Source organism: Dromiciops gliroides, chromosome 2 (assembly GCF_019393635.1).
Source record: "Dromiciops gliroides isolate mDroGli1 chromosome 2, mDroGli1.pri, whole genome shotgun sequence".
In the NCBI taxonomy this organism is placed as follows: Eukaryota; Metazoa; Chordata; class Mammalia; order Microbiotheria; family Microbiotheriidae; genus Dromiciops; species Dromiciops gliroides.
In genome coordinates, this window is record NC_057862.1 from 216,841,621 (window position 1) to 217,807,937 (window position 966,317).

General features: G+C 39.4%; 3 protein-coding genes across 9 annotated transcripts; 1 reads left to right on the forward strand and 2 right to left on the reverse strand.

Moving 5' to 3' along the window:
* Positions 1–21,304: 21,304 nt before the first annotated feature.
* On the forward strand, positions 21,305–547,748 carry FOXN3 (forkhead box N3). 4 transcript variants are annotated; one of them, XM_043981748.1, is made up of 8 exons: positions 21,305–21,473; positions 160,029–160,110; positions 246,404–246,960; positions 314,362–314,498; positions 395,789–395,853; positions 514,687–514,752; positions 528,324–528,429; positions 546,029–547,748. In XM_043981748.1, the coding sequence occupies exons 3-8, from the start codon at positions 246,418–246,420 to the stop codon at positions 546,576–546,578; spliced, it is 1,467 nt and encodes a 488-aa protein (XP_043837683.1). In that variant the 5' UTR covers positions 21,305–21,473; positions 160,029–160,110; positions 246,404–246,417; the 3' UTR covers positions 546,579–547,748. The 4 variants fall into 4 exon arrangements, with proteins under 4 accessions (XP_043837683.1, XP_043837686.1, XP_043837685.1 ...); XM_043981751.1 differs by lacking the exon at positions 514,687–514,752; XM_043981750.1 differs by lacking the exons at positions 21,305–21,473; positions 160,029–160,110 and adding an exon at positions 162,164–162,362.
* Positions 363,210–363,689, reverse strand: LOC122739994 (40S ribosomal protein S23-like). The gene has a single exon (XM_043981753.1). The coding sequence runs from the start codon at positions 363,687–363,689 to the stop codon at positions 363,258–363,260; it is 432 nt and encodes a 143-aa protein (XP_043837688.1). The 3' UTR covers positions 363,210–363,257.
* Positions 547,749–893,771: 346,023 nt separating the features above from the next.
* Positions 893,772–942,351, reverse strand: TTC8 (tetratricopeptide repeat domain 8). 4 transcript variants are annotated; one of them, XM_043990246.1, is made up of 16 exons: positions 942,165–942,293; positions 938,577–938,686; positions 931,998–932,027; positions 927,670–927,790; positions 927,037–927,100; positions 926,786–926,945; positions 926,487–926,576; positions 923,048–923,092; positions 912,169–912,254; positions 909,772–909,859; positions 908,432–908,542; positions 903,384–903,523; positions 901,746–901,920; positions 901,019–901,141; positions 896,307–896,390; positions 893,773–894,374 (listed from the first exon to the last, which is right to left on the reverse strand). In XM_043990246.1, the coding sequence occupies exons 4-16, from the start codon at positions 927,752–927,754 to the stop codon at positions 894,258–894,260; spliced, it is 1,368 nt and encodes a 455-aa protein (XP_043846181.1). In that variant the 5' UTR covers positions 927,755–927,790; positions 931,998–932,027; positions 938,577–938,686; positions 942,165–942,293; the 3' UTR covers positions 893,773–894,257. The 4 variants fall into 4 exon arrangements, with proteins under 4 accessions (XP_043846178.1, XP_043846181.1, XP_043846180.1 ...); XM_043990243.1 differs by lacking the exon at positions 938,577–938,686 and having other exon boundaries at positions 893,772–894,374; positions 942,165–942,351; XM_043990245.1 differs by lacking the exon at positions 938,577–938,686 and having other exon boundaries at positions 931,998–932,081; positions 942,165–942,291.
* Between the last annotated feature and the right edge of the window lie 23,966 nt (positions 942,352–966,317).

Consider the following 966,317-nt stretch of genomic DNA (forward strand, 5'->3'; position numbering starts at 1 on the left):
TAACAGGGACATGCCAATTTCACACGTAAGGACACTATATCATGTTAACCTTTCTATACACCAAGAATAATACCTTATAGAGAGTAAATGCTAAAAACAAAACAGTTTTCTTAGATTGAATTGAATTGGATTCTTGAGGATATGTGCTCTCCCCTCACATCTCAAATACTCCTTCAACCTACTGAATAAAATAATATCATTTAGAACTCTATTACATTAGCCTAAGCCTAATTTATTACCTAAGCCTAAGCAGCTAGGTGGTACAGTGGATAACAGCATCAGGCTTGAAGACTCACCTTCCCGAGTTCAAATCTAGGCTCAAACACTTATTAGCTGTGCGATTCTGGTAAGTCGCTTAACCCTGTTTGCTTCAGTTTTTTCATCTGTCAAATGAGCTGGAAAAGGAAATGGCAAATGAGTCCTGCATTTTGTTTGTTTGGGTTTTGGGGTTTTTTTTGCAGGGTAAAGAGGACTAAGTGACTTGCCCAGGGTCACACAGCTAGTAAGTGTCAAGTGTCTGAGGTTAGATTTGAACCCAGGTCCTCCTGAACCAGGGCCAGTGCTTTATCCACTGTGCCATCTAGCTGCCCTGTGAGTCCAGCATCTTTGCCAAGAAAACCTCAAATGAGGTCATGGAGAGGTGAACATGAGGGAATAAACTGATCCTTACAAAAATACCATTCTTTAAGCCAGTGGTCTTTTGACTTTTTGATAGTGCATGGCTATCAGTAAAAAAAAAAAGAAAGAAAGAAAGAAAGAGAGGGGGAGGGACGGACGGACGGACGGAGGGAGGAAGGGAGGAAGGAAGGAAGGAAGGAAGAAAAAGACAGAAAGAAAAAGAAAGATAGGAAGAAAGAAAAAGAAAGAGCATGAGCATTCATCCTCAATATGTGTATATTTACTTAGTTATAGACAGACAAGTATATAGAGAGATGTTCTTGGGATGAGGAAGACTTAGGTTCAAGTCCCACCTCTGCCAATGGTTGGCTATGTGACAATGGTAGTAAGGGCACTTAATGTCTCTGGTCTCTAGGTAATTCTCTAAGACCATTAAATCACAGAGAAAGTGCTGACTTGTAGTAGCAAGAGTTTCCTCATCAGATAGTTCCCTATATCAATAAAACCACAGTTTCAGTCCTTATTCCCTATAAATTATAGGCACATTTTATTGTACTAATAATTACATACATTTTAAAACTTACACAAAAACAGAACTTTTAAAAGATGAGATAAAGATGAAATGATATTAAATCTCAGAGTCAACAGGGAGCTACTGGAGTTTATTGAGTAGGGGAATAATATTCAAATCTACCTTTTATAGAAAACTGTTTGGGCAATAACATGGAAGATGGATTGGAAGGGACAGAGACTTAAGGTAGAGAAACCAATTTGGAGTATATTGTAGTAGTCAAACGAGAGGTGATAAGAGCTTAAACTAGGGTGGTGGGTGTGTGAGTAGCAAGAAGGCAGATAGATGAAAGAAATATTATAGGCAGAAAAGATAAGAATTGGCAACTGATTGGATATGAAGGATGAGGGAGAATTAGGCTTTGAAAAATGACATTGAGCTTGTGAATCTGGATGACTGGAAGGACAGTGGTGCCCTGGGCAGTGATTGGAAAGTTGGAAAGAGGGGTGGGTTTGGGGAAAAAAAAGATAATGTAATGAGATCTATGATGCAGGTCACAACCCATGCATTCCTGCTCATCCTGTATGACTCACTCGGTAGCACCAAAATAGAAAGGAAGGAGATGGAACTCTTACTCATAGGTCACTGCCCTGAACTTCAGAGTCCAAACTCTATGGGGCACCTGCCACAGCCACAAGGTGATATGGGGGGGTAGGAGCAGTGATGGGATATGCTGGGGGCCTCAGGAGGGGAGTGTGGCTGTGGGGATCTTCCCAGTGACAACTTGATTGGCTGCTGCTGTCAATACCTGGTAGGTTATAATTGCCCTTAAAGGGTTTTGACTGCCTCAGAAGGAGGCAACTGGGAACATGAATATTGGAGGGAGGAGGTGGTTTGAGAGAGTATTGAGGAGTAAAGATAGGTATGTTTGTGTTGAGGATAGGCCTCAGGACTGAGAGGGGAGCAGGATGGGATGAGACCCATCTTACCGTCTTCTGATTACTGGGTCACGGTCAAGCAATGGCTAGATTTTGTTGCTTTTTTTTTCCCCTGCTGTTTATTCATTATTTTTTGAAATTCTGCACTTAACAAAAAAGAGAGTATTTCCATATACAAGGTAAAACATAAAAAGATGATTGCAAATGCAACGGTAGAATTATGTACAGCTTGCCTTTTTAAAAAAGTGTGTAATAAATTCAACTTACTACTTTCCAAGCTTTATTTGTTTATTTGTGCCTTCTTTTGAACGTCGTTCTGTTTTCTTTTATATGCTTCAATGACCTTTTCTTTCTTTTCTCTCTCTTTTATTTGGCAATAGTATGACTGCCTCCTACTCCCATTTATTCCCCCCACCCACCCCCACCCCCGCCACCAATTAAAAAGAAACAAAAACAAAATTTTATAACAAATATTTATAATCAAGCAAAACAGATCCACACATTTGCCAAGTCCAAAAATGTACCTCTAATTCAGCCCCTTGAATCCATTACATCTCTTGGTCTCCCCTTTTTGTGGTTGTTTTGTTGCATTGATTTGAGTTCTTAAGTCTTTCAAAAAAAATTCTACTTTACAATCATGGTAATCTGCCTCTTCCCAGGTTTCTTTGAAACCATTCCCTTCATCATTTCTTAGGGTGCAATATTATTCTATTACATTCACATATCATACTTTGTTGAGTCATTCACCAACTGATAGGCATTCTTGTCGTTTCTAGTATTTTACTACAACAAAAAGAGCTTTTATAAATATTTTCATCCATGTATGTCCTTTACCTTTCTCTTTGGTCTCGTTAGGGTATAAGTCTAGTAATGTTATGGTGGGGTCAAAAGGTATGGACAGCTTAGTGACTTTGGGGGCATTGTTCCAAATAGCTCTCAATAATGGCTGGAGTAATTCATAGCTCCACTAACCATATCTGTATTTTCCAGCTCTTCCAACAATTACCATTTTCTTTTTTTAAAGTATTTTATTATTTCCAGTTACATATAAGGATAGTTTTCAACATTTGTTTTCACAGGATTTTTAGTTCCAAATTTTTCTCCCACCTTCCCTTCCCTCCTTCCTTCCCAAGACGGAAAGCAGTCTGACATAGGTTGTATAGTACAATCATATTAAGGGGCAGCTGGGTGGCGCAGTGGATAAAGCACCAGCCCTGGATTCAGGAGGAACTGAGTTCAAATTTGGCCTCAGATACTTGACACGTAATAGCTGTGTGACCCTGGGCAAGTCACTTAACCCTCTGACCCACAAAAACAAACAAAAAAAATCACATTAAACATATTTCTACATTAGTCATCTTGTGAAAGAAGAATCAGAGCACAAGGGAAAAACCTCAAAAAAGAAGGGAAAAAAACCAGTCCAAAATTACCATTTTCTTTTTTGTCATCTTTGCCAATCTGGTGATTACAAGGTAGAACCTCAGAGTTGTTTCAATTTGTAGTTCTCTAACTTTTAGGTTTTTTGGAGCATTTTTTTTTCATGGCTCTTGATGGCTTTGATTTTTTTCTTTCAAGAATTGTCTATTCATATCCTTTGAGCATGTACCTATTGGGCAATGGCTATAAATATATACACACATATATATTTGAATTACTTATATACTGTGAATGTGAAATCTTTATCAGAGAAACTTGATACAATATTTTCCCCCAAAGTAACTATTTCCCTCCTAATGTTAACTTCCTTGATTTTGTTTGTGCAAAAACATTTTTCAATTTTAATTCATAAAAATTATCCATTTTTCTATGTTGTGATTTTCTCCCTTGTTTGATATTGAACTCTCTCCCTTCATAGTTGTGATCACCTTCCTTGCTCTTGTTTATGATCTAATCTCATATCTAGTCTCTGTATCCTTTTGGAACTTATCTTGGTGTTTCACACGAGATGCTAGTTGAAACCCAATTTCTGCCAAAATGCTTTTGATTTTTCCAACAGTTTTTGTTAAATAGTGAATCCTAACCTCAGTAATTAAGGTAATTGGACACGTCAGATACTTTGTTAGTTACTATGTCCATTTTCTTTTTGCTTAGGTTTCTGTGAACTACGTCTTCTCACTAGAACATTTCTCTAGTGTCCATAGGCTTCTGTCTCTTTGTATGGATCTGGGCTGGAAAAATGCACTTGCTGTAACAGTTTCTCTTTGAATGTATTGATCATTACTCAGGCTAGTGTTCTTTTTTTCATCCTTGCTGTAGTTGTAGGAGAGTTGGGTTGTTCTGCTCCCCATCACTCCCACCTTAGCTAGAAGTCCATCATTCGCACTTTGATAAAAATGGCTTAAGCTGTTACTGGTGGCAACATCATGATCCTGGAACAAGAAAACTAGATTAGGAGTTAGGATACTCGGATTCTAGCACCAGTTCTCACACTTTGATTTATACTTACAAGCTATGTGACCGTTAGAAACACAATGGGCCTGGTGGGACCACACCTATTCTCATGAGTTCTGCCAAATACCTGATCATTGCCAGAATTCAGGCTCTTCTCATTGTCACAGCAGATGACCCCAAGTGCCACATAGGTGGAGCTTCCTGCAGGAAAGCTTTGAGAGAGAAGATGGATGAGGCCAACCCTACTTCAGGCTGCTGAAGGCAGACTGGGGAAAAACTGACATGAGAGTAAGTGGCAGTCTCCCTCATGTCCCTATCCCCAGTTACACAAGAGGCTTCAGGGAACATCCCCTTCAGTGACATCTGGGACTCTTCTTTGAACTGCTATCTCCCTCCCATTGGAAGAGCTCCTTCACTTTGTATTGCCTGGTATATGTTCTTCTGTGTACACTTTGTCTGATTTCTGTTTTGCTACAGATTTGGATAAATCTGTAATTACCATGGGTAGTCATTGTGGGACTGGTATTCACCGGGAAAGGAGTAATGCCTTGGATATAGAGTGTGGGGTCTTCCTGCTTTCCCCAGTAATGAACAGAAATCAGAAGTTGGCTTGAACCCGAAAACCTCAACCCTTAGACTAACAATATTTAAGGGAACAAATAAATGTAATTCTAGCCCTCTCTCTGAAGAGAACAGAATGGTTTCTGGCCCCTACATCCTGCTTCCTTCCCCTCCTGGAAGGAATGAGTCTCCCTTGGAGAAGGATAGGGGGAAATGAGGCTAAAGATGTCTATTCTGAGTCCCTTTGAGCCACACGATACTCACCCTCCCCCCTTCCCCCCACCATGCTACATACGGGAGGGGAGAGCCCTTACTGCATTAACATGATGTTATAATTCAGAACAAGATTTAAAGAAATGGTATAAACATCCAAGTCTCAGCATGGGCTTGGGACTCTCCTGACACCCCAGTGTTTCTATTGATCAACAGCTCTCTCTGTCTATCTTCCAAGTGATCATTCAAATGCACAGTCACACCAATTAATTCAATTCACACCAGGAATTGTACAAAGTGTTGGGGATATAGAAATGAAAAAAGAAAAAGTCCTTGCTTACAAGGAGCTTACATCCTATTGATGGAAACTTTGGAATGGAAAAGCTAAATTCTCTCTCTCTCTCTCTCTCTCTCTCTCCCTCTCTCTCTCTCTCTCTCTCTCTCTCTCTCTCTCTCTCTCTCTCTCTCTCTCTCTCTCTCTCCATCTATAGACACATGTATATCTAAATCTATATAGATGTCTCTCTGTGTATATTGAGATATAGATCTATATCTACAGATGTATAGCTCTACAGGTATAGATTGATACCTATTAGTTGTGATATATAACTATAGATGTAGATCTATACCTTAATAAATACATGTGTATTGTGCATATATATGTATATATGTGTGTATGTATGTATACACCCAACACAAAGTAGATATACAAAATACCTCATCATTTGGGTGAAAACACTAACAACCTGGAGATCAGGAAAGATCTCATATGGTAAATGGTATTGAGATCCTTGAAGAAAGATGGAGGTGAGAAGGTAGAGAATTCCAGTCATAGGGACAGCCTATATAAAGGCACAGAGCTGGGAGATGGAATATTCCACACAGGAAATAATCAAGTTAGAACATAGAGAGCTTGAAGGGATATAACATGAAATCAGTCTAGAAAAATAAGTTGAGGGCATTTAGTTGGAGAAGTGGATAGAGCACTGTGGTAGGAACCAGGAAGACTCATCTTCCTGAGTTCGAATCCAACCTCAGACACTTACTAGCTGTCTGACCATGAGTCAGTCTCTTAATTCTGTTTGCCTCAGTTTCCTCATCTGTAAAATGAGCTGGAGAAAGAAATGGCAAACCACTTCAGTATTTTTGCCAAGAAAACCCCAAATGGGGTCACAGAGGGTAAGATATGACTGAAACAACTGAACAACAACACAGAAGGTGCTACTTGTGCTGTATACTGCAAGAAGAGGATTCTTAGAAGTGGACGTAATGAGAGAATGCATTCTAGGTATGGAGGAGTGTGGCCAGTTCAAAAACACAGAGATGAATAGCTATCAAGTGGGAGGAAGAGATAAGACCAGTTTGCCATGGATCGTGGAATGAAGGATGAAGAATTATGTATAATGACGCTTAAAAAAAAAGAAAGAAAAATAAATTGAAGCCAGATTGTGAAGGGCTTGCAAAACTAGAGAGAGGAGTTTATAGTTCATCCTAGGGGGTCAAAGGCAGACACTAAAGTTTCTTGAGCAGGTGAATGATATCAAACCTGTCAAACCCATATTTTAGGAATATCAATTTGGCAGTTGTGTGGAAGATGGATGGGAGTGGGGAGAGACTAGAGACAGGGAAACTAATTAGGAAACTATTGCATTAATCCAGCAAAGAGGTGACATGAGAATAAACTAGAGTGGTATAAAAAAAGAGAAGGGGAGGGATACAAGCAATTCTGAGAAGGTTAAATCAGTAATTTTTGGAAATTGATTAGATACTAGTTAAGGTCTTCCGATTCCAGTGTACAAGATGCCCCATCAATCTGGTTTGTTTTGGTTTGTTTTGGTTTTTTGCGGGGGCAATGAGAGTTAAGTGACTTGCTCAGGGTCACACAGTTAGTAAGTGTCAAGTGTCTGAGGATGGATTTAAACTCAGGTCCTCCTGAATCCAGGGCCAGTGTTTTATCCACTGTGCCACCTAGTTGCCCAGAATCTGTTCTTTATATTCTTCTTTAAGCCTATTTCAAACACTTTCATCAGCCTTTCTCTGAGCCAAAGTTGGAAAAATTAGTTTATATATGCAAAGACAATTCTCCCTTTCAAAGGGAGTAGAGAAGTAGAGATTATCTGAAGACAGAGGAAATAGGTGCAAATCCCAGCTCTACTGTTTAAAACCTGTGTAACCTTGGAAAATCACCTAAACCTCTTTGTGCCTTAGTTTCCTCATCTGTAAAATGAGAAAATTGGATCAGATGGCTTATAAGGCCCCTTTCTGCTCTAAATCAAATTAAATTCAAGAAGCATTTATTAAGTATCAGTTATATGGTGGGCTATGTGTTATGGATAGGAATACAAAGATGAAAATGAAACAATTCATACCCCCAAAGGAATATATATTCTACCAGAGAAAAGCAATATGTACACAGATAAGTAATAATAAACTATAAACAAAATGAATACAAAATAAATTTGGTGGGGGGAGGTGAACACTAATAATTGGGTGAATCAGGTGGATTCTTTCAGACATATTACTTGAGCTAAGCCTTGAAAGGAACTAGAGAAGTTATATGAGAGGGAGATCAGAAAGGAGAGAATACGAGACACAGAGTACAGCCTGTACCAAAGGTATAGAGATGGCAGATCAAATGTCATATATGGGGGACACCAAGTGGGACAATTCAACTGGAATGTAGAATGCATAATTGTCTCCACTCTGCCATTTACTAGCTAAGTGACCATGGGCACATCATTTTCTTTGGACCTCAATCTCTTCTATTGCCAAATGAGGGAATTGGATTAGATGAGCTCTGAGGTCTTTTCCAACTCTGACATTCTATTATCCTAACTCTGACCTCTGGAGTCACTTACTTAATGTTGTCCCATATGTCTACCAAACCATTTAGGGATCTTCTTGGCAAAAGAGAGAGACTGGAATTTTCAAAGTGCCAAAGCCACAAAAGACAATAATCTATATGGATTGATTTTTTTTTTCTTCTTGAGATACTAAAGGATTTTGGAAATAAAAACTTCTTTCCTTGGTGATTCATTTCCAAATTTTTGTGTCTTCTCATTTGAAATATCTTATGATCTGAAAAATATGGTCAAACAAACAAACAAATTTTAAAAACCACACATTCCTCAGGCTCCAAAGTCAACCAAGCTGCTTTTCTAGACATTTCATCATTTGTCAGAAGACATATTTATTTACATTTTTTTTTTGCCTGAAATCTTACTTAAGATTTTTGGTCCAAGGAAATTAGTTGCTCCATATCTCTTTGAAATCATCTATTTCCTCATTCCTTATAGCATCATAATATGATAGGTGACTTTAAAGAGACATGGGAAGACTTGCATAACCTGATGCAGAGTGAAGTGAGCAGTGAGAAGAGTAATTTATACTATAACATCAATAGTATAAAAACCAACAATTCTGAAGACTGAAGAATGAAATGAGCAGAGCAAAGACAGTAATTGGTACAATTTTTAAAAAGTTATAAAGGGGGTGGCTAGATGGCGCAGTGGATAAAGCACCGACCCTGGATTCAGGAGTACCCGAGTTCAAATCCAGTCTCAGACACTTGACACTTAACTAGCTGTGTGACCCTGGGCAAGTCACTTAACCCCCATTGCCCCGCAAAAAAAAAAAAGAAAAAAAAAGTTATAAAGACAACCTTAAAAGCTGTTAGGATTCTGATCAACATAATGACCAACCATGACTCCAGAGGACTTATGAGGGCTGGGAGGTTATAGATTCAGGGTGCAGAATGAGACATTTTTTAAATATAGCCAATGAGATAACTGGTTTTCCTTGGTTATGCATATTTGTTATAGGGAATTTGGTTTTCTCTCTTTTTATTTTTCAATGGGGTAGAGTGGGAAGGAAAAATCAATTTCAGTTCATTAAAAACATAAAATTTAATAAAAAAAATTTCATGAGTCCACCAACAAATTCCTGGTTTCTTCTGCCTCTACCACCAGATACTCCCATGGAACAGAACATACAATTCTAGTTTCTAGATACAATTAGTGTCAAGTGATCCTAGCATCCTGTTAAAGTCCCAGCATGGCAACGGCCACATCCAGTTTATGAGGGGAGTACTCCCCGAATGCCTCCACCAAAGGAACTACCCAATTCAGGACAGCCAGTTCCAGCCTCATCGTAAAAAGGGTCTCCTTTCTCAGGTCTGTTGAAAAGGATCATGGCTGGGTCATAGAATCATAGATCACAAGCTAGAAGGTACCCTAGAGGCCATTTAGTCAAAGAGACATTTTATACATGAAAAAATTGACAGGCAGGGAGATTAAATGCTTCTTTTCTATATCAATTCCTACTAACCTAGATGGGCCGTTCCCAATGCTTCTGGATACAATGTTGATCCCAATGAGAATATTAGCACAGGTTGGGGCACAGGTGGGATGACTATGGCCAAAGGGGCTACTTTTGAGAACCATTCCTGCTCTTCCACTAACTGAACAAGGATCCCCTTTTGATCAGTCATTCACCTAACTTGTAGGCATATTCTTGTTGTTCAATTGTTTCATTTTCATGACCTTATTTGGGGGTTTTCTTGGCAAAGATATTGGAGTGGTTTGCCATTTCCTTCTCCAGATCATTTTACAGATGAGGAAACTGAGACAAACAGGGTTAAGTGACTTGCCTGGGGTCACACAGCTAGTAAGTGTCTGAGTCAGATTTAAACTCAGGGAGATGATTCCAAGCCCAGCACTTTATCTACTGAGTCACCTAACTGCCCCTGTAGGTTACCTATTGGAAACTCTAGGATCATGGTAATTGGAGAGGGAATAATCTCTTTGCTATGCTAGTGTTAATGAGAGAATTTTGTAATAGCTAACTGAAAATTTCCTACAACCTTTTGCAAAGGCACACTCAAGAGATAAGGAAGGGCTCAGAAGTTCTTGCCAAGGATGTAGCTGTCACTGGCATGGTGAATAATTATTCCTAGCACATAAATCTGGGTCCAAGACCTCAGGCAACCAACAGTCTAGTCTGGCACATAAGACTTCCTTAGGGAAATTCACCACACATGAGGAACGCAGATATAAACAGGGCAAGCCATTCTGGAACACCACACCCCCTAGATCTGTACTATTCTGTCATAAAAATGTCTCACCTGGTTCTCCTACTATCAGTTCATCCTTCCTGCCACACAGATTAATTGCTCTGCCTCCCTGATTATGATAATAATATTGTTTAGGATTAAGAAATAGAAGAAAGTGATGGTTTGTAGACAACTGAGAATCCTCAAGTGTGTACATCATTAATATTTTCTTCCAGAAGAGAGTTGGAAAGCACTGAACAAGACAAGTATTGAATAACATTATGAAAAACAAAATTGACTCTATCTTAACAGACAGGAAAAACTAGTTAGAGATAGTCCTTTCAGAATCAGCTATCTGTATGCAGACTGCTTAGAGCAAAGGTCAAACTAAATTCTTGCTGGAGAGGAAATGCCAAATTACTAGAAAGGATAAAGATGAGAAGATGACATTGCATATAATTACAATTACTACTGCAACTCAACCTGTGTAAAAAAAAAACAACAAAAAAAACATCCATTGACTTAAAAAATAGTGTAACCAGGCTTCGTGTATGTCCAGATCACCTAAGATGAAGGCAGTCCTGTGAGAGGCAGCAGGGATTTGCTTCTGGGAGAAAGATATTCTGTGTTCCCCTACCACATAGATGGGAACAACCTCTTTGCGTTGGCTATGTAGATGGAACAAGCTGAGTTTTTAAATCCATGTGACTGAAGCATTCTCTCTCTCTCTCTCTCTCTCTCTCTCTCTCTCTCATTCTGTATGTCGATCTGTGTCTCTCTTTGTGTGTCTCTGTCAGTCACCCACCCCCCTTCCTCCCTCCTTCCCTCCCTCCCCTTCTCTCTCTCTCTCTCTCATCTATCTCTCTTTCCAGTGACTTCCAAGGGTGAAAGTGTTGCTCAGTCATACATTGGTCACCATGTACTACGCTAGTGAGGCAGAAGGTCCACCTTTCCCTTTGGACCCTGTGACCCCCCCAAAAATGGGCTTGAGGTTTTGGTTTCTTTGGTTTGTTCCTTGTAGATCAACCCCAGAACCAGGAGCTCAAGCCATGGTAACTTTGGATCCAGGATTTCAGTCAGTCTGTTTCTGTCAGCCCACTTAGGGCATCCTGAGAAGCCAGAATCTCTGGACATAAGCCCAAGTAGGCTTTGGGCTTGGAACTTGACCGACTACAAGGAGTTACATAATGGTCATCTATATTCTTTCCTCACATGTCATGATTCTCTTGGATTTAACTCCTTAATTTCTCGCACATGGAGATGCCATTTTAGTAAGCTGTTGGGGACTGCACATGCATTAGACCTCCATCACTTGTAGATACAGATTTTGACCAAACAGTATGGGTGAACAATGATCTGGGTCAAGAATTGAATAGAAAGAAGATAATGAATAAATGAATGAACAAATGAACGAACGAATGAATGAAAAAGCATTGTTTATCATGAGCCAAGCACTTATTGCCTGGAAATATAAATGGAAAAGTGAAATAGTTCCTTCTTTCAAGGAGATCACACTAATTTGAGGAAATAGTACATATTACAAGGGGGAGGAGGAGTTCAGCTGCAAGCCAGATGGTAATGCCCAGGAGTCCTTCAGATGTGCCAGAAGGATGGATGACAGTGTCCAGGAGGGAGCAGCAACAAGGTAGACAGTAAGGCTTACTGGTCTTCTATCTTACTGGCAGGATTATGATTGGTTGGTGACTCCTACTCATTGAAGTCATGTGATTGGCTCTCAATAAATACTTGTCCATTGTTTTGAAAAAATCAGATCCTCTCAAGGAGGTGTATTTTTTTGCCACTACTGGGGACTAGATTTTAAAGAACATCAGTTAGTTAACCAACATTTATTACATATCTGCTATGTGCCGGGCACTGTACTAAGAACTGGGTATAAAAGAAAGGCAACAAAATAATAGTCCCTGTTCCCAAGGAGCTCAGTCTAATGGAGGTGATAACATGCAAACAACCATGTTAAAAATATATATATATATTCACACACATGTATATATGTATGTGTATATATGCATACTATATATACACACATTATATATATATATACATGCATACACATATGTAATAAATTAGAGTTGCTAGTCATAGAGGGAGGGCATGAAGATTAGGAAGGACTGAGAAAAGCTTCTTGCAAAAGGTGAAATTAGAGAAGTGGTCATTCAGCCTCTGCTTGAACTGGTTGGTTGGTTTCTGTCCTTCGTTCTCAAAGAGGACCAAAATGACATCAGTATGTTAGAGTCAAGTTACAGTATGTCCAACTGTAGCTGATCAGACCAACACAAGCTGGGAATGCTCTACCACAGGTCGGGCACAAACAATCCATGTGAACATTTGGGTTGGATTCTCTAAATTTGCATATCTCACGTTTCTTTTGAGCTACTTCAATTCTACTTTGCTCATAAAGCACAGCGCCTTCTCTGAGGGCACACCATGATTGGCAGTCGTGTGTCTGTGGCATGCAATCAATTTCAAGGTTCTTAAGAGATACCTTGAGAGTGTCTTTATATCACTTTTTCTGACTACCATGTGAGTGCTTGCGTTCTGTAAGTTCTCCATAAAATAGTCTTTTAGGTAAGTGTAAGCTTGGCATTTGAATAATGTGGCCAGCCTATCTGAATTGTGTTCTTGCAACAGAATTTGAATGTTTGGCAGCCTCAGTTTGAATACTCCCAAGGAGATGGACACTCACTACTTTTCAAGGGAGCCCATTACACATTTGGACCGTTCCTAATTGTTAAGAATTTCTGGGGTAGCTAGGTGGCGCAGTGGAGAAAGCACTGGCCCTGGATTCAGAAGGATCTGACTTCAAATCCATCCTCAGACATTTGACACTAGCTGTGTGACCCTGGGCAAGTCACTTAGCCCTCATTGCCCTGTCCCCCCCCCCCAAATTCTTCCTAATATCAGGTCTAAATTGCTTTCTTTCTTCCTGGTTCCGCTCTCTCACACCAAACAGAACAAATTGAATCCCTCTTTCACATAACATTCCTTCAAAGATGTGAAGACAGGTATCATGCTCCCTCAGACTTCCCCAGGTCAGACACGTCCAGTCCAGTTCCTTTCATCTACCCTTGTGTATCATGGATAGAATAACATGCCCAGGGTCTGAAGGAAAACCCAAAGGAGTACCAGGAATATTCTGAACAATATCCACTTCATCATTTTAATTTGTAATAATTCTAATAGCAACCTACCTCCCATCCTTGTTGTAAGGATCCAGTGAGATAACTGTCAATGCTGAGCACATTGTCTAGCATAATAGGTTCTATATAAATGCGAGCTATAATAATTATGATGATCATTAATATGATATTAACAACTGTAATTTTAATAAATTTATCATATGAATAATGATCATTTTATTGTTATATTCAACAGAGCAAAATGCCACTTTGTATAAAGGCAGTGTGGATTGTTGACACTGTGATGCTACTTGGATCATACTTGCCCCAGAGTATTTCTCTTCCTGGAATCTATCATCCCTTTGAAATTCCCACATTAGCCATTCCTCTATGTCCTGGTATTGAAGAATGCTGTTAATATGCAAATGTGTCACTCACTCATTTCATAATTTTTTATGGAGTCTACCAATTATCATATTTATTCATAAATATTCGTTGCTGAGTAAGCATTCAATAAATGCTACATAATAGGGAGATATACTTAACACCTTTAACACCGTATCACTAGTTCAAAGCTTCTAAATTATGTGTGGTGACCCCTTATGGGGTCATGTTGGGGGATCTTGACAAATTTGGCAGTAAATATTTGGTTTGCATATTTATTTTATATGCCTATATACCCAGAGTTACATAAAAATTTTTCAAGCAAAAAGGGGTCTTGAGTGCAAAAAGTGTAAGAAGCCCTTCTCTCTTTAACTTACCAGCACTCATGGCTTAACTATTTATTGGCATTTCTTTATATTGATGTTATATTTATATTGCTATTTAAAACTATTTACAGAGGACAGCTAGGTGGTGCAGTGGATAAAGCACTGGCCTTGGATTCTGGAGGACCAGAGTTCAAATGTGACCTCAGACACTTGACACTTACTAGCTGTGTGACCTTGGGCAAGTCACTTAACCCTCATTGCCCTGCAAAAAATGAAAAATAATAAAACTATTTACATACATTCAACATCTTAGACCTATATAACAAATCCCAGTCTCTCCTCAATTCTGGTCCTGAATCATTTGCTTATTGAACACCACCCAATGAAACAAACGTCTATAGGCATCTCAAGCATGTACAAAACAGAATTCATTCTTTCCCCACAAATCCTTTCCTTTTCTAAAATTCTATTTCTGTAGTGGGCACCAACATCTTTCAGTCACAAAGGTTTACAGCTTTGGTGTCATCCTCAACTCTTCCTCAAATTCTTACCCCTGACATTCAATTAGTTGTCAGGTTTTATTTTTTTGCTTCTGTATCTCACAACTGTTCCTTTCTTTCAACCTACACCATAGCTCGCCTAGTTCAACCCCTTACTATCTCCTAACTGGACAATTAAAATAGCCTCCTTCTAACTGGTCTTCCTACCTTTAGTCTCTCCCCTCTCCACATGGTTGCCAAATTCATATTCTTAAAGCCTGAAATTCACTCCTTCCTCACTTTCACCTCACATAATGCCTAACTTCCTCTAAGCTCAGCTCAAGAACTATCCCCTACAGGAAGCCTGTCTTGATCCCTTCAGTGGCTTGTACTCTTCTCAAAATTACTTGTAGGAATTTGCTATTTAATTTCCCATTGATGCTTTCTCCCAGTAGAATATACATGCCTTAAGGTCAAAGAATGTTCTCTTTTTGCCTAGTGTACTAGGCAAAGCACTGTAGTGCTTGGCACATGATAATTCAGCAAGCATCCATTAAGCAACTACTATGTGTTTTTTTGGTTTGTTTGTTGGTTGGTGACCTTAGAAGCCATCTAGTCCAACCCCTCATTTTACAAATGAGGAAACTGAGGCCTAGAGAGGCGAAGTGACTTGCCTATTTCCCATCCAATTAATGGCAGAATTCCTACCTTCTTTCTAGTCCTCATACCACATTTCGGGTCTGCATACAACTCCCCAGTAAGGGCTTTAAAGTTGCCAAGGAACAACCTCTCTATTAGTAGAGGGAGATACAACCAGAAGAAGGGATAAAGGACAAAAGTGAAAAATTGCAAACCTTGACTATCTTGTCTATGACCACTCTCCTGCTCTCTAGTGGTTTTCTTAATGTTAAATAGAGCTGATGAGTTGGGTGGGGTATGGAAGGGAGAGGTGATATTCCAGCTAGAAGCCTCCCTCGGACTACCCCCCCCCCAGTTATTTACATTTTTATATGCTTCATAATTAATTCTGGGGTACCAAGTACCTTCACATAGCCCTAGAGGAGCAGTTAGCTTGAAAAGACTTAAAAGAAGAAGATTTAGGGAGAATTCTCCCCTGGGCACAGCCCTTAATTATTTCCTGCAGTTAGGAGTTGAATAGTGAAAACCATTGGGGTGAAAAGAAAAAAAGAATTGTTCTTGCATTCAGAATACCTGGGTTCAATATTTATGAAGATGTAAGGAGCATGATACAGCAGAAGGAATGTCGGGTTTGTTATAAGTGAACCTGGGTATGAACTTGACATTCTGTGTGATCCTGGGTGAAGCATCACCTTTCTGGATCCAGGTTTTCTCATCTAAAGGAGAGGGTTGGACTAAATGATCTTCTAAGGTGTCCCTATACCTATGATTCTATGATCCAAGGACCTAAGTCTGAAATATACCATTTATGAGATCCTGAGTAGATCTCTTAAATACTTAGTGCCCCCACCAACAATCTTTGTTACTGGGTTGTCTTTGATTTGCATCGGGAAGAGTTTCCACACTGAAGTTTTCACCCAAGCCAAATCACAAGTCTGGACCTAAAAAAAAGAAGAAAAAAATACACAGTGTTTGTACATAGTAAGAACTTAATAAATGCTTTATTCATTCATTCAAAAAGCAAAAAGAATTTGAAAAAAAAGAATTCATTCGCTCTCTTCGTTCTTCCCCCCTACCAATTAAAACCATCCCTGATCTTGATTGGCAGCTCATCCACCCAGTGACACTTGTAGAATAGGTTAAAGGATGTGTCTCCTCCCTCTCTACTTTGTCTGGGGCCCCTTTGGTACAACATTCCTTTATGTAGCTCAGGTATCGTGGGTCCTAACTTTTCAAGAAGCAAGGCTACCTCTGTGGATTTTCCATTAGCTGCAGCTAAGATAATTCATCTGAATTCTTTTTTTCTTTTTTCAGGGGAGGGGGAAGCAGTTTAGGGTGGCAGATGACTGTTGGGACTCACTATCAGTTTCTCATTATTTCTTTACAATGCAGTAGAGGAGGAAGTGGACTACCACAGACGAATTCATTGGTGATTTTCCCAGGGGGTCCCCCCAGTATGAGATGTGCAGATGGACTTGCTTCCCTAGAGGCATTCAAAATGTGATCGTCCAGAAGCCCTTGTTACACACCATAGCTTGGGTAGTGAACACTGTACTATCCGTGTCAGGGAGCTGCCTAGTTGGTCATCCTGTGTCAGGAAGCCTTGTGGTTTCAGTATTTGTCAAACCTTAGGAGAGTCTGCAGCCGCCGTGTAGCCAACATCATCTTCCTTGAGAAAAGGTCACCCCTGGGGTTTGTAAAGTAAAGGCCAGTTCTTGGCCTTTGATAAAGAGGAAAAAGGCAAATGCTGACAGGGAAAGCCTCTCTCTTCCAGTGGAGATTTCCGGCCCTCTATCACTAGGTTGGGGGCAGATTTGGTCATCTTCCCTGTGTAGGCATCTTTCTCATTAACCAATTTGAGAAAAGAGCTGAGACAGATATTGGTTTAAAAGATAGCAGCAGCAGCAACAACCACCACCCAACAACAACTATAATATATCTTCATTCTGGCAAAAGACTGTTCAAAAATTTTCAGTGATCATTACAACTGTTGAAACTTACCCTGAGTTTTAGTATCTAAGATTAATATTTCCACTTTGTAAAGTAGGATCATAGATTTTAGAGATTCCTGGAAAGACTCTTAGAGGTCACCCAGCCCAACGCTTTATTTTACATATGTGGAAACTGAGGTGCTTGGAGGTTAAATCACTTGCCTCAGGTCACAAAGGAAGTACATATGAAAGGCAGAATATCTTTTTTTTTTTTTTTTTGTGGGGCAATGGGGGTTAAGTGACCTGCCCAGTGGTCACACAGCTAGTAAGTGTCAATGGGCCTGAAGTCGAATTTGAACTCAGGTACTCCTGAATCCAGGGCCGGGTGCTTTATCCACTGCGCCACCTAGCTGCCCCCAAGGATAATCTCTTGAAAGGAAGGGACTGTCTCTTTACTGGACTTAAGGTGGTCTTGTCTTTTTTTTTTTTTGATAGACAACAACATCTATTTGTATAACATTTACAATTTATAAGGATTTGTCACATATATTTTCTCACAACAACCTAGTAAGGTAGGCTGGGAATATTTTCATTCCCTCCATTTGACAGATGAGGAAACAGGCTGGGAGAAGTGGGAGTGACTTGTCCCAATAAGTACCTTTATTTAGGAAAAAATAAGCCCAGCACTAGGGTGCAGCTAGGTGGTTTGGTAGATAAGCCTGGGCATACAGTAAGAAGGACCTGAGTTCAAATATGTCCTTAGACACTTACTAGCTGTGTGACCCTGAACAAGTCATTTAACCTCTGTTTGCCTTAATTCACCAGAGAAGGAAATAGCAAAACACTTCCAGTATCATGACCCAAATGGGGTCATAAAGAGTTGGACACGACTGAACAGCTAAGGGCCAGCACTAGAATCTGGTTCTTCTGATGGTTTTTTAATGCCTAATTGGTAGTATGATCTTCAATTACATTCATTTAGATGTAGTTTTGAGGGAATATCATAATATTTTCCCAAAATATTTGACTATAAAAGTATAAGTTAATATATGATCTCGAGTAATTGCTTCTAGTCACTTTTTACAATTAATGAGCTTTAGGATATCCTTAGAACATGATGAAAGTATTTGGGTTTACTATTAATGTGACCTTGGCAAGTCACTTTTTAAGGCTGGAGTTTCTGTGGTCTGGAAAAACAAAAGAGGGGGGCCTGGGGGCTAGGGCTCAGCTGGGTGGGACAGATGAGATAGTCTGTGAAGTCCTTGATAGTGCTAGATTTTAAGTTCCTATGATTTTTTAAAACTAACAACCTGGCTTAAAGTCCAGTAGAATTACACAAGGATTTTTAACCTCTTTCATGCCATGGACACCTTTGGCAGTAAGATGAAGCCTAATACCACTGTGGTTTGTTGCCTATATTCATAATTTGAGGAGATGCCAAATTTTAGCTCGAGATTAGTGAAAGTAAAGATATAGATATATAATATGTGTACACACATACACACTCTTTTTTTTTCCCCTTCCAAGTTCACAGACCCCTTGATATCAATCCACAGATACCAGGTTTAAGAACTTTTGGTCTACAGAGTCACTATCAACTGTATTATCACTTGGGAATTGAAAGTTTACTTTACTTGTGGCCTGAAGTGACAAAACATGTTGACTGAGGTCAGAGGATGTAGATTTTGGGTTATCATAGTGTCATAGACTAAAAGCTGTAAGGAAATGTAAGATGTCCACTTAGTCCCATCACTGCAGTTCATGGTTGAGGAAACTGAGTTTAAATGACTAATCCAGGATCACACAGGTGATAAAGTATTACCTTATCTTAATTATGGGTCTGCTTTTGAGCATTCATATGGACTCCTTATCTCTTTTTCTGACACATTTCCTTTTTTATACCTAGAATACACTCCCTCCACTCCATAATTCTGTGGAAATTCAAAAGGTCTGCCTCAGGTGCTATCTCTTCCATCAAGCTTTGCCTCAGCTGAAAATTATTTTGCTTTCATTTTTCTTTAGGGTATTTTGTCTGGATCTCTCTTCTACCTTTATCACATTCTATATCATAGCATATCTATTTTGGTAGATGTCATTTCCCTTAATAGACTGCAAATTCCTTTAAGGATAACAATAATAATCAGCTGGCTTTGACTGGCTACCGCATAGTTAAAATTTCGCTGAGAGCATTTATACGGAAATCTGCAAGTGCTACAAATCTAGGCTTGCAAGATTTTTTTGGTTGATTGTGACCCTAGATTTAAGTGCTGAGCAACTTAAAAGTGTGTCTTGCATTTCTCTTCCTCTCCCCCCTCCACTATTGTTAAATGTTTACCAGCACACCACTGATAATAATTTACACTTAGAGAATGCAAAGATTTGCAAAGTATTTTGCATACATTATCTCATTATGGGAGTCTCTCTACACACACACACACACACACACACACACACACACACACACACACACACACACACACACACACATTCCCTGTGCTTTGTACCTACCTGGTACTTTTTAGATGTCTGTTGAATTAAATGAACCCAAATTGAACACAATGTTTGAACTTCTAGGTAATTTAGAGATCATCTAGTTCAACCCCTTCATTGCACATTTGGGGAAACTGAGGCAGAGAAGGAAGTGGTTTGTTCAAGGATGAGCAATTCCAATTTGTTAAACTAGCAAATTTTCAAAGGCATGTTAAATTCTAATCAGAGTTTATTTCTGAGGCAATCTATATCTCTGCTAATCCCTTCATTTTTTTTTTATTCTTGGCATTTATATGTGTGAATGGCTTGATGTGATTTTTAAGGTTTTATGAAAATAAAAAAAACTTGCATATTTGGACACACAGCCTTCTCCACCCTTGCAGCCCAAAGTGATTTCTCTCTCTTCTGACGTCCCACTTTTTAAACTACTTCTATAACCCTCATTTCAATATGTACTATAATTATTTAAGTGCGTGTTTTAGTCCTTCCATAAAATCATAAACACCTGTAGAGTAGGATGGTCTTTTTTGTTTATGCATAATGCCTAGCACAGGAGTTTTTACACCTAGGTACCCAGGAAATGGTGCTTGGTTTTTTGTTGTTTTTTTTAAATCACATATTAAGAGCTAGGATAGATAGATATCTTCTTGTCCAAATGCTTCATTTTTACAGCTAAATAAACTGAATCCCAGAGAAGAGAAATAATTTGTCTAAGATCACACAGAGATGAGATTTGAACCCATATTCTCCATCTCCAAAATTCATATCCATGTTACCTTAATGATTTTTTCCCTGTGATTTTAACAGTGTAGGGCAGTTTCTCTAGTGAAAATTTTGTCCACCAATGCAGATTAACAACTCATTTGTAATTTATAGTCTTAGAGAGTTGTATAGGGCTCTGATGCGTTAAGCAGCTTGCTAAGGGTCCAAGGCTGAAGTTAAATCCAAGTTTTTCGGTCTTTCATTCCCTGCTGATCCTTATCATATCTTAGATTTAGGAAAAAGAAGATGCAAAAGAGCTGGTGGGGGATGGTGGGAGGAATTAATTGGAGAACTTTAAAAGGCTGTTTAAAAAAAATATTTGGTAGATGTCATTTCCCTTAATAGACCTCGCCATACTGGTATGCTTTAAAAAAAAATCCACATTTTCCTTATGTCTTCTATGATTTACTGTACTTCATGCACGCGAATGCATAATATGCATCTTGGGGACCACAAACGTTGTTTATTCCCGTTACTGCCGGGCCCTGGAGGTTCCTGAGAATTGAAGATATTAAAAGTCTACTTTCTCAAATGTTCAGTTGCATTTCGCATTTTTTTTCCCTCTTTTGGCGTCTTTGCTCACGAATCCTCCCCCCCCCCTCCCCGCACTCCCCCCTCCAACCCCTCCCGGTTTCATGGGTAAAGAGACCCAAAGGTTCTTGTCCTGGGCACAAGGACATTTTCCATCAGAAAACAAAACAAAACAAACCCAGGGCTAGCTGGTCAGCTGTGTGTTCACCAGCGCCGAATGGAAAACTGGGCTGCGGCCACCTCCTCTCGTGGGCCCGGGTGTTGGGGAGAGGCATGATGAGCACTAGGACCCAGCAGGAGTTTGGGTAGTTCTCGGGGTTTCAGCAGTCCCCTCTGACACCACCATAGCCCCAGGAGCATGGAGCCTGGGCTACGGCCGCGATCCGCTCGCAGGCAGGCGTTCTCAATAGTTGAGCCGAACCAGAATGAAAGGATTAAGCGGGAGACTGTAACCCAACTGGAACGTCAGCCTGGGCCGAGGGGAGCCCAGCAGGGGGGACAGAAGATAAAAGGTAACTAAAATGGTTTCCATTTCCTGCCTCTTAATCTCCAGCTCGGGTTTAGCATTGTCATTAGGAGCCTATAAAATGTAGAGGCAGCTGCAGTAGAAAATAATAATAATAATATTGGCAAAAAAAAATAATAACCTACAAACTTAATTTTTCTTTTTTTTTAAAAAGACGTCCCCCCCCTTAATTTTTTTTTCCACCTGGTTTTCGCATTGATTTACAGCATGCAGTGAAAATAGGAAAGACTCGGAAAGGATCAAGGTAACTTTAAACAAAATAGTTTTATCTTAAAACTTAAGTTCACTTGTTAAAAAAAAAAGTTTCCCCCCCAAGCATTTGTGAGGGTCAGCGTCGTAATTTTTATTTTGTTCATTTCATTTCCGTGGCATCTGCCAAGAGAGAAAAATCTTCAAGTGACTCAGTGAAATCCTAGATATGGTGATATTTAATGACTTGCTGGACGTGGAGATGTTCTCCAGATGTTACTTTTATGGCTATGGAACTCACATGTGAAATGTGCAGTTCGGCGGAGTTGACGGGGCTGCGGTTCCAGCTGCTTTATTGTTGTTATAAACAGAGTGTCAAATCTGTGGACAGTTTAGACCAGCCTTTCGAACGCCGGGGGCTTGGCAGACCTTGATAGGACGTGCCCGGAGGAGAGTTTAGAAGAAAAGGGGAATAAAAACATTTCTCTCTCTGCGACGCACATTGTTTCGAGGCGAAAACAATTAGGGTTATTGGACGCTGAGAAGCATGTTTTGCTTTATGCTTCGAAAATGACATTCGAAGAAGGGAAGCCTGATTCTTAGCTGGTTTAAATGGTGGGTTTCTTTTCTTCTTTTTGCTCTCCCATCTTATCCGTTTCAATACAGGCTGTGCTGGAGAAGCGCTCAAAGGGGCAGGTTGTTTTATTTGGGTGGGTGGGTGGGGGGACCACCGGAAAGCAGTTGGGTTGGGAGATTATAATAATGTAAAATGTATCTAATCTGAAAGGGCTGGTTTGTTGGAAGCCCCCATGTGGAGCCTGTCATATACAGTGTGCTTCCAATTGGTGGACGAGGAAAAATAATCATTTTCCTAAGCTTGGGCAGACATCCTGTTGTATTCCTTTTGTTCCCATCTTCTTCATTGATCGCCAGCTTTGCCTTACTGACGACCCTAGCCCAGAGAATGCATATGGGGAAAGTCTAACCAAAGGACTGAAGCCCTACTTTTCCCTTAGAAACACACTGGTCAGGTGTTTTAAGACAAGACTCTTGTGAAACCTGTCAGAGTACACTTAAAACAAAAACAAAAACAAAATCTTTCTCTAATTTCAGATGACTTTCCTCCCCGGGCAAACACTATTGCAGGATTGATTTTTGAAATTAGGTGTAAATTGTCTAAGAGACTTTTTTTTTAAATTATCGATTTTTTTAAATCTACATTTTTCCCCCAGGATAAAACAGGCCATTCTAGTGGCAAATGCTATTGCAATAGTATCCTGCTAGCATATCCTTATAAACATACTAGTCTAAGTAATTCTCACTTTTTCTTCCTTATTGTAACTTGTAAACTGTAGAGGATTTTAACCTATTTTATCCATTCCTCTCACTTTTTTTTTTAAAGCTAAGTATGTATTGATATTAGCAGTTGTGTGTTTAACTCATTATTTGATAGTTCTGGTGGTTTGAATACCACCATGTTTCATGCACCAAATTTAAAACTGCCCTTTTACTTTTTTTTAACCAACAATGAAAATTAGGTTGCTCACCATTAAAGGAATTATAGCATCTGGTATGAGAATGGACAGAATGGATTTCACTGGGGAAAAAAAAAAAGATTTCCTTCAGTGACTCATATGTAGACTAGTAAATATTGTGAAACATTCTCCTTCACTTTTTAAACGGCAAGCTATAAGACCCTTGGAAATTTACATTTGAAGTCTTCCGTGCCTTTAAAAGCACCTCGGTTATTAAAGAGGCACTATCCTGTAAGTTGTGTTAAATGTATAAACACTTTTCTGATTGGCTTAAAAATTTAGAGACAGGAAGTGGATGGTATCTAATAACCGAAGAGTGGAGACGGGGTTGCCATGGAAACTGAGAAGACTAACCATCTCGTCTTCTCCATACCACCTCCCCCCACCCCCCACCACTTAAAAAAAAAAAAAAAAACCCTGCATGTCATCACAAATGCCTGCAGAACATGTTGGCTTCTGTGAGATTCCCACAGCATCTGTTGAAACCTGAGAACGTGCCTGTCAAATCAAGGTCATTTTTCAACAAAACTCTTAGTCTCCTGTATTTCATAACTGTATCTTTTTTTTTTCTAATTAGGAGAATATGCAAAGAGCAAAGACTTAAGAAAACTAATGTGCTTACTTTGCATTTTCTAGCTCTGAAGGAAGGCTCAAAAGGAAAGGGTTTAGAGACTTAGTGTAATTGAGATGCTTCTTGTAAAGAGCAGTACTCCTCTAAGAAAGGCATTTCAGGGCTGCCAAGGTTGGGCTTTTTTTTTTTTTTAAACCTGTGGGGAGAATGTATCTTAATGAAGTTTTACTATATACCGGAGTGTGTTCAAAGTTAAGCTTAAGCATTTGAAGTGGGGACAAAATGAGCTGTGGGCATTTAAGGAATTTTGCTTGAAAGCAGCCTGGGAAGAAAGACTTGCTGGGACTGGAGCTGAGTGTTCTGCAGCAACTAACCGGAGAGTCAGAAGGAGGGGGGGAAAGTTATATTTCAGCAAACTCTGGATTGGAAACAGGGACTGATTCAACACTGCACAGATCATTTGTCTCATTTGTGCATATCTATGTATTGGGTTAGCTTTTCAAAAGGTCCTCCCCCTCCCCAACCCCCTATGCTCCCCAGCCTTTGTGAGTGAGGAACGGTGCTTTATCCTTTGGTAAATTGCTGTGTTCCCACAGATTTCAGGGTAAAAATGATACCCAAGCCACACTGGCTGGAGAGGACCCCTCTTAACTGGACAGCTGTTAGTTTGGTATTTGGCAGAGGGTAAAGGGCTCTTTTAAAAGAAAAATTGGCTTTGGGGTTCCCAGTTTTAAACTTCTGAATCTGATCAGGCCAGATTTCTTCATCCCTTATGGCTCTTGTTAACACTTTAAGTATATGTTTTCTTTGGAAGTCTTTAATTTCTTTATATTCCCTCAGAAGTATTTCCCGTCCAAACAATGTATTATATGGGCTTTTAATGTTCTCTCTTAATCATACATACTCAGTTTGACATCTCTCTAAAATCACCACTTGTCTTCACTAGCACATGCCCTTACTTTTAATCACTTAATTATATTTGCAGTAAAAGAGCCCCAACATAAATGTTTACTGGGTTTACCTAATATTCTGTAGCTATGTAAAATATATAGAAGAGCTTTTGTGATTTGGCAAGTATTTGGCAGTCCTGGTAAGTCCGATTTTAACTGATTTGGAATGTAGTGAAGAAGTCAGACTTTAATGGCCCAAGTGTTCTCTTCTACTAGCAAAGGATTTCCTGTTGGGAGACTTCTTATCTGAAAGTGTGTTCATTGGCAGGAAATATGTCAGTTGCTTGTTTTTACAAACTGAAGGAAACGAACTGGATTCATTGGTTTCTAGAGTCTACCTAAATTCTCCCTTGCCCCTAACCTACCCTTTTCTCGCTATAGTTCTTTCAAAAGTTGTTATTGCAGTAGTCACTTTGGGGGAATGGCTTACCCACAAAAGGAAAATTAAATCTTATCACCATTTATTCCTTTAAATTTGGGGCTTGTGATTTTTTTGACTTGGCAGTAAAAAATAAATTCCAATGTTAACCTTGTTCAATTTGTTTCCCATACAAGACCCTTCATCTCTTGCCTTCATGTCTTTGAACCCTAGTGGGCCCCCTGCTGGGAAAACTCTCCTTTCTCAAGCTGGCCTCTTGGGACACCAAGTTTCCTTTAAGGTTTAACCCACATGCTTGCTTCCTCTTACAAAAGGCCCCTTCTAATCCCTTCCCCCCACTTTGATTTTAATTTTCCCTCTGTTAAGGGCTAAAATTCTAGCTAAACTGTCTAAACTACTTAATGAGTGGTCGCCAATAAATTATAAGCTTTAGCAAGAGTTAGACTTTTAAGCATTTATTAAGGAGAATAAGAATTTGATAAAGAGAGAGAGAAAGGCCTAGATTCCTATCTGTTAAAGGGAGAGCACATTTCTAGCTCCCCTCTCCACCAGCGTCTTCAGGAAAGAGAGTGAGAGCGAGCACCAGTCTCTTCCTTCCTCCTCCCACTAGCCCGCGTCACTTCCTGACGCCAAAGAAAAGACTCCTGGTCTTGCCCTCAAAGACCTTCACTTCATGGGCAGAACTCTTCTACAGTAAGTCTCCAGCAGGTGGCGTTATTCCAATCATTACACCTCTTTACTTTGTTTTTATTATGCACATCTTTTGTATTTACTTGTTAAGTATGCCTGTTGCTTCTCCCCAGTTGGAAGTAAGTTCCTTGACGCCTGAGACTTCAATTTTTTGGTCTGTGTATACTCTTGGCCTAGCACTCTTATGCCAGTTTAGCAGGTGTTTATAAATGCTTATTGAATTGAGCTTAATTTATTTTTTGAATACAAGTAAACTAATAATAAGATGTTGGGAAAAATACAAATTAGTCTTATTTGTCAATTAACAATGCATTTACCCATTAAGGCTTAATTGCATTTTTCTTTTTTAGAAAATAAATATGCCTCAGTTTGAATAAAGAGTTGAGGGTGCTGTTGAAATTCTACATTAGTTTGGCCTGGTCATTAGACTATTCTGCAGAAGAGAAGGCAATTACTCAGTTTAGAAATGATCATCAAAGGTATGAAAGATACATCGTCAATGTACATCATCAGAAAAGTTTCCAACTCTATTGTTGTCAGGAAAGAAGGAGATGAATTTATGTTTGTGGCCTCCATATTGGCCCTGCTGGGCAGTATAACTCCTCTCACCCCCTTTCCAGGTGGTTATTTCCCCTGTATTTGAATGTAAGCTCTGTGAAGACAAGGACTTCCTTGCTTGCTTGTATTTGTTTCTCTACCTCAAACGCACCACCAACCTGGCAAAAACAATAGTGCCTAATAAATGCTCTATATAGGTATGATAATAACATCCATACCAACCACACACATACATACATTTGTTTGGGACATGGTTAGTTGCATGTTGTCTCTCTTATTCATCTGTGAGCCCCCTGAGAGTGTACTGTCTTTTACCTTTCTCTAAATAGTCAGTGCTTAGCAAAGAGCCTGGAGCATACTAGGTGTTTAATAAATGTTTATTGATTGATCTATTGATTATTAACTGATGGAAATGAATTTTGCCAGGAAGAGGTGAAATAATCTTTCTTGGAGGTTGTGATACTTGTTTAAGCTAATGTTTTGTTTTATTCCTTCACAGAAATCGGGTTAAGGGAACATTCCCGAGTAAGGCAGTATGAACAGCTAGGGAAGACATCCCTTTACAAGGCAGTATGCTTACCAAAGGGAACTAACAGTATATACTTTGAACGAACCATCACTCTTTGTGACCCCCTTTGGAATTTTCTGGGCAGATAATGGAGTGGTTTGCCTTTTCCTTCTTCAGCTCATTTTACAGATGAAGAAACAAAGGCAGACAGGGTTAAGTGACTTGCCCAGGGTCACACAGCCAGTAAGTGTCTGGGGTTGGAATTTTAACTCGGGTCTTCTTGACCCCAGGCCCTGTGTTCTATGTATGCACCATCTAGCTGCCCACAAGCCAATGTTTTGATTATAGCAAAAAAGGAGTAACAAGGTAGACAGTTTGTACTTGGCACCTTTTGTTGTTAAACATTTGCTCCCCATGATGTGAACCATGCTTTATAAGCATGCTTGCCATTTTATAGATGAGGAGACTCTGAGGCCAAGTGAAATGATTAGCTCAAAAGTACTTAGCTGATCTGCAACTAGAAACTGTCTCCTGATTCCCAGTTCATTGGTTTTTTTCCACTATAACATTCTTCCTCCTAAAAAGTGGAGAATTAAAAAAAATCAAATTAAATGATGTGTATCATTACTTAAATAAGCATTTGGTTTTTTTATTTTATAAAAAATTAGAAGTGACATTTTAAAGTGAGATACCTGCTTGGTGATTGATTGGTGGTAATAAGTCCAGCCACTGTGACCGAAAATAGCATGATATATACATCAATGGTATCAAACTCAAATAGAAGGGTAGCCATCAATCCATACATAAGTATCTCTGTGGGGCCACATTTTGTCTTAAAAAAACTCACATATTAACATTATCTGCATTGCATTGTTATTTTATTTATTTGTTAAATTTTTCACAATTACATTTTGAGCTGATTCCGGTAGTGCGGGCATGAGTGTGGTGGACTGGGGGGTCCTCATCCACTGTGTTTCACCGTTTGGTGTAGATAGATGCAGCTTGGCACAATGGATGGAGCACTGGACTTGGAGTGACCCTTACTAGCTCTGGGACCTTGTAAAGCAAGTTGTTTAATCTCTAGTCTCAGTTATACTCATCTGCAAAATAGCATAACAATACTTTTCCCCCTTTTATAAAATTCAATTTTTATTTTATTTTCAGTTCCAAATTTTCTCCTATCCAGCCTCTGCTTTCCATGTTCATTGAGAAGGCAAGAAAATAAAACTCATTATAAATATGTATTGGTCAAATGAAATGAATTGCTACATTAGCCGCATCCAAAAAAAATTGCATCAATCTGCACTCCTCATTCCATCACTTTCTATCTGGAGGATGAAAGCACAGTCCATTATTGGCCCTTTGGAATTGTGATCATTTATCATGTTGATCAGAGTTCCTGAGTCTGTCATAGTTGTTTATCTTGTACAATATTCTTCATTATTGAATAATCATTCTCCTGGTTCTGCTTATTTCATTTTGCATCAGCTCATGCAAAGTTTCCTGAGTCATTATAATACTTGTATTATCTACCTACTGAGTTGTTGTGAAGGCCAGATGAAAATCCTTTTAACTGTAAAGTGCCACCAAAATAGGAACTATTACTGTTATTAGTCAGTTCTGGTATACTGGGATTGGAGTAAGAAGTTCAATCTCTTCCATTTAACAGCCATAGAACTGTAGGCAAATTACTTAACCTCTCTGAGGCACACTACTGGTTCTAGGTGCCTTCATGGGATTCAACAACCAATTGTTAAGAACACCTTCTATGAAAGGCGCTCTGTTAGGTGCTGAGGGTCTGCAGACAAAACAGAAAATGGTCTCTGGACTTTAAAAGCTTTCATTTTACTTGATGGATACATATGCATAGATAAGTAAACAAACAAACAAAAGTATAGGACTACACATATTTATCTATTTTTTATATATTCCTGATGTTCTCTCTTAAAATTATTATCATATGTGATATAATATGTTATATACACTACATCATCTAGATATATTATATTAGATATCATAGAGGTTATAGAATATATTGTTCATAACCTATATTATACCTATAAGTTATAAATTATATATACACATAATGATATTCATAGCATATTATATATAATCTATATTAGATACACATATAAAACACAGTATAATAATTTAAAGAGAAAAACAAGTTACTAACAGCTGGGATCAGGAAATATCCTTCATCAGAAGTAGAGTCTTAATTGTGCTTTGAAAGAAGCTTGTTAACCGGATGGAACCAGGCCTACTCTTACCAGCAATATAGCACCCAGGGTCTCTTAAAAGTTTTGTCAAGCTTAAGAGTCTAGGAATCAGGAAGGAGGAGGAGGAAAAATGCTATGGTCAAGGTGGATGACCCTGGGGCAAAGGCAAGAGGTGATAGAGGATTTTTGTGAGGAAGTATTTATAAAACTTAGTATTAGAGGGAATGTAAGTCGATTTATCATGATGATCATCTGGCATCGTTGTTTAGAGGCATAATACCAAAGAGAAATGAAAAGGACCTTCTTTATCCTTGTCCCAGAAACCCTCAGTGACCTATGGGACCTGAAGGAATGGAACATTTTCTTCTTCTTCTTTCTTCTTTCTCCTTTCTTCTTTCTCCTTTCTCCTTTCTCCTTTCTCCTTTCTCCTTTCTCCTTTCTCCTTTCTTCTTTCTTCTTCTTCTTCTTCAGCAGTGAGGGTTAAGTGACTTGTCCAGGGTCACACAACTAGTAAGTGTCAAGTGTCTGAGGTTGGATTTGATTCAGGTCCTCCTGAATCCAGGGCCAATGCTTTATCCACTGCACCACCTAGCTGTCCCCTGAACATTGTCTTCTGATGCAGATTCTTTAATACTGAAATTAGAGAAAGAATAACAATGGTATTCACCTTTAATCAGCACTTTGCAAAGTGATTTCCTCATAGTAACTGTTTGTCCTATTAGAGAGAGGCCAAATGACTTTGCCCATTGATAACCAGGAAGTGATGGAGCCAGAAGTCCTTGAACTCAGGTTTCTAGGATTCCAATGCCTAGTGCTCTTCTTTTTGTACCTTCCTGCCCATCTGTACCATGCTGCCCCTCTCAACTGCCACATGAGAGCCTTAAAAAGGAGATCTTGATCACTTTGGGATTCTTCAGCTATCTTTTTGCCCCAAATTGGCGAATTGATTTACCCCAAATCTCCCAGGCTATTTATTATTCAATGAAATTGTTTTGTGTATTAATTGCTATTTCTGAAATGAGAGTTTATATGTCCTATCTAGAAAACTTTAGTAACAAGTAAGGTAACTTATTGGTGAATACTATCAATTTCTGTGCATGCTTAAAAATGATATGAGGCCCTGTGAAAATGGTAGTATCATCATTGGTCTCAGTTTTTTTTTCTTTCACCCAGGTATGGTGTTGGTTATAAAGAACAGGAGGGGGCAGCTAGGTGGCACAGTTGGAATAAAACACTGGCCCTGGATTCGGAGGACCTGAGTTCAAATCCAACCTCAGACACTTGCTTGACATTTACTAGCTGTGTGACCCTGGCAAGTCAATTAACCCTCATTGCCCCACAAAACAAAACAAACAAACAGAAAGAAAGAAAAAAAGAGAAAAAAAGAAAGAAGAAAAGAAAGAAAAAGAAAGAAAGAAAGAAAGAAAAGGAGATTTTAGCCTAGATGTTCTTGTTTGAATGCTTTCCCCTGGCTCCTCTACCACTGTACAAGATATGTAACTGCACTGTTTATTTTTTATGTTGATATTTCATCTATCTGAAGCTGTTTCCAGCTTAAATAGTTAATATACCTATACACACACACACACACACGACACTACACATATAGTGACCTTGGGCAGTCATAACCTCCTTGGCCTTAGGTTCCTCCTCCATAAAATGAAGGGGTTGGATGTTGTCAGCTCTGAGGTCTGTTCTAGTTCTAGATTGATGATGTTGTGACCATAAATTGTTAAATAAAGGTCAGTCATCATTCATTGGAAGGAGGGGAGGAGATAAGAGGGAAGAACTTCACCTTCCTCCTCTACATCCTCTAAGGCCTTACTCATCTACCCTGGAGAACAAACTGGTAGATTCTCAATACTATAGTGAATGGGAAAATCTTCTGAGTGTTATTTTTCCTAAACTTAGAAAGCCTGGCTCAGCACAGGGGAATGGCAGATCACTAGATCCAGTTTTATCTTTTAATTAATTATTTTTTTTATTTTGTATTTTATACCAAAAGGGGAAAAATAGCATTTCCATATATACAGTGGAACCAAAAAAGGGGGATTGTATATAAATCCATGGAACTATTAATATAGGTTTTTTGTGGTCTGAATTTTTTTTATAATGAACATTTTTATAGTTTGGGGTTCCAATTTTTATCCCTCTTTCCCTCTCGTCCCCCTGCTCCCTCCCCAAGGTGCAAACCATCATATCTAGATTAATACATGCATGATGATATAAAACATTACCAATATTTGTAATTTTGTACAAGCAAACTTAATTAAAAGAAAAATAACATTGTGTTTTTTGTTTGCTTTTGTGGGGCATTGGGGGTTAAGTGACTTGCCCAGGGTCACAGAGTTAGTAAGTGTCAAGTGTCTGAGGCCGGATTTGAACTCAGGTCCTCCTGAATCCAGGGCCAGTGCTCTATCCACTGTGCCACCTAACTGCCCCCAAAATAATATTGTTTTAGAGGTATGTAATAAACCCACCTTTTACTTTCATAGTCATCTTGCTTGTCTGTTTCCTTTTGAATTCCATCTGTTTCTTTTTCTGCATTTTCCCCTGAGTACTTCAGTAATCCTCTTTTCTTTCTTTTTTTGGAGGGAAAAACATCAGTTACTTCTTCCTTTCCCCCTATTCTTAACCCCACCCCCCAAATCCCAGAAACAAAATGTGTATAACAGAAAAACATATTTAGGCAACAATAATCAACACCAGTGGCCACGTCTGACACTCTATGTCTCCTTTTGCATCTTGAAACCATCATCTCTCTGTCAGGGGACAGGTATAATTCTTCATCCTCAATCTTTGAAGTTAACTCCTTCCTCTGTTGTAATTTTATCTGACCCACTTGTGTTTGGGCTCTATGCAAATAGAAGAGCCCTCACTATGAGAGGAAGAAGTGGTTCCCCATTGTCTTTCTTTCTACCAGCCCCTGAGGTATATCTGTTAGCCCTGACAATTGCATATACATCTTGGAAGTAGCCTTATTACTTCTAAGACATTTGTTGATGAAGGTAATGAATGTTCTGTGAACAACTATTCTTAGAAATATTTTTCAAATACTTTCTCTAAAAATATAGATAACGATGAAGAATTTAATGGTTGGCATTGAGAAAGGTTTATAAAAATTATACCAACTCTTATTGTATGTGAGTCATATTTCACAGACTCAGAACATTAGAGCTGTCTGGGAACTTCCACTCATGGACCTTAGAGTACTTAGAACCCATGTAAGATTAGGCAAGAAAGGGCTTGTAAAGCCAATAGAATGTTAGAGCTCTAGGGGGCTGTAGAGTTCTATAAGCAGGAGTAAAGACTATGCACAGGTGCAATAATGAATTTGGTATCAGTTTTCCAAGATGATGCTTGGACTAAAAGTTCCTTTTCTAGTGCTAAACCTAGGAATCCATGACTAGCCTATCTAAGTGCTGAGAGGCTGGTTCATCATCATGAATTTAGGTACCAGATGAACTGGGTCCTATCTAAGTGGAAAGGCTGGTAATGGACCCAGTAATGAACTAAGTGGGTTTTCCAAGGTTGTACTAGATGACCCTTGGACTAGAAGTCCCTTCTAGAGTTAAACCTAGGAGCTTATGACTGACCTAGCTAAACTGTGAGAGGCTCATCACAATGAGTTTGGGTACCAGATAAGTTGGGTACCAATTTTGAGGGGCTACTCCAGCTCAATCAATACTAAGGCATGAATGGGTTGCAGCTTGTCTTTGTGGAGGGGAAGTTGTGCTTGGATTTATAGGTCCTTCAAATGGTGAGGTGAGTTACTTGTCACATATGAGCTATATTGAACAGATGCTGTACCCCCTTCATTCCTATGAATGTGTTCAGTGTAGGACGCAGGATGTAGGCTAATAACCAGTATAGGTTCTCTCTCCCTCTATGCAGATTTCAACCATTATATACATTGGTAGATGGTCTTTGAGAGTTGCGAGCATGTGTGTTTATGTATATACATACATAGCTATATATATATATATATGTATGTATCTATCCATCTGTCTCCATATGGTCAACCTATTGATAGGCCCTCTAGTAACTTAGAATCACTAGGCCTAGGCTTGAAGCTAGCCTGCTAACCTCTTCCAGAACTAGTCTTCTGCTAGCATAGTCTTTGAGAACCCAGGGTCCTCTCCCCTTCCCCAGGAGAACTCAGAAGATAACTTTTATCAGAGAAGTTATGGAATACTATCTAAATTAAGGTAGTCTATTTCTTGTTGAATGTTTAGTACCTTTTCAGTATTTAGATTAAAAAAAATAAACTGTAAATAGCAGCAAAAGCTATGGAGAGGAGAAGGCACATTTTTAAAAAAGGTACTTTGGGGAGGCAGCTAGGTGACGCAGTGTATAGAGCACTGGCCCTGGAGTCAGGAGGACCTGAATTCAAATCTGGCCTCAGACATTTGACACTTACTAGCTGTGTGACCCTGGACAAGTCACTTAACCCCAATTGCCTCAAAAAAAAAGTACTCTGGGGAAAGTTTGGGAACCTTCAGATAATCCATTAATTTCAGTAGTATTTCAGTATTTGATATTTTAATTGACCAAGTCCCACCTTGGAATAAATTACTAGGAACAAAGTAATCTGGCTTTAGTCCCAGTTCCGCCAAAAAGCAACTGTTATTCATCTTGACCAAATCTCTTCACCTCTCTGGGAGTCAGGTGCCCTTATCTATTAGAAAAGGGGTTGGGATTGATGATCGCTAAGGCATTACCAATTCTTTGATTTCACCCCTCCCCTTTCTACAAATTAAACACATCGGAGACATCTAGGAGTCCTAGGCTATTAGGGTTCCTTGCATTTCTGGAGGAACCTTGATTTAGTAAAGGTTTAAATTGCACTAACGGATTAATATGCCGTGTGGAGACCTTAGCCAGCCTAATTTTGCACCTCGTGGAAAGAACTGCCCACTCCCAGGTGAGTGGGAGGCTTGCCCACTGTAAGCTGCTAGAAAGTACAAAAGAGAGAGATGTCTTGGTGTGAAATGAGGCTACTAGACTAAATCTACTTAATGTCCTTTCCAACTCTAAAAATTTCTGTGCTTCTCTCTGTGTGTCTGGGACATGAAAGATAGTGAAGGGTTATCTTTCTGACTGTATGATACTCTCTCCCATCCGGACGAAGTAGCCAACATCAGCACCACCCTAGCTTTACTTACAGAAGTGTCATACTCAAAGGGACCAACCGTTCATTGGTTAGTCTGTTTACTTAATCACAGAACTAGAAGGCATATCCAGTTGTCTCTTTTTGCAGATTGTGAAACGAGGCTCAGTGAGGAAAAATAACCTGCCCAAGGTCATGAAACCATTTAACAAGAAACCTAGGGTTAGAATACAGGATTCCCGAGCCCAAGACCACACCAAACAGTCTTATATTTATTCCTGTTTCATTCATTCAATAGAGAGTTATTGCTCCAGTTGCTGCTTATCATTTGGGCCCTGACTCCTTGCTCTGCTTCACTTTAAACTGGATTCGTCCTCCACCAAGTGGGGGGAAACACTGTGATTCTGGCATATAAGACAGGAAAGTGAGGTTTTACCACTTGCATGGCCATGAAGCTATGCCTGGGCATGAGAGCTAATCATGTCAGGGGGGGATTTGTAGGTAATAGGGGGCATAATTGGTTTCTCAGAGGGGTACCCCCGCACCTTGTTGACCCTGCCCTTACCAATGTAGGGCATCCTTTCCATCATAGAAAAATAGCACATTGTGTGTGGAAAAGACAGAACTATCTTAGAAAGACTGGAGTTGGGAAACCTGGCTACTAGTCCAAACTTTGCTCAATAGGATTTGAGACATTAAACAAGTCATTTTTCAGTTCTTTTTGTGTTATCTTCCGCCTAAGGGAGAGACCATCTTGCTCGCTTGTGTTGAAGCTTTCTGTGCTTGATGCCAGTAAGGGGCTTAAATAAATTCTATATCTGTTGTCTACCCCGTTAATTTCTCTAGGTCTTCTTAGAATCCCCATTTATAAAAATGAAGTAGGGTGAAAACAGATGACCTGGAGTTTGAATCTTAGACTGCCAACACTTAATTGTATCCTAGTCAGTTGCCTTCCCTTCTCAGTAGCCCACAGTTGTCTCCTCATCTGTAAAATGGGGAAAATAACAATACTATCTATATCAAGTGTTATTTGTGAGGAAGGCATGTTTAAAACTCTAAGCCATTTCAGGAGAGATAAGGGTATTACTGGGTTTTTTTTTTAGATTCCTTTCAATACTAAATTTCTATGAGTCTTTGAAAAGTTGTGTATGGTGCAATGATAAAACAACTGGTTATATAAAAGATTTTTATGTGGTTCTTTGGCATAACTGTGGCAAAAATGGGCAGGGTTGTTTGAATTTGACCATTGAGTTTATCACCTCAGGTTTTTTTGTTACAAATTGGTACTGATTTTTGCATATAGAAATACCATCTGAAGGATCACTTTCAGTCTCTGCCAAATGCTTTGGTTATAAAGACCTTTTTAAAATGGACTTCTCTGAGTCAGCTATAGAAAGCCACATCCCCTAAAGGATAACGTTGTAATGCTTCCCTTCCTATGGGAGAAATTGTGTGTGGGGTAGCCCAAGATGGAGCACAGTATAGCTAAAACTGAGGGTTGGAGTAGGTCCCATCAGCAGCCACATTTTTGAACTTAGAGCAAATGACATACAATACATCCTCAGACTTGTTACTGGAGGAGGAGGGGACTAAGGAGGGGAGCTTACCTGCAGTATAGTAGCCAGGATATGGAAACACCACCATCTGGTAGAACCCTATATTAACTAATTATTCTTGCCAACTAGTGCTAAGCTCCGTTGTTGCTATGCTACTGAAAGATGGCAAATGCTGTCAGCTCCCTCCAAATTTCATCACTCTGGAGCAAATCCCATTTGCCTTACCCTAGTTTTGGCGCTTGTGTTGAGTGAGAAAGGGATTAGAGTGGGAATTGCAGGAGTAGATGTAGATAGGACTAGATTTCTGCATTTTGCCTAGAAGAGATGGAAATGCAGTGGGGGCCACTCATGGGCCCTATCTCAGGCCGCCAGCTGATCAGTAAAGGAACTTTAATTTGATCTAGTTTTCCCAATGTGGGTTGGTTTACCACTCCTTAGGCTGCCTGGAAGTCCTTGATGTGGGGCTTGGAGTGGGAGCTAGTTACATAAGTGCTAGTTTTAGTATGGACACCCAATTGCCTTTAGCCCCATTCAGTTCTTCTGAATTTAAGCAATCCATCAGACTCAGTTTCCTCCATTAACAGGGATTAAAGACCTGCTTTCTTGAAAGCAGTGACTAGGGAGATAATGGACAAAACTGGGGTTAGTTCTTGTGACACCCCACCCAGTATTTCCATTATACCTCACCACTTCCCATAAATAGTAGGTCAATTAGACAACAATGATTTTACACCTAGGTTTGTGTGCAATCATTTCCCATGTATTCAGTAGAAGGACGTTCACAGAATCCTAGATTTAAGAGAATTTAGAGATCAGCTAGGCTGACTCCTGCTTGAAACATTAATCTCCTCTAAAGTATCACTGACAATTGGTCATTCACCCTCTACTTGAATAATTTTACTGACTAGGAACTCATTTTCTCTTAAAGTGGCTCATTCCATTTTTGGATAACTGTAATTATAAGGAGGTTATTTCCTATTTTGAAGTGAAATCTGCCTTTCTGTAGCTTTTACCCAATTGTCTTAGGTTTGTTTTTTGTTTGTTTGTTTGTTTTTTATGGCAGGGCAGTGAGGGTTAAGTGACTTGACCAGAGTCACACAGCTAGTAAGTGTTAAGTGTCTGAGGCCGGATTTGAACTCAGGTCCTCCTGAATCCAGGGCCGGTGCTCTAGCCACTGTGCCACCTAGCTGCCCTCTTTTGTTTTTAAATGGAAGGTAGGTGGTGCAGTGGATAGAGCACTGGGCTTGGAATCAGGAAGACTCATCTTCATGAATTCAAATCAGGCCTCAGATACTTAACTAGCTGTGTGACCTTGGACAAGTCACTTAACCTTGTTTGCCAAGCCACTCTTTGCCAGGAAAAACTCAAATAGGGTCAAGAAGAGTGGGACACAACAGAAATGAGTCAACCAAAAAAATAGTAATTTTACCCAATAGTTTTTTACCCTGAAGCTCTTTAGGGTGAAGAAGAGAAAGAGAATTAAGAATGTAATCTCTCTTTCACACAATAATCTTTTAAAATTTAATTACAGTGAAGCAGCCCATCCTAAATGTTCTCTTCTCCAAGGCAGATATCTCCATATGACTGTTTTGAGTCTCCTTCTTCATCATGCCTTCCCTGACTACTACAATCCACACTAGTCTCTCCTTTATCTGAATGTCTATTGTATTTACTTTAGGACTACAGTTTGTTTTTTTTTTTAAGCACTTAAGTCCTGCATTTGTTTTGTTAGCAAACATAGATTTAGGACTGGGAAGAAACCTAAAGTTCATCCTTCACATCCTTTATTTTTCTGAAGAAGCTAAAGAAGAAGCTGAGGTGCAGAGAGGGAGATCGATTTATCCATCATTACTCGGAGAAATAAGAAGTAAATCTAGGATTAGAATCTCCTTTAAATGCCTCTTTGTATCTACCCATTGCACTGGAGGCCTTCGTAATTGCAATGTCTACCTGTTATCCCTTGATCTTGATACATGATTGATCCACTTCCCTAAGTTCCTGTGGTACCAAAGAGGTTTTAATATACTAGAATGTAGATCATCTGGGTCTGGTAATTTGAAATAATAGCCCAGATACAGCCTGTTTTTCCATCTCCTCATTTATTTCCCTTTGGGTTTTGTTTTTCCTTATAGAAAAAAGTGGCACAATAGGAATTGAGTAGTTCATCCTTCTCATTGTTGTCTGGTATTATTTCACCCACACATTGGAGTCTTGTCTTTCCTTTGATCCTCCTCTTTCTTCCACTATGGAATAATAATAATAGTAATAATAACAACAACAACAAAATAGATCCTCTTTGTTCTTAGTTTTCCTTATCTAACAACTCATTTTGGACTTTAGTGTTTCTGATGATGTTCTTAGAGGGCTAATTCTTTTGTATTCACCCTCAGTTACATGGTCTTGCTATTGTTGAATTTTTTAAAAATATGAGTTGATGATGAGTTCCCTGTACTTTTAACTTTTTTTTTAAAGCAGCTACCCCTTTTCATCAGAATAATTTCTGCTTAGATCTTGAGAATTTCACTCTTGAGTGCATTTTATCCTATTTAGGCCAACTTTCCTCAAAGAATGTTAGGCCACTGGATTTCATCTATTTTCTTTCTAAACTTTTCGAAATCTGCTGTCTCCCAATCTAGAGTGTATATCAGTATACCAGTTTATATTATGCCTGGCTTTCCTTTCCTTCTCTATTTTTGAAAAGTCTTAGAAAGCTCTTCTGGTACTAACCTATCCTTCAGTGTCATTATTCATTATTCCCCTTCCCATACCCAACTTCCCTTTCTATTCTCTATGGGATAGCAAACTGGTCTCTGCTTCTTACACATAGCCTTTCATCTTCAGTATCTATGCCTTTGCATTTGCCAGTCCTTCTGCATTGAATACCATCTTCTCACCTTTGACTACTAGAATTTTTCTTTTGCTTCAAGATGCACTTTAAGCCCCACCACTAAGACTTTTCCTGGTTTCCTGTCCCCAATTGCTTGTTACCTCTCTCCCTAATTACCTTGCATTTAATTTATATTAATTTTGAATATATTTAAGTACATGTTGTCTCCTCCAATAGAATGTAGTCTCCTTGAGACCAAGGGTTTTGCTTTATTTTTAAAAACTTATATCCCTAGCACCTAACTCAGTACCTGGCACATTGTTAGTACTAACAAATTCTTGTTGATTGATCGATCATGAACTTTGATAATCATTTACTCCCAGTGTTCTCTTCCTTTTTATTTCAGCATCCAGTTCCTTTTTTATTGTTAAGAATTAAGTCTAAGTGGCCAGCCCTTTTTTGTCACTTCCTTTGCCTTTTAAAAGGTGAAATTATCATTAAATTATTACAATTATTGTTGTTCTTCTTAACTGCTCTGTCTTTGACATAGAGTTTTCTTTTTCTTTTCTTTTTTTTTTAAATTTTTTGGCCAGGCAGTGAGGGTTGAGTGACTTGCCCAAGGTCACACAGCTAGTAAGTGTCAAATGTCTGAGGCCAGATTTGAATTCAGGTCCTCCTGAATCCAGGGCTGGTGCTGTATCTACTGTGCCACCTAGCTGTCCCTTGACATAGAGTTTTTAATTAAATGTCTGATTAATTGAATGACCACATCTCCTTTCTGACCAAAGTCTTAGTTAAGGCTCATATGATAGCTGTTTCTAAATAACTGAAGACTCGTGATTTAAGAAAAAAAAAGTAGAAAGATAGAGGCTCATTCTGCTTTACCCAAGAAGAGAGGGTGAGGAACCACCTGTTTGAAATTACAAGAAACTGATTTATTGCCCGTTTGTAGATCTGTTTCCTGAGCCCTTCATCCAGTTCCTCCCTTCTGTTCGGGTGGTCTGCAGTAAACCTGAATGACGTATAACTTGTGTTTCTCCCTCCATTGATCCTTACCCAAATGCTCTTGGTTCTCAGGTTCCTGGATTTCCTTACATGGGTTAATCTATTTAATATGCAATCCTATTCCATGGTTCCTTTTATAGCTGTTCTCTCCTCCTTTTGAATAAGAGATTCCCTTCCAGAGTTGTACTCCAGGCTTGGGTGTCATCCTATCCAATGTCTCAGCAATAATGGGAAGAAACTGGTGAATTTGGAGTTGAAAGATCTGACTTCCAGTCCTGGCTCTGACACTTACTGGTCACCTCTGAGTTTCAGAAATCTCTTTATCTCTAAAACAAAGGGATTAGGACAGGATGATGTGTCTAAAGCCCCTCTTCCAACTCTCTGTCTAGGATCTTTGTGCATTCATGTTTTCTTCTTTTCTTTGGCATCTTTCATTTGCCTTGTTGATTACTTATACTTTTTGTGCATGGATTTTTACTAAAGTAGTGGGGTTTATGACTGACCTTTATTGGATATGATCTTTCCTGTGGGTTACTTACCTTTTCTTCTGTTATTCTCCCCATGTTGTACCTCTGCTCCAGCATATCAGATCTCAGTTCCTCTGCAGTTTAGTTTAAAGCTCCCTTGATCAGAAGCTGATCAATACTGAAATGATTCAATAGAATGCAGGGGTTCTTAAACCTTTTTTTGTCATTGTCCCTTTTGGCAGTCATAAACTCCTTTTCAGAATATTTTAAATGCATAAAATAAAATACAGAGGATTACAGCAGAAATCAATTATGTTGAAATGTAGTTATTAAAACATTTAAAAAATCATGGACCCCATTCTGCCCTAGTGGTATATTTCATAATTTATATTTGTATCCTTAGTGCCTGGCATGTGTTGTTCAGTCATTTCAGTCGTGTCCAATTTTTCATTTGGAGTTTTCTTGGCAAAGATACTAGAGTGGTTTCTCCAGTTTGTTTTACTGATTAGGAAACTGAGGCAAACAGGGTGAAGAGACTTGCCCCGGGGGTTATACAGCTAATAGGTATCTGAGGTTGGCTTTGAACTCAGTGAGATGAGTCTTCCTGACTACAGGCCACTGTGTGCTACCTAGCTGCCCCTGGTACATAGTAGATACTTAATAAATGCTTATTGATTGATACCCACCCATCACTCTTTGGACAAAGATCTCACATTGAATATAAAAATTTAATATTAATTGACAATTTAAAAGTCATAATTTGGTGTGTTTTTTTCTCCTGCCATATTGTAGTAGTCCCTAGGTACCACACATAAGGGGTCATTTTTTACTTTTCATGGGTTGTCATGACCAAAGAATTCATCACTTATTGATCAACCTACTGGTACTTAGCTTTTCTCTACTCAAGATCCTGTACTTAAGAGTCTTTCCAGCTTAGTAGACCCTATCAGAATTTGTGCTTCACTGGCATAACCTTTAAGAAGCCAGGCATTACACTTATGCTACGATGAGTCATTAGGGTAGGACATTTGTCAGGGTCACACAGCATGTTGGTGCCTTAACAAGGCCTTGGACAACAAAAGGCACATATATGTGAATAAAGCTTCCTTCATTCTTCACCTCCCCCTTTCTCTCTCACGCTGTGGGTAAGGGTACTAATTTATTCTCATGCTGTGATTTCCTGCAGTAGGACAGATGTTTGGGTCACAGAGAGAGGTATCCATCACAGGAAGTATGTGGGTTATTTTTTTTCCATCATAACCTAAAGGTTAAATTTGTCTTGACCCCATGTAGTATTGGTTCAAAATGTGTTAGATATGGTCTTTTTATAGCTTACTATCTTAAGACAGGTAATGAACTAGAAATATAATAATGACTCATATCAAACCAATATTGAAGATAAATAAGCACACTTCTTTTAACCTTCCTATATCACCATCACTCACTGCCAGAATTGAGGAATCTGTGATTTTGCTGGGAAGGGTATTCTGCCATCTTCTCTAATGCCTTCACATTTAGAAGTAGATGGACTCATGATTTGCATGGCCAAAGTCATCACTGATGGGCCACCCTCTGGTAATGAGCTTTTCCTAACTTAACTAGTCTTTGCTAGGTCCATACTGAGCCAGCTTTTCCTAATGAGACTTGTGCTTTGAGCTACTAAAGGACGAATTGGTAAAGAAATAGCTACGAATTTAGAGTAGGTTTTGGAATGTGATGGGTCTCTCTTGGACCACATCTACATTTGATGATTAACTTACTAAAATTCTCTTAAGACTTTATTATAGGGGGGCAGCTAGGTGGTGCAGTAGATAAAGCACAGGCTCTGGATTCAGGAGGACCAGAGTTCAAATCCAGCCTCATACACTTGATAGTTACCAACTGTGTGACCCCGAGCAAATCACTTAACCTTCATTGCCTCCCCCACCAAAAGACTTTATTATAGGGCAGTTTTATCCATCACTTTCTTTTTATATGTCATCTCCCCAAATCAGAGGGCTTGAGATCCTTGAAAGCAGTAACTGTCTAGCCTTTTCTGTTTGTATCCCCAGTGCTTAGCACAATGCTTTACACATAATAAGTGCTTAATAAAATATTTATTCCATTCATTCAAGTTGGTTCCATTGCATTGATTCCAGATATAATAGCAGAAATATGCTGAACATTTGTCTTCAAATTAATTGTGTGATTTTGAGCAAACCACTCATCTCTGTATGTGTCACCTCATCTCTAAAGTTGGGATAACAATACCTTCCTTGCCTGTCTCATAGAACTATTATGAGGTCTAGATAAAGTAATGTGTATGAAAACATTTTTATATCATTTGCTAGAAAGATTACAGTTTCACTACTTTAATTCTATCAGCAACAAGTATTTATTAACACTAAGTATGTACCAGGCACTAGTCAAAAACAAGAGCCTGTTGAGTCCCACTCATTCCTTGATGGAAGAGACAACATACGGACAGCTATGTACCTGCAAAATATATAAGTTGGCTCAGAAGTCTTAGTTTACTTTTAAGCTTTAGTAGTTTAAAACTAAGACTTTTGGAACACCTTGTACTTATTTACTTATGGGTGTAAATGGGAGAGATAATCTCAGATGGAAGGCACTAATAGTCAGGGGAGGGAAACATTAGGAGAGGCCTCTTGCGAAGGTGGGATTAGAGCACCCAGGTACACAATCTCAAGAGTCTTTTTTTGACTGGATGATTTCTCTGGTCCTACATATCCTGCAGTTGCCGATATCTCTTGTCCCCAGTGCTTTTCTCTCTGCTCACTGATGGCTACCCTAATCCAGGCCTTCATTATTTTTCACCTGGACAATTACAGTACTCTCTTAATTGAATTCCACTGCTTTTACTCTTTGCCCTCTCTAATGAATTTTCCATTTAACTGCCAAATTGATATTCCTAAAATACAAATGTGACCATGGCATCCTCCGTTTAAGAAACATCAGTGGAAGAGGCGGAGTCATGATGGAAGAGTGAAAGTCAGATATTTTTTCCTAGCTCTCTCAACAAATCTCCTCCACAACAATCTAGAAAACGTACCAGACTGAATTCTGATCAGGAAAGCCAAGAAAAAGTCACAGTGAGTCATTTTTCCAGCCCAGTGCAGCTTAGTAAGATAAATAGGTCTGTGGACACTGGGGTGGGTAATGACTAGGAGTGTAAGCTGTAGCAGCAGCAGCAGCAGGACAGGAAACATCCTAGTGCCTGGGGACAGAAAAGGAACTGAGAGAACACCAGGGCAGGAAGTACCAAGGCAGAAAGAGATCCCAGTGGACCCTTGAACTAGTGCTGGGTGCAGGAACACTTCTTTCATCTTGAAATTGTGTTACCAGCTACCCAATTCTAGGTCATAGACACTGGGGAAAAATAAATGACCTTGGTTCTAGAGTGCTGTAGTTGAGTGCTGAACACAAAACAAATTCTAGTGTGTTAATTAGCCATGGGGCTCTCAGCACAGGAGTAGAACAGTGATTCAGTTCTAACTATTAGTCCATCACATAAGCCTTCAGTGAAAAAAACCAGGGCAGGAGACAAGACCAAAGAGGAGGCAGCAGTTCAGGAGAACCTCCTAGAGAGCAGACAGTGACTGAGTCTAGCAATAGTTTACTGAAACTCATCTATACACAATCCAACAAACTCAAAGTTTATGGGACCTGGAGGGCATTAGGCGTACCTTTCTCTGCATCACACCACTTTATAAGAACCTAAAACTTACTGGTCCCCAGACTGAGTTATGAAAACAGTAGAAGGATTAAAAAAAAAAGAGAGACAGAAACTCAGATGAGACACCCAACTCTCCAGGTGATCAGAGCCCAACACTAACATAAAGTCATGAAGCTGGTTGAAAGAATAAGCAGAAAAATAAGGAACCTAACCATAAAAATTTACTATGATGACAGGGAAGCTCGAGACACAAGTGGAGAAGACAGTGACTTGAAAACATCTACAAGCAAAGCATCAAAGAAAAATGCAGATTAAGAAAAAGCTCAAAGAATTCCCAGAAGGGTTAAAGCATGAGATAAAGAGATAAAAAAGAGCAAAAAAAAAAATTTAAAAACCAAAGAGCTAACCAAAAAAGGTATGTTTTTTTTTTTTTTTGTGGGGAGGCAGGGCAATGAGGGTTAAGTGACTTGCCCAGAGTCACACAGCTAGTAAGTGCCAAGTGTTTGAGGTCAGATTTGAACTCAGGTCCTCCTGAATCCAGGCTGGTGTTTTATCCACTGTGCCACCTAGCTGCCCCCAAAAAAGTTACGAAAAGAGAATCAATAACTTGGTCCCAAAAGTACAAAACCTGACTAAAGAAAATAACTCACTAAAATTAGGATTAGTCAAATGGAAGCTAATGATTCCATGAGACATTAAGCAATAATAAAACAAAGTCAGAAGGTTAACAAAATAGAAGAAAATATGAAATGTAGGACAGGAAAAACAATTGACCTGGAACATAGATCTAAGAGAGATAATTTCAGAATCGTTGGTCTGAAAGCCATGAACAAAAAAAGAGCATAAACATCATATTTCATGAAGTTATAAAGGAAAACTGCCCAGATATCTTAGAACCAGAGGGCAAAGTAGAAATTTAAAGAATCCACTGGTCACCTCCTGAAAGAAACCCCAAAAGGAAGGAAAGTAGTGGTCAGATACAAACTCTTGAGGAAGAGACCAGAATCAACAATAGTTGTTTAAAAGAAATATACTTGAAACAGAAAGATACACAGAGTTAAAATAAGGAGCTGGAGCAGAATCTGTTATGCTTCAGCTGAAGTAAAAATGGCAGGGGCAACAATCATGATCTCAGGTAAAGCAAAAGCAAAACCAGACCTATTTAAAACAGATAAACAGGAAAACTACATTTCACTATAGAATATGAATTCATATCTATATTAAATATATGTGTACCAAAAGGCATAGCATCCAAATTATTATTATTTTTTTTAGTGAGGCAGTTGGGGTTAAGTGACTTGCCCAGGGTCACACAGCTAGTAAGTGTTAAGTCTCTGAGGCCGGATTTGAACTCAGGTACTCCTGACTCCAGGGCCGGTGCTCTATCCAATGCACCACCTAGCTGCCCCAGCATCCAAATTCTTAAAGGAAAAATTAAATGACCTATAAAAGGAAGTAGATAGTAAAACTATAATAATGGGGGACATATATTTGTTCCCCTAATTTAAGAAGATCATAAAATTTGAGTAAATTAGATGTGATAGAGTGCCGAAGAATATTGAATGGTAATAGAAAGGAGTATATCTATTTTTCAGCTGTTTCTGACACTTTCACAAAAATTGACCATGTATTAGGGTATAAAAATGTCACAAATGTTAAAAAAAAAATTTAAATGCATCTTTTCCTGACAATAATTATGCAATATAATTATATTTAGTAAAGGGCCTTTGAAGCATAGATTTAAAATTATAGAAAATAAATAACTTAATCCTAAAGAATGCATAGGTTAAAGATCAATCTTAGAAACAATTCATTAAAGATAATATACCAAAATTTATAGGTTAAAGCCAAATCAATACTTAGGGGAAAATTTGTATCTCTAAATGTTAAAGAGAGAACAAGCAGATCAACAAATTGGGCATACAACATACAAATTAGAAAACCAACAAATTAAAACTCCTAATTAAATACCAAATAGAAGTTCTAAAAATCAAAGGAGGGATTAGCAAAATTGAAAGTAAAAGAACCTTTGAACTAGAACCTTAAAAAAACAATAAAACAAGCCATTGACTAGTTTGATTTTAAAAAGAAAACTAAACTACCAATATCAGAAATGAAAAATATGAATTCATAACCAATGAAGATGAATAAAAGCATTTATTAGGACCTCTTTAGCCTAACTATATGCCACTAAAACCGACAATCAAAATTTAATTACTCAGTATCTATAAAAATATAAATTACCCAGATTAATTCAAAAGGAAACAAAATACTAAAATAACTATCTTAAAAAAGAAAATAAAGAATCCCTAACGAACTCTGTAAGGGGGAAGAAAACCAGGACCTGATGGATTTACAAGTGAATTCTTTCAAACATTTAAAGAACAATTAATTGCAATATTGTATAAATTACATTACTGCTTAGCATACTTACTTTATTTAAAGTAAAGAAAGTATTGTAGCAAATTTTCTATGACAGAAATATGGTCTTGATACCTAAACCAGGGAGAATCTAAACCAAAAAAGAAAACTAAAGACCAATTTCCCCAATGTATATTGATACAAAAATTTAAATAAAACTATCAAGGATATATCACAAAGGTCCATACACTGTGACCAAGCTAGATTTATACCAGGAATGCAGGACTGGTTCAATATTAGAAAACTGTAAGTATATAATTGACTGTATTAACAACTAAGATCATATGATTATTTCAATAGACAGAATATAATACCCATTCCTGTTAAAAACACCAGAAAAATAAAATGGAACTTTCTTTAAAATGATGTTCTGTATAGGTAAAAATAGACCAATAAATAAGCTTATTTTAAAGATAAGCTAGAAACATTTTAGTAAGATGTGGGTGAAGCAACGATGCCATATCACCATTGCTATTCAGTGTTGAACTAGAAATGCTACCCATAGCATAAGACAATAAAAAGATATGAAGGAAATAAGCAATAGACAATTGGCCTAACCATAAATCTTTAAAAAGACGAAAGTCATAGGTCAGAGTGCTATGTCGCCTCCATTGATACACATCGGTAGCTACCAGTTGGATGTCATAAGCCAATTCTTGTATCTTGGCTCTATTGTCAGTGACAATTTGTCACTTGATTCTGAGATCAATCAGAGGATTGGAAAGCTACTTCAACATGGCTAAGCTTGCCAAGCGTGTCTGGGCAAACAGTGTAAACTGACAAGATGAACCAAATTTTCTGTCTATAGAGCATGTGTCCTGAGTACCTTACTGTATGGCAGCAAAACATGGACTACATATACTAGACAAGAGAAGAAGCTTAACAGCTTCCACATGCGCTGCCTTTGGCACATCCTTGGCATATCTTGGCCAGATAGGATCACCAACACAGAAGTGCTCCAATGAGCTCAACTTCCGAGTATCTATACCCTATTGAAACAAAGACAGCTGCGCTGGCTCGGTCATGTGCACCACATGCAAGACGGGCGCGTTCCTAAAGACCTACTCTATGGCAAGTTAGCCTCAGACAAGACCTACTGGATACCCCCAGCTTCGCTACAAGCGATGTATGTAAGCGAGAACTTGAAGGGCTCTGGGAATAGACATCTGTAGCTCTGAGGAGATGGCCAAGGACTGCGCCTGATGGAATTTGGTACTCAGGAGCAGCTTGCGAGCAGCTGAGATGGGCCTTCAAGCTCAGGAGGATGAAAAACAAATGAGACGCAGGGGGACCGACGGGCAACAGAAAGCGCTGTTTTATGATGTCCTCATTGTGGCAGGAGCTGTGGCTCCCGTATCGCGGACTGCACAGCCACACTGTGGCTTGTGCTCTTCAAGGCCTCTGATCCGTGGTCCTCCGGGACTTGGTGGAAGCCCTACTACTACTAAGCAATAGACAATGACCAATCAATCAATAAAGATTTATTAAATATTTGGTAAGTTCCAGTCACTATGCCTAAGCGCTGGGGCATACAAAAGAGGCAAAGATCATCCCTGCCCTCAAAGAGTTTACAAACTAATGGGGGAGTCAACATGCAAATATATCTATATCTACACACACAGAGCAAGATATATATATATATAGGATGAGTAGGAAAGAACTAACAGAGGAAAGACAGTAGTAGAATTAAGAGGGGTTGGGAAAGATTTCCTGTAGAAGGTGGAATTTTAGTTGGAACTTAAAGGAAGCCAATAGATGGGGTTGAGGAGGGAAATCACAGACATGAGAGACAGTCAGAAAAAATGCCTGGAGGTAAGAGATCTTATTCATGGAATAGGCAGGAGGCCAGTGTCACTGGATTGAAGAGTATGTGGTGGGAAGGAAGGTGTAAGAAGACTGGAAAGGTAGGAGGGGGCTGGTTATAAAGAGCTTTGAAGACATACCTGGAAGTGAGAGGGAATCACTGGCGTTTACTGAGTAGGGAGGTGACATGGTCAGACCTGCACTTTAGGAAAATCACTTTTTAGTGCCTGAATGGAGGATGGATTGGAGTGGGGAAAGACTTGAGACAGGCAGGCCCACCAGCAGGTTATTCCAGTAATCCAGTCATGAATTCATGTGAAGAGGACCAGCCCTTGAGTGCTGGCAGTGTCAGAGGGGAGACGGGGAAACCGAAGAGATCTTGTAGAAGTGAAATTGATAGGTCTTGGCAACACATTGGATACAGGGGGTGAAAGATAATGAAGAGTCCAGGGTGACTCCTAGGTTGTGAGCCCGAGGGACAGGAAAGATGGTGTTGCCATCTATAGTAATAGGGAGTTCTGTTGTGGACAAGTTTAGTCTTGAAAAAGGGCAGCCAGGTGGCACAGTGGATAGAACATCAGGCTTGCAGTCAGGATGACCTGAGTTTAAATTTGGCCTCAGACACTTTTTAGCTGTTTGACCTTGGGCAAGTTACCTTACCTCATTTTACCTCATTTTCTTCATCCTTAAAATGGGGCTAATAATAGCATCTACCTCACAGGGTTGTAGTGAAGATCAAATGAGATAATAATTACAAAGCACTTAGCACAGTGCCTGGCACATAGTAAGCTATGTAAATGTAATAATAATTATTATCATTATTGTTCTTATCTGTTTTAGTGACTGTGTCATCTATCTGATGAGATTCAAATACTACATAGCAAATCACTTAATATCCTAATTGAAGCCTGTGTTATAGAAAAAAATGCTGAGATATTTGTATCCAAAACATTATTTTAAATCCTGCTAACCAAAACATGCCCATAGAGAATAGGAAGTGGTGTCCTGAATAGCATCATCAAAATTCCAGGAAGGGTCAGGCTGTCAGCTACAGGATGAAGGAAGGCTATAATTAAGGGTCAGCTTCAGTTAATTTTGATTAAGTCCGTCGTTGTGCTTGGCTCAGACACGGTGCTGAAACATATCACTGAAGACAGATCTCTGGCCTGGAATCAGTATATGGGGGGAGTCAGGAGGCAAAAGTAGGCAGCCAGTGGAGAAGAGAGAGGAAGAGAACAGGGAGATGATAAGGAAAGGAAAGAACCTAGAGAAGATAGTGATTTGAAAGTTGTCATCAGCACAGAGGACTTGAGTGGACAGGGTAAAATTTTAATTTGTTTTACTTAATTGCTGTGCTGTGTCCTGCCCTCCCCCCCCAAAAAAAAAATTCACCTCAGAACCCCGCTCAGGCTGTGGTCATACAGTAGTTTAATGGGTCTTGGGAGCTGCCTCCCCCCAAAGTTGTTCCACGTTGCTGTTCTTATCTCCCTTCCTTTCTCTCAGTGAGAAACCCAGGGGGTCTTCAGATCCGGGGCAAGGAGACTGGAGGCGAGAGAGGAATCAGTCAATCAGTAGGAGACTTGACTGTAAAGATTAAATGGATTTAGCTCTCTGTAAAAACCTATTTTAAGCTTTTATTGTCCAAATTTTGGACGACTGGGGAATATAGCTCCCATTTATAACATTGTTCCAGAGGAGCTGATTCTCTCTCCTCCCAATACTTTGCCTTGTATTTTTGTGGAACCAATTAATGAGGTTTGTCAGGGTAGGCTTGTAATAGTTCAAGGCAAAGAGAGAAGAGATGTCACAAGGCAGTATATGATTAATTGCTAAATGAATGGTACAGACTATAATTGCTATAGGAGCTATGAAACTTTAGGGCAGGAAAAGGACCTTAGAGATGATCTAGCCCAGTCTTCATTTTTCCAAATAAGGAAACTAAGGCACAGTCAATGGCATATAGGATTATAGATTTAGCGCTGGCAAGGACCTTAGGGGCCACAGAATTCAGTCCTTTCAATTGACATATAATGAAATTGACACTCAGAGAGGTTAAGGTACTGGCCAGTCTACTCTTTGAGTGTCCACGGTGGGCTTTAAACTCAGGTTGTTCTGATTCACCCAGCCACCTAACTGCCACGGTCACACAGCTAATTTATAGGAGAGAGCTGTGTATCATCTCCCCAACCATCCAAGGTCTAGCTTAAATGCCATTGTTTCCTTTTATCTCCCTTTGAAGCCCCCTACCTGGAAGCAAGTTTGCTATCATATGATCTCATACTACTTCATATTCTTCAAATGCACTTGAAATACCTGTGTATATTTTCTGTTCCCCCAACCCCTATACATTATAAGCTCATTGAGGAGAGTCAGTGCCTTATATTTGTATTACTGCCTTCTACACTCCTTCCCCTCAGTATCTAGTGCAGATTATTGCCCATTGGTGATTGAATGAATGAATGAGCCAGTTGAAAGCAGGGATAATGACATTACTTCTGTGTGTTTCATACAGTTTCTCTTGGTCCAGATCTATGATTTCATTGGTTTAGGGGAATCTCCCCCAACTCCACCAGTACCTTTTTTTATTATTTAAAATCTTAGTTTTCTGGAACAATGAGAAATTAAGTTATTTGCTCAAAGCCACACAAACTATCAGAAGTTTTCCTGCCCCCAAGGGAAAACCTCTATCCACTACGCCACGGCGCCTCTTGATAACCTGGGATATAACAAGCTACTTTTAATACATAATTGCTGTTTGGTTGACTGACTTCCCTCTTCCCTGGCCTTGAACTGTACTCCTCATTCCTCCTTCCTTTTGTCCCAGCTCTCTGTGCTCAACACGGTTTCCTTTGCAGATGGACAGCCTCATGGGCAGTGCTCACTTAGAGGAGGGTGGGGAAGGCGGGAGGGAGGGAAGCTGCATCCTAGCTGTTCTCAGGCTCCTCCTCCCTTCTGCTGCCTGAGTGGAAAGGCAAACCTTTCTCTGGTCCTGCCAGCCATCAACCCACCACCTGTCCCCGGAGCTTTTGCCTCCCTTGGCCAAGTTGTCTGCTTTCCAAGTCTTTGAGGGCGACTGCTCCCAGTTGCTTGGTGGTTCAAAGTTTCTCTTCCTCCTGGAAGCAGGACTCTCTTAAAATAGCCTGTGGAGTTTGGTGATGTAAATACAGCTACAGAGACCTTTTCAGAATTGGTTGATTGTTGAAAATAAAAATCACTGGGTAGACATAAACCTCCAATTCATTCTTTTTTTTTTTTTAAGTGAGGCAGTTGGGGTTAAGTGACTTGCCCAGGGTCACACAGCTAGTAAGTGTTAAGTGTCTGAAGCCAGATTCGAACTCAGGTCCTCCTGACTCCAGGGCTGGTGCGCTATCCACTGCACCACCTAGCTGCCCCCCTCCAATTCGTTCTTATGGCCAGGTTTTGAAACACAGCATCATCTACTACTGTTGCTAAGTAGTTTCAGGTTAAAGTGCAGCTGACTTCAATGTCTAGGGGATGTCTTTAACAGCATCTCTAATTTATGCTGCTCAGCGCTACGGTGACGATTCTGATGTAGATCTCAGTTGGGTGTACTTTCTCTCTCCCTCCTCCCCTTTGGAAATTGAAGCTATGAATGTTGACTGTTCATAAGACCTGTGTGTACCTTGGATTATGTTAAATGATTTTTATACGGTTCTCCCTTCTCCTACTCCCATCTCATCTCTCTCTGTCCCTCGATCCATGACTGGAAAATTGCTTTCATCATGGACTGGTCTCTTTCTCTCTTGTGAGATTTAAATGGGCATCATTTGACTTTTGTTTAGTGATTTGTTCCTGTGGAAATGATGGAGGAGTCTGATGCCCCAACTCTGTTCTGAAGCATCCTGGGCTGCAGGCAAACTCTACTTAGTATTGGCTTTGTTCAATTCAGAAAACATTCAGTAAATACCTTTTTGTGTGTGTGCCAGGCCCTCTGCTAGGTGCTGATGCTATGAAAATGAAATAATGATGATTCCCTTTCCCATTTCCCTCCAGGAATTTATAATCCAGTGGGTGAGAAAAGACATACACAAATGGTTTTAAGTAAATACTATATGATTAAGTGTGTGTGTATATATGTATGTATGTATGTGTGTATTGTAAAGAATTAATTGTTATTTGAGGTTTTTATGCCTTGGCGCACACTGGCCTGGGGCCCTGCAAACCGCAAGGTGCTCCACCCACTGGTTGTAGCCATTGCCAGGGCTCTGGCACCTCACATCATCACCACCACCGCTGACGCCTATATGGGCCTGGCAAAATTATAATGATTGGAAGCCTAGTGAGGGCAGTCATGTGACTGTCAGACGGCCATCCCGTTGGCTGGGGCTGTGTGGGGTGTTTCTAGGTTTGGGGGGATAGAATTGGGCATTCTAGGTGGAAGCTGGAAAGCGACAGGCGTTCTGCTGCGTATTTTCAGCTGATTCCTGGCGGGTGGTATTTTTCAGGTATTATAATTTCCCTTTCCCCATTTTATTTCCTTTCCCTTGATCCTACTGATCCTGTTTGTGTTTTTTTTTTAAGTTCGTTCTTGTTAAAATAAATCTTGTTCTGTTTTGAGGGAGGCTGCCTGTCTCCTTCCTTGCCCCAATATTGTGGCGAGCCGCTTAGCTAGCACTCCCCAATTAAAAATTGGTCCCCAGGGGCAGCTAGGTGGTGCAGTGGATAGAGCACCAGCCCTAGAGTCAGGAGGACTTGAGTTCAAATCCGGCCTCAGACACTTAACATTTACTAGCTGTGTGATCCTGGGCAAGTCACTTAACCCCAATTGCCTCACACAAAAAAAAAAAATTTGGTCCCCACAGTTTACACACATAAGTAGTATAAAGTAGAGAAGAGATTCAGAGAACTGTAAGGGAGTTGACTAAACCTGAAATAATTGAAATAACACTGAACATTGAGTCTGATGAGTCTGAAGATCTGGGTTCAAATCTCAGCTCTTGCTTAACCAGCAGCATGACCTTGTGCCAGTCACTTTACTTCTTAGGGCAGGGGAGGGGGCTTAGAGGACTTCACTGCCTTCATCTAAAAGATTAGAAGATTGAACCAAATGCTCCCCAAGTTTCCTTCTAGCTTTCACATTTTATGATTTTGTGTATGTATGTGGGGGGGAGGAGAGGGAGGGAGGGAGAGAGAGAGAGAGAGAGAGAGAGAGAGAGAGAGAGAGAGAGAGAGAGAGAGAGAGAGCGCACGCGCAAGAGAGCACAGTAGCACACTCATTTCTATTTTCGAGGATCAGGGATGGCTTCCTAGAAAAGGTTGACCTTTGTTTGAGCAAGGCCTTAAAAGAAAAGGAAGGATTTCAGTAGGCAGGTTGTATGGTGTTTCTGTCACGGGATGGGGGAATGGCGGAGTGCAGGGAATAAGAATTTGTATAGTGCCTACTATGTGCCAGGCATTGAATTACATGCTCTACAGTTATGATTTCCTTTGATCCCCAATAGCTCTGATCCTTAATAACAGATGGTACGGTGTTATCAGCCCCATTTTGCAGCTGAGAAAACTGAGTCATGCCGAAGTTAAGTGACTTTCTCAGGATCACACAGCTAGTAAGTTTCTGAGGCTAGATTTGAACTCCCTGACTCCAAACTCAGGGCTCTATCCACCTACCTGTGTAAATGATGAGAAATGTTGAGTTTGAGTTGCCTGGAACACAGCTGCATGAATCAAAAGCATTTCTTCAGTTCCTGAGTCAGGTTCACCAGTGGGTTGTAAGAGAGTCGGAGGAATTAATGCATTTAGTTGGGTCACACTGCCTTGGCTAACACTGTCATCAAATCCTGGAATTTAAAGGGCTGAGAATGAATGGAGATGATTCAGTTCAGCTTCCTCATTTGACAGAGGAGGAAACTGAGGCCCACAGAAATCTACCACCAAATTAAGGACAGAGCCAAAACTTGAACCCAAGCCTCCCAAGTTCTGGTTCTTTATGCTTCTCAATTGATCCCATGATCTTTTTTTTTGTTTTTTTAGTGAGGCAGTTGGAGCCAAGTGACTTGCCCAGGGTCACACAGCTAGTATGTGTTAAGTGTTAAGTGTCTGAGGCCACATCTGAACTCAGGTCCTCCTGAATCCAGGGCTAGTGCCTTATCCACTGCGCCACCTAGCTGCCCCCATGGTCTTTTTCAAGTCCCTTAGGACCCTTAAATAGCTCTGCGTGGCTGCTGCCACTGCTTCTAATAATGTTAATGTTCATGTGGGGCATCGGTATCCTTGTCCTCCTGAGGAACAAATATAATTGGGAAGTAAGAATTTTTCAAGGTCGGGAACCCACAGACTCCTTTTGTGTTCATTGTACAACTTCCCCTGTAGAAAATACCTTAATTGACTAATATTCTTCTTTTTTCCACCATTGTCTGACTTGGCCACCTTGCTCCTTTTGGCCTGTAATTATTACCCATCTCTCTAATGCCCATGGGCGCTCACAGTTTCCTCCCCTTCTACTTTGTTGTGGTTTTTCTGCCCCATAACCTCTTTTGAATCCTTTTTTTTCCTACCAGCCTTGAAGCATTCCCTTTCTTATCTTCTAGGATGATAGAGAAGTCTAATGACTGAATTCACTATTCTCTGTAGTTTCTGCCTTGCTTCTTTTTCTTCTCAAGCAGGCTCTTTATTCAGTCCTGCCTCCCCTTCTGCATCAGAGTTCTGTTTTCTACACCTCATACATCGCTGCATCTGGTCATTGCCTTCTTTTTTCGGGGAGTGGAATGGTGGGGGGAGTAGGGAGGAGGCAGTAGGGATTAAGTGACTTGCCCAGGGTCACACAGCTAGTAAGTGTCTGAGGGTCACATTTGAAATCAGATCCTCCTGACTCCAGACCTAGCGTTTTTTATCTACTGTGCCACCTAGCTGCCCTTGTTGCCTTCTTTAAGATGGGAGGCAGGGGCAGCTAGGTGGCGCAGTGGATAGAGCAATGGTCCTGGATTCAGGAGTACCTGAGTTCAAATCTGGTCTCAGACACTTAACACTTACTAGCTGTGTGACCCTGGGCAAGTCACTTAACCCCAATTGCCTCACCAAAAAAAAAAAAAATGCCTTTTTGGGGCAGCTAGGTGGCACAGTGGATAAAGCACTGGCCCTGGATTCAGGAGTATCTGAGTTCAAATCCGGCCTCAGACATTTGATACTTACTAGCTGTGTGACTCTGGCAAGTCACTTAACCCCCATTGCCTCACCACAAAAAAAAAAAAAAAAGATGGGAAGCAGGACTGGAGGAATTTTGAAGGGGGTAGAGGGCAAATAATGAAGAATTGGTTTGTGGGTCTATTAGAAAACTCAACAAACCCAGAATTTTTGAATTTTAGAACTAGGAGAGACTGAAATATTTCCCTCAAAACAAGCCCCTGAGGTAGCTGATATAAGTATTATTCTCTCCATTTTATGGAGAAGGAAACAGGTCAGAAAGGCTATATGATTTGCTCCAGTTCCTAGGCAGTGTCAGAGCAGGAATTCAAACTTAAATCCCCTGACTATTAAGTGTCCATTCCGATACTCTTTGTTGTTTCTGCACCCGGGTGGGTGGGGGGAGGTATATATATATATATATATACATATATATATATATATATATATGTATGTATGTGTGTGTATGTATATGTATATACATATACACATGCATGTTTAGATATATACGATGTATATACACACATGTATATATGTGTGTACATACCTACATATATACCCGTGTATATATGTGTATATACACATTGTATATATATCTATACAGGTAGACCTGTCCCACCCTTGCTTCTGTTGTCTTTCTGTCCTATGGAGAACTATCACCCTTTGAGCCTTTCCAGCCGCGGGGTTTAGGTGATTACACGTATTATCCTGGTGGGAGGGGTCTTTAGAAGTCAGAGAATCATAGATCTAGAATCCAAAGGGACCTTGCTGTTATTGCTGTTCAGTTGTGTCTGACTCTTCGTGACCCCATGGGGGTTTTCTTAGCAAAGATATTGGAGTGGTTTGCCATTTTCTTCTCCAGCTCATTTGACAGATAAGGAAACTGAGGCCAACAGGGTTAAGTGACTTTCCCAGGGTCACACAGCTAGTCAATGTCTGAGGCTGGATTTGGGACCTTAGAGACCATTTAATCCATCCCTCTTCCTATACCATCCCAGGAAGACCAACTTCCATTCCCTGTTTTAGAAGCGGAGTGGATTTTTTTTTCTTTTTCTTTTTTTTTTCTTTTTAGGAAGACAGTTCTACATGTGGTGCCATTACATGGCCCATAAGTCTTTACTGTATTCTTATGATCTCCCAGTTTAAGTGAAAACCCTGAGCTGTTGTTTTCCTCACACCGCTAATGAATTTTCAGTTAAAGCTTCTCAGGGCCTTGTGCTCTGCAAATCAAGCCCCCCCCTGACAGTGTGCAGAGCATTTCAGAAACCCAAAGGGCCTGATTCTTCACAAGGTCCTTGTGACATAAGTTGGTTTTTTGGAAGAGAACAATCAGAGCTGAGTGAGAAATGAGTTGCATGAGGACTGTTCTCTCAAAGCCCCAGGAATAGAGTTCCTCATCCTGGGTTTCCTTCCCAGTGCTAGCTTTTCTGTGGCTACTTTCTGACTCATAGAGGAGAGAAGACAAAAGCAGTTCAGAGTGAAGGCCAGCTCTTAATGCTACTGTCTCCATTCTGGTTGCTGAGAACATTTACTTACTCTAGAATCAGAGAAAAATCTCAGTGCTAGATGGGACTGAAGAGATCATCTAATCCCGGGATTCTTAACTTTTTTGTGTGTGTCAGGAATCTCTGGAGCCTTTCTCCCCTAAAAAGGTTTTTTGGGTTTTTTTTGTTTTGTTTTTGGCAGGGCAATGGGGGTTAAGTGACTTGCCCGGGGTCACACAGCTAGTAAGTGTCAAGTGTCTGAGGCCGGATTTGAACTCAGGTCCTCCTGAATCCAGCCCCGGTGCTTTATCCACTGTGCCACCTAGCCGCCCCAAAAAGGGTTTTGTTTTTTTTTTTAAATAATTAAAGGAAAGGAAGTGCTAAATTTCAGTTAAAAGGTTGGTAAAATTAAAGACCTAATTCTCTTTTTTTCTTCTTTTCCTCATCTAAGTTCACCAGTCCTCTGAAATCTATCTGTGGACTCAACCTCAGGTTAAGAACCTTTGATCTAATCCATGCCCTGCCCCTATTTTACAGAAAGGAAAACTGAGACCTGCAGAAAAGAAATCACCCAGGCAGTATAAGGTAAAGAACCCCTGATCTTATTCAGCACTCCCCCGCCCCATTTTATAGAAAGGCAGATTTAGGAATAGGGAGGGGAGAAGCTTTGTCCAAGGTCATACTGTCAGGTAAAAAAAAAAAAGCCTTTGTTCTAATTCTGATCCTCCTCCCATTTTACAGGAAGGGAAACTGAGGTCTAGAGAGGGGAATTAATTTGTCCAAGGTCACACAGGTGGTATAAGAGCCACAACTGGAAGCTAGCTCTTTTTGGGTGGGGGCAATGAGGGTTAAGTGACTTGCCCAGGGTCACACAGCTAGTAAGTGTCAAGTGTCTGAGGCTGGATTTGAACTCAGGTCCTCCTGAATACAGGGCTGGTGCTTTATCCACTGTGACACCTGGCTGCTCTTAACATATTCTTTTTTTTTCCTTTCTTTTTTTTTTTTTTTTGTGGGGCAATGAGGTCAGATTTGAACTCAGGTCCTCCTGAATCCAGGGCTGGTGCTTTATCCACCGCACCACCTAGCTGCCCAAGCTAAAGCTCTTTTGATTCCCAGTTCAGTGCCTGATATTGTGTGAACTTTTGTATAGAGACCCATGTCTCGAATCCTTAGGGCTGGAAGGGATATCTCCTCTCATTTTAAATATAAGAACGGGCAGCTAGATGGCGCAGTGGATAGAGCACTGGCCCTGGATTCAGGAGTACCTGAGTTCAAATCTGGCCTCAGACACTTAACATTTACTAGCTGTGTGACCCTGGGCAAGTCACTTAACCCCAATTGCCTCACTAAAAAAAAATAATAATAATAATAAATAAATATAAGAACACTGACACCCACCAAGGTTAAATGATTTTCCCAATTTACACAAGATATCCCTTCAATTTCTGTACAGATGGTCAAAATGGAGCTGAAAGTTTATCTATCAGAGAAGTCATCTGAAACAAAGGCTAGAGCAACTGGATTTGCACTTTGGAAGTTTTGTTGCTTCTGAGTCCTTTGAGTCATGCATGTCCCACTCTTTACAACCCCATCTGGGGTTTTCTTGGCAAAGATACAGGAGTAGTTTGGCCATTTCCTTCTCCAGCTCATTTGACAGATAAGGAAACTGAGGCATACCGGGTAAAATGACTTGCGTAGGGTCATGAAGCTAGTAAGTGTCTGAGTCTGAATTTGAACTCATGTCTTCCTGACTCTGGAAGACCAAGGTTTGAATCCCCCTTTAGACTCTTAATAGCTGTAGGACCCCGAGCAAATTACTTAAACTTCTCTTTGTTTCTTCATCCATCTACTTTGCAGCAGTGTTGTGAGGATTAAATGGTATAATACATGGAAATAGAGCTTCACAAACCTCAAAGGGCTATGGAAATGTCAGCCATTATCATCTGTCTCATCACTATCATCAAGACAAAGATTTAAAAAAAATTTTTTTCGTAAAAGTATTTTATTATTTTCTAGTTACATGTAGAGATAGTTTTCAACATTTGTTTTTATAAGACAAATGTTAAAAAAGATTCTTCTGAGACAGTTTCAGGCATTCTTTCAGGTCTGTAGCTCTTATAGAAGGCTTCTTGGGTTTGGTCTTCCTGGGGAGTTGAGGGAGGCTCACCAAATTAACTATAATTAATCTCCCCTGCTTGTCCCTAAAACCAGAGTGGCCAGCCGGACCAGAAGAGAGCAGCCAGGACCTGCTTATGTCACTGAAGAATGATCATAATATTTTCCCCTCAAAATTGGAGGCAGCTTCATGTTGCAGTAGATAGAGCACTGGCCCTGGAGTTCAGTAGACCTGAATTCAAAGCCTGCCTCACACACTTACTAGCTGTGTGATGCTGGGCCAGTCATTTAACCTCTGTGTGCCTCAGTTCCCTAATATGTAAAATTGGGATAATAATAGCATTCTCCCATACTCTCTAAAATCCCAAGGACCATGTGTTGGCCATCTTAGATCTAAACTCTCCTGTCCTCCGACCAAGTGGAACAGTAGATAGCTCAGTGGATAGAGTGTTAGGCATGGAATCAGGAAGTCCTGGGATCAAATCTGATCCCAGGTACTTACTAGATCTGTGACCCTGGGCAAGTCACTTAACCTCTGTTGTGGAGGCAGTTAGGTGGCTCAGTGGATAGAGCACTGGGGCTGGGATCAGGAAGACCTGAGTTCAAATCTAGCTCCAGATATTTATTATCCGTGTAATTCTTGGGCAAGTCACTTAACTTCTGCTTTTCTTAATCCACTGGAGAAAGAAACGGCAAACCACTCCAGTATCTTAGCCAAGAAAAGCCCATGGACAGTATTGTTCATGGGGTCATGAAGAGTCACAAAGAGTCAGATACTGCTCAACAACTGAACAACTATAACAACCTCCCAGGGTTGTCGTGAGGGTAAAATGAGATTGCATTTGTAAACAAGCTTTGCAGACCTTAAAGTACCTAATTAATTTTTTAAATACTGAACAGAAATGACAGCACTTTTCATCTGTTTCTCTTCTCTGTGATATCACACAATCTCAGAAGCCTAGAGTTGGAAGGGCCCTCAGAAGTCATCCCCTGTTGAATGGTTATTTAGCCTTTGTTCAACATTTGAGGGAATTCATCATCTCCCAAGGCAGCCCATTCTACTTTGGGGCATTTCTAATTGGTAAGAAGTTTTTCCTTGCTTTAAACTTTCATACAGTTATTGTCAGCTTTCACCAGTTTCTACTGGTTTTGTCCTTTGGGGCCAAGCAGAACGCCTGTCCTTTGTTTCCTACATGGTAACTCATGGAGTATTTGAAAGAGGGGGATGTTTTGAACACTCTGTCCCATCACTTCTCATTTCTTGCCTTCTTCAGGCATTCACAGTTCCAATAACCTGTCCTAGTATGGTAGGGGATTGAGAGCCCTCACTACTACCTCTCTCCATCACCCCAGTCCTACCCTGGTCCTCTTCTCTGGATCTATTCCAGTTCTTTCATGTGATATCCCCAACTGAACACAAGATTCCAGATGTGGTCCACGCCCAGTCCACTGTGGAATTGACTCCCTTGTTGTGGACACTTGTGTTGTTTTAGGTTATCCAAAGGACATAATATTATTTCTGCTCACACCCTAAGTACAATTAGAAATGGCATTTCTCACCCCTCCACCCCCACCCATTCCATATTTTCTGCACTGCTCAGTGAAACTTGAAAGATTGTTATAAAACTCCAAGGGCCATGGGTTGGCCACCTCAGATCTAAACTCTGCTGTCCTTGGACCAAGGAGCTGCCTTGACTTAAAGATGAGTCTTGCCTTGTGTCTTCCCCATCTTTAAATTCTTAGCGTTCACTTGATTCAGTTTGCCTAGGTTTTCATATAGTTCTGACATTTAACAGGGTAATTAGTGCTTTAGGCTTTTAGGAACTGTTTCGGGGTTTTTATTAATCACCCTTGTGGTTGCGTAGAGGAATTATGAGGTGGTTATTTTGGTAGTTGGATTCCATCTCCCTCCCTGACATTCCCCCTACCCCCAACAATTTCCATATTTGTTCATTCTGACTTTCTAATAGCCTGAAGAAGACTAAAACAGAGGGTTTCATTGGTCCCCCAGCAGGCATTTCCAATTACCCAGACTCAGAGATTAACTCACAGCAAATAGAACAGAGTTTGAGCTGTTTGAAGTTATTGGTAGCAAGACATTTTCTCTTTGCCTTACTGTAAACTAATTTGAGATGCTCTGTGACTGGCCCAACAGCCTTTGCTTTGTGAACTGATCAGACTCCTCCCTGAGAACATGAGAGGGGTTGGGGTGAGGGGAGGGATTTGCTTGGCTGGCTGGAGTAGTCACTGCTGAGGCATGGGCCTGTTCAGCATGTTGGTCTTATGGGTTTTCTCCAGGAGGGCCAGTTATCAAGGTAGATGGGAAAGAAAAAAAAAAGATGCCTATCTGTGTAATCCACTTCCTTAGGACAAACACAGCATAATCTGCGCCTGGATTTTTTAATTAAAAGTGTTTGACAGTGACTCATGAAAAGAAATGTGAATGCGCCTGATGTCTATTGATGCTCAGGATGAAATACTCAGCTGTAACAATGAGGGGCTGATGGCATGGCTTTCTTAAAATCTCCTCCCTGCTCACCCCTAGGTGTGCCTTGAGTCTGATGGGGGGGGGTTTCCCACCTGCTCCCTGCTCCCCCTCCCCCTTCCTCCTGTTGTGAGATAAGTTATGATCACTTAGTGTTTACTGTCAATTGTGCCTGTGTCTCTGACACTGACAGGAAGAGCGAAGCTTCTTGGCACTGCACAGTTCTCTTTTGAGATGATTAGAGTGATTTTCCCTGATTCCACCATACTCAGAACAGATTTCTGAGGCTACAAATAATAAAAAAAAGAAAGCAGTGAGATCACTCCACCACTTTAGTGGCATCCTGTGCTCTGACAATATATTGAGTGAAAATACCTGTTATTGCTGTAACTGCCATTTTTTTGGCTTTTCCCAGGGTTGTGACTGTTTTGTGGCTGGGAGTGGAAAGGAGGAGTGGATGCTGAGGTGTGTATATTTAGGGGTGGTGGGGGATGTTGATGAGGTAGCCAGGGGAGAAGAAGAATCCATTTGGAAAGTTAACAGCAATAGGATTCAGGCCGAGTAGTAGACATCTGATCTGAATTTCTTAGAGATAAGGGAGAGAGATCCAATACCCAGCAGGTGAGCTACCTTTCTCATTCCACACTAGCTTGCTGTGACAGGCATTATTCACTTCCTCTTTGATGGTATTTTCATCTTTATTTGCTTAAAGCTCACTTTGGGGAGGTAGCAGTGTTTCTGATGCAATTTGTTAAGGAAAGGAAAGAAAATGAGCATTTATGAAGGGCGTATGTGCCAGGCACTGTGCTAAGCCCTTTGCAGTTATTATCTCATTTGATCCTCACAACAACCCTGGAACATAGGTACTGTTATTGTCCCCAGTTACAGTTGAGGAAACGGAGACAAACATCGTTGTTAAGTGACTTGTTCACGGTCATACAGGGAGTAAGTGTCTGAGGACACGTTTGAACTTAGGTCTTAACTCCAGGTTCAGAATTCTATCAACTCTACTACTTAGCTGACCCTAAAATCTAACTTTTTATTTATTTATTCCTTTTAATATATGTAGGAATGGGCAACTATGTAGCATAGTAGATAGAGTCCTGGACATGGAGTCAGGAAGATCTGAGTTTAAATCTGGCCTTAGACACTAGCTGTGTGACCCTGGGCAAGTCACTTAATCCTATTTGCCTCTGGTTCCTTGCCTGTAAAAAATGAGCTGGAGAAAGAAATGACAAACCATTCCAGTATCTTTGCCAAGAAAATCCCAGATGGGGTCACAAAGAGTCAGACTTGACTGGAACCACTGAACAATGTCAAAAATATGTAGGATGAATAGAAGCATACACATATGTATAAATATTATATATACAGACCCAGAAGGGATATCTTTTTTCTTTTTTTTTTTTCAGGGCAGTGAGGGTTAAGTGACTTGCCCAGGATCACACAGCTAGTTAAGTGTCAAGTGTCTAATCCTGGATTTGAACTCAGGTCCTCCTGAATCCAAGGCTAGTGCTTTATCCACTGCACTACCTAGCTGCCCCTCAGAAGGGATATTTAAAGTCATCGAGGCCAACCCCCTTCATTTTACAGATAAGGAAACTGAGGCCTGGAAAGGCTAAGGAATCTGCCCAAGGGCACAACCTATATTTATCTAAAGAGGTTATAGAATCAAAAATGTAGATTTAAAAGGGATATTTTAAGTTATGTAACATCTTACAGATGAGGAAACTGAAGTCAGAGAGGTTAATAATGGGCCTTCCTGCCCAGTACCACTATATGCATACATAAATACATCATGTACTATATAGAGTACATACTTCTTTCCCCTAGACACTCATAAAACTTTCATGAATGAAACATTAGGCAATAAAATGGAACTCTTCTTGAGGGTCTGAGATCTTTGTACCAAAGCAGATATTTTTGAAATTTATATTAATATTATATTCTTGTCCAAAAAAGGAAAGAAATTATGTGGGTGTGTATTTAAAAGCTTAGAGATCTTGACTTCTGCAATCAAAAGCATCCAGTAAAGGCTGATTAAGTCCAAGTTCCTGAACTAATAATAAATGGAAACTGTGAAGTATTCCATGAGCCCCCCGTGCTACAGCTTGTGGCTGTTTTGATATTTATAACATTTTCCCCGTAGGGCTCCCAGTGCTAACTAAAAGGGGTGTCTCTGGAAAATTAACTTAGGGGCCATTTAGGGCTGGGGAAAAAAAGGGTTGAAAATAAGTAGACTACGGTGTCAGACTGAATATTTTTTTTCTATGTGATTATCTTGTGCCAGGAGTCAAAGATAGAGTTCTCTGCTCTCCTAGCTTGAGAGAATGGGCTTATCACTAAAGCATTTAAGCCTCTAGGTCCCTTTGAATGAGGTTTCATAGCTTCTTAGTAGAGATGGGGGGATATGAACAAATGCTATGCTGAATCTTATGAGGAAAGATGTTTCTGACGCACATGTTCTCCAGAAGAGGGGTAACCCCAACGGCAGAACATGAGTTTATTAACCTTAAAACTCCAAGCAATCATTTTGATGAAAAGGGTGTTCTCTAACTTAGAGGTAAATTGAATTACTGTCAGTTGGTGTGGTAATCAGTAAAAGTACAATGGTCCAAGTACTGTTATAGCAGATCGTGAGATACTGAAGAGAGGGGTATCTTAGAGAATTGAATCTGGAGTCAGGGAAGATCCAAGTTCAAATCCTTCCTCAGATATTTACTAGCTTGGTCATCCTGGGCAAGTCACTTAAATCTCTTAATGCTTCAGTTTCCTCAGCTATAAAATGGAAATAATGATAGCACCTACCAGCCTTGATTGTTGTGAAGACTAAATGAAATGATGCTTGTTAAAGCACTTTGCAAATGTTGAAGCGCTATATAAATGATGAAGATGATGATGTACCTAGGTGGTGCAGTAGATCGACCCCTGGGTTTAGAATCAAGAAGAATCCTCTTTCATGAGTTCAGATTTGACCTCAGACACTTAACTAGCTGTGTGACCCTGGGCAAGTCATTTAACCCTGTTTGCCTCAGTTTTTCATCTGTAAAATGAGCTGGAGAAGAAAATGGCAAACCACTCCAGTATCTTTGCCAAGAAAACCCCACATGGGGTCAGAACTGAAACTACCACCACCACCACCACCATCCCTCCTCCTCCTCTTCCTCCTCCTCCTATTACTACTACTATCATTGGAGAGTGAATACAGTACCAGCCAACAGGTTAAAAAAAATCTTTTTTGTTTTAAAAGAAGGAAGGAAAGAAGTATTTAAATAGCTCCCACTATGCACTAGGCACTGCATTAAGTGCTTTTTACAAGTACTATCTCATTTGATCCTCAAAACCCTGTACTTTTGCCCACTTTACAGTTGAGGAAACTGGGGCAAACAGAGCTTAAGTCACTTTCTCCAGGTCACACAACTAGCAATGGGTATATCTGAGGATGGATTATTTGAACTCAGGCCTTCCTGACTTCAGGCCCAGCACTCTATCTAGCTGTCTTTTGGAATTGGCCAGCGGCATTGGGAAATGAAATTACTTCTCTAGGGTCAGATAGCCAATTAGAGACATGTATGAGACTCAGATTCCCCTGACTCCAAAGCCATTTCTCTGTCTTGTACTCCAGTCTGCTTCTTGTTGATTGGCACTTGAGAGAGAAATTAGGATGTTTTACTGGTTCCTAAACAAATAGGGCATATTCCTTTAAATGTGGAGCCCTCATCCTAGGGGTTACAGAATCACAAAATGACAGCATCTTAGAGCATGTCTAAACCAACCACATGCTAAAAGGAATCCCCTCTGTAATGCCCCTTGGAAAGTGGTCATCTGGAGTGGGGGTGTTAGACATGGCCTATAACACTCCCAAATGCCCTTGAGCCAGATTGAAATGTAATGGGGACATATTTAACAACATAAATAAAAATGCAATGAAACATCGATCATCGTAGTATGTCAATATGTGATTTTCTTCATCTCAATATGTGGTCTGCAGATCTCCTACTTCTTTAGGCCCTAGGGAAAGAGGACATCGGGTTTATAGTTATCTTGTCTAAACCTGGACATTGTCAAGGAATCTTGAAATTGAAAGCCCTGCTCCTGGATGAGCTTTTGGAAGCTAGAGGTGAGCAACTGGAAACTAAGAAGAGATTCCCCAGAACAGCTAGGTGGTGCAGTGGATAGAGCACTGGTCCTGGATTCAGGAGGACCTGAATTCAAATCCGACCTCAGACACTTGACACTTACTAGCTGTGTGACCCTGGGCAAGTCACTTAACCCTCATTGCCCTTTGAAGAAGAAGAAGAAGGAGGAGGAGGAGGAGGAGCAGTAGCAGCAGCAGCAGCAGCAGCAGCAGCAGCAGCAGCAGCAGCAGCAGCAGCAGCAGCAGCAGCAGCAGCGATTCTCTAGTCTGGCAAAGTATAGACCAGGGCTTCTTAACTTTTTCCACTCATGACCCCTTTTTGCCAGAGAAATTTTTACATGACCCTGGGTACGTAGGTATATAAAACAGGCGGACATAACCTTTTACTGTTGCCAAATTCTTTGTGACCCCTACATTCAGTTACTTGACCCCGTATGGGGGTCAGTTTAGGAAGTTAGGGCACAGACTATAATGCTTCAAGACCCAGGGGTTTTTGTTTGTTTGTTTTTGTTTTTTACCAGATAGGAAGCACGCTGGAGGTCTTCTAGTTTGATGAAAATTGCACTCAGTGATGACAATTTGCCTGGAAGAGAGTGAGTTGGAGTCTCTGTGGGTTTGGGGGATAAGGATACTCACTGTAAGTTGTTAGTTTTTCTTAAGTTCCATTTTGGGTTCTGTTTCTTTTAAAAAAATGTCCTTCGTTAATTCTGAAAAGTTGTCTTGTTGCTAGGATGATGGGATCTGGCAGTGATCCTCTCAGCTTTTGTGGGGCAAGAGCTATGAACCGAAGAGGTAAAAAATTTCCCAAGTGAACTTAGGACCTATGTGATGAATACAAGAGTTACTGAAAAATGGAAAGTTTGGGTTGAAGTTTGGTGATCTAGTAAAGGGTTATAAGGCCTGGAATTACATTGATTTGCATAAACCCCTGGCTCTCCAGTCAAAAATTTGGTGAATGACTTCTGAGAAGATTCCTTGGGACTCTTAGAAGATTGAACTTCTGATAATAAAGATCAGAGCTTGCCTTATGTAGTAAGGTAGCTCCCTGATCCTTCTGTACCATTCTCTTCCTCTCCCAAGAGTGAGACAGCATGTGCTTTATTATTGAATTTATTAAGATCCTTGAGGCCTTGTATCCCCATTTTTACAATGTAAGGCTTTTTAAGGCAAAGACTTTCATTTTTTAAAATTCTTAATACCTGGATTCTAACACATGCTTAATGGGATTGAACTGGTCATATGGGAGATAGTAGGTAGTCTACTCACTAGCATGATTAAAAACAAACAAAAGGGCTAGGTGGCACAGTGGATAGAGTGCCAGGCCTAGAGTCAGGGAGACTCCTCTTTGGGAATTCAAATATGGCCTCAGAGACTTATTACTACCTGTGTGACCCTAGGCAAGTCATTTAATCCTGTTTGCCTCCATTTCCTCATCAGTAAAATGAGCTGGAGAAGGAATGGTAAACCACTCCACTATCTTTGCCACAGGGACCCAAAAAGCAGACATGACTGAACAATGACTAAACAACCACAAAAATGGTTTTAAATTTTTTCCCCTCATTTTCCATGACACAGAGAAGCTTAAATGGATTTATTGTTCCTGGAACATTTTGGTCAGAAGGAGAAAAGGCTGTGCATATATGTTTGGGTGGGCATATTTGCCCAGGCATATGATTTCATTCATGGAGGAAGTTTCTTTTACCATGCATGGGCTTTGCAATTTTATAGCCTTGGAAAACAGAGGAGAACATTGGGAGGTTTAGCAATTTGTCTAAGATCATATAGCCAATGTGTTTCAGGATGGGACTTGAACCCAGGTCTTCCTTACTCTGAAACTGCTTTCTATCCACTAACCCAGGCTTCCTTTCTCTTGAGATCTTAAATACCTACATACCTATGCATACATATAACATACATATATTTAATAATATGTTTAACGTGCCACACATCATTATATTTAATATATTCAATATACTATAAATATATTTATATACACATATTAATACATATACCTACATATATTTAATATACTATATATTTCCCATCTGAACAAATCAGTATGCTTGCTTTAAAATGAAATATTTGCCAAGTATAAGTTCTCTTCGTGTTAAATTATCAATGGCAAACTTTACAACACTCTATTGGATTTTAGGATATTTCATTTTTGAGTGACCTGCCATTTATTAGACTTTATTTGCCCGTGAAATCCATTTCCAATTCAGACTGTATCTACTTTGGGATCGCTCACTAGAAATCTATTCCCAAGTTTCTCCTTATTTTAGTGAAATGTTTCTAGCTCAGCACCTTTCCCAAGGTGGCTGATCTAATCATTACACTATCACTTATCACTCATTTCCTTTGCTGTCTCTGTCAAACTGAATGGAGAGCACATTGGGTGACATTCAGAAGTACTGGGTGACACCCACCCCCAAATCATCTTTTCTTTTCACCCTGGAAAGAGGGTGTTTCATGAACTACATGGCTTCCCCTGAGCAGAGTTAGGGTTCAGAGTTAACCTAGCGTTCATCCTGACTTCCCCATGTGTCAGGCTGACAATGCAGGCCCACCAAATAATAAAATTGTAAACTTCTTTCCATTTAAAGCCACAGGCCAATTATCCAGAGCAATTGGACTTATTTGCATGGTATAGATGGCTTGCTAAACCCTATATGCTTTTGTCACCTCAATGCCTCCCAAGGTACCTTCCCTGCTTATTAGAAGCTTGATTTTTGGTTGTTCCTGGGGCCAGTTGGCAAGAGGACTCCAACTTGTCATCACAGAAATAAAATTTGTCACCTCTGTGTTCCCAACCCCTGTTCTCTCATGTTTAACCAGCACTTTAAATTGATATAAACATGTCAGGTTTCTATTTTTATTTCCTAATTAATTCTAAAAAAAGAACAGGAGATGGGCCTAATGATAGACAAGGGGTAAGGCCAGGTAGAGCCAAAAGACCCATTTTTATCTTCACTTTTAAAAGCATTTAATTGAATGAAGCTTGAAAGTATGTTAACCAATTTCAAAAATACCTTAGAGTGTTGGTAGCTTTCATTCTTAGAACTTCCTTAAAAATGACCTGGATTCTTGGGCACATCTGTTCTTCACAAATAGAATGATATCAACAAACAGTTTTAACCCTTTGTTTTACCATGTGCAATTGAGAATCAGTTTTGGTGAGAAGCAATCTAATTTAGTAGAAAGAGCCCAGGATTTACAGTTGGGGGGCCTGGATTTTAATTTTGACTTTGCTTCTTAATAAGGTATATAACCGGGCAGCTAGGTGGCGCAGTGGATAAAGCACCGGCCCTGGATTCAGGAGCACCTGAGTTCAAATCCGGCCTCAGACACTTGACACTTAACTAGCTGTGTGACCCTGGGCAAGTCACTTAACCCCAATTGCCCCGGAAAAAAAAAGAAAAAAAAATAAGGTATGTATCCTTGGTCAATCATTTCCTTTTTATAGTCCTTAGTTTCCTCATCTGTCAAATGAGGGGTTAAGCCAGGTAGGGACCAGGGACTTGAAGGCAAAAGACTAGTCTTAGAGGATAGCATGTGGGACTGAAAGCCAAGAAGACCTGATTTTGAAACCTGCCTCATACTTTTCACTGCCTGTGTGGCATTGGGTTGTGTGACCCACTTAACCTCCCATAGCATCAGTTTCTTCATCTGTAAAATGGGAATAGTAACAGTCCCAATGTCACAGAGGATAATAAAGGTACAATCTAAATAAATGTAACATGTAAATCTGTGAAACAGGGACAATAAACACCTACCTTAAATGGTGGTTGTGAGGATCAAATGAAACAATGTATATAAAGCATTTTGCAAACTTTAAGACACGACATAAATACTGGTTGTTATTGTTAGGCGATTCCTAAGGGCCTTTCTGTGTCTAAATGATAGACTTTTTTTTGTTTTTTTTTTAAGTGAGGCAATTGGGGTTAAGTGACTTGCCCAGGGTCACACAGCTAGTAAGTGTTATGTGTCTGAGGCCAGATTTGAACTCAGGTACTCCTGACTCCAGGGCCGGTGCTCTATCCACTGTGCCACCTAGCTGCCCCTAAATGATATATACATTTTTCAGATAAATAAAATTTCCCTTTTTCAGCACCAAAGCTATTTTTATATGAACTATTTTGGATGAAAATCTTTCTAAAATAGATTACACAGAAATGGTCCAACTATTCCAAAACCAATTTGGAATTATGCAAGAAAAGAGCTAGCATTTATATAGTGCTTTAAAGTTTATAGAGTGTTTAACAAATATTATTTCATTTAACCCTCCTAACAACCATTTCAAGTAGGTGCTGCTTGTTTAGTCATTTCAGTTGTGTCTGACTCTGTGACCCCATTTAGGGTTTTCTTGACAAAGATACTAAGGTGATTTGTCATTTGCTTCTCTAGCTCATTTTACAGATGAGGAAACTGAGGCAAACAGGGTAAAGTGACTTGCCCAGGGTCACACAGCTAGTGTCAGAGGCCATATTTGAACTCAGGAAGATGAGTCTTCCTAACTCCGGGTCTGGTATTCAGTCTACTGGACCACCTACTTGCCCTGAAAGCTTTGTTACTCTTTATCTGTTTTGTATGCTTTTTATGTGTGCCTATCTTGCTTGCCGCTTACTAGCTTGCTGTTGTGCTTTGTTCTCAAAGAGGACTAAAATGGTATCACTATGTCGGGGTCAGTGTACAGCGTTGATCAGACTGGTATGAGCTTGGAAGACTCTAAGACAGGTTAGGCACAATCCATATTCTCTCTCCAGTTAGAATGTAAGCTCCTTGAGGACAAGGATTTGTGCTTTTGCCTCCAAGCCCCTGGTCCCTGAGCACGGAGCCTGCTCCGTAGCAGGCTCTTGGGAAATGCTTGTTGGTTGATCATAAGAATTCCCGAGAAGCTCACAGATACTTACTTATGTGACTCAAAAGAAAGAAAGCAGAACTAGAAAATCAGTGTGCCAGTAATTACTGGAACACATTGGTCATCAGACTAAATGAAATGACTGATCTTAGAGGATCAAAGAGAGGCGGTGGGCTTGAGAGAGCGGGGCAGAATGTTGAATCAACTGTTAGGAACTGTGGGTTTGACTCTGCCTAACTATTTGGTCAGGAAGCATTTATTAAGCGCCTACTATGTACTAGTAGCTAGGTGGAGCAGCAGATAGAGCACAGGGCCTAGAGTCAGGAAGACCTGAATTAAAATCTGGCCTCAGATACTTACTAACTGTGTGACCCTGGACAAGTCACTTAACACTGTTTGCCTCCATTTCCTCACCTGTAAAACGAGCTGGAGAAGGAAATGGTAAACCACTTCAGTATCTTTGACAAGAAAACCTCCAATAGAGGTCACAAAGAATCAGACATGATTGAAATGACTGAAAAACAACTATGTACTGGGCACTGTGCTAGGGCTACAAAGATAGGCAAAAGACAGTCCCTGCCCTTTAAATTTTCAGTGTGAGCATTGACACCCCTGAAACCGGCAAACTCTAAATCAAGGCTTAATTGGTTGTTTTGTTGATTGTCTAAAAAGTTTAGAAAGTGATGGGAAAATGCTAATAATGCAGATTAAATTTAAAAGTGTGTCATGGACATATTCACTAGCACATCTCTGGTTATATAAGGAAGGATTCCATGTGGAATTTAGAAGAAGGGGGAAATTGAGAAATGAATATAGAAGAAAAGCATCAATAAAACATTACAAAAAACCCAAATGATTAGATGCTTTCTTCTCCCTTTAAGCAGACTAACATATCCTGCATGCTCAAAATAGTTTAACATTTTGACTTAATTTCATTGTAGTGAACATTAGTTTTTGTACCCTGGTGAAAAATCAGTGAAGTCCTCAGGCAACTGAAGTGTAATCATTCAGCAGGACAATTTATTGCCCCTCCCTGTGCCTCAGTTTCCTCATCTGTAAAAACAAGATACTAAAATTTGTACCATTTACCTCAAAAGGTTGCTGTACAGGAAACACTTTGTAAACCTTAAAGCACCATAGCAATGTGGTGTTCTACTGAAATAGTATAGTTTTAGGAAGACAATTCACTTTTTGTTATCAATGAGATACATAGCAACATACATACACATATCTCCCAGGTGTTCCAGGATGGTCTTTATTGCAAATATTCTGTCTAGTTCCTATAAACTGCTGAAACAGACCAGAAATCTTGCAAATAGTGACCGAGTGAATAAGAGTTTGATAAATAGCAGCATGCAAATACATTGTGAAAGACTGAAAGCCACAACAGATCAAGAACCACGAGGTAGAAGAAACATTGTGAAGAACTCATGAAAATGTGCACATACCCATATTTTGCACATGTGATGTGACTCTACATGCCAATGGCAGGTGAAATACTGTCATCGCAAAAGTTTCCAGTTGTTAAGCTAAGGCACCAGACTACATAAATCATGGGGGAGGGTGGCAGCAGGAAAAGCATTTTGTTTTGGAAACTCAGGTCACCATAACAGATTTTTAAAGTCGGAAGGGACTATCTACCATGTCCAGCCTATGACAGAATCCCTACTAGTGGTGTGCTAGGAAGAGGGGTCCCACTACCTCACACACAGTATATGTATTCCTTCTTTGCAACTGTATAGTATGAATGATGCCAAGCTGGAAGGGGCCTCAAAGGTCATCTTGTCCAACCCCCCCCCTTCTTTTTACAGATGAGGAAATTGAAGGCCAGAAAGGTTGTAACTTGACCAAGGTCACATTGGGTAATAGTATCAAGAACTACTTGAAGATTTGAGATGTGAACCCAAGGTGACATTTGAACCCAAGTCCTTTGACTAGAGTCATTACTCTTTCCATTGCACCATATTGCCACCCCCAAAATATTTTGTAAACAGCATAGTCCAACTATCGAAAGGAGTGGCTATGTCTATGAGTAAGATCCTTTACTGGTTCTTGGCTGTATTCCTCTGTCCTGGTGATCACCAGATTTGTTGTTATTTAGTCATTTCAGTTGTGTCTGATTTTTTTCTGACCCCTTTCAGGGAGAGTTTCTTAGCAAAGATACTGGAATGGTTTGCCCATTTACTTTCCCAGCTTGTTTTTACAGATGAGGAAACTGAAGCAAACAGGTTAAGTGACTTGTCCAGGGTCACACAGCTAGTAAGTGTCTGAGGTTGGATTTGATGAACTCAGGAAGATGAATCTTTTTCATTCCAAACCTGGTCTGCTGTACTACCTCAGTGCCTGATGATTGGATAAGTCCGTTGTAACGGTGGTTTGAAATTGTCTTGGAAACCACTTGCTATGATTTTAACGGACAAGAGGGTGAATTTGGATCCAAATTTCCACTTCTTTCCCTTGATCAGACTTGTGTAATATTTTGGGGAGGGGGGTGTCTTTCCAAGTTATAGACATGACCCAAGGTTTTTGGACAGAATGTGCATCCTTAAACCAAAGACCTCAGAGGTGGATTAGATGTGTTAACTGTGTGTCTGGGCCCTAGTCTAGACCTCTGTGGGAGTCATAAATTTAAACCTATTTGTTGCATAATGTTCAATCTGAAAGTGCAGCTGCAGAAATGAGGAAGCAGTCCTATTGGTCGCCAGGAGTGAAAAAGCAGACAACAGCTGTGGCAGCAAGGCAGACGGGAGATCTTAGTGGAAAGGCAGAAGCTAGTTAGTTGACTTTTCTCCTCGGGTTTGGGTGGCTCTCATTCTTCCATGCTCCTTTCTCCCCAAGCTGAGTTTTCTTCTTGTCTCATCTGCATCCCTCTCCCCCCCTCCCATCCTCTCCATTCCTCTCTGTTCTAAATGTCTGCTGTAGGGAAACTAGGTCACTGTTACTGGGAAGATAATGATACAGAGAAGAGAGAAATCAAGAAATGACAATCTTTAGGGGACAACATGCACTTCTTTCCTTTCTGGTTGCCTGAGAGTAGACTACATCCATCAATGAGGCCAAACCGTGTGTTGTTGTTGGTTTTTTTTTTTTTTTTTTGTAAACATAATGTGGATTTTCTATCTGTTTTGTACACTTAACTTCAGTGACCCTTGGGAAAATCCTGGTGAAGTCAATGGTGAATCAGAGCTGTCACATCCACTCCTGGTCTCTGTTGTAGCTAAGGATGTGCCCCCTATGCCTAGGTACTTTGCTCTATAAATGGGCCATGTTTCACTCCTGTAGTTAGTTATGCAGTGAGGATGCTGCAGCTCCAGAAGTAATTGGGAAGCAACAGCTATAAAATCCAGTCCAGAATACTTCATGCATCCTGGTTGTTCTTCAGCTGAGATGGTTATTTGTTGAGCTCTGCCTCTAATCGAGAGACCCTAGGGTAAGACTGCTTAACCGGGGTCCATGAACTTAAATGAATGAATGAATGAGCAAACAAATAAACCAATAAATGAACAAATAAATAAATGGATAGATGAATGAATAAATGAATGAATGAATGAACAAATAAATGTATACACACATATATGTGTGTGTATGTCTGTCTGTCTATCTATCTATCTATAAACAAACCAGTTAGGTTTTTAAATCAATATAATTGGTTTCCTTTGTAATTCTCATGTATTTTCATTTTATATTTTAAAACATTTTGAGGGGGCAGCTAGGTGGTGCAGTGGATAAAGCACCAGCCCTGGATTCAGGAGGACCTGAGTTCAAATTCAGCCTCAGACACTTGACACTTACTAGCTATATGACTCTGGGCAAGTCACTTAACCCTCATGGCCCCACCAAAATAAATAAATAAACAAATAAAAATAAAAACATTATTTTGGGTAGTGGTCCATAGGTATCACCAGACTGCCAAAGATTTGGGATGGGAGGAGCATTCATGACATTAAAAGTTTAAGATCTCTTAAGAACTCCTGAGTGGCAGCCAGGTGGCACAGTTGATAAAGCACTGGTCCCAGATTCAGGAGGACCTGAGTTCAAATTTGACCTCAGACACTTGACACTTACTAGCTGTGTAACTCTGGGCAAGTCACCTTAAAAAAAAGAAAAGAAAAAAGAACTCCTGGCCTAGGGGAACTGTTTGAATACATTCTATCACAGAACTCTGTGCTTCCAGCACCTGGTAGCCAGGCCCTCTTTTCCCTGTGTGAGAATCTTTATATTTCATTTGGGGGCCACACTGGGCAGTGGTCTAAGAGAAATAGGTCTTGTATTTCATATTGGCAGGGAACCATATTTTCCTTACAGGACCATATTTGTTAGTACATCTATATATGTGGGGCCAGGAAAATCTGGATGTGGGTCTTGAGCTAAGAAGGAAACCATAGAGTGGGTGGAGGGAGGATTGGCCACTGATGAAAAGTGATCTCAGATTAGTCATGTTTGAGAAAAGTCCCACCTGTGTCTAGTAGGGAACATCCAAGGAGGATGCAGGATTGCTGGTTGCTGTTTTAGAATGGATTACATGAGCATATCCAGAGTACTGTGCCTGGAGTAGGAAGACCCGAGTTCAAATTTGGCCTCACGCACTTAACTGTGAGATCCTGGGCAAGTTACTTAACCTGTCTGCCTCAGTTTCCTCAACTGTAAAAGGGAGACAATAGTAGCACTTATCTCCACAAGGTTATAAGTGAGGATCAAATGAGATAATATTTGTAAAAGTGCTTAGCACAGTGTCTGGCTAGCCATGTAGTAGGTGCTCAACACCTATCTGTTCCTTCCTTCCCTTTCCCAGTATGTGTTCAGTGTTAGCCACCCTGCTAGGTGCTGAGGATACAAGTACAAATGAGAACTTTAATACATGTTCCTGTGTGTTGCTAGTTGTCTTTTTACATATGCCTCCTGTGGCAGATATCTCGTTTGGTTCATTTTTGTCTCCCCAGTGTCTAGCCCATAATGGGTGCTCAATAAATATTTGCTAGTGATAATGAATACACACTTGGCAAACTCAGAGAGTTTGAGTTTAAAGAGAAGTAAAGGTAATTTGAAATGAACCAGAGTAAAAAAAAAAACATAAAGGATTTTGGCTTCAGTTTGTTTTTTGGTTATTTTAGGGTTTGGGTTTTGCATTTGGTTGATGTCATTATTGTTGAGACTGGCCAGATTTGTGCTTGTCTTTTAGAAAGAGTCATATGTTAGGGGCTGATGAGGAATAAGGTAGAAGAGAAAAAGGAAAAGTAATCTCCAGTCAAAACTCAGAAAATGATTCCCTTCTCCTCCTTCCTTTGGCACTCATGTATTATCATTTGGTAGTGTTTTTGCTGTAAAGGCCTGCTCTGTCTCTTTTACTTCCCTTGTCAAGAATGCCAAATTACAGGCACTGGGCCTTCCTTCCAGGTGATGGAAGATTGGGAGTAACTCAGCTGCTACAGTTCAGAGAGGCAAGTCCTCTGTTGGATATACCCACAGTTTTCATTATCCCTTAATGTCTGCCATTTTGGTGTGCCCCCCCCCCCCCGTGTGTTCTGGAGCTGTGTGAGCTATGACCGAAGGCTGACACACTCACACACTGAAGTGGTGACAGCAGGGGGAGAAAACCCCTTCTCAGCCTTTATTCCACTGCCTTTCATCACTTGCCTTCTCACCATGAAGTATAGGTCTGTTCAATCCAAGATATACCAGCACCTTCTAAGTCATCACTGACCCAAGTTAAGTGGGTACTGGAGCAGTCAGCTGTTGTTGGATCCAGGTGTTTCCCCTAACCCTGGTGTTGTGCAGTGTGGTGATGCACACAAGGTGATATCTCTCTGCTTCCTTCTGTTATGAACCCTGTTTTTGTTACTGTACACACTTCTCTAGTCTTTCCCTCCCTCCACTTGGAAAAAAAGAGGAAAAACAAATACGGGGAGAATAAAACAATATTCTCCCCTTCCCATTATATCTGGTAGACTGTTGATCCCTTTGGAATATAGGTGCTCTGAGGGTAGGGACTTTCTGAATGTTGCTGGGGTCACTGCTGAACATAAACATGACTGAAGGATTTGATGGAGTAAGAATTTAGATAATAACAGTCCTGTTGAGTCTGTAGTTTCCGGACTCTAGTGATGGATGCCATTGATACTGCTACCTCTTATTAACTTAGAAGAGCGTTTTCACGACACAGACTGTGTCCTGAACTGGTAATTTTTGACAAAGCAAAATAATGAGGGCAGTGTCTTGTGATTTGAAAAGCTAAGCAGTCGGTGCATTTTTTTTTTCATTTTAGCTATTTCTTCCCTGTAGGAAAGTAAAGAAATCTGCGATAAAATAATAATTAAATGCTGACAGTGCTAAATTTCCACCCAGTGTGAGCTGGCAGCAGTTTCATACCAAAACATTAGGTCACTTGAAGAAGGGGAAAAAAAAGTCTGATTAAATCCCTCTGTAGGCTTTTCTGATTAGCCCTTCTGAAAAGAGCTGGGGACAGTAATGAGAGGGTGCATCTGACAGTCGCAATTTGCCTTTGGAAAAAAAGGTAAAAGAGTAAAGTGTGAATGTGTGTGGAGTTTTTGAAGGAATTACTTGTTGGTCTTTGCTGGTGGGATTTGTTTTTACTAATCATCAGTTTCTAGCAGCCTTGAAGAACTCCATCAGCAAGGAATCTGTGAAATCACAATTACATTGTGTTACCAGGGGACAAAATAAAAAATTAACAGTTTAAATACCTAATGCCTCCCAGTTCTGCACCAGTCACCCTCTTTCTTCTTCTCTCACACCAGACAGCTGTTTTAGTATTTCCAGGTTTGAAGGCTCTGGCACATGTTGCACCAAAGAACAGTATCTTCATCTATTTACTCCCTGCCCAAGGAATTTAAACCAGATGAGGGATTACTGAGGGGAGATAGAATGATACAGTAGACCTAAGTAGTGTTTCCTTCTCGCTTTCTCCAAACCACCTGCTCTCCATCTTGTTTTCCTAATCTTTGTTAAAGTTATTCCTCTTTTTAACCATTTCCATATCCTACCTTATGAGATGGTGCACCAATTGACTTCTCCTGCTGTTGAGATGGAAACTTATAGGATGCTCAAGCTTGAAGTCAACTTTGAAATGATATTTTACAGAGGGGAAAGTTGAGGTGCAGAGAAGGGAAGTAATTTACCCAAGGAAACACAGTCAGTAGCAGGATCTGGACAAGAATCTTGTTTCTAAAGGGGTGAAATAAAGATGGTGGTGGACATGATTTTCTGTCTCAGTAGGTCAGGCATAGGATGACAAAGAACCATGAGAAGACAGCTGTATTCTCAGTGCTTATTTTTCCATCAATATTTCAAATGCAGTCATCTTTTTTACTTTATTATTAGTGATATCATAGGTTTCATTTCTTTTGGCAGGGACTTGGGCAAAGCAAATGCGTCAACATAAGGAATGAGCATAGAAAGGGCCAAGTGGGAGGTAGTGCTGGGAAAGTATCTTGAGTTTATACAGTTATTTGCAAAGTATCTCAAGGTTACTTTGTAGTTAACACAAAACTGTAGCCTGGCTGCTGTGTACTCAGGCCCTATAACGAATAACTTTACAAAGGGGATCTGCTGGTTTGGAGACTTGCCTCAGTGTTGGTAATCATCTTTATCCCTATTTTTCTTCTGCAAGAAAAATAATATTGTTCCTTTCATATCAGACTCTCTAGCTGGTGCTTCTAAAGTCAGATTTCTGTGCAAGTCAACACCTGCTAGTGATTAGTGCAACCACTAGGCTTGACAATGAAGTCCTTCCACTTGAAAGAGAATGACTTAAATTGTGATTCAAAATAGGGAGTAATTCCCTTCTCCTCATTGGGTACTCACCATTAGCTTCCTGATATTGTTAGTTATGTTTATATGAACTTACTATTAGATTACCTCTTTCATGAAAGGTTTCTTGTCCCTGTATCTTTTTCTTACCTGGTAATATGAATCCAACAATAAGAATGAGAATAAGAAGCATTTATATAGTGCATTAAGATTTGCAAATAAGTTTTAAAATATTATCTCATTTTGATCCTCACAGCAATGAAAAGTGGATGCTATTATTGTCCCCTTTTTAGAGATGAAGAAACTGAGGCAGACAGAGGTTAACTGACTTGCCCAAGGTCACACAGCTAAGTAAATGTCTAAGGTTGGATTTGAACTCAAGTTTCCTGGCTGTACATCTGGCATTTCATCCACTGCACCACCTCGCTGCCTAGGTTAAGCCACTTGTTGGGGGCAGTGAGGTGGTGCAATGGATAAGAGCGGTGGCCCTGAATTCAGGAGGACCTGAGTTCAAATCCTGCCTCAGACACTTAACACTTACTAGCTGTGTGACCCTGAGCAAGTCACTTAATCCTCATTGCCCCACAAAAACAAACAAAAAACAAATTGGTTAAGCCACTTGTCCATTCTCATGCAATCTGGTGTTAGAGGAGTAGTTTGAATTCAGATCCTGACTGCACCTGTAGGACTTTATCCATTAAGTCATGTTACCTCCCTTCCTTGCACATATTAAGAGCTTGACACATCTTTATTGGTTATATGGTTGATATTCATTCAGTTGCTTTCCTGAGTATAGTATTTCACTAGTCTTCCCGGGTAACTTAGGAGTATCAAGATGCCCTTGACAAATTCAAGTCACATTGCCCAGAATAAGTACATCCTTGGGAACAGAAGGAACTGGTCGATGGGATTGCTGAACCACTGTCAGCAGTATTTGAAAGATTGTGGAGAAGGGGGGAAAGGGTTGTAGCACTAATAAAGAGCAAATATTTTCCTCATTGTCAAAAAAGAGAAGAGAAATGAGTCTGCCCACCACAGAACAGTGAGTTTGACTTGGAATTCTATGAAAATTGTAGAATGAATTGTTAAAGAGGGGTTAGTGAATGTCTAGGGGGAAAAGTGATTAATTATACTGACTCAAGAGAGCTCCCGGAACAGGTTATACCCCATTAATCTTATTTCCTTTTTGAACTGGGTGCAAGTAGATCAGAGGAATGCCGTAGGTAAGTGATGTCAAACTCAAGTGGAAAGAAACTTTGTTGTTGTTTAGTTGTGTCTGACTCTTCATGACCCCATTTGGGATTTTCTTGGCAGAGATACTGGAATAGTTTGCCTTTTCCTCCTCCAGGTCATTTTACAGATGAGAAAACTGAGGCAAAAACCAAACAAAAACCAAAAAAACGAGGTAAGGGACTTGCCTAGAATCACATAGCTAGTAAGTCTCCAAAGCCAAATTTGAACTCATGAAGACGACTCTTCCTGCACTTTAACCACTCTACCACCTAGATGCCCAGAAAGGGACTTAGAAAACCACAAATTAGCATTATCCGTGTTGTATTGTACTATTATTTATCTTGTAATCCATTTTCTAATTACATTTTTTTTTTTGCAGAGCAATGAGGGTTAAGTGACTTGCCCAGGGTCACACAGCTAGTAAGTATCAAGTGTCTGAGGCTGGATTTGAACTCAGGTCCTCCTCAATTCAAGGCTGATGCTTTATCCACTGTGCCACCTAGCTGCCCCTCTCCAATTACACTTCAATCTGTTTCTAGTCACTTGTTAGACATCTTTCCTTTGCGTATAGGTTACCTAGATTTTAGCAAAGCATTTAATAAAACATCTCATTATATTCTTATGGAAAAGATGAAAAATATCAGCTGGAAGATAATACAATTAGATGAATTCAGACCTGGCTGAGTGGCCAGAATAAAAAAAAAGTTAATGATTGAACGTCAACTTGACAGGTCTTCACTTGAGTGCCACAAGGATTTTTACCTACAGAGACCAGCCCTGGGCTGTTGAACATAAAATCATAGCTCTGAATATAAAATCATAGCTCAAGATTTTGGGGGGACATCTATCAGAGAGGCCAATCTAGTCCAGCACCCTCATTTTACAGAAGAAAGAATTGAGGCCAAGGAAGGTGAAATGATTTTTTCCATTTATCACCCAAGGCAAGAAGTACGAGAGGCAGAATTTGAACTCGCATCCTCTGGAAAAGTATGCTCACTTTGGAGTCAAAATACTACAACAACAACAACAACAAATCTTTTTTTTTTTTGGTGAGGCAATTGGGGTTAAGTGACTTGCCCAGGGTCACACAGCTAGTAAGTGTTGTGTCTGAGGTTGGATTTGAACTCAGGTCCTCCTGATTCCAGGACCAGTGCTTTATCCACTGTGCCACCTAGCTGCCCCAACAACAACGAATTTTAACCTGAACTTTCTTAGTTCAAAAAAACCAGCTTCACAAGGACAAGATGGGAAAAGTTTGCTTAGTTTTTCTGAAAAAGATCTGGAGGGTTTTTGTGTATTATAATAAGCTCAATGTGAATCAGCAGGACTTTGCAGAAACAGAATCCTGAGCTGCATTAAAAAGATCTCTTCCAGGAGTAAGGATGTGAATGTTTCTTCCTTGGTTGGACTATATCTAGAGTATTGTGTTTAATGCTGGGCATCACAATGTAAAAACATTGATAGCTGGAAGACATCCAGAGGGAAGGAAACTAGGGATGGTTGAGGGCCTTCAAGCTCTGTCATAAGAACATGGGTTCATGAAACTGGAAATGTTTGGCCTGGAAAGAGAATGCTTAGTGTGATAGGATAACTAGAAGAGGTTCAAGTATTTGAAGGACTGTCATTTAGAAAAGGGGTATTAATTGCTTTGTTAGGCTCAGAACTAGTGATGATCTACTTCTTAGTAATCCTGATGGTTTTAGACTTCAGTCCAAATGAATTGGAAGGGCCAAATACTCTGATCATGGAGCTTTTGCCCTTAAAAAGAGATCTAAATGGGTTTCATTTTCTTCAATTCAAAGGTTAATATAGATAGTATTTTATAACAAGGTCACCTGTTATAGTAAAATAGAAGACAAAATTTATCATTTCAAAACACGTGGAAATCCTTTGTCTTAATCCTTTTGTCTTTGGGTATGTTATGGTTATGCACAAGTAGGAGGTAGTATACATCATGGAAAGAGCCCTCATCTTAGAGTAAAGAAGAGGTAGATTTTTTTCCATATAAATATTTTATTATTTTCCATTTACATTTAGAGATAGTTTTCAACATTTGTTTTTATAAGATTTCTAGTTTAAAATTTTTCTCCCTTCCTCCCCTCCCTCCCCCTCCCCAAGACAGCAAGTAATCTGAGGATAGGTTATATATGTACAATCACAATAAACGTATTTCTGCAGTTGGAAGAGGTAGATTTTTTAAAAAGTTTACTACATAAAGAATTGCTTTATTAATACAAAAATGATTATAATTACACTGAGAAAATGGATTTTCAGAGAGATGACTTGGCTATTGGTCACATGGCTAAGTTCATAAATGTCTGATACAGAATTAGAAGCCAGGGCTTCTAACTCCATATCCAATATGCTTTCCAATGCAATGCCCAATACAATGCTGCCTTTCTTGGATATAAAGGACAGGTTGGTAGTATAGACAAATAACATGATACAGAGAAAAATCTTAAGAAATGACACCTCTGGGGGAGCTAGGTGGCACAATGGATAAAGCACTGGTCCTGGATTCAGGAGGACCTGAGTTCCACTCCAGCCTTAGACACTTGATACTTACTAGCTGTGTGACTCTGGGCAAGTCACTTAACCCTCATTGCCCCACGAAAGAAAGAAAGAAAGAAAGAAAGAAAGAGAAAGAGAGAGAGAGAAAGAATGAAATGACACCTCTGTGTCAATAGTATATTTATGGGCTAACAGGGAACTCCATGATCTGCTTGTTTGCCCCAATGATATGCAAATAATGTCCAATATGGTGTATATACACTTGTGGCATTTCTCTAGCATGTTTTAGGATGTAGTTTTCTGCCTACAGATTGGTCCCAGGATATCAGTCCTATGCAAACATGACATCTGTGAGAATTGGAATGACACCCCCTGCTGGAGAGATATTTCAGGGAAGCTCCACCATGAGGAGAAAGCATGTGATTTAGAAACCATGTGATTTTAGCGTCCAGAGGTGACCTTTTCTGGGGTTTCAAAGGTCAGTTCAGCATCAGGAGGTGATGTTTACTCGTGGGTCCTTTCAATTAAAGTTACCAGCCAATTAGCTTGGAGCTGGGTGTGTGGGGACAGCCCTTTTTCCTGTTTCATGGGAGGTTCTGGGAGTAGCCACCAAAGCGTTGGTCTCTTGAGTTCCTGACCTCGGCTTGGGGGGTCGGATGCTGGGGTCTATTAGATAGTTAGAAATAGTTAGATTTTTACCTCTCTCTCTCTCTCTCTCTCTCTCTCTCTCCCCCCCCCCTCCCTCTCTCTCCCCTACCAACTTCTGATGCACTTTTAATAAATACTTAAAAGTCTAAACTCTTGCTAAAGCTTCTAATTTAAAGTGACCACGCATTAGATTTTAGACGTCATAGCTAGGATTTTAGCCCCCCTTACACATCACTGTCATCAAGTCTACACTGTCCTCAATTTTTACCCAGGGATGAAGTTAGAATATCATCAGAAACTAGTATTGCTGCTTTTTCTCTTATATCTTCCCTTTTCCCCTCTTGCATGGGTGTGCCCTACTCCCCTTACCTAGCATAGGATCATATATATAGTAGGTACTCAATAAGCGGTTTCCTATAATAAGTGTCTTCAGGATGTTTCTTCTTAATGCATCCCACCAGTTTTTTCACATCTGTCTCTTTTGATGAAATTCTCTGTAATTACACAAGAAAAAAGTATATTTGTCATTTAGTTTTGCATCTGTTAAAATGAACTAGAGAAGGAAATGGCAAACCACTCCAGTATCTTTGCTAAGAAAACCCCAAAAAGGGGTCACGAAGAGTAGGACATAACTGAAATGACTGAACAACAACATTTCATATACTTACTTACATAATATGCCCAGTAAGCCTCATATGTATATTTATCACTGAACAAATCAAGATGTTTATAAGAAGTTGGGAACTGGAAATGAGTGGAAGGGTTGGGGTTCTTAGACTTCTCTCTAAAGGGAAATTTTTAAATGGTGGAATAGACAATAAAATCCATTTGGAGCCTAACAGCTACCTTACTATTGAAAGAGTTAGCCCACACTAAGGAATTCCCACTCATTGGTCAGTGGGACTAAATCTTTGGTTGAGCCATGAATGAAAAATGTCAAGAGTTTAATATGAGGGTTATCTTGAGGTTTGGGGAGAGTCAGCAGCAGAATAAGAATGTAGAAAGCTTTGGAAATGTGGTTCCTTAAGCTGACAACTGTACTTTTTTTTATTACACACACAGATGCAACTCACTTAGCTATTGATTCAAAATGAACAGGTGGATAGAAAATATAAATTGGTCATTGAAGAGGAAGGAAGGATTTCCTTTCTAGCCTTTTCTATAGTTGCATAAGCAACTATGGGATAGTAGAAACATAATTTCAGCTAGAAGCCTTGGAGTCCCAGCTCTTATGCTTTCTAGCCATGTGACCTTGGGTTAATCATTTACCCTCTCTAGAATGTTTTGTTTTTATTTGTTTATATAAGTAGTTAAGTGGTACAGTGGATAGAGTGCATGATCTGGAGTCAGAAAGTTCAAATATGGCTTCAGAAACCTAGCTGTGTGACCTTCAACACAGCATTTAACCTCTGTTTGCCTCAGTTTTTTCAACTATAAAATGGGAATAATAATAACATCTACTTCCTAGGGTTGTTGTAAGGGTTAAGTGAAAAAGTAATTTGTAAAGTGTTCGGCAAATAGTAGGTTCTATATAAATGCTAGCTATCATTTTTTATCATCATCATTATTCTTGTTATTTTGGACTGGATTCACAAACTGTGACATCTTATGCATGTGATGGAATTTTATTGTTATTTTGAGGAGAGATCACAAAAACTGAGATTTGGAAGGGACTTGAGAGGTCATTCTGTTCAACCTGTACTCTGTCATATCCCTGCCTCAGTTTCCTCATCTCAAAAAATGAGAGGAGTTGAAGTAGGTAATTTCTAAAATTTCTTGTCATTCTGAAATGATGAACCTAGAAAATCCCCACTGGAAGACCGGCAGTGACAGACATGTCACTACCTCAGAAGTTGGCCCATCTTTTTTGGGGGGAAAACTGTAATTGTTAGGAAGTTATTCTTTACAATTGAACCCAAATCTGGCTTTATATCTTCTATCCTGTGCTCCCGGGCTGGCCTTTTGGGGCCAATTACATCGATATTTTAATCGAGGAAAATAAATGGCCTTCTAAATCTCACATGCTCGTTGTACTCTTTCTTTTATGCTTTGGTACATTGTCTTGCTTGACTCGAACATAAAAAAGGGTTGACACTTTTTTTTGTTCTTTTCTTTTCTTTTTAAAAGCAAAGTTAGAATAGAGTATTTTCTTCTTGCTGTATGGGCCGGGAATCTAGCTTTGGATGGATCTCGTAAGGATGAAAGGGGAGAACTAACTTGAGTTGACTTCTTACAAGTGCAAAAAGTGATGTTATTTTCCCAGTTCTAATGAACCGAGTGGCTGTGTCTGTACTTCTTCCTTGATGTGTCAATCTTTATTTCTGGGATCTGAGTAGTAAACCTTGAAAAAGTTGTGAGCATCAAAACCTAACCCAGTTATTCACCGCTCCTGACTCTGCCCAAATTAACAGAGGCGTTAGCCTTATAGGTCTCTTAGTGCCTTCTGCGGGAGGAATTAATCTCTAGGGTCATTAGTCTCAGGTTGGTAACTGTTCAGGTTGCCTTGGGACCTAATTGGTGTATTGAGCCTTTGGAGAAATGACTATTAGCACTACCCTCCTGCTGTATTTGAAACTAAAAGTTTTACTTTCCAGGGTTGACTGCTTGCAGAATCTTGTTCAACCTTTTACTACTTCTTTCTCTTTCATATTCAATTAAATTCAACAGGCATTTTGAAAGCACGTGAAAGCCAGGCATTGTGAATGCAAAGATGAAAAATGACACAGTCCTTGCCCTCAAGGAATTTACAACCTAATATAATATAATAAACTAGCACACATTTATATATAGTGCCTTTCAATTTACAGAGCCTGTTCCTTATTACACTAGAATGTGATCTTCTTGAGGGCAGAATCATATTCTTGTTTTTCTCGGTATCCTCAGTGCTTAGCATAGTGCCTCCTACCTCTTAGTAAGTTTTTTTTTAAATTAATGTTTATTGATTTATTAATGGTAAGTGAATTAGTGTAAGTATTCTTATCCTCATTTAATTAGTGTAAGTATTCTTATACTCATTCCATGGCTCTCATTTTCTTCATCTAAGTGACTTTCCCATGGTCACCCAGCTAATACATGGTAGAACCAGGATCCAGCTGAGATTTTCTGCATTAAAGTCTACACTCCCTTATTAAGATCATAAGATTTAGTGCTGGAAGGGACATTAGATGACCTCCTCATTGCCCACACCACAGACTGTAACCTGGAGGAACTTATTCTCTGGCACTCTACTTTCCTGATAGGTGACCATTCTTTCTAAATTGTTGTTTGCCCTTCATTTTCAAAGAGGACCGGTGACATCACAGGGTGATGTCTTGACTTGCACTTGAATTGGATTTAAGTCAGGCAGAATTGTACAAAGTCATCAGCCTCCCTTTGTCTTCCTAAGTCATCAAAATCCAGTGGTGAGACAAAAGTCAGGATGACCATCAATGGCTGGGATGAAGTGGAAGCCCTTAGCATTTTCAATGTCTGACCAAGCTCTAGGAGCAAATAGCTGCCTTCATGGCTGTTGGAACAAATTATTTTCATCCACTCATTTGATTGGGGGAAGTCTTTATATGCTTGGGGTAGACACCCCCCCCCAAATTTACCAATGGGTCCAAGGCCTGTTGGTCACCCTCAGCTTGGTTTAGCCTGTCTGCCAAGACAGTTTTACCAGCATGTGGCCATTGCACATGCTATAGCTTCTTGGAGCCACAGATGAGAGTTCAGTCACAGGTGGACATCAAAGGCAGATAAGTCCCCACATCAGAGATATTAGTCCTTCCTAAACATCCCATACACCAAATACTATTTCAGGGAAGTATCAACCATACTTCATTAATGCTGTTTTTATTTTGTTTTGTTTTTTTGCAGGGCAATAAGGGTTAAGTGACTTTCCCAGGGTCACAGAGCTAGTAAGTGTCAAGTGTCAGAGGCCGGATTTGAACTCAGGTCCTCCTGAATCCAGGGTCTGTGCTTTATCTACTGAGCCACCTAGTTGCCCCCCATTAATGCTGGTTTTTTTTTGTTTTGTTTTGTTTTTTTAATTTTTTTTTTTTAGTGAGGCAATTGGGGTCAAGTGACTTGCCCAGGGTCACACAGCTAGTAAGTGTTAAGTATCTGAGGCCGGATTTGAACTCAGGTACTCCTGGCTCCAAGGCCAGTACTCTATCCACTGCGCCATCTAGCTGCCCCCATTAATGCTGTTTTAAGGCCACCTTTCCTTCCCTCCCTCTTTCCACCTCCAGTTATGGAGCCATGAATCAAAATGGAAATCAACCCTACCATTGTTCCTGGATAGGATGTGTCATGCTCCCCTATTCCTCTACTCACCATCCCTGTAATCTTCTGGACCAGAGTGCCCTGTCATGGCCACCACTGCCTTTTGCATTTTGCTTCTCTCATTATAATGCAAGTTCCTTCCTATCAGGCCCTGTCTTTGCTTCAGCATTTGAATCCTCATTACTTAGCACAGTGCTTGGAGCACAGTAAGCACTTAAATGGTTTTTCATTCTCTCCTCTGGTATAACTAGGCAGCTAGGTGGTACAGTGAAGTCAGAAAGACCTGAGTTTCAAATCTGGCCTCATACATTTCATAGATGTTTTTCCCTGGGCCAATCCCTTAATCTCTGCTTTCCTCAGTTTCCTCATCAGCAAAATTAGGATAATATTAGCACCTGCCTCCCAGGTAGGTAAGGATTCAATATTATATTATTAAAGTATTTTGCAAACCTTAAAGCACTAAATGCTTGCTCTTATTATTATAGTACAACTCATTTTATAGATGAGGATACTGAAAGCCTAGATAGATAAAATGGCTTGCTCTATGTAAGTAGGAAGTAGCAGAGCTGGCTTTTTAACTCATTGTCTCTCCAAATCCATTGTATTATCCTAATATGCCAACATTCCTAGGCCAAAGGTTTCATTAATTATGTCTGTCTTTGGCGGTAAACTGCTTATACCTAATCAGTCTACTTGAAGTACTTATAATAATTTCCTTTAAGAAATGTTCCTTTTGGGGGCAGCTAGGTGGCACAGTGGATAGAGCACTGGCCCTGGATTCAGGAGGACCTGAGTTCAAATCTGGCCTCAGACACTTAACAGGTACTAGCTGTGTGACCCTGGGCAAGTCACTTAACCCCAATTGCCTCACCAAAAAAACAAAAACAAAAAAAACAAGAAATGTTCCTTTTGACTTTTTGAAAGATAGAATCGTGAAATTTTAAAGGTAGAAGGAATTTTAGAGCACATTTGATGGACCCCATTGTAAGCCCAGAAAAGTGAAGTATGGACAACTTAACTTTGTACTTAATGAGAATTAATGTGAATTGGGTAAAGTGCCCGACTCGGGAGACAGGAAGACTTGGATTCAGATTCTACCTCAGAAACTTAATAGCTCTGTGAGTCTAGACATTTTAGCTTATCTTTGCCTCAGTTTCTTTATCTGTAAAACTAGGGGGCTGGGCATGATGATCCGTGAAGTTCTTTCTAGTTCTAAATCTATGATGCTGTGATCATATGGCCATGTCTCTTCTCTCCCTTCTCATTAAAACGGAAAGCAGGGGCAGCTAGATGGCGCAGTGGTTAAAGCACCGGCCCTGGATTCAGGAGGACCTGAGTTCAAATCCAGCCTTGGACACTTGACACTTACTAGCTGTGTGACCCTGGGCAAGTCACTTAACCCCCATTGCCTGCAAAAAACCAAACAAAACCCCCCCAAAAAAATCGGAAAGCAATCACCCAGGTTGGCTTTACTCATTCCTAGATTTTCAGAACCATTCTAAAATGGTTAACTTAAACATCACAAGCTTCCAGAGTACAAGAGCTGTCCACTTTAATCTTTCCTTCTCTACTAGTTCCCAGAAGTATTCATATATACATACACCTATACCTACACATACACCTACACCTATACCTACACACACACATACATACACAATACACATACACATACACATATACATACATTGCTTAACTAATTATTTGTTGGATGGGTCAACTTGCAGAGAGAAGGATGAGCAAATAGTGTCTGCATTTAGAATCTAACCCTATAGAATTGTTTGAAGAGACTGCTTCTTGTTTACTTGCTGTGATTATAAATTTGAAGGCTCCATCATGTGGAAAAGATGAGGTCCTCACAAAGCCATTATATCATCCCTATGTCCACAGTAAAGACTGAATTTGGCCTTTAAGTTACAAAGATGAACAAATTCATTCACTAGGCGCTCTGTTTAGACTGCCGTTGTAAAGTCTAATCACTTGTTTGTTTGAAGGGAGGCTCTCTTAGTTTGTTAATTCATTAAGACTAGGCAGTAAAAGAGATACCTGAATTTCACAAACATATTTGAATTGCACACTTGCTTTTGTTTGCTGGGACGCCAGCCAATTTGCTCAGAGTGACAGTTCTCAATAAGGCATGGGCTCTTTCTTAAGCTAATAAATGATTATCCTTTCATACACCAAGTACAAACAGACATGGATTTAATGAGCTCTCCAGGAAGAGTGACCCAAGTTCTCTCCTGACATAACAAGCACTATAGGAGCCCACAGGAAGTTCCCAATTGAAGGAGAAAGATGCATCTCGGGCTCACAGATTTCCCCCATTGTTTCATCAGAACGAAGAATAAATGAAGTCTGTAACTAGACACTTTTTTTTTGAGTGCCATTAAATTATTATAAAGAAGATAGGCTAGTACAATCATGTTTGCTTAAATGATTGTCACTTTCAAAATGGCTACTTTTTGCCTTGGGTTTAAGTCATCATAACTCTAAAACTCTTGGTAGGGAATGGAGACTTCAAATTTAAACCTCTGCTCTAGCCTACAAACCCGAGGATGTCATTGTATCCTGCTTCAAAGGCCTATGGGATTTTAAAGATCCCTGAACCTTGGAAAGATCTGATTTCTTTTAAAGCATAGTCAGGCACATTCATGGGGCAAGTTCCACTATTAGGCAGAGAGACCTTTGAAATGACGAAGATCTGGCCTTGAGCTTGCAGTGTTGTGTGATGTTGCTTTGTGTTCTGCTAGCCTACAAAGCATTCCCTCTTCCCTACGATGTTTGCTTTGTGTCCTGATGATAGATGTCCAACAGGCATGTATTAAAAACTTTATCTTTCCTGTTGGAATATGAGTAAGAAAAGCAGGTGTGTTACATGGTGGTTTTACTCCCTGGTTGCCTTTAGATGAAGCGCTCACCCAAGGACTCTTGGTTGCTTCAGTTTGTGAGGATTCTAGCCGACATGGCAAGGGCTGGTGCTGCAACTTCCTTGCTATCTCTGATCAATGATTGTCTGAAGCCTGTTGGTGACAAGTTACCCAGGTGTAGCCCGGAGTCTGCTGCTTGTCAAGGACACGCTGCTTTTTTTACCCCTTTACCCTTGGGCTACACCAAATGTTCTGGGTTTCTCTTTGCTGTCACCAGCAGACAGATTGGTGGAGCAGACACCCTTAACGTTGCAAAAGGATGGATGGAAGATTTTCGTTTAATTGTCTGGGAATGAGGGAATTCTTGCCGGTGCTGCTGTAAATGTTTGCTGCTAATGGCTCATTACTTTACACAGAGCATCCTCCAACTGGATGAGGTCACTGGATGTTCTGGTTTTTAAAAATGGAGGCACAGATCTAGAAAGGACCGTAGAGATATCTAGTCTGACCCCCTCACATTACAGAAAGAGCAAAAATCAGAAACAACATGGTATAATGCATAGAGCCTGGACTTACAGTCATAAAAACCTGAGGTCAAATCCTGTCCTGTATACTTATTATCTAGGTGACCTTGGATCGTCCCTTAATCTTTCTTGTCCTCGTTTTCCTTGTCTGTAAAATGAAAGGGCTGGTCTCAATGACCTCGAAGGTCCCTTCGGACTTTATATCTTTGGTCATATGTGACCTAAGGCCACAGAGATAGCGGTAAATTCTGAATCCAGGTGAATTCTGTGATCTAGGTCTACTCTCAGTCCTGCATTCTTTTTCTTTCTTTCTTTTTTTGGGAGGTGGGGCAGTGAGGGCTAAGTGACTTGCCCAGGGTCACACAGCTAGTAAGTGTCAAGTGTCTGAGACCGGATTTGAACTCAGGTCCTCCTAAATTCAGGGCCAGTGCTTTATCCACTGCGCCACCTAGCTGCCCACTCAGTTCTGCATTCTTACCATGGACCTTCCTTTCCATTATTAATACCTTTTAAAAATAATTTTATTTTAAATTAACAAGCATTTAATTTCTCTTCCTCCCACTTACCTCAGTGGTTCAGTGGATAAAATGCTGGATACGAAGTCAAGAAGACCTGAGTTCAAATCCAGCCTTGGACACTTCTCAGCTGTGTGACCCCGGGCAAGTCACTTAACTTCTATTTGTCTTGGTTGCCTCCGTTGTAAAATAATAATAGCACCTACCTCCCAGGGTTGGTGTAAAAATCAAATGAAACAATATTTATAAAAAGGGCTTAACACAAAAATACAAAAAAACAGACAAATAGGGCTTAGCATAGTGCTTACCACATAGTAGGCCCCATGTGAATGCTTATTCCCTTTTGCCCTCCCCAATTTAAGAAAGAAAGAGAAAAAAACAGACCTAACCCTTGTAACAAATATTTGTAGTCAATTTAAACAAATTCCTTTGTAAGTCATGTCAAAAAAAAAAAGTCTGCCTCTTTTTGCATCTTGTGTCCATCATCTCTTTGTCAGGAGGTGAATAGCATCTTTGCTCATCAGTCCTCTAGAATCATTGGTGATCAGAATTCTTAAGTCTTTCAGAGCTTATTTGTCTTTATAATGCTGTTGTACTTGTATAACTTCTGCTCCTGGTTCTGCTCACTCTGCTCTGCATCAGTTTATAGAGGTCTTCCCAGTTTACTCTGAAAGTGACCATTTCATAATTTCTTATGGCACAGTAATATTCCATTAGATTTGTATACCATAATCTGTATAACATTACCCAAAGGTGGGTACCCCCTTAGTTTCCTTCTCTTTTGCTAGTAAGAAAAGAGTTTCTATAAATGTTTTTGTAAATATGGGTTCTTTCCCTTATATTTTAATCTTTTTGGGATCCAGTGGTGTTTTCCATTATTTTTTTTAAAGGATAAAGTCTCAGAATCAAGAGATGGTAAAAACTTGATTGCTTTATTTAATAAAAACATCTTTTTTTTACACATACCCTAAAGTGAACTTAATTATCTTCTCTTCTCCAGAATTACCTCTGTGGACCTCTTAGTCACCCAGGTTTGCAACCTAACTTTGATCTTTGACATAATCAATGTTTTGTCAAATGCTGTCAATTCTTCCTCCCTAATGTAAAATCTCTTGTAAGTTGCAGAACAGGTACCAATGTGCGTTATGTGAAGGAATCACTCACCAGAAACTCCTTCTACCAATGAAACAAATCTTGTGTCGCTCTCCTCATAATTTATGTAGCTGCCACCCTTATGCAGGTCATCGTTACTTCTAACTTGGACTATTGTAATAGCCTCCTAATTTTTTCTTCCTATGTCTATTTTCTCTTTGAAATCCATCTTCCACACTAAGGCACAAGTCTGACCATCATAAACTCTAGAGTCTCCCTCTCATTTCCAGGATCAAATATCCTGTTTGGCATTCAAAGCCCTTCACAACCTTCCCCTTCCCAGCCTTTCTGGTCTTATGTCTTATACCCTACTGCATAGTGAGATCCAATGACACTGACCTCTTTGCTGTTCACTGAACAAGATACTCTATCTGCTGACTGTACCCCAATGTCCGAGTACTCTCCCTCCTTGTCTCTGCTTACTCCTTGGCTTCCTTCAAGTCCCAGTTAAAAGCCCCACCTTCTGCAGGAATCTTTTCTTGATCCCCCTTCATTCTAGTGTCTTCCTTCTGTTGATTATTTCCAGTTTATCCTGTATATTGTGTTGTTTAAAATCTAAATTGTGGGTTCTAATCTGCCCACACCCAGTCTTGGGGGGAAGCTGGCTAAAATCACTGATAAATTCAGCAAGAGTTTAGGCTTTTAAAGATTTATTAAAATATATATTATGTTAGTGAAGAGAGAGAGCTTGAGAACAGATTCCTTATAGCATGGAAATCCTAGCTCAGATCTAATTCGGCATAGCCAGAGAGAAAGAAAGCAATTTCCTTTCCTAGCAGCCCATGTGAAATCTCTCACCACCAAGCAGGTGTTTCCGAATGACTAAGAGGCCCACCCCACCCCTGTTCTCCATCTGCCGCCACGCTCATTCCTCCTCACCAAAAAGAGAGTTCTTCTATGAGCAAGCGTCCACTTCTTAGTTACTCTCTCCCTCCCCCAAAGGGGTGGTCCTTCAAGCTGATTGGTTGAGAGTGGTCTCTTGCTGATGTCAGTAGTACACCAACATGTCACTCGGCTGGCCAGGTGTGGCCTCCATCCAATCATCCTTAAGTAGGTACTTAGTCAATTTCTCATTCTCACCCAATTCAAACAATACTAAATCAATCAGGTGCATCTGCCAATTTCGGCATCTGCCAAATTCCATTATTTTATCATAATATATTTGTACATAATTGCATGCCCCCCTCTCCCTTTAGACTGTAAGCTTCTTGAGAGCAGGGACTTTCTCCTCTTCCTTCTTTCTTGGTATGACCAGTGCTTAGCACAGTACCTGGCACATAGTAGGTGCTTAATAAATGTTTATTGACTGACTGATCATGTGATACTCCTACTTAAAAATCTTTAGTGGCTTTTTTTTTGCCTCTAAGAGAAGATGCAAAGTCCTTAGACCAGTATTTCAAGTCATTCATGGTCTGGCCCAAACATATCTTTTCAGCTTTATTTGACATGGCACTCCACTTTTTCTGCCTTCTAGCCAAATTGGGCTACTGACTGTTCAGTGACCCTTGGCCTTCTGTCCCACCTCAGATATCTACCTATTTCCAGAATGTGCTCCTTCTACAGCTCCACCTTTCAGAATCCTTATCTTCTTGCTGGGTTCATCATTCTCAGGTTGGACCACATCCTTCCCTGGGATTGCCAACATTAGTACTCATTTCATACTCAGATTATCTTGTATTTAATTATGTGGCTCCAAATTCTGTTTCCCCCTAGTAGACTCCAAGCTCTTTGAAGGGATTTAGTGTTTTAGGTTTCTATTGGTATCTCCTATACTGATCATAAGTACTTTATGTATGGTTGGTCATGGAAAGATTTACATGAACTGATGCTGAGTGAAATGAGCAGAACCAGAACATTGTATACAATGTCAACAACATTGTGTGATGATCAACTGTGATAGACTTAGCTCTTTTCAGCAATACAATGATCCAAGATAATTCCAAAGGACTCATGATGGAAAATGTTCTCCACATCCAGCAAAAAGAACTGTGGAATCTGGATGCAGATTGAACCATACTGTTTCTACTTTTTTTTGTTTTTTTGAGGTTTTTCCCTTTTGTTCTGATTCGTCTTTCACAACATGACTAATGCAGAAATACATTTAATGTGATTGTACATATATAACCTATATCAGACTGCTTGTTGTCTTGGGGAGGGGGGAGAGAAGGGAGGGAGGGAGAAAAATTTGGAACTAGGAATCTTATAAAAACAAATGTTGAAAACTATCTCTACATGTAGCTAGAAAATAATAAAATGCTTTTATGATAAAAAAGAAAAAATATATATGGTTGGTTGGTGGTTGTCCTTCATTCTTGAAGAGGACCAAAATGGTATTACTATGTTAGAGTCAAGGTACAGTATATCTGACTGTGACTGATCAGACCAATATGAGCCTGGAAGGTGTTACCACAGGTTGGGCACAAATAGTCCATATGAACATTTGGAGTGGAGATGTCTCTAAATTTGTGCATTTATATATAGTAGGTGCTTAATGAATGCTTACAGGATTAAATATATTCACTTTATTCCCCATTGCTCCTAGACTATAAAATGAAGACAACAATAGCACTTACATCCCAGGGTTGTTGTGAGGCTCAAATGAAATAATATTTTTACAAAACAGATTATATTTATATAATATTATATAATTATATAAATTATAATTAATAATTATTATATAATATTATATTTATGTATATGTATAACTTGTATCTTTATAGAAAATAAAGATTTTGTTGTCATTCAGTCATTTTTCAGTCGTGTTCAACTCTTCTTGGCAAAGATACTGGTGCGGTTTGCCATTTCTTTCTCCATCCTTCTCATTTTACAGATGAGGAAACTGAGGCAAACAGGGGTAAGTGACTTACACAGGGTGACATAGTCAAATTTGAACTCAGGTTTTCCTGATTCCAGGCTAGGCACTCCATTCTCTGAACCACCTAGCTGCCCCAAATACAGGTTTACAAAGCCTCTCAGTGACTCTATGAGGTAGGTCTTAGAGGTATTTTTGTGCCCATTCAACAGAGGAAGTTTCTGCACAAAGAGTCATCCATGGTCACACTGCTATTATGCATCAGATCAGGGATTTGCACCTGGGTCCAGAGCTCTTTCTGCTCCGGGTCTGATACTTAATGACCACAGTGATGCAAATGAGATTTGTGGTGTTTGTGTCTGCCTCCATTTCCTTTTGTGCTTTGGCCTCCTTCCTGGTCCTTAAAGGTGAAATAATGAAGTCTCTTTGTCCTGGAGCTCTTCTGAACAAGCAGGTAGCTTTGTCAGCTTTGTCTTCTCTTGATGAGGGCCCCATTAGCCAGATGGCCATGAAATGAAAGTTGGGAGGAAATGAAGATGTAGGCACCTTCCAGTCTGAAGCTTCCATCCTCCTGCACCTGAATGATACCCTCGGGCAGCATGGAGACAGCTAAATGCAAGAGTGTTTGTTACACTTCGCTTCCATAGAGATGAAACTGCAGCGCCAGCCTACCTGCTTGTGTCACTGTATAAGGTTTTTAACTTGGAAGTCTGAGTCTGCCTGGCTTGGATCTGCCAAATGGGAGGAGAACAGCCAAGAATCAGAGAAGGGGATTCCATTTAAGTCATGGATATTTGGATTCTCTCAGATGTGTACTTTGAAATTTCTCTGACCATATTAAATTTGACTCTGTTTTCCTTTTGGGAGAGACTAAAATTTATTTTTTCCTCTTTGATGGTGGATTTTTGGTTTTGGTTTTTATTAAGCCATTGAAAGAAAGTTGTCAGGCAGCTAGGTGATACAGTGGATAGAGCACTGGCCCTGGATTCAGAGGAGGACCTGAGTTCAAATTTGACCTCAGACACTTAACATTTACTAGCTGTGTGACCCTGGGCAAGTCACTTAACTCCAATTGCCTCACCAAAAAAGAAAGAAAGAAAGAAAGAAAGAAAGAAAGAAAGAAAGAAAGAAAGAAAGAAAGAAAGTTGTCTGGACATACACAAGTAGACTCCTACTGTCTGGAATTTAACTTTTTTGTCTCTTTACAAGGTTTTTAGAGATTTAGATTTCCATGTCAGTATATGAAAATGGCAATATGGTACAATGGAAAGTGGCCCTCCAGTTCAGTCAGAGGCCCTGCATTCCAGTTCTATCTCTCTGACACAATCTCTCTGCCTCACTTTCCTATCTCCAAAATGAGAGATTTGGATCAGGTAGTTTTTTAGGTCCTGTCTAGCTATATGATCCTATGAGATTAGAGAACCTTACTGGGAAGTGATTTTAAAATGGAAGTTGCTAAACTGAGGTTCATGTCTTTTTCTTTTTCTTTTTTTTTCCTTTTTTTTTTTTTAGTGAGGCAATTGGGGTTAAGTGACTTGCCCAGGGTCACACAGCTAGTAAGTGTTAAGTGGTGTCTGAGGCCGGATTTGAACTCAGGTACTCCTGACTCCAGGACCGGTGCTCCACCCACTGCGCTACCTAACTGCCCCTGGTTCATGTCTTTTTCAAGGGAAGAGTGATGGAGAAAGGCTGACTGAGTTGGTGAGAAGACAAGAAAGCACATCATACAAGTAACAGTTTGAAGGAATTGAACATGATTAGCCTGGAAAAGAAAAGACAGAGGGAATGTAATCACTGTCTTCAGGCATCTAAAGGAATTGTCACATGGAAGAAGGATCAGACTTGTCCTTCCTAGTGTTAGAGGACAAAACTGGGACCAAGTGGTGGAAATTGTAGGAAAGCAGATTTTCATTCAGTATAAGGATACACTTGCTATCAAAACTTTAGAGAATAGAATGGGCTGCTTTGACACCTCCGGGGTCACTGAAGGTGGGGGGATGATATAGAGAAAAGTCAAAGTAGGGATGAAAGATTAGGCTAAAATGAACTCTGAATTCCTTTCTGTAGGTGTATGGTTCTATGATCACATTCTGAATAGGGTTGAAAGACATATCTAGAGCAGAGCAACTGGGGCTTTCCCCCAAAGTACTAAATTTAGAGGTGCTAAAAGCATTTGCAACCCTTCAGCTTCATAGTAACAAAATTTGACAAGAAGAATTAGTTAAAATGGGAACCAATCAACCAGATGGACAACTCATTCCTTCTCTTTTCAGTTTTAGTACCCCACCCCACAAGGAGTGGTGTTTCTATGCCCTGTCCATAGGGACCAGTGTCCCAGATAATGTTTTGTTGGGCTTTTGGCAGGTGTGATTTGTCCTAGGTTGCCTGAGGTAACAAAATTGCTAGTTATGGCTCTGGAGGAATCTGTAGAGAAAGGTGAATTTTTATACCCATGGGTATGACCTGAGGGATTATCTCTAAAGGTTGTTTTCACTTTATTCCTCCAAACCATGTTGGGAAAGGAAATTTTGTTGTCAAGAATCATCACTTAGGCAGATATCAACTCAATTTATCATATGGAGATTTGGTAGACTTTGCAGGCATATTTTCTACTTGGTATATTTTCTATATTGTTTACTTTGCCTTGTCATGGAGATATTGTGTGTTGTAATCAATTAATAATTATACTAGAATGTATTAAGCACCTACTATGTGCCTGGCACTATATCGCACAAATATAAGATGAGAGTCAAGAGATGTGTATTGTAGTCTCAGGTCTGTGGGACCTCTCTGACCTTAAGATTCTCCCTCTGTATATAAAAAGAGGAAATAGAGGCATCTGGTGCTTGTTGGTTAATTGACAGATAATCCCTCAGATCCATTCCAGTTACTAGCATTCTGTGATTCTGTTCTAGAAGGTTCCCAAACAACCCTCTCCCACCATTAGATACTGTTTGTTCACAAAATGTAAAATTAGCATACCATCAGCCCAAGTCAAACATAATCAGGAAGGCAAGTCAGTAGTTAACACCTAAGTCACATGTTTTATCTATATCTGAGCATTCTCATGGGTAGTAAAGAAAGGAATGTATCTTTCATATATATGTGTGTGTGTGTGTGTGTATAGTAACTTTAATATATCTAGTACCTATAGTACCTTCATCTTTACATAAACATCCTGTGCTTGTACTCTTAGTTCAGTCATTTTTCAGTAATGTCTTACTCTTCGTGATGCCATTTGGGGTTTTCTTAGCAAAGATACTGGAGTGATTTGCTATTTCCTTCTCCACCTCATTTTACAGATGAAGAAACTGAGGCAAATAGGGTTAAGTGACTTGCCCAGGGTCACACAACTACTCAGTGTCTGAGGCCAGATTTGAACTCAGGAAAATGTCTTCCTGATTCCAAGCCCAGTGCTCTATCCACTGTGCCATTTAGCTGCACTACTCTTAGAGAATGACAACTAAAGTGATACAGATGAAATGTGTGGAGATGAAAAAAAAAAAGAATCTTTTTTTAAATGGAAAACTAAAAAACACAAGCTCTTTGACATATATACATTTTAATATGATAATTTTGTGTACCCCTCCCCATTGACTTTTTTGGCTTGCTTCAAGTCCCAGTTAAAATCCCACCTTCTACAAGAAGCCTTTCTAGTACCTCCCTTTGTTAGTTATTTCCAAGTCATTCTGCATATAATTTGTACATAGTTATTTTCATGTTGTCACCCCATTAGGTTGTGAGCTCCTTGGAAGATTATTTTTTGCCTTTCTTTGTACCCCTAGCACATAATGCTTAATATTTAGCACTTAGTGCTTAATAGATAAAATTTTTATTGACTAACTGGGCCAGTGGAGCATAGGCTTTCAGCAGGTTCTACCAAGTTGGAAAGGTTTGGCATACAGGCCTGGCAATGAACTTGTTGAGGCTGATTCCCAAACAGCAGACACAAGGTTAGGAGATGATTATCACAAAGAAGGTAGGCAATTAGATGATGAATTTTTTTTGGCTACAGCAGTTCATAAGGCCATCTACAAAGACATAGAGAAGGTTTGCTATTGATAATTTTTTTGTTTGGGGGGGTTTGGGGTTTTTTTGCAGAGCAATGAGAGTTAAGTGACTTGCCCAGGGTCACACAGCTAGTAAGTGTCAAATGTCTGAGACCAAATTTGAACTCAGGTCCTCCTGAATCCAGGGCTGCTGCTTTATCCACTGTGCCACCTAGCTGTCTTTGCTATTGATATTGGAGGGAAAACTCAAATCACTTAAATCCCCAATCTTTTGAAATATGAACGCTGAAGCCATTTTGTAAGTTTTTTGGATATATACCACCTCCAGATTTCTACTATGTTGCCTTCTAGTGCCTTGGAAGAGATCCTGGGTCAAGTCAAGAAGCATTTATTAAAATATCACTTTGTGCCTAGTACCATGCTAGGTGCTGATAATACAAAGAAAGGCTAAAACAGTTTCTGTTCTCAAAAAGCACAAAGCATGGGGATGGCCCCTATTTAGACCAATATGGAATACTATAACCCATATATAACATAGCATACATATGCATATATATGTGTATGGAGAGAGAATGTTATGTAATTATATGAGAGATGTGTATATATATATATGAATAACATATTGTAATAATAATAACTAACTTTCCTATAGCCTTCGAGATTTGCAAAACACCACGTGTCTCATTTGATCCTACAACAACCTTGTGAAGTACGTGTTATTATTATCCCCATTTTACAGATCAGGGAAGTGAGGTTGAGACAACTCAAACAACACAACAACAATTAAAAAAAAAACACAGGGTTACAGAGCTAGTAGTGTCTGAGGGAGGATTTGAACTTGGGTCTTCCATATGTCAAATCCTGTGCTCTCTACCTCATGTTAATCTAGCTGCCTTTAGTACAAACAGCATATAGTCAGTTTTCACATTTTTGCAGTACTCAGGGAGAGTGGAATTTTGGCTAGTTCAACTCTTGAATAATTTGAAAATAATTTCTGTTGAGCTTGGGAATGTGCTTTTGTACTTTAACATCTGAATATGGGTGTGTCTGACGTTCTGAGTATTCTTTGCAAACAAGATAATGATTCTACCCTTTTGTCCAAGTCCCTTTTATATCTTATCCGTGCCAGGAATCACTAGATGACCTTCTCGTCAGACCAGCAAGCTTTGGCTTCTTCGAAAACCTGCCCAGGAAAGAGAAGAGGTGGTTTGAATGTTGGGATTTCAAAGGCTTCTCTGTTGCACAGTCACTGGAGGGAATTGAGAGGTCAGAAAAGCTGTAATTAAACAAATTGGATGCCAAATTGTCAGCAGCAAGCCTGCAGTGCCAGAGACATCAACCAGTCAAGGGCTTGCATTGAGTGGGTCAGTCAGTTTGAAAGAAAAATTTTGCAGGCATTTGGATAATTTAATAGGTTGGCCATCATGAGGTGACTTCAAGTTTCCTTTCTGTCTGCTTGCTGAAGAGTTACATTGCTATAGCCCATGTGAATTTGCAGAAACTTCATATGCTTATTAAACAAACTTCATAAAGAGAGGGGCACACATGGATAGGATGACTAGGAGAGATTGAGATTGACCATTTATTGCCGATTTTTCTCTCTCCTCCCTTCTCTAGTTGTTCTTACTGTCTGGCAGCCTGGAAAGTAAGAAGGGAGTATGATGTGGTACAAAAACACCAGTCTTGAAATCAGAAGAACGGGACATAGATGTTAACTCTGCCTCTTACTAGCTGTATGACCTTTAGCAAATCCCTTCCCCTCTCTAAGTCTTAATTTCTTTATCTATAAAATGGGAAAAATAAAACTTGCACAACTTAACATGGTATAATAGTGATAGCTAACATTTTACAAAGTACTTACTATGTGCCATGCACTGTGCTAAGCTCTTCACAATGATCTCATTTGATCCTCACGACAACTTGGCGAGATAGGCGCTATTATTATCTCCATTTTACAGATGAGGAAACCAGGCAAACAGGTTAAGTGACTTGTCCAGGGTCACACAGCTAGGAAGTGTCTTGAGGCCAAATTTGAACTCATGAAGAGGAGTCTTCCTGACTCCAGGTCCATAGTTCTATCCACTACACCCAAGCTTCTTAAACTGGGGGTCACAACCCCATATAGGGTCACATAACTGAATGTGGGGGTCATGAAAAATTTGGCAAGAGTAAAAGGTTATGTATACCTATTTTATATACCTACATACCCAGTGTTGCATAAAAATTTCTTGGGTGAAAAGGGCTCATGAGTAGAAAAAGTTTAAGAAGCCCTGCCCTAGACCACCTATGTGCCCCAGAAGGTTATTGTGAGGGAGGCATTTTGGGAATTATTATCAGAGCAGCATCTTGCTGTTAAATTAATGATAAATTTTGTTATTCCATATCACCCATGGAATTTGGCTTTTCTTCATTTTCCTTAGAGTCAGATTAAATGTCATTAAAAAAAATTCTTATAGGGCAGCTAGGTAGCACAGTGAATAAAGCACCAGCCCTGTATTCAGAAGGACCTAAGTTCAAAACCGGACTTAGACACTTGACACTCACTAACTGTGTCACCCTGGGCAAGTCACTCAACCCTCATTCTTTCAATGAAGAGAGTAAAAGACATGAAGTCAAAGAGAATTGGAGGGGACCTTAAAGTTCACCAACCTCCTCATTTAACAGATGCAGAACACGAGGCATAGAGAGAGAATGACCTGTTCACAGTCACACAAGTCATATAGAAGGAAAAGAAGACTTGAACACAGATTCCCTAGCTCTGAAAACAATGCTCTTCCCACTTGTTGGGCTGCTTTTTGCTTGCTGGTAGACATGCCCCCTTACAACGTCTTTGAACATTAAGAACTTACTTACTCCTTGTGTCTTGAGGGCGTGTGGCTTGTTAGGGAGCCATCATGATGTATAAATTCACATCAAACTGCATTTTATCATCATCCTGGTTACAGAGTACTCTGTTTTTAGCTACTGCTGTGCATTTTAATATGTTGTAAGAAACATGGAAATGCTTCTCAAGTCGTAATGGCTCCATTATGGATATGTGGAGCTGGCCAAATCCTGGAAGCAAGCGAGAAGGTAGGTGCTGGAGTACTGAAGTGATTTGTATGAGATCATCTACATTAGACTACATTAGGAAGAGACAACGGGCAGGATTTGGCATCATCTGCTTCTTCTAGTAGATGTACCCATGCAAATTGGCTTTGTAGACTGTCTGCCCTCAAACACTTTCATGGCAATTCTGTATCAGATCATAATAACGGGTCGTGGATTACACAATCTGAGAAGGAAAAATGTTCTGTGGGATGGATAGAAGCAGGTTGTGCTTCTGGGTAGGCTGTTGCCACTTACAGGAAGGAAATGAATTCGAACAATTACACAGAAATGATGTGATGGATTTTTCAAACAATGGAAAGGAAGAGAGAAGGACTTAGAAATTAAGCCCGAGTGTATTTTGTGATCATTTTTATTGTCCTTGGGAATAACTACCTCTGAGCCAAACTCAACAGATTGAAGATGGAGATGGGATTTGAACCATCCTGAATCCCTTTGGGAGTTTGTTCAGGTCAGTGAAGACAGGTGGTAGTGAGAGCTAAATTAAGTATTACCCATGATAGTGGTTGAAAACAGGAGGCATCCTTACCTGCTTCCTCAGTGGCAGACCTCCTGTGAGAGTCATCGAATCATTGAGTGTCAAAGATAGAAGGGACCCAAACACTTAGCTGGTCCAAGCCTTGCATATATGTGTGTGTGTGTGTGTGTATAAATACACACATATACATACATACATACATATGGCAGGGCAATGAGGGTTAAGTGACTTGACCAGGGTCACACAGCTAGTAAGTGTCAAGTGTCTGAGATTGGATTTGAACTCAGGTCCTCCTGAATCCAGGGCCGATGCTTTATCCACTGTACCACTTAGGTGCCCCAAGCCTTTCATTTTACAAAGGAGAGAGAGAGACCCAGAATGTAAGGATCTTACTCGGGCTTATACAGGTAGCTGGTGGCAGAGTCTGTCCTCCTTCAGAAGATGACAGAATGAGGGCAGAAACTATATCATAGTTGTTTATCTCCTCCTTCCCTGCCCTGCAACTGCCTAGTTCAGGGCTAGACACATAATTGGTGCTTATTTGTTCACATCCTGCATTTGGTGCTACTTGCTGACGCTAAATATCGGGATTAAGAAATTCATATTGAAGTCTTTTGCTAAAATAGTTTAGCTAAGAACTGCAGATAAAATAGAGCCAGGCATAAGGATGATTACAACAACAGCAATAGTAATAATATAGCAGTTAATAATCTGACATTTCTAAAGTGCTTTAAGGTTTACAAAGCACTTTTCTCTCAAACATCCTATAAGGTATTTAGTTCAAATATTTATTAATTAGGGGATGGAGAGTGGGATCCTGTGGTTTTAAATTAAAAACTCAATTATTTTATCAACATAATATTGTACATCAGTACAACTAATTTAACTTGCTTTGTAGCTATATATATTTAAGTTACTTTCAATACATAAAGTATCATAACTTTTCAGTCATTCCTTCTGAAGTTGCTGTCCATGAGAATGTTTTGGTCCATTCATTCTTGTTCACATTTTCTCTCATAATCCTAGTTAGAATCCTATCTGTACTTCTAGTTCTATTATACTTTGCATTCTTTTATAAAAAGTCTTTCCAGATTTCTTCTATTCCTCCTACTTGTCAGCCTTAACTTCATTATAGTGTTCCAGTACATCAATATGTCATATTTCTTTAATGATAATAATTTTGTTGTTGTTGTCATCGATTAGTTGTATCCGACTCTTCATGACTCCATCTGGGGTTTTCTTGGCAAAGATACTGGAATGGTTTGGCCATTTCCTTCTCCAGCTCATTTTACAGATAAGGAAACTGAGGCAAACAGGGTTAAATGATTTGCCCAGGGTCACATAGCTAGTTTTTAAGGCTGGATTTGAACTGAGGTCCTCCTGATTCCAGGGCCCTATTCATTATGCCCCCTAATAGCACTGATAAAAATAGCTAATTTTATATTTATTATGCACAAGGCACAGTAATAAGCACTTTATAGTTATTATATCATTTGATCTTCATAACAGCCCTAGGAGGTAAGTGCTATTATTATCTCCATTTTACAGATGAGGAAACTGAGGAAAACAGAGGCTAAGTGACTCGCCCAGGGTCACACAGCTAATAAGTGTCTGAGGCCAGATTTGAACTCAAGCCCTGAGCTCTATCCACTATGGCACTAAGCTCTTCCTTGACTGTTGGGCATTTAGGTTGCCTGCCTTTTTTTTCTAGTCACATATAAAAATAATTTTCGAACTGATAGTTGTTATTTTTATAATCCTTTTATGGTATATCCCCAACAATACAATTCTTGTATCAAAAGGTATGATTATTTTTGTTGGAGTTCAAACATTATTATCACCCTGTGACTGAGGTAAAAAAAAAATAAAGGGAGATTAAATGGAATGCCCAGAGTTCCACAGTAAGGAAGAAGTATTGGAGCTGGCATTTGAATCTAGGCTTGTTGAGTTCGTCTCTACCCCTCTTTCCACTCTAATATATTGACTCTCTTATATACTCTGACCTCTGAAACCCATGGAGAGCCTTGGTTCAAAATGATGGGAACACCAAGGCAGCAATAACCACAACAAGGTAACAGAAAGAACTCTTATTTGAAGGAGATCATCAATTCAAGTTTCTAACAGCAGGGGGATGCCTCCCTGCCCTGCTAGAGGGCTGCCTGTATGGAGAGTCTCCCAGCATCACTGAATCCATCCATCTGGATCAAGTGCTCTTCATCTTTTTGTGTCTCATGGACTCCTTTGGCAGTCTGATGAAATAAGATTACAATAGAAACCATTGTATTATTATTAAATTAGCATTAAAATATAATTTCATTTATTATAGTTATGTTATGATTATAAGTTGTATAAATATTGTAGTTATTTATTAGTAAAATTTAATTTTTTAAAAATATAGATTTTAAAGAAAAAGATCAAGTTAAAACTTTACTTCTGGCTAAGAACCTCTGAATCCTGGAGGTTTCAAGGAGCCCAACTGGGAAAGGCCTTTTTACTCAAACTGCCCCATCCCAGGGAGGCAGGTATATCTCTAGGTAGTTACATTGAAGGGTGTTCACCTGACCAGTTTCAGAATTCTACCTGGCTATGTAAGTGTTACAGATGATTGCTTTAGGTTTGGTGAGATGGTGTTCACTGGTATGACTAGAGTCAGAGAACCCTTCTTCATCCTTTCTTTTTTCTTTTTCTTTTCGTGGGGGCATTGAGGGTTAAGTGACTTGCCCAGGGTCACACAGCTAGTAAGTGTCAAGTGTCTGAGGACAGATTTGAACTCAGGTCCTCCTGAATCCAGGGCCAGTGCTTTATCCCCTGCACCACCTAGCTGCCCTCCACCCTATCTTGCCCTATAAAGTCTTCTTGTAAATTCCCTGCCGACTACAAACACCAAACTTAATGTGTTGTCCTTGTTAAAGTTCTGTCTTTGTACACCATTTTATCTTAAATTTTTTTTAATAAAAAAGCAAACAAAACCTCTATGGACCTCAGAATCAGTGCTGTGGATGAACTGGATCTTCTCAGTGCTCTAAAAGGGACGTGAGGTTAGGGGAGTTAGGGGGAGGGGAGAACTTCCTCAAGAGGGATAATCCAACCCTGAGTATTAATTGGTCCTGCTTAATGACTCCCATAATATAGTCCTCGGCACCCCCCGATGCTCTTTTCTTTCCTCTCTCCCCAAACCTTGAATTTGGAAATGAGGGAAAACGGCAGATTTTGATTCTGTTTCAATCTATCAAAATCAAGTTTAGTTCTAAGTGATGGAAGACTTTACTGTGTGTAGTCGTTGCTGCCTGGAGACATCATCCAAACGCCAAAAGCTTGCTGGTTGCCTAGCAACCTTTGCTGAAGGAAGATAGATTTTCTGCCATTGGCTCCTTTTTTTGGCTGAGGTGGAATCTATTAACATCACTGTTCCAACACACGGAATCAGAGCAGTAGCTTTAGCTTAGCTTCTGAGAATGGGTGGGTTTTGTTCTTAGTAGCTCAGCCCTGTGCTAGGATTGGTGGAAGATTTTTTTTTCTTCTGGCTTCTGGTCTCTGCCACTAATTTCATTGACTTCTTTATAAAGACTTGGAGCCCATTCATTGTTACTCAACTTTGCCAGAGCTAAAGAGTTTCCCCCTTGTTTCAGCCTCACCTTTAACCTGAAAGCTCATTGGTTAATTTTCCACAGAACATGCTTCTTAAACTGTTACCTAGGGAATCAGAATTGTAGAATTCTATGAAATGGAAAGGACCGTAGCCATTTGAATCAGCAGTTCTTAACATGGGGTTCTAAGGACCTAACTTCCAAGGGGTCCCAAGATATAGTTCTCGGGGTCCATTAACTTGGGTAGGAAACCCTCCCAACTACCTCTTTATTTTCATTAACCTCTAACTGAAACTTAACAGTTCTTTCAGTTGTGAATTTTAAAAACAAACAAACAACCTTATTATGTGGAGTCCAGGAGCCTCACCAACCTGCCAAAGGGATCTCTCTCTCTCTCTCTCTCTCTCTCTCTCTCTCTCTATCTCTTGTCTCTGTCTCTCTGTCTCTTTCTCATACATACTCGCACTCACATTAAGAACCCCTGATCTAAACTGAGACAGACTGTAAGCATTGAAGTTGAATGTGAAATACAGCAAATAATAATTTCAGCAGTTAACATTTATTTAATGAATGCAATCATAAATCAGTTTCTTCCTAACAGCTCCTACTGCAAGTTAACATTCCCATTACATAGATGGAGAAACTGAGGTCCACAATGGTGAAGACTTACTGGAGTCATATGGCTTTTACTATTAAATAGCACAGCATTGTCTCAAGCTTGTGTCTTCTGTCTGTAAATCTAAACAGTTCTATCTTTTCTATCCATCCTTCAACTCAGGAAAAGAATGACTTTTCTACTTTTTTTTTTCTTTAAGTGATTCAACTGCAGGATTGATCGCTTCTATCATACAGAGAGTAGTATACACTCTGCTGCTGGGGCTCTTGTTTTCCTCGTACTATTTATGTAATGACTGTGTTGTGGAAAGAGGCGATTGTTTTCCAAGCCCAACGTCAAGTGGCTGGTGTTATCTGCCTTCTAAAGAATCAAGGAAGATCTCTGTGCATTAACCCCTCAGTAGTAAAAGGAATGAAAATCCCCAAGAATGCCATCTAATTAAACTACACTTGCATCTCAAATTAGAATCCTGTTAACAGATCTCAGAGAATCCCTCGGGAGGAGGGGGGAGTGGTGGACTTTTTTTTTTATGAATAAACATTGGCACCTCATCCCTCTCATTCACTCTGTTAAGAATCAGACAGCAGCAGTGAGCACCGTTTTTGTGAATTGGCACAAATGTGAACTTGATAAAGCCACGGGCTGTTGCATCATGGGATGAATGCACCCCGCTTGTTTGTTCTGACCAGTCTTCAGTGTTGTCGTGGTGACAGGGCAGGCCCTCATCTCTATTTGGCAGAGCTTTTAAAGGTTGCTTGAGTTGGAGGAAACTGTCTGATCACCCAACCCAAGCCTCAGTTTTATAGATGAGGAAAAAAGAAGCCAAAGAGGTTAGGTGATATGTCCAAAGTCACACAGTCAAATTAAGTGACACAACTGAGACTAGAATTTAGAAAATTTTATTTTTCCCTTTGGAGCAGATAGGTGGCACAGTGGATAAAGTGCTGGGCCTGAAGTCAGGAAGGCTCATCTTTCTTAGTTCAAATCACAGCCTCAGATACATAATAGATGTGTGACCCTGGGCTAGTCACTTAATCCTATTTGCCTCAAATGTAAAATAAACTGGAGAAGGAAATGGCAAACCACTCCAATATCTCTGCCAAGAAAACCACAAATGGGTTCACAAAGAGTCAGACACAACTGAACGATAACAACATCTTTCCCTTTAAACATTTTTGGATTGATGCCTTTTAAAAAATATCACTGTATACCCCTAGAACCCCCACTGCTTCCCCTGAGCCCTCCCTTTTAATTAGGAAAAACAATTAGACAAAACTAACTTAAATAATAGGTTGCATGGAGAGATTTAACCTCCAGGAAGAAGGAGATAATATTCTTTTTTTATTCTGCTGTGGTCAGATCGTGCTTGGAGTATCATGTTCTGAGTGCCATCGTTTGGGAAGGCCATAAGGAGATCGTGCAAAGAACAATAGGATGGTCAGAGGGCCTTGAGTCCCTCTCACATGAAAATGAATCAAAGAACTGGAGATGTTTAGACAGGGGAAGAGAAGACTGGCATGTGGGGGGAAGAAGGCACGTTGTATTCAACTGTTTGGCCCCAGAGAGCAAAGTCAGGAGTGATTGGTGGGAGTTTCATAGAAGCAACTATAAGCTTGATGTCAAGAGAAACTGACCAACATGTAGCATGAGTTACTTTGGAAGGTAGTGAGTTACCCTTCACAGGAGGTTTTCAGGCAAAGGCTGGATAACAAATACTCGTCGATTGTGTTCTAGTGAGGATTCTTTTTCAGCTATGAAATCTTACCGGGCTGTTCAGGCTTCCTCATCTGTTTCATTTCTCGTGGTTGTAATAATTAATTTCACTCCTATGCCAGAATTTGTCCAACCATTCCCCACCTGATGGGCACCCACTTTGTTTTTTTGTTTTTGTTATCAGATGTTCTTTTTTTAAAAAAACTTACCATCTAGTGTTGCTTTCAGAAATGAAATGACACTTCATTTCTCCCACCCCAGAAATAAAGCCGTCGGAAAAAACCCAAAACCACAGATTGCTATTAATTCCTAGATAGGATGTAAAATGAATGTGAGTTTTGGGTGAGAAGGACTGGGATTTAGATTTGACAGGGTGATAACTATTGACCACATTCTATGTTTCTGTAATTAACTTGGCAGGAGCAGATGCATTTCTTTTTCCTCTATCCTCACCTCTTATGGAAAACTCATTTTAGTAATAAACAAGTTCTGTGAAGGCCTCAGGTAGACATTCTCAATTAGACATCAAACTCCATTTCAACAGTTATTACAGTGGTCTGTGACAGAATATTTCTAAGCCCCAGCCCATGACTCACTTATTTCAAGTAATATTTCATGCTACCAAATTCCCATACAGCAAAGCAATTTGGACAGTCTCTTGGAGTTTGTTGGAATAAGATTTGACCTGGAGGTCATAGCTTATACGTATTTTATTAAGTTTTCTCTCAGACTGGTTACTTTGGGACCCCAGACAACTTTAAGTGAAAGTTTATTTCTCATGTGCCCTAAGAGATTCCAAAATGAAGAATTCCTTGAGTTCTGGAATCACCAGAGCCTTATTGAGGCCAAGGTATAGGGACTTTTTCTCTGCCAGGAAAAAAAAAAATATGATTGCTTCATTTCAATTTAGCCAAACACCAAGTTCGTTCTATCCAATGTGAATCCTGCTTCCCAAATTTCTCTCAACATACTCAGAGGAGTATCCATGGCTCTGAAAGCCACCGCTTAATTGGGGGTGAGTAGCTAATGTCTTTTCTGCCACCACTTTGTGGATTTGAAGGGAAAGAATAAGGAAAAAGATTGGAGATGTTTATCTTGTTGTTTTCTGCTCTTTTTTTTAACTTCCAGATTTATTAAGATAACTCGATATCAAAGCAAAAAAAATTTTTAAAAAGCTAAACTAAAAGATCTATACACTTAGTGTAGGTATGTAACAATGTATATGTATATATTTCTAACAGACATAAAAGCAAATATACACATAGACTGTCCCAAAAGTCTCAGTGCAATTTCCAGCTATTAAAACTTAGTATACATGTACTTCTTATTATATGGTTGTACCAAATGTGTTTATGGTTCTTCTAGTTATCCTTTAAAAAAAAAAAGCTATTAAGCTTAAAACTGTGCTAAAATTTTTGTAGCTCTACTTAATACACATGTAAATGAATGGGAAAACAAAGCAATCAAAAGATTTAGGGGTTCTTAACCTGAGGACAAGCATGAATTTGGAGGAGAAATAAATATATATTTGTCTTCACTTATTTTTAACTGGTTTAGCATTTCCTCCAATTATGAGTGTAAGCAACAAATATTATTATGAGTGGGGGCTTCCATAGGCCTCCCTAAACTGCCAGAAGGGATGTAGAAAAGATTAAGAACCCGTGATATAAAAGGAGTTATTGGTAACTTGTTGCTATTTGTGTCTATAAATATATATGTGTGTGTGTGTATGTATATATTATTGTTGTTATTATAAATAGTCTTGAAAGTTTATAATGCATTTTCTTCCCATCAACTCTGTGAGGTGAGTGATGCCAATATGATAACCTTAATTTTAAAGATAAGAATGCTGACTCTAGGGGCAGCTAGGTGGCGCAGTGGATAGAGCACAGGCCCTGGAGTCAGGAGTACCTGAGTTCAAATTTGGCCTCAGATGCTTGACACATGCTAGCTATGTGACCCTGGGCAAGTCACTTAACCCCAATTGCCTCACCAAAAACAAACAAACAAAAAAAGAAAAACAAAACAAAACAAAAAGAATACCGAGTCTAATGGTCTGTTGGACTTGCCCATTCTCCCAAGTATTTCATATCCTTTTATTCAATTTCATCATCATGCTTTATAACTATGGAGAGGGCAGGATGGAATAGTGTTGAACTTGGAGTCAGGTAGTAGTTGAACAATTGTGGGCAAGATGGCACATTGGATTGAGATTCCTGAGTCAGGAAATCAGGAAGATCTTGGATCAAGTACAGTCCCTGACAAATACTATATGTTTGACTTTGGGGAAAATCACAAAATTTTTGAGTACTCTAAAGCAATTCTCTGAGACCATAAGTTACAAAGAAGCTGTTGACCTGCCTTGGTAAAGGGATTTTCCTTATATAGGGTACCCTAAAGCAATGAAATCACAGGTTTATTCTCTATCTCTGTCCCGGTTCTTTGAATATAATATCCGATTGTTTTTTGCTGTATAAAGTTAGCTTTATAAAATCAATTTTAATGAAGTTATCTGGATATGAAATTTCAGAGGAAAGTAGATGCAAGACTAGACAAAAATAGTCTCAACTTCTGATTTTGCACTTTCCTGTTAGATACATTTCCTTAAAAATCAAACTTTTGGTGATTTTCCCATAAATTGTCTTTGAGGTGAGAGAGGGCAGGGGTTCTTGGACAATCTCCTTCTTCTCCCAAGTGTCCAATATTGTTTAATTGTTCATTTGTGCTCAAGTCGAACATAGTCTATACCTCAGAAGAGGAAACTCATTAGTATTATTAATAATAATAACATCACATTTGCATAGCACTTTACAATTTACAAAACTCTATTACATTCATGGGATTATACATTTATAGCTAGAAGGGAATAGAAACACCTTGAGGGCAGACACTGTTTTTTTTTGGTTTGCTTTTATTTTCCCAGTTCCTAGCACAGTACATTGCCACTAAGTAGTAGTAGTAGGAGGAGGAGTAATAATAGTAGGAGTAAGAGTAGTAACTAATATTTATATAGTGCTTACCATCTGCCAAGCACTGTGCTACATGCTCTAAATTATTATTTCATGTACTCTTCAAAATAACTCTGTGAGGTAGATGCTATTATTATTCCCCCTTCCTCCTATTTTGTCGATTAGTTGTGTTTGATTCTCCATGACCCCATTTGAGGTCTTCTTGGCAGAAGTACTGGAGTGGTTTGCCATTTCTTTCTCTAGCTAATTTGACAGATGAGGAAACTGAGGCAAACAGGATTAAGTGACCTACCCAGGTTCATACAGGTAGTAAATTTGAACTCAGGTCTTTGTAAATCCAAGCCTGGTACTCTATCCATTGTATCCTCTAGTTGCCTAAGTACTTGCTAAATGAATGAATGAATGGATGGATGGGCAGATGAATGAATGGCATATTGGAGGTCATCTAATCCACCTCACCTCATTTTATGGGTGAGGAAACCTAGAAGGGTAGAGGCCACAAAACTGATGAAAAACAGAACCAGGATTCTTAGACTCTCTGACTCCAAATCTGTTCTTTTTTTTTCCTTCACCTCATCAAGCTGCATTTTCTTATCAATTCTCAAAACAACCCAATGGAATAGATAGTGCAAGTATTTTTATCTCTATAATATAGTTGAGAAGACTGAGGCTCAGGTACATTAAATGTCTTGCCAAAGGTTGCACAAATTTTCAAGTGGCTGGGCCAAGGCTTCTGATTCAAGGTCCAGGGCTGGTCCCTGACACCACATTTATGAAATTAGATCATAGATTTCAAGCTGGAGAGGAACTTATAGGCCATCAAATCCAAATCTTTCATTTTTATACATGAGGAAACTGAGGCACAGGGAGGCTAATGACTTACTCAAGGTCACCCAGTTAGTATGGATCTGAGGCAGGATTCAAACCCAGATATTTCTTATTGTAATCCCAGTGCTCCATCTCTTATACTACAGTGCCTTCTCCCTTCTGTTTTTCCATTACTGCTTACTTTTTCTTACTTTTATACAAGGTCTACAGTGGGAGATAACACAATTTGTGAATCATTTCTAGGAGGTAAATCAAGAATGGATTGGTTTATTCCAGTCCTTGATGTGAGGGAGGGAAAGAAAATAGAATGGCTTGGGGTCCTGACAATGAGAACTTTTAAAAAGTGGATTGGACTGCTTTGGGAGTTGAGAATGAGCTCCCATGGGGCAGCTAGGTGGTCCACTGGACAGAGTGCTGGGCCTGGATTCAGGAAGACTCCTCTTTCTGAGTTCAAATCTGGCCTCAGACACTAACTGTGTGATCCTGGACAGGTCACTTAAGCCTGTTTGTCTCCATTTCCTCATTTGTCAGATGAACCAGAGAAGGAAATGGAAAATCACTCCATCTCTGTTGAGAAAACCTCAAATGGAGTCACAAAGAGTGGGACATGACTGAAAAATTACTTAACCAAAAATGAACTCCCAGTGCCTGGGAAACCTTCACGCAAAAACTAGACAATAGGGGCTGTTGCAGAAGGTGATTGATGTTGTACATAGCAATTGGACTAGATGACTCACGTTCTTTCTAGTCCTTTGATCCTATCATGGCATCTGACTTTGTCCTATGCTTCTCCAAGGAACTACTTTTTGTTTATCTTAAATTTGGTCGTATTTATTTAGGTTGACTTTAGTCAAGTAAGTAAAACTGTTTTTCTGAATAAGATACTCCTGGTTGTCCCAGAGGATTGTGAGGCATTGTAATGACTTTTAGATCTTTCTCTTTTCTTCTCCTTAGCTCTTGCCTCACACCAAGAAGTGTTCCTTCCTCTTGCCAAGGCAAACCCTTCTTTAGGCACAAGGGATACCATTCCATCTTGTCGTCTCCAGCAGATTGCTTCCTCAGTTATCCCCACTCTCTCACTTATCTTCAGTCTCTCACTGTTGCTTCCTTATTTCCTGCAAACGTGTCTGTATCTTCAAAAGACCTTCACCTGATCTGCCCATCCTTGCTAGTTATTGTCCTCAATTTTTCCTCCTTTTCCTGGCTAAATTCCTTTAGAAGACAATTGTTTCAGGAGCAGCTAGGTGGCGTAGTGGATAAAGCACCAACCGGCCCTGGATTCAGGAGGACCTGAGTTCAAATCCGACCTCAGACACTTGACACTTACTAGCTGTGTGACCCTGGGCAAGTCACTTAACCCTCATTGCCCCACACAAGGGAAAAAAAAAAAAGAAGACAATTGGTTCCTCCACCTCCTTTCCTCTCCCTCTCTTTTTAGCTCAGCTCATATTGGCTTCTGACCTTATCATCCTACTGAAACTTTTCTCCAGAATTACCAATGATCTTTCATTTGCCAGATATAATGGCCTTTTCAATCTTCATCTTTCTTGAACTCTCTGCAACCTTTGACACTATTGGTTGACCTCTCAATATACTTTTCTTTCTAAGTTTTTGTGACTCTTGCTCTTCTCCTACCTATCTGACTATGCCTTCTCTGTCTCCCTTGCTGGATCTTTATCCAGGTCTTGTCCACTAATTATGGGTGTCCAGTTTCTCCCCCCGCCCTGCCAAAGTGTCTGTTCTGGACCCTCTTCCCTTCTCCCTTTAAACTATTTCTCTTGTTGATTTCATTGGGTCCCATGGATTCAGTTATTGCCTCTATACAAATGACTCTTAGAACTATTTGTCCAGCCCTTACCTCTCTCCTACTCCCCATTCTTGCACCTCCTACTGCTTATTAGACATTTAGAACTGGGTATCCTATAGACATCTTAAATTCAGCATGTCCAAAATTCAGCTCATTATCTCCCCCATCCCGTACCCCTACCCCAAATCCTCTCTTCTTCCTAATTTAGATTTTGAAGGGGAGGATACCACTATCCTCCCAGTTACTCAAACTCAAAACTTAAAGTGCCATCACTCATCTCCCCTCCATTATCCAAGCAGTTGCCAAGGCCTGTTCATTCTACCTTTTTAACATTTCTTGTATATATCCCCTTCCTTCTTCTGACACTACTGCCACCAGCAGGCCCTCATCACCTCATGCCTGTATTATTTCAACAGCCTGTTGGTGGGCCTCCCTGCCCACTTTCCCCACTCCAGTCCATCAGCTGCCAGAGTGATCTTCCTAAAGCATAGGTTTCACTATCTGCCCTCTTTTTCAGTCAACTCTAATAGCTCCCTATTACCTCTAAGATCAAATATAAAATCCTTTGTTTGACTTTTAAAGTCCTTCATAACCTGGTCCCTTCTTACCTTTCAGACGTCTTACACTTTACACCCTCCAGTGATTCTGGCCTCCCTTGCATAAGACATTCCACTTTATCATTGTGGCATTTTTAGCTTAAGGAACAAGCTGATAAATGTTATGTGATAACTCACATTTAATAATAATAACTAGCATTTACATAGCTCTTTAAGGTTTCCAGAGTGCTCTACATATATTATTTCATTTGTCCTTCACAATATCCCTTGGAGGGAAGTAAAATTATTATTTCCATTTTACAAATGAGTGGAAGGCTGAGAGAGGGGAAATAAATCGCCCAGGATCACCCAGCTAGTAAGTATCTGAGGCAGGATTCAAACCTAGGTCTTCCTTACTGAAAGTCTTGGATTGTGTCCACATTTTTATAGCACTTGGAAGGGTACAAAGCATTTTCTTCCTAAAAACCCTTTGGGGTAGGTAGTGCCAGTATGAGCACTCTCACTTTACAGATGAGAAAACTGAGGCTAAGATCTATTGTTTGACTTGCCCCTCTGCCCAAATATTTCACACTTAAAATAACTCTTATTATCCTTATTTATAAATATAGAGAGTACACAGTATATATGGTGGTATAATGATAGACAGAGTTAAATACTAGCCAAGTGCCTTGACCCTGAGCAAGGCACATATGATCTTTTTGCGTCTGTTTCCTCTTCTGCAAAGTGGGGATAATAATACTTGCAATACCTTACAGGGGTGTTGTGAGACCTGAATAAGCTAATGTAAGTAAAGAGACTTGCAGACCTTCAAATGCTATATAAATGTCAGTTGTCATTACAGTATTAGAGAAATTGATGTAAACTGATGTGCCTTCCCCAGGATTCTTCAGAGACTCAGCCCTAGGGCCTGGAGGAGGAGAATCACAAGTTATACTTTCTGGCTGAAGTGCTGCCCCAAACAGACAGGGTTTTATTTGCCAGCTCTCCTCCCTGTTATTTGAATATTGACTCAAGAACTGTGTATGAAAGCCAATTCTATCTTATTGGGCTAGGTTCCCCGGTATGTGTTTTGGAAAAAGTGATGTGCATGCTCAAAACTTATTTTTGGGAGATTGCCTAAGTATACTGATGTGGTTCAAACCATTCTTCTCCTGGGAAAAGGCTTCTGGAGATGGCTTCTGATTAGGCAAGATAATTGTGAACCCTCCAACACTGTAGGGCTTGAGATAGTGGGAATTTTTCTCTCTCTCGTTAACATATTCCTCCTCTCCTCCCCAAGTTGAGAGGTCAGCTTCTTTCTTTGACTTGCTCCTTCTGTCTCTTTCTGTCTTTCTGTCTCTGTTGCTTTCTCTACCTTTGCCTCCTTTGTTTCTGTCTCTTCTCCTTTTTTCCCCTCCCCCTTTTTCCTGTCTTTGTCTTTCTTTGTATCTCCAGTGGCTAGTACAGTGCTTGGCACATGCCAAACGCACGCGTGCTCACACTTTCTCTTTCTGTATATATGCATGTGTACATGCATGTAAATGTGTATATATGCATAAATATGCATATGCATGTATGTCTATGTAGGCATATATATGTGTGTGTATACATATATATATACTTATTAGCCTCTTTACTTTTTTCCTTCTTTTGTTTTTTTCTTTTTCTTTTCTTTCTCCCATTCTCCCTTCCTCCCCCCTTCCTTCTTCCCTTTCTTCCTTCTTCTTTCTTCTTCCTTCCTTCCTTTTTTCCCTTCTTTCTCTTCTTGTAGTAGGGTAAGACACTAAGTGTGAAGACTATTGACAAGCTCATCAATGTTTTTAACGTATTAATTTTGTAGGGAAAAAATTAAACTAAAATTTTTAAAGTAAGTGAATATGGTATTTTAAAATGTTATTTTTTGTTTGTTTCAGAAATCACAGAAATTTTGCAGTGTTTTCCATTTAGATTCTTGAAGTGCTAGTCACTCTTTTTTTCTTTTTTGCGAGGCAATGAGGGTTAAGTGACTTGCCTAGGGTCACACAGCTAGTAAGTGTCAAGTGTCTGAGGCCAGATTTTAACTCGGGTGGTCATGAATCCACTGTGCCACCTAGCTGCCCCCGCTAGTCACTCTCTTACCTAGGCACTTGGTAATATGTTTCATCCATTGTATAAGGAAATAAACGATATGATGGAGGTGGGGGTGGAGAAGAAACAACTTGAGCTACCTCTTGAAGATAAGAGAACTTTTTTCAATACCAGCAGTAAAAAAACATTTTCTGAAATGTTGATTTTTTTTCTCTAACAGTATCATTGATTAAGGTTACTATAATTGGAGTGCTTCAAGCAGAATTTGGATGGGACAAGTTGCAGATTAGATCCCTGCTCAGGCATGGGTTAGACTACATGGCCATTTCCGTGATTCTATGTTTCTGTGATTCAGATGTTGAAATTGGTGTAGGGACATCTTTGTATGGAAACTTGACCATCGCACAGTTTCAGTGGACAGGGCTGTGTTGATAAATGTTTAAGGATTGATTCTGGGGGTAAAAAAAAATGTGTGCAGGAGCCACTTTAAAAATGAATCTGCATTATCAACATTTTCTCCATACTCCCTTAAGTATCGATAATCAACAAAAAAAAACCCAATCAAGTCTTGATTTGTAGACTTTGCTGATTTCCAAAGTGTAAATACTCACACTGACAATCTAATAGGAAGGGAAGCCCATAGGACTTCGCTTCAACATAGCATTGGGTCTGTAATTACTAGTTTAATAATAGTAATAATAATAGCTACTAATAGCCAACTTTCTATGTGCCAGGCACTGTGCTAAGCACTTTACAGTTATATCAGCTGATCTTCATAACACCCCCTAGAGGAAGATACTATTATTATCCCCATGTTACAATGAAGAAACTGAGGCAAATACGTGACTTGCCAAGGATCACATGGCTACTAAGTATCTAAGGTGGGATTTGAACTCAGGTGTTCCTGGCTTCAGGTTCAGCCGTCTGTCTCCTGGGCTACCATCTGCCTCAAATCTAGGCCACTGAGAGGTTAAGTGACTTGTTCACAGGTATACACTTAGTAGGTATCAGTGGCAGAGATTGTTTCCAAGTCTTCTCTAGGAAGAACCCTCCAGCCACCAACCAGATCCACGTTATTTGTTCCATAAATTTTCAGTTTTGTTCAACAGACTTTATTAAATAACCTGTTAGATGCAAGGCCCTATGCTAGAAGGGGATAAGGAAGATGAGCCATAGACATTATTAGGTGAATCTGTTATTATGTACTGATTTAATATCCAACATTTCTGTTAAAGATAGACTTTTTTGAAAACCAAAAATCAAAACAAAACACTATTTTACTCTTTATAAAGTATGCCCATTAAAAAAATCATAAACAGGTACTTTTTCTAGTAAGTGTTCGGTCTAAGTTAATTCTCCTACATCTAGAGTTGGAAGGGACCCTAGAGGTCATTTAGTATCTCCAGGTACTAAACAAAAAGTTGTCTCATTTTATAGATGAGAATACAGAGGCCTAGAGAGATGGAGCTTCTTGCTGAAGGCCTCATAGGTAGTAAACAGCAGAACAGCCATCCAAACCCAGGTCCTCCTAGAGTCCAAATTGATTTTCAGAAATAGGGCTGCCCCTCACTCATTTCTACTTCATTTTTAATTATTCCGATTTACCATTCAGCAGCCAATTTCTCAGGGGAGGAGACAAATTAATTTTTACTATACATCTCATCAAAATATAGTTTGCACAGAGACCTTGAGACCACATTGACTTTGACATTTTAAAACACTAGCAAGGTGCCAAATTGAATTTTTTTCTGTAATTAATCTGTTTTGAATTTGTGCTTAAACTGGTCCACTGGTTTTGCTCGGGTTACTAAGTTAGAGAATAAAGTCTGCTTCTATCATACAACAGACCTGGGCTCTGATAGGTTAAATTTTCCTTCTAGCGCTTATGTGAAATCTGCCTAATCCATCTCTTTTGGCACTTCCTTTGAAGATTCCTATTAAGAAAGCATTATGAAGAATAAGCAAAAGCAAAGTTGAAGAGAATGTAATGAAATCACTTACGGTGGTGGTGGTGGGGAAATCCCACTGGTGTGTTGGAAAGATCATTGGACCTGGAGTTAGAAAACCTGAGTTCCAGTCTAGGCTTTGACATACATTCACTCAATGACCCTTGGCAAGTCTTTTTTCACACCCCGCCCCTCAAATCTCCAAGAAGCATGTAAAGGTTCCCAGTCTCTTGATTTATAAAATAAGATCTTGGGAGTTCATACAGTAGAAAGACACCTGAATTTGGAATCAGCATTCTGGGTTCAAATTCTGCCTCTGTTATGTTCTACCTGTGTGACCTTGGGCAAGCTACTTCTCTGGGCATCTGTTTCCTCATTTGTAAAATGTATGGTTTGGCCTGGAAAGACTTTAATGAACTGATACAAAGTGAAGTGAGCAGAACCAGGAGAACATTGTACATAATAACGGCAACATTGTATGATGAACAATTGTGAATGTTTTGGCTATTCTCAGCAGTAATGATCGAAGACAATCCTAAAGAATCATGATGAAAAATGCTATCTGCCTCCAAATAAAGAATCGCTATTGTCTGAATATAGCCTTAAGCATACTCTCCCTTCCTTCCTTCCTTCCTTCCTTCCTTCCTTCCTTCCTTCCTTCCTTCCTTCCTTCCTTCCTTCCTTCCTTCCTTCCTTCCTTCCTTCCTTCCTTCCTCCCTCCCTCCCTCCCTCCCTCCCTCCCTCCCTCCCTCCCTCCCTCCCTCCCTTCCTTCCTTCCTTCCTTCCTTCCTTCCTTCCTTCCTTCCTTCCTTCCTTCCTTCCTTCCTTCTCTCTCTCTTTCTGTCTCTGTCTCTCTTCCTCCTTCCCTCCTTCCCTCTCTTCTTTTCTTTTCTTGCACAGAATGACTACTATGGAAATGTTTTACACAATTGCACACGTATAACCTATATCAAATTGCTTGCTGTCTCAGGGAGGAGGGAGGAAGAGGAGGAATAGAATTTGGAACTTAAAATTAAAACTTAAAAAAATAAAACCAACAAATGTTAAAAATTGATTTTACATATAATTGTGGTGAAAATAAAATATTATTTTAAAAAATGTACAACTTGGGATAGATGGCCTCCGAGGTCCATTCTAGTTCTAAATCTATAATCCTATGGTTTCTGATGTAACAAGATGGAATTCTGGGGCAGATGTGAGAAAGAAAAGTTGTCCAAATGCTGAATGAGCAGACTAGACCTAATGTAAGGAAGTAAATATGGCGTGAACACACACACACACACACACACACACACACACACAGACGTTCTATTTGTCGAAAAGACAGCCTGTAAAATACTGTAGATGCTTTACCCACAGGCAGTTGCAATCCAAGGACAAGTTCACAGTGCCTTATTGGTAAAGTAGTTTATTCACTACATTCTCTCTACAGTAGGTCACTGGGGAAAAAAAAAAGATGGCTTTATCTGCAGAACCATGAATAAATGTCTTTAACTAAAGAGTGCTGCTTGGTGATTCAGGGGGTGCAAGAAGAATAATTAAAACCAAGTACTATTCCATGCTTTGACCTGCGTTCTGTCTACAGAAAAGAGCCTGGAAAAACGCTCGGGTTGCACATTTTGTGGTGTGAGAGGGAGGTTTTGATCAGCCTACGGATACTCATGAAAAATAAATACTGGTTTGTTCTTATATGGACTGATCCTTCAAGATCTCTCAGAGTAGGTTTCCAGCTGAAATTTCACCTCAACTAAAAGAAAACAGCTAGATCTTGTTTAAGACATTAGACATGCTTTGCCAGGGTAAAATGACTGGAATCATAAAAGGGAAATGCTCCGTTGAGACAAAACAGCTGTCCTTTGCATCCACTGCTTAAGTAATTCACCTACTTTTTTGTAGGTTCTTTAAATGGGAATAGATACTAAGGAGATGGGTCGGGGAGGGGGAGTTATTTTTGCTTCTCCCTACCCCGTTTCAAACAAAACTGACAAGTTCTGGAGCATGGGACAGCATCCCCCAAAATCCTGACTTCTGGCATGGATGGAAGGGAGGATGAAAAATAATGGATAAGGAAATTGGTATGCCTTTAACCCTGGTAACTTTTCATGCTCTAAATCCAATTTTGAGTACTAAGTACTCTTGGGGAATCATTCCACAGAGGATGGACTAATTTCTCCCTCTTCTTAGGGTTTCTCCAGTTAGACAGGCTTGCTCCAGGGCCAGATGCTCTAAAAGGGTCATTGTCCCAGCCTGGTTATTCCAAATTGTTTTGATATCTGAGAGGGAAGCAGGACCAGCTTTGGCATATGTGCAAGGGCTCACCAGCATGCTATTTTCACTCAAAGTGACATTTTGGTACCTCTAAGGTCAAAAGAAGAAAATTGTGATATCCATACTATGCATATTGTATATGTACAAATATATGTAGCCTGTTATGTGCATCGTGTATGCATTATATTATATAAAATTTTATATATGTGTGTGTTCAGTTGTTTCTGTCATGCCTGAATCCCTTCATGACCCTATTTGGAGTTTTCTTGGTGAAGGTAGTGGAGTGATTTGCTATTTCCTTTTCCAGCTCATTTTACAGAGGAGGAAACTGAAGCAGAGTTAAGTGACTTGTCCAGGGTCACACAGCTAGTAAGTAGGTGTCTGAGGCCAGATTTGAACTCAGGTCTTTCAGACTCCAGGCTGGCTGCTCTATCTACTGTGCCACCTAGTTGCCCCCATATATAATTTTTAAAGAAGAAAGTGGGACCCTGAGGTGAGTGAGACAGATAGGTTTATAAATAAGGTATTTATATTCTTATTGAAGGGTTGGTAAAAGAATAATCATGTTTGCGTTAGATGTTTGGTAAGGAAATAAATAAAAGGTAATGATTAGCTTAGATGAAATTTATCAAGGAAATCTTGGTGTAGGAGAGTTTTGAACAGAGTTTGTATTCGTTGCAAAATAGGGCCCTATTTCTAGGATTCCGGGTCAGAGCTGCTACATGATGTCACTTCAAAGGAAGATTTTTTTTTTCTTACCGACTTTAGATGACGGGGGATCCAAGGCAATAGTGTAAGAAGGGAGGAAGGCCAATCTAAGAGGCAGAACACCTGGGGGATTAGTGCTCCGTCAATGGCATCCTTTGACCTCACACACATCCTTTCAGCTACTAGAGATTCTCTCGCCTTCAAATGTAAAATGGTGACCTCGATTCCCCCTTTGTCTCCCTTGTGAAGGTGTAGGGATGAGATGATGCTGTCCCCATCATGAAGCCTTCTCTCATTTTCCCTGTCAGTAGATGACCTTTCCCACCTTAGGATTTGCCTAGCTCTTTGAACCTTTTTCATGCAGGCCTGATAGGTGATGGAGGACCCTGGAATCAGGAAGTTTGTTGTTATTGTTCAGTCGTGTCTGAACCTTTGTGACCCCATTTGGGATTTTCTTGGCTGAGATCCTGGAGTAGCTTGCCATTTCCTTCTCTAGGCCAATTTTACAGATGAGGAAACTGAGGTAAACAGGATAAAGCGACTTGCCTAGGGTCACACAACTAGTAAGTGTCTGAGGCCAGATTTGAACTCAGGAAGATGAGTATTCCTGACTCCAGACCTAGCACTCTATGTATCGTGCCACCTAGCTGCCCCAGAATCAGGGAGGCCTGAGTTCAAATTTGGCCTCTGATATTTACCACCTGTGTGCCCCTGGGCAAATCACCTATCCTTTTTTAATTGCAGTTTATATAACAGTAAAACAGAGGTGACAACAGCACCTACCTCCCAGAGTTTCTGAAAGGATAAAATGAGAATCTGTAAAATATGTAAAGCTCTTTGCAAATTTTAAAACACTATAGAAATGCTAGCCAATATTATTGCACTCATCATTCATTCATTCATTCATTCATTCATTCATTCATTCATTCATTCATCATCATCATTTTTTGGTGACAGCCTCTGATTTAAGAATGAATGTGGGGGCAGCTAGGTGGCGCAGTGGATAGAGCACCGGCCCTGGAGTCAGGAGTACCTGAGTTCAAATCCGGCCTCAGACACTTAACACTTACTAGCTGTGTGACCCTGGGCAAGTCACTTAACCCCAATTGCCTCACTAAAAAAAAAAAAAAAAAGAATGAATGTGGAGGAACTCCCTCTGTCAATGCAAAATATCACCTGCTCTGCAATATATAGGCTTACAGAACTGCTTAGGTCTCTCAGAGGTGGAGTGACTTGGCTAAGATCACTTAGTCCTTAGGTATCAGAGGCTTGACCTAGTCCTAGGTGGTATTGATTCCAAGATACTTTCTCTCCAATGCCCCATGTGTCCTTTTCAAGCTAGACACAAATGTTTGGTTCCTAAAAAGGTACCATAATTGAAAAAACTTGCATTACAGAGATCCTTTCCCTAAATTAGACGGGTAGGAATATTAAAAAAAAACAAACCCAATCTTTTTGGCTTTCTATTCATCTGGTTTCTTGCTACATGGAGTGATCAGAGTTGTTTTTTAAAAAATGTTCTCAAATGCCACTTTAATAGGTACTAATTTTTATATATTCTTCATTGATTATTTGAACTTCAGAAAAGTTTGATGGTAAAAAAGATCTTTCCTTAGCCCTATTTTCTATTTCGATTGAACTTGAGACTTTTGTTTGAACTCTAGAAGGGGACCCCCCTCCTTGTCCCCCAACATACACACACACACGCACTTCCTCTTATATTTTGTTAAAGGCTAAACATAACAGATTGACTTCTCTATTATATGTTTTTATTCTAGTGTCATGCCACCATAGACAGAACACAGAATCGTGGGATGTTGGAGCTGGAAGAGATCTTAGGGGTTATTTAGTTCAGCCTACTATTTAAAAAGTGAGAAACTGAAACTCAGAGAGGGGGAAATGATTTTTATAAGGTCACACAGCATGGTGGTGGTCTCCTGACCCTTGATCTAGATTTCTTTCTGCACACTACAGTACCCTCCCTTCACTTCGGATCAGCTGCCTCCAAGGATGAGTTTTTATAATCCTTTCATCTTTCATAGGCTATAGTATTGTAATCTCATAGAATCCTAGGGTTTATAGAAGGAAGGGATGTTGGATATCATTTAGTCCAATGCCTTCCTTTTACTGATGAGAAAACCAAGTCTTAAAGAAGGATAATGACTTCCGCAAGGTCACAAAGGGGCATGTAGCTGGTGCAGTAGATGGAGAGTGACAGGAGTCAGGAAGAGTTGAATTCAAATCCAGATCCAGAAACTAACTGTATGACCCTGGGCAAGTCACTTAACCCTGTTTGCCTCAGTTTCCTCATCTGTAAAATAAGAAGTTTGGAGAAGGAAATGGAAAACCACTCCAGTATCTTTTCCAAAAAGACAAACGCCCCAAAACCAAAAAAAAAAAAAAAAACAAAACCCAAACAGGGTTATAAAGAGTTGGACATGACAGGACTAAACAATAACAAAAAGGGTCACAAAGGTGGTAAGTATATCCAGGTCCTCAGTGGCAGAATTTTTTGAAATAATTACCTGTTCGTCCCAGTCTCACCATGGATATTTGTTGAGATGTTGATTAAAAAACGGGATGAAATCCTGCTTGCTGACATCCCTGTACACTGGAGCCTGCAATTATACTATTTACCCAACTAACAGACTTGTTTTATTCCCTAGAGATGAGCTGAGGGTAGGAGCTGAGCTGAGGGTAGGAGCTGAGCTGAGGGTAGGAGCTGAGCTGTGTTGGTCCTGATCACTTGTAAATTAAAAAAAAAATTTTTTTGTACTTTTAGGTTTGGAAAATTTAAGAATAGATGTAGTTTTATATGTACTAATTTAAACATAGGGTTTGAAGAGAGAAGTGGGTTTTAAAAACATAGTTGTGACATGTTTATTGTAAACATGGTAAAAAATGGAGCCTAAAATTATTCTGCTGAAATATATGCTACCTTGTCAACAAGTAAGCATTTATATTTGGGAATTTCACTGTGGAGTTTTCTTTACATATTTAAAAATTTTAAAACAAAAAACAAAAACAGACTGGCGATCCTGCCTGGAATATTTCACCAGCTTCTGGCTAAGGACAGAGCTGGACTTCCTCTCGAATTATACATTTCTTTCTTTTCCAAAGGCAAGTCCTTTGTAGGTGACACAGGGTTTGGGGTTTTTACTTGCCCCAACTCTTCCTTCCTACTCTAAATCATAATCTTCTTACTTTCAGCACTGCAAATTTCCTGATTCTAACATTCTGATGTCACAAGTTTGGGATTATGTGTAGGGATGTGAAGGTCTCCAGGCAAACTGAACTTCTAAATCCAGATTTAGCCTTCCTTAGCATGAAAAACATCCATTGAAACAAGCTTGGGACCTTCTGATCATAGTTGAATTTCAACAGATGAGTTCAGCCAGGTAATATCCAAAATATATTTAAGAACTGTAATTTTTATTTTTGAAATTAAAGAAAATGTTTGCACAATGCTTTATTATTTTAAAAAATCATTTTGTAAAAAAGAAGCTGGGGGCAGCTAGGTGGCACAGTACATAAAGCACCAGCCTTGGATTCAGGTGGACCTGAGTTCAAATCCAGCTCCAGACACTTGACACTTACTAGCTGTGTGACCCTGGGCAAGTCACTTAAGCCTCATTGCCCTGCCCCCCCTCCCCAAAAGAAGCTAAGTAAGTGTGCATTTGGGCCACTTAATCATAAATCATCTAGAAGCAACCTTCTTGCTGTTTTCTAAATCAGTATTTTCCATTTTCTACCCCTGTGCAGGCTATGTTCATTGCCTCCTCTCCTCCTTAGAATCCTCATGTTGTCATTGATGTTGTCATCATTGTAGTCATCCTTCATCTTCTTCTTCCTCCTCCTCCCCCCTCTCTTCTTCCTCCTTGTCTTCCTCCTTCCTCTTCTTCTCCTTCTCCTTCTCCTCCTTCTCCTTCTTCTGTCATTTTTCAGTTTTGTCCAACTCTTCATGACCCCATTTAGGGTTTTCCTGGCAAAGACATTAGAATGATTTACTATTTTCTTCTCCAGCTCATTTGACAGATGAGGAAACTGAGGTAAACAGGGTTAAGTGACTTGCCCAGAGTCACACAGTTAGTAAGTGTCTGAGGCCAGATTTGGACTCAGGAAAATGAGTCTTCCTGACTCCAGGCCTGGCATTCTATCCACTGTGCCACGTTGCTGCCCCTTGGGACCCTTAGCTTCCTTCAAGACTCAGTAAACTCGGGGCAGCTAGGTGGTGCAGTGGATAAAGCACAGGCCCTGAATTCAGGAGGACCTGAGTTCAAATCCAACCTCAGACACTTAATACTTACTAGCTGTGTGACCCTGGCCAAGTCACTTAACCCTCATTGCCCCACTAAAAAACCAAAACAAACAAAGACTCAGTAAACTCTGGGGTCATTTTCTTGATTACCCTAGTTGGGATTGTTCCCTTACCCCCCCCCATTATCTTACACTTAATAATCTATTTATACAGTACATTCTGCACCCCTCTCCCACACACCCCCTATCTCAAAGAATGTAATATCTCAAGATCACAGATTTAAAAGTAGAAGAGACCTTAAAGGCCATCTAGTTCAACCCCCTCATTTTACAGATGAACAAACTGAGGCTCAGGGAAGTAGTAATTTTCTTGAGGGCTGGGACTGTTTGACATTTTATTTTTGAATCCCCTGTACCTTGCGTAGTCCTTGACCACAGTAGATACATTAGGTACCTAAGAAGTATTTACTGAATTGAATCAGAAAGCTTCAGAATTATCCAGAATTAAAAGAAACACCATGTATCCCCAAACTGTAAAACACCAATAATCAGATTTTTCTTGTATGTTTTGCCTCCTCTCTTTATTAACAAAAGGCAAGGTAACCAGTTAGCTGTAGAGATTTGTTTGTTTGTTTGTTTATTTATTTATTTATTTGGTGGAGCAATGGGGGTTAAATGACTTGCCCAGGGTCACACAGGTAGTAAGTGTTAAGTGTCTGAGGTCAGATTTGAACTCAGGTCCTCCTGAATCCAGGGCCAGTGCTTTATCCCCTGCGCCACCTAGCTGCCTCCCCCCCCCAGATTTATTTTTAAAAACAAAATGAAACAAAACAAACAAAAAACATGATCTAGGTAAAGTCATAAATATTTCCTAAATATTTACTATGGTGACATTAAATGTCTATAATCATAAGTGTGCACTGAACATTTCATTAAAGGTACACACTTGGGGAATTGTATTTTTTTTTTTAAAAAGCAAAGTGATTACTCAGTCATAAACAACATTTTATTCCTCAAACTTAAACTTAATTTAAAAATGTTAACAATCATTAAATAAGTATTTATTAAGTGCTTACCATGTGCTCAGCGTTGGACCATGAAGAAAAAGTAAACGCAAACCCTAACCTTGAGGAGCTTACATCCTAATGGGAGAGACATCATAAAAAGTTAAAGTTAGGGGCAGCTTGGTGGCGCAGTGGATAAAGCACTGGCCCTGGCTTCAGGAGGCCCTGAGTTCAAATGTGACCTGAGACACTTGACACTTACTAGCTGTGTGACCCTGGGCAAAGTCACTTAACCCTCATTGCCCTGCCCCCCTCCCAAAAGTTAAAGCTTAAAACTGTACTAAGAATTTTGTAATACCCTGCATTGATAAATACACACACACACACACACACACACACACACACACTTCTTAGCTGCATCACTTAACTACAAGTGACTTAGCTGCAAGTCACTTAACCCTGATTGCCTCAGTTTCCTCATCTCTCAAATGAACTGGAGAAGGAAATGGCAAATGACTTTAGTATCTTTGCCAAGGAAACCCCAGATGGGGTCAGTTGGACACAACTGAAAAATGACCCCTTTTTTCCCATAAAAATGGTCAAAGCTAACATATGAGCAATCCTGATACTCAAAGTATCAACAGGTCTTTAAAATAGATCCACATGCTGTGGAAAACCCCTCGTTTTGAATGATTTCCTCCTCTCCATCGATGTTCCCAGTAAGGTCTGCTGATTTTTCAACATGCCTGCTGAATTCCAGTGAATTTCATTCACTTTGGTGCCTGCCCACAAGAAGGGGGCCAATGAAACAGAGAAGGAGCTAGCTGTGTTTGCAAAGAAAGCCCTGGTTTAACTTGGGATATGTAGAAGGAATTGTCTTGAATTGAGACCTGTTTGCCAGAATTGATGTCAAATTAAAACCCTGTGCTCTGTGTGACATTGCTTTATGAGCTCATTTTTCCATAATATAATTTACTTAAATGTTTACATAAATAGTATGGAGAAAAAAAAAACCTAGTGGGTGAAGAATAGGCAGTTATGGCTTATTATGGCAGAGTGGATGGAGAGTTTGCCTCAGATCCAGAGATACCTGAGTTCAAATTCAGCCTCTGACATATACTGGTTCTATGACCCTGAGTAAGTCCCTTGACTTTTCATTGACCCAGGCTGGGCAACCTTCTAAAAGTATAAATTGAAGAGAGGGTGCTGACCTGCATCAGTACAGGAAGTTTCCTTATCCCAGTGAAAATCATAAGTACAGTCCCTGTCCCCATCTCCTTTGCTCTCTAATCAGTCAAGCAGCAAACATTTATTAAGCAACCTCTCTGTGCCAGGGCCCTCTATGCTAAGTACTAAGGTTACAAGTACAAAGAATAAAATAATTCTTCTTCTCCAGGAGCTTATATTTAATGATATGGATTATCATTAAGATGAATAACTCATAGAATTAGTTCATTTGGACAGATGCTGCAAATGGACAGTGAGTTGGCCTTGTAATTAAATAGGAAGGGAAGAACAGCCTGGATTGTTTTGGGGAAATGATAGTAGTCTTTTACTGACTCCTAATTTTTCCCTGAAATATAAGACCCTTTAAAAACACTGATATGGGGGCAGCTAAGTTGGGCAGTGGATAAAGCACTGACCCTGTATTCAGGAGGACCTGAGTTCAAATTCGGCCTCAGACACTTGACACTTACTAGCTGTCAAGTCACTTAACCCTCATTGTCCTGCCAAAAAAACAAAAAACACTGATATGGTTACCAGGTTGTACTGTTGTCTTCTAAGTCTGCTTCCATCTCCTGCATTTGTATTTTGTACGTGTCCATGTTTTTACATATTATCTTCTCAACTAAACTTGGGAGTACTTTCAGCAGGGCTGATTTTTGCCTTTCTTTGTATCCTTAATGCTTGGCATAGTCCCTGGCAGAGATACTTAATAAATACTTATTGATCAGTGGATTAAACTTGAACCCATTATTCCAGAAGGTATTTGACAGGGGACTACCAGAAGGAAGGGAGTTAGTTGGATTAGTTGTATTGGAGTTGTTGGTGAGACACCAAAATGAAGACATTTATAAGTGGTGGAATGACCCTGGTCGAGTGCTATGTGCATTGAAAATTCTCAATAAAAAAAAAAAGAAGAAGAAGAAGAAAACGGGGCAGCTAGGTGACACAGTGGATAGAGCACTGACCCTGGATTCAGGAGGACCTGAGTTCAAATCCGGCCTCAGATACTTGACACTTACTAGCTGTGTGACCCTGGGCAAGTCACTTAACCCCAATTGCCCTGCAAAAAAGAAAAAAGAAAAAGAAAATTCTCAATAAAGAATAGTTTGACCCTAGGCAAGTTAATTAACCCTCATTGCCCCCCCCAAAAAAAGAATAGTTAATGAGCAGTGGAATGCCTTCCTTCCTCATTTCTGATTATTGGAACCTTTCATCGATTCTAGGCTCAACTCAGGCACCTCTTCCTTGAAGAAGTCTTTCCCAATGCTCCCATTTGTTTGTCCCGTGCTCCTAAGTCACTTTGCATTTATTTGTGTATATTCTGTGTTTTATCTATGAACATAGCATTTATATAATGTTTGAAGACTTGATTTATGGCATTATTTGAAGGGCTTTGGGGGAGAGCTCCCTGTTTGAAGACTTGAAAAGTACTTAACAAATATTATTTTATCCTCACAATAACCCTGGAAAGTAAGTGCTATTAGTATCACTGGCATTTTACAGATGAGGAAGTTGAGGCAGACAGCGGTCACCTGACTTACCCGCTAAGAAGGGTCTGAGGCCGGATCGGAGTTCTGGCCTTCCTGATTTTAGGCTCAGCACTCTATCCACTACACATAGAATGTCAAGTTCCTTGAGGGCAGGGATTCTCCCCTCATTTCTGTATTTGTGTTAGCATTGCCTGTCGCACTGTCTGGCATACGGTAGACCCTTGAATGATGGTTGCTTGGTTGAATAAATCAAGCAGATGCTTTCCCTGATGCACAGATGTTCCAGTATCACTTGTGCATCATGGCTGCTATGGTTATGTATGCAGTGGAGCAGCACGTGGTTTACTCTGGGTGTCTCTATTTTAATAATTGGGGTCTTTTTGCAGCCTGCCCCTTACTCCCGTTTAGCCGAAATGGAAAATGCTACTTTTGAAATGACTACAGATTGTGCTATGGTTAGATTCAAGGAATGAGGGACCTCAGATCTCAACCTAGTAAACCTTTCCTTTCAGAGAGGAGGAAACTGAGGCACAGAGAAGGAAAGAGACTCTCAGTCAGGTCTGACTTCAACCTTTTTGTTGTTGTTCAGTTGTTTCAGTGATGTCTGACTCTTTGTTATCCTAATTTGGGGGTTTCTCCACAAATATACTGGAGTGGTTTGCCATTTCTTTCTTTAGTTCCTTTTTCTTTTTTACAGATAAGGAAACTGAAGCAAACAAGGTTAAGTGACTTGCCCAGGGTCACACAGCTAGTAAGTATCTGAGGCTGGATTTGAATTCAAGTCCTCCTGAACTCCAGGCCTGGCGCTCTATCAACTACACCACCCAGCTACCAGCCATTTTAAAATAAAACCTTTATAAAATAAAATATTAAAGCAACAATGGAGACAAAGAAAGGAAACTGACCTTAGTCCAGTTGGGAGAGGTACAGATTCCCTAAAGTGCGCATAGTCCGCATTTCATCTGCACAGGATGGGCTTCACAAAGAATGCCAGCCCCCTCCCTCCCCCTATAGTCTTTTGTTGCATGTGGGTGAAAATGTACTATTTTTCTTTTGCAATTTGGAGCATTTAATTGCTCATTTTAAAAAAATCCCCTTGGCATTTTGAAAATGCTAGAGCCTTTTCTGAGTTGATTTGCTTTGACTTAGATGATGAGTACACCTGCTCCTGAGTCCCAGTGGCAATTGGGTTGTAACAATTACGGCCCTTTAAACACACTTAAGGTACGAAAAGCGGCCAGAGCAGATCACACTATAGCCAGGGACCCTCGGCATTTATTATTTGAAAATTCCCAAAGCTGAATATTCCCCCCTTTTAATTATGTGTGTTATTTTAACAATTTTCAATGTTTGAGCGCATTCTGACTTATTTGGTGTTTCATTAAATGGCTCTCTACCTGTAATTAAAGCATTCGGGGCAGTAAAAAGAGCCCATTTTGTGTAACAATCACGTGGGTCATAGATTGGCAGGATGTCACTGCTGCAGGGAAACTCAGGATTATCTAGTTCACCCTGCCTTTTACACCTGAGACCCAGAGAAGGAAAGGGGCTTGTCCAAAGTCAGTGCCTGACATTCAATAAAGCACTTAACATTTGTTTGTTGACTGACTGATGGACATGATCAGTTAGTGGCTGAGCTTGGATTTTAATCCAGTCCTCTTCTGTCCAGGCTAGGGCTCTCTGTCACTATAGTGCTTGGCTTGAGGGCTTGCTTCATATTGTAATAGGTGTAACATGCAATGAAATAGAAACTTTGAAAAAATATATTTTTTCTTATTACCGTTGCCCTGAGCTAGGTGGCACAGGGATGGTGTGCTGGGCCTAGAGTCAGGAAGACTCATCTTCCCAAATTCAACTCTGGCTTCAAACACTAGCTGTGTGACCCTGGGCAGCTCACTTAACCCTGTTTGCCTCAGTTTCCTCATCTGTAAAATGAGCTGGAGAAGGAAATGGCAAACCACTCCAGTATCTTTGCCAAGAAAACCCCAAATGGGGTCACAAAGAGTCCGACGTGACTGAAAAACGACTGAACTGAGAGCTAGTTGTCTCAGAATTGGCCTCTTAAATTAAAAATGGAATTTTTGCTGGCTCAGATGTTACCTTCATCTTTACATTGTCAAAAATGACAAATAGAAGAAGATGAATTTAGGCTCTTGGATTCTCTCTCTGTTTCTTAACAAGGTTGATACAGATACATGTGTAGTGCAGTAGGGAATGGAGATAGAATGGTGAGATGCACAGATGGAATGGAGACTATAAAATTCCTTGAAAGCACAGGCTGAATGTGTGATGTACTAAAATTAAACCTACATTCGAGAAGCAGTAGGATGTAGTGGGAAAAGACAAGCATTGAGCAAGGAACCAGGAAGCCTGGGTTCCAGGCTGGGCTCTGTCACTAACTGGCTGTGAGATTCTGAACAAGTGGCTTTCCCTCTCTTGAGAGCTCAGTTTCCTCATTTGTCAAATAAAGGGGTGGACAAGATGATCTCTGAGGTCTCTCACATTCTATGAAGTGAATCATTTCTTGGTAGTTTATGGGAATGTTAATGATGTACTGCTGTTGTTTAAGAAATAGGATTGGGGGCAGTTAAGTGGCGCAGTGGATAAAGCACGGCCCTGGAGTCAGTAGTACCTGAGTTCAAATCCGGCCTCAGACACTTAACACTTACTAGTTGTGTAACCCTGGGCAAGTCACTTAACCCCAATTGCCTCAATAGGATTGAATAAAGCTGTATCATTACTGCTACAGATGAACTATAATGACCAATCTTGAGAGTACAACTGATGACATGCATCTTCTTCTCTATATAGAGAGTTGGGGGACTCAGTACCAGAATCATTGGGCAGCTAGGTGGTACAGTGGATAGAGTGCTGGGCCTGGAGTCAGGAAGACTCATCTTCCTGGGTTCAAATCTGGCTTCAGACACTTCCTAACTGTGTGACCCTGGGCAAGTCACTTAACCCTATTTGACTCAGTTTTCTCATCTGTAAAATGAAAAGGCTGGAGAAGGATATGACAGACTCTACCAAGAAAATCCTAAATGGAGTCATGAGGAGTCAGAAATGACTAAAAAATGACTGAACTAAGATCAAGATCTTTACCTACATTGAAGCTTGGTAGTGCAGTAGACAGAGCTCTAGACCTGAAATCAGGAAGCTCTTGAATTTAAATTTGTCTTTAAACTCTGTTAAGGCTAAAATTCTAGCTAGTCTGTTTAAAATCTAATGAGTGGTCACCAATAAATTATAAGCTTTAGCAAGAGTTAGACTTTTAAGCATTTATTAAGGAGAATAAGAATTTGGTAAAGAGAGAAAGCCTTTGATTTCTCTATCTATTTAAAGGGAGAGAGCATTCTTAGCTCCACTCTCTGCCAGAGTCCACAGGAAAGAGCACGAGTCAGAGCACCAGGCTCCCCCTTCTTCCTCCCACAAGCAAACGTCACTTCCTGACACCAAAGAAAAGATGCATGGTCTTGCCCTCAGAGACCTTCACCTCGTGGCGGAGCTTTTCTACAGTAAGTCTCCAGCAGGTGGCGTCATTCCAATCGTTACAACACTTAGTAGCTGTGTGACTCTGGGCAACTTAACTGCTGACTTGATTTCCTGAACTGTAAGATGGCAATCATATCTCACAGGATTGTTGGGAGCATCTAATGAGAGGGTATTTTTAAAGCACTGAAGATTGGAGACACTTAATTCATCCTTGTTTCCCTATATTGTCAGACATGCTCATAGTTACCAATGCTTTTAGTGCTTCATTGTTTGCCTTTGCAACAAGTAACAACCAAGGGTTATACATTGCTGAGCCCTGTCAAGAAGATGTAGTAGTATTCTCAAGGAGAAAGAATAGGAATATCCAGAAATCACTCTATTATGGAAAAGCATAGTCATCAGGAAAGAGGTGAGGTCATGAACTTCTAGCCACAGTCAAGTCCAGCCAATATTGGGACCAAGGCTAAGTCAGTTTATAGTAGTCAAAAAACCTTCTGAACTTGGTGGGAGAAATGGACAACCCTGTTGCTTAGCTTCTCTTAGTGGCAGGGGCTGAAGAGCTGTTTTGATTAGTCCTGTGCTATCCCTCTTCCTAACTCTTCTTGATTCCCCCACATATACACTGTCACCCTCTTTTTCCTTTTTCCCCCAGGAATTTTCTCTGCTTCCCCATCTGTTGTCTCCCTTTTACCATTTTATCTCCCATTATCACCTGGTTGTCGCCTAGCCCATTCTCAGTAGTAACTACCTCTTCTCCCCTGAAAGAAAGAAAGGAAAGTGTCAGAATCTTCCTTCTCTCCTCAACACTCTAGAGATTGTCAACTTTATGCCCCATAACCTCTGTTTGCCTTAATATCCTCAATTCTAAAATGAGGAGAATAACAGCCCCTACCTCACATTTATGAGGATCAAAGTAGATTATATTGGGAAAGTGCTTAGCATAGTGCCTGGCACATAGTAGGAACCATATAAGTGTTTATTCCCTTCCCTTCTTTTGTGTGAATGTGTTTATACACATGTCTGTATACAGATGTGTGTTTACGAATGGACAATGAGGAGAAATCTCAGGACAAAGTTTGAAAGCTGTTTTTATTTCATTTTCTTTTGGACCTGTACTTGATGGCTTCCAGATGTTATATTTCATAATATATTAAACTATTTTCATATTTTAGTTTTGGTCTGAACCTGTGATTTCATCAGTGGATGTGTCAGAGGCTAGGTTTAGAAGTAGTTCTTGCTGTTTGCATCGATATTTCCTTTTACAGCTTGCCTGTCCTTCTAAATACACTTTGTTTTTTTTTGTTTTTGTTTTTGTTTTTGTTTTTTGCAGGGCAATGGGGGTTAAGTGACTTGCCCAGGGTCACACAGCTACTAAGTGTCAAGTGTCCGAGGCCAGATTTGAACTCAGGTACTCCTGAATCCAGGGCCAGTGCTTTAACCACTGCGCCATCTAGCTGCCCCAATACACTTTGTTTTTAAAAACATTTTCATTTAAAATTTTGAGTTCCAAATTCTATCCTTCCCTCCCTCCCTTCCCTTCCCACTCCCTGTGGTGGTTAGCAATGAGATACAGGTTATGCATGCACAATTGTGTAAAATATTTTCATATTAGTCATTTTGTAGAAGAATCGATAAAAGGAAAAAAAGATGTGAATAAAAGAAAAATCAAATGTACTTTAATTAATTTGATCCTTCCAACAATCTTATGAGGTGGGGAGATTACAGAATATCATTCCCATTTTACAGAAGAGAAAGCAGAGGCCTAGTGTTGTAAGGTGCTTCTCCCAAGGTCACATAGCTAATGAGCATCAGTCACAACTTGAACTGAGCCTGAAACCTAGATCAGCCATCTTTCCCTTGTGCCCTTTGCTCTGTATTAGCTCTGTAACCAGACCCTGTCATAGTTGTTTTGGGGATGCATGTTTTAGAAAAGGTCTCAAGACCTTCTAGAAGCTGACGACTGTCATAAATTATCAATCCGTCAGTCAGCAGGCATTACTCAGTGCTCACTATGTGCTAAGCTCTGGGAGTAGGTACAAAGAAAGGGAAAGATGGCCCCTTTCCTCAAGGATCTTACATTCTAACGGGGGAACAAACACACAAAAACCATGTATGTTCAAAGTCTGTACAGAGTAGATTGATGTCGATCTTGGAGGGTGAGGTGGTAGTAGCTAGGAACTAATGAGGGTCCTCTTGTGGAAAGTAGGATTGGAGACTGGAAGGAAGGAAAGGAAACTTAAAGGGAGAAATGATAGGGGAGAGTGTTCCAGGTGTGGGGAACAGCCAGTGTAAACATGCAGAGATGAAATGGATTGTTGTGTGTAGGGAACTACCTGTTTAACTGAATGTGATCTCTAAGCTGCATCGCATCCTGCCCCGATCCTCGTCTCTCTACTTCCATTCTGCTCCAATTAGAGAGGCAATACCGTAGAGCAGAATGAACCCCAGCCTGAAGTCAGAGAGCTTGGGTTTGAGTTCTGTCTGCCCCATTTATTGGCTGAGTGATTTGGGGCAAGTCGTTTATTCTCTGACCCTCAATTTCTTCATCTGTAAAAGGAGGTAGTAACCTCCATGGTCCCATGTAGCTCTAAATCTAAGGGTTTTGGTGTTCTGGAGAGAGGTAGAAGGAGATTGGTTTATAAAATACTGTGGCTGTCAGTTCTCTTGCAGGCAGAGGAGCTTAATGCATTGGAAAATCCCCAGATAACACATCCCTGGGAATTTGGACTGGCTACACTCAGCCTTAGGTTCCACAGACGCTGACATAGTTTAAAGATCTGTCCAGAGGTCCAATTAAACCCTTTTTTTTTTAGGCAGTCAGGATTAAGTGACTTGTCCAGGGTCACACAGTTAGTATCTGAGGCCATATTTGAACTCAGATCCTCCTGACTCCAGGGCCGGTGCTCTATCCACTGTACCATCTAGCTGCCCCTATCCAATTCCATTCTTGAATAGCTTTGGGGGACTCAGACTAAATTGGAATCTAAGGTTTGCTCCCAGAGGGCCTGTGAATCATAAAAACATAGGAATATTAGGCCAGCAGAGCGAGAAGGGGCCTTAGAAACCATCTGTCTTGATTTTCTCATTTTATAGATGAGGAAATTGAGGCCCAGAAAGAGGAAGTGACTTGGCCACATGACTGGTTAGTATAATAATAATAATAATAACAATAACAACAACAACAATAATAATAATAATAATAACTGGCATTTATGTAATGCTCTAAGGTTTACTAAGCGTTCTACATACATTATTTCACTTGAACCTCTCAACATTAATAAGAATGATAAGAGTGCTTACATTTACAAAATGCTTTATATATTATTATGATATAATATGTTTTTATATATTACATTATATATATATTATCTCATTTGATTCACATACCAACCCTGAGAGGTAGATTCAGTTATTATCTTCATTTTACAGGTGAGGAAACTCAGGGAGACAGAAATAAGGTGACTTGCCCACAGTCTTCCTTCTTCCAAATCCAGTTCTTTCTCCACTGTGCCATCTCACTGTCAAGGTTATGAGGTCACTACTACAAGGTATTACTAAATCCATTGTATAGATTAAGAAACAAAGTCTTTTGTAGGGGGCTGCTACTGTTGCTGCTGCTACTACTACTACTACTACTACTACTACTACCACCACCACCACCACCACCACCACCACCTTACATTTATTTGGCATTTACTATTTGCCTAGGCACTGTGTTAAGTGCCTTACAATTATTATTTCATCTGGTCCTTACAACAACCCTGAGAGATAAGTGCTATTATTATCAGCCCCATTTTATAGATGAGGAAACTGAGGCAAACAAGGATCAAGTGACTTGCCCAGGATTACACAGCTAGTTAAGTGTCCATAGTAAGAGTTGAACTCAAGCCTTCCTGACTTCAGACCCAGTACTTTATCCACTATGCCACCTAGCTGCGGGCCCTTGGTCCTGCATGTCGTGTCAAAGGTGGGCTATAGACTCAGGTATTCCTGAGTTTAATCAAGTAGAGCATTCTGTCCCTTGAACCATACTGTCTCTCTCTGGGTTTGTGATTCTTAATCCATTCCCCTCTCCACTTAGGCTTGCCTTTCCATCAGTCTGGTCTCTTGAGATCCTCTGAACAGGGATGAGTGGAAGCTGACCTCCTTTGGGGATGCTTCAGGGCAGAATGAACCCTGCAGGCCTACCATAGCCTGCATCTGTATGACTGTATGACTGTATCACCACAAGAAGTGGTGATGCCTTTGGGAATGAGCTGAGGCAGAGTGAATTTGGTGAGTCACCTCACAGGGACACTAGTCATCCTGAGTCCCTGGGCTCTAATAATACCTCTCATTCATATAGTCATTTAAGGTTTACAAAATGCATTCCTCAGGACAACTCAGTGTGGCAGGTAGAGGAGGGATCCTGGTCTTTATCTTAGAGACAAATGTGAGGCTAAGAGAGGCTGAGGTACTTGTTGCTGACAGTCATTGTGAAGAGGGTAGAGGGTCATGGCTTGGTATGCTGGTACTGGAGTCTAGGACCCTGAATTCAAATCCTGTCTTGCCATCTGTTTGCTGGAAGGGCCGTTACAAACCATGGACCTTGGCCAAATCAATTCCACTCCCTTGGCCTCAGTTTCGATGACTATAAAATGTAGAGATGGGACTAGAGGGCCTTCTAGAGTTATGACCCTATGATTGGTCATTCAGTGAGTCTTTATTAAGTACTTATTGTATACCAGGTACTAATCAGGATACTAATGCAGAACTAGAACCCAGGCCTTTTGACCCCAAGTCTAGCACTCTTTCTGCCACACCATGTTTCCTTCAGTTATAAAAGTGAAACTCCTGACCCATCACATACTAAGTATTTATTAAGTGCCTACCGTGTACTAGAGAACTGAGTTAGGTGCTAAGACAAAAGCAAAACAGTCCCTGACCTCAGTAAGCTTATGTTTTTAGTAACATGTACACACATGGATGTATGCAAAAGAGATTCATGGGAGGGAGGTACATTAGCCTTAGGGAACCAGAAAAGGCATAATTGGGTGGGATCTGTGGGGAAATGATTGCATTGAGCCTTGAAGAAAACTAGGGATTCCAAGGTGATGTGCCCTGGGAGGTTCCTGGCCCCACCTCAGGTAAATAGAGAACTGAATGATCCATGCCCTCTACTCTCTCACCTGGTCTCCCTCATATGCATGTTCAGGATGGCCAGCCATAGTTCAGGCTCTGGAACAGAACAGTATGTGTCATTTATAGTGAAGGTAGAAGCAGCATTCTCTACATAGCTAGTGTTTTGGAGGTGTAGGGTGGACTAGCAGGGAACTTCTAGCTGCTTCTACCAAAGAAAGGATGGTCCAGGGTTAGCTAGGTGGTGCAGTGGGTACAGCACCAGCCCTGGATTCAAGAGGATCTGAGTTCAAATCTGGCCTCAGACACTTGACACTTACTAACTGTATGACCCTGGGCAAGTCACTTAACCCCCATTTCCCGCCCCCCCCCCAAAAGGAAAGGATGGCTCAGTCCTGATCTAGGAGTTGGAAAGTCTGGGCTCAAATTGAGGTTTTGCCACTAATTCACTCTGGGACCTTGGACCACCAGTCTCTTCCTCATTCTGGGTCAGAATTTTCTTATGTAAATAACAAAGAAGATTAAAGACAGTTTTTTGTATAGCAGATAGTTTACCAGGTTTAGAATCAAGAAGACTGTGGTTTGAATTCTGCTCCAAAACACTAGAACATATGACTAAAAGTCATAGATGAGTTGTAGTCTGCACTGGTGGAAGGAGAAAGGGCATTCCCACACCAGGAGGCCCATGCTAAAGAAACCACAGATCCTTTGTGCACTTGTACTTTGAGTATTAGATGATCCCTAAGATTCATTAAAAAATTATTAAGGGTCTCCCTTTCCAATGAGAGGCAATTAGATGATGTAGTGGATAGAGGAACTGGACTAAGAGACAGGAAAACTGGAGTTTAAATCCTGCCTCAGACACACACTAGCTTTTGTGACCTGTGACAAGTTGCAGAACCTCTATCTTCCTCGGTTTCCTCGTCTGTAAAGTGGGGATAAGAGTAGCCCCTGCCTCCCTGGGTTACTGAAAAAGAGAAAATGAAGTAATATCTGTAAAGCGCCGAGGAAACCTTTTCATGCCATTGTTGTTGTTGTTCAGTCATTTCAGTCGTGTCCAACTCTTCATGACCCCATTCGGGGTTTTCTTGGCACAGACACTGCAGTGGTCAGCCATTTCCTTCTCCAAGTGCCAGATAGCTATTAGTATTATTAGCTCTGTGGTCCTAAGTCTCATACCATCATAAAGCCCACCTCCATGAGTCTTTTTTCCAAAGAGGAATTCCCCTCTTTGGCTTTCAAGCTTGTCCCCAAGGCATCTGCATTTGTATGCAGGAGTAGGAGGGAGCTCTCCTCTGGGAGGTCTGGCTGCCAGGCCTGATCTACTTCATGAGCCCAGGACTCTGAAGGAGGACTGAGCCTGTCAAGTTGAACTGGTGAGTGAATAAGACCTGCACAGGGGGAATTCCTTCCTCCACCAGAACACACACTCCAGTTTGAGGATGGATATGTGTTCCCACCATACTAAATAACGGATGCTTTTAAAGTAGGGAAGAAATTATTTTGTCATTTAAAAAATAAGGGTTATTATCAACAGAGTTAAGCCATGAGCCCTTTGGGCCGTTCAGGTAATAGCCAAATTACTGATTAGCTTTCACAAATGAACTCTTTTTAATAAGAGATTATAATTAATTGCGAACAGTAGTAGAAAGAGAACCTGTTTCAAAGTCAGAAGGCATGAGTTTGAATCCCATTTCCCACATTTACTAGCTTTGTGACCCTGGGCAAATTACTCTCATTCACTCATCTATAAAATGGAGGTTAAAATACCTTTCATCCCTACTCATTTGCCTCATTTACACATCTGTAAAATGGAAGTTAACGATACTTTCCCTCCCTACCTCAAAGGGTTTATATGGTCATAGATTTAAAACTAAGGGGAATCACAGAAGACATTTAGTCCAGCTAAAGCTGAGGCTCAAGCATAGTTAAATGACTTGCCCAAGGTTCCATAAGGTAGTAAGCATCAGGGATGGGATTTGAACCCAGTACCTCTGACCAAAGGGCAAGGTGATTTCTGAGTCAAGTGTTTTATAAGTCTTAAAGCAATCTCGAAATATCATTAGTTAAAAAGACTAGGGCAGCTAGGTGGCGCAGTGGATAGAGCACTGGCCCTGGAGTTAGGAGGACCTGAGTTCAAGTCCAGCCTCAGACACTTAACACTTACTAGCTGTGTGACCCTGGGCAAGTCGCTTAACCCCAATTGCCTCACTAAAAAAAAAAAAAAAAAAGCAAACAAAAAGACTAGGGAGACAGAAAAGTTTTCTACTCTTTGGTTGTAGAGTATAGGATTTGATAGAAGAGCATCAGTATAAACCAGTAGTGTGTCAGAGTATTGGTAGAGTAAACAGATAAAGCTTCTAGTCCCATAACTGAACCTCAGTTTTCTCATCTGTAAAATGGGATCACGTGAGATAATTCTAAGTTCTCTTTCAGGTTAACACTCTTATTTTCTAAAGTCCTTTTCAGCTCTGAGGTCCTGTATTCTGATATTAAGCTCAAACTAGCTCTAAAATTCTGTGTTTCTGTTATCATCTGTGTATCTGTTATCAACATGACATGAGGCATGATGGGATTCTATAGCATATGAAAGGATATCAAAGAGAACCTGCAATCTTAAGTTATAAAAATTACAGGATTTTCTTTTCTTATCGATCACTGGAAAATGGAGTTTTTCTCTTATAATGGCACTCAGCTAGAATTTGGGTGGGTGGGAGGGAGGTGAGGACTTTTGTCTATGAACCATTGTGGTGGCAAAACAGAGCTAAGCCAAACTTTCTGTTTTATAGATCACTAATACATTGTGCTAACCAGTTGAAACATTTATTAAGCACCTACTGTATGCAAAGTTCTGGACTAGGCCAGAGAGATTCAGAGACCAAAGTAAATAATTCATGCCCTCAAGACACCCAGTCAACCCGCTACCTGCCGTACAAAGAAGTCTTCACATGTTTAGCAGAATGGGCTGATGAAAATAGTTCCAGTGGCCATGAAGGTAGCTCAAGCAGGCAATTTGGAATGCTTAGAGCTTTGTCTGACATTGCAGATTCCAAAGTCATTCACTGTATCCTGGGCCAGTCTTCTTGACTTTTGTATTGCCACTAGACTTTGGTAACTCTGAGAATGGTACTGAGGACTTGTGCAACTGCCTCACTTAAATCCAATTCATGAACAAGTCAAAGCTTCACTGCACAATGTCATTGGTCCTCTTTGAAAATGAAGGATGTGGGGGCAGCTAGGTGGCACAGTGGATAGAGCACTACCTTGGATTCAGGAGGACCTTAGTTCAAATCTGGCCTCAGACATTTGACACTTACTAGCTGTGTGACTCTGGGGCAAGTCACTTAACCCTCACTGCCCCACAAAAAAAAAAAGGATGAGGGGCAGCTAGGTGGCACAGTGGATAAGGCAGCAGCCCTGGATTCAGGAGGACCTGAGTTCAAATGCGGCCTCTTACTAGCTGTGTAACACTAGGCAAGTCACTTAATCCTCATTGCCCCGCCAAAAGAAAGAAAGGAAAAAAGAAAAAGAAAATGAAGGATGAACAGTAACATACAAAGAACAGAGGCAACATGGCCTGAGTATAGGAATGGACATCTCTTCAATTCTATAAATGGTTTAGGGATGATGACTGTGTCATTTTGCCTGTCTGAGTATGGAGGGGCTTATTTCTAATTCACGAATATGGGTATTAGGACTTAATAAAATTTTGAGAACTATTTTAAATGCTTGGTTTCCAGCTAACACACTCCATGCTGTTATGTGTGGTTCTACCAAATCAATTCACCAGGTAATCTAAGAGAAAGGGCACTGGATTGGGATTCACAAGACTTGGGTTCAGTCCCAACAGTACCACTGATTTGATCTGTCCTTAGGTAAATCACTTGACTTTATTGGATCTCAGTTTCTTCATCTGTAAAAGAACAGGAGGAGGATTAATGAAATGCCTCCTCTGCATAGGATGCTGCTCTTCGTAGTTAGGATATAAGGCTGAAAAGTGGCACTGTTTTTACCTTCAAGAACTTTATACTTGGGAGGAAAGGTCATAGAAGCATGGGATGATAGCTCTAGAGCCAGAATGTACATCAGAGGCCATCCAGTTCAACTCCTTCATTTTATCAATGAGGAAACTGAGGCCTAGGGAGGTGAAATCACTTGCTCATGGTTACACAGCTTGTGAGTGTCATAAGTAGGATTTGAACTCAATCCTCTGACTAGAGCTATTGTTCTTTCTGCTGGACCCCAACGTATGTAATGATTTAGACAAGTTGTTATGCTATTAGGTAGAATGTGATGGGGACAAAGATGAAATTCTCTTAAAAAAATTTGAGAAGGAAGAGAAAATTTTCAGAATTGGGTTGAGATGAGTTTGGTGAGAGACAGATAGAGGCAGAGAGAGAGAAACAGAAAGAGACAAAGACACAGAAAGAAATAGAGACAGAGAATGAATGGTGTATGGGGGTGTGTGTGTGTCTGTGGTGTCTGTGTCTGTGTAGAGACAGAGATTGAAAGGGGATTTGAAAAGTACATAAGTGAGGCAGCTAGGTGGCACAGTGGATAATGCACTGGCCCTGAATTCAGGAGGACCTGAGTTCAAATCTGGCCTCAGACAGTTGACACTTACTAGCTATGTGACCCCGGGTAAGTCACTTAACCCTCATTGCCCTGTCCCCCCAAAAGTACATATGAAATCCTTTCAGTTTTTATTTAATGACCTTTGAATTTGAGAGCTGAGAGCAGTGTATAGTGATGATAGCTAGAGGATACTGTGAATGAAGAAGGGTGTTGGGTACTGATTTTTCACTATCAATTTCTCAGTCATGTTTCTCATCATTTTTTCTGTTATCAAAATGACTGAAAAAAAATTTTTTTAAAAAAGACTAATTTGGGGCAGCTAGATGGCGCAGTGGTTAAAGCACTGGCCCTGGATTCAGGAGTACCTGAGTTCAAATCCAGCCTCAGACACTTAACACTTACTAGCTGTGTGACCCTGGGCAAGTCACTTAACCCCCATTGCCCCCCACACACAAAAAAAGATTAACTTAAAGTTAGAGTAGATTCTCTCTCTGTCTCCTTCCTCTCTTTTCTTTCCTCCTCCTCTTATTTTGTCTAAGAACATATATTTACATGTATGTTGCATTTGTAACAAATCTTCATGTATTCTTAGATACATATGTCTAAGAACACATATTTGTTCAAAGTTAAATGCCTTTCCCAGCAAGGTACTTCTGAGAGTCATTTCCTGTTTTTAACTTTCATCTATGGTATTATTAAATGTTAACTGCTGGATGCAATCAGCTTCTCAAATTTCTTAAGTGTTTTGTGGCTACCCAAGATTTTTTTTTTTTTTTTTTTTGCTAAAAGCAGCCTTTATTTAAAAAAAAATTATTGATAGCTCTTGGTTTCTTTGCATCACCTTCATTTCCAAATGTATCCCTTCCTCCTCACTCTTGCAACCTCTGTAACATCCCTGGCCAAAAAAAAAAAAAAGTCTGTAGGAAATAAAGCTGGTCAGCAAAATTATCCATCACATCAACAGAATCTGGATATGCAGTGTTCCACACCCATAGTCATCTACCTCAAGAAAGAAGGGAAGGCATTTTCTTATCTCTTCTTTGGGACTGAGCTTGGTCATTATAATTTAAAAGTGCTCAGTCTTCTTGTTGCTCTTCCCATTTACACTGTTGTCATGGTCTGTGTATGTTTTCCTGGTTTTGCTTACTTTGCTTTTTTTTTTTTTTTGGAAGATTGGATCTCTCATTTCACCCTGACTGGAAGTGCATGGACCATTCATGGGCCCAGTCCCACTACTGATCAGCATAGAAGTTTTGATCTGCTTGGTTTCTAACCTGGACTGGTTTACCCCTCCTTAGGCATCCTGGTCATTCCCTGCCCTCTCCCCCCAAGCCACAAACTTCCATCCCTTCCTTCCCAGAAGCTCACCACTGGTGCCAGACTTGGTAAAGAGACCTAATTGACTTTAGCCCTACTGCATTCCAGGACCCTGCCTCTCAAGAGAGCTACCATCCTCAGCCTCCCCAGTAGTAGAGATTTTGAGGCATATGTGTGCTACCAACGCACTTGGCCTTACTTCACTTTGCATCAGTTCATATGGGTCTCTGTGCTTCTCAGAATTCCTTATATTTATTGTTTCTTGCAGCATGTTATTATTGTATTATTCATGTACCACAGTTTGTTGAGCCATTCCACGACTGATGGACAACAACTTTGTTTCCTTTTATTTGCTATGATCTTATGAAAGCAGCATTTATGGTGTAGGAGGTTAATCAGAGGAGATCTTGGGTCAGCTTAGCTTATATATAGCTCAGTGATTGTTTGTTTGGGATGGTGGTTGCATCTGGTTAGAAAGGTTGTGGATACTTCCTAGAAGATGGGTTTCAGTGATTGTAGAAGACTTGAGTGGTTCTTACTCTTAAGGGAAAGGAGTTTTGTGGGAGAAACCATTCAGTTTCTGGCTCATAAAACAGTAGGTTATTTTCAGAGTAATCCCAAGCACACAATTGGGATTCAGTCTGAAGGGGCCTACCTATTTAACAAGCCCTGAGTGCAGAGAATTACATCAGTTCTTTGTGGGCCATCAGGAGCCCTTCCTGTGTTTTCTGCATTGTTTATGGGCTCCTGTGAGTCCTTTGTAATTTTCTGTGGGATGGAATTAAAGTGTATTTATTTATCTAGTATATGCATAGTTACCTTGAGTGCTTGTGTGGGATCTGGAATCTTTTACCCCACGTCTGTGGAGGCCTAGACAAGAAGTTATGTTTGGAGATGTTTCCCAGAGTAAACTCAAGGTAGGAGCATAAAGTGGAGGAAGGAGGGAGAAAGGAAGTGAGAAGCCCAGAGGGGATGAGAGGAGAATAAGAGAATTTTTGTACAGTTTTCAAAAATTGCATCTGTTCTACTTAAGCTCAGGGTTTGTACTGGGCTTTGGGTTTTTATATGCATGTATATATAATGTATGTATATGTGTGTATTTATATGTATTTTTCTGGGATCTGGACCCAAGAGCTCAAATCAGTTTTATGTACCTCTCGTTCTGTGAACTCACCTTAAGGACAGAGCCAAGAAACTATGTTATCACATCCACGTTGTGCTCTCACATGTTGCCATCCCCTTAGTTGAGGCCCTCATACTTTCTTGCCTAGACTTTTATCATAGCCTCTGAACTAGTTTCCCCATCTGTAGTGCCTCCCTTTTCTGAATCATTCTTTACAAAGCTGCCCAGTAAACTCTTACCCTGGCATTTTAGGCTCCAATCTGGCTTCCACTTACTGTTCTGACATCTTTTTTATACTGTAAAATTTTATACTTCAGGGGCAGCTGTGTTCACTGATCCTGGAGTCAGGAGGATCTGAGTTCAAATTTGGCGTCAGACACTTAATAGCTGTGTGACTCTAGACTGGTCATTTAACCTCTCTGGACCTCAGTGTCTACTCTGTAAAGCGGAGGGCTTGTTATGAAGAGGAGATAACATAAGTAGTTTGCAAGCCTCAAAGTGCAATGCAAATACTAGCTAGTATATATTTTTATATTTTTTTATGTTTGGGTTGCATTGCTCCAGTGGGCCATAAGCCCAACAAGGACAGGAACTGTGGTGGTTCTCTTTCTTTCTTTCTTTCTTTCTTTGGTGGGGCAGTGAGGGTTAAGTGACTTGCCAAGGGTCACACAGCTAGTAAGTGTCAAGTGTCTGAGACCGGATTTGAACTCAGGTCCTCCTGAATTCAGGGCTAGTGCTTTATCCACTGCACTACCTAGCTGCCCCTAACTGTGGTGTTTTTCATCCTTGTATCCCCAGCAGTTAGTGCAGTGGTTTGAACATAGTTCATGCTTAATAAATGTGGGTTGAATTATTAAAAGAGACAGGAGGTTGCCTATTAATTTATCCTTTGAGCCTTGCTCTCAACTTCCCCAAATTTCCAGATGCCCAGAAGTCCAAAATATCTGAGCTCCATGTAAAAGGAGCTTGACTCTCTTCTGTGCATTGTAGTTGTGATGAGCCTGCATTTCTAAGCTCTAACTTGGAGACTAAGCTTTCATAAACCCGCAGATGACAGTCCTCAGTGAGTTTATGGAAGGCTGGGGACGTGGTCTCCCCTCACCTCACATGAGTGCCCTGGCATTATACACAGGGTGCTTATTAGGACCAGATCGGCTAATGTACGTGAAAGTGCTTTTTAAATTAGAGAGCCCTGTATGAACTGATGCAGAACAAAGCAATCAGAACCAGGAGAACAATTTACTCAATGAGCAAAGTAATGGAAGAGAAAGACAAAAAAGATACCACAGCTCTGATCCAAGCAATGACTAATTGACTCTGTAGGACTGATGATGAAAACCTTACTCCTCTTGGTAGTAAGGAAAGAGGGGGTCTGTAGGTGAGAAATGGGGCATACATTATCAGGTGTGGTCATTGACTCCATTACTTTATTTTGCTTAGTTGTATATTTTTTGGTTACAATTGAGGGTTCTATTGGGGGTATTGTAATTGGGAAGGGATAGTAATTTTTAAGTATCAAAATTTTTTTAATAGAAATGCTTTATATATACATATATATGTTTATATACATATATATATATCTGTGTATACCTGGGAATTTGAAAATGAATAGATTAGTGAGCTGGAAAGTGCTGCACATGTGTCAGGGAAGGGAGCAGGGTTTTGACATTTTTCCATTCTGAAATGTTATTGTACATACCTCTGTGTGTGTGTGTGTGTGTGTGTGTGTATGCACATGCAAACACTCCTGTACACGCAGGTACATGAATTATCTCTGTTTGTTCCACTGGAATCAGGGAGCCTGCATTAAAATCCCATCTTTAATACTAATGGGAACTTGGGTAAGTCAACCTCTTGTGTCCTCAGTTTCCTAATCTGTAAAATGAGGGAATTGGATTAGAGGACTTCTGAGTTCTCTTTCAACTCTAGATCTCTGAACCCACAAGCAAGTGGCCCATATGGGAGTGTGACCCAGAAGAGCATGAGGGAAGAGCCAGTGTTCACATGGCCAGAAGTTCTCCCAGTTACTGAGTTGCCAAGGGATGTCCTTGCATCCCTGCTCCCATACTATTCAGGAGATGCAAGTGAGTGTTAGAGCCAGAGAAGAGAATCCTTGCTGTATTATTTGGCTCCAGGCATTTCCTTGCTTGCTGTGTAGATAAATGAAAAAGAACAGGGAAAAAATGTAACGGGCCTCGTACTTCCCAGTGGTAAGAAAATGCTCTCTTTAGGAAATAAAAATAACTCATATTTACATAGTGCTTTAAGGTTTGCAAAGCACATTGTTCACAATAACCTTGTGAGTTAGGAAGTACAAATATCATTATTCCCAGGGTTTTTGAGATTTTATTATTTTTTTTAACAGCCAGGGGAATTGAACCAATGATTAAATGATGTAAGGAACTCCCAGCATGGAGACTTCCTTTACTAACACACATCAGAAACTCCTCCATAACTGACAGTCTTAGAAAGTGGTCTGGGACACCTGGGAGATTAAATGCTTTGTTCACAGTTCTAGAGCCAAGATGTGTCAAAGACAGGACATGAACCCAGTCCATATTCTGGATTCCAAGGGCAATTAATTCTCTTCTTGCTAAGGCACTTTTTGTCTCAACTTTATAGATGAGAAAATTGAGAGTCTCAGAGGTTGTGACTTATCGGTGATTTCAGATCCATCCACTGTTTAAGGCAGAATTGAATCCAAAGTCTCTGACACTAAAGCCTAGTATTTTATGCTTTATGCCCAGCCATCTCTTATGTATAAATGGGCCCAGGTGTCTTCCTGCTATGCCCATTGTCAATGGTGTTCCACTTCCTTCTCCAGTTTCTAACCACATTTTGAGATGTCAGCATCAATACGTTGCATTTGTTTAATGTTTTCAAAGGTTTTTTCATACATTTTGCCTTTTCATCCTTACAATAACCCTGTGATAAAAATGAGGGTTATTATTACAGATAGGCAAACCGAGAGATATCATATGAGTTACTTTTGTTGTTGTTCAGTCATTTCAGTCATGTCTGACTCTTTGTGACCTGCTTGGGGTTTTCTTGGCAAAGCTACTGGAGTGGTTTGCCATTTTCTTCTCCACAGATGAGGAAACTGAGGCAAACAGGGTTAAGTGACTTGCCCAGGGTCACACAGCCAGGAAGTATTTCAGGCCAGATTTGAGCTCAGGGAGATGTCTTCCTGACTCCAGGCAACAGCACCACCTAGCTTCTTTGATTTCCTTGGTATTGGGCTTAGTGAATAGTGGAACAGGGAACAGAACTCTAGTCTTTTTTTTATTTATTTTTTTGCACAGGGCAATAAGGATTAAGTGACTTGCCCAGGGTCACACAGCTAGTAAGTGTCAGGTGTCTGAGGTCAGATTTGAACTCAGGTCCTTCTGAATCCAGGGTCTGTGCTTTATCCACTGCACCACCTGGCTGCCCTCTAGTCTTTTCTGAGCAGCATGGACTCCTAAATAGATGAGATTATAGGTGAATGCTTGGAGTAATTGTTGAAAAAAGGTAGGGAAAGTCTTTATGTCCCTAGTTACTTTTCAGATATTTAGATGCACTTATTATTAGCATATGGTTCGAATTTTGTTTTTCTTGACCTATTTGTACAAAAATATTTAGAGCAGCTCTTTCTGTGGTGGCTAAGAATTGGAAATCAAAGAAATGCCCAACAGTTGGGGAATGGATAAACACACTATGGTATATGATGGTGATGGAATATTATTGTGCTATAAGAAATGACAAGCAGGATGATTTCAGAAAGGCCTGGAAAGACATGTATGAACTGATGTGTAGTGAAGCAAGCAGAACCAAGAGAACATTATGCACAGAGACAACAATATTGTTTGATGAAGAACTGTGAATGACAATTATTCCCAACAATACAATGATCCAAGACAATACCAAAGGAGTATTGATGAAATATACTATCCACCTCCAAAGAAAAAACTGATATTGATGGAACACAGACTGAAGCATGCTATTTTTCACTTTCTTTCATTTTTTTCTTTTATTCAAGTTTTCTTGTACAAAATGACCAATATTGTCATGTTTTACATAATTGCACACGTATAACCTATATCTGATTGCTTACAACTTCATGGAGTGGGGAGGAGAGGGAAGGAAGGAGGTATAAAAATGGGAACTCAAAACTATAAATAAAAATGTTTATTTCTTAAAAAAAAAAAAAGAATTTTGTTTTTCTCCCAGATGTGAATCTCGGTGAATTCCAAATTTACGTCTGGTTTAAAGGATGAAAACAACAATTTTATGTTAAACAAACATTAAAAAGGAAGTTAAAGTTTATAGTTCCACCATTGGTAACAACCAACTCCCATTCAGACTATTCATAGTATTTTGTTTTGTATCCCTCCAATGTATTCATCACAGACGACTATATATTATAGCTATATGTACTTGGATGTAATTTCCCTATTAGACTGTAGGTCTTCTTCCTATTCCTTATACATGACATCATGTCCCTTCTTTCTCTGAGATGTCCATGGAGTGCATTTCTTTGGCACTACCACTTTGTAGAATTTCTAGCATCCTTCAAAGCTCATCTCAAGAGCCAACCCTTATAGGGAGCCCCATCTCAATCCTTCAAATTTATATTTCTCCCACTCCCAGCCAAAATTATTTATCCACTTTGTATATATTTTGTTTTTGATTTTCTGTGTGTATTTTGGTTATACCTCATATAATATAATCTCTTTGAGGGCATGGGGTGTTTGGATTTTGTCTCTTTGGCCCCAAAATATGACATACATTTTGATGCATAGTAGGCACTTAAACACCTGAGAAATAAATAAATGAGGACAAACTGGTAGATAGTTTCGTTGTGTTTTGGTAAGCCACTGGTGACTTCCTAGATTATGATTTTTCAGAATTCATTTATGTCTTTGGAAAAAATGCAACCAGCATGTCCCTGGGTAATTTTATGAAATCTTTAGTGCTTTAAGATCCAGATCAAGCATAAAATACACCAGAAGTGTCAGACATGGAGCCCACAACATTCTAGAGTGTGACCCAGATTAAAATGTAGTTCCTATTGGATTTAAATATGTTGATTATTAATTTTAAAAATACGTAAACATGTATGGTTTTCCAAGTCATTATGAGATCTGTAGGGATTCTTGTGTACAGTTTAGTGGCCCCCACTTCTGTATGATTTTTGACAGCACTGGCATATGCCCATTTTCCAGGATGAATGACTGACATGGCTATATGAGCTGATCTAACTCCCTGTTTCAGTATCAATCCATTCCTGTTTAGCTCCTTACTGACTGAGTAGATAGCTGTAAGGCCAGGTCTACTGTTTTGCTTTGTGCTGCATTTGTCTGTTCAAAACCTTTCCACTCTTAACTAATCTTTTTTCCCCTTGCCTTTTGACTGGTTATTTTGGGGTTTGTTAAATGTACTTCGGGGTCTCATCTTAGGACAGCTAGCCCTTAGGCACTGAAAAAATTAAAGAGTCCTTTAACAGGTAAACATCGGTAAATATCACAGGGAAAATAGCCTAAACTTACTTTTCCCATCTTTTTTTTCCCCAAATTTTCTTTTTCATTACGAACTTGAAATGCATTTACCAGAGTGAACATTGCCATATACAAAGAGTAAAGAAAGAGGATTGTCTATGAAACCAAGAAGCTCTGTTACATAGATTGTTTCTTTTTTTAAGTGTATATTTGGGGGGGGCAATGAGGGTCAAGTGACTTGCCCAGGGTCACACAGCTAGAGTCTTGAGTAGAAGATCCCTCAGAGATAATTTTTTTTTCAATTTTTACTCGTCAGGCATCTCTTCTACAATATTCTTGACAGGTGGTCATCCAGCCTACACTCAAAGACATCCATTGATGAGGAACTCAGTTCATTTTAAGTAGTAGGTACTTAATATGTTTTTGTGGAATTGAATCTTGAATTTTCTGCTCAGTGTGGCATTTGTATGGATTTTCAATCAGAAGGGCTTAATTATCTCCTAAGTGTAAGCAATTATACTTAACATGCATAACCCTTAAAACATCAATAGGTTAGGTATGCAGAGGAAAGAATTGTTTGCTGAATGCTAACATACAGAGACTAAGTGATGCAATGTCTAAACAAGACAGATAACCTTGGAGTATCCTGAGTGCCTTCAATATAACATGACAGTGTGGGGGTTCTTTAGGCAGACGTCTTTTCTAGTAGTCTGCAGGTCCTTCATACCTCAAGGGCACACTCACAGGCCTGATGAACTACTTGGTCTCAGCTGGAATAGATGATCACGGAGGTTCTTTCCAGCTTGAAAATTCCGTGATTTAAAAAAAAATTAGCAGCTCCACCCAGAGCTATAAATAACAGTTCTGATGCCTGGGGCGAGCACTACAAAATGTACCCAGGGAAAATCCTTAAATGAATGTGTCCTCAAATCTACTTTTTAAAGACAGATTTGACTGGTTTGGGAAAAAAAGAGATCTCAAACCCAGACTACAAGGGTCTAAAGAGCAATATTGGCAAGACACATGAAGGCCTTATGAGGGTAAAAGAATAGTCCAGGAATGAGTTTACCCGGAATTGAGGGAGGGGGGCACCATCTTCTGCTTGATGACTTCCTTCTTTGATGCTCTTGCCAACTATGTGCTAAGCTCATTTGTTTCTAAGTGCTGAAGTAAAACTGTTAGTTCCCCTCCTCATTTCAGTATTTTTGGGACAAAGTCCTTATCACATCATCCTAGTTATAGCTCTGCTTTTGCCTCCGTTGCCAGGTTTGATGACATATCCTTTGGTGACCCCAGGAGGTAACTTTAAAATCCTAGCTTTGCATTGTTACAATATTAAAATATAATATTAAAAAATCCTTTAAACATATAGTAATAAATGAAAGGCAGACACTAGATGACCTCCAAAGTCCCTTCCAGCTCTAAAAGATTATGATTCTATGAAATTACCTCCATCCAATGTCTCTTATAATTGATCTCAACCCTCTCTCTGTTTTTAGCTTACATTTATATACCCCTTAACTGAATACTTTCTATATTTCTATTTTATTTGACTGGTTTAACAACCCAGAGGGACCGATAGTGCAAATATTTTTATCCTTGTTTTTCAGATGAGGAAACTGAGTCTCAGTCAAGTAAAATGATTTGCCTGCTGTATACTGCTACTCAAATCAAGTCGTTAAGCATTTTTAAGCACCTATGGCATGCCAAACTCTGTAATAAGTACTGGGGATACAAAGAAAGGGGGGAGACAAAAAATAGTTCATGCTCTCAAGGAGATCATAATTTAATCAAGGAAGATAATATCAAAAGAGAGATGGAAAGAGTTTGAGACAAAGCTGTTGGAGTGGAGAAGTCAGAGGAAAAGATTTTCATACCTGACTCCCTCACATCTTGGTGGCATGAATGAGAGTGAGCCATTTAACCCAAGTAACTGTTTCCTCATCTTTGAGATGGAAAAAAAAATAATTCTTGTGCTGTCCATTTCACTGAGTTGTGAGGGGTGTGCTATACATATATGAATTGCTATTTTACATCTTAGCTATTTCAACTTCACCAAGTCTCCTCATGGGTAGAATCTCCTTTGTAAAAATAAAATGCTTAGGTTTTATGAAGGAGGAGGAAAAACGCAATTATTAAGCACTTATTATGTGCAAAGCACTCTACTAAATGTTAGGGACTTTTAAAAATGGTAAGAAAGTCCCTGCTTATAAGGAGCTCACAGTCACACATGGAAGATTTCAGTTACATGTTAGATGGAAAAATCCTGTGGTCCTTAGGGTGAAGTAGCAAAGGAAATGATAGTACCTCTTTAATGTCATTTCTGCTGATAAAATCATGAATTTCTGGTATTTATCCATTTGACAGTGCCAAGAAGAAACTTTTCAAAGCATTACTGAAAGCTGCAAAAATTTAGCACCTACTGAATATCTAGAAAGACATGATCAAGTAGTCATAGACACCTGAAGCTCACTGTTCTTTTTAAACTAACACAGTAAATTCCTGTACCTCATATCTATGTCTCAAAATATCACCTGGACATAATAATGACCCACAAAAACTTAGGAGCAATATTTTAAACACATGTTTTCATACTGGAAACTCATAACTCCTAAACTTTGTGGAATGAAAAACTTTAAAAATACAGACAGCTAGCAAAAGAAATCAAAACCACATGCAAACAGGAGAAGCCATTAAGTGTGTATCTTCCCTGTTGTCCAGCCTGCTCCTGCAGTTGACCTGGAGAGATTTTTTTTTTTAATTTTGAGTCTATAGAAGGTGAGACCACTCCTCAGTATTTCTGGCCAGTTACACAAATCAGTAGTTTTATCTACTCGAGCAATTTGTCTGATGAACGTTAACCCTAAATGAATTTAAGAAAGTCAGATTTGCTCAGGAGCGCTAATATCCGAGCTCCATCACACATAAAGAAAAAATAATAATAACTGACGCCATATAGCACCTTAAAAAAAAGTTTTCAGACTGCTGCTTTACGTACATCGTCTCCCTGGGTATCACAGCCATTGTCCCCATTTTGCAGATGAAGAAGCAGGCTTAGGGAGAAGGGACTTGCTCTAAGTCACATGACCATCAAAAGGATAGATTTAAGAGCTAGAGAGAACGCAGCATCTTGCCTTCCTGGACCTGCATTCTCAAAGGCAGGTGAATTATCCTCCCTTGAGGAATCATTTAAAGCCGACTTCCTATCTTCATGATGCTAATCTGAGAACAAAGGCGATGTGGTCTGAAATAGGAAAGGAGAAATGCATTTCTCCCTAAACTGCGTCTGTGCAGTCGGGCACGTAGGGCACGACAGACACTTCCCCCTGACGGCTCCCTTTCCCTAGCAGCTGGCAGGGGCCTGGGGCTCAGACCCATAACTCTTTGCACCTGCAGAACGAGATTCAAAACGTAGCAGAGAAGCTGCCCCGGCAGGGTAGGGAGGAGCATTCCTCGATCCCCTGGAGTAATTCCTGAGTTTTATTTTCATACCTGCTCCAAAGTGGGGTTAAACACGAGGCTCTGGAATCAAGGTTAAACGAGATGATCCCACTTTTAGAGACCCTGCTGAAAGCCTTCAGCACCTGAGGTTGGAGGAAAGAGCCTCGGCCTCGGAGGCAGAAGACCTGAGTTTGAATCTCCATTCTTTGACTTGCCTGGCTTGTAATTTTCTATGTTTATATGTCACTGAACCCTGAGACTGCAGTAAATATAAATGGGGAGGGGGAGGAGTGGACTATACGAATGCTAAGGTCTCTTCTAGCTGTGAGAGCTAAGATTTACTTACTCTTACAGCATCCATATGGTTGTGGGCGCACCCACCAACCAATAGATGGTCCGGGCAGCCAATGTTTTTTCTCTCAGTCCATTACAGTCTCGCTAGCATACCCTCCAGCTGGCCCAGCTTCTCTGTGACTCAGCTTAGATTTTGGCCTCGGTAGGAAGATGTGAAAGCAATGACAGAGCTGGTCTTTTGTTTCTTTGTTGACATCGGGGAAAACACGGTCTCGCTTTAAAGGACCTGCTGCAACAACAATACTTTGGCTGTGTCTCTTTCACAGAACTCAGCTTATCCAGTTGTCGATCGTGTTCGACACCCCTAGATCTTGGAACATTATTTTCTTTATCCGGCAGTGAATTTTTGATTAGGGATTTTTCAGAAAGGTTTTCATTTCATGGATGACTTCACTGGGACCAAAACCTATGTGAAGGGTACTGTCATAGACGCTGGGGCTACAAAGATGGAAAAAACATTTTCCCTACTCTCAAGTTGCTTACAGTCTAGTAGAAGATAAGTCATTACACAGATAATTATGTAAAGCAAGTAAGAATGTGTTAAATGCATAGGAGAGGTCAGACAGAAAAAGATGAGATTTTCACAGAGGGAGAAGTCACTTCTAACTGGGAGTTTGCAATGGTTTCCTGGAGGAAGCAACTGTACTGGATTTTGAATTCTTTACCCAGATTCCATGTACTTAAAAATAAATAACATCCACAACCCAACATTAAAACCATTTGGAATGAGTGCAAGGGCTGGCTCTGTTTTGTATGAGAATCCAAGGAAGTGGCATCTGGTGAGTTCTATGAGTAAATTAAATTTATTCCAGTAACAATACTACAGTGACACCTGTCCTTCACTATTCCCTAATGATCTAGTATACCACAGGGGAGCTAGGACAGAAGAGAAAAAGGTTCTCTAAATAGCCAGAACAAGATAAATCAATTACTTATTAACTTCCAAACTGCCCCCTTACCTCCAGTCTCCCCCTTCTTCAGTGCATCCTTGACTCTGCTGCCCAAATAATACTCCAAATACATAATTTTGTTTTTAATAATATATTTTTGTTACTTTTTATGCATCACTATCACTTCAAATATTCATTCCCCTTTAATAGAAACACTCTTCATCAAAGAAGTATAGTATGGTCAAACAAACAGTACCATGTCTGACAACCCATACCTCATTCCAAATCCTTAGGGGCTCTGACCCCCTTATACTGAGAGGAGGAAGGGGTCCATTTCATCATCACTTCTCTGAAATTGACTTGTTGCATTGATCTGAATCTTGATGCCTTTACCTGTTGTTTTCTTTTGTATTATTGGGGCTCTTATGTATGTGGTTCACTTACTTTGGCTTCTTGTAGCAATTTTTTTTTTTTTTTGCGTGGGACAATGAGGGTTAAGTGACTTGCCCAAGGTCACACAGCTAGTAAGTGTCAAATGACTGAGGCCATATTTGAATTCGGGTCCTCCTGAATCCAGGGCCGGTGCTTTATCCACTGCTCCACCTAGCGGCTCCTTGTAGCAATTTTTAAAAGCCTCTGAATTTCCCATATCTTTTTTTTTTTATGGTACAGTAATATTCCATTATATCTATATGCCACAGTTTGTTCTACCTTTCCCCAGTCAATGGACTCCCAGTTTGTTTCCAGATTTTTGCTACCACAAAAAAAGCTGCTCTCTAAATGTTTTGGTGTTTATATGAACTCTCTATGTGTCTTTGATCCCATTGGGATATATGTCTAGTAATGGTATTTCTGGGTCAGAGGGTATGAACAGTTTAGTCACTTTTCTAGTATATTTCCAATTTATTGTCCAGAACTGTTGGCCCAATTTACAGTTCCACCAACAATGTATTATGCCTGTCTCTCTACAACCCTTCTAATATTATTTCCATTGTTTAAAAAATAAGAATTTCTTGCCTGTTGGTAAAATAAATGACAAAACCTTAGAATTATTTTAATCTACATTTCTCTTATTAATGATTTGGAGCATTTTCTTTAAAATGGGGTTTTATAGTTTACACTTCTGCTGAAAGCTATTCCTATCCTTTAACCATTTCTTTATTGGGAAACAACTTTTGATTTTAAATATTTGCATCAATTCCTTACATATCTTAGCTATCAGACTATTGTCAAAGATATTCGACATGAATATTTTCCTATTTGCCACTCTCTCTTCTTATTCTAGTTAAATTGGTTTTGCTCATCTAAAAGCTTTTAAATTGTGTATTATAAAAATGGTTTGTGGGGCAGCTGGTGGCACAGTGGATAGAGCACTGGCCCTGGCTTCAGGAGGACCTAAGTTCAAATCTGGCCTCAGACCCTTGACACTTACCAGCTGTGTGACCCTGGGCAAGTCACTTAACTCCATTTGCCTCACCCCCCCCAAAAAAAATGGTTTGTTCTATGTCTTATTTTTTGTCTTTCTCTTGTTTGGTTCTGAATTTTCTCTAAAACCATGGCTATGAAAGGTAACTTGTTCCATTTTCTACCAGGTTAAAATTTTTTTTTTTGTTCTTTTACATTTAAGTCCTAATTTACCATTTTCACCATATAATTCCTCTGCTCAGTGATCTTTGGTGGCTCTCCATTGTCTATAGGACAAACTCCTTGACCTGACATTCATCCTCAAGGCAACCTTTTCAGCCTGATTTCAAAGCACATCCCTTAACGTTTTCAACATTCCAGTTCATTTGGACTAATAGCTATTTCCTGTTCTTTTCCTGCCTCTTCTTCCTTCATGTATTTGTCTGGGCTATATCTCATGCCTAGAATGGACACCCTCCATGTTTCTACTTGATTACATCATTTTGTTCCTTCAAAAACTTTCCCAGGAAACCATTACAATCTCCCAACTAGATGTGAATTTTCCCTTCACTGTTTGACTTTTCCTGTGCAATTTACACATTCTTACTTGCATCATACAATAATGTTTTGTGCGTATGTCTTAACACTCCCCCACCTCCAGTTGATTGCAAGCTCTTTGAGGACAGTAATGATGTGGTTTTCCATCTTTGTAACTCCAGCACTTCTCAAAGCATCCCACATGTCAAAGAAGTTTACTAAGTGTTCAACTTGGATTATTGAACTCCCTTTATGTACAAGGTATAGCAAATACAAGGAGAAAAATAGGACACGGTTCCTACCTTCAGGGAGTTTCACTCTAAGTGCCATAAGAAATTTCAGGCAGGAGAGCTCTCATAGCCCATATATACATGTCAGAGGCAAGATTTGAACCTGGATCCTACTGACTCCATCTACCAGGCACTTATTAAGTACCTACTAGTCACCAAGCACTGTTCTAGGCACTGGGGACACAAGTACAAAGAATTATATAACCCTTACACACATATTAACCCTTATAACCCTTAGAAGGAACTTACATGCTTCTGGAGAAGACAGTGAGGACATATCTCAGTTCACACAAAATATATAGAAACTCTAAACTCCAAATTGAATGTCTCATAATTTAAAACTCAAAGTGAGTTTAGAAATTATTTCATCTGTCCCCTGATTTTGTAGGGGAGGAACCTATGGCCTTGAGAGATTAAGTGACTTACACACACACACACACACACACACACACACACAATTAAAAAGTGTCAAATCTAGTGCTTTTTCCCCTTCAAAAGTCTCTGCACTGAAATTCATGTATTTACTCAGATAATCTCAGGGCCCTTGCTCAGAGCCTAGTTACTTTTACTTTACAAATAATTTTAACCAGAATGTAATACTGAAAAAAAAATTGTAAAACTTTGAAGTATTGGAATATCTGACAAGTGAAGACTCCCATAGTACATTAGAATGGGGAAGGAGGAACTGAAATTTAGGCAAATCCATAAAAAGTTACCATGAGGAAAGATTAACTGTGCCATAAATATTTTATATATATATGTGTGTGTGTGTGTGTGTGTGTGTGTATAATTTATATGTATAGATAGATATAGATAAATATAAAGATATACTCTAAAGATAAAGAACTATAAAAATCAAACAAAAGAATTTTTAAAAGCTATAGCAGAAAGGGCAGCTAGGTGGTGCAATAGATAAAGCACCGGCCCTGGATTCAGGAGGACCTGAGTTCAAATCAGGTCTCAGACACTTGACACTTACTAGCTGTGTGACCCTGGGCAAGTCACTTAACCCCCATTGCCCCCTCCCCCACAAAAAACTATAGCAGACTATGTACATTTAGTTGTATGGGCAAGCAATCTTCAGGGCAATCAGCATTTTATAGCATATTTGATTGACTCTTGATCAAGAAAAGGCTAATGAGGGGGACAAAGTAATCAGTACATTTCAAAAAGATTTCTATGCCAAAAGCATTAAAACAAAAGAAAAGGTTTGAGTGTTTTGAGGAATGAGCTTGAGATATTTGGAGAATTCACTTCAGGAGGGGAATAACTTATTTCTCTTAAATTAAAAAAATTTTTTTAACATTCATTTAAAAATTTTGAGCTCCAAATTTGTTCCCTCCCATCTATTGAGAAGTAAGTTGTATGATACCCATTGCACATGTGATCATGCAAAACATATTTCCATATTAGCATATTAGTTCCAAAAAACAAATGAGAAAAATAAAGGAAATGTAAAACAATTCCACTTCATCAGTTCTCTTTTTCTCTCTCTGGAGGTATATAACATTTTTCATAGAATTTCCATGGATCATTGTATTGATCAGAGAAACTAAGTCACAGTTGATCATCATTACTGTGTACTTTGTTCTCCTGGTTCTGCTCATTTCACTTTGCATCAGTTCATATAAGTCTTCCCAAGTTTTTCTAAACCCATCCCCTTTGTCATTTCTTATAGCACAATAGTAGAATACCTTGCTTTCTGATATTGAATAAATGAGACATTGATTTTTTAAAAAGAGCCTATACTTGTCTTATAGAGACTGTAGATTCTTGGAATCTTTAGTATAACAGGAAACCACGTCCCCTCTTACTTGGAGGCATTTCCTCATTTTGAAAACTTTTGCCCTGGCTTCCTTTAAGTCTCAACTAAAAGCTGCCTAGTGTTAATGTCTTCCCTCTGAAATTGTCTCCATTTTTATCCTCTCTCTTTTTTCTTTTTCTTTTTTTTTTTTTTTTGCATATAGTTGTTAACATTTAATCTTTACCATTAGTACTCTAAGGACAGGGACTGTTTTTGTCTTTCTTTGTAGACCCAGTACTTACCACATTGCCTGGCACAAAGTAGGGGATTAATAAATGCTTTTTTATTTGAGTTTCTTTTAGACTGGTTGATAGTGTAATTTTCTAGTTATTCTGGGAGGACCCAAGACTTGATTTAGGTGGCTGACAGCACAGTGTCTTTTTAAAAGAGTGTGATACCACTCATCTCCATTGAGATGCAATTTTTAGCTTTGCTAACCCTGGTTGACGGAGGCTATAATAGAAACAGTCTGTTTTGGGAAATACTTCAATGCTTTGATAGAACTGTGAGCTTATCACTGAGATAACTAACCTCAAACATGCAGATCTCAGTCCTTCCATACTTTGATCTAAGGTCTTTCTAAGGTTAGCTGTCTAAAAACATTCCTTTATGTCCATCTTTCTCCAGATGAGCCTCCCCAACCTTAGGCTGGTCCTTGGGAGATAGACACACCATCTGTTTGCCTAGTTGGTATTTGGAATTTCCAACTTGGTAAGTCCAGACCAGCCAGAGTTTCTGCTCCCCTGGTACAGCCTCCAAGAACTTTTATACTGCAACGAGACATCAGAATAGGACTTCAGTGGAGGTTTAGGGAAGAACCATTCTCTGGCATTGTTCCCCCCACCTCCAAGTGGCCTTCTGGGTTTGGGGTATCAAAAGAGGGAACCTACCTGACTTTCATTTGAATGTTTTATTGAGCCTGTAGGCCAAATGTTGGGCTATGATTAAATGTTAGAAGGGATAGAGCTTTGTTGAATATACATGGCTCAAGTCCACTCACTCTCTGGATACAGAGCCTTTATAGTTCATTAGCCTCATCCCTTGTGCCTGATCTATGAAAGCAGCAGGCCACCATGTTTTCCTATGTCTGGTGGCACTAAAGGACTGACATCTTTTTCTTTCTCTAGCTACAGAACGGTGCTGAATTCGGAATTTCCTTTTATTTTGTGTGAACCTGAGATATGTCCTCGCTGTCTTCTCCAGTAGCATGTAAGTTCCTTCTAAGTAAGGGTTATATAATTCTTTGTACTTGTGTCCCCAGTGCTTAGAACAGTGCCTGGTAACTAGTAGGTGCTTAATAAGTGCCTGGTAGATTGAGTCAGTAGGATTCAGGTTTGAATCTTGCCTCTGACGTGTATTATTTGTGTGACCATAAACAAGTCACTTGACTTATCTGAGATTATTTTCTCATCTCAGAAATGGAGATAATAATTTCATGAGCACCTACTTCACAGAGTTGTCAATTAGTTAGCAATCCTTTATTAAATGTTTACTGTGTGCCAGGTACATTTACTGTGCCAAGTACTTGTCAAAGCCTCTGCTCAAGGAGCTCCCAGTGTAATGAGGGAGGCACCCTGAAAAAAAACTGGATGGAAACAAAATGCACGTTTGGGGGTAATCTCAGAGGGAAGGTAAGGAGGATTCATTCAGAAAGGCTTGTTGAAAGAGCTGACATTTGAAGGAAGTCTGGGAAGCAAGGAGATTGAGGAGGGTATGTGTTCCAAGCATGGGGGAGAGCCAGTGATAACACTCCTGAAAATGTTATGTATGAGGAACAGGGAGTTTCAACTAAAACAAATTATGTCAAGCACTTTGCTACCTTTACAAAGCTAGTAAATGCTAGTATCCTCAGTCATCTTCATGTCATCGTCGTTGTCATTGTCATCATCATCACTCTCCCTCCTCCAGCTTCTTTTCCCACCGTCCACCTCCTTCATGACCATTATAGTCTTTACCTATTACCTCTTGCCCCACTCTCATCCTCATAAAGACTGTGGGGGCTTCTTCACCTCCTCTACCTAACATTTAATTCTGAGAGCAAATACTAGTTTTTCTAGCATGGGCGGGTTAATTTACAGGAATCTACATTTATAAAACATAAAGCTGATTATTTAGCCAGGAAAATGCGTTTTAATTCAAGCTGGGCATTAGGCTGGATCTTAAATGTAACCATTTTCACCTAGATTGAATATTATTAACTAGCCCAAGGGGGTAAGAAGTAATTAAACATTTGAACAGGTTGCCTTAGTCAATGGCAATAAATAACCTCAAATATTGAAAGTGGCTTTTTTGAGTCTTAAAATGCACAACTATTTTGACAGACAATAGGTAATGAGTTGGGTTGTTTTGTTTTTTGTTTTGTCTTGGTTGTGTGCATTTGGTTTGCACTTTATAATGAAAAAGTTTACCTTCCCTCCCTAGATTTAAATGAAAGTTATTTGCAAAAACCAGGGCAGTAATTTGAACTCAAAGCAAATAAGGGAATTTCATAGTTTTGGGAAAATTATATTATTCTGTGATCAGCACTTAGATTTCTATTACTCAGTTACTCAGTCATTATTTCTGATTCTTGGTCTGGACAAAGGCAAGGCAAAGGATGATAGGTGGACCAAGCCATGATTTAACCTTTCTGCCTGATTAAAATGATTGCTTCCTTCATACAAGATCCCCTTGGAAGGGAGAAACACAACTCTTTTTCTGGGATCCTCTTCAGAAAGTTTGCAGGGCCTGTCTGTCTGCCGTTGCAGAACTGATAAAAGAATTGTCTGGAGACACATTTCTCCTCTGAAGACAGTTTCTGGAAGAAGATTTTGTTAAGGCAGGAGATGGTTATCTCTTAAAACCATTAGAGAAAGAAAGAAAGTTGGACTCCCCATTTTTCCCTTGGGAATTGGGAGAAATTTCAGTATAGCTGTACCATCATACGCAGACACCCAGCAAGCTTGGTTGGTGCCACAAGTTTCCGCCATCAGAATTTTTCAGGTGTGTCATATGTATTTAGTACATCATTTGATAATGTGGGGAAAAGAAATATTAAAGCAGCAAGGGACTAAAGGAGAATGAAGATGAATGTTAGCGTTCCCCTGGGGTTCATGGGTGAAGGAATTAACACAGCTTGGCACTCTACCCTAGCTGTGTTTGTTTCCATGGCAACAGCTACGTACATGTTTCAGACTATCTACAGTGACACAGTTGCAGAAATAGTAGCTTGCAGGTTTCTGATATCGCATCAGTGGACAGGCAGCACGCACTATATTAAGTAAGTGTAAAAGAATTTAAAATATAGCTCTGGATTCAGATGTATGCGAGTTCGGCCAAGCAGTGTACCAAGTGTTGGTGCATCCCTCCTCCCAGCTGTAGAATCATCTGGGCAAAGTTGGAAGTTGCAGGATACGGTGCAAACAATTGTCCTTGCTTGGGGAAATAGCATCAAATGTAGCCAATGTGTGTGAGTTACAGAGGTAAGGAAATGGTCTTTACAGATGAGATCCTTGAAGAAGAATTCTGTTGCTGGGGTTTGCAGGGGGAACGGAGGTGGGGGGGGGGGTGGCGGCTCGACATGGGGAGAGTTGGCTGGTGCTGGTGGGGTGGGGGAGTCAGGTCTGGTAGGCTTGGTAGAAAATAGCTGAGCCTTACAGCAGATCTAATTTGCGGTTGGATCTTTTAACTGCCGCAGAGTTTAGGGGAACTAATGGCATTTTTTAAAGGAATTGTTGTAAATCTTAAAAAAAAAAAAGGTAAAACCAAAACACAGGGATGAGATGAGATGGGGAGCGTGGAGGTTTGTTTTGTGGTGCAATTAATGCCAAATTGGGATTCCATTGTCTTTTCTGAGCGCTTATGTAAATCTCTCTCTCCTGTCTCCTCGATGACCCTGGTTTGTCTTTGACATTAGTACTTTTTAGTGGCATCTCTGTTTATATTGTTCTGCCATAGCACAGACTGATCTTCCCTTAGTGTTGCTTAGAGGGCACCCGAGTAGACATGAGACTTTGCAAGTGTGTGACTTTGCAGTCCAATCGCACAATAATTTGGGGGAAGAAATATACAAATGAGTATTTATTTAAGAGCTTGCCAGCCCTCCGCATTTGAATGGCAGCCTAGGTATTAGGTTAATGGGTTTCAACTTCTGCATTGTGATTGTGAGGGCTTTCAAGGCAGTAGTAGTTCAATTTATATTGAGTTTCTATGTCACAATATTTCTGTTTATGTCCATTATCCCATTTAAGAAATGCATTTACCTTATAGTTTTATTATTCATGTATCAGCTGAAGCAAATGGGATGGTAATTTAAGCTAATCTATTCATTTGAGGAGGATTATCTGCCCAGAAGTGGACTTCTGTGGAAAGTGGCATGCCACATGTGCCTCTTTCCATGTCTAGGAGACTTTTATGTCTGGAAGACTTTTATAAAAAGGTACTATGCCCAGACCCACCACCCAGCATGTTCCTCTGTCTGACAATGGTTGAGTTAGAAAGGGAAAAATTCAGTTTCCTCCCTTGTAAAATGAAAGGAATAGATGAGATAAATCTCTGTGATCCTTTGCATCTCTACAAAGTATGATCTTATGACTTCTAGTGATCAGGTTCAGGGGCAACTTAAATGTCCCCTGGTTTGGGGGAGGGTTTAGAGGGTTGGTTGGTCCAATTGAAGAGTCATTTGACCAATTGAATCATGGGTCTCCCAGCTTTGCCAGTGGGTGTAGCTCACCTTGTCTAAATAAGGTGAGCCAAAATTAGACTGTTCTAGAGCCTCCCGTTTATGCTGGTCTGCAGTCTGGGCAATAAAGGAAGGAATGACAAAGCTTAAGTCTTCCTCAAGGGGGAAAATGGAAAGACAATTCAAGTTTTAAAGCAAGCTTCTTTCTTCTTGAATATCACAACCCCCACCTTCCCCCCACCCCCAATCCTGCTCTACCTCTCAGGAAAGGGTAGGCATCCTTCAAAAAAGACATCCTTCAAAGATCCTGGTCCTGGTCCCTGGTGCCTTCTCTTTGCCTGGTGTGTAGTTTACACATCCCTTTGAGCTACTTGGCCCTGTAACAGCTGCTCCACAGCAATACATGCTTTGCCCTGGAGGCAGTTTATTGGTGGGTAGAAAGCACTCTACATATGTACTGCACATCATTGGTTAGTTGGAGTTTGCATAATGTTGGTTCTTGCATCTGAAGCGCCATGGGCGGGCAAAGCCATTAACCTTGAGTTCTGAAACAGGAAACCAGCAATGGTGAAATTAACCATTTTGACTGACAAATTCTATTCCTGTCAGGGTAAGATGGATAGTTTAAATAAATATAGATTTGTGTATATAATTTAATTTTTTTGTGATCTAGAGTTCTAGAAACATTAGAGTTTATGTGTGTGTATATTATATATACATATGTGTGTGTGTATATATATATACACATGTGAGTATGTGTTTTTCATTAATCTGTCTTCACACACCCACGAGGGTCTGCCTTACATACAATGAAAGTGTTAAATACATAGTTTTTCCCTTCAAAAAAAACCTCTTTTAATGAACTAAAGTTCTCTCTGTGTACATATATGCATGTATAGTCTTTCCTTTATTTTTAACTCTCATTGCACAAATGTAGTCTTTTATTATTATTTCATTTTTTAGCTCTTCGATAGCATGAAAGTCATACTCATGTGTTCCAAAAATCAATTCAGATAGACAAGGTTATTTGATGTGATTTGGACGTCCTATATATAAGGTATTTGTAAAAAAAAAACAAAACCCAGTAACCATCACTTGAATGACTAGATATATAGTCAGAAAAAAATAAGCTTGAGGGATTTCTCAATGGCAGCAGCATGGGACAAATGAGAGCTAAATGCTATTTGACTGATCCTTTTACTAAATCTCAAATTGTAACAAAGCAGCCTTCTTAGAACCTCTTAAAGTCTAGTGAGACCAGCAGCAGAATTGACTTTTAGCTACCCCTGGTGTGTGTAATTTACATTTATGTAATACTCTCATTTGATCCTCCAAATAACCCCAGGATGCAAGGTAGTACAAGCATTATCTCTCCCCCCCATTTTACAGTTCAAGACACTGAGGCTCAGAGAGAGCTTAAGCAACTAGCCCAAAGGCACCCATGCTCCCTTTGGATCCTCTCAATAATCCTGGTAGGTTGGGCAGAACAACCATTATTATCTCCATTTTTTAGATCAGGAGACTAAATGTTACCTAGTGCCCAGTGTCACTTGGCTCCAGGTCTTCTGACTCCAAAATCCATCAATCCTTCTCTCTTTTCTGTACACCACCCTGCCAAGGTATAATCAATAGCATAATCAAACATTTATGTTCTGTGTCTGCATCAAAACAAATGCTTTTGGATACTGAGATGCATACGATTGCGCCTACAATGTCAGGCACCTATGTGAATTCAGTTAATCATTTGGATATTTCCAGGTTTCTCAGCACTTGGCAGCATGCATTTCATAAACTGTTAAAACTGGACAGTACCTGAGAGATCATCTAGTCAGCGTATCCTTCCCACCATCTCCTATTTCCTTGTCATTTTATAGGTTGAGGTAGCTTGTGTGGTACAAGTGAAAGAGTGCAGGATTTAGAGTTAAGAGAGGCCTGGGTTGGGGCAGGTAGGTGCTGCAGTGGAGGAAGCACCGGCCCTGGATTCAGAAAGACCTGAGTTCAAATGTGACCTCAGACACTTGACGCTTACTAGCTGTGTGACCCTGGACAAGTCACTTAACCCTCATTGCCCCACCAAAAAAGAAAAGAGAGAGAGAGAGAGAGAGAGAGAGAGAGAGAGAGAGAGAGAGAGAGAGAGGGAGGGAGGCCTGGGTTTAGATCCTGGCTTTACCGCTTACTACCCTGTGACCTTGGGCAAGTTACTTTAATTCTCTTGGACTCTGGTTTCTATATATGAAAAGCAAGGGGGTTGGACTAGTACTGTGATGTCCTTACTGGGATGTAGACTGTGACCTTAAGAATGGGAATTTCTTTCCCAAGGTTACATAATTCCAATGTGACTGAGCCAAAAATCAAACCCAGTTCTTCTTCTTCTTTTTTATTTTTTTTTAGTGAGGCAATTGGGGTTAAGTGACTTGCCCAGGGTCACACAGCTAGTAAGTGTGAAGTGTCTGAGGCCGGATTTGAACTCAGGTACTCCTGACTCCAGGGTTAGTGCTCTATCCACTGAACGACTGATGAAATTGTTTATTATTACCTCTCAGCCTTGCTAAAGTGGTATAACTGCCCTCCAACTTTCCACTGGGCTGTCCACTGTAGTGTTTGTCTCTATTCTATTTATTACTTCTTTGAGAGACTTAGGCTTTATTCATTTATCCGGATTGGCTGGGAAGTGAGTGTGGCATGTAAATCATTTGCTGCCAAATAATCCAGTGAGACTTTTGCTCATTGCTGGTATCAGTAGCACATAATTAAAACCCAAAGTGGACCTACCCTGGGGAGCACCAGGAGCAAGGCTGACAATTTATTAACAACCCTATCACCAAAAACACTGAAGCTGCCCACCATTGTCAAGTACAAACCCTTACAGAGAGTGTGTGTGGGGGGGTGTTCCTGTTGAGGAAGAAGGGGAGGCTGAGGGGGGAAGGGCACACATCCTTTGCAGAGGAATGCCTGGGTAAGCTGTGGATTGGCTGCCTGCGATGAGATGTCAATAAGATCTCTTCAGTTTCAGAAACTCTAGACCCCCAACCTTGCAGCACAAAGTGAAGGGAATGTGACATTCAACCTGACCTGACTCATTATATTCTAAGTAAAATTCTGTCCTCACTTTTGCTCAGTAAACTTTTATGAAACCCCGAGTATGTGCCTAGGCACTGTGCTCAGTTCCAGGGATACAAACAGAGACAGAAGAGAGTCCCTCGAGGGCCTCAATGAGCTCACAACTTAAAAGGCATGAGCCTTTTCTGTAACCTAAGAGAATCTGGATCTGAACCTGGGCTTGGCCACTTACTATTGCTATGCCCTTGGTTAAGTTCAAGGTCACTTAACGTATTCAGTAGTATCCTCACCTATGGATGGGGTGGGGTGGGGTGGACTTTTGTTGTTGTTCAGTCATATTTCTCTCTTCGTGACACACCAAGCCCTTCTATCCTCCACTATCTCCCAAAGTCTTTCCAGGTTCATGTGCATTATTTTTAGGACACTGGCCATCTCATCCTCTGCCATCTCCTTTTCCTTTTGTCTTCAAGCTTTCTTCAACATCAGGGTCTTTTCCAATCAGTTCTGTCTTCTCATTATACGGCCAAAGCATTTAAACTTCAGCTTCAGTATTTGACCTTCCAGTGAATCGCCTGAATTAATTTCTTCAAGTATTGACTGATTTGATCCTTGTTGTCCAAGGGACTCTCCCAAATCTTCTCCAGCATCACAATTCAAAGACCACTATAAGGTGACTTCCGGCTATAAATCTATTATCTTAAGCTAAAATGAATGGAAAGCCAACTAGTGAAATATAATATTAACTGACATTTACATAGCATTTTGTGGTTTGAAGATGACTTTACAAATATTATCTCATTTGATCCTAATCACAACCCTTTGTGGTGTGGAATGCAAGTGGAATTAGCCCCATTTTAAAGATTAGGAACTTGAGAGAAAGTGGCTTTCATAAAGTCATGAAACTGGGGGCAGGTAGGTGGCAAAGTAGATAGAGCACCAGCCCTGGAGACAAGAGGACCTGAGTTCAAATTTGACCTCAGACACTTGACTCTTACTAGCTGAGTGACCTTGGGCAAGTTACTTAACCCCAGTTGCCACACACACACACACACACACACACACCAAAAGAAAAGAAAAGAAAAAAGAAAAAAAGGTCATGAAAGCTAAGTAAAGAGGCAGGATTCCAAATATTATCTTCCCCATTTTACAGATGAGGAAACTGAGGTTTGGAGAGATCAAGTGGTCTAGGGTCACATATCTCCTAAGTGGTGAAGTAAAAACCAGAACAGAACTCTCCATGTCCTTTTCATGATCCAATGCTGCCTTTCAGTAATTTGACCTTTTCCCAAGTCTCTCTTGATTCTAAGTGCTACAGTTTTCCCACTGTGTTTCTTTTTTTCTTTTTTCAGTTGTGTCTGACTCTTCATGACCCCATTTAGGGTTTTCTTAGCAAAGAGACTGTCATTTCCTTCTCTGGTTCATTTTACAGATGAGGAAACTGAGGCAAACAGGGTTAAATGACTTGCCCAGGGTCACACAGCTAGTAAGTGTCTGAGGCCTAATTTGAACTCAAGATGTCTTCCTCACTCCATGGACAGCACTGTATCCAATGCGCCACCTAGTGTCCCTTCCCCACTAAGTCTGTGTATGTGACTGTGTCAGAAAGAGACAGAGATAGAGAGAGGCAGAGACAGAGAGAGGCAGAGACAGAGAGACAGAGGCAGAGAGACACAGAGACAGAGAGACAGAAATTGAGATTGTTGTTAAATTTTGGAGGTAGCCACAAGGCAATGTGAAGACCCCCTAGGTTTGCAGACAGGGTACCTGGGGTCAATTGAATCCAGACTCTGCTATGTACTACCTATGTAACTGTCAACAAATTCTTTCATCTCTAGGCCTCAATGCCCTCATCTGTAAAATGATGAAGTTGGATTAGCCATTTGTAAAGATCTATATCTTGGGATCCTCAGGCTCTGAGGCCAACAGAGGAATTCTTGTTTGTTTCTTAAAGAATGTATTCCTCCATAAATGTGGGCTTTCTCTTACCTAGGATTAGCTTATTAGGGAAAAACCACAATTTAGGCTTTAGAGTTGGAAGCCTGATTAATCTATCTGCCAGGTATATATGGAAATAAATTAGTAAATGGTCCACTTGGGACTGAACGACTGCTGAGATGATGAATTGATCCCCTCTTGTGTATGTGTATTGCTCGAGACTGAGTTGTGCTCCTCACAGTTGCTGAGAGGTAGCTGGGTGTACTCTATCAGGGCCAGAAAAATGCACTATTTGTAAAATTGAAGCTTTAAGCAACTTCTTGGGAAAACTAACAAGAGCAATAATAATAGCTAGCATTTCTATAGTGCTTTAAAGCATACAAAGCACTTTATACATATTAACTTGTTTGATCCTCAGGACAATCCTGGGAAGGAGGTGCTATTATTAACCCCAGTTACAGATGAAGAAACTGAGGCTTAAGTGTTTAAGTGACTTCAGAGGTTAAGTGACTTGCTCAGGGTCACACAGTAAATGAACTCTGGTCTTCCTAACTCCAGGTCCGATGCTCCAGCTACTGTATCAACCAGGTACCATATTAAATTTAAATTTACACCCCAGACTATATAAACATTCTTTTTTTTTGATGTTCCTTTTTTCTTAATAGTTTTTTTCCAGTTACACATAGGGATAGTTTTCAACATTCATTTTTGTAAGATTTTGAGTTCCAAATTTTTCTCTCTCCCGTCTCCCCAAGACGGCAAGCAATATGATATAGGTTATATGTGTACAATCGCATTAAACATATAAATATTCTTAAAAGGCTAATTTTAGGATAATAGATTTAGAAATGGAAAGGGATTTCACAGTCGTCTAATCCAATCCCCCTTTCTTTTGAGGAAATGACTTAGAATTATAGGTGTAGAGCTGGGATTTCAGGAAGCATCCTTCCCAACCTACTCATTTTATAAATGGGTAAAGACACCAAAGGATGTTAAGGGACTTTGCTGAGGTTAAATAGGTAGCAACTATCAGAGCCAAGATTTGCACCCAGGTCCTCTGACTCCAAATTCATTATTCTTCCCACGAAACCATCTTGAGAACACTGCAGGGAGACATCATGGGACAAACACTGGGCTTTGACAGAAGATTGAGATTCAAACTTCAACTTGACATTGCAGATTCCTCCATTGGTATTCCTTAGACCAGTGATGTCAAAACTCAAATAGAAACAGATCCTCGAAACCATGACTTGATGTTATTATTAGCCTCCTCTGTGATCTTGGGCAAGTCACTCTTAGTCTTCCAGGAAATTTTCAAAGTTACGTTGACAATGCAGATTCAAAATGGCGGAGGAAGTTTTCACACTGGAAGTGTCCCATGCTGATGAAATCATAGGTCTGAATAAAAAGAGAGAAGTTTATTTTAAGGCTTTAAAAGTGCTTTCCTGGGCGGGGGTGGGGGGGGGTGGGGGGGGAGCAGCTAGGTGACACAGTGGATAGAGCACTGGCCCTGGATTCAGGAGGACCTGAGTTTAAATCTGGCCTCAGACACTTTACACTTACTAGCCGTGTGACCCTAGGCAAGTCACTTAACCCTAATTGCCTTACAAAAGGGGGTAAAAGTGCTTTCCTCATACCACCACCTTGTAATGGAAGGGAACAAATATTATTCATCTTCCTTTTAAGGATGAGGAAACTGAGTGTCCCAGTGATTAACTGACTTACAAAGGGCTGCCCTGCTTATTAGAGGTAGAATTAAGATCCTAAACTCAGGTCTCCTTGACTGCAGGTTCAGCTCTTTCTTTACAGCGTGGTGCTTTCTCTTGATAATGTAACTTTTTAAATGATTACTCAGGGTCATTATTACAGACCTCAGTAATACTCTTTGGAGCTGGCAAGAAAGGAATTAATCATTTGTTCCAACTTGGAATGGCCCGAGACAGCTTTGATTTTCTATTTGTTCTTTTTGCTTTGTACTTCCTTTCTATCTCTTCTTTTGTCAGACTTGGAAATTTCTTATTGTTGCATGGAACCTGCATCTAAGAGCCCCATCTCTTTTTAAATTGCCCGAATCTAATCTGGTTTGTGCTGAGAAAGTAGATATCTAAGTTTGTTAGAACTGTGTGCAAAAAAAGAGTCAGAAGTCTAGAAGTATGAGCTTTAATGTCTCTTCACTGGGCTGTGTGATACCTTTTTCTATTGCTCTAAAGCTCTTTAAAAATCGCTTCCAGTACTGTGACTGTGTTCCAAGAAGGTTGAGGTTGGTTGAATGAATGAATGAATGAATATTGGTTAAGTGGCTTCCTTTCTGTGTTAAACATATAATTATGCAAGATGCTGTACAAAAAGTGTAAGACCATGGGCAGCTAGATCGCACAGTGGTGAAGCACTGGCCCTGGATTCAGGAGTACCTGAGTTCAAATGCGGCCTCAGACACTTGACACTTACTAGCTGTGTGACCCTGGGCAAGTCACTTAACCCTCATTGCCCTGCAAAAAAAACCCAAAAAACAAACAAAAAAAAGTGTAAGACCTGTTATTATTGATTTTAATACATAAGGAAAATGAAACAAAGGAGAACTGAATCATTGTAAACTGGCATTAGAGATGTGAAACCTTCGAACCCCAAATTGTTATCAAATGCAGATGGTCAATTAGGTATAAATTCCTAACTTGAGTAGAATGGATATAGAGAATATTTATATAAAGAAAGGATGTGGGGGGCAGCTAGGTGGCGCAGTAGATAGAGTACTGGCCCTGGAGTCAGGAGGACCTGAGTTCAAATCCGGCCTCAGACACTTAACACTTAGTAGCTGTGTGACCCTGGGCAAGTCACTTAACCCCAACTGCCTCACCAAAAAGAAAAGAAAAGAAAGGATGTGGCAGCTTTTGTATTGTTTATCTATATTTCTGGAAGGTCTAAATCATTGAATGTTTGAAGTGTCCACACGAGCACTTAGGAAAATGATGTTGCCCCCCCTTTCATTAAAGTCTGTCCATTATCCTTTTTTTAGACTCAGAAATCTTCCATTCAAAATTGTAATGTAATCTGATGCACCAGATTTCCTGTTTTGCAAAATTCCTTGAGATCACTCCGGTTCAGTAACTGGTAGTTCCATTTACTGAATTGATTTACCAAGATTGGACTTCAGCTTGGAGCCATCTTCTTCCCCAAGGGTGGAGCAGATGTCATTTTCTCTTTCTTCAGTATTTCCAAAGATCTATGTTTTCATGGTGTGTGTGTATAAGAAAGAAGGAAAGACAGAGACAGAGACACAGAGACAGACAGAGGTCATTTTTCTACAATGTACATCTAAGCTCTTTATTGTCCTAGTATATGGTTTCATTACATTCTGTGGCGCCCTCCCCTACACCCAATCTATCACTTGGGGATCAGTTGCTTAGTGATGAACCTTTCAGTACTTAGGTAGTCTGTTCTTTGGGGGACAAGATGCCTAACCCGCCTTAAGCCAGTGCTTTTCCAGCAGAGAGCCCCTCCCCCAACTTTAGTTAATTATTGGTTTTGTGGTCAGCTTCCCAGGTCACATCCCCAGCAATGCTGATCCACTTGGTTGAGTTTTCCAGAGCTTTATAAGTTGTATGGGCACATAGGTGGGTTTTCTATGGGAAGTATGACAAATTCCATCAGTAAAGATAGTATGGGACAATCCTTTGAAAGCCATAGACTTTCAGGGAAGATTTCTCTCTGGGGACACCTAAGAAAGACAAGGTAAGTGCCAACTGAGATAAAGGGCACCAGATGGAAAGAGAGCAACTCTGAGCTGAAGGACCTCCCCAAAGTGGGGTATTTCCATGAGGGTCAGGGGAAGGGGGGGATCATAGGTTAATGGACTAGTGTGATTCCATAACTGCAGGCTATATAACCTGAAGGAGGATGGGCCCAGAATGAAGGCTGTAGTGTGCTTGTGGGTAGAGTTTAATGGTATGGGTCACTGTGAGGATCAGCCAACCTAAGCTGGTTTCAGGGTACATGGAGTTCAAATTACTGTGTGTCTCTAGGGGCTCTGACTACAGGAAGAAGCAGAGGCTAAACTTAGGAAGCTGGGGGGATGGGGAAGTTGTCCCAATGACTTGTCATTCACCACTACATGTATTTTCCACAACAGTGAAGTATAGTTCTCACCACTCTGAAAGGATTACAGAAATCCAGCCAATGAAAGGCAAAGAGGATAAATAATGATGTATGGGTTGTTTTAGTCTGTGGATGTGTTGCAATCAGGTCCCCTTGTTTTAAGGACAAGGTCCTCAAATGAAATAACAACAACAACAACAACAACAGCAATAATAATAACAATAGCATTTGTATAGTGCTTTCAAGATTCGTAAAGCACTTTATAAATGCTATCTCATTGGCTACTCATTGCAAACCTGAGGAGTAGTTGCTGTTATATTCCCTGCCACCCCCTCCCCACTTTATAGTTGAAAGTTGAAGCTGAGAGAAGTTGACTTGCCCAGGTTTAGTCAGCCAATAAACATTTATTAAACACCTACTATGTGTTCTAAGAAAGAAACCTTCCCTGCAAGCCTGTAACTTTCTCAGGATTGTCCTGTAATGAAAACTAGTTAAAAACAACCACCACCACCAAACAACAGTTCCTGCTTTCAAGAAGCTCACAGTTTAATAAGGAAGACAACATGCAAAGAATTATGTACCAACAAGCTGTACATAGGATAAACTGTCTGAGCTAGGATTCGAATTCTGGCTTTCCCAATTCCAGGTCTAACACTCTCACCCAAATGCTTCCGGGAATCACTGGTAGTTCTAGTCTGTATGTTATGAATATTCAAATTTGTTAGAAGGGATGAATCTAACTAGAGTACAGCTGATTCATTAGTTTTATAATTTCAGAGCTTCCCACAGCCCCTTCTCCTCCCTTCTCCACCTGGAATAATAATATGTGTTTATAGGGCACTTTATAGTTACAAAAGTGCTTTTCTGTCTTTTCCTTGCTCAAGAGAAGAAACAAACCCACGGAAGATAGTGGGATGAGTATCGTTCTCCCCATTTTCTACATTTTTCTTTTTTTTTTTTTTTTGGCAGGGCAATGGGGGTTAAGTGACTTGCCCAGGGTCACACAGCTAGTAAGTGTCAAATATCTGAGGCTGGATTTGAACTCAGATCCTTCTGAATCCAGGGCCAGTGCTTTATCCACTGTGCCACCTAGCTGCCCCATTTTATACATTTTTAAAGAGCCCCAGGAAAGTGAAGGGACTTTTCCAAGATCATAAAGCTAGTGAGAGTTGAAACGTGAGCCAAGTCATCTACAGCCAAACCCAGAGTTTCTTTCTGTTATTCCATGCTGTCTTTTGTGACCTCTTTGTGTAGTTGTTCAGTTGTTTTTCAGTCGTGTCTGATTTTTTGTGGCCCCATTTGGGGTTTCCTTGGCAAAGATACTGGAGCTGATTGTACAGATGAGGCAATGGAGGCAAGGAAGGCTAATGATTTGCCCAGGGTCACACAGCAAGTGTCTAAGGTTGGATTCAAACTCAGGAAGAGAAGTCTTCCAGCCTCCAGCCCCGGGGCCTCAGTACACTGTACCACCTCGCTGCCTTCCCATGGCCATGGAATAGAGTGGAAAGAGAGCTAGCCTGGTCTGGCAGATCTGGATTGTCTTTGTCACCCTAAGCATGTCTGTCTCCTCAGGCATCTCCCCAAAACTATAAATTAAAAAGCAGGTGTGTGTCTGCATGGTAAGAGGGATTTTCCTCCCTTAGTGTTCTTTATACCAGTGATATGAAAATTCAAATAGAAACAGATCCCTGAAATCACAAATTGACATTATCTATACCGTATTGTATTTTTATTTGTTTTTTCAAATATGTCTCAATATTTTGATCTATTTTATTAAAAGATTACAAAAACAAAAGCCAGAACTGTTCCTGTCCTTGATGCCCTTATATAGACAGACAGAGAGAGAGAGAAGGACGGAGGGAGAGAGAGGGAAGGAGGGAGGGAGAGAGAGGGAGATAGAGGCTTAATAGAAAGTGAGTTTACTTGCAAATTTTGTTCAACACACAGTTGGTTTGGCAAAAAACTATAATGTCAGGCTGAAGAGCCAAGGAACCCAGTGGATTGCATTGTCATTTCCCGTGTCCCTGGCCTCTTCTAATCAGTGTTCTAAACAGAACTTACGGAAAGTCAAACGGAATCTCAGCTGATGAATGAACAGAATGTGGCATAGTAATCTATTCTGTGTCTTGCTTCAAGGAAACCCCTTGAAAATTATCCATGTCCTTTTTTTTTAATGTACAAAGAAAACTAAAGAAATTACATTATGAATGAAAAATGAGATGGAAATTTCTAATCCTGTCTCATAAACAGTATAGGGCTAACTTTAAAATATTCTGCTTTAAGCAAGCATTTAATTTGTGCTCTGGGAACTAAATAATGTTGCTAAGATAAAACATTCTAATAATGATTTATGTAAATTTATTTGTACAAAGTAATGGTGTCGTTGCCTATAGCAAATTGCCTAGAATATGAAATGACACTTATGAGCTCACTTTCTCTCTCTTTCCCTTCTTCCTCGTATGAATACAATGGAGAAAAAGAAAGATTCTGGGAAGAAAAAAGTCCACATTCAAAATGGAGTCTGAGGCCATGTTCTATGAGGTTAGAATCAATATATACAGTATGTATATTTAAGAAAATGACTCCCACCAAAAACAAAAAAACAAAAAACACAACCCCCCCAAAAAAAAAACCCCAACCATGGAAATGTTCAGTGCATTTTGATCCAAGGTTTTTATTGTTTAAACTGATTTCTAAGAGAAGGCTACATATTCTTGTCTCTGATGGCAAGAGGCACATCTTTTGTATGTTCTGGTTGGTGTTTTTAGGTCAATGATCTAGAAGTGGGTGGGACCTCAGAGGCCAGGTAGTCCAACCCATTCATTTTACCAGTGAGGAAACTGAAGCCCACAGAAGTTTGACTTAAACGTTCTCTGGAAGAGAATGATAGAATGCTATGGCTTGAAGGGAACTTTAGAACATAGAGTGTCAGAGCTATAAAAGACCCTAAGACCAAGAATGTGAGATCTGAGAAGGAGCTTTGAAACACAGACTGTTAAAGTTAGAGAATTGAGAATGTGAACTGACAGGAACTTTATGACCTTGAAGGTTCAGAGCTAGGAGGGACTTCAGAACACAGGATGTTAGAGCTCTGAGGGACCTCAGCTTGGGGGACGTGGTGGGGGGTGGAGAATGAGTTAGCATCCTCATGGAGAGAATGGTTTTGAAATGTAGTATGTTGGGGCAGCTAGGTGGTGCAATAGATAGAGCACCAGCCCTGGATTCAGGAGGACCTGAATTCAAATCCGGCCTCAGACACTTGATACTTCCTAGCTGTGTGACCCTGGGCAAGTCACTTAACCCCAGTTGCCTCACAAAAAAAAGAAAGAAAGAAAGAAATGTAGTATGTCCAGGGCCTGTGAGTTGCAGCTAAAAGACTGAGAAGGATCTTTTAAACCGAATACAAAATAACATGGGTTTAAGAAGGAAGAAATGCTTTCCCAAGTTTTCAGCAGGGCCAGTGGCAGGAAAGTCAAGTCTATAGAGCCTCTGGCCCTCACTAAGGTCATCCTTAAAACTTCTAACAACAAATCTTCTGATGTGATCTTTTTTAAAAATTTTAAATTTAAAAAAATTATTTTTATTTTAAATTATGCTGATGTGATCTTACAAGATCTTACAAGAATGTCCCTGGGAGATAAGATTGTAAACCTGATTAAAACTGACTCTTCATTTAGATGTGAATTCACGCAGCAGGCTTCTAGATAATTTATTTTCACATGTCCAATATGTATGGCAAGATGTATGTGAACATTCATCCAGCAAATAAAGTGAGTCCATTTTAATGTGTTATCTCTGCTCTCATGAAGCAAAGGGACAATTGTACTGTATATTTTGTGTGGCTCCCCCTCCCCCATCCAAACCTCCCTTAGGCTCCCAATTGGTGACTCCCACACCAGGACTGACATTTCAAGAAGCGTCCTAGCCATGCTTCACCTCCCTCAAGACTTTAACTCACTTTCCAGATTTCTCCTCCTCTGCAGTTGCCTTTTCTACCAGCCCTACCACCTTCCAGATCTCTTCGCTGTGTTGTTGTCTTCTATTAGAATGAAAGTTTCTTGAGAGTAGGGACAGTTTTGTTTGAGTGTATATGTTATATCCTTAGGATCTTAGCATTGTGCCTAGGATAGAGTAAGCTAGCACTTGCTCACATTCTCCTTGTCCTCTCTCTTTTCTCTCTTTCTTCCTTAACCTTCTCTATTCTCTCTCTTCTCTCCCCTCTGTTCTTTCTCTCCTTTCATCTTTCTTCTCTCTTCTATCTCCTCTCTTCCTTCCCTCTCTCTTCTCTTATCTTTTTCATCTTTCTCCTTTGTTCTTTTTTATTCTCTTTCTCCTCTTTCCCCTTCCCTCTTCTCTTTTTACTTTTTTCTCATTTCTTCTTTCTCCTCTTCTTCTCTTATCTGTCTCTCTATCTTGAACCTTTCATAATCACCACCAGCTCCACAGTTATCAGGAAGAATTTACCAAATGCTTATTTATACATAACACTATGGTAAGTGCTGGGTTGTAATAGACACAGGCCCTGTTGGCTAGGACAAAAATATGTCCCATCATCATTTGCTACCAAAAATTCCTGTCTAGAAAGCCCTTTCTAACCAAAGGCTGGGAAAGCAGTTCATTTTTTTTGTTGTTGTTTTGTTTGTTTCTTTGTTTTGCAGGGCAACGGGGGTTAAGTGACTTGCCCATGGTCACACAGGTAGTAAGTGTCAAGTGTCTGAGGCCGGATTTGAACTCAGGTCCTCCTGAATCCAGGGCCAGTGCTTTATCCACTGCACCACCTAGCTGCCCCAGCAGTTCATTTTATAGAATTGTGATACCAGTGCTTAAGTGTAGACTTGTGCCATGCCAAATGAATAGGAACCCTATATTCATTCTTTCCCTCTTCTTCTTCCGCATGGAAAAGAAAAGTAACTATTCTTCAGAACTGTAATACCGGTCATTTTGGAGGAATCTTTGGAGGGAGAAAACACAAATCCATCTTTTTGTTCAATTGCTGTACCATTAGACGCATATGTAGAGGGAACTTTTTGGCAGAGGGGTTTGAAATGAATCCTCTGTACAATGACAGGTGTTGAATGTACTTTGTAAAAGTAATTTTATATTGTTATTTTATGAGCAAAAATGTTTAACAAAAATCTCTTCCCCACCCCCGCTCCCTCAATTCGTTCTTCACTGGTACCCTAGTCCAGGATATACTTTCTGTGTTAAAATTATTAGCAGGTGTTAAAGCTATCTTTGGATTTAATTGAAGCATTCTCACTGATTTATACTCTGAAGAGTTGAAAGAGAATTGAAAAAGGGAGAACTTTGGAGAGAAAGTAGACAGCAGTAAAGCATTTTTGGTGGAAAAAGTACTGTGGATTTGTCTCTTGTAGGAATCCCTTGAATTTGTTCTCTACAATCAGGAAAGGGTATCTTGCATTAGACAGGCATGGGACTTTGAACTGGACATATAGACCAACTCTTTCATTTTACAATAAAAAGAACAGCTCCCATCTATAGAAACAGCATGACATAGTTGATAGAGAATTAGTCTCAAAGCCAGGAAGACCTGGGTTCAAATCCTACTGGTGATCCATAATGTCTTTGTTACCCTGGCCAAGTCACTTAATCTTTTAGTGTTCAAAGCACCCCCTCTTACACTGTAAGTTGGCAGAGAAGCTGCTGACCTACTTTGGTAGAGAGAATTTCCTCATTTAGGGTTTACCTATATTATTGAAATAAGAGGTCCAATCCCTGCTCCATATTTATAAAGCACTTTGGCTTTATGTAATGCTGTCCTCACAACTACCTTCTAAGGCAAGTAGTGTATTATTATCCCTCTTGTACAGATGAAGAAGCTGAGGCCCAGAGAGAGGAAATAATTTGCCTCAGGTCCCAGAGCCAGGGAGTAGCAGAGAAGGGTCCCCAACTCTAATTGCAGGACTCCAAACCAAGGACTATCATGCTTCCTGTTATAAACTAGCTGTGGAAGATGCTATGTTCCACTCAGTGATATATATATATATATATATATATATATATATATATATATATATATATATATATATATATATATATATATATATATGTTTGTTGTTTTGTTTTTTGGTGAGGCAATTGGGGTTAAGTGACTTGCCCAGGGTCACACAGCTAGTAATTGTTAAGTGTCTGAGGCCGCATTTGAACTCGGGTCCTCCTGAATGCAGGGCCAGTGCTCTATCCACTGTGCCACCTAGCTGCCCCCTCAGTGATATATGTTAATTTTGAATTGTCATTTTGTATGTTTATGCTATATTATATTTCGTTCTTATGTTGGATGTGAGTATGAACTGAAAAAAAATGGAATTGGGAACTTGGATTCACTCTCTCCCACAATCTCATGACAGTGTTCCACAAGCTCCCGGCCCAATCAGCGGTGGGACTTAACCCCAGAACAAGCTTCCTGGCTTTAATAGGATATAATTTTGCTCAGAGGAACAATAGAAACTCAGAGCAGAGTCATCTAAAGCTGGGAACCCCAAGAAGGGCAAAACAGTTTAGAGCTGATGCATCTTCGTGAAATACACATTCCAAACTGGCCGGGGTAATTGGGATTTTATTAGTAAGGAAGAGGGAAAAGAACCTTAGTCAAAGGCTTAGGATCTCTCACCCTAAGCCTTAGTCAGGGGACTTGTGAGTCTGCTTGGCATTTAACATTTGGTAGAAGAGATGCTTGCCTTTGAGGTAAATACATCTGGCATCCCCCTTCTTTGTTACAGACACAACTGTTGTATCTGCCGAGAGCTGCCTTTGATTTTTACTGAACACCAAAAGATACTGGTGACCAGACAAACAGTGAAGCATATTTTCCAGGTGAAAAGAAAAAAAAAGCCAGGAAATTGGTTTTAGGCAGCCACCAGGAGGACTGAATTACTTGCCAATTAGAACCTAATAGACTCTCCTTGTGATTAGTTTGATGTGGTAAACGTGCACCCTGACTCTTCAATCACCATCTTTTGTGGGCCAGCAAAGAAACAGGAAACGCTAAGTTTTATTGGCGGACCAAATGATTTTTCAAGTGCCCTGTCAAGAGCCTCCAAATGTAAATGAAGAAATGGTTGGGTAACCACTCTTGTGCTCTTCTGTGTCTGTGATGATGGTGCAGGGAATTGACAGATGCTTGAGGGATGGGTTTAGGTGTTTTGTTTTGTTTTGTTTTGGGGGGGTTTGTTTTTGTTTTTTGGTGGGGGGAGAAGGGATAGACTGCTCTGGGAAGTCTATAATCTCATCAATGGGATTCTCCTTCTTTCAGTTCAAATAGCAATACACTCTCTAGAAGGTGGGGTAGCTACCCCTCTGGTAACAAATGTCTTGGCTCTTAGCTAAACTGGTTCTTGGATGATGGACATGCATTTGGTCACTGGACCAATCATCAAAGCCTTCCAGACTTTGAACTCTCCTAGCACAAGCTCTTCCCTTCTGGGCCTCAGTTTCCTCTTCTGTCAAGTCCTTGGAAGTGGGAGAATCTCTGAGGTCTCTTCCAGGTCTTTAACTGTGGCTCTAATCTGATTATTCTAGAACTAGAACAGGAGAAACCAGAGAAACTTCCTTTGCTGAAGGATCGGGTAGATAGATAAATAGGGCATTTATTTTTATTATTTATTTATATTATGTGCCATGCACTGTGAATACAAAAACAGGAGAAGACAGTCTGTGCGCTCAAGAAGCTTGCATCCTAGTATGGGAAGATAAGCTGCTGATGGGGGGAGTGGGAGTTTGCATTCTAAAGTGGGAAGACAGAACATAGGGGAAGAGGGGGAAAGATGGAGGACGTGGAGCAAAGCTGAGAATGAGGTGGAAGTGAAGTGAACATCAGTGTGGCTGGGGCTTCTGAAGATATGGTGACCCAGGGCAAGAATTGACCATTTAGCAAGCCAGCCTTGGGGTGTAGTCATGGTTATGGTGACAAGACAAGCTGCTGGTGAGGAAGTAGAAGAGCAGAGAGTGAGTTGGAAGGAAAATTTTGAGAAGGTTTGTAATAATCTTTACTTACATAACCATTAGTACTAGTACTGTTGGAATTTTGTTTTTGTCTGTTTTAATTGGATGTAAGGTATAGTATGACATAGTATAGCAATAGTGTTAATGAGTGTGTATGTATTCGAATACATAAATGGGCTTTGATTTCTTCAACTTGTGGTGTGAAAACTTCCCCCACTGATAACTATGATTCAGTTCAATTTAACTATTTATTATTAATAGATGTCAGGTGCTATTTTAGGTCTGTGCTGGTAATAAAAAAGACAGAAATAAAAACATTCCCTGCTCTCTGGGAGCTTTGATTCTGCTGGGAAGAACAGCATCTGTACAATAAGTAAAGGCAAGATATACACAGATTCACTGGCAGCTGGTGGTAAAGTAGATAGAGAATGTGGGCCTAGACTTTGGAAGACCCCAGTTCAAACGTGACCTCAGACACTTACTAGCTCTGGGACCCTGGGCAACTCACATAACTGCTATTTGCCTCAATTTTCTCATCTGTAAAATGGGGATAATAATACTAACTACCTCTTAGGGTTGTTTGAGAATCAGTTAAGATATTTATAAAAAGTGCTTAGCACAGTGCCTGTAACATAGTAGACACTGTATAAATGAAAACTATTATTATTGTTTGAGATTATATTACCGATATATACTATATATACATATAATAATACATTAATTAGGATTATATTAATATCATTAAGATGATGATGATGTTAAGAGAAGGGAAGTGCTAAAAATTGGGGGAGTTTCGAGAAAGGCCTCTGTTAAGAGGTGGTACTTGAGCTGAGTCTAGCTATATCCTAACCCCTCACTCCTGGGACCCCTTTCCACCTTTGATTAGAGAAGATGGAGGCTGGACAGTGGAGAGTTCCTCCTAGACCCTCCATTTAGTTCCCAGGGCAGGCACCTCATCATCATTGGAAACCCCTCCCCCAACTCCTCTAGACTTTTTCATGCTCTTCCCCACCCCACACCCTTTAAAGTGTATTTTTATGTATTGTCTTCTCTCCTTAGATTAAGTGACTGACACTTAGCTGGGTACTTAATAAATATTTATTGACCAATGACTAGGAGGTTAGCCTGAGGCACAGAGAGGTTAAGCAGAGAGCTGCTCAAGGTTTCACAGCCTCAGAGATGGGATTTTATATTTTATTTTATACGTGTGTGTGTGTGTGTGTGTGTGTGTCCCAAAAGTCTTAGTGCAATTTAAAATTCTAATAGCTTAAAGGCATGTGTGTGAGCATATCCACATGTATACACAGACAGCCATACATGTGCATGCATATGGAAACATGTATATAGGTATAGACGTGTATATTTATTTGGGTATATGCATACCTATGGATACCTTTGTGTGTGTGTGTGTGTGTGTGTGTGTGTGTGTGTGTGTGTGTGTGTGTATGTACACACACTCTTGTTGAACATCCCCACCCCAACTTGTCTCCCTTCCTTGTTGTCTCCTCCATTAGAGTGAATGTTCCTTATTAGTAGGGATTATTTCACTTTTGTCTTGTATCCCTAGTAGCCACAGAACATACTAAACGCTGACGAAAAAGGTGATTTTTTTGAAGCCTAATCTCCCCAACTCTATATCCAGAGCTCTATAAACCATGCCATGCTGCCTCATGTATATGTGTATATATGTTCCCATACATAGACATATTTTCACATGTATAGGTGTGTATATATCTATAGCTATATCTATCTGTTTAATTTAGCAAACAGGTATTAAGCACTTTCTGTGTGCTTGCCACTAAACCCTCTTGATTTTCACAGATAGCTAAAAGTCTTACCTTCTGAATGGATAGCCTTGCATAATTAACAACACACACACACACACACACACACACACACACACACACACACACACACACCCCAGTTCCTTAAAATGTACAAACACTCCGGTTGCCATGATAACTAGCTTTACCCTTAAATCTTCGTGTTCATTTCCCTTCCTCTACCAGAGCCACAAACAAATTGTTCCCGTGTGTCTCAATAATTATGCCAGTGAAGCAGAGTGGTGCTGTATTAAGTTTTCCACTGGACATTTGGCCTGTTAATGTGTATGTGTCTATGTCTCATAGTTCTGTCCCAGTTACTCTTTTTATTTTTGTTGCTTGTTACCATCATCATCACCACCATCATTATTTAACAGGAATTGATATACAGAAATTTTCATGATTCAGGGTATTTGCTTTTTCATTCCCAGCAACCACGTGAGTTTTTGTAGAATCCCTTGGGTTGAAGAAATAGTAAATACCATGAAAAAGCCTACAGACTGGCATTTGGGTCAATCCCTTGAGACCCAGAGTGGAGAACATCAGCTCTCCAACGACCTGCTACAGAATTGGTTGAATGTACTGTTTGCCAGGCCACCTCTGTGATGACTGCTTAGGGGAAGAGCACTTTACTATGTCAGAAAACCTAGTTTCTAATCCCATCTCTTTTTACTTTTTTACTTTTTTTTTTATTTTTTAGTGAGGCATTTGGGGTTAAGTGACTTGCCCAGGGTCACACAGCTAGTAAGTGTCAAGTGTCTGAGACCGGATTTGAACTCAGGTACTCCTGACTCCAGGGCTGGTGCTCTATCCACTGCGCCACCTAGCTGCCCCTAATCCCATCTCTTGAAAGATCAAGTCCCTTCCCTTTTCAGGGCTTCTGTTTCTTCCACTATAAAAGGAGAGATTTGAAACTAGACCTATAGGGTCTCTTCCACCTTTAATGTTCTTGGATTACCTATGGCTCCAATCTAATTATTCTAATGACTCAAGGAACTGGACCATAGAACTATTACAGTCTTTACATTGCCAAAATTGGCAGGGCTCCATTGATTGAGATAGCGATGACAACTGCAACAACCAATTTGGTCAGAAAATGATGGAATCAATCGCCTCATGGAGACACAGCCTGTGTCTATTGATCCTGGTTTGTAGCTGCAGACATTTAGTAAATACTTTGATGAAGAAGAAGAAGATGAAGATGATGATATCTCCAGATTCCAAGTCCTCAGGTCTATCAATCTACCTCAGCTGTTGAAAACATAGATATGTTCATCCTTGACGGAAATAACCTTCTAGCAATCTGGTTTAGAGATTTTAAAGTGTGTCACAGTTAACAGGATGTACCTAAAATTCATTTAGGAAGAAAAATTGACTGATGCTTTTAAAAAATATATATTACTATCATTTCCCAGTGATATCACCTCTCTCCCCATAAAAGAACTTTTCCTTTGGACAGTGAGGTATAATCAAGCAAAACGAAAGGGCGTGCTGTGACAATGTGTACTTTATTTCTGAACCTTTTGTCCCTCACCTTGATGCCAAGAAAAGAGATTTACGAGTCCCAAGCAGCATTCTAAGGTCAGCCTTAGTCTCTGCCTCATTCATTCTTCACATCACATGAAGGGATGTCCTGAAACATACATGGGAAGAGATGAGGAAAACAGCCTGCACTCTGAGCCCAGAGCACAGTTTCAGGAGCCACATTTGTAAACTTTGGATTTAAAATGGAAAGTCGGGCAAAAGCAATCATTTCTATTTGGCAGGTTCTTTATGACCCTAGCATACTTTTATGAGGACTAATGTAGTTTATTGGTCAAGAGTCTCATTCATCGTAGGGAAACATTCCAGTGCACAGAGTAAATCTTTATTGTCAGAAATTATAGTGTTTCCTGAAATGATTGCTTTTTCCTCGACTCATGGTGCATTAAGGGCAACTTCTAAATGCCTGGCATTAGCACTTGAGAATCTGTTTGCTGGTGCTTGGTGAATTGATGGGAGGTAAATTAACTTCCTGGAGTGGCTGTGGGGACTATTGGTTGGCTGGAGTTTCAGAATTTACATGGTATATGGCACTTTGGTCCCTGGTCTGTAAAAATGGTGTGTGAAGACATAAATAAACAATGGAGCCATAAATAAACAATAGATTGAATTGAATAATTGAAAGTAAATCCCAAATCTGAGAGCAGCGGGCATGGCTGTTAAACTGTGCATAGTTCTTGAGGATTCCAGGAGAAACTCCAAGCAACCTAATTCACTTGGAAACAAATAAATGAATGTCCCCACTTTCCTGCTTAGATAGATCATGGGGTCGTAGATTTAAAGTTAGAAGAGAACTTTTTCAGGCTATCAAATCCAACAACTTTCTTTTAGAGAGATGGGAACTGAGGTGTATAGAAAAAGAAGTGACTTTCCCAAGGTCATGAAGGTAATATGTGGCAAATCCTGAATTTGAGTGCAGGTCGTCTGTCTACACAGGGCTTTCTGGGAGGAGGCAACTAGAACACTAGGAACTGGAGCCTGGGTTCTAGTGTTGATTCTGCTACTCTGTCTAGGTAAATTATGTAACCTTGAGCAAGTCACCTCTCTGGGCTTCTGTTTCCTAGTCTCCAGAATTGAGTGCCTGTTGTACAGTTCCTAGAACATAATAGGCTCTTAGGAAATGTTTATTGAATTGAACTGAACTGAATTCGGGAAAGAGACAATAATTCCAGGAGATATATTCCTAAAAGACTGCTCCTTGGTAGACAGAGTAAACTGGACTGATAGAAGTAAGAGGAGAGGGGCAGCTAGGTGGCACAGTGGATAAAGCACTGGCCCTGGATTCAGGAGGACTTGAATTCAAATCCAGCCTCAGACACTTGACACTAGCTGTGTGATCCTGGGCAAGTCACTTAACCATCATTGTCCCACCCCAAAACAACCCCCCCCCCAAAAAAAGAAGTAAGAGGAGAGAGACAGGAGCACAACAACTTGTTTAAAGCTCTTTTAGATCACAGATGTAGAGATGGAAAGGACCAGGTCATACTGTCCAGCCTTCATATTTTACAAGTGAAGAAGTTCAGGCCCAGAGAGGTTAAGAGATTTGTCCAAGATCACAAAGGAAGTAAGTGGCAGAATTCTAATCTGAACCAAGGTTCTGAGAGTGCAGATCCAGTAACTATGCTGCATGAAATTTAGCCTATTCTGCCTTACCTTAGTGAGTGAGTGTGTGTGTGTGTGTGTGTGTGTGTGTGTGTGTGTGTGTTTGATTTATCTCTTCTGTTAGTCTAAGCTCCTTGAGGGCTGGAACCAAAATTTATTTTTCATTTTTGTATTCTCCCTTAGTGCTGAGAGCCATGTCTTGCTGGGTCCTTTATAAATGTTTGCCAAGTGAATGAATTGAGATATACAAGGAAGGGGCTTGATGCACACTGAATCTATGGGGAAAAGACACAAGGGTATGATAATTGTTGACTGGTTGAATGAAAACCACTCCCTTCACTCAAGGAGCATATGACCTAGTTGGGGGTGGGGAATGGGAGTTGGGGGGATGGGAGGTAGAAATAAGATTAAAGCTGCTGAAGCCATTAAAGAAGAGTGAAAGGCAAAGACAGTAAATCCTCCGTTCCAGAATTCTCTACTCTCTCCATGCTTTGGTTATTGACTAACATTCTCTCTCCTATAGCTATGGTTTTTAGATCTCCCACAGTGAGACCATCCAGAGGCCTAACAAATATGATCTCATTTAATCCTCACAGCAGCCCTGGAAGATAAGTCCTATTATCCCCATTTTACAGTTGAGGAAATTGAGGTCAGTAGAGGTTAAGTAATTTGCCCAGGGTTACACAGCCAATAAGTGTCTAAGGTTGGATTTGAACTCCGGTCTTCCTAATTTCAGGCTCACTGCTCTATCCATTGCACCACCTACCTACCATTTGCAAAAGCAAGGACAAGACGGTTGGATGATATGGATCTCTGTAGGCTACTACACAATGCCAGTTCTGGGTCATAGTTTTGGCGGAAGGAGCACTAAATACAAGAGGGGTCAAGGAGTATCTGAAGGTTTCCTGCTCCAGAAACAGTCTCTTCACTCTACCTGTTGGAGATTAATTTCAGCTAACAAGCTGCTTTTCTTGGAGGGTACGAATATTTATTACCCGGGAAGGATTTCTATTAATCATTCACCCCCTATTGAGGATTGCCACAGTTATATTCTCTGAAAGGAAAGGAGACAGTAGGAAAAGGGTGTGAGGGATGCATCAATCAGCAAAAATTTATTATACCCTGCTTTATGCCAGACACTGTGTTAGGTGTTGGTGATGCAAAGAGAAAGTAGTCCTTGCCTTCAGAGAGTTTCAGTCTTAGGAGGGAGACAGCATATAAATATGTTGTTCAGTCATTTTTCAGTTGTGTTCAATTCTCCGAGATCCTATTTTGGGTTTTTTTTTGGCAAAGATACTGGAATGATTTGCCATTTCCTTCTCTAGCTCCTTTTACAGATGAGGAAACTGAGACAAACAGAGTTAAGTAACTTGCCCAGGGTCACATAGCTAGTAAGTGCTTGAGGCCAAATGTGAACTCAGGTCTTCCTGACTCCAAGTCAAGCAGTCTATCCACCTGGACATCTTAGCTGTCCATGCAAGTGTGTGTATGTGTGTGTGTATACACACACACACACACACAAACATATATATGCACACAGATAAACACACACAGAATATAGATATAAGGTAACTTTGGAGGGTGATAGGGAGTAAAGCATTAGCTGGAAGGACCAGGAAAGGTTTTATGCATCAATATGGTGGTGGGTGAACTGAGTCTTGATGGAAACCAGGAATCCCAAGAGGCAATTGTGATGAGGGAATGCATTCCAAGCATGGGGGACTGACTAACACAGGAGATAGTGTTGTATGTGAGTAGGAGAAAGAAGACCAGTTTGATTGTACCTTACAGTGCATGGAAGGGAATTATAAATAATGTTAAAATGTAAGATGGGGGGGGGCAGCTAGGTGGTGTAGGGGATAAAGCACCAGCCCTGGAGTCAGGAAGACCTGAGTTCAAATTTGACCTCAGACACTTGACACTTACTAGCTGTGTGACCCTGGGCAAGTCACTTAACCCTCATTGCCCTGCAAAAAAAAAGTAAGATGGGACCAGTTTGTGAAGAACTTTAAATGTCAAACAGAGGAGTTTATAGTTGATGTTAGGTAAGATTGGGAGTTACTGGAATTTTTGAAAAGAAAGACAAGATGATGTTTTCTGAAAATCACTTGGATGGATGGGTTAGTCAGTCAATAAGTATATGTTAAGTATGTATTATCATGTGCCAAGAATGTGTAAATGCCGGGAATATAAATACAAACAAGAAGAGAGAAAATGCCTGCCTTAAGGGACCTTATATCCTAATTGGGGAAGATAACTATACAAGGGAAATGAAAATGTGGGAGGAGGAGAAAGTATCCATAGTGAAGTGAAGTCTGGCGAGTCAACAGTGGAGCTGGGGAGTGAATAGTTAGTCTAGGCCCTTCCTCAAAATGTAGGTTCTGGGAGGGAACTCCCCAATGGAAGGAGGGGACTATTGGGATGGAGGGATCTTCCAGGTAAGAAGGCAGCAGGGTCATGGTGGAGACATCCAGGGAAGTCTGGGTAGAAGATGGATTGGAACAGGGAGGGTTTTGAGGCAGGGACACCAATTAGGAGGTGACAGCACTGGTCTAGGGTGGGAAAGTAGTGAGGACTCATCCAAAATGGTTACAGTGTGAGTGGAGAGAAGGGAACCAACACAAGAAGTGATGTAGTAATAGAAACAACAAAGACAAAAGAGAGAAAAGAAAAAGTCAATATGACATAGTGGAAAGAGTACTGGCTTAGGGCTGTTAGACGTGGTTCCCCCATTTAACCATTGACGAAGTTGGCTAAACTCTTAACCCAACCTAGCTGTTGGTGAGCAGTCTCCTCTAAGGAGCCTGGAGCCTGGAGAGATGAAATCACTTGCCTGTAGTCTGCAAATATTACCTTCTAGATCCTAGATTCAAATCCAGACCTTCTAGCTTCAAAGTAGTACTTCATACCATTTGGCAGGTTGAAATTGATGGCCCTTGAGTTCACTTTCAACTCCGAATATCTGTGATTATACGAATGAGGCACTAGCACAAGAAACCTTTCTCTTATATGCTCTTACTTCCTCATTAAATTCCCCTCTCCTTCCCCCAAACAAAAGCAGAAAATAAAACAAAACAAAACAAAACCCCTTTATTCCTTCTCCATCTTGGGGATTTCTGAAGAGCATCTTCACCAAACTAACTTTCAGGTATCTTGACTATGCCTTGCATAATACAAAGTGCTAAAAGGTTTTCTTAAAGAACATCCATGAACACCAGAATGACCTGAGAAAGCTTCCTGAAGGAAGGGGAAGCTAGGTCTTATCCTTGTTCTGCCCATGGTTTTTTCCTATGACTCATTTGGGCTCAGAATGGCTAAGGCTTTTGAGTTTGGTGCATAATTTATAAATGTAAATAGAGCTAATAGGATGGAATTGTGGGATGAGCAGAAGAATCTAATGACTAATCCCCTGGTAGCAAAAAACACCCTCTTGCAATAACTAGAGGACTGTAGTAGGCATTTAAAATGTGTTACAAAAATATGATCCAGAGGGATGAGCTGTGCAACCTACATGTGAATAGCACAAGACTTAGTAGCTAAGTTAAAAATCCATGTGGACCGAAGAATTGCAAACAGCAAAATCCTACTGGGTTGGAGGGTCTAATAATTTGAAGTATTACTCTTGGCTTATAGGATAGTAAAGCCTGGAAGGGAGATCTCAAAGGTTGTCTAATCCAGCCCTTTCATTTTACAAATAAAGAAACAGAGATTAAGGGACCTGGCCAAAGTCACAGAAGCAGTTCTTGTGCTCCCAAAGTCATATAAACTGTCAGAGGAGGGATCTGAACCTAGGTCCTCTGATTTCAAAGAGAAATTAAAATGGATGAGATAGTCTGTCTCATTTACCAAATTTCAAAAAGTACCCCAAAAGTTGGAGAAAATCCTGACCCTTTGCCATTATCCATAGCAGTAAACCTTAGAAAAACTGCTGGCAGGCACATCTGAGGGCCAGAGATTGGGGAAAGCATCTTCTAGTACAGGTGTCTCCTCAATGGAAGGGCCTGAGAATGTCAGTTGTCTGGAGTAGCCCGACCTATCTATGAGGGGAAGGTTTCTTTGGGTTGTTTTTTTTGTTTTGTTTTGTTTTTTGTTTGTTTTTAAGTGAGGCCATTGGGGTTAAGTGACTTGCCCAGAGGCACACAGCTAGTAAGTGTTAAGTGTCTGAGTCTGGATTTGAACCCAGGTACTCCTGACTTCAGGGCTGGTGCTCTATCTACTACACTACCTAGCTGCCCCGAGGGGAAGGTTTCTTAATGGAACTGTCTTGGCGAGGACGTATGGAAAGTAAGTTTGATACCATGGCCAAGTGTACATGACACCAAGATTGCCTTTCATCAAGCATCAGGGCATCTTTGACCATCAAGTACACCTGAGGGAAGTTAAGTGCTTCTTAAACCACTGGCCAGCTGAGCACTCAGCAGCCACAGAAGACCACTCAGCTCCTGACCTATTCAAGAACAGACCCAACCTCATATTGTTAGTTTTCAAACAAAGGGTTATATGACCCTTATGAGAGATGTTCTAGGTCAGTGATTTCAAACTCAAATAGAAACAGAACCACTAAACCATCGTAAGGATCTCTGCAAGCCACGTATTAACTTTTTTTTTTTTTTGTGAGGCAGTTGGGGTTAAGTGACTTGCCCAGGGTTACACAGCTACTAAGTGTCAAGTGTCTGAGGCCAAATTTGAACTCAGGTCCTGCTGAATCCAAGGCCAGTGCTTTATCCACTGTGCCACCTAGCTGCCCATGTATTAACTTTTTATGTTGTTTGGGTTTTTTTTTTTCCTGTATTTTTCTTTATTTTGTTAACTGTTTTCCATTTACGTTTGAATCTGGTTGGGCCTCACTCAGGGCTGTGGGCTGAATGTTTGACCCCTTTGCTCTCAGGGAACCATTGGATTTGGGGTTAGGGACACCTAGATTCATATTGCACCTCAGAAACTTATTAGCTGTGTGACTGACCCTGGACAAGTCAGTTAATCTACATCTCAGTTTCTTCATCTGGAAATGAGGGTAATAAAAACACCTACTAGGTGGCACAGTGGATAGAGCACTGGCCCTGGACTCAGGAGTACCTGAGTTCAAATCTGGCCTCAGACCCTTGACACTTACTAGCTGTGTGACCCTGGGCAAGTCACTTAACTCCAATTGCCTCACAAAAAACCAAACCAAAACAAAACAAAACAAAAAACCAACCACCTACCTCTCAAGGCCTGCCAAGATAAAGTGAGATGCAAACCTTATATAAATCTATAATCCTGATATCAGTTAGTTAAGATTTATTAAGTAACGACTATATACAAGGCACTATGCTAAGCACTGGGGATACAAAAAGAAACAAAAGACAGTCCCTGACCTCAAGGAACTCACAATCTAATAGGGAAGACAACATGCAGACAAATATATACAAAGCAAGTTACATACAGGATAAATAGACGATAATTAACAGAGGGAAGGCACTAGACTTGAGATGTTGGGAAAGGCTTAGTGTAAAAGATAGGATTTTAGTTGGGCCTTAAAGGAAACTAGGGAAGTCAGTATACAGTGTTCCAGGGATGGAAGACAGCCAGAGAAAATGCTGGTTGTGGAACAGAAATTGATGAAACAGAAATTGGCCAGGAGGCCAATGTCAGATATAATCCTAAATAAATTTAAACCTTATATAAATAAATTATATAACCTCATATAAAAGACCTGCATAAATACTAGCCTGCTAGATATCCCAGTTTTATAGATGAGGAAAGCTGACATTCAGAGAAGTGAAATCTACTGGTTATGATTAGGGTGGGAAGAACTCACGCTAGACTTCCTCTAGTATTTTTCCCCATATGGGGCTGCTAGGTGATGCAGTGGATAGAGTACCAGACATGGTCTTCCTGAGTCCAAATCCGACCTCAGACACTTACTGTGTAACCCTGTACCAGTCTCTTCACCCTGTTTGCCTCAGTTTCTTCATCTGTAAAATGAGCTGGAGAAGGAAATGGCAAACAACTCCAGTGTCTTTGCCAAGAAAACCCCAGATGGGGTCATGAGGAGTCGGACATGACGAAGCAACCATTCATTTTCCCCCCACTGCATCATGACATTTGCTTATTGGTTAAAAAGAAGTCAGCTCGCCCAGCCATGACCTTGTTCCCCGCTTCTTTTCTTTGGGCTATAGAGCCAGTATGTATATGCAACTAGAAAATGATCATTTGGTAACATTATAGGATAGTCTGCTTTGCTCCCTGAAGCCTATCCCAGTTAAATGTTAGTTAAGAGGGGCAGCTAGGTGGCGCAGTGGATAAAGCACCGGCCCTGGATTCAGGAGGACCTGAGTTCAAATGCGGCCTCGGACACTTGACATTTACTAGCTGTGTGACCTTGGGCAAATCACTTAACCCCCATTACCCCGCGCAAAAAAAAAAAAAAAGTAAGTTAAGCTTGTTGAAGCCCAGGACTTTTTCAGCTTTTCTTTCTGTATCCCCTGAATTTAACCCAGTGCTTGGCATGCCATATAGGTGCTTAATAATTGCTTGAATGTTGAGTATATGGGGGGAGAGAGAGAGAAAGAGAGAGAGAGAGAGAGGGGGAGAGAGTTTAGGTACGAACAAGGCTGTCGATATTTTATCTCAGGGAGTTTAGAGTTCATTGTGAAGAAGACAGACAGAGGGAGGGAGAGGGAGGGAGGGAAGGAACCAAATCTTCCTACCCTTACATCTATCTACTCTGACAAGATAAAATGCTTCACTGCCGAGTGTGCTGTACGCAAATATCACTGACATTTATTAAACATGTAGAAAACTCGTGCTCGATGCTATTTAGATATTCCCTCCAAGTCCCCTTATTAGGGAGAGCGATCCCTGTCGACTATGGTAGTGTATGCTGATTAAAAAGAAACCGATCATCAGAAGAATCCAAGTTCAAACTAGAGGCTTTCCTGTTCCTCTCATTTTTATGGCAGCATTTACAGAATCAGGATTTGGTCGTGACCTTTTTAAGGTTGTCGCTTCATGAGAGCAATCCTGTTATACACAGCAGAAGACCCTTATGTTAGAAGTACCCAAAAGCAGTACCTAGCAATGTTGCTGTTTTCTCAGCCTAAGATGGAAAGGAAAAGGAGGTCATTATTTTTTCTCATTGAAACACAGCCTGGATTTCTAGAGGAAGGGGAAGTGAATTGATTCTGGAGATGTATAAAATTTACGCACCTTCACATTCTCTCCAGGGCCTTCCAAAAGAGACTTGGCGTGACATTGGTGCATTATCTCCGTGTTCTCGTGCAGCTGTCCAGGAGGTTTTACACCATCCCTCTCTCTCCCCTGTTATATTTTTTGACAGTTTTGAGCCAGATGTCAGCTCCTACAGATGTGCTACTCATTCACTCTTCATCAGAAATCCCTCTCAGCTGTTCGGGTCCCATGCACCAGGAGCTAGAAAGCCCCTCTCCCTTATCCTTAGTGACTGAAGGAAGAGTGACCAGCCAGAGGAGCTGCTTCATTAGTCAAGGTTTCTGGGTTTCATGATTCATAGAGGAGGGACTGCTTTTCCTAAGCCTGTGAAACTCTTGGGAAGTGGAAAGAGGCAAAATTTATAGTGTTTTTGTAATATCAAAACGTTGCATCGTTCGCTCACAGGTAAAAGTCTGAACTGATAGGTTGCCTCTCAGCCTGTAAAGATTGACAGATGGCTGAGTAGGTGAGAGACATAATTGAGAAATGCTGCACTATCTGGTGCCAAAATAGCCTTGTTCTACCTGGGACATATTTGAATAGGGAGTTAGTCTCTACCCTGCCAGTGTGTATGAAAGGACTGTGACTTACAGGGACAGAAATATGTTCTCTCCTTTTCAAATTGAGGACTATTCTTGGAGTCTGGAACCTGTTATTTTTCGTATTTTGCATTATTGCTTCCTGTCTCTTCCTGATCCGGTACATCCACCACACAGCTGACGATTAATATTCCTAAATTGCAGATTTGACCATGATGTCACTCAAGAAGCTCAATGTCCCCCTATCCTATTGACTTTATGGTAAAATAGGATGATAGATTTGAAACTAGAAGGGACCTTATTGGTCATCTACTTCAAGTCCCTCATTTTACAGAAGAGAACACTGAGGCCCAGAGAAGAAATTAAAAAAAAAACAACCCACCCAAAACTCCTGTGTTTGTGACTTAAAGCCTTTTGCAAGCTGGTTCCAATCTAGTTTCACCAGATTGATTTCATGTGATTTCCCACATCCTCTTCAACCAAATAGACCTCCTTGATCTTCCTTCTATGTGACATTCCATCTTTTACTTCCCTGCCTGCCTGTCTCCCATCTCTCTAAAATACTCCACCCCTCTTACCTTGGTCTCTTGAAAGTACCCTTAGCTCCTTTCCAATCTCAGCTTAAGGGCCATCTCGTATAAGAGATCTTTCCTGATTCTCCAGTTGTTAGTACCCATAACCTCACTGAAAACCCTCTGTATTTACTTATTCTGGGCTGTGTGGCTTCACCCCCTACTGCCTAGTAGACAGTAAGCTCCTTGAGGGCAGACTTTTTTTTGGGGGGGGGGGTATTGTATCTCCACCCTTCCCCTCCCAAATTCCAGTGCCTGACAGACACATAGTAGGGACTTAATAGCTGCTTGTTGAATCGAAATTGGGTTTTGAAAAGAGGTTTTTGCCCTGCATTTTTTGTATCCCTAGGCTTTTAGAAGCCCACTTGGGAGAGCAGATCTGCTCTTTGTGAGTCAGGGATTCCCTCAAAGCCTGGCCATTAGTTAAGTCTGTTTCCTAGATGAGACAGGACCACATAAGGGAAAGGGAATTGGGGATTCCTAGCCGCTCCCCACCCCCTTCTGTTTGGAGAGCTTGCAAACAAAATTTGTTTCCTTTTGTCCTTTTCCACTCAGCAAATATCGACTTTGCCCCCCTTGGCCCTGAATGGAACTGAAAGGAGCCTGGCTAATCTTTGTTTAAAGGCTTTATCACCAATCAGTCAAAACAACTTGGGGGTGGGGGGAATAGGGGGTGGGGGTGGGGAGTAGTGGACTGGGACGGATCCAGAATCATGGCCAGCCCTGGCTGCTTCCCGATGCCTAGCTGCACCTGAGCCAGAGGAGAGGGACTCCCCGCTACCTGTGTCTAAGTGCCTGCCTGCACTGATCAGGCAGCTAAGTAACTTTTTTATTATTATTTATTTTAAGGCACGTCAAGGCTACACTTGAAAACCAAGTGATCCTGCGCCATAATAACACAGCTGACAGTTAACACTGTACCACCCTGCTGAGGCCAGAGGAATGGGGTAATTTTCCTGAGAGCTGCATTAGAAAGCATTCGGTAAAATGGTGTAATCGAGGCAGTTGGCCTCCAAGGCTAATTCCGCCCGCTGGGTTTTCCATGGAAATGATACTAAGTAATCTGGTGGAGGGTAGATTTGCTGTCTGTCCCTCAGCATCCAGTTTCTGGGTGAATTACACAGGAAAAGATGGATGGCTGTTGGAAAGACCTGGCCTTCTCTTGTACATACTATAAGATCTAGCCTGCCAAGCCTGGAGAGCCCCACCCCACCCCCACCCCCACCCCCCCTTCGATGCAGAGGGAGATCAGCTGGGGAGGGAGGTGAAGAAAGTAAATGATGGATTAAAAAATACAAGGGGCGGAGGCAAAGTGAATGCTAGGCCTGGATTCTGAGAGTGTAGAAGCATTGCAGCTAGGGTCATCTCCCTCACTTGCCACTTTGACCATACCACCTCCCTCCCACAAATCCTTTAACAGCTTCCTAATAGCCTCTACATCAGAGCTAAGCTCCTGACTCTTGGCTTCATGACCCCCTATAGGTCTCTCCAGATCCGCTTAATCTCCCTTATTCTCTGCCGGTCTCCCTACCTGCTTCCCGTATTTTAGCTTCCCCTCCACTTCCAAATGTGACCCCTTTGTATGGTTCTTATCTTCTAAGCTTATCCTGCCTCTCCTTCCTTCCTGCTTCTGGACTACCTTCTTCTAATGGAAAGCACTGATTCGTAGGTGAAGTTTCTTCAAAAGTCCTCACAGAACATCTAGTCCAGGAGTTCTTAACCTGGGCTTCATGGATAGATTTCAGGGAGTACATGAACATAGATGGGAAAAAATACGTTTACTTTTCGCTAACCTTTAACTGAAAGATAACATTTCCTTTAGTTATGATTTTTTTTAAATTCTTTTTTTTTAGTGAGGCAGTTGGGGTTGTGACTTGCCCAGGGTCACACAGCCAGTGAGTGTTAAGTGTCTGAGGCTGGATTTGAACTCAGGTCCTCCTGACTCCAGGGCTGGTGCTTTATCTACTGTACCACCTAGCTGCCCCGATTTTTTTTTAATTCTGAAAAATCCATTGGCATCACCATACTGCCAAAGGGATCCATGACCAAAAAAACAAAAAACAAAAAAAGATTGAGAACTCCTGATCTAGCACTAGTTCTTGAGTCAGGAGAACCAGAGTTCAAATCAGACCTCAGTAGACACTTACTAGACATGTGATCTTGGGCAAGTCACTTAACCCTAATTGCCCTCTCCTCCAGTGCCCCCCCCAAAAACCTAATCTAGTCCAAAGCTTCTTAAACTGTGGGTCGCAATCCCACATCGGGTTGTGACTGAATGGGGGAGGGAGTCGTGAAAAATTTGGCAACAGTAAAAGGTTAATATATATCTATTTTATATACATATATACCCAGGGTTGTATAAAAATTTCTCAGGCTAAAAGGAGTCTCATGTGGAAAAAGTTTAAGAAGCCCTGATCTAGTCCAACAGCCTTATTTTACAAAGCAGAAACAAGCCTAGTGAGATTGAAGGATTAATCTAAGGCCACCCCAAGTGGCTAAGTGAGAGAGGCAGGACTAAAACTCAGGCCATAGGCTCATCTGTTTTAGTAGCTGAGTGTCAGAATGGATGGAGAAATGTTAGGCTCCGAGTCAGGAAAATGCAAGATCAAATCTTGTTTCTAGCACTTCTCAACTGTGTGATCCTGGGCAAGTCTCTTAATTGTTCTCAGATTTGTTTTTCTCATCTGTAAAATGGAGATAAATAGCACTTAACTCCCAGGGTGGTTGTGAAGATAAAATGAGATAACATGTAAAGGGCTTTGCAAACGTTGCTTTGGCATGTCCAACTCCCTTCAACCCCATTGGGGGTTTTCTTGACAAAGATGTTAGAGTGGTTTGCCATTTCCTTCTCCAGCTCATTTTACAGAAGAGGAAACTGAGGCCAACAGGGTTAAGTGACTTGCCCAGGGTCACACAGCTAGCAAGTGTCTGAGGTCAGGTTTGAATTCAGCAAGATGTCTTCCTGACTCTAGGCCCAAAACTCTGTCCACTGTGCCACCTAGTTGCCCTTTGCAACCCTATATAAGTACTTATTATTATCTCCATTTTACAGATGAGGAACCTGAGCCCGAAAGCAGTGCTATATATAAGTACTATATTTGGAACTATGCCCAAAGGGCTGTGGGGCTGTGCATACCCTTTGACCCATCAATACCACTACTAGGTCTGTATCCCAAAGAGATCATAAAAAAGGGCAAAGAACCCACATGTACAAGAATATTTATAGCAGCTCTCTTTGTAGTGGCAAAGAATTGGATGGAAATCAAGGGGATGCCTATCAATTGGGGAATGGCTGAATAATGCTTTTGCTGTACTCATTCTGGGAAACAATTGGGAGTTATCCTAAGAAGGTGACTCAAACGTCCTTCCTTGCTTTTTAACCCAGAAGTCCCACTGATCGACATACACGCATATATATATATATATATATATATATATATATATATATATATATATATGTATATACACACACACACAAGAGGTAAAAATAGAGTGAAAGGTCCTATATACACCCAAATATTTATAGCAAGCCATTCTGCAGTAGAAGAGAACTGGGAATGAAGCAGATGCCCATCCACTGGAGAATGTCTAAACATATGAATATAATGAAATATTATCATACCATAAGAAACCACAAATAAGAGTACAGAGACTCAGGAAGACTTATGGGAACTGATACATAGTGAAACCAGCAGAGCTAGGGAAAAAAAAAAAAAGAATGACTACAGCATCGTAAGTGGAAATAACAGAAGCAGGTGAATCTGAATGACTGAATGATTTCTAATTAAAATAGCTTGTTGAATATTTAAGGCCCTGAAGAAGAAAGTAAGAAAATATATCTCCCTCCCTTCATTGGAGAGGTGAGGGACTATGGGTATGGAATATTCTTTATACTATGAAATATTGCTTAGTTTTATGGGTTTTTTTCTCAATTGATATGTTGCTTAGTTTTGTGGAACTGTTTTTCTTTTTCTCTCTTTATTTGATAATGAGATGGCTTTCTGAATGGAGATATATTTGGAAATTAAGATGATATGAAAAACAAAAGAAAACACCAAAAATTTAAAATGTTTGAAAAGCTAATACCAGAATTAAAACCTGAGTGTTTTTATTTGCTAGCCTAGGAGTTTTCTCTCCGGAGTGACCTTGTAACCAACAAGCCGTTTACTTTTTTAGAGACAGATTAAGTTTAAAAGCAAGCCTATTCATAATTTACTAGACGGTAAGCTCCCTGAGGGTGACAACTTGTGTCATTTTCCATTTTTGTCGCTTCACTGCCTTACCACAGTCAGCATTTGCTGAATTCCATCAAGGTGGCGAAGCACAGAAGATTCGTATGCTTGGAATGTCTTCTCTTGTGTGGGTGTCCAGGTCTCTTCAGGTGGGTGGGCTGGTCCATTTTTGTAATTACCCGGGAGGCTGCTGTATATATTGGCCTCTCTGAGAAGTGTCTGCCATGTGAACAGCAGGCAGTCAGTCTCCTGAGAACACCACACAGCTGACTGCACAGCTGAGAATTGTTGCTCCTTTAAGTGGATCTGCCCGGCTTCTTAAAGTGTAGTCGTCAAACACACGCCAAGCTCTCTGTCTGGCAGATTAGGGGACCTTCTCTGGCAATCAGCATTTTCCACACGCTTTAATTGTTTGATTTCCCCAATCGAGCATGTTCAGGTCTCATTAGCCTGATCCAGAACCAGAATGGAACCGTTTTGGCTGGAGCTTGTTGTTGGGCTGAACTGAAGGCTATTTGTCCTAACTTTGATGGGTCAGTGTGAAAGGTTGTAGGATTTGGAGATTGAGGGACCTGGGTTTGAATCCCAGTTTTTGCACTTACTGATTGGATGAGTGTGGACTGGTAGCTGTTTTCTCTTTAACAAGAAAATATTTAGGAATTAATAAGCTACGAGGTCCCTTCCAAATCTAGCGGTGTGATTTTTAATCCATAATCCTCATTGTTTTTGTGCTTCTCCAGAACACATGCCCAGAAGCTGTTCTCAAGGACCTCTGAAGTGTGGTACAATGGAAAGAGTTTCTGTTCTGGATTGTGGGTTCAAATCCCACCTTGGGATACTACCTGTGTGACCTTGGGTGAACTTCAGTTTTCCTATATGTAAATTAAAAGTGGGGTTGGAGTAGATGGCATCAGAGTTCCCTGAGATAAGATCTATGATCTTATTATGATTGTACTAGAAATAGTGTTCATTATTATGTGGGCCATCTCCTTAAAAGTATCCTGAAGACTTGACACATTCTGAAGAAGATAGAATAAAGAAGCAGCTTAACTGTGTGATAGATGGAGCACTACTCGTGAAGACCGAAATTCTAATCCTGCCTCAGACACTATAAACTGCATGACCAGGACAAGTCACTTGACTGTTCTCAGCCTCAGTTTTCTCATCTGTAAAATGGGCATCATCACCATACCTACTTCACAGGGTTGTTGTAAGGATAAAATGAGATAGTGTGTGTGTGTGTGTGTGTGTGTGTGTGTGTATCTTACAGTGCCATATCAAATCCTAATTATTATCACTCACTGCCAATGACAGTGTTCAAGGAAGACTGTCAATATATTTGGTTTTTGAACAATGGTTTCCAAAAGTGAAGTTGTAGCTCATTGAAAAGTTTGTGATCACTGGTGATCATTGAGAGTTTAAGGTGAGTGAATAAAAGGCTGATCATGAAGTCAGGAAAGACTTGGATTTGAATCCTGCCTTTGGCACTCAATGGCGGTATGATGGATATTGGCCAAGTCATTTTCCTGCTCAGCCTCTGTGCACTAATCTGTAAAATAATAGGGGATGCTAATAGTACTAATCTTGTAGCCTTGTTGTGAAGGTCTGGTGAGAATGTACGTAAACTATTTTTCAAGCTTTTGGGGGGAGTGGGGTAGAGAATGGAGAAACTGGAAACGTGATATCATAGGTGTAGGGAAATTCGGGTGAGGAGAACCCCTTCACCAATGCAGATGAGCAACTGTTCTGCCATTTATATTCTGAGAAGATTTCAGATAGCTAGTAATATATCAGAACTGGAGCTTTGCCTCAGGTCTTTCTGACTCTGAGGTCAGCTTTTCTACCTATGACGACTTGCCATGTTGGCTGTGAGTTATTATTATTATTCAAGAAATATAAGGTATTTGAATTGAAAGGAACCTCCGAGGTCACACAGTGGAATCTGTGCTGGAGAACTAATCCCCATGGTCAATAAATTGCCATCCACTGCTTCTGGAGTTGGGAGATGGGGGTTCAAATGCTGCCTCTGACATGTATGAGCTATGTGACCTTGGGCAAGTCACACAACCTCCTTTTCCCTCAGTTTCATTATCTTTAAAATGAAAGGTTTGGACTAAATGACCTCTCCCAGCTCTACATGGTGATGGTGTGATTCCCATCTTGGAGAGACCTATTTACCCCTTCCCCCCCCCAACCCCCCCCCACCAGGTTGCCTGTTCTGCTTTCATAAGTCCTGTTATTATGAAGTTTTTCCTTATGTCGAGCCAAAATCTACCTTTCTGTATTTCATTCAGTTTTAAAAAAATGGTCTTTGGTTGCTGACACTATACCATGCTAGGTGCCAGGTAAGATCCAGAAATTGAGAGGACTTTGCCTTCAGAGAGCTGATGATCTGGTAGGGGCCTGAAACACCAACCTACATAACTGTAACAAACAAGATGTATGATAAAAGACCATATTAAAGACCACAGTGTAATGAAGTCTGAGAGAGAAGGTTGTTAACAGCTGGGTAATGAAGTATCTACACTGCACTGCTGCTGGAAGTACATACTGGTTAATAATAGGCTAGAGCCGTAGGCATGAACTTTACTAATGGGGTTCTAGAAATAATTATAGAAGCATGAAAATGTATCTGGGGTGGAGAAAGGGATGGAGCAAGCTAAGCATTCATCTGGGAAAGGGAAGAATATAAGGATTCATATATAGTGCCTACTATGCGCCAGGCATTGTGCTAAATGCTTTTCTACAGATACTATCTAACTTGATCCTCTAAACAACCCTGGGAGGCAGGTGTTATTATTATCCCCATTTTGCAGTTGAAGAAACAGGAAAACAGAGGTTACATGACTTACCCAGGGGATTACTTTAAAAAGGGTATAGTTGTGGCTTCATACTAGGTTGTTGACCATTATTCAGTTGGGCCTAAAACAAAGATACTGACATAAAGTGATTAAGACCTAAGCCTAAAACCTTTATCAGCAAGTTTAGAAACCACTTTCAGGCAGGTGAATAAGAGGTTTTATTATTTATCAGTAGGGTTTTAGAGCATTTATCATAATAGAAGATTTGAAATCTACAATCCTTGGACTGTGTAATTTATAAACTTTGATTTTTACAGATTTGGGATTAAGGGTCACAGATTGGGATCTGTGGGTTTCCATGAAGCCTTCTCACCAATTTTGTCCCCCCACCTCCATCCCTTCTCCCTTTACCTGTGGCTGTCTTTATAAAGGGTTTTCATATATTTTATTTCATTAGAATTTGGTGAAGTGGTAGGTCTTGTCCCACAGTAGATAATGAAACCTAGACAAAGAGTTTAAACAACTGGTCCAATTAGTCATTTCATTAAGCACCTACTATGTAATGAGCATAAATTTTAACAGAGGAAGCTATAATACGTATAAAATATTCACAGCACAAATATTAACAAAAATACAAAGATATGCAAAGTAGTTCATTATATCACCAGTTCTCCTTGATACTCTCTTCTCTCTAGGTTTATAATAGCCTGCTCTCTGTCGGTTCTCCTGCCATTCCTTCTTAGACACCTTTGCTTAGTGTTCATCCAGGTCACACCTGATCAGTGAGAATATCCTCCAGGACTTTGTCCTGGCTCCTCTTCTCATTTTCCCCTATATTATTTCACTTGATGACCTCATCAGCTTCCAAGGTTTCAGCCATCATCTCTATGCAGGTGATTCTCAGATTTATTTGTCCAGCCCTAAACTCTCTCCTGACCTCTGGTCTTGTATCTCCAACTGCCTGCTGGGATATCTCAAATTGGGTTGTTCCATTGACATCTTCAACTCTTCATGTCCCAAACTTAACTCATTATCTTTCCTCTGAAATTCTCCTCTCTTCTTAAATTCCATATTGTTTTAGAGAGTTTCATGATCCTTCCAGTCATCTGGGCTTGAAATGGAGGTGTCATCCTCACCTTCTCACTCTCACCTCTACCCCCATCCAAACTATTGACAAGTCTTGTCAATTCTACTTATTATTATTGGTTTTTTTTGAACCTGTGTATCCTTGAGTCTGTTGCTTAACCAATCTTTTGGACTTCTGTTCCCTCATTTGTAAAGTAAGAGAGAGGAATTGGACTAGATTATTTTTAAGGTCCTTTCTGCTTTCTAGGCTGTGGTCCTTCTGCTGGTCCTAGATCTTGGTGTTCTGGGGGTACAGTAAGCATCAGGGTACTGGGGATTTGGATGGAGAACCAGACTAGAAAAAGGAACGGGCACCGGGGAGCCCATGGTGTAACATGAATATGTTAGTATCTTTTTCTTTCTGTCTGGAATAATGTACCTCCAGTATGCTAAAGGGTTAAAAAGCAAAGCCGGTGCATTTTAGATAAGTATTTCTTAATAGGTTTTTATCTCAGCTTTTGGAAACCTGAAACTCAGGTCTGGGCCTTTCCCAGTAATTTTTTCTCCAGCATTGCATGTTGATGCTGATTGGTTTCCTGGAGAGCTGCCCATAAGCTCTGGACTGCTGATTCATTTGATCTCGACAGACCAAATGAATCAGAAGACGTTTTTGAAGCCCCCACATGTCCACAGGGTGGTGGGAGGGCTGAGATGTAGCATGTTAAAAGTTATTTCCTACTGTAGCTTTAATGAAAGTTCTTAATACGATAAAGTTCCTTGGGAAGTATTTAGACCAATGAAGGCATCCTTCTTCCTTGGCTGCTTACTGCTGCTCCTTTGGTTCCTGCTAACAGTTCTCAGCTGTGACTGTTCTTGAGATCTCTGCCTTGGAAGCAGAAATCTAAGATGAAATGGCCCTTGGTGGGGTGAGGAAAAAGGTTTCCCTGAAGATCTCCTGTCAGTGGATGAGGATATGATTTTAAAGATGAAAAAGACTGTGGGCATCATCTGGTTCACCACCCTCACTTTATAGAAAAGGAAACTGAGTCTCTTATTTAAAGCAGTGGATTGCTGGATTACTACTTTTAAGGGAACCATGGCTGGGTATCAACTCTCTAGTTGTCTGGTGTTACCTAGCAAAAATGAAGTCAATGACAATGTAGCTTTGCCCTTTGGGAACCTTCGTACAAAAATCAAATTTTCTGACTGCCTTTTCTTTGAACATCATTATTGGTTAATCTTCAAAATGTTTCTCAGGAAATAACATTCAGAATGATACTTTGGAGCCCTTGAATACAGCTCATGAAGGAGGAAGAAAGGAAACATTTATTAAACACTTACTATGTGCCAGGCACTCACTTGACAAATAGTATCTCATTTGATCCTCTCAGCAATCTTGGGAGGTAGATGCTATTATTATTTTCATTTTTTAATAGCTAAAGAAACTGAAGCAGACAGCAATCAAATGACTTGCCTAGGGTCTGTTGTTGTTCAATCATTTCAGCTGTGTCTGAATCTTTGTGACCCCTTTTGGGGTTTTCTTGACAAAGATACCGGAGTGGTTTGCCATTTCCTTCTCCAGCTCATTTTACAGATGAGAAAACTGAGGCAAACAGGATAAAGTGACTTGCTCAGGGTCACACAGCTAGTACGTGTCTGAGGCTGGATTTGAAATTAGGTCTTCATGACTCCAAGCTCATCCCTCTTTACCCACTGCACCACCTAGCTTCCTTTTCAGAATATGTTCAGAGGAGAAATCATACACTGGGAGCTGTGAGGATCTTAGATGTCAGCCCTCTTTGAAAAATGGAGAAATCTGAGGGTGTCAAATTATTTGCCTGAGATCACATAGTAGCAACAATAGAGCAAGGGTCTAAATCTAAATCCTCCATCTCCAAATCCTATGCTTTTTATACCACACTACATTATACTTAATTTTTCTGGGTCTCAGTTTCCCAATCTGTAATATGAATGATAGCTAACTAATATTTATGTAGTGAATACTGTGTCAGGCACTGTGCTGAGCATTTTACAAATATAATCTCATTTGATCCTCACAACAATTCTGGGAAGTAGATGCTGTTATTATCCTCATTTCACAGCTGATAAAATTGAAGCAGACTGAGGTTAAGCGACTTGGCCAGGGTCATAGCTAGTGAGTGTCTAAGGCTGGATTTGATCTCAGGTCTTTCTGATTCTAGTCTCTGGGCTCTATCCGCTGTGCTACCTAGGGACCCCAATGAAGGAACTAAATGATGATTTCCAATGGCTTTGAAATCAACTACTGTGAACCTGGGCAAGTAACTTCTTCTCCCTAGACCTCAATTTTCTCATCTGCAAAATGGGGATAATAATACTTATACCTCCTACCTCATAGAATGATTGAAAGAGTTAGAGAAAGGAATAAACCTTAAAGTGCTATATAAATAAGAGTTTGTTATATTCAACCACCATGGAATTTACCTCCTGTCCAGTTATATTCCACCCCCTAGGAGACCTGTCCACTGGTAGTTTACTCCACAGTTCTGAACATAGGTGATATTTGCTGAAAATACTGAATTCCCCACATTTGGTTGGCTGGATTCTGAGAGTTTGGTGTTGGATGTGACAACTCTTCCATTGGTTCAGTGTAAGCCTCTTGTAAAAGATGCCCTCCTCTCTCTCGCCCACCCCCAACAGGATGGATTCCAAATGTCAGCTTTGCATCTTGGCATTTCAGGCTTAACGGAATTCTGTTTTGTTCAAATTGTAGTAAAACCAGGACATGGGGTTTTTAACACCTATATTCACTTCAGCTTTCACCTGCTGTAGAAATGTTCGGTGACAGGTTACATAGTGAAATTTCTTGATGGTAGACGGTGAGGCTTGATTAATATTTTTCCAACTTGTGGTACTCAAAACCTTGGTTTCTATATCATGTGACTGTTAGTCTAAGAAAAAGTCTAGATGCTAATATGACTTTTCTTTCAAAAACTATCAAATATAAAACTATGTATGTATCAAAAAGACATAGAGTTATTTTCTTCCTCCATTTTTTTGCCCATTTCATCTGACCCTTTTATTTTAAAGATGAACAAACTGAGGCACAGAGTCATCTCGGTCATTGTTACACAGGTAGTGAATCAAAGAGCCAGAATTTGATATATATCAAATATGAATATTCATATGATATCAAATCTGATATTCCTTCCACTTCCCCTTGACCCAGACATCAAAGGTAGTTATAATTCTGCACTAGGAAGAAGGGGAAAGAGTCCCGTTTTTGAGGAAATAAAAGGGAGTTATGGAAGGTGAGTTATTTTATAGGAAATGTAGGATTAGTACCCAGTTTTCTTGACTCATTATTGTTACAAAAGGGTGAAACCTCTTTGCTTCTCCCAACTTCTATTTCCCCCTTCTCCCTTTCCTTCTCTCTGTTTATTCAAAAAAACTAAAGAGTTCTGTCTTAAGCCAATTTCCTTGGTCAAAGGCAGATGGTACAGGGAAAAGAGAGGAGAATGGTCAGGAGGGATTGAAAGAATAAGGGTGATTAAATATAGGCATCAATACCAGGAATATCTTTGTAGATAGCAGCTGTTCAGTTCCATCAGAATACTTCCTTAGAAAGACTGAGGAAAAGAGAAGGCAGAGATTTGAGAGTTTCTGACTTTGGAGAAGCTTTGAGTTTCATAATGAAGGCCAGCCATACCAGAAGTATGGGCCAATCACATCCCTGCCAAAACCAGGGTACGGAATGAGCTCAGTAGCTATTTCAACAAATGGTTTCCCAAAGCCTTCTAGGAAGAAAACCATGGTGGTGGTGAGTTGATTTGATAGCTTGAGATACATAAATTCATTTAGACTTTATTTCACTCATTTTATGTGGGAAGCAAAAGGTCAAAATAATTATTGAAAGTATCTTTTTATTTAGTTAACTTAAATTTTGTTGTTTATGTCAATTATATTGTATTTAAATTATTAATTAAACTAATGAATAATTTTGGCTTTAATTCTTCTTTCTTTTCTTCCTCCTCCTCTTCTTCATCTTCCTCATCTTTTTCCCTAACTTGGAATAATTTGTCAGTTATAAATTTGATAACCATAAACAAAAATGAACAACCAGATAGATAAACAGTTAGGAACTCTGATCAACACAATGACCATTGGTGTTTCCAGAGGACTCCTGATAACAAGATTCTTAAGTCCCAACACAGGGGTGATAAACTCAGAGCAAAGATTAAGACACTTAAAAAAATTTTTTTATACAGCCAATTTCAGGAATTTGTTTTGCTTGATTATACGTGTTTGTAACAAGGGTTTTGTTTTTCTTTCTCAGTAACGAAGGGGTGGGGAAGGAGGTGGGAGAGAGCAAGGGAATTTTCCTTGATTAAAAAAATTAGGGGGCAGCTAGGCGGCATAGTGGGTAAAGTATCAGCCCTGGATTCTGAAGGACTGGAGTTCAAATCCAGCTTCAGACACTTGACACTTAATAGCTGTGTGACCCTGGGCAAGTCATTTAACCCTTGTTGCCCTGCCCCCCCAAAATAAATTTTTTAAAAAGTATATAAACTTAAAAAAAACCCTCTCTCTAAATCCCCAGAGTTCAACAGAGCAGAACCATATCAATTATAAACAATGAATAACAAGCAAAGAAAAAATTATTCTTCCCCTTCCCACGTTCCCTTCTTGGAGTATCTGAAGTTCTTTTTTCTCTGGTTTTGTTGTCTTCTTTTCTTCTTTCCAGCTGTGACGTACACTGTTCTGGTTCTGCTGATTTGGCCATTCAGTTTTAATTGCAGATATTTATAGAAAAGGTGAATAAGGCATAGATGATGCCAGCATGCTATGTACAGATCTCTGTGGGGATGCTATTTATCCAGAAGCACTGGGCATTCTGAAGGAATATCCAGAAGAATTTACTGGCTTGGCAAGTGTACAGATTTCTTTGGCATGCTACTTACTTAGTTTATGGGGAGTGGATGCTTTGTCTAATCACACAGGGCGAGGTTTTACTTCACACTTTATTAAACTGGCAAAGATGATTAAAGACAGAAATAGTCGGTGTTGGAGGGGCTATGAGAAGATAGGTACACTAATACACTGTTGGTGGAGCTGTGAATCCCGATTATTTTGGTAAGCCATTTGGCATTATGTGAGAGGAGCTGCTAAACAATTTGTACCCTTTGACCTAGCAGTCCAAAAATAGTTAGTGACCACCCTCCCAAAAAACAAAACAAAACACCAACAAAGTTCCATATGTACCAGACTATTCAAAGCCATTTTTTATAGCAGCAAAAAATAGAAATAAAATGAAAACCCATGAGCTGAAAAAAATGTAGCATATGAATGCAATGGAATATTATTGGCTGTGAATATGAGGAATTCAGAGAAACATGGAAAAATTTGCAGGAGGTGATTCCTGCTAAAGAAAGCAGAGACAGGATAACAATGTACAACATTAGAATTCAGCTTAAATACAATCTTAGTTCCAGAAGATCAATGATGAAAAAAAGAAAAAAGAAAAGGCAATTTTTAGAGGACTTTTATGGTTCTGTATTTCAGAAACCATTTCATCTGGCACCAGGGAACTGAGGAGCAGCAGAAATTTGAGAAACAAATGTCTGAGGTTGAGGGCCAGAAAGCCCAAAAACTCAAGAAAAACAGACAGTAAAGGGGGTAGGGTAGAGGAAGTTGTTCTGTGGGGAAGAGAAGGAAGAACTGACTAACCTGGAATGAGAACCGGTGAACAAGGAGAATCCTATTTGCAAATATCAGTTCAAGGAATGTTGATTTGGACTTGAGCTAATTTTATCACTTTACTGCTATCCAATATATTCCCACCACTGAGGTGGGAAAGGATGTCTAACCCTATTTTGTCATGTTAAAACCCTTACTGATCCCTTTAGTTGCTAGTCCAATCTCCTTCCTTCACCAAATGATCATGTCTACTAATTTGCTTATATGTTGTATCCTCATAGTAGAATGTAAGTTTCTTGAGGGCAAGGTCTATTTAAATTTTTTTTCTTGTAAACTTATACACAACTAGCACATAGTGCTTTGCCTATCGTAGGTTTTAATAAAATTTTGGATTAGACTGGGTTGGAATTTTAAAAAGTTGAGGCAGAGATGAAAATACTTTCATTATCATATACCATGTAACATTAATAGGAGTAGAACTCAAATGCATAGATTGTCATTTCCAAATAAAAAGTTAATATAATGGGGTCAGCTAGGTGGTGCAGTGGATAAAGCACCAGCCCTGGATTCAAGAGGACCTGAATTCAAATCTGGCCTCAGACACTTGACACTTACTAGCTGTGTGACCCTGGGCAAGTCACTTAACCCTCATTGCCCCACCCAGAAAAAAGAAGGTTAATATAATGGATAGAAAACTGGCTTTGGAGGCAGAGGACCTGGGTTCTAATCCTGATGCTGCCACTTAATACCGTATATAACCGTAGGCAAGTTACTCATCACCTCTGGACCTCCATTTCTTCATTTGTGAAAAGTAGCTGGATTAGGTCAGGGTTTTTAACCTTTTTGTGTGTCATGGACCCTTTTGGCAGTTTGGCAAAGCCTATGGATCCTTTCTTAGAACAATATTTTTAAATGTATAAAATACAGAGGATTGCAAAGGAAAACTGATTTTATTGAAGTAGTTATCAGGTTTTGGGTTTTTGGGTTTTTTTGGTTAGAAAAGAAAGCAAGAGGGCAGCTAGGTGGCTCAGTGGTTAAAGCACCAGCCATGGATTCAGGAGGACCTGAGTTCAAATGTGACCTCAGACACTTGACATGTACTAGCTGTGTGACCCTGGGCAAGTCACTTAGCCCTCATTGCCAACTCCCCCACACCCCCCCCCCCCGCCAAAAAAAAAAGAAAAGAAAAGAAAGGAAGTTCACTCTCTCTACTTTAAGAACCCTATAACTTCTGAGGTCATTCCCAGCTCTAAATCTATGATAGTATGACTTATAACAGGCTAGGCCAATGTTTGTTTAAGCTGTGACCTGTGGTGACTCTCCTTTATTCTCCTGAGCTTTCTGGGTCCTCTCCTTTCTGCTTCTCAAGACCCTGCTTAGTAATAGTGGGTGGGTGAAAAGTAATAGTAAATCAGGTTGATAACATTTTAATTGGAAAGCTGAAGAGTCTTGCATGATAGAGGCCAGTTATACCCATTATTGGGAAGCTCAGTTGATTGAATTAGGTACCCTCTTTATTTTGTTCTTTGGCCACAGCCTGTGTCCCAGTTCCCAGCCACGAATTTGGAAAACTTTTGCTCTTGGTTGTAAAAGGTCTGACTGATCAATTTGTGGGCAGAGTAGTTCAGTGGAAATCTTTCAGACTTGCTAAACTTTGAGTACATTCTCTAACTGAGAAGTAGGGTGATATAGTAAATAGAGTGCTGGACTAGGAGTCCAGAGATCTGAGTTTGAATCCTGCTGCCATCCTCTTTCAAGTTATATGACCTTGGGTAAAACCACTTACCTCTGTGAGCTTTGGTTTACCCATTTGTAAAGTAAGGAGAGTTGTATCTGTATTGTTGCTGTCTAGTCATTTCAGTTCTGTCTGACTCTATGACCCCATTTGTAGTATTCTTGGCAGAGGTACTGGAGCGATTTGCCATTCTCCAGCTCCTTTTACAGATGAGGAAACTGAGGCAAACAGGGTGAAGTAACTTTCCCAGGGTCACACAGTTGTACATGTACTTGGTTGTTATGAAGGGGACAGTGAATTGTAAACTTTAAAGTGTTGTAGAAGTATGTTAACCTTGGTGATGGTGAGTTAGTTATGTTATTGTAGCATGTTTCAGAATATTATCATATACAGAATATTTACTAAGATCATAGTCTTGTAGCTCTAGAATTAGACTAGATCTTAGAGGTCATCCAGCCCAGTGCTCTTTTCATTTTACAAAAGAAGAAACTGAGGCTATATTAATAGAGTCCATAGCTCTTCTGTTTAATATATCTGAATGTAAACCTCAAGAAAATCCTAGTAGAGACAAGTACATATTATGTAAATTCCCTCATTGGCCTCAGACACTTACTAGGTGTGTGACCTTGGGCAGGTCACTTAACTCTGTTTGCCTCAATTTCCTCATCTGTAAAATGAGCCAGAGAAGGAAATGGCAAATGATTCCAATATCTTTGCCAAGAAAACCCCAAATGGAGTCACTAAGAGTCACATGAGACTGAAACGACTAAACAACAACAAAGTTCCCTGTAGATCTGTCCTCCTGTTATTGGAGAAGGAGCTCTCCAGTGATGAGCTACCCCATTAACATTGAGGTAACTTTCATATTGTTGGAAGCTGTGCCGGCAATGGCAGATATCCTTCCCCTTGGAGGAAAAAGTAGGTTTAAAAATAAAATGTCTTAAAAAGCTAATTGCCAATGTATTTAGCATATCCCACCTGACTCCTACATAGGAATGAACATTTTTACAAGGGCAACTTCCAGCACACAGTTGACTGAACCATTATGAGGTGTTTGTCATTTACTTTAAGAAACTCTTCCTTACAAACAAATACTATTTTAATATTTAAGTAAAGTTTCTATTCTAAACTTAAAAAAAAAACAGAATGAAACCATATGTTAAACCGTAAACTGAAAAATAGCTTTAGAAAAAAGGCATGGGGGCAGCTAGGTGGCACAGTGGATAAAGCACCGATCCTGGATTCAGGAGGACCTGACTTCAAATCTGACCTCAGACACTTGACACTAGCTCTGTGACCCTGGGCAAGTCACTTAACCCTCATTGCCCCGCAAAAAAAACAAAGAAAGAAAGAAAGAAAGAAAAAAGACAATGAGTATAGTGTCTTAGCCACCTCATCAGAAATAATAATGACAACTGACAATTTGTTTGGCTTTTTGAAGTTCATAAAAGACTTCACACAAATTATCGAATATTAACAAAATAATAACAAAAATCAAAAGAAATAATAATAAAAGGCAAACAAAATCTTATTTACTTCTGTGCCCCCTTCTGATCTCTTTAAGAAAATGCAGTCTAAAGTTCTGTGCTTCTCAAGTCCTGCTCATTTAAAAAACAAAACAAAAGAAGGGAGCAAAAAACCCCAAACAAAATTAATAACAGTAGCAAGGCCTGGGACAGAAATGTTTTTTGGTTTTTTTTTTTTGGACCACATTTGTGATTTCATTGATCCAGGTATACGAAACGCCATTCACCATAGCAGATTGACAAGAGTTGCAAAGGTGTGTGGCGGGGACATATATCAGTTAAGTGACTTGGGTGAAGGGAATAAGAATTAATATAGCACCTAATATATCTACTATGTAGGTATCTTGTATCTGGCACTATGCTAAGTGCTTTTTGAACAGATATTATATCCTTTGATCTACACACACACACACACACACACACACACACACACACACACACACACACACACACACACAGGCTGCAGTGCATCTGTAGCTATGGGTCCTTCCAGGTAGATGCTATTATTAACCCTGTTTTACCATTGAGGAAACCAGCAAACAGAGATTAAATGACTTGTCCAAGGTGACACAATCAGAAGTGTCTGGGGTCTGATTTGAATTCAGATCTTCCTGGTGCCTGGTGCTCTATCCACCGTACTGCCTGGCTGCTACCTTGATTTATTGGCTTGCCAAATCTCCTACACCGTAACTGAATAATCTTTCAGGGACCCTCAGAAATTATAGAAGATATAAGTATTTGTTATAGAGGAGAATTTTCTTTGGTTTTTACAAAACCAAAATGTAAGAGAAAGAAGAAACCATTAACTCTAGGGGAATATGAACTAGGGATGTCCAACGAAGGGCTTAAGAGGGAAATGAGGTCTGTAAATTTGCTCTATTGTTCTCTTTATAGGCTAGGTATTTTAACTCGATTTTTGGGAACTGTATTATTTTAATATGTTAGTTATTAGGAAGTATAGACCATAAAATGTCTGTTTAACATGGATAAGAACTACACTGTGTAGGGCAGTGCCAAGAACTGCAGGGTGCTAAATAAATGTTATTGATTAAGAATAAGATTTAGAGGGTAAAGTATCAAAGTACTCTCAATAATTTCACATTCATTCATTTGTTCATACATACATAACATACATACATACACATACATAAATACATCCACACACCCACACATTCAGCCAGCCAGCATTTTGTGGTTTAGAAAATGATTTCTTTCCATTATATCTTTTGAACTTTATAATAATCCTTTTAGGTAATGCAAGTATTATTTTCTTTTATTTTACATATGAGGCAACTAAGGCTTTTAGAGGTGAGGTAACATTAATAGGAATAGCTGGTTAGTGACAGAATTTGAACCAAGGGCTTTAGACTCCTGTGTCATCCTTTCTCTACTCCCTCCATGATGCCTCTTCAGAGTATAACATCTGTCTCGTGTCTTGGCATGCTATAGGTACAGTTCCCCCATATGACACTTAGGTCTTTGGAGAGAATACAGGGGGATCTGTGATTTCATGGGTATGGGGAAGTCCTAGTGTGGTGGGGTAGAAACTCCATTCTATCCTGTGGCGTACATGGAGGTTAAGGGACTTGACCCTACACGTCAAAGGTGGTGATTTTGAAGCAAAGTCTTCCTTATTCCAAGCCTAGCATCCCATTAAATAAATTGTGCTGCATCTTAGTGTAAATTTTTCTTTTTTCCCTTTTTCAGAGCAATGAGGGTTAAGTGACTTAGCTAAGGCCACACAGCTAGTAAGTGTCAAGTGTCTGAACCTGGATTTGAACTCAGGTACTCCTGAATCCAGGGCCAGTGCTCTATCCACTGTGCCACCTAGCTGCCCTAGAAGTAAACTTTTAAAAGAAATAAAAAGAGGTATAATTTGGTACTTTTTTCACCAATCCATTCATTAATTTGTTCTTACTCTTAAGACATAAACTGGTTTTTGCACAGATCTTAATAGAGGATTAAAATAGATGAATTGTAGATCTCTCTGATAGAATAAAAGCTTCTTGAGGCTAGTGACCGTTTCATTTTTGTATCTCTATCACAACACATATTAGGAATTTAATGCTCGTGGATGGATCATTTGATTAGGATACTTTTTGTTATAATTGTCCTCACCTTAGTTAAAGTTAAAAAAACCCACAACTTGCCTGGGACATTTGTAAAAGCCTTAAATTTTCCCACTGTATGTGTGTAGATCAAGCAACAAAGTCTCTTCTCGGGGTGCCTTCCCCTCAGAAGCTAGTAGTGTTGGCTGGGAAGAGTTTTTTCTCTAACTACTCGGCATTATTTTTCTCTGTTCATTTATCTGCTCTGAGACTTTCCCCCCTTTCTATAGGAGACAAAAGAGAAAAAGAAAGCTATTATTATTGTTATTGTTGTTATTATTATTACTGCTACTACACAGGGTTTTAAACCTTTAAATAGCTTTAAAATGCACTAAGACTTTTGGGACACTGCGTGATTGTTATATATATGTATATATGTGATATATACATACATAAATGTGTATGTGTATTTGCTTGTATTGTACCAGTCAAAATATAAAAATATAAAAGCCCCTTTAACTGCCTTCACCGAAGCAGAATTTTGTATTTAACTTTGTGGGTTTTCCCCTTTACATCTAATATTTAACTTTTTTAGTTAGAGTTAGAGGTAGTGAAATCGGCATACGATACTTAATTACTTGTTGCTTTTCTTCATAATTTGAAAGCGTATTTTAGGGCCTAGCTTTTAGCGCCACTTTTTCTCAAGGATCTTTTTTGGTTGTTGGACAAAACCCATGTATCCCTTCTAAGAGTAATGATTTTTAAATTTTCCTTTATTTAATGAACAAAAATCTCTATTTTCATCCTTCATCCCCGCCCCCCCAACTGAAAAAAGAAAGAAAAACAAAAACCTTTGTAACAAATAGGCAGTCAAGAAAAATAAATTCCCAGGTAGGCCATGTCCCCAAATTATATCTTGGTGTGCAGCCTGAGTCTGTTGCCTCTCTGTTAAGAGGTGAAGAGGGGCAGCTAGGTGGTGCAGTGGATAGAGCAGTGGCCCTGGAGTCAGGAGGACCTGAGTTCAAATCCGGCCTCAGACACTTAACACTTACTAGCTGTGTGACCCTGGGCAAGTCACTTAACCCCAATTGCCTCACTAAAAAATTAAAAAAAAAAAAAGAGGTGAAGAACTTATTTCATGATTGATCCTCCCAAATCATGACATGCCATTGTCATGATCAGAATTCTAAAGTCTTTCAAAGTTGTTTTTCTTTACAAATGTTGTTAATAAAATTGTCTCCTGGTTCTCCTCATCTCATTCTGTATCATTTTATACATTTCTCAGATTAATCTGAAGTCATACACTTCATCATTTCTTGTGGCACAACAATCAGAATTTTTTTAAAAATTGAAGGAAGTACTAAAATGGAGTTGCAAATGAGTGAAAATAAAGATATATTTTTTCCTCCCTCTAAGTTCATGGATCCCCTGGATTCTATCTCCTCCAGACCTCTTCTGTGAACCTCATATTAAAAACCCTTGCTTTTGAGTGACTAAGAAGATTTATTTAGTGCTATTTTCTAAAAGCATCTTCATTTCCTACATTTAACCAAGTTTGACCTAGGCTTGTGAATAGAGCAGTAGGCTGGTTTTACTGTATCTATAGTAACAGGTTCTATAAACATTGGTTGTTGTCATGTCTGATAGTCGTGTCTGACTCTTTATGACCCCATGTGAGCTTTTCTTGGCAAAGATAATAGAGTGATTTGCCATTTCCTTCTCCAGCTCATTTTTCAGATGAGGAAGCTGAGGCAAACAGGGTTAAGTGACTTGCCCAGGGTCACACAGCTAGTTTGTGTTTGAGGCCAGATTTTACCCCAGGTCTTCCTGATGCCAGGTCCAGTATTCTATCTATGGTGCCCCCTGGATGACTGTTAAGCAGCATGATGTCAGCATTAACCCAAATGACCTCTCCATATTCAGTAAAAGGTAGGCCTAGGTCAAATGGTATTCTTCCAATAACTTTCATCATCAATGTTTCCTATGTCTATCTCACAAGACTTTTGTCCTGCTAATTTGTGGTAGCCACATGGCAAAGGGAATTGAACACAGGGCCTGGAGTCAGAAAGACCTGAGTTCAAATAGGGACTCAGTCATTTGCTTAGCTGTGTGATCCTGAGCTAGTCCCTTAATCTCTGTTTGACTCCATTTCCTCAAATGGAAAATGGAGAGATATTAGCAGCACCTACCTCCCGGGGTTGTTGTGAGGATCAGAGGAGTTAATATTTGTTAAATGCTTAGCACAGTGCCTAGAAAATAGTGCTATATTAATGTTAGCAATTGTCGTTATTAAAAGAGCAGCCAGGAGGCCCAGTGGATAGAGTCCAAGCCCAGGAGTCAGGAAGACCCGAATTTAAATTCAGCCTCAAACACTTTCTAGCTTTGTGGCCCTGGGTAAGTCACTTAATTGTGTTTGCCTCAGTTTCCTTATCTGTAAAAAAAGCTGCAGAAGCAAATGGCAAACTACTACTCTAGTGTCTTTGCCTAGAAAATCCCAAGTGAGGTCTTGAAGAACCCCACATGACTAAAACGACTGAACAACACAATGACAATTATTATTCAGGAAGATGCATTATTAATGTTAAAACATTGCTTAAATGTGAGTTCTCATTACTAGTTTATCACAGATATCACTGAACAATCACCATTTACTCAGCACTTTATTACCTGTAACGATTGGAATGACGCCACCTGCTGGAGACTTACTGTAGAAGAGTTCCGCCCATGAAGCGAAGGTCTTTGAGGGCAAGACCAGGAGTCTTTTCTTTGGCGTCAGGAAGTGATGCAGGCTAGTGGGAGGAAGAAGGAAGAGACTGGCGCTCGGTCTGGGGCTCTTTCCTGGGGACTCTGGCGGAGAAGGGAGCTAGAAATGTGCTCTCCCTTTAATAGATAGGAATCTAGGCCTTTCTCTCTCTCTTTACCAAATTCTTATTCTCCTTAATAAATGCTTAAAAGCCTAACTCTTGCTAAAGCTTATAATTTATTGGTGACTACTCATTAGATATTTTAGATAGTTTAGCTAGAATTTTAGCCCTTAACATACCCTAGGAAGGTCTCTTGAAAAATTTGATGAAGAAAGACCAATGCAGCAATTGTTTGAAGAACAAAACAACATCATCTGAATTTAATGCTAAATTTGGTGATATAAGCAATAATTGAAGAAGGAAAGAAACAAAGCAGTTTAAAAACACCTGCTATATGCCAGGTACTGTGCTAAGCTTTTTACAGATAGCTCATCTGACTCTAACAACTACTCTGCGATAGAGCATTGGGCCTGGAGTCAGAAAGACTCCTCTTCCTCAGTTCAAATCTGGCCTCAGACACATATTAGCTGTGTGACCCTGGGCAAGTCACTTAATCCTGTTTGCCTCAGTTTCCTCATCTGTAAATTGAGCTAGAGAAGGAATTGGCAAACCACTCCAGTATCTTTGCCAATGGAGTCAAGAAGAGTCGAACATGACTGAAACAACGGAACAACAACCTTGGGAGGTAGGTGCTGGTGTTATTCCCATTTTATAGTTGAGAAAACTGAGGCAGACAAAGGTTAAGTGACTTACCCAGGGTCATAGAGCTGGTGTTTGAGACTGAATTTGATCTCAGGTCTTCTTCTCTCTAGGCCCATTCCTCTAGCTACTATGCTTCCTAGCCACTATGCTTCTGAGCTGCCCCCAAAAGAGATTCAGAGAAGAACAGGAAAATGCAGGACAAAAATGTTACTATAGTTTTGTTGGGTTTTTTTTGCAGGGCAATGGGGTTTAAGTGACTTGCCCAGGGTCACACAGCTAGTAAGTGTCTGAGGCTGGGTTTGAACTCAGGTCCTCCTGAATCCAAGGCTAGTGCCTTATCCATTGTGCCACCTAGCTGCCCCCTACTATAGTTTTAAGCTACAGAAAACTGTGCTTTGGTGGCTTAAAACTGGGATGAAACTTTTGTGACACCCTGTGTTGATATAAGGTTAGGTAACTTGGTTTCTAGTACTAATCCTGCAACTACTTGTGTAGCTTTGGGTCAATTCCTTAATCTCTTTGGGCCTCTATTTTCTTGCCTGTAAAATGAAATCTGAACCAGATGACTTTTACGTTCGCTTCCGGGGCTTAAATTCAATGATTTTATGTGTAGCTTCATGGAGCGGGGTGGGAAAGGAGTTAGGCCTTGAAGAATATCTAAGGTTTGTATAAATGGAAGTTAAGGACTGTGACATTAGGAGCAAAAAGGACAGTAGGCTCATAGGATCATACATATGAGCTGGAGGGGACATTGAGTTCATGTAGTCCAACCTCCTAATTTGACAGATAAGGAGGCACCCTGTTAAGTGATTTGCTCAGGGTTACAAGTGTAGGAAGGATGTGTCAGAAGTAGGATTTGAACCCAAGTCGTCCTACTCCACAGGCAGGTTTGGTGTACTTCTCCACTATATAACACAACTTTTTAAAAAAGTAATGGGGGGGGGAGCTAGATGGCACAGTGGTTAAAGCGCTGGCCCTGGATTCAGGAGTACCTGAGTTCAAATCTGGCCTCAGACACTTGACACTTACTAGCTGTGTGGCCCTGGGCAAGTCACTTAACCCCCATTGCCCCCCCCCCAAAAAAAGTAATGGTACTGGGGCAGCTAGGTGGCACAGTGGAAAGAGCACTGGCCCTGGATTCAGGAGGACCTTAGTTCAAACCCGGCCTCAGACACTTGACACTTACTAGCTGTGTGACCCTGGGCAAGTCACTTAACCCGCATTGCCCTGCAAAAAAACGGAGAAGAAGTAATGGGATTGTAATGCCCTTCCCTCCCTTTTGTTTTGTAAAGATACAAAAGACAGGTCTCTTACTCCAGTGGGACAGACACCAGGGTGATCTGTTCCCCGGCCATATATTCTTCTCCTAATAAATCTCTTTTTATTAAAATATAAATAAAAGTAATGGGAGATGCAGTTGGTTGTATAAGGTCCTTCCTAAATGAAGACTAACAATGGCGATAGTGGCCCAAGACTAAGATCTTTGTTGGGAGTTTGAGAAACTATTGTACAGGTGAGCTCTTACTTGAGTTAAGTCCTGCATAAGGAGGAAGGAAGAAGGGCAGTGTAGGAAGAGAAGCCATCAGGTGACTGAGGATTATCTGGGTGCATGCCAAAGTACCATGGCAATCCCATGACCACCACAGGAGCCCTTCTATGCCAGTCACTAGACTTCTTTCCTCAGACTTATCTCTTTTCAGATACTTGATTTTGCAGATATTGGGGAGTGGCTTGATCAGTGTAACCAAGGAGCTGTCCCTGGTAGGTGTTAAACACTGAGCAATAGTTTAAACCTTGTTGTTTAGATTAAATCTTAAACCAGTGCTGACCCTTCCTCATAAGTCATTTATTCAGTACTCATTTATTTATTAAAGTACCTGTTATATTCCAGATTCTGTTGTGGTCCCTGGAAATGCAAAAAAACCCAAAACCCGCCCCAATAATTAAGCAGTCCCTGCTATCAAGCAATTTAGAGAGGGAGTTAGGCATAATAGCTAGCATTTGTGAAGCAGAGAGATGGAATGTTATGTATTGGGAATGGCAAGTAGTCCCATTGGATTTAAAGGTGGAGCGAGTGAGAGCGAATGATTTTGGTAAGGGGAAAAATATTTATAATAAAGTACTTGAGGCAGAGTCCTAGAAAATCTCTGCAATTATTATTTCTCTCAGGTATGGCCCCTTTTCTTTTTCTTTCCCCCCCCTTTTTTGTGGCTCCTTTTCTTTCTTTCTTTCCTTCTTTCTTCCTTTCTTTTGAGTTAAACTTTGTATTTAATGTTACAAAACTATTCAGTCAAACAGACCAAACAAAGCCCATGTCATCATCAGACTCCTTGGATTCTTCTTTTTTTTTGGCCCTTTTCAAGCCTAAAGCTTGGATGTGAGAGTTAGCTCTCAGTGGTACAGAGAGTATTGGGCTTGGGTTAAACTTACTTGCTGTGTGACCTGGACAAATTACTTAATCTCTGTCTGCCTCAGTTTCCTCAACTGTAATATAATGACACCTACCACACAGTTCTTTGTATCAAATGGGATATTATTTGTAAAGTGGTTTATTTTTGTGCTTCAATCTGTATTCTGATACCATCAGTTCTTTCTCTGTAGATGGATTTCGTTTTTCATAAGTCCTTCAGAGTTGTCTTGGATCATTGCATTACTGAAAATAACCCCATCATTCATAGCAGATCATCTAAAAATATTGCTGTTAATTTTGTATACAGTACATTTCACTCTGCATCAGCTTATGTAGGTCTTTCCAGGTTTTTCTGATAGCATCCTGCTCATCATTTTTTTTATAGTAAACTACATTTATTTAGTACTTTAAAGAGAGATTTCCTTACAATAAACTCATGAGGTTGATTATTGCAGCAACAGTAATAGATAACATTTATATAGTACCTTATACCTGACAAAGAATTTTCTTCATGATAGCCCAGCAAAGTAAGTACCATACTGTTCTATCATCATCATCAATCAATCCTCCTCAATTCATCCATCGTCCATCATCATCATCATCCTCTTATATCACACTTGCCTCAGCTTAATATTTTTTTCACAGTTACTATTGCTAACTATGTTTCCTTCCCTTTGACCATTTATTTGTTAGGAAATGGCTACTATTATTATATCTTTGTAGAAGTCCCTTATGTATCTTGACTTTTAACAAAGACATTTGCTGCAACACCCCCCTCCCCGATGTTGCCCTTCTAATCTAACTGTAAGAATTTTGTTTATGTAAAAGCTTTTCAATTTTATGTAATCAAAATTGTCCATTTTCCTTCTCTTGTCAGTATTATTTTCTAGTCTATTATTTTGTCAAGAGCTCTTCTCTCATCTGTAGTATGGAAAGGTATCTCCTTTTCTGTTCCTCTTGTTCATTTGTGAAATGACATTTTATATCTAGGTCCTGTATGCATTTGGAGCTTTTTGTGCGATGTTATGCAAAAAACAATCCTTGCCCTCAAAGGAGTTCACAATCTAATGGATTTTGAGCAAGGTAATTCAGTATAACAAAAACTTTATTAAACATTTACTTTGTGCTCAGTCCTGGTCATAAAAGGATTGATATGACATAGACCCCTATGTCAAAGAACATATATTCTAGTTAAAGAAGAGACTTGAGCCTGGAGGAACTGCTGTGAGAAGTCGGAGGAGTAAGAGACCCTTTTCACTATGAATTTGTGAAGGGGGGGATCAGGGAAGGTTTCTTGGGAGAACCGGAGCACTGAGTTAGAATTTGAGAAAGGGAGGTATTGCAGTAGGTAAATATGGACAGGTAGCCCCTTCCAGGTATGGATCCTTAATTGTTGCACTGGCCTGGAATGCACTTTTACCTTGTTTCCTTCAAAATAGTCTTCAAGATATGAGACCTTCTATGTGAGCTCTTTCCTGATTATACCCAATTGCTAGTTACTCTCCCACCCATTTATCTTGTTTTAAGTTCTGTCTATAATTATTTATGTATATGTTGTCACCCCCAGTAGAATGTAAATTCCTTGAAGGATCTCATAAATCTGTAGATCTGTTATCTAATGCAGATTACCACCCAACCTTACCTGCTTATCCTTTCCTTCCAACTCATCCATCTTTCTATGGGCAGCTCTTGTCCATGTCCTCCCACAAGTCTGTCATATTGTTCATCCAATATGCTGGAGACTTGAGGCAGCTGGATGGCATGGTGGATAAAGCATTGAACCTGGATTCTGGATAGAATGCATTCAAAATAGACCTCAATGTCACTCTAGGCAAGTTGCTTACCCTTTGCCTCAGTTTCTTTATCGGTAAAATGGGGATAAATTTTAAAAAAACCAAAAAACCTTCCAGAGTTGCTATGTAGATGAAATGAGATATTTGTGAAGAGCTTTGCAAACTTTGAAGTTTTATATAAATGTTAGCTATTGTTATTATTATTAGTAGTAGTACAATTTAATTATTATTGCTTTCTTTAAACATTGAACAATTATCAGTAGTGTTCTGGCTATTGACCTTGTTCTAACAAATCAATTGAGATGATTTTTGGTTATATGTTGCAGCCTGCTCACACCCACCATGTGCCTATCCATTTCCCTTTGTTATGATAATCATTTTTTGGTCCTTTGGAGGCAGTGGTATTCCATGACTTGCTGCCATATAGCAACACCAGAAAAATGTTAGTATTACAAAAGATAGGCCTTTGCTTTCAGAGGAAGCTTGGGGTCATTAGAGGAGCTTTGCAATTTCCTGAAGGCAAGTCAGCCTCTTCTTCCCCTTCTTTTCCATTCTGGGCCCAACTCATCCTTCTGTACTATTTACCCCAGATCTACAAAGAAACATAAAAACATTAAATTAGGGGAGGCATTTGCCTTATGGAATTTGAAATTTCATAAACATATAAATGTGTATATTACATGTGTATATGTATTATAGGTAGGTATATAGAGAGGGAGGGGTGTGTATGACACACATGCATATATTTACAATGTAAAATTGAACATTGGTGTATAAATATCTATTTCAGGTCTGAGGACAGGAAAAGATCATTTTCATCTGGTGAAGTGGTATTTGGTGGGGTTGGGCGGGTAATGGAAGCCTTCCTAGAGGAAATAGCTTAAATTTCTTAGGATTTAAAGCTTTAAAGATTATCTGATCCAACTCTGTCATGTTACAAATGAGGAAACTGAGACCAGGGAGATTAAATCATGTGTCCAAGGTCACAAGAAGCAAAGCCAGGGTTTAAACCCAGCCCCTCCATATTCACATCTATTGTTCTTTTCACTGGACCATGATCCTTTTTCCCTTGATAACCCATCACGGATCTGTCACCCAGAATTTATCTGAACATTTCTTCAACTTGATTGTATTTCCAGTATTATTTTCCCACTCTTCCATGAAGGAGATCCATATGGTCATTCCCTTTCTTATTAGTATTATATTTTTATTATTAATAATACTTTTGCACAGTGCCTGGCACAGAGTGTTTAAGATATGCTTATTTATGGACTTTTTATAAGGTTGAATGGCCTTTGGTTTTGTCTATAGAATCACAGAATGGGAAGCTAGCTAGAAGGGACCTCAACTCATAGAATGGTACAAGATAGAACATCAAGTATTGGATCTGACAGGACCTCAGAATATAGAATGTTAGGGCTGGTAGGGGCATTGGAACCAAAGTATAAGCCATCAGAACCAGAAAGAATGTTGAAATGTGAAATGCAGCACACCTGAACTGGAAATTGAAGCCCAAAGAGGGACAATGAATTGGCCAACATGCATTTAAGTTGGGTCTTGAAAGAGATGGGCAAAAAACCCAACAAAAAACAAACCAAAAAAAAAAGAGAGAGAGAGAGAGAGAGAGAGATGGGCAGACTTTAAAAGAGGCGGAGGTGGAGGGAAGAAGAAGATGGGATAGCTTTTCTTTGTGACTTAACAGCATTTTGTTCCAAATGAAAGCTGAATTCTGGGGAGATATAGCATACCAGGCCCCGGAAATGAGGATTGGGCTGCATTTAGAGATGAAATGAGTATACATCGACCCTGGAATTTTTCTCCACTGTCACAAGCCCTTAAAAACACTGTGCCATTTGACTCAGACAGAAGCATCCCCCTGGTGTGCTAGTAAGATAATTGCTTCACTGCCACTTATGTGTGTGTGTGTTTGCACTTTGAATGTTTATGGATTTAACTAATGGCTATGGATTTCCCCATTTGCATAAGGAGTTAATCTAGTGAATAGGAAAGCTACTCTTAGCCTTTTCTAAAGATATGCTGCTGAGGTACAAGCTTGACACGTGTAGTAATGGTGTGAGCAACAGGTCACTTTCCACAGTCTTGGCTATACAGCTGAGCACTGGATTGAGAATTTGGCCAAGGACTAATTGCATTACATAAGAATCTTTTAAGGGCCCTGCTGTTTTTAAGTCTGGAAAGATGAAAAGCACAATCTCTACCCTCAAGGAGCTTACAATGTACTAGGGGAGATTTAGCTTGTATATTAATAATGTTAGCAACAACAACTCACATTTATACAGGGTGCCCCAAAAGTCTTAGAACATTTTTAAGCTTTAATGGCTAAAAAAATGGCTGTAAGACTTTTGGGACACCCTACAAGCTTTAATCACTTAAAACCACCCTAAGACTTTGTTTGGGACACCCAGCATATGTTTACGATGTTCATTACATATATTACCTTAAAGGTGTGGTACAAGGTAAAAGGTAATAGGAGGAAGCAATGTTGCTTAATAGAGTGCTGGACTAGGGTTCAGGAAGCCCTGGGTTTAAATAATGCTTCTGTTTCTAGCTCTGTGACCACGGGCACGTTATTTTAACCTGTGTGAACCTCAGTTTCTTCTTCTATAAAGTAATTGTACTACTCTCTGTAGTATTTTTCTTAACAGGGTTATTATAAGGAAAGATCAAATGAAATAACCTATGTGGGACCTTAAAACATTATGTAAATATCTTCCTCCTCTTCCTTCTCTTTCTCCCTCCTCCAAAGGAAAGAGATAGGTCTAGAGTGAATGTCACAAGAAAATCTGATGTCAAGTTACTTACCTCTCTGGTCCTTACATTCCTTATCTATAATTGGAGGAGGTTGGATTGTCACAGGATCTCGATTGGCCCTTCTGGTTTGAACGCAGACATTCTAGAAATTGAACCTAGTAAGTCCCTAGATTTTAAATCTTAAATCTTTTCTCTCTTTTGCCTCTAATGGTTCAGATGCCATCAATCTCCCCGGCGGCAAATGTGACGTCACTTTGGGTCCTCCTTGGGAAAATCAGGAGCTGGGTGTGGAGCTGGGCCAGCAGGAAGCTCTGTGGTTTCCCACCAATGAACTGTGAGGTGAACTCACTCGTTAGACAGGTTATTGGGGTAGGACATGTGACAGGCTTTTCAAAGCCGTATTTTGCCAACACCCCTTAGCTATGAGAAGTACAGGAATCTAGTCCGGGTGGAGAGATCCTGAGAAGTTGAGACTTGTATGTGAGCTTGTTTCAGGCTTTTCCATTAATTTGGTCCTTAAAAAAAAAAAAAGTTACTTGCCAACTGGGCAAAAAGGCCCTGAGATACTGCACAGCCGTCGGCAAGAAAAAAGTGACTTCCTACTAGATTGAAGAACTTGGAAGAAAAAACTAGTCTAAGTACATGAAGGCAAACCAGATTGCTGTCGGTAGGTGGCAAAGTACTTTACTATAAATATTGCAAGAGACTTCTTTCCTGGTTGTTGTTGTTTTTTTTTAATCACTGCATTTCAGATGACTGAAGTGACTGGGGCAGTTTCCACTTCATGGGCTAACAATTTGAAAACAAAGTGGAAGGGGTATCCTTACATGGAGAAAAAAGTCTGGCTCTGCATCAGATTTAAAGTGAAAGTCTGAATCTTGGCTTGGTTCCCTTGTTTAGTGTTATTTCACGCATGTTATCTGAGGTCTTGGAAACTATTCAGTTTGCATGGCACAGTGTGTAGAGGGGGCTGGATGTGACATCAGAGAATTTAGCTTCAGATCCCAGCTCTTGCCACTCATGACCTGTATGAAGGGGGGCGGGGAGGTCATTTCACTCCTGGGGGAAACTTCATTTCCTCATCAGAAAAATGAGGGGGATTGGATTAGATCATTGATTTCAAACTCAAAAAAAAAAAAAACCAAACAAGCTGCTAAACCCTACCTAAGGACCCCCACAGGCCCCCATATTGACTTAACCTTAAAATGTAATATTTTAATTTATTTTGTTACATATTTCCAAATTACATTTTAATTTGGTTTGGACCCACACTTGGGAATGTTGTAGACTCCATATGGACCAATGCATGTTTGACATCTCTGAACTAGGCAACCAGTTGTGAATTTGTGATAGTGCTATCCTATTTGCAGTGGTCTCAAGAGTTGTCCACAGGCAGCCAAATTCACTTTCATTTCCTTACTTTCACTTTTGTCTATTCAACAGTTATCTTTTAGATACTGCTTTGTGATTACATTATGTGATTTGTTTTAGAGATTGTTCTTTGCAGTAATATTTTGGAGATCGGTATGGTGCAATGTAAAAAGCATGGGATATGAATCGTGGCTCTGCTGTCTAAGATGTCTGCCACCTCACTCACACATGTCACTTAAGTTCTCTAGGCCCCAGCCTTGTCTTTCATAAAATGAGAAGGCTGGTTGAGATGATTTCTAATGTCCTTTCTAGCTTCAAATCTATGAACCTGTAGGGTTACAGCTGGAGGAGTCCTCAGAGGCCAAATAGGCCAACCCCTGGATTTTATAGATAAGGAACTGAGGTCCAGATAAGTTAAGTGACTTGGTGAGGTCACATAGCTAATGTTTGGTGGGCATAGCATGTTTTAAAAAAAACAAAAACATCAATCCAAAAAACAGCAACAGCTTATGCAGTGAATAGACCAAGCATGTTAAAAACACATGTGACCTGATCATGTGTTGGGGGGGGGATTGTTTCTTTTACATGTGTTCTAACCTTTTCTGGCCTGGAAATAGAGAGCAAGATTTTAAAATTATCTTAGAGTTTTAAAAACATGGACTGCTTATGCAAACAGTTATTCTGCTTTTAGTAACAACATCAGTAGCAAACATTATGGTTTATAGAAACAGAAGAGTTTAAAGTCTCTATTTAATATCAAACAGGAAACGGAAAGTTATCTCCAGCCATGTGTCAGGCTATTTTTCTCCCCCTCTCCACAAACCTGCCGCACTGTTGATCAGTGCCCCCCAAATCTAAGCAAAGCATTCCTTCCTAGATTTGGTTTGTAGATTGTAAGTTTTCTTGGCAGTCTCAACTGCAACATGACCCACGTAGGCAGGTTGGAAAGGGGGTGTTTTTCAGCAAACAGTCAATTGCTGGAGCTCACTCTAAAGCTTCATAAATGGTTGAGAATGATTTGCTCTGTTTCACATCCTCCCCACCCCCTTTCCCCTTTGTGTCAGTGGTGCCAGTTACCCACCACATGCACATGAATATTCTTTCTGAAGACCTAGGATTCATTTTAAGGTCAGCCTTCAATTTTCAAAGAATATAATTTGTCGCTATATTTAGAGCTTCATGATTGCTTCTAATAACTAATGGGGGGGGGGAGAGGGGGACTCAACAGAGAAATAAATGCCTAACAGCTGTGTCTGTTTAAACTTGATTAAAGGCGGTTTAAAAAAAAGTAAACAAGTTCAGAGGAGACAATGGGAATAGAGAAAGACAAGTATCTCTTATTGTGAAAAGTTTTACAGACAGAACTTGCTCTACTTAGGAGGCCCAAGATGTCTGTGTTTAAAGTTTACTTTGCTGTTTGTCTTGAGTGGGATCAGTGTTGTAGTGAATAATTTATAGCCAGCATGAATGAGCTCATTAGTCACCTTTTCAGACTTTAACTGAGTTCCTTGGTTGTCATTACACCAGCCTTCTGTTCAGCCACTGAGCAAAATGACAGTTTGGCAGTTGGCTGCCTGTCCTAGGGCAGGCTGCCTTCTTTCAGGTCTGCCTTGCCTTTTGTGTGCTATTGAAACCTTCCTCTCTGGGCTGGTCCAGTAAGTCAGTGCTCAGATGGTTTTGCTTCTTCAAGTTCAGACGACGTGTTTTTGACAGAAATCTTTAAAAATGTTCTCTCCCCACTAGGCAAGATGAAGTGGGATGAGATCAGTACTAGCCCGTCCTTCTCTCAAATATAGGTTTCCTTTGGACTGTGTTTGATATTGTGTCCTGAGGTCATTTGAAAACACAGAAATTAGGTAGCTATTCTATCTAATAAGGGTGCCCAGGTCTTTTTGGCATTACAGTCATGAGTGTGTTTGGGTGAAATGGTGTTAAAACTCTGAAAATTGGTTTGACTTTGGATTAGCACTTTGCAGCAAATTAATCAATTTGGATCATCACAATTCAGAATAAGATTGGAGAAGTAGAGGGTGAACCAAGGTCCTGCCTGGCCCTAGGATTTGGAAATTATTTTCAATCGTCCTTTTCATCTCTGGATCCTGCTCTCCTAAGTTAGCAAGAAAAAGTTGGTAGTCACATTAATTTCTCACTGCACTTTGAATTCAGAAGACTAGTATAAGAGAATGATAAGCCCAGAATCTAGGACTGGGCATGTCGCAAGCAGATGGCAGTTTTGTGGAAGGAATTGCCAGTATGGTAAATGCCTCATACCTTTTGAACCTGGTCATGGCTGCCTTTAGATAGGTATGATATAACACTAGCCTAGAACAACAACAATAACAAAAGACTAGACTGCCCTTCAGTGCCACGTGCTATGTCCACCATTGGCCAGGGACCAGACCCTTCTGGGAGGGGACCTACAGTATTGACACTTAGGGTGGGTGCAATAGTTCTCCCAATATTGACCCAGACAGGCCCCAGACCTTATCCTGAGGCCAAGAGAGAGGAGGTCTTGGTGTCATGGATGTTCCAGTATGCAAAAGCACTTCTTACTGTCTTCTGTCATTGACATGGGCAGCATCCCCTTCCAAATTCCATATTGTTAGACAGCTGGCCTAACAATGTCTGTGGCAAGTAAGAAAAGATAATCCAATGTTCTACTGTGAATAAAACTGCCAAATTAAAAAGCAAGATTTTTTTTTTTGGTGGGGGGAGACAAATTGGGTCTAATTCTTTGAAAATAAGCACATTCATGTTTCTTTAGGTACAGTTAAATGAGTTGCTATTTAACTATATCCATAGGAAGAATTATCCAATTATCAGTGATCAAGTTTATCTTATATATTGCTTTTTTGGTACATGGTTGTTTAAATGTTGTCTCCTCCATTAAACTTCAAGCTCCTTCAGATTTTTTTTTTTTTTACTTTCTTTGCATACCCAGAGTTTTAGCACATTGCTTGGCACATAGTGCTTTATAAATGTTTATTGACTGAATGACTGACAGAGAATTTGCAATTCTATGAAGCTACCTCCTCTAGAATCCTATTTGTTAACATTTCTGTACTGTTTAAGGATCACCAAGCTTCACTCTAAGAGGTAGATAATGAAAGTATTATTAGACTCATTTGACAGATGAGGAAACTTTTGGCACGGAAGGGCAAATTGGCCTGTGCTGCTTTGAAACACAGTAACAGCTCGAAAGTGTCAGAGGCAAAACTGTAACCCAGAAGCCTTCGCCTTCTTCAGTAACTTGAATCTTACACAGTATTCAAGTGACCAGTCACTTGCAACCACCCTTTGAGGCTTGTGGGTTCATAGGATTTGCACCTGAGCAACGGTGCCCTTTAAAAATCTTGGGGGTTTTCCCCTGAAATATTTATCACTTAGGAGAATTTCAGTCCAAAAAAAAGTCCTGGTGAACTTTCACCAATCTGGAAGAGGATGGTTCCTTTGCCTTTAATTTTTCCACATCGGGTCCTATCAGTTCTGTTGTAATTCAACACTAGTTGCTGATGGAATGATTCTTAGGTGGATATTTGTTGTGCCATTTAGCCCAGCAGGGAATAATCCAGACCAAATGAACTGAATTTGTTACTATTTTACAGAAAGTTCATCAAAGTTAGAACTTTTACTTTGCTCCAGAGGAAGAGTTTTGCTTGTAGGGTTTGACTAGTTTCTCTTACTCTCCTACAAAGAAAATAAAGTGAGAGAAGTTTGGTTTTTGGCATTGTTAACACTTTGGCAGGCTCACTTACAGAGACCCAGGAGACTCGGGGACTTGGTGTACTCACTGCAAAAGGCAATAAAACCTCTTGAAAACTCGGAAAAGGGGAAAAAGTTGTGATTTCTTTCCTATGACCGGGCTATGAATTTACATAAATAAAAGGATTCAGGAAGGAAGACTTTCCAAGAGGGTTATAATTCTTGTTGGGTGAAGCAGTCAGTCAACACATATCTCTTGATCACCCACTTTATGCCTAGCACTTGGCACTAGGCAAAAAGTGGGAACTAGAGAAGTGCAGGATGGCCTAAAAGTCTTGAAGAGGTTTCAATATTTAACAGCTCCTTTATTTTTTGTTTTTAATTTATATTATCATAGCATCATATATAGTATATATAGGAAATGTGTTTATGTTACATGTGAAAATAAAATTTTGTAAATGGCAAAAACTAAAGAACAAATAATTTTCAAAAAGTTATTAAAGCATCATGACTTTTGGCTTACCCTGCATTAAGACACAGAGAGTCCTTGCCCTCAAGGAGATAATGATTGGTTGGCACTTCGAATCGAATTTTCCCCTTTTCTGGTTTTTTTTTCCTTTTAAGAAAAATGTATTGATTATTTTGTTTTCATATCACTCACATTTTTCTATGTATCCCTCTACTCTTTCCCTTTTGTTTTGATCACAGTGAAGACAATCTACTTTGCTGATCATAAGATGAACTAAAAATGCCAAATTGGAAGAAAAAATATTCCGATCTTTGTTTCTTTTCAAGTAACTGTTTTTCTTTAGGTTCACCTATCCTGGGCCCTTCTCCATTAGTATTCTCCATTGCTTGGCATGGAGGAGCAAGCCCTGAATATGGAACTCCAGAGTCTGAGTTTCAGTCCTAGATCCGTAACTATCTGTGGGTTGTTGGGCAAGGAAGGCACTTAACTTCTCTGTCTCTTAGTTTCTTCACTTGTAAACTTAACTTCTCTGTCTCTTAGTTTCTTCACTTGTAAACTTAACTTCTCTGTCTCTTAGTTTCTTCACTTGTAAACTTAACTTCTCTGTCTCTTAGTTTCTTCACTTGTAAACTTAACTTCTCTGTCTCTTAGTTTCTTCACTTGTAAACTTAACTTCTCTGTCTCTTAGTTTCTTCACTTGTAAACTTAACTTCTCTGTCTCTTAGTTTCTTCACTTGTAAACTTAACTTCTCTGTCTCTTAGTTTCTTCACTTGTAAACTTAACTTCTCTGTCTCTTAGTTTCTTCACTTGTAAACTTAACTTCTCTGTCTCTTAGTTTCTTCACTTGTAAATTGGGAGTTGGACTGGATGCCTCCTAAGTGCTGTTTCTTCACTGGCGTCTTCTACTAGAGCTCCGATTGTCTCATGCCACCTTCTTTCTCTTGGTGCTCTCACCAGCTCATATGGGGTCAGTGGTCAAATCAGTGCAGATCTTCATATCAAATCTTCATCTCTCCAGTTCTGCATTCCAATTGCTTGCTGGATGTATTCACCCGAATGACCCGTGTTGTTGTTGTTCAGTCTTTTTAGTCATGTCCGACTCTTCTTGACCCCATTTGGGATGTTCTTGGCAGAGATACTGGAGTGGTTTGCCATTCCCTTCTCCAGCTTATTTTACAGATGAAGAAACTGAGGCCAGCATGGTTAAGTGACTTGCCCAGGGACATACAGCTAGTACGTGTCTGAGGCTGGATTTGAACTCAGGAAGATCTTCCTGCTCCAGGCCCAGAGCTCTATTTACTGCCCCACATCTCAAATTCTACGTGTACCAGACTGAGCACCTATATCTTTTCTCACAAACCCTTTCCTCTTCCTACCTGATCCATATTTTTCTAAAGCACCATCATTCTTCTAGTCACCCAGTTCCCAGTCACCTTTGACTGTTGACTCTCATTGATCCCATATATATCCAGCCCCTTTATAAGTCTTGTCAATTTTTCCTTCATGTCTACTGCCTTGATTATGCCCTCATCACCTGAAGTACTGAATTAGCCTCCTGATCAGTCTCCCCAGTTCCAGTCAACCTCTCCCCAATCCATTCTCCACACAGCTCCTAGACTGATAGTCTTAAAACCTAGGTCTGACCATGTTACTGCACTGCCTAAGAAACCTCAGTGGCTCCCCACTGTCGCTGAGATAATATATAAGTTTCCATGTTTGATATTGTTAAGGGCTAAAATTCTAGCTAAACTGTCTAAAATATCTAATGAGTGAGTGGTCACCAATAAATTATAAGCTTTAGCAAGAGTTAGACTTTTAAGCATTTATTAAGGAGAATAAGAATTTGATAAAGAGAGAAAGAAAGGCCTAGATTCCTATCTATTAAAGGGAGAGCGCATTTCTAGCTGCCTTCTCCACCAGCATCCCCAGGAAGGAGAGCCAGACCGAGCGCCAGTCTCTTCCTTCCTCCTCCCACTAGCCCGCGTCACTTCCTGACGCCAAAGAAAAGACTCCTGATCTTGCCCTCAAAGACCTTCGCTTCATGGGCGGAACTCTTCTACAGTAAGTGTCCAGCAGGTGGCATCATTCCAATCGTTACAATATTCAAAGCCCTTTACAATCTGGCCATAATCTTCCTACTTTTCCAGCCTTAGTGGGCTTTTATTCCCCTGCATGTTCCCTTATATTCTAGTCTATATAGTCAGTTATTTCACTTCCCTGAGACTCAGTTTCCTCTTTGGGGAAATGGAAATATTTATAGTACCTACTAATATTAGATAGCTCGGTAGAGCAGTGGATGGAGTGCTGGGCTTGTAGTCAGGAAGACCTGAGTTCAAATTTGAGCTCAGTCACTTAGTAGCTGGGTGATCTTGGGCAAGTCACTTGACCTCTGTTTGTCAGTTTCCTCAACTCTAAAATGGGGGTAATAATAGCAGGATTGTTGTGAGGATCAAATGAGATAATATTGTAAAGTGATTAGTATAGTACCTGGCACAGAGTTGGCACTGTCTAATTGTTATCATCATCAAATACTACTTACCTCACAAGGTTGTTGCAAGGAAAGCTTTTGTGAAACATAAACCTTTACAGAAATAGGAGGAGCTATAGAAATGTCAATTGTTATTCTAGTGGGTGCTCCTTATTTTGGGGTTGCAGATCTAGTGTAACCAGGAGGGCAGGCAGGAACAGGGGAGAATTCTATACCCATAGAACCTCAGCTCTGTGAGAGAATAATTGCATTATATTTGGGTATGTGAGAAGCCAGATACATATAGACCAGTCTGGAAATAGAAAGCTCAATTTAAAAAAAAATAATAATTTAATGCAAGGAAGGAGGGTTAGCCTTATATTTGGGTCCATATAGAAATTCATGAAAAGTTTGGTAGTAATATCATAGATATTGTAAAGCCTGCTCACATCAGTACAACAGAATCCCTAATGGGAAATACAGTGTTTATTATACTAAACAGCTCTCCAGTTTACTCAAAACACCAACACTTTGAGAAAGGTATAATTTTGTCCCCACTGATTGATAAGATTTTTAAGCCTTTTGTAAAAAGCTCTGCAAAGATACTTATTTTCCCATAAGCTGTCTGCACTGATTCTGTGGAATTTTCACAGATTTGTTTCATGAGTAGAGTATATGAGAATATGAGGAATGCTTAAAATGAAAGGGTAAGCTTCTCTTAGGATGATAGGGAAATTTAAGTGGAAGTCTGCCATTTTAAGATGGAATAGAATCGTAATGTAATCTGAACTTGTTCATTCATTCAATTCAACAAGCATTTATGAAGTAGTTACTATGGGCTAGGCACTGTGCTAGGGACTGAGGTTTATAAAGATAAAAGTAAAAACAGTTCTTGCCCACAAGGAGCTTGCAGTTCTACTACTATAATATTCACCAGTACCTCCAGTCACTCTCTTCTTTTTCCATTTAGCCAGGGAAGCCATATCTCTAACTACTTTGAATCCACCTTGATTTTCTACTGTCTCTGAGCTACTACACTTAGCCTCTGGATCATATCACTTGCAAAACTGATTAAATACTGGTTCAGTGTTTTCTAATCATTTTGTTTGTATTAGTCCTGTCTTCCCAACTAAATCATAATCCCCTCCTTGAGGGGAAGGACACCTTGTGTAAGTCTCCTGTGTTCCTCCAGTGCGGGGTCCCACCATAGATGTTCATTAATTATTTACTGAAAGAACAGATTGATTGAATCTGGAATCTCGATTCAATCAGTCAATCAACAAATATTTATTAAGCCTTACACTGCACCAGGAACTATGTTGAAGATTGAAAGATACAAAGAATAGCAAAAATAAGATGATCTCTGACTTCAGGGAGCTCACATTTTAGGGGAGGGAATAACATGCCAGTAAATGTTTATAATACACACACATGAGTGTAAAAAGAAGATAAATGGGAGAGACTCCTATAGGAAAAGGAGAGAGGAGGGAAATGACCAGAATAGAAAAGCTTTTTGTAGGTAGCAGGATTTTGAACTGAGTCTTGAAGGAAGTTAGGGAAACCAGGAGACAGACATAAAGAAAGCTTCTTACAGCCAGTGAAAAGATATGGGGGCAGCTAGGTGGCACAGAGGATAGAGCACTGGCCCTGGAGTCAGGAGTACCTGAGTTCAAATCCGGCCTTAGACACTTAACATTTACTAGCTGTGTGACCCTGGGCAAGTCACTTAACCCCAATTGCCTCACCAAAAAAAAAAAAAAAGATATGGAGTTTGGAAGAGTGTTATGTTTGAGGGACAGCAAGTAGGCCAGTGGGCTTCTGGGTGGCACAGTGAATAGAGCGCTGGGCTTGGCATCAGGAAGATTCATGTTCATGAGTTCAAATCTGGCCTCACTTAATAGCTGTGTGACCCTGGGAAAGTCATTTAACCCTATTTGCCCCAGTTTCTCATATGTAAAATGAGCTGGAGAAGGAAATGGCAAACCACTCCAGTATCTTTGCCAAAAAAAAAAAACAAACCACCCCCAAAATGGAGTCACGAAGAGTTGGACACGACTGAAACAACTGAACAACAACAAAAGTAGGTCAGTGTCACTGGATCATTGAGTACAGTGGAGGGAAATAAAGAATCTACATTCTTACCTCTGTGTGTGTGTGTGTGTGTGTGTGTGTGTGTGTGTGTGTGTGCGCGCGCGCGCATGTATGTATAATATATGTGTATTTATGTATATATATATATTTTTTTTTAAGAGCTTCCAAGTTCAATATTTCCATTTTGCCTCCAGCAAAGATTCTTGATGCAGTTTAGTCTTGGTTATTTCATTTTACCCAAGGAAGGAAAAGGTTCTGTCTCTTTTCTCACATTCTACCAGTCATGACCCTATTTTCTCATATATAACTGTTATGTGGTTTCTTTTCCACCTAGGGAATATATCTAACTTGTCATTTCCCAAGTACCTCCCATTGCCTACACTCATGCCTATGCAAATTTTGCACCAGAATGAAAAGTCTGGGGAACTAAAAAAAGGTATCAAAAGTTACTCTAGTATATCTAGAAATGGTCATTATCTGGAATGGTCATTATGTAGACTTAGTACTTTGACAGATCTCCAGTGGGATTAAATTCCACAAATTATACAACATTACACCATTTCCTTTACTCTTCCAATACTACAGAAAACAAAGAAAGCTTCAGTTTCCAAATCCCAGCAGGCATCGATAATCAATCTCGACTTTCTGCAGTGATCCCTAAATTGGTTCCTTACCACTTCCAATGCTGCTGTTCAAGCCCTCATTATCTCCAAATGGGTCTCTCTGCCTCTAGTTTCTTAAGATCTTCCAGTTCATCCCAAGGCCATTTAACAGATTAATTCTCCTAAAGAAAAAGCTCTGAGCATGTCACTTACCTGCTGAAAAACACTCAATAGCTCCCTGTTGCTTATGGAAGAGACATCTCTTGAATCTTCCAGTAGTTATTGTTCCACACTTCACTCCCAAGCTTCTCTGTATTTATTTATCTGTGTGCATACTGGGTTTCCCCGTAGAATGTAAGTTCTTTGTCTTTCATCACCTAGTATGATATAAATAAATGCTTGTTAAATGAATGAATGAATGACTCCTTCTTGCTCTAAATTTTATCCCATGAACCCTGGCTCAATGGATGGGTGTTATTCATCTTTGTTTCCCCAGAAGACTCTACATAGTGTCTTGTAAATAGTAGGGATAGAGATAAGGGACTAAGCATTTATTGGGTGCCTACTCAATGCCAGGCACTGTGCTAAATGCTTTGCATTTAGCAATTGATCCTTACTAGAACCCTGAGAGGTAGGTGCTGCTATTATTCCCTTTTATAGTTAAGGAAACTGAGGCACACAGTTTAAGTAACTTGCCCAGGGTCAAAGTGTAAAGTCCAGATTTGAAGTCTGGAATAGCTGACTCCCAGCCCAGTGCATTGTTAGTAAGAAGGCCAGACAGTCCTGGATTCAGGAGGACCTGAGTTCAAATCCAGCCTCAGACACATTTACTAGCTGTGTGACCCAGGGCAAGTCACTTAACCCTCATTGTCCCGCAAAAAGCAAAAAAATAAAAAATAGAAGGCCAGACAGGTTGGTCCTTAGTGTAAATGAAGGAGAATAATATGTGATAAGGTGGACTGAAACAAGATTATAAAGTCTTTAATTACCAAACAGGAGTTTAAACATGATTCTCAAGGTAACAGGGAGATACTGAAGGTTATTGAATGAGAGGAATGACATGGGCAGACATGTGCCTTAGGAAAAAAAAAATAACTTTAGTTACTTAATAAATATGTCCATTGAGTCAAAGGAGATTCATTTCAAGGTCTAACAAACTCTTTACCCAAGAAATTATTTTTCACCTTTTTTTTTTCAAGTAACCAGCATTTATTTTCTTTCCCTACCAACTTTACCCCAATGAAAAAAGAAAAAAAATATGAACACTTATAATAAATATACATAGTCAAGTAAAAGAAATTCTCCATTGATCATGTCTAAATAGGTTTCTCCTTCTACATATTGAGTCCATTATTGGTCAGAAGGTACGTAGTGTGCTTTGTCACTGTTGGCCTTCTGGAATTGTGGTTGGTCCCTGTACTCATCAGAGTTCTTAAGTCTTTCAAAGTTGTCTTTAGAGTGTGGTCATTGTATAGAATGTTCATCTGATTCTGCTCACTTTACTCTGCATCTGTACATAAAAGGCTTTCTAGGTTTCTCTGAATTTGCCCATTTCACCATTTCTTACAGTACAATTTTTTTTTTTGGTGGGGCAGTGAGGGTTAAGTGACTTATCCAAGGTCACACAGCTAGTAAGTGTCAAGTGTCTGAGGTTGGATTTGAACTCAGGTCCTTCTGAATCCAGGGCTCGAGTTTTATCCACTGCACCACCTAGCTGCCCCCCATAGTATGATTCTATCATATTATTAAACCACAATTTGTTCAAACATTCCCCAAGTAATGTTTTCCATTGGTTTCCAGTTCTTTTGCCACCACAAAAAAGAGCTGCTATACATAATTTTGTATGCCTGGGTTCTTTCTTTGTTTGATCTTGTTAGGGCTTAGGTGTAATAATGGTATCATGTGGTTGAAGGATGTGTACCATTTAGGGACTTTTGGGACATAATTTAACATTGTTTCCTAGAACTAGACCTATTTCCAACTCCACCAACAGTGCTTTTAAGGCCCTTCTTTTCCCTCAACCTCCCCAACATTTGTCATTCTCCGTTTTTTGTTTTGTTTGCCAGTAGTGTGTGTGTGTGTGTGTGTGTGTGTGTGTGTGTGTGTGTGTGTGTGTGTGTGTGAGATGTGTATTTTTCTAATTATTAGTGATTTGGAGTATTTTTTCTATGTGGTTATTGATTGCTTGGGTTTCTTCCTTTGAAAACTCATATCCTTTGGCCATTTATCAGTTAGGGAGTGGTTCTTAGAAATTTAAATCAGTTCCTTATATACTTTGGAAGGGAGACCTTTATCTGAGAAATGTTATATAAGGGTTCCTTCCCCACCCCAGGTAACTTTCCTTTCTTATTTTAGCTCTGGAAACTTCTTAATATCTAACTTGAGTTTCTCTTCTTATAGTAGAAACCAAAGACAGGTCAAGAAATGTATGAAATTGGAAGCAACCACAAGAGAAGCCAAAGAAAGTTTTATTCTTTGTGTCCTTCTTAATACTTTGCAAGGTATCTACTAGGTGCTTAATATAGTTCCTAAATTCTTGTTACTTAAAAAGCTACTTACCCCACCCTCTGCTGCTCCTTTTGGACCAGCATCTTCCTGACTCTCAATTAGTTTTTGCTTTTATGGTAGGTGAAAGTATTCTGACTTGTTTAGACCCTAAAGCAAATAATTGGGGAAGGGGCCAAGGGATTTTAAAGAATGGCACAAGATAGCTAATATAAGGGGCTTAAAAGGTTTACAGACAGTTGGCATGTTATTTCATTTGTGAGGTGAGTATTACAGGTATTATCTCTATTTTATGGATGATAGGAGAAAGGTTGTGACAGACTTGCCCAAGTTCACACTTGTCGGAAAACACAGGTCTTATGATTCCCTCTATGTCCTGCTTTTAAAATTATAATAGATAAGTGCAACTAGGTGGCGCAGTGGATAAAGCACTGGCCCTGGATTCAGGAGGACCTGAGTTCAAATTTGGCCTCAGACACTTGACACTTACTAGCTGTGTGACCCTGGGCAAGTCACTTAACCCTCATTGCCTTGCCAAAAAACCCAAAAAATTATAATAGGTAAAATTTAAAAATATACTAGCTAGCATTTTTGTAATGCTTTTTGGTCACAATCGATCAATAAACACATATTAAACACCTACTGTGTGCCAGGCTAAGAGCTGAAAAAAAGCTTACAGGTGGTATTATCATTCCCATTTTATAGCTGAGGAAACTGAGGTTTAGCGAGGTAAACATACTTTCCCACAGTTAATGTCATAGGCATGGTTTCAAAACAACGTCTTTCTTGACTCTATGCCCAAAGCTTATTCTATGACATTACTTCACCTCTTATATTCCCAAGAATATAGAAGGAAGTGGGAAGAGAGTATTTCAATAGAGACTTAAAGAGACCTTCCATTCACACCCTACTCTGATGCCTCACTGTACTGTGCAGGCCATCCTGGATTCTCCAAGGCTATTTTCCTTTACAAAGAAAGATTCTTGAGTGAAAGGATGCAGTAGGTGTTTAATATCTGTTGAATGGAATTTAATTGAATGCCAGTGGAACATCAGCTCTGGCAGGCCCCTCCCAAGTTGGGGAGTTCTGAAAATTGAGCCTGTGATTAACCCAACCAACTGCTGAGAGGGGCTTATCATGAGAATAATCACACACATCAATTCATAAAGACCTTCATGGGGTTATGATCTGCCTCTGTGGAGGGAATGCCCACACTGATGAAATCAACGATCTTTTGAATTATTAAAAAGGATGTGAAACTCTGGTTGGAGTGAGCTAGTCAATAGCTTGGGAGGTCAGGGGCATGGAAAGGAAGGGCTGCAGACACATTTTTTTTTTTTTAGGAGATTGGGGTGTTAAGTGACTTGCCTAGGGTCACATAGCTAGTAAGTATAAAGTGTCTGAGGCTGGATTTGAACTCAGGTACTCCTGAATCCAGGGCCGGTGCTTTATCCACTGCGCCACCTAGCTGCCCCCTACACTATTGACCAATAACATTAGCAGCATTTAAAGGAACCGTCTGAAGAGACTTGAAAGGTAATGGCAGGGAAAGAGGATTTGTTTGTTTGTTTTTTCTCTGTGTCCTTATTGTTCTACAGGTCCTGATGATACCAAGATTTTTATAACTACAGTTGATACGTGTCAAAATCTCCCCCCCCCCAACTCCATATTTGTTTGTTGTTTTGTTTTTTCTCAGGAAAAAAAGGTGACCTTTTGAATGGGCATTGTCTTCCTCTTGGCATCTGTTCCCCTTTGGTTTGCAGTGAGGGTGGGGACATTATCTTGAAGGTACCCTACCATCTTGTGAGATTGATGAATGGTAGACGATTCTGCTTTCCCTAGGGAGAAGAAGCTGGCCTTGTACTGAATAATTTCCAGGCTGGTTTTCTTCTTTTCAGGAATGAAAAAAAAAATCTAAAAGCAAGTAAGGTCATTTCCCCCTACTTCATCCAGCTTAGCTAAATCTTGCTCCAAAACAGAATATATGTAAACAGGCTCAACATTTTCTTAGGGTCCACAAGAGTTGGGTGCTTTAAAAATAGTAAAGTTCAGGCCTCCATCTTACAGATGAGGAAACTGAGACCAAAAAAGGTCAAGCGGCTTTGCCGCAGGCCACAAGGGGGAGGGCCAGTGGAGCCTAGGTCCAGGGACCCCACCGGGTTCTTTCTACCACACCCCTAGGCTTTCCTCTCCCTTTCGTCATAGCCTCCCCACCCCCAACCCCAGCCCCAGTCTGTCCTTCAGTCGACCAGTCCACCAGCACTGTATATCGTTTCTCTGTTTTGTCTGGTCCTTCAAAAACTTCCGCCGGTTCGCTGGGGAGGGGGTGTGGGGGTGTGGGGGACAGAGCCTTTTTACTCATTAAAGACTCAGACGAACTTTGAATCGATTGTCTGTCAGTGCGATGGCTAGTGTTTCTCCGCTCGTCCGTCCCCCCACCCCCCACCCCCAACCCATTAAAAGAAAAATCACTAGGGTGTCCTGTTGGCCAGACTATCATCCTATAAAAAGATGGGGGACTAGGGAAGACAGTTGGGTTTTAGCAGTGGGTGGCACATTCTCCGTAGGCTGCCGAGACTCTCTCCTCTGGGGCTGGTGCTCATTTGTGTGGGTGGGACCATGAATTGGTAATTGGGTTTGTGCGAACCTCCTGGAAGGGTCTGGGAGATAAGATTTGTTTTAGCGGCTGGCCTAGAAGTCTGCCGGAGTGTGGAAAACAAACAATTGCCCGCTCCCCTTCAGAGTGGCTTTTAAAACCCGCGGTTTGCTTTGAAACGGACTTTGTTTTTCTTTAATTCTGTCTCGGCCAGGAGGCTGTCTTTCAACTGTTAGATAAGCGAGGCCGAAAAGTGTAATTTTAGCTAAGACTTTTCTCATGGGGGGGGGGTTGGAGGGGGAAAAATTGGAAAGGCTTTGGGAGTTATGATAGGAATTTGTAGTTTGGGAGGAGTGGAATATTTTTTTCTGCATTGATGACTCGACCGCATCGTAATTCTTTTTTTTTTTTTAATTTTTACTTTGTACCATGTATGGCAGAAGGATTGGGTAAGACCCGACTGGGTGACACGTTGGAGCTTAGGTGGCTTTCAGAGAATGGAGGTGCCACTCGAATTAGAAAGGGGGCATTGCTGCTTCTGATTTGGGGGCTTCTCTGCACCGCCCCCCCCCCCCAGCAGCTTTTAAAAGAGCAAGGAGACAAACTTCTGCAGGGTCTGGAGTCATTTCACGGTACAGGGAAGCCCCCTAACACGCGTGCACCCACCTCTGGGGGCTGGGAGAAGGGAGCTTTTAGTACCCTTTGCGGACCGGAATAGGTTCGTTTCTCTTTCCTTTCCTTCTCGAGTCCCCCGCCCCGACCTCGGCTGCAGAAAGGGAAAGTGTGCCGTGGCTCTTCAGGAGCCGCGTCACCCCCCTCCCAGGCCCCCACCCCCGCCAGCCCAAGGGGCATAGGGAGAAGTGCAGGAGGAGAGGAGCCGGAGTCTGCTGGGGAAATCTCCCGTGCGTGATCCCAGAGTGGAACTGGGCTAGGACCCGGAGCTGAGGTAGCCGGGGAAGGAGAGAAATGGGGCCGGAGGGTGACAGCCTTCCTCTTCCGCAGGGCAGCCCCTACCTCCTCCTCCCAGCCTGCCGCCCCAGACGCGAACAGAGAGCCCGGTGCTCCTCTCCCCCAGTTAGTCTCACTGCAGCTCTAGTCGCGGCTGCCTGCCGGCGGCCCAGCCCACGTTTTCTCTCTCTCCGGCTCCCTCCCCCCCCCTTCTGCTTTCCCCTCCCCTCCCCTCCCCTTTCTTCCCCCCTCCTCTTTCCTGGTCATGTGTCGCCTTTTTTTGTTTGCAGTGGAAACAATTTATCGCTCTTCTGCTAGCCCCGGCCCCCAAACGCTGCCGATCTCGAGTGGGGAGGTCGGACGGGCCGGGGAGGGGGCGGGGGAGAGGAAAGAAAAGAGGCCGACTGCAGCAGGTCCCATGTCTCTCTTACCCTTCTCTCCTCTTCCTCCTCCTCCTCCTCTTCCCGCTTCTGTTCCCCACGACCACCTCCTCCCTCTCTACTGCCTGCTGCACATTGTTAGCCAGGGGAGGAAGCGATGTGCACTTCCATCAGATGAAAGTTTGTAACCTCACGCCCAAGGGCAGCGGTGGAATCTAATCCCACCTTCCACCCCCTTCCCCCTCCCCACCCCACCCTGACCCTACCCCCAGCTGGAGCCAGGTAAGTTTATTTCAAGCTTTTGCAGGCGTCCAGGGTGGGAGGTAGATCTAGGGGGATGGGGGGGGGGGGGGAGAAGTGAGGCTGGGGCCCAGCGGGATGGGCCGGAGATGAAGGACCAACTCGTACGTTTTAATTTGTGAAGGTGGTCCTCACTCCTCTGCAGCTGGGCATCTGGGTGGGGTGGGGAAGGATGTTTGCTCTGGGGTGCGGAATGCGGCTGGGTTGGCCCAAGTGGGCAGAGGAAGAGAACCTCAGCGGAGCTAAGTTGGTTGGTCTAGAGAGTTTCCTGACCCGACGTACAGGATGTTTTCCTATTGCTTCGATTTCCGAAAAAAAAAAGAAAGAAAGAAAGAAAAGAAAAAGAAAGAGACTCCTTCAGAAACAGACGAGTTGGCATTGTGTGGAGAGGATTGGGATCTCAGTTATTCATATTGGGGTCTGGGGGGCATAGGAGTGGAGGAGACGGACCCTAAGATAACAAGAGATGTGCCTAAAAAAGATTTTTGCTTCCTTGCTTGCTTGCTTTTTTGCTTTCTTTCTTCCTTTTTTTAAATAAACTGTCCAGCCTTGGCATGGGGTAGAGGGGAGTAAGTCTCCTGAAACGTTACTCAGCCTCCCAGGCCCACGTCCCCCCTTCTCTATCACGGTTTCTCGGGTGCATGATAAGTTGGGGGCTGTATTTATTTTTATGACATGCAACCCGTAAGGGCAATAAAACGTTTATGACATCTGACCAGCAGTGAAGGTATGTGAGCTCGCAACTGCCCTGTGTGTGGGGAATAAGAGCAGTTTCCCTGTCTCCTAGCAACATGACTGATTGACTCTAAGCCCAGCCAATCCCCGCCTTCACTGTTCCCCTTCAAATGTTTTTGACAAGTACAGTAGAAGGGAGCCCAGTGTGTGCGCGCGCAGTAGCTGGGGGTGGGGGGAGAAATGGAGTTATCCCTGGACCCACAAACTCTCGGACTCCTTTAGCATTTCTATTGAAATATCTATTACCCCTCCTCCCCTTTAAAATCCACAATGAACACCTGTTGAGGCCTCAACATTTTAATGTGTCTGCCAGTTATTGTGGAAAATTTTTTTGGAAGTGGGCAGCGAACAAGCTTTTCTAAAGCAGTTTATCTCTTTAATAAAAAAAAAAGCAAAGCATAAAAAGCAAGAGGGGTGTAGTAGAATTAATTCCGAAAAGTTTTAAGGGGGGGGGGCGTCACTGAATAACTATTGAGTTATCTTGTGGAACAGCCTAATTGGCAGCACATTAAAAAATGCATACTCTCTCTCTGTCTCTTTTTCTTTTTTCTAGAATAGGGAGGGGAAAAGATTTGGCTAGTGTTGTAGTTAGAATAGAATAATGGAAAAATCCTCAGCTGTGGTTTCTGGAAAATGTGTTTTAAACCAAACTTAGAGGTCAAGAGCACTGCACACTGTTGCTGTAAAATGCATGATTTGTAGGTATGTCGTTGGGGTAGCTTGGGGGAAGCAGAAAAAGAAGGCTGTCCGGATTTGGACAAAGCAAAGAAATGCAAGGTTATTGTATCCCTCCCCATTTACTCTTTATTTTTCTAAACTTATTTTCGAAGTATCATTTAAAGAAAGAAACTATTATTGCTGGCCTCTGAAAATGTTTGTTTAAAACAAAAGAAAACATGGAGAATAGCTTGTTCATTCCTTTGGGAAGCTACTGACAAATAAGCAAATTAAACAGAAAGAGAGCAGCATGTTGTCATAGCAACAGTGCAATTAAATTACTTTACTGTCAGCCATGATATAATTTTCCTGTTTAGAAGCTCATGAGACATAAAACTTTCATTTGGAGCTCAAGTTGACTTAAGCTTGAGTAGTTGGTCTAGCTTGTTCCCCTTTGAGGAGTAGGAAGTTACATTTGTTTGCCAGAAATGCAGATATTTGATGGAAACTCTAGGACTTTTGAGAAAGAAACCCAGACTTGATCTAATTATAAAGAAAAATAAAATTCAGGTTATGGTAGAACTCCTTGCCTTTGTTCATGGTAGTTGCTCCTGTTTGGTAAGAATAAAATATATCCTTTTAGACGAAATTTCATTCTTCTTTTCCTGATATGGGGAACTTCATGCTGGTGTTGTGCATTTCCTTTCAAAATAGCATATGTAATTCAGCTTTCTTAGCCTTTTGGAGTTGCAAGGGACAGTAGAGGTACCACCTTCCCTTCCTCCACTCATTTTACAGATGAGGAAACTGAGACTCAAAGGAAGGGAGGATGGGACTTGCCCAAAATCACACTGATAGCTCAGATCTACCTGATATAACTTTTTGGAGTAGAAAAAGTACTCTCAAAGCTACTTTTTTTCCCATTAATTCAAAATAATGGTTATTAAGCCTCTGCTCTGTGTGAAGGTAGCTAGATGGTGTGGTGGAAGGAATGCTAGGCCTGGAGTCAGGACCCCCTGAGTTCAAATGTGCCCTCAGGTATTCCTAAGTCACTTAACCACTATGACCCTCTGTTTCTTCCACTATAAAAGGGGCTAATAATAGCACCTACCTCTCAGGGGTTTTCTAAGGATCAAATGAAATAATACCTATAAAGCACTTAACTCAATGTCTGGCAAATTGTAGGTGTTCTGAATATATGTGTTTGTGTGCAAGTGCAGGTGGGTAGTCAGTGTGTTGTAATACTTGGAAAGCAGGACTTGAAGCTAGGAAGACATTTGTCAGTCAGTAAATAAACATTAAGCACTTATCACATGCTTCCTTTCTGTCATGTGTGCTTTGTGTGTGACTTTGGTCCAGTCACTGAAATGCTCATTGCTTTAGGCAGTTCTGAGCAGCAGAAAAAGGTATGGACACACTTTGGTTGAAGGAGTTTCCTCATGCAGAGAGTTCCTGTTGAGTAAAGTCAATAGTCTAGTCCCAGTGTATGTAATGTGCCCTTGTCCCTTGGGAGCTAGTAGAGGGATAAGACTCTAATACAAATTAGACTATAATGAGCCTGTAGGAGGAATACCCAGGGTTAAGAGATGAGGAAGATGGACCTTAGCTTTGGAAATCAGTGAAGGCTTGCTACATACACATTGCCACAGTAGAGAGAGCCTTAGGTCAAGGTTGGGAATCCCAGGATCGGGGTTTGTATCCTGACTCTGCTATTTACTTACTTTTTTGTAAATATGACCTCAAGTTACCTCCCCCTCTCTGGGTTTCCTCCTTTATAAAATGAGGAGATTGAACTCTATGACCTCTAAGGTCCCTGGAAGATCCAAAGCCTGTGATCCTTTAAGTGGAACATTGAGGCTATTGGAGACATCTTACTGATTCTTTTAGTAGGCCTTGGCATTTTTTGTTTTTTTGTTTTTGGCAGGGCAATGGGGGTTAAGTGACTTGCCCAGGGTCACACAGCTAGTAAATATCAAGTGTCTGAGGCTGGATTTGAACTCAGCTCCTCCTGAATCCAGGGCCTGTGCTTTGTCTACTTTGTATTTTTTTTTGTTTTTGTTTTTGTTTGTTTTTTTTTTTGTGGGGCAATGGGGGTTAAGTGATTTGCCCAGAGTCACACAGTTAGTTAGTGTCAAGTGTCTGAGGCTAGATTTGAACTCAGGTCCTCCTGAATCCAGGGCCAGTGCTTTATCCACTTTGCCACCTAGCTGCCCCAGGCCTTGGCATTTTAGAGTGTCTTAGCTCCTTTCCAAAATGTATGATTTGAGCTCCCCCCTGCCCCCAACCTCAAACAACAAACTAAAAAAGTAACCACATCCACAAAACCAAACTTTCAACTATAAAGCAGAGCATCCAGATTCCCTTTTGCATAATTTCTGCTGTGTTACAAAGCTTATGTTGAATTTTAGAAAGTTAACCAAACTTCTTATCTGTCCAGGTCATTGTGTTGGGTACTGTTTGCCACTCCCTCATTTATTTTTTTAGTTGAGTTTTGTTATATGCTTCTTGTTCTAGGTCACTGATAAAAGTAGGGAAATATAATTGTGTAGCGATACACGCATCAACCTTCCTAGCTTCTGAAGCCACCAGGAGTCCTTCTGATCTCTCCCCTTCTCAGTGCTTTGTCACTTTAACCTATAAGTCCTGAATAGCTTTCCTACATGCTTGAAGTTACTGCCTTTTGCTTTCTAGTGCCTCTTGCCTCGGCAAATAAGACTGCTTCTTGTTCAGTCCAGATACGTAGGGTTCCTCCTCTTCTTCCCTCAGACCGTTGCGGATGAATGGCAGAGGTGCTGGGGAAAGAGGGAGAGAAATCCAAGAAAACACTAAAATTGATGTGTCCCCCTGGCAATACAGTTTAATCATAGTACAATCATGATGTGTTCAAAATGGGAACAGCTGAACTTAATCTGAAGCAACTGGCCTTAAGCTATTCTATACACACATGCACATAGAGAGAGATATATGTGGATATAAATACATATATGTATATTATATATGTCCAATGTATAAGTATGTGTGTATATATTGTTTGTCCTTTGTAGTGGAAAAGGACCATGACATTGGGAGGTGATGTCATGACTTGCAGTGAATTGGATTGAAGTGAGGGAGTGCAAGGTCACCAACCTCACTCTCTCCTCCAGAGCCTTCTGGGTCCAGTGGCAAGATGTATATCAGGACGACTGGAGATGGCCCTGGATGTTGAAGGCAGTTGGGGTTAAGTGACTTGTCTAAGGAAACATGCATGTAGGCACACATATTCCTGTATGTGTATATGTGCATATATATACATAGATGTATACATATTTGAAAGCAGAGTGATATGTATATACAATGTTATGCATATAACAGTTACATACTATTTTGCTTTCCCTCAGTAACATTTATTGTGGGATATGGGGGAACGTAGTCACAAGTAAATGTTGATACCAAAGAACCAGGAAAGCAGTATGATTGAGCCCTCATAGACTTAGTTTCAGAACTTGTGGATTTCAACTCCACTTCTGACCCTTATTACATTACATGGTCACTGGGCAAATCATTTTCACCTTGTTTTTTCTTATCTGTAAAATGGAGATAATAATACTTTATTCCTTAACTCACAGGATCATGAGAAAATTGCATTGTAAATTCTAAGGTGTTCTATCTTTCTATCTTGTGTAGATGGTAAAACCGTGGCATAAAAACTACTACCTTACACGGATGGGTAGAGGCGAGTGGTCACTTGAGGTTTCAGTAGAGAATCAGTAACAGTGTTGGGATTCTTTCTTGATTTGAGTGAAAATTCTCATTTTTTATTTATTTGTAGCTCATCATTAATGGTTTATGTACATGATTTTAATATCACAACTATTCTGCTATTTCTTATGTCAGTGTTATTATTACTATCCTATTTAAAACCAGTGCCTCTTCCAGATTGCAGAGGATTTCATTTATTAGCTTTTTCATGTATAGAATAACGTGAACAATGCATAAAGAGATATGACCACGTAGGGCAATGTGTGGGTGGAGGTGAGGGAAAAGGGAGGGAGGGAGGGAGGGAGGGAAGAAGCAAGTTTTCTAGACTTCTTTAAATTTACCAGCTAATCTTTTCTATTTCAAATTTACTTTGCTAGGAGCCTCCACCTAAATGGGCCCAGTCATGCCTCCCAGTAAGAAGCCAGAGAGCTCAGGAATTAGTGTTTCCAGTGGCCTGAGCCAGTGTTACAGAAGTAGCGATTTGTCCAAGTCCCTTCATGATGAAGATGACCTCGACTTTCCCTTGCCTGCCATCCGATTAGAAAAAGGGGCGATGGAAGATGAAGAGCTCACTAACTTGAACTGGTTGCATGAGAGTAAGAACTTGCTAAAAAGCTTCGGGGATTCAGTCCTTAGGAGCGTCAGCCCTGTTCAGGACATCGATGATGACACCCCCCCATCTCCTGCTCACTCTGACATGCCCTATGACGCCAGGCAGAACCCCAACTGTAAACCTCCTTATTCTTTTAGCTGCCTCATATTTATGGCCATTGAAGACTCTCCAACCAAGCGACTGCCGGTAAAGGATATATACAACTGGATCTTGGAACACTTTCCATATTTTGCAAATGCACCCACAGGGTGGAAAAACTCAGTGAGACATAATTTGTCATTGAATAAGTGTTTTAAGAAAGTGGATAAAGACCGAAGCCAGGTAAGCCTTTCAGGGTCTGGAAACGATGCGTATAATTCTATTGCTGCCTCTGCTAATTTTGTTTTAATCTTCTCTACTAAAGGGGGAAAAAAATCTTTTTGAAGTTCTCCTTTTAAGGGAGTGCAAGTTCATTGTGGCGAAAAAACCAGCATGGTCTACGGTCTTTAGGATGGCCAATTATGACTTTATTTAACTCATTGTCTAGACATCCAAAAGAATTCTTCCTCCTTTGCTCCCCCCCCCCCTGCCCCAAAGCTGGCATCCTTATACATATTTAGTCTAACATGGTTTTTAGATATCATTGCTGAGACTACTGCTTGTTGTATTTCTACACCATCATTATATGAATGATAGGCATGTTGTTATTAGTTTTCAGTCTTGACCCTTCCCCTAAAGTTTTAGTTTAGTTTAGGGATGCTTTAGGCTGAGGAAGGTTCAGTCACTAAGTACTGAAGTTTGCATGTACCTAAGCAAGTTGGCCCCTGAAACATACTTAAAGAAGAGAACTGTATCTTCCCTTCGTTTTTGACCCGAAGATAGGGGAGCTACCTTAATACTGTGGTGTAAATGGCTATTAGAAAGACCTTGGTTGGCGCTTTCAGAATGCCCCTCTGATTGAAAACCAAAAATAGTGGTGAACTACATAGATTACTTTCTTTAACTGCTTGTGTAATTAAGAGGTTGGCAATCACTTTGCGTGTGATTTTTGTGTTTTTGTGTGAAGCTACTAGCACAATTATATTCTAGGGTAACTCACAAGTGAAATGTGAATTGGTGTTTTTTTTTTTTAATTGTACAGAGAAGAGTTAGTTGTTTCTTCATCATTTATATGGGCTCTCAGGGATAAGTATACTACTTGTAGTATCAACATTGACTTGGAAAACTGAGCTGGGATCTGACATTGAATAGCATCACTACTTGGAATAAATTGACCCTCCTTCTTTCCCTTCCTCCTTTCCTCTCTCTCTTCAACTTTTTGAATTTTCAGTTGAGTCTCACGGATAGCTATTGTCTGGGGTCAGCTGCTATGCAGAAATTGGGCTTTGGCTTCTATCTGGGAGAGAGTTCTGGTTTAAAATAGAATAAGGAAGCTGAGGAAACTACTCATGCCCTGAGTGGAATAAAAACTTCATGGGGATGGGGGCAGCTAGATGGCGCAGTGGTTAAAGCACCGGCCCTGGATTCAGGAGTACCTGAGTTCAAATCCGGCCTCAGACACTTGACACTTACTAGCTGTGTGACCCTGGGCAAGTCACTTAACCCCCATTGCCTTTAAAAAAAAAAAACTTCATGGGGAGATAGAAGGAGCAATGGTTTTCCATGCGCTTCTTGGAGTTATAAAATCCAGCTCACTCAGAGTTCATGTTCAAGATTTTGAAAAGCTGAACAGGAGAGAGAGGGAGGAGGATTTGGATGTTGAGGGACTAAGCCTTTGATCTCTGTGGTAGAAGGTGTGTGTCTAAAGTGTACAGATATGAATATTCATCATTTTCTTCCCTCCTTCAGGTGCTTCTTTCCAGAGTTCCTTGTTTTGTTGTTGTTGTTGAGCTGTTTCAGTCATTTCTGACCCTTTGTGACCTCATTTAGGTTTTTCTTTTTTTTTTTCCCCTTTTTTTTTTTTTAGTGAGGCAATTGGGGTTAAGTGACTTGCCCAGGGTCACACAGCTAGTAAGTGTTAAGTGTCTAAGGCTGGATTTGAACTCAGGTACTCCTGACTCCAGGGCCGGTGCTCTATCCACTGTGCCACCTAGCTGCCCCTTATTTAGGGTTTTCTTGGCAAAAGTACTGGAGTGGTTTGCCATTTTCTTTCTCTAGCTCATTTTACAGATGAGGAGACTGAGGCAAACAGGGTGAAGTGACTTGCTCAGGGTCACCCAGATAGTAAGTGTCTGAGGCCAGATTTGAACACCTCTTCCTGACTCTAGGACCAGCACTCTATTCTCTTCACCACTTAGCTGCCCTCTTTTAATGTAGGCTTAATGACTGGATTTGTACTGCCTAGGATAAACAGTGACAGAGAAAAAGGCCCCGTTGCTCTAGTCGTCCTCAGTTTTTGAGCACTGTGCTTTGCCTTGGTCTGCTTGCTGTATTAGGTCACTTTTTTTACTGGTCTTCTGTCTTTTCTTTCTTCTGAAGCACTGTAGCATTTGGAGGCCCAAAGGTTGGGTAGTTGTTGACTTCAGCACGTTCACCAGGATTTAAGTTTGGACTTCATTAGCAAAAGGCCTTACCCATTTTAAGCACCAAGACATGCAGCCCTGAAATTGTTTAAAGGCAGCTTCCCTGAAAGAAAAAGTAATGTACTGCCCTCTGAAAAGCAGAATCATTAAGAAGAAAGTCCTCGTACCCCCTCTCCTCATTCAAAAAAGATGCATCATATCATTAATTAAGCAACTTTCACCAAGATTTTTAGCCTGCTGGGAACTGTTCTTGCAGGTTACCACGTGTATGTGTCTGCATGTTTGACGTATTGTACATGTGCATAAAAGTAACTCAGTAAGCAACCTGTTCTGAAACTTAAAACAATATGAATTCCAAAGCATGAGAAGATTTTGGAGGATTATTTATTAGCTTTGGGAATTGAAGGCAACTGCTGGTTGGTATTGTGTCAATACACACCCCATACTAGGAGAAGCTACACTTTGCCCCCTTCTATTCTCAAATCATCCCCCTCCCCCCAGCCATTTCTTAGTCATATTTATCTTGGTGCCCTTTTCAGAATAAGTTCAGATACCTACCAGTGAACAAGTATTTGTTTTAAAGACTTGAAAAGATTAATCCCTCACCTTCTTTGAGTTTCTCCCTTCTTATCCATTCTGACCTGTATTGACATGTTTTTGATGAGCTTCCAGGAAGCTTTGTGGTTTAGGTGTCTGTGACCAACATGTGTGATACCGTGAGAAGAAAGTAAAGGCTTTTCCCCTTTTCATCCATCTGTCTGTCTGTCTATCATCTATCTCTACTTATTCTTGCTTATCTTGTGATCTGCTAGGGGCCATTTTCAGATGCATGGAATTTCAGTCAGGGGTAGCATAGAAAAAGTAGACCTGTGACTCATACTTCTTTAACTAGTTAAAGACTTCACATAAAATTGTTTTTTTAGATCCAGAGAATTTTACTTGGCTATCTTCCTTACATAGTACTAGAATTTGGCCTTGGGATGAAATTTGAAATGCATGTTGGTTGACAGGAAATGCAGCCTTGTATACTTGTCTCATACCTTGAATGCTGCCTCAAAAACCTGTTAGTTATTTCTGTCCCCCTCCCCTTTTTTATTTGTCTATAGAAAAGTTTGCAACCAGATATTTGTTTGTTTTGCGGGGCAATGGGGGTTAAGTGACTTGCCCAGGGTCACACAGCTAGTAAGTGTCAAGTGTCTGAGGCTGGATTTGAACTCAGGTACTCCTGAATCCAGGGCCAGTGCTCTATCCACTGCACCACCTAGTTGCCCCTGCAACCAGATGTTTAAGTGGAATTTAGTGTTTTGTGGCCTGGACCCAGAGAGCCCTTCCTGTATTTCCTGCCCCCAGTTGCCAATGCCTTCTCTATCAAAATTACCTTGTAGATGTTTTGGAAATACTTAGCTATGTAAGCTTCTTGAGAGGGAGAACTGATTATCTGATGAATTATCAGTGCCTAGCACAATGTTAACTGTTAATAAGGCAGTTGGGTGATATTATGGATACATACGGTGCTGGGCCTAGAGTCAAGAAGACCTCAGTTGAAAGCCAACACCAGACATGTACTAGCTGGGTAACCCTGGACAAGTCACTTAACCTCTGTCTACTTCAGTTTCCTTTTCTGTGAAATGGAAGCAATGTTATTGTGTTGTTGTATCCCACTGTTGTTGTGAGGATTGAATGAGATAATATTCTCAAAACACTTAGCACAGTGGCTGGCTCTTAGTAGGTTCTTAATAAATGCTTGTTTCCTTCTTTCCTTAAAGTGCTTAGGAAATGTTGACTGATGCATTGATTTAGACCTCTCTACATAAATTTAATTTCATACATGTATTGTTCTGAGAGGTACAGAAACTTATGCTTTTTTCTTTAAAAGTTTTTCTTTTGGGGGGGCCAATGAGGGTTAAGTGACTTGCCCAGGGTCACACAGCTACTAAGTGTCAAGTGTCTGAGGTCAGATTTGAACTGGTGCTTTATCCACTGTGCCACCTAGCTGCCTAGGCAGAGGTTCTTAACCTGAAATTGTCCTTAAGGGGGCTCTGGATAGATGTGAGGGGAGTTTATGAACTCATATGGGGGGAAAAATTGCACCTTTATTTCAACATAATCGATTTCCTTTGTAATATATTTTATTTTATGCATTTCAAAACATTCTTCGAAGGTGCCCGTGGTTGGCACATGGGGTCCATGACACAAAAAGGTTTAAGGACTTTTGCGTTTGGGGGTGTGAAGGAAACACTGGGGTCAGGTAGAAAGCAAAGCATCTTGGGGGTTAATAGATTTGGGTTTTAGTCTCAGCATTGCCACTGACTCTCTGTGTGACCCTGTGCAAGTTACTTCAAATTCTGTCTTCTTGTTGGTAAAAATAAAAGGGGTTAGGCAGAATGAACTCTTCTTCTAGCTCAAAAAAAAATTTATGAAAACTTTTTGTGGGTGAAATGCATCCTCCAATATGTATACTTCAGAGAGAGAGAGTGGTAAGTCCAGATGTTTGGAGCTCTTCAGATGTGGTAAAATCCTGTTGTTTATAGATGGTAAAGTTATTCTCTTTGCATTAAGCTTGGCCCAGATAGCTTACTGTCACTGGGTTCTGTACTTAACCTGGTACCCAAGTCTCTCCCAATGTCTCTTGTTTTCTGCTGACAGTGGTCGGGCAAAGGTTGCCCTGCCCCAAGCCCACTATTACTTACAAAGTCTCATTTCCCTACCTCTGTGGGCAGCTTTATATATATACATTTTTTTAAAATTTATTTTGGGGGGAGGTGAGGCAATTGGGATTAAGTGACTTGCCCAGCGTCACACAGCTAGTAATTGTTAAGTGTCTGAGTCCGGATGTGAACTCAGGTGCTCTATCCACTGTGCCACCTAGCTGCCCCTATATATATATTTTTTTTTCTCAAAATGGTTTGGCAAAGGAGTCGTCTCTTATGTGATAGCACCCCCATATGCTCAAAAATATGATATGATAATAGCTTTTAATCCCTGCCACTTGATAAAATGAATCATCATGGCCTCTGAAGCTTCATCTTCCAATGAACCAGCTACAGATTCATTGGTGTGATTTTTGTGTTGTTGTTTTTGGAGGAGGGAAAGATTAATTTTAGTGGGAAAATGCCATATGAATCAGTGCCTTCTGGATCTAGAAACTATGTCCCCCTAAAACTAAGTGATTGCAAATTGGATGAAGTTGTGACAGAGTTTGATAGAGCTTCTCTGTGGACTGACAACAAGGGCTTTGGGTCTACCCTGGAATTCTTGCCCAGCTGCTTACTAAGTCAGCACTCTCTGAGCCTTTATTTCCTCATCTACAAAATGGGAATGATTTTACAGATACCATTTGATGATGAGACAGAAAGTTAGTAGGGTGTTATTTCCCCACCTTCCTGGTCATGTTTGCAATGCTGATTTCATGGGATTTTTTTTTTTTTTTAGTATCAAGGGAGATAATATTTTGTCATATCGTTATAAATGTGAGCTATTTGTGTGGATCCTCTAGGCAGAGGGCACCCCCTTCAGGGGTAGACCCAACTGGGATTTGTTTTGACCAAGATGAGTAGAAAACAAAGGCAGGGGAGGCTGAGGCAGCTGGCAGCCTCTGTATTAGGGCCTTCTCTTTGCTGCTGGTAGTTCTTAAGTATCTTCTGTTTGCTGGTTGTGTGCCAGGCCTTTTGACCAGCTCCCTTGTGATGCTCCTTCAACCCCTATAGATCTGGTTTTCTGACTGTTTGGATGGACTTTGGTTGTCCCGCCTACTCTACCTTCTGGTATCTATGCCCTCTGATTTGTTTGCTTACCTAGTTTCTAACCTGGTAGTTGTCCTGATTTCTGCTGTGGTTGCTTCCCCCACCTTTATGTTTCATTTGTCCTGTGCTTTTCCTGTTCTAACTCTTCACCCCATTTCCTGGAATTTACACCTCGCAACTCAGCAAGACATACCTAATGAGAGATGACTCTAGAGGGGAAGGAAGACTAGGAGCAACAGTGGGTGGGAGTTTCAGGGAGAAAGGTTTCGAAAAGTACTGTTCCAAAAATGAAATGGGTTAACTCATTAGGTAGTGAACCTCCCCCTTCTTCTTTCCAAGAAGAGATATGAGGAAGGGATTCATCTTTCAGGTAGCATTCAACTAGATTCTTTCTTTCCTCTGAGATCATATGAGAACTGGCCAGGATGTCTAGCATCAGTTTGCTGAGAACCCCTCTTTAGAAGGTCCACCTAGACATTGCTCTGGACCCAGATGTAGTGATATTAACCCCACTGTATTTTTCCAAGGACAGTCTTATCCATTTTTGGCAGATACTAATGATATCTGGATGGCACCTGGGATGTCCATCCTTTAAATTGTTCTAGTTAACAAGAAAGTCTTCAGATAAATTTTGTGTTTGTCATATTAGAATGTAGGAGTAGCAGGATGGTTTAGGGGCCTTCTCTCTCACTTTTAAATTGGTGTCTAGTTCTCCTTATAACAAAGTATACTGCTAATCTTATATGCCTGTAAGTTATGCCCTTTTCATTTTTCCCCCCAGTAGTAATGAGTGGATCAGGAGGCAGTCAGTCAACTTTCCCAGCTCATTCATTCCCTTGTCCTCCAGAAATGAGTTATTCCATGTTCTCAACTATGGAGTAATAGTATGTTCATGAGAGAATCATAGGAAGTTTTTAATCTTAAGTAATTGGGGGTAGGGGATGCTCCATCTTAGGTGATATGTCTTATTCTCTGGAATCTTGTAGTATTAGTAGCCCAGAATGACAAAAAACTTAGTAGCTTATCTGCCTTAGTGATATTGATTGTCAAGGTTTGTGGCAGTCATTCCCAAGTCCTTGGCCCAAGTGAAATAGGTTGCCCTGTGCTTCTTCATTCCTGAAGCCTTTCTATTTCTAGCACAATTCAAGTTAAAAGTTTTCAGGATGTAGGAATTCAAGAAAGCTATACATGTGACAGCTAGGTGGTGAAGTAGATAGAGTGCTGGGCCTAGAATCATATTCCTGAGTTCTAATCTGGCCTCAGATGCTTATTAACTGTGTGATCCTGGGCAAGTCTCTTAATCCTATTTGCCTCAGTTTTCCTCATCTGTAAAACAATCTGGAGAAGGAAAAGACAAACCACTCCAGTATCTTTGCCAAGAAAATCCCATCTGGGGTCAGGAAGAGTTGGACTCGATTGAAACAACTATACAGCAACAAAAATGCATGTAAAGCAAGGAGGTGACTCAGTGAATAGAACGTCAGGCTTGGAGTCAGGAAGACCTAAGTTTCTGATTTCAAATCTGGATACAGAGGCTCACTAGTTCTGTGACCTTGGGCAAGTCACTTAACTCCTATTTGCCTCAATTTCCTCATTTGTAAAATAATAGTACCTAGGTGCCCCCCCCCCCACCCCTTAGGATCAAATAAGATAATACTTTAAAAGTGCTTAGCTTAGCTTTAGCCTGGCAGATAGCTTTATATAAATGTTAACTATTGGCTATTCTTATTAAAGCATTTTTTGTATTCTTTTTGTTTTTTAAAATAAGCTTTTATTGATCATTTAAAAAAATCTTGTTATAATATCTGTTAGTATCTCTCCCTCCGCCTTGCTCCCAGAGAGCTATTCCATATGGCAAATAGTATTTTTTTAAAGACATAAAAAGAAAAAGAAGTCAGCATAACTGATTCATACATTCAAAAGAAATCTGAAAATATGTGTAGTGTACAACACTTGTGTACTTCCCACCTCTGCAAAGGGGTGAAGGATTGAAGTGTCTTTTCTCATCTCTTCTAAGACAGCCTTTTCCTTTATAAATTTGCACCATTCACTTTTATTTTTGTATGTGGGAGATGTTGTTTTATTTACATTGTTGTCATTGTGTATATTGTTTTTTTGGCTCTGCTTACTTCATTCTGCAACAATTGATATTTTTTTCCCATGCTTCTCTGTATCTATCACAATCATCCCACCCCCTCCCCTTTTCTTTTTTGCTGGGCAATGTGGATTAAGTGACTTGCCCAGGGTCACAAAGCTATTAAGTGTCAAGTGTTTGAGGCCAGATTTAAACTCCTAAATCCAGGGCCAGTGCTTTATTCACTGCGCCACCAAGCTGGCCCCAGATCATCCTTTAAAAAACAACACAAAAACCAGCACAATAATATTCCATTACATTCATGTACCACAATTTGTTTAGCCATTTCCTATTTGATGGACATCTTCTTTGTTTTCACGGTATTATTTTTTTCTGTCACAAAAAGTGCCACTATAAATATGTTGGTATATATGGGGACTTTCTTATCACTGATCTCCTTAGGGCATAAGCCTACTAATGGAATCTCTGGGTTAAAGAGTATGGCAATTTTAGTTACTTTATTTGTGTAGTTCCAAATTGCTTTCCAAAATTGTTGTACTGATTCATAGCTCCACTGAAAAGCATCTTCTTAGTGGATATTCCCTAGATTTTACATTTATAGAGAGCTTGATAGTTTAATGAACAAGTATTGGAAATGGACAGGTGGCCTAGGGATAAGAATTAGAAGTCCTTGAGGGAAAAAAACTCTAGTTGAGAAGACAAGATAGACATATAATTAACAAATGAAAGACTACAACATATTTTAAAATAATAATATACAGACTATCATAAGTATTGAAGGATGTAAAGCAAGGGGGTGATTATATGTATGGGTTGAAGTTAATAATAAGAGTAAATTTTACCTATATCTGTATTTATAGCTATTAATCATACCTGTGATTTCATCCATATGGTGAAATCTCATTAAGGAACTCCTTTTAACAATGGAAATTGGCACCTGCTCTGCAATTTATAATTTTTTTTCAAAATAAAAGTATTCTATTATTTTCCAGTTACATGTAAGGATAGTTTTCAACCTTTGTTTTCATAGGATTTTTAGTTCCAAAATTTTTTCCCACCCTTCCTTCCCTCCATCCTCACCAAGACAGAAAGCAATCTGATATAGGTTATATATGTATAATCACATTAAACATATTTCTGCATTAGTCATATTGTGAAAGAAGAATCAGAGCACAAGGGAAAAACCTCAAAAAAGAAGGAAAAAAATAGACCCAAAGTAGAAACTGTATGGTTCAATTTGCATTCCTAATCCACAATTCTTTTTTCTGGATGTTGAGAACATTTTCTATCATGAGTTCTTTGAAATTATTTTGGATCATTGCACTGCTGAGAAGATCCAAGTCTAACACCATTGTTCATCACACAATATTGCTATTACTGTGTACAGTGTTTTCCTGGTTCTGCTCCTCTCAAGTCAGCATCAGTTCATGTAAGTCCTTCCAGGTTTCTCTGAACTCCTTCTGCTCATTGTTTCTTTTCTTTTTTCTTTTTGCTCATTGTTTCTTACAGCACAATAGTATTCCATTACATTCATATACCACAACTTGTTTAGCCATTCCCTAATTGAAGGGCATTCTCTCAATTTTTGTACATGTGGGTCCTTTTCCCTCTTCTGTGATCTCTTTGGGATACAGACCTAACAGTGGTACCACTGGGTCAAAGGGTATGAACAGTCTCATAGCCCTTTGGGCATAGTTCCATGCAATTTATAATCTTAAATTATTTCCTGGGACCCCCGAGAAGTTAAGTGATTTGCCCCAGGGTACACAGTTTATGAGAGAGAAAGAACTTGAACCCACTTCTTTAAGGACTCTGAAGTGTTCTGAGGTCTTTTTGATTCTATCTACCATACCATGTTGCCTCTCAAGTATATAGCATTTTCATAATTTTTGCAAAGTCCTTTCTTCACAAATAAACCCTGTAAGGGTAGATATTATAAATTTTAACCCCCCACCCTCATTTGACAGAGGAAGATCCTGAAGTGAAGTGATTTGCCCAAGGTCATATCAGCCAATAAGTGGCAGAGCTTGTACTTGAACTCTGGTCTTTTAATTCAGAGTCTAGTATGTTCTTCTGGACTTCCTAGAAGAGTAGTGTTATAAGCTGGTCTTTTTTAAAAATAGTATTTTATTGTTTTCCAATTACATGTAAAAACGTTTAACAATCATTTAAAAAATTTTTTGAGTTCCAAATTTTCTCCCTCCCTAAGATGGTAAGCAGTTTGATATAGGTTATGTATGTGCAATCATGTAAAATATAGTTCCATATTAGTGATGTTGTAAAAGTAGAAACAGGCCAAAAGAAAAGAATCATAAAAAAATAAAGAGAAAATAGTATGCTTCAATCTGTATTCAAACTCCTTCAGTTCTTTCTCTGTGTATGAATAGCATTTTCCATCATGAGTTCTTTGGAATTGTCTTGGCTCATTGTATTGCTGAGAAGAGTTAAGTCAGTCCTTGTTGATCATCAAACAACATTGCTGATACTGTATACAGTGTTCTCTTGATTCTGCTCATTTCACTTTGTATCAGTTCGTGTAAGCCTTCCTAGGTTTTATTGAAATCTGCCTGCTCATCATTTCTTACAGCACAGTAGTATTCTATTACATTTGTATACCGCACAGCTTGTTCAGCCATTCCCCAATTGATGGGCATCTCCTCAGTTTCCCCTGTTTCTTTGCTACCACATTTTTGTACATGTAGGTCATTTCTCCTCTTTTATGATCTCTTTGGGACACAGACCTGGTAGTGCTATTGCTGGATCAAAGGGTATGCACAGTTTGGTTGCCCTTTGCACATACTTCCAAGTTGCTATGAGCTGGTTCTTAAACTAAATTTAATGGAGAGATCCCTACGTCCAAATACAGTTTTGCTACTTCTTAACTATATTTCTTTCACCTCATAGGACATTGGTTAATTGACCTGTAAAATGAAGGAATTACTTATAAGCTCCTTTTGGCTCTAAAACCTTGTAATGGTTAGGTTTTGGATATAAAATGGAAGACCGACATACATGGATATGGGGAATGAGAGAAAGGTAGGTCTTAGGGGACAATGAATGGGACACCACTAGCTGGAGTAGTTGTGAGGGGATGTGATGAAGGTACAAAGAGAGACAAGGCTGAAGAACTATTGAGGTTAGAAGCAAAGAATGGAGAAAAAAGCCTGGTGATGGTGGAAAGCCTGGGATGCTCAAATCTAGTGTTGATCCAGTAAAGGCATGCTATGAAAAAGAAAGAAAAATGTACTCTTCTTCCATTCTCCTGGCATCCTGGTTAATTGAAGTGGTGGTTTTGTTTTTGTTACTGTTTTAAAACAGTTAGGGATTAGATCAAGGAAATGAAGAAGGTAGGTTTTAGAGAGGTAAAATGTGGCCCCCTCCTTCCCTCACCCCCCAGCCTTATACTCCCTACAGTTATTTCAAGAATGATTGAATAGCTGGCCCTACAAGATTACAGGTAATCCCAGGAGTAGAGTACAGGATTTTGCATTTTCCTTATTCAAGCTCTTGGTATGCTGTTGGGAATTCTATGAATACAGATGCTACTCTTTTCACTGGGGACAAAAACTCTATGATTGCATTCTCATTTTTCTCTTTTGGGCCCCAGAGAGTGCACCCTAACATTCTAGAGTTCCACAGACCCCTCTGAGCCAAGTCCAACAAGTCCTTCCATTTACCTAAAGCCCATGAAGTGCACTATCATTTGCTTTGGTTGTCCTGCCCTCAGGAGGAAACCAAATGAGGAAAAAAGGAAATTATTTGATGATATCACACTGTAAAAACTTGAACAACGAGAATTTTTCCTGTATTTTCTAGTTAGAGTGGAAATTTGAAAATTAAAAAAAAAAACCAAACCTCACCAATCTAACCGCGCCCCCCCCCCCAACTTAGTTGCATCAGAGATTCAATCAAATAGAACAGAACCAGACTTCCAGCCCTAATGCTGTTATGCTAGTCATGGAATTCCTCCATCTTTTCTGTCCACATTACTATTGTTCCCTGAGATTTGGTATTCTGGAGAACCTGGATCTGAAGACAAATATAACATTGTTTACTTTGGTCATGGAATGCAAAGAGCATTAGATTTGGACTTAGAATACTAGGGTTTAAAGCCTTATTTCTGCCACTTATTACCTGATCTGGGACAAGTGACTTAACCTCTCAGTTTCTTCATCTGTGAAATGGAAATAATGATACTCCTTATTCCCCAGGCCTCTTATCTGACTGTTATCAACTTTCTAAGTTGTAAACTTCAACTGAAGTGTTCCCTGAGGTTGGAAAGTAGCCCAGTTTGCTTTGGGAAGATTTTTAGCATGGGTTAATTCAAAAGGACTTTTTAGGTTAGATTTCAATTAACTAAAAATCTTCTGTTTTGGTTAATTGAGCTATTACTATAAATTATATTCCCCAAAGTAAATGATAGGGAAAAGTGAAGAGAGGTAGCTGGTGTTGAGTGTTAGGATGAAAGAGAGCAATGAGGAGTATGAGGTAAGAAGTTGTCATTGAATTGTTGTCTCAAGGCTAACTGAATGTTTGCCAGTGTAGGATTTCAGAGAATCCCACAACGAAGTGGGAGCCTTCCCTAAGCTAAACCTGTAAGTGTGGTCAAGGGCTCGGTCTCCTTGCTGATAGGAGACAGAAATGTGCTACAATGAACATCTCATTTAACAGAACCTACACTCCCCCCCCCCCCAACCCCCCTGCCTTTAGCCCATGACTTTCCCGAGTTAGCTGCCATCTGGTCCCTGGCTGGAGAGAAGAATTTTTCTTGTATATGTGTCTCCATGACAACCAGTTTGCGGTTGATATGGTAAGTAAGCAGTTGCCGTAGCAACGGAGTTACTGATGTGGTGGCTTTCTTGCTTACAGGGAAAGGGATAAACTGACCAAACTAGTTTAGATGCATTATGTAGCATTCTTGTAATGATAGTCAGAACTGCTAGCCCTACTTGTGTTAAGATCAGTCTACTTCCCCTTTGGAAGGGAAGCTCGGAGGGTTTGAGAAATCAGACAGAAGTAATTGCTCTCAGGTAAAGTAGATCATGAGAGATAACTCTCTGGAATTGATTCCGCGCTGCCGTGCCCCCCCCCCCTTGCATTAGGAAAACATTTCTAGGAAACTTAGTAAAATCCCAAATGGTTCCTCAACAATAATACTTATTACTTATAATAAAGAGAGATTTTACTAAGTGTTCTGTCTTCTTTACAACTGTCATTATACTGTATTCCCTCAGGATGGAATCATAGGATTGTAGATTTTAAGATGTGGAAGAGATCCTGGGAGTCATTGAGTTCAGCCCCCTTATTTTACACAAAAGGATGCCCTGGCCCAGAGGGTTGAGTGACTTGTTTTGGATCATGCACATCTACTAAGTGTCTGAGGCAGAATTTCATCTTGGGTCTTCCTTACTCCCCATGCAGTGCTCTGATCATTATACCACATTGTCCTTGTTGCCCTTTCCCTGAAGGGCATAGGTATTGAACAAGAAAATTCAACAGACATTCAGTGCAACCAGTATTTTATCATAGTGTGGTAGGAACTTTGAGACTGTACCTTATCTGTTAGATTACTCTGACCCTTACTTTGGTTACGCCCTTGTTTCTAAGTTGTAGATCTTTGTGTGCATACTCACTTCCCCTAGTTTGTTGCCATATTATGTCTCTTGGAAGAAGGTGTCCATTCCTCTCCCCCACCCTCAAAGTGATTCATACTATTTCACTGCCTTTCTGTTGTCTTTATCTCCATGGAGTTTGTTGATTGTGTTGCCATGCTAGCGAAGCTATTCGTCAGTGATAACCTCTTCAGCCAGTGACCCTCCAATTGTGTGCAGTGGTAGGGTTAGAATGACCTTTCAAGGTCATTAAGTCCAGCCTCTCCCCTTCATAAAGAAAGAGCTAAATGCAAGATAATGCATTACATATTGGTGTCTGCCCCATGACCCTCCTTGTGATAGACCCTGGCCTTGTAATTATAATCAGTACTTATCTGTGGAACACCTCTTTCTATAAGGGACCATGCTAGATAATAATCTATACATTGTCAAGGAGCTTCCAGTCCAGTTAGGGAGAAGGGAAATGTACATTAAAAAGATAACCTGGGGCCGCTAGGTGGTTCAGTGGATAAAGTACCAGCCCTAGATTCAGGACTACCTGAGTTCAAATCCGGCCTCAGACACTTGACACTTACTAGCTGTGTGGCCCTGGGCAAGTCACTTAACCTCCATTGCCCCCCCCCCCCAAAAAAAGGATAACCCAAGGTAACATATGCTACAAGTAACACAAGACAGATTAATTCAGCAAGAGTTCAGAAGAAGGTATGTCAGGATCAGATGAGAATCCGTGCAGGAGGGTAGGTATTGAGCCATATTTTGTTTTTGTTTTTTTGTGTTGTTGTTTTTTTTTTTTTTTTACGGGGCAATGGGGGTTAAGTGACTTGCCCAGGGTCACACGGCTAGTAAGTAGCAAGTGTCCTGAATCCAGGGCCGGTGCTTTATCCACTGCACCACCTAGCCACCCCTTGAGCCATATTTTGAAGAAAGTAGGACTTAGGTAAGTAGGAAGGAGAAAGGAATTTCACACAGAGGGAACAGCTTAATAGAAGTTGGGAATGTGCATGATGTGTCTTAGGGGCCACTTTGGCCAGAGCAAAGAATTCATTTAGGGTAGCAGTGAAAAATTAGGTTGGCAGAGTTAGTGCCAGATGATAGAGGGCCTTGAATGTCAGACTGAGGATTTTGGCTTTTGTCCTATACACAGTGGTTATTCATGGAAGATTTTTGAATAAGGGGGTAAATGTGTACAAAGGGTTATCGAGAAATCTTTCCCTAAGTTTATCTTAGAATTTTTTTACAGTATTATTTTCCTATGGCAAGGTTTCCTGTTTCCCATTAGCCATAGAAAATTGTGAATGAAGCTTTTTGCCTATATAAGTAGGTTAGGCAAGTATTCTCTTTCATTTTAGAAGGGAAATTTAAAAAAAATTATACCCTGGTTCATTATAAGTGTACTTTCCATTCTTCATAGAGTCAAAGGAACTTCAAGCTGGAAAGGATCTTAGATGTCATCTAGGTTAAACCTTCCTTTAACAGAGGGTAAAACTAAGACCCAGGGGGAGAGAAATGGTATGTTCAAGGTAATAATCAGAGTTCATGGCAGAGGTGGAATTCCAGAACCTTGGTTTCCTCAATCCCTGTCTAGTGATCATTCTGCTTTACTTTCTTTCTGATTTAAACTTTTAACCCATCAGCCACTGTCTTGATTTTACATCTCCTGCATTTCCCAGTGTAGCTCTTCTCACTTTACCTCCCAGAGAGCAATCTCTTACAACAAAAATTAAAAGTGAAGAAAAAAACAAGTATTTCCAAACTAACTAAAATATTGAGAAAGCCCCAACATTTTATGCATGCAGTGTTTTCCACCCTTAGTTCTCCATCTTTGCAGAGAAGCTGGTAAAAGGATTCCTTCTGCTTCTTCTTTGGGGCCAAGTTTGGTCAGTATAATTTTGTCGCATTCAGTTTTAATTGTTTTTTCCATTTACCTTGTAGTAGTAGTAGTGATGGTGGTGGTGGTGGTGGTGGTAGTAGTAGTAGAAGTAGTAGAAGTAGTAGAAGTAGTAGAAGTAGTAGTAGTAGTAGTAGTAGTAGTAGAAGTAGTAGTGTATTTCTTTGTGGTGGTGGTGGTGTGTGTGTGTGAGAGAGACAGAAAGAGAGAGACACAGAGACAGTGTATGTGTATATTTTTTTCCTGGTTCTGCTTATTTCACTTTATGCCTGTTCATGTAAGTCTTCCTATGCTTTTACATGTTCATCATTCCCACGTTTCCCATGTACATTTCCCTCATGATCATAATTATCTGTTTTTAGAGCATGACAATCAATATTCTGTTACATTCCTATACCATAATTTGCTAATCCTTCAGTTAATGACTGCCTACTTTGCTTCTAGTTCTTTGCCTCTACCAAAAATTCTGCTTAAAATATTTTCATGTATATAGGGCCTTTGTTCTTTTCATTGACTGCTTAGGGGTTATATAACTAGGAGTGGAATCTCGGGGCCAATTGGGTTTGGATATTTTTGTCAGTTTCTTTGCAGAGTTCCAAATTGTTTTCTAGAATGGCTAAGCCAATTCATAGCTTCAGCAACAATGCATTAGTGTGCCTATTTTTCCACATCCCTTCCAACACTGCCTATTCCTATCTTTTGTCGCTTTTGCCAGTTCTCTGAGTGTGAAGTGAAATCTCAGGGTTGTTTTGATTTGCTGTTACATTATTATTAGTGATTTGGAGCATTTCCTCCCGTGGTGGTTAATAGTTTGCATTTTTTTTTTGGAGAAGTTCTTTTTTGTTCAAATACTATTGGGACATATTGAGACATAGTAGATAGCAAGCTGGACTTTAGAGTCAGGAGACCTGGGCCCAAGTCTTGTCCTTCACACATTATAGTTTCATAATCATGGACAAGTCACTTAACAGCTCAGTTCACCTACAAATGATCTAAGACTCTTAAATTGAAGCTGAGTTGCTAATTGGTGGAGAGAGTTCGTAGGATTTTAGGTAGAGATCTGGAAAGGCCTTAAAAGACCATCAAAAAAAAAGGAGGGGCAGCTAGGTGGCACAGTGGATAGAGCACCAGCCTTGGAGTCAGGAGGACCTGAGTTCAAATCCAACCTCAGACACTTAACACTTACTAGCTGTGTGACCCTGGGCAAGTCACTTAACCCCAATTGCCTCACTAAAAAAAAAAAGGCCATCAGGCCCAACCTCCTTATTTTATAGAGGATGAAATTGAAGTCCAGAGGTTAAGACCAAGGTTGCATAGGTGTCTCAGGCATTTCCTTTGTCTCCAGCCATTGATTGGATTTTCCTCCATTCTATCTCTATTCTACCAAGAGTTCTCCACATTAATGAAATCATTTGCCTAGATAAAAAACCAAAGTATTTAATGTTAATTCAGATATTTTGGAATTAGTGAAGTGGTCTTTTATCTTCTCCTCTTCTATACATGCCTCATTGTGTTTAATCATAATTTTAAATGATAGGCTAGGGTTTTTTCTATAATAATAATAATAACAATAACTAACATTTATATAGTGCTTTCTATGTGCCAGGAACTCTGCTAAGTGCTTTACAAATATCTTATTTGATCTTCACAACAATCCCATGTAGATGCTATTATATACACCATTTTACAGATGAAGAAACTGAGGCAAATAGGTTTTTGTTTTTTTTTAATGATTTGCCCAAGGTCATATGGCTAGTAAGTGTTTGAGGCAGGATTCAAACTCAGGTCTTCCCTACTCCAGACCCAGTGCTTTATCTGCTGTGCCACCTCTGTTTACACTGCACCCCCAATGTTTGCTTTGCTTCAGAATTATGGAGTAAGACAGATGCTTTTTTCTTGTTCTAGGTTATAGAACCAAGTAAGTAAGTTCAGAGACTTGGAGGTATATATATATATTTTATTTTATTTTATTTTATTTTATTTTTGGTGAGGCAATTGGGGTTAAGTGACTTGCCCAGGGTCACACAGCTAGTAAGTGTCTGAGGCCGGATTTGAACTCAAGTACTCCTGAATCCAGGGCCGGTGCTTATCCACTGCGCCATCTAGCTGTCCCTATGTACTTTTTCTTATTCTTATGAACTTGATTGAGAGTCACGATCTCTATTTTTTCAGCTAAGTTACTGATTCAGATGTCTCTCCTAGTTGACTTATGGTTACTTTCTATGGGGATGGCTAAAGTCAGGCATAAAATAAAGTTTGGGCCATATTTTTCTAATCTTCTCATCTTGTGTGTGCCATATCCAAGGGATTCTTCAAGGTGATCCTTAATCCATGACTGTGAGTAAAGTTTGAGTACTCATCAAGTGGGTAGTGAGGCATGTTTCTTCTTAACATCTGTCAACCTATGAACATACTGGGTTTTCTTCACCTTCTGCACTGCCACAATACCTGACATGTGATTTTATCAGTGTGAATGTTCTTTTCCTTCGTAGAGACAGAATCCTTTTCCCATACTTTATCATTCTTTGTATTTCTTGTTCATATCTTTGCACAAATTATCCAAAGAAAATATTACCTAATGTACTATGTGGTCCTTCTGGAATATTTTTTTATTTTGTGCAGAGTTTGGACTATATTTCTGATATCCTTCAGTTTTTCCAAGTAACTGGCAAGTCCTAGGAGTCCCTATACTGGTTTTTATATTACTTCTCACTGGCAAGCCACATGCTTTAGCCTACTTACCTCCAACGATGGTCTTGTCCTTTGGATCACCTGTGATTTGGATTGATCTGAGCTTGGGGTGTCCTATGATTCTCAGGTATGCAGTGTTACCAGGAGAATATTGGGATTTAAAGATGGGCTTTGTGCTCCTGGACTCAAGGTGCAGAATGAAACATTTTTTTCTTTAGACATGACCAATTAGGAAATTTGTTTTGCTTGACCATGCATATTTGTTCCAAGAGTTTTGTCTTTTACTTATTTTTTTATTTTTTGGTGAGACAATTGGGGTTAAAGGACTTGCCCAGGGTCACACAGCTAGTAAGTGGTAAGTGTCTGAGGCCAGATTTGAACTCAGGTACTCCTGAATCCAGGGCCAGTGCTCTATCCACTGCACCATCTAGTTGCCCCTACTTATTTTTTTTTTAATAGGGGAAGTAGAAGGGAGAGAAAATAGATTTTCATTCAAAGAAAAAAATTAAATAAAAAAATATGGGACAGAAAAAAAGATGGGCTTTGGAGATAGCATGTAACTTGAGGTTATTGAAAGAGGTATAGTTTAGCAAATCCAATTTAGTATAGTTTACTTTGCTGAATCATTTCTGGATCCATCAGCAAAATCTGTCAGAGGTATGTATTCTGGTGGATTAACTCATTGCACATTAACTCATTGGAATGACCTCTGCAATATAGGGTGATCAATGGGCAAGGTGAATTTTTCACTTTATTTTTTGAGTGTGGTTTGTTAGGACAGAACTGGACTTGGGAATTCCTAGGTGAGGAAACTCCCTCTGTGATTTCAGGTAGGAGCCTTCTTGGCAACTTTTTGCCTTAGAATTTGCCTAGGGCACTGAGAGATAAAGGAACTTCCCTAAGGTGTCTGAGGTAGGACTCACAGCCAGGTGGGGTCAGCTCTCCATTCCTATGTCAAGCTGCCAGGTGTTTTCTTTGAATGACTATGCATTTCACTGAGGAGGTTTCATGGTGTTCTGGGAACTTGATGCACTTAGTAAAATGAAGATGAATATGCACATGCAAAAATACCAATCTCCTTGACAAAAACAACAAACAAAAAACACCAGTCATTTTTCTCCCAATAACCTCTATGGTGGTCACTACGTCTATACTACTGTTCAAAAATTAACCCAAGGAGATGATGAAAATTCAGGCTATTGTAATACAACAAAGGCATCTTCATGACATGCTGAACAAGCCATCTTGACCTTTTAGATTATTAAGGAGGTGTGTTTAAAAGAAACAATAATAAAAATTCAGCAGTTCTCAGTCTCATAGATTCTGTTGTTTATCAATCATCAATAATTTTTTAAGCATCTGCTATGTACCTGCCACTGTATTAGGTATTGGGGGTGAAAATTAAATATCCCCGGCCCTCAAGAAGCTTACATTTTCCTGGAAGGACAACATATAAAGATAAAAGTCAGTGTGAAACGTATGCAAAGTAAATCCAAGTTAATTTAGGGAGGACAAGCAGTAGTAGGTGGGAAAAGTAGGAAACAAGCCATTTATTCAGTCTCTACTATGTGACAGGCACAGTGCTATGCACTTGACAAATATTACCTTGTATGATTCTCACAGCCACCCTGTTAGATAAGTGAGATTATTATCCATATTTTATGGTGCAAGAAACAGAGATAGATTAGAGGTTAAGTGACTTTACTGGGGCACATGACTAGTAAGCATCTGAGGACTGATTTGAACCACAAATCCAGATCTGTTTCACTGTGTGCCATTTAGTTGTCCAAGGGTGAGGGAATCAGGTACCATTTTCCGTAGGAGGCAGTACTTGAGCTGAGCTTTGAAAGAAGCTGGGGATCCTAAGCAATGGTAGGGGAGGAAAGGGGACTTCTCAGGAATGAGAGAGAGTCTCTTTTCTGTGCTTTATCACAGGCTTGGAATGTTGTGTATGAGGAAATGCAAGTATGACTGGGTGACTGGAAGGTAGAATTATGTGAAGGGAATCAACGTTTAAGAAGTCTGGAAAGAGAGGCTGGAGCCAGATTGTGAAGTGTTTTTAATGCCAAACAGAGGGATTTGTATTTCATTCTATAGGATGAGTCACTGGAACTTTTTGAGGAAGTGGGTGACGTGGTTAGGCCTGTGTTTTGAGAATTATCACTTTGGCAGCCGTAGAGCAGAACAACCTGAGGTCGGGAGACCAATGAGAAGACAGAGGTGGTGAGGGCCTGAGAAAGCATGGTGGCCATAGGAATAGAGAGAGAGGAGGAAAGAGAGCCCTAATTGATTGGAATGATGGTGATGCCCTAAACAGAAATAGGAAAGTTAAGAAGAGTGGGTTTGGGGTGAAAGATAATGAACTCTATTTGGGATATGTTGAGTCTGAGATGCCCATAGGATATATGGAGATGCTGAGCAGGAGATTGGATATGTAGAACCAGGCACTGGGGCAGAGATGAGGGACGGTAATGTAGAGTTGGGAGTCATCTGTCTGGAACGACCCATTGAACTCATAGGAATGCATAAGATCATAGAGTAGAAGGAAAAGAAGACTCAGGATGCAGTCTTGAGATAGTGTACAGTTAGAGTTAGAAGGCAGAATATGGACGAGGTCCAGGCCCCGTTTTTCAAATTACTCTATGTTCTTGGCTTAGTGAACATTATTATGGTATGTCAGTCCAATGACACAACTGTTATAATCACTCAGAACTAATTGTTTTCTCAGTTCTTTGCTATTATTGGTACCTTTTGTCTTTTGGGGAGATCTTGTCACTGAATGATAGACAATTAGAAATGGAATCAATTTCCTTAAAACTTAGCCCATTCCCTTCATTTTGGAAAAGAGGAAGCTGAAGCCATTATGGAGTTAATTCTTTGCTCAGTTTCTTGGTAGTGGCTGGTGGTTGGGTAAGAATTGTTACCTGTCAGGGCAGCTAGGTGGAGCAGTGGATAAAGCACCGGCCCTGGATTCAGGAGGACCTGAGTTCAAATTTGACCTCAGACACTTGACACTTACTAGCTGTGTGACCCTGGGCAAGTCACTTAACCCTCATTGCCCCGCCAAAAAAAAAAAAAAGAAAGAAAGAAAAAAAAATAGAAATGTTACCTACCTGTCCCTGATTCTTGGTCAGTTGTTTGTTGGGATGGCACACTGTCACCTTCATTTAACCTTTCCTTAGGATTTCTCATGGGCCAGGATTAGATGTGACTTAAATTTGAGTAGTTTATGAAGACTTTTCTATTGGTATCTTTATGGTCCCATTTTTGAATTGTTGATTGTATTGACTTTTTGTTAATAAATCATGTAGTGTGAAAAACACTGACTTTTGTGATATTTCAGAACATGACAGGAACATCAAGTTCATTTGATATGTTGTTATTAGCCTTTTAAGAAGCCCTTGCTATTACTTAGTTTTCTGAGTTGGTGTATTAACTAATTAGGATTTAGTCCTTAAAAAATAACACTCAAGTCTTTCATGACCCTAACAGAGGATCTGATCCTGCTTGTTAGTAGAGATGAGATATGGAGAAAACTTAACTTGTCCCAGAAGCAGAGATAAGTGTATCTTGAGGACACTTAGAGGATTTTTTACTTAACTAAGTGCCTACGCTGATTAACTCTAGATTCATTATCTTTGGTTCATAAGCTTGCTTTGAAGGTATTTTCTTCCGCCTTAAAAATTGTGGGTTCATATGCCCAAAGGGCTATAAAACTGCATACCCTTTAACCCAGCAATACCCTTAATTCGTCTATATCCCAAAGAGATCACAAAAAAGGGGAAGGGGCCCACATGTACAAAAATATTTACAGCAGCCTTTTGTAGTGGCAAAGAATTGGAAATTGAGGGGATGCCTATCAGTTGGGGAATGGCTGAAAAAGTTGTGGTATATGAATATAATGGAATACTATTGTGTTGTAAGAAATGATGAGCAGGTGGATTTCAGAAAAACCTGGAAAGACCTACATGAACTGATGCTGAATAAATTGAGCAGAACCAGGAGAACAATGTACACAGTAACAGCAACATTGTGCAGTGATCGACTGTGATAGACTTAACTCTTCTCAACAATACAGTGATCCAAGACAATTCCAAAAGACTCATGATGGAAAATCCAGAGAAAAAACTATGTATTCTTAATGCAGATCAAAATATACTATTTTCACTTTTTTGTCTTTTTTTCCTGTTGTTGTTTTTTGTTTTTTGGGGTTTTTTTGTACTGTATAACCTAAAAAACTCCAAAAAACAAATTGTGAGTTCATTCTGAGTTTTGTTTTCCTGAATAATAATATCATTCTCTGGAATTCTTTACTTTCTCTAATTAATAGAGAGGACCTCTGAGGAATGAGTAAAAAAATCTCTCCTCCCCTCCCATAAATATATACATGGAAGAAAAATAGATTGGAAGAGGATAGAGAAACAAACAGGAACATTTGGTTATTTTTGTATATGCAAATCACCTTTTTAACATTGTAAATAATTTGGAGGTTATGATTTCACATGTTTAAAATATTGTTTATGTTGATGACTACTAAATATTCGATTTTTTAAAAAATTATCTCATTCTTCTGAGAGTTTCTTGCTTAATCAGAGGGTTTTAGGAATAAAAATAACAGACTTTCTTTTTTTCATGATAACAACTGTCCAGGAAACTTGAGGGTATTCCTGTACCAGTCATCATTCTAGAGTTACCTCCTTCACTGGAACCTTCAGGGCATACCAGTATTTTCCATTGTTCTATGTACTATACATTTTACTTAATCTGTCTTCTTTCATTAGTAAACAAGCGATAAACAGCAAACTATGGATCAGTAGTATGCATGTTTGTTGTTATTGAGTCGTTTCAGTTATGTCCTACTCTCTGTGACCCCATTTGGGTTTTTCTTTGCAAAGATACTAGAGTGGTTTGCCATTTTCTTCTCTAGCTTGTTTTACAGATGAGGAAACTGAGGCAAACCGGATAAAGTGACTTGCCCAGGGTCACACAGCTAGTAAGGATCTGGGGTTAGTTTTGAATTCAGGTCCTCCTGACTCTAAGGCGGTGAGACACTGCCCAGAGTATACTTGTACCACCCACCTATACTGACTCATTTCCCTTCTTCCTGCCCAGTCCTCAATATTTATCCAAACACCCCCCTCTATTTTCCAGTGTGTGCAACTGTTACAGTGTTCTGTCTCTCTTAATTTCGCCTGAGTATCTTGTCAGTTTCTCTTCTGTCTCTGGATCCCATTTATTCTCATTCATTGTTGATCTTTCCTCCAGTGCCCAGTGCACTAGACTCTTGCTTTACCTTCATGTTCTAAAAAGTAAAATCCTTCTTGTGCTCTTACCAAAGAAATTTGACTGTTGAACTAAGAAAAGGAGCTTGTTGAAAGGCAGTTTTCCTTATAAATGAATCCTGTGTTGTGCCTATGGAGAATGGGGTTATATGGCCACATCCTCATCCATCAACAGCAGCAACAACAGCAATATTAATAGCGGACATGTGCCTGTCATTTTATGCCTTATAAAGCACTTAATATACAGTCATCTCCTTTGAGCTTCACAGTAACCTTTTGGGGCAGGTAGACATAGTGTTGACACAGGAGTCCTGGGTTTAATTCCCAGCTCGTTGACTTACAAAAACTTAGTCATTTCTTGGTTTTGTGCTTTGGTTCTTCCTCTTTAAAATGTTAAGTCGGACTAGAATGGGGGTTCTTAGTCTGCAGCCCACGCCCTCCAAGAGGTCTATGAACTTGAATGAGAAAAAAGGACGTCTTTATTATTGTATTTATTATACTGACATATAATTAGTTTTCTATTTTATGTATTCTATGTTAGATATTTAAAAGCATTATTCAGAGGTGTCTTTGGCTTTCAGCAGATTCTCTAAGGGGTCCATGACACAAAACATTAAGAATCCCTGAACTCTAGGGGGCAGCTAGGTGGTGCAGTGGATAAAGCACCCGCTCTGGATTCAGGAGGACTTGAGTTCAAATGCGGCCTCAGAACACTTGACACTTACTAGCTGTGTGACCCTGGACAAGTCACTTAACCCTCATTGCCCCGCCCCCCCCCAAGAATCCCTGAACTAGATAATTTTTTTAAAGTCCCCTTTCAGCTCTAAATATCATGATTTCCATTTTAGAAACAAGGAAACTGGATCTCTGAGAAATAAAATAATTTGTTCAAGATAACACATCTTTTAACAGATTAAGAACTCGAACCCAGATCACCCAATTCCAGGTCTTTGCCACAGCCTGTGCTTTGCCCATTAAATATGTTTTGATGATATAGAATTATGTAGTCACAGAATGTTGGTGTCAGACGGTACCTTATGCCTGACATCATGTAAAGAAGACTTAGTTATTCTCCAGTAGATTTAACCTCCTGACTTCTTTTTTAGTTAAAAAAAAAAAGGATTTAAATGTTTTGATGAACAGCTTCAGAGTGTGGTTTTGCTTTTTTGGGCGATGATTGCTTTGAAATTACTGTATTAATGGTGGACAAGGGTAATGACATGTAATTCCAGAAAATGTATTACTCAATTTATGACAAGTTTTTCGTGCAACTGTTGGGGCAGACCATGAATACCACCATTCCAGAAAATACTTGTGGTCTTTGAACTTCTGGCTGTTGTTTTGTATAGAAGAGGACAGAAATTTTAGCAAAGAGCAGTTCAATTACACGTTCAGTACCCTGCTTATTACCCATAGCTATTTGAAGACCAAAAGGGTGGTTTTCGAACTCATCTTTTCAAAAGTTTATTTTTACTTACATTTTTTAAATAAATTTTTTTCTGATGCCTCCTTAAAAATATCACCATAAATTTCACCAGTATCCCTCTCCCTTCCAGAGAGTCATCTCATCTAAGGGTATTTTTAAAGAAAAAAAAGGGAGCATAACTCATTAGTATATTGAAAAAGTCTGAAAATATGTACAGTGCTCAAAACTTATGAACCTCCTACCTCTGCCATGGGATGGGGTTGACAGGGTTCAGGTTGGAGTGGTGGTCTTCTTATATTTGTTCTTTTGGATCGTGCTTGTCCTTTATGAATTTGCAACATTCACTTTTTTATTTTTTGGGTGGTTCTTTCTGTTTATATTGTAGTTGTCTGTGTTGTTTTAAAAATTCATTTTTATTAACTACGAATTAGCATTTTAGCCATCAAAGAAATACCTTTCATTGTATTTCCTGGCCACAGCTGCTTGTTAATATAGAGATATTCTGTAGAGAAATATAACCTACCCCAGAAACAGAAATGTACATGTTTTTAACATGTACAGATTGTGGTTTCATAGCATACACATGTTATGTTTTACTTTTCCAATCAGAAAGGAATGGGAATGGTTTTTTGTCTGTTCTTGAAAATGGAAATGACCAATAGTTTCATGAAATCATATAACTTCTCAGCTCAGATAATCTTAGGGAAGGGAATTAAGAAATTATCCATCTCTTAATTTTTTTATAAGTGAGTGAAACTGAGACCCACAAAGGAGTGACTTAAGATGGTTAAATTGTTATAGTGGGAGGGAGACTCGGATTTCTTGGTTCCTAGCTTTTTTGCCACTACGCTGAGTTAGCTGCCACTTTTGACTTATGAAGTCAAAGCTGGACCCAGTTGTATTGGTAAAGATGCCTAATGTTCTAGCACTAATCCTTATACTATACATACAAAGTAAATTGTACTGCTTATAAATACTGTTCGTATCTTACATGGCTTCAGTTTGGTAAACTTGAAATAGACTGAACTTCTTCCCTACTTCTACCCTCATATCCCTAATGGTTTCTCCCAATACATCTATGTTTTTAAAATTTAGGTGGGAGTTTTTTTATGCTGGTTAATTGATTTATGAATACATATAATATTGGTGCCATAATTTATGAATATTTAGCATGTCTTTTAAAGTTTTTTTTTTACTCTGTGTGATCTGATCAATCAATGAATAAGAACTTATTGATCACATATTATGTGCCAGGCACTGTACTGAGTGCTAGGGAGAGGCAATACCTGTCTTCTAGGAACTCATGTTCTAATGAAGAATATAGCATGCAACTATGTACATGCAATATATAAATATATCTGTCTATTTATATATAGACACACACACAGAGTAAATAAGAGGCAGTCCATGAGCAAAGACAATGGAAGAGGCAAAGGATGCAGAAAAAAGCTCCTTAAAGAAGGTGGCATTTATTCTGAGTCTTAAGGGAAGTCAGGAGCCCAAGGGAAAGAGGGAAAGCCTCCTAGGCATAGGGGGACAGCCAGTGAAATGGCATATAATTGGAAGTGTTGGAAGATGGCAGCTTGGTGTCCAGTGCCGCTAGACGATTGAGCATGAAGAGAGGAGCGATGTGTAAGTAGCCTGGAAAGGTAGGAAGGGGGCAGATTGCAAAGGGCTTTAAAAGACAGAGGAAATTGTATTCGATCCTGGAGATAATAGGGAGTCACTGGAGTTTGAGTAGGGGACATGATCAGACCTGTGCTTGAGGAAGAGGACCTTGGCAAATTTTTTTTTTTAACTTTTTTTTTTTTTTTTTGGTGAGGCAATTGGGGTTAAGTGACTTGCCCAGGGTCACACAAGCTAGTAAGTGTATAAAGTGTCTGAGGTCACATTTGAACTCAGGTCCTCCTGAATCCAGGGCTGGTGCTCTATCCACTGCGCCACCTAGCTGCCCCCTTGGCAATTTTTGAATGGAGGATGAAGTGGGGTGGGAAAAGACTTGAAGCTACTCAAAGAATGGAAGTGGCAGAAACAATCTTTGAAGTCCACTTGCTGTCTTACTCCTTAGGAAGCTGTTGTTTAAATCCTTCAGGTTTGTTTGTTAGTAAATAGTAATCACTGGTGATTTATATGTCTTAAACAAACAAACTAGAACCTTTGCAGCAAACAGCCTTGGAAGATAACTCCACACTAGAGTATGTATAGTTTATCTCCCCCCTGCCTTTTTATAGTTGTGATCGAAGACATCACAAATTTTGAGTACTTAACTCATGTGGAGTAGTAGTTTATGTAGCACATGTTGTCTTTGCTGCACAAATAGCAATCTTGACAATAAAGTGGTATGAATCAACTGGTTTTAATTCAGAGACAGTTGATTTTTGGAATGAATTTAAACTTGTTCCTTTATTAGAAACCATGTGTGCTGAGAACTAGTGTGGATATTTTTTTCATTTTCTTCTTCCCTTCTTTTGCCTGCTTGGCCCCCTCCCCCTCCTTGTGACATGTTGTAAAAGAAAAAGAGAGGATTTTCTATTTGATCTTGGAGTTAATAGAGAGCTACTAGAATTTATTGAGTAGGGGTGCGACATGGTCAGACCTGCACTTGGGGAAGCTTATTTAGAATGTTCTTATCGTCTTATGCTGTTTAGTCTTCATTCTTCTCTCCAATTAATAAAAATCAATGAAACCAAAACCATTTCCCCCATATTTTCTTTAAAAATTAAGATAGTTATCCCAACTAACTTGCGGGTGATTTTTTAACATTTTACTTAGGAAATCAATCAGTGAGGGAGTTAAAATTTTTTTTTAGATTTTATACTTTTTCAACCACATGTAAAAGTTATACTTTTAAGATGGTTGAGATGTGTACTTCCAATTTTTATTTACTACTTGCTTAGATTTTGAACTTTTGAAGGAGATGTTGGCATTGGTTTTGTGGGATTGGAATGATATCTCAGCATTCTGGTGCAGGAGCCTTGAGTCTAGAAAAAGTGCTTGGTGGTCTAGGTCCCAGATTTGCTATATAATGACCTACGTGCAGCAAGAGTCATCTTTAGAATGCAGGAATTGGATGGGCGTTGAGGAGTTGGAAGGGGAGGGAGAATAATAGTGCTGCCAAATGTTTTGCCATGTAGGCCACAGGTGCCACCTCTTATACGAAGCCTTCCTTGGTAGCTGGGTAAGGTGGGAAGAGCTTTGCATTGACTCTGGAGTCAGAGAACCTGGGTTTGAATCTCAATTCTGATGATGACATTGTATAATATTGGCAAAGTCACTTAATCTGCCTGGGCCTCTTTAAAGTGAAAGAGTTGGATTAGAAGGCAGCTAGGTGGTGTAGCGGACCTGAATTAAAATCCAGCCTCAGACATTTGACACTAGCTGTGTGACCCTAGGCAAGTCACTTAACCCTCATTGCCCTGCGGGTGGAAAAAGGCCTCTAGGTCTATGATTCTCTGTGGATATAGCTGTGAGTATTCTCTTCCTTGTCAAATTATATATATGCATTTTATACATAGATATAGATATATAGATATAGATATAGATCTGTCTGTCTGTATCTGTCTATGTTTACATATTGGCTCCCCTAGTAGAATGTAAATTACCTGAGGCTAGGGACAATTTTTCATTTTGTTGTTGTACTCCCAGTGCCTTTGTGGTTTGTGCATAGTAGGCACTTAATAAGTGCTTGTTGAATGAAATTAAGAAGCAAACAGCAAAACAAACAGGAAGGTCTGATTACATTTTTAGAACCAGTCTATAATTATTCTCTTCCTTCTCCTCTACTCTATCCCTAGTCATTGAAACAAACTAGGTATTGCTCTTTTCTGGGCACCTATGCTGGTGGCAATATCCTGACTGCTATTTTTCCACCCCCACCCCCTTTTGCAAGTTAGTCTGGTTTTCCTTAAAAGATATTGAAATTGTCCTTGAGATTTGTTTAGCTCAAGGAACTGAGACTTGTGTCATTGTTCTAGCTTCCTGATTACCTGTGTACAAAATAGACAGAATAAGAAGATCTGGAATTCCTTCATGAAAAGCTGTACTCAACTGATTTAAGGTTTTATCTTGGTTGGACATCCTTTCCTTTTCCTGAACATTCTCACCATGCCATGGCTAGGTAAACCTCCTTTTGTTAACTGGTAGTTGGATTATAAGTGTCTCATTTTATTTCAGTTTTGGACCTAGATTACTGGGGACCCACCTGAGTCAAGCCCAGCCTGTTATAATACCCCAAATGACTTTTCTTTTCTTTTCTTTTCTCACTGATGATTACCTTTTTTTTTTTTTTTGGTGGGGCAATGGGGGTTAAGTGACTTGCCCAGGGTCACACAGCTAGTAAGTGTCAAGTGTCTGAGGCCGGATTTGAACTCAGGTCCTCCTGAATCCAGGGCCGGTGCTCTATCCACTGCGCCATCTAGCTGCCCCTTGATGATTACTTTTAATGTTCATTTTAACTTGTTCGAGAAATTCAAGGCAAAAGAACATCTTTCATGATGTATATAATTTTGTCTCAATTTTAGACAACTTAGGTCTTACATTCTCCCCAGACATATATAGCATTAGTTGTATCATGTTATAAGTTGGACAGACTACTTTGCCATACTTGGCTTGTTGAACAAAGTGGTTGCATCTAACATGCTCTTCATAGGAAAATACTTGGTTAAAATATCTAGTAATGAGATGTATCTGTCCTTGGTGCTGAATCTTGCGGCATTTATTTAAGACTGTTCCAGCAACTATTACTCCTTTGGAGGTAGCCATGGGATGATGGAATGATAATTGCATTTGGAATCATAAGATAAGAGAATCTTGCCTCTGCTATTTACTAGCTATATCACCTTGCACAAACCACTTAGAATTTCTGTGAAATGGGTATTTTACTTGACAGTATGGTTGTGAAGAAGCAGCTTTGTAAGCCCTAAGATGCGAAAGAAATATGAGTTGTTTTTAGACCCAGCCTTGTTAAAAATGAACACTGGTTTTTGGGTTGTTAAGTCTCACTTGTATTGTTCTGGCAAAGAAATTCAACTTTCTGTCTAGATTGACTTTGTTGTTTTTTTTTTTTGGTGGGGCAATGAGGGTTAAGTGACTTGCCCAGGGTTACACACCTAGTAAGTGTCAAGTGTCTGAGGCCACATTTGAACTCAGGTTCTCCTGACTCCAGGGCTGGTGCTTTATCCACTGCGCCACCTAGCTGCCCCCCCCCTTTTTTTTAAGTGAAGCAATTGAGGTTAAGTGACTTGCCCAGGGTCACACAGCTAGTAAGTGTCAAGTGTCTGAGGCCACATTTGAACTCAGGTACTCTGACTCCAGGGCTGGTGCTCTATCCACTGCGCCACCTAGCTGCCCCTTGATTGACTTTTGATGGTAGGAATCTCTCCACTAAGAATGGTTTGGATAATAGACACCCAAAATAAGCAGTGAAATTGTTCAGTTGGTTGTGTTATAAGTGGGTTTCATGGGGTCCTTCTATCCCTCAACCCCACCCTGAAAGGGATTGTTTTTCCTGGTATTCACTTGGTCTCAGGATCCCTCCACCACTCCCCGTCCCCCTCCCCCCCTCAAAAAAAAAAAAAGTTGCCAGAAGTCTCTATAACCCCTCCTAAAATACAAGATAGCTAATATCAGATTCAAAACTGCCTTTAAATCTTGTTGAAGGGACTGATGGCTGAGCATGCTTATCCTTTTAAAATGTACAATGAATTCCCTTTTCTAAATGAGGTGGGAGGGAACTTTGAAAAGAAACAACAGTTGGCTACTATTTATGTTCTCTGTAAGAATTCCACTGTCTTTGGAAGTTGAGGAGCAAGAACACATGAACAGGTTCTTACTGGTGCCCTGTCTTGCCTATCATGAAAGTCCTTCCCTTTGATAGAAAGGGAATTGATAAGTCACTTGTAATCTGGAAGTTTTTCCTCATGGTTTATTGTGGAACTGGATTCAGTTGCTTATTAGTAAGAAGTTTCTTTATGGACTTGGTAGTGTCATTATTTAGCAATTCACATAATTCACGTTACTAATGTTCTCTTTTTCCTACCTCTTTCAAAAATAAAGGCATACTCAATAAATACAATTCTCTAGTATCCAATGTAAAATGATACTGCTTGTCGTTTTGGGAAGAAAACAAATTGCTTGCTCTGTGAATTGGGATTTCCTCCCTTTAAAATCAGCTTAGAGCAAATCCCTAGACATAACATCCTGATTGAAAAATGCATTAGAGGATCCCATTGCTATGTTATTTTCTTAAAGTAACAGTTTTTCTTTTTATAAGAGATGATTATAACCAGAATGTATGTTATTTTAAATATTACTTTTGTGATTTTCTTTTGAAATATTTCCATTTTGCATAAGTCTAAATGGTTTTTAAAACATACTGGTTATCACAGATTCTTAGAGTTGGAAAGGACCTTAGACATAATATATTCCAACCTTACATCCAGAGCAGAAATCCTCTCTTGTAAGTATCCCTGACAGTTGGTTATCCACCACTTACTGAATATTTCTAGTAATGGGCATTACCATATAAGGCAGTCCATTACCGTTTTGTACAATTTTCATTCAATATCTGTCATGCAAACCCTGGTTCTCCATACCTTCCATATGTTGGTCCTAGTTCTTTCTTTCATGCTTCATTAATGACTGTATTCAGCAATTATAAATTGCTTTCTAATTATAATGTGTTGTGCTTAAGTTCCAGCCCTTGTCCTCAACAAGTCTATCGTCTAGTACCTAGATTTCTTAAACTGTGGGCCTTGACCCCATATGGGGTCACAGAACTGAATGTGAGGGTTGTGAAAAATTTGGCAACAGTAAAAGGTTATGTATGCCTATTTTATACACCTACGTGGGGACGTGTAAAAATTTCTCCAGTGAAAAGGGGTGGTGAGTGGAAAAAATTTGAGAAGCCCCGGTCTAGTAAAGGGTATAAGATAGTAAACAAGTAACTTTTTTTTTATAGTCAAAATAGCCTAAACACCAAAGAGAGGCACCAACAATCTGAAGATTCATAAGAGAAAGTTCACATCTAATAGGGAGGATGAGACTGGGATTTGAAGGATAGTTAGGCTTTTGAGAAATGAAGATGCCTGGAAATAGAATGTTTAAAGTGAAGGGGACCACATTAATAATGTTAATAAAATTTAGAGCTTGTTGGGCATTGAGCAGTCTAGTTGAGTTACAGGTTACTTTCTTCAACAAATGTTATTTTCTTCTAACTCTCCTTTACCCTCAACAGAACTCTGCCTCATAACAAGAAAGAAGAGTTTAAGCAAAACCATCCAGAACATTGACCGTGCTTGGTGCCTTTATAGTCCCTCACTTTTTTCAAGAGGGGAATTTGAATTAAGTTCATAGCCTTATATAAGGTGCTATATGGGATACAAACATCTATAATAAGAGTATCAAATCAGTTACCAAGTCATATCAATTTGTGTTCCCCTCTTGGAAAGTCTTTTCTGCTATATTTTCCTTCTTAGCTCTGTTGCTATTACCATAACAGTAATAATGACAACATAATGATAATCACCAATATAATTATAACAACAATAACAGACATTTGCTTAACATTTTAAGGTTTGCAGCATGCTTTACATATATTCTCAGTCAATTCTCACTACTACTGAGGTGCTATTATTATCCTCAGTTTTCTGATAAAGAAACTGAGGCTGAGGTTAAGTGACATGCCTAGAGTGACAGAGCTAGAAAGTGTCTGAGGCAGAATTCGTACCCAGGTCTTCCTGAGCCTGAATTGAACATTCTCTCTACTGTACTAATCTGTCTCCTAACTGGAGCCTGCAGAATTTTGTATGTAGTTTATTTTAATATACCAGCAGATTATAAGCTTTTTGAGGGCAGGGACTGTGTTATTTGTATCTCCACCACTTAACAAAATGCCTAGAACGTAGCAGGCACTTAATAAATGTTTATTGACCAATGACAGTCTCCCATTTGGTCTCCTAGACTTGTCATTCTTGAGTGCATCCAGCATACTACTTCCAGAAAAATGATCTTCCATCAAAATCATTTTCTTCACATTGGTCCCCTAAAACAATCCTTCAGTGATGCTGCTTATTCTATACAATTGAAATATCTTTGTCTAGAAGGGCTTTTAAATCCTGAGGTTTCCCATTCCCATTCCCTACACTGTGTTGTTCCTCATCCACAAGCCCAAAGAATTTAGGATCATAGATTTAGAAGTGGAAGGAACTTTAAGAAGCCAGCCCCCTCATTTTACAGATAAACAAACTGAAGCTTTGGAGAGGTGTCTAAGGCAGTATTTGAACTCATGTATTCCTGACTCTGCCCACCTAGTAAATTGCAATATAGTACCCATCCACTTTAGTTAATCTCTTGTCTTCATTGCCTCATAGATACAGCCATGCTCATTTTAACTGATCTCTGCTTTTGTTTGTGGTGACCCCAACCTGTCTACCCTAATACTTTCTCTCTTTGGCCCTGGGGGCAGCGTGATGAAGGGAAAAGAAGACAGGATTTGGTGCAAAAGGACCTAATTCAGCTCCTGTTTGTGCCATTCACTTACTTGTGTACTCCTTGGCAAATGTCTTCAGCTCTCAGGATTTCAGTATCCTCATCTGTAAAATGAGGGCTGGCCTAGGTCAGCAGTTCTTAACCTTTTTTGTATCATGGACGCCTTTGGCAATCTGCTGAAGTCTGTGAACTCCTTCTCAGAATAATGTTTTAAAATAATTGGACAAAATACTAAATCTCAGCTCGAGGTTAGTGAAAATATAAGATGGGATTTTTTTTGTCCCATCCAAGTTCACAGGTCCCTTTTTGGACTCCAGGTTAAAAACTTCTGATCTACATCAGAGGTGTCAAACTCAAAATAGAAATAGAGGCCTCCCTGGTAAGGATCCCTGTGGGCTACATATTAATTATGTATTAGACTTATAGATGTATTAGACTTCTTTTAAAATTGTAATATCTACATTTTGATGTATTTTTATTTATTTTGTTAATTATTCTCAATTACATTTTAATGTGGTTTGATTGTACCTAGGAATGTTGTGGGCCCCATGAGTGACTCCTCTAGCCTAGATCCTAGTTTCTTAAACTGTGGGTTGCAACCCCATGTGGAGTAAAGGAACTGAATGTGGGGGTCGTGAAAAATTTGGTAACAGCAAAAGGTTATATATACCTGTATACTCGGGGTTGTGCAAACATTTCTCAGGCAAAAAGGAGTTGTGAATGGAAAAAAGTTTAAGAAGCCTTAGCCTAGATGACCTCCAAGGACCTCTTTCACTCTAAGTCTGTCATGCGGAGATTCTATGAGCCTATCCTTTCATTCTTCTCACTGGTTATTCATATCCAAGGTCCTTCAGGGTCCAGTTCAGATCCCATCTCCTTCATGAAGTTCTCTATGATTTTTCTCTCTTTTTCCCAAATGTTTCTTAATTCCAGTGCTTTCTCTCTTATTTCCCATTTACCCTGTATACAGCTTGCTTTGTATATATTTGCATGCATATTGTCTCCCCACATATATTGTTGTTTTTTATTTTGTTTGTTTTTTTTTGGTGAGGCAATTGGGGTTAAGTGACTTGCTCAAGGTCACACAGCTAGTAAGTGTCAAGTGTCTGAGGCCAGATTTGAACTCAGGTCCTCCTGAATCCAGGGCCAGTGCTCTGTCCACTGCGCCACCTAGCTGCCCCTCCCCACATATATTGTAAACTCCTTGAAAGCAGGGACTGTCTTTTGCCTCTTTTTACATCTCTAGTGCTGAGTACAATGTGCCTGGCACATAGTAGGTACTTAATAAATGTTTATTGAATTGAATTCTTAGGGCATTTATAGCTCATACACACATTGCATTTCATTGTGTAGGGTTGCATGTTGGATTCCATTTTTCTTTCATATATGTGTTAGTTTTATATCCTCTAAGAAACAGTAAGATACTTGAGGATAAGGCTTGTGTTTCCCAGTACTTTGTGTTGACTTGTGTGTCTATTTAATTTCCCCATAACTCTAGGGGAAAATCCTTCCCAACAGTGTGGGAAAGTTTCGTTTCCCTGTCCTCCATTCCCACTCTCCCAACCTGTATCCCCACAGCTGCTCTCTTAGTTGTAGCTTTCTTACTTCCAGGTAAAGTAAACCTTTGGGTTTGTTGGACATTAAAAATATTTCTTATCAGACACAGAGTCAGTATGTTAGATTCAGCTCTTCATTTGAAATCTTTAATGGGAGAGACATTTCTTGTGACAGGCTGATATGTGTAAAGGTTATATGAGTAGTATTTACCTTGTTTTCTCTCCCTTGCCCATCTTCTAGGAGTGGAATTTAAGAGACCAAAGGAAAAGGGTGAAGACTTAGTAGCATTGACCAGCCCTTCTTCCTGGCTGCCTCTGGCATTCACAATGAAATGGGCCTCTTCATATCTGGCTTCCATGATAGTGATTAATTAACCCTTCTCCTCTAGAAAGTCTTTGTGTTGTCCTATTGGGTTTGGGCTGTTTGAAAGAGATTAGCTGTCTTGAGCCTAATTTCAGACATAGTTACAGTGTGATAGGATTTATTGACTTTCAACTTGCAGACTCCAAGCAGAGGCATTAGTCAGAATTCAGGAAAGGATGTCAAGGAAGCGGGGTTAAAAGAGCACATACCTCCTCAGTGTGGGAGAAGCCAAACTTTGTCAGCAGGAATTGTCTATCATTGTAGTGTCTTTCATGAATGGCCTTGGATAGTGAAGCGAGGCAGAATGTCTGCTCTGTGGAAGGACAGATCTCATTATATATGTCCATATATATCTCATTAAGTGCTTGTAGTGAGAGTGCCTAAGACTTAAGGTCAGGAGACCTAGATTCTCGTTCCACTTCTCTCACTAACTAGTTTCCTGATTTGGGGTAGTTTGCGCTCACTTGCTCTTGCTCTCTTTCTCTCTCCCATTCCTCATCTGTAAAATGAGGGAATTCAACTAGATCTCTCAAGTCTTAGGATAATAGGCTCATCAGTTTAGAGTTGGGAGGGAGCTTCAGGCGTCATCTAGTCATTTTACAGACAAGGAAACTGAGGGTTAAGTGAGTTGCCCAAGGTCACACAGGTAGTAAGCATCAGAGGCAGGATTAGAGCCCAGATCTTCTTGATTTGACTTATGACTCAGGGCTCTTTCCACTGGTATCCATGCCCATCAGTCTCTGAAATCCTATGGAGACTTCCTATTAATTCCTTTCTAACCTACTTTTCTGTTGATTCTACCTTTCCCCTCCTCCTCCCATTATGCCCCTGTGTCTAGCCAGAGACATCTGACATGTCTGATGACTTCATTTTGGTATATTGTGTAAGATGCATATGAATTTCAGAGCCGAGAGGTTCTTTAGAGGATGTCTCCTTTAAGTGTCTCATTTTATAGATAAGGAAATTCAGCCTCCAACAGGGAGAAAGTTATTTGACCAAGGTCAGATGGTTAGTTAGTGGCAGAATCAGGACTAGAATGTGATTTCCTGTCTCCCAATACAATCTTCACTCCTTTAGCATTGTCATTTAATCAGCTACAAGCCTACTTACCTAGCTTCCATTGATTCCTTCTGTCTGCAAGTATATCATGAGAGTCTTTGTCAGATGCTTTGCTGAATTCCAGTGACATAGCATTTCTTTGATTTATTAATCTAATAACCTGATGAAAATAGGAAATGAAATGAGTATTGCAGGACACAGTTAAATTCCAGTTTTGCTATTTAATAGGCAAATGACCTTTGCAAATAACTTTCTGCTCAGTTTCCTCACTTGAAAAGGAGGGGTTTGGACTAGATTCTAGCTTCTTAAACTATGGGTCTTGACCCCATATGGGGTCGCCTAACTGAATGTGCGGATTGTGAAAAAAATTTGGCAACATTAAAAGGTTATGTACACCTGTTTTGTATACCTATATACCCAAGGTCGTATAAAAATTTCTCAGGAAAAAAGGCCTCTCAAGTGGAAAAAGTTTAAGAAAACCTGAACTAGATAATCTTCTAGGTCTCTTCAAACTCTAAAAGTACTACAAAAACCTCTATTGGAATATGTTAACAAAACTTTTTTTGAGTCCTTCTCATCAGTGCTAAGCACAGTGGTCTGTGCCTATGAGAAGTGCTTATTAATTATGTTGAGATTGATAACTTTTTTCTTAGTTTAATCTATGCCCACTCCTAGGGTCTTCTCAAAAATCAGTCTGTACAATAATCTGAGAATTTTGTGGGAGATGGACCTCAGGCTTACTGGCTTGGGCTTTCCAGACTCCATCTGTAGGTTGCACAGTTGGATAGAGACCTGAGTTCAGACATGACCTGTGTGACCCTAGGCAGGTCACTTAACATCTTATTTTCCTTGGTTTCCTCATATGTAAAGTGGGGATAATAATAGCCCGTGCCTCCCAAGGTTGGTGTGATGATCCAATAAGATACTATATGTAAAATATTTTATAAACCTCAGAGATTTTTATAAATGCTAGCTGCTGCTTCTCATTTGTGATGATCAAATAGGATAATATTTATAAAGTTTATAACTCTCAAACAATTTTATAAATGCTAGCTTCTTCTTATTATTATTATCATCATCATTTTCCCATGATATTTCACAGATTATAGACAGTGGTTTGGGGGAACATCTGCAAGTTATTGCTGTACCTTGATTTAAAATGCATTTGAGTCAGGTGATCAGAAGTCATTTAAAACAGCAGAGTTTCTCTGTCTCTGTGTCTGTCTATGTTTCTCTGTGTCTGTCTCTCTCTCATTTATTTTGGTGATTAGTTTCCTCCTTAACCACATTTGTTCTTCTGTTTCCGTTTTAAAGATCATTTTCTTTGATTGAGGAGAGAGACAGAAGCAAAATAGGAGTTCACCAGTACTGCCTTCTCCTGGTTTTGTGTTAATGCTACCCTAATAGCAGGCATTTAGTTCATTTGGTTTTATTCCTTCTTTGTTCCTTTTATTGGGCAATAAAGGGAAAAATTCAGTGGATCCGTGATGCTGTCTGTGTGGATATTCCAACCACTGATGAAGGTTACAACCCCTATAGGTTTTAGTAGACTATATTCATGAATAGCTGACTAAATAATTCATTACCCTGTGACCATTCCAGTGATGAGCTAGTCTGGTCTTACTTAGGCTGGGTCTCCCTCAGATAGCACACATCATGTCTATTAGGCACCTATTTGAAGCCTTTCTAGAATGGTGCAGGACCTATCAGAGCTTACACTTTCCTGGCATACTCTTAGGGACTGAGATCAACTCCATGCTCCAAAAAGAGAAAAGAGAACTTTATTTTACCCAATATGCTCTCTCCCCTCCCTGCTTCCCTGATTTTTTCTCCCCGATTTTTAAACATTTTGTTTAATCATAGCATTTTTCACAAACTTCAGTGTATTTTGTGATTTCACTTTCCTGATCCTTTTCTTAGAGGTCTTTGTTATTTCTTCTATATTCATGCACTCCTCTTTCTATCTTTTGGACTTTTATTCTTTTAAAATAAAAATTTATACAAATAACTCTATGCAAATAACTCGTTTAGATGCCTTCTCCTTTTCTTAGTCATTAGAATTATTTAGGGACTTTTTCTGTCAGAATTTTATTTCTGAGGCTTTTCTAGATCTCTTCAACTATCTTCATTTTTAGACTCTTCAGTCATGTGATAATCCTTATTTTTTTCCTAAATTTTCTGAAATCTGTTCTCCTACCAGTCTAGGGTGTGTCAGACTATGCTTTACTTGGCTTTCATGAACTGTAAGATGAGTCACTTTATCCCAGGTTACCTGTCTACTTTGCTAATTATTTGGGCTGCTTAAAATGTATTTTATTTAACTACCTCAACATTCATCTATATAACTGAGACACTGGAAGAGAGGAGAGTTGTAATCTTTTTTCAATTTACAGACTTAAGCACGTGAATTAATTGTGTGTGTGTAAACATATGCTTAGCTCAGACTCTTAATAAATACCTGTTGAGGCATCCTTCCTTAACTTGTTGTTCAGGCTGCTGTTAAAATGTGGCTATATTTCCTCAAGGAATCTCTTCATGATACTTTATATATTCTGGACATTTGTTTGGTAGAGGTTTCAGCACCCTAACCTAGAATTTGGTAATTTACTGACTGACCTGTTATTTACAGGGCCCAATGCAGGATGCTTAGGAGGGATACAGAGAAATCCATGCCATCATGGATGTTATGGTCCCATGGGTGAGACAAGACCCATGCATGTATAAAAATAGCTAACAATACAAGGCATTCATGTCACGTGAAAAGAGTGGGCAATGAAAATGGGAGTCTAGAGATCATTGTGGATTGGGAGTGGGGCATCAAGAAGAGATGAACCCAGGAGTATTCTAGACACTGGAAGTAAGTCAGCCTTCAGATCAATACCGGTTTTTGATCATCCACATATAACGAAGGCTTGATCTTGAGCTGCAGAAGAATTGCTGATGGGCAGTGGTTGAATGAAGAAGGTAGTGGGAGTCATCTGGGAGTAGTTGTCATAGTAATGTCACCTGATGTTGGAAAGACCTTGTAATAAAAAAAAAATCTACCTCAACATTCTAAATCTTTGTGGATTTTGTAGTCCTAGTCAGTGTTAGAGAGTACAAACTGCTTGGGATTTGATTTGGTAACATTCATAATCATAGGCTTAGGGTACAGAAAATTTTTATCTATTACTATGAGTAATTTTGAGATGACCAAGGAATATAGACAGATTATTTTCAGGTCACTCAGAGAATGAGTTGTTTTTTTCTTTATCTTTGGACATGTTTTCAAGTCTTGAAAAAAGTTTTGGGTATTTCAGAGGTGATATTGCTGACTAAGCATGACATTGACATTGGATAATGCAGTGGATAAAGTTTCAGACCTAAAGTCAGGAAGACTTATCTTTCTGAGTTCAAATCTAAATGAAAATGAAAAAAAATTTTTTTAAAAAGAAAAAGAAAATGGTAAACCACCCTTGTATTTTTGCCAAGAAAACGATCATTCTTTAGGCCCGTGGTGTCACTGTCACCTTCTTTCCTAGGAAGGACCTCACTTTACTTTTCGAGGAAGGTGGGAGGGTTTGGACCTGAGATTTCATAGATGTAAGGAGCTCCCTCATCTTTCATTGCAAATCAGGGGACATAAAAAAAAAAAAGGCAAAAGTCAGACCCAGCTTTCAAAGAGCTTAGAGAGTAATAGAGGAGACAAAATGCAAACAACTACATACAAGCAAGCTGTATCCAGAGTAAATTGGAAATAATCAAAAGGGAAGGCACTAGAACTGAGAGAGAGATCAGAAAAGGGTTCCTCAAGGTGAGATTTTAGCTGGATTTGAAGGCAGCCACAAAAGGCAAGGAGGTGGAGATAAGGAGGAGAACATTCTGTGCATGAGGGACAGCCAGAGAAAATGCTCAGAGTTGGGAGATAAGAGTGTCTTGTTTGAAGAACGGCAAGGAGTCCAGTGTCCTGGGACATAAAGTACATCCCTTTCTTTCTGTTTGAACACACAGTCACCACTATACTGTCATTACAGTCCCTCATCAATTTTTTCCTGGACTAATTCAAAAGCTTTTTAATAGGTCTCCCTTCCCTTCCCTTCCTTTCCTTCCCTTCCCTTCCCTTCCCTTCCCACAGTGAGGGTTAAGTGACTTGCCCAGGGTCAATAAGCTAGTGTCAAGTGTCTGAGGTAGGATTTGAACTTAGGTCCTCCTGAATTCAGGGCCAATGCTTTATCCACTGGGCCATCTAGCTGCCCCCAGGCAAGGTTCTTTTGGTTTGGTTTGGTTTGGTTTTTGCAGGGCAATGGGGGTTAAGTGACTTGCCCAGGGTCAATAAGCTAGTAAGTGTCAAGTGTCTGAGGTAGGATTTGAAGTCAGGTCCTCCTAAATCCAGGGCCAGTGCTTTATCCACTGCACTGCCTAGCGAGGGGGCCCCCCCCCCTTCTTAATCTTGAGACTTTCAACCTCAAGTTCCTCATCTGTCAAATGAGAAATAAAAACTACTCCTATAGGACTTTTGTGAGGATCAAATGAGACATTAGATGTCCTTTGCAAACATTAAATTTTCCAAACCTTAAATATTATTATTAATAAATGTTAACATACCCATTAGAGGTGTATGCTCAGGGTTTTTGTTTGGTTTTGTTGTTTTTTAGTGATAGGGATATGCAGTCCAAAAAGTTTGGAGACTACTGTTCTAGGCCCTAGCTTCTTAAACTGTGGGTCTTGACCCCATATAGGGTTGCATAACTGAATGTGGGGGGGGTCACAAAAAATTTGGCAACAGTAAAATGTTATGTATATCTTTTATATACCTATATACCTGGGGTCATGTAAAAATTTCTTGGGCAAAAAGGGGTCACGAGTGGAAAAAGTTTAAGAAGCCCTGTTCTAGACTATATAGTCTCACTTTCCTTTTCGAGAGGCAGGTGACAGAACCCCATTTTAAAGAGTTTCTCATAGAGGTGTCACATCTCTTTTAGAAGGTCAGGTTAATCTTGTAGGTATACTGTGAAGGAAGTAGGTCTTTTCAGGCTGTCTAGCACAGCACCTGGCCCATGTTGTTCATTCATGTTCAACTCTTTGTGACCCCATTTGGTTTTGTTTGTTTGTTTGGTTTGGTTTTGGCAGAGATATTGGAATGGTTTGCTATTTCCTTCTTCAGCTCATTTTGAGGAAACTGAGGCAAACAAGGCTGACTTGCCTAGGGTCACACAGCTAGTGTCTGAGGCTGATTTGGACGCAGGTTATCCTGACTCCAGGCCTAGCCAGTTAGTAGTATCTAGCTGCCCCGCCTGGCACATAGTAGGCACTTAATAAATATTGATTGATTGATTGATTTCTTGTATGAGGTCATCTTTCCTATAGTGTGTCAGTGTTCCAGCACAAAGAAAGTGAACTTTTATTTTAAAGTCTCTGGCATGAATTTAGGGTCTTTCATTTGGGTCTTTAAAAATTATTAAGAAATAGATTGTCAGAAAAAAGTGGGAAAATGAAGGACTTGGATATAATAATCTTCAAATAGGAAGTAAACAGTATGGGAAGAAAATATGGGGTGGTTTCTTAAGTTAAATTTGGGATTCAGTTCAACAAATTATTAACCCCTCTTGTATACGGTGCACTGTGTCATAGGAAAGATGCAACATTTGTGTAAGATATGGTTGCTACCTTCTTGGAGTTGACGTTCTAGATGGGGGGATGGCTACAATTGCAAAATTACATGATCAGTGTTAGAGAGCTCAGGGTTTTAGTCTGACTTTAGCTTACTCTGTGACTTTGGGAATGTCACTTAGCCTCTTTTGGGCTCAGTTTACAAATTAAGGAGATTGGTTTGTAAGGTTTCTTTTAAATATCACTAATTAAATAGTATCTAATTTTTCTTTCTTATTCTAGGATTGACAACTTCAAATCATCTCAAATAAGTGGAAAAGCAATTTTTTTTATACTGGCAGGGCCCTGGATACTCCCCCCAAAATAAAGCTTAACCTCCCCCCCGCAAACTTGAATAACTTTTGATAAATATGGAAGTATTTTTTGTAACTGAGCTGTATATTGTTAATAAGTATAATAATTTGTTTTATTATAAGGCAGAGTACTTTTTAAAAATACACTTAATGTGTTCCTATCCAGTGAGGAAAATGCATCCTGACCTATCCGTATTCACTTACAACTGATAGACATTTGAGTTTCTAATGTTATCTCCCAAGATACCACCATTACTGTGAACTACCCATACATCTATGGCTCAGAGATGAGGATTCCTGATTGGATTGGCAGCTTCGATTCCAAGCTGTCTGGGTATTCCCCAGCTGAAACTTGAACCATTAAGTCACTACTCTTATCTCAGCCCCTTCTATCCTCCTACTACCCAAAAGACCTTTCAGTTTACTTTTATCTAAAAGTTGGAAATGACCAGGACCAACTGCAGGGGGCCCCTCCTTAGAGTTAAGCCTGTAGTGTGTAGGAGATTTCTAATCGACCCTGCCCAGCAAAAAGGTGCTTAGGCACAGATAACCAAAAACTCTTCCCCTGATTGGTTAAGGAACACAGTACTGCCTCCATTATGGGAATACCTGTTATAAGAAAGTGTTGGGGGTGAGGAGGAGTTGGGGCCCTCCCCCTAACCCCAGTCCACTTGCATGAAAGGAGCCCTAATATAATCTCCTCTCACTTATAAATTGGAGTCTTGGATTTGGCTTCACTGAAGGAATTCTAACCCTTCTGGCTTTTGCCCATTTTCAAATTTCCTATTAAGGAGATTGGTTTAGCTAAATTGGTACACAAAATAATGGCTCACAGGTATTTGAGCTGGATCTATTAATAGCTTCCCAAGGAAGAAGGCCTGCTTACCTTCTCTATCTTTTTTTATCTCTAACATTTGATACAAAACGTTGGAAAACTTCCCTGCCTCACTTCCCAACCATATATTCCTCCTGTTAAGCCTTCATTGAATCTGCAAGGAATCTTTGGGTTTAAGATTAAAGTTTGTTGAGATATTTCTTGAGGAAATTTGATTGAAAGTTACTTAGGGTGCTGGACTTGGAGTCAAGAAGACCCAATTTCAAATCCTACCTCACTCCTTTTTTTTTTTTTTGATGGGGCAATGAGGGTTAAGTGACTTGCCCAGGGTCACACAGCTAGTAAGTGTCAAGTGTCTGAGGCAGGATTTGAACTCAGGTCCTCCTGAATCCAGTACCAGTGCTTTATCCACTGTGTCACCTAGCTGCCCGCTGCCTCACTTCTCTATGTGAATCTGGGTTCCTCACTTAAACTCCTTTCAACCTCAGTTCCCTCTTTTGTAAAATAGTGATATTGCTAGCTAGTTATTTTGTAAAATAACAAATGCTCTTTATAAAGCTTAAAAGCTCTCTGCCATGCTAGCTATTATTATTTGACGAATAAAGAATTGGTAATCCAGGGTTCCCATTTAACTTGCTAGAGTTCAGCACAAAGTATTAAGTTCCACATTTGTGTTATGGATAAAGCACAATGCTACATTCATAGCTCCAGAGCTGAAAGGTGTCCCAGAGGCTGTCTACTCTAACCCCCTTATTTTACAGATAAAGAAACTGAGGCATAGAGACATTAAGTGATGTGCCCAGGGTCACCAAGTAGCAGAGAAGTTATTGAAATCCAGTACTCTTCTTAAATTTATACTATTTCCCTTTTAGAGTTTTCTGAATTCTAAACTTGATTGTTGGCTTTGAGGAAGAACCCACTCTTCTCCTCTTCCCCCCTCTGCCTCCCAGGGTTTATCTTAAAATATTGATTTTTTTTCTTTCTTTCTTTCTTTCTTTCTTTTTGGTCCAGACCTGTGATTAGATGATATGAAGAACTGCACATAAACAGCTCCTCTGTACTTAAGACTGGCCAGTGGTGTTGAGAGATTAAGAGCCTTGCTCATAGTCACCACAATAGAGGCATCACTTGAATCTAAGCCTTCCTGATTCCAAGGCCAAGCCCTTTGTCCTCTCTTCCACAGTGCCTCTTTTTAAAAAGTCTTTGCAGGGCAGCTAGGTGGCACAGTGGATAAAGCACCGAGCCTGGATTCAGGAGTACCTGAGTTCAAATCCAACCTCAGACACTTGACACTAGCTGCATGACCCTGGGCAAGTCACTTAACCCCCATTGCCCCACCCAAAAAAAAAAGTCTTTGCATATGACTTTTTTGGGGAAAAGAAATCCTCATTTTAACTTTTGGATTTAGTTTGTTGAAGAGGTTTTTCTCTGTGGAACATTCCATAGTATTTTTAGGCTTTTAACTTTCAACTCTTAAGTTTCCTGGAGATCTTTCTGACCTGGTACAAAATATTGTAGTAAGTAACTAACTAATGGTTCCCAGGATGGGGGTGCCTGTTAGGTCTTGAATTCATGAAAATTTTATTTATGATGTTATGGTCATTATAGCTAAATTCTTACTTCATCGTTATCATTAGCTATATATGGAAGTGTTTTGAATTAGGCATTAAAGTTTCAATTCATGATATAGAAAGCTCTTTTTAAAAGTTTGGAAGCCCTCCATCTGAATAACTGAATGCTACTTAACAATCTTCATACGTTGTTCCAGTGGTTCTAAGAAAGGGGTCTTAAAATAGTCATTATTGGCAGTGAGTTCACAGAGGTGTACACCAGAGAAGTAACTGTTCTCATACTAGACAGGGGGCCCTGATCCCCCTAGGACCCAGTCATGACTTTGTCACTAATTTACTGTGTGATCTCAGGCAGGACATTTACTCCCTCTGGGCCTTGATTTCCCAGTTTGTAAAATTTCAGGGTTGGACTCGATGATCTCTGAGGGGTCTTTTCAGCACTGCAACATTCAAGCTCTCTATTCCAATCGAGTGTTCTAGATTTCACAAACATTTAAGTGCCTCCTCCATTGCATTTTATTGGATATATCCCTTTTTTGAATAAATATTTTTTTCTTTTTCAAGGTCTGTAGCTATACTGTTGGTGGAATTGTTTCTCTTCCCAACCTGAGCACCTCTCCCTATCCCCCACCCCATATCTGCCCCTCCTATGATGTACTGTATGTAATTGTGGAGGAATTGGCTGGCCTGTGTTGTTGAATTTCTTAAGTTCTCTAGCTCCCATGCGTCAAACAAATCAAATTCTCAGGGTAATCAACTCAGTTTCTTTACACAATGCAGACTCAAAAGCTTTTGCAATGGTTGCCACAGGCTTCGAAGATTTAGTCAGAGGAACCTTTCTCTTGGCTAATGCAAAAGATAACTGGAGTGGGAGAACTGAAGTTGAGAGCCCTCCCCTTCCCCTCCTTTTTAAAAAGAGGAGTATTTTAAACCAAGATGAGAGTTTTCAATATTGATATCCAGGTAGCCTTTTCTGCTTGAATTTCAAAACAAAAACAAAACAAAAACCCAACCCAACAACCAAGCAAGGCTTTCTTCATTGCCAGGCTTTCAACAACTGCTTTGCCATTAATGGTGGATGGTGGATGGCGCAAAGGCAGAGAGGGACAGAGATCTTTCCAAAAGGGAAAGTGAGTCTTTCTTTGCTGTGCTATCTTTGAGAATGAATAGAACAGAGCTCGCCTTTCAAAGCCGTGTTCATCCTAGCACAAGTCCTCTTTGTATCTCTGAAAAGCTCCCTGCCCTCGGTGACCCCTGGGTGCTGCACTGCTGAGTCAACAAGACTCCAATGGTCACTGTGCGCTTGGGTTTCTTTTCTTCTCTTTCTTCCTTTTTTTCTCCTCCTTTTTCTTTTCTCTTTTTTTTTTCCCTTTTGGTTTGGGACGCTAACTGAGCCGCTTGCCTCCGCTATCATCGGGACTGAGTGTGTAAGTGACCAAAAAGGGCTATCGCTCAAGGAAGAAAATGTTAAGTGGAACTTCCATTATAGGGGTATTGTTTGTGGAACAGTTGCAAGGTCAGCCTTCTGGAACTACTAGAGAGAGACTCTTGTGTCTTAGGAGGCTGAAAACAGGGCTTGTAACTTTTTAGAAGGGTACATCACTTCCTCCTTGAGATAGGAGAACACCACAAGCTGCAAGACATTTCCCCTCAGTAATTGTTATAGTGGCCCTGGGGTGATCTCAGTCCTAGGATTAGAGCTATGTGTGTTTCATAGGTGAGCAAGGAGACCACTAGTGAAGCTACTTTCATCCCTTTTGGCTCCTTTTGGAAAACGACTTCTATCCCAGAAACCTCTATTTCCCGATTCCTTTTCAGAATTATTTTGTTTTTGTTTTTAAATGGGAGAGGGAATAAACATTTATTAATAAGCGCCTGCTATGTGCCAGGCCCTGTGCCAAGTACTTAACAGACATCTCCTTAGATCCTTACTATAACCCTGGGAAGTAGATGCTATCATGACCCCAATTTTACAGATGGGGAAACTGAGGCAAACAAAAATTTTTAAGTGACTTGCCCAGGGTCACACAGCTAGAAAATGTCCGAGGCTGTATTTGAACTCAGGTCTTACTGACTCTAGGCCCAGTGTGCTGTCCACTGTGGTACCTCACTTAAATGGTAGAAAAACAATGAAAGGTTCATTGACTTGTGGCTGATTGCATTCAGAAGCCCAGGCCCACATTTGAAAGTGGAGAGGATGCATGTTCTGGAAAGGACATTTACAGTTTGTCCAGGCTCTAACTATTTTTGTGCAATGCTTTTGGCAGATGTCTCAGCCATCCAGACCGTCCAGAAGCCTATTTGCAAACATTTCCAGCAAAGCCTTGCTACTATGAAACTACTATGGACATCTTTGTAGATAGGGTTGAAGTCTCTGAAACCCAAATATAGATGCCATTATTTGCCAACGTGATTTGAATAAATTTTTTAAAGTAAAAGGTTTCTAGCCAGTCCAGATTTTCACCAGAAATCAGTATTTAGATTGCAATTCACTATTGAAAACAAAATATTTTTTATCTCAACTCTCTACCGTTCATGGGTGGAAGAAAGTATATATTGGAGGCAATCGCCTAACATAGTAGGTTATCCGATAATGATTTAAATTTGGCTGGAGAATGTATTACATGATTTTATTGCAATAGATTTACCTTTCCAGTTATGTTTAGCTTAGATTTATTCATAGAGTTAGTTTGCAAAGCCTGAACATCCAAGAATTGGGAGTGGGGGATCAGGCAAGGAGGGGCACTTGATGGTAGGAGTAGATGACTATGGAATGTACTGAACAATGGGAGAAAGCCAGTCAAGGAATACAAATTTGACATGGGTAAATCTGTCCACGGATAATCAAGAATTTGGAGTATTTGGGAAACAATAGAGATATGGCTCCTGAGAGTCACTGGGTACTCACAGGCAGCTAATTTAACTCTGTCTGCCATGTTCCTCTGGTGAAGAAATGGGGATCCTATTGGCTGCCTGTTTCCTTCCCAGGGATGTAGTTGAGGATTAATGAGATGGTATTTATAAAGTGCTTTCAGAGTGTCAGATGAAATGGGCTGTGTAAAGTGTTAGTTAATCCAGGGATTTCTTTTCTATGCATTATAATAAGGTAACTCTTAACCCTTGGCAGAGTGCTTCCTGGGCAGCCCTTGTTCATTCATTAGTATAGTGCTCTGTCTGCCTGTCAGTTATTAATCGAGTTTGTAGTAAACTTGACTGAGCCTCTTTGAATTGTCAGGCACAAGCCTTTCTTTGCCTTCTACTTCCTCATAGTTATCACCTCATTGAAGATAAACTGGGAAGCATCCAGGATCCCTGAGTGGGCATTCAGTTTGTGGTTTCTTGTTCGTTGAAAAAAAAAAAGGCAAGCAAACAAGCATCAACAAAATTTGGGTCTCCTTGTGTGGTCCAGTGTTATTGAGGCCCAGTGACAACTGTTTCAGTAAGAACTTGGAATAATTTGTCCCCTTATGACATTTCTGCCCTGAAACCACAAGCAATTTGGGGTAAGAGGTTGGTGATGGAGGTATTTTCTACTACTTCAGAAGTACCAGGTTAGGTTTTTCTGAAATTCTCACACATAGTGAAATGATCTATGCACTATTCAGAACTTGAAAGCTAATAAATTTTCTTCCTCCCCCTCCCCCCACAACTCCCCCACCTCCTGAAACCCCCACCCCTTCCTCTAGAATGCACATGGTTTCTGGGGGGAAATGTGACAAGGGGATACATTATTCCAGTTTCTTACTGAAATTATCCATATGAGAACCTATGTCTGAACTTGGAAAGAGGCTTCTGATGCTAACATGCACCATTGGTATTGGAGTTGGGGAGACCTGGTTTTAAGTTCCCTTTCCGACAAACCTTGGATTTCTCTCCTCCTTCTTCCCCATTCTTCAGTGGTTCCCCAGTAGTCCTGGAAGTGGAGATAGATAATTTGTTCATATCTGGCCATTAATCTTGGGAAAATGACCTCTTCTCCAGAAGAGCTTCTGTACTTTTTGTTAGTAGCATCATCTTTATACATGAAGGCCAGCACATAAAGTGTTAAACTATTAAGCCCAGAGCATAGCTCACAGATTAGATTTGTGCAGGGTAGTTTAAAGACCATTGGCACACTTGCGTGGCCATTTCTGCATGCTTTTAACATTGTTTTACTCCAGAAATGATTAGCACATCAAAGTCAAATGTGCCAAATGTGTAGGATCATTTCAGGACATTGACAAATAATTAATGTGTGACAAGTAGAATAGAAAATTGTATCAGTTATAACAAGCTAGACAAGTGATAAAGTGGTTGTATTTTCATCTATTTATATATATATGTATGTATAATATACATATACGTGTATAATTTTTTTGTTGATTTGTCATGTCTAACTCTCTGTGACCCCATTTGGGATTTTCTTGGCAAAGATACTGGAGTAGTTTGCCATTTCCTCCTCAGCTCATTTTACAGATGAGGAAATTGAGGCAAACAGCATTAAGTGACTTGCCCACGTTTACCCAGCTAGCAAGTGTCTGAGGCCAGATTTAAACTCTGGTACTCCTGACTGTAGAGCTGATAATTTTATCTATTATGCCACCCAGCTGCCCCTTTCATCTATAGATAGCTGTTTTTAATCTTTCCTTTCATAAGGTGTTAATCATGAAATATAAGAGGTATAAAGGGATCTTAGAGATCATAAAACTGAATCTCTTTCCTGCTCCCCTCCCCCCTTTTCCATGTAAATAATTGGCCACATTCCAATCAATGCAAGATAAGAAGATGTGTTCGGGTTATAGGATCACAGATTTAGAGGTAATCTTGTATAAACCCCTTAATTTTATAGGTGAGGAAACTGAGGCCGGGAGACAGTAAGTGATTTGCTGAAGGTCAGACAAGTAGTAATAACTCACAGAAAGTTAGAAGAGCTAGAATTTGAACCTGAATTTTCTGATGATAAATTCATTATTTTTGCTTTTTAACTCAGTTATGAATCCATTAGTCCTTCCTTACTGAGTTCTCCCTGTGTGTAGTGTCTTGATAATTATAAATAAGCTTGTTTGATATAACACTTGAAGGTTTGCAAAGAATTTATGTCCCAATGACCCTAAGAGGTGTGATGGTCACCTTTGTAAAAAAGGCTGATGCATCTGTAATTTATGGGCTAAGTAGTGGTTAGTAGTAATATCAGAGCTGATTTTAGGCCTGAGTTCTCCCCTCAAATCTGATGGCCTTAAGTTAGGAGAATTGTAGAATATATAGTTTACCTTTTTATCTGCAAGAAGAAAGAAGTTAATGTCGTTTAAGACATATGGCTCAGACCTGTTACCTCACATGCATAGGGAACTTTAGTAACAAAACTCTTATTACCAATGCAGATTTGACCCTTCTCTGCAATTTGATTTGCCTAAGGTCCCACACAGTATATGACAGTCTGGGATTAGAATCCAAGACTATTGACTCTCAAGACCAACTCTCTATTCACTCTACCTTGCTGTAACTATTGTGTTACATAATTCCTATATAAGATCTTCTTAAAGATCTTATGTATGGGGGATGACAGAGAAAATCTCAGAATGACATTTTAAAACAGATTTATCCAAATTTAACAACTGCATTACATAGTTGCATTGAGTGTTATTTCAGATCTTGTGACAAAAAACTTTAAAACTATTCAAGTTTATTAAAAGTGTAAAAGTATATAAGGGCTACTATCGAAAGACAGTGCATAATGATTAAATATCATAATTTTTCCTTGGGGTGGGGGGGCTCAGAATAGTCCATGAATGCTTCTTTATAGAAGGTTAGCACATCCCCTCTAATTTAGTTTTTACAGTGTTAATGTTACTGTATAAATTGTTCTCCAGGTTGTGCTCACTTAATTCTACATCAGTTCATAGAAATTTTCCCAGGTTTCTCTGAAACTGTTCCCTTCATCATTTCTTACAGCACAGTAATATTCTGTTGCATTCATATGTCATATTATGCTTACTGTTTGGCTATTCCCCAGTTAACAGGAATTTCCTAGTTACTGGTACTTTACCACCACAAAAAAGATCTGCTATCAGTTTTATTGTACATATATGATTTTTTTTCTTTTTTGTTTTTTTTGGGGGGCATAGGCCTAGTAGTACTTTCACTGAGTGAAATGGATATGTACAGTTCGGTAATTTTGGGGACATAGTTCCAAATTGCTTTCAACAATGACTGGATCAATTCACGAACCTCTACCAACAGTGTGTTAAAGAGCCAGTTTTCCTGCAGTGCCTCTAACATTCATCATTTTACTTTTTTGTCAACTTTGCCAATTTGATAAGTATGATACAGAGTTCCTTTAATTTTAATTTCTCTAATTGTTAGTGATGTGGAGCAGTTTTATGTGCTTATTGATAGCTTGGATTTCTTCCCTTGAGAACAGCCTGTTTACAGCTATAGATTATTTATGAATTGGGGAATGACTCTTACTCTTATAAACTTGTGTCACTTCTTCCTTATATATCTTGGAAGTGAAACCTTTATCAGAGAGAAGATTCCTTATTCCCCCCAGTAAACTATTTCCCTTTTCATCTCAGCTATGTTGATTTTGTTTGTCCAAAAACTTAAAAAAAAAATTTGTTATCAAAAACTTTTTTTTATCTTCTATAATATTCTCTGTCTTTTTTTTTTTTTTTTTTGGTCATGAATTCTTCCCTGTCTATATATTTGAAAGGTACTTTTTTCTTTGCTACTCTAACTTGTTATAATGTAACCTTTTTATGAGTAAGTCCTTAGTATATGGTATGAGGAATGGATCTGAACCCAATTTCTGCCAGGCTGCTTTTCAGTTTTCCTAGGAATTTATTTTTATCAGGTAATATATTCTTCTTTTTTTTTTTTTTAGTGAGGCAGTTGGGGTTAAGTGACTTGCCCAGGGTCACACAGCTAGTAAGTGTTAAGTGTCTGAGGCCGGATTTGAACTCAGGTCCTCCTGACTCCAGGGCCGGTGCTCTATCCACTGCGTCACCTAGCTGCCCCATATATTCTTATTCTTATAGTTGGGGTCTGTGATACTCTTTTAATTTGAACGTTTGGGAAATCATCCTTTAAAGTGTATACAATAATTAGCCTTTTTTGCTTCCCAAGTAGAGAGGACTCAAAAGGTTTTTTTTTCATAGCTTAGTATTTCAGCACATTTTGCCACTCTGGCCAAGTTACTGTTGGCCCTTGATGAAATTTTAGTTGAACCCCAAACTGGTTACATTTCTACATTCTTTACTAGGAAGAAGTTAGTGGATGGAGGCCTACCAAGGGCAGAGTCTTGAAACAAACCTTGTTACAGGAACCCAGTGAATAAAAGCAGTGCTCAAAAAGTCCGTGTTTCATTTTTGTTCTCATTTTCACCCTGAATATATGTGTGTGTGTGTGTATGTGTAATTTTGCTATCATTAAATTAGGGTTTTTCTTCCTGTGTCTAAAAAGTGAAAAATCTCTTAGGGGTAGGAATAGTTCAATCAATCCATAAACATTTATTAAGTGCCTACTATATGCTAGGCATTGTGCTAAGTGCTAAGAATACAAAAAGTGGCAAAAAATAGTTCCCTCAAGGAGGTGACAATCTATTGAATAATTGTCACCCAGAGCTCCAGTTTGTGCAAACTGTTTACCAGATATACTACCCACTTGCAAAATCACCAGCCTTTTTTCTTTCCATCCTCTTGGAAATGCCAGAAAAGAAATGAGGCCTCTAAGAGTGTAGGCTGCTGAGGAGAAGGGAAGGAATAAAGAATCAGGATGATTTACAGGTTTTTCACCAGGCAGCTATGTAATAGAGAGAGGATTTCTTCTGTAAGGTAGGGATAATTTGGTATAGTAGGAATAGCACTGGTTTAGAAATTAAAAACCTGAGTTTCTGTTTCAAGTTTGAGTTCTGGGTCAAATACTTACTAGCTGAGTGACACTCCGTGTGCTAACTTCCTCAAGTGTCAATTTTCTCATTTTTTACAATGAAGTTAATAGTTAATCTCCTGAAGAAGGCATTTTCTAAAACTTAAAAACAGGATCATGGAGAATAGTTGTTTTCCACAGACTTTTTCAACCCCCAAACCTTAAAAGAAGGGAAATATGTACTAGCTACATATTAATTATTACAAAATCTGCATTAGATTATGAACTCCTTGAGGGCAAGGGAGTGCCTTTTGCCTCTCTTTGTTTCCCCAGGGATCAGTATAGTGCCTGGCTCTTATCAGATGTTTAATAAATGTTTATTTACTGATTGATTGAAAATAAAACAATCCCAATATAATGTAAAATCTCATGAATTAACACTAGAGAACTTGAATACTTAGAACTTCCACTCATTATCCCTGTGTCCAACTAATTTCATGAACATGCTACAGTGAGTAGAAGAAAACTTGGAGGTCTATCACTTAGGATTCTCTGTAAACCTATACCTCATGACTCCCACAAGAAGAGTCAGATACTGTTTTCCCCGGCTTTTAGAAGGAAAGCAACAGTGTTTGGAGTGGAGAGGAGGAGTGGAAACAGGTGGCTCACTTCCTCCCCTCCAGAAAGAAATGAGCATTTGGACCTAAGGGAAAGAGACCTGGAAACCCAGGTGCAGTCAGTCCGCTGTCCCTGGAGATATTTCAGGATAGGGACAGGGGCCAAGCCAACTTTTCCTCCCCAAATTTACCAGATGAGAGGGCAGAAACTGCCCACTACTCTATCCTCAGATATTTGTGTAGCAGAGGAATGGGAAAGACCCCAAAAGGGGAAGGATTGTCATCAAGACCTTGAATAAAAATCTAGCTCACAAGAAGATAAAACAGAATGAAGAATAAGTAAAACATTAAAGAGAAAGCATTCATTTTGAACAAATATTATAACATTAAGGAAAAAGAAGTAGTATTACCAAGTGAGAGGAAATCCACTGAAGTCTCCAGGTATCATGGAACATCAGCAAGAAACTGCAGAATAAGGGGCAGCTAGGTGGTGCAGTGGATAGAGCACTGGCCCTGGAGTCAGGAGGACCTGAGTTCAAATTTGACCTCAGACACTTGACACTTACTAGCTGTGTGGCCCTGGGCAAGTCACTTAATCCCAACTGCCTCACCAAAAAAAAAAAGAAAAGAAAAGAAAAAAGAATGACAACCTCTGTCACGAAAAAAGAAACTTCAGAATAGTTCAGAAGAAAAAACTGGAAAAAAATTAGGAATGAATATAGGTTAGAAATCAGAGCTCTAAATGTGGAATAGAACACAAAGAGTAAAAAACAAAAAACTGAATACGCGACAAAGAATATCTCCAATGTATAAGCTCTCAGAGAATAATGAATTTGGATAATGAAAAAAATACTGAAGTGGAGGAAAATTTGAAAGAAGCAAGACAAATTAAAAGAACAAATACATGAACTCAATACAAATGATTTAACCTTGAAGAAATAGTGTCCAGAAATACCCCCCCCCCAGGAAAAATATGGTAAATTCCAAGACCCTGAATTCCATAATGCAGGAAACAATATATGAAAATGGCCTCGGACTTTCAAATTTAGACAACATACATTGAGAAAATTTATAGATAACTCCTGCCAGGAAAAAAAAAGTTCCATGCTTCAAACTCTGATTCCATGGGAGAATAGCAAAGGGATAATAAATGATATAGGCACCTAGGCAACATAATAGAGTTCTGGGCCTGGAGTCCGGAAGACCTGAGTTCAAATCCAGATCTCAGACATTTATTACCTGTGTGACTCTGGGCAGGTTACTTAACCTTTATCTGCCTCAGTTTCTTCATCTATAAAATGAAGATAATAATCGAACGTAGGGTTGTTGTGAGGCTAAAATGAGATAATATTTGTAAAGTGCTTGGCAAACTTCAAATAGTTCTTTAAATATTAGTGATTATTATTGTAACAGTATGAGAAGGATTGAGAGAACATGATTAAAAGTAATGTAGAGGAAAGTCTGAATGGACGGACTAGAAAGTTGAGAGATGTCTTGCCTCACAAGGAAAGGAAAAATGAAAGTAGAAGGATGCCACCAAGAAATGTTCTCATATAATAAAAGGCATATGTTTTCAGTAGCAGGCAGAGACATTATAATGGGGATTATCTGGGTAAAGTTTTCACACACTTTGACCTACCTGTTTTGAGAATGGGTTGTACCTTCTTGAATAACATCCTACCCGAGGAGAAGTTATGTATCAATTCTCAAGGGCAACCAGCACCCATAGTGTTGTAGTAAGGCATAAAACCAGAGGCAAAATGACATGACATGACTTTAGAATTGGAGATTGACTGTGTTAAGAGGAGTGGGGAGGATTGGCCCTGCTATTTGTGACACAGTTACTCCTACCATATAATAGTGCTTCCTTCTGACATGGCTTCTCTCGCAAATGGATATTTCTAATGGGTACATCTTGTACTACAGAAATTACATGAGAAACTCAAACTTGCTCTTTTAGATGCTTTATCCCCCTGAAAAATGCTGAGAAAATTCAGAAGGAACCAGTCAAGGTATAGTCCATTAATCAGGTAATAAAATTTGGAATAGATGAGAGAGGGAGGAGAGATAATGAGGAGAAAACAAAGAAAAACTTGTTTTAAGGGACTTTTATTTTGTCCTATTCATCTCCAAGAAGTTGGAGGGTGGGAGGGGAAATTTTTGAACCACACCTTTAACTGGATAGGAAGAAATACACAAGAAAATATTGATTTAAATAAATTCTAAGAAATTAGGGTAGAGCAGGTAAATGAGAGTGTGGGAGTTATGGGGAAGGGAGCCTGTGGGGAGAAGTTAGACGTGGGATGACATACCAAGGAGGAAAGGTGCTATAGAAACGGACTATGGATATATATTTTTTTTTTCAAATCCTAAAAGCAGCATAGAAATGTGAGAAGCTTTTGGCGCTTGTTATCAGAGACCTCTTGGTTTTAGATGGTATTTTAGGAACTTGGCCCCAAGGTAGAATGGTTTGTATGGACAAATAGTATGATTCTCTTTTAAGTGGCGACTGGAGGGGATTTCTGCTCAAGTGTGGATTTTAGGGGATGATCTCTGAAGGCCCTTTCCATTGCTGAGATTCTGTGATTTTTTTGTTGTTGATACGAAGAAAATAGCGACTGTGCCACAAGGGTTACAAAATAAACTGTCGTGATCTTAGAGATTAAGTGTTTCGGGAAACTACCAAAAGTTCCAACAGCTATTGGTAGTAACTGGAGAATTGTGTCCAAGGCATAACATCTTCTCATTACTAAGTTCCTTAGACATTTAGGAAATCTATATTAAGAAAAAATTATATGAAAGTGTCGTAAAGAATAATTGTTGAACAGTGTACATGCAGAACATTACTGATGAGTTCCGTCTTTAAGTATAGCAGTGGGGACAGGACTGATGATTTCACTGGTATGGGGAAGTCCCCAGTGAGGAAACACCCCTCTACCATTGGAGAATCTTCTATGCAATTTATAGTCCTTGAGAGTTGATTAGAAAAGCAGTGTCAGAAACAGTTGGCTAAAACCAGATTAGAATGTAATTGAAAAATGCTTAAGAAAATAAATAAAAATACAACATAATGTTAATTTGTGGCTTTTCTAAATCAATATGTGGCCCACAAGTGTCTTACTACTTTGATTTATAGGCCACTGCCTAGAACATTGAGAGGCGAAATCATTTGCCCTGAGTCACATAACCCATATGTGTCAGAGGTAGAATAGCTATCTTTATAGCTATATAAGCAATGATTACTGTCTTTAAAATACTTCTGTAAAATAATGTGTATTTTAAAAGTAGGGATTTGGGGCGGCTAGGTGGCGCAGTGGATAAAGCACCGGTCCTGGAGTCAGGAGTACCTGAGTTCAAATCCAGCCTCAGACACTTAACACTTACTAGCTGTGTGACCCTGGGCAAGTCACTTAACCCCAATTGCCTCACTTAAAAAAAAAAAAGTAGGGATTTTTACATCTGACATTTGGGGGATACATTGTTAGTGAGTTTGAAATATTTGGCTGTTACTAGGACTTTTTTTTAATAGGTTGTCCCCAAAGTCTTAGTGTAGTTTTAAGCTTTACTAGTTTATTTTCAAGAATTTTACTTTAAAATAACTTATTTTAAGTTATTAAAGTTTAAAACTGCACTAAGACTTTGGGGACACCCTGTGTAAGTCCTTCCCACTCCTGTACAGCTCCTGTTGCCTAGGAGACCAGTTGCACAGGAGACCAGTGTAATCTAAGTGGAAGATTTCCCCTCCCCCCCTTTTAAATTTTTATTGATGTATTTACTTTTTACATTACAGTTACTGAGTATTCTCTTGCTATGAGAGGTCTTTTGTAACAAAGTAAAACAATTAAGTAAATCTGTTAAAAATACTGTAACTTTACCTGAAGGTAATGGCATGCAGTGTTCCACATCTATACCCTCCCCCAATTTCTTTTATTAAAAAAAAAAATGCAGAAACCTATTTTTTCCTCTCTCCCATCCTCTGCCTCATTAAAAAAAAGGAAAAGAAATTCCTTGCAACAAATATGCATAGTCAAGCAAAATAAATTCCCTCAGACTGTACATGAAATGTTTGTTTCATTTGACACCTTAAAAGTCCATGTCACTTATAGATAGCATGTAACATCTTCTGTACTCTAGATTCATGAATGATCACTACAGCATTCATGGTTCTTAGAGCTTTTAAAATTGCTCGTTCTTCCTGTGTTGTTCTTATGGGTCTCTTGGTTCTGCTCATTTCATTCTTCCTCAGTTTATAAAAACCTTTGAAATCATTCATTTTTATAACATTAATATTATTGCATTTGATTGGTGATGACATCAATCAGTAGCATGGAAGGAGTGTAGGATATAAAAATTTATAGCTAAGCAGGCATGCAATTCTTTTAAAACATTTTTTCTCCCTACCTAAGTCTGCACTTCGCATAAATTAGAACGTTCTGAACACTGCAAATGGTCAGGAAGAACATTTTCAGATGTCTTTATCTGATGCCCACAAATAATCCTTTCCTTCAAACCCTCTTCTTTTTCTTCTTTCTTTCTGGAGTAATTGTCTGTTATCCTATGGAAAATGAACAAAGGGGAACTTGGAAAACAAAATTCTTTGTAATCAGCCATTGAGCCTTTGTTTTATGAGGTGTTTTTTTTTCTCCTTGCCCCTCCCATCCCTTCTCCCTTCCTTCATAAGCCTAGGAATTCCCAAAAGAAATTTTCTTTCTTCCATGCTTCTGTGATCAGTGGGTCTTAGATCTCATCAGTGAGGGCACTCACTGTACCAGTATAGAGCACAATTTAATGATATAGTGGGTTTGGAATCAGGAAGACCTTCATTCAAATTCAGCATTTACTAGCTGGGTGATCCTGGACTGGATAGACACTTAACCTCTCAGCATCAGTTTCCTCATCTGTAAAATGAGGGAGTTAGACTCGATGACCTCTCAAGTCTCTTACAACTTTAAATCTGTGATCCTTTAATGAATGAAGTACAGGATGTCCCAAAAGTCTTAGTACAGTTTCACACTGTATTAAGCCTTTGGGACACTATACATTTATTAAAAGAACCAAGAAAGACCTCTAGTACGTTGGGTGGTTGCTCTATGGACATAGAAAGACATTAACAAGAATCCCTCTGGGGCCCAAACTAAAGAAATGTATCTCCTTGGGGTAGAGGAAGGGGAAAGAATCACATATGATTGGAAGATGTAGAATCATAGATTTAGATCTACAAGGAACCTTAGAGACCGTCCATCCAACCCCTTCTTTTTACTGATGAAGTGAAATAACTTGTCCCAGGTCACATAAATATCAAGGGAATCAAGCCAGAGCCGGGAATTGAATGCTGGCCCATCCATTTCTCTGGTTCCATCTCCTAATGTAGACCAACATGGGCATGGTATGCTCCAGTGTTCAGATCTATAGTGTGTCAATAGCTCAGCTTTCTCATTACCAGTCCCAAAGGAACCAATTTGTCTCTGCTCTGGCTTTTCAACCCCCAAATCCCCTCTTATCCATGGCTTTCTAAACCCTGATAGCGTTCAGATCAGACCTCAGGATTACTTCAGAACCACAGCCCAATTCCATTGGTTCCCACAGCTACTCAATCTTGGAACTGGTTCTAAGTGCTTTGAGAATACAGTTCTAGCTCCAGGGAACTAGAACCCTAGAACATGTCTCTGGGTGCCCTGAATAATTTTTCCCCCCTAATCTTGTTGAGCTTTTGAGATTTTGGTCAGTGAACTCATGTCAGACAGGAAGAGTATGTCCACTGGGTTCTTTAAAGTACCTTAGTCACTTCTTTCCTGGTAGAATTACAAGGGAATTTTCAGAGTTTAGACTTTTTTTTTCCCAAAAATGCCCATTTTTCCTCATTTGTTTCTTGTTTTTTGCTTTTGTTTTTCTGGATTCCCTTTAGTGTTTTGATGCCTTACTGGTTAAGGAACTGGATTTGGGTTCCATGTCTGCTGTGACCACGATCTGTGACTTGGGCAAATCATTTCCTCTTTCTGTGCCTCCTTTTGTTCATCTGTAAAAATAAAATGGATTAAATATTCTCTAAAATCTTTTTTCAGCTCTATAATTTTATGAGTCTTATGAACAAGTGTCTCTGCATAATATAGATATTAGGTGGTATACATGTATATATACAGAGATTTATATCAATATCTCTGTACAGGAGTTTTTATATATATACATATGTGTGTGTGTATATATTTATGTATCCTCATTCATAGCCTTTCTCCCATAGATTTAAAAAATTTTTTTCCTTAGTTTTGGAATCTTGTCAGACTTTGGATATTTAGCCCCATGTATAATATTCTGGCTTCCTATGATTTTTTAGCCCTTTAAAATTTGATGTTGCCTGGTACTAATAGCCATTTTTTGATAGAAATCCAAGCATCTCCATTATAATCTGGGGGGGAGGTGCTTATATTACTGTAAAAGCTCTGATCCCCCAACTCATAACAAAACTAAAATCAGATTAGGCTTCCCCTGATGTCCCTTTTAGGTGCATTAAATGTAATTTTTCCTGACCTAAGACACTTGAGCTTTCCATCCTCCTGTACATTTCTGTGTTAAAAGTTTTCAAAGCCAGCATTTGCTGTTCTGAGCTGAAACATGAAACCAAATGTAATATTCAAAGATGGGATTGCAAACATCAGCAATTTCTATATTCCTTTCAATCACTGCATAGAACCCCTGCGTACAAAACTCATTGGAATAATGGACAGCATCAGTATTTTTCCCTTTTGGAATCTGAGTAATTTGAAGTGTGAAATGTTTTGAGGGTAGTGTCTGTTTGCTAAACTACTTAGCAATTATAGACAGCTCTCTTTGTAAGTCAAATTAACATGCAATTTCAAACAAACTGAATTGATAAACTGAGGAGTTAGGGGGTTTTGGGTGTGTGTGTGTGTGTGTGTGTGTGTGTGTGTGTGTGTGTGTGTGTGTGCTTTAAACTTGAAGCCTTCAAATTAAGAATTTTTCAAACTACAGTACATTACCAAGCGCTTGCTGGTGAAGTGTGATTATAATAACTCATATTTCTATGGCATTTTAAGCTTTCCAAAGTACTTTCCTCATAACAACCCTGCCGGTAGTGAAAGTTCAAGTATCTTCATTTTATATATGGGAAACTGAGGTACAAAGAGGTTGAGTAACTTGCTTTCATTATGTCTTCTCTAACAGCTTCCTTTCCCCCATCTAAAAACGGTCTTTTCTTTCCTACTTCTAGTTATCCAAGAGCACATACCTTCTATCATTCCTTTACTTCGTCACTCACCACATTACATTGTACTTATCTGTGTTCATATCATAAAATCCGTTCCCCTCCTCCCTTTTGCCCCTGGAAGAAAGTAATCTCTTTTAAAGGTAGGAACAACATTTTTCTTTTTCTCTCTCCTCCCCCTCCCCCCTCCCCCTAAATCATAGGCACTTAATAAAAAAAAGTTCTTTTAACTTAACTGAATGAATCTAGAGACAGCCTCCTTTAGGAGGCAAGAAGCGGGGAAAATTTATTAAGCACCTAACATGTGCCAGGAACTGTGCTAAGCCTTACCTATTTAATGGAATATTAGCCAAACATTTATTTAGCATAGGACCATTGTTCTAGGAGCTAGGGAGGATGCAGAGTTTAACTAAACATGGCCCATAGCTTCACAGGGCATATGGTCCAGGACTGGGGTTAGAGGTCCATATTTTCCACTTAGTAGCTTTCAGATTTTGGTTATCATTTCACTTCACTATATGATAGTCTTGGTGTGAGCCATCCCAAAGGTTGGTATAATGATCGAATGAATTTGCACATAATGTATGTGAGTTGTTGAGACAGGTTAAACCTGTTACAAAGGAAAAAGGGACAAGCTTTCTTGTCCCAGTGTAACTGCTTGCTTGCTTGGTCCACTTTCCCTTTTGTAGTGCAGTGTCCATATTTAATCATGGCTGTTTTAATGACAGGATTTGATTGACTAAAATTCATTTTGTAGTTAGTTTTGTATTGGTGCCTCTGCCCTGCTGAGAGAGACAGAGAGATCTTCACCTGTTAAGACTGGGAGATAGTTCACTTAGTCATGGGAACATGCCATTCTTGCAGGATTCTTTGAGTTTGTTTTTAAATGGTAGTTTTTTACTTATTGGTTTGGGCTGGACCTATATTTCACCTGTTTAGTAGAAACTCTTTCCTTGGCTTTGGCATCTCTCAGTAATTTACAGCCTTAGTGTTCCCAGGGGCAGTGAGATATTAAAAGGGACTTGCTCAGGGTCAGCTGATCAGAACCCAGGACTTTCTCAGTCCAAGACCTGCCCACTCCATACTGCTTCTCTGAATAATTTGTATTTTCATATATCCTAATGGTTCTGTCATATTATTGAAGTGGGTGCCATGTCTTTTTTTTTTTTAATTTTTAATTAATTTTTTTTTTTTTTAGTGAGGCAATTGGGTTTAAGTGACTTGCCCAGAGTCACAAAGCTGGCAAGTGTTAAGTGTCTGAGGCCGGATTTGAACTCAGGTACTCCTGAATCCAGGGCCAGTGCTCTATCCACTGCACCACCTAGCTGCTCCTGTGCCATGTCTTATTGATGGCAGCCACTTTAAGGCCTACTTATCCTGAGTATCTCTCATCCATGTCCTCTAGTAAGTTCACTACAAGGGGTCTACCCAACATACTAGAAATCTTCTTTCCTTTATTTTGATTTTACACATGGATCCATGAAGTACATGGGCCACCTCCCAACCTATTCTCTCTCTCTCTCTCTCTCTCTCTCTCTCTCTCTCTCTCTCTCTCTCTCTCTCTCTCTCTCTCTCTCTCTTTTGTGGGGCAGTGAGGATTTAGTGACTTGCCCAGGGTCACACAGCTAATAAGTGTCAAGTGTTTGAGGCCAGATTTGAACTCAGGTCCTCCTGAATGTAGGGCTGGTGCTTTATCCACTGCGCCACCTAGCTGCCCCCTCAACCTATTCTCTCTTCTCACCATACAACCAGTCTGTCTTCTTTTTCTTCATGTATTTGTTGTCGTTAGATTGTTTTAATCCTGTTCGATTCTTTTTTGATCCCGTTTGGGGTTTTCTTGGCAAAGATACTAGAATGGTTTGCCATTTCCTTCTCCAGATCATTTTACCAATGAGAAACCTGAGGCCAAAAGAGTAAAGTGACCTGCCCAGGGTCACATAGCAAATAGGTGTCTGAGACCAGATTTGAACCCAGGTCTTTTTTACTCCAAGCCTGGGTGCTCTATCCATTGTACTGCCTAACTTGACATCTTCATATATTTATTGGATGTCATTCTTTACTCTGCTTGCTTTTCATAGTTTCTCATCTGTTATGATCCGGTTCCTACCCACCATATGCCTCTCCCTCCAAGTGATACCCATTTTCATCACCACCACTTATTTATATTGGGCCCTAGTGTAGTACTTGGCACATGGTATTTAATAGATACATGTGGATTGATTGAATGATTAAGCTGCTTCAGTTCCACTTAGCTTTTTCTGTGCAGCAGGCAAGGTGCTTGCTAGGCAATGTGACTTTTACCAAGCTTAGGCTACGGTAATGCCATGCATGTTCCCTGCTTCATTGTGGTGCAAAGACTCATTGTAGCATGTGTTTTATATAAAGCCTTTATTACTCTCATTTGGTAGCCTCATTTTCCCATGGATTTAATTATCGTCTCTGTGTTAAATGACTCTTGGATCTATATATCCAGCTCTATCCACTCTCCAGAGACCCAGTCCCACTGCCTATTGGATGTTTCGAATTGAATGTCTCATCGACACCTCAAACTCAACATATTAAAACATTCATTCTCTTTACCACCTAAAACCCACCCCTTTTTGAACTTCTTCCCTACACATGTCAAGGGCACTACTATCCTTCTAGCCATCCGGGCTCTGAACTTCAGGGCCATCCCTCACTTTTTATCATTAAACAGTGTTTATCAGGCTTTGTGCTAAGCTCTGGGGATACAAATAAAGGCAAAATCCAGTCCTTGGCCTCAAGAAGCTCAAGGTCTAATAGGGGAAGGCTACATTCAAAAGGAAACAGAAAAGTTGAGGTGAGAGGAGGGAAAAAGGCTTGTTTCTTCTTCCACCTTGTCTTTGCCTTTGTCTTTACTACTCATACAACCATTATCCTTATTCAGGTCAGCATCTCTCTGGCCTGTACAATCGCAAAGGCCTCCTAAATGGTCTCTCTTCACTCCAGTTGCCAGTTATTTTTCTAAAGCACAAGTTTGACCATATCATCCCCCTTACTTAATATCTTTAGGATTATATAAAAACCCTCCTGCTTGACTTTTAGGATTAAATAAAAACCTAGCCCCAACCCGACTTTCCAAACTTATTCTTCATTATACTCTTCCCTCCCATCACACTGGCCTTTTGCTGTATTCCTCATACCCTGCACTTCTGTCTCCCATCTGTCTCTTTGTGTTGTTTGTTTCTTGTGCCTAGAATGCCCTCCCTTCCTATCTCTGCTTCTTGGAATACTTGATTTCCTTCGGGGTTCTGTTAAAGCACTACTTTCTACCTGAGAATGTTCCCCTCCCTCCACCCCCAGCTGCTAGTATCTTAACCTCTTAGGCTATCTCCTACCTTTTCTGTGTTTTGTGTTTATCTATCTATAAATGCCATTAGAATGGAAGCTGTTTTGTGGCAAGAGCAGTTTGACTTTAGAATCTGTGCCCTCCAGCACAGTGACTGACAGTTAGGGAAGACTCAATGAATGCTTATAGAATGATTCATTCATTGATATGGGAATGTCAGAGAGAGGTGATGGCCAAGTGGCTAGCCTCTTAGGGGACAACATGCAGTTGGTGCGCCCAACATACATTTTTAGTTCTCAGAAAGCCATCATTTCATCAGTATGGATACTCTTTCCATGCTTCAATATACAGTCTTCATAAATTACTGGCACGCAGAAAAACAAATTGTTAGTTTATGTCCAACATTCTTATGATTCAGTTACCCAAGCTTAACTAGAATGGTCCTTGGATAACAGATAGTCTGTCTCTTTAACAGGGCTTGACTTGTAAGCCTTTCCATCTTGGTGGGACCAGAAAAAACATGGGTTCTATTTAAACCCAGCATTACCTTCATGCCATAATGAGGCATCAGAGAAGGACTTGGACATTAATTTTTATAAGTACACATGATCAAATGCTAGGGGAGAGAAAAAAACAACTGGGCATGCTGCATAGTATTTACTTCATAGTGCAGTGGATGGGACTGGACCTGGAATCAGAAAGATCTGAATTCAAATGCCACTTGAGATACTTACTAGCCTTGTGACTCTGGACAAGTCATTTAACCTCTGCCTGCCTTGGTTTCTTCATCTGTAAGATAAGTAGTATAATAGCACACACCCCCGTTTGTTACGGATGTAAATATGATAATATTTGTAAAGAGATTTTAAAACCTTAAAGGGCTATATAAATGTTAGCATTATTATAAGTCAAATTACAGGTGACTATCCAAATACTGTGGTGAACAGAAATGCATGATGTGAGGGGAAGCAGAGATGGAATTTTCAAAACTGCCTCATTTGCACAAATACTGCCTTGTCACACTTTGGGAGGCAGTTCTATCGCCTTTAGTTGTTGGTGCTGTTTTTTGTTTAATTTTTAAAACTGTCGCCTTGCTTAAAAAGGTCTTTAATACTTACTCTGACTTCTTCACAAGAGAAGGCTGGTGATTTTAGTTTAGATTATTTGCTTCTGATTCACTCAGTATGTGAAAAGTGTGATCATAGCGCACTAAAGGAATTGAGTTTTGACAATGAATGCAGGAATTGAAAGTTTCTAAACAGGTAAGACTACACATATGTCAAACTGAAACCTGTTGTGTTTTTAAACAAAACAAACAAAAAAGGACCCAACCAATTAAGTTGGGAAATCTGATATTTAGAATAGAAACAACAACTTGCTTAAGTGGTATGACTGTAGTTAGGTGTATTTTGGAATAATGTATGTCTCTGGTAGGCATTGATGTGTACCTCTGAGGCCATACTGAAAGGGTTAAACAGTTCTGGGCCTAGTGATGATAATAATGGTGATGATGTGACAAATTGCATTTCTATAGTTCTCTATAGTTTTGTTTATAACTGTGTAAAATCAGTAATCTCCTTGTGGAAGCCCCTTAGGTGTTGCAGTGGATATATGGAGTCAGGAAGGCCTAAGGTGGGCAAGTCACTTAACTGTGATCTGCCTCAGTTTCCTCAGATGTAAAATCGGGATGACAATAATAGCACCCCCCCCCCAACGTTGCAGTGGATAGAGCACTGGCCCTGGAGTCAGGAGGACCTGAGTTCAAATCCGGCCTCAGATACTTGACACTAGCTGTGTGACCTTGGGCAAGTCACTTAACCCTAATTTCCCCCCCCCCTCTCTCTCTCTCTCTCTCTCTCTCTCTCTCTCTCTCACACACACACACTCACACACACACACACACACACACACACACAAGATCAAATGAGAGAATATTTGGAAAGCTCTTGATATTCACTTTCATCATCATCACCATCACTCTCATGTTAGAGATTAGGAAACCGACTCAGAAAGGTTGGGAGTTGCCCCAGTCACCAAGGAGATAAGTGACTGAACCTCCAGCTCAGGTCTTCTGCCTCCCAAGTCCATTTCTCTTTCCATTACCCCATATTGCCTGATCAGCCCATATATCATGTCACCAAAGTCTTAGTGCAGTTATTAAGCTATGGAAGCTTAAATATCTCACTAAGACTTTGGGGGCATTTTGTATTTAACCAGAGTGGTTGGTCCAGAAAAATTTAATCCCACCCTTGTAAAGTAGTTCATGCTGTTCATTGAGAGACACTTTTTATATGCTTTTTGAGTGAAATTCTAAGATATGTGTTCTGTAAAATTATATGAGAAGCACAAATCTTTAAGGATCAAAATGATAAAGTTGGAGATTTTTAAAAACATGGTACATTGAGCCTTCTCTGAGTATGGTTTCTCCCCATCCCCACCCAACTTACTTAATTTTTTTTTTCAGGGCAATGGGGGTTAAGTGACTTGACCAGGGTCACACAGCTAGTAAGTGTCAAGTGTCTGAGGTCGGATTTGAACTCAGGTACTCCTGAATCCAGGGCCGGTGCTTTATCCACTGGGCCACCTAGCCGCCCCTTAATTTTTTTTTTAATAACAGTTTTTGTTTTCTTTACAAGTGTTCTAAAACAAATGTTAATTTTACTACAATAGTTTTTTAAATGGAATGAATTCTCTGGCTTAAAGTACTGGGGAAGAGCAAAGGTTATGTAATTTAACTTTTTTTTTCCCCTCACTAAATCAGTAAATATTTACAAATGACCTTATCTGAATACCTTGGGTACATTGGGTCACTTGGAAGTGTGCAGTTAATGCAGTGACCAATCTGCAGGACTGCTGCCAGGTTTCCTGAGTGTCTAAGAACTTTAAGGGGAGGGGGGAATCCTTTTTCAAATTGCTCACACAAATTTCTCAGTCAGTAATTCATGTTGTACTTGAAAGCAAATCGCTAGCCTCTGATAGAATAGTTGAGAAAAATCTACATTTTTAGATTGGACTTTGAAGATACAGTTCTTAAGGGCACATTGCCGTGTACTAAAGAATAAATATTGAATTTCGACTTGGGCTTTTAGACTATGTTCTAGTGTTTGTTAGGGAAGGGTAATTCCAGAGGCTGTTGGTTAAGGAATCAGAATTGCACTCCAAGCTGAAACTTTTGTTCTCTTATGAACAAACTGAAGAAAACAAACTGATTAATTTCCTTTTGTAGTGAAATGGTACCAATGTCATGTGGCTGAAGGACTAAATCCTTTCATTTTCAAAGGAAGAAAGCAGTTGTTGCTAGGATTTTCTAGCCTATTTCTTTTTCCTGTTTTCTTTTCCTTCTGTTGAAATAGATCACATTTAACTTACTTTCAGAGATGATGTACTGGTCTTCAAAGTTGGTGGTGAAATATAGTGAAGCCCCTTGGTAATTTTCTTTTGCTGGGTGAGGTATGAAGATTACAATAATAATAGTCTAACAATATAATGTAGTAACAATAACAATAGCTATTCCTTTTCCACAGTCAATTTTGACTAGCAAGATTGAACTGAATTCCCATGAAGTAATACTGTCAAATAGTCAACAAATAAAAAGCCGATGCCTTTAAAAATAAATGCTTCTCTAACTACACATACTTCAGCTAATTTACCTTTGTTTTCTTTCAATTCTTTTTTTCAGAGTATTGGAAAAGGGTCTTTGTGGTGCATAGACCCAGAATATAGACAAAATCTCATACAGGCCTTGAAAAAGACACCCTATCACCCATATTCACATGTGTTTAATACACCTCCCACATCTCCTCAGGCATATCAAAGGTAAGAAAAACAAACTTTTTTTGGTTTTGTAATTTGCTGTCTACTGTTTTTGCTTTTTCTTTACCACTTAAAAACTACTATAATAGTTAAAGTATAATTGCAGATAAGCAAAACAGCTAGTAAAGGTTCAATTATCAGTCATAGCTACTGTTGCCATATCGAATAAATCTTACCCCTTCCATCTCTTCTGGGGTGGAGGCAGGTTTATTCAGATAGCAGCCACATAATTGGTGAAGTGATTCTTTCCACATAGTAAAACTTACTTGAAAAGAAATACCTTACAAGATTGGTTTGTCAGATTTTGTTAGGTTGAAAGAACAGAACTGAGAAAAGAAGGTAGATTGAGCTTAATTTAGCCCAGCTGTAGTCTCCTCAGTTATGAACGGCAAGCTTCATGCTATTGTCCTTAAATACAGTCTCCATGTTAACCGTAGTCTTGAGAGATAATTTTGTTGTGGTTACTCTGTGTATGTGTTTGTCTCTTCAAGGTGAACAGTAGAGAACAATGAAGGCTTTTATTTTCTTTCTCACATTAACTATTTGTTATGGGACTATTAGATTAAGGAAGTCATTTTTTTAAAAAAGATAAAATTTGAGGGGAGGAGATGCACTCTGACTTTTTCGAAGTACTGAATTAACAGGTTTGAGAAACAATGTAATTAAAAAAACACTTCAGTGTAAAAAATGGTATTTGGGTTTGAAATGCCTTTTTGACTCCTATGCCTATTGGAACATTTGTATCAAAGCTATGCAATTAAGAGAAATGATCTTTTGATGGCTATTTTATGCCAGTCGTGAATTGTGTAGATTAATAAGTCAATTTCAGTAGTTGATTTTTTTTTTTTTACAGTGCATTCATTTACCATATTCTTTCACAAGTCTAATACTCTGCAAGAAGGGAGCACAAAGTGAGCTTTTCAAATAACATTAATGAAGTTCTTGGGCATCTCAGTTGAGAAGCATTCCATCACATGCCTAGACAATCAATCTTTAGCAAGAGACTGAGAAGAACAGCTGGGCTTTCGGGGAAGACTGCTGTACGTCTGCCCTTGCTAGACGATTAGCGTGATGGTAACCATAGTAACTAGAGCGTCTCCATAGCAACACATAGCTGAGACAGGTGCAGTTGCATCACAAGACTGTTTGTTGCCTGGCAAAAGGACAGGCCATTAGTACTCAGATATACGCTGTTGCCTTGGTAACAAATAACCCTACATAGCAACTACACTCGGCTTGAAGGGTAAAAAAAAATATTGTACCTGCTTTTGTCTGTTTTCATAAAAAAATCAGCGGAAGTACACCTTATAGGAAATGACAAGTTGAGGTTATTGGAATCCTTTGGTTGACTCTGGGCCATTGGTGTATATCTTTCCTCGGCTTACCACTCTCTAGGTATTCCCTCCCCCCAACCCCCCACTTTATTTCCCCAGTTTACCCCAGAGAGGCAGTTACCATTCTGTCTGCTCCTAGAAAGTATTAGGAGCATAAGAATTGCCACACAGGGCTAGAGCCATGGTCCATTTAGGCCAGGATTCTGTTGCCAACAGCGGCCCCAAGGGGAACTCAGTAATTATTCAATAAATTGAAAGATTATGGTACAGCTCTGGGATTGCAAGAGCAGAGCAGATATTTAGATGAGTCTCTCTCTAAGCTGGTATAAGCCTAATGGCTTTATTTGATCATTAATGTACTTGTAAACTCTGGAAATAGCACCTAATGGGCTAAATTTTTTTTTTAGGGAGCCATTGTTGTACTGGGTATAGTATGAGTAGAAATACTTGGATAAAGGAAAGTTTGTGTAATCAAAAATAAATTTTGAAAGATAACTTCTGAGTCATTTCTCACCTGGGCTATTTGAGGGGATGCTTCCTCTTTCTCCTCTACCCTGGTCTATTTTTTTTGTTTAAAAAAAAAAAAGAACACGCAGCTTCCAGATGTAAAAAGCCTAAGAGGATTCCTGTGAAGGATCATGGTTTAGAAGAAAGAGCAGTAGATTCACAATCAGAAGACCTGCATTCAAGGTCCAGCTTTGGGAGTTACTAACTTTGTAATAGTGGTGGGTGATATAACCCCTTTGTTCTTTGGTTTGTTCTGCTCTAAAATGGGGGTTATAATAAGTTTCTTACCTCCCTAAGCTATGAAGAAAGCATTTTGAATAACCCGTAAAGCATCATACAAAAGTATGTTGTATCATTGGTGGAAATCTAGTGCACTAGATTTGATGTCACAAAACCTTGGTTCAAATGCTGCCTCTGACACCTCTTTTGTATGTGACCTGGAACAAGTTTTAACTTCTTTGACCCTCAGTTTTCTCATATATTAAATGGATTAATTGACATCTAAGGTCCCTTCTGTTGCTCAGACTATGATGCTATTAGCTTTGCAAACCTTAAAACTCTATGCAATGTCAATAATAATAATAATTTATCATTATTATCATCAGGCAACCATAGTGTAGTGGATAGAGAGCTGGCCAAGAGCTAGGAAGATGGTTCAGATCTTGCCTATGACTTGTTCTGTCTCTGTCGATTAATTCCTTAGTGTTCTAATCTGTACTAGACAACTCTTTTAGATCATAAATTGAAAAGAAAGTGCCAACCTGCATCAATAGTTGGTTTTCTCATCTTATTGAAATCACAGGTCCAATTCCTATCATCATCACCACCCTCATCACCCTCACCATTTATCACCCTCACCACCATCACCCTCACCACCATCACCATCACCACCATTACCATCTGCCATCACCATTACTGCCACCATCCACCTCCATTCACCACCACCTGCACTTCTGTGGATCATCAGATTCTTCAATCCTATACCTTTGATGGGGCAGAAGCTGGACTCTTTTCCTTTAATCTAAGTTTAGAAAACCAGGAATCCTCTTCTTTTCTTCCTTCATTTCAGCATTTTAGCTCCTGCACATTGTGATGTATGGAATGGAGAGGATTTGACAAAGATTCTAAAAACAGTGGCTTAAAATTTTATATGCTTCAGTTGTGAAGTTTAGAACTCACTTCTAAGCCACTGAATAGTGGACTGTGTGTGGGTATCATGTGGGTTATTTATTCATCAAGCAAGGATGGAAAAGGCCCTCTCAGTTGATAGTGACTTGGGGAAACACCAGCATGATTTCCTTAACTAATTTAACTCATTTCTCCTTTATAGCAGTGGTTATGAGGATCCAGTAAAGTGCTTTGAGTTGCTTGAAGATGTAACTAGGAGAGTGGTGAACAAGGTGATACAGCATACTCAATGTGGTGCTGTTTTTGCTGCTACCTTGTAGGTGCAGCTACTAAACTGTGCTCTGCACCCAGCCACTGATCTGTCATCTCTTTCTAGCTTCTTTGTATTCTCACAGAAATGGAATATATGCCCTCTTCATCGCTACCTCATGAAAACCCAGTCTTCCCTCAGAGTTCAGCTCTGCTACCATCTCTTGCACAAAGCCTTTCATGAACCCCCTGGTTGTTAATGGTGTCTCCAACCTCAATTTTCTGTGTTTTGTACCAGGGGTTCTTAACTTTTTCTTGAATCTTCTACTCTTTTGGCCATGTGGGGAAGTCTGAACCCCTTCTCAGAATGATGTTTTTAAATGCATAAAACAAAATACCTCAGATCACCAAAGAAAACAATTATATTGAAAAAGAGTTATCGCAATATTAAAAACAAGTTTATGAACCGCAGGTTAAAAACATCTCATTTGAATACATATTGTGGTATCTCCTCCTGTAGTGAAATGTAAGTTTGTTGAGGCTGGACACGGTTCCGTTCCTGTTTTATATGTTCTTAATAAATGTTTGTTGAATTTTTACATCAGAAGGTGTTGCTAAAAATGTGACCACAGTATTCCCATTCTGTTTTCTTCATATACTTTCTAGGATACATAATAATGTTCTTCTGTGCTTGCTAATTTTGATAGCACACGTGCCAATTTTTAAAAATGAAAATGTGATGCTAAGTGACATAAAGCCTTTCCTCAAATAAGGCATTTTGCTGTTAAAAATGTGAGTAATTATTCTTAGAAATTCAAGCAGACAGATTTTTAAAAATCTTACACAACAAAATAATTATTGGTTAATTGAAAGCAAAATTACTATATCTTGTTGCCAGTGCTTGTCTTGTCTTAATATCTGTCTCTGTAGTTGTAAAATACATTTTGAGAAAATGATTATTTCAGTGGGACTGATTCAATTACTTTCTTTTTTTAAAAATTTAAAAAAATTAACATTCTCAGTTACTTTCTAATCATTGTTATAAATAAATTTGGGAGGGGGGTTATCAGCTGTGTCTTGTTTAGTTTCAAAAACAGTAGTCTTGAGATTGACTTTAATATTATTATTATTATTGTAAAAAATAATACCGAAGCTCATATTGCAGGCTCCTAGTGGCCTCTTCCAACTCCAGCAGGTTAAGCCCAGTCAGTTTGCCTTAAAGGAGCATGAACCTTTGTGAAGAAGGGAATGGGGCTATGGAATGATAGAATCTCAATCTGAAAAAGCCCTGGAGAAACCAGTGGTGTGCTGAAGTATCTCATATCCAGAGACCAAAGATCTCCTTCCTTGCAAAGGTCTTATTTCCATTATTTGTAGGTTATTTTGGTGTCAGTTGTTGTAAAACCAATGCTTGTTTTTTCCATCTCCAAGCATTTAGTGATGGGGTTGTCTCTTTAAAAGTCATGTTTTTGCCATTGCGTTGTTGATTTCCTTTGTGTATTACGTCATTGTGCTACTTTGTAACTTTTTGTGTGTGTCTGTGTGTCTGTGTTTTATACCTTAACTAATCGACCTGATATAAGCATTTGTTTTTCAGTCTCATAAACTGAGTAAATCCAGATGGCTAGAGAAATTCCAGCATTGAGTGTTATGATGCTGGTGAAATTGTTCTGTCTTAAGCTTATAGTTGGGCTCTGCATGACCATTTATTTACATCTGGAAGGAATATCATGTTTTCAGCCTTGTGTGACCTGTTGTATGGGAAAGGATGAAAGTAGAGAGTGGAATGTGTTCTGACCTGAGGCCTCCAAATCAATTTCACAGAGTGGGTTTGCCAGTCTTGTGCCATTTCAGGGATCATTCTTTATCACCAAATTCCTCACAATATTTTCAACTTAATTTCATGTTACAATCAGTGTAGTATGATGGGAGAACACTTGAAAGACTGGGTGGTCAGAAAGCCTGGTTCAGCCCACAGCTCTATTATTTTCCTTGTTATGTGACAGCCTCAGTTTCCTCCTCTGTAAAATGCTGATAATAAAGCTCTACTACCTGTCTTACACTGGAAGTAAGGACTAAATGAGATCATGTATGTGAAGTGTTTTCTGACAATAAAGCATTTTCATGCATTATTCATAACTATAAGTTGTAGATGGAGAACCAATCCTGGGAGTAGAAAGACATTGGAGTTCTGCCACCTCTGACGAATGCCATCTGTGTGAACCTGGTCAAATCACTCAATTTCTCAGTGATCTAGGTCAGCAGTTCCCAAACTTTTTTATCTCAGTACCCCTTTATACTCTTAAAAATATCGAAAAAAACCACAAAGAACTTTTGTTCCTGTGGGTTATTGATATCAATATTTACTGTATTAGAAATTTAAATGGATAATTTGTTGTTGTTGTTGTTTAGTTGTTTCAGTCATGTTCAACTCTTCATGACCCTATTTTCGAGTCCTTTGGGCAGAAATTTAAAAAAGACAAAACCCCATTATGTTAACATAAATAAAATTTTTATGAAAAATAAGTATATTTTCCAAAATGAAAAAGATTGACATTTTAATAAATTTTATAAATCTCTTTAATGTCTGGTTTAATAGGGCATAGCTAAATCCTCCTATCTGCCTCTGCATTCAATCTGTTACACTATGTTATTTTGGTCGAAGTATATGAAGAAAGTCTGGGCTCACACAGTTCCATAGTTGGAAAAGGAGAGAGTATTTTAATAGGCAAATAATATTTTAATATTATTTGAAAATAGTTTTGACCCCCTGAAAGGGTTTTTGGGGCCCTCAAGGGTCCCCAGCTTCTAAGTTTGTAGGTTGCAGACAAGGTGCCAGCTTGCATTGATAACAAGTTTCCTCACCTGGGAGTAACAGGTGATGAGTCTAGTCTCTTTTCTGCCCAGCCCTTCTCCTAACTTGAGGAACTTCGTAACATTATAGATTCATAGGTATGGAGTTAGAGGATCCTCATAGGTCATGTAATTCAACTTCATTATTTTACAGATGAAGAAACTGAGACCCATTGAGAATTGAGACCAAAGTCCTACAGGTTCACAGGTGGTAGAACCAGACTACAAACTTAGGTCCTTGGATCCCAATTTTGATCATCCTTCAGTGATGCATCACCCTATCATTTTGGTTGATTTGAAGAGCAAGTTGTTTGCCTGGAGTATGGAAGAAAAACTGACCTAAGGGAATAACAGATGGTGCTTACTTTTTGATCTAAGCATTCGGAACACTAAAAGTCTGTAAACAAATCATGAAACAAATTGTTGTAGGTAACTTTGGAAATAAGTATGCCAAGATGGGTTAAGGAGTTAAAAAGTTCAAAAGAACCACACCAGGAACCAGTGTTTTCTCACCAAGACTCCTTCATTTCAGAAGAGGACCATGGGTATTTCTAGGAAAATGAATGGATTCAATACTATGGATCGTTCATCTTTAGAATCAGCTAGTTGAAGTAACCATGGAACTGGAGTTTCAAAGAACACAGTTGAAATTGTCCGTCAGACACTTACTAGCTGTGATAGCCCTGGGCAAGTCAGTTAACCTCTGTTTTCCTTAGTTTCCTCTTTCATAAAATAGGGATAAAGATAACACCTACCTTTCAGGGTTGTCACGAGGATCAAATGAGGATCAAATTTGGAGAGCTTTGCAAACTTTAAAGCTCTTTATAAATGCAAGTTATTTTTATTTGTAGGAGTAGTGATGACAGTGGTAGTGGTGATGGGTGCTAGTTAGTGGTATAGCAGTGGTACAGTGGTAGGGGTATGGTAATAGTATAGTGGTGATGATGGTGGTGGTGGTGGTAGAAGCAGTAGTAGCAATGGTAGTGGTAGTAGAAGTAGTAGTAGTAAAAGTAGAAGTAGTATTGGAATGAATTAGTAGACTAAGAGGATTGCCTCATAAACGTAAAGACCTGAATCAAGAATGGTTACTTCATGATGCACAGGTGCTAATCTAAGAATTTACCCAGCAGTTGCAAATCAGACAAACTTGTGGAAAATGCAGCCCCTTGTTCTCAGACTGAACCTTTAGTAATAGAGCATTATCATGTTAGGCCTGCAGTGCACATGAATAGTAGAACCCATGAGCAGTAGTTACGGTATGAAAAAAGGAAACCTGTTTATGAGAGAGGATTGATGTTCTTTTTCTCCCTGAGTTGAGGCACTGTAACATTTTTAGAAATAATCATTTCCTGATTCCTCATATAGCTCCATATTCTGGAGCACACTCTATTTAAAGTGCTTTCAGTAGGATCCCCAAGACTAAGAAAAGACTTGGATGTACTGAGTCTTTTTTTACATGTGGCAGCTATTGTAATCTATTAACCGAAGGGAGGATGCGCTGGCTTATTTCTGGAGTTCCATGGCATGGTGACAGGAGTGCCTGGGTCTAGAGCTGGGGGACCTGGGTTTTGAACCCCACCTCTGCAACTTGCTGCCTCAGTGATGTTGGACCAAGTCATTTACTTCACCTCTCTTGGGCCTCAGTTTCCTCTTCTGCCAAAAATGAAGGGGTTGGGCTAGGTGACATCTGAGCTCTCTTCCAGCATGCAATCTGTGATTCTGTGATTCTTATAAAGCAGCAGTTTCCAAGCTTTTTGCAAAGTCTCAGGCCCCCTTTACATACTGAAGATTATTGAAGAATCCAAAGAGAGCCCATGCTTATTAGGTTATAGCTATTTATATTTATTATGCTAGGAATTTAAAGAAATTAAAATTTAAATATTTATTAACCCACTTGAAAACAATAAACCTATTACATGTTAATGTAAATGACCTTTTGTGAAAAATATTTTCCAAAACAAAAAAAAAATAGTGAGAACAGTGTCATTGTTTTACATTTTTTACAAATATCCTTAGTGTCTGGCTTAATGGAAGACAGCTGGATTCTCCTATCTACTTCTGCATTTTATCTGTTGCCCTATGTTATTTTGGTTGAAGTATATGAAGAAAATACAGATACCTATTGGGAAAAAGAAGCAATATTTTAAGAGTTAAATGATATCTTATGAGAATAGTTTTGCCCTCATGGATACCATGAAAGGATTTCAGGGACTGTCACTTTAAGAAACACTTTTGTAAAAATTACTTGGCTTTATTCAATTCGATATTATTCGACTTGGAGAAGAAAATAAAATATGGGGCAACAAGTGGAAATGTAGAGAGTGATGGACTTGGAGTGAAGAAAGCCTGGGATTGAGGCTTGTCCCTGACACTTAAGAGATATGTTTCCATGGGTAAATCACTTAACTAATCTAAGCCTCAATTTTATGATCTGTAAAAAAGGGTTACTAATACATGCCACCTACACCAAATATACCTTTAATTGCAAAATACTCATATATATAAAATGGTATATAAATGCCAGGTGCTATTATTTTAGGGAAGCTGGGTGGTACAGTAGACCGAGCATCTGGCCTAGAGTCAGGAAAAATAAGTTCAAATCTGGCCTCAGATACTTACTAGCTGTATGATCCTGGACAAGTCACTTAACCCTGTCTCCTCAGTTTCCTCTTCTGTAAAATGAGTTGGAGAAGGAAATGGCAAACCTCTCCGGTATCTCTGCCAAGAAAATCCCCCAAATGGAGTCTTGAAGAGTTGGACATGACTGAGAAAAACATGAGCGAACAGGAACAGACTGCAGTTTTTGTTGTAAAGTTCTAAAAATGTGCTTGTCTGTGCAGTAATATTGCTGTAAGTAATATATTATGAGTCAAAGGACCCTCTTTTTATGAGAGAATGAATGAAAATTATTTAATAAGAGGTTGATATGTATTGGCCAGCCACTGTGACAAAGAGCTGGGGATACAAATACGAAACCAAAAATAGTTACATATAAATATTTATATACATGTAAATATAGGACACATATATGTAGATATACATAGGCTTGTGTTTGTGCAGATATATATGTGTATGAGTTTATATATGTCTGTGTATATACACACACCTAACAGTGCTTTCTCTGGGTCAGATTGTTTATACCCACCATGTGTCTTTCCATTTCCATTTGAGTTGTGTATAATTTTAACAAATAACAGTACATAGATTTAACTGAATATTTCTGTGCTTATAAGAAGCAGTATAGTGAATACCAAGAGGTAGAGAAGACTTAAATGAACTGATGCAAACTAAAGTAAGTAGAACCAGAAAAAAAATATTTACATAGCGACTATTAGAATACATATGGAAATTCAGTGAAAACTGAATTCTGTGAAATTTTAATGACCAAGCTTTTCTCTAAAGACGAGATATGAGACAAGGCTCCCTTCTCATTTCTTTGCAGATGTTGGTATTGTCAGGTTTTCAAGTATCTAGGCTAGTTGCGCTGAATTGTTTTTTGTTTGTTTTTTTGTTGTTGTTTTTGTGGTTTTTTGGTGGGTCAATGAGGGTTAAGTGATTTGCCCAGGGTCACACAACTAGTAAGTGGCAGGTGTCTGAAGCCGGATTTGAACTTGGGTCCTCCTGAATCCAAGACCGGTGCTTTATGCACTGTGCCATCTAGCTGTTCCTGAATTGTTTCTCCTCTTTATTCTTTGGTACATGTGATTGCTCTGAAAAATGTAGGTGTTGTAAAAAATTAAAAGTACAAATAAAATTTTATTTTAAAAGTATTCTTAAAATCCTGTCAGAAGTATTTAGTAGAGTCTGAATGACTCCACTCGTTGGCAGTATTTGTAGAAAGGATAGACTCATGTATTTGGAGGTCAGGGTGCAGAAGCAGATACTTTCCAAGTTCTCTTCTAACTTCAAAAGTCTATGACTCCAGGGCAGCTAGGTGACGCAGTGGATAAAGCACCGGCCCTGGATTCAGGAGGACCTGAGTTAAAATCTGGCCTCAGACAATTGATACTAGCTGTGTCAAGTCACTTAACCCCAATTGCCTCACCAAAAAACAAAACAAAACAAAAAAGTCTATGATTCTAATTTCAATACTGCTGTACTTTTATGTCTTGATACTGAATTGTGCAGATTCAGCAGAATTTTGATATAGTTAGTTAACTTTTATATTTCAGCCTTTTGTCCTCCTCTCAGTAGGGTAATTTGTTGTTCAGTTGTTTCATTTGCGTCCAACTCTTTGTGACCTCATTTGAGGTTTTCTTGGCAGAGATCCTGGAGTGGTTTGTCATTTCCTTTTTTCTGTCTCCATTTTACAATTAAGGAAACTGAGGCAGAGTTAAGCGACTTGCCCAAGGTCATATCGCTAGTTTCTGAGGCCAGATTTGAACTCAGGAACATCAGTCTTCTTGACTCCAGGCCCTGAATTCTATCCACTGTGCCACTTAGCTGCCCTTTCAGTAATGTAATAGGGAAAGAATAATTAGACCTTTTCTGCATGACCCCAGAAGGAAGAACAGGGACCAGGGGATAGAAATTATAGGAAAGCCAATTTTGACTCAAACTTAAGAAGAACCTACCAACAATCCTAGCTGTCCTTTAAGGGTATAATAGGCTGCCTCCAGTTAGCGAGTGCCTCATTGCTGATTACCTTCAGAGGCCGAATAACTACTCCACAGGGACATTGTGGGGAGGATTTGTATTTCAGGTAGAGATTGGATGGGTTGACCACTGATGCTTTACAAGGCTGGGATTTTGCTCAGGTTAATGCCTGTTTCAGTGCCATCCACTTAGTGGATGCCCAGCAAATGAATTTAGTTACTGCTGCCATGTTTGCACGATAATCAGCTGAATAAATTAACTTGCAAATAACAGTATTAGTGATGCCTCTCTGTTGGAGTTCTAGTTTCCATGGTTGTGGAAACAGTATGTGTGTACAATGGGGAAGTTTATCAAGAATACATTTTCATCTTCTGTACAACAGCACTTGGCACCTAATAGATACTTAATAAATTCTTGTTGATTGATTGTGTGCTCTGTTCTGAGGTTAAGAATTTGTGTGGAATGATATTTGTCATTTTGCCAGGTGTTCATTCTCTCTCCCTCTCCCCCCTCCTCTCTCTCTTCTTCTCCCCTTCTCCTCCTCTCCCTCTCCCCCACTCTGTCTCTCTCTCTTCCTTCCCCCCACTGTCATCTGTGCAATGAAACGTCCATAGATGAACATCTGTAGAGAAATGGGAACATTAAAAAAAATGTACATGTGCACAAAACCTAATGTTTTCCTTCTGTGCTGCCATGATATTCATACAGCATATAGATACCATATGGAAAATCGTAGCAGATGTGGCTTAAAAAATTATCGTTTTACGGAAAACATTCCCATGAATTCATTCAGTAAACATTTAAGTACCTACTATGTGCCAGGCACTGTGCTTAAAAACAATACACTTAACTCTTTTCTCCAGTATAGTTGAAAGTAGGGTGTAGTAGCTTATATCATATGAGTTAATCAAGCATTTATTAAATGCTAGGCACTGAGGATACAGAAATAAAACATAAAGCTGTTCTTATACTTAATTAGCTATATTCTCTTGAGGGAGACATGTTATTGTTGTTGTCCCTTCATACTTGAAGAGGACCAAAATGACATCACTATGTCCGGGTCAATGTACAGTATGTCCAACTGTAGCTGATCAGACTAATATATGAACTCAGAAGGCTCCACCACAGGTCGGGTACAAATAGTCCATATGAACATTTGGACTGGAGACATTTCTAAATTTGTGCATCTCATGTTTCTTTTGAGCTACTGCAGTTCTGCTTTGCTCATGGAGCACAGAGCATTCTTTGATGCAGGCATGTTATGCCGGGCAGTCCTGTTCCAGTGTCTCCCATTTCTCACAATTGATTCCAAAATTCTTCAGAAAGACCTTGAGAATGTCCTCATATTGCTTTTTCTGACCTCCATGTGAGTGCTTCATAAAATAGTCTTTCAGGCAAATGTATGTTTGGCATTCGAACAACATGGCCAGCCCTTCACCGTTGGGCTTTCTGCTGTAGAGTTAGAATGCTTGGCAGTTCAGCTTGAGAAAAGACCTCAGTGTTGTGTACCTTATCTTCGCAAGTGATCTTCAGAATATGTTATAAGTATAGACTGAATATACACAAACCAAATACAAGGTTGTTGAGGAGAGAGGCTACTAACAAAGGAGATGGGTTTAGGAAACACATCATGCAGCACAGTGGTTGGTGCTTGAGCTGCGTCTGGAAGGAAGTGAGGGATTCTAGATGAGAAATAAAGCCTCTAGTGTGAGGGTACAGAGAAGTCCTGTTTGGCTGGACTGTAGAATGTGGGAATGTATGCTGGAAAGATAGCTCGTAGCCATGTTTTGGAGGACATTAATAGTCACATGGAGGTTTTTATATTTTATCTTAGAGGTATAGAAAAGTCAGTGGAGTTGGAATAAGGGAGTGGTGTGGTCTAGCCTGAAGGAAAGTCATATGAACCTGAAATACCAAGGTTCAAAGAAATGCTTTATGTTGTACCCTTGTTAACAGGAAGCACTCAGAAAATGTTTGTTTAATTGAAGGATTTAAAATCCATTCCATCATTTTCCAGTGGGTCTTAGAGGAAGTATATGGTAGGGGTTTTGGGGTCAGCTAGGTGGCACAGTGGAGATTAGTGGGCCTGAAGTAAGGAAGACTAAGCTTCCTGAGTTCAAATCTTACCAGTTGTGTGACCCTGGGCAAGTCACTTAACCCTGTTTGCCCTAGTTTCTTCTAAAAAGAGCTGGAGAAGGAGATGGCAAACCACTCTAGAATCTTTACCAAAAAACAAAACAAAACCAAATCCAAATGGGATCATGGAGAGTCAGACACTACTAAAAACCACTCGACAATAGTAGGGTTTTAATACCTTGAATTAACTGTGTGACCATAGCCAAGTCACTTGCCCTTTCCATGTGTCAGCTTCCATATTTGTAAAATATGTAAAAGGAGGGGATAAGTGATTCCTTAAGGCCCCTTAGCTCTAAAATTATAAATTAACTTAGAAGCAATATAGTATGGAAAGAACATAGAGGACCTGCCTTGTTTTGAGTTCCCAGCTCTGTAAAGTCATCGTAATATTTATAGCATCTACCCCATGGAGTTGTGATGAGGAAAACGTTTCTCTCGGACCCTAGATTATATGAACTTCAGGTTACTCGTCTGCAAAAAAATGAGGATAGTAGTGTTTGTAGTGTTAACCTCATAGGGTTATTTCAAGGAAAGTACTTTGCAAGGTATAAAGTTCTGTATAAATGTGAGCTGGTAGTATTCCTGATGGAGATTTCCAGTGTTTTCTAGGACTCTGACTTAGCAGGGGGGAAAATGGATCTGTTTTGCTTGTGACTTGAATTGCCTCAGTTAGTCAGAGAACAACTGGAATGGTGGGTAGTCAGACGTCTTGAATGATTAAATTGTACTTTGTCTTGCATATACTTTTTTGCTTTCTGAAAAGTGTTGTTTGGCATCTGTAGTTCTAAGGAGGAAACATAAAACTTTCCATTGCTGATGTTCTTCCAAGGATTAACACTAAGATTTTTTTTCCCCCTCAACAAATGGATTTGGCCAAAGCTTTGCATGTTTAGAAAATTTAAAGGAAAAATCAAATTTCTTGCCCTTATTTTTTTTAAAAAAAGAAAACCTCATCATTTTAGCTTACCATTTATCACTCTTTTTTTTTTAAATTTGGTTCTCTAGAGCAATTTAATGAGCCGCTAAAAATATGTAATGGCTCCTCCAGTTATTTGGGCTTTCAGATATTGATGATCTTTGTGAAAATGGCTTATTTTTGTGCAGACTCAGCAAATACTTTTATTTTAGCCTGTCAGCTGTCATGCACATGTGCACTGGGCTTATTCTTAATTTCTTATAATGCCTATGTGGAGGGAAGGTCATCCTTCCAAGAACATGGAAATCAGATCAAGCCTAAATTCAGTCATGGTAGAGTCTACAAGGAATGTGTTGACATTTGATTTTTGTCTTCAAGACTAATCAGTTTGAATTTTTATGGCCAATATTTCTGATGAAGGCCTCATTTCTAAAATATATAGGGAACTAAATCAAATTTATAAGAATCCAAGTCATTCCCCAATTGAGAAATGGTCAAAGGATATGAACAGGCAGTTTTCTGATGAAGAAATCAAAGCTATCTATTCCCATATGAAAAAATGCTCTAAATCACTATTGATTAGAGAGATGCAAATTAAAACAACTCTGAGGTACCACCTGACACCTATCAGATTGGCTAGTATGACAAAAAAGGAAAATAATAAATGTTAGAGAAGCTGTGGAAAAATTGGAACACTAATGCATTGTTGGTGGAGCTGTGAACTGATCCAACCATTCTGGAGAGCAGTTTGGAATTATGCCCAAAGGGCTATAAAGCTGTGCATACCCTTTGACCCAGCAATATCACTTTTGGGTCTTTTTCCCAAAGAGGTCATAACAAGGGAAAAGGATCCACATGTACAAAAATATTTATAGCTGCTCTTTTTTTGGTGGCAAGGAATTGGAAATTGAGGGGTTGCCCATCAATTGGGGAGTGGCTGAACAAGTTGTGGATATACCACATATTCATATAGAATGTAATGGAATTGTATTGTGCTGTAAAAAACGATGAGCAGGAGGAGTTCAGAGAAACCTGGAAGGACTTGAACTGATGATGAACAGAACCAGAACAACATTATACATAGTATCATCAACATTATGTGTTGATCAGTTGTGATAGACTAGATTCTTCTCACCAATCCAATGGTACAAGAAAGTTCCAAAGGACTCATGATGGAAAAGGCTCTCCAAATCCAGAAAAACAAAAACAAAAACAAAAAAACTGTGGAATATGGATGCTGATTGAACCATACTATTTCTTTTGGTTTCGGTGCTGTTGTTTTTCTATTTTGAGGTTTTTCCTTATTGCTCTGATTCTTATAACATGACTAATGCAGAAATATGTTTAATGTGTTTTATATATATATATATATATATATAACCTATATCAGATTACCTGCTGTCTGGGTGAGGGAGAGGAGGGAGGGAGAAAAATTTGAAATTGGAAATCTTATATAAACAAATCTTGAAAACTATTTCTACATGTAACTGGAAAATAATAAAATACTTTTATTTTTTAAAAAAAGACTCATCAGTTTGCCAAATACCTAGCTTTCTTGGTAACCAAGAAGCTTAATTTATATTGCCCTAATCAGTCTCTTGGTTTGTTTAATTTTATTTATTTCATTACTCTTGTAATTTTCATTCATTCTCTCTGTCTTCCTCTTCTCTCCTCTCTTTTTCTTTCCTTTTATTGCCATCTCTTTCTTTCTTTTTCTTTTACAGCCAAGGAGGGTTAAGTGACTTGCCCAGGGTCACACAGCTAGTAAGTGTCAAGTGTTTGAGGCTGGATTTGAACTCAGGTCCTCCTGCTTTATCTACTGTGCCACCTAGCTACCCACTATCACCATCTCTTTGTCCCTTTCTCTCCCTATCTAGCCTACAGATTAGTATAGTATGTCAATAAACCAGGAAATTATCAACTCCCCTTCCTTCCCTTTTACAGATAAGGAAACTTAGGCCCACAAAGTGACTTGCCCTAAGATTTCATAGCCAAGCCAGAACTTAAACAAGTCTACTGATTTTTTTTCAGGGTCTTTTTCTTCTTTCATTATATGCCAACAATATACATGTCTGCTTTGTAGAGTATTTGCCCATTCTTGCATAATTTTGCAGTAATAATCTGCAGCAATAACATATTTTAAAAATCCTACAGTAATATTTTGAAACTGTGCTATAATTTTTGGGGGGCCAGTCGCCTAAGACGTATGTTAACCAACTGAGACTAATGTAGGACTTCCTTTTAGAAAGTTATCTTTTCTCCCTAGACTTGAAAGGACACCATGACACTGTCAAATGGATCCCTCTAGCACACCTGTCATATCCCTGACGCATCCTACACAGGATATGAACATCCTGGCCAACTTCCCCTACTGCACAGTACATTGTAATAGCTCCTTCCCTGACCTCTTCTCTTTAATGCCACCTGAAAGAGCAATATAGAGATGCTAGGCTTAGCTGCTCCTACAGTCTTGGCTCCAAGCACAGGCATCACTTTCTTGACAAGTCAAAACAAAGGGAAGAGATGCTTCTCCCAAAATGCAGCCACTTTTCCTTTTTCCCATTACATGAGTCCTCTGAGAGACTTTAAGGGTAAATACAGCAACCTCATCGCCCTTCTCCTTACCCCATCTTGTCCCATCATTCCCTGAGCTTAGCTTACTATTTTGATTCTTTATTATAGTCAAATATCTCTGTAAAGATCTATTTAAAGCTTTTATAGAGTGACCTTTGGCTGCCCAAGAATTCATCTCCCATTTATAACGTGGCTTCTGTGGAACTAACTGCCCTGTGAAATGTTATTTCACTTAAGGGGATGGTTTCACTTAACCAAAATGGAGGTAACAGTGGGAAAAGAGCCCTAGATTTGGAATTGGATAACTTGGCTTTGGAACACAGCTCTGCCACTTAACTAAATATATGATCTAATGATCCTAGATATCAGGGGTCTTGGAGACCATGACCACATCTAATGTCCTCATCTTATAGTTGAGGAAGCTGAGGCACAAGAGGTTAGGTCACTTGCCATTGTCACATAGCTAGTAAGAATCCGAGGTGGGTTTTGAACATCGGTCTTCCTAACTGCAAATCTGGTGCCCTGTCCACTATACCTTGCTGCCTTCTTATAAGCTGTGTGACCTTGGGCAGTCACTTAACTTCTGCATTTCTTGTTTCCTCACATGGAAAATGAGTTTGGATAAGATAAGCTTTTAGCTCTAAATGTCTGATTTTATGTGTTGGTAGAAAATGCATGTACTGAGCTTCTACAGTTAACACGTGGTTTCATGAAGAAAGCACAACACTGGATACTGAGGTGTTCTAGTGAGTGACTTCACCTCTCTAGAACTGTTTCCTCTTTGGGAAAATGGGAGTACTGGTTGTTCAGGCTTTTCCCTTCTGAGAAAAGCCTATGGCACTGTTTTTAGACCTTTGATCCTTAAAGAAAGATGAATAAGATCATTCTTACTGCAGAAAAGCACAATTAATCTGCTTAAAACCTTGTGATGAAGAGCAAACAATGATATTTAGATGATATTAGTTCTAATCCTTTGGTAGTTATTGAGTAAATTTCTGTGTGAGAACTATACTCTGCTCCAACCCAAAAGCTTACAGTCTGGAGGCAGCTAGGTGGCACAGCGGATGAAACACTGGGCCTGGATTCAGGAGGACCTGAGTTCAAATCCAACCTCAGACACTTGATACTTACCCTGGGCAAGTCACTTAACCCTCATTGCCCTGCAAAAACAAACAAACAAAAGCTTACATTCTAATGTACTTCTGTAGATGGTTGACCCACTTCTATGTGAGTGTTATTCACTTCATTTCCATTCACCAAGCATTTATTAAGTGCCTGCTATATACTAGCCTGGGTGCTAGGGTTAGAGAATATATAGACAGAACTGAAAACAGTTCCTGTCCTATTCCCCAAACAGTGAAGATCACACAGTCCATTGTAAAACTGTGTAAGACCTGCCTGAGATTTCATCAGTACTAATAAGAAAAGTTCACTTGTACATGGTGGTTTAAGGTATGTCAAGTGCTGTCATTACCATAACCCTCTGAGAGCAATAGTCAGTCATTCTCCCCATCATACAGGTGAAAAAACTGAGGTCAAGATAGTTCTACAGCTAGACATGTTCAAAACAGCCCACACTATTAAGTAGCAGAAATCCTAGCAGAAATCCAGGGAGATCAAATTAGGCCCCTTGGGAGGTCACTCATTTAGGTAGAGTAATTAGGGTATTAGGTAGTCCACTGGAGCAGTAATTCACCAAATGTTAAGCCCGTTAACACCGAATGAGTTAATACACTTGTAGAAGTGCTGAATTGACATCAATGAATAATTGACTCTCAGCTGGGATGGACTCTGATAATTTAAATGTATAAAACATATTTCATTCCAGTTACTCAAGTGCTCTGCATTTTACGGCAGTCCAAGTACTGTGGAACCACAATAAAATCAGTTTGCCTTGAAGTGGTTTAATTGTTTGATTTTGCGCATCATTGCAAGAGTTTCATTGCAGTCAGGCATGGAGCGAGTGCCAGGATCCAGGCTCAGTAAATCATTATCATATTTCCTGGTACCTGCTTGTTAGTAAAGATTTTAATGGAAAGCATAAGTAGTTTTCTGTAAATGCTCCCTCTCATTTCAACATAGATGTTACTTATACTTTTTAATAGGGCGAGGTGCAACCATGGGGTGTATATGTGTCTATGTGTGTCTGTGTGTGTCTGTGTGTGATTAAGCACAAAATATGCATTTTTGCCAGGCATGATTTTACAAGGACATTAAAATAGCTTCATCAAATGTGAAGCTTTCCCTGTAGGAGATTGTGCTAAATGCATGCAAATGAAATGGATTTATGTTTAAATTACTAGGGTGTTGTTTTTTTACATAGAATTAACCCAAATATGAATTTTATTTTGTTAAAATATTTGGACTTTTAAAAATCTATATATTCTCTTGGGGGGAAAACAATATTATCTTCATTTTACAGATTAAGAAATTAAGTACTACTCTATTGAGCCAAGGATTTAGGAAATTACCAAATTTAAATGACATCTTTCCTCTGGAAGTGGCCTGATAAAGTAGGAGTGTTAGATTTTATGTTAGAGGACCTGCATTCAAATCTTGACACTTATACTCTCTCTGGGTCTCATTTTCCTCATCTATAAAATGAAGGAGTTAGATTTGATGACCTCTTGGATCACTTCCAGTTCTACATATATGACTACATGTGTGTGTGTATGTATGTATGTATGTATGTATAAAATTATAGGGAAATGACAACTTTTTAAAAAATTTCTATAATTTCCTATTTCTAGGTAAATTGATACTTTTGGGGGTACTTATTAGAGGAGAAAATCATCATATAGGTATGACCTAAATAACATCCCTTTTGAATATGAAGTGGAAACTATGAATAGATTTTAAGGGATTAGATTTGGTAGATAGAGTGCCTGAAGGACTATGGACAGAGGTTCATAATATTGTATAGAAGACAGCATCAAAAAAATATCCCAAAGGGAAAAAAAAAAGAGCAAGAAAGCTGAATGACTGTCTGATGAGGCTTTACAAACATATATACTCAAGTAGGTATAGTAATATATTTTTGCCCTGGGTGGGGGGAAGGGAGAAAAGGGGTGGGGAGAAGGGAAGGAGGAAAGGGCAGATTGGGGGAGAGAGCAGTAAAAAGCAAAACACTTTCAAGGAAGATGAAGATGTTCTGCCTTACTGCACCAGTATGACATATTGAATTGCTTGCTATCATAGGGAGGGTTGAGGAGGGAGGATGGAAGATAAATTTAGAACACAGAATTAGCTCAGGGACCCTGATCTCATTGGAGTGGGCTCATGGAGGGAATAGCTTTCATACCCAATTGGGAGGAGCAATCTATTTAACCCTGCAGGAAAATAGGAGGGGAAGAGGATAAGGAAGGAAGGATGAAAAAAGGGAGTGCAGAGCGAGGGAGAGGATAGTCAGAAGTAAAACACTTCTGAGGAGGAATAGGTAAAAAGAAGATAGAGTAAATGTCATGGGAAGGGAGTGGGATGGAGAGAAATAGGATGATTGATTATAATGGCAAAACGTATGGTACCTACTTTGCTGGGCTTTTATGAAGGAAATTCTCTGTTAAGCTTAAGGTACTATATAAAGGTTATGATGAACAGGATACTATCAGAAAAACCTGGAAAGACCTACATGAACTGAAGCAGAGTGAAATGTACTGTATACAAAATGACAGCAATAGTGGGGGATGATCTGCTGGGAAGCATGTGGTTATAACCCTGAAAGACTTATGAAGATTGCAGCCCATCTGCAGAGAAAGAACTGATAGTATCTGAAAACAGATGGAAACACATTTAAATTTTTTTTTCATTTCCTCTTTGACAATTCCTTAATCTGAAGTTTTGGGTTTTTTTACTGTTTTCTCTCACAACTGGCTAATATGGGAATTTTTCCATGACTACTCATGTATAACTTATTTTGAATTGCTTGAGTTCTTGTGGGGGGAGGTGGGAATGGAGGGGAGAAGAGAAGTTGGAACACAAAGTTTTTTAAAAATTGATGTTAAAATTTTGTTTTTACATATATTTTGGAAAATAAAATTCTATTCAAATAAAAAAATATATCTGATGAAAGAAGGAAAGCCAACGGGAAAGGAAGAAAGGGAAAGATACACAACTGAATGCAGAATTCCAGAGAATAGCAAGAAGAGATAAGGTTTTCTTAAATGAGCAATACAAAGAAATAAAAAAAGACAATAGAAGAGGAAAGACAAGAAATCTTTTCAAGAAAATTAGAGCTATCAAGGGAATGTTTCGTGTAAAAATGGGCATAATAAAAAGACAAAAATGGTAGGGACTTAACAGAAACAGAAGAGATTAAGAAGAAGTGACAATACACAAAGCAACTAAACAAGAAAGATCTTTATATCACCAATAACCACAATGGTGTGGTTACCGATCTAGAGCCAGACATCTTAGAGAACAAGTCAAGGAAGTATTGCTAACAGTAAGGCTAGTGGAGGTGATAGAATTCTAAAAGATGATGTTGTTAAAGTGCTGCCCTCAGTATGGCAGCAAATCTGAAAAACTTAGACGTGACCACTAGATTGGGAAAAATCAGTTCATGTCCCAGTCCTAAAGAAAAGCAACCCCAAAGAATGTTCAAATTGCTGAGTAATTGCGCTCATTTCACACACCAGCCAGGTTATCCTTTACAGTTCTGCAAGCTGGGCTTCAGCAATATGTGAACCGAGAATTACCAAAAGAACAGGCTGGTTTTTGAAGAGGTAGAGGAACTAGAAACCAAATTGACCAGAATTTGCTGGGTTATGGAGAAAACAAGGGAATTCCAGGGAAAAAAAACCATCTATTTCTGCTTCATTGACTATACTAAAGCCTTTGACTATGTGGATCACCACAAAATGTGGCAAATCCTCAAAGAAGTGGGAATACCAGATCATCTTGTCTCATGAGGAACCATATTCGGTCCAAGAAGCAACAGCTAAAACTGAACATGGAACAACTGATTGATTTAAGATTGGTAAGGGAGTACAACAGTGCTGTATATTGTCCCTTTATTTATTTAACCTACATGCAGAGTTCATCATGTGAAATGCTAGACTGAACAAATAAAAAGCTGGAATTAAGGTTGCTGGGAGAAATATCAGCTATCTCAGATATGCAGATGGTACCACTCTGATGGCAGATAGTGATGAAGAATTAAGCTTCTTGATGAAGGTGAAAGAGGAGAGTATAAAAGTTGGCTTGAAGCTTAACCTAAAAAAACCCAAGATCTCAGCAACTGGTCCCAACACTTTCTGGCAAATAGAGGGAGAGAAAATGGAAGTAGTAGCAGATTTAATATTTTGGGACTCAAAGGTAACTGAAGACGATGAAATTAAGAGTCTTGCTCCTTAGAAGGAAGGCTCTGATAAATCTGGATAGCAAACTAAAAAGGAGAGACATCACCTTGCCTGCTAAGGTCCTTGTAGTCAAAGCTATAATTTTTCCACTAGCAGTGTATGGCTGTGAGAGTTGGACTATAAGGAAAGCTGAGCACTGCAGAATCAACGCTTTCAACTTGTGGTGCTCCAGAAGACTTTTGAGGGTCTCTTGGGACAGCAATGAGATCACATTGGTCAGTATTTCAAAAAATTAATTCACTTGGAAGGTCAGATACTTAAAGCTGAAGCTTAAATACTTTGTCCACATAATGAAAAGACAGGGCTCACTGGAGAAGACCCTGATATTGGGAAAGATTGAAAAAGAAAAGGGGACAGCAGAGTACGAGATAGAGAGATTGCATTGTGAAAACAACAAATATGAACTTGGAAAGACTTTGAGAGATGATAGAGAGTAGAAGGGCCTTGTGTGCTGTGGTCTGTAGGACCATGAAGAGTCTGACACAACTGAATAACAACAGAAAAGTAGTGTAGGGTCGGGTCTTGATCTCAACCCTTGTTTTTCTTTTAAATTAGGCAGTATAGTCTTATAAGGCCAGTTTGGTTTATTTGGTCAGCTTAAGATATCTTCCAAAGATCCTTAAGGTGCCAAGAAAAGATGTAATAGAGTGGGGTGATCCACCCTGAAAACCCATGTCAATTAACAATTTGTCAGTGAATCATCTGGAGGTGTTTTCCAGGAGTCTCTTTTAGGCCTCTTTTGTTCTAATCTGTTGAGATGATCTGAATCGACATAGGCAAGTTCTGTCTTGACTGTTGTGTAATGGAAAGTTTTTATCTTTTGTCAAGTAGTGATTTGCTATCTCTATAGCTCTTCAGTTACCTTTGATTTTTTTTTTTGGTCACCCCTTCTCATTTAGTTGGACTACTATCTAATTATCACCCCAAGCCTCGTGTTACTAATAGGTAGGCTTTTCTCATTGAAAGGATACCTAGCAATTCATATTTCATGCAGTTATTGCTACTAATTGAAAGATGGTACTCAATGCCTTTATAACCAGAGGTTTTTATTTTAGAAAGAAGATGTCATAACATATAGTCATATATATAGTTAGATGGCAACTTATTTTTGGGTCCTTAATGAATGCTTTTGATGTCAGAAACTCAACTGATTAATCAATCTAGAATTGGGGTTTTTTTTGGACACCATCACCCTTTGGCCTTCAGGAGACTATACCCTCATAGTTCTTCAACCCCCTCTCACTTGTCTGTCCTCTGTGTATGTCATTTATTCTCCTTTTGCCCCCTCCATGTAGGTATGCTCCAAAGATTCTGTCTTTGCCCCTTTTCTTCCTCTCTTTCTACACTTTCTCCCTTGGTAAGTTATCCATTTTCTTTGATTCACTCTTCACATTTATGTAGATGACTTCCAGATATTTATCTACATTCCTAATTTACCTTCAAAGCTTTGTACTTCGATTTATAGCTGATAGAATATGACTTTTCTGAGAGCAGGAACTTAAAATTTTTTTTTAATATCCCTAATACTCAGCAAAGTGCCTTACTCATAGTACAGACTTAATAAATGTCTCCCAAATATATGAATGAATCACCTACTTGCTCTTCGATCTTCCTGAATCCTACTCATTAGTGGCCTGGTACCGTGGGTCCTGGTTCCTCCTCTGATATTTTGTGGTCTTCAGCAAATCATTTGGTGTCTTATCATCTATAGAAATGAGTGAATTGAACCCTTTCAGCTGGGGAACACTTTGATTTTATAAACCTGGGGTTGAAGGCCCATTTCAAGCCCCAAGACCCAAAACCTCTTCCAGGAATTGACAATTTAGAACTAGAAGGGACTTTAGAGTTTACTTAGTTTCACATCACCCCATTTTCTGCACTGATCTCTCTATCACTTCTTTCTATGAACTCCTTTAGGATTCATTATTTATAAACCCAGATCTTTTCAGCTCAGTTATGTCCTACCCGTCAAAGCTTTCTTTCCTGGCATGACCTTCAAGAACCCAGACTTTTAGTTCCACAGAATGATGAGTCATAGGACTGGAACTTTGGAAGGGAAGGTGTTTTTTTTTAATAGCTATACACACGTGTGTATAGTGTGTGCATGAATGTATATGTATACTGCGTCAGCTAGGTAACACGCTGTGCCTTGAGTCAGAAAGACTCATTTTCCTGGGTTCAAAATCCAGCCTCAAATACTTACTAGCTGTGTGACCTTGGGCAGGTCACTTATACTGTTTGCCTCAGTTTTTTCATCTGTAAAATGAACTTGAAAAGGAAATAGCAGACTATTCCAGTACCTTTGTCAAGAAAACCCCAAATGGGGTCACGAAGAGTCAGACTCAACTGAATGACAACAGAAATACACACTATATGTGGGTGAGTGCATGGGTGCCTTTAGATTAGATATTAAGCTTCCTGAAGGTAAGAAATTTGTCTTTTGTGTCTCTTGGTACGACCCACAGCCTTTGGCACAATAAGTACAACAAATGAAACAATCCCTACTGACAAGGAACTTCCCTTCCAATTGGGGAAACAATAACTGAATACAATAAATATAAAGAGAATAAATACAAATAAATACAACGTAGCTAAAAACAACATAGTTTGCAAATCTGACCTTAGACACTTGACACTTACTAGCTGTGTGACCCTGGGCAAGTCACTTAACCCCCATAGCCCCGCAAAAAACCCAAAAAAGCAAAAACAAAAAAACAAACCCATAGTTTGATGGAGAAAAGGCAGTAGCCAGTGAGGATATCAGGAAAGGCTTTATATAGAAGGTGAGATGCTTGAGCCTGGTCTTGATGGAAGGGTAGCATTCTGTGAGGTAGGACAGTTAAGGGATAGAACATGCCAGTACAGAGACATATGATGGGAAATAGAACATCTTGTGTGAGGAATAAACCAGTTTGGCTGGATGGCAAAGTGCTAGGAAAGAGAGTGATGTCCATTAAGGCTGGAAAGATAGCTTGGAGCCAAACTGTATAGTAGGAGTTTATCTTATTTTAACCCAGAAGGAGCCTGTGGAATTTGAGTAGAGTGACATGGTTCAGATTTGTGCTTAAGGAAAGTCACTTGAGCTGCAGTGTGGGGAATGTGACTGGAGTGAGGAGAGAAGAGCCAAGGAGACCAATTAGGAGGTGATCATAGTAACATAGGTGAAAGGTGATAAGGGTCTTGAACAAATGTGGTAACTGTGTGAGTAGACCTAAGGGATGTGATGTGAGAGACAGAGAGAGAAATATCAGTATGTGACAACTAATTGTTTATGTGGAATAAAAGAGAATGAAGATTAGAGAATGATACTGAAGTTGCAAACCTGGAAGACTAGAAGAATGGTGTTGCCTTCAGCAGAAATAAGGAAGTTTGGAAGGGTCGTAAGTTTGAGAAGAAAGATGATGAGTTCTTGGACATGTTGACTTTGAGATCTCTTTGAGGCATCTTCTGTGAAATGACCAATAGGCTGTTGGTGATACCAGTTGAAGTTCAAGGAAGAGGTATATAGATTTGTGAATCATTAGTATAGAGGTGATAAATAAACTCATGGGTACTGATAAAAACCACTCAGACGATAGAGAGAAAAATAAGGGGCCTAGGAAAGAGCCTTGGGCAACACTCACAGTTAAAGTGACATGGATGAGGAACCAGCAAAGGAGACTAAGCAGAAGCAGTTAGACAGGTAGGAGAAATATTCACAAAAGCCCAGAGCAAGGGAAAGTATCCAGGAGTGAAGAGGGTGGCCAGTGCTCTGAAATAACACCAGAGAGGGAAAGAAAATGAGAACTGAGAAAAGACCATATTATTTGGCAGTTAAGAAATCAATGATATGGAAAAGGGAAAAGGACCCACAAGTACAAAAATATTTATAGCTGTTCTTTTTGTGGTGGCAAGGAATTGGAAGTTGAGGGGATGCCCATCAATTGGGGAATGGCTGGACAAGTTGTGGTATATGAATGTAATGGAATACTATTGTGCTGTAAGAAACGATGAGCAGGAGAAGTTCAGAGAAACCTGGAGGGACTTGCATGGACTGATGATGAGTGAGATGAGCAGAACCAGGAGAACATTGTGCACAATATCATCAAAATTGTGTGTTGATCAACTGTGATAGACTAGATTCTTCTCACCAATCTAATGGTACAAGAAAGTTCCAAAGGACTCATGATGGAAAAGGCTCTCCAAATCCAGGGGGGAAAAAAAGAACTGTGGAATATGGATTCTGATTGGACCATACTATTTCTTTTGATTTTGGTGCTGTTGTTTTTCTTTTTTGAGGTTTTTCCTTATTGCTCTGATTCTTTTCGTATAACATGACTAATGCAGAAATATGTTTATATATGTATATATAGATGTATGTATGTATATATATATGTATATATATGTATATGTGTGTGTGTATATATATATGTATATGTGTGTGTGTGTATATATATATATATATATATATATATATATAACCTATATCAGATTACGGGCTGTCTAGGGGAGGGGGAAGGGAGGGGAGGGAGGGAGAAAAATTTGAAATTGGAAATCTTATCTAAACAAATGTTGAAAACTAAAATTAATTAATTAATTTTTAAAATAAATCAATGATAACTTTTGAGAGAGCAGTTTCAGTTGAATGAGGTCTGAAATCAGGACTGAAGAGTGAGTGAAAGAAGAGAAAGTAGGCAAGGAATGTACACAACTTTTTCTTGGAGCCTAAGAAAGGGAGCAATGATAAGTGGGCTCTCTGTTTTTTTTTAAGGATGAGGAAGAAAGGCAAGTTTGAAGGCAGTAGGGAAGGCACCGGTATATAAATAGAGGTTGAAGATTAGAAAGAGAAGGGATGATGGAAGTTGCAGTCTTTTTGGAGGACATGGGAGGGCTAGGATTAAGTACATATGCTGAGGGTTGGCCTTGACAGTCCTTGAAAGCATTTATTGTTAAAATAGAAAATAGTACAAGTTTACCTTCTTAGTGCCAAGTGACTCAGGTGATTGGCTTTCCCTTGCAGTCACCAGGAAAGGATATTTAATAGGTGAGAGAAAAGTAAATATTCTTTCACTTGTGGACAAGATAATTTAGACATAATGCATTATCATTATCGTGGCCCTATCCCTTCCTTACCATTTGTCTACTAAAGTATAGATACATTTCCAAGTATGCCTGTGGTCTGACATTTTAGACTTAATCTCTCCTGGAAGCCTTGGAGGCCCATCAAGCTACACCAGGTTGGGAAGGTGATAAATTCCAGGCAGTTGACTCTGACACAAAATAGTTTCAGTGTACTAAACATGGTACAACTACTAGAGAAAATGCAAATGGTGTTTAAGTTGGTACAGGCCAGTAATTACTCCAGCATTGTTTCTCTGAAAAGAAGCTGTTCCTTTTTCTCTTCTGTGTACTCAAGTACAGAACACAGAACTTGAAAGGTAGGTAGGTAAGGTAGGGAGCCCTGATTTCCTAATCATAATGGGAAAAGGCTGGCCAAAACATTCTATTGTATTTTTCCTCTCAAAGATACATAATCCCCTGGCAGTAACTCATTACTTTTTTCCTACCTTCTTTTTCTTTTTTGATGAGAACAAAGCCAGTCTCTCCTCCCTGCTCCAGATCTTACTTCCTTCTCAGAGGAAATCCGTTCCCCTTTCATCCCTGAAGAAGAAAGTCACCCAGATGTTTACCCTTTCCCACCTGTGAAGAAAAATGAGGCTTTTAGAGTAGCTAGACTTTAAAATCTGTGTTGAGAATTCACAAATGTGTATGAGTGAAGGGCCTTGGTAAATGCCTAATAGTGGGTTCCTAAATGCCCCACATTGCTATCAAGGATCACGAAAGGAAGTGTCATTCATTGCATCAGCCCTCCCCAGCCTTCCCCTTGCCTTCTGTTCCACCCGTTAATAAATTTCCCTTCATCACAGAAGGGTTTATCTACATACAATTACTCCATAAAATTTTCTTCATGTTTTGTTTTATTTTGGTTTTTTTAGAGGATTGCTTTTATTTTGAAGTTTAATTGTGGCATTTCCTTGTCATGAGGGATGTTGGAGTCCAAGGTTACTAAAACCCAAGCCAAGCTTTCTGTAATATTACACTTTAAAGAAAGTTCAAAACAAAACAAAACAACTCATTGTTTGAACGCCTAGTATCTTAAACTTTCTTAGGAGTATAGGAATAGGAACTGGACCTGTGATATTATTGTAGAGAACTCCTGGTGGGGAAACTCACTCCACTAATGTAGGTCAGTCCCTTCTCTTCATTTTAGTCTTAGAGAACTACCTAGAACACTGAGAAATTAAGCATCTTCTCCAGGGTCACATAGCCAGTATGTATAGGAGACAGAACTCGAACCCAGCTCTTCATGGCTTTGAGGATAACTTTCTATCCATTTTGCCATACTCTTCCTCCTTAGGTAGTAAATTTTTAAATGGCTGCTTTATAACGTTATGTAATTGCAAGGGATTCTAAGAGTTTAACTAGTCTCCTTCCCTTGTTTGCCTCTTGGGCCTCCCTGATCCTTCTTGCATGGATTGCAGTTTCATGTCCTTTTTAATAACTCCTTCCAAAGCTCCTTTTTGAAATCCAATTTGGTATGTGTTAGTCCTAACCATTAGGAAGTCCTTCTTTCTGTCTTCCCTAAATTATGTATTCTTGATTCACAATACTTAATTTCAGAGTTGGAAAGGACCTTTGTTCGAGGTTGTCTAATAAAGATTATTTATTCTCCTATATTCTTTAATTTTAAAATTGTCTCAACTTAAGAAAAACACTTGACAACTGCACACTAAGGTATTAAAATAAAAAGCTTTGGGGCAGCTAGGTGGCACAGTGGATAAAAGCACCAGCCCTGGATTCAGGAGGACCTGAGTTCAAATCTAGCCTCTGACACTTGACACTTACCTAGCTGTGTGACCCTGGGGAAGTCACTAAACCCTCATTGTCCTGCTAAATTAATTAATTAATTAAAAATTTAAAAATAAAAAGCTCGATTTAACCAGACTTAAATTCAGTGGAGCCCTTACTTCTTATCAACTATCTTTTGCCGCAAACCCTCTGAGTTCTTTCTCTTAAAAGTGAGGTCTTAAGAAAACAACGTCAAACCTATTAGAGAATGGATGAGTACGCATAGGTTCAATCCAAAGTTGCATTACCTTTATACCTAGCAGCAGCTAGACCTGGAGTCATTAAGACCAGAGTTCAAATCCAGCATCAGACACTGACCAACTGTCATATTGGATGAGTCACTTGATGGCAATTGCCTCCGTTTCCTATACTGTAAAATGGGAATACTCACAGTACCTCCCTGGCATGGTGGTTGTGAGGATCAAATGAGACAATATTTGTAAAGTACTTAGCACAGTGCCTGCATATAATAGACACTATAAAATTAAACATTTATTTTATGTTCTTATTCTCCTGTTATTCCAAATGAAGTCCAAGGCTTCAGTTGTTCTTGAAGCACTTACCGGCTTCTTTTGTGTTTCCATTTCATAAGAAGGTTGAGTTTGTACCGTCAGTCAGGGTACAAACATTTGTTCTTGAGACTGAAGGGAAAAAGAAATGGGTGAAGACGTGATAGATTTATGCATGGAAATAGATGCAATAGTAATACTTAATTCACATTTTTATGCTACTTAGAACAGTGTTGTGAAGAAGTTGGCACATGTGGTGTTACCCCATTTTATAGATGAGAAAACTCAGGGTTGATTAGGGGAAGATGATTTACTCAAAGTCACAGAGCTAACAAGTGGCAGGGCTAATTAGGATTTGAACCCAGATCTCTAAATTCATTAGCCAGTTAGTTATTCTAGTCCAAGTTTGGCATTAAAACTGTGGGAAGCATAAGCGGGATTGATGTTTTTTCCCCCTTAAGCATTAAAGGGCATAGCTTCAAATAACCCCTAAATGATTTTCTCTGAAGGAAGACAACTTAACATTTGAGTTGACCTTGCATTAGAGACTTAAATCTTGTCAGGCCTTGATCTTGTAATCTTTAGTAAATGAAAGTTTGTTTGAGTTACAACAAGTATAAGCATTTCTCAGCAGGGAGCCTTTGCTTAGCAAATACACTTTCATATGCTAAATAGCTTTGATTAAGATGGGGCCTTTACTTAAACTAACAAATAATTAGCCTTTGGAAGGCTAAACAGAAACACATCTTATGAATTTGTGTGCCCCTTATTCTTCCTTTGGCATCAGTTGGATTCTGCTGGGGCATAATATGATTCACTCCTATGTTCTGTTGCCCTTCATCTGTGATGAGCTGGAAGCTCCACCCCTCCATATCTAGAAACGCGGACGGGCCATATTAGCCAGTTTGTTATGGTGAAATCCCATGTCTGTTGCCTCTGAGTATGGAGAAATAAGAATCTATCAGGTGATGAATTGTTGTTTGTTCTTCATTCTCAAAGAGGACCATGGCATCAGGGTGATGTCACGACTTGCAGTGAAATGGATTTAAGTGAGGGAGGGCTGTGTGAGGTCACCAACCTCACTCTCTCCTCCAGAGCCATCTGGATCCAGTGGCAAGATATATATCAAGACGACTAGAGGTGGCCCCCTAGCAGGTGATGAATGGAGTTGGTTGAAGGGGCATTGGAAGAATAGAGAGATTGAGGTCATGGAAATATGGATTTCCAGTGTAGAGTCCAAGAGTTGGTTCCTCAGAGCTGATAACTCATAGAGAAGTCCTCAGGGCTGGGAAGTCTCTGCTTGGAAAGAGTGGAGGCACCCCTTTTTCTTCTGGCTCATCTGTTGGCATTGGCAGACTGTATTGCTGGTACTTGGGGCCATTACTTGTCCTTGGCCTTTGTGATAGAGGGAACTTGTTTCTTTGATATTGCCTGTTCTAAGTGTGTCAGCATTTAGGAGGTACTTACTAAGGACCAGGGAGGCTAATTATAAAGGGAAGAATGAAGGTGACACATTGGATAATTGATAGGTTGTTCTAACCTTGTAAACAGTCAACAGTCATTTAAGTGTCTGTTATATTCTAGGCACTGGACATAGAAACACACATTTTTATAGTATTCTGGGCATTTTATAAGTCACTTTCTAGGCTTCAGTTTTCTCATTTGTAAAACAAGGTGATTGAACTAAATATTAAAGGTTCTTTCCATCTTGTCTTTATCTTTTTCTTTTCTTGGAGGCAGTCAGGGTTAAGTGACTTGCTGAGGGTCACACAGCCAGTAAGTGTTAGAGGCTGGATTTGAACTCAGTTCTTTCTGACTCCAGGTCACCAACTAGCTGTTTCTGCCTTTCTTTTTAGGAAGATAATTTTAACCCTAAACTCTCTTTGGTAGTCAGGATCAAGGCTTCTTAAACTTTTTCCACTCTATACTCCTTTTTGCCCAAGAAATTTTTTTGCAACCCCGGGTACACATAACCTTCAACTGTTGCCAAATTTTATATGACCCCATATGAGGTTGCCACCCACAGTTTAAGAAGTTTTGGTCTAGCTTATAGTTGTGGTGGACTTCAGCAAAGATGAGAATTAGTTTGGTATAGTGGAGACTCTTTAATTTTGAATCAACCATTTAGGCAAATCATTTAACCTTTCTAAACTTCAGTTTCCTTATCTGGGGAAAAAAAAAAAAGAATACGTGTGTGGCATGGTGCCTAGCTCCTAATAGTCACTTAATAAATTCTTGATGGATTAATAATACTTAACCTACCTATTTAAACAGAGGTATTGTGAGGAAAGAGGTGTGGGGTTTTTTTTGGTTTGGTTTGTTATTGGTTTGTTTTTGTTTTTTTACAGGAGCTGTCAATTTTTGACACAGATCTTTCTGCTTTTATCATGCTTCTAGGAAGTCAGTGAGGAAAAAAAAGATTCCATATGCAACAAAGTATTTATAGCAGTCATTTTTTTTTTGCCATAACAAAGAATTGGAAGCAAAGTAGATGCTTGGAAATTGGGGAATAGTTAAACAAGTTGTGGCATATGAATACAGTGAAAAATTATCCTGCATAGTAACAATGACAATTAATGATGAATATGAAGAAACATGGGAAAACTTATGTGAACTGATTTAAAGTTAAATAAGTAGAAGCACACCGGCCCTGGATTCAGGGGGACCTAAGTTCAAATTCTGCCTCAGACACTTGACACTTACTAGCTGTGTGACCCTGGGCAAGTCACTTAACCCTCATTGCCCCGCAAAAAAAAAAAAAAAAAGTAGAACCACCAAAACAATATAAAAAGAAAGGACCACAGAACCACAATTGAAACCAATTGCTGTGAAATTATAGTGACCAATTTTGACTCCAGAGAAGAGATTTGAGAAGGCACCTACCTCCCTCTGCCATTGAGACAGAGGTCAAAGACTATGGGTATGGAGTACTGCGTGTCAGATTTATATTTGTTGATTAGTTTAGCTGAATTGCTTTATCCTCCTTTTATTCTTTATTGGAAGGGATGTTTCTTTGGACTGTATAGAAGATATATATATATATATATATATATATATATATATATATATATAAGATTAGGAAATGTAGGTGATTTCAAAAAAAAATTATTTTTTAAAACCATGCTTTATAAATGTGAGTTGCTGCCTATGTTTGTTTTAGATACAATGGGGAATTGAACAACTATTGCCATACTGCGTCTCCTCCATCAGCTTTAGCCAGTGGCCTCTGCCCAAACTCGTCATTTTGCAGGCCTCTTTATTTTTTTGTTTGTTTCTTGCAGGGCAATGAGGGTTAAGTGACTTGCCCAGGGTCACACAGCTAGTAAGTGTCAAGTGTCTGAGGCCAGATTTGAACTCAGGTATTCCTGAATCCAAGGCTGGTGCTTTATCCACTGCGCCACCTAGCTGCCCCCAAACTAGTCATTTTGACTAGGGATGCTCTACCACATTAGAGCCCCTTTAAAAGACCAATGTCAGAGGATGGGACCAGCATCCATATTATAATGCAAGTAAGAGTGTGGGAGGACACAGGATGGAAGTGAAAATGGTGTCAGATTTGACTAGGTCCTAGCTTCTTAAACTGTGGGTCATGACCCCATAATTGAATATGGGGTGGGGATCACAAAAATTTGGCAACAGTAAAAGGTTATGTATATCTATTTTATATGCATATATACCTCAGGTAACATAAACATTTCTCAGGTGAGAAGGGGTTGTAAGTGGAAAAAATTTAAGAAGCCCTGGGCTAGATGATTAAAAATATGAGTTTTAAGTGTAAGTTTCTATGAACAGGCAAAACTTCCCCAGATCTCTGCTTATCTTGAAGCATTTCCTGTATTTAGTTATGCTTTGGGAGGTAAAAGTTCTAACCTTTTCTGATTCTTTATTTTTAAAATATATATATAGGGGGCAGCTAGGTGGCGCAGTGGATAGAGCACCGGCCCTGGATTCAGGAGGACCTGAGTTCAAATCCGGCCTCAGACACTTAACACTTACTAGCTGTGTGACCCTGGGCAAGTCACTTAACCCCAATTGCCTCACTTAAAAAAAAATATATATATATATAAGATATAAATGTATATATACACACATGTATGTGTGTAAATATATGTATATGTGTACATATATATGTGTATACATGCCACCTTATAATGAGTTTCTTCCCTGAGATGAAATACATCCAGTTGTAGATTCTACTTCATGGTAAAAGTACAGAGTTGACAATAGCAGGACAAATTTAGGTATGTGAAGTCTGTTTTTCATAATGGCTTATGTGTAGTTCATGAGATTTTCTTCTCAACTTCAGCAGTTATTTGATTGACTGGCATTGATGAGTTTAATTCGAATCTTTTCTTTGAGTGTGTTTCCTAACCAACTAAAAGGAAGGATGGCACCCACCCTGTCATCTCATTAAGTTGTCATAAAGGTCAGGTCTTGTGGTTTTCGTAGGTAAATACTGATTCATCACCTCACCTTGCTGTGTCAACTGTTTTAGGGCATGGGACTCTGTTCAACTTCTTCCATAATTACTATACACAGTATCAGAATTCCAGCATGAAGAATGATCCACTTAGTAATTTCTCATAGGCAAGACCAGTTCTAGAGTTTGCCTGCTCTTTTTAGCTGATCAGAAAGTAACTCAACAGGATACAGCAGGGTGGTATTCCTTTTCAATATGATCGGAGGCCATGTGGTATAATGTAGCACTTCTCATAGTATGACACCAGAGATTCCTGGGGGGTCTCTGAGATCCTTTCAGGAGATCCATGAGGTCAATTATATTTTCATAACAGCAATAACAGTAATAAGACATCTTGATATCTAATCCAGTAATTGTCATAAATAATATAAACAGAGATAACACACATTTTTTTAAATTATCTCTTTAGAGGGGCTCTTACCTTTTAAGAGTATTAAAGGAGTTCTAATATCAAATATAGAAATATATATCATATATAATGTGAAATTATATATGAACATTAAATAATATTGTTTTATGTAATATCTATAGATATAACCCACATAACAAAGACTCTTGTAAAAGTTTAAAGGGGGTCTTGAGAAAATATAAAAGTATTTTATTATATAATATAAACTTATATATAGCAAAATTAAACAATATTATATAGATCCATATATCCCACATTAGCAAAAACTCTTGCAGGGGGGGTTCTCAATAATTTTTAAGGGGGCAAAGGGGGTTCTGAGATTTAAAAAAATTTTTTTTTGATCTCAGATGAAATGGGGAAATAAAAACCGACTGGTAAAATGATAGTTAATGGTTGTACATGTTCTCAGTTAGCCTGAGTTCTTGTAGCCCAGGGACCATCTCTTCCTAGAGGCATTTTTTGTTCTCTGTGGTAGAGGCTGGTGCAGTAGACCTCTATAGTAGGTTGCCGCTGCAAATACTTACTGAAATCAAAAGAACGAAAGTGAAAGTGGATGAATATTGCTTCATTTTTAAATTTTCCCACTTTGAGCTGCTTTACTAGAGGTTCTTAAGACTTGTATGTGCACTAAAGTCTAAGTGATATTACACTGCTTATCTAGATAGCAGCAAAGCTTTTATCTGCTGTAGCCCAGTGTCTCTCCCTTCCAGCAATGTTTACTATTTCTGGCCATTATGTGATCTAATATAAAAATTTAATTAGGCTCTCCCTTATTCAGTTACTGATTAAGGCTCTCTTTGTTTGCTCTATCAACATAACCTACACAATGAGAATAAGCAAGATCAATTTTGTCATTAAATTCATTACTTTTGACTAAAGACCAGTGGTGACCTGCACAGAGCACAGAGCTTGCAGTCTGAAGTCCTGGGTTCAGGTTCTAACCCTGTTGCTTACTTGGGATGTTTTGTCAAGTTGATTTTATTTTCCTTTGTTTCTTCCTCGGTAAAATAAGGGGTTTAGGCTAGATAAAACCTCTTTTCTGCTGATATTCAAAAAATATGTGACAGCCAGGGTTTGTTATTTCAAGTTTCTTTTTCAGTAGTCGGGAAATTTTGGAATGAACCATTGGCAGGTATTCTGCCAACGTCAAGGGATGGTTTTTGTTTTGTTTTTTATAACATTCATTGAAGTTTGGTTGCACTGGGAACTTGATCTGAAAGTAGGGGAAACTTTGAAGAACTAAGATGTGTGTTTGTGTTGGTCCAAAGATTGGCTGAAAAGCATGTGTGTCTTCTTTATTCATCATTATTCAGAATCTTTAAGGCTCTGGAGAATTAAAAAACTGCACACAACATGTTTGTGTTGTCTCCCCCGCCCCACTGTGGAGCTTCTTTTCCTTTTAAAACAGCTAACTCTTAGATGAGTAGATCGTTAAGAGGTAAATATGACTGAAACAACTTCTTTTTTCTTCGAAGATATGATTTTTGGGGGCAGCTAGGTGGTGCAGTGGATAAAGCACCAGCCCTGGATTCAGGAGTTCCTGAATTCAAATCCGGCCTCAGACACTTGACACTTACTGGCTGTGTGACCCTGGGCAAGTCACTTAACCCCCATTGCCCCACAAAAAATAAAATAAATTTAAAAATAAGTATTAAAAAAAGAAGAAGATATGATTTTTGGTGTATCCAAATCTGTGTAATGACATACCATGTCAAGATAGGATTCTATCAGAAGATATAATAATATCTAGTTTTTAAAAGTCATTATTAAAGAATGATTATGCTTAAAGAATCTAAGGGGGGGAAAGTCTTCTGTGACCAGGTCTTTGAGGTCCCATCTCTGAGGCATGATCAACTGCTGTTTGGAATGAAACTTGGTTTCATGACCATGTTCAGGTATGCAAGAACCTTAAGTCCAGGCTACACAGTTGAAGAGGAAAAAGACTTGGGTCTCTGGAATCACAGTTATTGAGTGGATCCTACCATGTCATTTCTATTCAACTACTTTGAGATAGAAATGTAGAGCCAGGGGCAGCTAGGTAGCACAGTGGATAAAGCACTGGCCTTGGACTCAGGAGTACCTGAGTTCAAATCCAGCCTCAGACACTTGACACTAGCTGTGTGACCCTGAGCAAGTCACTTAACCCTCATTGCCCTGCAAAAAAAAAAAAAAAAAGAAAAAGAAATGTAGAGCTAAGGGTATGAGTGCCCAAAGACAAACAGGAACCCTCCAGTGCATGATTCACTTCTTCCACTGATTTCCAATGGTGTCATTAACTCATTAGTAACCTCTAGATTCCCATGGGTTCTGCTAATGACACATTTTGGGGCTTCCCTGGCTTCCTTCCAGTTCCATTTATAATCTCACTTTCTGCAAGAAGTTTTTTTCTGATTTCCCTTAATGCTAGTGCCTTCCTTCCCTCTGTTCATTATCTGCAACCTTATCCTGTCTATATCTTACTTGTAGATAACTGTTTACATGTCATCTCTTTCATTAGACCATGAGCTCCTTGAAAGTAGGGACTGTGAGTTTCCAGCACCTAACCCAGGTCCTTGCACATAGTAGACATTTAATGTTGTTATTTGTTTTGTAAGAGTTCCAATGAGGAGGTCACCAGGTGATGTTTTGACGTGTGCATGAATTGAGTTTAAGTGAGGCAGAGTTGTTCAAAGTCACCAGCCTTCCTCTCTCCCTGAGTCATTGAAGTCCAGTAGCAGGACAAAAGTCAAGCTGACTGGCCATGGCCTGCAGTCTTCAATGTCTGACCAGTCTTTAAGTGCTCCACAGTGCCTGCTTGAGCCACTTTCATTCTTGGCTGTTGGAACAAATTGTTCACATCCACCCAGTCCACATTGGGACATTTTCACATGCTTGGGTTTGACATCCCCCTAACTCACTGACAGGTTCGAAGCCTGTTAATTACCCTCAGCCTGATTTAGTCCATCTGCCTAGGGTGTGGCTGTTGCATATACAGCAGCTTTTTGGAGCCATGGTGAAAGTTGGGTGACAGGTGGACACCAAAGGTGGATGAGGAGCCCTGAAAATGGCTCAGCAAGTCCTCACACCAAAGGTTCTAGTCCTCCTGAACACCCCAGGAGAGATATAACATGATTGCTGAAGGGTTTGAGAGGATCTACTATAGGTTTTTATTTTATTTATTTTTATTTTTTAGTGAGGCAGTTGGGGTTAAGTGACTTGCCCAGGGTCCCACAGCTAGTAAGTGTTAAGTGTCTGAGGCCGGATTTGAACTCAGGTGCTCCTGACTCCAGGGCTGGTGCTCTATCCACTGTGCCACCTAGCTGCCCCCTACTATAGGTTTTTAAAGGATGATCTTGTTGACACACCCTTGACCTTAAAAGTGTTTACTCCCTGGTTTTAGATGTGCTTGCAATAAGCTAATAAAATACTTCTAGTGATAATCTTAACACCAGAACAAGGGTAAGCTTCTATTAAACCTTTCAGAGAAATAGTGTGTTGATTAATTGAGCTTAAGCATAATATATCTCCACATGGCAAATTCTATTATTTATCCTTAATGCTATTAATTTAGTTACAGCCGTGCATCTAATATGTGTTTTCTTCCAAGATTATGAGCATTTTTAGTCAGATGTCTTTGGCCAGTATGAATATTAGCTGTATAATGTTGACATTAGCCAAAGTGTGGGTTTTAGTATTTTAGTGTAGCCTCCCTGTTCTCCTTTTTCTGTACACTTTCTTTAGGCCAAGAGTGAATAGTGAGGCTCACTCTATAATTGAAATGAAATATGATGTTTCTATACGATATCATATGGAACCTAAATAGTTTCTTTCAGAATTGCAAGGGATTTCTCAAAGGCAGCTTAATGCTGTGGATTGCACATGGGGACTGAAACTGGGGGGGAAAATGTCTTTTTGGAAATCTCCCTTCTCTAGACTTAAAGTGTTTCTCTGGCTGTACAAAATCTTAACTGTTCAAGCTGTGAGACTTAAAGACAAAATGCTTCCTGCTAATTATTAACAGTTACCCTGTAAGAACAGAGCCATTATAGGGGCAGTGAACTTTGGCACGTTGCCCCCTTTCACCACCCAAACAATGCAAAATGTGTGGTTGGGGGTGGGCGATGGTGGCAAGGGATACCAGAGTGTTGGCACCAATTAGTCCTGAGATTACTAAAAGAGGATTGCAATTTCAAGGCCAAAAAAAAAAGAGTAGGGAGTGAGTAAAAGGATTTGAAATGAGATTATGGGACCTAAATGCTCCTTGCTTTTGTTCAGGAAGTAATTCCACAGTTTTGCTCAAGCCAGTGAGACAATCCAGTTTAGGGTCTGAAGTGGTGGATCAATGTCCTGGGGCTTCTTAAATACTTAAAAATAAGTTGATTTCCTGTTGTACTTGTCAAGCTTCTCACTCATACAGCAACAAGAACCCAGAGTCCTTCCTCTAAACAAACAAACAGGGAGAAAAGCTGTCAGGGCATCAAAAGTGGTGTGTTCTCTTCAAAGGAAATTTTCCATGTACTATTTGTCTTCAAGGAGAAGGCTCTACAACATCTCGGTAGGTGTTTCCCAGCCTAGAGTTCATATTGGTTTTGAAACAGAAATAGGAGATCAACTTTTTCTTCAGTCCAACTCAGTTCATACCAATGTGTTCATCAAGGCTGACATTTAGATAACCCTTAAAGCTTACAAAGCATGTTGACCTGTGTTAGGAGGCAGCTGGGTGGCTGAGGGGATGGAATGCTAGACTTGGAGTCAGGAAGATGCGAGTTCAGATCTTGTCTCCTTCACATAGTAGCTACATATCCTTGGGAAAGTCACTTAACCTCTCTGGGCCTCAGTTTCCTTAACAGCAAAGTGAGGAGTGATAAAGGCATTTAATGCACAGGGTTGTTGTGAGGATCAGATGGGATAACATATGTAAACCTCTTTGCAAACTTTACAGCACCATAAAAGTGCTAGCCGTTATTCTTCTTATCTCATTGGATCCTTACTCCAACCCCAAAGGGTAATTAGTGCATAATGCACGTTTTTGAAGAAGAAGGAGAAGAAGAAGAAAAAGAAAAAGAAATAACCTTACATAGGTTTGCCTGTAATTACAGAGATGATAATGGGTGTCAGCCTTTAAATATTTATTAAGTACCTACTGCATGCAAGGCACTATGCCAAGTGTTGGGAATACAAAGGAAGGTGTAGAAGACAATACCTGCTCTCAAGGAGCTCGTAATCAAAGCAGGGAAAACAACAGGCAAACCCCTACAGTCAGTGCTCAGCATTTGTGTATTTTAAATTTCTCAACTTCAAGCCTATCTGTGATTTCATTAGGAACCTCATTTTCACTTTCACGTTGGCTACTGAGCACATTTACGGCCATGTGCAGTAGAGAAGAAATAAGCAGGGACCAAGTGCCCAGCCTCTCTGGCCACCAGTAGCTGGATTCTGGATAGTCTGGGCCAGAGGCAGCAGGGCCCACCCCAGATGGGACTTCGAAGCTCAGTTTGGGGGCCTGGACTCACCCCAGACAGGTGCTTTTCATCAGGGAAGAGTCATGGGAACCCAAAGGGTGATTTGTCATGTTTTCTCTTTTCCAGTTTTTACATCGGGGTTCTTCTGACATCACTGCTGCCCCTGCCCCTCCTATACTCCCATCCTGCATTGTCTCTCCTCTCCCCTGCATTTTATGGGTTATTTCATGGTTACTCTGTTAGGAAAAGTGCATATTATCAGAAATAATGCTTTACTGTAAAGATTTGTATGCAGAAAAGTGTATTTTCAGCAATCTCTAGAGAAAGATTACAGTTTTTGGTGGTTGGAGGAACCTAACCCCCTCCCATAGAGTCAGTGTATCAGTATTATCTTTTTTAACTTTTGCCCCATTTTCTAGGAACATTACCCCTGCGAATGTTGAGGATTGATTATATATAAGCAAGCAGCATCTATGATAAACTGGAATAATCCACACAGGAAGCCCCACTAGAATTAAGGGCGTTGCTTATGGTTACACCTTTCAAAAATGTACTTTTGTTTCCTGCCTAGGTAGAGTGTACTCAATGGCATTCTGTCTTTGGTGATGGTGTATCTTTCTGTGATATGAGCGTCATCCTTCTGTGTGTGCATCAAAAGGAAAAGTTCCCACTTATTGTCATAAGGGTAATATCTCCAATTTATATGGGGACATATGACTTACAAATTAATTTTCCTCCCAGGTAGCATATTATTAATCCCATTTTGCAGATTTACCAAGTACCCTAAATGGATATTATCAACCTCCCAACCTGCCCTAATCTTTTATCCTGCATGTTTTTGTATTATCAATACTTAACACAGTGCTTGGCATGTAGTAAGCACTTGATAAATGCTTCATGAGCTAACTCAACTTAACAGATGAAGATTTTTTTTTTTTGGCTGGGCAATGAGGGTTAAGTGACTTGCCCAAGGTCACACAGCTAGTAAGTGTCAAGTGTCTGAGGCCGAATCTGAACTCAGGTCCTCCTGAATCCAGGCCCGGTGCTTTATCCACCTCACCACCTAGCTGCCCCCACAGCTGAGGAATTTTGAGACTCTGAAAAATAAAATAATTTGACCGTGGCTATAGAGCTAACAGCAGATTCAGGTATTTGAACCCAGGTGTCAATTCTAAGTCTAGCCCAATTTCTACTATAAAATACATTACCTCTCTACTATCTTGCATTTTGCACAATATTTTCATTTCAGCTCCCTCTGTGAGCTAGTAGGTGTAATTATTTATTCATCCTTATTTGACAGTTAAGGAAACTGAGGTTGGGAGGAGTAAAATGACCTCTTCAAGGTTAAGCAGCCTGTATACAGCAGAGCCATAACTGAAACTCAAGCCTGCAGAAGCCAGGTCTCTTGCACTGTAGCATGAAGCGTTCCTCATTGTACAATAATGCAGGTAAAAAAGGAGTACATGGCTCAGAACATCATTTTGAAAATTATTTTGAGCAAGTCCTTCACATGTATATGTTTTCTTATAATTCACAATTTCTCTTGAATGCAGTAAGCAAAAGCAAAAACATTTCATCCAAGACAGAGGTTGCTTGGGCTACAGTTCATTGAAGCTTTAATTGCATTTGACTCCATAATACACAACATGGCTCTTTTTGCTGCAGACTTACCTTCCTAATTATGTTTACTTATGTTAATAATAAAATGAGTTTGTATTCCCCGTGCATACTCTTGCTTGGCAGCCTGGGGAGGTAGCCTAGAAACATTCTGGACATTGGAAAAAGAGCCAGCCTGAAGATAAAAAAAAACTGACCATACAGCTAAACTACACATCAGCGATCCAGATTTTATCATTGACATTGTTGAAAAATTGGTGGGGGGAAATGTTTGGTTTACAAGTTGTATGATCCAGACATACAGTGAATGGTCCCAAGACTCAATTTACTCATTTATTAGTTATGGCATTATTCTGAATACAGGTAGATCTTTCCTTTCTGAAATTTGATTTATTTAAAATAGCTTCTTGGTATTCCTTCTATTCTGTAGGAACTAGCATTCTTGCCTCCAAGTCCTTTACAGATAGGCATCTTGCTCTAAAACCTATTGATCTCATCTCTCAGTTGGGGAAGACTAGGGCTAAGTAACAGACCCCCAAAAGGTCCCCTAGTTTTACTTGCCACATAGATTACCCAAGGCTACTGCTCACAGCAGAACAGTTACATGGAACACAAGGTCACAGAGCAGAAAAGTAGCTAGGAAGAGAAGGCCTCAAGGGTGGTAGATCCTTTGGAGTGCTGAAGTTCCTAAGCATTGCAATTTCTGGGGTCTCTCAAATGGGAGATAGTGGTAAAGAATAATTATTTTCCGTTGTGTCTCTACTACCAGAAGAATACAGTATGAACAGTTTATGACACTCTACGAAGGAGCTGGGTGTGAGTGGGAGAGAGAATATAGAAATGTAAGATACAATCCTAGCCCTAGTTGGGAGACTAAGACATTTGAAAAATAGTATGAAATAATATTTGTTTGGTACCTACAGGATTGATTGTGGGCTTGAGTTTAGACAAGGGGAGGGATCAATAGAGTAGAATAAGGAAACAGAAGGAAAACCCGAATTCTAACAAGATATTTGACAAAATCATCATATACCTTCTTGTATGAGATAATGAGATGTGGCCTGACAGTACAGGTAGTTGAATTTGGAACTAAATACAAAGAGGGAGGGAGATTGGCCTGTAACCCCATTCTGTTTAACATTTTTATCCAGAACTTGAATAAAGACACGTCACTGACCAATTTGATAAATGTAATAAGCTGGGAGAGATAGCAAGAAAGAATGGGATTTAAAAAGAATTTTTAAAAGTTGCCTTGATGGGCATAATCTAATAAGGAAAAAAAAAATTACCAAATTTAAGATGCAAGATTCTGATGGGAAAAAATCCCAGCTATGCAAGTACAGAATAGGGGGAACATGGGTTTTTAGTGGACTACGGTTTCCATTAAAATTCACAGTATGATGTGGAAGCCAAAAGAAACTAATGTAATCTTAAGCCGCATTGATAGGAGTTTGGTGTTCAGAGCAAAAGAGGTATTGATTGTATAGTACTCTGCCCTAGTTAGACTGTGTGTGGAACATTGTTCTCAGTCTTTGGGGGCACATTTTGGGAGGAACTTTGATAAGCCAGAGATTTTCCAAAGGACGGAAAAGGGGAATGATGAGAAGACTCCAAAGGCAGATCATTTGAATGAACTGGAAAAGACAGGGATGGGGTTAGTGTCATACTACTTGTATCTGTCTTCAAAGATTTAAAAGGGTTAGGTAGAAAAGAGATGAGGCATACTCTGATTGACTCAAGAGGACACAATTAATGGAAGGTCTGAGGGAGCAGTTTTCCACTCAATGTAAGAGTCCCTGCAATGAGACTGACCACCATGCTGACCACAAGGTGATGAATTTTTCAGCAATAGCAAGGTTTTTTTTAAATTCAGTTTTATTTTATTTTCAGTTCCAAATTCTCTTCCCTCCTCTCCCTCTCTCACCCACTGAGAAGACAAGAAACACAAAACACATTACAAATTTGTATAGTCAGGCAAAATAAATTTTCTGTATTATCCATGCTCTCCTCTCCCGACTCCCCCAAAAAGAAAGAAAGATATGCTGTGAGTCCATCACTTCTCTGCCCGAAGCGTGATAGAATGTTATATATATCATGAATGCAGTTGTGGTTGGTTATTGTGTTGATCAGAGTTCCTATTTCAGAGTTGATTGCCCTTATAATATTTTTGTTATTATATACCTTGTCATGATTCTGTTCACTTCACTCTGCATCTGTTCATATAAGTCTGCCTAGGTTTCTCTGAACTATCCCCATCTTCATTTTTTAAAAAATGTATTTAGCATCCCCCTCCACCAATTACATGTAAAAACAATTTTTAACATTTGTTTTTAAAACTTTGAGTTCCAACTTCTCTACCATCCTCCATTCTCCCTCCCCACGTTCAGAAGGAAAGCAAATTAATATAGGTTATATATGTGTAGTCATGCAAAACATTTCCATATTTCTTATGTGCCCATCATCATTTCTTATAGCGCAATAAGTATTCCATTACATTTATATACCATAACTTGTTTTGCCCTTCCCCACTTGATAGGCATACCATTAGTTTACTATTCTTTACTACTATAAAATGAGCTGCCATAAATGTTTTTGTGCATATGAGTCCTTTTCTTCTTCTTTTTTTTTTTTTTGGTCTCTCTGAGGATACCTTGTAGTGGTATCACTGAGTTACAGGGTACACAAAATTTAATAGAGGGTTTGGACCAATTCACAGTTCCACCAGCAGTCAATTAGTGTACCTATTTTCCCATTGTCCCGTTAGCATTTGTCTTTTTGTCAGCTTAACTAATTTTGTGGATGTAAGGTGATACATCAGAGTTTTTTCAATTTGCATTTCTCTAATTATTGGTGATTAGAACGTTCTTTCATACAAATATTGAAAGCCTGGATTTCTTCCTCTGAAAACTAACTTTCAAAATCTTTTGACCATTTATCAATTGCTCTTATTCTTATAAATTTGACTCAGTTTCTCTATATAATTTAGAAATGAGACCTTTATCAGAGAAACTTTCTGCAAAGAATTTTTTTCTCTTCCCTGTTTTTCTTCTAATTTTAGCTGCATTGGTTTTGTTTATGCAAAACCTTTTGAATTTTATTTAGTCAAAATTGTCTGTTTTGCCTCCTGTGAAATTCTTTTTCTCTTGTTTGTAAGATGACAGTGGATAGAGTGCTAGACTTAAAGTCAGGAGACATGGGTTCAAATCTTGCCTCCGAGGGTAGCAGTGTATGACTATGGGAAAATGAACCACCCTCTCTGAAACTTAGTTTCTTCATTTGTGAAATAAAGATGTTGAACTAGATGACTTCTAGCTCTAAATATATGTTCCTAAGATTATTAATTCAAAGCACTAGCTATACCTTTGAATCACACCTAAGACTTTGTAAGTTGGCCAGGTTTTGAAATTCCATTTCATCATCTATCTGTCTGCACACCTATCTTAAGTCTCCTTTTATGTCAATTTCCTTGAGTTCAGGGACTATATATTTATTTCCCTCCTAGCCCTTTCTACCTAGTAGGTCTCTGGACCTTATAAGAAAATAGGAATGAATTAAACCTGCCATGATCTCTTGCCCACATGTTCATCTGTTGAAGTCCTCCTCTTATAACCCCATCTCAGATAATTTTTCTCCACAAAGCCACCCTTTCGTGACAGATAATCCCTTTCCCCAAAACAGAGCGATTTCTCTTTCCACATGTGTCTCAAAGTACTTTGTCTGGGCCCATCCTTTGCAATTGTTTCTCTCTAGTATCACAATTTCTTGTATATCTATCTTTTCCTTTATTACACAGCACAACACACAGTGCTTAATATTGAAGCACTTAGTTCAAGTCTAGAAAAACTCAAGTGCTTATTTTCATATGTGAGTTGTCACATATAATTATGATATAGTCATATTAGAAACTCCAAGATGTTTCCTCAGCATCCAGTGCACTGTCTTTTCTCTGGACTTGAATGTTCCTGCCGATATTCTTGTAGAATAAGAGATATGATTGAATAGCATGGCTTTAAGTTTGTAATGGACACTTGAAATGGTTGAGGCAAGCCTGTGTTAGAATGCTTGTCATGTTAGGCAACATGATTTAGTGAAGAGGGCTTTTTACTGAAAGTAAAGAATGGACGGTTCTAGGCCTAGCCCTTCTCATCTTGAGCAAGTCATGCTAACACTCTGGGCTTCAATTTACTTCTTTACAAAATGGTAGAGGTTGGGTTAGATGACCTTTCAGTTCTCCTCTTTAGTATTCCATGAATCTTTTCATGGCCTTAGATTGGCACATTGATGATGGACTGCCTCTTCCAGTGTAATGGATAAACAGCTGACCTATGGAAGGAAGACTCCATCATCAGAAGGGTCATATAGAGACTGATAGAGTCATGGATTTAGTGCTGAAAGGAGCCCTGGAGACCAGCTAATTCATCCCCCTCATTTTACTGATGAGGCACTGAGACCCAAAAGAGGTCAAGTGTCTTGGCCAGAATCACATTACAGAGAGAGAGGAAGAGGGAGACGGAGACAGAAGAAGGAAGGAAGAGAAAGAAGCATTTGAACTCAAACCCTCTGGTTGCAAATTCCAGTCACTTTTTACTATACTGCTGCCCTCACACAACTAGAAATCTCTAGTGACTGCTGTAGAGTTGCTATTGCCAGTTAATTTCATGATTATAACGTTGCACTAATTGGATGAGGAATTAGAAAAATGTTCGGAGATCAAATAGATCTTAGGGTGCCCGTGGGCAGGAGAGAATAGAGAAGAAGGGGAGGGATAGACTACCATCCTCTCATTTTAACCAGCATTGATCTCAAAAACGAAATTCTCCGTACAGAGAAGGGATGATTTAGAGTTGTTAGAAATCACATATAGCATCTGGATTAGTTGCAGCAGTAACAAGCAGGAGCCATACTTAACATCAAATAGCTAGACAACCAGTATTGGGGGTCCTGGAGTGCAGTTGAGCCTTAGGCATCATAGGCAGACTCATTACAATTGAAGCTGTCTGGCTCAGACAGGTGAGGATGATGGATGAGGACAGGATAGCTAAACAGCTGCTGCCTGGCGAGTTAAGTTGGGTGGGGGAGAATGTGTTTGAAGAATAGAGCCAAAGTTTACGATTTGGAACTATGTTGCATAAATCCTCTTTGTTACTAGATTGTAAGTTCTTTGAGGATGAAGAGGCTGTTGTCTAAACTTTATATTTTTCTCCTCACTTGGCATATACTTTATGCCTGGCGGATGATTGATAAATGTTGGTTGGGTTGTTATGTTTGTGTTACTGCTAGGGAAGTAAATTCTCGAAACCAATCACATGGATAGGCTACAAACAAAAATCGAGGGGACTCAATTTGAGTCGTTTGGGTTGTGTGACGCTGTCTTCAGAGACTTACCGGGAGACAGATTATAATCATTATGGAGAAAATTATAGGCTCCTTTTTCCTATATGTAAGTAACAGAGATGATATAGTAGCAGAATCCTTGCAAATGAAGGCTATCTCTGTGGGTATATACATCCCCAATAATTATCACAGTGCCTGCCACATAGTAGGCATTTAGTAAATCCTTGCTGACTTGACTATACAGGTGTTGGAAGGAGGCTGAGTGATGTAGTAATACAAAGAATTGAAACAAGTAATACCTCGTATATATCAAAACTTGAAAAAGAAGTAACTATCACTGCTACATGAGTACTAGAGGAATGATCAGGGAAGTTGCCAAGAAAATCAAAGGCCCCGGAGGATCTATAGGGAAAGACAAGAAATGTGAACCCAAAATGAAGCTGTAGTATTTCTGTTATTTCCTGTCTAAAGTTCCTTGGTTTCAGAAGGTGGAAGCTGCTGCTTTTTTCAGGATATAGTAATAAAGGTGTGGAATTTGTTGGTATAGTGTCTATACCAACTTAGGGGGTCTATGAACTTAAAAACATTTTTTGGATAATTATATTTTAATATATTTCCTCTATGATATTATGTACTTTTAATTTTAAGCATTTAAAGGCATTATTTTGAGAAAGGGTACAGTCCTTGGGTTTCACCAGAATGCTAAAGGGGTTCCATGACACAGAAAAGGGTAAGAACCTGTAGCCTAGAGGATGAGTTTATTAATAAGCAAACATTCATCAGTTGGTATTGATTTGGGAGGAAGTCAGACAGTGGAAAAATTTTGAGTTGTAGTGCATTTTAAAGGTTGTTAAATTTTATTCAATTTCTAGTTGTACAGTTCCTTCAGTTAAATATTTATAAGTGTTGCCAAGCTGAGATCCTGCCCTATTTGTGCTTAAATAAAGTGCATTGACAACTTGTGCAATAATTATATATCGATGGTACTTCTAAAGAAATATGGTTCAGTTCTTCCCTCCCCCCACCTTATTTGTTCTTTTTTGTTGTCCTTGTTGTTGTTCTTTATTTAGCTCTTCTCCCCATCTCCCTTCCCCTTGGGCAACTTAAAAGTAAACATCATCCCAGCCTTGGCCAAGAGTTATCACAAATTTGATAATGATCCTATTTAACAAGTTCTATCTTAAATAACCTAGGTCTAGAAGAAGAGCCCTTGAGAAGAGACTGTACTCATCCAAATTCTAATGAATTGAGACAATGTGAGTTTTCTTTTCAAAATAATTATGCAATTTGTGATCCAGTCATCGGAAGAACTGAATCAAAACAAGGACATTGACCTCTCTTGAAATATTGGAAAGGTCAACTCTCTATACAGTAATAAACTCCATAAAGTTAATGCCTCTCATTTAGGATGTCATTGTATAAAGAGTGAACATAGTGGAAAGAACATTGATCATCAGGAGTTAGAAAACTTGGCTTTTGCTCCTGGCCCTTCCACCACCTTGCTGTGGCAAGTGACTTAATTTTCTTGGGCCTTGGTTCCCTCATCTCTAAAATGAGAGAGTTGGATTTACTGATTGAAGTTCCCTTTTCCAGTTCTTGTTTGGAATGATTCTAAAAAGAAAAGTGTTGGCAGCCTTCTTATAGGGGAATCAACTGGAAAATCAACATCCTAAATCAGGATCCATAGTGAAGAGGTTATACAAGGGCAACCGAGGTGATAAAAATAATAAAAGCTAGTGTTACTTTTAACAGGGACATGAAATCCACATGTACCCATAAATTGGTTTACAGTATTTTCATATTAGCTATTTCCTTAACTGATCAGCTATGTCCAATGAATTAGCATTCAGTTTTATTTGACTAAAGTGGAAAATGTTTCAGGATTTTTTTTTCCATTAAGGGAAAAGAACTTCTAATCTTATTAAATTATAAGCAGCATATAGAGAGCACTGCACCAGGAATTAGAAGTCCTGGCTTCTCCCTCTCTCCCTCCCCTCTTCCCTCTCTCCTTTCCCTTCTACTTTCCTCCCTCACTCCCTCTCTCTTCCTCTCTTCTTGCCTTCCATTCTTCCTCCGGCCCATTCTCCCTCTATCCCTTCCTTCCTATTTATGAAGCACTTAGCACAATGCCTGGCACATAGTAGGTGCTTATTAAATGCTTCTTCCATTCGATTCCAGTGCATATCTCATACTCTTCTTATGTTGGAAAAGTTGGAGATGTGGACTAGACAGACAATAATAACAATTAATTAAATGGATCTGGACCTGATTGGATGGCCAGACTCAACAAAAAATGGTCATCATAGAAAGTAGTCTCCAGTAGAGTACCCCAGGGATCTGCACTTGGTCTTGTTCTGTTTAATGTTTTTAATCAGTGACTTGTTTGTTTTTTTACATGAAAACTGTTTACTATGACAAAGATATCATACAATTTTTATGATCTTGGTCTTTCCTTCTTGCCTTTGTACAAGGCCAGAAGAGAAACATTTGCAACTTTCACAACCTTGAAGTGGACTCCAGGAATATCACCAACAGCATGACCTTTTCGACCAAATCCAGCAACCAAAACTTCATCGTTTTCCTCAATAAAGTTCAAGCAACCATCATTGGGAACAAAGGCAGTGATTTTCTTGCCATTCTTAATCAGCTGGACTCTCACACACTTCCTGATGGCAGAATTGGGCTGCTTGGCTTCAACACCAACTTTCTCCAAGACAATCCCTTTTGCATGAGATGCTCCTCCAAATGGGTTGGCCTTCAAGGCTGTGCCCAAATGAGCTTTCTTGTATTGTTTGTCATGCCACTTTTGGTCTTGTCTGTGGCTGCGAAGCTTTCTAGCTGTATGAAGACCACGGCACTTACCCATGCTGCTGCCGTCCGGGCCGAAGCAAAAAAGAGAATCAATGACTTGTTAAGGGCATAGATGGCATGCTTACCAAATTTTCAGATGACATTAAGCTGGGAGGGAATAGCTCCACATTGGAAGGTAGTCAGGATCCAAAAAAGATTTTGGCAGTCTAGGCTAGACTAAATCTAATAAGATGAAATTCAGTGGGGATACATGTAAAGTCTTACACATGAAATTTTTTTAAAATCCATTTTAGAAATATTTGGTGGGGGAAGTAAGATTTCACTTTGGAAAAGATTCAGGGATTTTTACTGAACTGCAAGTACAATATCTGTCAAGAATGTGATGTGCAGACAAAAAAAGATAATACTTTCATGAGTCGTGTTGAGCAGTATAGCCTCCCGGGCTAGGGAGGTGATAGTCCCCTTGCAGTCTGCCCTTGTCAAATGTTATGTGGGGTATTGTGTTCAACCCTGAACATCACAGTTTAAGAAGGAAATTGATAAACAAGAAAGTGAGGAGAGGAGGCAGCCTGCATGGTAAACGGTCTTGGGCCTATATCATAAGCTCTGCTGATGGACCTAGGACTGTTCACTTTGGGGAAGAGACATAATAGCTGCACGGGCTCTTCTTATATTGAAGGATTAGGCCTTTTCTATCAAAGAGCCCATTTAGACCTGATATCAGGAGAAACTTCCTTACAGAGGTGCAGTAGTGGAACGGGCTACCCAAGGTGACTCAGGGTTCCCTCTCCATAGATACTTCATTAGAGGTCGGATGACTACTTGTTAGTTATATTTCAGTAAGAATTCTTTTTGGGTATATGTGGGCCTAGATGCACTATCAAGCCTCCTTCCTAATTGCTGAATTCCTTTTAGGATATGTGTTGAACTAGATGACCACCAAGACCCCTTCCAACTTGGAAAATTCTGTGATTCTTTTATGCTTTTCACATAGATCCTCAGTTTTCTTATCTATGAAATGAGGGAACTACATTAGGTGACTTCTTGGGTGCTTTCCAGCTCCAAAATTCTATGATTCCGTGCTAAACGACTTGCCCAAGATCTCATAGCTAATTGTTAGTTGACACAGCTGCTTCTGAAACCAAGGTATACTTGCTAGCAGCGCCATTTTGAAAATTGCATGAAAAATAAGTTTTTATTGGGGTAGGGGTGGAGATAAAAGGGGATGAGGGGTGTAAGCCTTCCTTCCAATATATCACTATTTTCCAGCTCCATAATTCTGCTATTCTTCTAGCTTTATTATTCTCTTAGTAGTAACTCACATTTATATGGCACTCTAAGAGTCTAGGTCATCAGATCCCATGATTCTTCTTTCTCTGGGATTTTGTGCTTCTCTCTGAATGTAGCAATGTAGAAGAGCATTTTCATTATGCCTGTAGGCTGGCTTTAGTAAGTGTATTTAGGTGGGCTGTTAAAAGGCAATGCAACATTTCTCCTTCTCTTGAAGAGGTGTGTATGGGAAGACCATAGGTGTCCAATCAGCCACATCCTTAGGTTTTTGGCCTGTCTTTTTTTTTTTTTTAATGACAAGGGAAAAGCTCACTTGGATTGGAGTAGAGGACCTGTTTATATATTGAAATGACTGTAATGCAAAAACAAAAGGCAGCAAACAAAGATGAAAGAAAGGGTACTCTAGGGATAGCTAATCAGGAAAATGATCTTGGGAACCTGAAATTACCTCCAGGACTATGGCATATTTTTGCATATTTGGGAAAGCAAATACCATCCATACTACCAGCCCCATCTACCCATAAATAGTAGTGAATTATTATGTCATTTACTCTCATGAGATAATATTTATTAAAAGCACTTAGCACAGTGCCTGGCATATAGTAGGCACTATAAAAATGTTTATTCCCTCCCCCTCTCATCCCTCTTGAAGAACTACAGGGTCTGAAATACCATTGAAAATACACAGATTTTCCTTTTAGTACTTCAGTCTGGTGAAGGGCCCAGGTTTTGCCTAATGGAAATAGAACTGGGTGTTTTGGTAGTTGTCAATGAGTGAGAATGAAAACCGTAATAAGTGACCATCTCTTTTTACGGTTGAGGGAAAGGTTGGGAAACAGAGGATTGGCTGCCCTTGGATCTTAACTTACTGGTTCCTATGGTTATGCAATACTCCTGGCTGTAACATGATATAAAACATGTGTCTTCAAAAGTGTCAACAGAGGTCGTCTGCCAATGAGCTTCAAGGAAGTCCAAGGAAAATGATAAACTGAGAACCTCCAGGATAATGTCACAGGAGCAAAAAGACCTTTTTGGGCCATATTTGGAAATGGAACCTTAGGCAAAATCTTCCCTATGTTCTCGTGTAGTTTTCCTGTAAAGTTTACCAACCATAGGAGAATTACGTTCATTGTAAACAGTCTTGTTGCAGGTTTAAACATGAAAAGCACTTGGTGCCACATACTTCAGGCCTGAAGGCTGGTCCTGTTATTTCTAATAATAACTATTATCACTTCTAGTAACATACGTACAGTTAAGCAAAACAAATCAATACAGACTGAATACATTTGAAAATATATGCTTCATTACACACCTGTAATCCACCGCCTTTCTGCCAAGTGTGATTCAGCCTTCATCAGCACTGGTCTTCAGTGTTGTTTTGATTAAGTTATTGTAGTCATTATGAAACTTTTTCTCCTAAGTTGTACTTACTTTGCATCCATTCAAGTAAGGCTTTCAAGTTTCTCTGAATTCACGTTTGTCATTTCTTTGGTAAAATGATATTCTGTTTCTTTTAATAGCTTTTGTTTACATACAGCTTTAAGGTTTGCAAACCACATTATAAATTGTGTCTCATTTAATAATAACAATAATAAGAGCTAATATTTATATAGTGCTTACTAGTGCCAAACACAATGCTAAGTGCTTTATAATTATCTTGCTTGATCCTCACAACAGCCCTGTGAAGTGATGCTATTCTCATTCCCATTTTACAGAGAGGAAAGTAAATCAGAGAGAGCTTAAGTGTCTTGCCTAGAGCCACACAGCTAGTCAGTGTGTGAGTGGGATTTAAACTCATGTCTTCCTGACCACCACTCTCTACTACTACACCACCTAACCTGCCTCATATGCTGCATTTTGTTTATCCATTCCCAGTCATTGGGTACTCATTTTGTTTCCAATTATTTGCTATTGCAGAAAGTACTTTTAGCAGAACTCCGAGGTACTGCTAAAGTGAGAGAGAGAGATAAATATATATATTGTGTGTGTGTGTATACACACATATGTTTGTGTCTATCTCTATATCCAACTATCTGGTTTTTTTTTTCTTTTCTTCTCCCCTTGTTTTTCTTAGGAGAGTTTATGCCTAGAACAGGTATTGCTGGGTTGAAGGTTATGTACAATTGAGTGACTTTTTAGTATTGTTCTAAAATGCCTTCCAGAAGAGTTGAACTAATTTAAAGCTCTGCCTACAGTGCATTATTAGTGGGTCTGTCTTTGCATTTATTGACCCTCCAGCATTTCTGGTATTGAGTCTTAACAACTCTAACTGAAGGCCAGGGAAGCACTATCCCTTCACCCTCTTCAATCAGCAAGCATCCATTAAGTGCCTACTTATGTGCCTGTTGCTGTGCTAAGCACTGGTGATGCAAATACAAGAATGAAACAATTCCTACTCACAAGGTACTTATATTCTAATAAGTATATGTAACAGCATATACAATATAAATCTGAAGTTAATAAATATCCATACAAAGGAGTTTGGGAAAGAGCACAGGCAGTTGAAGAGCATTGGGGAAGGCTTCATGAAGAAAGATGATGCTTAGGGGCAGCTAGGTGGCGCAGTGGATAGAGCACCGACCCCGGAGTCAGGAGTACCTGAGTTCAAATCCGGCCTCAGACACTTAACACTTACTAGCTGTGTGACTCTGGGCAAGTCACTTAACCCCAATTGCCTCACTAAAAAAAAAAAAAATGTGAAGTGAGAAAGATGATGCTTAAGCTTTGTCTTTTTTTTTTTTTTAGTGAGGCAATTGGGGTTAAGTGACTTGCCCAGAGTCACACAGCTAGTAAGTGTTAAGTGTCTGAGGCCGGATTTGAACTCAGGTCCTCCTGACTCCGGGGCCGGTGCTCTATCCACTTCGCCCCCTAGCTGCCCCAAGTTTTGTCTTAAGGAAGAGAGAGGCTCCCAGGATGTAAGGGGGAGGGAGTGTAGTCTAGGAAAAAGAGGGAATCTGAAAAGGAAGTTAGGAGGGCAAGTACATTCCATCAACAAGAGATGGCCAGTTTAAATGCAGGGGGTAGGAAATATCTTGTCCTATGTGAAAAGCAGAGAGAAAACCAGTTTGGCTGTAGAGTAATAGAGAGTCATGTCCAGTAAGGCTGTTTTCTCCCTCTGAGAAATGAGGACAATAATATTTACACTATTGTGTCATGGGCTGTTTTGAGGAAAGCTCTTTTATATGAAGCTCTGTACAAATTTGAATTATTAGCATCTTAAAAATTGGTATTTTGTTTGAAGGAAGGGAAGAAGTGTTGTTCTTGGTGAATGAAATCAAGCTAGCTTTCTTCTTTATTAGATAGGACTGGACCTCACAGGTACAGTGACTCCTGAGTAAAGAAATGTCCTCTACCAATGCAGGTTGGCTCTTCCTTTCTTCCTTCCTTTCTCTCCCTTCCTTTCTCCCTCCCTCCCTCTCTCCCTTCGCTCCTCCCCCCTCCCTCCCTTCCTTCCTTCCTTCCTTCCTCACACAACTAGTAAATGTCTGTAGCTGAATTTGAACTTGGGGCTTCCTGACTCCAGAGCCAGTGCCTTATCTACTGCACTGCCTAGCTGTTCCTCTCTATTGCTTTTCATCTTGGAGAGGTGCTTGGGGCACCTAAAGGTTAAGGGGCTTGTTCAGGATTACCTTGCGATTTGTTTCATAGCTGGGCCATGAAGCTTGGGTCTAATTGGCATCTCAGCTACTTCTCTCTCTATCCACTACACCAACAGAAAACTGTCCTCAGTGCTACCTAGTCTGCTTTATTTTGTCTTCAGCTGAAACAGCGGCTTTGGCAATTGTGGAGATGTCAGGCATCCTGACCACAGGGCAAGGGGACCCACTTTATATTTCATTTGCAGCAGTGACACTATTTAGGGAAGGGCTTAGTGTGGCCTCTGTAGGAGCCGGAGAATAGGTCTCAGCAGAGGAGGCAGGAAGGGAAATTTTGAGAGTTAAAGGAGCCCCTCAGTGAAGTGAAGGGGAAGAGGGGGGAGGAGGTGAAGCTGGAGGGCTGGTCCTTTGGAGGGGCCAAGTGGGCTTTCATTGGTGGCCTTTTCCTTCCAAATAGGTGGTTTGTGTGAGTACAGCTCTCCGGTGGCAGGTAAAAGACACCATCCTATTCACGGGACTAAACAGAACCAAAGAGTTTACATCATTCAGGAAGTTCATGGAACACCCTGAAATTGGAGTGATTTTTGAAACATCTCATTTTCCCAAAGTAATTGATCGCTTGCAGTAAAAACAAAGATGAAAATATGTTTGTGGTTTGCATTTGATTTGAAATCTATTTAAAAGCATCCCTTTTTTACTGGAATGGGGTGGAGGGAACTTAATAAATACATATATGCATACATATATATATAGCTTCCAAATATTTGTTCCATTTTATAATTAGTACTGATTTAGCAATGGCTTTTCCTGATTTGGGAGGAAGCATGCTTGACTGTCACTAGGCAACAGCTAATTGTGATATTAACTGCCAGCAAGCTGTTGGCAGTAACTGTAAATTCTTTTGTCTTGTTAACAAAAATGTGTGTTAAAGGTACAGCAATATATAACGTCTGTGCTGTTCAAAATATATAACTTGGGTGATAAATTCCCCCCGCTAATATAACCTTGATGTACTGCTGAATTTATAGCATATTTAGATAACCTGTTTGCAGTGAGTTTTTGTTGTTCTTAGTCAGTACCGGGTTTAATAATGGCAGTGAAAAAAACCCCAGAAGGAAGTGGTGTTGTAACAGAGAGGTTACTTTCCAAGGGCCTTCTGGAAAGAGTCTGAAACTTTTTGTTAAATTGTGGACTGGGGGGGGGGGGGGAGGAGAATGGGGTAGGATGTGCATCTGTGTATATGTGTATCTCAGAGACTTGGAATGAAAGACAAATATCCCCAAAGAAGAGGAGTTCTCAGTCTCAAATGTCATTTTCTGTCTCTTAGGGTCAGATCATTACTAAAAGTCCAAATATGCATAGCCCTGTTGGAAGACTCCTCCTATAATGAAAATAGCTGCCATTTACCTAGTGCTGCAAGGTTGACACAACCTTTTTACTCTCCTCAACCCTGTGAGGTAGTAGACCAAGGTCTGCCTTACTCTGGTTGTCTCGGTGAAACTGTATTTTCTAGACATGAAAGCCATTCTTTTGTCACAAGGGAACTTATTATGAGTCATGCTGTGGAAAACATGAAATTAGAAAAGAAAAAAACAACGCAGTTTATTTGGTCACTGCATTTTTCACTTGATTGGAGCAGGCTCCTGACTTGCCCTCCGAATCATTTCATTCCTGTGTCTTTTAAAAAATAATAAACATTTTAATTTAAAGTTTGGAGTTCCAAATTTTTTCCCTTCCTCCCTTTGCTCTCCCCTCCCCCAGGCAGTATGCAGTCAAATATAGGTTATACACGTGCAATTATGTAAAAACTTTACCATATTAGTCGTTCTGTATAAGAAAACTTAAATAGAAGAAAAAAAGACAGTGGAAAAAATAGCATATTTCAATCTGTGTTTATTCAATATCAGTTGTTTCTTTGGAGGTGGATAGTATGCTTCATCCAGTAGTCCTTTGGGATTGTCTTGGATCTTTGTATTGCTGAGAATAGTCGAGTCATTCACATTCTTCATCAAATAATACTGCTATCTCTGTGCATAACGTTTTCTTGGTTCTTCTCACTTCACTATACATCAGTTCATACAAGTCTTTCCAAGCCTTTCTAAAATCATCCTGCTGGTCATTTCTAACAGCACAATAATATTCCATCACCATCATATACCACAGCTTGTTTAGCCATTCCCCAATTGATGGGCATCCCTTTGATTTCCAATTCTTAGCCACCACAAAAAGAGCTGCTATAAACATTTTTGTACAAATTGGTCTTTTTCTCTTTTTTGGGATGTCTTTGGGATATAAACCTAGCAGTGGTATTGCTGGATCAAAGGGTATGCACAGTTTTATAACCCTTCCCCAAATCATTTCATCATGGAACTAGCAGAGTTTGTTGGTCTAAGACTTTGTGTCTCCCAAGTAATACATTTCTCAAAGAAGAGACTACAGCAGCCTTCCATTGGGCCCAGTTTTCACAAGGCATCTAGACTGGGCCACGTGCCCACAGGGACACATTGTAGGTATTAAGCAAGGGGGAAAAAAAAAAGGTTGTTAAATGCCTTTACTCCGGATTTTCCTCTTATGTCTAGGTCTGGTTCAAGTACACCTCCGCCCCTTTTCTAAAAATGGCAAATACAATTTTAGCTCCTAATATTTTCCCTTTATAAATTATCATTTCCTACTACGCCTTCTTTACTTCTCCCCTACTCTAACACTGTGGAAAATCATAGGATCACTGATTTCCATATGGAAGAGTCCCTCATGTTGATGGGAAGGCTTTGGAGGTCAGCCTGCACATGAGGGATGGTAGTGAATGCTAAGAGGACTTCATCTTGAGCAGAATTTGTTAACCTTTTCTGTGCTGGATCCCCTTTGGCAGTCCATAAAGCCTGGGTAATAAGCCCTTCTAAGAATGATATTTTTGAATGCAAAAGATAAAATTCAGAAAATTACAGAGGAAATCAATTATCTTGAAAGACTATTATACATATTATAAATACATACATGTATGTGTGGGTGCATAGCTACATCACTCACACACACACACACACACACACACACACACACACACACCCTAGTTAAGAATTCCTGATTTAGAGTAAAATTACTTGCCTTGGAATCTTGGCTCTGATGCTCTCTGTGACCATAGGCATATCACTTCCCACTCATGGACCTCTTTTGGTTGGTCTAGCTGTAAATTCCAATTTCTTATATGCATAGTGATTGTGTCTATGCTCAGCTTACAGAGGCAGCTGCATGGTGCAGTGGTTGGAGCACCCCAAGTCAGGAAGAACTGAATTTAAATGTGTTCTCAAACACTGACTGACTGTGTGAAGCCTGAGCCCATTATTTCACCTTTATCTGCCTCAGTTTCCTCAACTGTAAAATAGAAAAAAATAATAACAGCTAGCTTCCAGAGAGTCATTCTCTGGACCTGATGAAATAATATTTGTAAATAAATATTTGAAAATTAAAATGGAACATTCTGGAATATCTTCTTAGAAATACTGGTCATCCTTCTCGTGTCCCTGCCCCGATTCCACAGAAAGCTGCTCTCTTGTTATGTAGTACAAAATGAAAACACAAACGATCATAGGATGTCCTCAGTCAGGGCTGACCACACCAGTCATATATGAGCCATTTGGCAAGCCCTGCTGCACACCAGTTTCTGCCCCTTTTTGGGTAGTTTTTCCATGACTCGAGTGACTTTAACAAGATATAAACATGGTCAAGTAGGGGAGCAACTGCCTGTCTTTTAAGGCTGAACCAGCCTAGATTCTGGTGGAATGGCTTTCAGGTTCAGCTAGGGTTTGGATCTGACAGCATCAGCTATTTTTAGCAGGGGAGGGATCACCAGCAAAGGCTCTCAGAAGTGTGCTTTCAGCTGCAAAGCTGTGGAAAGAAAGGATCATTTATGCACTGCTGCTACTCCTAAGTCCATTTTTATGAGAGACAAAAGGCCTGCGTAAATCTCCTCTTCAAAGTTATGCAGGCAACTTGTCCCTTTTCAGAGCTCCATCACCTCTTCGGAGTCAAAGGGATGTTAATTTAGCGCTTGGATGCCCCAGGGGCACCAGGCTCTGAGATGCCATGATGGAGTGGAATTTAGGACTGAACCCTTTTCTCCAGGACCCCCAGTTCTAAAATGGAGAGACCCCAACAAATTTACTCATCTTGAAAGTGAAATGACTTGTTTCCTGGGGTTTTATTTTTAGCTCTTTAGAAAGGCCAGGGATGCAAAACAAGGAACAGGAGGCAGCTTTCTGGTTATGAGAATTCTTTGTGGAGGATTCCTGGGGATAAGTCAAGTCTAGTCAAAACATCCTTGTGATCAACAGATTTGTGAGGATGGTTGAAGTTTAGTTAGTTCTATACTAGATGACTTCTTCAGTCCTAAGAAGAGGACGGATGGGGCTTATGGGGAGGAGGGGGAGGGAGACTGGATTTAGAAATGGAAAGCTTGGTTCTAAGTAGGATTATTAATGTAGTGCTGGAAGGAACCCCAGGGGTTATATAGTGCAAACCCTTCATTTTACAACTAAAGCTGTGGTTAAGTGACTTACTCAAGGTCACTTATAAATTAGGGTCAGGGTTTTAGATCTACAGTGCCCTTTCTACTGCCTCCTTATCCTGGATTGTTATCTGTGTGACCTTGAGAAAGTCTCTCCCCCTTCCTGTGCCTCAGTTTCCTCATTAAGTATTTGGGCTAGATGACCTCTAAATTTCCTTACAGTGCCAAGTTCTAGGGCATGTAACAGTAGATACAAAAAAGTGCATAAAGTGAATACATGGTAATGTAAGACCAAGGCCTTCTCTCCTCTAGTACTGAACCAGTAGGTTAGCAGCAGTAATGTGGTTGATGAAATTAGCCTGTGGGACTGTGGGTAGCAGTGAGGCACAGCTTAGGATGAAAAGCTGAGACAAGGGCTGAAAGCAGAGGTCAGTATAATAGAGTGGCTTCAATGAAAATTGACTCTGCCCTGGAAAAACTGGTGGTTGGAGGTTCTGTGGAAAGACAGGCAGACAAAATTATCAATGATAGAGCTGCATATCGGTTCAACCATTCTGAAAAACAGTTTGGAAATATGCAATGAAAGTTGTTAAAATGCTCATTATCTTTGTTCCAGTCAGAGATCCCACTATTGATACTATACCAGGAAGATTATTAACAGAAAAAAAAAATTACAACAATGTACATAGCAGCATTATTTAGGATAATAAAAAAACTGGAAACAAAACATGTCCCCATCAGTTGGGGAAGAAGAATGGTTGGATAAATTATGGTCTCTGGATGTAATAGGATATAACCATGATATAAGGCTGTGACAAATGTGAATAATTCAGAGAAAAATGGGAAGCAGTATAAAATATTACATAGGGAAAGTTAGAGCACAGTGAGTGGAACAGCGTGAGTTCAAGGAGTAGAGGTAACTAAACCGGTCAAATACAGTGACCAATGTTAGCACAACACAATTGAAGGACACAAGGCAGAATACCTTGTAGAATATTTTATTATAATAAAGCAGTGTTGGGCCAAAACCATATCTTATTTATTTTCGTATCTTCTCAGAGACCTAATAATGCTTTATATTCAGTGGGTGCTTAATATACTGTGTTGAATGAATGAATGAATGAATGAATGAATGAATGAATGAATGAATGAATGAATGAATACAAGACACATGGGAGGAGGCAGCTGGGTGGTGCAGTGGATAAAAGCACTGGCTCTGGATTCAGGAGGACCTGAGTTCAATCCGTCAGACACTGGACACTTACTAGCTGTGTGACCTAGGGCAAGTCACTTAACCCTCATTGCCCCACCTCCCAAAAAATGTAATTAACAAGACATGGGGGAAAGTGCAGGATTGGATCAGACTTAGATATATCAGTAAAAAGCTAAAAAGAAATTATCCTAAAGACATGTCTGTACTAATGAGATATTTCGTAAAGCAGCTAGTATGTCAGTGCATAATGTTAATTATTGCCAAATGAGGGTAGTTTGCAGATGTCCTTCATATCTGAACATTGTACGCTTGATGAGGCTTTCTATCCTTATGTGTGGATAGGATTCTTAAATCCCTTCCAAGTCTAATAATCTGTGGGTCGCTGAGCTGATGTGTAGCTACCCGCCCTTTCCAAACTGTGAATGAAGGCGGCCTCGCGATTCACAGAACCTGTCGTTTAGCTCAGCATGATGCTTTTTTACGCTGAGAGTTCTTTTCTTGTAGAGTAATGTCTGTTTTTAAAACTAGACTGTCATTTGCTTCAAAGCTTCCCAACATGTCAGGTGGTTCTTGGGAGAATCAGATCCTCTCATGGGTCCCTGTCAAACTGAGGAGCCAATACCACCCCCAAACCAATACTTCTGCCCCATCATGACAAGCCCTAAAGAAAGGGGAGGGCGGGGAAGCTTTTCTACATGAGGAGTTCCAAATCTGTAGATAGGAAACACCTGCTAGATATAGAAGCCTTACCTAGTACATGTCTGTAGCTGTTATCCTCTGCTTTCCCTAACTACCTTGAATATGTACCTGGTGTTTATTTGTATTTATTCCCTTCGTATTCTTTTTTTTCTATTCATCCTTATCTTCCTCATCAAAACTTGTCTCCATCAAAATGCAAACTCCTGAAAAGCTGAAATTATTTCATTCCTTGAATTTATATCCCCAACTCTTGGCATAGGTGCCTGGCACAAATCAAGCTTGTTAATTCACTACCTCACTCCCATTCTCTGTAATAGGCTGGGCTTTCAGGCAGAGGGCAGGACCTGTTGGCATGACCACCACTCCCAGGTGCTTTTCAGGAAAATAAGAAGTAGCACCTCCTTCCCCCAAAGTTTGGGGGATCTCAGCTTTCAGGAAGAGCAGCCAATGGTCCCACATTATCCATGCCTGTGTGGGTAGTGTTGTTGAGACAGTTCAGATGTTCTACCGAGTCTTCTTGTGTCAAGTAGCCTTAACTATCAAAATGTAGCTCTTTTGAACCTCCTATATGTCATTAGACATACCCAAAGGGTAGACTAAATGATATAATGTACTTTGCAAATGATACAACATTATTTCAATGTCACCTGTTGTTGTTGTTGTTATTGTTATTGCTACAATAACACAGGAGAGATAAGAGGCATTGTGTAGTGTACTATGGCCTAGCCTTGGAGCTAGGTGGACCTCAGTTGAAGTTCCAACTCTGATACATACTGATTAAGCATCTAGGGGCAGCTAGATGGCACAGTAGATAGAGAACTGGCCCTGAAGTCCAGCCTACCTGAATTCAAATCTCACCTCAGAGACTTATTAGCTGTGTGACCCTAGGCAAATCACTTAACCCCAGTTGCCTTAAAAACATCCAGACCAGGGGCAGCTAGGTGGCAAAGTGCATAAAGCACCAGCCCTGGATTCAGGAGTTCCCAATTTCAAATCTGGTCTCAGACAGTTGACACTTGCTAGCTGTGTGACCTTGGGCAAGTCACTTAACAACCTTCATTACCCCCGCAAAAAAAAAAAAAAAGGTATTATTTTAAAAAAATAACATCCAGAGCCATCTCCATTCGTCCTGATATCTTTCCACTGGACCCAGATGGTTCTGGAGGAGAGAGTGAGGTTGGTGACCTTGTACAGCCTTCCCTCACTTCAATTCACTGCAAGTCATGACATCACTCTGGTGTTATGGTCCTCTTTGAGAATGAAGGACAGACAGCAACAACTGAGCATCTTATTCCTAGCAAATTAGGCAGTAGTCTAAGTCAATTAACTTGCATGGGGCAGGGGGGAGCAGTTCTTCAAAAATAAGTCCATTTCTAATTTTCCAGCCTTATCATCCTTACACCCCTCCAAATATTCTGTGACGCAATGATACCAGCCCTTTTGCAGTTTGTTCCTCATGAGGGATGCTCTAACTTCCAGCTCCAGCCATTTGTTTTGTTTTGTTTTGTGGGGCAATGAGGGTTAAGTGACTTGCCCAAGGTCACACAGCTAGTAAGTGTCAAGTGTCTGAGACTGGATTTGAACTCAGGGCCTCCTGAATCCAGGGCCGGTGCTCTATCCACTGCGCCACCTAGCTGCCCCTGGTTGTCTTCCTTTTCAATAGCTTATATTTTAGTTGGGGAAAATATGATTAATTCACATGAAACAATTATGGAATATGCAAGGTAGTATGTAATTGTGCAGTTCATTTTCCTCATTTGTAAAATTACTGGTTTGGACTAGATTATCTCTAATATCTCTCCTAGATTTGTAATTAGATGACACTGAGAGTTTAATATAATAAAAAGAAAACTGAATTTGGATTCAGAAGACCTGGGTTTGAGTCCTGTCTCTGAAACTGACTTCATGACCATATGTGAATCATTTAACTTTTCTCAGCCTCAGTTTCCCCATCAGGAAAATGAGGGTAGTACTTTGCATGACCCACCTTGCCAAGTGGATGTGAATAAAGCTAAAGCGCTTCGTAAACTGTAAAGTGGCATATAAATTTGAGTGATAATTAAACCCATAAGAACAGATACATTTGAGCTGCCTCAGGAGCTATCAATGGATGTCAACTTTGTCAGTACTATTTTAGATGAGATTGCTGTTCAGATATGCATTGGATTAAATAACCTCTGAGGACCCTTTCCACTCTTATAGATGCTGTAAGAAGCATAGCTAGGGGCAGCTAGGTGGCGCAGTGGATAAAGCATGAGCCCTGGAGTCAGGAGTACCTGAGTTCAAATATGGTCTCAGACACTTAACACTTACTAGCTGTGTGACCCTGGGCTAGTCACTTAACCCCAATTGCCTCACTAAAAAAAAAAAAAGAGTTAAAAAAAAAAAGAAGCATAGCTAAATATATGGCCCAGGCTAGTCAGGGAAAGCTTCATGAAGCAGTTTCCAACTGGAAGGTTGGGTTGTCAGTCTTTAGATCAGCTCCTAATAAGCCTTAGCATATCTAGAAACCTAGAAAGTGGCTTCATTGGAGAAGTATGAAAACAGGAAGGTACACTAGGGCTCATAGGTCATAGATAGAGACCAGGAAGGCACCTTGGAGAGGTGATCGAGTTTAGTGTCTGCATCTTACAGATGATGAAACTGAAACCCAGAGGGGCCGAGTAGCTTTATTACATAAGTAATAAAGCCAGGTTTCAAACCCACATCCTTTGACACCATATTCAATCTGCTTTTGTACTTCATGTAGGCAAGCCCACTTATTTTTTACAACTTAGATGAATCATCATCATTTTACAAATTAGCCTTGGAGAAATGAAGTAGCTTCTTATCAAATAAGTAATGTAATTTAACAGAAATCACTTAATGCCTGGATTAATCCACAACTTTTAGGGTATCTCTTGTTTTGTTGTTGAATGTCCAGAAGATCAGAAAAAGACCGAAAATAATATCTTCCCCCCTCCAAAAAATTATCATTAGTGGGGCAGCTAGGTGGTACACTGGATAAAGCACTAGCCCTAGATTCAGGAAGACCTGAGTTCAAATCCAGCTTCAAACAGTTAACACACTTACTAGCTGTGTGACCCTGGGCAAGTCACTTAACCCTCATTGCCCCACACCAAAAAAAAGAAAGAGAAAGAGAAATTATCATTAGTGATATTATCACCTCATTTTTTGCTGTCCTGGCTTTGGGCCAGGATTCTAGAAACATGGACCAGATTGGGTTAGCATGAGTAAATCTTCCCTACCCTCCATTTCTGTTGGCCCTCTCCATCCCTCCCTCCTTGTAAGTTCTGTTCTTCCTACAGGCCACTGGACAGATTCCCTTTGGGAGCAGTTACAAGCTGCTCTGGAGTTCAGCTGGATATGAACTGGCCTTGGAAGGGCAGCTCTTGGAACATCTGTTCTGCCTTCTTAGGCCCTGCCATTTTAATTGTGATTAGTAAATTCATTTACATTTGAAAAGGGTAGTTTTCTTATCAGCGCCATTGAGTTTGGTGCCAGGGTGCTCCATTTATACTGAGTGGCCCATTTAAAATAGGTCCCATTAAACTGGGAGGGGAAGGGGAAGGGGGTGGGGAGTGGATGTGGGTGTTTTACAAATGCAAATATATCATGCAAATAATGTATTTTATGCTGAATGATGCTGTGGTTTTCATATGTAAAGTTAGAAACTGCTGCACAAAGATGATGATAAACACCTTTGCATCTGTTCATGAGATACATCACCAAGGAGCAGTAGGCATCTAAATGGTAGCAGTGATTTTTAAGTGGAATTGCTTTGGTATACCCAAATCTGCATCTTATATTGTGAAAAAAAAAATACATATATACTTATCTAGTTATTTATGTATTCCCAAGTAATCAGGAAATCACTGAAAAGAGGAGTCCAAATTGCCTTAGCCTATTACTTGCCATCAATGATGCAATTTAGACCTTTTTTTCTTTACATTTTAAAGATTTTGGATTTGCATGTGATTGTCACAGGAAGGAAGAAGAAATAATGTGATTGGGGGATGAATTTGTGATGTTCTTTCCTGGAGGATTAGATTCTGGCCTGTACACGTTTTCCCTCCCTTTTGGGGGCATTTTTAAAAAACATTTTTGCTGGGCAATGAGGGTTAAGTGACTTGCCCAAGGTCACACAGCTAGTATGTGTCAAGTGTCTGAGGCCAGATTTGAACTCTGGTCCTCCTGAATCCAGGACCAGTGCTCTATCCACTGCGCCACCTAGCTGCCCCTTTTTTGGCATTTTTATAGCAATAAGCATTAAGGATAGCAGTCCTACAATAGTGGGTAGCATTTTATTTCTCACTGTTATTTAAGAACTTTTGGTACATTATTCAGAGCGCTGTATCTACTACTACTACTACTACTACTACTACTACTACTACTACTACTACTACTACTACTACTACTACTACTACTACTACTACTATTGGCTTATGTTTTATGGCACTTTATAGTACCAAGTGTTTGACTGGGTTATTTCATTTGGTCCTTATAGTTTCCATACTAGGATACAAAGATTTACCAAGGTCCTTGCCCCTTAAAGGTTTATAGTTTGGTTGGGAAGATAAATAGAAAATTAAGTTTCAATAGGAAACAACAGTATAGGGAATAAGTATCTCTAGGTGGTTGCAAATCTAAATGAATAACTAGAGAGTGGGAAAGAAAGAAGAGAATCTTTATTATGGGCAGGGATCTTTGTTGAGGGGGAGGGGAAAGGACTAGACTGATTGACAACATTAGAAAATGCCAAGCATGGAAATGCCTTCCTCCTATACAGATTAGCAATTTATCTGTAGTTTATAGTCTTAGAGATTTGCTTTGGGAACACAGGGAGATGAAGGAGTTTGCCTATGATTATGGAACAAATTCCTGTCAGAAGCAAGACTTGAACCAAGATCTTTCTAGATCCAAGTGTTAAGGGCTAAAATTCTAGCTAAACTGTCTAAAATATCTAATGAGTGGTTGCCAATAAATTATAAGCTTTAGCAAGAGTTAGACTTTTAAGCATTTATTAAGGAGAATAAGAATTTGGTAAAGAGAGAGAAAGGCCTAGATTCCTATCTATTAAAGGGAGAGCACATTTCTAGCTCCGCTCTCCACCAGAGTCCAGAGGAAAGAGAGTGAGACAGAGCGCCAGTCTCTTCCTTCCTCCTCCCACTAGCCCGCGTCACTTCCTGACGCCAAAGAAAAGACTCCTGGTCTTGCCCTCAAAGACCTCCGCTTCATGGGCGGAACTCTTCTACAGTAAGTCTCCAGCAGGTGGCGTCATTCCAATCGTTACACAAGGTTGGCTCTCCATCCAATACTCCCACACTGCCTTAAGGCCGGGAATAACAGATGGGTCTATGAGGATTGACCTGTGCTATGCAGGATGGATACTTTTTGAACAGTAGATAGAAAAGTAACAGACGGGCTGAATGTCTTAAGCATTGCCTCTTTTTCCCAATTACATGTAAAGACAATTTTTTTTTAAACATTCATTTTTTAAATAAAATTTTGAGTTCCAAATTTCCTCCTTTCTTCCTTCTACTCCCCTCTCCCTAAAATGGTAAGAAATTTGATATAGGTTCTGCATGTATAATCATATAAGACATATTTAATCGTGTTGTGAAAGAAGAAACAGGACAAAAGGAAAAACACACAAAAGTGAAAATCGTAAAGCATTACCTTTTGAAGGAAGTCAAAGTATATGATAGGGACAGTGAAAAGAACAACCAGGGAAAGAAAGGGAAATAAAAGTTAGCAAATCTAGGGAGGGACAGATTATAGAGCAGCGTGGGCACACACTGGTGTGTGCCCACTCTCCTCCCCACACACACCTGAGGGACAAAGAGTGTATGTTTATTATTCCCATTTTCCAAATGAGGAAACATAAGTCTAGAGATGACTGGGACTTGCTTATGGTCACTCAACTGCTTATGGACACATAGCTGGTACGTTCTCGAGGAAGATTTTGAAACAAGGTCTTTCTAACTTCAAATCTAGTCTATCCATCTAACATAATCATATAACATCTAACACACACCCATGCTGCATTTAACTAAAGAAGTCAATTTCATCTGGGATCAGGGCTGGAAGGTCAAAGGAGACTTGGAGGTAGCATCTGAGTTGGTTTTTAAAGCAAGAAAGGACTTTGACCAAGGGTAGGTAAGTTAGGTTATTGCTTTTAGTCAGCCATTGACAATCAAGGAACCAAGTCTCCCATTTAAAAAAAAAAAGTTTTGACAACTCCCCAAACTGATTCCATTTCTTAAAACGCAATCACTATTCTGTCAGAATAACCACGCAGTTCTTTTGCTTGTGATTTTTCAGCCATTTGATGGTAACTCTGTTGATCATTTCAATAATGCATTTCCATGTATTACCATATTCCAAGACAGGACCATCCTCAATACATTTCAGCTCACTCTCTTCTCTGTCTACTTTGGATGAGCCTGAAAGGTCTTATAAAGTGAAAATTGGCTATTTTGAGCAATGGAAACTTATAAAGAATGATATTTGTGAAGTCATCCATTCTAATTCTAATCCATTGATTTGAATGAAATAGTTCATAAGTTTGATTTAAGTGGTGTTCTTATGAACTTCATTTAACAGGTGACAAAGTACTTTATAAAAATTATAGGGTTATTACTAGGTCCATATCTTAAAGAGGTTAAGATGGGGGGGGGGACCTATTTGTACAAAAATATTTAAAACAGCTCTTTTTTTTGGTGACTTAGAATTGGAAATTGAGGGAATGTCCATCAGTTGGGGGAATGGCTGAACAAGTTGTGGTATATGATTATAATGGAATACCATTGTGTTATAAGAAATGATGAGCAGGATGATTTCAGAAAATCCTGGAAAGATTTACATGAACTGATGTACAATGAAGGGAGCAGAAATAGGAGACCATTGTACATAGTAATAGCAATATTGTACAGTGAACAGTTGTGAATGACTTGGCTATTATGAGCAATACAGTAATCTAAGACATCCCCAAAAGCTCATGATGATGAAAAATGCCATCTGCCTCCAGTTAAAGGACTGATGGAGTCTGATTACAGACCAAAGCATACCCTTCCTTTTTTCCTTTTTCCTTTTCCCTTTTTCCTTCCTTCCTTCCTTCCTTCCTTCCTTCCTTCCTTCCTTCCTTCCTTCCTTCCTTCCTTCCTTCCTTCCTTCCTCCCTCCCTCCCTCCCTCCCTCCCTCCCTCCCTCCCTCCCTCCCTCCCTTCCTTCCTTCCTTCCTTCCTTCCTTCCTTCCTTCCTTCCTTCCTTCCTTCCTTCCTTCCTTCCTTCCTTCCTTCCTTCCTTCCTTCCTTCCTTCCTTCCCTCCTTCCTTCCCTCCTTCCTTCCCTTTCTTACAAAAATGACATATGAAATTGTTCTACATGATTGCACATTTATAATCTATATCAGATAGCATCCTGTCTCAGGGAGGAGGGAAAGACTTTGGAACTCAAAATTTTAAAAAATATATAATTTTTTTAAAATTACAGGGTCATAGAGTTAGCTGTGGAAGAGACCTGAGATATCATCTAATCCCTAGCTTCTTAAACTGTGGGTTGGTACCCCATATGAGGTCACATAGCTAAATGTGGGGGTCACAAAAAACTTAGCAACAGTAAAAGGTTATTTATACCTACTTTATATACCTGTATACCTGGGGTTACATAAAAATTTTTCGGGTGAAAAGTGGCCACACCAGTAGTAAGTATCTGAGACTGGATTTGAACTCATGAAGAAGAGTCTTCCTGACTCCAGGCACATGAGCTAATTCTTGAAAGATTTGGGCATACGAAGGTGGTAGAGGACAGGAGAGTATATATTCCTAGCATTTGGTGCTGGGGGAAGCCTGTGCAAAGATGTAGGGTTGGGAGATGGAATATTGAGTTGTAGAATTTTTCTAGAAAGTAAAGTGTGTAAAGGGAAATAATATGCAATAAACTTAGAAAGATAGCCTAAAGCCAGGTTATGAAGAGCCTTACATTTAGCTGAAGAGTTTGCATTTTATCCTGGAGGCAATAAGGATTCAGTGAAATTTCTAGTTATGCTTTAGAAAGATGATTTTGACATCTGTATGTAGGATGGATTGGAGGGGAGAGAGACAAAAATTCAGGAACCCAAATTGAAGGCTTTTGTAATGGGCTGAGCAAGAGGTAAGGATGTGCTGGACAAGGGTGATGACTGAGTGATGAGAAGAGGCCTGATGTGTTGCAGAAGCAGAATCACAAGACTTGGCAACTTAGTGGTAAAAGAGGTGAGGAAGGGGGATAGGAAGATAAGAGGAAGATATCACCTAAGGTGATATACCTGGATGGCTCGAATAATACTAGTGGGTCTTAATTTCCTGACCTATAAAACAGGGTGTTTGGATTTGAACTCTGAGGCCTCTTGTAGCTCTGACATTCTGTGATTCCTTTAAGTATGTTAGCTGTGAGAATGTTCCCAGTTGAACTATGAGATAACCTCTCCTCTTGAAGCATAAACAACTTTCTGCCAGATGTATGGCTTACCACAGAAGCCTGGTCTGTCTAGTGGACTAGGCATGCTGCAGTAAAAATTTATTTTCCAAGAAATTAGATGCCTTTTACACAAGAGGTCCGTGTTGATATGAAGCACAGAGAATATTTGCCTTTCTATTATGCTCTGATGTTTCAGTAGTGGTAAGAAAAAAATACAAGGTAATTGCATGTAATGGGGATTTTTTTTTTTAGCATCCTGCTTTGATTCTGTTTTATCTCCATGAGAACGTAAGCTGGTCATTAAGGAAGTCCTGTACCCACCATCCCTGATTTCACTTCCCAATTCTAAGAAAATTACAAGAATCTACTTCTGCATTGACTTCAAGAGAGAGGGGACATGCAGTCCCTTTCCCAGAGCCCTGAGATTAGATCAGAATGGTGTTATACCCCACCTCTACCCCAGTTCACAGTGGACTTTTTTCATTTCTTTTTTTTTTTTAAGAGCTCAATTGTTATATCACTTTCATTTCCACCCCACATTTCATCTCTCCACCCCCACCCATTTCCCAGAAGAGCCATCCCTTGTAATAAAGTATAAAAAGGGGTGGGATGGGAAGTAGTTCATAACCAACTCTGACAGTAAGTCTGACAGTAACAATAGTAATGTAATAGCTAGCATTTATATAGTACTTTAAGGTTTGAGAAGCATGTTATACTTGTTATTTCATTTGATCAGTATATATGGTGTTCCACACCCATTACCCCTCTCCCCCACCACTCTCATTGGATTCTAAATGAAGTGAACTGTCCGTTTAAGTCTTAGTAGCACAGTGGAGGGAGGGAGCATGGGACCTGGAGTCAGGAAGATCTGAGTTCAAATTCCACCTTAAACACTTAAAGGCTCTGTGACCCTGGGTAAGTCACTTAAACCTCAGTTTGCCTCAGTTTCCTCATTCGTAAAATGAGGATAGTAAAAGCATCTACCTCCTAGGGTTGTCATGAGAATCAAATGAGATAATTCTAAAGTGCTTAGCAAGGTATCCAGCACATAATAAACACTATATAAATGTTCATTATTATTGTTCTCGTTATTGGCAGAATTGGGCTAGATCTTTACAAGCAGTGGTGCAAACTTCAAGGGAAGTCCAGAGGTATAGGCAGGGGTGTGCTCATAAATGTTTAATAATCAGCTCTCCGAAGAAGGTAACATATGCCTAACACCCTTTTAAGTTCAGCCTGCATTATTAAGATTTTCTGTATTAGTTTCTCAAATCTATTCAATCGACAAAAAAATAAGTCAAGCTCTTATTTGTAGCTTTTACCTATTTCTGAGTGAAACTTTAACAACTGACTCCATTTGAGCTTGCTCTAGGACACCACTGAGTATAGGGGAGGTATAGCTGTTGGTCTAACTTAATAACAAGTACAGTATTCATTCCACCTTTTCTTTATTCCTATTCCACTCATTAGATGCCACTAGTTCATTAGTGACTGGTAAGATGATATCATGACTCCAAGAGAGGCAATAAGGCTCAGGCCATTTTGGTTCAGCAGACCCAAAGAAACCCCAGGCATCTTAGCACAATGCCTAGCACTTACTAGGCCCTTAATAAATACTAGTTTAAAAAAAAAATTAATTAATTAAAATAAAATAAATGCTAGTTCACTGACTAGGTGATTCTTTTAGGATCCCTTGTAATGCTAAATCAGTGATCCTATTCATATAGAAAATAATATATTAGAAATACTTTGTGTCTGCTGCTTCTTTGAACATATGTTACCATCAGATCTGTTCCCCATGTATATTTGGCATAATGCCCATTGGAAAATGGGAGTGTGGTGGAATCATTTAGGACACTAAATCTGTCTTGGAAATAGAGCTTGTTGTTCAAGTTTCTGTGCAGGTCCCTTGGGTCTTGCTGGCTTAGACTGGCTCTTAATGATCAACTGGATCAATATACTGAAATACCAGTTCTCAAATTGCCTTTCTGGTAGGTAAGAACCTCTTAACCTATGGGTTTCCTCTTTTAAAAAGAGGGGAGGGGTATTATCCTGCTAAAGGGCACATCATCTTGTTAAAACACCAAAGAAATAAAGTTTTTGATACATTTGCTCCACCAATATGGTATTGTTTCTACTAATATGTGCTCTCTAATCTGTCTCTTGCATATGGTAAGCTTGATAGCTTTTTCTATCCTGGGACTTTGCCTTCCTTGGATAGTTTCCTAGCTAGATATATCATCTCCAGCTTTCTTTCATAAGTATGTAGATAACTAAGAATCTAGAGACTTGGAACAGTATAAAAGGCAAATCGGAAAGATTAGACATTAAATTGAGTTATTGATTTATTCAGGTAGGGTGATTTTATACCAATTCAGGTAATTTTGTCTACAGTTTCCAAATGAGTATCCACCACGTGGATAGCTAGCCCTCTGCTCATCCAGTTCTACTGCTTTGTGTGAGGAGTCTATAATTATGCTTCTGTGGAGCCTCAGTTTCCCATCTATAAAATGAATAGGTTGGATTCGATGACCTGACCTAAAAGGTCCTTTCCACCTCTAAATCAGTGTTTCTGTTTGTCCTATTGAACTCCTTTACTTGAAATACTGATGAAGGATAAGGAAACTTCACTCTTTCCTTTTTGCAGATCGTCAGTGTATTAATAATACTTCCTCACTGCACCCCTGCCCCTGCCCCTCTCTCTCTCTCTCTCTCTCTCTCTCTCTCTCTCTCTCTCTCTCTCTCTCTCAGAGGCAAAGGTGAGGAGAAAAGTAAGGTCTTCCCATAAGCTATACCACCACTACCACCACCCCCTTTTTTGAATAGTGGCATTTAGTAGCATTTACAGGGATAATGTTAGAATGGGTAATGGTTACCCCTCCCATCTCACATAAGTTATAAATTGAAGAATTTAGAGCTAAAACAGACCTTAGAAATAATCTAGTTCAACCCTTTCATTTTATAAATGAAAAAACTGGGGCCCTTGTGTGGTCACAAAGGTATAGTCATTAAACAAACTCAGGATTTAAACCTAAGTTCTTTGATGCTAATTCCAGTCTTCTTTGTACCATGTTTATTAGACTGGTTTCTTGTTTAATAACTTTCCTGTGCACTTATCATGTTAGATTGTGCATGAAAATTAGAATCAGGGGACAGGTAGGTGGTGTAGTGGATAAGACACCAGACCTGGATTCAGGAGGACCTGAGTTCAAATCCAGCCTCCCACACTTGACACTAGCTTTGTGACCCTGGGCAAGTCACTTAACCCTCACTGCCCTGCAAAATAAAAATAAGAAATAAGAAAATTAGAATCATCTGTGCTGTTGTCTCCCTGCTAGACTGTAAGCCCCACAAGAGTAGGGGCTGTGACTTATGAAAGCCTAGCACCAAGTGCAGTGTTCTTCACCCAGGAGACAGTTAAGAAATACTTGCATTTTAATAATGCATTGAAATCAGTCATACAATAAATCTTTTTATGTTTGCATGGACTTACTCTGACATAATCATGTGAAAGGTAGATTTATATCTAGTAGTTACTTCAGAGGACTATTTTAAATATAAAAAGACGCTTCTTCTTTACCCTTGCGAGATTTCAATAAAAGCAAATTGAAAGTACGTATTTTTACTTTGGAGTACTCTCTTAAATTGTATCCCTTTAGGAATGTCAGTTTCTGCAAATTATCCCTAGGTTGTGTTTTCTTCAGCTCTGATATTCTTGTAAGTCACTGACTGTCCAAATCCCTATCTCCAAATTCACTTCTTTTAGGGAAACTTTACCTTATTAATCAGATGAAATCTTCATCACTTTACTTGGAATATTAAGATTTAATCACCTAAAATTGCAGTAAGACTTTTGGGATAACCCTGTATTTGAGGCAAATTGAAATACTAGAAATGCTTAGTCGAAAGAAGTAAGTTGAGTATAGAATGATGCCTTATTAGTAGACAGGAATGAGGAAATAAAATTGGGGACAGAGATTTGAAACCTTCCCCTGTGTTTGAAGAGGTGATCATAATCCATAGCTTTAGTCCTAGTTTTCTGTTCCAAAATGCCTGCAGGAGCCCTAAAGGTGCACCTTGATCCTCCTACAGCTCAGTTCTCTTTTCATTTTCTCCTGTTGTCCCAGGGATTCTTTGCTTAAGTCCTGAGAAATTTGTGTCCCTTTACTGAGGTTGCTGCTTGGCTTATGCAATTGATAACAACAAGAAGAAAAACAATAGTTAGCATTTATATAGCACGTTGAGATTTGCAAAGAGCTCAGTGTTCTTTTGTTTTGTATATACGTGTGTGTGTGTGTGTGTGTGTGTTCCTGTTGGGGGGGTGGTGAGCTTTTTGAGGGTAGAGACTGTCTTTTGCCTCTTTTTGTATCCCCAATGCTTAGTGCAGTGCTTGGCAGGTATTCTTCTCAGTTTGCTCTCTTTCAGATTATTTGTGTCTTTCTGTCTCTGTCTCTCTGTCTCTCTCCCTCTCAACTCCCTGAAAGAATTCTACTTTATAGCTCAAAGACAAGCAAGCCAGATCACTTTCAGGACTGAGAGGATTATTATCTCTCTGAACTACAAATCTCATGATGCCAGTCAAATCACATGTGATATGATAGCCAGAAATGCTAGTGCCATCTCATTGTTGTTCAGTTTTTTCAGTCAGGGTTTTCTTGACAAAGATACTAGAGTGGTTTGCCATTTCCTTCTTCAGCTCATTTTACAGATGAGGAAACAGAGACAAACAGGGTTAAGTGAATTGCCCGGGGTCACACAGCCAGTAAGTGTCTGAGGTCAGATTTGAACTCATGGAGATAGGTCTACCTGATTCCAAGACCACTGTGCCACCTAGCTGCTCAGTGCCATTTTAGGCAGATCTGACTTTCAGGAAGATGGAGGTGATACTCGGGATTTGCTTGCCCTGGTCTAGAATATTATGTTCTATCTTTCAAGTGCTATATTGAAGGAAAGGCATTGATTAGCTGGATAAGGTCCAGAGGAAAATTACCAGGAAAAGCTCAAGGACCTTACAGGAGCTGGGGATTGGAAGAGGGAAGACTGAGATATTCAAGTATTTTCTGGAAAGGGATCACAACTGTTCTGTTGTGGCTTCATTCAGTCAATAAACATTTTTCAAGGACGTCCTATATTCCAGGCTCTGTGCTAAGCACTGGAGATGAAAAGAAAGGTAAAAGACAGTCTTTGCTCTCGAAGAGCTCACAGCCTAATGGGGGACAACAAGCAAACAACAATGTACAGACAAAATCTATACAGTATAAATTGGAAATAATCAACAGAAGGAAGCCAACTGGGATTAAGAAGGATAAGTAAGCAGGGGGCAGCTAGGTGGCACAGTGGATATAGCACTGGCCCTGGATTCAGGAGGACCTGAGTTCAAATCCAGCCTCAGACACTTGATATTCCCTAGCTGTGTGACCCTGGGCAAGTCACTTAATCGTCATTGCCCTGCAAAAATAAACGAGATGGAAAAATAAATAAATGGATAGATAGATAAAAAAGAAGGATAAGCAGCTTCAGCAAGCAGAGAGAGAGTGGCAGAGTGATTAATGAAAAAGCTTAGAATCGAGTTGTGCCATGGTGGAATGAGCATACCGTGGGCTCATAAACATTTATAGCCTGAAGAGACCTCTGGAGGTCCTCATCCAAACCCCTCATTTTACCAATAAGGAAACTGAAGCTCAAAGAGGTTAAGTGACTTACTACTTCATGTCATGCTTGCTACATGCTATATACTGTACAAATGTACTGTACAATGCCTTGTTGGTTGTAGGTTCTCATCCCTAAAGGTCTTGACAAAAAAAGCCATTGGGCATAGTGTAGAAAGGATTCTCATTCACGTAATAGTTATATAACTTCTTTTTTTATTATTAATTTTTTTTAGTGAGGCAATTGGGGTTAAGTGACTTGCCCAGGGTCACACAGCCAGTAAGTGTTAAGTGTCTGAGGCTGGATTTGAACTCAGGTACTCCTGACTCCAGGGCCGGTGCTCTATTCACTGCGCCACCTAGCTGCCCCGTTATATAACTTCTAATGTCCTTCTGGCCCAGATTTTGCAATCCCTTGTTCTATATCTCTTTTGTTTGTGCTCTATGCCCCTATGTTTACTGATCTGCTTCTTTTAAGGATAGTTGTCTTTTCATGTGTGGGGTGTGTGTGTGTGTGTGTTTCATTTCCCAAACTAGGAACAGCTTTGATTCCTCCCCATCGGTGTTATGGTGGGAGTGAACTGCCTTCTCCACTGTCTCAGTGCCAACAATCATCATAAAATTTGAGAGAAAGGAGTAGCACCAGCTTCTTCCTTTATCCTGCCCCCTCCTGGAAACCTCTGCTACCTCCTCTTGAGTCTCTTTGGCCAGAAGCATTAGCCACAGATAGATATGAACCCTGAAAATTCCAGTGTTTAATAAGAGCTTATCTTCTCTCCTTGGATGCATGCAGGGCATCTCATACTCTAAATATTCAAAAGCTGATTCTTGAGGTCTCTTCTTCGCTCTTCTCCTAGGAAGGAAGAAGAGTGGGATGGTGAGACGGTACCAAATACCTCACCTGAATTCCAAATAATATATTTGGGGGCTTTAGAGGTTATCTAGTCATAAATTAGTCACCTAATTTTACAGAAAAGCAAACTGAGCTTCAGAGAAGGAAAGTAACTTGTCCAAGGTCACACAGCTAGAGAATGATTGGACTTGGTTTTGAATCCATGTCCTCTGACTCCATACCTTATCTTTTCCAACTTGGCTACCATTCCACCAGTCACCCAAGTTTCATATTTCTGAGTTGTTATTTTGAGGGTCTCTCTGTCAAAGAAAAGTATAATATTGTGGGTGATGATCTCACTGTGTCAGAGCAGGCTTGGAAGCCAAGTGAGCTTTGTTCTGTTCTTAGATTATATAAGCTGTAGACTAGAACCTTCACCCCAGACAGTTCTCATGGGAATACTTACTATTGTTTACAATGATTTATTGAAAGAATGTGGATGGCTCCTCACTCAGGCTATTGTTCTCTGTCTCTTCCTTTCCACTCCTACAGAGGCTTGTATGCCATGTGAAGTGTGTGCTTCAGACCCACTACTCAAGTGAAACTACTCTCTGCTAGGTTTCCAATGGTCTCTTGACTGCTAAATTTAAATAATATATGAAAAGTGCGTTGTAAACCTGAAAGTTTACCATCAGTGTTGAATATTATTATTGTTGGAATTCTGTGGCCTTTCCTTAGTCTGTATTCTGTTTGGCTTGGCATGGTAGGTCATTCCCTTCTCTTAGAGAAAGCCTTCTCCCCAGGCCTCTGTGACATTATTCCTCTCTTAGTTCTCCCTCTGTCTAATGATTCTCTGTCTCTTCTGCTCAGTCACCTCCTTCCTCTCAACTTACTAAGTGTGGGTATCCCCCCAAGGCTCTGTCCTTGACCTTCTCTCTATTTTCTTACTTAATGATCTTATCATTTGCTATCACTTCAGTTGTCATCTCTATACAGATAACTCCCAAATCTATATGGTTATCCCTTCCACATGGAGGAAGGGAGGATTGTAGTCACAGCTCCCTGAGATCTGAAAAATCCACATAAAATTTTTGGCCCTCTCTTTGTACCAGAGAAGAAGTCTGAATTATAATGGTATTAAAAGATAAACTATGTTGATATTATACAATGCCATACATACATCTTATGCATTTCTGAGTTTCTAAACTTTTTCTGTCTTGTCTCCTGGCCTTTGTGTGTCATCAGGTGCTTCTGCAAAACTCCCCCCAAATTTAATTTCTTACGCCAACCCTCACTATGTTGAAACTGTAGTTGGGAAAGTTGCAATGTGGAGGGGATGACTGTATAGATTTAGAGCCCTAATCTCTCTCCTAAATTCCAGTCTGACATTAATCCCTTCTGGATATCCCATAGGCTTCTTAACAAACTTAACATGTCCAATACTAAATTCATTTCCCACCAAAATTATTCATCCTCTAAACTTCCCTATTTCTGCTGAGGGATTCACCATACATTTAATTACTCAGGTTATATCTTTGGATTCTTGTTTAATTCTTCTCTTGATCTTACCCTCCACCCTCTGGTCAAATCAGGGGTCAAATCTCGTCATTTCTACCTCCACAGTGTCTCATCCACTTATTTCCTTTTCTCCATTCATATAACCTCCAGTCCTTCCTGTTTCCGATCCATCTTCGACACATATCTGACCACATTACCCTAGTTCGAATCTTCTGTGGTTGCATTTTCTTTAGGATATGAGATGAAATCCTCTCCTTGGAGCTGAAGTGCTTTCATTTGATTCTGTCACCCATGGGGTTTCCATGGGCACCATACTTACTTCATATCAATCCCTTTCATATAACCTCCATTCCAGTCACCCTGACTTGAGAGCTTCCTACTCTTGTAGAACATTTTAAATGTAAGCTACCTGCGGTCAAGGACTACTTTTGTTGTTGTTTAGATTTTACCCTATTACCTTCCACCATCTGGCACAGAACCTGGCCTACATAATAAATGTCTGTTGAAATAAATTGATGATTCAGGGCAAATTTATCTCTCCTATTGGTTGAAGTAGCTTAAATAAACTGTGCACCTGATAGGTGGCATGTGTGTGTGTGTGTGTGTGTGTGTACACACACACACACACACACACACACACACACACACACACACACACATACATTAGAGGTAGGACCCCCAAATTACCAGAATTGTAAAAAAAAGATTTACCAGAGAAGTGACTTTTTTTTTAAGGCCTGGCCTCTCTATCTCACCCAGGCTTAGAAGTTCAGTGGCCAGTCCCAATACTGAAAGGTACTGAAGCTTTAACCTACTCTATTTTTCTAACTTGAACTGCTTTGCTTTGCCTCACCATAGGCAGCCTGGTATCCCTCTGTTCCCCAGGGTTAACTATGCTCTTGCCAGAATTAGTAGAGACACCCAGTTGATTTCAGCCTAACTGTGGCTCGGAATTCAGAAATTCAGCAATCCTCCAACCTCAGCCTCTGCTGGCGTATGCTGCTGTGCTTGGCACCTATGATGCTATACCTGGCATGGCAATGGCTTCTAGAAGAACGTTGGCATCCTTAAATAAATTCTGCTGCATTTAGTGTTACATATATGAATTACTCAGAAATCATCTTGATGTTTACAAATTGAGAAAATCTAAACCAAAAACTTATCAATTGCACAGGCCATGTCCTAGTTGTCCTTTTGTCTTCTCCAGGACTTAGACAGAATCCAGCACATAGTAGTGACTTGCTACCTTAGTAAAGCCCCTTTGCTTACTTAGTAAATATGCATTGAACAAAGGAATGAATGAACAGAATTCGTCTGCCTTCTGTCTTCTCTACCTTTTCTAGCCCTCCTCGCTTCCTCTTTGGAAGAGTCAGAATGAAGCAGCATTATGAATGGTCTGACAGGGGAGTGGCCTGTCTTCTGAGGAAATCTAAGATGATACTTCAGTGAACAAATCCTTGGAGACAGCATTGTTTAAAGAAACATGTGCAACTCAAATGATAAACAACTTCATAAATCGTGGGAAGCAATATTGGTAGTAGAGAAATTGCTGTTTCCTATTTTCTAATAAGAAGTAGGTTGAAAACTACTGGTTATCTGCTAGGGTAGTTGAGTCAGCAAGAATTCACTAAGCTCCTGCTATGTGCTAGGCACTGTGCTAAGTGCTAGGGATACAAAGAAAGGCAAAAACCAGTCCCTTGCTTTCAAAGATTTCACAGTGTAATAGGGGAGAGAACATGCAAATAACTACAGACAAACAAGCTATAGACAGGAAAAATTGGAGATAGCCCCTGCAGGAAGGCACTTAGATTAAGAAAGGACTGGTAAAGACTGCTTGCAAAAGGGTAGGACTTTGGATGAGTTAATTTAAATAATTTAAAGCAATTTTATATGCCTTTTAATTTTTTTTTCCTTTGAACCTCAAACGCTTGGAGAGCTGGAGTCAGGTAGAAGAGAAATATGTTTACTGATTCCCAGCCCTTAGCTATAAGAGCCACAGTAGGTCCATCTGTTGTTAGTGCAAACCTTGGCCCCCTTCTTTGGCTTGCGGGCCTGTTTATGGAGAGAATGAAGCCGTGAAGGCAGAGAAGGCAGTAAAAGCCACAGCACAGTATATGGATGTGTTTTTATCTGCACTGCAGTGTACTGATAATGGAAACAATGCTTCATTGAGAGTCAGATCACCTGGCTTCAGCACTTATTATTTGTATGATGTTGACTTAGCGCACTCTTTCCCCATCTTCTACAGGATCCCTTTTCAAACCCCTGTTAATTGCAGTGCCTTCACTGTCTTATTTACTTCCTAGTTATCCTCTCTATAGCTTGTTTGTACATATTTGTTTGCCTGTTGTCTCCCCGTTAGACTGTGACCTCCTTGAGGGCAGGCACCATCTTTTGCCTTTCTTTGTATCCCCAGTGTTTAGCACAGTGCCTGACACACAGTGGGTGTTTAATAAATATTTGTTGCCTGGCTAAGAGAATATACCTTACACCATCTTTCTAAACCTATCAAACACTACAAAAACTGACATTATTTTATTATTTTAATTTCATATGTGTTTTTTTAATATGCCATTGTTAAAAATTCATATAAAGACATATTTTGTTTCCTGGCATGCTTTACATACTTTTAACATTTGAAGATCTTTTTGTACATTAAGTACCCCTTTTAACTTCTGAGCGCATAGTTACATCACCTTGCATGGACTTAATTGTAGTGGGGGTTAAATTGGAAGAGCCCTTTGAGATTAGCCAAAACATGTAAGGAAAACTGGGACCGTGCCCAAGGTCAATCACATAGTAAGCAACAGACCAGAGACTTGAACACAGGTCTTCTGATTCCCAGGCCAGCATTCTATACACTGTAGTATGTTTCCGTATTAAGTCACCATCTGGCCACTGTTTCTGGCTTAAAAAACATGGAGGAAATGTACTACAGGTCTGCTTATCCTTTGGTCTTGTTCCTCATGTAGATTCTAACTTGGCTATTCTCCTGTTCAATCCAACATATCCATATGTATGTATACACACATATAAACATATATTTAGATTCATGTATTTGTATATAAGTATGCACACACATACAAAGAGGTTGTCAACATTGTATCACTCAAGAGATTACTTCTTGGCAGAATTACTGATTTTCACGGCATTTCAGGTTTGATATAGCAGTATTTTTGGCTAAGTGCTTTTTGAAATTGACCTAAACCATTCCTTGATTCAGAAGACCTCTTCATTCCCAATTTAAGTCTCAGTATTTTCAAAACCATCTTGTGTGTGTGTGTGTGTGTGTGTGTGTGTGTTTCCTTTCTGGACCTATAATTTCACTGGACTAGGGAGCTCTCAGTGTGGAAACTTCTTCACCAGTAGAGGTCAGCTCCTATTTTGTGCCTTATAGTTGGGGGGTGGGGGTGGGCAACTGGGCAGCACAATGGATAGAGCATTGGCCCTGGCGTCAGGAGGGCCCAGCTTCAAATATGGCCTCAGATACTTACACTACTAGCTGTGTGACCCTGAGCAAGTCACTTAACCCCAGTTGCCTCAAATATCTGGGGCCATCTCCAGATTTCCTGATGTATATCTTGCCACTGGACCCAGATGGCTTTGGAGGAGAGAGTGAGTGAGCCTGGTGACCTTGTACAGCCCTCCCTCACTTAAATCCAATTCAGTGCAAGTCAAGACATCACCTCCTGATGTCATGGTCTTCAAGAATAGACAAACAACAATATAGTTGTGGATGCCTATAATAATACTCAAGGATTCAGTGACTTGCCCAAGGTTACTTATGGATCATAGGTGGGACTTGAACCTCAGTCTTTTTGACTCAGGCAACCTCAGTTCACTCTAGTGCATTTCATCTCATCTTTATCTAAAAACAGGGTAAATTTTCTGTTATTAAAAGCAGCAGCAATTTCTGTGCAATCTTTCTATTTTTCTCCTTTTCCCCCAGGATCTGTCTTCTTCTGAGAATATGGTTGTGTACACATCTTTTAAATCTCATGGAGAGGATAGAATGCAGTACTTTAGTGCACAGAATTGACAAGATACACTGTCTCAAAAGTCTCAGTTGGTTTTTTTAGTTTGTTTTTTGCCGGGCAATGAGGGTTATGTGACTTGCCCAGGCTCACACAGCTAGTAAGTGTCAAGTGTCTGAGGCCAGATTTGAACTCAGGTCCTCCTGAATCCAGGGCTGTTGCTTTACCCACCGTGCCACATAGCTGCCCCTAGCTAGTTTTAATGAGGGAGGGATGGGTGTACTTCCCTAGGGTATTAAGGAATGCAGAGTTCAGAAAGATTTTCATGAGACTTCTTTAGGATTTTTTGTGTGCAAGTAATGGTACTGATAAGACACTGAGTGGAAATGAAATGGGCTTGATGCTCACTTCTTGTTCTGTTTTAGCACATCAGGTCCACCCATCTGGCCGGGAAGCACCTTCTTCAAGAGAAATGGAGCCCTTCTACAAGGTAGGTCCTCAACTCTCATTTGTTTTTTCTCACCACTGTTCCTTAAGTGTAACAAAGATGAGTTATTCTCACAGTTCACAATGAATGTCTTCATTCTGGAAAATGAGGCGTTCTGGGGGTAGAACCGGTTTATTTCCTTCTATTTCTTTTCTCCTCCAGGCTTTTGGAAATGGCGAATTACTAGTTTGAGATGATAGAAATATATGTCTCTGTTTTTTCATTTCTTGGGCTGTTGCCTTACTGTCTATAAGTTCCAGCTGTGTTTGGCTCTCTTGGTGAAATTGGGATTGTTTGGTCTTTGTGGTATGATAGCAGCAGGAACAAGATCAATAAAGTCAACTCCTTAATGAAGTTCCCTCCACCCCCTTTTTCCTTATTTTATGTGTCTGTGATGGCATTCGGGAACTACTTGGTATCTCATAACAATGTTTGGTTTATCCTCAGACTTGGCAAGTTAGTTTTCCAAAGGTGGGTTATTTGCTTTGTTTGTTTCCCCCCCCCCCTTTCCCAGAATATGGAACCTCACTCTTCAGCTTCCTTCCCCCAGAGCCTGGCTCACATTCTCAGGGAATGTAATCTGCATAAAGGAAACCGCTATTCAGGCAACTATTCACCTAAAGCCCAAATGGAAAAAGTTGGGGGGGTATTACCCAACAGTTGTGTGGATGGTTGGGAGTTGGTGATATACCAAGAATCAGCTTAGTCTTCCCTCGAATGTCTCTTCATTAGCTGGGATTCAGAATTGTGGCATCCACCAAGAATGGATGACTTTTACCAGAATTTTTGATTGCTAGCTCTTCTGGGTAGAAGGTGAAGAGTTTGCGTTAGTTGTCATACTTGTGAGTCGCTTTTCCCTAAAATGTGCAGGCCTAATACCAGACTTCTGTGTAGGAAGTATAATAAAGACTTCCAGAAATGCATTTTACCTTAAGAGTGTAAGAAGCAGTTCACATAGGGTATATGATGGAATGACCTTGTTGTTGTGCTATAGACTGAATAATATGGTGTCTGCATTATCAGGAAGCTATGAAATCAGTGAACTTTGGAGTTCCTTTGCTTTTCTTCTCTATACCAGCAGGCTTTCAGCAGGTAGGTTCCATTAACACTAATCTTAATTACCATATTATGTCTCCAAAATGTTGGCAGGAGAATGAAAGCCTCTGTTAATAGCTTATAGGTAGAGCTCTATCTGTAATCAGTGAACACAATTTTTTTAAGGGTCCATTTTTTTTAATGTGGCCAATCTAAATAGAAAGCAGTAAGAAATTAAGCATTGGTCTTTCTTGTTAATTTCAAGGAATTATTAAAATTTTTCCTCTAGTATTTGAACCTTCTGATGAAAGTAATTTTCACAGAATCTGTAAAGTGGTCAATCCTCAGATCATTTTTTCCTTTACCTAGAAGATAAATGGGTTCTTATTAAGTTCTAATTCATTAATTGAGAGGGTAGCCTGGCCAAATAGATAGGGTTCTGAAGTTTTGAAGTTCTGAGTGCAAATACCACTTCTGACAGCTATTTTGTGACCATGGTCCAATTATTTAACCTTTCAATACCCCAGGCAGATATGCAGTGGTACCAGACCCTCAGTGTTTCTCCTTTAGATGTGATTGCTCTAAACATCCTCAGATTTTCTTCTGATTGTCATCCAGACTGTTGACCATCCCTTAAAGGTCTGTTCTGTGAAACCCTATCATCATGAAAAGAGTTTTTTCCCTATTCCTCCCACCACACACCCCCTTTTTTTGGCCCCTTTCTACGCTTTTAGCCATAGATCCCAAGAACCAAACCTGTTTTAGCTACTCATTGAATTCAAAGTCATTAAATGAAAGCAGTATGGTATAAACCCCTATCTTTGGCAGTAGAAGACCTGAGTTCACATAATTTCTTTGCCACTCACTAACCTTATAACCTTGGGTAAGATGCTTCTCCCCGCTGAATATCAGTTTGATTACATATAAAATGAGGGAGAAGAGGTAGATGGTTATAAAACCAGAGAGCTGGAGTTGGGAGGGACCTCAGAGGCCATGTTGTCCAATGCCCTTATTTACCCAGTAAGGAAGTAGAAACCCAAGTGAATTAAGTGACCTGTCGAGGGTTATGTAGGGAGTAGGCATCAGAGGCCCTGGATATGAACCAAGTTCTTTCATTCCAGCTCACTTTTCTTTCAGCCCTAAATCCTGTAGACTTTATCTATTCCTTTTTGTACATTTGAAAATCGGACGCATTTGGAGCAAAGGGATGAGGTTGGTAGGTGAAAGCAGGGAAGTAATTGTTAACTTGAATTTTTCATTACAGGGTTCCTTTACTTTTTTTTTTAATAAAACAGCATTTTTCAACAGTGGATGGTTTTAATTGAGTAACCTACATGTATAGTTCTTTAATAATTTTATTGTGACTAGATATCTTTAGGTGAGATACAACCCAACTAATGTTTTTGAATTTTTTCCCTTTAGAAAATCCCAAAGCACTTTTATATTGATATTGATAATAATAATATTAATTGTGATTCATATAATGCTCATTGTACATGATGCTTTGAATTTTATAAGGTAATTTGTTCACAATAACCTTATGATGATGATGTCACTGCCCATATATTACAAATGAAGACTTGGAGATATGCAAAGATAGAAGAGTGTTCAAATTACGCCAATAGTAAATTAAGGAGATGGGACAATCTAGAATCTCTGTTTATTTCTATCTTCTCTTCCCACCAAAAAGTTCCCTGACATATGTAGTATAATTTGAAAAAAATACATACATACATATTTATTTATTTGTTTGTTTGTTTATTTATTTATTTATGCGCACATACACACAGAGGAATTTTTTAAAATCCGAGTTGAATTCAGGTAATATTAGAGTTGAATAAGAGATTGAACCCAAGAGTAGAAATTATTTTAGTTTAAGATAACAGAGATCTGTGACAGTAGCAAAAGTATTACTAGAGTGCAAATGTTTACTATCTGTCTTGGGAAGACAGGAGGAAAGGAGGTTTTGATCTGCAGCCTGAGGGATTTAAGTTAGACATAAGGAAGAATTTTCTGACAGTGATGTGATTGCTGTTACACATCTGGAATTGTTTCCTGGGGGAACATTAAGGAATCTTTTTCTTGAGGGAATGAATATTTAAAAACAAGATAGAGGGGGCAGCTAGGTGGTACAGTGGATAAAGCAATAGCCCCTGGATTCAGGAGTAACTGAGTTCAAATCCAGCCTCAGACACTTGACACCTACTAGCTGTGTGACCCTGGGCAAGTCACTTAACCCCCATTGCCCTGCAAAAAAAAAAAAAAAAACAACCCAAGATATATTCTCATTTATTCATGAATTCATGAATGAAAAAGCTCTAATTAAAGGCTTGCTATTGTACAGAGCACCATGTGAAGTTCTGGGGACACAAATAGAAAAGCAAGGTAGTCACAGCTCTTGAGGAAGTCACATTCTAATAGAGGGAGCCAAATTGTGGAGGAAGGTTCAGGTCCAGGGCACATAGAAAGGCCTTATCATACTTAGAGTGCTGTAGGAGGGCAAGTGGTAAAGCCCAGTGGTTCAGATGGCAAGTCTGACGGGAGTGTAAAAATGACAAAAGGCTACAGTTCAGTCATCATGTCTTTTGAGTCATGAGTGATAAAACCATAACCAATTTTTATGTTAATCCATTTGGCAATGCCCAGGGACTCTGGTGGTGAGAACTCTCTTTTCTGGTTCTACTTCTGCTAGCTGTCTAGAAGGAGATGGGGGAAGGCTGTAGTCTCAGCTCTGTCTCCACTTGGGCTGAATAACTCAGGGGGTTGCAGGGAGGAGTGGTGAAGGACAGATGGATAGGGCCAGTGACCTGGAGGACTGCTGCTATTTGGGGCTCTTGGGTGACAACCTCCATTAGAGCCTACCGGGGTAGGGTAGTTGGCGTGGTTTCTTCCTCCAAGTTCATGCTACTCTCCTGTGCCTCACTCGAGGTTCGTTGAATAAGCATTTACTAAATGCATGTCATATGCCTTGCTAGTGCTGGGGGTAAAAAGACACGATGCCTTGGTCTCTGTATTTATCCAACCCCATCTCCTTTACTGTGTATATTTGTTACACATATTTTTTTTTTTCCAGCAGGGTGGGTGTGAAGGGATAGGGGTGAAAGGAGTTAGAGACAGACAGAAAGGAAGAGAGGGAGAGAAGGAATCCATTGAGCTTCATTTCATGAAGTATGGTGGCAAATCAGCTTCCAGTGAAAATTGATGCTCAGGACAATGCCCCTAATATACCACAAGATGCTGAATCATCAAAGAAAGATTAAGTTATGTCCCACGTGTGGAACTTACCAAAGCAGGAAATTGTAATAATATGGTTTAGGTATTAACCCTCAGTGAACCGGAGTGTACATGCCCTGGGTATTTTGGTCAGTGTGGATTTTACTGTACATCCAAAGAGAGCATTATCTAGAACAGCAACAGACCTTATTAACAAAGTTAAGTATACAGTGCAAGTGTTTTATAAATCCTTGTCTTTTTGTCCAGTTTTTACTCTGGTAAATAAAACATTAAACTGAAATCTAACATATGTGTGTGTGTGTATGTATGATGTATATGATTCCCTGATGCAAAAGTGGGTACACACCTTTATTAATTAGCCATCTTCATGCAGATCAAAGTGATGAGAAATGGGAAGACAATTTATATAATAGCAGTTTAAACAATCTTCCTCCACAATAAGTTTATATAATATAAACAACTTTAGAAGACTTAAGTCAGTGCAGTAGCTGACTTCAATTCCAGAGGATGATGAGAAATCATGTTAACCCACATCTTATGATGTGGTTCTAGACCCATGATGCAAAAACAAGACATGCATTTCTGAGAATGGTTAATGTTTTGTTTGACTGTGCATATTTGTTGCAACTCTTTTTTCCAGTGGGGTGGGAGTACGGGGATAGGGTAGTGGGGACACAGACAGACTGTCTGTTGAGCATCTTTTAAAAAAAAATTCACAGAAGAGAAAGAAGGTCAGAAAAAATTACAGAGAAGTAGAATAGCTTTAAAAGTTGCATATTAGGGGCAGCTAGGTGGCACATTGGTTAGAGCACCGGCCCTGGATTCGGGAGGACCTGAGTTAAAATCCGACCCCAGACACTTAACACTTACTAGCTGTGTGACCTTGGGCAGGTCACTTAACCCCAATTGCCTCACTAAAAGAAAAAAAAGTTGCATATTAGACTTACTATATATGTTTAAAAGAAAAGCAAATTATCTGTATCTTCAAATGCTCTGTATCTTCAGTTTCATGTACATTATCTTCTTCAGTTGCACTGTGTTTATGGAAATGCACATTTTAGGTGGGGAAGGGAAAAAAATAAGCATTTACATGTCAGATAATATGGGCACTGTGCTAACAATTTAACAATATCATTTCATTTGATCCTTACAACAACCATGTGAGGTAGATGCTTGTTTTATCCCAATTTTACAAATGAAGAAAATGAGGCAAATACAATCTTTTTTTTTTAAAGTGACTTGCCCAGTGATAGCTAGTAAGTGTCTGAGGATGGATTTGAACTCAGTTCTTCCTAAATCCAGTCCCAATGCTATATTCAGTATGCTACCTGGCTGCCTCTATTTAATTGAATTTGATTGATTTATTGTTTAAGTTCAAAATTTAAAAAAAAAAAACAATCCTTGGTAATAGAAGGCAATAGGAAGAGACTTGGTTTGGATTATTCAAGGCACAGAACCAGACATGTGATGTCATCAGTACAGGGAATTCCCAAAGTGAACGTTCACTGTTGCTGAAGGGTAACTTAGTCTTGAAAAGTTGCCTATAGCTTGCCAAGTCACTCTACTACTATGTAGTTATCTTCTATCTGTTTTGTGTCTCTCTTAGATAAACATATTTATTTATATATTTTCTCTACCATCAGGGCAGCTTAAGTGGTTCAGTGGATAGAGTTCCGGGCCCAGAGTTGAGAGTACCTGAATTCAAATGTAGCCTCAGATGCTTACTAGTTGTGTGACTCTGGGCAAGTCATTTAATCCTATTTGCCTCAGTTTCCTCATCTGTAAAATGAGTTAGAGAGGGAAATGACATAACATTCTAGTATCTTTGCCAAGAAAACCCCAACAAGGTCACAAAGAGTTAGACAAGAATAATCAACTAAACAACAACAGCTCTATCATTCGAATGCAAGCTCCTGGAGGGTAGGACTGTTTTGCCTGTTTTGGTACTTTCAGAGCTTAGCTCAATGCTGGACACACAGTAAATACTCATTGATTAGTTCTGGACGACAAGACCAGCCCTCTATCTACTACCTGACTTTCAAGGCACAAATGATTGACAGAATTAGCAAATTAGCCAATTAAAGTATTTATAATTCTACTTAAGCTTCTCATTAATGTCAAGATGATAGCCAGCAATACATTTACTGCATTGTAGAAAAAATGCATGCAGGCAGACAGAAGAGGGTGAGCTGGAGGGAATAAGCCATTCAGATAGTACCTATATATACACAGCTAAGCAGTGGATAGAGTGCCAGGCCTGAACTCAGGGAAGACTAATCATTGGTATACTTTCCTATTTGGGGGATGTTAATGAGGCATCTTCACGTGATGGCTAGAACAGTGGATGAAGAGAGAGAAGACCCAAACAGGGTTTTAATACTTTCTCTGTCACTAACGTCTTGGTCTTCAGCACATCAGCTGAACTCTCAGTTTCCCTCCAGAACTTGGTCTCTTCCTACTCTGAAAAATTATATCTCTGTAACTTTTTAAATTACTTTAATGTAACTAAATTTAAATAACAAAGTTATATTTTACTCTTTTCTCCCAAGTAGGAGCTGCAATTCATGGTAGAAACTGTTTATTTCTTTTCCATACTGACTAATCCACCCATGGCCAGTGCCTTTTACTATGAATATAATAGTTGCTCAGTAAATGTGCCCTAATGATTGAAATACCGACTGAATAAACAAGAGTTGGCTGAACCCTCTCTACCCAAGACACAAAGCTGGGAGTGGTAATTCAAACAATAGACAACAGAATCAGGATTCAAAGTGATCTTGACAGATTGAGATGATGGGCTTAAACCAGCAAGATGACATTTTAACAGGGATGAATATAAAGTCCTATGTTTGGGCTCAAAAAATTAATTGTGCTGGCAGAGAATGGGGAAGACCTCGTTTAGCAGCAAACAGTCTGGGATTTGGGGTGAGTCATTAGGACACAAGAGTGACTATAAACAGTCCTACAAATCATGACAAATAATAGTTCTGATGTCGTTGTCTCTGGTCAGAAAGTTTAATGAAGAGAACATTGATTGACATTGAGTCTAAGAACATTGAGGGCCTGAGCTGAAGTCCCAGGAGCTGGGAGAGAGGGAGACATGGTCAGGCCTTCACTTTAGCAAGATCACTTTGACATCTGGGTAGGGGATGGCATGAGAAGGGTGAAGCTTGTGGCTGACCAACCGGCGGGCTATTAGAATTGTTCAGGAGCCTTTCTTCTAATCCCTGGGCAGGGGTGAGGGTGACAGACTTTCTAGCAGTTTTGCTTTTGAGCATATCTGCCTAATACAGAATTCTCAGGCACTGTGCCTTTGTCCCTGCCGATTCCAGAGCATATTATTTACACTGGGCCTACTTGCATACACCATACCCTCTTTGGTCACAAGTTTAGGCCTCTAAGAACCCTTCAAATTAGGAACAACTCTCCCTCGTTTCCCTCCTTAATCGGATTTCTCCTTTTGTGGGACATTTGTAAGGGTGTATATGTAATCTCAACAAAGAACACAGCTCATTCATCTTGCTGAACTTGAGATAAATTGAAAGGGGGCATTCTCCCTACAGTTTGGCCCATTAAGTTTCATGCAATCACTGAGCGAGTCTTGTGAGTTCATTTAAAAACAAATAAATACAATAAAGAAATGGATTTACACTGGAGTAGAAAGCTGGAGGGGTAAGGTAGGAGGGAACTTGCAGTTCTGTTCCAAGCTCTTTAACCAGTTGGGAGTCTGACCTTTGCCAAATCACTGTGTACCTCTGCTTGCCGTCTCCACAGGAAGATAATAGATCAGAGTACAAGTTCAGCACAATCCTGTTCTTGTGAACAATGACACTTGGTCATTGACACAGCTCAGATACACAGTTGTGGTTCTTAATCTTGTTTTCAAACTCTGCTCGGGAGGCCATAAGGTAGTTCTTTGGCAAGTATGTTGAGGTGGTGTCAACACTTGATCAAGTTAAAGTCAATTAAACCTTTCATTAATTAGTTCAGCACATTTTTTATTGATTATCTGCTGTCTGAAAGGTATTATGGAAGATATAAAGGTCTAAGGACCCCTGGGCCTTGCCATCCTCCCTGCTGCTACATGCTCAGGAGTGCCAAGGCTTTTCTTGTGTCCTACAGATGAATTTCTTTTATGTGTTTTCTGCCTCACTTACAAGGTGAACTCCTTGAAAGTAGGGGCTAACTTACTTTTTCTCACTTTAAATCCCTACTGCTTAGCACATAGTGTTTAATAAATGCTCCTTCCTCCCTTCTTTTCCCCTTTCCTTCATTCCTTCCTCCCTCCCTTCCTTCATTATTTCCTTCCCATTTTCAGGAATCCACAGTCTAAATGGGAAAATATGTAAGTACATGGTAACATTTAATTGGTGCTATTTGAATGTAACAGTAAGTGTTCAGGAATTCAGCAGAGAAGCCTTTGCATAGCCTTTGGGAAGACCACATGGCATTGTAGAGGGAGTCTAGGATCTTGTGTTGGAGTACCTCAATTCAAATCCCATCTCTGTTCCTCCACCTGTGTGCCCTTGGGCCTAGTACCCTCAGTTTCCACATCTGAAAAATAAAAGGATTAGACTAAATAATCTTTTTTTTTTTTTTTTTTTTTTTGTGAGGCAATTGGGGTTAAGTGACTTGTCCAGGATCACACAGCTAGTAAGTGTCAAGTGTCTAAGGTCAGATTTGAACTCAGGTCCTCCTGACTCCAGGGCCAGTGCTCTATCCACTGTGCCACCTAGCTGCTCCTAAATAATCTTGGTAAGATCCTTCCCGATGATGAGATTGATACTCCACAACTTTAAAGGCAAAATTTATTTTGGGGGGTGCGGTGGGGAGTAATTGTGACTTGACTTGTCTTTTGTATGCTGTTAGTTGAAAAATATTATACTTCAGTTGTCCATTTGGTTCAGACTGCAGCCTATCCTTGTTTTCTTGTCCTGTGGGACAAGTCTCATCCATGTCTTTCTGTAGTCCTAGCACAATAATTCCCATATAGTACCTTGGTAGGTATGAATTGAATTTTGGACATAACTTAACCTATTTTCTCAAAATGAATGATTAGTTTGAAATACACTAATTGAGAGAGTGGTGTCTGAACCTGTAATTTTATTGTTGTAAAGAATTATTGGCATGGAAATAACCTTCTCCAATGTAAATTGGCAACTTGCTTATAATTTAGAATCTTAAGAGAACTGCTTGGGAGGTTGTGTCTTTGCCCACTGTCTTATAACTGCTGGAGAAAAGAGTTGAACACAGATCTTCCTGACTCTAAGGCTGGCTTTATTGTCCACTAGAGCTGGCATTTATAGAGACGCTTAAGGTTTGTAAGGTGCTTTACACATGTTATCTCATTGAATTATCTGCTTTTTTTTTTTTTTTGGTAATTAGAAAAAAAAGTGTTTAGAATACTGCTTTTAAAATCTTCCTTCTTTTGGTAATGAAGGATGCTTTCCCTTTTCTTTTGTGTTTCAGATGGAGATGAAATTAAAAGACTTTTAAAAACAGATATGTTTAAGATCTTTAAAGGTTGTAAAGAAACAGGGAAGGAAATCCTAGTATTCTCAATCTAAAAAAAATAATAAATCATTGATTTCCATATCCCAACAAAGTCTTTATATTATCTAAGATTCTAGGCAATTAAAAAAAAAATTATCATACAGATTAAATAGGCAGGATGGTTTAGACCAGTGGTGTTAAATTCAAATAGAAGCTGGATGCTATATATCAGAATCCCTGTAGACTGCATATTTATTGACTTTGAAAAACACATATTAGCATTACCTATGTTCTATTTTATTTTCATTTATTTTGTTAAATATTTCCCAACTGCCTTTTGTTGTTGTTTTTTTTGTTTTGTTTTTGAGAGGCAATTAGGGGTTAAGTGACTTGCCCAGGGTCACACAGCCACTAAGTGTTAAGTGTCTGAGGCCAGCTTTGAACTCGGGTCTTCCTGAATCCAGGGCCAGTGCTTTATCTACTGCGCCCCCTAGCTGCCCCTTCACAAATGCCTTTTAATCTGGTTCAGGCAGCACTAAGCCAGGCTACATTTTTGATGCCCTTGGTATATTGGGATTGAGAGCTTACCTAGGAGCGCGGAAGACCTATAAATTACAGGGGAAGTACTAACCTGTATTGGTAGACAAGAGTTTCTTTACTTGGGAGTTCCCTAAGCCAGTAAAATCATGGATCTACTTCTTATCCCTGTCCTTTATACATATTTTTAACAATTCAATTTAAATCATCCAGAAGAATATATAATCTAACTCTTATTTCAAGTTTTTTTTGTTTATGAAACAGTAAGACTAGAGATAGACCCTGGTTTTTGCAAAGTAAATATAATTTTTCAAATGTAAAGGGGGAAAATTAAGGCACTTTAAATTTTTTCGTTTGGGGGGGAAAGGGTATCTTTGTGTGTGTGTGTGAGTATAGAGACATTTTTCATAATTTCTAAGAGAATTATGAAATAGACTTTATTAGAAGAGAAAATGTTTTAGAAGACCTTTCAAGTGAGTTGTTCCCATTAGAGTGTTATAGGAGAGTATTTCAGTAGCTACCTGTAAAGGATTCTGGGTAGTTTTCTGTGATTGTTTAGTTACTTAGACAACCAAAAGGTGTGGCTGACTACTTCATGATAGGTCATGTTATAGTACAAATGGAGGGGTGTGTACTATAATTTTGCTTGCATTTTATTTGAATCTTAGTTCCCTTCCCGTCAAAAAAAATTACATTGCTTTTTCACAGACCTTCTTGATCTGTATCTCCTTCCTCCACCCTTCCCTTTTGCTCCTTTGGTACATCCCTGATTTCTCCTTCTTTTCATGAGGCACATAGAGTGTTGGCGTGGTTTATGGAAAGAACACTGAACTTGGAGTCAGGAAATTTGGAGTTGAGACCAAGGTTCTGCCTTTTACTTTGGGCAAGACATTTGATGTTTCTTATAGAAACTTCTCTGTTACTATATCTGTAACAGTGGGCATGGTGCCAGGTGAGGTAGCACTTATTTGTAATCCATGCAACCTGGAAGGCTAAGGCTGGCAGACCTCTTGAGCTCAGGAGTTCTGAGCTGCAATGGATGGTGCCAGGACCATGTCTTAACTAAGTTCAGCATTAATATGGTGAGCCCCTGGGAGAGGATGGGGAAGTGGGGCACAACCAGGTTACCTAAGGAGGGGGGCAAATTGGCCTAACCCCGAAATGAAGCCGATCAAAGTTCCCATATAATTGGGGGGGAGCAATGAGGGTTAAGTGACTTGCCCAGGGTCTCACAGCTAGTAAGTGTCAAGTGTCTGAGGCCGGATTTGAACTCAGGCCCTCCTGAATCCAGGGCTGGTGCTTTATCCACTGTGCCACCTAGCTGCCCCCCCCATATAATTTCAATAGAGGGATGACTCAGCCCATGCCCCTCGATGTCTAGCCTGGGTAAGCTAGGGAGACCCAGCCCTGAAAAAGGGGGTTGAGAGATAATAACATAGCAATTTTCTCAAAAGGTCATTATGGGGGTTGAAAGAAAAACTGCTGAGAGAGATAGAGACAGAGAAATTGCATGTAAAGTTTGTTTGTAACCCTAAGACAATATATTAGTGGTGGTGGTGGTGGTGGTGGTGTGTGTATACACACTTCAAGGATGTACATTTTCATCCAAGTAGTAACTGCTTACACCCATGTGGAGTTCAGCTCCTTTGTCTTAAATAAAAGGTTGTCATGAATTATGGCTGGAAAATCACTTCATCACCTGCTGGCCATTCAGGGTGTAGCAATGAGTCTGGTCCTCCAGTGACTGACTGATCCTTCTGACTCAGCCAGGTCTTTGAATGATAGACATATATCTGTGGGAACCAATACTTGAAGCATGTCCAACTTGACAAGGACCTGCCAGAAATCCAACTAACTATCTGTACCTCCCTCTATGCCACCAAGAAGCATTGCATTTGAAACTTAGCAGACATACTCCTACTGCTGCTGCTGCTATTGTTACTGCTACTACTACTGCTATTATTACTACTGCTGCTGCTGTTACTGCTACTACTACTACTGCTCTTAATACTATTACTACTAGTACTACTACTACTACTTAAATATCGTTTACATGGTACCTCAAGGTTTGAAAAGCCCCTTTTACATACCATACCTCATTGGAGCCTCACAATAACCTTGTGAGATAGGTACTATTATTATCCTCATTTTATAGATCAGGAAACTGAGGTAGACAGAGGTTAAATAACTTGCCCAGGGTCACACAGCTAGTAAGCATTTGAGGCTCAGGTATGAACAACTTTTGAGTCCAGCACTCTCTCCACTGTGCCACCTCACTGACTTAAAACAATTACAAGATTTAATTACGAGTTACTGTTCCCTGTGGAGTTGGGATTACCTTCCATCTACCACGTGTGTATGATGCATTTGCTTAGTTATTTATATATTGTCTTCCTCATTAAAATTTTATTTATTTGAGGGCAGGGATAGTGTTTTTGCCTTTCTTGGTATCATCAGTGCTTGGCACAGTGCCTGGCACATCGTAAACACTTAGTAAATGCTTGATGACTGACTAAATAAACATGACCTAGCCTATCTTTCTCTGGGAACTGATTTTGTTCTGGGGCGTTAACATGATGATGTGATTCTGTTTACTTGATACAAATTGTGGCTGGAAGCTAGAGGCGTGTACGGTTTCATGATATTATCTGGGGGTAGAGTTAGGAGTTTGGTAGAATAACTCATTATTCATAAGGTCATAGATATAGAACCAGAGGGGACCTCAGAGGCCATCCAGTCCAACCCCCTAATTATACAGATGAGGAAACTGAGGCTGAAGGAAGTTAAATGATTTACCTAAAGGTCAGCTAATCAGTTAACAAGCATTTTTAAAGCACCTAATATGTGCCACACAGTGTGTTAAGTACTGAAAATACAAAGAAGGGGTGGGGGGAATTCTTTCTCTCAAGGAACTCACTGGCTAATTGGGGAAACAATACGTAAACAACTATGTACAAGTAAGATGTTCATGGGCAGGTGGCTATCACAGTGGTTAGAGCTCTGGGCCTGCAGTCAGGAAGGTTCAAATCTGGCTAGAATTTACATAGTGCTTTAAGATTTTCAAAATGCTTTACAAATATTAACTCATTTTATCCTCATAACAACCCTGGGACATAAGCACTATTATTGTCCATATTTCATAAATGAGGAAATTGAGTCAAACAGAGGTTAAGTGACTTGCCTAGAGTTACCCAGCTACTAAGTGGCTGAAGTGGGATTTGAACTCGGGTCCTCCTTACTCCAGTTCCAGTAGCCTGTTCACTGTGCCACCTAGCTGCCTAGGTGATCTGTCTTCTGTGTGCTCAGTGTTGTCAAAGTTTGTTATGCCAGGATCCCCAAATGGTTTGGCTACCCTGGGAAAGGCTACCAGGTGTCTACCTGGGGAAGCGTAAAGGGCATGGTCCAAGGGGCCAAGATGGCATCATAAGATGCCAGAGCGGAAGGGAACATAAGAGCTCACCCTGTCCAACCCTCTCATTTTACAGTGGAGAAAACTGAGACCCAGGGAGTGAAGTGATTTGCCCACGACCCTACAGTGGCAGAACTGGGACTGGCACTTAGGTCCCCTTACTTAATTCTTTAACTACTCTTTCTCCCCTATGCTCAAAAATTTCACTGCAACACACCTTGTTTAGCAGGTTGAACTGCATTGTGGGTCTCCTCTCATAGATAGTTTCATTTCCTTCGAAGCAAGAGCTCAGCTTAAAAGGTGTCAATCATATTATAAGACAGTTACTATTTAAAGTAACTCATGGTCTAATACGCTCAGGGTTTCCCGAAAATCTTCAGGCAATCTTCAGCTTTAATAGCTTAATATGTGTATATATACATTAATACATGTATACATAGACACTAATACATCTATATATGATAAATGCTTTCTGAATTTGCTTCTGTAGTGACTCATTCCAGTTTGCCACTCAAACTGAATGACAAAATTTGTAAGTAGGGTTTTTTTTTTTTTTGGGTATTTTGTATTCGATGAGAATATTTTGTTGATAGTTTTCTTTAGTCTCATTAGACATGTTAATTTTAAAAATTAAGTTGCGATCCTAGGAGTGAGATTGAATCTGAAACTGATGCATCTTTGGTTCTGAATTGGATTTCCATTACTCAATTACTCTGCAAATTACATCGATTTAAGATCTGATTATTTTTTTCCCTAAATAGATTAGGTAATGAGAAAAATGAAAAGGCAACACAGTGTAATGGTAATTTGTGGGCCAAGTGACCTATAATATACCTCTTTCATCTGCCCCTTTTCTTCCTCCTTAACAATAGGACCTCCCTCTTACCACCACTACCCCCCTCCAGTCATTACAACCTATTTGCTATTGCCTCTGAGTCTTCAAAGACATAGATGTTCCTGTCTCCATTTTAGATAGGTTACAACACCAGTATCTTACCAATTTTCTTTTTTTCTTTCTTTTTTCTCTTCCTTCCTTTCTTCCTTCCTTCCTTCCTTCCTTCCTTCCTTCCTTCCTTCCTTCCTTTCCTTTCCTTTCCTTTCCTTTCCTTTCCTTTCCTTTCCTTTCCTTTCCTTTCCTTTCCTTTCCTTTCCTTTCCTTTCCTTTCCTTTCCTTTCCTTTCCTTTCCTTTCCTTTCCTTTCCTTTCCTTTCCTTTCCTTTCCTTTCCTTTCCTTTCTTTCTTTCCTTTCTTTCTTGGCTTTGACCATATCATGTAACTCCCAAACAGCCTGCAATATGCCTTACTATATTCCTATAGAGCAGGTGTAAGATTCCTACTCTATGTCCTAAGCCCCTTTCAACATACTGATCTCATTCCGTCATTCAACAGAGATTTTTTAAAACAGCTGCTCTGTCCAGAGCACTGTACTAGGTGCTGATAATATCCACATATTAGCTGAAGGAAAGATTATAGCTTATATACAAACTATTTTCACATTTCATCTGGTCCTCCCAACAACCTTATGAAGGATGGTGTGACCCCCATTTTTATGGATGTGGAAAAGGAGTCCCAGATAAGTTGTACCTTCAAGTCCTAGGATTTAAAACTATGAGAAACGATGTTTGTCTTGTCCAGAGATCCTAAATCTTTTTTTTTTTTTTTTTGGTGTGGCATTCCCTCTGGCTACCTAGGGAAGCCTAAGGACCCCTTCTCGGAGTAGTGTTTGTTGCCCAAGCTCATAATTGAAGATAATACTAAATTTCTTTTAGGGGTTAATGGAAATAAAGTTGTTGGGTTTTTTTCCCTTCCAAGTTCCTCCTGAAATCTATCCATGGACTCCAGGTTAAAACCCCCCGATCTAGGCCAACCCCTTAATTTTACAGATGAGAGAACTATAGAAGGCCAGAGTCAAAGTGGCTTGTCCAAAACCGCACAGCTTATAAGGAAAATGTTAGTGTGAAAATCACAAGTTCAATCCATTAACTCCAAATCCCATGCCCTTTCCACTACACCAGATCAACATGCCCCAGGGTCACAAAGTGAATGGTCAAGCCAAGGAGACAGAGGAATGCAGTGAATAAGCACTTGGCTTTGGATTTAGAAGGCAGGGTTCAGATTATGCTTGTGTCACTTTGTGACTTGTGTGGCCTCAGCTAAGTCACAACCTTTCCTCCACCTCACTTTCTTTTTCTGTTAAAACGAAGAGTTTATGCTAGACAGCCTCTGAAGTCTCAGATCTGTATCCACGGTCCTATGATACAAACCCATGTCTTCTGCCTTTAGAATCAAACTTTTTCCCCCTCCCTTTTCAACTCCTCATCCTGGCTTCCTTAGAGCATATATCCCACCTTGTACAGGAAGTCTTTCCCATCCCCCATAAGTGTCAGTGCCTTCCTGCTGTTGATTATCTCCAGTTTATCTTGTATATAGCTTGTTTGCCCATGGTTGTTTACAGATAGTCTCCCACATTTGACTGTGAGAGCTCCTTGAGAACAGGGATTTGTTTGTTTGTTTATATGTTTGTTTGTTAGACTATCTCTGTATTCTCAGTGCTTAGCACAGGGTAGGTCACATATTTAAATGTTAAATGTTTATTGATCCAACTCTACTTCTGACTTTCTCACTTTTATCTCCCCCAAAGTGAAAACTACTCATTTCTAATTTTCATCATTACCGGTAGGGCTGTGCTGTCAGAAGGCCCCAAGTTTGAATATTGACCGTGACATTTATTAAAGAATCTAGGAAAGTCATTTAACCTTTACCAGCCTCAGTTTCCCCTTCTGTTAGGTTAGGATAATAATAGCCCATACCTCCCAGAGTTGTTAGTAGGATAAAACGAGGCAGTATTTGCAAAACGCTTAGCACAACCTTAAATCGCTGTTTAAACGTCACCTATGATCTTCCCAAACCTCTGGCCCCTGACTCCTCCACTCCTAGAGCCCTCTGCTGTTCTCTGAGTTTGCCCCCTTCCCAGGACTCAAGGAGCTGGGACATCCTGGCCTCCTCTAGAACACTTATATGGACTGACTTGGTGAGAGACAATGATTTTTCTCCTTCCAGATGCTAAACAAACAGTTCCGATATGCCTGGCTTTGCTTTCCTGTTTGTTTTCTGTCCCATTTACGGGTATATTAAACATCTTGTTTGTGTATTTGTTGTTTGTGCAGCCACGTGTGCACGTGCTTTTCTGTATAGAGATTTTAGATAGATAGGGCTGTTGGGAGCCTGGTAACAATTTTGTTTTGAGGCCTGAAACCATAGTGTGGTTTGGGGAGTGGTTGGCTGACTGAAGAAGGCAATATACCTCTGGCAGTCTCGTGAGGCAGGCAGAAGTGGTGAAAACCAATGTGATACTGTGGAAGGAGCGCTAGCTTTGGAGTCAGGACCTGGATTCAAATTCCATCTCTCTACCTGCGCAATGCTGGGCAGGTCACCGGCCCTCTCTGTGCCCCAGTTTCCCAACCTGTAATAATGAAGGGATCATCCTGTGAGTTCCTTTTCAGCTCTGCATTTCAATCCTTTGCTCCATCCTCCTCCTCCCAGCCTTCTTGGTGGAAGTTATTCTAACTTGGTAGATGCCAAATGTCACCAGACGACCCTGAGTGGATTATTTAGGAATATCTCTATGATAATACTTATACAAGAGGACATTCAAGGTATAGTGTATCTTTAACACAGCATACCTGAAAAAAGTCTGAGATTATGGATTCACCTCTGTGAAGAAATCCTAAATATGCTTCTTTAGAGAAGTCAGTCAAAAAGCATTTGTTAGGAGCTTACCATATACCACTCACTGTGCTAAATGCTGCAGATTCAAACAAACCAAAAACCTTCCCAAAAAACCCAGTCTGCCCCAGGTGTGTGCTGGAGTCAGGCCAGTAAATTGAGTGTGAGCATTTACACCTGGGAAATCTGCAAACTCTACAAATCGGAGCTTGATTTGTTCTATTGATTGTATAGATTTTGGAAAATGATGAAGAAAATGTTCATGATGCTGATTAAACTAAAAAATGTGTCTTGAGTCTAGAAAAGCCAATTGTTAAGCTGTTAAGCAGCATTGCCCTGCCCTCAAAGAGTGTACATTCCATTGAGGTAGACTTATAGATAACTGGATATACAAGATATAAATGTGCATTTATGTAGAACAGACAGGATGTCATCTAAAAGGGGAGACATTAGCATGGGGGGAGGGCAGGAAAGGTGTTCTATGGAAGGTGTTCTTTGAGCTCTGTTCTTAAGAAAGCCAGGGAAGCTAAGAGATAGGAAAGAAGTAAGGGAGATAGCATGGGGAGCAGCCAGTATGAGAAGGTGCATGAAACAAAGTAGGTTCAGGGAATCATCTCTTTTTTCCCCCTTTGTATCCCTTGTGCCTTGAAAATAGTAGTCACAATAAATGTTTGTTGGATTGAATCAAATAAATATAACTAAAAGATGGGTACTGGTAACACAAAACAGGAAGTTGTTGTTAAATTGGGGGTCGTCTATACGGTGCGTTGCAAAGTGATAAAGTCAAGAAAGTCCAATTTCAGAAAGCCATCAAGTCTTTCAAGATAGTAGGGCATTAGTGTAAAGAAGCATTCCCCAATAAGACCAGAGCCCCAAATAAAGCCATGGAGCAGTAGGAGAGTTTCCCATGTGGCTTTAGGATTACCATCTGTCTTGAACCTATTTTGACCTAGTTGAAGAACTTTGAGGACCACTGAGAGCAAGGATCTCAAATGAATTTAATGGAAAGGACATTCATTATACACCTGTTTGCAAAAACATTGGTTTGGGAGGTGAGGAGGATGTAAAATGTAGATAAGAGAAAATTCCCTGTCTTCATTCCAGGAGAGGGATAAGATACAATAATAGACAAACATAATAGGCGATATTACAGAAGTGCATTTAGGAAGATGCAAAGCTAAGTATGATGTAAGGTCTGAACAGAGGGAATGGTCTCAGGCCAGTTGTCATACCTCCATCAACAAGTGTCCTTTCCCAGTACAAAGTATAATTGGATGAGCATTATATGTTGTAGCATTTAAAGACTGATTTCAGGAACATTAAAAACCAAATGAATCACTAACCCCATTTGGAAGAGGGCTCGGTCTAATACAAATACTGAGTTGCCTCTGGCCCAAGCTAAACAAATCAAACCAAACACAAACCTATTAGGAGGTATTTGTGAGACTGGTAAGCTCCAGGAACCTTGATTAACTAACTAAACAGCTTGGGAGTATATGTTGCCTGGGTCAGAGTTAAAGTCCCTGCTGGTTATGAATGGCTCTAAGTGGTTGTCCAAATTTGGGCAGAGCCTAATTTGTGGATTGGGAAGATTTCTTCATAGCAGGCAGTCCTTGACTCTAACCTCCCTTATATATGTACACCTGCCTCAGCTAAGTGACCACAGAACTGCCCCCTGCCTTCCTGCCAGCTCTTACTTCTAGGATTGCCCTCCCTACCCCCTTCCCTTTTTTTTTTTTTTTTTGGATTTTTTTGGGGGGCGGGGCTATGGGGGTTAAGTGACTTGCCCAGGGTCACACAGCTAGTAAGTGTCAAGTGTCTGAGGCTGAATTTGAACTCAGGTCTTCCTGAATCCAGGGCCTGTACTTTATCCACTGTACCACCTAGCTGCCCCCCCCCCATTCCCTTTTGTCATTCTAGACCCTATTACTGCATAAGATTTCCTTTCCTCTTCTTTGCATTTCTCATTTTGTCTTACTTAGCACTAGCCCAGATTGGGGCCTATGTTAGCAGGATGGGCAGCAGTCAAAAAGAAGAAATAGCTCGGGGCAGCTAGATGGCGCAGTGGATAGAGCACCAGCCCTGGAGTCAGGAGTACCTGAGTTCAAATCTGGCCTCAGACACTTAACACTTACTACCTGTGTGACCCTGGTCAAGTCACTTAACCCCAGTTGCCTCACTAAAAAAAAAGAAGAAGAAGAAGAAGAAATAGCTCCAACTCATTGTCTCTCCATCCCTGTGTCAATCTCTGTGAATTCCCCTCCCCTTCTCCCTCACCCCTGAATTTCCCTTCTCAGTACTCTTTCTCTAGCTCCAGTAATAAAATGCCCCCTTATCTCTCCTCTGGAACCTCTGGTCATTTCCATTCTTTGCCCACAAGCCACAAACATTCTCAAGCCTCCCTAAAAAAAAGAAAAAAAATGATTTCACCCTTTTACCCTGTCTTGTTAGAGTATTATCCAAGTTTCTTACAAGGGCAATGAGTGGGCCCCTACCTATATATGACAACCCATTCACTTTGAAATTCCTGAAAAACTGACTTCCATCCTTAATACTCAGTTGAAGCTGTTTTCTCATATATCTTTTTCTTAATTCTCATGTTCCTTGGCTGCCCTGCAGCATTTGACACTGTTGACTGCCTCCTTCTGTTTTTAAACTTTCCTCCCCTTGGTTTCTTTGCCTCACATTCTGATGGTTTCTGTTCTCCTCCAACAGCATGTGTTCTAATGACTTCACTTGACTTCTTGTCCTCTTTGCAAACCCTTCAGGGGTCTCCTCTTTGTCACTCAGAGTCTTGCCCTTGGCCTTCTTCTTTCTCTAGAAAATTAATTTATTCCTTGAAAACAAAGCTAGTCCAAGACAGAACCAGTCACAAGATAGAAAAGTCAGATTCCACTTCCAAATATAATAGTCTAAAGAGGAATGGTAGCACTGCATCAGCTTTCTCCCATCCTCCCCCGCCCCCCTCCAAGCATTTCAATGTGTTGCCTTAATAGAATAGGACTGCTGTTGATGCTGCTGTTGTTCTAAATCAAATGCAGAATATGGGGGGAAAATGTGTAAAGCGCATAGGATTTAAAGTGGTTATTAGCTGTGCTTTTAAATCATTGTATTATTAAGATGCATATTCTGTGCAATAAAATAAAAAGAAAATTCATTTGCATTTTGAGTTGTCGTCCCTTAGTAGATCATTCCCCGGTCAGTCTCTTGATCTCTAACCCTGAATGCTCTTTATCAGCTTCAGATTCACACTTTCATATTGGTGGTCTGCTGGAAAGAGCACAGGGACCCCTGGGTTTAAATCCTGCTTCTAAAATCCAGGCCAAGCACTTTAGGAAAATTTAGGAAAACTTGTTCAACTGCAGAATCAAAGAGAGCTTCATGGAGGAGGTAGTGCTGAACCTCTCCAGGGGTTCTTTTATTGCTGTTTTGGGGGTAATTGTATCAGGAGCTCTGTGTGTTTAATGTCTTTCCAACACTGTCTTGGCTCCGCCCCGCATTAGCTGAACCTCAAAGAAGACAAGGATTTTGACAAGCAGAGATGAGGAGAAAGGAGTGTATTCCAGGCAAGAAAGAAGGCCTTAGGAATTCTAGAAGGAAAGTGTTTGAGGAATAGTATGGGTTTTCTTTTAAGCGGTAGGTGAATCTTCAGTTCTTGGTGTATTCAAGGAACCATCCTTATCAGCGGGGTGTCTTCTAGGGGCCAGATCCCAAGTTTGGGGCAGCATGGTTGTGTACTGGGCCTAGAGTCAGGAAGACTCATCTTCCTGAGTTCAAATCTGATCTCAGACATTTATTAGCTGTGTGACCCTGGATAAGTCACTTAACCCTGTTTGCCTTTGTTTCCTCATCTGTAAAAAACGCTGGAGAAGGGCATGGCAAACCACTCCAGTATCTTTCCTGAGAAAACCCCAAATGGTGTCATGAGGAATCAAACCCAATTGAAACAACTCAACCACAACAATCCCAAATTTACACAGGATGACAGATTTAAAGCTGGAAGGAGCTTGAGAGATCATCTTATAGAATCCTCACATTTTACAAATGACCCAGGCCTAGAGAGAGAAACAATTTGCCCTCAGACTCAGATGGAATGTCAGAACCAGGTTTCTAATGTTGGCCTTCTGATTGTCTGGCTTGAGAGCTTTTCCACTATAGTCTACTCCTTTTTCTGAACACGTTTTCCCAAGGAAGCATTTTCATATAGTCGTGGTTACGTCTAAAGCATCGGTCTGGCCATGTCTTCTCTCCCTTGTTGACTTAAGTCTTCAGTGGCTTCCCATTGCCTCAAATATAAAATACAAACTCCTTGGGTTCGTTTTTAACTCACAACTGAGCTCCAGCCTGCCTTTCCAAGGTAATTTTATATCATTCCCCTTCACACACACACTCCATGCTAGCCAAGAGGGCATGCATACATAGTTGCTGTCTTCTGAACTCAACATTCCATCTCCACCTCCATGCCTTTGAATAGGCTATGTATTCCACCCCCCACTTCTCAGAATTCCTAGCTTCCTTCAGTGTTTCATTCATTCATGTACCTCTTCCTCTGGGAGACCTTTCCTAATTTCCCCTAGCAGTTAGTATTCTCCCATCTCAAATCATCATCTACAGAATATATATAAAAATTTTTTTTTCTCCCAGTTCATTCAACTAGCATTTATGGTCATGCCAAGGATTTTGCTATACCCTGGGGATATAAAAAGAAAAACAAGGCAGTCCCTTCCCTCAAGTGACTTTCCTTGTACTGAGGGGAGAAATATGTACAATGCTACTTGGAATTTATTTTATTTAATTATTTTCAGAAGTTGGGAAGGACTGTTAATAAAGGGAAATCAAACTATGTGTTAAGGGGGAAGGGGTTTGGCTGATTTCTTTTTCTTTTTTTATTTTTTGGGGACAACGAAGACTTGCCCAGGGTCACACAGCTAATATGTATCAAGTATCTGAGGTCGGATTTGAACTCAGGTCCTCCTGAATCCAGGGCCAGTGCTTTATCCACTGTGCCACCTAGCTGCCCTGGTCTGGCTGATTCTTAAAACGAGGGAAGATTCCAAGGAATGGGTGGAAGAGAAAGAATATTTCGGGATAGCCTATGCAAAGACACTGAAATGTTGTATTTAAAACTTAAGATGCCCCAGGGAGGAAGCCAAGATCCTTCAAAGAATAGAATCTTAGTTCTTGCCCTTAGAATACAAAGTCCTTGAGGGGAGGGACTGTTTTTCCATTTTTGTTTATATTTTTGGTGCCTTTCATATAGTTGGTGCTTAATAAATGCTTCTTGGTCAGATTAATTAGGGTTTTTGTATCTTGGCCTGGGAATCCAATTACCTAGAGGCAGAATAGTGGCTAGGATGAAAGATATGCAGTTAGGAAGGCCTGAGTCATTAGCTACTTAATCCTGAGCCGGTGGGTGCCTCAGTTTCATCATCTGGAAAATGGGATAATAATAGGGGGGGGGCACCTACTCTGGGTTGTTGTGAAGATCAAATGAATTAATAGATATAAGGTACTCCACAAACCTGAGTAGACTGTACTGTATAAATGCTAGTCATTACCACATCCAACACCGTTTCTATGGACAAACCTATTCAAATACCAGACGAGTGACCTAACATGGGAACTTTGGAAATACAACCCCCTTGACTCTGGATATATATTTAGACAGTAAGCTCTTAACAGATTAAATTATTCTATGTTCCATTGTCCCACAGTCCTAGGAGTTATTGAAAAATGCTTTTTAAAAAATACCGAACAGGTGGGAATCACTCCAACAGTGAGGCAGTACAAATTAGCATAGCCTTGGCCAGTCTCTGCAAAGCAGTACTTGTCCTTAGCATTAGACTATGGAGATGTACATGCCTCTTGCAGTAAAAATAAGGGTTTAAGGAAAGAAAAGAACAAAAGTTATGTGTCACTACAGATATTTGATGAAGAAATGGGTGTTGTCTTCATGTAATAGAATACAAAATCATTACATAAGGATGTGGTATCATAGTTAATTTTGTAAAATCATTGTGCCTGTTTTTAGGTCAATTAAAATAATACCATAATAACAATTTCAATCACAAGTTAAATATATTTAACTGAGGCTCTTAAACCTGATTACTATTAATAGTATTCGTTCATAAAGACAGGGTAACAGTGTTAGAACTAAAGGGGAATTAGAGATCATCTAATGTTATCCTCCCTTGTTTTACAAATGAGGAAATGGAGGCACAGAAAATGTTAAAATGATTTACCTGAGATTGCACAAGTAAATGGCAGAGGTAGGATTCAAACTCAGGTATTCTGACTCCCAAGTCTAGGGTTCTCTCCCCTAAATCAACATTTATTCATTTTGTACTGTTATTGAGATGTCATGCTCACTGCAAGTAGAACTATTTAAATGGATTTTATTCTTACCAAGTTTTGCTTTATCAATGTAGGCTAAAGTGAATCCATATGTATAGCTAGTAAAAATCAGAACTTCTGTATACTGTGTTTTGATGAGGCAAACATTTGTTTGAATTTGGCCTTCAGACTAACAGAGTTTCTTATTTCTCAGATACGGTTTAAAATATTCTATCTGAGAATGTTAAAAGATGCATGAAGTCATGCACTGATCTACTTCATTAAAACCCTGAAACTTTAATATTTGCCTGATGTTTTGTTCATTTAACAACATTTAACAAATATTTATTAAACACCGAAAGGACAGTCAAGCACATCAGTTGATGTGAAAATTTTATTACAATTTTACTTTGAAATGAAAACTTTCATCCTATGTCTATTTGCTTTGACATATGGATTTTTCCCCTATAAAAACACACCATCCATTGATGCTGCTTGGTTCTTCCAGATATTCTTAAATTCCTGTACTTCTGGTGTTAAATGTTTCCTGTGTTTTGTGAAGCACTGTACTAAGTGCATTGGGTAGTACAACCCCCTGCCCTCAGGAAACTTAGAGCCCTGCCCATAGAGGCACTAGACATATTCACAGATAAGGATATATTAGTGTTTATTACCATTAAGTGCATTAGAGAAGTTCACCAACGAAGTGCTGTAGGGAGTACAGGAAGAAAGTTGCTCAGAAGTATGTTAAGGAATCACTTTAACAACCTCCCAAATTTAACAACCTCCCATGTATCTTTTGTTCATTTTATGTGTTATCACTTCCGTATTTGTAGTTTCGTTAATATTTTAAATAATCAGCATCTTTTTTTTTCAACTGAAAGCACCTTCCATTTTAATTTTGTCTTGATTTAAATAGTATTGGGGAAAGACTTTATTCCCCTGCAGACTTTTGTTGAGATGATTAAAGTGTTCAGTGAAACTTGTCAGATCACACTGAGTCTTTCATTGTACTGAAATGAACCAGTCTTCACATTCACCCTTTTCTCTAAAATGCTAACACTTTAAACCGAATCTTGTAAGAACCCATCTCTTTTTAATAATCAACACTGGAATAAATATTGGCCAAACAAAGTAAATTCTTACCTTATTTATGTCTATATCATCTTCAGATTAGTAGTAGACTTTAAAATAGCTTAATGTATAAACATCTTGCCTGTGTAGCATGACAGAATATTAAGAATGTGTAAACATTTTGTGGCTCCAGAACAAGGGGGCTCTTCAGTGGACTTTTTTTGGGTCCATTTCAGCAAATATTTACTTAGCTTTTACTTCATTTAAAATATTGTGTGGAGTACTGAAGGAACAACAAAGATGAATAAGAAAGCATTCCTCTTCTCAAGAAGTTTATAATCCCATAAAGGAGGATAGATAGGAAGGAAGACAAATAGTGTATGAAATAGAGTGTTCTAAGGACATTAGAAAGGTACAAGATTCTGTACATATTTAGGGGCCAGATAAAGAACCTTGGTGGCTTCTAGGAAGACTTCATGTAAGCTGTAACATCTGAGCTGGTCCCTGAAGGATGGGTTCAGCAAGTGGAGACAAGAAGAGGAGGTCGTCCAGGGAGAGCTATGGCACAGAGGTGGGGAAATGAGGACAGTGTTTGACTGGGACATAGGGGGTCAATGTGATGGAAAGAAATATAAAACAGGGCTTCAAAGTACTCCCTTGGAAGTCTTCAGGGACTTGTTGGAGATAGGCTAAATTGAATTAGATAATCCTGAAGGATTGGTTTCTATGATTCTGTGATTGTGACAAGCCTTGAATGACAAGCTAAAGAGTTTACACAGTCAATGGAAAGGCATTCAAGCTTTTTGAGCATAAGAATGACATGATCTGGCATATGAATTAGAAAGATAAATGCGCCTTGTTCCGGAATTTCAAGCACACTGAGGAGTGTGGTCTGACTTTAGTGGCTGTTGCTGGACTGATGTAGCTAGCTGCTATACTGGTTTATAACCATCTAGTGACTTTAGGAGAGGCAGCTAGATGGCACAGTGGATAAAGAGCATTGGGCTTGAAGTCAGGAAGACCTGAGTTCAAATTTGGACTCAGATATTACCTGTGTGAACCTTGGGCAAGTCACTTAACCCTGTTTTCCTTAGTTTCCTCATCTGTAAAATGAGTTGGAGAAGAACATGGCAAATGACTCCAGTATCTTTTCCAAGAAAACCCCCAAAATGGGGTCACATGGAGTTGGACACAACCGAAATGACTGAAGAACGATGACTATTATTTCCATGACTACTAATGGGTACGTTAGTACTTCAGGGCTCTGTGATTTCACTGATTTGAGTAATCTCTCATTTGACACAAAGCCCAACCTTTTAATAACTTGATAGATGATTTGGGGTAGTTGCTATGGTAGAAAAACCCAACACCCCATGGCCAGCCTTGTATTAAGTATGCCTAGTCCCCAGACAACTGATACACAGTCCTGGACTTGAAACTTGAAAGCCTTTCCAACTTGTCAGGACCCTCAAGAATTTGCAGTCTGCCAGTTATAGCCTCCAGTGACCCATAGTCACTCCCATGCTATGATGAGACATGAGAGTGAAGCTTTAGACAAGGGATGATGTTAAGTGTTAATGAATTCAAGCCTCTAAAAACTTCTCTCTTCAAGCAAGCAAGCTTTTTAGATATCGGATATCAAGAGAGCTTGGAGTAATTGGGCTCTTTAAATGCTTTGGGGGTCAAAATTTTTAATTTTATGGTACCTGGTTTATCCGTCCTAGAGTATTTATCTTTTATACGATCATATCAAATTGTTAGATGCAGGATTCTAAAATAAGTGAAACATAATGCAGCAGTTAAGTCTGGGTACAACTAGATAGGAGCCACCCATTTGCTTGCTGTGGAAGGGGCTGAGAGAGGTAAGAGGAAAACAGAATGTCATTTTATTTTGACATTTTATAATGAGCATATATGACATGTAAACTTTTATATAGTATCACTTAGTAAGCATTTACCAAGTATCTATCATTTGTCAGATTCCGCTGTGATCTGGGGACATGAATACAAAGAATGAACAATCTCTACTCAAGAGATTTGCATTGTAATGGAGGAGATGAGTGCATACAGAAATCCATAGGGAATAAATTTGTGTTTTATGTACATATGAGGTATACATTTGGATTTTAAGTATGTGATACATGATATATGCACATATGCCTATATACATAATTCTTCAGTGGACCCATAATGCCACTATGGGTGTCCCTCCTTTGCTAATAAGCATACACTGCATACAATGCCTTCTTATCCCGTGTAATTTCTGTCCACATCTCTTCTGTGAAGCCCTCCCTGGCAGATATTTCTAGTGCTTTTTAAATACTTCGTGGGTGCACTTGGGCTATTCTTCCCTTCTGTTATCCCTCACTCTTATCTGCAGGACTTGCCCATCTTTTCTAGTCATTCATGCCCTTCATAATGTCTTCTATTATGTACATCATCACTGGTTATTTAGAGAGAGAGAGATAACCAGTGATAATATATGTAATATATACATACACATACATATGTACATACATACATATGTATGTATATATGTATGTATAGACATTTGTTAGTTGGTTTTTCAGTTGTGTCAGATTTTTCAGGACCCCATTTGGGGTTTTCTTGGCAAAAGTACTGGAGAGGTTTGCCATTTCCTTCACCAACTCATTTTATAATTAAGGAAACAGAGGCAAACAAGGTTAAGTGACTTGCCCAGGGTCACATAACTAGTAAATGGCTGAGGCCGGATTTCAACTCAGAAAGATGAGTGTTCTTGACTCTAGGCCCCATGCACGCTTTCTCTATCTATTGCACCACCTAGCTGCCAATTATTGGTAAGTAAGCAGCTTGACTAAAAGCCAAGAGACCTCCATTCAAGTCCCACCAGAGCCCATCTGTAGTTCCAGATGATCACCTGGTCCTTTAGTGTCTTGGCTTCTGCAACTAAAAATGGCTATTATACCTCCATTAAATATCTCCCCAGAAGGTTATGAAAAAAGTGCCTTTCATACTTCCATGCTCAGTTAAAGGCAGCTCAGTGTAGAGGTGGATGGAACACTGGAGCTGGAGTCAGGAGTTTAGAAGCTGCCTCAGACACTCATTGGCTGTCTGACCCTAGGCTCTCTATTTATAAATCTCTGCCTCAATTTCCTCAACTGTAAAATGGGGTTAATACTAGTACCATAGCTCTTAGGGTTGTTGCAAAAGAGATAATATTTGTAAAGCATTTAACACAGTGCCAGGCACATAGGGAGTACTTAATAACTGCTTCGTTCCCTCCTTTCAATATAAATGGGTATGATATGTGCTTTTGAAAAAAAACAATGATTAATAATATCACCCTTCCCCCTGGGGTCTAATGAAGATCAAATGAGATAACATTTTAAAAGGGCTTTACATACCTTAAAGCACAATATAAGTGCTAGCTGTTGCTGTTGTGGTTACTGGGAGGGGGTCATCTATATATAAAAGCATACTCATAAGCACTTTGATCATGAGATTAACAGCCTTGCAAATGGTCAATGGAGGACCTTCTCAGTCAAAGGTAAACCAACAGCCAGATGGTTTTGTGACTAGAATGTCAGATCTCAATGACAGATCTGAGGAGCATTTTAATTAAAGATAAAGATCTCTTTCATCAAGTTTAGGAACAGGTAGTGAATCAAGAAATTTGGGGTACTTTGTGTTTCTAAACATAAGGAGGTGTATTATGAAAAAGTTTGAATTGTACAGTCTTGATTTTAAAAAAAATCTGTGGAATAGTATCCAAGATTATTATCTCTTTGCACTTGGGTTAAACAAGGGAATTTGCTGTTCTATATTGTTGTTGTTGAGTCATGTGCGACTCTTCATGACCCTATGGGGCCATACCGTCCATGGACTTTTCTTGGCAAGGATACTGGAATGGTTCACCATTTCCTTTTCCAATGGAGTACAGTAAACAGAAGTTAAGTGACTTGCCCAGGGTAGCATAGCTAGTACTTGTCTGAGGCCAGATTTGAACTCATGTCTTCTTGATTCCTGAAGTAGAATGTCACACCTGTGTAATTCCATATAATGTAGTCCTGAATTTCCACAAAGTCAAGTCAAGGACTCAGAGGATATGTGTGTGTGTGTGTGTGTGTGTGTCTGTGTGTCTGTGTGATCAGGACTTGAATTTTAGGCTTCCTGAGTTTAGCTGTGGCTGTGACCCTCTATTCAGAAAAAAGTTTAACAATCTTAAAACTTTAATAATTTTTTTTTACTGATGTCTACTAAGACCTGGATCCTTAAAAGGGGAATTAATTCTGATGATGAGTTAATAGTTAATCTAGACCCTCAGTTTCTGTCATCCTTTTTTATCCATTTTTCTTTTGTTCTGTTATGCCAGGCTATGCCTCAGTGTCCACAAAATGCCACTTGTACCTTTCTAAAACACTTTTTCCGTTAGCAACTTTCATATATGCTCACATACTCGGCTCTAAGCAGTTATATAATGGGTCTATTTCAGTAAGAGAAATGTAAATTTAGAGGTCTAATCCAACCACCCAATATTGTAAATGAGAAACCAAGACCCAAATAAACAAAGTCTCTTCCCAGCCTAAGGTCACAGATGAAGTGTTTGAGACTGTATCCCAACTGAGCACCTATGACTCCACATTCAGCTTTCTAGAAATACATGCTACCTTCCTCTGCCTGAGAAATTATGATACCTCTAGTATTGTTTGCTATGGTTTTTGTCCAATGATTAAGCACATAATTATGTGATTTCCCTGATCCTCTGTTTTGTACCCTGATAGTGGCTGCAACAATTCTTTGTAACCTGTTAGATCATATTATTAGTAACCTTCCACTTCTATTGTTTAATCAGTGGTTTGACATAGCTCTCATGTTTAATATCTGGGGTGTCCTATTGTCCTCATTATACCACCATGATCCCATCTGTGTCTCTTCAACATAGAGCTAGGTAAGGCATCTTTTGACTCTCTTTTCTCTAGAAACCCACTCAATATTTTTTCATGGAATCCACTCTTGCCTACAAGTTAAGGAAAATGGTTCTTATCAGTGGCTACAGGTTGGAGTGAAGCTGTAGGTAATTACAGAGACTAGTAAGGAGATGGTGACACAAGTCTGTACATGAGATGATCATGACTTGGATAAAACTGTGGTTATGGGAATGAAAAGAAAGGTGAAGAAAGGCTTGGCCAGGCTTGGTGACAGATTGGATAAAGAGGGCAAAGGAGGCAAAAGTTGAAGAACTTTCTCAGCCTGGGGGATTAGGAGAAATACGATGCCTCCAATGACCTTTCTAAGTCAGAGAGGAGAGTTTAGAGGATCTTCATACTGGAGATGATGACATTCAAGTGACAGTGGGCCATCTGAGGGCATTTGGCCTCAGTGCAATGAGAAGTTCCATACTAGACATGGTAAGAGCTAGAAATGTTGATTTGAGAATTGTCTGTACAGGTGGCAATAAATACCATGGGAACCTATAAGCTTCCCAAAGGAGTAGAGGGAATGCCAAGTGAGAAATGCACGGGGCCTAAAGTGATAAATACTGGGGGTGGGGGAGAGGAGGGGTAGATAAGGGAATACTCATAGGGACTATCAGATAATTTTGTATAATAGAACCTAGGACTCATAGTCATATAGATTTGAGCACAAATCTTGCCTCTTAAGCCCTTCCTAGATCTCATTCTAGTCACTTACTTTTCTGAGTTTCAATTTCTTTATCTGTAAAGTGAGAGTAATGATACCTGCAGCACCGTGGCCAACTCCACCGATCATACTACTAAATAACTAACATTTATGTAATGCTTTAAAGTTGGCAGTGCCCTTTGTCACAGTGATAGAGAATTGAGAATAGATAAAAAGAGTGGACTGATTTAATGCCTTTGAATTCATTTGCATATTCCTGTCTGGATTAATGATAAGATCCTAGATTTTAGAACTGGAAAAGACTTTATGGGTAATCTAGTCAAACTCCCTCATTTAACAGTTGAAGAAACTAAGGCCCAGAGAGTTTAAGTGATAGGAGTTTGCATTTCTTCTTTTCTTCCTTTTCCTCCTCCTGCTCCTCTTTCATCTCCTCTCACACATGCAGTTTGGAAAGGACAGCGACAGATTGGGGGATGTGGAGGGAACATATACATATTGTTTTATAAATGTAGTACAGATAAAATATTGTATGTATCACTTGAATTAACTCAAAATATTAGCTTTAGTTATTTATGGAACACAGCAGCTCTTTAAATTAGAAAAGTTTGTTTAGACAGAAATCGAGAGCTTAAAATTAAAACAACACTCCAGTGGCATTGCCCATGGCATCACATGTCAGCAGACCATTACAGCTAAGATGGAGTCATGTCATGGATTAAATCGTAGAATACCTCAGAGTAACATTAGCCCTGGCACTCATCTGATGGGGGTGTGTGTGTGTGTGTGTGTGTGTGTGTGTGTGTGTGTGTATAAATGCACCAGGATTTTCATCAAGAGACTTAGAGTTACCACTTATTTCATTCTTTCTAGAGTCTTATTTACTTTGTCAATCATCGAAAATAAAAACTGTCAATAGAGTTCTTGCTAGTATATCCTGGTGAAATGCTACATCTTAGCAAAGGTTTGGTTCAAAGTCACTGCTGCTCGTTTGTTTTAATTCACCCATACTACTCTGTGCCAGGTACTAAGAAAGAAAGGATGAAGTCCCTACCTTCCAAGAGCCTACAAGCTATTAGGAAAAATAAAACATGTAGAAATAATAACAATACAAGCTTAAAAAATGAAAAATTCGGGGCAGCTAGGTGGCACAGTAGATAGAGCACTGGCCCTGGAGTCAGGAGTACCTGAGTTCAAATCCGGCCTCAGACACTTAACACTTACAAGCTGTGTGACCCTGGGCAAGTCACTTAACCCCAATTGCCTCACTAAAAAAAAAAAAAAGAAAAATTCAAAGCAGAATGCCCAAGTAGGGGAACTGTCTGTAGTTCCTGTGCTCTCCCCTCTCCAACAAAAACATCAGTTAAACTTTTAATAATAAATGATGGTGATGATAATAAAAATAATAACTAACATTTATTATTTTATTTGATCCTATAACAACCCTAAGAGATGGGTGCCAGCATTATCTCCATTTTACCAAAGAAGAAACTGAGGCTGAAAAAAAAGGTTAAGTGATTTATTTGGATTCATTCAGCCAGATTGTGAAAAAGGAAAGATTCAAACTCAGGTCTTTCTTATTTACTCCTGATTCTGGTGCTCTTATCCACTATGCCATTGTGCACTTGAATCTAGGGACCGTTTTGTTCCCAGTACCACACATGGAATAGGGGACACATTTCCTCTACTCAACATTGTTTTTGTTAGTTGTTCTCAAAGCCCAACAACAGTAATACCAGCCTCTGTTATCCTAATAAAAGATGATGTTCTTGACCTATCTAAGAAATATGCGTATGTGTGTGCACCTTCTGGGTTGTTCCTACAGTTTAAAAAATTACTGTGACCTAATCTATGCATAATCCTTTCCTTGAATGTCCATTTGCAAGATTACTGCCTGGGGTCAAGAGTTCAATCTGAGGCTGAAAGATGACTTTTCTCTGTACAAACCTGTGACCCTGAATTCATTGGTACCCTGAACTCACTAGAGTCCATGCACACACAAAATAAATCCTTGGAAACTGTATGTACTGATTTTCATATATCCTAGATTATTATTGATTGTCAAAATTTTGTATAGTCTGCTCAAATGAACTTTTGGGTTTTGTTTTGTTTTTTGGTTTGGTTTGGTTTGGTTTTTACCAAATAGTAAGATAGTTTTCAAATATGCAGAAAGAGAAATGAGGAAACCTCAGTTTCACTAGAACCTATGGAGAAGCAATTTTGTACCCTAAATCAGTTGCCAAGTTCTGTGGATTCTATCTCCAAAATATCTCACATATCCATATAACTCTTTACACTGCTTGTTTTCAGGCTCTCAGCACTTGCCAACTAGAATATTGTAGTAGCCTCCTAACTAATCTCCTTGATATTACTCTCTTGCCTGTCTAGTCTACCCTTCACATTGCTACCACACGATTGGCTCTCATCTGTACAGTGAGGAGGTCTCCAAGAGCCTCCATGTTATACAATTTTATATTTATTTATTTATTTGTTTGTTTGTTTGTTTGTTTGTGAGGCAGTGAGGGTTAAATGACTTGCCCAAGTAAGTATCAAGTGTCTGAGGCTGGATTTGAACTCAGGTCCTCCTGAATCCAGGACTGGTGCTTTATCCACTGCGCCACCTAGCTGCCTCCCATGTTTTACAATTTTGGAAGATCTAAATTTGATGTGGTATGACTTCCGTACAAACATACTTCAGGGCCTCAGGATTTTTGCTGGTATAGGTCTCTTCTTTACCCTCATCCCCACCCTACGTATTATATATGACCTTTATATTAGATAGTCTTGGTCAGTTGCTGTGGCCAAAAAAAAAAAAAAGTCCCTTGGTGTTCAACATTCTGGTTGCTGAACCTCTCCATACTTAGATTAGTCCTTGGACAATAGATAGCCTAGCAGTAGATCTTTTTAGGTTGATGTAGGGAACACCAAGGTCACCTCTGAAGCAGAGGACTAGGAATTAGTAGAGGTGCTTGTGGCACAGAGAGAACAACAGAGCCCTTCCCCTCAGGGAACTTAGTCTTAGAGAGAGATGCTTATGTGGATGCCCTTATACTTGTACGGAAAGTATGAATATAGAGATAAAAACGTTATGCCATTATACAAATGAATAACAAAGTGTATACAGTTTATATAGATCTAGGGATGCATTTAACTCCATTTGAGGACTGATGAGGCAAGGTGAAGTCCATGTATTCTTAGTCAGGAGATCTGAGAGAATAGCTGTGGGAGTTCTTACGTTTGAGCAAAAGCAAGAAATGACCCAAAGGCTTCCTATAAAGGAGATGGTAGAATTTTCAGGTGCTACTTAAGGGAGCTTAAAAGAGGCAGGTCGGGTAGGATCTGGGCTCATAAAATTAAGCTTTTTTATTTGAAAAGGCTCAGAGGTGAGTGTGAGATGAGCCAAGTGAAAGGAGCATACTGTATCTGTACTGAGATAAAGGTAGGAAGAGCTTGATATATGAAAAGAGAAAGAAGGGAAAGTCTTGTACTTGATGAGAAAGATAAGAAAAACATTCTGGAGCTTAGGGCAGGGGGAGTATCATGGTCAGAGCAAACTACTGACTGGCAGAAATGATAAACATTGACCAAGATTAAGGAGTTTTGAATGGATGAGGCAATAATTATTTCATTAACTATTATTAATGTAACATAAACATCGGTCACTGCATGTGTTTTTCTAAAACGGGTTCACATTTTTGTTGTGGTAATTTGCCTCTGGCTTGCCCTTGTTTTGTTTTGTTTTGGGCTGGGCAGTGAGGGTTAAGTGACTTGCCCAGGGTCACACAGCTAGTAAGTGTCAAGTGTCTGAGGCCAGATTTGAACTCAGGTCTTCCTGAATCCATGGCCAGTGCTTTATCCACTGTGCCACCTAGCTGCCCCTGCCCTTGTTCTTAAATGAAATTATTCAGTGATTCTGACAAATTTTAGAAATCAAATCATTCATTCGCCATTCAACACACACACGTGTGTGTGTGTATAGAAATACATATATAAATTTATTTTCATATATGTATATATATATATATATTTGTGTATATTTATATTTTTGGGGAATATCTTGGCATCTTCAATGTCTGACCAAGCACTAAGAGCTCCACAGCCCCTGCTTTGACCCCTTCATGGCCATTGTAGACTATTCTCACCTGCCCATTCCACCAAGGGAAGTCTTCACATGCTTGGAGTAGCTGTCTTCCCACCTCACTGACAGGTTGGTTACCTTCAGCCTGGGTTAGCCTGTCTGCCCAGATGGTTTATTGGGGTGGGGCTGCTTGTGCATGCTACAGCTTCTTGGAGCCACAGGTGAAAGTCGAGTGGCAGGTAGGCACCAAAGGTGGATGAACATCCCTGAAAAGAGCTGCACAAACCCTCCCTCAACACCCCAAACATAAGGAGTACAAAATGCTACAAAAGCAAATGAGAGAGACAGAGACAGAGAGACAGGGAGACAGAGACAGAGACATAGATAGGTCTAGATCTTCCTATCTACCTCTCTATCAATATACACACATAAAAACTATATAGATTGTTGATCCAACTTCATCCTAATCTGGGGAATCGATCATCTTTATACACTTATTTTTTCTTTTGTGGATGGTCAGGCCAAACTCTTTTGAGGACATGCATCTCTGCTGTGAGGATTTGCAATTGTTCCAAAGCTTGACACAACAAGCACATCACCCACAAAGAAGAGTGTCTAGAGGACTTCACAGCCCTCAGGAAATCCCTCTTCAACCTGAACTCTGCTCTGGATCTCTGGGTCATTGATTGTTTCGGCAAGCTCATTCTTATGGTCAGACGGGCCTTGAACAAAGTAATTTCTGTCCTGTCTTTCAGGAAATCTCAATTGTTTTTCCTATGTGGGTGGGCTCTATTCTCAGAATAGAGCCTTTAAGGCAACGTTTTACTGTATCAAATCAAATGCCTTTTTACTAATTAAGAAATAATAAGTATCACAGGAGCTGGTAATTTCTCTTTAAGTCGGTTGTATAATAATAAATATGTTGCCCATCGTAGAATACTTACCTACCTCTTTCTTACTAATAATGAAGATTGTTCCTAATGTATGTCTAAGTGGTTCTCCCAAAATTTTATATAAATGGGAAAGTAGACATATATTCTTTTAAAAAAATTTTTTTAATTTTTTATTAATAGATGTTTATTCTTGATATCTTCCTAGTTGCTCTTTTGGTTATTATTAAAGTCCAAGATTTTTTTCCATACACTTGACGTCTTCCCCTCCTTCAGATTCCCTGTGAATTTATTAGATCATTCTCAAAGTTATGTTGCCTCCTGATATCATAGACCTTTTCTATGTATACTTCACATAATCCAGTAATTTTTCCAGCACATAATCTCTTTAGTGCCATTTCTGTTTCCTCAATAAGCTCATCTAAGACTGTGATATTAGACTTTCAAGTGTGGTGCCTCTACTGTCCTTGATAAAAACGAAGGTGAAAAATGTTTGTTATACAAATATTTACCTATCTTTACCATTTTTCTTCTGTTGTCCTCCTTCATTTTTATCCTTAAATGCTTTTGTAATAATTTAGCTTAATTGAGTTGTCAAGCTTTTCAGAAACTGATTTTAACCTCCATGCTTTTTCAGTGCTATATACTGCTATTCTCTCTCTCTCTCTCTCTCTCTCTCTCTCTCTCTTTTTTTTTTTAGTGAGGTAATTGGGGTTAAGTGACTTGCCCAAGGTCACACAGCTAGTAAGTGTTAAGTGTCTGAGGCCAGATTTGAACTCAGGTACTCTTGACTCGAGGGCTGGTGCTCTATCCACTGCGCCACCTAGCTGCCCCACCGCTATTCTCCATAGGATTTTACAAATAAGTTTATTTTTTATTTGTTTATTTGCCACCTCTTTTTACTTAGAAAATATTCCAAATATTTGTTGACCAAGGTACTTTTTAAGCTTTTTGATTTTCCTTATTATGGAAATTAGGGCAGCTAGGCGGTATAGTGGACAGAATGCAGAGCCTGGAGTCAGGAAGACTCATTTTCCTGAGTTCAAATATGACCTCAGACACTTAACCCAATCGACCTCGGTTTCCTCATCTTTAAAATGAGCAAAGGAAAAGGAAATGGCAAAACACTCCAGTATTTTTGCCAAGAAAACCCCAAATGGGGTCACAAAGAGTCATACACAACTGAAAGCAACTCAACAGCATTATGGAAATTGTTGTGTCAATATCTTTTCTCTTGTCCAGTAGTCACTTTTTATTACCAATAATTCGTTAGAAAAGATTAGGATTGAGTTACTTAAATTGTGCACCATGTCTTTATCTCATTAGCCTTCTTTTATCTTATATTAATTTTGAGCTTTGCTTTAAGCAAGTCTGTGATCTAACAAGACACAGACAGCTATTTCAGGAATAACTGCCACATCAGTAATAACTATTTTCCTGCTCATTAAAATGTAATCACTTTTCTTTGGAGTGAGCTGATTTTGTTCTCACCATGACCAGCACCTAGCAATTATTTTCTTAAAGAAAGTATTCACAACTGATCCAACCATTCCGGAGAGCAATTTGGAACTATGCCCAAAGGGTTATAAAAACATTTATACCCTTTGATCCAGCAATACCACTACTAGGTCTGCATCCCAGAGAGATCATAAAAAAAGGGAAAAGGACCTACATGTATAAAATATTTATAGCAACTCTTTTTATGATGGCAAAGAATTGGAAATTGAGGAGATGCCCATCAGTTGGGGAATAGATGAACAAGTTGTGGTATATGAATATAATGGAATACTGTTGTGCTATAAGAAATGATGAGCAAGAGGATTTCAGAAAAACCTGAAAAGACTTACATGAACTAATTCTGAGTGAAGCAAGCAGAACCAGGATAACAATGTACACAGTAACAGCAACATTCTGTGATGATCAACTATGATAGACTTAGCTCTCCTCAGCAATAAAATGATCCAAGACAATTCCAAAAAATTCATGATGGAAAATACTGTCTATATCCAGAGAAAGAACTATGGAGTCCGAATGCAAATTGAAGCATACTGTTTTTGCTTATTTTTTGTTTTTTACTTCTCATGGCTTTTCCCTTTTGTTCTGATTCTTTTACAACATGACTGATGTGGAAATATGTTTAACATGATTGTACATGTATAACCTATGTCAAATTGCTTACTGTCTTGGGGAGGGGGAAGGGAAAAGAGGGAGGGAGAAAAATTTGGAACTAAAAACTTATAAAAATCAGTGTTGAAAACTATCTTTACATGTAATTGGAAAGAATAAATCATTAGGAAAAAAAGAGTTGAAGTTATTATTATACGGGTGAACTTAAAATTCTTAGGCCTATCTCTCCTCTCATTCCTTATCCATGATTTCCAGTGTGTTTCTTGCTGTCCTTACCAGTTCTCTCATCTTTGCAGTGAAGTCTCCAAGTATAAAAGTATGTTTATTTAATCTGAAGATTTTTCAAGTTCTTCCCAGAACATCTCTACCTCTCCATTCTCTGTTACTGAGGTTGATACATAAACTGTAGTTATTTTCATGGTGATCTTTTGTGAAAACTTACCATTAGCACTGCAATACCAGATAACCAGACTAGAAAATAATCATTTCTTATTGACTTTGGGCACACAGTAAAACTATGTCCAGCAGTTCTTTTTTTTTTTCTTTTTGTGGTTGTTATTTTTCCCCCTCTCCAAGAGGCCATCCTTCCATTTTATTCTTCCTTTTTTTCTTCTGGTTTAATTTATCTCAAGAGTGTTAAGATTGCTGTGATTCATTTCCTCCAGTCCTATGCCCATTCGTTGGTTATTGGACAAGGATCGAACATTGAGACTGCCAACGACTTGTTAAAGATTATAGATGGTCTAATAACTGAGTGATTCAGATCACTTCCTACCTTCTTTTCTGCCACTCTGCTATCATCATTGCTGAAGTGGAAAGGAGGATTGAGGACCATTTTGTATTTTTCCTTGTTTTGTGACCAAAGAAATTTATCACCAAGTAACCAGCCCACTGGAAATGAGATTTTACTTAGCTATGCTGGTCCTCAGAAGGAAGCCTCATTCTACTTGACATAGCCTCTCAGAACCAGGGTCACCTCCATGCCACAAGAGGATTTCTTGCGAAGTCCTTGTAACAGAGGAGTTAACATCTCTGCATCCGTGGAATGAGTGTCTACAATGGTGTCTCTCCACACCAATAAAGGCACTGATCCAGACCACAACCAAAGAAAACAGAACAAAAAAAATTTGTTGCTTCATCTGGACTCACTGCATTAAAAACTAAATCCTGAAACAAACTAAATATAAAGCCAGATCTAATGTTGAAAGTGTCATCACTTCAACTAAACTTATCATCTTTAAAAACTGTGAAACACCAGCAGCCACTCTCTCATTGAATTGTTCATTATAATACATGGGCAAGCATATCATCTGTAGACTGAATAAATAATCAGTCCTACCCATATACATATTACTTTTTTGTAAAATATATAGATGCTATTGTGATTAATATAATACATATTTGTTTTACAACATTACTGAATTCAAGGTAGTTTTTTTTGTCATTGTGTACATTACATTTGATACTTCCTACCGGGAAATAAGGGAAACCCTTGTCATAGATAAATCAATCAACCAATCAATAAACAATTATTAGGCACCTTCTACAGTTCAGGCACTGTGCTAGAGCAAATGCTAACTTCTCTGCTAAATGGATTCCCAGAATCTCAGTGAGCCTTCACCATGCTGAGATATGAGATGACCTCTTGGCATATAGCAGTCCCAACACTGCCTAAGGTGCCCCAGGCCCATGTCACCTCCAAACTGAATTTGGCTTGAGTTTACACCATAGGGACATACCTGACTTATAACTCAACTATAGTAACAGAAGACTGATTCAACAGTAGTTTCAATTCAATGAAAATTTATGAAGCACCGACAGTGTGGGTGTCACCATGCTAGACCCTAGCCCATACGTGTTTCATTCTTTCATTTAGCAGCATCAAAGTCTACCTAGACCAATGTGGTTATTCTTTGACATGCCCGTATGGAAAAATACAGCTTGATGCTGAACAAACTGGCCCCAAACTACATTTAAAAGCTTACCTCCTACAATCCACTAGCCTTGGACAAACTTTCCATATCTCTCCCCTGCCCCCTTCTCTACTCAAACGCTTTATGTTCTCCAGGTCCTGACCTTTAGTCCTACCATTCCATCAAACTTACGTTTGTACCCCAAGTACCTCCTAGTGATGTGACTTGTGTGACTGCTTGTAATGTGATTTAACTTTTCATCTGAATATGTTTCATCTTTCCTGTAATAAGTACCCTCTAGCAGAGGTCAGGGGCGTAGGTGCCATATGCTTCTTTGGGCCCTCTGAGTGCTGTGCACATAATAGATTCTCAATAAATTATCTATTAAATTTTCATTTAAATCAAATGCACCACCATATTCTTGGCTCTTTTGAATGACACCGCTCATTGTTTCTTCAAACATTTCCCACATAAAAATATTTATTTTACTCATTGAATCAAAACAGATGTTTCGGGCCTGTAATGACAGAGAAATACTTTGGCAGATTTTCCTTCCTTCCTTCCTTCCTTCCTTCCTTCCTTCCTTCCTTCCTTCCTTCCTTCCTTCCTTCCTTCCTTCCTTCCTTCCTTTTTTTGCCAGCCAAAATCCTTGAGCAGAATGACAGGAAGAAACTTAGAACAACAAGAAAAGCCAGTGTACAGTAGAAATAACAGCAGTACTTTCTAAAACTCGCATGAGTGGTTCTGAAATGGCTTCCCACTCCCATGATGCAACATCTGCTTATATAGAGATACACTCAAAGGTACTTATTAGCGTCCTGATTTCTCAATGGCTGGTTTTGCCCCATGGCTGCTTCAGAAAGCAGGAGCTTTTAAAGTTTCTTCTCCTGCCAGCCACTGCTCCTAAGAGTTACCTAGTTGAAGAGGCACCGGCCTGAGTGCTGATAGGTGAAGAATATGCCAGATCAAAAGGGAATGGGCTTTGAAAAATCAGATGAGGAAGGGACAGGTAAGACAAAAGGAAAGCCCTTTTCATCGTAAAGGTGCTCTATAAATAGGTGAAGCTACATCCTGGAATCTGAGTAATTTTGTCTTCATTGCTAATAAGTTTTCCTTACTACATAGTACCTGATGCATTGTTTCTCAAGGGATTCGTTTAACAAACCCAGAATGTGCCTGTCATCTTCTCTTGACTTCCCCCCCTTCCCACAATTGATTTTAATTTCAGTTAGTATAATTTCAAGTGGGAATAATGTTCGGCATTCAAATAATGTGTGCCTCTATCTCACCCCCTTCTGCCATGAGAGAAACAGAGACCCTAAGTAGCTCAAACTAGAGAGATAGTCAAAGATGGTAAATATTAATAGCTCTTTGTGCATAGAAGAAATCATAAGCATTTACTTGTGTATTCTTTTCTCAATTTTGAGCGCTTGAATTACAGAGCTCTCAAATTAAGCAGTTGAATTCCTAGAATTTTTAAAGTGTGGCACTTGAATAAGCTCTTTAAACTATTAGAATGATTTTTTAAAAATTTTACCCATTTCTTCAATAGCATACTCTTGGGAATTATTTAATTGAAGATTTTTGTGCACACACCCCCTCCCTGAACTTCAAATCAAAATTATTTTCATAGTTAAGGAAGTTTTCATTTTGTTCCTGGGATGGGTTGGATTTCCTGTCTCTCTTGTTTACTCTCGGACTATTGAAAGTGTACCCCTTATCTTATAGGAGAAGTGTAGTATGCAGGTGCAGGCTCTCCCTTTACATTTCCTCTTTCTTCTCCCCCTCTTTTCCTTTCTTATAACAAGGGGGCCATTATCTCCTCTCCTCTCCCTTTCTCTATCCCCCCTTACCCCGTTTAATATTCTTGATCTTTTATGTGTGTATTTTTAAACCACTGACTTCATAAATGCAGAGTTGCCCCAAGTCTTTATTGTCTTTGGCTCATATCACTCCTCCCCCAGCCCCCATTTCTTGGACAGGAGGGCACACCTGGAGGCAGCAGAAGGGTGTAGTCGATAGACCACTGGGTCTAGAATCAGAAAGACCCTAGTTCAAATGTGGCCTCAGACCTTTACTAGCTGTGTAATCCTATGCAAGTTGCTTAACCTCTGCTTGCTTCAATTTACTCACCTATAAAATGGGCATAATAACAACACTTACCTTGAAGAGTTGTTATGAGGATCAAATGAGGGGAAGCTAGATGGCACAGTGGATAAAACAACAGCCCTGGATTCAGGAGGACCTGAGTTCAAATCTGACCTTGGACACTTGACTAGCTGTGTGACACTGGGCAAGTCACTTAACCCTCATTGCCCTGGAAAAAAAAAAAAGGATCAAATGAGATATTGCTAAAGCGCTTAGCACAACATCCAGCAAACTGTAGGCCCTATATAAATGCTTATTCACTTCCCCTTCCATTAGCTGTTTATTATTAAAAGTGATCATAGGATTATAGATTATAGATTTAGATTTAGAAAGGATTTTAGAGTCTGAGCACCCTCATTTTTGCAGGGGAGGTAACTGAGACCAAAGGAAGGTAAATAACTTATCCATGGTCACCCAACAAGTATACAAGGCAGGATTTGAATTCAGGCCCTCCTGACTCCAAGTCCACTTCCCAATTCACTACACTGTGGTGTTTTTTCTCTTCAGTAATTAAGGCTGACTGATGGGAATGAGCTCTGTCATCCAGCTGACTCTCAGTAATTGAAATTCACCAAGTCCAGTAGAACATGATCATTGAGTCAACACAGATTTTGATCCCATCATTGTGTTTCACTGTAGATAGTTAGCGGCCCAGAACAAAATGGTGACCTTGGCTGAATCTTGGTAACTTGAATATCAGGGCACTTTATGCTATAACTTTCAGTGGTTTAGCAGTAATGTATGCTTTGTTTATGATACTGCCTAATAACCTTGGTGTTTGTTTTCCTGAACCACATTGCATGTTTGGCTGTTGGGCCCCAGAGGGAAGGGCCATGCTGGGGGACTGGTCCTAAAATAAAGACCCTCTAGGTTAATGTAATATCATCTTAGAGCTGGAAGAAATTTCAGAGGAAATTTAGCTTAAGTCAGTTATTCTACAGAGAGGAAACTGCCTTTGCCCAAACTGTTGTCAGAATTTGGATTCCCTTTCAACCCTAGGATTCTAGAGTATTCCAGAGATTATATAGTCCAGCTCATAACACATGTAAAAGACTTCATTTAGAAGAACCCAGATCATGTTTGTTTCAAGATAATGTTCTCCAACCTTGCTTCCCCTATCCTGTACTTGGGTGGTTAATTTTTTAAACTAGTATGGGACTTATTTTATTAGATTCATCTCATTATATAAGTTTTAGATCCTGAATCTTAACTACCATATTAACTATCCCATTGTATTTCATTTTTGTTGTGATTGCTGTTGTTTAAACATTTTTCAGCCATATTTGACTCTTCGCGACACCGTTTGGGGTTTTCTTGGCAAAGAGATTGGAGTGTTTTGCCATTTCCTTCTCCACCTCGTTTTACAGATGAAGAAACTGAGGTAAACAGAGTTAAGTGACTTGCCCAGGTAGTAATTGTCTGAGGCCAGATTTGAACTTAGGTCTTCTGGCCTCCAGGCCTAGCGCCTATCCACTGTGCCACCAAGCTGCCCCTATCCATTCCAGTTTTGTGCCATTTACAAATTTGATGAGTATCCTTTCAATTTATCCAAGTCTTTGATAGTGTTGAATAGAACATGGCCCAAGACTCCATCTAGGTTGATAGTAAGCCTTCTCTCTATATATCTTTTCTCCTCTAGACTTAAGTTTCTCTGGTATCTTCAACCAATGTTTACATGGTTCTGTCTGATCTCTAGGTCCTTCACCAACTAGGTCATCAGGTTGAATATAATTATTATAAACTGGGGAACATCCCCTACTCTGATCTAAGCCATACTGTTATATTGATAATTACAGTGGGTATAACCACTTCTTAAACTTTTTCCACTTGTGTGACCAAATTTCACCTGAGAAATTTTGATGTGACCCCAGGTATATAGGTATATAAAATAGGTATATATAACCTTTTTCTGTTGACAGATTTTTTACAACCCCCACATTCAGTTATGTGACCCCATGTGGGGTCACAACCGACAGTTTAAGAAGCTAGGGTCTAACCCATTGTAATATCTTTTATTTGTCTTCTCTATCTAGATCTTTCCTATTTCTTATTAACATTTCCAAACCTTGGCTGAAGTTAACACTTTTACTTGGGTCTACAAGCCACTGGTGGAGCTGCATATCTAGATACTAAATGGGTAGGAAAACATAACACCCACATTACAGGAAAACTTCATTCAGAGAAATAGAAACTAGAGAAAGCAAACCCTCCTGTTACTTTTTTCCTCTCTTTTGAAGTGCTAAAAGGCCAAGAAATTTCAAGATGAGAAACCTACAGAGAAATGTAGTCTCTCACTTTCGACCAAAGAAAACATTTCTTGCCCTTTTAAATTGCATGTCTTTTGTGCTCAGAAACACTTTCTTGACATGTTTCAAACTTCAGAGTGAGCATTTTCAGCCGTTGGTCAGTGGATCAATGCAATGTAGGAAGTTAAAAGAAAAATAGAACCGATATCACACCATGTGTTTTCTTTGTCTGTGCTTAAATAAGTTGGGTTGATTATATTATATTTTCCTTGGCATGAAATGTTTGAGTGGACTACAGAATTTTATCCTTTGATATCCTTTGATACAATTTCATTTATTGGTTGTTAATTTCCATGATGAATTATTGTGGTAGGTGGTGATTTGGGGTTGTTAATATTTTTTTTTTAATAATCTTTATAGTGATTTATTTATTTATTTTTGCAGAGGGCAGCTAGGTAGATAGATAGAGCACTGGCAATCAGGAAGACTCATCTTCCTCAGTTCAAATCTGGCCTAAGACACTTACTATCTGTGTGACCCTGGGCAAGTCACATAGCCCAATTTGCCTCCATTTCGTCTTCTGTAAAATGAGCTGGACAAGGAAATGACAAACCACTCAAGTATCTTTACCAAGAAAACCCCAAATGGCATCACAAAGAGTCAGACACAACTAAAAAGACTAAATGGCATTAAGAATATGCCTTCTTCTTTGTCCCTATACCATCCCTGTGAATATGGGATAAATGTTTCCCTTTATTTGCCTAGGTAAAGTTCAGATCAAAGTCAGGAATTTAAATAATCTCTTTAAATTCCAAATTTCTGGACTTAAAACTTGGTGAGAGGGGCAGCTAGGTGGCACAGTGGATAGAGCACCGGCCCTGGAGTCAGGAGTACCTGAGTTCAAATCTGGCCTCAAACACTTAACGCTTACTAGCTGTGTGACCCTGGGCAAGTCACTTAACCCTAATTGCCTCACTAAAAAAAAAAACAAAAAAAAAACCAACTTGGTGAGAAGGAGGATACCAGATATACCAAACTATTTATTATATCGTATATCATATATTATTTATTTATTTATATTTGTGTCAGCTGTCTTTGTGAACTGGAAGCAAAGTGAGTACCCATTAGTTGGGGGAATAGATCAAATTGGTACATGAATATAATGAAATGATGTTATGCTGTAGAAATCAGTACTGTATATAGAATTCAAAGAAACATTGGAAGGCTTTTTGTTCAAGACTGAAGTAAGCAGAGGGCAGAGAGCAGAATGCATAGTGACTATAGTAACATCCATGAAAACAATGCTAGAAGTCAGCCTCAGCTTAGTTCGAGGATCTGTCTTCCTCCTAGAAAACAGATGGTGAAACGTACTCCCTTCTTCTAGGTAACAAGGGTGGAGGGGGGCGGGGCCAGACTCTGGGAACCCAGTGGTTTATATATGTTCTGATGAGGTTGTTGAGTTAATTGGGTTTGCTTGACTTTTTCTTTGTTGCTGAGCTGGGGCCTGTGGGTGGGCTGAGAGTAATCGGAATTGACGTCCTGTTTGGGGGTTAAGGGACAGGGAAGGAAGGAGAATCAGTTAAAGAACAAAGCCAGGAAAGTAGTGTGGTATAGTTAGTGAATGGCATGGCTAGAAGCCCCTGCTTTGCAAGCCACCTACCCTCACTTCAGTATAATTCAACGACTACTGTACTTGGCACTGTGTAAAATGAAGGGCTCAAGCTACAAAATCTCTGCAGTCCCTCCCATGTCTAAAATTCACTGATTTTCTTGACAGGAATTCTTTGGAAATTTGTATTTTTAACAATCATTTTTCTGTGAAGTATTTTGACATTCCTTGATTTTAACAGTTCTTTTTTTTTAAGGTTAGAGAAAAATAAAGTCCAAGGAATCCCCACTGTCATATATCTAAGTACCAAACTCCTGGTAGACCTTTGACCTCTCCCCCTGCTTTCTAAAGGGAATAGTCCCTAACCCCAAGAGAGTTCCCAGGTACACCACCCTTTCTTCGATCCCATGTATTACCTGCAGGAATGTGTGGTATGGGGGGAGGTATGGAGATGATCAAGCAAATTATTTCAAGTGAGTGCAGTACTTGACAGTTTTCCTTGCAATTTTGCTATGTTTAATAAACCATGTGGCCACAGCAAAGTTGATTGCCTGTGTAATATCAACATAGAGGGTTGAGAGAGAGCTCAGAAATTTCCCACACAGCAGGGAGGGTGCCTGTAGTCTAGAGTTCTATAAATTGTCTGTTTTTTTTTTTAATAGTCCCAAGTAAAAATGTCTTTTCATACCCTAGATTCCATCAAAGAGCCCACGTCAGTAAAGTCTTTGCTTCCAGGTCTTTTTCAAGCCAAGACTTGACAGGATGGGGCTTCTTGCACAGGCTAGTAGATTCTCCTTGGCTTCCAGAGATCAGGGGTTGACCTTTAGCTTTCTTTGGAACATAGGAGACAATTAAGAGGTTGGGTTGTGATGGAACCTCTGGGTTGTTGACTGGAGCAAAACATTACCTGATTGATTGGGCAAAATCACAAAAGGCAGTCCCTCAGTGGTTACCTGTGTAGTGGCACCTTTTCTCTTTGTAGGCTTGTAGAAGGTAGGACTGGAGCTACTGTACTGTACTTAAACTAATACCTTCCCTTGGGTGTGACCTGGGACACTTACCAAGTCCACATATAGCCCACAACACAGTGGGGATAGACTCAGTTTTGTTTTATAGCATCCAGGTAAATCTTTCTCCAGTGCATCATCAAGGTGACCCTAAGTTCTGCGTTCATATCCTACTTCTCTGTGACCCTGGGCAAGTAATTTCACCTTTCTGGTCCTTAGTTTCAGGCACTTAGAAACTGTATGACTCTGGGCAAGTCATTTCCATTTGCCTCAGATTCCTCATCTGTAAAATTAGTTGGAGAAGGAAATGGCAAACCATTCCAGAATCTCTGTCAAGAAAACCCCAAATGGAATCACAAAGAGTTGGATATGACTGAAACAACTGAACAACAGCAACAAGAAGTCCTTTGTGTGATCATTTCTAAAATGAGGGCATTGGGCTAGATCTGTGAGCATTTTTATGATTTGAACCCAGGCTGTCTTTCTTTTAAATCCATGCCCTGTACTCTTTCCATTGCCAGTAATTGATTACTGGCTGGGTCAGCGAACTAACCCACTAAGTTCAGGGAGGTTTATTGCCACCCAGTTGTCTGCAAGGTAATGAAGTATTAAGCATGAAAGTTCTTAAACATTGTTTACTTAGATGTAGAAGACATGTGAGCCCTATCAGAAAAAGGACTCTCCCCTACCCATTATGGAATTACAGGGGCTGGATGAATTGAAGGTCAATCCACATCTTATCATCAAGCAAACTGGATAGAGCACTGGGCCTGGAGTCAGGTAGAACTGAATTAAAATCCTGCCTCGAGACACTAGCTGTGGCCACATATCCTAACCTCTCAGATTTCCTCATCTATAAAATGGTGATAATACTATTTCACAAAGTTATTGTGAGGATCGAGTAAAGTAACATATATAAAGTTTTTTGCAAACCTCAAAACACTATATAAATGCTGTTTATTACCATCACCATCACCATCACCATCACCCTCACCCTCACCATCCTCATTATCATATTCCCAAGGCCTTCAGGAAATCAGATACCTAAAGGAGAAACCTTTCTAACTTGGCCTTGACTCAAAATGACTTAAAATTTTCAAAGGTTTTCATGGAAACTCTAGCCACATTTAGCCAATAATAGACTGGTTTTTTTTTTCTATCCTTATTGAAGTCAGATACAATAGCATAGTAGAGATTAAGGGTGACCTTTATGAGTGAATTGAGCTGGTAAAAATATTAGTGGGTCTTTAGAAGTGATATGTTTTAGAGAAAGCACTGGCCTAGGACTTTGGGAAACTATGCACTAGACCCCATTCTGTCACAAGCACACAAATGCAAGACATCAAGGACATACATATATAAGTATGTATCCAAAATAAATAGAAAGAGAATAAATAAAAATTAATACCAGGTAGTTCAGTACTTGCCACCTGGCTGCTCTATTGGACTTTGTCATTTTCCCAGAAAAACATCTTCCTGAAAGATCAAATCTACTCTAAAGCTTATCTCCTCAGTTAACCCCAGTCCCTTGGTCCCCCTCCCTCCCTCCCTCCCTCCCTCTTATTAGAGAAGGTGGAGGGTATATATATATCAGAGAGCTCCTCCCAGAGCCTCTATTTAAGGAACAAATCCAGGGTAAACACCTTATAATTTCCCACCTGGCTGCAGTATTTCCCTCCCTTCCCTCCCCCCCTATACATACATACATATATACACATATACATATGTATACCTATATATACATATATACATACACATATGTATACTGTAATATCTATCTATATCTGTATAGTGTTATTGTCTTTTTCCCTTAGATTGTAAGCTTTTCAAGGGCAGAGATTATCTTTTACTCTTTTCTGTATCCCTAGAGCTTACCCCAATGCCTGGCAATAGTAGGCACTTAAATGTCTATTGACTGACTAGATAGAGGATGAGAGTGGGGAAGGGAATAAGCATTTCTTTAGTGCCTACTATATGCCAGGCACTATATGAAGAGCTTTACAAATATCTCATTTGATCCATATATCAACCAAGAGGTAGGTGCTGTTATTATCCTCATTTTACAGTGGAGGAAACTGAGGCAAACAAGTTAAGTGACTTGCCTGGAGGCAGACAGCTAGTAAGTCTCTAAGGTAGAATTTGGATTTGGGTCCTCTAGGCTCCAAGTCTGGTAATCTATCCACTGTGCTGGTAGCAGTTAAGAGGGAATCAGGGAAAACTTCATGTAGAAGGTAGTATTTAAGCTGTACCTTGAAGGAAGAAATGGATTTTGTGAAGCATAAGTGAAGGATATATTCCAGACATGGGAGATGATAAATGATACAAAAAAATAGATATAATTTTTTTTGCAAAATTCTCAGGTTAATTTGGGGGCGGGGTGGGGCAGAGAAAACCATCACATAAAATCCTGAATCTTTAAAAAAAATGTTCAGTATGAACAGAAGACATCTTTGTGCCAAAGTAATGGTGTAGGTACCCTGTGCTGAGAAAAACTAAAAAGTAGGAAGGGTCACAACTGTAGCTATTTCCATCAAATACAAACCACTATTTCTGTGACCTTCAACCAGTAAGGAAATCCACATGCAAAGTGGCCTTGCAGTACCTTACAATTAGTGGGTCACAAAAGCCTATTTTAAAAGGAAGGGGGGGGCAGCTAGGTGGCGCAGTGGATAGAGCACTGGCCCTGGAGTCAGGAGTACCTGAGTTCAAATCCGGCCTCAGACACTTAACACTTACTAGCTGTGTGACCCTGGGCAAGTCACTTAACCCCAATTGCCTCACCAAAAAAACAAAAACAAAAACATTTTAAAGGAAGGGGCTCTTGAATTCCCCATTCTCTGTGTTTTTACCATTAAGGACTGTCTGTAAAAGTATGTCCCAAGATTCAAAGGTCAGCGATGGAAGATTAGAATTCCCTTCGTGAGGAACAGAGGGAAGACCAGTTTGGTTGCATCTCAGAATGTAGGAGGAGATGTTTGGTACAAGGCAAGGCTGCATCCAAGTGAGGGTCTTTTGAATAGTCAAACCCTAACTCTGTAACTAATTGTAGCTCTTTAAGTCTCACATTTCTCATCCTTTAAAAGGAAGGGGATTGAGGGGCAGCTAGGTGACTCAGTGGATAAAGCACCAGCCCTGGATTCAGGAGGACCTGAGTTCAAATGTGACCTCAGACACTTGACACTTACTAGCTGTGTGACCCTGGGCAAGTCACTTAACCCCTATTGAACCGCCCCCCCCCCCCAAAAAAAAAAGAGAAAAAAAATGAAGGGGATTGACTACATGATCTCCAAGTACTCTCCCGGCTTTAAAATGTTGATATCCATGTATAACCTATATCTGATGGCTTACTGCCTCAGGGAGGGGGAAAAGGAGGGATAAAATTTTAAACTGAAAACTTCAAATTAAAATGTTTATTTTAATTTTTTTTGCTATCATTTGTCTGCATATGTGTGTCTGTAATACAGGAACACATACACAGGGCAGGTAAAATAACTCAAGTTATTTATATTCCTGTCCTTAGAAAACTTGAAATTATGTGTCTTTTGAAGTAACCAGGTCTCAATTGTTTCAATGTTCTGGGATTTGTGTGTTGCTGAGGCTGGGGGGTGGGGGGGGAATTCTTGGACATTTGCAGTTAGATTTACTGAATATTTTAACCTGTTGACAAAAGAGTTTAAAAGGGGGAGGAAAAGCATCAGACCAGTTTTCCTTGAGCATCTCTACCAGGAAATAGTGTCTCTCTCTTGTTGGAAGAGCTGAATATAGCTTCTAATTGTTTTCATTCTCCTGCATAATGTAGCTTAGGGGAGTCCTTATATGAACTCATGCATCACAATGAAAGTGGTCATGTGATGAGATTCCATTTAGCATGCAAGCAAGTCCCGTTGCTATGTTTAGATTCTTCTATCAGATTTGCTCTGTGGCAAATGTACCATTGATAGCTCTCTTTCACTTACCTCCATAGGTCATGGAAAGCATTAATAATAGGAGTTTTTAGATAGAATTTTGAAAGCCGTGTTACTGCAGGTGACATCACTCATTTGGGGCTGCAGTGGTTTTTCCTGATGTCAAATTTGCTTTACCTGCTTACTATATTTAGTTTATGCCCAAGTGGAGGGATTAAAAAGGGAAATAAATGTACTCGAGGGGGAAATGGCCGACATTGGGTTATGAAATCAGAATAAAACTTAATTGCTTAGCATTTCAACCATTTAGGATAATGTATCCTTTTATAGAAAAACAAGATAAGGCAGATGCTTTAAATATTACAGAAGAACACTTGTCGAAACCACGTCCAGGTTTTGAAAATTACGCCACATTCTTTTGTCCCATTTGTAACAGGCCATTGATAATCCACTGCAGATATCTGTGGAGCTTGTCTTTCTTTGTGCCTTGCCACCAAGGAATTGGGTGTTCATAAACTATGGTGAAAAATAAACCCATGTTGTTTAAAAAGAAAAATCAGACTTAGTCACCAAAGGGAGGCTGCTTATTTGTTTTTAGATAGAGAGGCTCCTCTTCTTTTCTGAAGTACACTCATTGAGGTTTGGGTTCATTTGACCTGGTACCTATGATGTATATTTAAAAACAAACAAACAAACAGAAAACCACCACTGTCCTCACTGGGGGCCTACCTACAGGGAATTTTTAAAAGGTTTTGCTGCCCCTGTCCTTTGAGGTTTTGCAAGCACCCACATCCCAAGTTTCTGTATTCCTAAGAGGAATCCAAACTTGGTAGGAAAGTTGAGCCTTAGTCATTCAATCCCTTTTCCCCCTAGCACTAGGCCCCTACAAAATGGGGAATGTGATGGGGTGAAAAGACTCCCAAGTAAAAGAATCTGGGAATTAACTATGTCCTTAAAATAGTCTGGGTGGTTTGTTGTTGTTGTTTTTTTAATAGCCCTCTCTTGCTGAAGTGTTTTGGGGTACAGGGGCATGTTTACTTGGATTTTACTTATTTTTAAGGGTGGGGATGCAGTGGTAAAAGTGAAAATGTAGAATCACGATAATATAAGGTATTTATTTAATACCTCTCTATCTCTGTAGATTGGTTCCACCACTCAACCCCCCAATTACTTTAACACTAAGTCGTTGGAAATTTCCTGGTGTTCCTGTTGATTAAGTGGTGCATATATCGTTATGATTATGCGAAAATTACTGTATTCAGCTTTAATCTTGCAAGTATCAAAACTCAAATATTTTACCTTTAGGCGATCTTTTTCCTCCATAGGAGCATTTACCAGTTTGATTAATGTAATCAGGTAGAATATAATGGAATATTAATCCAAATTCAGCATTTTTCATGGCACTCCTTTGTCTCAGGGTGAAAAATGCAATCTCCACATGTGATTCCCTCAGCATGCTATTCTCTCATCTGCCCAGGGTGACTCACAAAGATAGGATTGGGAGCTACTTAGATGCACCATGGCAAAAGAGCTGATGTCTGCCTTTAGTCTATAGCTTGGCTTTTATTGATCTCTTCACATTTTCTTCCAGTAGTCAAAAATACAACATGCCAAGACAACAATTAGAAGAAAAATATGTTTTCAAATCGCCAAACTAAAGGTTTCAAAAAACTGACTACAATCTCTTTTTCATCTGATGAAAGGGAAAGGTGGCCTTGATAACCACAGATCATTACTATATTCCTTTGTTTTTGCAGTTATGATTTCTTCTGCAGGAGGTTTCTCTTCTTCATGCTTTTCTTTGACTGACATTAAAGTTGATTTGCATTTCAAAAAGCACACATTCTCCAATTCTCTGTGTGAGAGAAGAGTAAAAGTAGAAAGGGGAGAGGTTTGGTGGGGGACAGAGATATTCGTCCTGGGGGGAAAATCATCATGGATTAATCTACGAACTAGGAGACTGTTGTTCAGTTGGTTTTTAGTTGTCCAATTTATTGTGACCCCATTTCCTTGGCAAAGTGACTGGGATAGTTTGCTGTTTTCTTCTCCAGCTCATTTTACAGATGAAGAAAACTGAGGCATACAGGGTAAGCGACTTGCCCGCACAGGAAGGATCATACAGCTATAAAAGTCTGAGGCTGGATTTGAACTCAGGAAAAGGGATCTTCCTGATTCCAAGCCCATTACCCTATCCGCTGAACCACCTAGTTGCCCAGGAAGTTTTTAATTATAGTATAATTACAAGTTAACTACCTAATCTCCTTTAACATGAACTTGGTACGTGGAAAGAGGACTCAAAATCATTTTGTTGTTGGTTAGTCATATCAGTTGTGCCCTGACCTTTCGGACCCCATTTAGAGTTTTCTTGGCAAAGATATTGCAGTAGTTTGCCATTTTCTTCTCCAGCTGATCTTACAGATGAGGAAACTGAGGCAAGCAGAGGTATGTGATTAGTCCAGGATCACACAGCTAGTAAATGTCTGAGGCCAGATTTGAATTCACAAAGTAGAGTCTTCTAGATTCCCAGGGCCAGCACTCTGTCCACTGCACCACCTAGTTGCCCACAGACCTGGGTTCAAAACCTACCCCTTTGCTAGCTATGTCAGCATGCCATAGGCTTTTTGATTTACATCTTCCTTACCTGTAAAATGGTTATAATGATGCTAGCAATGCCTGTTTCAGTGAGTAGTTGTGATGGCAACCTTATAACTCTAAAGCACTCAAAAAATGTTCCTGAACTTTCCGTATGTTATCCAAAAAAAACTGGAAATGATAAGCCCCACTTAGGTCATTGAATGCTTCTCTCAGTCATTTGGAAAGTGACCCTGCTCAGTATAGTTCACAAAGAGAAGAGAGAATGTCTCTGCATTAGAAATTTTCTCAGGCTTCTTGGTTGTCTTTCCTGTGCAGATAAAGACAGTGATGTATTAATATGGTGTGAACTTTAAAATTGTGACTTAGCAAGTCAGGAAGAATCAACAGAATACAAGAAACAATCCTTTTTCTCTGCTAAAGACTGTGGGTTGTAGACCGCAAAACACTGAATAAGTGGGGCCCAATTTGACTGTCCTATAGTAGTGGATATAAGAATACTGTCCTTGAAGCCAAGAAGCCCCAGGTTCAAATTCCACCTCGGGCATTTATCAATTATACAGAGTGGGCCAAAAGTCGTGAAGGTGTTTCAAAAGTTAATAACTCTGGGGGCAGCTAGGTGGCTCAGTGGATAAAGCACTGACCTTGGATTCAGGAGGACCTGAGTTCAAATCCAACCTCAGACACTTGACAGTTAACTAGCTGTGTGACCCTGGGCAAGTCACTTAACCCTCATTGCCCTGCCAAAAAAAAAGTTAGTAGCTCCTTTATTTTTTGTTTTTAATTTACAATGCCATGACATCATATACAGTATTTGTAAGAAATGAATTTATATTACTTATGAAAAATCAAATCTCGTAAGTAGCGAAAAATAAAGAAAAATAATTTTCAAAAAGTTATTAAAATATCGTGACTTTTGGCCCACCCTGTATAACTTGTCATCATTTGACCCGAGTCTCGGTTTTCTTTTCTGTAAAATGGATTTGATAATAACTGTTTTCTATCTCAGCTATGTGGTACAGTGGATAAAGTGCCAGGCCTGGAGTCAGGAAGACTCATCTTCCTGAGTTCAAATGTGGCCTCAGACACTTCCTATCACTTAACCCTGTTTGCCTCAGTTTCCTCATCTCTAAAATGAGCTGGAGAAGGAAATGGCAGACCAATGGCAAAATCTTCATTTGTCACAGAGTCAAGCACTCCTGAACAGCAACCACAAAAACAGTCTCAAAGGCCTGTATCTGAGTCTCAAATGCAATAGGCTATTTAAAGCCAATTGCAGACTGCTATAGAAGCAATATACATGTCAGCCTTCCACAACTTTGCCTCTCCTGCACTAGAATAGTGTCCTTTAACAACTGGAGAATTGCATGCTTAGGCGAACTTTAAGAAATACACTGCCAGTGCCTTGTGTTAGCTATTTGATAGTTATTTAAGTAAAATGCCTTTTTCACAGTAGTGTAGGGGGGTTACTGACATTTCCTTTGGAAGCTAACCGTGTTATAGCAGACACTTATTACATTGGGTTTGTAAATTTCAGGTGGTGTGATTTGACCCGTGTTTTATCTGAAGCTGTGAATAATAAATCGTTTTTAATGGGACTCTGCTATGCTATATTTATTGGCCTGGAGTTTGATTTTTTTTTTCTTTCTAAAGATACAATTGCATTTTCTTCAAGATTTGTGCCCCTGTTGCCAAATATAGTACATAATTCTCACCCAGCTTTCTCTCCTTGAAAAGGGAGAGTGACTTGGAAGTACTTTCCTTGAATTCTAAGTGAAAGAATCAGAAACTCACCGATAAGTAAATACTGAGGGAGGGAAAAATAGATCCTTCTCTCCAGATTCTTAAGCACAGCTCCTGAAGTCAATGAAAGAAGATGGATGCACCTGAATAAGACTTCTGGAGAAGAGAAAGGGAACCTAATTGATTCCCACAAAGCCTCTGGTTATTTACAACTAGGAAGATTGCCTGCTTGGAGATAGCAATTCTGTCCCCTGGTTCCACATGTTTGACAAGATACATTCCGTTGCACTTAGCTGGAAAAGCTCTTAGTGAAAGGCTGAAAGAGGACAGAATGAGATCTGACTGTTTAACACCATTCTCATTCATGGATGTGTGCTTCGCTCTCCCCATCCCCTATCCCTGCTTGATTATTCCTCAATTCATATAGTATCCAATTGTTCATGTTAAATTTCCAGGTTTGCTACAGTGAGTGTCTGTTAATTACCTGCAGACTGTAATTAGGGTGTCTATGGTTTACATACAGCTGAAATATGGTGTGCTGAAGGTAACACTGGATCGCCACCTTTCCTTCCCTCACCCCTTACCCCCTTTCCCAAGTTGTAAATAGATAGGTTTCATTCACAGTTTGTTATGCGTGCTTATAGTTAAATTAGCCAAGGGGAAAGATTTTTGGGGGGAGGCAGAATAGTAGATAGTGTGTTTTCAGGCCAAGCATATGAGGCTATGCTGGGAAGGCCTGAGATATTTTGAAAGAAGCTAATCAGTATATAGGTGTCTGGGTCTCAGCCCTGATTCTCCCCAGATGAAGTCAGCCCTGAAAATATACTTCCTACCTACTTTTTTTTTTGGGGGGGGGGGGCATTGAGGGTTAAGTAACTTGCCCAGGGTCACACAGCTAGTAAGTGTCAAGTGTCTGAGGTCACATTTGAACTCAGGTCCTCCTGAATCCAGGGCTGGTGCTTTATCCACTGCGCCACCTAGCTGCCCCTCACACACACACCTACTATTTAAAAATCTTTCCCCCTGGCTAGTTCTATTCAAAGCACCGAGCTGACCAGATGTTCGAGTCATTTCAGTTGTGTTCAACTTTTCAGGACACCATCTGAAGTTTTCTTGGCAGAAATACTGGAGTGGTTTGCCATTTCCTTCTCCAGTTCATTTTACAGATGAGGAAACTGAGATAAACAGGGCAAAGTGACTTGCCCAGGATCACATAGCAAGCTGGTGTCTGAGGCCAGATTTAAAGTCAGGAAGAGAAGTCGTCTTGACTTCAGGACCGGAATTCTATCCACTGGGCCACCTAGCTTCCCTTATCATTTAGTCTTTAATTCAAAGATTATCAAAATGTGGTCTGGGGACCTTTAGGAGTTCCCAGTACCCTTTTAAAGGGTCTCATGAGGTCCAAACTATTTTCATAATAATACTAAGACATTTTAGTTTCTAACACAATAAATGTAAATAGATATAACCCAAATTATTTTCAAAAAATCTCTCAGCTTCTTTCACAATATCTCAGGCTTTCTCAGTATAGCCGTGTGTGTGTGTGTGTGTGTGTGTGTGTGTGTGTGTGTGTGTGTGTGTGTATGAGAGAGTGCGTGCAAAAAAAGCCATGAAAATCTTTCACAAGTGGCTTGTAGCACATTCCAGAAATGGCTAGAACCTAACAGAGACAAGACACTTTATAGTTCTAATTGGGCTTTCTTTTCCATGGTAGGTTTGGAGTTCTGTCATGTAAGGAATAGCACAAACTCTACCAGGGAATGGCAGCCTCTGTCTTGAAGTTCCTTTTGGGAATAATACTGACACAAGCTCAGCTCTTATGTTTTTTATAAGAGATGTTTTAAACACTTCAGGAGTCCTTTTAGAACCCTCCGTGATAAAGACAGAATATAGAATCAAAGATCTAGGGACCACACAGGCCAGCTAGTCTAACCCATACTTTTACAGATGAAGAAAAGGAGGCCTGAGGAAACTAAATGACTTGTGGAAGGTCATGTACATTTACCCTAACAGAGTAAATCTAATTCCTTGAGGACCAAATAAGGACCAAACTCTTTTGAGGAGAAAATAATAAAAGGCTCTGTGGTAGCACAGTGGATAGAGCACTGACACTGAAATTGGGAGGATCTGAGTTCAAATCTCACCTCACACACTAGCTGTGTGACTCTGGGCAAGTCACTTAACCCCAATTGCCTTAAACATCCAGGGCCATCTCTAGTCATCCTGATGTATATCTTGCCACTGGACCTAGATGGCTCTGGAAGAGAGAATGAGGTTGGTGACCTTGCACAGCTCTCCCTCACTTAAAAAATCCAATTAAGTGCAAGTCATGACATCACCCAGGTATTGTGGTCCAGAAGTAAGGACAAACAACAATAGAAGGTTCTAACACAGGTCTTGATGCAGCCACCTGATTCCCTACACACACATAACACACTTCCTCCTTCTGGGAAACACTAGGAACTTTATGAGACTTGAGTTCTTAGTACAAAGGGGTATGATTCTCCCTGAAGGTGTATGGAATGCTTCTAGAAGTTTGCTGAGTAGCTTAACTAACTACTCCTGGCTGGAGCTTTAGGCCACAAGTTTCTGGATATTCTTATTAGGAGGGAAGACCCAACTGCAGTCAGGGCAGAAAGTCCACCTGCAACCTAACTCTTTTTCTTTTTTTTTTTTACAATTATGTCAGGGGCAGCTAGGTGGTTCAGTGGATAGAGCACCGGCCCTGGAGTCAAGAGGACCCGAGTTCGGGTCTGGCCTCAGACACTTAACACTTACTAGCTGTGTGACCCTAGGCAAGTCACTTAACCCCAATTGCCTCACCAAAAAAACAACAAAAACAAATACAATTATGTCAAACATGACTATATCAGTCATTTTGTATAAGAGAACTTGAATTAAAAAAAGAAAAGAAAAGAAGGTGAAAAATAGCATGTTTCCATCTGTGTTCCATCAATATCAGTTCTTTCTTTGGAGATGGATAATATGCTTCATCATTAGTTCTTTGGGATTGTCTTGGATCATTGTATCTACAACCTATCTCTAGAAAATGGAGGACACAGAAACAGGCCCCCTGCTGTTGACTCATCACTAACTAGCTATTTGAGCTTGGAGTACTCACTATCTTTCAGTTTAATTCAGTTCACTCCATATAATTTCTTTTTGGTTTTTTTTTTTTTTTTTGGTTTTTTTTTAGTGAGGCAATAGGGGTTAAGTAACTTGCCCAGGGTCACACAGCTAATAAGTGTTAAGTGTCTGAGGCCGGATTTGAACTCAGGCACTCCTGACTCCAGGGCCGGTGCTCTATCCACTGCGCCACCTAGCTGACCCTCATTCCATATAATTTCAATAAGCATTTATTAAACACCTTCTACATGCTAGGCAGGGTGGGATACAAAGACAAAAAAGGAAACTGCCCCCAACATCAAGGATCTCCTATTGGACTTCCTTTCTCTGTGCCTTAGTTTCCCCATCTTTAAGGGGGGAAGGCTGTGCTAGATGTTATTTAAAGTCCCTTATACCTGCTGGTTATGATTCTATGAATGCCTCTGCTATCTCTGGCAAACTTTTTCTTCAGAACATGGATATTTAACTTATAACACTAGATCTTCACTGGGGGAAAAAAGGCCAGGTAGATTTAAACATTATTTTGACCTTCAGAAAGAGGATCTGAAAGGATGATTAAGTGTAAGTGGCAAGAAAAAAAAAAAGTACTGTGAAAGTACAGTAATACAATGTGTCATTGCTAAAAATACTAAAAGCCTGGAAATTTCAGGCTCATTGCAGACATTGGTTTGACCGAAGTACCTTGGTATTGCAGGTTTTAGAGCTCATAAAATCAAAAGCTGCTCAGATTCCTCTAGGCACAACGGAAAAGTGTTTTGTAACTTGCCTTGCTTTGACTCTTCTGTCCTCCTGCAGGTCGAAGTGGAGAAACTAATGTCGTTTCAATAGATTTCAGCTTTTCGGACCTGTTTTAAATCACGAATGTGGAATGCTGGGTAGGTTGGGTTGTGGCAGAAGTGATGCATACAGGGCATCTTTGCAGCCTTAAATCAATATATCTCTCAAATGTTTCTATGGAATGTCATATAAAAGGCACATTGCCTGCCAAGAACATCTTTTGTGCTGAATGCCCCTCTAATGTAATATCCATCAGCAAGAGAAAAAAAAAAAAAAGAAAGAAAACACGAGTTTGGGATTGTTTTGCTTGACAGTGCACAGTGAAAGGAAAGGATTTTTGTTGTTGTTGTTGTTGTTGTTAGCTTTTTTCATCATCATCATCATCATTATTTCTTTGCTTCCTCACACAAAGAAATACTGTATGGCTTTCAAAATCTCTTAGTGAAAATGCCTCCTGTCACAAGTGATCAGTGTTCTGCCACCTTGAAATGACAGAAGTGGCTACAGCAGCGTTTTAAAATTATCAGCCCATGCTTGAAGCTAGAGACCAGGCTCTCAGAGAAATTGTAGCTGTTGTTTTCAATCTCCACATATGTCTTGTAATTGCTGACGTACTGTCACTTTAACAAACAGTCTCCCTGAGATGGGACTGTTTCCTGGGATGCAGTTAAAAAATGAGGTTAGAAGAGCAGAAAGACTTTTGTAGATTGGCAATCAACTGGGATTAGGGGGGTGTTGTTTTTTTTCTTTTTAACAGTTTTTTTAAAATTACTGAAGTGATTCTTTCATAGTTTGTACCATCCAAAGAAGTCTCACTGTCTTCCAGGGACAGTAAAACAGTTAAAGTTAGAATCAGAGTTACAGTCTTATAAAAACCTCCTATAACGTAGTCCTGATTTTCCTTTTCTGAATTTCGGTCAATTGAAATATGATGAAAGGTAGCAACACATCATAATCTCTTCTTAAATGTGAGGCAGTAATCTATCAGTTGAATCAATTAGAGCAAATTGTTTGATAATATACCATGTATTGGTTAAATACTGTAAACATACATTTTGAATGTGAAGAGGAAAGGAAGAATTTCAGACACATATAAACCATTGAGGAATTTGGAAGAACTGAACTTCAGATCGCTGTTTATGGATACCTTCTGGTTTCTGCCCCATATTTCCTTAAATAAGGGGTTCTTAACCTAGGGTCAGTGGACCTTTGAAAAATTTATTTTGATGGTGGTATTTCAATATAATTGGTTTCCTTTGTAATCCTAAATACAGTTCTCTCTTTCACATAAGAAATTCAATGGAAATTTGGGGGGAGTTTTGTGGAAGCCTCAGATGACACAGAAAAGGTTTAGAAACTCAAAAATGCATAAAATATATGCATGGTATTATATAATATCAACATATTTTATCTTTTAATACCATAATAATTCAGACTTCTGGTGTGAAGGGAGGATCAATGTGGATTTTCTAGATCGCAGGGGTGCGGCATCCCTAACCCCCTGACATGGAAGGGATAACTATTTTATTTTATGCTTTTGACATCATTATTACAAAAGGGGGTCCATAGGCTTCAACAGATTGCCAAAGGGGGGACCATGACACAAAATATGGTCTAAGTAGTATAAAGTTTGGCATACATTTGGTTGATTGAATTTGAAACAGAAACAACATTAATTAAGCATCTGTCGCAGTGCTAGAGCACTAACTAGTCTCAAGTCAGGAAGACCTGAGTTCAAGTGAAACTACTGACATCTAATGGCTATGCAAGCTTAGGAAATTCACTTAACTCCTTAGTGCCCCTAGACAATTTTCTAAGGCTATAAATTTGAAAGAATATACTGCTCTACATGGGTAGAGGGGGCTTTTGGTGAGGAGTTCCCTGCATACGTGAAATTACAGATTTGGTAAAAAGTGAATTACTATCTTCCATTCACCTTGCTAGGTTCTGGGCATGCAAAAACAACGAAGGGACTTATAATGTAATACAAGAGAAAATTTATGTCCACAAATAACTCAGATAAAAGGAAGATTAAGGTGAGTGCTAAGATAAATACAAAGGAGAAAGTTTCGGACCAATTGTAAATTTGAGGAGAAAAAGATCCCTTGTACTGAGAAGATCAGGTGCAACCTTGTACCTTAGTTCAAACTTGCAGAAAAGGATACATGGGTGGGAAAATTGGGGTGCGGATCAGGAAGAATATGGGAGGGTCAAAGAGGAAGAGCTCATTTCAGCCATGGGGGATGCTATGAGAGAATCACGAAGACATATAGTGGCACAAGAAAGGCTTGAAGGGAAATGGTGTGAAGAGGAGTCAAAAGAGCATTGCAGGGGGCGGCTAGGTGGCGCAGTGGATAAAGCACTGGCCTTGGATTCAGGAGGACCTGAGTTCAAATCCAGCCTCAGACACTTGACACTTACTAGCTGTGTGACCTTGGGCAAGTCACTTAACCCTCATTGCCCTACAAAAAAAAAAACCAAAAAAAAAAAAAGAGCATTGCAGCTTTTCTGGAAATTAGTCATTGAATAATAATAGCTTATAATAACTGATAGGAATGTGGTATTTTGAAGTTTGCAAATATATGCAGCAATTCTGAGGAGTATATAATATTATTATCCTCATTTTTACAGGTGAGGAAACTGAGGCTGAGAGTGCTTAAGTGAGATGCAAAAGATCACCACACACAACAGTTATGTAAAGCTGGATTTGAACTCAAATCTTGCTGATCCTGAGCCTAGTGCTTTATCCACCATGTTTCATATTTACCTCAAAGAGAGAACAACATGATAAGACTAGAAAGGCAAGTTAGAGACAGTCTGTAAGAAGCCTTACATGCCTGAATTAGGAATTTATCATTTATATGGCATGTAATGGGATGCTTCTAGAAGTTTTTGAGTAGAGGAGTGTTGTGAATAGAGTCACACATGCACTAGGAAGATTGGTAGTGGTGTAAAGGTTGAATTACCCAGTGTAAAAATGAATGGCAGTGGGGCAGCTAGGTGGCGCAGTGGATAGAACACCGACCCTGGAGTCAGGAATACCTGAGTTCAAATCCGGCCTCAGACACTTAACACTTACTAGCTGTGTGACCCTGGGCAAGTCACTTAACCCCAATTGCCTCATTAAAAAAAAAAAAAGAATGGCAGTAAGACCAGGTAGCAGGCCTTTCCAGTAGTCTCTTCAGGAGGAAATGAGGGCCTGAACTCAAAGAAGAAGTGGCAATGTGAATGGAGAGAGAAAGGAACCAGATGCAAATTATGTGGAGGTAGAAATCTGCAGGACTAGTCAATCAATGTGATATAGGAGATGAGGCAGAGCAAGTCAGCAAAGGTAACCCTGAGGTTACCAAGTTGCGTGCCTCTGAAGGTGATGGCACCATCAGTAGAAATAAGATAGTTGGGGGGCATCTAGGTAGCGCAGTGGATAAAGCACCTGCCCTGGATTTAGGAGGATCTGAGTTCAAATCCAGCCTCAGACACTTAACACTTACTAGCTGTGTGACCCTGGACAGGTCACTTAACTCTCATTCCCCCTCCAGAGAGAGAGAGAGAGAGGGAGGAAGGAAGGAAGGAGATGAAAGGGATGAGATCTCTTAAACATTTTGGTTGGAGATGTTGGTCACACATCTTGGTAGAGATATACACAACAGATAGTTGGAAACATAGGTGATAATGAAGTCACTAGTGACTTTCAAGAGAATTTTTCAATAATAGTAACAATAGCTAGCATTTATATAGCATTGTTAAGGTTTGCAAAGCACTTTGCAAATACCACCTCATTTAATCCTCACAACAACTCTAGAAATTAGGTGCTATTATCCCCATTTTACAGATGAGGAAACTAAGGCAAATAGGTTATATAACTACCAAAGTCACACAGCTAGTCAGTGTCTGAGGCCAGATTTGAACTCAGGTCTTCCTGACCCTAGCCCTAGTGCCCCATCTACTGTGCCACCTAGATATAATAAAGTAATATAGGTTCCTTTGTTAGTATCCTTTCCAAAGCTATCCCATATCCAGTGTTGGAAAAACCCCAGACACCAAAATCTATAGGCCAAAGTCCTATCTATAGGTCACAAGAGAAGATGTAAAAGTTGTTGTCACCTTATTGGAACACTAAACATATTGCTTAATGTTTTGTTCAATTTTACATAAAAGAATGTGTCTCCTGCAGTCATTCAGCTACTACAGCAAGCTTTTCTAAATACCAGCTATTACACACGGTGTTATGCTAGTGTCTTGGCTTACAAAGATAAAAACAAAACAGACCCTACCCCTGGGTTACTGAAAGGATGAAGCATTTCCTAAAGTAAGCTATTGCCAAATAAAACAAAAACAAAATTAAAAAAAAACAACAACAAAGCAGGCTCTTCCTCATTGTCAAAAACTAAATGGTTTTTCACAAGGGGGCAGTGCATGAGAGAATATTTTAATTTCCTTTTTTTTTTCAAATTCAACAGATATTTATTAAATGTTTACTATGTGCTAGACACATTGAACTAGAGACTGAGGGACCAAGAAGGAAGAATAAAACACTGTACCTGTCCTCAAGGAATTTACAGTCTTGTAGAACCCATCAGACAGGAATATAAATAACAATAATTTGCATAGTATAATTACTATCAAAACTCTCTGAATTCAGGAGGCAGTAATCTGCAAGAGGGTAATTGTCATCAGAATGCTCCAAATTCACATAAGGGAGAAATCAGAACCATTTATACGTAGGTGAGTGAGAATCCAGGAAGGTTTCCTTGAGGTAATATTTGATATGGACTTTGAAGGATGTCTAGGATTTCAATAGGGAGGGATGGAGACAAGCATGGACCAGGACAAGAATGGTACAGATTTTGGGGAAAGTGGATGTAGAGTTGTTCAGCTAGGATATAGAACACACACTTGGCAGCGGAGCAACTTGTACACGCATGTCCATTCACAGATGATGATGATTGATAATTGATGATAAATAGCTAGGATTTTTTTAAGCATTTTAAAGTTTGTAAAGCATTTCACAAATCTTACCTTATTTGGTTCTCACAACCACCCTGAGAACTAGGTATTCGTATTATCCCCATTTTTACAGATGAGGAAACTGGGGTAGACAGGTTAAGTGACTTGCCCAGGTTCACACATCTTGTAAGTCTCTGGAGCCAGATTTGAACTGAGATCTTCCTAACTCTAGGTCTAGTACTCTATCCATTGTACCATCTATCAGCTCCCCAATAATAATACACATTTGTGTGAGTTTACATAGTATTTTCCCAACAATAGTCATAAAATATAGATAGTACAAATAATATTATATTATCCACAGGTTGAAGGCCAAGGACATTGACTATCAAGTAGTACATTCATACAACTTAAATTGTTTTTTGTTTAATTGTTCATTCATGATCCCGTGGACCACAGAACACCAGGCCCTTCTATCCTCCACTATCTCTCAACATCTGTCCAAGCTCATGTTCATTGTTTTGTTAAGGGCTAAAATTCTAGCTAGTCTGTCTAAAATATTTAATGAGTGGTCGCCAATAAATTATAAGCTTTAGCAAGAGTTAGACTTTTAAGCATTTATTAAGGAGAATAAGAATTTGGTAAAGAGAGAGAGAAAGGTCTAGATTCCTATCTATTAAAGGGAGAGCGCATTTCTAGCTCCCTTCTCCGCCAGAGTCCAGAGGAAAGAGAGCGAGACTGAGCGCCAGTCTCTTCCTTCCTCCTCCCACTAGCCCGCGTCACTTCCTGACTCCTGGTCTTGCCCTCAAAGACCTTCCCTTCATGGGCAGAACTCCTCTACAGTAAGTATCCAGCAGGTGGCGTTATTCCAATCGTTACAGTCCCCCCTGTTGTTCCTCAAGAAACAAAATGTTTCCTTGATGGAACAGTAAAAACAATATGATAACTATTGCTAACTAATAATATGTGAACAACAATATAGAAAAGGAAGAGAGGAAAGTTTTGTCCAGAGGGGCAATTTTTTTTTTTGTCCTCATGAACCGACGCTTTGACATTAGTCTTGCAAAGGGAGGGCCTCTGCAGAGAATACATGTTACAGATGGTGTATATTATAACAGAAAGAGAAAAAAAAAACAACAAAAACAACAAATCAAAACTGTTCATTTAAAGTCTCTGAAAGTCTTTTCTCAGATGTCCTCTAGGTGTAGTCGTGGAATGGAAGTCTTTTCAGGGGTTGATGTGTGGATGCTGGTAATCAGCCAGGAAAATTTCCTACAAAATTGAGCTTAACACAACTTTAAAATAGCTTTGTCAATAATCAAATCAAACAATGAAAGTTCTCAAAAACATGTCTAAGGGAATTCAGAATCTTAGTTGTTACACATGAAACATATAATAAAACAAAAATTGAACCATTCTTTAAAATTATAATATTACTATAGTCCCCCCCTTATGGAGGGTAATTGAGAAGACAATTGCTACGATATTAATTATTAAAAATAATTTTTATCTTTGTTTCATCACTTTTTGCATCATCTGCCTAATTATCCTCATGCCACTATGAGAAATTAAAAAATCTAATATAATTGGTAACAGGTGTCAAGGCCAAATTCAACACTGTATTTATCATGACACCTGAGATAATTATGGGGGTTACCATAAAAGAACAGAGAAATGATGGGATATGAGCATTCCCACACTTGAGCAATATGTACTGCCCATACAGTATGCCAGGTCTAAAATAGGTGGATGGAATATATGTCCATGCCACCGAACATATTGGAGGAAACTGAGTCAGACTTAATCAGATGCATGGGATTGAGATGTCCATGGCATCAGGCATATAGGAGGGAGCATAGAAGCCAGGTGTAGGAGCGAGATGGGTGGGATGAATACTTCCAGCCATCTGTACAATATTGTGGGGAAAAATAAAATAAAATATTAAACCAAGAGAATCCAACCTCAACATTTGTCAAAAGCCGTTCCCTCGGCCATACCTTGACTTCATGCATGTCTCCCCTCATGTGACAGTTCAGTGTCTGCTCTTGCATGTATTCCTCTTGTGATTGGATGGCATCTTGGCCAACTGGCATCTGATAACTCAGAATAAAGGCAATTAATGTCTTAAATGATAAGTTCCCATAATCCAAGTCTCATATGGATTTAAAATTGAGGATAAAAAATGATTGCAAAAAATGTGAATACATCTTGACTCAAAATATAATATATAATTATGCAACAATTTCAAATAATACCCTTTTTTTTACTTAGTATACAATTACTTTTGTGAAAAATCAGAACATACTTAAATACAAGTTAAAGCACAACAGAATCTCAAAGAACTTTTTTTTTTGAAAAAAGAAAACTTTTACAAATGTTCCCCTCTTTTTTTTTTTTTTTGGGAATATGCTTATCAAAAATAATACTTCTAGAATCAATTTACACTTGCCATGGCAACCAATTTGCCAGGGAAATGCTTTAAAGAGTTTGATCAAATAATCAGTTGAGGAAAAAAAAAATAACAAAACAAACAACTCAGAATATGGGAGCACAATACTCCTAGAATTAACATTGTATTATGAAATCAAAACCATGTTTCAAAATTAGATAGATGAATGAATAGAAGAAAATACACGTGGAATAATAAAAGACAATGAAATTCAAACTAGGGAAATCTAAATGAATATGAATTTAATATTAATAAGAGTACTATAAAATATAAACTTGATCACATGACTATAAAAAGCTTTTACAAATATTCTCCTTGTTTTAAAAACTAAGTATAAGACACAATCTCAAAAGCATGAAAATCTCTATGAAAATAAACCCATACCATTAATTTCAAAATGTATATGTAATAGCATAGAAATCCTATGTAACCTCTGAACTGATATTAATACTCTGAGTGAATTCAGAACACCTTTGATTCCGATATCTAAAATCCCCAATACTCATATCAATACCTTGCTGCTTACTTCTACATTTCTGTAAAATATATACCCTTCCATGGCAAAAGAGGCAGAGTCTTGAACTATGTTGATTGTCATTCTTATTCAGCTTAAGTTTTTCTTCTTTAACCCCTCTATATTGTCTGTCAGTCTTTTCACCATACAAATGCTTTATAAGATTACTAATTAAAGACAAAAGCAGGTTAGCAAAATTATGAACAAAACGAGCATATCTGGAATTTAAAGAGTTTTCTAAGATTGTCTCAAAAGCACAGCCAGGCCGGGGAAGGGCTGAGCCTGAAGCTGCAAATGCAGGTAGAAAAAGTTGAGCATGCGCATCAGATCTCTGGACTTCCCAGGCAGGGGAAGCAATGGGCTTGGCCATGGGAGGAGTAGAGGGTGGGGTCTGGAGAGGAGGGGAGGGACCAGAGCAATTTGAATCAGACTTGATTTTGAACTCAGGCCTGGATTCCTCTTCCCCCACTTTGCCTCCAGGTGCTAGGGGATTAAAAGCTTCTAGAGGGTGGGTCATTGCCTCCAGGCATGCAAAATTAGAACAACAATTAGTGTTAGAACTGGGAAAGGCTGCAGGAATCTCTTCAGATTTCTCTGAAAAAGCATGGTTGGGAGAGGGAGAGATATTTCCTTGTGTGAGTAAGTTGCTGGCTCTTTTAACAAAAATAAAAAGAAAAATAGAAAATCCACAAAAACAAAGCATTAACATGATCTTATCTCCCATTTGTCTGGTTAAACAGACTAAAATAAAAAATAGGGTAATTAGGGAGTTTAAAAGGTCCATTCGAAAAAATTCAAAGGAAAAACACAGCCAGTACACCAGTACTTAGCAGTTAAAGGGAGAGGGAGGGGAAATTTCTTACCCAACCAGCAGATCAGAAGAAGACTGAGGGTTAGCTTTCCTCTTCGTGGTCAGCCATCTGTTAAGGGCTAAAATTCTAGCTAGTCTGTCTAAAATATTTAATGAGTGGTCGCCAATAAATTATAAGCTTTAGCAAGAGTTAGACTTTTAAGCATTTATTAAGGAGAATAAGAATTTGGTAAAGAGAGAGAGAAAGGTCTAGATTCCTATCTATTAAAGGGAGAGCGCATTTCTAGCTCCCTTCTCCGCCAGAGTCCAGAGGAAAGAGAGCGAGACTGAGCGCCAGTCTCTTCCTTCCTCCTCCCACTAGCCCGCGTCACTTCCTGACTCCTGGTCTTGCCCTCAAAGACCTTCCCTTCATGGGCAGAACTCCTCTACAGTAAGTATCCAGCAGGTGGCGTTATTCCAATCGTTACAGTTTCCATACTATTTATCCATCTCATCCTCTCCTGGCTCCTTTTCCTTTTGCCTTCAAGCTTTCCCAACATCAGGGTCTTTTTCCAGTGAGTCCCATCTTCTCATTTTGTGGTCAAAGTATTTAAGCTCCAGCTTCAGTATTTGTTCCAGTGAATCACCTGAATTAATTTCTTTAAGTATTGATTGATTTATTCTCCTTATTGTCATACATTTACTTACTCCTTACTCTCATACATTTAAATACTTCCACAGATCTGCTAAGCCACTGATGTAGGAGGGAGCATGGTACAGTGGAAGGAGCCCTGGGTTTGGAAGCATAAAGCTTGGGTCCACATACTGGCTCATCCACTTATAACTATTTGTCCTTAGAGTCATTTAACCCTACTGTGCTTCAATTTCTTTAAGCTTATAATAAATGAATTGGATAAGATGCCCCAACCGTAGATCTACGATCATTTGCTACTCATGACACAATTACTCCAAAAAAATATCCAAATAAAGCCATAGGACAATTCCTGGAGCAGCAAAATCCACAGAAGAATGTGCTGAAATCATCTTCCAACCAAGGATGGCTTGGAAGGTCAGAAGGAGGGATCCCTGTGCTGAGACAGAAGTAGAGCCCAACCCCACAGTCACCCTGACACAGATCCAGTCCCAGGAAGGCCTTGCCAGAGAAAGAGACCCCCAGAGCCTCTGAATCAGCTGCAGCGCCAGTGTCGTCTGGAACTAAACTCACAGTCTGGAGAGAGGGCTGAGCCCGTGGCAGGGGGGAGATTACAGGGGCCTCTGCTGGTACTGAGGCAGAACTTTGGTTTTTCACTCCTTCTGGGAACCAGGAAGTAGGCTTGAGTAGCAGTGGCCCAGGTGGGCGAAGAGCACAGGCTTGTCAGAGCTAACAACCACAGCACACAAAGCTGGTTGATTATCAAGTTGGTCTGGGGTCATCTACAGATCAGGGAGCAGGCCAGGTGAGTGAAGAACCTGCTCCTCATTAAATCATACCACCTGGGACCTTCTGAAGGTTGAGAGAGTGCAGCCTGGAAACAGTGCCCCACTTTAAGGAGCTAAAAGTCAAGTAAAAGAAAGGCAAAATGAGCAGACAGAGAAAGGTGAGGACCATAGACAGTTACTTCAGTAACAAGGAAGGCCAAGGTGCACCCTCAGAGGAAGATATCAACTTCAGGGCCCCTATATCTAAAGCTTCCAAGAAAAATATGAATTGGTCTCAGGCCATAGAGGTGCTCAAAAAGGACTTTGAAGATAAAGTTAGAGAGGTAGAGTTAAAAATGGAAAGAGAAATGAGAGTGATGCAGGAAAGACATGAGAAAAAAGTCAATAGCATGGGGCAGCTAGGTGGCGCAGTGGATAAAGCACCGGCCCTGGAGTCAGGAGTACCTGAGTTCAAATCCGGCCTCAGACACTTAACACTTACTAGCTGTGTGACCCTGGGCAAGTCACTTAACCCCAATTGCCTCATTAAAAAAAGAAAAGAAAAGAAAAGAAAAGTCAATAGCATGAAAAGCTAAATTGGCCAAAAGGAAAAGGAGGTACAAAATCTCTCTGATGAAAATAATTGCCTAAGAAATAGGATTGAACAAATACAAGCTAGTGACTTTATGAGAAACCAAGACAAAATAAAGCAAATCCAAATAAATTTAAAAATAGAGGGCAATGTGAAATATCTTCTTGGGAAAACTGCTGACCTGGAAAATAGATCCAGGAGAGATAATTTGAAAATTATTGCTCTACCTGAAAACCATGATCAAAGAAAGAGCTTAGACATCACCTTCCAAGAAATTGTCAGAGAAAATTGCCCTGATATTCTAGAAGCAGAAGGTAAAATAGAAATTGAAAGAATCCACCAATCATCTCCTGAAAGAGATCCCAAAAGGAAAACTTCCAGGAATATTATAGCCAAATTCTAGAGCTCCCAGGTCAAGGAGAAGATATTGCAAGATACCAAAAAGAAAGAATTCAAGTACTGTGGAGCCCCAGTCAGGTTATCACAATATCTAACAGCTTCTACATTAAAGGACCAGAGGGTATGGAATATGATCTTCCAGAGGGCAAAGGAATTGGGATTACAACCAAGAATCACATATCCAGCAAAACTGAGTGTCATCTTTCAGAGGAAAAAATGGGACTTCAATGAAAAAGAGGACCTGCAGATATTCATGATGAAAAGACCTGAACTGAATGTCAAATTTGACTTTCAAATACAAGACTCTAGGAAACCATAAAAAATTGGAGTTGGGGCACATACCTGGGGTTGTGCAGTGGGTGACTGTCTTGTAGCTGAGGCTGAGTTTTGGCTGGGATCCCCCTGGGTCCAGGGTGGATGCTTTGTCCACTGTGTCACCTAGCTGCCCCATGATGACATCTTTAGGGTAAAATTGAGGGGTGAGGGGAATGAACTGGGGGAGGGGGAAGGACAGAGAAAACATGGGGTGAAATCACACATGAATGAAACAGGAAAGGGCTTAAAGACCTTAATCTCATCAGAGTTACCTCAAGGCGGGATTAACATACACACACCCAATTAGGTTGACTAATCTGTCTAATCTGGGCAGTAAATGATCCTAACACTCATCAAAATTGGCTCAAAGACCTCAATTTCATCAGAATTGGCTCAAGGAGGGAATAACATATACACTCAATTGGTTGGAGTAATCTATCTAACCCTGTAGGCAAATAGGAAGGGAAGGGGACAAAGAGAGAGGGGCAAAAGAAGGGAGGGCAGATTGGGGGAGGGGAAAGACAGAAGCAAATCCATTTTGAAGAGGGACAGGGTGAAAGAAGATAGATAATAGAGTAAATATCATGGGGAATGGAATAGGATGGAGGGAAACAGTTAACAGTAGTAATTGTGAAAAAGAGAAAAGGGGGGAAAATTGTACAAAAAATATTTATAGCAACTCTTTGTAGTGGCTGAGAATTAGGAATCAAGGGAATGTCCATCAATTGAGGAATGACTGAAGAAGCTGTGGTATATGATTGTAGTGGAATGGTATTGTGCTATAGGAAATGACAAACTGGATGATACCAGAAAAACCTGTAAAGACTTATATGAAGTGATGTGTAGTGAAATGAGCAGAACTGGGAGGACATTGTGCATAGTGACAGAGGTATTGTTCTATGAGCAATTGTGAATGACTTAACTACTCTCCGCAATACAATGATCCAAGACAATCCCAAGGGACTGATGATGAAGCATACTATCCACCCCGATAGAAAGAACTGATAAAAAGAGCACTTGTGGATTGTACATATATAACCTGTTGTCTTGTGGAGGGGGGAGGAAAGGGAGGGAGGGAGAAAAATTTGGAACTCTAAATCTTATGAAAATGAATGTTGAAAACTACCCTTATATGTAACTGGAAAAAATAAAATAAATATTTGTTGCAAGAGAGAGAGAGAGAGAGAAAGAGAAGAAAAGGAAAAAAAAAAGTGAAGGTGCTTATATAGATGGGAGTTGTGGCCAAAAACAGTGGAGTCATTACGATCTGTTTTGGGGTTTTTTTGAAGGGCGATGAGGGTTAAGCGACTTGTCCAGGGTCACATAGCTGGTATGTGTCAAGTGTCAGGGGCTGGATTTGAACTGAGGTCCTCCTGAATCCAGGGCTGGTGCTTTATTCACTGTGCCACCTAACTGCCCCAACTAAACAGTTTTTTAATGTTTCTCCTAGATTGTAACTACTCAGGAAGCTAGGTGGCACAGTGAATAAAGCACCAGCCCTGGATTCAGGAGGATCTGAGTTCAAATCCAGACTCAGACACTTGACACTTACCAGCTCTGTGACCCTGGGCAAGTCACTTAACCCTCATTGCCCCATGCAAAACAGCAACAACAACAACAACAAAACAAAACCCAACTGTTCAGTCATTTTTCAGTTGTGTTTGATTCTTCATGACCCTGTATGGGGTTTTCTTGGTAAAGATATTGGAGTGGTTTACCATTTCCTTCTCCAGCACATTTTACAGTTGAGGAAACTGAGGCAGACAGGGTTACATGACTTGCCCATGGTCACACAGCTTGAAAGAATTTAAAAGTTATTTGAACTTAGGTCTTCCTGACTCCAAGCCCAGCACTTTATCCACTGTGCCACCTAGCTGTCCCTGAAAAACTATAAATGTACATGAAAGAATTTAAAAGTGATATTTCTAAAGTGAGAGGCAGCATGGTAGAACATCTAGAGAGCTGGCTACCAGACCTGAAAGAATTTGGTACAAATCCTACCACTCACTCTTAAATACCAGCTCTGTGACCCTTGACAAGTTACCGTCTAATATTATAAATTGCCCGAAGAGGACAGTTTTTGCAAAGATAAAGGAAATTCTTCCCCATGGATTGCATCTACCTATGAAGTCCCAGGTTAGGGGAAAAAATACTTATTAAAGAACAGGTACTACCTACATGCTGAAAAACCTCTAATAGTTCCCTATTCCTTCTAGGATAAAATGGAAGTGAGCTGGGGGAAGGCAATGGCACCCCATCCCACCCCCAGGATATTTGCCAAGAAAACCGCAAATGGGGTTGCAAAGATTCAGACACAACAGAACAACCAAAAAAAGCTCCTTTTGATATTTAAAACCCTTCATAATCTGGCTCCTGTCTGTTCTTTAACTACCCTAAAGTCCAACTAAACTGATGTACTTGCCATTTGGCTTATACAACAATCTGTCTCTTGTCACCTTGTATCCTGTGGTAAGATTATTGGAATTTGATCCCCACAATGCCCAGGCCCAGAATGGTCGGTCGGTCTGTCTGTCTGGTCTGTCTGTCTGTCTGTCTGTCTCTCTCTTCACCTGCACCTTTGAGAATTCCCTAAATTCTTTCAAAGCTCATCTGGGGTAACATATCCTGCAAGTATATATGTATATATGTACATGCATGTGCACGCGCGTGCGCACACACACACAGAACCTTGTATTTAATTAGTTATTTGTACTTAAATATTTACTGGTTATATGTGCTACCTTTCCCTTGAATCTCCTTGGGGCCTTGGTCTGCTCCCTCCCCATTCCCATTCTCTATCTTTTATTCCCCAGTACTTAACATATAGTAAACTTAAGTAAGTGCTTGGTTGATTGATAAAGTTGACTTGGAATTCTATGGTCTATTTAGTAGAGTGGGTATTACACTTAACTCTTTTTGTTAAAGCTATTTTTTTTACCCTTTATTGCCTTTCTCTTACAAATATCTTGCTTTGAGGAACTTTCCTAGGATTGATGGCCTCTATCCCTAAGGATATTGATATAGTATCAATCACCTTCTCAAGAGATTGCTTCTAGAATAAAGAGGCCCATTTCATCATTAGCTCATTTGTTTAGAGTATAGGGTTATTGAAACCAAGGCCATAGGTTCCAGTCCTCTATGACACAATTTACTTCATATAGTGAAGAACTTTATTCTTGGTCTAAACCGCCTAAATTTGAATAAGTTTTACAAATGTGGACCTGACAAAGAGAGAGGGGAAAAAAGAATAGAGATCAGTTCAAACCCATGGCTGTGATAGAAGAAAGAACTTGAAATTCTTTTCCTGTTACTGGTGGGTCAATAATGTTTACCTCCTACCCTAAAGACAGAAGCAGATTTATTCCTTCAGTTCATTTTCCTTTTGAAATTTTAAATGTCATTGGTGATGTTGATTTAGCTGATAGTGAATTCAGCAAGTGTTCTAGATCAGGGTTTCTTAAACTTTTTGCAATTGTGACTCCTTTTTGCCCAAGAATTTTTTTTTAATTATAAAAGTATTTTATTTTCCAGTTACATGTAGAAATAGTTTTCAACATTTCCTTTTCTAAGATTTCTGGTTTCAAATTTTTCTCCTTCCCTCCCCCCCTCCCCAAGACAGCAAGTAATCTGATATAGGTTATATATGTACAATCACGTTAAACATATTTCTGCATTAGTCATGTAATGAGAGAAGAATCAGAGCAAAGAGGAAAAACCTCAAAAAATAAAAACAACAACAACAAAAACAATAGAAATAGTATGGTTTGATCTGCATCCAGATTCAACAGTTCTATTTTTTTCTGGATTTAGAGAGCCTTTTCTATCATGAGTCCTTTGGAACTATCTTGGACCATTGTATTGCTGAGAAGAATCAAGTTTATCACAGTTGATCAACACGTAATGTTGATGATACTATGTACAATGTTTTCCTGGTTCTGATCATCTCACTCATCATCAGTTCACGCAAGTCCTTCCAGGTTTCTCTGAAATCTGCCTGCTCATCGTTTCTTACAGCACAATAGTATTCCATTACATTCATATACCACAACTTGTTTAGCCATTCCCCAGTTGATGGGCAACCCTTCAATTTCCAATTCCATGCCACCATAAAGAGCAACTATAAATATTTTTGTACATGTGAGCCCTCTCCTCTTTTTTATGATTTCTTTGGGAAAAAGACTTTATAGTGGTATTGCTGGGTCAAAGGGTATGCACAGCTTTATGCCCAAGAAATTTTTACGTGATTCCGGGTATATATGTATATAAAATAGGCATACATAATCTTTTACTTTTGGCAAATTTTTCACGACCTCCACATTTAGTTATGTGACCCCATATGGGGTCGGGACTCATAGTTTAAGAAGCTAGGTTCTAGAGCAGGAGGTCTCTGAACATTTTGGGGGGCGTATTTTTTGTGGGGCAGTGAGGGTTAAGTGACTTGGCCAGGGTCACACAGCTAGTAAGTGTCAAGTGTCTGAGGCCAGATTTGAACTCAGGTACTCCTGAATCCAGGGCCGGTGCTTTATCCACTGTGCCACCTAGCTGCCCCCAACATATTTGTTTTTAATATTTCGATAAGCAGATTTCAATGTAGTTAATTTCTTTTGTAATTCTGCACACATTTTTAAATATACTTAAAATCATTATTCTGAACAGGAATCCACAGACTTCACCAGGCTGCCTTTAAGGGGTCCATGGCACAAGAAAAATTAAGAACTCCTGATCTAGCATCTCTACTTTTTTCTTCTTAATGAGTAACTCAGTTGCCACCAGAATGAAATGACATTTTTGTCTTATGAGTTAGGCTGCTTTTATCCAGGTGTCAGAACTTAGAGGCCTCAGATCTCATGATAAATCATCTCAGGCCATGCAATTCCTAGGGCAGGGTAATTTACTTTTATTTGGTTTTAGGATTTTTCTTTCCTTTCTTATCTACTACCATCACTGAGTAAGTGTGAATTATCTTCAGTACCACTTAGGTTTAAACTGAGTAATACAGTCTCAAGATAGATCAGACAGCTATTTTATTCCTGTCCTGAATTGTGAGTGAAGGAGGGATTCTTGTTTTCTGTGTTTTATTCTTAACATAGGTGAATATAGCTGTGGTAGTGTTAATTTTTAACATTTTATTATATTTATACCCTCTTGTTGGGGGGTGGAAGGATGCTAATGTTTTCAGAAAAAAAATTGAACAAATTTTTTTTTCTTTGGGAAAAAGAGCTGGTCTTTTATTCCAGAACGTCTAATTTATTTTTATTTTTTCGTTGTGACTGGCATGCTGATTAAAGGAATATTAAACATTTTTCCTCATGAATTAAGAAATTTATTTTCTATATTGGCATTATATTTTTCTATCTGTCCTGCACTGGTATGGAAGCATACTTTTATAAAATAGAGTGTTTGTTGTTTTTGAGATCCAGAACAAAATCAATTGGATTATCTTAATTCACATTTTTATTGGTTGTTTTTATTGGGGGGGGCAAGGCAATGAGGGTTAAGTGACTTGCCCAAGGTCACACAGCTAGTAAGTGCCAAGTGTCCGAGGCCAGATTTGAACTCAGGTCCTCCTGAATCCAGGGCTGGTGTTTTATCCACTGCGCCACCTAGCTGCCCCCTTATTGGTTGTTTTTGAGTTGTTTCAGTCATACCTGATTCTTTATGACCCCATTTGGGGTTTTCTTAGCAAAGGAACTGGTGTGGTTTTTCATTTCCTTCTCCATCTTATTTTACAGATGAGGAACTAAGGCATACAGGGTTCAGTGACTTGCCCAAGGTCACACAGCTGTTAAGTGTCTGAGGCCACAAATGAACTCAAGAAAATGGGTCTTCTTGACTTCAGACCTGGCATTCTACCCACTGTGCCACCTAGCTGGCCTTTTTTTGGCCAGGATGATAAAATAGACATAAAAAATGTTGTGCTCATCTTATTCATTATTTCCTGTAACCTTTTCCATTTTCCAAGATATTACTAGACATAACGATATTTAACATGTCAGTGTTGTCTCTATAAACTTTTTAAATTGCTTGTTGGCATATGTGAAACATTTTAATTTATTCATTCATCACACATTTATTGTCTGCAGAGAACTTGTCATGTGGTGCTAGGACAGACACTATGGTAAGGCAGGAAGGCAAAGTTTAAAAGAGACACAGTCCTCTTGGCCTTCCTGCAGATTATATTCTAATAAGTAAATGACATTGTTGCCACATTATATACTAATGAATGCATCAGAAAGGTGTAAAGCCAAGTGCTATATGGGGGGGGGGGAGTGGGGGAGAGGAGTCCTGACAGGGGCTCGGGGATGAGAAGGTAGCAATTACACAGGTGGAGGGATGACATTCCAGGCATAGAGAACAGCTTAATTGAAAGACATGGTTGTAGGAGGTTAAATAGCAGGAGTTGGAAGATAATTCCCCGAGGCTTGTTCAAAGAGGACCAATAATTTTTTTAAAAAATAATTCCTAGGGACAGTTTACTTTGATTTAATTTTGGATTCTTCTTCCTTTCTCATCCACTAACATCACTGAGTAAGTCTGAATTATCTTCAGTGTCACTTTAGATTTAAACTGAGTAAATACAAGGTAGGAAATTAGGGCGACAAGATTTTGGAGATCTTGGGGTGTGAGATAAAAGGGATTTATATTGTCCATAAGAAGCAGCAGGAGGCCACTAGAAATTACTTTTTTTTTTTTTTAGTGAGGCAATTGGGGTTAAGTGACTTGCCTAAGGTCACACAGCTAGTAAGTGTTATGTGTCTGAGTTCGGATTTGAACTCAGGTACTCCTGACTCCAGGGCCGGTGCTCTATCCACTGCGTCACCTAGCTGCCCCTAGAAATTACTTTTAAGCAGAGGAATAATAGGACTGTGGACAAGATTTCAGTTTCCTCATCTATAAAATGAAGGCAATAATAGCATCTATTTTCTGGGGTTGTTGGGTGGATCAAATGAGATAATTATTGTAAAGAGCTTAGTGCAGTGTCTGCCACAAGCACTTTATGGGCATATGGGTGGCACAGTGGTGCCAGGCCTTGAGTCAGAAGGACCTGAATCCAAATCCAACCTCAGACACTTACTAGCCATGTGACCCTGGGCAAGTCATTTAACCCCCATTTGCCTCAGTTTCCTCATCTGTACAATGAGCTGGAAAAGGAAATGGCGAACCACGCCAGTATCTTCAGTATCTTTGCCAAGAAAACCCCAAATGGGGTCAGGGAGAGTCGGACATGACTGAACAACAACAAAGCATTACATAAATGTTAGCTGTCATCATCATCCTCACCATTATTATTGTTATTATTATCCCTATATAAATGTGAACTACTATTACTTTTCTTGAGGGGAAAAGTGGTATTACAGCTTAAAGTCAAGAGATCTCAGCCCAAATCCCAGCTCTTATACAAACTGTTGTTATGGCTTTTCTGAGTCTCAGTTTCCTCCTCTGTAAATTAGGAACACCCACACTACATAACCCTCAAGATTGTTGTGAGGAGAAAAGCTTTATTAGCTTTAAATCACTGTATACAAGTTTTTTTTTCCCCCTTTCTCCCAACACTCAGTAAGCATTTTTTGGATGAGAAAGCAAGAAAGTATTAATATACATTATTTTTTTCTCTAAAGTTATCCCCAATTTCTTTATTATTCCTTAAGAAGCAAAATCAAGAAAAAACATTAAAAGTCATGAAATGTCTTACGGAGCTGATCAGGTCTGTAGTTATGTGTCAGAGATTTTGCTTGTCTGTTAATTCAAAATCCACCTTCTCCAGCTGATGTTTGCATGCAAACTTCAGTTAAGGAAACCCTGAATCGCCTGGACTACTCATAAGAATAAGGTGCTAAATGAGGGGAGAGCCTGGAGAGAGCAACTATAGTCACTGAAACATCACTGCCCATGGAAACTTCTTCATGGGAATCAACTCAAGACCTTTTGCTCCCTTGAAACTAATGCAGCTTTTACTCTAACCCTAAAAAAGAGGTGGCATCCATGCTTTCCTTCCCTGGTCAAGTAACACCTTAGAGAGATTTCCATATGAAGTGTTTTAAATGACAATAAGCCTTTTTGATTATTGGCTTATGAACCTTTGCATTGCCTGCCCTGGACAGTAGATAGAATGAGCCTGGGGTCAGGAGGAGTTCATTTCTTATCTCAGACATTTACTAGCTATGTGACTTTGGACAAGTCACTTAACTTCTATCTGCTTTAGTTTCCTTGGCTATAAAATAAGGAACAACAATAGCACTTGCCTCCAAGGGTTGTTGTGAAGATCAAATGACAATATTTGTAAGGCGCTTAGCACAGTGTCTGGGAACATAGTAGGCATCGTATAAAGGCTGGCTATTTGTGTTATTAGGTACGCTGCTACTCCACTTGAGAGTGAAATTTTGCAGATGTGGATAAGAAATGTAGTAAAGGGCCTCCTTCTCATGTCAGAAAGTTGATAAACAAAGCTTTTATTCTTGTTTTGGAAACCAGTCTTGTCTTACTTTGTTAGAGATTTTTGAAAGGGGTAAAGACTCTTGCTCCCCTTTGATATCTACATCATAAAGCATTCTGTACCCAAAGGTTAGACTGTAGTATTCTGAAGAATGTACTGAGTGGTAAAAGATTTAAAAAAAAAAAAAAGGTGGCTTTTAAGTATAGTATGGCATTTCCTTTTCTGCCGTAGTGATACATGATATACTACTCTGTGGTATGTGAAATGTTACCGGTTGCCTTGACAACGGAAAACTAGCGCAAGACCAAGGAAGGAAATGCTACCGTCAAGATGCCTTTGCTAGAATAGAGCTATAGTTGTAAGAAAACGATGATCATTAGGACTTGATTTGTGGTAGGAAATTCAAGCTGCATTTTTATTGATGGAAACATCGAGGAGCATGGATTTTTTGTTCCACTGTAGGTATGATCCTTTTAAATTTCAAAATTTTGTACATCTTGCCTTAGCTGCAGTGACTTCTCTGCAGAATAAAATTAGCTTTCTGTAAAAAGAAAAAATAATGCACATCTTAACTAACTTTCAGCCACCTTGTCCAACTCTGTGAGTTTAAAGGGTTGGACCCAGTTGGCACACAATCCCATAATATATCTTGCTGTTGCTGCTGGGTCTTTTTTTTTTTACTGTCATGTTAAGCCTCTACTCACTCACTTTTGAGAGGTGTTAATAAAATGTTTAGACTTTTAAAGCATAGCACTTCTAATAGAACAGCCTACATGGTACCTTGTCTTTTGTTCGTAATAGTTCCCATGATATTTCTTGCCATCCAACAAAAATCCCCAACTCACACTGTCTTTCATAATGTGTGCTCTGATCCAATAGCAGATGATGATTTGTCTTGACTGACTTATTTCCTTGTATATCGACTGCTACGGAGGCCTTTTTTTTGTGTGAATTCAGGCTCTGTTAGCACAATCTGCTTTCATATGTCATGGATGGTATCCCAAATTCTGGTCCACCATTTTGACAAATTCAGTTGTCTGTCACAAGGGGGATCAGGTTAAGGTCTTTGAATGATTGATGCATGATGTCATTCACGCAGGTACTTCCTTAACTGGAGCTGATCCCAAGCCCCGTTCCACATAGACATTTAACTAGGGCAGGATGACTGGGTCTTTGTCCTGGGTGCCAAATTTAGAGGACACTTTCAGAACTTTGGAGTTCTTCAACAGCCTAGCAACACCAGAGCTTAGCACTTAGTGAACAAGAATAATTAGTTACAGTAAGTAATTACCCACTGGCCTACTGGGGTGAATCTTACTAACTCAACTAAGGGCTTCATGCCAGTTGCCCCAGGTACTATTTATAGTTAAAAATTTGTTTTTGAACTTATGCTTCTTCTTCCTTGACATCTCATCCTATGTTATCCTTTCTTATTATTTTCAATATGCTTGGTCATCTCAAATTTATTAAGCACTTGCTATGTGTCATACTGTGTTAAATACTGAGAGTACAAAGAAAGGGGAATAAAACAGTTGGTGCTCTCAAGGAGCTAACAAAGCCGTCTAATGGGAGAAAAAATATGCAAACAACTATGTATGAATTAGATATAGAGGATAAATTGGGCGTTGTCTTAGAGGAAGACTTTATGGTACAGAGAAGATCATTCCAAAGTCCTGAAAGCTTTTCTGTGGCTCTTTTAATATTTTTTTTAGTATATAGCACCTGTTTTCCCTCCCTTTCAATACATGACCAGCCTTCCTCCTTTTTCCAGTGATAGTTTTAATGCCACCTTTCTCACATAAGTTATCATTGGTATCATAAGGTATCATTGTATCATTGCTGCAGTTTACGCCCACCAGGCAATTTCCCCCTAACTTTTGTGTCATATAGCATCAATACTATGTCATCTGGCACCAATATTGGTGATAGAAACAATTTAAAAAACAGATCCTCCAGAACAGAGGTATCAAACACATACAGTACTACTGAGTGTGGCAAGAACCAGATGAAAATGTAATTGGGGAATATTTAACAAACTGGTTAAAACACAGTAGAACTAGATAATATTCATATGTGGTTTTCTAAGTCTATATGTAACCTGTAGGGGTCATTATGTTCTATTTAGAGCCCCCTCCCTTTCAGTTTAAGTTCGATGCCACTGTTCTGAAGATGGTTATGTAACACAATCTTCTCAAAGGGTCAGCATGTTAATTTTTTTTATCATTTATCATGACTTTCTCCTTAAGATTCTGAAAATTGCTCAATTAGAGGTACCTAGAACTATATCTTTACTAGAATGTGACCTTTTCTTTCTTTTGGGGGGGCGGGGGCAGGGCAATGAGGATTAAGTGACTTGCCCAGGATCACACAGCTAGGAAGTTTCAAGTGTCTGAGGTCACATTTGAACTCAGGTCCTCCTGAATCCAGGGCCAGAGCTCTGTCTACTGCGCCACCTAGCTGCCACTAGAATGTGACCTTTTCAAAGAAATATCAGTATATACATTGAGTCCCTACCGTAGATCCAGTGAATTTCAGTGTAAGTACTAAAAAAATATGAAGGCTTACTGTAGGATCAAGAAGAAAAAATTTAGAGGAGAAATAGGAGTATTTTGTTGTTTGTGAAAGGGAGGGGCAATCCTGAGAGATTTCTTAGTTAAATAACTTTTTTTAAAGATGATTTTTACTATAGAAAATTGAAAAGCTCTTGCATGGTTAAAATCAATGAAAATAAAATTAAAAGAGAAATGGTAGGATAGGAAAAATACTTGTATCAAAATCTGATATCCACAATAACGTAATAGAATTGATACTAATATGTTACACCAACAACCAATACGTAAATTGTCTAAGTATATGAAGTTTTCGGAAAAAACTGAGAATTCTAAATGACTATATGAAAACAGTCTCCAAATCACTAATAGTAAGACCAGTGCAAATTTAAACAACTCATATCATTCAAATTGGCAAGATGACAAGAATATGGAAGTTATAGGAGGGACTGTAGGAAAACAGGCACAATAATATGCTGTTGGGGGCAGCTAGGTGGCACAGTGGATAAAGCACCAGCCCTGGATTCAAGAGGACCTGAGTTCATATCTGGCTTTGGACACTTGATACTTACTAGCTGTGTGACCCTGGGCAAGTCACTTAACCCTCATTGCCCCGCCCCCCCCCAAAATAATAATAATAATATGCTGTTGATGGAGGTAAAATGTGGTATCCTTGTTCTGGACATTGGTTTGAAATTATGTAAGAAAAGTGACTAAACTGTCTTTATCCTTTTTATCCAGTAAATTCACTGGTAAAAAACAGAGACAAAGTTCTACCATATAGCAAAATTTTCATAGCTGACCTGTTTATGTTAGCAAAGAATTGGAAAAGTGAGTGCTCATCAATTGACTGTAAGTACTTGCTCAATACCAGGCACCATGCTTAGTGCTGGTGATATAAATAGGAAAAGACAGACAGAAACAGACCTTGTCCTCAAGGAGCATACTTTCTTTCTGTTTTTAAAGGAGCTTACTTTCTAATAGAGAAAGATCACATGTATAGGGGAGAGATAACCAGGGAAGAAAGTTTTCTTTTGGGCAAATGAAAATGTGTTGGGAAAGGTGGGGGGGGGGGGGGGAACGACGTAGTTATGACCTCCAGGACAAGCATATAGGGAGATGGCCATGGCTGGATGACTAAATGGGATGTGTAAAGCTATAGCATGATCTACTATCTAGACCCAGCCAGTAGATCAAGTGAACTGAACACACTAATTTGCACACACTTAATCCGCAATCAACTGGGTTGGGCCCAAGGGTGGGAGTTCCAAAGACTGTGGGTTAACTTCCTCTCTTCCTGGATTCAGGAAGTCCTAATATAGGGAAGTCCAGTTGGGTAATAGCTAGAATATGGATGGATGGATAGATGGATGGATGGATGGATGGATGGATGGATGGATGGATGGATGGATGGATGGGTGGGTGGGTGGATGGGTGGATGGGTGGGTGGATGGGTGGATGGGTGGGTGGGTGGGTATGTGTGCATATGCATGTGTGTATGTATCTGTATAGCATGTAAAAGTAAACATTATTTTCTAGTTAGAAACAAGAATTTGAAAGAAACATAGATTAGAATGAGCTGATGCAAGCAAAATAAACAGAACCTAGAGAAAAATATACACAATTAATACAACAGTATATAAAGAGATCACTAATCGAAAATAAAAATCTAAGTAACTGAAAAACAAAGGAAGTCTTAGGGAACAGATAAGGAACCTCACATTCCCCTTCATGAAAGAGATGAGAAAAGGGACCATCAGGATCATATATTGTCTGGCAGTAACACTTATAGCAATGTTTTTATTTCAGTGTCTTCCTTTATTATGAGAAAAAACTACATGGAAAGGGAAGTGTTAGAATGATTGTGATGTAAGGACAGACAGCGACAATAAAATTTATTTTCAAATAAAAAAATATTTTCAAAAAACAAAAATCCTGTCATTTAAAAATGTCCTTTGTTAGTTTATTCTCAAGTTCCACACTGCCCAGTGATTTTCAGTATAAGGTTTGCAATTTACTATCTAGCTCATCAAACAAGCCACACACCTGAAAAAATTCAAGAAAGATTAGTATAATGAGTGCTAGATGAGATGATCTCCAAGGTCCTGTCCAGCTCTAGCAGTCCGTGATTCTATAGTTGGAGTATGATTCAGTTCGATGGACTTTTTATTAAGTGACCTATTATATGCAAGGCTCTGTGCTAGGATCTAGCAGTTCAAAGATAGCTACTTTGTACTACTCTCCAGAAGCTTACAGTCTAAGGTGGGAGGGAAGGGAGGCTACAGAAATATATACAAATAACTGATAACAAGGGTGGATGTGATAAGAGCAAAGAAGAGGGTGAGGCAAAATGGAAATTGAGGAGGAATAGATTAAAAGAAAAGAAAGAGAGGAGACCATGGGTAACACAATACTTGAATTTGGGATATAAAGAAAAAGAAGGATTTTAGTGGCCAGAAACCAGAATGAGAATGGAGGTGGATTGGGGGCCATTCCAGATATGGAGGATAACTAGCATGTTAATGGAAGAGAGTAAAGAATTTTCTAGTTTAAGGAAAATAAATAAAGGGGAGTTTTTGATATGTGTATTGTATATAATGGGGAAGCTAAGTGGCACATTGGATAGACTGTTGAGTAGGAGGTCTCATCCCTACTTTTCTTTCCATCATAAAGTTGTAAGATTTCCATTCTCTCTCTCTCTCTCTCTCTCTCTCTCTCTCTCTCTCTCTCTCTCATTCATATATATACACACATACATATATATATATATATATATATATATATATATATATATATATATATATATATATATATACACACACACACACATACATACATAATAATGAAGTGAGCCTCATTATCCCTCCTCCTCCATAAAAATTACATTGACAAAAAAAAATTACATTGACAGTATTTGAAATGGGGAGAAGTTAATGGGAAGAAAAGCTGAAATTAAGGATCATAAATTTTGTACTAGAAGGGATACCAATACCTAAGAAAGTGAAGTGATTTGCCTAAGATCATATGAATAGTAAGTTGTAGAGGCAGGATTTGAACCATTTCTTCTGACACTAGAATCTTTCTATTCTTTTCCCCTCATATTCCCCATCTGTGTCTTCTACAGTAGCTAGTTGCTACAGCTGATTGAACTCTGATCCTAGATTCAAGCCTTAGTTCAAATCCAGCCTCAGACACTTATTAGCTATGTGACCCTGGGAAAGTCACTTAATCTCTCTTTGCCTCAGTTTCCTCATCTATAAAATGGGGATATAATCCCACCTGTCTCCCACTGTTATGAGAATCAAATAATATAATATTTGTAAAGCACTTAGCATAGGGCCTGGAGTTATGAAGACCTGAGTTAAAATGTGGTCTCAGACATTTACTAGCTGTGTGACCCTGGGCAAGTCACTTAACCCAGTTTTCCTCAGTTCCTTCACCTGGAAAATGAACTGGAAAAGGAAATGGCAAACCACTCCAATCACTTTGCAAAGAAAACTCCAAGTGGAGTCATGGAGAGTCAGACTAATTGACTAAGCAACAACAATTATGTATAATAGCCACATAGATATATTGTTTTTAAATATAAGGGGGAGCCTTGCATATTTATAGGTTCAGGAAAAGGAGTGCACTATTAGAGGAGTGACTGAAGATGTTTGACAACAGAGGAGAAAAGTGTAGGAGGATGCTGAAGGGGAAGTTGAGTGCACTGATTTATAGAAGGGAGTGTGGAGTATAGCAAAGGAGACTTCATGAAGAAGGTGGGTCTTTGAAGCCTCAATTGGATTTGATGACTGATGGAACACAACTGGAGGGTGAGGGGATGGGCATGGTGCATGCTTTGGACATTGAGTTCTTGATTAAAGCAAAATGCTCATGTCAATGAGAAGTAAGAAAAAATAAGGTTAGATGGGTAGGATGGATGGCGCTCCATTACAAGAAGGGTTTTAAAAGCCAATTTAGGGGCAGCTAGATAGCACAGTGGATAGAGCACCGGCCTTGGATTCAGGAGGACCTGAGTTCAAATCCAACCTCAGACACTTAACACTTACTAGCTGTGTGACCCTGGGCAAGGCACTTAACCCCAATTGCCTACCCCCCCAAAAAAAAAAGCCAATTTAGGCTTGTTACCAAATATTTCTAATATAGAGTATTTGTTTTAGGCAACAAGGCACTTTTAAACTTGCCTCAAATAGGTATAGTAGCTACTATAGAAAGATGAGAAAAGTTAGATCTACTAGAGACCTCAGTCTCTCATTTTACAGATAAAGGATCTGAGGACCAGAGATATGATGTGGCTTAACCTGATTAGTGGCAAAACCAGGACAAGAACCTAGGTCTTGTGCACTCTCCAGTCAGTAATACTACAACAGTACACTGCTTCTCAAGTATTAGACATGAATTAAAGCCCTAGAACATGGGAAAAGTGTTGATTATCTTACTTATATACCCAGATATTTCAGCAAGAATAGAGATCCTCACAAGCTAGAACATGGTTTTAGAAAGTGTGTGAGAACTTAGAGAACCGCAGGGTCAACTGAAAAATTAATCGAAACAATTAACAACTTCAGCCAAGTTGCCGGATATAAAATAAACCCATATAAATCATCAGCATTTCTGATTATTACCAACAAAATCTAACAGGAAGAGCTAGAGGAAAAAAAAATCCATTTAAAAAAACTACAAAAAGTAGAACAACTTTGGGCATCTTCCTGCCAAGACACATAAAAAACTATGACACAACGATAAAAACTTGGGGGGGGGGGCAGGGCAATGAGGGTTAAGTGACTTGTCCAGGGTCACACAGCTAGTAAATGTCAAGTGTCTGAATCTGGATTTGAACTCAGGGCCTCCTGAATCCAGGGCCGGTGCTTTATACGCTGTGATACGTAGCTACCCCAATAAACACACTTTTTATACAAATAAAGGCAGATCTAAATAATTGGAAAAATATTAATTCTTTAAGGATTAACTGACCGAATTTAATAAAAATGACAATACTACCAAGATTAATTTATTCAGTACCATAACAATCTAAGTACAAAAGGGTTACATTTTAGAAATAGGAAAAAACATAACAAAATTCATCTGGAGAAGCAAAAGATCAAAAATCTCAAGGGAAATAATGAATAATGGGAAGGAAGGAGACCTGGCAATACCCACTCTCAAACTATACTAGAGAGTTTGAGGAGAATCATCAAAGCAGTAATCATGGAACAATTTGGGACTGGCTAAGAAATAGATTGTATCAGTAAAACAGATCAGGTACAGAATAACAGAGAAGCAAACAAGCATGATAGCCAAGATTCCAACTATTACAGCAAGAGCTCGCTATTCACAGAAATAGTTGGGAAAACTAGAAAACAGTCTCATAGAAACTAGGAGCAAACCAACATTGCCCACCATATACCAAGATTATTTCCAAATGGACACATGATTTAGATGTAAAAGGTGACATAAATTCAAGGAACAAGGAAAAAATTACCTGTCAAGTCTGTGGATAAGGAAAGACAACATGGCAAAGATGAGAGATGATGGCAAGGGGTAAAATGGGCAGTTTTGATTGCATGAAATTTGAAAAGTTTTGCACACAAAAAATTAGTGCAGGTAAATTACAAGGGGGTAGGTATTTGGGAAGGGTGATCTTCACATCAGGTTTGTCTGATAAGTCTCATCTCTAAGTTATATAAGGAAATGAGTCAAACTTATAAGCATAAAATGTATTCTCCAATTGATAAATGGTCAAAGGATATGAATAGGCAGTTTTCAGAGGAAGAAATCCAAGATCTCAATAGCCATATGAGAAAATGCTCTAAATCACTAATTATTAGAGAAATGCAAAAGAAAACAACTAAGATGCCATCAGATTGGCAATGTTGACTAAAGGGGGAGATGATAAATGCTGGAGAAGCTATGGGAAAACAGGTGCATTAATGCATTGTTAGTGGAGCTGTAAATTGGTGCAGCCTTTCTGGAAAGCAATTTGGAACCTATACCCCAAAAGATACATTGTGCATACCCTTTGAACCTGTAGTATCACTACTAGGTCTATTCCCCAAAGAGATCAAAGATAGAGGAAAAGGATCCATTTTTGGAAATTCTTTTTGTGATGACAAAGAATCAGAGACCAAAGGGGGGTACCTACTAGTTGGGGAATAGCCAAACAAGATATATTGTGTGATTGTGATGGAATAGTGTTGTGCTTTAAGAAATTATAAGGGTGACAATTTTAGAGATACCTGGGAACATTCTTATGAACTGATGCAAAGTGAAGGCATCGATCGAAATCAGGTGAACAGTTAATACAGTAATAGCAATATTGTAAAGATGAACAGCTTTGAAAGGCTTGAGAACACTGACCAAAACACAGTGACCAACTACAATTCCAGAAGACTCATAATGAAACATGCTTCGCATTTCCTGATAGTACAAGTTGAGACTTTATTTTTGGACAGGGCTGAGGTGGGATTTTGTTTTGTGTGACCACATCTTTCTAATGGGGGGGGGGGGTTCTTATTCAGTGGGGAGGTAAGAGGGTGAGAAGGTAGATTGTCTTTTTTTAAAAAATAAAATTTAATTTGGAAAGAAAAAAAGAGAAAGTATGTGAGGGAGAGATTTTTTAGTAGGGTGAAAAAAGCCCTAAAACTTTTAATGACATTAGTATTCCAAGCAGCTAATTCCCAGGCAGGAGAATTGTAGAAATGATGATTGCTCATTAGCAATTAGAATACAGATGTTATGTTCATTTTGCCTGAGTGCTTCACATAAACACCTTGGGGAGTAACTGGCACCAAGTACTGAACTCGATAGCATTTCACTTTGGGTTTGGCAGCATAAGTTCAGTGCGGCATTGGAAATGGGCAAAAAGGCATACATTTCCAGGTTCTCAGGTGGTTGGGTAATAAGAAATCTGCCCCCCCACTTTTTTTTTTCATTATGATGATAGGTAGGAAGAGGAATGAACATGGAAAGAATTTTGATACCATGTGGTGATAATTACCATTTATTTTCCTAGCCTCAGGTCTTGGCTTTAGGAATTTTCAAGAAAGAGAATGAAATATAAGAGTCTAGCAGGGTAGATGGCACATAGTAGGTACTTAATAAATAAATAAATGTTTGCTGAATCCACTCAGGGACAAGTGCATAGTGCTTTTTCTCATTTGACCATTAAGGGTATCCTGAGAAGAGTAATGGACTAAAAATCAGAAGATCTGGTTTTCAGTCTTGACTTTGCCTCTAACTAGTTGTGTAAACCTGTACACATAATTTCCACATCTTAAAAATGAGGGGAAGAAACAAGAAGGGTACAAGCATTTGGTGGGGGGCAAGGCAGTGAGGGTTAAGTGACTTGCCCAGGGTCACACAGGTAGTGTCAAGTGTCTGAGGCTGGATTTGAATTCAGGTCCTCCTGAATTCAGGACCTGTGCTTTATCCACTACCCCACCTAGCTGTCCCAGGGTACAAGCATTTAGTAGGCACCTACTGTGTGCCAGACACTATACTAGGTGCTTCACAAATATTATCTCCTTTAGTGAGACTAGTCTTGATAGATTTCTAAAGTCTCTTTCAGCCCTAATGATCTGATTCCTGTAACAACACTTTCAACCTAGTAGGATCTTAATAAATATTGAAATCTGTGACACCATCTACAACCCTATGTGCTAAGTAGTACAAGTATATTATCCCCACCTTACAAATAAAAAACTCAGAGATGTTAAGTGGTTTGCCCTGAATCACTCAAACTGTTCCCAAGTTCTGTCGATTTTACCTTTGTAACTCCTCTTGTATATGTTCCTTTCTCTGCTGACACTGCCATCACCCTAGTACAATCTCTCATCAGCTCCCCCCCCACCCCCACACTGGATTATTAATAACCTTCTGATTTGTTTCCCTACTTCGTGTCTGCCCACTCCATTTCATCCTCAATCGATCAACAAGCATTTACAAAGCACCTACTATGTGCCAGGCATTGCACTGAATGGTGAGGATACCAAAAAAGGCCAAAAAATCCTCCACTCAGCAGTCAATTTGATCTTCCTGAAGTGCAGGTCTGACCATGTCAACTTGCTTCCCCATTCAGTAAATTCCAGTGGCTTTCTAGTTCAGGTACTTATTTATTTGGGGAAAGGAATGAAAGGTATTTTTATGTTCATATTCTAGCCACCATGGCTAAAGGTGGAGCTTAATACAGGTGATGAAGGGTTATGTGTCAGAGGTCACACCCACATACACATACCCCTCAACTCCAGTAACTCCCTGTTGTCTCAAGGATCAAATATAAAGTCCACATTTTAAAGCCTTTTAGACTTTTAAAGTCCTCAGTAACCAGATGAATACCTACCTTTCCAATCTTCTCACTCTTTACCTGCCCTGTCCTACCCTCTACCCCATAAGTATTCTTATATCCAATGACACTGGCCTCCTCCCTAACTCCATATCCCAAGACACTCCATAGCCTGACTCTGTGCAGATAGTCTCAAATTCCCTATATTCTGGGCTCCACTCCTGAATTCCTTCAAGTTCCTCCTCCTTCTAGATGTCTTTCCTAGTCAACATCAATTCTAGGTGCCTTCTGAGATTAGCTCCCGTTTACCTCATCTATCTTGCATGAACCCCTTGAGAGCAGGGACTAGTTTTTACCTTTCTTTTTATACCCAGATGTTAGCACAATGCCTGGCACATCATAGGCGCTTAATAAATGCTTGTTGACTTGAGAACTGGGACTCAAACCTAGGCTTTCTGACTCCAAACCCACTGTTCCTTCTCTTGCATTTGCCACAGTGGCATCAGATGCTGTTGACCTCCAGAAGTTGAATTTAAGTAACAGTTCAAGATTGCATATAGTGAAATAAATGTCAAGTATGATGCTATGATAACAATAAGTTCAGAGGGAGAAGAGAACAGTGGGCTGACAAAGCTTTACAAAGTATATGAGATGTATGATTTGGGTCTTGAAGGATAGATGAGAAGAGAAGAAGATGAGGGCATAAACAACAGATGGAATGGGATAGGAAACTCAAGGCTCTTTTGAGAAAAAGTGACCAGAGCCTATGAGAGCATAGGAGGGTAGATATTTAAAAAGAAGGTGGGGGGAGGCAGCTAAGTGGCTCAGTGGATAGAGCATTGGGCCTGGATTCAGGAGGACCTGAGTTCAAATTTGACCTCAGACACTTGACACTTATTAGCTGTGTGACCCCTGGGCAAGTCACTTAACGCTCATTGCCCCCCCCCCAAAAAAAAAGAAAGTAGGAAAGGGTTCACAGGGCATGTGGATGTGGGGGGTGGGGGGAGGTCACCACTTCCCTTGTACCACTGCCCCCTGAGTTACCTTGATCTTCCTACCAAATGAAGCCCCTTGTTTTTAACTTCTCTGATAGAATTATCTGTCTCTTATTTCCTTACTGTAAGCTCCAGGAGGGTGACACTAGGTTTTCTCTAAACTTTGCATCTCACCCAGCAAAATCCCTACCCCTTTTAATTCTAGTGCCTTTCCTCTGTTAATTATTTCCTCTTTATCCTATATGTAGCTTGTCTGTATATATTTGTTTGTTTGTTGTCTCTCCCATTAAATTGAGATCTCCTTGGAGACAAAGACCTGTCTTTTGCCTCCTTTTGTATCCTCAGAGCTTAGCACAGTGCCTGGCCCATTGTAGGCAGTTAATAAATGTTTACGCATTGCATATATAGTTGCTTAAAAGTTTGCTAAGTGCTATCATTTAAGCAGCCCCCCCCCCCAAACTGCCCACAGGTACTACACAAGTATTGTGAGAACATGGAATATGAGGATCAGAGAACTTGAGTGGCTTGCCCGTAGGGTGGGATTCCAAGCCAGTTGGATTCTGTCAAATGAGATAATCTTTGTAAAACACTTATTTAGCACAGTGCCAGGGCACATAGTGTTCTTGTTGAGTCATTTTTCAGTTACATCCAACTCTTTGTGACCCAATTTGAGGTTTTCTTGGTGAAGATTACTGGAGTGGTTTGCCTTTCCTTCTCCAGCTCATTTCAGGGTTAAGTGACTTGCCCAGGGTCCCACCGCTAGTAAATTAAGGCCAGATTTGAACTCAGGAAGATGAGTCTTACTGACTCCAGGCCTCACTGTGCTAATAGATGCAGTGTAAATGCTTATTCCCTTCCCTTCTTTCCTTCTGATTCTCAAGTCTAGCACTCCATCCACTATGCCACATAACCTCTCTCTACACATAGTAGGCACTTAGATAGTAGGTAAAGTACTTTACACTTCTATAAATATCAGCTGCTGGTGGTGCTATTAATAAACACTATTGATGAAAGGTACTTTGACCAGACTGTAGAAGGCATTGAAAGCTGCTATAAGAAGTCTTGGGGCAGCTAGATGGCACAGTGGATAGAGCACTGGCCCTGGATTCAGGAGTACCTGAGTTCAAATCCAGCCTCAGACACTTAACACTTACTAGCTGTGTGACCCTGGGCAAGTCACTTAACCCCAATTGCCTCACTAAAAAAAAAAAAAAAGTCTTGACAGTGAAGCCTTTGGGGTAAAGGACAAGTATTTCATTAGTATGTAGAATTGATTAGAGCATCACAGGCCAGTTGAAGCCATTGGGGTGATGAGGAATAATGTTGCAAGGGTCTGAACTAGGGCAGTGTCCGTGTCTAAAAACCAGACAAACAAAAAAACTTGTTGTGAAGAATTTATTTGCAAACTGCTTTTCAAGAACCTCTCTCCTGGGTGAAGCACAATCCACTTGTCTATCAGTCATGCTGCAAATAGGTTGCATGCTAGTCTCATGGCAATTCATGTGCTCTCATTGTATCTCTCCTACCAGATTGTGAGCTCGATCCTCCAGGGCAGTGGTCACGGCTTTTTATTTTGCATGTCTATCTCCCTCCTTCCTCCTCCTAAAGTGTCATATGGTGCTCTATACACAGTCAGCACTTGCTAACTGACTAGATGGCGCATAAACAGAATGCGTTGGCCCACTAAGCTGCGCTCGGACTTCTTTCTAGTGGATTTGTGAAAGCATGTGGCTGGCTGTTGGCCTACTTTCAGATCCTCAGGAGAAATGCTGTGATTTTGAAATTGACCAGAAAGAACCAGTGGATAGATAGACCTCAGGAGAGACCCTCAGCAGAACTATGCAAACTATGCCAAGGAGAGCATCAATTTGGGGAGACCTCAGGAGACACCCTCAGCAGAACTATGCAAACTATGCCAAGGAGAGCATCAATTTGGGGAGATTTGTTCTCCCCTCTTGCCCCAAGACTCTGGCCTAGCTCTAAGGCCCAGTAACATGCTTTATTTTTGTGTGTTGTACTACATTCTGTCAGCATCTACGCAGCTGTTTTCCTTCCATATGACCCTCCCCACCCAGGACACACCAGCTGCCATTGGCTTTTTGAATCAAGCAGATTCCCTGACTGCTGCACTCCCATAAGTCCCACAGCAGAGGGAGGAGCATCGTGGAGGAAGCACGCATGCATGCCTTAAAAAAGTCTCCAAGCTTTCTTCCGCATTCAGGTTGTTGGGGTTAAATAATCATGGGACACTGAGTAAGAATAAAAACACTGCTGACAGAAATTAGCTGACTTAGGACCCATAAGTTTTACCTACTCTTTTTACTAAGCAGTCCAAGAATTGTTTCCAACTCCCATGTCCCCTTTCACTCCTCCTCCCCCTCCCTTTTTAACAGCATCACCGAGTGTGGTGCTTGGAGAGGCTGTAAAATTAATTTTTGAACAACATTTTAAATAGTGGAAGTCTTTTCTTTTATGATGCAAAATTGTTCTGGTTTTGAAAATCAAAATCAAACTTGTAGCAGTGTGTGTTTTTGTCAAGAAGTCAGATGTCTTGCTGCGTTATTACTTTGGCTTTTTGCCAAAGGGGGGGAAAATCTAGATTTTTTTTTCCTCCTGGGTGGTAAGAAATAAAAACAAAGGCATATTTGGGGAGAGGAAAGTTCACTTTTCTGGTTTTTAGGAGCCAGATTTACACACACAACTTATACATTAAATCATGCATACATGTTGTATGTTACATACTATATATGCACATATGTATGTCTTCAACCCTGTGTTGATGGATATATATGATATGTAATCATCTTTGAGGGGGTTTGCCATCTCCATACAGATACATAATATGTATATTATATATTATATGTAGCCATCAACACAGGGTTGAAGATTTTTGTGGCAGCCCCAAATGGAATCTTCAGATTGTGCCTATGCAAACTGGAATTGCTGGTTTGGCTTTTCAAAGAACACAGCCCCTGCCAGGTGCTGACTATAGCTTAATTGCAGTATAAACATACCAATCTTGATTTTTATCTGTTACATAGACACCTTGCAAAATTATTTTCCATATAATATTAATTACATTCATGCTTCACTACATTAAGCATTCTCCTTCTCTCTCCCTTTTTGTGAATTGTTTGACAGGGATATTTGTAGATAGGTGGTTTGGGGTTTTTTTTAGTATTTTATTTTATTTTTAATTTGTCCCCTTTGAAGCATGTTGACTTCATCTCACCTTGCCAGACAACACTTTGAGAGTCAGCCGCAGGGACCAGCTCCATGATCAGATCATGGAGCTGAACTCTCTGGAAACTGGTTATAGTCTGTGTTTTTCTTTCTCTTTTAGGTAAATACTTTGCTTAGGCAGAAGGAGTTAACATTACTTTGTCCCTGCTGAGTTAAAAACTATCTCTCCAACTGCAGAAAACATGGCTTAATTCACATCAAAGTTTAAACCATTTCTAGAGGCAGAATTAAATTAAAGTCAAGTGAAACAAGTTGGATCCAAATGAAGTGACTGATCTATAAAGAGTACTTTACATCACTATATCTTTTCACAACCATAATTGAGAGAAGAATATCACTAACCTCACTAACTAACCAAAGCTGCCCGTGGCCATCTCCTTCTTTGCCCTAAAGCAAACAAAATAGGCAGGTTCCCAATTTGGAGCCTGCTGAATGAAACCTTGGCTCTTGTTTGTAGTTGTGTTGTCTTGGTAGCAAGGCAAATAGATGTAGAAAGATTAGTCTGACAAAAAAGCCTGCACCCACTCACTGTTGTCCAGCATTGGAAATAGTCTATTCAGTTCAGCTGGTATTTCCCACGTGCCTCTTGTGTGAAAGTAAGAATATGAGTTTTTTGGTTTGGGTTTTTTTTTCCTTTCTAAAGGAGAGGGGACCCAGTCCCTGCCCATGGTCGTGAAGGGGGGTTGCCATCTATACAGATATATTAAAAAGTAAAACAGGAAATTTGCGAAGAAAAAGTCCAAAGAGAACTGAGAAATGTGGAGGAGGAGAAATCACTTTCTGTCTTGAGACCGTGAATCCACAGTAAGTTGCAGTTCACCAGTCAGATGCCAGATGGGTTTTAAGAATTTGACCAAAGAAGTCACTCCCAAGATCCATAAGATTTGGAGGCTCCAGGAAATGTCAAAAGACCTATGTAAGCTCCCTGAAAGTAGAGGTTGTTTGGGTTTTTTTGTATTTCCCTCTCAATGTTCGTTCAATCAATCAGTAAACATTTATTAAGTCCCTACTATGTGCAAGGCACTGTGCTAAGCACTAGGGATACAAAAAGAAGCAAAAGACAGTATCTGTACTCAAGAAGCTTAAAATCTAATGGAGGAGACAGTATGCCAACAAATCTATGAGAAGCAAGCTATGTACAGATTAGATAAGAAATAATTAAAGGAGGGAAAGCAAGTGTCACTTGGCTCAGTGCTTGGAATATTATAATCTCTTCATAAACACTTGTTGATTGATCTTGTACCTTATGAAAATCTACTAAGGAGGATTTGGGGGAGGATATAGACAAAAACACAAAGATAAGGAGGGCATGGGCCAGTTGAAATCTCTATTAATAGAGTGTGTGCCCATTCCAATCCTGTCAGATCCATCCAATGAGTCATTAGCAAAAAAAAGAAAGAAAAAAAAAAGATTTTAACTGGACTCAGAATAATAGGTGTCTTAAACTATAATAGATGCAAGTTAAGCAAATTAAAGATAAAAAAGGAAAGAATCCTCAGAGTTAAAAAGTTTAGGTTTTAATTCTAGTTCTGCCGTTTACTAGTGATTTGACCTTGGTGAACTCACTTAACCTCCAAAGAGCTTCTATTTCCACATCTATAAAGTGAAAAGTCTAGACTCACTGATCTGGGAGGTCCTTTCCAATTCCAGCCTTTCTAGATTCTCTGATTCCTTCAGGTCTGAGCATCAGCCCAACTCACATGCCTCTTCCTGCATGAAGCAGGAGCTGTGGGCTATAGTTGAAGGAGTACTAGTATCAATAGAGGTCAGCATTTGAATTCAGCCTCGAATACTCATCATGTGTCCCTGGACAAGTTATTTAACCTCCTCAAGCTTGAAGGTTTTGGTTTTTGGGATTTTTTTAATCTGTAAGATAAGGATAACAATACCTGTAGTACTTACCTCATGGATTAAGGAAAATGAAGATAACAATATCACCTACCTTTCCATGGTAGTTGTGAGAATTCAATGCAATAATATTTGTAAATCACTTTGACAGCTTTAAAATGCTATAGAAATGTTATTATTATTTTTTATATATGAGGAAACTGAGACTGAAGGATGTCAGATGACTCATGCATGGTCACAGAATATTAAAGCCAGTCCTCAAACTTAGGGTTACAAAAATCAAAACTAAAATAATTGGCCATAATCTGGCACATATGAGTAAACATCATTAGTACTCTGTGGAACAGTTAGGAAAGGTTTTTTGTTGTTCAGTCATTTCAGTCCGACTCTCCATGACCCCATTTGGGATTTTCTTGCCAAAGATACTGGCGTGGTTGACCATTTCCTTCTCCAGCTCGTTTTACAGATGAGGAAACTGAGGCAAACAGGGTTAAGTGACTTCCCCAGAGTCACACAATTAGTAAGTGTCTATAGCCAGATTTGAACTCAAAAAGAGGAGTCTTCCTGACTCCAGGCTTAGATGTTCCCCACCCGCACCCAAAAAAAAATAGTATGAATAAATCAGGTGGCTAAAATGTTGGATAGGCCAGTTAAATACTGGCTGTTTTAATAATGCTTACTAGAATCCCACTCGGTTCTCTTTCCCCACTCCTAGACAGCTGACTGACTCACTTATCATTTTGTTTTACACCTCTCTGGTGATTTCGTATAATGTTGTTTATTACGGTCATCTGTAAAAATTAGATCATCTCATGCAACCTCTTAGGGAAAAAGGTCCAAGTATTGTAAATATAAAGTGATGGCTTATGTTCTACATAATTGTCAGGAAGGTACAAATTGATGAGATCACATATACATGTGAGTAGCATTATCATTTATTTTTAGTTCAGACCTGTGGTTTCACTAGTGCAGTCAACTCTTTTTTTCCCCTCCCCCCCTTTTTTCTTTTTCAGGGAAATGAGGGTTAAGTGACTTGTCCAGGGTCACACAGCTAGTGCCATGTGTCTGAGGCCAGATTTGAACTCAGGTCCTCTTGAATCCAGGGCCGGTGCTTTATCCACTGTGCCACCTAGCTACCCAAAGTGAACTCTTTATGAGCAAATGACTTCTACAAGTGCAGAATGGTTTTTGTTTTCCTTTTTCTGCAGCTTTATTGTCTTGGAGTTGCATGGGCTTTTTTGGGGGGGGGGGCAGGGCAATGAGGGTTAAGTGACTTGCCCAGGGTCACATAGCTAGTAAGTGTCAAGTGTCTGAGGCTGGATTTGAACTCGGGTCCTCTTGAATCCAGGGCCAGTGCTTTATCCACTGTGCCACCTAGCTGCCCCTTACATGGGCTATTGAGACAATAAGGACTACCAGTTTGTGTGTGAGGTGGGACCAAACCCAGGTCCTTCAGACTCTGACTTCTCTGTCCCATGCTGTCTCTCTTGTTTTTATCATTTTTATTGTTTTTCTTCATACTTCAGAAGGTACAAGTTAATCATTATTCCTCTTGAAGATAATACAGACTAGAGAACAGCCTTTTGAATCCTAGATAATCTTAACTCTTACTGGCAATGCACTTGTCAAATCTCTTCTAGACTTTAAATCTACTTCTCCGTTTCATTCCCAAGCATAGAAGAAATGTAAGACTCCTTGTATACAGTGATGTGAACAGTTCATGTTTTGTTAAAGAAAAATGACTGATAAAGAAATGCAACATTCAATAATTTAATACCATATCAGGATTTCCCCTGAAAAATGTTTTCTAAGGAGTTGATTTAGTTTTATACAGGGTAGATACTAGGAAATAAGTTTTGGTTTTCTCTGTTTCCTCTTAAGATTTTCAAAATCTAAGTCATTTTCTATGAAAATTTTATATTAATTTAGGGGAATCTGGTACAGTAGCTGGACTTTGAGTCAGTAGTTACCCGAATTCAAATCCAGTCCCCAGCACTAATTAGCTGTGTGGCTACAGATAAATAAATAGGTGGCAAAGTGGATAGAGTAAGGGACCTGGAGTCAGGAAGACCTGAGTTCAAATTCAGGTATTTTCTAGCAGTGTGACCTTGGGCAAGTCACTTAACCCTGTTTGCCTGTAAAATGAGCTGGAGAAGGAAATGGCAAAATACTGTAGTCTCCTTGCCTAGAAAGCCCCAAATAGGGTCATGAAGAGTCAAACACAACTGAAACACCTGAACAACAACTATACCTATAAGTATCGTTCTCACAGGGTTCCTGTGAGGACCACATGAAATAATGCCTATTTTTTTTTAGGTCCTTACATTTGTATTCATTGTCCTGTGGTATTTTTAAAAACCATCATTGTGTTAATCTCAAAGAATTACTATTTTATTCAAGTTGTTTACTATTTAATTTACTTACTGTTTAATTTATTCACATGTGCTAGTTTATTCAAATTTTTTTAATTGTATTTTTATCGAAGAGACAACAAAATGTAGCTCTTTGCTTGTAGTAAGGAAGACCTGAGTTCAACTTCTGATTTAGCCACTTGGGAACTGACTTTAAGCAAGTCACTTAACTGCTCTATGCTGAAAAGTCAAAGAAGTTGAAATGGATAGCCTCTAAAATCCCTTCCAACTCTAAATCTGTGCTTCTCATGAATTTTTTCAAGCCACTCTCCTCAGAAGACCTTTAGATCAAGATCTGCCCATCTCTCTGATTCCTACCCTACTTTGATGCAAAAATCACTCCTTCCCTAACAAGAAATGTACAAGCACATTGAGCTGTCAAAATCATCGCTCTCTCCTTACAGTCTATAAATCTCAGAGAGCATAGCTTCCTGATTAGACTCTAAGCCTCTTCACAGTTAAGGTTATGTTGTGTTTTTTCATCTGTGTAGTCTTGTCACCTAAAATAGTACTTTAGTACATTGATTATTTGTCTTGATCTGTGATTTCTTCAATGTAGGGAATTCCAGAAGAAGGATCTCCCTTTATCCATACAATTAAGACACTGTTGTGCAATTTACAGTTCCCACTAAAGTTGAATGACTTGCCCAGGTCACCTAGTAGGTCTTTGACAGAGATGGAACTAAAACAAAGTTGTCTTTACCCTGAGTCTAGTTGTCTACCTACACTACCATTCTGGTGTCTCTCTGGCTTACCCATAGTAGGTGCTTATTAAATGTTGTTGTTTTTTTTAATTGAGTTCTCATTTCTAAGATAATCTTAGTATCCTCTATTGCCACCTTCCTGTCCCGGCCCCCCCCCCCCCCCCCCCCCCGCCCCAAATTGTCTGCTCTAACATTTGCTGATGAGCTTCTGAGAGGCCGGAAGAGAATGTGTGTAAGCAGGTGCAAAGCAGCCATTGTTTCTGAGCCAGGAAAGTACCTAAGAGGCTCCTACACTCCTAGCAAAGCAAAGCAAAGAACAGATGGGTCACAGAGAAAAAAAAGTCTTCACTCTAGTACTACAATTAGAAAATGAGAGGAGAGAAAATGAGGCTGAGGTATTCATCACCTTCTAGTCACATAACCTGTGGAGCATGTCTAGGTCCACAGCCATTGGATTGGGGGAATCAGGCAGAATGTGAACAATATTTTGTCTTGAAGTTAAATTTCATTTAGAACTGTGAATATGATATGGTATATTTTAACAGAGCAAGAGAGAGAGAGAGAAACACAGAGAAACTCTTGTAGCTAAGCAGGCAGACTGAGGGCTTGGAAAAAGAGACCTTGCAGTTCTAGTCTAGTTAGGATTCAGTGATTAGGTGAAGCTTCAGACAATATTGAAAGATGAATACCCTGGAGCTAAAGGCAAAGGCCATGTTGATTGGTTCTGAGGAGGAACTAGTGACCCAGGAAGCTGATCGTGATTTTAGCCTTCCCAGGGCCGAATCCTTCCCAGGCACCATGTTCTAATCAGTAAGTTAACCAACTAGCCATAGTTCAATGATAGCCAAGAGATTCTCTTTCACTCAGTGGCCATTTTAGCAGCATTGAGTTCTGAGCTTTTGTCATACAAAGCTATGATCAACATATCTTTTCATAGCACTGGAAAGTTCCTGAAAGAATATTCTTAATTCTTCCTATCAGCAGGGAAAGAAGCCCCTCTTAGAGTAGGAATCCAGCTTTTGGTACTTTTTTTGAAGAACTCTGCTTTCCATTTCAGTCGATTATTTACCTCTAAAAACTCCTCTTTTGTATGTGTTGTTGTCCCGGAAGCCGTTAGGCAGCCAGTCTGGTCATATCAGCGTAATCGGGTACTACCCATGCTAGGTAGAGATTCCAAAATGGCTGGAGACCCGGCTGCCCTCCCCATTCCCTGGAGATAGCACTGAATTGGAATTGATCTGTGCTGCTGCATACATTGATGGCTCTGATCGGAATCTTTCCTTATTGCCTTTAGTTTTTAGTCATGACTAATGTGGATTAACCATTTTTTTTGTAGCACAGGGCATAGTGATAAAATGAGTTACATGGATAGCTTAATCTCCATAATGACTTTGCATTTGGGCTAACATACCACAGGCTAGGCCACTTGGGATCTGGGGAGATAGCGTCTGATAGAATGGCATGCACTAGCTTAGTATGGTGCTGAATGTTTGGGATAAGAGGTATTAAAATGAAAAGAACTGGATAAATTAACATTTCCTGTGCAAATGGGTATTATACTAACATTAAATTTGCTCTGAAGCCATCAGTGATTCTGCTTCTCAGCCCACCCCCACCCACTGATAAAATAGGGAAACCAGGTAGCCAGAGAATGCCAAGCCATAGAAAATGAATTGTGTGGACAAAAGTATAGTTTCTTTGGGAAATAAACTAAAGCAACACTGAGTGGGCTTGATTTTCTCTACAGCAGATGCCAGGATTATATGATGTGGAAGGAATTTTTTATGTTTCAATCCTTTCAAGCCAATGAAATGCAAAAAAAAAAAAAAAAAAGCGCTGACCTAACAATGCCCTTGTTTTTAACCCCTCTCAGTCCCATGTCAGGAGACTGGGTAGTTCACGCAGACACAACTCATTTGTCTAGCTATGCTTTGGTGAACACATAATTAAATGAAGTGTGCAGTTCAGAATCCAAATTTAATTGAGATAGAAAATGATGGTGTTTAATTTGTGGCTTGTTTGTGTAAATTAATGCACCACACAGGAGTGATGGGCCAGTGAGTGCGGGGCAAATTCAAGATTCACTGTACCAGAAGACAGAGCTCTGGGAATCCTGCTTTTATTTTAATAGTAGACTTGACTGCCAACAGTAGCCTAGGTGCCCTACTGAACATACAGGCCATAGTGCTGCCAGACCTGTGAGGTTTTGAGCAGCCTTTCTCAAAATAACTATTTGGATCAAAGAATTTCCATGACATGTACTCATGTGCAATGCCAAAATACAAAATATAAACTAACAAATGATCCCTAGGATGGCAGATCTAATACTGTACTAGAAATGAACTTTTATCAATTCATTTACATTGGTATATCATGAGCTAGTTACATTGAGATGCAAATGAACTGGTCCCCATTGAATACCTTTGTTGTGATCTATTGAGGCGGATTTCTTTGACTTGTATGACTGAACCAAAAAGAAAATAGTATAAAGTAGCCTACTTTCTTAATAGTAAAGGGCCTATAAGAACAATGGAGCAGCGGTTCTTTTATTGAAATTGTAGTTTTGAATACCTCGTAATAATAAAGTTTTTGTTTCTGAATAAGGAGGCTTTTCTATTTGCAGAGACTACATCGTTCATTCTATGAGTGTTCTCTTCTAGAAAACTTAGAGCATATTGATAAAACTGTATTTCCCAGGGCTGTTTAATCTAAGCCCTTGCTTTGTAGCTGAAATCAACATGCAGCTCTGTGAACGTTTTGAATTCATATCGGGCTGTTGTCCATTTGAAACTATTTTTGTCAGTCTTTGGTGTTTTCAATCCTCTTTACAAGTGGGAGGAGATTGCCTGATGCTGAAATTTCTCTCTCTGTCTTGTTCTTTTGCTCTCCAGTTTTTCAAGTGTTGGGTGAAGATTTAGGATGCTTTGCTTGACAAGAAGTTGGCTTTTTGTTAGGATTATTTAATGACTGTGTAGGGAAAGATACAGGAGCAGATGCTACTCAGAAGAAAATGAGACAAATAGAGGAGCAAAAAGGAGTTAGAAATAAGTATTCAGATGGAAGGGGTGGATCACTAAATAAAGTTATACTTATAGTGTGCTTATAAGGTAGTCATGCTTTTTTAGCTTGGCCTTATTCCTGCCCATTCTCTAAAACAGCTTGGGCTCTTCCTGGTCGTAATTTCTTATTCTTGAGTCTTCTCATATAGTTTTACTTAATACCTAACATGTGGCCCTTTGTAGTTTACAGAGTGTTTAAGTGATGCTTTTTTCCTAATAATACTTTATATAAAGTACATTATAGAGTTGAACTAGTTGTTTTTGTTTTTTCATAACCTCTTGGGTATGGAGATCATTTTATTTTATAGTAATTGTTACCATAATAATACAGTTAGATTGTTGGACTTGGAGTGAGAAAAATCTGGGTTCAAATTCTGCCCCTGACACTTAACAGCTGTGTAACCCCAGGCAAGTATCTTTAAGCTCTCTGCGGAAATAGAGATGATAATAGCATCTATCCACTCACAAGGTCATTGTGAGAGTCACATGTCATCGGGCATGGAAAGCATTTCACAAATCGTGAAGAAATATATAAATTTCCCCTGCTATTATTATTCTAGCTATGTGTACATACTTTGTGTATATATATATATATATATATATATATATATATATATATATATATATATTCCTGTAACTATGTTGTCTCCTCCCATAAAACCTATAGTTATCCCTCCCACATCGTGACATATCAAGGGTCGGCACAAGAAATTAAATGAGAATTTTGGGGGAGTTTTGTGAAAGCTGCAGATGACACTCATAGGCCATTAGATGGCATAGAAAAAGTTTAGAAACTCAAAAATGCATAAAATATATGCATAGTATCGTATAATATAATATATTTCATCTTTTAGGGCCATAGTAATTCAGAGTTCTTCTCTGGTAAAAAGGGAGAGCCAAAACATTTTGTTGTACCCCTAACCCCCACGATGTGGAAGAATAACTTATTTGCTTGGTACCTGTATTAATTTTCTGTAGGAAAATTCACATAATTCAGAGTTCTCCAGACTGTCATTCTCTACATTTCTACCCTAATGGGAAAAAATAGCCAAAAATGATCTATATTAGGTAACAATCTGAGTGTCAGGGGATTGGATTACTAGAAGTTATTGGAGCAGTAAGAAGTTTTCACATTTTTAAAGAATTAAACCCATCTGTGTTATACCTTTATACTTTGTTGTGAAGTGAGTAATGTATAAATTATAATAATTTATAGATGTGTGTTTCTCTTTTATAATTTTTCCCCCATGCCTCCAAAGCATTGACACTTTAAAGTCTCTCCACCAGGAGAATTAAGTAGCTACTCTGTACAAAAATGGTCACCCAGAACCCCTAGCAGAACAATCCAGAGGTAAGAGATGGAGAAGCCTGACCGACCCCCAAAGTGAAATGGTGCATCTTGTAACATCACTACTATTAAACTGATGTATAGGACCTGAATTGTCTCCTTTATGCTGTTTCACAGCATGGAGGCAACATTGCCACAGGAGGTCAATTTGGATACTATGGTTGCATTTTTAAAAAGAGGACCATAATTATGACTTCTAATTATGTACAGTAATGCCTGCTGAGATAAAGATAATGACACCTCCTGCTTGGGAGGAGTATAAGTTAATTGCCTTCAAGGGTCAGAAACATACTCCATCCCACCCCCAACCATGCATAACCCCATCAGATTGACAAAACTGGGCTTGCAGTGACTCATCACGCTGGGAAGCACCAGGTATTGACCACTGCTTAACACTTACTACAGCTGAAAGGTCAGATGTTCATGGGGGAAAGCTTTAGTGACTCGCTAAACCCCTACTGTCTTTTCTGTTGACCTTCTTAAAAACACAAGGAGCAGCTGGGTCCTTTTGTGTTGAAGTAGGCCTTAACTCCAGAAGGAAAGATGTCTGCTATTCCTAGGCTATTTCTTTTTCTGTGAACAAAGAGAAGATACTGGTGTCAAGGGCCACCAGGCTACTTTATTTTAACCAGGAACTTACCTAAGAAAATGAAGGCTAGGAACTAGAGAAATTAAACCCATTCTGGTCTCCCAAATGCCTCTGGTCCTGGGTAGCCTCTTGTGGTTGAATCATCTTTGAAGTGGCCAGGCAGGTCTTACAAGCAACTAGGATCTATTGAGAACAAAATGAAGTCTTGCAAAACAACCCAGTTCCTTGCCTGTCTAGACATTCATTGAGGCCAGGCCTCAATAATGTGATAACATGCTCATGGTTATCACTTTTTTGACCCTCTTTTCTTTTTTTCTTTCTTTCTTTTTTTTTTTTTTGGTGAGGCATCAGGGGTTAAGTGACTTGCCTAGGGTCACCCAGCTAGTGTCAAGTGTCTGAGGTCAGATTTGAACTCAGGTTCTCCTGACTCCAGGACGGGTGCTCCAGATCTCTCTCTCTCTCTCTCTCTCTCTCTCTCTCTCTCTCTCTCTCTCTCTCTCCCCCCCCCCCTTCTTTCCCTCTCTCTCCTGTTTCTCTCTCTCTGTCTCTTGTGCACACACGCGCGCGCGCACACACACATACACACACACAGAGTTTCTGATTTCATTTCTATTAAGTCATGGATAAGGCTCCATGGATGTTTTTCATAAGCAGGGCTGCTTCTAAACAAGCCCCCTACCCATTTAGTTGGAAAGATGAGACTTATACTCAAAAAATGTTTTGAAAATGATGCAGTAGGGGGGCAGCTAGGTGGCGCAGTGGATTAAGCACCAGCCCTGGATTCAGGAGGACCTGAGTTGAAATTTAACCTCAGACACTTGACACTTACCAGCTGTGTGACCCTGGGCAAGTCACTTAACCCTCATTGCCCCTCAAAACAAACAAATAAACAAAAAAGAAAAGAAAATGATGCAGTGTACAAAATTGTATAGCCCAAAGTAGTAAGTGGATTCTCTCGGCCGCTAAAGGAAAGACCTTTGGTAAGGAAAGGTGGTTGAGTTGGTTCATTCAACAAATGTTATTAAACTGTATGCTTTTAGATACTGTAGTAGGTTCTGGGGGAGATAAAAGTCTAGATATGATCAATCCCTGTCCTCTTGGAGCATAACAATCCCCATGCTTAACCCTTCAGTCTTCTTTCACATTCCATCAGGAAAATCTCTAGCGTCTGCATTACTTAAGACTGGGATAGATCTGGAAATTTTAACATTTATTCAATTCTCCAATCCCTTCTTTCTACCTGTATTTTATTCCCACCCTGGTCCCAGGCCAGAAATGATCTAGTAGCTGGATAAAACACAGATAAACTGTAACATGCAATAATACAAGATACGTGCATCAGGGAGATGAAGAGTAAAGTGTTGGGTGAGGTCCCTAGGGAAGGTAAGGGGAATCACCAAGGTTTCAAACAGGAAAAGTAAGAGGTGTCATTTCAGTCCTTGTTTTGAGGATGAATAGGATTTCATGAGGACAAAGGAGGACTTACAGGGTCAGGACAGGGATTGGTAGCACCTCTCAGACTTGTGTATCTCAGTCCTCCAGAGTGACACAATGTCCCTGAAGATGGCAGCAGCTGGAGATGGTTTTCTTGGCCCTGATGGCACCTGACCATCACTGTAGGTGCCGTTGGAGAACTGTTGTTGGCCCCAAGAGAGTGATGAGATCACCCTGGGGCACTCTTTTGCCAGAGAAGATGGGCTAGTTTGTTTGATTTTCCATATGCCAGATGTTTTGCAAAGTGATTTCTAGAGAACATGATTCTGAAATGTGAGAGTGTCAGGGTTAAGTATGTTTGATTTTGTTGTTGATTCTGTAAGTCTTGACAGCAAAAGAAAAAAAAAGAAAAAGAAAAGACAGTTTGGTGAAAGTAATTTTCATATACTTTTTTTTTTTTAATCCAACTTCATTTCATTCCACTGGGGAACTCCTGGTGAGCAATTTCTTCTCCCCATGCTGATGTATACATTCTCTGGGAATGTATAAATCTCATTTTAGAGATTTATCTGGAGCAATGAGGGGTTAAGGTGACATGCCCAGGGCCACAGAACCACTGTGAGATGGTGGAAGGCCTGGCACCTGGATCTTTCCAACTCCCGGGCCAAAAGTCTATCCACTACTACATGCAGCTTCTCTCTTAATTAGAATAATGCTGAATATCTATCTCAAGCAGTTGTACCAGGTGGCTTTTAAGGAATAAAGTGTCATCTCCTTCAAGAATCCTTTCTTGATTACCCCAGTGGCACAGTGGCTGGAATAGGTCAACAGATGAAGGGTATAAGGTGGGGGAATAGTGGAGTCTGCAGCTTGAGGGGCCCATGGTAGATAGTCCAAGGTAGATACCAAGGAGGGCCCACATGGAATTGGATAACGTGAATTTTTTGATGGAGCCATTTAGCACAGTTTTACAGGGTTTTTTCTGTCACTATTTGGGAGGAGGAATAGAGAAAGGAAATGATGAAGGGCATAACTAGAACTGAAGATTACCTGCGTGTGAACAGTAGAGAGCTGCGATCAGGATGATGAAATGAGAGAAAATCAAGGGATACAGGGTTTGGAAATGTTTGGTGAGAACAGAGAGCAGGTTTTAGGGGACACATGAAATAGAGAGAAGTAGGAGGACAGGAAGTTGGGATCCAAAGGGTTGAAGTACTCTTAAGGTACTTTAAGAGTTCTGGGGCCAATCACTTACCATCTCCTCACATTACCATACCTGACTCACAGGGCTGTTATGAGGAAAGGACCTCATAAAGATATAAGTGCTCTGTAACTGTTATCAATATTACTGTATAATTAATATTATCATTAATAACCAGAAGAAAACTGAACATTGTTTTTTAGTGGATTTTAATTTCCACTGAATTATTTCTCAGCTCTTCCCCAAGGCCCTTACCTTAGAAGTAAAAGAAAGAATCCCCTTACTATCCTTTCCCTGAAATAGGGTTCTGTGCTCTTATTAGCTTAGTTAGGCTGTTATAAATTTTATCAATAAAAAATAGATGAAAAGCCTTTAACAGACTATCCTGGTGGAAGTCACAGGGGCTACGCTGTCACCCCTTGCTCTGCTGCTTCCCCCTTCTCCTCTGACTCTTTGTATGACTCTTTTCCTATACTTTAAAAATGAGATAAAAGCTTTCTTGTTAAAACTGAACACAGTTACTCTTGTAACATAACCTGATTTTCCAAGTTGAATGCTGTCTCCAACTACTGCCACTACTGTGGTAGCAGAGATGGGAAAGAGTTCTTTCCCCACCTCAGTCCCCTTATGGAGAGTAGAGCTTTTTGTGGTTAGTTAAATGTGAATGTCATCTGGAAATTGACCAGGCACTTTTTTCCCCCCATATTTTTCTATTAAAAAAAAAATCCAACACCTCATATACAAATCTCTATGAGTCTATAAGCACCATGGACAGTAGATGGAGAGAAGTAGCAAATATTAGAGTTGGAAGGGACAGTGGGAATGGAATCAGCTAGAACAAGTATTTTAAACTTTGACTTATTAATGTAATTCTTGAAAAAGATAGTTTGATAACTATGTTTTAGTGTGACTGGTTCCTGTTGTAATCCTACGTTTTTGTTTTTGTTTTTTAATTTTATACAGCTAGGTGTCAGAGTGGAAATAGCACCAAACCTGGAATTAGTAAAACCTGAGTTCAAATAGAACTTCAGACACTTACTACCTGTGTGACCCTGGGTGATTCACTTGCCCTCTGTTTGCCTGAGTTTAGTTATCTCCCTTGTTATTGTTCTGTTGTTTTAGTCATGTCTGACTCTTCATGACCCCATTTAGAGCTTTTTTGGCCAAGATACCAGGGTGGATTTCCTTCTTCAGCTCATTTTACAGAGGAGGAAACTTAGCCTCAGGAGTCACACAGCTAGTAGCTAAGGCCAAATTTAAACTCGGGGCCTTTTGACTCCAGGGCTGGCACTCCATCCATTGTGCCACCTGGCTAATAACTGTTGAACTGAACTGACTTGGATTATTCATCAGACTTGTCTTAGACTGACCTTTACTTCTTTTTTAAAATTTTTTTTTTATTTTAAACTTTTTTTTTAGTGAGGCAATTGGGGTTAAGTGACTTGCCCAGGGTCACACAGCTAGTAAGTGTTAAGTGTCTGAGGCCAGATTTGAACTCAGGTACTCCTGACTCCAGGGCCAGTGCTCTATCCACTGCGCCACCTAGCTGCCCCTGACCTTTACTTCTTTATAAACATCAGAGCATACTCACTGGGTAGAGATATAGATCATTTGGAACACATCATGAACCACCATTTTCTTGGAAGACTCCAAATTACAGGTAGAAAGGCAGTACATGGGCCAAAATAGACTGCACTTTATTACTGATGATGATAGGTAGTATCTCATATATCATCAAGGACGAAATGACTATCAAAACAAAGACAGGACGGCAGCTAGGTGGCACAGTGGATAGAGCACTGGCCCTGGATTCAGGAGGACCTGAGTTCAAATCCAGCCTCAGACACTTACTAGCTGTGTGACCCTGGGCAAGTCACTTAACCCCAATTGCCTCGCCAAACAAAACAAAACAAAGACAGGTGGGTCAATGATAGAGTAATGATGATCTGGGCCTTAAGTGATCAACTTAAAAGAAGAGGGGATTAGACTTGGACCCAGAAGATAAAACCAGGAGCATTCAGTATGTGGGAAGTTAAAGACAGGCATATTCTTGTTCAGTTTAAAGAAAACTTACTTAACAGAGCCACTGAGAAGTGGCATGTGGCTTTCTCCATTGCTTAGAAATCTTCAAAGACTAGTTGGCCACTTGTAAGGGTTCATAGAATCATAGATTCAGAGCCTGAAGGAGACCTTAAAGAGTATTCCTTTCTCAAGTATGGATTTGTCTAGATGTCCTCACTCTGTGATTCTGTGAAATACTTTATTGGAGTCTTGTTTTCTTCATCACCCCCCTCCTCCAAAAAAAACCCAAAAAACCACAGGCTAACAAAGTGCCAGAAGTGTTTTTGAATAAACATTATGCAGCAGTGTGATTCTGGGAGCTAAAAAAGAAATGCCCACCTTCCTTTTATCTTCTTCTTTTTCCATATCAAAGATTTGGGAGAAAGGATTAGCCCAGAAAGAGTAAAAAAGGTTAAGCATTAAAACCTGGTCCCTGACAGAGTTCTTTTAGACAGTGATACTGTTGCTGCTCCTGGCAGCCCGGGGCCTTGAAGCTGCTTCTGAAGAATAGAAGGGAATCTCCTCCCAGCAGCATTCAACATTACTCCCTGTGGAGAGTGTTCAACAGTTGTCCCTAGAGCAATGTAAGGGCTTTAATTTGTGTGTGCGCGCGCGCGCGCGCGCGCGCGTGTGTGTGTGTGTGTGTGTGTGTGTGTGTGTGTGTGTACACACCTCTGTACAGATGGAGGTTGAAATCAGGATTTTCCAATGTTCTAGGGGGAAATGTGCTTTTATCTTTTCTGAGAACTCTATATCTGATCTTTTGGTCTCTAAGGGAAATGAGGATGTACTTTCAAAGGATTTCCTAGAGAAAGGAAGAGTATTAATGTGTGTTTGGGGAGGGGGGGTAGCTTGTTGTCACCTTCCCCCTCCCCTTTATTTTAGAGTTGTTGTTGTTGTTTTTTTCTAAGAGGCCCCAAGCTGTATCTAAATCATTGAGTAGCTCTAAACTGTTCCAGTCTTTTGTGGGTTTTAATCTTCTTAACCAAGAACAGGGCAGGGGAGGAGCATCCAAATTTGATTCCTTTGAATGATGGACAATAGTTTTTCTTTGGAGTTTGTGATATGTTTGCCCTAAAGACAGGTTAAAAAAGACCCAGCACTTTACTTTGGTGTAGATCAGACTTTACGAAGCTGGGGTCTGTGAATTTGTTTGAAAAAAATATATTTTGATAATTGAATTTCAATATAATTGATTTTCTTTGTAATCCTATGTCATTTATTTTGTCCATTTAAAAACATTACTCTAAAAAGGGATCAATAGGCTTCACCAGAGGGGTCCACGATATAGAGTATCCCTTTTTGTCAATTCAGTCACAAAATATCCTTTCAGTTGTAGGCATGTGTGTGTGTGTGTGTGTGTACACACCCCTTCTGGAAAAGGAATGCCAGCCGTATTTCAACTAGAAAAAGATATATGACCTGGGTTAAAAGTATAAGCCCTTTCCTAGAACAAAGAGATGAAAATTCTTAAGCATCATCTCTCCTCTCCATCTATCCACATCCTCTTCATTCTCCAAAGGCCCATATTCAATCTTTCAAAGCCTTTGTTGACTCTCTATCCATTGTTCCCTTCCCTGACTCAGGTTTCACTTATTGTCTATACTGCACAATTAACATGTTATTATACATTGTCTTGATCATGATTTATATTCCTATATACTAGTCTTTTCTTTCCCAAGTAGGTTGTTAACCCTGTGTGCAGTGGGCCTGTTATGCCTATTTTTCTGCTCCACAACATCTCATAACCCAGAGCTGGGCAGGTAGGAGGTGCCCTGCAGACACTTGTTTGCATGATATGGACCTGCCTCCTTTGCATTTCTATGCAAAGTCAGGAGAAACTAAATGGGGTCTGAATGGAGGGGAGAGGAGCTCATCAGGGCACTTTTGTAATTAGATGTGCTGCTCTTGGGCTGGTAGGTAAGAAGGTAGAGGGGGGTCACTATTAAAAGCTTGTGGTTTTTCAATCATTGGCACCAGTAGAGGAAATGCCAAGTTGCCTTGCACTGTTATGAACTGCCTTTTGTGCCCAGACAAAGAAAGGGACACTGCCACTGTCTCCTAAACTTCCTCCCCTCAAAGTGTCTTTATTTACCTTAAAACTCTGCTTTACTGGGGCAGCTAGATGGCGCAGTGGATAGAGCACCGGCCCAGGAGTCAGGAGTACCTGAGTTCAAATCCAGCCTCAGACACTTAACACTTACTAGCTGTGTGACCCTGGGCAAGTCACTTAACCCCAATTGCCTCACTGAAAAAACAAAACAAAACAAAAAACAACAACTCTGCTTTACTGCTCTGTGTTTTTTCTTTTGTGTCTTAATGTCTACTTGATTACAGCCATAGAATTGACCATCATTGTGATGTGCAGTGAATTTTCTATTTAAGTTTGCTTTTTTCTCAGCTTCTCGTTTTTGAAACAGGGTAAGGATATAAAAAGATTGGAATTTGATTGGGGGAGGGGGGGCAAAAATCTTAAAGGAGGACTTCTTAACCTTTTTGTGTCATGGACCCTTTTGATAATTTGGCACAGTTGGGCAGTTTGAACCCCTTCTCAATCAATCAACATTTATTAAGCCCCTACTATGTTCCAGGCACTATGCTAAGCACTGAGAACCGAAAAAGAGGCAAAGGACAGTCCCTGCCCTCAAGCACCTTACAATCTGGTGTAGGAGACATCATGCAGACAAATATACTAGGTTATGTGCATGTTTTTAAATGCCCAAAATAAAATGTGTAGGATTCCAAAGGGAACGATTATATTAAAATATTATCAAAATGCTTTTTAAATACAAGTTCACAGACCAGAGATTAAGAAGCCCTGTGTTTAATGACATCTTAGCATTTGGAGTTGAAAGGTATCTTAAAGATCTCTTTTTTCCCCTTTCCCAGCCATTCTTTGAGTGGTGAATAAGTTATTATGATGTATTTTTATCGGTTTTGGATTAAGGAAAATTAGATCACTAATATTAGTTACTTCAGTAGTGTGCATAGTATAAAATTCAGAACCCAATTTTCAACCTCATACTAATATCTCAGCACTTAAGAACTGATGTTTAAATATTTATATTCCAAATGTTTTTGTAATTCTCTCCTCCCCCTCTCTCCCCCCAACTCTTTGGCAGGTAGGTAGCTTTCAAACAGACTTTTAAAAAAAGCCATTCCATCAATTTCTTTTTGGTTTTTTCCCCCCTGTTCTATCAATTTTGACATAGGAAAAGCTTTTTTGACAACCAAGCTAATTTTGAGTAGGGACAGTTTCATTTTTCTCTGTGTTTCCTTAGCACCTAGCTTAAGTGCCTCCCACATAGGCACTTAATAAGAACTTGTTGACTGATTGACTAATAATTGTGGATGCCTTTTGTACTTAAGTTATGAACAGAATGACTCTTTAGCACATGTGTATCGTTCGTGTTTCGGTTATATTTACGAGGGAAGAGCTAGGTAAGTTTTTTTATTGTTTGTAAAGGTTCTCTGTTACATGAGCAGTGGTAGGATAGAAAGAAGGCTGAACTTTTAGGAAACCAAAGATGCAAGCTCTCTACCGTGTATTAGCATAGTCAATTCAGTCTGTCTTTCTGAGGCTGTGTTGTCATCTGTTAACTAGAGATAACAATATTTGCTAAACCCACCTTACAGAGTTATTGTTCAATGATCAGTCAGTGAGTCAACAAGTATTTTTATCAGGGGCCTCCCATATGCTAAGGGCTGAGAAAACCAGGGTAAAAAATGAGACAATCCCTGTTATCAAGTAGCTTAAAATTCTAATGTTTGTGTATGTGTGTGTATGTATAGAAATACAGAATATACCTGCAAAATGAATACAAGTTAGTTTTGAGAAGGGGAGAACATTAGCAATTTGGGAGATCAGGAAAAGCTTCATATAGCAAGAAAGTGGTGTTTGATGTGAGGTGTTTGTGCTTTTGTTTTTTTGCAATTAAGTAAAACATGACCAGATTAGTCACTTTGTACAAGAAAACTTGAATAAAGGAAAAAATGAAAGAAAGTGAAAAATAGCGAGCTTCAGTCTGTGTTCCGTCAATCTCACTTCTTTCTTTGGAGGTGGATAGTATGTTTCATCATTAGCTTGAGGTGAGTTTTGATGGAAACTGGGAATTCAGTGAGGCAGTTGGGAAGAGCCAACAGCTCAGATGAGAAAGGTCATTCAGTTCAACTGAACAGCCACTTAAGTACCTGTTATGAATAAGACACTGTGCTGGGGGGTGGGGGTGGGTATGGGGGGCGTTATTCCTGGCCCTGTGCTTGGACTCTGGAGATAAACTTGATATTGTTGTGCCTCAAATGTGAGGAGGGATAGGGGTGGAGGTGGGAAAGGTTAGGAGAACTGTCCCTAGCAAATGATTGACTTGGGTTCTGGAACATTTAACTTGGTATCCTTTATAAGTGACTCCATTCTGACTAGCATACGTGTAGATATCTATTTCAATTCCATTAGGAGCCTGTAGAATAACACCTATTCATACCAGCTATTTAACTGACCTTCTCTCTGTACACATATGCAAAGTGGAAAATGGATGATGTTTTGCAAATATTATTAGTATTATAATTATACATATAATTATATATGTAATATGTTGTGATATATTTTCAAATAATGATAATGAGTTCATTGCACATTTCTATATGACTTCATGGTTACAGAGTGTTCCAAATGCATTCAGTCATTTCATCTCCTTCACTCATTTTGCAGAGGAAGCAGTTGAGACTTAGAGAAATTAAAATGACTTGTCTCTATCTTATGATTCCACTTTCTCCCAAGCGCTTCCCTGTACTTTCCTGGTGCTGGTAAACTCTTTTTCATCAGGGCCTATCTGAGATACCCCCTCCACCATGTAGCCTTCACTGAGACCTGCAATTGAAGAGAGACTTAAACTTGGTCTCTTTCCCCAAATATTTTATTTAGCGCTTTATTAGCCTCAAGTCTAGTGTTTTTTTAAATTTTATTTTATTTTTCAGTTATGATAAGATAAATGTTTCTTTTTTCTTCCTCTCTTCTACCCCCCTACCCATTTTAAAAGAGCAGAGATGGCATAGTCAAGCAAAAGAAATTTCCACATGTCCAAAATTGTTCCTATGCAGAATTATGTCACATTCTGCATTCTTGAATCTCTCATTGTGCAACAATACCTGTCATCTAGTTCAACTTCTACAGATGAGGAGATAAAGGATAATAATAATAATAACAACTAGCATTTAAAGTTTGAAAATTCCTTTACATATGTTATATCTCATTTGATCCTCCCAACAACCCTGTAAGACAGGTGCTGTTATTGTCACCATTTTTACAAATGAAGAAACAGGGGCAGCTAGGTGGCACCAGTGGATAAAGCACTGGCCCTGGATTCAGGAGGACCTGAGTTCAAATCCAACCTCAGACACTTTGACACTTACTAGCTGTGTGACCCTGGGCAAGTCACTTAACCCTCATTGCCCGCCCCCCCCCAATATTATACAAATGCAGAAAACTGGGCTAGAAGTTGAATGATTTCTGTAGGTTCATATAGATAATAGCTATCTAAAGCAGGATTTAAACTTAGGTCTTCCTTACTCCAAATCTAGAATTCAGTCCACTTATACCACCAACTGCCTGTGGTCTGAAAACTTCTTAGTGGAACATCTGGGTCTAGAAACTAGAGCCTTTGACATATACCTCCATAGCTTTTCCTACTATATTGCATTATCTTCTAAATCTCGGAGGTGTCCCTTCCTCCATGAAGTAAAAAGAATCAGGCTTTCCAAGGATAAAGAAAGAGAATTCACAAGAAATTGCTTTCCCTTGCAACTTCTTAGCTGTTTGGAATACTTACTGCTCACCAAGGTAATGATATAAACATGTCCTGGAATTTGGAAAATAACTCTAACACTGCAGTGAAGAACTGGTTTGTTTGTTTTTGGTTTGATTTGTTGTTGGTGGTTTTTTAAGCCCTCCATCACCACCTTATACTGAGTAAGAATCTCTGATTATGTCAAGAGGGCATAATTATACATGAAAGGATAGGACAAGTTTGCTTATCATCTCTTCTTGATGGACAAAATATTTGTTTGCTCCATTTCTTCAGAGCAGAAAGGTTTTTAGTTTGGCAGAGGGAATAGTGTATTTTTTTAGACATTAACGGTCACTTTGTTAAAGCACCTACTCTGTCTTGGATCTCCCTATCTCCATGTCCCATATAGTAGATTTTTTTATTTCACAAATTAGGGTCCAAGTTACGGCTTTTTAAAATGTCTCGAATCACATCAGTTATGACGAAATCATAGTACTTGGCCACTGAACTCAGCATGGCCACTTTCTCTCTTGTCTCCATGGATGAGAACATCTCCAATTTTTGCCATGTAAAGGATAACATCATCTCCCGTGGTGAATCCCATCTCCCATTTACTACTTCATTCCCTCTGCTAATCATCTCCTGTATCTCTCTTCCTCTTTTAATGACCTGTCAATTAACACTTAATGGGAGAAAGTAGAACTCAAAGCTAGTGGCATGTCCTTTTAACTCAATGTATATATCCCTTTGTCTTTCTTGTCAGTTTAAGACTTCATCTCTGGCTGTTTCAGTCTTGCTGGTTTGGATTGATGTCAAAAGTAATGCCACCTGAATTCAAACCCTTACTCTGATACCTACCAATTGTGTGACCATGGGCAAACCATTAAACTTTGAGCCTAACAATTCCTCAACTGTTACATGGTGGTTACCACAGAGGAGTGTTAAGCACTTTGCAAAACCTTAAATACCCAATAAAGGTGAGTCAAGTTGTTATATATTAATAGCTAATGATACCAAGCACCATGTGACAAGTGACACGAGTGGTACAATTGAGAATTATTTTTGAGTTCAGAGAGCATTGTGGACTACCAAGTCAAGGCAGGCTTCTTTCATAATGAAGAATGGGTGAGGGGCAGCTAGGTGGCACAGTGGATAGAGCACCAGCTCTGGAGTCAGGAGTACCTGAGTTCAAATCTGGCCTCAGACACTTAACACTTAGTAGCTGTGTGACCCTGGGCAAGTCACTTAACCCCAAATGCCTCACTTAAGAAAAAAATTTTTTTAATGAAAATAAATAAAATAAAAAAACATAATGAAGGATGGGTGAGATTCAGATAGGGAAAGAAAAGTGAGGGGCAGTTAGGTGGCACAGTGGATAAAGCACCAGCCCTGGATTCAGGAGGACCTGAGTTCAAATCGGGCCTTAGACACTTGACACTTACTAGCTGTGTGACCCTGGTCAAGTCACATAACCCTCATTGCCCCAAAAGAAAGACAAGAAAAGTGAGAAGGATACTTAATCATTTACTTCTTCATAGAGCACTATGGAAGGGAACAGCAAGTAGACTTGTTTGGCCAAAGGTCAAGATTTGATCAGGGGTAAAATTGGAAAGTAAAAGGGGGAAAAAAATTATTTCTGCCCTCTAAGAACTGAAACGGAAAGAAGCAGCCATCACAAATACACATGGATAGTTTTAGCAAACTGAGGATAGAGTAGAAAAGTCTGAGGTGTTTTGCTAACTTAGGAGAGGTACCAAGCTAGCTAATAAAATTTGTTTCTCTCAAAGCCTTATAAGAAATGAAAGGGATTTGACAGACCAATAGGAATTAAACAAAGTGGCCAATGAGTTAAGTGTGTTAGAAAGCTTAAGTGATAGGCCAGAAGACTTAGATTTAGAACAAAGGCCCACTGAAGTCTGCAGTGTAGGTGTCTGGTGCTAAAAAGTTAGCCATTATGATGATGGTGGTGGTGGTAGTGGTAGCGGTAGCAGTAGCAGCAGCAGCAGCAGCAGCTAGCATTTCTGTAGCACTTAAAAGTTTACAAAGTACTTTACAAATATCTCATTTTATCCACATAGCAGATCTGGGAGGTGCTCTTACTGTATCTCCATTTTGTAGAATGTGACTCTAGAAAGGAAATGCATAACCACAAAGCAACTTTTAACATTTAGAAAATATTTGGTTCATGACTTTAAATTTCTCTTGTCTTTTTTTAAGTGTAGGGTAGGCCTCATTATAATCATTGCACTAACCAATTAGAAAAAAATTAAGACACCACTCGCCCCACCTCAGAAAAGGGTTGTTACTTGCTGTTGTAGTTTTCATTTAGCCCTCTGGCTGTGTGAATTGGTTTAATATTGTAAAATACATACTAAGTTCACTGAGTCCACCTTTTCAGAGCTTAAGTGCATCACCTCCAAAGCCAAACAGAGCAAAACTCTGCATTGATTCCACCATTGTTGTCAAGGCTCCTGAATTCCCTTGCTTCATAAAACTATAAAGGGTTTGATCCTCTGGGTTTGTGCTGCCCAAGCTTCAGTCCATGGAGGGTAGAGAAATGGGACTCACTGGAAATCATGTGAATGATGAGATAATGAAAAGCTTGGTTATCTATACTCAGACTAGAAACTGAAGGGGATTGTTTCATTTGTTGTGAGTCCTTTTGAGTGTGAATGATTGTGTATTCTTCTTTCCTTAGCTTTTCTTCTTTTTTCATATTAAAATATCTACCTTCCCCAATGCTTTCCAGTGTCCTACTCTGCCTCTTCTTCTGAAGGAAAAGAGAAATATTTCACCTACATTTTCTTGAAAACTCCATTTTTAAAAAAAAGATCTCTAGCCACATTCTTGGATTCCATTTGTTCTTCTTGTAATGACTCTGAAGTTGAGCACTCTGGATAACTAATTTGAAACCACCAGGGTAGGCACCCACGAATTTACTTGACCATTCTCCAGTGATGACACAAGAACTTGATGAGAAGAGAAAAAAATCATTTTAGTAGCTACTACCACAAAAAGGGACAAACAGGGGAAAGTGGTTTTAGGCTATTTGGTATGTGAGAAGAAAAAAAAAATCTCTTGCTAATATGCTGTAACTTATGGATCCATTCTTTACACCTCCCAGAAGGCTAATATGAAGTTGAGTTTACAAAATTCCACTTCAGAAGTACTCTAGCAAATCTTCACAAGACCATGGGAAAATCCTCAGTTCAACACCTGTTGATCTCTGTGTTGGGCACCTGTGCAAGTAGGAAACATACTTGTAATGGCAAGGGTCCTGGGATCGCTGTTACAGATCAGTTTTTAGTTAATCAGTCAAGAATTATTTGTTGAGCATCTACCAGGTTCTAAGCACCATGAGAAGGCTGTTTCAGGAATTCAATAATATAGGTTGCTGAACAAGTTGTTTTACCTGTTTCTTGTAAGATGTATTCATTAAAGTAAGCCCTCACTCCATTAGGAATTGTGTGTAAGTGGCCTCCCGTAGGCAAAAAAAAAAAAAGTACTTCAAAGTACAGTTAGTTTACCTTGGGGGGAGGGGGGAGGACAATGTCCTTTATAGCCAGCGTAATGCACATTATTAATAGCTTGTGGGGTTTTCTACTGGATCACATTATCCCCCTGGAAATTAAACAGCATATCTAAAGCATGAAAAATGTACTTTTTTTAAACAGTAAAAAGTAATTTTCCAACATAATACCCCAAATAAAGTGCCATGGAGCTATTCACAGTAAATTGAATTTTTTGGTATGTAATCTAGTACAAAAACTGACAAATAACAATCCCCCCCACCCCCCAAATCATTAGTCATTCAGTTTGGAGGCACAGAGGCGGTAATCTGCAAGGGCAGGCATTTTGATGTCGGCTTCAATTGCACACTTCATTTATTTGGACAGGGTACAGGCGGCGGCTCCTGTCACGGGGCATCACTGCACTATTAGCAAGTTTCGCCCCAGGGCAGCTGGGACACTGTGCTGGGGCAGATGTTCTTTTCAGTGTATTCAGTGGCCATTCTTGAGGGTTGTTTACTGTTGCCATGGTGACCTTTATTTCCATAGCAGCGGCCTCTGCTGCTTCTCAGAGGAAAGTGAATTTAGTTATAAAAGGATAATATTTTTCTCTGTCTCTATAACCTGCCATCTGCCAACTGGCGGATCAGTATGGATTCAGAAACCTATTAAGAATAACGGCAGTGATGTGATGACTTCTTTCTTTTTTTCTCTTATTAAAGAGCAGCAATAGATTTTGAAGCAAGTGATGGTGCCCTCAAGAAGGGACCTTTATATTTCCCCAAAATATCTAGAGGCTCTGCTACCGCTATGCACGCACAGTCTCAGAAGTGACCATTTAAATCCTGCTGATGAATAGAAATGACCAAATGTCATGTTTGTATCTCCCCAGATGCAGGTGTGCTTAATTTTTTTTCCCTGAGCTACAAGAAAGTGGCTAGACCTTGTTTTTGTTTTTGTTTTTGTTTTGTTTTTTTCCAGGGAAGAAGGGGGGTGCCAGGCAAGTGGCACAGATTACTTCTCAGGAAAATACAATGCAAGCTAGGAAATGAATGCAGTGAAAAGGAGCCCTCTTTGCCCAAGCAGAGGTCCCGTTTTTAATGTCTTTTTAATTAAAGCCTAGGGACATGTCCTTTGAGTCTTACTCGAGAACAGCCTTTTTCCATCCCCAGATGCAAAAGAGAAAAAAAGGGAGAAGGAGGACACCCTTGGGATATCTCCTCTATTTCCTAATTCTTTTCACTGTTTCATTCAGTAAACAATAACTTACAGGGGGAAAACACACACACACAAATTGGCCCCGTTGTAAATAATGTATTTATTGGTTGATTTTTCCAGATCCTGACATTGATGCTGCCACTGCCATGATGCTTTTGAATACTCCCCCTGAGATACAAGCAGGTTGTGAGTAGATATTTCTATAGCATACAGCACCATAGACTTGTCAACTTAACCTTCTCATTTATGTGCCAGACCATAGGAGAAACTAATGCCAAGAAAACCAACTTCCCATGAAGACTTCTTTCTTTCTAAAATGCATAGGCAAATGGACTTGCTTTCATTTACGTGTACGTATGCATACATCTGTATGATGTTAAGGCTTGAGGAAGAGCTCCATGCTTACCAGTCAATGTGGGGGAAAGTGAAATAGACCATCTGATGAACTGTTGAGTATTTCTTTCTCCTGAAAGAAAAATCCTAGGAGTATGGGGCTCTGATCAGAGAGACTACCTGGGGGTGGATGAACAATATTGGACATGAGCCCTAGGAAATACATGCTCTTAGAAGCCTCCTTCTTGCCAGGACCAGTGTGACTCTTCCTTTCTTCCAGCAGCAGGTTTTTGGGGATACGGTAGAGAGCATTCCAGGGAAGAGAATCACTTGCCTTTGACCACAGGGGTCAATAAGCAACCTCGAATAGACACCCTGATGTACTCTTCCTGGGCTTTGGGGGGGTTGCCAAGTGCATCCTCTCTCCATCCCTTCCTGATTATGAAAAATTGGGACATTGGGGCTATCTCCCAGCAACACTGTTCCTTTGTTCAGTCCTTCTTGTCTCTTTAGAAATACCAGGTCTTGGCTACTTTCTTTTTAATGAAAATTTCTTCCTGTGATTCTTTCCCAGTTTTCCTGGCACTATCCAGTGGGGCTAGGATAGATCTTGCTCATTAGGCTTGTGAAGAGATCTCTATGGATCAGATCTGTGGTCCCAGGAAGATCTTCTGACCTCTGAGTGAAGAATTATGCTAATTAAACAAAGCTTCATTGGATCCTGGAAAATCATCCTTCATGAGACTGGTCCTTCCTTGCCTGCTCTCCAAACTCAATTTCAGGGGACAGGAGGCCAGCCACTTTCTCCTCAACTCATAGTCAGCACAAGTAATATTATAACATGTACAACTTCACTTTAAAAAGAAAAACAACATTCAAAGCTGGGAAGTCCATTTAAAGAAAAAAATAACAGATTCAAAATTAAGAGCATTGTGCATCTCCAGCACACTGCCTCTGGTACAACTGGCCTACCAAGAGCTCTTCTTTTGAAAGTGTTGGCTTTTGTCAGACTGCACTGGCCAACCTGCATTCCTGTACAATTGGCTGGGAGGGAGCGGGACTTGAATGTTTCAGTGGCCTGTTGGTCTGAAGAATGTGGAGACTACTGGATTGCAAGCAAGTCTTCATCTTGGGAAATACCCAAGTGTAATGCGTCTGGTTAACCGAGGTGTACTGGACTTCCTTTACAACTTTCCCCTTCTCAGTCACCTTTCTTAGAAGTCATGTCCTTTGCCGTTTTAGGAAATTTGACTCAGTCATTTCTCTCCATTGCTTTTCAAAGGAACCTAGGAATTTCAAAATTTACCCAGGAGGTGTTACTACGCCTTGAAGTTAATGTTGTCCTTATCTTGTGATCTCCTCTTAAAGACACTCTGAGTTTTTCTTCTCGTTTCATTGTGCTGGCACTAGAGTCATAGCCAACTGCCCACAACATATCAACACATCCAATAAGCAGATACATGGGTAAGAAGGTAGACATTAGCCAACCCATCCTTCAGCCTGCACTTGAAATTAGGAAGAAATGGAGATTCTCCATCTAAAGGTTATGGTTAAAGACAAGTAAATCTCAAGGTTGTGGTTCAAATTATAGATACCATAGTGGCTTATAAATCCAGTTGCCTAACTTATTACATGATAAAGAAGGACTTGATCACAGCAATATAAAAAAAGACCTTTTCCATGACTTGTGTATGTTTGCTTGTGATCACAGCAGCAAAATTCCTTTTGAGAATCAAGCTGCTAAGGGGTGGTTTAAAGAAAGGGGAGGATGACCCTTTGGGTGTGACTGGGTTATTAATCTGTAACCAGGAACCTAGTGACTTTGATCACAAACCTTTATTATCGTATTTGTGAGAGAGAGAGAGGGGGGGGGGGCAGAAGGAAAGAAAGAAAGAAAGAAAGAAAGAAAGAAAGAAAGAAAGAAAGAAAGAAAGAAAGAAAGAAAGAAAGAAAGAAAGAAAGAAAGAAAGAAAGAAGGAAAGAAAGAAAGAAAGAAAGAAGGAAGGAAAGAAAGAAAGAAAGAAGGAAGGAAAGAAAGAAAGAAAGAAAGAAAGAAAGAAAGAAAGAAAGAAAGAAAGAAAGAACGAACGAACTAGGGAGAAGGATCTTGATTTGGCAAGGATAACCATGTGACATGTCAGTTGTTTTCAAATATCCACATCATAATAGCTAAATGAGGTTCAATTCTTCTGACTGCTGGCTCTTCCTGTTTCGCTACTATTGCCCAGAAAGCTGTGGACTGTGAAGAGCATGCTTTTACATTGTCTCCCTGGCCTTGTTAGTTGCAAAAGGGTAAGCGTTTCAAACAAACAAACAAACAAAAACCTCATGTTCCCTTTTGAAACTCTTTAGACTCACTACTATTCAGCTTCTCCTTACTGTTGGCCATTCAGGTACACATCTCCTGTAAAACCTATACTTCCTGTGTGATGAAAGCCTAGGGAGAAGACTGAGCCATTATCTGGAAGGATGGAAATATAGACACCTTAGTAGTGAATCTGTAAGTCTTTCTAGGGGGAGTCCTAGGAGAGGGCTCTGGGCAACAAGAGGCTGATAAGCACAGAGACAACATGATTTAGTGAATAAGGATGATGAAAGCTAGCATTTATGTAGTGCCTCCTATGTGCCAGGCTAAGCACCTTACAAACATATTTGATCCTCACAACAACCCTAGGAAGTAGGTGCTATTCTTATCCCCATTTAACATTTGAGGAAACTGAGACAAATAGAGGTTAAATAACGTAACCAAGGTCACACAGCTAGTAGGTATCTTCTGCTAGATTTGAACTTGGGTCTTCCTGACTCTAAGCCCAGCTCTCTATCCACTGCTGCACCTACCTGTGTAATGAAAAGAATATTGGACCAAGAGTCAAGAGAGTCCTGCTTCTAATACTTAATAGTAGTATGACAGCTCTGCCTCACATAAATCCAATTCACTTGCAATTCAAAACAGCACCCTCCTGGTGTCGTTGATCCTCTTTCAGATTAGAGATTGAACAACAATGACAATGTGACCATAGCAAGTCACTTAATCTCTCTGGGCCTCAACTTTCCTTATCTGTAGAGTGGAGATAATAATAAAATAATACCTCACATAATTGTCATAAGAATTAGATGAGAAAGTTCTTTGAAAACCTTTAAGTGTTAACATAGATGTCAGCTCCTATTATGAGCAGCATCAAAGGTTAGTTAGCCTCCTGTTATCAATTATCTTCCCCACCTCCCTTCCCAAGTAATATTCCTAAGGATGGAAACAGGGATGGCCTAAAGTTCAGATTGTAAGCAGCCCCTCACTTCATGCCCAAAGATTAGTCAAGCACTAGATCATTCATCTTCAGACAAACGGGAGGGGCCCCAGCAGAGATTATGGATGGCCAACCACATTTGACCTGTGTCCTTAATTGGCTGTTGACTGCTCCTCCCTTCACTTACCCCCACCACCCCCATTCTAAATATTAAAGCATACTTTCTTATAAGGACCTGAATCAATTTGAAGGAGAAACATAGAAATGTTGTTAGTAAATAATAACAACACAGGCTGACTATAGCCTTCAGTGAATAAATTGAGTGACATATCAACCAATCCACAAGTACTTATATGTGCAGGGTATTGTAATAGGAGGTTAGAAGTAGAAATAATGCATACTCCCTGCTCAAGGAGCAAGTCTAGTAGGCAAAATGACATCAAGATATATTACAAAAGAGAACATGATTAATGGATGGAAGTAGTACAAGGAAGGTATTATGAGAGTTCCAAGGAGAAAAGATCATTTTCATTTGAAGGAGAGAGTTTCATGGAAGAAATAGCATTTGAGGTAGGCCTTGAGAGATAGAAAGGATTTCAACAAGTAGAAGACTGTTTGAAGGAAAGGGGGTAGATTTCCAGTATAGAGAACATGCAAAGGTGCAGAGGCAGGAAACCTTCAAGTGTTTTCCCACAACAGCAAGTTTGTTAGAAGAAAGACAGACTAAGGATGTATAATCTTTTTTTTTAAATAATAATTATTTTTAAAGAATGTGCTTCTCTATGGAAGCCACTATATAATTGTAAAGGTGTTCTTTTCAAGTCTCAAAAAATTCAATTATGTAAAATCACTCTCTCTCTTCTCTTGAGAAATATGACCTGTAAAACGGATGCTCAAGTAACTCTTAACCTTTGATTTTCCCAATGAAACGTGTGTGTACAATAGTGATTTTTTTGGTTTGTTTCTCCCCCCCCCCACTTACCCAAGAAAAGCCGGTTGGAAGATAATGCCTGAGTAACTGATTGGTCCAGCTAATGACCACATGGTAGGAAAAGCAACCAATGACTTTAGTTATGGATGTGCATATAATCAGGTGTATGGGAATGTTTCTCAGTAGACAGATACATTTCATTGTCTATTAGAAGACCTTGCTACTCATGGATGGTGCTATTCTTGTGGGTTGAGTGTGGTTAGAAAAAAAAAGCAAAGAAGCCAGAAGCTCTTGACACGTCAAGTTATCCTGGATCCTCTCCTCTGGTTCACAGCTGTGACCAGGCTACTGTTTACAAGGCCTCCTTTAGTAGTACGGAGCAACTGCCTTCTTGAACTGCCCTTACTCAAATCAGAGCTCCCTAACCTGATCCGCCGCCTCCTTTTCCTAGCAATTAATGGCTGTCGCACCCCTGCCTGAAAGGCCTCGCTTTTGCAGGTCATTCTTGCCAGTCACCCCACTTGAGCTCTCCCATCCTGCAGCTCCTTAAATCTCTTCCCCCCCACATCCACACCTGCCATGTAACTCAGTTCCATTGAGTTGGCTGTCGCAAGCAGAGCTTCAGTAGCAGTGAACTTGGCAGGACTCCAGGGTCCTGTCAGGGAGCCAGTCTTAACCATTTGAAGTTTCATAGACCTCAAGAAGGAGCGATTAGCACAGCTTCTTGAAGCTAGGTAGGAAGTCTGTATGCAGCCAGTCAAGAGGCATAGCTATTTTGGAGGTTAGAAGGTTGCCATTGTTTTATGGGATCACATTAATCTGGAAACCTTCCTGTGTGGGCCCCATGTTTTCTCGCTCTCCTGAAGAGTATCCTGGCTCTTTTGCCTGCTGGTGCATTGTTACTGGGCCTGCTGCCTGAGGAGCTGAATTATTGCTGATCACTTTTCATAAGTGTGTGCTTCAAGGGCCTCTCTGTGATTATCATCAGCCCTACCAAGGGAGACAGGTCACAACCCATCCACATCTTCCCATCCTGTGCACCCTCTTGACCATCTTCTCCCATAAATTCTTCGTAAGGGATCTACCCCACGTGCCAGCAATATCTTTGTAATGGAAATCTAAGACTGTGCATGAGTTCTTCAGGTGCATAGTTTACTAGTGACCTCAGGGTTGGTTTGTAAGATTGAGACAGTCCAGAGGTACAGGGTCTGTTCTACAAAACAGCCTCTACTGCTTTGAGGAAGAGAATTCCTGCCTGGCTAATCTTTAGGACTTGTGGTTAATGTTGCAGTCCAACACTGTGTTCCCCAAACCCTGTTCTACCAGAATTTCAATATCATGTGTGGTATAAATGAGGAGTCTATGAGAAAATTTTAAGGTTATGCTGTTTCCCCCCTCCAACATATTAAATTCAAATTTATGCGTTCATCAACAATGCATGCATATCTGCATCTGTTTTCCAGCATAAAAATAAATTTTATTTCTCTCCTTTTGCTCCTAAATTCTCCTGACCTGAGCATTAATAGAATCATAAGATTTTAGAACTGTGAGGAACTTTAGATATCATCAGGTCTCACCCTCTCATGTTAGAAATGAGGAAATTCGGGCCTGGTTGAAGGGGAAGTAATTGATTTACTCATAGTCGCAGAACCTCCAGACCAGGTCTTCCAAGGCCAATCCCAGTGTTTTGTTTTGGTTTTGTCCCCCACCACTTTGTACTTCCCTCTTCTAACCAGGAGGAGATATTTCCACATTTCCAGACGGCTCTAGTCCTGCATTTGAGGGTTCTGCCATTATATTTCAAGCATTGTGCTATCCTATGGCCAAATTATTTTGAGAAATGCTGAGGCAGAAAAATTTTTCAAAAGATTAGAGGTGCCACCTTCAAGGTTTGAGCTCTGTAGTGCTTTTCTGGCAGGGTGTGAATTATCCTTAACCCCAACTGAAGTATTAGGAAGTCAGGAGAGACCAAATCACCATTACTCATTTATATCACCTGTAAAGTCTTAGCATGTATTAATTATAGTTCACGTCCCTGTGGCATTTTAAGGCTGACAGAGTGCTTCCTTAGCCTCACAACAACACCCTGGGGGAAGGCTTTGTAGATCCATCATGCCCACTTTTACAGGTGAGGAAACTGAGCCTTAGAAAAGAGAAATAACATGACAGACAACCACCACCACCACCACATCACCAAATTTTCAGATTATAGAGCAGGGTTTTGGAACCAGGTCCCTTAGAATCTAAGTTCAATGCTCCTTTTCAAAAACCAGAAATCCTTTGCTTACTCTCCTTCATTGGAAGTGGCCAGAGACAAGCCCATAGATAATGAAGCGAGTTACCCAGAGTCACCTAAGTGTGGTCATCTTGCCAGCCTATGAAATCAGATGCCCCAAACAGAGAGGAGGAGGGGGGCAAGGTCAGAAATAGCAGGCCTCCCCGGCAACACGGAGGCTTTTGGCCTGGAACTGAGGAACTCCATCGTCTGTGCCAGCGGGAGGAGAAGGAAGGGCATCCTGGAAACAGTGTGTTCTCTCTCCCTCTCCCTCCTCTTCCAAAGAAGCAGGTGGGAGGACCAACTTGAGGAAAAGGAAGGATTAGCGGAATCACCTGCTGCTCAACTTATGGCTTCTATTAGTGCTAGCCAGGGCTTTCCTCCAAAGGCCCCAGTGGGAGCACTGAACTGCATTTAGTAGCTGAGGCAATCAAGGTGGCTCAGCACCGAGACAGATGCTGAGGTAGGTAGTGGGAAAGGTCTTCCAACTCCAAAATTTCTCCCCCCCCCCTTTTTTTAATTTACTCCAGAGCATGTTGTCATTTTTTAAAACCAGATGTAGTCGAAGAGTTTTTGTTTATGCATGGTGATCTTAGGTTATTAATTGAACTTCTGTCTGCTGAGTTTTTATCCTGGAAAAGATAGAGATTTCTTATATAGTCCTATCATTAGGATATGGTTGGCAGGCAGTGTGTTAGGAGAAGAATGTGCTGATGCCCTTGACATCATTTCATTCCTGAATGAAACTCGAAGGCTTTGAGTAGCTTGGCCTTCCCAGCTGTAGACATCAATGGTACAGTCTCCTAAGAATGTGCAAAATTTGGGCTGCATAGTGCTTCAGTAGATAAGAGTGTGGGGCCTTAAATGAAGAAGGCCTTAGTTTAAATCCTACCTCAGCCGCTTCCTAGCTTTGTGACCTAGGCCAAGTCACTGAACCTCTGTCTTGCCTCGGTTTTCTTCGCTATAAAATGGGAAAGATAACGGCACTTACCTTCCTAGCCCTGAGTTGTGAGGATCAAATGAGGTGTTTGTGAAGCACTTAAACACAGCGCCTGGCACATAGTAGGGCTTAAGAAGTGCTTGTTTCCTTCCTTCCAGTTTCCAGTGACACCTGCTAATCCATAATGAAGAATTCTGCTGTGAACAAATAGTTTGTTTCTCTGCTCTAATGGCTCATATGTTTATCTGCCGATAAGCCAACCAAACACTTTCCTCACCATGACCCCTGTGAAGTAGGTAGAGCCAGTAATAGCTCCATTTTATGGATGAGAAGACCAAGGCTCAGAGATGGCAAGACAGCTTCTCCATAGTCTCCCAACTAGTGAATGCTGGAGCCAGCATTTGAACTCATCCTCATTCCCTCGCACCCAGTCAAGTGCATGTCTACTTGACCATACTGTGTTTTAATGACTAGAATGTGGAATCCTGGCTCTCTCCTTTTGTCCCCTTCTCTTTGACAAAATTGGAATGTTTCTCTGGGAAATTTTTAGATTTCCGTTGCATGAATGGTGAAGGAGAACAAGGTAGAGGTGAGGGTAGAGAAAATGCCGGTGACATAATGCCATAAATTTACTTAAACAGTCCTGAATAGAAAAGCTTATTACTGAAAGAAGTAATGGTACCTTTGAGTCACTTTGGGGTAATTCATATTTTAGAAGCTTAGTTTAAACCAATGACAAAAGAAAAGGAAAAAAAACACAAGAGAGAAAGAAGAAACAGTTAAGTGGATATTGTTGACTTACAGCAACCTGCAGATTACCAAAGACATACTTATTTTCTATCTGTACATGAACAGCTTTGAAAATGAAAGGTTCTGAGTGGCAGCTAGGTGTCGCAGTGGATAAAACACTGGCCCTGGATTCAGGAGGACCTGAGTCCAAATCCAGCCTCAGACACTTGACACTTACTAGCTGTGTGACCCTGGGCAAGTCACTTAACCCTCATTGACCTGCAAAAAAAGAAAAGAAAAGAAAAGAAAAGGTCCTGATAAAATACCAAAGTAGGAAGAAATTAGGGGCTATGGTTGCATTTCATCTGTTGTTGTTGGGTCATTTTTTAGTCATATCCAATTCTCCATAACCCTATTTTGGAGTTTTCTTGGCAAGAATATGGGAGTGATTTGCCATTTTCTTCTCCAGCTCACTTTACAGATGAGGAACTGAAGCAAACAGGGTTAAGTGACTTGCCCAGGGTCACACAGCTAGTAAGTGTCTGAGGCCAGATTTGAACTCAGGAAGATGAGTCTTCCTGATTCCAAGCCCAGTGCTCTATCCACTATGCCACTGAGCTGCCCTGCATTTCATCTGATATTGTTCAAAGGGGCTTAGTGGGACGAACCCAGGTTTGGGAGCCAGAAGTCCTAGGAAATGCAAAGAATTGCTTGGAAAAACCCTAATTTAGTAAGAGAGATTTAGCCATTGATGGTCCTTTTGAAGTGAATACGTTTCATCCATCAGAATGATGCTTTCATGAGTTAATTTCATGTTGCAGATAATGATTCCTTCTCTTCCTCCTGCCCCCCCCCCAAAACCTATAACTTGATAGATTACAGGAACTTTTCCCCAAAACCTTCCACCCCATCCCTTACCTGGCTTAACTGCTAGCTGATAGAAATCAAAATAACTAAAGCCATTGTTCTTTTCTCTTGGTTTGCCACAGTGGGGATGGGAACATGTAACTTTCTACAAAACTGGGGCACTGTGCAAAACCACTTTTCTTAGAACTGAGATGGGGTTGGCTTGACAATGAGCAATTTATTGGTCATGTGGAAAATAAAGGCCTTGGGAGCTTAGAAGGTATCAGGAAACTATATTTAAAGTTCGTTGCCTTGTATTTGCTCCTTGCAGCCAGTGGTGCAGTGGGTGGCCTGCTGGTTCTGGAGTCAGGAAGACCTGAGTTCAAATCTGGACTCAGACACTTCCTAATTGTGTCACCCTGGGCAAATTATTTAACCTCTCTCTGCATGTCTCCTCAACTGCAAAATAAGGATAATAACAGCACTTACCTCTCAGGGTTATTGTGATGATCAAATGAGATAATATCTGTAAAGGGCTTAGCATAGTGCCTGATACACAGCAGACACTAGATAAGTGCTTATTTTCTTTTTCCCATAAGGAAGTATATCCAGATAGTCTCATTTTGATGAGCTTTGAGGTATGTAGATGCACCAAGTGACTCTCGGAGTTGAACTGTTCAACTCAGGTTTATAGAGCAAAAGTTAATGTGCCTCTCCCTCCTCTGAAACAAGTATATGACAGAGTCCCCACCTTCATGAAACCCCCAGTTTTGTTGAGGAGATGTCTGTTTCATGTGAAACAATATAAATCCAAATAGAATTAGCTGTCCCAGATCCATGGCACTAAAAGTGTTGGAGAAGAAATCACATGAGGAAGCACGACATGGACATGCCTTTGGACCGTCTTGTCACTGGCTTTACCTTTTAATGTCTTTGATTCAGTTCAATTCAGTGAACACTTCAAGCAGGCTGCGTAGGACACTGTACTGGACATTGATGAAGATTCTCTAGTTTCTCTAGTATTTGTTTCTGAGTGTTTGAAATTAACAAACCCAGTGTGATATTTCCCCAGAAATGGCTGCGCTACCTTGAACATTATCATTGTGCATATGATGTGTTCTATCATGACTGTTGTAAGTAACCAGGGCACCATGTGTCCACCAGAATTGCTGAGTCTTTCTAGGATTTTCTTTCTGGGACCATTTTAGCTGCTTTTTTTGCTGTGCTGACTGGTGGAAGCGGAAATACTCTCTGACACTGTGTTTTTCCAGCTTTTAGGAAGATTCATATGTCTACTCCTATGACTTGTGGCCATCCTACATATTTGTTGCTGCTCAAAGGGATTTTATGTCTTGCTAGCTTTTCTACTGCAGGAGATCCACTTACCGTTAAAATCAAGGTTCATCTTTTAATATCCCTCATGAAGTATTTTTCATGTTTATCTTTTTATGCTTCTCTAGGGTCTTGTAACTTATTTTGAATTGCTTGAGTTCTTGTGGGTGGGGGGTGAGAATGGAGGGGGGAAGAGAAATAGGAACACAAAGTTTTTTTTAAAAAAATTGATGTTAATAAAAAAAATTAAAATAAAATAAAGGTTCATGAGGGCAGCTAGGTGGCGCAGTGGATAAAGCACCGGCCCTGGATTCAGGAGGACCTGAGTTCAAATTCGGCCTCAGATACTTGACACTAGCTGTGTGACCCTGGGCAAGTAACTTAACCCTAACTGCCCTGCCAAAAAAAAAAAAATTTAAATCATGGTTCACGAAAGATATACTTCCCCAAACCGCTGTTTTGTAGCATGACTGTGCAACTGAGTCCTGTTGTCTTGTCATCATGTGTTCTCATTCTACACCAGTTCACCCATGTCTGCCATAGAGATTATATGGTACTGGGTCAACTGCAAGACTTTTCTGGGCTAAGAACCATGAAATATATAGTTTATTGGATCAGGTCCATTTGGTGCTTGGCGTAAGAAAGACAATTGATAGAAAAAAGAAGTCTTTGGCTTACTTTTCCATGACTGAACTAGAGAGTACCTTAGAAGTAGCTTCAAACTAGATGCCAGATTGGGATACCTTGAGCATTGTTGTCTGGCTTATTGGAATTTAGTTCAATTCAACACACATTTTTCAAATTCCTTTATATGTGCAGGGCATGTTGCTAAGGTGATTGAGATGCAAAAAAAAAAAAAAAAGGACATTTTCTTCCTCCATAGCTTCCATGTTGTATAGTAGATACAACATAGATGCAAGCGAATTAACACTACAAAGGATATACAAAGAAGCAAAGTGAGAGAGTGCAAACACGTTTGAATAACTGGAAAGGTTCAGGAAAGACTTTCTCTCTGTAGGAGGAAGCACCAGAGCTGTGCTTTGCAGGAAACTAGGGATTCTACAAGAGGTAGGGCAGGGAAGGACTACATTTCAGGTAGGTGAAACTTGATGAACAAAGGCATAAAGTCCGGAGGTGAGCCATTGTGCATGGAGAACAGATAGCAGGATCAGTTTGACAAGAATAGAGAGTACATTGGGGCATCTAGGTGGCGCAGTGGATAGAGCACCGGCCCTGGAGTCAGGAGGACCTAAGTTCAAATCCGGGCTCAGACACTGGACATTTACTAGCTGTGTGACCCTGGGCAAGTCACTTAACCCCAGTTGCCTCACAACAAAAAGAATAGAGAGTACAAAAAGGAGGATCCAGATTATGGAGGGCTTTGAATGTCAGGCTGAGGACCTGTTATTTCATACTCAAGACAGGGCAGATTGAAGAATTTTGAGTAAGGGGTGACATGATTAGATCTATTCTTGAGGAATATTTCAGTTTGGTGACTGTCGAAAATGGATCAGAGGATAGAGATTTGAGTAAGGAAAATCAATTACAGGGCCTGGAAAAAGAATTGACTAAAAGTTTATATTGTCTTAGGCAGCATTCACACTTTAAATACACTTCCAATTTCCATCTAATGATTATTAGTAGACTGCCTACCTCTGAAGTTAACAGAAATTTAGATTTTATTTTTTAAAGATGTGAGCTGTGTCGTTTAGGTGAGATGTCACACAGTATGCCAGAATTCTCTGTTATTAAATCAGTTTCTTGATCTTGGTGCTTTGGCAGTCTGTCATCCTGAGTCAAATTGATACAAGAGACTTAAAGGGACTTCAGAAATCTCGTAGCCATTTCTCAATCATATTAGAAAATAGTTATGGTCTAATTTGCTGAAATCCCACAGGTGGTTGTAAATCCATGTTTTAACCTATAGCTTCAATCTCATTTAAGCCATTTGCCTGAGTTGGTAAGAAGGAACCGTATTAACTTTCCTCTTCCCTTGCCTAACAGGCAATGAATTGGCTAAAATGGAGGACAAAAAAGAGAACCCAACTACAATGATTATATCATTCGTTAATTTCTTATATCATTTATTTATTTTTGTTTCTTTTTGTAGGGCAATGAGGGTTAAGTGACTTGCTCAGGGTCACACAGCTAGTAAGTGTCAAGTGTCTGAGGCCAGATTTGAACTCAGGTCCTTCTGAATCCAGGGCCAGTGCTTTATCCACTGTACCACCTAGCTGCCCCCTATATCATTTATTTATAAAGCACTTTTCTCAGAACAACCTTGTGAGGTACAGAATACAAACATTATTATTCTCATTTTATAGATGAGGAAATCGGGGCCCAGAGTGGTTAAGCTACTTGTGCATCTCACAGCTAAAAAGCTGTCAGGTCAGAACTCAAAGTTGTCAAGTTGATCATTCCAGGTCTAATGTACCATTTGGGAGAGGCATGTTGAGGAAATTTTCCTGGAAGGAATTGAAGGGGCAAGGAAGTTAGTTGTCCAGAGCAACCCCCTGAGTGGTTTGGAAGCAAAAGCAAGGAGCTGCTTGATCCTAATCCTTAATCCCTTTAAAGTCTTTGAGGAGGAAAGGGAGTGTGCTGGAGGTATATCTGTAACATTCAATACAACCATCTTAGTCATTAAGATGCCAAAATGCTCATAGAGTCAGGTTTGTATGTTTCCACTCTTGGTCATGCTAGTTAAAAAGTGGAAGGGGGGGGGAGGGCAAATGTCACCTGTTACTGACCAAGGCTGGAGGATTCTATTTTAAAACCAGGAAATGCTCACTTCTAACTAACAGTATTCTCTGAGTGTGTCAGGCAAACATCATAACATTCAATTTTATTTCTTGACTGAAGTTTACCCAAAGATGAAAATTCTCTATTCAGTAAATTTCAATCACTAAAAGAAGAACAAAATCTGTCTCTCACTTATTTACTTATTTTTTGACCTAGGCAGCACTACCTTGGCTGAAGTTATCAATCTGAACTGGCTGGCTGAATCTACTTCTTAGAGCCTTCAACATTTTATTAAACCTTTGAACTAAAATCTTTACACTTGATTTCCTGCATTGTTTACAAAATATTGTACCATATAGATAATAGATATATTTTTTTCTTTTTCAGTCCCTCCAGGAGTAATACAAAATGGAGCCCGGGTTCTGAGTCGAGGCATGTTCCCTGGAGTTAGACCACTGCCAATCCACCCCATTGGAATGGCGGCTGCTGTGAGGTGAGTGATGGTGATGGTGGTGATACCTATAGGGCAAGTCAACAACACAGACTTAAAGACAGCTCTGATTTTTTTTTTCCACAGTGGGAATCCAGTTGCATGGGAGAAGAATAACCAACCAAATGGGTTTAAAAATCTAGCTGTGTTTTCTTAAGGGGTTAAAATAATTCTCGGTGTTTAGAATGAAAATACTTCTTGTGTGAGGAAGATTTATCCAGTGTGTTTTTCAGACAATCAGATCCTTCTAAGGGCTTCTAATCTTTTCAGTTAGAGAAACTAAAATATAGGGAGGTTAAACAAGTCCTACACACTTTCTCTGGGAATATGTAGAAGTGTAGGGGTCCTCCCCTCCCTCCCTCCAGCAAGGACTCTTCTTTTTTAGCATCTATAAAGGTCAGGTAATACTTTACACTGCCGCCATTCTTTTAGGACTCTGCTTCCGCTACTTGTGGCCTGTGTTTGTTCTCACAGGGCATCTTTTGACCAGTTGGAAAAAGCCCTTCTTGAAAATGTGAAAAGCAAGCTTGCTTTTGTGCGCATCCGGCTATTTGAGGGTTTCCATGCAGTTCAGAGTACCAATGGGTTTCACTGACTGCTGAAGTCTTCAGAAACCCACTGTTATACCCAGTTTTGCCATGGTGTAAATAATAATAGAGAGAAAGCTTGGCATAATGGTTAGAGAGCTCAGTAATCCATTAGGACCTGGGCTCAAGTCTCACTCTCACCTCTGAAAAGTACTAACTGTATGACCCTAGGGAAGTTATTTAACATCTCAGGGTCCTGGGCTCTTAAAGTTGCAGAAAAGGTGCCGGCTTGTGTTATTAAAGGGAGTTTGCTCACCTTCCTAAGAGCTCCCCATACCAATGAAATCACAAGATCTATCCCTCTAAATAACATGATTTTTGACAGAAGGGAAGAAAAGAGTAGAATGTGGAAAAGGAAAGAGGGGAATAGAGAGGAGGGAGAATGGGGAATGGAAAGCAACCTGTGCTATGTCTACTAATCATAATGCTGGATTGCTTTAAAAATAAACGTGGCTCAGACAGGCCCTTTTCTTCTAGTTCTCTATTAATAGGTCATGTTTACCTTCAGATTAATGATCTTAACCCTGCTCCATAATGTAGGGTTACTCATGTTCATGCCTCAGGTTATGAATGCCCTTTGATTTCTTGTTGTTTTCGTTATAAAACATTTTTTCAAGCTCCCCTCATTTTCTCTCTTTCCTTCCTTGGGCTATTTTAATAACACCTATCCATTTTTATTAACAAATCCTAAACATAGATTTCTGCTACAATATTGATCATTCTTAGATTTGATCCAAGATACCGTTCTTACTCTGAAGAAGATTGAAAAGGAAGATGAGGGAAATCCAAAGAAAAGGGATTGCCTTCCTCCAAATGTAAAGAAGAAGGTGACCTTCAGCAAGAGCTGAATTAAACCCTGCTGCTTTTAATTGTTACCTTCACATCCTGTCTCCTTGCAAATTTTAATCATCAATGTCTATAGTCCCATTTGCTTTGGAGTAGTAAGAATATTCAGGTTAAGAGGTGGCAGAGTTTGAAAGTATTGATACAAATTGTTAAAAAAAAAAAAAAGTTCCTTGTTGTTAATAAATGCCAGGAAGTCTAAAGAGAAACAAAAGAAATAGGGTGTTTTCTGGTTTGCTTTGCCTATGGCTTGACCATTCTAAAACATATTGATTAAGGAACATTTAACCTGGCTGAGTGGCAGACTTTATGAATTCAGAGCTAAACTGTCCAAGATAAACATGGCAATTAGAGTTTCAGAACCCAAGACACATCTACCATGTCTTAGAATAGAGTTCTTAATGACTGAAACTCTGCCTCTGAAAAGATGCAATGCAAAGTCCTGGAAAAGTATCCTAATTTACCTCTTTCATACCAACTATAATTGCATGGTCATCATTTTATTTTATTTCTTTTTTTGGTCATCTATTTTTGCAGTGTGTCAAATGAGCCTCAAGACCAACTGAAACTGAGAAAAATTAAAATACAGGGTGGGAGGGATAAAGAAGTAGAAAAGGAGATGGAGTCAGTAAGTGGTCAGAATTATATTGGAACCTTAGATAAAACCACCTGGAAGGGACCAAAGGCTCTTGTGGTTGTAAACAATTTGTTCATCAGTTTTGGGGGGTGGAGGGGAGGAAGGGAAGTTAGGAAGACTGACTAAGGACCTATTTCCTGCTTTATTTGTCATGATGGAATGTGTCTCTGTATGTATGTATCTTTATGTAAATGGATTATTCTTAAGTAAAAAACATTTTCTTTGTGGAAGGGCTTTCCTCCTTCTACTTAATGTCATGGGCCATGTTTGTTTACCTTAACTTGAAAGCTGCTATTGATATATATATATATATATATGAAGTGTTATTTTATTAGCTAATCATTACTCAGCTTGTGTTTGCAGGATTCTTCTGCATATAATTATGATGTAAAAACTCCTTGTTAAGAGTATCTGTCAATAGCGTAATTGGCTTCACTATGTTGACTTTTAACACAACTACTCCAGATATGGCCCATCATAATACATGTGAAACCTGCCCGTTTTTAATTTGCCTGGGAGAATATTCCCCATAACACATTATGCTCAAAATAACAACTCCTGACATCCTTCAGTCTTAAGTTACCTGTCTGAATGCTCTGTAGCTTTCTCAGTAGAGTGTGTTGTAGCAATTACATTGGATAAAGCAGAGACTACCGCAAAATAGGAGAGAAAGTGTTTCTGACATTTTGAGGGATGAAGAGGTCCTAGATATTTAAAATCATCACGAGAATTCTGTATTCAGGAGCTCCACCAATAACTTCAGGTCAGGGTCAACTTCCAGCCTTTGCCAAGTTATTTTTTTACCCAAGAGCCTCTGGAGTCAGGTCACTTGAAGACTGGAGGAGGAGTAAGGTCAGTTGGTGGAGACTCACCCATGGGATGATGGGTGATCAGGAAATGGTCCTTCACTTGGAAAGGCAAAGGTTCTTAACCTGAGATCCTTGGAGATATTTTAAAGGGTCTGTGATTTTGAACAGGAAAACAATTACATCTTTATTTTCACTAGCATCTAACTGAAATTGAGCATTTCCTTCAAATTATTTAAATCATTATTCTGAGAAAGGGTCCATAGGCTTCATCAGACTGAAAAAGGGGTCCATGACACAAAAAAGTTAAGAACTATTGGCATAAGTGTAGTTTACTAGTTGGTGTTGCTCCCCATCTACAAATTTGACTGAGTCCATTACTTAAGTTTTAGCAGGTTTCAGAATGAAGGCTTCAATTAAATTACTAGTCCTACTTGGTTGCTACCTTGAGCCTGGGTGGAAAACACTCAACATCTCTTTAGGCTCAAACGTAGCCATGGGGGGAATCCATTAATTTAGGACTGAGTGGCTTTAGAATGGCCTAGTAATATTCCAAACTACAGTATAAAATTAAAATAAAATGACTATAGGGGCAGCTAGGTGGCACAGTGGATAAGGCACCAGCCTTGAATTCAGGAGGACCTGAGTTCAAACCCAGCCTCAGACACTTACTAGCTATGTGACCCTGGGCAAGACACTTAACCCCCATTGCCCTGGGAAAAAAAATGAAGAAAAATAATAAAATGACTATAAAATGATTGATTAATCCCTTTTGAGGTTGCATACAGTTTGAATGAGTGATACAGAATATTTCTCTCCATTGGCTTCAAAGAAAACAACTTAACTAGATAACTCCAGGTACATCATCAACCAAGATCATAAGCCCAGGCCCTCCTGCAATCAGTAAAACCAGTTTGTAAAGTCATTCTCAAAAGGGATCAGTCAGAATCCTGATTTCCCATCTTAAGGCCTGTCACTTGTCAATTTTCTTTGTTTTTTTCATTCATAAATGTTCTTTGCTTCTAAAGAAGGAATAAGGTGTTAGTTCAATCTTCCTTATTAGGCTGGGTCTGAGATTCAGTTGTGCAGGGGTTTTTTGGTATCATGGACCCCTCTTGGGTAGTATGGTGAAGCCTATGAACCCCTTCACAGAATCATGTATTTAAATACATAAAATACAATATATAGGTTACAAAGGAAACCAGTTGTTTGTTGAAAACTGTTATCAATGGGGCAGCTAGGTGGCACAGTGGATAGAGCACCGGCCCTGGATTTAGGAGGACCTGAGTTCAAATCCGATCTCAGACACTTGACACTTACTAGCTGTGTTACCCTGGAGAAGTCACTTAATCCCAATTGCCTCACCAAAATGAACACATGCTCCTGGCTCCTATCTCCCTGACAAGAGTAACTCAAGGAAAAGGCCCAGATTGGCCATTTGCCTTCAAGAAGGCAAATGGCAGAGGTCACAGGACATAATTGAACTTTTCATCGGGGTAGGAAGAGAAATTAAATAAACAAAGAAAGGAGCAGACAGGTTTGGGGTTTTGTTTTGTTTTGTTTTTTTGAATGAAGTAAAATTTCCTTGTAATATTGACATAAGAACTCATCTGTGAGTAGTAGCCAACTGGATAGGTGAGAGAGTGGATAGAGCACTGGACTTGGAGTCAAGAAGACCCGAGTTCAAATATTGTTTCAAATACTAACCTGGTCCAGTCATTTATCTGCCTCAGTTTTCCCTATCAGCAAAATGGTTATGATAGCACCTACCCTTCAGAGCTGTTGTGAGAACCACATGAGAACTTGTATGAATGGTAGCTATTATAATTATCATATAAGAAATAATACCTTCCACAGGGCCGGGGAGGGGTGAGGGAGCAGTAAGAGAAGTAGAGGGAAAGTTTGTGGGGTTAGCTGGATCCTCTGCTTCCACCAAGCATAATTAATATAAGCAGCATTCATTATATTTTATGTTTCTGATGATTCTGAATTCTGAGCCATTACCAAAACTTTTCATATGTAAAAATATGACAGATATCATAATGTCACACCTCATCTTCCAAATGTGTGCCCATGACCAGCCCCTATGTAATCCTCTGTGGTCTCATGTTTTGTTTTGCTTTGTTTTGTTTTTAACTTTAGCCAAAATACTCCCTCTCAAGATAACTGGTAGAGAACAAAAATATTTCTTACCCTTTTGTCTATGATGTAGTATTTTCCCATTTTGAAAGGAATCATTTTAGAGATGGGGTGGGGGCGGAGAAGAAAGAAAATCATTTCTCCATGAAAGTATATTGATGTTGGTCCATTTTGAAAGCAGCATGGCAAATCCCTGGTGCTTTTGAAGGTCCATTAAGGTGCAGCCTCTCTCTTAGCCAAGAAAGACAACTTGTTCCAGGCCTTATTGCCTTCTTAAACATGATTTGCCACCTAGAGCTTTATTTTTGTGTATTCAGAGAACCCAGAGCTAGAAGGGGCCTTTAAGGATCATTTAAAACAGCCTTTCCTCATCTTTTAGACATGGAAGCTTATTAAGACCCAGCTAAGATTGTACTGCGTTATTTGAAGTTGCTCAAAAGGACCATAGACCAACCAGTTGAAAAGAACCTATTCCCTCTAATACTTTTTTGGAGTGATTGTGTCAGGAGCTCTGAGAACTCCTCTAATACTTTTTAGAATTCTAAAATTGCTATGAGATAGCTAGGTAGTGCAGTGGTTAGAGTGCCAACCCCAGAGTCAAGAGGACCTGAGTTCAAATTTGGCCTTAGATGCTAGCTGTGTGACCCTAGGCAAGTCACTTAACCCTGTTTGCCTCAGTTCCTCATCTGTCCAGTGAGCTGGAAATGGGAAATCATTCCATTATCTTTGCTAAGAAAATCCTTAATGGGATCACAGAGTCAGATACAACTCAACAAGAAAAAACAAAAAAACAACGCAAACCCTTTAGTTTTTAGTTTTCTAAAAAAAAAATCAAATTTTTTTATTTTCTTATTTTCTCTTCCTCAACCTTTTTAGGATTCTTCTTACTTGTTTCATTTTCATTCTGTCTTTCCATTGGGGTCTTGTATTTTGTGGTATTTTCAAACTATTAATGCCCTTACTTTTTTTTATTAATTCCTTTTTTAAAAAACAGTCATTTCCAGATATATCCCACATGGAATACTGCTTCTACCCCCCTCCCTGCCCCATTTTTAAAGAGGAGTTGAGCCAAGCCGTTCTTTAGGGATTAAGTGACCTTTTTGTCAGAGTTTTCCTGAGTTACTCATCTCTTCCAAATCTTTCTAGTTCTATTTCTTAATAGACAGAGACTTGCTCTTTGAGAGACTAGCCTGCCTTCAGACTATTGCTTCAATAATCCTTTGAGTTTTATCCATTTGTTTAGGCTTGCTAAAGAATTGGACCCTACAAGTAAATCCTTTTAGTAGGTGACTTTGCTCCAAACAATAACAGGAAGGTTCAAAGATAATAACTCCAGTGTGCTTATAATATGGAGGGAATAGTAATAATTCACCTGCTTTTCTAGCACTGTGTAGATTATAAATCAGCCACAAGTCAACAAGCACTTATTGTGTGCCCAGCACTATCCTAACTGCCAGAGATACAGAGACCCCTTCGATATTGAATGAGGAAGATAATATGCAAACAGCCGGATACAAACAAGATGCATAGAGAATTACCAAACTCTTTTCTCATATCCATCATCAACTCAACCTAAATGTCACATTAGGCTTTAGAGATTTACTCTTTATAAACAGTTATCAATTAATCATGCCAATAGTTAACTATTGGAGAAGATTCATTTATTCATTCATCATTCACAACTGTCTATTTCTTTTTACTTTTCTGCATCCACGTTGTGGCTTGCCTTCCCTCCATTAGATTCTAGGCTTCTTGAGGGCAGGACCGGTTTGTTTTTGTCTTATTGTGTGCTCCTAGCAATGTGTCTGACATATGGTAGGTATGGAGATGAAACTTGAATGTTTACTATATGACAAGGCACTACAGCAAGACCTATCAGGGTTACAAAGAATAAGACACAGTGCTTGCTCCTGAGCTTATAGTCTAAAAGAGAAAGCACCTATAACTTATAAAAATATAGCAGTAAGAACCTAACTCTTCCCCCCGCCCAACTTAAGTTATTGGAAACATTGATTTTTCTTAGTCTGAACTATTATGATTTCTTCTTTGCTAAATATTTTCAATTCTACCTGACAAGAGAATTAATACCAGGTTCATTTTGAAGATTAGTAGCATATGGTTTTGTTGAACCATATTGCTTAAACTATTAGAGGCTTAGCAAAATCAAGCGACTTTAATTCATGCTAATGTATGATAATTTGGAGCATCTTTACATGTAAATTTAGCTAAAACAACAAAAAAAGATGCAGCCATTTAAAATGCATCCCTTGTTTCACTTTAATGAATGATTTTGAGGCAATAGTTATAAATTCAGCTTACAACTAGTTTGGGATGGCTGATTTCTCCTTTTGAGCATTTGGTATCCTGTAATGACAACCCCTGCAGTGGTGAGCCATCTCCAAGTAAATGCAGCTGGCTTGCACAATCATGAATGACTTTGCACCGAGTTATTAATAATTGAAGGAGCTTGTCTCTTCCTGCTGCGTTCCATATGTAATTTATGGCTTTATAAGCCCATGCTAAAATCTAGAGAACAGTCAGTGCTATTAAGTAGGAGAAGTAGACTTTTTCTATCTTATTTCCCTTCACTGAAGTTCTATCATTGCAAGCACGTTTTTTGAAGCTTGAAATATTGGCATTAGAGATGGTGCGTTCCTACTTTGGTGATAGCAGTAATCCTCCTTCCCTGGCAGGTGAGGAAATCTAAAAGCCGCAACTTGAGTTTCCTCTGGACCTGTCCTTGACAGCCGAGGCCAGTCACTTCCCCACTTCTTCTTGCCTTCAGTTTCTTCATCGAGAAAATGAGAAAATGAGACCCAATAGATGTGTTTGTAGGCCTCTTTTAGCAGAAACATTATCCAGTACTGTTGTGTGCCTTTTGTATTTAAAACAAACCAAAAATGAAAAACCAGCTTAATACATTCAGACACAAAGTTGGTACACATTCCAGGCTGCTCATTCACACAATGGAAGGTCTGGTCTTACTACTCTTCAGTCATAGACCCTTGGAGGTCATCTACTTAAACTTTGACCCCAAAGCATGAATGACAATTCAGGAGGGATATAGAAAGCTTCTTAAAACGCCCAGAATTGCGTGGCTTCCTCAGCTGCAAGTAGGTTTTCGTTCTTGTTTTATGCAACTTTTTCCCCCCTGTTACTTTCTTAGTATTTAAGTGACAAAATCCCCTGTGTGACCTTGGGCAAGTCACTTAACCCTGTTTGCTTCAGTTTTCTCAAATGACCTGGAGAAGGAAATGGCAAACCGCTCTAGTATCTCTACCAAGAAAACACCAAATTGAGGCAAGAAGAATCAGACATGACTTAAATGACTGAACAACAAAAAAAATAGAAACATTGACACATAGGAAAACTAAAATAGATCAGTGCACAGGCAAAAAACCAGTCAACAAATTATTTATTAAACCTTCCACATAACAACTTAACCCATCACAGTTTTGCTATATTGTGGGTAAGCATAAGAAATTAAATGGGAATTGGGGGGAATTTTACAGAAGCTGCAGCCATGTGAAAGCCAGCAAATGATACAGAAAAGGTTTAGGAACTCAGAAATGCATAAAATATATGTATAGTATTGCACAATACCTTTTAATATCATAAATAAATTTTGCAATAAGGGACTGTAAATACCCCATAAAAGAAAAATAAAAAATTCAGACTTCTTCTCTAGTACAAATAGAAGGCTAAGGGCAGCTAGATGGTGCAGTAGATAAAACACCAGCCCTGGATTCAGGAGGACCTGAGTTCAAATCCAGCCTCAGATACTTGACACTTACTAGCTGTGTGACCCTGAGCACTTAACCCTCATTGCCCCACCAAAAAAAAAAAAAAGAGAGAGGGCTAAAAAATTTTACACGAATTTTCCAGATTATGGGGAGGTGGTAGGGGGAGCAGTGCTGTGCCTCTAACTTTCAAGATGTGGAAGGGATAACTATACCCTTTTTTTTTTTTTTTTTGTGGGGCAATGGGGGTTAAGTGACTTGCCCAGGGCCAACACAGCCAGTAAGTGTCAAGTGTCTGAGGCTGGATTTGAACTCAGGAACTCCTGAATCCAGGGCCGGTGCTTTATCCACTGTGCCACCTAGCCGCCCCCCTTACTATACCTTTTTACTATGGATCAGGCATAATGCTAGGTAAGTATAAAAAAAAAAAAAAAAAAGAAACCATCCCTATTCTCAAGAACCTTAACTTCTAACAGGAAAAAATGAGTACAAGAACCCTCCATTTTCATTAACCTTTGCTAAAACTGCCAGAGCTTGTTGACTTCACAGCCTGCTTGCACCTCACCTATCCAGTCTTGGCTACTCTGAAACACAGCCATGAACCACGAAGAACCTCCCCGTCCGCCCCCCCCCCCAAAAAAAGGGGGGTGAGGGGGGGGCGGCCAGGTGGCACAGTGGATAGAGCACTGTCCCTGGATTCAGGAGTACCTGAGTTCAAATCCAGCCTCAGACACTTGACACTTATTAGCTGTGTGACATTGGGCAAGTCACTTAACCCTCATTGCCCAACCAAAAAAACAAAACAAAACAAAAAAGGGGGGTGCGTGGGGAAAAGGGAGAGGTTCTAAGGAGCCAAAATAGCTGTCTCAAAAGTCTGTGCACTAAAACCCATGTATTTGACTCATTGGGGTGAGTCTTCCAAGCCCTCACAAAGCATGAGCCTGTTCACTCTTTGCACCCTGTTCTGACAAGCCTGCTTATCAGGTTTCTCAGCCCACAGTAGGTTAAAAGTGGGGTGGGAGCTGCTGGAGGCACCCTGAGAAAAAACAGCAAGAAGCGACCTCAGGCAGTGGAGGGAGAGAGGAAAGAAGAAAGTAGGTGTACGAACTTTTAAATTAAAAAGACGGCATTCTGGGACCTCTTAAGTGGCCTGAGGTGGCCACTGTGGCCCTCCTTTGGTAGCATGATCTGGGCCTGTGATTTCATTGGCTTTAATAATGAGCCGTGAAGAGATTCCCTTTAATCATATCAGCAGCAGTGCTCAAAGTTACAGTCTTGGGAGAATGGCCTGGACCACCAAGAGGTTCAAGGAATTGTCCAGGTCCAAAGGATGTCTTGGATGCAGTGTCTGAACCCAGGGTCTTCCTGCCTCTGAGACCAACGTTCTGTCTGCTGTGCCATTCTGTCTCCCTGTGAAAGACTGTTGCAGTATTTTATGCTTATAATGATGTCCTGAAAATAAAGGATACTTGTTTATTTGTGGTAGCTCAGTAGCTTTTTAACTGGCAGGGATTTTTAGCACAAACTTGTATGTATAACCATAGGAAGAGGGGAAGAGAGGTTCCTTATGAGAAGAGTATTGACTTTGAAGTCAGAAGGCCCACCTGGGTTCAACCTGAACTCAGATGTTTTTATGAGTTCTTTGAGGGCAGGAACTACCCTGCCTCTTTTTGTATCCCTAGTGCTTAGCACAGTGACTGGCACATAGTAAGGGCTTAGCAAATTTTTGTCTGGTTTTTTAAATGCTTATTTTTTTAATTGATGGAATAAAACAAACATTTCCATAACATGGTAAAATAGAAAAGATGGTTGCACATGAAACTATGTATAACTTACTCCTTTTAAATACAAAACAGTTATCATCTAAATTTCTATGTTTTCCCCTCCTTCCCCCATGGCTACCATTAGACACAAGTAGGTGTGTATATGTGTATGCATAACTACACACATACATGTATATATGTGTGTACATATATGTGTATGTGCACACACATGTAAAGTTATTCTATACATGCTTCTATTTATCAGTTCTTTCTCTGGGTACAGATAGTGTCTTTCTTCGTATATCCCTTATAGTTAATTTGGGCATTTATAATAGTCAAAATGATTTAGTCATTCAAGGTCATTTTTTTTTTTTGCGGGGCAATGGGGGTTAAGTGACTTGCCCAGGGTCACCCAGCTAGTAAGTGTCAAGAGTCTGAAGCCAGATTTGAACTCAGGTACTCCTGAATCCAGGGCCAGTGCTTTATCCACAGCGCCACCTAGCTGCCCCATTCAAGGTCATTCTTAAAACAATATTGCTGTCACTATATACAGTGTTCTTTTGGTTATTGACTATCTGTGACCTTGGGCAAGTGACTTAATTCCTTGGCCCCTGGTTTCCTCATCTATAAAAATGGGGTTGTTAAACTAGATGTTTTCTGTGATCCCTTCTGGTTCAAAATCTATGATCCTGTTAGCTCTGGGCCTCAGTTTCCTCATCTGTTAAACAAGAACATTAGACTAAATGGCTTTTTTTTTTTTTTTTAGTGAGGCATTTGGGGTTAAGTGACTTGCCCAGGGCCACACAGCTAGTAAGTGTTAAGTGTCTGAGGCCGGATTTGAACTCAGGTCCTTCTGACTCCAGGGCCAGTGCTCTATCCACTGCGCCACCTAGCTGCCCCTAAATGGCTTTTAATGACCTTCTAACTCCAAATCTGTAGCCCTTTCCCTTGCTATTCTCCCCAGGCTATGTTGCTTCGGGTACTCATTACTACCTCTTTGATACTTGTGCAATAGGTGTGGCAGTCCACCTTTGGCATTAAAATACGGGGAATCAAGCCCATTGGCCCCAAGATAAGAAATCCCCTGATGAGGCATGCAGAAGTACCTCTTGATTCATGGTAACAATCTAGAAGGTAGTAAATTCAGATCAAAGACTTAGAGCTAGAAGTGACCTTTAAGGTCATCTGGTCCAATGGTGTCAAGTGCAGATAGGACTGGGGCCCACTGATCTGCACAGGAGGGTCTCTAAGAGCCACATATTGACATAGTTTTAAAATGTATTACCTATGTATGTTGTGTTATATCTTTATTTTGTTAACTATTTCCCAGTTACATTTTAATCCCATTTGGCTGCACTCCCATACCGTGTTCGATACTCCTCATCCAGGTTAGCCCTGTCATTTTACAGCCAAGAAAACTGAAATCTTTATACAAGTAGCTAGTAGCAGAGCTGGGAGTGAACCCAGCTTCTCTAACACCAGATGTAATATCATTTTCCTGTACCAAATGGAAGCTTCCATCGCTTAGTAGAAACTATTTGTGATATGGCTCAGGACTCAGAATTAGTTAGGATTTCTTTTTTAACTTCTTTGCCAGCCAAATGTAAGAGGGCAGTCTCAAAATACCCGACCTCAGTGAGAACCACTGAGGAGAGCAAAAGACTACACACCCAATATGTTGTGTGGAAGAAAAGGAACACTCTAGTTGGCCAAATGCCTATAGAAATCTTGGGGCAGCTAGGTGGTGCTGTAGATAGAGCACTGGGTTTACAATCAGGAAGATGCATCTTCCTGAGTTCAGATGTGTCTCTGGACCCTTAATAACTGTGTGACCCTGGGTAAGTCACTTAACCCTGTTTGCCTCAGTTTCCTCATCTGTCAAATGAGCTGAGGAAGGAAATGGCAAACCACTCTAATACCTTTACCAAGAAAACACCAAATGGGGTCAAGGAGAGTTGGACATGACTTAAAATGACTGAACAACAACAATAAAATAGAAATATTGACACATAGGAAAACTAACAAAGGACAGAAAATCAGCCATCACCAGGAGTCTTTGGATACTGGATATGGAGTCAAAGGACCTGGGTTCCAATCTTGGCCAAGCTATTTCCCATCTTCATTTGTGACTTTGGGCAAATGATTTAACCTTTCTGGGCCTCAGTTTCCTCATTTTTAAGAAGAAAAATCTTGGAATAGGCATTTCTTAGATCCCTCCAACCTACAGTCCATTGGCCTGCACTGAATCTCAGTAGCCTTTGAGGGTATCATGCTAAGTCAGTATGCTAAAGGCATGCTGGTTAGCATAGTTGACCAATTTGGGGTAGCATTTGTTGTGTATTGTTCTTCATGTGTTATAATGACAACCCTGACTCATTTTTGAAAAGTTGTTGGGTCATAATAAAAAAGCATATGATGCATTTTAGAAAGACTTTCTTTCAAAACAACTTAAGATGTTTTTAAAATGTTTCAGGACCTAAGTGATTAATCCTTATCTATCCAGAAGATATGACCATATATGTTATCATGATAATTACTTCTCTTTAAGTACTCTCTTTACTACAACCCTCTAAGGAATATATTATCTTTTTTCATTTTACCCATAAGAAAATTGAGGCTCAGGTTAATTTTTATACCTTTTTATGGAACGAATCCCACCAGCTGCCAGGATCTCATCCCAAATCAGTCATTCAGTTTAGTGTCAATTTTCTTAAATGTAAAATGGGAATAACAGTTGTATCTACTGCCCAGGGCATTTGTGAGAATCAAATGAGATTATAAAGCACTTTGTAAACTGTAAATCACTATATAAATGCTAGCTATGTCTACTACTAGTACTACTACTACCGTTATTATATTCCCCTAGATTATACAACTAGTAAGTATTAAAAGTTCTGATGCTCTCTGTCTCTCTCCCTTTCCCTGTCTCTCTGTCTTTCTCTTTCCTCTGTTTCCCCCTTCTGTCTTTCTCTGTCTCTCCTGTTGTCTCTTTCTCACCTTGTCTCTTCCCCATCCGTATTTCTGTCTCTTTCTGTCTCCTTCTCTTTTCCTCTTCCTCCCCTTCTCTTCCCCTCTCTCTTTCCTTGTTTTTCTGTTTCTCTTCTCCATGCTTCTCTCTGTTACTCTGTCTCCCTGCCCCCATCCCCCTTTCTCTGTCTGTCTTCCTTTCTCTCTGTCTCTCTACTTGTCTCTTCCCCATCCATATCTCTCTCTCTCTCTCTCTCTCTCTCTCTCTCTCTCTCTCTCTCTCTCTCTCTCTCTCTCTCTGTCTATTTCCTTCCTCTCCTCTTTCTTTCTATCCCCTCCTCCCAACTCTCAATGGCTGAGATTTTGCCACACTTAGTTTTAGAAGACAGGGAAAGGGGATTCTACATTATAACAGTATTTCTATCCTCAGACATTAAAAATTTTTAAGTTTTAGACTTTTGAGGGAGGAAGGAATAATCAAACTCCATTTATCTCAGAACCTTAGTTCCAAAGAGCACATTTCCCCAGTGATGTCTGAGTCAGTGAGATTACTGTCACTTAAGGTTGAAAACCCACATATTTCAAGGTTCTTTCTCACACTCACAGGTCTTTAGGGTCAGCACAAGTTTGGGAGGGGAAGTGCATTCTCTTGTTTAAGCCACTGAGGTTTTATTAAGTCAATACTGTGTAGGTCAGTGAATCAGGGTGGCTCCATTGCTGACCCAGAGTATGCATCTGCTTTTGGCTCTTTTTCGAACAGTATGTTCCCTTTTATCCAGCATCCAAATATCCCCAAAGCTCAAGAAACTAGAATTTTCCCCACAGGACTATGGAGTGATAATGAATGTTCATCATGATGACCCTGAGGCAAGATCCGATGTCCCATCTGAATATTTGAAGATTAAATTACATTCGTTGGGATTTTCATGTTAATTATATTCTAATTTATTGGAAATTGGCAATGTGGGCACAGGAATGCCCACTTACCCCAAAATAGTCACTTAACCAGCATGCCCTATCTCCCAACCATTCTTTTTTTTTTTTTTTTTTAAGTGAGGCAATTGGGGTTAAGTGACTTGCCCAGGGTCACACAGCTAATAAGTGTTAAGTGTCTGAGGCCGGATTTGAACTCAGGTCCTCCTGAATCCAAGGCCGGTGCTCTATCCACTGCGCCACCTAGCTGCCCCTCTCCCAACCATTCTTTACTAAAATAATTATATCCTATGATCATGCCAAAAGGACTAATAGAAGTGTTCATTGATGAAAGAGAATGATGCCCAAACAGTTCCCTTTTTCATAGCCCTTCATGAAAGAAGTCCCACCTATCACCAGGATTCCCTCAAAAGTCCATCATTTGATAAAAGTGTCAGAGCCTGCTAGGTTCTGGGCACTCGGCTAGACTCTGGGCATAGGAAGACAGAAATGAAGCATTCCCTGTCTTTAGACCTGTGGTCTCTCCAGGGAACCAACACAGACACAGAAGTTTATACAAAGCATATGGTCAATAGATAGTCATTTTGGAGCTTTGGTAGTAATGGGGGGCAGCATTCTAGTAAGCCTCTTTGAGGAGGTGTCAGTTGAGCTTGGCTTTGAAGGAAGATAGGGATTCTATGAGCTGATAATAAGGAAGAAGAGCCTTCCAGGCATGGAACACAACCTGTGCAAATCACAGAAGTGGGAAATGTTATATAGAAAAAATAATAGGTTATTTTGATTGGAATACAAAGTCCAGGAAGTTGGGGAAGGGAAGAGAATAAGCATTTATTAAGCACCTACTATGTGTCAGGAACTGTACTAAGCATTTTAAAAATATCATCTCAGGGGCAGCTAGGTGGCACAGTAGATGGATCACTGGTCCTGGAGTCAGGAGGACCTGAGTTCAAATCCAGCCTCAGACACTTGACACTAGCTGTGTGACCCTGGGCAAGTTACTTAATCCCAATTGCCTCACCAAAAAAGTTTTTTAAATAAAAAAATAAAATATCATCTCATTTCATCCTTACCACAACCCTGAAAGGTAGATGCTGTGAGGGGGTGTTTAAGGGAAATAATGTGTAATCATCCTGAAAAGGTATTTGGAGCCAGATTACAAAGAGCTTTGAACACCAAATAGAGAAGCTTGTGTTTTATCCCAGGTGAGGAGCCACTGGAACTTTTTTTTTTAATTAAGCCAGCTATATGATCATACTTATGTTTTCAGAAATATCAGTTTGGCAACTGAGTGAAGGATGGATTATAAAGAAGAGAGACTTGTTTACTCAGCTGTTCCACTGCCAAATCTCATCATTTCTACCTCACTCACATTCATCCCCTTCTTCTTATTTCTCACAGCTAGCATCCCTCATCATTTGTATACTTTGTAGTGGCGTCCTGATTGGTCTCCCTTCTCCAAGTCTTTTCCCCTTTCCAATCTGTCCTTCACAAAGTTGCCTAAGTGATTTTCCTAATGTGCCGTCTTGCAACTCAGCCCATACCAGTGTTTCTGTGTTACCTCTAAGATCAAATATAAACTCCTCTCTTTGATATTTAAAGCCTGGCACAACCTTGTGCCCTTCTACCTTTCCAGCTGCCTTATTGTTAATTATTCCCATTCACATACACTACAGACTGTCCTTCCTGTTCCTCACAGGAGACATTCTCCCACCTCTCCGCCTTTGCCTTGTCTATCTCCTCAAGCCTGGGATGCACTCACTCCTTACCTCTAACCCTCAGGAGGCCTTGTTCCCTTCAAGATTCAGCATAGGTGCCACCTTCTACATGAGTCCTTTCCTGATCCCCATAGCTACTAGTACTTTCCCCCTGAATTATTTTTTTATATTCTATCTATGAATGTGTTGCCTTTTTCCTGGTTAGACTTTAAGATGCTCGAAGACAGAGAATGTTTTTACTTTAGTCTTTGGAATCCCATAACCTAGCACATAGTAAATGCCTTAATGTGTGTGGTTTGATTGATTAATCAGATACTATAGCAGATGATAGATCAAGAAAAGCCTGACCTATGGGTGTGACCGTATTAATAGAGAGAAAGGGAATGGATGTCAGAAATGCTATGGAGTCATAATAGACAAGCCTTGGTAGTCTGTTGAAAATAGTGAGGAGATGGCTGGTCAGAAACAGTGAGAAATTGAAGATGACTCCAAGCATTGTAGACTTTGACACCTGAAAGGGCAATGGTTTCATAGGGACACTAGGAAGAAAGAGGTGTGTTTTAGGGGGGGAAAAGAATGAGTTCTATTTTAAACATGGTTGAGTTTGAGATATTCACTGAGAAATGTCTACCAGGAAGTTGGTGATTTAGGGCTGGAACTCAGGAGAGAGACTAGGGCTGGATATATAGAGAGCATTATAGAGATAGTTAAAACTAGGAAGGTATCTTAGCAATCATGTAAACTATAATCATGCATTGAGCCCACCACCTGTTTTTATACAGTCCATGAGCTAAGAATGGTTTCTAAATCCCTAATCTATTAGAAACCACTACTCCTGTTTTACAGATGAGGAAAATGTCCCCTAGGTGACTTGGGAACCTGATATGTGCCACCTAAGGATCAAATGGGAGAGAAGTCAATTAGCCTTCACAAATGAGCATCCTAGTAGCTAGCCTCTCCATCCCTGACCTTATATTTAATCTCCTGGCAAAAAACACCATGACTCTTTCTTCTGTAGGTAATGCCCTGACAAAAGAGTCTGCCTCCTTTACCCTCCATCCATGCCAACATGAGACGCTTTCTGATTCCATAATCTTTGCTGATTCATGGAATGGGACAATAGCCTAATTTTTAAAACTTATTTAAGATAATAAATGGAGTTTCCACCACTGCCAGAAAAGTATTGTTTGGGCTCCATAGTTATCCACACTGGATGAAAGTATCATTGATGGAAGATAAATGTGGATCATTGAGGCATTTGGTATTGGCAACCATTTCTTCACACCAGCTCTACTTCCTACCATAGTAGTTCCGATTTTCTTTCAAGTACACCCATGCCTAGTTAGCAGGCTTAATCTTGAATGACTTGATCACAATTTGATGTTTTTTTCAATAGTCACAAGCAAAAATGTAGTGGGGTGTTTTTTTCTGGCTCTGTTTTGATGCCATACCTTCTTCTCTTTTTTCCTCAGGAATGGCATGACCAGTTGTCGGATGCGGACAGAGAGTGAGCAGTCCTGTGGCTCCCCGGTTGTTAGCGGTGACCCAAAGGAAGATCACAATTACAGTAGTGCCAAATCTTCCAACCCCAGGAGCACCTCCCCTGCCAGTGACTCCATTTCTTCCTCCTCTGCTGATGACCATTACGAGTTTGCTAACAAGGGCAGCCGCGAGGGCAGCGAGGGCAGTGAGATCAGCTTCCAGAGTCAGGAGAGCTATAGTGAAACGGAGGAAGATGACAGGAAGCATCCCAGAAAGGAGACCAAGGATTCTTTAGCCGACAGCGGGTATGCATCCCAGCACAAGAAAAGGCAGCACTTAGCCAAGGTGAGGAAAGTTCCTAGTGACACGCTGCCCCTTAAAAAGCGACGCACAGAGAAGCCCCCTGAGAGTGATGATGAGGAGATGAAGGAAGCAGCCGGGTCTCTCTTACACTTAGCGGGAATCCGATCCTGCTTGAACAACATCACCAATCGGACGGCAAAGGGGCAGAAAGAGCAAAAGGAAACCACAAAAAATTAAAAAACAAATCGCTGATTTGTTTTGAACTTAACTAAAAAAAATTTTGTTTCAGCACGTCAGGAGAATTCTAATGATTTGTGGCAATATCAGCAATTTTTTTTCCCTTTTGGTTTGGTTTAATTTTTTTTTTTTTGGACCCTTAAGATTTTTTTATTTTTAAAGGAGATTGAAGCCATAGAACTCATTGACACTCAGCTGTTTTACAAAAGCTTTTCATTATCTGAAGACAAAACCGTAAAAGCCAAAATTTACATTGCTTTCTCCAGCTTGTCAGAAATACATGGTTGACTATGCCATGACTCCCACATTAATGCAATGGAAGTACAATTTGGCACCTAGAGGAGATGTACACAGATCAGTCATTGGTCAGGCCCAGTCCCTAGGATTAAGAAATTAAAATGCTCACATGATTGGGTTAATGAGTTGGATGGGAATTAAGGAGATTTGGGGAAAGCAGGAAGCCCTTTGGTATTGACACAACCAGGAACCAGCCTGGGGCACTGTGGGTTCCAGTGGTGATGCCTGTTTCAAGTCTGGAATTGCCCCATGTTAGGCACAGTTGTTTCCTGCTTTTACATACCCCTTGGCTTGGAAATGTAAAGACTGATGCCTTTTTTAAGTGGTCGAAACTGAACTGTGTATGTAATGGGTCTTGGTAAATAATGAGAAGAAATAGGGCAAATTGTTAGAGATCTCGCTAATCATTGAATTCTGTCTTCTATAGTAAATTCAGAAGCCATAAACCCGAAGATTGGCACAGCGTACAAAAAAAAAAAATGACAATAATGCAGAAAACAAACTATGTCTTCTTAACTGCCTGAGTGAAAAGCAATCAAGTCTAAGAAATTACAGTAGATATTAAGGAAGGAAATAATGATACAGATCTTTTTCTGTGGATCAAAAATATTTGATCTAGTTTTAAAAAAATTTAAAAGCTACAAAACCTGCCATTAGTATTATGATATGTTAAAAAAAATTGTTTTCAAGGCATATTGGTGGACAAGAAAATAAAATCTACCAAAAAGAACTCCTAAGATGCCCTCAAAAAGGAGTTTGCAGTTAATGTCAGTCAGGATTCATCTGTGCAAAAATCATTGATTTCCAGATTCACCCAGTGTAGTAGCCAGCAAGAATATCTGATCCACAGTGCATGGATTCCTTTGAGGAAAACAAAACAAGAAATCACACAAAAAAAACAAAAACAAAAAAACAAACAAAAAAAACTTTTTTTATTCAAAGATAACAAAGTTCTTGTAAGGTAAATAATGTATTTAGCATGAAGCATGAATTATTTTCATATAAATATAGAAAATAGAGAAAAGGCTATGCCTCTAATTTTTAAGCCTTTAGGCTTAGAAGTTTTTTGTTTTTTGTTCCAGTTGGTTGTTTTTTTGTTTTTTTGTTTTGTTTTTTTTTTTGTTGTTGTTGTTGTTGGGTTTTTTGTTTGTTTGTTTTGTTTTGTTTTATTTTTGATTTTTTTGAAGCAGGTGTTTAAGGTTTAACCTTCTTCAGGGACAAACACTGACTGTTGGGGAATTTACTCTGCAATATATATAAATATATATATAAATAAACTCCACGCTCTGGTAGGGCTTGGATGGTTGAACTATACTGCCTTGTCTGAACATTCAGCCCCCTTCTCCCCCCACCCTGACTTCTCTGTTTAAAAAAAAGTGTGTCCTTTCTATTTGTCTGTACATGTCTAACATGACGCAATAATTTGAGGGCAAATTTAGTAGTGAGTGTGTATGATAGAATCAAGAGAATAATGGGAAGCTGAAACTGGAAAAATCATGATGATTTGGTTCTGGGAGAGATGGCAGTGAATAATTATGCAAATTTGCCCCTAAGGAGGAAGAAGAAATTGCTAACAGGCCTTATCTGATGATGGTGTGAGATACGGTACAAGGTTCAGGAGAAAGTGACACAAGTGGTAGAAATGCTACTCCCTTGATATTTTCCAGTAACAATAGAATTTAAAAGGGAAGGAGAGGAAGGCCCTGGTCTCCATTTCCTTCAGCACTCTAGAATCTTGTCCTAAAATCATCTGAATTACGAGGATACAGTATAATAGGACAACCTAGTGAAAAGCAGAAACCCCTCGTTTTTCATTTATTTAAAAAATGCATCTATGCCCAGAAGATCTTGGGTTTTTTCTCCTTTCAAAAACCTGAAAAGCTAAGAACAGAAAGATCTGATTCCCCCAACTTGTGCCACACACACACACACACACACCTACCCAGTGAATTGAAATTAAAACAAACCACTTACCGCCCAATATAGAAGGACTTAGTGGGTAATTTTGATTAAGAAACGGAAGGCTTATGCAAGGGGTTCAGATACATCTGCTGGTGTTTGGTGAAGGATAGAAGGCCTTTAAATCAAAGAAAAACTGATTGGCCTACACCACAAAATTGTTTTCCTCTAATTCAGTGAAGAGGGGACTCTTTGTTTTATAAATCTGTCCCAGGTAGAACCAGTTAATTGAGCCTGAATTCATCTTTTGCTGATTCAGCATCATTACTCAGGCAAGATTTTGTCACTGAAACAAGCACGAGTACTTTCTGTCTGGGTGAATGGGGACAGAAATGGAAGCATTCTGTTCACTCAGGTTCACCTAAGATCCCTTGCACCATGAAGTAGGTCACCCAAAGGCAGAAAGACTCTTGAGTTCTTCTTCCAACTATCTTGTCATTGTTTCCTGCCCCACAATCCCTGCAGATTAATAGAAGAGATTCCCCACCCCAGCCTTTCTCCTTCTAACTCATATTTAATACCTATTCTGCAGAACTAATGCTAGCCTGATTCTGGCAGGGTGTTGTTCCTTCTACTAAGTACCTGTAAGTAGTTCCTGATCATTTGACTATTAAATGAGCAACGACCCTTTTTAGAAAAGCATAAACTGTATCATGCAATTTCTTGTTTTGATCCCTTTGAGAAACAGATCTTCTTCTTAAGTGTTGTATTCTTTACTCTTGAACAACCACTCTTTTGCTTAAATACCTCAATCAGCAACTTTCCAAGTGTCATTTTTCCCAAGTCTCACTTTGTTGGGGGCAACTTTAGCAGGGGCTCTTTCTTCTCCTCTTTGTTTTGAAGCTTACGGCATTGTGCATGACCAACGAGTCAACACAGAATTTGAATTGGAGGGGGCCTCTAAGGCCATTCTGCCCAACTCATACTAGGCTGAGTGTCTCCTCTGTACCAAACCTGAAACTAGGTCATTCAGCTTTTCCATGAAGACCACTATGATGGTGGAACCCACTATCTCTTGAAAAAGCCCTTTCAACAGTAGCTGTAATTATAAGGAAGATTTTCCTTCCAACAACCAGAAATGTGTCTCTCCTACTTTCCTTTGCCTCTCATTCTGCCCTCTGCGGCCAAGTTTAATCTCCACCTGTCCCCCTCTGGTCTTTTCCCCAGTTCCATCCCAATGATCCTCATGTGGCATGATCTTCAACTCCCTTCACTATCCTGGTCACCCTCCTCTGGATATTCTCCATCATGTTCATGTTCTTAAAACGTGGCACCCCAAAACTGAGCACAATTCTCCAGATAGGGTCTGACCAGGGCAAAATGCACTGGGATTCTCCCTTCCTTTGTCCTAGACGAGACCTCTCTAAATGTAGCACATAATCATATCAGGGTTTTTGTTTAGTTTTGTTTTGTTTGGCTACAGTATCCCTCTGTTCAATCACGGAGCTTACTGTCTCCTTAAATCCTTAAATCTTTTTCAGATTAATTGCTGTCTGATCATACCTGACCCATTTTTGAACTTGGGAAGTTAATTTTTTGAAGCCATATTAAGACTTTCTTTACATGTTCCCCCAATAAATTTCATCTCATTAATTTTCAAATCTATGCCCTAGCCTTTCGGATCTCCTGGGCTCCCGATACCGCCATCCAGTGTGCCAACCAGCCCTCTGAGTTTTGTGTGATCTGCAAGTTGGTCTGTATTCCATCTAAGACTTTTATCCAAGTCACTGGGGTGAACCCACCCCTAAGACACTCTAATAGACAAACTGCCTTCCAAACTGGCATCCAACCATTTAATTACTGTTCTTTGGGTCTAACCTCTTTCAAATGTACCTGACTTTACTGTGGTTTAGACCACGTCGGTCCATCTTTTCCACTTTACAAATGTGAGAGACACTTCCAAACTTCATTAACATCTAGTAATCTACATCTACCACATTCCCCCGACCTACCTACCTGCACTTTTAGCATAGAGAAGAGTCACTTGCCTGGGGCCAAAAAAGATAAGCATGGAACACTCTATGCAGAACATTGTAAAATTCACCTTTCACCTCATGCTTTCTTACTCTTGCTAGTAGCTCTTAGGGCCAACTTCCCAGAAAAGCAATTACATTGAACATTTTAAATGATTTTTTTCAGTAATGAACCTGGGGCTGGAAATGGGGAGAGAGAAGAGGGCAGCAGAGAGTGCTGTTTATAATTTACCTAGTTGAAGGACAGCTTGGTCAATGAAGGCAGAAGGACAAGAGACATGCAATGCAGTCAAAAACATTTAAGCAAAGCCCTTTTTGTGAAAGAATATTTTGCATAAACAATCCACTTTAGGCCTAAGACTCCTGTACTTATGATCATTAAACTTCCAATACCCATTTACTTATTAGTTTGTCCTAATAAACTTCCCGACTCACCATTAGGAAGTGTTTTTCATTGTGTTTTCATAACTGGTCTTTTGGACTGAGGTGGCACCAGTGGTTAAGTTATATTTCAGCAGCATTTAAAGCTTCCTTAAGTGGCCTGGAACATACTCTGTAACCTAAAATCAAATATTATTGGCTCTGACACGTTTAAGAAAATATCTTTAGATTTTTTTGTTCTTAAATGATGTACGTGTAGACTTTTTAAAATTCTATTAGATGTCATTTAACCTTTCCTCAGTACTCAGAAAGGGGAATTGATTCCCCTTCCTGCCCTATCCATAGCCTTCCATAACTTCTCCCTCCCCACCCCAACAGATCTTTAAATTTCCAGGAGGTCCTTGGTCCAGTTACTTATATAGGAAGTTAGCAAATCTTTGTTGCACTGGTGCCCCCTCCAGCCCCCCACACCCCGGCAAGAAACCCCCAGCTAAGAAAACTGTGAAAGATTTTTGACCTGATCCAGTCATGGCAATTCTTTTAAGGTATTTGGAAAGCTACATAATTAAACGTGAAAGAGATCTGTAACAGGCCTGGACCTAAAGTCCTTTATCTTTTCTAACACAAATTCATGTATTTGGGGCTAGAATAGTTATTAACAAAGCACTTCCTGGTGAAAAGCCAGGCATGTCTTGAATGGGATTGAGGAAACTGAGCTACAAATGACTGGAGCTTCTAGAGAGGAAATCCTTTTGATGACTTTTCCCACTCTATGCCCTCTTCTCCTTCCCCCTGCCCCCCAAGTCCTGCTATACACAAGGACTAACCAGTGTCCAAGTGATGTCAAACATAAGTCTGAAAAATAAAGTGTATGTTATTCCCACACTGTATTCATGGGCTTTCAAGCCACTCACTGAATGGACTGAATAGAAAGGTAACCAGAAGTTACTCACAAGTGACCTGATGAGAAGAATTTAGAATATGGAATTCGATTACATATGTGTTGTTTTGTTTTGTTGGGTTTTTTTTTTTTTTAACCCACTTCACCTCATTCAGAATAGCAATGGTTTCTTTGTGGTGGATCACAGCTGCCCAGATATTACAATATAATTTTTTGGGGGGGGGGTAGACAAGCAACTTGTTTAATCTTCTAGATTTTGCCACCAAAAGACCCTTTGGACCACACACATCCTCCTCTTGACCATACCCGCATTATCAGTGTTGACTGTTAAATCCCCAGTATCATAGTTCACAGCCCTCCAGTTATCTATCAAACACTGTTATGCACATAATCCAGCACTGTGATCTAATTTAAATAATACTTTTTTATTATTTATACTACTATAGATGATAGACATCAACACTTTTTTGCTATATAACCTAAGTGATAACCCTCTTTTAGTTACCTGCCAAACTCTGAAATTGTTTGGTTTCTATTGCAGTTAGCACAGCTACAACAATGTCGTAACAATGTCTTTTTTTCCTTCGTAACATGTAAATCAAAAGTATATGCATTGTGTGTGTAGTTTCTGTTTCAAGCTGGAGTTTTGCAAGGATTTACACATAACATTCAATGTTCTGTATACTTTTGTGAATCCATCTGTTAATTCCCTCTTCCTTGGAGCAAGCACCCACCAAGGTTGGTGGTTATTTTCCTTTTTGTTTTTTTTCCTTTCTATTCTTCCCTCATACTGGTTTATTCTTGAATTAAGCACAGACTTGTCAACTGGGTTGCTTTATCATTAATAGTATACTCAACATTGCGATTCTTCCATGTTTTGACAATAAGTGCTAATTTCACTGACCAAAAATTAAGGGAAGGATAAGGAAAACAGAATAAAGAAAAACAAAACAACTCTTAAAAGTCCAAACCTGATGTGTCTATGGTGCTGCATCCTTGTTGTTGCGCATTTGAAAATCAGAGATGTTAAGATCACTTCTGACTTACCGTGCTAACAAGTAGCCTTCCTCTTTGTTGTTGTCTTCGTGATCATTGAAACCAAGAATATTTATTTGGAAAAATATGAACAGTGTTGTATTTTTCCCCCCACTGTATTGCATTTGCAACAGGTGGAGAATGGCCTTCTCTGCCTTTTGCAAAGTAATTGATATTCCATATTGGATTCACAATGACTTCGATATGGTTGAGCTATCATACCTAGCAATCATATTTCATCCTTTTTTATTACTGTGGCCTGAAATCCCCAATCCCTTCTTATAGATTGAAACTGAGCTCGCTTTCAGTTATTTAAACCTGGAACACTTCTCAAGTATGTATGTGAAGGCCATTTATTTAAGGTCATGTTGTCTAGCATTCAGTAACCAATTTCACATCTGTGTCATTCACACTCACTACTTTAACTGCCATGGTAAAAATATTGAGAGGAAAAAAGTATTTGTGTGTCTAGAAAACATTACACACTTGTACTTTTTTCTACTCTGATTCTGTTTAGTTTTTGTTTGTTTGTTTTAACAAAGAGGAAAAAAAGTGATAAAGCAATCAAATGACTGAGAGGTTTAGGATCGATGCTTAGGGGTCAGTTGATCTCCACTGGCCAATAACCTAACCTGGCCAAATTAATTTTAGTTGAGAAGTAACTTTTCAAAAGCCAATTTTTTTCCTTGTATTTTGTTGTACGAAACTGCCAATATCATGAATAGAAAATGAGAACCATGATGGAGGAAGGAAAAGTAATGTTAAATTGTATTTTTGTGTTACCTAAATGAGCAGTCCGAAGGCAAGAGCAAGCAACTGAACTTTAGGGAATGAGATGGCGTTGATTTAGAGGCATACATACCTGCATTTTACATTTTCTTGATGTGTAATCATATTGCCAAAGACAAACTATTTCATCAATTATTGTAAATAACACTTTTCCCCAAATCTACCATAAAGTTTCTGTGATGTATTGTCTTCCAGTTGCAATAAAAATTACTGAGTTGCATCAATTGAAGAAAAAAATAGTAGTATTGTGTGTACTGACTCTCAATATGTAAATGTTGAGCAGTAAAATAATTTATATTTCTTACCTGCTTTAGGGCGTCTGCTTGTTTTTGTAGTCCACCTTTAGCGCCTAAACCTTACATGTGATACCCAATCCATGCCGGGCCTATCCTAATCTCATGGAATATAACATAAGAATCTTCCCATTTACTGTTCGGATAAAGCAACTGAGGCAAGAGTAAGCAACCACCAACAAGGTATACATAAGGCTTGCATGTATTCCTCAGACTTCAGCCCACCAGTACCCTATTTATCATAAGATTTCCCTATCCTACCTTGGAAATCATCTAGAATTAAAGGTCAAAATGGATTAGTTATTAATGCAGAGTAATCCTCAATTAGTCCATTTTGGTTGCTAATGCTGTATGAAACCATAGGCCCAGAAATTTCATCCACTGCCATTATGCCCTACCTGTTATCACTAGAGTACCACCAGTGCTATTCCCTGCTCAAGGACCAATAGAGTATATAGGAATAAAGGGGATGAATATTAAAATGGCAGGTTATAAGATATCTAATTACCATATAAAGGAGAAGGTTGGCTGCCTTTCCCCCCCCACCCCAGTTTTCTTAAATGCCATGTGTGTGCAAATACCTTCAAACCCAAGGTGATATAAAGCAACACATTGATTTTATCCCAGACACCAGGATTTATATATCCACATTATGTTGTCATCCCCCACCCCAGAGCTGTCATTTGGAAAAACCATCTGTGTCCTGCCACACCATGTTCTTTGGACACTTGAAGTCTTCAGAGATACCTTTATGGACTTAACCTGCAGTAAATTCTTTCAAATGTCTTTCACAGTGCCTAATCGTGATCTTTTGGCGGGTAAGATTAGATTTTTGGAAATAGCCCAAGATCATCCAAAGCCAGCTCTGATGAATAAGGGGTTCTTAAAAAAAAAAAAGTATATACTTCCTCGACCCTTAACCCTTCCTATTGGTCAGAAAGGAATAACAAATATATTCACTGAACCCCTTATACTGAGTAAAGTGCAAACGTTATCAGGGGACATCCCCCTACAGCAGAGGTTCTTAACCTAGTGTCTGTAAATTTAATATTTTGATCACTATATTTTAATATAGTTGACTTCCTTTGCAATCCTATTTTATTTTATGCATTTAAAAATATCTGCTAAGGAGTCCAGAGGCTTAACCAGACCGTTAAAGGAATCCATGACAAAAAAAGGGTAAGAACTCCATGCCTGAGCTTTAAAACCTTTATTCCTAGGACAAATGAGCTATGAAAACATGAAAAGTTAAGTAACAATGAAAGATTTTTTTCTGAACATTCCAAAACAATGGGACAAGAGTTCCTGATGAATTGCCAGATTAATCGTGCAGAGTAATGAGGCCATTTTCTTGTGAGGCTCATGAGGGGTTCTGACAATGGTTCCAAAGAGGATTTCTGAAAATGCTCTGAACAACTATCAGAATAAATATGTCACCAGCCCAGGCAGTTACTTTGGAAGATGACACTCATTTGAATGGTAAAATTGTAGTGTATTTAAAAATCCAATTTTGGATGGCTGCCCAGTTTGAGTATTTTAAGCAATTTACCAATTTTCTTCCTTTTGGAAAATCTAGACAGGAGGTTTCCCGGTCCTCGCTCTATGGTCATTATGTGTATTTGTGTGTGTGTAACCTGCTCTCTTGGGTCTTCTGGCCTTCTAGAGACTGCCTTTCTTGGTTTCTGTTTCCCTCTGCTCTCTAAGAAATAACACAATTGTGTACCCGCAACCTCTGCTCCAGAGAGGGGGGAGAAAAGGAAACAAAGCAATGGGAAATCAAAGTGCCACCGAATCTGTGATCTCATTGGTATATTCTCTCCAATAATGCATGTCCTATGCAATGTCGGCACCTCTTTGCCCCCTGTCCCTGTGCCATAGAGAGCCCACCCAGAATAGTGAGTGTCTTTCTGGAATTCTGGCAGCAATAGATAACCAGTGGATCACATGGGTTGTTTGGGGTTTTTTTTTTGGGGGGGGGTATAGGCAATCGAGGTTAAGTGACTTGTTCAGGGTCACACAGCTAGTAAGTGTCTGAGACCAAATTTTAACTCAAGTCCTTTGGACTCTAGGCCTGGTGCTCTAAACACTGTGCCTCCCGACTGCCCCCCACATAGGTTTTTGTTTTTGTTTGTTTTTGTGGGGTTTCTTGGTGAGGCAATTGAGGTTAAGTGACTTGCCCAGGGTCACACAGCTTGTAAGTGTCAAGTGTCTGAGGCCAGATTTGAACTCAGGTCCTCCTGAATCCAGGGCTGGTGCTCTATCCACTGTACTACTTAGCTGCCCACACATAGGCTTTTTTTTTTTTTTTTTGGTGAGGCAATTGGGATTAAGTGACTTGCCCAGGGTCACACAGCTAGTAACTGTTAAGTGTCTGAGACTGGATTTGAACTCAGGTCCTTCTGAATCCAGGGCCGGTGCTCTATCCACTGTGCCACCTAGCTGCCCTCACATAGGCTTTTAATAAAAAGGAAAGAAAGATTTCATCATATTGGTCATTTTTGATGTTTTCCCCTTTTTCTTTTTTCTTTAAAAAAAAAAGTTACTTGTTCTACGGGATAGCTTTGTGGGAGGGAAAGTTGTACCAGGGAAAATTAGGTGATGGCAAAAATTAATAAAAATTTAATTTAAAAAAAATGACAGGGGGCAGCTAGGTGGCGCAGTGGATAGAGCACCAGCCCTGGATTCAGGAGTATCTGAGTTCAAATCTGGCCTCAGACACTTGACACTTACCAGCTATGTGACCCTGGGCAAGTCACTTAACTCCCATTGCCCTGAAAAAAAAAATGACAAAAATGGACAATCACACTAAGAAGCAGTCCATTTCTGTAAAGGGAGAATTGGACTTTTTTTTTTTTTTTTGCAGGGCAATGAGGGTTAAGTGACTTGCCCACGGTCACATAGCTAGTTAAATGTCAAGTGTCTGAGGCTGAATTTGAACTCAGGCCCTCCTGAATCCAAGGCCAGTGCTTTATCCACTGCGCCACCTAGCTGCCCCTAGAATTGGACTTTTTAACTGCTACAGCTTGGAAAGGGATTTTCAAGTGCAGTACAATTCTTATAACAGAAAAAGACACAAACATTGCTTCTGGGTACCCTTTGAACTAAAGCCCAGGGATACTCGACCTTTTTGTGTGTCATGGGCCCCTTTGCCAGTCTGGTGAAGCCTATGGACCCCTCAGAATCACTGAAGTAATTGAAGGACATACTAAAGTTAAGTGAAATTAGCCTCCAAGTTTATGGACACCCCCCCCCAAATCTATTCACAGATCCTTTAGTTAACTATGGATCCATGGTTAAGAACCTTGTTTTACAGGATTGTTGTCTCTGACTTGAAACAATGAAATTAAATGATTTCTTGAATGAATACCCAGTTTATGTATTTAAAACAATTTATAAAGTTTCATCTAGTTTTTGGATAATCCAAAGCAGCACTGACTCTATTTCCCTCTCCCCACAAATGATTAAAAAGAAGCACTTTGGGGGGGGGAGGCAGGGCAATGAGGGTTAAGTGACTTGCCCAGGGTCACACAGCCACTTAAGTGTCAAGTGTCCGAGGCCGGATTTGAACTCAGGCCCTCCCATCCAGGGCTAGTGAATAAGTACTTTTCTAAAAAGATTTGATGTTCTTTTCTTCAAAACTCTTGTCTTGAAGGAACAATTTTAGCATTTTCTCCTTGGAGCCAGAACTTAGGAACAATTCCTTTTCTTGGATCTTTTCTGAAAAAGTGGTACAGGGCCTGAAAGGGAGAAGTATGTATAGATGGAATCATTGCCTCTCTCCTCCTACCATATGAGAAGAAATCATTCTAATACATTAAAAAGTATCACTGGGGGCAGCTAGGTGGCACAGTGGATAAAGCACTGGCCCTGGATTCAGGACAACCTGAGTTCAAATCTGACCTCAGACACTTAACACTAACTAGCTGTGTGACCCTGGGCAAGTCACTTAACCCCCATTGCCCCCCACACACAAAAAAACCCCAAAACAAAACAAAAAAAAAGTATCACTGAAGAATTTACTACTGAATATGCTATACTCAGATCATTTTAAAGGGCCAAAAGAATGAATTCTAGTATCGCTAGAAATAATGTCCAGAATGAGGAAGATATATCCAAACAATCATTCCTCCAGCATAAAACATCACTGTGCAAGAAACCTGCCATCCACTGCATTGTTTGGAATCATTCTGGAGTACTGGGTTCAATTCAGTTCTAATCTATCAGTCGGGCAGCTAGGTGGCACAGTGGATAGAGTGCTGGCCCTAGAATCAGGAGGACCTGAGTTCAAATGTGACCTCAGACATTTACTAGCTGTGTGACCCTGCGCAAGTCACTTAACCCTGATTGCCTCAAACATCCAGGACCATCTCCAGTCATCCTGATGTGTGTCTTGCCACTGGACCCAGATGCCTCTGGAGGAGAGAGTGAGGCTGATGACTTTGCACAGCTCTCCCTCACTTAATTCCAATTCACTTTGAGTCATCACATTATCCAATGTTAAGGTCCTCTTTGAGAATGAAGGACAGGGGCAGCTAGGTGACGCAGTGGATAAAGCACCGGCCCTGGATTCAGGAGGACCTGAGTTCAAATCCAGCCTCAGACACTTGACACTTACTAGCTGTGTGACCCTGGGCAAGTCACTTAACCTCCATTGCCCCGCAAAAAAAAAAAAAATGAAGGACAAAAAAACAACAATCTATCAGTAGATAAAATATTAAACTGGAGAGTATCCCAAAGGGTGCTGAGGGGATTTGAAATCATGTCATATGAAAAATCAATAAAGGAACAAGGATTATTGATCCCAGAGAAGAGATACGTTATGGAGAACAGGAGAGCTATCTCCAAGGAGTGGAACTAAGAACAAATAAGAGATTTATAGCGAAGCGTCATGGAAATTATTCTAAGTAGTCATCTTCAAAAACAGGTATATATACATATAAAATTTAATATACATATCCCCATACATATACATATACATATACATATACATATACATATACATATACATATACATATACATATACATATACATATACATATACATATACATGGATTTGAGACCCATGCACTTCATTTCCTAGATCTCTAATAAATTTATATGGATCTACATGCCTTTACTTCCATAAGTATTCATTAAGTGCCTATTATTATGATTATCCTAGGCCTAGTGCCAAGCAATGAGGAACACTAAGGCAAAAAAAAAAAAAAAAACGATGTAATTGCTGCTCTCAAGAATCTTACATTCTTCTAGGAGAAGTGTACACAGGTTAATAAATACAAAATCTTCCTGGGACCAGATTGGTTAGCACTAACGCAGGGTAGAGGGTTCAGGACAGGCTCTTTTGTAGGAGCTGAGCCTTCAAGGAAGAGAACAGTACTCAAAGTAAGAGGTGAGGAAGGGGTATGTGCCAGGAGACAAACCTGTCGTAAGATTTAGAGATGGGAGGAGAAAGTGTTGAGTTTTAGAAAAAGCAACTTGAAGACTTGTTTGGATGCAACATAGAATTCATGAAGGAGAATAGTATGGAAAGGTAAATTGAAGCCAGATTCTGTTTGGCCTTAAATTACAGGCTGAAGAGTTTGTACTCTATCCTGTTGACAATCAGGATTCCCCAAAGATTTTTTGAGCAGGGTGTGACATGGTCAGACCTATGCTTTAAAAAGATTATTTTGGCAGCTCTTTGGCGGAGGATGGATAGGAGAGAGGAGAAAATGAAAACAGAACGACCAATTAAAATGCTATTATAATTTTTTTGTTATAAGGGATGGCCCTCTGGGAGTGGGGAAAGGTATGGCTTATGGGGAAATTTTAAGTGATAGAATAAAACAAAAGACATAAATTTTTTAAAGGTTATTAACAGTAGACCAGATAAAAGATGGTGAGGACTAGAACTAGGCTAGTGGTCTTATGAGAGAAAGGGATACCTGCAAGAGGTTCAGTGGCAGCAGATAAGATGAAGCCACAGATTGGATATGGGGGCCAGAGGAGAGACAAGAGTCAAGACTACAAGATTCTAAACCTGAGTTATTAGGACAATAACAGCGCCCTCATCAAGAATAGGGGTGTTTGGGGGCAGCAAGGTGGCGCAGTGGATAGAGCACCGGCCCTGGAGTCAGGAGTACCTGAGTTCAAATCTGGCCTCAGACACTTAACACTTAACTAGCTGTGTGACCCTGGGCAAGTCACTTAACCCCAATTGCCTCACTAAAAATTAAAAAAAAATTAAAAAAAAAAGAATAGGGGTGTTTGGAGGAGGAAGAGGTTTAGGAATGGGAGATGATTAGCTCCATTTTAAACATGTTGAGTTTGAAATGCCAAGGGACATTCAGCTATAGATGTCTGGCAGGTAGTCAATATGGTACCAATGTTCTAATGTGAACCCAGACTGTGATTTTCATCATTTACAAATTCTAGGTCTCTCTACAGTGTGAAATGGGTAGCTAGGTTGTCCAGTGGGTAGAGCACCAACCCGGGAGTCAAGAGGACCTGAGTTCAAATCCAGCCTCACACACTAGCTATGCGACCCCAGGCAAGTCACTTAATCCTGTTTGCCTCAGTTCCCTCATCTGTAAAAGTGAGCTGGAGAAGGAAATGGCAAAAGGTATAGTATCTTTGCCAAGAAAACTCCAAGTGCAGTCACAGGGATTTGGAAAATGACTCAGCAACAACACTGTGAAATAGCTTTAGATGGTAACAAAGTGAATTACGAATACTCTTAAATACATCCATATGTACTCAATAAGCCAATGTCAAAAGATCTCGAATGATTACTTTTATTATATATACTTTAATAATATGCTTTATGCTTTTTTATAATTTTTAATAATATAACTTTTACTTTTGTTACTTTTAGTTTGCTTCCCCCCTCCCCCAGAAGTCTCCAGTGCTATTTCTGATTGACAGTCATGAAATCTCAGTTGAAAGGGACCTCACAGTCTATCTAGTTCAATTCACACCCACTACAATATCCATGACAAGTAGTAATCCAGCCCTCCAGTAATGGAGAACCAGCCAAGGCAGCTCATTCCATTTGGGGGCATCAATAATCAAGTGTTTTTTATTGATGAAACTGAAACCTACCTTTTCACAACTTAGTCTCTTAGAATAAAAATGGAAAAATAACTTGGAGTCCTACCCCCTTCCTTTTTATAAATGAAGAAACTAAGCACTTCCAGGGGATAAACACCTTGCTCAAGGTCACACAGGGACCATTGTTCCAAGAGTTCTGCTCCTTGGGGCCAAGCAGATCAAGTCTAATAAGAATAGCTAGCATTTATGTGGTGCTTAAAGGTTAACAAAGTGCTTTACAAATATGATTTCATTTTGTTTTCACAACCCTGAGAGGTAAATGCTATTATATTTATTTGACAGATGAGAAAACTGAGTCAGGCAGTAGTTTAGTGACTTCCCCGGGGTCACATAGCTAGGAAGTGCATGAAGTCAAATTTCAACTCAGATCCTCCTGACTCCCAGGCCAGTGCTCTATCCTCTGTACCTCCTGAGTCTCCTATTCTTTAAACTAAATACTCCTAGTTCTAGGGGGCAGCTAGGTGGTGCAGTGAATAAAGCACTGGCCCTGGATTCAGGAGTACCTGAGTTCAATCCGGCCTCAGACACTTGACACTTACTAGCTGTGTGACCCTGGGCAAGTCACTTAACCCCCATAGCTCCGCAAAAATAAAATAAATTTTTTAATACTTCTAGTTCCTTCAAACTTCTTAATTTTTTTAAAAAAATAATTTTATTTTTCCAAAACAATTTTTGCCATTTAAAAAAAGTTTGGGGTTCCAAATTCTATTTCTCCCTCCCTGAGACAGCAATCCAACATGGGTTATACATGTGTAATCATGTAAAACATTTCCATATTATTCATCTCCTAATTTCTTACTTTCCAATATCCTTAAGGATACTGGATATCATCATGTCTAATATTATGAGGCAGCTGGTGGCTCAGTGGATAGAGGACTGGGCCTAGAGTCAGGAAGACCTGAATTCAAATCTGGCCTCAGATACTTCCTAGCTGCGTGACCCTGGGCAAGTCACTTAACCTGATTGCCCTACTAAAGGATCCACTGGAGAAGGAAATGGTAAGCCACTCCAGTATCTTTGTCAAGAAAACCCCTTGGACAAGCTAGAATCCATGGGATCATGAAGAGGTGGCCACAACTAAACAAATCAATAACAAAGTCCTTTCTATCTTGGTTGCCTTACTCTGGATACCCTCTAGCTTGTCGGCATCCTTCTTGAGACATGATGTTCTGCACTGAACATACTACACCAGATGTAGACTAGACCACGGCAGAGTACAATGGATCTACCCCCTCCCTCATTCTAGGTCCTGGGCTTCTCTCAGTGCAGCCAGTTTCAGATTGCCTTAGTTTTTTTGGTTGTTTTTTTTTTAAGATGTCATGTCATTGGGGCAGCTAGGTGGCACAGTGGATAAAGCACCAGCCCTGGATTCAGGAGGACTTGAGTTCAAATCTGGCCTCAGAGAATTGACAAGTACTAATTGTGTGACCCTGGGCAAGTCACTTAACCCTCATTGCCCTGCCAAAACAAAAAACAACAAAAAAACAAAGATGTCATGTCATTTTGTTGACTCCTAAGCTTATAGTTAACTAACACCTTCCTTTCACATAAACTGTGGTTTAGCCATACCTTTCTCACCCTGTACTTAAAATGCTGATTCCTTCAGCTCAAAGGTAAGACTTGAGGCAGGCATTGTAGTACAGTTAAATGAGTCCTAGCTCTGAAGTTAGAGAACTTGGATTCAAATCCAACCTTGGCTACTTCCTGTGCAACCTTGAATAATAAGACATTCTCCTTCCTGGGCCTCATTTCCCTCATCTGTAAAAAGAAGAGATTGAACTAAATGGCCTCTAAGGTCCCTTTGAGCTCTAGATTTATGCTCTTTTCACTTTAATTTTATCTCTATTAAGTTTAATTATATTAAATTCCATGTCAGCCTTAGTGGCCGAACTGTGTTATATTAATAAGAGTTAGCATTTATGTAGGATTTCCAAGTTGGCAAAGTGCTTTACATATTATGATATAGAAAAAGTCTGAGAGACACAATTTCTGGGTAATTGATCATTTTATTAATTATGGCCAGTGAATAATTAATAAAAAGATGGTCATTTGGGTTTCTCTCATGAACCAAAGACCCCTCATGGAGGCCCCTTGATGCTTGTACACCCTTGGAAGAGTAGGTGTTCCCAACAGGCAGCAATAGACTCTGATCGGTTAACAATTAATGAGAGAATCAATATTATGAGAGGCAAGCTTATTCTAATGAAGAGCTGGCTACATGACTCTGTCATGTCACTCATGGACAAAGAGAGTCTCATCTCAAGCCAAACTCCTCCTCCTCAGGAAATCTAGACAAAGGATCTATCCTTCATCCAGTCAGTGAACAATGAAAGAAGGGTAAGTTAAGAATTCCACCTAGACTAGATTCGCCTTATAAGGTCTCCTAGTTGAGTGGAGTCCTACCTAAGTTCAAAAATCATGTACCTAGAGGATTTGGACAATCTCATCTATCAGCAATGCCCTTCAAATGCTGGCTGAATAACCTATAAGAGGCTGCTTTCTGAATGAGGAGATAGGAAGGGAAAAATCTTGATCTCAATTAATAATTGATTATTAATGAAAGAATAATTTCTTTCAATATGTTATTTCATTGAACCTCACAACAGCCCTGTGAGGAAGGTGCTATTATCTCATTTTACAGATAAGGAAACTGAGGCAGAGAATGATTAAAGTGACTTAGGCTCACACAGCTACTAAGCATCAGAGGCAGGATTAAAATTTAGGTTTCAGGGGGCAGCTAGGTGGGGCACAGTGGATAAAGCACCAGCCCTGGATTCAGGAGGACCTGAGTTCAAATCTAGCCTCAGACACTTGACACTGTGTGACCCCTGAGCAAGCCACTTAACCCTCATTGCCCCCCCCCCAAAAAGGAAAAAAGAAAGAAAAGAAAAGAATTTAGGTTTCTGTGACTCTCAAGTCTAACACTGCTATCATAGTGGAGAGAGTGCTGGATTTAGAATCAGAGGCCCTGAGTTTGAATCCTGGTTCTGCCCTTTATGAGGTATGTGACTTCCTAGGGCTTGCTTTCCCATCAGTAGAATGAAAGTGTTGAACTTAATTTCCCAAATCCCTTTGAGCTCTAAAGCTCTAATTAGCTATTTGAATTTTGATTTAACATGTTCGCTATCCATCCCAGCTTATGCTGCCTGCAGTTTTGAAAATAAAGGAAGAAACAAGAGTTGTCCCTGCTAAAGGAACAAGGCCATTTCTGCCTACTGGTGAAACCATCTGCCCCACCAATAAACCCTAAGGACTTCTAGGTCCTTCAGTCTGCCCTTTAGTTGAACTTTCTTTTATGTGCAGTATCTCCCCATAAGAATGTGAAGTCCTCGAGAAAAGACACTGCCTTAACTTTCTCTGCTTGTATACCCAGGACATAGCAGGCACATAGTAAGTACTTAATAAATACCCTCCCTCCCTCCCTCCCTCCCTCCCTTCCTTCCTTCCTTCCTTCCTTCCTTCCTTCCTTCCTTCCTTCCTTCCATTCATTCATTCATTCATTCATTCATTCATTCATTCATTCATTCATTCATTCAACAATACAGAGTCAAGTTGCTGAGCCATGTGCTCCCCACTATTCACCAGAAATCCCATACCTTGTTATGGTATGAGTTCGATGGTATAAGTGCTATTCTACCTCATCTGTAGTGGTGGTCAGGAGCTGGCATCAGATCTGTAGGTGAGGCTATGCCAGTATGTAAAATGGGGCCTCAGTTCATAAGATGAAACATAAAACTGGAGATTTGACATAGCACCAGAAGAATATTTGGGAAGGTAAATGTGGATAATGAATTATTGAGGAAGGTTAAAAAGTTTTGTACAAATAAAACAAATGTAACCAAGATAAAAAAGAAAACAGAAAATTGGGGAGGGGGGGACTTATAGACCATTTCTTTGATTAAGGTCTCTTATCTCATATATATAAAGAACTCTGTAAAATCTATAACATCCAGGGCCATCTCCAGTCATCCTGATAATATATCTTGCCACTGGACCCACATGGCTCTGGAGGAGAGAATGAGGTTGGTGACCTTGCACAGCCCTGCCTCACTTAAATCCAATTCACAGCAAGTCATGACATCACCCTGATGTCATGGTCCTCTTCGAGAATGAAGGACAAAAACAACAAAATCTATAAGAATACAGGTCATTTCCCAATTGATAAATAGTTAAAGGATATTAACAGGCAGTTTTCTGTTGAAGACATTAAAACAATTTATAGTCATGAAAAAAATTTAAAAGGAAGGAGGAAAGGGGAGGGAAGGAGGAAGGAAGGAAAGGAGGAAGGGAAGAAAGAAGGAATGAAAGGAGGGAGAGAAAGGAGGAAGGAAGAAGGGAAGAAGGAAGGAAGTGAAGGAAGGGTAGGAGAGTGAGAAGGATGGAAGGAAGGAGGGGAGGACATAAGAAGGAAGGAGGAAAGAAGGAAGGACAAGAGATGGAAGGAAAGGGGAGGAAAGTAGGAAGGACAAGAGATGGGGAGGAGGGAAGGAAAGGAGAGAGGGAAGAAATGAAGGAAGGAGGGAAGAAAGGAGTGAGGGAAGAAAGGAAGAAAAGGGAAGGAAGGAAGAATCTGGATTATAGTCTCATAAATGTAGGACTAGAAAGGATCAGGAGTCATCTAGTCTAGCCCCTTTATTTTACAGATGAAAAAAAAAAAGGACCAGAGAGGTTGTCATTTACTCCAGTTCACACAGATAGTCATCATAAGATTTAGATTTGGAAAGTACCTGAGTCATCTAATTTCACCCCTGCACTGTATCAATGAGGAAACTGAGGCCCAGAGAGGTTAATTGCCTTGCCTCAGGCCAGACAAATCATAAATAACCAAGTTAAGATTCAAACTCACTTATTGTTACTCCAGATCAGTTACTTTCCCCACTACAGCCTGGTCCTGTTTACTAACCAAGTAGCCACATCCCATACCTATTGTATAAAAACCAAGGAACAGGCTGTGGCCCAGGTTGATCTTTTGCAATCATTCGTTAATCTGCATCAATAGGCCTCAGTTCTCATTCCATCTCTTCCACTTGCCAGCTATGTGACCGTGGCAAGTCAATTCTCCCCTCTGGATTAGACTGATGTCCCTTCTAGCCTTGAGACTCTGTGATTCTGAGTTAGTTCGCTATTTGTGTCTCCTTGATGCAAGGGAATTTATCTTATACTTGTATTTTTCCAGGTCATGACAAACAAATACCCTTGGTCTACAATATACTCTGAAATTGATTAAGGGGAAAGTCAGTCAGACAGTAAACATTTAATAAGTATCTATTATGTGCCAGGCATTGTGCTAAGTGCTAAGGATACAAAATAAAACCAAGTCCTTGTTCTTGAGGGGCCCTTAATCTAATGGAGGGAAAACAATACCTAAAAAAGGGTATACCAAGCAAGCGGGACCAAATACAGGATAGGGGCTGGACAGGAGATACTGAGGAGGTGAACTTTGGAGCAGATGTGATCTTGCAAGATGATGAGATTCCAGAAAGCATCATGAATTCAGGTGGGATATAATGAGATGGCTGCCCTGCGCATGCAGGATCTGGGAGAAGGCCCTGGTTTTGAAGTCAGAAGACTTATTTTCAAATCCTAGCTCTGATGAGCACTACTTATATGACCTTAGACAAGACACTTAAACTGTCTGGACCTCAGGGTCTGTAAAAATGAGGGGGTTGGAGCACTGAGGCCTGTATTTGTGGTTGTTGTCCAACTTTCCATGACCCCATTTGGGGTTTTCATAGCCAGGAAACCGGATTGGTTTGCCATTTCCTTCTCCAGTTCATTTTACAGATGAGGAAACTGAGGCAAACAGGGTTAAGTGACTTGCCCAGTATCACACAACTAGTGTCTGAGGTCACATTTGAACACAGGTCCTCCTGAATTCCAGATCCGGTGCTCTACTCATTCTACCACCCAGCTGCCCAAGGCCTCTATAGTCCCTTCAAGCTCTATATCCTTTTGCAGTCAGTATATCAAAGCCAACGAACAGAGTAATTTGAAGAAAGCTGACTGAATTTGAAGTCAGAGAACCTATGTTCCAATCCGGCCCCTGCAGACTCTAAATCTTAGGCTCTGATTCAGTCAAAAATACAAAGAAAACAGTGTGTCCTTTTCAGAAGACAGTTTGCAACTTGTTCTTCTGGCCTCCAAAGTCACATAGTTTGAGGGGAGGAAAACATTGTGTAAGCCTTCAAAGTGCTACAAAAATAGGAACTTGTATCACGAGTTTTATCCTCCGTTGATACCTTCTTTCTCCCATGTTGCACTTTTGAGAATTTCAAAACAGGCATACTTTTGACACAGTGCCTGACTTGTGCTGACTGACAGGGCTGGCTATACCATAGGATAGGGCAAGATTCCATTTCAAAAATGAAAGGTCCATGGAGACATGGATTGTATCATTCCTTTCCGCATCACCAGCAGAGGCTAGTATAGGTACCTTGACATTAAATCAAATATGATAGCTAACATTTATATAACGACTACGATTTACAAAGCCCTGATCTTAGAACAGTTGGTGTGTGCCTGTACCTCACCCAGTGAGGTGTAGCTAGAGAATTTTAGAATTTAGAAGATCATTTAGTCTATCGTTCTCCTTTTTACAGTTGAGGAAATCAGGGTTGGTGGCTCTATCAATAGACAAGTATCTTCTATAGGCAAGAATTGTGCAAAACATTGGAAATAAAGACAAAAGAGTCTTGCCCTTGAAGCACTCATAATCTAATGGGGGGGTGGGGAGAGACAATATGCAAACAACTATGGACAGACAAGTTATATAGATGATAAATAGGAAATAAGTAACAGAGAGAAGATGCTATAATTAAGGGGGATTGGGAAAAACTTCATATAGAAAGTGGGATTTTAACTGGGACTTACTTGAAGGGAGCCAGGAGGGGGAGATGAGGAGGGAAAACATTTGATTCATGAGGAACAGCCAGTGAAAATTCCCAGAATCAGGAGATGGAATGTCTTGTCCAGAACAGCAAGGCCAGGATAGCTATGAAAGGGAGGGTGTAGTACAAGGGTTCCAAGAGATCATGTGACTTGTCTAGGGTTACACAAATGGGACAAAATCTATATTGAACCTAGGTCTTTTGACTCCCAGGGAAGTATTCCAAAAGTTTACATAGTACTTTATACTGTTCCTTTTATCTCCTTTGATCCAAATGACACCTCTTTAAGGTACATAGAGTAAGTGTTGTATTGTTTTTTTTTGTTTGTTTGGGATTTTTTTTTTTTGGTGAGGCAATTGGGGTTAAGTGACTTGCCCAGGGTCACACAGCTAGTAAGGGTCAAGTGTCTGAAGCCAAATTTGAACTCAAGTCCTCCTGACTCCAGGGCTGGTGCTATATCCACTATGCCACCTAGCTGCCCCGAGTAAGTGTTATTATCCCCGTGGGGAAGGGGGGGTAGGTGGGAAGGGGGTGGGGGGAGGATAAGTGGAAGGTTCCAGAACTAAGATTTCACCCATGTAACAAACTCCTAGTATTAGAATCTTCCTCCTCCAATATAAATTGACAATTTGGCTGCAATTTATAATTGTAGACAGTTGTCTTGGTATCCCTATTTTGTAGATGAGGAAATGGGGGTCCAAAGAAATGGAAAGTGATAACTAAGGTCATCCACAAGTAGTAAATGATAAAGCCAGGGTGTGAGCCCAAATTTTCTGACTTCAAATAGCCAGCTCTTTCCAATATACCATAGTTAGGTTCATAGGCATCCGATAAATCTTTTATATGAATGGATGGATGGATGGATGGATGGATGGATGGATGGATGGATGGATGGATGGATGGATGGATGGATGGATGGATGGATGGGTGGGTGGGTGGATGGATGGATGGATGGATGGGTGGATGGATGGGTGGGTGGATGGATGGATGGATGGATGGATGGATGGATGGATGGATGGATGGATGGATGGATGGATGGATGGATGGGTGGATGGGTGGGTGGATGGATGGATGGATGGATGGGTGGATGGATGGATGGATGGATGGATGGATGGATGGATGGATGGATGGATGGATGGATGGATGGATGGATGGGTGGGTGGGTGGATGGATGGATGACTAGTAAGAATCTTAGAGATTATTTACTCTAAACCCTTCATTTTTTAGATTCAGCAGTGGAGGCCCAGTTGGACCTAGAACACAGGTCTCCTTTTGCTCAGTGACAGCTGTTTCCCAGCTGTATCTGATTGGCTGGTGTTCAGAGGCACCCTGAATCCCCTGTAACTTTCTTGGCTCTGCTGATTGTTTTCTGCTTGATCAGGGATTCAGGAACTCATTTTCAAGTAGAAAATCAAATAATGTGAAGGTGGCAATGCAGGCAACGTTTCAGGCAAAGAATTCTCCACCTTCTCTGATGGAGACAATCAATGTTCTCACCCAGCTTTTAATGCCAATCAATTCCCTCTCTAGGTCTTTAGTAAATAAATGTCATCAGGAACAATTGTGTTTTATAAAAACTGGTTGCTAGCCCTGAGTTTGCAGCTTCCTCCAGCTGATGAAAGACATAACATCTTGTTAGCTCTCTGTTTTCAGTCAATTAGACAATATGCACAGATGTACAAGGAGTATTCTTCCTGGGCTGCTTATTCATCTAGGGTGGCAGCTCCACTAATCAGAACAGGAAAGCAAGGCCCATGTGCTTGCCTACCTGAGAAACTAGATCAAAGACTGGAACTGCCTAAATGGGAATTGTATTTACCACAGCCCATCCTAAGTGGTGTAGGACACATAGAGAAAGAAATACATGGTACAATTATTCCTTCCACATTGAGACTTTCCCCATTGTGGTTTTGAAATATCATGGGTCGGGGCGGCTAGGTGGTGCAGTGAATAGAGCACCGGCCCTGGAGTCAGGAGTACCTGAGTTCAAATCCAGCCTCGACACTTAACACTTACTAGCTGTGTGACCCTGGGCAAGTCACTTAACCCCAATTTCCTCACTAAAAAAAAAATAAAAAGAAATAAAAAGAAATATCATGGGTCAGCATAAGAAATTAAATGGGAATTTTTTGGAAGTTTTATGGAAATCACAGACAACACGCAAAGAACAACAGACAACCCAGAAAAAGTTCAGAAACTCAGAAATGTATAAAATATATACATAATATTATATATCAACTAAAATTTTACAATAAAGTACTATCAACACCCCATAAAAGAAAAAGAAAAAACCTCAGACTTCTTCTCTGGCATGAAGGGAGGGCCAAAAAATGTTGTGCAGATTTTCTAGATCATGGGGCACTGTAGATTTATTCATTCATTTGACAAGATTTAATAGACATTCGGAACTTCCTGTGTGTGCAGAATTCTACTAGGCACTAAGAGAAAAAAAAATTTTATCACTGAAAATGTAAAATAAAATTTTTAAAAGAGAAGGTTGGGGGCAGCTAGGTAGCACAGTGGATAAAGCACCAGCCTTGGATTCAGGAGGACCTGAGTTCAAATCTGGTCTCAGACACTTGATACTTACTAGCTGTGTGACCTTGGGCAAGTCACTTAACCCTCAGTGCCCCACAAAAACAAAAACAAAACAAAAGAGAATGTTACCTAAGCATTCAATTAAAAATCCCAGAGAATCAACAAATGAACAATGCAAAAAAGGAATACAAAAGAAGAAATCTTGAAAATTAGAGTAGATAAAGTAGAAAAGAAAAAAATACCAAAATTATAGACAAAATGAAAAGCTGATTCCTTGAGAAGGTTAACACACTCAATAAAACCTTTAACCTGTTCAAAAAAGAGCAGAACATCAAATGATCAAAATAAAATTTGAACAAAGTGAGTTCACATCAGAGAGGAAATACAAAGAATCATCAGAACCTAATATACACAATTATATGCCAGCAAAACCAAAAACTTGAAGGAAACAAATTATTAGTTACAAAAACATAAAGTCCCTACATTAACCAGACACAAAATAGAAATTATACAACCTAATATCAGAAAATGAAATTGAAAAAGTGAAAAAAGAGTTGTTAGAGTAGGAGGAGAAGGAAACCCTGGTCCAGATGGATTTACATGGGAATTCAATTAAATGTTTAAAAAGCTATTAATACCTAGAGTATATAAATTCTTCTTGATAACTGACAGAGAACTTTACTAAACTCCTTTTATAAAACAAATATGATCCTAAAAACTAAATCAGGATGGGACAAAGTAGAGAAAATAGAGTATAAGTCAATATCACTAATGAATGTTGATATAAACATTTTAAATTAAATTCTGTAAAAATATTACAGAAATATATTTTTAAAAAAATATTTACTTTGAAAAAGTTAAATTGATCTAATGGATAAAGAGGTGATTCAATATTAGGAAAACATTTAACAGAATTAATTAATAAAATCAAACCACATTATTATATCAACAGATTATAAATTTTTAAAAATTGTTTATGTTTTTACAGAATTGTTGTTGTTTAGTCATGGTCAATTCTTAATGGTCACACTTGGTGTTTTTCTTGGCAGAGATACTGGAGTGATTTGCCATTTCCATCTCCAGCTCATTTTACAGTTGAAGAAATTGAGGCAATTGGGATTAAGTACTTTGCCCAGGACTACATAGCTACTAATTGTCTGAGGCCGTATTTGAACTTTGGAAGACCAGTCTTCCTGACTTCAGGTCCAGTGCTGTATCCACTGCCCCACCTAGCTGCCCAAATGTATTTTACAAAAATATATTTTTACAAACTACTTTAGTATAAATGAGTTTTTGGATTATTTATAAGGAAAAACTAAAAAAAAAAAAGATAAGTCAGAAAGAAAGCAAAAATAAAATAATGACGGGGGCAGCTAGGTGGCACAGTGGATAAAGCACTGACCCTGGATTCAGGAGGACCTGAGTTCAAATCCGGCCTCAGACACTTGACACTCGCTAGCTGTGTGACCCTGGGCAAGTCACTTAACCCTCATCGCCCTGCAAAAAAAAAAATTATAAAATAATGACTACCCTCTGAATGAACAGCTGAATATGGGACAAGTACCCAAAATCCCAGGCTCTTCCTTCCCACTTCAGGAAGAAAGGAAACAAATACTTATTAAGTGCCTACTATGAGCCAGACACTGTGTTAATATTTATAATTGCTTTCTTATTTGATTCTCACAACAACACTGGGGGTAAGAGGGTGGCGGTGGGTGCTATGATTAGAGGCATCTAGATGGAATAATGAATAGAGCACTGGACCTGGAGTCAGGAAGATGTGAGTTTAAATCTGGCCTTAGACACTTATTATCTGTGTGACCCTGGGCAAGTCACTTAACCCTATTTACCTTAATCTAATGGAGAAGGAAAGGGCAAACCACTATAGTATCTTTGCCAAGAAAATCCTATGGACAGTATTGGTGTGTTATGGTCCATGGGGTCATGAAGAGTCAGACACGACTGAACGACAAGGTGCTATAATTATCCCCATTTTATAGTTAGAAAATTGAGGCAGACTGAAGTTAAGTGATTTGCCTAGGGTCATATAGCTAGTGAGTGTCTAAGTCCAGATTTAAATTCTGGTTTTCCTGACTTCAGACCCACAACTTTATCTAGTGTGTCATCTAGCTTCCTCTAGGGACTTGAAAGACCAAGTCCCATATCTAAATGATCAGGTCCATGTGGTGGGTGATACCAAATTTTTGAACTTCACGGTGAGTCTCCCAATGTAAAAGATACTAATGAGCAGCATCAGGAACAGGCTTCTGTGAATATGATGACTCATCCCAAATAGTTACTGGTCCACATCATAGGTCAGGGTCATCTGTAGTAAGGTAATTAAGAGATTATTACCCTCTTGAATGTAGCCTATCCCAGTGCTGGGTGGTGCAGTGAATGAAGCAATAGGCCTCTAGTCAGGAAGACTCATCTTCCTGAGTTCAAATCTGGCTTCAGGCACTTACAAACTGTGTGACAGGGGCAGCTAGGTGGCACAGTGGATAAAACACCAGCCCTGGATTCAGGAGTACCTGAGTTCAAATCCGACCTCAGACACTTGAGACTTACTAGCTGTGTGACCCTGGGCAAGTCACTTAACCCCCATTGCCCTGCAAAACAAAGAAACAAACAAAACAAACAAACTGTGTGACATTGGGTAAGTCAGTTCACCCTGTTTGCCTCGGTTTCCGCATATGTAAAAAGAGCAGGAGGAGGAAATGGCAGACTACTTCAGCATCTCTGCCAAGAAAACCCCAAATGGGGTTATGAAGTGTCAGACACAATTGAATCAGCTGAACAGCAACAGAATTAGTACTAGAGTCAATACAAAGAATAACTCCATACTGTTCACCATTCCCTGGCTCCCCAACCAATACCTCTTGTTCCTTGAGAACCTAGGATGAGATAGGGGGAGTGGGGAGAGTGTGAGAGGAATACCAAATCTTTGCCCCTTTGGAGGTCTCTGAGAATCTGTTCCCCTTCTGTTGGAACACAGAAAGCAAGTAATCTCCCAACAGTGTCACCCCTTAGTCCTCCCTGGAAATTGGCAAGTGACCACTTGTGGAGGGGTTTCATCAGTTCCAGGTTATTGGAACTCTTCCCGTTGCCCACTGTAGTGGTCCCTCCTTGAAGGCCTATGTGGCTTTCTATTCTACCCTGTTGTTGCAGGGGTCAGTTACATAGTCTATTCCCCTGCCTCCTGCTGCTACTGGGACCTCTTCCACATTCAAGTGGGCCCAAGTGCTGCCCCACTGTGGTAGTACTTAGAAATGCCCCTCTATGTCAGGGTCTAAGCACTGCGGCAGAGACTGCCATTGCTTACCCTACATTCAACCTCCCAATCCTACCCATGAGGGAAGTACTTTGCTTCAAGCACTACTGCTTCTGGCCCTGGGGACTGGACCTCCAGGATCCATGCTCCTAGTCCCTGGGGAAGTTAATTCACTCATCTTTGGAGCTTCTGCCCTCCACCCTGTTACTTTTTACCTTTTGATATGGACACAGTAACCAAATCAACAGGGCAATTACTTCTTGGAAGGGGTGTGTTAAATGACTTCACTATACATCAGCTTCCCGATTCTGTGACACCCTAGACCCTAAATCTAGTTCCTTTACCATCAACCCCTCACATATGTTGTCCTCCCCATTAGAATATAAGCTCCCTGGGGCAGCTAGGTGGCACAGTGGATAGAGCACCCGCCCTGGAGTCAGGAGTACCTGAGTTCAAATCCGGCCTCAGACACTTAACACTTACTAGCTGTGTGACCCTGGGCAAGTCACTTAACCCCAATTGCCTCACTTAAAAAAAAAAAAGAGAATATAAGCTCCCAGACTGTAGGGACTATCTAAATCCCCAGAGTTTAGCACAGGGCCTGACACATAGCAAGCACTTAATTAAAAGTCCCTTCATTCTTTCTAAACCTTAAATTGCTATATAAATGTTAACTTATCACATGTAACATCAGAGCTGGACCTGGGAGAAGAGCTGGACGAATCCTTAAAACACAGAATGGAGAATGTTAAAATTTGGACGTGTCTTTAGAATGGAGGGTATTCAATCATAGAACATCACAGTTGGAAGAGGCCTTAGATATAATCTAATGAATCCAACCTCCTCACTTTATAGATAAGAAAACCAAGGCCCATATACATGCCCAACTTCAGGCAATGGGCAGAGCCAGGGTGAGAATACCTGCATTGATGTCTTCTTTTGTTTTTCACCACATGACATAAGCTTACAAAGCCTTTCACTGAATAAAGAAACGGTGGGGTACCTCTGCATTACCGCTTAGAAAACACTAGCCTATCGATGAGCACAAGCTCCTGCTTCTTCTTCGTGTCTGGTTTTTTTTTTAATAGCTAACAAAATACAGAACCAGACAGTTTTGTGGGGACCCACTTTAATCATCTCCTTACATAATTCCTTCCTGCATTTGTAGTAAATATCGATGCTGCTCAGTGGTTTAAAAATAGATCTGTTCTGTTATTAGCATACTAATTAACACATTTGCTTCCCCCTGCCTGACTCATTCATGGTTTCATGTGAGAGAAGCTGGGTTACCCCTAGGTGTCATCAGAAAGCAGGTCATCTTTACTTCAGGATTCTGCCAATCAGAAGAATGATGGGAAAGTTATCAAGGTTTGCATCTTGCTCCTAGACTTCCCCCTTACCTCTTCCCATAATAGCAGTTAAAAGGAGTACTCCTTGAACTAAACAGGAAGTAGTAGGCCACTCTTCAGAGTGGACTAAAAAAACTACAACATGATTTTAAAATGCATTGTTGGTTGAGCTGTGCATTGGTATAGCCATTCGGGAAAGGAACTTGGAATTATTACCCCAAAGTCACCAGAATGTCTACTCTTTGACTCAAAGATACTACCACTAGGCTTATGTCCCAAAGAGGTCAAAGAAAAAGGAAAAGGAGCTAAAGGCACAAAAAATATTTATAGTAAACTATTTTTTGTGGTGACAAATAACTATGTAGAAACTAGAGGGGGTACCTATCAATTGTAATGGCTACTCAAATTACGGCATATGAATCTAATAGAATATTATTTTGCTGTAAGATATAATGAAAAGGATGGTTTCAGAAAAACCTGGGAAGATTTATATGAACTGATGCAGAGTGAAATGAGCAACACCAGGAAAATAATTTATATAATAATAATAATAATAATATTGTAAAGACAACAATCTTTGAAAGACTTGACAACTCTGATCAATACAATGAACAGCCATGGTTCCAAGGGACTAATGATGAAGCATGCTACCTGTCCCTTGACTGAAGGGTTATAGACTCAAGGAACATAATGAGACATAAATTTTTGGACATGGCACATGTGAGGGTTTTCTGCTTGACTTTTTAATGCAAGGTTTTGGGGGGATTTTTTGGGAGGGGTTGATGGGAAGGAGAGTTAGGAGGAGAAGGGAGCTAGGAATAGGCTTGTCAAAAAAAAAGAAAAAGGAGTCATTGAAGCATTTTTTTTAAATCACAGAAAAGAACAGAAGGAAATACAGAGAGGTAGGTCATCTTTGAAAGTTATATGTTGAATTTATTATATTATTAAAAGGAAAAGCAAGTTGCATGTAATAGAAATGTGCAGTTTTGTGTAGTAATTTTTCTTATTACTTTGTATTATAGAAATATTCATTTAATTTGGTGTTTATTAAATTCAGAAGAAAAAAGATACAATTTTAAAAATACCATGAGTTATTTATGTAGTCAATTTCTATATTCACTCTGAACCTCCTTGGGAAGTTTCTGGCCGGGAAAATGATGTGAGGTACAAGTGAAAAAATAAAGTCAATAGAGAGGGTTTGGGGGGGGGGGCAGACATCTCTAAGGGCAGTGCTGTAATCACAGGCCCTGTGGCTCAGGAGGTCTGGACAGGACTGGGTCAAAGGCATGGTGACCTTTCTTCTGAGTCTTCTGGTGCTCAGTGAAAAAAATATGTAGCTATGAATTGGTGCAACTATTCTAGAAAGCAATTTAGAATTATGTGAAAGATATGACTGGAACATTCATTTCTCTTAACCTGACCATCTTTCCAGTAATCATATATAATGAAGAAGTTTAAAGAGCAGAATCAAGGTTGTATTTACAAAACACCAAAATATTCATAGCAACACCTTAGTAGCTGTCGATTGGGGGAACAGCTAAACAAATTGAGGTACATTAGTGTAATGAAAAGTAAGAAATACTGAATATGAAGAATATGAAAAGCATAGGAAGACATTAATTGATGCAGAGTGAAGTAAGCAGAACCATGAAAATAATGATTACCAAAACCAAAATAGTATGATTAAAATGACCAAGGTTGGCCCTAGAGAAAAGTTGTAAAAATGCAGAGTTGAGGGACCATGGAAATAGAATGCAACACATACTATCAGATATGGTTGGTGCAACAATAAGTCTTGGTGAACTTTTAAAAAAATCTTTGTTACAAGGGGTGGCTCTCTGGGTAGGGATATAGTTAGAAATATATGTGATACAAAAGTAATCAATATCTTAACAAAAATCAGATAATTTTAAGAAATCTTATTTACTTTTAATTTATGGAATAAAATAAGCATTTCCACAACATATTATAATAAAAAGATGGTTGCACATGAAATAGCAAATCTATCATATACAACTTACTATTCCTTTCAAATGTATAATAAAATTATGAAGTAAATTTCTTTTTTTCTTTTTTCTTCCCTCTCTCCCCCTACATATGGCTACCATTAGATACAAATATATACATATATATGTAAAATCATTATATGCATATATCTTTTTATCTGTTCCTTCTCTGGTTGCAGATAGGATCTTCCTTCATATGTCCTTTGTGGTTAATTTGGATATTTATAATAATCACTATGACTTACTCAAAGTTGTTCTTAAAAGAATATTGCTTTTACTGCTTACAACATTCTCTTGGTTCTGCTTATTTTGCTCTTCATTATTTTTAAAGAAAATTTTCATACAAGGCCCCTGGGACAATGGTAAAGCACCAGGGATGCTGGATTTAGTACCAAGGATGGGAATGAGGATGGAGATACATTAGGTCTAGAGGACCAAGCAACAAGGCTGAAGGCTGAAGACTCAGGGATAGAGTCGATCACCAGGGGTTTTTGTTTGGTTTGGTTTGGTGAGGAAATTGGAGTTGTGACTTGCCCAGGGTCACACAGCTAGTAAGTGTCAAGTGTCTGAGGTCGGATTTGAACTCAGGTCCTCCTGACTCCAAGGCTGGTGTTCTATCCACAGTGCCACCTAGCTGCCCCTCACCAGGCATTTCTTAAGTACCTGCTATGCATCAGGCACTGTTATGCGCTGGATATAAGAAAAAAAGGTTTAAAAAAATAGTCCCTATTTTCAAGGAATTCACAGTTTAATGGAGGAGACGACAGAAAAATAATTATATACAAATAAGCTATAGACAGGACACACTGGAGGTCATCTCAGAAGGAAGGTACTAAGATTAAAGCAGATCAGGACAGGCTTCCTGTAAAAGTAGGACTTTAGTAGAGACTTGGAGAAAGCCAGGGAATCCAGGAGACAGAGATGAGAAGGGAGAGTTCCAGGAATGAAGGACAGCCAATGAAAAAACTCAGCAATACCAAGGAGGCCAGAGGTCTGAAGAGTACTTTTGAGAGGGGTAGCTAGGTGGTGCAGTAGATAGAATACTGGCTTTGGAGTCAGGAGGACCTGAGTTCAAATCCAGCCCCAGACACTTGATATTTACTAGCTGTGTGACCCGGGGCAAGTCACTTAACCCCATTGCCTCACCCCCCCCCAAAAAAAAGAGTACTTGTGGGAGGGGGGATCTGGGTTGGGGGCTGGGGAGGGCAGTATAAGGTGTAAAAAGACCAGAAAGGTAGGTGAGAGTCAGTTTATGGAGAGCTTTGAGAGTCAAACAAAGGATTTTGTAGTTGAAACTGGATGCAATACAGAACCAGTGAAAAGGTGAGTGAACTCTATCATTTAGCCCTCTATCCTCCACCTTTAGCAAGGGTAGCTGGAATAGGAACACAAATTATAAATACTTTTCATCCTCTCTTCTCCCTGTCCCTCCCTCTGCCAAAATAGTTCCTTTCCTTTCAAGGACCTACTGGTTTATATCTAACCATGTCCATCTTGCCAGAGAATCATGGCATTTAGAACCCAATGGGATATCTGAGACCATCTGGTCTAGCCCATTCATTTTGTTGTTTGTCCTTCATTTTATTATTTTTTCTTTTTTTTTGCTGAGCAATGAGGGTTAAGTGACTTGCCCAGGGTCATACAGCTAGTAAGTGTCAAGTGTCTGAGGCCGGATTTGAACTCAGGTACTCCTGAATCCAGGGCCGGTGCTTTATCCACTGTGCCACCTAGCTGCCCCCCCTGTCCTTCATTTTCAAAGAAGAGCAATGACATCACAGGGTGATATCTTGACTTGTGAGTGAATTGGACCTAAGTGAGTCAAAGTTGTGCAAAGTCGTCAGCCTCACTCTCTCTTCTAGTGGCAGGACAAAAGTGGACTAGAATTCAGTGGATGACCTTGGCTTTGATGTCTGAACAAGCTCTAATCCCTCTCATTTTACAGAAAAGGAAACTGAGGCCCAGGGAAGTTCATAAGATTATAGGTATAGAGGGACTTAGAGGCCACCAAAAGCAACCCCTCATTTTACACATTAGGAAATTGAGGCAGAGAGAGAGTTTAAGTGACTTGCTGAGGATCATAATGTGTGAAGCAGGGTTTGAACTCAAGTCTTCCTGACTCTAAGCTCAGCTAAGGCACTTGACTTAGGCCACTTACCCCCACCACCCTCCTTCCCTCTCAAAAAAGCCACCAGAGAGAGGATTCAAACCCAAGTCCTTAGATTTCAATCAAGTCGCTTTTTCTCCCCTGAGAAAGAAACCTTGCCTTGACCTCATTCTACATTTCTTCTCTGAATTGTCCCTTGCTATACTTTGAACAGCAGGAGTATATGGCAGTTAGATGGAACAGTGGATAGAATGTTGGGCTTGGAACCAGGAAGACTCATCTTCCTGAGTTCAAATCTTTCCTCAGACACTTACTAGCTATGTGGTCTGGGGCATGTCATTTCACCCTGTTTACCTCAGTTTCCTCAACTATAAAATGGTCTGGAGAAGGAAATAGCAAACCATTCCAGTATCTTTGCCAGGAAAATCCCAGATGGTGTCACAAAGAGTCAGACATGGCTGAAATGACTCACCACCACCACCACCACTACTGGCACTATGCTTACCTGTTACTTCATAAATCTTTCCAATACTCTGCATACAGCAGGTGCTCCATAAATATTTTCCATCCAGGTTTCTCTACCTTATTGGGCTTGTGACGTGTCACCTGTTTCCTCCTGCCAGGACAAGCGCTGTGCCTTGTATTTCTGACTTCAGGACAATGTCCAGCCAGCTCCTGCCTCTGTTTGCCTTAGTAAACTGGAAGAATTAAATAGATATTAAGGGCTTGGGGTTGTGCTGAAATCTGTTTGGCCAAGGGACTAATGACAGAGTATTGAGGCCTCCTAGGCTCTCAGGAGCTGATTGCTTGCCCTTTTCTTTTCTTCACTCTCCACAAATATAGTGTATAGCTGTGGGAAAATTAATGCTCTGTGACTGTGCCCCCTAACTACTCATTAATCATTGGCTCCCGACAGGCAGGTGATCTCGCTAACACCAATTTGTGTAGACTGTAACAGGGCCAGAGTGCAGGGGCCACAGGTCCCCATTTTCAGTGATGACTTGATGTCCTGGCAATAAAGTCTTTGTGTGGGTTCATCTTCTCTCAGATAAATGAGAATGAGGACTGGGTGACCTCACGCTGGGGTCAAGTAGTAAAAATTAGGATAAATTATTCAGAGGGAAAGTGTTTTTCTGATGTCTCTCATACCTCAAAGCCTAAAAGCAATAGTTTCTACTTGGCTATGGCTTGGTGGGATGAAACCACCTGCTTCCATATCATGCTAGCATGGGGATGAAGATTGTAGGCTCACTCAGGGGATGGTATTTCCCTTGAAGATGATGGGATCATAGCATTTTAGAGCTGAAAGGGACCTTTGAAATGCTCTAGTCTAACCATTTCATTTTTCAAATGAGGAAAGTGTGACTGAAAGAAAATTCATAATATCAGAGTTTTAGAGTTGAAAGCAGAGGTTTCTTGGCAAATGTTTAACAATAAGGGGCAGCTAAGTGGTGCTGTATATAGAGCACCAGGTCTGGAGACAGGAAGACTCCTCTTCATGAGTTCAAATTCAGCCTCAGATACTTACTAGGTGTGTGACTCTGGGCAAGGCCCTTTATCCTGTTTACCTCAGTTTCCCCTTTTGTAAAATGGTCAAGAGAAGGAAATGACATACCACTTCAGTATCTTTGCCAAGAAAGCCGCAAATGGGATCACAAAGAGTAGGACACAACTGAAAAAATGACTGAACAAATCTGGGGGAAAAAAGCATGATAATACATTTTAAGTTTATTCAGCATTAACATTTTTCCATTACTTTCTTAAATCTAGACAATCAATGAAACAATAAATCAAAACCTCATTTATAGGATTTTCCAATTTACAAGTTATAAATACTCACACCGAAAATTTAACGTTTGACTCTTAAACTGATTTGAGCTGGCTCTATCATGCTCTGGGCTGACAGACAGCATCTAACCTAACTCCTCATTTAAATGTTAGGAAATGAAGGCTCATAAAGGTTAAGGGCCCAAGGTCATTGAAATAGTAAGTTATATGCAAGATCTGAATACAGATCCTGACTTAAAAGCTACTGCTCTTTCCACTGTACCATTCTTGTTCAGAGCTATTTAGTCCATCAACAACCATTTATAAAATGCCTACTGTGTGCCAGGTACTATGTTAGGTGTGGAGGATACCAAAGCACAAGGGAAAATAGTTTTTGCTTTCGAGGATCATAGATAGAGATGAGCTGGTGCTATTCAGTCATTTTTAGTTATGTCTGACTCTTCATGACCCCATGTGGAGTTTTCTTAGCAAAGATAAGTAGTGGTTTGCCATTTCCTTCTCCAGCTCATTTTACAGATGAGGAAAATGAGGCAAACAGGGAGAAGTAACTTGCCCAGGGTCACACAGCTACTTAAGTGTCTGAGGTCGTATTTGAACTCAGGTCTTTCTGACTCCAGACCCAGCACTCTATCCACTGTGCCACCTAGCTGTCCCTTTAGGTATAGATACAGTTATAAAAATGTGGATAGTAGTATAGTAGTAGGCCTCCGTCAGTCGCGGACGACCATGGATTAGCGCCTTGAAGAGCCACAGGCCACAATGTGGCTGTGCTCGAGTGTCCTCTCCAGAGCACTGGCCTGGGCGGATCAATATGGAAAACAAGCTGTTGCCCAAGCAGCAGGTTTTCCCTCTCCGCAACATTGGTGGATCCAAAGGAGAGGCAGAGCCAATACAGTTTGGCACCAGTGCTGCCGCAGGAGTTGCCAGCGGGATGTGATGTCCAACATCCAACTGCCTAAGGGACTCCGACTCCTGATTTTTCCTCAGGGTTAACTCCCGAAGGCTTTCCCACATATGGGTATAGCCGCAAGGCAGCGGAGGTTTAAAATCAGGGTTTCCGTCCCCATGGCAGGTTGCCTGCCAAGGCTGACGAACCCCACCTGCCCAAAGCGACTGGTTTTAAGGTGCCAGTGACTTGCCTTCACCCCTTCTCCCGTTAGTGGAAACAGTTCCGCCACAAGAAGGCCAGGAGTTGGGCTTCGGCTGTCAGAGGCTATTTGAGACGCATGCTATTGGAGCATTTTATAGAGAGTGGGAGCTTATCCGCACTCCCACCCCGGCATGACAACCTTTGGAATACAACCTTTGTGGATACGATACAATTAAACATAGATATAGACTTACTCTTTAGGAAAATCAATTTGTTAGCTTTGTGGAGAATGGATTAGAAAGTGGAGAGAGAGATATGAAGCACAAAGACCAAGTAAGAGGCTATTTCAGCAGTCCAGACATAAGGTGATAAGGGCCTGATCTAGGGTTATGAATGTGTGAGTGGAGGGAAGATGGATGTCAGAAATGTTGGAGAGAAGAGAAATTTACATGATAATTATATATTTAAAAGGAATGGGGGAAGCTAGGTGGCACAGTGGATAGAGCACCGGCCCTGGAGTCAGGAGTACCTGAGTTCAAATCCGGCCTCAGACACTTAACACACACTTACTAGATGTGTGACCCTGGGCAAGTCACTTAACCCCAATTGCCTCATAAAAAAAAATTAAAAAAAATAAAAGGAATGGTAAGTTGTACATAATAGATTTGCAGTTTCATGTGCAATCTTTTTTTTATTATACTATGTTATAGAAATACTTGTTTTATTCCATAAATTAAAAACAAGAGATTATATACACATATATAAATTTATGTGTTACATATACATACATATATGCGAAATACATATTATGTGTTACATATACATACATATATGAAAGAAAGAAATCTTGGGAGAGGTAGAAATGGCAAGTTTGGACAATTGACTGCATATATGGAGTGAATGACAGTGAAAAGTCTAGGTTGACTAAGATTGTGAACCTGGTTGACTTCGAGGACATTGGGGCCTTCCATAAAAACTTAGTAAGTAAACACAGGTAGGAAATCATTGAGGGGTGGGGCATTCAAACCAAGTCTGCTGATTTCAAGAACCGGGCCAGAATGCAATACTCCTGGAGAGACTATGACCACATAATGCCTTTACCTCTTCAAAGAACTTTAGTATCTATTGCTTCATTTTTTTTTTTTTGGCAGGGCAATGAGGGTTAAGTGACTTGCCCAAGGTCACACAGCTAGTGTCAAGTGTTTGAGGCAGGATTTGAACTCAGGTCCTTCTGAATCCAGGGCCAGTGCTTTATCTACTGCGCCACCTAGCTGCCCCCTTATTGCTTCATTTTTATCTTCACAATCACCCCAAGAGCTATAGATGCACTTAAAAGAAAGTTGCAGAGTTCAGGAAAGAGATTAGGGCTGAATATTCAGATTTGGAAGACAGCTGCATAGAGGTGGTAACTGAACCTATGGGGAGCAGATGAGATCCTCAATGGGGGGGAGTATAGAAAGAGAAGAGATAGTCAACAACCATTTATTAAGTGCTTACTGTATGCCAGCTGCTTTACTAAGGACAGAAGAGATAAAGAAAAACTCTATCTCTGTCCTCAGGGAACTCTCTAACTGGAGAGAGGACATGCCCAAAATTGTACATATAAGATATATCCAGGTTAAATCGGGACTTTATCTTTTTGTTTGTTTGTTTCATGAATCTCTTGGCAATCTGGTGAAACTTCTCTCTTTCTTTTCTTTCTTTCTTTCTTTCTTGCAGGGCAATGAGGGTTAAGTGACTTGCCCAGGGTCACACAGCTAGTAAGTGTCAAGTGGCTGAAGCTGGATTTGAACTCAGGTCCTCCTTAATCCAGGGCTGGTGCTTTATTCACTGTGCCACCTTGTTGCCCCCTAAGCTTCTCAAAATTCATAATTGAAGGAAACAGTAAATTTCCATTATTAGAGGTTTTGTTGTTGTTCAGTCATGTCCAAGTTTTCGTGAGTCCATGGACCATAGCATGCCCATACTGTCAGTGGGGTTTTCTTGGCAGAGATACTGGAATATATTACCATTTCCTTCTCCGGTGGACTAAGGCAAACAGAAGTTGTGACTTTGCCCAGGGTCTCACAGATGGTAAGTGTTTGAGACCAGACTTGAATTCAGGTCTTTCTGACTTCAGGCCCAACATTCTATCCACTGAGCCACCTAGCTGCCTCCTATTAGAGGTTAGGGAAAATAAAAATGTAATTTTTTCACCATCACGACCTCCCCTGAATTCTATGCACAGAATCCTTGGGGACCTACAAACTCCAAGTTAAGAACATCTGTTCTAAAGAGAATCCATGACTTTCTTTGGTCATCCCTTTGGCAGTGGACTAAAGAGTAGTCAACAAGCAAACAAGAGACAATCACCAGAGTAGATTAGAAATGACAGCTCTAGGGGCAGCTAGGTGGAGCAGATACTTGACATTTACTAGCTGTGTGAACCTGGGCAAGTCACTTAACCCCAATTGCCTAACCAAAAAAAAGAAAGAAAGAAAGGAAGGAACGAAGAAAGAAAAAGAAATGACTGCTCTGCAAAAGACTCTTCTTTCCTGGTTGGAGGTGGGGGTGTAGGGGGATATCTGGAAACTATACAGTATTCTGCCCCTGAAGTGAATTGGGCTTCTGCTCTTTTTGCCCAGGACTACAATGTTTGATTACAGAGTGACAGGACCGACAGCTCCTCAGAAAGTCTGGCTGTGTGCCAGGTCTGAATATGGAAGCTACTGGCTGGTGAGAGAGGATTCTATCCAGGAGATTCCAGAGGATTCTATCCACTTTTAGGGAGTAGGCAATAAGGAATGAATAAAGCTGGGGAGAAACAAAGCCCTACCTCCATGCTCCAAGCAAGGCCTTTGAGTATTGTGGACTTTGACAGTAGGAAAGACCTTCAGAGAGCAGAATTTCAATTAGATAGCCTCACTGGGTCATCTTAAATTATAATTACAAATCTTCAGAAACCTCTGTTTAGTTTCCTATCTGCAGAAGTCTGGCACATTGAACTCTGATTGATTCTGCAAGTTAGGGATCCATGGCTTTAAGAAGCCTACATCTTAGGGGCAGCTAGGTGGCACAGTGGATAAAGCACTGGCCCTGGATTCAGGAGGACCTGAGTTCAAATCTGAACTCAAACACTTTGATGTTTACTAGCTGTGTGACCCTGGGCAAGTCACTTAACCCTCATTCCCCCCCCCAAAAAAAAATTACTATATTTCAGCACAATTGTTTTCATTTGTAATCCTAAGTGTTTTATATTATGCATTTCAAAACATTATTCTAAGAAGGGGTCCATAGACTTCACCAGACTGCCAAAGATGTCTACAACATCCAAAAGGGTTAAGAACTCCTGTAAATGTAAAAGGTCATTCAGTCTCTCCCAAAAGAACTCAAGCTGTTACCTCTCAAAGTAACCTATTGATTACACTTTTGGACATCTCTAACAGACAGTTGTGATGGGGTAAATAGAAGGGTGGTCGTGAGTCAATAAAACCTGGGTTTAAGACTCAGCTCTAATACATATTGTCTGTGTGACCTTGGTCCCCAGTCCTATATCACCTCTTTTGTTTCTGCATTGATGGTGATGAAAGAAAGAAGTTAAAGACCAACTTATCAAGAAAGTAGTTTTCTTGCCAACTATAAACAGTAAATTAATTTTTTGCACATTTCAAGTCAATCAATGATCATTTATTAAGCACCTACTATGTGCCAGGCATTCTACTAAGTAGTGAGGATACAAAATAAGAGGAAAAACAGATGTTTAAAAAGTTCAAGACACATAGTTCCTGGGTAATTAATCATTTTGTTAATAATGCTAGCATTTGATTAATAAAAGCAATTGTCATTCGGCTATGTCTCTTTCTTGGACCAAAGACAATCATGGTGGTGGGTTCATAGTTTATATACCCTTAGAAAAGTGGGTGTTCCAGAGGGTGGCAATCAACTCTGATTGGTAAAGATTTAATGATAAGGTAGACTATTCTAATGAGGGGCTGAGAGAACATTACTCTTAGACAAAAGGACTGATTCTATTCCCAGATCACCCACAGCCTTGGGCAACCTAGACAGAGGATACACCTCTGCTCAAATTAGCTTGAGTGTAACACAATGGGCAGGAATTCATTTTAGATTAGAAGTCTGATGTAGTTGGGTGGAGTAGCAATACCCAGAATGAAGAGAATGTTAATCCCATCTTCTATCATCCTGGTACTTGAGAGACTTGGCTTTGGACAAGAAAATAAGACAGGGAAGAAGCTTGGGTCTCCCTAATTTTAATAAATGGCTATTAGTATGAGAGAGAAATAATCACTCCTCTCAAACCTAACACTGGAGACAACATGCAAAAAAAATTCAAAGAAAGTTATATACAGGATAAATAGGAAATAATTAACAGAGGGAAGGCACTAGTGGGAGGTGTGAGATCCTTGTCCAGTGACTGATGAGTTGACAAATAATTAAATAAAATGATACGTTCTGGTTATCTGTGTTTTTGCTTCTTTCCTCTGCCTAGCCTCCCATGAAGCTGAATGTCACCAGAGGAAGTTGCCAACTGAGACTCCTACAAAAAGACATTATCTGATTTCAAATGGGCCCTCACGATAGCACAGCAGTACATTTATTCTTTCTTGATTGACTCTATCACGCTTTTTGCCGCAATTGTTCCAAACCATGTATTCTGTCTGTAAACCCCCATGCTTCCCTAGCCCACTTTCTTCTAGGAGATAATGTTGCCTCTGACTTTACTCAGAAAATTGAGGCCATCTGCCAATGAGCCCTTTCCTTGCCCAGACTCCACACCTCAAAACCCATCAACATCATCCTCTATCCTCTCCTTTGCTCCCATCTTTTAAAGACACAGCAATGTATTTCTGTTACTATATAGAATCTACATAATTGTTTTCCAAATACTCACCTGAAATACACAGCTTTCCCATTTCCTAAGGGTTTTTAACTAGTCTTGGAATGGTTTTCCATTCTAGGAATCACTTTCTTTATGTTTATGGCAATCAGATGGGTTACACTCAAATGTTATGTATCCTGGGCTGTTGCCAATCATTCTTTTTTTTTTTTTTTTGCAGGACAATGGGGGTTAAGTGCCTTGCCCAGGGTCACACAGCTAGTAAGTGTCAAGTGTCTGAGGCCGGATTTGAACTCAGGTCCTCCTGAATCCAGGGCCGATGCTTTATCCACTGCACCACCTAGCCGCCCTGCTAATCATTCTTGACTTTGTCTTTCCACTGGACTTCAATGACTCTGGAGGAGAAAGTGAGGCTGATCTCTTTGTGAAGCTCTACTTCACTTGAATCTAATTCATGTGCAAGTTGAGACATCACCCTTGGGATGTCATTGGTCCTCTTCAAGAATGAAGGATGAGGGGCAGCTAGCTGGTGCAGTAGATAGAGCACTGGCCCTGGATTCAGGAGGACCTGAGTTCAAATCTGACCCCAGACACTTGACACTTACTAGGTGTGTGACCCTAGGCAAGTCACTTAACCCCAATTGCCTCACCCCCCCAAAAAAAGAATGAAGGATGAACCACTTGTGCTCCCATCTATAACAACAAGAACAACAAAAACCAGGGCCACTTTCTACCATGGCCATCCCCTCTATTCCTGCCCTTATTCTCCTTCCTTATTACTCAACCTTAACTTTAATTCCCCTTCTCTTCTATTTATATATACATACACACACACAAACATATATATACATATATATATATACACACACACACACGCATCTGCGTGCGCACACACACACACACACACATATATATATATATATATATATATATATATATATATAACTTTACCTATCCATAACATCCTTATAAAACAGGGGTTCTTCACCTGGAGTTTGTGAATTTGTTTTTTTTTTAAATCATTTTTTAAATACCTGTATTTCAACATAATTGGTTTCATTTGTAACCTAAGTGCTTTATGTTTATGTCTTCCATCTTCAGTACTTATATGTCTACAGGTTCCTTTCCCAGTGTCTACAAGCCTACCCTGAATTCCTTTACTCTAAAAAGAAGAAAAAAAAGGAAAAAGAATATTTACTTTGATCTGCTATGGTCTGATAGCTCTAACATCTAGGTGGGACAATGTTGGGCTGAGAGTCAGAAAGATCTGGGTTCTGTAATGGGCTCAAATTCTAGCTATGATGTCTAAAATGTAATGAGTGGTCGCCTTAAATTAGAAAACGTTTAGCACCAATCTTTGGGCATTAAGTATTTATTAAAGTATATTAGGGGTTAGTAAAGAGAAACACGTGGATAAAGTATTAGATTTTTCTGCTCTCTCTAAGCTGCCTCTCCTGCTGCCACAGTGAAGTCTCCAACCCCCAAAAGACCCGCTTGCTCCTTGGCTTCTCCCAGAAGCCTCCTGAAAAACTGGAAACAGGGCTGTCCACGCACACACACCTCCAAGCTAATTGGCTGGTAGCTCTGATTGACAGGTCCCACAGGTGGTTCTATAGATGTAACTTCCAGATGCCAGGCAACTTCCGGATGCTAAAGTCACATGGTTTCTAAATCACATGCTTTCTCCTCATGGTGAAGCTTCCCTGCAAGATCTCTCCCAGCAGGGGGTATCATTCCAATTCTCACAGTTCAAATTCAGCCTCCCTGGGGGCAGCTAAGTGGTATAGTAGATAAAGCACTGGCCCTGGATTCAGGAGGACCTGAGTTCAAATCCTGCCTCAGACACTTGACTCTAGCTGTGTGACTCTGGGCAAGTTACTTAACCCTCATTGTCCTGCAAAAACAAAAACAAAAAAATTCCCCCCAAAAACCAATGAATAATTTTGGCAAAATAGCAGGACATAAAACAAACCCACATAAATCATCAGCATTTCTATATGTCACCAATAAAACCCTACAAGAAGAGACAGTAAGAGATACCCCTTTAAAATAACTGTAGATAACATAAAACACCTAGGAATATAACTGCTAAGACAAACCCAAGAACTACATGAATATAAGTATAAAACATTTTTATTCAAATAATGTCAGATTAAAATAATTGGAGAAATATTAATTGTTCATGAATAGACAGGGCCAATATAATAAAAATGACACTTCTATGTAAACTAATATACTTATTTAATGTTATTCCAGTTAAATTACGAAAAAATTATTTTATTGAGCTAAAAAAAATAACAAAATTAATTTGAAAGAACAGAAGGTCAAGAATATCAAAGGAATTCATAAAAAAAATGTAAAGGAAGGAGATCTAGCAGTACCAGATGTTAAACTGTATTCTAAGGCGGTAAGTATCAAAACTATCTGTTTCTGGCTAAGAAATAAAAAAGTGGATCAGTGGAACAGAGTAGACATGTAATACATTGTCCTAGATGTTTGACAAATGTAAAGATTTAGGCTTTGGGGATGAGAATTCACTTTGGTAAAACTTGATGGGAAAACTGGAAAGCAGTCTGGCAGAAACTAGGGATAGACCAATTAATATCTTATACCATTTACCAAGATAAGATCAAAATGGGTACGTGATCTAGACATAACAGGAAGTATCATAAGTAAATTAGAAGAACATGGAACATATTACCTATCAGACTTATGGATAGGAGAAGAATGTATGAATAAACAAGAGACAGAGAACATTGTGAGATATAAAATGGCTAATTTTGATTACATTGAATTAAAAGGTTTTTGTACAAATAAAATCAATGTAGCCAAATTAGAAGGAAAGCAAAAAAATGAGGGTGAAAAGTTTATAGAGAGTTTCTCAGATAAAGGTTTCATATCTCAAATGTAGAGAGAACTTTGTCATATTTATAAGAATATGAGTCATTCCCCAATTGATAAATGGACAAAGGACATGAATAGGTAGTTTTTGGATGAAGATAACAAAGCTATATATAGTCAAATGAAAAATTGCTCTAAATCATTATTGATTAGAGAAATACAATTAAAACAACTCTGAGATATCATCTCACACCTATCAGATTGGCAAAAATGATAGAAGGAGAAAATGACAAGTGATGCTGGGAACATGGAAAAATTCAGACATGAATACATTGTTGGTGGAACTGTGAACTGATCCAACCATTTTGGAGAGCCATCTGGAATTATGTCCAGAGAGTTATAAAACCATGTCTACCCTTTCACCCAGAAATACCACTATTAGGTCTGTTTCCCAAGGTGATCAGGGAAAAAGGAAAAAGAATCTATATCTTCTAAAATATTTATAGCATCAGGAAAGAGCTAGAAAGTGAGGAGATGCCCATCATGGGGAATGGCTGAAGAAGTAGTATATGATTGTTATGGAATACTACTGTGCTATAAGAAATGATGAGTTGGTTGACTTTGGAAAAACAGAGAAAGACTTGCAAGAAATAATGAAAAGTGAAGTGAGTAGAACCAAGAGAACATCAGTTATGGTAACACAAATGTTGTTTGAAGAATGACTGTAAACAACTAAGCTAGTCTGAGTATTATAAATATTCAAACCAACTATAAAGGTCTTATGAAGGAATATACTCTCCTGGTTCGCTGGCTGCACGGCACAAACGGACGCTGACTGGAGTTCGACTCGACCCGGCTTGCCGTTAGCAGCACGTGCCTGATGCGGCTCTCCCTGCCCAAAGGTGGCCTTGGGCTTTTGGTGAGTTTTATACGGAATATAGACTAAGCTTAGACTTAAGACTATTTGTTTTGTATTTCTACTTCCCTATCCCTCTAATCAACATCACCTGGTAACTACCACACAATAAAAGCTCTAACTAGAGACCAGAAGCTTCTTCCATTTACTAGTCTGGGAGGTAAATTAAGGGAAAGGTTAAAGAGGGGAAATTAATGCTCTAGTATCCAATTTTAAATCTCACAATACTATCTATTTCCAGAGAAAGAACTGATAAATAGGAGTATGCATAGTAAGGTTTTAGGTATATATACATGTGCATTTATATATCTTTCTGTATAGATAGATATATGGTTACACATATCTATGTCAAATAGTGACAGTGTGGGAAGGGAGGGAGGGAGACAACTTGGAACTTAAAATGTAACCCAAGTGACCCTGGGCAAATCATTTAACCCTCATTGCCTCGCCAAAAAAAAAAAAAAAAAGTAACCCAAAAGAATTAAATAAAAAAAAGAAAACCCCAAATGGGGTCACAAAGAGTCGGACATGACTGAAAACAACTCAACAACAACAAATTAATCCTAGAGCCATCTATGCTTACTGCCTCCACTTCCTCATCACCCATTGATTTTTCAACTCAACTCAACACCTTTTTTTTGGTGCTTACTGTATGTGAGATCTCCTGGGTGCTGGGAGAAAAAACTAAAAACCTTCCCTACTCATAAGAAAAGTATGTTGTTATAATACTGAAACAGCATGTAGATAGATAAATAATTACAAAGTACCTGTGAAGTTATCCAAGGTCATTTCAGGATGGGGAGAACACCAACAGACCCTGCACAAGGGCTTTCACCTGAGCAGAACTGACACTGGATATGCAGATGTGGGCATTATCTGTGTAGCCATGAAAATTGAACATATGGAAACAGATGTGATTTCACATGGAGCAAATCTAGAGAGGACATCCATTAATAAGTGCTTATTGAATTAAATTAAGCTGAATAGACTTTTATCCCCGTGAGAGTAGGGACCATGTTTTAACTCAAATTTGTATCTCTACCAGAATTTAGTATAGTATTTTGTACACAGAAAGTATAAATATTTGTCGATTAATAGGAAGGTAAAGGATACAGGAGGTAGTAAGGTGGTACAGTGGTAGGCCTGGAGTCAGAAAGATTCCTCTTCCTGAGTTCAAATCTGGCCTCAGACATTTAATGGGTGAGTGATCCTGGGGCAAGTTACTTAACCCTGTTTGCCTCAGTTTCCTCCTCTATAAAAATGAACTGGAGAAGGAAATGGCAAATCACCCCAGTATCTTTGTCAAGAAAACCTCAAATGGGTTCACAAAGAGTCAGACACAACTGAAACGACTAAACAAAAACAACAAAAAGGGATATAGGTAAGGCTTGCCATTTCAAAGTAACCATGATTCAGTGGAAAGAACACTGATTTTGGTGTCAGAGACTCTCACTCTGTTGTTCTAGCTGTGTGACCTTGCATAATTTTTATATCTCCTCTCTGGACCTTAGTTTCCACAACTGTGAAATGAGAGGTCTGGCTCAGACCATCTCTACGGTCCTTTCTACAAAACTAAATCTAATAAACACCTCAAACTGAGACCTTTCATTCCCTTTTATCATTTATAGAGTAGTACCTCTTGTTCTCTATCTGTGTGACATAGTTGAAGTGGGGCACTTATATTTAGGATTTGTTCTTTCAAGAATCATTGAGTTTGGAGGCAGCCAGGTGGCACAGTGGATAGAGCACTGGCCCTGGAGTCAGAAGAACCTGAGTTCAAATTCGGCCTCAGACACTTAACACTTACTAGCTGTGTGACCTTGGGCAAGTCACTTAACCTTCATTGCCCCCCCCCCCAAAAAGAATCATTGAGTTTTTGCCTCTCTTCTTTGTAGAAATGTGTATGTATTTCAGGGAAAGGGTTGATGGGAGGAGGGATTATGGACATGGAATATTGCACATACTGTCAGAATCTAGATTGTCATTCTAGCAGTGATACTGACTGACTGGCTTGATGGGTGATGGGGAGGGGAGGGTGAAAAGGATATTTGGAAATGAAAGTGATTTAAGAACAAAAGATATCAATAAACATTTTTAGAAGAATATATGAATTGTGGTGCTCCATCTGGGCATTGTTCCCAAGATGGCTGGCAGTCTCTCTTTAGCAGGTTTCTTATCCAAAATGGCTGACATGGGAGCCATGGGTGAAAGAAAGGAGAGTTAAAATAGGCTCTAGAGAGATCAATGATGCCAGAAGAAGCAGCAGTTATGCTTTTAAAATCATTATTTTTCTTTGCATTGCACATTTGGGGGACTATAAGAAAGAGAAGTAGGGGGACGAGAAGGAGTTGTCCGAAGAACTAAGTTCTTTTTGGATGTAAAAAATGGGAAGGGGACAGGTTCCTGAACATGATATGGTGGGAAAGAGCACTGGACTTGGAGTCAGGATACTTGCGTTAAAGTTCCAGCTCTGTCATTAACTAACTTTGATCAGTTCATTCAGTTTCCATTTTTTGGTCCTCAGTTTCTTTATCTGTAAAAATGGTAGAGTTGGTCTAGAAGATCCCTAAAGTTGATATGATTGTTTAAGATAATCAGGAGTTTGCAAGCAGGTAATGAAGTTTCTGCATAGAGGAGGAAAGCAGAATGGGGAATGACACTTGGAAGAGTTTTGACTAAAAACAAGGGAGTGATGAGAAATGTGAAGGTAACACTTGTCAGGATGAAGAAGGGCTAGGGCTCAGGAGAGTCATGGGTTCAGTTGGCAGCTCTGCCACTAAACAAGTCATGTGGCATAGAAAATGTCAGTTCAGATTCTGAACCCAGAAAATGGTGGTGATTCTTCCTTGAACTTGGCTGCCTCACAGGGATGATGTTGGTGTTACCATGGCAATCATTGTAAGATGCTTGGGTGTTGTCTGCATTCACAAAGGGTGACTGTGTTAGGATTCTTATTTTTACCCCTCCTGTGAGCACCTCTTTTCTGCACTCTAAAGCAGTGGTGTCAAACTCAAATAGAAATGGAGCCATGAAACCATACATAAGGATTCCCATGGGAGTATATCTACTTAGAAAACTACACATTAGCATTATCTATGTTTTATTGTATTTTAATTTATTTTGTTAAATATTCTTCAATTATATTTTACTTGGTTCTCCCTCACTCACTCAAGAGTGTTGCAGAGTGTTGGACATCTCTAGTCTGGAGGTCCCTGCCCACCAAAGGCTACGCAGTGATCCCAGATGTCAATCCAATAGGGGCCATTTTATGGCTGTGTTTGATTCACTTTAGAAATCTATTTTCCTGGTAGCAAATAAATTGAGATTATTGGGAATTAACTCTTGAGGGACTAAGTATTTAAAATCTTTAGATGTAAGAGATACCACATTGGGTCTCAGCCATAGGGCATTTAGCTTAATATTCTGCTTCTGACAGTGTTACCAAGGCATAGAGGGCAAGGGATAACACTGCCCAATTCTCTCCTTCCCCCAAGCTGCTTCTTCCTAAATGAGTGCTTTGAGGAAAAATAAAGCTGAATGACTTGTCACCTCCTGAGCGTGGCCCATGCTTTCCCTTTACTCAAATTGTTCCTTACCATTTAGTTGTTGTCATTGTTCAATCTTTGATCTCAAAGAGGACCAATGACATTACCACTTAGAATGACCACTTCCTTTCTACTAATTGACATCTTCAAGGACCAGTTCAAATGCTACTTCCTCCAAGAAATGTTCTGTGATCTTTCCAATTGGATGAGATTTTTCTCTCTTACCTAAGTCATAGCACTTTAGATACTTATCTACTCTTTCTGTTCTCATTTATAATGTATTTATCTGTGTATCAGTCTTCTCTTGCTGCATGAGCATATGGAACATACCTTAGCTAAATCTTGTATTCGATCTTCCATATCCTCAGCATCTAGAACAGTTCTCTACCCACTTAATAAAATGTGAATGACTCTTTTCCCTGAGTCCAGGGAACTGTATTTTATTTGTGTTTGCCATGGTGCCCAGCAGGGCTTCTTAAACTTTTTCCACTTGCAACCCTTGTGCACCAGAGAAATTTTACGCAACCCTGGGAATACAGGTATTGCGATGTTTAAAATCTAATGTATGTCCTTACCTACCCCCCCCCCCCCAGTTTTTTTGGGGGAAACTAGCTAAGGTTTACTGATAAATTCAGCAACAGTTTAGACTTTTAAGCATTTATTAAAGTATACTAGGGGTTAGCAAAGAGAGAGAGAGAAAGCCACTTTCACCTAGCTATCCAAGAGAGAACACGTGAAGTTCCAAAAGTTAGGAAACCTGGCTACCTTCCTCCTTCTTCTGCCACCACAGGCTTCTTCCGGAACTAAAGAGAGTGAGTCTCAGCCGGTTCTCCTGGAAGGCGCCCCCCCCCCCCCCCCCACTGTGGAACAGGAAGTAGGGCAGTCCCCACACATACCTCCAAGCTAATTGGCTGGTCCATTGATCAACATGACTTACAGGCAGTTCTATGAATAGAGGTAACTTCTGGAAGCCAGGCAGACCTTGTTTTCTCAGCAGGGGGGTGGCGCCCTGGTTCTCACAGTATATAAAATAGGGATACATAACCTTTTACTGTTGCCAAATTTTTCACATACCCCACATTCAGTTATACAACCCCATATGGGGTTATGACCCACAGTTTAAGAAGCTTTGGGGGGCAGCTAGGTGGCCCAGTGGATAAAGCACCAGCCCTGAATTCAGGAGGACCTGAGTTCAAATTTGGCCTCAGACACTAGACAAGTCACTTAACCCTCATTGCCCCACAAAAAGAAAAAAAAAAAAAGCTTTAGTACCCAGCACAGAGGTACTTGGTAACTACAGATGAGAATTTGCCTTAGGACTTATAGGTAATAAGTGGCAGAAACAAGTTTTGAATCCTAAGCACTAAAGGATACAAATATAAGCAAAATGAAAGTCCATCTATTCTCATGATGGAAAATAACACATAAAAGAGAGCTTAAAGGTGTGTGTGTGTGTGTGTGTGTGTGTGTGTTGGGAGGGGTGGGTAGAAGGTACTTGTGGGACATGTTGTCAGAGCCCAGAAACTCAGAAGCAGAACTGGGAGGGAGATGCAAATTAGCCAACCTGGGCCCTTCCACAAAAATAGAGGTCCCAGAAGAAACTTAGCAATAGGAGGAGGGAGCCAACCCAATGGAGGTATGTTTCAGGGTGAGAAGGCCCCAGTTATTGAGGGAAATTTCCAAATAAGACAGTGGCATAGTCTGGAAAGTCAGGAGCAGGGCTGAGAAGGGGCATTTCAGGGATCATCCTCTCTTCTTTCAACTTATACAACCTCTCCCAGAAAACTTGGGGAAATCCTTGTATAGCTCCACCTAATATGCTGGCACCAACTCCTACTTGTGAGCTCAGACTTCAGAATATTATAGGAAAGTTATTTTTTCTTTTGAAAGCATGGAAAACAAAATAGAAACCCTTGGAAGAGCTCCCGTTATTCTCAGAGATTGCACAGTGAGAATCCCTAGGGTCACTCCTAGTCCCAAATAGGAAGGTTCTTCTGACTCAGACTTCTCACAAGTCTGCTTTCTGCTTGCTAGACTCTGCTGATCTTTCTAGAGACTGGTTTGCCCTCTCTGAAGATTAAGGCTGACCTCCTTTAGCATCTAAACTCCACTATTCACTTTGGTACAGTTTCTCTCACAGGAAAGGGAAAAAAAATGAAGGGTCTCTCTGTCTTTTGGTACCATCTCTGAAGTGGAACCTTAGAACATTTAAGTTGTAAAGGATCTTGTGGATTATCTTGTCCAGTTACTACCAGAAGCAGGAATCCTCACTACATCATAGCGAACAAATGGCCATCAAGCTTCAACTTGAAAACCTCCAGGGAGGGGGCAGCTAGGTGGCACAGTGGATAAAGCACCAGCCCTGGATTCAGGAGGACCTGAGTTCAAATGTGACCTCAGACACTTGACACTTACTAGCTGTGTGACCCTGGGCAAGTCACTTAATCCTCATTGCCCCACAAAAAACCCCCCAACACACACACACACACACACACACACGCAGAGAAAACCTCCAGGGAAAGGGATCTTGTCACCTACTAAATTAGACCACTTCACTTGGAGACAGCTCTAACTGTTGCTTAATTTCCCCTCTATTTAGTTGATATTTACTTCCTCTTCCAATCACTTTTATCTGTCAATCCCAGTTCTGCCCTCTGAAGCCAAGCAAAGCTTGTTTAATTCTTTTTTCCCCCATGTCAGCCACTCATATATTTAAAATGTCTTTCCTAAGGTATACCTAGTTTCTTCAACTGATTCTTTCATTCATCCTTCTATCCATTCATTCCTTCATTTGTCCATCCAACTGATCCTTGTATGGTGTGGTGTTGAGTCATCTCACCATCCTGGTTATCTTCCTATGGACATGGTCCAGCTAATCATCTGGTGAGGCTCCTCTTCCTTTCCCATCTGGAAGGCCAGTGCTCAATCTTTGAACTCAGGTAACGGACAAGGCATTACCTTTGACTGCCCTAAAATCTGGTGCCTAGAAATAAATATAAAAGGAGCATTGATCAGGGGAATTCCTGATCGATTTGATGAATTTCCCTTATCAAGTTGATGAGATTATGTGGCTGGACCTTCTTCTGAAAGACTCCTTCCATTGTGCTAGACTAGTAGCATTAGCATTTTGCTGAGAGGATACAGAGAACTTCTTGGATTTGTCCTTAGTAACTGGAGCTGCTTCCAGGTGATTGGCAACTGAGAGTCATATGGGATGGACTCATGTTTCAAGAGCGACTCTATCCCCATGTCAATCTGCAGGAGAAACATGTGATGAATGGTCCAAGATTGCCCAGGTGGTCTGAGGAGAGACATGTTGAACCTGGGTTCCTGGTTACTTTTTTCTGCCTCTCTCTTTTCTGAGCACAGGTCACACTAGAGTTCCTAAGAATGCCTTGGCCATTGCCTGGTGGTCAATACTGAATTCTCAAGTTTGAGAATTGGGCACTGGCCTGCCAGAAGGAGAAGACACTAGAAGATAGCCCAGGCATGATGGAACAAGAGATCTGGACCTTACCAACTGTGCTTTTGCCTTGGATTATTTGTTCAAATGGTAGAGGCTCAAGATAAATGGGAAATATTTGTTCAGTAGTGTCTTTCTCTTGTGTAGGAGAATCTAATGGCCTTCTTTGAGTGCTTTATATTTCTGAATTTGTTCATGGGTTTCTGGGAGCCTTTTTTGTCTTGTTTAGTTTCTATGGGAGGGACAATAAAGGGTGTGCCATACTCAATACCCCTATCATAGACTGAATGCCTGTGAGGCAGCTGGGGACTTAGTTACTCACTGTGGGGAAGGACAAAAGCCTTGTAAACCTTATTTTAGAGATTTTCCTGGGTTAACACCAGGTGGAGACAAAAACAGATGATGGCATCTTTGCAGGGGAATCATGGAGCCGTCTCCTATCGGCTAAGGAAAGCTAATTGTTAAATTTCAAGGTGAGCATTTCATATCTTGGAAATCAGCAAAAGCTACACATTAGGGTTTGATTTGTTTTGTTGATAGTCTAGACTTAAAGTGGGGCCATCTAGGTAGCACAGTGGATAGAGTACTGGTCCTGAAGTTGGGAGGACCTGAGTTAAAATCTAACCTCAGACATGTACTAACTGTGTGACCCTGGGCAAGTCACTTATTCCCAATTACCTTAAAACATATGGAGCCATCTCCAGTCGTTCTGATCTATATCTTGCCACTGGACCTAGATGGCTCTGGAGGAGAGAGTGAGGCTTGTGACTATTCCCAGGCCTCCCTCACTTAAATCCAATTCAGTGCAAGTCATGACATCACCCAGATGTCATGGTCCTCTTCAAGAAGGAAGGACAAACAATAACAACAACATGAAGACTTAAAGTCTAGGTGACGGAGAAAATCTTAGTAATGTAAACTTAAAAGTATGTCATACATTCTTTTCTTCCTCAGAGAACTAAGCATTTACCAACACAGTCAGCCCCCATCATCAAATCTGCTCCACAGTACTCTAGCTATGGTCTGATCATTTTGGAGAAGAGCAAAGCTATCTCTTCCCATCCTCTGGACACTGTTTCTATTGCTCTATTATAATAGATGACACGAGTTTATGAACTTCATTCATTTACCTGGAAAACACAAAAAGCTCCTAAGTATGGCCAAGGATATTTCAATTAGACATGTTTCCTCTAAGCTCTTGATTCCTCAGAGAGGAGAATTCACAGTCATTGCACTTATTGACGGCTTTGCAATAAACACCAGTGAATCATCAGCATATGGTGCTGTGTCATGTTTTTGCAACATAAATAAAAATGTTTAAAGTGAAAATGTAGTGGGATGGAGGCTCCTGGATCCCACACACTGTATCAACTGCAAGAAACTGTGAAGAAACTAATGTGTTCCGTGCCACAAGACTCATTGTGGTGGCACTCATTCCTGAAAGTGTTGGCACTCTGTGGCTGCCCGTGCCCAGTTTGTGCTTCCCCTTCTTGTAGCAGGTGGGCCAGATTTGTAGGAGGAGAATGTTTTTGGTTAATCTGATTCCTTACTGAGGAGCTCAGATTTTATGAGTTGCCTGGGGAGAAGGGATATAGAGTGGCTGGAGAGGACCAATTGTTTTATGTGCTGCCTTCCCACAGAACTGAATGTCTTCCAGGCACAGGTGGCTTCTCTATGCCTGGGCACTGTGCCTGTGGGCTGACCGACTGTCATGCTTCCTCCTTTTCAACACTGTAAAGAGAATTGGCTGCTTGCATAGGGGAAAGTAGGCCAGCTACTAATCTTTTTTTTTTTTTTTGGTCTGGCTAATAACAATTCACATTTCTATAGGACCATAAGGTTTACCAAGGGCTTTCTTTTAAAGTACTGGGCCAGGCAGATAATGCAAGTAATATTAACATCATTTTACTGATGAGGAAAGAAAGACACACAAAGGCTTAAAAACTTGCCCAGAGTTACACAACTGGCACTTTTTTGGTTTGGAACTTAAAATCAGATTTTCTCAATCTGTAATTGGTGCTTTATCCATTGACTCTCACAATGTTAACTCACTATATTATCACTGATACCTAACCTTCTTTGCATAATGCTTAATACTTTAAAAAATACCTCCACATCTGATTTCTCATTTACTTGCTACCATAACCAAGGGTGTGCTGGAGCCAGCTCTAACCAGAGAGCCCATTCATTATTAAGTTTTCAGAGGGAATTTCTGCTGACATGGTGGATGAAGCTCTGGGCCTACAATCAGGCCGGCCTGAGTTCAGAAATGGCCTCAAATACTTACTAGCTGTGTGACCCTGAGCAAGTCACTCTGTTTGCCTCAGTTTCCTCAGCTGTAAAATAGAAGTGGCAATAGTACCTACCTCCAAGGTCATTGTGAAGATCAAATAAGATATTTGTACAAAGTGTCTGGTACAGAGTAGGCAAAATATAAATGTACTTATTACCTTCTCTTCCCCCTCCCTTTCACTGGGAACATTTGCACCTCAAACCCCAGAATTTTCTACCTAACAGGGCTTAATTTACTGTTTTGTTGATTGTGTAGACCTTAGAAGTGAGTGTGCAACATTTTTTTTTTTGGTAGAGAGTCTGGTTGTCCTTTATAAACATTGCTTAAGCTCAGCAGGAACACAGTAAAAGGAGCACATGATGAAGTTATCAGGAGCAGCTAAGCAGCACAGTGGATAAAGCACCAACCCTGGATTCAGGAAGACCTGAGTTCAAATACGGCCTCAGACACTTGACACTTACTAGCTGTGTGACCCTGGGCAAGTCACTTAACCCTCATTGCCCCTCACACACACAAAAAATAAATAAAGGAAAGAAAGAAAAATTTTAAAAGAATGAAGTTATCACCAGACTATAGGCTAATAATAATAATAATAATAATACATTAATATATAATAGAAAATATAATATGTAATAATATAATAATTATAATTATATGATAATAATTATTATTATAACTGGCATTTACATGGTGCTTTAAGATTTTCAAAGTGCTTTCCATACAATATCTAATTCTAGCCTCACAACCTTCTGGCCAGTACTCTCCTTTAAAGCCAAACTCATACGTCAGTTTTTTCAGGAAACCTTTCCTGATTTCCCTGGCTGGGACCTACCTTACATGCTTGGACCTTACGTGGGACTTTGCTTATGACTGTTAGCAATATATATTATTTTGCATGATAGCTATACTCATTTCCCTTTATAAGTCATTAAGCTCCATGAGGGCAGGGAATTGTGTTTTGCTTAAATTTTATACCTAGTTCAGTGCTAATATACAATAAATATTAAATTATTTAATAAGATTTTAGTTGTTTTGTCATTTTTCAGTTGTCTTTGACTCTTGTTGTCTCCATTTGGGGTTTTCTTGGCAAAGATATTGGAGTGGTTTGCCATTTCTTTTTCCAAGTCAAATTGGTCATTTTTTGTTTGTTTATTTTAGGCAGTCGGGGTTAAATGATTTCTCCAGGTTCACACAGCTAGCAAGTGTCAACTGTCTGAGGCCGATTTTGAACTCAGGTCCTCCTGACTCCAGGCCCAGTGTTTTATCCACTGTGCCACCTAGCTGTCCTTTCAGACCATTTTACAGGTGAGAAAACTGAGGCAAACAGAGTTGATTTGCCAGGGTTACAGAGCTAGTAAGTGTCTGAGGCCAGAATTGAATTCAGGAAGAGAAGTCTTCCTGATTCCAGACCTGGCACTCTATCCACTTTGTGACCTAACTACCCTTAACAAGATTGGGCAGGCATTATTACATTCATCATCCAGATGGGAAAACTAACCAAAGAAAGGTAACAAAACCTGTGTAAGTTCACCAAGTTAGTCAGTGATTACAAACCAGAGTATGAAACCAGGTTTCCTGACTTCCAGCTCAGCACTTTTCCCCTGTGATTATACAAATCTATCTATCTATCTATCTATCTATCTATCTATCTATCTATCTATCTATCTATCTATCTATCTATCTTTCTATCTATCTATCTTACCTTAGAGAGGCAGTGTTGCACAGTGGATAGAGAACTAGACTTAGCATCAAAAGACCTAGGTTTGAATCCTGCCTCAGACATTTGCTAGTTGTGTGGTCCTGGCCAAGTCACTTAACCTCCTGGTGCCTCAGTTTCCTCATCTGTAACATGGGAATAATAGGAGCACCAGTGTCACAGGGTTGTTTTGAGGAGCAAAAGAGATAATATATGTCAAACACTTAGCAAAGTGACATATAAACACCAGTTATTACAATCAATATATAAAACCTCTGGCACCAGATCAGCCAACCCATGTCCCAAACCACAACAGCTTTGATTTTCATTGTGCAGATGAAGTGCCTACTACAGCAGGAAGAGACTTGGATTGAGAGACCAGATGCTCTGCTGCTTGCTACCTGTGTGCTTTTATGAACTACTTTCCTCATCTGTATAAGGGGCATAATAACCCTCATAGGACTGGGTTGAGGAGAAAGTCCTACATATAATTTAACTTATAATAAATACTTTCTCACCTTAAACTTTTCACTATTTTGGCACATTTTTGAATTTCACACCAACAATGGAATGAAAATAACTCACGGGTGTTTATGGGTGGGGTTTAAGGACTAGCATTGCATTGTCTCTCTAACTCTGTGAGGTAGATAGTACACATCTGATTATCCCTAATTTAGGAAGTAAGAAACTGAGGCTTTGAGAGGTTAAGCCAGCTGCCCATGGTTACACAGCAAATAAGTATCAGAGGTGGGATAGGAGTCCAAATAGATATCTCAGTAGATAGACTTCTGGGGCTGGAGTCAGGAAGAACTGAGTTTGAATGTGGTCTCAGACACTTACTAGTTGTGTGACCCTGGGCAAGTCACTTTACCCTGTTTGCCTCACTTTCCTCATCTGTAAAATGAGCCGGAGAAGGAAATGGCAAACCGACCCAGAATCTCTGCCAAGAAAACCCCAAATGGGGTCATGAAGAGTCGGCCACAACTGAAAATGACTGAACAACAACTACTGAGAAGATACTTGACCAGGATCACAAAACCTGTATGTGCCAGAGGCAAGACTTGACTTGAACCTAGGCTGGTTTTCATCTATATTGGTGGAGGGAGTTTCCCAGAACTAATCAGTTCAATTACACACACACACACACACACACACACACACACACACACACACACACACTCAGTAAATATGTTTTGTAGGTACCCATTATTGGAAGATTCCCCTCTTCCCACCTTCACCCCCTGGCCTTTCAAATTATTGGGATATATGTCATCTCATTGTCTTTTTCTAAAAACAAAACCAAAATAACTCAGGCAAGGGTAACACATGGATGCTGTTAAATCTGCCTCTATATCAATGTAGCTCTTAAGCAAAATATATTGATCAGTGAGGCTTTGGACCCACTTTAATCAAGTAATCTAAACAGGGCTTAAGCTTCAAAAGCCTAGTGATGCTCCTAGCTTCAAAGCTCCCTCTTACACTGAATTAATTTATCCTGGATGTTCTAATGCTTCCAGCAACCCTGCGGATTAGAATGTTAGAGGTTGCAATCATGCCTCTGATAATATTCCCAAAGCACAGCCGCCATTGATTGTAATGTAAAAAGGCACAAAGAAGGGTGGGAGGGGGAACAAAAGGATTTGGTTTTATTGAGCCAGGCTGAATCTTCCTTTATATTCCTGCTCTGGGGCCCTCCTGTGGAGCAGATAGACTCTAAGTCAGTCGTTTGCTTTGAGGTGGCAGAGTGAGTTGCTGGGCTGTAGGGAGAGCATTGGTACTAGAGAAGCCATGGATGCATGGGGTAGTTGATTTACCATGAGAAATGGCACTATGGGTATGAGCCTATCCATGACTCTGACAAAAGGACCAAGGGAAGGGATGGGGCTTCCTCCTTGACATTATACTCTGTGGTTAAGAATATCCATCAAAGGGACAGCTAGGTGGCACAGAGGATAGAGCACTGGCTTTGGACTCAGGAGGACCTGAGTTCAAATCTGGTCTCAGACACTTAACACTTACTAGCTGTGTGACCCTGGGCAAGTCACTTAACCCCAATTGCCTCACCCAAAAAAAAAAAAGAATATCCATCAAACTTCTGTAAGTAGTGTAGTGTCATAGAAACAACAGTAGACTGAATACTATTATTTAACCCCGATGTGTCTGTTTCCTTGGAAGTAAAACAATTGATCAACAAGCATATGAGGTATTTAGGGAGGACTAGCACCTCTCTCTGTCTCTCTCTCTCTCTCTTTTATATATATATATGTGTGTGTGTGTGTGTGTGTATTTTTTTGCAGGGCAATGATGGTGAAGTGACTTGCCCAAATTCACACAACCCAAGTTCACAAATCTGAGGTCAGATTTGAACTCAGGTCCTCCTGAATCCAGGGCTGGTGCTTTATCCACTGTGCCACCTAGCTGCCCCGTGGGCCACCCCCCCCCGCCACCCCAGACACACTTTTTATAACTTTATACAAGTCATTGATAGAAATATCGACCATTACAGAGTTAAGGACAGATCTCTGAATACTCTACCATGACTGATTATTCTTTGAGTACAGTTATCCAACTACTTATGAACCCACAGAAAAATCTAAGAATCATTTCTTCATATTGTCCACAAGCAAAGGACAAGAGGTTTAGCCAAATGCTGTGCTGAAATTTTGGTATACACTATAGAGCATTTTCTTGGCTATTTCCTGGCCTAGATATTGTATCAAAATAAAAAGAAATGGGTCTCAGGACCTGCTTATACCCTTAAAAATTATTGAGCCCCCCCCAAAAAGAACTTTTGTTTATGTGGGTTATTTTTATCAACATTTACCTAATTAAAACATATAGGTATGGGGCAGCTACGTGGCGCGGTGGATAGAGCACCGGCCCTGGAGTCAGGAGGACCTGAGTTCAAATCTGGCCTTAGACACTTAACACTTACTAGCTGTGTGACCCTGGGCAAGTCACTTAACCCAATTGCCTCACTTAAAAAAATTAATTAAAAATAAAACATATAGGTATTAGGAAAATAGTTTTGACCTTGTGGACCCCTTGAAAACAGACTCCCATGAGTCTATGGATGACACTTTGAAAAAGACCATGCTAGAGTGATAAAACATATCTACAGAGAAGTAAATGCATGATTTTCACAAAATATATATACAGTGATGCAAAGGGTACAGATGACTAGGGAAATTAGGCAAGGCCTCTTGAAGGAGGTGACATTTTAACTGAGCCTTGAAGGTAACTTTTGGCAAACATTTGAGGAATGCTCTTTTTTTTTTTTTTTTTTTTTTTGCGGAGTAGTGGGGGTTAAGTGACTTGCCCAGGTTCACACAGCTAGTAAGTGTCCTGTCTGAGGCCAGATTTGAACTCAGGTACTCCTGAATCCAGGGCCAGTGCTTTATCCACTGCGCCACCTAGCTGCCCCCTAGGAATGCTCTTTACAAAGAAATAGAGGTAGAAAATGGAATCAAGTGGCCGGGGTTGGGGTGGGGGGAGCAGCCAGGTGGTGAAGTGGATAGAGTACTGGGCCCAGACTTGGAAAACTCATCTTTCTGATTTCAAATCTGTTCTCTGATACTGGTTATGTGACCCTGGGCAAGTCACTTAACCCCATTTGCCTCAGTTTCCATAATAGCACCTACCTCACAAGGTTGTTGTGAGGATTAAAAGAGATAATGTTCGTAAGGTGCTTAGTGCACTTCCTAGAGCATAGTAGATGTTACATAAACTCTGTTGTTACCATTATTATTGTTATTAGAAGGCTTTATATAGTGTAAAGGGCCCTACACTTGGAATCAGAAGATCTGTTTTCCATATGACTAACAATAACAATAACCAGCATTTACAGAGGGCTTTAAGGTTTCTAGGGCATTCATGCAATTTCTCATTTGATCTTCAACAACTCTGTGAAGCAGATGCTCATCCTCTCCATTTTTACAGAAGGGGAAAGTGAGGCTGAGAGGTAAAGTGACTTATCAATGAGTCACACAGCTAGGAAGTATCCGAAGCTGGATTTGAAATTAGCCTTTCCTGACTCCAAGTCCAGAGTTCTATGACTCATTGTATGACCCAGGTCAGGTCACTTCATGGTTGAGGAAACTGAGGCTCAGTGAGAAGATGTGAAGAGATTGAACTTGATGATCACATTCTATTCTGACACTCTCACCTTTGATCTTTTTCATGCTGGCTGGATATCTGGTCAGTTTCTCACCATCTATTCATTTATTGCTTATAGCTTGATATCTTTGCCCAAGAAAACATCATCTGGGCATGACCAACCTAAGAATTGTATAAGATTGTTGGGGAGTTGGGGTATGTTCCCCCACTGTTTTAATAGATGATTAGTTGGTGCTGGTCGGCAGATATAGCTCAGTGTAATTTTTAATACCCAAATGTCTCTAGCCTGGAGAGGGAGGCATAACCCAATTGAAGGGATTTCACACAGAGAGCCCTGATTGCTCCGGCAATAATTTCTTTCAACAGCCATTAAAATACTTTTGAGTGATTTAAAAAGAAGAGGGGAAAAAATGAACAGTTCCCAAGCTTTTTCCAATTTTTCAGCAAATATCAATGTTCACAGTGTGAACTTTAACTAATCAGATGAAATTTTCATATCTTCATGTTTACAGTTATTAGTGCCTTGTCATTTTCAGGCTTTTATCCTTCCAATTGATGTCACTTTGGAGATGAAGGATTGTGGGCAACTAGTTTATTAAGCAAGCTGCCACTGAAGATTCCACAGATAAGGGAAGAGATTGGAGAACACAATCTTCCTAGGTTCTTCTTAGGAATTCATTTTAAAGGTTTGATTGCCATCTTTTATTTTTATACCAGTCATGTCTTCTAACTCCCTGTTCCTCCCCCCTCCCCAATTCTTTATAAACCCTTCCTTGAAACAAGGGGGAAAAATTAAGCAAAAGCTAATAACTTGGCAACCATGTCCAAGTCTAACAGTATATACCATATTCTACATCCCTAGTTCTCACCTATTACTTAAAGAAGGAAGGGAGGTTTAGTAAGTCTTCAGGTCCAAGATCATTCATTACAATTCATCTGAATTCATCTGCTTTTGGGTGTTATTATCCTTTATTGTAGTCCTGCATGCTGTTCTCTTGGTTCTGCTGTCTTCACTGTGCATCATTCAGATCTTCCTATGTTTCTTTTAATTCTTCATATTCATCATTTCTTATAGCACAATAATATTCAATTACCTTCATGGAACATAATTAGTTCAGCCATCCCTCCACTGATGAACACTCATTTTTGTTCCAGCTTTTTGTTTGGTTTTGTTTTGTTTTTGCTATCAGAAAGAGTGCTGCTACGAATAGGACCTTCTTTTCTATAATTCACCTCCTTGGAGTATATAGGCAGTTGTAAGAAATCTAGATGAAGTGGATGTGAACAATCTAGTGACTTTTCTTGTATAATTCCTGGGCGCACACACACATTGTTTGTCCTTCATTCTCGAAGATGAACAATGACATCATGAAGGTGAGTCTCAACTTGCATGTGATTTGGATTTAAGTGGGGCAGAGCTGCACAAAGTCATCAGCCTCACTCTCTCCTCCAGAGTTATTGAAGTCCAGTGGCAAGACAAAGTCAAGATGACTGGCAATGGCCCAGGCTTCATGAAACTTGACTGAAACCCACCTGTCATAAACATCCATCCGTTCCATTCCAAGAGCAAGGCAAAAACCCTTAGAAAATGGGAAAGCTGAATATTTCAGGTGAGACTTTGGTAAATGATTACATATATAAATACTTTGCTGTGTCTTTAAAAGATGCAAACAAAGATAGGATGGAGGAAGATATTGAGGGGTTTTCAGGCGTAGAGTCTGGGCAAAGAAGGGATTTATGGTAGCTGGCCTCAATTTTCTCAGTAAAGTTGGAGGCAACATTATCTCCCAGAAGAGAGTAGCCTAGGGAAGCCTTGGGGGCTTACAGAGAGAATGGATGGTTTGGAACATTTGTGGCAAGGATTAGAATAGAGTCAATTAGGGAAGAATAAATGGATTGCTGTGCTATCGTGAGATACTTTCACAGTTCCACCAACATTGTATTAATGCTCCTGTCTTCCCATTGTGCTTCCATAATGGGTAGCTTCTAGCTTTCACACTTTTGCAAATTTGAGGGGCATGCTAGGTTCTCTTGAATCTTAGCATTTCAGAGGTGGAAGGGACTTTTGAACAGATATGAATAGTATCATAGATTGAGAGCTGAAAGGAACCTTAGAGAGCACTTACTCTATTTCCTCATTTAATGGAATGAGGAAAATGAGGTTGTAAAGAGGGTAAATGATGTGCCAAGATCCCACACTGGCAAGTTGGGGTCAACATTCTAATGTTGACACAAGTCCTCTGACTTCATAAACAACTCAGAACATACATTTGCTGGGTTGGGTTTTCTTATTAGTATTTTTATGAAAAAAATTTCTTTTTAAAAATATGCATTTGATATAGATTTATATCTTACTTTCCTCACAACAACCTGGTGAAATACGTAATGAAAGGATTATTATTCTTATTTTAAAGTTAAGGAATTAGAAGGTCAAAGGTAAAATGACTTCCCAAAGTCCTGTAGCTAGGAAATAGGTGAGCCAGTCCCTAAGCCCAGGTCTTTAGGACTTTCTGTTCAAAGCCAATCTAACCATTATGTCCTCCCTGCCATTTCAACTTCTCCATCACCAAAGTAAAGGGGATGTGCTGCTTCTTTCCCTTCTGCTAGGCTGCCTTCTTTTGATTCCTACTTCACACCTACCCTGGCTGTTCTTTTTTTATTTAAAATATTTTCTTTCTTTTCCATGTCATTTTTATTAAATTGTATTCATTTTAATTAACAAGCATTTATTTTCTCATCTTCCCACTTCCTTCCCCCACTGGAAAAAAAACACAACAAAAACCAAAACTCCTGTAATAAACAAAACATCTCCATGTTGGCCATGTCCAAAAATATGTGGCTCACTTTGAATTTCTAGTTTATGACTCTCTATTAGGAAGCTGCAGCAGCTTAAAACATCAAGTCTCTGGAATCATGGTTAGTTATATTGTTGAGATTTCTTAGTCTTTCAAAATTTTTGGTTTTTATAATGTTGTTATGGTATAAATAGTTCTCTTGGTTCTGCTCACTTCACTCTGCATCAGTTAATATGTCTTCCCAGGTTTCCCTGAAACCAGAGGTTCCCCATACCTCTTGGAGCCTTACCTACCTAGTTTGTCAGCTCCTCTCTGTATGTGCTGCTTAGTTTTGCTATGTTGCCAAGGTAATATGGGTAGAGGAGACAGAGAACTGATGATATGATTTCTAGGGTACCAGAAAGGCTTCCTCTTTTAAAAAATTAAAGTTTCCCCGGAAAGATGAAGCTCTATCAGTCATTCATGCTTCAACATAAATTTATTGAAATCAGACTGCTTTGATATTAAGAATCAGATAATACTCACTGAGAGAATAAGAATTTTGACTGAGGCCAGGTAGGATGTGTTTTGAAGAAATAAATTTGGAACATAGAGACATTTGGAGTGGTAGGGAGGGGCAGCTAGGTGGCGCAGTGGATAGAGCACCGGCCCTGGATTCAGGAGTACCTGAGTTCAAATCCGGCCTCAGACACTTGACACTTACTAGCTGTGTGACCCTGGGCAAGTCACTTAACCCCCATAGCCCCACCAAAAACAACAACAACAACAAAAACAAACAAACAAACAAAAGAAATTAAATTGTGGAGTGGTAGGGAGATAGAGGAGAGAAAGTCTATCCAGGTAAGTAAAGAAATTGGCTACAAGCAACCATTGGAGAACATAAGGACTCTGGATATTTGGAGGCTTGATGAGAAAAGAACTTAAAAGCTAGGGGAAATGGTGATCATTCAATTTTTTAAATTTTTGTATTTTTTCCCCAATTACATGTAGAAATATTTTTTAACCTTAAAAATTGAGTTCTAAATTCTCTCCCTCTCTCCATCTCTTCCCTTGCCCCTCCTTGAAAAGGCAAGCAATTTGATTTAGATTATACATGTGCAGTCATGCAAAACATATTTCCATATTAGAATGGTGATGATTAAAAAAACCCCAACAACTTAGTCATTTTACCTGAGTTGACTTCTGTTGCATGGCTACAGAGTGAATCCTGAACTCCAGTCAAGAGTTTCACAAGAGCACCCTCTTGAGGTAGATCGGTGGCACAGTGGATAGAGCACTAGGCCTGGAATCAGGAAGATCTGAGTTCAAATCCAGACTCAGGCATTCACTAGCTATGTGATCCCAGGCAAGTTGCTTAGCCTCTTTGCCTCAGTTTCCTCATTTTACAAATGAGGATAATAAACCTACCACCCAGGGCTGTTGTAAGGATCAAATGAAATAATATTTGCAAAGTGCTTGGTATAGTCCCTAGAACATAGTAAACACTTGTTAATTGATCATCTTTTTTGTTTTTTTGGTGAGGCAAATGGGGCTAAGTGACTTGCCCAGGGTCACGCAGCTAGTTAAGTGTTAAGTGTCTGAGGCCGAATTTGAACTCAGGTTCTCCTGAATCCAGGGCCGGTGCTCTATCCACTGCGCCACCTAGCTGCCCCGATCATTGAGTTTTAATGACCAAAAGCTCAACAGGAGTCAGCGGTGTGATACGGCTCCCAAAAGAACTGGTGCTATTTTTGTTTACATTAAGAGAAACATGGCAGGATGCTCCCTGGATATTTCCACTGTATTCTTGCTGGGATACTTACCACAACTGGAGAATTAGGTTCAATTTCAAGTGCTGCATTTTAGGAAGGGCATTGAAAAACTGGAGAGTATACAGCAAAGGAAAATACATATGGTGGTGGTGCTTGAGTTCATGGCATATGAGGATTATTTAAAGGAATTTGAAAGTGCTTGGCCAGGAGGTTCATTCTATCTTGGAAAATCCTTAATTCTGATAATGAAATCCAGTAGCAAGACAAAAAAGTCAGGATGACTGGTGATGGCCTGAGATGCAGTGCATGACTTTGGTGTTTTTGATGTCTGACCAAGCTCTAAGTGCTTCAGCTGCCTTCATGGCTATTTTTTTTTGGGGGGGGCAGGGCAATGAGGGTTAAGTGACTTGCCCAGGGTCACACAGCTAGTGTCGAGTGTTTGAGACTGGATTTGAACTCAGGTCCTCCTGAATCCAGGATTGAATCCACAGCACCACCTAGCTGCCCCCTGCCTTCATGGCGATTGCAACAAATTGTTCTCACATGCCCACTCTGCCAGGGGAATTTAAGGTCTTTGTTGTTCAGTCATTTTTCAGTCATGTCTGGCTCTTTGTGACCTCATTTGGGGTTTTCTTGGCAGAGATACTGGTTTGCCATTTCCTTCTCCACCTCATTTTGCAGATGAGGAAACTGAGGCAAACAAGGTTATAGTGACTTGCCCAGGGTCACCGAGCTTGTTAGCAGGATTTGAGCTCAGGTCTTTCTGCTTCCAAGTCTGGCCCTCTATCTATTGTGCCACTGTGGTGACCTTCCTGGTAGCCCTTCAGACATTTAATGAGATGCCCCTCCCAATCATCATTGAGCTGAGCATCACAAATTCCTTTATCCAGTCCTTAGATGGCAGGGTTTTCAGGCCCCTCACTATCCTGGTTACCTTTCTTTGGACTTACTCCAGTTGTCATAAGGAGGACCAGGCAAAAGAATGTGAGTGGATCAGCATGAACCTCTCCTTGCTAGTGGAGAGATATTTCAAAGGGCATGTCCTCCTGATGGAGGGTCAGGAACACCATCTGCCCATAGGCAGGAGAGCACATGCCTGGGATCAAAGTGATCCCAGCTAACTTGGGGACACCCACAGATACCTGAGACAGATGGAGAATCACACTGGCAAGGAGGGAAGCTTTCAGAGCCTGGCAGAATAAAGTTAGAGGACATAATGCATGGGAGAATCAATAAGAGAACTCAAAAATAGCAATTCAGAGTTGTTTCAGTTTCTGGATAGTTTATTAATTATATCTGGCAGACTACTGATACTCAGCATATATGGGGTGTGGTAAAAGATTATTCTTATCTTTATTTTTTTATTTTAATTTTTTTTGCAGGGCAATGAGGGTTAAGTGACTTGCCCAGGGTCACACAGCTAGTAAGTGTCAAGTGTGTGAGGCCAGATCTGAACTCAGGTCCTTCTGAATCCAGGGCCAGTGCTTTATCCACTGTGCCACCTAGCTGCCCCTTATCTTTATTTTTTTATTTTTTTTTTTTTAGTGAGGCAATTGGGGTTAAGTGACTTGCCCAGAGTCACACAGCTAGTAAGTGTTAAATGTCTGAGGCCAGATTTGAACTCAGGTACTCCTGACTTCAGGGCCGGTGCTCTATCCACTGCGCCACCTATCTGCCCTTGCCCCTTATCTTTAAAATAAAATTATTTTGGGGGCAGGTAGTGGATAAAGCACAGGCCCTGGATTCAGAAGGAACTGAGTTCAGATCTGGCCTCAGACACTTGACACTTACTAGCTGCGTGACCCTGGGCAAGTCACTTAACCTTCATAGCCACCCCCCCACACAATTTATTTTGTTTCATTAGCATGGTGTTTTTTTAAAACTCAGTATTCATGGGGCATCTAGGTGGCGCAGTGGATAGAGCACCAGCCCTGGAGTCAGGAGTACCTGAGTTCAAATCCGGCCTCAGACACTTAACACTTACTAGCTGTGTGACCCTGGGCAAGTCACTTAACCCCAATTGCCTCACTAAAAAATAAAAAAATAAATTAAAAAAACTCAGTATTCAGGTTAGGATTTCTGTTTCCAATATATTTATTATAAATTCCTACTTTGGCAGAGCTGAAGGAGACTCTAGAGTTTACGTAGTTCTATATGCAGATAGGTGGCATGAGACAACTAGGTGACAACAGATAGAGTATGGCCTTGGAGTCAGGAAGACCCGAGTTCAAATATGGCCTCAGACATTTAGTAGCTGTGCAACCCTGGACAAATCACTAAACTTCTTCTATCTGCCACAGTTTCCTCATTTGTAAAATGAGTCCCCTAGAGTCTCTTCTTCTTTTTTTTTTTTTAAAGTGAGGCAATTGGGGTTAAGTGACTTGCCCAGGGTCACACAGCTAGTAAGTGTTAAGTGTCTGAGGCCGGATTTGAACTCAGTTACTCCTGACTCTAGGGCTGGTGCTCTATCCACTGCGTCACCTAGCTGCCCTGAGTCTCTTCTTTTGATTGAATGGTTCTTCCCAGAATCTCCATTTAAGGAGGAAGCTCAAACCAATGATGTCTCATTCCTGTGCAGGCTGCACTACGAATTTTCTATACCATGCCCTCTAGTTGGATACCTTTGTCCCCTTAACCCCCTTTCAACTTATTCTTATGTATTGTCTTCCCCTCTTCAAATATAAATTCCTTGAGGGCAGGGACTTTCTTTCTACTTGTATTCCTATCCCTAGTACTAGTGCCTGGTACACTTGATAAATGCAAGTTGATTGACTTACTAAATGGAGATAATAATAGTATCTACCTGAGAGATTGGTTGAGAGAATGAAATGAGATAATGTATGTAAAACACTTTGTAAACCTTAAATTGCAAAATACTAGCTTCAAGGTGCCACAGAAAGGTAGTGGCAATTTGATGTAGCATAAAATATACTGGGTTTGGAGTCCGAGGACCTGGGCTCAAATCTCAGTCAGGCACGGCATATTTGACATTAGGTAAAATGCTTGGACTCTTCATTTTCCCTTTATGTAAAATGAAGTTGAACTACTACAGGGATTCTTAACCATTTTTTGTGTCATAGACCCTTTTGGCAGGCTGGGGTGGACCTCTTCTCTGAATGTTTTTAAATATGATTGCATACAATAAAATACATAGAATTACAAAGGAAACCAATTCTATTGAAATATATTTATTGTTTTTGTTTTATTTTGTTTTTGCGGGGCATTGAGGGTTAAGTGACTTGTCCAGGGTCACACAGCTAATGTCAAGTATCTGAGGCTGGATTTGAACTCAGGCTCTCCTGAATCCAGGGCTGGTGCTTTATTCAGTGCGCCACCTAGCTGCCCTGAAATATATTTATTGTAATCTTAATTTCAACCCCCCAATTCATAGGTCCCAGGTAAAGAACCACCAGACAAGATGGATTTCTAAGATCGTTCCAGTATGATTGATCTATGGATTAGTTACTAGAGTCTACATCTTCTGAATTCCAAAAGCCTGTGCTCTTTATCCTGTACCATATTTGTTATTTTTCAGTCATTTTTCAGTCATGTTGGACTCTTTGTGAACCCCATTTAGGGTTTTGTTGGCAGAGATACTGGAGTGGTTTGCCATTTCCTTCTGCAGCTCATTTTACAGATGAGGAAACTGAGGCAAACAGGGTTAAGTGACTTGTCCAGGGTCACACAGCTAGTAGGTATCTGAGACTGGATTTGAACTCAGGAAGATGAATCTTCCTGACTCCAGGCCCAGCACTCTATCTTCTGTGCCACCTAGCTGCCTATCCTAATACCACACTCCCTCTATTCCATTTTGTATTCTTAGCAACCTGTGGGGCAAGTTGATAGTTATCTAAAAGACCAAACCAGCATACTAGTGTCCTTTCAGATTTCTGTCTAATCAGATGTTGTCTCTAATGGTAGAATGAACTCCCATAAATCTGAAATATTTTAAATAACATATGACCCCTAATAATAATAATAACAATAACAATTACATTTATATAGTGCTTTAAAATTTGCAAAACACTTTACAACTATTACTTCATTTTATCCTCACAGCAACCCGGGGAAGTGGGTACTATCATTATCTCCATTTTACAGATGAGGAAATTGAGGCAAATAGGGTTAAGTGACTTGTCCAGGATTACACAGCTAATAAATGTTGGAGGCTGGATTTGAAGTCAGATCTTCCTGACTCCAGAGCCAGCACCTTATACACTGCACACATACCACTGTCCCTGCCTAGAGGCAGTGTGACAAGATAGAAAGAGCACTGGACTGGGCATCAAGACACCTGAGTTCTAGTCCTTAGTGTGCCTTAAATCTGCATGACCATGGACAAGTCACTTCACTTCTGGGACTGTTTCCCTCCTGGTAAAATGAGGCCAGGGAAGGGAGAAGAAGGTTGGTCTTCTAGCTCTGATAAGCTATTAACTATTACCCTCTTTCTCCTTTGTGTGTGTGTGTGTGTGTGGGGGTTATTTATGGCATTTTCCTTCCTACCCACCCCCCACCACCAACCCCCGCAAGCACAAGGTTGTTGTATTTTTTTCATGCCTCTTACAGAGAAGAGAAATGATTGTTAATGAATTGTAAGCATGGGGTATGGGAAGATCAGTTAACTCGGCCAAATGTTCAGTGATGCAAACATATTAAGATGATCAAGGCATGAATAGAAATTCACCCAAGGAGCAGGTTCCACAGAGACATCCAGCATGTAAATTAACCATGGCTTGATGAAATCCGTGGTGTCATAGCACAGCAGAGACCCCGACACATCCCACAGAATGCGAAAATAGGCTTTTTTCCTTGAAAAGAGTCTTGAAAAATGTCAGTTTCACATCTTTCTCAAAATATAAACAAAGGGCCTTATTACAGAGAAGGCTTCTTAGCAGTTGTCAAAATCCCAGGCGTTCTCTGGAGCTGACTGGGGCTCCATTTTTAAAGTTTCCAGGTTGCCCACGTCCCCTCCCACTTCAGCCCCATACAGAAACAAGAGCAGCAAAGGCAAAGTTAAAGGGAGACTCCAGTCTAGAGGAAAATACTCTAAATGTGGTGTCAGGACATTTGGGTTAAATCTCAGTTCTCCTTTTTAATACCTGTGCCACTTTGAGCACTGGTCAGTTCTGCCTGTGTAGGCCTCAGTTTCCTCACTTAGAAAATAAAGGGGGGGGGTACAGCTAGATGGCACAGTGGGTAAAGCACCACCCTGGATTCAGAAGGACCTGAGTTCAAATCTGACCTCAAACACATGACACTTACTAGCTGTGTGACCCTAGGCAAGTCACTTAACCCTCATTGCCCCACAAGAAAAAAAAAAAGAAAGAAAAAAAAAGGGGGTTGAACTAGTTTATCTGTAAAGTTCCTTCTAGTTCTGAAATTTTGTGAATTTGTGAAGAAGTATCCTTTTTTTTTTTTTTCAGGCAATGGGGGTTAAGTGACTTGCCCAGGGTCACACAGCTAGTAAGTGTCAAGTGTCTGACCCTGGATTTGAACTCAGGTACTCCTGAATTAAGGGCTGGTGCTTTAACCACTGCGCCATCTAGCTGCCCCAAAGTATCATTTTTTTAAAAAGAAAATTCTAGTATTTTCCTATTATGTCCTAGTTTTTGATTAATTTATTTTAAAGTAACACACGTTTTTAAATTTATTCTGTCCTTCCCACAACTCCTTCTCCTATTGAACAAATTGAGAGAAAAAAACACCCCCAAAACAAGTCCCTCAGTACATATCTACATAGCCTGGCAAAGCAAATTCCCACATTTGTTTTTCTGTCATATTTGACTCTTCATGACCCCCTTTGGAGTTTTTTTTGGCAAAGATCCTGGAATGGCTTTCCATTTCCTTCTTCTGTCCATTGTACAGATGAGGAAACTGAGGCAAACAGGGTTGAAGGAGTTGCCCAGGATCACACAGCTAGTGTCTGAGGCCACGTTCGAATTCAGGAACACGAGTCTTCCTGACTCAAGGTCGGATAATCAGTAGATTACTACCTAGCTACCCAATTCCCACATTAGCTATGCCTGAAAATGTATGCCTCTTTCTGCATTTTACATTCATTACTTCTCTGCCAGGAGTATGGCAAATCACTTCCTGATTATCAGCTTCAAACATGTTGCCTCTGCTCTGACTATCATGTACACCTACTCCTCAAAGGGACCTTGGACTCTTTCCTAGTACCTCCCTGGGTGAGCCTTTTCCTTATCTTGCCCCAACCAGACTTCCACATAGTTTCCTAGCTACTAGCCTGAAACCATGCTGCCTAGCCCATATACCCTTGCCCTTTCCAGCTCCTCGATTATATATTATACATAATTATATATATAATATATACATATATATTATATGTGTGGTCTTCATTCATTAGAATGTAAGCTCCTTGAATGTTACTGTATACAGGAACAATATTGTTCGATGAAGAACTGTGAAGGACTTAGTTATTCTCAGCAATACAATGATCCAAGACAATCCCCAAAGACTAATGATGAAGCATACTATCTACCTCCAGAGAAAGAACTGATATTGTTTGAATATAGACTGAAGCATGCTATTTTTCACTTTTTTCTTTCATTTTTTCTTTTATTTGAATCTTGTACAAAATCACAAATATGGAAATGTTTTACATAATCTGCTTGTGTATCATCTCAGGGACAGGGAGGGGAGGGAGGGATAGAATTTGGAACTCAAAACTTTAAATAAAAATGTTTAAAATATTTATAAAAAGAATATAAGCTCCTTGAGGGCAAGGATCATTTTGTTTTCTTGTATTTGTATACTCAGTGCTTAAAATTTTAAGCACATACTAATTAATAAATGCTCTTATCTATGTATCTATCATCTATCAATCAATCATCTATTATCCATCCATCTCTCCATCCATCCATTCATCTCTCCATCTCTTTATTCAACCATCTATTTTTCCATTTCTTTTTCTCTTTGTATCTATCTATGTATCTACTGCAATGCTATATCCTAAGAAAATACGGGACAGAGAAGATTTGAGATTTGTTTATGTAAAACTACAGGGAGTGGAAATGACCCAGCAGGAAGGCATGAAATCACTGCCACTAATGAGGATGGTAGATTCCCTCAATGGAAAGAATGGGGTCAATAGACTTCAGGCTCACAAATCATAGCATATGGAACCAGCAAGGTTCTTAGAGACTGGTAGTATGGTATAATGGCAGTTAGAAGTATGGTTCTGAAGTGGAAGAACTTAGGTTTATCACCTCACCCTTGATTCTTAGTGTTACCTTGGGTAAGTCATTTCATTTTTCTAAGTTTCAGCTTCTTTATGTGGAAAATGTATGGTTCTTTGAAGTCCTTGCTGGCTCAAGATCTATTATGCTTTTCAGTCCTGAACTTATGATCCCAGCATACTAGGGTTTTGGTGACACCCTAGATCACCTAAAATGGAGGCACCCACATAGAAGATGCCAGGGACCTGCTTCCAAGAGGACTGGTCTATGCTGGTGAGTTTTGCATCTGCCTGTCACATTTTGGGGAGCAGCCTCTTTCTGCTGACTGGCAGCTGGAATTGACTGTATCTTAAAAACTACTAGATTGGGGGGGCGGCTAGGTGGCGCAATGGATAAAGCACCGGCCCTGGATTCAGGAGTACCTGAGTTCAAATCCGGCCTCAGACACTTGACACTTACTAGCTGTGTGACCCTGGGCAAGTCACTTAACCCCCATTGCCCCGCAAAAAAACAAAAACAAAAAAACCAAAAAAAACCCTACTAGATTGGAACAGTCTTGATCTCTTTTTCTGGTGGCATCCAAGGATGAAGAACTCATTCATTCATAGCAGGGGCACCATGAGGTAAGCTGGGTAGGAAAAGGGCCAACTTTCCCTTTCCCTTGCTGTCTGAGGCACTAAACAATAGGCTTGGGGTTTGGGTCTTTTTTTTTTTTTCATTTTTTTTTCCAGTTCTAGGTGTGGGGAGTAGAATCCACTTAGCCAGGAGCTCAAACCATGGAGAAGTTGGAGCCCAGGATTTCAGGTTGCATATTACTGCTAGCCTAAGCACATTACTACTGGGATGCTGGGATGAAACTTGGTGGGACTAATGCTATGCAGGAATTGAGTCAACTTACAAAACTAATCCCCCCTCCCCTCCCTAGAAACCAAGAGGTGATTGGGGAAATGTTTTTTTTTTTTTTATGCTTCTTCTTCCTATGTCTTTGAAATAAACAGTGCTTTGTAATATCTAATCTGATTGCTAAGTAGTTAAATAGAACTGGAGTGTTTGGATCCCTAAAGGTGAAACACAAAACATGAGGAATTGAGCCAATGGCAGAGAGGAGAGACCACCTCTTCATACTCTTTGTGTGCTGGGGAACAGGCGGGAAGTGAGTGGTGGTGGTGATGAATGTAATACACCTGGCCTTCAGACAATGAGGCCAGAGGAATCACTGCTACAAGAGATCAACCCCCTCATTTTATAGAAAAGGAAATTGAAGACTAAAGAGTCTAAATGACTTGCCTAAGGTGGAACACTAAAAGCAGTCAGAATTCGAATCTAGGCCTTGTGACTCCACAACCAGAGGTCTCTTTACTACATCAAGCAAATTGTTGCTAAAAAGTGTCAGACAGATAGGTTACTTTCATTTCATTGGCCAGTATCTTCAGAAAGAATAACTCACTCTGACCCCATCTCTCTGGTGAGATGGAGCCATATCATTGTTTCTGACCTCCAACTTGAACTAAAAGACTTTATCCATAATTTCTGGCAATCCTGGCAATTTATAGCTACCATTTTTTTTTTTTTGCCTTTAGTTCTCTCCTCCTTTGTAGGTGGCTGTGGTCCTGTTAATTTTTTTCAAGAATGAAAGATAAAAATAACACAAGAAGAAGTCAGGGACAAAGAATGTTTGTTTCTAAAAACATCAAATTTGATACAAGTGAAATAGTAACATAAGATTTGAACTAATCTGACAAAGCCTCCCCACTTCCCCTGTGGAACAGAAAACTAATGAGAGACATTACACATGTCTCTATGACCCTCATTTCCTCACTTACAATAAATTTGAGTCCAGGTGACATCAATATAGACTCCACTAATGGCTTCCATCTTTGCTTAGTAAGTTAAGATTAAGGATGTCAGATTTACATTAGGATAGGCTAACATTCAAATGTGTTGCAAATTCCATTGAAAAATATAACCAACCCAACAAATGGAAATTGAGGAAGATGGCAGTTTTCCTGAAAGAGCTTGGGGTTTTTTAGTGGACTGAAGGCTTAATTTGAATTAACACTGTGATAATAAATTTAGCTAGCATTTATGTAACAATTTAAAGTTTGCAAAGCATTTTACAAATATGATCTCACTAATCTCAACAATCTTGGAATGATGCTGTTATTTGTTATTGTCATTGTAGTTGTTTAGTCATTTCAATCATGTTCAACTCTTTGTGACCTCATTTGGGGTTTTCTTGGCAAAGATACTGGAGTGGTTTGCCATTTTCTTCTCCAGTTCATTTTATAGATGAAGAAACTGAGGCAAACAGGGTCATACAGTAGATGAGTCTTCCTTACTCCAGTCCTGGCATTCTATCCACTGTGCTACCGAGCTGCCCTAGGGTGTTATTATTATCTTCACTTTCCAGATGAGGAAACTGAAGCAGATAGCAGTTGAATGAATTGTCAAGGGTCACACAGCTAGTTTCTTAGGCTAGTTTTGAATGCAGGTTTTTTTGCCTCCAGACCTACTCTTGATTCATTATGACAGTGTGTAAGAAAACTATTTTAGTTTGGGACTTTATTAAGGGGCATAGTGTCCAGACTAGGAAGATGATAGAGGCCTTCTCTACACTGCCCTGGTCATTCCACATCTAAAATATCATGGATGACACATTTAATAAAGGTCTCATGAGCATCCAAAAGTTGTTTGCTAGAATGATGTAGGATCTCAGGATCATTCCACATTGATTGAAGGCATTAGAGTTGTTTAGCTTGGAGAAGAAAAGACTTAGGGACATAGCCTTCCAGTATTTGAAGGACTATTGAGCAGGCTGATTTCAGAGAAACATGGAAGGACTTGCATGAACTGATGATGAGTGAGATGAGTGGAACCAGGAGAACATTGTACACAGTATCAACAACATTGTGTGTTGATCAACTGTGATAGATTCGATTCTTCTCAGCAATGCAATGGTCCAAGATAGTTCCAAAGGACTCATGATAGAAAATGCTCTCCAAATCCAGAAAAAAACCAAAAAACTGTTGAATCCAGATGCAGATCGAACCATACTACTTCTATTGTTTTTGTTGTTGTTGTTTTTCTTTTTTGAGGTTTTTCCTTTTTGCTCTGATTCTTCTCTCATTACATGACTAATGCAGAAATATGTTTAACGCGATTGTACATATGTAACCTATATCAGATTACTTGCTGTCTTGGGGAGGGAGGGAAGGGAAGGAGAAAAATTTGAAAAAGAAATCTTATAAAAACAAATGTTGAGGGGCAGCTGGGTGACACAGTGGATAGAGCACTGGCCCTGGATTCAGGAGGATCTGAGTTCAAATCCAGCCTCAGACACTTAACTCTTACTAGCTGTGTGGCCCTAGGCAAGTCGCTTAACCCCAATTGCCTCACACACAAAAAAAGTTCAAAACTATTTCTATAGGTAACTGGAAAATAATAAAATATTTATATATATAAAAAAAGAACAGGTCATGCCAGACCAACCTTGTTTCTTTTTCTTTCTTCTTTTTTTTTTGTGGAGTAAAGAGGGTTAATTGACTTGCCCAGGGTCACACAGCACCTTATTTCATTTTTTAACAGGCTTGATAAACTGGTAGGTAAGGGTAATGGTATAATGGTGCTGGTAAATATTTAACAAACGACTCTCTGGGGGAAATATATACATGACATATTTTAAAATTTAATCTGCATTGTTAACATTTTCTTTACCATTTTCTTAACTCTAAACAATCAAAAAATAAATCAAGCCTTGATTTGTAGTATTTGCTTATTTCCAAGGTGTAAATGCTCACCCTGAAAATTTAACAATTGGCTCTCACTGGATCTAGCACAATCCTAGGATGTAGTTTCCCTAGATTTTAGCAAGCATTAGATAAAGTCACTTGTACAATTCTTAGAGAAAAGATAGAATGATCTAGATAATATAATTAGGGGGATTCAGACCTGGTCGAATGATTGGTTTAAAAGAATAGCCATAAATGGTTCCATGTCAATTTGGAAGAAAATTTCCAGTGGCATTCCCTGAGGGAATCTGTGCTTAGCCATGTGCTTTTTTTTTTTTTAACTTTGCAGGGCAATGAGGGTTAAGTGACTTGCCCAGGGTCACACAGCTAGTGTCAAGTGTCTGAGACCAGATTTGAACTCAGGTCTTCCTGAATCCAGGACCCGTGCTTTATCCACTGCACCACCTGCCTCCAGCCATATGCTTTTGAAAATTCTTATCAGTGACTTGAATACAGACATACCACACTTATCAAATATTAAATGACAAAGCATAGAGGAAGAGACTACCAGATCAGATGAGAGAATCAAATTCAAAAGGATCTGCATAGTCTAAAGCCTTGGACCAAACATAATACAATGAAATTTCATTGGAACAAATGTAAAGTTTTACCTTTGGGTTAAAAAAGAACAAAAAGAGGCAGTGATAGTAGGGCTAACTGGTAGTTCCTCTAAAAGATAGTTGGAGGTTTTAGTGAACTACAAACTCAGTAGTATGATATGATAGTCAGACAAGCTACTTTGAAAAATTGAATTCAAGAGAGGCAGGTAGATAGTGTAATGGATAGACTGTAAATTCTCAGGAAGACCTGAGTTAAAATCCAGCCCCAAGGACATTAACTAGCTGTATATATGGCATTATGCAGTCATTTAAACTTCTGTCTTGCCTCAGTTTCCTCAACTGTAAAATGGGGATAATAATAATAATACCTATCTCCTGGGGTTGTTATTAGGAAAAAATGAGATAATATTTGTAAAACACTTAGCATAGTGTCTGACACATAGCTGGTGCCTAATAAATGCTTATTCCTTTTCTTTTTTCCTTTTTTTTTTGGTGGGACAATGAGGGTCAAGTGACTTGCCCAAGGTCACACAGCTAGGAAGTGTCAAGTGTGGAAGGCTGGATTTGAACTCAGGTCCTCCTGAATCCAGGGCTGGTGCTTTATCCACTGCACCACCTAGCTGCCCACAATTATTCCTTTTCTTTCCCCCAATAAGGAATTAATAGTCTTTTGACAGATCAGGCCTGGAATGTTGTGGTCAGTCCTGGCTAACACATTTTAGGACTAGATATGATAAACTCAAAATTAGGTGGTACAGTGGATAGAGCAATGGGTTTGGAGTCAGGAAGACTCATCTTCCTGGGTTCAAATCTAGCCTCAGACACTTACTAGCTGTGTTACCCTGGGGCAAATCACTTAACTCTGCCCTCAGTTTCCTCATATGTAAAACGAGCAGGAGGAAGAAATGGCAAACTAGTGTCTCTGCAAGAAAACCCCCAAATAGGGTCACAAAGAGTTGGAAACAACAGAACAACAACAAAATTGGATAAGCTGGAGAGCTTCTAGAGGAAAGGTTAAAGGTCAAGCCATATTACATAAAGAACTGGGAATAATCTGAGTAGGCTAGGTGTGGGAGAAGATATGGTGGAGTTATTATTCTTCAAGTTGCTACTGGGTAGAACCAGCAATGGTGAGAAGTTAAAAAAGAGGCAAGTTTAGGGTAAAACTCCTAACAACTTGAACTGTCCTAAAATAGAATGAGTGGCTTAGGGAGATAGTAGGTTTTTTCTGTCATTACTTGACAGTCTGGATGGCTTCTTTTTTGTTTTTTGTTTTTTGGTGAGGCAATTGAGGTTAAGTGACTTGCCCAGGGTCACATAGCTAGTAAGTGTCAAGTGTCTGAGTCCGGATTTGAACTCAGGTCCTCCTGAATCCAGGGCCGGTGCTCTATCCATGGATGGCTTCTTAGTAGATATGTCATAGAGAAGGCGTGTTTGTTGCTTTTCCAGCCATGGGTTGGATCAGGCTTCTGAGATCCTTTCCAACTCTGAAATTATCTATGTCTCTTTGATTCATTGAGGTTACAGAGAAATGCTGTTTCCCATATATGTCATTCCATTTTCCTGTCTCAGGTGTTCTTGCCCTGGCTGCTCTCCATGCCTGGAATGTTGTCTCTTCTTACCTCTGCCTCTTACAACCCCATTTTCTTCAAGGCTACTCTTCAATTGCCACTTCTTATGGAAAAACTATCTTGAGCCCCTAAATTGTTAATATTCCTCTCTGAAAAGAATTTGGATTTGCTTATCTGTGTCTATGTAATTTTCCTCCTCTAGAATATAAACTCCATGAGGGCAGGGACTAATTAATTTTTTTTACTTTGTTTCACTAGTACCTGGCATCATGAGTGACATTTAACAAATTCTTAAGAACTGCTTATTGAGCGAGTGAATGAATGGACTATATCTAGGGGTAGTAGATTCCTCTTCACCACAGGTCTTCAAAAAGGCTGGATGACCACTTATTAAATAAATGAATATATATATTTTTAATTTAAATGGTTTTTTTTTTCATTTTTTTGTGGGGCAATGAGGGTTAAGTGATTTGCCCAAGGTCACACAGCTAGTAAGTGTCAAGTGTCTGAGACTGGGTTTGAACTCAGGTCTTCCTGAATCCAGGGCCAATGCTTTATCCACTGCGCCACCTAAGCTGCCCCCCACTTATTTATTTATTTATCTATTTATCTATCTATCTATTCATTCATTCATTTGTTTATTTATTTAATTATTTAGTGAGGCAATTGGGGTTAAGTGACTTGCCCAGGGTCACACAGCTAGTAAGTGTTAAGTGTCTGAGGCTGGATTTGAACTCAGGTCCTCCTGAATCCAAGGCCAGTGCTCTATCCACTGCGCCACCTAGCTGCCCCCCCCCTTAGTAAATATATTGTAGAGGGTATTCAAGTTCAGGTAGTGGATTGGAATAGTGGCCTTTGAGACTCTCTTTCAATTCTAAGATCCTGTGATGTTAATGTTTGTCATTTGTGCATAGGAGAATGAGTACTTTAGAAGAATGTGAGGAAGAGAATTTAAAGGAAAATGATGACCTGCTAAAATAATTTCCTATTTCATTTAAACAGTATATTTAGCGCTGATGAAACTTTTTTTTTTGCCCTGAAAGTCCTATAAAAATAAAGAAAACATTTTCCCCTATCAAATGGTTTGGGTATGATGATACTTCAAGACATTGAGATGGACTAGAAAACTTCTGGCTGATCCATGAAACTCTATTATTTTTCAGTAGGCTAATTAAAGAACAAACTTAATATAAATATTAAGTGTCTACAATGTGCATAGCATTGGGCTAGGCCCTGGGGGAAATAAAAAATGTATGTAAGACACATACCTGACCTTTAGATAAGTCAACTGCTTGGGTGGTGGCCGTGGTGGTAACACCAACACAAATAGTAGAATTCCACATAATAATACAAATATATTAGAGTTACAAAATAGTGTTCTACATTCATTTTTACATTGTATTTATTTCCAAATATGTCCCTCTCCACCCAGTGAAGCTTTCCTTGCAACAAATTAAAATTAAACCCAAACCAACCATGTCTGATGACATATGCAACATTGCACATCCATTGTTCTCTCTATCTCTTTGAGGAAAGGAGGGAGGTGCATTTTCTCATTTTTTTCTCTGGGGCAAGGTTGGTCATTATAATTACACAGCCTTAAGTTTTATCTTGTCATTCTTTCCAGTCACAGTATTGTAGCTATTGTGTATGTTGGTTTTATTTACTTCATTGTGCAGCAGATTATATATGCCTTCCTAAATTTCTCTACATTCTTCATGTGTCTTTGTTTCTCATGGGAGAGTTAGATTCATGTAATATAAAAGAGGCAGCCTAGTATATTGGATAGACAGTTGCCCTTGACACCAGGAAGACCCACATTGAAGTCCTACTTCTGACACAACCATGCCTTTCCATCCTGGGCTAATGCTTTGAACTCTCAATGCTCCAGGCAATTATTTAAGTCTCTGCCTTAGAAGATCTGTCTTGGTTGGGACTGGAAGAGGGAGTTCTTCCAGTGAAATCACAGGGATGGTTCCTATCCCCACTCTATATATTCCTATACCACAGTTTGACTAGCCACTTACACCTGATGGGTACCTGCTTTGATTCCAGTTTCTTACAATAAGTATTTTGGCATACACAGGACCTTCCTTTCTGTCTTTGGTTCCCTGAGGTACATGCCTCGGCATGAGATTTGACTTCTGGATCAAAGGATATGGACAATTAATATTTTGGAATCATAATTCCAGATAATTCCTTTAAAAGGACATTTTCACAGAGATAACAATGGTATGATTTCAATCTCCATTAAAGTACTGTTCTGTTGCCTAATTATGGCAACAGCTAGGTCACCCCAGCTTCTTCTCTGTGATCCTGGGTTCTGGAAGGCAATGCTAGCAGAACATAAGCTCCACCCAAGATGGAAAGACTTGGAATGTGGGCCCTTTGATGGAGAGTATATCTCTTGTCTGAAGACTAGCCTAGCTACTTTCTTTTTCTTTTTTTTTTGGCAGGGCAATGAGGGTTAAGTGACTCGCCCAGGGTCACACAGCTAGTAAATGTCAAGTGTCTGAGTCAGATTTGAACTCAGGTCCTCCTGAATCCAGGGCTGTGTCTTTATACCACTGCACTACCTAGTCTGCCCCCAGCCCTAGCTACTTTCAGAGAGTCATATCACCTATTGGCTGTAGGGTGCATTCATTCTTTTGACTATTTTTGTTCATTTCATCAACTTTTGTGACCCCATTTAGGGTTTTCTTGGCAAAAAATACTGGAATGGCTTGCCATTTCCTTCTCTAGCTCATTTTACATATGAGGAAAGTGAGGCAAACAGGGTGAAGTGACTTACTCAGGGTCACATACCTAGTAAGTGTCTGAGGCCAGATTTGAACTAAAAAAGATGAGTCTTCCTGACTTCAGATGCGGTGCTCTATCCACTGAGCCACCTAGTTGACCTACTCTTTTGACTAAAGCAGTTCTCAAAGACCCCTTAATAAATTAAAGTGGGTTTTTGACCTCTGTTAGTATCCATGGTACCCACACCAACAAAATCACAGGTCTTGGAAGTATTAATGTATGGGTCAGCACTTATTGGATTGTGTAAAACCAGTTAAAGCAGAAATCCTCTGATTTTGGTAATAGCCAAGAGCATTTAGCCACAATACCAAGTAGGTATTTAGAAAGCATGGGAAGTCTAATTCCTTTCTTTCCTGAAGATTTCTCTGTCCTGGTCTAAAATTATTTAGGCTTAAGGGTAGGGATAGTGTGGTATACATATTCTTTATAGCTAGCCTGGGAACCTAGTTCACTTAAAAAGCTTGGACTTAGCAGAAACAGTTTTTTTGCTGTGTACCTACTTCTTAGATCTCCCGGGCATGCACATAGACCTTTTAATTGGGCGGAATTTCCATTTTATGTGGATGTGGCCTTTGGGCTCTGCACTATTTCTTCCCTCCCTCTTTGTCTCGGTAATCTGTAGGCACTGCATGTCATGTCTGATCGGTGAATACAGTACAACTGCCTGCTTTTATACGTTATTAATTTTGCTTGGCTCTCCGCTCACGTAAATTCTACTGGGTAGTGTTGGCATTTTCCGGGTGAAGGATGTTTCACACAAATCAGAGGTGCTCAGTTGGAAAATGAAACAGATTGCTTTGAAAGGAATACCATATTTACTCACATAAATCTCGAGAGCCATTTTATAGAGGGCCTTGAATGCCAGACAGAGGAATTCAGACTTGATGTGGTAGGCAATGGGGAGCCATTGTAGGTCCTTGGGTAAGGGAGTATTGCAAACAAAGTGTTGTTTTAGGAAGATTAATTTGGCAGCAGCACATAGAATGGGGTGGGGTGGGGAGAGACGAGTTAGGGGCCTGTTGCAATAATGTATGTAGGTATAAGGTAACAAAAACCTGGGCCAGGGAGTGTGCTGCTAATGGGAATGGAGAGAAGGGGGTACATCAGGAGCTTCCTATTCAATTTAGTGCCTGCTATGTTCCAAGTATTGTGCAAAGTGTTAGAACACGAAGAGAAAAACAACACATCTCATCTTTCTTGAGGAACTTATATTATATACAAGATATAAATAAATGTTAGGCAATGGGGAGGGGAGGGAGGAAACAAGTATTTATTAAGTGCCTATTATCTGCTGGCTAGGTGATATAATGGATAGAGCACCAGACCCTGGAGTTAGGAAGACCTGAGTTCAAATTCAGTCTCAACGCTTACTAGCTCTGTGACCTGGGGCACGTTACTCACCTTGTTTACCTCAGTTCCTCATCTATAGTGAAGTGAGCTAGTGAAGGAAATGGCAAACCACTTCTGTATATTTGCCAAGAAAGACCGAAAAGGAGTCATGAAGAGTTGGACAAAATTTAACAACAATAACAAAAAAAATTATCTGCAAGGCATTCTCCTAAACACTTTACAAATATTATCACTTTTGATTCTCAAAACAACCCTGAGTGGTAGGTGCTATGATTTTTACAGTTGAGGAAACTAAAACAGCCAGAGGTTAAGTGATTTGCCCAGGGTCACATAGCTAATAAATGTCTGAGACTGGATTTGAACTCAGATCTTCTTGATTCTAGTCACTACTGTGGTACTTAACTGAAAGAGATAGTGCTAAGAACTGGGGACATCAGGAAAGACTTCATGGAGAAGTTGAAGGGAGTAAACTATGAACATTGTGTGTGGGGGGGAAGATTTGAAAGATAGTTATAAGAATTAAAAATAATAATACCAGTAAATAATACTATTGCTACTGCTACTAATACTAATACCAGTACTAATACTATTCATGTGGCATATTGAATAGAAATCAGGTCTTGAATTAGGAAAAATCCTGGGTTATGTAACCCTGGGCAAGTCATTTAACTTCCCAGTATTCTGGGCAACTCTCCAATCAGTCAAAAAATTTTTATTAAGCATCTATTGTATTCCAGGCATTCTGGGATATGAAGACAAAAAAGAGACAGTCCCTGGCCTCAAGTAGTTTACATATGTAAAAAAAAAATAACAGGTAATTTTTAGGGTGGAAGGCACTAGCAACTAGAGGGGGGCATTAGGAATGGCTTCATTTGTAGAAGGTGGCAGTTGAGCTGGGTCTTGAAGGAAATTAAGAATTCTATGAGTTGGAGATGAAGGAGTTTGTTATAGGCATAGGGAACAACAGCCTATGCAAAAGTGTGGAGACTGGAGATGAAATATTGCATGATAGAATATTGTGATAGAGAGTATCATTAGCCTGTTTGAGTGGACTGTATAAGGAAGATTAATATATGGTAAAGCTGGGCCAGGTTGTGATGGGTTTTAAATACCAGAGGAATTTATTCTTTATTCTAGAGGTAATAAGGAGCCACAAGAGTTTAATGAGTAAGAGAGTAACATAGTCATATCTTTGTTTTAGGAAAATCACTTTGATAGGTATGGAAGATTGGAAATAGGAGGGACTTAGAAGGCCATTGCAATAGCCCTGGCAAGAGGTGATAAGAGCCATGAACTAGGGTGGTGGCTGTGTGCGTGAAGAGAAAAAGGGATGGGTGTAAAAGATGTTATAGAGGTAGAAATGGTAACATTTGACAATTGAATGAGTACGAGGGGTAAGGAAAAATGAGAAGTCGAGGATGACAGACTCCAAAGCTGGAAGGCTGGCAATGCCCTCGGGAGAAATAGGAAAAGTTTGGAAGAGGTGAGTTAGAAGGGAAAGATGATGAGTTCTATTTTGGACATGTTGAATTTGAGATGCCTATGGGACACTGAGTTCAAAATGTCTAAAAGGCAGCTTGTGATGTGTAATTCAGAAGAGAGGCTAGGGAGGCGTCTGAATAGAAATGATAATTAAACCTAATTAAACTCTAAGACTAAGGAGTTCCCTATGCTATAGCCAGGAAATCTCAGGTCAGGCTCGATAAGAACAACATTTTGATAATACTTCCTGGTTTAAAAATGACTTTTATGCCCAGCACCTTATTTGATCCTAATAACCCCATGAGGTAGCTAGCAAAAACATCATCAGTCTCATTTTACTGATGATGAAGCTGAGGCTCACAAGCATTGAGTGACCATATCCAAAATCACACAAGTAATTAAGTAAAGAGTCTGGGGCTCAAACCCAGATTCTCTGGCTCCAAATTCAGTTCTGTTTCTACCACACCATTAACCCTGTTGATGCTATTTTTCAGAGCCATCACTAGGGTAGGAAGAGCAGAGTTTTGCTCCAAGGTGTCAAAATGTAGAGAGCCCTGATAGCATTTATTTATCTATCTATCTATCTATCTATTTATTTATTTATTTATTTCTGCAGCGCAATGGGGGTTAAGTGACTTGTCCAGGGTCACACAGCTAGTAAGTGTCAAGTGTCTGAGGCCGGATTTGAACTCAGGTATTTCTGAATCTAGGGCCGGTGCTTTATCCACTGTGCCACCTAGCTGCCCCGCTGATACCATTTTGATTCCTTCATTGGGTAAGAAACAACTAAGCTTAGCACCAGAGAGCAAGAATAGTTAGGTAAGAGAGGAAGCCAGGCTGAATCCAGATCTTTTTTTACACTGAATCTTATGCTCTGACTGGTTTACTACACTTCCTCCTTTCTGTGGTCATCTTTAAGAGAAAGTGACAAAATTTGTGGATTTAGCCATTGGTTTCCCCTGTTATTTGTTAACCTTTCATTCACACAATCAAACAGTGGGCACACAGCTATACCAATTATCTTTGAACTTGTAGCATTTTTTTTCTTTTTTTGGGGGGGGGCAATTGAGGTTAAGTGATTTCCCAGGGTCACTCAGCTAGTAAGTGTCAAGTGTTTGAGGCCGGATTTGAACTCAGGTCCTCCTGACTCCAGGGCCGGTGCTCTATCCACTGTGTCACTAGCTGCCCCAATTATCTTTGAACTTGAACATGTGTTCTGGTGCTCATTGCTGTCTCCAGCTTTTAGTCTAATACTTTAAGCATATGTAGAAAAGAACAGAGTCATTAAATTACAATCATTTACTTTTCTTTAAAAAAAGAAACCTGGGAAGGGACCCCAAAATCATCTGGTCTAAGATCTAAATTTTATTTTTAAAAATTTTATTGCTGTTTTGGAAGTCATTTTTAATTTTTATTTATTTTGATCATTTATTTATTTTTAAGTTTTTAATTTTTTTTACATTTCTAATTTAGAGGGTTGTTTTTTTTTGGGTTTTTTAGTGTCCTTTCCTTAACAATAGCAGCAACTAAAACAATGATAATAATGGCTAACATTTATATAGTGCTTACTATGTGTCAGGCAATTTCCCAAGCACTTTGCAATTGTAATCTCACTTGATCCTCACAACAACCCTGGGAGGGAGATGCTATTATTATCCCCATTTTACAAATGAGGAAACTGAGGCAGACAGACATTAATGACTTGCTCAGGGTTACACGTTCTTATAGTAATTGTACATATTATTCTTGTGGTTCTAGTTTTTTGCTCTGCATCAGTTAATCTATGTTGTACATCACAATAATGTTCCATTAGCACCTGAATGCTATAATTGGTTCAACCATTTGCCAATCAATGGGTATTCACCTTGTTTTTAATTTTTCAAGTCCTTCATTTTATAGTTGAGGATACTAAGGGCCACCCAAGTAAAGTTACTTGTCCAAGGTCACCGAGCTAATTAGCGAGAGACTATGAACTAGAATTTTAGTCTCCTGACCTTTAGTCAGCAGCTCTTTTTAATATATGGGGAGAGCTTATAGTTCATGACATATAGCAACTAGAACAATTTAGGTTTCTAGTTTTCTGGTAGAAAGCCTTTTCATTTTTTACTTCAGGGAAAATCATGTGAGGTGAAGGTTTTAAAGGGCAATACAGCTCTTGAAGAATGAGACAGCAACTTGTCTCATTTAAAATTTCATCTGAAACATGCAGAAGACCTTTCCTACTCATGTTGGAAGCAAATAAATCTAGAGGATCAATGAAAAAATATGATTGCTTAGTGTTGTCTGGTTAGGATCCAATTATATATAGTGTATTTATTTTAAATTTAGATGATGCACACAAGAGATTTCCAGGAACAAAATGAAAAGAAATTGGCAGTATAGCGAATGGAAAAATTAATGACGTGAATTACATAGTATGTGAATCGAAGATGACAGAAATGGGATGGGAAGAGAGGGGATGAGGCTACATTTATATACACTGTACTATGCTGATAGGATGGAGCAGAGGTTGCAATATGGTCCCTTTCTCTGTGCCTCTATCATGATCCTGCATCTTCACCCTGAGTCTGGCATATATATGATTCCTAAAAGTGTCCTTGTTTAGAGGACCCCAAACCAAGGTACCACACATACATAACCTTCATAAGAGGATCTGCAGCTAGAAGGAAATTTAGTTCATCTCCCCTCCCTGCCCCCTTCATTTTACAGATAAAAATTTGAGCCCCAAAGAGGTGAGGTGATGAGCAAAATCTCACACATAGTAAATGACAGAGCTGAGATTTGAACTGCTGTTTTCAGCCTCCAAGTTCAGCACATTCTATCATGTGATTCTTTTTTTTTTCTTTAGAAGCTTCAGATCAAAATGTCAAATTAATCAAAAAGGAAGACAGACAGACAGACAGACAGGGAGAAAAAGAGAGACAAGCAGAGACTACCAGATACTGTCAGACCGAGACAGAAGGGGAAGAGACTCAGGCAAAGAGAGACAGAAAGAGAAAGGCAGAGGAGAAAGAGATAGAGATGAGGTAGGGGAAACAGAATTAGAGAGAAAGATGGGAGAATGAGGGAGAGAGAGACAGAGACAGAGAGACAGAGAGAGACAGAGGGAGGGAGGGGGAGGGGGAGGGGGAGAGGGAAGGAGAAGGGAGGGAGGGGAGGGGAGGAGAGCATAGATTCATAGAACTAAAGCTGGAGATAGTACATACATAAATCTTGAGCTGGAAGGGGCCTCAGGGAGCATCTAGTTCAACCCCCCTCATTTAACAGATGAAGGAATGGAAGCTCAGGAAAATCAAGAGACTTGCCCCAGGTCATATAGGCAATCAATCAATGATTGTTTGAGGTGAGATTTGAACTCAGGTTCCCTCTCCAGAATCAGGTCTCTTCCCTCTGCATTTTACTGGGCTGAGCTTATTATTAACTCAGAGAAAGTTCTTGAGCTTTTTCTTATCTTTAGTCATAACCATAGACTTTTTTAAAAATTGTTTTGTTTTGTTTTGTTCTGTTTTTGTGGGGCAATGAGAGTTAAGTGACTTGCCCAGGGTCACACAGGTAGTAAGTGTCAAGTGTCTGAGTATGGAATTGAACTCAGATCCTCCTGAATCCAGGGCCAGTGCTTTATCCACTGAGCCACCTAGCTGCCCCTCTCCCCAACCCTGACTTCTAAAGTTGGACGGGAGGTTATAAATCATCATGGTCATTTCATCCCCATTCAATATCCACCCCCTCCATTTTTCAGAAAAGGAAATTGAGACACAGAGAAGTAAAGTGATTTGCCCAAGGTCATACAACTACTTAATGGCAGGATCAGGAATAAGAATCTCAAGATTTCTAGTTCTGTGCTCTATTACATCCTAATTCCTTTTTAAAAAATCTCCTTGAGATTCAGAGTTTTTCTTGGGCTGTCATCTTATTGAGATCCTGAAAATTCAGGCAAGAGAAAGTGGGGAAGAGGAGAGGGACAAGTGTTCTTAGACTTGATAAGGATAGAAATGTGTCCAGCCTAGAATGATTAGTATGCTTGTTCACCAAACCCACTATATTCTCAGAGCCTAATTATGTTGTATAAATGGGGCATGAACAGAGTAGAACCTAGGATTGCCCATCATCCCTTATGGGATTAAGGGCCAAACCAAGGGGCCATTAAGAAACCAATATATCACAGGACACTGAGATTCTATTTTTGAGATGTGTCAAGTTCTTAATTTTTTAAATCCATTTTTCCCCATCACATCCGAAGTCACTGATAGAGAAGCTAAAGGCAATGGGAATTTGAGCAAGTATAACAGCATCTTCATGTTACCTGTCGGTTACCCAGAATACATAGCTGTCACTAGTCCAGGGTAAAATGGCGTTTTGGCCATGAGTGCTGACATCAGGTGTGAAGGTGGGTGTTTCATCCCAAGTTCATCACTGTTTCCATATTTCTCCTTTCCATCTGCCACCAGTTCATGCCCTCATGCCCAGAGACCTATCTTTATGGGCACCCCACCCCCAGGCCCACTTGGTCCTCAACCCCTGTAGGAGTGAGGGCTGAAACCAATCTTTCTCTTATTACCATTGTACCAAAAGTGGGACTGTATTCTATAAATCACCTCCTCTCTCCCCCTGACTCTGATCATAAACTGAACACTCTAGCACAGCAGTTTTTTTTTTTTTTGGCGAGGCAATTGGGGTTAAGTGACTTGCCCAGGGTTACACAGCTAGTAAGTATCAAATGTCTGAGGCTGGATTTGAACTCAGGTACTCCTGAGTCCTGGGCTGGTGTTCTATCCACTGTGCCACCTAGCTGCCCCCAAATTAAATGTCATTTCTTTCTTTCTTTCTTTCTTTCTTTCTTTCTTTCTTTCTTTCTTTCTTTCTTTCTTTCTTCCTTCCTTCCTTCCTTCCTTCCTTCCTTCCTTCCTTCCTTCCTTCCTTCCTTCCTTCCTTCCTTCCTTCCTTCCTTCCTTCCTTCCTTTCTTTCTTTCTTTCTTTCTTTCTTTCTTTCTTTCTTTCTTTCTTCTTTCTTTCTGGCTAGGCAGTTGGGGTTAAGTGACTTGCCCAGGTTCACACAGCTAGTAAGTGTCAAGTGTCTGAGATCAAATTTGAACTCAGTTCCTCCTGACTCCAGGGCCAGTGCTTTATCCACTGTGCCACCTAGCTGCACTAGTGCAGCAGTTTTTAACCTAGGGGTTTGTGAATTTTGTTTTAAAAAATAGTTGAATAACTTTTCTAGTAACATTTATTTTTCTTTGTAATTCTATGTATTTTATGTTATGCATTTAAAAACATGGTTCTGAGAAGGGGTCCATCAGTTTCACCAGACTGCCTGAGATGTCCATGACACGAAGAAGGTTAAGAACTCTCCTCTAAGCTTCCGAATCTGACCATTCTCCCAGTTTCTTCGCCATCTTTTTTTCCATGACTGAAAATTCTCTGCTTTTTGCCTCTTTTTCTCTAGGTTTTGCTAAATGACCTGCTTGTTAATCTGATAAATTATTTTGTTACAATGTCTTCATGGCTACCAAGTGTTACCCCTCCCAAGGGTATTTGCTTTTTTAAGTGATTAACTTAAGGATTACTTGAATTCAGAGCTGGAAGGGACCCTTATGAATCTTTTATTCCATTCCCCTTATCTTACAGAAACTGAGGCTCAGAGAAGGAAAATTACTTACCTAAGGTTACATAGATAGCGAGTGGCAAAGTTGAGATTTGCATTTATGTCTTCTGACCCTACATCTCTTTCTCCTTCTACTGCACCAGGTCCTTAGCTTGGTTTTCAAGGACCTCCACATTTTGGTCTCAGGCTACTTTACTCCCCTTTACTAAGTTCAATTCAATAAAAATGTATTTAGTGCTCATTCTTTTCTTTCAAAAAAAAAAGATATTTTCCCCAGTTACATGTAAAAACAAATTTTAACATTCATTTTTTAAAATTTTGAGTTCCAAATTTTCTTTCCCCCTCCCTCACTTCCCCTTTCCCTGAGACAGTAAGCAATTTGATATAGGTTATACATATTCAATCATGCAAAATATGATATTGTGTTAGTCATGTTATAAAAGAAGACACAGACCCAAAGGAAAAAAATACAGAAAGTTAAAAATAGTATGCTTTGACTTGCATTCAGACTCCATCAGTTTGTGGTTTTTTTTTTTTCTGGAGGTGGATAGCATTTTTAATGAGTCCTTTGGAATTGTCTTGAATCATTATATTGCTGAGAAGAGTTAAGTCATTCACAGCTGATCATCATATAATATTACTGTTACTGTGTACAATGTTCTCCTGGTTCTGCTCTCTTCACTTTGCATCAGTTCATATAAATCTTTCCAGTTTTTCTGAAATAAGCCTGCTCATCATTTCTTGTAGCACAGTAATAGTCCATAACAATTATATACCTACAATTTGTTTAGCCATGCCCCAATTGATGGGCATTCCCTCATTTTCCAGTTCTTTGCCACTACAAAATAAATTGCTATAAATATTTTTGTATAAATTGTCCCCCCCCCAATCTTTTTTAATCTCCTTGAGATACATATCTAGTAGTGGTATTGCTGGATCAAAGGATATGCACAGTTTTATAGCCCTTTTGGCATAACTCCAAATTGCTCTCCAAAATGGTTGGATTAGTTCACAATTCTATCAATGCTGAATTGTCTCAATTTCTGAATTCCCCTTCAACATTTATTATTTTCCTTTTTCTGTCATATTAGCCAATTGCTGAGTGGTGTGAGGTGGTACGTCAGCAATCTTTTAATTTGCATTTCTCTAGTCAATATGATTTAGACCTTTTTTCCCCCCCACATGACTATGGCATAACTTTGATTTCTTCATCTGAAAACACAGTGCTTACTATTTTTAAGGCATTCTCTTAGATACTGGGGTTACAAAGATGAAACCCAGTCAGGAAGTTGCCAGTTTAATAGAGTAGGATGTATAAAAAGAATAGGATGCAAAGTAAGATGCAATAAGGGACTAATAGGGGTGGGGTGTGATCCAGAAAAAAAATGTTCAAGAAACATAAATAGTGGAGGTGAAGCCCAAGATGGCATAGAAAAGACAGGGGACTCACTTGAGCTCTCCCAAATTTCCCTCCAAACAGCTTTAAATAACCCCTCATAAAAAATTTTGGAGTGGCAGAACTCACATTTAGAAGATCAGCAGGAAAGGTCTATTGGGTTATAGTGGAGTATATTCCAGTGCAGACTGAATCACAGCAAATGAACAGCAGGCCTTCGGTGGCAACTGAATTATCACAGGGCATATGAAACTTCCAGAGCTTTCAGCCACAAATGATAAGGGGGTCAGACAACCGATTAGAAGGGGAATACAGGGGTCCCTTTGTTGGCACTAGGGGTAGAAATCTGTTGTATTGCCCAAATGCAGATCTTGGTTACAGTCTTGGGTTGCTCCTCCTCCCAGGGTAAAGAGGAGCACTAGCACACCAGAGCTTGTGGATGCAGGGGAGCTGGGATCCTGGTCACAGTTCTAGAGCAGAAAAGAGTGTTTGATTGCTCATGGACCAGGGCACTGGGCCAGGAAAGTAGTAAACACACCTCTCATTAGATCATACCACCTTGGAAAAACTGAAAACTTACAGTCACTCAGAACTCACTCTCAAAACAGCTATACAAAAACCCTGAAGCTTGGGGCAGTACCCTCTATACTCCCAGAATAGAGCCCTACATTAACATAACCTTAAAAGTCAAGAAAGAAGGTGGAAAAAATGAGCAAATAACCCAGTTTCTGACCATACAAAGTTACTATGGTGACAGAGGAAAATCAAACATGAACTCAGAAAACAACAAGGTTAAAAACTGCCTCAGAGAAAACTATGAATAAGGTCTCAACTACCTCCCCTCCCACGCCCAAATTCCTGGAAGAGCTCAAAGCATATTTTAAAAATAAAATAAAAGAGATAGAGGAAAATTGGGAAAAGAAATTAGAGTGATGCAAGAAAAATCATGTAAAGAAGAGCTAACAGCTTGGTAAAGAAGGCACAAAACCTATTGAAGAAAAAAATCTTAAAATATGGTTAAAAGAAGCACAGAAATCCAATGAAGAAAAGAATTTCTTAAAAGAAAAATTGGCCAAAGGAAAAAGATATACAAAAATTTACTGAAGAGAAGAACTTCATAAAGAGCAGAATTGGCCAAATGAAAAAAAGAGCTGTGAAAACTTATTCAAGGGGCAGCTAGGTGGCCCTGGATTCAGGAGGACCTGAGTTCAAATCCAGCTTCAGACCCTTGACACTTACTAGCTGTGTGACCCTGGGTAAGTCACTTAACCCCAATTGCCTCACAACCCCCCCCCAAAAAAAACCCAAACAAATAAACAAACAAAAAACTCATTCAAGAAAAAGAACTCCTTAAAAAATAGAATTGGCCAAATAGAAAAGGAAGTACAAAAGTTCATTGAAGAAAATAATCCTTAAAACTTAGTATTGTGCAAATGAAAGCTAATGACTTTATGAGACATCCAAGAAACAAAGCAAAATTAAAAGAATGAAATATATTTAAAAAATGTGAAATATCTTATTGGAAAAAACAACTGACCTGGAAAATAGATCGAGGAGAGGCAGTTTATGAATTATTAAACTACCTGAAAGCCATGATAAAAAAAAAAAGCCTAGACATCATCTTTCCAGGAAATTATCAAGGAAAACTGCCTGATATCCTAGACATCAGAGGGTAAAATAGAAATTAAATAAATCTACTGATCCCCTCCAAAATGAAAGCTCCCAGGAATATTATAGCCAAATTCCAGAGCTTCCAGGTCAAGGAGGAAAATATTGCAAGCAGACAGAAAGAAACAATTCAAATATCAAGGAACCATAGTCATGATAACAGAAGATTTAGCAACTTCTGCATTAAAGGATCAGAAGGCTTGGAATATAATGTCTCAAGGTCAAAAAAGCCAGAATAATTACCAAGAATCACTTATCCAGAAAAACTGAGTATAATCCTTCAGGGAGGAAATGGATATTCAATGAAATAGAGGACTTTCAAGCATTCCTGATGAAAAGACCAGAGCTGAATAGAAAATTTGACTTTCAACATACTAGAATCAAGAGAAGCATAAAAAGGAAATAGAAAAGAGAAATCATAAAGGATTCAATAAGGCTAAACTGTTTATATTCCTTGAAAAGATAATAACTATAACTGTTAACAACTTTCTCATTATTAGGGTAGTAAGAAGGAAAATACATAGGCAGAGGGCACCAGTGTGTGTTGACTAAGATAGGATAATTATCTAAAAACATAAAATTAAGAAATAAGAGGAATTCACTGGGAGAAGGGAAAAGGAAGAGGTATGGGATAAATTATTTCACATAAAAGAGGCAAGAAAGAACTTTTTCTCACCCTAGGACAATGAGGGTTAAGTTACTTTCCCAGGGTTACACAGCTGCCACCCAGCTGTCCCCAAGAAAGGACTTTGGCAGTGGGGTAGAAAAAGGAATAACATACACACTCAAATGAGTTTGGAAATCTATCTTACTCTACAGGAAGGTAGGAGGGGGAAAAGATAAGAAAAGAGGGGGAGCTGGTAGAAAGAAGGGAAAATTGGAGGAGATAGCAATCAGAAGCAAAACACTTTTGAGGATGGACAGGGTGAAAGGAGACAGAGTAGGATAAACAGAGTGGGGTGAATAGGATGGAGGGAAATACAGTTGGTAATTATAACTGTGAAAAAATTTTTATAGCAAGTTTCTTTTATAAATGTGTCACTTCTCAAATATATGGAGAACTGAGTCAAATTTATAAAAATAAGAACCATTCAGGGCAGCTAGGTGGTGCAATGGATAAAGCACCGGCCCTGAATTCAGGAGGACTTGAGTTCAAATTCAGCCTCAGACACTTGACACTTATTCTGTGTGACCCTGGGCAAGTCACTTAACCCTCATTACCCTGCCCAAAAAACCCAACAAACCATTCCCCAACTGATAAAGGATCAAAGGAGATGAATAGGCAATTTTCAGACAAAGTAATCAAAGCTATCTATAGTTATATAAAAATGCTCTAAATCACCATTGATTAGAGAAATGCAAATTAAAACAACTCTGGGGGTTACCACTTCATACCTAGAGATAGATTAATATGACAGAAAGGAAACTGACAAATGTTGGAGAGGATGTGGGAAAATTGAATCCTTCCTTAAACCCTGAAGAAGGGCATCTAGGTGGCACAGTGGATAGAGCACTGGCCCTGAAGTCAAGAGGACCTAAGTTCAAATCTCACCCTCAGACACTTACTAGCTGTGTGACCCTGGGCAAGTCACTTAACCCTAATTGCCATAACAAATCAGAGCCATCTCTTCGATGTCATGATAACACCACTTGACCCAGATGGCTCTGGAGGAGAGAGTGAGGTTGGTGGACTTTGCATGGTCCTCCCATACTTACATCCAATCCATTGCAAGTCATGACATCACCTGATGTCATGGTCCTCTTGGAGAACAAAGGAGAAACAATAACAAAAACAAACCCAGAGCAAGGAGAGAGTAGAAAGAGATCTGTTGCTACTTATGTTTCTTTTTTAACTTTATTTCCCCCCAATCACATATAAACACAATTTTTAACATTTCTTTTCAAAAAATTTGGGTTCCAAATTCTCTCCTTCTCCCTTCCTCTTCCCCTCTTTGAGAAGCAGAAATTTGATATAGGTTATACATGTCAAGTCATGCAAACATAATTTTATATTAGTCAAATTGTGAAAGAAGACACAAACCAAAAACAAAACAAAACATAAAAAATAAAGAAAGTTTTAGAAAGTATGCTTCAATCTGCATTTATACTCCACCAATTCTTTCTCTGGAGATGGATAGCATTTTCCATCATAAGTCTTTTGGAATTATCTTGGATTCATTATATTGCTGAGAGTAGCTAAGTCATTCACTAAGAATAATCATTCAATATTGCTGTTACTGTATATATTCTTCTGGTTCTGTTCATTTCACTATGCATCAGTTCATGCAAGTCTGTCCAGGTTTTCTAAGAGTATCCTGCCTCATCATTTCTTATAGAAAATAGTGTTCCATCATAATATATACCTCTACTTATTTAGCCTTTCCCCAGTTGATGGATAGCGCCTCAATTTCCAATTCTTTGCCACCCACAAAAAGAGCTGCTATAAATATTTTTGTCCATATCAAGAACACTTTCCATGTTACTTCAGGTCTTGAATAATTCAAGTGTTTGAAAAAGAGTCGGAAATGCAAATGAATGGGCTACGTAATCACTGATGACCTCTGTTAAAGCTAAGAGTTCTAAAAGGAAAAAGACTACATTGTGAAAGCCTTGTTCACATTTTTAACACATTTGTGTCTTCCTGACTGCAAGTCCCAACTGCCAAAGTGACAACATGGTCAGATCTGTGAGATGATTTTGGCATCTGGGTGAAGGATGGATTGGAGAAAGAAACAGCTAAGACTGGATGGGGAGGTGGAAGGGTATCTGGAGAGGGTACTTCTAAACAGTAAGGTAGGAAGGAAGTGATGAAGGGTTGAACTAGGGTGGTGGCTATGTGATTGGATAAGAAGGAATAGATTCCAAGAGATATTGTAGGGGCAGCTAGATGGCGCAGTGGTTAAAGCACTGGCCCTGGATTCAGGAGTACCTGAGTTCAAATCCGGCCTCAGACACTTAACCACTACTAGCTGTGTGACCCTGGGCAAGTCACTTAACCCCCATTGCCCCGCCCCAAAAAAAAAAAACAAGAGAGATATTGTAGACATGTAGAATTGGTAGATCTTACAGCTGATTGGATGCCAAAGGAGAAGGAAAAGGGAAAAATCAACAGTTGGAGAAAATATGGAAGTCTGGATGACTAGGAGGATGGAAATGTTCTTTCCTTCTCTTGGAAAACCCGCTAACACCTGGGTTGTAGACTTCTCTTACCGGGTTCTATTGTATATGTGTACATGTTCTCTCTTCTCTCTTATGGGGACCTTCTTTTTTTGGTGGGGCAGTGGGGGTTAAGTGACCTGCCCACGGGTCACACCAGCTAGTAAGTGTCAAGTGTCTGAGGCTGGATTTGAACCTCAGGTACTCCTGAATCCAGGGCCGGTGCTTTATCGCTGCTCCACCTAGCTGCCCTATCTTCTCTCTTAAATTGTAAGATCCTTGCAGGTAGAGAATATGAATTAGTTACCTGTATGTTACATAATGTTTAGTTCATAGTAGGTACTTCTTAAATGTTTTGAATGAATGAATAACAGGAAGGAGCATCAGAGTCACAGAATGTGAGAGCTAGGAAGCAACCTTAAGGTCATCCATCTCAACTCACACCTATATAGGCATCTCCTCTACAACGGGTAAGACAAGTGGTTATCCAGCCATGGAAGCAGCTAGGTGGCAAAGTGAATAGAATGCTGGCACTGGAGTCAGGAAAACCTGAGTTCAAATACAGCCTCAGTTACTCCTAGTTCTAGGCCCCCGGGCAAGTCACTTAATTGCTTTCTGCCTCATTTTCCCTTTTCTGTAAAATGGCAATAATATTAGCACTTACCTCACAGGGTTGCGAGAATGAAATAAGGTAATATTTGTAAAGGGCTTAGCACAGCATCTAGTACACAGTAGGCCCTTAATATGACCTCTAATAAATGGCAACCCAATTATCTTATTCAATTTTTGGATACCTCTATTAGGATTTTTTCCCTTATATCTCCATTTCTCCTCTCCTCCCTCCCTCTTTTCTCTTTCCCTCTCTCTCTCCTCCCTTCCCTCCATCATTCCCTTCCTCTCTCTCCCCCCTCAACCCTCCCTTCCCTCTCTTTTTCCTTGCCCCCTCCCCCCCCTCAGAATGAGGTAGTGGATAGAAAGCTGGATGGACAAGTCAGGAAGACTTACATTCAAGTCTTGTCTCTTATAGTCAGTGGCTGTGTGACCCTGGGCAAGTCACTTAATCTCTTATTGTCTCCAAGCAACTCCCTAAATTCTAGAAATCATTTCTCTTTGTTGGCAGAAGTTTGGTTACCAGGCAGCTCTATAACTATGAAATCACAACCCTAGACAAAAATGAAAAAACAAAAATTATATATGTGTACATATATATGCACAACATATATATACACAACATATATATGTATATGTGTGTCCCATTTTAGAGAAGAAGCAACTGAAATCTGGGAGATTAAATAGCTTTCTTCTCTAGGTCACATAGCTAATAAGCAATGGATATAGAGGGAGAAGACAAAATCCACTCCTGTCCACTATTTTTTTTTTGCAATGAAGGTTAAGATGACTTGCCCAGGGTCACACAGCTAGTAAGTGTCAAGTGTCTGAGGCTGCATTTGAACTCAGGGTCCTCCTGAATCCAGGGCCGGTACTTTATCCACTTCGCCACCTACTTGCCCCTCCCCCTGTCTACTATTGCAGTGTTTTTTCTACTAGCAGGATGTCTCTCTTTAGTCAGATCCTTTATTTTTGTAAAGAGTTGGTAAAATAGAAGGAAATCCTCTGGAAATGAAAGGCTAAGATACCTCAAAACTGGGACTGGCTTCCTTCAAGTCCCAGCTAAAAATCCCATCTCCTACAGGAAGCCTTTCTCAGTCCTCCTTAATTCTAGTACCTTCCCTCTGTTGATTATTCACAATTTGTCCTCTATATTGTCTGTTGTCTCCCCCCCCACGCTCTCCTCATTAGGTTGTGAACTACTAAGAGCAGGGACTGTCTTCTCAGCCGCGCCCCCCCCCCTGCTTTTTTTAATCCCAAGTGATTAATGTAATACCTGGCACACAACAGGTGTTTTCATAGCCTGAACGCCCTGAAATCCACCAATTAAATCCTGGTCCACAGAAGGACCTTCTTGGCCTGAGGACCTATTCAGTTTGTAATTAAGCAAGATAAAGGGAGGGCAGAGGGATGACCCTTTGAGGGAAGTGTTTCTTGGAGGACCCAATTTTTAACCTCTTACTACCAGCTCAGACTGTTTAGTCTGGAAACCTACTACATAAACTCACAAGGGATCTTGTCTTCCTGGAGACCCGTCTTCCTGCTGAGAATTTTCTGTCTTTGGTCATCTCGCTGGAGTTAAAGCTGGGTCCTGTGGTGAGGTGGCAGTGGCCAGAAGTGTCCCTCCTTCCCTCAGAGTGATTCCTTAGGGGCCAAGAAGCCCGGGAAAGGAAGTTTGGTTTTGCCTCCTAAGAAAGAAAGAGCCAGCTGTTGGATTATGTTTATTCAGCCTTGCTTATATAGCATTTTTTTGGATGAGATATTTTTTGTTTAATGTAAGCACAGCAAATCTATCTGTAGAAAATCAGAGAAAATAACTTGTTGATGTGTAAACCAGGATGTCACAAATAACCCTGTTTGTTTAATTATAGGTCTATGTTGCTCTACTAACTAACATTAGTGGGGGTGGTGAAGGGTGGTGGTGGTAGAAGCTGGGAAGGGGATGAGTTCAGGATACTTCATCCAGTATTATAAAAGGACTGAAAATGAGGCCTGGAGGAAAATTTGAGGGCCTTCAAACTCAACAAATAAATTTAGAGACAGGGTAACAGTGATTCAGGCTAAATTAAGCTAGTATACAGTCTCTGACACTAATAGAAGTGTACTATAGAGTTTGTAACGACAGAAAGATCAAATTATATATGATATAGAAGATATGTAGAAATAATAGGTTTGTGATCATGGGAAACTTCAACTAGAGAGTTTAATAATTACTTTATGAGAAAATATGATAGAGTAGAATCAGATATGCACGTGTATATATGGGCATAGGAGAAATACTTTTTTTAGCCCTATAAATTGAGAATAGGATAATAATGACATTAGAAATATGTGGGACACAAGAGCACCTACTGGAAACTGAGATGAGCTAAATACTATAGATTATCCACACCAGACCAGGCTTTTATGAAAGTAGAAGAGTATGTGATTTAAAGAACATAGAACTTTCCTATCCCAAATATATTTTGCTTTCCCCCCTCATTACTTCCCCTTAGGTACCTAAGAATGCCTCAATATTAGTATCTAGAGCACTTCCAAATGATGAGAGCTATCCAAAAGTAAAAAAATAGACTTCCAAGGGGGCAAAGAATTATAGATCTTCATGTTACAGATGAAGACTCCAAAGGCAAAAGACATTAAGTGATTTGCCTAAAGATGCATAGGAAATATGTGGCAAAGTTGGGCTTTGAATCCAGGTCCTCTGACCCCAAATCCACACTAAGGTCATAGACTCCCCCTCATTGGAGGTCTTCAAGCAGAGGATGGACATATGTTGTAGGGGTGATTTCTTGGCAGCTAATGGATAGAGTGATGATTTGGAGTCAAGAAGACAGTGAGTTCAAATCCAGCCTCTGACATTATCAATTCCCTATTAGGGTTGTTATGAGGATCAAAGGAGACATAAAGTGCTCTGTAAACCTTAACACACCTATAGAATGTACAAAAATATTTATAGCAATTGTTTAATTAGTGACAAAGAATCAGAAGGGGATGCCCATCAGTTGAGGAATGGCTGAACGAGTTGTTGTATATGAATGTGATGGAATACTATTGTTCTATAAGAAATGACAAACAGGGTGCTCTCGAAAAACCTGGAAAGACTTACATGAAACTGATAAAAAGTGAAATGAACAGAATAGGAGAATATTGTACAAAGTAACAGCGATACTGTACAATGATCAAACTGTGAATGAATTAGCTATTCTCTTTGGAACAAGGACAGTTCCAAAGGACTTATGATAAAAAAAAAAATGCTATCCATCTCCAGAGAAAGAACTGAATGAAGTCTGAATGCAGATCAAAGCATATTTTTTCTTTACTTTCTTTATCTTTTTTGGTTTTTTTTTTTTGGCATGTATTTTCTTTAACAACATGACTAACATGGAAATATGTTTTGCATGGCTGCACATATACAACCTATATCCAATTGCTTGCCTTCTCAATGAGGGAGGGAAGGGAGAGAATTTGGAACTCAAAATTTAAAAAAAAAGAATGTTAAAGCCTTTTTGCATGTAATCGGGGAAAATAAAATATTGAATCATTATTTTTTTTAAAAGCACTATGCAAATGTTAGCTATTGTTATTTTTCAGGTATAAATTAGACTAGATAGCTGATGGAGTCCCTTTTAGCTCTGAGATTCTGTGTATTTCTCCAAGAAAATCTTTTATGTGATCCTTACTTGGTAGGGAAGGTGATTCTGGGCTCTCAATGTTCAGAGGTGTGAGTTCAAGGTCTGGCTGGCCTTAGAGCTCTGGAAAGGAATTGACTATGGGCATAGAAACAGACTGTGTGCCCCTTGTCCCAGGACCCAGACAACTGATCAATCAATCAACCAACCAACCAATAATACACTTGAGGGCTTATTATATGCTAAGCACTATGTAGTACTAAAGATACTGGAGACAAAAATAGAACTGTCTCAGCCTCAAAGAGTTCATATTCTACAGAGGGAGAGAAACATATACACATTTAAGGATATGCGATTTTTTTAAAAAAAGGTAATTTCTTGATGAAAGAGCATTAGGGTCCATGTGACATTGAGCAGAGAGAGTCTAAAAGAAAGCCAGGGATTCTAAGGTTGTAAGGGAGGTGAGGATTGAGGAGTATTCTAGGCATGAGGGGACCACTTGAACAAGTTTAAGTTTGAAGAGAGGCTCATTACCACAGAGACTTATGAAACTAAGATGGGCCATGAGGGAAGATCCACGTTGATGAAATGAAAAATTCTTGAAATATTGAAACAAAATAAGGCATTAGTACTATTCTTACTCTTGGGCCAAACTTACAAGTTTATCTGTTTAAACCATTCTGTTCCATTCCTAGGATCAGAAAGCAGGACCCTGAGGAAAATGGACCAGTTATAGGACATAAATTTTTAATTGTAATTTTTTATTTATTAGGGAATAAAAGTTCAAGATATAAAGAGCTTAGAATGTTATCTAGGCTGGGGGCACAGTAGCTAGAGCACCGGCCCTGGATTCAGGAGGACCTGAGTTCAAATCCAGCCTCAAGACACTTGACACTAGCTGTGTGACCCTGGACAAGTCACTTAACCCTCACTGCCCTCGCAAAAAAAAAAAAGAGAAAGAATAAACAAATAAATAAATAAATGAAAGAATGTTATCTAGGCCAATGTGAGGAAGGAAGGAAGGAGGGAAGAAAGAAGGAAGGAAGGAAGGTGGATAGAATAAAGGAAAGGAGGGCAGGAAGGGCGAAGAGAAAGAAGGAAGGAGGGAATAAGGGAAAGAAGGAGTAAGGGAAGGAAGGAAGAAGGGAAAGAAAGAAGGAGGAAAGGAAAGAAAAAAGGAAGGAGGAAGGATGTAGGGAAGAAAGGAAGGAAGGAAAGAAGGAAGGTCAATGTTAGGTTTTAGGAACCCAGATGGTGTTAGTAGGGGAAGGGGATGACTGCCGAACAAAGAATGAGCATTAGCTTTGAACATGTCAAGTCCTGGCTTTGTTCCTTAGAACTGTGTGACCTTGGGCAAACCACTTAACCCTCTTACAGGCCTTAATTTCCTTATCTGTAAAATGGGAATTATAATACTTGCTGTGCATATAAAAATGCTCCCTTTTTTAATATGTGCAGGATTTTTAAAATACCAAAACAAATTCTATATACATTTTAAGGACCAGCTTTATGCTAGTCCCTGGGGATACAAAACCAAAAATGAAGCAATCCTTGCCCTCAAGACCTTATATGCTACCATAAAACTTTGTGGAAATGTGATTCATTGTTGAATAGGCTTTGCATATGACCTCTGACATAAGGTCCTGAAAATCTGGTTTGGGGACTGACCACTAACAAGGTCTGACCCCAAAAGCATTGTTTCTTCTCTCTCTCTCTCTCTCTCTCTCTCTCTCTCTCTCTCTCCACCCCTCCCCTCAAACTTTTCACATATGCTTCTATCTAGTTTACCACAAATATGGAGTTTACTGCAAATACACAGTTCCACGCAAGCACTCATGGTAACAAACAGCTTTTATTTCATTCTCCGCCCCCACCCTCCAAAATGTAGTCACATGAAGAAACCCACATAACAAATACAGAAAACACAATATAACACATATTCATTCCCCTTCATAGGAACTGAACTCAGGGTTGCCAGCAGGCCAACACTCAGACATTCCAGAGAAACTCTAGCTTTCCCAGAGTCTTACACAATTCCCTTCCAGGCTTGTAGTGCTTCCTGGGTTTGAACTCCCCCCTGGGGGTAAATTCACTTTGGGGCTGCTGGAAGATACCCCTATTCCTATCAGACCTGTACTATCTGCTCCAATTCATGGTAATAATGGGGAGTAAAATACAAGTATGTCTGCTTTTTTCTAACTCATGGTTTTTATTCCCTTGCTGCTACTACTCTAGAGATGGGAGTTAGGAGGGCTAATCCCTCCTCTTTCCCAAAGTGATGTATCTATACAAGAAAACCCCCGTTTTCTCTCCAGAAAAGTCAATCCCCACACTCTTGAACTTAGAGTGCTCTTGAGGCATTCTGGCTTAGTTCTCCTTTCTTCCCTCTACCAACTTTGGTCCAGAGGAAGACTTGGTGAATTTTAGCGGGTCTGGAGAATTTTGGACTTTTCATTTTCCCATCAGCATCCTTGCATCCCCAGATTAGTTGACAGTAGTATTCAGCTAAGAACAGACTGCACATAGATTTATAAGGAAACTTCTTGAGTCCCTTGAGCACCATCTGTGAACACCACAAATGGGAGAAAGAAAGGACTTCTAGCAACTAAGAGCTGTCAGTTACCTCTTTGCTACATGTGTTGTCTAAACTTGAGCTCACTTTCCTCAGGACTCTGTATATTCTTGTGGGGACATATTTAGACATGGAGGGGAATGTTGTTCCTACTATACCTTAATAAATACTCCCTTTTCAAAAAGGGCTGACGAAAATGATTCTCAACTGATAATCTTGTGAGGAAGTACACTTGTGGGGGGCATTGAGAATCACCTCAGACCTCTCTGGGATACCTTTAGAACTTTGAGGGAGGAGAACAGCTAATCAGAGAAACTTGAGTCTCTCTCTTCAGAGGGAGCGGGAGTGGGATAAGGTATCCTTAGAGATTATATAGGCTACAATAATTTAAATTGGTCACTTACATAGTACCTTACTTTTTATATGGTGCTTCACATATATTCTCATTTCATCATCACAATAATCCTGTGAGGTAGGTAGTACGAGCTTTATTGTCTTTACTTCATAGATGAGTAGACTGATGTACAGAAGTTTTGGGCTGACCTACAGTCCCCACAGTTAGTAACTGTGAGAGATAGGACTAAGATCCAGGTCTTCTGAGTCTAAGCCTAGTAGTCTCTTTTACTATATAACTGCTGTGTTACCTGGAGTCTCTCAGAACTTATAACCCAAGGCACTTGGTTATTTCTCTGTCCAATCAGAGGCATGAAAACTAGGAAAAAAGGTCTCTAACAGTGACTATGAGGCTGGTTCTTTGGAGCAATTTGAGACGGAAAGAAGGGAAGAATCCCTAGATCTAAGTAGGGAAATTGCTTGGTACAAAATAACTGCTTAATAAATGCCTTTCATTCATGCATTCATAAAAACAAACGACATATATATATACATATATATACATATATATTATATATATATATATATATATATATTAGTTGGGGCAAGTCTTAACATTATTATTCCCATTTACAGATTTGTGAACCCAAGCTCTGAGGTGCTTAGTGGATTTGCTTAAGGTCAAAAGGCTGAAAACAGAGCCAAGATTCCAAATCCAGGGGTCTTTCCCACACACTATCTTTTGGCTCCCATTTCTTCTATCAATACCCATCTATGCCTTTAAAAAATAATAACCACAAAAGCCTCCAAACATGCCACGGTGAGGCTTATTTTAAATTTGAAGAATTCCTTGGACTTTGGTCATATCCATATTCAAAACATATCCAAAAGACCAATATAAAGGTTTTTTCCCATCAGTAGGGCCATCCCATCTCTTCATGCATGCAAGGAACTGAGGATGGATGGGTTCAAACACAGGTGTTTGGGGTAGTACTATAGACAGAGTTTTCTCTTTGGTGGGATGACTCCTTCAAGGATAGCGAGATTCCTGGTATCAGTAGCTTGTAAGGTTTTGGAGTGAAGCCTCCCAGGGATGTGTCCAGGTGAATAATTTTTGGATAAAAATAAGATTGTTCCATGGTTTGGGCAGCATGGCAATGATATGCATCATTGAAACCATTTGAATATCTAAAGAAAAGACAGAAATTGATACAAAATCTTGTTTCATTAGTTTGTTGAGTTAAAATTGGAAGTTCATTAGCCCCATTGGCATATGAGTCAACAGTGAGAAGGAAGGAAACAAACATCTATTAAGCAATTATCATGTATGATCTCTGGCTAGGTGTTTTACAAATATTAGTAATAACTAACATTTATATAGTGCCTAATATGTGTGACACTTTGCTAAGTACTTTATAATTATTATCTCCTTTGATCCTCACAACAGTCCTGGGAAGTAGATGCTGTTATCCCCCTTTTTACAGTTGAGAAAAGTGAGAGGGTCACACACTATCTGAGTCTAGATTTGAACTCAGGTCTTACTCCAGGTCCAATATTCTATCCATTGGACTACCTACCTGCCTTTAAGAGGCAGAAAAGAGACTTATTATTTTAAAAATTCCCTAATGGTAGATCAATGAAATTTTTTTCTACCAGGAAGAAATGGAGCTGTTGGATTGGTGTGTTGCATGGTTGGAGAAAGGAAAAAAAAATCCCTACTAGAGGTTCTACCTTGTAGCTGATGGATTTACGCCATGCCATCTTGTCGGGTGGGTTTGTGGGTGGGTTAGTGGTTGGGTAAAGAAGAAATCTGAATCTTGCCAATTCTACCATTGCTGTTAGCTGCTTCTATGGTACAGGCCCTAGGTAAATAGGAAATATTTTCTTCAGCAGTCTCCCCAAGTATATTTATCCTATGTAGGGGTCGCTAATGAATGTCTAATGTTCATGGGCCTCTGTGAGTCTTTTCATATTATGCCCATTATGCGATAGGGGAAATAAAGACTGCTGCATAGCTCATACTCATATTTCTACATTAAGTTGCCTGTGGGAGTTTGGGATGTGATACTCATATTGGGGGAAAACTAGGACATGGCAATATCTAATGTTTTATTCAGAAGATATTCCCCACTATTTCTGGGATGGGGCAAAGAGCCAAAGAGATAATGATCCCCTTGGGTTCAGGCTCTCAGTGTCAATCCTAGTCTGTATGAGTCCAGAGTTCTTGAAGGGCTGGCAAAGAGTTACACCTCATATACATTATACTATCTCCTACTCACATACCTTTACAGAAGTTGTCTTTCATTCCTGGAATGCACTCTCTCCTCATTTCCACTTCGAATAATCCCTGACTTTCTTAAAAATTTAGCTCAACTCCTACAAGAGCCCTTTCTTGATACCAGCTTGTAATGACATTCCCTTATGAATTACATTGTATTCACTTTGCATATATTTTAATATACTTAAATTGGTACATTCTATAAGCCCCTTGACAGTCTTGTTTTCATATTCCTAGCACCTAAAAAGGTTCCTGGCATATAGTGGGAACTTATTACAATGCTTGTTTGGTTGATTTTTGGGGTGAGGTGGGGCAATGAGGGTTAAGTGACTTGTCCAGGGTCACACAGCTAGTAAGCGTCAAGTGTCTGAGGTCAGATTTGAACTCAGGTCTTCCTGAATCCAGGGCCAGGTAACACCTACCTGCCCCATGATTGCTTGATTTTTAAAAGTCTGCTTTGGGGGCAGTAGGTGGCGCAGTGGATAGATGCACCAGCCCTGGAGTCAGGAGGACCAGCTTTTAGTAGCTGGGAAATATGTTTTATCATCAGTCTTCTGGAATTGTGGTTGGTTATTGAGTTAATCTCAATGATGTTGTTGTTGTTACATAGATTATTCTCCTTGTTCTGCTCACTTCACTCTGCATTGGTGCATATAAATCTTTCCCCATTTCTCTGAAACTCCCTTTCATCATTTCTAAAAGCATGATAGTATTCCACTGGATTTTTATACCAGGATTTGTTTAGCCATTCCCCAATTGATGAATACTTTACTTTTTGGGTCTAGGTTGGTTCATCTTTCTCCTTAGGCAGCCAAATGTCCCTTTGTCCCTTGGGGCTCACTATATTAGTGACTTGTTGCTTTTGACCTACTGAAGCTGAGAAATCCTAAACTTAAGCAATCTATTAACCCTAGTTTCCCCAGCAGCAGGAACTGTGGGCATGTACCATCACAACCAGCCACCTTATTATTATTATTTTTTTAAGTGAGGCAATTGGGGTTAAGTGACTTGCCCCGGGTCACACAGCTAGTAAGTGTTAAGGGTCTGAGGTCGGATTTGAACTCAGGTACTCCTGAATCCAGAGCCGGTGCTCTATCCACTGCACCACCTAGCTGCCCCACCTTATTACTTTTTTTAAACCCTTTGTAACAATTAAGTATTCAAGCAAAATAAATCTACACATTGGCTATGTCTGAAAATGTATGTCTCATTCACAACCTGGAGTCTGTCGTCTCTCTGTCAGGGGATGGGTAGCATGTTTCATCATAGCTGGTTATTAGAATTCTTAGGTCTTTTTTTTTGTGTGTGTGTGAGGCAATTGGGATTAAGTGACTTGCTCAGGGTCACACAAACTAGTAAGTGTTAGTGTCAGAGGCCAGATCTGAACTTAGGTCCTCCTGAATCCAGGGCTGGTGTTCTATCTACTAACACCACCTAGCTGCCCGAATTCTTAGGTCTTTTAAAGCTGTTTTTCTTTAGACTGATTGTTGTCCTTGTATAAATTGTTCTCTTGGCTCTGCTCACTTTACTCATTTTCAGTTCATACAAGTCTTCTCAGGTTTTTCTCAATCTATCCTTTTGTCATTTCTTACAGTACCATTATATTGAATATACATTCATATCCCATAATGTGTTCAGCCATTCCTCATGATGAACACTTCCTTAGTTTCCAGTCCTTTGTTTTAATAAAAAGTGTGTTATAAATATTTTAGAATAGAGCCTTTTCTTCTTTCTTTGATAAATTTTGAATGGTCAAATGCCTAAAAGTATATTGTTGAATGAAAGGATTATAGTTTAGCAACTTTGTGCTTAGTTCCAGATTCCTTTCTATTATGACTAGATTAATTCACAACTTCACCAACAATATATTAATGGGCCTGTCCTTCCACAGGCCCTACCACAATTATCATTTTCCTTTTTGTCACCTTTGCCAACCTAATGGGTATGACATGGGATCTCAGACTTGTTGTTTTGGGGGTTTTTTTGGTGGGTCAATCAGTGTTAAGTGACTTGCCCAGGGTCACACAGCTAGTAAGTGTCAAGTGTCTGAGGCCAGATTTGAACTCAGGTCTTCCTGAATCCAGGGCTGGTGCTTTATCTACCACCTAGCTGCCCTTGAGACTTGTTTTAATTTGAATTTCTCATATTTGTTGATTTGAAGCATTTTTTATGTGGAATGTGATTGATTAGATTTTTTCTTTGAGAACTGTCCATATCATTTGATTATTTATCATTGGGTAATGACTCTTGTTCTTGTATATTTTAGTCCATTGCCAGTACAGTAAGCTTTAATAGATTAAAACTTCACTAAGCCTTTTGGGACACCCTGTATATCTTGGATATCAGTCTTGCTTTAAAGAAATTCACTGCAAACATTTTTCCAGTTGTTTTCCTTCTAATTTAACTTTTATTGGTTTTGTTTATGCATAAGCTTTTAAAATTTATGGAAAGAAAACCGTCCATTTTGTCTCCTGTGGTCCTCTCTATGTTTTGTTTAATCAAGAATTTTTTTCCTTTCTATAGGTGTGAAAGGTATAGCTCTCCTGTGCTTCTAATTCGTTATAATATCACCTTTTATATCTAAGAAATATCTATTTGGGAGCTTTTTATGAAATGTGATAAGAGTTGTTTGTTTAAACATATTGATATTTGCTAAAATGAGCATTCAGAGGAGCCTAATAGGGTAACAGATTTAAAGCTGGTAGGAAACATATAGTTCAAGCCATCATTTTATAGATGAGAAAACTGAAGCCAAAGAGGTGAAAGACTTTCCCTGGCTCACCTAAGTAATAAGAGCAGGGATCTGAATACCAGTTCTTGACTATAAATCCAGGACTTTGCCCAGAGTCTCGTTGCCTCTGGTGTGGATGGAAGGAGAGATGACACAAAAGGACAGTGAGCCATGTGTAGGTTGCCTATACATATAGAGAAAGGTTTATTGCCTGACAACCAACCTCAGTCCTGCCTATTGCCTTCTATAAACATATTATGTGGTTTACAGACTGGTTATATGTATACAAATATTGAATGTATTATTTAGCACCAGCTGTTGGTGACTTCCTGTACTGATTGCCCCATCACTAGAGCCCAAGCCACCTATTTGGTTCCCTGGAGTATTGGGCAGGAATGAGAATTTGGGGAAGTGCAGGGTATGAAGCAATACATTTACGATACACTAAGAGTAACTCTACTCTCTGAAATTTTGGATAAAGCATGTTGGGAGAGTGAAGGCACAATGAAAAGTCTCTATTAGAAGAGAAGACTTGGGCTTGTGGCTTGATGTCTATATTCAAATATTTGAAAGGTTGTCATGGGGAAGAGGAATTATATTTGTCTGTTTGGCTTCAGAGAACAAGGCAAATAGCCAGATTTCAGCTGAGTGTAAGTGTAGGGAGACAGGGAAATTTTGTTTCTGCCCACTGCCTCCTTTATCTACCCACTCTCTAATCACCACTGCTCTGTTTCCCTTAGTCCCTTCCCCTTCTACTTCCATGTTGGGTAAGATGAATCTCTATACTCAAATATGTGTGCATATATCTTCTTCCCTCTTTGAACCAGTTAGAATGATAGTAAGGTTTAAGTATTACCTGCTCTCCCATCCCATTTCCCCCTCCATTGTAAAATTTTTTCCTTATATGCTTCTTTTATATGAGATAGTTTTCCCTTCTTCGTCTTCCTTCCCACTTCTTCCAGTTCATCCCTCTTTCTCACCCTTACATTTTTCTTTTAAGATCATAGCAATAGGGGCAGCTTTCAGGTAGTCTAATAATTTTAAAATTATTTCTCCTCAATTTATTCTCTAGGTCAGTCGTTTTTCCTATGAAATATTTCATCCCCGCCCCCATTTTCCCAATCTTGTTGTTTCTTGTTGTCTCATGGTGTCATTAGCTTCCATTTGACCAATTCTAATTTTTAAAGATTTATTTTCTTCAGTGAGGTTTTGTACCACTTTTACTAAGCCATTATTTCTTTTTCATAATTTTCTTGCATTGCTCTAATTTATTTTTCCAATTTTCTTCTACTTCCCATGTGATTTTAGAAATCTTTTTTTGTTGTTCTTTTAAAAATTTCTTTCTTTGACTCTTCTGGGAATTCTTCTTGGGTTTGTGTTAAATCTCAATTTTCTTTGAGGTTTTGCTTGTAGATGTTTTCAAGTGATTGTGTTCTTCTGAGTTTTTGTCTTGAGGTTCCCTAAGGAGATATGGGAATTTTGCATTAGGCAGAATACAATATGAAAACTGGAGTTGTTTTTGTTTCTTTGCCAATGACATATATATTATAATATATAATATTATATATATATATAGTAGTAGTAGGCCTCCACCAATCGCGAATGACCATGGATCAGCGCCTTGAAGAGCCACAGGCCACACTGTGGCTGTGCAGTCCAATACAGGAGCCGCGGCTCCTGAGTGACTTATAACCAGTAACTGCCGCATCCCGTGTTGTATCTACCTCATGAGGAGTAGCTGGAGTGTCCTCTTCAGGGCAATGGCCTGGGTGGATCAATATGGAAAACAAGCTGTTGCCCAAGCAGCAGGTTTTCCCTCTCCGCGACATTGGTGGATCCAAAGGAGAGGCAAAGCCAGTACAGTTTGGCACCAGTGCCACCACAGAAGTTGCCAGAGGGATATGATGTCCAACATCCAACTGCCTAAGGGACTCTGACTCTTGATTTTTCCTTGGGTTAACTCCTGAAGCCTTTCCCATATATGGGTATAGCCACAAGGCAGTGGAGGTTTAAAATTAGGGTTTCCTTCCCCTAGGTGGGTTGCCTGCCAAGGCTAACAAGCCCCACCTGCCTGAAGCGACTGGTTTTAAGGCACCAGTGACTTGCCTTCGCCCCTTCTCCTATTAGTGGCAACAGTTCTGCCACGAGAAGGCCAGGAGTTGGATATATATATATATATATATATATATATATATATATATATATATATATATATATATATATATATATATATATATAAAATCAAGGCAGAGATATAGACCAGAAAGGTGGAAGACAATGACCTACCCTATTTTCCTTTAATTTGATTTTTACTTACATTAATTTGCATGTTAATCTGGAGAGGATCATGGGAGTGAAGTGGATTTTGTGATTCCAGTTTACATACTGTAACGATTGGAATGACGCCACCTGCTGGAGACTTACTGTAGAAGAGTTCCGCCCATGAAGTGAAGGTCTTTGAGGGCAAGACCAGGAGTCTTTTCTTTGGCGTCAGGAAGTGATGTTGGCTAGTGAGAGAAAGAAGGAAGGGACTAGTGCTCTGTTTCGCGCTCTTTCCTGAGGACTCCGGCGGAGAAGGAAGCTAGAAATGTGCTCTCCCTTTAATAGATAGGAATCTAGGCCTTTCTCTCTCTCTTTATCAAATTCTTATTCTCCTTAATAAATGCTTAAAAGTCTAACTCTTGCTAAAGCTTATAATTTATTGGCGACCACTCATTAGATATTTTAGACAGTTTAGCTAGAATTTTAACCCTTAGCAATACCATTTCTGTGCAGTTTGTCAGAGGGTACTAAAACAGATTTAGGTGACACAAGAACCTTATAATGAGTTAAGCGGGAGTTACTGGGAAATTCTAACCCTATGTCATATGATTGCCTGGGACAGTGGACTTTGATTAGTGTCAAACACAAGCAGTTTTTTTAAAAAAATGGATAATTTTAGCCTGGAGGTACTGCCTAATTTTGTTTAACTGTTAATAGCCACTTGTAATAGTTCATAACTGACTTTATCAGGGTTAGGATTTTTAGTTACTACACCTTAGCGAATATAGGTATTTCTGAAGAGGTAAATCTCAGAAGTTGGTAGCAGAGAGAAGCTCAGCAACCCAGAAACCAGAGAACTACCCAGAAGAGAACAGAGATGTAATGCCCAATGGAGAATAGCCATGCTACACTCAGGAGAGATGATGTATCCATCACAGAAATAGTGTGTCCTTTGGTGAGCAAAAATATGATTTCCCACAGGAAATAACAGATAGCAGGATAATGACCTAACCAAGGACATCAGGAGCTCTAAAATACCAAAGGTTTAAAGTGCCACATATGTGTATCACGTAGGGTTGTCACAGGGAAGAGGAATTATATTCATCTGCTTGGCTTCAGAGAACAGAGAAAAGATCCAGATTTCAGATCAATATAAGTGTATCACAACAGGAAATTATTATACTGGGCAGAATATAGTATGAAAACTAGGATTGTTTTGTGCCATCTGTGCCTATGTTCTGGACACATGAGTGCTCTCTTTTCCATAGATGGTATTAGCCTGCGGAAGAGGATACCTCATATTTAATGAGGGATTCTTTTCTTCTGTTTTCTATACTGTAAATAAATATCTTCTGTTTTGAAATACACACTGTCAGATAAGCAAATCTACACACATTGGGGGAGTTCATGAACCATAGCTTTTATTGAATGGCCTCACAGAAGACTGTGAACCTAGGGCAGCTAGTTTGGGGCTCCACATAAACACTACATAAAGAAGAGCTTCCAACCATTAGAGTTATCAACAGATGGAAGAGGCTGACATTATATAATAAGGTCTTTGTTACTGAAAGTCTTCTGGGAAAGACTGGATGACCATTTATCAAAGATATTTTTAAAGGGGCCCTTGCTTTAGATAGATATTTAGACTCAATGATCTCTGAGGTCATTTCTGTGATAGGTCTGAAGATCTTCCTACTGTTGACAAAAAAGGTATCTTTTTTCTGGGGGAAAAATTCATGGGATAAAAAAATATACTTGAAGATTATTTTCTCTCATAAATGTGATTGTGAAGCAAGGGTGAAAAATGTGTACATTTTTTGGCTTTTCCTAATGATAGTTTTGTATGAACTAAGGCTCAAACTTTATCAACAATGGAAAAACCCAAGTGAAAGGCCAACTAGGGAGAATAAAAGGGGGGATCTCCCTCACTACAACCTCTCCAATGCCCAGAGCCCAAACATCTCACTTTGCTGCCAATTGCCCTCTCAAATCAAGGAAAAATAAACTAATTTCATACCTATTCAGTCTAATAATGAGCATTGTTCTAACTATACTTCTAGTGATAAGAGACAGGAACAGTTCATTTTCCATCACTAAGCAACCGCTAAAACAGTGTGCAGAATCTCAGCCAGGACTCTAGGCTGATAGAGATCAGTAGCTAAAGTTCTTGTTTGCATTCTAAAGTCAACAATAATTGTGATTCTCTATTACTGTTCATTAAGATGGTTTATGGTTGGGCTAACTCCAATCGCCATCCAGTTTTAATGGCATTTTGAATGTGTTGTTCTCCAAGGAAAAAGAAATATTTAGCCATAAGAACTCTGGGCTGATTTACTCTGCTTGGTTCCTGTGACAGGCTGGGAAACAACCGCCCAACATCACTAGTGTCCTAGAGTCAGAGAACAAGGCCCTGTTGAATGATTCTTCAAGAGGTACAATGTAAGGCTTAGTCTAGCAGATCGTTGTGGTCCTTGGGTTGCTGCCCTCTTTCCACTCCATGCCGAAAATAGGCCAGGAGAGTAAGAAGCTATTATGTGAAGCAAATTCCTGTTATTCACTGGGCTAGAGTAAGTCCCCTCGTCTTCTCCTCCTATTACCCCCCCCCCCCAGCTCTTTTCCTAAGATCTGGAAGCAGCTTCTTTGTCACCCTCTTTACAGAACAAGAGTCTGACCCAATCTTTCCACACTAGGGAAGGAGGTTATTGATACCTGGTCTCCCTAGTTTGGGAATGGGTCAAATGATGGCCTCTATGTGAGTGCAGAAAGCCGTGACCCTTCTTGAAAGAATCTCCCGGAACATCTAGTCTCCCTGTGTGTTGACTCATCCCAACAAAGCTGACTGCTTGCCAGTCCTGACACAGGAGGCAAGTCATGGCTGCCTTATGTAACCTTCCCCTTATCTGCAGGGCATGTGTTTCAGGTCAGCTCCCAAAATAAAACCAGAAAACAGCTTAAAGCAATTAATAAAAATGTTGTTCTCCTTTATTAGACCCGATACTAAAATACCCTTCTACTCTCAACACTTCAATTGTGGCCCTGGGGCACTTTGCATCTTTTTTTTTTTTTCCTGCCTCTAAGAGAGCAGTAAGAACCTTCTCTTGGGTGGAACAATAAATAAGCCCACTTGCACCCCCTAGTGGACCCATGGGGCCATTGCTGAGTAAAGTCTCTAGTTAATGCCCAGGCTTGCCTTGGAAGACTAGTAAGATTTTCAATAAGAAAATCACCAGACCCTCATAGGATTTTGAGGTGGTTGAGACTTTTTTGGACTTCTTATCCAGCTCCTTCACTTTATAAAGGAGGATATTGAGGTTTGGGGGTAATTTGATAAATTTGCAGAAAGTGGCAGAGCTAGAATTCAAGCACAGGTCTTTTAACTTCAGACCCGTTACTTTCATCAGCATACAAAGGCAGAAACCTAACCATCTGCAAACAGGTGTCTCAATTTAGAGGAAACATCATCTGTCTATAACAATAAGTCACCTAGGTGGCATAGGAGATAAAGCACTATACTTAGAGTCAGGAAGACCCAAATTCAAATTCAGCCTGAGACACTTACCAGCTGTGTGACCCTGCAAAAATGTCTCAACTTCCTTCTGCTTCAGTTTCTTCATATGAAAAATGGGGACAATAATATCACCTACCTCCCAGAGTTGCTGTGAAGATCAAAAGTGGAATGTAAATTCCTTAAAGTCTTTTTATTTTATTGCTTTGTATATAATAGGTGCCTAAAAAGTGCTTATTGTATTGGAGTAGATTAGGTGGTAGATGGTAGGATTCTGCATCTTTCTGCAGCCTTCTTCCCCTTGAGTGGAAACATAGCATAGTGCCTCATACAAAGCAAGTGACCAATAAATAGCTTTAAAACACAAATGTGTTGGTATCATTTAAGCGTCCTCTCTATCCCCTTCTTATTGTGGGATGGAAACCCTCAGCCAATGGCAGTAGCAAGGGGAGGTAGTGCTGGAGACACAAAGCTTCCCCCCAAGGACATGTGGGGAGAGTGGAGAAGTCAGAGCTCTGGGGCATACAGTGGCTGTCAGTGACCACAGGTGAGATCAAACTAGCCAGGTGAAACTAACCATACTGCTAAGTGGTCCTGGGAAGGAGATCTGGCAACTGAAACTGAACAAGCTGTAGAGCAGGACTCTGCCAAGGGACTACACTGTAATTCTGCCCATTGAAACTGATTAGACATGGATGGAAAAATGAAATTGACTATTCTGCTTAGACTGTAGAGCCCAGTGGGGAGTGGCAAGTGAAGTGTACACCCCAGAGATGCTGCCTTTTCATCAAAACCTTTGAGTAGACTGTGATTAAATGCTAGCTGTGAGTTTTCAGAAGTTTCAGAGCTCTAAGAACCTCAAATACATTCACTGGAAAGGGGTTGGGATGGATCCTATTTCCATGAGTTTTTTCCTTACTGTCTGTTTTATATGAATAAACCTATTCTATGTTAAATATTTGTGAACTTCAGTGCTTGCAGGGGTAGCAGAGCTTATAGGGAGACATGAACCAAATTCAGATATCCCCAGGGGTTAGGAACTCAGTTATTGTTGAGAGGCTGATATAGAGTGATTCCAGATCATATACATAGATGCATAAAGGTTCCTGTTTTTCAGTCATGTTCAACTTTCTGTGACCCCATTTGGGGGTTTTCTTGGCAAAGATGCTAAAGTGGTTTTCCATTTCCTCCTCCAGATCATTTTACAGATTAGGAAACTGAGGTAAATAGGGTTAAATGACTTGCCCAGGGTTACAGAGCTAGTAAGTGTCTGAGGCCAGATTTGAATGCATTGAAGATGAGTCTTCCTGATTCTAAGCTCAGTGCTCTATCTACTCTGCCACCAAGTGCCCTGAAAAGTTTTCTGCATATATGTATATATATTTCTGTTTACATGTGTGCTATCACCTGAGTTAAAGAAGGAATATAAATAGATAACCACCTCATTATTATTTCCACTGCTCCTGAATCATCAAATATATTAGGAAACTAATAAAACTAAGGCTTGGCAATGAAAACCTGGACTATAAATTTTCTTCCCCTCTCTATTAATTCAAATGCTTCTTTTCCCTTTCTTTAAGTTTGGATAGAAGACCATGTATTTAAATTGTCTATGACTGTTAATTTAACATTAGACGAGCTACTGAGTCAGTTTGTAAAGTCCCCATCCCTAGGAATATTCAAGAAGGGGATGGATAACCATTTGTCCCAGATAGCTCAGACAGGAACTTGCCAAATGACTTGGAGGTAAGTCAAATGGCCTCCCAAGGTCTCTCCTTGATCTCTTATTTCATAATCCTTTGATTCTTTACATGCATGACCAGTGTTCTTCATGGAGAGGAACATGGGGGCTTGTTATGCATTATCAGAATCACCATCTCCTTTTTCATTGTGTTTCCTCATTCTTGTATTTGAGGGTTCTACTTTCCAACTTCATTTTAATAGTTGTTACTCTCTTTTATATACCCTATATTCCTGACAAACCAGCCAGCTTGCAGTTCCTCATACATGACAATCCACCTCTTATCTCTTTCCATATATAGAGTATCTGCAATTCCTGAAATTTGTTCCCACCTTGTAGAATGCCCAGCTTCTTTCAAAGCTCAGTTCAATTGCCACCTTCTGCGGGGAAACCTTTCCTGATTCCCTGAGTTGTTATTGCCCTTTCCCAGAAATTGGGTATATTTTGCATTTATTTTTGTATACATGTTGCTTTTTTTGGGGGGGCAATGAGGATTAAGTGACTTGCCCAGGGTCACACGGCTAGTGTCAAGTGTCTGAGGCCAGAATTGAACTCAGGTCTTCCTGAATCCAGGGCCAGTGCTTTATCCACTGTACCACCTAGCTGCCCCATGTTGCTTTTCCTTACAGAATGTAAGTACCTTGAAGTTAGGAACTGCTTCATTTTTATGTTAGTATTCCCATCACCTGGTGTAGGCACACAGTGGGTACTTACTAAATGAATGAATGCTGGCTTGCATCACGCTATCATCAAATATTGTCTGAGTGCGTACTAGTATGTACAGTGCTAAGCGATATGAAGAATACAAAACAAGACATGTATAACAATAGTACATATGCCCTAGTTGGGAAGATGAAACATATCACCTAGAAACCAACACAAACCATTCTAATGGAGGCAGTAGGAGATGGAGTAGATCTCACAGCATGGTCTGGAGTCTCCAAGATCTTTTTAAGAGGTCTATGAGGTTAAAACTATTTCATAATAATACCAAAATGTTTTAAATTTTCTAATACAATAAATATCAGATATAATTCATATAACAAAAGCTCTTTGGGGAGAGTGATCCCAGTAATTCTTAGGAGTGTAAAGAGGTCATGACATCAAAAAAATCTGAGAACCATTACTATAATTTAGCACTATCATTGACCTTGTACATACACAGAACACAAGAATCTGCAAAGCAAAATAGGGAATCAGCCAAGGTATGCTGATAAATGTTTAATAACTGGCTCTCTGAAAAATACAAGTGTACCCACTCTATGCTTCTAAGTTTAATATGCATTATTAATATTTTATCCATCACTTTGTTAAAGCTAGACAATCAAGAAAACAATGAATCAAACGCTGGTTTGTAGAGTTCGCTTGTTTTCAAAGTGTAAATGTTCATACTGAAAATTTAACAATCAGCCCAGTTGAGCTTATCCAACTGGCTCCTACATGCCCCTGGAGGCAGAGGTGGTGTAATGGAAAGAGCTCTGGAATTGGAAAATAAAATTCAAATTCTGGCTCTGACACTAGCTTATTATGTGACCTTAGCCCACTCACTTCTCATCAGGTCTCAGTTTCCTGCCATCAAATAAAAGGGTTGGATTAGATGACTTCTTAGATCTCTTCTAAATTCTGACATTTTCTAATTCTGATAAGCTAGGGTTGCTCAGATTGTTCTTGTACATAGCCAGAAATTTTACAAAAGCTGCTTGGTCTTTATTATTACCATCTGGGAGTGGGAGATTTAGTCTACTATTCCCTGAAGTCAAGGGGATGTGGTAATAAAGGGGAATGAGATAGAAGCTCTGTTCAAGGTTCAGCCTTCCATTTCCAGCCCTCACGTAATCCTCTTCAAACATTTATAGAATCACAGAATCAAAAAGAGTCCTGGAGTTGGAAGGGATGTTATAGGTTCCCTGAATCATCTACAAGAACCCAGAGTGCTTGCCTAGCCTTTTCTTACAATTAAACATATATAGATATATGTAAGACCATCCTATCCATATTTATATTTGTCAGTTATTTCTCTGGAGGTGGATAGCATCTTCCTTCATAGGTCCAAGTCTTTCCATGTTTTTCTAAAATCATTTCTTATATTCTGATATAACTCTGGTTGGATTCCATCACAATCATACCACAAATTGTTTGGCTATTCCCCAAATGAAGGGCATTCTGATAGGTGAAAGATGATATCTCAAAATTGTTATAATTTATTTAATCAATATTACCCTTATTTTTAAAAGGAACATCTAATCTTGAACTGAATAGTCAGGAGCAAAGTAAATCAGGCTGACTGTGATAAGGACCTGGGTGTGTTCTCTGGATCGTCTAAAAAGAGCCTACATTTCTATACATTTGGGGCAGCATTGGGAGGAGCCCCTGAAACCTGGCTGCCACATAGAAACATGTACTATTTACCTAACAGTGTGCTTGGGGCCACTGAGCTCATTATAATCTAATAAAGAGCACAGAGAGACTTTGCAGTTGTATGTTGTTTACAAGGCAGACCCTAAAGGCTTGTTTGGACCCATTAGTCAGCTGTGTAAATTAATACCTTGTGTGTCTGTTTAAACATAAAAGAAATTCCTTGTAGGAGCTTTCCTTCGGGGTTTAGACCTTGCTGTCATGCCGAGTATCTTTTCTCCTGGCATCTAGTCTAGCTCCAGTGAAGCTCTCTCCTTGGGGAAGGAAGGTTCTAGTTGTTTGGGCATGGTCACTACTGAAAAATTTGGGCCTTGCTTTAATTGATTACTGCATATTTGTTTCTAATTTTCCCACAGTGGAGGGGAGAGAAAGGAGGCATTATAATGTCAACCTCATATATTAATGGGGCAGCTAAGTGGCACAGTGGATAGAGCACTGGCTCTGGTGTCAGGAGGATCTGAGTTCAAATCCGACCTCAGACACTTGACACTTACTAGTTGTGTGACCCTGGGCAAGTCACTTAACCCCAATTGCCTCACCAAAAAAAAAAAGTTTCAACTTCATATATTAAAAAGTTGTAGATTGAGGTCATTTGGAAAACAAAAGAGTTAGATGAGGATATGACAACTGTATTTGAATATACAAAAATAGGTGTAACATGGGGTATGGGAACTGGCCATCCCCCCTCACCCCATAACCTTTCTCTAGTCTCCCTCTCTGGGTTGGTTGGCTCACCCAGTCTATATTTTTGCCCATAGATTGGGAGTTCTTTAAGGAATGGCCATATTGTTACAACTCATTGTCTCGGAGTACTAGGGTAACCCTGGGGAAATATACTCCCACTACTATATTCTATAATCTGTTGAGGGCAGCTAGGTGTGGCCAGATCTAGAGTCAGAAAGATTCATCTTTCTGAATTCAAATCTGGTCTCAGACACTTACTAGCTGTAAGACCCTGTTTGCCTCAGTTTTCTCACCTGGAAAATGAGCTGGAGAAGGAAATGGCAAACCACTCCAGTATCTTTGTCAATAAAACCCCAAATGGGATCAGGAGGAATTGGACACCACTGTAACAAGTGAACACACACACATATCTGCTGAGCTCCCACTGTTGTGCTAGTCATTTAACATATCAGCCAAGATGATATCATTGATTCTTCATAAGAAATATTTATTAAACAGAAGTCAAACTTAAGAAATCAAATCCTCACCCATAAACATGGGACCCACTCTTTCACAAATGCATGCAGTGTCTGCTGGATAGAGTGAACACAAACTTATAAACACATAGAATGGAAGCAAATGGGTAGGGGACCCATGAGCTTGGGGAAATTCATAACCTTGATGGTTATGGTTTCTTTCAGGCACAGTCTGAACCACAAATCACTGATGGAAAAAACTGTTCCTCCTCAGTTGGCTACTAAATTTGGGCCACACCTCTTGTTGGTTTGTCTGTTCTCCTGCTGATGGCTCCTACACTCATGTCATTCTTCTTCTGGCCTGCCTATGCAAGTCTTAAGCTCTTTCTGCACAAACAGCAATCCAAAGCTTGGGAATTGTAGTTTTTCCAAGGTTGTTCCCTTGAGTAGGCTCTGAGGCAATGTTACATTCTTTCAGTAAAAACATCTGGGATTTTCACAGCTCTTCCAGACTTGTTCTGTTGGCTGGGTTCTAAGGGTTTCCTAATTCTCAGGTAGCAGATGGAAGGGCAGGGTAAACCCTGTCCCTGCAAGTGGGCTTTTTAAAGCATCAAGGTTTTTTTTTCCTCCAAGCAGTCAAATTTTCTTTAATCAACTTTTCCAAGCAGTTAAATTTTTCCTCTAATCAGCTCTTCTCTGTAGTAAGTGATAGTGTAGACCCTGAGATCTCCTCATGACCCAGCTCTGAGAATCCTTCTCAGACCCACCTGGAGGTTTTACTTTGACCAACTCTGTTTTTCCAAGGCTGGTTCTCTTCTATAAAATGACTCATCTGTAACTAATGTTGAGAAACCAGAATCCATATTTCTTTCAGCCAAGCCAAAAATAGACATTCTACAGTTGTTCCATAGTCTCCAAGTAGATCTAGGCATCAGGGTTTCTGAACTTTCACCCTTAAAGTCTTTATGTCAGTAATATATAAATTAGATGCTGATGTAATACCCTGTTTCAATAATTACCTTGTTCCAATTTTAAGGACAATATAAGGGCTCCCCCAGTTTGAATGGTTCCTTCCTCTGCAACTTTAAGGAGTTAATAATAGATGAAAAGTTATGATTTCAATCACAATTGCTTCAAGCCTCCAGTTAAAAAAAATTCTTAACATTTAGACAGAGGTTGGGGCTCTCTGCCTAAAGTTACAATTATATACATACATACATACATATATATATATATATATTTATACTTATGACCGTATATATTTTTATCTATATCTATACCTGACCCCTTTGTGCTTGAGGTAAAAATTCAGGTTGCTCAGGAGAACATTGTACACAGTATCCACAACATTGTGTGTTGATTAACTTGTGTGATAGACTTGACTCTTCTCAGCAATATAACAGTACAAGATAGTTCCAAAGGACTCATGATGGAAAATGCTCTCCAAATCCAGAAAAGAAAAAAAAAGAACTATGGAATCTAGATGCGGATTGAACCATACTATCTCTATTTTTTTTGTTTTTCTTTTTTGAGGTTTTTCCTTTTTGCTCTGATTCTTCTAGCACAGCATTACTAATGCAGAAATATGTTTAATGTGATTGTACATATGTAACCTATATCGGATTGCTAGCTCTCTTGGGGAGGGGGGCAGGAAGGGAGGGAGGGAGAAAAAAATTGAAACTAGAAATCTTATAAAAACAAATGTTGCAAACTATCTCTACATGTAACTGGAAAATAATAAAAATAAAAATAAAAAATAATAAAAAAAAATTTTGCTAGAGAGGAAGTTCTTGATCAGCTAGGGGCTAAGTTAGACAATAAATTACATTTTTAAAAAATTCAGGTTGCTACAAATGTTTGGTTAATAAAGCAGCAAATTAAATTATAGTACCAAGATTAGACAGGCACCTGGAGGGAAAGCTGGAGAATAAGCAGACCTTTCCTTGGAACTTCCTCTCAGGCCTTGAGTAGTTGGGTACCTTGGTGGCGTCAGTTCCAGCCCTTTGTTCTGAAATACCTATAGAAGCATGACCTCTTCAATATCTCCTCTGCCACAGTGTGCAATCCTGCCTTCTCCTTCTCCACTCACTGGCTGTCCTGAGGCTGCTGATTCTTGGCTCATGAACCAAATAAAATGTCTTTCTCCCAGCTTCTAAACCCTCTACATTTCTCCCTGCTTCTGAGATAACTCCTCCCTTTAATATAAATTTCTTAGGACTTGACTAAGCCTCTTAGAGAAGACTTTGATTTGATTCAACAAGGTGTACAGACCCCACTTACACAGTTCTTATTGACTAATTCAACCAAGAAGCTTTCTTACCTAACAAAAATAATTAATTTTAAGTAGATAGGATAATTAATGGATCCCTACAATACATTGGGAGAGCAGCCTCTTTGGCTACCTTTACTCTGGTTGAATGTCTTTCCTCTTTGGAGCTGCTTTTTTCAGTGTTTCTCATACCCTGGATAAGTCACTTTATACCTGAATCTCTTTTTACTCTGTGAAATGGGTATGATAGCAGCACCTACTTCACAGGATATTGTGAGGATCAAATAAGTATATGTAAAGTGTTTTGTGAATCTGAAAATACTATATAAATATGAGTTATTATTGTTTCCTGACACCAAATCTCATCTTTTTTTCTTTTTCTTTTTTTTTGGGGGGGGGTGGGGAAATGTGGGTTAAGTGACTTGCCCAGGGTCACACAGCTAGTAAGTGTAAAGGGTCTGAGGTCAGATTTAAACTCAGGTCCTCCTGAATGCAGGGCCGGCACTTTATCCATTGCACCACCTAGCTGCCCTCATCTTTTAAATTAAGAGAGAGAAGTATTACTGATGCCTCTTATTTTCAGAACACTTTATTTCTGGATAATAATAATAATGGTGAACTAGAAAATGTTGGGGAGGGGAGAAATACATTTACACTTTTAAATTTAACCTGTGTTATCATTTTCTCCATCACTTGATTATCTTTAAAATCAACAAAACAACAAATGAAAACCTGACTTGTAACATTTGCCAATTTCCAAAGTATATCAGTGGTGTCAGATATATATATATATATATATCTCCCTGTCCCTGCAAACTGACCTAGTAAACCACAAATTACCATTATCTATATTGAACTATATTTTAATTTATTTTGTTAAATGCTTCCCTATCACATTTTAATTTGTTTCAGGCTTCTCTTGGGAGTTTTTTAGGCCCCTGGCATCCAGAATTTGTGTTTGATGCCTCTGGTATAAATGCTCATACAGAAAACTTACCAATTGGCTCTCCCAAACTGGTTAGAGCTAGCTCTAGCACAGCCCTGACTACATAGCTCATCTTGACCCTGCTTTCCTTCAGCACTGAACCCTTCCTTGTGACAAAGGAAAACAGGTAAACAGAAAGAGTGAATATGGTCACTGCATCTGACAGTGTAAGCAATACTTGGTCATGTAGACCCCCATTTCTCTGCTGAGACGAAGCCGGCATTTTAAAATGGGACCGACCAAGATCAGTTATCACATTTTCTTCATGTTCCTTTTGTTATTTCTGCTTACAATATTGCAGTCCCTGTGTATACTGTCCTACTGGTTCTGCTGATTTTACTTTGCAGGTAGTCACACAAACTTTCTTATAGTTCTCTGAATTCCTCAGACTCCTCTTTTTTTTTTTTAACAGCACAATAATGTCTTGCCACATCTACTATTTAGCCATTCCCCAATCAAGGGGAACCCATTTTGTTTTAAAATCTTTGCACTCCTCTCTCTCTCTCTCTCTCTCTCTCTCTCTCTCTCTCTCTCTCTCTCTCTCTCTCTCTCACACACACACACACACACACATTCACACTCACACACAATGACTGCTATATTTTGGTATAGGTACTGTTTTCTTTCCTTGTGCCTTTGACCTCCTTATTGATATATGATCAATAGTGTGATCTCTCCATCATAGTATATTCACTTTTGTGCATAATTACTGATTTGGGATAGAATTTGGCATCAATTACAAATTAAAACTCAACATTTAAACATAAACATTCCCCCAGTGATGTTATATGATTTCAAATCATGGAACACTACAATCTCTAAATAATTAAATCTGTGAGTATGCTTAATTTTAATAGTTCTTTTATGGTGAGGCAATTGTGGTTAAGTGACTTGCCCAGGGTCACACAGCCAGTAAGTGTTAAGTGTCTGAGGCCGGATTTGAACTCAGGTTCTCCTGATTCCAGGACCAGTGCTCTATCCACTGCACCATCTAGCTGCCCCGGGTACACTTAATTTTAAATTTTTTTCAATTTATTTTATTTTATCTTCATTTTTTTCCAATTACATGTAAAGATATTTTTTGAGTTTCAAATTTTTCTCCCACTCTCCCTTCCCTCTCCCCTCTTGAAGCCAGCAAGCAATCTCATATAGGTAATACATTATAATCATGTTAGAAATATTTGGACATTAGTCATGTTGTAAGAGAAGAATCAGAACAAAAAAAAACCACACACACAAGAAAGAATAAACAACAATGACCAAAAAAGCAAAAAAAGTGAAAATAGTATGCTTCAATCTGCATTCAGACTCCATAGTTCTTTTTCTGAATGTGGAGAGCATTTTCTATCATTAGTCTTTTGGCATTATCTTGGATCATTATATTGCTGAGAAGAGCTAAATCTATTACAGTTGATCATCACACAATGTTGTTGATACTGTGTATGATGTTCTCTTGGTTCTGCTCATTTCTTTCTTTCTTTCTTTCTTTCTTTCTTTCTTTCTTTCTTTCTTTCTTTCTTTCTTTCTTTCTTTCTTTCTTTCTTTCTTTCTTTCCTTTTTTTTTTTGCGGGGCAATGGGGGTTAAGTGACTTGCCCAGGGTCACACAGCTAGTAAGTGTCAAGTGTCTGAGGCCAGATTTGAATTTAGGTACTCCTGAATCCAGGGCTGGTGCTTTATCCCCTGCGACACCTAGCTGCCCAGGTTCTGCTCATTTCACTAAGTATCAACTCATGTAAGTCTTTCTAGGTTTTTCTGAAATCTGCCTGCTTATCATTTCTTACAGCACAATAGTATTCTATTACATTCAGATACCACATCTTGTTTAGACATTCCCTAATTGATAGGCATCCCCTCAGTTTCTAGTTCTTTGCCACCACAAAAAGCACAACTATAAATATTTTTTTGTACATATGGATCCTTTTCCCTTTTCCATGATGTCTTTGGGATATAGACCTAGGAATGGTATTACTGGGTCAAAGGGTATGCACAGTTTTATAGCTTTTTGGACATGGTTCCAAAGTGTTCTCCAGAATGGTTGGATCAGTTCACAGCTCCACCAACAGCGAATTAGTGTTCCAATTTTTTGTGGGTACACTTTAGAGATTAACTTCCAACACTTAATTGCTTTCTATTACCCCCATTTTACTGATAAGAAAACTGAGATATGGAGTATTTGGATTTGACCAAGGTCATTGAACTAGGTTGTTGACACAGCAGGGACCAGAACATATCTCTCAGCTCCTATCCTCAAGCTCCTTCTTCTTTGAGCAGCAAAGGTCATGAAATTATAATGAATGATGAATCACAGGGTAAGTAGAGGAAAGTAAGGTGTATGTAGACAATAAAGGTAAGAAGGGGCCAGCTTGTGAAGGGATTTAAAAGCCAAGCAGAGGATTTTCTATGTGGTCCTAGAAGTAATAGGAAGCCGCTAGAGTTTATTGAATGCAGGAAGGGCATGGTGGGAATGACATGATCAGATCTGTGCTTTAAGAATATGCATATATGTAGATATATGTATGTGTGTATGTACATATGGATACATCATTTTAGAGTGAAGTAGAAGAGAGAGTGGAGATTATGGGAAGATGGTAGCAACCTAGGAAGATGAGAATGTTAGCTGCTTTGAAAATATTCCAGCATGGGTTAGAAATGCACCACTCTGATAAGGGAGAAAAAGAATCACCTCTAGAATCCTCCACCCAATAAAGGTGGAGACCCCTGGAGTCCTGAGAAGATGCTGGGATGAAACAGGAAGGACTAAATTTAGGGTCAAAAGATCTGACTTTGAGTCCTGAAATTTCTAGGCTCAGAACTTTGGGCAAGTTCATTGCCTTCTATAATTCTCAGTTTCCTAATACATAAAGTGAGAATGATAATAGTGGAACTGATTTCTAACAGGAACCCCCTAATGATCAGGATCCTCTGACCTTTGCCACCTTTGCTATCCCCTAAAGAAGAGGAAAGAGCTCAGGAGGTACATTTTTTTAATTTTAATTTTTTTTTTTGTGGGTCAATGAGGGTTTAGTGACTTGCCCAGGGTCACACAGCTAGTAAGTATCAAGTGTCTGAGGCCGGATTTGAACTCAGGTACTTCTGAATCCAGGGCTTTAACTTCTGCGCCATCTAGCTGCCCCCCAGGAGGTACATTTTAATAGCGAAAGACAATATAGAAGGGAGCTAAAAGAGGTAGAGAGGGAAGGTACCCAGCACAAGGGCATAGTAAAACAAGTGTTTCGGAGAGATGAATCAGAAGTGCTGCCTGGAGAGGCATGAAGGCATCTTTGAACTGGGCATCTTCCTTCAAATGGAGGTTTTTTTAGGAGGATCCAGATAATCAGAAGTTGAAGTCACAGGGGCAGAGAGTACTTTCAGTGTGAGAAGTAGTCCAGAGATGGAGGGAGCTTCCTGGGTGAAGAGTTTTCTATAGCTTGGTGGAGAAAGTTTGAGCTATACTGCAGTCAAACTAGACTTGTTAAGTAGCTTCAGTTTTGCCCAATTTGGGGTTTTCTTGACCAAGATACTGGAGTGATTTGCCATTTCCTCCTTCAGCTCATTTTACAGATGAGGAAACTGAGGTGGACAGGGTTCAGTGACTTGTCCATAGTCACAGGGCTACTGTCTGAGGTCAGATTTTATTTTATTTATTTATTTTTTCAGGGCAATGGGGGTTAAGTGACTTGCCCAGGGTCACACAGCTAGTAAATGTCTGAGGCTGGGTTTGAACTCAGGTCCTCCTGAATCCAAGGCTGGTGCCTTATCCACTGCGCCACCTAGCTGCCCCTAAATAGACACTTTCAGAGATCAAGGAGCTTTCTTTCTTTCTTTCTTTCTTTCTTTCTTTCTTTCTTTCTTTCTTTCTTTCTTTCTTTCTTCCTTCCTTCCTTCCTTCCTTCCTTCCTTCCTTCCTTCCTTCCTTCCTTCCTTCTTCTTTCTTCTTTCTTTCTTTCTTTCTTTCTTTCTTTCTTTCTTTCTTTCTTTCTTTCTTTCTTTCTTTCTTTCTTTCTTTCTTTCTTTCCCCCTCCCCCACCCCCGAGGTCAGATTTTAACTCAGGAAGATGAGTCTTTCTGATTCCAAGCCCAGTGCTTTCTCTACTGGGCAACTTAGTTGTCCTCAAACTAGACTACTGACTCCTCAAACATGGATTGAGTTTTCTTGGCTCTATCCATGCCTTTATTTACATGATTCTCTGTGCCTAGAATGTAATGTCTTATCCTTTTCCCCATCAAGCTTATACCAGTAAAAACAAAACACAAAAATCGGGTCTCCTGATTCATGGTTTGAGTCAATGCTGACTCATGTAGTGTCTCAAACCTGGAGCAATTATCTGGTGTCCCAAATGGTATTGGGGGTAGGGTGGGATGTATGTTTGCATACGTCTCCAGTAACACTAAGGTCTGCATTTGTTTGAAAGCCCTTTCTGTTTTGAGAAAGTGGAAAGAATTCAAAACCTTATTATTTGATGCCCTGCTCTTATGCAATAAAAGCCATCTTTTGAACAACTGGGTACTGTTGTTAACATTGTCTGCCAGATATCCCCCACATTAGCTTGACAATTTAAAAGCAGCAACAGGATAACAACACTCTGTGTCAGGGAGAATTACCTTGTGACCCCAGGGATACAAAGATGTCTAGTATTAACTGAATGACTTATGAAATAGTGTGGAAAGCCTTGTTTAAATGGCCTTGTCCCATTGGGAGCTCACTTGCTATTAGCTGCCCCATAAAGGACCAATGGTTCTGAAATTCTTCATTTCATAGAAGGCTATTTTGTATACACCAAGTGGTTATCTGCTGAGCATGACTGCTGGGTGAGTTCTTGACTGAAAAACGTAAATCAATAATGGTAAAGAGCACAGTAACAAGTGGGAGAAAGAAATATGAAAGGAGACCACTTATTGTCCTTCGAGAAAAGCACCATGCTGCCCGGTTGTCTTTTGAAATCTCTGATTTTAACCTGAATATGTCCGCTAAAGGGAAATCTCTTTCCCATCTTGCCCTGGGGAAGAATAGAGGTGATACCTCCTGGGGTAACTGTGTGTGAAGGATCCGACATAGAAGAGAGGATGCAAAAAGGACTTCGCTTAAAGGGAATCATATGGAGCCACAGGCTGGCAGCTTTGTAACACTGGGAGGGACGTGAAAATTCCTCAACTTGGCACTCATAGAGACAGAATTCCACAATCTCTGAGTTGGAAGGGAACTCAGAATTCATCTAGTCTGACCTGTACCTGAATAGGAATCTCTACTACGAAGTTCTGAGAATCTGATTCCATTAGACAGTAAGTTCTTTGAAGGCAAGGACTGGGGTTTTTTGCCCTTTTTTTTGGCATCCCCAGTGCTTAGCACAGTGCCTGGCACATAGTAGGTACTTAATGTTTATTGACCCTTTGATTAACTGTTCATCCAACTTCCAGTCAAAGCCTTGCAGTGATGGGGGAACCTATCAGTTCCCAGGCAGTCCATTCTACCCTTGAACTATTTTCCTTAGATGTACAACAAATCACCAGATTCACCTCTAGAGCTGGGGGTTCTTAGAGTCTGTGTGTGTGTGATGAAACCCTTTGAGAGTCTAGTGACGCTTCTGGACCCATTTTCAGAATAATGTCTCTAAGGGCATAAAATATCTGGAATTATAAAGGAAGCCAAAGGTTAGTTAAAACAAAGATGTGATATTTTTTTTCCCCTTCTGAGTTCACGGACCCTCTGAAATCTCTTCATGGACCCAAGCTTAGGAGCCCTGGGTCTAGAGATAGAAGATATAAAACCAACAATATGAAAAAAACAATTCATTTTCATAGAACTTGAAGAATTACAAAGCATCTTATGTGAGTATTAAACCCATTTTATGACTGAGATGTGCTTTAGTAGACAGACTGTTGGAGTTAGAAATATCTGGTAGATTGAACCATACATACTGTTTCCACTTTTTGGTTGTTGCTTTTTTTCTTTTCTGAGGTTTTTCCCTTGTGTTTTTGATTCTTCTTTCACAACATGACTAATGCAGAAATATGTTTAATATGATTGTACATATAGAACCTATATCAGATTGCTTTCTGTCTTGGGGAGAGGGGAGGGAAGGAAGAGAGGGAGAAAAATTTGGAACTAAAAATCTTATGAAGGGCAGCTAGGTGGCATAGTGGATAAAGTACCAGCCCTGGATTCAGGAGGACCTGAAATCCGGCCTCAGACACTTGACACTTACTGGCTGTGTGACCCTGGGCAAGTCACTTAACCCTCATTGTCCCACAAAACAACAACAATAACAACAACAACACTTATGAAAACAAATGTTGAAAACTATTTTTACATGTAACTGGAAAATAATAAAAAAAAACTTTTATGATACTTTTAAGAGTATCACATTCATAGGTATCACACTGTGTGATCCCAAGTGAAGACTTAATCTCAAGCAACTTGGTCATAGATAGGTTGCAAAATTGGTTGATGGAGGGAATTCCCATGGTGACCAAGTCCCTTATTCATGTTTATGAATGGGAAAATTGAGGTTTACAAAGGTTAAAATAAAGGTTCTCCAAATAGTGAGTTTTGAACTCAGGGATCAAAGTTAAAACATGGATTCAAGAATACAATAATAATAGCTAATGTTTATACAGTACTTTAAGATCTACAAAAATACTTTACCCATGTTATCTCATTTGATCCTCAGATAACCTTGTTAGGTAGGTGCTGTTATGATCTTCATTTAACAGATGAGGAAATTGAGTCTGAGAGAGTTGGTAGGTATCAGATTTGAGATCTGAACTTGTTGTTTGTCCTTTGTTCCCAAAGAAGAACATGACATTGGGGTGATGTCATGACTTGCACTAAATTGGATTTAAGTGAGGTAGGGCTGTGTAAAGTCACCAACCTCACTCTCTCCTCCAAAGTCATTTGGGTCCAGTGGCAAGATATAGATCAGGACAAGTAGAGATGGCCCAGGATGTTTAAGGCAATGGGAGTTAAGTGACTTGCATAGGGTCACACAGCTAGTAAGTGTCCAAGGTGAGAAGAACTAGGCTTTTTCTGGCTGAATCTAGCATAATGGAGAGGGGAATTCTTGTAGCTACCAAATTTCCTGGTACACTGCAAAACCTAGAGAAACACAGCTGGTTAGGATGGAAAGACCACTACAGAACTCCCAAGTACAGATTAAAGTATAATTGGGAAATAGTTAACAAACTAAATACAATATAAGACAACATAGATAATGTTAATTTGTGGTCTTCTAAGTCAATACACAGCCTTGAGGCTCCCTTGAGGGAGCTGGTTTTCTATTTGATGTTGACAGTATTGATCTAAACAACACTGTGAGGTAGGTATTGTCCATTTTACTGCATGAGGAAACAGACCAAAAAGGTTAAGTGACTTACCCAGCATCACACAGCTAGCAAGTATCAGAAGCTGAATTCAAACCATGGTCTTCTTGACCCCCATCAGGTGCTGTATCCATGGCACCACCTAGTTCTCAAACCTAGCTTTCCCCTCCCCCATGCCCTGGACGTACCCAGTACTTCCTTCTCTTACTCCATGCAGAGATGTTCACACCATTCCTCTCTCCACTCTTGCTTCAGCCTGTTGGAACCCTGTTCCTTCTGCAAAGTCTTACTTTCCCTCCTCCAAGAAGCCTTCTCTTAACAACAACATAGTACAGTAGAAAAAAAGCATTGGATCGGGAGTTAGAAGACCTAGGTTTAAATGCCCAGGTGTGAACCCCCTGGGAGGTGCCACTATGTTGGGTGAAGTGGGCATGCTCCAAAAGCCCCTTCCCTGGCCTTGGGTAAATTATTTAACCTCTCTGAGTCTCAGTTTTATCATCTGGAAACTGAAGGGGGCGGGGGTTGGAGGATTTACAGACTAGACAAACTCCAAGGTCTCTCCTAGCTTTAAATCCATAATTCCACTCTGGCCTTCATTGATTTCCTTCTTCTTTGAACTCCCATTTCACTTTGTTTGTACTTTTTTATGGCAATAGGACACTCTTGTATTCTGTGGTGTATTATTTCTGTATACATATTTTATTTGTCTCTTTCTAGGTAAAGAATCTGTCACATTCCACTCTATTCCCCCCTCAGAACCTTGTACACGGCTTTTGCTTTGTTGTTTAGTCATTTTTCAATTGTGTCCAACTCTTTGTGACTCCATTTTGGGTTTTCTTGCCAAAGATACTGGAGTAATTTGCCATTTTATTCTCCATTGGACATAGTAGGTACACATTATATATCTCTCCCTATAGAGGGTAAACTCTTTGAGGAAAGGGACTGTTTGTCCCTTTGTATCCCCAGTGCCTAGCATAGTGTGTTGCTTAATTTATATGTAGAAAGACCAGACTTGTTTCATTTTCCAGACTTTTCCACCATGCTTTAACTGCCTTCTCCTCCCATTCCTGGGGCCCCTTTCTTCCATCAATGAGTTCCTTCAGGAACCTTCATTTTGAGGAAGGGCCCAGGCCATTCCTTTCCTAATGGAAGAAATGCCCAGACCTCCTGTCCTTCATTCTCTCAGCTTTATCCCCATTCCCTTATATAAACATCTCTCCTCTTTCCTTTTAGCTTATGTATTGTGTTCCCCTATTAGAATGTAAGGGCAGGTAGAGGGCACAGTGGATAGAGTGCCAAGTCTGGAGTCAGGAAGACTCATCTTCATGAGTTCAAATCTGACCCCCAACACTTACTGTCTGACCCTGGGTAAGTCACTTAACCCTGTTTGCCTCAGTTTCTTCATCTGCAAAATGAGGTGATGAAGGAAATGGCTAAACCATTGCAGTATCTTTGCCAAGAAAATCCCAAATGGGGTCACAAAGAGTCAGACATAGCTTTTTGTTTGTTTGTTTTTTCTTTTTTTCTTTCTTTTTTTTTCTTCAGGGCAATGAGGGTTAAGTGACTTGCCCAGAGTCACACAGCTAGTTAAGTATCAAGTGTCTGAGGCTGAGTTTGAACTCAGGTCCTCCTGAATCCAAGGCCAGTGCTTTATCCACTGTGCCACCTAGCTGACCCCCAGACATAGCTTTAAAAAAAAACAAACCTAACAACTGAAATTAGAATGTAAGCTCCTTGAGGTCAGGGATTGTTCCTGTTTCTTTTCCCTTGTATATACTACCCCAATGCTGGCACATAGTAAACACTTAATAAATGCTTATTAATTCGACTCAGTTTATTGATTGATTAAATATTTGTTGTAATAAAATTCAATGGTGATAAATTTCTCACTTATCATGGTTCATTATACATATTAGACTCTTAATAAATTTTTATTGAGTGAGTGCAGCCTTTTTAAAGGAGATTTTGGGCACTACTTGGTTATAGTAAGGATTCCATGGGAACAATCAATTATTAATCATTTATTAAAGGTCTGCTAGGAACTATGCTAAGTTCTGAGAATATAAAACAAACAAAAAAAGTTCTGTCCTCAAGGAGCTTACAGTGCAATGGGTGAGATGATATGTAAATAGCTTCATATATAGTTAGCTCAATCTAGTTCCTTCTCCCAGAGTGAGGCAACAATGGTTCCCTTGGGAACTGATGAGCTCATCAAATGAGTGTATAAAAAGAAAAGACAGAAAGGTCCAGGACAGATAGTTGGTGTACACACAGAGTTAGGTGGGTATGACATGGATGAACATTCTGCAAGAGAAAATGAGGAGACAGATAATAGGAAAATGGAGAGAAAGCTCAATATCATGAAAAACCAGAGAAGAGAGATTATCCAGAAAGATAAAATATTCAGTGTGTCAAATGCTTCAGAGAGACCTAGAAGTGTTGTTGTTGTTGTTGAGTCTTTTTTCAGTCATATTTGACTCTCCATAACCCCATTTGGAGTATTCTTGGCAAAGTTACTGGAGTTGTTTGTGATTTCCTTCTCTAGCTCATTTTATACATGAGGAAACTGAGGCAAACAGGAATAAGTGACTTGCCCAGGGTAATGATTGAGAAAAAGATCATTCAATCTCCTCATGAGCTGCCTCAGATGATATTCTTGTGGTTTTTTTTAAGTGAGGCAATTGGGGTTAAGTGACTTGGCCAGGGTCACACAGCTAGTAAGTGTTAAGTGTCTGAGGCCGGATTTGAACTCAGGTACTCCTGACTCCAGGGCTGGTGCTCTATCCACTGCGCCACCTAGCTGCCCCTCAGATAATATTCTTGATTGATCTGGAGAACCCCCCAAAATCATGTGAGTCAAGGGGTTCCAATCCCTGAGCCCCCTTCAAAACACCCAGGAAATTCACAAGCTACCAAGGACATACATATCTGAAAAGCTACCTAGTATTTGAAAGATGTCATATTAAAGAAACAATTGTGTTCCTTTCCATTGTTACAATGTTGCATGTCCAGGTTGAGCAGTGGCACTAGACACAGGACCATTGGCCTGAGTTCTTACTGAACATGCTCAAAAATGTAAAGTAATACAGAATTTAACAGTCTGGATATGGATTATTTCATCATTGAGCATATCCAGATCAACAAGGCATCCCAAATGTAGGTAATATATACTTATAGGGTTTATAGCTGAAAAAGCCCATACATAAAATCCCTTTGCTGCATTGAAGATACTTACTAAAAAGGAATAAATTGGTCCTAAGCAAGAAAAGGAGGTTCCTCAAAAATAAATATCCCATAAGAAACTGAAGAAACAGAAAGAGATGAAGTGGGAGTAAATATGACATCAATGTGCAACTAAATTAATGTGTACTGTAATTAAAATAAAACTATTTTTCAAAAAGACCTTTAGACTTGGCAATTAAGAGATCATTGCTAACTTCATAAGGAGCTATTATTGATTGTCTTTTGCTGTGGAAGAGGACCATGACATCCTTGTGATGTTAGGACTTGCAGTGAATTGGAATTAAGTAAGGGAGGGCTGTGCAAAGTCACCAGCATCACTCTCTCCTCCAGAGCTATCGAGATCCAGTGGCAAGATGTACATCAAGACAATACTCCCTTCCCTCCTCCTCCCCCATTGTTTGAGGCAATAGGAGTTAAGTGACTGCCCAGGGTCACACAGCTAAATAAGTATCAAAGTCTGAGGTCAAATTTGAACTCAGGTCTTCCTGACTCCAGGGCAGTCCTCTGTCTGCTGTGCCACCTAGCTGCCTTTATAAAGAGCATTTGCAGTTGAAAGATAAGGACTGAAGCCAGATAACAGATGGTTTAGAAGAGAGTGAGAAAGGAAAGAAGAGCCATCTAGAATAGATAGATGGCTTTTTCAAGATTAGTTGAGAAGTAGAGAAGAGAAATAGGGCAATTGCTAGTGGGAGTTGATAGGATACAGTGGTTTAAAATTTTTTTTTAGACTGGGGAAGAAACAAAACAAAACAAAAAAACAAGGGCAGCTAGGTGGCACAGTGGGTAAAGCACTGGCCCTGGATTCAGGAGGAACTGAGTTCAAATGCGGCCTCAGACACTTGCCACTTGATCCTGGGCAAGTCACTTAACCCTCATTACCCTGAAAAAAAAAACACAACAAAACCCAAAACAAAACAAAAGACTGGGGAAGAGATGAGTGTGTTTGTATACAGCAGAAAATGAGGCAATGCATAGGGAGAGATTGAAGATTAGAAAGTGGGAGTGGCGATGGGGTCAATCTTCTGGAAAAAGATAGAATAGGGGGCGGCTAGATGGCGCAGTGGATAGAGCACTGGCCCTGGAGTCAGGAGTACCTGAGTTCAAATCTGGCCTCAGACACTTGACACTTACTAGCTGTGTGACCCTGGGCAAGTCACTTAACCCCAATTGCCTCACTAAAAAAAAAAAAAAAGATAGAATAGGAATGACCTTTGCCCTAATTAGGCCCTTTGAAGCATATGACCAGATTAAGCCCCTGATGCTCTGATACTACTTCTGCTGGGCCTTCTTTCTGCTGCTAGAAATGTGAGTTTATCCCAATCCATTCAGAATTTTTTGGTTCCTATGTCATGGTTCTTGCTATCCTGGTTTCTCCCTTAATTCAAACCTAGGCCTTTTGTGGTCAACACAATGGCAAGAATTTAGGGTTGAAGCCATGTTATTAAATAAAAACAGAAGAAAAGGGGTCTTTCTATATTAACAAAGAGGGAAGTGTTATCAAGCAGCCATTTAGTGATGGTAACTGTCTGACATTTTTATCCATGGACCACCATTCCCCCTGCCTAAATTAAAGGAAACAGGGGCAGCTAGATGGCACAGTGGATAGAGCACCAGCTCTGGAGTCAGGAGTACCTGAGTTCAAATCTGGCCTCAGACACTTAACACTTACTAGCTGTGTGACCCTGGGCAAGTCACTTAACCCCAATTGCCTCACTAAAAAAATAAAAATTAATTTAAAAATTAATTAATTAAAGGAAACTGTTAACCCCTAGGTAAGAGTAGGGTGCAGAGTCAGGGTCAAGAAAGAAAGGTCCAACAGAGCTGAAGATGAAGGGATTCTAGGATGGGGTCTATTTATTACAAGTTCAAACTTGTAACCCTCTAAGCTAGAAAGTGGGATTGAGGTGGATGGAAATGAAGGTGGTTAGGTTTTTTTTTCTTCAGTAGTCAGGGTTTGGTATCACTGGGATAAAGAGGGAGTAGAAGTAGGTTAATTCCCCATCACTGCACAGGGAGAAGTCTACTGACATAGGCAGGTGATTGAAAAGTTCAAGGTTGTCCCTTGAGTCTTATGGCAGAGAGTATTGCTGTGTCTTGGGAGACCTTGGGAAGCCTGACTCACAGAGGTCATGGACAGAAGGTAGGGTGTCCTAGAGTGTCTGGGAGCTGAGTCAGGAGGCAAGAGGAAGAGTAATAAAGGAGCCTGTCTCACTACCAGCAGGAACAAGGCTGGTAAGCATTTTGGCCATAGAGTCTACAGAGGTCTTGGCCTATTCAACAACAACAACAGCAACAACAAGATTGGCAAAACATGGGCAGCTAGGTGGAGCAGTGGATAAAGCACTGGCCCTGGATTCAGGAGGACCTGAGTTCAAATCCAGTCTCAGACACTTGACACTTACTAGCTGTGTGACCCTGGGCAAGTCACTTAACTCTCATTGCCCCATCCCCCCCCCAAAAAAAAGATTAGCAAAACACTTTACATGTTACCTCTTTATATCCTCACAACTACCATGTGAGATAGGTGCTATTATTATCCCCATTTTGCAGATGAGGAAACTGAGGCTTGAGAAGTTAAGTGATTTGCCCAGGATCACACAGCCTTTGTGTCTAAGGCAGGATTTGAATTCAAGACTTCCTGACTTATCCTCTGTCCATTCTGCACTTCTTGCTGTGCTCCTAATTAGGAGGTACCATTTCTAACAGCCTGCCTCTGCTATGAATCAAATTTAATGGTTTCATGGAGCCTCTGAGAACCCATTTGGGAACCAGAATCACAGTAGGAGAATTTTCTTAGACTCAAAAAGGCAAGAAAAGGCAGAGGCATGGCCCACAAAAATCCAGACAGGAAGTATTAGTGCAGGCTGAAGACTTTGGGGGGTTGGGGCAGCCAGGTGGCACAGTGGATAAAGCACCAGCCCTGGATTCAGGAGGACCTGAGTTCAGATCCAGCCTCAGACACTTGATACTTATTAGCTGTGTGACCCTGGGCAAGTCACTTAACCCTCATTGCCCTGGAAAGAAAGAAAGAAAGAAAGAAAGAAAGAAAGAAAGAAAGAAAGAAAGAAAGAAAGAAAGAAAGAAAGAAAGAAAGAAAGAAAGAAAGAAAGAAAGGAAGGAAGCAAGGAAGGAAGGAAGGAAGGAAGGAAGGAAGGAAGGAAGGAAGGAAGAAAGAAACTGGGGGATTGTTGTTTGCACCTGGGTAACCCTGGAGATCATGGTGTCTCAGGTAGTATGACGCTGGCACAGAGAGCACTGGATTTGAAATGCAGTTCAAAACCCTGTTCTGCTACTCCCTATGTGACCCTTCATAACGTGTTTCCCTTCTCTGGGACTCAGTTCCTCATCCATAAGATGAGGAAGTTAGACTAATGACCTATGAAATAAATCCCTTTTAACTCTAAATTCTGAAATCCCCTCTTAAGACAAATGAGAAAACTGTCCTCAGAGGTGCAGTGGCCCATCTGAGAATGGTAAGGCTTTTCTTGGTTTTTAAAGCTGGAAGAGAGTTTAGAAATGATTAAGTTCAACCCCCTTATTTCAAAGATGAGGACATTTGGGTTCATAGGGGTTAAGTGATTTGCTCCTCATCAAAGAGGTACTTAGCAACAGAACCAAGATTTGAACTCACTACACTGTGCTACTTGCTTTGGTTACAGCCCAATAACTGCCCTGGTTCTAGAGAGGTTAACTTGTCAGTGGGGGTGACTTTTGGTCAAGGACGATGGGTGCTAATACGTAGCTCTCTGCTCCTCAGTGCACAAGGCTGGCCATCATGCACTGACCAAAATAAATGCCCCTAAGCTTCCACTGGCAATATACTATATAGAAAGGTTATTAAAAATACATTTGGGTGACCTGGCCCTGTCAATACTAATGCACTCAGGAAACTGAAGGCAGCTCCCAGGATAGCCATGTCAAGTCTAGAATTCAAATACTTAGTGGCTGAGTAATTACTGTAATAATTAATTTCCATTGCTCAATCCAGCAATCAGACATGTCACTTTACACATGGGGAAAGGTTGCTCCCTGTAGGGTTTATGTATACGTGTGCATTTTTAAGAAATAGGGCAGAGAGATCAATACTTAGTTAAGATTTGAACACCAGTTTGTGGTATGAATGAAATGCTTTCACCTTGCCTGGATTATGGCTGCAGGTTAGGTAGGAACAGGGAAAAATAACTGGTGAGCTTAAAACTTTCCAGAGCATGCTTGTCATAAAGCCCAGTATAACCAGATGTTATAGTTGCTGTATCTGAAACAGCAGCAGCAGAGTCTGGACTCTTAAATACAATGTGCCTGCATCTATGTGAGAACTTGGACCGATTTACTTTCATTCTCTTTTTACTAGAGGCCAAAGCCTTTAGCCTGCGGCAATATGGTTGAATGGGAAGTGGACTGGCCTCAAAGACGGGAGCCCTACATTGTGGTCCTTGGCTTGGCCTTGAGTCCTAACTTGGAGTGCAGTCTTCTGTGTGTGCTTTTGCGGGCTTAGAAGCTTACAGGAAAGAGGCCGACTGGCCAGCGAGGGTAACTGGCAAGTGATGCTAAATGCAGTAGGCCTTTAAATTAGCACATTTTAACTCATACAAAGAATGGCTTGGGGCTTAGCTTGGGATACCAAAGGGCATGAGGAGAGGAAGGAACTTCTCGCGGCGATCAAAAAGATAAGGATACAATCTGATCTCTATGAGTGAGAGGATACATCATGATTTAACCTGTGGAGGGGAATCTGGGCCTACTGCCAGATTCTCCCTCAACCATTCACACTATCCAAATCCAACCCAATCAGGATCCTGGTGGTCATTATCTATTTTTTCTTTTGAGGCAATCAGGGTTAAATGACTTGCCTCATGTCACAGAGGTAGTAAGTGTCAGAGGCCAAATTTGAACTCAGGTCCTCCTGACTCCAGGGCCTGTGCTCTACACCACCTACAAGCCTCTGTGATCATTATCTATAAACCCCCAGAAGATTCTCCTTCCTTCTTTGTGAGTTCAGTACCTGAATCACAGTATTTCTCTTTACCCCAACTCCTGCTCTCATACTAGGACCATTAACAAACATATTGATGTTTCCTCAACTACCCTAACTTCCCAATTTCTAAATCTACCCAGTTCCCATGGCCTGCTCTTCCAGACCACCTACAAAGATGATCATACTTTTGATCTTACCATTAGCCATGTTTATGAACTCCAAATTTCTTTTATCTGATCCTTATCTTTTATCAATCGATCTCTCCTAGGGTTTTGTTGTTCATCCATCTCCTACAGTTTTTTTTTTATTATTTTTTTTGTGGGACAATGAGGGTTAAGTGACTTGCCCAGGGTCACACAGCTAGTAAGTGTCAAGTGTCTGAGGCTGGATTTGAACTCAGGTCCTCCTGAATCCAGGGCCAGTGCTTTATCCACTGTGCCACCTAGCTGTCCCCCATCTCCTGCAGTTTTGTTGTTAACTCATGTCCAGTTTTTTGTGACCTTATTTGGGGTTTCCTCTGCAAAGATACAGGAGTGATTTTCCATTTCCTTCTCCAGCTCATTTTACAGATGAGAAAACTGAGGCAAACAAGGTTAACACAGCTAGTAAGTATCTGAGGCCAGATTTGAGCTCAGAAAGAAATTTGAACTTCTGACTTCAGGCCTGGGCACTCTATCCATTGTACCACCTAGCTGTCTCTTCCCCTAGGGTACATCCATCCTACCCTAACCTATGACCTTTAATTCCACCACTCTTCAGTTCTTCACCAGGTCATTGTCCATTGACTGGATACACTTTCCTCCTTTCCCTAGCTCCAGTGCCAGACAAATAAGTTTAATTTTACACTGTCTTCTACTTTCAAATCTCTTGCCCTCCCCCTACCCCCAACCACCATTGCCAATCACCAATTGATCAACCCTAGACTCAAATTTCTCCCATTCCTTCCTGCCTAGTTACATGCTACTCAATGGAGCTTAAGAAAAATCACAGAACCATTTTGATTGGGTCCACTACAAATTTTGCTATTCATGCCTCTCCAAATAAGTTGCTATTCCACTCACTACAGGGGCTCTCCCAAACCTTTCCATCCCTCTTCAAACCACTTAGAACTCCCCCTCTGCCCAGGCTCTTTGCTTAGGACCTTGTTTCAAACGTCACTGAAAAAAGATTGAGGTCATTCACTTAGAGCTCCTATTTTTCTCCTCTTCTCACATAGCTCAGGTATCTTTCCTCACAGTCTCCTTCACTTCTTGCTTAAAGAAGTAACCCTTCTGGGGCAGCTAGGTGGCACAGTGGATAGAGCACTGGCCCTGGAGTCAGGAGTACCTGAGTTCAAATCCAGCCTCAGACACTTAACACTTACTAGCTGTGTGACCTTGGGCAAGTCACTTAACCCCAATTGCCTCACTAAAAAAAAAAAAAGAAAGAAAGAAAAAAAAAAAGAAGTAACCCTTCTTATCTCCAAAGCAAACCTTTCTCCATGTATCCACTCCCTCTTGCCTTCTCCAGCAGATTGTCTTCCCTATTATCCCTCCCTTTTGATTCTCAAGAAATCTTCAAATTCTCCTATTTCTGACTCCTCTGATGTCTACAAAAAAGAGCCCAAGTCTCTCCCATCTATTAAAAATACCTCACTTGATTTTACCATCCCCATTAGTTAGATAGCTTGTATATCTCCTTCAGTTCTTGCTGAAATCCTTGAGAAACTGTTCATATTAGGTGTTTCTACTTTCTAATCCTCATTCACCTTTTTTATTTTCTTTTGGTGAGGCAATTGGTGCCCAGGGTCACACAGCTAGTAAGTGTAAGTGTCTGAGGCCGAATTTGAACTCAGGTAGCTCCTGAATCTAGGGCCAGTGCTCTATCCACTGTGCCACCTAGATGCCCCCCTCATTCACTTCTAAACCCTCTACAATTTTGTCTTCATTTAACTGAAACCACTCTCTCCAAAGTCACCAAAGGATCTTTTCATTGACAAATCTAATGGTCTTTTCTCAATCCTCATCTATTCTTGACCTCTCTGTGGTCCTTGACACTATTAATCAACCTTTTTCCTAGTTCTCTCTAGGACAACCGCTGTGTCCTGGTTTTCTTCTTGCCTCTCTGACTGGTCCTTCTCAGTCTCTTTTGCTTGGACCTTTATCCAAGTCATACCCACTAAACTGTGGGCATTCCTCAAAGCTCTGTCCTAGGTCTTTTCCTCTTTTCTTTCCATAATATTTTCACTTTATGATCTCATCAGAGAGCCATGGGTTTAACTATCATCTCTATGCTGCTGATTCCTAATGTATCCATTCCTAAATCTATGTTCTGAGCTTCACTCTCACAGAGCACCAACTCACCAACTGCCTCTTCGATATCTGGAATATCCCACAGACATCTCAAACTCTATGTACAAAACAGAATTCATCCTTCTACTGAAACTTTCATTTCTTCAAAACTTCCTTATTACTGTCAAGAATACCACCATCCTCCCGGCCACCAGTGCTCCCTACCTAGATGTCATTCTTGACTCTTCACTGACCCCTCATGTCCCGTTTGTCTTCAGGTCTTGCATATGTATGTGTGTGTGTGTGTGTGTGTGTGTGTGGTGTTTCAACTTCCCAACATATCCTGAATACATTCTCTCCACTCACACAACTACCACTCTGATTCAGGTCCTCATTACCTCTTGCCTGGATTATTACAATAGTCTTCTTCTTCTTCTTCTTCCTTCCTTCCTTCCTTCTTCTTCCTCTTCTTCCTTCCTTCTTCTTCCTCTTCTTCCTCCTCTTCTTCTTCTTCTCCCTTCTTCTTCTTCCTCTTCTTCCTTCCTTCTTCTTCCTTCTTTTTCCTCTTCTTCTTCTTCTTCTTCTTCTCAGGGTCACACAGCTAGTAAATGTCAAGTGTCTGAGGCCAGATTTGAACTCAGGTCCTCCTGAATCCAGGGCTGGTGCTCTATCCACTGTGCCACCTAGCTGCCCCCTCTTCTTCTTCTTTTAAGAATGTTTTCTCAATTTCATGTAAAAACAATTTTTAACATTCTTTAAAATAACTTTTTGAGTTCCAAATTCCCTCCATCCTTTCTCTTCCTCCTCCTTGAAAAGGCAAGCACTCTGATACAGATTCTATATTTACAGTCATCCAAAGGATAGTGTTTTTTTCATTATAAGTCCTTTGAAATTGTCTTATATCATCCAATAGCCTTATAATTGGTCTTTCTGCCTCAAGTCTCTCCTCACTGCAATCCATCTTCCTCTCAGCTGCCAAAGTGATTTTCCTAAAGCAAAGATCTGACTGTGTCATCTTCTTCTCCTTTACTAAATAAACTCCAACAGCTCTCTATTACTTCTATGATCAAATATAAACTCCTCTGTTTGATATTTAAATCCCTTCAAAACATTACCCTTTTCTATCTAGCTGTCCTGGGGACCTGATGATGCTACTTAGAACTAAAGAGGAAAGAGAAGAAGGAAATGTAGCCAACCGAGGCTTTTATACATACACACATGAATGCGTGCATGTACACACATATGTATATGTGTGTGCCTGTATGTGTGTGTATGTCACTGAACTAGCATTTACTAAGTTGCTATTGAATACCACAGAGCAGCTAAGTGGTACAGGATAGAATGCTGAGCTTAGAGTCAGGAAGATTCATCTAAGTTCAAATCTGGCCACAGATACTTACTAGCTGTGTAACCCTGGGCAAGTCATTTAACCCTGTTTGTCTCAATTTCCTCACCTATAAAATGAGCCTGAGGAGGAAATGGCAAAGCACTCCAGTATTTTTGGCAAGAAAACCCCAAAAGGGGTCACAAAGAATCAGTCATGAATGAACAATTGACTCTAGAATAAAACAAGAACTCCTTTAGCATTCAAAGCCCACCAAGATCTCATTCTAACCAATCTCTCCAGACTTATTTCACATTACTCCTATATCACACAGTTCACCTTCCAGACAAACTGGCTTTACCTATAAGACATTACATTAACCAACCTCTTTGACTTTGCATAGGATATTCCTCATGCCTGGAATGGTCTCCCTTTATACTTTTTTTTGGGAGGGGGCAATGAGGGTTAAGTGACTTGCCCAAGGTCACACAGCTAGTAAGTGTCAAGTGTCTGAGGCCAGATTTGAACTCAGGTCCTCCTGAATCCAGGGCCAGTGCTTTATCCACTGTAGTACCTAGCTGACCCTCCCTCTATACTTTTGCCACTTATAATACTAAGCTCCCTTTAAGACTTTAACTCAAGTTAGGCCTTCTATGTGGGGCCATCACTGATTACCCCCAATTATTATCAACTCCCTCCCTCCCCTCATTTTCTAATATTTATTCTGAATGTGTTTTATACTTGCCTATCTATATGTGTTGTTTCTGTCTAGTAGACTATAAGCTCCTTGAGGGCAGGAATTGCTTTCATTTTTGTCTTTCTGTCTCTAATACCTAGCACACAGTGGGCACTTAATGAGTTTTTGCTGTATTCAACTGAATTGAATGGCACTAGAAAGCCCTCTCTTCAGCCTCCACCTTTAGTACTGAGGCCCATCAGTAGAAGAGCAGGTGATTGTGTGCTGGAAAATGCGAGAGATCACAGGACCATACAGAAAATTTAGAGCTGGACAGAACCTCATTTTACTAGTGAGGAAACTGAAGACTAGGGATGTTAAAATGCTTGCCTAAGGTCACACAGGTAGTATCAAAGGCAAGATGGGTGATACAAAATTTTGATAAGGCATATTCCTATCTTCATGGAGTCTATAGCCAGGGTCACACAGTGTAGAATGCTGGACTTGGAGTCAGGAAGACCTCCAGTTCAAATCCTGGCCTCAGATGTGTGGACCCTGGACAAGTCTCTTAACTGTTTGGCCTCAGTTTCCTCAGATGTTTACATAAAAAGCCCCTCTTGAGGATCAAATGAAATATGTGCAAAGCATTTTGCAGAACTTAAAGCACAATATAATTGCAAGCTATTATTATAAGCCACAATATGACATTTTTATTTGTTTTTATACCTCCATTGTCAATTCAGTAGGGACTTAATGAGTGCTTGTTGAATTGAATTGGATTGAAAGCAATAGAGAGCCCCACCCTTAGACTCAGTATTCTCCCACCCCCACTTTGATGCTAAACAATGCTAGTTACAGTCATAAGAAGGCTCACAAAGCTGGAACAGTTGGGGATAGATAGGTAAGGGACAGGATAGATGGGAAGGGGACAGAGCTGGGCTTGGAGCGAGCACAAGTTGGTCTCGAGTCAAGTCTCTGACACTTTCTAGCTGTGGGACCATGACCCAATCACTTAACCACTGTCTGCTTCAATTCCCTCTTTTGTAAAACAAAGGAATTGAACTAAATAACCTCTAAAGTTCCAGTTCGAAATCCGAGTTCCTGTAGGAAAGGTAGATATGGTCACATGAAGCCTGACCGAGCTGGGGCGGAGGGGGGTGGGGGGAGGTTTCCTTCTTCTTCTCTGTCCCCGAGAAGGCTTCCCATGGACAGCGACTACAGGTGCCCTGGCCTAGAGGACGAGAGAAGGTGGGATCAGAACTGCCTGGACCAGCCGCAGCAATAGCGGCCAACATGCGCAGGGTGGTGCTTCAGCGCCACCATGTGGTAGCTCGACACCCCTGCGAAACGCGAAGTTGGCTGAGTGCAAGGATGGGAGAGAGGCAGAGGGTACCTTGGAAGGAGGGCTCAGCTGCCTTGTTCTGGGACAGTAAGAGGTAGGCAGGGACAGCCCCTGGGAGAGCAGGTCGGTGCCTTGCAGGGGGGTTGTCAAGGAGACGGGACCTCCCTGTGCATGCACGTGAACAGTCTAGCCAACGCTTCTCCCGTGGGCTGGTTTGACTCCCAAGAAACAGCTCTGACACCTAGAAACAGGCAGCGGGGACGCACACATCTTCACATGTCTTGATAAAGGCTCGGTGTTGTCTCTATAGCTCAGTGTTTAGCGCACTGGTCTTGGAAACCAGCAGTCGTGAGTTCAATCCTTGCTGGGACTTGGGGGACCCTTTTATTCAACGTGTCTGCGTGTGTCTCCCTTTCTGGCCCCAGTGTAATCTTCTTGCTTGGTTCTACTGGGCTCTTCCAGGCTCTTCCAGCATTTCGATTTTGTTGTTGTCTTCTAGTTTGTTTGTTTTTCCACTCCATCCCCTTCCATTCTGCATCTCTGCCTGGCTTGAGCAGAAAGTGGAGAGAGAACAGAAAAGGATTTTTTTAAAAGGAAGGAAGTACGATCATGGCGTTTCCAGAGCAGGGAAAAACTCCTTAGAATGTAGGTTGTTGGGACATAAACCATGGAATGTTGGAGTTGGAAGGGTCCTTAGAGGCCGGCCATCAACCAATCAATCAAGAGAGGGTGTAGATGGAAAGATCACTAAGGTCCTTTTCTGCTTTAAGTAGAAGGAGCTAGATGGTGTAGTGGTTAGAGTGCCTAACTTGGAGTTAGAGAGACCTGAGTTCGAATCTAGCACCAGCTATTTGTGAATCTGACCAAGGCATTTAACCCCTCTGTTAAATGGGGACTGTTATTACACTTGTTTCCAGGGGTTGTTGTAAGAATGAAATAAGATATGTGGAAGTGGTATTTGTTAGCAATGTGGTAGCAGTTTCATTGGCTTCCTTCCAATTCTTAAAATTCAGTCAACAAATATTTATTAGGGACTTGCTATATGCTAGGCATTGAGGATACACATACAAAAAAATGAAACAAATTTTACTTGCAATGAGCTTACCCCCTGAAGGGGGAGACAAGAACATATTAAAAATATATGCAGAATATATACAGAATATAAAAATATATACAGGATAAATCGAAAATTAGTTAAGACATATATGCAAAGTTAAATGGAAGAGAGGGAAGTCATATAACAATGATAACTGTGGCTGTCTTTGTTCAATCATGTCTGACCCTTTGGACTAACTGTCCATAGAGCTTTCTTGGCAAAGTTTGCTATTTCCTTCTCTAACTTCATGCAAACAGGGGTTGTGACTTGCTCAGGGTCACAGCTAGTAAATATTTGTTATTTCCTTCCCTAATTTTATGCAGGCAGGGGTTAAGCGACTCACCCAGGGTCATAAAGCTATTAACTGTCTGAGGTCATATTTGAACTCAGGTTTTCTGGCTCCAGGCATCCACTGTACCACCTAGTTGCCCCAACGATGATAATAGTTAGCATTTAAATAATGCTTTAAATTTTGCTAAACAAGGGGCAGCTGGGTGGTGCAGTGGATAGAGCACCGGCCCTGGAGTCAGGAGTACCTGAGTTCAAATCTGGCCTCAGACACTTAACACTTACTGGCTGTGTGACCCTGGGCAAGTCACTTAATCCCAATTGCCTCACTTAAAAAAAAATTGCTAAACATTTTAAATGTTATCTTACTTGACTCTCACGACCACCCTGTGAGATAGGTAGCAGATATTTTTCTCCTTGTTTCAAAGATGAGGAAAGTGAAGGAGAGTTTTAGTGATATGCCCAGGATCAAACTAGTAAGCATCAGTCAGTCAATAAGCATTTATTAAGCTCCTACTATGTTTCAGGCACTGTGCTAAGCTCTGGGTACACAAAGAAAGGCAAAAGACAAATGCCTGCTCTCAAGTGTCTAAGAAGGACTCTGTGTCCACCTCTATTCACTGTGTCACTTACCTGAATGAAGTTGAGTCCATCCCCTCATTTTACAGTTAAGGAAACTGAAAATTAACTTGCCAGGGGTCATAGGGCCAGTCAGTGGCAGGCTGGGGACTAAAATCTAATTCAGTCGCATCCAACAAACATTTATTAAATGTCTATGATGTTAGGAGTACAGTCTTAGGGCAGATGCTAAAGCCAATAAGAAATGATAATTGCTTTCACAGAACTTATGGTCTGGTAGGCAGAATACTATTGCTGCTGCTGCTGCCACTGCTCTCCAAGCCCACTACTCTATCTGGAGTCAGGAAGATCCGAGTTCATTTCTAGCTTCAGGCACTTACTAACTGTATGACCCTAGGCAAGTTACCTAACTTGTTTTCCTTAATCCACCATAGAAGGAAATGGCAAAGAGTACAGTCTTAGACTTTAGGGCAGGTACTAAGGTCAATAAGAAATGATCATTGCCTTGTGGTCTAGTAGAGGGAATGCTGCTGCTGCTGCTTCTGCTAGGTGGCTCAATGGATAGAGCACTTCAGGAACTTAATAGCTGTGTGACCTCCTAAGCAAGTCACTTGACTTGTTTGCTTTAATCCACTGGAAAAGGAAATGGCAGAGCTGGGTTTTGGAGGATGATTGGAATTTTATAGGTGGAGATGGGAATGAAGAAAAAGTATTCTAGATATAAGGGATGTATGAGCAAAATCTAGGTCTTTTTGAAAATAATAATAAACATTTTTATTTAAAAGTTTTGAGTTCCAAATTCTATCCCTCCTTCCCTCTCCTCAGTAAGCAATAAGATATAGGTTATACATGTGCAATTATGTAAAACATTTCCATATTAGTCATTTTGTACAAGAAAAAGAATAAAATAAAAAATTTAAAGTTAGTGAAAAATAGCATTCTTCAGTCTGTGTTCAATCAATATCAGTTTTTTCTTTGGAGGTTACATGTAGTTACATGTAGAGATAGTTTTCAACATGTTTTTGTAAGATTTCTAGCTCCAAATTTTTCTCCCTCCCTCCCCCCTCCCCAAGACAGAAAGCAATCTGATACAGGTTACATATATACAATCACCTCAAGGAGCTCCCAGAAGTAGGGGGTCACCAAGTTGCCTAGGGAGGAGAACTGGCACAAGTCGATCAGTAGTGGGATAGGGCTTATAAGTGGCCCATGTACTTCCAACCTAGGTGAGATAGAGAGACACAAGAAAAGAAATGATGCAAAACTCAAAAAAAAAAAAAAAAGACAAGCTTGGCTCCTGAGAAGAGTCAAGAGAAGACACCTCTCCCTCCTTTGCAGAGGTAGGATGGGGGAGGTGGTAGTATACAGGTGGGGAATACTACATATTATGGTAGATGTTTTTCAAAGTATTGCCAAGTTTTTCTGAACTTTTTCTCATCTTTTTATTTTTTCTTAATTTTGTTGTTGTAAGAGATGGCTTTTTAAGAAAAGAGGAGCTACAAGGGGAAATCTAGGCTATATAAAACAAAATATGTTAATGAATTTATTTTTAAAAATAATAAATTAATTTTTAAAAAAAGAATTCTTGTCTTCAAGTGATCCCAGATGAATCCAAGGTAGGGCAGCCAAGTCTCTATTCCCTATATCCTCCCATGAGGCCACTGGTCTCTTTTGAGTTAGGATCAGGGGAATGAGAAGGAAAATTACCAAGATTCTTAAGGAAAATGGATGCAGTTAGACATAGCTAGATTCTGCTAGTTCTCTGACAGATGCTGTGAGATCCTTTCCTTCTTACCCTTTCTCATATGACAGGCTGTTTATGCCTTTCAGAGTAACAACCCCACCCCATCACACACACTCTCTATCTCTGTCTCTGTCTCTCTCTTTCTCTCCCCCTGCTCCAACCTGGCACATGCAGGAACAGAAAACAAGAAGAAAAGGTTTTCCAGTAATCATGGTTCTCCAACAGATGAGTAATTCTCAAAAAAGTCTGGGCTTCCATAATCACAAATTAAGGTCACAGAGCCTTTCTTGGTCTTCTTTGATGGATCAACATAGTCCTCTTGCTCCCTTATTGTAGGCCTCTCCTGGGGTTTTTCCTGGGCCTTCTTCTCTCTCTACACCAGGAGCTATTAATCTGATGGAGGTTTTGGGGGGGGGGGAATCTGTGAACTTTGACATATTTATCCTCACTAACCATTTGTTTTCTTTGTAATCCTGTGTATTTTATGTTATGCATTTAAAAACATTCCTCTATGGAGTGCAAAGCCTTCACCAGATTGGCAAAGGGCGCGCGCACACATGAGCACGCGCGCGCACACACGAGCGCACACACGAAGGACAGGAAGCCCTGTTTGATTCTCTTTCTCAACTCTGGTCATTGTCAGTTCCTGCTGACTGTTTCCTCCTCAATGCTAAGTTGGTATCTCAAACTCAATATATCCAAAATGAAACTCATTATCTTCCCCCTAAACAGACACTACCTTCAAAGATCCCTGTTTCTTTTGAGTATATCCAGGGGTATGTACACTGGAGTGAGCCTCAAATGATGGCAGAATTGTGAAATTTTCAGAGTGAGCATTCAGAAATGGGCAAGCACTACAAATCGGGGATTGATTTATTATTATTTTTTGATCATCAAGACTTAAGAAAGTGATCAAGAAAATGTTAGTAATGAATATTAAGGGGAACTAGGTGGTGCAGTGGATAGAGCAACCAGCTCTGGAGTCAGGAGGACCTCAGTTCAAATCCAGCCTCAGTCACTTACTAGCTGTATGACCCTGGCCAAGTCACTTAATCCTGATTGCTTCCTCCACCCCAAATAATGAATATTATACTTCAAAGTTTATTGTATGTACAACCTCCTCATCTCCCCACCCAAGCCAATTGTTATACATTCACTAGCATACCTGAGTATGTTCTTGTCTCTCCTAATTTCCAGATTTATAACCTGGGAACTATCTTTGGCTCTTTTTTCTTCCTCACTTTTCATATTTAATCAATGGCCACATTTTGTCACTTCTGTCCCAAACAACATCTCTCCCTTCTGTCCCTTTTTCTTTACTCATGTAGCTACTACCTAGTTCAGGTTCTCATCACCTTTGACTTGGATTCCTCTAATAATCTCCTAATTGATCTCCCTGCTAAAATAAATTCAGTGACTTCCCATTGTCTCCAGGATAAAACATACACTTCTTTTTTGTATTGAAGGCCCTCCATAATTTGGCTCCCACCCATTTTTACAGCCTTATTTCATACTACTTTTCTTCACAACTGTGAAAATTTATTTTGATTTGGGGACCCTACCTTTAGGCTGAGATTAGAAAGCCTTAGGCCCTCAGGGTCTCTCCCCCTCCTCCTCAGCTTCAGCTGAGCGGAAAAAGCCCCGTGGGCTATACAAGACACCAGGTCAGACAGCTGGGGGGAAAAAAAAAGCCCCCAGCTTCCTCCGACCTGAGCGGAGCTATCAGAAGGATCCCGGATGGCCTGTGCTGAGGCATGAGGCTCGAGAACACCGCCCCCCCCCAGCTGCAGCTCTGGCTGGCAGATTAGCTTGGTCTGTGGGGGCGAAGGAAACCCCGAGATTTGAGTGGAGAGAAGAAAAGGTGTATATATAGACCAGGAGGACGGACGGGGGGGGGGGGCGCGCTGATGAGGAAGACGGACTAGATAGAGTAGGAGGAGAAGGGCTGACTAGGGGAGACGAAAAAGAAGGAGCGGGGACGGACTAGATAGAGACACAAGATAGGAGAGGGGCTGACTAGAGGAGGACGGACTAGATAGGCTGACTAGAGGGGAGCTCGGACAAGGACGGAGGAGAGTTCGGTTCGGAAAAGGAGAGACAAGGGCTGACGAGGTGACAGGACTTATTACAAACCAGGGAAAGTGTAACGTGCCCTGAGGCCGGAGGAGGCTAAGGCCCTTATTGTATTCAACAAGTTCGAAGCGCAGCAGGTGGGAAAGAGACCACAGGAAAGCAGTCAGGTGGTACATTTTATTTTCCTGTATTCCTAATTTTCAACAGTAGCTCATAAATAAACTCTGCTTTGATGATTTAGTTAAGAGGCTTCTTAATCTGTAGTCTATCAGTTTGGGAGCAGTGTGGTGGAACTTGATGAACGGCCCACATGAAATGAACGAAGTCAGAGAGCCAAATAGTCAAAAGTCCCCAGATGAGTCCTCTAGTCATCCATAGATCAGTTCCCCCCCAAATTAGGCCCAGTCAATTTAAAAATATTTTACACAACCTTAATGTTCCGGCCCAACAGGATTACTAGCTATTCTCAGACATTGATATTCCATCTCTTTCCTCTGTACGTTTGCATATGTCCTCCCCTGTCCCTGGAATACACTCCATTTTTTTTTGGGCAGGGCAATGAGGGTTAAGTGACTTGCCCAGGGTCACACAGCTAGTACGTGTCAAGTGTCTTAGGCCGGATTTGAACTCAGGTCCTCCTGAATCCAGGGCCAGTGCTTTATCCACTGCACCACCTAGCTGCCCCATGAACTCGGTTTTTTACCCTCAAAGTCCTTGTCTTCCTTTGAGGCTCAAATCAAGTGCTACCTTCTTTTTGAAGCTTTCTCTGATTCCTGCAAATTCCTTAATGGTCTCTCCCTCCGCAGTTTTGCTTCTACTCCACACATTGATGCATATATGTAAGATGAGTATGTGTCCTTGTAAGATATACATATTATCTGAATAAAGATCAAAGGCACCATGAATGGATGTCTTTGGAATCTGACTCACTTCTCTCCAAGAGAGACTATCATTTCCCACCATGAGACAAGCCCTAGGAAAGCCATAGTTGAGTTCTTGTCCTTCCCTTCCCTATCTCCAGTAGTGGTACCAGGTTAGAAGGATATCAACCCTTTTCCCCAAACCCCAAGCATCTCTGGTCTAGAGATATGATTCTGGTTCAGAACAAAAGCTGCTTCTCTGGCAGGCACTAGACTGGTTAACTTCTTTCCACCAAACATCATTATAAATAATGAACAATGAGTAAACCCATTTATCCAAATAAACAGCAAACAGAAATTTGAAAATTATACAGATTAGAATGTACCAGAAAATACACACGTGCAGTTCTTTAAAGGAGTGTGAGATGAGATCTCAGTTCAAAGCAAGAGAGTAACCCTGATCTCACCCATAAGGAAAGTCTCCAAAGATTCTAGGGGAGGCAAAATGGAAATCGGGGACATATTGAGGAGCTGGCTTCTACAAATTTTGCAGCTGCAGACATCTCTTTCTCTATATATTGGGTTTTGTTGTTGCTGTTGTTGTTGTTTTAGTGAGGCAATTGGGATTAAGTGACTTGCCCAGGGTCACACAGCTAGTGTTAAGTGTCTGAGGCCGGATTTGAACTCGGGTTCTCCTGACTCCAGGGCTGGTGCTCTATCCACTGCACCACCTAGCTGCCCCAATATTGTTCTCAAAGAGAGTTAAACTCTGCATATGCCTCTTCCAAGAAACTCTCCCACTAACTCCATTCCTTACACAGACAAGTAGTGTCACCTCCATATTTTCTCCACCTATTAAGAGTTAAGTCTCCTTCTATACCCAACCGGCAGTGCAGGGCTGCCCTTCCCCTTCCAACTTGTGTAGGAGCCATTCCTCCAGTAAAATGTAAGCTACTGTAAATCAGGGACTGTTTCCATCATGTCTTAGTACCTAGGACAGCACCTTTCAAAGAATGGGGGCTTAATAAATGAGTCTTGATTGTGGAATGAGTGGATTGAACTGTGATTGGAAGTAGTGAAAGTTCTCACATAATGGCATTGTGGAAGGACCATTGAATTGGAGGTCAGAAGACTTGCATTCCAGTCTTCAATCTGGCATTTACTTGCTGCATGACCTGGAGCAAGTCACAGAATCTCTTTCCATTCTGTTTTATCATCTCTTAAATAGCAATGGTGAGAGCAGTATTAGGACTTGCACTGCTGACCTATGATTCAATAATTCAATTCAGCAAACATTTATTAAGCATTTGCTCTAAGTGTAAGACACTGTGGGAGATCCTGGGTACATAGAGATAGATGGGTCACAGGAGTTTACAACTCACTGTGATCTATGCTCTATAATCTGCCTCACTAGGTTGTTATAGGCATTTAATGAAATAATATATAGGAAACACTTTGTAAACTATAAAACACTATACAAATATAGGTTATGGTTATGTATGTGCTAAATCTCATTAGTATCCTTTTTCTACATGAAGTTTGAACCACATGGGGAGATATTTCCTTATTTGTAACAATCAACAAAATCTTTGGCAAATTTCTACCAATTTAATATTTTTCCAATTAAAAAAAAAGTATGGTCATAGTAATTATCTTCCATGATCTCATGAGGAGGACCTTCTTATAAAGAATCCTACTTCCATTTGGATTTTGTGTAGAGCATTTGCCATATAGAACTAATTTTTTAATCCTTTAGCTTTTTATTTGGAAAATGGAGCATATACGTGTGCATGGAATGAATGAGTAGATTGAACTGTGCACACATGCACAAGCATGTGCGCATACACATACACATACACACAAAACCATTAACTACAACTACAGACAGATTTGCCTGGATGTAGGGTGGTACACAAAGTTCCTACTCTGGTGACATCCAGGCCCCTGGACTCCTGAATCTGGTGAGGGAACTGAGTATGGGGTGGGAAGACACTGAGGGGTGGTAGGAGCTAGGGGCCAGATGCCTGGGTCTTGTGTATAACTTTGGCTGTGTAGCTTAGATTGGGGACCCAGGCATTCTGGAACACCCTACGTGGATAGTGATATTGCACATGAAGTTTATGCTAAGTAGACAGAGGGCAAAGAAAAAAGGTGAGGAAATGGGATGATAGATTAAGTGCTATGAGATTGGAAGGTCAGGAGAATATGATTCAGAGTGGGGTAGATCAGGGCTTGGGCCCAGCCTCCTAGTCACACAAGGAGCATCTACTCATGTGTGCCATCTCCACACTAGTAGTCAACGTCTTCTGTAATCAGTTGACAAGGCCATTCTCTATGATGGAAATGTGGAGATGTTTACCATGGTAGAGTATGTAGTGTACTGAACACACATAGTAGGCAATTTCAGAGCTGAAGATTTCCCATACTTGCTGTTCCTGCAGGACTAGAAGCATCTCTTGAATGGTCACCTTCCAATGCTCTACCCAAAACTCACCTCAGATTTGAGTGGCCAAATCTAGCAGATTGTCCTACTGAACACTTTGCCCTAGGACATCAACTTCCAGAGGGAGTGTTCTTTCTCCTAGGTTGGCTCTCTGGCCTTCTGGCCTTGTTCAAGCAAAACACACTAAGAACCAGTTGGTGAGAACAGGATCCAAGATCCCAACAATTATTAGAGTGTCAAGTGAGGGAAAAAAAAAATCAGAGATGCACCATATGGCAGGGTCCTGTTGAAAAATCCAGCTCTTAGATGTTCATACACTGTGAGTGGTTGGGAGGTTTGAATTAAGTTTCTGAATTGAATTTCTTTCAATTTATGAAAGGGACTCAGGGAGAATGGTTCACTACCCTGGTAGACAGTGGAAAGAATTGTGATGGTTTCCATTTCTGAAACATATGTGTTTGCCTCTTACATTTTATTATTGTTTCTATAATTCCATTAAAATGCTTGTTCTTACTATGAAAGGAGGTTTGAGTAACTGGGAATAGTACACATAGCAAGAATAGAAAGAAAAAGGCATTTCATATGCAGGTAGCCACTGGGCCAAGAAGATCATTAGATAAATTCACATTGAACTATTAGTTCAAGTTGCAGCTGAGTGATACCTCCCACAAAGGGATGGAGTTAGGGAGAAAGATAACTAGCTCTCTGAGAGCCAGAAAGAGCTCACTGCTTCTCTCTAGCATGCCTTATTGTGCTGGGTGGTGTGCTGAGAAGTAGGCAAGAGTATTTGACAGCACCTGGTCCTTACTACCAGATGATGTCAGTTGCTGGTGACTACAAGTATGTAGATTATTCTCTTAAAGAATTTGTAAAGATGAAAACGAGTTCCCAAGGATATAATGGTGTGGATAGGTTATACCAGGCAGCAGTCAACTGCATTGATGAGAATACAAATCCAATTAAAGTGTTGTCCCATGTACTTCTCTCACTGAGATATGTTTTATATTTGTATGGCATTTGACTTTCAGATAATCAGTCAATCAATAAGTATTTTTTAAGGACCTACTATGTGTTAGATGGGGCAGCTATGTGGCTCAGTGGGTAGAGTAGATAGATCAGATAGATAGGCCTGGAGTCAAGAAAATTCATCTTCCTGAGTTCAAATATGACCTCAGACACTAACTATGTGACCCTGGGCAAGTAATTTAATCCTGTTTTTCTCAGCGTCTCTTCTGTAAAGTGAGCTGGATAAGGAAATGCCAAATTACTCCAGTATCTTGGCTAAGAAAACCTTAAATGAGGTCACAAAGAGTCGAACACAACTGAACAACAAATATGTTAGGTTTTGTGTGAAGTTCTGGGGATACCAGAATAAAGAGTGAAATAATTTCTACTCACAATGAATTTACAATCCAATGAGGGCTGTATGTGGTAGGTAGTCTGTATACTATAAAAGAGAAAAAAGAGCTAGACTCACCAGAGTCTAGCTTTGTCCTGGTTCTGCAGGACAAAGAAATCAATCTATCGATAGTCATGTGAAAAAAATGCTCTAAATCAATATTGATCAGAGAAATGCAAATTAAAACTACTCTGAGGTATCACCTTATACCTATCAGAGTGGCAAATATAACAAAAAATGGAAAATATTGGATGTTGGGAGGGATGTGGGAAAACGGGGACATTAACCCACTGTTGGTGGAGTTATGAACAGATCCAACCATTCTGGAAAGAAAATTGGAACTATACCCAAAAGACTATAAAACTATGCATACCCTTTGGTCCAGCTAAACTGCTAAGTTTATATCCCAAAGATATCCCCCCAAATAGAAAAAGACCTATTTGTACAAAAATATTTATAGCAGCTCTTTTTGTAGTAGCTAAGAATTGGAAATCAAAGGAATATCCATCAATTGGGGAGTGGCTAAACAAACTGTGGTATATGATTATGATGGAGTATTATTGTGTCACAAGAAATGACAAGTAGGACAATTATAGAAAGACCTGGAAAGACTTATATGAACTAATGTATAGTGAAGTGAGCAGATCCAGGAGAACATTGTGCACAGTAACAGCAATATTGTTTGATGAAAAACTGTGAATGACTTAACTATTCTCACCAATACAATGATCCAAGAAAATCCTGAAGGATTAATGATGAAGCATGCTATCCACCTCTAAAGAAAAAACTGAAGCATGCTATTTTTCACTTTCATTTTTTCTTTTTTTCAAGTTTTCTTATACAAAATTACTAATATGGTAAAGTTTTACATAATTGTACATGTATAACCTATATCTGATTGTTTACTGCCTCAGGGAGTGGAGAGGAGAGAGAGGGAAGGAGGGATAGAATTTGGAACTCAAAACTTTAAATAAAAATGTTTATTATCCAAAAACAAAGTTCTATTTCTGTCATTAAGTTGCTATTTGATCACATAATACACATGTGTATATACACACATATACACATACATGCAGATCTATAATTTCTTCTACATAAGCACTCCTGGTGTGAAATAGCTTTATAGAGACATGACACAAAACCTCCGTGTATGGTGTTGGATTTAATTTTTTTTTATATGCCAAATGATCTATGTTTGGATAAATTACTTCTCACAGCAAGCAACATATTTCTGTTTCTACCTTAGTATGGCTGCAAATCTGATTTTTTTTTTTCATTTTGGAGATGGGGAGATTTGAATGTCTCAACTGAAAAACTTTTGTCACATCATTTAGTGATGAAAAGCAACTCATGAAAGTCTAATTTATAACTGACAAGGGTGTGAACGCCTTCAGGAAGTCTGGGCAGCTGAGCTATGGTGTAGGCAAGCAGCATCTCTAGGCAATAGACCTTTGGATTATACTACTCTTCCTACTATTTTGGGGTTGTCTGCAGGCAGGAGATAAAAGCAGAAAGGATCAGACCTTCTGGGATGGTTACAGAGCTGATTGTCTTAGAAGGAGAGAGAGCACCAGATGAGACCACCTTTTATTAGAACATGCATCCCTAAGGGATTGTTGTTTCTGGGTGGCTTCTCTGGTATATTCTTGTATCCCCCTTTGTTGTATGCCCCCCGGGGAAGTTCTATGTACTGGACCATGCTGTGAACTGCCTGAAGTCTTGAGCACAGAGAACATCAAGATGATTTGGGGAAGACAACTCCATGTCACAAGGTCAAAAATAGCTTCATCCTTGATGAGCCCTTCTATATTCTCTAAGACATGTCTAGGTTGAGGAATACTGGCAGTTCATAATATGGGGTTGGGGGATAGCATTAATTCCTTGCATACCTGGAGGACTTATTAATTTTATCATAATGGGCTTAGCAGCATCTTTTTAACAAGCAACTTGGGAAATGACAGGTGATAGTGTTTGAAATGATTTGAGTTTTAGCATGATTTCTTTTTAAAAAAAAACATCTTTTTTTAATGTGTTTAATCTGCTTTTTGAAATTGTGATAGGCACTTTATCTCTCCTTGATAATGAATACAGCTCACTCATTTAAACCCTCCTATCTTGTCACACCAGGCTGTAGAAAGGAGCATCAATCTGTAAGGATTTTCTGAGCACCTAATCAGTGCCCATCCCTGTGTAAGGTACAGCAGAGGATATAAAAAATGATGTAATAGAAAGCACTCTGGGCTTAGAGTCAGAAGAACAGGGATGGAGTCTTGGGTATGACATATATTACCTGTATAACCTTGGGCAAGTCACTCACTAGTAGGACAAACTGTGCTCCTTACTAGTGACTGTCTACTAAAACAGAAGTTCTTAAAGATGGTCCATGAACTCTAGGCAAGTCAGTCCTTGTTATGTTCTCATGGGATCCACAAGGTCAAATATAATTCCATTTGGTCCTTACAAAAACAGTGAGAGATAGGTGCTATTGTTATCTCCATTAGAATGAAAGGGAAAGATTGACTCCCCTCCCTGCCCATCCTTAGAGGGAAGAGGAAAGAGAACAGATTTTTAAAAACCAATTATTTACTAATTTAAAATACTAATAAACCCATTACATGTTAGGATAACATATTTTTGTGAAAAAACCCTAGATTTTCCAAACAAAAAAAATAATGAGAATGCTATTGTTCTATATATTTTTTTGCACATTTCCCCTCGTGACAGAAGAATAATAATAAGGGGCATTTGGCAACTTTGAATCTTACTTTGGTTCATTTAAAACACATATTTATAGATGATATGCTTTGGGCCTACACCCGGGGCTGGGCTACTCTGGTGGATACAGACATCTTTATGAGCTTGTTCCTTGCCCTTGAAGAGCTTGCAAGGTCACTGGGCAGTTGATAGGTGGGGATTAGTGGTTAAGACATGAGCACGTGAAACAATAACTCAATACAAGAGAGTGAGTTTTATTTATTTATTTATTTATTTATTTATTTATTTATTTATTCACTATTGTGAATGAATAGGAAAGACAGAGAATGTTATAGGAGATCAGAGGAGGAAGTAAAAACAATCACTTGGGGAAATGAGTAGGTTTCATAGAGGAGGCAAGATTTGCGCCTGACCCAATAAAGGTATGGGACTAGAGTATTTTGTTAGGGGTTTTTTTTTTTTTTTGGATTTTGTTTGTTTTGTTTTAGTGGGACAAGGAGGGTTAAGTGACTTTGCCCAGGGTCACACAGTTAGTAAGTGTCAAGTGTCTGAGACTGGATTTGAACTCAAGTCCTCCAGAATCCAGGGCCAGTGCTTTATCCAGTACACCACCTAGCTGCCCCCTATTTTGTTAGTTTTTTAAGTGGGATGTGGTAATTGACTGAAATGAGGTGGGGAGAGGGAAAGGAAGAGAAGAAGCATTTTTATAGCACTATGTGCCAGGAGCTTTGCAAATATTATCTTCAAAACAACCCTACAAGGTAAGTGGTGTTGTTATTCCCATTTTGCAGTTGAGGAAACTGAGGCAAACAGCAGTTAAGTGACTTGCCCAGGGTCATACAGCTAAGTGAATGTCTGAGGCTCCTCTTTGTGACTCCAGGCTCACCTCTCTAATTACAGTGCTGTTTAGCTGTCTCTAATTGATTGACTCAATCAACCCTTACCCTTACATAGATAATCAAAGGATCAACCCTTATCCTTATATAGATAATTAAAGGAGCAGCAACCTGGTATACTATATAAAGAATGGGGCCTTGAAGTCAGGAAGATCTGTGTTCAAGCCCTACCTCTGATGCTTTTTTGGGGAGTGGAAAGGAGACTGGGTCTACTTATATTCTCCTACATTGGAAGTAAAGACCCAGCTGTGTGTCCCTAAGCAAGTCCCTGTTTGTCTCAGTTTCCTCATCTGTAAAATGAGCTGGAGAAGGAAATGGCAAACCACTCCAGTATCTTTGCCAAGAAAACCCCAACTGGGGTCATGGAGAGTCAGACATGACCTAAAATTATTCCAATATTAACCACATGCTAATCCCCAGAAGCCCAACTATGACTGGCCACCTTCCTTCTATCCCTCCTTGTCACTGTGACTCCCTGGGCCAAACTGTCCTAATTAGTGGGAAGAACCCATTATATGTAGCTAGAAGTTACCTGTAGCAATGAAATAATAAGTCTAGGTTAAAAAAAAAAAAGATAATGAAATTGATGCCTGAAAAGCTGTCCATTGCCTAAATTCACAAGGCTAGTAGATTGTATAGTACAGGCCCTTTGATTGAAAATGGAGTACTCTTTCCCTTAGGTCATATTGGAATAGGAAGCAGGTTAGACTTCACCAGGTGATCTCTAAGGTTCTGTATTAGAATCATGAAGCAGGGTTCTTAGGAAGCAAGTAGGATCATAGAATCACAGGTTTAGAGCTGGAACGGGACCTTAGAGCTCTGTGATGTTTAAAATCTTAATTGTGGTAGCCAAAAATTAAAAGGCTTCAGTACCAGTCTTTGGGCATTAAACATTTATTAGAACATACAGATATTTACAAAGAGTTCAGAAGGTTATGAAAAAGAAGTCCTACCTAGCCTAGAGTTCCAGCTTGGTTGGGTTCTTCCTGAAGTCCTCTTCCACAAGCCTGCTTTAATCTGGAACTCCTCAACGAGCCTGTCTTAATCAGGAACTCCTTCACCAGCCTGTTTTAATCAGCATTCCTTAGCAAGCTGTTTGTGGAAGCTTTTTTATAGATCTGGAACAGAGGTGGTCCTTACACACTGCTTCAAGGTGATTGGTTGGCATCATCCAAATCCATTGTCTTTGAAGGTGTTCTCAAGTTGAGTTCACAGTCTAGTTTCTGAGAACAATACCTTCTTAAGGGATAGCCAGGTGTGATTACAATCCAATTAACTTGAATTAGGCTTAATCAGCAGTCAATTACTCTCACTTGATTCAATCAGTCTTGATTAATCTCCAGGTGGGTCTTTGAGTATCTGCTAAATCCCATTATTTCATCGCAGCTCACATAATCCAAGTTCATCATTTAAGGATGAGAAAGCTGAGGTTCAAGAAAGCTAAGTGAGTTTACCCAGGGTCACATGGGTGGTAAGTGCCTGAGCTAGGATTTGAACCTAGAGCCTCTAAATCCAGGACCAGTGATCTTTTGAACTCATTGTACTTTCTTCTGGGTCAACATTCTCATTTTTACAGGTGAGGAATATAAATTGAGGCCCAGGGAGATAATTACTTTACCAAGGTCACGGGGTAGTAATAATAATAGCTCACATTTTTATATAGCTATGGCTAACAAAATGATTTCCTTATTAGTCTATGAGTTAGGCATTGAAAATACAATTATCAGGGCAGCTAGATGGCACAGTGGATAAAGCACTGGCCCTGGATTCAGGAGTACCTGAGTTCAAATCCGGCCTCAGACACTTAACACTTACTAGCTGTGTGACCCTGGGCAAGTCACTTAACCCCCATTGCCCCTTGGAAAAAAAATATGATTATCCCCATTTTACAGAAAAAGTAAAGAATTTGTTCAGGATCACACAGCTAAGTGTTGGAATCAGAATCCAAACCCAGGTCCATACTAACTACTAAGATGCAATGACTTGCTATTCAGTATAGTATCACTTATTCTTCCTCCTTTTCTGCTTAAGATACAAATGGTTCAGATTGGGGGATTTGATCTGGAGATTTGCTCTGTTTGGTTCAATTAATGGTTAATTGACATTTATTTTAAAATTGTTTGTAGCAACAATATTTTAAAGAGTCTGTCATTCTATAAGTTGAAGTTTCAGACTGAAAAGAAACATCTGGTATTTTGTAAGCAATTCCTGTGGGGAAAATGTACCTCCCTTTCTTCATTGCACAGGTGCTGGACTATGAGTGTGGAGTATTGTATATGCTACCAGATTCAGCTAATATTGTGATTTTTTTTCCAAAATTGATTTTGGTAACTTTTTTTTTAAGTGATACAGTGGAGAGAGGGCTGAACCTGGGTTCAGGAAGACCTGATTTCAAATCTGGCCTCAGACATGTATATACACATTTACAGATTTTGTATAAATACATTTATATCGATGTCTGGGGCTCCAACTGTATGACCCTGGACAAGTCACTTAACCTCAGCCTGCCTGAGTTTCCTCATATGTAAAAATTGGAATAATGATAGTATCTCCCTATCAGGACTGTCATGTGGATCAAATGAGATAATATAGTAAGCACCATATAAATGTTAACTTTTAAAAATTATTATTATGGGGCAGCTAGGTGGTGCAGTGGACAGAGCACCAGCCCTGGATTCAGGAGAACCTGAGTTCAATTCCAGCCTCAGACACTTAACACTTACTAGCTGTGTGACCCTGGGCAAGTCACTTAACCCCAATCGCCTCACCAAAAAAAAAATTATTATTATTTTGTTGCTGTTGTGAACACATTCATTTTTTATTTTCCTATTTTGAGTTTTCTCTCTTTTTAATAAAGTTAGAAAAAAGGTTTATTGATTGCTGACCTGCTTTTATTCTCTTTTTAAATCTTTGATATGAAGGAGGGCTCAAATGGAAGGGAAGGGTTATATTTAGAAATGAATATAAGGGGGAAAAAAGCAAAAGGAATGAAGAAAATCTTAAAAACAAAACAAAAACCTCCACATGTACTCGTTCCATCTTCAACAGCCTCAAATAGCTTATTTACCTCTGGGTTCCCCATACAAGTTGAAAGAGACACAGATGCTGTCCTAGGCAGTATCATGAAGATGTATTTGCCCTCTTGAGCACTCTGTCCTTGGTTCTGAAATGGGACAAGACATCAGTGACAGTTTAATGGAATTCAAAGCTGTGTGTAGAATGTCCAATCGTAGTAGCAATGAACAGAGCAGGATTTTGTTTCTAGTTGTCCAGGAGGATGGGGCAGTGACTTTTTGCCTTACTTATGAGTATCACTGTGATGAATTTACCCAGATCCCTCTTCCAGATGAGACTATTCATGTTCCTAGGTTTGTGCCTTAACTGGTGTAGGTAAAAACTGATGTTTCAAATGCATAGGAGCTCAGGGCTTTGCAGATGTATCTTTTGAGTGTGTTATTTTGTCTGAGTGAATAATCATTCATGTTTTCCCATAATCAGAAACCAATAGCCTATAGTTTTCTAATGTTTTTTGTTTTTGTTTTTGTTTTTTTGCAGGGCAATGGGGGTTAAGTGACTTGCCCAGGGTCACACAGCTAGTAAGTGTCAAGTGTCTGAGACGAGATTTGAATTCAGGTACTCCTGAATCCAGGGCCGGTGCTTTATCCACTGCACCACCTAGCTGCCCCCATTCTTTTCTTTTTTTAAAGGACACAACATATTTCATTTATAATTAGGGTCAGCAGAATCCATGCTATCCTTGCTAAGAATGGTATATAAATACTTCAACCATGTATGATTTCTTTAGTGTAGGAATTCCCTCCAATGAGGGAAACCCTTTTATAATTTAGCAAATACATTTTAGAGAGTTGCCTGAGATTCAGAGAGTTTAATTGACCTACTCCAAGGGCATACAACTAGCTAATGTGAGAGAGGATTTAAACCCAGATTTCTTCCTAACATTCTGTCCAGCATTCTATCCATCACACTATGCTATTTATCATTAATTATAACTATAGCTCATTATTCTATTGCACTTTATAGAACACTTTTCTTGCAATAGCCCCATGTGGTAAATAAGGCCAGTTTTATCATTCCTTTTTTACCAGCGAGGAAACTGAGGCCCAGAGAGAACCACTGACTTGTCATGGCCATTAATGGAAGAGCTGGGACTCAAACCTAGGTCATCTGAGTCCAAGTCCAATAGTCTTTCCACTATACCATGTCTCTGTATCTTGTGCCATGCATTTTCTGACACATATTAGTAAGATCTCACATCTTAAGTATACCACTGCCCCTTCACTCCCTCCCTAACTGCTGCTCTCTCTACCTAGTTTATTCATAGAGCCAAATTTAGAGGGGTATGAAACCCAACATTTGTGTCCAGGTAAAATTATGTTCAAATGTTCACAGCCTCATACACTTGACACTTACTAGCTGTGTGACCCTGGGCAAGTCACTTAACCCTCATTGTCCTGCCAAAAAAAAACCAAACAAAAAAAGTAAAATTAATGTTCAACAGAAGTATCCTTGATTACAAAATTGCAATCTTAAGATAATATTAAGTATGTGGAAATTGCCTCCTAACTTTCACACTTACTATCTATTGGGCAAGTCTCTTGTCCTTTTTGAATCTCAGTTTCATTATCTATATTTAATGGGATTTGCAATGCCTTTCATCAAGAAACCAGAGGGATCCTGAGGATGGGCACAGGAGTAAACTGGGTCAATAGTTCTCAGAGAGCATAAACTTGCAGTAGGACTGTTAGGTTGCTTACTAGGGTCAAGGGAAAAGTTGTGGAAGAGGTCAACCGTTAGATTGATTATGCCAGGGGTACAAGTTGGCCCCTTTCCCCTCTGCCTTTGTGTTTGCTGAGGATTTCATCTACCATTCAATTTGGTTGTGTCAGAGGAAGGCTGAGAAGGTAAGGAAAGAGCAGTAGAGAAAAGGGTAGGATAGGAGAGGCTACAAGAGGGGGGGGATGACTTCCTATTACAGGGAAGGCTGAAACTTGCATCCTGTCAAGTAGCAGTGGGCTTTGGCACTGAGAATCAGCTTCCTAGGTGACACAGCCTGAGCTTCTACTTTGGGTTGGGAAAGTGTATGGGAGAGATAAATAAGATAACTCTACCTGAAGTGAAGACACAGCTACCAGCAGAGAATTTGTACAGTGTCTGGACTGAGTACCAAGGGCTGGAACATAGAGGAATGCAAAGCAGGAACATAGGAAGATCAACCTTTCCCACCACAAAGTGCTTTCCTATCTGTTTAAACTCTGATGTAGATATATGACTCCCAGATCTTTCTTAACTCTGGAAAGCTAGGGGGACTTGGTGGAAGAAGATTTCACTTTGGAATAAGATTGGGCAAAATATTCCACAAGAAGGGAACATTTGACAGTTTCTATGCAATTTTACAATGTTTAGTAAGCCACTTGGCTACTCTGAACACTGCTTGCTCAAATATAATGAATTTGGTCCTTGGTCAACAGAAAGGAAGAAAATTCCCTGCTGTAGGAAAGGAACAAGCTACAGAAATTTCCATATTTTAATGCTTCTGAACTGTATTTAATATCATAACTTGAGTTCATTTATAACCAGGTTAGGGACAGTTTCTCTTTATCTAGCTTTTTAAAAAATAGTATTTCCCCCAGTTATATATAAAGACAATTCTTAGCATTCATTTTCACAAGATTTTGAATTCCAAATTGTTCTTCCTCCTCCCTCCCATCCCTTTCTCCCTTCCCCTCTTCCTAAAATGGTAAGCAATTTGATATAGGTTATATGTGTGCAATAATGTAAAACATATTTTCATATTAGTCACAGTTGTGAAAGAAGAAACAGACCAAAAGGGGAAAAAAACTATGAAAAAATTAAGTATGTGAAAAAAGTTTGTATTCAGAGTCCATCAGTTTTTTATCTGGATGTGGATAGCATTTTCCATCATGAATCTTTCATAATTGTCTTGGACCACTATGTTGCTGAGAAGAGCTAAGTCATTCATAGTTGATAACCACACAATGTTGCTGTTACTATGTACAATGTTTTCCTGGTTCCATTCATTTCACTTTGTATAAGTTCATACAAGTCTTTCCAGGTTTTTCGGAAATTGTGCTGCTTATCATTTCTTATTGCACAATTACATTCATATACCACAACTTGTTCATCCATTCCAATTGATGGGTATCCCCTCAATTTCCAATATTTTACCACCACAAAAAGAGCTGCTATAAATATTTTTGCACATGTAGGTCCTTTCCTCCTTGTCTAGCCTTTTTTTTGGGGGGAGGGGCAATGAGGGTTAAGTGACTTGCCCAGGGTCACACAGCTAGTAAGTGTCAAGTATCTGAGGCCGGATTTGAACTCAGGTCCTCCTGAATCCAGGACTGGTGCTTTATCCACTGCACCCCCCCCCCCCCCCCCCGCCTTGTCTAGCTTTTAAAAACAACAGGGCTTAGCATATTTTGCTTGCTCTCTAAGGCTCATGAGTCAAAGAGAGCCTTGATAGGATCTGAGGTCTGGAGTATTGTTGGTGAACAAAATTATTAACACTCCCTTGCTTGTAAGAGGGTAAAGTCAAAAGTTAGAGGACACACCCATTTCTCATACTTAGGACTTGTGTGACCTTAAGCAAATCACTTAGCCTGCTGGGCATCAGTATTTTCTTTTTGTTTGTTTGTTTGGTTTTTTTTGCAGGGCAATAGGGGTTAAGTGACTTGCCCAGGGTCACACAACTAGTAAGTGTCAAGTGTCTGAGGTCGGATTTGAACTCAGGTACTCCTGAATCCAGGGCCGGTGCTTTATCCATTGCGCCACCTAGCTGCCCCCAAGGCATCAGTATTTTCACTGGTAAAATCGAGAGGGTTGAACTAGACAGCCCCTTCCACCTTTAGATCTATGGGTTTCTTCAGTTTTCCTGTAGTTTTTTTCTCATTCAGGTGCTGTTTTGTCCATGTCTCTTACTTCTATCTGAAAGAATGGAGGGGATTAGGACAGGAAGTGGCTAATTGTGGGAATTGAGTAATCCATACTGATTCCATCTTGTGATGCAATTCTGGAGCTAGCTCAGCTCTCTTTATATTCAATTATGGGTCTAGTCCAAATTCTGTCTTGTGAGAAAAGTTTATTCAATTGTGAGAATTCAGAGAAAACCTTATTTCATTGTTTGAACCTAGCCCTGTCTGCATGACTGGAAAGCTGGAGCACTACTACCTGATGTTTAGAGACCATTAACTAAGGACCTAAGTTATGCTGATCAAAAACCCTGTCAGATCCAAAGATTGATGCAAGGAATTCACAATTGTACATCTCAAGCAACCCATATGTCTTATCTGAAAACTGTCCCCATACTGATCAATAATTTATTATTTTCATGTTCCTTTGGTTGTTTACAGACACTTCTAGGAGCTGGAGACCTCTTTTCCTGAATTCAAAGAATTGCACCTGTTTGCTCTCTCCTTCCCAATTTAGGAAATCCCTAAGCTTTCATTCAATCATATTATCTAACGTTGTATTGTTTCCTTTTAATTAATTGGCCTTATTTGATAAATTGCTTTTAATGGATAAAAGTCTATCTTCTCCTGCATTTGGGGTCCAGCCATAAGATGAGGAAGGGACCTGGTCCCGATTTTGGCAATTGACATGCGTTGCTCAATAAATCGATATGCTCAGAAGATTAAAGCTTTGTTTCCCCAATCATTTTATCTTTCACCTGCCACATGTCTGTTAAATATAGTGTACTAGTTCCAGCCTGTAAATGTTCTCTCATGCCTACTAACTCCCCTGGTGTGTCAACCCCTCTGAATGGTGATCTCAGGCTTATCAATCAATCATTTACTTTTCAATTAATTTTTTTTTAATCAACAAGAAATTTTTTTCTCTTCATTCTCCCTTCTTCCTCTTCCAAGAACTCTGATCAACTATGGTTCCAGAGGTCAGATGGGAAAGAATGCTGCCTACCTCCTGGGAGAGAGAGGAATGACTAAATATGCAGAGAGACATATATTTTCAAACAAGGCCGATGTGGGGATTTGTTTTACTTGACTATACCCATTTGTTTTAAGGATTTTATTTTTCAACTTGCAAATATTTATTAAATGCCTACTTTGTTTCAGGCATTGAGCAAGGTGCCAAGGATACAAATATAATGGATAAGATAGTCCTTATTTGAAAGAATCTTACACTCTAATGAAGGTAAATGACAAGGACATTTATAAGTACACACAGAATAAATATAAAGAAAATAAATACAAAATAGTTAAATCCAAGGTCCTTTGAGAGGGAGGGCAGTCTTAATGGAGGGGATCAGGAAAAGTAGAAGGTGGTGCCTGAGTTACATTTTTTTTTAAAGTGAGGCAAATTGGGGTTAAGTGACTTGCCCAGGGTCACACAGCTAGTAAATGTTAAGTGTCTGAGGCTGGGTTTGAACTCAAGTCCTCCTGACTCCAGGGCTGGTACTCTATCCACTGCGCCACCTAGCTGCCCCCCCCCAATTACGTGTGTGTGTGTGTGTGTGTGTGTGTATGTGTTTGGCAATTGGGGTTAAGTGACTTGCCCAGGGTCACACAGCTAGTAAGTGTTAAGTGTCTGAGGTTGGGTTTGAACTCAAGTCCTCCTGACTCCAAGGCTGGTACTCCATCCACTGCGCCACCTAGCTGCCCCCTGATTTACATCTTAAAGGAAGAAAGGAATTTTATGGAGAAGAGGTGAGGAGGAAGGGAATGCCAGACCTGGGGAACAGTCAGTACAAAGGTATGGAGATGATAGATGGAATGTTGTATGTGAGAAACAGAGAGAAGGCCAGTTTGTTTAGATCATAGAGTATGGGAGCAGAAAGCAGGGTATGATTAGGTTGGAAAGATAAAACAGGACAGGACTGTGAAGGGCTTGAAAAACTAAATAGAATCTATGTTTTATTCTAGAGGCAATAGGGAGCCACTGGAGTTTATTGAGTAGAGTTGGTCAGATCTGTCCTAAAGGAAAGTCACTTTTGCAGCAGTTTGGGGCACTAAATCATGGAGAGACTTGAGGCCAGGAGTCCAATTGGGCTCATGAAATGCTTTCATCTGGTGAGATTAGTAGTTAACAAGTTGTATTATCAACTCCATTTTGCAGATGAGGAAACTCAGACTCAAAAAGATAAGCAATTTGCCCATGGTCACTTGGTTGGTGAGTGGCAGAAATGGGGACCAATCCAGGTCTTCAGATTCCAAAGCTTCTGACATGCCATCATACACTGCCTCACAGGAAATGTCTCAGGGGTTTATGGCTTCTGTTTTGTCTGGGTGACTAGAATATGTGTGTCAGTCACTCAGCACTTATTAATTATTGGTCCACAGAGAGCAAGAAATGGCATACTCTGTGCCAAGTACTGTGCTAAGTGATGGGGATACAAAGAAAGGCAAAAAAAAAAATAGTCACTGCTTTTAAGGATCTCATGGTCTAATGGGGGGAGACAACATGCAAATAACTATGTGTGAACAAGCTATAGATAGGATAAATTAGAATTAATCTCAGAGGGAAGGACCTCAGATTAAGGAGGAGTGAAAAAGGTTTTGTGGGGGTGGGGTGGGGGAAGTGGGGGGTGGGGGAAGTGGGGGGTGGGGGAGAAGTTCTTCATAGATGTCTTATCCTGACCCCAGAGGGAGGGCTGTGAAACCCTGAATATCAGATCTTGAGGCCCAGCAAGCAAAAAATCATCATTCCCAGAGGCAATTGCTCCAGGTGGGAAAAGATCAAGCAAATCAAGATTCTGTGAAACTGATGGTGATTAAACCTCCCCTAGGATGTTTAATCAGATTGGGCAGGTCAAAGAGAATCAAGAAAACAGGTGGGTGATATCTTAGGTGGGCAATCGTTGGATCATTGGTCCAAAGCTTGAAAGAGCCATGTAGTCCACCCCTCCCAGGCCCCACCCTTAACCTGGCCACCATTTTACAGATGAGGAAACTGAGGTCCAGAAAGGTTAAGTGATTTGTGTTTTGTCTAAGGTCACACAGATGGCAACCCAAATATAAAGAATTCCACAGCCCAGGCAAAATCCAAGCTTACCAAGGAGAGCTAAGCAAAATGGGTAGGGGATGGTGGCATGTGTGTTCCAGAAGTAAACTGGCACTTTTTTTTTAAGTGACTTGCCCGGGGTCACACAGCTAGTAAGTGTTAAGTGTCTGAGGCCCGATTTGAACTCAGGTACTCCTGACTCCAGGGCCAGTGCTCTTATCTATTGTGCCACCTAGCTGCCCTAGTAAACCGGAACTTTGATAGACCATCTCCCATTGAAAACGATCATTTATGCTGGAAAAGATGCCAGTTCTCAAAAATACCTTTTCTTGGCATCTTACCTAATCAGGTGTCAGAGACCTAGAGATACCTGGTCATCATTATCAAATAAGTAATCACCTTGCATCTAGGTGGTTTAGTGGCTAGAGCGCTAGGCCTGGAGTCAGGAGGACCCGAAGTAAAATCTTTCCTCAGATACTTATTAGTTGTGACACCCAGGGGCAAGTCACTTCACTTCTACCTCAGTTTGCCTTAATTGTAAAATGAGGATAATAAGAACAACCTACTTTGGGGGATTGTTGTGAGAATCCAATGAGATAATATTTGTCAAGAGCTTAGCACAGTGCCTAGTATATAGCAGGTGCTACATAAGTGGTAGTCAGTAGGAGCCTAATAAGTGCTCTTTCCCTTCCTTCCTTACAGATGCTTATGCATGTGTGCAGACCTAATAAATTAGGCAATGTTTCTGTCTCCACACATTTAGGCAAGGAAATCCTGCCTGCTGGGAAGTCTCCTACCTCATCTCTACCTGTTGAAATCTTTCTCTTTCTTTAAGGTTCAATGGAGGAGCCATCTCTTTCATGAAGCCTCCCCTCATTTCCCCAGCTGAAAGTGATGGATCCCTCCTGAAATTTTCCTGGGGCCCTTTGTCTGGGTCTACCTCGAATGCTACTTATTTGCCTTCATGTCCTGTCTTCCCTGTGAGATCGTGAGCACCTTGAAAGGAAAGGTTGTGCCTTTAACAGTTTTCCTTTGTTTGTGTTTCCAGTGGGTGTGGCATACATACTTATTGAAGTGATTTTTATTTAATTGGCTGGGCCTCTGTGAAATAATAATGGTAATAATGGTTAACTTTATATTGTTGTTATTCAGTCATTTTAGTCATGTCCAACTCTGTGTGACCCAATTTAGGGTTTTCTTGGCAAAGATTCAGGAATGGTTTGCCATTTCCTTCTCCAGCTCATTTTACAGATAAGGAAACTGAGGCAGAGAGGGTTAAGTGACTTGCCCAGGGTCACACAGCTAATAAATGTTTGAGGTCAGGTTTGAACTCAGAAAGATGAGTCTTCCTCACACCAAGGCTCTTGCTCTATCCCCTACACAACCTAGCTGTCCTTAACTTTATATAGTGTTTCAGATTTGCAAAGTGGGGGGCAGCTAGGTGGTGCAGTGGATAAGCACCAGCCCTGGAGTCAGGAGTACCTGAGTTCAAATCTGGCCTCAGACACTTAACACTTACTAGCTGTGTGACCCTGGGCAAGTCACTTAACTCCAATTGCCTCACTTAAAAAAAAAAAAAAAGATTTGCAAAGTGTTTGACACTTCCAGAAATCTCAGTAGAGTTGTTTTGTTTTGTTTTTTGCAGGGCAATGGGGGTTAAGTGACTTGCCAAGGGTCACACCGCTAGTAAGTGTCAAGTGTCTGAGGCCTGATTTGAAGTCAGATACTCCTGAATCCAAGGCCAGTGCTTTATCCACTGCGCCACCTAGCCACCCCTCAATAGAGTTTTAATTGCTTAAAACTGCACTAAGAATTTTGGGACACTCAGTATTATCTTGTTTAATCCTTGCAACAATTCTGTGAGGTAGGTCTTATGATCACTTCCATTTCACAGATGAGGAAACTGAGGTGTTTAGGAGGGGCTAAGTGGACTTGTCCAGTGTTACCAAGTTAGAATCTGAGATGTTATTTTAAACCTAGGTCTTCCTGAGTTCCAGATCTAGCAACCTACTGAGTTCACAGAAGTTTTTTTTCCCTTAAAATTAAAAGGAGAATCAAACAAGTTTTCCTACTCAATTTTTAATTAAGTTTTATTCCTTTGTTGTTTTTTTTTGTTGTCATTGTTGTTTTGCGGGGCAATGAGGGTTAAGTGACTTGCCCAGGGTCACACAGCTTCTAAGTAAGTGCCAAGTGTCTAAATCCAGATTTGAACTCAGGTCTTCCTGAATCCAGGGCCAGTGCTTTATCCACTGTGCCACCTAGTTGCCCCCTTGCTTTGTTTTTACATTACAAACATACAATACATATTACCTCTATCCTGTGTGGAAATAAAATAATTAAATGAAATTAATAATACAATGCCTCATCTGAAAATGCAGGCAACATTTCACAAGTGTGGCATAACTCTCCATTTCTTTTTTAAAAATGAACAGAAATCTATTTTCTTTCCCTCCCAGCCCTCCACCCCATTGAAAAAATGAATAAATCCTTGTAACAACTATGCATAGTCAAGTGAAACAAATTCCTTCATTATGGCCGTACACAAAAGTATCTAATTCATTCTGTATCCCAAATCCATCACCTCTCTGCAATGCGTGGCATGTTTAATTGTTGATCCCCTGGAATTGTGAGTGGTCATTGTTCTTACAACTTTCAAAGTTGTTAATTTTTATAGTGTTGTTGTTACTATATAAATCATTCTTCTGGTTCTGCTAATCTCATTCTTCATCAGTTTATAGAAGTAATTAATTGTTCTTTGAATGTTTGATAGAGTTTACTTGCAAATCCATCTGGTCCTGGAGGTTTGTTTTTTTTTATTTGGAAGTTTATTAATGGCCTATTCAATTTCTTCTGAAATTGGATTGTATAAATTCCAATTTTAATTCCTATACCTAGTGACAAATGCCTTATCCCCCTGAATTATTTTGTGGTAAATCAGCATTCACATTAAAAAAAGAAAAAAGAAAAAGGACCAAACTTATGAATCCAAATGAGATTGATTGGAGGATATTTTTTATAGCTACCTGAGGCTTCTGGCTGACTGGAGACAGAGGATGCTACAAATCTTTGCCTGCATCTGATTGACTGGGGAGTAGAGTGGGGAAGATGGGAGGAATTAGTAGCTCTAGAGATGCCTTCCCAGGTTTACCTTTTTGCATAGTAAAGGTCCCATCTTGGACCACTCTCATTTTACCAGATGAATTTGCCTCCTAAAAGTGCTGGGGAAGTGATTGTTGGAGAAGCAGATACTTGCCTCCACTCTCAAATATATACTTTGGGATCTTTGCATGTTGTAATTAGTTGAGAAGAAAAAAGGTTGGGATAAAAGCAGCTAGATGGTACAGTGGATAGAGGGCTGGACCTAGGGTCAAGAAGACGCAAGTTCAAATCTGGTCTTGGAAATTTACTAGCAGTGTGACCCTGGGCGAGTCACTTAACCCATATCTATTTCAGTTTCCTCATCTGTAAAATGGGAATAATAAGAGCACCCACTTACCAGATGAGGATAAAGTAAAATAATTCATGCTTTTCAAACCTCAAAATGCAATTAAATGCTTACTATTATTAAAAGGAAACAAGGATAGAGCCTAACTCACCCCCATAAATGACTCAATAGCTTTACTCGGGCTATTCTCATAGAAATAGGGGTTTCCTCTCATGGCCTTAGTTGGGTTCCTAGAAACTTGCCCAGAGCCCAGTGGCCTGCTCCTCTGCACTGCAGTCATGAGTTTATAGGGGTTACATGCCAAAACAAAGAACAACTGTATGAGAGCTTTTTCTTAGCCTGGATTTCTGATTTAAGTTTTAAATCTACCCAACCATTTTCCAATCTCTAAAGCATGAGTTCTTTATCTTTTCTCATGTCCTGGTCTTCTTTGGTAGCCTAATAAAGCCTATGGACCCCTCTTAGTAAAATAGTTTGAAACAATTGAAGGAAATGCTAAATTTCAGGTAGATTTTAGAAAAAAAATATATGTATTTTCCCTATGCAAGTTCATAGACTGCCCAGACATCTCTCCATGGAACCCAGGTTAAGAACTCTTGCTCTAAAGCATGCTCTACATATAGTAAATAGATTATGATTGAGGGGGTTTTGTTCAGTGCTTCATATATGTTCATATAACTCATCTATGAGCTAGGCTAGCAGGCAGTTCCCAGGGCCTAGATGAGACCTCAGTGTGTCCTCTCCCCCCTAGCTCCTGATGCTTAGTGGCTGCTTGGATAAAGGGTCATATCCTGGCTGTGTTCTCCCTTCATCAGGGATGTGAGAGAACTAAATCCATGGGTTGGTAGTCTGAATTATATTTAATGTAGAAACTCCCCACTACAAGTGAAATACAAAATAGGTATCTGTGATTGCAAATAGACCTTGTTAACTAGAGACTAGCTTTCCCATCTGTGATAAGGTTCTTCCCCTCCTATACAACCTCCCTCTATGTATATGAAGAGCAGCTAGGCGGTGAAGTGAATAGAGTGCCAGGCTTGGAGTTAGGAAAACTGATCTTCCTGAGTTCAAATCCAGTCTCAGACACTTACTAGATGGGTGACCCTGGACAACTCATTTAACTCTGTTTGCCTCCATTTCCTCATCTGTATGGAAATGGAAGTATCTTTGCCAGGAAAACCCCAAATGAGGTCATGAAGAGTCAGACACAACTGAAATGACTCAACATCCACTACATGTATATTAGGTTAGTTCTTTCCCTAAAAGGCAAGGATTCTATCTTAGTTCAGGCTTAAGACAAATGGCTTCCTGGTAGTCTCAGGTGGGATGGCCATGACTTTGCAGTGACTTGAGGATGTAAAAAGTCCTCTCCCAGGTCCCCCCACAGGGAATAAGAAACTTTCACACTTGGCTATATCCCGAAGTTACCAGGCCCTGCCCTGTTCAAATAGGGAAGGAGATGAGTGAGGTCAGGTCTATTTGAGCAAAGTATTGTATTCTGGTTCAAAGTAAAGCTCCCTTTGTTAACTCTTGAATGGCTTATGTCTCAGTTTGTTTCAGTACTGGATATCAACCACTAGAGGACCCATCTAAGTCAGGGCCAACCCATGACACCACCTTTTTTTTTTTTTTTTTTTTTGTGGTTTAAAATTTTACTTAAAGGCAGCCTGTGTACTTAAGAATGTAACACATCACAATAGAAAAAAACACAAGTTTCTCCTATTTGGGTAAAACCTCCAGGTTTTGAAGGTCACTGAGATCCATGACACCATCTTAAGTGTAGTCATAATTAAATTTAATTTTCTCTAATGGTGTAAAAACAGTCATTGAGGGGAGTAGAGGCATTGCAGAGGACAGTCCAACTATAGATGCCATCATGTTGGGAAAGGGGGCTATCTGGTCCTCTCATCTATGGGAGAAGCAACTTGGACAGGATTGTGAAAGTGGTGGCTATCCAACATGAAAAGTATTAGTACTAAGAGGTGAGAAAATGGGATGGAGAGGAACTGGCTATGCCTGGATATAGGCGTTCTGAGTCAAAGCTCTGCTTACCTCTCTTAGTTATATACTGGCCCTGATCTCAACTATCAGGAAAGCACCTATAATTCAATTTCCTAGTTCAAGATAATAATTTTCAGCTCTTTAGGTGATAGTTAACAGAACTGCTAGATACATGGGCAATGCTTTTAAGTAGTCATGGGATTATTTCTTTTAACTCCCTGTCATATGAGGTGATGCTGCTAGGTGACAGTATAATTATTCAAATGATTGGGAAACTCTTTTGGGTGGGGTTTTGATCTGCCTTGGCAGTCTGGAAGTTTGTCACTTTTAGGCCTTTTAATTGGCTGCAAGATTGACATAAGTGTGTGGGTTTAGAGATTTTATTTTAAGAATTGAGGAAAGCCTATGCCTCATCTCTACAGTTGCATACAGAATTAGCTCAATTATATGATTATCGAGACCTAGTTTGTATTAAGCATGGAGTACATTTGATCTTTGAAAGTCACTTCGATTCTCAAGTCTCTGGCAAGAACTAAAGAGACAACTCTCTATTTATGTAGAAATTGAAAAGGTTTCTAAGCCTCAAAATGCCCCCTCTCTCTGTTGACAACCTCAAGGTCAAGCTCAAATGCCACCTCTTCCAGACCAGAAAGCCTCCACTATTTATCAAAGCACCTGCAAGTCATGCCATCAGTTTCCTGATGTCATAATCCTCCTTGAGAATGAAAGACAAACAATAGTTTATCCCAGTTGCATACTAACACAATCAGGGAGTTAAGGCAATTGATCTGAGGAGCAGGTTTTTATTGTTACTCAGGCATTCAGTCATGTCTGACTCTCCTGAGCTAGTTTGACTTCCCAAAACTAGCCTTCAATCACTGAATGGTGTTGCCTCAGACAAACTGAGACCTAAGAAAGACCTTAGCTTAAAAGGGCTAGGGTCTTCCACTTCATCTGGGGTATCACCAGTTGTCCTGACCAATGTCTTGCCACTGGACTCTAACAATGCTAGAGGACAGAGTGAGGCTGGTGACTTTGCACAGTCCTGCCTCACTTAAATCCAATTCACTTGCAAATCAAGACATTATGCTCCTGATGTCTTGGGTCCTCTTCAAGAATGAAGGATGAAAAACAACAACCTTCATGACCCAATGGACCATAGCAGGAGTAGCTGTAATAAGGATATCAGCCCCTTTCCATCTCTAAAATTGCCTATAGAATCAAAAGGAAGGAGAGCTTAGACCCCTGAACCTCAAATTTTTACTTCAGTTGCAGAGCTGCATATATTGGAAGAAGGGGAAGTTAAGAGAAACATTTGAGATTTCTTTTCTTTTTTTAAAAAAATACTTTATTATTTTCCTGTTACATATAAGGATAGCTTTCAACATTTGTTTTCACATGATTTATAGTTCCAAACTTTTCTCCCCGCCTCCCCTCCCTCCTCCCTCCCCAAGACAGAAAGCAGTTTGATATAGGTTGTATATGCGCAATCACATCAAATATATTTCTACATTAGTTATCTTGTGAAAGAAGAATCAGAGCACATGAGAAAAACCTCAAAAAAGAAGGAAAAAAACAGTCCAAAAGTAGAAACGGTATGGTTCAATCTGCATTCATAATTCACAGTTCTTTTTTTCTGGATGTTGAGAACATTTTCTATCATGAGTTCTTTGAAACTGTTTTGGATCATTGCACTGCTAAGAAGAGCCAAGTCTATCACCATTGTTCATCACACAATGTTGCTATTATTGTGTACAATGTTCTCCTGGTTCTGCTCCTCTCAGTCAGCATCAGTTCATGTAAGTCCTTCCAGGTTTCTTTGAACTCCTCCTGCTCATCGTTTCTTACAGCACAATAGTATTCCATTACATTCATATACCACAACTTGTTTAGCCATTACCTTATTGATGGGCATTCCCTCAATTTCTAATTCTTTTCCACCACAAAGAGAGCTGCTATAAATATTTTTGTACATGTGGGTCATTTTCCCTTTTCTATAGTCTCTTTGGGATACAGACCTAGCAGTGGTACCAATGGGTCACACAGTATGAACAGTCCCATAGCCCTTTGGGCATAGTTCTAAATTGCTCTCCAGAATGGTTGGATCAGTTCACATCTCCACCAACAATGTATTAGTGTTCCAATTTTTCCACATCTTCTCCAACATTTATTATTGAGATCTCTTTTCAATAGAGCAATGTGCAGCAACATAGGTGAACTGTTACTGGGTGCATTTGTGTTTCCCTGTATTACATGTATCTCTAGGGAAGGCTTGTGCTCTCTCTGGGTCATGTTGCACATTACCTGAAGTCTTATGCACAGAAAACATTAAGGATTTGGGGGATAATTGACTCTGAAGTTCTCAGCTCAGCAATAGCTATATCTTTGCTTATTATACTCTCCCAACCCTTTCTTACTGGAACTCGCTGCATTTTGAATTCTTTCAGCTTTTCTTTGGGGAAAAATATGGTTTAATGAAAATAACACTGTACCTGGAGTCCAACAATCTGAACTAAAGTCCTAATTACAGAACGGACTGTTTTTACACAACTATTGGAGCCTCTGCAGGCCTCAGTTTCCCTCTATGTAAAATAGGGATGGTAATGTTTACACTACATGCCTCACAGTATTGTTGGGGCAAAAATTCTGTCAAACTTAAGTCTCTAACATGGAGATTTAATTGCACACAAGTACCTTTTAAATTTTGGAATGAGTGATCACTCTGTACAAAGGATTATGGGAATCACTGGCCATGTAAAAGTAGCCATACCTCTATTATAACTCCTTCATTTTTTTTTAGCCAAACTCCTTTAAAAAGCCATCTACTCTATTTTTCCTCCATTTTTCTTTTTCACTCTTTTCTAAACCCTTTGCCTTCTGGATTCTGATCTTATCACTTGATAGAAATTGCTCTCCTAGCAACTTGGAACTATGCTCAAAGGTCAATAGAATCATATATACCCTTTGATCCAGCAATACCACTGCTAGATCTATATCCCAAAGACATCCCAAAAAAGAGAAAAGACCTATCTGTACAAAAATATTTATAGCAGCTCTTTTTCTGATGATTAAGAATTGGAAATCAAAGGAATGCCCATCAATTGGGGAACGACTAAACAAGCTGTGGTATATGATGGTAAAGGAATATTATTGTGCTATAAGAAATGACAAGCAGGATGATTTCAGAAAGTCCTGGAAAAACTTGCATGAACTGAGGTACAGTGAAGTGAGCAGAACCAAGGGAACATTGTTCACAGACACAGCAATATTGTTTGATGAATTGTGAATGACTTAACTATTCTCAGCGATACAATGATCCAAGACAATCCCAAAGGACTAATGATATGAAGCATACTATCCACCTCCAAAGAAAGAATTGATATTGATTGATCACAGACTGAAGAATGCTATTTTTCACTTTCAGTTTTTTCCTTTTATTCGTTTTATTAGTCAAAATGACTAATATGGTAATATTTTACATAATTTCACAAGTATAACCCATATCTGATTGCTTACCACCTCAGGAAGGGAGGAGGGGATTGAGGGAAGGCGGGATCAAATTGGAACTGAAAACTATAAATACAAATGTTTATTATTTAAAATAAAATAAAATATACAACTGCCCAGAGATGTTCTGGAATTCACTAAAAAAAAGAAGAAGAAACTACTCTCCTTCAAATGACCAATTGACAGATCTAACATCCTTTAATCAGTTTTCATCTTTCTCAACTTCTCTGTAGCATTTGATTCTGTTTGCTCCCCTTTTCTACTTCTGTAGGTATTCCTACAGGCATACCTCAGAGATATTGTGGTTTTGGTTCCAAACCACTGCGATAAAGCAAATATCATGATAAAGTGGGTCCACTTTTTTGGTTTTTCTGATGCATATAAAAATGCTGTTTATACTGTACTGTAGTCTATTAAGTGACCTACCTCACAAAGTTGTTATGAGGCTCAAAGTTGACAACATGTCTAAATTGCTTTGTATATCTTAAGGAGCTATATAAACATAATCTATCCATCATCATCATCATCTTTTTGTTGTTGTTGTTATTTAGAATGGGAAGAAAAATTTACAAATTAATGTTGCCTAAAGGAGGCACTATTGACATGAAGTGTTGACCACTGCAAAAATTTCATTGCAGTGATTGGAATGCTGATGATGCTTGGGAGAGAATAATATGTTGGGAAAGAATTACTATGGGGAGTTTGGGTGGGCTTTGAGTTTGAAGGGGAAAGAAAAACATGTTGCTCTGACACTTCTAATCATACTCATTAATCCTGTTTGGGTATCTCCCTAGCCTACTTTAGAAAGTGTTGAACAGTACAGCTAGTATCTCAAAATTGCTTTGTATACCTCAAATCATTACAGAAATGTAGTTTTATAGTCATCATTATCACGATGATTTATCATCATCATTTGTTATTATTGATTATTATGGTTTCCTCTCCACTTGTCAGTCTAATCAGGCCTCTTATAAAATGTGACATCCAAACTGGTGAATTCTCCTTTTGCCCAGGGGCTGGCAGAAGGCATAGTTCCAATAGCCCTTCCCTTCTTTTTCCCAACACTAAACCTGCATTGCTGGACAAAGGAAATCAATAACTCTGCATTGGAACATTGAGATATCAATCATAGGAAATCAATCTTTGCTTCTCCCTGAGCATTAGAAATGCCCAGGGGCTTCTCCCTGGAAGAGAGTTGATAAACACATCTGAGGAGTTGTCAGCCCAGATCAAGCAAGCCTAATATCCTGCAAGCTTGGCTGACAGACCTTGTCTTTAGATTTTTCCATCTCTAGCAATTTGGCCTTAGCTACAGCTGCAGTTACTAAGCATCCTCTCCACTGCCCTCTGCTTGGGTTTTATTTAGTTTTTGTTTTTCTTTTGTGACCTAATGTGAGTTTTAAAAGGCCCCTTTCTTCATTTTAATTCTCTCTCTCTCTCTTTCTCTCTTTTTGACCTTTCCCTGTCTAGAGTACTTAATGCCAATAACTGGCTGTGTGACTTGATTCACTTGATCTCTTTAGGCCTCTGTTTTCTTATCTTTAAAGTAAAGGGCAGGGCAGGACACATTAGATAATCTTATGACCCCTTCTTACTCTAACATTCGGAGTTCTTTCTGCTTAGGGTATAAATGGATTGTTTTGGCCTGGGAAGAAAAGTCAGAACAATCTGTTGTTGTCGGTTAGTGGGGTTTTTTCAGTTGTGTCTGACTCTTCATGACCCCCTTTTTTGAGCTTTCTTGGCAAAGATACTAGAGTGGTTTGACATTTACTTCTCCGGCTCATTTTGAGGAAACTGAGGCAAAAAGGGTTAAGTGACTTGCCCAGATTCACACAGCTAGTCTAAGGCTGGATTTGAGCTCCGGTCTTCCTCACTCCAATCTTCAGGTTCTATCCACTACACCACTTACCTGCCCAATACAGCAGAGCATAAATAATCTCAAAGTTTGGATGATGATTTTAGCTTTGATGTTGTTAAAGATATTAAGAGATCATGCCTCAGTTTCCCCATCCGAGGTTCAGAATAACCTTTACCCCTATCACTTCTCAGGATAATGTGAGATTTAATAAGGTCATACATAAGAAAATATTTTGAAGCTTTGGGATAGAAAGGTAAGCTGAACACCCAAGGTAATTTTATGCAGTGTTAGTATCCACTAACATGTGGTTTCTAAAAGCAAAGTAACTACAGCAGCTCAGAGTTCCAGATGATTATCTAGGATCCACCCTCCCCAAACTGTGTGGGTGGAGCTAATCCAACCTCAGACTGTGGGGGCCCACCCAATGAGACTGAGGCTTCTGACAGGAGAAAGCACAGTGCACATTCCATCTGGGGAATCCAGGAACCAAATGAGCAGCCCACCTACCTGTACTCCTCCCGGTTTCTGTACCATTATGTTGTGGGTGGAGCTTGTGACCTGGATTGGGGGGGCTGTGCTAACTCACCCAAAGAATTGGAGGCTCACTGCAAATCTTGTAAAATAGAGAGATTTATTAAGAGAGAGGAATACATAGCTGGGAGACAGTGGTAAGATGGAGACTATCTCTCCAAAGAGAATAAGAGTTCACCTTTTAATACAGTTTCACACAAAGAAGGCTTTGTGCCAAGTGAGGAGATTGCAAAACTACTAGGAGGGGGTGTTCAGGGGTCAAGTGATGAGCTATCAGTCACATATCCTACTAACATACAAGGAATCCATCTCTCGAACATATGGAACTTGCATATTGTCCTTACAGATCCTTGATGTGTTTATAGGTGTTTACATCACAGATGGAACTGTCTCTAAACATCCCAGGGTCTGCATGATCCCTGGTCTATGTGTCCTGGCAATATCACATTCCTGAAATGGGAAATGGAGATTGTTTTTTATTTCTGAAATATTTGGTTTTCATGTCTAAAGTTTAAGGATTCCTTAGGAGTTAGGGTCTTTGGGTTTCTTAGGGTCTTGAGTCCCACCACATATATACATACACATATGCATAATATATAGGCCTATTTGTAACATATATGCATGTGTATGTGTATACAATGTGTATGTGTAAACACATATGTGTGTGTATATATGTATAGCTTATTCTGCATCACCACCTCTCTGTCATGAGGTGGGAAGCATGTTTCACCACCAGTCTTCAGGAATCATAATTTATTATTGCTCTCATAAGAGTTCTCATTATTTCAAAATTGTTTGTCTTGACAATATTGTTGCTATCATATAAATTGTTCTCCTGGTTCCTCTCAATTCTCTCTTCATCAGTTTTCCCTGCAACCATCCTCTTCATCGTAGCATTCCATTAGGTTTGTTCCATCTCTCCCCAGTTGATGGGTACCCCCTTCGTTTCCAGTTCTTTGCTGCTACAAAAAAAGATTATACAAATATTCCTTGTACATGAGTCCTGATTTTTTCTGGGGCAGAGCCAAGATGGCAGAAGAAAGGCAGTAAGCTCTTGAACTCACAACATGATCGCTCAAAAAACCCTCCAAATAATGCCAAAGGACAATTCCTGGAGGAGCAAAACCCACAAAAGAACTTGCTGAGATAATTTTCCAGCCAAAGACATCTTAGAAGGTTGGCAGGAGGGGGCTTCTGTGCTGAGGCAGTAGTAGAGCCCAACCTCACAGTCACACTGACACAGATCCAGTTCCAGGAAGCCCGAGCCAGGGAAAGAGACCCCCAGAGCCTCTGAATCAGCTGCAGTGCCAGTCTCATCTGGAACTAAGCTCACAGTCTGGTGAGAGGGCTGAGCCCTTGGCAAGGGAGAGATTACAGGGGTCTCTGCTGGTACTGAGGAAGAACTTGGGTTTTTCACCCCTGCTGGGAACCAGGAAGTAGGGTTGAGTAGCAGTGGCCCAGGTGGGGGAGGGACAAAAGCTTGTCGGAGCTAACAACCACAGCACACAAAATTTTGGTGTCTGGTTAATTAGCAAGTAGGCCTGGGGTTATCTAAGGACTAGGGAACAGGCCAGGCAAGTGAAGAACCTGTCCCTCCTTAAATCATACCACCTGGGACCCGCTGAAGCTTGGAACAGTGCAGCCTGGGAACAGTGTCCTACTTTAAGGAGCTAAAAGTCAAGTAAAAGAGAGGCAAGATGAGCAGACAGAGAAAAATGAGGACCATAGAAAGTTTCTTTAAGTGACAAGGAAGATCAAGGTGCACCCTCAGAAGAGGATAGCAATGTCAGGGCTCCTACATCTAAAGCTTCCAAGAAAAATATAAATTGGTCTCAGGCCATAGAGGCACTCAAAAAAGACTTTGAAGATAAAGTAAGAGAGGTAGAGGAAAAAATGAAAAGAGAAATGAGAGTGATGCAGGAGGGTCATGAAAAAAAAAAGTCAACAGCTTAAAAAGCCCAATTGGCCAAATGGAAAAGGAGGTACAAAAGCTCTCTGAAGAAAATCACTGCTTAAAAATTAGGATTGAGCAAATGGCAGCTAATGACTTTATGAGAAATCAAGACACAATAAAAAAAATCCAAATGAGTAAAAAAATAGAGGTCAATGTAAAATATCTCCTTGGAAAAACTGCTGACCTGGAAAATAGGTCCAGGAGAATAATTTGAAAATTATTGGTCTACCTGAAAACCATGATCAAGGAAAGAGCTTAGACATCATCTTCCAAGAAATTGTGAGGGAAAATTGCCCTGATATTCTAGAAGCAAAAGGTAAAATAAAAATTGAAAGAATCCACTGATCACCTTCTGAAAGAGATCCCAAAAGGAAAACTCCCAGGAATATTATAGCCAAATTCTAGAACTCCCAGGTCAAGGAGATAATATTGCAAGCAGCCAGAAAGAAACAATTCAAGTACTGTGGAGCCCCAGTCAGGATAGCACAAGATCTAGCAGTTTCTACATTAAAGTACTGGAGGGCATGGAACATGATATTTCAGAGGGCAAAGGAATTGGGATCACAACCAAGAATCACCTAACCAGGAAAACTGAGCATAATCTTTCAGGGGAAAAAATAAGACTTCAATGAAAAAGAGGACTTTCAGGTATTCATGATGAAAAGACCTGAACTGAATGGAAAATTTGACTTTCAAATACAAGGCCCTAGAGAAGGTAAATAGGAAAAAGAAATTAACAGGGATGTTAAAAGGTTTTTGGGGTTTTTTTTTTGGTGAGGTAATTGGGGTTAAGTGACTTGCCCAGGGTCACACAGCTAATAAGTATCAAGTGTCTGAAGTCGGATTTGAACTCAGGTTCTCCTGACTCCAGAGGCCATACTCTATCTGCTTCACCACCTAGCTGCCCCCAAGGGATGTTAAAAGGTTAAACTATTTACATTCCTACATGGGAAGAAGATATGTCTAACTCATGAGAATTTTCTCAGTATTAGGGCAGATGATAGAAATAAATTTAGACAGAGGGCACAGGTGGGAATTGATTATGAAGGGATGATATCTGTAAAGTGTTTATTTTTATTTTTTGTTTATCTTTTTTTGTGGGGTGGTTGGAGTTGGGTGACATGCCTGGGGTTGTACAGTGGGTGAATGTCTTGTGTCTGAGGCCAGATTTGGGCTCAGGTTCTCCTGGGTCCAGGGTTGGTGCTTTTTCCACTGTGTCACCTAGCTGCCCCATTATGACATCTTTAGGGTAAAATTGAGGAGTGAGAGGAATGCACTGGGGGAAAGGGAAGGGGAGAGTTGGAATGGTGTGAAGTTGCTCATGAAAGAAACAGGAAAGGGCTTATGGAGTGGGGGGAGAGATGGGGAGGAGCAGGGCAATAAATGAATGTTATATTCATGACAATAGGCTCAAGACCTTAATCTCATAGGAATTGGCTCAAGGAGGGATTAACATACACACTCAATTGGTTGGAGTAATCTATCTAACCCTACAGGAAACAGGAGGGAAAGGGGATGAGGAGGGAGGGGTAAAAGAAGGGAGGGCAGATTGGGGGAGGGGCCAGCCAGAATCAAATCCCTTTTCAGGAGGGAAAGGGTTAAAGAAGACAGATAATAAAGTAAATATCATGGGGAAGGGAATAGGCTGGAGGGAAACAGTTCATAGTAACTGAAAAAGAGAAAAGGGGGAAAAATTGTACAAAAAATATTTATAGCAACTTTTTGTGGTGGCTAAGAATTGGAAATCAAAGGAATGTCCATCAATTAGGGAATGACTGAACAAGCTGTGGTATATGCTTGTAATGAAATATTATTGTGCTATAAGAAATGACAAGCATGATGATTTTTAAAAAACCTGGAAAGACTCATATAAACTGATGTATAGTGAAGTGAGCAGAACCAGGAGAACATTGTGCATAGTGACAGCATTATTGTTCTATGAGTCCCTTTCCACTTTCTTTGATCTCTTTGGGGTATAGACTTAAAAGGCAATCTATCTCATTTTATAGATGAGACAATTGGGGTTAAGTGATTTGAGGTTAAGTCACAGAGGAGATAATTATCCAGATTGGACAGCAGGTCCTCTGATTCTATAGCCAGAGTTTCCTCCTGCCTCATGTTGCCTTCTACATAGCCAGAGTTCCTAGAAAGGTGGGAAACCTAATATTTAGTCATGGTCAGACCCATTGGGAGTCCTAGATATCTGCTGATGTACATAGGACCCTTTAGGCCAAACTAAGCATGCTTCTGTTCCTTAGTCTAGAGCCTTATTTAGCAGTCAGCACCATGGACAGACCATTTAGTCTTCCCCTTTAATCCTAATCATCTTTATTTTAGGACCATTTGATAGACCATTTGAATTCTGACTCTCCTATTTATACCCTGTGTTACATTGAGAACATTTTATTCCCTGTGATGTTATTATAGAAGGGATCCCTGTTGGTTGGCAATGTTATGTATTCTATCAAACATTTATTAAGCACCTACCATGTGTCAGGCACCATTAGTTGCTTGGTTGTTGTCCTTTGTTCTGAAAGAGGACCAAAATGACATCACTATACTGGGGTCAAGGTACAATGTGTCCCACTGTGGTTGATCATACCAATACAAGCTTGGAAGGTTCTACCATAGGTCTGGCACAAATAGTCTATATGAACATTTGGGATGGAGATGTCTTTAAATGTGCACATCTTGTTTTTCTTTTGAGCTACTGCAATTTTGCTTTGCTCATAGAGCATAGCACCTTCTTTGAAGAGGGCACACCATGCTGGGTAGTCCTTTGCTAATGTAGTGAAAATGATCCCAAAGTTCTTCAGAGAGACCTTGAGAACGTCCTTTATTGCTTCTTCTGACTTCCATCTGAGCACCAGCCTTGCATGCCTTCTCTGTAAAACAGTCTTTTAGGCAAACAAACGTTTGGCATTCAAATAGCGTGGGCAGCCCATTAGAGTTCTAAGCTCTGGAGATACAATAAGAGACAAAACACAGTCTCTTCCCTTAAGAAGCTCAATGAGTATAGTGGAATAGATGCTTACATCAGAGGAATAAGAATCTGGTCTGAATCCTGACTCTGCGACTTACTACTTGCAACTTTGGGCAAGTCACTGAATAGTTCAAGGATCTTATTTTTCTTATCTATAAAATGAGGGGGTTGGACTAAATGACCTCTAAGATCCCTTTCAATTCTGATCTTATGATCCTAGGTACAAATGGGACTAGGTGACCTCTGACGACCCTTTATGACTAAGAATATATGATTAGATGAACTCTAAAGTTCTGTCCAGAGGCAGCTAGGTGGATTGGTGGATAGAATGCTGGGCCTAGAATAAGGAACAGCTGAGTTCAAATTCAGTCATAGACACTTACTAGCTATGTGACCTTGGACAAGTCACTTAACCTCTATTTGCCATTGGAGAAGGAAATGGCAAATGACTCCAGTATCTTTGCCAAGAAAACCCCATGGAAAAAGGCCCATATTTGATGGTATACACACACACACACACACACACACACACACACACACACACACACACCCCTTTGTGCTCAAAGACAGATTGACAAAATTTGAGGCAGAGCCAGAAACAGCTGGTTATGGAGGAGACCCAGATGGTAGTTACATGATCAGGGTCAAAGTGTTGTCCATTTTGCATCCAGGATTGGGTTAGGTAATTCTGAAACAAAAGGCATTTGGGGAAGGGGACAAACTGAAGAAGGGAACAAGGGAATGAAACACCTACAAGGTGCCAGGCACTGTGCTAAGTGCTTTACAAATATTATGCAAAATATTAAAAGTATTGTAAAATATTAAATATAATTATTGTTAGATGATCATATAATATTAAAAATATATCATATGATCAAAAAAGGACTGGAGACCTTCAAGGTCATCTGGTCCAACCACCTCAATTTAGAGATGAGGAAATAGAGGACCAGTGAGGTGTGGTAATTGCCCAAGGTCAAAAAAGTAGTAAGTAACTCATGATATTTGTCAACTCCAACTGATACTCATTTACAGCTCACATAGATAGAGAGAAGACTTGAAAATACAGACCAATGCATTATTCTTTGTCACTTCTTGGCTCCTAACTCTGAGGAACCTATCCCTAGCCATATGTATTCCTGTGATTTGGGATCTTTGCTTGCCTAGTCACGTTGCCTTTGGTTTGTTTATATCTCGATACTTCTTTCCCATGCTACCTCCCTAAAATGTTATGTACTTCTTTCCTGATGAAAGACTACAGTTTAGGCTTGGTGAGTGTTCCTACCCTGGTGTTCTCCTTCTTAAAGGGCTGATGTATAGAAGATTTCCTATGCTCGGAGAACTAGAAGTAATGCAGAGAAGTTACAGGGAAGAACATTTAGGCTTAATATAAGGAACATTTAGAGTTTAACAATCAGAATTCTCCTTTACTGGTAAGCAGTTCAGGAAAATATGGTGTTAAATCATTAGAATAATTATGCTTAAATACTTCAATTGCTTGAATAAAATCATGGATTTTTTTAGGCTTTAGGAAAAGTCTTTATGAGACCTTCCTTGGGCAAGTCATTTGTTTAATAAAGAAGCATTTATTATGTGCCTACTACATACCAGGGATTGTGCCAGCACTAGAAATAGAAAGACAAAAGTAGAACAATCCCAAGATTGGACAACTTGATTGGATATCTGAGTTGAGGGACAGTAAAGAGTTGAGGGACAGTAAAGAGTCCAGGATAGCACCAGTGTTGTCAACCTTGAAGACTAGAAAGATGGCAGTGCCCTTGACAAAAATGAGAAATTTGGAAGAAGGTTGGGGATTTGGGTGGGGGGGAAGATAATGAGTTTTGTTTTGGACATGTTGAGTTTGAGAGTCCTATGGAACATTCAGTTTAAAATGTTTGCTATATATGTCTAAGAGTCATCAGCATAGGGTTGGAAATTAAACTTATGGGGGTTTTTTGTCTGTGTTTTCTTCCACAGAATGACTTACATGAAAATGTGTTTTGCATAATCTATGTTAAATCGCTTGCCTTCTCAATGAGGGGGAGAAGGGGATAGAGGGAGAGAATTTGGAACTCAAAATTTGAAAGAAGAATTTTAAAATTGTTTTTACATGTAATTGGGGAAAATATTAAGTTTAAAAGTTTTAAAAAACCCCCAAACAAAGAAAATTAAATTGATGTGAACTGATGAGATCACCAAGAGGGAAGGAGATAGAAAAGGAAGAAAGAGGACTCAGAATAAAGGTCTGGGGTATACAGTTAGGGGGTTAGAATTGATGATGACTCAACCACAGTGAGTGAGGAGTGATCATATGGATAGGAGGAAAACCAAGAGAAAGCAATGCTAAGAAACATCAAGTGTAAAAACAAAAATGGTAGTCTGATTGGTTTCTCAGACATCTTCTAGCTCTAGATTTATAATCCTGTATCTACCTACTCAGGCTGTTGGCAGGGAAATTCTGGCTCAGGTATGGGTTGAACTATGTGGCTACTGAGATGCCTTCAAATGCCAAGATGCAGGGATCTTCTGATCCCTCTTTCCAAGGTTCCCCTAACTCCACCATTATCATCTCATTCTTTAGACAACAGTTGAACTTGGAACTCTAGATATCTTGCCCTAACCACCAGTCAATTACAACAGCCAAACCAAAGGCCACAACAGCATGGACAATAAATAAGAAAAATCACTTCACTACAAATAATACCTTTTAAATCGACCATTTTGTGGCCATGAAGAGTCTGATCTGAATTTCTAAAGTTTCACTTAAAAATTGAAAGTGAAAGCTTTGGGCACTAGCTTCTATTGGTTCTCCATAGTCCTAACATTCCAACCTTCTTTCCCCTTTCCCAGATTTAGCATCCATATACTTAGCCCAGAAAAGAAGATGTCACATTTAATTGGCTTACAGGATACAGAATTTTTGTTCTTCCTTCTTGGGAAGGAAGAAGCGATATCGCTTGCTGTCTAGGGATATGGGGCATCAACTTAATAGGATTTTGGGGAAGGTTTTGACCTTTGGGGGTGACAGGGGAGTCTTCCCATTATCCCCTTCTCATTTGTTCAGATACCTTCTGAATCTGCTGTAGAATGCAACTGATTTCCCTCCCAGACAAACAAGCAAGCAAGCAAACAAATAAATAAATGAATAAGTGAATAAATGAACGAATGAATGAATAAACAAATACATAAATGGATGAATAAGATAATAAATAAATTAGCAAGCAAACAAATAAGTAGATGAACAAATGAACATACAAACAAATAAAAGAAATGTATATGTGTATGTATGTGTGTATGTGTATGGATATGGATATGGCTATATATATATATTGGTAGTGACAAAGAAAGAATGTCACCTTGAGAGCTGTTTTTCTTTCTTTCTTTCTTTTTTTTTTTTTTTGGTCCCTGGGCCAATGGAAGATTACAGATGGTCCCTTAAAACCAAAGCCTTCTTTCATCAATAACAGGGTGATGCTCACAAAAGCCATATAAGGCTCCAGGCCTACAGAGGCTGTTCCTTAGAAGGAAATGTGAATTCTTGTGACCTCTTCACTCCTTGGAAGGCTTTGCTACCCTCTTCCTTCATGTGCTGTGAGTCTGTTACCCTAAAGGCACCTGGGGTTGTGGCTCTAATTTGAACATTGTGAACCTGAAGTGAAAAGAATTTTCTTTTGTCTGTTTCATAATTTTAGGGAATTTCACTGGCTCTTGACATTTCTCCAGAACTAGCGGATACAGAGCAGTGCTTCATTGCCCTTAGGGCCTGAATGTCATCTTGGTTAACTTATATTCCTCCTCACTCAGGCATGTTCTTACATAGAAGGATTCATAGAAATCATAGAAATGGAACGGACCTCAGAGGCCACTTAGCTAAACTTGCAGTTGAAAAAGCATCCCCTTTATAGGATGTACTTTAAGTGGTCCTCCATACCACTATATTTTCCTCGATGAGTATTCTCTTTAGTCTAAACATTCACATTTGCTTTAATTGATCCTCATTTGGCATGGGCCTCACTCCTGTCACTATCTTCCTCTGGACATGTTCCAGTTTGGCTGTGTCTCTCCTAAAACGTGGCTTCCATAATTAAACACAGATTACAGATATACAGAGTATAATTAAATAAGGAACTACTATGTGCAGGATCACAGAACCTTAGGAGACCTTGTTTGTAATTTAGTTCAACTCATTTGAACAGAAATCCAGTTCTAACACCAGCCTCAAGAAATGGGAAACCAGCTTTGCTTGGAGATTTCCAGGGAGCCCATTATACTTGTGGACAATGGTTTTTTAAAATGGATTTTTGTTGATATCTTTAGTTTTTGCATCACCTAAATTTCCCTCTGCATCTTTCTCCCTGAAACAAATGGTTATTCCTCTCATGTTAATAATTAATTATTGAATTAGGATCAGGATTTTTTCAGAACCCTGTAGGTTGTTCCGTTTCTGAAGGACATTGCTGATAATGTGATTGAATTAATTTTCTCTTCTATCTTGTTCAGATCCCATCCAGGTAGGGAAGTCCTGGTTGCTCTACAGAAGTAGAGGTGGGGATAAATTCTTTGATTAGATTGCCTAAGGTTGGGACATTTAGAAGTAACAGTTCATTTAAGCAACTTCTATATGACACAAAAAATCTCTATATGGCACATGTCTTTCACCATGATGGTTGACTTCTTCTACCTTATCAATGACCTTTCTAAAACATGGCACCCAGAACTGGTCATAATACTCCAAATGTAATTTGAACAGGCCAGAGTAAAGTGGTACTAAGCTCCTTGAGAGTAAAGATTATTTCATTCTTTGTATTTGTATCCCCAGTGCCTAGCACAGGGCCTGGAACATAGTAGGTACTTAATTAATGCTTGTTGATTGGCAGATTTATTGATTGATTGACCACCACTTCCCTATCCCTGGAAGGTATGCATTTCTTACTGCAGCCTGAGATCACATTAGCTTTTATTGGCCACCACATCATACTGTTGCCTCATATTGAATTTGCAGTCCATTAAAAACCCTTAGATCCTTTTCAGATTAACTAATAGCAAGCTATGTCTCCTTGATCTTGTACTTATGAAGTCAACTTCTTGAACCCAAGTGCAATACTTTATACTTAGCCCTATACAATTTTATCCTATTAGATTTAGCCTAATTTTCTAGTCTTTCAAGATCTTTTGGGATCCTGACTTTGTCAGTCAGCATGTTAAGCTCTCCCTCCCATTTCTATCATTTGTATCATCTGTACATTTTATAATCATAATGACCATGTCTTTATTCAAATCATTGATGAAAATGTGAAATAGCACAGGGTCAAACACAGATCTCTGAGACACTTTACTGGAGACCCATTTTCAAGTTGAAATGGAACTGTTCATTCCTACAATTTAACGAATTCCAAACCCACTCAGCTGTACTTTATCCAGTCCACATGTCTACATTTTCCCCCCACAAAAATAGCATGAGATAATTTATAAAATATTTTACTAAAATCTAGGCATAACATTTCAGCCTCCATGAACAGAAGAGTTATCATGAGATATTTGGAGGGGAGATCTTTATTCCTACTTCAAGAGAGAGACACACATGATTCCAGATTCTCATTGGGGATAGACTTGTGAAGGTAAAAAAAAAATCTTTGGAAGACAGACATAAAAGGAAAAGCCAGATCTTCAATAAATTGCTGTACTCAAGCTTGCCTCCATAAAGACTTTTGGAAATTTCTGCTTGGGAGAGATCAGACACCTTGATGATGTCCCAATTCCCAGTTTATTACACTAGAGATTTTGGGGGAATTTCCCCTTAGGTGGGATCTAGGACTCTCTCTTGGTTGAGCATTCATTTGGTATTTCTTGTATATTCTAATCTATATGGCTTCTCTGATTTCTGTTTGTTATCTGCTTGGATAAATGAGCTTATAATTCACTATTTGTGATGGTGTTTTATGTAACTTAGCCTTTGGTGGGAAGAAGTCAAGCCTCCTTCCTCTTTAAGAAATAGTGACCAAAAAAAAAAGAAGAAGAAAGAGAAATAGTGACCAAGAAAACAACTTGAACTTAAAAAAAGAAAACATTCCATTAGACTGGCAATATTTAGAGGGACCAATAAATATAATTCTAGTTCAGCACCTCCCTCTCTCAGAGGAAAACAGTGCAGTCAGCCTTATGGGTCCCTTTCATGTCCCTTTCCAGGTAAGAATAAAAATCTCCCTTGAAGAGGAGTGTGCAACTTTCCAGAGATTTATTCATGCCTTTCCATCAACTGCATTTAGACAACCATGTGGTTATACACATCTTACATGGGCAGCATAAATACCTTATATAAATATTACCCTGATTTACCAGTTTAATATCCAGTTAAAAGAAAGAAATTAATATTACTTTGGCATTATCTGTTCTTGAAGAAACCACACTGTCTCTTTTGTGATCACTGTTTCCTTATCTGAAGGTTCATTAACCATCTCTTTGATATGTTTTAGATTTTTAAAAATAAAACCACAGTCAAACTTACTGGCTTGCAGATTCATTTCTCTTCCCTTGCCCCTTTTAAAATCAGTATAAGTGCCCTTCTTAGCTCTATCGTTTATATCCTATTCTCCACAATCTTTGGAATAGCACTGATGGTGATTGAACAACCAGAGCTACCAGTTCTCTTAGTATCTGATCAGGTGACTTAAATTCATCAAGGACAGTTCAGGGCTCTCTTAAAATTTCCTTGTGTAATGATTGGAATGACACCACCTGCTGGAGACTTACTGTAGAAGAGTTCCGCCCATGAAGCGAAGGTCTTTGAGGGCAAGACCAGGAGTCTTTTCTTTGGCATCAGGAAGTGACGCAGGCTAGTGGGAGGAGGAAGGAAGAGACTGGCGCTTGGTCTCACACTCTTTCCTGGGGACTCTGGCAGAGAAGGGAGCTAGAAACCTGCTCTCCCTTTAATAGATAGATGAATGTAGGCCTTTCTCTCTCTTTACCAAATTCTTATTCTCCTTAATAAATGCTTAAAAGCCTAACTCTTGCTAAAGCTTATAATTTATTGGCGACCACTCATTGGATATTTTAGACAGACTAGCTAGAATTTTAGCCCTTAACACTTGCTTATTTTGGGCACCAACTCCCTATGAGTCATTCTTGTTCTATGCTTTCCAATCCAAAGATGTAAAATGAGAATGAAAGAATTTTGGATATTTATAGCAGCTCTTTTTTTTGTGGTGGCTAAGAACTGGAAATCAAAGGAATGTCCATCAATTGGGGAATGGCTAAACAAGCTGTGGTATATGATAGTGATGGAATAATATTGTGTTATAAGAAATGACAAGCAGGATGATTTCAGAAAGGCCTGGAAAGACTTGTATGAACTGATGAATAGTGAAGTGAGCAGAACCAAGAGACCATTGTGCACAGAGACAGCAATATTGTTTGATGAACTGTGAATGACTTAACTATTCTCAGCAATACAATGATCCAGGACAATCCTAAAGGACTAATGATGAAGCATACTATCTACCTCCAAAGAAAGAACTGATACTGATGGAACACAGACTGAAGCATGCTTTTTCACTTTCTTTCACTTTTTCTCTTTTATTCAAGTTTTCTTATACAAAATGATTAATATGGTAATGTTTTACATAATCGTGCATGTATAACCTATAACTGATTGCTTACTGTCTCAGGGAGGGGAAAGGGGAGGGAGGGAAGGAGGGATAAAAATTAGAACCCGAAACTATAATTAAAAATGTTTATTACTTTAAAGAAAAGAAAGAAACAAAAAAGAAAGAATTTTGGTTTTCCCTCTAGTTTGTTTTCATCCAATCTATCCCCAAGCAGTGGTTCTATCCTTCATCTGATCCTCCTCTTTTTACCAATATAACTTTAAAACAAACAAATAATAACAATAAACCTCTTTTTGTTGTCCTTTGATTTTCTCACCAGCCTTAGTTCATTCTGACCTCTAGAACTTCTGGTACTATTCTTTTTTAATGATATTTTATTTTCCCCCAGTTACATGTGAAGACAATCTTAAAATTCATTTTAATAGTATTTTATTTTTTCCAATTACATGTAAAGTCAAGTTTTAACATTTTTAAAAATTTTGAGTTCCAAATTTTCTTTCTTCCTCCCTCACCTCCCCCCTCTCTGAGACAGTAAGCAATTCGATATAGGTTATACATGTTCAATCATGCAAAACATATTATTTGGTGCTATTCTTGTAGGATCTTGCCATGTTTTTGTATTCATCCTGTTACCTGCCTTTGATTCCATCTTCTGTACAAATCCTATTAAAATTTGAATTGGCTGTGGGTATTCATATTAGTCACCTCAAACAACTTCTATTTTCTTCCTTATTTGAAGTGTTTCAAGAATTTTAGTCCTGAGAATTCCTCATCCCTCTTCAAATAATTTTCCTGCAGAATTTTAGTCCATGGAATCCTACCTATTCTTCTGAACCCTTTGATATTTGCTCTCCCCAAATCTAGTATGCATGTCAAATTATGCCCAGTGTTCCCCTCTTCCTCTATCAGAAATTCTAGAAGGGAGTAATCATTTTCCCTTAGGTTCCTATTATTTCTAGTCTAGTAACCAATTCCTCCCTGTTGGTGAGAATAAGATCCACAATAGATTCTCTCCTACCCATTTCCCCCATTGGTTACTCCACTTTTTGAAGAATGAATTGTCATTAAGGCAAGTCAAGAAATGTCTGTATAATTGAAATTTTCCATTACTACTATATAGTGCCACTTTCCTCTTTTGAGTATATTTTTGTTGGGTGCAATGCTGCCATGGACTCACTTGAGCTTGTTAAAATCTTTCACAAAATGTGGCATCACCATTGATTGGGCAATGGATGAATGAATACATTGTTGTATGTGAATGTAATGAAATATGATTGGGTCATAAGAAATAAAAATAATGAGACATTTAGGGAAATGTAGGAAGACTTGTATGAACTAATGATGCAGAGTAAAAAAAAACCTACAAAAATAATACACATAGTAACTACCTCAATCTCAGTAGAACAAACTTGAAAATGAAGTGAAATGCTGAATAATTGTGATGCCTATTCTTGATCCAAGAGAAGAGATGGGGAATTTGGGATATGGGTAAGGGGTATGGGTGTAAAAGTTAAATTTACTTCCAGATAAGGTCGTTGTATCAATTGGTTTTCATAAAAGGTCATGGTGTTGGCCTTCTTTGTTAGAAGAATATTAGGAAATGACTGCCATATAACCCAAAAGGCATCAATAAAAGTTTTTGGGGTTTTTTCTCTTGTTCTTTCATGGATGTCAGACTAGATGGATGCTAAGCTCCACCTCTAAACACAGAGATCCTAAAATGTTCAATCCTTATGGAGGGGGGCGGGGCGGGGTAAGGGGGGGGCAACATTTTTGTGAATGCTAGAATAGATTGAGGCAATGTCTTTAGGCATTCAATTCAGTTCAATAAACATTTAGTAAGCATCACTATGTTCCAAGTACTGTACAACGTGCTGGGAATACAAAAGAGGCAAAAGTAAGGCCTTGCCTTCAAGAAGCTTACAATCTAATGGGGGAGACAACATGCAAACAAATATATACAAAACAATGTATTTAAGAGGATCAATAGGAAATAATTAAAAGAGGGAAAGCACTGAAATCAAGAGAGGTTAGGGAGGGTTTCCTGTAATAAAATTGACATTTATATAGTGTATATACAGTTTGCCAAACACTTTACACAATATATTATCATTTGATCTTACAGTAATTCTGAGAGTTATTATTGCATGGGGATTTTTGTTTTTTGTGGTCAAGACCTTTCATTTCATTGATATGACAGTGATATCAAACTCAAATGAAACAAGTGAGGTGTTATAAGACAGGCTTTATATTACCATTATCTGTATTTCATTTTATTTTTATTTATTTTGCTAAATATTTACTAATTACATTTTAATATGGCTCCAAGTCAGTGCTACAAACCTCAATACAGTCTGCTGGAGGAAGCCTGATGCCTCTAATGTTGCAAACTCCCTATGAGGAAACTCTCTACTAGTATAAATTGGCATTTGCTCTGCAACTTATAGAGAGCTGTCTGAGGTACTGAAAAGTTGTGACTTGCCCATTCTATGTCCAAGGTAGATCTTGAATCTCAGTCTTCCTGACTCTGAAGCCAACACTCTATTCACTAAGCCACACTGCCTCTATGGGTATTATTTAATTGCTGAGGAAGCTGAGTTTCAGAGAAGTTAAGCCACTTACTCATGGTTATGCAGATAATAAGGGTCAGTGGCAAGATTTGAAATGAGAGCTCTTCTGATTCCAAGTCCAACATGCATGCTACTATACCCCCTTTCTCCAAGCTCAGAGCCCATCATCCTCTAAATTTGGACTGGATTGTTTAGCCATGAATGATTCCCTTTGTATTAACTCAGACTGAAAATTACTAGCTCTGGCTTGGTAGTGTTTGGGTTCCAAACCACAGTCTCTCTTGGGGAAGTCAATCTGATGGTGAGGGTGGGATAGGAGAGGGAGGGGGTAGAGGCAAAAGGGAAGGAGTATTGTTTTTAAAGTCAGAGGACCCGTATTTGAACACCAGCTGCGCCACTTAACAGCTACGTGACCTATGACAATACCCTTTCTATGCTTCACTTTTCTCATCTATAAAATGCAAAGGTTGGACCAAATGGCCTCTAAAGTCCTTAAGTTTAAAATCCTATGATACTGTAAAACAGATGGGGGTGGGTAGGAAGTAACAGTGGTGAGGGTGCCAAGTGAGATGAGAGAACCAGAAGAACCTGAATTCAGAAGTCTGGAGGAGTCAGCAGTCAATACAAGACAGGAATGATCCATTGGCTTTTGCAATGGGTGGAAGACTGTTCGCCATTTTGCCATGAGCCATCTGCTTTTAAACGTTGCCCACCTACACACCATGTGCTGGAATGATGAGCCTTATGTTGGCAGCTGCCTGAAACACCTACCACTTTTCTAGCCAATTATAGAATCTTGGGGGGGGGGGAACCCAACCATTCTGCAATGTATCTCCATTTGTTCACCTTTAACCAGGGGCAGCTAGGTATCATAGTGAAGCAGGTGCTGGACTGGAGTTAGGAAAATTTGAGTTCAAATTTGGCCTTATATACTTAATGGCTGTATGACTGAACAAGACACTTAGCTGCTGCCTGCCTTAGTTTTCCCATCTGTAAAATGGGGGATAATAATACCGCTTACATTCCAAGATTGTAGTGAGGATAAAATGAGATATTTGTAAAATGCTTTTCAAACCTAATATACTATATAGATACTAGCAAAACAAAACAAAACAACTGTGAAGAAGAATTCAATGACTTTACTGCACACTCCCTTCACCAAATGATGCATAAACATACTTGACATGGTGCTTAATAAATTTTTGTCGAATTGAGGATGGACAAATATATAATGTTGTGAATCTGGGTGACTGGGAAGATGGGGTTGCCCTCAAGAGAAATTGAGAATTTAGGAGAAGGGGAGGTTTTGGAGAAAAGATTTTAAGTTTTATGTTGAATTTGTAGAGTTAGAGATATCTAAGGACATTCTATTTAAATGTATAATAGAATAGGAAATTGATGATTATGGGACTAGAGCTCAGGAAAGAGACCAGAGTTAGATATTTAGATCTCAGAGTCCTCTATATAGAGGTGATAGGTGAACTTCTGAGAACCTTCTGAGATCACTAAGAAAGTATATATAAGGAGAAGAGAAGAGGGGCGAGGGCAGAGCTCTGGGGTACATCCTAGGTAGAGGCTGCAGGATGTTATCATCATCTACTTGCATAGGACAAGAAGCATAAAAGACATTGACAATGATACATAGAGAAAGATGTCATTCTGTTATGGGTAGAGGTAAATCAACAAAAGTTGATCAGCAGCAGAGGAATTGCTGGCAGAAATGCAAAATAAAGGAAGAAATGTGGCCCAAGTACTTTAGGTGTTTTGTTTTTGCTTTCATTTGCATGGCTAACAAAGAAATTCTTAGGAAAAAGGGAGAGTTGGTTGCTTGAGTCTCCATTACTTTTCATGTCTTCTCCTGTTGTTTGATTCTTTCCAAGTCTTTCTGAAAATCCTTTATCGGTCTACTATAATAATAATAATAATAAACATTTGTTGTTGTCATTGTTGTTGTTCAGTTTTATGAGTCGATCCTGTTTGGGGTTTTCTTGGCAAAGATACTGAAGTCTTTTGACATTTCCTTCTGTAGCTCATTTTACAGATGGGGAAACCGAGACAGACAAGGTTAAGTGACTTGCCCAGGGTCATACAGCTAGTAAATTTCTGAGACCAGATTTTAACTCAGGAAAATGAGTATTTCTGACTTCAGGCTTTATGCTCTATCCACTGGGCCACCTAGCTGCTATTATATCAGTCTATCTAAGAATAATATTAGCTAACATTTACATAGCACTTACTATATGCCAGGCATTTTGCTAAGTACTTACAATTATTATCTCATTTGATCCTCACAACAATTCTGGAAAATAAATGCTATTATTATCCCCATTTTGTAAATGAAGAAACTGAGGTAAACAGAGGTTAAGTGACTTGCCCAGGGTCACACATCTAGTACATGCCTGGACTTGTATCTGAACTTGGGTCTTCCTAACTCCAGATCACTTTGTCTACTGTGGTAACATCTCCCTCACATGTTGGAGGCCTGCTACTTCTTTTAATATTTCCTTGAGATCAATGCAACACTCAGTTTATCCATCTGTCATCCCACAACATACACAACCAGACAGACTTTTTTCTTTTTGTTTTTAAACCTGAGACAAACTAATATTGAAGCATTGTGCACTAAACAGTGAATTGAATATAAGTGGCCACTGGGCATTTTACTAAATTCTGTAGAATACCAAGAATGTCTCCTTGTCTGGCCTGAAATAACAGTCAGTCCTTCAAAATGTCAGGAAGGGGAGGGGTAGGGGGGAGGAAATAGGTGGTGGGGGTTCTTAGGTATTGCTCTTTAAAGAATTACACTGGGGCAGCTAAGTGGCTCAGTGGATAAAGCACTGGCCCTGAATTCAGGAGGACCTGAGTTCAAATCCAGCCTCAGACACTTGACACTAGCTGTGTGACCCTAAGCAACTCACTTAACCCTCATTGCCCTGCAAAAAAAAAGAAAGAAAAATTACACCCTTTCACACACAATCCAATTAGAATAAAACAGTCTTTTATTTAGGTGCTTAGAGAAAGTGTCCAAGAGGGAAAGTCCAAAGACTTCCCTCAAAGGGAGGAGATATCTTAGAGACATCTTGCTCATCCAACAGAAGAAAGGCCAAAGCTTTTATAAAAGATGAATGGTGGAGGGATGGATGGGGTGACTACTCCTTTAGGGGTGGGGGTGGGGGGAAAGATTCCTAAGAGTCAGGGAGAAATTTCTCTTGGAATAATAGTCCTGACCTCTGGAGTTATCACTGTCTCCTAGCTCAGGTAGTAGCCATACCTAACTGACTTTCTTGCTATAGGATTTAATCTTCCCCAACCTAAGTGTGTCCATCCTGATAGCTAGTTTGGTCAGTTTAAAACTTCAATAGTCCCAACCCCCATGTCAAAATGTGCATAATTATCTTGCATTACATTAATTTATACTTATAAGATTTCCATTGTGTTTTGCCCTATTTCATTTTCATTTCCAAAATACATGGTGGGCATAAGCAGGCTTCAGCATGTTACCAACAATGACTTAAGACATTATTAGAAAAATAAAAAAAAGAAGACATCTTTGAGGATAAGTATGACTCAGAAAAGTATCGGACCTTCCTGAGTCCTCTTCTTCTCTCTACTTGTGTCACTGAAAAGTCATGTATGTGTAGTACCAAGAGCATCCTCTAACAACCCACACTGACATCAAGGCACTCACTCAAAAATGTTACTCAGGAACCCTCACCACTGTGTTCACTTATATCAATTAGCCAGAGGATGCAATTCCAAAAATAAAAAATAAAAGGCATTTAATTAAACAACATAATAACAACAAAAAGTGACAAGAAAGTCATTCTGTTGTGAATCTCCCACGCACACAAGGAGTACACTCCCACCACATCATCAGTAGGTAAGGCCACAGAGGCAGAGAACACTTGACCAGGGTGTATGCATAGAACCCATATATGTACCATCAGGGCTCACACGTGGCCAAGGTAGCTCACACATCCCATGATACAGGGCTACCATCATCCTATGGGGATATTATTATACTGTTAAGCATCATGTCTTCACTCTTCCATGTGTCATATTATCTCTCCTGTACATCTGTGTTGGTTGTGTGGTTGCTGAACTGCTCTTTGCTCCCACCTGATTGCTTTGTATCTTCAGAGTCAGCTGTTGAACTCTCTGTTCCTTTCTACTTAGGTTCAATGGTTGGAAACTATGTCTAGCAGCATGTGAACTAAGAAAGTTTCTTTTACATTTTTTCCCCAAATATAATGGAACTTTATTTTAAAATGTAAAGCCAGATTTGCCCCACTGGCAGAGAAGTTTATTGACCCTGTTTTAGTGTGCAGTCTATGCCAGAGGCAGCAAACTCTAGAGCTTTCTCCGGAGTGTGGCAGAGCCAGATTAAAACATAATAGGCAGGGGGCGGCTAGGTGGCGCAGTGGATAGAGCACCGGCCCTGGAGTCAGGAGTACCTGGGTTCAAATCCGGCCTCAGACACTTAACACTTACTAGCTGTGTGACCCTGGGCAAGTCACTTAACCCCAATTGCCTCACTAAAAAAAAAAAACACAAACAAAACAAACAAAAAAAAACATAATAGGCAAATGTTTAACAATACAATACAACATGGATATGTTACCTTGTGGTTTTCTAAATCAATATGCCCTAGCAGGGATAATTTTCTATTTGAGTTTTACACCATTGGCCTACACTATAAGATATGGCACCTCAGCAAGAAGGAAGGCAGCTAAGACAAGCCATTAGAATGCCCTCAGGCTAAGATTCAATCTATTCTCTGTACAACTTTTACCTGGTTTATTCCTGGTCCAAGGTTTTAGACAACTATCTGACTTAGGGTTGGGAAATTATTTGTAATCCTTGTTCCCAGAGCCTACTTCTGGGAAATTGCCTGTCTCCCCTTCCTTCCCTCCCCCTCCTTACCTCCACTATGTGGAGAGTGGGTTCCTAAAAACCTCTTTGACATGTAAATAAAATTAAGGTAAGAACAAAAAGTCAGGTGAAGCACCAAGGCCATATTCCTTCCTTTATTTTGTGTCTCTCAGCAAAAAATCAACTTCTAGTCCTCTCCTTACCTCTGCCCACTACAAGGTGTGATATGATTTCTGAATGAGGAAGTAGAAAAGGAGAAAAACCTTAGTCCTGATTCAATATTTAGTTATTAATAATGAGAGAAATATTAATTTCTCTCAACTGTATAGCTTAACGCAGAGTAGCTCCAACAGCTGTATTCAATTCAATTTGATGAGCATTTATTCAATTCCTACTAATTGCCAGGTGGTGTACTAGGTATTTAAAGACAAGCAAAACATGGACTGCCCTGAAGGACCTCATGTTGTACGACGAGAACTATATATAGATTCTGTAAGTAAATATACCCACATATAGAATAAATTCAAAGTAATTTCAGTAGAGGGTAGGGGAGAGGGATCAGAAAAAAAAACTCATTTAGGAGGTGGCGCTTGGGCTTGTTAACCTGTAAATTAAGGAAACAATCAATATAGGAGAAAATAAGGTCTTTAATGGCTCATGGTATCACAAAGCAAGAAACTAGGAATACTCAAAGATGGGAACCTAGAACAGGGTTTTTATGGGATAACAGAACAAAAAGAGAACTTAATGTAAATGAACCTTTACCAAAAGAAACCATAGAACTGCTCCTGAGTTAAGTATAGATGCTACTTACCTCTAAATAGAAACTACTTAATGTAGGTGGATCCTTTTACATAATAACATAAAGTTTGGGGAGTAAGGTGGGGAACCATTGAGAGGGGATAGTTTGCTTGGGGGGAGTTGGGGGAGGTCCATAAATTGATTAAGAATCTGGAATTGACAAAGATTGGTTAGCCCTAGGCAATTCATTTGCCTGGGAAGGGGGAGTGGGTGGGCATCAGTCACTTCTCAGTAAATTTGTGGTTATCAGGCTAAACCTCAAAAAGAGGTAAGGATTTCAAAGGCAGAGGAAGAACATTTTAGGCAGGGGGCATAGGCAACGGTGGAAAATGGAATGCTATGTATAGGTGAACCACAGGGAAGTCAGTATAGGGTTTCTGAAATGGGGCTTGGGAAGTATCGAGGAATTAAAGGAATATTAAAGTTTAAACTGGCCAACTAGCTATAAGGATGGACACACCTAAGAAGTAAGGGGAGATAAAATTCTATAGCAGGAAAGTCTGTTACCTGTGGCTACTACCTGAGAAGGAGACAGAGATAACTCCAGAGGTCAAGACTATCATTCAAAAACAAACAAACAAACAAAACCACCCTGACTCTCAGGAATCTTTCTCCACCCCCAAAAGGAACTTTCCATTGTCAGGTGGTCACCCCATCTATCCTCTAGAAAAGCTTTGACCTTTCTTTTGTTAGAGGAGGAGAAAGATGTCTCTAAGCCATCTCTTCTCCTTAAGGCTAAGTCTTCCATTTCCCTCTTAGTCACTTCCTCTAGTGCCCAAATAAAAGACCATTTTAATTCTAATTGGGCTGTGTGCAAGAGTATAATTCTTTATGGAGGAATACCTAAGGACCCCCACCATTTCTCCATGACAGTATCTGAGGAGGAGTAATGTGAAGTTCATTTAGAACCATAGGTTACAGCTAGATTGTGAGGGGCTTTAAATGCCAAAGAGAGGCACTTGTATGGCATGATACAGGCAATATTGATTTTTGTGTCCTCATTCCACTTTGGTTTGCCAGACCTATCTTTTTTGAGTGACCTTGGGCCTCACCGAGGAGGCTCTGCAGTGCTCCAGCCCCAAGTGTAAACATCATACTAAAATAAATTCAACCTCTTCTGCCCTCATTTCTACCACGAGCATAATCTGGTCCTAACAGCCCTTTGAAACCAGGTGACCCTCAGTGCCGCGCGCAGCTAAGGGGGAGGTGAAATGAGAAAGAGAGTGACCGCTGTCTTAATTGAACCAATAATAGATGTCTGAGCTGTGGCTTTAAATATTAAACAGCAGGAGCTCGTCTGTGCTTGTGATTTTGTTGTTTTCCTGTACTGCCAAAGGTAAATGAGTCAGGCTCTTAATCTCTCTGGAAAAACTGCTGATTTAAAATTGAGTATTCAGTGGAAAGTACAGGGATCACTAAATCCAACTCAAAAAAAATAAACCAACCAACCAACCCCAAACAACCCCGCTACATTTACTAAGCAACTACTAGGAGATGAGGAGATACAAGGACAAAATGAAAAAATAGAAAACTCAGGGGCTGCAAGGAAAGTAAGGATGGCATTGGAGGGGGGGGTGTGTCTGGAGACCTGGATTGGGGGGGGGGGGCTAGCTCACCCAAAGAATTGGAGGCTCATCATGAATCTTGTAAAATAAAAAGAGATTTATTAGGAGAGGAATATATGACCTAGGGAACAGATCACCTAGGTGACTGTCCTGATGGAGTAAGAGAAGACCTGTCTTTTGTATCTTTACAAAACAAAGGGAGGGAAGGGCATTACAAAGACTTGGGACAGAACTGCAGGGAGGGGATTTTGGAATAATGGGGCATCAGTAAGATATGCAGCACCCATCCATACCTTGTATATCATCTTGAAGACCCTGATGTTGTTTATCAGCATACCAGGGTCCTTCTCTGCCACACCTTGCTCCTGAGGTGCTTTTCCCTTGGAAAAGTTTTAAGGATTAATTGGGGGTACGGATCTTTAGCTTTCTTGGGGTCTCACTGCATTCTCATAACAGAAGGGACTTCCTGGTATATCCACAAGGGTAGGGAGGTTCCTCTTCCCCTTCCCCTGTCAGGCTCTGGAGGTTGAATCTGATTCTGCATTTCACATGAAGAGTTTCTTGTGAAGAAATTTTTTGTACTATGATAGAGACATAAAGGATTCCTTAATGTCATTTAGTTTTTAGATAAAGGCAGCACAGTGGATAGAGTGCTTGGAGTCAGGAAGACCTGAATTCAAATCCTGCTTCAGGAATTTACTAGTGTTGTGGGAATGTTGTGGGATGACGGACCCCAAATCTCAAGGAATCCTTAAACTTTCCCAAGGGAAAAGCAGCTCTGCCTCCCACCTCAGGAATGCTGTGTTGCTAAGAAGGACCCCATATGGTGATAAGCAATACCAAGGTCTACAAGATGATATGCAAAATATGGATGGGAGTTGCATTTCTTATTGATGCCCCATTATTAAAAAATCCCCTCCCAGTGGTTTGGCTCTTTCCAGAAGTTTTGCATTTCCCTCCCACTTGTTTTGTAATTCCTTCCCCTTTGTTTTGTAAATATACAAAAGGCCAGGTCTTCTCTTACTCCAGCAGGACAGTCTCCATAGTGATTCTGTTAACCAGTTATATATTCCTTTCTCCTAATAAATCTTTTTTTACTTACAAGATTTGTGATGAGCCTCCAATTGTTTGGATGAGCTAAACCCCTCCCCTCCCAATCCAGGTCACAAGTACCCCCAACACTAGCTCTGTCGACCCTGGGCAAGTCACTTAAGGGACCTCAGGTTCCTCTTATGTAAAATTGGTAAAAATTGATTAATGCCACACAGGCTTGTTGTGAGGGTCAAATGAGAAAAATATATGTAGAAGCTGGAACTTTAGTTGGGACTTAAAGGAAGCTAAGGAGGTCAGTGGGATCTAATGAATAGAGTTGACCTCAAAACCAGGGAGGTCTGGGTTCAAGTTTCCCTTTTGATTTATGCTGCCTCTGTGTTCCTGGTTACCTATTGGTGCTCTGAACAAATTAACAGATTTCTAAGACTCTTATGTTGCAGAGAAAGTGATACCCTCATTGAGAGTTTCTTTTCCAGGGACCTTCTAAAACTATACTAATGAAATTGTAGGTGTAATCCCTCTCTCTCTCCCCATCTGTTTTTTGCATCTGTGTGTGTGTGTGTGTGTGTGTGTGTGTGTAACACACACACACACACATATGTGCTTATATAAATGTCATGGGGAAAATGGGGTGGGGGTTTGGGTAGGGGATAGGGGTAGGGGTTTGGAGTCCTTAGGAATTCCTCTTTAAAGAATTACAGCCTCTTGCACACAAAAGCAATTAGAATAAGATGGCAGTTTATTAGGGACAAGGGAAGGGAAGGGAAGCCAAGAAAGAAATCACTTGACTTCTTCTCATGGGGAGAAAGGCATGGCACAGAGCATGGCTCTGAGATACCAATCTCCTCGAGCAGGAGACAGGTAGATACTTTTATAGAGGACTGATGGGGGTGACCATCTGACTGTGGAAAGTTCCCTTAGTGAGGGAGGACCATCCCCCACTGGTGGTGGCAGGAGGAGTTGGGTGAGGGGTGGCTGCAGATCTCTCAAGCCATCTCCTCAGGACACAAAGGCAGCAGCCACACCTAATCTTATCTCCCCAGGGTTGAGGTAGACTAGAATGAAGGGTGGAGGTCCCGAAGCTAGCTCAGTCCAATCTGGTTCCACTTATCTCTTTAGGTGTGTCTGTCCTTTGGTTTAGCTTCTCAAGGAATAGATTCCATGTTGTACCCCAGAGAACTGGAGTGCTCTGGGCCCATAACATTCCCCCCCTTCTCTACATATAAGGAAAGGGGATGACGATTCTTCTGAAACTGCTTCATGCTGAGCAGGATAGAAGAAATCACAGCACAGAGGAGGGGGAGGAGAGAAGTGGAGAAGGCCTGGTCCCGAGTGTGAGGAGCTGTGAGGTCCAGAGGGTGGGAGGAGACACATAGACATGGTGGTTATCTGCCATGAATCCTTGAGCCTAGAGGGAACAGACTTAAACAAAAAAAATGTAAAACCGACTAGAGCAAAAATAAAAAAGGACATTATCAGATAAGGAGTAAAAAGTGTTGCCGCTTTTTTCTCCTGTAGAAGCTAGAAAGCCTGAATGCAAGACAGGGCATGGCCTGCCTTACAAGAGTTGAGTAATCAGATCAAATCTTAGTTCCGCGCAGTTCAGTGGTTAGACAAAAAAATTTTTTTTTCTTTGCAACTTTTACACATTATGAATAATTCCCAATTTTAACTATTCTACCAGGAAAGATCTTAAGAGTAGCAGTAAACAGATCAACAGCTATGAGAGAGCTATAGGTCTTCTGGTCTATGCAGTGAATTAAAAGCTCATAAGCTAGGTACTTCTCACTTATTAAGATCTGTATAGAAGCAAAACTAAACTGGGTCCAGGCACTCCCCTTGCTCTGACTCCAGTACAGATAGCTCCTAGGGCTAAACTAGGTTTAAGCCCATTTGAACTCATGTATAGCCAACCATTTCTTTTTTTTTCTTTTTTTTTTTTAGGGGCAATGAGGGTTAAGTGACTTGCCCAGGGTCACACAGCTAGTAAGTCTCAAAGTATCTGAGGCCGGATTTGAACTCAGGTACTCCTGAATCCAGGGCCAGTGCTTTATCCACTGCACCACCTAGCTGCTCCTGGCCGACCATTTCTTAAAATGGATCCTCTCCTTGATCCAGACACTCATGCCATTACCAGTTTTTCCAGACAGCTGGGGTCTGGCATCAGGCTATCCGGGAATATGTGACCAAATACTACCTAAGCCTTCACCTCAGGATGACTTGGGCATCCCACACCCGCCCCACCAGGAGACTGTTTTCCTTAAGGGCCTCAGACCAGTTAACCCCTCACTGGAAGGGGCCTTATCGGGTAATCTTATCTACCCCTACAGCAGTAAAACTGGAGGGGCAGCACTCCTAGACTAATCTCTCTTGGATTAAACCTTTTGTCCCTATGGTACCGGACACAGAAGGCACGACTGAGTATTCACATGAGCCAGCAGAAGACCTGAAGTTTCTGTTTAAAAGAAAGAGCTGATTGGTGACGGTCTGCTCCTGGTCTGATATCTTTTACCAGTGTACCTCTCCCTCACTATCCCTCCATTATGCTACTTCCCTTACTTGTGCTCTTTGCTCTTTTGCCCTCCTACCCTTCCTCACTCATTATCCCTGGCACTGGAAAGATAATGCAATAGTCCAACTAGGTGATATAGTCACCAGGGCTGGACCATCAGATTGCTGGGTGTGTAAGAGACATCCCCAGGATAGTGATGGGGCCCTTCCCAAAGCTCATGGTGCTAATTTTCTACTTATATGCCTCTTCCCTTTACATCCCCTCACTATGCAACCCTCCCTATATTTGCAACACCACTGTGGTAGACCTTTAAGGGCATTTCATGTTTCACTGCTGGGAAACCTTTTACCAATATCACCTACCCCAGGAAACAGTACACAGGGACAATGTTGATTAAGGGAGGGAAAGTGATCAATGGACCCTACCAGCTTATCTGTCTCGAGGGTAACTGGAAAGGCAGCTCCTTTCCATTTAACCTCACACATGCCTTGTGCATAAATTGTACAGGATCACCTGTCCCTTCCAATAATACAGGGGGTCCATTTTACTTATCCAGGTGCACATACTGGCAACCCGATTATACTGTCTTGACTCCAGGTGACAGTTTTAAAGATTATTCCATCCTTCAGCAACCCTCTCGGCCTCCAGCTTCCTGGGATATGTTAAAGACCCTTAAGAACAGCCAGACATGGCCTGGCATTATACCATCATGTAATCCAACCTCAAAATGGGGCAAGGAGATTGTGACATTGCTCAGCAACACCAAGGGGTCTCTGTGTGCCCCTCAGGGGTATGTCTTTTTCTGTGGACAACAGAATTTGCCAACTTTTGTTACAGGCCTAACTCCTGAAGAATACCCCCAGAAAGTCATGACAACTTCATGTCTCAGCCCCTATAAACATTATGGACAATATACAGTGGGATTTTTGGACCCCCAAGTAAAGGTTTTCCACAATCCCCCAACTCTTCCAGCTAATCATCTCTCAAGAAGTAAATGGAGTTCTTGGGATAATTTTCTCTGGTGGTTAAGAAGGCAGCTGCTCTCACTATCCCTTTTATAGTGTAACGATTGGAATGACGCCACCTGCTGGATACTTACTGTAGAAGAGTTCTGCCCATGAAGCAAAGGTCTTTGAGGGCAAGACCAGGCTTCAGGAAGTGACGCGGACTAGTGGGAGGAGGAAGGAAGAGACTGGCGCTGACTCTGGGGCTTTTTCCTCTGGACTCTGGCGGAGAAGGGAGCTAGAAATGTGCTCTCCCTTTAATAGATAGGAATCTAGGCCTTTTTCTCTCTCTTTACCAAATTCTTATTCTCCTTAATAAATGCTTAAAAGTCTAACTCTTGCTAAAGCTTATAATTTATTGGCGACCACTCATTAGATATTTTAGACAGTTTAGCTAGAATTTTAACCCTTAACAGATGGCGACCACGAAGTTACATAGGATTTCTATGCTATTACATATACATTTTGGAATTAATGGTATAGGTTTATTTTCATAGAGATTTTAATGCTTTTGAGATTGTGTCTTATACTTAGTTTCTAAAACAAGGAGAATATTTGTAAAAGCTTTTTATAGTCATATGATCAAGTTTATATTTTATAATACTCTTATTAATATTAAGTTCATATTCATTTAGATTTCCCTAGTTTGAATTTCATTGTCTTTTATTGTTCCGTGTGTATTTTTTTCTATTTATTCATCTCTCTAATTTTGAAACATTGCAAGATGGTTTTGATTTCATAATACAATGTTAATTCTAGGAGTATTGTGCTCCCATATTCTGAGTTGTTTGTTTTTGTTATTTTTTCTCAACTGATTATTTGATCAAACTCTTTAAAGCATTTCCCTAGCAAATTGTTTGCCATGGCAAGTGTAAATTGATTCTAGAAGTATTATTTTTGATAAGCATATTCCAAAAAAAAAAAAAAGAGGGGAACATTTGTAAAAGTTGTCTTTGAGATTGTGTTGTGCTTTAACTTGTATTTAAATATGTTCAGATTTTTCAAAAAAGTAATTGTATGCTAAGTAAAAAAAAGGTATTATTTGAAATTGTTGCATAATTATATATTATATTCTGAGTCAAGATGTATTCACATTTTTTGCAATCATTTATTATCCTCAATTTTTAAATCCATATGAGACTTGGATTATGGGAACTTATCATTTAAGACATTAATTGCCTTTATTCTGAGTTATCAGATGCCAGTTGGCCAAGATGCCATCCAATCACAAGAGGAATACATGCAAGAGCAGACACTGAACTGTCACATGAGGGGAGACATGCATGAAGTCAAGGTATGGCCAAGGGAACGGCTTTTGACAAATGTTGAGGTTGGATTCTCTTGGTTTAATATTTTATTTTATTTTTCCCCACAATATCGTACAGATGGCTGGAAGTATTGATCCCACCCATCTCACTTCTACACCTGGCTTCTATGCTCCCTCCTATATGCCTGATGCCATGGACCATCTCAATCCCATGCATCTGATTAAGTCTGACTCAGTTTCCTCCAATATGTTCGGTGGCATGGACGTATATTCCATCCACCTATTTTAAGCCTGGCATACTGTATGGGCAGTACATATTGCTCAAGTGTGGGAATGCTCATATCCCATCATTTCTCTGTTCTTTTATGGTAACCCCCATAATTATCTCAGGTGTCATGATAAATAACAGTGTTGAATTTGGCCTTGACATCTGTTACTAATTATATTAGATTTTAAAATTTCTCATAATGGCATGAGGATAATTAGGCAGATGATGCAAAAAGTGATGAAACAGATAAAAATTATTTTTAATAATTAATATTGCAGCAATTGTCTTCTCAATTACCCTCCATAAGGGGGGGGACTATAGTAATATTATAATTTTAAAGAATGTTTCAATTTTTGTTTTATTATATGTTTCATGTGTAACAACTAAGATTCTGTATTCCCTTAGACATGTTTTTGAGAACTTTCATTGTTTGATTTTATTATTGACAAAGCTATTTTAAAGTTGTGTTAAGCTCAATTTTGTAGGAAATTTCCTGGCTGATTACCAGCATCCACACATCAACCCCTGAAAAGACTTCCATTCTACGACTACACCTAGAGGACATCTGAGAAAAGACTTTCAGAGACTTTAAATGAACAGTTTTGTTTTGTTGTTGTTTTTTTTTCTCTTTTCTCTTTCTGTTATAATATACACCATCTGTAACGTGTATTCTCTGCAGAGGCCCTCCCTTTGCAAGACTAATGTCAAAGCGTCGGTTCATGAGGACAAAAAAAAAAAATCGCCCCTCTGGACAAAACTTTCCTCTCTTCCTTTTCTATATTGTTGTTCACATATTATTAGTTAGCAATAGTTATTATATTGTTTTTACTGTTCCGTCAAGGAAACATTTTGTTTCTTGAGGAACAACAGGGGGGACTGTAACGATTGGAATGACGCCACCTGCTGGATACTTACTGTAGAAGAGTTCTGCCCATGAAGCAAAGGTCTTTGAGGGCAAGACCAGGCTTCAGGAAGTGACGCGGACTAGTGGGAGGAGGAAGGAAGAGACTGGCGCTGACTCTGGGGCTTTTTCCTCTGGACTCTGGCGGAGAAGGGAGCTAGAAATGTGCTCTCCCTTTAATAGATAGGAATCTAGGCCTTTTTCTCTCTCTTTACCAAATTCTTATTCTCCTTAATAAATGCTTAAAAGTCTAACTCTTGCTAAAGCTTATAATTTATTGGCGACCACTCATTAGATATTTTAGACAGTTTAGCTAGAATTTTAACCCTTAACAATAGGCTATATTGAACAGGATGCTATACTAACCAATCTTACTCTGGCTATTGAAAGACTCTAATGAAACAGCAGCTGGGCTAGAAGATTTACAAGAATCACTTGATACACTAGCCAATGCAGTATTAGACAATAGAATAGCCTTAGGCTATCTCCTTGCAGCTGAAGTGGGGTGTGTATGGTTCAGAATACATCTTGTTGTGTGTATATTAACAATTCAAGGAAAGTTGAGACCCAAGCACAGAATCTCCATGATGTCTCTCACTGGATGAAGGACACACGTGAGCAGCTTTTCATTCCTCATTCACTTTCCTGGGGTTCTTGGCTCTTGGTTAACCCCCTTTATTCTGATAGCAATATTAGTCCCTTGTTCTTTTGATCTTTGGCCCTTATCTTTTTAACCTTTTTGTGAAATTTGTCTCAAACAGACTCAAGGCTTTCAACCTCATGGCAGTCACTACTCCTGCCTACATGCCTCTTCACTCCCTGGATCAGGCCCATAAAGACTTCTACTATGCCCCCAACGATTCAGGGACAGCTCTACATCCATGATCAGCATGAAGCAGTTACAGAAAAAATGACCATCGCCCTTTTTCTCTAGATATAGGGAAGTGGGGAATGTTATGGGAGGATTATGGACCCCAGTTACCCCAGAAGTTGTCTGGGGAGGTCAAGGAACTTTTTCCTTGAAACCCCAGGAGTTTTCACCTAAGATCTAGGAGGCCTCTCCTTGAGCTCAACCAAGGACAGACACACCCAAAAGAGATAAGCAGCACCAAATAGAACTGAACAAGTTCCAGGACCACCACCCTACATTCCAGTCCTCCTCACCACCTGGATGAGGTAATCCTGTTAGGCGTGGCTACACCAGGAGAGGACACAGAAACTGCCCACCAGCAGACTGCTCTGACCCACCAGGATAGAGTTAATGCCCATCACCAGATTGCCCACGACCTATCATCAAACTACCCCAACCCACCAATGGACAACTTACAACCCATTGCCCAATAAGGGACATTTTACCCATGCCATCTTAGCCCTATAAAATGGCACTCCCCAAGCTAGTGGAGGAGGAAAGTATTTTTTAAACCTTTGTCCCGGCCAGTTTCTCTTGTACCCTAATAAACCTGCTCTTTTATTCCTAAATAGTACTTGCATGAGAGTGTAATTCTTTACAGAGGAATCCTAGGGACCCATGTGCTTTCTCCCCATTTCATAAATATGTAAGCTCCTGTCACACAGGGATTTGGGAATGGAATTGTAAATGTATTGCAAGGACTTTAGTGGGGAAATGATAATTGTCTTCAAGTATTTGAAAGACATTAGATTTTTTTTCTGCTTAACCCTAGAGGTCAGGAGAAGATACAGTAGATGAAAATTCCAGGAATGTAGATTTAAGTTTGAAGCAAGGAAAAACTTCCTGACATTTAGAACTATCCAAAAGTGAAATGGGGGCTGGCATGAAATTATTGAATTCTCCTTCACTAAAGGTCTTCAAGCAAAATCCGGGTGACTATCTGTTATAAAGGGATCTTGTCAAATGAAAGTTAGTTGAGTTGGCTTCTGGAGTCTCACCCAACTTCTCTTTTGTGATGTGTTCCCATAAATTCAGGTAAAGCTTTGGAAACAACATAGATGTCACATAAATTATTTGCCATAGTTGGAGGAGAAGCAGCTCATTTTTAAAGAGTTTTCACTTGTAAACACACACACACATATCTGTCATTTAACCTTTCAAATGACCACATCCTCCCTTCTCCTCCTTTATTCCTGACTTTTAGTTTCTCTTAATAGGTCATTCCAAAACAATAGAGCATCTTATCTTGGCCATGAATTCCTAGGAATTAACTTTATCTTACAGGAAGACAAGAATGAATTTTATAAGGATTTTCTCTATCTCCCAAACATCTCTGAAAATAGTAATAGAGATACAGCAGGGCTTCCAAAGTCTAAATTTTGCCAGGAAATAAAAAAAGAAAAATGTGAAAGGAGAAGAGGGGAGGTAGAATGAGGAAGAAAAGATTGATAGAGGAGAGGATGAAAAGACAGAAGGGCATATGTTGGGGAGTGGCCACCAGCAATTACCTGAGATGCTGGGAGGTCAACCACAGATTGTCTTCTCCATTTTACCAGCTCATTTTCCTGGATGATGAGGGATGAGGGATGAGGGATGATTCCCCTTTCTATAGAGCTCTAAGATTTCTTCCCTGAGGTAAGTAACAAACATTTTATTACCCACATATCATAGATGAGGATACCAAGATATAATGAAGTAATCTACCTATGATAATGAAAATAACTAGCATTTATATAATGATTTAAGGTTTGCAAAGCACCTTGAAAGTTTTGTCATTTTATTCTCATAACAATCCTTAGCGGTAACTTCTATGTTTTACCTATCATATAATAAACTCTAATAATTATAATACTATATAGTATACTATACAAATTACTATACTACACTAATATACTATCTGATACTACTACTATATTATACTGTACTAGAGTAATTATTAGAGTTGATTGTATAATTGGGGAAGCTAGATAGCATAGTGGTTAGACTGATGAGCTGAGATCAAAATCTGGCCTCAGATACTTACAAGCTGTGTGACCCTAAGCAAGTCATTTAACCCTGTTTGTCTCATTTTCCTTATCTATAAAATGATCCAGAGAAGTAAATGGCAAACTACTGCATTATATTTGCCAAGAGAACCCCAAATGGGGTCATGAAGAGTCAGACACAACTGAAAAACAACTGAACGATAAAAACAATCTTCTGGTTGGTACAACCAGATTTAAAGGATTTTGTCAGCTAGCTGGTTGGATGTGACTAGTTGAAGTTTATATCACAAAAGAGTGAAAGATGGCCCATGATACTACTGAACCAAGGACTTACTGACTTCTCTGTGGAGAAAGAGGCTGCATAGTAGGCAAAGACCAGCAGATGGTATTAAGGAGCAGCAACAACAGTCAAGGTGCCCAGGAGGGAGCAGCAGCTGGGTGGAAGCTCCCTACAGTGAGCACTATGGTAGAGAGAACATAGGATCTTAGCCAAAGATCTCAGCTCAGGAGAAAGTAGCTTACCCAAGACATCACCAAAATACTCAAGTGGATCTGCCATAGCCTCAGTTTCAGAGGTATGAATTGCCCTGGTCATATGTGTTTTCTGATTTTGTGTTTTGTCACGTGTGACAAACCCTAATCATATGTTTCCTGCATATGTCCCCTGTCCAATAGATTTGGGAACCCCTGGAAAAGCATACCTTTATATGTGGGAAGAAATATTTCTAGTCACTTTTATTATACAGTTTAATTTAAGTGGCTTTTGCTTGGAAGGCATTGTGGTACAGTGAAGAGAATGCTGTCCAGTTAAAAGGATGGAGGTTCAAATCTCAATTCTGATGGGTATTGCCTGTGTGACTTTGGACAAGAAACTTAGTCTCCTTGGGCCTCAGTTTCCTCATCTTTAAAATGGGGAGATTGGATTAATCTTTTTCTAGTTGTAGATCTGACTCTATTCTTGACCTAATGTGTCTTCTAGTTGACTAGTAAAACAACCACATTAGTCAGGGCTTGTGAATTATTGTTTTCAGTACATGCTGACAATGTACCTCAAAATAAAGTCAGAATTCAGAAGGCCCACATGTTGCAGGGGCCATGCCCTGGATGCTACATCAGAACAGAAGTGTATGAGAAGAATATAAAGTGTTACAAGATCAGATGAAATGATGTACAAATGTTCACCTTTGCTTAGTATACTCTTCCATCTGATAGTGTTTTAAGATATTCAGAAGTAAAAAGGCAAAATCTATTTAAGAAATAGGCATAATGTAAGTGGGGCAGCTAAGTGGCACAGTGGAGAGAGTGCTGGGCCTGAAGTCAGAGTTCAAATCTGGTCTCAGGCACTTACTGACTGTGACCCTGAGCAAGTCACTTAACCCTGTTTGCCTCATTTCCTCATCTGTAAAATGAGTCAGAGAAAGAAATGGCAAACTGCTGGAGTATCTTTGCCAAGAAATCCCAAATAGCATCCTAAAGAGTCAGACACAACTGAAAAATGACCGAACAACAGCAAATAAAGTTTCAGGAAGTGGGAGTTACTAGGCTCATTAAAAGATAGCCTTGGGGGCAGTTAGGTGGTGCAGTGGATAAAGCACTGACTGGATTCAGGAGGACCTGAGTTCAAATCTGGCCTCAGACACTCGACACTAGTTGTGTGACTCGGGGCAAGTTGCTTAATCCTCATTGCCTGCCCGCCCCCCCAAAAGATGCCCTTTAATATTCTATATAACAATAAGTTTTGCATAATTGACTGGTTCCTGTTCAGTTGATCATGCCTAAGGAAAATCCTATTGACCATATCTCAAAATGTCACTTATTACACAGTGGCAGCTATTTTACTTGTTAGGTAGAATGCTTCAAAGGATCTAACCTCATTCTAGCCTTGTTCACCCAAACATAGAGAAAGGAAACCTACACTGGGTTTAAAGGTTTACTTTTTTTTTTTTTTGGTGAGGCAACTGGGATTAAGTGACTTGCCCAGGGTCACACAGCCAGTGAGTGTAGTAAGTGTTAAGTGTCTGAGGCCGGATTTGAACTCAGGTACTCCTGACTCCAGGGCCAGTGCTCTATCCACTGTGCCACCTAGCAGCCCCTAAAGGATTACTTTTATTGCCCTCTTCTCCTTCAAAGAATTCTTTCCCTTACCACCAACCTCTTCCAAAAAAAGGGGGCAAAAAACCCCTCAATCCCTAAATATATTAGACTTTTGACACCCAAATTATCACATGTTGTCAGTCACAGTTTTGAATAGAAAATTTCTGTACATACCAGCTTTCTAGTTATGAGTTTACCGGGACAAAAATTTACTGAGACAACAAAAGAGGCTTCGTCTTTTAGCCCTATTTTCATAGCCTAGGGAGCAAGTTTGCTTTGCCAGATGTTTCAAAGATCCAGCTGACATTTTACAGGCACTAGGAGGAAAGGGAGAAAAAAAAGGAAGATGTCAAAATTTGTTCTAAGGGTGTTTGGGAGTATGATCTTGATAAGAATACTGGGGTAGAAGAATAAGTAAAGAATGTAATTAAATTGGATTACAGGAGGTTAAACTCAAACAAGAACAAAATAATTGCAACTTGGAAGCTAGCAATTAAAGCTTTAAAATAGAGAGAATCAACATCACCTAAACTGTTTATTCCTTGAGGCTGATACCAAATATTAGAGTAAAAGCTTTTTAGGAAATAGTTCTCTCAACAATTAGTAGCGCATACTCCAAGATCAATAGAGCTTTAGGTCTGCAGCAGTGAGCCCTGTGCATATTAAAAAGAATTGAGATAATAACAAGCAGGCTACATAAAGCAGACCTGCCTGCTATACCTTTCAATTAAATTAGTGCTTATTAGATGACAAGTAAAGGGCTGTGTCTACTCATTAAAGCATCACAATACAGTGGAAAGAGCACTGAACTTAAAGTTGGAAAGCCTTGGGGGTTTTGGTCTTTGCTTTGCCACTAACTCACTAGCTTTTTGATGTTGGGCAAGCTATTTCACTATTTCGATCCTTGGTTTCCACAGTTTAGGGAATGTAGATAACAATGCTTGGACTATAATTTCATAGGGCATTCAGTCAATAAGAGTATGCTAAGTGCCTACTGTGTGACAGCCAGCCAAGTGACACAGTGGAAAGAGCATTATTGGGCTTGGAGTTGGGAAGACTCATCTTTCTGAGTTCAAATCTGGCCTCAGACACTTACTAGCTGTGTGACCCTTTTTGCCTCTGTTTCCTCATCTGTAAAATGATCTGGAGAAAGAAATGGCAACCCACTCCAGTATCTTTGTCAAGAAAAGGGGCCACAAAGAGTCAGACATGACTGAATAACAAAATGTTCCAAGCACTGTGCTAAGTGCTAGAAGTGCTTTGCATATAGCAGGTACTCCACAAATTGGCAATAAACACAGAGTATCCCAAAAGTCTTAGTCAAGTTTTAAGGCTAAAATATTTATAAGATTTTTGGGACACCCTGTTTATCACATAGTGCTGTATAAACATCAGCTATTGTTCAATCTCAGTGATACTGTAATGATAATGAAAGATCTTTTAAGACCTGTTTAAGCTCTATCTTTTAAACTTAAAGAGAAGGTAGACTGGAACCCCATTATGGAATGGGACTATCCCTTAGATTAAAGGTCATACTAGGTTTTTGCTCAATGACAAATCTAGCTTTATCCTATTGTAACGATTGGAATAACGCCACCTGCTGGATACTTACTGTAGAAGAGTTCTGCCCATGAAGGGAAGGTCTTTGAGGGCAAGACCAGGAGTCAGGAAGTGATGCGGGCTAGTGGGAGGAGGAAGGAAGAGACTGGCGCTCAGTATCGCGCTCTTTCCTCTGGACTCTGGCGGAGAAGGGAGCTAGAAATGTGCTCTCCCTTTAATAGATAGGAATCTAGGCCTTTTTCTCTCTCTTTACCAAATTCTTATTCTCCTTAATAAATGCTTAAAAGTCTAACTCTTGCTAAAGCTTATAATTTATTGGCGACCACTCATTAGATATTTTAGACAGTTTAGCTAGAATTTTAGCCTTAACAGATGGCTGACCACGAAGAGGAAAGCTGAACCTCACTTCTGATCTTCCGGTTGGGTAAGAAATTTCCCCTACCCTTTAAACTGCTAAGTACTGGCGCTCTGGCTGTGTTTTCCTTTAAATTTTTTCGAATGGACCTTTTAAACTCCCTAATTATCCTATTTTTGATTTTAGTCTGTTTAACCAGACAAATGGGAGATAAGATCATGTTAATGCTTTGTTTTTGTGGATTTTCTATTTTTCTTTTTCTTTTTGTTAAAAGAGCCAGCAACTTACTCACACAAGGAAATATCTCTCCCTCTCCCAACCATGCTTTTTCAGAGAAACCTGAAGAGATTCCTGCAGCTTTTCCCAGTTCTAACACTAATTGTTGCTTTAATTTTGCATGCCTGGAGGCAATGACCCACCCTCTAGAAGCTTTTAATCCCCTAGCACCTGGAGGCCAAGTGGGGGAAGAGGAATCCAGGCCTGAGTTCAAAATCAAGTCTGATTCTAATTGCTCTGGTCCCTCCCCTCCTCTCCAAACCCCACCCTCTACTCCTCCCATGGCCAAGCCCATTGCTTCCCTGGCGCGGGAAGTCCAAAGATCTAATGCGCATGCTCAACTTTCTCTAACTGCATTTGCAGCTTCAGGCTCACCCCTTCCCCAGCCTGGCTGTGCTTCTGAGACAACTTTAGAAAACCCTTTAAATTCCAGATATGCTCGTTTTGTTCATAATTTTGCTAACCTGCTTTTGTCTTTAATTAGTAATCTTATAAAGCATTTGTATGGTGAAAAGGCTGACAGACAATATAGAGGGGTTAAAGAAGAAAAACTTAAGCCGAATAAGAATGACAATCATCAACATAGTTCAAGACTCCGCTTCTTTTGCCATGGAAGGGTATATATTTTACAGAAATGTAGAAGTAAGCAGCAAGGTATTGATATGAGTATTGGGGATTTTAGATATCGGAATCAAAAGTGTTCTAAATTCACTCAGATTATTAATAGTATCAGTTCAGAGGTTACATAGGATTTCTATGCTATTACATATACATTTTGAAATTAATGGTATGGGTTTATTTTCATAGAGATTTTCATGCTTTTGAGATTGTGTCTTATACCTAGTTTCTAAAACAAGGAGAATATTTGTAAAAGCTTTTTATAGTCATGTGATCAAGTTTATATTTTATAATACTCTTATTGATATTAAGTTCATATTCATTTAGATTTCCTTAGTTTGAATTTCATTGTCTTTTATTGTTCCACGTGTATCTTCTTCTATTCATTCATCTATCTAATTTTGAAACATGGTTTTGATTTCATAATACAATGTTAATTCTAGGAGTATTGTGCTCCCATATTCTGAGTTATTTGTTTTTGTTATTTTTTCTCAACTGATTATTTGATCAAACTCTTTAAAGCATTTCCCTAGCAAATTGTTTGCCATGGCAAGTGTAAATTGATTCTAGAAGTATTATTTTTGATAAGCATATTCCAAAAAAAAAAAAAAAAGAGGGGAACATTTGTAAAAGTTGTCTTTGAGATTGTGTTGTGCTTTAACTTGTATTTAAATATGTTCAGATTTTTCAAAAAAGTAATTGTATGCTAAGTAAAAAAAAAGGTATTATTTGAAATTGTTGCATAATTATATATTATATTCTGAGTCAAGATGTATTCACATTTTTTGCAATCATTTATTATCCTCAATTTTTAAATCCATATGAGACTTGGATTATGGGAACTTATCATTTAAGACATTAATTGCCTTTATTCTGAGTTATCAGATGCCAGTTGGCCAAGGTGCCATCCAATCACAAGAGGAATACATGCAAGAGCAGACACTGAACTGTCACATGAGGGGAGACATGCATGAAGTCAAGGTATGGCTGAGAGAACGGCTTTTGACAAATGTTGAGGTTGGATTCTCTTGGTTTAATATTTTATTTTACTTTTCCCCACAATATTGTACAGATGGCTGGAAGTATTCATCCCACCCATCTCACTCCTACACCTGGCTTCTATGCTCCCTCCTATATGCCTGATGCCATGGACATCTTAATCCCATGGATCTGATTAAGTCTGACTCAGTTTCCTCCAATATGTTCGGTGGCATGGACGTATATTCCATCCACCTATTTTAAGCCTGGCATACTGTATGGGCAGTACATATTGCTCAAGTGTGGGAATGCTCATATCCCATCATTTCTCTGTTCTTTTATGGTAACCCCCATAATTATCTCAGGTGTCATGATAAATACAGTGTTGAATTTGGCCTTGACACCTGTTACCAATTATATTAGATTTTCTAATTTCTCATAATGGCATGAGGATAATTAGGCAGATGATGCAAAAAGTGATGAAACAAAGATAAAAATTATTTAAAAAAATTAATATCACAGCAATTGTCTTCTCAATTACCCTCCATAAGGGGGGACTATAGTAATATTATAATTTTAAAGAATGTTTCAATTTTTGTTTTATTATATGTTTCATGTGTAACAACTAAGATTCTGAATTCCCTTAGACATGTTTTTGAGAACTTTCATTGTTTGATTTGATTATTGACAAAGCTATTTTAAAGTTGTGTTAAGCTCAATTTTGTAGGAAGTTTTCCTGGCTGATTACCAGCATCCACACATCAACCCCTGAAAAGACTTCCATTCCACGACTACACCTAGAGGACATCTAAGAAAAGACTTTCAGAGACTTTAAATGAACAGTTTTGATTTGTTGTTTTTGTTGTTTTTTTTCTCTTTCTGTTATAATATACACCATCTGTAACATGTATTCTCTGCAGAGGCCCTCCCTTTGCAAGACTAATGTCAAAGCGTCGGTTCATGAGGACAAAAAAAAAAATCGCCCCTCTGGACAAAACTTTCCTCTCTTCCTTGTCTATATTGTTGTTCACATATTATTAGTTAGCAATAGTTATTATATTCTTTTTACTGTTCCGTCAAGGAAACATTTTGTTTCTTGAGGAACAACAGGGGGGACTGTAACGATTGGAATAACGCCACCTGCTGGATACTTACTGTAGAAGAGTTCTGCCCATGAAGGGAAGGTCTTTGAGGGCAAGACCAGGAGTCAGGAAGTGATGCGGGCTAGTGGGAGGAGGAAGGAAGAGACTGGCGCTCAGTCTCGCGCTCTTTCCTCTGGACTCTGGCGGAGAAGGGAGCTAGAAATGTGCTCTCCCTTTAATAGATAGGAATCTAGGCCTTTTTCTCTCTCTTTACCAAATTCTTATTCTCCTTAATAAATGCTTAAAAGTCTAACTCTTGCTAAAGCTTATAATTTATTGGCGACCACTCATTAGATATTTTAGACAGTTTAGCTAGAATTTTAGCCTTAACAGTCTCTTCCTTCCTCCTCCCACTAGCCCGCATCACTTCCTGACTCCTGGTCTTGCCCTCAAAGACCTTCCCTTCATGGGCAGAACTCTTCTACAGTAAGTATCCAGCAGGTGGCGTTATTCCAATCGTTACACTATGGTGTATCTGAATTCAATCCAATGAACATTTACCAAGTGTCTACTATGTACAAGGTAAGAAAATAGGCAAAGAGTTAGGAAGACCTGGGTTCAGGCTCTGCCTCTAACACATGCTGGCCATGTGATTCCAGCTAAGTTATCTTAATATCCTAGGCCAATGGTGTCAAACCACTGGGGTTTGACATACACACAATTGGGGTTTGATATACCCACAAAGGATATCATGCATTCAGTACCATGGACAGGATCATATTCAAACATATTCTTCCCTTGACTAAAGCTGAAGAGATTACTGGAGAGAAGTCTTTAGCATGTTGGGTTGGATTCTTTCCACTGAGGTTTTGTGGAATGACACAAACAAGAGTATTTAATTTAAAAGGCATTTAAAGCCCTTTATTACCCCCCTCCAGCCTATCTTTCCAGGCCCATTACATATTCTTTCCCTTCACACAATTCAGCCAAACTGTTTTTCTTGCTATTTTTCACATGAGACATTCTATCTTCCATCCCTATGGTTTTTCATAGACTATTCATCCTGACTGGAATCCATTTATTCACCCCAACTTCTTAGAATCTCAATATTCTTTCAAAGCTCAATCCAAACACTATCTCCTAAATGAGGACTTTCCTGATCTTATCAGCTTCTGGTGCTTCCCCTCCAAAATTACCTTGTGTTTATTATGTATATATTTATATGTGTACATTTTATTTCCCTTATAAAATGTAAGTTCCTTAAGGGGAGGGACCGATTAATTTTTGTGTTGGTATCCCCAGTGCATAACACAAAACTCCCAAGGCTTTCTAACTCTAAATTCAGTGCTCTTTCCACTGTGCTATGATGCTTTAGACACAGACCTTTATTTGTCATCTAACAAGAATTTATTTAATTGAAAGCTTGTAGCCTCCTTGTTACTATCTCAACTCTTTTTAATATACACAAGTCTTGGGGCAGCTAGGTAGCACAGTGGATAGAACACCGGCCCTGGAGTCAGGAGGACCTGAGTTCAACTCAGGTTTCAGACACTTACTAGCTGTGTGACCCTGGGCGATTCACTTAACACACAAGGCTCACTGTTGCAGACCTGACACAGAGTAGTCACCTAGTAAATGCTTATTGATTACTGCTACTTACTGTCCATGTGACCTTGGACAAGTCACAGCCTCTCTGACTCTGTTATCTCACCTGAAGAATGAAGTTGTTGGCCTTGATGATCTCCTATGGTTCTTTTTAACTAACTATATGATCATATGATTTCCCAACAATGAGGCTTTTGAGACATCAATAAAAGACACATTTTATCTATTTCAAAACTTTCCTTAGTGTCCTTAATGAATAATATTTAACTAGAAATCCAAAAAAACCCACCAGGACTCAGTTTTAGAATTCAAAAGTTTAAAAGCATCTTTTTTTTTCAGCTGACAATATAACTCATCAGCAGGGCCAACAAGGACCCTCATCATGGGCATAGTGACAAGATCAACTTTTGCGGCTACTAGTTGATTGTAACTCATGACCCAGAGCTGTATGCATCTCTAGGATCACAGATCAGGATTAAAAGGACCTCATAAGAAATCTAATCCAATGCCCTCATTTTATGCATAAAGAACCTGAGGCACAAAGAGGGTCAAGGACCTTCCCAAGGTTACACAGGTAGGCATTTATGATGAGAGGCTCATTGCAGTTATTTATGTTAATATATCATGCAAGGAATTTTTAATAATTTTGGTAGGCAGAATTTGAACATAGGTTCTCTGACAAGAATTGCTGCTTTTTCTATTGTGACACAATGATTTGAAAACTATGAAAAATGCCCAACCTACAGAGGGAAAGCAAACACAAAGAAACTGAAGGATTGTCTTGTGAGCCTTGAGAAGAGGCAAAGAACACGCCATATTGCTCTAACATGAACTCATGAAAACAGGCCACTTTAGCTCCATTAAGCCTGTCAGTTTTTAAAAACTGGCAGCAGGTTTTCTTTCTTCCAATCTGCCCACCCAAAAAGGATAATACCCACGGGATATCTCAATGAGCTTGTACCAACATAAGGTTATAAATATCCCCATTTTCCTGGGACCATAATGAGGATTAATGAGGTAATCCTTGTTCAGTGCATTAGAAATCTAGGGCTCCATAAAGGGGAAAGAAGTTTTGTTTCACAAACAGCAAAATAACAATAACAATAATAACAATAATAGCCAACATTTCTATAGCGTTTACTATATATCAGGCACTATGTGAAGCGTTTTACAATTATTATCCTATTTTATACTTGCAACAAGAACACCACCACCACCACTAATAATAACTGACATTTATATAGTGCTCACTATGTGCCTGGCATTATGCCAAGCACTTTATAATTATTATCTCATTTGATCCTTACAATAACCTTGAGAGGTAGAAACGGTAGGTGAGGAAACTGAGGCAAATAAGGGTTAAGTGACTTGCCCTGGGTCACACAGTAGCTAAGTCACCTTTGAACTCAGGTCTTTTTGACTCTAGACCTAGTGCTCTAGCCACGGGTCCACCTAGCTGTCTACAGAGTAGTGTCAAGGTCCAATATTTTTTGCTGAGAAGTAGGAGGGTACACAGGATCATAGATTTGGAGTTGGAAAGGACTCTCCTTACCTCATTTTATAGAAAGGAAACTGAGTCTCAAAGGAAAAGTGACTAGGCTAAGGTCACACAGGTAGAAAGTGGCAGAATGGAACTTGGACCCCAAGTCTAGCATTCTTACCCCACACCCAGATTTGGACTCAGAGGACAAAGGTTTGAATCTCATTTTAGCTACTATTTATTACTTGAGCAACATTGAAAAAGTTTACCTCCATATTCATTTCCTCATTTGTAAAGTGAGGAAGATGGACTAGAGGCTCTCTAAGTGCCATTTCCACTTATCATAATGATCTAGGAACCAAAGGAGCAAGTACACTTAGGCATGGGAAATGGGGAACTGATCATGCTATTTCAACTGTGATCCTCAAAGGAATCTGTGACCCCGAGATTTGGATGTTCCCTGCAAGGAAGCAGGCCCTACCTGTCATGCCTTCCTATCCTCTACAATTCTTGTAATTCCCTCCCATAATCTTGCCACAGGAGGTTGACCCAATGTTCTGTGGAATTCAAAATCAATTGGGGAAGACAACAAGTAAATCACTACATATATACAAGACTTTATACACTGTCAGTGGAGGGTTGTCCTGTTATGCCTCATGGGCAACTCAACTTTTGCTCTTTGATTTCCCTGATGATATTTCATCATGGATTCTTTGAAATTACTTATTTGCCCCATCCTTCTCATGCCTCCCACATTCCCCTGCACTACCTTCTGCATGATACCCATTTGTAATTCTTTGGAGATTGCAAACCTCCCAAACCTCCATAGCTCCTAGCCATAGAATGACATCAGTAGGTTTGTGTTAAAGACATAGGCCTTTGTTTCTGGGAGATGTTTGAGTCATTAAAAGAATTTTACAGTTTCCCAAAGGCAATCCAACCTGCTTTTCTTCTCCTGTTTAATTCCATTGTCCAACTACTTGTCCATTTGTACATTCTATTTCAGACATTTATACTGATGGACCACCTCTAGAGGTTATAAATCTAATTGTATGTTGTGATCTGGGCAATAGAAACTCTTCATGCATTTGATTTTCCCTGCATGGGTGGTTAGGCTAATATCTTTTAAATGGTTACAGATAAGTTCCAGGAGTCTCTGCAATGCCTCAAAACATAATGCAACCAGCATGATGCCATCTGTAAACATGAGCATCTGGAGGACCTCATCATCCATAGGAAATTTATCTTCAACATGGATTCAATTCTGGATCTCCTTCATTACAATGGTGAATATCTTTGGTGAGTAGATAGCTCCCTGTTTTATGACTCACCTAATATTTATGATGAGAGGCTCATTGCACAAAGTTATCTATGTTAATATATCATGCAAGGAATCTTTAATAATTTTGACATATAGATGGGAGAACCCTTGTTGGATAAAACCTTGAAGGCAGCATTTTGTTCTACTGAAGCAAATGCTTTTTAAAAAAACCCCAATCAATAATAAAGAAGTACAATGGGATCTTGTATTCCTCACAGCTTTTGGACAATTGTGTGATAATAAATCTGTAGTCTAATATAAACTATTGCTTGTGAAGTCCTGCCTGCTCCCTACTAATGCCTCCATTGAGGATGTTCTCAATGTGTTTGCTTAGATTATTCTCATAAAAATTTGTTTTTTGTTTTTTGTTTTGTTTTTTTTTTAGTGAGGCAATTGGGGTTAAGTGACTTGCCCAGGGTCACACAGCTAGTAAGTGTTAAGTGTCTGAGGCCGGATTTGAACTCAGGTACTCCTGACTCCAGGGCCGGTGCTCTATCCACTGCGCCATCTAACTGCCCCTCATAAAAATTTTATATAGATGGCAAAGCAGCATATGTATACATATATATGTAACCGTTCAATTGTTTCAGTTGTGTTGTATTCTTTGTGACCCCATTTGGGGTTTTCTTGGCAGAGATACTGGAGTGGCTTGCTCTTTCCTTCTCCAGATCATTTTACAGATGAGGAAATTGAGGCAAACAGTGTTAAGTGACTTGTCTAGTATCACACAGCTAGTAAGTATCTGAGGCTGGATTTGAATTCAGGTCTTCCTACTCCAGACCCAGATCTCTATCCACTGTGCCACCTTTCTGCCCCATATATAAGTATGTATAAAATGTATGTGTATGTGTGTGTATATATTTACATATATATGTAATAGTTTATATCTTTTCAGTGGCCCTTTTCTATCATTGATAAGGTCTAAGATTTTCCCCCATGCCTTTGGTATATTCCTCTCCTTTAAATATCTTATTAATTTACCTCTAGACACCCTCATGATTTTGTCACCTCCAGCATAGCTATCCTTTGTGTACACTTGATTTAATCAACTAATTTTCCCTTTCTTGTACCTCTTTAGCACTATTTCTGTCTCCTCTTTTCCCCTCCTCTTAACCTCCATAAGCACATCCAGGACCATGATGCTAGTCTGAGAGTGGTGGCTGTGCTATCCTTGATGATGAAAATGATTTGCTATAAAAATATTGGTTCCATGAGCCCCAGGACTAGTTATACCCCCTAGACCACTAGCCTTGTTCTAGCCAAGCCTCCAAATCAAAGGGAACAGCCATTGTGAGGATGTCACTTGGCAACTATTTTTATGGATGCTGTAGTATCTGACTCCTCAACAATCACAGCTACTCAAGACCTGGAAAAGAAAGTCCTTGTCACCAAAGTCCTTGACACTATCTCATGGTTCAACAATTTTATTTCTGTTGATGGGTTTTATAAGTGGAAATAATATTTTAAAAGATGCAATATCATCTGCTTAGTCACTCTATCCTAGGGACCATGGGACCTTTTGATCCAATCTGCAGTTGAAACCTCCTAGATGTGTTGTCAGCTTCTATTATGGGCAACTAGGTGGTAAAGTGGATAGAGTGTCAGGTCTGGAGTCAAGAAGAATCATTTTTCTGAGTTCAAATCTGACCTCAGACACTTACTATCTGGTTGAGCTAACCTTGTGTGCCTCAGTTTCCTGATCTGTAAAATGAGCAAGAGAAGGAAATGGCAAATCACCCCAGTATCTTTGCCAAGGAAACCCAAAAATGGGGTCACAAAGAGTTGGAAACAACTAAAAAATGACCGAACAACAATTTCTATTAGAACATATGCTCTTTGAAGACAAGGGCTGTCCTTGCTTTTATAGTTGTATCCCTAGCATTTAATACATAGTAAGCACTTTGATGATGAATTCCCAATCATTCAATTTGTCTTCCTTCAATTTTTATCCTTAAATTCCCTTGGGATGCCTTTGCATAGTTAGGTCTCTTGCCAAACTTTCTTTAAATGGTTCTTATCCTCTACTGCTTATCTCTGTCTTAGGAGATGATACTGCTTATAATCATTCATCATCCTTTTTAAACTTTTACAAGTGAGTTTATACTCTGAATATAGCAAATAAGTCAAATAAACGTTGCTGACTAAAGATGTTTTCTTTTGGATTATTTTTGGCCCTTTTGTCTTCTTTGTTATGGTATTTGATCTATATCAGTTAAATGTGTATGGAATTATTATAGTATATTATCTACGTCCTTTTTCTATCCGTTACTTATATTTCATTATCAATAACTTGTTTTAATAGGTCACAATGCAATTTTTTCAAATACATGATTATCTTTTCTTACTTTTATTCTTTCTTCTAATAATAAACAGCATTGATATAGTACTTTAAGGTTTGTAAACACTTTACAATTGTTATCTCATCAATCAATCAATAAACATTTATTAAATGCCTACCATGTGCCAGACACTATGTTTAGCATCTTCATAACAACCCTGAGAGTTAGATGCTATTATTATCCCCATTTTACAGATGAAGAAAATGAGTCAAACAGAAGTTAAGCAACTTGCTCAGGTTCATCCAGCCATTAAGAGTTGGACGCTGGATTTGAACTTGGGTCCTCCTAACTCCAAGCCTATATTCTATCTACTGAGCTACCTGGCAGCTTCTAGTTTCATGACAATTTTGATCTTCGTTCTAACATGTCAATGGTCTGATCTTTATTCAGACACTGGATTCAGTGATGATTCTCAGATCAGTAGTCTATCATTCCCTGTCATCTAAGATATTAGTTAAGACATTTTTGTGATATTTGGTGATCTCCATGTTCAGTAACTACCAATTCTTTTTTTGGAAAGTATTTTTGATATGTAAGGATGAAACTTCTGCAGAGTCTAAATTGTTTTTTCATTTCTTATTTCTGATCTGTTTCCCAACATATTTATTGTGATCCTTGCTTATTCCTACCATTACACTGAGATTGCCTAGTATAAAACTTTATGTTGATTTAGTTTGGAGGGTCTTATCAAATTCTTGGTAGAATTTCTCCACCTGCTAATGTTCTGCAATAGGTACTCTTACATAAACTGTAATAATTTCAATTTATTCTAGGCAGCTGCATGGTGCAGCAAGAGGAGAGAGTGTCAGACTTAGAGTCTGGAAGACCTGAGTTCAAATTCTATCTCAGACACTTATTAGCTGAGTGATGCTAGACAAGACACTTAGCTTCTCTAGGTTTTCATTTCCTCATCTGTAAAATGGTGATAACAACAGTACCTATCTCACAGGGTTGTTTCAAGGATTGAATGAGTTAACAGGCAAAATGCCTTCCAAACCTTAAGGCGTTCTATACATTTTTTTTTTTTTTGCAGAGCAATGAGGGTTAAGTGACTTGCCCAAGGTTACACAGCTATCAAGTGTCAAGTGTCTGAGGCTGGATTTTATCTCAGGTCCTCCTGCATCCAGGACTGGTGCTTTATCCACTGTGCCACCTAGCTGCCTCATTCTATACATTTTTAGACATTATTTGGAATATGATACTATTTTTGCAAATATTTATGAAGAGCATTGCAATCTATAATGACCAAATATCCCATGAAATTGTGCACCTTTTGGTACAAGATAAAACCAATGCTGCCCATTCCTTCATTTGTCTTTCTAAGGCCCTATATGCCAACCTTTCATTTCACTCTAACTCTCTTCTTAATATTTCCAGTTTTGTTTATAGTGACAATGTCAAGATTGATAGGATTCACTTCCTTCATTATTCTTTCCACACACTGTTTGGACAATATTCCAATATCTAAGTTAATCTTTTTAGTCTTTCTGCGTAGTCTGATTTTTAGCACTCCCTGGCCTCCTTTTCTTCTATTTGGTCCCTATCACTATAGAGCCATTTTTGGGGGCCAGGAGAGAGAAGAGGCAATTGGATTAAGTGACTTGCCCAGGGTCACACAACCAGTAAGTGTCTGAATCCAGATTTGAACACAGATCCTCCTGACTTCAGAGCCAGTGCTCTATATGCTGTGCGGCCTAACTGCCCCACTACAGAGCCACTTTGCATTTTTCTTTGTTTCCTGCCATGGCCAGAGAATTCCATCAGGGTAGGACCTGACAAAACTTGAACTCTACTGACATAATCTTAGAGGGTCTAGCATCACTTTAATCTAAAGCAGGATTTGGATTATGTCCTCAGGCAATGATGAAGCAGCAGAGTCCTTTATGAAGGACTCATCACACAAAGAGATTTGAACACTCAGGTAGGATAACAAGCATCTATAGGTTACCAGGACTGGAACAATGCCCAGAGACACTAAGGACCAATATAGAAGCATCATGAGCCAGAATAGGAAGTGGGAAACAAGTCAAAGAGAGGATGAGGAAGTACTAGGAAGTGAGTATGCTGAAAAGACTCTAGAGGAAATTGAGCAGAGTGGGTAGTGGGAGCCCCCAAGACAAACAAAGGCTAGGGGCCAAGTCTGTGGGAATTGAAGGACCAGGGTAGCACCCAGGAACAACAGCACACACAAAATCCCTGAACCAATTTTCTTTTTTTGTTTTTCTTATTTCTGTTTGTTTGTTTGTTTCCCCGCCAGGGATAATTTCTCTTTTTTAATCATAAAGGTATTTTATTATTTTCCAGTTACATGTAGAGATAGTTTTCAACATTTGTTTTTATAAGACTTTTCGTTCCAAATTTTTCTCCCTTACTCCCTTCCCTCCCTCCCTCTTTCTCAAGACAGAAAGCCATCTGATATAGGTTATATATGTACAATCACATTAAACATTTCTGCATTAGTCATGTTATGAAAGAAGAATCAGAACAAAAGGGAAAAACCTCAAAAAAAAAATGAGAGTAGAAACAGTATGGTTCAATCTGCATTCAGAATACACAGTTCTTTTCCTGAAACAATTTTCTGTCCTTTGGGGGCAGGAACCAGTCCCCTCAAAGCTAGTTCAAGCTCTGCAGGCGAAAACAGGCAATTTGATGGCAACTGGAAGAGACGGGGGCATAGGATCATTAGTGCCTCCTAGGGAACAAATGGAGTTGCCTATATCCATACTGACCCAGAAAACATGATGTTACCCCCTCCCTCCCGTGTTTCATTTGAAATTGAAAGACTTGGAATCGAAGCCTGAGAAAGTTGTTTCATTTTTCTGTGCCTCAGTTTCTTGACTTGTAAAATTAGGAAGTTGGATTAGATGATTTCTAAGGTCCCTTCCAGGCTCTACTAAGTGTATGATCCTATAATTCATTCTCTCTCCTTCTGGTTTAGTACAGTGCCTGGCACATAGTAGGCACTTAATAAATGTTTGTTCCAGGCCCTTTCTTCCCTTCTGGATCTCAAGCCACTCATAAGGGAGCTTAGTTTCTAGTACGATCAGGAGCCAGTTCTGCCAAACTACAATATTTGGTGTAAAGACGTTCTTCAGTTTCTTTCCTTAGATTGAAACCCTATCATTACTTGGCTTCAGCAAAGTACTTCACTGCCTGCTTTAATTTACATTCCCTTCATATCATTTGGAACAAGAAAAAGCAGTTGAGAACATTTCCTTCTACCTCCACTAAGTGGCTGTAATTTCACAAGATTGTTTTTCATGTGTATATGTGAAAAGCATTTGCCCTGAAACTTGAAGACAGAAGGGCATCAGGCATAAAGGGAGGCCATGTGTCCTGCTGTAGTTAGAGAAGCATGTCAAGATAGATACACTTATCCGTGCTTGATAAAGATAAAATGTTCAGGGAAGAAAATGCAGGATTCTCCCATCAATGGGCTCTAGCAAAAAGAATGTCTATAATATTTCTGTTAACTTAGTATGGCTTGTGTTCTTCCTATATTGGTAAAGGTACCTCTATTACTATTCAGCTCAAAAGGGCTGATGAAAAAAAATTTGTCCAAGGGAAATCAGACCTGAAAGCAGATGTCTAAATCTCTTATTTCTTCATTTTCCCCTCTTCTTTTTCCTCTTTTTCCTTCTCATCCTCTTCCATTCCCCCCTTCTCTTTCACTTCCCCTCTTCTTCCTCCTCTGCTTTCCCATATAATTTATGTCCTCTCAGAGGGAAAGAAGATGCAGCTGACTTTTATGATGTGGCTGACACTTTCAGAAATTATGGTAATCTGCAGAGGTCATCTTTTGAATGCATTTCTGTCAGTCACTGTAGGTCACGACTTTGCCTGGAACAAAGGGCAGCCAGGGTAACCTCAGCACAAGAGACGACTCCATCTTGACAGCAATGCCAACCTGATCTGTCAAACCCCTCACCTGATCTGTGAATAAGAAAAACAGCCTTCTTATGAAGCAAAGAGACACATAAGATACTGAAGATTTGTGAGATAAGCAAGGGAAGAGATAAAGACTATAAGTCTCAGGTTGACCAGATAATAAGAGAGCTGTCCTGTTCTACCTCATTCAGTCTAATGATGATTGTGATGATTTTGTTGCCATTTAAGTTGTGTATGACTCTTTGTGACCCATTGTAGAGTTTTCCTGGAAAAGATACTTGAGTGACTTGTCATTTCCTTATAATTTTATATATGAGGAAACTGAGGCAAACAGGGTTAAGTGACTTGCCCAAGGTTACACAGCTAGTAAGTGTCTGAGGCTGGATTTTAACTCAGGTCCTTCTGATTCCAGGACTGGTGCTCTAGCTACTGCACTACCTAGCTAGCATTTATATAGTACTTTAAGGTTTGCAATGCATTTTACAAATATTATCTCATTTTATCCTCACAACCCTGGGAGGTTGGTGTTATTATTATGCTCTTTTTACAGATGAGGAAACTGAGGTAAAAGGAGATTAATTGACTTGCCCAGGGTCATACAGCTAGTAAGTGTCTGAATCTGGATTTGAACTCAGGTCTTCCTGACTCCAAGTCCTGAGCTTTTCTCTCTTGTGCCACCTGGCTGCCTGAATAATAAAAATGATAAAAACAAAATAAATATCAATACCTTTGTGACCTTGGGCAAATTACTTCATTTCTTTGGGTCTCATTTTCCTTATTTGTAAAGGAAGAGTTGGACCAGATTACTTCTAAGGTCACTTCAAGCTCTGTCTATTAATCCATGAGGCTAATAATACTAATAAAACCAACATGAACAATTACAACTCATATTTATGGAGAATTTTATGGTGTACAAAATAAATGTTAACAAGGAAACATCAACTGTGTGTGTGTTCTAAGCAGCTTTGTACTCATTATTTTTATAGACGACACAAATTTTAGTCCTTGAGGCAGAGTTGCCCCTTCTTCTTTTGAGTCACAACTGCTGGTTCTTTTAACAGTCTTTGGCTCTACTCCTCCCCACCCTTGCTCCCATTATGGTGCTCTTACTAGAAGCAGCCCAGGGTAATTTGTATGATGTAGCCTAGCAGTCTCAGAGGGAAAATGAGAAACGGAGAAATAAATGAAGAGAGTAGGAGTGCCCCCTCAGAACCCCAAGACTAAGTGGGAGGTGCTGATGCAATTGAAAGGCACACCACCCAGGCACTGAAAGAGGGAGGAGACAACTGGAACTGACTCACCATGAGCTAACCTAGAGTGGAAAACAAAGACACGATACATTTCTTAACCTGGCATGACTTTTGTTCTTTCTGAAGTGGTACAAAGATTCTTCCTTGTTACTATCTCTATCCAACGTCTGAACCTTGGAAAAATTTGTTTAAAGGAGATTGAACTTTGAGCAGATGGTATTACAAGAGGGAAAAAAATGTTGTAATGGGAGTCAAAAGATCTGAATTCAAATTTCAGCTCTGTTACTTTCTCTCAGGGAAATGGTTTTCTTATCTAAAAAATGGAAGGGATAGACTCAATGACTTCTGAGGTCCTTTTAGCCTCTCAATCTATGGTCCTATAACCCGAGCCTCCTCTTCACTCAAGTGGTCCAAGAAGGAAGTATTGCATCTCCAAGCCACATGAAGAAGACCTTTGTGTGGAGGGCTTAATCTCTCTGCTATGTTAGAACTGGTCCTTTGGTATGGGTCTGCAAGAGGACCAATGACATGAAGGTGATGTCTTGACTTGTGCATGAATCGAGTACAGAGTGACGCAGAGCTGAGCGAAGTCATCAGCCTTACTCTCTCTTCCAGAGTCACTGGAGTCTAGTGGCAAGACAAAAGTCAAGATGACTGGAGATGGCCCAGGATGCAGTGGTTGACCTTGATCTTTTTAAACTAATATATTTCCCAGGTCTCAGTTTGTCTAAGGCAATGCCCATTCAGAGACTATGGGGTAGGTAAAAATTCAGATGAAAGATGGCCTAGTTTGTCATTACATAAGCATCAACAGGGAAGGGGAAGACCTTCTGAGTCTCTGGCTATAACAGAAAACAATTGCTACTTATATTCACTCAGAGCTATCAAAACCCAAACAATGAGCAAGAGAGGCTTGGGCTGGGACCTATTATTGGACATTCAATGAAAGCCAATGTGATTTAAGTTTAAAGGCTAGTCAAATAGCTCCATTTGAATTACAATGGGCTTTTTCAAAGCCTGTTTTTTCAGAGCTATATTTCTTTTTCTTTTTTTTTTAGTGAGGCAATTGGGGTTAAGTGACTTTCCCAGGGTCACACAGCTAGTGTTAAGTGTCTGAGGCCGGATTTGAACTCAGGTACTCCTGACTCCAGGGCCGGTGCTCTATCCACTGCGCCATCTAGCTGCCCCCCAGAGCTATATTTCAAGAAATCACAAATGAAAACTGTGTAAGACAAAGAATTAATTGTCCCAGCTTTTTGGGAAAAATGATAAAATAAATAGGAAAATTTAAAAATCTAGCTCTCCAAACCCCAAGATATCTTACAAAATATATGCAACCCAAAAATATATTTCTTTGGACAGAGTACCGATGTGTAAGCATATGATTCCCTACATGGATAAAGGGACCATGTGATAAATAAAGAAGGAAGGGGGGCAGCTAGATGGCACAGTAGATAGAGCACCGGCCCTGGATTCAGGAGTACCTGAGTTCAAATCCGGCCTCAGACACTTAACACTTACTAGCTGTGTGACCCTGGGCAAGTCACTTAACCTCAATTGCCTCACTTAAAAAAAAAAAAAGAAAGAAGGAAGGAGGAGGAGGAGAAATAGCTACATTGTTCAACTTGAACTGTCAGGTTGGGTGTCCAGAGGGCAACTTCTGCTATTCACAGATTGTTGTTTGCCCTTCATTCTTGAAGAGGACCAATGGCATCACAAGGATGATGTCTTGACCTGTGAGTGAACTGGATTTAAATGAGGCAGAGCTGAGTCAAGTCAACAACCTCACTTTCTTCTCCAGAACCACTGGAGTCCAGTGGCAAGACAAAACTCAAGAAGACTAGTGATGGCTACACAGCTATTAAGTGGTAAATAAAAGAAGTGTTAAATAACATTACAAGACAATAATGAATCAGTACTAAATTGTTAGTACTAAATAGCAATATTGATAATTTTGCTGAATACTGTGAGATCAGTGGTGTTTCTTACAAATGAGAGAACTGAAGCCAAAAGAGGCTGTGACTTACCCAAGGGATAATAAGTGAAAAATCCATGATTCAAACCCATGTTATCTAATTCTAAATCCAGTACTGTTGACACTGATTATAGAACATGGCAAAAGTGGTAAAGGGAACCAAGACACTTCAAAGAGGCAAAGGCAGAGCACAGAAGGAACATGAGATGGAAGATAAATATGGCACAGACATAGGGTCCTCAGAGGGGACACTGATGTACAAAAATGAACCCCATCCTCATTCCTTCTGCAGGATTAACATAATAGTACTGTTAGTCATAGAAATTGTGTGTGTGTGTGTGTGTGTGTGTGTGTGTGTATATAAAAAATGTTCAACTCTACATATCCAGAATGCAACTCATCTCTCCCTCTAAACCCAAAGCACCAACAAATTTCCCTGCTGTATGTCCTTCTCTGCAGAAGCTACATTAAGAAGATAGAATAGGGATAGATGTGGTCAGTTAACAAATACTTATTGAATCTCTATTGTGTTGACAGATATCAAAAGGGATAACAAGGAGTAAAAGACATGGTAAAAGTTAAAAAAAGAAAAGAAAAGAAAAGGCATGACAACCTATTGTTTTATGGCTCCACTCACAATCCTTGTGATCTCCTACATCAAAACTCCCTTCTGTAGCTACCACTTACCTATAAGTGTTATATCCCCCTATTAGGGCATCTCCTCTTTGTCTTTGTATTCCCAGCACTTAACCTGGTACATAGTAAATATTTAATAAATGGCTGTTGATTGGCTGAACTTCAGGACCTTACAGAGTATCTGGAAAGACAATACATGTACACATATATGTGTGTGTGTGTGTGTGTGTGTGTGTATGTGTATGTATATATGTATTATAAAAGAGAACTAAATAAAAGACTTAGTAAATAACAGTTAAGGAATGGTCATGAGAAAGTACCAAATGAGTGATACCAATAATGTTGGTAGTCAGATCAGAGATGGGCTGGATCGCTATTGGCTAGTACTGAAAAGTGACAAAAGTGGAGACAGAGCATTGATTAAGTGTTTAACTGTGTATCAAACACTATGCTAAGTGCTGAGAATACAAATGTGAGCAAATAAAAAGTCACCACCCTCAAGGAGCTTATGTTCTAATGATGGAAGATGATATATTAAGGGTGGGTATATGCCCAGCACCATAGTATGAAGACTATTTAGGTGTGAGGGAAACCTAGTTCCCAGAAAGATGTAATGAAAATTCACCTATTAGCATGAAGTTACCCAGGCATGGATTCTGAGTTTACCTTGGAAGGGAGATGAGAATCCTTGATGATAAGAACTAGATCTGAATTTTACCATACATTTCCAACTGTAATTGACAATGTTGTGTAATAACTAATGGCCTTTCTGTGTGGTAAGGATGAAGAATTGAGTTTCTCAATATAAGAGATTCCTATATTATGAGCAAAGGAATTTTGAATTAGAGGACTTTGGTCTTGAGGGCCAGCTCTAATATTTATTCACTGTTGCTTAAATTCTCTGATCATTGATTTCATCATTTCTTAAATGGTAATGATCATATTTCCACTACCTACTTTACAATGTAATTGTAAGGAAAGAAATTTATAAAACATAAATTGTTATATATAAACAAAAGCTATTATTACTTTGAGGAGACCTCAAGTTCCATCTTGGCAGAAATAAGTGAACATTCCCACTTCTACCAGCTGCATATTTTACTTTTGAATACTGCCAAACTTTTATTAACATCTAGGCAACTGATTCTTTATTCCTCCATCAGGCACCTTTTATTCCAGTTGGATCCTTAGCACTTATACCATGTGCCTTTTTTATATTGTTATCTGGGGACTCTGCTTAGCAAAATTTTTACCATGACCATCTCAATGTTTGAAATAGGATACATATATATATATATATATATATATATATATATATATATATATATATATGTTGGCACATGTTATGAGCTCGGGTGGTCTAGTGGCAATTGATATGACAGTTGTATTTAGCAGAATTTATAAACCATAAACTGATAGATAAGTGGAATAATGGATAAAGCACCCAGACTTGGAGTCAAGATGACCTGAGTTCAAGTCTAGCCTTAGATACTTATTAGCTATGTGGCCACAGTAATGCAGTTGGCTGTTCCCAGCCTCAGTTTCCTCATCTGTAAAATGGGGATGATGATAATAGCACCTACTTTTATAGGGTTTTTCTGAGGATCAGATAAAGTAACCTATTTAAAGTAATAGTACTATTTAAAAACTATTTTTACTGGCTTTTACATACAAATGGGATATAAATGCTTATTGACAATTAGGAAAGATTTGTAAATGTTATGGTATGATCAATTAGAAGCTAAAAATAAAGTATAATTATTTATGTTATGTTTTTATACTCATTCACCACGCTGAATTTTTCTGTGACTAGGATAATAAAAGCATCAGCATGATGAGACAATACCTCATTTAGAGCTCTTTTTGTCTCTTAAGGAGATACAATACTGGAAAAGGGTGAAATGAACCTGAGGAATAAATAAAGTGTCCAGAATGTGAGTTTTTAAGTTGGGGTAGATTTTCTTTTCTTTTTTTCTTTGCAACAAACATTTATTTTATGTTTTCCAGTTACATGTAAGGGTAGTTTTCAACATTCATTTTCATAAGATTTAGAGTTCCAAATTTTTCTCTCTCCCTCCCTCCTTTTTCTCCCCCCTCCACAAAACATCAACCAGGTTATATATGTACAATTCACAAGTGCTCTTTTTATCAGTTCTTTCTATGGTGGTGGATAGTATGCTTCTGGCATTAGTCCCTTGGGATTGTCTTGTATCATTGTATTTCTGAGAGTAGTTAAATCATTCACAATTGTTCATTGTACATTACTGCTGTCACTATGCACAATGTCCTCCCAGTTCTGCTCACTTCACTACACATCAGTTCATATGAGTCTTTCCAGGTTTTTCTGGGATCATCCTGTTTGTCATTTCCTATAGCACAGTACCATTCTACTACAATCATATACCACAGCTTCTTCAGTCATTCCTCAGTTGATGGACATTCCCTTGGTTCCCAATTCTTAGCTACCACAAAGAGTTGCTATAAATATTTTTTGTACAATTTTCCCCCTTTTCTCTTTTTCATGATTACTATTGTTAACTGTTTCCCTCCATCCTATTCCCTTCCCCATGATGTTTACTGTATTATCTATCTTCTTTCACCCTATCCCTCTTCAAAATGGATTTGCTTCTGTCTGTCCCCTCCCCCAATCTGCCTCCCTACTTTTGCCTCTCGTTATCCCCTTCCCTTACTATTTTCCTGCAGGGTTAGATGGATTACTCCACCCGGTGAGTGTGTATGTTATTCCCTCCATGAGCCAATTCTGATGAGATTGAGGTCTTTGAGCCAATTTTGATGAGTGTTAGGCTCATTTACTGCCCAGATTAAATAGATCACTCCATCCAATTGGGTCTGTGTGTGTGTGTTAATCCCTCCTTGAGGCACCTCTGATGAGTTTAAGGTCTTTGTGCTTATTCTGAAGAGTATAAAATTCTTTTACTGCCCTGCTCCTCTCCCATCTCTTCCCCCACTCCATAAGCCCTTTCTTGTTTCTTTCATGTGGGATTTCACCCCATGCTACCTCTGCCCTTCCCCCTCCCCCAGTGCATTCCACTCACTCCTCAATTTAACCCTAAAGATGTCATCACAGAGCAGATAAGTGACACAGTGGACAAAGCATCCGCCCTGGACCCAAGGGGATCCCAGGTAAAACCTGGCCTCAGACACAAGATAGTCTTCCACTACATGACCCCAGGTATGTCTCCCAACCCCAATTTTTTATGGTTCTCTAGGGTCTTGTATTTGAAAGTCAAATTTGCCATTCAGTTCAGGTCTTTTTCATCATGAATACTTGAAAGTCCTCTTTTTTATTCAAGTCCCATTTTTTCCTCTGAAAGATTATACTCAGTTTTGACGGATATGTGATTCTTGGTTGTAATCCCAATTCCTTTGCCCTCTGGAATATGATATTCCATGCCCTCCAGTCCTTTAATGTAGAAGCTGCTAGATCTTGTGCTATCCTGACTGGGGCTCCACAGTACTTGAATTGTTTCTTTCTGGCTGCTTGCAATATTTTCTCCTTGACCTGGGAGTTCTAGAATTTGGCTATAATATTCCTGGGAGTTTTTCTTTTGGGAATTCTTTCAGGAGGTGATTGGTGGATTCTTTCAATTTCTATTTGACCTTCTGCTTCTAGAATATCAGGGCAATTTCCCCTAACAATTTATTGGAAGATGATGTCTAAGCTCTTTCCTTGATCATGGTTTTCAGGTAGACTAATAATTTTCAAATTATCTCTCCTGGACCTATTTTCCAGGTCAGCAGTTTTCCCAAGAAGATATTTTGCTATGCCCTCTATTTTTTTATTCATTTTGATTTGCTTTATTGTGTCTTGGTTTCTCATAAAGTCACTGGCTTCCATTTGTTCAATCCTAATTCTTAGGCAATTATTTTCATCAGAGAGCTTTTGTACCTCCTTTTCCATTTGGCCAATTTGGCTTTTCATGCTGTTGACTTTTTTCTCATGTTCTTCCTGAATCACCCTCATTTCTCTTTCTATTTTTTCTTCTACCTCTCTAACTTTATCTTCAAAGTCTTTTTTGAGCACCTCTGTGGCCTGAGACCATATTTTTCTTGGAAGCTTTAGATATAGGGGTCCTGATGTTGACATCTTCCTCTGAGGGTGCACTTCGATCTTCCTTGTCCCTAGAGAAACTTTCTATGGTCCTCACCTTTCTCTGCCTGCTTGTATTGTCTTTCTTTTACTTGACTTTTAGCTCATTAAAGTGGGGCACTGTTTCCAGTGTGTAGTATCCCAAGCTTCAGAAGGTCCCAGGTGGTATGATTTAAGGAGGATCAGGTTCTTCACTCACCTGGCCTGTTCCCTGGTCCATAGATGACCCCAGACCAACTTGTTAATCAACCAGCTTTGTGTGTTGTGGTTGTCAGCTCTGATAAGCCTGTGCCCCTCCCCCACCCGGGCCACTGCTACTCAAGCCTACCTCCTGGTTCCCAGCAGGGGTGAAAAACCCAAGTTCTGCCTCAGCACCAGCATAGACAGCTGTAGTCTCCCCCCTGCCAAGGGCTCAGCCCTCTAACCAGACTGTGAGCTTAGTTCCAGACACCACTGGCACTGCAGCTGATTCAGAGGCTCAGGGGGGGTGGGGGTGGGGTGCATCTCCTTCTCTGGTGAGGCCTTCCTGGGACTGGATCTGTGTTAGGGTGACTGTGGGGTTGGGTTCCACTCCTGTCTCAGCACAGCAGCTCCCTCCTTCTGACCTTCCAAGCTGTCCTTGGTTAGAAGATGATTTCAGCACATTCTTCTGTGGGTTTTGCTGCTCCTGGAATTGTCCTATGGCATCATTTGAATGTTTTTTGGAGCAATTGTGTCATGAGTTCGAGAGCTCACTGCCTTTCATCTACCATCTTCCCAACTATCCTTTTCCCTGGGGTAGATTTTCAAGGCTTCATGTACTGAATGGCAAAACAAACAAAAAAATAAAAATAATTTTTAAAACCACATAAACATACCCCAAACTATCTTTATTTTTACAATCCTCTAACTGAAATTTAGCATGTCCCTTAATTATTTAAAAGCATTTTTCCGAGAATGGATCCAAGAGACACAAAAAAGGGAAAGAACCCCTGTTCTGGAGTACCTTAAATTTACTTAGGATCTTTGGATTCAGAGCCAAAAGGAACATTAGAGTTAATCCAACCAGGAGGAAACTGTAGCCCAGAAAGAAGTCACAGAGAGATTACATAGGCAATAGGGAAAATATAAAGATAAGTAAAGCACCTTCCCTGCTCTCAATGAAGTTAAACTCTATGGAGAGGTGTGATTCAAACACTGGTCTTTGGATGCCCAAACTTTTCCACAATCATATATCCATGGTGCCAATTCAAGGTAGTGTTGACTCGCAGTAGGTGCTCAAGTGAGGGAGAATTATCTCCTCAGGAAATTCTTGATGGGACAAAGGGTAGCCTCGGTTAATTCTACCACCCAGACAGTGACTTACTCAGGTCTCAGCTCTATAGAAGCCACAAAGAGGTAGGAGTCCCTGGGAGAGCTTCTAATTTACCTACTCACATGGGGAGGAACAACCATTACTTCCCCTTTACCCCAACCCTAACACTTGACAATTTGCTACTTGTTTTTTTGTTTATATGTTTTTTAGTGAGGTAATTGGGGTTAAGTGACTTGTCCAGGGTCACACAGCTAGTAAGTGTTAAGTGTATGAAGCCACATTTGAACTCAGGTCCTCCTGACTCCAGGGCCGGTGCTCTATCTACTGTGCCATCTAGCTGCCCCCAATTTGCTACTTGTTAAGAAAAAGAGCTGCTGAATTCTGGACATTTAAAAAATAATAAACATTTTTATTCAAAATTTTGAATTCCAAATTTTATCCCTCTCTCCCTTGCTCTCCTTCCTGTGCCCCCCAGGTGGTAAGCAATCAGACATAGCTTATGTAAAACATCACCATTTTAGTCATTTTGCACAAGAAAACTTGGATAAAAGGAAAAAAAAAGAAAGTGAAAAATAGCATGCTTCAGTCTGTGTTCAATCAATATCAGTTCTTTCTTTGGAGATGGATAGTATGCTTCATCATTAGTCCTTTGGGATTGTCCTGGATCATTGTATTGCTGAGAATAGTTAAGTCATTCACAGTTCTTCATCAAACAATATTGCTTTCACTAGGCACAACATTCTCCTGGTTCTGCTCACTTCACTATACATCAGTTCATACAAGTCTTTCCGGGTTTTTCTGAAGTCATACTGCTTGTCATTTCTTATAGCACAATAATATTCCATCACCATCATATACCACAGCTTGTTTAGCCATTCCCCCAATGGATGGGCATTCCCTTGATTCCTGGTTCTTAGCCACCACTAAAAGAGCTGCTATTGGGGCGGCTAGGTGGTGCAGTGGATAAAGCACTGGCCCTGGATTCAGGAGTACCTGAGTTCAAATCCAGCCTCAGACAGTTGTCACTTACTGGCTGTGTGACCCTGGGCAAGTTACTTAACCCCCATTGCCCCACAAAAAAAAAAAAGAGCTGCTATAATTATTTTTGTACAAATAAGTCTTTCTCTTTTGGGGGATATCTTTGGGATATAAACCCAGCAGTGGTATTGCTGGATCAAAGGGTATACACAATTCTGTTGCCCTTTGGGTGTAGTTCCAAATTGCTCTCCAGAATGGTTGGATCTGTTCACAACTCCAACAACAGCGGATTAGCATCCCAGCTTTCCCATGTCCCCTCCAACATCCAGTATTTTCCTTTTTTGTTATATTTGTCTGGTCATTGTTGATCCAGTTCAGAATAATACTTGCCACTTCAAGAGGACACTGGCACCTGTCTGGGGTGGGTCCTGGTCTACCATTTCTGTGAAGTCTTTATACAGCCTAGCATGTCAATACTTCCTCCCGCTGCTGAAGAAAGCCAGATACCTTTTAGCCAGGGCAGTCAGAAAACAAACTTTATGCCTAAGTGAAACATAATTAAATAATGAGACTAAGACAGGCTGTGGAATAGAGGCCTCTGATACAGATGACATGTTTTGTTAGCATTTAGATAAAGAACACAGAGGCTTCTGCTTAATCACAAAGCAGGTTTTATTTCTGAAGGTCATTTAGTGTGGCAAGAATAATATCATGGAAAGAGTCCTCACTAAATTTGGAATCAGAGGATATAGATTCAAACCCCTCCTCTGCTAATTAACACTTGTGAGACTTAGAACCTGTCACTTAATTCATCTAGTTTTCAGTTTCCTCACTTGAAAAGGGGGTAAGGAGTAGACCAGATGATCCCTAATATCCCATCTGTGTCTACATTTTATGATGCTATCATCCTTTTCTTCCTGAAAGTATCTCATTCATTTTCTTCAGATTACATTTCTTTATGTGTTGCTTGTGGGTGTCAACTAGACAGGAAAGCCTGGGAAAGATTATACTTACCAGAGATGCCCATGCCTAAAGTAGGAGAATTGAAAGAGAGCTGTGTGCCACCCAGTATAATAACTTTCATATCCAATAAAGCTGGGAAGGCATGCTGTGCTCGGTGTACAAGGAAGGGTGTGCTGGAGCCAGCTTATGCCTACTAGTGAGAGTCAATTGTTAAATTTTCAGTGTAAGTATTTGTACCTTAGAAATCAAATTTATAAATCAGGACTAAATTCATTGTCTTACTGATTATCTAGACTGAAGAAATTGATAAAGAAAATATCAATTATGCAGATGAAACTGATTCTGCCCCAACCCAGCAGGTTGTTAAACATTTACCAGCACACCCCTGGGTACAGGAGCCATCCTTCCTCTGTGTAGAGTCTCCTAAATTCTGTCTTACCCACAGATTATTGTAATACTTCCTTAGATCTACTCCTATTTCTAGCTAACTTTCCCTTCACATTAGCAAGTGTTGGAGCATAGCACTGTGAACCAGGCACATTGGGTCACTGGTAAAGCTTAGCCATCATCCCTACCTTTAAATAACTTACAGTTTATGGAAACAACTCACAAATCAAGAATTCTTATCTTCCTTCCAACTCAGATCAGATATTGCATCCTCTATGAAACCTTCCCTGATCCTTCTGTTCATTTCAATATGCATTTATTAAGGCCCCCTACCAGCCAGCCATTGGCCTAGGTACTGGGGGTATAAAAAACAAAGTAAAACAAATCCCTGCTCTTTAAGAGCTTATATTCTACCATGGGGATGAGGGGTTGCATTTACATACAATGTGTCAATATGTGATTCAATGTAAAATATAGACACCACAGATACAAAGTAGTTGTGATGGGGGGCAGCTGGGTGGCGCAGTAGATAAAGCACTGGCCCTGGATTCAGGAGTACCTGAGTTCAAATCCAGCCTCAGACACTTGACACTTACTAGCTGTGTGACCCTGGGCAAGTCACTTAACCCCCCATTGCCTCACAAAAACAAACCAAAGTAGTTGTGATGGGGAATGATAACAAATATAAAGACAGATGGGGAGGCACACTTGCCTTTCATGGAGCTAGGGATTTCAAGGGTCACACAGCTAGTAAGTGTCTAAAGCCAGATCTGAACACGGGAAAATGGGTCTTTCTGAGTCTAGGCCTGACATTCTATCCACTGTACCACCTAGCTGTTCCCTGGCATATAGTAGGTGCTTAACAAATATTTATTGATGCACAAACTGACTTTGTGTGATAGGCAAGGAACTAAACAAAAGTGTTATTGAGGAAGTTTAATCTGAAAGAAGTGTGCCTAATAACATTGGAGAAGCAAAGAAACTGGAGGAAGGGAGACCAGTTTGGAGGCTGTTCCAATGATATAGCTATAAGGAGTAGATTATAAGTATATCATAAGTATACAGAAGATTGAAGGAATCAGGGTCTTACAGAACTAGGCCTTGAAAGATAAATGATTATTTCTCTCTTATATTAATAATTAATTACTATTGGGGGGGGGGGAATCCAGGATTTTTCCCTTTCTATTTCCTCATTCTCTACTAGGTCAAATCAGCCCCTGAAGAATAGGGTTGATAATGAAATTGGATTTAATATTCTCTTCAATCTTTTTCAGAGCCCACCCAACTGGGGAGGCCCATTATGTTCTACTCAGGGTTGGGAAGATCCTTTGCCTTAGATTGCTCAGGCTGGGGGTGATCTGGGAGTAAGAATGATATAATCAAAGTCATATCTCTTAGTCCCTCCTTAGAATAGGTCCACCTTTCATTATAATATCCATTCTTCTCATTAATTATTAACCAATCAGAGTTGATTGCCATCTCTCAGGATATTCACTCTTCTAGGGTCATAAAAGCATCGATAGGCCACCATCTGTCGTTGGTTCATGAGAGATGACCAAATGACCATCCTTTTATTATTTACTAGCCATAATTAATAAAATGACTAATTACCCAGAAATTGTCTTTCAAAATTTTTATATATCACAAAGATGGGTTCAATTCAGTTAAGGACTAGTGTTTAGAAATAATAGGAAGCGGGGGCAGCTAGGTGGCGCAGTGGATAGAGCACCGGCCCTGGAGTCAGGAGTACCTGAGTTCAAATCCGGCCTCAGACACTTAACACTTACTAGCTGTGTGACCCTGGGCAAGTCACTTAACCCCCAATTGCCTCACTAAAAAAAAAATTAAAAAAAAAAAAAAGAAATAATAGGAAGCAGGATTAGACCTGTTACTTCACTGGCATGGTGGACTCCTGAATGAGGAAACTCTTACCAATGCAGGTTAGTACCTTCTTTGCAATTTATAGTCTTAGAAAATTGCAGGGGACAGCTAGACGGTGCAGTGGATAAAGCACTGACCCTGGATTCAGAAAGACCTGAGTTCAAATCCAGCCTCAGACCCTTGACACTTACTAGCTGTGTGACCCTGGGCAAGTCACTTAACCCTCATTGCCCCACAAAACAAAAACAAACCAGAAAAGAAAATTGCAGAGCACTGAAAGATTGTGAGTTATCCAGGGATATTTGTATATTCTCTGTCAAAAGTTCAGCTCAAGTTTTTCTAGCTCCCAGGCCAAAGGGCAAATGAGAGGAAGAATGAAAATAATTTGGTAACAGATCAAATCCTACTTCTCTTTTACCTTTATATATGATACTTAAACAATACTACTCTCTTTACCTGAAATATTGGTTTCCACTGACTACCATTCTATAGACATTAATAAGAATAGGAAATTTTAAAGGTAGGACATTTTAGCAAGTTTAAGAACAATGTTGTTACAGTTTTACTCTGGACTACGTAATTTGAAATAAAGGCAAAGTATCCAACATCTGTCTCATAGATCATTGGAAAAAAGGTCAGAGTACATAAGAGAAGTGAATTTGGGAGTCATCTGTCTAGAAGTAGCTGAAGCTATGAAAGTAAACTTACTCTGAGGGAGTGGGCATGTAGAAGATGAATAAAGGAATTAATGTTGACCTTTGAGGTCATAAGAAGCAAGACAAGAAAGATACAGGTAGAAAAAGAACAGTCGAAGAGGTAGAAGAGCCATGAATCATGAAAACTAAGCAAGAAGTATCATAAGTAGGGCAAAGATGTACATTGGAGAAGTCAAGTCAACAAGCATTTTAAAGTACTTGCTCTGTTTCAGGAATTATGTTGTGCTGAGGATACAAAGAAAGGCAACATCAAAAAGTTTACGATTTAATGGAAAGACGTAAACAGGTAGGTACAGAAAGATGTATAGAGGATAAAATGTTGATAATCTCAGGGTGGAAATATTAAAGGATACCAGGAAAGGCTTCTTATAGAAGATAGAATTTTAGATGAAGAAAATCACAGAGATTAGGGATAAAAATGAGGAAGGAGAGAATCCCTGGCATGGTGAGAGGAAGAGAGTGGGGTGGGATATGGGGAAGAGTGGACAGCCAGTGAAAATGCATTGTTTAGATTTAGTGATTTTCTAGGCAGTTAGGTGGAAAGTGGGTAAAATGTGGGGTCTGGAATCAGTATGAGTTGAGTTCAATGCCACCCTCAAATACTTACTATGTGACTCTGGGCAAGTTACTTAATTTCTGTCTACCTCAGTTTCCTCAACTGCTCAGAGTTGTTGTAAGGATCAAATGAGGTAATATTTGTAAAGTGCTTAGCACAGTACTTGGTACATAGTAAGGGCTTTATAAAAGAGTTATAATTATAGTTTTCATTATTAAAACAATACATATAATAATAATCATTATATGAGGAAAAAGAAGACAGTGTCATTAGATTATAAAGTACATGAAGGTGATTAAAGTATAAAAAGACTGGAAAGGTAGAAAGTGGCCAGGTAAAGATCTTTAAATACCAAACAAAGGAGTGTATATTTGATTCTGGAAATGATAGGGAACTAGAATTTATCAAAGCGGGGTATGGCATGGTCTAGTCAGTCCATCAAGCAAATCAGGCACTGTGTTAGGTCCAGAAATACTAGTCCCAACTCTTAAGGACTTATATTACACACACACACACACACACACACACACACACACACACACATACGTATAGCTAGAGATCAGTCTGCCAAAAGCCTGCATCATATCCTATTCCTGATGCATACAATGTCCATGGGGGAGAATAAGCACATGCATAGTAACCTAGCAGGGAGGTGCATAAATAGGGAAAACCATGTGTGGGAGACAAATCAGTACCCTAAACAGCAGGTCTTAATGTCTTCGGTCTCTTTGGAGAATGGCCCATATCACTTAGCACCTCCTAGGTTTTCTGTTCTCCTTCTGGTCCTTGCAGCTCTCATGCTGGGTAAAGCCACTCTTTTTCTAGTCTTAAGTGGCTAAACAGTGTCATGTTCTTTTAACACTCAGCTACCTCTGGAGGGCCTAGTTGTCAAGAGCTGGGCATTGATGGTAAAGTTTTAAAAAGTGAATTTGTGAGAAAAGGAACTAAGTAATTATTTAGCAACATGAATTAGTTAATGGACATGAAATAATGTAGTCAAAAATCCTAGGTTTGAATCTCAGACCTGCCACTTAGTAGGTAGGTAAGTAATTTATTACTTTAGGCAAGGCATTTAATTTTGCAGTGTCTCAGTTTCTGTAGGGAACCTAGGCAAATCACTTAATCTTGTTTGCCTCAGTTTCTCATCTGTAAAATGAGCTGGAGAAGGAAATGGCAAAGCAGCCCAGTATCTTTGCCATGAAAACCCCAAAATAGGGTCACAAAGAGTTAGACATAACTGAAATGACTGAAAAATAACAAATAGGGAATTGGGAGTCAAAATTGGATTCTGAAAGACTGGGTTGAAGTCCTGCTTCTGACATATACTGCCTGTGTGACCCTGGGTAAGTCACTTAACTGGTTCAGTGCCCCAGGCAAGTAGACTAAAAATTGTGGAACAAATTGGCTGACTTGTATTGGTAAAATGAATTTCTCTACAGAGAGTTTTTTACTCCCATGAAATCACTCAGCTGGACTAAAAAAGAATGAAGTCAGACTAGACTATGAAAGAGTGAATGATTAAAAATAGAATTTTTTTGTTTTGGTTTGGTTTTTTTTTGAAGGGCAATGGGGGTTAAGTGACTTGCCCAGGGTCACACAGCTAGTAAGTGTTAAGTGTCTGAGGCTGGATTTGAACTCAGGTATTCCTGAATCCAGAGCCAGTGCTTTATCCACTGCACCGCCTAGCTGCCCCCCAAAATAGAATGTTTTATACAGATATTTTTTATCTTGGTGCAACGTAAAGAGAACTGTATTTGTAGACAAAGGAGCTGGGTTCAAATCCCTTCTTTGTCACTTACTTCCAGTGTGACCAATGACTAGGGTGAACTAGAGGAACATTCCAGCCCTAAATCAGCAATCCTTGCTGCAGCTCTCATCCCCCTCTCTCCCTCCCTCCCTCTCACAGCCTTCTCCATCCCCATATGCTGCAGTATGCCATAAAATTCTCTTCCATTGTAATCGTTCTTGCTCTCCTCTCCTCTCTCCCATTGGAGGTTTAGAAAAGTAGCAATGAAGTAGATAGGTATAGTCCTTCTGAGCAGTGGAAACGTAAGTCAAAAACTGGCAACATAGGTCTATTAAGGAAGAATTGATGCTTAGGTATGGGGGCTTTCTTGAGAGTCTATGTAAAAAGCAAGTGTGTGATTCATTCTGTGTTATCACACTGACAAGTGTATCCGCAGGAGGACTGATCAGGTTTGCTTTAAGCGGTTTGGCCATGCTATTAATTGGAACTGCCGCTTTATCAGGACACCTCCCCAGGGGAATTGTTTTAGCCTACTGCTAGTGCTTCGTGCTGCTATTTAATTAGGTCACTATTAGAAGAAATACAAATTGGGACTCATTCATGATAGGTAGATAGAAAGGAAAGTGGATGGCTTCATATGGGGAAAGGTTTTATTCATGGTTTCTGTTGCTGTGTTAGTGTGTTAAACTAGAAGTATTTTCATCAATGCTGTGCTTCAGGGCTTCATCTGGGAAAACTCAGTATGAAATCAAGATGGTACAGAACAATAATTAATAATAATTATTTGTGGGCAGCTAGGTAGCACAATGGATAAAGCACTGGCCCTGGATTCAGAGGGACCTGAGTTCAAATCCCACCTCAGACACTCGACACTTACTAGCTGTGTGACCCTGAGCAAGTCACTTAACCCTCATTGCCCCACACATAATAATAATAGTAATAATAATAATAATAATAATAATAATAATAATAATAATAATAATAATTTGTACTTCTATTAAACACTTTCCTCATCAACCTCGGGCTCAAAGCCAGAAAAGGTTTGAGCATGGCTACATATACATAATAAAGAAGGAATTTGAAACAAAGGATGGTGGGATGGGAGGCACCTCCACTTAGATCTACCTAGGGGCTCTTTCCCCCTTCCCATTCATTCATAAGGGAGACCAAAAAGAGTCTTAAGCTTCAGAAAGTGTGGAATATGAGCCAGTCTGTCTATGATGGCCTGTTAGAAAGATAACCTCTAAGATGTCAGATACATGCAATTTTATGAGGAATTTCTGACTCTAAGTCAGTCAGAGGCTTAGGACAGATACACTAACCTTTCTAAGTAAGAAGTGGAGTTTTAAAAAATGTAATTAAAATGTAAGATTCAGGGGGGGGTGGGCAGCTAGGTGGCGCAGTGGACATAGCACTGGCCCTGGGTTCAGGAGGACCTGAGTTCAAATTCAGCCTGAGACATTTGAGACTAGCTGTGTGACCCTGGGCAAGTCACTTAACCCTCATTGCCCCACCAAAAAAAAAGAAAAAGATTCAGGGGGAAGAAAAGTACCTCCAAGTACCTACCTAGGAATAAAACTGGAAAGATCTTAGTGGCCTTACTTAGTACCCTGTCCATTCTGTGTTCCAAAGAATTTGACTTCTCAGGCTAAGCCTTTTGTTTTGGAGAGGAAATGTCTATTACAGGTAAGGTTTTAAGAACAGACTCTCCTCATGGGGGAGAAGAACCCCTAAGGGTTTTCACTATTCTGACTGTGTGAAGGCCAGCCCTTCTAAAATAGACGTAGTTTAAGCATTGCCTCAGATAAACTGAGGCCTAGGGAAGATCTTAATTTAGAAAGGCCAAGGTCATCAACTGCAACCTGGGCCATCACCTGTCTTCTTGACTTTTGTCCTGCCATCGGACTTGTGAGATTTAAAATTGGATACTAGAGCATTAACCTCTCCTTTTTAACCTTTTCCTTATTTATCTCCCAGACTAGTAAATGGAAGAAGCCTCTGGTCTCTAGTTAGAGCTTTTATTGTTTGGAAATTACAAGGTGATGTTGATGAGAGAGACAGGAAAGTAGAAGTGCAAAACAAATAGTCTTAAGTCTAAGCTTAGTCTATATTCCGTATAAAACTCACCAAAACCCATGTAGGACTCACCAAAAACCCAAGACCATCTCTGAGGGGGAGAGCCACGTCAAGCACATGCTGTTACTGCGAACCGGGCCGAGTCACACTTCAGTCAGCGTCTGTGTGTGCTGCGCAAACAGCAGACAAGGAGAGCTGACAAAAGACCTCACTTCCATTCTCTCCTTGCCTTTTAAGCTCGAACCCTGGAAGCGGAGTGCCTAACAGACGGACCTGGTGGTTTGTCACGATCTCCTCCCTGACAGGGTGGTCCTTCAGTTTTCGCTAACCCACAGTTAAAAACTTTCACTTTTTTACCACAGACTCCAATGATTCTAGAGGAGAGAATGAGGCTAACAACTTTGTTCAACTCTGCCTCACATAAATCCAGTTCATGCACAAGTCAAGACATGACCGTTGTGATGTCATTGATCCTCTTCTGGAATAAAGGAGAAACCACAATAACAACTAGCCTCTAGGATTTAAGCTAAAAAAAAAAAAAAAGATGGCAGAGTCTATTCTCCCTTTTATGGGACTTATGGTCCCTCTCCTGATGACTCAAGCTAAAGCCAAGAGCTGGAAGCTCTGCAACCTCCAGCCCCTTGGAGACATCTTTGGTAGCAATAAGGAGGGACTAGAGGGCCAGCAAACTACCGTTAAGCAGTAGATATTGAAACTATCAGGGAGTAACATGCAGCAGAGACTACACAGCAAACCGGCATAACCAATAGAAAATATATGCTTGAAAGAGAGTCTATGAGGCACAAAAGACCATGTGTGGCACGCCTAGAAGCACCATGATAATGCTGGGAAATATCAGTGGTCCTGCGTAAATTACCTTTCTATTCACGTGTATTCCCTACATGCTTGCCCTTTTACATATGTGCCCTGATCATACATACTCCCTACATGTATGCCTATCCACATATATTCCCTAGGTGTGTCTACTCTCCCTTTATTATTGTTCAGTCATTTTTTTTTTCAGTCGTGTCTGATTCTTGGTGACTCTATTTGGGGTTTTCTGGGCAAAGATCCTGGAGTGGTTTGCCATTTCCTTCTCCAGCTCATTTTACAAATGATGAAATGGAGGCAAACAGAATTAAGTGACTTGCCCAAGCTCACACAACTAGTAAGTGTCTGAGGCTGGATTTGAACTCAGGAAGATGAATCTTTCTGACTCTATCCACTGCACCACCTAGCTGCCCCTCTGTTCTTTCTACTGTGGTTTTACACACACACACACGTATACACATGTACTGCACATGCACGCATACACATACATGTGCATGTACATACACACACATACACATACTTGCTCTAAGATTCCTTGTCTCCTAAACCATAGGAAGCTCTTTAGAGTCATGACTCTCAGGTGAATTGGAGCTGCCCCTACCTCCATGAGGCTCAGTTCTCATCATCACTGTTCCCTATGTATTGAGCTTCCTTTTCCAATTTTCTGTTCAGCTAACATTTAATCACTGCTCTGAACTATCCAACATGGCTCTCCCTCAGATCTCCCCAACTACCTTCCCCACTTCCTACCCTCAATCATTTAAAGAGAAACAATTAATTAAAAAAAAAAACTTGCAAAGCTGAGTAAAAACATTTTTTTGGTAATAATTATTCTATGCATGCACCCAAATCTTCTGAGCTATGTGCTGTTTATGTATTCATGTGGAAATGATCAGAATAATGTTGCTTCATCAACTGGAGCTAAACCATAGCTTTATTTTGTGTAGGATTATAGGGTGGGTTTAGGGGGTTTGTTTGTGTTTGTGTTGGTAAATGTGCTAACCTAAAAATGTAGTGTATCTGTAGAGACAGCTGATTAAACACCTTTGAGTCTCAGTCAGTGGAAACCTAGACATTATTAATTTGTCCTATAAAAAGAAAAGCTGGTTTAAGTGTGATTTAAGGGTTCTGTTATCTTATTTCTTTAAACCAAAATAAATATCCTTGTGATGGTGGTTTTTTTAAAGGATTGTAAAAAAGCTCTCCTAATGTGTGGATGCATTCCTTCCCCCACCCTCACCTCTAGAGTAGTATTAACACTATGATTTCAGGGGCGGCTAGGTGGTGCAGTGGATAAAGCACTGGTCCTGGATTCAGGAGGACCTGAGGTCAAATCTGGCCTCAGACACTTGACACTTACTAGCTGTGTAACCCTGGGCAAGTCACTTAACCCTCACTATTCCCCCCCCCCCCAAACACAAAACAAAAATAAACCCTCTATGACTTCAAGGGTAGCATCAATATTTAGTTTCAAAATGGACATTTTCATCTTAAACAGCAGGGGCTGAATAATAGAAAGGTTTGTAAATATGTGCAAGCTTTAGTTAGATTTTTTTTTCCCCTTTGCATATTTCTCTCCCTTTCTTTCTACAAGGATCTATCCTTACCTCTTTCCCAGGTCCTTGTCCCCTCATCTTGACTGCAGCATTTTAAAACAATGCATCTTGGCTATCTTTCAGGCCTGACTTCAGATACCAAGATAGTTGTATGCTATGCTTGGGAACTATGGGTCTGACGAGTGTGTTTTGATGGCAGGATTTCAGGAAGTAAAAACAAACAAACTAATGACACTTTTGAAAAACCAGGCAACTTTAAGGAGATTTGTCCTAATCTGAAGATTTTCAGAATCAGAAAATATGTTAATAGTAATAGCAGACACATATAACATCTTAAGGCTGGGAAGGTGCTTTACATATATTGATTACATTTACATTTATTTATATACATCTCCTTTATTTCATTATATGTCTATATTTATATTTTATGGACATCTCATTTATTACATTTACATTTATCTCATTTGATCTTCTGGGCAGATAGGTGGTACAGTAGAAAGAATACTAGGCCTGGAGTTAGGAAAACCTGGGTTCAAATCCAGCCTCAGTCACTTACTAACTGTATGACTCTGGGCAAATTACTAAACCCTGTTTGCCTCAGTTTCCTCATCTATAAAATTAGTGGAAAACCACTCCAGTATTTTTGCCAAGAAAACCCCAAATGGAGTCACAAAGAATCAGACATGACCGAAATGACCGAACAATAACATTTGATCTTCACGAGGTCATTTGAGGAGAAAGAGGACTAACAAATTGGGGCGGGGGGGGGGGGTAGACTACAGAAGATATAGAAAGGTTTCATGTAGGAGGTGGCACCTTAACTGAGACCAGAAGATAGATGTTTTTTCTTTTTTTCTCCTCAATTACATGTAAACAAAAAAATTTAATATTTGTTATTTTAAGTTTGGGTTCCAGATTTTCCCCACTCCCTCTTTCTCCTTCCCCGCCTCAAGAAGGCAAGCAATTTAATAGACTATACATGTGCAATCATGCAAAACATTTCCATCCTAGCCATGCTGCAAAAAAATGCAGGCAAAAAAACTCAAGAATAATAAAGAAAGCAAAAAATAAAGTATGCTTCAATCTGCATTTAAATTCCATCAGTTCTTTCTCTGGAGGTGGATGACATTTTTCATCATAAGGCTAGAAGATAGATTCTAAAAGATATAATGAGGAAGGGAGTGCGTTTCAGACAGCAGCTAATGCAAAGCTTAGAGCTGAGAGATGGAATGTTGAGTTTGGGGAATAGTTTGGCTGGAATGTAAAGTGTGTTAAGGGGAATCCTGTGAATAAATAAATGAAATAATGAAGTAATGATGGCAAATGTCTGGGAAGGTAAAAAGGAAGCTGAGTGTTAGATTGTGGAGTTATGAATCGATTTTTAAAAGCATTCAACAAGTGCTTACTCTATGCAAAGCACTCTTCTGAGCCCTGGGGATATGAATAGAGAAGGAAATCATAATTCATCCTCTTAAAGATCTCCCATTCTAATAGAAGGAGAGAGCAGATATAGGAGGTTTGAGCTGCAAGGCAGAAAAGCCCCATAGTCCTTAGAGTTCAGTGACAAAGAATATGGAAAAGCATCTTCTTTAATTTCATCTCCATTGACAGAGCCATATCTGCTTCTGATGTTGAACTACATGTTACAGAATAAAGATGGAGAAAATCACACAATCATTCTAACTGGGTCAGCTACAAATTTATGTTACATAACCTCAATTAACTCTCATTTCTGTGAGGTGAGCCTTCTACACCTCTCTTATTAACTCGCTATTCCAGTCTTCACATTAACTCTTCCAAACCTTTTCATCTCTCTTCAAATCTCATATGGCTCCCCTTCTCCCCACTCTTTCAGCTGAGATCCTTGCTTCATATTTTGTAGAAAAAATTGAGGCCATTTCTCATGAACTCCCTCTTCTCCCTTCTTCTTCATCTCATATCATTCATCTGCCTTTTCCCACTATCTTTTCCTTCATTGCTTTTTCACATGAAGAGGTGGCCTTAATCCTTACCATGGCTAACCATTCTATATACTCAAGCAAGCCCATTCCTTCCTGTCTCTGATAATAGATTTCCCCCTCTATCATCCTCACTCTCTCACATATTTTCAATCTCTCCCAGTCTAGTGGCTACTACACTACTGCCTACAAACATGTTCATGTCTCTCCCATCCACCAAAACCCCTCACTTGATCCTTTTATCACCTCTAACTATCCTCTATCTCTTCTGCCCTTTGTGGCTAAACTCCTTGGAAAGGCAGTCTACAATAGATGCTTCCATTTTTCTCTCTTCTCACTCTCTTCTTAACCCCTTACAATTTGGCTTCCAATCCTATCATTCCACTGACTGCTCTCTCCAAAGTTACTATAATGATTTCTTAGTCACCAAATCCAATGACCTTTTCTCAATCCTCATCTTCCTGGATCTTTCTGCAGTTATTGACATTGTTGATCACCATCTCCTCCTTGATACTCTCTTCTCTCTAGGTCTTAAGGATATCATTCTCTCCTGATTCTCCACCTATTTATCTGACCACTCCTCAGATCATGTTCTCTCACCATAGATGTCCCAACAAAATTCTGTCCTGAGTCCTCTTTTCTTCTCCCTCCATGCTACTTCATTTGGTGACATCATCAGCTTCCACAGATTTAATTACTATCTTTACTCTTCTTTGTCCAGGGACTGTTAGTATAATCAACCATATCTAAATCTGTGTTTATTTGAAATCTCCTTAGCTTTTGAACTGGATGGGGGCAAGTGAGCCAAAGAGATAAGAATTATTATTTGAAAATCTCCATGATTTAAGCCTGAATACTGAAGAGTCCAAAATTGGTGAAACTCATGTATTATATATTGGCTTAAAATATTTCTTGTTTTCCTAAGCAATCATTTTCTTTACTTTCCTGGGGAATCTCGATGACTTTGAGTAGCTCTAATTTACCACTGATCCCTTTCTCTCTGTCCTGGTTGGTTTTCTAGAAACAAATTCATTGTTCGGTTGTTAGGGTAAATTCTACCCTTGGAGTAAAGCTTGACCACTGCTCCTAAAGCTTTGGTCTGGTATCTGGGCTTTTTATCTTTCTAGAGCCACATGGCAATAAGGACTAGAGCACCATTATTCTAGAGCCGATATTCCTCATATAGTATTCCGCAGATTGAAATCCATCCCTTCATGTTCAAAGATTCTGTCCATCATGGGAGCTTCCACTAAGTTTCTATTTCCAGGAGGCTTCTGATTCCCAGTTAGTTGCTAGAGCTGAGACAGAGCTCTGGACTTAGAGACAGAATAAAACCTGAATTCAAATCCCGCCTCTGATACTAACTATGTGATTCTGGGTAAGTTATTTAACCTCTCGGCAACTCAGTTTCCTCATTTGTAAAATGAAGGGATTGGACTCAGTGGCCTCTAAAGACCCCTCTATGCTCCTGATAGAAAAAAAAATATGCCTAAAGAAATTAACAAGGCTCAGTCATTCCTATAAAAAAGGATAGTGTCATAGTATTGCACTATACTATGGTTAACCATAATCGCCTTACCTGTAAAATATTTCTTCAGTATTGAATAAGGAAAAGCAATACAAATCGGAATTCAACATGAGTGATAAATTAGCCTAAAACATCCACAGTGGATTTATAGACTTATACAGGTACAGATTTCAAAAGGTCAACACATATAAAAGCAGGAAAAGATCATAAAAATGATAATGAGGTTGATAGAAGAATGGAAGCTTATGTTGACAACCACCAGAATCTTAATGCAAACACACATCCTCCAGCTGTTACAGAAGGAAAGCTAATGGCAGGACTTGTCTTTAAAACCTAGGCAAATGAACCAAACCTTTCCTCGCATATTTAATTCTCTCACCAGGTAACTGAAGAAGGAATATCAAGAGACTCAGCTAAGTCATCTTATAAATTCTAAAGGGGCCTCATGCAGAGAGACAAGGGGAAAGGAAGCTATTTAGAGTAAAGCAAAATTGCCTCCATCCGCCGTGCAGATGGTTTATGAAAATTCATAGGTTTTATTTAAAATTTTCTGTAACCAGCATTTATAAGCAACAAATGTCTGAATGCCTACTGTGTGTGATGCACCATGAAAATATGAAGAAACACAGAAGATTTAAACTGGAAGGGACCCTTGAGGCTGCCTAGCCCAGCTCCCTCATCCTATGTGTGATTCATTGGAAGTCAAAGGATAAAGATTCTCCCAGGATTACACACCTATAGAGTGGCACAATTGGAAATAAAAATTGATCCTCTGACACCATGCCCAATTTACTTCCCACTATGCTATGTTTTTATCATCCAACCTAATACAGCAAGCATTTATTAAGCACCTCCTATATGCCAACTACTATTCTTCTTGTCTTCAAAGAGTTTATAATGTCCAATGGTGATGAGTAGTTGTCTTTTGGGAAGAGGGTGCATCTAGGTGGCACAGTGGATAGAATGCCAGGTCTGAAGTCAGGAAGACTCAGTTTCTTAAATTCAAATCTAGCCTAAGATATTTACTGTGTGACCTTGGGCAAGCCACTTAACCCTGTTTGCCTATTTCCTTATTTCTAAAATGAGCTGGAAAAGGAAATGTCAAACCACTTCAGTATCTTTGCCAAGATAACACCAAATGGGGTCATGAAGAATCAGACATAACTGAAACAACTGAACAACAAGAACTAGTCATTTGATGAAACAGGAGGCCAGTGTGGTAGATCCTATTTATTGAACTTTATTTTTGTATTTTGCCTGGCCTCCAATAGTCCCAAGCCTAATTTCTCTCCAACAAAGTGCAAGGGCTTATAGATATTTAGCATTCATTCCTACAAACCATCTTTAAAATGCTGAGACTTAGACTCCATGACCTTTAAAGTCTCTTTCAGCTGTAAAATTGCATGACTCTGAGGTTATTTGGTACAGTGGGAAGAACTCTGGCTTTAGAGTCAGGGGACCTGGGTTCAAATCCTGCCTCTGAACCTTACAGCCTATGTGACCTTGAGCAAGTCACTTAATCTCCCTGAACCTCAGTTTCCTCATCTGTAAAGTGAGAGGATTGAACTAGAAGGCTTCTGAGTCTTCTTTCAGATATAAATCCTCAACTGGTAGCATTTGATGCAGGCCTTAAAACTATACCAGCAAAACTGAGGGGGATTAGTGGCCAGGTTTCCAGCATCTAGGTGGCACAGTAGATAGAGCACTGGGTTTAAAATCAGGAATGCTGATCTTCCTGAGTTCAGAAACTTACTAGCTGTGTAACCCTGGGCAAGTCACTTAACTCTGTTTACTTCAGTTTCCTCATCTGTAAAATAAGCTGGAGAAGGGAATGGCAAACCACTCCAGTATCTTTGCCGAGAAAACCCTAAATGGGATCGCAGAGTCAGACACAACTGACACAAATCAATAAAAATTGTTCAGGTCTTGGTTGGATTAGGTCATGTCTGAGGTCCCTTCCAACTCTAAATGTTTTTATGAAATTAATTGGGCCAAAGAATTTCCCTAAAAGGGAAAAAGCAAATGAGTGAAATGTAGCAAGATATGAGAAATTTTAGTAGTGCTTTATAATCTATCATTGTTTATTGTGCTCTTTCTATGGGCAAGTCACTGGGGAGAGAAAGGTATATGACCTATGGATTTATTTATAATCTATAGCTGGCTCAGATATGCATACCAAGGAGATTTGAGCTGAAGTGAGTTTGACTAAATGTGTAACACATTCAGCTTTCCTATGGGAGAACAAAGAGTGAAAATAACCAGCCAGCATGTGGAAGGAAGGAAGTGTATTTCCTTTCAGGTAACCATTCATCGTTGACTAAGCATAATTGGGCATTGTGCTTTCTTTCTTGAGATTGGGAGGCATGGTCTGGGGTGAGGATTATCAGGCAATGAGGTGAGAGGTTTCATTTTGGTTCTGATGTCACTTCTGAAGATAGGAAAAATCCCATTCCAGGTTTTCACACTTTGCTGCTCCATAAATTACTCTTTGTCTTTTACACCACTAAAAAATATTGCTCTATCTTCATGTGAAAGTTACCATTACTTGAGTCCCACTTGCTTAACCTTGGAGCAATTAATGCTAATCACAGACACATGTGAAGACTTGGGGGGAACAACCTTGGTTTGGTGAGCATGTACCAATCAGTATTTAAAAAAAAAAAAGGCAAGCAAACAAACAATCAAAAAAACCTAACAAAAACAAAACCCCCACCCTAACCCTCTGGGAGACTGACCCCCACAGAAATCATTTCTAGCCCCTGAACAGAGAGACACAGGAAAGTGGCTCTATTAGGGAAATCCAGTTCTCCCATGAAAACACAAAGCTTTTATAATCCCCTGCAAGGAGCAGGACAAGCTGATACACAAAGAGAATGTAAAAAAGGCCAGCCACCATATAAAATGGAACTAGGTTTTCCTGGTTGTACATTTCTAAGATGGCCTTGTCTCTACTCAAATAATGCCCTGAAAAAAAGTGCTCTAAGAAAGCTGGAGTTATTTACTGCTGTTATAACCAGTGAGGCTTTTGTTGGTCCCTGAGGTCTTATAGTAACCCCACTCTAAGACATCTGAGAAATTGTGTGCATTGAGATCCTCTCAGAATGCTAACCTTACAAGCAAGCACAAAACTTGTAATATTACAGAAGAAAATTGTGTTAAGGGGCAGCTAAGTGGCACAGTAGATAGAGCACTGGTCCTGGAGTCAGGAGGACCAGGGTTCAAATCTGGCCTCAGACACTTGGTGCTTATTAGCTATGTGACCCTGGGTAAATCACTTAACCCCGATAGCCTTGCCACCAAAAAAATTGTGTTAAACAGAGAAAAAAAAGTCAGGGACCCTTAAATAGGCAATCATTAGTCCAAATAGGAAAGCTTCTTGAACTCTACTTCATAGAGGCAAAAACTGAGCCAGCAAACTCTTGGCTCACACAAATCCTCAGTCCTTTTTTTTTTTTTTTTTTTTGCTAGGCAGTGAGGGTTAAGTGACTTGCCCAGGGTCACACAGCTAGTAAGTGTCAAGTGTCTGAGGCTAAATTTGAACCCAGGTCCTCCTGAATCCAGGGCCGGTGCTTTATCCACTTCGCCACCTAGCTGCCCCCAAATCTTCAGTTCTAACAGTGCCTTTCCCCCAGACAAGCCTTTTAGAACTATTTTAAATGTCCCCATCACTACATTCGACCCTTATGCTGACACCATGAAGAACATTGTATTTATATCTTTTTAGAAGTCTTTGATTCTGTGAATATTTCTCAAAGATTTGGAATGGTGTTTTACTTTATCAGGGTGTCCTGTCTTAGATGAAAGGGTATTCCAAAGAGCATAGTCAAAGAGGGCTCTTCTTTATTCCTCCTGAAATAGGATTAGGTACCTCATGGAGATGAGGGAATAAGGAGGAAGGATCCCTTTTAATCACACACAGACATAAACTCCTCATTGTCCTAGCCCCGTATGTGCCTTTTGATGTAAGTTTGTAACATGAACTTAACTATTCATGTGTTAAGTTACTATTATTATTCTGTGATCCCTATGTCTCTTCCATCTCAGTCTATTCCAGAACTATCTATCTGGTCTTTCAGTGTAAATTTCAAGAAGGCAGTACCTGGTTTAAGTTACTGTATGAAGACTACATTAATTTGGGTGTTTAAAAGGCTCAGTTAGAGGAGAAGAAATAACAAAACTGTCCTGTCCACTAACTCCACCATTTAGCAGCAAAGTATTCTCTGGAGTCAATTCACAAGGATTTTACCTTGTCAGGGTTCTCTCTTCTTTGCCCTGTGAATTCAGCAGTAATCGCTCTACATCTAATGCATGATTCCTCTTTTGGGGAAGTTTTGAGAGTTAATGGAGTTTGGAGAAAGTATCTTATCCACCATATCATTGGTGCTATGACCCAGAAGTTCAGTATAAGCACTCTCTAATTCTCCTTAATGTAATTCCACATAAAGAAAAAGAGAAACTGATATAGGAGAAAACTTCTCTAGCTAGTTTAACAATTCCAGGCTCTGCAGGTTTTGGTCAGAAAACAGGTTTTTCCCCAACTTCACAAATCCAGAAGGAAATGTCTCAGAATGAAAGATTCAAGAACAACTTTTAAACAAAAAAGGATGGACTATTTAAACAGTGAATAAAGGCAGTGTTAACTTTTATAGATGGTTGTTATGGCATCCTATGTTAAGTACAGATATAAAAATACACATACACAGTATACAAATATACATTTTTCTACCTAATAAAGATGCCCTTTGTCTTACTTTTGAAAAATAAGGAAACAGCTTTGTAAAATTTTGTTTCTTGCTATGCTAGGGAGGTACTTGTATGCAAAATAAGCCCTCAGAAGGGAGGGAAAGATTAGTGAGAGATAGGGACTTTCACTAACACAAGTAGTTTATAGGATCTTAGTTTAAAACTGAAAAGGTCAGATAAATTAAGCAATTTACAGTGGATCACATGACTAGTAAGTATCTGGGGTGGGAACTGCATATAGGTCTTTCTGACTCCAGGTCTTGTGTCCTATCCACTATAGCATGCCTCCTTTCAAGGTTGCCTGGAAAAGATTTTTTTTTCCTTTGGTTAAAACACTTGTTCCCTCACTAAAAGCTATACTAACATTACAACAATGTAGCTATGCTCTATGGACAATGCCTCATAGTTTGAAAGTTACAAGATAGTAGAACTCTTTCCTCCTTACTTATCTATATAAGATCAAAGATGCAGTTGCATAAACAAAAACTTATTCAAAGGAGGACAGGATAGAGCAAATTTAACAAGTAATAGAATTGACATTTTCTAGCATATAGTTTTTCTTTATGTAAAGGGGTGTGTGTGTGTGTGTGTGTGTGTGTGTGTGTGTGTGTGTGTGTGTGTAAGTAAACTGCTGGAGCAGTTCTTTTGCTTACACAAAGTAGGAAAAACCAGGGTTTTGTGTGCCTCCTATTGGGATGAGGCTGGAATGACCACTCAGAGTAGTATCATCAGCACAAGCCACTTTGGTTTTGAGCTGTATATAGCTCCCTACCTTTGAACATACCCAAAGAGTACATAGCCATTTTATAGCTTTCCATTCCCTCTGAGCATGTGCAGACTGGATTTGCCTCAATCTTGTGGCTCACGGGATCTCAGCCCAGGTTTTTGTCTAATCTGAAAATTTCTAACAACAAACAATAATGTATCAAAATGACTCATTCTTCATCCCATTTGAGATCCTCATCTCTTTCCCAGGAAGCAAGAGAGTGGCATTATGGATAAGAGTCCTGGAGTCAGGAAAACCTGGGCTTAAATACTATCTTAGATGTTTAAGTCAGGCATGTGACACTGGGCAAATTATTTGCATTCTCTGGGCTTCAGTTTCCTCATCAGTGAAATGAGAAGGTTGGACTTAAAGACCTCTAATTTCCTTTCCAGCTTTTTAAATCTCTGATCCTGTGATTCACAGGATATAAAAGGACTCTTTACCCTTTTATAGAGAGCAGAATACATTTTACTGAATGAAATAATTGTTGTTTGTCCTTCATTCCAGAAGAGGACCATGGCATCGGGATGATGTCATGACTAGCACTGAATTGGATTTAAGTGAGGGAGGGCTGCCACCAACCTCACTGTCTCCTCCAGAGCCGTCTGGGTCCAGTGGCAAGATATACATCAGGACAACTGGAGATGGCCCTGGATGTTTAAGGTGATTGGGATTAAGTGACTTGCTCAGAGTCACACAGCTAGCAAGTACCCAAGGTGAAATAAAAAATGAAGGGAAGAACACTAGAGATTCCAAGTGGCCTGCTATTCCAATGAAGGTCTGAAATCTCAATTTCCCCACCCTTTTCTGGGTCAAGCCCCATTTCTGTAAGAAAGGAAAATCAATGGACAAAAGCCCATTGTACCAAGCATGCTTCCTCTCAGTCACAAAGGGATTTGGAAAGGGGTTGTGGCCTCACTAAGGGTGATGATCGTGTATCCTAACTCCTATGGGGACAACATTAATTTCCTGGCCAGGCAAACATGAAGTCAAACATGTCAACAGCCTGGCCACTAGAAGTTCTGTGGTCAAGTACTTTCTTCTCTCTATGAGCCAGCAGTTCTCACTGACCTCCATTTCCTCCTCCTCAGGTATCTCTCAGTGCATGTGATTATCTTTGTTTTTAAATGATTCTCTGTAAGAGGGGAATGAGGCATATTAGAAACACCTTAGGCAAGCCTTTGCACATTAAATGCCCTGGGTAAGTCATGGAAGGAAAATGCAGAGGAAAAGAAAAACCCAGTTAGGCAGGGATTATACTTATACTAAGAAGGGGTCTCCCCAGACATGGAGGGTTCATCTGCAAGGTACACTTTGCATTTCTTTTTTTAAAAAATACATTTATGGGGCAGCTAGGTGGCACAGTGGATAGAGCACTGGCCCTGGAGTCAGGAGTACCTGAGTTCAAATCTGGCCTCAGAGACTTAACACTTACTAGCTCTGTGACGCTGGGCAAGTCACTTAACCCAGATTGCCTCACTAAAAAAAAAAATTTTTAATTAAAAAATTTTTTAAATACATTTATTATTTATTTTTAACATTCATTTAAAAAATTTTGATTTCCAAATTCTTTCCCTTCCACCCCCCACCCATTGAGAAAGTAAGCAATGTGATATAAATTATACATGTGAAATTATGTAAAACATTTCCATATTAGCAGTGTTATAAAAAGAAAGCAAAAAAATTGTGCTTTAATCTGTACTCAGGCTTCAATTCTCTCTTGGGAGGGATATCATTTTCTATCATAAATCCTTTGGAATTGTCTTAAATCATTGTATTCATCAGAGTAGCTAAGTCTTTCATAGCTGAGTATTGTTATAATATTGCTGCTACTGTGTATAATGCTTTCTTGGTTTTGCTCACTTCACTTTGCATCAGTTCATAGAAGTCTTGCAAGTTTTTCTGAAACCATCCTCTTCATCATTTCTTATAGGATAATAGTATTCCATCACAATAATATACCACAACTTCTTTAGTCAATCCCCAATTTATGATGAACCCTTCAGTTTCCAATTCTTTGCCACCACAAAAAGAGCTGCTATAAGTATTTTTGTACCTATAGGTTCTTTCCCTTTTATCTCTTTGGCATACAGACCTAGTAGTGGATATTGCTGGGTCAAAGGTGTTAAGGGCTAAAATTCTAGCTAAACTGTCTAAAATATCTAATGAGTGGTCGCCAATAAATTATAAGCTTTAGCAAGAGTTAGACTTTTAAGCATTTATTAAGGAGAATAAGAATTTGGTAAAGAGAGAGAAAAAGGCCTAGATTCCTATCTATTAAAGGGAGAGCACATTTCTAGCTCCCTTCTCCGCCAGAGTCCAGAGGAAAAAGAAGCGAGACTGAGCGCCAGTCTCTTCCTTCCTCCTCCCACTAGCTCGCGTCACTTCCTGACTCCTGGTCTTGCCCTCAAAGACCTTCCCTTCATGGGCAGAACTCCTCTACAGTAAGTATCCAGCAGGTGGCGTTATTCCAATCGTTACAGTCCCCCCTGTTGTTCCTCAAGAAACAAAATGTTTCCTTGACGGAACAGTAAAAAGAATATAATAACTATTGCTAACTAATAATATGTGAACAACAATATAGAAAAGGAAGAGAGGAAAGTTTTGTCCAGAGGGGCGATTTTTTTTTTTGTCCTCATGAACCGACGCTTTGACATTAGTCTTGCAAAGGGAGGGCCTCTGCAGAGAATACATGTTATAGATGGTGTATATTATAACAGAAAGAGAAAAAAAAACAACAAAAACAACAAATCAAAACTGTTCATTTAAAGTCTCTGAAAGTCTTTTCTCAGATGTCCTCTAGGTGTAGTCATGGAATGGAAGTCTTTTCAGGGGTTGATGTGTGGATACTGGTAATCAGCCAGAAAATTTCCTACAAAATTGAGCTTAACACAACTTTAAAATAGCTTTGTCAATAATCAAATCAAACAATGAAAGTTCTCAAAAACATGTCTAAGGGAATTCATAATCTTAGTTGTTACACATGAAACATATAATAAAACAAAAATTGAAACATTCTTTAAAATTATAATATTACTATAGTCCCCCCTTATGGAGGGTAATTGAGAAGACAATTGCTGTGATATTAATTTTTTAAAATAATTTTTATCTTTGTTTCATCACTTTTTGCATCATCTGCCTAATTATCCTCATGCCATTATGAGAAATTAGAAAATCTAATATAATTGGTAACAGGTGTCAAGGCCAAATTCAACACTGTTATTTATCATGACACCTGAGATAATTATGGGGGTTACCATAAAAGAACAGAGAAATGATGGGATATGAGCATTCCCACACTTGAGCAATATGTACTGTCCATGCAGTATGCCAAGCTTAAAATAGGTGGATGGAATATATGTCCATGCCACCGAACATATTGGAGGAAACTGAGTCAGACTTAATCAGATGCATGGGATTGAGATGTCCATGGCATCAGGCATATAGGAGGGAGCATAGAAGCCAGGTGTAGGAGTGAGATGGGTGGGATGAATACTTCCAGCCATCTGTACAATATTGTGGGGAAAAAGAGAATAAAATATTAAACCAAGAGAATCCAACCTCAACATTTGTCAAAAGCCGTTCCCTCGGCCATACCTTGACTTCATGCATGTCTCCCCTCATGTGACAGTTCAGTGTCTGCTTTTGCATGTATTCCTCTTGTGATTGGATGGCATCTTGGCCAACTGGCATCTGATAACTCAGAATAAAGGCAATTAATGTCTTAAATGATAAGTTCCCATAATCCAAGTCTCATATGGATTTAAAATTGAGGATAATAAATGGTTGCAAAAAATGTGAATACATCTTGACTCAAAATATAATATATAATTATGCAACAATTTCAAATAATACCCTTTTTTTTTACTTAGTATACAATTACTTTTGTGAAAAATCAGAACATACTTAAATACAAGTTAAAGCACAACAGAATCTCAAAGAACTTTTTTACAAATGTTCCCCTCTTTTTTTTTTTTTTTTTGGAATATGCTTATCAAAAATAATACTTCTAGAATCAATTTACACTTGCCATGGCAAACAATTTGCCAGGGAAATGCTTTAAAGAGTTTGATCAAATAATCAGTTGAGAAAAAATAACAAAAACAAACAACTCAGAATATGGGAGCACAATACTCCTAGAATTAACATTGTATTATGAAATCAAAACCATCTTGCAATGTTTCAAAATTAGATAGACAAATGAATAGAAGAAAATACACATGGAACAATAAAAGACAGTGAAATTCAAACTAAGGAAATCTAAATGAATATGAACTTAATATCAATAAGAGTATTATAAAATATAAACTTGATCACATGACTATAAAAAGCTTTTACAAATATTCTCCTTGTTTTAGAAACTAGGTATAAGACACAATCTCAAAAGCATGAAAATCTCTATGAAAATAAACCCATACCATTAATTTCAAAATGTATATGTAATAGCATAGAAATCCTATGTAACCTCTAAACTGATACTATTAGTAATCTGAGTGAATTTAGAACACTTTTGATTCCGATATCTAAAATCCCCAATACTCATATCAATACCTTGCTGCTTACTTCTACATTTCTGTAAAATATGTACCCTTCCATGGCAAAAGAAGCGGAGTCTTGAACTATGGTGATGATTGTCATTCTTATTCAGCTTAAGTTTTTCTTCTTTAACCCCTCTATATTGTCTGTCAGTCTTTTCACCATACAAATGCTTTATAAGATTACTAATTAAAGACAAAAGCAGGTTAGCAAAATTATGAACAAAACGAGCATATCTGGAATTTAAAGAGTTTTCTAAGATTGTCTCAAAAGCACAGCCAGGCCAGGGAAGGGCTGAGCCTGAAGCTGCAAATGCAGGTAGAAAAAGTTGAGCATGTGCATCAGATCTCTGGACTTCCCAGGCAGGGGAAGCTATGGGCTTGGCCATAGGAGGAGTAGAGGGTGGGGTCTGGAGAGGAGGGGAGGGACTAGCACAATTTGAATCAGACTTAATTTTGAACTCAGGCCTGGATTCCTCTTCCCCCACTTTGCCTCCAGGTGCTAGGGGATTAAAAGCTTCTAGAGGGTGGGTCATTGCCTCCAGGCATGCAAAATTAGAGCAACAATTAGTGTTAGAATTGGGAAAAGCTGCAGGAATCTCTTCAGGTTTCTCTGAAAAAGCATGGTTGGGAGAGGGAGAGATATTTCCTTGTGTGAGTAAGTTGCTGGCTCTTTTAACAAAAAGAAAAAGAAAAATAGAAAATCCACAAAAACAAAGCATTAACATGATCTTATCTCCCATTTGTCTGGTTAAACAGACTAAAATCAAAAATAGGGTAATTAGGGAGTTTAAAAGGTCCATTCGAAAAAATTTAAAGGAAAACACAGCCAGAGCGCCAGTACTTAGCAGTTAAAGGGAGAGGGAGGGGAAATTTCTTACCCAACCAGAAGATCAGAAGACTGAGGGTTAGCTTTCCTCTTCGTGGTCAGCCATCTGTTAAGGGCTAAAATTCTAGCTAAACTGTCTAAAATATCTAATGAGTGGTCGCCAATAAATTATAAGCTTTAGCAAGAGTTAGACTTTTAAGCATTTATTAAGGAGAATAAGAATTTGGTAAAGAGAGAGAAAAAGGCCTAGATTCCTATCTATTAAAGGGAGAGCACATTTCTAGCTCCCTTCTCCGCCAGAGTCCAGAGGAAAAAGAAGCGAGACTGAGCGCCAGTCTCTTCCTTCCTCCTCCCACTAGCTCGCGTCACTTCCTGACTCCTGGTCTTGCCCTCAAAGACCTTCCCTTCATGGGCAGAACTCCTCTACAGTAAGTATCCAGCAGGTGGCGTTATTCCAATCGTTACAAAGGGTATGCAGAGTTTTATCACCCTTTGAGCCTAGTTCCAAATTGTTCTCCAGAATGGTTAGATAAGTTCACATCAGTTTCCTTGTCTTAATGAGGGAATAGGGATAAGGTACCTGATAAATGTTTAGTGATAATGATAATAAAGTTCATCTTCTACTCTTCTTCTATTCTTATCGTTTTTCTCCTCTTTCTCCTCTTCCTTGACTTGGACTCCTCTTGCACTTGAATCCTTCCATTGTCTTGGGTTAAGTATACTAACTTGGGCAGACATAAGTCCCAAGTTGAAGCAGACTCTAAAGTTCTTTTTGGTTCTGAGTGCAGGATATGTTGCCCATGTAAAATATATGTCCACATTGGTTGTTTAAGTATATAAACATGGCTTATGAGTACCATTGATACATAGTTATCTCTGAAATCTGGCCCATCATTCTCCAAGGGAAGTTGTGATTTCCATCTTAAGGGGAACAAGAGAAAGGCTGAGCATGTGTTTCTTCTTTCATCAATCTCCAAGATAGGATGTTGGACTAGATTATATCTGCCCTCCAAAATATTGGTTTTCTAGAGGTATAATTTTTTCAGCTACAGAACAAAAGCTGCTTCCTTGATTACCAACTTTTGTCTGCTTAGTCCCTTCTCATCAAACACTGGTCACAAATGCCAAGTAATGAGGAAACCCATTTATTCAAGCAAAACAGCAAACAGAAATTGGAGTTCTATAGGTTAGAATATACAAGAAAATACATAAGGACAAATGGTTTCTTATCCTGGGAGAAAAATAAGGTCTCAGCTCAATCTAAAAGAGTCCCCATCTCATGCAAGAGGAAATTTTCTCTCTGAATTTTATTGGGAAGCAAGTTAGAAATCAGAGATATGTTAAGGAGTTGACTTTCTCTACATATCTGCAGCCTCCAAAGTTTCTCTCACTTCCCTGGGGTCTCTGGTACCCTACATGTCTCTCTCCCAAGAATGTTGTGCACCAGCTACAACCCTTATGCAAGTACACAAATCACCTTATCATTCTCTTTGACAATTAGGAGTCTCATCTCCCTTCATTCTCAACACAGAACTTCCTTCCACTTCCCAATCCCTCTCTACCTCCTAGTGAAGAGATTCCTATTTCATCAATGCAAATCAGCAGAAGTCCTGAAAATATAGTCTAAAAGAGTTGCTTGGAGCACCAATAGGTGAATTCATTTGCCCAGAGTCATACAGCCAAGATGTATCAGAGATGGGCCTCAGACCTCCATTCTGCTTGACTAATAGGCCAACTCTATCAACTATATCTTGCTGCTTCTCTTAAAGCAATTAGATGATTCAGAAAATTATTGAGCCATATGGTATGTTTATCAATCAACTTGGAGCAGGGAGAGGGCTTAAAATTAAAAGAGCTGAGGCATAATTCAGTCAGCCCCACAATTTTTCCTTTCCCTTCCAGCTCCCACCAAATCAGTACAAGCCATTAGTTAACCCCATTACCCATGTTCCCCTACCCTACCCTTCAGTGTAAATAGGTTTGGTTTGGTGGATTTACATAACTATTAGGGTCTGAGGGGCCTCAGCTGTCATTCTCCTCCAGCATTTAATTCCCTCCAGTGTTCTGAATTAAGCAGGCTTATGAGATTTTCAGATCACTCATTTAAAGCAGAGGTTCATCATTTCCAGGACAGATTAATGGCTAAGGGAGAGTTATTCTAATGGGCCCATTTAGAGTTCCAACTCAGGGCTCCCAAGTGATCTGAGACTCAGAAGGATGGGCTCAGGACAAGGAGCACAGGAGACATCAGCCCACAGTGTTGGGGGTGGGACTTAGATTCTAGGGCAAAGTGGTATTAGAGAGAGTGAAAAGGCAGATGCAGCTGTCCTAGGCATTCCCCCAAAGGGATGGAGCTAATAGGATCTATGGCTTCATCAGAAACTGAGTTAATTTTGAAAGGGAAGGACCCCCATCCAGCTTCTTTTCTCTATCCCTTCCCTTCCCTCCTCCCATTGCAGAATAATAAATCAAATAACCAGCATCATCCATTGATTTGAAAGTGGTTAATATTTTTTTTAATCATAGAAGGCTAAGCTTCTGACTATTAGCCAGTGTCTAAAATAGAACTCATCAAGCTTGTGGATATCTGTCACAGAGACAATTCCTGAAGATCCCAGAGCTCTGCAAATGTATTATCCCAAAGGGAATGGCTTGAAATCCTTTTTTTAGGATTTATACTCAGGATTTTAATCTATTTTCTATTTTTAACCATTGTGAAAAAAGATGAGCTGTTGGAAACCAGAAGCAGCCATTAGAACCTGTTAACTCATGTGAGCTCAGGGAGAGAGCCTAATTTAACTTTCAGGAGCTTGGCTCCTCCTACATCTGCCCTGGGTGCCCTCTACAATGGATTGAGTTGAATGAATGAAATTAGCTAAATTGAGCTAATTTACTATTCTTGATGCCATTTGCTCAGCCCCCTCCCACCCTTCACCCCATGGAAAGCCAAGATCCTTGGTTTGAGCATAGATGAGAAAGTAGGTCTAGGTATACAGATGGTGCTCATCCTCTTCCTTTGGTCAGGGTTTGATCACAACCCATTTGGAGGGTTATAGGTGTTCTTTCCAGGTGAGCTTCCTAAATGGAGGTTTGCCATTGACTACTGCTGGAAGCCCAGTCCACGAACAGAAAATTGGTTGCTATAGAAGTTCAAAGTCAGGAGGAAATAGATATTTTACAAAGTCATAGATTGTTGGAGCTGGAAGGATTGTTGAGGTTACTTAGTTCAAACCTTTCATTTTGAAGTGGAAGAAAATGAGACCCCAGATATGGGAGGTGGTTTACTCATGGTCCCACATCTAGGTAGTGACAGAGGCAAGACTAAGAACCTAGGTCTTTTTATACCTATATTTGTGACTTTTCTATGTGTTTTCTAAAAATAATTGCTATTGCTATAGAGATCAGTTTTGGTGGTGAGGATATAATAATTTTATTAAGATTATATACCAGTAAAGGATCACTGCATGATCCCCTAACTTCTTTTTTGTGTGTTTTGTTTTTGGTTTTTGTGGGGCAATGAGGGTTAAGTGACTTGCCCAGGGTCACATAGATAGTATGAAGCCAGATTTGAAGTCAGGTTCTCCTAAATCCAGGGTCAGTGCTTAATCCACTGTGTCACCTAGCTGCCCCCATGACTCCCAAACTTCTCATGGTCTCAGGCTGTGTGGTAGAGAAAACAGGGAGAGAGCTTCAGTATGGCATTTAGCAGAAGCAGGAGAAAAGCCTCAAAAGACCTATGTTGTCTCCAAGAGAGACAGCATGTGGTCTCAAGGAGACCCAAGAGAGTTCAGGAGACCTACGAGCTAGAGAGTCAATAGCCTGAGCCAAGAGAGAGAGCCAATGTCCTTTTCCAAGAGTTTTTAATCCTCTTTTGATAGAGGCATTGATCAAAGCTAATTGGTTAGCATCATTCAATTCCAATTGATTGACATGATTTGAAGGTGGTCCACATTAAAATACACTCTAGAGATGACATCAGGGAGAAGAATGTAAAATACCCTTACTGAAGGGAAAAGCACAGTCCATTATCTAGGTGTGGGTTGATCCATCCCTTCAGTCCTTCACTGAGCTAGACAAAAGAATCTATATTTCTTTTGTTCCCTTGGGTTTGTCCCAGATCAAGAAGAACAGGACTTTCTGAAGTGTGGGGGAGAAAGGACTGAGAAACTGATCTCTTGGTCCCCCCAAGAAATCCATTATTTAAAAAAATTTTTTTGTTAATAAAAGTATTTTATTATTTTCCAGTTTACATGTAAGGATAATTTTCAACATTGGTTTTCATAGGATTTTTAGTTCCAACTATTTCTCCCACCTTCCCTTCCCTCCCTTCTTTCCCTCCTCCCCAAGACAGAAAGCAATCTGATATAGGTTATATATATGCAACATTAAACATAGTTCTGCATTAGTCATATTGTGAAAGAAGAATCAGAGCACAAGGGAAAAACTTCAAAAAAGAAGGGGGGAAAAACCAGCCCAAAAGTAGAAATAGTATGGTTCAATCTGAATTCATAATCCACAGGTTTTTTTCTGGATGTTGAGAACATTTTCTATCATGAAGTTCTTTGAAATTGTTTTGGATCGTTGCATTGCTAAAAAGAGCCAAGTCTATCACCATTGTTGAATCACACGATGTTGCTGTTACTGTGTACAATGTTCTCCTGGTTCTGCTGCTTTCAGTCATCATCACTTCATAGAAATCCTTCCAGGTTTCTCTGAAATCCTCCTGCTCATCATTACTTTTCACATTGATATTTTAAAACTTTGTGTTCTAAATTTTCTTCCTCCCTTCCTCCTCAACCCTCCCTATGAAATCAAGCAATTCAATATGTCATACATGTGCAGTTATGCAAAACATCTTCTCATTAGTCAGGTTGTGAAAGAAAATAGACAAAAGAACTTTAGAAAGAGGAGCTAAAAATAAAATTACACTTAAATCTGTTTTCAGATACCATCAGTTCTTCCTCTGTTGATGGTTTGCATTTTTCATATGACCTTCTGATATCATCCTGCTCATCATTTCTTTCACAGTTACTATTGCTAACTGTATTACCCTCCATAGTATTCCCTCCCCCTTGATATTTACTCTATTTTCTATCTTTCTTTACCCTATACCTCCTCAAAAGTGTTTTGTTTTTTACTGCCCTCTCCCCCAATCTTCCCTTCCTTCCGCCCCCCCATCTCCTTCCCCTCCTACTTTCCCTCAGGGCACAATATATTACTATACCCACTTGAGTGTGTATGTTATTCCCTCTTTGAGCCAATTCTGATGAGAGTAAGGTTTACTCACTCTCCAACTCCTTCCCCATCTTCCCCTCCACTCCATAAGCATTTTTTGTTTCTTTTATGTGGGCTACTTTTCCCCAGTCCATCTCTCCCTTTCCCTTTCTTTCAGTGCATTCCTCTTACACATTAACTTTATTTTAAAGATGCCCCAAGCCTACATCTGGCTCCAGACATAAGCCACCCCACCTTGCCTGCTTCACAAAAAACAAGAATAAATAAAAAATAAATGCTTTACAGATATCATCCCTTCATATTCAATTCACACCTGTGGCCACTAAGTATATTCCTTTCAGCTGCCCTAATACTGAAAAAGTTCTTATGAGTTAGAAGTATTATCTTCCCATGTAGGAATGTAATATCTTTTGATATCCCTCATGATTTATTTTTCCTGTTTACTTTTTTATGCTTCTCTAGGGTCTTGTATTTGAAAGTCAAATTTTCTATTCAGTTCATGTCTTGAATGCCTGAAAGTCCTCTTTTTCATTGAAGTCCCTTCTCCCCTGAAAAATTATACTCAGTTTTGCTGGGTAGGTGATTTTTGGCTGTAGTCCCAGTTCCTTTGCCCTCCAGAATATCATATTCCATGCCCTCTGATCCTTTAATGTAGAAGCTGCTAGATCCTGTGCTACCCTGACTATGGCTCCACAGTACTTGAATTGTTTCTTTCTGACTGCTTGCAATATTTTCTCCTTGACCTGGGAGTTCTAGAATTTGGCTATAATATTCCTGGGAGTTTTCCTTCTGGGATCTCTTTCAGGAGGTGATCTTTCAATTTTTATTTTACCTTCTGCTTCTAGAATATCACTACAATTTTTCCTGACAGTTTCTTGGAAGATTATGTCTGAACTCTTATTTTGGTCATGGTTTTCAGGTAGTCCAATGATTTTCAAATTGTCTCTCCTGGACATATTTTCCAGGTCAACTGTTTTTCCAAGGCAATATTTTATATTGCCTTCTATTTTTTTATTCATTTGGATTTGCTTTATTGTGTCTTGGTTTCTCATAAAGTCACTAGTTTCCATTTGTTTAATCCTAATTATTATGCAATTATTTTCTTCAGAGAGCTTTTGTATTACCTTTTCCATTTGGATTTTCAAGCTGTTGACTTTTTTTTTCATGACTCTCCTGCATCACTCTCATTTCTCTTTCCATTCTTTCCTCCACCTCTCTAAATCTTCCTTCTCTCTCTCCTACTTTCTCTTCAAAGTCCCTTTTGAGCACTTCCAAGGCCTGAGACCAATTCATATTTTTCTTGGAAGCTTTGGATGTTGGAGCTTTGACTTTGTTATTATCTTCTTCTAAGGGTGTATTCTGGTCTATCTTTTCCCTAAAGAAGCTCTCTATGGTTTGCTGTTTTCTTTACCTATTCATCTCAACCTGGAAGCAGATGTCTGATTGAAATCTGATTTTCTGTGGTTGTAAGCTTGGTGTGCCTGTGCCCTTCCCCCACTGGGTGACCACCACTTGATTCAGCCCACTTGTTCAGAACAAGGGCACTTTACTCCAACTTCAGCAGAGACTGCAGCCACGTCACCCCAGCCAGCTGCTGAACCCCCTTACTAGTCCATGACCCAAGCCTCAGAAGAAGCTGCTGGCACCAAAGACTCCAAGACCCTGGAGGCACAGTCTGTTCTGGGCTGGTTACACACCATGCACTGAGCTCCTCACTCAGCCCACACAGCAGGTGATCCCAGTTGCCATCTTTGGCTGGAAAATAGTCTTACTCTGTTCTTATGTGGGTTAGGCTGCTCCAGGAGTTGTCTTATGGCATTATTTTGGAGTGAGTGGATGGGTTTATTGGTAGCTTGGGGGAGTCACAGCCTTTCCTCCACCATCTTGGCTTCACCCCAAAATCCATTAATAATAATTATTTTATCACATCTACTACACCACACTATACCTGAAGAATAGCTTTTGGGGTAAAGGAGATTAGAGTTGATTACTTTGATGTGAAGCTTCTCAAAAACCTTGGACATCTAAAGATCTGATACCCTCAGTCAGAGGTGTGCAGGAGCCAATTCCAACCACATTTGAGAGCCAATTGTTAAATTTTCAGTGTTAGCCTTCACATCTTGGAAATCAGCTAAGTTTTTAAGTGGATAAAGCACCAAGACTTAGAGTTAGGAACACCTGTGTTCAAATCCAGGCTCAGACACTTATTAGCTGTGTGATCCTGGGCAAGTTACTTCACCTTATTTACCTCAGTTTTCTCATCTGTAAAAAAAAAAAAATGAGCTGGAGAAGGAAATGGCAAACCACTGCAATATCTGTGTGACAAATCCCAAATAGGGTCATGAAAGAGTCAAACACAACTGAAAAAACTGGACAAAAATGGTAATATTAAGAGCCCCTACTACCCAGGGTTGTTGTGAAGATCAAATAAGATAGTATTTTGAAAGCATTTGCAAAGTGCCCGGCACATAATAAACACAATATAAATGTTAGCTATGATGATGATTATAATTGTGTCAAGATAATGGAATGTGGTAGATAAGGGGATTTAGCAGATACTCAGAGGCCCACCTGGAAATTAATCTAAACTGATTGAATTAACTGAGAGTGATTGACTGCTGACTAGCCTACTTCAGTTAACTAGATTGTAAGCACATCTGGCTAGCCCTTAAGAAGGTATTGTTCTCAGAAGCTGAAAACATTGAACTTAACTTGAGACCACCTTCAAGTCCAGTGAACCAATGGATTTGAATGATGCTGGCCAATCAGCTTGAAGAACCTCCCATTTCTGGGAGGAGAACACAAAGTAGGAAGTGGATGCTGGCTGAGGGTTGATTTCCTCTTTTGGTTCGAGACATCGGTTTGGTGGCAGGACTTCAAGTGGGAGGTTTAGGGAGGCTAGGATTTCCATGCTATAAGAAATCTGTTTTTAATCTTTCTCTCTCTTTACTATCTTATATCTTTTAATAAACCCTTAAAAATCCTAAACTCATTTATCAGTGATTTTAGCCAGTTTCCTCCAAAACTGGGGAGACAGATTAGAACCCATATTTAGAATTTTAAAATATACATGATGATTATGATGATGATACAAATTGGGGCTTGATTTATTTTTTGCCAATTATCTAGATTTAAGAAAATGATGGAGAAAATGTTTAAAATGTAGATTAAGTTTAAAAGTTTATCTCAGTAGGCAGCTAGGTGGCACAGTGGATTGAGCACCAGCCTTGGAGTCAGGAGGACCCGAGTTCAAATCTGACTTCAGACACTTGAAACTAGCTGTGTGACCCTGGGCAAGTCACTTAACCCTCATTGCCCCACCAAAAAAAAAAAGTTTATCTCACAGGGATGACTTAAAATTCTTTTTAAAAACCTGTACTGGAGGCCCCTAGGTGGCACAGTGGATAAAGCACCAGCGCTGGATTCAGGAGGACCTGAGTTCAAATCTAGCCTCAGACAGTTGACACTTACTAGCTGTGTGACCCTGGGCAAGTCATTGCCCTGCAAACAAACAAACAAACAAACAAACAAACAAAAAAACTTGTACTCAGGATTTTAATATTTTCTATTAACTATCATAAGGAAAGATAAATTGTTGGAAACCAGAAATAGCCATTTTAACAGGATAGGATAGGATAGAATCTGTTACCTCATGTAAGCATACTTTCCCTGCCCCTCCCCCTTCCCCAAGCTGGTCATTAAACATTTACCAGAACACTCCTATCCTCAGCTAAAGATAAGAGTAAAATCAGTATGATTCAGAGAAGTATTGGGAGGAGGGTCAAAGATCTCTTACCTCAGCTGGTAAGGAAGAAGCATGAGGAGCATTAGGGTAGGTCAATGAAATGTGAGTGATGTAACCTGAATCCTTCAAAGAATCAACCTTACATTTCCACTTTGGGCATCATAAACTTGGATGGTGCTTAGGCCCCTAGGGCATAAAGGCCTTTTAGCTAATCCAAAACTAAGTCAGAAACTTCTACTCCCACCTCTGCCAATGACTGACTGTGTAAGCTTGGGTAAATCCCTTAACCCATCTAGGTACAGGTAGACCTGTACAATAAGGAAGTTGAACTAGATGCTCTAAAAGGTATCTTTTAGTCCCAACTTTTTATGATTCTCTGAAATCTGTCTAACTTTGAACCCAGCTATGCTAATTGAAGAAAATAGTATATTGTAGAAATAGGCTCAAACTATGGCTAATGTTTAGATTATACATATTTATTATTATTAATATTAATTATTATATGATATTGTGCTCGGGTTTAGGTTTCCATGGAATGATATATATTTTTTTTTCTTGAGTTATCTCTCTGGATGGTCAGTTTATGTTGATAATAAAAGTATGATTCTCATTCTCTGAATATAGTAGCAATAATTAACACATATAGTGCTTCAGAGATTTCAGAGTACTTTATGTGTATTGTATGGTTTGAACTGCCAAATAATGCTGCTGGTATTATTATGCTCATTTTATAGATAAGGACCTGAGGTTCAGAGAGTAACCTCTTAGAGAGGGCCTCGACTATGGTCATATAGCTATGAAGTGACTCTCTATTACCTCTAGGAGAAAAAATTTTTAATTTAAATTAAAAAATTTTTAAATCCTGTTCGCCCTTTATAACCTGGCTTCTTCCTACCTTTCCAAATCTTACATCTTATCCCCCTTCATGTACTCTGTGATCCAGTGACATTGAACTCTTTGCTGTTCCTTGCAAAAGATACTCTTCCTGACCCAAGGCATTTCCTCTAGCTGTTTCCCATGCTTGGAATTCTTCCTTATCTCTGCCTCTTGTTTTCCCTACCTTCCTTCAGGTCTCAGCTAAAGACACCTCCTGCAAGAAGTCTTTCCCAGTCCTCTTTAATCTTAGTGCTGTCCCTCTGATACAACCTCCAATTTGTCCCGTAAATCTTATTTCTACGTGATTGTTTGCTTGTTGTCTCCCCCGATTAGACATGAGCTTTATGAGGGCAGCAAGTGGTTTTTGTTTTTAATTTTTTGCCTTTCTGTATATCTCCGTTGCTTAGCATAGTGCCTGGCATACAGCAGATGCTTGATAAATGCTAGCTGACTGATTAAATTGACAAAGGTCAGAGTCAAGATTTAAACCTATGTGTTCTTAAAATTGAATCTAGCACTCCATGAGCCTGTCAAATGATGGTGGGAGAAAACCTTTAGATATAGAAGCCAGCTTTGGACTGGTGACAGATGATTGAGAGTGGAACAAAAGGGAAAATGACACTTTTATGTTACCATTTAGGATGGCCTGAAGTTTTACTGACAGAACCAGCTTTGATTCCCATTCAATGTGTATCTAATCTTTTCCCAGAGATGTCATTGACCAAACAGCTGGATAGTATTGTCTGGATTATAGTTTATATAGATTTTAGGGAACTTCTAGAATATGATACAGTGAAAGTTGCCATCATTTTGTTCTCTAGAGCTTGTAACATATCCAATATCCCTCCCATGCCCCAACTTTTCATATGTACCAGCTAAAAGAACCTGAACTTTAAAATTATTTTTAAAAACAATCAGTAAGCATCTATTAAGCAATTACTTTGGGTCAGGCACTATCCCAGGATCTGGGAATAAAAATATAAAGAATGAAATAACCCCTACTCTGGGGTACAGATCCAAGATCCTATTTGAGTTCCTTTGGATTTGAAGGATTGTTTTCTTTAGATATATTGTAATATTTAGTATTTATTTTAAAAGAACCTTAGATGGAATGGCTTCCTGTCTGCCTTCTGTCCATCCAGTTCCTACTCATCATTGGAGGTTCATCTTAAAATTATCCTATTTTGTGAATCGTTCCTTGACTATGCTAGCATTCCTTTTTCTTTTTCTGAACTTCTGTCATATTTAGACACATGGAATCCTAGACTCATAGAACTTTATTTTTTTATCCTGTTTCATGTTTACTGCTGTTTCTTGTGTTTTAGTCTTGACTCTCACTGGGTTGTGAAGTTTTGGAGAGCAGGGACAATGTCCTCTGTAACGATTGGAATGACGCCACCTGCTGGAGACTTACTGTAGAAAAGCTCCCCATGAAGTGAAGGTCTTTGAGGGCAAGACCAGGAATCTTTTCTTTGGCGTCAGGAAGTGATGTCTGCTTGTGGGAGGAAGAAGGGGGGAGCCTGGCGCTCTGACTAGGGCTCTTTCCTGGGGACTCTGGCAGAGAGCAGAGCTAGAAATGTGCTCTCCCTTTAATAGATAGATGAATGTAGGCCTTTCTCTCTCTTTACCAAATTCTTATTCTCCTTAATAAATGCTTAAAAGCCTAACTCTTGCTAAAGCTTATAATTTATTGGCGACCACTCATTAGATATTTTAGACAGACTAGCTAGCATTTTAGCCCTTAACACCTCCTAATAAGCTGCATCTTTGTAGAGTTGTATATCTAGAAAGGATTTTCACATCCATTTTCCCATTGGTTCCTCATGGCAAACCTGTGAAATAGGTAATTGATGATGATGATGGGCAAAAAGCCTTCCTGCATCTAATACACACTATCTTCATTAACCTCCCCTCCTGCCTCTTCATTACTAGTTGATGTAAGAGGTTTTCAACCCTCCTCCAAATACATACCTGAATTATCCTAACTCCATTCTTGTCTTTAGCTGAAGATAGGGGTATGCTGGTAAATGTTTAATAACTGTCTCTCCAGAAAAATAACATATGTTTACATGATTTAATAGGTTTTAATGGCTACTTCTAGTTTCCAACAGCTCATCTTTTCTTACAATAGTTTAAAATAGAAAACATTAAACTCCTGAGTAAGTCACTTAACATCTTAGTTCACCAGACATCTTTTTAAGACTATAAATTGCACAGGAGGTACTGATCTGCATTAGAAGTTTCCTCACCAAGAGTTTGCTACACAAATTAAACCTCAGGGTTGGAGGGGAAAAAATCTATTCCTTAATTGAGAAACTGAGGTTCATAGATGTATGTTATAAGAGCTTGCCTTAGATAGTATAGTTAGTAAATGGCAGATGGTGCACTAGAACCCAGATCGCCTGACTTTTAGTTCAAAGCACTATTTTTTTTTATATCTCTCAAAGAAACTCACACAGTGCTGAGCTGACCATCCCAAACTAAAGAAATATTTGTCTCGTGATAAATAGCTGGAATCTTGTAGTGTCTTTTTTTTTCTTTTTTTGTGGGGCAATAGGGGTTAAGTTACTTTCCCAGGGTCACACAGCTAGTAAGTGTCAAGTGTCTGAGGCCGGATTTGAACTCAGGTACTCCTGAATCCAGGGCCGGTGCTTTATCCACTGTGCCACCCAGCTGCCCCAGAATCTTGTAGTATCTTAAGAGTTGGAAGCAATTTTAGAGGCCCTCTAATCTAACCATTACTTGAAGTAAGAATTTTCTGTAATTGTTCATTCATTTTATTTTTTAATGCAGAAGAGTTGTTGTGAAGAGAAGAGACACTTAACTGACATTAAGGATAGGAAAAAAATCTTGTAAATAGCTCTTTGGGGGATTGCTGGGTGTAAGACATTGTTGATCGTTACTTTTCCTTGAAACTGTGAGTGAACTAGCCCCTTCAGTAGCTTTCGTATTTGAGTAGGAGAATAGATTGGGCTCTGGAAGGGACTTCAGAAGTCATCTAGTATCCCCTACACCTGTCATTTTACAGGAGAGTAAACTGAGACCCAGAGAAGTGAATGAACTGATTTGCACAAGGTCGCATGGGGAACAAATGCAGAGTTGGGATTTGATGGTCCTTTGATTCCAAATCCATCATTCCTATTTGAACCCTAAGCTCTCAAGACTGGAGGTTTATAGATGTGAACACAAATTTGGCTCATGTTTTTAACCATAAGCTTCTGATCCATGTTTCTCTCCATAAAAGGATACATTCTACAAGCTGCCAGTAAAGCTGTTATGTCTGTCACTTTAACCTTGGCAGAAAGGGCACCTGTGCCTCTGAATTCTATCTTTCAGATAATCTGTATCCCTCTAACCCTGCTTGCATATGGTGCCCAGCAATGAATCCCATTTTTTGCAATGATGGAAAGAGTGGTGCATGATGGGAAACAAATGTCCCTTTCAGCAGCCACTCTGCCTAATGAATCAGCAATTATACAGATGGTGAGATTTATAAATTGAACACTAAAGGGTTTGGATTTTATTTGGATTTGATAAGCAATTAGTACCAGAGCAGATTCCCCCAACCCCCCCGCCCCGCCCCGTTTGATCCTGCTGGGTTGGGGCATGTGGCTTTCCATATAAATGTAGGTCACTTAAAATTCTGGTGGTGAACTGCAATGTCTCGCTTGTTACCATGAGACCAGAATACCCATAGTAACCAGCAAAAATGATTTATAACATGAAGGGTGAAACAGAATAAGTCCAGTTTTCCAAGTGCATTCTAAATGTCCTCCACTCAGTGCCTCCCCTCTGAGATTCCACTGGATGTATCTTGTATGTACATAGTTGTTTTCATATCATCTCCCCACTAGAATGTGAGCTCCTTGAGGGCAAGGGACCATTTGGCTTTTTTTTTGTATCTCAAGAGCTTAGGAGACTGCCTGACACATAGGAAGCACTTAATAATGATTGTTGACTGACAGCAGCACAGCAAAGACAGCCAGACACTGTCCTAAGCACTGGGGGATACAAAGAAAGGCAAAAACATGGTCCCAGTTTTCTTTAGGAACTCAAATTCTAATAGGGACATGTAAAATATTTGCATACAAAATATAGATATAGGGGCAGCTGGGTGGCACAGTGGATAAAACAGTGGCCCTGGATTCAGGAGGACCTGAGTTCAAATGTGACCTCAGACACTTGACACTTACTAGCTGTGTGACCCTGGGCAAGTCACTTAACCCTCATTGCCCCCCCCCACACACAACATATATATATATATAGAGAGAGAGAGAGAGCAAGAGAGATTTATATAGATATACCTACATATCTATTTACACATGTGTGCACACATATGTAAATATAGTTATATGTGTACCCCTATGTAAACATGGACATATGTATGCATTTGTACACATATAAATTTATGTTGAGGGAAATTAATATTATGCTATAAGCCATTACAGTGTAATATTAACTGTGTAAATCATCCTATTCCCTATTTTGTCAAACCCCATTTTTCAGACTAGCTCAAAAGACTATTTTTTTCCATCCAAACTAAAGGGTGGGTGTGTGTGTGTGTGTGTGTGTGTGTGTGAGTGAGATAACTTAGCCCCCCCAACCCTCAACCCTCCACCCCCATTACCCTCTCCATGCCCCACCCCACCCCCATCCACACCCAACATGATAATTGACCTAACTGAAGGGAGACAGTTCAAGCCATTATATGTGTCACTATTAATAAACTATTATTTTGCCTGGAAAACTTGCCTCAGTTTATCTTTGTTGAAGTTTAACTCACCATAATGTAAATTTCAGAGGAAAGGCACTGGAGTAGGGAATACTTAACTTCATTGGGTCCCACTTTCTTCATCTGAAAAATGGGGGTGAGACCTAGACTAGATTGCCTCTGAGGTTGCTTCCAGGTCTAGATGTATGATCTGATGATCTCAGTGTCCTGGCTCTGTCACTTAACTCTAGGAATATAACTATTTATAAAATAAGGATGAAAATAATTGGGGCAGTTAGGTGGCGCAGTGGATAAAGCACCAGCCCTGAAGGCAGGAGGACCTGAATTCAAATCCAGCCTCAGACACTTGACACTTATTAGCTGTGTGACCCTGGGCAAGTCACTTAACCCCCATTGCCCTGCCAAAAAAAAAAAAAAAGAAAATATTTGTTGTGAGGATGAAATAAGACATTTTATGTAAAGAAAGCCACACCCTCCTTCCTATTTTTTTTTTTACCTAGACCAATGATTTCATCAATGTGGGAGATTCCCAGTTAGTCAACAAACATCTTTTTCTATATATAAGTGATTATTACACCAAGCACTACAACAATCTCTGGGGGTATGAAAATAAAATAAAATAACTAAATTTAATTAAAATTTAAAAGGCAAAAAGAAAGTCCTTGCCCTTATGGGATCTCACATTCTTATAGAGGAGACAACATGAAAACAACTGTGCACACATTCAATCTATGCAATACAATTGGGAAATAATTTCAGAGGGAAGACATTAGCACCAGGAAGGGCAGGGAGAGACAGAAGTCTAGGAAAGACAGAAAGTAGGATTTGAGCAAAGTCCTCTTTTTCATTTTTTTCTCAGTAAATACTCCTTTATTTACAGTTTTGAATTCCAAATTTTATCCCTTCTTCTCTCCCTCCCTCCCTCCCTCCCTCCCTCCCTCCCTGAGGCAGTAAGCAATAAGATATAGGTTATACATGTACGATTATGTAAAACATTGTCATATTAGTCATTTTGTAGAAGAAAACTGAAATAAAGGAAAAAATGAAAGTGAAAAATAGCATGCGTCAGTCTGTGTTCAATTAATATCAGTTCTTTCTTTGGAGGTGGAGAGTATGCTTCATCATTAGTCCTTTGGGGTTGTCTTGGATCATTGTATTGCTAAAAATAGGTAAGGCATCCACAGTTCTTCATCAAACAATATTTGAGAAAAGTTTTGAAGAAGGTCAATGCCCCTAGATCGGGGAATTTCAGGAAGGGAGTTAAGTGTAAGAGGAACTAAAAGGATAGGAATTGGTCAGCCTGTGAAGGACTTCAAAAGCCAAAAAGAGAATTTTATATTTGTATACTAGAGGTGATAGGGAGCTACTGGAGTGTACTGAGTATGGGGAGGAGGTGGGGTGATATGGCATTGGGCAAATCACTTAACCTTTCCGAGCCCCATTTTCTTCATCTGTAAAGTGAGTGTCATCTAGATGTGGCGCCAGACCTACTCATGCCAGCAGTGGAGCCCATGAGGGTGGCATCTGATATGGCACAGGAACCCCCTTTTCCCATCTCTGGTCTGGCTCACTCACTCCAACATACCCTCACAGTAGAAGGTCTATGTTTTTCCCCAATAATGAAGGACTAGCCATATCCATGGTCATTTTATGATAATTCAACCTCTCTTGGGGTCCTAGGGATAACCCTGATATGGGGGTGAGGGTGATACACTCTACTACTCACCACCGTCCCTCCTAATCACCATTGTGTTTCCCATTGCACAGAATCAGTTAGCTATGACACAATAAGCTTATAAAGAAAGAATTTACTAATTGACAAGGCAAAAACAATAATAATCCTGATATTCAATAGAGGGCAAAAGCCAGAAAAATCAAGCATCACAGTCATTCAATAGAATACAAAAACAGGAATAATCAAAGCATAATCTACTCATAAACTTGAGTCACACTATCTCATTAATACATGCAGTGTCCATGGGGGAGTGTCGGACACATATTTATAAAAACCTAGCAGAAAGTCACATTAGTGGGGAAACCTATGTGCCCAAGGCAACTTACCGCTCTAGACTACTGGTTTTGATGTGCTTGGTACCTTTTAAGGTCACCTCTTCCACTTTTGGACAGCTTTACTTGTCAGGGAAGTTTTCCTTTCCTTGGATACTTAGATGGGTTGTGATCTAATTATTGTAGGTACTCTGTCTAGTGGTACAAATTGCAACCCACCAATGGCCTCTCATCCTATGGATATCTTTTCAAGTTTTCCCATAAATTCTTCACAGAGTCTACCCAACACAATGGGTAGTTTTTCTTACAAGTCTCTTGGTATTACAAGGGCATGAATGGAACATGTATACTGTCTTTCTGTTATCACTGACTCTTACTATGTGACTGGCTTGTCTACTTTTCCAAGCATAGATGTAAAGTCAAAAAGTAAGTCAACAAGCATTTATTCAACACCCGCTATGTACCAGGCAGAAACAGTTGCCAGTCTAAAGGAATTCACAGTCTAATGGGGGAGACAACATAAAAATCTTTGTACAACAAGGTAGATAGAGGATGATTTGGAAATAATCTCAGAGGGAAAGCACTAAAATGAAGGAGGGCTAGGAAAGAGTTCTTGTTGAAGATGGGATTTCACCTTATGCTTGAAGGAAACCAGGGAAGCCAAGAGGCAGTGATGAGGAGAGAGGGAAGGTCCTAGGACTGAGGGACAGTCAGTGAAAATGTCCTGAGCTGGGAGATGGAGCACTCTGTGCAAGGAACACTAAAGAGGACAGACAGTGTCACTGAATCGCAGAGGATTGGGTGGTAAGGAAGGTATAAAGGGCCAGGTTATGAAGAGCCTTAAAGTCTAACAGAAGGGTTTTTATTTAATCCTGTGATGTTGTCAGACTGCTTTAGAAGGATGGACTGGAAATGGGAGAGACTCACCTCAAGGAAACCAACCAAAAAATTATTGCAATAGTCAAGACATGAGGTGATAAGGATTTGTGTCAGGGTGGTGGCAATGTCAGAAGAGAAAAGGGGGCCTATATAAGAGTTGTTACAGAGTGTAAGGTCTAAAATTCTAGCTGTGATATCGAAAATTTAAAGAGTGGTTGCCTTGAATTAGAAAATGTATAGCACCAATCTTTGGGCATTAAGTATTTATTAAAGTATATTGGGAGGTAGTAAAGAGAAACACATGGATAAAGTATGAGATTTGTCTACTCTCCCTATTCTGCCTGTCCCCTCTGCCAAGCCACTGTCTGGAAACTAAAAGACCTCACTACTCTGCGGCTTCTCCCAGAAGCCTCCTGTGAAACAGGAAACAGGGACATCCTCACACACAGCTCTAAGCTAATTGGTTGGTAGCACTGATTGACACAACTAACAGGCAGCAGACACAACTTCCTGATGCCGATCTGACCTTCAAAACACCAGAAAGGTCACTTCCAGAAGTGAAGTCACATGCGTTCTTTTCATGGCGGAGCTTCCCTGCAGTATCTTTCTCAACAGGTTGGTAGCTCTCTAATTCTTACAAAAGGTAGGAACAACAGGACTTGGCAACTGAGTGAGAAGTCAAGAATGACACCTGGATTGTGAGCCTGGGTAACTGGGAGCATGGTGGCATCCTTGACAGTAATAGAAAAATCAGGAAGAGGGGAGGGGTATGTGAAAAGATAGTGAGTTCAGTTTTGGACATGTTGAACTTAAGATGTCTGAAATATCTAGTTGAAGATATGCAGTAGACAATTGGAGATGCAAGACTGAAGGACAAGGGAGATGTGGTAAAATATGAAAGTTTTTAACAGTCGGTTAGGATAACTGAAAGACGCCAGTTTTTCATGTGGTAAAATATGAAAGTTTTTAACAGTCGGTTAGGATAACTGAAAGACGCCAGTTTTTCAAGGACCACCCTTTTGGGGAGGAGATGAACAGTCTGCCTGCTGCGCATGTCAGACTGCCTGCCGGGTAGTCCGCCTGCTGCGCATGTCAGACTGCCTGCCAGGTACAGTGCGCCTGCTGCGCATGTCAGACTGCCTGCCGGGTTTTTTTGGGACTTCCGGGGTGGAGAGAAGGAGAGTAGCCTTTTTTGCCGGTTTGGCGGGACTCCGGGCGGCGCGGCACAGACGGTCTGACTCACTCCAAAGGTGGCCTAAATCGGTTTGGTGAGTTTTTATAAGGAATATAGACAGCCTAGATTTAAGACGATTTGTACTGTATTTCTGTTTTCCTATCCTTCTAATCAACAACACCTTATATACAATAAAGGCTCTATCTAGAAAACCAGAAGCTTCTTCCATTTACTAGTCTGGGAGATGAATTAAGGGAAGGGTTAAGTAGGGGAGATTTATGATCTAATATCCAATTTTAAATCTCACAGAGAGGTTAGGCTGGATAAGCATATCTGAGAGTCATCAATATTATCAACATGATAACTGAATCCAAGGGCACTGATAAGATTAAGAAAGGAGAGAGAAGAGGGTGCAGGACAGAGCCTGGTGAGTCACCCACATTTAGGGGGCATGACCTGAATGGAGATCCAGTAAAAAAAAAACCACTAAGGAAATTTAAGACAGATAAGAGGAAAACTTGGAAGGAAAAGATATGAAAAACTAGAAAAGAGAGAGTGATCAACAGTGTCAGAGGCTTCAGAGAGGTCAAAAAGGATGTGGAGTGAGAAAAGGCCATTCAATTAACCCACATTTATTGGGTGTGACCTGAATTAATATCCAGCAAAGGACTTGTCAGGTAGGAGGAAACTTGGAGGAAGAGAAATCATGAAAAACTAGAGAGAAGAGAGTATCAAGGATAGGAGAGGAATCAACCATGTCAGAAGCTACAGGAAAGTAAAAAAGGATGAAGACTGAGAGAACACTTTTAGATTTTACAATTAAGAGATCATTGGTGGGGGCAGCTAGGTGGCGCAGTGGATAGAGCACCGGCCCTGGAGTCAGGAGTACCTGAGTTCAAATCCGGCCTCAGACACTTAACACTTACTAGCTGTGTGACCCTGAGCAAGTCACTTAACCCCAATTGCCTCACTAAAAAAAAAAAAAATATATATATATATATATATATATCATTGGTAACTTTGGAGAGGGCAACTTCAGTTGAGAAGATTGGAAGCCAGACTACAGAGAGTAAAGAGGGTGAAAGTAAAGGAGGTAGAGGCATCTATTCTAAACTTTCTTCTTAAGGAGTTTAGATATGAAAAAGGAGTAATATGGAGACAGAATGAGACACATTTTCATATATGGCTTATTGTGTGGATTTAATTTGTCTGTGCTTTAGGTTACAAAGCAGGGATATGGCATGAGGTGAAGTTGGGGTAGATAGAATGGAGCTAATGATAAAAAAGGCACCACAAAAAGAAAAAGTATCAATTAGACATTTATTTTTAAAATGAACGGGAAAAAATAGGATGTTAAGAAGAGGATGCAGTCTAGAAGGGCAGCTTTTGAACCATTTGATTTGTATTATACATTTAAAAACCTGTATATAATGGAGATATAAAGTTTTACATAATATCTTCTTTTTATTCTTTATATTTGGAAATATTCATATTTGTTGAATTTTGTCAAGTTTGTAATAATAACAGGAATTTTTTAAAGGAAAAAGGGTGGAATTTAGGAAACAAGATCTAACTCTTTGAAAAGGAAATGATGTGTTCTATTCTGATTCTACAACTGATCTCTGAGCCAAGTTACTATAAGCTGAACTATGAGTTCCTTTGACAACTTACCCTGTTGATAACTAATAGTATAACTCAAGTTATTCCAAATGCAAAACTCTGCTTAGGTCATATCCCTTTATCTTAGAGAATTCATATGTTTAAGTATTATGCTACATTAAGAATAGTACCATGTCCAGAGTGAGGGGAAAGGGAGAGTGATAAATCTTCTGGTCTGAGTCACATCTGTACATAATAGTGCACACAAATATTTCAGTGAGTTACATACCAGCTCTTGAAAAGAGCTATGATAGCCAGGTGTGTTGGCTTACTCCTGCAAGAGCAGGTACTATAGCTATTGAAGATGCTAAGGCTGGTGGATCCCTTGATTTTGGAAGTTTTGAGATACAGTAGTACTAAAGCCAATTGCATGACTGTACTAGTGTCAATATGATGAGGCCCTGGAAGCTGGGGTCACCAGGATGCCTAAAGAGAGGTGAACTGGCCTAGATCAGAAACAAAGCACATTAAAATCTCCAAACTGATCAGGAGTGGAATCTAACCCCTGAGTGACCACTGCATTTCCAGGCTGGGCAAGATAGGGAGACTCAATCTCAAAACAAACAAATAAGAAAGCCTACATCTAGAATGTTCAGTTCTAGGCGACACATTTTAGATAAGTCATTGAGAAGCAGGAATAGGTTCAGAGGAGGATGATAGTGGTTTAAAGCAGAATTCACCATGCAACCTGCCACACTCCTGAGTGAGTTTAAGCCAGATTGAAAAGTAATTGGGAAATATTTAACAAAATATATAAAAAGTACAATGGAAGATAGATAATATATGGTTTTCTAAGTCAAGATGTGGTTCGCAGGTTTGAGTTTGACAGCCCTGGTCTAGAGAATATGCTATACACAAGGATCAATTAAAGGAATGAGGGATAGTTAGCTTCAAGAAAAGATTTGGCTTGGGGTCATGATAATCTTCAAGAATTAAAAGAGCTGTCATGTGGAGGTATAGGATTAAGCTTATCCTATTTGTCTCCAGATAATAGAACTACAAGCAATAGGCGGATGTTACAGAGAGGCAGATTTTGATTTGTAAAGATAAGTTTTCTTAAAATGAGAGCCATCTAAAAGTGAAATGGGCTGCCTTAGGGAAATAGTGGGTTTTCTCTCCCTAGAGATCTTAAAGCAAAAGCTTGGAGAGATTCCTTGTCCAAGTATAGGATTGATTAGGTGGTCTCTCTGGTCTCTTCCAACTGAGATGCTGTGAATTATTCTTTCTCAGTCATAGGAATAAAAAATATCTAAGTAAATGTCAACATAAAAATTCTTGAGATCAGAGAGACTTGAGGAGATACTATGTGCTAACAGTTGGGCATTGAAACCATCATCTGTCCACTGAGGAGGGCATGCCCTAAGCATGATGGGAGGTGGGTATTTTGGTTTTTGAAAGTCTGTAATAGGATTACATTCTCATCAGAATGCACAAATTGCTATATGCTGTACACTCTGCAGATAGCCAAATAGAAAAAGCACAGAGGAATTGATTTTTCCTCCCTGGAGGAAAAATCTCTATGCATTAAAGGACTAAGTTCCCATACTCACTCTGTCCTGTAATTCTCTACTGAAATAACTAAAATGCATTTTAGAAGGCCAGGCCTGATGTTATCTTATAAATCCATTAAAAAGCTAGTCTTATGTACAGCAAACTTGTTTACCCAGAGTCTGAGCAGAGAGAAACCTTAAATAACCACTTTGGGGGAGGGAGGTGGAGCACACATTCTCGATAAGCATTTATATTGAAACAAAGGATAAGTAAACAAGGTGATATTCAGGAATTTGTTTTAAAAATATAACTTCTCACATATGTCAAGGTTATTATAGATTTAGCTCAATCTTCTATACCTTTGCATTTATAACATAGAATTCCTTTTCTTATTCCTTTCTTCCCTGCCTTTCTTTCTTCCTCCCTCTCTTTCTCTTTCCTGCCAAGAGGAAATAATAGGGCTTCCTCTCAGATTATTTCCTTGTTTGTGTTCTGATCATGACCCCAAAAAATCAAATGATCATCTTAATGGGTCTATGAAGGTGTTTGGAAAGAGGGGGAAGAGAGTGAATCCCATAAAGGTGGATTAAAGGATGGAACATCCCCTTTAGCAAAGGCATATTAACTGGGCTTCATCATGACTCTCTCATACAGACCCAAAGCCTGAGTACCAAGCATTGACTTTCTATACTAGGGAGCATCAGACAGGCTTTTTCAAGTCAAGTCAAAAACATCTGGGGCTGTCTCCAGTGATCCTGATGTATGTCTTGCCACTGGACCCAAATAGCTCTGGAGGAGAGAGTGAGGTTGATGACCTTGCACAGCCTCCCTCACTTAAGTCTAATTCATTGAAAGTCATGACATCTGTTATGGTCCTCTTCCAGAATGAAGGACAAACAACAACAACAACAATAACTCTTTATTTAGTATTGAGCATGTGTCACACATTGTGTTAATCACTGGGATGCAAAGAAAGTAAAAAACAAAAACAAAGAACAGTAGTCTTTACTTTCAATAACAGATTCTGATGGGTGAGACAACATGCGAACAACTCTTTACAAAGAAACTATATACTACATGATAAATTGGAGATAATCTCAGAAAGAGATCCTTGGGATTTAGGAGGATGACTTTGTCAGCAAACCAAACCCTGTTCCAAAGGGATAACATGACCTCTCTGAGACTTAGTTTCTTCATCTGAAAAATGGGAATAGTAATATCTGTAACAATCAACTTACAGGGTTGTTCAATAATGATACCAGTATCACTCATTTCATAGGTTGCAAGGATCAAAGGAAATAAGATATGTAAAACACTTCACAAATTGAAATCATTATATATACAGTCCTCAAGGTCTTAGTGAAGTTTTAAGCTTTGATAGAGGGATGTGTATGTATGTATGTATATGTGTGTGTGTATGTGTGTGTATATATATGTACATCACATGCATATATGTGCATATACCTATATGTGCATGAAAATGCATGTGTCCTTAAGCCATATTAAATTGAAAACAGGCTCCTGAGCATCTTTAAAATTGTGACCCAATTTCAGATTCTGTTTCCCATTTTCATATTCTTTAGTGCTATTGCCACTTCCTTATATCACAAATCAGGCAATAAATTGTCACAGTTTGCATCTATGTGAAGTTTTAATCTCTCTTTCTATATATATGTACACGTGCACACACACATACTTAAATACACATATAAATTTACATATGACATTTACATATATATGTCAGATATTATCACATTGACACAGTATAAAATATATAGGAAGTGTGTATCCTACCTTGAACAGTGTGTTTTCAATCACATAGATTGCCAACTACAAAGTTCCAGATCATGGGATTTAGAACCAAAGGACCAAGGTCCTCTTCAGCTCAGAGACTTAACTAGCTGTATGATGTTAGATTAATCACTGCCCTTCTCTGGGCTTCAGTTACTCCTCAGTAAAACGGAATCAAATAAATTAGTCTCTAATGCCCCTCCAGCTCTAACATTCTGTGGTTCTGTGAATGAAGCATGGACAAGGCATCTATTTCATCTGGGCCTCAGTTTCCCACACAAAGGGTGGGGGAATTTGATCATCTCCAAAATCTTTTTACAGTTCTCAAATTTTACAGGTTCTATGAGTCTAGAAGATCAAGCTAATGTAGGGGCAAGAAGACTATATGAATGAATGATTTGGAGATAAGACCAAGGAACATATATTGACCTTCTTCAGAAAACAGTTTGGAGACATCTGTGGAGCAGCACTTACTATGTCTGAGGCTGTAAACAGTGTTGAGTCTCTGGATAGAAGAGAGTTGTTGAAAGCTCTGACAATTTATTGCCTAATGTGTGATGAAAGGAAGTGGCAACAGCACTAAAGAATATGAAAATGGAAAACAGAATCTGAAACTAGATCACAATTTCAAAGATGCTCAGGAACCTATTTTCAATTTAATATGGTTCATCATGAGTCCTTTGGGATTGTCTCAAAGAAAAAAAACAACTGATAATTGTCTGAATACAGTACAAAGCATACTTCCTTCCTTCCCTCCTTCCTTCCCTCCCTCCTTCTTTCCTTTCTTTGTCTTCTTATACAAAATAGCTAATATGGAAATGTTTTACATGATTGCACATGTATAATCTATATCAGATTTATTACTATCTCAGGTAGGGGGAAGGGCAAGGAGGCACAGAATTTGGAGCTCAAAATGTTTTTTTTTATGTTAAAAATTGTTTCAATATGTAATTGGTGGGAAATAAAATATTATTTAAAATTTTAATATGATTCAAAAAATAAATCCAGAAGAACAGAAAAGAAACAGATAGTGCTTTTATTTCTTTAAGAAAAAAATAGCAAAAATAAAACCCCAAGAAAATGATAGAAACTAGTGATCCATTTCCTTGATTTTACTTTCCTAAAAAATCTTTGGAAACAATCTACATATATTTTGAAGGTATTCTTGATTTTAAAAAAAGAAGAGGAAAGAGCTTTTATAGTTGGTTTATATACTTGATTGCATACTTAAAGTCACAAGTGACAGGTGAAATTATAAGATAAAACATTTTAAAAATTTATTGAGAGGCAGTATAGCATTCTCAACAGAGAGCTAGCCTCAGACTCAAGAAAACCTGGGTTCAAGTCCTACTTCTGATACCCACTGACTATGTGACTTTGGGCCAGTCATATGACCTCTCTAAGACAAAAATATAGTAAAGGTATTGGTCTGAATTAGAGTTCCCTCCATCTTAGAGTCTCACATGGTATATCCTCTAGACAAAAGGTATTTTTATTAGAGGTATTGCTTTTATGGAAAACAACTGAATGGTGTGTGTGGGGGAACTCTTCGATTTGTCCAATGATATATTTCTCTTGGACAGGTAGTCCAGTTGCATTATAAATAGGAAGAAAAGATTAGATTGAGGGATATTTGGACAATTAATGAAGAACTTTCAATGAACCCATGTTTCTCACAGACCCACAAAGTCTTTATGTTTAATACCATTATTCTCTTTGTGATACTATATATGACTTATAGAACATTATTAATTCAGAAGAATTAAAAATCTAGTGAAAAATATAAAGATGTATATTGGGCATAATTATGCCATGTTACCAGTGATGCCTGCCACAAGAAGTTACATAAAAGACTGTTGATTATGGGTATAGAAGGAAAAGGAGATGGATTGTTGATATAGAAGGAGAAACAATAGACTCAAAGCCAGGCAACTACATTGGCAGTCCTGAGGCTTTAATAGAACAAAAGGAAGGTTTCTTGTTCTTTGGGTAGGTCTTTCATGGAGAATTTATGCAAAAATATGAAAAGACTCACGTAAAGCTGAGAAGATTTGGAGGCATTATAATCATGTCAATATAAAAGCTACTCACACCTATGAAATCACAGATTCAGGTAGGTACCAAAATACTAATTGTGGAGTCAAGGCTCCACAAACTAACAGAACTTGGTTTTGTTACTTAGTTGTTAGTCTGAGCCAATCCAGTGATTTAGGCTTGGAATGGAATTCGATAAAATACTCATGATCCATGAAGTGCAATAGAAATAACTTTATCTATAACAAAAGATTAAAAGGCTATAATTACTGTACATTGATGCCGTGGCCCTCCACTTCCACATCTGGCATGGCAGTAATGCTAGATCAAGAGACAACACATGTGAACCACAGAACTAACAAATTCCCATCAGGTTGGGCTTATGCTCAAAAGTCTTTTAAAACCAACCAAATCCAGAGGACTTCTGCCTGACCCCCTCAAAGGGAAATTGTCCCACCCTACGTAAAATAAATAACATTCCCCCCAGAGTCATCAAGAAATGAATGTGAATATTAGCTTGAGTTATAAGATGGTTTGGAAGGAAGCATTCAAGAAACTACCTTGACCTTTGTTTCACAAGGGTAGGGTAGACAAAACAATAGAGCTGTAGGAAGATCGGGGTGACTGAGGCTCCAAGACTCCAAATTTAGAGCATAATGCCAGCCCTTGCGATCCTTCAGCAGTAGAGAAACAGCATAGCTTAGTATCTAGTTAGTAAGAATAATCAGACAAAATTGGAAGCTACCAGCTGGCAGACTGGGATGAAGTTTTCCATTGCCCTGCCCTGCTCCCACAGTGGCAAGCTCGTGCTGATGATGCTTCCCCCTCCTCCCCTCCCTCCACACTTCATCTCAGCTGTGCTGCTTTCCCTGGGTGGAGTTTTTAGTATTTGCCTCTGGCTCAACAATGTCTAGCTGGCTCTGTGACAAAGCACTGACCTTGGAATCCAAAGACATGTTCAAGTCCCAGCTCCAAAAATTTTCCAATATATTTTTATTTGTTTTATTAAATTTTTCCCAATTACATGTAAAATTTTTAATATTCATTTTTTAAAATTCTAAGTTTCAAATTCTCTCTCTCCCTCTCCCTCCCTCTCCCTCCTTGAAACAGCAAGCAATTTGATATCTATTATACACATGAAGTCATGCAAAATATATTTCCATATTAGCCATGTTGCAAAGGAAAACACAGACAAAACCCAAAGTAAAATAAAGTAAGTTTAAAAAACACACACTTCTATTTACATTCAGAGTTCATCAGTCTTCTCTCTGGAGATGGATAGCATTTTTCATCATAGGTCCTTTGGAATTGTCTTGGATCATCGTCTTGAACAGAGTACGTTTTTCACAGTTGATCACACTTATAATGTTGCTGTTACTATGTCCAATGTTGTTCTGATTCTGCTCATTTCACTTTGCATGAGTTCATATAAGACCGACATTTTTTAGTTGTGCATCTATAAATAGTAAGTCACCTTTCTCTGAGCCTCAATTTCCTGCTATTGAGCCAAATCACATTTCCATACCTTTTCATTATGATGTCTCCAATTTGAATGTGTAACAATTGAAATTAAGCCACCTGCTGGAGATTTACTGTAGCATGAGGAGAAGGCCTCTGAGGGCAAGCCATGCAGTCAAGGTCCTTAGCATCAGGAAGTGTACTGTCTATCAAGGCTACCAGCCAATCAATTTGAGGAGCCTCCCATTTCTGGGAGGAGGACACAAAGTAGGAAGCGGATTCTGGAGGAGGGGTTCTGTCTCTTTTTTGGTTCCTGACCTTGCCATGGTGGGTCGGATGATAGGGCCTCTTAGAAATAGATTTTTACCTTTCTCTCTGTTCCTAATGCTCTGTAATAAATACTTAAATACTCTTGCTCAAGCTTATAATTTATTTGCAACCACTCAGTAGATTTTAGATAGCATAGCTAGAAGTTTAGCCCCTTACAAATGTAACCTCTGACATTCCTGGGAGAATGATCATGATGCCTCTAAAACACTCTGGAATACCCCCAACATCTGCTTGCTCTGTTCCATTTCTGGTGACTGAGGCCCAGTATCATATTTGATTTTCTACACCACAAGGACACAATGTCCCAAAGTCTGACATTCTGAGTGGGCAATATTTGGCCCCTGTCAATTATTCTTGAGAAGTTCTGCCTTTTTCAGATTAGCAAGAAATAAACAACAGGGAATTTATTTCTTGGCCAGTTTCACATTCCCCTTAAACCAAGGGACCAAATGAACTATAGAATGGCATCATTTCTACTGCTGGAACAAATATTGGATTTGGTATCAGCAATTCCAGTTCCACCATAAATGCTCTCTTTTGTCAGATCATTCAAGCCTTCACTTGTTTCTCTCATTTCCTAATATTATTCATTTGTAGTGGTATAATAACAAACAATTGAATCACATACCAAAATTTGTCCAGCCATTCTCTGACCGATGGGCACACACTTTTCTTCTAGCTTCTTTTTGCTGCCATAAAAAGTACTGTTATGACTATTTTGGCCAACATTTTTTCCTTAATTTATCAATTTTACTTCAGACCTAGGATATATTTAGATATGGTTAATTTTGATTTTTGAGTTGGCCCTAACTATTCTGTTTTTTTAATTTCATCCATGAGAAATCTATTCACTTCTTCCAAAGGATGCAGTTGAAGAGTGAAGACACTCAGTTTGGCTACCCTAGATCTCAGCTTTGCCTATTTGTGGGGGTAAGGTTCATTAACTTTCAAAAAAAATTGACAATTGTATTTCAACATAATTGGTTTCCCTTATAATCTTATGTCTTTTATTTTATACATTTGAAACCCTTCTGAGAAGGATCCATAGATTTCACCAGAATGCCAAAGGGGTCCAGAGAACAAAAATGGTTGAGAACACTTAGCATATTTTTCCCAATGGTAAATTTTGAAGGAGTTAAGGAGTTTGAAAAAAATTGAACCCCACATATAGAATTAGATGATGATGATAATAATAACTCAGTACTTTGAGTTTGTATTGTACTTTCCTTACAACCACCCTGAAAGGTAAGTAGTATAAGAACAGTTCCTCTTTTCCTTATAGATGTTTCTTCGTGATTTATTTCAATGCTCCCCCCCTCAAAAAAAACACACCTCATTACTAGGTGGCTAACCCTTTGATAACAAAATATAAAGTCCTTGAATGAATGACTGACATATTTGCCTTGGTATCCCCAGTGTATAGGAAGTAATATTTATGTAACATGTGCTTATTGGTCAATTTACTGATTGATTAGTGATGAGCCTCTTCAAACTTAGCCAAACTGCTCCTCACTTCACAGGCGTAATCCATTGCCAAGACCATGCTCAAAATCTTTCCAACTCAGTAGGCTCAGAATTTATGGTCTCTTGGCATGGCCTTAAAGAACCTAGAGTCCTCTCTAAGCTGAGATGAGGCACCAGAGAACTTTAGTGGAAGAAACATGCTATAAATTAAAGTATAATTGCACAGGAGAGAATTTGTCCAACCAGTCCTTAGTGTTGTCTTTTTGCCCAGTGATTAATGCTACTGGTGTAAGGGAGATGTCCGGCTGTAGCTAAGGTAAGGGAGATTGGCAGGCAGCTGCAGCCAGCCACCTAGGCACTCAATGACAAGGATGCCAAGGGTTTCACTCTGTGCTGAGAGCTATACCAAAATAAAAGCCTCTTTGTTCTTCTGGTGTCTGCCTAACCTCCAGATCAACATCAATTGACCTTGATGATGACTCATCCTTTTGGGCTGGATCCTGCCTCTTATCTCTGACCCCTCAGCTCAGCATCTGATATCTCTGGTAAGAAACTAGCAGTTTTGCATGACTATTCTGGTGATTCTTCCCCCTTCATGAGCAGGAGCCTTTCCTAGCTTCTTGGCTTCAGAAGTCACAACCAGTCTGTGTCAACTTGATTCCCCCAAACTGGCAAATTTCTATCTCTTACTCCACTTAAAGAGACAGGTCTGGGAGGAAAATTATAGAAACAAATTCACATCTGGCCTGGAAAATAGTTTGTAATTATACTAGAAAAATCACTGGTGTTTTTCTTTCACAGATAATGCTAGCTCTCTCTTTAAGATAGATACTATTTAACATAACAGGGAATGGTCCACTTATTCCTATGAATTTTTTAATACACTTTATCTTTTATTTACTTTTATATATATATATATTTTACTAATTCCATGTAGAGACAATCTTTAACATTAATTTAATTTTTTTTTAGTGAGGCAATTGGGGTTAAGTGACTTGCCCAGGGTCACACAGCTAGTAAGTGTTAAGTGTCTGAGGCCGTATTTGAACTCAGGTACTCCTGACTCCAGGGCCGGTGCTCTGTCCACTGCACCACCTAGATGCCCCAACATTCATTTAAAAAGTTTTTTGAGTTCCAAATTTCCTTCCTCCCTCCTGCATCTCCCCTCTCCCTGAGACAGTAAGGAATTTTATATAGGTCATATATTTGCAACCATACAAAACATATTTCCATATTAGTCATAACATGCAACACTTTAAACCAAGACAGGTTGTCCCAAAATTTTGCCATAGTTCTTTCTGATCTTAAACTAGATCAAAGCATATTCCTATGATTTTAAAAACATAAATCCATGTTGTATTTTTTTTTCATATGTGAGGGGCTAATTCTTCCCAGATCATATTTACAAGGTTGATTTTGAGTATGACCTTCTTCTCTCTGGACCCTGTCTTAACTACCTTTTACCATTTCCTCTCTCTTTAGTTGAATCAGAGGTTACCTAAAACAACTATGTTTTAAGTGACCCAGCCTGGCTGCAAAGAGACAATTTTTAGCCTAAAGGAAATTGGCCCTCTGGTCCATATGGTCTTTTCTGGTTTAGGAAGTTTATAAAAATAGATTACTAGTAAATCATCATCATGTAGCTCCCTTGAGCTCCCTGTTAGAGAAAATTATGTAACAATTTTACCAGAGATGAGGATTTTGAACCTGTTTAAATTGTATGTATTTAAGTTATCTACTCACTTCTACCATTTTGCTCCCTGGATGCCACCCATAGTAGTACACAATACTCATGATCAATCATAAGTTTTTAGTGTAAGAAAAAAAATCAGGATATAGATGCATTTTAAATAATTAGCAAGAAAAAACATATGCAGTGTCTGTTGTACATGTCATCACAGGGAGAGAAATTTGAGGAAGATTAAAACCTTTCACTGGTCTTCTTTAGTCTCTAAGGGGGTAGTCACCCAGAGCAGAAGCAGTTTGAGTTCATTGTTCCATTAGGTGGAGGCTGAGCTGCTTGCTTAAGCCTGCCTTGGCTCATTCCACAGTCCTACTCACCTTATCAATGCTGTGACTTTCTCCTTGATGCCTCTACCTTCTCTATCTCCCTCTCTGTTTTACCCTTCTGTAGAGTAGTTCAAAATTCCTGGTGTCCTTGAACTCTATCCTCTAGCTAAGATCTTGTAATGGTTCAGTCTCTTTATAACCTAGGAAAAACTACAAATCTCAGGATACCTAGTAAGGACCCACTCTTCTCCGAGTAGCCTGTTACATTAAAAAAAAATTATAGGGAATTTAGTACAGTTACTGACACATAGTAGAGGCTTAATAAATCCTTATTTTCTTCTTCTCTTCCTTTATGGCAGAGACAATATTTAAGCTGCATTTTGAAGGAGAAATAGCATTTCAATAGACAGAGATGAGAAGGCCTTATAGCTATTGGGAAGAATGTAAGCAAAAGCACAGATGCTAGAAACAATAGGATAGGTCTGGGGAAAGGCAAATTGTACAAGTTAGGTAGCAATATGAGATAAAGATGAATAGAAGGGAAGATGCTTAATTGTTAAGAGCCATGGGTGCTATGGTGTTTCAACTTTATATTGCAGGTCATAGGGAGCCATCACAAGATTTTGGGCATAGGTGACCTGATCAGATTTCTAAAGAAGAATGGCAAGAATAGGATGGTCACATAGGATTGACTCCCCCTACCCCCACCCCAACCCAGAGTATTTTAGGATGGCTTGTTTCTCTCACATTACATTATCTCAGAAGTTCAGGGAAAAATGCTTCAGAACAAATTACATTTGAGTTTTTAGAGTATCAAATATTTATAAAAAACAATTTGAGATCCTCACTGAAGCATCTGGATTTCATTATCTCCAGATTTCCCAGTGTGATAACTTCTTGGCTATGACTACCTCATGCTGGAAGCATCCCAAAGCTAGTTCCAAGTACCAGATCAGAGATCTTTGCCCAGAAGCCTCTAATGTTCCCCAAGGTGCTGCCTGGTTTATGGAAGCCTCTCTTGGGCTGATTTGTGTAATGGATAACCTTTCAATCTGGCCGTGTTCAGGTCTGGCATATCACAGAGAAATCCTTTTAGGCCATGGAAATTATTTTCACAAATGCAGCCCTTTTAGCACAATCTCTATAACAGAGGCACACTTGGCAGATAATTGGTTTACATACTATTTATGGGGAGATGTTGAGGTTATTAAAGAAGATGATAGAGAGTGGAGTTTTGAATTCCTAAAAATTGTGGGCATCAATCCTAAGTGAAATTGCCTAATGGGTTCCAAACACACATACCTACTTCCTTCCCAAGATCATACGGAAATGAAGACTTTGCAGCAATGGGTTTCGAGAAGTGGGTAGCAGTGACCCATATTCATTCATTCTCTGGCCAGCTTATAATTTTTAAAAAATATCAATTTTCCATCAAAATAAACTACCATCCCCTTTAGCAGACACAATAGCCAATATTAAAAAACAAAACCAAATTCCTCTAGAGTAATCTTTTGACTTAGGGGAAGGAAAGAAAAAATGTTTTGCTAAATCCCTTGGGAAAGGGGTTCTTAACCTTTTTCTATGTTATAGATCCCTTTGGTTATCTGGTGAAGCCTATGGACCTCTTCTCAATGTTTTGAAAAAATTGAAGGAAACTCTAAATTTCAGTTAGAAGTTAGTAAAAAAATAAGGATGTGATTTTTCCCATCCCCTAAAATTTATTCAATAGGTTTGTGGACCCCAGGTTAAGAAACCCTTCTTTAGGAGTTTGCTTTAATGAGACCAAGTCAGAGAAAATGGTTGGAGGCTGGTAAGATGACAAGAGGCTCATTTCTTTATAAATATATTTAGAAGCAAAAGAGACAGTCTGTTCCATACGGATGCTAAGTAAAAATAAGAGAGAGTAGTGGGTAGAGTGCTGGACTTGGAGACAGGAAGAGAGGACCTGGTTTCTAATCTCACCCCTGACATTTGCTAACAAGTTCCTTCCCCTCTTTGAGCTTCTGTTTCTTTGTCTGTAGCATTTGGCTAATAATACCTGTCATACTCATAAGGTTGTTGTGTGGCACAAATGAGGTGATTTTGTGATACTTAATAAATGCCAGGCATAGAGTAACAAATCCTGGCCAGGAGCTGACTGGCCATAAACCCCCATGAGATTTGTAATTCTTCCCAGGTTGGGAAGAGAGGAAACTAGAATGAAAGTCCTCAGCAGGGGAGTGGGACAAGGAATTATAGTGGAGATTTTTGATGAACAACTATAGTGGAAGTTTGGGGACTTTTAAGGAAAATAAGGAGAGGCTGCCGCTTCTCTCTTCTCTCCTTATTTTCCTTAAAAGTTCCCAATTGGTTTTACTTGAATAGAGCATGTTTTCTTTTACTGTTGTTGATTTTTGCTTCTCTTCTTCTGGATTGTCCTTTACTTCTGTGTATTTGCATTTACAATCATGTGCTTCTTTAGTGAAATTTGCCCTCACATATTCAAGTTTTTCTATTTTGCCAATTATTTCTATTGTGCAGGCCATAAATTCTGCTCTCACAATTCTCATTTATCTTTTTTTTTTTTTGGTGAGGCAATTGGGGTTAAGTGACTTGCCCAGGGTCACACAGCTAGTAAGTGTCAAGGGTCTGAGGCTGGATTTGAACTCAGGTCCTCCTGAATTCAGAGCCGGTGTTCTATCGACTGTGCCATCTAGCTGCCCCTATATATTTTTTTTCCCCAGTGAGGCAATTGGGGTTAAGTGACTTGCCCAGGGTCACACAGCTAGTAAGTGTCAAGTGTCTGAGGCTAGATTTGAACACGGGTCCTCCTGAATCCAGGGCCAGTGCTTTATCCACTGTGCCACATAGCTGCCCCTCATTTATCTTTTAAACCACTCAGGAACAGTGTCTGCTCTCAAATGTACAGGATCTTCTGTCTCACCAAGTGCTGGATCATTTTCCTTTTTTTTTTTTCAATATTTATTTCTAGGTGCCTGAACACAATAACTAGATTTAGGGGCCATATTTCCTTCTATTGTTAATGTTTTTCCTATTGGTTAATCTGATTATGCTTGAGGTCTTTGAATTTTCTTCCTCCTGTAATCCTTAGAAATTTCAGTGGTTATTTTTCCCTATTGCTCTTTTCTGACTCCCTTCCCTCTGGTGGTATTTTCCCTTAGGGCTAGATCTCAAAGTTTCTCAGTCTTCTCCAATACTGGGTAATTCATAGTTCATTTGTCTAGGTCTCTGTGGGGACAAAACTTCCCCAAGCTTGATGCTGGGCTCTTTCCTTGAGGTTTAGTCAGTGGTCACACTGTGTACTGTACCATTCCCTCTGTTTCTTTGTTCTCCGACCTGGCAGTACAGAATGCCGCCATTTTTGTGCTCTTGCAACCTGGGTTGATTTCTGTCATTTGGAATTTGGATCTCCTAGAACTGGGGAGGGGTGGTATGGGATTGGACTCTTTCAAGCCCATACACATGACCTGCCTCTTTTTCTTGGTTCCTTTCCTCTCTTATAGAGACTTTTTGCAGCACCAAACACTGCCCTCACACTTAAGGCCTCCTAAAATTTCTGCAGTTTGGAGCTTGGATCTCCATAGTACTGGGAAGAGGGAGGCAGTGTTGAGGTGTGGAATTGCATTTTGTTTCAAGCATGGGTTGGCTAATGTAGCCTTGTTGCTAATAGTGTGGAGGACAGAGGGGAATGAATTAAATGAATGTCGTTCAGTTGTTTCAGTCATCTTCAACTCTTCATGACCCCATTTGGGGTTTTCTTGGCAAAGATACTGGAGTGGTTTTCCATTTTCTTATACATCCTATTTTACACATGAGGAAACTGAGGCAAATAGGGTTAGATTACGCTAGTAAGTGTCTGAGGCTAGATTTGAACTCAGATTATCCTGGCTCCAGGTCCTGCACTGAGTCATCTAGCTGTCTCACTCAAAGGCTAACTGAGGTTGAATTAATCATTAGTTCATAGAGTTTTTATCTTCTTTAGAGTCCCTAGTGTCCTAGACCCTGAATATAGGTGAAGTTGCTTTATCTTTGGCAATAATTTATATTTTGGAGAGGTTTGAGAGGTCATGAGCATCAAAGAAAACTTCTACCAATTTTGTGGGTCATGCGTCTATTTTTTTTTAAAGAAGGAAGAAAAGAAAAGAAAGAAACTAAGCTTTCCTAACATTAAATATATGGACTGACACTGGCATCCTCATTCAGTCCAGATGTTTGACAGTCTCATGTCACATATAGTATGTCAGATATAATAAGAGAAGAGTGAGCATTCTACAATGCAAAGGATTTGTCAATGATGTTCTCATATAGTGCCTGTGTTATTGAGCACTTAATAAATCTTTGTTGAGTGATTGATTTGTTTTCGGTTTTTGGCAGTTTATGTATGCCCTTTTAAGTGGATTTACAGATTATATTATATCATGTTATATTATTTATTTATTTATTGCAGGGCAATGAGGGTTAAGTGACTTGCCCAAGGTCACACAGCTAGTAAGTGTCAAGTGTCTGAGGCCGGATTTGAACTCAGGTCCGCCTGAATGCAGGGAGAGTGCTTTATCCACTGTGCCACCTAGCTGCCCTATATTATTTATTTTTAATCAAATTGTCACAAAATAGGAATGTTACCCTGGCTAAGATACACCTCCTTTCCCTACCCTTCCCCTTCTCCAAGATTTTATCACAAAAAGTTAGTGGGCCAGAATGTCCCAGTAAAGGATGCACAGAGTAAAGAGAGTACTAATAAGTGTGAGCACAATTAACAAGAAAATGACAGAGCTGCAACTTCTCCTGTGCCTACTGTGAATTCTTTGTCAGCTACATTAGGAGGTTAAAAACAACAATGTTTCCTTAGATCTGTCAATAAGGTCAAAAAGTTTATCAAAAGTATTTGAAATATGAATATAGATACACTCTCATTTTCTTTTTCTATCTTAGTAGTATTTTATTTTGGGGGACAGCTACGTAGCACAATGGATAAAGCACCATCGCTGGATTCAGGAAGACCTGAGTTCAAATGCAACCTCAGATAGCTGACACTTAGTAACCCTCATTGCCCTGCAAAAAAAAGAAATAGCATTTTATTTTTTCCAATTACATGTAAAGATAGTTTTCAACACTCATTTTTGTAAGATTTTGAGTTCCAAACTTTTCTCCCTCACTCTCTTCACTCTCCTCTCTACAAGACAGCAAGGAATCTGATATGAGTTATTCAGCACAATCATCTTAAACATAGTTCCATATTTCACTATCAGTTTTTCCTTTTTTTCCAGGGCAATGAGGGTTAAATGACTTGCCCAGGGTCACACAGCTAGCAAGTGTCAAGTGTCTGAGGCCAGATTTGAACTCAGGTCCTCTGAATCCAGGGCCAGTGCTTTATTTATCCACTGCACCACCTAGCTGCCCCCTTCACTATAATTTTCAATGAACTTCACTTATAGTGTATCCTGAACCTTGATGTATTAGCCTTAAGATAGTTAGATGTCACAGTGGATTGAGAGTTGGTCCTGGAGTCAGGAAGTTCAAATGTGGCCTCAGACACTGTGTGATCCCAGGCAAGTCATTTAACCTCTGTTTGCCTTAGTTTCATCAACTGTAAGATGAGGATGATAATAGCAACTACCTCACAGGGTTGTTATGAGAATCAAATGAAATATTTATAAAGTGCTTAGCACAGTACTTGTCATGTAGTAGGTACTACATAAATGCTTATTCCATCATCCAATTAACTAATGATAATATGAAGCCATCATGATCAGCAAGATATTTGAAAACTAAGATTTAATGCTAAAAATTATGAATGTGTCACCTTCAAAAACTCATATCTGAGTACTTTAAAAATCAACAGAATTTTCTAAGATGTTTATGAATCTTCCAAATTAGGTGTGTCAGGGGGCAGCTAGATGGCGCAGTGGATAGAGCACCGGCCCTGGAGTCAGGAGTACCTGAGTTCAAATCCGGCCTCAGACACTTAACACTTACTAGCTGTGTGACCCTGGGCAAGTCACTCAACCCCAATTGCCTCACCAAAAAACAAAAACAAAACAAAACAAAAACAAATTAGGTGTGTCAGTAGGTTTAAACCCACTTGTTAAAAATATTAAGAAACAACACTTTATGATGATTTGGAAGAACAACTGATTGATAGTAGGGAAAATGGACCTTTACTAAGTTGAATTTTGGCAAAAACTTTTGTATAATTAGTGGATGGGATTAAAAAATGAATGATTTCAGATCAGTGCAGTCAATGATCTGCAACAGACTCATGATGGAAAATACTATCAACTTCCAGAGAGAAAATAGATGAACTCTGCAGATTGAAGCCTATTAATCTTTACTTTATTTTTCTTGCCTTTTTTTGTAATATGGCTTATTGGGAAATACGTTTCACGTTACTTCACATGTATAACAGGTATTATATTGCTTGCCTTTTCAATGGGTATGAGGGGGTAGAGGGAGGGAGAAAATTTGGTACTAAAATTGTTTTAAAAATTAATGTGAAAAATAAATAAATATTTTGAAAAATGAGTGATGTAATAAACAAAGACTTCTTCCAAGTAGGTTAGATCTATATAGCTTTGCAACATATCTTTTAAAAATTTTTGACAACTTTTTTTTGACAACAAGGTTTAAAATAAACTGAACTTAGAACCAGATCCTTATATCACTTTACCACAAAGTATTTAAGTAAAATTATTAAAATAATGAATATTAAATCACATTTCTTCCATAAAATATTATTACTAATAGTATATTTTTGAAAGAAAAAAATTTGTTGTTTATTTAATTATCTCTTTTAAAAGTTTATTTTTCTGTTTAATGTTCATGATTTATACATGGCAGTATGTTTACAATTTACTAGTATATATACATCTATAGATATGGATATGCATGTATAGATATAGATATGCATATGCATATGCATATGCATGTAGATACATATATAGATACAGATACAGACACAAATGACATGGACACAGACATGGACATGGACACGGACATGACACAGACACGACACGGACACGACACGGACACAGACGTTGCATGAGTGGACTGGTCTATACAGGCCATTTCTTGGAGCATGCTCGCTATTCCCTGGCTGGTCCAATTTACCACTCAGAAACTTTCAGTCAGCTTACTCCCAATTGTGTATGACAGATTGGAAGAGATTTACATTATGTAATGATAAAAGCATTCCCTAATTGGCTGCTGCTAACTCAGTACATCTACTCTTTCTTCCTGGATACAAGTAAGAAAAAACGAATTTGAGTAGCAACCCTAGAGCCAGATCTGGGGTAAGGGAAGTAGGGAGGGAAACAAGTAGTGTGTGCCTCAATATTTTTTAGGAATTCCTATTTTATATGAATGTATGATCAAAAAGTGTGGTTACCATTAGTCTAGCCTACTAATAAACTATTTAAGGGTAATAGATAAAACTGGACACACAGGCTTTGGACTGAGGGTCATCTTAAAGTCAAAATTGATATGGAAGCATTAACTAATAGAAAAAAAATCTGAGACCTGGAATTTGGAGACCTGGGTCTGAGTCCCAACCTTGTAAGTGACTAGCTATGTGACTTTGGGGAATTGTTTTCACCTCTCTTTGCTTCATTGACATATGTATACTGAGGATGTTGGATTAGATGCAATAAGATCTCTTTAGCCCTAGTAATAATAACCATAGCTCCTATTTCTTTAAGGTTTACAATGTGCTTTCTTCCTAACCCTTAAACCTCAATTCAGAATGATTCCTGGAAGGGAAACTATATATTGAGAGATACATCTCCTACAATGCATTAGCTATTATTTGGAAATTATACAGGGAAAAGAGTTCTGGATATGGATCCAGAGAACATGGATGCAAATTTCTACTTGACCTCTTATTACCTGTGTCAACTTGGGCAAGTCACTTTACTGGACCTCAGTTTCTTCATCTGTAAAATTGTGTGAAATCATTATTAAGAATCGATTATTTGGGGGGGGTTCAATGCTTTTCCCTTTTTTCTATAGTCCTTTCTTCCCCCCCATTCCAAGGTCCAGTTCTCCTTGAAAATAAGATTGCATTGAATCTCTTCATCTTGGTCAGGCCCGTCCAACCTTTCAAGGAATTTAATCTAATCATTATGTTCTACTCAAGCTTGGGGTGAGGTCTACATTTTTTCTCTGATATCTTTTTGTCCAAGATTTGAGTAACCTAAGTCATGTATCCCAAGACAACATTTTAATATAACCCACCTCCAATGATGTCAACCAATTAAATTTTATTGTTGTTAAACAATTAAATTTGATCTAACCTATAGTTAGAAGGGTATATAAACTGTGAGTGCACTGCCATTTTGGTCTTTTGTCATCCTTTGGTCATTGGTCATCCTTTTATTAATAACCTGTCAGCCTTATTAATAAAATGATTAAATTACCCAGAAACTATGTGTCTCATATTTTTAATCATCACAAAATGAAGGGATTGGATTTGATGCCCTTGAGGTCCCTTCTTTTTAACAATCTGTGAGATTGTGACTCATAATGCTATTCCTTGGGGAACCTTCTCCAGAAGAAGGATTGTTTCACTTGCTTCCCTAGAAATGAATCTTTAATGGGTCCCAAAATCCATTACATTTCATTATGGGTGCTGAAAAGTTATGACCCAAAAACCCTCAGGCCAATATTTTCATAGTTAAATGTTCCCGTTGAATGAGATGTTGGCAATGTAGAAGAGACTATAATAGGACCAGAAGGATTCTTCATGCTTGGAATATGGTATAAATGCTTGCTATTATGCACAAAATATTACAGGACTCAGAGGAAGGCTCTCAGAATGTTGGACAGATCCTCTATGGAAGATTTATAATAGGATGTGGCCAAGAATTTTGCAGGATGGTTAAGTATAGGCTGCCCACACCAATTGGATTATGACTACATAAAAGTGTTGATTTCTTTTCCTTCTTGTTCCTTATTTCAAAATTCTTTGATATCATCCTCCATTCTTCACACCAGTCTTTGATGATGAGGTAGCCTTCTCCTCCCCATGATCAGTCCCTCTATATCTACACTTAATCCCATTCTCATCTTCTCCAGCAGATTTCCTCCACAAGCATCCCATGCCACTCTAAACTTCAGTCTCTTTATGTAATGGTTCCTTCCATACTGCCTATAAATATGAGTATCGAACAGATGAATATAAATATGGCTTCATAGAGTTCTGGATATTAGAATTCCAGATATCCATATCATATACCACACTAAATTCAAAATGAATACATGACTTGAACATTAAAGGTAAAATCATTTTTTTTTAATTAGAAGGACCATATCAGGTACCTTATGGTCTAGGGATGAATTATTTACCAAACAAAGGATAGAGGCAATTATAAGAGATAAAGTAGAAAATTCAAGATACATCAAAGTGAAAAGGATTTACATGAAGAAAAGGAATTCCCTAGTAGCCCCAAATTCTTTCCCTTTGTGAGGGAAATATGTTTGGAAGACTATAATTTCATGGATGGTCAAAGCCCAATATGAACAAGTTGCATTGACTATTTGTGGGCTCAGCTATGTGTTACTTGCTCTTTCTGTTGGGTTAAACAAAACTTTACTATAATAAATTTATTATTTTCTTGTTAGCCTGAATGCTTATATGGGAGCTGAGGGCTCTCTTTAGACATAAGCTAATTTCTGATGTTCCTTGAAATGAGTCATTAAGATTTTAGAGAAAAATTCCTAAGGTTGAGCCTGGGTCATATAAACCAAGAGCTGTATTCTGATCCATGGTCTGGTTATTATGATGCCAAATGTTCCACACGCCTACCCCCCAAAACCTATTCTTCCTATGTTAAACATAACCAATTTCTTCCACTCATTTTCAGATCTGTTGAACAGACTGTAGCCCTTGTCTTCTGACTCCAACTCTAGAGATCTTTCCACTATATCATGTTTTCTTTCAGTCCTACCTCTTGCATTGAGATATCTGATTTTAAGGGTTATGACCTTGTTACCTTTACCTCTGTGCTTTTCAAAAATACAGATTTTTAAAAGGAGAAACAGAAAAAATTTCCAACTTTCCATACAACATGGATGTTGTGCCAACTCTTGAAATGGATTTTTAAGTTAATACAATGCTGTGTAGCAAGTGATCTTAGAAACTGATAGTGAAATGACAGCTGGACTTAATGTTAGATATTGTTTCTTTCCAGGCTTTTTATTCCTTTCTCTGTTCCCTCACAGAACCACAAGGGAAATCAGTGTTTTGTTCCCTCCATCGCATTTTAAAAGGTAGGCCTATGGAATATATAGAGTCTATGTTGTTGTCATGACAACCATTATCCTTTTTTTTAAATTCCTTTTATCTTCTAAAAATAATATGCACTTTCTTAAGGTATCTATATTGACTTTTTCTTTAAATCTAGATTTCCATGGAGGGTCTGACTTCTTTGGACCCAAGGGGCACTCCTGTGTTGCTTGAGAAGAGCTGATTATAAGAAAAGTCCAGCCTTGGCCATAAAAATGAATGCCAGCATTCCCTTAGCTCCAAATGAGAAAACTAACGAGTATATAGATATGGGAGACATGAAATAATGCTAGCAGTTTCACAAACACAGAGGCATGATCATACCCTATGCCATGTATATGGAATACCGCTTTATTTTACTTTCAGAATACAAAGCACTTTAAAATCACAGAATATCAAGGCTGGAATGGATCTCAGAGGTGCAATCCATGTATCTAAATAAGAAACCCGCCACAACATCCCAGAGAAGTGGCAGCCCTTTGCACATACCTCCAGCAATACAGGGAGTTTTATTTCTCTCCCTAGGCAGCTTACTATAGCTGAAGGAAGCTCATTCCATTTTTAGATAGGGTTAATTGTTAAAGAAGCCAAGATGTGTCTCTAACTTCCACCTCTTCCTCCTAATTCTGTCTTCTGGGGCCAAGCCAAATAAATCTTATCCCTCTTTCACAGACAACCCTTCAAATACTTGAATACAGCTAGTAGCCCCACTTGGTCTTATTTCATCTGCTGATCTCAAAGCACTTTGTTCAGCAAGTGCTTTTTTCATCTGCCAATCTCTTAAACACTTGATCTCCATTTTATAAATGGGTAAGATCAGAGAGTTTAAGAGACAGGGTTAAGCCCTGAAGCAAGTAGGAGCTGGAATCTCAGTTGTTTGGTCTCTAACCAAGCAACAGCCTTTCCCTGGTCACTTTGTATTCTCAGAGTTTCTTTTACTTCTAGAAAGCCCTTGATGAATCACAGGACAAAGGCATTCGTTTCTAAGGTTTGATTGTACCCAGTAGAAAGGAAGCTTTATAGTCTGCAGCCTAAAGCACCCACACCTTCGCATACCAAAGACTGAGTCTTGATCAGGATGTCCTCGAAAAGTTAATGTTTAGGGTTTAAGAATTAGAAGGGAAATAATGGAGAATGTGATTTTTCTTTTCTTTTTCCAGAGACTATTTGTCATGCCGATGTGTTATGGAAGCTAGTTTTAGAATCTCTTGTATTTCTTAAATGTACCATTTATTAAATTTCTTAATTAGAATCTCTTGTATTTCTTAAATGTACCATTTATTAAAAAGTAGCTTGTAGACTACAACTTGCTATTTGTTACAAAGCCCATATATATGTATGTATGCATGTATATGTATAAACACACACACACACATATAAATATACGTATACACATATTCTAATTAGATCCTCATGGGATGGGGGAGGAGCCAAATCATTTAAAGACACCTTGACAGACTAATCTCCCAATGACCTAGTGGCCTAACAGTAGAAATTCTATAACCACCATTGAGTGAGAAATAAAATATAATAGACTCTGCAAGGCCACATTAAAGCAAATGGTCTCTATCCTCTCTTCTATAAAAAGTTCTATTTCTCTAGCTTAAGTTGTTGGAATGCTATTGATGGACTCTTAGCAGGATTGAAAAGTTATAAAAACTAAATCTGTACTAGGGACTGAAGCTGCTATCAGCGAGAACAATCTTCCTTAGCATGCCAATCAATTTCTTTGCTTTCAATTTGGCCTCCTATCTTTGACCCACAGTCATAAGACCACTGCTGACACATCTCTTAAGAGGTCCCATTCCTCTTGGTCAAGAGAATTCTCCAACAACCCAAAGCACACCTTGAGGAGGTTAATGCAAATGTTTTTCTTTTCTTTTTTTTTCTTTTTTTTTTTAGTGAGGCAATTGGGGTTAAGTGACTTGCCCAGGGTCACACAGCTAGTAAGTGTTAAGTGTCTGAGGCCGGATTTGAACTCAGGTACTCCTGACTCCAGGGCCGGTGCTCTATCCACTGTACCACCTAGCTTCCCCATATTTTCTTTTTACAGATGAAGAAACTGAGCCTCAGAAAAATAACATGTCCAAGGTCATACATAGGCTCATGTAGTAGGGGTGGTCACAAATGATGGCCCACATGAGTGACTGTTAAATCAGCTAGCAGTTCTGGTGCTCATTTACAGATAGATAAATAGATATAAAGACCTATATAAATATCTATATCAATATCTAGTTCTATTTCTATATACTTTTTTTTGTTTTGTTTTTTTTTGTTTTTTGCGGGGCAATGGGGGTTAAGCGACTTGCCCAGGGTCACACAGCTAGTGTCAAGTGTCTGAGGCCAGATTTGAACTCAGGTACTCCTGAATCCAGGGCCAGTGCTTTATCCACTGTGCTATCTAGCCGCCCCTATATACTTTTTTTTTAACAGGGCAATGAAGGTTAAGTGACTTGCCCAGGGTCACACAGCTAGTAAGTATCAAGTGTCTGAGGCCAGTTTTGAACTCAGGTCCTCCTGAATCCAGGGCCTGTGCTCTATCCACTGCACCACCTAGCTGCCCCCTATATACTTTTCTAATTACTTATCTATACCTGTGTGTGTATGTATTCATGACATCTACAAAAACACCACTATGTAGCAGAGACTTAGAGTCCAACAGAGCCAGGCATGAATCCTGTGAGACTATGATTCTAATATCTAATTCTGACCTGAAGCAAATCACTTAACCTAACAGCCTCAGTTGCCTCATCTATAAAATGGGAATAATAATTTAAAAATATCTGGAACACATATCTCACAGAGTTGCTGTCAAGCTCAAAAGAAACAGCAGATGATTAAAAAAAAAAACCAAAGATAGGAAGACATAAATGTCCTTAAAAGTGGCTTCAAATATGCTTAGGAAGATAAGCACAAGGTGTTGTTATGCACACACATTCACATAAATATTTATAAATATATACATGTATATAAGTCATATAAATGTTCATATAAGTAATGAATTCTAATTAATTGAATGAATGAATAACTTGCCCTAATTCAGATAAGTCAGAGGCAGAATGACTGCAGAAAGAATTTACTCAAAGCCAGGAAGGCACAGGTTCAAGATCTATTCTGATATGTGACCCTATGTGACCCTAGACAAGTTCCCTTAACTTGCATAGGAATGGCTGACCTGTAAAGGTAGAAGGAATTTTCTGAAGAATTCACAAGTCCAGTACCTTTTCTGACTGAGCCATCCATCCTATAACTGGGGACCATGACTAGAAACATTTTTCCCCCTAGCCAACCTCACTGTCCAGTTCAAGAATAGAACCTGTGACCTGACCTCATTAACAACTCTATTGGATAAATCAATAAAGCACTTCTCATGCATAGGTTTAAAAAAGTAATTAAATTTAATGAGAGGAAATCATGTGGGTTGTATATCACAGGTAGGAGGGAGTCAGAGGGAAATCACCCTTCCTCTGGCATCTGAGAAAAAGAATTGTCCAAAATTATTTCACAGTGTGATTTTCTTCCCTTGGACCCTGGCCCTTTTGGCAAAGATAGGCAGAAATCCTACATTGCTCATCACAGGGCAATTGCTAAGTGGGAGTCACCTCCCATGGTACTGATCACATTCTGGGGCCAGAAGCCCAGACTGAACCTTGAAAGTCCTGCTGTTCCCAGATGGATGAAAGGCTTTCCTTCCGGAGAGCTCAGGGTAATTTTTAAAACTTCCCTACTTTGAACTTCTTATGAGGTGCATGTACCAAAAGCAGCATGTGAGAGCAGGGTCTCTATCTTTTCCGACGATGTATATCCCCCACAGAATTTAGCTTAATATCTGGGACACAGGAGGCCATTCATTCTTTCAACAAACTTTTGTTCTGTTTTGCTTGTACAAATGTTCTTTTGTTTTTGTTTTGTTTTGTTTTTTTGGTTTTTAGTGAGGCAATTGGGGTTAAGTGACTTGCCCAGGGTCACACAGCTAGTAAGTGTTAAGTGTCTGAGGCTGGATTTGAACTCAGGTACTCCTGACTCCAGGGCCGGTACTCTATCCACTGTGCCACCTAGCTGCCCCTAAATGTTCTTTTTATTTGTGATTTCAACAATCATCTACAATCACAAACATTTAAAAAGATGAAGAATAGGGAAGGGGACCATGTAAGAAACTGTAAACTTTTACCACACAGACACACATACCTAGCTGTTTTCATGTGTTCTCACCCTTAGATTGTGAACTCCTTGAGAGCAGGGAATATATTTTAATAGTATTTTATTTTATTTTTTCAATTACATTTAAAGATAGTTTTCAACATTTATCTTTGTAAGATTTTGAGTTCCAAATTTTTTCCCTCCCTCCTTTCCTTCCCCCTTCCCCAAGACAGCAAGCAATCTGATATAGGTTTTACATTATAATCGTGTTAAACATATTTCCACATTAGTCACTTTCTGAAAGAAGAATCAGAACAAAAGGGAAAGACCACAAGAAAGAAGAAACAACAACAAAAAAACAACAAAAGTGAATATAGTATACCTCAATCTGCACTGAGACTCCATAGTTCTTTTTCTGGATGTGGAGAGCATTATCCATCATGAGTCTTAGGGAATATCTTTTGCCTCTCGTAGTATGCCGTGTACTTAGCAGATTGTTGTTGTTCAGTCATGTCCAACCCTTCATGACCCCCATGGACTATAGCATGCCAGTGTTGTCCATGGGGTTTTCTTGGTAAAGATAGTGGATTGGTTTGCCATTTCCTTTTCCAGTGGATTAAGGCAAACAAAGGTTATGTGATTTGCCTGAGGTCACACAGCTAGTGTCTGAATCCAGATTTGAACTCAGGTCTTTTTGACTCCAGCCAGGCCCAGTGGTCTATCCACTGAGCCACCTAGTTGTCTCTTCCTGGCACATAGTAGGTACTTAATAAATACTTATTGACTAAGACCACATATATGCATGTAATATATACAATACCCAATATAGATATATAGATATATCAGCTCGACCAACTAATATACATATATATGTAACATCCAGTTACTCTCAGTTACTTGTCTATGGAACAAACTTATGACATACATATGTGTATATGATTCCAAATGCAGAATCACTATGATAATATGCTATAAGTATGGATATATGTAAACACACACATATATATACTTCTGAGTGTATATACATGTATATATACTCATAAGTATATAAAAAGATATATATGTATATGTAAGTATATACATATATATATATATACACATACTATAATCCTCTTGTTTGGTTGGTTTCTCTTGTGCTCCTGATGAAGGGAGTTATAGGATAAAAACATATGATCATATACATCCCTCTTTTCTAGTCCATGGGCACTGCAGCTATGACACATACTATCTTGATGCTGCCATTGGACACTGCTTTGTCCTTTCTCCTCAAGAGTCCCCAAACCACCCTCACATCCAGTTCATGAAAAATCTTTGCCTTTCCATCTGAGAGCCAATCTTGTTGGTTTCTTCTTTTCCCAAACTGAAAAAAAGCCCTATAGATCTGAAGGTTTTTCTGGGTATGGTATATAGTTATTATTTAAAATTATGCTTTTAGAAATGGGAAAAAAAGAGAACTACAGGAATAGTACAGTAATTTAACTCAAGAGACACTTAGATGGCACAGTGGATAGAGCACTGAACCTGGAGTTAGGAAGACCTGAATTCAAAGCTAACCAGACACTTACTAGCTATGTTAGTCTGGGCAAGTTATTTAACCTAGGTCTGCCTCAGTTTCTTCACCTGTAAAATAAGGGTAATAATAGCATTTACCTCCCAGACTTGTTGTGAGGATCAAATGGAATAAGATTTGTTAAGTGCTTTAAAAATCTTAAAGTTCTATATTAATGCTAGGTATTATCAACCCTCTGATCCTACCCTGAGGAGATAAGTTAGAATCTGGGTTCTTGAGAACTCTGCACAGGTCACCCAACCATTATGGTCCCCACAGAGCTCCCTGTATACTATAGGAAGCAGTGCAGTATAATAGAGAAAACACCAAGTTTGAGGTGAGGAAGACATAGGTTCAAATTTGTCTTCTAATACTTAGTAGCTATGAGACCAAGAGAAAGTCAGTACCTACCTCACAGGGCTTAAATGGAAAGCACTTTGCAGGCAAACTTTTAAAGTGCTAAATATCTAGCCTTGAGAAACTCCTCACACTTATCCTTTTATATCCTGTTACCAGGACATTGGATTGGACTAGATCTAACCCTGGAAGAGCTTGCCTCTAATAAGAGTGTTTCCTTTTCTCACACTAATTGGTTCACTAAGTTCCTCACCCTGACTCACCCAAAGACAACTTTAGTTATAGGAAGCTAGAATATGTCTCGCAAGTCCAGAAGTTCTCCAAAATGGGGACATAAAAGAGGTAATAAATGCATAATATGAATGAGGTGTGGGACGGGTAATTTATTCCTATACACAAAAAGAAAAGCTAAGCGATAAAGATGCATTGTGTTCATTAAAAAAATTCTGAACAGGATTCAGTATCTTATAACAATGGTTGCAATCTTCATGGAGGCTAATATTTAACCCTTAGAAGAAAACAAAGTTTTACAAGACTGCTAATCAATTATTTTATATTTCAACTCAGTTTGGTACTCCCTCAACTCAGTACTGCCTCTCTAATGCAGAAATGTCCCTTTCTGCCAACCAGTTCCAACCTGATGAGTTCCAAGAACTCTGGACCTTCCCATCTCACAATGTTAATTTTTAATTCTTTCATATTAATCTTGAAAATATTCTTCACCAAAAATCAGGGAAAATATGAACAAAAAGGCTGTAAAACAAGCTAGGAACACAGGCAAAAGCATGCCAAGGCAAGGCATGCATTCATGGCAACTTAAGAGCAGCTTTACTGCTCTTAAGGGAGAATCTACAATGCAATTCAGTTTCTTAGTTATGGGTTTTGCCATGATAACCCTGGGAAACTGCAAAATGAAATTGTTTATCCATCTTAATGAAAGTTACCACAGCATTGTTGTTTTATTTTTTATTTTTTTATTTTTGGTGAGGCAATTGGGGTTAAGTGACTTGCCCAGGGTTACACAGCTAGTAAGGGTCAAGTGTCTGAGGCTAGATTTGAACTCAGGTCCTCCTGAATCCAGGGCTGGTGCTCCATCCACTGCGCCACCTAGCTGTCCCATTGTTGTTCTATTTTAATCCAGTCTTTACTTGCCACATAACCGTAGGCACATTGCATCACCTCTTTGAGTCTCAGTTTCCTTATGTATAAAATGGGGATAATACTTGCACTACTTAGCTTATAGAGGTGGTAAAAGGAGAATACTGAGTAAGATCTTAGGCACTATAAAAATTTAAGTCATTATTATGATTTCTTCCTCTGGTAGGAAGATAAGGGACAATGTCATTTCCCCCGTCTAACTCTCAGGAAATATTTCAAGAGAGTATTCACATAATCCAGAAAAGAAGAGAGAGGTGGAGGAGTAGGTCAATCCCTTTTGTATATCTACAAAATGAATCACCATTCCTCTGGCTCAGCAACCAATTAGGAGACTCTTCATCATTTCATAGTGTAATCCCCTCAGTGATGAGTCAGTCTCATATAGCCAGAAGCCAATCCCAAAATTCCCCCAAAGTTGACTAGAAACAGGAAGGGCAACTTTGAACATTCAGCCTCCGCTACCTGTCAAATGTCATTGTTATTACAAATAGGTGTTGACACCTCCCATGACACAGGACTCCTGATAGGAAATAAAAGCATTGCTTTCACAGAGCCCAGTCCCTCTTGGGTAACTAGAGTCCTTTAAGCCCAGACCAATGCATCTTTTCCCAGAATGGAGCTTTCTGGAAAGCTCTGAGTGAGGAGGGCTCTTTTCCTAGGAGATTTCAGCAGTATGTCTTTTTTTTTATTTTTAGTGAGGCAATTGGGGTTAAGTGACTTGCCCAGGGTCACACAGCTAGTAGGTGTCAAGTGTCTGAGGTCGGATTTGAACTCAGGTACTCCTGAATCCAGGGCCTGTGCTTTATCCACTGCGCCACCTAGCTGCCCCTCAGCAGTATGTCTTACTCTGTTCTCTCTTCTGACCTAATACCTTGTGCTGCCTCCCTACTTATCTGACTTCTCTTTTTCCAACCCAATTTACTGACCACATCACTGTCTGTTCCTCCAATCCCCCAATCTTCATTTCTGATGAGGAATGTTCCTCTGCCCACTTGTCTACTTCATTGAGAAATTCTCATCCTCTTTTTCTTTCTTTCTTTTTTTTTAGTGAGGTAATTGGGGCTAAATGACTTGCCCAGGGTCACACAGCTAGTAAGTGTTAAGTGTTTGAGGCCAGATTTGAACTCAGGTACTCCTGACTCCAGGACTGGTGCTCTGTCCACTGTCTCATCCTCTTTTTCATCCCATTCCAACCCCTGATCAGTCCTTGTTCTACTTTTGTCTTGGTTCCCCTTTGCCCTCTCCATTGACTGCCAGCTGCCCAAGACAATAATAATTGGCCATCCACTAGAATAAGCCAGTTTTGACTTTAGCTTTGGCAAGCTGAATTGTCTCTCTTGTACTTCCTATGAGTTTCCACATACCCATTACAACATAACAATCCACTGGACCAACCCTATCCTCTGGCCCAGTGGGTAAGTCAAAGTTCTAGGGGAAACCTGGCTCATTTCAGTCAGACAGAGTGGGGGGAAACCAGTATTCTGGTCTTTATCCTAATGTTCTACATACTATCCATCTCAGAATGAATGCCTATTGAATGTCAAAATTTGTCTCCTCAGGAAAGATGTTTCAATACTAAGATTCATCCTGTTCTTTTTCCAATTGATCTCCTCCCCTCTGTTTCTGTCAGCATATTCCTCAGCATGGTAACTATCCTCCCACTCTGGTCTTTTCTTTATAGTCTTGAAGACCTGGCTCCTGGCTGCTGTTAAAGATGGCTTTCAAACCTCATTTTCTAGTTAGTTGCCTAATTTAGAGTCCTTGTCAATTTGCATTACAGAGAAATAGCACAGTAGACTTTAAAGCCATTGGAGTCTCCGAATAAAAGCCTCATCTTTCTAAGTCTTCCAAAGCAGGCAGGATTAATTGTAGATTATATAAGGACACAGAATTTCTGTCAGGCAGAAAGTAGGGGAGAGGAGATCAGATACACTTATCCCCTGCTTTTTTCCTGAGGCCATAAGAGAGAAAAAGACAGAAACACATCCCCTTTGTTTTAAAAAGGGACGATCTACAGTACAATTCAGTTTCTTGGTTACGGGTTTTTTACTATGATAGCTCTGGTAAACTACAAAAGGAAATTATTTAGCCATCTTGATGGAAGCTACCAGGATTTATTTGTTTGTTTGTTTAAAACCCAGCCTTTACTTGTCATGTAACCATGGCCACATCGCCTCACCTTTTAAGCCTCAGTTTCCTCATGTGTCAAATGGGACTAATACTTGTACTACCTAGTTTATAGGGTTGTGATGAAGAAAATGCTGGTCAGTCTTTAAGGCACTATAGATATGTGAGTCACCTAAAAGGTATGCCAGTGTAAGGGACAGGAAGCAATAAATAGTAAGGAAGTCCTAGGTTAGTATCAAAAGCTTGCTTCTTTGGGATACAGCATTGTGCAGTGGATAGAGTGTTGCACTTAGAGTCAGGAAAACTGGTTCAAATCCTACTTGAGTCACTTACTAGCTGTGTGACCCTGGAAAAATCACTTAACCTCTCTGAGCCTCAGTTTTTGTATCTATGTAAAGATCAAATTCATTTAAAGTACTTTACCAAACTTAAAGCATTACATAAATGCAAACTATCTATTATTGTTGCTGAGAAACAGAATCATTACCAGGATCACATAACCAGTAGCTCAAATTTTTCCACAAGCAAGCAGTTTGAAGCAAATTCACAGTTAAGAGGTAGGGATGGGATAATGAAGCTGGGCAGTAATTATTTTGCTAAGAACTTGTTTCTAAGCTGCCGGAGGACTTCAACTGCTCTCAGGGTACTCTAAATTCAGCATCCTAAAGCTTATTCTATGAATATTTGATTCCAAGATACCATGACAACCAGTATTACATATAGATACCAGTTCTATTCTAAACGAACTCCCCATAATCCTTAGTATTTCAACCAACATTCCTTCTATCACATCAATGTCACTAACTAATAGCTCTTCCCTAGACATATCATATACAACCTTATTACCCTTTCTAGTGGGGAAGGGAGGCTACTTTCTCACACTTTCCTTGACTCAGTATCCCATATTCCTCCCTACTATTTCCAGACCACTTCTCTATCACCCCCCAAAAAAAAAACCCTTTTCTCTTTTGAAATTCATACAGTCTATCTGTCACCTTCTTCATATTAAATCCTTAGTGTTAAAGCTATCACCCTCTAGATCATTCTCTCAACTATTTCAATAACTTCTGTACTTGGTTTCCTTTAAACCTCATGCCCATCAATAGCCCTCAGGGCCTTCAGTATTCATATTAATGGTCCTTCTAAAAACCTGAACACAATTTCTTAGGCTCCCTGCCCTCAACTCCAGTGATCTATTTCTCTATCCAAAGTTCTTTCATTATGTCATTTTCACACTTGAATGAAGAATACTAAAAAGGTAGAACTGATGATAGAAAATATCCAGGGATTAGATATGATTTTGAGTCCCTTTGGAAATGATGGAGAAGACTGAGAAATTTCTTACTTTTGTGATTGAGTTGGATAAATGTAGTCACTTGTGAGAAAATCTGGGTCTTCTTACCCACGAATGGGGAAATTCTCTAGCTACATCAATAATATCCTCATAGGATATGTTGATCCAAGTGAATTTTTAGCCTTTTCTAGCTCAGGTCAATTCTGGAATAGAATAGTAATGATGTTGCTACTTCTCACCCCTGGTCTTCCTTTACTAACTTTATAGTAAAGTTCATAACAGTCATTCTCTCTAAGTAAAAGTAAAATATATTTATTATCTTTGTGAATAAAGATGATACTGAGAGGGAAGTATGCAGTCATTCTGTATAGTTTTCCTAGCAGCAAAGAGGACTTGAATCCATCTGTCTACCCTGTCTTGCTCCCTATCTCTCTTGACTCATGGCACATACCTGCAAGATGATTAGCTAGAGTTATGGTCCACCTATGACTATAAAACATAAATTTGGCATGTTTTCTCCAGTAGACATGCTTGCTATCTTTGATTGTCTACCTATGCTTTGTAGAACTATGCAAGGCTAATAGGCAACAATCAATCAGGATGACTTTTCAGTGCTACTAGACACAAATGGCTACTCCTACTCTTTCTTTTCTTAAAAAAAGCCTCATTGATGTTTTTTAAAAGATGTCATTGTCACTTTCCATTCATCCATATTCTCAGTGTAACTGTCCCTTGTAATAGATAAGTGTTGTCAAGCAAAACAAATCACAGTGGTCATACCTGAAAATGTATAACTCATCTCATACCTGTAATCCATCAACTCTTTCCCAAGAGACCACTCATGTGTTTTCAAACTGATTTCCCTGTCTGGTTGCTGTCCAGTGTGAAGGTGAGTTCATCAATTATCTTCTTCCTTCTAGTGTGAAAAATTAAGAAGGCATCAGGAAGAATTTGAGGGGTGGATACCAAAGAAAGGAATTAAAAGCAGTTTTCTGAGTCTTTGGCCAGCCAACTGGCTGCCTTTTTTCTTTCTGTCCCAAACTAACTGGACCCATACATATAACAAGCTTATATCTATGCTTTTAAAAGTATGCTCTGAATGATTGAGTTTTTAATAAAAGTAAGCACTAACACAGCTATTTTCAAGGCTTGGAATGTTTTTCCCTTTATTAAATGTTTACCAGACTCAACCAGCCAAGTGTTTATTATTGTTTTCTGCAAAGAACTCTTTCACTATATAATTGGAATTTTTAAATAAAGTAATAAATGGAGCACCAATTATAAGGTGTGGACTCAGGGTAATTAGAAAGAGACATTGGGGCAGCTAGGTGGCCTAGTGGATAAAGCACCAGCCCTGGATTCGGTAGTACCTGAATTCAAATCCGGCCTCAGACACTTGACACTTACTAGCTGTGTGACCCTGGGTACGTCACTTAGCCCCCATTGCCCCACAAAAAAGAAAGAAAGAGCCATGCAGTATAAGGGAAATAGTAGATAAAATTGGAATATTTGGTTTTGAGCCCAGATTTCACCAAGAGGTATAATGTTATGATGAAAAGAGCATTGGAATTGGAGTAAGAGTTCATTGATTGAAATCCCACCTCTTTCTCTTACTACTTGTGTGATCAAATGAGATGATATTTGTAAAGTGATTAGTACAATACCTGGCACATAGTAGGCCTTTAATAAAAGCTTCCCTTCTCTCCCTCATGTGACCTTTGACAACGCCCTTATCCTCTTTGGACTTTCCTTATCTTTAAAATGAGAAGGTTCTGCCAAATGACTTTTAAGGTCCCTTCTAGGTAAGGTAAAGTCAACAAGCACTTATTAAACACTTACTATTTGCCAGATACTGTGCTAAGTACTGAGGATACAAATAAAAGTCTAAAAAAATAGTCCTTACACTCAAGAAGATTACATTCTAATGGAGGAAGAAGGAGTAACTCAGGGGCATGGTAGAGAAAGTCCCTAGAATCAGGAGCACAACCTGGCACGAAAGGCTGGCCTGGTCATACTCTTTAAAATAAAGGTTTGGGCAGGGGGGCAGCTAGGTGGTGCAGTGGATAGAGCACAGGCCCTGGATTCAGGAGGACCTGAGTTCAAATCCAGCCTCAGACACTTGACACTCACTAGCTGTATGACCCTGGACAAGTCACTTAACCCTCATTGCCCCGCAAATAATAATAATAATAACAATAATAATAATTATTATTATTATTATTATTATTATTTGTATCTTGCAAAGAGCACTACATATATTATCACATTTGGTCCTCAGCAGGATAAATGGCAAGAAGATGTCTTGGATAGGCAGGCATGTTTGGGGTCAACTAGATTTAGTGGCCCATGTAAGCTCGGTGCTTACATACTCACCAATAAGGACAGCACAGGTTTTGGGTTAGTAGTTCAAATCTAAGTAGATTAAGTCTCCAGGGCATGGCTCATGTATACTTTGGGGGAGCTTTTCACTTTTCTGACTCATGGCCTACACCAAGATAATTTTGGAATTTCAGTACCCGATATCCCCCAGGGAGGACCAATACCCTCTGGTGTGACAGCTTGGGTTGTATATCCACCTTTGGTGTCCACTTATCACCCAACTCTCACCTGTAGTTCCAAGAAGCTGTAGCATTTGCAGTGGCCACACCCTGATAAAATCGCCTCAGCAGATGGGCTAAACCAGGTTGAAGGTAACCAATAGGCCTCAAACCCATGGATGAGTTAAGGGGATGTCTACCCCAAGCAAAGGTGGGGCATCCCCTTCTAATCACCCAGGTTAGGAAGAACTGAAAATATGAAGAGTTTTATTTATGGGTCAAAGGAAACCAATAGAACTTATATTGAAGGTCATAGAAAATAGCAACACCCATGAGTGAACAACCCTTTCTCCAGAGCCTTTCAGGTCTTGTCATTTACAGTGTTCCCTTGGGTAGGTTTCTGGGGAGGGCTGAGGTTTATCTGATATTTATACTCCCATAATGCTGCTTTCTTCTGTGACTCCACTGGCTGTCTGGGCAGTGAAGTTTTCTTTTCCTGTAACCAGGAGTGTGACAGAACCAGCTACTGAGGGCCAATCATACCTTGAAAATCCACAAGCTACAAATCAGGGTTTGATTTGTTGTTTTGTGGATTTCTATAGACTTAAGAAAGTGATGGGGGCAGCTAGGTGGCGCAATGGATAGAGCACTGGCCCTGGAGTCAGGAGTACCTGAGTTCAAATCTGGCCTCAGACACTTAACACTTACTAGCTGTGTGACCCTGGGCAAGTCACTTAACCCCAATTGCCTCACTAAAAAAAAAAAAAAATGATGACAGGGCAGCTAGGTGGTGCAGTGGATAAAGCACTGGACTTGGATTCAGGAGGACCTAAGTTCAAATCCAGCCTCAGACACTTGACACTTACTAGCTGTGTGACCCTGGGCAAGTCACTTGACCTTCATTGCCCTTCCCCCCCCAAAAGTGATGATAAAAATATCAATTATCCAGATTAAACTTTAAAGTATGTCCTGTACACATCTCCACTCTCCCCAAAATGGTTGTTAAACATTTACCAACACACCCCTCCCTGTAACTCATGTCCATAGAGTTTGTTTTGTTATGTTGTTTTGTTTTGTAGGGCAATGAGGGTTAAGTGACTTGCCCAGGGTCACACAGCTAGTAAATGTCAAGTATCTGAGGCCGAATTTGAATTCAGGTCCTCCTGAATCCAGGGCCTATGCTTTATCCACTGCGCCACCTAGCTGCCCCTGATAGGTTTTTTGATAGTAGGTAATGTCCATCATTTTTCATTGTCTTGGTTCTTTTCGCCATCCTTCATTGCTAGGGCTGCAACTTATACCACCAGTAGCTTTCAGCTGATGTTAGCCATCATTAATCCCTGTCACAGATTCCTATTGTAGTTTCTCTTGTTACCCTGCTTCCGTGGGCCTACAGCTGACACCTTCCAGAATTCTCCTCAGCCCCTAGTAAATGCTGGTCATTCCCTTTCTCAGGAGGTCAGTTCTCTATTTCCAGTATCCCTGGTCATCTGCATCACAACTCTTTAGGAAGGCTTCTCTTGTGCTACATTTCTAGCACACACACACAAACACACCACACATACACATCACACTCCTCACACACATGAAACTTTCCAGGCCTCAGGACGCATTTCTCCCTTTGCCCCATAAGTGAGTCTTTCCCCCCAATCACATGTTGTCTCAGAGTACTTTTCCATCTCACTCCTAGTATCCAATGGTAGCTAGGTACTATAATGGACAGCATACTGTCCATAATAAGAGCAGAGTTCAAATCTGGCCTCAGGCACTTATTAACTATGTGGCCCTGGGCAAGTCACTTAACCCTGTTTGCCTCAGCTTTCTCCTCTGTAAAATGGGAATAATTATAGCACCTACCTCTCACAGTTGTGAGGATTAAATGAGATAATAATGTAACATGTTTAGCACAGTACCTGGCTTTGTATGTATATATGTCAATATGCATATTTACATACATATATACATAAATACACACATATGTATACATACACACACACACACACATATATATATATATATATATATATGTTTGTTGTTGTTAATTATTTTTATTATAAGGTTTCCTATGCGTCTAGAAGTTTGGAAAAGTAACCCAAACTCTCCCTCATCTCTCAGTTCTCCTTAGGCTTCTGGATAAGATTATTCAGATTACTCAGGGTTCCTTTCTAAAACATCCAGGGGAGGGTTGGGAGCCACCTACTTGCTTAGCATCACTTCACATTAGGAGAGACAAAGATTTGTAGATCCACTACTATATATCTTCTTTTACTTTATAAGCCTCTTGAGGTTAAGGACCATGCCTTCCACCTCTGTGTATCCCTAATGCATGGTATAAATATAACAGGGACCATATTAATAGGGGAACATCTAACGATTGGAATGACACCACCTGCTGGAGAGTTACTGTAGAAAAGCTCTGTCATGAGAAGAAAGTGTCTGAGGACAAGCCATGTGGCTTTCCTTGGCCTCAGGAAGTGATGTTTGCTCATGGGTATTGTCAGTCAAGGATAACAGCCAATTAGCTTGGAGATGTGTGTGCATGTGGATGGGACGTGGCCAGTTTCACAGGAGGCTTGTGGGATGAAGGAGGTGTGGCTCACTCTCTTTCATGAGGACTCTCTCGGAGAGTGGAGCTAAAATGCACTCTCCCTTTGATAGATAGATGAATCTAGTCCTTTCTCTCTCTCTTCACCAAATTCCTATTCTCCTTAATAAACGCTTAAAAGTCTAAACTCTTGTTAAAGCTTATAATTTATTGGCGACCACCCATTAGTTATTTTAGACAGACTAGCTAGAATTTTAGCCCCTTACAAACAGCTGTGGCATTGTGGATACCAGACTATGGAACAGAAAATCTGGGTTGTAGTTCTTCCATTAATTGAGCATTCTATTAACTTAGATAAGCCATGCAATACTTGGCCATGTTGCTATTTCTTGTGTACAAGACCTCATCTTCCACCATCATCCCTTTACATTGGTACCCCATGTTTGAAACGCTCTCTCTCCTCATCTCTGCCTTCTGATTTTCCTGGTCTCCTTCAGGGGTCAGGTCAAATTTCATCTGCAAGAAGCCTTTCCTGGTCATTCCCTTCTCTTCATCCCCACCCCCCACTCCCCTAATATCTGTCACTAGTTTAACTGATATATCATAATATGTACATAATTTACATGTTGTTTCTCCCATTAGATTTGGGAGTTCCTTAGATCAGGGACTGTTTTTGCCTTGCTTTGTATCCACAGTACTTTATATAGGGCCAAGTAAATGCTTAATAAATGCTTGCTGACAGACTGACAAGAAGTCACTTTTCCTCTTTGAGGCCCAGTTTCCCCAAGTATAATTCTTCATAGGAAGAAACCTGAGTCTCGCCCAGAGAAAGAGTATGTGTAGTAGCTACTTTGATTTGTAAATTGTAAAATGTTTTAATTTAATTAAATGACCTGAGTTTAGACATCCCCTCCCATCCCATTCTGGGTTGGTTTTTTCCTTCATTAAGGAACTAGGTACTATCGATATCATGCCAGTCTCAATAGCCCTCAAATACTGTAATGTGCTGAAGGTGGGAGACACAGGCAGGATGCTGGCAAACTCATCAGCCCAAACTGGTTCTGTTTTCTTGCAGTGTATCCACATTTCACCATCTGACAAACAAATTCAGGGAAGTTGTAATGAGCTCAAATACCTTGGACAGAGAAAAGACCAATGTGATTCACAGGCTTGCTGAATTCCCCTCCTCCACCCCATACCCTCCTCTCCTCAGGCACCTTCTCCCTTCCCCTATCCCCTTTTATGTACTGTCTTCCTCCATTAGAATGTAAGCTCCCATAGGGCAAGGAGTGGCTTTCTTTTTACTTGTATTTTTATCCCCAGTCCTTAGCATAGTGCCTTAAACAAAGGGAATACTTAGTAAATGCTTGTTGCCTACCCACCTGGAAGGAGGGTCAACCTGCTCTCTGGTCTGAAAGGGACTTCAGGGGCCATCTAGCCCATCCCAAACCTGGCCACAAATTACTCCTCTAACATATCCAATCCTTTTTTTTTTCCTTTTAGTGAGGTGATTGGGGTTAAGTGACTTGCCCAGGGTCACACAGCTAGTAAATGTTAAGTGTCTGAGACTGGATTTGAACTCAGGTACTCCTGACTCCAGGGCCAGTGCTCTACCACTGCACCACCTAGCTGCCCCCCAATCTTTTGTTAATGACCTATAAGGAAGAGTAACCTCCTACCTCCTATCCACTTGTGGATAGCTGTAATCATTAGGAAATTTTTCCTTATGTTGAGCCTATACTTGCTTCACTGAATTCCCCTCACCCTGCCTTCTGGATATAAGTAAGACAAGAAGAACAAGGATAATCCCTCTTCTGTACTGGAGATTTCAAAATACTTAGAATCAACCATCATGACCCCATTAAGTATTCTTTTCTTCATGATGAACTTCCCTAGTTCCTTCATCAAATCCTCATGTAGCCTAGATTTATAGGCAACTAGGTGGTCCACTGAATAGAATGTTGTACTTGGAATCAGGAAGATCTGAGTTTGAATATATACATATGTGCATAATTATATATGTCTGTCTGTCTATCTATCTATCATCTATCTTATATATACCTGATTATTTACATGTTATCTTCTCCCATTAAAATGAACTCCTTGTGGATAGAGCACCGGCCCTGGAGTCAGGAGGACCTGAGTTCAAATCCGGCCTCAGACACTTAACACTTACTAGCTGTGTGAACCTGGGCAAGTCACTTAACCCCAACTGCCTCACTAAAAAAAATTAATTCCTTGAGGTCAGGGACTGTTTTTGCCTTTCTTAGTATCCTCTGCATTTAACACAGTACCTGGCTCATGATCTACACTACCCAGATGGGGGTAGGTAGTTGCAGCAGTTATGGAGGATAAGATCCTTGTCTGCTCTCCTCCTCTATATTTTCCTTGGCTGGGAAATGACAGGGAAGAAAGGATATTTCTGTCTTCAAAGATGTTCCTGGTTGGCTGCAAGTTCTGTGAATTAGCCTTCCCCCTCTCCTCTCTGCTCTACTTGCCTTCCTTTATTCCCTTTGGAATATCATTCCCTTTCCTCCCTAATTATAGTCTTTAAGAACCAATTTTCCAAAGTTGGTATAAAAATCTAAATTAAGCTCTCACCATTTGTATAGTAGGGTTTGAATGTTAATAACTTATTTTAATAAGAAGTGATTCAGATTGTAAGGAGGAGGATAAAAGATGAACCAATAGCTCACCAAATAGTAGTTTGTTAGGCCCCAGGGCAAAACTTTTCTCCAAAATCTCCCTCTGGGAAACATCTGTCCAATAAACAGCACTGTAATCTATCTGGCTGAGTTCAGCAGCAGCAGACTCTGGTAAGGAACCAGCATAGCCACCAAGTCATCTACTTCATCCAGCCTAGTAGCCTGTTGGCCCATCCAGTAAAGAAACTACCCTAGGAGACGGAAGCCCAGCTGAGCCAAGAGACCTGGAATGACTCTATTCTCAACAAAGAGCTAGCTAGCCTGCCTTCGTTCCCTAAACTATTTTGTATTTAACTACCTTGTATTAATCCTGCATATACTTTGCATGTACTTATATATGTACATGTTTTTCCTGATAGATTTTAAGATCCTGAAGAACATGGATTGTTTTATAATTTTTTTAGATTTTAGAACAATGTCTAGCACATTGCAGATACTTAAAATGCTTGTTGACATCATTATACTGTGAATTCCTTGAGGATGGTAACTGCCTTTCTTTTTATCCCCAGCATCTTACACAATACCTGGTACACAGTTTGTATTCAATAAATGCTAGTTGACTTATTGACTAACACTAATTAAAAAGTGCTAGACTGCATAGGGCAGCTACAAGTGCCATAGGAGAATGATACCTAGCTAATTGAAGGATCACTTGACTATGAATCAGAAGACCTCAGTTATAGCCATATACATATAACTCTTCAGTGTTGGAAGAAACCTCAGTGGTCCTCTAGCCCAAACACAACTGACAAACGATTACTTCTATAACATCCCCAACAAAATGATCATCCAGCCTCTACTTAAAAACCTTCAGTGAGGGAAATCTCACTAATCTCCTGAAGTAGCCCATTAAACACTTACGTAGCTAAGGAGTCTTCCAGAAAAACACCATGACAAATATGGTATGAATGCCATACTTCAGCAAATCAGGGAAGAAAATTGTTTCCAATAGTTGGAAACAGATGTAAAATGCAAAGTGAGAGAACCCCTAGAACACCAACAGAAAGAAATCTAGGGAAACTTGCCCAGAAAAGTATAGTCAAACATAAGAATTACAATATTAAACAACAAATTTTACAATCAGCAAGGTAAAAACCTTTCATGTTTCAGGGCCAACCATTGGATTACTGTGTATTAAGAAATCAAAGGAAGTGCTGGAAGATAAACTGAAAAGCAAAAATTGACTAATACCTTTAAAAGAACATATTTTATGCAGTTGAACCTCTGCCAAAGAAAACTGAACATTCATGATGAATTGGACATTCATCAAAGTAAATAATTTCTCCCATATTAATTTTCAATGAAAAACATTGTTATGTCAACATACAAACACAAAAATAAAAATAACAGATGCTTATAACTTTATATGTATGTGTATATATGTATATCTATATCTATATCATCTATATCTATATATAATATCAATGTGTTGAGTGGGTTTGATTTTGGTGCAAAGCTTCTCAAAATATGGTGCCTTTAATGACATTGATAGTCATTCTTTTTTCAACTACTTACCTTTTATTTCTTTTATAATATGTCCTTCTCACCACTCCCCTGTTGAGTTCATTAAACAAAAGACCCCTAAAATAACATGTGCATAGTCCAGTGAAACAAATTCTCACACTGGCCACATCCAAAAATATATATCTCTTTCTCCATCTTAAATTCATCCCCTCTTTGGCAAGAGGTGAGTAGTATATTTCATTTTCATTCTTTTGGACTTATAGCTTACCATTTTATTAATCAGAGTTTTAAAGGTTGTCTTTCTCTATAATGTTATCATTGTATAGATTGTTCTGGCTCTGCTTACTTCACTCTGCATCATTTCATAAAGGTTTTCTCTGTTTCCTCTGAAACTATTTTGGCTTTTCTTATGCCACAATAACATTCCATTATATTCATGTAGAATAGTTTGTTTATTCATTCCCCAATGGGAGGATACCTTTTTAGGTTCCAATTTTTTTGGTTACCATGAAAATAGGTGCTATAAATATCAAATCCAATAAACATTTATTAAGTGCTTACTATATATCAGGCACTATGCTAAGCAATGGGAATACAATTAATAAAAAGAAGACAGTCCCTGCCCTCCAGGAGATTACAATCTATGGTGTGGGAGGGGGGAGACGATGCACAAAAAAGGCAGGAAAGGGGGGACAGAGGGTGGTTGACCAAGGGGCGCCCTAGGGTTGAAACCATGCAGAACAGCAGATGAAGAGAGAAGTGAGACAAAGTGTCCAGTTATAAAGGAAGACTGTGGGAAGAGTTTGATATTCCACTCTCCAGACCTCCTATTAAAGGGGAGAGGAGGCTGAAGGAGCTGGTGTTAGTCAAGGCTTGAGTTAGTAGCATGATATAAATATATGCTATAAATGTTTCTGTTGTTGAATTGTTTCAGTCGTGTCTGGCTCTTCATGACCCCATTTTGGGGTTTTTTTGGCAAAGATACTTGAGTGGCTTTCCATTTACTCCTCCAACTCAATTTACAGATGAGGAACTGAGGTCAACAGGGTTAACCAACTTACCCAGGGTCACAAAACTAGTGTCTGAGTCTAGATTTGATCTCAGGAACATGAGTCTTCTTGCTTCCAAGCCCCAGTGTTCTATCCACTGTGACACCTAGCTGCCCAATAAATGTTTTACATGTGCTATAAATATTTTTTGTATATATTTCTTTTTTCTTTGGCTTCTTTGGGGGTATAAACCTAATATTGGTATTGCTGGGTGAAAGATTATGTATAGTGTAGTAATTTTCAGGGCATAGTTCCAAATTGCTTTCCAGAATGGCTGGATTAATTCATAGCTCCACCAACAGTACACTTAATGTGCTTGTTTTCTTACAGCATCCCCCCAACATTTATTATTTTTGTCTATTGTCATATTTGCTAGTCAAAGCTCCTTTAATTTATGTTTCTTTGATTATTAGTGATTTAGAGCAAGCTTTCATGTTATCATTGTTAGCTTAGGTGGCTTTTTTTTCCTTTGAAAAATGTCTGTTCATATGCTTTGACCATTTATTTATTGGAGAATGTCTCTTAGTTATGTAAATTTGAATCAGCTCTTTATGTGTCTTGAATATGAGACCTTTAACAGATATACTCACTACAAATATTTTTGAAAAGGGAAGAATTTGCTTCATTCCTTCAAAAGAACTTGGATATGAATAGAGTATTCAACATCCAAACATATTCAATAGAAGAAAGTATATAAACACTTTCAAATAGTACTGAAAGACTTTCATTTGACTGGGGAACAAAGCCATGAGCAGGGAGTAGAGGAGTCTTTTAAAATTTTCTCTTTATAAACTTACAAATTATCTGAGAGTCATTGAAAAGACAAAGAGAGCATCAATGGGGAAAAGAATTAAAGGCATAAAATATCTAAGGGGGAAAATCAGAAGGAGAGTAGGAAAGAGTGAATTAACATTTCAAGGACAAAAAAAAATCTCATTCTATCACTAATCAGTATTTATTAATTTGTTGGTTGGTCATTAATTATTAATTGGTGGTTGGGTCATATGGAGGCTATTCTCTTGGACAAGTAGCAAAAAAGGGGAGGGGACAGAGACCCAGGACTTAAGAGCTTCGACTAATGAGACACTTTAAATTTCTCCCCTTGAGTTTGGGGTAGTGTAAGAGTACAGATAGAACATAGAAAGTAAGATTACTGCAGAAGGGATGAGAGTTGGATCCTACTAGTCAAAAAGGAATACAATGGCAGCATTTTGATGAGATTCAACAGAAGTGGGATGGGTTGCAACAAACTCCATCAAGATGGTTTGGACACATTAGAAGAACATCTTTTTCAAACTGTGACCATACATCATAGTAATGACTTCCCCACATGGTAGGAAGAGGTTGGACTGTGGGAAGTGGATGTATGATTCAAAGGCATGACATGGGGTCATAGGTTCAAAGGGTAGATGGCAGGACAGCAAAAAGGGACAAACCAGAAGGGATATTGCAAAGAATAGGGTTAGCCACTTTGACTCCAGTACTTTCCACTGTGCCCAAGTGCCTCCATAAATAATTAATATTTTTGAGAATAGATTTTAAAATATCCTAGAAGAGGAAAAGAATTAGAAAGGACATAAAATGAAAATAATATTTCCTGGCAAGGAGATGTATCATGGTCAATATCCTGCATATGGTATGAAGGATCATTCAGAACTAAGAGATTTAAGCACATACTTTTACTAAAATCATATTTCAATACCCAGAGATAGAAGCAATTCTCAAGGTGGTTTAAAAATAGCACAAAGGACAAAAATACAAAAAACCACTAGCAAGACTTTCTAAAAGCAGTTGGCAAGAAGGCCCCCTGGGGCTCAAGGATTCCCCGATGTAGTCCTAAAAACTGCTTTTATATTCTTCTTGCCCAAAGGGCCCACAGCTGGGTCCCAGATCAATCCTCTGGGGGCAATGTTAACCTCAGCTACTCCTGGTCTTGCACTACAACTTCCTTGCTTGCAATAGTGCTGGCTGATATTATGGAAGTGGAGGAGAGAGGTGGAAAGAAGAGATTATCTCACACAATTCCATTTCTAGTCTACAACATCATGTTACAAATTATCAGTTTTTCCCCCAAAGAGATCAGAGGAAGAGGAATATGATGTATAAAAATATTTATAACATTTCTCTTTTTTTGGTGGCAAAGAATTGAGACTTTGACAAGTGAAATTACTTTATCCACAGTGTTGTTGTTCAGTCATGTCCAACTCTTTGTGACCACACTTGAGTTTTTCTTGACAAAGATACGGGAGTGGTTTACCATTTCCTTCTCCTACTCATTTTACAGATGAGGAAACTGAGGCAAACAGGGTGAAGCCACCTGCCCAGAGTCACATAGTTAGTGAATGTCTGAGGACAGATTTGAACGCATGTCTTCCTGACTCCAGGCCTGTCATTCCATCCACTGTGCTACAGTAGTATATTTGAAATGTGAAATTTGTACCCCTTCCTAACGCTAACGCCAATGCTCTGTCCATGGTACCTGGTTGCCTCAGGGAACTGGCATGGGTGTATTGATAGAAAGGCTATCATGCAGCAGTAACAGCAAGTCAAATGATTGCAGAAGCAAAGATAAAAATCTTAAAGGCATGTATCAAATGTCCATCATGTGAAGTGAAAAAACAGCCTCCCTAAAAGCTCCATAATAAAATGCAGTTTAGATCATCTGATTCAAATTATGTGAGATCATTTGCAAATCAACTTGCTATATAATGTTTTGGGGTTTTTTTGTTTGTTTGTTTTTTTTTAGTGAGGCAATTGGGGTTAAGTGACTTGCCCAGGGTCACACAGCTAGTAAGTGTTAAGTGTCTGAGGCTGGATTTGAACTCAGATACTCCTGACTTCAGGGCCGGTGTTCTATCCACTTCGCCACCTAGCTGCCCCTATATAATGTTTTTAAAGGAATCTAGTTGCCAGGACGTGCTGGGAGTATATTAAATGACAATTTTATTATCCATCACCCAGAGGTGCTTGGCTTGGCAGGAATAGGGGCTGCTAAAAAATCTGTCATGTATCCCATTTATGAAAATATTGATTTGTAATTTATTGTGTGAAATATTGGGAGAAATGAAAACTATTATGTACTATAAGAGTTCAAGGACAGATGAGAGAAAGAGGCATGGAAGACAATAGTATCCCTGAGCCTCTACTCTTTCTCCCTTCCCAATGAGTTTCTTCTTTAATATGGAAGTGGGAAGTGGGCGCATTTGTAGTTTGTATTTGCCAAGTTTGGTTTAATAGGATAAGCAAATTCCAGAAACCCATGCTTTAAAAAAACACACACAGAATTGTGATTTATTAACATCTTCCAGTTTTCCATAACTGCTTGAGCAAGGGGACTTCCTGGGGCTTAAATTATTATTATGGCTGCAGTCACCACAGCAACATCCAGAGAAATTGTCTGTATGGTAATATTCTCAAGCATAAGGCAAATTCTCATTTAAAAAAAAAAGTTAATATACTGAGTCAGCTTAACTATCAATCCAGGCAGAAAACTTAGGAAAATCAGTGAATACCCTTTCAAATAATTTCTTACAATGAGTAAGTGATGTGCAAAACCAAATCAAAATCAAATTGACAAACATTTATTGACTGCATATAGTGCCAAACATTGTTCTAGGTACAAGGGATATTCAAAGATAGATAACAAACGATTCCTGCCCTCAACCATTTAAAGACCTAGTAAGCTTCTCTTTCTGTAAATCACCTCCTTATGAATATGCCATTTCCAATTAATTATTCAAGACCTTCTAGTTGGTATATTTGTGCCTTCATTTCCTAAGCAATACTTGTCACTGAGGAGGAGGAGGAGGAGAGTTGTAGTAGTAGTAATCATCTTCCTTATAAATTGGACTTTCAGGATATTCTATGATTTAGGTAGGACAATGCATAGAGCACTGGACTTGGAGTCAGGAAGACCTGAGTTCAAATTCTACCATAAGCAGATCTACTTGTTTGCACCTACTTCACAGAGTTGTTGGGAGGATTGAGGGCAATAGCACATATAAGTATTTTGCAAATAAAGTATTATGAAAACACCACTTATTGTTGGTGGTAGTGGGATGAAAGTCTTCATAGAATTTAGATAGAGAAGGAACATTAGAGGTCACAAAGTCCAACCCAATCATTTTACTGATAAAGAAACCAAGGCACAGATATATAAAATGTGTTTGTTTGTTTTTCACAAGAACTAAATAACGGAACTGGGCTTCAAACTCAGGGTCCCTGAGTCCAAAGGAGGCTGGAATAGAGAGGAAGCAATATTCCACCTTTTCTTTGATGAACACACAACTCCCAGCCTACAATTTTCTAACAAATTGTCCATCTCTGCTTCACCCCAAACAACCTAAGAAAAAATCATTGTCAAGGTGAACAAGCAAACTTTTGAACTGATGAGAAAGTAGAAGATAGAAAGGGCCATTCTCCAACATCTCATACGCTATATTTTCAGCAAGCTTTAATTAAGCTTTTCAAAAAACTCAACTAATTCACCTGAATATCTGATAAGATCCCTAATTTATTTATTTTTTCCCTCTTATCAGTTTTGCCTGCAAACCTCATCTAAACTCAGCAAACTAAAATATTTGAATGCCAAGACTGGTTTAATTTTTTTGCACCTTTTTTTTTCATTCTGCTCCTGTATGACTGGCTCTCAGTACAGTATAAATTCCATGACATTTCCCATTTTACTCTAGGGCAAGATGCCTATTTATTTTATATCAACACACTGTACTTCAAAGAGCTAGAAGCTTTATTATGTCATCTTCAAATGAATTTTCCCAGAATTCCCTGAATACATAAACTATATTAAGATAAATGAAATTCAGTATTTATTCTGGTAATAATATACATTTAGAAGGCTACAACTTTATATATTTTTTAAAAATGTAAACACATATATGACACTCAAGATAGGAAAGGTAGAGAGAAATGGACTAATAAATTAATAAATCCTTAAAGTAAATCCTTGAGGGGGCAGCTAGATGGTGCAGTGGTAAAGCACCGGCCCTGGATTCAGGAGTACCTGAGTTCAAATCTAGCCTCAGACACTTGACACTTACTAGCTGTGTGACCCTGGGCAAGTCACTTAACCCTCATTGCCCAACAAAAAACAAAAACAAAAAAACATAAAGTAAATCCTTGATCAGGCTTTCTGGAAAATTTGTTAAACTCCTGTTTGTTAGTGCTATCAGATAAGCTATCAATTAGATGGGAAGGGTTAATAAATAATCTGAATTTTTTCCAGATAGTTTTCTTTTAGAACAGAGGTCAGGGAAGACAGTATGGCAGAAACTAGGCATAGACCAACATCTTACATCTTATACTAAAATAAGGTCAAAATGGGTACATGATTTAGACATAAAAAGTGATACCATAGGTAAATTAGGAGAGGAAGGAATAGTTTACCTCTCAGATTTGTGGAAAGGAAAACAGTTTATGACCAAACAAGAGATAGAGAATATTATGAAATGCAAATGAATGGTTTTGATTACATTAATTTAAAAAGGTTTTGTACAAACAGAAGAAATGCAGCCAAAATTAGAAGGGAGGCAAAATGCTGGGAAACAATTTTTATAGCCAATATTTCTGATAAAGGCCTCATTTCTAAAATATATCAGAAACTAAATCAAATTTATAAGAATGCAAGTCATTCCCCAGTTGAGAAATGGTCAAAGGATATGAACAAGCAGTTTTCAGATGAAGAAATCAAAGTTATCTATTGCCATATGGAAAAATGCTCTAGATCACTATTGATTAGAGAAATACAAATTAAAACAACTCTGAGGTACCACCTCACACCTATCAGATTGGCTAATATGACAACAAAGGAAAATAATAAATGTTGAAGAAGCTGTGGAAAAATTGGAACACTAATACAGTATTGGTGGAGTTGTGAACTGATCCAACCATTCTAGAGAGCAATTTGGCACTATACCCAAAGGGCTATAAAATTGTGTATACCCTTTGACTCAGAAATACCACTATTAGGTCTTTATCCCAAAGAGATCATAAAAAAGTGAAAAGGACCCACATGTACAAAAATATTTATAGCTACTCTTTTTGTGGTGGCAAGGAATTGGAAATTGAGGGGATACCCATCAACTGGGGAATGGCTGAACAAGTTGCGGTATATGAATGTAATGGGATACTATTGTGCTGTAAGAAACAATGAGCAGGCAAATTTCAGAGAAACCTTGAAGGACTTGCATGAACTGATGCTGAGTGAGATGAGCAGAACCAGGAGAACATTGTACACAGTATCAACAACATTGTGAGTTGATCAACTGTGATAGATTTGATTCTTCTTAGAAATACAATGGTCTAAGATAGTTCCAAAGGACTCATGATGGAAAATGCTCTCCAAATTCAGAAAAAAAGAACTGTGGAGTCTAGATGCAGATTGAACCATACTCTTTCTACTTTTTTGTTTTTCTTTTTTAAGGTTTTTCTCTTTTGTTCTTATTCTTCTTTCACAGAATGACTAATGCAGAAATATGTTTAATGTGATTGTACATATATAACCTATATCAGATTGCTTGCTGTCTTGGGGAGGGGAAGGACGGAGAAAAATTTGGAACTAGAAATCTTATAAAAACAAATGTTGAAAACTATCTCTACATGTAACTAGAAAATAATAAAATACTTTTATGATTAAAAAAAAAAAAGAACGGAGGTCAACAAACTAAGATCTAAGGGCCTGTTTTTGTCCAGCCTGGGAGCTAAGAATGGTTTTTTCCTTTACAAATAAGGTTTTTTTTTATGCCTACAGGCCATATTTTGCAGATCCCTATACTAAAAAAGGAGATGGGTAGTTTTAGCAAATGCAACTATTTGGGATGTTTCTCCTTACACAGTTGATTTGAGGGTTCACAGCCTGTAATTATTACTGTCATTTTATATACCATCCATAGATATACACTACATACAACTGTCTCCTAAGTCACTTTGCCTGATGCAATAGAACAAATGCTAGACTGGGAATCTGTGGGAAAGCTGGGAAAGCTGGGAAAACTGTGTTTCATCATCATGACTCACAATGTGACCCAGACCAATGATAATAATAACAAAAGTTCATATTTCTATAACACATTAAAATTTACAAAGTGCTTTTCCTCTTAGGAAGCTTATAAAGTAAATGGTGCAAATATTATTTCACCCAATTTACAGATGAAGAAATTGAAGCTATGAGAAGTGAAGTGACTAGTCCCTGGACTTACCCCCATTATATCATACCCTCACAGTCCAACCAGCAGCTTCATCTCCCTGGATCTGTTTCCTCATCTATTAATTGGCCTAATAACATCACCTTACCTACTTCACAGAGTAGTCTCAGAATAAAATGTTAAATCACACTTTATTAAGAAAGTTCTATTCAAAGGAAAGGTAGTACTACATTGCCAATACCAGAGGGATCAGAACCACAACCTGCTCACAAAACTTCTGAGTGAATCCAGAATCTGAGAAAAATGTAAGTGGGAAATGTTCGAGAAAATAAAGTAAAACATAATACAACAGAAATAACATTAATTTGTAGTTTTCTAACTCAAAACATCTTAAACTGTGGGTTACAACCCCATATGGAGTCACATAACTGAATGTGAGGGTCATGAAAATTTTGGCAACAGTAAAAGGTTAAGAAGCTTCGTTATATACCTATATGCCTGGGGTTGTGTAAAAATTTCTTGGGTGAATAGGGGTCACAGGAAAAGGACCCACATGCACAAAAATATTTATAGCATCTCTTTTTGTGGTGGCAAAGACTTGGAAATTGTGGGGATACCCATCAATTGGAGAAGGGATGAACAAGTTGGGGTATATGAATGTGATGGAATACTAGTGTGCTATAAGAAATGATGAGCAGACAGATTTCAGAAAAACCTGGAAAGACTTAAGTGGACTGATGCTGAGTGAAGTGAGCAGAGCCAAGAGAACATTGTATGCTGTGATTCTCAGCAATAAAATTCCAAAGGATTCATGATGGAAAATGCTCTCCACATCCAGAAAAAGAACTGTGGAGTCTGAATACAGATTGAACCATAGTATTTTCACTATTTTTTTTTCTTTCTTCAGGTTTTTCCCTTTTGTTCTGATTTTTCTTTCACAAAATGACTAATGTGGAAATATGTTTAACATGACTACATATATAACCTATATCAGATTGGTTACTGTCTTGTGGAAGAAGGAAGGAAGGGAGGGAGAAAAATTTGGAACTCAAAATCTTATAAAAATGAATGTTGAAAACTATCTTTACATGTAACTGGAAAAAATAATATTAAGATTGAAAAAAAAAGAAAAGGGGTCATGAGTGGAAAAAGTTTAAGAAGCCATGTTCTAAGCCAGTTTGCCACCACAAGGATGTGTTTCTATTTGAGTTGACACTACTGGCCTATACAATAAAACTCCACCACAAATTGACCCCAATATACACATTACATTTAGAGATGGTTTTCAACATTTGTTTTCCTAAGATTTCTAGTTTCAAATTTAGTGTCAAGTGTCTGAGGCCGGATTTGAACTCAGGTACTCCTGACTCCAGGGCTGGTGCTCTATCCACTGCACCACCTAGCTACCCTGCCCCCCCCCCCCCAATATACTTTTGCAGATGTCTGGGTAGTGGTTCAATGTCACTGCCTTCATCATTGCCTGGGCTGGTCACTGAGGGCCAGGAAACCACTGTTCCCTCCCACCCACCACCTACTCACCACCATCCCACCCCCCCCCCTTAGGTTTTTGTTGTTGTTTTCAAGAAGTCATTAGATTAGATCCCAGCCTCTTCAGCAATTGTTCTGGTAGTTTCAAGGTCGAGTATAATGGATCACTCAGAGCCTGAGGGTTCAAATAATTAATCTTTTTTAATAAAAATATATACAAATCCTCCTAAGTAAAAGCAGTTCACAGGGTGACTAAAAAGTAGTTCACAGATATTAAAACAAGTAAAAGCTGTTGGTCGAGAAAATTAAAAACAGTAAGAAGGTCCCCTTGGGTCTCAGGAACTCCCTGCCTAAAAGCTCCAAAAACTGCTTTCATATGCTTCTTGCCCAAAGGGCCCACAGTTAGGTCCCAAATCAATCAGCCTGATAGCAAAATTAACCCAAACTTTCCCCAGGTCTGAAGCACAGTTTCTTTGCTTATGACAGTCAGTAATCCTGGTTAGTGTTGTGGGATTGTAGGGGCCTACCTCCTACCTCCCCAGATCCACCAGTATTCTGGTCACAGCCATAGACTTATTTTTTTCATTAATTAATTTTTTTAAATTTCTGGAATAAAACAAGCATTTCTCTAATATAGTATAACAAAAAAAGATAATTACACATGAAACTACAAATCTATTATGCTACTCCTTTTAAATCTATCATAAAGTTATCATGTAAATTTCTTTTTTTTCCTTTTTTTCTCTCCTTCCCTCCACCCCACCATTAAATACAAATACGTGTGTATATACATGTGTGAGTATATGTGTGTATGTCTATATAGATAGACATAGACATACATATACATATATATTTCTCTAGATGCAGATAGTATCTTCTTTCATGTGTCCTTTGTAGTTAATTTGGATATTTATCACAGTCAGAATGACTTATTTGATCAAAGTTATTCTTAAAACAATATTGCTGCTACTGTATACAACATTCTCTTGGTTCTGCTTATTTCTTCATTATTTAATGCAAGTCTATTCATGTTTTTCTAAAATCACTGAGTTCTTCATTTCTTATAGCACAGTGGTATTCCATCACAATCATATACCACAAATTGTTTAGCCATTCTCCAATTGATGGGCATCACTGCAATTTCCAGTTCTTTGCCATCACAAAGAAAACTGCTGTAAATATTTTATAACATATAGGTTCTTTTCCTTTTTCCCTAATCATCTTTGGAAATCATCCTAGTACCCTTTGACCCAGTAAAACAACCATAGACATCCCCACAATTCCTTTATACATTCTTCCTTAGAAGGGGGTCTACTCACTTTCCTTAAATAGGTCTGGAAAAATTCCATCTTCTTCTATCTTGTCTCTCACTTTCTCCCACCCATTAAATTGCCCACAGACACACAGACATTAAATGTGGGACCAGAACTTAGATTCCTTGAGTCCCAATCTAGTGTTCTGTCCACTACCCACTGCTGTCTCTTTGTTGGCTAATTTTTTTTGTGTTAATGTCATCTACCATCTGGATTATTAGCTTCTTCTTTTTTTTTTTTTTTTTAGTAAGGCAATTGGGGTTAAGTGACTTGCCCAGGGTCACACAGCTAGTAAGTGTGTATTAAGTGTCTGAGGTCGGATTTGAACTCAGGTACTCCTGACTCCAGGACCGGTGCTCTATCCACTGCGCCACCTAGCTGCCCCCTGGATTATTAGCTTCTTGAAGGAGGCATCTGGAAGCAGTGAAGAAGGCACTGAATTGGCAGTTACTGGACCTGAGTTCAAATCTAGGCTCTATCACTTACTACCTCTGTAACCTTCAGAGAGTCATTTAAACTACCCGGGTCTCAGTTTCTTTATAAGTAAAAATAAGGGGGTTAGAGAAATTACCTCTAAGTTCCTTTCCAATTCTACTTCTATGGATGGGGTCTTTTACTTTTTTGTAGGATTCACAGTACATCCCATAATATTTGACAATCAGTTGGTTGCCATTATCCAAATATTAACTATTTATTATCTGTATTATCTGTAAGAGGCTAAGGGGCTAAATTGGCTAGAGGACTGGGATGAGCTACATTTACCTGAGCAAGAACTAGCTTGAATATAAACATATAAAGTATGATAATATAGTTGATGACTTAAGGAAAGCTGTGAAGATTGTTCACCTATTTCCTTAGCAACCCTACCTTGATATGTAATGTGGAAACATTGTAGGGTATACCAGTGGGGATGGGAGGTATGTCTGGAAATAGTAGTTGTGATGTAAATAAAAAATCATCAATTATGCTTTCAGTGAAAAAATGTAAAGGAGAGGAGAGGAAAGGAGAGAAAGCTTCACTCATCTGTGGTTCTGACTCTCCTAGATTCAAAGTCTGTCTCAGCCTTGAACTTCCCTCAGTTATTGAGGCCTTCTCACCCTCCTCCATAATTGACCTTTCTCCCATTGTTGAGTTCTTTCTAAGACTTCCATTTTGGGGAAAAGCTCAGGTCAGCTACACTTCATTCTCTAAATAACTATATTTTTGACTCCCCTGGACTCAACTGCCTTTTCATCATGCAACTTATCCTACCACCTGGGGCTTTCTCACCCTGAAATTTCTCTCCTCTATGCCAGCCCCTTTCTCCCACTGGTGAATTCCTTCCATTTTGAAGATGATCCCAGGTTGGCCATGATTCATTTCCCATCTAACTCTCCAAGACTTCACCACTATTCCACCTCCAATTGAGATTATTAGATTGTGAACTCCTTGAAAGTAACAATAATATGTTCTTTTTTTCCTATTGCTTACTAATAGGTGCCCAATAAATAAATTTTGAAAAAATTTATAGTGAAGGATAGAACCATTACTAGGTTGAATTCTAATTGCTTGTTTGAAGAGGGTGGAAATGCTTCTGAAACAGTGATATTTTTATATTTCAGAAATCCAACCTAATTAATACTTCATTACTTAGATGGTACCAGGATCTCTTAAATTAATCCCTCCACCAGGAGAAGCCATGACCCTGTCACATATTCTTGTGCCAAAGAAGAACTCCATAGAAAATTCATGTGGTACTATGGAAGCTTTTCTCTGAAACTTTTAATAATGAGGCATCTAGGTGGGGCAGTGAATAGATAAGAGCACTGGGCTTGGAGTTAATCAGACCTGAGTTCAAATCTGACTTCAGTTACTCCCAAACTTTGTGATCCTGGTCTAGTCACCTAACTTTCGCTTCTTTCAGCTTCCTCAACTATAAAATGGGGATAATAATAGCACTTAACTCCCAGGGTTATGGTGAAACTCAAGTGAGATAATAACTGTAAAGCACTTAGCATTGCACCTTGCACATTGTTACTATTGTTCAGTAGTTCAGTTGTGTCTGACTCTTTATGACCCCATGGACCACACTGTCCATGGACTTTTCTTGCCACTCCAGTAGAGTGATTTTTCATTTCCTTCTCTAGTGAATTAAAGCAAACAGAGGTTAAGCGAATAGCCCAAGGTCACATGGCTAGTAAATGTCTGAGGTTGGATTTGAACTCAGGTCTTCCTGACTCTAGGCCCAGAATTTTATCCACTAAGTCATCTAGCTGCTCCTACCTGGCACATAGTAGGTGCTATATAAATGCTAGTTATCATCATCATCATCATTTCATAAATGCCACTGCAACTCTTGGACTTTCTACCTGGTCAATAATCATGAGAAAGAAATTAGGAAAAAGATAGGATTGTAAAAATTTAATATTGAAACCACCTTCTCACCTTAAAAATCTAGATCTATGAATCAACAGATTAACCTCACCTGGTTTTCACCTGAGAATTTAGTAAATGCATAGACACAGCCCAAATGCCTATTTTTCTCCAGTGGCTAGAACATACCACAGCAGCTTATATGGGAGTCCTTTGGCTACCAAGGCATGGTTTAGCAACTCTAAACTCACATAGAATAAAGTAGCAAAGAAACAAATGAACACCCCCTCCAATCCTGAAAACCCTGAAGATGGGATTTGTGTGGCAGCTGTGTGGGCAGTACATGGATGTGTAAGCAAAGCCAACCCCAAAGTGTCTCCAAGCATTTATTCATCCTCCCACTACCATGGAACACATGGTGTCAAGTTGGAAGATATAATTAGCACCTTTACTGAGGTAAAGGATGGCTCTCCCTCCCTGGGAAATTTAGCATTAATGGATTAGAAATGGCCTCAAATATATCTTCTGAGGGAACCAAATGGAACAGACTGAGGTGACTTGCCATTTCCCTGGTATCCTAGGAAAGGAGTATAGTGGAAAGAGTATTGGATTTGGAGTCTGGAGGCTTGAGTTTGAATCCTACCTGTGATGTTATCTGGTCTTGGGCAAAATCATCTAATCTGAAGCTCATTCTCTCTGAAAAAAATGGGATAATACTTGCCATACCTACATTTACAGGATTGTTGTAAGGGAAGTGCTTTGTAAACCTTGAAATGTTGTAAAAATTTGAATTATTTTTCTGTTTTTCTGTTTCCTTAGATACCTTTTCTTCTTATTGTCAGAATAAAGTTAGCAGTCCCATGTCTAATGAAGTACTCATCAATATTGCAAGTAGATTCAATTATAGAGGATCACATTCTATTCCGAGAGGCAACATGGGATATTGGAATAAGTACTTGGTATTAGGAGATCTGCTTATAATTTTTGGCCTTGCCATATACTAGCCCTATTGAGCAAGTCAATTTCTGAATGTCAATTTCTATAATCTGTAAAATGGGGGTGATGATACTTGGAAAGATCAAATGAGATAATATATGTGGAAGTATCCTATGAATACTAGTTCTTAAAATATTTATATAGCTATTTAAGGTTTGCAAAGTACTTTACACATATGTAGTAGTGTGTAGATAAATATTCAACAGCCAACTCTCTGTGGAAAATGCACATACAATATACCACTAAGTGTGTGTGTGTGTGTGTGTGTGTGTTGGGGGGGCAGGGCGATAAGGGTTAAGTGACTTGCCCAGGGTCACACAGCTAGTAAGTGTCAAGTGTCTGAGACCAGATTTGAACTCAGGTCCTCCTGAATCCAGGGCTGCTGTTTTATCCACTGTGCCACCTAGCTGCCCCCGAAGTATATATTATTAACATTTTCCCATCACTTTCTTAAGTCAAGATAATCAACAAAACAAAACAAAAATCAGCCCTGACCTGTAGCATTTGCCAATTTCCATGATGTAAATGCTCACTCTGAAAATTTAACAATTGGCTCTCAGGATACCCTGTATTCCATTTCATCTGATTCTCACAATAACTCTATGAGATGAGTACTATTATTATCCCCAGTTTGCTGATGAAGAAATTGAGGTTGAAGTTGATATAGTTTGTAAGTATCTGAGGCAGGATTTGAATTCTGATCTTCCTAACTCTAAGTTTAGTACTCTATGATGCCACTTAGTTACCTTAATTATGAGGATGGAAGAAAGCACCAATTAATAATAGATTTATGACATCCCTTTTATGACAAGCAGTGAAATGTATTGTACAGTCCCATTTAAAAAAACTTTCCTGCTTCAAAACAATAAAAAATGTCTTTGGGGAACACAAAAATTTTTCAATATCTGAATAAGAAATCCCACCCAAGGAATCTAAAAATGATTTTCATAAGTAGAATCATGGAAATTTATAGTGGACAAAATCTTGTACTTGGATTCAGGAAGACCTAAAGTCAAATCCCCATCTCATTAGTTTTGTGACCCTGGGAAAGTCATCTCATCTCTTTAAACCTCAGTTTCCTCATTTGTAAAAATTGAAGGGATGCATACTAGAAGACCATTAAGGTTGCTTCCAGCTCTGAATCTATGATTCCTGTAACTTTTGAGTTAGAAGAAGAATTAGAGATCATTTAATTCAGATCTCTCATTTTTCCCTTCCCCAGCCATTTTATGGATGAGAAAACTGAAGCTCATTCATTTGTTCATCTGTTCAACAAATATTTATTGACCTAGTAAATTATTTATTAAGGACCAATTAAGTTTGGTTATAGCCAGTCATAGCCAATATTTCATATGTTATTATTTCTTTTTCCTCTGAGAAATCCTGTTGCTCATGTTTCGCTAGGAGAGGACCTAGAGACAAGTACAAAAAAGCAAGGAAATACTACTAACCACCATGGCTATAAAAAGAAAGTTGAAATGTTAAAAACCTTTTGCTGCAAATAGTAATTAATGAGGAACTATATGTAGAATACTTTGTTCTTTGTAAGAGCTGCGCCTAATTTCTGTCAGGCAAAGGCGTATTTTTTTTTATTCTTCAGGGCACATAGAGAACAGGATAAAAGAAAATAACAGGGGGAAAAGTAGAAAATGTGTGGTTTGGAATGTCTGAATAGCTGAAAATAATATGTTTACATTACAGGTGTAAACATATTCATTTTTCACACACACACACACACACATACCTGGGAATTTTATTTAAAATTATATATAAATTTTTGTACTCTATAAAAGACCTTATTCAAAAACTTCATCATGGCAACATGGTGACTAAATTCTTCTGTGGCATTGCTTTGGCATTGCCAATCAAGGTGCTCCCTGCTGGTTTGGTGGTAGAATCTTCCAGTCTTTCTTCTTTTCTCAACCTCACCCACATCCTTTTTCTTCTTCTTCTTTTTTTTTTTTTTTTTTTGCAGGACAATGGGGGTTAAGTGATTTGCCCAGGGTCACACAACTAGTAAGTGTCAAGTGTCTGAAGCTGGATTTGAACTCAGATACTCCTGAATCCAGGGCCAGTGCTTTATCCACTGCGCCACCTAGCTGCCCCCCCCACCCACATCCTTCTAATCCCATTTCCTTGCCCCTAATTTGTCTTAATTTGGGGAGTGGTCACAAGGAGCTGATGTGACTAATGGTCCCACTCTTCCAGCCAAGGGATCATAGACAATTCAATCAGGAAAAAGAGTAGAAGTGGAAACGGGATGGGTACCTTTGTAACACAGCAGAGTTGGGAGACTGGGAGAACCAAATCCAAAGATCCTCAGCAAATCGTTCATGAGGTGTATTGGGATGGATGCTGTACCACTGAAACTTCTCCTGGATTGTAAATGCACAATGAATGACTCCCAATTTTTTCTCCTTTTTCTCTTTTTACTCTTTCCCAAGAAAGTTTATACCTGTTTTCCAAAACATTTGTATCTCTTTGTCTTGTTATTGTTGTTGTTGTTTTGGTGAGGCAATTGAGGTTAAGTGACTTGCCCAGGATCATAGAGGTAGTAAATGTTGTGTCTGAGGCCAGATTTGAATTCAGGTCCTCCTGAATCCAGGGCCAGTGCTTTATCCACTGCACCACCTACCTGCTCCATATTTCTATCTCTTGAGAGCATATTTAACTTTCTGTTTACCTTGTCTTTTTTTGTGTATGATAATCATGGTTAACTATCTTATTACTGATTTACACATAGACTTTTTGAAATGCAGCAGAGAGGGAACAGAAGGGAAAAGCCAGGAGAGGAAAGAGACAAATTTATCATTGCAGCAACATTTTAGTTAAACCATTACCCATGTAGGTTCTTTCATTGCTGCAATTATCTTATTCTATTCTCTTTAATGGCAGAGCCATCCATACTATATACTACTTCAAAGAGTTCAGGAAAGAGTACATGGGTCTGGACCTAGAACAAAGTCCCAATCCAGAAACTGAGGCTGGAGATATGAATAAACAGAAGAAAATGCCTACCATAATGAAGAAATGCTATAGGTTAAGAGATGTCCAAGTGTTAAACTCAGAAGAAAAGACTAATTCAGTTATAAATACAAGTAAAACCCCAGAAGAAAGAAACTGGTTTGACCACAAGAACTTCAAGAATAATTGAAGCAGCAAAGTAAGAGAGTTTTAAAGATGAAACTAAAGCTCTTATTGGGGGGAGAGGGGATTGAAAGGACAATAAACAGCTTACAACAGAAAATGGAAACCTTACTCAAGTAGTGGACTCCATCAAAATGAATGAAACAATCTGAACCATGAAAAATCATTCCATGAAACAATAAGAGCCTGCTTTGGAGTCTTTTCAGATTTACAATTAGTCTTTCTGGGGCTCTTTTCAGGTATTTATTGAGATTTCTATGGGAGGGGGCAGCTAGGTGGCTCTGTGGATAAAGCATTGGCCCTGAATTCAGAAGGACCTGAGTTCAAATCCAGTCTCAGACACTTGACACTAGCTGTGTGACCCTCAGCAAGTCACTTAACCCTCATTGCCCCACAAAAAGAGAGAGAGAGAGAGAGAGAGAGAGAGAGAGAGAGAGAGAGAGAGAGAGAGAGAGAGAGATTTCTATGGGAGACCTGGGCTTCTCCATGACTATTCACCTTGCTATCTTAACAAGCAGTTACTTGCTCATGATGTTTTGTTAGAAAGAACATGGACCTTTAAAACAAAAAAGAAAGAACATGGACCAGGAATCAAGGAGGTATTAAGATCTAATTTTGCTGCATTATTGACTTATGTTATCTTGAGTGATGAATTTAATATCTCTGGGACCCCTTTCTCCATCTGTCAAGGGAGGGGGTTGGTTAGATTAAATGACCTGCAAGCTCCCTTGCAATGTTAAAATTCTAGGCAATGCAAGACTGACAATCCATGAAAGGAGACAGTTTACAGAGATGGTTGAAGGTTGAGGGGTTCCTAAATTTTGCATTTTGTAAAGTCTGCATAAGAATTTGTCCTCATTTTTCAGTTGACCACTTGAAACTACCTTTCAATTCCTACAGTCAGATTCCTAGCTCAGGCCCTAAATGTCTCTTTATCAGGCATCTCAAAGGCCCTTTTGCTTTTCCAACCTCATCTTCAGCTATCCTAATCGGTTCATACAAAATATATTTTTTGCTTGTATCACCTGCATGACATTCTGGCCTAGTATTTCCTTTTGTATTTCAAAAGATCTATGACTTCAGTAGTGGGTATATTTTCCTCAACTAAATCAAATTAAAGCCTCTTTAGACCTTAGCAGATATTTTCATGAGTTGCTGAGGCCAAAAGAAAGTTTTCAGCTGGTATATAGTTTTCTGGTATATAAATAACTTCTCTAAGCTTATCTGGGTTGGCTTGAGTCTGACTAACAGAGTCTATCAATGGGCCCATATCCAAAGACTTTTATAGAGTGGTAGGACTGCCAGATTGTTAGCATAACTTTTGTGAATCAGTCAACTAGGAAGCATAAATTAGGCACCTACTATTTTCCAGGTACTAAGCCAAATGCTAGGGATACCTATACAAAGAATCCTTAGTCTTCTCAAAGGAGCTGTGAATTTCTCGTCAAGGTCATGATGAAAATTAATGAGAATAGTACTTCTGCTTGCAGGCAATATTCCTACTGGGGTGTGGCAAACTCAATGACGTTAGAAAACCTGTTGTTTATTTATGTTTCTCATGAAGCACCTAGATGCAGTACTTAATAAATGGTAAACAAATAAAAGAATGAATGGATAAACAAATGAACCTTTTCGTTGTTCTATTCAAGTGAAAGATTAGTGTCTACAGTTTAATTTTAGACAGATAATTTCTGATTACAAATTGAATACATGTATTGCTACAGCAATAAATAACTGATAAACACTGGCCTACAAAAATGCTGCCACAGCACTAAGGGGTCACACAGTCCTAGAATCACTTTGTTACAAAGATGTATACAGCTTCTGATGCAGTGTTATACTTTGTCATAATAAGTCAACTACGAAGTATTTTGCCCTTGGCCACACTGACTCATTCTCTGCAGTGGTGCTCATATTGAATTAACATAAAATCAAGATAAAACCTTTTTATATCACCACGTTAGTAGACTCTTTTGTTGTTGTTGTTGTGCTCTTATTTTCACATACAATTTAAATAATGCACGATAATGGTTCTGTACAAAAGAGCTATGTAAAATATAAATTTGGATAGCAAATAGCTATCCAAAAGTTTTAGTAGAGTTTTAAGCTTTAATTAACTTTTGGACATCTTGTATTTTAAAATGTTGATGGTAATTTTACAGATCTTGAAAAATACACTAACACATTGGCTGAAGGCAGGATTGAAGAACTTATGGCCTAGTCTGCAACAGTCTTTTAAAATACCTATCTAAACAAACACAAACTAGGAAGTGAGTTGGATAATACAGTGAATTTAAGGATATCGTTGAATAAAATGTTTCTGGTTTTCCTAAATTTATGGTGTTAAAAGATAAAATATGTTGATATTATATAATACTACACATATATTTTATGTATTTCTGAGTTTCTAAACTTTCTGCGTCATCTACTCACCTTCACATGTCATCTGTGGCTTTTGCAAAACTCTCCCAAAATTTCCATTTACAGTAACTTCTTATGCTGACCTGTGATATATCAAAACCCCAATGGGGAAAGTCACAATGTAGAAGGGATAACTGTATTTGCTTTAACTTCAGGCCTAGGTGAGTTGGAATGGCACAATAGTGCCACTAAGGAAAACAGGGAAACTGAGAAGAGGTACATGTTTTTCAGGGGAAATTATGAATTCAGTTTTGCACATACTGAGTTTGAGGTGCCTCTGATGCCTTGGTGGTGATATCCAGCAGGCAGTCACCGATGAATGCTAGAGAGATTGTATATAGAGATGCTTTTCATCCACAAAAAAGATACCTGAAATCATGGGAGTAGATGAGCTCATGCTAAAGCAAAGAGGAGAAAGAATTCATTTCAATTCAGTAAGCATCTATTAAACACCACATGTGCCAGGCACATTGCTAGGCACTCAGCCTCCAAAGACAAAAATGAGATAGTTCCTGCCTTCGTGGAACTTAAATTCTAACTGGGGAGAAACAATGTTTACACAGATAAGTAAATACATACAAAATAAATATGAACTATTTTTGTGGGGGCATTAATCCATTCATTATGTATGTCTATCTAGACACATACACCCCCCATATATATATATATATATATATATGACCTCAGAATGTGCATATGCGTACATGACCTCATGCATGCATGCGTGTATATATATACATATGACTTCAGGGTGTGTATGTGTATGTGTATACATATACACACACACACACACACACACACAAACTGAGGTCAGATTTGAACTCAGGGAAGATATGAGAGGCTGGAGGCTAGGACATATGGAGGCTATTGAAATCATTCAGGTGAGAGGTAATAGAATGTTGTGATTAGATGTGAGGAGTGGAAGTAAAGAATGGAGGATTATCCTTAGGTTGTAAACCCCAGTGACTTAAAGGATGGTGGTCCCCTTGAACGAAATTGGGAAGTTAAAAGGGAACGCTTTAGAGTGAAAAGTTAATGAGTTTAGTTTCGTACATATTGAGTTGAAGAACCAAGTTGAAGAAGCATGCCTAATGCTCAGGAGAGAGAGAAGAACTAGATTATGGGTAAAGATTTGAAGGGGTCTACATAGAGATAATTATTAAACACATGGGAAGTGATAAGATCACTGAGAAGGGATCAGAAGAAGAGAGGTCCCCCAGACAGCGTCATGGAGAACATCCCCACACAGCAGGACATGGATGATGGTCCTACAAAGGAGACTGAAAAGGATCAATCAGACAGGTAAAAAAACCCACCACAGAGCAGGCTTAGCAAAACCTTGATCTTTTTTGGCATAATTTTTTCTTACAAAATTACAGGATTATGCAAGACAACATTTTTCACTTCACATTTGACTTCAGAGCATAATGATAAAGCAGTGAATGTCAAGAGTGTGTGAGGCAGCATGGTACAGTGGTGAAAGAGCCAGTCTTGTGGTCAAGAAGTCCCTTGGTAAACTTTCTGCCTCCAGTGCATCCCGACCTGTACAAATCAGCTCACTGCTTAGTGCCACAGACAGCTCTCTAAGATTACAGATGGCAGAACAGTTGCTGATTCAATATCAGTGAAAGAAGTTTCCTTTATCAATTAAATAACAAGTATGGACCAAAACAGAATGCAGACAATCTGTGGGGCTTCAGATAATAAATGTTCAGATAAATGAGAAGTCCTTGCAGTACACACAGGACTAATCTTCCCTGTTACCTCAAAGCCACTTAGTTATTTATATGTTTGTTTATTTATAGACATCCTTCTAATAGGATAAAGGCCCCTAAAGAGGATGCTTTCCCAATATTAAGTCACTGGGCTAATGGACTTTAGTGGGGTAGGGTTATTAAAAATATAAGCAAAAAGTAGCAGATAATACCGGAGAAAAGTCAAATAATTCCATTTTTGGTCTTCATTTAACAAGTATTGGTTGTACTTTTGAGGAAGGATAAGGTGAAAAAAGATAGAAAATAGAGTAAATATCAAGGGGAGGAAATAGGATGGAGGGTAACATAGCAATAGTAACTGTGAAAAAAAAAAAGATTTGAAGCAAGTTTGTCTGATAGGCCTCAGTTCTCAAACACATAGAGAACTGAGTCAAACATGTTAAAAAGAGAGCCATTCCTCAATTGATAGATGATCAAAAGACACAAAGTTTTCAGATGAAATAATCAAAGCCACCTATAGCTATATGAAAAAAATGCTCTAACTCACTATTGATTGGAGAGATTCAGGTCAAAACAATTGTGGGCACTATCTCACGTCTATTGGATTAGATAATAGGACAACAGAAGAAAATGACAAATGTTGTGGGGGATATGGGGAAAATGAGACATTAATACACTCTTGGTAAAGTTGTAAACTGATTCAAACATTCTGTAAAGCAATTTGGAACTACGGCAAAAGGACTATAAAGCCATGCATATTCTTCAACCTAGGAATACCACTACTAGGTTGGTACCCAAAAAGATTTTTTTTAAAACTTGAATTCAAAATTGGGGCGATGCCCATCAATTGGGGAATGGATGAATAAATTGGGGGATGAGATTAGGATGGAACACTATATTGTACTGTAAGACATGATGAGCAGGATGCTATCAGAAGGACTTATGAAAAATGCAATATATCTAAAGAGAAAGAACTGATGGTATCTGAATACAGATTGAAGTATAATTTTTTTGTTAGTTGTAATGTGGAAATGTTTTGTGCAACAATACATGTATAACTTGTACTGAATTATTTGAGTTCTTAAGGAGTGGGGAGGGAGGGAGAAAGAATTTGGAACACAAAGTTTTAAATAATTGATGTGAAAATTTGTTTTTACATGTGACTTGGGGAAAATTCTAAATAAATTAATAAAAATTTTAAAAAGTATTGGTTGTAAAACACTGAAAAAAATGAATAACACATACCTATCATGTTTCTATGAAAGTTTAAAGGCATATTTATTATGTATTAACTATTTTAATATAATCTTCTAAAGTCTAAATTGTAATATATGGGAATAATCCTTTCCCTATAACATATTTTCTTCAATAAAAATTTTAATAACAGTTCAAGTATTGTTTAGCAATATAAATAACCTTAAGTAGGGAGGAATATTGCCTGGGATATAATTAAATTTTCATAACTTCATTCTGACTTTAAATTTTATCATACATGTAAATAATTAAATTTATAAATGCTGTAGTAACAATATAATAGTCTACAAGCAATTTTTAATGTATTGATACCATTTCATCCTAATGATATAATTAATATGAAGCAATTATTTCATCAGCAGAATCAATAGAATTCTTAATGCTTTGTGTTTAAAAATCCTTACTAAAAATAAACTCACATGATAACACAAAAGAAATAAACAAATTTGTGATAGATTATTTATTTTAAAATGTAGTAAACTAAAAATGTACAGTATTCTTAAGATATTTAATAAGAACAATTTTACATAGTTTTTTCTTTTAAGAAATAACATTTCCACATAGAATAAATGCATAAACTCTTAATAAAAATACAGTTTGAAAAGCAGATTTTAGAATTCTAATTCTTTAATACACTTACTGGCTTTTCTAAGAACATTAAATACCAATTATACTTTTTAAAAATCCTTTCAGATAGTTTGTAAACATTACAGAGAAACACCTACCATCTATCTACGAAGGCCAAGTCTTTTCTTCAACAGTTCCTACATGTGCTTACAGCCAACATTTCATAAAAATTCTGTATTAGAAAAATTTTATTATGTACTTTAATGTTAAATTTCCTAATCCTCCAATTCTCTTCCCATCAGCACAGGGTATGTTATTAAGCTTCGTGTAATAAAATATCTGTACTAATATTATGATCTCTGCCTCTTCCTAAGAGCATATTTGGTAGGAGTAGCAATCAAAGCATGGCAAAGTGCTGTTTTAACTGTTTAATTAAATGTTGTGTATCAATATGATCTGGAAATGCTGCTTCAGACTTCTGTGCGGCCACATAGCTTCTCTGCAGGTCTCCGATCTGTAAGATATAAACGAGACACTCATGTACACATCAAAAATGTACAGGAAATGCATATGATATGGACACAGGATCAGAGGACTTAGGGTTGGATCTAATCTAACCCCTCATTTTACAACTGAGGCCCAGCAAATTAAGTGACTTGCCCCTTATTACCACAGAGAACCTGGATACAAACTCATGTTTCTGGACAACAAATCCAGTGTTGTTATCACTAAACCAAAAATACTGGATCAATTGACTCTAATTATTTTAGTTTTAGCATCAGACAGCTTTTTAAATTATTTTTAAAGATTTTTCTCATCTAAAGTATTGTGTTGTTAAATATGAGCAGCCCACTTAGAAATTAATCTAGTTACTGAGGGCTGGGGAGGTGGGAGAGGGTAGGCCATACAATTATGAGCTGAATAGCACATGTAGAATTAGAAGCATCAAAAAAACCAAAAACGCCTATAATATACCTCATATAAAGACATACTTTTGATTAAGGATGGGGAAACAAAAATAAAGAGCTTATTCAAAACTGATGTATTTTGTACCCTATTAACCGTCTTAAAGAAAATAATATTTAGATAAATGATTTAAACTCTTAAAAAATGAGGTTTTTAGATTTTAACATTTACAGGGAACAGATAATGATTTTGTTTTAAAATCTGGTCCTAAAGAGACACAAAGAGGAAAATTGAAAGGATCTGTATTTCTCTATTTCTGTAACAAAGAACTGAACAGACTTTGTTGAGATTCAATCAGTGATTAAAGGAAATTTAATTATTTCAATTCTAGTTATTTTTCTAGTTAGAATACTGCTCTCTTACCAGCACGCAGCATTTTGCCATAAAAAATCTTTCATATGCATGTAATTGGATTAAGATACAATAACGTGGGGGGCAGCTAGGTAGCTCAGTGGATAAAGCACCGGCCCTGGATTCAGGAGTACCTGAGTTCAAATTCGGCCTCAGACACTTACTAGCTGTGTGACCTTGGGCAAGTCCCTTAACTCCCATTGCCCCGCAAAAAAAAAAAAAAGATACAATAACGTGCCTAAGAAGACACACTGCATTTATGCCTAATATATTTTTTAAAATAAATTTTTATTCTTCTGTTTTTTACATCATTATAGTTTTCCCTAGTATCCCTTCCTTCCCAGACAGCCAATCCTGTATAATCATTTTTTTTTAAACAGAAGTAAACTGTAGTAAACAGAAAGCAGGCTTCAGCATAAGGAAGACCTGATTCTAGTGCAAACTCTGACACAGACTGGTTGTGTGACCTTGCACACAGCACTTAACCTCTCAGTGTCCAAGGCAAATTCAAGCAGTTGATTATCCAAATTGATCAAGAAGGTTTTTGCACTGGGAGTTTCCTATACTAAAGAAATCATAGGTCTATAGCAATCTTATTCTTAAAAACAGAATTATGAGTAAAAAGATAGCTTCTTCATGATGACTGTTCTATCTAGAACATGCTTTGGATAAAAGGTTAAATTTAGGTATACACTTGGTAGATTTTTCTCTAACAAAGGAGCTAGGGGAACTAAGTTATCTAGTGCCACAAAGCCAGTACTGTCAGGGTCTGGATTTGAACTCAGGTTATCCTGACACTCTATGTAGTCTCTCTATGCATTACTGCATATTGCTTCTCAACTAAATAATCTCTTTAACCTAGATATTAAGAAAAATTATGATATTCAAGCAGGCAAATGGGATTTTAGCTAGAAGGGATCGATTTGTCCAAAATCAGATGGGCCTTGCATAGCAGGGACAAAGATTTGAACCTAAGTCTTTTGAATCCACATTCAGTATTCTAATATACCATACAGTCTTGATATGGTATTTATTGAAGAAATAAGGATTTCCTTATCTAGCTATACTTTTATTTTAACCAATGAAGAAGAAAATAGAACCACTAAAGGATTAGTACAGTTGGGCATACCTTATCAGAGAGTGCTGCAAAATTAAAATGAGGCTCATACATATGGGGTGCTAAAGATGAAGCGGTTTGCAACAGGGCTCTTGCCTAGGATAAAAGAGAAACATACATGCACAAGAGAGTTAACGAACCATAAACGAGATATTTTGTTGAATGTTCTCTAAGAAAATTTGAACCTTTAATTATATTATTAATAAAAGCAACTGGGGTGAAACATAAATATTTCATAAGAACCAATGAGAAAAAGTTGCTATCATATTTAAAGATTTAAAGGCAGAACAACAGTTTTCATTGTCTTACTCAAAATGTGATCTTAAGAGTACAAATTTTATAAAAGGAAAAAAAAGCCTTCATATATTTTGGGTTTTGCTGTTGGTTAAATTTTTTTTTTTTTGCTACCTGTTCTCTAAGGTAAAGAAAGGGCTATAGTAATCTTCAAAACCCCATGTACTAAGCTGAATAAGAGAGAAATACAAGCTGGAAGCATATATCCATCATAGTGCTGATGTCTTACTCAACCCTGCTGGCTATCTTTCCGAGAGAGAAGGGAATTGAAGCTGACAGGATATCTGATCTCTGAAGTGCTCAAACAGCAAAATGCTCATCCCTTCCTGTCCCCTAAAGGTCCAAAGGAACATATATAATAGAGAGAACTGAGATGTATGTACAAGCATCTTCCAGACCCCAAACACAGCAATTCAAATATTGTAGCTTAAATGCTCAGGCAGACATTAAACCTGCTGTAGCATATATTTTGTCAGGGATGAGAGAAGGACAATAAATATGTAAATCAAACAATATCATTCCCTGACCCTGAGATAATATTTAAATTATGGGGGAAAACCTACTTATATTATATGACACTTTAAGGTATTCAAAGAGCTTTATCAATCAATGACAAGCATTTATCAATCACCTATTACATATGCCAACTACTGGACACTGGGAAAGCACAAAGAATAAAATAATCACTACAGTTATCCCTTCCCCATCATGGTTTTGATATACTGCAGGTTGGCATAAGAAATTAACAGAGAATTTGGGGGGAGCTTTGCAGAAGCTGCAGACACGTCAAGGCCAGCAAACGACACAGAGCCTGTGACCAAATGCTTAACCCAAATTTTACAATAAAGCATTGTAAACATTCCATAAAAGAAAAAGAAAGCATTCAGACTTCTCTGGTACAAAGAGAGGGCCAAAAATTTTATGCAGATTTTCCAGATCATGAAGGCACCACGTCCCTAACCCATGATGTGGAAGGGATGACTATACTTTTTTTTTTGTGAGGCAATTGGAGTTAAGTGACTTGCCCAGGGTCACACAGCTAGTGTCAAGTGTCTGAGGCCAGATTTGAACTCAGGTACTCCTGACTCCAGGGCCGGTACTCTATCCACTACACCACGTAGCTGCCCAGGGATGACTATACTTTGAGGAAGCTTCTATTCTAATGGCGAGTCAGCAAAAAGAGTGTGTATACATATCTATACACATTTATAAATGTATATATACACATATGTACATGTGCAGAATAAATATATAAAAAGAATCAATATGAATAGTGGTTCACCACAAGGCAGTTAAAAAGAGAGGGCTCTACCATCTGGAGGGAACAGGAAAGGTCTCATGTAGAGGTAATGTCTGAGTTGTATCTTGAAGGAAACTGAAACTCTGTGATGCTGAGGTAAAAAGAAAATGCATTTTAGGCACCAGGGACATCCAGAGCAAGGGCAAAGAGATGAGAGCTAAAGTGCTGTGTATAAGGAACAGAGAGACCAGAGCAGCTAAAATAGAGAGCACAGGAGAGGGGAGGAATGTCCAAAGAGGCTGGAGAGATATGACTGGGGGCAGGATGTAAAAGGCTTTAAAAGCTCAACAGAAGAGAGTATACACACAATAGGAAGCCAGTAGAATTTACTGAGTAGGACACTGACACAATAAGATCTAGGATGAAGGAAAATCACTTCAGCAGCACTGTATTAATAAGAAAGAATGGAATGGAGAGAAAACTGTGGAAGAGACCAGTTAGAGGTTGCTGCCATAATCTAAGGGAGAAGTGAAGGGGTTTGCAAAGTAAGAGAGCTTGTGGAGGTAGAAGCATTCATCACAATTTGGCAATTGATTGTGCATATGTGGGGAAGAAGAATGAAGGTTCCAGTAAAATAGACCTGGGAGAATGGGAAAATGACGGTACCTTCAACAGAAACAGGGAAGTTTGGGAAAAGGTTGGGTAGGAGAGAGTTGGAGAATGAGTTCTTTTCTTGAATATGTTTAAATCTGAGGTATTTCTGGGACATCCGTTTTGCAATGTCCAATAGGCAATTGGTAATGCTAGACTGAAGCTCAGGGAAGGGATTGGGACTAGATGTATAGATATGAACCATCTTCATAGGGAAGATAATTAAGCTCATAGGAGCCCAGTAGAGAACCTTAAGGAATACCCACAGTTATGGGTCTTGATATAGATGATGGGCTGAGAAAGGAAGGAAAAATATAGCATAATAGTTTCAGTTGATAGTAGGGTCTAGTGAAAGTTTTTATGAATCGAGGAAACTTGGGCATGTGAAGGAAGCAGATAGGGAGAGACTGAAGATTAGAGGCAGGGTTTTCCTGAGGTTGCAAATTTCTGCTGAAGGCAGGAGAGGATGGGATCAGGAGCACATAGAGGCCTAAGTCTTGGCAAGGAGAAGGGGCCTCTCACTGTCAAGAGACTGGGATAAGGGAGATCACGGTCGGGGTAAATATCGAGGGGATCTACAATAAAGATAAAGGGGGAAGGAGCTCACATCCAGTGGCCTCCATTTTCTCAGCAAAGTCAGAGATGAGGTCTCCAACAGAGAGGGAGGGGAAGGTGTGGGAGGTTAGATGTGTGTGCCCTTGGGAAATCACTTAATGTCTCAGTGTCCCAGGGAACTCTCTTTTTTTTTTCTTTTTTCTTTTTTTCTTTTGGTGAGGCAATTGGGGTTAAGTGACTTGCCCAGGGTCACACAGCTAGTAAGTATTAAGTGTCTGAGGCCGGATTTGAACTCAGCTCCTCCTGACTCCAGGGCTGGTACTCTATCCACCGTGTCACCTAGCTGCCCCACCAGGGAACTCTCAAAGACTATAAACTGCAAAACAGTTGCTGATTGGCATTAGTAGCCACAAGAAGTTCCCTAAGCCAATGAACTCAAAAGGTTTAGTCAAAAAAAGGTTTCATCAGTAAGAATCAATCTTACTAATTTTGGGGGATTATGTCATTCTAATGGGAGAAGACAATACATAAAAGGAAGTTGAAGGGGGGAAAAGAGAGAAGGTAGCAGCTCAGGACTATGGCAGAAGAAGACTAGGGAGTAAGGAGTGGCATCTAGAGAGGAGTGAAGACATGGCTGGCATTAATGACAGAAAGTTCACAGGGTAACTTTTTTGTTTCCTATGACCCCTTTCTCTGATTGGCTGGCTTCTGCCAGAACCTCTATTTTGAGGAGAGTTCCTCAGCCAATACAATGCTTCTGTCAGGGTGTGATACTGATGACCTACCTCACCCCACTTAAGAGTAATTACCTTTGTTAGGTAGACTTGACTGAATAAATCAGAACCAAGTGTGAACATGGCTTCCATGTGTGAAAACAGAAGAATTTGGGGCTGGAAGCAGAGAGGAAGGAATCAAGTCATAAAGAACCATGCCAAGAACCAGCCATCCCACAGCAACCAGCTAAAGGAGAAAGAGAAGGCAGGCCTGAGTTGTCCTAGCAGAAAAGGGAGAAACTGAGGGAGGCCATTAGCTCTGCAGGCATCTCAACGAAAAAGACCCGGGCTGATACCACCAGAGGTCCTAACTACTCAAGGACTGAGGAAGTCCTGAAAATAGACCCACTCTTTCTCCAACTTCCCCCTAGGCTACTATCTATCCATAGACATCCTAATTTAAACTGCTGTTTCATGGCCCAAACATTTCTAGTAACCTGAATTTTGCCTCAACCACAAAGAGGCAAGGGGTTAATTAGAGCTGAATATAAATGTAAATTTAGGCAGAGAGCCCAATTTCAGCCTAAATGTTTACTTAATTTACTTAAGTAGGGGCTCAAAGAGACTATGATAGAACTCATAACCATGCATTTAAAATGAACTTCCTAAAACTACATAGGAGGAAACCATGTGGATCTTAGGGGCCATTATATCGCTCCTAGGCTTCAAATGAGCTAATTATTATTATAATGGTTACACTACAAAATTAATACAGATAAAAACATTTTGTAGAAAAACATATTTTAACAGTTAATTTTTCACAAAATGTAGTGGACAGTATAGTAACTGTGCTTCATGATAAAAGAAATTTAAGTAACATATGTTTCTTAAAAAATTAATAATAAAGATTTACTTTCACCTTAAGGAAAAAGTATTCCCAAGAGAAACTAAAACCAAGTCAGCAAACAATTGAAAAGATGCTGGTACACAAAGTACAGGTGGACACCAGAGTTTGATTTGAACATTTGTTCCCATGGTAAATGCCAGCAAGCGTTGCATTAAGCCTAGTAAGCATTTTTCTTAAGAGGTCAAATGATTCATGGATGTCATAACACTTATCAGATTCATATGCCATTTCAAGCTATGTACTAATTTCTGTTCCTAACATGCATTACTAACTCACAGTCTGAGTTGCATATTTTAACTTTTTTTTAAGTACACTAAGTCATTTTAAAGATGATGCAGTGTGCCTTCTTTGTGAATTCACCAACCTGTTCAACGTGGCCCTTTCGCATCTCCAGCACAGCCAGGTTATTGTAAGCTTCTGCATGGTTGTTATTGTTGACCAGGGCCAATCTGAAACACTGATAGGCCAAATTCAGATCTCCTATTCCCTACAAAACAAAGCATCTTATTTTTCTTCGGGAAAAATAGAGATTTTCTCCTACTGTTATTTTCTCTTCCTTTCTCATAAAAGACTTAGTGACAACAGTGACATTTCAGTAGTCCCACAGGAACTTTTAAATTTGTAGTGGATAGAATCAGAGGGTCTGGATTCCAATCCTGGCTCTCTTACTTACTTTCTGTCTGCCCTGGGGCTCTCAGTTTCCTCATATGTCAAATAAAGCTGATTTCTAAGATGTTCCCAGATGCATCCCACTCTAAATGGATGTGATCATTCTATCTTCCAGACTCCCATAGTTTACTGTTTCTAACTTATGCAGTTTATTACATTGTGCTTTGTGTGTGTACCTATCTCACTGACTGCACTGGGTATTTTATGTTCCTTGTCCTTATTAATTTTTGTATCCCTTCAGTGCCTGGCAGTTTTTTGCATATAGTCAGTTCTTAATAAGGATTTGCTGAATTGAACTGTCATGATGATTAGGAACCTCTAATCTTTCAGCCAGAAACACAAATACCCTGGGTTTTAGAACAGCTGGGAATGTGCTCATCTTAAGCATTTTATGGTAAAATGGTCACATCTGAAATACATACCACAGCTATGTGTCCCAAGTTATACCAGACATCAGCTGTCTCTTCCTCGTTTTCAGACAAAGAAAGGGCACGTTCAAATGAGGTCAGAGTCATATCATACTGCTGGGCATAGAAGCAACAGAGGCCCAGATTGTTAAAAAGCTGGCAATTATAAACACCCATCTGCAAGAGTCGCCTGTGTGAAGAAACAAAAATCTTAGAAGATAATGTCATAATTTGCTTCGAACGCAACATTAGATTTTAAAATTTTAAAAAAAATTAGAAATGACTACATTATATGATTGTTCTTCCTTCCAAAGAACATAAAAAAATTTATCCTTTGTAATTGCATTCATTATTCATGGGAAATATGTCTAAAAGTCAAATCAGGAAAAAAAAATCTAACCCTTTCAGAGTTTTTTCTTTTTATATTAACAAAATAAAAATAATTTAAAATGAAATAATCTTCACAGCCAAATACAGCCAATGAATGTTAACTTTTTACAGTTCAGTTTTGGTATATGATGGGAAATTTCAGGCCCCTTTTATTGATTCCTCTTTATTATGGGGACTATGTTCATGCAACATATGTGCACCACTGATGCAGCTTTCTTCCCTGCCCTTGCAAGGGATAGATGGAATTTTAAGGGCACAAGTACACAGGGGATGCCACCACTCAGGCACAGAAAGCACTAAGTAAGAGCTGCTGAGTTAGGAAAATAAACAAGAGGCTGCCGAGAGGAACGGTTGACCAAACTGCCAAAGCTGTGCCTAGGGAGTGTGGGCATATGACACTAGGCTCAGACTGGAGTAAGGGAGCTGTGTGCCTGACTGCTGGAGCAACACTGACCCAAGAGGCAGGGGAGTGGCCCAGATGAAATGCTGCACCAGTCCCAGGACCTGGGATTCTGCTTGAGATTTAGGGGCCTCGCTAACTGGTGTATGCGTTTTGAGGGACTGTTTGCTGAACCTCCAAACACAGTGCCCTCAGCACAATGCTTGGTATATAGTAGGTGCTTAATAAAAGCTTGCTGACATGACTTGATTCTAGATCAGGATACAAAGGTTACTGCAAGGGGCTTTCTAAATTGCTTTTTGAGGGGCTCATATACAAGTCCTTTCTTCTCTCCTTACTGTCTTAGGTACATTTGTTTTATATTTAATGACTCTGATAGCCTGAATGCTTGTAAGGGAGCAGAGGGCCTTTTGATAAACTAAAACCAGATTTTTATCTTCCTAGGAGAGATATTGGATGGGGACACAAGCTATCAAGGTTATTATTAGAGAGAGAACCCCAAGACTGAACCCAGTCTCCTGAGTTAGAAGTTGGGATCCATTTAAAACAGGGGTCAGATTCAAAATGTGCCTCTAGATTTTGACTTGTGTTGTCTTTTTTTTCTGTTACTTGTTTTTTGTTGGATGTCTGTGACTGGCTAGATCATGGTGGTTATGAAGACCAGGTCATAAGTCTGGTCTCTGTCATTCAGTCAGCATTTCTGTGTTCCAGCACCAAAGACCAATACCATCTGGCAATTGTATGCCATGGGTCTCCAGAGGAATCGGGCAAGGGGGTCTGAAAGGGAAAGAAAAGATCTACCTTCACTGACACATGCCCTACTAGAAGGAAAATATTCTGATCAAATCTAATATAAAACAAACCTGTAAAATCGTAGAGCTATTTCAGGTTGGTCAGAATAAAAATGGTTGCTTCCAATGCATGCGATAGCTTCCACATGTGTATTATCTTGCTTTAAAACGTCTTTGTAGTATTCAGAAGCTGATGAGATATTATTCATTGCCTATTCTCCATCAAAACAAAAATCAATTTAATGCTACTTTTATTTTTACATGGTTTCACATACACACACACGCACACACACACACACACACACACACACACACACCCCTATGTGATTTCATGAGAGGAGTGAGCCCCTGAAGAGGGAACTCTCCTAATTTTGGACCACCAACTATTTTGCATTTCATAATCTTTGAGAGCTTGCGGGAGCAGCTCAACAATAGTTAAAGCCAGTATGTGTCAGAAGTGGGAACTAATATGGATATCACTGTTCTCTTCCAGTTGAAAAACTTTTCTCCCATGTAACATCTTATCCCCAAATACTGGTGACCACCCCCTTCTCCCAAACATTCTCTGCTCTCTGTAGTTTTCTGATATTGCTAACTCCTGCTTCTCTCTCAAAGCACTTTCCTTTTCTGGGTCTTCATCCTTGTCTTACCCTCTATAGGTAGGTATACATTCTTTTTCTACCACCTCTCTCACTTATCCCATCAGCTCCCATGCATTCAAGTATCACCTCTGTGCCAATGACTTGCAGAAGGTAGGAGGATAAGCATAAAAATAACTGTAAGTCCAGGTAAAACGTTAGGAGTAATTTGAAGACAGAGTAAATTCTTAGAACATCCTTATGAAACCAGTTATTTTTCACATTTCTTCTTCTTCTTTTTTGCAGGGCAATGGGGGTTAAGTGACTTGCCCAGGGTCACACAGCTAGTAAGTGTCAAGTGTCTGAGGCCGGATTTGAACTCAGGTACTCCTGGATCCAGGGCCAGTGCTTTATCCACTGTGCCACCTAGCTGCCCCCTTCACATTTCTTCTTAAAGCCAATACACTTTTTAAGGCTCACTTATCAAACTTCACCATAAAACCCAGAAGGAAAAACTCCAATTTCTTAAGCCTCAATTTTTAAACTATTCTCCCCTCTTACAGCACCCTTTCCATAATATTGGGAATTTCTCCTAACGCTAGGGAGGAATCTTTTGACTCTATACTCATAGCTTTGTGAATTTAGCTCTGATTTCTTCCATCTATCTGGATATTTACATTTCATTGGGTAAAGCTGCAATATCACATTTTGCTGATAGCAAACACCATCTAACATGTGGTATACTTAAGCCTGAAAATTGGCTAAAGAAAAAGCTTTAAACTTCTGAAAAAGTTAATTTTACCACTTCTATAAATCTGACATTCTAAAATATTAATTTTTATAAAATTAGGGCTACCCATGTATTTTCACAGTAATCACATAAAATTAATCTCAATAACTCATTTTAATATATTAAGTAAATTAAATAGCAAGTTTTATGAAACCTTTTGTGTGCAGGTTTAATTTTTCCCTCAAGTTCATAAACATTTGACTTAAGAAAACTAAAATTAATATCACCTAAATGGTTTTACAAAGGTTATTTTTGAGCCATTCAATAAACTATAATTCCATTTTTAATTCATTGAAAATACTATGTAAATAGAAAGCAAGCTACAAAATGAGTTGAAGAAGACTTCTGACTTGTAACCCTTTTGATTAAAAAATAAACAGTCAGAAGAAAGGTCAGTTTCGCCAATGGAAGAATACTTGCTTCAAGAAAAAACAGTAACCACAACAGAAGACATTTAATGAGATAAATCATTCCCAACACTAACTGGTATACAAAAGGAACAATAAACAATATGGAATACTGAAATATTATTTTAAAATAGGTAAACAACAAACAATGGAAAGATAATTTTTTTAAAAAAAGAATACATGACTATGATGAACAAATGTTAATGCCTCCAGAGAAAAAGACCATGTTGTCATGTAGAACAAAAGTCCCCAAAGACTTTGTAAGTAGTAACCTCCAAGTAACAAACTCTACTAATTAACTCTAAGTCTAATATTCCATAACAAGGAAAGGACTACATTAGAAACCACATTTTGTGGTATGGAGCTTAGTTGGGAGAAATATCACATTCAGTCACTTTGTTCATAGTACCTGAGTATCAGGTACATTCCAATTCCATTCCTTCGTTCTGCCACCTCCCTCATGGAATGTGCTTGACTTCTTCACTTACTGGAATCCTATCTAGCCAGTCATTCATTCATTCAGTCAATCAATAAACATTTCTTAAGGACCTACTAAGTGCCAGGCACTGTGCTAAGGATACAAAAAGGCAAAAGCTCCTGCCCTCAAGGAGCTTACAATCTAATGGGGGAGAAAACATGCAAACAAATATAATCAAAGCAAGGCAGGATAAATAGGAAACAATTAAAAGATGGAAAGCACTGAAAGGCTTTTTGAATTTTTTTTTTTTTGGAAAAAGGCTTTTTAAAGAGGGGTTAAAGAAGGCTTTCTTTGAAAATGGGATTTTAGCTGGGACTTCAAGGAAGTCAGGGAGCTCAGTCGTCAGAGTGGAGGAGGGGGAGCATTCCAGGCACAGGGGAGAGCCAGAGAGAATTCCCAGAGCTGAGAGATGAAGATCTAGTTCTTGACCAGCTGGGAGGCCAGTGCCATCAGATCAAAGAGTACCTTTGGGGAAGTAAGATGTAAGAAGACTGGAAAGCTAGGAGGGGGCTGGGTTATGAAGGGATTTAAATGCCAAACAGGGCGTTTTTTAATTTGCTCCTGGAGGCAACAGAGTCCACTGGAGTTTACTAAGTGGGTACTGGAGGGGCAGGAGTGACAGTCAGACTTGGGTTTTAGGAAAATCATTTAGTGGAGGTCAAATCCTAGCTTAAATGCTAACTTGTCCGGGAAGCCTAACCTAGAGAAATTCACACTGGTTTTTCTATATCCCGACCTTCCCATATTGTTCCTTTGTTACCTAGATCCTGCTGTGTATTGTTAGTTACCTTTTTGCACATATGTCCTTTCTCCCTATCTAGATTGTAAACTTCTTGAAGGCATGACCCTTGAATTATACCATTTTTATCTCCTGCAGCATCTAGAACATGGTCTTATAACACTGGTTTGAAATGCAAATTTGGGTCACTAAGCATCTAGAGAAAGGGATGGCAAAGTACCCTCCAGAAAAAAGGCACTGTCCAACTTCCTGGCCAAATACATGGCAAAGAAAAACAAGCTTTTCCCACAGCAGTGGTCAGAACCCAAGGATGCATCAGGTGATTTCTGGCTCCAGCAGATCAAATGCTATTCCTTACATCATTCCAGATTGCTACCCGAGTTCCAAAAACCATAGGGGAGAGGACAATCATAAATTTAAAGGATCATAAAATTATATATTTGATTTTGGAAAGGACCTCAGAAGTCACCTATGCCAACCCCATTATATTGATGAGAAAATCAAGTCTAGAGAAGTTAAGGGACTTGCCCAGGTCCATGAAACTAGTAAATGGAAGTCAAGAGGAACCATTATGAGTATCCTAGATGCACTAAAAGTGCAGCATAAAGATTAAAGGACTGGTTTTGTATTGTAATCATTGTGATAGATTAATCTTTGTCAAATTTTTTAAATGGGTATTACTTATTTAGTACAGTTTCAGGTCTTGAGGCAGAGTTTAAGATCATGAAAAAGGTTAGGGTCACAGATCAGGTACACAGTGTATACCCAATAAATTTTGTTTCATTTGTTTTCTGTGATTATGAAAATTTTAGGCCAAACCTTGTTTTTAAACTATACCTAACCCTTTAAAAGGATTTAAAACAAGATTGATGATCTAAATCTTATTTCAGCTACAACAGTTTTTTTCAACAATGGATTCAAATCTAAAATAATCAGCCATAAATATAATCATTTTTGGCATAGCTAGCATTTAACAACAATGACAACAACAATAATAAAAGCATTTATATGGAGCTTGTTTCAGGCTATTCACTGGATGGTCAAATACTGAAGCTGAAGTTTAAATAATCTGGCTACATAATGAGAAGACGGCACTCTGTGGTTGGGAAAGATTGAAGAAAAAAGGAAAAAGGGATGGCAGAGGATGAGATGGATAGATAAGTGTTATTGAAACAATGAAAATAAACTTGGACAGACTGAAAGAGGTAGTGGAGGCTAGAAAGACCTGGTGTGTATGGTCCATGGGGTCAATGGAATCATGACGAGTTGGACATGACTGAACAACAACAACTTTTGCAACTTTAAGGTTTGCATAGAACTTCACAAATGTTATCTCATTTTATCTTCAATGGGAGGTAGGTACTATTATTCAGTTTTACAGATGATAAAAGTAGCTATTAAGTGTCTGAAGTGGGATCTGGACTCAGGTCTTTCTGTCTCCAAGTCCAGCATTCTCCCCACTGTACCACTTAGCTACATGAGAAAACCTGTTTTCACTAGTAAAAAAACACTGTTAGTTCAAGCAAACTGAAAATACTGTTTCTTTGCCTCAAAGAACAACTGGACTTTTCAGCCCTTCTAAAAATGGAACAGCTGCTTCCACATAAACAACAAACTCAATAAGCCTTTATTAAGTAGGTGAAAAGGCATTGCATTAGGTGCTAAAAGAAATACACAGATAATTAAGACACAGTCCCTATCCTTAAGGAGCCTATAGCTGAACAGGTGAGGTAAGACATACATGTTGTCTCACCTGACAGAATTCAAACTCCTTGAGAGGAGGGCCTATTTCATTTCATTTCTGCCTTTGGATCCCTAGCACAGTACATGTGACATTGTAAACACAATAATAAATGCTTGTTGACTGAGTAGAGCTTTAGCAGAGATGTAAAAATTAACTTGACTAAATAAACACATAAACGCATTTCCCCCCTACCTCAGGAGGGGACAGATATAAATTCTAGGTCTCTTGAAACTCTATTAGAGTGTTCTTCTCCTTTTCCCCTCTCCCATAAGCACTACCATCATCTTCATAGCCTCCCCCTCCTAAAGGAGACTTTAGGAGCTTTGAGGGCAATAGTTATATAGACACCCTTTCTTATAAAACTACTTTTTAAAGACTCTTTACCTCATATATCCTGGCAATTCCACAAAGAAGGGTCACTTCTCCTGGAAATTTATCTAAGCCTTGTTTGAAAAGATTTAAAGCTGTGACAGGCTGATCCAAGGAGATATAAACCTAAAAAAGATCAAGATACATTTCATCACATCACAAAAATATTTATTTTCCTATGTGTTGTTGCTGATAAAAAGTAGAATTCTAGAATATGAGTGAAAAATGTTCAGGAATGCACAGTGATACCTTTCATTATCTATCTGCAATTTAACCTCTACACTTCCACATAATAAATTCTGAGTAAAAATCTTTTTAATTCTTCCACACTTTAAGTTAACAGCACATAAAAGAGATAAATTAACTTTCACATACTTATAAAAAAACCTTTAAAATGGAGAACATAATTTGTAGCATACAAATTTAGGACTACAGTTTTCACTTTGAAATTTCTATGCTTCAAACATTATTTTTCAAAAAACTGATTTCATTGCTATGGTTACTCTTTCTGCTGCTATGCATCACAGTCTTTCCATGTCTTATAAGGAAGGCTTCAAAAGGTCATAAATTTAAAGCTGAAAGCTTTTTAAAGATCATCCTACTTTACATATGCACACTGAGGCCCAGATAAAGGTGAAAAGAATTTGCCCAAAGTCACAGTACCAGAGCTGGAATATGAACCTAAATTCTCACACTTAGAGAAAAATGATTTGCCCAGGCACACTCAGTCAGAGGGGGGTACTTGAACTCAGATCTTCCTGCTTCCAATACCTTACTATCCATTATGCCATGGCTAGCTTTTCTGGTCCATACTACACAACAGAAATTTTGTTTCATTTATTTCTTTTGTGGTAAAGAACTAACCATCCATTCTTTTACAACATTTCCTTTTCAACTACAATATAAACTATATTTTTTTAAAGGCTCTTTAAAATATAGCAAAAAGACCCAAGCCTCATGAAAGCCAAGAATTAACTTTGCTTCAACCTCAGCACTCCAGAAGGCCCATGTCCTGTGGCTGTAGGAAACAGTTACAGGAAATAGGGAGCTATCAGGTAGGCCTCATTAGACTTATTAGCAAAGAAGGGAGCATCTTGGGAGATAGAACAGAGGTAGTTGACGTTCTCTCACTCCCCTTCAAACCTGTATGTACAATTGTTCATTTTCAGAATTGAGTCTCTTTAAATACATATTCATCATGTTGGTTTTTTTCCTTAGGAAGAAAAAAAGGGTTAGCTCTGAACTTGTGATGCCTTCTTTTAAAAGCTGGCAAACCTCTCCTTGGTAGAAGCCAGAATTCAAAGTTATTCTAAGAGGATAGATTCCATTTGAATGAATTAGGGCTATTAACTCACCTTTGCCAAGTAGAGGAATGTATCCACCATCTCTTGCTGCTTCAGGGCTGACTTAAACTGTTTTTCTGCTTCACGGTACATTCCTAGCCTAATAGCAAACACAAGAAGGTCACAAATTCTATTGAAACATTAAAAAAACAGTGTATTTGGGGCAGCTAGGTGGCGCAGTGGATAGAGCACCGGCCCTGGAGTCAGGATACCTGAGTTCAAATCCGGTCTCATACACTTAACACTTACTAGCTGTGTGACCCTGGGCAAGTCACTTAACCCCAATTGCCTTACCAAAAAAACCCCCAAACCCCCCCCAAAAAAAACCAGTGCATTTAATCCTACCAAGACAATAGGGAGAAAGAGTGAGGATTTCTATATATAAGTTAATTTTATAGAATGGTAGTAGTTTACCAGAGAAAGCATCCCAGGGAAAAGATTATTTTTTAAAGGGAGCCAACTTTGAAACTCTTTTGGTAAAAGAACACTTTCTACTTTGTGGATACCAAAAATATGTACTTCTTTGTTGGTCAACATTGCTTGTCGTTTTCTAATAGAGTTGGTGGCCAAGGAGCAAGCGCAGGATGTGCTTTTGCCTCAGTAGGTGTAAACACAACTTTCCTAACTGACATCAGTGGCCACGCTGCTGTTTTTAGGTCAGTCTATATAGCCTTTATTAAGCCAGTCCCTTATGGCACAGGCTTGTCCTTTTGGCTGTTGTGGTTTCCTCATTATTTAAAAGGCTATCTAAGCACTTAAACGTTATGTTTTCATTTTCTAAATTGCTGTTTTCCATCGTGTTTCTCCTTTCACACCCTGAAAGAAGATCAGAACAATGAACTCTTAATTATTCTGTCCTATCTTTTCCTTAAGATTTGGGGAGAGATTATCTGATGATGAGTATATAAAGCCTCCAGCTGACCTAAACTTCATTTATTAATGAGAGGGCTCCTAAAGGACTCTGAGGAGATTCAGAGGCTAAAGGATCTAGCTCTAGAGACAGGCCAAAAAGTTACAAAAGCAGGGATCATCCATTTGGAGCTAGAAGAGAGCTTAGAGGTCACCTAGACCAACCTTTTTTTTTGTTTTGTTTTGGGTTTTGGTTTTTTTTGTGAGGCAATTGGGGTTAAGTGACTTGCCCAGGGTCACACAGCTAGTGTCAAGTGTCTGAGGCTGGATTTGAACTCAAGTCCTCCTGAATCCCGGGCTGGCGCTCTATCCACTGCGCCACCTAGCTGCCCCTAGGCCAACCTTTTCATTGTACAGCTGAGGAAAAGGAAGCCTAGAGAGGCCATGACTTTCCCAAAGTTACAGATATGAAGTGGAAAAGCCAAGATTGAATAAACTCAGACCCTCTGTTTTCATATCCATCATTCTTTCTACCGCACTGTGCTTCTTATCTACTCCAAGCTTTCTCATATTCCATGGGGTTTTTAGACAGATCTAAGTTTCTGCAAAGCCATACATCTCTGTGTGTGTATGTGTATGTATAGACACACACACACACACACACACTCAAATTTCAGGCCTTTACACAATTGTTTTATGATTCTTTGAGTTTCCTGATGTCTTCTTCTCAGTGAATTATATTGTTACCAAAGATAGAAATTAAGGAAAAACTAATGTAATCTAATGGACTCATCACATTCCTAAGTGAGTAACAGGAAATATTAACTTTGTCTCACTAATTCAAATATTCTCTAATCATTTCATACCTATTACATAAACTACAGTGCTTCTCTATACACACTCCAAAATTGGAGCATATTTTAAAAAATCTTATTTAGCATTTTTGTAAAATGATCACAGATAATACTTGCTAAACTTGTTTAAATATTCAATCAAACCATAAACTAATAAGTGCATACTATGTACCAGACAGGTAGCTAGGTGTAGCTAGGTTAGAGCGACAGGACTGGATTCAGGAAAACTCATCTTCCTGAGTTCAAATCTGGCCTCAGACACTTACTAGCTTGTGTGACCCTGGGCAAGCCACTTAACCCTGTTTGCCTCAGTTTCCTCATCTATAAAATGAACAGGAGAAAGAAATGGTAAGCCACACCAGTATCTCTGCCAAGAAAACCCCAAATGGGGTCACACAGACTTGGATATGACTGAAATGTGCCAGGCAATGTGCTAAGCACTGGGGCATTTTGCTCCTATAAATGTTAAATGAAATTTATGTCAGAAATCTTTAAGTACCAAAGAAAAGTTGATTAATGGCATAAAAATGACAAAATCCTTCTGTCTCCATATGGCTGTTAAATAAATATTTTTTCAAACTATCCAAAAGTGCATTTCCCTTTTCCTTGTGTCCACATCTACTGTATCAAAAGAGGTTTATCAGATTTGGGACTCTGGGAAATTCTGTCCTATTTAGGCTTAAAAAATAATTTTAAAGAGTCTTACCTGTAATAACATTTCCCAATCTGTACTTTCCACCACCAGTCCTTGTACTGCGAGTATTCTGTGGATAGGGCAGCCAAATCCAGTGCCTTGAAAAACATTTTTTTTTTAGTTTGCTTTATTTTTTGCCTTTTGAAGCAAAAATTAATAAAATACCATAATTGATACCAACCAAAACACTCATCTGAAAATCAAACATGAAATTAAATTTCTCCTTACTTCCAGATGGCCTCACCAGTTTTCTTTACAGAATTACTTCCAGACCACAGGGCTGACAGCAGATGAGAAACAGTTGGTCACAATCAAAGCAGATATGCTTTATATCTGAATATTATTTCAATGCATGTGACAAGAAATAATATTTAATGAATATTTTTTAAAAAACTATTGGGTAAACTGGAAGTCAGAGATGAGGCACAAGTATTGATTAACATACTAAATCTCACATTTCTGGCATTAAGATTCCCAGTACAATTTAAGTTGTGGAAAAATACGGTGATAGGTTTGTATGTTGGAAATATAACTAAGGATGTGGATGTAATAAAAATGTGTAGTGAGGCTAATATATGGATTCCTTTGTTATGTTCTGTACTGATAAAAACTTACATAAATTCTCCTGAGTCAAAGGTTATATTGTTTTTTAGCTTTTAAAAAGTACTAGCTATTCTAGGTTTTGTGGATGTTCTATAGACATCTCAAATTCCACATGTCCAAAACAGTTCATTATTCCTCACCCTTTTTGTGAGTCTTCCCGTTTCTGTAGGGGCACCACCTAGTGAGGGCCCCATCAGCCTCAAGCTACCTCAAGCAGCTTAAAGGGTTTTCTAAAGCACAGTATGACCCTCTCCAAGAAACTCCAGGAATTCCAGGCAAGAACCTTTAAAATGGATTACAAATTCACAAAGAGCAAATAGGCTACTCCTTCCCCCCTTCCAATACCTTCTTGATATCAGTATCTTATTTATCAAGGGAGAAGCCAAAACTATGATTTCATTCCTGTGAGGAACTTCCCAAAATGGAAACTCCCCACATTGATGCAGTAACCATTTATTGTTTCAGAGAGTCACCTAGGGCACAGAGAGGTCAGGTGATTTATTCAGGGTCACAGAGTATGTGCCTTGAGCAGAACTTGAACCTGGTTCTTCCTGATTCCAAGGCCAGTTCTCTATCTACAATTTACTATGCTATCTCTTGTTTTATTTAATAATGACCATTTTAAAAAGTATGGACATGGCTTTTCCAAAACATCAGTGCTAATAATGCTGAATATTTTACAGTTAAGATATATGGAGATTTTTTTGAACCCAACATAATTTTTATTTTTTAGTTTTTGTTAGATATAACCTTTAACCTTCCTATCTTCTAGTAAATCATTGGAAATACGTTAGATGTACAAACCTTGCCATAATATCAGTGACTTATAAATAGACCATTTCTAGCCCTTAGCTTCAGGTTTAGGATAGTTGTTATACAGTTGTGAAAAAAGGTTTTGCTACAGCATGTTACATTTTCAGGCCTGTTGTCCTTAAACTCCTCATGCTGAATAGTCAACTTCCCAAATGTGACTTCTTCTGACAAGCCAGAGGCTTCTCCCTGAGTCTCCTGGCAATAATATGCCACAGTGGAAATCTTGGATGAAAAATTAATGACTAGCCTTTCTGTTCTCAATCTTCTCTTGCCCCAAAGAGAGACCCCTGTATGTGCTGACAAACTATGACTTTCTATACCACTATGCTGAGTCCTTACTGGGCTTAAAAAACCCTTATTTCAACTCAAAGGACAGAAATGCAAAGAAATAGCCTAACTTTTAGGTTCTTGTTTTTTTCTACATCCCCTAAATAAAAAAGAAAAATGGCAGCATAAACAGGAGAAGGGAAATTTCAATCAGTAAGATCATGAAACAGCATAAAAATATTTCTTATTTATTTTCAATCAACTCTATTGAACAAGACTATGCAAATATCTGTTGTTAAATGAATCTTTACATAAGTCTTTTGTATTCACATACTGTATTCATTCACATTTTACCTGAAAGTAAAATAAAATAGCAAAATTATAAATATATCCCATTTCTTATATGTAATTAGGTAAAAAAGTATAATTTTGAATTAATATATTATATATAGACATAGCTATCTCCACGTCACTGTCCAATGTTTAAATCTATTTATGGGTATAGGACATGCTAATATTCTCACTTGATCATATTTTTATATTTTAAATTCTATATAATTCAAATAATTTGAAAATAATGTATAAATAATCATTATAATTAATAAAATATATAATTTATAAATAATAAAAATCATTCCATTATGTAGTTTAGCAAAACCATATATATGTCACTATGTATTACATAGATATATTTATAGCTATGTTAACATATTTGCAATATATGTGTTTTATCTAACTAGTGATACCAGAGTGCTTAATTTGCTCTTAAAATGAATCCCCAAAACAGTATAATAGTGTATTATGCATTTTTCCTAAATTACATGTACTTCTATTTTTATATTTAAATTATTTGAACTATTTGTTCACCTAATTCTTTCCTCCAGAGCTTTTATTTCACTTATAATTTCATTTTGCAATTCTTGGCTTTCTTTCTGCCAGGGATTTTCATAATCCTTCAGGTCTAGCCATTTTTCTCAGCTGTTGCTGAGTTACTACTTAATTCTCCAGGGTGTATCTCTTGGGACTCTCTTGATTCACAATATTTTTTCATAGTGTTCAGTGTCTTCATCTCTTCATTCATATTGCCGGTCTCTGTTCCTGATTTGTAACCTTGATCCAAGGTCAGGTTCTGGGCTGGATGGGATGGTCAAGTCATATTTGGTCCTGACCTCAATAACCTGAGCTCCTGTCACTGACTTCCTCTCCCCTGGTCCTTCTGGATTATCTGCTCAGTGCACTAAGGTGGTCAGGGGCCTCTGAAACACCCCAGGTTGAGCTGCTGTAGTTACCCTTCCGTACCAGTCCTTTCCCCTCGTGGGCAATATCTCAGGTCAGAGTAGTTGGAGAGTGACATGTTTCTGAAGCCCTGGGATTTCCCCACACAAATACTCTGGACTTCTTGTCCCCACAGAGAGTACCACAGGCTTCGGGACCCTCTGTAATCTGAGGTCTGAGTGCTGCAGGCCTCTTTCCTAGCTGGAGTTATCTAAGTCAGAGTGCTGCTTACTCCTGCCCCATCCCTGTATCCATGGTAAAAGATGTCAGAGCTTCCTGTCCTTCCCTTCCCCTGCCCTCCATTGATTCAGGTGATGGTACAGCATCTTTGATTCAAGCACTGGAAGGCTTCTAGATTGTGGACATGAAGGTTTCTGCCCATCTCTTTGGTATAGATTTGTATTTCTGGATCATGATTTGGTCTGATTCAATTTTTAGATCTTTACTGGGGAACAGGTGAGCCATGACCTTTCACGATGCTGCCTTACTAGAGGGTCTAAGATATTTTCTTAATAAAGTGCATTGTTCACAAACATGACTAGGAAATATCATCCAGATATATTCAAAATTTGCTTTCAATATTAATCATCTCTAGGATATTCAAGCAATTTTTGTACATTTTATTATCCACATAATGTTTACAATTAAAAAAATCATAGTTCATATTTACATATCAGCTTAATTCTTAGAAAGTATTTTCTTTACATAATTCTGAGAAGCAAGCATTATCACCAGATGAGAAAACTGAGTTTCAGGGAAGATCATAGAAGCAAAGGATTCAGAACAAACAGGAAGGGATCTTAAGGCTCTAGACTAATTAACTAGGTTAAATGGCCCATGCATACTCATAGAGCCAGGATATGGAGAGAATGGATTCAAATGCAGGTTTTTCCAATTTAAATCCAATGTTCTTTCTACTGTGACATACCATTCATTCAAGAGACATTTATTAAGAGCCTACTATATGCAATACTGAAAGATACAAAGGTAAATGAGAAATGGAATAATTCACATGGGAGCTTTTGTTTCCAATGGTAATTTTTAAGTATTCTGTATTACCCTGGTGTTTGAAACATAGAGAAAACAGAAATTTCTTGGTATGTTACATTCCTCATGTGACTATTCAATTGGGGGGGGGCAGGGCAATGAGGATTAAGTGACTTGCCCAGGGTCACACAGCTAGTAAGTGTCAAGTGTCTGAGGCCGGATTTGAACTCAGGTCCTCCTGAATCCAGGGCCAGTGCTTATCCACTGCACCACCTAGCTGCCCTGACAATTCAATTTTTTTTTTTTTTTTGGTGAGGCAGTTGGGATTAAGTGACTTGCCTAGGGTCACACAGCTAGTAAGTGTCAAGTGTCTGAGGCTGGATTTGAACTCAGGTCCTCATGAATCCAGGGCCAGTGCTCTATCCACTGCACCACCTAGCTGCCCCCGACTATTCAATTTTTAATAGTATTTTCCTTACTAGAATTATAGAATTTGTTTTCATTTTCCCTGATTAATAGTCTGACTCATACATTTGTTCACCTTCTTGCCTTTGGTATGTTCTTACTGCCTAAGCTCAAATGAATATATTTCTTCAAGTAAAATTTGGAATTAAAAAATCAATACTGATAAACTGGAAAAGCAATCATTATAAATTCACACATGAAATATAAGAACACAAAATCTAAAATGAATTTATACTACAGGTAGAATGAGTGTTTTGGATCTTTTGCATGTGTACTTCTTAGAAGCAAGGACTATACCTATATGCTCATTTGATGCAGCTGTTGTTTCTCAACAACAACAGATTCTATCCAAGATGTCTGGAGATATTCTCAGGACACAAACCATTAATTATTAAGGTATTAAGAACATCTTCAAAGAAATAACAATCTCCCTTACCATGCGCAACCCCTCTAACTTGAGAGTTCAGAAATTTGCCCTAATTTTAAAAATTGAGACGTGCTTTTCTTTTCTTTTTATAAGTAATCCAACATATACAATGGAACTGAAAGCCTCTGATAGCCCAACTTAATGACATTTCATTGACATAATGGTTACATATATAAGTAATTTTACTTTATTCAGAAAAATACATGGTTTCCTGGCTACTTCTGTCCTTAGCCCTCTCGTCTCTCTTTGCTCATTCCCTCAATAATTTTATCCGTTACTAAAATATTTTTCATTATTATAACTATGTGGGATAACTCCTAAATCTACTTCCCCTGCCCTAACCTCTAATCTATACTCCAGTCCTGTATTTCCAAATGTATATAGGATATTTCCATTTGGCTGTGCTCCTGTCACTTCAAATTCAAAATGTTTAAAATGTACCTTTCCAGGGACAGCTAGGTGGCACAGTGGATAGAGCACTGGACCTGGATTCAGGAAGACCTGAGTTCAAATCTGGCCTCAGACACTTAACACTTACTAGCTGTGTGACCCTGGGCAAGTCACTTAAGCCCAATTGCCTCACAAAAAATAAAATAAAATAAAATGTACCTCCCCTCAAAACTAGTTGTCTTTACCAACCATTAAAAATATTATTTTTATTTAAGGGGCAGGGTATAGAAATGTGATTTCACTCCTTCCACTAATAGACTCCTCTGAAATTTATAGTCTTAGAGAATCTCCTGAGGATACCATGGTCATACAAATAGTATGTGTTTAAGGCAGGACTTGAACCCAGGACTGTCTAACTCCAAGGTCAGCCCTTTATATACCATGCCACACCACCTCTCATAATAATAGCTAACATTTCTATGATGCTTTAAGCTGTGAGCTATTTTAATAATATCTTTTTTTTTTTTTTTTTTTTTTTGCGGGGCAATGGGGGTTAAGTGACTTGCCCAGGGCCACACAGCTAGTAAGTGTCAAGTGTCTGTGGCCGGATTTGAACTCAGGTACTCCTGAATCCAGGGCTGGTGCTTTACCCACTGCGCCACCTAGCTGCCCCAGACAGCTATTTTAAAAGCATCATTTCATGTGGTCTTCACAGAGGTATCATTTCACAGGGGCTACTAAAAGTATTACCCTTATTTTACCAAAGCCTGGGCAAGGTACAGGTTTCCTCTCCACTCAGCATTTCAGATTTATTGTATGGAATATTTAGCCTCTTTTATCTTCCTTATTATTCTAAGCCCATCAACAACCATCAACAAACAGGTGCATTCCAAGACATATACTACAATGCTTCCCAAAACGTTACATTTCAGTTAGATTCACTCCCTCCAAACCACTTGCATATGATGTTCTCCCACTCACTCTATCTTCTTCCTACCTCCAATTCTTACACTCCCCTATCTTTGCATCCATCACAGCTGCATGTTTCAGATGTCTGGCTCTGCCCATGTTTTCACTTCCTCTTAGTATGTGTTATGTGCCAAAGTTTTTCTCATGACCTTAACCACCTGCTACATTCTAAGCCTACTCCTCTTCTCTTGTATATTTTACAGCCAGTTCACCTACAATCCTTCTCCCTTCTTAAACAGGTACTGAAGTGGCCTGTAGCCTTTCTAGTCTGACCTCCCCACCTACTTGTTTCTTATTTATTTTAATTTTCTATTAAATGATTGAAATAAAGTTGTATTGTGAGGCGGCGGAAAGGCAAGTGATTTACTCATAGACACACTATCAATTAGTTTCAGACCCAAGTCTCTCCTGATTCCATGTCCAATACTCCTGCCTTGACACCATACAACCCCGTTTCTATCAGTGAGATTATTTCCCAGGCTGGAAAGAAAGGATTCATTTTTTATTTCTCCCTGTCCTGAATTTCTTCTAATTGTTACCAAGTTGTTATTTCTTCTTTTCAGATGTCTCAGGGTGTGGTTTCTCCTCTATCTACTATTGCCACAGCCTTATTCTTTGCCCTTCTTACTTAATTTCAGTTACTGCAAACCCCTCCTAATAGTTTTCCCTGCCTCCATTCTCTTCTTCACTTTCCATTCCATATGGCATATATCTGCCAAAAGAGTTGCCCTACAGTCCAGTAAATTGATACAATCCTCTAGAACCCTGCCAGGCACAATGCCACTGTGGCTATCAGGAAGGTTGTTCAAGTCCCTCTAACACATGAGTCCTCACTGTGTAACCCTGGGTAAATCACTTAACCTTCCACTGCTCAAGGCAGCTTTCTAAGAGTACAAGTTACCATGTGGGTACTGATCTAAAGGACATTTCCTCACCCAGAGTTTGATATGTCAATGAAAACACAGGTCTGGTTAAAAATTAAATTAATTTAAATTAAAACTGGGCAGTGATGCAAATTGACAGTAGGTGAGAGGAAGACAGGAAGATGAAACTGTTTACTTGTGTTATTAAAAAAAAAGAACTGAGTCTTTGTTTTTTAAAACAATGCATACACAGACTGCCACTAAGAAAATGAAAATGGCACTGATGCTGGTTGCCTAGCAACAAGGCTCTTCCTATGCCCCCTACCACATACAGATCTCAGGCTGCAAGTGGCCCCTTTGAGTCATCTCTTCTCTATCTACTTTGTTTCCCCTACAACACTTCTATGTATGATTGTTTCTAATGTTTACACTCTCGCTACCATTGATCAAGGCTGCCCTTGATGTTTATTTTAACTAGATTGTGTGTGGGAAGCAGGGGAAGGCATACATAGTATATATAATTTGTCCCAGTTCTCACAAGCCCCAGGGGTGGTCCTGGGTGCCAAATGAGTCTTTCTAAAACATTTTGTAATTCTTCATATCAAAAACCTACAATAGCTCTCTATTAGCCCATTCTATCAAGTCTAGATGCTTCTCCTTGACTTTCTTTTTTTTTCTGATAAAAGTATTTTTATTTTTTTCCAGTTACATGTAAAAATAGTTCTCAACATTTGTTTATACAAGCTTTCCAATTTCAGATTTTTCTCCCTCCCTCCCCTCCCTCCCCCCTCCCCTAGACAGCAGGTAATCTGATATAGGTTATATATATATATATATATATATATACACATATATACATATATATATATATATACACATATATACATATATATACACACACATATATATACATATATAAAATAACATTAGATGTATTTCTGCATTAGTCATATTATAAGAGAAGAATCAGAGCAATGAGGAAAAACCTCAAAATAGAAAAACAGTACCAAAAGCAAAAGAAATAGTATGGTTCAATCAGCATCTCTACTCCACAGTTCTTTTGCTTCTCCTTGACTTTCAAGGTCTTCTATAATATGAGCCTACTCTATTTATCCAAACCCTATTTTTCCACTATATTCCCCAGTACGAAATCTCTGCCTAGTTTAGTTCTATCTCTTCACTGCCCACTTAATACACTGAGATAGTTATGAGAGCAAAAAAGAAGTGCTGGATTTTGAGCCTGAAGATGAGTCCAAATTCAAGCTTTGCCACCTGCTGTCCATGACCATGGGAAGTGACTAAGTGTCATCTTCCTCATCAGTAAAATGCTGATCTTGGAGTCAGGAAGACCTGTTGTTGTCATACCTGTCTTGCTCCTGACATATATGACTGTGATGGTGCCTCAGAGAACACTCTCTGACTATAACTTACAGAGTATGAGAAAATTATTATTAATAATCAATATATTGGGGGACCCAGAGATCACTTTTTAGTTCTCCCTCCCCCTCCACTCAAAAGGCCAGTTTTCTTTGAGAGATTTCATCAAATCTCATCTAGGTCAAACTAACTCAGACCCTAAGTTCACAAGAGGAGTTTTGAGTGGAGATAGGCTCTTTTGTTTAAACTGCTGAAGGACCCTGACTAATTTGAGTGGTGTGATATTTAAAATCTAAATGTGGGTTCTAATCTGTCCCCCCCCCAAGTTTTGGGGGGGGGAAGCTGGCTAAAATCACTGATAAATTGAGCAAGAGTTTAGGCTTTTAAGGATTTATTAAAGTGTATTATAAGTTAGTAAAGAGAGAGAATGGAAAATCCTAGTTTAGATCTATTCAGTATAGCCAGAGAGAAACCTTTGCTTTTCCTGTCAGTCCACATGAAGTCCCCCACCATGCCAAAGTCCTGGACAACAAGGGGGATCCTCCTTTTTCTCCCATCTGCCACCACCAAGTCAGTTCTAGACAAAAAAAGGAAGATCCAGCGAGCTAACCTCCGCTTCCTAGTTCCTCTCTCCCTCCCCAAAAGGGGAGGTCCTTTAAGCTGATTGGTTGAGAATGGTCTCCTGTTGATAGCAATAGACTCTGAGAACAACACCCTACTCAGGATTGGCCACATGTGGTCTCAATTTAATCATTCTTAAGTAGGTACTCAGAAAGTTTCTCAGTCTCACCCAATTCAATCAATTCTAAATCAATCTTCAGGTGGGGCCCCTGGGTGGCTGCCAAATCCCATTATTTTATCACACTGGGGAGTCTTGAATTCCTTTTTCTGATGTAATCTCTAGAGTTCATTTTAATATAGCCCTTCTTCAAGTCAAGTGAACCAATTAGTTTTGAATAATGCTAACCAATTAGATTTGTTTGGGGGGATAAAAAACCTGCACAGGTAGCCTCTCAGACCACTTAGTCTCTGTCTTTTGCTTTCTCTCAGATCTCCTTAGGATCACATGCTGTCTTGGGGGGACTACACATGTTTTCTAAGTTTTCTAAGTCTCTTGCTCCTGCTAACTGACATGATGAAGCTCTCTCTCTCTACTTCCACTACCATGTGGCCTGGGTCCATAAGAAGTTAGGGAGATATGTATTCAATCCCTTTCTGGTATAATATTGATAAATTAATATAAGCTTATCCAAAACTTTGTGTCTGTAATAATTATTTTCAACATCACAAGAGCAAGTGCTGAGCACTCTACACCTATGAAATCACAGGTCTAGTTTAAAAAACAAAAACAAAAAGTTTGAGATAATACTATGTGCACTACTCACCAGAGAAGGTTGGCATGAATCTCAAAGGAGCTTTATGTAAGTGCTAGATAGACAGAATTCCTAACACTGCATCATTACTCATTAAATTATTTCTCTTACCTAGTATGTTCTCATTTCCCATTTTAGAGATTAAACTCTGGCCTGTCTTCCATTCAATTCCCATTTCCAGCTCACAGTGAGGACCTCTGAAGTACCCCTTTGGTTACTATACAATCACTACCATGCAGTTTACTAATGAATATTTTCTAAACCTTTCACGTATGGCAGCTCTGATTGCACAGCTTATCTATATGCTCCATAACGACAGAGAATATACTCTATAGGTGCTCAATTACTAAGTGTTGATTCATTCAGATATTCACTAACATGTCTATCTAAAATGGTTTTTTCTAATTAATGAGAAAAATTAAAAAGAAACTATCATTTTGAGACATTGCAAAATCAGTTACATTTCATTTGATAGAGCTCATAAAGTTACAACTTATTCTCTACTTCTAAATTTTAAATATGTGCAAATTTCAAATGAGTTTTAATTAAGAGAATAAATTATCTAATGAGTCATATCCACACAACTGTAAAACTTGCTGTAAAAATATTAATAAAAATAGACAAGTAGCCATAAAATAGAAACCAAATAAAATATGAATATTTTCTTCTCATTGCTTCACTACTAAAAAATAAATCCCATCTTTCACCTTTTGCTCTCATATAATTTTAAAAGTCCACTCTTCATTAAAATGAAAATGTGTTCCAAATAACTATTACTTTGACACAAAATCTATGTAATATTCTTAACGAAATGCATCTTACCTATTTAGGTAGTTTTTGAGATTTTTCCATGTATGCTGTTTAAATGCTAATGTTAACATGCCAGAAACTTTAAAATACTAACACTTCCATATTTGTGCTACATTTCTTATCTAAAATTATCAATGGGTTTTGAAAATAGTTGTATTTGCTGGATCTTTAACCACTTCCATCAATTGAGAAATGTAATATTTTACAAATTTAAAGCCCAATTAAAAGTTGAAGAATCATAGTATAAGAAAATAGTTGACATAAAAACTTACATTCTTAACATCGTTTTCATGATGAAAGATGTATTCAAACAAAGCCTATTAAAAGAAAATATTAAATTCACTGTTAAATCTTATTTTGTAACAAAAGCACTTTGCTGCTCTATTAAGACTCAAAAGCTCCTCTGATAACACATGATAATGAACCAAAAATAATAACACAGACTTAAAAGTCTGGTGTTTTTAGAAATTCCTCTTCTTTCACAGTTACACCTGGCTAAATATTTATATAACTTTAATTTACCCTAAATCTAAGCAATTAAGGTTAGTTGACTAAATTTTCCCCCTATGCTCTATACTTGCATGAGCAAGAGACACCACTACAGTGGTGTCAAACTCAAATAGAAATGGGGCTACTCAATATTTCTTTTCTTCTTTTTTTTTTTTTGCAGGGCAATGATGGTTAAGTGACTTGCCCAGGGTCACACAGCTAGTAAGTGTCAAGTGTCTGAGGTCAGATTTGAACTCAGGTCCTTCTGAATCCAAGGCTGGTGCTTTATCCACTGCACCACCTAGCTGCCCCGCACTCAATATTTCATAAGGATGGCTGCCACCACGAGTTAGAAAACTACATATTGACATTGTTTTATGTTTTATTTCTTTTGTTAAACATTTCTCTCTCAATTACATTTTAATCTGATTAGGCCATGGGTGCCCTGTTTGACATCTTTGCTCTACAATAATCTCAATGTTATTTATGAAGACTCTGAGTCACTGCCAGACACTTAAGTACCTTCTGAATCTAAGAAAGATGCTACTTTGTTCAGTAGAGTTGAAATGTGTTTTTGTATCCCCAGAGCCTTACACAGTATCTGCAGAGTAAACATTTAATAAATGCTTATTGATTCATGTATTTTATTGTATTCCTTGAAACACCATGCTCCATGTATGTATGATATTTAATAACTGTAACTCAGAATAATCAATGAACCCCAACTTCCCATAACCTGTCCATTCAGAATTAATGTTTAACTTAGTTCAGCAAACATTTACCAAGTGTTTTTTATGTGCAACTAGGAGAGTCTGGGAAGGCTTTCCAGGGGAGGTCGGACATGAGCAGTCTTACAGGAAGCTAAGGATTCTGAGAGGCAGAGGTGACAAGGAAAGGAGCAGTTTTGTGCAGAGGTATGAGAGCAAGAGATGAAATGGGAGTTTGACCAAAAAAAAAAGTTACTTTGGATAGAATGTAGCAGTGTCTGTGGTTGAAGCGGGGTAATATGAAAGAAATGTCTAGTGAGGGAAGCCAGAACCAGCATGTGGAGGACCAAACTAAGGAACTGTATTTTATTCTAATCAGGGCATCTTAGCTTTTTTTGAATCGGGGACCCCACCACTTTGACATTCCAATGAAACCTATAGACTTCTTCTCAGAATCATGTTTGTAAAACCATAAAACACATAGGATTATAAAGGACACCAATTATACTGAAATATGGTTATAATTTTTTTTTAAGTTCACAGACCTAAGTTGTGTGCTTCAGGGAACAAGTGAAGATTATCAAATAGAGTGACTTGTGCTTTAGGAAGACTATTTTGGCAGCTGTGTCAAAAACGGACTTGAGAAGGGAGAGACCATTTAAATGGCTACTTCAGTAGTTCAGGAAAGAGGAGATGAGTACCTGAACTAGGGTAGTAGTCATATAGTAGCCAGGAGGAAGGGAATGGCCCAGAGAGATGTTGTAGAGGTAGCCTGACAAGACTGGGCAACTGACTGGATGTGATAAGAAGAGGGAAGTAAAAAAAGTTAAGCATGAGTCCCATCTCAAAACTGGTTGATGGGACAATATGGTAGTTCACTATAGCATTACTTTATAAATTTTTTTTTTTTTTGCAGGGCAATGAGGGTTAAGTGACTCACCCAGGGTCACACAGCTGGTGTCAAGTGTCTGAGGTTGGATTTGAACTCAGGTCCCCCTGAATCCAGGGCTGGTGCTTTATCTACTGTACCACCTAGCTGCCCCCACTTTTTAATATTTTAAATAAATCTAGTGCCTCTATAAATTTCTTGTACTGATAACCCGATAACCCAGGAAACATGAAAGCATTTCTTTTTAAAAAACAACCTAGGGAAGGCTAGGTGACGCAGTGGATAGAGCACCGGCCCTGGAGTCAGGAGTACCTGAGTTCAAATCCGGCCTCAGACACTTAACACTTACTAGCTGTGTGACCCTAGGCAAGTCACTTAACCCCAATTGCCTCGCTAAAAAAAAAAACAAACAAAAAAACAACCTAATGCAGAAAGGAGCTAGTAACTTGAAGACAAACATTTCCTGTAGGCAATTGAAGAAGGTAAATTCCTGCGAGGGAAAAGAACTGTTTTATTCCTTATGCCTTCTGAACTTATTTCCATAATCTCCATATATAGGCAGGACCATTTTTGATTCCTATATTCCTCTTCCCCATTCCTCAACCCCGATTCAAATTTTCCTAGACTTATCCGAAAAAAAACAGGGAACTTGATTATCTTGAACCAGACCACTCTAACTAAAGAAAACAACTAGTCAAATCAGGTTGATTTCTTTACTCTTTCATTCCCTATTCAGAGGTTCAAGGCATTATCCTTTAGGGCTAGAGGTTTCTGGATTCATGTAATATTTGGGAAAATTCTCCCAACTCTGAGAACTTGAATAATAGGGTTTAATATCTACAAATTTATGCCAACATGTTTTTAAGGTTCTTAAATATATATTTAGCTTATAATAATAACATTTATACAACCACCAATTTGCATGTTTTCTATATTTTGTTTATTCAATTCTAAATAAATTGGAAAAATCTGGTGCTATATGTATTTACATATACAGATACACTGCATGCCCAGTCTTCATGGCTAAGTATTTTATACCTTCACAACAGTGGTTCTTTAGTGATAATATCAATTTTGGACACTTGAGAACAACTTATCTTAAACATCATAAAGACTCTTAATTAAGGACTTGGGTGTTTTGAGAGGCTAGGATTTTGTGGTGTGTTTTTTTAAACAACCCATAAATATGTACACCTATATCTAGACTAAGGGTTTTATTTCTCAGAAAGAAAGTAATGATAAACTACTGTGAGACCTTAGGTTATAAACCTGTCATGGGGCCCAAAAGCCTGTCTCGGATTATACTGTACACATAATGCTTCCTTGAGAGAATCAGACAAAGAAATTCTGAGAAAAGAGGGAGAAAAAAGAAAACAACTATGCTTTCTCTTCAGAAGCTAAGATTCTTTATTCAAAAACAACAAAAACACACAACAACTGAGTAATGAATAAGTTGATAAGACCCAGAGCTTTGCATCTATAAGGTGCTTGCATCAGTTTGAAATCATCCCAGATATCTACAGTCAAAATAATTATCTTTAAAATGTAATGCAGTGACTTTTTAGCTTTATACTACAATCTAACAGTGAGACTTAGAAAGGATTTTGCAAAAAAGAATCTACATACCTTTGCAAATTTTGGTTTTTGAGCATATTTGGTTAAATTCAGTCTAGATATATTTATAAAAGGCCCATCAGGATTTGTAAGCATTGATGCCTATAGAGAAAAGCAATTTTGAGATGAGTAATCCAATGCCTTCAATTAATAAAATACAACCAAATATAATTTAGGTAAAAATTCTAAAGGTAAAATAAATAAGCAAGAATCACCTTCAGAAATCCAACAGGTTCACAATAGGATAAAAGTAATCACATTACAAAAATGTACTTTTGTTATGTAGCACTGTGGTAAAAGCAGTTATTTACCGTTCCCAGCCTGACATATCTTCCAGAAGAGCTAGTAATAGGGTGAGCAGTATATGCAGTTCTAGGTGTTCTAATAGCTTGTTCCATAGTGCCAGGCCTTCCACTTTGTGTGCCGGGCCGGACAAAACCTGTAATGGGTCTTCCAGCTTGAGTTATTGGCCTGTAAGTATGGCAAATTGTTAAAATAAGGAAAATAAGAGAACATAATTTTGAGAAAGATATCAGAAGGTAGTGAAAAATAAGAGATGTACCTAACAGCTGGACTAGGCCCTCCTATCTGACTGCCTCCAGGGAGCTTCAGGGATGTCCCAGGCCCTAACAGGTAAGAGAAGAATCTTAGAATTTGAAAATCTAAACATTTCCTAATGCATGAATTTTTAAAGATATAAGCATCTGGCAGAAGACATGACATGACTAAAATATATTGTTGTTCAATAACTGAGAAATTGTAAAATGGTTATTGTATATCAGAGTTCAATTTATTTTAATAATTCAAGCTCCCTTCCTCAGGAAGTACAATTAAATAGCATTAAAATTAATATTTTAAATGTGACATTAACAAAATGTTAAATTACACCCTGGTAAGGAATGAATTCAGTCATTGAATATTTATTAAGTGTCTACTATGTGCCAGACTGAAACACACACAAACATCCTCCCTCCCCCCAAAAAAACAACAGGTCCCACCCTCAGGAAGCCTATGCTATTTATCATGTACTTCATATTTGAAATGCAAATTTATCTTCTTGAATTATATGGAAAGTACACTTGTTTAGACTCAGGCAAACACACCGGGTCACTTAATTTCCTTCTCTTATCTTTGGCTTCATTATTTGTAAAATGAAGGTGTTAGACTGAGTCCTAAGACCCTTCCAGGTACTTACGAGCAACTTGAGCAATCGCATTTTCATCCAGGACCATCTCTGCAATTCCTTCTTGATCGACATCAATTTCATCTACGTACACCATTTCAGTTAGTGCTCTTGTTTTTAAAATCCAAGCTGCCTAAAAATCACAGATAACACAAAACTTGTACATTATATAGCAGTGGCAAGCTAGAAGAGCTTATGAAACCTAGCCATTGAAAAAATTTTCATGATCAACAACTCCTTGTGTTTAGATTTCTTATCATGTAGGTTTATACAAAAATGTACAAGACCTGATCATAATTATAAATCAAAATACAAAACAGAAATAGAAAATACAAAACAAATCAAGGTCATTCTTGGTCACAGACACAGTAAATAGGACAATGCCTGAGTAATTAATAAACCAGTAACTACTTAGAAGTCATACAGCAGATTTTCTTCATTATGTGGTTAAGAGGGAAAATTCTGAAGAAGAAAAATCTGAAAGCATATCAGCTGAGGTATGTATTACATGTAACTCTTCAGAACAGTCTCCGGAGTTGTCTCTTCTTCAGGGCACTGTTTTTCCCAATTTATTACTTAACTCCTAATCAAAACAATGTAAGTTGTTTTTTTTAATCCATTCAGTAGAATTTTAAAATGGGAAACACAAAGTTTATAACCTGGAGAATATCTTTACCATTTTATTTTGAGTGTTGGGAAGTACTGATTATAAGGCTTGTCTTTTTTAGATTAAAGGGCCAGCAACTTCTTTTTATGATTGAACAACAGCTAAAACTGCATTTCCCAGGGCCATCGTGCCTCTGAGTATAGTGATGCCTCATAATGGGGTAAAAGATGAACCTATCTCTTGAAGACTATGATTGCAGAGGGGGCAGGCTCTGGAATGTCCTACTAAGACAGAAAAGCTTCTCTTAGGAGCCTGATGACCAAAGACCACCTTTGCTAAATTTAGAAAGGCTAGATAGCAAAGCACTGATTGGTTAACAAGTGATGGTTTTTGGTTTTGTTTTTATTATTTTAACAATAATAACTTAAGACCAACTAAGGGGTATCAAAAGATATAGGTTATGACTGCCAATGCAGTCCAAAGTCTCCACAGACTACATTCAATTTAGACAGAAGCTGGTGATACCTCTGCTCATCCTAAATTACCTCAAATAATATTATCCCCATTTTACAGATGAGGAAATGGAAGTTCTGAGAAGTGACTTTCCAAGGTAACAGCTAATGAGTGGTTAGAAATCATTCGGTTCTTTCCCTTAAACAACAGATGCCCCACCCCCTCCTCTGATACCACCCTAGGTTGTAGACCAAGAAGACAGACAGCTCTGGGAAAATTTTAATTCTAATTGGACTTTACCCTACCCCTGACCACTGCTATCGGCTTTTTGCTCAGAGGATTAAAAACATTTTACTTTTGTCCTAATCCAATAATCCAAATATAATTTAAGCAGGGATATATCTACAAACCAGTCCCGTGCCCCTAAAGTTGAATAATGTATACCAAGAACAAGAAACAGAAATTATTTTTGAATTATTCACACCATTACTTTTCTCCAATAGTGTAAATAATCAAGAATTCATTGGTGGCTTTCCTGTAATGTGCATAGATCTATATTAGTTTTGATTTTATTATTATTTTCTTGATAAAAATCTTATTCCTGAAAAGCAAAAATTGCATTTTTCATTTTAGAAGCTTATAGAACTGTGATAAAACCTATTTAAACAACAATATTCGATCTTTTAAATTTTTACTGGTGTTTTAGACAAAGAAAATACTTTCTTTGCTTCTATCCTAACCAAAAATGACCTTGAAAATAACATGTCATTGCTTGATTAAACATCAACTTGCATTCAAAGAATTGCTTGTGGCAATGGTAACGATTCTTGGGATTTTAATCAAAATAGCAGATGGAAGACTGATTCTTGGCTTTAAAAAAATTATGGCATTTTATGTTGGCCACAAACCAAATATTGTTTCATAGCTTCTAATATCCTTGTATGCCAGATTTAATGTTGGACAAGCCAGATATTATTTCGTAGCTTTTAATAACCTTGTATTCCAGTCTTTAAGAAAACAGAGGTTCAACTATGATCATGATCAAAAACAGGTGTATCCATTGCAAAATAGTCTCTCACATTTAATAAAAATACCAAGAGATAACACTATCTTTAACCTCTGAAATGATAAGCAAATGCAGTTATTAGAACTGGTTCTGTGAAATACTGTGGATGTAGTTACACAGTAGTAGTCTTATCATTTATAGTTTATAACGAGACATTGTACATAATGATAACAATAACTTTTTTTTAAAGGGTGAGGGAAAAGCATAGTATTTTTTCTCATTTAAATGAGTAATCATCATATCAATTACTTCCTTTCCTAAGAAACATGGTCCTATCACAAGATTGGTTCTATGGTATGCCACACTGACTAGCAATGCTATAATTTAAAATCTACTAATGAAATACCAGAAGAATATTAACTCATTTGTTTTACCTTCCACGGTAATAAGATTCTGACTCTCCAAAAAAAAAAAAAGATTCTGAATCGTGGTAATAAATATACTTTTTAAACAAAGCATATGCTTCAAACAAAAATGGCTCAGTCAAAATTGCTATATTTCTCTAAAATGTAAATCTCACAGAAAAGGGGATCACATATTTGGTATGTGGAATACACAGGGTGAATGTCTGTCATCATCATATACATAAACCAATGATAAAATATTTTAAATAGGACATGGGCATGAGAACATGTGGCAATTTAAAAATTTCCATTGGCAGATTCTTCTTCACGTGAATGTTATACTAGCACTTTTGCACAGACATTCATGTTTCCTTAGCACTGACAGCTTTAGGAGGATTATAGTGAATATGAAAAGAAAAAGCCTTTTTTAAAAGTCTCTCTTGAGCTCCTTCTAGTCATTCACTTCAAGCATTCTATGAATAAAGTAAAACAATTTTGTTTGACCAGCTATTTGCCAAAATATAAGGTTCTGATTTAGCTAAGATGCAGATAGCTAACATTCAACACTGCCTCAAAGTTTAAAATTCAAACTCTTTAAAAAGTTCTAAAGACAATTCAAAGAATATTCACAATAGACAAGTTGGATTGCAAATCATCACTTCCTTTGAAACTGTTTTTAAAAAAATGCAGAGAAGAAACCCTAAAAGAGAAAAAAACCCCAAAAGTATGCATAGAAATTCAACATTTATCAAATTCACCAAAGAAGAGAATAGATTCATTTGTTTTTTCATATCACTACCCAGTGGCTAATGGGTTTAAATTTATAATAACAAAACAAAAAAAATTACCACATACAGGGTCTTCAAAAATGAGTCTTTGTGAAGTTTTTGAGTTCTTAAACTTTTGAATGCTTATTGCTTATTCCTATCACTATAACTTGTTAAAGTTTTGCTTTAGGCCTTTGTGAAGACTGAATTAAATATGTATTAAATTTGACAATAAAATAAACATAACCTATGTCATTTATAATATAGAGCCTTCTTAAAAATAACTTGTACATCCAGGGTCCAAAAATATTAATACATTGTTTCTGTCCCATCTATTGATATCACAGTTATGGGTAGCCAGAAAAGTACATCTGTTATCTAAGATAAAATGCTTCATTTTACTCTTTCATAGCCCTTAGAAAGATCATTCTGCATAAAACACACCTTCATAGAGTACCTTAAAGAGGAGTTAAACATGTACTGTAAAGGGGTCAAAAAGTTCACTCACCTGATAACTATGGAAAAATTCTCTCAGAAGAAATACTTGACAAGGCCTGTACTCCAATTCACAACTACCTTCATTATCACCTAATTCACTAATGACCTTCTAATTTGGGAGTTTCATTGACCAGTCTGTCTAGCTTTTGCTCAGCAATGATATGAACCATAGTGCTTCCTTCTTTCTCAGCCTGAACTGGCCATTTGTTCATCTACCTGCTCAGTCTATAAGGACCTGAAGTCCTAACCAAATCAGGTCCCTTGATAGCTTTGCAATCTTACTCACCATGGTGGCACCATTTTTGGCTTCTCTATTCCTCTCTATTCTATTTCTCCCTCTCTCTACCTCTTTTGAATGGCTTTTAATTGATCTTTTCCCCAAGTTTCTGATCTTAAAATCTAAATTATATCAATTATTCAATGGTACCCATATGCACAATTTTTCAACTTGGCTCTTAGAAGTGTAAAGAATGTTTCAGAAATTTAGCTAATATCAAAACACTACATGTAGACAAGCAGCACATGATCTAAACTACAACTACATCTAGAAAATAGCAATAAGGTGGTCTCCAACTAAGAAGGTTTGCAACTATCAAAACCTTTACCTGAGACACTGGGACATCAGAATCAGGTTCCTGGAAAGCATTAAGAAGGTAGTAAATAGTTTAAAGATATAAACTTTCTTCCCCCTCAAAAAGAAAAAAAATGCCAAAGTATTAATGGTAAACCAAGCAAATATGAAACCAATTTAAACTGACAACTCAAAAATCCAAATAATTGATTTAAACCTTTTCTCTACACTCAGCAGCTTCAAATAAAACTAATATCTGCTAAATTCTATGCTCAGTTTTTTATAGTTAGCAAATTATCACAATCCTGAATCTAAGATATTAACAGCATTTACAAGTAGGAAGATCTAAATTATTATTAAAGGAGACAGTACTATATAGGAAATTTCAAATAATTTTAAATATCTAAGACACAGTTATCTATCTTAAGAAATATTGTTTATAAGGACAAAACATCACTCTATTGTTAAAAAATCAAACCCTAAAAATGATTGCTCATTCTTATAATAAGTTGACAAACTAGTATATTAGTCAATGATAGAGAATCAGTATGTCTTTATAGTAAAAGGAAATGTGTAATGTTTTGTAACTTTATTTTGGAGGCCAAACTTGTTTACAAAATTCTCCAATTATAATACTATCCTATAAAACTTATATAAAGAACATGTCATTGCTAGCTCTTCTATATCCTGGTACTCTCAGATATTTATGTGCTTAATTAACTCTTTAGACTTGGTATATACACATTCATTTAAAAAACTCTCCACTCACATATTTGTAGTGATCAGTGCTTACTGAACACCTAGTACAAAGGGTAGTAAACTTTACTAGATGTTGTGAGGAAATTACAAGAAACATAAAAGAAATTATTTCTGTCTCTTAGAACCTTATAAGCTAAAGACAAAAACAAAGTTATATGTATACCAATTTCAATACTCTGTAATTATGTCTATAATGGAAATGTGCAATAAAGTTTTGTATCTCCTTGCCAAAGCTTCTATTAGCTGAATAAAAATAAGTAGAAGGTGTAGTAATTGGAGAAGGCAAATATATATATATATATATATATATATATATATATATATATACAGGAGTTGGAAGCACAGGATATATGTGGATCAGCTGAATGAGGAACAACCAAATCTTACAAGTACACAAGCTCTGATCCTCTCTTCAATATCCCTAGCTCTATTCTTGGGAATAAATGGGGAGGAGTAGATAATATGAAATAGCTGACAACTGATGGAAAGGAGGAAACAGGAACAAAGCAAGCTAACAACAACAATAATAGCTAACATTTACACTTATTGTGTGCCAGGCCCTTTACAAATAATCTCATCTGGTTCCCTCAACAACTCTGAGAGATGGGTGTGATTTATTATCTCCATTTTACAGATAGGAACACAGGCAGAGGCCCTGAGTGACACAGCTAGTAAGTATCTGAGGCTGGACCTGAATTCAAGTCTTCCTCACTCCATGCCCAGCTCTCTATCCACTAAGCCACTTAGCTGCCCAAACAAGAGGAATGAAGGAGACCTAAGAACACTTATAGGAAAAGAAACTGAGACATGAAAAGTGAGCAAAAAAGACACCATCTGCTTGCAAAAGGCATAAATATGACAGGTGAAATATAGAAGACGTTGGAAATGGGGCGGCAGAAAGGAACGGAATTCTGCAAGCTGTTTGCTATGGAGTTCCCAAGTCCATTTCCATTTGTTTAAGTTAACATTCTGCTCTGGTGAGAAAGACTCTTTCTCCAGCAGCACAAGATACACCCTGGTACTGAGTACTGGTTTTGCACTTAACAGTGTCTTTAATCTGTTGAGGCAGGTAGAATAGGGGTAGGAGGGATATCCAAAGGTGTGCTGTAGTATAGGAAAGCTTTTCCTTATGGTGAGGGACGAATGTGCAGAGCTCTGATGGACAGCCAGTGAATTTTTCTGAGCTGTGGTGGCTCTTCATCGTCATAGTGCTGCTTCCGATGGCAGCAGACAGGGAGAGAACACAGGGTCCAGGCACAAGACTCTGGAGTTCACACAGCACAAAAGGCATTATAGAAAGAGTTAGTTGAAAGTGGACAGTGTCTAAAAACCAGGAGAATAATGCAAAGGGTGTGCACATGGGGCAATTGAAGAGCCAATCAGAGGGTCAGCAGTAGCTGAGGTGGGGGGAATAAGAAGGCAAAGCTGAGCAGTCATCACACAAGCTGTGCCACAGTTTTCCCCCTTAAAGCGCAGGGGCATTAGAGGCTATCTAATACAATTCCCTCATTTTAGAGATAAGAAAACTGAGGCCCTGGAAGGTCCAGCAGCTTCTCCCAAGGCCACACCCACATTAAGTGGCAGAGTCGGAATTGGGATCCTGGTCCTCTGATTACAGACTTGCCAAAGCCTAGGATCTTTCCACCATACCCTGCTGCCATTTATGGTAAGACGGAAAGAGAAGTGGATTTGGAATCAGAGGACCTGGGTTCAAAGTATGCCTCTGTCACTGTGTGATCTATGTGTCTTTAGGTTAAGTCACTTAACTTCTTGGACTTCGAGGTTCTCCTCTTTAAAATGAGGGAGTTTCGGGGCAGCTAGGTGGCGCAGTGGATAGAGCACCGGCCCTGAAATCAGGAGTACCTGAGTTCAAATCCGGCCTCAGACACTTAACACTTACTAGCTGTGTGACCCTGGGCAAGTCACTTAACCCCAATTGCCTCACTAAAAATAAAAAAAATAAAATAAAATAAAAAAATAAAATAAAATGAGGGAGTTGGATAAGATGGCCTCCTAGGTGTCCCAGGACCCCCAGCATTCTCTAAATTAGGAGCTGGGAAATGTCTTCATAGTGATGAAGTAAGACTGAGAACCACAGTCACAGCCTCATCTGTTCACCAAGAGGCTCGAGGACCTTAAAGGTATCCTGGACCCTTAACAAAAGAATTCTTCTCTTTACTGATGTTCTGCCTTACCTCCACTAAGAAAACATAAAGGGGTCAAAAGGAAAGGCCTCTGGAAGCTTACAATTCATTTCAACCATAAATACTTTGCAGATGGGGGCAGCTAGGTGGCATGTGGATAAAGCACCAGCCCTGGATTCAGGAAGAACTGAGTTCAAAGCTCACCTCAGATACTTACTAGCTATGTGACTCTAGGCAAGTCACTTAACTCCAGTTTGCCTTAAACATCCAGGACCATCTCCAATTGTCCTGATGTATATCTTGCCACTGGACCTAGATGGTTCTGGAAGATGGAGTAAAGTGAGGTCCATGATCTTGCATAGCCCTCCCTCACTTAAATCCAATTTAGTGCACGTCATGATATCACCCCAATGTCATGGTCCTCTTAGAGAACAAAGGATAAACAAGAATTAATGAGCTAAATAAATAAATGAATAAATCTGAGTCATTTAAAATGAAAACTTCCCTATGAATCTTCTTCAAAACAGGTAAACTGATAGTGAAAGAAGTACAGCATTATTACTTCAGAACTAGAAATTATTCAACATCATCTTCCATTCAGAATAGTTAGCTTCCTCTCTCTAGGGTACACCTACCTCAAGTTATTGTGGCTGCCACTGAGAATTGTCTCGTGGAAATTCTTAATTGCCACAGATACTTAGTTTGCTTCTAATGAGTTTGACAAACTAACTGCTTATGCCACTGATCGGTTATTTCCGAATTTAGTAGTAACTGAAAAAAATGCAAAGGAATACAGAAATGAGTAAAATTAGGAAGTAAGGTTAGGAAAACCTTAAAGTCAGGAGACAAGCCAATTCAACAAATATCTGACAACAACCCTGGGAGGTAGGTGCTATTTTCCTCATTTCAGTCCCTGTTTCCCCTTGAAACTCAGTGTGAAAAACTATCAGTGACAGAACATGAGATCATTGTATAACAGTATAGTGAAAAAAAAGTTATCATTTTTGTTGTCACCATATAAATAAAACAGCACAAATATACAGAGTTCCAAACTGTCCCCCATCTCAATTGCCCCAAAGGGTAAATTTTGATAATTCAACAACAGGGTTTTTCCCCTCCAACCTTCCAAATTGCTTTGTTTACAATTTTATTTACATAACTGTGGATGTGTCCTTTCTCCCAACAGAATGTAAGCTCCCTGAAGGCAAGAACTGTTGTTTTTGTCTTTGTATCCCTAGGGTCTAGCATCATGCCAGCCTGGTAGGACTATACCTAATAAATGCTTGGTCACTCAATGAATTTTTGCTTGAATTACCAGATAATTATCCCTTCTATTGTAGAGATATAACCTTTGATAGATTTTTCAGATAATTCATCTAAAAGAGTTGAAATATTTAATTTGGTAAATATCAGCATTTACTGAGAGCCTACTGTAAAGTACTGTACTGTCTGAGAAAAGAAGGCTGATGAAGACCCAGACCCTGGCCTCAAGCCAGGGTCCCACATGCCTCTTCCCCATGTCCCACTCCCCATCTGTTACTGTCCTCTCCTTCATTTTTCCAATTGCAGCACTTGCAAGGGTGTGTGCTATTAAATGCTGAACAACCTGTTGGGGGTGGCGGGGAAGGGGATATACGGACAGTCAACAAAACAATAAAATGAGCCATGATTTGTAGCATTTCGGAGGCAGAAAATGCTTGAGAAGGAGCTGGCTCCAGCACATTCCTGCCAAATGTATACGCTGCATCCTTCTCCCCTTCAGCTTCAGCAGACTTTTATTTTTGTCTGTGGTTTTTCAGAGGCTGGCATCATGACTTGCACACAATAGGTGCTAAATTAATGTCTACTGAATTGAATTATAACATGTGTGGGCGAGCAAAGACAGCTATAAAACAATACAGGCTATTTCAAGGTCAAAACAAAGGGTTATGAGAGTCTGGAGAACAAAAAGTGAGGAACTATAGGGTCATTGATATAGAGCTTGAAAGGAGAAATAGTCGAAACCCCTCATTTCATACAAGAGGAAACCAAGGCCCAGGGGACATGAACTGATTTAGCCAAGGTCACAGTGGTAGTAAGTGATAGAGGTGGAATAGAAACCCAAGTCCTTTGCCTTTAAAACATTCCAATTATTATTTAAAATCCCCTGCAGCAAAATGTGTATATTATCTAAGATAAATTATACCTTAGAATTCTTTAATTCCAATAGAACTAGAAAATAAGTACTGGTTTTAAAGCCTTCTATCTGACATATGGAACACAAAGAATAGTAATCAGATCAGGCAACTAATCGGGATGATCAACATAAGCCTCAGCAGAGTGTTCCCTCTAGGTCATCTTCCTAAATGTAAGGCCTTTTAAAATTCCTTCCCTTTATGGATTTACATTGAACTACTTTTTCAGTCACAATTAAAATCACAGTAAATGAACATTTGCCCTGCTCTTTATTAGCCAAAATAAAATCATGACTAAAGTGTGTTGACTCAGTAATTAACATAAACCCATTAGATATTAAGAACAATGAAATTTCAGCCTTGAAGCATGATAGGTTTTGGCCAAACACTGTCATTCTCCTCTTCCTGTCCCCAAATAACCTGACTCAAACTGGCACCATAAGGATATTCCACTTAGGCCTCCTCTCAGTCATTTGTCATACAAGCACGCCTTCCTCTCCACCCCCAACTCCACTTACTGCCCCTCCCAACCCAAACATACACCAGTCTAATTAATGCTATACTTTTCCTTATTCTTTGTTCTCTCTTAATTCAACACTTTATCCCTCTGATTCAGGCTCTCTCTGCTTTCCAAGGTAACAATTAGTAAATCATCATATTAAGGAGCATAGATTTGATGTTTTCTAGATTCAGAATTGAGCTTGAGTTTCCCAGGCCTTCGAGTTTATAAGGCCATAGATTTAAAGCTGGGAAGGAACTTTAGAGGCCTCCTCTTCATTTTACAGACGAAGAAACTGAGACCACAGAGGTTAAGTGACTTGGCCAAGGTCACACGGTCAACTGAAAAGTAATTTCTTAAACATCTACTATGTGCCAGGAATAGTGCTAAGTGCTATAAATACAAAGAAAGGCAAACACTGTCTCTGCCCTTGAAGGAGCTTAATTTCTAGTGGGGGAAACAACATGAAAATAACCGAGTATGTACAAGATAAACAGATGGAAGGTAAAATGAGAAAAGGAACTAGCTGCTAGAGTGACCCAGTAAGGCCTCTAGTAGCATGTGGGACTTGAGCTGAGTCTTCTTGAAGGAAGCCAGGGGAAACCAAGAGGAGGAGATGAAGGTGAAAAGCATTCCAAGTCTGGAGGACAGCCAGGAGATGGAATGTTGAACTGGAGAAACTTCAAAAATGGCCAATGAAGCTGGATCTTAGGGTGTGGAGGGGAGAAGAAAGTGTAAGAAGCCTAGAGAGGCAGGCATGACAGAGATGACATTATATTTGATCTTGCAAGTCATAAGAAGTCACTGAAATTTACTGAGAAGAGGAATGACAATTAAGACCCATGCTTTGGGGGCAGCTAGGTGGCCCAGTGGATGAAGCACCAGCCTTGGATTCAGGAGGACCTGAGTTCAAATCTGGCTTCAGACACTTGACACTTACTAGCTGTGTGTTCCTGGGCAAGTCACTTAACCCTCATTGCCCCACAAAAAAAAAACCAAACCCCCCAAAATAACCCCCCATGCTTTAGAAAAATTACCTTGGCAGCTGAATAGAAGATGAACTGGAGGGAGCAAATGCCTGAGGCAGGGAGACCAATCAGAAAGAAGGCTACCGCAATAATCCAGAGCCTTGATTCACTCTGGTTCTCTGCAAACAAATCCAACATTCTTTTCATTTCAACCATGCAGCAAAGAATATTATCAGCGTGGATTCCAAAAAACCAGATTTCAACCATTCTGCATATTGGAGGATGGTCTTTATGAGTTCTAGTAGTTGAAAAATTTAGCACCCTTTGGCCAACCGGATGATGAATGTCTTTGACCTGAGCTAGGCTGGTTCTCAGATGATAGGATATAGTCCAACATCTGGCCTGTACTCAAAGTCAGTAAAATTTGTGCTCTAATAAATAGCTTTCAAGAACCCATGCTAATAAATTCCTGAAGATTCAAATACATATATATATATATATATATATATATATATATATATATATATATATATATATATATACACACACACACACACACACATACCCATATGTAATATGATTCAGAGACCCATGAATGCTGTCTCCCCTGTGAGCTCCTATATCCTCAGGGCTTAGAACAGTGTACACATAAAGTACCTAATAAATGTTTGTTGACTTGACATAGTTGACCTCTCTGTGCTTGATTTGATTTCCAAATCAAGAGGGAGAAAAGGGGTTGTCATAAGAAATTACTATTATTAACAGCAAACATGGTATTTTAACATCACCATCACAAATACTTATATTTCTTCCAGGTGAATTTTCACTCACCATGTATCAATCAATCAACAAGTTTTATTAAGCACCTACTATGTACCAAGCGCTGGGGATACAAGTATAAAGAATTAAACAATGGCTACTCAAAAGAAGCTTGCAGTCCACCAAGGGAGAAAAAATACATATCATATAAATAAAAAGTGAATAACTACAAATATATACAAAATAGCAAAAGACCAGGTAGTTCAGGAGAGGGCACCAGTACTTGGGGCTGGGGTCAGGAAAGGCTGAGTGCAAAAGATGATATTTGAGCTTCACCTTGAAAGAAGGCAGGATCTAGAGGGAGTTTGTTCCAAGCATGTGGGGAAGGCAATGTCAAGGCAAGGAGACTGAAGATGGTGAAGAACTGAAAGAAGGCCAGTCTGATTGGATCTCAGAGTGAGGAAGATGGAGCAATGTTCCATGAAGCTGGAAAGAGGCAACATTATGTACAGCTTTAAGACCTAAACACAAGAGTTTATATTTTCTCCTAAGGGCAAGAAGAAGCTATTGAAATGATTGAGTAGGGGAGTCATATGGTCAAATCATCTTAAGGAAAATTATTTTAATAGCAATATATTGACTGGCCTGAAGAAAGACCTGAGACAGGGCCATCGATTAGGAGAATATGGCAATAATCTAGAGGAGAGTTGAGAATAGCCTAAACTAAGGTGGTAACTGGGTGAGTGGAGAGAAGGGATCAGATGCAAAAGACGTAATATGTTGTAGGAGTTTTTCAGCCTGGATTCCTTGAAAGATCTTGGGGTGGCGACTGGGTTTTTACAGTTTTCTAGACTTGCTTTGAGTACAGAGCCAATCTGCAGCATTCCACAACAGAAAAGAAATAGAAAGAAGTGTACAGATCTTAGAGTCAAAGGAATTAAAAATTTTTTTTTCTTGGCAGGAAATCTCTAAGATGGTGGAGTCCTCTGAAAAAATAAAATTATTCTTGTTAATCATGTTGTTGCCAATTAAGTACAAACAAAATAGCTTTCTTTCCTTGGCCAGAGAGGTTACTTTATCTGGAAGAAAAATGTAGTCCCCAAACTCAGACAGAGTATTCATGTTCATCCTCTCCCTCCAAGGTAGAAAAGCCAAGGCTTAATAACTGATTGATTGCATATGTAGGGAGAATGAGAGGAAAGAATCTAAAATGATGCCAAGATCATGAACTAGAGATACTGGTTGTGCCCTCAACAGAAATAGAGAAAACTGGAAAAGGGGAGGGTTTGGGAGTAAAGATAAGTTCAATTTTAAGCATGAGATTAGGTTTCTGGTCATACAGTTTGAAATATCTAACAGGGGCTGGGGTGGGGAACTAGAGCTGGATATATACATACAGGCACATACAAGCATACACACATAAATATAAAAACACCCATAAATAAGTACATGCATGTATTGACCTGAGTCATGTGTATAGAAATGATCGATTATGAAGAATGTGGAAGAAAAACAGAAGAGGGCATGTCAGAAATGTGTGATATGAATGATGAGCCATCAGAGAAAACTAAGAAGGATGTGGTCAGACAGGTAAGAGGACCAGAAGAAACAATTTCCCTCTGCCCCATCGCTCAAAGCTCTCACAGCTTGAACATCATCAGCCCACTGCGAAGACCTGGCAGAGCCCCCAACCTTTTGGATGCCCCCCATGAGGTCCAGCAGAAGTAACAAAGCACTGAGAGATAGAATTCAGTATGTGCCAGGCAAATATAACTACCACCACCTTGACAACAATATCCCTTCTAACTTCAAGGGAGACAACCCAGGACCCTGAACCCATTACCCTTAGGAATAGTAGTGCTCTCCAAACCATCAGACCTGCTTCCAGCTCAATCCCTGTAGCCCTCATTGATGGGAGAAGAAAAGAGTTCTTGCCACCAAAGTCCTTGACACCCATTAAATGGCTCAACATCAGAAAATGATTTGATCTTATCAAGGAAAATGACATCCAAAAAGCACGATCATCTATCTGCTTTGCCAGGGGCCTTTTCCATCCCATTTGCAGCTGAAACTTTCCAAACTTGCAGTCACCCACGTTACAATTTAAGTTCCTTGAGAACAGGCTCTTTTTTTTTTGTTTTTGTTTTTAAATCCCCTCCCCATAAGCGTAGCACAGTGTTTTTTACACATACTAAGCACATAATAAATGCATCATTCATTCAATCAATTGCATATACCTTTCCCTGTGCCACAGTGAAAGGAGTTTCTATCCCTGGAATTCCCCATACTAGTGAAATCACAGGTCCAGATGGGGGAAAAATCCCTTATCAATAATTCATTCGAAGGTAAACATTGCATGATATTTATATAGACACAGGGAGAGATACACGTGTGTATATATGCACGTGTATGCAAAAAGTGTAAACACGTACATATTATACAGGTGGATACAAGTAGATATGTGTGTATATAACTGCATATATACGTATACACACATATACAAGGTTTCTCAAAAGTTTTTAGTGCGGTTTTAAACGTTATTTAGAAGTCTTATAAGTTTTATTTAACTGCACTAAAACTTTTGGGAAACCCCGTATGTGTGTATGTATGTAGACATGTGTACGAATATGCCTGTATTGTATGTATGCAAACATGTAGTATACGTGTGCACTCCGATGTTTCTTTGGACACAAAATGCCAGAAGTAACTCTGCCTCCAGGATACATCAGAGAAAGAGGCAACCGGTGGTTTCCAGGACCCCACCTCTCCAGCCACAAGGGGGTCAAATCACAGCGGGGCCGACCCCCACCCCCACCCCAAGGGTGGAGGTCGGGGAGACGAACTCTTCCCCGACTCCCTCATCCCCAAGCCTGGGATCTAAATTGGGAGGGCAAGTACCTGGTCATAAGGAGATTTCTCCAGCAACTGCGTGCAGAGATCAGCACACTGCTGGAACTTCCTGCGCCTGAAGTAGCTCCAGGCCAGTAGCAACGGCTCCATCTCCACACTCCCCATGGCTGGCCCCCGGGAGCGTCTGCTCCTGCCCAGCAACGCCAGACAGCGGGGGACCTCAGAATCAGTGGCGATCCAGACCGTGCCTGAATGAAAAGAAAATGAAACAACGACCCCCGAACGCCTGATTTCGACCTAACGTTGGGTGAATTCAGGCAATAACGGAGGACATAGGCTCTTGTAAGATCGTTTCTTAAAATGTTTGTAAGGGCCTGAGACTGGAGTGAATCAGGGAGGCAGTGACTTAGACAGCTCCAGTTGTTTTCGCCCCCGCCCGAGCAGCAGCAGCAGCAGAGGCTCGGTTGCCTAGCAACCGCAGGAACGCTCCTCTCTCTGGGGAGGAAAGAGCCCAGCTAGGCTCACTGGGATCCTTCCCGGGTGCATGCGTGGTGTGCATACTAGCCCTGCTGCCACGCCAGATCTCCTTTGACTTATACCTCCCTTTCCCTTTCTCCTCAAATGGCCTGTTAGCTGCGCCTTCCTACGCACCAACCAACCCTCCGCGTTGTGGGCCCTTTGTTCCACCTGGGGCCTTGTTACCAGTAAGGCTATACAAAACACACTGATAAATTATTCTTAAATTGGCACTCCATTACAACTAGTAATTACAGCTAGTGTAAGTCAGAGGCAGGATTTGATACCCAGGTCTTAACTTTGAGGCTGATCCACTACACCACAATGCCTCTCCTTTAGAGTCAAACTTTTAGAAAAAGTTTTTCACATTAATTGCTTTCACTTTCTTACCTCCTAATACTTTCAAACCCTTGGATTCTGGCTTCCATCCAAACCACTGAAATGAAAATGACATATCCGAAGACACTTTCCTTATTGCTAAATCAAGTAGGGTCTTATCAGTCCTCATCTTTCTTGACCTTTTTGTAGCATCTGATACTGGAAATTTTCTCTTCCATGTGTCTTCATGATACTGTACTCTCCTGATTCTCTTCTTACCCATTTGACCAAACCTGGGTATCCTTTTCAGGTCCATCACCATGTTCCACTGCCAATCTGTAGGTGTATTCTAGGGTTCTTTTCTCTTTACATCCTTTCTTGGTGATCATATAAGGTCTCATGGATTCAGTTATCATTGCTATGAAAACTTCATCTTTCTCTTGGGCACTAAGCCTGAATCTCCAAATGCCTACTGGACATCCCCACTTGGATTTCTCACTGGCATCTCAAACTCCCAAGTCCAAAGAGGAATTATTATTTCCTCTAAATCTACCCCTTCTAATGTCATTATGGTTGATGGGACTATCATCCTTCTAGTCACCAAGATTCAAAACTTTGGAATCATCCTAAACTTCTCATTTTCCTTCACCCCACATATCTAACTAAAGCCAATTCATTGATTCTACCTCCACAATACCTCTCACATCCATCTCCTTGTCTCCATTTACCCTACAATCACACTAGTTCAGTCCCTCATTACCTATCACTTGGACTATCAAAAGAGCCTCCTAATTGATCTCCCTGTCTCAAAGCTCTCACCTCTCCAAATCCATTCTCCACGAAGCTGCAACTTACATTTGTAAAACAAAGACCTAAATATGTTTTTCCCTGCTCAAGAAGCTTCAGAAGCTATCCAGTTCCTCCAGGATAAAATAAAAACTCCTCTGTTTGACATTTTAATCTTTTTATAAGATGGCTCTAGCCTATCTTTCCAGGCTTGTGTGCTGGGAATAACAACCACAATACTGCATGTGTTGTCTCCCTTTAAAGGCAAGAAAAATGTCCTTGAGACAGCTGGTTTAAGGGTCAAAGGCTCAAACTATTGACATGACTTCCTGATCATATAAGGCATAAAAAACCTATACCACACAAGGAGGAAGGTCTTCCCAGACTTGATGGATATTCCATTGTGTGAATCAACATATCCTTCTGACAATGCATTCTTTGGATCAGACTGCTTCCTTATAAAGAAGGCTGTAGCTATATCTATGTGAATCATTGCTGTATCTTTGCTGAGTCAAGCAGTTGTTCAGTAAATATTTATTAATCACCTACTATGTACCAGCCATTGGAATAAGTGCTAAGGACATAAAAAATGTTAAAAAGACAGTACCAGCTCTCAAGGAGCTCCCAGTCTAGAAAGAGAGGCCACATGCAAACAACTATGTACAAATAAGTTCTATTCAGAAAAAAAAATGGAGATAATTAACAGAGGGAAGGCACTAGAATTAGGGGGAAAGGGAAAGGCTTTTTGTAGAAGGTAAAATTTTAGCTGAGACTTGAAGTTCCTTTCTACTGTCAAGTAAATTTCTTCTAATTAAATATCAGATCATCAAATTGTTTCATTTTATCCTAATTGTGGGCTTCCATTCAATCTTTTTTTTAATCATAAAAGTATTTTATTATTTTCCAGTTACATGTAAAGATAGTTTTCAACATTTGTTTTAATAAGATTTTGAGTTCCAAATTTTTCTCCCTCTTTCCCTTCCCTCACCCCTCCCCAAGACAGAAAGCAATTTGATATAGGTTATATATGTATAATCACATTAAACATATTCCTGCATTAGTCATGTTGTGAAAGAAGAATAAGAACAAAAGGAAAAAACCTCAAAAAGGAAAAAAAACAACAAAAAAAGTAGAAACAGTATGATTCAATCTGCGTACAGATTGGATCTGGATGTGGAGAACATTTTTTATCATGAATCCTTTGGAATTGTCCTAGATCATTATATTGCGGAAAAGAGCTAAATCTGTTACACTTGATCATTGTACAATGTTGCTGTTACTATGTATAGTGTTCCCGGTTCTGCTAACTTCACTCAGCATCAGCCCACATAATTCTTTCCAGGTTTTTCTGAAATTTGCCTGCTCACCATTTCTTATAGCACAATAGTATTCCATCACATTCATATACCACAACTTGTTCAGCCATTTCCCAGCTGATGGGCATTCCCTCTATTTCCAATTCTTTGGCACCACAAAAAGAGCTGCTATAAATATTTTTGTACATGTGGATCCTTTTCCCTTTTTTATGACCTCTTTGGGCTGAATCCAATCTTGACTTACAGTAGTTAATTACATATTTTATCCCTTGATTTCTCTTGTACTCTATATTCTACATTGTCCTATTTGCTATTCCCTATACAAAAAAAGACCACTTGACTCTATGCCTGTAATGTTCTCCTTACCTTTGCCTCTTGAAACATGTAGCTACTTCCAAGCATCAACTCAAATGTCAACTTTTTCAAGAAGTCTTTTCTGATCACTCCTCTTGGTGCAAATCACTTTCTATTTAGTTTACATATAGAGTGCTATATCTAGCTCCTAGTAGAATATAAGCTCCTTGAGGTCAAGGGCTTTATGTCTCACTTTTGTATTTGTAGTCCCAGAGCCTAACACAATGCCTAACACTGAGTAGGTACTTGCTAAATGCCTGTTGGTTGATCTATAATTTCATTATGCCTTTGGCATTCTCTGAGAATAAGCATACCTAAAGAACGGTTACATCCATGAGGTACATGACCAGGAGGAATGTCTTTTTGGAGTGGAGAACAAAAGGGTAACCTGAACGTGCCCTGAGCAGAGAGGCTTCAGTATTGAAGGGGGGCTACTTGGAGGAAAAAGAATTTCAGTATATTGTGGATATAGGATGAGAGAAATCTTGGATTCCATTGGGCACATAGAGAATTTGCAACAGGAAAGATATCAAACAGGGAAGTAGAGAAAAAGAACACTCTTATTGTCTCTCCTGCCTGATTACAGTTTATCTTAAAGATCATAAGTTGAGAAAGTTGGATGAGATCCATCCTAACATCTATCCAATGATACTGTGATTTAGGTAGTATAGTACTTCTGTACTTTCATTCAGGGAGACATGAGTTTACATCCCATCTCAGTTATAGAACTTTGGCCAAATGCCTAAGTGCTTCCAACCCTATCTATAAAATGGCCTAATAATGTTCTTGTTGTTGTTCATCCTTCATTTTTGAAAAGGACAAATGACATCATGGGGTGACAGCTTAACTTGCAAGTGAATTTGATTTAAGTGAGGCATAGCTGCACAAAGTCATTAGCCTCACTCTCTCTTCTTCCAGGTCACTGAAGTCTAGTGGCAAGACAAAAGTCAAGATGACTGGCAATGGCTCAAGATGCAGTGGATAAATTCGGCATCTTTGATGTCTGACCAAATGCCAAGTGCTACACAGAGCCTGCTTCAGCTGCCTCATGGATGTTGGAACAAATTGTTCTCATCTGCCCGTTCCATCTGTGATAAAATAAGAAGTCTGGTTGGGGAAGACCCACCCTCCCACTCACTGATAGTTTTGAAGCCCATTGGTTACCCTCAACCTGGTTTAGTCTATCTGCCAAGATGGTTTACTAGGGTATGGCCGCTGCCCATGCTACAACTTCTTGGAGCCACAGGTGAGAGCTGGGAGACAAGTAGACACAAAGGTGGATAAGCAGCCCTAAAAAGGGCCTGGCAAGCTCTCATACCAGAGGTGCTAGTCCTCCCTGAGTACCCCTTACATAGCACCTACTTCACAGTGTTGTTGTGGGGATCAACTGAAAACATGTAAAGTATATATTTTTATATTTAAAACAAATATACAAATCACTTTGCAAATATTAAAGTTCTGTATACATGTAAGCTATTGTTATTATCTCATATGAACAGCATACACTGATGGACTGTTGAGTGAATTTTTGCAAAGGGATTTGGCCTTGAGACTTCTTTGATCCATATCACTATAAAAATGACAATACTATCAAAGTTGATTTACAGACTTATTTTTATACCAATCAAACTAACAATAAAGATACTTTATGAAAGTAGATAAAAATAATAACAATATTCATTTGGAAGAACAAAAGATCAAGTATATCAAGGGAAATCATGAAAAGGATAGGAATAAAGAAATCAAATACCTTAAACTATATTATAATACAGCCTCCATCAAAACTATTTGGTATTTTTTAAAATAGAAAAGTATATCAACGGAGTAAACAAGATAAGGGAGAACCAGAAATAATGGAATTCAGTAACTCAGTGTTTGATAAACCTGAAAACATAAATTATTTAGGAAAAAAACTCTCTATTTGATACGAACATCAGGGAAAACAGGGAAAGCAGAAATCAAGTTTAGTCCAACATATTACACTACATTCCACAATAAATTCAAAATAAATAATTTACCTGAATATTATCTCAAAAAAGGTTTGGTATATAAGATATATAGACAACTAACAGAAATATATAACAAAATAGCCATTTCCAACAAAATAAGTAGTTAAAGAAAATGAACAAACAGTTCTAAAAAGAATTGCAAACCATTAACAACCAACACTGCTAATCAGGCTAAGCCTCTGATGCCCTACTCTATTTTTTTTTTTTTAGTGAGGCAATTGGGGTTAAGTGACTTGCCTAAGGTCACACAACTAGTAAGTGTTAAGTGTCTGAGGCTGGATCTGAACTCAGGTCCTTCTGACTCCAGGGCCGGTGCTCTATCCACTGAGCCACCTAGCTGCCCCCTGCCCTACTCTATTTTTTCCCCTATACTCTAGTGGACACAGGGGATACCTCCATTCTTTGGCTTCCTCTTCCAATTGGGTGAGTTCTTCCCTGCAGTCTCAACTAGAGAGGTTATCCATATGAGCCATGCTTACTTCTAAGCTAGGTGGGCTCCCAACATTCTGGATTTTTTTTCCACCTTGACCCTATGTGGTAGAACCTCCTCCTCCCACCCTTTCCAGATCTCTTTTATGTGTTGTCTTCTCTATTAGAAGTAAGCTCCTCAAGGACTAGGGCTGTCTTTCTTTTTGCTTGTGTTTTTAATTCTCAGTGCTTAGCATAGTACCTAGGACATAGTAAGGACTTAATAAAGTCTTTTATCTAGTCATATGATAGAATGATCCAAATCACTGTTAATGAGAGAAATGCACATCAAAACCTCACTTCTTTCCCAAAAATTTGGCAGAAGTGACAGAAAATGGGAATGGTCCATATTGAGGTACACTGGAAAGATAGGCACACAAATCCATTGTGATAGAACTGTCAATTAGTAAAAAACAAAAAACAAAAAAATGAACCATTTTAGAAAGCAATTTGGAATTATACAAATAAAGTGCCTAAATTTTCCATACCCTTTGACCCAGAGATTATTCCAAGAAGGACATTGACTATATATACCAAAATATTTATAGCAGCACTTTTTGGTAGCAAAGAACTAGAAACAAAGTAGATGCTTATCAATTGAAGAATAACTAAATAAATTGGGGTACCTGAACCTAATGGAAGTTTTGTGTACTGTAATTAACAATGAATTCCATGAATACAGAGAAGCATGGCAAACTTTTATGAACTGCTTCAAAGTGAATTAAGAAGAACCAGGAAAACAATAAGCAATGACTAAAACAATGAAAATTGGAAAGAATAACAACCTCAAGGCAACAAAAAAATGAATATTGAAAAAATTACAAAGAACAAACTTGGCCTTAAAGAAAAGATATAAGAAGATTTCTCCTCCTACTCCTTTTAAGAGGTGGGGAGGTCCATGGATATGACTGTTATGATTGTTTGGTTTGTACAAATGAAGGTGTATTTTGCAGAGGAAGGGACTCAAAATCTCCAGATTTCACCGAATGGCTCTAGATTTAGGCACTGTTTGTATAGAAAATATGTGAACTTCAGAAGACTAATATAAATGACAGGAGGAAGCAACATCAAGGGAGAAGGAAGGATGAAAACAACATTTTGTGAGAAATGATATGTCAGTAGGATTTGATGGTTTTGAAGTTTTCAAACTATGGGTGTTTATGAAATGTTAGGGTAAATTAAAGCTAGTTGTCATTCTGGTTTTCTAATATATTTCTTCTTTTAATAAAGACAAGACAAAGTTAATGCTAGTACTTTCCCTCTGAGATTATCTTCAGTTTATCCAGTGTATATTTTATTTGTATAAAGTTGTTTGCATTTTGTCTCCCCCATTAGAATGTGGGATTCTTAAAGATACTTTTTTTGTTTTATCTTTGCCTTTCTTTGTATCCCTAGTGCTTAGCACACTGCTTGGTACATAATAGATGATTAATAAACATTTTTTGACCTGACTGGGAATATAACCAATAATGTCAGGTATTTTCAATGTATTGATTTTGTTGATTTTTTAAAAAATCTTCTTTCTTTTCTTTCTAATGTTATGAGATGACTCTCTTTGAGGGGAGGGGAAAGGATAAAGGATTTAAGAAGAAAGTATCAACAAAAATGTATTAAAGGGAAGCTAGGTGGTGCAGTGAATAAAGCACTGGCCCTGGATTCAGGAGTACCTGAGTTCAAATCTGGCCTCAGACACTTGACACTTACTAGCTGTATGACCCTGGGCAAGTAACTTAACCCTCATTGCCCCACCAAAAACAAAAAGAAGAAGAATATTATGCAAATAGAAGCATATGGAGGTCATCATAACCTCTAAGGACCCCCTCTTCCTTTTAGACTCTGTGCTGACCAGCTTTCATTTTATTGGCAAATACCTTTGGCTTGTGTCTCAAATAGCCTCTGACAACTGAAGCCCAACTCCTGGCCTTCTCGTGGTGGAACTGTTTCTACTAACAGGAGAAGGGGCGAAGGCGAGTCACTGGCACCTTAAAACCAGTCGCTTCGGGCAGATGGGGCTCGTTAGCCTTGGCAGGCAACCCACCTAGGGGAAGGAACCCTGATTTTAAACCTCTGCTGCCTTGTGGCTGTACCCATATATGGGAAAGGCTTCCGGAGTTAACCCCAAGGAAAAATCAGGAGTCAGAGTCCCTTAGGCAGTTGGATGTTGGACATCACATCCCTCTGGCAATTCCTGCTGTGGCACTGGTGCCAAACTGTATTGACTCTGCCTCTCCTTTGGATCCACCAATGTCGCAGAGAGGGAAAACCTGCTGCATGGGCAACAGCTTGTTTTTCATATTGATCTGCCCAGGCCAGCACCCTGGAGAGGACACTCCAGCTATTCCTCATGGGGTAGATACAACCATGGGATGCAGCAGTTACCGGTTATAAGTCACTCAGGAGCTGCAGCTCCCATATCGGACTGCACAGCCACACTGTGGCCTGTGGCTCTTCAATGGCGCTGATCCATGGTTGTCTGTGACTGGTGGAGGCCTACTACCTTTGGGGTACATACAATTCTCTTTTTATGCTTTGCCAAATAATAATAATAATAATAATAATAAAGTTGAACAAAGTTATCTCTTGTTTCATTTTCCAAAAACTAGTATGATTTTTACTTGTGCATGTGAGAAAACTTGCCAAAGGGCCTTTAAAAATATACTGCTTTCGGGGCAGCTAGGTGGCGCAGTGGATAGAGCACCGACCCTGGATTCAGGAGGACCTGAGTTCAAATACGGCCTCAGACACTTGACACTTACTAGTTATGTGACCCTGGGCAAGTCACTTAACCCCCAATGCCCCGCAAAAAAAAAAAAATACTGCTTTCTTAGAGTGAACAAGCACTAAGCACAGAGGGGTTTTGTATTCTCCACACATTTCAATCACATGAGTATAAAAATGTGGTCTGCTGTCAAATATCATTTGTAAAGACCTGATTGTTTCATTATACTTTCATCACAGATGCCCTTGATGTGCCTATAGTCTGTTGTCATAAAGATTTTTATAGAGATAGGAAAGTAGGCATGTGGGTCAATAGTTATTGACATTTTCTCAACACCCTTTCTCAGTCATAATGATGTTTGCTATTTTTTCAAGTGTTTGGTATTTTCTCCTATTTTCAGATACACACACACATATATAATTTTATTTATTTATTTTTTTGCAGGGCAATGAGGGTTAAGTGACTTGCCCAGGGTCACACAGCTAGTAAGTGTCAAGGTTCTGAGGCCAGATTTGAACTCAGGTACTCCTGACTCCAGGGCCAGTGCTCTATCCACTGGCCACCTAGCTGCCCCAGGGCATCTTATCATTACTTTAAGTGGGGTGGTTTGATTGGTTACTCAACCAAATCCATTCTTATATTTGTTTCGTCGATTGCCATGGTGAATTCTCATCACCTATTAACCACTCCTCTAATAATGAGCTTTTCCCCTACTTAGTTAATCTGGTCCTGGTTATTAGAATGGTACTTTGAAGCCTTTCCAATAGGATAGAACATGTTGTGCTTCTCGGGCATAACATTTGGGCCACGTCATCTCTATACTCCATGTGGCATCAGAGTAGCACTTTTCTGAACTTGTATGATGAGAAATAGAATACTTCAATATTTTTCAAAATGTGATTTAAGTAGTGTACTTTGTACTTCGACAGATTATCTTTTAGAGTTACCAAAGGTGAAAAAAACTCATCACCTGGTAGCAGTCTTCTAGGGATAAACTTCTCCAAACTTAGTTATGCTATTCTACATACAAGTACTCAAAACTTTTCTAGCTAAGTAGATTTTACCAGAGCCTGTGCTATATGGGCACAGTCTTCAAGGACCCAGAGTCACCCCCCACAAGAAGACATCCAAGGACATTAACGGAGGTAAGTATAATAAAAATTAGAACATGATCCTTAGTTCATAAAAACTGAAAAAGTATCATAAAATCAGACAAGGGAGATGTCACTTCCAGATAAAGATATCAAGAAAGTCTTCTTAAAACAGGTGACATTTGAGTTGAGCTTTAAAATATGATGGACGATATTAGATAGAGATTGGAGGGGAGGATAAGTGAAGAGGGAAATTCAAGTGTAGGAATACACTTTGGTATGTTATTGATAACACAATTTGAAAAGCCTTGTTGTTGCCATGCTTTCCCATAAAATGCCCCTGGTGCTGATCAATGACCATATCAGCATATTCTTTCAGTATCCTGGGATAGGGTAATGTACTCAAATTTATTTAATGGGATAGAATTTGTTTGGATAGAAGGAATGACAACATTGATGTAGATGCTATTTATGTCTGCGTCATGTCTGCCTACTAGACTAAAATCTGCAACGTCAAAATATATATTTTATCTAAAGTTTCTCCTCTCTATTATTCTTGCCTTGCCTCACTGCACCTAGCATGGTATTTTGCACAAAGTAGGAACTTAATAAATATTTGGTTAAATTTGAATAAAAACTTTTACTTTCATCTTACCAATCTTGGGCTCTCATCTCTTTAGTCATGTTAATCAATTCTTACTAGTCTGAAGATTCTTGGTAAAGGAACTGAAAGTAAATTAGAATTGAGTAGGATATTTCTTTTTTGCACCATCAATTGAAGAACCTTCCCAGAGCCTTGCTAAATATCTCTAGTTTGCATTATAAACTTCTCTACTGAATTATTTAGCTTCAGTCATAGAGAAGGATGTTCTACTAAAAAATGCTATTATTATTCATAAAAAATGGAATTTGCCCATAGAAATAATTTTAAATATTATCAGGACCACTTTACCTGAAGACTGCTCAAAAATCTCTCTCTCTCTCTAGCAGTGTCACCAAAATCACCATGATTAAAATCTTTCCTTTTGTATTAATTTATCAGCTCTTAGCAGAAATGAGCCTGAGGGAATATGAACAGTTAAAAGTGAAGTATGGGCGAAGTTGAAGGGAGAGAGGCAAAGCTCTGAAAAAGGGTTTATTTCCCTCCCAACAATGGGGAACACCTAGCAGCTCCCAGATAACAAAAGAACCCTGGATGATGGTAGGGGTGCCAGATAGGAAGAACAGCTATTGAATGGAAAACACTTAGGGTTCAAGGATAAATAGAAAGGACTTCTCAATTTTACCTACTGACACTTCTGCCTCCAGCAATAAATTGTTTCAGATTCTCCCAGCATTGAAATCCCTGGTTTAGGCATTAATCCCTTGGGAGAACCCCCAATAATTCTTTCAGCAATTGTGGTATCATTTATTTAATGTAGACATTTCTATCTTTCTGGGAAGAAATTGTGTCCTAAGTTTCTAAAATGATGAGAAAAATCTTGTAGATTCTTTTTTTAAAAAATTATATGTAGAAAGCTATTAATGATCCTTAGAAATTGTAGCAGGTTTGACAGTGCATTTCATCTGGGGCTTCCCTAGAAATGTATCAAAGTACTTAAGTTAGCATGAGATACTATGGTAGCTGTACATTACTTATTTACCATAGAGTTGTTAGGCGTATGCATTATTACCTTGACTTCTGGACTCAATTTTTCATAGTAGCTATGTCTTTCCTCTAAGTTAGGAATTCTTAACCTGAGGATATGGAATGTTTTTAGAGGATTTGTCAATTTGTTTTAATTTTTTATAATTTCTGATAATTTTTTATGTATTTCAATTGATTTCCTTTGCAGTCCAATGTATTTTATTGTATGAAATTAAAAACATTATTCTGATAAAGGGTCTATGGGCTTGATCAGATTGTCAAAGGAGTCCATGACAAAAAAAATATATTAAGAATCTCTGTTTTAAGTTGTGATTAAAGTGGTTTTCTATGTTTATCTTTTTTGTTTTGTTTTTAAGGGGCAATGAGTAAAGTGGTTTTCTATTAAATCTTAAATAATTTTTCATGTGCATTGAGATCACTGTCAGTTTTTTAGAGATAGAACCAAAAAAAGGAAAACAAAGTTCATTCTTTCATGTTAAGAATATAGGAGATAGTATAGTACAGTAGAGACATAACTAGATTTGGAGTTAAATGACCAGGGTTCAAAGCTCTACTATACTACATTCTACCTGTGTGACCTTGGTAAAGTAAGTTAGCCCCTTTAGTCCTCAGTTTCTTCTTGGTGATCCTGTGATCTGTACATTGAAGACTTCAGGTCTATTCTAGCTGTGTTTTGTGGTTTCTATTTCTTCTAGAAAAAAAGGGAACAAAGACAATAGTTTTATGCAAGTAGTATAACACGGGACAAAAACAAATGTATCCCACAAAATGGTTACACACATGCTGAAACACCACAAAGAATGTATCTCTAAGAGATTGTAAACATTTAGAAATAAGTAGCATATACATAGAGTTTTTAAGATTTGCAAAGTGCTATATACATGTTATCTCATTTGATCTTCAAAATAGCACTGGGAGGTAGGTGCTATTACTATCCTCATTTTACAGATGAGGAAACTGAAACACAATGGTCAGGCAACTTACCCAAGGTCACCAACCAACTAGTAAGTGTCTAAGGCAGCATTTGAACCCATTCCTTATTCTAAGTCTACCATTCAATTCATTGTGCTCCCTTTTGTCTTTGCTAGCTATTGACAATATTTGCTAGCTATTGATCTATTACAAGGATTTTTTACAGTGCCACCATATTTTGTAAATTTAAAGATATCATTGATATTGTCTTGGTTATATTTTTGTAACCAGTTGATAATTGGCAGTGAAACTATTCTTATAACTAAGATATCCACTTGTTAGACAGGAAAAATCCTAATTAGTTTAATGCAAAAGCTCCAAATAAAGGATGTAGAAAAGTATTTTTTAGCCCTCTTAGCCTTTTAAATACAGTATGGTTATTCAATCTGAACCAGATTTCCCATCATGGCTCCTTCTTCTGTGATTGAGAACTCAGATCTCTCTTTAGTTAAATCAGTTAAAAATCAAACACTTATTACAATCTAGCATTTAGGTTCTATAAATATGTAAAAGTCACAAACTTTGTAAGCATGACAATCAGAACATATTTTTAAAATTCATTTTGCAAGTTTGAACTGTTCATTTAACAAAAGCAAAAGTCTGTATTTAAATAGACTACATAGGCATTTAAAATCCTCATCCTTAACATAATTTTCCAGTTGGAACAATGGGTGCCTTCTAGCTTAAAGCTATAGGGAGATGTTGTCCCTTTCTCTGGCCTGAACACCCAGGCTCAGGGTGTCTCACACAAAGAACTGAAGCCAACTTTAATCAAATCAGAGCCAAGAAATCAACAATGCATAGTTAGTTTTCTTTTTGGTTGTCAGTCAGTAAATATTGCACAGTGCTATATGTGTGCATGGCTCTTTACAGATCATTGGGCAGTTACCAAAGAAATGGGAAAACTGTCCCTGTGTTTAAGCACCCAATAATCTGATTGGTGAAACAGAACATTCACACTTGAAAAAATGATTTAAAACACTTAAAAATCAATATATAAATAAGTGCCAAGTAATATTACAGGCAGATGGCACTCTTTTGTTCCTCCTGCATCACCTTGAAAGCCACACAAGGTTGTCCATTTGCTGAATGTTTCAAAATAAATGAATTTCCAAAAGAATGATTCTTCCCTCGAACTGGGCATAAGCTGAGTTTGACCTTAAGAGTAGGCTTGTGTGTTCTTAAGCAATTCCAAAAAATGATGTTTGTTCTTGGAAATAGTATAGATAAAATAATCCAGTTTATTCAATGACCGCGATATTTTTGAATGGTTATTTTCATGTTGTATTATAGCCTATAAATTTGCTCAGTTTGGAGTTTACAATTACATACACTTAAAAATTATTGTTGGTACTGTTTTTTTCTGCCCTAATTAAAAATAACTAGGTGAATTTTTCCAAGCCCTAAAATAATTTCATTGTTTGGGTTGTCTTATATGTCCTCTTGTTAATTTTGTTTAAATAAAGATAGTAGGGTTCAATCCATTTTTGTCATCCTTATAATTCACACTAAAGACAATGTTTAAATAGGGAGAAGTCATGACAAAAAAATCTTAAAACAAAATGTATTTCAATCTGTAAATCTTTGTAGGAATTTATTCTTAGGAAACCTATTTCTAGCTGTGAAGCAACTTTAATAAAATTACCCTTCTTTGCTCTCAATCTCAAAATATTTATATCTTAAATAGTTTTAAAATGCTTTTTTCAATCCACTGAATATTTTCTCTTAAAGCTCTCCTACTCTTTCTATATTAAAACTGACAGATGAAAGAATGGGCTGTTAACCTAGGTCTGAAAGGAAACTTGAAATGTGTCTGAATTCCTACATGCTATATTAACTGTATACTTCAATTTACTGACCACCTGCCACCAACATTTATTTTATTTTGATAGTCATCTAGTAATGCTTTCATCTATTAATTTGGTAAAGATGTTAAAAGTAATTTTATGAGAATACAATTGTGTCAAACATCCTTTTGGATTCCGAATCAGCTTGCTTCAATCTGAATTTTACTTATGATTACACATGTACTAAGGTAATCAATCTAGGTGATCTTGGAAATATTTGTCAAGTGCCTCCAATTCATATTATATATGACAGCCTAAACATCTTTAAATGAAGCACATAAGGAATGGCTGATTAAATTCAATTGCCTTTTCCATCAATATTCTTGCACTGAAAATCAGATTCTGAAGACTGAAAAATGAACTGATTTTTAACTGTCAACTGAACTAAATTTAGAACTCTATTCTAAATTCTATTATATATGAAAGCCACCTTTGGCTACATCATCTTCTGATGTGATTCAAAATGACATGAGGCAGTACCTTATTCATATTCAGCATTAAGGGTTTACTGCTGCATTTTTCACCTTCTTCCCAAGCATATACATACATATGAAATAAACACAGCAGTGACATTTCAGTAGAAAGAAAAGCTATCCAACAGATTAAAAAGAGGATCCTATGTATACTAATTTTGATATAAAGGGGTTTAAACAAATTTAAATGAGAAATAAATGGTGTATTGATTTTAAAATATAAATATATTCTAAATATATATTGGACTTCTTTATGATCTTGTCTGCCCCTACCTAAGGTATATGAGAAGGAATATAGCTTAGGTACATCTTTAGTATGTACATGTATGGTCAAGATACATAAAAAAAGCTTCTGAGGCTGGATATAGAAGAAGAATGTCAAGTTTAGTTTCCGTCAGGAAGTGTCCAAAGGGATCATTCCTAAATCCAATAAGGTTTTTCTACTTTCTTCCAATTATTGACTCCTCACTGGTCAGGTTTCTTGCTCTCAACAGGAAAAGCCCCTTTGCTGAGGGCAATATTTTGACTTAATAGCAAGGTCTTACTTTCTCTTGATGTCTTTTACTTATTCCCCAGACTATTCACTTAGGTCCTGGATACCCTGTTCCTCACCTGTGTTCCTGATCTCCTGTAGTTCAGTATCATTATTTGAGGTTTTGATCCCCTATTATCTAGTCCCGATGTTTAGGTCTCTCATCATTGCTTCCCAGATAGTTTCACAAGATCTTGTACCTATTTTCTCCTTTGATCACCCATTAAGTTTTTGTTTGAATATTCAATTCAGAGCAACTATCTTTGGTACTGGAGCATGCCCTTACTCTAGACTGCATACTTGGTTTGAGATTACTGACTCAGTCTTAATCACCAATTTTTGGACCCCTCTATGGACCTGCCTTTCCCCCACACTTGCCATTATTTGTCATTCCAGACTTGTTTCATATACACCAATCTTATTCACAATTTAGTCAACAAACATTGATTAAGCACTTAATATATGCCAAGCAAGCACTGAGCTAGGCTCAGGGGATACAAGATAAAAATGTTGTTGCTTCCACTCCCAGGGATTTTACAATTGATCAAGAGAGAAATCCAAAGGCCTTTTCTCAGTGATCATCCTTCTTGACCTCCCTGCTGCATTTGACAGTGTTATCTACCCCTTCCTCCCAGATTGTCTCTTTTCTCTGGGCTTTCATGACAATATTCCTTCCTTGTTATCATTCTACCTGTCTGACCCCTCCTTTTCCATCTCATCTGCTGCCTTATCAGTCATTCCTTGCCTTCTAACTGTGAGCATTCCTCAAGTTTCAGGCCTTATCAATTTCTATGAGTTTGACTGTCATCTTTATGAAGGTGATTCACAGTTATATAGATGTAGATGTAGGCATATATAGATATAGATAGATATACACACACACATACACATGCACACATACATGTATATGGGTACTTCCCAGTCTCTTCCTTGAACTTCATCATCAATTGCCTATTGGTCATTTCAAGCTCTATCCTGGAGGCATCTTTTTTTTTTTAATGTTGTCACCCCCATTAGAATGTTTATTGGTTTGTTTGGTTTGTTTGGTGGGACAGTGGGGGTTAAGTGACTTGCCCAAGGTCACACAGCTAGTAAGTGTCAAGTGTCTGAGGCTGGATTTGAACTCAGGAACTCCTGAATCCAGGGCCGGTGCTTTATCCACTGTGCCACCTAGCCGCCCCCATGGAGGCATCTTAATCTAAACATGTCCAAAACAAAAATCATTATTCTTCCCCTAAAACCCTTCCTTCTCTATTTTTTGAAGGCAATACTATTCTTCCTTTTTCCAATGTTCTTAATTTAGGCATTGTTTTAGACTCCTGACTCCTGTGTTTCCAATAAGTTGCCAAATCTTGCCATTTCTATCTTCATGACATCTCTTAAATCTGATCCCCTATCTCCAATCCCACATCCAGTCCATGGCCTTATGACCTCTTACTTCGATTAGTCCAACAACCTAATTGATATCTGTACCTCAAGTTTCTTCCAACTCTAGTCCATTGTACACACTACTGCCAAAGTAATTTTTCTTAAGTGCCAATCTGACTATGTGACTCCTCTATTCAATTAACTCCAGTGGCTTTCTGCTGCTCCTAGAATAAAATATAAACTCTTCAACTTAGCTTTTAAAGCCCTACATATCCAGGCCGCACCATATCTTTCCAGCCTTATTATATGTTATATACCTCACACCCCCTCTCCATACTCTGTTCCTTAGCCAAAAAAGGGAAAAAAGGGGTCAGACAGGTAGGATGATTGCAAAGAAAGCCAAATTGGCTAGTCTGGCCTGTCAGAAGGTATGGATCTAGAAAGAGTTGTTTAGACAGTACAGAGCTGAGGTATAATATAACAATGCCAATTCAGTAGTTCTTTCTTCATGTTCACCTGTTTATGACTCAGCTTCCTGGCATAATGATAGTATTACTGTCACCTGTTTAGCCTGCTTAATTTTTCTGTTAATCTGTGTTTGTGAGAGCCTTTTGTGTTATGCATTTCTTTTATGTGGAGGAAATAAACACCTGACCTATACTTAAATAAGCATTGTATATTGAGTACTTTCCTACTCTCCACTTTGAGAGAGCAAAACATGAACCAAAATCTATACTTAAATACAATTTCCCCTCTGGGTTCCAAGGTCAGATTATAACTAGTCAAAATGTACAAGGAAGGAATTCTGACCCTTTATTTAGGTGATCAGTCTTCCCCAGCACTGATCCTTATCCATACCCACTTCAGTCCAGAACTGAACCCCTAACTGGAGGAGAAGGCACAGTGCCCCAGGAGAGGTGATAATAATTAAAAATGCATATTTTCCCCTAGGACTTCTTATTACACTTTGGGCTGTGACTAACATTCAATATCATTTTATAAGCTAGTCAGTTATCTACACTCACAGTACTCAGGATAAATAGGCTACCACAAAGGGTTGGGAGGCATAGGAAGAGGCAAGCACCAAACAGCATCACAAAAAAGAAATGAAGCCATGATATCTTAACAGAAGTAAAGTGATTAGCTGTGATTTGGAATTAGCTGGTAGGCAGTCAGAGCCTAATGAAAAGAAATAAGGAGATACTGCATGAAATTTTAAGAGCTTGAGCTCAGCTCCTTTGAACAATCTCTCACCTCCTTTCTCCCCTCCATGCCATGGGAAGTGAACAAACTAGAGACCTTAACTACCGCAATTTCTTAGAAAAATTTCATGCAAAACATGAAAAGGCTGAAAGAAGTCTATAAACTTCTTCAGTCAATAGATGTTCAATCTCCTTGTCAAGCAAGTAAGCATGGTAACCAAAGCCCAGACTTGTTCAGAAAATAAGCTATTTGAAAAAAAAATATGATGGAGCATAACAATAAGATTGATGACAATGCCACGTCATAAAGCCAAGGAAACAATGTCTTATTTTCCGTACTAGACTATATGCTTCATGAGGGCAGACAGACTGGATTTAACAAATATTAAATGAATGGAATGTTTTCACATTCAGGAAGCTTTCTCCATGAAGGCTTCTCCTACTCTTTAAACTGTTACAGTAGAAATGGTCTGCACTGTATAATTTCTTTAACAGTTCAAGGATCTGTAATTTCATGGATGTGGACACTCCACATACTCAACATACCAATCAAGTATGATGGTGAATACAGTGCTCTGCTCCTCTCATCCCCACATTTGCAAAGAAGAGAGAATGCATTTTCTTAATACTTATTGGGGCCTAGCTTGTTTTTAATTTGTTAGTTTTTGTTTCTGTAAAGCCTGGGTCTCTCTATCTTGTCTGTCCAAGCTGGGAGTGCAGGAGCTATTCGCAAGTCCAGTCTTCCTACTGATAGGCACAGAAGCTTTGACTTAATCATTTCTGACCTAGGCTGGTTTGCTCCTGCTTGGGAAACAGAGCACCCCATACCCTTTATCCCAGGGACTCACCATATTAATGCCAAACTTAATATGGATATCCAATCAGCATAGCCCATTGCAGCTCAGAACTCTTAAGCTTAATTGAATTCATTATCCTCATCCTTTCTGATAATTGGGATTATAGGTATGTACTCTTTAGCTTTTTTATATAATTAAGCAGTACTCAGCTTAATTTCTTTTGTTTTTTCCATTTATATTATTATAGTAATTGTGTATGTTTTGCTAGTTCTGCTTACTTCAATCTATATCAATGCATATGTTTTCTTATGTTTCTCCAAATTTGTCATATTCATCATTTTTATGACAGTAATATTTTGTTATGTTCAAATATTATAATATTTGAACAGAGCTTATAAATTCATGTCTTGTCTTAAAGCTAAAGTTATCTTTCAGGAGGTTGAGAAATTGATGAGGGGAACTGCCACATTAGCCTTGGTTTTGACTAACACGGAGGAACTGGTTAATAGAAATTATGGGAAATCTGGGAGATTGTCATGCTACCTTTGAGTTTATGATATCCAATTCACTTTATTTCAACAAATAATTGTCAAGCACCTATTGTTCTACAGGTTGTCAATATAGAGATTAACAACTGCATAGTTTCTACTCAAGAAGCTTACACTATAATGGGAGCATATCAAGTAAAAGTAAGAATGTGATAATGGAAAAGACAGAGTTAAACAAAGTGCTATAAGAAATTGAAGAGAGAAAGATTACTTTCACCTGGAAGTATTGTAGAAGACTTCCTGATAAAAATGGCACATGACCTGGGATCTATTCAGTAATTTCCATGCTGCTACTTCAGTCTCTTTTAGCATACCCTCTACCCCTGGCCTTCCCCTAGCATTAAGTTGGAACAAGCAAGAGCTCTGTCCCTTCCCCTTTGGGGAGGAAGTAGAGGTATAGGAAAGCAGACGGTGCTTTTCTTGGAGTAGCAGTTATCAGAGAACTAAAGAAGAGAGGGAACTGAGGCAATGTGCTAGGGAATATGGGTGCTCCACTAGATCTGAGGGAAATAAGACTGGTATCCATCTAAGAATAGTTCTGTTCTCACAGAAATTACCTGGGACAAAACTAAGGCCAATAAAAAGTGAATTCCTCATCATGGGAGGAAGCTGACATAGCTTTGAGATCCAACCCTCAGGATAATCTGCCATCAAAGAGGAAACAACCAGAAAGTGAGTGATAGAGGGAATATAAGATATGAAAGACTGAAATTTACAAAGACAGCAGAAGGAAGAAAACTCATATAAAAACCTTGAGCACAAGCAGTTAAAATAGTGAAAATATTAACATCATAAAAGAAGATGGCTTCCAGGATATCTAAGCAAATCCAAATGTTTCTGAATAAATACTGAAATATAAAGGAAAATGAATCAATATGTCATGAGGCAGAGAACTTTGGATTCTCAAGGGAACATGGAATCATAGCTGGATGTTCCAGATTAGTTTGAGTGAAGTAAGAATTGGGAACTTTTGGCCTGCACAGAAAAAAAATAATTGGCATTATTTTTTTAAATCCCCAAAACACTTGAATCTATTGTGGTAAGTTTCTCCAAAGAAATAAGAGAGAACAACTGATTAGGAATACAAATACAGAGAAGCAAAGGACAATCTGAAAAAAAGAGAAACAAAAAGTAAGAACATTAGAAGAATACATTATCTCCATATAAGCAAAACATATTGATCAAGAGATAAGATACCCAGAGACAACTTACATATCATAGGTCTCCCAAAAGAACATGACAGGTGAAAAAAAAACCCCAATGCCTTAACAAAAGAGACAACAGAATAAGACTGCTTAGAACTTTTGAACACAGAAAACAAACCGATAAAAGAACCCACAGATCTACTCTAGAAAAAAACAACAACCCTATCCTGCAAATTCTGACACACAGTGGGAAAATTTAACAATTCCACTGGGAAAGAGCTAATAATCCAATTTGGTTGTAACATAGCACGAATGAAGGGAAGTAATATGAAGTAAAAGTTGGGAAGGAGGTTTGAAGCCAGTGGAGAAGCTTAAATCACAGAGTAAAGTGTTTATATGTTATAGTAATTAGGTAAGCATTTCATTTGCTTCTGAAAAACAAAAGTACAGGATGGCTGGGAAAAAGTTTAGGTGGAAAAACCTAATGGATTGCAAGCTCAGTGAGTCAACAGTATCACATAGCAGCCAAAAAAGTTAATGAAGTCTTCATTAATAAAAATACAGTGTCCAGGGGCAGCTAGCTGGCACAATGGATAACACATCTGCCCTGGATTCAGGAAAACCTGAGTTCAAACCTAGTCTCAAACACTTGACACTTCAACCCTGGGCAAGTCACTTAACCCTCATTGCCCCACCAAAAAAAAAAAGAAAGAAAGAAAGAAAAAGAAAAAATAGAAAAAGAAATATAGTGTCCAGAAAGAGGAAAAAGATATAGTGCTACTGTACTCTCTTTACTCCAGACCACATGTAGAATACAGGTGTGTTCAGTTTTGAATTCTGCTACATTTTAGGAAGGATATGGACAAGGTGAATTTCCAGGATAATAAGGGGATGTGCAAGCCATGATCTTTACCTTTAAATATTTGAAATCTTGCTATGTAGAGGAGAGATTAGATATGCCAATATGGTAAAATGAAGATTAATGGTCAGGAGTTACAGGAAGGGAGGATTTATCTAGTAACAAGAAAGACCATTATAATGAATAGGATTGTCCCAAAATGGGAATGGTTTCCTTGTATGGTTTCCCATCATTAACGGCATTCAAAAAGCAGATAGTTCATCACTTATTAGCAACACTGTATAGGGGATTCACACTATATGTTGAACTGATAAACTCTTGGGGATCCTTCTAATTATGAAATTATATAATTTTGGGAAATGTTTACTCAAATGCAGAGACAAGTCCTTCACTCATTTTCTTTCTCACTCAGAATTTCAACCTAAATGTTGGGTTTAAAATGCATTTCATGGGGCAGCTAGGAGTACCTGAGTTCAAATCCAGACGCAGACACTTGACACTTAGCTAGCTGAGTTACCCTGGGCAAGTCACTTAACCCTCATTGCCCTGCAAAAAAAAAATGCATTTCATTCTTGTAAAATGCAAGAAAATTCCTCAGTGGAGAAATATCCTTCATTGGATAGTCATACCAACATAAAACATATATAATGAATATCAATTTTGAAATGGAAAGATTAAGATGTATTCCATTCCCTGATTTTTTGTCTCATTAATTCTTCCCTACTCTCTTCCAATTTGGCTTTGCAGAACCATTTCCTTTAAAAATACAAGCAAGATTTTTGTGGAAATGGATTCAACTTTCATTTCTATTATGGCTCTTTTCTCTTTCCTTTCCCTGTTCTTATCACTGCAGAAATTGGCATTTACTTTGAATGTCAATGGTTGTGCCTCTTAAAGATTTAAAAGCAGCAACCTACCTTATTTTCTGTCACCATTTTTATCAGCTTAGAAAATATGTGTGTGTGCATTGGGCAGTGGAGGAGGGAGTCCACCACTGCCTCAATGTAATCAGAGAAGTTAGATACCTCAATTGAATCAATGCTCGAACAGGATAATGTTTTAAATGTGCACACAAGATGCTTTATACCCTGTGATCTCTTTAGAAGGTATAAACTACTTTAATTGGGTGTGTAATTGTGATTGTTTAAGGGGATCAGTCAAAGCACATTTTTGTTGTTCAATAGTTTCTTTTTAAAAAAATCTTAATAGTATTTTATTTTTTCTAGTTACATGTAGTTTAAAACATTTGTTTTTTATAAGATTTTGAGTTCCAAATTTTTCTCTCTCCTTCCCTTCCCTCCTCCCTCCCCAAGACAGAAAGCAATTGGATATAGGTTATATATGTACAATCACATTAAACATATTTCTGCATTAGTCATGTTGTGAAAGAGGAATCAGAACAAAAGGGGAAAACCTAAAAAAAATCCCAAAAAACAACCACAACAAAAAGTAGAAATGGTATGGTTCAATCTGCATTCAGATTCCACAGTTCTTTTTTCTGGATGTGGGGAGCAATTTCCATCATGAGTCCTTTGGAATTGCCTTGGATCATTGTATTGCTGGGAAGAGCTAAGTCTATCATAGTTGATCATCACCAATGCTGCTGTTACTGTGTACAGTGTTCTGGTTCTGCTCACTTCACTCAGCATTGTCCACTGTTCAGTAGTCTCAGTTGTGTCCAACTCTTTTTCTTGGCCAATATCCTGAAGTAGTTTGCCATTTCCTTCTCCAGAACAATTTTACAGATGAGGAAACTGAGGCAAACAGAGTTAAGTGATTTGCCCAAGGTCACATAGCTAGTGGATTTGAACTCAGGAAGATGACTCTTTCTGACTCCAGGCTTAACCCTCTGTGCACTGTGCTACCTAGCTGCTCTACAGCACAAGGACTATGTATAAAACATCAGTCAAGTTTATTGGTAGGGAAATCCAAGTTTGTGAGTTAGAGGGGAAAGAGGAGAGCAGAGAATCAGGGGTAAAGAGTTTCTCTCCTTCAAGGGTGATTCTAAATCTGGAAATCTTCAATTCTAGAACTTTATCACGTATATTGATTGGTAGAATTAATTGCGGTGGAATTGGAACCATCAATGCTTACATATATAAAGCCATTCCTTTATAATTTATATACAATATATTACTGACCTTACATTTGTTCTACATTTTATTTGTCCCTCGATGAAATGTAATTGGGTGTGCAATTTTGACATGCATCTAACATTACTTGGAAATTTTTGCGTTGTATCTTTTGAGAACTATATTTCTACTTTAATTCATCCATTACCTATCAGAATGCAAGTTGCATCCTCTTATACCTTACAAATTGCCTTAGGGATCAATATCCTTTAATTATTTTAGTCTCTCCCTCCCCCGAACTCTACTCTTATAGATCTTTAATATCTATATAATGGTTTATATCTCTTTTGTTCCATGTTCTCTAGGTAAGTCAACCACCTCCCCCTTTTTGAATATTCCATTAATTCTCTGAAACTGATTATGCAGTGAGTGATTTCTTTACTGCTATTTTAGTCTTTATCTATAATTTTTCTAGCTGCCATTCATTATTAGTCATTGTATAAAGCATCTGTATAATGCTTTGTAATCCAATTGGAACATCATTAATAGTCTCTCAACTTTTCCAGTTGCCAGTTAAGTGCTCCATGTATTTATTCAGATTTGGTCTGCTAACATTCTGAATTTCCCACAACTCTTCTTAGGGGATAAGAGGCAATAACAGTGGTTATAAAAATCAGAAAATTAGTCTTCTGTTGCTTTTTATTCACTCTAGACTCCTATGAAAATCATGTTGAACTGTCCAATATTGATGAATATTTTAAAAGATCTTCAATATATATACTTAAGGCATTTTTTATTTGCAGTCTTGTCACCCATATTTTTTAAAATCCATGTAAGAAGTAATAAAGTAAATGTAATAGCAAAATTAATCTGTAGGTACTAGTTTAAATTATGGAATGCTAATATCTAATGTATTTCATTCAGACCTTATTTATCTCACCTCAGACACTTACTAGTTGTTTGACCCTGGGCAAGTCACTTAACCCCAATTGCTTTAAACATCCAGCGCCATCTCCAGTCATCCTAATATATATCTTGCCACTGGCCACAAATGGCTCTGGAGGAGAGAGTGAGGTTGGTGATCGTGCACGGCTCTTCCTCACTTAAATCCAATTCAGTGCAAGTCATGACATCATTCCAATGTCATGGAATTGGACAAAC

Excerpts from the sequence above, each read along its gene's own strand:
- FOXN3 (XM_043981748.1), top strand. The coding sequence starts at position 246,418 with ATGGGCCCAGTCATGCCTCCCAGTAAGAAGCCAGAGAGCTCAGGAATT. Across the intron at positions 314,499-395,788 it reads TCTCCTCAGGCATATCAAAG|CACATCAGGTCCACCCATCT; the intron begins GTAAGAAAAACA and ends GTTCTGTTTTAG. Across the intron at positions 514,753-528,323 it reads CCCTGAGATACAAGCAGGTT|TCCCTCCAGGAGTAATACAA; the intron begins GTGAGTAGATAT and ends TTTCTTTTTCAG.
- LOC122739994 (XM_043981753.1), bottom strand. The coding sequence starts at position 363,689 with ATGGGTAAGTGCCGTGGTCTTCATACAGCTAGAAAGCTTCGCAGCCAC.
- TTC8 (XM_043990243.1), bottom strand. The coding sequence starts at position 942,281 with ATGGGGAGTGTGGAGATGGAGCCGTTGCTACTGGCCTGGAGCTACTTC. Across the intron at positions 932,028-942,164 it reads AGAAATCTCCTTATGACCAG|GAACCTGATTCTGATGTCCC; the intron begins GTACTTGCCCTC and ends AATGCTTTCCAG. Across the intron at positions 896,391-901,018 it reads GAAAGGGCCACGTTGAACAG|GCAAGAGCCCTGTTGCAAAC; the intron begins GTTGGTGAATTC and ends CTTTTATCCTAG.